The sequence below is a fragment of the Polypterus senegalus genome, chromosome 7, assembly GCF_016835505.1.
Source record: "Polypterus senegalus isolate Bchr_013 chromosome 7, ASM1683550v1, whole genome shotgun sequence".
NCBI lineage: Eukaryota > Metazoa > Chordata > Cladistia > Polypteriformes > Polypteridae > Polypterus > Polypterus senegalus.
The window spans coordinates 4582850-5455349 of NC_053160.1; the positions used below are offsets into that span (position 1 = coordinate 4582850).

The 872500-nt window shown below is 43.2% G+C and overlaps 8 protein-coding genes, 1 non-coding gene and 1 pseudogene across 15 annotated transcripts in view; 8 read left to right on the forward strand and 2 right to left on the reverse strand.

Annotated features, from left to right (window-relative positions):
• Positions 1–7272: 7272 nt before the first annotated feature.
• Positions 7273–133144, forward strand: abca1a (ATP-binding cassette, sub-family A (ABC1), member 1A). The gene is made up of 50 exons (XM_039758160.1): positions 7273–7458; positions 22627–22725; positions 29469–29562; positions 44670–44811; positions 45428–45546; positions 55729–55850; positions 55933–56124; positions 58989–59078; positions 67221–67455; positions 68727–68866; positions 69076–69192; positions 71529–71717; positions 75414–75619; positions 75974–76150; positions 78156–78378; positions 80870–81091; positions 82869–83073; positions 84847–84960; positions 86486–86657; positions 87155–87286; positions 89779–89918; positions 90139–90276; positions 93486–93706; positions 93962–94034; positions 95574–95776; positions 95958–96006; positions 97370–97486; positions 98942–99090; positions 99676–99800; positions 102000–102098; positions 103687–103876; positions 106034–106128; positions 106488–106520; positions 109313–109418; positions 109569–109643; positions 109854–110023; positions 110894–111071; positions 112852–112967; positions 115180–115324; positions 115576–115699; positions 120499–120628; positions 121155–121275; positions 122283–122345; positions 123507–123613; positions 124455–124596; positions 126911–127045; positions 127210–127313; positions 129564–129656; positions 129944–130187; positions 131401–133144. Exons 2-50 carry the CDS (start codon positions 22651–22653, stop codon positions 131539–131541), a joined length of 6792 nt encoding a protein of 2263 aa, XP_039614094.1. The 5' UTR covers positions 7273–7458; positions 22627–22650; the 3' UTR covers positions 131542–133144.
• Positions 133145–148106: 14962 nt separating this feature from the next.
• On the forward strand, positions 148107–199156 carry haus6 (HAUS augmin-like complex, subunit 6). 2 transcript variants are annotated; one of them, XM_039758161.1, is made up of 16 exons: positions 148107–148473; positions 155382–155477; positions 162109–162187; positions 162308–162440; positions 162552–162699; positions 170497–170562; positions 170839–170893; positions 174747–174920; positions 178464–178657; positions 180410–180536; positions 182851–182953; positions 185052–185133; positions 188528–188588; positions 188866–189060; positions 195549–195681; positions 197709–199156. In XM_039758161.1, the coding sequence occupies exons 1-16, from the start codon at positions 148358–148360 to the stop codon at positions 198614–198616; spliced, it is 2670 nt and encodes an 889-aa protein (XP_039614095.1). In that variant the 5' UTR covers positions 148107–148357; the 3' UTR covers positions 198617–199156. The 2 variants fall into 2 exon arrangements, with proteins under 2 accessions (XP_039614095.1, XP_039614096.1); XM_039758162.1 differs by having other exon boundaries at positions 148107–148268.
• Positions 188318–188447, forward strand: LOC120533151. The gene has a single exon (XR_005634447.1).
• Positions 199157–205678: 6522 nt separating the features above from the next.
• Positions 205679–222014, forward strand: LOC120532288. Of its 2 annotated transcripts, none has more exons than XM_039758164.1 (4): positions 205679–206547; positions 218241–218393; positions 219744–219931; positions 221256–222014. In XM_039758164.1, exons 1-4 carry the CDS (start codon positions 206492–206494, stop codon positions 221849–221851), a joined length of 993 nt encoding a protein of 330 aa, XP_039614098.1. In that variant the 5' UTR covers positions 205679–206491; the 3' UTR covers positions 221852–222014. The 2 variants fall into 2 exon arrangements, with proteins under 2 accessions (XP_039614098.1, XP_039614099.1); XM_039758165.1 differs by lacking the exon at positions 205679–206547 and adding an exon at positions 210415–210614.
• LOC120532101 lies at positions 211202–213643 on the forward strand (annotated as a pseudogene).
• An 8133-nt stretch (positions 222015–230147) lies between the features above and the next one.
• Positions 230148–677890, reverse strand: LOC120532289 (ADAMTS-like protein 1). Of its 4 annotated transcripts, XM_039758166.1 has the most exons (30): positions 677412–677890; positions 549257–549376; positions 469815–469942; positions 455669–455714; positions 455328–455564; positions 434538–434664; positions 432812–432886; positions 429121–429278; positions 409806–409917; positions 403318–403456; positions 388848–388898; positions 385509–385713; positions 372762–372909; positions 365922–366006; positions 349845–350173; positions 342070–342199; positions 330890–331100; positions 318083–318262; positions 317579–317732; positions 302183–303251; positions 294684–294811; positions 292411–292542; positions 289628–289810; positions 274999–275133; positions 270476–270688; positions 261317–261497; positions 253720–253927; positions 244714–244823; positions 232455–232675; positions 230148–230824 (listed from the first exon to the last, which is right to left on the reverse strand). In XM_039758166.1, the coding sequence occupies exons 1-30, from the start codon at positions 677475–677477 to the stop codon at positions 230718–230720; spliced, it is 5388 nt and encodes a 1795-aa protein (XP_039614100.1). In that variant the 5' UTR covers positions 677478–677890; the 3' UTR covers positions 230148–230717. The 4 variants fall into 4 exon arrangements, with proteins under 4 accessions (XP_039614100.1, XP_039614101.1, XP_039614102.1 ...); XM_039758167.1 differs by lacking the exon at positions 388848–388898; XM_039758168.1 differs by lacking the exons at positions 549257–549376; positions 677412–677890 and adding an exon at positions 496685–496861.
• Positions 677891–740976: 63086 nt separating this feature from the next.
• LOC120532232 (taste receptor type 2 member 116-like) lies at positions 740977–741900 on the forward strand. The gene has a single exon (XM_039758082.1). The coding sequence runs from the start codon at positions 740977–740979 to the stop codon at positions 741898–741900; it is 924 nt and encodes a 307-aa protein (XP_039614016.1).
• Positions 741901–763634: 21734 nt separating this feature from the next.
• smu1a (SMU1 DNA replication regulator and spliceosomal factor a) lies at positions 763635–804057 on the forward strand. The gene is made up of 12 exons (XM_039758170.1): positions 763635–763750; positions 777048–777258; positions 779378–779530; positions 779629–779739; positions 785984–786112; positions 789158–789277; positions 789752–789868; positions 792094–792221; positions 793928–794054; positions 798024–798191; positions 803378–803530; positions 803753–804057. The coding sequence occupies exons 1-12, from the start codon at positions 763725–763727 to the stop codon at positions 803849–803851; spliced, it is 1542 nt and encodes a 513-aa protein (XP_039614104.1). The 5' UTR covers positions 763635–763724; the 3' UTR covers positions 803852–804057.
• An 11794-nt stretch (positions 804058–815851) lies between these two features.
• Positions 815852–833753, reverse strand: dnaja1 (DnaJ heat shock protein family (Hsp40) member A1). The gene is made up of 9 exons (XM_039758171.1): positions 833646–833753; positions 828790–828934; positions 824839–825025; positions 824383–824487; positions 821674–821901; positions 821323–821437; positions 821127–821242; positions 820940–821040; positions 815852–816643 (listed from the first exon to the last, which is right to left on the reverse strand). Exons 2-9 carry the CDS (start codon positions 828919–828921, stop codon positions 816413–816415), a joined length of 1215 nt encoding a protein of 404 aa, XP_039614105.1. The 5' UTR covers positions 828922–828934; positions 833646–833753; the 3' UTR covers positions 815852–816412.
• Positions 833754–833763: 10 nt separating this feature from the next.
• The window catches only part of aptx (aprataxin), a 43061-nt gene continuing 4324 nt past the window's right edge, over positions 833764–872500 (forward strand). The window contains exons 1-7 of one of the 2 annotated variants that reach the window (XM_039758174.1): positions 833764–833891; positions 844084–844220; positions 852009–852055; positions 858945–859265; positions 863528–863587; positions 867224–867450; positions 870326–870429. In XM_039758174.1, coding sequence (XP_039614108.1) covers positions 844091–844220; positions 852009–852055; positions 858945–859265; positions 863528–863587; positions 867224–867450; positions 870326–870429 — 889 coding nt within the window. In that variant the 5' untranslated portion in view covers positions 833764–833891; positions 844084–844090. Of the gene's footprint in view, positions 833892–839386; positions 839612–844083; positions 844221–852008; positions 852056–858944; positions 859266–863527; positions 863588–867223; positions 867451–870325; positions 870430–872500 lie in introns of those variants that run through there. The other variant, XM_039758173.1, reaches the window with a different exon arrangement.

Consider the following 872500-nt stretch of genomic DNA (forward strand, 5'->3'; position numbering starts at 1 on the left):
TTACTTGGTATGATGAGCTCGTCAAGCCTTGAACTTCATAGACAGGAGTGTCCAGTCATGAGTGGTCAAAGGTGTTTAAGGTGGTCAATCGCAAGTTGTGCTTCCTTCCTTTGACTCTCCTCTGAAGAGTGACAGACAGCATGGGATCCTCAAAGCAACTCTCCAAAGATCTGAAAACAAAGATTGTTGAGTCTCCTGGTTTAGGGGAAGGCTACAAAAAACATCTCAGAGGTTTAAACTGTCAGTGTCAACTGTAAGGAATGTGATCAGGAAATGGAAGGCCACAGGCACAGTTGCTGTTAAACCAACTCAGGTCTGGCAGGCCAAGAAAATACAGGAGCGCATATGAGCAGGATTGTGAGAATGGAGACAGACAACCACAGATCACCTCCAAAGACCTGCAAGAACATCTCGCTGCAGATGGTGTATCTGTACATCGCTCTACAATTCAGAACATCTGTATGGCAGGGTGATGAGAAAGAAGCCCTTTCTGCACTCACACCACAAACAGAGTCGCTTGTTGTATCAAATGCTCATTTAGACAAGTCAGAGTCATTTTGGAACAAAGTGCTTTGGACTGATGAGACACAAATGGAGTTATTTGGTCAAAACAAAAAGCGCTTTGCATGGCAGAAGAAGAACACCGCATTTCAAGGAAAACACCTGCTACCTCCTGTCAAATGTGGTGGAGGTCCCATCATGCTGTGCGGCTGTGTGGCCAGTTCAGGGACTGGGGCCCTTGTTAAAGTCGAGGGTCTGATGAATTCAACTCAATATCAACAAATTCTTCAGGATAATGTTCAAGCATCAGTCACAAAGTTAAAGTTACTTAAGCAGAGGTTGGATATTCAAACAAGACGATGACCCAAAACACAGCTGGAAATCTACAAAGACATTCATGTAGAGGGAGAAGTCCAATGTTCTGGAATGGCCGTCACAGTCCCCTGACTTGAATATCATCGACAATCTATGGGATGATTTGAAGCAGGCTGTCCATCAAATTGAACTGAACTGGAGAGATTTTGTATGAAGAATGGTCAGAAATACCTCCATCAGAGTCCAGACACTCATCACAGGCTACAGGAGGACAGCGTCGAGAGGCTCAAAGGAGCAAAAGGAGGCTCAGCTAAGTATTGATGTCATATCTCTGTTGGGTGCCCACATTTATACACCTGTCTAATTTTGTTATGATGCATGTTGCATATTTTCTGTTAATCCAATAAACTTAATGTCACTGCTGAAATCCTACTGTCTCCATAAGGCATGTCAGATATTAAAAGGAAGTTGATACTTTGAAAGCTCAGCCGATGAGAAACAAAAATCCAAAGAATTAAGAGGGGTTCCCAAACTTTTTTTCATATGACTGTATATCTCTCTATTATAAAAAAAAATCTTGTGACAATACAAGATGTTTTTCCTGCGACAAGACGTGATCTTTGGACGAGAGACATCACGCGAGATGGTCAAGTCACATCATACTTACCACCTTTGGAAGCAAGTCCAGAAATAACGGAACAGTGAAAAAAGATCGCATAGTGCCATGGTTCTCAAACTGTGGGGCGGGCCCCCTAGGTGGGTGTGAAGTAACAAAAAGGGGGGCACAAAGATGTGAAAAAAAGAAAACAAGAATCAAAAATATGAAAAACACATCTATTGAAACCAAAACAAATGAACTTAAACTACATTCTGATACTAGAAAAATAAATATAGAGTTAGATAAATGTCGATAAAAATTAAGTAAGTATAATAAAATATGAATCTATGATATATCATTAATTAAAAAAGAACAAATTGGTATTAGTGGGCTCCTTTCAAAAAAACTTTACGGGGCGCGATTAAAACTGTTATGAAAACTCGGGTCGCAAATACGTAAAGGTTGAGAAACGCTGGCATAGTGTTTGAGGAGGTCTGGGGGACAAGATAGACAAACCAGTGAGACAAAAGGACAGCTGCTGTACAGTCTTTTAAACATTTAAAGCACCGGACGAAATCAGCAAGCCAGCAGCTGATCGAGCAAAGAGGAGGTAAAGAAAACATCTGTTATTTGTTTCCCATTGTATCACCGTTTAAGAGGGGGTTTCAGAGGAGCGACCGCGTCTCCGTGGGGTGCGTTCAGCCTCCTCTTCACAACAGTGCATATCGCTGGATTGGAGGGAGGGGTGATTGCAAGTGAAGCAACGCCCCCTAGCTATACATTAATATTATAATTCAATATATATTGTCAGTTTAAAGGGTTGGCTGATGGTAATTCTCCACTGAGCCAGGAGTTGGCGCTGTACAGTAATGCTCTCTCTTTCCCTCCCTCTGCAGAAAGGAGGACTGACTGCTCTCTACCTCTGATGTCACTTCCGGGTCCACCCACCAGAATTCCTCATAGCTGGAAGAGCCGCCATCTTGGTCAGTCATCCTGAGAGGACGATAGTCAGAGGAAGACTCGTTTTGTGTGTATAGGGGACAGCTGGAGAACTGTAGTGAGTGCAATACAACCGCCGCTCCAGGGGTTGGCACTGTGTCCTAATGCTTTTATCTGTTCCTCTCTATTTAAAATGGTTGATTGACGGCTAGGACATCACTTCTGGTGACCATCCACCCGCCTCTTCCTGTCAGAAGCTCCGCCATCTTAGCACAGTTCTGTGTTGAACTCGCGTCTGTAGACGCAATAATTGCTGGTTTTTATTTTTTTTAATCTCACTGAATCCAATTATATGGGGTGGCCAGGTTGGCACCCCGACTCTTTATTGTCATCCTCTCTTTTTGAATTTACAACTTTGCTGCAAGGTGTCCCAATGCTTTGACCTTTGCTGGTTGTCTTATGTTACAATATTTAATATGCTAATTCGTATGCCATTGTCCTGTTTCTGAACATACACAAAACATGACAACATGTACTGTATATGTATACTATATATATATATATCAGGTGCTTCCCGACACTCCCCTGTGTGGCGGAAATGCCAGTTGCGCACCCGGAAGCCATCCTTGTGTCCCCATTCTTCTTCCCCCCAGCACTTCCTGGTGTGGCGGAGGTGCTGAGGTCCAGGGCTCTCCAGGCACCGGGGCACCCCCTGGCAGTGACCACAGGCACGTACAGGGTTGAGCTTCAAAGCTCTGTACCCGTGGTCCCCATAGCAACCAGGGTGGCTGCCCCCACATGGTCTGAGATGGGCGCATGCCCTCTTCCGGTCCTCCAAGGCGTTCCGGCTGGGTGTCGTCCCAGGCATCTGTCACTATATATATATATATATATATATATATATATATATATATATATATATATATATATATATATATATTGTCGCAGATGCCTGGGGCGACGACCCATCTCAGACTCACATATATATATATATATGTATATATATATATGTATATACTGTAAACTGTACTGTATACTATATCACATATATATATTTATATACTGTAAACTGCTCCAAAAAAATTAAAGGAACACTTTGAAAACAGGGTAGCACGGTGGTGCAGTAAGGAGGCCTGGGTTCGCTTCCCAGGTCCTCGTTGCATGGACTTTGCATGTTCTCCCCGTGTCCTCCCACAGTCCAAAGACCTGCAGGTTAGGTGCATTGGCGATCTTAAATTGTCCCTAGTGTGTGTGCTTGGTCCTGTGGTGTGATGGTGCCCTACCCAGGTGTTGTTCCTGCCTTGCACTCTGTGTTGGCTGGGATTGGCTCCAGTGGACCCCCGTGACCCTGTGTTAGGATATGCAGTAGTGGGTTGGTAAATGACTGAGTGACTGACTTTGAAAACACACCAGATCTCAGTGGGAAAAGAAATCCTGCTGGTTCTCTCTACTGCTATGGACTGATATGGTGATGTGTTAGGAACGAAAGAATGGCAGCCACATTGTTTGATGGAAATGAAAATGATGAACCTACAGAGGGCTGAATTCAAAGATACCCCAAAAATCAAAGGGAAAAAATGAGGCAGTGGCAGGCAGGCAGGCGAGTCCATTTGGCCGAAATTTCATTCCGAACCCTATGCCTGACAACGCGCTAATGAGATGACGGATGGTGTCCTGGTGGATCTCCTCCCAGATCTGGACCATGGCACCACTGAGCTCCTGGACAGGCTGAGGTGTAAGATGGTCCAAAATATAATGTCCCACCCCCAGAGGTGTTCTATTGGATTGAGGTCAGGCAAGTGAGCATGGGGGGTGGGGGGGACAGTCAATGGTATCAATTCCTTCATCCTCTCGCCACATAAGGCTGGGCATTGTCATGCACCAGGGGGAACCAGCATAGGGTCTGACAATGGGTCCAAGGATTTCATCCTGATACCTAATGGCAGTCAAGGTGTCATTGTCTAGCCTGTAGAGGTCTGTGTGTCCCTCCATTGATATGCCTCCCCAGACCATCACTGACCCCCCACCAAACCAGTCATGCTGAACGATGTTATAGGCAGCATAACATTCTCCACGGCTTCAACAGACTCCTTCACGTCTGTCACATGTGCTCAGGGTGAACCTGCTCTCATCTGTGAAAATGCCAATGGTGGACCTGCCAATTCTGGTATTCTATGACAAATGCCAATTAAGCTCCACGGTGCCCACTAGAGGATGTTGGGCCCTCAGGCCACCCTCATGAAGTCTGTTCTGATTGTTTGATCAGAGACATTCACACCAGTGGCGTGCCTGCCTGCCTGCCTGCTGGGGGTCATTTTGTAGGCTCTGCCAGTGCTCATCCTGTTCCTCTTTGCCCAAAAGAGCAGATACCAGTGGGTCCTGCTGATGGGTTAAGGACCATCTACGAGGGGCCCTGTTTACCTCTCCTAGAGGAACTGCCTGTCTTCTGGAATCTCCTTCATGCCCTTGAGACTGTGCTGGGAGACACAGCAAGCCTTCTGGCAATGCCATGTATTGATGTGCCATCCAGGAGAAGTTGGATTACCTGTGCCAGCTCTGTAAGGTCCAGGTATTGCCCACCTCATGCTACCAGTAGTGACACTGAGTGTAGCCAAATGCAAAATGACTGACAAAACACTAGAGCAAGAAGACGAGGACAGGAAGAGATGGAAAAAGATGATCTGCTGTGGCAACCCCTAACAGGAGCAGCCGAAAGGAGAAGGAGGAGAAGAAGAAGAAGAAGAAGAAGAAGAAGAAGAAGAAGAAGAAGAAGAAGAAGAAGAAGAAGAAGAAGAAGAAACTTTATTAATACTTTCTCTTATATGAGCTCCTGCTGACATTACTCCCTTACGCCAAAGGAAATGCCCACACTTCTATAGTATTTTCAAGAAATAACAATAAATTCAATAACAATACAATTCAAATGCTATCAGAATTTACTTAAAAGTGTTTAAATATTAATCACGGGCTAAAGCAGGATTTCCAAATTAAATGAGAGGGGTTGGCGTTGTGATAAAGTCAAAACCAATCACCAATTAACAGCATAAGGTAAGAGAGCACTTTGCTCTAATCAATGCCATACTAACAACTTAGAATAACACAAAGTCCTTAAATCCCACCGCTGCCACCAATGGACAAATTGGATCTTCTTGTAGGTGAATGGAGTCCGCTATTTTCACCTTCCCAGAATCTGGCATCAGTCCTTCTTGGCTCTTGAGTGACCTTGATATGTAGAAATCAGAAAAGGGCTTGTCACCCATGTTTTTGGACTATTTGTCGATTCTTTAAGTGACACAACGGTGAACATACAGCGCTGAGCTATGCCAACCACTTTTCTTCATGTCTACGCCAAAATGAGTCAACAAATGAGTCAATAAACTTTATCAAGACTTCCTCTAACAGGAACTATTGCTTACATAACTCCCTTACCCTAAAGGAAATGCCCTCATTTCTATAACATTTTCAAGAAATCCATCCATCCATCCTTTATCCAACCTGCTGAATCCTAACACAGGGTCATGGGGGTTTGCTGGAGCCAATCCCAGCCAACACAGGGCGCAAGGCAGGAACCAATCCCGGGCAGGGTGCCAACCCACCACAGACATTTCCAAGAAATAAAAATAAATTCAATAACAATGTAATTCAGCTGTTTTCCGAATTCACCTAAGCAGTATTTAAAGGTTAATCACGGGTTAAAGGAGGATTTCCACTATAAAAGTGAGGGGTTGGCGTGGTGATAAAGTCAAACCTTCACCAATTAACAGCATAAGGTAAGAGGGCACTTGGCTCTAATCAATGCAATACTAACAACTTAGAATAACACAAAGTCCTTAAATCCCACCGCTGCCACCAATGGAAAAAACGTGATCTTCTTGTAGGTGAATGGAGTCCGCTATTTTCACCTTCCCAGAATCCGGCATCAGTTCTTCTTGGCTTTTGTAGAAATCACAAAGGGCTGGTCACCCGAGTTTGGGGACTATTTGTTTGTTTAGTGACACAACGGTGAACATACAATGCTGAGCTACGCCAACCACTTCTCTATTCTGCACCTCCCCTCACTAGTTGCTCCTCCATCCTTTTTTTAATAAATCCATCCATCCATTATCCAACCCGCTATATCCTAACTACAGGGTCACAGGGGTCTGCTGGAGCCAATCCCAGCCAACAAAGGGCGCAAGGCAGGAAACAAACCCCGGGCAGGGTGCCAGCCCACCACAGGGCACCATCACACCACAGGACACACACACACACACACACACTAGGGACAATTTAAGATCGCCAATGCACCTAACCTGCATGTCTTTGGACTGTGGGACGAAACCCACGCAGACACGGGGAGAGCATGCAAACTCCACGCACGGAGGACCCAGGAAGCGAACCCAGGTCTCCTAACTTCGAGGCAGCAGCGCTACCCCTTTTTAATAAATCAGTAAACTTTATTGTTATTTTCTCTAACATGAGCTACTGCTTACACTATTAAAAGCATATTTTTTAGATACAAAATGACTGACCGTGGGATGTAAAATTGCCAAAAAAGAATTAAATCGCGTCAGAAGCCAAGGCTGAAGCTTAACATTTTATTAATAAGTTTACTGAAATCGGTGTTTTGTTGTTGTTTTTTTTTTTTATTCCAGCTCCTGTTCGCCTTCTCCAGCAGATGGAGAAACAAAGCGGCCATCGCCGTTTTAAGAAGTGTTTTCACGCCGCACGTGCTTCCTCTGAAAGCAGAGCTGCGCTCACTGCCCCCAGCTCGCTGTGACCGACAGTAACCCTGCCTCTTCAGCAGTCTGTGGCGGAGCGCGTATAAAAAGCAAGCGGCCGGGCAAACGCGGACAGAGACTGGGAGAAGCAAAGCGACAAAAGAAGACGAAGAGAGGGGGGGTACACGCAAAACGCACAACATAACACACATACCCCCAGTCAGCCCGCCCGGTTCGCATTTTTAACCAGTGGAGCCAGTAGAAAGCAAAGCTAAAGGACTCGATGAGCAGCGGGACTACGGTGTGCCACTTGCAGCGGACTGGCATTTGAGAGAGAGAGCGAGCGAGCGAGCGGCACGGCACCACACCGGAGGACGCGTCGCGAGCGAGTGGGACTGACACAAGGTGAGCAAATGACACTTAACGGGTTCGGCGCTTTGACGGCTCGTTGTTTTTAAATTCAGAATGGGTTTGAAATGACGTCTGGGAACTTTCTGCCTGAACTCGGAATGAAGCGGAGAAGCGAAGTCTGATTTATTTGGTTTAATCCGGACGGCTTTGTCATGAGCGTCGCGGGTTGAGCTCCGGTAGTAAACAAACAAAAGAATAATAAAAAAAACAACCGCAATATTGAAATCGGAAGAAGAAGAAGAAGGAGCAAAGTGGGACGCCTTTTTAGAGATTTACTTCGAATCTCGCGACTCGGACGACAACCGGGATAGTGCGTGAGTGTTGTTGCTCTTATTTTGTTCTTCATTTTTTCCCTTTTCGTGAGTGTTATGCTTTAACAGTAAAGACATTTAAAGAAAGAATCGACGATTAAAAACAAAGAAAGAAAAAGGTGACAATAGAGCTGGCAGCTGCGGCTCGGGCGAGTGTCCGTGCAGTGAATAGCGGACTCCAGCTGTCATTCGCTTTATTCCTTTTTGAAACATTTCCACTTCCACGCGTTACCCTGTACATTGTCCGTCGCCTGCCTTTGTGACGCGACTTTAAGAGCCGCTGATACTTTTGTGAGGCTGGTGTCTCGCTTTTCTTTTTTCATGTTTTTCTGTTTTCTTCTTCTCGGACTCCTCAGCTCATTTGACCGATAGTAACCTCTCGGTTTCCGCAGGCTGCAAGTTCCGAATCAGACAATAAAGTTGACACGCCAGCGCCTCGAAATAAATGTGACAGTCGCGTCTACCATTTAATTCTGCACAGGTACGAAGTGTTCTGGGGTCGGGGGCAGGTGGGTGGTGGGCGACCTTTTCAAGTTTTTGATTATAAACCTCCTTCCATCTTCGGAACCCGCTAGTAGTCCCTGGACGGGGCGCCGGCCTCATTCATTGAAGCAGCGGGAATTATTATTGACTTGGGCAACCGTCCCGATTTAAAAATAAATGAATAAAAATAAGCCGGTTGGACTGACACAGGAATGGTCCCGAAGACATGCCAGGATTTCCTCCTGCTTTGTGCTTCTGTCTCCTGGAGAGTCTTCTGTCCCTCTGTGAGCCCGGACGGGATAAGCGGGTTAGAACGTGTGGACCTCGATTGGGTGGACTGCTCGGTGTACCCCGAGTGCATCTGCGCACTGCACCTAAATAAAACCGCGGCAAGGGCTACGTGGTGTAAAACTCGATTCTATCATTTTGAAGAAAGATCACCAAAAGATCACCGAAAACATGTTGGTCCGCGTCCATTCGTGAATAGCGCCCCCCTCAAAATTAGAAGTGTGAGAGGCATCCCACCTGCCGGCTCAGGTATGTGATGTTTTTCTTTCCAATAGAGGGCGCCTGCTGTGATTTGTTTACCCTTCTAGAAAGTGTTGTGCAGGTTTAGCCTGAAAAATTCGGCTTTGTTAAGGGCACTTTATGGGTCTTTACTGGGTTGTGTGGTTCCTCGTGGCTCCATTGCTTGATCAAACCCAATTTCATACTGGGACGGGTTATGTGGATGTGAAGTTGGTTCTTTGTGCTTTGAAAAACGTCCTAATATGTGAAAAAAAACTTTAATGTATAGTAGACTATCAATCAGGACACTAGCAGGATCTATCTATCTATCTATCTATCTATCTATCTATCTATCTATCTATCTATCTATCTATCTATCTATCTATCTATCTATCTATCTATCTATTATTTAGCGCCTTTCACATCTACCTATCTATTATATAGTGTTTTTCATTTCTTATCTATCTATCTATCTATCTATCTATCTATCTATCTATCTATTATATAGTGCCTTTCACTCAATCTGTCTGTCTATCCATGTGTTATATAGTGCCTTTCCAACACACCCAGACCGTCCTGATGATCCCGATGGTCACGCGTGAGTCTCTGCCTATGTGGACGTCATGGTGTGGAATCCTGATGTGGTTCATCACACACTTAATGAAATGAAAAGACCCTTCATGGTGGTGAGCCGTGTCCGTCACCCCGTGTTTGTCACCGCGTGTTTGTCACCAGTTTACGCTGATATACCTTCGCCTGCTGTCTACTGGTAAAAACATTCAAAGCCGCAGCTTTCATTTCTGTAGGGATGATTGGACTTGAGGAAGCCTGCTGATGGCGCAGCCCTGTGCCGTCGGATCGCGAGTTACTTTTGCCGTCGAGGCCTCGGTGGTCCGTCACTTCATACACCCGGATTGTTTCATTTGGTCTGCTGAGGTGAGCCACGTCAATGGCTGCTGTGTTTCATTTGCTCGGCGCAGACCCACTGAGCCAGCCGGTGAGCGCAGGCTCCTGTATTGTTGATAGCGGAGCTTTGAGGCCGGGACCCCCCGAGCCGTGTCTCCTGATCTCCCGCCAGGTGTGACCCGTTTCTGTGGTGCTCACACTCCGATCCGCCAGGTTTATTGTGGCAAACAGTGAGGCTCAGAGGATGAGCAGCTTGAAAGCAGCAGCAGGAGTCAGACTGTCGAGTGCAGACTTAAAGCGAAGAACCAGAAACGTAAGCAAGTTTATCTTGAAATGAAAGCGAAGATGAAAACCAAAGCAAATCCTCTCGACTCTGATGTTAGGGCGCATCGCCCGGCGTGCTCTCTTTATCCAGCTGAGGGGAGACTCCAATTGTATGAAGCGGTGCAGTGGATGTAAGGGGGGTGGAGTTGGGAGAAGGAATGCAAAAGGAATAAGAAGGTCGAGATTCAGATAAAACACTGGCTAGGACTGGGGGGTACAAAAAACATAAATGTGGTGGGGACATGGAAGGAGAGTCAAAGAGCCGGCGTGTTTCATGGAGTCTCAGCCGTTCACTGATTCACTGATCTTGGCTTTGCTGACAATGCTGTGATCTTCATGGAGTTAATGGTGGCTCTGATTGGGGGTCTCGAGAGGCTGAGTGAGGGGTCCCAGTGTCTGGGCTGGCGAGGGTCCTGATAAAAGCCAACGTCACAGGACTTTAATGAACTCTTGGGCACGGCCATCAGCAGTGTGTCTGTCTGCAGAGAGAGTGTCGACTTCCTCGAGAGGTTTACTTACCTCGGCAGTGACATTCATGTGACTCAGGTGACTCTTCCTATGAAGTCAGTAGACGGATTAGGAGACCATGGGGGGTCATGAGGTCATAAAGGGGTTTGTGGCGCTCCCGATATCTCAGTAAAAGGACGAAGGTCCAAGTCTTTAGAGTCCTTTTGTGAGACAGGGACGCTATCCAGTGACCTGGGATGAAGACTGGACTCCTTCACATGTGTCACTTCGGAGAATCCTTGGGTCCCGCTGTTTGGGGTCCCGACTGAGGCACATGACCTGCACTGTGAGGGAGCATCAGTTACGGCTCCGTACTTGTAATATTTTTATTTTTATATTGTATTGAGGATGACTTGTGTTCAGTTCTGTGTACTTTTTTTTTTGACACCCACTGCACACCCAACCTACCTGGAAAGGGGTCTCTCTTTGAACTGCCTTTCCGGAGGTTTCTTCCAGTTTTCTTTCCCTACAAGGGTTTCTTTGGGAGTTTTTCCTTGTCGTCTTAGAGAGTCAAGGCTGGGGGGCTGTCAAGAGGCAGGGCCTGTTTAAGCCCATTGTGGCACTTCTTGTGTGATTTTGGACTACACAAAAATAAATTGTATTGTATTGTGGGTAGCACGGTGGCGCAGTGGGTAGCACTGCTGCCTCGCAATTAGGAGAACCGGGTTGGCTTCCCGGGTCCTCCCTGCATGGAGTTTGCATGTTCTCTTCGTGGGTTTCCTCCCACAGTCCAAAGATGTGTTGGTTAGGTGCATTGGCGATCCTAAATTGTCCTTGGTGTGTGTGCCCTGCGGTGGGCTGGCACCCTGCCCAGGGGTTGTTTCCTGCCTTGCGCCCTGTGTTTGCTGGGATTAGCTCCATGACCCTGCATTTGCAGAGACATCGGGTCAAAGTGACTCAGTTCGGGCTCTTGAGGGTAAAAACGTGTCCACGATTTAAATTTCATGATAGACCAGAATCCTGTCGAGGAGTTTAAAAATTCGAAACATCCATGCCGGGCCCGCGGGCCGCCTTTTAGTTTTACCTTTACAGATAACCATTTAAATATTAAATGAAATTAAATTTAAATATTTAAATATAAAATTGACTACGTGGCACTTACCGAACAATAATAAAGTGGCATGAATCTCCAAGATATTGTAAAAAACGCAGCTAAATTACTAAGTAAACTGTTTAACATAAAATTGATAACATTAACTTGAAATCTTCGGTTAACGATAAACACGACGACGTTACAGTTACGTCACAGCGCAAAGAACAATAGTAACTGTATAATAAGTAACGCTGTGTCCAGGCGTCCAAAAGTCGGACTCCAAATTTCATTCTAAGAATTATTTTGAGGTTAATATAGAGAAGGGAAACTGTTCAGCTTCAACAATTCTCGTCTGTTTTCATCTGTGGGCCTAATGCTGCAGCATCAATAGCACCCACCTTAATCCGGCCCTGGGTGGGTGTGACATGGCACTGTACCAGTGTGTGCCCCTCACCCTGACCTTATGATGTGTGAATTCCTTATTTTCTACATTTTAAACTAGAATGGAGCTTGTTGCTGTTTCTGAAGTGAACGAATCGCTGATTCAAAGATTCAAATCATTCTGGTGAACTGAACAAAGCAAATCAAATCGCTAAAAAGAATCGTTTGGCACGTCACTAATAAAAATAAGTAAATGCAGAAACAAGCAGGAAGGGCTCACCAGTGTTTATGAATTCACGCCAACAGCTCGTGCTGCACCAACGGCACCAAACCAACAGCAGTAAGTCGGTGTGCCAACCTGAGGAGTTCTGTTCGGATTACTGAGGGTCGACGTGTCTACAGAGTCAAGTTTGGTTTTATTTCTCCGTTCCTGATGAGAACATGAAATTAAAAAAATGATTGTTGGGCGGAGTGTTCCTTTAAGTCATTGGTTTACTCAGAAAGTTACATGTAATTTGAATATAAATGTAAAATAAGCAATACATATCGATAATGGCATGCAAAGACATAACAGGGATTGGTCATTCAGTCCAACAAGCAAAGGTCATTTCTACGGCTCATGCGTTTTGGCCCATTTTGTATTTTCTGCCTCAAACATCACATGAAGGTACACTCGCTGGCCACTTTATTAGGTACACTTGGCCTTTTTCGTTCATAACTGCCGTAATTCTTCGTGGCGTATATCCAACAAGGTGATGCAAAGTTCCTTGGGGATTTCTGTCCATATTGACGCACTTGCTGCAGGTTTGTCACCCGCACATCCATGATGCGAATGTCCCGCTCCACCAAGGTGCTCTACTGGATTGAGATCTGGTGACTGTGGAGGCCATTTGTGTCCAGTGAACTCATTGTCATGTTCAAGAGACCAGTCTGAGATGATCTGAGCTTTGTGACATGGGCCTTCAGAAGATGAGTGCACTGTGGTCATAAATGAATGGATGTGGTCAGCAGCAACACTCAGGTAGGCTGTGGCATTTAACTGATGCTCAGCTGGTACTAAGGGTACAAAAGTGTGGCAAAAAAATATCAACCACACCAGTACCACCAGCAGCCTAACCATTGATAAAGTCAGGATGGATCCCTGCTTTCATGTTGCTGACCCCACCATCTGAATTTGAATTGTTGCCATGTGATTGGCTGATTAGATTTTTGAGTGGCTGCTATGTGATTTGCTGATTAAATATTTTAATTGCTGCCATGTGATTGGCCTATTATATATTTCAGTGGCTGCCATGTGATTCACTGGTTAGATATTTGAGTGGCTGCCATGTGATTGGCTGATTAGATTTTTGAGTGGCTGCTATGTGATTGGCTGATGAAATATTTTTAATTGCTGCCATGCTATTGTCCAATTACATATTTGACTGGCTGCCATGTGATTCACTGATTATATATTTGACTGGCTGCCATGTAATTGGCTGATTAGGTTTTTGACTGGCTATTATGTGATTGGCTGATTAGATTTTTGAGTGGCTGCTATGTGATTGGCTGATGAAATATTTGAGAACTGCCATGTGATTGGCCAAATAGATATTTGACTTCCTGCCATGTGATTAGCCGTTTAGATATTTGAGTGGCTGCCATGTGAGTGGCTGATTAGATATTTTAATTGCTGCCATGCGATTGGCCAATTACATATTTGAGTGGCTGCCATGTAATTGGCTGATTAGGTTTTTGACTGGCTGTTATGTGATTGGCTGATTAGATATTTGAGAGGCTACCATGTGATTGGCTGATTTGATATCTGGGTTACCGAGCAGGTGTACCTAATAATGTGGCCGCTGAGTGTAGATTTTGTACTTTTTCTTTCCTGCAGCTGTGAAGCATTTCACACAGTGAAGCTCCTAAAGTGTTTTCTTTTGATTTTGTGTGTTTTGATGAAGGGTCAGGTGAATTAGTTATTTAAAGTTCCAGCTTTAGAAGAGGTGCCCGGTATTTGTATTATTTATTGCAGGTCGTTTGTGCTTAATTAAAACATTCAGACAGAACTGACGTGTCAGGTGCGGATCTAATGAGTGCATTCTGGAGTGTTTGTGTGGCAAGCTGTAATGTGAACACACCACATGAGAAAACAAAAAAGAAAGAAAGTGTTTTCCGTCTTGTATTCAAGATGCCGACCTTCCAGAGAAGTGCATTTCTTTTACTTTTGCTTTTTCTTTTTTTGCCTTTAAAATCAGGTCAGTTCACTTCGGCTAAAAGAAACTTTTGAAAAGTGGCTGCTGCTTTTCACTGGCCGGCTAGCAACCATTATGTGTGGAAGGCAGTGAGGTGTCTGTCACCATAAAATGGTGGCTTTTGTGTGCTAGAAGGGCATTTCAAGAAGTCTGAAAGTTTAATGAAGGGGCTGAGGGGAAGTTTGGCTGTGTGGTCCCGGACTTATTGTTTCAAATCCTTTTGATGTCCGTGTGAGAACCTGATTTGAAAAGAGAAAAGAAAATATGACAAGTAGACAGGACAGTGGAGTCACAGGCCATTACTGGGTTACTGGAGTCAGGGGTCCGTAAAAATGTGCCGACTCTACCTAGGCGTAATTTGAGATATAATGTCTTCAGATTTCTAGTTTTACTTCTATGGATTCAATTACATTAGTTTTTCTTATAGTCTTTTGGAAAGAAATCTAGCCTCTTTTTGTTTAGTTTTGTAAGCATTATTTAATAAGTGATATAAAAAGCCACAGCAGCGTCACTTCTGCCTTCAAACCCAAACTTTAACAGTCGCCTGATGAGTCACACTGGCAGCGATGAAGGGCCGTCCGCCTTGTGTATTGGGCGTTTTCAATCAACACAGCAAATATACGAGAGCAATTACAAAGAGACGAGGCGCCGTCACTGGTGTCATAAATTGACAAGTCGGAGTTGCTGTAGCGATCAGTGGAACCGCAAATCGAGAAGCTGGAGTGGAGTTTAGAGTCGCTGGTACCATAAACTGAGAAGTCGGAGTCGGTGGTACCATAAACTGAGAGGTTGAAGTCGGTGGCGGGGTCAATGGGAGGCGTCAGAGTCAGTTTTAGAATGAGTGGTATGATAAATTGAGGAGATGGTGTCAGCGAGTCGGGGTACCATAATCAGGGAAGTCTGGTCGGAGTTGGTGGTACCATAAATTGAGAAGTTGGAGGTGGTGTCAGAGTCAGGTGTATCATATATGGAGAAGCTGGAATGAGTTTTGGCGTCGGTTATACCATAAATTGAGAAGTTGGAGTTGGCTTGAAGTTCACGGTCCCATAATCAGAGAAGTTGGTGGTATCATAAATTGAGAAGTCGTGTCAGAGTCAGAGGGGGAAGTCGGAGTCAGTTTTGGAGTGAATGGTGTCATAAATTGAGGAGGTGGTGTCAGAGTCAGGGGTACCATAATCAGAGATGTCGGGCTGGAGTTGGTGGTACCATAAATTGAGAGCTTGGAGGTGGTGTCAGAGTCAGGTGTACCATATATGGAGAAGCTGGAATGAGTTTTGGCGTCGGTTATACCATAAATTGAGAAGTTGGAGTTGGCTTGAAGTTCACGGTCCCATAATCAGAGAAGTTGGTGGTATCATAAATTGAGAAGTCGTGTCAGAGTCAGAGGGGGAAGTCGGAGTCAGTTTTGGAGTGAATGGTGTCATAAATTGAGGAGGTGGTGTCAGAGTCAGGGGTACCATAATCAGAGATGTCGGGCTGGAGTTGGTGGTACCATAAATTGAGAGCTTGGAGGTGGTGTCAGAGTCAGGTGTACCATATATGGAGAAGCTGGAATGAGTTTTGGCGTCGGTTATACCATAAATTGAGAAGTTGGAGTTGGCTTGAAGTTCACGGTCCCATAATCAGAGAAGTTGGTGGTATCATAAATTGAGAAGTCGTGTCAGAGTCAGAGGGGGAAGTCGGAGTCAGTTTTGGAGTGAATGGTGTCATAAATTGAGGAGATGGTGTCAAGAGTCAGGGGTACCATAATCAGAGAATTCAGGTCGGAGTTGGTGGTACCATAAATTGAGAAGTCTGAGTGGGTGGTACTGTAAACTGAGCAGTTGAAGTCCATGGCAGGGTCAGTGTTCCCATTAATTGAGAAGTCATATCGGAGTCAGTGGGAGAAGTCGGAGTCAGTTTTAGAATAAGTGGTATCATAAATTGAGGTACAGGTGTCAGAATAAGGGGTACCATAATCAGAGATGTCGGGCTGGAGTTGGTGGTACCATAAATTGAGAAGTTGGAGGTGGTGTCAGAGTCAGGTGTACCATATATGGAGAAGCTGGAATGAGTTTTGGCATCGGTTATACCATAAATTGAGATATTGGAGTTGGCTTGAAGTTCACGGTCCCATAATCAGAGAAGTTGGTGGTATCATAAATTGAGAAGTCGTGTCAGAGTCAGTGGGGGAAGTCGGAGTCAGTTTTGGAGTGAATGGTGTCATAAATTAAGGAGGTGGTGTCAGAGTCAGATGTACCATATATGGAGAAGCTGGAAAGAGTTTTCTGAGTCGGTGATACCATAAATTGAGAAGTTGGAGTTGGTGGTACTGTAAACTGAGAGGTTGAAGTTGGTGGTGGAGTCAGTGGTACCATAAATCGAGGAGTTGGTGTATTGATGTTGCTGGTCCCCATAATCTGAGAAGTCAGATCAGAGCTGGTGGTACCATATATTGAGAAGATGGAATGAGCTTTGGAGGTGGTGGTGCCATAAATTGAGGAGTTGGTGTCAGTAGTGAAGTTGGTGGTCCCGTAATCTGAGAAGTCGGGTAGGAGTTGGTGGTATTGTAAATTGAGAAGTCATGTGGGAGAAATCAGAGTCAGTTTTTGAGTCAGTGGTACTATAAACTGAGAAGTCGGGGTTGGTGTTGAAATTGGTGGTCCCATAATCAGAGAGGTTGGTGGTACCATAAATTGAGAAGCTGGAGTGAGTTTTGGAGTTGGTGGCACAGTTAATTTGAGGAGTTGGTGTCAGGGGTACTATAAATTGAGAAGTCAGACTTGGTTTGAAGTTCGTGGTCCCATAATCTGAGAGTCAGTGGGGGACGTCACAGTCAGTTTTGCAGTTGGTGGTTTCATAAATTGAGGAGTCAGAGTCGGGGGTTGAAGTTGGAGGTCCCATAAATTTGAAGGGTTGCAGTCTGAGTCCAAGTTGAAGGTTTTGTGTGCTAGCTCCAGAGTCCTGTGTATGGATAGACAGAACTTTATTTGTCCTTAGAGGGAAATTTGGCTTTTTACAGAAGCTTTTTAAATAAATAAATGCATAAATATATAGATAAATAAATTTGTAAATGTGTGTGTATGTACACACACATACCAACACTATGGTATGAACACACGCCAGAATGACTACAAGGAAGAAAATTAAAAAGAAAGGAAATGTCCAACATGGCAGTCCCAGTCCCCGTGAGGTGCTGGGCAGGTCTAATACATTTGTTCCAATTGTTGCTGCTGTAGTATTATATTATTAGATGTGTTTATTTATTTACTCATTTATTTTTTCATGTATTTATTTTCTGCGGTGGGCTGGCGCCCTGCCCGGGGTTTGTTTCCTGCCTTGCGCCCTGTGTTAGCTGGGATTGGCTCCAGCAGACCCCTGTGACCCTGTAGTTAGGATATAGCGGGTTGGATAATGGATGGATGTATTTATTTATTTATTTATTTATTTATTTATTTATTTATTTATTTATGTATTGCTCGGGTGGCGCAGTGGGTAGCGCTGCTGCCCCGCAGTAAGCAGACCTGGCTGGTTCGCTTCCCGGGTCCTCCCTGCGTGGAGTTTGCATGTTCTCCCCGTGTCTGTGTGGGTTTCCTCCCACAGTCCGAAGACATGCAGGTTAGGTGGATTGGTCATTCTAAGTTGTCCCTAAGTGTGTGTGTGTGCACACCTTGTGGTGGGCTGGTGCCCTGCCCAGGGTTTGTTTCCTGCCTTGCGCCCTGGGATTGGCCCCTGTGACCCTGTAGTTGGGATATAATGGGTTGGATGTTATTTATTTATTTGTGTATTGCTCTCTAGTTCACATTATTACTATCTGTTCCCTTAACTGTGATTTATTTATCTCTCTCTCTCTTCTTCTTTCCTTGTCTTGTGTTTATTGTGGTGGTCCTGGCTGACGTCACTTCGTGACACCTCTGTATGCTGCAATGCGCTGTATGCACGTTATGTCAATATAGCCACTTGATTTGAGTTGAGTTGACGACAGTAAACGTGTGAAGTATTTTCAAATGATCCTCGCCTTGGAAAGCAGGACTATATAAAATAAGACTCGCTGCTATCGATGTAGCGTTTGAAGTATTTTTTTTTTTTTATTAATTTTGAATGATGTTTGTAGCCTGACACGGTGACGCAGTGGTGGCGCTGCTGCCTCTCAGTGATGTGACCGGGGTTCACGTCTCGGGTCCTCCCTGTGTGGAGTTTGCATGTTCTCTCCCCGAGTCTGCGTGGCTTTACTTCTGGGGGCTCCGGTTTCCTTCCACAGTCCTAAGGCAGGTGGGTAAGCTGATTTGGTGGTCTTGTGATGGGCTGGCGTCCTCTCCAGGGTGTGATCCTGCCTTGCGCCCCACGCTAACTGGGGTCGACTGCAGCTCCCCTGCCATTCCCCAGTTCAGGACCAAGCAGGTCAGAAAATGGCCGACTGCCTGATTCGTAGCCTCGGATGTCACAGCGCAGACAAAACAGGAGAATTTCCCGGGGCTTGTTTTCTCTTCTTTGCCGACCTTGTTTCAGATTGCAGTCGTTTAGCATTGGGTTGTCACTTGATAAGGCTGGCTGATAACACTGCACAACAAAGCTTTTGCTTCTTGAACACTGTTGGGTGTTTCTTACAGATTTTTGGGTGCTGATCACGAATATCACATCAGAATGTACCCATCATGTACCATTTCAGTTTTTTCTTTTATTTGTAAACAAACATTTTCGCTCCCGTAAGTGACTTAACAACAACGGTTTGTGCAGCCTGGGACTGTCCAAGTTGGAAGCTGCTCTGTGGAAGTTGACATCCTGGGTAGGTGTGAACGAGCTTGACGCTGTCTCAGCACGCTATAAAGGTGGCTTGCATACAGCGATCCTGCTCATTTGGTTAATCTAGATAGTCAGTGTGTATGTACAGAATAGTATCAGGATAGTGAAGTATAGTACAGTGGTACCTCTGGCCACGACCGGAATTCATTCCAAAACTCTGGACGCAACCCGATTTGGTCAAGGCCCAAACGTAATTTCCTCATAAGATTGCATGCCAATGTAATTAATCCATTCCAGACCATACGAACTGTATGTAAATATATATTTTGTTAAGTACAAAAATAGTTAATTGTACCATAAAATGCACAGTTTAATAGTAAACTAAATGTAAAAACATTGCATAACAGTGAGAAACCCTTGAACAACAGAAAACACTAACATTGTAAGAGTTCGTGCTAAATGCTTGCACTGTAAAATGTATAACCTCCATTCAACTTAAAATAATTAAGGTAATGATTCACACTTAATAATTTCAATCTGCACCAATATACAGTGGAACCTCAGGTCACAAACGTCTCGGACCACGTACAGATCGGGTTGCGACCAAAAAGTTTGCCAAACTTTTGCATCTGTTCACAACCACACACTCGGGTGACGAACAAACAAACCAGTTTCCCTTCCGGTTCGTACACGCAGATGATTTCCGCACGTGTTCAGTCTCTCCCTGTACAGCGAGCGAGCGAGAGAGAGAGAGCAAGTGAGAGTGAGAGTTAGAGAGAGAGAGAGAGAGAGAGAGCAAGAGAGAGAGAGAGAGAGAGAGTGAGAGAGAGAGAGCGAGCAAGAGAGAGAGAGCGAGAGCGAGAGCGAGCAAGAGAGAGAGAGAGCGAGAGTGAGCAAGAGAGAGAGAGAGAGAGAGCGAGCAAGAGAGCGAGAGAGAGAGCGAACAAGAGAGAGAGAGAGCGAGAGCGAGCAAGAGAGAGAGAGAGAGGGAGAGCAAGAGAGAGAGAGAGAGATCGAGAGAGAGAGAGAGCGCGAGAAGGCAGTTAAAGAAGGCACCAGGCTTGTTTTTGAAGAGACTGCTTCAAGCATTGTTTTAACCTCATTGTATTTAATGGAGACTTTTTTCTATTGGATTTTAACCTCCACTTCACTTCTGTTTTTATGGGATCATTTATTTATTGAAGGATTCTGAAAGCACTGCACTTTATTTACTTTGGACTTTGTTTTTGATTGTTGTTTCGTTGATTTTAATAAAAGCACTTGGCACTTTTTGCACCATCCGATTGCTCCATTGTAGTGCCTCGCTGTCGTGTTCATCGGTAACATTACCGACGGTGACGGGTTTAAAGGCTCCCGGAAGCGAGATGGGAGCATGCAGTGAACCTGCATTGTCACAGACTTTACATCAAAACTGTAATCTCCTCTCCGCCGAGTTCCTCCTCACTTCCTTCACCCCAGAACTCGACTCATGCAAAGTTAGTTTTCTTGGTTGTTTATGGTTAGTTTTTGTTTAAATTAAGGATTTTTCAAATGTTCATTGTTTTCCCTGTACTTAAAACTCGTTAAAAAAAGGTGTTTACAGAGAGCGGATCATAAGGCAATAGCGCGAACTCCTGCAATGTTAGTTTTTCTCTGTTTAAGGCTTTCTCAGTGTTATTCAATGTTTTTACATTTAGTTTACTATTACACTCTTATGTAAATGATTTGGTCAGAGATTTGGTCTGTCAAAAGCAAAAGCCGAGCTGCTGGGTTCGAGACTGCAGGAATGGTGTTTGCTGTCACCAGGTACGAACATTTCTGTGTTTCGAGGCCGACATCGTGATATAACCACATTTTTTGCACAAGTCGACAGTCTCTGTTTCTGTTGTGACATTGAAGGATTGTTCTCGGCCTTGGGTTGTGATCACAATCCGGAAGACTGGCGTCTCTTCATTAATTTGTCAGTGTTAAGCCTGAAAGCTGTTCTGCTACACAATGGCAACGTTTACCCTTCAGTACCTGTTGGCTATGCAGCACACATGAAAGAAACGTATGAGATATGGAACTGCTGCTGAAGCCCGTCCGGTATTGCAGGTACAACTGGAATATCTGTGGAGATCTTCAAGTCGTTGCTCTGTTCATAGGACTGCAGCTCGGTTATACAAAGTACTGTTGTTTCATCTGTGAATGGGACAGCCGTGCTAAAGAGTCGCACTGTTCTCGACAGAGCTGGCCACTCCGTAAAAAGTTAGTTCCAGGTCAGAAAAATGGGGCACATGAATCGCCTGTCGACCCGGCAAAGATATTTTTGCTTCCTCTTCACATAAAACTGGGACTCGTGAAGAATTTTGTGAAAGCATTGAACAAGGAAGGCGAAAGTTTTCGTTATTTAAGAATAACTGGCGCCAAGATCAAAGAGGGCATTTTTGTTGGCCCCCAGATCAGACATGTTATGAGTGACAAGTGGGTTGAAGATATGTTAGTTGGGCCGGAAAAAATTGCCTGGAAAGTCTTCAAAGACGTTGTTGACAATTTTTCTGGGCAATTACAGAGCCCCAAACTCCACTCAGCTGGGAGACAAACTTCTCAAAGCTTACAAGACAATGAAGTGCAACACGTCACTCAAGATTCATTTCCTCCACTCACACTTGGACTTCTTCCCCACAAATTTCGGTGCTGTTAGTGACAAACACAGTGAAAGGTGTTCACCAGGACATTGCTACAATGGAGAGACGCTACCAGGGCAACTGGAATCCATCAATGCTCGCTGACTACTGTTGGACACTGCAATGTGATGCACCGGACATTGAATACAAAAGAAGATCAGGAGCAAAACACCTTTAACTATGTTGAATTGAATAGCTTATGCAAAACATAAACGTGACTAAATACGTTATTGTCGGTAAACATATAAATGTCTATTTCTCAGAGTTACTGCATGATGCAGTAAATCTAAAACTATATTTGTGCATACCCAGTAGGTACCCCGCACAATCAGCAAAAGGAAGACTTTTCAAAAAAATAATTGTGCAGTGTAGTCGACATGTGGCGCCTTGAAGGGGGGGGTTCTTGAAGGTCAAAGGGTGTGGGGTTTTGGGCAGGGGCCTAAAACGTGACTGAAGGAATGTAAAGTGCTGAGGTGAAGAATCTGAATATTTTACTTTATGTGTTCCTCGTGCAGTTCAAGGAATACTCCACGCAAAAGTTTGATTTCTTTGATTTGTTACTAACCCCATGTTGAGGTACCCCACCGGTAGAAGGAGAAGGAGTCACACTTTGTACCATCTTGTCCGTGTCTGATGAGTTCTTGGATGTCCATCCTCTGTGCTGCACGTCATTTAGGCAGGGAGTCAGCGTGTCAAGTCTTTTGGGCAACAACACCGGGGGTCTTCGTGCAGAACTGTGCCTAAGGCTGGTAGTGAAGGTGGTGAGAGTCGGGTAACCCAGACAGAAGAGAAGGGGAGAGGAGGACGATGATTTTTGAGTGTGTGGTCCGATAGCAGGGTTGTTGGCAAAAGATGTACGGGTGAGCCCACCCATTAATATCTGAAGAGTAAAAGAGGACGGTCAACGTCATCTACACCAGTCAGAAAACAAAGGCGGTCGTCCCAGCATTTCAGGAGCGAGAAGGTCATTAGTCACAATGTCACTTTTTGAATACATCGTGCAGATTCTGTTATATAAAAATGAGATAATGAGTAGAATCTTATATGGGGGGGTTATAATAAAGGGGGCACACAGTAACCTTCTTTCTTTCTTTTTGTTTCTGAAACAGAATCCCTCCTGCACAGGTGAAGCTATGGGGAAGATGTTGATCTTCACTCAGCTGGGACTGCTGCTCTGGAAGAACTTCACCTACCGACGGAGGCAGACGGTAAGCAGCGCCACTTGTCCCGGGGGGGTCCTGCTTGAGTTCAAGTCTGACAGCGTCCTGTACGATGACTTTGCTATTTGCACTTTTCATCTCTGTGAACCACAGTGAACCCCAAACACAGCCACAGAGACACAAGTCCTTAGTAAGACCGTAAGGTTTATTATTAACAAAGGCTCCCTTAATGATGTCACACATCAAATGGCAATCTTTCTCTTCTTTCTCCTCCACTCCTCTCCGGATCCCACTCTCTGGATGTGGCAGTGCAGCTACTTTGTACCTGGGAGTATTTCCTGGTCGGTCGTAATTCTCACAAAGTCGGATTTACTAATCCCAATAGTTCCCTCTGGATGCTCCCACGGAACCCAACCAGGCTGCCCCACGGGACTACAATTCTCATTATGCCCTGCAGGTTATCTGTGTGGGAATCCTGGCCTGGGTGTGCTTCCATCTAGCATATCAGGGAAGCCGCTGCTCCTTCTGTTCCTTAAATTACATTGGCCTCCTGGCCAGGTGATGAGCCCTACCCTGTCCTGGTCAGGACGCCTGTGAGATCACTGATTTGAGTCGCTGTGCTCTCTCACTTAACAGGGAAAGTGTAAAGCTGACTGTATGCTGCTGTCTAGTCACTGTCGGGCCCCGTTTCCTCATTGTCTTAGTGTGCGGAATACTGTAACAATGCCGACTGTAACCGCACCTTTCTGGGGGGTTGTGGGAAGCTGATTTAGTGCTGATAATAAGAGGCTGCTTTTAAGTCAAAATTGCTTACGTGATTACAGACTTCCTGATTTCATTTGAAATGTCCGGATTCAGCCGAATGAAACCACATCATATCTGAACTCTCCACACTGATAACCGCAGGCAGAAACAAAAAGGCTTCTGACCAGTCGGAAGGATAAGATTTCCCTCAAGCTGTCAGAGAAACTTCCTAAGGGTAGTAAAAGTACATCAGTAGGCCTGGAGTTAGACTGGGGGTCAGCCATTGGGAAGGATTAGCAGAAAAGTGTGTGCAGAAAAACTGAATTCATCAAAAACAAAAATGTGTGTTAGATAGATAGATAGATAGATAGATAGATAGATAGATAGATAGGAAAGGCACTATATAATAGATAGATAGATAGATAGATAGATAGGAAAGGCACTATATAATAGATAGAATAAGACACTATAGAACACTTGGATGTGAAAGGCACTATATAATAGATAAATAGGAAATGCACCATATAATTAATGGATATGAACGGCTTTTTATAATAGATAGGAAATGCAGTATATAATAAAGGGACATGAAAGGCACTATATAATAGATAGATAATTAGAAAAAGACACTATAGAACACATGGATATGAAAGGCATTTTATAATAGATAGTCAGGAAAGGCACCATTTAGTAAATGGATAGATAGGAAAGGCAGTATATATTAAAAATGGAAGTAAAAGGCACTATATAATAAATAGAATAAGACACTATAGAACACATGGATGTGAAAGTCACCATATAATAGATAAGAAAAGCACTTCATAATAAATGGATGTGAAAGGCACTATATAATAGATAGATAGGAAATGCAATATATATTAAAGGGACATGAACGGCACTATAAGATAGAGAGGTAGATAGGAAAGGCACTATATAATAAATTGATGTGAATGGCACACTATAATAGATAGATTTCATATTTATCATATTTATTTCATATCTATCTATCTATCTATCTATCTATCTATCTATCTATCTATCTATCTATGTAATAAATGAGAGTAAAAGGCTCTATAAAATAAATAGATAGAAAAAGACATTATAGAACACATGGATGTGAAAGGCAGTATATAATAGATAGATAAATAGATAGATAGATAGGAAATGCAATGTATATAAATGGGATGTGAAAGGCACTATAACATAGATAGAAAGGTAGATAGGAAAGGCACTATATAATAAATTGATGTGAATGGCACTATATAATAGATGATAGAAAAAGAAATTGCTAAGGACTTTTCTTTGGTGCAGGTCTTTCATTTAGCAGGAGCAGATAAATTCCAGGACATTAATGGCTGTGGATTTGGACAAACTGTTAATTCCGGAGGCTTTTAGTAACTCCATGCCTCTTATAGTAGCCTTTCCGTTTCTCCCGTCTAGTAATGTGGCTACTTACTGTAACATGACAGCAGCTCTTTTGTGAAAGTGACGCCTTTCCGCACTGACAGATGACAAGGGGCTGCATATCACAGATGGGAGAGGCGCCAGCAGCAGGTCAGCTGGACATCAGAGCCCAAAAAAGGCAAAAAAGGACGAATGTGTCTCTCTTATCTGTCAGCACAGCCTTGAGATGCTAGTGAGAACGTTAATGGAGTTTGCGGCTTTGGTGAAATGTGTTCCTCTTCACTTAATGGCTGCTCCTGTTTGGGCTATCTAGGGTCACACGCGGGTCACTGAGGTCTGAGTGGGCAGGGAGACATTTGTGGCTTTCTAGTTGTCCGCATGTTTAAGGTCATCTCGCTGATAATCTACGGCTTGTGGGTTACCCCCTTATTAACCCATTAAAACAAATTCTTACTTGTGCAACAAGGATCAGTGTAGTGCGAGGTGGAGCCCAATGGACAAGCATCAGGGAGGCACACATCCTATAGGGCAATGTTACTGACAGTGCCCCCATAATGGCTGGGACAAAGAGGCATTTATTTCTTGACTTCCCCATCTGCTCCACACTTTAAAATTAAGTGGTGATTAAAGTGCACATTGCAGGCTTTCATTTAAGGAGACTTGCATACCCTCTTAGGGGACAGACTTGTACATGCATCATTAGGTGGCCCCACCCTCTTAGGGGAAGAACCTCCAGATGCATCATTAGATGGCCCCGCCCTCTTAGGGGATGGACTTCCAGATGCATCATTAGGTGGTCCCGCCCTCTTAGGGGATGGACTTCCAGATGCATCATTAGGTGGCCCCACCCTCTTAGGGGAAGAACCTCCAGATTTATCATTAGGTGGCCCCGCCCTCTTAGGGGACTGATTTGTACATGCATCATTAGGTGGCTTCATCCTCTTAGGGGATGGACTTCCAGATGCATCATTAGGTGGCCCCTCCTTCTTAGGGGACGGACCCAGACACATCATTAGGTGACCCTAAGAACTGTTTGTGCTTGATGCCCCCCTCTGCTCAAGAGTTTAAAATTACAGATCATACAATTCAGATGTTGTGATTAACGTCTTGAAGTTCATCCCCTAAGAGGGTTGGGCCACCTAATGATGTGTCTGGATGTCTGACCCCTAAGAAGGTGGGACCGCCCTCAGCACTTTGCAGACTTTCATTTAAGGTTCTTTGTATTAATTTGTATTCACACCACAGCTTTTCTGTATGGTCCCCCCATTTCAGGACACCATTATGTTTGCCACTATTGATGTCACAGGTGTTTGTGATTCCTCAGGTGTGTTTCATGGTTTCATAAGACCCCTCAGCCTGCTTCTACCCTTTGGGGTCTGTAGTTGCCGTTATTCAACATGAGAAGACAAGAGCTGTGCCAAAGAAAGTCAAAGAAGCCATCACCAGTGGGAGCAGCATGTACCCCCAGTTAGTTACAGACCAGGCCAGTTTAAAGACCCAGTCAGTGAATCTGCCACACTTCCTCCAGCTCCACGAGCCCAAAGCTCTGCCAGCTAAAGCCCACCCAGGCTGGAGGACCTATGCAGATGGAGAAGCAGTGGTAGAGCTGTAACTCCGTTCGTTGTCTTCCTTCCTGTACTGATGCTGCAGAAACGCATTCCACATCCTCAATGTCAGCCTTGAAATTCTCCCGTCTCCTCAGAAGACCCCTCCAAGCAAGTCAACGATTTGCTAAGTTTGACCGCAGGTCTTCCCCCTCATCCCACTTCTGACACCAAGGTGGTGTTGTTGCCGAGTGCCTAATGAATTCATTGCTCCCTATTTTGTTCCCTCGAGTGACTTGCTATCCCCAAAGGGACCACTTGCCGCTGCCACACTCGTTGGAATTCTGTTTGCGACTTTGGTGGGCTTGATGTTTTTTTTTTTTATGGGTTACCCTGCAGCTCGTTGTCCCGAGGAGTGATGATTTGACATATCACTAATGTCACAGTAATTTCACTGTCTGTCACTGGTGTTTCTATCTATAATATAGCGCCTTTACTATCTGTCATCACCACTTAATGGAGGTCACACACATTTTCTCTTTGAAATTTGTGTAAAAAGTGTACAATTGAGCTTAGTCTGCAAAGGAAGTTCTGATAGCCCAGATGATTTATGGCCACGTGCCTCCTGAATGTTTATTTTTGCAAACCATAACCATTGAAAATGTGAAAAAATGCTATACTAAGGGAGAAAACTGAACACCGCGTCCAATTTCTATGTAACCTTTGGTCCACTGACTCACTCAGAGGAGTAAGCAGATTTTTGTGTGCGCAATCCTGATGAAATCCTGAGAAAAACACAAAGGGATTACTGCAGTTGTGCAACATGATCTGCTTTTCCATGTTTTTCTGAGTATATTTGGCAGGAAATAAACCCAAAGCACTGAGTTCTGTGAAGTCCACTCCTCCGAACGTAACATCATGTTCTCAGGAAATTCTGTATCCCATTCAAGGGCTTCTGGTCGTGGGTGCAAGGCAGGACCACCTCTGATGTGGCCCACTCACAGACCCTCACAGTTTGGGAGCAACAGGCTGTCTGCCAAAGAGCGAACCAGCAGTCAAAACACAAAGTGTGTGTGTGTGTGTGTGTGTGTGTGTGTGTGTGTGTGTGTGTGTGTGTGTGTGTGTGTGTGTGTGTGTGTGTGTGTGTGTGTGTGTGGTAATACCAAAACAGCTATTAGTCAACATGCAATGTAAGGTGGCCAATCAGAGAACTCAAAAGTAGGAAATCAAACAAAAGCACTTAGGAAAAGGGTCTTTCAGAAAGGACCCCCAAACCTGTCATTATATGTGGCTAAGTGGAGCTGCAGATGGACGTTCCCGTCTCTTGATGATCCTGGTCTGGATCTCGGCATCAAGACTCTTCATCCTCAGTGACTGTGCTGCATGGTCTGCCTCATCCTCCACCTGTGCAGTTTGGCCATTGTCTGTGCTCACCAGTGGTCAGCACCAGCACACCCAGACTGGAGGACCATTGCAGATAGAGAAGCACTGGAAGAGCTGCAGAGGTAGCAGATCTCCGCTGGCTTCCTTCCTGCACTGATACTACAAAAACACATCCCACATCCTTGACCTTGAACCTCTCTGGCAACTCCTCAGAAGACCCCAGCAACTCCATTTTAGGTCTCTGAGGAACTCGGCAATTTGTTAAGTTTGACCGAAGGTCTTCCTCTCATCCCATTTCTGACACCAGTGTAGAGCTGTGGCCGAGTGGATTGGAAATCCAAATGGATATTTTTACTCTTGCACTGTTTCCTTTGGGTAACTCGCTGGCCCTGAAAGGACTTTCTTGTGTTTGCCGCACTGAATGGAATTCTGTTTGCGACTTGGGCGGGCTTACTCCCCTGCAGCTCAATGTGTTGGCAACTTATTGCCAGGCTGATTTAACTTGTCAGTGGCGTTGCGATACTGTGCCAGTGACGGACAAACTGTTCAATATAAAACTGTAAAAATTATAACTGAGAAGGGAATATGTCGTTCTAATGAGTTTACACTTATACCGTAAATTGTCATAGATGATTCATGTTATATATAGCCACTATACAGTATATGTATATATATAGCGCCTTTACTATCTGTCATCTGTATCTATCTATTTTATAGTGCCTTTCATGTGTGTATTTATTAAATATATAGTACCTTATTAATCATATAGTGCCTTTCATATCTATCTATCTATCTATCTATCTATCTATCTATCTATCTATCTATCATATAGTGCCTTTCATTTCTATCTATCTATCTATCTATCTATCTATCTATCTATCTATCTATCTATCATATAGTGTCTTTCATATCTATCTATCTATCTATCTATCTATCTATCTATCTATCTATCTATCTATCATATAGTGCCTTTCATATCTATCTATCTATCTATCTATCTATCTATCTATCTATCTATCTATCATATAGTGCCTTTCATTTCTATCTATCTATCTATCTATCTATCTATCTATCTATCTATCTATCTATCTATCTATCTATCTATCTATCATATAGTGCCTTTCATATCTATCTATCTATCTATCTATCTATCTATCTATCTATCTATCTATCTATCATATAGTGCCTTTCATATCTCTATCTATCTATCTATCTATCTATCTATCTATCTATCTATCTATCTATCTATCTATCTATCTATCTATCTATCTATCTGTCTATCTATCTATCTATCTATCCATCCCAAATCACATCATAGACACTCAGGCTTTAATCCAATTCAGGGCTGTGGGTGATCACCTCCGACCTCAGCAGTAGTACAGGGTGGGCTGGCTGTCTGTTGCAGGACCCCCACACATCACGTTTTTACACAAGTTAGTTTTGAATCTCATGTGAACCTGACACGTGTATTTTTGGAAATGTGGATTAATAACTTGAGTACCCGAAGTAAAACCCCAGCAGACATGGTGAGAACTTGCAGACTCCACAGATTCAGAGACCCCCTGTCTGTGAGACGCCCTCACTATCCTCAGTGGTGTTTCATCTTCTTCATTTTACCCACAGAAGTGCAGTCATCACCGGAGAGCCGTAGTCAGGCTTCACTGATCTGAACGCAGCTCTTTCTACAAATGGTTTTGTCTTCTTCTTGTTTTTCAGTTTCAGCTTCTGATTGAGATTGCATGGCCGCTCTTCTTGTTCTTCATCCTGATCTCGGTGCGGCTGTCCTACCCTCCTTATGAACAACATGAATGTAAGTATCCTTTACTGAGATTTGAAGTTGCTCCTCACTTGATAAATGCTGCACCTCGAGACTCTGAGATGCACGACTGGATTGGCTCATCATTTGTTGTCAACTTACTGGCCGTAGTTCAACAATGAATTAATGGGCAGACATTGTTGGCTTCTGTTTAATGTTTCAGACTCTTTTGTTTTCCTGTCTTTTTTTTATTAATTTGTGTCTTTATATGTTCTTATTCTGTATTTACTATTTGTAACACGTATAGAGTAATCCCCCAATTATCCATTTGCTATTATGAATAGTAGCAAACCTTATTAGTAAGTCATTTTTCATTGACACGCATGCCTATTATAAAGTTTCATTGATAAATTACGTATAATAAAAAATGCAAAGCAGCGGGTCCAGATGGTGTATCGCCACGACTGCTGAAGGTCTGTGTGTTGGAACTGAGGAGTCCTCTACAGCACATCTTCAACCTGAGCCTGGAACAGAGGAGAGTCCCGAGGCTTTGGAAAACATTTTGTATCACCCCAGTCCCAAAGGTATCACGTCCTAGTGAGCTGAATGACTTCCGGCCTGTTGCTCTGACGTCACATCTGATGAAGACCATGGAGCGGCTGCTGCTTCACCACCTGAGGCCACAGGTCCGTCACGCCCTCGACCCTCTGCAGTTCGCATACCAGGAGAAGGTGGGAGTGGAGGATGCCATCATCTACATGTTACACCGATCCCTCTCCCACTTGGACAGAGGCAGTGGTGCTGTAAGAATTATGTTTATGGACTTCTCTAGCGCCTTTAACACCATCCAACCTCTGCTCCTTAGAGACAAGCTGACTGAGATGGGAGTAGATTCACACCTGGTGCCATGGATTATGGACTATCTTACAGACAGACCTCAATATGTGCGTCTTGGGAACTGCAGGTCTGACATTGTGGTCAGCAGCACAGGAGTGCTGCAGGGGACTGGACTTTCTCCGGTCCTGTTCAGCCAACATACATCAGACTTCCAATACAACTCGGAGTCCTGCCACGTGCAAAATTTCACTGATGACACTGCTATGGTGGGCTGCATCAGGAGTGGGCAGGAGGAGGAGTATAGGAAGCTAATCAAAGACTTTGTTAAATGGTGCGACTCAAACCACCTACACCTGAACACCAGCAAGACCAAGGAGCTGGTGGTGGATTTTAGGAGGACCAGGCCATTCATGGACCCCGTGATCATCAGAGGTGACTGTGTGTAGAGGGTGCAGACCTATAAATACCTGGGAGTGCAGCTGGATGACAAATTGGACTGGACTGCCAACACTGATGGTCTGTGCAAGAAAGGTCAGAGGCGACTATACTTTCTGAGAAGGTTGGCATCCTTCAACATCTGCAGTAAGATGCTGCAGATGTTCTACCAGGCGGTTGTGGTGAGTGCCCTCTTCTACGTGGTGGTGTGCTGGGGTGGCAGCATATAGAAGAAAGACGCCTCACACCGGGACAAACTTGTTAAGAAGGCAGGCTCTATTGTAGGCGTAAAGTTGGACAGTTTAACATCTGTGGCAGAGCGACGGGCGCTGAGCAGACTCCTGTCAATCATGGAGAATCCACTGCATCCACTGAACAGGATCATCTCCAGACAGAGGAGCAGCTTCAGCCACAGACTGCGGTCACCGTCCTGCTCCACTGACAGACTGAGGAGACCCCACACTATGCAACTCTTCAGTTCCACCCGGGGGAGTACACGCTAACATTACTCAAAGTTATTGTCTGCTTTTTTAATTTTATTTTATTTTTTTATTTTTTTATTTATTTATTTATTTATTCATTTTTATTACTATTAATTTAATATTGTTTCTTTGTATCAGTATACTGCTGCTGGATTATGTGAATTTCCCCTTGGGATTAATAAAGTATCTATCTATCTATCTATCTATCTATCTATCTATCTATCTATCTATCTATCTATCTATCTATCTATCTATCTATCTATCTATCTATTATATAGTGCCTTTCACTCTATCTATCTATCTATCTATCTATCTATCTATCTATCTATCTATCTATCTATCTATCTATCTATCTATCTATCATAAGAAATTACCAACATTAAATACCAATTAGTTACTGTGGATGATTACAGGAACACTCGTAACGTTAAAGAAGTGTTGGGGTATCAGCTGGGTGACCCCTTTTAATCCAAATGTAAATAAATTTAAACTAAAAGCACACTCGATGGCGTATACAGAAACAAAGTGAAATTAATCTTCATGATGTTGTTAACAGGAACCAATCGGGTCGTCTTCAGCAGGTCCGCGCTGTTCACAATTTTGGTCCGGTATGAGACTCCATTCATGCCGGGGCGTCTGTTCTTTTATAGTCCTCCGGCCATTAGGGGCACAGTCAGCTGCCCTCGGTGGGTGTCTTATCAATGCTGTGGATGACAAAAGAGACAAGAATTTTACGCTGGGACACTAATAAACCTAGAAGGTGGTCCTCCGACGTGCATGCGTGGTAATACATTGTACATTATTCTGACGTCACACGCAGAGGTACAGCCCCCCTGCGCCATGCATGGAATGATGCATTGTGGATGTGGCATCGAGTATCCAAAGTGGGGAAAACATTTGCTCAGAATAGAGCGTGATTTGAAATGTATGAATCATTCGTTTCTGGAATTTTCCATGGAATATCTTAGAGCCAAATGTAAACCACAGATACAGTAACTGAAATTGTCATTGTCGATTCTGCAGACACAATGGCATCTGCTGTACTTACATTTTACCTGAGAGCTGTCACTGCACTCTGAGCCTGCACTCTGTGAAGAGTGATGGACTGAATTGAATTGAATTAAATCTAGCCGTATCCTTCAGGGTCACTGTGGCAATTTCATACATTTCATTGCTACCTTCCTGTCTCTTTTGGCGAAAACAAAGTGGGCTGCAGTGGTGAAGGCCTCAGAAGGGCGTCTCGTTTAGCTTTTATTTTGATGCGCCCTTTATTTGAGTTGTTTTGAACCCCCGTTTTTTCAATGGGCACTGACATTTTGGAACTTTAGAATTGACCTGTGTTACGTAGGGCGGTAGATAGGTAGCTAGATGGTGTAGTTGGCAGGATTAAATAAATAAGATAGATAGCGTAGTTGGCATGATTAGATAATTAGTGTAGTTTGCAGGATTAGATAGATAGATAGATAGATAGATAGATAGATACTTTATTAATCCCAAGGGGAAATTCACATAATCCAGCAGCAGTATACTGATACAAAGAAACAATATTAAATTAAATAATAATAAAAATGAAAAGAATTAAAATAAAATTAATGTTCGCATTTACTCCCCCAGGTGGAATTGAAGAGTCGCATAGTGTGGGGGAGGAACGATCTCCTCAGTCTGTCAGTGGAACAGGACAGTGACAAAAGTCTGTCACTGAAGCTACTCCTCTGTCTGAAGATGACATAGACATGAAAGGCAGTATATAATAGATAGGTAGTGTAGTTGGCAGGATTAAATAGATAGATAGATAGATAGATAGATAGATAGATAGATAGATAGATATGAAAGGCACTATATAATAGATAGTGTAGTTGGCAGGATTAAATAGATAAAATAGCGTAGTTGGCATGATTATATAGTTTAGTTTGCAGGATTATATAGATAGATATGATAGGCAATATATAATAGATAGATAGATAGATAGATAGATAGATAGATAGATAGATAGATAGATAGATAGATAGATAGTGTAATTGGCAGGAATACATAGTGTAGTTGGCAGGAGTAGATAGCTGGATAGTGTAGTTGGCAGGGACAGATAGATAGTTAGTGTAGCTGGCAGGAATAGATAGTGTAGTTGGCAGGATTAAATAGATAAAATAGGTAGCGTAGTTGGCATGATTAGCTAGTTTAGTTTGCAGGATTATATAGATAGATAGATATGATAGGCAATATATACAGTAATACATGGATAGATAGTGTAATTGGCAGGAATGGATAGTGTAGTTGACAGGAGTAGATGGATTGTGTAGTTGGCAGGGTTAGATAACTAGATAGTGTAATGACAGGGACAGATAGATAGTTAGTGTAGCTGGCAGGAATAGATAGTATAGTTGGTAGGATTAGATAGAGAGATATGAAAGGCACTATATTAGATAGATAGATAGATAGTGTAGTTGGCAGGATTACATAAATAAGACAGATAGCGTAATTGGCATGATTAGATAAGTAGATAGTGTAGTTTGCAGGATTAGATGGATAGTGTAGTTGGCAGGGATAGACAGATAAATACATAGAACTTTATTTGTCCCCAGGGTTGACATCAAGGGTCACAGACAAGGTGACATCATACATCAATGGGTATAAACGTCAGCCTCTTTGACTTCTTTTTTAATGGGCTCTCTGGTTTCGGATTCTTTTTAGACTTGATTGCGATTTTTCTCTTATGTCTTACTTCTGGTTTTCGTGGATTTTTTCGTGTAATTGGCAGGAATGGATAGTGTAGTTGACAGGAGTAGATGGATTGTGTAGTTGGCAGGGTTAGATAACTAGATAGTGTAATGACAGGGACAGATAGATAGTTAGTGTAGCTGGCAGGAATAGATAGTATAGTTGGTAGGATTAGATAGAGAGATATGAAAGGCACTATATTAGATAGATAAATAGATAGTGTAGTTGGCAGGGTTAGATAACTAGATGGTTAGTGTAGTTGGCAGGAATAGATAGATAGTGTAGTTGGCAGGATTAGATAGATAGTGTGGTTGGCAGGGATAGACAGATAAATACATAGAACTTTATTTGTCCCCAGGGTTGACATCAAGGGTCACAGACAAGGTGACATCATACATCAATGGGTATAAACGTCAGCCTCTTTGACTTCTTTTTTAATGGGCTCTCTGGTTTCGGATTCTTTTTAGACTTGATTGCGATTTTTCTCTTATGTCTTACTTCTGGTTTTCGTGGACGTTTGGTTAATGTTTCACATCCTGGACCTTGTTTAACAACTTCTCTGATCTTGGCTTGTTTTTCTGACCTCCTCCTATCTCCTTATTCTAATTTCCTTAGATAAACGCACAACAAATGCACTTTCAGCACAATCTGTGCCTTTTGCAGACTGTGCAGGCTTATGAGATGTAAACAGAAGCCACAGTTCTCTTTGTGGAGCTAGTATGGGTTGATGTGATATTTTATCCATTTTGAAAAAGGGTGGAATGTGGCCAAAAAGGGAATCCACGTGGTCAGTAACAGTGATTAGGTGCAAATTGAGCCCAGTTGGTATTAAGATGCCAATCTGGAGTAGAGAAAATATCCCCCCTGCTGCCACTAAATACCTGTAATGTTAACACAGGGCAGCATGGATCCATTGATGTGACCCCACCATGGATCCTTTGCTCCTTTTACCATCTGGCATGGGATTTGGCTGTGTTGGCATCCGCTCTGCCAGACCATGTAACAGTTCTTATCCACAAGCTGTAAGGCTTCTCAACACCCTGCTGCCCCGTCGGCCATGTTGGCAAGCCTGTCCCCCGTAGAGATCTCTCACACATACACAATAAACGTGATGCCCTTTAACTTCCTTTATTTGTTTGCGTTGTGTTATGTTGGACGGGGGTTCCCAGAGACATGTCGTTTCGTCTCTCTGTGTATGTTGAGGTGACAGGTGAAGCTGACTTGATTCTCTTAATCTCCAGTTGTCCAGTTTATCGGACATGTGCTCCTCCCTCTGTAGCCTTAACTTCTTGTTTTGGAAACCAGCGTGGTCTTCTGCTGCTGTGGGCCATCCACTTCATGGGTCCGACGTGTTGTGTGTTCGGAGATGCCCGCCTTTTATTTGTGGTGAGCCAACGAGTCTATCCACTGTCCTCTGACCTTCCACTTTTACTAAGCTTTAATTTATCACCCCTTTATTCTGCAAGATCTATAGACGGTTGTGTGAAAATCCCCCGGGAGGGCAAGTGGGACCACCATGTCTGGCTCCGACAATCATACTCGGTGGTCCGAGGCGCAGTGGTCAAACGTTTTGGCCTTTCTAATGTTGCCGAGACGAGTAAACCACATGACCACCATTTGAGCCATGTGATTGGCTGATTGAGGGAGCTGGCAGTTTGAGTTAACTAATAAAGTGAAGCCATTCTGTATTCTTTATTATTGTTATATATTCTTTATTCTAATTCATTTATTAGGCTAGACAAATTAGCAACAACGGGACAAAACACTTTCACTATTGACTACATTTGAAAAAAAAGAAATTATATACATTTTAGGGCTCTATACTCATTAGTGAAAGGAGAGGAGGTCCGGATCAGTGTGACCAGGGTGCTATGGGGTGCCCACCGGCCTCTCCCGAGAATTTTCTAGAACGGCTCATGACTGATCACTAGGAATGGCGCCTTCTGATGAAAATGGCAGCGGATTACATCACAGACGAGAATTTCTCTGTCCGTCTAGCACTCTGGAAATGCTGCAGGTGGGTCACGGAGTTCTACAGCCTGACCCCCTCTGTGGCAGCACAGGCTGAACTTTGCAGCTGACCGCCCAGGGCATCTTATCTCGGGAGCACTGTGATGAAATATGCCTGAACGAGCAAGCGGATGAGCAACCTTTACCCGTTCCAGCGAGTCACACGAAACAGACTTCAGGCCCACCACAAGATAAATCTTATCTCCTAGGGGATTGTAACAAGGGGCAGTCCCGTTTAGCTGGGTCAGTTACATAATGGCTCAGTCGGCCCACCGTGGTGTGTCCCCTCACAATTTCCAAAACTCTTCATATTCTTTTTCCCTGAAGCCCGGCTGTGGAATTTAGCAGCGCTGGGTGATTGTGGACAAAAGTCATTCCTCTTTCATTCATAGAACTTTAATATCTTTGGCAACACAGTTGTTTGTTTTTCCATACCCTTCACCTTTTGTGGCCTTTGGGGGGGCATCTTAGGAGCCCAAACCCCCGGCACAACTAAACCAGAGGTGGTCTTGTGTTGAGATAAACTATAAACCAAACCCTCTTTACTGGTTTCTTCTTCAATTCCCTCACAATTCCTTCTTCTCTCCTTGACTCCTGAGCGTTGGCCTTTTCTCCCTGCTAAGGTGGAGTGATGGCTTCTATGATGGGACCACCAGAAGACCAGGGAGTCCTCTCCCCGGCAGCACAGAAAACTCAACAGGGCTTCCTTTCGGGACTACAGATCCCATGATGCCCTGCGTGTGTCCAAACCATAGCCTTGCTAGATAGAGGAGCACTGCCATCTATCGTATGGGGAGTCAGCAGTTCACGGGAGGCCATCATCCTCCGTCCATACATTAAACACTCCTCTAAAATGGGAATGGGAATAGGAAGCACCCCATCTGCACTATCGATCCATGAAATGAGCGTTCATACCAGTCGGGATGCCAGGTCATCCTTTATGACAAGACATCCTTGACGTCAAGGTTATGGGGTCCCGAAGCTGACACAATACAATACAATACAGTTTATTTTTGTGTAGCCCAAAATCACACAGGAAGTGCCGCAATGGGCTTTAACAGGCCGTACCTTTTGACAGCCCCCCAGCCTTGACTCTCTGAGAAGACAAGAAAAAACTCCCAATAAAAACCTTGTAGGGAAAAATGGAAGAAACCTCGGGAAAGGCAGTTCAAAGAGAGACCCCTTACCAGGTAGGTTGGGCGTGCAGTGGGTGTCAAAAGTAGGGGGTCAATACAATACAATACACAGAACAGAACAAATCCTTAATACAGCATAATAATAAAAATTTTAGAAGTACGATTTAACATGATGATGACGATTGGGACAAGGCAGGAAGCAGCACAGATTGGGCCATCCGTCCATTGACGTTCCACTCATACGCACCAGCCGGGGTCAGTCGCACTCATGTTTACATACAAGTAGTGTTTTGAAGTTATGCTTGTTAATTATTTGAGATTTAACACAAAATGAAGAATATGTGCGGCCAGTTATGGGGTTTTTGCTTCGTATTGAAAATGACACATGAAAATAAACCAACTGTGGATACGTCAACGGTCTGCGAAATGGCCCACTTGTATACCCAACATGGCCAGCTTAGAGTCCAACATGCCATGTTCAGGGTGGGCGACCTTTCCAAAAAAAAAAACCATATCCTGATCCTTTTAACACAAAATCACCCTCCACGATCTGAATTGCGATCTGTCTTTTCAATATGGAGTCCACTTAAGAGAATATGTGGACTCAAACTCTTTAAGACCTAAGTTTCACTTTATTTCAAACCAGTAATGGCACACTGCACAATAACGTGCAGTGAATCCACTTGACTTATAGTCTTCATCCTCTTTCTCTGTACGGTTAGCATTCGTTTGCTCGGAGGTTGATGCGCTTGCTGCCCCCTGAGCAGCTCTTCTTGTCTCCACTCTAGTGGCCCGCTGCTTCTCTTCTCTTCTTTCGTCAGCATCTTTTCGTGTTTGGGCTGCAATTACTTAGTACGTTACCTTTCATTTTTCACGTAAGCCACCACTTAAGTGTTCAATCTGTCTCAAGAATTATTTAAGATATGAAGAAGTAGGGCAAGTGTTGGCGACGTTGGTAGGGAATGGGAACGGCACCTGTACGCATGCGCCGCCCTGCTGGCCGCTGCCGAGAGTTGATTCTACAGTAACATAAAATAAAAATTAAAAGAGGAATAACCTTGGAGGTCAATCATCACCCCGAAAGCGGATAGTCGACGGACGTCACGTAGTGTATGTGTACCAGATTTCAGGTCAAACGGTTTGCGAGCTTACAGGTGATTTAAAATCCTGGACAGACAAACGATAAAGACTCGCTGAAATACCCAATGTTGCCAGGGAGGAAAATAAAGCTTTTTTTTTTTTTAATTGTTTTAAAAATAAAAATAAATTAACAAACAATGAAGATTCACCTGGGGTGGGTTGGCACCCTGCCCAGGATTGTTTCCTGCCTTGTGCCCTGTGTTGGCTGGGATTGGCTCCAGCAGACCCCCGTGACCCTGTGTTCGGATTCAGTGGGTTAGACAATGGATGGATGGATGAAGATTCACTAATGTGCTTGTCTTGCGGTGTTGTATGTATGTTGTCATCTAGTTGACGCTCAGAACCGGCCAACTCCATTTAATTTGAAAAGCAACAGGCGGGCGATGGTGGCGGCGCGCAAACATAAAGAATGCTGGCAGTCACCTGCAGTTCGCCCTCTGGTGGTCCTTCCGAGTGTCAACTGAATGATAACCTGAATACAAGACCACAAGATCAACCCCCACCCTACCCAGAAGTGGATGGGTTAGGGTTGATTTCACCTGACAGTATTTTTAGTATATATTATATATATATATATATATATATATATATATATATATATATACACTGGGCGGCATGGTGGCGCAGTAGGTGGCGCAGCCGCCTCGTAGTTAGGAGACCCTGGTTCGCTTCCCGGATCCTCCCTGCGTGGAGTCTGCATGTTCTCCTCTTGTCCTCCCACAGTCCAAAGACATGCAGTTTAGGTGCATTGGCGATCCTAAATTGTCCCTGGTGTGTGCTGGGTGTGTGTGTGCCCTGCGGTGGGCTGGCACCCTGCCTGGGGTTTGTTTCCTGCCTTGCGCCCTGTGTTGGCTGGGATTGGCTCCAGCAGTGACCCCGTGACCCTGTAGTTAGGGTATAGCGGGTTGGATAATGGATGAATAGATATACTAGAGGGCTTTGCCCCCTGCTTGCTTTGCTTGCCAACCCCCAGGTGGGTGCTATGCGCTAGCCTCTTTGTGGCTCTGCCACTTGCATATGGTGAAGCGGATGTACAATTTAAACAGATTGTTCTTTTCATGGGAATTGTTGCATCTGCATAATAATAGAAGTAACTATTTTACATTACAGCGAGTAATTAACCACAGTAAAAAATAGTAAAACGTAATAAATTGAAAGAAAATTATATTTCATGTTGCATTAGAGGTATTCGTTGTGTAATATATTTTCATTCTGTTTGGCTTTGAAATGAACACACAAATACTTTTTAAACTTACACTTTTACTCAAAAAGTTCAGTAAAACAATTTTTTAAATTCATTTTTCGCAAATATCACATTGAATTTTGATTCTGTGTTTGGACTTTCATTGTGTCAACGAAACGTACAGTCATATGAAAAAGTTTGGGACCCCCTCTCAGCCTGTGTAATAATCGACTCTCCTTTCAACAGTAAAGATCACAGTGGTATGTCTGTCATTTCCTAGGAACATCTGAGCACTGCGGTGTTTTCAGAACAAAGATTTTCAGTGACGCAGAATTTAGTTATGAAATGAAATGAAATGTGAAACACTGGCTGTGCACAAATGTGGGTCCCCTTGTCATTGTGCTGATTTGAATGGCTGTCACTGCTCAGTGCTGATTACTTGGTATGATGAGCTCATTAAGCCTTGAACTTCACAGACAGGAGTGTCCTATCATGAGTGGTCAAAGGTATTTAAGGTGGTCAATCGCAAGTTGTGCTTCCTTCCCTTTGACTCTCCTCTGAAGAGTGACAGACAGCATGGGATCCTCAAAGCAACTCTCCAAAGATCTGAAAACAAAGATTGTTGAGTCTCCTGGTTTAGAGGAAGGCTACAAAAAGCCATCTCAGAGGTTTAAACTGTCAGTGTCAACTGTCAGGAATGGAATCAGGAAATGGAAGGCCACAGGCACAGTTACTGTTAAACCAACTCAGCAGGTCTGGCAGGCCAAGAAAAATACAGAAGCGGCATATGAGCAGGATTGTGAGAATGGAGACAGACAACCACAGATCACCTCCAAAGACCTCAAGAACATCTCGCTGCAGATGGTGTATCTGGACATCGTGCTACAATTCAGAATATCTGTATGGCAGGGTGATGAGAGAGAAGCCCTTTCTGCACTCACAACACAAACAGAGTCAGTCGCTTGTTGTATCAAATGCTCATTTATTCAAGTCAGAGTCATTAAGAACAAAGTGCTTTGGACTGATGAGACAAAAATGGAGTTATTTGGTCAGAACAAAAAGCGCTTTGCATGGCAGAAGAAGAACACCGCAGTCCAAGAGAAACACCTGCTACCTCCTGTCAAATTTGTTGGAGGTCCCATCATGCTGTGGGGCTGTGTGGCCAGTTCAGGGACTGGGGCCCTTGTTAAAGTCGAGGGTCGGATGAATTCAACCGAATATCACCAAATTCTTCAGGATAATGTTCAAGCATCAGTCACAAAGTTACTTAAGCAGGGGTTGGATATTCAAACAAGACGATGACCCAAAACACAGTTGGAAATCTACAAAGGCGTTCATGCAGAGGGAGAAGTCCAATGTCCTGGAATGGCCGTCACAGTCTCCTGACTTGAATATCATCGACAATCTATGGGATGATTTGAAGCAGGCTGTCCATCAAATTGAACTGAACTGGAGAGATTTTGTATGAAGAAGGTCAGAAATATGACCTGCCATTATGGTGCCCTGAAATGGGGGGACCATGTAGAAGAAGTGTGGTGGGAATGAAATGTGTGCAAATCCCCTTCAATGTTCACTGAATTGTTTGATTTTTAATTTTAAATTGTGGACCAGAGGAGCAGATCACAGAATAAATGTGTCCTTTGTCCCAAACGTTATGGAGGACACTGCAGGTCCCCCAAGTGCTGCCTAAATAGCTCTGACCAGCTGAGGCGCTGAGCCCACCGGACCCTCTGACTGTGTCCTGTTCTATTGGGCCCCCCCAGACGTCAGCAGCAGAAGCGACCGTGGTGGGACGTTGTCTCTATTGGACCTCATTTATGCCTTCAGAGGTGTCAGTTCTCCCCCCTTTTCTTTAGTTTGAACTCCGACGTCGCCTCTCCCTGTGAATGGGACGCTTGTATTGGTCAGCACAACAATCCCCTACAGTTGACCCCACAGAGTCTGTGCAGTGAAGTGAATGCCCAACCTGACCTCAGACAACCTGAGCCCCCTGCCACCCCAGAATCATTCCCAGGTTGGCAGAGAGTAGCCGTTGGGAAAGGGTTAATGGAAATCGCTAGGAGGCACACTCTATGGGAATCTCGAGTGTTGATAAGCAGGAGAAGCAGAGGCCTAAAGTACAGACGGTGACCCGTCTTGAGAACGTGTCCCTTAGGAATCATCCCGTCACGTTACTCACCCCAGACTGGATGGCCGCCTCCTGAAAATCTTGTATGCGATTATGAAAATTATCTTATCTGCTTGTGCTGACGGATGTGTTGGAACCTGGCCCTTAATTGATGTCATGTCAGGAGTACACTGATATCGGCGGTGTTATCTTGACAAGTCCGTGTCAGCGAACTGCAAAGGTCATCATATGACTGGCACTCTGCCACTGCTGCTGCTGCTTAACAACTCCCGACTCCATTATCATCATCATCATCATCATCATACACCGTGAAGGGTCCTGCTTGTGTCTCCACCATTGGCTCAACGTGAGCAGAGTTGTAGGAGCTGCTTGTCCCCAAGTGGCATTGTTGCTGTCCCCATAAAAATGCTTGACTTTGATTCAATTGAAACTGCATGGTATGGAGGGGATCGGTTTCATGGTACACTGGTTACCGCCACTGCCTTATGGACCACCATCTTGAGGTCAAATCCTTTGCATGTGTGGACTTTGCATGTTCTCCACGCTAGGTACATTGGGCGGATAGTCCACTTGTGTCCCACCCGCAGTTTGTTTCTGCTTTGTACCCAGTGCTGCCAGTAAAGGCTCCAGTACACTGGGAACGCTGTAATGGGCAACACGTATGTGCTGGCAAATAACTGGCCAAGAGGCCATTACAACAGAGAGAGTTGGAGTGGAGAGGGGGGGGTCTCCATTTCAAGGCTGTATGCCCCCCACCGACCCACTAGATAGCAGCATCTCTGGGTTTCGGTAGCATTTTGGAATGCTGGGAATTGTAGTCCAGCAGCACACCCCTGTTTTGGTCCCTGGATGCAGTTAGGGGTTGATGCAGGGACATACCCTCCCTACTTTTTGGGATTTCTATATGGCCTAGACAGGGCTGCCTTAACATATGGGCAGGCTGGGCAGTTGCCCGAGGGCACCACTGGCATAGGGGCTCCTATGCTAATCTACTTACTGTATGTTGCGACTTGCTGAGTGGTTATGTAGGAAGGGGGCTCCAGGAACTCACCCAGCCTTGGCCTGGCATGTACTCTCTCACTCCGAGACACAGTGAATGGCCCAATGAATCGATAAATAAAAACGAAATATAAGAAAAAAAGAATGTGCAATATAACAAAAAACGTGTATGCAACAACCAGCATCCCCCCCATCCCGACGGCATAACGAACCCAACGACAACCCAATAGTCAAACAAAGTGCAAAGCACAGTCCAGTGTAGCACAGCCAGTTGACGAGGTAAGAGTGTCCTACCGGTGTCCTGATGTCCCAATGCGGTGATTGGGGGCTTTCCCTCCGATGGAGGCGTGTCCAATCCGTACAAAGTCACACAAACAGACAGACAGACCACTCAATCCAGACAGGAACAGTGATTCAAGGTAATTAACAGGTAACCCAAATGATGTCTGAACAGCCCAGTGCTGACTCAAATGGCCAGTAGGTCTCCAGGACTCTTAACCAATCAGAATCCTGTTCTGTGATATCATCTCCTCTGTCCTTATAATATATCGTATTGTACAGAGGATCGCGTGTGTTCTGTTCTGTGTATTGTATTGTATTATATTGACCCCCTTTTTTTATTGTCACCACCCAAACACGTCCAACCTACCTGGAAAGGGGTCTCTCTCTTCAAATTGCCTTTCCTGAGATTTCTTCCATTTTATTATTAAGGCCTGGCTGTTAAAGCCCATTAGGTGATTTTGGGGTACACAAAAATGAATTGTGTTGTGTAGTAACAGACAGATGGACGATGGCGATCTCTCACCGTTCTGCCAGTTTCCCTTTTTAAAGGAACTGCCGGCTCGATCTTCTTCCCATCAGCCCCTGCACCCTCAAAACTGTCCAATGGCGTTAAACCGCCTGGGCTGCTGGGATATGTAGCACCCTTTTATTACATAGTGCTGCTGCTACACCATAATTGCTCAGCTTGGCTCTAGGAAGAGTCGTGGTTGATCCAAACTCCTGCAATTTAAAACGTATGGAGGCCGCTGCGCTCTTTTTGAACCTGCGGTATTGCAGGATTTATTGTAGTCCTCGACACCAGCAAGTCTCTTTAAGTTCTGCAGGTAACCTCTTTGACTGCATGGCTTGTTATAATCATAATAATAATCATAATACATTTTACTTATATAGCGCCTTTCCCTGTGCTCAACTTTGGAGGTCTTCAGTAGACGGCTGTCTGCCTTTCATAATCACGCCCAGCCAAGTGAATTGACCACCAGACATCTCGGCGCTGACCGATAGAACACCTGAGGCAGATTTCGGGGGTCATAGCACAAAGGGCCCGAATTCCTGTGGGATATTTCAGTTGTTATTTTTATTTTCAATAAATTTGCAAAGACGTCTAAAGTCCTTTTTCTCGATTTGTATCAAGTCTTGCTTGATGAGGGAAAAATATGAACTTCAAGGATGTTAGTGTAATGTTATAAGAAAACGTGAATAAGTTTGAAGGCATCTAAATATTTCTTGAAGGCACTGCGGTGGCATAGCCTGGCCCAAACTACGCTGGTCACCTTGGTCACTGCCTGTGTGTGCAGTTCTTATGTTCTCACCCTACCCCTAAGCCTAACTCCAGTTTTCTCATATTTGTTCTACTAACTGGCAAGTGAGTTTGTGTGCCCAGTAATCGACTGGCATCTCCTGCCAGTTCTGATTTCTTCCTTATTCCCCATATTGCTGGCAAGGCTTTGACATCTCAAGACCATATCATAGAAAAATAGGCAGGATAATTAAATTATTAATTCATAAACTGCTATAGGAATCTCAACCCACCTTATCACGGCAGGCAAGAACCAGCGGTGAACGGGGCACCTGACCCTGAGCCACAAAGCCACAGGCAGGATCTGAAAGTTAAAAAGGAAGAAATGTCACCAACAGCTCCAGCAGGAGAGTGACACCGAGTGTGTGAGGCACAAATGTGTACATATCCAGTGTTGGCACACACAGGGTGACAAGTAGTGAAGACTAAACTGGCAGCCGTTGGCTACCTAGATGACCACCATAGCCCACTTCATATCATTGGTGTTACTTTTGTTTTGTTTTGTTTTTTTTAACAGGTCATTTTCCAAATAAGGCTTTGCCATCAGCGGGGACACTGCCATGGGTACAAGGAATCATCTGTAATGCCAACAATCCCTGCTTTCGGTACCCAACACCAGGAGAGTCGCCAGGAGCAGTTGGAAACTTCGATAAGTCCATGTAAGTACAGCACTGCAGCTCTCCGAGAATGGCAGGAGCCTTTAGTGGGCTGGTGTTTGGTTTTATGCTATCTATCTATCTATCTATCTATCTATCTATCTATCAAATAGTGCCTTATCTATCTATCTATCTATCTATCTATCTATCTATCTATCTATCTATCTATCTATTATATAGTGTCTTTCACTCTATCTATCTATCTATCTATCTATCTATCTATCTATCTATCTATCTATCTATCTCTATCTATCTATCTAATAGTTCTTTCTATCTATCTATCTATCTATCTATCTATCTATTATATAGTGTCTTTCACTCTATCTATCTATCTATCTATCTATCTATCTATCTATCTATCTATCTATCTATCTATCTATCTATCTATCTATCTATCTATCACATACATTGCATGGCATTTAGATGTGGCAGTTGATTTGACTTGTGCCCTCCCCTCCCCCCTGAACCCGTGTTCGTGTGCCCTGTGGCGTCTTTCACTACTGGTCCAGCATTACGTGTTACACAAGTGACGGCAAACGCCTTTAGTGATTTTTTCTTTTCCAAGCAAATGATGCACTTCTGGATTTTTAACGAGTGGATTTCTTTCCCCCTTTTCCAGAATATCTCGGCTGTTTTCAGATGCCAAGAAGTTCCTGTTGTACAGTCAGAATGACCACAGCCGTGCGGGATTCAAGAATTTAGTGGACGCGCTGAAGAGCATGCGGGACTCGAGTCTCGGTAAGCCGAATCCAAACGAGAGGTGGAGTGAATGTTGTTGGCTGAGTCGCCGTGTCTGTCATTTTTTATTTTTTCACACCAATTGTGTCTAATACATCAACGTCACACGCCAGTCATGTGTAGAGTTGTGTCTGCTGTCATTTGTGATGTTCCAGTTTGTCTTGAATAGCCCAATTTTGATCATTTGGGACAATGAAAATCAAACAGAAGTCTGAATAGCTGAACGAATAGCAGGCACTGCACTGGTTGGCTGGCGCTGCCACTCTGTGGCTCATGTGTCCAGTTGCTGTTTCTGTGGATTTTCTCTTTTATTTTTTTTCCCAGTTTTTCTTTTGGCATGCCAGGTTTTTTTGATGATGAACTGCTTGTTCTGTTTTTGCCTGGCAGTGGCCTGGCACCTTGTCCAGGGTTTTTTCTTTCCTTGTGCCCACTGTGGTGGGCATTGTCTGCAGCCTGTGGTGATTCTGCTTTGTTCTGGCATTGTGTGTCTTTTGTTCTCCCAGTGTTTGTGTTACTTTTCCTCCCATATGCCATAGTCTAGGATCATGAAGAATAATTGAAGAAATACGGGCAGAGGGTCTTCCACTGTGAAAATCAAAAGCATACTTCAACAAGCACAGGGGGGCTCAAATGACAATGGCGTCGAGTTTGCAGTCCTAGGCCAATGCCACCATCCTGGCCCCTTTCATTTCCCCTGCCCCTCGTATCTTACGACTGCCACATAATTAGTGTTACTTAGGAGGGGCACGGGGCAGATAGCAGGCAGACAGAAGGGAGGGCTCGGCGTGTAGCCCCCTACACAGTTCCTGAGAGTTTGGTTTGCTGCTGTCTCAAATAACCAGAGGCCTGGCATCTGCAGCCTGCCCACCCTTAATGTCGGCCCATCCATCCATTATCTGTACCTGTTTAATCCAGTTTAGGGTCGTGGGGGGGTCTTGTGCCCACATCCTAGCAGGACAGGCTGCAAAGTGTGGCCTCCCATAAGCTTAGTTACACACAGGCCTGGCCAGTTCAGGGTGACCTTGTGTGCCCACCCGAGGCGAAGATGTGTGCCCACTCAAACAGTAACTGGACCTCTGATTAATCTGTGAGGTGCCTGTGCCACCCCGCAGTCCTGCAGGTTAAGGCCATGTCACATCATGTGACTTTTCCAGTGACTTTTCAGTTGTGGACTCCATTTACCGGGGGGCAACGTGCTCCCATGACAACACTGCCCCCAGTCACACAGTATGACACAGTAAAGGCTACTGTAAGAGTCCCCCCCCCCCAAATTTGACGTAAGTCATGGGGTGGGCTTTGCGTCTGCTTATTTGTTTTGATGTCTTTATTCTTCAGTGGTTGCCTGATCTGTACAGTCGTGGTGTTGAGAAGGACCCAAAGACAGCCAGTTAATGCCAGATGAGTTTAATTGTACGGGGGGCCGAATAGCAGCTTGCCCATCTGTGCCACGGTGTGAATGAAATTAGCAGGCGTTTGCGCTGCTGCCGACAAGTCCCATCAAGTCCAGCTAACGAATGCGGCCTGCTTGCTTTGTCGGGACGCCAGTGGAACAGAGAGCCCCCCCATCAACCCTTCTTTCACTATTGTGCTGAAATGAGCAACGCCTGGCGCTCCGTCCTCAGTCCCTGCGGGTTTGGATTCCAAATTTAAATTCTTGTTTAACCCCACGGGTCGCGTGATTTGCTCGGAGATGTTTAGACAGAGAGAGATCTTGGCTCACTTCTGCTCAAGATGGAGTCTGTTGTATTGTTAGCTTGGAAGGGGTGACAGCGTGTGACACTTTTTTAATGAAAATATGACAAAATTAGGGTCGGAATAAGCAGAGGGTCTACATTTGTTTAGACTTCATACAGTCCAAATTCTAGTCCAGACTCAAAACTGGTTTAATCCAGTTCAGGGTTGTAAGAGGCCTGACAGGACACAGGAATCTTCAGTGGACAGGATGGCAGTCTATCAGAGGACCCACTCGCACATGAACAGGGGGTCTGGACCATAACAAAAGGGGGGATCGAGGCTTGCAAAAAAAAAGTTCCTACTGAGGCCTGTCCACAATAGCCTGACCCCAAACCCTAACTACTGGCATTGCAGGCTTCAGCCTAAGCAGGGCCCAAAATGAGCAAACTGGGTTTTAAGTTCAAAAATGCCTTAAATGTCCCATACCGTCGTCCTCTAACATTTCATGACATTTTGTCGTGGGGTACGTCTGATTTGCCAATCGCGCTCGGTGATCTCGTGTCAAATTGCACGACTGGAAATGGCAGCCCTGTGTCACATGTACTGACCGAACGCTGATCTTCTGTCTGACAGAAACAAGTAACCTGCTGGCTGATGGTTGCTGTTGCCACATGAAGGGTTAATTGTCACCGCATTCTCAGCCCATTGTTTCTTTTTTTCCATTCTATTAATGGTGTATAAGACACAAGGCCTCAAATGGACGAACTTCTTTATCATTTTAGAGTGGTTGATTTAGCACTTGTTGTAGTGCACTCTGACCTGTAGGGGGCGTAGCAGCACCCCAACCACCCAGACACAGCTAAGCTGTGCAGTCACGGGTTCTAACAAGGAGTATTGTGATTGGATAAAGTAGCTTCCTTGACTCATCATCATCATCATCACCATCCTCACCTCCAGCCTCGTCCTCCAACTCCTTATATGGGATGCAGCAGCTGATTTTTAGCCCAAACCAGCGTGTATGAATGCATTTGTCTGTTATTTGGCATGGGATTTGTAAAAGCAGTGCTAATGTTTGTGATGCACCATCTGTTGGAATGACAAATGCAATGTCTGTGTCTCAAGTTATATGCCATTTGGTAAGTGATATGTAAAAGTGGTGCAAATGTTTGGGATGTGCCATCTGTTGAAACGGAATATGCCATGCCTACTGTTTGTCTCTGTTTTATGCCATCCAGTATGGGATTTGTAAAAGCAGTGTTAATGTTTGTGAAGGGCTGTCTAGTGGAATGACAAATGCAGTGCCTACTGTACGTCTCTGCTTTGTGGCATTTGGTATTGGGTTTTTAAAATCAGTGCTAATGTTTGTGATGCGACATCTGTTGGAATGGAAAGTGCAATGCATTTTATTAATAAAGATTCTTGTGATGCAGCATGTGTTTGAATGACAATTGCAATGTATGTGTCTCTTATATGCCATTTGGTATGGGATACATAAAAGAATTATTAATGTTTGTGATGCGCCATCTGTTGGAATGACTGACACAATGCATGTATCTCTTGTATGCCATTTGTAATGGGATATACAATTGAAGTGTTAATGTTTGTGATGCGCCATCTGTTGGAATGACTGATACAATGCATGTATCTCTTGTATGCCATTTGTTATGGGATACACAATTGAAGTGTTAATGTTTGTGATGCGCCATTTGTTGGAATGACTGATACCATGTCTTTTATTACTATATAAACCCCTTTGGGATGAAGGTTGATGGCAATTCTGGGTCATGAAGACACAATAAAGGCAAAATTTAAAAGCACTGCTTTAGTGCATCACTACCTGCTTGCTGGCTGCAGTGGTGCCAGGGGCTGCCATGCTCCTCGTGGCACAGACTTCTGAATAAACAAGTTACATCAGCAGTTTTTATCTTTTCCTCACCACCAAAGTACTGTTTTTGTGTGTCTTGATGGCAGCACTCGTGTAATTCAAGCTAAAGGATAATAGAATTTATTACATACAACGACCCTAATAGTTGCGATACGTTTCTTGCTTACTGGCACATGTAGTGTTTCAGTTACACAGCTGGTGGACTTTTGTCAGACCTTTGCTCCTCAGCTGGTTTGCTGTACGCCACATTTGATAAAACAGGGCAGCACTGCCAATTATCTGATAAACGTGTCTGAAGCTGCAGCGCCACAGGTTGCTAAGGAAACCTGCACCAAGTGTCACCATTTCGTCATATTAAGCCAAAGTCATGGACACTGGTATTTAAAGTAGCAGTAGGGGCTGCGGTGGGCTAGCTCGGGCGTAAGGTGCCAGCGTCTGAGCAGGTAGCCACTGGCACATCTAAGAATGGCGACTGTTCATGTGGTGTTCACACAGTCCTCGAGACTCGCACACTGGTGGTCTGTTGGTCATCCAGGACACCACAGGCTCAACCACCTGCATATCTCTGTGCAGACCCTTCAACTGGGATGGCTGGATGGTCCAATCAAAGAACGTCATCCTCACAGGCTTTGTCCGTCCTTGTGGAGCAGACATAGTAGATGACCGCCTGTTCAGTTTCAATCTTTGTCCAAGCTATGGCGGGGCCAGGTGGTCTTTCACTGTGTCCACCAGGGGCGAGGAGACTTTGGCCACAGATAATGAATGATGTTGGTGGCGGTCACAGATTTGTATTGTTGGAAGTTTTTATAAGCAGTGGAGGTTCAAAACATCCTTAGGATTTGGCTTGGTGTTCTGCTTGTCCCTCGATTGTCCTGGAGCTCTTCAGCTGGGAGGCCGAAATGTCACATTTTTGAAAGCAAGAAAGTTCCTATCAGAAAATGAAAATTCGGAGCCATTTCTAAAATGGGCTGACAGAGCGAGATTAGCGCTGACGTTACTGCAGGACGCTGATAAAGCGAGAAAGTCCCAGAGAGCTGCTGTTTGGGGTGGGGGGGCAGGCAGGCTGAAGAAGTCCTTCATTAGCAAGTCTTGAAACCCCCAGAACTATCAAGTGAAACGAAAAAGAAAAGAGAGGACGCAGACATGAAGACCACGCGGTTCTGCGCAGTGAAGACTCTTCTGTTCTCATTCTTCAATTCAATGTTTGAATTTCAGTGAAGTGAACTCAATGTGGGACGCTTGTTTAAGGTGACTGTCACCCGTGCCCAGTCCCATTACATTGTCACTGCTTGTCTGCCGCAGATCAGTGGCAGGAGTGCATTGCAGCAACATGCATCGATACGACACAAAGACTCAATATGGCAGCACACATTGAAAAAGGTCACACGAGAGAAGTGTCACGAGTCACCGGCGAAGGAGCAGAGGGGACCGACTGGGACCAAAGGTACCCATCAAAGTCAAGAAAAACCTGGCAGGTATAGGGAGACAAAAAGCCAGCCTTCATTGCAGACGGTTCCTCTTTGTGGTAAAAATTATTTACGATGAAAAAATCGTGAATAATAAAAAAATGAAATTCAGTTATAATAAAAAAATAAACAAACAAACACACAGGTGGGGAATACGAGATGACACACAAAATTAAAAATGCCACCCCAACTGTGTCACCGACAAAATCAGCAAAATGCTCCGAATGCAAGGGCTTGGATAAGAGTCTGGGTATCAATATGTCTGTCCGATTGCTCTGTCTCTGTATTTCTGACAGATGGCGCATCACAAACATTACCGAAGCTTTCACAAATCCCATTGCAAGTGGCATATAACAGAGACAAATGCATCCTATGGTGTACCGCAGATCTTACACTGAGACCAGTGTTGACTACTTAGATTTCAACCCCTCAGAGATGGATGACTCTGCTAGTAAAAGGATTAGTGTCTGTGTGTCTATCCAGTTTCTATGTGTCTGTCATTCCAACCAATGGCACATCTCAAGCATTTGTAATAAAATGATGCGTGGCATTTGTCTTTCCAACCAATGGCGCATCACAAACATTAACAACGCTTTCACAAATCCTACTGCAAGTGGCATACAGCAGAGACAAATGCATCGCATGGTGCAAGATCTAACACTGGGACCTGTGCAGACTACTTAGATTTTAACTCCTCATAGACAGGAGGCTCTCTTAGTAAAAGGATTAGTGTCTGTGTGTCCATTCAGTTGCGCTTTGTCTGTCATTCCAACAGATGGAACATCTCACACATTTGTAATAATGAAAGGCATTGCATTTTAGTTTAGTTCTGTGGCTTTTTGGATTCATTGGATTTTTGACCATTTTGCTCTGCTCCTGTTTTCTCCATTGGATTGTGCATTGGGCAGGAGAGTCAGTGCGTGACAGTGCCAACCTGTGGTTTGAGGTGGCATCACTCAAAGAAGAGCCCTGATGTTGTCTCCCAGTCGTGCGTACAGCAGCATTTTACTTTAAACCGCATAGAAAGTCAGAGGCAATGCCTTCCATTTAAGGGACAGCAAGTGGAATATTTTGTGTTGTCCTGCAATGAAACGGACGTTGGGGTTTGTGGCTGTGTGACTGTAGCATGTGAAGAATTGTCACATTGTGCTTACTGGGGATTTTGTGCCCTCAAATGTCTGCTTTCGCAATATTTGTGTTACATCAGTTAGCTGTGATTAATCCTCTACTGTGTTTGCACTTTTAAAGGAAAAATGTTAAAGTGCCACCTACCTATCTATTGTTAGCCACTAGGGGGAGTACCACCACCCTAACCCCTGACACTGGCTCACAATGGAGTGAGGCGGCTCCACTTATTCAGGTCCCAGGTGGTGGCTCATCAATATTACCTGGAATCACTCCCAGTTGAGCTGGACGTCCTCTACAGGGCTCTGCAGCTCCCGCTGGCGGCCCCCACTGAACCCAACAGGGCTTCACCCAACTCCAGTGGTGTCACAGCCGCCCAGGAGGGTTGCCCTCTAGTGTCCTAGTGGAGGTATTGCCTCATCAATGCCCTCTCCCCTGGTTCTTCCACTCTGCTGACGTTCTATCTATCTATCTATCTATCTATCTATCTATCTATCTATCTATCTATCTATCTATCTATCTATCTATCTATCATATAGTGCCTTTCACATCTATCTATCTATCTATCTATCTATCTATCTATCTATCTATCATATAGTGCCTATCTATCTATCTGTCTATCTATCTATCTATCTATCTATCTATCTATCTATCTATCTATCTATCTATCTATCTATCTATCTATCTATCTATCTATCTATCTATCTATCTATTATATAGTGCCTTTCCTATCTATCTATCTTTAGACTGACATTGGGGACACCTCTACTGGGGACATCTACAGGACTGTCCTAAACTTCAGGGCGTCTCATCACCAGACGTATAAAATCGAATTGCGTTCCTTCGTCGGACTGCTGGTGTTCGGAGTTTGAGTTCCTCATGTCGGCCACGCCAGGCTCTCCCCAGCTGTCCCAGAGTTTTCATTAAGCCCGCCGGCCGACTTCTTCAATGGCGTACATTGTCGTGTTTCTGAACAGGCTTGTTTTGTAATCGTGCCCTCCCTGGTTTCTTGCCAGGGTCTTCAGCATTCCTAAGCAGACCTGTTTCCAGTGAGGGAGTCAGGGGGCTTTTGTCAAGAACAGCAGGCAGTTTGAAACCCAATCTGGCTGAGTCAGGCGAGAGTGCGGTGCCCGGTAGTAACCTCACTGGCCGGCCTGCCCACATGAAGTCATCACAGCTCGATGTTCTGCCAGGAATGTTCAAAGTTTACGCTGGTTTGGGAAAGCAGGCCCTCTGATCCAGCAGTGTTTTCCAGCAGTTCCTTCCAGTTCAGTGGTGATCTTGAATTTTCCCAGATAGAATCTCCTTTAAGTTCATTTTTTGCGAGTGCGTGAATTGCCAGTAATGTTTTAGGAACTGGCAGTCATGTTTAAATTTTAAGGCTTATTTAAGAAAGTGCCTTAGGTGTGCAATTGTATAACATGGCCCAAAAAAATACAAGTGTGCATCTAAACTTCCTCTGTGATTCCCAAGTATGACGGAGCCGTAGGAAGTGGGGGGAGGGCTAGTGCCAACCTTCTAGCCGTGACGCGCCCGCATGGCAGAGGGAAGGACAAATACCCCAGAGCAGCCAAAACCCAAACAGCCTTCTCTCCAGGCGTCACTGTGAAATCAGTTAGGCTGTGATTACTAATCTGTTAATTAACACATCGGCTCACCCATGGGGCACCAGGCTGTACCCAGGGGGGGGCCGCTTGGCAGGGATTACCTGTAGGCTTTTCCAATGCAGACATCAGAGGGTTTGCAGAAATGCCCACATGGTAAAGTGAGAGAGCAAGGGAGCCTGGCACACACTCTGAATTCGGAAACCTGTGTGCCGCTTTGGTCAGCTGTGACTTTTAAAAGGTTCTGCTTTTCAGATATTTTCTTTTATATTCCTGTTGAATTTGTTTAACTCCTTTTAGGTTTAAACGTTATACAATTAGTTCAGTTCAGGGTCTCGTTATGGGGGGGTTTCTGAAGCCTTTCTCAGGAACACAGAATACAAGGTGGGAAATGGCAAAGACACCATGCCAGGCCACTGTAGGGCACCGAGTCACAGAGTCTCCATGGGGCTGAGCTGGGCTGGGCGATGTGGGCTTCAGTTGATAGATGAAGTAGATAGTTGAAGATATGCAGTGTGGTGAATTACTACCCACAATGTCCGTCTCAAAAGTGATCTCCCAGCACCGTGAGCTCCATTAGGCAGCCGCGCACAGACCATCTCTAGGATGATCTCTCATTGCCAACACCATCCTTTTATGTTTAGCAATGCCACTACACTCCACACCTGCCCACAGTGCAGATACCATCCTCGCCGCCAATTCTATTGCCGTGGACTCATTGCCACGGAGTCATGAACCCACAATGTCCGTCTCAAAAGCGATCTCCTTGCACCATGAGCTAATTAGGAGAGCCGCACAAAGATCATCTCTAAACAGAGTAAGTGGGACGCTTCTAGGTGATTTCAAGCTGATCTCTCAATGCCAGCACCCACCTTCTCTGCGTAGCAACACCACTACACTCCACCCCTGCCCACAGTGTACATCCCGTCTGCGCCGCCAATTGTATTGCTATGAACTCGCACCACGTGGCATTGCAGTTCAAAACTCTCATGGCCAGCACCCACCTTTTGTGTGAATCATTGCTGCTACACTCCACCCCTGCCCACAGTTCTCATCCCATCCTCGCCGCCAATGTTATCGATGTGGACTCGCACCACGTAGAATTTGCAACTCTCATGGCCAGCACCCAACTTTCCTGCGCAGCGTTGCCACTACACTCCACCCCTGCCCACAGTGCACATCCCATCCTCTCCACCAATTGTATTGCTATGAACTCGCACCACGTGGCATTGCAGTTCAAAACTCTCATGGCTAGCACCCACCTTTTGTGTGAATCAATGCCACTACACTTCACCCCTGCCCACAGTGCAGATACCATCCTCATCCCCAATTCTGTTGCTGTGGACTCAATGCCACGGAGCATTGCAAATTGAGTGGTCAGTCGTGAACCCACAATGTCCGTCTCAAAAGCAATCTCCCTGCACCGTGAGCTAATTACGAGAGCCGTGCGGAGATCATCTCTAAACAGAGCAAGTGGGACGCTTCTAGGTGATGCCAAGCTGATTTCTCAATGCCAGCACCCACCTTCTCTGCGTAGCAACACCACTATACTCCACCCCTGCCCACAGTGCACATCCCATCCTCTCCACCAATTGTATTGCTGTTGGTTCGCACCATGTAGCATTGCAGTTCAAAACTCTCATGGCCAGCACCCACCTTTTGTGTGAATCAATGCCGCTACACTCCGCCCCTGCCCACAGTTCTCATCCCATCCTCGCCGCCAATTTTATCGATGTGTACTCGCACCACGTAGCATTTGCAACTCTCATGGCCAGCACCCAACTTTCCTGTGCAGCGTTGCCACTACACTCCATTTATGGCTTTATGGTGAGCTGGGAAGGGTGGATTTTCACTTTAGATGTATGGATTGCAGTTTATGACTGCCTGGTAGGAGATTTAGCATCAACAGCATCGGTAGGGTGTGAGGTGCACACAATCATAGTGCAAACCGGTACCGGACGTATTATAGTCACAGTCTGTGTACAATTTACGTGTACGTCGTTGTGTTAAACGCCTAACGGCACGCAGTGTTTATTATAAGAGTTGCGAGCAGAGGAAGCAGTTGAACCTCTGATAGCCGTGGAGCTCCACATAGCACCTTTGAGTACACTACTGGGGTGAGCCGATGACTAACGCTGCTCCAGGACCACAAACCGTGCCTTTGGGAAGAGAACCGGCGTCATTTGTCACAATAGCCGTTCATTATGTCATCGTCTTCTTCTCCGCAGTTTCCTCAAGTGAGTCCATGGTTAGCTTTCCGAAGCACGAGTGACTTTTATTAGCTGTTTGAGGCAGCGTAATTGACTCAGATTTCCTTCTTCAGATACTTGACATGGGTGGTCCTCACCAGGCTTTGCCACACCTCGTCCTTTGTGATGCCTCCCCTCTTCTACTTCATCTTGTAATCGTTTTCTTCTGATATTTTCAGGTTTCAAACTGAAAGACTTCCTCTCAGAAAATGAAACCCTCTCCACGTTTCTTCAGCATAACGCATCCTTTCCAGAAGAGGCGGTGGCAGAGATTCTCAATGCAGATGTCAATCTGGCAAATGTAAGTAACTGGCCTGCAGCACGATGCCAAGCATAACCCTCCCGCCACCCCAGAGCTCCATGACACTTTTTTTTTTTTTTAGGTGTTCACAAGAGGTTTTGGGGTTCACCTGAAGGACCTCTGCAACTCTTCCAAACTTGAAGATTTCGTCACTATTGCCGACCAGCAGGTGGCCCGTCGATCTCAGGATGTCATCTGCTCCTCGTCCAACAGCTGGCTGAGTGCGGCCGAGGAGCTCTTTCTTTCGAATTTGGACTTCGTGAGACCCATTCAGGTGAGCTGAAAAAAAAAAAAAAAAATCATGCAAAGGTGGGCAGGATTGTCACAAATCTAGAAAACGGTTGTTATTGTGAGGGACTTTTCTGGAATTTGCTGATGTCACAAAGCTTTGCAAAAGTCCTATTTGGTCGCATTACAAACTGGAAACAAAACGGATTTTTGGTGGGGTTAGCACCACTCCGTTTACCCCGCAGACCTACCACTATTTGTTATTGTGACCAAAAAACAGAAATCCTGAGTGTGCGTAAGTATTCACCCCCCACCGAGAGTCCGTACTTTGTAGAGCCCTCTTTGGCTGCAAGTCTCCATTAGCTTAGCACGCCTCACCACTGGGATCTCCGCACCATCCGTCAAGGCCAAACTTCCCCAACTCCTTCAAGTTCGGTGGGTGGCGTTGGTGTTCAGCCATCTTCAAGTCACGCCAAGTCCATTGTATTGAGGTTTGTAGTGTTTTCCAGTGTTGCTTTAGTGGGATGTTTCAGGTCATTCATTGTGCTGCTGGAAGGTGAACCTTCATCCCGGTCTCAGATCTCTTACAGGTTTCCCTCAAGCATTGCATTGTATTTAGTGCCATTCATCTGTCCTTCAGTCCCAACCAGTTTTCCTGTCCCTGTCCCCACAGCGTGACGCTGCCACTGGCATGTGGAAATGGTGTTCTCAAGATGATGGGAAGCGTTGGGTTTGTGCCACTCACTGCGTTTCCCATCATGGCCCAAAAAGTTCATTTCTAGTCTCATCTGACCAGAGTACCTACTTCTGTGTGTTTGGGGGGAGTCCGCCACATGCTGTTGGACAAACTCCAGACGTGTTTTCTTATTTTTTTTTTATTTTTTTTTTATCTTGATGGCCACTCTTCTATAAATTCCCGCTCTGTGGAATGAACGGCTCAAAGTGGTCCCATGGACAGACACTCCGGTCTACGCTGTGAATCTCTGCGGCTCCTTCAGTGTTCTCCTCGGTGTCTTTGTTCCATCTCTGATGAATGGTCTCTGTGCGTTTTGGTGGGCGGCCTTCTCTTGTCAGCTTGGCAGTGGTGCCGTATGCCTTCCATTTTGTTATCATGGAGTTAATTCTGCTCCGTGGGATATATTTTTTGATTCCCCTATCCCTAATCTCTACATCACCACACCTTCATGTTGTTTGCTTAGTGGTGGTGCAGAGTCGGGGGGCCCTTTCAGAACAGGACATCAAGTGACACAAATCAGGCAATTGTGGGACTTCTAAAGTGAACTTGTTGGACGAGATCTTATTGAGGGGCTTCATGGCAAAGGGAATGAATACATGTGCACCCCCAACTGTTCATTTTTGACTTGTCTATATATATATATATATATATATATATGTGTGTGTATGTCGTGACAGTAGGGGGCGCTGTCACTCCTCCAAACCCACACCCAGAATGTCCAAGACTCCAAGTAAAAGCACCACGAAATCATTTTTTCATTATTTTCTTCAATAAAGTGCCCCAAAGCACCTCCACCACCATGAACAATAAATCAATCCAATAACAATACAATAACAATGAATCCATCCTCCTCTCCACCCAGCAGCTCCGTCACACTTCCTCCCAACTCCAGCTCAGCTCGCTGGGTTTCCCACAGTCCTTTAAATATTCCGTGAAGTGCTCCTGTCCTTCAGTCCACGTGATTCACTAGCACTTCCAGGTCGGTTGAAGATTCATATTTTTCTTCAGCCCGGAAGTACTTCTGTTCTTCCGTCCCCGTGACTTGGGAGTACTTCCAAACTATAGGGAAAATAGAAATCCCGGTGTCTCCCTGCAGCATCCTCCGATGACACCCAGCTGGGTTGTGAAGTTGCACTCCATCTTCCATGATGCCCTGCGGGAATCTGGGGCACCTCCATGCTGCAGGGAGGACTCCATCTAGCGGCCTGGATATACTGGCCGGGATAAGCTGCCGGCCATCTCTCACAATGTGTGTGTGTGTGTATATATAGTGGCCTACAGGAACCTGACAGAGACAGACACAGGTCACAAGTTCAGCAACATAATTTTTTTGTTTTTTTCTTGTGGGAAACGCTTCCTGTTCGTTTCCCACCTGCACAGCACAGTTAGCAGCACAAAGCAGCACAACAGTAAAGCACCAAGCCCTTCTCTCTCTCCCTCTCTGTATCTCCTTCTCTCTGCTTCCACTTCCACTCCCTCCTCTAGAAAACTTTGTCTTCTCCCTCCCGACTCTGGCTCCCAGAGTAGTGGCAGCGGGCACCTTTTAGCCTGAACCCGGGAGTTCTTCCAGTGGCCCGTTGGCGCAGTTCGGAAGCACTTCTGCGTGAGGCAGAAACCCAACCAAGTTTGGCTCCCCAGTCCCTTTAGAACCCCCCCTGGCAGCACCCACGGAACAGGGCTGTGCTGAACTCCAACTCCCAGCATGCCCTGTGGGAATCCAAGGCACTGTTGCAACCTGGGGTGTGCCGCCATCTAGCATTCAGATGGAGGTAGTGCCCTGTGCATTTTCTCACCCCTAGTGAATCCTTTAAGAAGTGCTGTCCACCACTATATATATATATATATATATATATATATTTATCTGTCTGCGGTGGGTTGGCACCCTGCCCGGGATTGGTTCCTGCCTTGTGCCCTGTGTTGGCTGGGATTGGCACCAGCAGACCCCCGTGACCCTGTGTTTGGATTCACCGGGTTGGATAATGGATGGATATATATCTGTGTGTGTATATACTGTATATAATATATACATACTGTATATATATATGTATAAATATGGCACATTGCTTTGTGTTGCATTCTTAGCCCTCGCTTCTAAAAGCCTTTATATGAAATTACGTATGATTTCTACATTTTTTTAGACATTCTAACTTTTTTTTTTGTTATTTCTCTTACAGGCAAAAGTCTCCCCAGGGTCTCACTTAACCCAGGAAGTATCTGAGGCAACAAACGGCCTCCTAAAAAGTCTGGCATCTCTTGCTATTGAGGTAAGCAAAGGACGGTTGGTTACAAAATGTCAAGGCAGGCTGGAATCGTCGTGTTCCTTACTGATGTGGCACAAACCTTTGCGTTACGCTCACTCATTGAATTTTTTTTCGGCAAGAAAAATTTTCGTTGCATGTGGCACAAACATTTTAAGTACCAAAAACGTTAAGATCAATAAATTAGGAGAGGTCTGTCGAGTGTCCACTGCTGTAATCATGCACATTTAGCGCACATCCTTCGTGTGACATGTTTTGAGAATGTCCCAGCCCGACGTCACAATCGGGAGAGTAAACGACAGCGTGTTTCTTTTTACACTTTTCTTATATTTTTTTGTCTGTTGCCTGCACATGGGAGGCTAGAATGTCACAGCCTGATCCACACAATTGACCCGCCCCTTGTGTTATTGTAGCCCACCACAGTGCAAGGCTTAGTGACTTCCACATTTCACCCAACACGAACAATGTCAACGGTGCTTAGGAGGGCTAATGTCTTCCTTGTCCTTGCAGTCAATCACAATTAATTTGCCTTTTTGTCATCCTGCTAGTGTTGTATCACCGTGGAGCATCACACAGCCACACGTATCTCAGCTGTTCGGTCATGTAGATAGATAGATAGATAGATAGATGTGAAAGGCGCTATATGATAGATAGATAGATGTGAAAGGCACTATATGATAGATAGATAGATAGATAGATGTGAAAGGTGCTATATGATAGATAGATAGATAGATAGATGTGAAAGATAGATAGATAGATAGATGTGAAAGGCACTATATGATAGATAGATAAATAGATAGATAGATAGATAGAGGCTATATGATAGATAGATAGATAGATAGATGTGAAAGGCTATATGATAGATAGATAGATAGATAGATAGATAGATGTGAAAGGCGCTATATGATAGATAGATAGATAGATAGATGTGAAAGGTGCTATATGATAGATAGATAGATAGATAGATAGATGTGAAAGGCGCTATATGATAGATAGATGTGAAAGGCGCTATATGATAGATAGATAGATAGATAGAGCTGTATCGTGCATTGGTTTCACTTTCCAATGCCCATTTCACATCGCCATCTGTAACGCTCAATTTTAGCAACGTTTCGGTTTCCATTTGTTCTAAAACTGTCTTCACGGCTCTTCCATTGCCAGTGTGGTTTTGGCTGGAGGCTCCGCCCCTCTCATAAATATTGATGAGGTACCTCAGAGTGCCAAAATGCATAGAAGTATTCCTGATTTTTTTTTTTTTTTTTGCACTAAATGGTAGCAGAATGCCATCCCGGATACATTATTTGGGCTTAGAAATGTCAAGGAGATCATTACTAGTCACCCTGAGTCTGATTTGTGATTAACTGTAATTGTATAGAATTTCAAGTTCAAATCACGCTTGGGGTTAACACCAAGGAGGGTTAATCTAGTTAAGGTTTGGGGGGCTTTCAGAGTCTGTCCCATCAGCATAAGCCTGGAGTAAAAACTGAACAAAGCAACAGTCTTATCTCATTACAGGTGCCGGCCATAAAATTAGAATATCATGACAAAGTTGATTTATTTCAGTAATTCCATTCAAAAAGTGAAACTTGTATATTAGATTCATTCATTACACACAGACTGATGTATTTCAAATGTTTATTTCTTTTCATTTTGATGATTATAACTGACAACAAATGAAAGTCCCAAATTCAGTATCTCGGAAAATTAGAATATTGTGAAAAGGTTCAATATTGAAGACACCTGGTGCCACACTCTAATCAGCTAATTAACTCAAAACACCTGCAAAGCCTTTAAATGGTCTCTCAGTCTAGTTCTGTAGGCTACACAATCATGGGGAAGACTGCTGACTTGACAGTTGTCCAAAAGACGACCATTGACACCTTGCACAAGGAGGGCAAGACACAAAAGGTCATTGCTAAAGAGGCTGGCTGTTCACAGAGCTCTGTGTCCAAGCACATTAATAGAGAGGCGAAGGGAAGGACAAGATGTGGTAGAAAAAGTGGACAAGCAATAGGGATAACCGCACCCTGGAGAGGATTGTGAAACAAAACTGTGGGGAGATTCACAAAGAGTGGACTGCAGCTGGAGTCAGTGCTTCAAGAACCACCAGCACAGACGTATGCAAGACATGGGTTTCAGCTGTCACATTCCTTGTGTCAAGCCACTCTTGAACAAGAGACAGCGTCAGAAGTGTCTCGACTGGACTGCTGCTGTGTGGTCCAAAGTTATGTTCTCTGATGAAAGTAAATTTTGCATTTCCTTTGGAAATCAAGGTCCCAGAGTCTGGAGGAAGAGAGGAGAGGCACAGAATCCACGTTGCTTGAGGTCCAGTGTAAAGTTTCCACAGTCAGTGATGGTTTGGGGTGCCATGTCATCTGCTGGTGTTGGTCCATTGTGTTTTCTGAGGTCCAAGGTCAACACAGCCGTCTACCAGGAAGTTTTAGAGCACTTCATGCTTCCTGCTGCTGACAACTTTATGGAGATGCAGATTTCATTTTCCAACAGGACCTGGCACCTGCACACAGTGCCAAAGCTACCAGTACCTGGTTTAAGGACCATGGTATCCCTGTTCTTGATTGGCCAGCAAACTCACCTGACCTTAACCCCATAGAAAATCTATTGTGAAGAGGAAGATGAAATACACCAGACCCAACAATTCAGAAGAGCTGAAGGCCACTATCAGAGCAACATGGGCTCTCATAACACCTGAGCAGTGCCACAGACTGATCGACTCCATGCCACGCATTGCTGCAGTAATCCAGGCCAACTAAATATTGAGTGCTGTACATGCTCATACTTTTCATGTTCATACCTTTCAGTTGGCCAACATTTCTAAAAATCCTTTTTTGCATTGGTCTTAATTGATATTCTAATTTTCCGAGATACTGAATTTGGGACTTTCATTAGTTGTCAGTTATAATCATCAAAATTAAAAGAAATAAACATTTGAAATACATCAGTCTGTGTGTAATGAATGAATCTAATATACAATAAATCAACTGAAATAAATCAACTTTGTGATATTCTAATTTTATGACCAGCATATATTATATTATATTATATTATATTATATTATATTATATTATATTATATTATATTATATTATATTATATTATATTATATTATATTATATTATATTATATTATCTGTCCCCTGTGGCTCTGCCCGTGTAGCAGTGAAACAGGACATCCTTTAAAAATCAGTAGGTAGCAGAGGTAGACTGACTCGTGAGCCTGGCACGTGAATGAGGAGGTCCCTACCCAGCTCCCCACTCCTGACGTCACGCTTCCCCCTCTCCTCGGCCCGCAGCCTCTGTCTTGAATTAGCGTGAATATCTCGCTCCTGCAAGTTGCAAAACCAACCGGAATGTTCACGCAAATTATACAAATAAAACAGATTCAAATCTGTTAAGTTGTTCTCTCATTCGCTAACTAAGCAGATGTATGGTACGCTCCGAGGCTGGCACGTGAGTGAGGAGGACCCTGTCCCCCTTCCCTCGCACCTCGGCCCGCTGCGTCTCTCTCAGATTCGCACAAATAAATGGGTACCACAAGCGAACCGTGATTCTTAGCGTGCTGAGAGAAGTCGCAAATGTCCAAGCAAATTCTAGAACAAAAGCCAGATCTAAATCCGTTAAGTCGTTCTCTCGTGAAAAGCAGACAGATGTACCGACAGACAGATGGATGTTGGATTTTATATATATAGAGATTATATTATGTTATCCAGTTGTGAATTCCGCACAAGGGAGTTGTTCTGTTAGGACATACAGTCCATCCTAGGGCGTACATTGCGTTGTGGTAAAGGTCGGTGGTCAGCGATTGAAAAGGCCCTCAAAAGCACCTCCTTAAGAGAGCTGTTATCCTCAGGCAAGCAGGCGATGGCTGTCAGCACTGTGAGCGGAGGGCTTCGAGGTGATGTCATCTGAGCTCTCTCTCTCTTTCTCACTTTCCTGCACAACTCCACCACTACACTCCAGCCGTCCACAACACAAATCCTACCGACTACGACAAATGTTTTGTTGTGGCACAATACAAAGATACTTTGCAGGCAGCACGTTTTGCACTGTGGTAAGTGCTGGTGGTCAGCTGTGAACCTGCGACATCGGGACTGAAAGGGTCCTCAGAAACACTTCCTGTAAAGTGAAGCCATAAAGAGATCTCGTATGCTGGTGGCCTGCAGAAACTGCCTATAAGCAGTGATGTCAGCTGAGTTCTCTTTCTCTCTCTCAGTCAATCAGCCTCCACCTTTAGCACAGCACCACCACTACACTCCACCCATCCACAGCGCAAATCCTGCCGACTACGACAAATGTTTTGTCACGGAATCACACAAAGATTCATTGCAGGCAGCACATTTTGCACTGTGGTAAGTGCTGGTGGTCTGCTGTGAACCTGTGACTTTGGGATTATAAGGGACCTCCGTAACAGTTCCTTTATAATGAGAGCAAGAAGAGACCTCTTATGCTGGGGTGCGTAGGGCTTTCGAGTGACATCAGCTGAGCTCTCTCTCCCTCTTTCTTGCGGGTTCACTCACTGAACCTCCACCTTCTACACAACACCACCACTCGAGCAGGAGCCAAAACTTAATGGCCAGTGTGCAACATTCGGAAACCTGCTTAATCCAATTCAAGGCTCTGGGAAGCCACAACCTGTCCCAGCAGCATTCCAACATGTGGCGCTTGTCCATTTCAGGACCTGCACATCTGTCCTGAGGTGTTTGTCTATTTTTAGGAGCCACATATCCAGCATGAGGTGTTTGTGCATTGTGGGGAAACACACACACACACTCCTACAAGTTAATTTAGAAACACTAATTAACCTAACACACGTACATTTTTGGAAATGTGGGATGAAAACTGAAGCACCATTCCAACGTGGAGAGAAAATGCACACAACCCGGGATGGTGGATCTGTGAGACGCTGCACTAAAGGCGCTATATGATAAAACGATATGCAGATTACCTCCTTTTTACATAACAGCCATTTAGCTATTTGATTTCCGAGTGCTAAGGTGTGACACCATTGCACGATTGCCTGCGGCGCTTAGCTGGGTTTTAAAATTTGAGGATTTTTCCAGATCTGTGTCTGTGTATGTGTGTGTTTTATCTCAAGCCTCAAGGGGACGTGAGTGGCACCCCTGGCACTGAATCGACACTCCGTGTTCGTATCCGTCGGCGCTCACATACCCAGCAGCGCCCCAGTGGTTAGTGAAGAGGAAGCCGAGGGCGCTTAGCAGATAAAACTGCAAGTAGCTTGGCTGCTATTGGTACAAAATAGGTCGGGTTTACGAGGCTTTAAACATTTCTTACTCTTCAAAGAACCACAAACTGGACAGCTAAAGTCATTTTTTTATGCCGTGGTCAAGCCGGCCGGTCAAAGCAGCGCTGCGAGGCGAGACCTCTTGTGTGTGTGTGTGTGTGTGTGTGTGTTCAAAACCCCTTCTTTATTTTCCGCTCTAAACATGAAATCTGGCAGAGGCGGCCGGGCGGTGAACTCTAATAACCTTTTCCCTCAGCGACGATGCCAGGCCACTCGAGGTTAATCCCAGCAAGTTGGAGTTGTTTTGTAGCAGGCAGGAAACAAATGTATTAAAAAAAAAAAAATAACAAAACCGTGTTGCGATTCCGTCGCTAGCTGGGCGTCATTGGCACATGTTAAAATAAAAAAAGCAGGCCTCCAGAAGAAGCCCAGCATGGTGTCGCGTTACAGCGGCTTCACATACGTTGTGTTGCTCTGGCGGCTTTGTCTAGTGGCGGAGGCATAATTGAGGTCATGTGACGACAGAAACTTGCTGATGTGGCTGCTTCAGTTAGCCCCTACCCACGTGAGCAGAATAGCTAGCAGTCTCGGACGCAAGATCTTTCCAAGAAGAATGAACGACGTCCCTTGTTGCTGATAGCTCGCGCTTTGGCAGAGATTGCTTTTGTGCCCACACAGAAAGGCTGGCATAGTCGCTCTGTGGAGTCCCAACCTCTGCTCTGCATTTGCTGGGAGATTTGTGTGGCTTTGCTTTATGAGCCTCCTGGAAACAATAAACTGAGATCCTTTGACAGTGGAAAGGAAATTCTCTTCACGTTCTAACACCCGATTATGCAATTCCGGGTCATCGGAAAGATTTTGACAAGAACAGGCCATTCGGCCCCTGCCAGCCTGCCAGTCCCATCCACTTAAACTCCCCAAACTAATTGTCAGTGAGTGGGTTTTACGGGCACACACGTGACCCCAAGTTCAGGTGAATAAGAGCTGGACTGTCACATATGTGTGCCTCTGGGGCTTAAGTAAGGAAAGCGATACCACCTCAAACCAAAAGGAGGCGCTATTGCTACCTCTCACCAGCTATGGAAGAACCCAGTAGGTCACAGGTTTGGGTAGTCAGTCAGTCATTATCCAACCCGCAATATCCTAACACAGGGTCACAGGAGCCAATCCCAACCAACACAGGGTGCAAGGCAGGAAACAAACCCTGGGCAGGGCGCCAGCTCACCACTGGGCACACACAAGGGACAATTTAGGATTGCCAATGTACCTCACCTGGATGTCTTTGGACTGTGGGAGACATGGGGAGAAAATGAAAACTCCACGCAGGGAAGGACCCGGGAAGCGAACCCAGGCCTCCTTAATGCGAGGCAGCAGCACTACCCACTGTGCCACCGTGCTGCCCATGGTTTGGGCAAATTGAGAAAATGATGTTGCCCCTATAAATAACGATCTCTAGATTTCATTTTTCCTGAGCTTCTCATACACAGTATTGTTTTTTTTTCAACGAATCAACACCACCTACCATTTAAATCATGCGGTTGTCACACCATTTAAATCACGTGATCGTAATCCGATGTTTCCATTGGTTGGCGGTCTTTGCTCTTTGGTCAGTGGAGTTGCTAGGTTTTATGTAAAGTACTTGTGTCCGTACCAACTTCATCCATCGTACTGTGACCGGAATGAAGACGTATTTGGTCATCAGCTCTACGTTATAACATCAGGAAAGACCGAGTAACTCCAAAAACTAAAAAGAACTAATTTTTAAGAAAAAATGGCACTTGCTAGGATTTGCCATTACACGTGAGAACTCTTCTCTCTTGGCCATCAGCAGCACTGAGAACAGCAACTGACACCGCCCACAAAGCCCTGCGATGGCCCCGCCTCCTTCTAGTCTGGGGGGGAGTGCCCAAAAGTGTCACATGTCAGTCTGACCATAGACACGAAGTGGGAGGAGCTCCCAAACTGTGATACAGTTTTATTGTTATTGGAGAAGTGGGAGGAGCTCTCAAACTGTGATACAAGTTATTGGAGAAGGAGGAGCTCCCAAACTGTGATACAGTTTTATTGTTATTGGAGAAGTGGGAGGAGCTCCCAAACTGTGATACAGTTTTATTGTTATTGGAGAAGTGGGAGGAGCTCCCAAACTGTGATACAGTTTTATTGTTATTGGATTAGCCGACTTTTCTTCCATTGGCCAGCAACAATACTTTTGTATCCCTAACATTAAACAGGGTTTCCAGTGTTTCTTGTGGGCTCTGCGACTATTCCTGCCCTATGATAACCGTGTTTACAGTACATGGGCAAGTAACCTTTTTTCTGTCTTGAAACACTCTGGCGTCATTAAACTGTGCAAAAAAAAAGAATTAAATGTTGTCATCGGCCCCCGTGAATCCGAAAATCAACATGACGCCTCTGATGGTCTTCTTGTGCTTTATTAATATGTTTAGTCAAACTGACACTTTCTTTATAGGTTCACACTGCCGCAAAAATGGCTGCCGTCGCATCATCCAGGCAGTTGCTGCACATTACTGGTGGTTGAAGTGGCTCCCCACATAGAATTTAAAGCTCTTTAAGTAGTGGGAAAAAACAATTAAAATATTATTATTATTCTGTTACTGGACTGCATATACCGTATCATATGAGGGCCAAAAGCCATCCAGGCACCCATCAAACCCTGGACAAAGTGAGAGATCATGGCAGGCCAGTTTAGAGTCACACATCACTTTGTGATGCTGCCTGACAACCAGTTCAGACAGGGAGGACCAGGCGGCCTCTGCTGCACGTAGACAATGGTGGGGGGCAGTGTTTAGGATACAAACCAACTTGTCAGCACAGACCCCTTCAGTGACACGTACTGATCACTAATGGCTTCTTATTTGCTTTTGTTTAGCTGACCAGCATGAAGAGCTGGAGTGATATGAGGAAAGAAATCCTCTACCTGAGAGAAAACAGCACAGGCTCACCGAGCAGCATGTACCAGGCCATCTCCAGGATAGCGTGTGGGCACCCCGAGGGGGGGGGCTTGAAAATCAAGTCACTCAACTGGTATGAGGACAACAACTACAAAGCTCTGTTTGGATTCAACAGCACAGAAGAGGACACCGTGTTCTATGACAATTCAACCAGTGAGTGGGCAACCATTTTATACACATCCTCATCAGACGGCCCGCTTCACTTGTAATGGAGGTGATCCTATTTGGGATATGCAGGCCGGAGACAATGGGCTGATCATACTGTACAATTCAAGCAGCATGACGCAGTATTCCCATGAATGGAATTTTCATGTGTTTACTGTTACTGTTATAAGACGAACACAAATGAAAATACTACAAATTAAATTCAGTATGCAAATAAATAAGTTGGGAGAAATGTTATATTAATATTATATAGTGCCTTTCATATCTATCTATCTATCTATCTATCTATCTATCTATCTATCTATCTATCTATCTATCTATCTATCTAAATATTATATAGTGCTTTTCACTTATACCTATCTATCTATAATAGTGCCTTTCATACATATCTGTCTATTTATTTATTATATAGTACCTTTCATAGTATCCATCTGTGTGTCTGTCTATCTATGTATTTATTATATACTGGCTATTATATCTTTCTACCTATTAATTATATAGTTCCTGTCATATCTGCCTATGTATCTATCTATCATATAGTGTCTATCTATCATATAGTGCCTTTCACATCTATCTATCTATCTATCTATCTATCTATCTATCTATCTATCTATCTATCTATCTATCTATCTATCATATAGTGCCTTCTCATCTATCTATCTATCTATCTATCTATCTATCTATCTATCTATCTATCTATCTATCTATCTATCTATCTATCATATAGTGCCTTTCACATCTATCTATCTATCTATCTATCTATCTATCTATTATATAGTGCCTTTCATATCTATCTATCTATCTATCTATCTATCTATCAGGCGTGTTTTTTTATTCTGATATGCTCCATGCTGACTGGCTTCCAAAACAGGCCATCCTCATGAACTTTGAAACAGTGCCGAGAAGTCACAAATTGTATAATCCTTCATCCTAAAGGTGACGAGATCTGCCAGCTGCAGTTCAGTGTCACATGCCCTCTGACTTAAAGCCATGTAGTGTGACGCTGGGTTTTGTTCTTTTTAGTGTTTTTGTTCTTTATTTTTATTCCAGAACAATCCCCCATACCCCCCTTGCCCTGACCCCCATGAGGACTGAGTGTGTTTAGGAGTTTTCTGTTATGTAATTTCTCATTTTAAAGGTGGATCTGAAATTGGCTTCCTTTGCATTCCCTTCTGCTCTTAATCATCGTCAGGAACAGTGAAACTTGATCTTGAAACTCGGACTTCCTCATTTTTTCTGTCCGTCTTTCTGTTTTTTAGCTCCCTACTGTAATGAGATGATGAGAAATTTAGAATCAAATCCCATCTCTCGAATGATCTGGAGGGCCTTGAAGCCGCTGCTCATCGGCAAAATTCTGTACACGCCAGATAACCCAGCGACTCAAAAGATAATTAAGGAGGTAAGTGGCAACTCCTTTTTTTATTTGTGATTATTTTAGACCCAAGCAGCCGTGCAGCATCTTGTGGTGGGCTATAATTGCATAGGCTTGCGCTGCCTTTAATTAAAAAAAACAAATATAAGTAAAGTATGCTCTATTTGGGCAAATTACAGCTTCTAAAAGTTGCACAGCTTTAACAGAATGAATTTTATTTTTATTGTCCCTTTTAGGTTAACAAGACATTTCAAGAGCTGGGTGTATTTCGAGACCTTGGTGGCATGTGGCTGGAGGTCAAACCCAAGATCTGGCGCTTCATGGAGAGCAGCCAAGAGATGGATATTGTCCGGGTAGGCCAAAATATTGGAAAAATCATTCGGTGTCACTTTACATTGCCAAAGGGTCTTATTGTGGGTGGGCACCCCGTCATAAACGAGGCCAAAAGGAAACGCAAAGCTTTTCTAAGTAGCGAGTGTTTGATCCTGCAGCCATTGACACCCAACTTGGCTGGCAGCGAGAAATTTGGGGAAATTCTTAGAGCAATCTGTGACCATTTCAATTTCAGCCTGTCAGGCTCCCCACTCCTGAGGTCCTGCCTCCTCCGCCCAAAGCCTCGGCCCGCTGCCTCTGTCTTGGATTCACACGAATCAATCGGTGCCGCAAGCGAACTCTGATACTTAGCGTAAAGTAGCAAAATCAACTGGAATATTCAAGCAAATTCTAGAAAATAATCCGTGAAGTAGTTCTCTCGTGAAAAGTGGACAGACAGACAGACGTTGGATTTTATATATATATATAACATATATAGAGAGATAGTGTGTGTTTGAGTGTGTGTATATATATATATATATATTATCCAACCTGCTATATACTAACTACAGGGTAACAGGGGTCTGCTGGAGCCAATCGCAGCCAACACAGGGCACAGGAAACAAACCCCGGGCAGGGCGCCAGCCCACCGCAGGGCACACACACACACCCTATGGACAATTTAGGATCGCCAATGCACCCAACCTACATGTCTTTGGACTGTGGGGGGAAACCAACGCAGACACGGGGAGATCATGCAAACTGCACGCAGGCAGGACCCGGGAAGAGAACCCAGGCAGCAGCGCTACCCACTGCGCCACCGTGCCACCCACAAGAAATTGTATATGGCAAAAAAAAATGGTAAATTATTAATTAACAATCAAATTGTGAATGCATATGTCTCAGTTATGTGCCATTTGGTAAGTGATATGTAAAAGCAGTGCAAATGTTTGGGATGTGTCATCTGTTGAAAGAGAATATACAATGCCTACTGTTTGTCTCTGTTTTATGCCATGTTTTATAGCTGTCTCCTGCGGCTCTGCCCGCATAGATAGATAGATAGATAGATAGAAATGAAAGGCACTATATAATAGATAGATAGATAGATAGATAGATAGATACTTTATTTATCCCAAGAGAAAATTCACATACTCCAGTAGCAGCATACTGATTAACATCAATATTAAATTAAAGAGTGATAACAATGCAGGTATAACAGACAATAACTTTGTATAATGTTAACGTTTACCCCCCGGGTGGAACTGAAGAGTCTCATAGTGTGGGGTCTCCTCAGTCTGTCAGTGGAGCAGGATGGTGACAGCAGTCTGTCACTGAAGCTGCTCCTCTGTCTGGAGATGATCCTGTTCAGTGGATGCCGTGGATTCTCCATGATTGTCAGGAATCTGCTCAGTGAAAGTAGTGAAAGAGGAAAAACTTTAAAAATCAATAAAAAAAACGGAATTGCTAGCTAAGCAGAGGAAAGGTACACTCCAAAACGCAGAGGAAGACCGACTTGAATGGAGGCTTTGGCATCAGTGAGGAGGCCCCGCCCAGCTCCCCACTCGTGACATCACTCTTCCCCCTCCCCTCAGCCCACAGCCTCTGTCTCGGATTAGCGTGAATATGTCACTCCTGCAAGCAAACTCTGATCCTTAGCGCAATGAGAGTATTCCCAACATCAACTGGAATGTTCAAGCAAATTCTAGAAAAAAAACCTGACCTAAATCCGTTAAGTAGTTCTCTCGTCTGCTAGCTAGGCAGATGTAAGACACGCCCCTTGGCCCCGCCCCCTCCCCTCGGACCACAGGCTCTCTCTCGGATTGGATGGAGATGAGACGTAACTTTTTCAGAGAGATACTTTCACGTCCCGCCAGACAAGACTTTGTGCCCAGAGATTTAACCGGGCCCAGGGCCGGAAATAAAAGACAAAGAGTAGATGACAAAGTAGAACGTCGTAAAGAATTCAAAAACGCTGGTGCGATACACATGCAGAGCAGGTTAGAGATAATGGAAGTACGAAAATTCAAAAGTCTCCAAAAAAGGATAGCAAAGATCGCATTAGCGCAGACAAACGGAAATTATTACTCGGTGAAATAACGGAACAGCAAAAGAGATTGAATGTATTGTTCGGATTTAAACTTTAAGTCGGAGACTTGTAGATACTCTAATTCGTGTTGCCATCAGGGAATAGTAGTGTTCACAATGAAGAGGCGTATCTGCGAGTATTAAAGGATTTGTTGTTTTGGTGAAAGTGAAATCCACGTAGGCGAGCGACAGAGACGTGAAGTTGAATATTTATGTATTTATATATGTATATATATATGTATATAGGTGTATGTAATGTATATATTCTTTCTCTCTGTTTTGTCAAATGTAGACCCTTTTGCAAAACAATGCAAGTGCCACCTTCTTCAATGAGAAGTTGAATGGGACCGGCTGGACTGTGAAGGACATTGCGGACTTCTTATCAAAGAACCCTGAGGAGGCGGCACCTGGGAGCCTATCATGGCAGAAGGTCTTCAATGAGACAGACCACGCTGTTTTGACCGTATCCCGTTTTATGGAGGTATGCGTTTCTCTCGACAATGCAGCTTTGCTTTTTGAATTCACGTACGCTTCCTAATCTTTTGGTCTTGATCAGTACATTAGGAGGGCATTGAGAACGTCTCCCACATTGCAGCCTTGTGTAAGTCATGTTGTAGTGCCAACTGGTGACGTTAGCCAGAGTGTGGGCAGGACCTGATTTTGCTCTCCAGTAGCTCAGGGCCTTATTTGATACTGCGCCATCATTTGTGGAATGTGTGCCACACCAGACCCTGAAGTGGCCTGCTGCCCTGTCCTACCTTGAGCTCAGTGCTGCCATAGCCTCGCCAGCATGCCAGCCTCAGTCTCCTACCTGTGGGGTTGGTAATCCGTGGGGAGCCTGGATGCTTGGCTCTGTCATGGAAGTAGAGAAACTCGGCTCTAACAGTCCACTCCAATTTTTAGGAGATATTATGTTGGCTAAACAGAGGGATGGAGCTGAGGAAAGATGGGCAGCAGGTTAGGGAGATAAAGGATGAAGATGGAAACAAGCGAGGAGAGTGTGTGGAGCAGATGGAAAGAGGACTGTGAGACGCCGATGAATGAAGAGAACGAGAGAGAGGAGAGGTTGGATGATGTGGAGATAGTAAATCAGGAAGTGCAACGGATTAGCAAGGAGGAAGTAAGGACAGCGAAGAAGAGAATGAAAAATGGAAAGGCCGTTGGTCCAGATGACATACCCATGGAAGCACAGAGGTGTTTGGAGAGACGGCAGTGGAGTTTTTAACCAGATTGTTTAATAGAACCTTGGAAAGTGAGAGGATGGCTGAGGAGTGGAGAAGAAGTGGACTGGTGGGCCGATATTTAAGAGTAAGGGGGACGTGCAGGACTGTAGTAACTACAGGGGGATAAAATTGATGAGCCACAGCATGAAGTTATGGGAAAGAGCAGTGGAAGGTCAGTTAAGAAGTGAGGTGATGATTAGTGAGCAGCAGGATGGTTTCATGCCAAGGAAGAGCACCACAGATGTGATGTGATGTTGATGGAGAAGTAGAGAGAAGGTCAGGAGGAGTTGCATTGCGTCTTTGTGCACCTGGAGAAAGCAAATGACAGGGTGACTGAGAGGAGCTGTGATATTGTATGAGAAAGTCAGGAGTGGCAGAGAAGTACATAGGAGTGACCATGGTGAGGTCTGCGGTACGAGTGATGGAGGTGGGATTACATCAGGGATCGGCTCTGAGCCCTTTCTTGTTTTCAATGGTGATGGACAGGCTGACAGACGAGATTAGACAGGAGTCCTCGTGGACTGTGATGTGTGCTGATGACATTGTGATCTGTAGTGAGAGTAGGGAGCAGGTTGAGGAGACCCTGGAGAGGATGAGATATGAGAGGAGAGGAATGAAGGTCAGTAGGACCACCAACACAGAATACATGTGTGTGAATGAGAGGGAGGTCAGTGGAGTGGTGAGGATGAGGGAGTAGAGTTGGCGAAGGTGGAGGAGTTTAAATACTTGGGAGTAATGGGGATTGTGGAAGAGAAGTGAAGAAGAGAGTGCAGGCAGAGTGGAGTGGGTGGAGAAGAGTGACAGGAGTGATTTGTGACAAGAGTGACAGGGAAGGTCTACAGGACAGTAGTGAGACCAGCTGTGTTATATGGGCTGGAGACGGTGGCACAGGAGACAGAGCTGGATGTGGCAGAGTTAAAGATGCTAAGATTGGCATTGAGTGTGATGAGGATGGACAGGATTAGAAATGAGGACATTAGAGGGTCAGCTCAGGTGAGACAGTTGGGAGACAAAGTCAGAGAGGCGAGATGGCGTTTGTTTGGAGATGTGAGGAGGAGAGATGAGGGGTATATTGGGAGAAGGGTGCTAAGGATAGAGCTGCCAGGTAAGAGGAGGAGAGGAAGGCCTAAGAGAAGGTTTATGGATGTGGTGAGAGAGGACATGCAGGTGATGGGGGTGACAGAGCAAGATGACAAGGACAGGAAGATAAGGAAGAAGATGATCCGCTGTGGCGACCCCTTATGAGAGCAGCCAAAAGAAGAAGATGTCACCCCGCAGAATGTCATTAAGACAAACAGCAAGACGTATAGAAAAAGACAAGCTAAACGCCAGAACGAAGAGCACTGAGCCTTTGCTTCAGTGTGTGCCCCCATACATTTCTTTTTATTATGCAGTATCCACATATTTATTGTTTTCATGTTTTAATTTATTATTCAGGGCATTTAATTGTGTTAGTTTTTACCTTAAATGATGTGTAATTGCTGTTTAAATTTATCTAAATGGATACTGTTTCAGGTTAGGAACGGATCCATTCACTTTTTGTTATCTCTAATGGGGAAAATTTGATTCAGACTTCGAACAGTTAACAGTTCAAACAGCCCCCTGAAACGAATTAAGTTTGAAGTATGAGATCAATCAATCAATCAATCAACATTTATTTCTATAGCACATTTTCATACAAACAGTAGCTCAAAGTGCTTTACATATTAAAGAATAGAAAAATGAAAGACACAATTATAAAACAAAATGAATCAACATTAACATCGAATAAGAGTAAGGTTCAATGGCCAGGGTGGACAGAAAAACAAAAAAACTCCAGACGGCTGGAGAAAAAAATAAAATCTGTAGGGGTTCCAGACCAAGAGACCGCCCAGTCCCCTCTGGACATTCTACCTAACATAAATGAAACAGTCCTCTTTGGATTTAGGGTTCTCATGGAAGGACTTGATGAAGATGGTCACGTAGACTTCTGGCTTTCAGTCCATCATTGTTGGAGTATCATGATGCTTTGAGCAGGTGGTGGTGGTGCAGGCCACCACCACAAAGAAACCGGAAAAAGAAACAGAAGAGAGAGTAGGGGTCAGTACGGATTTTAGAGCCACCATGAATAGTTATTATGATGAATTGAACATACAGAGTATCAGGATTAAGTTAAAGTGAAGTTAGGAGAAGGCCATGTTACAGTAATGTGTTTTCGGCAGTGTTTTAAAGAGCTCTACTGTATCAGCCTGGTGAATTCCTATTGGCAGGCTATTCCAGATTTGAGGTGCATAACAGCAGAAGGCCGCCTGCCCGCCTCACCACTTCTTTTAAGTTTTGTTCTTGGAATTCTAAGGAGACCCTCATTTGAGGATCTGAGGTTACGATTTGGAATATAAGATGTCAGACACTCCGATATATAAGATGGAGCAGATTATTGAAGGCTTTATAAACCATAAGCAGTATTTTAAAGTCAATCCTGAATGACACAGGTAACCAGTGTAGTGACATCAGAACTGGAGAGATGTGTTCGGATTTTCTTTTCCTGGTTAGGATTCTAGCAGCTCCATTCTGCACTCGTTGCTAGTGATTTCTGTCTTTATTGGGTGGTCCTGAGAGGAGTGCGTTACAGTAATCTAGTCGACTGAAAACAAAAGCGTGAATTAATTTCTCAGCATCTTTCAGTGATATAAGAGGTTTAACTTTACTTATGTTTCTTAAGTGAAAAAATGCTGTCCTAGTGGTCTGATGAATATGTGATTTAAAATTCAGGTTACAGTCAACAGTTACCCCTAAGTTTTTTACTTTCATCTTAACTTTTAATCCTAATGCATCCCACCGTACTCCTATTTTTCCAAACAATGGCCGATATTTTACAAGTTCTGCCAGTAAACTTGTGGGCACAACTGTATAAGATGAACTTTTATCTTCGTAACTAAGCTCATTGCACTCTCTTTGCCTCTTTGTCACCCAAGTGCATCAACCTGGACAAGCTGGAGCCCGTCGCCAATGAGGAGAGACTGGTGAACCACTCCATGAAGCTGCTCGATGAAAGGAAATTCTGGGCCGGAATCGTCTTTCCAGAAATGGGATCCAATAGCACGGAGCTGCCCCCCCATGTAAATTACAAGATCCGGATGGACATCGACACCGTGGAAAGGACCAACAAAATCAAGGATGGGTACGGGCACCTCTGGGGTTTTTTTATTGTCTTTCTGTTTTTTTGAACAAATGGTGGGTACACAGCCCGAGCCTTTAAGATGCTTAAAACACAATGGTGGTCCACTAAAGAGCAGCTGTTTTTAAAAAATGCAATGCAAGTTATTACTGCAAATGTTTGTGATGCGCCATCTGTTGGAATGAGAAATGCAATGCAAGTTATTACTGCAAATGTTTGTGATGAGACAATTGTTGCAATGAAAAATTCATGCATTTTATTATTGCAAATGTTTGTGATGCGCCATCTGTTGGAATGAAAATGCAATGCATTTCATTAATGCAATTTTTTTTTTTTTTTTGTTATCTTTCTTTTCAGTTACTGGGACCCTGGTCCTCGGGCAGATCCATTTGAGGACATGCGTTACATCTGGGGAGGATTTGCTTACCTTCAGGACGTCATTGAACATGGCATCATCCGAGCACTGACAGGCAGTGCAAAGAAGATTGGCGTGTATATGCAGCAAATGCCATACCCTTGCTATGTGGACGACATGTAAGTTAATGGATGGGACTGACATGTCACTGTTGGATGCTTTTGTCTTTTGTAAATGTGCTTTTCTGGTCGTGTGCAAAGGGGCGGCAGAGACTGGGGCTTCAGAGTCTGAGTTGACACCATGGCAGTGTCACGGCGAGCAGGTGGCACTTTTCCTCTCTCTCTGTATGTGACATAAGTAACATAATTTTTTCAAAGAGAAAGGTAGAGGGAAGGAATGGCCTGTGTGTAGGAAGTGGTAGTGAAGATTGTAACCACAAGGGGGCAGCAGAGAGCCCCGAACCCAAGACACAAGTCACACAGCAGACGTTATGTGAATAAAGTGCAGGATTTGTTTACTCACACAAGGCACTTTTCAATCAATCACCTCTATAAATGCAATGAATCACACAAAGCGTCCTCTGCTGAGTGTTGCCCACTGCCTGATCGATTTAAGTCAGACCCGGGAATGCTTCCGGTGCCGCACTGTGTCCTTGGGCAAGCACTTATTGAAAAAGTAGGGTGGTCCTCCCCTGACAGCACCCTCTATCGATCCCCAGGGACCCCAACAGGGCTGCACATACAGAGCGCCCTTGCAGATGACCCGATTGGGTGACCGTATTTAGACCACTGCCACCTATTGTAAGACGGATGGAACCAAACCCAATGGTCGCTTCTCCTCAGTCCACTCATAAAAACATACCAGCCGGGTACAAATTTATTTTGATGACCCGCCGGCCAGTCCGTCTGTGTGTCATTGTACTGGCCTCCCAGATGGAGATTCCCTAATGGAAGCTCCTCTGGCTGTGATGCCCGTTTTCCTCCATCGCACCACTTCACTTCTTGTCTGGAATCCACGTGGCACTGCCAAGTGCAAGACCACGAGGAACGGCAGGACGTTACACCACTTTAGATGGACCCTTATTGGTACAGACCTCTGACCTTGCTGCCAGTGGGTGGCTCTACCAGGAGTACACGACTCCCGATGGCATCGCTTAGGAGATCATTGATCCACGCACACACCCTGCCACGTTAAGGCCGCTGACTCAATGGAGGGTCAAACCTGATTAATCCATTGGGGTTAGGGGGGCAATCATAGCCTTACAAGCGGCACTGTAGGCTCATAAACAACATACCCATGTGACGTGCCCTCCGTTTCCACCCAGCCGTCTGTGGTTAAGTCGGGCAATGTTTGGCTAATCTGCACTCGCCTCCTTAATGTTTGGGACAAATGACACACTTTATTCCTCGACGTCCCCCTCTGCTCCACAGTTTCAAATTACAAATCAAACAATTCAGATGCGGTGATTAAATTGCAGACTTTCATTGAATGGGATGTGCAGACAAATTTAGGGCTGGTCTCTCAAGTTGGAGTTTGTCTGACTTCACATTACGCCATCAATCCAAAATGGCGGCGTGCACCGCGACCTTTTGTGAACGCTGCTAGTATTCTCCTGTTCAGTAGCACTTCAGTCAAGTTGGGTCTCATTAAACCGTACTGGCCAACCCATCCATCCATTATCCAACCCACTATATCCTAACTACATAGTCACGGGGGTCTGCTGGAGCCAATCCCAGCCAACAGAGGGCGCAAGGCAGGAACCAAACCCCGGGCAGGGTGCCAGCCCACCTCAGGGCACTCACACACACTCACCCACTAAGGACAATGTAGAATCGCCAATACACCTCACCTGCATGTCTTTGGACTGTGGGAGGAAACCCACGCAGACACGGGGAGAACATGCAAACTCCACGCAGGGAGGACTCGGGAAGCGAACCCGGATCTCCTAACTGCGAGGCAGCAGCGCTGCCCACTGCGCCACCGTGCCGACCTACTTTACAACCCCAAGTAGAAAATCCAACTTCTGGGTGGTGTTCCAGTTGTAAATTCTGACTAGTATGTCGGAAATTCCCAGTTCCCAATTAACATGGGGACGGAGCGCGCGTTTCTTTATGTCTGTAACGGCCTGCAAGCGACGCCTTGTGGTCGCCCCATTAATTGTTATTTCAATCTTCTCCGCTGCAGCTTCCTGCGTGTGATGAGCCGGTCTCTACCCCTCTTCATGACTCTGGCTTGGATTTATTCAGTGGCCATTATTATCAAAGGCATTGTGTATGAGAAGGAAGCCCGCCTGAAGGAGACCATGAGAATTATGGGCCTCGACAACGGCATCCTGTGGCTCAGCTGGTTCATCAGCAGTCTCATCCCGCTCCTCATCAGTGCAGCCCTTTTAGTTCTCATCCTGAAGGTAAGGAATGCTGATTTGTGTTGATCGTGGAAACAGGGCGACCGCAGCTGTCTGCACCTCAACAGTCGGCTGGATGTCAGCAACGTGCCCACGTGGCTTTAGTTAGGATGAAGTCCGGTCTTTGAAGGAGTAATGGAAGACACAAAGCTCAGTTAAATGATATGGTTATTGTAACATCATCTGATATCAGGGGCTTCTGTTCTGAGGGATCTCAGTTTCATGGCCCACCCAGAGATGCAAATTAAATCTAGAGATAGTGTATGACTGACATTAATCAGTCTTGTCAATTAATTACCTTTGGCGGTGCCAGTAATCCACCTTAATTAAAGGACAGGTGTCTGTGCGTCTGTGGATCTGCGTGTCTGTCCGGTTGCTGTGTCTCTGTTATATTATATGCCTTTCACTATGTGATCTGTAAAAGTGGTGCAAATGTTTTGTAATGTGTCATCTGTTGGAATGAAAAATGCAATGCAATTTATTACTACAAACATTTGTGATGAACCATCTGTTGGAATGGAAAACGCAATGCAATTTATTGATGCAAATGTTTGTGATGCCTGCTGTGGGCTGGCACCCTGCCCGGGGATTGTTTCCTGCCTTGTGCCCTGTGTTGGCTGGGATTGGCTCCAGCAGACCCCCGTGACCCTGTAGTTAGGATATAGCTGGTTGGATAATGGATGGATGGATATTTGTGATGCTCCATCTTTCGGAGTGAAAAAATGCAATGCAGTTTCTTAATACAAATATCTGTGTTGCGCCATCTGTTGGAATGAAAAATGCAACGCATTGTATTACTACAAATGTTTGTGATTTGCCATCTTTCAGAATGAAAAGCACAATGCATTTTATTACAATATGAATTACAAAGTGCATTTTAAAAGGATGGTGCCTTGCAAACATTAACACTGACCACGCTGAGGTCTTTGTTGACTAATTAGGTTTCAACCCATCTTAGATGGGTGCCATATCCATTAAATAATTTGGCTAGGCTCCAAGTTTATTTTCCTTACCTTTCAATCCTGGAGGGTTTCCAGCTGTTAGGCTTCTGTCAAGGAAACTTGTGTGGTGTTGCGTCAGGTTCAAGTGAAGGACTGTTCTTGTATTGGATGGCACTCTCGGCATTTACTATGTGGTCCTTTGTCTGTGGTGTGGTGTGATGGCGCCTTCCTCAGACTGCTGTTTGGCTCTTTGCTATGTCCTCTGCCAACGTCTTCGAGAAAAGCGTTACTCTGTCTGCACAAGAGTGGAGGCGCTGAAGTAATGGCTGCTTTTCAGATCTTCTCAGACTGGGCTCAGACACTGGCACAGAGAGAGTGCATCTTTGGGCTCGTTCAGGGTATCCGGCTCTGGGGCTCTAATGGAGAGGAGCTTTCAGACCAAAGGAAGTTTGTGAGCTCTTGGCTCTGCAGACTGTGGGATGGCTTCTCACCCCAAAGTGAGTGTCCCGTCAGCTTGAAAAGAAGGTGTTAATGTTGGCCCACACTGCTGGGATCGATCACTGAGATCAAAAATGTGACCTGAGCTGTGAGGGCAGCAGTGCTAACCACTGCGCCGCAGTGTCTCCCTCACAGTCCACAACACTCGGAGTCCTTTATCTGTGTCTGTGTCCCCTGAGCGCCTGTCACTGTGACTAACTAAGATGCACAGAGCCTGGGATGAATACTTGGGTGGCTGTCCCTGTCACTACCCAATCTGTGCTACATAGTAAGGACCATAATGCGTTTAATCTAACAGTGAGGACACAACATGCAGAACAATAACGTCATTTCACAATATTTTGCTTCTGGTCAGCTAATGTACCACTCCATTGAAAACACTGCACTTCTTTTTGTTTTTTACCACATGAGGGGTGCAAACGCAGATGGAGTGTCAATCGATCGTGTTGGGACATCACGTGTGTGTGTATGCTCTTCAATGTTCATGCCTGCATGAGAGGTGATGTACACTTTCAGTGCACATGCGTGAAGATTCTTCACACAGGTAGTGAAATTCCCATCCAAAATGGCTGCTGCAGCTCTGTGATGTCTCCCTGGTCTCGCAAAGCATCATGGGACGCTGGGAAAAACCAACAAATGGGCTTGTCCTAAAGATGGCCGCATGGCAGATTTTCGGGGAATGATTCAGCAAACAAGGCCACCGCCGCATTCGCTGTGAAAAAACGCTTTCCACCGATCGATCGATGCTCTTCATTATGCGCGTTTGCATGTCATATGTTCATATGTATGATGGGCCCACTTTAGCCTCACTGTTTACATCCTGCATTTGTATTTTTTTGGAATGTCATTTGTTATGAGGCCTTTCATTATCAACGCCATTTTCACAGTTCACACTAATCTTACAGAGGTTGATGTTTTTTTTTTTCATTTGTCTCATAATTCTTTTGTTTAGTGGGTGACATCTAAAGGTGTTTGGCCAGTTCAAAGTGGCACACGTCCCAAAATTATACTAAAGAATCTCGGTTTGTTTTCTCTCTTTTCTCTTTCCTTAACAGAAAGGAAACCTCCTGCCTTATAGCGACCCCAGTGTTGTGTTTGTTTTCCTCGCCTCGTTTGCTGTGGTCACCATCATGCAGTGCTTTTTGATAAGCACGATTTTCTCACGGGCAAACTTGGCAGCGGCTTGCGGAGGCATCATTTACTTCACCCTCTATCTACCGTACATCCTGTGTGTGGCCTGGCAGGATTACGTCGGCTTTTCTCTTAAAGTCATAGCGGTAAGTAAACGGACGTTCACCCTCGCTGTCTGTGTGCTCATCCACAGAATAACATGCACGGGTTCGACTAGCAGATAAATAATGAAACTATAAGGGCAGAGTTGGTGGGCTTAGGACAGTAGGGGGCAAAGAGGGCATAGCATTACATTTATTGATAACAGGAAACGGACTTGTGTGGCATGGGGGTGCGATGATTTAGCCACTCCGACTCCTCAATTTAAGGTACCACCAACCTCGACTTCCACTTCTCAATTGATTTTACCAGCAACTTGTCATTTTATGGTACCTCTGATTCCTCAGTTTAAGGTTCCACCAACTCCGACTCCAGCACCCTCTCCTCTATTTAAGGTACCACCGACTCCGACTTCTTGATTTATGGCACCTCTGACCTCGACTTCTTAATTTATTTTACCTCCCTCTCCGTCACCGTCTTGTCATTTTATGATACCTCTGAATCCTCAATTTATGGTGCCAACAACTCCGAACTCAACTCCTCAATTTAAGGTACCACCAACTCCGATTTCTTCATTTATGGTATCTCTGACCTCGACTTCAACTGCTTAATTTATTTTACCTCCATCTCCATCACCAACTTGTCAGAGGTATCATAAAATGACTCCTCTATTTAAGGTACCACTGACTCCGACTTCTTAAATTAATGACACCCCCGACCTCGACTTCGACTTCTTAATTTATTTTACCTCCATCTCCATCACCGTCTTGTCATTTTATGGTACCTCTGACTACTCAAATTAAGGTTCCTCAAACTCCGAACCCAACTCCTCAATTTAAGGTACCACCAACTCCAACTCCAGCACCCACTCCTCTATTTAAGGTACCACAGACTCCAACTTCTTGATTTATGGTACCACTGACTCCGACCTTGTCTCTAAACCCTCAATTTATGGAACTATCTATTCCGAACCCAACTTCTCAATTTATGGTACCACCAACTCCTACTTCTTGATTTATATAGTACCTCCAAACTTAACTTTAGCTTCTGAATTTATTTTACCACCAACTCCGTCACCGACTTGTCATTTTATGGTACCTCTGACTCCTCTATTTAAGGTACCACCGACTCCGACTTCAGCACCTACTCCTCTATTTAAGGTACCACAGACTCCAACTTCTTGATTTATGGTACCTCTGACTCCGACCTTGTCTCTAAACCCTCAATTTATGGAACTATCTATTCCGAACCCAACTTTTCAATTTATGGTACCACCAACTCCTACTTCTTGATTTATAGTACCTCCAAACTCAACTTTAGCTTCTGAATTTATTTTGCCACCAACTCCGTCACCGACATTTTGTCATTTTATGGTACCTATGACTCCTCAACTTAAGGTATCACCCACTACAATTCCAACACTGAGTCCTTAATTTATGGTACCTCCAACTTCAACTCTAACTCTTCAATTTATGGTACCTCGGACTTGGACTTACCAAATTATGGTACCTCCATATCCTCTATGTATGGTACCACCGACTCTGACTTGTTGATTTATGGTCTCCAGACCCTCAGTTTATGGTACCACCTCCTCACTTCACCCACCTGGGCTCCAATTGGAAACAGAAAACAAGTGAACCTGTGGTATGGTAAACGTTCGCATGTCACCTTAAATGAGGTGCCAGCTTCCTCACGACCGCCAGGATACAAAGTGGGTTTGGAAGGATGGCTGGGTGTTGTCGGAGTTGATGTCCTAACTGCTGTTTCAAACACACATCTGATTTGATTTCTTTTTTTTTTTGTTGTAATTGATGGTTTTTGCAGAGTTTGCTGTCCCCGGTGGCCTTTGGGTTTGGCTGCGAGTATTTTGCGCTGTTTGAAGAGCAGGGTGTGGGGATTCAGTGGAACAATCTCTTCTCAAGCCCGATGGAGCAAGACAGCTACAACCTGACCACCTCCATCTGCATCATGTTTTTCGACGCTTTCCTCTATGGTGTAATGACCTGGTATATTGAGTCTGTCTTCCCCGGTAAGTTTTGCACTTATTGTGTTTGTATTACATTACATACAAAATGTACATTTTTCTTGTTTTTTTTTTTTAATTGCTTATTTTCATGTTCATTGTGGGTGCCCCCACCTTATGCCCGCTATGCCCAGTGTAGGCTACAGCTGCCATTCACATTGTAGATAGATAGATAGTCTGGTCATGCAGGGGTACGGCTCGGCTCCAAAAGACACCAGCCAGGTTGCCCCATTTAAATTGACAAACAATATAAACACACAATGGGATCAAACAATAGAAATGCAGGCTATACAGTTTATAGCCTTCTCTTGGTCTGCAAACGCGGCTCCGGCTTTGAGGGGCTCTGTCTTCCGGTTGTGGCTCGTCCCAAAGTGAGACGCTGGGGATGGCCCAGCCTTATAGGGCTCGGCTAGGAAGGGGCGGGGTCATTTGTCCTCACTGGGCGTTGTCTTGGAAACAGAAGGAGGTGATAATGTTAGCGATAGCGCCCCCTCTGGTCCTAGGGTGGTACGACAATAGAAGGATGTTGATTCGGTGGTCCTCTCTGGAAGTGATGTTGCCGGCCGAGCACACCACAATGTAGAAAATCACACTGGCCATCGCAGAGATGTAGAAGGCGTTGAAGAGTGCAGCCTGGAAGCACTGGGTTCAGACAATGGCCGACTCGATGACGGTTGCAGGTATACAAGTCCAGACTTACAGCCTTAACAATATGTCAGCCGGCCGTGCTCAGTGCCAGTCGAAGCCCATATGGAGCCCTAGGTGAAGGGTGGGGACACGTACCCCCAAAGTGCTCATAGCGTTCATAGGGGCAGAATGGTGGAAAAATCTCAGCGCGTGCGCTGCTCGAGTTACATAAACGGTGCCCCTCGGTGTCCAGAGTCCATTTCCACTATTTTTAGACATTGAGGACTGGGATGGAGGGGAACACCTTGGTGTCTGGAGTGTGCCCCCCTTGAGTTACGTACTGTAACCAGAGCCCCTTCCTGTCTATATAGGTTGGACCAGGGAAAGTGAGGGTTGGGGGTTCTGGAAAGTTCCGGCTCCGTCGTCACATTGAGTTACATAAATGGTCCCCCTCGGTCTCCATAGTGCGTTTTCATGATTTTCAGACTTTGAGGCCCAGGAGGGAGGGGGTCCGCGCCCCTTAAGTTACATCAGCAAACAGCACCTCTCGCTCTCCATAGCACAGTTTGTGGGGGGGTTGAAATGTTCTGGAGAGGTCTGGAGTGCTCACCACCATAAGCGATACCCCTTGGCGTCCATACCTCGGTCTGACTAAGTTTGGAGGGTCCGGAGTGCTAATCATTATGGAGTTACATGAACAGTGCACTCTGCTGTCCACAGTGTGGACCGTTCTGGAAAGGTCTGCAGTGCTCGCCCATTTCCCTAAGCGAGCCACCGTGATCTCATGATTGAACCAGCCAGGGGTCCTAGAACTTTGGGTCTTGGATTGTGGGCTTCTACCGTTAGGGTGCGAGTTGCTGTCGTATTTATTGGTAATGGGACCTGAAGTGGGTCACCGCAGGTTAATTAAGCAATCGACATTCTTCTGGTGATTGACCTCGATTACCCCACCCTGATGATCGTCCATGTTAACAAGGAGACGGTCACCAAAGGACAGAATTGGGTCCTGATAAAAAACAAAAAAAAGAAGTTTAAGAAACGCTGCCTGAAACGAATCGGCCATTTGAGCTAAGCAGGTAACCCAGAATGAAATGTGCACAGGAGTCTACTCCGGATTGAACAGTTACTATCGTTGATTTTGTTTTATTCTAGGACAATATGGAATCCCACGGCCTTGGTATTTTCCATTTACAAAGTCTTACTGGTTTGGTGAATCAGGAGGAAACATTCCAACTACTCCACTGAACAAGACTGGAAATACAGAAGGTAAGGAAACCTGGAGATTGGATTGATTGGCAGAATGCATTTTTAAAACTGTACAGTTTGGGGGAAGTGGGGGGGGGTGGGCGTTAAGGTGCAGGACCCCCGTAATTGCGAATGTCCACAGATATGTTTTGGGCCCATGATTACAACAACAACAACAACATTTATTTATATAGCACATTTTCATACAAACAGTAGCTCAAAGTGCTTTACATATTAAAGAATAGAAAAATGAAAGACATAATTATAAAAAATAAATCAACATTAACATCGAATAAGAGTAAGGTTCAATGGCAGTAAGGTTCAATGGCCATATTACACTAAATTAGAGAGACAGGATAGAAAGATAGACAGAAAGGCACTAAATAATAAATAGACAGAGTGAATGGTGCTATATAATAGACAGATAGATAGGTAGACAGATATACTGTATAAGAAAGGCACTATATAATAGACAGATAGGTAGACGAGATATATAAGAAAGGCGCTATATAATTGATAGACAAAGTGAAAGGCACTATATAATAGATAGATAGATAGATAGAGTGAATGGCGCTATATGATAGATAGATAAATAGATAGATAGATAGATAGATGAAAGATCATTCCATTTAATGTTTGAAAGTCCATAAATAGATATACTTGCCCTCCAAGTACTTAGGCAGAAATAAATTAAATAAATTGACTGGTTAGCCGCTGGTATCGGGTCAGTTTCTCAGGAGCTCCGTCCAACAGGCAGCGCTTGCCAAAAATGACACCTGATTCCAGGAAGCTTGACCCTCTCTCAGCTAACTCAGAGCCATCAATCAGGTCTCAATTCACCCTGGTTAAGTACAGCAGGTGACCATAGGTTGGGACAGACAGACAGCAGTAGTCTGATGCTGATGCTGATTATTATTATTATAATTATTAAAAGTTCAGAGAGCCATTACTGTCACATGTACAGAGACCCGTGAAATTCATGTGCTAATTAACATGCAACACGTCACCACACTCGGACACCATTGTTAGTGATTGATTGATAGATAGATGTAAAAGGGTATTTATTATATAATAGAGAGCTATATTATACTTAATAAGTCTGGTGAAAGTAACATTTTACAGCCGTTCCAGATAGGATGCATATGTAAGGCGCTATATTCGATATGTAGAGAGATGGTAAAGACAGTTGAAAGATGCCATATCACATACTGTATAAGGTTAATATACATATGCAGTATTATTCATTTATATTTGTATTGCTAAAGCACCGGGTGGCTGTTGGACGAGACGTAACTGACCCTCCTGCTGGCATCCTCTGTATGTTTGGTGGGTGCCCTGCCTGCTCCGTTGTAACTTTCGCCAGTTTTGTAAGGTCCGCCCCGGCAGTTGTTGTACTCTTCACTGGATGCCACATTTATATGACAGAAAGTAACACTCGAGGCACATTTGTAACTACCAAGTTGCACTTTCTAACTGTGAGGTGCCTCCGCTCCGCGACGCTGCATTCCCGGCGGTTGTTCACTCCTGTGCTTTGCTTTGCTCACAGTTTGCATGGAAGAGGAGCCGACTCATCTTGAACTGGGCGTCTACATCAAGAATCTGGTGAAGATTTACCGGGATGGGAAGAAGGTTGCAGTGGACGGCCTGACGTTAGGTTTTTACCAGGGACAGATCACGTCATTCCTTGGGCACAACGGAGCAGGGAAGACCACTACAATGTAAGATATCTTTTGTGTCTTTTAACGCGTAAGGCTCAGGGACAGGAAAGTCACCAGTGTCGTCCAGATGACATGTTAGTCGGGGAACATCCAGTTCTGGTGGAATCTGAAGAACAATCGGCACATCTGAGCGTAACCTGAACATCCCTGGGTGGGCACGGACAGACTTTTTCTGAGAATGTCAGTTGGGGGGGCACGATGTCATGTGACTCAGCGCTCCGTGCCAACTCATAGAGCGTCGTGAGAGTCCCTCTGTTCCTGGTGGCAGCTCATCTGTAAATATTTGGCTTTCCACCGTGTAAATTTGATCAGTCAAAAGAGAGAGCCCACTTTCTCCAAAGACCAGTCAGCTTTTTTGTCCATCCATCCATTTTTCTGATCCTCCTCCTCCTAAGGAGTCAGTCAGCATTTTCTTTTTGATAATCTGGTGGTCTGGCAGGTTTTGAAGCCCCCCTTTTGTTTCTTCTTGGCCTTTAATTCTTCTTCTTCCTCTGAAGGTCAATCTTAACTGGACTCTTCCCACCCACGTCTGGCACGGCTTACATTCTTGGAAAGGACATCCGCTCCGATCTCAGCTCCATCCGGAAGAACCTCGGAGTGTGTCCTCAGCACAACGTCCTTTTTGATCAGTAAGTTAACAAACTTTAAAAACTTGATTGCTTTGCAGAGTTTTGAGGTTTTCTGCTTCTCATCGCTTGTTTCATCCTCAAGTCTCGGGCCAGCAGACCAAACCTTCCAAAGCTGAACGTCTTTGTTTAGGAGGCTGCAGCCGCTGTGTGTCCTGAAAATGAGTTCAGAGACTTTCACAGCAAATATAAGGAATATATGGACTGTGATTATACACCATATGGCCGTCACGTCAGAACATTAGGGACATTGTGACGGGCGCAGGCCATTCAGCCCAGCAAGCTCGTCCATCACCATCTCTCCACCGAGATATGGGGGACCCTAAAGTCCTGCTGTCTACCCCACTACTCGGTCATTTACTCTGTGGGTCTTTGCGTGAAGACAAACCCTTGTGGCATTTATCTAAAATGTGCCCTTGACAAGTTTCCATCCACGCCGCAGAATTCCGGTGGGAATAACGGCTGGGGTCTTCTGCACTCATTCCTTCCGTCATTTTAAACACTTCAGTGACACCATTATGTGTTGTAGTGCTATTAATTTTGGGCTTAATACCCTTGGATTGTGGGTTCAGATCCCACTGCTGACACCATTGTGTGTTGTAGTGCTTAAGAGTTTGGACCTCAGACCCTCAGATTGTGGGTTCAAATCCCACTTCTAACACCACAGTGTGTTGTTGTGCTTAAGACTTAAAACCCTAAGACTGTGGGTTCAGATCCCACTGCTAACACCATTATGTGTCGTCATGCTTCAGATTTTGGACTTCAAACTCTAAAGTTGTGGGTTCAGATCCCACTTCTGACACTACAGTGTGGTGTATTGGTTAAGACTTTGTACTTCAAACTCTACAATTATGGATTCTTATCCCACTGCTGGCACCATTATGTGTTGTTGTGCTTCAGATTTTGGACTTCAAACTCTAAAGTTATGGGTTCAAATCCCACTTCTGACACCACAGTGTGGTGTATTGCTTTAGACTTTGGACTTTAACCCCTAAGATTATGGATTCAGATCCCACCGCTAACACCATTATGTGTTGTAGTGCTTAAGATTTTGGACCTCAAACTCTCAGATTGTGGGTTCAGATCCCACTGCTGACACCATTATGTGGTGTTATTGCTAAGACTTTGGACTTCAAACCCTATGATTATGGATTCAGATCCCACCGCTGGCACCAATATGTGTTGTTGTGCTTTTAATTTTGGACTTCAGACCCTGAAGTGAAGTTGTGGGTTCAGATCCCACTGCTGACACCACTGTGTGACCATGAGCAAGTCACCCTAAGGTTGGATTGGTGAAGCGCTAGTAAACATCCAGAGAGGAGCGACTAGGCTGATTCCAAGGCTACAGGGGATGAGTTATGAGGAAAGATTAAAAGAGCTGAGCCTTTACAGGAGATGAAGAGGAGACCTGACTGAAGGGAATCAGTGCAGCGGATCAAGACGGTGACTTTAAAATGAGTTCATCAAGGACACGGGGACACAGCTGGAAACTTGTGAAGGGTGAATTTTGCACAAACATTAGGAGGTTTTTCCTCAAACAGAGAACCACAGACCCCTGGAATGAGTGACCAAGTAGTGTGGTGGACAGGAGGACTTGAGGGACCTTGAAAACCCAACTTGATGTTATTTTGGAAGAGTTAAGTAAACAGGACTGGCGAGCTTTGTTGGCCTGAATGGCCTGATCTCATCCAGATTGTTCTAACTGGGGATTCAGATCCCACTACTGACACCATTGTGTGACCCCGAGCAAGTCTTTTCACCTGCTTGTACCCCAATTGGAACAACAAAGAGAAAGGTGCCTGCCAAATAATTTAAGCTCATCCATCCTGTTCATCGAGACTAACCGACATGACTCAACCACTCAAGGTGAGCTTTGAAGGTCCCTAAAGTTCTGCTGTCCACCACACTGCCTGGCCATTTATTCCATGTGTCTGTGTTAACACCTTCTTCCTCATTAATCTGCATGCAGTCCTGCTAGAAGCTCCTCCAAATTTCAGGGAATACCCAAGGGGGTTGGTGGCAGGATTGGCACTCCAGGGACTATTAGAAGCCTGCCACTCTTGTGTGTGGTGCTGAGGTGTCACTGGTCGGCTGCACTTGGTGGGTGCGGAAAGGCGCTATAATTGGCGTATGCTCCCAACCTCCTCCTCCTCCTCTTTGCGTCTGTCTGGGTTTTCCTCCCACATCCCCAAAGACAAAGGCAAATGTGATGGACTGGTACCCCTGCCTCGTACTCGGTGCTGCCAAGATGGGTCCCCCGGTCCCCCCACCATCTTAAATTAGTTGAAGCAGAATTAAGAATATCACGTCAGGTGTTCTGCGGTGGGTTGGCACCCTGCCCGAGATTTGTTCCTGCCTTGCGCCCTGTGCTGGCTGGGATTGGCTCCAGCGGACCCCCGTGACACTGTGTTAGGATTTAGCCCGTTGGGTAATGACTGAGGTCAGGTGTTATCTGGTCTCGTGGTCATTTTTTCATCTCCCTTGACGTCTGACAGGTTGACCGTTGAGGAGCACATCTGGTTCTACGCGCGGCTGAAGGGCCTGACTGAGCAGGAGGTCAAGGCCGAAATGGAGCAGATTGTGAACGACGTCGGCCTCCCTCACAAGCGCAAAGCCAAATCCAGCCAGCTCTCCGGTAAGTGCCCCCCAAAAGTCTTAACATCCCCGTGAAAAATGTTTGTGTGGTTGACTGGCTTTGTCACAGGAGGACACGTCAAGCCATTGAATCAAAACAAAAAACAAAACACGCCTTTCTAGCCGCCCACTCGCCGCTTCCATGGCGCTTGGAATTTCCGCCGTCGGTCCGAAGCCTGTCCAGGCAGGCGCCTCACATGACTTCATGTTGATTCTTCCAGGTGGTATGCAGCGCAAGTTGTCGGTGGCCTTGGCCTTTGTGGGCGGCTCCAAAGTGGTCATCTTGGACGAGCCGACGGCTGGAGTGGACCCTTATTCACGCCGGGGCATATGGGAGTTACTGCTGAAATACCGCCAGAGTAAGGGCTTAGTTTGGTTATTTTTTTATCTCTTCACGTTATATTGTTTTGTGTTGATGTTCAGTTTCCTTTTTTTTTGCATTCTGTGCAGTGCCTATAAAAAATATCCCCCCGCCAGACCCCCCCCGGAGGTTTTCACATTTTATTGTTATACAACTTAAAATCACAATTTGGCATTTTTGACAAAAAACACAATAATGTTAAAGCAAGCGAGCGCAGATCTCTGCCAAGTGGTCTCAATTCATTACTAAATCCATCCATCCATTATCCAACCCGCTATATCCTAACTGCAGGGTCACGGGGGTCTGCTGGAGCCAATCCCAGCTAACACAGGCCTCAAGGCAGCCCACCACAGGGCACACCCACACACCAAGCACATATGGGACAATTTAGAATTGCCAGTGCACCTCACCTGCATGTCTCTCTGGACTGTGGGAGGAAACCCAAGCAGATCTGGGGAGAACATGCAAACTCCACACAGGGAGGACCCGGGAAGCGAACCTGAGTCTCCTCACTGCGAGGCAGCAGCACTACTCACTGTGCCACCGTGCCGCCCTTCATTACTAAATATAAAACAGAAAAAAATTGATTACATAAGTTTTCACAGCCCCCTTTTAATAACCATCCATCTATTATTCAAGGTGGGTTGAAAACTAAGTAATCAACGTGAACCTTAGTGTTAATGTTTGCTGTTCACCATGCAATGCATATGTCTCTGTTATATGCCACTTGCCGTGGGATTTGTAAAATTATGATGTGCCATCTGTTGGAATGATAGAGTCAAAAGGCTCTCTGGCTAAAGGATCTGTGCCGGTAGCTTGAAGGTTGCCAGTTTAAATCCTAGCAGTGACAGAAGGAATGCTACTCCGTTGGGATTAAACCTGCAGCTGCTCCAAGTGTGCTGTACAAATAGCTGACCCTGCACTCTGACCCCACACTCCGTGTGTCTCTCGAGAGTATCCTAACTATATCCTATGTCTGCTATATCCTAACTACAGGGTCACGGGGGGTCTGCTGTAGCCAATCCCAGCCAGCACAGGGCGCAAGGCAGGGACCAAACCCCAGGCAGGGCGCCAGCCCACCGCAGGGCACACACACACACCAAGCACACACTAAGGACAATTTAGAATCCCCAATGCACCCAACCTGCATGTCTTTGGACTGTGGGAGGAAACCCACGCAGACACGGGGAGAACATGCAAACTCCACGCAGGGAGGATCCGGGAAGCGAACCCAGGTCTCCTTACTGCGAGGCACTCCCCTTTAAGATGACACCCCTAAATCGTCACTGGTGCAGTCATTTGTCCCCCCCATTACTTCAGTGGAGGTCACCTGTCTGGGGTTTCCATTGATTGTAGTCTCATTGCCCCACGGGATTAATGATAATAGTTTTCCTAATCTCATCTAAACGCACCTGACTGTATGGTGGAGGGACCCCGTCGTGGTGGGTCAGTATGGTGGCCGGATCCACACAATGACAACAAATGAGCATGGGAAAGGCGCTATATAAATACAATGTATTATTATTATTAATGTGTGAAAAGCAGACGTCAGGGGATCGAGACGAGGCGCTGAATATCCAGTGTGACCACTAGGGGGTCATTGCAGCCCCCAGACACAACCACAGTTACAAAAGCCCTGAGTTCAAATGTTGTGCACAGGCTTCTTCAAAGGTTGCACAAGTGCAAGCAAAAGTCTTCTTCTCTGTCCCTTCCCTCTCCTCCACTCCTCCTCCTCCTCCTCAGTGAGCTTCCTCCTCATCCTCCCGACTCTCACTCTACCAGTTGAGGAGGTGTAGGAGCTTCCTTTAGGCCGGTGCTTCCACCTTATATCCAGGAAGCACTTCTGGTCCCAGAGCTCACTCTGGTGGATCCCACGAGACCCAGCAGTGCTGCCCATTGGAACTCCAATTCCCATGAAGCCTTGCGTGTGCATATGGGAGATCTGCCAAGTCGGTGTGGGGGAGCTCATGATCCCTGGATGGTGGCCTCCTTCCACTCTTTCATTAGCAAGGCTGGAATGAATGCCAGCCAACCCTGGTCTTCTATGACATCAGCTTCATCAGTCGTAAAGAAATGGAAAGATGCTGCCTTATATTTTTCCTCGTAAGTCAGATGTAGGAGCTGGGAATGGCGTTACACGTTCCGATAAAAACCGATACAGACTCGTCCATATATACTGATAATAGTGCATTCCTTGGTAATTTTGCGCATCCAAACACATGTCCATGGATAGAATTTTGTTAAAAACAGATCACTAGTTAAGGAAAGGGTTAGAATGAAAACCAGCAGTCACTGCGGCCCTCCAGGACCAGAGTTGGGTACCCCTGCGTTATTGAATATACATTGACTAGTGGCTGCTCTTGTTCTGCCACAGCAGACTGTTGATTTTCTATATTTTTCTAAGACCACCGTCCAGATATTTTGGTGATCTGAGTGGTCCAACATGACCGAGACCCTTCAGCTCTCTTTATTTTCTTTAGTGCAGCAAAAACGGCTCACTAATTAAGAAGATGGTTAGAATGAAAACCTGCAGCCAGTGAGGTCCTCCAAGACCAGAGTTGGGGACCCCTGCGTTATTGAATATCCTGACTTGTGGCCACAGCAGGCTGTTGATTTTCTGTTTTTTTTTTAAAAGACCACTGTCATGATGTTTTGGTGACCTGAGTGGTCCAACATGACCGAGACCCTCCACCTCTCTTTATTTTCAGGTGAGCTGCTCACGTTTTGGGTCTCATTATTGTTTGGCTGCTCATTAAGGAAAACGAAACAACTAAGGTGGTCCGAGTCACGTCAATTAAAACTAAGACAGTAAAAACGGCTCACTAATTAAGAAGATGGTTAGAATGAAAACCTGCAGCCACCGCAGACCCCCAGGACCCCTGCCCTAAAAGGTGTCACATTGCCTGACTTCTCGTTGCACTTTGACATTACAGAGCCTTCGTATCAAAAAAGCCAAATTGTGTCCGCCGTGATTCGGTGTTGTAGAACAATTCAATATGAAGACGTCTGATCCTTCTTACAGGCCCTGTGGTTATCGTGTAGCATGCTGGGCTTGTCTGCGCTCACGAAGAATGAATGAAATAAAGTGCAGACGTCAGTGTAATGGAAGTCACATAAGACTCCCCTGAAATGGACTGTGCACTAGTGTCTTGCTGTCCCCCTCTCTCTCTCTCTCTGACTTCACTTTGTGTGTGTGTGTCCCCCCAGAACGCACCATCATCCTCTCGACGCACCATATGGATGAAGCTGACGTTCTCGGAGACAGGATCGCCATCATTTCCCATGGCAAACTGTGCTGCGTGGGTTCCTCCTTATTCCTGAAGAATCAGCTAGGAACGGGTTACTACCTGACCCTGGTCAAGAAAGACCTGGAGGCGTCCATCAGCTCGTGCCGGAACAGCAGCAGCACCGTGTCATTCCTCAAGAAGGTAAGGAAGGAACAAAGGCAGCCTCAAGCCTGCCGGACTCGTTTTACGGTCTTGGGAATGTCGAGCCCCTCGTTGAAGTTTCGTTTCAGAATCCTTTTTGTTTTGTCCTTTATACTGGAAATGTTACAGAATTGTCCAAACATCTGGTTTTTGAAGGGGCAGAGCGTTGCTCTCGACGAGAAACAAAAGGACACTGAAACGTTCTTTCAAGGAAAGGTCATCCTGAATAAATGGCTCTTTCTTTCTTTTCTTTAGGAGGACAGCGTTTCCCAGAGCAGCTCTGACGCTGGACTTGGCAGCGACCATGAAAGCGACACGACGACAATAGGTAAGCCGCCTGGAAAGATGAAAAACGGGAGGCTTGCACTGGCATACAATATGCCCATTCTAGGCAAGGTGGGCACCTGACAGCTGAGGGCTTCACGAATACTCAACAAAGAATGTTTACAAAATACCCTAAATGACACCAACAAGCCATACAATGAATGCAATGCCATTTATTTCTTGTGTAGCCCAATGGGCCTTAACAGCCCCCAAAACCTTGACTCCCTAATAAGACGAGGAAAAAGTCATAAAGGATTTGTAACCCCCGTATATTGGGAGATTAGATTAGATAGACAGTGGCACGGTGGCGCAGTAAGGAGACCTGGGTGTTCACTTCCCGGGCCCTCCCTGCGTGGAGTTTGCATGTTCTCCCCGTGTCTGCCTTGGTTTCCTCCCACAGTCCAAAGACATGCAGGTTAGGTGCACTGGCGATCCTAAATTGTCCTTGGTGTGTGTGTGCCCTGCGGTGGGCTGGCGCCCTGCCCGGGGATTTGTTCCTGCCTTGCCCCCTCTGCTAGCTGGGATTGGCTCCAGCGGACCCCCGTTACCCTGTGTTAGGATAAAGCGGGTTGGATGTGTTAGATAAACATTATGAATCCCATGGGGGGGGGTGGTCGGAACAAAACCAAAACAGCGATTTGCTATTAGGTCTGTCCAGACTGGTTGGAGGTGGAGTAGGAGGTGCTTATATGGGATCCAGTCAGGAAGAGGCGGGTCCAGGAGGGCGCATGACAGGAAGTGACATCAGAGGTGGAACGGGAGTCAATCATCTATCCTGCAGAGGGAGGGAGGAGGAGTAGGATAGGGGGAAGATAAAAACATTAAGCAACAGCGCCACCCTGTGGTCTGGAGGAGAATTACCAGCCAATCAGAGCCCATCAGCTGTCCCCTGAAAACACACGCATGTGACAAAGTGACACCAGAGGTTGAATGGGTGTCACTCTTCCATCCTGCAGAAGGAGGAGGAGGAGAAGAAAAAACACTACACAGTGGCGCCACCCTGTGCTCTTTAGGAGAATTACCAATCAATCACAGCCCGTCTCTTTGTCTGTAAAGGCCATTTTTCCTCAAACTTTTTTGCATTTGCAGGCAATTCTCAAGTATACTGGGGCTTGTCTTCCCCAAACCTCTTTGTTAAGTCAAGGCTTGATTATTTACCACAATTGGCGTAGTCGGCAGGATGGTGGACTCCTTGAAGAACCAGGAGCAGGACCTTGTAGAAGCCTTGACACATCAAAGAGGTTTGGGACAGACAGACCAGACTCTTTCACTGGCCTTCCTTTCTCTCCATTCTGAGCTACCTGAACTTGGATGGGGTAGATAAGTTTATACCCTCTGAGTGCTGATGACCCCCGATGTGACCTGACTAAACCACAGAAGGTCCGGCGGTTTCACAGCATTGCATTTTTAAAGCACACGACGGCATCGAAGCGTTCAGAGTCAGAAGTACGCGCCCCCTGTGCCCCCTGCGCCCCCTGCAGATGCACACCAAGCCTGCATCTCTTTGCCATTTTAATGAAAGTCTTCTGTCCGTCTCTTTCAGACGTTTCTCTCATCTCCAGCCTCATCCTGAAACACGTGCCAAAGGCTCGTTTGGTTGAAGATTTTGGCCACGAGCTGACGTATATTCTGCCCTATGAGTCTGCCAAGGACGGGGCTTTTGTCGAGCTCTTCCATGAAATCGATGACAGGCTGTCGGACTTGGGCATCTCCAGTTACGGCATCGCGGACACCACTTTGGAGGAGGTGAGAATGGCCGGCGTCTTTGTGCGACTGCAGAAAACGTTTCAGGCTGCCTAGAGGTGCTGAAATCAAATTCCGGATGGGCACTTTTAATGAAAACAAAGCTCAATGTCACCCGGTTGGTGGCACGGTGGGCTTTACCAGGCACTTCTGTCTTTCATTGTACTGTTTTACTTCTTTGCAGATTTTCCTCAAAGTTGCTGAGGACAGCGGAGTTGATGCCGAGACTTCAGGTGAGCTTCATAGTGTCCATTGGAGGACCACATTGAGCTGCCAGTCCATCACAGGACAGATGCCAACCACTCACTCGGATGGCACCACTTAAGAGCTGCCGTTATGCCAAACCCACTTGTGTCCATCAAAGATGTGGACGTAAGACCATCCTGGGTTAAAGCCCATCCAGGCTCCACACAAGTAGGCCAGGCCCATAACCCAAGTAATATGGCATTACACAAGTAGTGTACTGGGCTGTACCACCGTGCCAACCACACCAAATTACAGGACGTGGACCTTCTCAGTCCTGCTTAATCCAGTTTGGAGCTGCAGGGTGCTGGTGCCCATCTCAGCATTATCAAGCACATGGGCAGGGTTCCAGCCTTTCACACATACCCCCTAACCTGGCCCACTTACCTTAACTTGCATGTCTTACAGGATGTGAGAGGAAATTAAGAAAATCTGTGGGGGCAAAACCACCCGGATATGAGGAGAACATGCAGGTCAACCCAAATAACTGAACAAGTGACTTGAACCCAAGACGCTGACACTCCATGACACTCCACCCTTTAGATAGATAGATAGATAGATAGATACTTTATTAATCCCAAGGGGAAATTCACTACCTCCGGGTAGTCCTGCCAGGGCCTGCTTATTCACTGTTGCATTGACATGAAATGATCTGGGTGGCACAGTGGCACTGCTGCTGCCTCGCAATAAGGAGACCAGTGCTTTGTGTCCACGGTTCTCCCTTTGTGAATTTTGCATGTTCTCCCCATGTCTGTGTGTGTCCTCATACAGTCCAAAGATGTGCAGGTTGGGTGAATTGGCGTCTCTAGATTGGCCTGAATGTGTGTTTGTGTGTGTTCACTCTCTGATGGACTGGCAGCCTGTCCACTGTTTGTTCCTGCCTTGCGCCCTGTGCTAGCTGGGATAAGCTCTATGCCCCACTTATAACCCCCCTACTTAACACCCTGGTCTGGATTAATCTGGATTAAGCAGGTTAGAAAATGGCATGACATCAGATGGTCCACTATGAGTTTCCACTGCTGTCATTGGCTCTTCTTAAACACCTTGAGCATGGGAAAGGCGCTATATAAGTAAAACGTATTATTATTATTATTGGTTTTCGCTTTCCACTTTTGGGTTTGTGTTCTCTTAACCCTGAACTTTCCCCTGGATTCTTGTTATTTGACGCAAATGGCTTTATCTTTATAACACACAGCAGAACACTATTGCACAAAGCACTAGGCGTGGTCATCAAGTGTCCTGTTGTCCTCGTATTCTAAGAAGATTGACACATTTTTTTTGGAGTAATGTGCCCTCTGCTCCGATTGGCCTGGCACTGCAGTTGACTTTTTTTTCGGTTTTGTTTTTAATTAGATGGCACCATCCCCACCCGGAGGAAGCGGAGACATGCATTTGGGGACAGACAGAGCTGCTTGAGGCCGTTTACAGATGATGACATATTTGATATTAATGACTCCGATATGGACCCAGGTAATCCCATCATATAAATCAGTCAACTGGAATCTCCCCTGTCTGGATTTGACTGTAGGCCACATTCCAGTAGAAATATACTTACTTAAAGGGTCATTATTTATTTGTATAACGTATATATATATATGATAGATAGATAGATAGATAGATAATGTGAAAGGCACTATATGATAGATAGATAGATAGATAGATAGAGTGAAAGGCACTATATGATAGATATGAAAGCCACTATATAATAGATAGATAGATAGATAGAACGAAAGGCACTATATAATTAGCCAGATAGATAGATAGATAGATAAATGTGAAAGGCTCTAGATAGATAGATGGATGGATGGAGAGATAGATAGCTATGAAAGGTGCTATATAATAGATAAATAAATAAGATAGCTGGATGTGAAAGGCACTATATAATAGATATAAAAGGCACATATAATAGATAGATAGACATGAAAGGCACCATATAATAAAATAGATAGATAGATAAGATAGATATAAAAGGTGCTATTTAATAGATAGATACTTTATTAATCCCAAGGGAAAATTCACATAGATAGACAGAAATGAAAAGTGGCATATGATAGCTAGATAGAAATGAAAGGCACTATATAACTGATAGATGTGAAAGGCACTAGATAATAGATAGATAGATTGACATGAAAGGCACTATATAATAAGATAGATAGATCGATCGATGTGAAAGGCACTATATAGATATGAGGGGTCCTCAAGCACAGTCCTGGAGGGCTGCAGCGGCTGCAGGTTTTTGTTCTAGCCTGGTTGCTGGTTAATTAGAAAGCAATTCTTGCCAATAATTTGATTTCATGGCTTGTTAGTGCTTTAACTCTGCCATGTCAGGTAATTCTCATATCCTAGATATTTTCCCCTTTCTAAGGATAACATCCAAATGATTTGGAGGATAAAATGGATGAGATATTCTCAGTCCTTCACTTTTTTCTCTTCACTTTCCTTCCAAGTATTTCATTAAACCCAATATTGCATGATAAATTGACACCGGTGTAAATAGTAACAAGCTAAATGGAGAAATGCTGGTTTCTTTTGTCATTTGCCTGTTATTGCTAATAAGGAGCAATTAAAAACCAAGAATACAGCTGTTTAAGATTAAATTAAGCAATAAGGTTCAAAATTTTAACAAGTGAGACAACTAAAGTGAAGCAGAAGTGTTACTTGAGCAATGAGTGCTTCTTATTAAGCAGTTCGGTTGGAGCAAAAACTGCAGCCACTGTGGCCCTCCAGGGCTGTGATTGAGGACCCCTGAGATAGATAGATAGATAGATATGAAAGGCACTATATGATAGATAGATAGATAGATAGATATGAAAGGCACTATATGATAGATAGATAGATAGATAGAAAGGCACTATATAATAGATAGATAGATAGATCGATTATTGAGCAGTTCTTTAACTGAGGCCTCCTCTTTTGTTTCCACAGAGGCGAGAGAAACTGACATGCTGAGTGGAATGGACGGCAAAGGCACCTACCAAGTGAAAGGCTGGAGCCTCATGAGACAGCAGTTCGTGGCTCTCCTCTGGAAGCGGCTGCTCCATGCCAAGCGCTCCAGAAAGGGGATCTTTGCCCAGGTGAGGCTGCCATGTGCCCCACGCAAATCCTTTTGGCTTTTTATGCTTTACAGAGCTTTGCGTGTTTACAGAGTTTCTGTTTTTTTTGTGACGTAAGCTCTTTTTACTTTAATGATTTGGTGCTGGCTGGACTTTGGCAGTGTTATCCCCCTTTTAGTGGCCAATATTGCCAGACTACAACTCCCAGCATTCCCTGCTGGTCCCCGAATGGGCACCGATATGGAGCCTTAATCACCCATTGACAGTTCTTCCCTGTCCTCTTCTTTTCTCATGATGGCCAGGCACAGTATTAAGCCCAGGTCCGGATGGGACGCCTGTCCATTTATTTGGGGCTTCCCGTGCGGGTAAGGAACTGTCGCTTGTGTTTGGGATGTCCGTCCATCCGTTAGGGCCACCTAGTCCAGGTGTGACCTCCTTTCCTCTCTTAGCTGGGATGCCTTTGTATTCCCTCGGGGCCTCCCGTCAGGGTAAGGGATCTTCTGGCCAGGATGCCTGTCCATCCCATGTGCCTATAAAACAAAAAAATAAAATAAACTCTGCTTAGCCAAAGCACTGACTCTCCTTTTGTTTTTGCTCGCCTTTCAGATTGTCCTGCCAGCCGTCTTTGTGTGCATCGCCCTGGTGTTTAGCCTGATTGTCCCACCATTTGGAAAATATCCCAGTTTGGAATTGGAGCCATGGATGTATGAAGAGCAGTACACGTTTATCAGGTATTCCAACGTGGCACTCTGCATGTACTCAAAGGCGTGGGCAGCGTCCCCTCTGGCTTACTACAGTATGTGTCACTCTGAGCAAGTGACGTAAAACTGCCGGTGTGCCAATTGTCAGAGATAACATCACCACCTGCACGGAGTACTCGGCTTGTATGAAGATGGCAGACCGATACGACATCAAACTTGTTTTTCTAAACACGCAATGTAACACTCCTTAATCACACTTCTTACTTACTTGGTTTTGTATGAAGGCAACTTATGACATCTCGGGGACAGTTGGTCACACGCAGGCAAGTGAAGTGACTTGCTCAGGGTCACATTAGTGGGATTTGAACCCACAGCCTCAGGGTCTCAAATGCAGAACCTTAAGCTAACCTGCCTTAAGCATCAACACCTCTGGTCAGATTGGAATCTGCTTGATCTAATTTAAGATGGTGGGGGTCCGGAGGGGACCCCTCTCAGCAGCAGCACCACCGAGTGCATGGCAGGGGTACCAGTTAATGTACCCTACACGTCTTTGGGGATAATGGAGGAGAACGCAGTGTGGTAACGCGGACACATGCAATCCATGCGCAGGTAGTGTGGTGGACAGCAGGATTTTGGGGACTTTCAAAGGACGACTTGGTGTCATGTCTGTCAACAGCAGTGAGTAGGATGAACAAGCTTAGTTTTACTTACTCGGCTGACATCTTTATCTACGGTGACTTGCAATATTTCTGAGATACCATTGGTTACATTTCTTTTTGTTTTTCCAATTGGGACACAGACAGGTGAAGTGACTTGATGTCGGTCACACAGTGGTGTCAGCAGTGGGATTTCAGCCAGCAGTTAGAACAATCTGGACAAGAGCAGGTCACTCAGCCCAACAAAGCCCACCAGTCCTGTCCACCTAATTCCTCCAAAATCACCTCAGGTTGAGGTTTGAGGGTCCTTAAAGTGCTACTGCCCACCACACCGCTTGGTCACTTATTCTGCGTGTTTGTGTAAAATTTACCCTTCATCAAGAACATGGGGACCCCGTTGGAAACTTGTGAACTCATTTTGAAGTAACAGTCTCGATCCACTGGACTGATTCCCTTCATCATTTTAAACTCTTCACTCAGGTCTCCTCTTCATCTCCTGTAAAGACTCAACTCTTTTAATCTTTCCTTATAACTCATCCCCTGTAGCCCCCCATAATCAGCCGAGTCGCTCTTCTCTGGACTTTCTCTTGTGCCGTTATGTCTTTATGGAGACCCAAACTGCACACAGGACTCCAGATGAGGTCTCACCAGTGTGTTATAAAGCTTGAGCAGAACCTCCTGTGACTTGTACTCCACACGTCAAGGCGCTATATAACATGACATTCTGAACACTGTCAGCAAGTCGATAGCTTAGAGTCCACTGTGACCCCTAACTCCTTCTCATGCGGTGGACTCTCGATTCTCAGACCCCCGTTGTGTATTCAAACCTCGCATTTGCACTTCCTATGTGGAATTCTTTACATTTACTGACATTAAATGTCATCCGCCACAAATCCGCCCAAGCCTGTCTGCTGTTCAAGTGCCCTCCGTGATGATTCAATGGATTCTGCCAACCCACCTATCTTGGTGTCATCTGCAGACTTAACCAACTTGTTACTTCTATTCCTATTTACTGCCCCCTACTGGTCGCCACTCTTAACATCATCAGCATATTCTGATAAGGGACCCAGCGCCATCACCCTCTGCTTCCTGTATCTGAGCCAATTCTGCACCCACATACACACCATTTGCAGGGAAAATCCAGGGGTCGGTGACAGGACTGGCACTCCAGCCACTGTTTAATAAACCTCCCAGTGCTCAGTGTGGTGCTGAAGTGTCACCCGTTGGACGGCTGCACTCGGATCTCAATCTGGGTGGTTTGCAGTGGGGTGGGTGCGGCAGCCTGCTGTGATCAGTGCATACTCCCAGCCTCTACACACCACACCCTGAACTCCCACTTCTTATAGTTTGATGCCCACCCTCGCATGTGGCACCTTGACAAATTGCCAGTCCATCGCAATCCTAACTAACATAACATATATATGTCTTTAGGATGCAGAGAGGAATTCATGTAGATGGAGGGAAAATGTGCAAACCACACCCGGACAGCAAATACACTGACCCCTAGAGGCCACAGTGCCAACTTCTGCACCCGGTGCAGCCTGCCTCTAATCCTGCTAATGTTCTCTTGCAGTAATGATGCGCCTGGAGATGACAACATAGAGAGTCTGCTGAGTGCTCTAACAAGCAGTCCGGGCTTTGGTACGAGGTGCATGGAGGAAAGTCCGTTTCAGTAAGTATCTCAGTTTGAGCAGATGATGCTGTGGATTAGCCACACTAGCCAGCTGGGTGGGCCAAGTGGTCTCCCCTTGTTTGTGATTATGTGAGTCATTTTCTGCAACAGGAGATGAAATTATGCAAGTTGTGGCCATCTATTGTGTAGTGCCTTTCATATCTATCTATCTATCTATCTATCTATCTATCTATCTATCTATCTATCTATCTATCTATCTATCTATCTATCTATCTATCTATCTATCTACAGTATCTATCTATCTATCTATCCACCTTAACAGGATGTGTCTGTGTATGTGTGTCTGTGCAGTTACTATGTCTCTTTCATTCCAACAGATGGCGCATTACAAACACTAACGCTGAGTTTTCAAATATCATACTAAATGGCACAACAACAGAGAAATACACAATGCATTTGTCATTCCGATAGATGGTACATCAGCACAGACACTAACACTGCTTTTACAAATCCCATACCAAACAGCATATCACGGAGACATTTGCAGCACACATGTCATTCCAACAAATTGAACATCACAAACTGGCATTTTATTTATTAGTACTGATGTTTGTGGTGCCCTGTCAATTTGAAATGACAAATGCAATGCATTTTATTACTCCATGTATTGAAAGCTACATTCCAATAGATGGTGCACTGCAAAAGTTAACCCCGATGTCTACATTGATTATTTAGATTTCAACCCATCTTAGGCGGGTTGCACAGCTAGTCCACCTTAATAAAAGGATATATCTCAGTTATATGCCATATGGTATAGGATTTGATTTTTTGAATCCCATACCAAATGGCATATAACAGAGGCATATGCATTGCATTTGTCATTCCAACAGGTGGCATATCACAAACATTTCCACTGCTTTTACAAATCCAATGCCAAATGGCATATAACTAAGACAAATGTAATCCATGGTATACTACCAGCATTATTACTGAGGTCCACGTTAGTTAGTCCTTTGAGAAGTTGTGTTGGAAAAGCAGCAGCATCCATCATTAATAGTATGAGACACTTGTCCACAAAGAGTGCCCATAGTCTTCTTCCTTCACGCTGGTTTTAAATGGAGGGACTCGTCGTTCTGACAGAGTAGATGTACACGACTCAGCCTTTTTTCACTCAGGTGGAATCTGCCTGAGCAAAGCTTTGATGTTGCCATAATAATAATACATTTTATTTATATAGCGCCTTTCCCATGCTCAAGGCACTTCACAGAGTTTAAGAAAGTATGGCAGGGTATACAGTATATAGCATTGTACTAAACCAGATAAATAAATAAAGAAGATTAAGATAGCAAATTCAGAGAAAAGCCTAACGGACAACATAATTGATAGCCCAGCACACACACAGACACACACACAGGTTACATGAACATCTTGACATGGAGGTAAACTGAGAGAAGGGTAGTAAAGTCAGGTGGAGCTAAAAGCCTTCCTGAACAGATGAGTTTTGAGTTGTTTTTTAAAAGAATTCATGGAGTCAGCTGATCCGATTCATTTCGGTAGGTCATTCCAGCGTCTGGTGCTATGCCAGGTCGTGTACGAGTCTTTTTACCTGATTACTTATTTTTTACAGAAACGATTCATGCAGTGCTGGAAATTCCACCTGGAGAACCCCAGACATTCCACAGAATGTTAAGGACCTCTTCCTCTATGGAAACTGGACGATGGAAAATCCCTCCCCTTGCTGCGAATGCAGCAATGAAAACAGAAAGAAAATGCTTCCCGAGTGCCCAATTGGAGCTGGTGGGCTGCCACCTTCACAGGTAACAGGACCGTCTCTCCACAGCCTATGCGATGGTGACACAGATCTCACAGTCAACGTGACGTAGATCTTGTTTCTTCACAATTCAAAAGGCACCTTAGTAAAAGGACAAGTGTCTGTGTGTCTGTCTGGTTGCTATGTCAATGTCATTCCAACAGATGGTGCATCACAAACATTTGCACTGCTTTTTATGAATCCCATACCAAATGACAGATAATAGAGACATATGCATTGCATTTATTGTTCCAACAGATGGCGCATCACAAACTTTAACATTGCTTTTATGAACCCCATACCAAATGGCATATAACACCGACACATGCATTGTACATGTGTTTCCAACAGAAGGCACATCACAAAAATTTGCAGTAATGCATTTTATTAATACAGATGTGTGTGAAGTTTCCTCCCACAGTCCAAAGACATGCAGGTTAGGTGCATTGGCGATCCTAAATTGTCCCTAGTGTGTGCTTGGTGTATGTGTGTGCACGCCCTGCGGTGGGCTGGAATCCTGCCTGGGGTTTGTTTCCTGCCTTGCGCCCTGTGTTGGCTGGGATTGGCTCCAGCAGACCCCCGTGACCCTGTAGTTAGGATATTGTGGGTTGGATAATGGACGGATGGATGGAAATGTTTGGGATGCCCCATCTGTTGGAGTGACAAATGCAATACATCCACCGTAATAAAAGGAGAAGTGGCTGGGTGTCTTTGTGTCCATCCAGTTGCTATGTCTCTGTCACTCCAAAAGATGGCGCATCACACTTTTGTCGGGACACAGTGTATTGCATTTGTCATTCCGACATATGATGCATCACAGACAATAACACCATTTTTACGAATCCCATATCAAATGACATATTAAAGAGATGTTTGTAATGCATTGGTGATTCCAATGGATGGCACATAACCAACATTTGCAATGCTGTATTTTATGAATACAAATGTTTGAGTTGCACCATCTGTTGGAATGATAAATGCAATGCATTGTTGTACTAAAAATGTTTGAGATGCACCATCTTTTGGAGCGATAGAGACATAGCAGCTCAACAGACACACAAACACATCCTTTCATTAAGATGGGTGCATTGCATTTTTCATTCCAACAGATGGCACATCACAAACATTAACACTGATTTTACCAAATGACATCTTACTGAGACATAAACATTGCACATGCATTGCATTTGTTATTCCAACTGATGCTGCATTACAACTACATTACATTAATACAAACATTTGTATTAATGCATTTTATTAGCCAGGCAGTGTGGTGTAGTGTAGTTAAGACTTCGGACCTCAAGCCCTGAGGTTGGAGGTTCAAGTCACTTGACCTGACTGTGCTCCAATTGGAAAACTAAAAGAAATGTAACCAATTGTATCGTAAATGTTGCAAGTCACCTTGGGTAAGGGTGTCAACCAAATAAGTAAATGTACTGATAAAGATGTCTGTGATGCGCCATCTGTTGGAATGACCAATGCTGTTAATCCACTTGGCTGTGTATCTGTGTGCCCGTACACTTCCTTTGTCTCTGTCTCTTTCATACCAAAAGATGGTGCATTACAAACATTTCCAGTAATATAATGTATTGCGTTTGTCATTTCAACAGATGGCGCATCACAAACATTTCCAGTAATATAATGTATTGCGTTTGTCATTTCAACAGATGGCGCATCACAAACATTTCCAGTAATATAATGTATTGCGTTTGTCATTTCAACAGATGGCGCATCACAAACATTAATATGGTTTTAATGAAATTCCATAGCAAACCGAGACATGTGCATTGCATTTGTTGTTCCAACAGATGGTGCGTCACAAACATTTATAGTAATGCATTTTACTACTCTTAATTGTTTGTGATGCACCATCTGTTGGAATGACAAATGTAATGTGTTTTACTATTACATGCATTATGAAATATATTCAGATAGACGACGGATCATTGTAAATGACAAGGTTCAATACTTACATTTTAACCTGTTTTAGATGGGTAGCCCAGGTAGTAAAATGAATAAATGGATGATTAAACAGACCAGCTGGGCTGCCCACCACAGTGCCATTGATGTTTCATCCTTAGTGGACTCAAACTGATGGGGTTGGTGGTTTGAGGTTTAGTGTTGCATATTATCTTACTGACTTATCCTGGATTTTTATTCACAGATTCTTCAGCCCACATCAGATGTCCTTCAGAATTTGACTGGTAGGAACATCTCGGATTATCTTGTGAAGACGTATGCCCAGATTATTGGGAAAAGGTGAGTTTTAGCCTGACAGTCAGTACCAACATGTCTTTCTTAACGACTCGCACGGCCAGAGTCTCCATGGGTCGAGTGTGTGCTGTGAGGTCATGGAGAGGCGAGGCTGCACGTCGGGCGTCTTTGACCACCTCCAGCATGCGTCATTTCCTTGGAGCACTCTGGACTCCTGCAGTAGTCCCTTAAAGCCCTCTGATCCTCATTGAGTGAACAAAAAGGAGGATGGAGGAGTACAGGGACACCCCTGGGACCAAAATGAGTGTGACATAAGTCACACGTGCCTGGATCTGATACCTCTGAGACGATACGTGAAAATGTCAAGACGTCTAATCTCCTGTGTTTCACATTTTGTTTTGCAGTTTGAAGAACAAGATTTGGGTGAATGAATTCAGGTGCGTCTCTTTTATGTTTTTCTATTACTTGTTTTAAAATGTGGACAAATGTGCCGGTGGCCCTCCATGAGAAGAGAAGACCCCGCAACTGTCTCTGAAATGACTTGAAACTGACCAAAGTCACTGCCGCCCATTGTTGTTGATTCCGTATTAAACAAACGTCCGACTTTGCATTAGAGTTTGGATCCAATGGAATATTTCAAATAAGAACACAAATGGACCACAAGGATGGGACACTTCATTTTATATTTGGTTGCGCAACCTTTATAGAGTTTGCAATCTGTGAACACACGAGCGATTCCTGGAGCTCCTCATGAGGCGTCTGCGCCTGCCCACAGGTCGTCTGGCCCACTCGTCCTGAACAAACTGCACCAGCTGGGTCCCCTTTGAAGGGGTCTTCTCCAGACTGCATGTTTCATTTCACTTCTTTCCATTGATGTTCCATAGGATTCCAATCTGGGCTCCTAGACGGCCGCTTCAGGACAGTCCCATGTTGTGTTCTTTGCCGTTGTTGGGCGCTTTTTGCTGTGTGTTTTGGCTCATCATCCTGTTGGAGGGTCCATGACCTGCGACTGAGATGGAGCTTTCTGACACTGGGCAGGATGTTTTGCTCCAGAATATCCAGATAGTCTTGAGATTTTATTGTTCCCAACTCAAGGACCCCCCATGCCAGATGCAGTAAAGCAGCATTGCATTTGTCGTGCCAGCAGATGGTGTCTAATAAAATGTATTACTACAAATGTTTTTGATGTGCCATCTGTTGGAATGAAAAATATAATAATATCCCTGTTATTTGTTATTTGGTATGGGATTTGTAAAAGCAGTGTTTGCTATGCACCATGTGTTGGCATGACAGTGGCATAGCAACTGGACAGATACATAGGCACTTATTTTTTTATTAAGGTGAATGCATTACATTTGTAATTCCAATAAATGGCACACCACCATTTTTGCTAAGAAAATACTTTACTACAATTATTTGTAATGCACCATCTATTGGCAATATACATGCAATACAGATGTCTCTGTTTTATGCCATTTGGTGTGGGATTGTAAAAGCAGTGTTAATGTTTGTGATGCGTCATCTGTTGGAATGACAGAGACATAGCAACTGGATGAACACACAGACACTTATCTTTTTATTAAGGCCGATAGATTGCATTTTGCGTTCCCACAGATGGTTCCTCGTAAACACTTGTGATAATAAAATGTATTACTACAAATGCTTGTGATGCGCCATCTGTTGGTATGAGGAATGTAATGCACATGTCTATGTTACATGCCATTTGGTATGGGATTTGTCCCATGTTTTGCTCTTTGCTGCTCTTGGTGCTTTTCACTGTGTGTTTTGGCTCATCATCCAGTTGGAGGGTCCATGACCTGCGACTGAGATGGAGCCTTCTGACACTGGGCAGGATGTTTTGCTCCAGAATATTCTGTTATTGTTCCCAGCTCAAGGACACACACACCACCACCAAATGCCAGATGCAGTAAAGCAGCATTGCATTTATCATGGCGGCAGATGGTCTCTAATAAAATGTATCACTGCAAAAGTTTGTGATGCGCCATCTGTTGGAATGAAAAATATAATGCATATGTCTCTGTTATATGTCATTTGGTATGGTATTTGTAAAAGTAGTGTTTGCTGTGTTCCATCTCTTGGCATCGTCCATTGTTGGACAGACACTTAGGCACTTATTTTTTTCTTAAGGTGAATGCATTACATTTGTGATTCGAATAAATTGCACATCACAAACATTTTTACTAATAAAATGCTTTATTACAAATGTTTGTGATGTGCCATCTGTTGGAATGAAAAATATAATGCCCATGTCTATGTTACATGCCATTTGGTATGGGATTTGTCCCATGTTTTGCTCTTTGCCGTTCTTGGTGCTTTTCACTGTGTGTTTTGGCTCATCATCCTGTTGGAAGGTCCATGACCTGCGACTGAGATGGAGCTTTCTGACACTGGGCAGGGCGTTTTACTCCAGAAATGTCTTAATAGTCTTGAGATTTTATTGTTCCCAGCTCAAGGACTCCCATGCCAGGTGCAGTAAAGTAGCATTGCATTTGTCATGCCAGCAGATGGTGTCTAATAAAATGTATCACTACAAATGTTTGTGATGCGCCATCTGTTGGAATGAAACATACAATACATATGTCTCTGTTATACGTCATTTGGTATGGGATTTGTCCCATGTTTTGCTCTTTGCCGTTCTTGGTGCTTTTCGCTGTATGTTTTGGCTCATCATCCTGTTGGAAGGTCCATGACCTGCGACTGAGATGGAGCTTTCTGACACTGGGCAGGACGTTTTGCTCCAGAATGTCTGGATAGTCTTGAGATGTCATTGTTCCCTGCACAGACTCAAGGACCCCCATGTCCCAGACGCATTCCCAGTCTTTGGGGATTGAGGAAGAAAACCGGAGAACCTGAAGAAAAATCCACGGAGACGCAGGGACTTGAGTGACGACTGGCTGCTGGGTTTGAACCCAGGATGCTGGGCCCATGAGGTGGCATTGTTAACATGCGGCACTTGTTCAGTGAGCCGTAAGGGGGCTGACACATTTGTCCACGTCTGTCCTCGACTTACTTTTTCTCTCAAGTTGATTTTTCCCAGTCGGCCGTCACCGCCAGTGTGTCTCATTGGCGTAGTTGGCGTAGTTCTCGTGTGTTCTGCTCTCCCTGTTAGACAAAGCGGCATGTACAGAAGTGACACGTTGGCTGTGTGAAAGTGTGACACAAATGGCCCCGCAAAACATTAACGCTGTATGTGTTGTTCCACCCTCAGGTACGGCGGCTTCTCCTTGGGGGCACGAAGCTCACAAATCCTCCCTGCCGGCGAGGACGTTAACATCGCCATTATCCAGCTTCGAAAGGCTCTTGGCACCGTCAAGGTAAAATAATTTTGCCCAAGTGGTGATCTGGATGTATGAGCTTTTAAAGAATTATTTGTGTCATTTAGCCGTCGTCGTCATCATCGCTGGATGCATGGCGTGCACACGTGAGGCTTGGTTTTAATTTCGTTTTTTTCTGCTCTTTTTTAGAACCCGGCAGCCGACAGATTTTTGGAAAGCTTGTCGCGGTTTATGAAAGGCTTGGACACGAAGGATAACGTCAAGGTAGGCAGACGGTGCATTCCTCAGCCTTTCGGATTTGATCTCCGTGCTAATACCAGGGAGGCCCAGTCCAGACACTGCCATGTTGGGAATTGCTAGGCAACCCTACCCTTCTGCCTGCTAATCCGGGGGTCTTTGCCAGGCCGCTCTGGTTGTCTTTTCATTACTGGCTCCTTAGCTTACAAATGCGTTTTTTTGTCCCCTTCTTTCCAGGTCTGGTTTAACAATAAAGGGTGGCATGCAGTCGGAGCTTTTCTGAATGTCATGAACAATGGCATTCTTCGCGCCAACGTGCCTAAAGGAAAAGACCCCAGCACATACGGAGTCACCGCCTTCAATCACCCCCTGAACCTCACCAAGGAGCAGATCTCGCAAGTAGCACTGTAAGCAATGCCTTCTGGGATATTAGTCGAGATTGTAGTATGTGCTGCCCAGTGTCACGTGTGGCACGGTGTGGCGCAGGGTTTACTTCGTACCAATGGTGTCATCTTCCTGCTTCTCACCGTCTCAACAGAAACAACAACCCCATTTATTGAGAACACAAAGTGCTTTACAACATTTCAAAGAAGTAGTCGCATGCAAAGAAAATCACATCAAATTTAGATAAAAACCAGCTGTGCCACCCGTCTAAGATGGGTTCAAATCTAAGTAATGAACGTAGACCTCAGCATTAGCGTATGCAGTGCGCCATCTACTGGAATGCATTAATAATAAAATACAACAGAGACCTGCACATTGCATTTGTCATTCCAACAGATGGTGCACCACAAGCGTTTGTAGTAGTAAAATGTGTTACTGCCAAATAAAATGCATATGTGTCTGCTATATGCCATTTGGTATGGGATTTGTAAAATCGGTGTAAATGTTTGTGATGCACCATCTGTTGAAATGAGAAATGCAATGCACTTTATTACTAAAAATAATTGTGATGTGCCATCTGTTGGAATGACAGAATCGTAGCAGCTGCATGGATACCCACACACACACGCACGCCGAGCACACAGACATTAGGGCCAATTTAGCGTCATCAATTTATTTAACCTGCTCATCTTAGGATGGTGGGAGGAAACCAGACCACCCAGAGGAAACCCACACAGACACAGGAACAACATGCAAACACCATGCAGGGACACAAGACCCGGCCTCCTTACCACTGCGCCACCGTGCCAACTCTTGGGCATTGTGATTTTTTTGAGACGTGAACGGAGTGACAGGAAGATTTTTTTTTTCTCTCTCTGTCTTTCCCCCCACAGAATGACGACATCGGTGGATGTCGTGGTTTCCATTTGCGTCATTTTCGCCATGTCCTTCGTCCCGGCCAGCTTTGTTGTGTTCCTCATTCAAGAAAGGGTCAGCAAGTCCAAGCACATGCAGTTCATCAGCGGAGTCAAGCCGGGCCTCTACTGGCTCGCCAACTTCGTCTGGGATATGGTAAGTCGGGCAATTGCAGCCCACCCTGACAGTAGCAGGCCCATGCCTATCCTCATTATGGCAAAGCAAAATCTAGAATATGGCCTTGGCATCCTATGCAAAGCCAACGAGGGCTATAAGTAAAATGACAGAGTGACAGGAGCGTTTTTTAAATGACATTACTAATCTGCTTAATGCATGTACTGGACGTGCCTGAAAGAACCAGTAGATCATCTGCAAAATCCGATAAGCTTTGAATGAAATAAATAACACTGGGAAGTGCTGCAGTTGTTAACTCTGCCACCTCATGGCCCCGGGTTCAAGCCCAGCAGCCAGTCATTACTCGAGTCCCTGCCTCTCTGTGGACTTTCCTCCTGGTACTCCGGTTTTCTCATCCCTTGAGACTTAAAACTGATGCCTTGAGACTCTAACCCGGACCCTTGAGACTTTAAACTGGCCCCTTCAGACTCTAAACTTGCCCCTTGAGACCTAAACCAGCCCCTTGACACTCTAAACCAGACCCTTAGACTCTAAATCGGACTAAACTGGACCCTTGAGACTCTAAACCGGCCCTTAGATTCTAAACTGGACTTAATTGGTCCCTTGAGGCCCTAAACTGGCCCCTTGAGACCCTAAACTGGCCCCTTCAGACTCTAAACTTGCCCCTTGAGACCTAAACCAGCTCCTTGACACTCTAAACCAGACCCTTAGACTCTAAATCGGACTAAACTGGACCCTTGAGACTCTAAACCGGCCCTTAGATTCTAAACTGGACTTAATTGGTCCCTTGAGGCCCTAAACTGGCCCCTTGAGACCCTAAACTGGTCCCTTGAGACTCTAAACTGGCCCTTTTAGACCCTAAACTGGCCCCTTGACACCCTAAACCAGCCCCTTGAGACTCTAAACCAGACCCCTGAGACTCTAAACTGGACCCTTGAGACTTTAAACTGGCCTCTTGAGAGTCTAAACTGGCCCCTTGACACCCTAAACTGGACCCCTGAGACTCTAAACTAGACCCTTGAGACTTTAAACTGGCCCTTTCAGACTCTAAACTGGCCCCTTGAGACTCTAAACCAGACCCTTAGACTCTAAACTGGACTTAACTGGTCCCTTAAAACCCTAAACTGGACCCCTGAAACTCTAAACTGGCCCCTTGAGAGTCTAAACTGGGCCAGGCAGGTATTTGAATGTCATGGTGTGAAAGCATTCGGGTGGGCAGCTCAGTTTTACTAAATGGTTTGCAGATCAGATGAGGCGACGGTGGTCCCCTCATGCCTTTAATGGTGCAGTTATAGTTTTTTTAAGAAACCTCAAATCATTTTGTCTGAGTGGAGTTCCGGTTTACAGAAATGTCAGACTTGGCAGGCATTTTGCAAATCGCAAGGCCAGAGTTCCCCGTGAACAGGCCTGGGTGGGCCCGATTAGTCATTCACTGTAAGATAAAAGTTCTTTTGGAGCAGCAGGGCTGGGTGTGAATTGAATTTTTAAGTCAGGCTTGGCATTGTATAAACCCTTGTTTCCTAATTTGACCATTTTATGTAATACAGAGTGCATTCCGCATAACAAGAACATCTGCCAAGGTGTTCCAAATAAAGAAATTCCATCATTTTAAACGAGGCCTTCCCATCAGGAGGTCATTACTTGGACTTTTGGAATTCTGCCTGTTTACCTTACAGTTGTAAAGGCTTGGAAACAACACAAGTTTGGGCCTTTTCTACCCTCACCTTAGCTACGCCATCGCCGTCTGGAGGTTATTTGTGTTGAGTCCACCTGATAACCTGACTTCTGGCTTGTCTTTCAGTGCAATTATGTGGTCCCTGCAACCCTCGTCATCATCATTTTCATCTGCTTCCAACAAAAGTCCTACGTCTCCTCAACGAACCTCCCAGTTCTGGCTTTGCTGCTGCTGCTCTACGGGTAAGTGTGCCAGACGTGTGTGTGGTCGTCCTGCAAGGGGTCACAACTTAATTTATAGGAGTCCTTTTTTATTGGATAGGTGGGTGGGTGCCTGTCACTGTGGGTTCTCTATTCTGCTGGTCAATATGGTGGTCTCATCATTTGCTTATGCACTTTCTCTGCACCAAAGAGCCTTTGTGACCAGTCACTATTGAATAAGTGGAGGTCAAGGTGGTCCTACAGAACTACAGAAGAAAGGGTCTTTATTATTAGGAGGCTGAGCTTCTTTAATGTGAAAAGTGACCTCCTTCACATCTTCTACAGATCTGATGGCCGGTGTGGTGGGCTGGGCTGGTCACATCACTTCAAGAGAGGACCACCGAATCATAAAGCTAATTATAAGGGCAGGCTTAGTTATGGGACAAATTCTGGACCCTCTGGAGGTCGTAGCAAAGAAGAGAATTAAAACTAATAATAATAATAATAATAATGCTTAACATGTAAGTAGTGCTTTCCTTGCTACTCAAAGCGCTCTCCACGTAGGGAGGACCCTGGAAATGAACCCACAATCTCCTTAATGCAAAGCAGCAGCACTACCACTGTGCCACCTGCGTAGTGGGCAAACCTGAGTGCCATTATGAAGAACGCTGCACGTCCTGTCACTGGTACACACCAACACTGAGGACTTTCAGACAACGAGTCACACAGCAGAAGGGTGTCAAGAAACACGACTGGGGGTCCTTAATACCAACAGCTATACACCTGTATAGAGCCACACTGAGACTGGCACTGCTATAGGTACAGTAGATGTGAAAGGTGCTATATAATAAATAGATAGACAGAGTGAAAGGCACTTTATAATAGATAGATAGATAGATGGAGTGAAAGACATTATATGATAGATAGATAGAATAGGAAAGACACTACATAATACATAGATAGCTAAATGTGAAAGGCACTATAGATAGATAGATAGATAGATAGAGTGAAAGGCACTATATAATAGATTCATATATAAATGTGAAAGACACTATATAATACAGAGTGGTCCAGATCTAATTATGCAGATCCAGACCGTCTGGATGACTTTAATTTATGTGGGGATGATTCCAGTTTGGTGCAAAGATGATTCTTCATGTCGTCAGTTCGCACACTTCTCGATGGTCTGGGATTTTTCAGGTGATTTTCTATGTAATAAACTTGATAAGTTACAGCATAATGAAAATTGCATAATAAGATCTGGCCCACCCTATAGATTAGTATATAGATGTTAAAGACACTATGATAGATAGATGTGAAAGGCCCTATATAATAGATGTGAAAGGCCCTATATAATAGATGTGAAAGGCTCTATATAATTTGTATATAGATAGATTAATATATAGATGTGAAAAGCACAATATAATAGATAGATGTGAAAGGCACTATATAATAGATTAATGTATAGATTTGAAAGACACTATGATAGATAGATATGAAAGGCACTATATAATAGATGTGAAAGGCTCTATATAATTTGTATATAGATAGATTAATATATAGATGTGAAAGGCACTATATAATTCATAGATAGACATACTACAGTCTGAACACACACCAGAATGACTAAAAAGAAAGAAAATTAAAAGGAAAGAAGAACTTCTGACATCACAGTCACAGTGAGACATTGTGCAGACGTATTCCAGTTTTTATGAAAGCCCCCTCGCGTTTCTTGACACACTTGTGCTGAGTGACCCGTTGTCTGAAAGTCCTCAGTGTTGATGTGTGTCAGTGACAGTACGTGCAGCGTTGTTCATAATGGCACTCAGTCTTGTTTTCATTCTCCTCTGCTGTGACCTCCAGGTGGTCCAGAGGGTGTGCCATAACTGAGCCTGCCTTGTTAGTTAGTTTGTTGATTCGGTGGTCCTCTCTTGAAGTCACCACACCGGCCCTCACAGCAGAAGACATCAAAGATGTCATTTCTCAACTTAACAGAACGCAGTCTCCTAAGGAAAGAGAACTCTTTATTTAGCCGTCATTCTGTTAATATTGAACGTTTTTTCAGCAAGCATTTTGTTTTAGGGGCACACAATCAGAAGTCCAATGCACCAGACTCGTGCGCGATGCTTCACAAATCTCTAGAACTCTTCTTACCAGATAAAGAAATGTACGATAATAAAAACACTTGCCTATATTCCATGTGGTTATTTTGTTTCATAAAAAGACGCCTTGTGTTTTCTTTTTATTTTCGCAGGTGGTCCATTACCCCCCTGATGTACCCTGCATCGTTCCTCTTTAAAATTCCCAGTACGGCTTACGTGGTGCTCACCAGTGTGAACCTTTTCATTGGAATTAACGGCAGTGTGGCAACTTTTGTCCTTGAACTCTTCACCAATAACGTGAGTGACCTTTGGTTTTAGGACGGAATGTTTTAACGGATTGTCGTAAATCGGATTTCTTAGACATCTCGTGTGTGTCTTTGCCAATAATCAATAAGTGGGTAGCCTAGTAAATGACCCGACTTTTAGAAAGTAACCTTCTCTGCGGTGCCGTGACGCTTGACTTGTCACCCTTTTTCCACTTTTGTCCCCATCCATGTGACTGATGCGCTCCCGTCACTCCAATGATGTCCCCTTCTCTTTCCCAACAGAAACTGAATAGCATTAATGAGATCCTCAAGTCGGTGTTTCTCATCTTTCCCCATTTCTGCTTGGGCCGTGGACTCATCGACATGGTGAAAAACCAAGCCATGGCAGATGCCTTGGAAAGATTTGGTAAGTGGCTGCTGATTTGATTATCTAGATAGACAATGGGCCACAAAGGGGCCTTAGGGAGAGTTGGCTGCGCTGTATGGCCGGGTCTGTTTTAGAAATGCCACACCAGGATAATCAGGACTGGCTTCTCCGGTAGGATCCTGGTCTGAAGACGCAGGAAATGCCAACTGGCATCTAACCAAGTGCTGACAAGCCAAGCATGACATGTGCACACTTAATTCAATTACAAAGGCCAGCAGACACACCCTGGGCCTGTTCCTGCCTGCAGATCGACTCCCGTGTCCTTTAGTGTTACCCGTCACCATAATCCAGTCGTTCATTCATTCGTTTCCCGTCCAGGATGGTTAATAACAGAAATCAATGAAGTGTAATGAGAGGGCGAGTGCCAAGAATAAGGAGAAAGGAAAGGAGAGGAGGCAATGAAAAGAATGGAAAAACAACAGGACTGGATGAACTGCCAGCAGAACTGTGGGAAAGTTTAGAGGGGAGGGAGGAGACGTGTGGTGGAATCTCATGCAGAAGATCAAAGAACAGGAGAGGATATCAGAGTGGGATGGGGTGAGAAGAGGGACATTCAGGACTGTGGAAACACCAGAAGGATTTCAGGAGAGGGTTATAGAGAGAAGGGGTAGGGAAGAGACCACCATGGAGGGGAACAGTTTGGTTTTATGCCACCGAGTTGAACAACTGATGCAGTCTTTGCATTGAGACCCCTCTTGGAGAAGCATCGAGAAAAACAGAGAGGTTTACGTATGGTGGTCATCGATATGGAGAACGTCTGGAGGTGCATGACAGAGACAGGAGGGCCAGAGAAGTGTGTGTGTGAGGGATGTGAGGAACTGAGGGGGGTCGGGGGTGACAGACAAGACCCCCAGTAGGGGGTCTTCTTGCAGTCCTGACCTGTTTGATCTGGTCTTGGGTGTGTTGAGTCATGTGATAGAAGACCAAGCTCCTCCCCCACAGTACAGGCCAAGTGATGATGACGTTGTGTGGCACCAGAAATGAGGAAGTTGGAAGAATGGAGAAGCACTTTGTAAGATGGAAGATAAATAAGATGAAGAAGATGGAGTATATGAGTGATTAATATATAGATAGATAGATACTTTATCAATCCCAAGGGGAAATTCACAATCATGAGGATCAGGGATTGAGAAGTTGGCCTGCAGGGAGAGCCATTGAGAAGAGTGGAGATGTTTCAGTATGTCGGATCAGTGGTATACCAAGATGGACAATTAGATGCTGAGGTGATGCACAAGAGTGCAGTGTGGATGGAACATTGGATGAAGGTCTCAGGGGTGTTGTGTGATCCCAGAATGTTGAATGTTTGAGGTTTTGAAGACCACCAGTGATGTATGGAGTTCAGACATGGCCAGTGAAGGGGGCACAGCAGGAGAAGAAGTTGGCCGTGGAAGAAATGAGAACATGGAGATGGATGTGTGCAGTTACAAAAAGAGGGACAAAACAAGAAATGAGACCATCAGAGGTGCAAAAGAAGTGGGAGAGAAGGTCCAGGGATGGAGGTTGAAGTGGTGTGGACATGTGATGAGGAGAGACAAGGAAGATGTGGGCAAAAGACTGATGGGAGTGGAAGTCCAGAAGAAGAGAAAGCAATGGAAGCCAAAGCAGAGGTGGATGGAGAAAAGAAGATCACAAACATTTAGGAAGTTTTACTTCACAGAGAGAACCACAGGCACGTGGAACAAGCGGCCAAGTTGTGTGGTGAACAGGAGGACTTTAGGGGCTTTTAAATGGTATTATGGCAGAATTGAGTGGGCAGGACTGGCAGACTTTGGTGCGTCGAATGGCCTCTTCTCGCCCAGCACATCAGTAACTCCTAATGAAAAGCAATCACTGCTTGGGATACGATGCCAGTGTTTCTCCACCCACCCAGTGTTTCTCATGCATCCCACCCCCCACCCAGTCCTCCCCCATGACAGTCAGAGTGGGCCAAGGGCGGCTCCTTCATTGGTTCAACCGGAAAAATATATCAGTCATGATGACATTCGGTGAGGCGACCCACCGTGGGCAACTGCCATAACCAAAAATGGCAACTTCTAAATCACTGGAGACCCCAGACCCCCACCACTATGACCCAGTGGTTGAGCAACACTGTACGACGCCAGAGCCATTTATAAGTGCAGGCAATGAGGCATCATAAGAAGCCTGAAGTGAAAACGTGTGGCAGTCGTTCCCACCTCCCAAATTGTAAATTAATTTTTTATCCCAGGGGACTCGTGCGGGTGCTGTTTTGATATGAAGGCCACAGGAGGAATTCAACGATGCTGTTCTTGCACAGGAATGGCTGCCGAGTTGAAGGAGATGAGCAGGAGGAGGAAACGCAAGGCAAGCAGAGAAACAAAACCAAAAAAAAAATCAGTCCTGACGTTGCTCAGAGGCAAACCGCTAAGCAGAAGTGAAGAACCTGGGGGTCTAAACAGCAACACTGATGGCGGGCATGCGAGGAGCTGGGCTTAGTAAGACTCAAATGGTGCCTACTCTTAGATAACAGCAAACCACGGATTTTCCGAGGCCGCGTATCGCAGCAAATGGTGACACAACGACGAAATGGTGATGGAAGGGACACGACGTAAATCTCAAATCACTGATAACAGTTTCTGTGAAATAAATTAAACAAATGCAAAAATCAGATTAGGGGCTTCAGACAACCCATACTGGGAAATGACCAACGAGACAATGGCTTAAAGTGACAAAAATATATAAAGAAAACCCGGGGAAATGACATCGCACTGCAATGAGCTGACGGGAACTGCTGGCCCCGTGAGAGGTTAAAGATTAAGTTTGTATGTGTCGCTTCATTTAATAACAGTAATACTACTACTAACATTGATAATAATAACGATAATTGGAATAATAATAACAGTAATAATAATAATTATTATTATAACAATAATTAATGATAATAATGTTAACAATAATTATAATACTATATAATAATAATAAAAATAATGAGAATAATAATTATTATTATTATAATAACAATAATAATTGTAAATAATGATGACATTATTATAATAATAATAAATAATGATAATAATAATGATGATGATAATAGTGGGCGGCACGGTGGTACAGTGGGTAGCTCTGCTGCCTTACAGTAAGGGGACCCGTCTGGGTTCGCTTCCCGGGTCCTCCCTGTACGGAGTTTGCATGTTCTCCCCGTGTCTGTGTGGGTTTCCTCCCACAGTCCAAAGACATGCAGGTCAGGTGCATTGGTGATTCTAAATTGTCCCTAGTGTGTGCTTGGGGTGTGTGTGTGCCCTGCGGTGGGCTGGCGCCCTGCCCGGGGTTTGTTTCCTGCCTTGCGCCCTGTGTTGGCTGGGATTGGCTCCAACAGACCCCCGTGACCCTGTGTTAGGATATAGCTGGTTGGATGGATGATAATAATAACAATACAGTAGTTGTAATAATAAATGATAATAATGATCATAATAATAAATAACAATAATAGTAACATTGTTATAATAATAATTATATTTATAATAATTATAATAATTATTAATAATAATAATGTGTTTACATTTATATTGCACTTTTCTCACTAAGCACCTTGAGCATGGGAAAGGCACTATATAAATGGATTTTTATTCTTATTACTCGATCCACTTTTCATTGTGAGTGGAGTGCCACTTCAATCACCACTAATGGGCAGTGCCCACCTGGATGATGTGACTGCAGCCATTTTAGCACCAGTCTGCTCACCAAACATTAGCCGTTAAGTGGTGAAGGGGTGAGAGGCAGTTAGCCAGTTAGAGACTGGGGGTGATTAGAGAGCCTTTCATGGAGGTCAGTTTAGCTGGGACATCGAGATACACTCTTATGAAGGATGTCCAGGGGTCTTGAATGACCAGAGAGAGTCAGGATCTCATTTATACATGTCATCTGAAGGATGGCACCATTTTAACAGCCTGTCTCTGCACTGAGGGCATTGGGATCCACTCACAGACCCCTTGCTGGCATCGCCAACACCTCTTATGGCAGGGAAGCAAAGCTTTTCCTCAGTGGTCTCTCACCCAAATGCTGGCCGGGTCCAAACACCCTTACCTTCAGGTGCCTTCTGAAGTGTGGGTCTCATGGCTGCTTTATATGAGTGTGTGTGTCGTAGTTTGAGTAAATCTGTTATGTACGGTTTGTCATGATTGTGGTTTTGTGTGTTGTAACAAATAGGGGGCGCCACCAAGCCCCAACCACCCCAATGTAGAAGGATTTTTATGTTGCCAGTACCTCACAAAGGTTTCTTAACGCGACTTGCAAACACAGTTCCACACACACTTCTTCTTTCCTTTCTTTTCTTTCTCCATTCACCTCCCTCCAGCGAGAGTTGTCTTCCTTCCTCCCGACTCTGACACCCACTGAAGGGGGCTGGATGGCTTCCTCTTATGTCAGACCCAGGGATACTAACAGTGCCAGGGCACAGCCCGAAGGAAGCAGCTCTGGGTCAGGTGGAGGTCCTGAAAAGAAGGGATTGTGAATCCCTGCAGTGCCCCATGGTGGCTCCCATGGAATATAGCACTACACTACAACTCCCATCATGCCCTGCAGGGCTCCACATGGCTATCACAGTCCTGGGATGCTTCCATCTAGTGGATGGGAGTTAAAAAATCCTGCCTGGCACTTAAAAGTCTGTGTATTTTTTAATGGTTACTTTTAGCTTCTTTTGTACAGCACTTTAGTTCAATTTCGGCTCTTTGAATGTGCGTTATTAATAACGTTTGACTTGACTTAAAAATTGATTTGTTTATATTTCATCTAAATCCCACATTTTTTTTTTTCTTTTTTAGGGGAGAATCGCTTCGTCTCTCCGCTGTCTTGGGACATGGTGGGCAGAAACCTGTTTGCCATGGCCATAGAGGGGGCTGTCTTCTTCCTTATCACGCTGCTGATCCAGTACAGATTCTTCATCAAGCCAAGGTAGGCAAACTGCTTAACAAGTGCATACATAACCTGGCAAAGGGCACACAGTGGATGAGGAATAAACCCTGAGGGGTTTTCTTGTACCCAAAATGCAGTTTGTTTGACGTGGGCCTCGCGGATTTCCTGGTCCTGACACATTAGAATGTTAAATCTTATTTCTGGTGGCACGGTGGTAGAGATGCTGCCTGGCAGTAAGGAGGCCGGGGTCCGCATCCCATGTGGAGTGGGCATGGTCAACCCGTGTCTGCATGGGGTTTGCTCCTGCCATCCAAACACATGCAGGTTGGGTGAATTGATGCTCCTAAATTGGCCCCTGTGTGTGTGTCTGTCCTGTGATGAACTGGCATCACCCCGTCCTGGGTGTGTTCCTGCTTTGCTCCTTACATTAGGTGGGATCAGATCCAGCACCCCACTTAACAACCCCTGAGACGGAAACTGCAAAATGACAAAATTTCAAAATAGCCGACTTCACACCCGGATGCTGCATAACCCCACGTGTACTTTATTTTTTTGTTTTTGACAGACCTGTGTCCACCAAACTTCCGCCCATCAATGATGAAGACGAAGACGTGGCCAAAGAGCGGCAGAGAATATTAGGCGGTGGAGGCCAGAGTGACATTCTCGAAGTTAGAGAGCTGACAAAGGTGGGTCTTTAGGTTTCTTCACATTTATCATAAATAATGCAGCCATGCCACCTGCACTGCAGAAGAAGACATCCACCTGAAGCGAAGCATGTAATTCCAGGTCTGTGCCAGCAGGGGGCTCACACATTCATTCATTTGCTTATTTTCTATCGCTTAACCAAAGTCAGTGAGGCCTATGCGTCCCTTTCCCCGACTCATACTGTGGGTCTCCGCCAAGCTGGTCTTGCCCATAAAACCTCCACAGGGTGGCATCCAGAAGGCATCCATATCAGATGCCCCAACTGCCTCGATGAGCCCCGTCTCGTTGCAGAGTGTCAGCAGCTCCACTCCACACTTGTCATCCTGTCTCTAAATGAGAGCTCACCCACCCCGTGGAGGAGGCTCATTTTTGTCCACTTGTGCCCCCCAAGCTCATTCTATCAGTGGTCACCCAAAGCTCATGACCACAAGTGAGGGTTGTAGATCAACTGTTAAATCGAGAGCTTCGCCTTTTGACTCTTCTTCCTCACTATGGATCGGTATGAGACCTCGTAACTGCGCTCGCCACCCCAATCTGTCTGCTGAGCTCACCATCCCAGTTCCCCTCACGTGTCAACAAGACGCCAAGGTATTTAAGCTTCTATTTAAACTTCTTGTATCACACAGAAAAAAAAAGAAAAGCACAGGGACCCCTAGAAGCCAGAATTTGGGGTTCTTATTTTGGGGTCTCATTTTATCTGTAGATAGATAGATAGATAGAAAGGCACTATATAATAGTTACGGCACTACACCCCTGTGGCGCGATTACCCGAGGGTGGTCCAGCTCACAGGACCCTCAGATAGAGAGTAATTTCCGGGGGAGTGGGTGGGATTGGACCATGTCACTACCTGGGGGGGTTTGCCAACCGGGATGCCGAGCTGTTTCGTTGTCTGGTGGGTACGTGTGCATGCCTGCCCAAACCTGACCTAGCTTTAGGTAGGAAAACTATTGGAATAATACTTACTGTTACTCTGGATTTCTTTTTTAGGTGTACAGAATGAAGCGCAAGCCCGCAGTGGATAGACTTTGCGTTGGAATTCCACGAGGAGAGGTAAGAAGTCTAAAAGTGAAATGGTAAAGTCATTACAGCCAAGAGTGTGCCAAGGGTTCAAATTCTACCAGACGGCGATGTGTGCTTAATGGTGCCGTCACATCCGAGGGAGGAGAAAATATCTGGAGAGTGTGTTGTGACCGTCCTGGTTGGCTCTACGCTCCCTGGTCACTTCTTGAACCCGGAACCATCGATAATCGTAAAACTGAGATGAGTCGGGCAAATGAGGACAGACAGACAGACACACACACACATATATATACACACATACGGTCAGCAAGGGGTTGGTGCAAATGGGCGTCAAGTGCTTGTATTTAAACCAAACAAAGTGCAGTGCAGAAAGATCCTCCATAAATAATTAATCCAATAAAATGGGTGAACGCTCCGCGAGTTAAAATTCCATAAATAATCTGAGGGTATGGGTTTGGTAAAACCAGAATAAATAACTCAAGTCGTCGGGTCCCTCATTCGCTTTCTCCCCAGCACATCTGATGACTTGCTCAGCTGGTGCAGACACCAGCAGCTGTGGTCCTCCATTGGAGTCGGCTGTTCTCCCGTCTGTCCTTCTTATTTCTCCAGGCGTCCCCTAAAGAGGACTTCACTGCCATCGTACTCACTCCTCCAATCAAGTGGCGGGTGTCGATCTTCGGTTCTTTCTTCCGTGGGACTGCCAACCGCTCTACCCCCTCTCTCCAGAAGACGCCCTGGCACCCGACACTGTGCTGAACTTGGGATCCTCCCGTTTCCTGTCTCTTCTTATTCCCTTTTCAGATCCCTTTGTGGCCTTCGGTTCTTTTTATAACCCTGAGTGAGTGCGGCTGCTGTCCTCCGCCTACTCAGAGGTGTGAATGAGGCACACGACTGACGTAAAATGCGCACTCAGCCAAGCACCCCAATCAACCCCAGAGGGTTATGTGCACCCGCACCCGTTCGGACTCTGCACGCTCTGGGACTCAACTGTTTATTTAAAAATCGCGCTTCACCACAGATACGTCTGTCTTCTCACATACACTATGTGTTTGGGCGTTAAGTACGTTTTCACACACATGCAGTCCGTTCTTCATGGAATGACAGGCCCTAAGGGTTATGAAAATGGCGTCTGAATTTTGGAAATGTCACGTAAGCCCATTGGGATTCTATTTACATTCTTTTCTTTTGCAGTGCTTTGGACTTCTTGGTGTCAACGGTGCTGGGAAGACGACCACTTTCAAAATGCTGACCGGAGACACGGACATCACAGCGGGAGAGGCCTTCTTAAACAGCAAGAGGTGAGGCTCTAATCGTCACACTCGGGGGCACCGAGACCCCCTGCTGGTGTCACATTGATTTTAAGGACTTGGTCACCACAAGCTCCGGTCATTTAAGTTGTGCTACAAAAGCGAATGGAAGGAGAAGAAGAAGAAGAAGAATAGATAGATCTTGCTATGCGTCTTTTTATTGATTTTTTTTATTTTTATTTTCATTTATTATTATTTATTTGTTTTATTTTATTATGTATTTTTTATTTTATTTATTTTATTTATTTATTTTTATCATATTTATTTATTTTATTTTTTTATAATTTAATTCTTTATTTTTTATTTATTTTTTAATTTTTTTATCTTATTTATTTTTATTATTATTTATTATTTTATTTTAGTATTTATTTTTTGATTTTATTATTTTTTTATCTTATTATTTATTTTAAATTTTTCTATTTTTCTATTTATTTCTTCTTTTGATTAGCCAACATACAGTTGAACGGAGCCTGCCGTCAGTGTAAAGATCTCATTCCATAAATTCCCCACTTCTGTCTTTTTTAACCCTGCGGTTGCAGTGTAGTCACAGAGTCTTTGCGGGGCACCATTTCAATAATGGGGATGAGGATGGCATAAAAACGAACGCTCTGCTGTCTTCCTTTAGAGTGGGACAAGCAGCATCCTGTGTGGCAAAAGGCACAAGCGCTTGTGGTTTGATTCTTGTGTTTCATAATCTAAATTGTAACTTGTTAGGGTTTTAATCAAAGGATTGATGAAGGAGTGCAGAGTTGAGTCTGGTCAGTTTAGTTGAAGAAAATAAAACGCTTACTCCATTGTTTTAAAACTGAATGTTTTCTGTTTCCGTGTGCAGTGTCCTCTCACAGATTCATGAAGTCCACCAAAGCATGGGGTACTGTCCGCAGTTTGATGCGATCAACGAGCTTCTTACTGGGAGGGAGCACCTGGAGTTTTATGCCATACTGCGTGGTGTTCCCGAAAAAGAAGTTTGTAAGGTAAGGTGCTGAATAGTGCAAGCCCTCAATCCACCTTAATGAAAGGCCAAGTGTCTGTGTGTCCGTCCAGCTGCATTGTCTCTGTGGCACATCACTAACGTTAGCGGTGCTTTTATGAACCTCATACCAAATGGCATCTAACAGATGTGCCATTTGTTGGAATGGAAAAGATACAGTCCCATACCAAATGGCATATAACATGTGGCATCTGTTGGAATGGAAAATGCAAAGTCAGTCAGTCCCATACCAAATAGCATACAACAGATGCACCATATGTTGGAATGGCAAATATAATGCTCCACAACAAATGGCATCTAGCAGCTGCACCGTCTCTTGGAATGAAAAATTCTGTGCATTTTATTACTATGTCTCTGTTAGAAATTCAACAGGTAGCAAATTACAAATATTGGCGCTGCTTTTATGAATCTCATACGAAATGGCATATAACAGATGTGCCATCTGTTGGAATGGAAAATGTAAACTCCTACACCAAATGACATATAATGGATGTTTCATTTGTTGGACTGGAACATGCAATGTCCCACACCAAATGACATATAACAGATGCTGGTATGAGAAATGTAATGCATTTCATTCTTGCAAGTGCTTGTGATGCGCCATCTGTTGAAATGCGAAAGGCAATGTATTTTATTACTACAAATGATTATGATGCTCCATCTGTTGGAATGAAAAATGCAGTGCACTTTATTACTACTATGTCAGTGTTACCCATCAGATGGAACATTACAAACATTAGAGCTGCTTTTACAAATCCCATACCAAATGACATATAACCGATGTGCCATCTGTTGCAATCAGAAATGTAATGCATTTTATTCTTACATATGTGTGTGATGTGCCATCTGTTGGAATGAGAAAGATACAGTCCCACACCAAATGGCATATAACATGTGGCATCTGTTGGAATGGAAAATACAAAGTCAGTCAGTCCCATACCAAATAGCATACAACAGATGCACCATATGTTGGAATGGCAAATGGCATCTAGCAGCTGCACCATCTCTTGGAATGAAAAATTCTGTGCATTTTATTACTATGTCTCTGTTAGAAATTCAACAGGTAGCAAATTACTAATATTGGCGCTGCTTTTATGAATCTCATACCAAATGGCATATAACAGATGTGCCATCTGTTGGAATGGAACATGCAATGTCCTATACCAAATGGCAAATGAGAGATGCACTATCTGTTTGTATGAGAAATGTAATGCATTTTATTCTTGCAAGTGCTTGTGATGCACCATCTGTTGGAAATGAAAAATGCAGTGCACTTTATTACTACTATGTCTGTGTTACCCATCAGATGGAACATTACAAACATTAGAGCTGCTTTTACAAATCCTATACCAAATGACATATAACCGATGTGCCATTTGTTGCAATCAGAAATGTAATGCATTGTATTCTTACAAATGTGTGTGATGCGCCATCTGTTGGAATGAAAAATGTAAAGCATTTTATTCTAACAAGTGTTTGTGATGTGACATCAGTTGAAGTGACAAATGCCTTGCATTTTATTACTACTGTGTCTCTGTTATCAACCAGATGGTCCATCACAAACATTAGTGCTGCTTTTACAAATCCCATACCAAATGACATATAACTGATGCGACATCAGTTGCAATCAGAAATGTAATGCATTTCCTTCTTACAAATGTGTGTGATGCACCGTCTGTTGGAATGAAAAATGTAAAGCATTTTTTTCTTACGAGTGTTTCCGATGTGCCATCTGTTGGAATGAAAAAGTGTTTGTGATGTGCCATCAGTTGGAGTGACAAATGCAATGCATTTTATTATTCCATAATGATGAGGCACCACAAACGTTAATGCTTGGGTCTATGCTGATTACTTTGATTTCAACTCATTTCCTGTTAAGCAGATGCAGGACCTTTGTGAAGTGTTAGTAGAGCTGGACTGCCCTTGTGATTTTTGTAGTTTTTAGCAGGAACACTTAGCCAAAAGAGACTGAGCTGGGTTGGCAAGTGTCTCACAGTACTTGTGTGACCAGCTTGAAATCAACAGGCCTCTCTCTCATTTTATTACCAAGTCTTCATTTACTTTCATTCGGGCAGATTTAGAAATTGAATACTTAAGGGATTCTGAGCGCTGGCAGCACAGAAATGAACCCAAAACGAGGTCAAGCAATCGAGCCATCAGGGAAGGAAGTGAAACCCTTTCTGAGAAGACGATAAGAGAAAGCAGAAATCTTTGTCCCACATCTCTGAGTTGCTTAAGCGGCGGTTTGTGGCGTGGGGGGCAGTTTTGGGTAATGGAATGTTTTTGTTTCCTGTCAGATTGCTGAGTGGGGAATCCGCAAGCTTGGGCTCATAAAGTACATGGACAAGAACGCTGCCAATTACAGTGGAGGGAACAGGCGCAAGCTGTCTACCGCCATCGCTCTGATTGGAGGACCACCCGTTGTGTTTTTGGTCAGTATCAGAGGAGCCCCCTCCCCTATATACCCTCCACAAAATCAAGTCCCCCCCCCCTTCTGATCCAATTCTTGACTAAAATGTGTCCAGTACGTGTTGCCGGTTCAGTAAAAGCCCCCCGTTGAAATCCAGCAGCTGTTGACTGGCTTTGTCTTTTTCAGGATGAACCAACGACCGGAATGGATCCGAAAGCTCGCAGGGCCTTGTGGAACACCATCCTCAGCATCATCAAAGAAGGCCGCTCCGTGGTGCTCACCTCGCACAGGTAAAGACCCTCCGTGACACCTCCATCCGCAAGATCCACACAGATCGGTGACAGGGAAGGTGTAAGCGTAAGTTTGGTATGGCACTGTGCTCCGTGCCAGTCTGATTTTGTTTCTAACACGTGGTACAGCAGACACAACGCACTGCCAAGCACAGACAGACAGACAGACTGGGACAAATGGATGCCATGCGCGGTCAGACTATCTGTCAAGTCAGCACAGAAATGCGTCCTTGTTTGGGAATTGCATGCTCATCTTAGAGGGTCCTGGACGTAGAGGAACAGTATAAAGCCTTGGCACATTGGCTGGCACACCTTTGAAGCCAACGAACAGATGGAAGACATCGCCACCTGTTCCTGAGAATGCCTTCCACGCCTGCATTGACGACACCAACAGGTTCCACTCCAGGGCCAGATCTTGTCACTGGCGTCATTGTTGTCACCATTGTTCAACATGAGGACAGGAGCTGTGCCAATGAAAGTCATAGAAGCCATTGTGAGGCTGAAACACAAGAATCAAACCATCAGAGACATCAGTAAGACCTGAGGATGACTGAAATCAGCTGTCTGGAATATCAGGAAGAAGAAAGAACACACTGGTGGGCTCAGGAATCACAAAGGGACTGCTGGGCCAAGGAAGACCTCCGCTGCTGGTGGTAGAAGAATCCTCACTGTAGTCAAGAAAAAGCCCCCAGACGCCTGTCTGACAGATCAGAAACAGACTTCGGGAGGGGGGGGGCCGATGTGTGTGTGTCAGAGACGACTATCAGCAGAACAGAAACATAGAGGGGGCCACACGGCAAGATGGAGACCACAGAAACAGGATGGCAGTTTGTGACAAAGGACGTCAAAGAGCCTGCAGAATTCTAGGAAAAGGTCTTGAGGACCAATGAGACAAAGATGAACCTGATTAGAGTGATGTCCGAGATCCAAAGCAGACCACCTCATCTGTTAAACATGGCGCTGCTGGGGGGGTCTTATGGCTTGGGCATCTATAGCTGCCTTACACAGTTCTCTTCGTTGGTGATGGAGCTGCTGATGGCACAATGAATTCTGCCAGGTGTGCAAAGTGGCTAAGAACTTGAAAGAGGGTGCGGGGTCCAATCAGATAGCGAGTCATGTGACTCCTCCTGTTCACCCATTCACACCGTATCAGTGTTGGTGTGAAGGAGCCCCCTGTCGTGTTTCTAGCCCCACTTTTGCCGAACGATTCGTTGGCTGGAAGTCCTCGATGTTGCTGTGTCACTGAGAGGAGGTGCAGCGTTTTGTCTTCCCTTTCTCTAAAGTCTGTGGTTATGGGGGTTTTCAGGACCCTGGGGATGCCAGTCACTATGACATGTGGCTCCCTTGGAATTAACACGCCAGCCTCTGATTGGTGGGCCACGCTTTTGGAATGCGAAAGGCAGTGTATTTTATTATTACAAATGTTTCTGATGCGCCACCTGTTGGAATGAAAAATGTATAGCATTATATTCTTACAAGTGTTTGTGACACGCCATCAGTTGCAATCAGAAATATAATACATTTTATTCTTTCATATATGTGTGATGCGCCATCTGTTGGAATGAAAAATGTAAAGCATTTTATTCTAACAAGTGTTTCTGATGCGACATCAGTTGGAGTGACAAATGCAATGCATTTTATTACTACTGTGTCTCTGTTATCCATCAGATGGCGCATCACAAACATTAGCGCTGCTTTTACAAATCCCATATCAAATAATATATTACTGATGCGCCATTAGTTGCAGTCAGAAAAGTAATGCATTTTATTCTTACAAATGTGTGTGATGTGCCATCTGTTGGAATGAAAAATGGACAGCATTTTATTCTTACAAGTGTTTGTGAGGCGCCATCAGTTGAAGTGACAAATGCAATGCATTTTATTATTACATGCTTTATAAAATCCATTCCAATTGATGGGGCACCACAAACGTTCATGCAGAGTCAGCGTGGCTCTGACATGTGGCTCCCTTGGAATTCACACGCCAGTCTCTGATTGGTGGGCCGCACTGTCAGTCAGCCGTCTTTACCACCACTGAGAATTAACCCTTTCTTTCCCGCCTTCCTGTACTTGTGTGCTGCTTTATACTTCTATCTAACTTGGATGTCCTTCACTGACATCTCGGGCCCTATAATGTAGTAAACCGGGATTGGCGTCCTTTTTGTCGGGTTGTGATCTGATTTTGTATTTTAAGGAGCCATATTTTAATGAACGCCTTCATTTATTTATTTATTTTTTTGTTATTTGCAGTATGGAAGAATGTGAAGCACTCTGCACCCGGATGGCAATCATGGTGAACGGCAGGTTTAGATGCCTGGGCAGCGTGCAGCACCTGAAGAACAGGTACAAACCCCCCAAATTGTCTCGCTGTTTTATCTTTATTTTAACGACAAATGAGGACAGCTAAGTCTGTCTTTATTTTCCATAGAGTGTGTCACTGTATGCCCTAAAAGCCTAGCAGTGCATTAGCAAACAATAAAATAAAAAGTCAATAAGGTACACCGCTGACGGACACCAGGACAGTGCATGAGTGACACTGGGAATCGGGACAACAGTAGACGTGAAGACACAGACAGGCCTGCACTCCCACCGTAATTCATCCTCCTCCTCCTCTTTCTTCTTGTTTCCAGGTTCGGCGATGGATACACCATCATCCTGCGAGTGGCGGGTCCAAACCCTAATCTGACACCAGTGATGGAGTTCATAGAGAGTGAGCTTCCCGGCAGCGTGATGAAGGAGAAACACCGGAACATGCTGCAGTATCAGCTGCCGTCCTCCCTCTCGTCTCTGGCCACCATATTTAGCATCCTGTCCAAAAACAAGGAGCAGCTCAGGATAGAAGACTACTCCGTGTCACAGACCACTCTGGACCAAGTAAGACACTCTGCTTTGTGTCACCGCTTGCCTGCTTTTTTGAAAAAGATAAAAAAAGCTGCCCCCAACACAAGAGTCCAAAAATGATAATCAACAGCTTTAAATAACAAAATCTAAACTGGGGGGCAAACCAACCCCTAATACCAACACATGAGTCCAAAAATTATTCAAACACTACATAAGAAATAAAAGGCTTTAAATAACAAAATCTAAATGGTGTGTGTGGGGAGGGGGGACTTTAGCTCTAGACTTTAGCCCATACTACTAAAACAAACACAGGGGTCCAAAAATTATTAATAAGAACACCTAAATTGTGGGGGCACCACTGAGCTGCACCCCCGTCCCCACCCAACCACTAACACCAACATAGGGATCCAGAAACTAAAAACTATACAAAATATAAAACACTTTAATAACAAAACCTGAACTGTGGGGTTCCCCCTTGAGCTGCCCCCCCCCCAAAAAAAAACACAGGGGTCCAAATTAACTATTAACAGAATAACACAAAATTTAAACTGTAGGGGTTACCTTAAGCTGCCCCCCCCCAGAAAAAAAACCCTTACACCAACATAAAGGTCCAAGAAAGTGCTTTAACAACAAAACCTAAATTGTGGGGGCTTCCTTCAGCTGCCCCCCTAAGCCCCTAACACTAACACAGGGGTCCAAAAATGAAACTATACAAAAAATAAAAACATTTTACGAGGGACATTCAAAAAGTTTCCATCCTTCTATCTTTTCATTGGAGACGGTGAGGGCGGGAGGAGTCGTGATTGGTCGTGTCAGAGGGTGTCATGTGACTGGTTCTGTCTGGCAAGCCGGCTGCCCTTGCAGTTTAGTACCAGAGTTGTTCTGTTGTTGAAATTCTTAAGAAAGAGATGGAAACTTTTTGAACGTCCCTCGTATTAAGAAAATGTAAACAAGTGCTGCAGGGATACCATCTGCAAGGTGTCTGCTGGGGGTCCCTGAGTGGCGATTCAATGCAAATGTGTTTGACACTTGGGCACAGCAGTTAACTCCGCTGCCCAATGGGTCCACTAGTGCCCAACGTGGCGTTTGCACATCTTGTATCTCCAGAGACGTACCTGATTGGTCCACTGGAGGGGGCGAGTGTGGATGTGAGTGGCCTCTGATTGGTCTCCCGAATGCATTACAAAGAATGAAATCTTGCACTGTGATTGGTTGATTTTTTTTTTTTTTTTCTTCTTCTCCGCAGGTATTTGTAAATTTTGCAAAGGACCAAAGTGATGAAGACCACTCAAAAGACATTTCACCGCACAGAAAGGAAGCTGTGTTAGATATTTCACTTCTTAAATCTTTCTTACAAGATGAGAATGTAAAAGAGAGTAACGTGTGAGCTGGTGACTGGAGACACTGGAGTGAACACTGGGAAGCACCAAGGCTTTGGTTCTTTTCTTTTTTTTTCCCACTCCCCCCAATCCCATGTATTTGAGAAGTTGGTGGGGGGGGGGTGGTGGGGATATTGGATATTTTGGGACAGCAATGGACTGAGAAGCAAGGAATCAGTAGAAGAACCTGCTGAAAATACTCAATGCAAGCCAATGCAAGTCAATGCAAATATTCCACTTGTTCTCGTATGGAGGCGGTGCCTCGTTTCTTATTTTGTTTAAATCGTTAGAAAGTCAAAAGCAAAAAAGACATAAAAAACTTGAAGAGGTAGGTCTTGTTGCATATTGTTTCATTTTTTTTTTTTAGTGTTTTTTGGATGAACGGCTCGGCTGTTTTCATGTGTCATGACAGGGACGCCCACGCCACCACTGACCGGAGCGTTTTGAGCCTTTCAGGCTGTACGTGTTCGACGGCGTTGGAACGCATTTATTGCACATGACGAGAGGAGTGTTGGCGGGCGTCTTTACAAATCGTTCGTTCGTTTTTATATTTTTCTTGTTTACTGTTCCGTTTACTCAAAAGCCAATCCAGCATTAGTGACCATTAGCCTCTCCTCGGTAGCCGCCGACTGTAAATGTGTCACACTCCACGCAGTGGGCGCACAAACGCAGACTTTCCGGTGTTGTTGGGTCCGGGTGAGGACTTATTTATTAATCGTCGTCATTCACGGCGTCGACTGTACGTGAATTGTTATTTAAAAGAAAAAAAAATCATTTTCGAGTTTCTTGTCAACCACTCGGAATCCTCAAAGCCGTAGAAATAAAAAAACTCAAATTTGCACGCGGCTGCTGTTATCCTGGCCATTTTTTTTTTTCCACCCAAAGGGATCCCAGAAGGACCATGCCGAGCTTTTTTTTTTTTTCTCTTTTTCCCTTTACATTCTTCAGGTCAGCACGTTGTTCCGATGTCGCAGGTATTAAGCTTTTCCAATTTCTCAATGGCAAAAGATTTGTAAAGGTTGAACCGGATGTTTGCCGCACGAATCTGTTGTCTGTGAGCGGTGCCTTAAGGAGCGACGACTTGTTATGCAGCACCAGTGCCAAGGTCACCTGCCAGCAGCTCGAAAAACAATTAGTTCATAAAGAAATAAAAATACGCAACCCGTCTGCCTGCCACGCCGCATCACGTCTCTCATTTCTCGTGTCTGAAACTCAACGGCGGACTCGGAGCCGCCGCATCTCGGAATGCTTTGTAGTTGAGGTTCTCCTGGGGACAAAGACGGGGACTACGGTTTCCTAAACTTTATACTTCATGTCAGTAAGCTTTGTAGTTTTTATTGGTCCTTCGTTCCAAGCACTTTATACTGTATTTCCTAGTAACAATTTATTTAAATTTCTTTTTATAAACAAAGTATATAAGTATTTGCTAATAAAGAAAATTGTGTCCAAAAAGATTAATTGTTCTTTTTTTTCCCAAACAGTGAACATGATTGTTTTTCAGATTGTTAACTGTTTACACAAAGTATTAAGAGACTGTATGGAATTGTCCAATGTTACCTGTAATACTCCAAACTTATTTACAAAATAAAACTTGTCAGATTTTGAGCTGTTTGCACCGGCGTCATCTTTGTGTTGGATTAAGCAGGTCAACCATCACACAGTGGTGTCAGCAGTGGGATTTAAATGGTCACACAATGGTGTCAGCAGTGGGATTTAAATCCATCAATTGATGAATTTCTCCAAGGTGAATTCCAACATTTGGAATATAATCGGTTCCATTTCTTTTGTTTATCCCATTAGAGCCCAGGCCGGTGAAGGGACTTGCTAATGGTCACACACTGGTGTCAGTAGTGGGATTTAAATCCATCAATTGATGCCTTTACCCAAGGTGACTGAGATATGATCGGTTCCGTTTCTTTTGTTTATCGCATTAAAGCCCAGGCATGTGAAGGGAGTTGCTAATGGTCACGCACTGGTGTCAGTGGTGGGATTTAAATCCACAGATTGATGTTTTTATCCAAGGTGACTAGGAATATTTTAAGATATGATTGGTTAACTTTCTTTTCATTTTCCTATTAAAGCCCAGGCAGGAGCGGGAACTTCCTAATTGTCTCAGAATGGTGTCAGAAGTGGGATTTAAATCCATCGATTGATGCCTTTCTCCAAGGTGAATTACAACATTTGAAATATAATCGGTTTCATTTCTTTTGTTTATCCCATTAAAACCCAGGCATGTGAAGGGACTTGCTAATGGTCACACACTGGTGTCAGTAGTGGGATTTAAATCCATGAATTGATGCCTTTATCCAAGGTGACTGACAATATTTAAGATATGTTTGCTTCTATCTCTTTTGTTTATCCCATTAAAGCCTTTGCAGGTGAAGGGAGTCACTAATGGTCACACACTGGTGTCAGTCAAGCGCCTTGAGCATGGGAAAGGTGCTATATAAATAAAATTTATTTTTATTATTAGTAGTAGTAGTGGGATTTAAATCCACTAAGCCACACTGCCAGCCTTTTCTCCCAGAATACCTGACATCTAAATGGCGCCCAGCAATATAATTTAGAACATTTTTTTTTTCTCAGACCAAAGCAACTGTCTCCATTGGATTTCTTTCTGCTCCCATTGTGTCTACAAGAAACCAAAAAGATGTGAAGAAAATCCTGTTTCTTTCCTATGACTTGTTAATGGTCACACATTAGTGTCAGTAGTGGGATTTAAATCCACAGCATTAGAGCTTTTCTCATTTGCCGCACTTGTCGGCCTTTTCTCCCAGAGAGACTGTGATCTAATTGGATCACCGCGGTATAAAGTAGAACAACTATTTGTATATTTCAGAAGCAAGGCCAGCAGTTTTCGTAATCTTAGTGAAGCACTTTGTCACCACAAACAGCGGTCCCTGCATGTCACCCGTATGTTAGCGCGAGTCCATTGTGTGACTTTGCTGAGGTCTCTGTAGAAACTCCAGACGAGAGCCTTGTGAACCCACCGGGGTAAAGCAACGAGGAGAAAACAAGGCCAAAGAAAATGTCGGCATTTGGCTTCTTTCTGATGTCAAGGAGAAACCAAAAAGATATTTTAAGGAGATCTCGTTTATTTGATTTTTCACTCCTATGATAGATAGATAGATAGATATGAAAGGCACTATATGATAGATAGATAGATAGATAGATAGATAGATAGATACTTTATTAATCCCAAGGGGAAATCCCATACTCCAGCAGCAGCTGAAGCTGCTCCTCTGTCTGGAGATGATCCTGTTCAGTGGATGCAGTGGATTCTCCATGATTGACAGGAGTCTGCTCAGCGCCCGTCGCTCTGCCACGGATGTCAAACTGTCCAGCTCTGTGCCTACAATAGAGCCTGCCTTCCTCACCAGTTTGTCCTGGCGTGAGGCATCCCTCTTCTTTATGCTACCTCCCCAGGACACCACCGCGTAGAAGAGGCCGCTCACCACAACCGTCTGATAGAACATCTGCAGCATCTTATTGCAGATGTTGAAGGACGCCAGCCTTCTAAGGAAGTATAGTCGTCTCTGTCCTCTCTTGCACAGATCATTAGTATTCGCAGTCCAGTCCAGTTTATCATCCAGCTGCACTCCCAGGTATTTATAGGTCTGCACCCTCTGCACAGTCACCTCTGATGATCATGGGGTCCATGAGGGGCCTGGGCCTCCTAAAATCCACCACCAGCTACTTGGTTTTGCTGGTGTTCAGGTGTAAGTGGTTTGAGTCGCACCATTTAACAAAGTCCTTGATTAGGTTCCTGTACTCCTCCTCCTGCCCACTCCTGATGCAGCCCACCATTGCAGTGTCGTCAGCGAACTTTTGCACGTGGCAGGACTCCGAGTTGTATTGGAAGTCTGATGTAAGTTGGCTGAACAGGACCGGAGAAAGTCCAGTCCCCTGCGGTGCTCCTGTGCTGCTGACCACAATGTCAGACCTGCAGTTCCCGAGATGCACATGTTGAGGTCTGTCTGTAAGATAATCCACGATCCACCGATGCCACCAGGTGTGAATCTACTCCCATCTCTGTCAGCTTGTCCCTGAGGAGCAGAGGTTGGATGGTGTTGAAGGCGCTAGAGAAGTCCAGAAACATAATTCTTACAGCACCACTGCCTCTGTCCAAGTGGGAGAGGGATCGGTGTAGCAGACAGATGATGGCATCCTCCGCTCTCACCTTCTCCTGGTATGCAAACTCCAGAGGGTCAAGGGCGTGACGGACCTGTGGCCTCAGGTGGTGAAGCAGCAGCCGCTCCATGGTCTTCATCACATGTGACGTCAGAGTGGCAGGTCATTCAGCTCACTAGGACCTGATACCTTTGGGACTGGGGTGATGCAAGATGTTTTCCAAAGACTCGGGACTCTCCCCTGTTCCAGGCTCAGGTTGAAGATGCACTGTAAAGGATTCCCCAGTTCCAGCGCACAGGCCTTCAACAGTCGTGGTGATACTCCATCTGGACCCACTGCTTTGCTGGCACGAAGTCTCCTCAGCTCTCTGCTCACCTGGGCGCTGTAATTGTGGGTGGGGATGTCTCTCCTATGCTGGCATCCTATGCTGGGAGGATAAAAATCGCAAGATGATTGGTGGAGTGGCTTAATCTTAACGAGACTCACCACATGGAGCCCCATCAAGATGATCAAGTTCAGGAGGATTTTTTGTTAACAGGTGTGTGGAATCAGCCCTGGGATCTCCACGTACAAACTGAAAGAGCTCAGTGACCTTAAACGTGTCACTGTCATTGGACGCCACCTTTGCCACATGTCAGTGGGTGACATTTCTGCTCTGCTCCATCCCCCCCGGTCACCTGTAAAAACTGTGGTTGTGAAGTGCAAGCGTTGAGGAGAAACAACAGACAGCTCTGACAGGGAGGAGGATGAGGAAGAGGAGGAAGATAAAGATAAGGTTGCCATTTTGGACAGTGACAAACTGAAAGAGCCCGGTGCCCTTAAACATGCCGGCGTCATAGGATGTCACTATTGACACAAGTCTGTGTGTGATATTTCTGCTCTACTTGATCTGCCACAGTCAAACGTTAAGTGCTGTGCTTGTGAAGTGAAGGCCTTGAGGAGCAACAACAGCTCAGGGTGGAGGAGGAGAAGAAGATTGCCATTTTGGACACTGACAAACTGAAAGAGCTTTGTGACCTTCAACATGCCACTGCCATAGGATGCCACCTTTGCCACATGTCAGTGTGTGACATTTCTGCTGTTATCTATCTGCCCTGGTCAACTGTAAGTGCTGTGCAACAACAACTCAGGGAGGAGGAGAAGGAAGATAAGGTTGCCGTTTTGGACAGTGACAAACTGAAGAGCTTGGTGGCCTTAAACGTGCCATTGTAATAGGGTGCTACTTTTGCTGAAAGTCTGTATGTGACATTTCTACTCTGTTCTGTCAGCCCCAGTCGATGTTGTGTTTGCGATGTCCAAGCGTTTGAAGACCATCAACACCTCAGCCACTGCCCTGAGTTGGAGGATAAGGTTTGTCATTTTAGAATCTGCAGGCACTGCGCTCACTAGACAAATTATTAGGCACATCTGGACACCCGACTACCCATGCAGTGGTCTAATGAGCCCCTCGTGTGGCAGCAGCACAATGCATCGAATCCTGCAAATGGAGGTCAGCAGCTTCACTTTATGTCCACATCAAACATCACAATGCCATTGATGCCAGGTGGGCTGCTTTGAGTATTTCTGGAACTGCTGAAGTTTTCACCCACAACAGCCTCTCTAGCGTTTACTCAAATTGGTGCAAAAACCCAAAAACGTTCAGAGAGTGGAAGTTCTGTGGACAGAAATATCTTGTTGATGAGCAAGGTCAGAGAAGAATGAGGCCAGACTGGTCAGAGAGCCTATGATCACACAGTGGGCCACTCTGAACACCTGTGGTGGGCACTAAAACCTCCCTGAAGCCAATCATGTCAAACCTTGAGGTGGTCTTTTTGGAATTCTTGTGTGATTCAGGCACCTTAGTGATGTTCGTCACCTCTCTGGCTGTGTAATAGTGACACCTGCTGGTGCTTTAGGGAACCAGAAGCAAGCTGTGCCACATCACCATAAGGCATTTAATACTCACACTGAAGAGTCAGACAATGAAAGGCACATAAAAAAATAAAATATGGAACCCCAAACTGCAGCCCCTTTAGCCTGAGCCGTCTATGAGGGCAGCTTTTTAAACAATGCCTATCTTGTCATCATCATTGTCTTCTTTATTGCTCTCTCCCATTTCAGTCATTTGTGCCCATTAGGGGTTTGCTTCTCTTGATCTCAGTTCAGTGAGCCCTTCCAGAACAGGAGCCTCTTATACCGAGAGCACTGATGTAACCTCACCTCACCTGGCACATGTGTGGGCACTGGGTGGGCATCTGCTTATGTGGTCCCTGGGATAGATGGGCATCCAGTTGTCTCTCTTCTTACAACCACTGCTTACAGGAAAGCCTCCATCACCCCAGGACCCTGATATGAATTAAGTGGGTTTGAGACAGGGGGTCACTCAGACCTGCGTGGGGAATATGTCGCCCCCTACTGGCTAAGGTGTTGTATTGTAAAGTGCAGGACTGCCAGCTCAGTTGCTTGTTTGCTGAATGAATCACTTTAAACCTTAGGGCTCTCATAGTGGAAATGTGGAAACAGTAAAGAGCCAGTAAATCACTATTGACATTCACGATACACTGCAAAAGAAAGGGAGGAATGCTGTTATTGATCATCAATAAGTGAACATGAACAACTGACTTCACCCAGGAGTGGTCATCTTGGATAGATAGATAGATAGATAGATAGATAGATAGATAGATAGATAGATAGATAGATAGATAGATAGATAGATAGATAGATAGATAGAGTGAAAGGCACTATATGATAGATAGATAGATAAGAGTGAAAGGCACTATATGATAGATAGATAGATAGATAGATATGAAAGGCACTAGACAGATGGATGGATAATAGATAGATATGAAATGTGATATATAATAGATAAATAAATTTTAGGTGGCTGGTTGTGAAAGGCACTATATAATAGATAGATAGATAGATAGGAAAGGCACTAGACAGATGGATGGATAATAGATAGATAGATAGATAGATAGATAGATAGATAGATAGATAGATAGATAGATAGATAGATAGATAGATAGATAGATAGATGGGAGGCAGCTAAAGGGCTTGAGTAAGGGCAATTCCGAGACATACCGGGATGTGGCAGAGTGCACTGACTCTTTTTCTCCCTTGCCTGCAGACCATTCACGGGAGATTCCACCTGGTCCTCTTGACATCACTTCCGGGAGTCAATGGAAGGAGACCTTGCCGGCTCCAGCTCCTGTGATGTCACGTCCAGGCTCGCACCAATGACAGAAGACCTACATGTGCCCGACCCCTTTGACTTCATTTCCTGTCTTCTCCTTTAAAAGCCTCCACCTTTTCCCGATTCCCTCAGTTCTGTTCTGGACTCGGTTTTGTGCACATCAGTGCTGTATCTATCAAAAGCTACTTTGCAGCCAGGAAAGCAGATTATACGGGTGGCTGCCCCAAACCTTTATATGACTCTGTCTCGTGTTTGTGACAATAGATAGATAGATAGTCTACCTGAAGGCAGGTGTTCAAACAATGCATGTCCTGGGTGTGATGGGTCCTGAAGAATTTTCTTGATGTTGTTGAGACAACAGGAACTATGTAGCTCTTCTAGTGAGGGGAGAGGACAGCCGACTATCTGCTGGGTGACCTTAATGACCCTGTGGAGCTCTTTCTTCTATGCTACTATGAAGCTGGAGAACCACGCACAGAGACAGTAGACCAGGATGCTCTCCACTGTGCAGCTGTAAAAGGACACCAGCAGTTTCTCAGAGATGTTGTTCTTTCTGAGCACCCTCAGGAAGTAGAGTTACTTTTGGGCCTTCTTCACTACCCCAGCAGTGTGTGTTCCTCAGGTCAAGTCCTCCCTAATGGTGACTCCCAAGAAGCAGAAGTCTGAGACCTTCTCCACACAGTCCCCATTAATGATGAGTGGCTGGATGTTGTCTGTCTCCTTCCTGAAGTCCACGACTAGCTCTTTGGTCTTGGCTGTATTGAGGAGCAAGTTGTTGTTCCAACACCACATTTATAGAAAGATAGATAGATAGGAAAGGCACTATATAATAGATAGATAGATAGATAGATAGATAGATAGATAGATAGATAGATAGATAGATAGATAGATAGATAGATAGATAGATAGATAGGAAAGGCGCTATATAATTAATATACAGATAGATAGATAGATAGATAGATAGATAGATAGATAGATAGATAGATGGAGCAGGTTGATAATATCCAGATGGTTGGATTGTTACCAATAAAGTTGTTTGAGATGATATTCTCTATAGAAAGGCACTATAAATACCTCAATCATTTTATCAAATGTTGTCCATCTTGCATACTCATGGGCCTCCACTAGCTAAGGGATGGATAGATTGGTTACTTATAAAATAGAAATATTAAAGCATTAGTATTATGCTGATAATTTGTCTTTGGGGGGCATTTACTGTTAAAATGTGCTTCATAAAACCAGAAGACGGCTGGTTTAATTATCATCACTGAATTCAATGGTAATGGACTCCATTCTGCTTCACAGGTTGCTGATGTACAGGTGGATGGGTGGATACGTAAAATTAAAGTACTTTGGTATGGCATTCTGTATGGAATGGAGCTATATTACACCAACAGCTTTGATTCCATTTCACGCTGACCTTTTCAGACATGGACACCATTCTGGCATACAGCTTGATAACAGATTTCATGGGCTGATGGATAAAAACTATTAAAGTGCCTTGAGATGATCGTCTCTATGGAAAGGCGCTGCAGTATATAACACCACAGGCCTATTGGTTATTATATAAAAATGGACATCACATTGTCATACAGCTTGATGGCAGGTAGATGGATGCATGGATGGACGCAGATGCCATTCTTTGAGATGTTTTCTTTGGGAAGGCCAACACCGATTAAGTACCTTGAGCTGATGCTCTCTGTGGAAGGGCACTACATAAAATCACAAGGCATCCAGTGACCCTTGGCAAGTAAGCAGCATGACATAGAATGGGACTGGAGGACCCTTGACCAATGCCATCTTAAAAAGAAGAAAATTTCCAGATGTTACACCAAGACATTTTTAAATAAAGTGATAAGGACTACAATTAGGTTCTTACTCAGCCTTCTCTCTGTTTATATCACAGCAGGCTTCATGTGACTTTCGGTCCAGTGTCATTTCAGATGGCCTCCGTACCGGGGGCTCTTGTGACACACTCACCCCAACACAGGGTCAAGGTCCATCTAGCACAGCAGATTTCCACCGCTTGCGCCTCAATCTGTAAGCACATTGCACAATGAAGCTGCCATTGCTTTGTCTGCAGTCTCCTCGGCCAAGCGGCTGAGTGATAAGGAGCTGGCACGTGTGAACACACTGACATCAAAGTCATCTTTATCAGAGCAGTGGGGTTTGTGCACTCCGCCACGTTTTAGTGGGACGATATCTGAAGTGGGTCACATTGGCAAGTGCCCGCCTGCGGGCAAGTCACCAAAGCGCTGATGGAGTATCCTCGGGGTGTGACTTCAGTTTCAGACCAAATCCAGTTTTATTTGTCACAAGCAAATTATGCACCCAGTCCAATGTGAAATGAAAGGCTTAAAGGGCTGCACCTTTAAGGAGAATATAAAGGACAGCAACAACAAGACATGACTTTTTGGGTGGGCAGCCCAGCCAGGATGAGGCCAGATTCCTTACCTAAATTGGAGATCAGCTCATTGGAACCCCAAGAGAAAAGACAAAGTGATCCCTTTCTTTTCCAGGAAGATGGCAGTTTGGAACTGGGCATGTTGGTGACCCGGTATGGTCAGATTAAGCCACAAGACCTGGCCAGAAGGCCTGTGTGATAGAAGAACAAGGGGAGACAACTGGTCAGGGTTACATGCTCCGCCCATCCCTGGGTGGCACTACCTGTATGGATACCCACAAAGCATGCTGGGTACTGTATTCCTATGGAGCAGCCTTGTTGGATTCCAGAGGTGCTACCCGAGGGGCCTGTGAGGGTTTGTGATCCCTACTGAAGGGGTCTTCTGCTCGACCCGGAAGAGTTTCCACTGGACCATCACCTAGCACTGGAAGTACTCCTGGCTGTAAGAAAAAAGTAAACCGCTCGCCCTCATCCAGACGAGTCAGAATTCGGAAAGGAGCTGGACAACATGTGCCTAGCAGGAGTGGAGGAATGAAAGAGAGAGAAAGAGAGAAGAGAAGAGAAGAGAATATTTGTGATGACCTGAAGTATAAGAACCTCATTGTAAAGTACTTTGGTTAATAAACCAACATTGTCGTGCACAAGGAGGAACCCTGGAGCCAGTGCACCAGCATAGGGTCTGACAATGGGACCAAGGATTTCATCCCGATACCTAATGGCAGTCAAGGTGCCCACAGCTGTCTAGCCTGTAGAGGTCTGTGTGTCCCTCCATGGATATGCCCGCCCCACCCAGACAACCAAACTGGTCATGCTGAACGATGTTACAGGCAGCATAACATTCTCCACGGCTTCTCCAGACCCTTTCATGTCTGTCACGTGTGCTCAGGGTGAAGCTTCTCTCATCTGTGAAAATTCTATGACAAATGCCAATCAAGCTCCACGGTACTCACTAGAGGACGTCGGGCCCTCAGGCCACCCTAATGAAGTCTGTTTCTGATTGTTTGGTCAGAGACATTCACACTAGTGGCCTGCCTGCTGGAGATCATTTTGTAGGCTCTAGCAGTGCTCATCCTGTTCCGCTTCGCCCAAAGGAGCAGATACCGGTGGGTCCTGCTGATGGGCTAAGGACCATCTACGAGGGGCCCTGTCCAGCTATCCTAGAGTGACTGCCAGTCTGTCTCCTGGAATCTCCTCCATGCCATTAAGACTGTGCTGGGAGACACAGCAAACCTTCTGGCAATGGAAGGTACGTATTGATGTGCCATCCTGGAGAAGTTGGACTACCTGTGCCTCCTCTGTAGGGTCTGGGTATGGCCTCATGCTACCAGGAGTGACACTGACTGTAGCCAAATGCAAAATGAGTGACAGAACAGATGAGGAGGGAAAAATGTCAGTGGCCTTCCTCCACCAGTTAAACCATTCATTCCTGTTTTGGGGGTCATCTCATTGTTGCCCCTCTGCTACTTAACTGACCAGATCAATAGCCCACAAGTTTCATTGATTTGATGCTCTACTCTCATTAAAAACGGGTCCTTTCATTTTTTTGAGCAGTATATATATATATATGATAGATAAGATAGATAGATAGATAGATAGATAGATAGATAGATAGATAGATAGATAGATAGATAGATACTTTATTAATCCCAAGGGGAAATTCACATAATCCAGCAGCAGTATACTAATACAAAGAAACAATATTAAATTAAATAGTAATAAAAATGAAAAAAATTAAAAAAATTAAAATAAAATTAATGTTCGCATTTACTCCCCAGGGTGGAATTGAAGAGTCGCATAGTGTGGGGTCTCCTCAGTCTGTCAGTGGAGCAGGACAGTGACAAAAGTCTGTCACTGAAGCTACTCCTCTGTCTGGAGATGACACTGTTAAGTGGATGCAGTGGATTCTTCATGATTGACAGGAGTTTGCTTAGTGCCCGTCGCTCTGCCACAGATGTTAAACTGTCCAACTTTAATCCTACAATAGAGCCTGCCTTCTTAACAAGTTTGTCCAGGCGTGAGGCGTCTTTATGCTGCCACCCCAGCACACCACTGCGTAGAAGAGGGCACTCGCCACAACCGTCTGGTAGAACATCTGCAGCATCTTACTGCAGATGTTGAAGGATGCCAACCTTCTCAGAAAGTATAGTCTGCTCTGACCTTTCTTACATAGAGCATCAGTATTGGCAGTCCAGTCCAATTTGTCATCCAGCTGCACTCCCAGATATTTAAAGGTCTGCACCCTCTGCACACAGTCACCTCTGATGATCACAGGGTCCATGAGGGGCCTAGGCCTCCTAAAATCCACCACCAGCTCCTTGGTCTTGCTGGTGTTAAGGTGTAAGTGGTTTGAGTCGCACCATTTAACAAAGTCTTTGATTAGTTCCTGTACTCCTCCTCCTGCCCACTCCTGATGCAGCCCACAATAGCAGTGTCATCAGTGAACTTTTGCACGTGGCAGGACTCCGAGTCATATTGGAAGTCTGATGTATATAGATTGAACAGGACCGGAGAAAGTACAGTCCCTGCGGCGCCCTGTATTGCTGAACACAATGTCAGACCTGCAGTTCCCAAGAGCACATATTGAGGTCTGTCTGTAAGATAGTCCACAATCCATGCCACCAGGTGTGAGTCTACTCCCATCTCAGTCAGCTTGTCCCTAAGGAGCAGAGGTTGGATGGTGTTGAAGGCGCTAGAGAAGTCCAAAACATAATTCTTACAGCACCACTGCCTCTGTCCAGGTGGGAGAGGGATCGTGTAGCATATAGATGATGGCATCCTCCGCTCCCACCTTCTCCTGGTATGCGAACTGCAGAGGGTCGAGGGCGTGACGGACCTGTGGCCTCAGGTGGTGAAGCAGCAGCCGCTCCATGGTCTTCATCAGATGTGACGTCAGAGCAACAGGCCGGAAGTCATTCAGCTCACTAGGACGTGATACCTTTGGGACAGGAGTGATACAAGATGTTTTCCAAAGCCTTGGGACTCTCCCTGTTCCAGGCTCAGGTTGAAGATGTGCTGTAGAGGATTCCCCAGTTCAAACGCACAGGCCTTCAGCAGTCGTGGCGATACACCATCTGGACCCGCTGCTTTGCTGGCACAAAGTCTTTTCAGCTCTCTGCTCACCTGGGCTGCTGTAATTGTGGGTGGGGATGTCTCACCTATGCTGGTATCAGCAGAAGGATGGTTGGAGGATGCAGTACTCCGAGGTGAGAGTGGGTTACTGTGATCAAACCTATTAAAGAAGTTGTTCATTCGGTTTGCTCTCTCCAGGTCTCTCTCAATGGCGGCACCCCACTTCGAGCTGCAGCCAGTGATAATCTTCATCCCATCCCACACTTCCTTCATGCTGTTGTTCTGCAACTTCTGCTCCAGCTTTCTCCTGTACTGCTCTTTCGCCCTGAGCTGGACTCGGAGCTCCTTCTGCACGCACTTGAGCTCATGCTGATCACCACCTTTAAAAGCCCTTTTCTTCTGGTTCAAAAGGCCCTTGATGTCACTTGTAACCCATGGCTTGTTGTTAGCATAGCAGCATACTGTTCTTACTGGAACTACAATGTCCATACAGAAGTTGATGTAATCAGTAGTGCAGTCAACAGCCTCTTCAATGTTCTCACTATGTGACCCAAGCAATACATCCCAGTCTGTAGTTCCAAAGCAGTCTCTCAGATCCTGCTCTGCGCCAAGGATATCGTGCATTAGTCGAGGTACGGCTGCAATTCTTGAGAGACAACCTACCAGAAATTACTGCAGGGAAGCGAGTTCGAATCCCGCTCAAGGCACATTGCCGAATGGAAAAAAAACTTTCTCTTCAACGAACGGTGCTTTGAATCCTGCATTACAGTTGTAGTTTGTTTATTTTTCTTTTTTGATTAAACGAAAACTGTTTAGTGTATGATTTGTCAAGGAACACACAGACAACAAGCAGTTAAAAATCACACTTAAACAAACTGCCTGCCCATTCTATTGAATCATAATTATAACAAATAATAATGCATTTCACTTCCTTATACTGTATAGCGCCTTTACTATCGTCTGAGACGGCTGCACAGATAATCAAGAAGGATAAAATAAAAATTAAAGCACAATAAGATTTAATAAATAATAGTGCACAGCTTTGTGTTTGTATATATTTATAACATTTGGGAAGTAATATATTCTAGTTGATGCTGACAATTAATTTGAAGTAGGTAAAATTAAATATTTGGAAATATTGCAAAGTAAACAGTAAACAGCATACACACCACATATATATAGCATTGTCTGAGTATTAAAGGTGTAGGTATACTTTATAAGCATAATTTATAACATCAATGTTAATATAGAGTATTATTATTATTCTATATTGGCCTTGATATGAACGATTTGTGAAATTAGTGTTAAGTATTAAAAAAAAGCATACCGGTCTCTTGTTTTTACAGGTACATATATACACAGTATATATATAATTTTTACTGCAGTAATTCATTGGTCTTTATATACCAGAAAGACTTTCCAAGAGTCTTTTGTAGGAAATATGTACACATAGTTGATTTATCATTTTCAGATAAAAATGAACTCGCCCAAACAATTCAGTTTAAAGTTTTTAAATTGGCAAAGATAAAGTCAAGAAAAAAAACTTTTCACTTTCTATGATTTGTATTTTTATAATTATAGAGCACTTCATATTATTTTTAAAGCTCACTATGTAAAATTGAACTGATTATACAATTCAATGTTTATTATATTTATAGATTATTATACCTGTCTTTACACTTGTTGCATAAATATTTAATAAATGTAATAAACTTAACCAAGATGTTTAAAAAATCGTTCAAAAATGTGCAGGTAAATGTAATTATATCTGCACAAACTGACATTCTTGAAGTAGGTAAAAATAAATATTTGGAAATATTGAAATATTGCAGAGAGAAATGTTTATATACTTAGTGCAATATAACTATATGTGTTCTAGTAAACAAGCATAATTAACTATATATATATATCTATAATATGTATGCTATTCTACAGCATGATATATAACTATATAACTATACTATACTATATATATATATATACTCAGCAAAAAAAGAAACGTCCTCTGACTTTCAACTGTTTTAACTTTCAGTAAACTTAATGTGTAAATATTTGTATGAACACTAAAAGAGTCAACACCATAAGACATAAACTACAAATGTTTCACAATGTGTCCCTGAATGAAGGGAGGCTCAAAATCAAAAGTACCAGTCAGTATGTGGTGTGGCCACCAGCTGCTTGAAGTACTGCAGTGCATCTCCTCCTCATGGACTGGACCAGATTTGTCAGTTCTTGCTGTGAGATGTTACCCCACTCTTCCACCAAGGCACCTGCAAGTTCCTGGACATTACTGGGGGGAAATGGCCCTAGCCCTCACCCTGCGATCCAACAGGTCCCAGACGTGCTCAATTCCATCGACGATAAACACGAATCCGTCCATCACTCCTGGTGAGACAAAGCCGTGACTCATCAGTGAAGAGCACTTTTTGCCACTCCTGTCTGGTCCAGCGAAGGTGGGTTTGTGTCCATAGGCGGCGTTGTTGCTGGTGATGTCTGGTAAGGACCTGCCTTACAACAGGCCTACAAGCCCTCAGTCCAGCCTCTCTCAGCCTATTGCGGACAGTCTGAGCACTGATGGAGGGATTGTGTGTTTCTGGTGTGACTCGGGCAGTTGTTGTGGCCATCCTGTACCTGTCACGCAGGTGTGATATTCGGATGTACCGATCCTGTGCAGGTGTTGTTACACGTGGTCTTCCACTGAGAGGATGATCAGCTGTCCTTCCTGTCTCCCTGTAGCGCTGTCTTAGGCGTCTCACAGTGCGGACATGGCAATTTATTGCCCTAGCCACATCAGCAGTCCTCATGCCTCCCTGCAGCATGCCTAATGCACGTTCACGCAGATGAGCAGGGACCCTGGGCATCTTTCTTTGGGTGTTTTTCACAGTCGGTAGACAAGTCTCTTTAGTGTCCTGCGTTTTTAGAACTGTGACCTTAAATGCCTACTTTCTGTAAACTGTTAAGGTCTTAACGACCATTCCACAGGTGCATGTTAATTAATTGATTATGGTTAATTGAACATGCATGGAAAACATTGTTTAAACCCTTTACAATGAAGATCTGTAAAGTTATTTGGATTTTTAAAACATTATTGTTGAAATACACAGTCCTGAAAAAGGGACGTTTCTTTTTTTGCTGAGTATAGTAAAAAATGTCCAGGGAGCAATTCCACATAAAAGAAAGTGGTAGAAGTGATCAGTGAAATAGAGAAAAATAGAGATAAAAAGGTAAAAAGATAAAGTCATATACGGAGCTGCTGGAAAGGCTGCCACTCGGATGCGCCGAAATATGGTGATATATATATATATATATATATATATATATATATATATATATATATATATATATATATATATATGTATAATGATGGCTGATGCCTTTGTCCATTTAAAATACATTTGGTAAAATTTCATTTGTTTTACTAATTGGTGCACAGGCAGGTGAAGTGACTTGCTCAGGGTCACACAGTGTCCTTAGCGGGACCTGAGCCCACATGCTCAGGATTTAGAGTCCAAAGTCCATTTAGAGTTACTGTATATATATATTGATGAGGTGCATGCAGGTATGATTTTAAAGTTTCATCCGACATCTTCATGAAAAACTGAACTTTTAAGTTGACAGATGTTCTTGCTGTTAATGCCACATTTCTTCACTAGATGTCGCTGAAAAAAAAACAAGCACATGGAACAAACTTGCCCAAACACGGGGCGTGCCGGATATAAACGTCACAGTTTGGCATACGCCCCTTGACGGCTACTGTTGAGCGCTGGTTGGTTCTAAGACAGAAATGACGTAACGAAGCCTTAACTATTTGGCGGTTTGTCTTAAAAATGGCGTTGGCGCGCGCCCATCGTTTGCAAGTTTTCATGCACGACTTGGACAGCGAAGGATACGAAGAAATGGGATGAATCAGGATGTGCTCTAAACTTGAAGCTATTTATGCCTATCCGGATGTTAATAAGGTGCCCTCCAGTTTACTAAAACGCATTTCGTCGCCTCATTGAGGACGCGAGTGTTTCGGATGTTTAAACAATAACGCCGTATAATCAGAATGGACTCTTCTAAAGACAGTGACTATCTGTGGATGCTTCTCCAGGCTTTGGACTTTCGACCGCAGCAGGCCACCGCAGCCATTGGCAAGCAGGGCGGAAGAGTTGAGCTGGGAATGTAAGTAGCGGCGCAGCGCCGTTTTTACGGCCTGGCCTGGTTTCTTTAGAAGCCTCGTTTTCATCTTAAGTTGTAACCGCAACCAGGGCAGGGAAAGCTAGACGCGGAAGGTTGCGTCGTAGACACGTAAGTAGAGTCGAGTTTGTAACGTGCTTCGTGTTAGGTACGGCTATGTAGGTGCGCGCCTCTTGAAATTCATACCTCGACGTGCCTTTTGAAAAGTTGTCAAAAGTCCGAAGAGGTTTATTTTCGGTTTCTCTTGTTTTAGTGTATGCGGGGGTGTATTAAAGGGGCTGCGGATACATTCAGTAGTTTAGCAGACCGCTCCCGTTCTGGTCGAAGTTTTCGTTCTGCCAGCTGGGCCCAGGGCGTCGGTGTGGTCACGTGACTGCCTTCTACGCCGTGCGCTGCTTTTGGTGCTGATGTTGAGGGAACCATCAAAACAAAATTCCAAGAATTGCTTACTGAGTCTGTCCAGTGTGGCATATATAGATAATACTTGATGTCACTTGTTGCTACTTTTAAAATGAAGCGTGCTATGAATGCATGATGAAGTGCCCCTGCTAGGCTTTAAACGTTAAGGTCTCTGCGCAGTCATGGCAGCACCGTCCCACATTGCAAATCGGAATATACCTCATTCCACATAAACTTCAAAATTGAATGTGATGCACAAACAATATTTTATTCCCCCCCATTTAAGCGGGGGCCAGTTCTGCATATTTACATCGATGCTCTTTTTTTTTGGTTTCTTGTCAGTTTGTATTCGTTACCCGTCGTTACTTTTTAGGGAACTAAGCCACAGAGCAGGAACGTCACAGCTAAGCTTCACTCCGTTTGGCCTGCTGTGGTGGAAGCCATTACGTGATTGACAAGGCTGTACATCCAGTTTTCATGTGATGTGGATGCACATGCATAAAACAGAAGTTGTCCTCCGGGACCCAGCATTAAAAAGGCAGTTTTTAGCAGTGCTCGGTTGATCTAACTTCATCGGAGCAATTTACTGCACTCCTATTACAATATTCAATGTGGCGCTGAGGGGTCACCTGCCACGTTTGGGTCCCAATTATTCACAGAAGCCTGATTTATAAAATACCGCGTGAAACCTTTATTCTGGGTAGAGAAATTGGGTTATTGGGCTCAGAGAAATTTAACAGAGGGGGTACAGTGCTCTCCATATTTGGGACAAAGACACATTTTGTTATTTCCACGTGGTTCGTTGTGTGGTGGGTGTGGCATCGCGTTATCAGCACGTGCTTCCAAAATCACACTCTATTACAATAAAGGCACCTTGTGAGAAGAAAGTTCTCTAGGTGCTAAAGACCACGTTTCCAACATTCCAACAGGTTTTAAGTTCTGGGGAGCCCCCCACCCCAGCCAGGGCTGTGTGAACATTAGAACAATCTAGATGAGAACGGGCCATTCAGCCCAACAGAGCTCGATGTTCCTATCCATTTAATTCTTAGAACATTAAGTCTACTTCCTACTGTCTACCACAGTGCTTCTCAACCTCGGTCCTGGGGACCCACTGTGCTTGTAGCTTTTTGTTCCAACCAGATTCATAATCAGTGACAACACTTGATAGCACTGATCTCATTTAATTAGCTGGTATTTTTTTCTCTGGTTCTACATTCAGAAAATCACAATAGCGTGATTTTTATAAGACATTTTAGAAATATTTCTAATTTTTCTATATATTTAAATGCTGAACTCTCTTTTGTTGTTTTCATTGTATTTCGCCCTTTCTCTGTGCAGTTTTCCCCCCTGCATTTGTATCTTATTAATGACAATTAAAAATGAGCAGAGCAGACACGCTGGCAAACACAGAATAATCAAAGGCTGTATCAGGCCCACTAATTAGTAAGTAATGCATTAATTAAACAATTGGCACACCTTGAAAAGTAGAATGAAAATATTGTTAAAGAAAAAAAAAATTTTCTCATAACTGCTTGGTCTATCTATCTATTCTATAGTACCTTTTATCCATCCATCCATCCATCCTTAAAGACAAAGGTCCAAGGCTTTACAGTCCTGGTGCTTCCTATCTTGCTATATGGTTGCGAGACATGGATGCTATCCGGTGTCCGGTCGCAAACGCAGCACTGCTTCATGTGTGTCTCTCCGGAAAATCCTTGGGTACCGTTGCTTTCACTTTGTGTTGCTCATGGAGTCCCGAATGAGGCCCATGACCTGCATTGTGACGGAGCATCAGTTATGGCCATGTGGCGCGTTCCCCCACCACCCCCGAGGATGAGCCGGCTCATAAGATCCTCCTTGTTGGGGACCCGAGTGGCTGGACCAGGCTAAGGGATTGCCCACGTAACACCTGGCTGTGGCAGATAGAGGGTCATTTCCAAAAAGTGGAACTGGACTACGTGTCTGCCTGGGGGGTTGCCAACCGAGATCCTGGGTTGTTTCGTTGTGTAGTGGATGCGGCAACGCACTGTACCACTTCAGGCTCCCCAACTTGACTTTATTTATATAGTAGGGGGCTTTGCCCCCTGCTCGCTTCACTCGCCAACCCTCGTGTTTGGTTTTTCGGATACACACTTTTAAGATTTTTTTTTCCTTTGGACTGTTGCTATTTCATTAGTTTCACTTTTATTTCAGAACTTCATTAAATACAATATTTGGAATCTTTCGAGTCCCAACATGCTGAATCTTTTAAATGAGGTCCGTGAGACTTGTGTTTAATGACTTTGTACCCTAATTCGGGACAGGTTTCTCTATTTTGAATTTCAGTACAGACAAAACGATCTTCATCATCAGCAGTTAATTTTTTTTTTTTTTTTGCAAAGTAACCAATAAATGCATGCGAGGTAAACTCCGTTTTTAAAATTCTCTAACTTAAACTTCAAAGCCTTACAATATTTACATACTTCTGAAATATCGCCTGTGTCCATATATTCAATCTCTATTTGCCTTTTCATTATTTCTCAGACTAGCAACTTTGTTTGCGCAAATGCGATCTTTACTATTTTTTGGCACTTTCGTGTTTTTTTTTTTCTGCTTTCATATTCAGTATCGTGCTCTGCATGTGTATCGCACCTACATTTTTTTTGTGTCTTTTGAATTCGAGTTTTCATTTTCTCTAACCTGCTCTGCATGTGTTTGGCCCCCTTGGTTTTTTTAACCTCTTATGACGTTTTACTTTGTTTTCTACTTTCTTTTATTTATGACCTCGCTTTATCCTGCTTTTTTTCAATGACGCCTGGTCCATGGTGATTTTCCCTTTTTTCTAGTAATTTCCATTTGTTTGCGCTACTACGATCTTTACTTTTTTTTTTTTAAATATATATATAGTTTTCCTACTTTCATATTCTTTTACTTTCTCCACATGTGTATCGCGGCAACTTTTTTTTTTTTTTGAGCCTTTTGAGTTCCACTGCTTTCATAATTTCTAACCTGCTCTGGATGTGTTTAGCGCCAACGTTTTTGAATGTCTGTATGAAGTTCTACTTTGTCTTTTACTCTTTTGTCTTTTAGTTCTGAGCCCGATTGGACCTGCTTTTGTTTCAGTTCCACTTGTTCCAGGCTGGTTATTACTTTCCTTATTTTCTGAATTTGCACCTAGATTATTTTTCTTTTTTGCATTTCTTTTCTCTCTAACGCTTTTGAGTCTCTCTTCTTCCCGCTGCTCTTCTTTGCTTAGTTGTCGACATTTCATCTATAACGTATTGTCCATATACACTTTATTTGCACTGAGAGCCCTGAATCTGTGTGTGCTCAAAGTCTTTACACCACTGAGTGTTTTGCTGCTCGTGGTCTTATTTGATAATCGGTTGTCAGTAAGGCGTGTCTTGCAAGAATCTCATGTTCTACGTCATCGCGAGATGGGCCTGGTTCAATCTCGTGGTACAAAGTCTCATGTTTAAGTTTCCCGTGAGACGCTTCGTGGTCAATCGTCTCGCGGGTCTTTTACGTGTCTTGATCACGTCTCGTTTCCTAATCTTTCTCTCCCAGGATTTTTTTAATATATACACATACTAGGGGGCTGTTCCTCCTACTCGCTTTGCTTGTCCACCACACAGCACTTCGCATCTCTGCCGCTCGCGTTGTGAGGTGAGGTGAGGTGAGGTAAGGGGTCTGGGGGCGGCTGAGCACGCGCTAAAGACAAATCATCTACTGAGCTGTGTGATCTGCGTGTCGCGCTGCGTGTTGATCATTTAAAAGCCTGTACGGCAGCTGTCCTTTTTGTCTCACTTCCTTGTCTCGTGAGACGTTAGTGTCGTCAAGAAATTGTTTGTAAGTAGGGCGGGGACTTCAAGGTGTCTCTCCGAGATGATGACGTCTTGATCCCAAATTTTTTTTATATATTTTTTTTTTTTTAACCAAACTTAGTTTTCTAATTTCTAGATTGTTCCCAAAACACAGAACTTGGGAAATAAAATAACACATCACTTAATTAGTTCAGGAGTCCAATTTAAAAACAGAAGCTGGTTGGAACAAAAATCTGCAGCCTCAGGGGGTCCCCAGGACCAAAGATGGGAAACACTTGTCTACCACATTACTTAGTCGCTTATTCCATGTGTCTGTAGTTCTGTGTGTGTAAAGAAGACATTCTTAATGTTTATGATGAGAAGTCAAGTAAAGTGATACCTTTTATTGGCTGGCCAAAAAGATTACAATACGCAAGCTTTCGAGGGAACTCGGTTCCCTCCTTCAGACAATTTCTTCTTTATCTTGCCTGAAAAAGGGGCCTGACGTAGTCGAGTGGCTGGTAATCTGTGGTGTCCACTGGCAAGCTATGTTGTTTGATAAAGTCCAGTAGCCAGCTTGCCTCCTACGGGTCTATGTCTGTGTAGTACTCCCAGGGTGAATGTTGCCATCGGCTGGGGACCAATCAGCTGATGCAGGTACTTGCCTTTCATTTTTGATCTCCAGATTACTTGCATTAAAATCAGAGTTTAGTAAGTCAGAGTCTGATTAACAATAATACTCAAGAAATAAATAAAAAATACACACCGAGTGTTTTGCTTTGCTCTCTCACCTGATGTTGAGGCCATTCTAGACGTTTACGCTACTCACACACACACACACACGGCGGGATTCGATGTCAAGTCACTGAGTTTAACTGCCGTCCTAGCAAAGAGGCTCTCCCTGTAATATAACTGGAAGTGTTTGTGTGTGGTTTTTTTAAAAAACACCCTCTGCCCCGGATGTTGACTTTAGTTGATACCCGCTCTCAACCTCTTGTGTTGTCGAAAGTTAACATCTGCCCTAAAAGGGTTAAATGCACTATCTCGATCTGATCATTGTTACCCTTCAGTCATGACTCCTCTTAATCTTTTTTTTTTTTTTTTTTTGCTTAAACTGAAAAGGTTCCACTTTTTTTTTTTTTTTCCTTTCATTAAAATACAATTTATTTTTGTATACTGTAGCCCAAAATCACACAAGTAGTGCTGCAATGAGCCTTAACAGGTCCTGCCTTTGACAACCCCCCCAGTCTTGACTCTCTAAAAAGATGAGAAACTCCCAAAAAAAAAAAAGAAACCTCAGGGAAAGACAGTTCAAAGAGAGACCCCTTTCCAAATAGGTTGGGCTTGCAGTGGGTGTCAATACAACAGAATACATAGAACATAAGTAATCCTCAATACAATACAGTAGTGCAATAGAAATATTACAAGTACAGATGAGAATTAAACAGTAGGTGATAAATTCGTTTCGATTCGTTAAAATCCTCCTGCTTCATACCCTCTTCACTGTGGTGCCTCCCAGAATATCACCAGTTTTGTTGGTGGTACTGAGGTCATTGGACTGATTACTGGGAGAGATGAAGACAGCCTACAGGATGGAGGAGGCCAATCTGGCAATGTGGTGCCAGGGCAACAATCTCTTCTTCAAAGTTGTTAAAACAAAAGAGATGATTTTGGACCCATATAAATGTAGGGCGCAGCTCACTCCACTATACATTGGTCAGGCAGAGGTGGAGAAAGGGGGGGGGGGAATCTTTAATGTTTGTTTTTAAGAGTCTTACCTGGTCCTGCAACACTATTCATTTTGTAAAGAAATCTCAACAGTGTTTGTATTTTGTGAGAGAGAAATTTGGCATATCAGCCAGAGTACTTGGTAACTTGAATAGTATTGAGCATTCTTGTCAATGCCATCATCGTCTGATATGGTAACTGTTCTGCACAGGATTACAAAGCCCTACAGTGGGTGGTCAGAACACCTTATCCATCTCTGGAGAACATTTACCATGCCAGACTTATCAGGAAGGGTCCACCACATTATGAAGGAGAACACCCACCCCCAACACAGCCTATTCAACCTCAGGCAGACACTGTAGGAGTGAAATCAAGGCTTACAAGACAATGGAGAAGTTTTTATCGTTGGGCATTAAGTCATTTTAGTGATTTTTAATCTTCCTTTATTGTTGGGCATTTAGGCTTTTTAGTGATTTTTTTTTTATCTTCCCCTCGCAGTGCATGGTTTTGCTGGCACCTAGGCTCAGCCAGTAATATGTCTGCTCTATTCAACTGTTGAATTATGAAATCTGCATTGCATTTTTTATATATTTATGTAATACAGTATTTGCACTATATATGCTGAAATTGCACTGTTGTATTTATAGTTGAATTATTTTTTTTTATCTATTGTATTTTTACTATTAGAATGTTAATTGTCAGTCATTGTCCAACTCGCTATATCCTAACACAGGATCACAGGGGCGTCTGCTGGAGCCAATCCCAGCCAACACAGGGCGCAAGGCAGGAATAATTCCCAGACGGTGCCAGCACACCTCGGATGTTAATCGTCTTGTGTTTAATTTTTTGTATATTTGTGGCCAGTAGAGCATGCAGACAGAGATTTTCATTGTATAGTCTGACTGACTGACTGTTTCCTGTGTATGTGGCAATAAGCTGTCAACTCAACCTTTTAAATTCTGTGCATTTTTTTTTCTTTTTCAGGCATATGTTTGCTAAGCCTAATAAAGATGCTTTTCACATTGTGGCACATTTTTTATTTGACAAGTTAGACTCTGCTCGCACAAAAGAATTGTTCAGGTATGAAATTTCCATTTTTACAGTTTTTTTTTTTTTTTTTTTTTTGCTTTTTTTGTTTAAACCATTTTTATGATTGAGAGATCTAAGGGTTTTAATAGTGCTTCTTTATTAGTTAGACTATTGTAACATTATGTGTAGAGCCATCTTTTGAGAAGGAGCCCCTACTAGGAACCAATGAAGCATTGTGTGATTGATTTTTTTTTAAACTGTTTAATTATTGGATGTGTTTACATTTCAGTTTACTTTACCGGGATTCCATGTAGTTGGTGTTTTGAATGTTTTCCAGAGAGCTTGAAAACTGCATTAAAATTGATATGTGACTTTTGTTCTTCCTCTGTGCTGTAAGAATATCATGTCTTAGACTTGTGTGCAAGAGTTGGGTCTGCCTTGGCTGACATGCAAGTCTGCGTATTGCAGGGAACATCGGGTATGTGCCAGGCTTATTTAAAGGTATTAAGTGTATGACAGGTTTTGACTGTGATGAAAACTACAAATTTCATGCAAATATGGAGAGGACAAACCAAATTCTGCTTACATTGTGCTAAATTAAGCTCATAAAAATTTTTTAATTGTGAATGGTATTTGCATTCATGAACACACAAAATATTCAGATGTTTCTATTGTCAAATTTAAGTACAAAATTGAAAAGAAATGGAAATAAATTTAACAAATTACAATAACAAAAAATATATTCACACACACAATATTCTAAATCAATTTAACCTAAAAATATTTAGTCAGTGTAATCTTTTTAAATGTATATGTAAAGAAAACATCAGTACATATATGGACATCCATGAATAACTTCTGTAGGTTTTGTCACTTAGTTATTTTTAATGCAGAAGTTTTTGTTTGGTGGCTGTTCATTCATCCACTTTTTCTGGTGCCTCCCTATGAAGCATCTAGCAGTGTTCTGCTGTCTTGCAGACATCTCAAAGTCCCTGGTACCTTCTTTCCATGTTTTCGATATCCTGATGACATCTTTCACCCTGTTCTTCATTCACCACTCGGATATTTTAGGGGAAAAATTCCAAATTTGATTTAAAAAAAAAAAAAAAAGTGGTCTTTGAGACTTGTATTGCGACTCAACTTATTAAACTTATGTAATAAATGTATCCCAGTTTCTTTATAATTTGGAATAGTTACCCAAACCCTTAGAAATAACTTCTTTGACTGTGACCCAAACCAGGTCTTTCACCACAACATCAAATCCACCATCTGAAGGGAGTTTTCTAATAACATCTGGCAAAAATTAGCCTTGGACAAACCCCTAAACATTTGGCATAAACAACTAGAACAGGCTCCGTCTTTTGAGAGGGCTTTGACAAACTGGTTCATTAAACCAAAATTATTAAGCAGGTGGGTACTGCTGGTTTGACTGTGTCGGATGAGTGGTTGCTCACAGAGTCTCGCACGAGGCACATTGCCTGCATTGTGAGGGAGCGTCAGTTATGGCTCTACATCCATGTTGCACGATTGCCTGAGGCTCACAGGACCCTCATTGTTGAGGGCCTGACTGGCTGGACCAGGCAAGGGGACACCCACATAACACCTGGATGCAGCAGATAGATGGTCATTTCAGGAGGCAGAAACTGGCATCTGCCAACCAGGATCCTGAGCTGTTTTGTCATGTGATGGGTGCAGCAACGTGCTGTACCAGTGCATGCTTCCTGACTTACCATTTGTATTTTTGTAGCTGGTCATTCTCTCTGAATCCAATGTAAATTCTTGGCTCTGCTGTCCCTCGCAGAGAACACCTGTGCCTCTAACCATGGTTATTATAGTTTTTGCATTTTTATATTAGTATTTATTGCTGTATTTTTTCTGACCTTGCTTGGGCCTGAGTTGCCTCGAAAGCTTGCATATTGTAATCTTTTTAGTTAGCCAATAAAAGGTGTCATTTTGCTTGGCTTTTCTCTACACTCATAATGGCTAACACGGTACAACAACCTAGTACTACTGACCTTGCTTGAAAATTCAGTTTAGTTTTAGTTTTCCTTCATCGTGTATTTTTAGTTTTAGTTTAGTTTTTATTTCACAAAGATATTTCTATTTTATTTTTATATCTATTCAGTTAATTTCAGTTTTAGCAATTATGTCATGGAGCTCCAATGGAGTTTAGTTTTGTCACAATCGGACAGAACTGTACACTTAACAGATTTGGATACGAGTTTAATGTTAGTGGAAGCTTACTACACTACATGGTTTACTATCTGGTTTTGTTTTTGTCTGATAAAAAGCATAATCAAAACTAGATGCTGATTATGAACAATTTTACACAATTTTATAATTTTTAAAATATTTTCTCATGAAAATCACGGGTGCTTAGGAAGAACAGGGCTCTTAGACTTGAATCGGTGTGCAGACCCCACCTAGCTGTATTGAGGGAAACAAAGAAAAACAAGCATGTAGTGTCAAGGTTAGGGGCAGTGAGACTTGAATAGCCCACCGTAAAGGACAGTAAACCCATAATGAGCGGAGCAAGAGCAGGTAATAGGAGTACAGACAGGCATAAAAACGACAGAGACCGCATCTCTGATTAAGAACAATATATACGTTCTCTAAACCTGTTTATCCAGAGCAGGAGACCTGGAGCCTACCCAAGCAGGTTTGGATGTAAGGCAGGAAAAATCCCTGGTATGCAATATATATGATAAGGCTGATATTAAGAACAAAAATATTATGATATTTCAACTATCTATTTTGAGAGAGAGAGAAAAACATTGAAAAAAGGGAGACGCATATTTAAAATATTAATTCTGCTAATGGATTACTTTCACAATATCGGGTATTTTGAGTTGTGAATATAAAGAGAGAAATTAATAAATATAGAATAAATATAAAAACCCATTAGTATGTTTAGGTTTTCATCACTTGGCAGACTCTTTTCGCCTACCTACCTTTTTGTTTGTATCGTTTCATTGTTAAACGATGTTTTTAAAGCAAAAGTGATTGGTCAGCAACAATATGCTGATCTTGTATGATAACCTAGTCAGTCTCTCGATCAGTACCGTTTTTATTTTCAAAAACCGGGAGTGGCCTCCCCTAGACTTTCTTGTATAGTCCTATATGGGGATGGATATTTGACAATGATTATATTTTATGTACATTAAGGAGCCATCAAATCAAATTAATGATATAGTGAACAATTTATTATAAAAGTAAAGTTGAATAAATCAGACTCAACTGCATGAATAAACAAAAAAAAAAAATCGAGTATGTATTTAGGTAAAGTACCACTTCCGGGTGATGGATTCGGCCCAGAAGTTAATACAAATCTACAATTGTGGTGTAACAACCACATGCCGAATGTCTATAACATCAAGATTAATCAAAATATCGAGGTTGAATGTTTTTCATGATTACAATACTTTCTCTATACCTCGTATATGAGAAAGTAAAAACGATTTCTCCTGTGCGAAGTGGCAGGTGAATTGCTGTCAACAAAAAGCAGTCACCTGAGAAATAAACTGAAACGTTACTCACTCGTGATTTTTCTGTCCATATGATAAACATTTTATTGACCAGCACATTATGATTTCAGCCATTTGAATTTTGTCTTGATGTACAACAAGCGCAAAGAAAGGCGGCACATAAATCACTTTCTATTCCACACGCTTTTCACGTGTGTTCAGCTTGCTCTGTCCCCTCAGATGCTGTGTCAAAAGCCACCCTCCGTCACCAGCCACCATTCACTTGATGAATATGTGCGGGCGGCTCGTGGTGGATGACATTCTGTTTTAGAGTTAAAACTTACAAGGGTTAAAGACTAACGGCAAGAATATTCATTCAAAAATGAAAACTAAAATACTTTAGTAAATTATTTTATTTCACTTAGTCTTTCCAGCTACTTTAATAGTTTTGTTTAGTTTTAGTTTTTCATTTCAGTTTTGTTTTATTTCAGTTTATGAAATTTTTTTTTAATAATAGTTTCAGTTTTGATTTTAGTTTTCGTTAACTATAATCACCTTGCCTCTAACTGCTTGACATGGTCTTACCTGCTGTGGTGACTCCTCACCTTGTTTAATTCCAGCTATATTCTGAACTTATTATCAAATAAAATGTGTTTTACTAAAAACAAATTTTTTATGTTAGACAATATTATATTCAAACATATTACAGGTCGAGCATCCCCTAATCTGAAATGCCTGGAACCAGATGTATTTCTGTTTCCAGGTAATTTTGGATTTTGGAATATTTACATATGCATGATGAGATATTTTGGTAACACACTTGATCAAGCAGGGAAATGCAGCCAAACCAGCTGAATGACGACTTGTGAGAAGAATAATTCATTACCACAGAGCTGTTAAAATTTAGTTCCCTTTAGAGGGCCAATGCTGGATACTTCCATTGAAGAACCAAAATGTGTGCATGCATCTTTCCACAAAACCTGTAGTTTTATAAAGCATGGAATTCTCCTCTTGTGTGTTCCTGTGCGCTTTTTTTTTTAAAATTTTTTATTAAATGCACAGCATTTATCCACTCGCTGGTCCCTATGATAGTTGATTGAATGATGGTGGTTTGTGGCATTCACTGCTTGAGACGTGATCAGAAAGGATAAATCTGTTTGGAATCTGCCCGTATGATGTTCATATCAGCTCAGCAGTATATATTTAAAAAAAAAGAGAGAACATAGGTGGTGTCATGCTAACACTCTATTTGGATTATGGAGCTTTTAGGAATTTTTTTAGGCATTCTTGACCTGTATCATTAAAATATTGATATTTAATTACTGTGTATTAGAACAGTGTATTTACAACTTTATTTGTACCTGAGGGAAATTTTAGCTTTTTACCAAAGCTGTTTAACTAACTAAATAAGTAAGAAAATATATACATCAAAAGAGTATAGTGTATGTATAGTTGTATAGCTCTGTTGCCTACTGTGTAGATTTCACTGGTGGGAGCTGTTTATACCTTTTAAAGGTCCTGTCTTTGTCACAATGTGAGAAAATGTATAAGGAAAGGTTCATTTACAGGTTACAAGGCCTTCTAATTTCAAATCTAAAGCATAAACTTTACTTTGGTTATAACCAACCAATAGCTGATAGAGTAGCACTTGAAATCTACAATCTTTCTTTGAGCGTCATGCTGTAGCCTTGCACTCCCAGGCCGGACAGACTGACGCACTTCCACATGTAGACATTTATATATAAGATGAGAAAGGATTTCCATATTTTTGCAACACACTGAATCTTTAAACATCTTAAGCAGATTCTTTCTTTTCATAACAAAACGGTTAAAATTAGAACATCATATTGCCATGCTTAGAAAAATCACAATTCAAATTGAATCAGCAACCAAGTATCAATGTAATATTGAATTGGGAGGTCTCAGCTGATTCCCAACCCTTGTAGTCCCCCTTTTTCAAAACTGAAATGTGGCTTGGTTTCCGTACTGTGGCAACAGCCACCTGTAGCAGAGGGGTCTACAACACTTCACACTCGAGTTACCGGTAGCTCGCCAAAGTGTTAATGAATCCTACATAAATTTGAAAACTTGATTAGTCAAACTAGGGGTGGGCGATCTTTCCAATAAATCCTATCACGATCCTTTTAACACACAATCGCGATCCAAAATCTGAATTGCAGTCTGTCTTTTCAGTGTGGCAGACACTTAAGAGAATATCCAGACTCATACTCATGACCTTACGTAACACTATTTTAAATATCAAACAAAGTTGAATTCAGTTGTTCTCATTCGCTAGCTAAGCAAAGTTAAGGAACACGCCCCAAAGCTGGTGAGTGAGTGAGGAAGGCCCCTCTCCTCGGCCCACTGCTTGTTTCTCGGATTTGCGCTAATAAATCGGTACCGCAAGCGAACTCTGATACATAGTGAAATGAGAGAAGTCGCAAAATCTACCAGAATGTTCAAGCAAATTATAGAAAAAATATGATCTAAATCTGTTATATAGTTCTCTCTTGAAAAGTGAACAGACATTGGACTTTATATATTAGTAAACCTTCAAAATAATGTGCAGTTAAAGTCTCAACAGCATTTCTGGAACTTAGCAGAGCCCGATAACTCTAAGAATCTTCACCAAGCAGGTCTGAAAATGTCTGCTTTGTTTGGGTCTCCATACCTCCGTGAGTCTGATGTGAATGTCATGAAATCAAAGTTCAGAACACGACTGACAGACGAACATTTTAAATGACTCAATAAGAGTGAACCTCAGTGGCTCCACTCCACCATACATCTCCATTCCAGTCATCTAACTAACTAAAAAATGACAAATGAATAAGTCATATCTGTGGATTTGGAATTGTTTTGTTTCGACAGCATTCATGTTTTAATTCAATAGTGTGAAATACACTAGCAAATACATACAGACAAACAAGATACACTTGCAGGTGAACTCAATATTTTTTGTGGCGTTTTAATGCAAAATGTGAGTTGTGGACACCAACATTTTGTAAATGTTCAGGCAAAACAAGTTTGTTCAGTTTGTTTGGGTTGAAATAAGACATGAGAATAAACGTTCGAAAACATGAGCTCGCAGTCATTTTCATTTTGTAAAAGTAGTTCTCAATGGGAAAGGTTGGAGACCCCTGCTGTAGCACACTACTCCTGTGTAGTATACCCTTGATTTGGTGAAATAATTATTTAAAAAATGTTGCTTACTTTTTAAGGAATTGTTGGCCACCTCTTGATAAAAAAGCTGATGCAGAGTTTCGGAAGACCTGCAACAAATGGCTACAAGATATTTCGGTAAGTGTTGCCTTTTCCACTTGTTTGTCATTCATTCTGCTAATGGTTAGTTATCAAAAATATTGCTTGAAATTCTTGTATTACGGTGCATAAATGTGGTTTGTTTTTGGTTTCTTCTAGACTGAACAGGGCGGGACGTTTCCCAAAGTAGTTGCATCAGTATTCCTTTCTCCAGGAGGTCCCAAATTCATTCATTTTTTTGTTCATTTTGCCAAGTATGTTCTGCTGAAAGATATTAAGAAATTCTCCATTGGTAAGTTTAACAAAGAAAATTTTATTTTTCAAATACTCTCTAAGCAAAGGTTTTTTTTTTTTTCTTCCTTTGCCCCTTTCTAATAGTTTTGTTTTCTCCTTGTTCATGTAGAAGATAAATTGTGGGTCCCAGAAGCTGCAGGCTTAGAAAGTCGGTGCATTGAAACTGCAAAAAGAAGATTTAAACTCGTACAAAGAAGATTTTGTGAAGTTGCTCTGAGGCAAGATGCCCTGATAAGAGAGTATGAAAAGAAAGCGCAGTACGTTTATAATCTTTTTTTCAAACACTTAGCTGTTTCCATGTTCTAGTCTAATTTATTCATTTGTGTGGTAGAGTTTTAACAGTTTACAGTGAATTTAAAAACTTTTTTTTTTTTTTTTTTTACACTATATTTCAGGAATATTTATTGTACAGTATACTCTAGAAATGGTAATGTAGCTGCTGGTGAGTAAGGCAGGATCAAGCACGGGTCAAACGCTTGCTGAAAGAAGTCTCTCAGTCTAAAAGTTTGTTTTGAAAGGTTTAGTGAAAATTCAAAGCAACCATCCACACAAGAATAAAGAAAAAAGGTGGTTACACATGTAGAATAAAGGGCAAAAAAATTTGGAAAAATGTTTCTTCTCTAAACTTAGCTTTTCTTGTCAAACTTCAGTTGTTTCTATACCTAAAGAGGCTTTACTTTGCCTTCAGTGCACTCTAAACGTACGGCATGGCATGTTCAATAGAGCTTGTTGTGTTACATATTATTGAGCACGTTAAGGCACGGTTTAAAACCTTGTGCCCTCTATGCCTTCCTCTTGGCAAGGCAAGTCACAAGCTGAGACTAATCTATAATCGGAGATACAAGAAATAGAATACACCATGTGAGAGCCAAACCGGACACAGACAGGAGACAGGATTACCACCCAACACACAGTTTATTTACAGGATCGATTGCACATATCACCAGCACCACAACAGTCCTTTCTTGCCACCAGTCCTCCTGCTCCACTGCTTCTCGGGCTTTGTCCTCTATCCTCCCGAGGGGACTATCCCCTTTTTATAGGGCAACCGGAAGGAGTCCAGGTGCCCAGCGAGCTTCTTCTGGCCACACTTCCAGGTGTGGTGGAAGTGTGGCCAAATAGGGCCCTGAAATTATCCATGTGCCCCCCAACAGTGTTGAGTTCCCATACTTATGACCTGTGGCCCCACTGGAAACCAAGGGGGCTGCCCTCCGCCGGCCCTGGGGAGAAACTGTCCTGAAAATACTCTCTCTCCCTGGTTCTTCCACACTCTAGACGTCCTGGCTGGGTAATGGTTACGGCCTCCTGCCACAACAAATTCAATTCAGCTTATGGGTGTTATAAGAACCTCCCATAGACTATGCACTAATATATAGGCAGACATTCAGTATAACTTAAATAACTAGCAGATGGCTCTTACAGGTAATACTGACATTGTTCTTTGCAGTTGGTACTAGTAGTATATGAATAAGGAGTTTTACTTTTTATGGCATTTTTTGACGTTTTTAAATTTATTACTGATTATTTTTATAAAACAATACAGACATGGCCAAAGTATCGATAACTATCCACTATTTTAAAAGGAACCACAATTTTCTGTAAAATAAGTTCAAATTGAAAAGAGCAATTTGGCATCCAACTTTCTTGCTTTTGATTTAGCATGCAATTTTATTATTTAAAAAAAAAAAAAATGAAAGTGACCCTTAGTTAAGGCTTGAGTAGTCTACCTGAAAATCACTACAATCCAGTTACTCTGTTTAGTATCTGCAATCTAATAACCAGTCACTCAGCCTATTTGAATGGAGCAACGCACTCTCTCAGCTGTGTTGTCATTGGGTCCATCACACTAAAGATGGACAAACTTAGGAAAAGCAGGGAGTTGTAAGTGGGGAGGAAACAAAGGGAAGAAGGTAATAGCCTAGCTTGGTCAACATAAAGGCTAGCTTTCTGCTCATTCCCGATCACCCATCCACGCTTCAACATACAATAGACTATAGAGGGGGGAAGCTTTAATGCAATGAAGGTTCTATAGAGGATTAAAGTGCTTTGGCGTGCTGGAGACTTCACAGGAACCTCCACCTTAGACAATTCAAAGTCTCCACAGGGGAAAAATGTGCTCCAACTGTCTGCAGAGTTGCTTCGATGCTTCAGGAGGGAACTGCTCCTTGTGTTGTAGTGGAGTGTGGTGCACCAAGAACGCAGGAGTGAGAGGGGATCTTGGGGAGGGAATTATCCGTTACTAATACTAAAAACCCAAATTTTAAAATGGTACAGTACTAGCAGTTTGGCATTTTCAGTACCGGAAGTAAACATATGCTTTCTTTCTGATCCCTGTACCTCCATTGACATTTGCTATTGCAGTACCCACTTCTGTGCGATCGGGACTTCACATGGGGGAATAACATGTTGATAAATATTTGTATATCTTTGTATGTAAGCCAACCAAAGCATAGTTTGTGCTTCAGGCGTCATGTTTTACTTTACTGATGAGTATAGCAGTGCTTTGATGTTTACTTAACCAACGCCAAATGCTTATAAGGGCATGCTCTCTCTGCCATGTTGTATCCTGATGAAAGCAGAACAGATGATGAGCTCACCAGGAAGAATTGAATGCAACTAAGTTATTGTGCCAACTGAGATTACACATATGGCATTATCACGCTGTATAGTCTTAGTTTAAAAGCCACAGTCTATTTACATGTATGGCACCAGTTATAATATTTGTTACTTGTAATACATAGTTAAAAATGTAGCTCTGCCTCTTTTTTTTTCATTCTCTAATTGCCTGGTGTTATAGATAAAGAAGGAAAGGGGGAAAGAAGTGCTGAGCTGAAGTAGTGCTTCTAAACACACAGTTGTAAGTGTGTGGGATTAAAGACTTTATTGTGTAATCCCTTTATTAAACAGGAAATTTACATCACAGTTGTGTGAAACATGGAGGCTAGAGTAAAACTTTGTAATCAGTAATTATTTATAGCTGTTTTGCTACCAGTATATAAAGTCTGAAATCTGGTACCAATACAGAGTCACAATTTTAGTACTGATCCAACACTATATTCTGTACAGTACACATTAAGATTCTTTGTCTTAAGTGGCATGTGCACTGTATGTTTTGTTTTTGTTCAGGTATTTTTTTTATTATTTAAGATATATTGGAATTACTTCAGTTAATTAAAATGTTCCTATTTGAAATAAAATGATCCTTATAAAAAGGAGCCTCGCATTAGAACTACCCACTTTTAATCTATGAAACTGGTCCAGCAGGTGCATCCATGCTCAGATTTTACCGTGATTTATACTGTAACCATATATGTTCTATTGAATGTGGGTTGAAGGATGGTGGTTACTCTTATCAGTTTCAACTTATTTCACAGAACATTCAGATCCCCAAAAAAAATGGAGTGGGTCCTAATAGTCAATGTTTTCAGGCTGTTGGCGGTGGTGAGTCCACACTAAGTGACTCAAGTCTTTCACATAAGTCATGTTTTCAACCTTCAGGTCCCAACCCTAGACAGAGTAATTAAATGGTGTGTAATCTGGCCAAGTCCTATTGGTCTAGCACATATATCTAAGTGCAAAGATGCTGTCTAATGGAAATGCAAGCCCATTCCAGGACATTAGTCTTGTGCACACACAAAATCACATTTTTAATTCCAACAGATGGTGGTGTATAAAAGTGATTCTAGAGCATATAATAAAGGGAATTGGCTAGAAACAAAATAGGAATTAAAAAAAGGTTAAGGAGCAAATGCCAATCCCATTGATGCAAACTGATCCACCAACAGATGGATGTAGGTGATGGTCTTGCTGCAGGGATCTAAAAGTCAAGTCCTGAGTGGTCAGCATGCCCTCTTTGTTGCTGTTATTGGAATTTGTTATTTACTTACACAATTTATTCCTGCTCTCATTTTGCTACGTGAATGATGGCAGATCTCTGGAATGTTTAATGGACTCGAATGAGGTTGGTACTCCCTCTTTCATTCTATTTCCTATATTTTCTGTTTCAGATTTCCTTTATTAAGTTACAGTAGCAGTTTGTTGCATGAGTTACCCAGCATTTGCAATGGAATTCTTGACAGAAGTGATAATTTGTAATGTGCCATCAGTTGGAATAAAAAATGCAATGCATTTTATTCCAATATGCATTACATGTTTTCTAATGGTGCATTGCAAATGTTAATGCTGAGTGTAAATAGTTAATTGTATTAAATGTCAGCTGTCACTTTTCTGAATTCTGTCCAGGATCAGCTAAGATTAACTTATTCAGATCTGGTCAATTTAGTTGTGGAACTGTAGGGGGCAATGGCCTGCACCAGGTAGGTGCAAAACAGAGACCAAAGCTGGACATAATGTCAGTTCCACACCAGGGTACACAGACACAACCATTTTCGAATCTCCTGTTAAACTAACATGCCCAGCTTTGGGAATCTAGGAGGAAAACTTAGAGACTTGGGGAGCTGATGTACAGTAATCCCTCCTTGATCGCGGGGGTTGCGTTCCAGACACCACACACTGTTTATATACAGTAAAACCTAAATATTATTTTAAAGATATTGAGTGTCTCCGATATCACTTATGTTACAGCCATTACGATAGACATGCCACCAGCAATAAATACGTACAATGCAACAAAAATAGTATACAGTAAATGTGTGTGTACAGTGACACTAACGTACGTACATGTACGAAGTACTGTAAGTAGAAAATTAATTATGGTTACTCACCAACAATGACACGATGACTTGTCCGATAACAATGAGTTTAATTTTACTGCACAACAAAGGAGAGCGTTACAGCCCTTAAAGGAGCCACTTAAGGCGATTGTGTAGCACTGCTGCTGTTCTTCTTCTGGCAGTCTTCAATCCAAATCGCTAAAGCAGATTCAATCCAGACTATTGCCTTATTACATCCACTTACAACTCGTTTTGCACCCTGGTTAAAAGGACACTGCGGCCGTAGATCTTATATTCCTTTCCTACTTTTAAATAAAAGAATTGTAGCCTTCAACAAATCCAAAACATTTACCTTTTCGGCAATCGTTAACATCTTCCGTTTGCGCTTGGGCACGGCCCCTGAAGCAGTAACAGATCTTTTTGGAGCCATAATGAAGGGCTTGGCTATGCACAAAGATAAACACAAAAGAGCACAACTCTTTACACCGCGAAACTCGTTGATGCTGAATGAGCGAGACGAGACTTCCTGGTTAACACTGCATTCAGCAGGCAGGAACTTAACTGCGTGCTCTGAATGGTTAGCTTCTCAGTCATCTGCCAATAGCGTCCCTTGTATGAAATCAACTGGGCAAACCAACTGAGGAAGCATGTACAGGAAGTAAAAAGACACATTGTCCGCAGAACCCGCGAAGCAGCGAAAAGTCCGCGTTATATATTTAGTTATGCGTTCATATAAAAACCGCGAAAGTCAAAGCGCGATATAGCGAGGGATTACTGTAATCTTCGGATGCTCAATGAGGCCTGATGAATCTGTGAGACTCCTTGCTTAGTAGCCCCAGTGCTGTACCCACGGTAATGTTACCTAATTCACAAAAAACATTTCTTTGCTTAACCATTTCATTGGATTTTTAGCCGAATGTCCACAATTCTGAGGGACTGCGCCTTGAATTCTTGCTTTTTTGTAGTTTGTAGTGTGTATTCATTTTATTGAGATACCGTCGTATAGGATAAGGTGTTTTCTTCTGTTTATTGGTTTTATGTTGGGCTCAATATCATTTAGCAGAATGCCACTTTTTAAAGATAGTTTAGTTAAATAGAAATGACCTCTTTCTTTGAATAATATTTATGAGGGAACACTAGAACATAATGGTAATTAAAGAAATCTTACTGTGTCTGTCAACTTCTGCTCAATACTGAGAACTGTTTTTTTTTTTTTTTTTCCACATAGTTGGTTCACTCCTCAGTAGTTTTGTTGTATATAAAAGTGAAAAAGTATAAATGTTTACTATGCAAATACCAGAAGACCATACTTGCATACTGCAGATGAATATACAGGGTGGGGCCATTTATATGGATACACCTCAATAAAATGGGAATGGTTGGTGATATTAACTTCCTGTTTGTGGCACATTAGTATATGTGAGGGGGGAAACTTTAAGATGGATGGTGGCCATTTTGAAGTCGGCCATTTTAGATCCAACTTTTGTTTTTTCAATAGGAAGAGGGTCATGTGACACATCAAACTTATTGGGAATTTCACAAGAAAAACAATGGTGTGCTTGATTTTAACGTAACTTTATTTCATGAGTTATTTACAAGTTTCTCTTTGTTTACAGCCATTGACATGTCGCAGAGGTTAACACGTGAGGAGCGGATAGAAATTGTGTTGATGTCTGGTGAACGCAGTAACCGGGTCATTGCAGCAGATTTCAATGCAAGACACCCTACGAGACCACCCATCTCCCATGCTACAGTTAGCAAACTGCTTGCTAAGTTTCGTGAAACTGGTTCAGTGTTGATTTGCCAAAATGTGAACGCATAAACTGTCACTAATGAAGAAACATCAGTGGCTGTCCTAGCTTCATTTAGCAAGAGCCCACAGCGTAGCACTCGCCACATGTCACTGGAGAGTGGCATTAGTCGAACATCCCTTCGGCGGATATTAGCTACTCACAAATGGCACCCTTACAAACTCCAGCTACTGCAGCATCTCAACGAGGATCACCCAGATCGGCACTGAATTTGCAGAATGGGCAAAACAAAAATTGGAACAGGACCCTCAGTTTACGCAGAAGATTTTGTTCAGTGATGAGGCAAACTTTTATGTGAATGGTGAAGTTAACAAACAAAACCACCGCTATTGGTCTGACACTAACCCACATTGGATAGATCCCTCCAAGACTGTTGGAACAAAAAAATTGGTGGTGTGGTATATGGGGTACAAAGATAGTGGGGCCATTCTTCATCAATGGAAACCTCAAGGCCACTGGATATGCGAAATTGCTACATGATGATGTGTTTCCCTCTTTATGCACTGAAGCTGGCACGTTCCCTGAGTTTTTCCAGCAAGATGGTGCACCACCACATTATGGGTGTCAGGTCCGAGCATTCCTAGATGAACAGTTTCCTGGAAAGTGGATTGGTCGTCGTGGGCCAGTTGAATGGCCCCCAAGGTCTCCCGATCTGACCCCCTTAGACTTTTATCTTTGGGGTCATCTGAAGACAATTGTCTATGCTGTGAAGATACGAGATGTGCAGCACCTGAAACTACGGATACTGGAAGCCTGTGCTAGCATTTCTCCCTGGTGTTGCTATCAGTGTGTGAAGAGTGGGAGAAGAGGGTTGCATTGACAATCCAACACAATGGGCAGCACATTGAACACATTTTATAAGTGGTCAGAAACTTGTAAATAACTCATGAAAGAATAAAGTTACGTTAAAACCAAGCACACCATTGTTTTTCTTGTGAAATTCCCAATAAGTTTGATGTGTCACATGACCCTCTTCCTATTGAAAAAACAAAAGTTGGATCCAAAATGGCCGACTTCAAAATGGCCACCATGGTCACCACCCATCTTGAAAAGTTTCCCCCCTCACATATACTAATGTGCCACAAACAGGAAGTTAATATCACCAACCATTCCCTTTTTATTGAGATGTATCCATATAAATGGCCCACACTGTATACTCCTGCTGTCTGCGAGCTCAGATTTGGAAAAGATTTTCATCTTCGCTCAGAAAAGCCTTCATTTATGAGCATATTGTAAGTTCTCATCAAAGACTTTGCTGTTCTATGACAGATGTCTTGTATCTGCACTGACCCAGGCCTTTTTTTGGGTGGCATCTTGCAGTGTGAAGCTTTTGTGAGCTACCTCTTCAACAGAATATTCAGTATACTAGCATTTGCACATAACTCTTCATCGATTATAACCTTTACATATTGAGCAGCCATGGTTTATAGTTCCTGATCATTTTTCATAAAACTGGTTTGGGCCTTTCATTAGAGAAAAGAATTTTAATTAAAGCAAACGTGAATTCTGCTTAGATAGGGTTTTTTATGTGCTTAATTTAATAATTGCTGACCTTTTCTCCCTCCCACAGACTTTTGGTGGAATCATTGAGGTCTCTTTATGCAGAAAGTGCAAAATACGATGCTTCATTATCAAAGTAAGTTTTTAGAAATGTGCAGAATTTGATTGGTATGTGCCTGTATTAAATTACAGGTGTCTGTTCATTTTGATTGGTGCCATGAAGTGCATTTAAGACCCAAGTGAAATGCCCTTTGTGTGTGTGTGTGTGTGTGTGTGTGTGGTAATATTGTTGAAGCTAGTAACTTGATGGACTGAGTCATTGTCTCCATTTGCAAAAATATTTATTTATATTGTGACTAAAACTCTCTTTGTTGAAATCTTAAGTCAGATTTCTTTTCTGTTATCTGAACAGAATGAAAACTGGTGAAATCCAAAACGCTGGCAACAGTGCTGAGAAAATTAAAGTGGTAAGATGCTTTCTTTTAAAATTATAAACTGATACTGTCATGAAAGGCTCTAGCTTACTACAGTCCTATTATTGGTGAAATGTAGTATTTATTCCCATTCTCAATTCTACTAGAGCAGCTCATAGCATGTTAGTTAATCTGCCCTGGTTCAAGATTTTTGTCTTGAGTGCTGATTGGTGGTTTGTGATTTTGGATAATTGTTTGTTTGTCTTTGAGAGATAGATAGATATATAGATATAGATATATATATATATAGAGAGTGAGAGAGAATACACACAGTGGTGTGAAAAACTATTTGCCCCCTTCCTGATTTCTTATTCTTTTGCATGTTTGTCACACAAACTGTTTCTGATCATCAAACACATTTAACCATTAGTCAAATATAATGCAAGTAAACACAAAATGCAGTTTTTAAATGATGGTTTTTATTATTTAGGGAGAAAAAAAATCCAAGCCTACATGGCCCTGTGTGAAAAAGTAATTGCCCCCTGAACCTAATAACTGGTTGGGCCACCCTTAGCAGCAATAACTGCAATCAAGCTTTTGCGATAACTTGCAATGAGTCTTTTACAGCTCTGAAGGAATTTTGGCCCACTCATCTTTGCAGAATTGTTGTAATTCAGCTTTATTTGAGGGTTTTCTAGCATGAACCGCCTTTTTAAGGTCATGCCATAGCATCTCAATTGGATTCAGGTCAGGACTTTGACTAGGCCACTCCAAAGTCTTCATTTTGTTTTTCTTCAGCCATTCAGAGGTGGATTTGCTGGTGTGTTTTGGGTCATTGGCCTGTTGCAGCACCCAAGATCGCTTCAGCTTGAGTTGATGAACAGATGGCCGGACATTCTCCTTCAGGATTTTTTGGTAGACAGTAGAATTCATGGTTCCATCTATCACAGCAAGCCTTCCAGGTCCTGAAGCAGCAAAACAACCCCAGACCATCACACTACCACCACCATATTTTACTGTTGGTATGATGTTCTTTTCTGAAATGCTGTGTTCCTTTTACGCCAGATGTAACGGGACATTTGCCTTCCAAAAAGTTCAACTTTTGTCTCATCGGTCCACAAGGTATTTTCCCAAAACTCTTGGCAATCATTGAGATGTTTCTTAAGCAAAAAGAACATTAGGGCTCGTCTCAATTTTGCTAACAGTGGTTTGCGTCTTGGAAATCTGCCATGCAGGCCGTTTTTGCCCAGTCTCTTTCTTATGGTGGAGTCGTGAACACTGACCTCAATTGAGGCACGTGAGGCCTGCAGTTCTTAAAACGTTGTCCTGGGGTCTTTTTTGACCTCTCGGATGAGTCGTCTCTGCGCTCTTGGGGTAATTTTGGTCGGCCAGCCACTCCTGGAAAGGTTCACCACTGTTCCATGTTTTTGCCATTTGTGGATAATGGCTCTCACTGTGGTTTGCTGGAGTCCCAAAGCTTTAGAAATGGCTTTATAACCTTTACCAGACTGATAGATCTCAATTACTTCTGTTCTCATTTGTTCCTGAATTTCTTTGGATCTTGGCATGATGTCTAGCTTTTGAGGTGCTTTTGGTCTACTTCTCTGTGTCAGGCAGCTCCTATTGAAGTGATTTCTTGATTGAAACAGGTGTGGCAGTAATCAGGAAATTGAACTCAGGTGTGATACACCACAGGTAGGTTATTTTTTAACAAGGGGGCAATTACTTTTTCACACAGGGCCATGTAGGTTTCTCCCTAAATAATAAAAACCATCATTTCAAAACTGCATTTTGTGTTTACTTGTGTTATATTTGACTAATGGTTAAATGTGTTTGATGATCAGAAACATTTTGTGTGACAAACATGCAAAAGAATAAGAAATCAGGAAGGGGGCAAATAGTTTTTCACACCACTGTATACACACACATACTGTATATACACATACAGTATAAATATAATAAAAAAAACAATCTTTTACAAGGTTGTGGTAAAAACCACTAGTGCCCCCTGGCAGATCACAAGACAAAACTGAGGTTATCAAAATCAGCATCTTTGTCATGTGTGTTTTCTGCCTGTAATATTAGTGCTTATTGATTTTAAAAGCGGAGGGTAGTTCTGTTCCTAAGGCCTACAGTGACTGTAGCTTTTGTTCCCGATAAAAGTTTTGTAAATGCAGTCTTTTAATCCACTGTGTCAAATTCCTCTCAGGATCTCTTTCACTTGTTTTAAATCACTCTTGATCATTCAACTAACAACCTCACAATTTATTTAAAGCAACTGCTTAATAATAAGCTCACTTAAAGGTGAAAATGACATTAAAGTACTTCATAAGTAAGAAAATTTAGCAAAAAGGGTAGAAAATGTACAGTGGGACCTGTTGGAGGAGCCATGGAGCCTTAAAACCCTCCAATACCAACACAAGTCACAGTTCAAATCAGGGCTGTGGAGTCGGTAGATAAATCCTTAGACTCCGACTCCTTTGTTTCCGGTACTTCTTACACTGACTCCTCTGTATTTAATATGCTAATGTATTTTTCATGTTGATTAAAGGAAAGCAACATACATATCATTTAACCCCAGAACTACTGGCTAGGAAGCTGACTCTCTACCGTATTGGCCAGTTTAAACGAAAGACAAGAACCCTTTAGCACACACCTACATCATTACACTTGAACATTTTTTGTCAACTCCGACCCAACTCCAGGTACCCAAAATTGTCTCCGACTCCATAGCCCTGGGTCAAATAATGACCTAACAAATATCTTCACAGGTAATGCACATGCACAATTCCTCCTATTCTCCTTTTCCTTGTTTCATCTCCTTCCCCTCCTCCAGGCGAGTGATGTCCAGCTACTCTCCTGCATGAGGTCGAGTGGTTTCCTTTATGCCAGACCTGGGAGCACTTCTGGTGTTGCTACACTACATTTTGGAAGCATTATCGGTTTTAGGCGGAAGTTCCTTAAAGTGGTGGTGATCTGTCCGTACAGCTCCCCCTGGCGGCACCCATGGAACACCACAGGGCTGTCTAAACTGGACTGTAATTCTCAGCCTGCCTTTTGGGTATAATTGCAAGCACCATAGCCCAGAAAGACTGCCACCTATTTATTGTATGTGGTGGTTGGTGCAATTAGTCCATTAAACTGGCCTCACAGCTAGGTAAAGAACCTTGGACACTCCCAAGCCAGAATGCCAGCCCATGCCTGGTGTCCATTACAAAAGATTCCTGCTCATGTAAAATCATGCTAGAAGTAGGGGGCTTCATGACACTAGACCAGGTGTTCTGTTCAGTAAAAGAGGTGATTGACATTAACTTAAGAAACTGGTTAATTTGTAAACGTTTAGCAACATTGACGCTTAAAGACTGTGCCCATTTCCTGCAATTGCTAAATTCATCTTTGTGGATGTTGAATACTGGAGCCAAACCTGACCTCAATAGGTGCAAGTAGGAAAAACACTAAAATGGTTTGCTTGTCCTATTTTCAGGGATCTTTTTTCCGTGCATAAATTCTTACTCACTCTTGGAGGCCAAAATTTAGACTTTCAAATGAATTGAATACCCTGAGAAAAATCTCACACAAACGTTGACTGATGGCGTAAACTCCACACAGTGATTTGAACCAAGCTTGTAGGAGCTCTGAAATGGCAGTATTAACTACTGTACTGCCCTGGAATGAAATTCCTGTGTTCAAGTTTTGAAGACTCAAAAAATATAAACTTAAGGCATTTCTCCTTTGCTAATCTTAATTTTGCCAAGCATTATCTTCTGTACAGACCTAATACAATGTGCCTTATGGTACCCGCATTATAGAACTCCTGGAAAAGAACTAAGAGCGAAATGTAGTCACTGAAAATATTTTACATCTTGTCTTAAGTTTTTATTGGTGTGTTTTTTTCCTGTCCATCTAGGTTCAGTCCTTTTGGGGAGTTATTAAAGAGTTCATGTCTGTCTTGGAGAAGGAAAGGGAGGTAGTAGACTCAATAATCCAAGGGAATGTTGATAAATATGTCCTTGACGGAACAGAGGTGTCTATAAAGGTGCCAAGGTTATTATTGGAGAGAATTGAAAATTCACCGAATACAGTAAGTGAATTGTTAATCAGTTTTGGACTTCTCTTATTTGCCTTACCTTTTTGCTTGATGTTTTATAGGTGGACTGTTACTTTTGTTTAATCTTTCACAGACATGCTGCTTTAATCCTAATACCACTAGACAAAATAATTTTAGGTAATATATTGGTGTGTTCTTTGTTGACTTGTATGTTTGCAGGTAATGCTGAATTGTATAAGCAAGTATTTTTGTAACTCCCCTGAATGTGCAATTTGACTAAATAGAACTGTTTTAATGTTCTAAAAGAATCATATCTTGTATAATACGCTACCGTGGCTGTTCGCTTGTCTGTCCAGGATTTTAAATCACATGTAGATAGCAAACAGTTTGAACTATTGGCCTGAAATTTGGTACACCTGTACTACGTGATGTCTACTATCTGCTTTCAGGGTGATGCCTGACCTCCACGGTTATTCCTCTTTTTATTTTTTTATTGTAGAATCAACTCTTGGCACCGGCCAGCAGGGCGGCAGTGTGGCTCATGCGTACAGGTGCCGTTCTCATCCCTACCACTTTCACCGTGACTTCCCTTACCTCTTCATATCTTAAATCTGTCTTGAGACAGGTTGAAGACTTAAGTGCCAGCTTAAGTGAAAAATTAAGGAAAATGTAAAATTTTAACACCCAAGCAGTCCACTTCTCTTTCGTTGGCATCTTTTCATGTTAAAGCCGATTAAGTCAGTGTTTGTGTTGCAATTACTTAGTACATGTTAGAATTGTTCGATCAATTTTCAATATAACTAATTTTGTCCCATTGCATAGCCCATCACTCAGACATAAATTACACAATAACATCATGATATGTCAACAGTAATTCAGCTGGTGGAAGACCGGCTGGAGTTAACGGTTGTAGATATTCTTTGTGATGTTGTAAGCTGATGTTTTCACCTTCTGTACCATCACTACCAACTGCTTCAGAATAGTCTATTGATATGCATTTAACCAATTTGACGTGTAACAGATCAACAATTTTCGTCAGATTTGATCAGAGGATTGTGTAAGGATTAAGTTTTTTACTCCAGTTAAAGGGTAAGTTCGAAATTTTTAAAATGTTACATCTTCACAAACATGGCTTTATATGCGTTTCCCACATGAATTTATGCTGTAAAGTTAAGTGTCTTCTATAAATTTAGAAAAAAAACAAACTTGCCCGCCCTTTTTATTATGGAATCTATGGGGCATGGAGCACTTGTCCATATCTTTAAGCCAACAAAGTTGTTGAGCATTGATCTGTGTCTTGAAATTACGCACACTTTTGTAAAATAGCTTATACATTTTCAAACACAAACACCAGTATTATGAGATTCAGGCACTTGTTTGAAAAGACTAGCTCTGTGTGGTTCCTTAGCGCTCATAGTCCTCCATCAATAACCTTTCATGAGGTGTCATGGTTCTCTCTCAACAGACCAAATCCTCATAAACTTCCTGCCATGTGCTCGGTGTCATGTTGATTCGCTTCCTTATTTATTTGAGAACTCCTCGCCCAAAGGCCACTGCTGTCAGACACAAGCAAATACACGCATTCTTTCCTCAAGGAAAATAATACCAGGAAAATGTGATAAAATTATTATTTATCCCTTTTGCTGGCCCAAACATGCCTTGGGGAGATGGAAGGCCATTTTTCTTATATCAAAACTTTTGCCACTTCAAACTGGATGTATTTGTTTAGTTTTTAGAGTTTAATTTTCTGGTGGTGCTCCATGCACTGTAGCCTTCATTATAAAACACCAAGGCAGGCGAGATATTTTTTAAAAATTTACAGACCTTAACTCGAGAGCACAATTTCATGTGGCAAATACATATATGCCATGTTCTTGAATAAATAACATTGAGTTAAAAGTACTGAACTGAGTCTTATCTGGTGAAGTATTGGGTGTAGATAAAATGCAAATGTATATCAGTGCCCTCTTGTGCACAGTCTTGTTTCAGTTTATATTTATATTTTGGCCTGTTTACTTATACTTGGACTTGTAATGTTAACTAAATTTCCTGGAAGAAATACGTACAGTCATGGAAAACACCATAAGCATAATCTTCTTCTTCTTTCGGCCGCTCCTGTTAGGGGTTGCCACAGCAGATCATCTTTTTCCATCTCCTTCTGTCCTCGCCATCTTGCTCTGTCACACCCATCACCTGCATGTCCTCTCTCACCACATCCATAGGCCTTCCTCTTCTCCTCTTACCTGACAGCTCTATTCTTAGCATCCTTTTCCTAATATACCCAGCATCTCTCCTCTGCACATGTCCAAACCAACGCAATCTCGCCTCTCTGATTTTTGTCTCCAAACCATCCCACCTGAGCTGACCCTCTAATGTCCTCATTTCTAATCCTGTCCATCCTCGTCGCACCCAATTCAAATCTTAGCATCTTTAACTCTGCCACCTCCATGTCTGTCTCCTGCTTTCTGGTCAGTGCCACCGTCTCCAGCCCATGTAACATAGCTGGTCTCGCTACCGTCCTGTAGACCTTCCTTTTGACTCTTGCTGATACCCGTCTGTCACAAATCACTCCTCGCGCTCTTTCTCCACCTATTCCACCCTGCCTGCACTCTCTTCTTCACTTCTCTTTCACACTCCCTTTTACTCTGTACTGTTGATCCCAAATATCTAAATTCCTCCATCTTTGCCAACTGTACTCCCTGCATCCTCACCATTCCATTGATCTCCCTCTCATTCACACACATGTATTCTGTTGTGGTGGTTCTACTGACTCTCTCGAGCAGATCTCCACCTCCTCTCCAAGGTCTCCTCCACCTGCTCTATACTCCTCGCTACAGATTACGTCATCAGCAAACATCACAGTCCCCGGGGACTCCTGTCTAATCTCATCTGTTAACCTGTCCATCACCATTGCAAATAAGAAAGGGGCTCAGAGCTGATCCCTGATGTAATCTCACCTCTGTAACTCCTACCGCAGACCTCACCACAGTCACACTTCCTTCGCACATATCCTGTACCACTCTCACGTACTTCTCTGCCACACTGCAAGCATATTATATTAGATAAATATTATAATGTAGAAGCTCCTTGAGCCACAAAAAAGTGAATGCCTTTTTTTCTTTGCTATTGAGGAATAAAGGTTGCCATATTGAATGGATGCATATTAACAGCAGAACAATCATTTATACTGTGTATGCCTTACTTTTTACCTTGGAACATAGTAAACTGTAGGGAGTGAAAACTGAAGCACGAAGTACCATTGGGGTGCTGTATAATGCAATAATAGTCCAGTAAAAACTCTGTCATTGCTGAATTACAATGTGCAGGTTTTTTTGTTCAGCGTTATGAATAACTTTCTGTGCTTGTCCCTGTTAGTGCTCATTTTATCTTCAGTTCGAGAAGTTACATGTAACTGAGCAGCATTAAACGCATTTATATTTATCTGCTCTCACTCAAAAACCACAAAAGTAGGAATGCATTAAAGACAAGAGCAGGGCAATTCTTTTCATGATTGCTGTTTTAATTGGCTAACAATGGACATTGATTCATTTTTTGTTGTTGTTTTTTCCCCCCAAGTTGGAGTATGGTAATGTGTATGAAGCTGGGAAAGTTAACTATTTACGGGTTCTGCATTTACTGAATGATGCAATGCATATTCTTCAAGATGAGTCTTTGAAGATGGGATCCAGCAAACTGGAACTGGATGTGCAGCAAATCAGAGGACAGTTACAGCTCCACCTTAAATCACTGCAGGCTTTGAAGGTTATGAGGTGCTTTCCATTTCTGTCATGTATTATTTATAATAAAATTTTACATTTTTAGCCTAATCATTTTAGTTTTACATGGTTTGATTAGCCTGTTTTCTAGACGTTTTGTGATAGTAATAAAACAAAGTACTAGCTGACTTCTTTGACAGGTAGACCATGTGTTCTAGTTAAGATTAGGCCTTGAGTTCAAAAAGATTCATTTTCAAATTGTTTTTATTTTTGAAAAATGTACCTTGCAGTAAGTCAAATTTATACTTTTTGTCCCCAATGGGAAATATTTTACAGAAGCTCCAAAAAAAAAAATTGATAAAAACAAAGACCTGCTACTTTTTATACAGGCTTCGAGGAGGTCAGTCCAGCTTGGGTTGTGCCACAGGTTTACTGTGTCTTCTAAAGGCATTAGTATTTGGATTTTGCAATGTCAACAAAAGGAACAGGCCTAATAAATCTCTTATTTCCTTGTTTGGACGCCCCACCATTAAGAATGATTCATCAAAAAGACACTGGTACAGAGTGAATCATGTTGCTGAGCAGCCAGGGTGATGATGCTTGCTTTACCAGGCAGTATCATGGACGAATTCCATCCATAGTTCAATGCCTGGATCACGCATTTAGTTTTAATTATACTGTGCTCCCTTTTTCATCACTGCACACTGACAAAAATCTCCAGTCCTCCTCCTACTTTTTCCACTCAGTCTGATAAAACCTGTCCAGCATTAAAATAGCTTATTATTTAAGAGGTGTAACCCAGTTCTCTGCAGTACACAAATATCCCAGTACCTTAGCTCACCATCACTCTCATTGAAATATAACAGTTCAAGCAACGTATATGAAGGCAATCAAACATTTTTCATTGTAGAAAGATGGCACTGGTCTGATTCCTTTCCATCTTCCTTTAGTCCTCGCTCCAGATCTTTGCCTTGGCCATCTCCAGATGACCTTGTATCTTTTTTCCTTGATCCGGATGGTCACCGTTTGACCGAAGTTCATTTACGGATGAGCAGCTCTTACAACAGGGCATAACGGTGCTCTTTAGGCAGCAGTGATGTGGACGTAGGCTGCCATCCGATCTTTTACGTTCACTGTGTACCATTTCTCAAGATCGCGGCTTGTCTGAGAGGCAGTCGAGACAGGCCGGTGCATGGGTTTGCACTGACAGCCGCGTCTCTTCAGTTTAGTTTAAACATTTATTTAGTTAGTGGTCATATGAAAGCCCAGTACAGTGCATAGACCTAAAGGAGTTTTCGCCTTTAGATTGTTTGCATATATTCACACATCTGCGTTTAGTCATACAAAGACAATTTGACCTAACATGCTTATATATGGAATGCGTAAGGATCTGGGAAAGCCCATGCATGCTTTGGGATAACGTTCAAACCATTACAAGACAGATTCTGGATGGACAGTTCACTATAGGTGTTTTAACCTTTGAAACAGAGAGACTTACCACCATATCATTACCCTACCTTAATGCACAGTATGTAATGTTTGTCTTTACAATATTAATTATACTGAGGTTTGTCTCTAACAATAGACTATACTTTTTTTGAGTTATGATTAAAAGCTTGTATGCATATTTAACTGTTTTTATGGATACATTAAAAATAGGTTCATTTAAAAATTTACAGCTACTTTGTTACCATCCAATGCAGAAAATGATAGACTGTAGGTTGCTCTGTTTGGTCTTTAACAATGTTTATTTTTTTTTTGACCTGCAGCTTTCTCAACATTTTATTCTTTTTTTCCCTTTTGCAGAAAGAAAATTACTGAATCTCTCCCAGTTGTTAAAGAATCGATTTGTGAAAAAGAAAAACAATGGGATAATAAATGGGAACAATACTTAAAACGGAAACCCTTTAACCTTGTTGCTCCAGCACACCCCGTGAGTGTCTTGTGTGTTTTTTGGACACATTTTTACCATAGCTGTTTTGGCTCACACTATAGGACTGATACATGCAGGTTGAGTATCTCTACTCAGAAATGCCCAAGACCATAGGAATTTCGAATTTCAGTTATTTTTGGATTTTAGAATATTTCCATTTACATAATGAGATTTTGGGGACATCCTTGATCAAGTGGGAAAATATAACTGTTACGGCCAAAACCCAAAGTTCGGCCAGTTCCTGAATTGGCCGGCTGTTTCGCATTTTGGCCGTGAGGTGTGGCTAAAGTCTGAATTACTGGAAATGACCAGTGTATATGCTGCTTTGGCTGGCCATTTCACAAAGTGGCGAGAACTCCCTGGCTAAAATCCGATGTGCTGATGTAAGACTGTCTGCTCAAGGTGAGAAGATGCTTAAAAACTTTCAGATGCAGATTCAGAAGTGATTTTTCCATTCTGCACGAGAAACTATTCACACTGGAATCCATAGGCACAGAAGAAAAAAACACTACGAACTGTCATGTCTTCCCAATCACCGACTGGCAGCCAAAGCTACACACGATGTAATTACACTACTAAGTGCGCAAATAATTGCTGCTCGTGCCTTTTTTCTTCCGACTTTGGTCGATCGCCCCACGCCATTTTGCAAACTGGCTGGCCAAATCCCGAAACTGAGGAAAAGATCGGACATTGGCCATCAATTTACAGCGACATTGGTCACTTCCCGCTTTGTCCGATTTTGGGCTTTGGCCGTAAAATAAGCAAACCAGATAAATGACGACTCCCACTTATAAAAGTTCATATCACTGAGCCATTGTTATAATTTGCATTGACGTGACAAACCTATTAAACCTAAAAGTGATGAATATGAAGTTTTAGACTCTTCTAGTTCTCATTTAAGAGGGTCAATGCTGCATATTTGCACTAAAAATCCTTTTTTGGTTTTTCAGCATTTTGCCAACAGAAAAAGGCAATTTGCAGCAGTGTAATCCGAGCAATTCACTAAACTCTTATTGCAAAAGGGCAACTATCGAGAATGAAGTTTGTTAACTGTAAGCATAGTTTAGGTAGGTTTAATTTTGTGTCATTGAAATGTATAGTACTAAGATCTATGATGGTACCTTTTAATGTTTTTAGATTTATTACCTGTAAGTCTCACCATAAAAAAAAACTCCACTGGTGCTACTTTAATTGACATCTGTAAATTGAACTTTCTTTGCAACCCTTTTATCTGAACAGATAATTTTGAGTAAAGTGCAGTATAAAACACCTCACAATGTGCACATTTGGGCTTCTTGAAGTCAGTTATTTTTCACAAACTTGTAGTGGGAAGTAAAGGATAAGGTTTATAAAATACTTTTCCCATTGGCTTACATTGACAGTGGGATGCCAGGAGTTAAGTGAAGCAAAAACCATAAAACTTACCAAATATATCAGTTTCAAAGTGTTGAAGGTTACAGTCAGAGAAAACATGCCTTCCATAGTATAGCTGAAGTGCTTGCAAATGCATCTGAGCTACTGTATAAGGAAGGGGAAAGGTTTTTGTGCATGTATTTGGGAATAAAGTAATGTGGTAGCTGTAAACCTTTGTAAAGGTCTCGCAAAATATTTGTTGGCAGTTACTTGGATGTATACTTTTCTAATGTGTGCCGTTTCAAGGTATGAATTAATACTCTGAAACACTCTTGGCTTTAAACTCGATACATCAGGATGCTTTTGTTTCCCTCAAGGATTTTCTTTTTTTTGTTTTAACTGTTCCTCATTGACAGCTTACAGTGGCAGCTGAAAGACGCATTTTTGTTTGCAAATATGTATGGGTTTTTAATACATACCATGATTGTGATAAGCTAACTGACTTCAAATAATACTTTTTTAGTATATGTTTTTAAAGGTTGTTGGTTTGGAAGTAATTTTTGTTGCATATTCAAGCCTTTATAATGAGCGCTAATTAATATGGTTTAAGTTACAGCTATATCACATGTGATTTAAGTTTGTATAAAGTGTAACTATTTTCTTTTAAATTCTGTCACATCTGAGAGTAATCCTCAATTTGAGCACACAAATTTTAAGAGTGTGAAATTGAAATGTATCCATTCACCCTCCCAAGCCACTACGTTTTCAGTTGTTTCAGTGGTACTGTGATCTTTAGATAAAAATAACTTCATATTCCACAGCAGTCTCTATTCCAATAATAGCATCAGGTATACTTGACCTTCCTTAAGTGAGAAATTGTGTTTTCTAAATTTGAGAAGATTGAGTGTATATGGTTTTTTTTTCTTCAGAATATCAGAGTTTTAATTCATTATTTTTTAAGGCTTTAGATTTACTTCCAGCTATGGCTGCCTTATCCTTTGAGCCTGCTACCGAAGCTGCCTACAAGACGAGCGTATTTTCACAGTACCCAGCTGCATTTCCAGGTTTGTGGTTTTTAGTACATATTTCTTTTATAGTGTAGTACCTAAAATCTATTTCTGAAATGTGAGAAACACAGCTATGATTAAAATACATTTGGGAACATTTGAGGGGAAAAAACCTCCAATTTTTGTATTTATATAAAATATACATACGTACATACATACATACATACATACATGTGTATGTATATAAAAAAAAATAAATAAAATATACACTCTTCCAGCAGGTTTCCCATTCCTTAATTTTTCTCCAGTCCTTCACTTGAAACATTTTTTTTCCTCTCTCTAGAGCAAACTGAAAGAGCAAGTGTTGCCTATGTCCTTCAGTTATTAGTTATTATTTTTGCTTTCGCTAGGCCAATTTTCAAAGTAAACTTCCTTTTGGTGGTGATTATGATGCAGCAGTAAACGCACTTCACCCCCTCCCATGTTTTACAATTACTCAGCCCCTGAAAAAGCAGGATATGTAAAGCTTTTATTTGTTCGGTAGTGTATTGTGGTGAATATGATGTATATGCATGACTCTGCTATATCATGCATGGGTTTCCCCGTTATCAGTGGAGAGTAGTGCTGTGGAGGAAGTCCATTTAGAGAGAATTCTTTTACAGTGGTCTCACACTAGGCACATTTGTTTCGTACAACCCCCGAATATGGTTGTCTTCCCCATACTCCCCCCGGTGGCCTGCACTCGCATCATGCTTCAATATTCTGGGCCCAGGCAGGCTTTCATCATCACCATGTGTCTTTGTGTAAAGCCAAAACAAGAACCAAATATGGAGTGATGTAGGGCAGAGTTGCTCAATACCCTCTTACTGATCTGAGAGTGCAGCGAAGAGTAGCGTTTTGCTCCTAATTGTGCCGAACGAACAAGATTTTTACTAGAATTATTGATGGAATTGACTTTGTTACGTGCTCTGATACATTTAGCCTTCACACTGTTCCTTATTCCTACCGAAGTGTGCCTGGGTTCACTTCTTCCAAGCGGTCAGGACATAGTATGGTTGGCCCAGTATGGAGCTATCGAGCTAGTTCAGATGAAGTAGACTTTTGGGTGGGGATTACATGTGGACAAATGTGCTCAGGCATGGAACAAATTGCTAGTGTGAGTACACCCTTAGTTTAGATTATTTAGTTGAAAAAAAAATCTATTTTATGAACCTTGAAGCACAAAAATCTAGAGAGTTAAAGGCTTGCCCGAGTCAGGTGAAAATAAAAATGCCGTGTGGATGGTGAGGGTAAGGTATGCCTTGTCCCCTTCACAACTTGTGCTGACTTTACACATGTGCCTTTTAATAGTATGGTACTTAAAATCACAATTTCTAAAATGGTTAAATATATACATCCAGCAATGAACTGGCACCCTCTCTGGGAGTTGTTACTGCATTGTGTCCTATGCTTGCTGGGATAGGCTCCATCCCCTGCGATCTTCCTCAGGATTAATAGGGCTTGTAAAATTGCATGGTGGTATTAAATAAATATTGCACTTTAGTACAACGCTCATGGTGACTTTAGCATTTACAAAAAAGAAAAAAAAAAAGACTCGAGCCCAACCAGGTCCCCCGACCCATTTGTCCACCATGAAATTTGTTTCATGCTTGGTGTCTCACCTTCTTCAAGAGTGTTTACTACTTGCTTGTTTACTGATCTAGTCATTCTGCTGCCCAGTAAGATGTATTGCTTGTTAAGAGCATTTTAGAGTTTTTGCAAATAAACGTAATTTTTTTGTTTTTTTATCAAATGCTGCTTTCAATGTTGACGGTTCAAAAGACCCAACAAGATGTGAAAAAATAATTCTTTAAAATAAAGAACTTAACTTCTACAAAGAAAAATAAGCTAGTCTTAAAATTATTTGCTGCTGGTGGCATTAGTTACTTATCAACTTGACCACTAAAAGTGTATTATGTACCACTTAAATAACCCATGTAGTCTTTTTTGACCATTTATTTCACTTAAGTTCTGATATCCATAAATTGCTACATGATCCACCCTGTACTCCCCAATACCTATTCGTTTCACTATGTACTTAATCTATAGAAACCATAATGCAATATTCTAGCAGTAGTATTCTTACATACCATCAGTTTGCATTTTTTCTGTCTAGAGTCACCAAAGAAGGGAAAATCCGTGACTTCATTCCTGGATAACTTGGAAATAAGGGAGGCAAAAAACACAAGCTTGAAAAGGTATTAGTTTTGTGCTTTCCATGGTTTATTATGTTATCATAGGTGAGCTAAAAGTAAAAGCCTTTAGCACAGCAGTATCTTAGTTACTCACATCATTCATTTTACTATAAAATTTTAGTGAGATATTTGCTTTCATGTACTGTAACAATACAGGTGCATCTAATAAATTAGAATATCATTGAAAAGTTAATTTATTTGAGTAACTCCAATTCAAAAAATGAAACTCTTATATAGATTCATTACACACAGAATGATGTATTTCAGGCTTTTCTTTTATTTTGCTGATAACGGCCTGCAGGTAATGAAAACTCAAAATTCAGTTTCTCCGAAAATTAGAATATTGCATAAGACAAATTAAATTTTTTTTTTTTTTTTAAATACTGAAATGTTGGCCTACTGAAAAGTCTGTCCATGTACGCACTCAGTACCTGGTCGGGACTTCTTTTGCATAAATGACTGCATCAATGTGCCGTGGCAGTAGGCGATCAGCCTGTGGCACTGCTGAGGTGTTATGGAAGCCCAGGATGCTTTGATTGAGGCCTTCAGCTTGTCTGCATTGTTGGCTCTGGTATTTCTCATCTTCCTCTTGATAGATTTTTTTATGGTGTTTAGGTCAGGCGAGTTTGCTGGCCAATCAAGCACATTGATACTGTGGTCATTAAACCAGGTATTGGTACTTTAGGCAGTGTGGGCAGGTGCCAAGTCCTGCTGGAAAATGAAATCAGCATCTCCATAAAGCTTGTCCGCAGAGGGAAGCATGAAGTGTTGTAAAATTTCCTGGTAGACTGCTGTGCTGACTTTGGGCTTGATAACACACATTGGACCAACACCAGCAGATGACATGGCTCCCCGAATCATCACAGACTGTGGAAACTTCACACTGGACCTTCAGCAACTTGGATTCTGTGCCTCTCCACTCTTCCTCCAGATTCTTGATTTCCAAATGAAATGCAAAATTGACTTTCATCTGAAAAGATGACTTTGGACCACTGAGCTGTTAACTGTCCAGTGCATTTTCTCCTTAGCCCAGGTAAGACGCTTTTGACGTTGTCTCTGGTTCAGGAGTGGCTTAACACAAGGATTGCCATGACAGTTGTAGCCCACGTCCCATATACATCTGTGTGTGGTGGCTCTTGAAGCACTGACTCCAGCTGTAGTCCACTCCTTGGGAATCTCTCCCTAATTCTTCACAATCCTTTCAAGGCTGCTGTTATCCGTGTTGCTTGTGCACCTTTTTCTCCTGTCACATTTTTTTCTTTCCGCTCAACTTCCCATTAATATGCTTGGATACAGCACTCTTTGAACAGCCAGCTGCTTTAGCAGTGACTTTTTGTGGCTTACCTCCTTGTGGAGGGTGTCAGTGACTGTCTACTGGACAGCTGTCAAGTCAGCGGTCGCCCCCATGATTGTGTGGCCTACTGAACCAAACTGAGAGACATTTGAAGGCTCAGGACACCTTTGCAGGTGTTTGGGTTAATTAGCTAGTTTGGGACACCAGCAGTCTACAATATTGAACTTTTTCACAATATTTGAAATTTCTGAGATACTGAATTTTCATTAGCTATAAGCAATAATCCGCAAAATGAAAAGTTAATTTCAGTAATTTAATTCAAAAAGTGAAACTCATATTATACAGAGATTCGTTACACACAGAGAGAATATCTGAAGCACTTATTTCTTTTCAATAACATTTTAATTTATTGAGATGCACCTGTATAAAATAATTCAAGTAAAATTTGAAGCAGTCTGTACTGTTTTATGCTACATGACAAGTACAGTGGTGGTAATTTAGTGTGGTTTGTCAATTTTTTTTATTGGTCAATGCAAGTTTAAAATGTAATTTACATTCAGATGTGTGACCAAGAAGCAGGTCATTTTTTTGTGCTTTTTTTAATGTAGATTTTAGTGTGCTGGAATTGGCATTTTGTATGTAACTTTGTGTTTATCAATTCTATACAGTGAATAGTGCTAAGGGAATGTTTAATTAAAGAACAAATGTCTATGTCAAATTATTTATAGAGCACATTTAAAAACTTCAGTAATGCTGTAGCCAAAGTGCTTTATGATACAATATACGATAAACAACATACATAGAATAAAATAAAGTAAAACACAATGTAAAACAGCATTAAATTGAAAACAAAGAACTTTGAGGGAGGAACCATCAGCATCACAATAATAATTCTTTCCATTTATATAGTGCTTTTCTCACCACTCAAAGCACTCAGCAGTTGCAGGTTAAGGGCCTTTTGGCAATTACGGTAGAAATGCATCTTCAGTCTTGTTTTAAATAATTCAGTTGATGGGGGGATTCCTTAATGTAAATCGGTAAAGAATTCCACAGACGAGGTGCAGCAGCTGCAAATGTATCCACCTTAATTTTGCACTTAGTACAAGGGACATCAAGAGACAACTGACCAGTAGATCTTGGCGCTCTAGATGGCTGGTGTATAACACACACACAATTCAGATAAATAAGAGGGAGCATACCCATTAACTGATTTAAAAACAACCTGCAAATTTTTAGATCAATTCTGAAACTAATAGGCAGCCAGGGTGTAAAAGGGCCAAAAATTGGAGATACAGATTCAGACTTTCTTGCCCCCACCAAATAATTGGGCAACAGCCTTCTGGACCAACTGCACCCTGCATATCAAAGATTTGCTGATCCCAGCATACAACAGTATAGTATATATTGTTATAATACAAAGTGTATACTGTGAGTGAATACGTGCTTACAGCATGCTTCAGTAGTATTTAAAATGTACTTTCTTGAGGGGCGCTTATCCTTAATTTTACATTATAATAAAGTGAGCAGCCAAGCACTCCGTCAAAATACTCTGTGAACACAATACAAATTAAAAAAATTTGAGCACTGTATGGTCCAAGGACCATTTGTGCAAAATAAAGTATGAGTACAAATGTACTTAAGGCAGTGCGACTGATTTTTATTTCTTTTTTTTTTTTTTTTGTTTACATGGAAATTGTCAATGGACTAAAAGTTGTTAATTTAAATTTCTGTTTATTTATTACTCTGCTACGCTCATCCGTGAAATATATAAGACGGTGTTACACAACGGTTTAAATTTTCAGCTTAAATTTTTTATTCCAGTAGAGTATTTTCAGGGTACTTTTTAAGTGGTTTGTTTCACTTAAGTATGTTTTCAAAATTGCATTCATTTCTTGGGAAGGTGATACATGAGCAAAATTAAGCACTGTGTTGCTCATCACAAACTTTCCCTATAGCAAAATGCCTTTTGATGACCGGGACGAACTGAGAGAAATCGTAACGGACAGATACGGGGCAGACAAGAATGTGTTTTATGAGGAAACTGCGCACTTTGCCGTATAATTAGCTAATTCTATGCTGTTTAATTTTTTCCCCCCTTTTTAGGGTGTCATTTCCTGAAATCCTTACCCCTCCTAACAGAAGATTATCATCTAATGTTATGCACGTATGTCTATCTTATTGTGCTATTGTTTGTTTTAGTAGTGTCAAAGTATTGTGCAACTAAAGTGTCCTCACAACACATTCAGTTAAATTACCGTTTTTTACCTTTAAGATTTTTTTTAACCACTTAAATGCTTACTTCACTCAAACTATAGTAATAATGAGGACAACTCTTCCCTTTTAGTTTAATGACAATAAAAATGCATTACGAAGAATTAGCAGCTAACTGTTTAGAGGTGTCTGAAATGTGTGTGTAATTTAAAGAGGTATTTTTGTTTAAGACCTCTGTAGATTATGTGGACAGTGGCTGTGCCCAAGGAAAGGAGCAGCCTTTAAAGAAGGAGGCCAAACTGCCAGCGACAGTCTCTACAGGGAGTCAGAATGAAAAGTCATGGAGCCGGAAGAAGAGAGCACAGAGCTTGGGAAATAAAAAATCGGAGGTTCTTCACAAAGAGTATGACAACCTGGCTGATAAGGTATTATTATTTAGTATATAACCAAATTGTTTTAGATTCGTTAGTTTTTAAATGTTTTGTCACCTTTATAATATAGTATTAATACTTTTCATTATACACAGGGAGTCTCTTAAATGGCGATCTTATAAATGTCACGTAATTGGGTTTTAATGTCAAATACTGTATTGAAATAAGTTAGTTTTTTTTTCATGCCACAATAAGTTTTATTTATGTAGCGCCTTTCATACACTCAATGACACTTTACAATTAAATAAACACATTAAGACAGTAGAAATCACCTACAAGAAAATGAATAATACTCATTGAAGAGATGTGTTTTTAACAGGAGTTTGAAATGAATAATCAATTTTTCCTTGCGAAGGCTGGGAGTTTGAGCATTCCAAATTTTAGGGGCCATCACTCTGAAAGCTCTGCCTCCTCATGGTTACTAACCTGTATTTAGATACAGTGAGTAAGTTAGCATCCAATGATCTTAATGCACGGCAGGAGTGTAAGGAAGCAGCTCAGACAGATGATGAAGGGCTTTAAAGGTGAGGAGAATTATTTTATATTTGATTCTTGTAGAAACTGGTAACCAATGCAAATTATAGAGGACAAGAGTGATGTGAGCAGATTTTTTAGTGTGTGTAAGTAAACGAGCAGCAGAATTCTGAACATACTGCGATCCTATTGATATACTTAGTCAGTAGGCTATAAAACAATGCATTGCAATAGTCCAGACGGGTAGTGATGAAAGTGTGAATGAGTGTTTCAGTATCCTTCACACTGAAGAAAGAATGCAGATGAGCAATGTTACGGAGATGAAAAAAGCCGCCTAATATTGAGCTAATGTGTGGTTGAAAAGTAAGAAGCTGATCAAAGATGACACCCAAATTAAGGACTGATGCTGAGGGTTCAACCATGACCCCATCAACGTCGATTTTTAGCCCACAAAGGGTAGAGAGGACAGATTTGGTACCAACTGATAAGATTTCTGTTTTTATATAATATAATTTTTTTTTGTTTTTATATACAAACCGGATTCCAAAAAAGTTGGGACACTAAACAAATAGTGAATAAAAACTGAATGCAATGATGTGGAGATGGCAAATGTCAATATTTTATTTGTAATAGAACGTAGATGACAGATCAAACGTTTAATCCGAGTAAATGTATCATTTTAAAGGAAAAATATGTTGATTCAAAATTTCACGGTGTCAACAAATCCCAAAAAAGTTGGGACAAGTAGCAATAAGAGGCTGGAAAAGTAAATTTGAGCATAACGAAGAGCTGGAAGACCAATAAACACTAATTAGGTCAATTGGCAACATGATTGGGTATAAAAAGAGCTTCTCAGAGTGGCAGTGTCTCTCAGAAGCCAAGATGGGTAGAGGATCACCAATTCCCACAATGTTGCGCAATATCAGAATGGTGTTACCCAGCAAAAAATTGCAAAGACTTTGCATCTATCATCATCAACTGTGCATAACATCATCCGAAGATTCAGAGAATCTGGAACAATCTCTGTGCGTAAGGGTCAAGGCCGTAAAACCATACTGGATGCCCGTGATCTCCGGGTCCTTAAACGACACTGCACCACAAACAGGAATGCTACTGTAAAGGAAATCACAGAATGGGCTCAGGAATACTTCCAGAAACCATTGTCAGTGAACACAATCCACCGTGCCATCCGCCGTTGCCAGCTGAAACTCTACAGTGCAAAGAAGAAGCCATTTCTAAGCAAGATCCACAAGCTCAGGCGTTGTCACTGGGCCAGGGATCATTTAAAATGGAGTGTGGCAAAATGTAAGACTGTTCTGTGGTCAGACGAGTCACGATTCAAGTTCTTTTGGAAATCTGGGACGCCATGTCATCCGGACCAAAGAGGACAAGGACAACCCAAGTTGTTATCAACGCTCAGTTCAGAAGCCTGCATCTCTGATGGTATGGGGTTGCATGAGTGCGTGTGGCATGGGCAGCTTGCATGTCTGGAAAGTCACCATCAATACAGAAAAATATATTCAGGTTCTAGAACAACATATGCTCCCATCCAGACGTCATCTTTTTCAGGGAAGACCCTGCATTTTTCAACAAGATAATGCTAGACCACATTCTGCATCAATTACAACACCATGGCTGCGTAGGAGAAGGATCCGGGTACTGAAATGGCCAGTCTGCAGTCCAGATCTTTCACCTATAGAGAACATTTGGCGCATCATAAAGAGGAAGGTGCGACAAAGAAGGCCCAAGTCGATTGAACAGTTAGAGGCCTGTATTAGACAAGAATGGGAGAGCATTCCTATTTCTAAACTTGAGAAACTGGTCTCCTCGGTCCCCAGACGTCTGTTGAGTGTTGTAAGAAGGGGAGATGCCACACAGTGGGGAAAATGGCCTTGTCCCAACTTTTTTGGGATTTGTTGACACCATTTACACACACACACATATATATATAAAAATTTTTTTTTTTTTATATATAAAAACTGGCACTAGCACTTTATGGATCAGCTACTCATTTAGTGCATCATCATTTCCTTAACTTATCTTTTGAAATGGTTGAAGTATTTATAGTCCTCTTTTTTAAATATGCAAAAATTACTTTTTTGTTCTGCACAGCCTGGGTACGGATGTTGGATTTAACACATAAAACGTATAAATGAAACTTTATTTTTTTAAGCTTAAATGTATTGTCATGTGTTCAGAGTACAATTAAATTTTTACTCGCATGCCTCATATAGGTTATTCACAGTAGTATATTACAAAGGGGCAATGAATAGGAGACCAGATAATGAATTCAACGCTATACATTAAATGCAACATCAAACAAATATATTCAAGATAAACAGAACATGGTGTAAGTGACGACTGAATTTTTTTTTGCCATAAAGAAACAAGCTGTCATTGAATTTAGTGGTGAATGTGCTGATGGTCCTGTACTGAATGAGAAGAGTGACTGTACACTGGAGAGCTGCAGTGGCTGCAGGTTTTCATTCTAACCCTTTTTCTTAATTCGTGGCCAGTTTTTGCGGCTAATTAACTTTTTTTTAATTAACTTCTCAATTAAAATAGACTCTGAGCCCTCAATTTTTTTATTTTTTTATTTTTATTTTTTTCTCTTAATTCGCAGCCAAACAATAATGAGATATAAAACAGGCCAAAATGTGACCAGCAAACTTTGACCATCATACAATATCTGAAAATAAAGAAAGATGAGGGTCTCAGGAATGTTGCTCTGCTCTGGTCCATATAACATTTTACCAGAGCTCTTAGAAAAGAGAAAATCAGCAATTTCAGAAATGTCTGCCATTACACAATAAGAGCAGCACCAAGCCATGGAATTAAAGAACGAGTTTAAACAACGACAAGAATCAGTGCCTAAGTAAGCAATTGGTTGAGTTTGAGGCCCTAACGTAGTTGGTCTTCTATTGGTTTCCTCATTTCACATTTCATTTCTGTTTGGGTGCCAATTAAAGAAAATAAACAAAGCAATTCAGAGGAAAGATGAAGAAATTCAGGGGATTCTTAAGAAACAAGTCAAATAAAATCAAAGGAAAAGGAGTTAATTAGCAGCAAAAACTGTTCACTAATTAGGAAATGAGTTGGAATGAAAACGTGCAGCCACTGGACTGGAGTTTGAGACCACTGCTGTACACAGTGCTTAGAATCTTTTAAAACCTTTTTCTTTAGTAATGCAATGTGTATTACATATGTCATGAGCAGAAGGTAGAGTCATGCAGTTGTGGGTTGAATTGGTACTGTAAAAGGATGCTACACAGTTGGGAAGTACAGACTCCACTGTGGATTTGTAGAGGTTGGTTCAGCATGGAGGAGAGGTTTGGCCTTTCCTCAGATACCTGTGGGGGAGAAAAAAGGTGGTGTTGAGCCGCCTTGACAATAACATGGATGTGTTGTGCTCCTTTTCAAGTCGTCAGTGATAGTGTTTTGGGTTGTTATGATACCAAATGTCTAACTTTGTTACGATACTAAGAAAACTATTCAAATTCATTATCGCTTTAAATACCCAGTATTAATATGTATCAATAAAAATGTATTTTAATTGTATGCATTAAAATCTTTACATTGATGCTAAATAGAAGTTTAAGACATTAAATGCAAATACATCAATTAGTGCGATCTTTTGTAAAAGGTAAGTTCTGTAAACAGTAAAAAGTAAAGAAATTTAAATCGGGAAAAGTCCCCCCAATCATGATAATGAAAACAAATAACTGTTAGAGGTGGTACAGTGAAATGTCATAAATGTTATTAAATATCACTTGATAAGTTAATGAAATTTTTTCTAAACCGTATAAATTTCAAAGCAAACATTAAATAGAAATTCAAGTAAAAAGCAATAATGTGGTCTTTCGTAAACAGTAAATAAACATTACATTAATGAAAACAAGGCAGTGTAATTGTTTAGAAAGGGAACACACAAACTGACAACTAAAACACATATTCTATTCATAAATGAAAATGGTGCACATTGCATTTTCCTCTAAATAGACTACAGCATCTTTTATGTCCCAGATTTTTTGCAAGAAAGATTGTTTTTGTTGAGCTACAAATGAGCCCCAGTGTACTAAATACACGTTCTGAAGCACAGGTGAAGCAGCACAGTAATGTGCTATGGCTGCAGACTTCACAGCAAGGGTTTAGAAAGCCTTAGTGCTAAAAGTATTGCCCCTGAGTGAACTGTGCAGAGTAAATGTCCCATGGGTAAAAAATAATTGCAGACGCCTGTCTTCTAAGTTAAATGTTTAATGACTACATTACATTTTAACCATTTTTTTTTATTATTTTAATTAGATGGATACTTTATTAATCCCAAGGGGAAATTCACGTAATCCAGAGTCGGTATACTGATACAAAAAACAATATTAAATTAAAGAGTAATAAAAATGCATGTAAAAACAGACAATAACTTTGAGTAATGTTACCGTTTACCCCCCCGGGTGGAACTGAAGAGTCGCATAGTGTGGGGGAGAAACAATCTCCTCGGTCTGTCAGTGGAGCAGGACGGTGACAGCAGTCTGTCACTGAAGCTGCTCCTCTGCCTGGAGATGATCCTGTTCAGTGGATGCGGTAGATTCTCCATGATTGACAGGAGCCTGCTCAGTGCCCGTCGCTCTGCCACAGATGTTAATTAAAAGCAAATGTTATTCCTATTTAAAATGCAAGAGTTTGCCAGCAAATACTGATTAATTTTTCTGTAGTTAAGAAAGAAGATTCCTACCTCTCGAAATATTTGAATGGACTTGTGTCGATCCTTCAAGTGTTTTGCTAAATTGGTTATATTATCCCCTTTAGTTAATATTGTGTGATAGCAAATCTGGCATACAGGCTTGCATGTGTCCTGTGGTTTCCTGTCCCCATTTGGCACAAAGTCAAAGAATTTCTAGATGTTACTCCGGCTGACCTCTTTTGTCAATTAAGAGTGCTGGTATAGGGTCCAGTGCTGCTAAAGTTGGCATCTTTGTATTAACACCTGTTAGCGTGTGGAAACGGGGCTGCAACTTCAGCTATGCCCATTGGTAAACTATGAAAGTCAATTTGCAAAAGCCAAACCTAGCTGCAAGTGTGTTTGTAATGTATAATTTTAATTTGCAAAAATGTTATTATCAATAAGAAACAAATGTGAAGCTATTTAATATGGGATTTGAACACAAATCCCTAGCCTCAGAGCCACTGTTTCGCCCGCACAATATTAACATTAAGGGTGTGCTTATTTTACCTGACACCACTGAATCGGAAGACAAGTCTCTTCTCTGTATGCCCTCTCATCATTGGTGATTAGGCCTATGATGATGATATTAGTAAAGCTGGAAAGATCTTTGTTCATTGTCTGCACACTATGTTAAAATGAAAAACCTTCCAGTCCTCTCTTCAAAACTGTCTAGCTTAAGGTAAATTTTAATCAAGTTGTTCTCTTCTCAGTTGGTTACACAAAGTAAATGTTATATCAACTGCAAGATTGAATATTTATAATGAAACTTGTCATTACGTTGCCAAATGATAACTTTCTAAATTTTAAATTATGAACGGAATGTATTGTATTAATGCCAGGCATTACTAATACACTGTAAAAAAGCACAATTAAGGGATTGTTCAGTTTGACATTTGTTCAATAAAGGAAACTATGGGAGTCCTAATTTTAAATCCAGTCCTAAGGTAGACTGCATGGTGGCACAGAGGTTATGTTTTGTTATGTTTGCACCTTATCCTCTGTGTATTTCTTCTGGGTACTCTACTTTTTCTTGTATATCCAATGAAATATATAATCAACTAACTCGGTAAGGCTTGGATTACAGGACCCCAAGGTGCCCAAAATGCACCCAGGACAATAAGATGGGTTAGTAAGCAGGTTTGAGTATATCATTTAAATATTTTGTCTGAAGCAGTTAAGTGTTTCCAAATTTAAATGACACTTTTTTGTGGATATGTCACACTTGTATTTTTGATTATGCCTGTAAAGCTTATTACACAAAAATTAATGCATAACATGATCTTTTCAGTTTGCTGATGCTGTCACTACCAGCCCTTTGAGCTCTGGAGGTAAAGCACTCGAGTTGGAAGACATTTTGTGCACTTTGGCCTCTGATCCATTTGTAACAAAAAAAGAACTTCCTCGTACACCAGAAAGCCTGCGTAAGTAGAAAGTAATAACTTTTTAGTGCAAGTGTTAATTTTGTTTTTTTTTTTTTTTTGGATTAAAGTACTGTGAAGATTAAAACTCTTTAGACAGTTTAGTCATCCCACTGAATGATGTGCAAATATTTGTCCCTTCCTATTGGGCATTAGATATATTAATTCTTTGCAAGCATACATATCAATAGTGAAGGTCTAATACCAGCAGGTCATGTTGCCTCTGAGTAGTTATCGTTAATAAATAAATGGGATGCAAAAGGGCAAGCTTAACAGACAAGCAAGTACATCTTTTTAAAATCAACAGTGGCAGTGCACTATATCTGTATTTGATAGTCTGCTTTTTGGAAGAAACCCTGAGCTGAGGGCAGACGATTCCTGGGTGGAGTGAATGCCACCCAGCCTGAAGACTTTTTGTACTTCTGCCTCCAGAAAGTATACCAGAGTGTTTTAATGCTGCTTTAAAATGAAGGGGACATTTTAAAAAATGATACCCTGCCATGCTGTATTAAGAGTTTTAAGAAATAAATTGTAAATACTAGGGGGCTCAGCCCCCTGCTCACTTTGTTCGCCAACCCCCAGGCAGGTGCAATGCACTAGCCACTTCACGGCTCTACCACTCGCGTATGGGGAAGCGTTTGTACAATCTAAACAGATTGTTCTTTTCATGTGAATTGTTACATATGCATAATGGAACCAACTATTTTACATTACAGCGAGTAATTAACCACAGTAAAAAAATAGTAAAACATAAATTGAAATAAAATTGTTTCAAGTTGAGTTATAGGTTTTTGTTCTGTTTGGCTTTGAAATTCACACACACATACTTTTTAAACTTACTGTAAAACAAGTTTTTGAATAAACTTTTTGTCAATATCGCATTGAATTTTGATTCTGTGTTTAAAGTTACATTGTGACAAAGCAACGTATAACTGCCCGTGAGTGAATATCATTTCTTTCTCTCTCTCTCTAATAAACCGACTTTTTGGAATGTTTGTCCCTGTGATGTCATAGCAAAAGCTATTCTAACTGAAAGCTGTAAACACTTTAATACGAATGGCATATAAAGATCTCCTTTGGTGTCTGTTATCCATGGAAGATTTATTGCATTATTTTGTCGCCTGTTAAAATTTTACATGTTAGAATTGTTCGACCAATTTTGAATACAACTAATCTTGTCCAATTGCATATTCCATCACTCAGACATAAATTCCGCAATTACATTATGATACATCCTCCTTTCAACAGTAATTCGGCCAGTGGAAGACCGGACAGTGTTAATGGTCTTAGATATTCTTCGTGATATTGTAAGTTGATTTCCTCTTCCACACCATCACGACCAACAGTTTCAGCAGAGTCTATTGATACGCATTTAACCAATTTGCCGTATAACAGATTGCCAATTTTCATGTTAATTCGTTTGACTTTGTTTCTCTGTGCTAGAATTGTCCGCTTACTAATTTCTTCTGTTAATAACCCTTCGGGATGAAATTCTTCAATAAGATTTGGACATAATACGTTGTCTTTTATTGAAAGCTTAAGGTGAGGAAAATGGAAACCTTTATAAGAGCCGAGAGTGCAGGAAGTGTGCCTGACAAAAGCATTCACACAAATGATAGGCGAGAGGACCACGGACGTGGGCTGTGAACCGGAAATGGGTGAGAGGGTGGGGCTTGAAAAAATTTCATGGCAATAGTCTTGTCTCAAGATTTTCTTTTATAATAGAGAGACGTATTAAGGTGAGTGTAGTTTTTAGTGATGAATATAAAGTGAATGAATTTTAATATGTCATGCCTTATCCTGTCAACATCTTTAACCAGTAAGCCACAAAAATTGCACATCTAGACATTACCATAGTCATGTGGAATGCATTTCACATTACTGTTTCTAAGCCCCTTAGCTTGTCATTAATCTGTTCAGTAATGCAAGTTTGTTTGACTTGATTGCCTTCTGGCTTATTGCATGTCCTGTTTGTAAGTGAATAGCCATTTCTCCAATTTGACTGACAATGGTTTTTCTGCTTTTTCTAGTTTCAGATATCAGAGGTTCTTGGAGAAAAGCGGTTGAAGAATGTGGGTCTCCGAGTATTGAACTGTCAAAGAAATCCTCCCTTTGTAAATCTAGTCTTCTGGATGCCTCGCCGTTACCTCCGAAATCAAAACAAGAAGATGCCCTTGAAGATCTTATCTGGATGGAGTCTGGATTAAAAGAAACTACTTCACCAGAGAGGATGAACATGCCAACACTGGAACAGTTGACCTCTGAAAGTGTAAACTATGAAAGTTTAGTGAAGCAGGAAATGTCTTTGAAAGAACCAGAAGTGAACGATGAGATCTCTTTCCTCTCTTCAGCTGCCAGTTTTCCTGGTTATCTTGGAAGCAAACTGAATGAGCCTGGCAATTTTTCTTTTTGCCAGGACAATGTGTCCCAGCATTCTACTCTTTCCTGGAATTCAACAAAATTGATTGACATTGACAACAGTGACGACATTGTGCAGTTTGGTATTGCTCATGAAACTCTTCCAGATGTATATGGCAATGACAGTTTCAACAGCTCCAGGACGTCTGATATGGAAGATGGCATCGATGACAAAGCAGTAAATAGTAGCTCAGGAAAAGACCAAAAATCCAGCATGTATGTAAATTTACTACTTAACAGATACAAAAATATCAGAAAACTCTACGGAAATGCTGATCCTGCAAACGATGCTGTGCTTGCAGAAACTGAAGCCAGCATTCCGCATTCTGCAAATATAAACCCAGAAAGGCCAGAGCTGGCTTGTACAGAAAAGGTGTTCTCCCTTGAGCTCGACTTCTTAGACGTGCTAACGCCTACAAAAGACAGGCGACTTACTCTCCCAAAGCTCCAGTCCTTCTCCCCATTAGTTGATGTTCCTGAAACTCTGAAGGAGAGAGAGAATGACGATGACTGGTCTTAACCTGAACAAATAGGAGTTGTACTTCCGAACTGATTTTTACGTCTTAACTTTGGATTGGTCAACCCTTTCTACAGTTTTAACACGCCGTTTTGCATTTTAAGCACTTGTCCTTTTGGTTCTGAAATCTAAGAATGCGTTTTAGTTTTGGAATTCTTCATCCTATTCGGCTTGTTGCTCTGTGAAAACGCATGCATTTTGTTGAAATTTTTCTAGTTTACAGAACATTATGATTTAGAAAACATGACCACTTGAGTTACTTGAATAAAAGGAACTGAGAAGAAATTAGTTTGAATTCAATTACTACTTTTATGTTCAGTTTCATGTCACAAACACTTAACGTCTTGTTAGAATATTTCATAACAGTATGTCAGATTTGTACAGTGTTTGAACTATTTAAAAACATAATCTTATTGTTCATTTCCATTACTTTTAATACTTTAACTTTTGATTTGTTGTAAATATTTTGTGTTAAGTGACTTCTAATTGAACCGTACAGTGCTAATGTTCACAAAATAAAACTGTCTGTTTTTCTTTTTGCAAGATGTCCTCCCGTGAAACCCCTGAAAAAGCAAAACACAAGTGTGCACCTCGCCATGAGGCCTAAGTCAGGTATTCTGTTCTCTTTAAACTTGCTGGCCCCCACTTTCCTGTCATTCATTGCTGTTGGTGTCACAAAGGGGGTGGTTGGTTTCCTCTGTCAAGGTTTGTATTTTTGAGGAAGTCATTTTTATAGGTAACTTGTTTGGTGATGCGTTTTTATATTGTGAAGAGGGGGGCTGAACGCACCCCTAGAAGATGCAGTCGCTCCTCCGAAACCCCCTCGTAAATGGCAATACAATGGGAAATAGTTTTTTACCTCCTCTTTGCTCGATTACCTCTGCTGCCGCTGTGCTGCGTGATCTGCTTCGAACATGGCACTTCGAAAATTTAAAAACCTGTATAGCAGCTGTCCTTTTCTCACTTCTCCCCCAGACATCCTCTGCTTTATTCTTTAAGCTTTTATTATGCTTTTTACGAATAAAGTTTAAGTTTCTTTAAAAAACCCTGTATGAATCTGTGAAACTGTGTAACCCAAGCGTGACAAGATATAATATGGTACCATGGCGGTTTGTTTGTCCAGGATGTTCAGTCAGTTCTTAATGTTTGTAATGAGCAGTCGAGCAAAATGACCCCTTTTTATTGGCTGGCCAAAAAGTTTACAATATGCAAGCTTTCGAGGCAACTCGGGTCCCTTATTCAGACAATTTCTTCATCTTGCCTGAAAAAGAGGGCTGAGTTGTCTCAAAAGCTTGCATATTGTAATCTTTCTAGGCTTTACATATAATACGCTACCATGGCTGTCTGTTTGTCCAGGCTTTTAAATCACCTGTAGCTCGCAAACTGACCTATTGACCTGAAATTTGATACGCGTATACTACGTGACGTCTACTATCCGCTTTTGCGGTGATGATTGACCTCCAAAGTTATTCCTCTTTTTATTTTATTGTAGAGTCACCTTTCGGAAGCGGCCAGAAGGGCGGCCAAGCAGCACATGCATACAGGCGCCGTTCTACCACCTTCGCCATTACTTCCCCTATCTCTGCATATCTTAAATCTTCAATCTGCCTTAAGAATGATTTAAGTGCCAGCTTAAGTGAAAAACTAAAGAAAACGTACTAAGTAATTGCAACACAAACACTGACTTAATTAGTTTTAATGCAAAAAGACTCCAACGGTAGAAGAGGAGAAGCGGGCCGCTAGGGTGGAGAAAAGAACTGCTCAAGAAGCAACAAGCACATCAACCTCTGAGCAAACGAATGATAAACGTACAAAGAAAGGAGGAAAACTGGAATGCTCAAGTCAGGTGTGTTCACTGCACATTATTATGCAGAGCGCCGTTACTGGTAAATATGTAATAAAGGATAAAAACACTGGACCTACGGCCATTTGTAACTTCACTTAGTTAATCAAAAGCACAGGGACACAGTCGGAAACTTAAAGGTAAATTTCACACAAGCATTAGGAAGCTTTTCTTCACAAAGTGAACCACAGACACATGGAGCAAGTGACCAAGTAGTGTGGTAGAAAGTAGGATTTTAGGAACCCTTAAAAGTCAACTTCATGTTATTTTGGACAAATGCAATAGATAGGACTGCCCAGTGGGCGTTAGGTGGTCTCGTGGCCTCAGAACCCCTGTACATTTTTTTTTTTGTTTTGTTTTTTCTGTCCCCCCTGGCCATCGGACCTTAATTTATTCTTTGTTACTTACTATTGCCTAATTTTATTTTTATAGTTTTCTTTTTTTCTTCCTCTTGTAAAGCACTTTGAGCTCCGTCATTTTGTATGAAAATTTGATTTGATGTGAAATGTGAAAAAAGTTTACTTGAGGTTTTTGCAAATTTATTAAAAATAAAAAAAACTGAGAAATCATATGTACATAAGTATTCACAGCCTTTGCCATGAAGCTCCAAACTCAGCTCAGGTGCATCCTGTGTCCCCTGATCATCCTTGAGATGTTTCACTGGAGTCCACCGGTGGTCAATTCAGTTGATTGGACATGATCTGGAAAGGCACACACCTGTCTATAGAAGGTCCCACAGTTGACAGTTCATGTCCGAGCACAAACCAAGCATGAAGTCAAAGGAATTGTCTGTAGACCTCCGAGACAGGATTGTCTCGAGGCACAAATCTGGGGAAGGTTACAGAAAAATTTCTGCTGCTTTGAAGGTCCCGATGAGCACAGTGGCCTCCATCATCCGTAAGTGGAAGAAGTTCGAAACCACCAGGACTCTTCCTAGAGCTGGCCGGCCATCTAAACTGAGTAATCGGTGGAGAAGGGCCTTAGTCAGGGAGGTGACCAAGAACCCGATGGTCACTCTGTCACAGCTCCAGAGGTCCTCTGTGGAGAGAGGAGAACCTTCCAGAAGGACAACCATCTCTGCAGCAATCCACCAATCAGGCCTGTATGGTAGAGTGGCCAGACGGAAGCCACTCCTTAGTAAAAGGCACATGGCAGCCCACCTGGAGTTTGTCAAAAGGCACCTGAAGGACTCTCAGACCATGAGAAACAAAATTCTCTGGTCTGATGAGACAAAGATTGAACTCTTTGGTGTGACTGCCAGGCGTCGCGTTTGGAGGAAACCAGGCATCGCTCATCACCAGGCCAATACCATCTCTACAGTGAAGCATGGTGGTGGCAGAATCAGGAACTGGGAGACTAGTCAGGATAAAGGGAAAGATGACTGCAGCAATGTACAGAGACATCCTGGATGAAAACCTGCTCCAGAGCGCTCTTGACCTCAGACTGGGGCGACGGTTCATCTTTCAGCAGGACAACGACCCTAAGCACACAGCCAAGATATCAAAGGAGTGGCTTCAGGACAACTCTGTGAATGTCCTTGAGTGGCTCAGACTTGAATCTGATTGAACATCTCTGGAGAGATCTTAAAATGGCTGTGCACCGACGCTTCCCATCCAACCTGATGGAGCTTGAGAGGTGCTGCAAAGAGGAATGGGCAAAACTGGCCAAGGATAGGTGTGCCAAGCTTGTGGCATCATATTCAAAAAGACTTGAGGTTGGAATTGCTGCCAAAGGTGCATCGACAAAGTATTGAGCAAAGGCTGTGAATACTTATGTACATGGGATTTCTCAGTTTTTTTATTTTTAATAAATTTGCAATAATCTAAAGTAAACTTTTTTCACGTCATTATGAGGTGTTGTGTGTAGAATTCTGAGGGAAAAAAATGAATTTAATCCATCCAAGAAAATGTGGAGAAAGTGATGCGCTGGGAATACTTTCTGGATGCACTGTACATGGTGGTGCTGTTGGTTGGCCTGTTGTCCTTCAGTTTGTTCTAATGTTCACACATGTAAACAACAAAACAAATATAAAAAATTAAGAAAGTTAAGTGTGAGTGTTTTGAGTACCTAATTTTAGAAAACTAAATGGTAGAATCTTGCTCAGTTTAGGGACAGTACTGACTTTTTAATGTGTGCTTTTTGGTTGTTTGCTGTGCATCTTGTGACTGTTTGGCATGGCTGTGATCAAGGAGACTAAGAATGGTGAGGTGTACCACATGCCTTTTTAAAATAAGCTAATCAATCATTATTGGTTACAGCTGACAATTGCTTGCTTTATTAATTTTTGGATCATTTTGAGTCATGTAAAGAATGTGTTAAGTGGGTGTGATCTCCCTGTATTTGCATTGCACAGCTTCTCGTGAGTGTCTTTTTTATCATAAATTAAGTCCAGGATGCCTTTTTCTGCTTGTCGGGATTTTATTGCACCATGTTTGAAGTTCAGCTGGAATGTATTCTGAATATTTTTTTTATTTTTTAAATATCAAGAGCTTAGCTGCGTAATTCTGTGCCCCAAAACACTTGAGTGAAATCTGCACCGGTTAGGGTTGTCTGGAGCCAGTGAGGCATGTTGGTCCTGCATTATAATATTCTTCTTCTTTCGGCTGCTCCCGTTAGGGGTCGCCACAGTGGATCATCTTCTTCCATATCTTTCTGTCCTCGTCATCTTGTTCTGTCACCCCATCACCTGCATGTCCTCTCTCAGCACCTTCTTTTAGGCCTTCCTCTTGCCTGTCAGCTTATCTTTAACATCCTTCTCCCAATATACCCAGCATGTCTCCTCCTCACATGTCCAAACCAACGCCATCTCACCTCTCTGACTTTGTCTCCCAACCGTCCCACCTGAGCTGACCCTCTAATGTCCTCATTTCTAATCCTGCCCGTCTTCGTCACACCCAATGCAAATCTTAGCATCTTTAACTCTGCCACCTCCAGCTCTGTCTCCTGTGCCACCGTCTCCAGCACATATAACACAGCTGGTCTCACTACCGACCGTCCTGTAGACCTTCCCTGCCACTCTTGCTGATACTCGTCTGTCACAAATCACTCCTGACTCTCTTCTTCACTTCTCTTCCACACTCCCCATTACTCTCTACTGTTGATCCCAAATTTTTAAACTCCTCCACCTTCACCACTCCACTCCCTTCATCCTCGCCACTCCACTGACCTCCCTCTCATTCACACACACACACACACACACATGTTCTGTCCTGGTGGTCCTACTGACCTTCATTCCTCTCCTGCATTATGTGTATCCTTTTATATAGTCCCCACAAACCAGTTTGGTTATGCAGTCGTCAAGGCCCATTACAGGTTAGGGTGTTTATCTGCCTTTTTTGGTGTTACGCCCCACTTTTTCCCCCGTGAGTGTCTTTTGTTACCATTCAAGGGGGAGTGAGGGGGGTCCCCCTTTGTGAATTGAGCACAATTGTCAGAGTGGAGACCTGCTGTGATCCACTCCCATAGTAAGCTGTACCAACCCGTGACCCAAAAGTGTGTGTCTGTGTTTTCTAGGTACTTCCTCATCCCTATGAAGTAGTCTGCTTTGCTCAGATTATAAATTTTTTGTTTTGTTGAACATTTTTCACACCACAGGACTAATGAGTTCCTGCATGATGATAGGCCCTGAGCCCCTGGCAATCCCTAACCCACATAACAGGAACTGTAACCTTTATGTAAAATTTGGCATGCGAAGAAAGGTAATGTGGGGTACGAAGTGTGGTTGGCTTGGGACTTCATGGGAAGCCCACCCCCTTACTGCTTCGAAGCACTTGGGACTCTTATTGCTTTGAGGTGATCACTACTTTACTTTATTTAGGAGATTATTGCTCCAATGTGGCTCAAGGCTAATAATATTGTAGTCTTGTTTTTCATGACCCGCCTTTGCGCTGAGGTTGATCTCCACTTCAGACAGGTGCAGAAGTCTCACTGAGAGCTCCAGGATTCGCTTGTGTGCAGGAATCGCACACTTTAAAGGTTGTGCAACCAAATACACAACATTGAGAAAAGTATTACTATATATATATATATATATATATATATATATATATATATATATATATATATATATATATATATATATATATATATATATATATATATATATATATATATATATATATATATATATATATATATATATATGATATATATATATATATATATATGTGAACTTTAATGCCATCCCATTCTGAGAGCTCCAGGATTTGCAGCTCTGACAGCTTTAGCTCTTCTGTTCAGCAACCAAATACACAACAGGGTGAGTGTGTATGGGAATCTGTGACCAGGAGAGAATATGGGAGGTCAGGCACTGATGTCTGATGAGATGGCCTGGCGCACTCGCTCGCCGTCTCCCAAAGGTGGTCTGTCGGGTTTTGGTCAGGGCCCTTGTGCAGCCCCACCAAACTTGCTCTTCCATTTCTTTACAGACCTTGCTTTGTGCACTGGGGTGTGTGTGTGTGTGTGCCAAGTCATGTTGCCAACCCCAAACTGTACCCACAAAGTTGGGAGCATGAGATTGTCCAAAATGGCTTTGTATGCTGAAGCATTAAGAGTTACTTTCACTGGAACTTTGGGGGCCGAGCCCAACCAACCCCACACCATAATCCCCCCCCCACCCTTCACCAAACTTTCCCCTTGGCACAATGCTGTCGGGCAAGTCCCGTTCTCCTCGCCAGACTCCAGAGAGGACACGTCTGCACTGTCCATTCCAGTGTCCAGTGACGGGCGGTGGGCTTTACACCACTGCATGTGACGCTTTGCATTGCATTTGGTGACGTCAGGCTTGGCTGCAACTGCTCGACCGTAGAGACCCATTCACTCCATGAAGCTCTCTCTCTACGCTGCACTTTTCTTGAGCTTTTGGAGGTCTGTGACTACCGAATCAGCAGAAAGTTGTCAACTTCTGCCCACCTCGGCATGTGCTGTCCCCACTCTGTGATTTGACGTGGCCTACCACTTCATGGCTGACTTGCTGCTGTTCCCAATCTCTTCCACTTTGTTAGAATACCACTGACAGTCGACCGTGGAGTATTTAGTAACGAGGACATGGCACAGGTGGCATCCTATGACTGTACCAGGCTTGAACTCCCTGAGCTTCTGAGAGCGACCCATTCTGTCACAAATGTTTGTAGAAGCTGGTAGTCTGCATGCCGAGGGGCTCGAGTTTATACACCTGTGGCCGTGGAAGTGACTGGAACACCAGAATTCAATGATTTGGGGGTGTGCCCATACTTTGGGCAATAGAGTGTATGAGGTTGAGGGTCCCATCACTTGTTTTCCATGTTGTTTCATTTGTGATTGTTATTTGAAATATTCTGTTGAATCAAAGCTCCACAGCCAAGTCGAAATTGTGTTAAACGTGGATGAGAGGACGTTGGGCTGCCAGCGACTTTGTTCAGTTTCAGGTGACACGCGAGACATTTGTGGGCTGTTCTTTCATGGCAGATTTCTCCACGCCTGTATAACATTAGATGCTCATCTGTCATGGAGATGAGAGTTGGCAGGTGGCCGTGTGACTGAGCAGATTGCACAGCGAGTGGTCCGAGCCTGAGGTTCAGCTGAACTTGAGGCCCAAAGATCACCTCAGGCAAGTGGGCACAAGACTGTGCAGCATTAGGACATGGCATAGGCCAAAGCCTCAACACAAAACAGTGGGCCTGATGACCGGCGCCACCTGAGGCACACTTTGACATGTCACACAGGTGGGCATCAAGGGCACGGTGCCACTTACTGGTATTGGACAGCCACTTTTTTTTTTTTAATTAAAATGCTCTAATTTATATTTTTTTCCTGCTGCTTTCTTCCCTCGCTCCGTCACGAGCTTCATCTTCACTGAAGTGAGTAATGCAGTTATTTTTAGCAACCTACTCCTCCGCGGCTTGCTCCCCTTTCTCTTTTTTTTTTTTTTCTTCTTCCATGGCTTCCTGACATAAATAATGCACTGGAGTGGCAGAGCCTTGAGATCCTCGTGGCAATTGATGTTCGGAGTCGTAGCACAGAAGTAAATCAATCAAAGGAAGCCCGAGAACACGGCAATGGGGCGTCTGGTGACCACTGAGCTCTCGCGCAGCCGAGATTTGGACACCAGGAGGTAAGCGACTCTCCGATAAGCTGTTGGTTTAGGGCTCTGGGCTTTCATCGACGTTGTTGACATTTTTACTTATTCAGAGCGACTTTCCTATTGTGATGGTCTTGGAGATTAAGGGGCTCGAGTGTTCAGACGGATAACAGGGCTCTGTGGGACTCTGGGGTTCATTAAATTCCCTCTTAATTTCCCAGTTTCTGCATTTCCTTTGACAATCAAGGAGGTTCCTGCAGAGTTTATCCTTTCTTAAGTACGTCCTGCAATGTTTGTGTACATGTTGGGTTTCATTATTTTCAGGTGGTGATCCCAGTTCAGTGAAGTAGCTTGAGTGTTTGTTTACATCTGTGTCTGCACTTTCATTTTATAACAAGACTCGGTGCCTCTGCCCTCTGCTCACTCCGCTCGCCAACCCCTGGGCGGGCACTACACATTAGTCACTTCACTGCTCGCCAACCCCTGGGCGGGCACTACACACTACTCACTTCACCGCTCGCCAACTCCTGGGTGGGCACTACACATTAGTCACTTCACGGCTCTGCCCTCTGCTCACTTCGTTCACCAACCCCAGGGCGAGTGCTACTCACTAGCCACTTTGCGGATCTAATGCTCCAACTCGTTTAAAAGCAAAGACAAGTGAATGTGTACCAGCTGGGAGAATGAAGGCCCTGGCACAGGCTCTGCCGAAATCTCCCTGCTAATGTTTGAAATATGGCCGATATCCCTGTGTTCACTCGCTGTCCCCACAGTTCCAGTTTAGCTTTAAGTGCGGCCACTTTCTCCAAGAGCACCTGGCTGCAGCCACTGGAGCTCCACAGTAAGCGGAAACACGTGACCTCCACAGTCGGCGTATACCGCCTTCAAGCATTCACGCATGCGTTAAATAGATTGGGCAGCACCGTAAAGTGTGTGATGACGTAGCCTTTCATACGCACGCGCACGCAGATCGAGCCGGCAACGGGAATCAGGTAGTGACGCACACCTCATGCGCTTAATGAAAAAAACCATTAAAACAAAAATATCTACTTTACGGCACGGCCCGATCGGAACTGTGCATGCAGTACAATTTGACATTACAGTGTATAATTCATTTTAGTTACACATTAGTTGACCATAATGAAAATATTAATCCTGCAAAATAAATAAAGCATCCTTTGTGGCGTAACGTTGATGTCCAATGTTCAACCGCCGTAAGAGGAAGCTTAGGTGTGCACATCTGATGAGCCCCAATTAGGGCGAAACACATGCGGTGTACTCTTTGTATTTGGCAGGTAATGTAATGTAATATATATATATATATATATATATATATATATATATATATATATATATATATATATATATATATATATATATATATATAAGCTCAAAAAATTAAAGGAACACTTTGAAAACACATCAGATCTCAATGGGAAAAAGAAATCCTCCTGGATATCTATACTGATATAGACTGGGTAATGTGTTAGGAACGAAAGGATGCCACATCGTTTGATGGAAATGAAAATGATCAACCTACAGAGCCCTGAATTCAAAGACGCCCCAAAAATCAGAGTGAAAAATGATGTGGCAGGCTAGTCCATTTTGCCAAAATTTAATTGCAGCAACTCAAATTGTACGCAGCACTTTGTATGGCCCCTGTGTTCTTGTATACATGCCTGACAACATCGGTGCATGCATCTAATGAGATGACAGATGGTGTTGTGGGGATCTCCTCCCAGATCTGGACCAGGGCATCACTGAGCTCCTGGACAGTCTGAGGTGCAACCTGGTGGCATTGGATGGACCAAAACATAATGTCCCAGAGGTGTTCTATTGGATTTAGGTCAGGAAAGTGTGGTGGCCAGTCAATGGTATCAATTCCTTCATCCTCCAGGAACTGCCTGCATACTCTCACCACATGAGGCCAGGAATTGTCGTGCACCAGGAGCCACTGTACCAGCATAGGGTCTGACAATGGGTCCAAGGATTTCATCCTGATACCTAATGGCAGCCAAGGTGCCTTTGTCAAGCCTGTAGCGGTCTGTGTGACCCTCCATGGATATGCCTCCCCAGACAATCATTAACCCACCACCAAACTGCTCATGCTGAATGATGTTACAGGCAGCATAATGTTCTCCATGGCTTCTCCAGACCCTTTCACTTCTGTCACGTGCTCAGGGTGAACCTGCTCTCATCTGTAAAAGGCACAGGGCACCAGTGGTGCATCTGCCAATTCTGGTATTCTATGGCGAATGCCAATCGAGCTGCATGCTGCTGGGCAGTGAGCTCAGGGCCCATTAGAGGACATGGGGCCCTTGGGTCACCCTCATGAAGTCTTTCTGGTTGTTTGGTCAGAGACATTCACACCAGTGGCCTGCTGGAGGTCATTTTGTAGGGCTCTGGCAGTGCTCATCCTGTTCCTCCTTGCCCAAAGGAGCAGATACTGGTCCTGCTGATGGGTTATGGACCTTCTATGGCCCTCTCCAGCTCTCCTAGAGTAACTGCTTGTCTCCTAGAATCTCCTCCATGCCCTCGAGACTGTGCAGGGAGACACAGCAAACCTTCTGGCAATGACACGTATTGATGTGCCATCCTGGAGAAGTTGGACTACCTGTGCAACCTCTGTAGGGTCCAGGTATCGCCTCATGCTACCAGTAGTGACACTGACTGTAGCCAAATGCAAAACTAGTGAAGAAACAGTCAGAAAAGATGAGGAGGGAAAAATGTCAGTGGCCTCCACCTGTTAAACCATTCCTGTTTTGGGGGTCATCTCATTGTTGCCCCTCTAGTGCATCTGTTGTTAATTTCATTAACACGACAGCAGCTGAAAGTGATTAACAACCCCCTCTGCTACTTAACTGACCAGATTAACATCCCAGAAGTTTCATTGACTTTATGCTATACTCTGTTCCTTTAATTCTTTTGAGCAGTATATAGATATAGATATAGATATATCTATCTATCGATCTAAGAGAGAGATTATATAAAGTATGTAGTTTTTATTTTCCCACTCACGTAAATCATATAAAGTTTCCTTTCCGTTTTGATCTATTGTTTCAATTTCCCTCTTATGAGCAAATTGTGTTTGTTTAAAAATTATCTTTTAGACATCAGTTATTATTAATAAAACTGCCATTTGTCTTAAGGCATCAGGTTTATAAAACCTAACGTATCCAACCAGTTTTTATAGAAATATATGATCCGTTTTCAAAAGAAAAGAACACTGTGTCGCTGACTGTCCCTGTCCTTAGTGCTGTGACTGTCCACTTGTTAAAATTCTTTAATTCGTTCAGAGTTGTGCAATCAGGTCAGGTGCGGAAGAAATGAAGAGCATAAAGCCACTGGTTCAAATACTCATTTTATTCCAATGGCTATTAATCTTACAAAGAATTTTAACCTTATATCCACAGACTTAAATTAAGAAAATGCGCTATTATCACTTGAACCAATCTATTTGATCTATTTTATTACAGTAAGTTGCTTGCTGCTATAGTTCATATTTGTAATACATTTGTTCTTAGTGATGTTTTTAATGTTATTTCAAGGCATCTTTGTAAAACACCCTGAGAAACCAACTTACCTATTAATATAATAAAACTGAACTGAATTTAACAGCTGTAACATACAATATTCTCCACTAACTAGTTTATGATGAACAGCATGCGGACAGAGGGCGGTGATATTCTTTCTTACAAGTTTAATCAACATAACAGCCCGCTGTTAGTGTGCAGACTCGTCTCCTATCAATGGTTTTATTCACGCATATACTAACGTCACATCTGTATATGAATACAGTAACTCTGTCCCAAAGTTTACGATCCACGTGCGCGGTTTCCGTCACTTTGTGTTTCCGCCCTGCTGTGGAGGTCACGTGTTTCCGCCTACTCTGGAGCTCCACAGTGGCTGCAGCCGGACCGGACCGGACCCCTCTCACTTTATCTACCAATCTGAAGACCGTTTAGTTCAATTGAGCAAGTTGAATATGTTGCACAAATAAGAGTGTTGCGATCCATGCCATGTTACAGAAGTGTGCTGCCAGTGGTGATTGTTTCTCTAAAAGAAATCTGTGGAGCGGCTCTCGTAACTTAAACACTCTGGTAAGCGCTGTGCCTTTAGGAAGCCATTTAACTTTTGTGTCCGTCTCCTCGCAAAGCTGCTAAAACAGATGCACGTTAACGGCATGAGCTTTGATGGGGTTAATGATTTTAATGACTAGGGGAAATCTGCCACCTGCTTGCCAACCCCCGGGCGGGCGCTACGTGTCGGCCACTTTGTGACTCTGCCGCTCGCATATAGTGAAGCAGATGTAAAATTTAAACTGATTGTTATTTTCATGGGAATTGTTACATCTTCATAATAGAACGAACTATTTTACATTACAGCGAGTGATTAACCAGAATAAAAAATAGTAAAGCATCATCAATTGAAAGTAGATTACGTTTCGTGTTGCGATATTCGTTATGTTTTCATTCTCTTTGGCTTTGAAATTCACATGCAAATACTTTTTTAGCTTACACTTTTACAATAAAACTTCAGTAGAAACAATATTTGGAATTTTGAGTTTTGATTCCGTGTTTGAACTGCCAGTGAGTGAATTTCGTTTCCTTCTCTCTAATAAATAAAACCACATTTTTCGAATGTCTGTCCCTGTGATTTGTTAATTGTCTTCGCAAAAGGTACCGTAATGGGCAACTGTAAACGTTTTACTACAAATGGCGTATCGAGATCTCCTGTGGTGTCTCTTGCTAGATGGACTACATGACCTTTCTTGTCGCCTGTTCAAAGTTGACATGTCACAATTGTTGGACCAATTTGGAGTACAACTCCTCTGGTCCGATTGCATAGCCCAGGGGTGGGCAAAGTCGGTCCTGGAGGGCCGCAGTGGCTGCTGGTTTTTGTTCCAACCCAGTTGCCTAAATAGAAAGCAATCCTTGAATGTCATGGCTTGTTGGTGCTTTTAACTCTGCTATGTCGGCTCAGTCTCATATCCTCGATTTCCTTCTCCTCTTTAAGGATATCCTCCAAATGATTTGAAGGCTACAATGGAGGAAGAATTCTCAATCCTTCACTTTTTATTAATTTAATTAAACCCAACAATGCACGATAAATACAGACAGAGGTGTAAATGGAAACAAAGTACATGGAGAAAAGCTGCTCTTTAGTTATTCACATTTTGTTGCTAATCTTCTCCTCCTCCTCCTCCTCGGGGTCGCTACAGCGAATCATCTTGTTCCATATCCTCCTGTCCTCGTCATCTTCTGTCACCCCACCACCTTCTTTAGACCTTCCCTGCCACTCTTGCTGATACCCGTCTGTCACAAATCACTCCTGACACTCTTCTCCACCCTGTCTGCACTCTCTTCTTCACTTCTCTTCCACACTCCCCATTACTCTACTGTTGATCCCATATCTATATCTCTATCTATTATATAGTGCCTTTCACATCTATCTATACACACACACACACACATTATATAGATAGATAGAGATATCGATAGATAGATAGAGATATCGATAGAGATATATATTTAGAGAGAGATAGATATATAGTGTGTGTATGTATGTATATCTATCTATCTATCTCTATCTGTCTCTGTCTCTGTCTATAAAACAAAAATACCTGTGCTCCGCAGCGGCGAAGTTCTGCCTTAAAATTTTTATTAAGAAGAAAATGAAACCTTTTTAAACTGAGTGTAAATCTACCAATAATTATTTGTTAAGGATCTCTTTGTATACCACGTTGTGAGTTCGGCCCTCCGGTTGTAATCTGACCAAGCTGTGCTTGAGCTTACTCTTGAGCATGTAACGTACAGTCGGCCATGTGAACAGTAATCTTGTCTCAAATCTCACAGCTTGGATTGCTGCTGTCATAATCGGTTTGAGTCTCATGGTTTGTTTCAATGACGACAGTATTTGTAGGACTTGTGTTGAAGTGACATTTGGCATCTGTCAAGCGTTGTAAGCACACAACCGGCTTCATCAATAACTTCACATCCAGCTTTTGAGAGTTGAAACATTCATAAACATCAAAGTGTCCACTACTGAAATCGTCACCTGTCAATCTAAGATGTTTAAGAGGCATTGGCGGTTGTCCAAAGGTGTAAAATATTTGGCCATTTCGGTACACTTGAAAGTGACAACTGAACAATTCAGCGGCAGCCATCAACTCACATGCAGATCCATAGGTGAAGGTCTTAAGCATTTCACTCTTCTAGTGCTCCTGTGTAGTCTAATTATCTCCTGTACGTCATCAGTCCACACCTTGAACCTGTCCAGTCATTCAATACATAAGACACAATGGATATCAAGAGTGAGCCTGATATGGCCGTGCAATATGTAACACAGAGAATGGAAAAGGCAGGCGCCATCTCCGGGCATGGAAACCACTCGGTAAGTGACAGTTCTTTGATCGATGGTGATCACCTCGATAGACATGTTAATGGGGGTACGGTTGGAATGATAAAGGAAATGGGGACCTGAACAATGTAAAGTAAGTCTAAAATACCTACACAATAACTATAATCGTAATAAATGAACAATAAAACAGCGGAGAAGCCGTGGATTAAATCAAAAGGCTGTAGTTTGTAGACTTTGATACTATCTATGAGCTGGACGAAGAGGAGGAACACCTCACGAGATACTGTCCAGAGCCACTTGTCATGCGGGAGCCGGGCACATTACCGTATTTGGTTTGAGCAACAAGGTTGACACCGAGTTTCCTTCAGTTCTTACAGGGAAGTTGCCCCAGAAGAATTCAAGACCAGTATTGGTCGAGTCAGTGCATGTTTAAGAAAGAACCTTCCTGTAAATATAAAGTGGCTACTTTGCGGGTGTCTTTGCTGCTGTGGCACACTGGGCTGCAGTCTTTGGCCGGTTATTTGTCTCAACAAAAGAACAAGAAGATCAATAGAAAAGTTATTAGAGTGGGAAAACAACAGACTCTATCATCAGCTTGGACTACACTGGAAATGTGAACGCAGTAATATGATATGTAATTCTTATAGTATTTCTACCCAAATATCTTATATGAAAATATCTCAAGTTTTCATTCGTACCCTTAGTGCCTTGTAGTTAAGTTGGATGAGCAACTTTCTGCACTGCGGTGTTGTAATAAATGTCCTCAATTCCCTTCATAATAGAATCTCAACACTCACTTTCCTTTAGAGCAAATTTTGCACATTCATTTATTTACATGAAGTGATGATCCTTTGTTGCACTTTGTTATGGTTGCTGAACTTTGTCATGATGAACAAGTAGGGTAATCCCAAGAAAACTATAAAATGTGCAGAGGATAAAGTGCCACTTGACCTCAGCTTGCTCTATATAACTGTAAAAAGTGATGTAGAAACTGAAAAGTTGGAGTTGTTGTTGTTTTGTTATGTAGCAAATCAGATGGCTGTTTTACTGTAATAGCGAAAGGGTCCGTGTTAAGAGATCGAAGTTCAAATGAAAACGGGGACTGGCTGGACGACGAGTGGCGATCATATGAGAAAGATGGGTTGTGACAAGTGAGGTAACACCTATGGAGAAGACGCTGTAGAAGAAACCAAATTAGAGCCTGTTACAGCTAAAAATGAAGGAGGGAACCACCCAGCTGAGACGGACATTTTATAGCCGTGAATGAATGGTGACGTGAAATCTGTGCCTTTACGGTATGTTAAATACGACTCGTAACTTAGAATTGAAGTTTTTTTTTATTTTAGGGTTATGTAGATAATGGCTCATACCCTGGAGGCCCCCAAGCCCATATGGGATAGCCAGCAAATCTGTGTGTTTTACATGCTGCCATTCCTCACGCTTAGCCATTCCCTTGGGGGCCGTAACCTTAGAACAGAACAGGGGTGTCCAACTCTGGTCTTGGGGGGCTGCAGTGGCTTCTGGTTTTCATTCTAACCATCTTCTTAATTAGTGAGCCGTTTTTACTGCCTTAGTTTTAAGTGACGTGACTCGGACCCCCTGAGTTTCTTTTTCTTTCCTTAATAAGAAGCCAATTCTTGCTGTTAATTAAACTCATTATTGCAGGGGTCCCCATATCCAGTCTTGGGGGGCTGCAGTGGCTTCTGGTTTTCATTCTAACCATCTTCTTAATTAGTGAGCCGTTTTTACTGCCTTAGTTTTAAGTGACGTGACTCGGACCCCCTGAGTTTCTTTTTCTTTCCTTAATAAGAAGCCAATTCTTGCTGTTAATTAAACTCATTATTGCAGGGGTCCCCATATCCAGTCTTGGGGGGCTGCAGTGGCTTCTGGTTTTCATTCTAACCATCTTCTTAATTAGTGAGCCTCAGATGGCAATGATCTGCACGCTTTGTGCCCAACGTACAGCTAAATGGCCTAAAGGAGCTGCACTGGATGTTGGCTCATACCCTGGAGGCCCCCCAAGCCCATAAGGGATAGCCAGCAAATCTGTGTTTACATGCACACACACACACACACACACACACACACACACACTCGAATTAAAGTGGATAACCTGCCCCATTCCAACAGATGGTGCGTTGCAAGCATTTGTACTGAAAAAGTGCATTACGACAAATGTCTGGACTCCCCCTCCGTCTGTAGATTTCACCTGCAATCACAAGGACGGACCACCTCCACTCGTCTGTTTCAAATGCTATCGTCGGGCTGCTGTTTTCCAAGGGGGGGTGGGATATGCTTGTTGATTTTTTTGAGTTCACCGACTCCAAGGGGCGTAATTTGTCCATTTCAATGATGCACCCCATGCTGGATTTCTCTTTTTGCCCAGTAAGAGCCTCCAATTACCTATGCGGTCAGTCACGTGACTCCCATCACATGCCTGGTTACACTAAGGTTAGACTTGTGGGTGGTCATCACATGACCTCCGTCATACCTACTGCGGGGTCTCCAGTTAAACTCCTCTCCTTTTTGGGCGCTTGCAGCCGAGTTCGCCTAGGAGGGTGCAATGTACCCTTTAAGACAGGGGTGTCCAGCTCCGGCTGCAGGTTTTCATTCTGACCTGTGACGATGCGGGTTCGCTCCACGCTCCCATCTGTCTGTACGAGAGCCCCTTGAACCCGACACCATCAGTAATGTCACCGATGAGCTTGGCAGTGAGGCACAACAAAGCAAGGGGATGGTGCAAAAGTGGAAAGTGCTTTTATTTAAAACAATAATCAAAACCATGTTCAAATTAAATAAAGTGCAGTGTCTCCAAAGTCATTAAATAAATCAATTAAAACAAAAGTGGAGGTTAAAAATAATATATATCCTTCTAAACGATGAGGTTAAAACACTGGCATGAAGCAGTCTCTTTTAAAATATCCAAAGCACGGTGTCCTCTTGCTACCTTTTCTACTTCCTCTGCTTCTCCCGTCGGGCTTTGCAACTGGAGAGTCGCCCACCTGCAGGGACAGCTGCCTTTCACTCCAGTCCAGTAGCCGTCCGATCCCTGGCTACGTTGGGATCCAAACTGGACCGAGACTTGGGTTAGTTACCCAGCGGCCAAGGCACTCACACTGGGGCTAAACCAGCCCAAAGCCTCCTCCACTTCCTTTATCTTTCATGGCCAGTCGTCCTCGTCCTCCTCGTCGGTCACTCCAGCTTCTTAATCGCTCAGCGGGAGTCACCGCTTCCTTCAGCCCCACCGAGTGTCGGCCTAACGTTCTTTCTCAGGGCTCTCCTTCCAGCTGCCTCTGCTACATTGAGCCTGCTCTCTCTCTCTCTCTCTCTCTCTCTCTCTCTCGCTCGCTCTCTCTCCTGATCTCTCTCGCTCTCTCTCTCGCTCGCTCGCCCGCTCTCTCTGTTGCTCTCTCTCGCTCGCTCGCCCGATCGCTCTCCTGCTCTCTCTCTTGACCATTCGCTCGCTCTCCTTCTCCCTCACACCGGCTCTCGCTCTTTCTTTTGCCTCCTTCTACAACCTTCCATTCTTTCCTCTCTTTCTTTTTGGACCGTGTCCTGTTCGGCTGTGAAGGAGAGATGAGGAGTCCAAAACCCCACCTGACATATACAGTCACACACCAACACAGTCATACACTCCCTCCCTCCCTCAGGCTCTCACATACACATACAACCCAAGACTTACAAGGATGTACGCCAGACACCCATTCACACTCCCCACACACACCCTACCTAACTCTGGTCCCGGTGCTGCCGTACCTGAGTTACAGCCATTCCTGGACGTCAGAGTTAGCCCCGTTCTGCAGGGGTAATAATGATCAGGCACCCCCCACTCCAGACCACAGGCAGACGGCCATCTCCCACTCCTAGCCTCCAGCCCCGGGCAGCTAACTGAGAACAGAGGTGTCTCCCTCCGCCTGCCCTAATGTAGTGTTGGTGTGTGTTGATAAGGTGCATTTTGTGGTTGGGGGGGGCGCGGGTAGTGCCGGCACCATGTGGCCTACACCAGCTGATGCCAACACACAGCCCCACTTCCCCCCCCCCAAAACTCTCCGTGACTAGGTGCAGTTTAAAATTCGGCACTCGGAGTGAGGCTGAAATTTCCCCCCACCGGATGCCGTCGAGTGTGCCCACTCCCAAGGCCCTAAGTGTGCATTTGTGTGGAATGTTGTTTGTGGAAGTGTTTAATGTGCAAATAAAATTGGGGTTAGGCTGCCACAGGACTGCAGAAATGGGATCCATACCCGCACCCCCTGACTTACCCACACCCCAAGGCCCTATGTGCATGTTGGTGTGATGATGTGAAGGAGCAGGAGGAGGGAAATGTCTGAGGATGGGGAGGAACGGCTGAGGGGCCTGAGCCCTCCAAGGAGCCAGCTCCCCTACTGGCCCCATTAGGCACCTCTGTTCCCAAAATCCACCCGGGGCACGGAGGCCCCAGCCCATCTAGCCATGGCCCGAAGCAGCAGCATCACAGAGCGTCATGGAGTCTGAGGCCAAGAGCAGAATATTTACTCGCCGACTCGCGCTTCTTATGTATGAAGAGGACGTGGTAGTCTTGGCAATCGGCAGCTCCAGGGAACAATGACGGACGCCGACCACTTCTCACGGAGTACTTGGGTGAGAAACGGCCACATCACCAACTCCTCAGGAAGCTCTTCGGCTACACGCCGCTGTGCCCCCTTGCTAAGCCGCGAGTGCGGTGATTATTTATTAAAACTGGCCTTTTTGGACCCGCTATACCACACGACCCTAACCCTAATCACTGCCAATGAATTCCTTTTCCCTTTATTTTAATGGCCCCGTTTTTAAGGATTCAGTCCTCTGATTTGATTTGTTTCATCATTAAATGGCAGGCAACCACAAATGAGACGTGAAGCGAGCCGACAGATGAGCCGCTAAATCGGGTCTTCAGTCTCCAGGCAGTTTCTTAATGAGAAGCCGTTGTTGAATATCCGGACTCTTGTTCTACCACAGCAGGCTGTTGATTTTCTGTTTCACCGTCAAGATGGTCACGTTGGTCTGCTCAGGTCACCAAAACAACCTTCTTTATTTTCAGGTGAGCTGCTCTCATGGCAGGTTGTTTTGTGTCTCATTCTTGACTTCAAGGAAAAAGAAACAACTAAGAGGGTCTGAGACACGTCAATTAAAACGAAGGCAAAAACACGTTAATTAGCAGCACAGACGGGTCACTGATTAAGAAGATGGTTAGAATGAAAAGCGGCAGCCAGTGTGGCCCTCCAGGACCGGAGCGGGACACGCCTGCTTTAAGTTGACCCTGCCTAGAGCTGCGAGGCAGCAGTAATCCAGTTTGTTCTGTTTGCGGTGGCACGTTGGGTGATTTGATGTGACGTTTCCTTTTCTTTCAGGTGGCCTCCGAAAGCCTGCAGCGGCTCCCATCAGATTCACCTGACGACCGAGTACCGGGAGAAATTCTGCGTGCCTGCCATTTGTACGTCAAAAATCGCAAATGCCCAGGACCGTGTTGGTCCCAGCCAAGTGATGGGGAGAGCAGCTTTGAAGTAAGTTCTGTTTGATTTCTTTAAAGTGTGGATGGTGCCAACAGTTCCATTTATTTTTCATTTGTGTGTTAACGTGGCTCGAATAGGATTTGCTTCACTCCATTTGCCATTTAACATTCCACAACAATCGAGCTTTGAAAACGGCACATTTCGAGGGTGCACGCTGCCCTGAGGGGCTTTCTGAGTGCCAACATACAGTGCAGCTCCTTTAGGCCATTTAGCTGTATGCTGGGCACAAAGCGTGCAGATCATTGCCATCTGAGGCTCTAATTAAGAAGATGGTTAGAATGAAAACCTGCGGCCCCCCCAGGACCAGAGATGGGGACCCCTGCAATAATGAGTTTCATTAACAGCAAGTATTGGCTTCTCATTAAGGAAAGAAAAAGAAACAACTCAGGGGGTCCGAGTCACGTCAATTAAAACTAAGGCAGTAAAAACGGCTCACTAATTAAGAAGATGGTTAGAATGAAAACCAGAAGCCACTGCAGCCCCCATGGACAGGAGTTGGACACCCCTGTTCTGTTCTAAGGTTACGGGAGGGAATGGCAACGTGAAGAAGGTCGGACAGATATGGAGGTTATGAATGGCCTTAAAATGTTAACGGCAGCAGAATTTTAAAATCAATTTGAAACTTTAATGAAGACCGGAGTGACACGGTCAATAGATGGGGTTCGAGTGATGGTGAGGGCAGCAGAAGCTCACGGAGAGATTTATTAGAGCAGTGAATTGCAGTAGTCCAGAGATGAAGCCATGAAACCCACCTGAGGAATCGCAAACATCTGTGACACCAACTGTCCGAACATTATGGGGTGGCCCAGTGTTGAAAAAGTGTCAGGTGACCAAAATGTCCCCTTCGATGAAAGCCTGCAGTGTGCACTTTAATGACGATGTCCACGTTGCATGATTTCCAGTGTGCAGCAGACGAACGCGTCCTTTAGCTCTCCACACAGGTGGTCACCCCGTGTCTGTCGGGTGGTGCTGACATTTTCCAGACAGACCCCCTTTGGTCTCTGGGGGGGCTCCTGTTCGCTCAGGCCTGTGGTGTGTGTGTGTGATTCACATGATGGCGAGGCTGTGATGTCCACTGGGTTTGTTTTGTACCCAAAGGTACTTAAAGGTGTTTGGTGGGCTCCTGATTTCTGGGATCTCATATTTATCCTTTATTTATTTATTTTTTTCTCATGGATCGTTCCTGTTTAATCGCGAAGCTCCTGACCGCTCAGTGGTCCCTCCGTCTTTGCGTCTCACGATGAAGTGGTCTTTTACGGTTCATAGGTAGGGGTGGTGAATGCGATTTGAAGCTTTTTCCGCCATTGACAAAGTGACATGTTTAATGTGTGTTACGCACAGGCCCGGTGACACACGACATGGAGTGGCCCTTACAGCAGCCAAGACGATGCCGAAGTACACCAAACCGCAGACCACCATGGAGCTCGTCACCACCTACTCACAGGAATACAGACGACATCAGGTTGAAGAGGGCAGATCGGCCCACCGGGGACGTGTCACCAGACTGGATGTGATCCCATCATGCACAGGTATGACACGTTCGTCATGGGGGCGGGACCGCCATTTGTGGCTCCCTTGTGGAGGGGGTAGTTGGGTTTACTTTGTGTTTAGACAGAACTTGATTTGTTACCAGTTGGAAATTTTAACAAAAAATGAAATGCGTACCCTAAATCAGAGGACCCTTGTTACCACTCGGGCGCAGGCAGACCCTTGTAATAGGAGTTGGCATTGGACTGTGGTTTCTGTCCGGGATGGAGGGGTCCATCGGACGCCATAGATGGGGATGCTAGAGATTGTACAGCCCCAATACACCAGGTGGCAGCACTTCTGAGCAGTTACATCCATACAAGCTCCCACGGGGCATGCTGGGAATTGTAGTCCCTTTGGAGAATCCTACTTTGGTGCCTTGGATTGCCGGCAGGTGTGAAACTGTATTGGAGAACTGCCCCCACTTTGAGGGGGCTTCCACAGTGCAGTGTTGTAGAACCAAATGTGCTACTGGGTCCTGCATTAAAAAAAAGGGGGGACCACCTTACCTCCAGGGGCTGTCAGGAGAGGTGGACAGCACTTGCTGGGTGTAAAAGATCAACCAACACTGGTTCTGTTTATCTCTGTTGGAGAGAGATTTGTGGAGTTGTGAACATTTAATCAATCTGAACCTGTGGCTCTGTGGTTTATTGCTAACTAGTGGACCTCCCTGGTGTTGCCCACCTTAATAAAAGAATAAATGTCTGTGTTTCCGTCCGATTGCTGCATCGCTGCCCTTCCCACAGATGGTGAATCATAAACATTAACACTGCTTCTACAAATCCCATACCAAATGGCAAATAACAGAGACATATGCATTGCGTTTGCCATTTCAACAGATGGCACATAACAAACATTAACAAATTGCTTTTGTCGTTCCAAGAGGTGGTGCATCCCAAACATTAGCACTGCTTTTATGAATCCCGTACCAAATCCACCTTAATATAAGGAGAAGTGTGTGTGTGTGTGTGTGTCTGTTCAGTGTAATTTATCCAGTTGCTAAGGTGGACTTGGTACGGGATTCATAAAAGCAGTGCTAATGTTTGTTATGCACCACCTGTTGGAATTACAAATACAATTTGGTATGGGATTAGTAAAGGCAGTGCTAATGTTAGGGATGCGCCATCTGTTGGAATTACAAATGTAATGCATATGTCTGTTTTATGCCATTTGGTATGGGATTTGTAGAAGCAGTGCTAATGTTTGCTTTTGTCATTCCAACAGATGGTGCATCACAATTTGCTAATGTTTGTGATGCACCATCTGTTGGAATGACAGACATAGCAACTGTAATTTTTAATTCTTTGTCTCCCATTTTCATTTCAGGGAGGTGTAAACGGGTGTGCAGCTCCTCAAGAACGAGCCCAACCTCTAAGCCCCACCAGAGGCCCCCCAGTCACTTGTGTTTAAACGTCTCCAAAACTGACCACCCACCTTCTGGCCAGTTGTCCCAAAGAAGCAGCACTTCAAAGACCCCACCCAGCCCTGAAGCCAAAGAAGACCGCCGCGTTGTTACCAGTGAGCCTCCTTCCACCACGAGAAGGGACATCCCGTTTGGGGGCCTCACCACTTACACAGCCGACTATAGGTGGGTGAACGTCGAGAGGCGCAGAAGCTCAGAAACTCCTCCGTCCCAGCTGAGGGTCACGCGCCGGACCTCCTCATCCTCCATGTGTGCCCACGCTGTCAGAGCTCCACCAGTGGTTTCCCTCCAGCGGGTAGTCGTGACCCACCGCGTCCATCGGGAGGTCTATTTGACGCTCCACGCTCTGACGTCGGTGTGCGAGCTGAGCCGAGTGGTGTGGGGAAAGGAGGACTGGGACCCCCAGAGCCCCTCCAAGGAATTGACGGAAGTGACTGTGCTGCTTCAACAGGTGACTGTGGTCCAGCGTGACTGTCACAGAGTCTGTCACGGACACTAGACGGTGGGGGTCCAGCTTGTTAAAGACCCCTGATGTTTGGTCACCGTTCACTCTAAGGAGGAATACAAAGCAAAAAGCTGAAGGTTGTTAGTGGAGCACTTTATAGCGCCTTTCATCTGCTGCTGTATTTCTTTTATATGCCAACTTTGAATTTTGTCTGATATTGCGACTTGTTTTGTTTTGTATGGCGCCTTTCATTTCACAAAGCACAACGTTTGTAGACATACTTTATATAGCGTCTTCCTGTGTGTGCTGCCCTGCGATGTCCATGAAGGACTGGCCACTGATTTTACTTTATAAAGCACAGTCGCTCAGTAATCCAAATGTGTTGTATATAGCGCCTTTCACCAAGTGTGTCGTCTAAAATCCACTCGGCCACCACCCGTATGTTCTAACGTTCCACTTTCATACCATTTGCTTTGTGAAGTGTTTAATGATGCTGGCTGGTATAGCGCCTTTCATAGCAGTAGTGCAGAATCCCCTAAGTGCAATCCTTGTGTTTCCACGGTGATATCTGTTGTTGTCATATGCAGGACCTCCTAAGATCAACCGCAGAGCACACACAGTACAGCACTCCGAATGGGCCTAATATAGCGCCTTCAACAGGCCGCACTACTACCCAGGAGACAATGGTGTTACTCAACCTGCCCTCTGCTTGTGACAGAACAATCCGGCACATGTCTGGTAAAGCGCCTTTCAAAGTGACGTGACGGCCGTTGTGACGACTGCATAGCCGCCAGCTGTGAGGACCTTTAGTCTTGAGTGGCAAATTACTACCATTAAGGGGGCGGGTTTAGATGCTTAACTCTCCATTGACCTGGGTGGGGCTGTAAACTTGTGGCAGCCAGTCAGAAGGACACATGGGTTTGAGTGGCAGATTACTGGGCGGGGTTAGAGGCCCAACTGTCCAATTGGGTAGGTAGGACTATAAACTTGAGTGACACAATCTTGGGTGGAGTTTTAGGCTTAAGTCACAGATAGGTGGGTGGGGTTATATGCTTAGTCATTTAAGCCCTCCCACTGGGAGGTGCCACCTGTGTGCCAGATGATGGGGTGGGGGTTAGATGCCTGACTTGCCAATGAGGTGGTTGGGGCTATAAGCATAGGTGGTGTTATAGCTGGGTGGGTCTAAATGCTGGAGGGGCAGGTTTAGATGCCTAACTGTGCAGAAGGATGGGTGGGGCTATTTTTAGGTGCCACCTCCCAGTGGGAGGGCCTAAATGCTTGAGAGGCAGAGTTAGGCATAGACATATATAGGCAGACTCCGCATTGACTGTGTTGCCCAGTCGACACGATACGCCAGCGCATCCGCCATATTGTGTGCCATTTAAACTAATACAGGCAGACATGGAAACTGGGTTTTCTGATGAAAAAAGCAATAATGTTTAAAACAGTATTGTTTACACACAACCGATTTTGGAAAATCGTTTAAATGCAATTATTTGTATCCATTTATACACTAATAATGGCAATTATTAAACAATTATTATTAAATAATTCCTCCTATATAAGTAACATTTCTCAGACTGCCTTCTTCCATCATCCTGTTCTTACACAACACAGTACTGAAGTATCGGTTTAATGCCCGAGTCCCCTCACATATAGGTTACTGTAATGGTATTCTATCTGGCATCCCACAGAAACGTATCCATCGCTTACAACTTCTTCAAAATTCTGCTGCCAGGATAATAACCTGCTGCTCTTAATCCACTGAACATCTCACACCGATTCTCTCTCGACGTCACTGGCTCGCTGTTCACTACTGAATACGATACACAATCCCGCTCTGAACATTTCAAGCTCTCCACAACCTCACTGATCTCCTCCAGACTGGCACTCCTCTCGCTCACTCAGATCCTGTCATTTGAGAGGATTCAGTCTGTCGATGTGGTGCAGCCTTAGTTTGTGGAAGACAAAGACAACTAAAGACATGAATATAAAATGGTGGCTGTCAATTTCAAACTGTGTTTCCTCGATGTCTGAACCAATCTCAGCCTGAACAAACTGACTGATCAAAGATACGCTGACAGCTTGTCCTCATGTCGACTGTCAGATCACACGATCAGCTACTTTGCCCACCTTGACTGGACCCTCAGAAGGAATCCTCAGACCTCCTTTGTTTGTTAATGTGAGCGAGTGGTAGCTTTGATCATATGACGCCGGTACAGCGTCTGTCACCAAACTAGCACGGCACATGTCACAGGACAGCCCGTCTAAGGGCTACCTGACCTCCCACTGCTTCCTGAGGTGGATTTCTTTGGGAAATGTTTGAGAAATGTTACCAGCTAACAACAGTTAGTGACTAAATACGTTTAGCCAAAACATTGTTTGGAGGCTCACTTGAGCACATGAATGCACGGCTTTGCTAGCTTAGCCTGTCGTAGCTAAAGTTAAGATTATTAAACAGGATTTTCTAATGGCCGAATATAACTAAAACAATTGTTCAGCCTTACCTATAAAATGTAATCCCCCGGGATCTGCTTTGGAGCGTCCAGCGGTTTGTACAATGCCAAGCAGCACATCATTCATTACTTCACTCCACAGCAGTGCCACTCGCAATATGGCGGCGACGTTGACGTACGAGGCTGCTGGTCATGCGGCGTCCAGTAATTCTGTCTATGGAGTTGGGTGCCTAACTGTGAAGGGTGGGAGGGGCCATATGCTTGAGTGGCAGATGGCTGGGCAGGGATAAATGCCTGACTGGACTGGACTGGACTGGTTTATTAACTCGGCACGTTCCCAGTCCAGTGAAACTCTTACTTGCTCATAACTCATCTCCGCTCTCTGGCACCACCCTAAATGGAAAATTGGGAGCATCAGAAACATAAAGATGAGACAGCACATTTAATACAATAAAACAAATAAAAATACGACAATGAAGTCCGTCCGGCCGCCCAACACGACTGCACTTTAGACAGGATCGTTGAATAAATAAATGCATTTCAGTATTTTAGTAAGAAAAGCTTACATTTATTATCAGATTATTTACAAAACAAAAGCAAAATCAAGCGACCCACCTGGCGATGGAGAAGGTCCCCTTGCTGGCAGTGCTGACCCTTTTGAAGTAAAGGGCTGATGCCAGCATACTCTTTCTCTTTGGATCGGTGGGCCTTTATATTTCGCCGACACACAAAGCCTTTGGTCAGCTGAGGCGTTTCGAACGTTACCAAATGATGTCCCATTTAAACAAGTCTGGCCTGGGCACGGTTGGCGTATGTGCCAATGAGAGGTGACTCTGCCAGCACAAGCACTGGCCACCAAGACTGCCCAAACTCCAAGGTAGCCATTCGTCCAACCCGTGTTGTAAACGTGCACAAGACCAGGCATGTGCCACCATTACAGAAAGTGACCGACAAGTCGAGACTGGCATCCCACTTTTTTGTTCAGTGAGGGGTTAGGGTTGCCCAGGATTAGGAGTATGAGAGATGGCACAGTTCACCTGCACTTCAGAACTGGTTTGTGCCCGGCCAGTATTTGGGATGGGCGACCAACTGGGAAAAGCTGGGGTGGCTCCTGGGGGAGATGTTGGCAAGGCCAGCAGGGGGCACTGGGCCTGTGTTCCGTGTGTGGATCCCAATGGCCCGTTTACATGTAACATTTTAATCCAAAGTGACTTACAAATACCAGTCTCTTTGGAAACAAGTGGGGTAGGACAAGGTGACAATACAAAGGGAGTTACAATTCTTAGGTTAGAAAACCTGAGGGCTGACACCATTGAGACAGACGTCCACCCCATCAGAGGGTCTCCAGCCCCTTCTTCAACGCACTGGTAGCACAAATGGAGGAGCGTTTTCTTGTTGTAGTATGGATGGCTGGCGTGATGTGAAAACGCTAGTGTAGCCGCATTTGTCGGGTTGTGGTCTCCAAATTGTTCAAAATTCCCGCTAGCAGAAAAGTCTCCGGCCGTAATGCGACTGAAGACCACACGTGAGTCGCACCAAAGCCGAGTGTAATCCAATGATCCACACACACACACACACAGAGAGACCACCCCTGCTGCGCATGCTGGTTACGTGTGGTGGCAGAAACCTCCCCCGATGGGCAGGCTGGTGACCCCGCGGGATTTAGTGCCAGCCTGTAACGACAGGGTCACTTACTTACCCGTACAAAACACAACTTGGGAGGCCTACGGGAAAGCAACGCAAAACGAACCGCGGCGGACAACTTTAAACACGGGGCTCTGGCTGGCTTTGGTGCCGTCGTAACCAGCGGGCTGCGATCAGAGAAGGCAGGCCTACATGATCCACACAAACACCTTGGCGCACAGCTGCCATCTGAAATTTGGGTAAGAATGTCAGGGCAGTGCGGCTAAAAGAAGAAGACATCTTCACGAAAACGGGGCGAGGATCCTTTAAGTATTGGGACGGTGACACGATTGTCATCATTTTGGCTCTGTGTGCCACCATAATGGATGTGAAAAGAAGAAATCAAGATGCAGGCTTACAGCGTCAGTTCAGGGGGTTTAATGTAAATATCGTAGGAGTCGTTCGGAATGACAGCCATTTTTCTGCATAGCAATTCCCAGTATTTGAACATTTGACTGAGCATCTGCTCCGTAGTCCGGCGTGTGCCAGTCCCTCCTTATCTCATTAACTATCAAGCAGTTGATTCCAAGTGTGGAACTTGCATTTGTCGCTGTGATCTCTCAATAGGAGGTCCATACAAATAAAAAGAGGCCATCATTAGGCAGAGAAAATGAACCAAACCCAGCGGAGGGAGGCAGCAGAAACGCCAGGAGTGGGCAACTCAGCCATTTGGTAGATTCATAAAGAGATGAGCTCAGCAACTCCAGAAGGTCTGGAAAAGCACAGGAGACAGAATTTTGTCCTTGGTGAAGAAGAACCAATTATGACATTTAGTCAAACCAAGACCACACACTGGGGTGGGCCTGTCATTGTCAAAGTCTACAATCAAGAGAAGCCTCCATGAACGTAAAGACAGGGGGTTTACCACAAGGTGCAGCCCACAAGCATAGGAAGGACAGATTAGACTTTGACAGAAAACATGGCTTAGACACCTGAAACTGAGATCAATCTACACCAGAATGATGGAAAGAGAGGAGTATGGAGAAGAGCAGAACGGCTCCTGATCTGATGAATACCACATCACCTGTGAGACACGGTAGAGGTCACTCACTGCTGTGCACTGATGATGTGACTGCTGGTGGAAGTCGCAGGATGAATTGTGAAGTGTGCAGGGTGCTATCCTGTCAGCTCAGAGTCGGACAAATGTTGCAAAACCGAGAGGACGACGCTTCGCCGCGCAGACGGTCGATGAGTCAAGACACACTGGGACAGCAAACCGGGGCCTCCTTAACACAAAGAAGTGGAATATTCATCAATGGCCAAGTCAACCAACTGGACATGCGTGTGGCCTGCTGAAGACCAAACTGATGGATGGCAGAAAGTCCAACGAACAAGAAGCAACCTAAAGACCAGCGCAGTGAAGGCCTGGCAGAGCAGCACTTGGAGGCAGCTGAGACAAATACTGACAAAGGTCATTGGAGTAGGATTGGCTGTCCTCCTTTGCTCCGCCTACATATTCGTGAAACGGGACAGACTTTAAAAATCAATAAAAAAGAAATGGAATTCTGGCCAAGCAGAAGGTGGGTACACTCCAGAGTCCAAAGTTGGCACTGTATCTGATCGTGTTCAGCTCTGAGGGAAAGCGGCCTCTGCGGGCGGGGAGAAGAGCACATGGCTGTTATATCTCTGCCAATCATCAGGTACCCTCTAAAACACGCCAACACAGTGGAATTGGAGACCACAGTACCTTTTGAGGTCAGCCATTGTAATGCCCAAATATCACAAAACGCCTTCAATGTCAGTCACGTAACACCCATCACATTAGACTCTGGTGAACATTAGGGGGCGGCATGGTGGTGCAGTGGGTAGCGCTGCCACCTCGCAGTTAGGAGACCTGGGTTCGCTTCCCAGGTCCTCCCTCCATGCAGTTTGCATGTTCTCCTCGTGTCCGCGTGGGTTTCCTCCCACAGTCCAAAGACATGCAGGTGAGGTGCATTGGCGATCCTAAATTGTCCCGTGTGTGTGTGGGCCCTGCCCTGCCTGGGGTTTGTTTCCTGCCTTCTGCCCTGTGTTGGCTGGGATTGGCTCCAGCAGACCCCCGTGACCCTGTAGTTAGGATATAGCAGGTTGGATAATGATTGAACATTAGGGCCCCGTCACACTACGGTCGTGGGAGGATAACCAGACTCAAAGCACGTTTCATTACTGACTTTGTGGGCATTTAAGCTGAGGTTAGACCCTTCACAATCTCTCTCTCTATCAGATGTTACTCCTTAACAATCTCTAGATGACAAAGTCTGTTGAACAAGCAGGTATGGCTAGCTAAGTGGAGGTGAAGTGCACTCCAACACGTGGTGACAGGTAGAGCGACTTGAACGAAGAGTGGCAGGTGAGTGAGTGTGGAGGGCCCCGCCTGGCTCCCTACTCTTGAAGCTCCACCCACCCATCCACTCTTGAGGCCCCGCCCACCTATCTCCTGCCTCCCCCTCCCCTTGGGCTACAGCCTTTCTCTTTTTACACAGGAAGTCGGTGGGACTGACCTGACAGAGGTTAAGTTTAGTTTATTTATATAGCATAAAAATATAAAAACAACCAGTGATTAACCAAAGTGATTTAAAGCCTTAACAATAAATAAAATGAATAAGAGTAAAGAAATAAAATGTAACAACATGCGGGTAATAAAGAAAACAAAAAATAAATATAAACAAACCACTAAACCATCTTAAAAGCCTGAGTACACACAAGTGGGGCTTTAGCTTGGATTTCAAACATTCAATGGTGGTCAGGGGGAGGGGGGGATATTCTGCAATTTGGACCCATCTATGAAGAAATCACAGCCACCTTTATGTCTCAAATGACTGGCTCCCAACTCCTGAGGCCCCACCCACCCCGCCACTCCTAAGGCCCCGCCCATCTTTCCACTCCTAAGGCTCTGTATGGCTCCCTACACCTGAGGCCCTGCCCACCACTTCACTCCTGAGACCCCCCCCTCTCCACTCCTGAGACCTCCCCTCTCTCCACTCCTGAGGCCCCCCCCCCCTCTCCACTCCTGAGGCCCTGCCCATCTTTCCACTCCTGAGGCTCTATATGGCTCCCTACTCCTGAGGCCCCGCCCACCTCTCCCCCTCCCCTCAGCCCAGAGCCTCTCTCTCTCAGATTAGTGTGAATTCTTAGCCCCTGCAAGTGAACTCTGATTCTTAGTGAGTGAAGTCACAAAATCAACTGGAATGTTCATGCAAATTCTAGAAAGAAAAAAAAAAAAAATCTATATCCATTAAGTCGTTCTCTCATGAAAAGCAGACAGACAGATGTTGGATTTTATCTATAGATTAGGTTAGTTTGTCCAAATACTTTTGAGCCCCTGACAAAGGGGGGTGGGGGGGGCTATATATTAAAATGGTCGTCACTCCTAAACGTCTCAGACGTTGTTAAACCCTCTGAGTTAAAGCCGCAAGTCTACACTTCAGTCACGTCCTGATTTCTTCCTTTCAAATCCATTGTGGTGGCACACAGAGCCAAGATGGTGTCACTGGTCCACATACTTATGGGCCTGACTTTATTAGTAGCCGGTCTAAAGGGCTTTGAAAAAGACCACCCCACCCACCTGGCTGAGGGGCTCAGAGGAGGTGACGAGTCCAAGTTACGTCGACTGTGTGATGTTAGTCCGCCTTGATGAAGCTGTGTGTTTTTTTTTTTTTTTTACGTCAAGATGGTGTCACCCGTCAACTTCATGTTAGATACACGACTTCATGCGTTGCTGTGGTCTTCTTTACTCATCCCTGGACATCTGTGACTGCGTTTTGTACAGTTCTGTGGTGCGCGCGCACACACACACACACACGGTGTACTATTGATGGTTCATTAACGATTAGCGGCTATCTTTGAGGAAAGACAAGCTGAAGAAGAACCCCATAGAGACGATGAGGAGCGGGCAGGTGGACACACTCTGCAGAGACCACAGCCAGGCCTGCACTCGATCGCAGTACGCCGTAGCCGTGAGTCCCCCTTATTGGCCAAAGTGACACCCACTGAAAGTTACGAGAAATAAAAACGGGAATTTTAATCATCGGGCAGCATGGTGGGTAGCGTTAGGAGACCCTTAAGGGTTCGCTTCCCGGGTCCTCCCTGCGTGGAGTCTGCATGTTCTCCCCATGTCTGCGTGGGTTTCCTCCCACAGTCCAAAGTCATGCAGGTTAGGTGCATTGGCGATCCTTTGTGTGTGTGTGTGCCCTGCGGTGAGCTGGCGCCCTGCCCAGGGTTTGTTTCCTGCCTTGCGCCCTGTGTTGGCTGGGTTTGGCTCCAGCAGACCCCCGTGACCCTGTAGTTTGGATAATGGATGGATTTTAATCATCTGCTGTAACTGGGATTTGGGAAAAACAAGTGCTATCAGGAAGGTAATGCTGGAGGGGACGAGACCAGGCCCACCATTGACGGCCACCATTTGACTAATACTGCTTTACAAGGCCTACGGGAAGCTGCCTCTCCCGCCATGGGACATCCCTCAGATTTCCACAAGTGCTTCGTGAGTAGGAGAGCAGCTGACGGAGAAGCCCTTGTGACCTCCTCAGGCTGCTGCTCGGCCAGGGCTGTCCATTCTTGCGTTGACGGCACTCTGTCTACATACAAGTCCTCCTCCTCTACTTCTTCTCTTATTTTTTTTATCCATTTCATGTCCCCAGTGATGTTCCCTTCACTAGCAGAAGTCGAGAAGGGTGGTGATGGTGGTGGAGGCTTCTGCTACCCAACAACACACCAACCGCCTACAACGCCCCACCTCTCCTGCAGTCCTTGAATCGATCGTCGGCCTTCTCCCGTCTCTGAAAGATGTCCGGTGTCCTCCTTCAGGTGGCCTTGCAGGACTCGCAGCAGCGGACCCCGAACTGAGGCAGGTGGCAGAGTTTCAGCTGCTGGACCTTCTCACAATAGATGGTGGTGTCGCGGCATTCAGCTGGAAGACAGTGGGGACACAAGTGAGGATGAGGGGGGCCACTAAGTCTCAATGTGAAAACGAAGAAGGGGGCTGAAACTTTAACAAAGTTGTGAAGCGCCTGCCTTTAGTCAACTGCACCCTAAAGAACATGACAGGACAACGACGAATGACTCGACGGCAAACAGGACGACGGTGGGACTGAGCGGGCTGAACGTTAGTGTAGTTTAGGTTATTAAAAAACACCCAGTGACTGACCAACGTGAGTTACAGCCTTCACAATAAATCAAGGAATAAAACTTATAACAGCATACGGGTAATAAAGAAAACCAAAAATAAATAAATACAAATACACCACGAAAACATCACAAGTGGGGCTTTAGCTTGGATTTACAACATTCAGTGGTGGTTTGGGGGACAATCAAACATGGAGGGGAGGAATATTCTGCAGTTAGGGCCGACCGAAGAAGAAATCACAGCCACCTTTAGACCTCAAACGACAGCTTGGGACAGAAAAGAGCAGCCGACCTCAGAGCTCTAAGAGGACAGCAGGGACCTATGAGGTGAGCTGGAGCGAGAGAGAGTGAAAGGCGCTATATGAGAGAGAGAAAGATAGAGGGAGTGAAAGGCACTATATGAGAGAGAGAAAGATAGAGAGAGTGAAAGGCGCTATATGAGAGAGAGAAAGGTGCTATATGAGAGAAAGATTGAGAGAGTGAAAGGCGCTATATGAGAGAGAGAAAGTGAAAGGAGCTATATGAGAGAGAGAAAGTATGAAAGGCACTATATAATAGATAGATAAATAGATAGAGAGAGTGAAAGATGCTATATAATATAGAGAGAGAGTGAAAGGCACTATATAGTAGACAGATAGACAGATAGATAGATCTTTTTTATTTTTTTTTTAGATATTTCAGTTTTTCTTTTTTAAGAAATCTGCAACAATTTCAAAAATTATTTTTTTTGTCTGTCAATATGGGGTGCTGTGTGTACATTAATGAGGAAAAAAATTAATTTAAATGATTTTAGCAAATGGCTGCAATATAACAAAGAGTGAAAAATTGAAGGGGGTCTGAATACTTTCCGTACCCACTGTACATAGAGAGAGTGAAAGATGCTATATAATAGATAAAGTGAAAGGCACTATATAATAGATAGAGCGTGAAAAGTGCTACATAATATAGATAGATAGACACTATATAGTAGATAGATAAATAGATAGAGAGAGTAAAAGGTGCTATATAATAGATAGATAGATAGATAGATAGATAGAATGAAAGGCACTATATAATAGATAGATAGATAGATAGATAGACAGATAGGAGTGAAACCTGCTATATAACAGATAGTGTGAAAGGCACTATATGATAGATTGAAGTGAAAGGCACTATAGCACTATATGATGGAAAGAGTGAAATAGTATCTGTGTAATAGATGAGAGAGAGTGAAAGGTGCTATATAATAGATAGATAGATGGGAAAGGCACTATATGATAGATAGATAGAATGATGTGCAAGACACCATATAAAACATGGTCACTTCTAGGCTCCTCACTGTCCCGTGTCCAGATTCCAGTGACATTTTTACTTGCCCGCGCTACTTAACATGCGTCATGCTGCCACTCTGGGGTGCCATGCTCAGGCCTACTTACCGCTCTCGCAGGGCCTGATGTTGCAGTGCTGCCAGTTTGCGGGTCTCGGCTTCCAGGAGCACAGCTGCTCTCTCCCCGCCTTCCCGCTGCGGAGGTGAATGCACTCGACTCGCCTGGTTTGGAAGCCCGAGGTCCCACAGGTGGCGGTGCACGGCGTCCAGGAGCCCACCCTCCATTGCAGGTTGCAGGCATCGGTGGTGCAGTTCCGGCTGCTGGGAGGCCTGCAGGGGACACATTGAAAAGAGAAGAGACGAGAGTTTGGCGCGCTTTCATGTCTGCAGCACTTCCAATGGAATCCTTTAAAGCTGAACAGATGAAGAATGTTAAATTTAGAACTGCGGTACCTCAATTGACGGATTACAAATAAGAAATGCCTGTCAGCTGCTTTCAATTTGATTTACAGACAGGAGCCCAAGAACTTCAGGGTGGTTCAGTCTGTTGGCAGGTGAACAAGAACCACAGGAGGAATTCATAAAAACATTTATTCAGGGCTGATGGATGAATAACAAAAACGTTCATTTCCCAACATTCATATTCATCAGGATGTGAAGACTTCACAAAGCACCCAAAACGTCCTCCCCATTGCCACCTTATACTTTAAAGAGCCTAGGAGTCCTGCCTTTGAAGACTTGTATTTTCCATTGGAACCAGAAGATGGCAGCACTAATGGACGCACACCTGAACATACTGCAGGCTAACACTGCTACTGATTTTAGAGTAGAGTTGGTCATTTTGTATTAACAGGCGTTTTTCAGTTGCTGATTAGTGGATTCAACTCGACTGGGTAGATTTTCAAAAATGTTATGCTTAGGAAAACGGGACACCATTTAGTCCAAGACCCTCCCGCAGCACTAACACACATCATTCGATGTCATTGTCACGTCACTTGAATTGCAGTCTACTGTGCGTGAAAGTCACTGAGCCACCACGAGCCTCTTGGTGCTCCGTTTTGAAGCGCGGATTTAATGCTGTCGACCAACATTATCGCCGTTACTTTAGATTACAACTCATTGTTACAAAAACATTTAATACACAACAGTGTATTACCTGGCTGTTGGATCAAGTGAATCAAAAGCGTGACATGTCCCAGCTTTCACATCCATTAATTGAGTTGGCGAACGCACCTGAATGTCGCGCCACATATAAATGCCATCTGATCTGCTTGTGTCTCTTAGCTGTCCTGCTGCGGCCAATGCACCCTTAAAATGGTTTGGGGGTTAAAACTCAGGCACATTGGGCAGACGGTCGCAAAGAAGACCTTTGAGGGGGCGTGGTCTGTTGCTGTGGTTTCCAAGGGTTGTCATGGAGAAAGGACGCCAGGATACAATTAAAGGCAGCGAACGGTAAGAAGCAAAGAACACACACTGATAAACGGGACAAAAAAAACGGCAAACGTCGACTATTCACGGCCAAAGAAAGAATCGGCATCGCCTGCTCACGGAGGCGGCCACCTTGAAGAAATTGCAGGATAAATTAAAGTGGATGAGCTACGTGCGATCGTCGCTTATCTGGGGTAGCGCGTTTGGAGAGACTGTTGGGGGGGAAGGACTCAGGATATCATTAGAGTCTGGAAACTGCATGGATTTGGGGGTTTGTTTGGGCCGAAGGGTCTTCTTTCTTTTCAGTTATTTACATGCTGTATTTGTGGGAGTTGGGGGCGGAGGCGCGTTCACGAATTTGTTTATTGCCATTTATGTCCGTATAGTTTTTTATATAACATTTATTTAATACAGTTATTTTCACCTTGTATGTTTGTCACGGTTATTTTGCTGAGATTGTGTAAGTTATATTAGTTATCACATCAGTATCGCACGAAGGGGGTCCGAGGGTGACCTGCTATCCAACTCACATACACCCCCTTTGGAGGTGACGTATAGCGGTATCATCCGGGACAGGTCGAAGCGTTATTGAACCTCCAAGGGGGACACACTCTGCCATTTAACCAACATCTACCAAACTCGAATGGCTTGTTTCCTGGTTTGGAAGCAATGAAAATCTGGTCAGCCCCTCGTGACAGGCTGCCAATCGCCCAAACAGGCAAAAATGTGAAGTGCAAGGAGACCTACAGGTGCCACCTGTCCCGGAGCAGAGCGGATCTCCAATCCCGTCTGCTGGAGGTGTGAGGCGCCGTCGCCCGCCCCCGACTTAAGATGATGACCGACTTCTTTCAATTGCTTTTAGGCGCTTTATTGGAGACATCCTCCGTGAAAGACACTATATGAAAGAAATCATGGCAGCAGCAAAGCAATCTTCCTGATAAGTTCCGGAAAACTCTAGCCGGGATCTCCTGTGTGCTTCTTCTTTTTGGTGCTGCGACTGGTGAAGCACCTGGGCACAGCTGCTGTCTGCCCATCTCTCCTCTTTAGGTCACTGTAGCGTGTCACTCCTTCAGAGTGCCCAGAGGTCTCTTGATGGCCTCCCTCAATCGTCTCCATCCGCTCTAGCAGGTTTCCAGCTCTGCCAGACTCTCCATGATTGATTTGACTGTAAATTTGATGACTTGTCTTTATATTTGGACTCGTGGTCTTCTCCAAAGGTGCAGATTTCTTGCCGACTGCATCAGCTTTGCCACCAGGACTTCTCCATATTTTGTTGCATTTGCTTTTCCCCGCACAATCCGCCCAGAGCCTGCTGCAGAGAAGCATCCCCACGACCTGATGCTACTACCACCACCATGCTGCCCTGCGGGGATGGCGTGTTTGCGCTAAGGTGCAGGGCATCATGGCGTTTAGTCTGATGGCCAAAACAGCTCTGTTCTGCTCTCATCAGACCACAGGACCTTCTGCCAGCTGACTTCAGAGTCTCCGACGTGTCTTCTGCCGGGATGTCCTGTGCGTTTTTTTATCTCATAAAGCTGTGACTGGTGAAGCACCCGGGCACAGTTGTCCATTCTCATCCCCTGTAGCCTGTCACTCCTTCAGAGCAGTGACGTGCGGTGAGGTTCAGATCTGAGGTTCAGAGTCAGATTTACAAAGATATGAACACTAAAGAGTATTCATTATTCAGTTGGCAGCCAGCGTGCACATTGACTACTGGCTATGTTTCACATCTCATTCTTTACACCCACATCGGCAAGGCGCATATTTGGCTAAGAAAGAACGTCACGTTTATAGCGGCGAGAGAGAGCGCATTTGCTCCTCACCCTCCATCCATCACCCCATAGACATATATAGCGGGACGCCGCATTCACTGTGTTGCCCAGTCGACACGATACATCAGCGTGTCCGCCACATTGCGAGTGGCAAAAGTGCCATTTAAACTAATACAGGTAGACGTGGAAACCGGGTTTTCTGATGAAAAGACAATAACGTTTAAAACAGTATCGTTTACATACAACAGATTTTGGTGAATCGTTTAAATGCAATTATTTATATCTATTTATACACTTATAATGTCATTTATTAAATAACTAGCAAAATACCCGCGCTTCGCAGCGGAGAAGTAGTGTGTTAAAGAAGCAATGAAAAGAAAAGGAAACATTTTGAAAATAACGTAACCTGATTGTCAATGTAATTGTTTTGTCACTGTTGTGAGTGGTGAGTGTTGTTGTCATATATATATATATTTACACACACACACATAAACATATATATATATATACATATCTATACATATACACATATATACATACATATATATATCTACATACATACACACACATACATATATAAACATATATATACATATACATACATATCTACATATATACACACACAGCTATTTCGTATCAGTGCAATACGCTGTTTGTTAAAACGGTGACTCCGCTCTTACGTGCAATAACAAATCAAATCATTCAGTTGTCTTTGCTCAGATGTCATTTTAGAGCTGGACGCCTGGCATCTTTTTTGGCCACAAGTTCGTTTCTGTTTGGTGTGAGGTTCTGTGTTGTGGAGATTCTCAGGATGGATTGCAGGTGCTCATCAGTGAGGCGACTCCTGTGTGCTGTTTTGTTAGTCTTTATCACTGAGAAGAGCTTCTCACACAGATATGTGCTACCAAACATGCACAAGGTTCGAGCCGCATGTAGACGGACTTTTTTTGTTCTTCAAAGTCACCAAAGCGCCGTGCAAACTCAGTGCGCAATAACTCTAGCTTCGCAATAACTTGCTGCATCATAAGGTAGACTTGATTAACGTGGTAAGTGTTCGCAAGGCAGCTGAAGCGCTGCATTATGGGATCTGTAGTTTATTGTGTTACCAGCGCTTCATATACCCGGGCTTTAATAACAATAATACAGTATATAAAATGATCTCGCGGGCCGGATATAATTACGCCGGGCGGATGTGGTATGCGCCCTTGAGTTTGACACATATGGACTAAATAGAACTTGAAAAGATATATTTTTCAAATGTGATCGCAATTCAGATAGAGTTGACGCAAGACTACAGCCTGCATGCCTCAATGAGTCATCCTCCCTGCTCTTACTTTTTACCGTTCATCTAATGAATACACTGAGTATGGCTTTACCAAAACAATCATTGATGGCGAATAAAGTATCCATTATTCGAGTATGTAGATCGGGTATATATATATACCCGCGTATCGCAGCGAGAAGTAGTGTGTTAAAAAGGTAGAAAAGAAAAGGGAACATTTTAAAAATAACGTAACATGACTGTCAATATACAGTATTTGTTTTGTGAGTGTTACTGAGTGTTGCTGTCATCAAGGATTTGATTATCATTATTTCTTTCAATCAGGTTCGTATTTGTAGGATGTGTTGTGTTCAAGTTACATTCCGTGTTTGTCAATCGTTGTAAAGATGACAGGTTTCATTCATCGATTCGTTTCTTACTGCATCAATAAACAGCTCGTCTTCTTCTTTATCTGAGACCTGACACACTGCATGCACGGGTTTTTACACTGTCTTCCTTTAGCGGGACATTGACTTTTTCCACCGTGTGCTTTGTTTCCACAGTAGCTGCATTTATGAATATGCTTATCAGGCGCTTCATATTTTTGCTGCCTTTTCAATTGTGTAATTGGTTTTGTTCAGCTCTTTGGAACTGTTGCTTTTTATCTGTGCACTGCGTCAGTTCACGTGAGCCACTCGGTGTACATGCATCGAAGGTTCCCAGCTGTGCTGGTGCCATCTCGTGCTATGTCCATAGCTTTATTTAATGTTACCTTAGTCCTGGCACTTAAAACTTTCTCTCGCAGTTTCGCTGAGTTTGTGTCAAACACCACCCTGACCATCTCATCTTCCTCTCCATAAGCACAGTCCTTCACCCGTGAATATTTACCCGTGGCAGTTTGCTATTGGATTGCGCTGACGGACGGCCTTATATGGGCAGGCACTAAATTACAAGCGCCAGCGCAGCCTGTCTATGAACTTAATTTAAAGTGTAGGTTTACATCGTGCTTTGTTTCCGAAGTAGCAGAACTCATGAATATGGTTGTATATGTCTTTCGCTCGCTTCTTATTGTTTAGCTGCCTTCTCAATTATATAATGCATGTTTTCTTCAGCGCTTTTTGAGGTCTTCCTGGTTTTCTATGTACTGCGTGATTACGTGGGAGGCGTGATGATGTCACACGAAACTCCGCCCCACGGCGTTGAAGCTCATCTCCATTACAGTAAATGGAGAAAACTGCTTCCAGTTATGACCATTACGCGTAGAATTTCGATATAAAACCTGCCCAACTTTTGTAAGGAAGCTGTAAGGAATGAACCTGCCAAATTTCAGCCTTCCACCCACACGGAAGTTGGAGAATTAGTGATGAGTCAGTGAGTGAGTGAGTGAGTGAGTGAGGGCTTTGCCTTTTATTAGTATAGATAATAATAATAATAATCATAATAATAATCATCATAATAATAATCATCATAATAATAATAATCATAATAATCATCATCATAATAATAATCATTCCTCCTATATAAGTAACATTTCTCAGACTGCCTTCTTCCATCATCCTGTTCTTACACAACACAGTACTGAAGTATCGGTTAATGCCCGAGTCACCTCACGTATACAGTAGATTACTGTAACGCTATTCTATCTGGCATCCCACAAAAACGTATCCATCGCTTACAACTTCTTCAAAATTCTACTGCCAGGATAATAACCTGCTGCTCTAAATCCACTGAACATCTCACACCGATTCTTTCACTGGCTCGCTGTAAATACAGGTGGTCCAGATCTAATTATGCAGATCCCGATCGTCTGGATGACTTTGATTTATGCGGGGACGATTCCAGTTCGGCGCGAAGGCGGTTCTTCATGTTGTCAGTTCGCACACTTCTTGATGGTCCGGGATTTTTCAGGTGATTTTCTATGTAATAAACTTAAGTTATAGCATAATGAAAATTGCATAATTCGATCTGGACCACCCTATACAGAATACGACACACAATCCCGCTCTGAACATTTAAACCTCTCCACACCTCACTGATCTCCTCTAGACTGGCACTCAGATCCTCCTCTGCAGCTCGACTTTCTGGACCACACGTCAGACTCAGTGCTATGGCAGCTCGAGCGTCTCTCATTGTGCGCCTCAACTCGGGAATTCTCTTCCCTCTTATATCCGTCAGCTCGATTCAATAACACATTTCAAAACTTATGTTTTCAAACTGGCATACCAATTGTGAATTTTGCACTGTTACTGCCAGTTATCTTGGTTTGTTTGCTAATTATTGCTTTTTGATTTATCATTCTCCTGTTTTAATTTTACTAATGCTGTTTAATAGCAATCGAATGTGAGAAGGTGAATCCGCCTGAGACGAACACGCCATCTTCACCCAGGAGTCGGCGTGTGTGTCAGTTCATGTGCTCAGAACACGTCATGCTTGACAACTACCACTAGGGGGTCTATCATCACATAAGACACAGGGGGTCTGTTATAGTCGGCTTTTTTGTTAAGCAGCTTTTTCGACGATACTTTCCCCATACTTCGTATACGAGAAAGTCAGGAAGGTCTAAAATGTCGAGATTCATCAAAATCTCGACATCAAATTTTTCGACGATTACAATACTTTCCCCATATTTTATATGCGAGAAAGTAAAACTCAAGAGTAGTAGAAAGTGTGACAGATGTGCTGCTGGAGCAGGTCTGAAGGCAGGTGGGCAGCACAGAGTTCAGAGTCCAGACCACCAAGGGGTAGAAGCTGTTGCAGAGCCTGGCACAACTGATTCAGATGCTAACAGAGCTTTCTGCCAGGTGGAAGTGGGATAAAGAGACCCGAGGTAAGGGGTCCTACACAATGCTGTGCTCTTTTAAAGATGCTGTAAGACGACGCTATATAGCGCCTGACCCGACACAGCTTGGACACGGGAGGCACGTGTAAAATAAAAAGATTTTTATTACTCTTCAGCTGGAGGGCACGTCTTCCCCGTACTCCCCTCAGCCACAACACAGTCCCAAACACCAGTACAGCACAAGCACTCATCTCTTCTCTTCTTTTTCTTGGCACCACCACTCCTCCCTCGCAACCTTGTCCTCCTCCACCCGACTCTGGCCGATGAGTGGTGGTTGCTGGCTCCCTTTTATAGGTCACCTGGAAGTATTCCAGGTGTTTGATCACCAAGATCCGGCGGCACTTCCAGGTGTGGCGAATCTGTTGCCCACACAGGCACAGGAGTCCCAAACACAGCACCCCCTAGCGGTACCTGCAGGACCCAACAGGGCTGCCCCAACTCAAATTCCCAGGGAGCCCTGTGGGAAACCGAGGCACTACACCAACCCAGGGGCGTGGCCATCTAGCGTCCAGGGGGAGGTATTGCACTGTCCAGGGCTGCTCACCTTCAATACAGTATGCAGGGGCGTCCCGGCTGGGCATGGACGCCAGCCGCCTGCCACAATGTCTTTAATGGAGGACAGAGAGGTCCGAGTGATCTTTTCTGCTCTATGCTCTACCTGTTTCAGTAGGAGACGTTGCAGTTCCCAAACCAGACAGCGATGCAGTTGGTCAGAATTCTCTCAATGGCGCCCCAGTAGGAGAGATTTGGCGAGCTTTTTGTTCAAGTCTCGAGACACTGCTGCCCCCTTATGGTCCAATGGTCCATGGCGGTAGAGAATTTACCGACTAAAGTGAAATCAGCTGCCAGGTGCACACCAAGGAGTTTACTGCTCTTGACCAGTTGCACCAGTTTGTAACATGGAAATGGAAAAAAAAAAGGCGTGAAGCCGATTAAAGACTTTAGGCGGAGTGTTTCATTACGAGGACAGCTAGCCAACCAAACGTGTGTAACGTCACATGTCCTGGAGCTTCAACATAAACATCAACCCGTCTGAAGGGCTGAGGAGAGGAACGACAGAAAAGATATGACAGATAGGGTGGCGTCAGAGCAACTGAGGTAACGCGTCAGAAAGAAAGAGAGGACCCGTTTCATACTGACGTCGAAAAACGCAAACTTGTGCATTGCGCTGACCCCCAGGACAGCGTCCATCCTTGACATTGCTGATTTTCAGTAAGCTTTTCTAAGATTATGTTAAGACTTCTGCAGTCTGTTTTATTTTCTTATTATACTTTCTTCTACTGGTCTTATTATACAGGGTGGGCCATTTATATGGATACACCTCAATAAAATGGGAATGGTTGGTGATATTAACTTCCTGTTTGTGGCACATTAGTATATGTGAGGGGAAACTTTTCAAGATGGGTGGTGACCATGGTGGCCATTTTGAAGTCGGCCATTTTGGATCCAACTTTTGTTTTTTCAATAGGAAGAGGGTCATGTGACACATCAAACTTATTGGGAATTTCACAAGAAAAACAATGGTGTGCTTGGTTTTAACGTAACTTTATTCTTTCATGAGTTATTTACAAGTTTCTGACCACTTATAAAATGTGTTCAATGTGCTGCCCATTGTGTTGGATTGTCTTCTCCCACTCATCACACACTGATAGCAACACAGAGGAGAAATGCTAGCACAGGCTTCCAGTATCCGTAGTTTCAGGTGCTGCACATCTCGTATCTTCACAGCATAGACAATTGCCTTCAGATGACCCCAAAGATAAAAGTCTAAGGGGGTCAGATCGGGAGACCTTGGGGGCCATTCAACTGGCCCACGACAACCAATCCACTTTCCAGGAAACTGTTCATCTAGGAATGCTCGGACCTGACACCCATAATGTGGTGGTGCACCATCTTGCTGGAAAAACTCAGGGAACGTGCCAGCTTCAGTGCATAAAGAGGGAAACACATCATCATGTAGCAATTTCGCATATCCAGTGGCCTTGAGGTTTCCATTGATGAAGAATGGCCCCACTATCTTTGTACCCCATATACCACACCATACCATCAATTTTTTGTTCCAACAGTCTTGGAGGGATCTATCCAATGTGGGTTAGTGTCAGACCAATAGCGGTGGTTTTGTTTGTTAACTTCACCATTCACATAAAAGTTTGCCTCATCACTGAACAAAATCTTCTGCGTAAACTGAGGGTCCTGTTCCAATTTTTGTTTTGCCCATTCTGCAAATTCAGTGCGCCGATCTGGGTCATCCTCGTTGAGATGCTGCAGTAGCTGGAGTTTGTAAGGGTGCCATTTGTGAGTAGCTAATATCCGCCGAAGGGATGTTCGACTAATGCCACTCTCCAGTGACATGCGGCGAGTGCTACGCTGTGGGCTCTTGCTGAATGAAGCTAGGACAGCCACTGATGTTTCTTCATTAGTGACAGTTTTCATGCGTCCACATTTTGGCAAATCCAACACTGAACCAGTTTCACGAAACTTAGCAAGCAGTTTGCTAACTGTAGCATGGGAGATGGGTGGTCTCGTAGGGTGTCTTGCATTGAAATCTGCTGCAATGACCCGGTTACTGCGTTCACCAGACATCAACACAATTTCTATCCGCTCCTCACGTGTTAACCTCTGCGACATGTCAATGGCTGTAAACAAAGAGAAACTTGTAAATAACTCATGAAAGAATAAAGTTACGTTAAAACCAAGCACACCATTGTTTTTCTTGTGAAATTCCCAATAAGTTTGATGTGTCACATGACCCTCTTCCTATTGAAAAAACAAAAGTTGGATCCAAAATGGCCGACTTCAAAATGGCCACCACCCATCTTGAAAAGTTTCCCCCTCACATATACTAATGTGCCACAAACAGGAAGTTAATATCACCAACCATTCCCATTTTATTAAGGTGTATCCATATAAATGGCCCACCCTGTACTTTTTAGTAAATGCCACATTGCTTTCACATTTCTATACTTTGCCTTTGTATTTTGAGCGACTGAAGTAAATATGAGGGCATCTGGCAGGGGAAGATGGCTGCTTTCTTGCCCACAGGGTCATCATGGCTGAGAGGTAGCAGATCAACAGAAGAACAAGAGTGACAGAAGTAAGACCCCGTTGGATGGTAAGTGACACATAAACAACAGGGTGTTGAGCCTTCATGTGTCTCGGGGACACCCGTATGTCTATTAGTGCTGGTGACAGCGAGTCCCTATATGGAGCACTGAGAAGTGGCAGGCTTGAGGCATCACTCGTCACAATGTTGGATATTACAGAGTGACTGGCAGTAGGGCATCAGTCCATTATTGTGTGACTAAGGTTTGTATGTGGAATCCTGCAGAATGACTGGCAGTAGAGCGGCACTGTGTGCACAATTATTAGGCAAGTGAGTATTTTGAACATATCATTATTTTTAATGCGTATATTCCAACTCCAAGCTGTATTAACTTGAATGCTTATTGGATTTAAGCACGTCAGGTGATGTGTATTTGTGTAATGAGGGAGGGTGTGGCCTAAGGAGATCAACACCCTATATCAAGGTGTGCAGAATTATTAGGCAGCTAGTTTTCCTCAGGCAAAATGGGCCAAAAAAAGAGATTTAACCGACTCTGAAAAGTCAAAAATTGTAAAAAGTCTTTCAGAGGGATGCAGCACTTTTGGAATTGCTAAGATATTGGTGTGTGATCACAGAACCATCAAACATTTTGTTGCAAATAGTCAACAGGGTCGCAAGAAACGTGTTGAGAACAAAAGACGCAAATTAGCTGCCAAAGATTTGAGAAGAATCAAACGTGAAGCTACCAGGAACCCATTATCCTCCAGTACTTTCATATTCCAGAGCTGCAACCTACCTGGAGTGCCCAGAAGTACAAGGTGTTCAGTGCTCAAAGACATGGCCAAGGTAAGGAGGGCTGAAACCCAACCACCACTGAACAAGAAACATAAGTTGAAACGTCAAAACTGGGCCAAGAAATATCTGAAGACAGATTTTTTTCAAAGGTTTTATGGACCGATGAGATGAGAGTGACTCTTGATGGACCAGATGGATGGACCTGTGGATCAGTAATGGGCACAGAGCTCCACTCCAACGTGGAGGTGGGGTACTGGTATGAGCTGGTATTTTTAAAGATGAGCTAGTTGGACCTTTTGCATTGAAGATGAACTCAAAATCAACTCCCAAACCTACTGCCAGTTTTTCGAAGACACTTTCTTCAAACAGTGATACAGGAAGAAGACCATGATTTTTATGCAGGCCAATGCTCCATCACTTGCATCGAAGTTCTCCACTGCATGGCCAGCCAGTAAAGGCCTTAAAGATGAAGGAATAATGACATGGCCCCTTCCTCATCTGACCTAAACCCTATCGAGAACTTGTGGGCACTTCTTAAACGCTAGATTTACGGGGGAGAAAAACAATCCACCTCTCTGAAGAGTGTCTGGGAGGCTGTAGTCACTGCTCCACAAAAAGCTGATCGTCAACAGATCAAGAAACTGACAGACTCCATGAATGGAAAGGCTTATGACTGTTATTGGAAAGAAGGGTGGCTATATTGGTCATTGATTGACTGATTGATTTTTTTTGAAATGTCAGAGATGTTTATTTGTAAATTTTTAGGTGTTTGTTTATTATTCTCACTATAACAGATAAAAAGAAACAAGTGAGATGGGAACATGTTCATTTTTCCTTTAGTTGCATAATAAATCTGCACACTAATAGTTGCCTAATAATTGTGCGCACATATGTATTCCCCTGATGATGTTCACACTCACATTTCCGTTGTGAAACATTCAGGTTTCAGGTTTATTAACATTTTGGATTGACTGATAGCACTGTGTTTGTTCCATATTAAAATTAATCCTCAAAAATACAACTTGCCTAATAATTGTGCACACAGTGTACTTGTGTGACCAGGATCTGTGTGTGTGTTAATCGTAAAAGTGTGGGAGCAGACAAACTAGTTACAGACCTGGTACATCTCACAAATGCCAAAGTGTGGCGTCAGGCCACACTTACACACTGAGCACTTCTTACACCCCAAACCAGAAAAGGGAAGTGTACGAAAATTCTGGATGCCATTACCTGGGCAGGCCACTGCAGTGACTGGCTGGTACCGGGATGCCAGTCTTCATCTGGCAGAAGAGCTGTCGGTGTTGTGTCGACTGTCTCAGCCCAACGCACTCTCCATTGCACTGTGAAGAAAAAAAAAAGAAGGAAAGTTAGTGACAGCAATTGTCACACATGACAGTCTGATCACAGCTGCCATGCCCGTACGCGGGTTGGATAATGGATGGATGGATGAAGATGTGTGCATATAAATGTCAAAGGAAGTGTTAAAATATCGATTACAAAATTATAGAAAAACAAACCCAAGACAAAAAATTGAAAATAATATATGTTAAAAAAAAGACTTTTTAATTAGAAATCACGCTTATATTAAGTTAAAAAGTGTACTAAAAAGTAACAAATTAGTCTCTCATACATCACTTTTCATCAATCAATAAAATATTAGCAAAAGTGGCCACGCTTTTGTTTTACAAGTGATGTGTGAGAGACTTATTTTTTACTTTTTAGTGCACTTTTTAACGTAATATAAGTGTGGTTTTTAAAAACTATTTTTTTTTACATATATATTATTACATGCTTTCTCTCTATTATAAAAAAAAAAAAATCTTGGGGAGGGAGACTAGGGAGATGAGGCGTGATTGTCTCGGAAGACAATTTGAAGTCCTGCGAGAGAAACTTTAACTTGCTCCCAGCTCTTTAAACGACGACAAGCGACAAGCAAAACACGCAGCTCGCCAGCAGCAGGAAGCCAGCAGATGATCCGACGGCTTCTCCTTAGCGTGCGTTCAGCCCCCCATGTAATAACGCGAGCAGCAGAGACACAAAGTGGCAAAAGGACAGCTGCCGTACAGGCTTTAAAATAATTGACGTGCAGCGCGACAAACAGAACACGCAGCAGGAAGCCAGCAGATGATCCGACGGCTTCTCCTTAGCGTGCATTCAGCCTCCCCCCCCTTCACAACAGGCTTTAAAATGATTGATGCGCAGCTCGCCTGCAGCAGATCCGACAGCAAGATCTTAAGTGTGCGTTCAGCCGCCGCCCCCTTCACAACACAAACGGCGTTATACGTCCTGCGAGAAAGAGATGTAACCACGCCCGGGGCCGGAAATAAAGGACAAGTATTGTTTTTAACTAAAGTTTTCAAGTAAAAGTGAAAAACAACGTATATGAAACAATTCCCATGAAAATAACAATCTCTTTAAATTGTATCTCCGGTAAACCAAACACAGGGGTGGGCGAGTGAAGCGAGCAGGGGGCGGAGCCCCCTAGTTTTTCAAGAAACAAATGTCACGTTAAGGAGGTTAATCCATCCTACATGGTGTAGCTCTGAGGTGTCGCGTTCAATTCCTGACCCCGTCACTGTGTAGCGGTGCTACTGGGGATAGAAGCTTCAGCTCCCAGCAGTCCCTGCAGTGGCTCTGATTGGTCATCTGCTGAGGGTGCAGGGGCTGTTGGATACAAGGAGGCCGGCACGGCATTTAAAAGGGGGCCAGTGATACCAGTGATACAGGATCGCCTCTTGTTTTGGGCTCTGGTCTGTCTGGTGTCTTTCTGCACATGAAGACTGTCTGAGGATTTGTTGTCATCTTCAACAACAACAACATTTATTTATATAGCTTGTGAAGAAAGGAGCGCTCCTGATTCCATTCGTCCGTCTTCATCTTATCAGGAAATACCAGTAGGACTGATCTTTACATTCCCATTCGACGTGCTGATCTCTGGACTATCGCCCTCCATCATTGCATTTCATCCGTTGCCATTTTCCATGGACTTTATAGTGTGTGGTTTTTGTTTGTGTTTATTGTACATACGTACGTAAGGGGACTGGGGTGGGATCATTTAGCGTGTAGTTATACTGTGTTTAATACATTCTGTAATTGTTTTATTACCGGTTGCTTTTTTGTCTCTTGTGAGTGTGTGCGGGTCGGGCCAAGGCTGGGAGCGTCCCTGGAATCTCCACCAAAAAAATAAATACATCAACGTCTCTTTGACGGTGTGAATCTTAGCGGCACCGGACCGCTACAAACTGCCTGTCTAGAACTTCCGTGTTTTCCCCGTGTGTGAGTGGAGCTTTCTAACGGGGGTCTGCCGTTTGAACCCGCACTCTCGAGACGTGCGACTGGTGGTCTGTGAGCAGTTTTAGGCTGTGGTGGCCTGGGGTCTCGTATCCGGGGTTATGACAGAGTCCAGCTCCCTGTGGCACTTCAATAAAAGAACGAAACACAGAAAGTGGTTTGATGAATAGTTCAGGGATGGGCATCAGCAGTGACATCACCCAGTGATGGCGATGACCTTCGCTCTTCCTGCACTCTTTTACTCTCCAGCCACCTCAGGATGTGGCGCACAAACATAACTCAATGCTGCCGATTAAAGCACTTTGTGCGTCTTCTGAAAGCTGCACTCTTTCCTCTTCCTTTTTATGGATTTTTTAAACATGTCTCCTATGACACTGCCAAACATTTTGATATTTTTAGAATGGTGGTTGCTATCAGTGAGAATAGAATTCTGACCCGCTGTGTTTTAATATACCACAAAAAAACCCAAAAAACATTCTTTTCTCATCCCTTCTGGATCGAATTTTAATGAACAGAGTGAATACTTGACCAGAACTTCTATTCAGTTCATTTTTCCTATAGTGCAGAGCATCATATATACAGTGCATCTGGAAAATATTCCCACATTTTATGTTACAGCCTTATTCCAAAATGGATTCAATTCATTTTTTTCCTCAGAATTCTACACACAACACCCCATAATGACAATGTGAAAAAAGTTTACTTGAGGTTTTTGCAAATTTATTGAAATAAAAAAAATGAGAAATCACAAGTACATAAGTATTCACAGCCTTACGCCCTGTGTTGGCTGTGATTGGCTCCAGCAGACCCCCATGACCCTGTATTTAGGATGTAGCAGGTTGGATAATGGATGGATGGATAAGTATTCACAGCCTTTGCCATGAAGCTCCAAACTCATCTCAGGTGCATCCTCTTTCCCCTGATCATTCTTGAGATGTTTCATTGGAGTCCACCTGTGGTCAATTCAGTTGATGTGACATGATTTGGAAAGGCACACTCCTGTCTATAGAAGGTCCCACCGTTGACAGTTCATGTCAGAGCACAAACCAAGCATGAAGTCAAAGGAATTGTCTGTAGACCTCCGAGACAGGATTGTCTTGAGCCACAAATCTGGGGAAGGTTACAGAAAAATTTCTGCTGCTTTGAAGGTCCCAATGAGCACAGTGGCCTCCATCATCCGTAAGTGGAAGAAGTTCGAAACCATCAGGACTCTTCCTAGAGCTGGCCGGCCATCTAAACTGAGCGATCGGTGGAGAACAGCCTTAGTCAGGGAGGTGACCAAGAACCCGATGGTCACTCTGTCACAGCTATAGAGGTCCTCTGTGGAGAGGGGAGAACCATCCAGATGGACAACCATCAACCATCTCTGCAGCAATCCACCAATCAGGCCTGTATGGTAGAGGGGCCAGACGGAAGCCACTCCTTAGTAAAAGGCACATGGCAGCCAGCCTGGAGTTTATAAAAGGCACCTGAAGGACCCTCAGACCATGAGAAACAAAATGCTCTGGTCTGATGAGACAAAGATTGAACTCTTTGGTGTGAATGCCAGGCATCACGTTTGGAGGAAACCAGGCACCGATCATCACCAGGCCAATACCATCTCTACAGTGAAGCATGGTGGTGGCAGCATCATGCTGTGGGGATGGAACTGGGAGACTAGTCAGGATAAAGGGAAAGATGACTGCAGCAATGTACAGAGACATCCTGGATGAAAACCTGCTCCAGAGCGCTCTTGACTTCACACTGGGGCGACGGTTCATCTTTCAGCAGGACAACGACCCTAAGCACACAGCCAAGATATCAAAGGAGTGGCTTCAGGACAACTCTGTGAATGTCCTTGAGTGGCCCAGACTTGAATCCAATTGAACATCTCTGGAGAGATCTTAAAATGGCTGTGCACCAACGCTTCCAATCCAACCTGATGGAGCTTGAGAGGTGCTGCAAAGAGGAATGGGCAAAACTGGCCAAGGATAGGTGTGCCAAGCTTGTGGCATCATCTTCAAAAAGACTTGAGGCTGGAATTGCTGCCAAAGGTGCATCGACAGAGTATTGAGCAAAGGCTGTGAATACTTATGTACTTGTGATTTCTCAGTTTTTTTATTTTTAATAAATTTGCAAAAACCTCAAGTAAACTTTTTTCACATTGTCATTATGGGGTGTTGTGTGTAGAATTCTGAGGAAAAAAATTAATTTAATCCATTTTGGAATAAGGCTGGAACATAAGAAAATGTGGAGAAAGTGATGAAGCGCTGGGAATACTTTCCAGATGCACTGTACATTTACAAATATGACACAGTTAAAAGAAAATATAATAATGCTGTAATTTGTACACTTGTGTAATTGGATGACTAGCGCCCTCTCCAGGTGTTATTCCTGATGACCACTAAACACGTGACCCTGCTCTGGAAGAGCAGCTTAAGAAAATGGATGGATAGAGGGATGTGCACAACCGGTCAACAGTGTTAGAACACCTCTGTTTTTCTTCGGATTTAATCAGTTTAAATGCAATCAATGGCTTAAAATGGTGAAAAGGGTAAGCAGTTAACTGCCGGAGGTTTAAATTTGAGGTTTAGGGTTAGCAAAAACTGAAGGGAAAAAAGGACATTTCAGAATATGACAAATGGGCCTTCTTCAGGAAACAACTAACAGGTTACGACCTACAGATGTTCTGCAGCTATTGAAGGAAATGAAGCCTTTCAAGTTGAAGCAAACAATTTGTACAGGTGTCCCAACTTGTGTCGATTACTTAAAAACTCTCTCTGTGTGTCGGAACAGACTGTGTTACTACACCCTCTGAAGTACTACTTAGGCAACAAGTAAGGGAAATCCTACAGATTTATTGGGTTTTCTTGGTGGTGATAGTCAGGTAGTCCTGCCCACAAAGCACATGGGACACGACGCAGGTGGCTTAAAGATATGTGAAAAACCAAAAGACAATGCACATAATCAACAAAGGAGACATTAACATAAACGGCACAAAAACGAACATGAAAGGAGACTTTGAACCCCAGCCAGGACCTGACAATTATTAGGATCAAGGATCTTTTCCTGTCTTCGGCTTTGTTTTTTTGATTAGTGTTAAGGTGATGATGATAGATAGGACAGACTCCTGGTAACAATCTTTTGCTTGTATTTTTTTTTTTTACATTTCCTCTCCAGGGGCCGCATGCATAACGCCGTGTGTAGAATTCACACTAAAACATGGCATATGGACAAAAGCAGAAATGTGCGTATGCACAAAGAAATCCAGAAGCATAAATCTGTGTGTACGGCAACTTCCATGTTCGTTCGCTCCATAAACCCCAGTCAGTGTGAAAAGTAACGCACATGCACGCGCCTGCTGCCACTCCCCAACTCCTCCCAGAATTACGCCTCTTTGAATATGCAAATCAATATAAATCACCCTTAAGCTCAGCCTTCTGTGAAAAGACAATGGCAAAAGTATGGGGGGAAAATAGAAGAATTTCAGCGAATATCAAGTGGAGGCAAAGAAAAATGTACTATTAGTTTAAAGAGTGAGATAAACAACAAAAGGAAGCTGATCGAGTGACATAGTGTGTCAGAGAAACTCGAAAGTTCAAGTTCACAAAGTCGCACAGTGCCCGAAATAAAAAAAGAAGTATTCAGATATCAAAGTCGCCGTGAAAAGGTGAGTCGTAACCCACCGTCTGAGTGTCATATGAAAGCTTATTAGGGTACAGAGGAAAAAAAAAAGGCACATAGTTGGGGAAAAAGCACGAAATGTCAACTTTAATCTCGAAATTTCCACTTTAATCATGTGGTTTATTTTGTCATTAAAGTAGAACATCATACACTTCATCTTTAAATAATTTAATTTACCAGTTTCTCAAATCCCATCGTAACTATAGTAGCACGTTAAATGCTTTGTTTTGTATGTGATCTTCTATGTGCTCTGTGTGTGTGAATCACTGCGTGCTTCCGTTCTTTCTCTTCCTCCGACAGGACACAGAATCCATTACATTCGTGATATCACAGCTCTCTGAATAATTCAAATACTGAGATGTATACGTGATATCATTTTCATGATAATAGGAGTTAAACTACGTTATTAAACATGGGAACACGATGGCACAGTGATTGTTCATGTCTCACACAAGATGCTGCTGCTGCGCCATGAGCGACCTTTGATAAAATAATTTATTGCAGCAGTACTGTCTCTCTCAAACGTACAAACCCTAACCCTAACCTAATTCCTGTCCTTCCTTTTCTTTCTCCAAGTAACCAATCGCCACACAATCATCTCAGTAATAAATGTCAAGCAATCTGTAAGCTTAGAGTGCCGATTCTTCAAAACTTTTAAGAAATATTGAAATATCTTTGTAGTACGTGTTTAATTATTCTATCCACCTATCCATCCAGTGTCGCGCCAGCCCTGCAAGAATACGGCGCAAGGCAGGAACAATCCGTGAACGGAGCGCCAGATCATCGCTATTGCTGTCCACCGTGTCCTCACATGTTTAATTATTAACAATATAGATTATTTAAATGATGTTAACATTTTATCTGTATAATGTAATAAACATTTTGCTGTATTTCACCTTAAATATCGCCATCATATGTAAATACGCGCTTTATAAAGGTGCTCAGGTGGTGCGATATTATAACTGTATCGCAAGTTTACAGTGAGGTGATTGTACTTATAAGTATTAACAGTTCTACAAGGAGCACTTGATGGACTGATTGAGTGCGTTTAGAGTTCTTGGGATGAAACTGTTTGTGAACTGCGAGGTCCGTACAGGAAAGGCTTTGAAGCATTTGCCGTATAGCAGCAGTTCAAATAGACAGCGTGGCTGAGGCAGGGTGTGCTTGATGCTGTATCCCGATTATTCTCTTTCCAATCAGCTGCTCTAGAGCTGTGAATCACATTCAGATATAATGATATAAATACTCCGAGTGGTGCAGTGAGAGGAATATGGAAAAAGATGATCCGCTGTGGCAAACCCTAATGGGAGCAGCTGAAAGAAGAGCTAGAAGAAGGTGCAGTGAGAGTAACAACGCTAAAGCAGCTATGGTATTTAGAATAGTTTGGCCATTCTGTGGACCATTATATTGTTACTGGTTTATTACAATCAGATGCCTTAAACTAATAAACAATATGCGGTTAAGTTCAGTGTATTTATAAAGCCATGTCAGGGATGTGGATCTAAAAAAGAAAGGGAAACCACACAGGATCAGTAGCACTGCTTTGACGCTGGGTGCTGTCAGTCTGCAAAGCCAAGGGCAGAACTTGCATATGCCAAGGACTGAGCTGGCGTGAAAATGTGTGTGGCTTTACGTCAAGTTTAGTTTTTATACATCGCGATGTGAGCGTGGAAACGGGAGTACGCAACATCTTTATGCATACGCACCGTTTTTACATGAGGCCCCTGGTCACATCCATTATTCAAAGTTTGCCTCACTTTTTTCGGCAAACATAAAAACCCCATTTATAAATTTACCAGCACAGCATTTCACACTGTTGGACCAGCAAAACTTCAGAATTTGGGACTCGTCACCGTCCTACTGTATGTACTGTAACCTGGTTTGGGAATTCCTCACCAACTGGCCCTCAGCATCATGTCCTCCAAGGTGGCCCTCAATATGGGACAGCGTGTTGGGCACCCTGCTGTGACTACGTGCAGACACGGTTTCCTGTCCATCAGTAGATCTGCTGGTGACACCGACAATGACGAGATGGCCTACGGAGGAGAAGCAAAGTTGGGCCAAGACAACAACGTGGACATCAGGGTGTATAGAGACTTCAGAACTTGCTCTACACTGTCATCTACACTGGAGGGCTATCGGTTGATAGAGTGGGCAACTTTAAACTTCTCGCAGCGACCATCTCTAATACTCTTTCAGGGCGGATGTTGACTTTTGCCCGAAGGAGGGAGTTGATGGAGGTAAAGGACTGTAAACAGTTGACAAAATCTGCAGTTATGTGTTAGTTGGACTCCTGTTTGCTAGAAGGACAGTCAGTTTCATTGATTTGCCCGAGATTTCCCTGCACTCACGTGAGTAGCGAGAAGCAAACGACGGCAAAAATGGCATCCACATCTGGTGAGAGATCGAAGCGAATGAGCAAAGAAAACGACTCCGTGGACAACGTTTTGCAGATCATCGCTGAACTGGACTCTGATTTTGATACAAGTGATAGAAAACAAATGTGAGGTGCCAGCAGCAGCTGACTGTGCTGCCAAACAGGTTCTGGCTACAGTGTGGCGGTGCTACATGAATGTGTTTTGTGGCGAGTCACGTCTTTTGTAGCGTTGTCCCGTTTATGTAGTCTGTTGTGTGTCTGTTTAAATGTTTGCCCCTTGGAAACAAAGTGGAAAGGAGAACGCTGTAGGACCGCCACTTGCAACGACAAGAGGTACAAACCGGATTGCGATTGCTGCTGCCAACCCCCTGCCACGCCATGCAGCACCAACCGTTTTATGTGGATTTCTGTGCGAAACCATTCCTTTGTGTGTTATTCAGAAAACTGCGTTTATTGGAAAAAAAATATTCCACACTCGAAGAGTTAAGTGGGTACAACATATTCCATTCTTTTGTCAAAAAGGCACCCCCACGTCCTCAGACGCCATTTCTCATGATCTCCCCTAGATGACAGTAGTGGGGTCCATCCCCAATGGCCTGATCACGTCCTGCTGTGGGCACCTGCTTGGCTCACTGCAGAGAGTGGTGAAGGTGGCACAGAATATGATTGGCACCCAGCTGTCTTTTCTTCAGGACAAACATAACACCCTGCTGCCTTAAAGAGACAAGCGAGGTAAGTAAAGACGTCGGCCATCTCGCTCAGCTCCTTTTCTCAGTCCTCTTTCCCACTGACCAGTAGCTTCTGAGACGGTTTTTACACACAGATTGTAAGGTTGCTGAACATCCAACGATCAGAACAGATATTAAAAGATATAAAAACAAATCTTTCGGTCATTGTATGCTTACCTGGCCCCAAGCAGACGTGGTCCATTCTGCACAAGACATCCTGTTACAAGGCTGTAGGTCGGTGGGCCGCTTCCCAAGAGATGTACAGTTTTCAGCAGGAAGGGTCACGGACAACCTGTCTGCTGTCTCTTGGTGGCAAGTGACCCTCCGACTCTGCACCCCACCTCCACAGGTCCGAGAGCATGGTGACCAAGGCGTTAGGAGCCACCTGAAGAAGAAGAAGAAGAAGAAGAACCTAAGAAGCAGTTTGGGGTTTGCCACTCTAAGTCAGGATTTTTCATATACATACGTAGAAAATACGTTGAAAAATGAGCTTTTTCACAATGATGTGAAAAAGTAAGTACACCCCATGAAATGCTTTCTCATTTTTAATATATGTGAGACAAACAAAGATTTGATCTTCATTGAAACATCATCCATAGATAAAGGTGATGTAATATAACAAACATCAGGCCGCATTTACATGTTCTACTCCATTGTCTAATTTAAATAAACATAAATTCAATTTTTACATGTGGCAAAAGTAAGTGCACCCCTTTAGTTACATAATTGGCGCACGGACAGTATCACAGTGATGCTTCGTACTTTGAACGATTCTAACTTCAAACGTTCCAGAGGTCAGACGCTAAATTTGAGAGAAATTCAATCCGGAGTTTGAACGAGGCTTCTACGATCAGACTGCGCACGAAGTGAAAAAATACAGCAAGCGAGTAAATGCTGTCTGTGGTGCACCAGAGTCATCCTCTCACTGTGAAAAGCATCTCTTGTGTTACTCTTGTGTGTTTTCAGTGCTTTATTTTTGGTGTGTTATTTGTACATTAGATAGATAGATACAGTGGTGTGAAAAACTATTTGCCCCCTTCCTGATTTCTTATTCTTTTGCATGTTTGTCACACAAAATGTTTCTGATCATCAAACACATTTAACCATTAGTCAAATATAACACAAGTAAACACAAAATGCAGTTTTTAAATGATGGTTTTTATTATTTAGGGAGAAAAAAAAATCCAAACCTACATGGCCCTGTGTGAAAAAGTAATTGCCCCCTGAACCTAATAACTGGTTGGGCCACCCTTAGCAGCAATAACTGCAATCAAGCGTTTGCGATAACTTGCAATGAGTCTCTTACAGCGCTCTGGAGGAATTTTGGCCCACTCAACTTTGCAGAATAGTTGTAATTCAGCTTTATTTGAGGGTTTTCTAGCATGAACCGCCTTTTTAAGGTCATGCAGGTCATAGCATCTCAATTGGATTCAGGTCAGGACTTTGACTAGGCCACTCCAAAGTCTTCATTTTGTTTTTCTTCAGCCATTCAGAGGTGGATTTGCTGGTGTGTTTTGGGTCATTGTCCTGTTGCAGCACCCAAGATCGCTTCAGCTTGAGTTGACGAACAGATGGCCGGACATTCTCCTTCAGGATTTTTTGGTAGACAGTAGAATTCATGGTTCCATCTATCACAGCAAGCCTTCCAGGTCCTGAAGCAGCAAAACAACCCCAGACCATCACACTACCACCACCATATTTTACTGTTGGTATGATGTTCTTTTTCTGAAATGCTGTGTTCCTTTTACGCCAGATGTAACGGGACATTTGCCTTCCAAAAAGTTCAACTTTTGTCTCATCAGTCCACAAGGTATTTTCCCAAAAGTCTTGGCAATCATTGAGATGTTTCTTAGCAAAACTGAGACGAGCCCTAATGTTCTTTTGCTTAACAGTGGTTTGCGTCTTGGAAATCTGCCATGCAGGCCGTTTTTGCCCAGTCTCTTTCTTATGGTGGAGTCGTGAACACTGACCTTAATTGAGGCAAGTGAGGCCTGCAGTTCTTTAGACGTTGTCCTGGGGTCTTTTGTGACCTCTCGGATGAGTCGTCTCTGCGCTCTTGGGGTAATTTTGGTCAGCCGGCCACTCCTGGGAAGGTTCACCACTGTTCCATGTTTTTGCCATTTGTGGATAATGGCTCTCACTGTGGTTCGCTGGAGTCCCAAAGCTTTAGAAATGGCTTTATAACCTTTACCAGACTGATAGATCTCAATGACTTCTGTTCTCATTTGTTCCTGAATTTCTTTGGATCTTGGCATGATGTCTAGCTTTTGAGGTGCTTTTGGTCTACTTCTCTGTGTCAGGCAGCTCCTATTGAAGTGACTTCTTGATTGAAACAGGTGTGGCAGTAATCAGGAAATTGAGCTCAGGTGTGATACACCACAGTTAGGTGATTTTTGAACAAGGGGGCAATTACTTTTTCACACAGGGCCATATAGGTTTGGATTTTTTTCTCCCTAAATAATAAAAAAACATCATTTAGAAACTGCATTTTGTGTTTGACTAATGGTTAAATGTGTTTGATGATCAGAAACATTTTGTGTGACAAACATGCAAAAGAATAAGAAAGCAGGAAGGGGGCAAATAGTTTTGCACACCACTGTAGATAGATAGATAGATAGATAGATACTGTGAATGGCACTATATAATAGATAGATAGATAGATGTGAAAGGCACTATATAATAGATAGATAGATAGATGTGAAAGGCACTATATAACATATATATGAAAGGGGCTTTATGATAGATAGATAGATATGAAAGGCACTATATAACATATATATGAAAGGGGCTTTATGATAGATAGATAGATAGATACTTTATTAATCCCAAGGGGAAATTCCCATAATCCAGCAGCAGCATACTGATAATAACAATATTAAATTAAAGAGTGATAACAATGCATGTAAAAACAGACAATAACTTTGAATAATGTTAGCATTTAGAACAATCGAGACGAGAACAGGCCATTCAGCCTAACCAAGCTCGCCAGTCCTGTCCACTTATTTCCTCCAAGAAAACATCAAGTCGATAGTCCCTAAAGTCTTACTGTCCACCACACTACCTGGTCGCTTATTCCAAGTGTCTATCGTTCTCTGTGTAAAGAAAAACTTTCTAATATTTGTGTGAAATTTCCCCTTCACAAGTTTCCATCTGTGTCCCCGTAATCTTGATGAACTCATTTTAAAGTCAGCGTCTCGACCCACTGGACTCTTTCCCTTCATCATTTTAAACACTTCAGTCAGGTCTCCTCCTCATCTTCTTTTGCTTAAATATTTCTCTCTATTATAAAAGGAAATCTTGAGACGAGACTTTTTGCCAAGAGATTTTTTCAAGTCCCGCCCTCCTGTCCACCATTTCCGGTTCACGGCCCACGCCCGCAGTCCTCTCACCTCTCGTTGGTGTGAATGCTTTTGTCAGACACAGTTCCTGCCCTCTCAGCTCTTATAAATTTTTATGTTTTCCTCATTTAAAGTCATTTATGAAAAGTCCTCAGTTTCATTCTTTAAAGAAACTTTTGTGGACAGTATTTTTAGACACACAATCTATTTGTTTCCTTCAATGTAGTCCTTTCCTGGACAATAATTTTATACATTCTAGATGAAATGTCAATGACTAAGCAAAAAAGAAAGAGCAGCGCATCGAAAAAAGATCCAAAAGTGTTGGAGAGAAAAGAATTCAAAAAACAACAATAATAATCTAAGCGTAAATTTGGAAAACAAGGAAAGTTATAATCAGCCCAGACCAAGTGGAATTGAAAACCTAACAGGTCCAAGCAGGGGCGGAAATAAAGGACAAAGAGTAGAAGACAAAGTATAACGTCGTTCAGAAACGTTAGCGTGATACACATGCAGAGCAGGTTAGAGATTATACATCCATTATCCAACCCGCTATATCCTAACTACAGGGTCACGGGGGTCTGCTGGAGCCAAAACCAGCCAACACAGGGCGCAAGGCAGGAAACAAACCCCGGGCAGGGCACCAGCCCACCGCAGGGCACACACACACCCTAAGCACACAGTAGGGACAATTTAGAATCGCCAATGCACCTCACCTGCATGTCTTTGGACTGTGGGAGGAAACCCCGCAGACACGGGGAGAACATGCAAACGCCACATAGGGAGGACCCGGGAAGTGAACCCGGGTCCCCTTACTGTGAGGCAGCAGCACTACCACTATGCCACCATGCCATGCATTATATAAATGTAAAGAATTATTATTATAATTACTATCCATCCATCCATCCATTATCCAACCTGCTATATCCTAACTACAGGGTGAAGTCAGTCAGTAATGGCCCAACATCACGATACGCCCTCAACGTCAGTCACGATGAACCCATCGCATTACACTGTGATTGACATTAAGGCCCCGTTGCGCTACGGTTAAGATTAGAGTTGTCGGAGGATTATTGGACTCAAAGGGCGTTTTGTGACTGACGTTGTGGGCATTACGGACACCTCCTGACAGGGACACACATCAAATGCTACAGGTCACATGACCTGGAGAGGCCCGACCTTCTTAAAACAGACAGCCACACAGAGTTTTGTTTTCTGTCCGTCCCATCCGGCTAATGAGACGCGGGGGTCCTGTTAGAGACGGCGCAGATGGATCCCAGGAGTTGTGGAGAGTCCAAAGCGACTGAGCTGGCAATTAGCACCGATCTCAACGAAAAGGCAGTGGACGGTGACTCAGGGACACGCGGGGGGAACCTGTCCTGAAGCCACTCTAGCGTTGTCTTGGCTGTACCCTTCAGGCAGTCCCACCGCCAGAAAATCTTGGGCCCCTGACAATTATGGCTGAGCACCTTGGGCCCCCCTGGCTCCACACTACGATAATTTTGCCTCCCCAAGCTGATCGAGTGACATGCCTGTGCTCAGAGGCGGCCTTAAGGGTGTGCGGGGCCGGTTATGTCAAACGCTGTTGCCGGTGTGAGTGGACTGTATAAACTTGTGTGTGAATTTAATAAAAATTATGTTAACATCCATCCATCCTTTCATTATCCAACCCACTATATCCTAACTACAGGGTCAGGGGGGTCTGCTGGAGCCAATCCCAGCCAACACAGGGCGCAAGGCAGGAAACAAACATTAATATGTGCCCTTAAACCCGGAAGTGTGGCATAGGCAGAGCGACGACAGAAGTGACGTACTTCCGGGGTGAAGAAAAGGATTGTACCTGACGCGGAAGTGATAAAGAATCACATGGACTGGGTATTGGGAACACTTCCGGGTCAGGGAATATAAAAGGACTGTGGGAGCTCCCAGACAGCAAGCTGAACTGGGTGGTAGGAGGGCAACGCGTCTGGGAGTGGAGGATTGTGTTTATTAGTGATTATTGAATTGTGTTATATGAGTATAGTGGAGGAGAGGGTGCTTTGTGCACTGTGGCATTTAAATAAAGTCAACTAATGGACTTTTTCCTGGTGTCTGGAGTCTTGGACAGGGGTTCAAGGAAGCGATAGCGCCCCCTATCTGTCACAAGATATAACCCTTATCTATTAATAATGGCATCCAAGAAGAGTGTGGAGGCAATGAAGCCTGAGAGGAAGGTTGTAATATCGACGATTGAGGTGAAAAACGAACTTACCTGCAAAGCACGTTTATGGAAGGTGACCCCCAACCAAACAGTAAACCAGCCACATGGGACATGCACACTCCTCGCTAAGGTACAGCAAATGCAGTTTTCATTTCCTTATACAGTACTTTATTTTTTCATGTTTTAATTTATTATTTAGGGCATTTAATTGTGTTATTTTCACCTTAAATTATGTGGAAGCATGGAGGTGTTTAGGAGAGACGGCAGTGGAGTTTTTAACCAGATTGTTTAATGGGATCTTGGAAAGTGAGAGGATGGCTGAGGAGTGTAGAAGAAGTGGACTGGTGGGCCGAAATTTAAAAATAAGGGGGGATGTGCAGGACTGCAGTAACTACAGGGGGATAAAATTGATGAGCCACAGCATGAAGTTATGGGAAAGAGCAGTTAAGAAGTGAGGTGATGATCAGTGAGCAGCAGGATGGTTTCATGCCAAGAAAGAGCACCACAGATGTGATGTTTGCTCTGATGATGTTGATGGAGAAGTAGAGAGAAGAACAGAAGGAGTTGCATTGCATCTTTGTGGACCTGAAGAAAGCAAATGATAGGGTGACTGAGAGGAGTTGTGGTATTGTATAAGGAAGTCGGCAGTGGCAGAGAAGTACGTAAGAGTGACCATAGTGAGGTCTGCGGTAGGAGTGATGGAGGTGGGATTACATCAGGGATTGGCTCTGAGTCCTTTCTTATTGTCAATGGTGATGGACAGGCTGACAGACGAGATTAGACAGGAGTCCTCGTGGACTGTGATGTTTGCTGATGACATTGCGATCTTTAGTGAGAGGAGGGAGCAGGTGGAGGAGACCCTGGAGAGGTGGAGATATGAGAGGAGAGGAGAGGAATGAAGGTCAGTAGGACCACCAAGACAGAATACATGTGTGTGAATGAGAGGGAGGTCAGTGGAGTGGTGAGGATGAGGGAGTGGAGTTGGTGAAGGTGGAGGAGTTTAAACACTTGGGATCAACAGTACAGAGTAATGGGGAGTGTGGAAGAGAAGTGAAGAAGAGAGTGCAGGCAGGGTGGAGTGTGTGGAGAAGAGTGTCAGGAGTGATTTGTGACAGACAAGTATCAGCAAGAGTGACAGGGAAGGTCTACAGGACGGCAGTGAGACCAGCTGTGTTATATGGGCTGGAGATGGTGGCACAGGAGAAAGAGCTGGAGGTGACAGAGTTAAAGATGTTAAGATTTGCATTGAGTGTGACGAGGATGGACAGGATTAGAAATGAGGACATTAGAGGGTCAGCTCAGGTGGGACGGTTGGGAGACAAAGTCAGAGAGGCGAGATGGCGTTGGTTTGGACATGTATGGAGGAGAGATGAGGGGTATAATGAGAGAAGGGTGCTAAGGATAGAGCTGACAGGTAAGAGGAGAAGAGGAAGGCCTAAGAGAAGGTTTATGGATGTGGTGAGTGGGGACATGGAGGTGATGGTGTGGCAGAGCAAGATGACGAGGACAGGAGGATATGGATGAAGATGATCCGCTGTGGCAACCCCTAACGGGAGTAGCCGAAAGAAGAAGAGGAAGCTGTTTAAGTTTATCAAAATGGGAACTGTTTCAGATCTGGGAACGGATTAATTCACTTTCCATTATTTCTAATGGGGAAAATTGATTCAGACTTCAAGCAATTCAGAGGTCAAATGGCCTCCTGAAATGAATTAAGTTTGAAATACGAGGCCCCACCGTACTGTACTTCGACGACTTTGTTCCCCCCTCTGTGTCCACAGCATGTGCGCCCTTTTAGTGACATAACTGGCTCGTCTTTGTTCACATAACGGGGACTTTATGGAGCCTGCACCCTTTACCTTTCATATACAGCACAGGTAATGGATTTACCAGCTCACCATTTCAAATTATTTAGTGCGGGTACCTCATGCCACCCTTTTCGGCTGCCCATGTCGCCCATAGCCTACCTAATTCAACAACCATTAAATTTCAATCAACTAAGCATCTGACCGAAGACGCCCAAAAACTGCAGCACGTGAGAATTTTCTCAACCGTTTGCTGCTAACACGCTTAGGTGTGAATTGTGTGATTGAAAACGAGGCCAAGTCACTTTAACAACAGATCAGGAGTGTTCTGGTCTGGCACAAAAATGCTAGAAAAATGCTTAGGCGCGAATAGGCCAGTTTATAAATATGCAATGGTAGAGATCTTCACACTGAAAAAAGACAACTGTTAAGAGTACCTGGGAGGACAGTCCCTCACGTTGCAGGCAAGTGGCTCCACAGATGGTCGGGGCTCATGGCGGCACATCACTCTGTCGACTTCGGTGCCATTAAAGAGGCATCTGAGCCTGGCAGACCGAATGCCTTTATTGCCACAGGTGGCGGAGCATGGCGGGGTGTCATCAACTGACCACTGGTGACCTAAACAAAGGCAGAACATCACAGTGTTTAGAGACATTGGCTTGTTTCTCCAAAGAGACGTCATCTATTCATCTACTAGCAGATGTGAGTCTCGCATTGTCAGGCTTCTCAGTGGAGACTTCGGCATGGCGAGCCTTTTCAGATTCTTGTTTTTGTCAAATAAAATCATAATGGATACGCTAAGCACAGATATAATCAAATTAGGCACTGGGTTAAAAATAATAATTAAAAGAAAATAGCCAGAGACAAGAGGCGCTATATAAATATAATGTGTTATCAATATTATTTTTATTTTTCATGCATGTGTGTCTGGGGACCACCTTACTGGCCCTGGTGAGGTAAGCAGTTCCACATTGGGAAGAGAGGGGGCGCTGATGCTAACTGACCATTGAAGGAATATGCGTAACTCCACCCCACTCACACAGGCAGACTCCGCCCCCTGTGGTGCCAACCCTATAAAAAGCGGGCCACCAGGAAGCCAAGACTGAAGAAGAGGAGCCAAATGAGCCAAAGAAGAAACTGGGCGAATGACAGCCCATTTATGTTTGCCACTGCACAGCTGTATATTTCAGTTGAGATTAAACGGCGTGACCCAGCTGGCACCCCAGCTTAAAATTTGCCTGCCTGCCAGTTTGTTCCCAGCCATATTACAATTCCTCCATAAGTACAAATCTTAAAAACTTTGGTACATTTTAGTTTTATTTTATCCAAATCATACTACAGGTTCGGTGACAACTGGCAGTGGGAGAGTTTAGTGACAGCCAAACTGGTCTGCCTGCTACTAAACGAGATGCCCACATTTAGCACACCCTGACTAGAGCTGCTGATTAACTGTGCAGACTGCATCTCTACTGTTGGTCAGTAGCACTAAAACATAAGTGACATGATCCTTAGAATTTGTCAGTAACCCTCACCTATTCTGTTTCCTTTCTCAGCACTCAAATGTGGCACTTGGTGGCACTGCCCACCTGCCAAGTTCTTTTGCCTGCCTAAATGGTAAATGGCCTGTATTTGATATAGCGCCTACTAGAGTTCAAGAACCCCCCTAGGCGCTTCACAACACAACAGTCATTCACACACACATTCACATGCTGGTTATGATAAGCTACTTTGTAGCCACAGCTGCCCTGGGGCACACTGACAGAGGCGAGGCTGCCGAACACTGGCGCCACCAATCCTTCCGACCACCACCAGCAGGCAAGGTAGGTTAAGTGTCTTGCCCAAGGACACAACAGCTGCATTCTCATGCCGGGAGCCAGGATCGAACCTGCGACCCTCCGATTGCTGGACAAGTAAGGTAAAGTCCTCTCTGATGGAGGATAGCAGAAATCGTGGGGTAGAGGGGTCCTTTCATTGGCTGGCCAAGTACTGACTCAGCTGTGGAATGGCCAATAGGGGGAGGCAGCTTGATGGCCGTGGTCTCCAGGACTCTGAACAAATCCAAATCATATTATGGGATATCATCGACTGTGTAATTCTGCTCCGTACTTGTACATTTTTTATTTTTATACTGTACTGAGGATGACTTGTGATCTGTTCTGTGTATTGTATTGCCGACCCTTCTTTTTGACACGCATTGCACACCCAACCTACCTGGAAAGGGGTCTCTCTTTGAACTGCCTTTCCGGAGGTTTCTTCCATTAATATTCCCTACAGGGGTTTTCTTGTCTTCTTAGAGAGTCAAGACTGGGGGGCTGTCAAAAGGTAGGTAGGTAGCCCACTGCGGCACTCCTTGGGTGATTTTGGGCTACACAAAAATACATTGTATTGTATTGTCTAAACTGCAGGGTGGCACAGTGGTTAAGCGTTGTCTCCTCACAGCTCTCTGCACTTTGGTTCAAATCTTACTGTCTGTGGAGCTTCCAGATCGATTTTCTGGGTTCTTTTGGTATCTTTTGTGTACCAGAGACTCTAAATTGTCCCAGTATGGGTTTGAGAGAACTGACCATGCTGGGCAGTGGTCCCACATTGCTCGGGGGGCAGCCCCTGTAATGCCAGCAGGGTTCTGAGATCTGATCCTGGAAAACCCCAGTGGCTGCAGGTTTTTAGATGTCTGGCAGATTCATCAAAGCTCACGGCGTTGCAAGGTTTGTATTAAATGCCCATTAGCACGTGGGGGGTGACAAATGAAGCTTTAAATGTCACTAAAACACCAGCAGCGGTGCGACTACGTCAAAAGGTTTTTGCGCTGATCCTGTATGCATTGAAGGGAAAAAAAATTTACAGTTTGGCAAATATGGGAGATTTGTTTTCGAGCCAAAATGAAATGCAATCCAACGTGCAAACTACATTGAGGTACGACACATATGCAAATGGGACATCTGAGTCTGGCACGGCTTAATTGTGACATCGTTAAAAACATATCGAGCAAATGATCAACTATTGTTCAGTACGACACACCATCACAACACAATTGTTGTGTCAGCTTAAGATGCAACACAAAAGCGTATTATATATACAGGGGGTCATCGGGTTATGGCTGGTCCGTTCCTACAACGTTGACATAACCCAAATTTTGGTGTAAGTCGAAGCACACCCTAGCCTAAGTCACTTACCTACCCTAACACATTTGCAAAATCATAATCTTGAATATAAATACACAACTAAGCCACAAAAAAGGACATAAATGTATTGTACTGTAGTAACACAAAAAAAATGAGTGTAAAAAAATTCCTTACCTTTATTTCTTTTGATCTCTTGACAATGTCTAATTTCATTTCCATCGTGATGGCTTTCCATTTCTTCGAAGCACTGCCATCTGAAGACTCTGACTTTCGTTTAGGAGCCATGATAAGGGCCAAAAAATACGGCAAACAAAGCAACACAAACGGAGCACTTCCTCTGCGTGCAAACCAAACGAGTTTGCCAACTCCCTCACTCATATGCTGCGTTACTCTGTATTCTTCCGCTGTGCGCAACCGAAGTAGTCCACCAACGTAGTCTGTAAGTACGACGCTAATGACGTAAGCCGAAACACTCACGTCTGAATTTTATTTAAGTTTTAATGGGAGTGAGCGTTGTAAAACTCGAAACATCATATGTCGAGACGTTGTAACCCGAGGACCCCCTGTATGTATGTGTCACGTACTCTGCATTATTTGACAGTAAACTATGTAATATTAATATATATACTGTATATACTGTATGTATGTGTATATATATGTGTGTATATATATACAGTATATGTGTATATGTGTGTATATATGTATATATATATATATATATATATATATATATGTGTGTATATAAATATACTGTATATGTTTATATATATATATATCTATATGTATGCCGTAATCCCTCCTCGATCGCGGGGGTTGCATTCCAGAACCCCCCGCGATAGATGAAAATCCGCGAAGTAGAAACCATATATGGTATGTTTGGTTAGTTTTATATATTTTAAGCTCTTAGAAACTCTCCCACACTGTTTATAAATATTCTCCGCAATATTTATACAGTAAACCCTCGTTTATAGCGGTTGATCTGCTCCAGACGGATAAATGAATTTCCAAGAAGTAGGATTCTTTATTTATAAATCGAATATTTTCGCAGTTAGAGCATAGAAAACCTGTTTACGACCTTCTAAATAAGTTTTTTAACATTATTAGAGCCCTCTAGACATGAAATAACACCCTTTAGTCAAAAGTTTAAACTGTGCTCCATGACAAGACAGAGATGGCAGTCCTTTCTCACAATGAAAAGAATGCAAACATATTTTCTCTTCAAAAGAGCGCCGTCAGGAGCAGAGAATGTCAGATAGAGAGAGAGAGAGAAAAGCAAACAATCAAAAAATCAATACGTGCTGTTGGGCTTTTAAGTATGCGCACCGCGATAAAGCTGCCGCAAAGAAGGGAGCAACGTGAAGGTAGTCTTTCAGCATTTTTTAGAGTAGCGTCCGTATCTTCTAAGCAAACAGCCCCTGTGCAAACAGCCCCTTCGTCAGGCGCAGAGAACGTCAGAGAGAAGGAGAGAGACAGAGAAAAGCAAACAATCAAGCACCGCTCGGGAAGCACATCGTATATCATTGAGGAGTTTTATTTAATACGTAATACATGCTCTGATTGGGTAGCTTCTCAGCCATCCGCCAATAGCGTCCCTTGTATGAAATCAACTGGGCAAACAAACTGACGAATGTACTTTAAATTAAAAGACCCATTGTCCGCAGAAATCCGCGAACCAGCGAAAAATCTGTGATATATATTTAGATATACTTACATTTAAAATCTGCGATGGAGTGAAGCCGCGAAAGTTGAAGCGCGATATAGAGAGGGATCACTGTATATATATATATATAAATATATACTGTAATGAGGGATCACTGTATATATATATATATATATACAGTAATCCCTCGCTATATCGCGCTTCGACTTTCGCAGGCTTCACTCTATCGCAGATAGATCTCCTGAGCCCGTGTGGGCAACCAATTCGTCATACCTGGAAGTGCAGCCGGAAATCAGGGATCAAGCACATGGAGCACTAATGGGTGAACTATAAAGGGAGCCAGCGACCACCACTTAGTGACAAGAGTCGGTGGGAAGGAAGACGAAGCTTGGTGAGGAGTGGTGGAGTGAGAAGAAGAGGAGAAAAAAGTGTTTATTGTGTGCTTGGGACTGTGTTGGGCTAGTGAGACACGGGGAAGACGTGTCTCACAGCTGAAGAAAAATAAAAATGTATTTAATTTTACACGTGCCTCCTGTGTCTAATCTGTGTCAGGTCGGGCGCTATATTGCGTCTTTCTTACACTGGCATAGTCGGCAGGATTCTGGTTTGTCCATTTGGATCGGGACCTGTTTAAAAAATTTTGCGTAAGGACCCGGCACAGCAGCACAAGGCACGGACCAGCACAGCTGCGCAGAAGCGCACTCCTGAGACAGACCATGGAAGATCGCAACACTCCTGAGCATACACTGCACCAGCCATGGGGAAAAAGAAATCCAGGAACGCTCCCAGAGCAGCGGGATTTTACACATGCCTCCTGTGTCTAATCTGTGTCGGGTCGGGCGCTATATAGCATCTTTCTTACAATATATATATATATATATATATATATATATATATATATATATATATATATATATAAGTGGTTAAGGCTTTGGACTTCAAGCCCTGAGGTTGTGGATTCAAATCCTGCTACTAACACTGTGTGACCCTGAGCAAGTCATGTGACCTGCCAGTGCTTCAACTGGAAAAGCAAAAGAAATGGAACCAAAGGTATCATACACGTTGTGAGTCACGTTACATAAATGTCCTGTAAATATATTGTTATACGTGGCACCTGAGGATCCACTTCTAGGCTCAACAACACCATTTATTTCTATAACATGTTTTCATACAAATGATGGAGCTCAAAGTGCTTTACAGGATGAAGAAAGAGAAAAAAAGACAAAGTAAATAAAATAAAATTAGGGAACACTAATGAACATGGGGCGGCACGGTGGCGCTGTTCCCTAGCAGTGAGGAGACCCGAGTTCACTTCCCGCGTCCTCCCTGCGTGGAGTTTGCATGTTCTCCCCGTGTCTGCGTGAGTTTCCTCCCACAGTCCAAAGACATTCAGGTGAGGTACATTGGTGATCCTAAATTGTCCTGTGTGTGTGGAGCCCTGACCAGGATTTGTTCCTACCTTGAGCCCTGGCTGGGATTGTCTCCAGCAGACCTCCCGTGACCCTTTGTTAGGATATAGCGGGTTGGATAATGGATGGATGGATGGATGGCCTAATGAAAATAGAATAAAAGTAAGGTCCGATGGCCAGGGAGGACAGATGGCTGGAGAAAAAAAAAAATCTGCAGGGGTTCTGAGGCCACGAGACCACCCATCCAGTCCCCTCTAGGCATTCTACCTCATATAAATGACCTCAATCAGTCCTCGTTGTATTCAGGGTTCACAGGGAAGAACTCAGACAAGGTATGCAATAACAAGAGGGGATGCCAACACTAACACCACCATCTCTTTTCTCCTCCATAGCTCCGAAAGCCAACCAATGAGGGCACCTCAGCCATGACACCCCCCACTCAACTGAACCGCACCTATTCTCTTTGGGACAACATAAACTCGAGGGCTCCCAGAAGGTGGGGTCTCAGTCTGAAGATCCCACTTTTGTATGACCCTGACCTCCTTGAGAGTTGCTGATCATTTTTGCTTTTTTTTGTTTAGGACACTGGCAGTAAATGCGCTGACCTGGGTGGCAAGCGCTTTGGGTTCATTAGCTGAGTGGGACACCACAAGTCTCCAATTTTGAACTTTTTCACAATATTCTAATTTTCTGAGATACTGAATTTTGAGTTTTCATTACCAGTAGGCCATAATCAGCGAAATGAAGAGAAATAAACACGTGAAATATATCACGCTGTGTGTAATCAATCTATATATGAGTTTCACTTTTGGAATTTAATTACTGAAATAAATTAACTTTTTGATGATATTCTAATTTATTGAGATGCACATGTATGTTTCCCCCTCTCCAATCAACTTTTTAAACAAAGGACCCTGTTCGTCTGAACAATGGCTGGAATGACCCATTTTACTCCGATTTTCAGAGAGAGAAATGCATTCTAACAGTCATGTTCAACATTTGCTGCCTTCCTTCCTTAAATGTGGATTGCAACATCCGGGGAAATAGGACTATTGACCTACTGTATGCAAACGTTAAAGACACACACAGCGCCACCCCGCAGATCATAACCTGGTTCTGCTTCAGCCTCACTACAAACCAAGAGTGAAGACGCTACCTACAACCACACGCTCATTCAGGAAGTGGACCCCTGAGCAGAGCAGGCTCTGAGAGACTGGAACTACAGACTGGGATATCCTGCAGGGATCTTATAGTGAGAACATCTATCTATCTATCTATCTATCTATCTATCTATCTATCTATCTATCTATCTAACTAAATCTTCTTTCTGCTGCTCCCATTAGGGGTTGCCACAGCAGATCACCTTCTTCCATATCTTTCTGTCCTCGTCATCTTGTTCTGTCACACCCATCACCTGCATGTCCTCTCTCACCACCCCCTCTTAGACCATCCTCTTCTCCTCTATCCTTAGCACCCTTCTCTCATTTTACCCCTCATCTCTCCTCTGTTCATGTCCAAACCAACGCAATCTCGCCTCTCTGACTTTGTCTCCCAACCTGAGCAGACCCTCTAATGTCCTCATTTCTAATCTTGTCCATCCTCGTCACACTCAATCAGCATCTTTAACTCTGCCACCTCCAGGTCTGTCTCCTGTGCCACCGTCTCCAGCCCATATAACACAGCTGGTCTCACTACCGTCCTGTAGACCTTCCCTGTGTTCTCCGCGGTTAAAACCCTCAGACCGAAGCCTCTATTGGACAAATAAAATACAGAAGAACACCGGGGGTTGGAAATAGGGAGTGGTCTCCCCTCGACTTTCTCATATACTTAGATATGGAGATGGAAATTTGAGGAGTAAACCGCAAGAGAATGGTTCCTCTTCTTCTTCTCTCAGTGGAGTCACCACAGCAGATCATCTTCTTGCATATCTTCCTGTCCTCGTCATCTTGCTCTGTCACCCCCATCACCTGCATTTCCTCTCTCAGCACATCCATAAATCTTCTCTTAGGCCTTCCTCTTTTCCTCTTGCCTGGCAGCTCTATCCTTTGCACCCTTTTCCCAATATACCCAGCATCTCTCCAAACCAATGCCATGTCACCTCTCTGACTTTGTCTCTCAACCTTAGCTGACCTTCTAATGTCCTCATTTCTAATCCTGTCCTGTTAGCACCTTTAACTCTGCCAACTACCGGTTCTGTCCCCTGTGCCACCGTCTCCAGCCCATATAACACAGCTGGTCTCACTACCGTCCTGTAGACCTACCCTGTGTTCTCCGCGGTTAAAACCCTCAGACCGAAGCCTCTATTGGACAAATAAAATACAGAAGAACACCCGGGGGTGGGAAATAGGGAGTGGTCTCCCCTCGACTTTCTCATATACTTAGATATGGAGATGGAAATTTGAGGAGTAAACCGCAAGACAATGGTTCCTTTTCTTCTTCTCTCAGTGGAGTCGCCACAGCAGATCATCTTCTTCCATATCTTTCTGTCCTCGTCCTCTTGCTCTGTCACCCCCATCACCTGCATGTCCTCTCCCAGCACATCCATAAACCTTCTCTTAGGCCTTCCTCTTGCCTGGCAGCTCTCTCCTTTGCACCCATTTCCCAATATACCCAGCATCTCTCCAAACCAACGCCATGTCGCCTCTCTGACTTTGTCTCCCAACCTCAGCTGACCCTCTAATGTCCTCATTTCTAATCCTGTCCATCCTCATCATACCCAATGCAAATCTTAGCACCTTTAACTCTGCCAACTCCAGCTCTGTCTCCTGTGCCACCGTCTCCAGCCCATATAACACAGCTGGTCTCACTACCGTCCTGTAGACCTTCCCTGTCACTCTTGTCACAAGTCACTCCTGCCACTCTTCTCCACCCACGCCCCCCTGCCTGCACTCTTTTCTTCACCTCTCTTCCACACTCCCTGTTACTCAGTACTGTTGATCCCAAGTATTTATAAGGGCAGTTGCTTGGCACTGAATGAATGACCTCACTAATTGAGCTCCACACTGCCATTATTTTGAACAGCTTAATATCCCCTGTTCTTCACTTTCTGTAATGGACTAACACAGATTTGATCATTTTTTCTTTACGTTTTGATTTGGAGTAGAACGTGCAGTGTGCCTAACGCGTTTGTGTGTATGGAGCTTTATGCACTTTTTTAAACCCACTGCTTTCATTCTGAACACAACTGTACTTGTGAACTGGAAGACCAGGGGAGAGGGCAGTACATCCCTCAGGCTGCTAGATGGCAGTGTGTGCACAAAGAGTCCAAAGCATCTGAAGACCTTCTGAAGGCGCTATAAACGCAGGTGGTGTTACAAACTGAGGATATTTGACCAGAGCGATTAAAAAGGAGTGTTTACTTCTGATGAGGTATACATAAAAAAAAAAAACTGTAAATGGACTTGCCGTGAATTACTAGAAGCACCCTTTGCAGAAGCGTCCCCGCTTCGTTTTCCGCCAGACAGCTGACTTCTCCATTCGTCCGGCTGCTTACATTGGAGAGCTGGAGAACTTGATCTCCTTCCAGAAGTTGATATGTAAGATCTGACAGCAGACTCAGAGATTTACCATTTTGGAGCCAGGAGATACGTGGCGTGGGTTGGCCTTGGATGAAACAACCTACGGCAAAGATAAAAAAAAAAAAGGCAAGAGGAAGAAAAGGAAGAAGGAGAAGAAGATGAGTTACATTTGGGAAAATTTCAGGAACAGTAAATGATTTGTTTCTGTACCCAAAGAATTTTCAAGACAGGCAGAGATCAAGCCAGCCCATGCGGGACAGCTGGAGTGCGTCGGTGACACAAGTAAGTGACTCGCACAGACACAGAAGTGCCAGGATGTCTGGCATCCTTCTATACCCATCACGAAAGTTGTGTACAAATCCATTGTTATAATTCACGTGAAGTTGGAGTAGCAGGCAGAGACATTCAGAGACACACAACAAAGTGCCCACCACATTGTTCAAAGTCCACTGCCTTGGCCACAGGATCTCCTCTTTCTGGAGGTGTCCTTATTTTATCCAATGTGATACTCTGCCAAGAGAGCGAGAAAGTAAGAAAGTAGGAACAGGACTGTAATGGGGGGTTGAAATGGGGTGTAAAACCAAAACTGCATTATGACGCTAAAATGGTCTGCCGCTACATACAGTCAAGGCTACGGTCCGCGTCGGTGATTGAATGGGCACTGCGGCGTGTGGCGTGCTGGGCGATCAACACAAAAAACTTCACATCACTCAAAACTGACTGACTCGGCCTTCACAAAATGTTGCATTTACGTTATTGTTCATGCAGTTTAAAGAATTTGAACTTTATGGAGTTTTAAGAATTTAATTGAGAAATGCTAATGGGAAGCATTTCACTTCCCGGGTCCCCCCTGCGTGGAGTTTGCATGTTCTTCCCGTGTCTGCGTGGGTTTCCTCCCACAGTCCAAAGACATGCAGGTCAGGTGCATTGGTGATCCTAAATTGTCCCTAGTGTGTGTGCTTGGTGTGTGTGTGTGCCCTGCAGTGGGCTGGCGCCCTGCCCAGGGATTTGTTCCTGCCTTGCGCCCTGTGTTGGCTGGGATTGGCTCCAGCAGACCCCCCCGTGACCCTGTGTTAGGATATAGCGGGTTGGATAATAACTAACTAACTAATAGGAAGACCAACATGCCACAAAAATCAAGGCATTACTCCAAAACAGCTTGATGAAAATTTCCATGGAATAAACACACAGGTGGTGGTGTGTCTGTGTGCCCGTCCACTTGCTGTCGTTCCATCAGAAGGAGCATCACAATCAGTTGTACCAGTGAAGTGCAATACATTTTCCATTCCAACAGATTGCACATCACAAATATTAAGTCTGCTTTTACAAATCCATTACCAAATGGCATATAACAGAGACATATTCCCTGCATTTCTCATTCCACAGATGACACATCACAAATGTTAACACTGCTTTAACAAATCCCAAACCTAATGGCATATATCAGAGGCATTTTCCATTCCAACAGGTGGTGCATCACAAACATTAACACTGCTTTTATGAATTCAATAACAAATGACACATAACAGAGACAAAGTCATTGTATTTGTCATTTCAACAGACGGCGCATCACAAACATTAGCGCTGCTTTGATGAATCCCATACCAAATGGCATATAACAGAGACATATGCTTTGAATAGTGCACTGCAAGCATTATTGCGTAGGTCTATGTTGACTAGTTAGATGCCAACCCACTATAGATGGGCAGCACATCTCATCCATCTTAATAAAAAGGGCAAGTTTATTTGTGTCTGTCCTTGTGCTATATTTCTATCATTCCAAAAGATGGCACATCATAAATATTTGTAGTAATAAAATGCATTGCTTTTGTCATTTGAACAGATGGCACATCACAAATATTCACACTGCTTTTATAAATCTCATACAATATGGCATATAACAAAAACATCTGTATTACATTTGTTATTCCAACAGATGGCACATCCCTAACATTAATGCTGCTCTAATGAATCCCATACCAAATGGCATTTAACAGAGACATACACAGTACATTGCATTTGTCATTCCAGCAGATGGAGCATTCCAAACATTAGGACTGCATTTATGAATCCCACACCAAATGGACCTTAGAAAGGTGTGTGTGTTCGTGTCTGTATGTCCGCGTGTCTATCCAGTTGCTGTGCTGCTGTCATTCAAACTGATGGTGCATCACATTGGTACAAACATTTGTTTGTGATGTGCCATCTGTTCTTACATGCATTACAAAATACATTCTAATTGATGGTGCACTGCAAACTTTAACGCTGAAGTCTACATTGATTACTTAGATTTTAACACATCTTAGACGAGTGGGACAGCTAGTCCCCCTTAATAAACGGATAAATGGCTCTATATCTGTCTGTGTGTTCGTCCGCTTGCTATGTCTCAGTCATTCTAAAAAAATGGAGCATCACAAATATTTTTAGTAATAAAAGGCATTGCATCTCTCATTCCAACAGATGGCACTTCACAAACATTTTTAATAATGCACTTTATCACTACAAATGTTTGTGATTTGCCATCTGTTGGAATGACAAATGCACTGCATTTTTTACTACATGCATTACAAAATACATTCCAAACGTTAGAGCTGAGGTCTACATTGATTGCTTAGAGTTATTACTATAAATATTTGTGATGCACCACCCGTTTCAATGATGGGGTATAGGAACTGTGCAGAAACACTGATCCGCAGACACTTACCTGTAGTAATAACATGTATTACTAGAAATGTTTGTGATGCACTTGCTGGTGGGATGATAAATGCAGTCCATATGTCTCTTTATATGCCATTTGGTATGGAATTCGTAAAAGCAATGTAGATGTTTGTGATGTGCCATCTGTTGGAATGACAAATGCAGGGTATTTTTTGCTATGCATGTTTGTGACAAACCGTCTGTTGGAATGAGAGACACGTAGCAACTGGATGGATACACTGACATACAGACACTTATTTGTAGTAATAAAATGCATTACTACAAATGTTTGTGCCATCTGTTGGAATATCAAATGCAATGCCTGTGTCTCTGTTATACGCCATTTGGTATGGGATTCATAAAAGGTGCATTAATGTTTGTGATGCGCCATTTGTTAGAGTGACAAAAACAGCAATTGGATAGACACATGGATATACAGACACACACACACCCTTATCCTTTTATTAAGATGGATTTGGTATGGGATTCACAATAGCAGTGCTAATATTTGTGATGTGCCATCTGTTGGAATGACAGACATAGAAACTGAATGGAAATACAGAAACAGACACATCTTTTTTTTTTTAAGGTGGATTTGGTGAGGGATTCGTAAAAGCAATGCTAATGTTTGTAATGCACGATATGTTGGAATAACCAAGGCAATGCCTTTTATTAATATAAATGTTTGTGATGCACCATCAGTTGGAATGACAGAGACATAGCAACTACGATAGACACACCGGACATATAGACACACCCACACACCCTTATCCTTTTATTAAGGTAGATTTGGTATGGGATTCATAAAAGCAGTGCTAATGTTTGGGATGTGCCATCTGTTGGAATGAGAAATGCAATGCATATGTCTCTGTTATATGCCATTTGGTATGTGAGTAGTAAAAGTAATGTTAATGTTTGTGATGTGCCATCTGTTGGAATGCCAATTTGCAATGCATTTTATTGCTACAAATGTTTGAGATGCACCATCAGTTGGAATGACAAAAAGGAATTGGATAGATATGTGGATATACAGACAGACACACACAGGCCCTTATCCTTTGATTAAGATAGATTTGGTATGGGATTCTGAAAAGCAGTATTAATGTGTGTGATGTGCCATCTGTTGGAATGACAAATGCAATGCATATGTCTCCGTTATATGCCATTTGGTATGGGATTAGTAAAAGCAATGCTGATGTTTGGGATGTACCATCTGTTGGAATACCAATTTGCAATGCATTTTATTCCTACAAATGTGGGAATGGCAGCAATGCAGCGATCGAACAGACACAGAGATATTCATTCGTTTGTTAAGGTGGATAAATGAGCAGCACCAGGGGGTTTCCACTAGTTAGCAATAAACTGCAGAGCCACACCAGTGTGTGATAACCAATGGGGACCAAACACTTGCCAGAGTGTCCTGAAGTTCACGACGTGCACACGACAGCAGACAGGAGGTTAGGAATTAACAAAGCTGACCTGTCAGTTTCTATGTGGTAATTGAATAAAAGGCTGAAAACATAGCAAATCCAGATAACAGACAGACAATAAAACCATGTGAAACAAAAGACGACTTCAAGTGCACTTTGACTGAATGCTTGGTTAAAAACTTTTTTTATGAAGAAGAAGAATAAGAAGGAGTAAAAAGACACACAGAAAAACAACAAGAAAGCCCAGCAATTTGAAGACTAAACTTAAAATGGCTGCACTAACCGATGAGGACGGTGCTCCCCCTGCCAACCATCTCAGTGGTGCCAGTCTCAGTGCTGAGGAGAGTGTGGGTCCCCGGCTCTGCTGAGGAAGTGATGGTCGTCCACCTTGCCGACTCTTTCTGGACGTGAGGGGCAACTGTGGAAAAAGGAGGACAGACGTGAAGTAAGAGGACAGCAGCACAGTGGGGACCTCTCCTAAGCAGGCCACACTTGGGCCGTGTTGGTCTCCGGTCATTAAATACAAATCTTTTGGACGACATCAGCAATTCCAAAGCTGTAACAACACAGACCAGCGTACCTGAAGCCTCCTTCTCTGTAAACTGTTGATCTTTTTTTTGGGGGGTATTTTTTATTTTTGACTGCATGGCACTTAATGGAAAGAAATGGTTACAACTGGGCAAAACAGTCAAAGGTAGACAATAGGGTGGCATCCCGAGAAACAGCACTCCTTGACTAAATCCCACTAAGGCTCCCATAAGAGCTCAAGAAACCTCACCTGCAATCGGCCCACTGCCATCCCACCTGCACTTCAGATCAGGTGACCCACCTGAAGGTAAGTATGTTTGTCCCCGACTGGTACTCTTACTGTATATGGGAGATCAACCAGGAAAGCCTGGGTATGCTGCTAGATGAAGTGGTGGTGAGGGCGGCACTTACCCTGCGGTCTGTGTGTGGATCCCAATGCCCCCTGTGCACTGATGGGGACACCATTAAACTGTCAAAGTCCTTCCAATTAAAAATAAAAAAGATCCTGAGCCCTCTGTGCTCACATAAGATCCCTGGGCACCTTTGGAAAACGTAGGGGGAGTCCCCCCCGTGTATGTCTTAGCTAGGCTGCTCACTATGGCCTTGTCCATTCTGGCCCCTTTAATCATCCCCTGTCCCTAATTTCTAATGTGTTGTCACCTCACCATCTATGTAAAGAAACGAAACACAAACTCCGGAGGGCACAAACCTAACAACCAGGTGAAGCATCCTGTCCATGGGTGATAAGAAAGGATGGCAGTCAAAACACACAAAATGGCGGCAAAAATAGTGTTGCCCAGTATAGCCGTACTGGAAAAGTAATAAACTGACACTTCAGAGGGTTTGGTACGAACATTTGGGGATTTTCCAATCTGGAAGTCAATGTCAGACATTCTCTCCATCCCTCGACACGCACTACTGCAATGTTCATTTCGTTAACTTCACAGAACATGAAAGTTCGAAATCTGAAGCGAAACGAAACTCACAGGAGACTCCGCCTCCTGGCCACACCCACTTATTACTTCAACACAACTGAAATTGAACATGCCCCCCCCCTTTAATATTTCAATGCAATTGGGACTTTATGGGGGATACTGATGCTTGATGGGACTCAAATCAGGGCTCCTAGAAGGCCACTTCACGACAGTCCCTTGTTTTGCTCTTTGCCATTCTTGGTGATTTGGCTCATCATCCTGTTGGAAGATCCATGACCTGCGACACTGGGCAGGACATTTCACTCCAGAATGTCTTGATAGTCTTGAGATTTCATCGTTCCCTGCACAGACTCAAAGCACCCCATGCCAGATGCAGCAAAACAGCCCCAAAACATAGGTGAGCCTCCTCCATGTTTCACATTAGGTGTGATGGTCTTTTCTTTGAAAGCTTCATTTCTTTCATCTATGGACATTGAGCTGGTGCAACTTGACAAAAAGCTCCAGTTGTTTCCCATCGGTCCAAAGGACAATCTGCCAGAAGCATTGCAGCTTCTCAATATGCATTTGTGCAAATCCCACTCTGGCTTTATAATGTGGAGTCCTCCGGGGTCTTCTTCCTTTGAGCCCACTGTCACTCAAAAGGCGACCTTGGAGTTCAGCTTGTAACTCATTGCAAGTTGTCCTTGTCTTTTTGTCTGCCATTCTCACTATCCTTCTGTCCATTCTGGGGTCGATTTTCCTCTTGTGGCCGCATCCACAGAGGTGAGCTACAGTCCCATGGACCTTCAACTTCTTCATCATTTTTGCAACTGTTGTTGCAGGAGCTGCTTGGAGATGGTGGTCTTTTAGCTTTTGTCTCTCATTTGCTGGTCTATCATTTTCTTTCTGATCTCCTCAGACGACTCTCTTCTTTGCTTTCTCTCTCCATGTTCAGTGTGGGACAAACGATGACACCAAACAGCAGAGTGAAGACTTTTCTCCTTTTAAATTCACTGAACGAGTGACTACACTATTGGAGACGTATGTGATGAGAATTCAAGAAATCAACAAGTTTGAAAAATCACTCAAGTCTAATTATTTAGGATCATCTCTAGGGGTCCCAGCAAAGGTGTCCAGGCCATTTTAGAAGATCTTTGTAGAAGAAGAAACACTCGATCTGCTTTATTCGATGACATCTCAAAGACACACAGGGACACAGGGGACAATGGCCTTTCATTCTGTCACTTTTCAGGGGGCATGTGGCACTTTGTCAATAAGCTGGAAGAGGACCAACACATCACTTCTATCTATCTGTCTATCTGTAAATCAACCTATCATATAGTGCCTTTCACTTCTATTTATCGATCTATCATATAGTCCATCTCATGTCCATCATATAGTGCCTTTCATATCTATTTATATACCTATCTATCATATACTGCTTTTCCTATCTGTCTGTCTATCTATCATATAGTGCCTTTCACATCTACAGTCATATGAAGAAGTCTGGGAACCCCTCTTAATTCTTTGGATTTTTATTTCTCATTGGCTGAGCTTTCAAAGTATCAACTTCCTTTTAATATCTGACATGTCTTATGGAGACAGTAGGATTTCAGCAGTGACATGAAGTTTATTGGAGTAACAGAAAATATGCAACATTCATCATAACAAAATTAGACAGGTGCATAAATGTGGGCACCACAACAGAGATATGACATCAATACTTAGCTGAGCCTCCTTTTGCTCCTTTGCTCCTCTCGACGCTGTCCTCCTGTAGCCTGTGATGAGTGTCTGGACTCTGATGTTGGTATTTCTGACCTTCTTCATACAAAATCTCTCCAGTTCAGTTCAATTTGATGGACAGCCTGCTTCAAATCATCCCATAGATTGTCGATGATATTCAAGTCAGGGGACTGTGACGGCCATTCCAGGACATTGTACTTCTCCCTCTGCATGAATGTCTTTGTAGATTTCCAACTGTGTTTTGGCTCATTGTCTTGTTGGAATATCCAACCCCTGCTTAAGTAACTTCAACTTTGTGACTGATACTTGAACATTATCCTGAAGAATCTGTTGATATTGGGATGAATTCATCAGACCCTCGACTTTAACATGGGCCCCAGTCTCTGAACTGGCCACATAGCCCCACAGCATGATGGGACCTCCACCACATTTCACAGGAGGTAGCAGGTGTTTCTCTTGGAATGCGATGTTCTTCTTCTGCCATGCAAAGAGCTTTTTGTTCTGACCAAATAACTCCATTTGTGTCTCGTCAGTTCAAAGCACTTTGTTCTTAATGAATCTGACTTGTCTAAATGAGCATTTGATACAACAAGCGACTGACTCTGTTTGTGTTGTGAGTGCAGAAAGGGCTTCTCTCTCATCACCCTGCCATACAGATGTTCTGAATTGTAGAACGATGTACAGATACACCATCTGCAGCGAGATGTTCTTGCAGGTCTTTGGAGGTGATCTCTGGTTGTCTGTCTCCATTCTCACAATCCTGCTCATATGCCGCTCCTGTATTTTTCTTGGCCTGCCAGACCTGAGTTGGTTTAACAGCAACTGTGCCTGTGGCCTTCCATTTCCTGATCACATTCCTTACAGTTGAAACTGACAGTTTAAACCTCTGAGATGGCTTTTTGTAGCCTTCACCTAAACCAGGAGACTCAACAATCTTTGTTTTCAGATCTTTTGAGAGTTGCTTTGAGGATCCCATGCTGTCTGTCACTCTTCAGAGGAGAGTCAAAGGGAAGGAAGCACAACTTGTAACTGACCACCTTAAATACCTTTGACCACTCATGATTGGACACTCCTGTCTAAGAAGTTCAAGGCTTGACGAGCTCATCATACCAAGTAATCAGCACTGAGCAGTGACAGCCATTCAAATCAGCACAATGACAAGGGGACCCACATTTGTGCACAGCCAGTTTTTCACATTTGATTTAATTTCAGGTGGCACAGTGGCGCAGTGGGTAGAGCTGCTGCCTGGCAGTTAGGAGACCCGGGTCCTCCCTGCGTGGAGTTTACATGTTCTCCCCGTGTCTGCGTGGGTTTCCTCCCAGAGTCCACAGACATGCAGGTTAGGTGCATTGGCGATCCTAAATTGTCCCTAGTGTGTGCTTGGTGTGTGTGTGTGCCTTGCGGTGGGCTGGTGCCCTGCCCGGGGTTTGTTTCCTGCCTTGTGCCCTATGTTGGCTGGAATTGGCTCCAGTAGAACCTGTGACCCTGTAGTTAGGATATACTGGGTTGGATAATGGATGCATGGATGGATTTAATTTCATACAACTAAATACTGCGTCACTAAAAATCTTTGTTCAGAAAACACCGCAGTGCTCAGATGTTCTTAGGAAATAAAAGACATACCACTGTGATCTTTTTTGTTTAAAGTAAATTATTATGCAGGCTAAGAGGGGTTCACAAACTTTTTCATGTGACTGTATCTATCTATCTATCTATCTATATAGTGCCTTTCCTATCTATCTATCTATATGTTATATAGTGCCTTTCATATCTATCTATCTATCTATCTATATAGTGCCTTTCCTATCTATCTATCTACTGTATCTGTTATATAGTGCCTTTACTATCTATCTATCTATTATATAGTGCCTTTACTATCTATCTATCTATATGTTATACAGCGCCTTTCATATCTATCTATCTATATGCTATATAGCGCCTTTCATATCTATCTATCTATCTATCTATCTATCTGTTATATAGTGCCTTTCATATCTATCTATCTATCTGTTATATAGTGCCTTTCCTATCTATCTATCTATCTACAACAGAACATTTGACTCCTGTTCAGATTACAAAGAAACGTCCCATATGGTCAGCACATGAAGCACAAATTTGAATATGAAGCTGCCAAGTCTGCTAATGAGCAGCTCAATGAAAGCCCAGAAGATGAACACGAGCTAACAAAGGTTCCTGAGCAGTTCCTGTACATAAATAGTCCACAAGAGAAACAATCCTTCACTGCGTTTTTTTTTTTTTTAAAGTTTTTTTTTTTTTAAGGTGTTGCAATCCGTAACGTAACGTGACATTCTCAGGGCCGCTGGGTGGCCTCTTCCGCACTCCAAAGACATTTGATTGGATGCGATGAATTCCGACGCTGCTCGTTACCGCGCCATTTGCCAAAAGTCCTCTGGGGCTGAAATGTGAACAGGCTGCGTTTTATTCAAGCTTTGATCGTAGTTTTCTTCTAATGACAAGTGGGATCCGGCCAAGTGTCATTTGGCAAATTACCCTACACAATGAGAATATGATTGTTAAACGGCAATCATATTTTACTCAGCCTTAATTAATTATAACCTTTCAAAATGCAAACAATAAATAAACAGACCCGTTGTGGTGTTTTCTAAGCCTGCTTGTTCTTCTTGTGGTAGATGCTCTGACATTTCTGCTTCACCTTCCAGCTGGGACGCCAGAACAATGAAGAGATTCTGCTCTGGGAGTAAACTGGCAAAGCCCACGACTAATAACTTCCACTTTCTCGGTCTGTGCTTCAGACATGGTGATGGTGGGGTGAGTGGAGCTGACCAAGTCACTGCTACTGGACTGCTCTACTCTCGCACCCTCCACTCAGGTACGTTGGAGTGATTCTTATGCCACCGGTCACTCCTTAGCACTCCACACGGGTGTCACTGGGACACTTGGAGGATGGCACACCTTGGTTAAATAAGGCCACTTACTAACCAACAACAGTGGCGTAGCGTGAGTTTGTGCCGCTCGGGGCGGGGCGGTGCTTCAATTTGCCACCCTCCAACATATCTGAATATGTTAATTTATTTAAATAGAAAATTAAAATGACGTATTGAGAAAAATTAAGACACATTTTGCATAGATTTATTCATATATAGAGTAATAGCAATAATTTTTCCCATATAATTATTTGTAAGCATCAACGAGACAAGAATATCGTATAGACGCACTGATAAGCCCTGTTCTGATTATTAGTTTAGTTTAATATAATTACGCTACAAAAACCTGACCCAGTGTGGTGTGCAAGTGATAGGTGGAGATGTGCAGAGCAAGAATGCCTTCAGATTGATAACAAAACGAAGTTATAAATTGTTAATTACTCGTTTATCTTCCTGGTAATTATTGGTGACATGTTTACTTTTGTTATTGCTGTGTCACAGAAGGTCAGTCTGAAAATTATTTTTGAAGCTTTTGTGGATAAAAATCAGAGAATTTGACTTTTTTCATTCATGAGTGATATTTTTCCAAACCCTGATGCTTACACACGAATTGTACTGAGCCTTTTGGCCAATAATGCCACCCCAGCTACGCCATTGACCAACAATGTGTTGGACTGTGTGGAGAGGGTCTCAGACTTCTGCTTCTTGGGAGTCACCATTAGGGAGGACTTGACCTGAGGAACACACACTGCTGAGGTAGTGAAGAAGGCCCAAAAGTAACTCTACTTCCTGAGGGTGCTCAGAAAGAACAACATCTCTGAGGAACTGCTGGTGTCCTTTTACCGCTGCACAGCGGAGAGCATCCTGGTCTACTGTCTCTGTGCGTGGTTCTCCAGCTTCATAGTAGCACAGAAGAAAGAGCTCCACAGGGTCATTAAGGTCACCCAGCGGATAGTCGGCTGTTCTCTCCGCTCACTAGAAGAGCTACATAGTTCCTGTTGTCTCAACAACGTCAAGAAAATTCTTCAGGACCCATCACACCCAGGACATGCATTGTTTGAACACCTGCCTTCAGGCAGACGTTTCAGATCCATAAAGACGGAGAAACAGTTTCTATCCTCCAACCATCACCATGCTGAATGCTGCTAAGTGGCCAGTCTGACCGAGTGCACCTTCATTCTAAGTTAACATTAGATAAGGGACAAGTGCAATATAATGTATCCACAGCGCATCCGGAAAGTATTCCCAGCGCATCACTTTCTCCACATTTTGTTATGTCACAGCCTTATTCCACAATGGATTAAGTTCATTTTTTTCCTCAGAATTCTACACACAACACCCCATGATGACAACGTGAAAAAAGTTTACTTGAGATATTTGCAAATTTATTAAAAATAAAATAACTGAGAAATCCCATGTCCATAAGTATTCACAGCCTGTGCTCAATACTTTGTCGATGAACCTTTGGCAGCAATTCCAGCCTCAAGTCTTTTTGAAGATGATGCCACAAGCTTGGCACACCTATCCTTGGCCAGTTTCGCCCATTCCTCTTTGCAGCACCTCTCAAACTCCATCAGGTTGGATGGGAAGCGTCGGTGCTCAGCCATTTTAAGATCTCTCCAGAGATGTTCAATCAGATTCAAGTCTGGGCCACTCAAGGACATTCACAGAGTTGTCCTGAAGCCACTCCTTTGATATCTTGGCTGTGTGCTGAGGGTCGTTGTCCTGCTGAAAGATGAACCGTCGCCCCAGTCTGAGGTCAAGAGCGCCTTGGAGCAGGTTTTCATCCAGGATGTCTCTGTACATTGCTGCAGTCATCTTTCCCTTTATCCTGACTAGTCTCCCAGTTCCACCACCATGCTTCACTGTAGGGATGGTATCGGCCTGGTGATGAGCGGTGCCTGGTTTCCTCCAAACATGACGCCTGGCATTCACACCAAAGAGTTCAATCTTTGTCTCATCAGACCAGAGAATTTTGTTTCTCATGGTCTGAGAGTCCTTCAGGTGCCTTTTGTCAAACTCCAGGTGGGCTGCCATGTGCCTTTTACTAAGGAGTGGCTTCCGTCTGGCCACTCTACCATACAGGCCTGATTGGTGGATTGCTGCAGAGATGGTTGTCCTTCTGGAAGGTTCCCCTCTCAACAGAGGACCTCTGGAGCTCTGACAGAGTGACCATCGGGTTCTTGGTCACCTCCCTGACTAAGGCCCTTCTCCCCTGATCGCTCAGTTTAGATGGCCGGCCAGCTCTAGGAAGAGTCCTGATGATTTCAAACTTCATCCACTTACGGATGATGGAGGCCACTGTGCTCATTGGGATCTTCAAAGCAGCAGACATTTTTCTGTAACCTTCCCCAGATTTGTGCCTCGAGACAATCCTGTCTCGGAGGTCTACAGACAATTCCTTTGACTTCATGCTTGGTTTGTGCTCTGACATGAACTGTCGACTGTGAGACCTTCTATAGACAGGTGTGTGCCTTTCCAGATCATGTCGAGTCAACTGAATTGACCACCGGTGGACTCCAATGAAACATCTCAAGGATGATCAGGGCAAAGAGGATGCACCTGAGCTGAGTTTGGAGCTTCATGGCCAAGGCTGTGAATACTTATCCATCCATCATCCAACCTGCTACATCCTAACTACAGGGTCATGGGGGTCTGCTGGAGCCAATCACAGCCAACACAGGGCATAAGGCTGTGAATACTTATGTATGTGTGATTTCTCAGTTTTTTTATTTCAATAAATTTGCAAAAACCTCAAGTAAACTTTTTTTCACATTGTCATTATGGGGTGTTGTGTGTAGAATTCTGAGGAAAAAAATTAATTTAATCCATTTTGGAATAAGGCTGTAACATAACAAAATGTGGAGAAAGTGATGAAGCGCTGGGAATACTTTCTGGATGCGCTGTATGTATATATGAGTGGAAAACATTGTTCTGCTGTTATGGACAATTTTGGATACTGATTTTATTCCCTTATTTTAGTTGTAACTTGAGTAATCGTGTTTCGTTTTATTTTTTTCTGCACTAGAAAATTGCCCCTAAAAAGTTCATTGCTACAATGACAATAGAGATTCTGATTTGATTTGATTGACTCTCACCGTGAGGCCCACCTTCTTACGCAAATGTCTTCCCTCAGCCCTAAACTTTCACCCTGTGAAGAAGATAAAGGAAATCTCCCCGCTTTACGTGCCATGTATTTACTTTAGTCTTTCAGTCACTCAAAATCAGGGGTGTCAAACTCGGCTCCCGGTGGGCCACAATGGCTGCAGGCCTCTTTCTCCTTTAGTATTTAATGACTAGTCCTAATGGCACAAACTGTATTACCCTGATTTAAACTGACTTGCACTTTTATTGTTTTAATTTTTTACCCAACAGCCATAACAACAATGAAACTCAAAGTGAGCTCACTTGGATCTCATTGACGCCCGTGTCTGAATAAAACATCCAAACAAGAACAAAGTGAAGGTTTTAGTAAGATTAACCTTCGATGGCTCACAAAGTATTTACATTGTGTTCTCAGAAAGAAATCAGCTTTGGTAATGACGGGTGTTCCAGAGTGAGAACACTGACAAGTCACAGAAATGGACTAATGGGACTCGTTAACGGTGTCACGCACGTGTGCGTAGGGGGACAGCTGAAGGGCTCTAGTGACTGCAGTTCTACCACCGCTCCAGGGGTTGGCGCTGGGACCAAATGTCTTTCTCTTTCTTCCTCCAACTGCTGACCAGTTGATTGACAGCTAGAACACCTCTGATGTCACTTCTGGTGTCTGTCAGCTTGGCCCCGCCTCTTCCTGCCGGGAGAACTGAAAACCAGAAGCTCTGCCATCTTTGCCAATTCTGTGTTGAACTCCAAGTCCGAACAGACGTCTTCCTGATGACTGCATGTTTTCATTTTCTTCCATTCAATTAAAAGGGGTGACCAGACTGGCACCCTAACTCTTTATCGTTGTTCTTTGATTCTCTTACAACACTTAACTATGAGATTGAGGTAAAAAAGGTTATCTGAATTTAGTAAACTAAAACTGAGGCTTAAAGAGTGTTGCATTAGCATTAGGTAGCAGCTGCTTACTAATTAAGAAACAAAAACCCGACAGCCACTTCGACCCACCAGGATTTGACACCCCTGGATTAGATATAAAGGCTGTGAGGGACCAACAGGCGTCCCTGAAGGGATGAGTCCTGTTCCCTTACCTGGCCAGGAGGCCAAAGGAAAAGAAGGACAACTAGGGAGCGGTGATACTCCCCTGCTGTACCAGGACAGGGGCACAGGAAGATGCTGCAGTAGCAGCTACACCGGGGCTGGCATCCCAGCAGGACACATGGACTGGGCTTGTGGACTGACAGTGGGTGCCTGCCTGCTATGGCCAGAGTGTCCCCCCGTATACCATCTGGAGGGCCCCCAGTATGGACACCATGGGAGTTTGTGGTCCCAGGGGCCTGTCCTGCTAGGTTCTGTGGGGGCTGCCAAGGGGAGTGGTGGACCACTGTAGGCCTACCAGATGCAGAAGTGCGTTCTGAGGGTAACAGGTTGAGTACCAGAAGTTCTCCCAGGCCCGGATTAAAACAGAGCCCTTGTTGCCATTAAAACCATGTGGAAGATGAACCCCGGGACACAGACAGACAGACACCGAATTTCCAAACACGCACACACGTTTATTTTCGTCAGAACCTTCCCAACCAATTCAGTGCACAAATCAGTATCCAGCTCACAATCATTTTCTCTATTTCTTCTGCCACCTTCACTCCTCCTCACGCAACCTCCATCTTACTCCTCCCGACTCTGGCTCTTCTAATGGAGTGAGGCGGCCCCCTTTATAATGCCCCATATGTGCTCCAGGACATTCCTGAGAGTCTTCTGACGGCACTTCCTGGTATTGCAGAAGTGCTGTATGAGCACCCGGAAGCACTCTGGGTGTTCCCGGAATTACTTCCGGCAGCACTTTCGGTTGTGGCCTAAGTGCCGTATTCCAGAGCTCCTTAATCCTCTGGGTGCCCCCCGACGGTGACCACGTGCCCCAACAAAGATGTGCATCCCAGCTCTGTTCCTGTGGCCCCCATGCAGACCAGCGTGGCCGCACCCTCCTGGCACAGGGGAGGTATTGTCCCTCTCGTGGTTCTTCCAGGGGTCCCGGCTGGGTAGGTCCCCAGCTGTCCGCCACAACCATTAATGCCACTGAACTTGGACTGGCGTGAGTGCAATTGTGTCTGGGGTTTGGGGGTGCTGATATAGTTTTTGAAAAGTTATCATTAATTAAGGCTGAGTTAAAAAATTACTTTTTTGCCGTTTAACAATCATTTTCTCATTGTGTAGGGTAATTTGGCCAAATCCCACTTGTCATTAGAAAAAAAACTACGATCAAAGCTTGAATAAAACGCAGCCTGTTCACATTTCAGCCCCAGAGAACTTCTGGCGAATGGCGGGGTAACAAGAAACGTCAGAATTCATTTCATCCAATCGAATGTCTTTGGAGTGCAGAAGAGGCCACCCAGCGGCCCTGAGAACGTCACGTTACGGGGGCCACAAGGCAAAGTATAGACATTGAAATATGAAGAACGTTCAAAAAGTTTATGCACTTTTTTTTTTTAACTCTTATTTATTAAGAATTTCAAAAACCGCATCACTTTTCTACATCGTAACCTTCCTGTGCAGCCCAGTCACATGACACTCTCAGAAAAATATTTTCCAGCAAAAATAGAAAAGTGTGGACACTTTTTAAAATGTCCCTCGTACAACATGGTACCGTCATTTTCTCACCCACTTATCCCAGACCAGGGCAGCAGTAGGGAACTGGAGACGATCCTGGCTGGCAAGAGTTATGTTTCTGGACTTCTCTAGCGCCTTCAACACCATCCAACCTCTGCTCCTTAGGGACAAGCTGACAGAGATGGGACTAGACTCACACCTGGTGGCATCGGTGGATCGTGGACTATCTTACAGACAGACCTCAGTAGGTCCGTCTCGGGAACTGCAGGTCTGACATTGTGGTCAGCATCACAGGAGCGCCGCAGTGGACTGGACTTTCTCTGGTCCTGTTCAGCCAACATACATTAGACTTGCAATACAACTCGGAGTCCTGCCACGTGCAAAAGTTCACTGACGACACTGCTATGGTGGGCTGCATCAGGAGTGGGCAGGAGGAGGAGTATAGGAAGCCAATAAGGGACTTTGTTAAATTGTGCGACTCAAACCACTTACACCTTAACACCAGCAAGACCAAGGAGCTGGTGGTGGATTTTAGGAGGCCCAGGCCCCTCATGGACCCCATGATCATCAGAGGTGACTGTGCTGAGGGTGCAGACCTATAAATACCTGGGAGTGCAGCTGGATGACAAACTGGACTGGACTGCCAATACTGATGCTCTGTGTAAGAGAGGACAGAGCTGACTATACTTCATTAGAAGGCTGGCGTCCTTCAACATCTGCAATAAGATGCTGCAGATGTTCTACCAGACGGTTGTGGTGAGTGCCCTCTACTACGCGGTGGTGTGCTGGGGAGGCAGCATAAAGAAGAGGGACGCCTCACAACTGCACAAACTGGTGAGAAAGGCAGGCTCTATTGTAGGCACAGAGCTGGACAGTTTGACATCCGTGGCAGAGCGACGGGCGCTGAGCAGACTCCTGTCAATCATGGAGAATCCACTGCATCCACTGAACAGGATCATCTCCAGACAGAGGAGTAGCTTCAGTGACAGACTGCTGTCACCGTCCTGCTCCACTGACAGCCTGAGGAGACCCCACACTATGCGACTCTTCAATTCCACACAGGGGGTAAACGTTAACATTATACAAAGTTATTGTCTGTTATACCTGCATTGTTATCACTCTTTAATTTAATATGTTATTATCAGTATACTGCTGCTGGAGTAGGTGAATTTCCCCTTGGGATTAATAAAGTATCTATCTATCTATCTATTATATAGTGCCTTTCACTCTATCTATCTATTATATTGTGCCTTTCATATCTATCTATCTATCTATCATATAGTGCCTTTCACTCTATCTATCTATCTATCTATCAATCTATCAATCATATAGTGCTTTTCACTCTATCTATCTATCTATCATATAGTGCCTTTCTATCTATCTATCTATCTATCTATCTATCTATCTATCTATCTATCTATCTTTCAATCATATAGTGCCTTTCACTCTATCTATCTATCATTATATAGTATCTATCTATCTATGGGCACAAGGCAGGAACAAACTCTGAATAGGATGCCAGTCCATCACAGGGCAAAAAACACACACCACAAACACACACTTTGGCCAAGTGTATACACCTGTGGCCTTGGAATTGATTGGACCACCTGAATTTAATAATTTGGAGGGGGGAGGGGGATTCCCAATACTTTGGGCAATAGAGTATCTAAACTGTCGATGTACCGATGGATGAAGCTGAACTCGCTGCAGCTGATCACATCCACTGGAGAGCACTTGCTGCCCGATGCGCCAAGGAGCATGGGAGGACCTAACTAACTAACTAATTCACTTTTTTTTTTTGCAGCATTATTTTTTCCACTATATAATATCAGAAACCTGTCCCTAAGGTCATTCAGGCTTAATGCTCTACAGTGGATTTTAACAACTAAATCCTGAGAGACATTCGGGGTTAACCGCATTTACATAGAATTACGAGCCCAAGTGAAGGCCAAAGAGGTCAATGAGGACGAAACAAACACCCAAAGAACTGAAAAACCAGCACTAAAGTGCATCCGAATCTCCGGTGATCCGGGAATGTGATCGTGCCAATGACATCACTACTTGTGCATTCCCAGTTGAATGGGAATGGGTTGTTGAGGTGATTGCTCTAAAATGGCAGTGCGCTTAACTAAACAAAATGGCTTTGTGTAATATACAATCAGATTGCTTTAGCTTGAGGGAAACAGATGCCAGAATCAGACTCTTTGGTTCAGACAGTCAGTCAGTTTACCCCCCCACTATATCCTAACACAGGGTCACGGGGGTCTGCTGGAGGCAATCCCTGCCAACACAGGGCGCAAGGCAGGAACAAACCCCGGGCAGGGCACACACACTAGGGATAATTTTAGGATCGCCAATGCACCTCACCTTCATGTCTTTGGACTGTGGGAGGAAACCAACACAGACACTGGGAGAACATGCAAACTCCACGCAGGGAGGACCCGGGAAGCGAACCCTTAAGGGTCTCCGAACTGCGAGGCAGCAGCAGTACCCACTCCGCCACCGTGCCGCCCCCTCTTTGGTTCAACAAACCCCAATTTCTCTGTATAGGAGTCCCCAAACCTTCCCAGAAAAGGCACACACACACAAAAAGAAAACACTGATCATAACAGCGAATGGCCATTACTGCTTGAAATAATTGATTTTAAAATGTACTATTCATGCTAGCTACACTTTGCAGCTTCTTGTTTACTCGCCATTGTGTTCTGGTTGAAGGCTCCACCCCACTCATGAATATTGATGAGCTACCACAGTGGCAGAATGCATAGAGAAGTTTATAATGTTTTTGCAGCATGATGCTACTTCATCCACAAGGTGGCGGCAGAGTGCTGTCCCAAGGGTTATTCAGGCTGCATATCTCATTACAACTGATTATGAACAGGTTACCACTCGGGGTTAACCATTTTTACATAGATTTCTGAGCCGGAGTATTGCTCAGGGTTAAAGACAGGAAGGTTAATGAGCCAGGAGGCATATAATTTAAAAATCATGCATAAAAAATAAAAAATGCTTCTGGAAAAAAGCAAAATATTCACAGATTTTACACTCCTTGCTGCCAGTTTCCCTGAGCCGTACATGGTTGATTTTTATCTCAACAGAAAACAAGCTGACGTACCCAGCAGAAGCAGATGTGTCATCGCCGTGACTTGTCCATGCAGATTTGCTGCCCTGCACACGTAGTGGCCCTCGTCACGCAGCGAGGCATTGCCCACGAGTACAGAGTCGTTCTTTACTGGATGATGAATTGCCTCGGATTTGCCATGGAGAAAACTCCAGGAGATTTTTGGTTTAGGGATCCCTGTAAAAAAAAAAAAAAAATCATTTTTGAAAAATAGCAGCTCAAAAAACAAAAGCAATGAATATTCCACATATTGTTTTTTGCCGAGAACACCACCCCAAAGCACAACGCACATATCAGAAAAGTGCTTCTATGTATTGTGCAAGTCATAGAGTTCTTGTCTTTATTTTATTGTTTATCTTTTCCTTTGTAAATTCACTTTGAAAAATGTTTTTGTCTTTCTACTTTCTGTAATTTTTTACTCTTTAGAAAGTACATTGTGTATTTGTGTGCTTTTAAAAATGTTTTTCTACTCAATTGAGGTTTCTTTTCTGTCTGATGTTGCTTGTCTTTTATATGTTGAGCCTAAAGGGGTGGGACCCCCTGACACAGAAACTGTAGGCCCTTCCCTCCTGCTATGCCTCTGTATGGATTTATGTGTATTTTATGTTATTCCAGCCGACGTACCCACCATTGCCTGGGTATATTTGTAGGGTTAAGGAAAGAAAGCAAAAAGTTTGTGTGTTTTTTAAATGGTGACCCTGTTGTCACTGCTGGCAGTTCCATCCGTCATCTACATCATTGAGAATTTGTTCTTCTCGAGTCCAATTGGATTCAGAATTACAGAAACTCCTTGCTGGGTTGTGACCATGACTGCTGCCACGTCTGACTCGTCCTCTTAATTCAAGGTGGACAGTACGTCTGCTTAAATGTGATTTAAAAAAAGCCGACAAAGCAGGAGATCAACAACAACCCTTTGATTCTCCTTTGTGTTGTGTAGCACTTTCACTCTCAGTTGAGCCCACCGAACACCCCCTTGCTAAAGCACATGGCGCTCCTCTGTATGTTACAGTTGGTAGTAGCAGCACACACAGTGTTGTATGGGTAAGTCATATTAAGCTCTGTCTGCTAGTGTGGCATCAGTCTGTTCGATTGCTTCACTTCCTATAAGAAAGGCAGGTGGCACACTAGAAAAAAGAAACAAAAAACCGGGACCCCCGGGTTAAAATTTTGGGCCTAAAAGTAGTCTGCCTTGTCTATGTGGTGCTAGAGAGGAACTATGCAAAATTTGGTCCAGTTTGGTCAAAGGGTGTAGGATTGTAGTACTTGCTATGAGTCAGTAGGTGGCACTGGTCTGGGAACTATAGCACACAGGATAAAGAAACCTACTGGGAACCCCAGGAAGAATATGTTGGGCTCCAAAGTAGTCTGTCTTGTATATATGGCCTCAGAGAGCAACTATGCAAAATTTGATCCAGTTCGGTCAAAGGGTATAGGATTGCAATTCTTGCACTGAGCCAGCAGGTGGCACTGGTGTGCAAAATGTATCGAAAAGGTAAAAAAAAAAAACCAAACCAAACAAACATCTACTAGGAACCACTCAAAAGGTAAAAAAAATTTGGGTTCCAAATTAGTCTGCCTTGTCTGTATGGCCCCAGAGAGCAACTATGCAAAATTTGGTCCAGTTTGGTCAAAGGGTGTAGGATTGTAGTACTTGCCATGAGTCCGTAGGTGGCACTGGTGTGGGAACTATAGCACACAGGAAAAAAAACCCACTGGGAACAAAATATTGGGCTCCAATGAGGTCAGTGCTGTCCATATGGCCCTAAAAGTAACTATGCAAAATTTGATCCAGTTCGGTCAAAGGGTATAGGATTGCAATTCTTGCACTGAGCCAGCAGGTGGCATTGGTGTGCAAAATGTATCGAAAAGGTAAAATAAATAAATAAATAAATAAAATCCATTAGGACCCACTCAAAAGGTAAAAATTTTGGGTTCCAAATTAGTCTGCCTTGTCTGTATGGTGCTAGAGAGGAACTATGCAAAATGTGGTCCAGTTTGGTCAAAGGGTATATATAGGATTGTAATACTTGCTACGAGTCAGTAGGCACTGGTGTAGGAACTATAGCACACAGGAAAAAGAAACCCACTGGGAACCCCAGGAAGAAAATATTGGGTTCCAAAGTAGTCGGTCTTGTCCATACGGCCCTAAAAGCAACTATGCAAAATTTGGTCCCGATCAGGCAAATACATGTTATGTGCCAGCAGGTGGCACTGGTGTCCAAATAGTAGCACACTGGGAAAAAATAGAAAACACTAGGACATCCAGGGTCAACATTTTGGTTTTCCAAAGTTGTCTATCTTGTCCATATGATCCTAGAGAGCAACTAAATCAAAAACCTATATGGTAACATTTGGCCCAGATCGTTCAAAGGATGTAGAATTGTATAGGAACGTACAGACAGACGTTCTATTTTATATATAGATAGCTATTTCTCTTAATGTTAAGTTATTTTTCATTTTTGTAATCTTATTTCTGCCTCAGTTGTAATTGTGTAATTGTCTTCTGTCTCTTTAAATGTTCTTATGTTTCTTGGTCTTTGTGGGTCGAGCCCCAGGATGCTGAAAAACAATTTCATCTGCTATGCCTGTTGATCTGGGAATAGTGCCCACTATTAGTCGGGCACAGTGCCCACTATATTCCCAATTAGAACATTCAGTATCAACCTTAAAAAAATTACATTTCATTTGTTAAATGAATACAATATTTCCACAAGCAAAATGATAACTTAGTGCCCCTGCTGGATCCAGAGGACAAAAGGGTAGACGAAGAAACTCACCTTCTGCTTGGCACCTGAGGGTGACATTTGCACCAAGGAGAACTTTTACTGTGCTGCCCACATCTGCCATTACAGAACTTGTGTTCAGGAACACCCGCTCAGTGGAAATGGAAGCGCGGATCACTGGCTTTCCTGTTAAACATTTTAGAAGAAACACTGGTGTTATCATCTTCAGTGCATACCCACATACAGTGGTGTGAAAAACTATTTGCCCCCTTCCTGATTTCTTATTCTTTTGCATGTTTGTCACACAAAATGTTTCTGATCATCAAACACATTTAACCATTAGTCAAATATAACACAAGTAAACACAAAATGCAGTTTTTAAATGATGGTTTTTATTATTTAGGGAGAAACCTACATGGCCCTGTGTGAAAAAGTAATTGCCCCCTTGTTCAAAAATCACCTAACTGTGGTGTATCACACCTGAGTTCAATTTCCTGATTACTGCCACACCTGTTTCAATCAAGAAATCACTTCAATAGGAGCTGCCTGACACAGAGAAGTAGACCAAAAGCACCTCAAAAGCTAGACATCATGCCAAGATCCAAAGAAATTCAGGAACAAATGAGAACAGAAGTCATTGAGATCTATCAGTCTGGTAAAGGTTATAAAGCCATTTCTAAAGCTTTGGGACTCCAGCGAACCACAGTGAGAGCCATTATCCACAAATGGCAAAAACATGGAACAGTGGTGAACCTTCCCAGGAGTAGCCGGCCGACCAAAATTACCCCAAGAGCGCAGAGGCGACTCATCCGAGAGGTCACAAAGACCCCAGGACAATGTCTAAAGAACTGCAGGCCTCACTTGCCTCAATTAAGGTCAGTGTTCACGACTCCACCATAAGAAAGAGACTGGGCAAAAACGGCCTGCATGGCAGATTTCCAAGACGCAAACCACTGTTAAGCAAAAGAACATTAGGGCTCGTCTCAATTTTGCTAAGAAACATCTCAATGATTGCCAAGACTTTTGGGAAAATACCTTGTGGACTGATGAGACAAAAGTTGAACTTTTTGGAAGGCAAATGTCCCGTTACATCTGGCGTAAAAGGAACACAGCATTTCAGAAAAAGAACATCATACCAACAGTAAAATATGGTGGTGGTAGTGTGATGGTCTGGGGTTGTTTTGCTGCTTCAGGACCTGGAAGGCTTGCTGTGATAGATGGAACCATGAATTCTACTGTCTACCAAAAATCCTGAAGGAGAATGTCCGGCCATCTGTTGTCAACTCAAGCTGAAGCGATCTTGGGTGCTGCAACAGGACAATGACCCAAAACACACCAGCAAATCCACCTCTGAATGGCTGAAGAAAAACAAAATGAAGACTTTGGAGTGGCCTAGTCAAAGTCCTGACCTGAATCCAATTGAGATGCTATGGCATGACCTTAAAAAGGCGCTTCATGCTAGAAAACCCTCAAATAAAGCTGAATTACAACAATTCTGCAAAGATGAGTGGGCCAAAATTCCTCCAGAGCTGTAAAAGACTCATTGCAAGTTATCGCAAACGCTTGATTGCAGTTATTGCTGCTAAGGGTGGCCCAACCAGTTATTAGGTTCAGGGGGCAATTACTTTTTCACACAGGGCCATGTAGGTTTGGATTTTTTTCTCCCTAAATAATAAAAACCATCATTTAAAAACTGCATTTTGTGTTTACTTGTGTTATATTTGACTAATGGTTAAATGTGTTTGATGATGAGAAACATTTTGTGTGACAAACATGCAAAAGAATAAGAAATCAGGAAGGGGGCAAATAGTTTTTCACACCACTTTAAATACCTGCATATAGGAAGGGGTCTTAGGACCCCTTCAGTTTTATCACATTTTGTTAAATAGAAAAAACTGAAATACCACATTGGCACAAGAATTCAGACCCTTTGTGATGGCACTTGAAAGGTGGCTCAGGTGCACCCCATTCCATTACTCAGCACTGAGATGTTTCTGCACCTTGTTTGGAGTCAGCTGTGGTCAATTCGGTTAAGTGGACTGATGACCAAAGACGCCCACACGTCTGTCTACAGGAGGTCCCACAGTTCATTAAGAACCAAGCCATGAGGTCAAAGGAGTTGCCCGCAGAGGACATGTGTCGAGCCGCAGATCTGGGGGAGTCTATAAAAATGTCTGCCGCACTGAAGGTTCTCAAGAGTTTAGTGCTACATGCTACATAAGAGATGAGGCTGATGTTTGGCCGTGGAGGTGTCGATGCCTGTTATACCAGTTTGAAGCTGTTGGTGGGAGACTTAAAAAAAAGAGGGGCAAACCCTCATGGCATACCTCCTTGAGTGATGTGAGAAGAAAGGGAAACGAAACCCAGGCTGTTGCTTGCGGTGCATCGATAAATCCCCGCGTCAGCCGCACCCGGCGCGAGGATTTGAAGGGAGCCGTCTGGCAGCATTCCCACTCTGAAAGGAAGGAAGAAGAAAAACATGAAATGTATATATAGAGTCTGTGGATGAGAGGGGGCACCACTCAGCCCCAAATCTTGGACACAACTGACACAAACACAGTCACGGGTTCAAATACAATGCTTTTTATTTCTTCCAGATATCTTTGCAACACAGCATAGTACAGACAGGGACACCAAATCGTTCCTCCTTCTCCACGCTTTGTCCTCTGCCTCCATCTCCCCGAGGTGATGCACAGGGCTTCCTTTTTAAGCCGGACCCTAAAAGTACTTCCAGTGTTTGAACAAGGTCAGGCTGAAGTTTCATAAAGAAAGGATGGTCCATCACTGCTGCACTCGAGATTGTCCCCATAGGACTACAACTCCCAGCATGCTCTGCAGGCAGGTCAATGGGAGAAATGACATAGGAGCGCTGCCCTCTATAGTGTGTTGGGGAAAGATATTCTCCAAATAGACTAACTTGGCCCAGGGTTCTTCCTGGCAAGGGAATATCTGCCAACCTGGTTAGAATGCCAGTCTAATCTTGTCCTTACACTCCACAAACAAATCTGGCAAGGGATCCTCCTGGATAATCCCGCGTGGCACTTACAGCTCAAAACCAACTATTGATTAACAAGCAACAGCACACCTTTCGTAAATAACGATTGAGCCATTTTAATGGTCAGTAAAGCAAAAATCCAACTCTTTCTGGTCGATGGTGAGGTCAGTATGATTTTTTTTTAATGAAAAGGATCAAGAGATGAGGCCGAAGTGAATAAATCGATCTAAGATTGTTACCAAAATGTCAAACCGAATCTTTCACCAAGTTCACAACGCTAATCCGAAATCAAGATCTTAACAGCAAAAAAGGAAATTCTTTTAGCGTTACGTTTATCCCCAGTAAAATGAGCCAAAAATGATTAATGTTTTAATAAGAAAAAATGTCGTTACGGGCAAAAGAAACACATAAATACAAAAATGTCAACATAAATACAGTAGGAGAGGTGTGTCGAGAGTCCACAGCCATACTGGTGCAGATTTAGTTCATGTCCTTTGTGTGACAGTCACCCACCTGGCACACAGCCTGATGTCACAATGGGGACTGTTAACGCGTGTTTCTTTACGGCCTTTTCTTGTGCACGAGAGAGTAGAACACAATGCCATTTGTTTTTGTGTAGCCCAAAATCACCCAAGTAGTGCCACAATGGGCTTTAACTGGCCCTGCATCTTGACAGCCGCCAGCCTTGACTCTTTAAGAAGACAAGAAATAAACCCTTGTAGCGAATAAAAATGGAAGAAACCTCGGGAAAGGGGGTTCAAAGAGAGACCCCTTACCAGGTAGGTTGGGCGTGCAGTGGGTGTCAAAAAGAAGGGGGGACAATGCAATAAAACACAATACACAGAACAGAACAAATCCTCAATACAGTATAAAAATAAAAATTTTAGAAGTACGGAGCAGAATGTAACAGTAGATGATATCCCATAATATGATTTGGATTTGTTTAGAGTCCTCGAGACCCCGGCCATCAAGCTGCCTCCCCCTATTGGCCATTCCACAGCTTAAATAATGCTAATCCGATGAAAGGACCCCTCTACCTCACGATTCCTGCGATCCTCCATCAGGGGTGACTTTACCTTAGGCAGGCAAAACAACTTGGCAGGTGGGCACCAAGTGCCACATTTGAGTACCGAGAAGAGAAACAGAATAGGTGAGGGTTAGTGACAAATTAGAACTGTCATATTACTTCTGTTTTAGTGCTCATGCAGTCTGCACAGTTAATCAGCAGCTCTAGTCAGGGTGTGCTAAACTGAAGTTGTGAGTCTTCAGCCGGGATTTGAAAGCTGAGACCGAAGGGGCATCTCTTATAGTAGCACGCAGACCACTCCACAGTTTAGGGGGGTCCTGTGACTAAAAGCTTGACCTCCCACTGTTATTTTATTAATCCTTGGAATCAAGAATGTCAGTGCCTGATCCGCACGTTCGACATGGCCCTTTTATTATTGTAGCCCACCAAAAAGTGCAAGGCTTACTTACCGACTACTTCATCATTTCTGAAAAACGAACATCGACAGTCGCTGCGTTGTGCACACTGCTTGGGGGCGAATGTCTTTCTTGCCATTCCACTTGTTTGCTATGCGGCTACTTGCACCGCGGTGAACCTTCATGTGAACGGACTCACCAGGCCCCATCACGGCGGTTCGGTCGCACAGTGACGCAAGCATCGGTTTGACTACCCGTGTCAATATCTGGTGCCCAAGTTACATTGTGGTCAGTATCGCTTCAAACCTGGCTGCAGGTTTTCATTCTCACCCTTTTCCTAAACTGCCAATTCACTTTCTTTTCCATTCATTTTAATAGCCCTGTTTTTAAAGGTTCAGTCTTCTGAATCGATTCTTTTCTTCATAAACTGGCAGCCAAACAGAAATGAGACGTGAAATGAGCCGACAGATGAGCAGCTAAATCGGGGCGTCAAATCAGTTTCACTCCAACCAGTTTCTACGTGAGAAGCCGATTCTTGCTGTTAATTAAACTCGTTATTTCATTCCATGGCTTGTTGCTGCTCTCCTTCTGCCACAGCAGCCACTTCTCGAAACTGTTGATTTTCTGTTTTTTCTAAGACGTTTTGGTGAGCTGAGAGATCAGCCTTACTGAGACCTTCACCGTTCTTCATTTTCAGATATTGTGTAATGGCCACAGGTGAGCTGCTCGTGAAGCGGCATGTTTGGAGTACCCACCCTTTTTTGAAACAGCTCGGGATTGCGGTTTGTAACCCCCCAGGCAGACACGTGGTCCAGTCCTACCCTCCGTAAATGACCCTCCATCTGCCGCAGCCAGGTGTTATGTGGGCGACCCCTTGGCCTGGTCCAGCCACTCGGGTCCCCAACAATGAGGATCTTATGAGCGGGATCACCCTCAGGGAAACGAGCTGTAGTGCCATAACTGACGCTCCCTCACAATGCAGGTCATGTGCCTCATTCAGGACTCCATGAGCAACACAAAGTCAAACCAGCGGAACCCAAGGACCCTCTGAAGAGACACACATGAAAGAGTCCAGTCTTCATCTCAGGTCACTGGATAGCGTCCGTGTCTCACAAGCAGGAAGCACCAGGACTCTAAAGATTTGGACATTCACCCTTTTGGTGTTCCACAAGGCTCTATCCTGGGTCCGCTGCTCTTTTCAATCTACATGCTTCCGTTAGGTCAGATTATCTCGAGGCACAATGTGAGCTACCACAGCTATGCTGATGACACGCAGCTGTACTTATCAATAGCGAATGATGACCCCGACTCTGTTGTTTCACTAACAAAATGTCTCACTTGTGTTTCTATTTGGATGAATAGTAACTTTCTCAAGCTAAATATAGAGAAAACAGAAATCTTAGTGATTGGCAATAATCGAGACAATGAGGTTATTAGAAATAAACTTGGTGCGTGAGGAATAAAAGTCAAGACGGAGGTAAAGAACTTAGGGGTAACTGTTGACTGTGACCTGAATTTTAAATCGCATATTAATCAGATCACTAGGACAGTATTTTTTCACTGAAGAAACATAGCAAAAGTTAGACCTCTTATAACATTGAAAGATGCTGAGAAATGAGTTCATGCTTTTGTTTTCAGTCGACTAGATTACTGTAATGCACTCCTCTCAGGACCACCCAAAAAATGACAGAAATCACTTGCAATGAGTGCAGAATGGAGCTGCTAGAATCTTAACTTGGAAAAGAAAATCCGAGTACATTTCTCCAGTTTTGATGTCACTACACTGGTTACCTGTGTCATTCAGGATTGACTTTAAAATTCTACTTATGGTTTACAAAGCCTTCAATAATCTGCTCCATCTTATATATCGGAATGTCTGACACCTTATATTCCAAATCGTAACCTGAGATCCTCAAATGAGTGTCTCCTTAGAATTCCGAGAGCAAAACTTAAAAGAAGTGGTGAGGCGGGCGACCTTCTGCTGTTAGGCACCTAAAATCTGGAATAGCCTGTCAATAGGAATTCGCCAGGCTGAAATGGTGGAGAACTTTAAAAAACTGCTGAAAACACATTACTTGAAAATGGCCTTCTCATAACTTCACCTTCATTTAATCGTGATACTCTGTATATTCAATTCATTATCATAACTATTTATGGTGCCTCTAAAATCCGTACTAACCTTTACTCTCTCTTCTGTCTCTTTTCCAGGTTTTCTGTGGTGGTGACCTGCACCATCACCACCTAATCAAAGCACCGTGATGTTCCTATATTGATAGATTAAATGCCAGAAGTCTACATGACCATCGTCTTCAAGTCCTTCCATCAGAACTCTAAATACAAAGAGGACTGTTTCATTTATGTGAGGTAGAATTCTCAGAGGGGACTGGGTGGTCCCGTGGCCTGGAACCCCTACAGATTTTATTTTTTCTATCCAGCCGTCTGGAGTTTTTTTTTTCTGTCCTCCCTGGCCACTGGACCTTACTCTTATTCTATATTAATTAGTGTTGTCTTATTCTAATTCTTTGTCATTTATTTCTGTTTTCATCATCATGTAAAGCACTTTGAGCTTGTACATTATTTGTATGAAAATGTGCTATAGAAATACAGCGGTGTGAAAAACTATTTGCCCCCTTCCTGATTTCTTATTCTTTTGCATGTTTGTCACACAAAATGTTTCTGATCATCAAACACATTTAACCATTAGTCAAATATAACACAAGTAAACACAAAATGCAGTTTTTAAATGATGGTTTTTATTATTTAGGGAGAAAAAATCCAAACCTACATGGCCCTGTGTGAAAAAGTAATTGCCCCCTGAACCTAATAACTGGTTGGGCCACCCTTAGCAGCAATAACTGCAATCAAGCGTTTCCGATAACTTGCAATGAGTCTTTTACAGCGCTCTGGAGGAATTTTGGCCCACTCATCTTTGCAGAATTGTTGTAATTCAGCTTTATTTGAGGGTTTTCTAGCATGAACCGCCTTTTTAAGGTCATGCAGGTCATAGCATCTCAATTGGATTCAGGTCAGGACTTTGACTAGGCCACTCCAAAGTCTTCATTTTGGTTTTCTTCAGCCATTCAGAGGTGGATTTGCTGGTGTGTTTTGGGTCATTGTCCTGTTGCAGCACCCAAGATCGCTTCAGCTTGAGTTGACGAACAGATGGCTGGACATTCTCCTTCAGGATTTTTTGGTAGACAGTAGAATTCATGGTTCCATCTATCACAGCAAGCCTTCCAGGTCCTGAAGCAGCAAAACAACCCCAGACCAGCACACTACCACCACCATATTTTACTGTTGGTATGATGTTCTTTTCTGAAATACTGTGTTCCTTTTACGCCAGATGTAACGGGACATTTGCCTTCCAAAAAGTTCAACTTTTGTCTCATCAGTCCACAAGGTATTTTCCCAAAAGTCTTGGCAATCATTGAGATGTTTCTTAGCAAAATTGAGACGAGCCCTAATGTTCTTTTGCTTAACAGTGGTTTGCGTCTTGGAAATCTGCCATGCAGGCCGTTTTGCCCAGTCTCTTTCTTATGGTGGAGTCGTGAACACTGACCTTAATTGAGGCAAGTGAGGCCTGCAGTTCTTTAGACGTTGTCCTGGGGTCTTTTGTGACCTCTCGGATGAGTCGTCTCTGCGCTCTTGGGGTAATTTTGGTCAGCCGGCCACTCCTGGGAAGGTTCACCACTGTTCCATGTTTTTGCCATTTGTGGATAATGGCTCTCACTGTGGTTCGCTGGAGTCCCAAAGCTTTAGAAATGGCTTTATAACCTTTACCAGACTGATAGATCTCAATTACTTCTGTTCTCATTTGTTCCTGAATTTCTTTGGATCTTGGCATGATGTCTAGCTTTTGAGGTGCTTTTGGTCTACTTCTCTGTGTCAGGCAGCTCCTATTGAAGTGATTTCTTGATTGAAACAGGTGTGGCAGTAATCAGGCCTGGGGTGGCTACGGAAATTGAACTCAGGTGTGATACACCACAGTTAGGTTATTTTTTAACAAGGGGCAATTACTTTTTCACACAGGACCATGTAGGTTTGGATTTTTTCTCCTAAATAATAAAACCATCATTTAAAAACTGCATTTTGTGTTTACTTGTGTTATATTTGACTAATAGTTAAATGTGTTTGATGATCAGAAACATGTTGTGTGACAAACATGCAAAAGAATAAGAAATCAGGAAGGGGGCAAATAGTTTTTCACACCACTGTAAATGTTGTTGTTGTTTTGCATAGATATCGGGCGCACCACACACCTCTTTACAGTGACCTCATGACCCCCCATGCTCTCCCAATCCGTCTACTGACTAAGGGCTTGAATTAGAGTAATTCTGAGCCAGACCAGGCAGGTAGCGGAGTGCATTGACTCTTTCTGTCGTTTTTCTATAGACCATTCACGGGAAATTCTACCTGGCCCTGATGATGTCATTCCTGGCTCCAGCCCCTTTGACGTTACTTCCGGGTGCTAGCCTATGGATGAAGACCCTTCCGGTTTGATGTCACTTCCTATACTGACCTTTAAAACCGCCACCTTTCCTCCATCCCTCAGTTCTGCTCTGGACTCTAATCCGTACACATCTGTACAAACCTTTAAATTTCTGTGGCTTCTTTGATTTTGTGACAATATGAATTCCCCAAACTCAAAGCCCCCTAAATGGCTGACACAAAACCAATGAAAATGTGATTAAAAAGGTCAAAATATACTAAATACAAAACATTATCAACAACAACAACAAGCAGGCCTCGCCCCAGGCAGCCTGGCCCCTGAAAGTTAGTTTTGTGTTTTTCTGGTATTACAACTTTTGTCTACTTCGCTCTGACTTTTTTGTTTCAGCTTGACGAAGGATGGGTCTGATTTTCTGGTTTTAATCCTGCCTATGTTTACTGACTTATGTTTGATCTTCTAGTCCTCATTTCTCTTTCGGGATCAGGCCCTGGCTAAAATAAAACTCGTGGAGATGAAAAACAAAAGTACATAAAATGGTGGCAGCCATAGAAAAAAACAATAATGACATAATGAGAAGACAGAAAGGGCGGCATGGTGGTGCAGTGGGTAGCGCTGCTGCCTCGCAGTTAGGAGACCCAGGTTTGCTTCCCGGTTCCTCCCTGTGTGGAGTTTGCATGTTCTCCCCATGTCTGCGTGGATTTCCTCCCACAGTCCAAAGACATGCAGGTTAGGTGTATTGGCGATTCTAAATTGTCCCTACACAATTCCAAAAATGGTAATTTTCAGACTCAGGGAGATCTAAAGCGTTGAGAGTCATCAAAATCTCTAGGTGGAATTTTTGGACAATTACAATACTCTCCCTGCACTTTGAATACGTGAAAGTAAAAACTTTAAGAGGAAACCAAATCACGACAGCCATAATGCAGTTTCAGCAGCAAGGTGCATTCAAAATAATGTACCTGTTTCCAAAACGCAGATGTTCTCCGTTCTTAGACCATCTTATGGATGGTTTTGGATTTCCTGTGGCTTCACACTTCAAGACCAGCCTGTTCACCCTGCCGTGCAGCAGCACATCTTGTCCCACATGACCTACAAACTCTGAGGAGGACGTCTCGTGTGGTCTCTTCTGATGATGTGGTGTCGTACCAAACACTGGCGGTCGAAAGCTTTTGTCGGAATCTCCGAACTCTGGAGACTCTGGATTTGCCAAAGTTGCTTCAGAAGGATGAGATTTATGATCTGTGGATTTCCAGGAGTTTGATGCATTGAATCCACCATCTGGATACTTCAGTACGTTATCAGCGTGGATCTCAGACAGTAGCTGAGTGACGAGTTTATCTGCATGAGAGCTCTGGAGTTCCTCAGGCTGAGAGAGTATATTCTTGATGAGCTCATCCAGCCGTTTCTGGTCAATAGTGAGGGTCATTGATGCTGCGACCTCAAGGCCAAAGTCGTCCTCTAAAAGTGAAGAATTCCTCTCGGAGGAGTCCAGCGCATCCAGAGATCCCAAATGCTCTTCATCTAAGCCCATCTTCTCAATGAGACGCAGGACAATGTCATCATATTGACTGAAATGACCAGGGGTTAACCAAAGTTTGGCATTGTGTACAGAAACCGGAAGGTTCCTGGGTGATATCCATGGCTTATCCTTCAAGTTTGGGCCAGGTGGGTGAAGAACAGGCTTTTGCTTGAATCCAGTGAGCTTAATTATGAAGTTTTCCTGAGCTTGGCCAGCTATACATGTATAGATACCAGCATCTGATAGCCTGAGATGATGAATGCTTAGGTAACCATATGGGCTGACTGTAAGGTGTGATGATCCTGCCAATAGTTTTCCATCCTTCTCCCACCTAATCAGAGTTTTCCGAAGCCTTCGAATGGGACATCTAATAACAACTGAGGTGGCTGGAATTAGGAAAGCATAACCTCCTACAACAAACTGTAGTCTTCTCTCCTTTCTCAGCTGGATGTAGACCTTCCTCAGGGAGAACATGTTGGCCGTCAGTTTTGGGACAGGCTTCGAAGGCTCTGAAATACAGTTGAAGAAACAGTGTCATGGTCAAGAAAGGTTAAATTGGGACTTGGGAGACTCAAATACCGAAAAGTGTCATCACACCGAGACATGGAGTTGAAGCAGAAACCTGGACAACCTTAAGGTTGATATGGGTGTAGCAGTGCTATCGTGGAAAGAACTCTATTTCCCAGTAGCCCAAGGGGGATTACCCACATAGTATGACTGAAATGGAAGCAGGGGCTGCTGAGGACAAAAGAGGCCAGCATTAAAGTTGAAAAGGGGTGCCATGGCGGAGCAACTGCAGATTGGTGTTTTTGTGTATCCTATCCAACGTGTCATCTGAAAAGTCAATTGCGCCCCTGGATTGTTTCGCATTAGGATGAATGGACTGTCTCGTGCCTGCCTGTCGTGTGTAGGATGGTGGATTAATTATTGTGCATCTTCAAAAAAGGGGGGGTCCTGTAAATCTTACCTCAGGCCGCCCAGGACTGCTCGGGATTGTCATCTTCACACCAAACCATTTCATCCACTTTTGCTGTATTGGACTGTGTGTTTATTGTTGGGGTTCATTGTTATGTTACAACTGTATCGTCGTAGAGAAAAGAGGAGGTTTGTCTGATTGTTGTTGTTGTGTATTGGGTTTTCATTTAACACTAGAATTAACAGAGCCTACGAAAAAACTCATAGATCCGTCCCACCTTAAAACGCTTCGCACCTCTCCATCAGCGTCTTTTGTCCTTTAAATGTGTTGATAAGCAGCAAACAGCAAGCAGCCTGCTATCACATCCCCTCACCGGTGCACAGATTTCTCGGCTCAAGTCTGTTTACCTGTCATTTGCTTAGAGTTGTATAGACTGAGAAGTCAAGCAAAATGACACCTTTTATAAATACTATATCATTATTTGGAACACATGCATTTCATGTGTGTCCTGTGTCTACAACGACCTATGCACAGTAAACACATCGTTAAAACAGAAACGTTTTTCATGTTTTAGTAATAATTGACAAAATGTAGACATAAAGTGTACAATATTTGAAGCCTGAATTCCGAATATCAAATTAACACTTTCACAAAAGGTACAAATATAACAGAACAAATACGCTTTTATTCAAAAAGATAACTGCAGTAAAAGAACCCACGTTAGGGTGCGACATTGACACGCATTTACTACGACCGCTTCGGTGGCGCAACGATGTCAACTGTTGACTGGTAATCAAAACTTCACGGGTTCGATCCCCGACGAGTTCGTTTTGAGAAGTGAGCTGCTCTTCCTCTTACTATTTTAGAGTAAAAACATACATTTGATTCCAGTCTGTAACAGCCGGTGTAATTTATACTTGTAAAGGTTAGCTTTGTTTTTTTTTTTTATTCAGTTTTATTCTCTCAACCGCGTTCACGATCCCAACTCCCACCCCCCTCCCCCCACGTGACACTGCTGTTTTCACATAAAGACGCGCTATAACAGAAAGCAAGAATGCACTTTTGCCATTGCTGTACTTTGTATATATACACATGGGAAGCTCTGTACTCTGCTTGTGACTGTAGGAAGTAAGTAAATAAATAAATAAAGGTAAATGGGTAAATAACATTCGATCTGACTCTTACATACAAAGGACGGTGCATGTGCTCAAAACATTAACATTTATGTTACTTACATAAAAGCCAGATCGAATGTTATTTACCTATTTACCTTTATTTATTTACTTACTTCCTACAGTCACAAGCAGAGTACAGAGCTTCCCGGTTGGGGGGGGGTTAAAGGGGCTGAGAGAATAAAATTGAATAAAAAAAAAAACAAAGCCTACCTTTACGAGTATCATAAATCACACTGGCTGTTAAAGACTGAAATCAAATGTATGTTTTTATTCTAAAATAGTAAGAATACGAGCAGCTCACTTCTGAAAACGGACTTGTCCGGGATCGAACCCGTGATGTTTTGATTACCAGTCAACAGTTGATACTGTTGCTCCACCGAAGCAGTTGTAGTAAATGCGTGTCAATGTCGCACCCTAACGCGTGTTGCTTTTCTGCAGTTATATTTTTGAATAGAAGTGCACTTGTTCTGTTATATTTGTACCTTTTGTGAAAGTGTTTCTTTGATATTTGGAATTTGGGCTTCACACATTATACACTTCATGTCTACATTTTGTCAATTATTACTAAAACATGAAAAACATTTCTGTTTTAACGATGTGTTTACATAGATCGTTGTAGACACAGAACACACATGAAACGCAAGTATTCCAAATAACGATATAGTATTTATAAAAGGTGTCATTTTGCTTGACTTCTCACTCTATACAACTCTAAGCAACTGACAGGTAAACAGACTTGAGCTGAGAAAACTTTGCGCCGGTGGGGGATGTGATAGCAGGCTACTTGCTGTTTACTGCTTATCAACACATTTAAAGGACAAAAGACGCTGATGGAGAGGTGCGAAGCGTTTTAAGGTGCCACGGTTCTACACATTTTTTCGTAGGCTCTGGTAATTCTAGTGTTAATAGATTATTTATTCATTCTTTGGTTTTGTGTCTCTGCTTGTGAGTGTGTACGGGTCGGGCCAAGGCTGAATGCGTCCCTGGAATCTCCACCAAAAAAATAAATAAATTACCGTCTCATCGACAGCGAGAATCTTAGCAGCACCGGACTACTACCAGGGGACAGCTTAGGTATTAGCTAAACAGATGGGCTTGATGGACAAAATGGCCTCCTCACATTTGTCAAATTATTAACGAGGACTTCACTCTGGTGCGTATCTCTATGTGTTGCATACCCCTAATCCTACCTACCATAGCAAGGTGTCAGGCTATCTGAGAAGAGGAAATGACCAGGGGTCTCAGGTATAAACGGTGCGTAAGCACAGAAATGTTGCATAAGAACGTTTCCACGTTCAAATCGCGATGTATAAAACCTAAACTTGGCATAAAGCCACAGTACTGCTGCAATAAATTATTTCATCGAAGGTCACGCACAATCACTGCACCGTGAGTATTTTAGTTATTTAGAGGGCTGTAATATCATGAATGTAATGGATTCTGTGTCCTGTCGGAGGAAGAGAGCCGGTTTAAGAAACACGTAGTGATTCACACACATAGAAGATCACATAAAAAACAAAGCATTTAACGTGCTACTTTAATTACGATGTGAATTGAGAAACTGGTTAATTAAACGATTTTAAGATGAAGTTTATGACGTTCTACTTTACTGACAAAATAAACTACGTGATTAAAGTGGAAATTTCGAGATTGAAGTTGACATTTCGTACCTATTTTTTTTTTCTCTGTACCCTAATAAGCTTTCATATGACACTCAGATGGTGGGCTACGACTCGGCTTTTGACGACGACTTTGATATGTGACTTCTTTTTATTTCCGGCACTGTGCGATTTTGTGAATGTGAGCTTTCAAGTTTCTCCAACACGCTATGTCACTCGATCAACTTCCTTTTGTTGATTATACCGCGGTTTACTTGAACAAATTGTATGTTTTTCCTTTGCCTCCACTTGGTATTTGCTGAAATTCTTATATTTTCCCCTGTGCTTTTCCCATTGTCTTTTCACAGAAGGCTGCACTTAAGGACTATTTATATTGATTTGCATATTCAAAGAGGCGTAATTCTGGGAGGAGTTGGGGCGTTACATAATGCGCGTGCACGAGCGTTAATTTTTTACGCCGATCGGGATTTATTTAGCGGAAGAACGCGGAAGTTGGTGAACGCCCAGATTCCTGCATCTGGATTTTTCTGTACATAAGCACATTTCGGATTTTGCACTTACATCATGTTATAGTGTGAGTTCTACGCATGGCGTTATATATGAGGACCCAGGACAGGAAACATTAAGCAAGGCCGAAACCAGAAATCTGTCCTACTGTTTGTGACAAGTGAATCGCTAATTACTCAACAAAAACTCAGGAGCTGGGAAACCTAATGAAAAATCAGTCAGGTTATCTACACACTCGGATAAGGAAAGGTCTTCACTAGCGTCCTTTTAACTCTTCACTTTAAGGACATCGGTTAAGGACCCAACAACCAAGACTACGTCCTACCAATGGGACTCCCGGGACACCGATGATTGTGTAGAACTTGCAAAAAATAAAGAGGATGGTTTATGTAAGCCATGATTGTATGTTGCAAACTGTAGTTCAAGATGTTTTAAATTGCCTACATCTCCCAGCAGCCCTTGAGGAATTACGTTATTGGGCAGATTCAAGGTTGGTGTAGGGTGTTTCCGATGGGAGTGTTAGCGCCTTGGGAATATGTTCTTTTATATCGCGGCGTTTTATTAAACCTATATTTAAATAATTATAAATAACAACGGCGATATCCCTCTTTTCAGCGATAGGCGTCGACAAAGTCACAGAAAAGGCAGAATATACTTCGCTTGTTTAATGCGGCTTACGTTGCTGTACAGACAGGAGAAACAGGCCAGTTTCATTTCACCGAGGATTTCTCATGGGAAGTCGATCGTGTAGAAACTGCACTTTTTTGTCACAATGGAGGTGGATTTTGGACCAATGTCTTTCGTCCACACAGTTTCTCAAAGTTGGCACGGCTCCAGCTTCTTTTATATTGTTTTCTACATGCCCCAGGCTCCCATTACAATTCCAAACAAGGCAGACAATTTTGTGCTGAACATCAAACAGTCGGTTCAAACAACACTCCGTCCTTTTTAGGGTTTACAACACAGCCTTCCAGCTGTCCCTGTCTGTCTTTATGCTTTGCTTGGCCCAGCAATTCTGAATGCTGACCCTCTTTGCTAAATCTGGCTCAGCTCTTCATGGCATGTTACACGGAAAAAGAATGAAAAATACATTTAAAAAGATCTAAAACAGATACAGTGACACAATTCTTAATATTATAACAAACTTATTATAACATAGGGGTTGCCTGGAAGAAAGTTAATTAAGTGAGCTCTTTTAAAAAGGAACCAAAAAGACGCTGAGGAGATTGCGATCAACAATCTTTAATTGCGTCTATGCATCACACACACTACTGGATTATCACTTCAACGGTTTCTTCTGGTTGGACATGCTGTTCTGTGCCTGCTTGTCGATTGGATGCGTCTTTATTGGCTTCATCTTTGTCTTCTGGGGAATTGAACCCAATCATATCAAATCTTAAAGCTGCAATGGGAACCTGGTAGGACAAAACTTTACATCTCCTTCAGAGGGCTGTTGACGGGGTTTTTCTTTCAACTCTCCATTGTCATCTGCTTCTGCTGTACTGGATGGTGTTGGACTTTATTGTTAGTGTTAAGGGTTTGTGACCCAGGTCCTCCCTGTGTGGAGTTTGCGTGTTCTCCCTGTGCCTGCGTGGGTTTCCTCCCACAGTCCAAAGACATGCAGGCTAAGTGAATTGCTGTTTTTAAATTGGTTCTAATGTAGGCTTGGTGTATGTGTGTGTACCATGCGATGGACTGGCGCCCTTGTCCAGGGTTTGTCCCCCGCGTTGCACCCTTTTCAAGCTGGGATAGGATCGGGCAGACCCTCACGACCCTGAAACGACTGATAAACTGTGTGGTGTACGTAAATAACTATCACCGTTGGGAAACTGGGGAGGGCTGTTTGCATATTTGCGTGTGTATTTTTGTGTAAAATTATGTTTTTCTCTTCAACATTTCATTAATATTTTATTGACTTATTGAGCTGCTCATCAGTGTTTCTGCATGTGAGCGTGTGCATGCCAGGTCGTGTTTCTGTGTGAAAAAGTAATTGCCCCTGAACCTAATAACTGGTTGGGCCACCCTTAGCAGCAATAACTGCAATCAGCGTTTGCGATAACTTGCAATGAGTCTTTTACAGCTCTGGAGGAATTTTGGCCCACTCATCTTTGCAGAATTGTTGTAATTCAGCTTTATTTGAGGGTTTTCTAGCATGAACCGCCTTTTTAAGGTCATGCAGGTCATACATCTCAATTGGATTCAGGTCAGGACTTTGACTAGGCCACTCCAAAGTCTTCATTTTGTTTTTCTTCAGCCATTCAGAGGTGGATTTGCTGGTGTGTTTTGGGTCATTGTCCTGTTGCAGCACCCAAGATCGCTTCAGCTTGAGTTGACGAACAGATGGCGGACATTCTCCTTCAGGATTTTTGGTAGACAGTAGAATTCATGGTTCCATCTATCACAGCAAGCCTTCCAGGTCCTGAAGCAGCAAAACAACCCCAGACCATCACACTACCACCACCATATTTTACTGTTGGGATGATGTTCTTTTCTGAAATGCTGTGTTCCTTTTACGCCAGATGTAACGGGACATTTGCCTTCCAAAAAGTTCAACTTTTGTCTCATCAGTCCACAAGGTATTTTCCCAAAAGTCTTGGCAATCATTGAGATGTTTCTTAGCAAAACTGAGACGAGCCCTAATGTTCTTTTGCTTAACAGTGGTTTGCGTCTTGGAAATCTGCCATGCAGGCCATTTTGCCCAGTCTCTTTCTTATGGTGGAGTCGTGAACACTGACCTTAATTGAGGCAAGTGAGGCCTGCAGTTCTTTAGACGTTGTCCTGGGGTCTTTGTGACCTCTCGGATGAGTCGTCTCTGCGCTCTTGGGGTAATTTTGGTCGGGCGGCCACTCCTGGGAAGGTTCACCACTGTTCCATGTTGTTGCCATTTGTGGATAATGGCTCTCACTGTGGTTCGCTGGAGTCCCAAAGCTTTTGAGGTGCTTTTGGTCTACTTCTCTGTGTCAGGCAGCTCCTATTGAAGTGATTTCTTGATTGAAACAGGTGTGGCAGTAATCAGGCCTGGGGGTGGCTACGGAAATTGAACTCAGGTGTGATACACCACAGTTAGGTGATTTTTGAACAAGGGGCAATTACTTTTTCACACAGGGCCATGTAGGTTTGGATTTTTTTCTCCTAAATAATAAAACCATCATTTAAAAACTGCATTTTGTGTTTACTTGTGTTATATTTGACTAATGGTTACATGTGTTTGATGATCAGAAACATTTTGTGTGACAAACATGCAAAAGAATAAGAAATCAGGAAGGGGGCAAATAGTTTTTCACACCACTGTGTATATGTATATGTATATGTATATATATATATATATATATATATATATATATATATATATATATATATATATAGAGACACATGTGAGGTCCTACACACCTTCTCGCACTCTCTGGTCTGCTCATGAATGGTGTCTCTGCATTGTATCACATCTCTATTCAGACTCTTACGTTTTCTTGTGTAGCTTCTGGCTGGTGGAACGAGACGCCAACCTCCATTTAAAATTCTGAATCCCCATATCTGTTCAAGAAGCATTTGAAGATTTTCGGTTTGGTGAACTTCTGTATAATTCATATTATCGGTTAGGTTCCTGTACCTACTCACTTATAACTTCTTCACAGCTCTTCACTTCTGATGATTAATTTTGCCACCTTGTCCTGTCACATTTGTCCCCAAACAGACCCCCCAGACTGACGTTTACGATTTTGTTGACCTTTTTTCTATGTCACTTTGGATAAAAGCACCTGCTAAGCAAATAAATGTAATTAGTATGTCTTTTTTAAATGATAATGATGAATAGTCAAGCAGAACTGTTGCTAAAATTCAAAAACAATTAAAAAAAAATCAAAGAACCTAAAGCCAGACCAAAATTATAAATCTGGAAGACAATTAGCAGAAGGAATCGCAATCTAACACTGAGGTTTATCCGCAGTCTCGGATGATCTGAATATGCATGTGCTAACCCTATCTACGATCACTCTAGTGACATCACACGTGTCACACATCCCGAGTCGTGCTAAAGACTCTTCACACGAACGTGCGGAAGTGGCGGCGCTCATAATAAAACAAAGATGTGGCGTATTCATATTTCATTTATTTTAGTATATCAGGCGCAACCTAACTGGGCTTTTGAGTTAAAAGATGTAATTCATGGTGTCATTTGTGGTTTTCTTCAATGTCACTACATTTTGTGAGTTCTAGGACTCATTTTGCTTTTTTGTGTTTTTTATTTGGGCCGGTGTCCCAGCCATGGTTTTGGTTTCCAATTTATGCTCCTGTTGTTAGAGAGATCCCTGAGTTGTTAGGGAGATGTCCTCAGAGGTCAAATCTTGTTCAATGATGTAACAGGTTTTTAAAGGTCACTGAAAATCTGAGTAGGTGGATTCCAAAACCCTTTTTGTTCCAATCAAATCGCTTTGTTGAAATCTTTCTCTAGTCTCAATTAGAGCTGCTGTCACAGACTTTGTTTTTGTCTGCAGCCAACAAAGGAGGATCGACCGCTATGCTAAAGAACATCATGGAAGGGATTTAAAAAGTACAGGGGAAGAAGAAGAAGAAGATTAGGACTTTTGAACAATCTCGATGAGAACAGGCCATTCAGCCCAACAAAGCTCACCAGTCCTGCCCACTTAATTCTTCCATAATAACATCAAGTTGAGTTTTGAAAGCCCCTAAAGTCCTACTGTCCACCACACTGCTTGGTCACTTATTCCAAGTGTCTGTGGCTCTCTGTGTGGAAAAAAAAGTTTTTAACTTTTGTGTGAAATTTACCCTTAGCAAGTTCCCAACGGTGTCCCTGCGTTTGTGATAGACTCAGTTTAAAGTCACAGTCTCGATCCACTGGACTTATTCCCTTCATAATTTAAAACACTTCAGTCAGGTCTCCTGTTCATCTTCTTTTGTTAAACTATAAAGACTCAACTCTTTGAATCTTTCCTCCTAACTCATCCCCTGTAGCCCTGAATCTGCCTGGTCGCTCTTCTCTGGAACTTCTCTTTTGCTGTTAATTCTTTATGGAGACCCAAACTGCACACAGGACTCCAGATGAGTTCTCACCAGTGTGTTATAAAGCCTGAGCAGAACCTCCTGTGACTTGTACTCCACACATCAAGGCGCTATATAACCTGACATTCTGTTAGCCTTCTTAATGGGTTCTGAACACTGACTGCCAGTTGAAAGTGACGAGTCCACTACGACACCTCAGTCCCTCCCATAAGGCGGGCTTTTGATTTCATCTCATTTTATAGTCACCATCTCGATCCACTACACTAATTTAATTCTTTTTCGTTCAATCTATATATATCAGACTTCCAATACGACTCGGAGTCCTGCCACGTGCAAAAGTTCACTGATGACACTGCTATTGTGGGCTGCATCAGGAGTGGGCAGGAGGAGGAGTACAGGAAGCTAATCAAAGACTTTGTTAAATGGTGCGACTCAAACCACCTACAACTGAACACCAGCAAAACCAAGGAGCTGCTGGTGGATTTTAGGAGGACCAGGCCCCTCATGGACCCCGTGATCATCAGAGGTGACTGTGCTGAGGGTGCAGACCTATAAATACCTGGGAGTGCAGCTGGAAGACAAATTGGACTGGACTGCCAATACTGATGCTCTGTGTAAGAGAGGACAGAGCCGACTATACTTCATTATAAGGCTGGCGTCCTTCAACATTTGAAATAAGATGCTGCATATGTTCCACCAGACGGTTGTGGCGAGTGCCCTCTTCTACGCGGTGGTGTGCTGGGGAGGCAGCATAAAGATGAAAGACGCCTCACGCCTGGACAAACTTGTTAAGAAGGCAGGCTTTATTGTAGGAGTAAAGTTGGACACTTTAATATCTGTGGCAGAGCGACGGGCGCTGAGCAAACTCCTGTCAATCATGGAGAACCCACTGCATCCACTGAACAGTGTCATCTCCAAGCAGAAGAGTAGCTTCAGTGACAGACTTTTGTCACCGTCCTGCTCCACTGACAGACTGAGAAAATTGTTCCTCCCCCACACTATGCGACTCTTCAATTCCACCCGGGGGAGTAAACGCTAACATTATTTAAAGTTATTGTGTGCTTTTTTTTTTTTATTTTTTTTTTTTCATTTTTATTACTATTTAATTTAATATTGTTTCTTTGTATCAGTATACTGCTGCTGGATTATGTGAATTTCCCCTTGGGATTAATAAAGTATCTATCTATCTATCTATAGTTCCTTTAATTTCTATATATTTATCTATCTGTTATATAGTGCCTTTCATATTTATCTATCTATCTATCTATCCATTTCTCTTCATAATTTGAAACACTAATTTGAAACACTTCACTCAGGTCTCCTCTTCATCTCCTTTAAAGGCTCAGCTCTTTGAATCTTTCCTCCTAACTCATCCCCTGTTGCCCAGAATCAGCCAAGTTGCTCTTCCTTGGACCTTCTCTAGTGCTGTTATGTCCTTTTTGTGGCCTGGAGACCAAAACAGCACCCAGGACTCCAGATGAGGCCTCACCAGTGTGTTATAAAGCTTGAGCAGAACCTCCTTCGACTTGTACTCCACACATCAAGGCGCTATATAACCTGACATTCTGTTAGCCTTCTTAATGGCTGCTGAACACTGTCGGGAAGTCGATATCTTAAGAGTCCTCTACGACTCCCAAATTCTTCTCATGAGGTGTACTGTCAATTTCTTCTCATTTTAAAGTCACTGTTTCAATCCGCTGCACTGATTCCCTTCATCATTTTAAACTCTTCACTCAGGTCTCGTCTTCATCTCCTGTAAAGGCTCAGCTCTTTTAATGTTTCCTCATAACTCATCCCGTCACCCTCTAATCAGCCAAGTTGCTCTTCTCTGGACCTTCTCTAGTGTTGTTATGTCTTTATGGAGACCCAAACTACACCCAGTACTCCAGATGAGGCCTCACCAGTGTGTTATAAAGCCTGAGCAGAACCTACTGTGACTTGTACTCCACACATCAAGGCGCTATATAACCTGACATTCTGTTAACCTTCTTAATGGCTGCTGAACACTGTCAGGAACTTGATAGCTTTGAGTCCACTATGACTCCTCAGTCCTTCCCGTAAGGCGGACTTTTGATTTCATCTCATTTTAAAGTCACCGTCTTGATCCACTACACTAATTGTCTGCATAATTTGAAACACTTCAGTCAGGTCTCCTCTTCATCTCTACAGATTTTATTATTTTTTCTCTAGCCGTCTGGAGTTTTTTTGTTTTTTCTTTCCACCCTGGCCATTGAACCTTACTCTTATTCGATGTTAATTAATGTTGATTTATTTTGTTTTATTATTGTGTCTTTCATTTTTCTATTCTTTAATATGTAAAGCACTTTGAGCTACTGTTTGTATGAAAATGTGCTATAGAAATAAATGTTGTTGTTGTTGTTGTTGTTGTTGTTGTATCTCTGTAAATGTTCAGCTCTTTTAATCTTTAGTCGCTCTTCTCTGGGCTTTCTCTAGTGCTGTTATGTCCTTTTTGTAGCTGCACCCAATACTCCAGATGAGGCCTCACCAGTGTGTTATAAAGCCTGAGCAGAACCTCCTGTGACTTGTACTGCACACATCAAGGCGCTATATAACCTGACATTCTGTTAGCCTTCTCAATGGCTTCTGAACACTGACTGTCAGTTGATCGTGCTGAGTCCTCTACGACTCCTCAATCCTTCTTATAAGGTGTATGTTTGATTTTCCGACCGCCCATTGTGTATTTAAACCTCACATTTTTACTTCCTATCTGTAATTCTTTACATTTATTGACATTAACTCTTTCAGGGCTGATGTTAACTTCTGTCAAAAGGAGGAGTTGACGATGGTAATCAACTGTAAACTGTGCCAAAACAAACCGTTATGTTTTAGTTGGACTCTTGTTGCTAGAAGGAAAGTTAGCTTCATTAGTTTGACCGAGATTTTCTGGGCTCACGTGAGTAGTAAAGTGCAAACAAGAGCAAAAATGGCACTGACATAACGGCGAGAGATCAAAGCAAATGTGTAAAGCAAAATACTCCGTGGACAACATTTTGCCTATTATCTCTGAACTGGACTATGACTTGCCGGACTCCAATTTTGATACAAGTGATCGAAAACAAATGTGAGGTTCCAGCTTGAGCTGACTGGTCCCCAGCTAATCATGTAACTGACACGCCTATGGAAATGTTGGCCAGGGAGGACTGCCACTTAACAATGGTAAGAGGTAGAAACCAGATTGCAATGCACTGTGATTGTGACCGCTGCTGTGGCTGCTGCGCTGCCGCCCCAGCCACATGAAAACAGCCTGGCAGCAAGTCTGCCGCACATTCGTGGCAAACTGGCACCCTTGGCAGGCAGCAACAGACGTTTTATGTTGATTTCTGTGTGAAACCATTGTTTTTCAGAAACTATGTTTTTTAGAAAAAATATTCAGCCCTCAAAGAGTTAAATGTCATCTGCCATAAATCTGCCCAAGCCTGTCTGCTATCCAAGTCTTCTGTGATGATTCAATTGATCTACATGATCTGCCAATCCACCCAATCTTGATAAAAGAGAGGAGAGAAGAAGACTGGAATACTTTGTTCATTCCCACTTCATAAATGCTTAGCCTTTTAGATCAGTGTTTCCCAATTGCTGCTCCCCGGACCGCAGAAATTTCTAGCCGGTCTGCGAGAATCAGGTAAGGCAACTGCCAGTCTGTGGCTTTCTCTACTGCCAGTAAATCCAGAAGCTCCCATCCCTAAACCTGTCTCTGATCCATTTCTGATTCAATGTTAATAAAGGTAGCCGTTTAAAACACCAGGGAGACCATCACACCCACTCTGCGATTTAATGTTGTTATGGTGTATAAAATCTGTACATTTTGGTTTCCATTATATTTTGTTCAAGACAAGACAACAGATGAAATTAAATTAAAGCAGGTTTTCTTCCCTTACACCTTACTTTTATAACACTTGTTCATAGCTTCATGCTAATTTGGTTTTATAGCCTGGGAAAGGATGCTGAGCTGATACCTCAGGCTATTGATGGATGGACATCTGGAACAACAATTTGCTTTATAGCCTAGGACAGGAAGAACTACTGATGCCTCCGAGTACATCAAAGGTTTTGTTGAATTAATTCATCAATCATTTGGACAGCCAGCCAATCAGGTGCATGTGTTGTGAAACCAAGGCTTGACATTTCATAATAAATATGCCTTGGTTTGGAAAGAAGAGAAGCAAAGGGAGAAGAAAGAGAAGCAAAGGGAGAAGAAGAAAGAAGAAGAGGAACGGACGAAGACGGCCCTGGTCGTCAGAAAGGCATCATGAACATCGATTGCTAAATCAAACGCCTCCCTGGGACATTCATCCTTGTCATCTGTAACTTTTTCGTAAGCTTTTTCTAAAGACTATATATATTCAGACTTTCCTATCACTACCTATTTTCTAGTATTCTTTGTTCTTGTGGTATTATTATTATTCTTGTAATAAATACCATGCTGCTTTTAACTTTCAGTACTTTGTCTTAATGTCTAGAGTGATTGAAGTAATAAGTTAGATTTCTTTGAGCACCTGGTGACAGCCGGGTTTTTGCCATTATTTCTGTGCTGCGAGGTTTATAAGGCTGAGAGTGAGAGCGCTATACTCAACAGAAGGAACAAATATGAGAAAGAAAGTATTCTTGGCTGATGAATGGCCTATAGTCAAGAGTGCTGAGTCTTTGTATGTTTAAATGTATTCTTGTAGACCAAAAGTAATATTTAGGTCTGAGATATCATTAAAACATCGTATGTTGTTCGTGCCGAAAATAAGTAAGTCTCTTGAAGTGCTGAATGACAGGCTGTTATTCCTATAGCACTGGTGTGGTTTAAAGTGCTAGGGGTTAATAAGTGTGTGTGTGTCATTCATGGGGCACTGTTGTGGTTAGGGTCTGTGTGTGTGTTCATCTTAAAGTGCAACAGTAGACCAACCCGATAACGAACTTGACGAGAACACTTACCCTTGAGGAAACAGGTAAAAGGGCAAGTGGAGGGAAATCCTACGATAATACAAATGTTTAATGTTTTTTGGCGTTAGTTTGTTTAACTTCATTGTTTCTCGCTGCTAGGATTGCCCGTGTACTCATTTTTTCTGTTGAAATTTTTCAATAAGATTTGAACTGTGTCTGACAAAAGCATTCACACCAATGAGAGGTGAGAGGACCGCAGGCGTGGACCGTGAACCGGAAACGGTGGAGAGGGGGGTGAGATTTGAAAAAATCTCATGGCCAACGTCTCTTCCAGGATTTTTTTATATAATAGAGAGTGTACATTAAAGAACCATCAAAAACAAATCAAATCAAATTAATTACTATCAAAGGAAAAGTTGAACAAATCGGACTCTGCAGCTGCATGTTCCGGTTAGCAGTAATAGTTCAAAAGTTGAGAGAAATCTACATTTTGTACCCAATACTTGTAAGCAAAATTTGGTTGACTTAAGTGAAAGCGTACTCAGGTTATCATGTTTACACACACAGACAGAATTCTAAAAATGGTATTTTCAGACTTGGTGAGGTCTAAAATGTCGAAATTCATCAAAATCTTAAAATCTAATTTTTGGACTTCGTATATGAGAAAGTAAAAAGGATGAAAACCACAGTTTTAGATCAGAAATATTTCTTACTTGTGCAAGGTGCTAATGAGCAGGGTTTGACCAAGCGTGGCTGAGGAAAGCTGGAACAGCGACCAGGATTGAGGGTCACAGACTTTCCATTCCTGTCCATTTTCCTGCAGAACACCGAGATACTCTGGGAGCCTTCTCCACAGGTCACTGAGCACTGGTACCATAATACAGAAAAAGGAAACAATCAGATAGATAGATAGATAGACTGACTATCTGTCTATCTATAATATAATGCCTTATCTATCATATAGTGCCTATCAATTATATAGTGCCGATCTATCTATCTATTATATAGTGCCTTTCTATCTATCTATCTATCTAATTATATAGTGCCTTTCTATCTATCTAACTATCATATAGTGCCTTTCTATCTATCACTCTATTTATCTATTATATAGTGCCTTTCTATCTTTCTAACTATCATATAGTGCCTTTCTATCTAGCTATCTAAACAGTGAAAATCAAATTCTAATTGCATCAGGACTTTCTCCATTTGGTACGTACTTGTGAGCGCTCCAGTACGGCCCACTCCACAGGACACTCTGTTTTTCCACAGGTCTGCTGGGTGCTTGGACTTTGAGATGAGCAGAAGGTCTCGGGCAACTCAAGAAAACTGCCATCAGCCATCCGTTGCTTACACAGCACTTGGCGGAACTGAAGGCCCAGGCCACAGCTCTTGGAACACTGTGGTGAAACAAAACAGAAAAGGAGAGCAGCAACTCAGTTTCTGTCACGGTCACCAGTTCCTGTAAGAACATCTAAAAGTTCACGACCGTGATAGACCCTGAAGAGGCAGACAAGAATCAAAGTGCAAGTCATTCAATAAACTGTGCCTGTTAAGCGGTGTCTCCAAGAGTGCTCCATAAATAAATCACTCTAAAACCTCAGATAAAGCCAAGTCCATTATGTTTTTCCTTTCATTTGTAGGTACCCAGAGATCCCTTGGCAGAGCGAGATTGCCAGCGTTGCCCTCGCCATACTGCTGCTACAACACTCCAGATATGTCCACACTCGTTTCCCCTTCCTGCACGACTCTCCACCCTTCTCCTGTGCTCTTGATCAGTAAATCAGCAATTTAACGGCCCCACGGGACTCCTCAACAGACATCGGTCCTGCTCCTTCATGAAGCTCAGCATGCCATCCATCCTGCCGTTCTCAGAGCAGATTACACCCCAAAATGTTCTTTGATTGACCCAATGATCTTTATCTAGATTTTGTTTGTTTCACTGTTTTCTCATCAGCCACAAAGAATATGCTACATAAGCAAATTTAAAGAGGCAGAACAAGGAGAAAAAAAAATCTATAAAAATAGAACACAGTAGAAAACATTTGGGTCCCTGAAGACAGCACACGAGGTCACTCCGCCAAGGGCACCGCACCTTTTTATGCCTTAATGGTGTGTATGATTGTTGAAGTATACGACTTGCATATGCAATGAAAACGATTAGCCAGCCTGCGCAATGAGCTTCATTATCAGCAGATGTCACCGAGTACCCATATATGGTCGAGGCAGCCCACACTTCTAATTTCATGTCAGAAGTTCTCAAGTAGGACCAATACTAAAGTTCAACAATAGCAAAAATAACAATAAAACACATGAACATATGTTAGAGGAGCGAGAGAGAGAGAGAGAGAGAGAGTTAGGAGCCTGCGCTGATACAGCGTATTGCTGCACCCACCACATGACAAACCAACTCAGGATCCCAGATTAGGACCTGAGTGTAGCCATGCAGTGGGTGACACCTCAGTACCACACTAGTTCAGACGCAATGAAACAGGGTGATGCCAATTCTGTCACCAATCCCCAGGTTTTTCCCTGCAGGTTGGAGGGGCTTCATGCAGGGCTGGATGCAGATTAACGTCATACTCAGGACAGAGCAACCACAGGTTAAGGGCCTTGCTGAAGGGCCCAACGAAGTGGAGTCCCTTTTGGGATTTACGCGATTACCAGTGCAGATCCCTAACCTCAGAGCCACCACTCCATCCAAACATATGTTAAAACATCAGAAGTTCTCAAATGACTACACTAATGGTGTTTATTGATAAGGTGGATGAGGCAGAGGAGAGGAGTCAGGGGAAGAACTTTGAGAACTGTCTGCTTCTTAACATCAGCAAAAATAAGGAAACACACCAATGAGCATCTGCATCCGGTCCCTATTCAAGGAGTGGATGTAGTGGTGGTCCACTACTGCAGATACTTGGGGGTCCACATCAATGATAGGTTGAACTGATCCCATAACACAGAGGATCTATAGAAGAAAGGGCAGAGAAGGCTCTTCTTCCTCAGGAGACTGCATTCCTTTAATGTGGGAAGTGATACTCTTCACATCTTCTACAACTCTAATGGCCAGTGTGGTGTGCTGGGCTGGTGATATCACTTCACGACAGGGCTACCGAAATAACAGGGCACGTTCAGTTATGGGATACACTCTGGGCACACCGGAGGTTGTGGAGTGAAGGAGTGAATGAAGACCAAACTGAGTGCCATTATGAACAACGCTGCACATCCTCTCTGTGACACACCGACACTGAGGACCTTCAGCCCATGAAGTGTGTCAAGAGATGCTAACAACAATACCTACAGGGATGAAACTGGGGGCATCTGCCCACACAAACACGAGGTGAACATGTACACTTCATACAGGGAGGACCCGGGATGTGACTCCTGGTATCTCCTTACTGCGAGGCATCATCAAAAAGTTCACTTCCTAATTTAAAACACAACCCTTTTGTACCTCATAATTCAAAAAACTCTGAATGAATTCTTCTCTGATTCTTGACTTGCGCTTGTACTGTTGTCTTGCGATTTGGCTCTGGTGGCAGAGCAGATTTCGTATTCTGATTTCCGACTACGTCTTTTCTCCCGGTTGCTTCTGGGCGGATCGCCATAGCAACCAATAATGCTAACCTCTCAAAATGGCGGCATCTGCAAACTAAACAGAATGACTTTGCGACACAAGAGTCACATGTTTCAACGGCGTACTAAGGGGCTCTATTCAATAAGGGTGCGCACAAAAAGGCGACCTCAATTGGGCGCGGCGAATAAAGGCGTTCGTAGATAATTTAGTTCAAATGGCTCTGGAATATGTGAAGAGCAACAAAGGTGCAGATATACGCGTAGTCGAAGGCTACACATTCAGAAAGGAGACAACTATCAACGGGAAACACATCTGGTAATGCACTGAATAAAGGATTGGAAAATGTTCGTCTCGCTGTCATGCCAAAAATGGATTACAGTAATCCCTCCTCGATCACAGGGGGTGCGTTCCAGACGCCCCCGCGATAGGTGAAAATCCGTGAAGTAGAAACCATATGTTTGTATGGTTATTTTTATATATTTTAAGCCCTTATAAACTCTCCCACACCGATTATAAATATTCCCCGCAGAGTTATACAGCATAATCCCTTTGTATTCTCTTAGATATTAGGTAAGATTCATTGAAATTATGTATATAAACACACTGTTTATATACAGTAAAACCTAAATATTATTTTAAAGATATCGATCGTCTCCGATATCACATGTTACAGACATTACGATAGACAGGCCACCAGCAATAAATACGTACAATGCAAGAAAAATAGTATACAGTAAAATGTGTGTACAGTGACACTAAACGTACGTACATGTACTAAGTACTGTAAGTAGAAAATTAATTATGATTACTCACCAACAATGACACGATGACTTGTCCGATAACAATGAGTTTTATTTTACTGCACAACAAAGGAGAGCGTTACAGCCCTTAATGGAGCCACTTCAGGCGATTGTGTAGCACTGCCGTTGTTCTTCAATCCAAATCCCTAAAGCAGATTCCATCCAGACGACTGCCTTATTACATCCACTTACAACTCGTTTTGCACCCTGGTTAAAAGGACACTGCGGTCGTAGATCGTATATTCCTTTCCTACTTTTTAAATAAAAAGAATCGTAGCCTTCAACAAATCCAAAATGTTTACCTTTTCGGCAATCGTTAACATCTTCCGTTTGCGCTTGGGCACGGCCCCTGAAGCAGCAGCAGGTCATTTTGGAGCCATGATGAAGGGCTTGACTAGGCACAAAGATAAACACAAAAGAGCACAACTCTTTACACAGAGAAACACGTTGATGCTGAATGAGCGAGACGAGACTTCCTGGTTAACACTTCATTCAGCAGGCAGGAACTTAACTGCGTGCTCTGATTGGTTAGCTTCTCACTCAGGAGAACTTAACTGCGTGCTCTGATTGGTTAGCTTCTCAGTCATCCGCCAATAGCGTCCCTTGTATGAAATCAACTGGGCAAACCAACTGAGGAAGCATGTATAGGAAGTAAAAAGACACATTGTCTGCAGAACCCGCGAAGCAGCGAAAAACCTGCGTCATATATTTAGTTATGCTTTCCATATAAAATCCCGCGATAGACAAAGTCAAAGCGCGATATAGCGAGGGATTACTGTATTCGTCAAGAGACCATCTACGCACAACCATGTTCCAGATGTGGCGAAGATCGAAATTGGAGGTTTTAATATTCTTGCTTTCGCCTTTTTTTATACGTTCAATCATTGCCTTCATCTAATACATTTTCTGTAATAATTTTGTTGCGTTTGCCTTTATCCGCTGCGCCCAATTGAGGTCGCCCTTTTGAAGGATACCGTACTAAGGTGGGTGCGGCCCACACCGGGTACCAGCTCTGAGGGGGTGAGAGAAAATTGCCGGCTTTGTATTAATGCGCCTTTTTGTTACATAAAATAACATGTCAGATCATTTACATGGGCTTTAACAATCCCTAATTGCAGCCAATTGCGGGTGAACGATGTGATGCTGTAATGATTTAGTATTATTGTGTGGCGCGTGGTTGGGGGGTGTTCTGTCTCGTTTCTTTTGAACTGCGCTGGCGCTCAAGTAAACTAACAAGCGGTCCTGTGACTCATTGTCTCATCCCTGCCACAAATATATCATCGGCCCAAGTCGTTCTGTGCAACGAGATGATATTTTTAACCCGAACATCATAATAATATAGTCGGCGCAACAGTGGGGTGGGTAGGTATTGTCCGCTCTAGAACCGACCATTTACTTTAGGAGAATATCTCCCTCCCCATCCCACTATCTATATATACGAGCCGGGACACACGACGAAATCATGTGTCACAATTCTGGTTAACTGGCGATTTGGCGTAAGTTTTGGTGACAAATCAGAGGCCAAGAAGGGACAGTATTGGGAAATTATCATTGCCGTTCACTTGATTTGGCTCGTTATTGCCTTTATTTTATGTCGCCAAGTCGGTATTTTTAAACGTATTTTTTTCGACACTTTTTCCTTGAAATTCATGTCGGAAATCTATGGTAACTTAAACGTGTGCATAATTTATTGATGCAATTTCAAAATTTGCAGAACAAAAAGTTAGAAAGAAGAGATTCTAAGTATCGTGTTAACGTGCAGTTTGTTGGATTAGTGCCTAGAGAACGAAACTTGTAAACAATTGAGTGTTCATTAAATTGTATTATAATAATAATAATAAAGTTATGCACTAGGTACTATCACTATGAAAAAAGATTTCTTACATTGTACATTAAACTGGCTTATTAATAAAAAGGCATTTTACTTTTTTTTATTCATAAAAAAATGTTTACAAAATAAATAACATTATGCCCTCTTTACTTAACCCATTGAATAAAAAAATTGCTTTCTCAATAAATTTCATTTTATATTTTGGTGGACATCTGGGTGACAAGTTTAAACTCCGCACCGGGTGCCACCAGAACTTGCTACGCCACTGCTTCTTTGCCAGGCCCGCCGCCGGTGGGGGACAAACGGGACTCTGGTCCGGGGCGATAACAGAAGGGGGCCCCTTCACGCTTCATTTTTTTTTTTGTATATACGTATTTGAAGGTTTTGGCATCGCGGGACCCGGGGGGAGGCAGAGGGGCCCACACGTACACGTTGTCTGGGGCCCAAATATTTCTGGCGGCGGGCCTGTCACGGTGTCCCCCATAATGTTTGGGACAAAGACTCATTTCTCTTTCAACTCTACAGTTTAAAATTACAAAGCAAACGATTCTGATGTCACGGGTAAAGTGCACATCGCAGACTTTCACGTAAGGGGATGTGCCGACATTTCCAGTCACAAAACACCTTTTTCTACACACCCCCCTTTTCCAGGGCACCATAAAGTTTAGTGTCACAGGTATTCATAAGACCCCTCAGCCTGCTTCTACCCTTTGGAGTGTCTGTAGTCGCCATTGTTCAACATGAGGATAAGAGCTGTGCCAGTGAAAGACAAAGAAGCCATCATGAGGCTGAAAACCGCGAATAAAACCATCACAGCCATCAGTAAAACCTGTGGATGAAACACAGAGGGGGACACACTGCAAGATGGACACCACAAAAAACAGGATGGCAGTTTGTGACAAAGGACGGCAAAGAGCCTGCAGAATTCTGGGAAAAGGTCTTGTGGACCGACGAGACAAAGATGAACCTCATCATGGTGAGTGATGACGAGAAGGAACTGTCTGAGATCCAAAGCAGACCACCTCATCTGTTAAACATGGCGGTGCAGGGGGTGTTATGGCTGGCACAGATTCTGGCACACTTCTCTTCATTGATGACGGAACTTCTGATGGCACAATGAATTCTGAGGTGTGGAGAAACATCTGATCTGCTCAAGTTCAGTACAGCACTTCATCCTACAATAAGATGATGAGCCAAACACACTGCTGAGGCAACATGGGGGTTTATCAAAGGTAAAAAAAAAAAATGGAGAATTCTGGAATGGCCAAGCCAGTCACCTGATTTCAATCCAACTGAGCAGGCCTTCCATATGCTGAAGAGAAAACCTAAGGGGACAAGCCCCCCGAAACAAGCAGGAGCTGAAGGATGGCTGCACGTGTGGCTTGGCAGAGCATCACCAGAGAAGACCCTCCACACCTGCTGATGTCTGTGAATGGCAAACGTCAAGCAGTCATTGCATGCTGGGATATGCGATAAAGTCCTAAATGTGACAACGGCTATGTTACCCGACCTGCCATTATGGTGCCCTGAAGTGGGGGGAGGCATGTGGGTAAGTGAGGTGTGACCGAAATGTCTGCAAATCCCTTTAAATGAAAGTCTGCAACATGCACTTTAATCACAACATCTGAGTTGTCTGATTTGGAATTTTAAACTGTGGAGCAAGGGGGGGAAATCGAAGATTTGTCCCAAACGTTGTGGAGGGCACTGATGGGTAAAAACTGATTCTGCAAACCTCAAAATAGCTGCCCACTTTGCTCAAATCATTTCAGCAAATCTCTTAAACATTTCTTGAACACCCATCCATCCATTATCCCACCCGCTATATTCTAATTATAGGGTCACGGGGGTCTGCTGGAGCCAATCCCAGCCAACACAGGGCGCAAGGCAGGAAACAAACTCCGGGCAGTGCACACACACTAGGGACAATGTAGAATCACCAATGATTTAACCTGCATGTCTTTGGACTGTGAGCGGAAACCCACGCAGACACGGGGAGAACATGCAAACTCCACGCAGGGAGGACCCGGGAAGTGAACACCCAGGACTCCTTACTGCGAGGCATCAGCACTTTCCACTGCGCCACCGTGCCGCCCCATTTCATGAACACCACCAATCATATTTATATATGTCTGGCACCACGGGGGGTTCTCGGTCAGACGTCATGCTAGAGGCTGTCAGCCAAAGGGGCGAGTTTGCGATATTTTTAGAAGCGTGAAACTGTGCTGGAAAGCGGTGATGGGAGTTCCTTTCATCCCCTGCAATTTTTTTGCAGCCACATCGTCAGTAAGTGTAGTCGGCAAGTTTGGCATCCCAAATTCACCAATTAAAAATTAGTCGGAACGAAAACCTGAAGCCACAGTGGGCTCATCAGACTGAACTTTAGAAACAATCGGTGTAGGGGACCGCCGACTCGGTCTCAAACGGCCCTCCATGGACGTCACACTCGCCGACTTTGTACTGATGTTTAGGTTTACTCACAAATTCCCCCTCTCTCACTAGGCACCCCCTGGGGCTTGGACCGGAGTACATGTAGTTATTTTCAAAGCCCACCTTGCCCCACTCCTTTGTGGCTGCCCCTCAGATATGCCGGACCAGCTCGCCCCTTGTCCCTGCATGGCTGTTTTGAGGTATTCCGCTGGCCCGTATTGTATTACGCTATTTGCTTTTCCGATGGCGATGTTTCCTCCAAGCTCCCGCTGCTCATTACAGAATGCGTTTCAAATAACATTTCTGCTTGTAACAATCAGTTGGTGGTCTTTGCATGAGTTTGTTGCTCCCAAACCGCACATTAAGCTGCACAAAGAACTTGCCTGTTTGCCATTAGAGCAGGGTGCACACACGCTAGATGGTCGCTGCCAGCTGTCCAATTGCGCTATTGTTTCCTTGAAATCCGCAGCCTCTGCTTGACGTTTCATGTGCTTTACATCTCAATGCTGCAGGGTCACTAATCCTGGAAGTTGTTGTTGCATTTTAATGGATCTTACAGAATGTTGCCGTATCAGTGCCAGCTCGCGCCATCTGCAGAATGGGCAAGTGGAGTTTTAAACCCGAGGTGCGCAAAGCTCAGTACAGGTCCCACCTATGAGAGACGCTTTTGGAAGACAAATGGCATTTCTTAGAGAATTCCAAGTTCGTCAAATCACCTCCTCACCCCACCTTTACACCTGGCAGCAGCAAGGGGCAGGTGTCTGAATTGTGCCCACGTGTCATTCAGAGTACATTGACACCTGGCGTTAAGATGCAGCACCGTGTGGGTTTAACGTAAGTTGTGTGCGCATGTGTGTCAATTCTGGGGCTCTGACCAGGGAGGAATCCATTTGTGGCCTCACGTTCACCTTGCGATTTAAAAAGCTCGTCTTCATTAAACAACTCGTCTCCCGGAGGACGACTTCATTGAAATTTCGCACACTACCTCTTCGAGGAAATCTGTCAGTTTTCATTGAGATATCGCAAATTAAACTTTTCAGATTTCAAAGCCTCCGTTACTAAATTGTTAAGAGGACTACGGAGGATTTATTTCTTCTTTTCTTTTACTTTATTAGAATTGTTGTATGGCTTAACTGTTAGTGGACTCCTATTTAACTTGAAAGCAGCTTCTCTAAACCTAGAAAGAGGAACTGCGAATAAAGACAGGAGGGGCTTGGGGGGGTTAGGGTTACCAAGTAACTTAAAAATTCTATCCATCTATCTATTAAATAATGCCTTTCACGTCTTTTATATGGTGCCTTTCATGTCAATATATTATATAGTGCCTTTCACATCTAGCCATTTATTACGGTATATAGTGCCTTTCATATGTATTTATCAATCTCTTACACAGTGCCTTTCAGATCCAGCATATAGTGTCTTTCATATTTATCTATCCTTCTATCTATTATATAGTGTCTTTTCATATCTACCTACTATATAGTGCCTTTGAGATTTGTCTCTCCATCTATTATATAGTGCTTTTCATATCTATCTATTGACTTTAAAATTCTGCTTATCTATATATATAATTCACTAAGGCAAGACACCCATGGAAAGCACGCAGGAAGGGGCGTGGATTCACTAAGCCGCCGACAAGTGAGACACCTATGGCGCACGCAGGAAGGAGCCACGCCACCAACTCCAAGACCATTGGATACGACGACAACTCGCAGGGCCACGCCCACCAACTTGGACGTGACGACACAGAAAAAATGCTGTCATTTATATTCGTCTGTCGTAGAGGTCACATGCAGTGCAGGTCAGGTTAATGTCACGTACCTCCGAGCTACGTTGACTGTTCATAGTGGCGTGTTTCTCGCGGAGGTGAATCGCCATATGCAGCGTGTGAAACGGTTTTGAGGGTATCCCATGGGATCCTTAAAACAATCCTTTACAACTGAGGTTAAAGCACAATGAAGTAACCAGTCTTTAAAAAAATTGAGTTTTCGGTTACGACGCACGACCGCATGCACCATATCAAACTGTTTTACACGCTACATACAGCTATTCGCATCCGCGACAAACATGCGTCTTCTTAGATACTCCTGCAGGAACACGGAAGACGTTTTCCTGCCCACCAACACTCCTTTTTCACCGGCCGGCGTCTACCCTTGCTCTCTAGGCATTCACACTGCCTACCCATGTGCCCGGACGCAAAAACTCAACAACCACCCAGTTAGTCCCTTTCGTCTGTGGTAAGAGTCCGCATGCACGTCTGAGCCACGCGGTGTTTGTTATGCCGCGGGTTCACTATTGAGTTGTATTCTGCTCTCTCCAGAGTTCCATCTTTTCATTCACTTTCTGTTGTATTCTCACACCAACCCGTTTTAGACAACCGTGTCTTTCCAGAATCAATAATTATGCATGAGATTGAGCGTGTGTCTACCCGGCGCAGAGAGGCGTGGGTAAGCCGTTGAGCCCCATTCGGGCTGCAAACCGTGGAATTCCCACTCAGTGCGACTCATACGCTCTCACTGATTACGTTCCTACCCTTTGTGCACACCCACCTCCCACCTCGCTACTACCGTGGTCGGCTGTCTTGGTGAGTTATATATAGAAAAGCAGCCAAAACCGCACAGAGCAATGAAAAGTCTACGTGAGTCACAGGTGCATCTGGACTGTGTAAAGACGACAACGACTCGAGTGACGAGTTAGAGGTGGGCACTTGAGCGGGCAGTGCATACTGACGTCCTTTTCCTCTCTCCCGTTCCACACTACATGCCGTGCACCCCCATCCCTCCGTCTGGCAGGAGAAGGCGCGATGGCGGTCCGCCAGTTTTCAGTCACGGACGATTGTGTGTCGGTTCGTTCCGTGCATTGTTACAGTGTTGCTTTTCTTGCTGATTTATTACATTACCGATTTTTCAAATGTTCATTTTCTCCCTGTGCTTAAAAATCATTAAAAAACCGGCCTGATTATGTGGCGTATGGTATGCCGCAGGTTGGCTAGTATGTTTATAAAGCCTTAAATAATCTGCTCCATCTTATATATCGGAATGTCTGACACCTTATATTCCAAATCGTAACCTCAGATCTTCAAATGAGTGTCTCCTTAGAATTCCAAAAGCTAAACTTAAAAGAAGTGGTGAGGCGGGTGGCCTTCTGCTGTTATGCACCTAAAATCTGGAATAGCCTGCCAATAGGAATTCACCAGGCTAATACGGTGGAGCTCTTTAAAACACTGCTGAAAACACATTACTGTAACATGGCCTTTTTATAACTTCACTTTAACTTAATCCTGATACTCTGTATGTTCAATTCATCACAATAACTATTCACAGTGGCTCCAAAATCCGTACTGACCCCAACTCTCTCTTCTGTTTCTTTTTCCGGTTTCTTTGTGGTAGCGGCCTGCGCCACCACCACCTACTCAAAGCTTCATGATACTCCAACATTGATGGACTGAAAGCCAGAAGTCTACATGACCATCATCATCAAGTCCTTCCATGAGAACCCTGAATACAAAGAGGACTGTTTGATTTATGTGAGGTAAAATGCCAAGAGGGGACTGGGTGGTCTCGTGGCCCCTGCAGATTTTATTTTTTTCTTCAGCCGTCTGGAGTTTTTTTTTGTTTTTTCTGTCCTCCCTGGCCATCGGACCTTACTCTTATTCTATGTTAATTAACATTGACTTATTTTATTGTCTTAATGTGTTTTTTATTTTTCTATTCTTCATTATGTAAAGCACTTTGAGCTCCATTTTTTTGTAAGAAAATGTGCTATATAAATAAATGTTGTTGTTGTTGTTATCTATCTACCTATCATATAGAGTGCCTTTTATGTCTATCTATCTATTATATAATGCCCTTCACATCTATCTATTACTGTATATAGTGCCTTTCATATCTATTTATCTATAATACAGTGTCTTTCAGATCCAGCATATAATGTCTTTCATATTTATCTATCATTCTATCTGTTATATAGCGTCTTTTCATATCTACCTATGAATTTGTGCCTTTGAGATTTGTCTATCCATCTAATATAGTGCCTTTCAGATCTATCTATTATACAGTGCCCTTCAGATCTATTTATTACTGTATATAGTGCCTTTCATTTATATCTATTATATAGTGCCTTTCAAATCTATCTATCATATAGTGCCTTTCATATTTATCTATCTATCTATCATATAGTGCCTTTCATATCTATTTTATACAGTGCCCTTCAGATCTGTCTATTATATAGTGCCATTCATATCTATCTCTGTCTCTGTCTATCTAAATGCTGAGATGATTCCTTCTCCTGGCTGAAATAATTTGTCTCAATATTTCAGAAATCACCAGACTTACATTGTTGAGCTGAACAATCAGTGCTAAACTCTGCAACACAATCTGTAGAGCAGCAGGGTAATATGTTAAAAGTAACACACGTTATGTAATCTAATTACATTTTAAAAGCAACAAATAACCTAACACATTCATTATTTAATGAAGTAAAACACATTCGTTATTCTTCTTCCAGCAGCACTGTGTGCAAGGCAAGACACACGCGGATTGGCATGTAGTTCATGGCAGGGCTCAATCCAGTAACAGAGATGTAAAGATAAATTGTCAGTTTGACTGAACATCTATTTCCTTAATTAAATTATTGATTGATTGATTGGCTGTATTATTTGGTAAGTAAGCCATATTTTTTGGATTGCTATTACGTTTAGTACATTACAAACAACTCGCATAATCTTTCTTTCAGGTAACAAAGGGCACACAACAAGAGAGAGGAGATGTAATAAAAGGCTCTCCCGCACACAGTCGGTGATGTAGAGAGCAGCACGATAAGGAAACTTAGCAAAGATGTCCAAAATTGCATCAATCTTGAGCTCAAGGGCTCAGAAACCATAGGCAATACCATCCAGAGCAGAGAGGGGGTGCTGTCAATAACTCCATCTCCTTTTCCCTCTGGAATTCCGAGGATTATGACGTGGACGATGAGTGTCCTTGTCTCCTCTTCCACCCATAACGCCCTGCCCCTTCAGCACTACAAAGATCAATGAAGCCACCAGAGTGTTTTTTGAGCACCAACATCTGAGGAAGACATGAGCTCCTCAGGGCCTTCTTTCTTTTCGTGGCTGCATGCTGATTCCTTTTTTTGCACCCTGATGTGCATTTTCTTTTAACCGTTTCAAGTTCACCTTATTAAATGAGGTTACCGATTGGCACCCCAGCCCTTTATTGACTAATGGGTCTTTGTTAAATCTTACAGTGGTGTAGTCGGCAGGATTCTTGGAACTCAAAATATGGCACAAGCGCCAGAGTTTTCAGAGTGGGTTGTGTAACACCCAGGACAAGGAGCAGCCCTGTTGATTTCTAAAACCCCCACATAAAACAAACATGACAAGACCATAAGGAGGTACCTGCTGCCAGTCCTGCGGATACCATGAGGGTGGGCAGTCGAAGCGATTGCAGGCCTGCACCATGGCAGGCTTAGAGTGTCTGCACTTGTCTTCACTCACGACCACCGTCTCATTGTTCTCCCTGGACAAGAGGTGCGTACAGACCACGTCGCGGGTCTGCAGGCCTACTCCACAGGTGGCGGAACAGGAACTCCACTTCCCAGCTTCCCACCTATCAGAGAGACAGAAAATATGGAGAGGTGGATTTAGAATGTCGAGCTGTCTGTGGAACAAGAGGAGAAAGGAGAAACATGTCATGAGTGGACTGAAGTGCTCAGACTGCCACCCACTGTAACTCGTCTGGCGGGGCCAGACGCCATTCTCAAACATGAATACTGTTCACTGTGACCTGAATTTGAAATCATATATTAATCAGATCACTAGGACAGCATTTTTTCACTTAAGAAATATAACAAAAGTTAGACCTCTTATAACACTGAAAGATGCTGAGAAATTAATTCACGCTTTTGTTTTCAGTCGACTAGATTACTGTAACGTACTCCTCTCAGGACCACCCAATAAAGACATCAATCAGTGACAAAGAGTGCAGAATGCAGCTGCTAGAATCCTAACTAGGAAAAGAAAATCCAAACACATCACCCCAGTCCTAGCGTCACTACACTGGTTACCTGTGTCATTTAGAATTGACTTTAAAATACTGCTTATGGTTTACAAAGCCTTCAATAATCTGCTGCATCTTATATATCAGAGTGTCTGACATCTTATATTCTAAATCGTAACCTTAGATCTTCAAATGAGGGTCTGCTTAAAATTCCAAGAGCAAAACTTCAAAGAAGTGGTGAGGCGGGCAGGCGGCCTTCTGCTGTCATGCACCTCAAATCTGGAATAGCCTGCCAATAGGAATTCACCAGGCTGATACGGCGGAGCTCTTTAAAAAACAGCTAAAAACTCATTACTGTAACATGGCCTTCTCATAGCTTTATTTTAATTTAATCCTGATGCTCTGTATGTTCAATTCATTATCATTACTATTCATGGTGGCTCCAAAATCCGTACTGACCCCTACTCTCTCTTCTGTTCTTTTTCTGGTTTTCTGCAGCACCACACCTGATCAAAGCACCGTGATGTCCCTCCAGTGATGGATTAAAAGCCAGAAGTCCACATGACCGTCATCATCAAGTCCTTCCATGTGAACCTTGGATAGAATGAGGACTGATCCTTTATGTGAGGTAGAATGCCCAGAGGGGGCTGGGTGGTCTCATGGCCTGGAACTCCTGCAGATTTTATTTTTTCTCCGGCTGTCTGGAGTTTTTCTTGTTTTTTTCTGTCCTCCCTGGCCATCGGACCTTACTTTTATTCTGTTAATCAGTGTTCTCTGATTTTAAATCTTACTTTGCCTTTTTTCTCTTTCTTCATCAAGTAAAGCACTTTGAGCTCCACTATTTGTTTGAAAACGTGATATAGAAATAAAGGTTGTTGTGGATGAATACACATCTGGGGGCAACCCGTTAAAGTTTGCAGCGAAAAACGGCAAAATCCTGCACTGCCAAGGCTCTGTACTTCTTCATCAAACAGCTGGACCCCAATTCATCCACACTGTGAAGGGGCTTCGGGGAGAGGGCAAAAGAAACTCAACAAAAGACTCCACGACCGCAGGGTTTGAAGTCCAAAGTCAAACCCTAACTCTAACCCAGGTCAATAAATACACACAAAAATATACAAATTACGTAAAACAAACATCAATGCAAATACAAACCGGATTCCAAAAAAGTTGGGACACTATACAAATCGTTAATAAAAACTGAATGCAATGATGTGGAGGTGCCAACTTCTAATATTTTATTCAGAATAGAACATAAATCACGGAACAAAAGTTTAAACTGAGAAAATGTATCATTTTAAGGGAAAAATATGTTGATTCAGAATTTCATGGTGTCAACAAATCCCAAAAAAGTTGGGACAAGGCCATTTTCACCACTGTGTGGCATCTCCCCTTCTTCTTACAACACTCAACAGACGTCTGGGGACCGAGGAGACCAGTTTCTCAAGTTTAGAAATAGGAATGCTCTCCCATTCTTGTCTAATACAGGCCTCTAACTGTTCAATCGTCTTGGGCCTTCTTTGTCGCACCTTCCTCTTTATGATGCGCCAAATGTTCTCTATAGGTGAAAGATCTGGACTGCAGACTGGCCATTTCAGTACCCGGATCCTTCTCCTACGCAGCCATGATGTTGTGATTGATGCAGAATGTGGTCTGGCATTATCTTGTTGAAAAATGCAGGGTCTTCCCTGAAAGAGATGACGTCTGGATGGGAGCATATGTTGTTCTAGAACCTGAATATATTTTTCTGCATTGATGGTGCCTTTCCAGACATGCAAGCTGCCCATGCCACACGCACTCATGCAACCCCATACCATCAGAGATGCAGGCTTCTGAACTGAGCGTTGATAACAACTTGGGTTGTCCTTGTCCTCTTTGGTCCGGATGACATGGCGTCCCAGATTTCCAAAAGAACTTGAATCGTGACTCGCCTGACCACAGAACAGTCTTCCATTTTGCCACACTCCATTTTAAATGATCCCTGGCCCAGTGACAACGCCTGAGCTTGTGGATCTTGCTTAGAAATGGCTTCTTCTTTGCACTGTAGAGTTTCAGCTGGCAACGGCGGATGGCACGGTGGATTGTGTTCACTGACAATGGTTTCTGGAAGTATTCCTGAGCCCATTCTGTGATTTCCTTTACAGTAGCATTCCTGTTTGTGGTGCAGTGTCGTTTAAGGGCCCGGAGATCACGGGCATCCAGTATGGTTTTACGGCCTTGACCCTTACGCACAGAGATTGTTCCAGATTCTCTGAATCTTCGGATGATGTTATGCACAGTTGATGATGATAGATGCAAAGTCTTTGCAATTTTTCGCTGGGTAACACCTTTCTGATATTGCTCCACTATCTTTCTGCGCAACATTGTGGGAATTGGTGATCCTCTACCCATCTTGGCTTCTGAGAGACACTGCCACTCTGAGAAGCTCTTTTTATACCCAATCATGTTGCCAGTTGACCTAATTAGTGTTTAATGGTCTTCCAGCTCTTCGTTATGCTCAAATTTACCTTTTCCAGCCTCTTATTGCTACTTGTCCCAACTTTTTTGGGATTTGTTGACACCGTGAAATTTTGAATCAACATATTTTTCCTTTAAAATGATACATTTACTCGGATTAAACGTTTGATCTGTCATCTACGTTCTATTACAAATAAAATATTGACATTTGCCATCTCCACATCATTGCATTCAGTTTTTATTCACAATTTGTTTAGTGTCCCAACTTTTTTGGAATCCGGTTTGTAAATATATACTGCTCAAAAAAATAAAGGACCCCTTTATAATGAGAGTAGAGCATCAAATCACTGACACTTGTGGGCTATTGATCTGGTCAGTGAAGTAGCAGAGGGGCTTGTTCATCAATTTCAGTTACTTTGGTGCACTAGAGGGGAAACAATGAGAGAGACGACCCCCAAAACAGGAGTGAATGGTTTAACTGGTGGAGAGAGGCCACTGACATTTTCCCTCCTCATCTGTTCTGTCACTCGTTTTACATTTCTCTACAGTCAGTGTCACTACTGGTAGCATGAGGTGAACAATACCTGGACCCTACAGAGGTGGCACAGGTAGTCCAGCTTCTCCAGGATGGCACAGCAATACGTGGCATTGCCAGAAAGTTTGCTGTGTCTCCCAGCACAGTCTCAAGGGCATGGAGGAGATTTTAGGAGACAGCCAGGAAGTTCCTCTAGGAGAGCTGGACAGGGCCCCTCGTAGAAGGTCCTTAACCCATCAGCAGGACCCACCGGTATCTGCTCCTTTGGGGAAGGAGGAACAGGATGAGCACTGGCAGAGACTACAAAATGACCTCCAGCAGTCAGGCAGGCAGGCCACTGGTGTGAAGGTCTCTCACCAAACAATCAGAAACAGACTTCATGAGGGTGGCCTGAGGGCCCAGCGTTCTCTAGTGGGCACCGTAGAGCTCAATTGGCACTTGCCATAGAATACCAGAATTGGAAGGTCCACCGCTGATGCTCTGTGCTTTTCACAGATGAGAGCACATGTGACAGACGTGAAAGGGTCTGGAGAAGCCGTGGAGAACGTTTATGCTGCCTGTAACATCATTCAGCATGAGCAGTTTGGTGGTGGGTCAGTGATGGTCTGGGGAGGCATATCAATGGAGGGATGCACAGACCTCTACAGGCTAGACAATGACACCTTGACTGCCATTAGGTATCAGAGTGAACTCCTCTGACCCATTGTTAGACCCTATGCTGGTTCCTCCTGGTGCACGACAATGCCCAGCCTCATGTGGCGAGAGGATGAAGGAATTGATACCATTGACTGGCCCCCACCTCGCTCAATCGCCTGACCTCAATCCAATAGACCACCTCTGGGTGGGACATTATGTTTGGGTCCATCCGACACCTCAGACTGTCCATGAACTCAGTGATGCTTTGGTCCAGATCTGGGAGGAGATCCCTCAGGACACCATCCGTCATCTCATTAGGACGTTGTCAGCCTTGGAGGGGAGTTCATACAAACTACTGAATACAATTTGGAGCTGCTGAAAAGAAATTTCGGCCAAATGGACTCACCTGCCTGCCACATCATTTTTTCCCTTTGATTTTCAGGGTGTCTTTGAATTCAGCCCACTGTAGGTTGATCCATCATTTCGTTCCTCACACATCACCATATCAGTCAATAGCAGTAGAGAGAGCCAGCAGGATTTTTTTCCCCACTGAGATATGATGTGTTTTCAAAGTGTTCCTTTAATTTTTTTGAGCAGTTATATATAAACATATATATATATATATATTATATATATATATATATATATATATATATATAGATAGATAGATAGATAGATAGATAGACACACACACACACAGGGTGGTCCAGATCTAATTATGCAATTATGAAAACTGTTTGACTGACAACCATCTCTCCGCCATTTTGGAATGCAGCGCAGGTGCTGCCATCTATCGGCAACAAAAGGAATTTTTTGTGAATTCTCTATATAATAAGATCTGGACCAGCCAGTATGTATGTGTATATATATATATATATATATATATATATATATATATATATATATATATATATATATATATATATATATATATATATATACTGTGTGTATATATATATATATATATATATATATATATATATATATATATATATATATAGTATCTCACACAAAACTGAGTACACCCTCATATTTCTAAATATTTTAGGATATCTTTTCATGTCAATGTCAAGTGGTCCGTGTACAGTTTGTATAACAGTGTAAGTTTGCTGCCCCCTCAAAATAATTCAACACACAGCCATTAATGTCTAAACTGCTGGCAACAAAAGTGAGTGAGTGTTGTCCCATGAAAAGATATAATAAAATATTTACAGAAATGTGAGGGGTGTACTTTTGTGAGATACTGTATATATATATATATATATATATATATATATATATATATATATATATATATGTATATGTATATATAGTTCAGTTGTGGCACCGATTTATTTGTGCAAATCCGAGAGAGAGGCTGCAGGTCGGGTGAAGCCAGGTGGGCCCTCCTCGTTCACACGCCAGCCTCAGTTTGAGTCACTTTACCTCTCGCCATGTGTTGGAGTGTAACTTGCCTCCACTGAGCTAGCGATGCCCGTTTGTTCAGCATACTTTATCATCTACTGATTGTTAAGGAGTAACGTTTGATGTTTTTGAGAGAGAGAGATCGAGAAGGGTCTAAACTCAGCCTGCAATGCCTACGATAGGGCAGGGAATGCCCACAACACCAGTCACGAAACGCCCTTTGAATCCAATAATCCTCCCACAAGAGTAATCTTAACGTCATGTAACCCTAATGTTTAACAGTTTAATGCGGTGGGTGTTACGTGACTGACGTTGAGGGCGTTTCGTGATGTTGGCGCATTACAATGGCTGACCTCATAGGTATTGTGGTCTGCTATTACACTGTTGGAGAGGTCAGAGCTACGTGTGTTTTAGAGGGTACCTGATGGTTGGCAGAGATATCACAGCCAAGTGCTCTTCTCTCCGCGCGGGGGCAGCTCTCCCGTCAGAGCTGAACACAATCAGGTACAGTGCCAATATTGGACGTCGGCGCGTACCTGCCTTCCGCTTGGCCAGAATTCCATTTGTTTTATTGATTTTTAAAGTCTGTCCTGTTTCACTACTACGTGGGCTGAGCCGCAGTGGACAGCTAGCTAGTCAATGATATAAAATCAGACACAACAGACCAGAAATATGAGTTTGAACTCCAGCCAGGGGGGGTGGAATGAAATGCCGGCTGAAATGTGTCACCAATATTGTGGTCAAACGTTTACAGCAAAAAGTCCAAGCCAGGAAATGTTAGGATGGGGAAAACTTTCAGAAAAAGCGATCTGAGAATGAAGAATAAGGAAAGAACTTCCTAGATGACCTTTTATCCTGCCATGTCATTACTTGAAAATTGCAAAAGCTACGAGGACACGAGACACGAGGAATATGTGAAGATATGTGAAGTAAGCAATTTGAGCTAAATTTTTTTCTATGAAAATGTGCTATATAAATAAATGTTGTTGTTATTGTAACGAAGGGAACCCAACGTGGCAACGACCGTGAAACATACAAAAATCGCAAATCATCTGGTCCAAAATGTTGGATAACTTTTTAAAACGATTGAAATAACAACAAATGTTCAGACCCCGTGGGATTGAACTTTTTTTCATAAAGAATTAAAACGGAAACCAAAACCCTAACACTTCCACTCCAAGTACACACCTGTAAGGGATCCACAAACAAAACACAATGGGACATAATAAGACAAGCATGGACACGCAGAAACTAAATAATACATAAAACTAATAAAATATACATAATACAAATGTCATGTGGTTTTTAAATCGCTTAACCCACACCGGGGTAGCGTGGTGGTCCTGATGGAGCCATCCCTGTTAGCATAGGGTGCAAGGCAGGAACAAACCCTGGACTGGACACCAGTGCACCGCGGGGCAGACAGACTCTCTCTCTCACACACACACACACACACACACACACACACACACACACACACACTCGGGCCGATGTAGCATCACCAGGTCACCTAACCTTCATGTCTTTGGACTGTGGGAGGAAACCCAGGCAGACATGGAGAGAACACGCAAACTCCACACAGGAAGGACTCCTTATTCGAATCCCGTAAATGCCAATAGGGACTCTGCTCGGCTGGGCTCTTAATCTGCAATTGCTGAGTGCTTTGAGTAGTGAGAAAAGCAAAACGCAAAAAATTATTATCATTATTATTGAGGCAGCAGCACTACGACTGCGCCACCGTGCTGCCCCACATAATACAAACAGTACACATAAATCACAATATTAAACATGAACAAAAGACATCATAAAGGAGTGTGAATACCAGACAGGGAAGCAATGCGGGCTGAAACATCACAGAGAAGTTGGGCCAGCTTAGCTATTAGCTAAACCAATGAGCCTGAGCAACTGAGTTGTGTCCTTTTGTTTGTCAAAATTTCTGTTGTTCTGATAGCACGGCAAAGAAAAATAAATCATTAATGCATTTGTCGTACAGCTAAATACCTTTTCATCACCAAAGTCGTCCACAGCTCATAGGCAGACCCAAATAATAATGTGGTAAATACAAATTCACAAAGATCTAAAGCAAGAAAAGATATAAAGCCCACCAAAATGATGGTAAGCATAAACAAAAGAAGCTTAAGAACTGGGAAGAACTGGACTGGATGACATGTATTCTTCTATGGCTGCGCCTCTATAAAATGAGACACTAAAATGAATCTCACAACAAGTTGGCGCCTCTGGTTCCCAGGATGGACTTGGTGGCTTTTTTTCTGCACTGCCGTCTCCAGAGAAAGTTCAGATCTTTTTTAGAAATATTCCGTGCCACGCATGCGTGTCTGGGGACCAACTTTACTGGCTCTGGTAAGGTAAGCAGTTCCACCCCGGGACAAGAGGTGGCACAGACGCTAACATTTTCTTCAACTGTCTCCACTGCAGGCAAGAAAAGATGTCTTCTTGGAAGGACACTTGACCCCGCCCCACCACCACCCAGAGAAAGCTCCACCCTGCCCCGCCACTCAAAGAAAACCCCGCCTATCACCCAGAGAAAGTCCTGGGTGCCACCCAGGATTGTCCTATCCTGCCACCCAGAATAAGCCCCGCCCCTTCCTGTTTCAGCCCTACAAAGCTGTCCTGTGCCTGGAAGGTGACATCGGAGACCTGACGGACACATTTCAGAGCTCCTGACCTCACGCCCTTGTGATTTGATTAACGTTTTTCTTTTTTTGACTTGTTTTTCATCTTTCTTTTCGGTTGGTGTTAAGAGGGCTTACCACGGTGGTATCCCAACCTTTCCTTGTCATTTCGTGTTGCCTGCTTTCCTGGGCACCATTACATCAGTCATTGCCTCGTAATCCCATCGGTGTGCACCCCCCCTTCTTCTTCTGCTCTCCAAACCTTCAGAGCACCATGAAGTACAAAGAGAATCTGCCTGATTCTCCTTTGCTCATTGGAGTATTTTTTAGGCCCCTTATCATGACAATCTGTTCTAAAGACTCTACAGAATTTCTCATCAGTTACTCAAAAGAGGTCTTAAACCATCCTCGACTTAAAGCACATATTGTGTTAGTTCAGATTTTTCCCAGGCATCCCTCTTATAATTAAGGAAAGCTGGATTCCCTGGAAAAGGTCCCCAATCTCCACTGCTGGAGACCAGAGGCAGCACTACCAAGAACACAGTCCTTTCATTTTGTGCTTTCCCAGGGTTCACTGAGGGCCATCTGGCCCGAGTGCAACTCCACATTACAGACCTCCCACTGGAGCAGAGGAAGCCCACCAGTTCACTGGCTAATTGGGACATGTTTGAATGTGAGCTACATCTGGGCAATGACACATCTCTTACTTCACCAGATTGTTCCTAAAAATTGTATTCATTTTATTGCTCTTGTGCTCTACTTAAGCTTGAATTAAGGGAGCTTATCAAAGATTCAAACCCACATTGTTCAGATTGTGTTTGGTTCTTAATTTCTGAGAGATTCCTACAAATAAAATTATGGTTTGTGAGTTCCAACTGGAATGGAAGCTGCTCCCTTCCCAGGGTAGGAGGCCATAATGGAAGGACAAAGCTGGACTGGTGTCTCAACTATGATGTGTGCTGCTTCTTCTCCAGGATGGGATGCCTTCTTAGAAGGACAGCGGGTGGCTGCGTTCCCTGGGCACACAATGGCGGCGTACCACTGGTGGAACTCCCACAACAATACTTGCGTGGCAGACTGAGACTAGCAGTACCATAGGGCAGCCCAGTCAGGGGTTCTTGGGTATCACCAGGATTGGGGGGGTGGAAGATTCAGAGGAAGATTAAACCTTCTTTGAAGGGCTTCCAGCATGCAGGGCTGTGGGAACAGAAGTATCCCTGGGCCTGGCGTAAAGGAAGCCCACTTCCTTGCCAAAGCAGTCAGAGTTGGGGGGAGGCAGAGGTGACTACTTGGAAGGTATGGAAGGAGAAGAAAACATGCTGTTGTACTGTGCTGTCTGGAGTGGAGCTGGAAGCTGTGAAGATAGTGACTTAAATAAACGCATCTTGTATTTGTAGATAACGTAGATAGATAAGGTGAAAGGCACTATATGATAGATAGATAGATAGATAGATAGATAGATAGATAGATAGATAGATAGATAGATAGATAGATAGTGTGAAAGGCACTATATAATAGATAGATAGATAGATAGATAGATAGATAGATAGATAGATAGATAGATAGATAGATAGATAGATAGATAGATAATGTGAAAGGCACTATATGATAGATAGATAGATAGATAGATAGATAGATAGATAGATAGATAGATAGATAGATAGATAGATAGATAGATAGATAGATAGATAGATAGATAGATAGATAGATAGATAGATAGATATGAAGAGCATTGGCCTACTCAGACCCCATAATCAGAGACTTTGAGACAACTGGGCTCATGTTGCAGTGTGCATTTTAAAGTAACAGCTGGGACCCACTGTGCACGAATTCCTTTCATAATTTTAAAACCTTCAATCACATTCCCATCTCAATCTCCATTAGAATTAGAAGGTCCCACAGCTGAGTGAAAACCAAGCTTTGAGGTTGCTGGAGTTGCCTACACAGCTAGGAGACAGGATTGTGTCTTAAATTGAAGAAGTTTAGAACCACCAGGAGCCAAACTGAGCAATCAGGGAAGAAGGTGTTGGTAAGGAAGATGACCAAGAACTTCATGGCCAGTCTAACTAAACTCTACAGAATGTGTGTGGAGATGGGAAAAACTCCCAGAATGACAACCATCACTGCATCACTCCACTAATCTGGGCTTATGGCAGAGCAGCCCACTTGGACTTTACAAAACAGGCCCCTAAAGGACTCTCAGACTTTGAGAAAAAAAAAAAGATCCTGTGGTCTGGTGAAATCAAGATTGGCCTCAGTTCTAAGTATCCCCTCTGAAGGAAACCGGGCACTGCTGATCACCTGTGGAATTCCATTTCAATGGTGAAGCATGGAGACGGCAGCATCAGGGACTGGGAGACTAGTGAGGGTTCAGGGAAAGGGTTGAATGAAATCCTGCTCTAGAGTGCTATGGACCTCACACTGGGCTGAAGGTTCACAACACAGGAGAGGCTGAGGGACAACTCTGTGAATGTTCCTGAGAGGTCCAGCCAGAGCTTGGACTTGAACCTAAGTGTACACGTCAGGAGAGACCTGAGAGTAGCTGTGCATCGATGGTTTCCATCTAACCTCACAGAGACTGAGAAGAGCTGCATAGGAGAATGGCAGAAAATCCCCAAATCCAAGTGCGTGAAGCTCGTCACGTAAGAATACCAGGAAGACTCCAGGTCTAGAAAAGCTAAAAAAGGGGGCTTCACCAAATTACTGAGTAAAGAGTCAATGTGAGATTTCATTCCTAATAAATTTGCAAAAATGTCTGTCATTCTGGAGTACCGAGTGTTGTTTAAAGATGGAAAACATGAACTGAGATGACTAACAGCACATGAATCCACTGTAAAATTTCACCAAGCTCTTTGCAGAGCAACTTCAGAACATTCATTTGAAAAAGAGTCGATAACACGAGAGAGTGCAGTACCTGGGCGGGCAGGGCTCTGGGTGGCACGTCTTCAGCAGAGACGGGGGCCGGCGATGGCTCGTGCACAGACCTTCCTCCACAATCTGCCTCGTCTGTTGGTTCAGGCAAACCACAACCGCCTCTTGCAGGCCTGTTCAGGAAACATTCAATTAGACCCCCTTCTGTTACGAATCAGCAAGCCATTCAAACTTTTATTAACAAGAAAAAGAACATTTCCACTTTTATGAATACATTCTGAGGATTAGGTGGTTTCATCACAAACATTTACTTTCCACTTAGACCTGCAAAAAAATGGGACACTCGCCTCTGCTACAAAGTCAAAATGTCATCATTAGCATTTCGTGACGTTCAGAATTTAATCAGAATGCTTTCCTAAATTCAATTCTGTTACCCTAAACCAGCATGTTACTCTCTACCTTGTTTGCTGAGGGCACCAAAAAACTTACGGACAGCTGCTGATGTTCCTTACATTCATCCCAGGGGAAAATCCTGGCGTATTTATGGAATCAGAATCTTAAACTTTCTATTTCACCTTGGTTAAGATCCACAAGCCAAGCCAAGCCCAGGCCTTCCCACCCTGCCAGAAATTGGAATCACCCCCCCGACGGTCTGATTTCTCAACTCCACATCAGGCTTCGGCCTACTCGGGCTCTAAAATTAGAGACATTCTGGCAACTCCATTTTTAAAATTTTTATCTTTTCTTGTCAATTCATTTTTTTTTTCATTTCTGCAGATTTCTTCAAGCCAGAGTTTTATGGTTCTCCCTCAAGAGATTAAAGGGTTTTGATATTCTTGATATACACTACTCAAAAAAAAAAAAAACATGAAGGGAACACTTAAATCACACATTGGATCTCGATGAACGAAATATTCAAGTGGAAAATCTTTATTGAGTAACTAGGGGGGCTCCGCCCCCTGCTCGCTTTGCTCGCCCACCCCTCTGTTTGGTTTACCAGATATACAATTTAAAGAGATTGTTATTTTCATGGGAATTGTTACATAGGCATTATTTTCACTTTTACTTTAAAAACCATTTGTAAAAACAATACCTGTCCTTTACATCTCTTTCTCGCAGGACGTATAATGCTGCTCGCTTTGTGAAGGGGGGCGGCTGAACGCACGATAAGGAGATACCATTGGACTCTGCTGCTGGCTCACTGCCTGTTCTGCATGTCGCGTGTCGTTGTTTTAAGAGCTGGGAGCACATGATGTGTGTCTGCCAAAAGCAATCCAACAACTGCAAGGTTAGATGTCTGTGGACTTGTTTTAAATGATGGCTCACTGCCTTGTCTCGCGTGACGTTGTAAAAACAACACTCGGCACTGGGCATGGTTACATCTCTTTCTCGCAGGACGTATAGTGCTGTTCGCTTTGTGAAGGGGGGCGGCTGAACGCACGATAAGGAGATACCATTGGACTCTGCTGCTGGCGAGCTGCCTGTTCTGCATGTCGTTGTTTTAATCAAGCGGGGTCATTTTTGCTAAGTCGCTTGTAATTCGACCTCTCCAAATTAGAATCATTGCTGTTATTGAACTATCTGGAGTATAAACACATGTTTGGTCTCTTTGTAAAGGTAACATTCTCTAGTTTCACCCTTAGTAGTCAGAATCACTGTAGGTGTGACTGATCAAAAGTTATGCACATTAGAACTCACAGAAAAATGAATTTTTTTGTTCTCGCCTAAGTTTTTTTTATGAAAATAAAGGAAAATAAAGCTGCAGTAGGTAGGTGGGGACAGAAACACACTATGTACCAACAGAATAACTACTAATGACTACTCACATTTCAAATTTGAAAAGAATACCTGTAAAAATGACATTTTTACACCAGTTTTTATGTGGGCATGCCCAGGGCTTTTAGAGGGACCATTATCCACATTTTGGAACGTATGGAAAAGTGTAATAACTTTTGAATGCTTCAACCCACAGATATCAATGAGGGCTCTACTGAAAGCTTACACCTAAAGGAATCTATATCTACACACAGTGTCACTCTATTAGTTATAAAATAATAAAACAATAAAAAATACACATTTCTATGTAAAAATAGTCAATACAAGTCTTATGGGCCAAAAATATATTTATATATTTTTTTTTTACTTTTTTTGATAAAATGCACACAAACTATATACATTTCTTTTACAAACTGTTACAACACAGCTCAGCGTTTTTCCATGTGCCACTTGATGGCAGCAATCACTAGCAAGCAGAAAGCACAAGGCGTGGCACACGTCGCTCTCTGCCATTAGACGTCCCTGGGCGTTGAATACTTTCACGCGTACATGCATCTATTATTTAATCGAGCGTTATTTACGTTTATCTACTTTATTCATATTTAAAATGCGAAAAACTTGGCGAAATCACAATAAACAACCACGCACCAACTCTGCAGACTGGCACAAATGCCACCTTCGCGCAGCTCGATCGTTTGTTTACAAGTTAGTATGGCAAGTTACATATCAAAATGCTCGGCTGCTCATTGGCTGTAAGTTTTGAGTGTCAGTCACAGTGTCCAATCAAACTGGTAGATTCTACCAGGGTTTGGAGTTGTACGTCATCCTTCAGCTGTCTGTGACACTCGTTGGCTATACGAGGTGCCAGTCAACCCCAGACCCGTCGTAATTGGCCAACTTAGGTGTCGATCAGAAGCTAACACTTCCGTGTTTCATGCGGTAGCATGGTTATCGCCGACAGAAACAAATTACGTCTGATATGATCAATATAAATGAAAAAAAATTATGTAGGTGGTCTCAAGTTATGAAACGTTTTCTGGAGTTTTTGTCCCTTTGAGGATATATCGTGTGTTTTGGACCTAATCATTTTACTGGATTATATTCGCTGGAGCCTTATGGACAGAATGGGATCAATACTGCTCGGAAATATTGATGTTTGACTTGCAGGGGGTCTTCAAAGGTAGGGACAGTCAACTCTTAAAAGTATGTACTTCTCTATAAAAAAGGCTTTAGTGTCAGTGCTGTGGTTGTTGTGTGTCAAAATGGTTTATATCATCGGAAAGACGAGACTTTGAAGTTTCATTTGATGTGTAATATGTCGAGATGCATGGCAGATGGGCATGCACACATTACTGTAACGTTTTTAAAACGCTGTTATGTCCCGGGACCGGTACGTGTGCGCGTTAAGGGGATGAGCTGGGAGCACATGATGCGTGTCTGCCAAAAGCAATCCAACAACTGCAAGGTTAGATGTCTGTGGACTTGTTTTAAATGATGGCTCACTGCCTTGTCTCGCGTGACGTTGTAAAAACAACACTCGGCACTGGGCATGGTTACATCTCTTTCTCGCAGGACATATAGTGCTGCTCACGTTCTGGGGCTAAACACATGCTAAGGAGATGCCGTCAGATCATCTGCTGGCTTGTTGTTGCTGCTGCTGCTGGCGAGCTGCGTGTTCTGCTTGTCGCTTGTCGTTGTTTTAAGAGCTGGGAGCACAGGATGCGTGTCTGCCAAAAGCAATCCAACAACTGCAAGGTTAGATGTCTGTGGACTTGTTTTAAATGATGGCTCACTGCCTTGTCTCGCGTGACGTTGTAAAAACAACACTCGGCACTGGGCATGGTTTACATCTCTTTCTCGCAGGGCGTATAGTGCTGCTCGCGTTGTGAAGGGGGTGGCAGCTGTTGTCGCGCTGCCCGTCGATCATTTTAAAGCCTGTACAGCCGCTGTCCTTTTTGCCACTTCGTGTCTCTGCTGCGCGCGTTGTGAAGAGGGTGGGTTAGGGTGGCTGAATGCGTGCAAGGAGAAGCTGTCGGATCATCTGCTGTGAGCTGCGTGTTTTGCTTGTCGCTTGTCGTAAGCGCTGGGAGCAAGTTAAAGTGTCTCTCGCGGGACTTCAAATTGTCTTCTGAGAAGATCACGTCTCGTCTCCCTAGTCTGCCTCCCTAAGATTTTATTTTTTTACAATAGAGAGATATGTCTGTGAAGATTCTCAGTCATCCAGGTGAAATTATCTGGTAGTTGAGTCATGGCAACTGCACTTCTTTCTTGTTGGGTTGATACGCTTCACTGCTCATCCAAGCGTCTTCTTCAGTCTGAGGAATGTTGTTAGAGACCACAGTTTTTTCCTCCAGGTTAGTTTCACTTCACACCTGCCCTGATGAGGCTCGTCGAGTAAAACAAACGAAGGGGAAGGTGTGAGCAGATGTAACAGCCACACCTTTAACAGCCCCTCCTTACCCCCATAGAGTGGGTCATTAAGAGTGGCCCACCTGGTGGAGGTGTAAATTGCTCCTGATTTTTCTGGGGATGGATGATAAATTTAAGTCAGGTTATGCCTAAGGCCTCCACCTCTGATGAGTGAGGGGTTGCTGATTTGCACATGCAAACGACTTGTCTTCTCTATCCAATAGCTGGACGTTATTCCATACATGGCTGGTGTGTCCGAGAAGCTAAAAAGGATTTTTTGAAAAATGCCACATACCTGTTTACTTCAAACCCACTGACACACGGAGACAGAGACCCGTCCAGCCCAAAGACTGGATACTAAAACAGAAGAAGAGCAACGTAGTACAGTATATGCCGTTGAATGCAGCGAAGAGTGCCCTGAGCTGTACACTGGAGAGACCAAACAGCCGCAACACAGAAGGAGTAACACCTCAGGGCCAGAATCAGCTGTGTACCTCCATTTGCAGGACAAAGGACACTCATTTGAAGACATTAACGTCCAGATATTGGATAGAGAAGACAAGTGGTTTGAGAGAGGGGTCAGGGAAGCTTTGTATGTGCACGTTTTGGAAACGTTTGATGAGTTCAGTTGTTTTGTGACAAATCAAACACTGCACGCTTATGTGTATCAGCCATAGCAATGTCTCCTTCTTTTTCTTCTTTCGACTACTCCCATTAGGGGTTGCAACAGCGGATCATCTTGTTCCATATCTTCCTGTCTTTGTCATCTTGCTCTGTCACCCCATCACCTGCATGTCTTATCTCACCACCTTCTCTTAGACCTTCCTCTTCTCCTCTATCCTTAGCACCCTTTCTCATTATACCCAGCATCTCTCCTCCGCACATGTCCAAACCAACACAATCTCGCCTCTCTGACTTTGTCTTCCAACATTCCCACCTGAGCTGACACTCTAATGTCCTCATTTCTAATCCTGTCCATCCTCATTCCACCCAATGTAAACCTTAGCATCTTTAACTCTGCCACCTCCAGCTCTGTGTCCCGCTTTCTGGTCAATGCCACCGTCTCCAGCCCATATAAAATAGCTGGTCTCACTACCATCCTGTAGACCTTCCCTGTCACTCTTGCTGATACCAGTCTGTCACAAATCACTCCTGACACTCTTCTCCACCCTGCCTGCACTCTCCTCTTCACTTCTCTTCCACAATCCCCATTACTCTCTACTGTTGATCCCAAGTATTTAAACTCATCCACCTTCACCAACTCCACTGACCTCCCTCTCATTCACAAGACATTCTGTCTTGTTCCTACTGACCTTCATTCCTCTCCTCTCTAGAGCAGATCTCCACCTCTCCAGAGTCTTTTCCACCTGCTCCCTACAGATCACAATGTCATCAGCAAACATCACAGTCCACGAGGACTCCTGTCTAATCTCATCTGTCAGCCTGTCCATCAGCCATTGACAATACAAAAGGCCTCAGAGCCGATCCCTGATGTACCCCCACCTTCCGTCACTCCCACCGCAGACCTCACCACGGTCACACTTCCCTCGTACATATCCTGTACAACTCTTACGTACTTCTCTGCCACTCCCGACTTCCTCATACATTACCACAGCTCCTCTCAGTCACCCTGTCATACGCTTTCTTCAGGTCCACAAAGATGCAATGCAACTCCTTCAGGCCTTCTCTCTAAACTTCTCCATCAACATCCTCAGAGCAAACATCACATCTGTGGTGTTCTTTCTTGGCATGAAACCATCCTGCTGCTCACTAATCATCACCTCACTTCTTCCACTGCTCTTTCCCTTAACTTCATGCTGTGGCTCATCAATTTTATCCCCCTGTAGTTACTACAGTCCTGCACATCGCCCTTATTCTTAAATATCGGCCCACCAGTCCACTTCTTCTCCACTCCTCAGGCATCCTCTCATTTTCCAAGATTCCAAACAATCTGGTTAAAAACTCCACTGCCATCTCTCCTAAACACTTCTGTGCTTCCACAGGTATGTCATATCAGCCATAGCAATGTATAGTAGATTAATTATAACAAAAGAGAAAAGCTGTGAAACGCTATTAAAACTGAAGGTACATAACTTACACTGTGGTTTCGAAATGCGGCCTGACACGTGGTGCTGGGGAAGAACACTATGTGATTGCACAAGGGAGAGATTTCCAATGTGCAGAGCTCTCAGCGTAACGCATGGCAGTAGTAGGACAGTAATAGGTGGGTGCTGGTGTGTGCTTTTTTTTTTTGGCCCTCAGGGTTATTTGAGTGACGGATAATCGAGGCTTTACTGTATTTATTTCTTCAAATCTGCCACTTGAACTGAGCTGTGGACCCGCTCTACCACAGTTGGTCACAACAAGCTCTGTCAGGTTGGATGGAAACCGTCCATTTCCTCTGAGATGTTCAATTGAGTTGAAGTCCACGATCTGTTGTCCTTAAGCCACTCCCATGTCGTCTTTGAGGTCCAGAGTGCTCTGAGCAGGTTTTCATCAAGCATATCTCTTTGCTTTACTCTGTTCAGCTGTCCAGTCACCCAGCCCCTGATCCCACCACGCTTCATACACCTTTAGAATGACATGAGCGCTGCCTAATTACATCCGCACCTAACCCTGAGAGCTGAAGCCATACGGTCAGACCAGAGAGTCTCGTTTCTAACGGGATGGGAATCCTTTAAGGAGCTTTTTGCAAACTCCAAGCAAATTTTCACGTGTCATCTGGTCACTCCACCTTAAATCCCAAAATTTCTGGAGATGTGTTCATCTTCCTGGAACTTTCTTCCATCTCAGCGCAAGTTCTCAGAGTGATAGTTGGGTTCTTGGTGACCTCTCCTCTCTTCTGTGATTGCTCAGTTTGGCCGTGTGGTTGGCGCTATGACAAGTTCTGGTTGTTCCAAAGTTTCTTCCATTTAAGAATTAAGGAGGTCACTTTGCTTTTGGGATAATGAAGGTTTTACTGTATTATTATTTTATCATCATCATCATCATCTCGAGGTCTTAAGAATGAGGGGAGAAGATGAATGGGAGGTTGACAGGCGGAGGAGAGTGACGTCTGCAGTTTTTTTGGATTTTGTGGGGAAGAGCAAGTGGAGTGGAAAGGCAAAGCTCTCAGTTTACCAGTCGTTCTGCCCACACCTATGGCCGTGAGCTGTGGGTAGCGAGACCGAAAGAACTAAATCACGTACACAAGTGGCAGAAATGAGCTTCCTTCACAGGGTGCATGGGCTCAGCCGTAGGGGTAGGGTGTGAAGCACAACCATTCGGGAGGACCTTGGAGTTGTGCTGCTGCTCCTTCACAACAAAAAGGAGCCAGTTGAGGTGGTCTGGGCATCAGATTTGGATGCCTTACCCACATAGACTGAATAAACTCATCCAGGAAAATCCACAAAAACCTAACCAAGGTATAGATCATGATGCCAGTGAATCAAAAGTGCAACTCTCTGAGATGTGGAAAGAAATCTGAAAAACATTGGAAGAAAATGTCCTCAAACACGAGGAGGACGTACAAACTCCACACAGACATTTACCAGGCTGGGATTCAAACTTGGATCTCTGGAACTGTGAGGCTACCCAACGTATGCAGCTAAAATTTACAGAAATACCATCAAGACAATGAATGGCGAACAGTACCTCCTCCGCAGGACTCCGAGCATTCAGTAAAGCCCTCGTACTCCCAGTCATGGAGCTCCTCATCAGTGTGATGCGAGACTGCCACCTCCTCATCTTCCTCCTCCTCTTCTTCTTCTTCATCCTTCTCAGCATGAGGCTCATGCAATTCCTCTCCACATGGACCGCTGTAACACGACTGGAGAACCTGTGGTTTTGGCCCTTCACATTCATCCTCCGGCAAGTCTGCAACTGTTTGAGAGAAGGAGAGCAAGACTTGACACTTGACGGTCCGCTGCTGGGTCCCAACACCACATGTGCGGCTGCACGGAGACCAGACATCAGGGACAAACCTGGAAAACATAAGATCACAAGTTGAAGGAGGGACCACCAAGAGACATTAGTTCTCCCATACCAACTTCCTGGAAACCTTGAAATGAAAAAGTCAAGCTGGGGATGGATGGATAGATAGATAGATAGATAGATAGATAGATAGATAGATAGATAGATAGATAGATAGATAGATAGATAGATAGATAGATAGATAGATAGATGGATAGATAGATAGATAGATATGAAAGGCACTATATAACACACACACATATATATGTTTATACAATATTATATAGTATATATTTAATATTTTTAATAGTATATATTTAACAAAACTTAAAAGAAGTGGTGAGGCGGCCTTCTGCTGCTATGCACCTCAAATCTGGAATAGCCTGCCAATAGGAATTCGCCAGGCTAATACAGTAGAGCACTTTAAAACACTGCTGAAAACACATTACTGTAACATGGCCTTTTTATAACTTCATTTTAATCTTAATTTACTTAATCCTGATACTCTATATGTTCAATTTCCTCATAATAACTATTCATGGTGGCTCTAAAATCGGTACTGACCCCTACTCTCTTTTCTGTTTCTTTTTCCGGTTTTTTGTGGTGGTGGCCCACCACCACCTACTCAAAGCTTCATGATGCTCCAACAATGATGGACGGATTAAAAGGCAGAAGTCTACGTGACCATCATCATCATCATCAAGCCCTTCCGTGAGAACCCTACATCCAAAGAGGACTGTTTCATTTATGTTAGGTAGAATGCCCAGAGGGGACTGGTCAGGGGTATCATGGTCTGGAATCCCTACAGATTTTATTTTTTCTCCAGCCGTATGGAGTTTTTTTGTTTTTTCTGTCCCCCCTGGCCATTGAACCTTACTCTTATTCGATGTTAATGTTGATTTATTTTGTTTTATAATTGTGTCTTTCATTTTTCTATTCTTTAATATGTAAAGCACTTTGAGCTACTGTTTGTATGAAAATGTGCTATAGAAATAAATGTTGTTGTTGTTGTTATATATATATGAAAGGGGCTTTATGATAGATAGATAGATAGAAAGAAAGGCACTATATGATAGATAGATAGATAGATAGATAGATAGATAGATAGATAGATAGATAGATAGATAGATAGATAGATAGATAGATAGATAGATAGATAGATAGATAGATAGATAGATAGATAGATAGATAGATAGATAGATAGATAGATAGATAGAATGAAAGGCACTATATGATATAGATAGATAGATAGATAGATAGATAGGATAGATAGATAGATAGATAGATAGATAGATAGATAGATAGATAGATAGATAGATAGGATATGATAGATAGGATAGATAGATAGATAGATAGATAGATAGATAGATAGATAGATAGATAGATAGATAGATAGATAGATAGATAGATTGGAAAGGCACTATATAATGATAGATAGATAGATAGATAGATAGATAGATAGATAGATAGATAGATAGATAGATAGATTGGAAAGGCACTATATAATGATAGATAGATAGATAGATAGATAGATAGATAGATTGAAAGGCACTATATGATAGATAGATAGATAGATAGATAGATAGATAGATAGATAGATAGATAGATTGGAAAGGCACTATATAATGATAGATAGATAGATAGATAGATAGATAGATAGATAGATAGATAGATAGATAGATAGATAGATAGATAGATAGATTGGAAAGGCACTATATAATGATAGATAGATAGATAGATAGATAGATAGGAAAGGCACTATATAATAGATATATAGGAAAGGCACTATATAATAGATAGATAGATAGATAGATAGATAGATAGATAGATAGATAGATAGATAGATAGATAGATAGATAGATACTTTATTAATCCCAAGGGGAATTTCACACACTCCAGCAGCAGCATACTGATATAAATAAACAATATTAAATTAAAGAGTGATAACAATGCAGGTATAACAGACAATAACTTTGTATAATGTTAATATTTATGTTACATTAATGGTAGATGTGGCAGTCTGGCGTGTTCTAACCTCATAGCCTGGAGGTCTACAGCCTCAGTTGCAAAAAAGTTGGGACAGTATGGAAAATGCTAACAAAAAAAAATGAAAAGAAATGATTAGAAAATTCAGTTTACTTTGTAAAAGACTACAACAACACATGACTGGATGAGTTACCTTGTGAAATGAATTGCTTTTATTTTAAAGATACCAACTTATGTCCAATCTGATGACTGCAACACGGTCCAAAATAGACGGGACAGCCAAATGTCTTCCACTGTGTCACATCGCCATTTCTACTAAGCGTCTGAACACTGAAAACACTGGGATGGATGCGTTTCCCTGTTAGTCTATATGGGCATTGAATTATCAAGTTTCTCTGGATTCTGCGGTTACACACTAACCTGGACTATTCTCTTCTGTCTGTTCTGGTTCTTCTATGGTGGCGATCTGTGCCACCCCCACCACCTGATCAAGGTACCATGCTGCCCCCTGTGTTTATGGATTGAGTGGTGGGTGTCACAGATATACACGTCATCATCAAACTGTTTCATGTGAAGCCTGAAAACCATGAGGAGTGACTTAGATCACCTGTGTTAGGTAGACTGCCCAGTGGGGGCTGGATGGTCTTTCGGCCTTGGAACCCCTGCAGATTTTGTTTTTTTTTTTTGTTTCTTTTCTCTGTCCTCCTGGCCAAACCGACCTTACCTTTTTCTTTGTTACATACTGTATAATACAGGGAGATTCACTTGAAAGAGGCCCTGAATATTCTGTAATAACTCTCGCTAGGATGAAGCAATCTGAACGAAAGAACAACGTGCAATGTGCTCCTCAGTATATGGAGCTTCGAACAAGCTGGGATGCCCCCGCGTCGGAGCGATGAGGTAGGCGCCGGACAGCCGTCTCGACGTTTAACCATACCTTCTGGGCGCATTCCGCTCGTACCCCTTCACTCAGTCACTCAACTTCTCATCAGGATAGTGGTGTACAGTGTTGAGCAGCACATCTTCATAGTGTGAACCTATTGAGTCACCAATTCGTTTAAGCGATATCAGAATCAACCGGGTGATCGTGAGTTAACAGAAGGTCACATCCAGCCAGATGGAGCCACATGTCACACATCGGCAAGGAGCATGGCAGAAATAGAGTCCTTCTTCGGCAACAGGGTCATTTCAAAGGGGCTTTGGCCACCACGGTCGCTGGGTCTGACACCACCAGACTTCTTCCGTTGGGGTCTGCTCAGCGGAAATGTCTATCAACAACAACATTTATTTCTATAGCACATGTTCATTCAAATGATGTGGCTCAAAGTGCTTTACAGGATGAAGAAGGAGAAAAAAGACAAAATAAATTAAAAATAAAACTAGGCAATATTAATGAACATAGAATAAAAGTAAGTTCCGGTGGCCAGGGAGGACAGAAACAAAAAAAAACTCCAGACGGCTGGAGAAAAAAAAATCAGCCAGTGCTCCGAGGCCACGAGACCACCCAGCCCCCTCTGGGTATTCAACCTAACAGAAATGATCTCAATCAGTCCTCATGGTTTTCAGGCTTCACATGGAAGAACTTGATGATGATGATGGTCATGTGGACCTCTGGCCTTCCGTCCATTAATGTAAGGAGAGCACGGCACCCTGATCAGGTGGTGGTGGCGCAGATCGACAGCACAGAGAACCGCAAAAAGAACAGCAGAGAAAATAGGGGTTAGTACGGTGTGACCGATTAAGTGCTTTCTCGCACCCTTGTACCCTCAGACTATACGTCAGACACCAGGTAAAAGTCCAATAATGATATTTATTATAATAATAAAGTGCACAAAGTACGCTCCTCTCCACAATTCTCAATAAACAATACAATAATTAATAAACCAATCCTCCACTCCCAGACGCTTAGCCACCCTGCCTCCCAACTCAGCTCGTCCGTCTGGGATTTCCCAAAGTCCTTTATACTCCTTGACCCAGAAGTGTTTGTCCCTCCGTCCACGTGACTTTCTATCACTTCCCGGTCAGTTAAAACTTCTCTTTTCTTCAACCTGGAAGTACGTCATTCCTCCCATTCACGTGACCAGGACGCACTTCCAGGTTATAGGGCATATAGCGAGGCTCGTAGACTCCTATAGCGACTCCTTGTGGTCCCCAAGGTATCCAGCAGGGCTGTGTGTAAAAACTACAAAGTCCATGAGGCCCTGCTGGAACTCGGGGCACGTCCATGCTGTCAGGAGAGCTCCTCCTGGCGGCCTGGGGTTGAGGGCCGGCAACTCTTGCCGGACATCCATCACAATGGATTTGGGAGCCACCATGAATGATAAAGATAATTAAATGCATATCAGGAAATGAAGCTCTGAGAAAGCCATGTTACAATAATGTGTAAAAAAAAAATTCAGCCTGTCGAATTTCTGTCAGTAAACTCGTATGCCAGATTTGAGGTGCATAACAGCAGAAGGCCGCCCGCCCGCCTGCCTCACCACTTCTTCGAAGTTTAGCTCTTGGAATTCTAAGCAGACCCTCATTTGAAGATCTAAAGTTACGATTTGGGGTGTAAGGTGACAGGCCTTCAGAGATATAGGATGGAGCAGATTAAGGAAGGCTTTGTAAACCATAAGCAGAATTTTAAAGTCAATTCTAAATGGCACCGGTAACCAGTGTAGTGACGCTAGGCCTGGCGTGATGAGCTCGGATTTTCTTTTCCCAGTTAGGACTCTGGCAGCTCCATTCTGCACCAGTGATTGATGTCTTTTTTGGGTGGTCCTGAGAGGAGTGCGTTACAGTAATCTAACCGACTGAAAACAAAAGCCTGAACTCATTTCACAGCATCTTGCAATGTTACAAGAGGTCAGAACAAGCCTCACGTTGTGGAAGATCTGAAGAAAAACATCCAACGTGAAATTGCTGCTATCGCCCCAACCCCGAGACGCTTTCCGATACGTTCAGGAACATGGAGCGTCGTGTTGAAATGTGTCTGGAAAGTGAAAACCACTTCCAGCATTGCATGTGATGCAATCGACTACATAAAATGTCAAGGTATAGAGAGGGATTTGTTTGGTTCAGATTGCTTCATCCTAACGGGAGTTACAACACAATATTCATTATTATTATTGCCTAATCTTATTTATTTATGTTTTATATTAACTCTTTCAGGGCTGATGTCGACTTTTGTCAAAATTCAGGGGTAGAGGACGGTAATCAGCTGTTAACTGCGACAAAACTCACCCTTACATTTTAGTTTGACTCTCTTTGCTAGAAGGAAAGTTACATAGCTTTGTCGATTGAGCCTCGATTCCCTACGCGTGCCTGAGTAGCGAAGAGCAAATAACCTCTAAAATGGCATCGACATCTGGCGAGAGACCAAAGCGAACGTACAAAGCAAAATACTCCATGGATGTTTTATGTAATTTCGTTGAATAGGACTCCTACTTGTTGGATGTTGACAACGAAAGTGAGGTACCAGCATCATCTGATTGGTCGCCAGCTGATCGCGGTGCTGATGCGTCTATAGCAGCGTTCGCCTGGGAGGACCACCACTTATGATGACAGGAGGTACAAACCGTATTGCGTCACACTGTGACCGTCGCCCACCTACTGTGTGAAGACAAGCAGGCAGCCGGCTCACCTTGCATTCCTAATGATTATCGAGACGCCCCCGCGCAGCCACTGCTGCCAGAGATGCCGAACATACGACAACAGCAGCCACAGCACGTAGCAACAGACGTTTTGTGTTGATTTATGTGTGAAACCAGTGCGAAAAACTGATTTTTTTTGGAAAAAACATTCAGCCCTCAAAGAGTTAACTTCCTTTTATTTTGTTTCTATGAAAATATTCTGTAAGAAATCAATATAGTTGTTGTTGTTTTGGCCGGGTGGGGATCGGATCATCACCGTGCTGAATCCTGGTGGTCTCTGCAGCCTGTTATGGAACGCTCTTCCATCGACCTTGAGATTCAGCAGATCTTGTTGAACGGTTTGGGTGTCGACTTGGGACTCGTTTGTTTGGACTGGCATCTTTTTTTTTTTTGGTATTGTCCTTTGCTCTTATTTTGTTTTTTTTTTTAACATTTTCATTTTATTCTGTGTTTTATTGTTCAGCACGTTGTCCTGCGATGGGTGCCATTTTTACTTACTTTTCTCAAAAAGAACGGATTTGCCTCAGTTGAAAATACTTTCCCATCTTTTCGTGACAGCGTGTCTCTTTGCCGTGGAGACCACCGTTTTCTTTCAGGTTAGGCAACTCAAGGACGTTCATACGGTAAAGTGGACCCTGAGCCGCTCCTGCGTCGTCTTTGCGTTGTGCTTCCGGTGATTTTCCTGTTGGAAGGTGAACCTTTGGCCCAGTCCGAGTGCTCGGAGCAGGTTTTCATTAAGGGGATCTCTCAGCTTTGCTCCATTTAGCTTTCTCCCCACCCCGACTCTCCCAAACTCTCTTCCCACCAACACTGTGCTTCATCGTTGAATTGGTGTTGCACAGGTGATGAGTGACCCCTGGTTTCCTCCGGTCATGATGGTAATCTTGGTTTCAGCAGGACCAGAGAACGTTGTTCCGGTTCTTTTAGGTGCCTATATATTTTTTAGGTGCTCTCCAAGAGAGCTTTCATGTGTCACAGAAGACGTCATCGCCTTAGCTCTCCACTCTGTGCTGAGCCATCTAGAGCAGCAGCAGAGCTACGTCCGGATGCTCTTTGTCATACCGTCATTCCTGACATTCTCGTCACCAGACTGGTCACCCCCCTCTCACATGTGTCTGGATTAAAGACTTTCTTGCCACCCGGCCGGCTCCAGACTGTGAGACTCGGCCCCCACCACTCCTCCATTCACACCCTGAACACCGGCACCCCGCAAGGCTGTGTGCTGAGCCCCCTTCTCTGCTGTCTCTACTGTCCGGCCCACAACAACCACCTCATCGCCAAGTTTGCTGACGACACCGCAGTGGTCGGGACTCATCTCAAAGGGAGACGAGGCAGCTTACAGAGAGGAGGTCCTGAAGTTGGCAGCCTGGTGTTCAAAGAACAATCTGGGCTCTGAACACCAGGAAAACCAAGGAGATCATTGTCGACTTCAGGAGGCACAGCACCGACTTAGCCCCCGCTTTACATCAGCGGCAAATGTGTGTGCAGAGGGCCCATACCTTCCGGTTCCTCGGCGTCCTTATCTTCGCTGACATCTCCTGGACAGACGACATCACAGCAGTCATCAAAAAGGCTCAGCAGCGGTTACGCTTCCCGACGGTCCTCAGAAAGCACAACCTGGACTCCAACCTGCTACTGACCTTCTACCGCTCGTCCATCGAGAGCCCGCTGACGTGGTGTGTCACAGTATGGCGCGGCAGCTGCACCATGGCAGACAGGGAGAGGCTTCAGAGAGTAGTAAAGGCAGCACAGAAGATCATCGGCTGCCCTCTCCTCTCCACAGGCCCACCACTAGAAATATTTGGCCCCCTCTGCCTTCCCCCGGGGTCCCCACATGCCAAAACCTTCAAATACGTATACAAAATGATCGAAATGTAGTTTATCCGACAGCGACAATGCTGCATTTATGAATACCATACTTGATGAGTTAAGCCTTCTTCTCGCACATCAAAGTTTGACGGTGCTAACGGAAGCTCGTAGCGGAACTGAAACAATACATTAATGAGCTAGGCCTATTTATTATCTAACGTGTAACGGTACAATTACACCAACGCAATGAATACGAGTAACATCTGAACATTTTAATAAATACTAACGGTTAGGGTTATCTCCGTGGTGTACAATCAGTATGGTAACTTGCTGTATCAAACTTCAAAGTTTTCAAAAAATCCGGGTGATCCAAAATTTTTAGTGATACGCACAAAACTAACGCACACTCGTCACAGCTTTAAAAGCAACAATAAGCACCCAAGTGAATGAATTATCAAACTACGGAGACGGACTTCTGCTATACCATACACGTGTGGCTGAGTTAGTTTGTTTTATTGTGAACATTCTCAAAACTTTTTTTTATATAATACTGAACTTCTTTTGTTTTATATATATTGTAAATTTTATTTATTTTTGAATGTAATCATTTTATCTGTTGTATATAGTTCCTATTTGTCTGTTGTAGCAGGGGGGGATCACTTTAATTGATGCAACACCCACGGGACGCGCATGTAGCGTACAGCAGACTCCTGGCAAAAGCTGGATGACGCTTTTGCAGGTAAGGCGCTTCTCAACGCTCTCCGTCTCTTGTATAAGTTGACAAGTTTTAAATAAGTGTTTTCTGAATGGAACCATCACGCCATGTGGTTGTCGATGTGCTTTAAGGTTCTGTTGTACCTTTTGGTCGGCAGAAATGGGTTTTAAAAGTGTTTGGTTTAGCGGAGATTCAACCTCATTGGTATATTGTTTGGCTTGCTACCGGAGACCGAGAGCGCCTGACGTTACATGTGCTGACTGTGCCCTTTACTGCTTGTCTTGTAGGTATGTTGCAACGTTAATTATTGTCCTTCATTATTGTTGTTTATATTCAATTGTTAAATTTTGTATTTATTGTATTTGTGTATACATGTTTAATTAAAAGAAAAGAAAAAAGCTGGATGACGCTTTTGCAGGAGACCGAGAGCGCCTGACGTTACATGTGCTGACTGTGCCCTTTACTGCTTGTCTTAAAAAAGCTGGATGACGCTTTTGTAGAATAAACGGCAGAATTCGGGTATTGCTGTGTCTGTCTTCTTGCAAATCACCAGCAGCCATTCTAAAGCCGCTACACACGTCAACATCCACGATAGTGCACAACAATATGGCTGTTGTCTGAGACAGAACAGCGCCTGTGGGTGTGAAACGGAAGTATTTCAATTACAGCGGTGAAGTCAATCCATTATCCTCGTACCCGGTACAACAAACATACGACTCAACGTCAAGCTCAAGGACGTCGGCTCTCCTTTGTCTTTGAGAAGCGTGCCGCTGCCGGCCACCATTGACAAGTGTGCTTCACACGACACGAGCACGATATCCACTTGCGTGGAGCGTGCGGCTATTAAAACACTCACTTGTATTGTTGTAAGCTAAATGATTGAACTTTTCTATTACATGTAACTCTGCGGTGGGTTGGCACCCTGCCCAGGATTGGTTCCTGCCTTGTGCCCCGTGTTGGCTGGGATTGGCTCCAGCAGACCCCCGTGACCCTGTATTCGGGTTCAGCAGGTTAGAAAATGGATGGATGGATTACATGTAACTTGAATAATTGTCCGAATATATATATCTACGCGCACAACATCAGCATAAAAAAAATCAAGTGTGAAGGGGCCCACTTCCCGTTAGGGCCCCAGACCAGAGTCCCTTTTGCCCCCCACTGGCGGTGGGCCTGCCTGCCCTCCCTGATGAACATTTACAGCTAAAAACACCATCACCCTGGCCCTGATCTGTTCGACCTGTTGCCCTTGTAACGGGCGACCCCTTACCCGGCTGGCAGCTACACCTCCAAGACCTGTGGCCTGGATTAATTACTGAGGTTACATCTAATCAAGCCGTACCTTTAACAAATTCAACTTTTCCCCACAATCGACGGCGTAAATAAGCACAAAAGAAAAGCAGATATGTAAGCTTAAACTGATAAATTGTATTAAATGAAACAGAATAGCTAAACAAATTCTAAATATCCCTCCACCAAAGCAACAAGCTATATGAATACAGCAAACCCTCCCTCGCCCTTGTAACATGTAACAAACAACACAAATACCAAAAAAATGAATGAGACACGGAGATGAACGGTCGTGAACTTGAGTCCGAGTACCAACTGTCCTGAATGCAGATGACTGGTTAACCGATATATGGAGTGTTTGTGATTCCCGGAACAAAATGGAACAGCCTCACCGTGTATCCTCGGTGTGTGGTGGAAAATCATCCGACCCCGGGGTCTCTCGTGATGAGGGTGTTGGAGTGAGTCCGGCGGAATGAAAAACAAACTGGATGGAAATGCGCGATGTGGAATACAGCAGGTACAGGTGGTTTGAATGAAAGTCTCCTTGTCTGTCTGTCTGTCTGTCTGTCTGTCTCTCTCTCCTCCTTCGTTCCCTCGATTGTTTTTATAGTCCTGTGACGAATGTAATTGATTGATTGAAAACCGGTGTTTTCCAGGTTTGGGGCTGCGGTCTCCTTCCATCATCGGGGACGGCATTTACTGACACACACACAAACAGTAAACGGGACGGTGGAAACAAGACGCATGTGGCACGAACACAGACAACACTATTACTACTATGTAGCCCCGCTACACCCTCAGGGAGGCACTACAGGTGCATCACAACAAGGACAAACAGGCTCAAGAACAGTTTTTTCCCAAAAGCCATAACCATTCTAAACTCACACATCTATCTATCAACTGTGCAATATCCAGTATCTAAATGGTACTGATAATAACATCTGTATACTGTACAATATCATTACTCTCAGGGTCCAACATCCACTACTCACTGCACATGATCATCATTATTGTGCAATCCTTTTTAATAAAACCTGTGTGCGCGTCCAAGAGACCGTGTGTCTTCTGGTGAAGTGCGCATGCGCGGGCTGCGCCACACATTGTACCGTGCCCCGCCCATGCGCTCGGCATGTGGACGCACACACACTGGAAGCTGGGCGCGCAGTGAATGACGTATCCGCCGTCGCCGCCGCGCACGATGAGCAAATAAAGCACGCACACTGGAAGCTGGGCATCGTAGTGATGGGAAGTTCGGATCATTTTACCGACTCGGACCTTTGAGTCACGTTCAGCAAAATGAACGAGTCATTTTTCGAGTCATTTCGTTCAATTCTGTTTCCGGCTCAGACTGCATACTAGGTTAAGCTTATGGGGCTGTCACGTGATGAACGAACGACTCGCAAAACCCGAAGACTCGAGACAAGTGAATCAATTTCAATACAGAAACTATAGGAAGTTGCGCAAATGCACGAATCATTCCCATGAGACGACTCGGTCTTCCCGAGTCACATTAAAGATTCGTTCAAAAGGAACGAATCGTTCAAGAACGACCCATCACTACATGGCAGTGAACGGCCGCGCATGATAAGATATAAAGGACACCATTGCTGGGGAGAGTGCTGATTGAGTAGTCGCGGCAGCGCACATAAAATCCGTTGTTGGGGAGACGCCACACAAAATAATCAGTTGCACGCCCCCACAGATTAAAATACTTGCTGGGGAACTGCACAGTACTTGCTGGGGAGACGCCACAGGCACGATTATAAGCAGCACGCCACACATTACATCAGTTGCTGGGGACACTTTGCTGATTGCCCGCTGTTGTGACAGAAAATTAAAGTCATATTACGGACATCAAAGCCAGTATTACTGTCAGAGAAAATTACAGGCATTTTATGGAAATATAAACCAGTATTATTGCGAGAGAAAATTAAAGACATATTAAAGGATGCATATTACAGCCACATACAAGCCAGTATTACTGTCGGAGAAAATATTACGGATGTATCTATTAACAACATGCCACCAAAAAAAGGACACGTCAAGTAGGACAAAAGACACAGACGATCAAATCCTATATAAGCAACATCTCCTGGACGAACGGTCAGCTCAGCAAGTAAACATCAACAAAAGAAACGCTGAAAGACAAAGAAAAATACGAGAAAATAGATCGATTGAAGAAAAAGAAAATGACCGTCAGAAAAACGCTAAAAGAGAGAGACTCAGAAGAGCAAACCTTAGAAATTGTTGCCATTTACTTGCCAGAACCAGTTCTCAGCCACAGTCAGTTATATGTTGCATTATCAAGAGTTAGAAGTTTTCCAGATGTTGTTGTCAAGGTTGTAGATGGTCCTGAACAAGGCAAACTGTTACCAAACTCAGACAGAATATTTACAAGAAATGTTGTCTATAATGAAATTCTACAGAAAAAATTTCATGAGGTAAAAAAAATAGAAAATTTTACCTAAATATCTTCTTCAGATATTGTGTCTTACAGATTGTTACAAAGTTTTACACTAAGGCAATATTAATTATACTTGCTGTATTGTCATGTACGTTTCTATTTTATTTTTATTATTATTTTACTTTAGGCTTCTTGAAAAAATATTTTTGACAAAAAAAAAATTAAGACAAGAAACAGAATGAGGTCAACGTCCCTTGCCATTTAATATCGACTGTTCCTACTAATGTTTATGCACTACTGTTCTAGCGCCCGTTATTGTAACCGGCTTAATGTCTAGTATTTAAATAATGTGCAAAACCCCAATAGGGCAATAGCTATTCTTTCCATATGTATTTGTGAATTTCCCCTTGGGATTAATAAAGTATCTATCTATCTATGAATTATATAGTATCTATCTATCTATCTATTATATAGTGCCTTCTATCTATCTATCTATCTATCTATCATATAGTGTCTTCTATCTATCTATCTATTATATAGTGCCTTTCATATCTATCTATCTATCTATCTATTATATAGTGCCTTTCACTCTATCTATCTATCTATCTATCTATCATATTGTTGCAGAACTTTTTTGCAACTTCTTTGCAGCTTTTTGCACCATTTGTTTATTTACTTGTTGTGCTCTACATATATGTCTGAATTGAAGGAGCTGCTTTTAATCTCATTTCTACACGTGCATAGTGACAATAAAAGGCATTCTATTCTATTCTATAAAATTATGCTCTGTTAAGGTCAGGCATTTGTTTCACAATCTCTCATACAGCCACCCTTAGGGTGGAGTGGAGTCTCGGAGGCTAGGGATGTATGGTGGCAATCGGAGGTTTGCCAGTTCAAATCCCATAAATGCCAGAAGTTATTCCACGCTGTTGGGCCCTTCAGCAAGGCCCTTAACCTGCAGTTGCTCCGCGTGGGGTATGTTGTTAATCTGATCCAGCCCTGTAAGCAGGTCCTCCAACTGGCAGGACTGGCACTCCACCCACTGTTAAAAAAACCTCACACTCTTCAGTGTAGTGCTGAGGTGTCACCCGTTAGACGTCTGTGCTCGAGTCCTAATTTAGGATCCTGAGGTGTTTTTTTTTTTTTTCTCTCCACTCAGTTTTCTTTGGAGCTTATCCAGAGTGACCATTGGGTTCCAGGTCACCTCTCTTATCATGACCCTTCTTGTCTGATTGCTCAGCTTGGCCAGCTCTATGAAGAGTCCCGGTTGGGCGATGCACAATTTTAAATAAACACGGAGCCCTTTGGCTTTGGAGAGGTGTAGTAGGTGTGTTAGGAAGCGTGGCGAAGCAACTCTGGAGGTTGACGGGGTGATCGGCTAAACTGCACATTGGTGTGCAGACTCGTGCGGTGCAGCTCATTGCCTCATTAGCTGGACCAGGCCAAGGGGATGCCCACGTAACACCTGGCTGTGGCAGTTAGATGCTCAGAAGGTGGGACTGGGGGGTTGCCAACCACAATCAGTGTCACTAACCCCCCCAGCCAGTGATCACATGGGTTACACAGCAGGACAAAGAGCCGAAGCGCAAGAGGAAGTCCACCTCAAAATAAAATGAAGAAGGTATTGTGGCCTAGTCAGATTCCTGACTTGAACCCCACTGAGATGTTGTGAGGGGACCTTTAAGTGGGCAGTTCATAATCGAACCCCCTCCAGTGTGTCTGAATTAAAGCTTTTGTAGAGAAGAGTGGGCCAAATTTTCTCCCCAGCAATGCCAGAGTCTGATCTCCTGTTACCACGTGTGCAGTTGTTACTGCTAAACATAATAATAATAATAATAATAATAATTCTTTGCATTTTTATAGCGCTTTTCTCACTACTCAAAGCGCTCAGCAATTGCAAGTTAAGGGCCTCGCTTAAGGGCCCAACAGACCAGAGTCCCTATTGGCATTTACGGGATTCGAACCGACAACCTTCCGATTGCCAGTGCAGTTCCTTAGCCACAGAGGAACAACCATGTAATAAATTTGGGGGTTTGGTTCTTTTTCACAGGGGTGATATAGGTGTTCAGTGAATCAAACGATTGTTTAAACAATGGGTATTGTGTTTGCTCAGGCTGTCTTTTGTATTCTGCTCAATTTGTCATGTCACGTTCCCACCTGCTTAATCCTGGGCCTAACCCAGCAAGCATACAGAGAGCAAGGCAGGAACACACGCTGGACTGGTCGCCCATTCATCACACACTACGCACATCAGGGGCCAATTAAGTGATGCCAATCCAGCTAACCTGCCAGTCTTTAGAAATGTGGGAGTAAACCTACACAGATATGGCGAGGACAAATTGGACTGGACTGCCAATACTGATGCTCTGTGTAAGAAAGGTCAGAGCCGACTATACTTCATTAGAAGGCTGGCATCCTTCAACATCTGCAATAAGATGCTGCAGATGTTCTACCAGACGGTTGTGGCGAGCGCCCTCTTCTACGTGGTGGTGTGCTGGGGAGGCAGCATAAAGATGAACGACGCCTCACGCCTGAATAAACTGGTGAGGAAGGCAGGCTCTATTGTAGGCACGGAGCTGGACAGTTTGACATCCGTGGCAGAGCGACGGGCGCTAAGCAAACTCCTGTCAATCATGGAGAATCCACTGCATCCACTGAACAGGATCATCTCCAGACAGAGGAGTAGCTTCAGAGACAGACTGAGGAGACCCCACACTATGCGACTCTTCAATTCCACCCGGGGGAGTAAATGCGAACATTAATTCTATTTTATTTTATTTTTTTTCATTTTTATTACTATTTAATTTAATATTGTTTCTTTGTATCAGTATACTGCTGCTGGATTATGTGAATTTCCCCTTGGGATTAATAAAGTATCTATCTATCTATTGTGGTCCGCGGCCGGGCTCCCAGGAGGACCAGAGGAGGGCTTGTGTCTCCTCCAGACAGCAAGGGGGCGATCGCCCTGGTTGTATTGGGGGCCACGGGTAGAGGGCTTGGAAGCCCAACCCTGTAGGGGCCCGTGGCCACCCCCAGGCGATGCCCAGGTGCCTGAGGGACCCTGGAGCCCAGCACTTCCGCCACACTGGGGTGTGGCTAGGACTGATTGCCGGGAAGCAGCTGGGTTCCCATTTAAGGGGCCGCCTCCCTCCAGTCAGAAGCAAAAGTCGGGTGGAAGAGGACGGAGCTGGAGAGAGGACGGGAGGTGGCCAGGAGAAAGGCATTGGACTTGTGAGGCCTGGACAGTTGGGGGAACGGTGCGAGAGGCACTGGGGGTGCACGTGAGCACTATTTGTAGAATAATTATAAATAAACAAGTGTGTGGTGGAACCAACGATGTCTGTCTGCCTGTGTCCGGGTTCAAGTTCACACTATCTATCTATCTATCTATCTATCTATCTATCTATCTATCATATAGTGCCTTTCATATCTATCTATCTATCTATCTATCTATCTATCTATCTATCTATCTATCTATCTATCTATCTATCTATCTATCTATCTATCTACTTAGGGAGGACCCAAGACGTGAATCCTGGCCGCCTTACTGCAAGGTAGTGGTGTTCCAACACTGGGCCACCAAATGAAATTTGTCTGGAGAGCAAAAACAATGAAGTGTAATGAATAAGCGAAAATTGAAGAAATCAGGAAGGGGGCAAATACTTCTTCACAAAACTGTGCTTGTTTACCTGCTTTAATCTCCAAATGGGTCTCGTAGTTTTCAGTATACGTTGCTCCTAAATGTACTAATAGTGGCACTCCACCACACTGCCAGTTCAGGGTCCAAAACTAACCTAACCCACACATCTTGCACAGACGTACGTATGACGGGCGAAGTTGACAAATCTGTTGGCCTGGCTACCCCCTTGTTTGACGTGGACCTCATGGGATGGCCTGTGTCTTAGGGTAAGAAGTCTACTCACGAAGGCTCTTCGGTGACGGCCGTTTCTTCGTCCAGTTCCTGGGCTTGCTTGTACCAAGGCAGCTTCGCTTCCACCGGGAGTTTCTCTACGAGACAGCAATCGACACGTTATTATTAATCTTGGCTTGACGGCCCCCTCTCGTTGCTAGCGCTAAATCAAACCCCGAAGCCGTAAAAGTACACGCTTACAGAACGGGTTAAGCAAATAAAGATTCAGAGACAATGTCAAAAACACATGTTTCATGAAAAACCTTCATAACATTATGTATTAATATACTGGCTTTCAGATCACTGAGCCCACTAAAGTAAGCCCCCGCCCCAAACCCACTCGTCCGGCTCGCGGCATCTGCAGAAACACTAAAGGCTGACAGACACGAAGTGAGGGAAAATGTTCTTCCATTAATGTGGCTATTTTGTCAGGGTTACTTGCCGCGATTTCAAAGAAGGAGAATGTGCGCATGGGAATTTTGCTCACTTCTCACTATTATGGGTTCTTGTAGGGGTCCATGCGCCAGGGGATTCATCTTCCTGTCTTTTGTTGCAGCAAGCGATACCACTCTGGAATGAGAGGGGGCGCTGCTGCTAACTGTATCTTCTGCTTAGGCCGCCGTTCCAACAAGACGTCCATCTATAGCAGGTTAGAAGGAGTATGAGCCTCACTGGGCCACATGTTATGAAGGTACACCAAATTAACATCATTCTGGATGTTTAAATGTCTATCAGACAGCCTTGGCGCCACAATCACTCCTAACCCATTAATAGTTTGGTGGGCTCAAAGTGTAGAAGGACAAACAAACTGTAATGGCCTTTACTGCACTATTGGCACATAGACTTGTCTCGCCCCAACTGGACGAATCCTAACTCTCCTATTCTAAGTCAGAGGGTAACTGATGTTATATACAATTTGGAATTGGAAAAAAATCTCATTCTCACGTAGAGGATCTGTGCAGAACGTTTTTAAAACCGGACAGGACCTAATCAATAACATTTTAGAATAAGCATTTATATTGGAGGGGGAAAAGACTCCTTTCTGTCTTTACTACTCTTCACAGTTTTGCTCTGGATGTTGGCCTTCCACTCTTTCCCATGGGTGGGGGTTGATTTGATTTTAGTTTAAAGCTTGACTTGATTGTAAATAAAAATAAATTAAATTAAAAAAAAAAAAAAGGAGGATGAAAAGAATCGGAAGGTTAAGGGAAAATGAAAACAGAAAAGAAGGCAGAATCATGGAGGAGCTAACGCTGCTGTGGTGAAGGCAGACGTCACTCTTGGCAGTGAGGAGTGACCTACCACTTCGGACATTTCCCAATTGTAGTGCCAAGTCGCAGTGGGGGGGGGATACGGGCGCCCTGCTAAATGCTTGGGATGGTACTGGATATTACCGGGAACCTGGGATTCACGGACATTTCTCATTCCCACATTCCCCCGGGAATGAAACTGCTGGAATTCCTGGCTGAACGGGAACGGCCAAGCTTGCATATATAGCGTGTAAAAGTGTTAAAATCGATCAAGAAATAACAGAGCTATAGTTATACGGATTTTGGCCCGCGGTGTAGTGTGTTGCTCATTAATTCAGTCAACAACAGACCAGCAGCAGTCAGTCTCCCGGTTCCCATTAAGACTGAGCGCAGTGGACTGGGAGGATTCTGCACTCTGCAGCTCACGAATGCCAGGACAGGGCAGAGTTCGTGGACATTTGTGGCACGTGCTGTTGACAGTACAGGCTGGTGTCTTCATCAGACAACAGCTTTGAACAGCAACTTGAAATTGCAATGCGCCAGTCTGTTGCATCCGCATTATCTGTGCCAAGAAACTTGATGCATCGGTGAAAGCTGAAATGGCGGTGTTTCAGAGCAAAGCGCGGGCGTTGTTTAGAACAAGTGTATCAGTCTCTGATGACTGTGCCGACTACATCAGTGGAGACAGAGCGTGCTTTCTCAGCGGCTGGCGTACTCTACACGAAGGTGCGCTCTCGCCTGGATGACCGCACGCTGGACACGTTGTGCTTTCTACGCTCTTATTACCGCAACTAACTACTGTAGATACATGTACTCATATGACAGCATGAACTGCTTGTAGATAAGGTGAGTCTTATATTGGTGTCAACATATCGTAGTAGTTTTATTAAAAATAAGTGTCGGTCCTTCTAAAACCGTTCACATGCCCGTGCACTGTGTCATTCACGGGAACCCGGGATTCCCTAGTACTGGAGACCCTAACTCACTTTAAGATCGACACCCCCCTGGCTGTGGTGACCATTTTGGGGTAAGCAGAGGAGACGTCATTTTTTATGAGTGTCATGATTTTCTTTATGAATGGAGCCTGCCAGTGGATTTTAACTTACCGTATTTACTTGCATATAAGTCAGGTCTTGAAACCCGAAAAATCGACCATAAACTCAGACCTCAACTTCAACGGCCGTTCAAAAACGCGACACTTACATTTTTTTTTTTTTTTACGTCTTCTTGCCTCCTCCAATGCCGCACCAGTTTCTCAGATGCATCGAATTTTGTTGCAGCAGCGCAGTTGCCAGTTTCTTTTGCCACTCCAACAACTTTTAATTTCAAACCAGCTTCATATTTTCTACTGATCGAACGCTCCATCGTAGATAAGGAATGCTCTTACGATAAAGGTGTATGAGGTGTGAGATACAAAAAACACAAAACAGTGCGAACGTCGCTCCAGAATAGTTTGGGTATTACCGCGTGGTCAGGTAGGCACAATACATAGGAAAAGAAAAGGCCGTGTGCTCCGAGGCTGCTCTCTCAGGTGGGCGGGCGTTAGCATCGTGTAATCTCCTGGTCCAATAGCGTGAGTTTTCCGGATTCGACTTATACGACCAACTTTACAAACTACCAGAAATTGTACGGTAAAATCAAGTCCTCGACTTATCCGCGGGAGAACTTAAACGTGAGCATATACAATATACATTGAAATATCAAGCATGATGTATTTATCCATAGACTATTTATATAATTTAAATGGAAATTTGAATAACATAAACTGCCGGAACTTAATATACATTCGTTCAGCCGTCATTGAAGACAGGAGGAACCTTTCTTCTCAAGGATAACCTGCATGTAGAGTCGCTGCTAGTCCGGCTCAGTAAGGAAGAATTAGGGTGGTGTGGTTCAAGCCCAGACTTATAGGCGAGAGAACTTAAACACGAGTATATTTGGCAGTTTTTATAGATTTATTTAGTTATGGGGTTGAAGGAGGGCGGCACGGTGGCACAGTGAGTAGCACTGCTGCCTCGCAGTTAGGAGACCCGTCTGGGTTCGCTTCCCGGGTCCTCCCTGTGTGGAGTTTGCATGTTCTCCCCGTGTCTGTGTGGGTTTCCTCCCACAGTCCAAAGACATGCAGGTTAAGTGCATTGGTGGTCCTAAACTGACCCTAGTGTGTGGGTGTGTGTGTCCTGTGGTGGGCTGGCACCCTGCCCGGGGTTTGTTTCCTGCCTTGCGCCCTGTGTTGGCTGGGATTGGCTCTAGCAGACCCCCGTGACCCTGTGTTAGGATATAGTGGGGTGGAAACTGACTGACTGACTGACTGACTGAACCAAGGAGTCTGATTCTGGCATGTGTTTCCCTCAAGCTAAAGCCATTTTGTTTAGTTAAGCGCACTGCCATTTTAGAGCAATCACATCAACAACCCATTCCCATTCAACTGGGAATGCACGAGTAGTGATGTCATCGGCACGATCACATTCCCGGATCACCGGAGATTCGGATGCACTTAAGTGAGTAAGTAAGTTTTTCAGTTCTTTGGGTGTTTGTTTTGACCCTGTAGTTAGGATATAGTGGGTTGGATGATGGATGGATGGATGGAGTTGAAGGAGGTGATAACAGTAATCCCTCGCTATATTGCGCTTCGACTTTCGCGGCTTCACTCTATCGCGGATTTTATATGAAAGCATAACTAAATATATAACGCAGATTTTTCGCTGCTTCGCGGGTTCTGCGGACAATGTGTCTTTTTACTTTCTGTACATGCTTCTTCAGTTGGTTTGCCCAGTTGATTTCATACAAGGGACGCTATTGGCGGATGACTGAGAAGCTAACCAATCAGAGCACGCCTGTGTGCTGAATGCAGTGTTAACCAGGAAGTCTGGTCTCGCTCATTCAGCATCAACGTGTTTCGCTGTGTAAAGAGTTGTGCTCTTTTGTGTTTATCTTTGTGTATAGTCAAGCCCTTCATTATGGCTCCAAAACGATCTGCTCCTGCTTCAGGGGCCGTGCCCAAGCAAAGCGGAAGATGTTAACAATTGCGAAAAGGTAAACATTTTGGATTTGTTGAAGGCTACGATTCTTTTTATTTAAAAAGTAGGAAAGGAATATAAGATCTACGGCCGCAGTGTCCTTTTAACCAGGGTGTAAAACGAGTTGTAAGTGGATGTAATAAGGCAGTCGTCTGGATGGAATCTGCTTTAGGGATTTGGATTGAAGAAGAACAACGGCAGTGCTACACAATCGCCTGAAGTGGCTCCTTTAGTACAGCTGTAACGCTCTCCTTTGTTGTGCAGTAAAATAAAACTCATTGTTATCGGACAAGTCATCGTGTCATTGTTGGTGAGTAACCATAATTAATTTTCTACGTACAGTACTTAGTACATGTACGTACGTTTAGTGTCACTGTACACACACATTTACTGTATACTATTTTTGTTGCATTGTACGTATTTATTGCTGGTGGCCTGTCTATCGTAATGTCTGTAACATAAGTGATATCGGAGACGATCGATATCTTTAAAATAATATTTAGGTTTTACTGTATATAAACAGTGTGTTTACATACAGAATTTCAATGAATCTTACCTAATATCTAAGAGAATACAAAGGGATTATGCTGTATAACTCTGTGGGGAATATTTATAAACAGTGTGGGAGAGTTTATAAGGGCTTAAAATATATAAAAATAACCATAGAAACATATGGTTTCTACTTCGCGGATTTTCACCTATCGCGGGGGGGTCTGGAACACAACCCCCGCGATTGAGGAGGGATTACTGTATTGCTTGATTGGGCTGATCGGCAGACCACAAACACTGGCAACATCCTACAAATCTGTAAGCAGTTTGGACTTTGGAGTTACTGGTGTAAGATATACTATTCCATAGAAGGTTGGCGTCCTTCAACATCTGCAATAAGATGCTGCAGATGTTCTACCAGACGGTTGTGGCGAGCGCCCTCTTCTACGAGGTGGTGTGCTGGGGAGGCAGCACAAAGAAGAGGGACACCTCACGCCTGGACAAACTGGTGAGGAAGGCAGGCTCTATTGTAGGCACAGAGCTGGACAGTTTGACATCCATGGCAGAGCGACGGGCACCGAGCAGACTCCTGTCAATCATGGAGAATCCACGGTATCCACTGTGCATCCAAAAGTTATTGTCTGTTATACCTTCCTCGCACTCTCCACCTAGCATTTTGTAACTTGCACTGTATTGTTATCACTCTTTAATTTAGTATTGTTCTTATCAGTATGCTGCTGCTGGAGTATGTGAATTTCCCCTTGGGGATTAATAAAGTATCTATCTATCTGTCTATCTATCTAAGATGGAGCACAGCATAGTGCAGCACACCAGGGAGACTGTATGAGGAGTGATGCGGTATGAAGCTGCATTATGCGATGCTCCATCTTCACCAATAACTTACAGATTGGTTAAGATGTTGCCAGTGCTTGAGGTCAACCAATCAGCACAATTCATCATCTCAGCCCCACCCACGATAGCTCCTGGTTGAACAAAAGTACAAACCCTGGAGGAGGAGCTAAAACTTAAACACCAGGAACTACAAACGGCAGTGGGAATGCTACAAAAGTTCCCGAGTTTCTAAAAAGTCCCCGCTTCCTGAAAATGGGGAAACAGCAATCACAATCCTAAAGATGCATCGGAGACAGAAGCGAAACTCAGCAGCCTTCATATGCTCACCTCATCTACAGAAATCAAGAAACAGTATAGGGGTGTTGCTAGTCAACACGGGGGGCCGGCCGGTGGCTTTAATGTGTATTGTATTATACAACATGCACCATGATGCATTTTGGTTCGTCTTGGTGTGGCAATTTAAGGAACATGATGCATTTTCTAAAAACAAATATTAAAATAAAAAACTCCATTATCTGCTCTACAAAGCTGCAGAAGAATAAAAACCCCCTGAGATAAACATGGGAGAGTGAACAAGGCTTAAGGGAGAAACATTCTTTGCTTTTCCACCCCAGAAAAAAAAAAAAAACATTAAACCCCACTTCTACCGAGTGTCGCATTTTGTAATCGTGAAAATGCCCGCATCGCCCATTGTAGTTAAAACTGTTCCGAGAGTTTCGAGAAGTATCCAGCTGCAGTCAGGACAGTTTTAGGCCTCCAACAGAACCGATCACTTCAGACACTACGAGGCCCGGAGTCTCTTTGCATTCATGGGAGAAACACGATGACGTCAATTTTTACCTCTTCTGCAACTGCACAATTAAATAATTTACTAACTGGATTCAGTAGACATTTTTAATGCGATGTGTTGCTTTATCTTGAAAATTGATTCATTTAAGTTTTTTACACAAAAACGTTACATTGACTTATGAAAAAAATAACTGTAGCTAAACTTAAAGGAACTGAAATCGATATGACGGGCATGCAATATAGGCACGAGGGGAGTGGCTCTTGGAAAGTGGGCGGAGTCAAACAGATGCCGCTGATAGGGGCGTCATCTTATGGGCCTCAGCTTGTCTAAGGGCGCTGAATCGGTCAGAGGCTTCAGACTGTCTTGCCTGCAGTTGCACTCTCTTGAGAGTTTCACTCATCACTCTGCACTACCATCAACGGGTTTCCCTCTTATCAGACCACACCACTCCTTACCTTTGGGTTTGTAACAAGGGATGGGCGCCACACAGTCCTCCTTGATGTGTGGCTTGGCTTTTGGGTTGCAGCCACCAGCGTGGATCCCCCTGTGGTCAATGCAGAGCACAACTCGGTAGCGAAGCCCCTGTCCACAGGTCACCGTGCACTGCGGGAAGCACACAGAAGGTCAGAGTCTTTGCAATCACAGAGTATCAGGCTTTTCTGTCCTGAACCATCCCATCCGATCGTCGAAGCAGGCCAGAAGACCTGGGTGCCCTTTCTATAGGACCACCGTAAGGACAGGCGGTTAAGTGTTTGATTTTTTAAGATGGCCAAAGGTCAGCAGGAGATGATCAGATTCCAGCCGAGTTTCTTCAAGTTCTAGTTATTCTAAAGGCTGATTTACACTCACTGGCCACTTTATTAGGTACACCTGCTCAACTGCCTGTTAACCCAAATATCCAATCAGCCAATCACATGGCTGAGTGCATTTCAACCTGTAGACATTGTCAGGATGACCTGCTGAAGTTCAAACCGGGCATCAGAATGCAGCAGAAAAGGGACTGAAGTGACTTTGAACGTGACATGGCTGTTGGTGCCAGGCGGGCTGCTCTGAGAATTTCACACACTGCTGATCTACTGGGACTTTCACACACAACCATCCGTAGGGTTTACAGAGAGTGGTCTGAAAAAGGGAAAATATCAGTGAGCGACAGGACAAGAATGACTTGTTGATGCCAGAGGTCAGAGGAGAATGGCCAGAGTGGTCTGAACTGAAAGAAAGGCAACAGGAACTCAAATAAGCACTCGTTATCACCAAAGTATGCAGAAGAGCAATTCTGAACACACAACACGTCGACCCTTGAAGCAGGTGGGCTACAGCAGCAGGAGACCACAATGGGCGACATTCTGTCAGCTAAGAAAAGGCACCTGAGGCTACAATGCACATGGGCTCATCAAAACTGGACAACAGAAGTTTGGAAAAATATCGCCTGGTCTGATGAGTCTCAATTTCTGCTGCGACATTCAGATGGTAGGGGTAACAATTTGGCATCAACAACATGAAAGCATGGATCCATCCTGTTCAGACTGGTACTGGTGGTGTGATGGTGTGGAGGATATTTTATTGGCACACTTTGGTCTCCGTAGTACCAACTGAGCATTGTTTAAAGGCCACAGCCTACTCGAGTATTGTTGCTGACCATGTCCATCCCTTTATGACCGCAGTGTCAGGATCTCACAAAGCTCAGATCACCTCAAACCGATTTTCTTGAACATGTCAATGAGTTCACTGGACCTCCACAGTTACCAGATCTCAACCAAATCGATCACCTTTGGGATGGGGTGGAATGGATGTGCAGGTGACAAATCTGCAACAACTGTGTGATGCTATCACGTCAATATGGACCAGAATCCCTGAGGAATGTTTGCAGCACCTCATTGAATCTACGCCATGAAGAATTATGGCAGGTCTGAAGGCAACAGGGGGTCCAACCCGGGACTAGCAAGGTGTACCTAATAAAGTGGCCAGTGAGTGTGTACCTCTGTGTTGAGCCTACACTGCAACTATGTGTGTAGACCACTTCACTGAAAGCTGCATTGTGCCACAAAAAATGAGGACTGTACTACCACAACATGCCTGGTGGCTCAACAAAATGGCTTACTTGTACCAGGAAATGACAGAAATGATGAAATTGAGATCTTTATTTAAACACTTTGTTATAGGAGACACATGCAGAATGGATGCGTTGTCACACATACGCATCAGAGGAACTCGATCCAGGTATGTCATAAGCCACCGGGGTGAGAGGGGGCGCTCTCCCTAACATTCTCGTCTCCTTCTCTCCCCGCATCTCAGAGAAGCTGCCCTTAGCCCCGCCCCTTGTGCTGCTCACGCTGTCCGCACAGATGGAGGCGTCACTCACTCAGGAGAGCGAACCACCGAAACGACCCGAGAGCTACTGATCGCTCTTATATTGCCCAAGAGGCTGCTTTCTCTTCTCCACCTCCAGGTTGGCAGTTTCTTTTGATTTCACTTGGTGGTTGGTGTCCCAAAATTTCAGGGTTGCCTTGCTTGTTATTCTGCACCCGGCCACAGCATGCAAACGCTGCCCCCTTTCATCTCGCTGGAAGTAAGATGCAATTTGTTTCCCCACATTTTTTTTTTTTTTCTTGTTTTGTCGCAAATTGCTTTGCTCATCCCTACCCAAGACTAGATTTAACACCTTGACTGCTGGATCATTTATTACCAGGACGCTGCAGTAGAGGTCTAGGCATATGTGATAAAAGATCAGAACTCGAAAAAAAACATAATAGAAAGCAACAGTTATCATCAAAACAATAAAAAATTGTATAGAAAATGTTAATTGCATTATTTTCACCAGCAACACGAGTAAAAAGTTCACATTGGAATGAGAGTCCTGGAAGCATGGTGCCACCCGGAGTGCAGAATAAAAAGCACATGCGGCGCTTCTTTGAGATGTCCACATACACATGTTGGCAGTTGATGGCGCTCAGTGGGCTACAGAATGTGCTGTCTAGTCCATCGTGATCACTTTGGGATCACTTTTTGATTTCATTTTAATCGTAATTTAACTTAATCCTGATACTCTGTATGTTCAATTTCCTCATAATAACTATTCATGGTGGCTCTAAAATCGGTACTGTCCCCTACTCTCTTTTCTGTTTCTTTTTCCGGTTTCTTTGTCACCTACTCAAAGCTTCATGATGCTCCAACAATGATGGATTGATTAAAAGGCAGAAGTCTACGTGACCATCATCATCATCAAGTCCTTCCGTGAGAACCCTAAATCCAAAGAGGACTGTTTCATTTATGTTAGGTAGAATGCCCAGAGGGGACTGGGCGGTATCATGGTCTGGAATCCTACAGATTTTATTTTTCTCCAGCCGTCTGGAGTTTTTGTTTTTTCTGTCCCCCCCGGCCATTGAACCTTACTCTTATTCGATGTTAATGTTGATTTATTTTGTTTTATAATTGTGTCTTTCATTTTTCTATTCTTTAATATGTAAAGCACTTTGAGCTACTGTTTGTATGAAAATGTGCTATAGAAATAAATGTTGTTGTTGTTGTGTTGTTTGTGATGAAGAAACGACTTTGGGACAGTGGTCCACATCAGTGCCAGAGACGACATGCTCCACTTCACCCAGTGGATTGTCACCGTCATTATCATCAAAATATTCCGTCGTGCAACATGTCGAGGTGTCTCAAAACATCAGAAGCTTTATACCCTTTTTGTGATGACATAACTACAGACAACTGTCTAATTATAAAGCTATGTTCTGCAAGCTGTTGCCTCTTAAAAAATGTTTACAGCTGTCCACTAGGTGGCAGCAATGTAGTACGTGATGAAGTATTTAACACTAGAATCCCTGAAGCCTATGAAAAAACTCGGAATCCCGGCCCTCCTTAAATTCCTCTCCATCAGCGTCTTTTGTTTTGTAAATGTGTCAGTCAGCTCAAGCAGCAAGTAGCCCCCCCACCCACCGACACAGCTCAACAACAACATTTATTTATATAGCACATTTTCATACAAAACAATGTAGCTCAAAGTGCTCAGGTCGCAGGAAGATTCTCAGAGCTCAAGTCTTGTTTATCATGGTGTTAGGTGCCTGGAATTGTAGAGGATAAATAATACATCGTCATTTGGAATACATACAGCGCATCCGGAAAGTATTCACAGCGCATCACTTTTTCCACATTTTATGTTACAGCCTTATTCCAAAATGGATTAAATTCCTTTTTTTCCTCAGAATTCTACACACAACACCCCATAATGACAACATGAAAAAAGTTTACTTGAGGTTTTTACAAATTTATTAAAAATAAAAAAACTGAGAAAGCACATGTCCATAAGTATTCACAGCCTTTGCCATGAAGCTCCAAACTGAGCTCAGGTGCATCCTGTTTCCCCTGATCATCCTTGAGATGTTTAATTGGAATCCACCTGTGGTCAATTCAGTTGATGTGACCTGATCTGGAAAGGCACACACCGGTCTATAGAAGGTCCCACAGTTGACCGTTCATGTTAGAGCACAAACCAAGCATGAAGTCAAAGGAATTGTCTGTAGACCTCCGAGACAGGATTGTCTTGAGCCACAAATCTGGGGAAGGTTACAGAAACATGGCTGCTGCTTTGAAGGTCCCAATGAGCACAGTGGCCTCCATCATCCGTAGGTGGAAGAAGTTCGAAACCACCAGGACTCTTCCTAGAGCTGGCCGGCCATCTAAACTGAGCGATCGGGGAGAAGGGCCTTAGTCAGGGAGGTGACCAAGAACCCGATGGTCACTCTGTCAGAGCTCCAGAGGTCCTCTGTGGAGAGAGGGGAACCTTCCAGAAGGACAACCATCAGGCCTGTATGGTAGAGTGGCCAGACGGAAGCCACTCCTTAGTCAAAGGCACATGGCAGCCCGCCTGGAGTTTGTCAAAAGGCACCTGAAGGACTCTCAGACCATGAGAAACAAAATTCTCTGCTCTGATGAGACAAAGATTGAACTCTTTGGTGTGAATGGCAGGCGTCACGTTTGGAGGAAACCAGGCACCGCTCATCACCAGGCCAATACCATCCCTACAGTGAAGCATGGTGGTGGAACTGGGAGACTAGTCAGGATAAAGGGAAAGATGACTGCAGCAATGTACAGAGACATCCTGGATGAAAACCTGCTCCAAGGCGCTCTTGACCTCAGACTGGGGCGACGGTTCATCTTTCAGCAGGACAACGACCCTAAGCACACAGCCAAGATGTCAAAGGAGTGGCTTCAGGACAACTCTGTGAATGTCCTTGAGTGGCCCAGACTTGAATCTGATTGAACATCTCTGGAGAGATCTTAAAATGGCTGTGCACCGACACTTCTCATCCAACCTGATGGAGCTTGAGAGGTGCTGCAAAGAGGAATGGGCGAAACTGGCCAAGGATAGGTGTGCCAAGCTTGTGGCATCATCTTCAAAAAGACTTGAGGCTGGAATTACTGCCAAAGGGTCATCAACAAAGTATTGAGCAAAGGCTGTGAATACTTATGGACATGGGATTTGTCAGTTTATTTATTTTTAATAAATTTGCAATAATCTCAAGTAAACTTTTTTCACGTTGTCATTATGGGGTGTTGTGTGTAGAATTCTGAGGAAAAAAATGAATTTAATCCATTTTGGAATAAGGCTGGAACATAAGAAAATGTGGAAAAAGTGATGCGCTGGGAATACTTTCCGGATGCACTGTACATTTCATGCGTGTCCCGTGTCTACAACGATCTGTGCAAATGCAGGATGAAATGTGAGGCAGGAATTGTCCAACACATAACTAAAAAAGAAACGTTTTTCATATTTTACTAATAATTGACAACATGTAGACATGAAGTGTGTAATGTGTGAAGAATGAAGTCCAAATATCAAATAAACACTTTCACAAAAGGTACAAGTATAACAAAACAAGTGCACTTTTATTCAAGAATATAACCCAGGGGTTCTTAACCGGGGGTATCAATGCTGGTGGTATGGGACACGATCTCTGGGTACTGGTATTTATTTTATTTAATGTATTAATTTACACTTGGGTAGTACGAGAATGGAACGTGATAGAATCTTCGAGAACATTCGACATTTCCTGCAAATGCTTGTATTTAATTTTACACGTGTGTATTTACTACAACTTTCATTTTAAATTTACATTTAATACGCTTGAATTTTAATATTTAAATTTAATAAATGTATATTTACTGAACAAGCGTGTATTTACTCGTTTATTGGCAATGTACGTATCTCAAAGACTCTAAAAGCGCGTTTTGCATTGACTGCGCGCCACCATTCATTCTGGCAACTAATATAAGGAATGGTGATGATTATTTCGACAGTCAAGTAAAGGGGGTATGGGACCATATTGGACAATCCATTGGGGGTCATGAAAAGGTTAAGAACCCCTGATATAACCGTACAAAATGAAAATCGGGTTAGGGTACGACGCTGACACGACTGCTCGGGTGGTGCAGCAGTAAGAACTGCTGACTCATAATCAAGGGGTCGACAGTTTGAATCCAGATGCGTCCATTTTGAGTAGTGAGCTGATCTTATTGTTATTATTGTAGGATAAAAAACATATATTTGATTTGAGTCTGAAACAGCCGGTTTTTACCGGGGCACCACCCAAGCGGTCGTGTCAGCGTTTCTATCCTAACCCGCTTAGGAGGCAGTCGCCAAGCCCTGAGGTGCGTGACATATCGCAAGACAAGGGGTTGATTTGCGGTACCAACGCCTCTCTCTCTCTTTAATTAAGAAAAATAATGTACCTTCCATACTTCCGGGATCCCAAGATGGCCACCAAAAGTCTCTTCCACATCCAGCTCCCTCTGATGACGTCACTTCCGTCTCCCAGTCATGACGTCATCTCAGGCCATATTATTTCCGCCCGCCATTTTGTTACGGTATATAAACGCCATCTTTATCATTTACAGTTACCAACTGCTGTAAAAAGGCTCTTGATAACCTATCTGTGCCTTTTTTGCATTCTTTGTCCATTGGATATTATACGGGGACAGTCCCCAACTCTTTTCCTTTGTGGAAGCTGTCTTATTTCGTTACAATATATTGTATTCATATAGTGCCTTCCCGAAGTTCAAGTTGGCATTACACCACAATTCGGTCCGGTGCCTCAATCCTGCCTGCTGAATTATAAAGAAGTCCTGGATTTGGTGGAGCCTTCTGTTTTTCTCTTCCTCTTGGGCTGAATACTGAGGTATGAGTTATCTCGTATGGCGCGGCTCGACAGGCTCAGTGACATACGTATGAGTTAACTTGTACCCCACCTCGTCTTCTGTCATTTAAATAAAGATCTCAAGTGGTGAAGATCACTTGACTTGTTTCCTGTAATGTTGATATTTTTTCAAGCCACCAGGCGCGTTTTGGTTGAGTGGCATGCAAAAGTATTCAATCCCCTTGAAAGTCATCCTAATTCTCTACATGACAAAAAGATCTGTCCACATATTTACCACTTTGGTACTATAATGTGAACTCTTATGCTCTAACAGTAAATTTCTAAAAGTGACAATAAACCATTTTCTGTCAACAATGAACTGAACAAGTGAGCGTCTGCCTAAGTGTTTAAACATCTGTGCTTTGGTTGACACAAATGACAGCTAAATCACAAATGGCATTAAGGTGACAGTCATAATTAAACATAATTCGGTCCTACTTGTGAGTCGTTTCTATTTCTCTGGATATGAAAAGCCCCCCAATTTGTAAGGGCCATAGACTTTTAGGACAATCAATGCTAGGAAGAAAACAAAAGTAGCTCTCTGCTGATGTGACAAACAAAGTCACTGCAATGCACAAAGCGGGAAATGGCAAAAGAAAAAAATATCAAAGAGTCCAAATGTCCAGTTCAGCACTGCTGGACCCATCGTCAGTAACTGGGAGGTTCATCACAGCACCCCGACTCTTATAAGAGCAAGGAAGTGACTAAAAACCTAAGCGTCACTCTCATGACATCTGCAATGCTCTTTGGCCGAGACTGGAGTGAAGGCGCCGTGGGGGGTCCACAATTTAAGGAGCTCTCCATTAAAACAGGCCTCTCTATGGGAGGGGAGCCAGAAAGAAGCCATTACTTAACACTTTCAGGGTGGATGTTGACTTTTGTAGAAAGAAGGAGTTGACGATGGTAATCAACTGTAAACGGTGACAATACCCACTGTTATGTTTTACTTGGACTCTCTTTGCTAGAAGGAAAGTTATGTTCATTGGTTTGACTGAGATTCCCTACGAGGAGCAAACACCGGCGAAGATGGTATCGACATCTGGAGAGAGATCGAAGGGAACACGCACAGTAAAATACTCGGTGGATGACATTTTGCATATTATCGCTGAATTGTTGGACTCCAGTTTTGTGATCGAAAACAAATGTGAGATACCAGCATCAGCTGACCGGTCCCCAGCTGATCGTGTTGCTGAACAGATTCGTGTAGCCCAGCGTTTCTCAACCTGTAAGTATTTGGGACCCAAGTTTTCATAACAGTTTTAATCGCGCGCCCCCCTAACGTTTTTCTGAAACCCTAATAAAATGTACTCCTATATTTTTTGCTGCCGATACACTGCTACAAGTTTTATTATACCTACTTAACTTTCATCGATATTTATCTAACGCTATATTTATTTTTCTAGTATCAGAATGTAGTTTAAGTTCATTTGTTTTGGTTTCAATCGATGGATTTTTCATATTTTTGATACTTGCTTTCTTTTTTTCACATCTTTGCGCCCCCTTCTTTGTTACGCCCCACAGGTTGAGAACCGACGGTGTAGCCAACATACCTACGGTAACAATGACAAGAGGTACAAACCAGTGTGGAGGACTGCCGGCTTTCCATGCCGGACCGCACCCCCAGGCCGCCAGGAGGAGCTCTCCCGACAGCAGGATCATGCCCCGAGGTCCAGCAGGGCATTATGGACCTTGTAGTATTTTTACACAACCCTGCTGGATACCTTGCGGGCCACCAGGAGTCGCTGTGGGGGGGCTTATGGGCTCTTTTATGCCCTATGACCCGGGAGTACGTCATGGTCACGTGACAGGAACGAACAACGTGCTCCCGGGTTAAAGAAAAGGACTGATTGCCCTGACCCGGAAGGAGTAAGGAATTATGGACTGTCGGGACAGGAATACCTCCGGGTCAGGGGCTATAAAAGGACGGTGCCTTAGTCCAGACACCGAGCTGAGCTGGGAGGAAGGGTGGCTAAGTGTCCGGGCGAGGAGGAGACTTTATTGTGTTGGTTTATTGTATGAGTAGTGTGGAGGGTGCTTAGTGCACGGAAGAACAAAATAAAAGGTTCTGGACTTTTACCTGGTGTCTGGAGTTGTACCTGAGGGTTCAAGGGTGCACTACTGCCCCCTACTGTCACACCAGATTGCGATGCACTGCAACCGCGACCGCCTCTGCCATGCGAAGACAGCCTGGCAGCCAGCCAGCCGCACAGTCCTGAGGAACTGCTGGCCACAGCATGCGACAATAGACATTCTATGTTGATTTCTGTGTGAAACCATAGCTTAGTGTGTTTTTCAGAAAACTGTGGTTTTTGAAACAAAATATTCAGCCCTCAAAGAGTTAATTACTGGCATTTGCTACAAAGCATCAGAAAGACCCACTTAAGGTTCCAAACTAGAACTTTGTGGCCAGACTTCAAAGGGGTACGTACAAGTCCAGCTATTCCACTATGAACAGAACTACGGAAAGGTACAAACTGCCAACGACGGCCCACCCATGTGCACACGACAACTGTTACACCCCTCTGTAAGGCCACAGTCTTTGCTGGACAATCACTGCATAAATGAAGACTAAATAGCCCACTGCTGATGTGACAAAGTCATTGGAAGGCACAAGGCAGGAACATGGCTACAAAAAAAATAAAATCAAAGAGTCCAAATGTCCCGTTAAGCAATGCTGGACCCATCGTCAGAAACTGGAACCCGACTCTTACTAGAACATCACAGCGAGACCTCAAGAGGTGGGAGAGGCCACTAAAAACCCAAGCATCACTCTCAGAAGTCTGCAGGGCTCCATGGCTGAGACTGGAGGGAAGGTACACAAATTCAAGAGCTCTCCATTAAAACAGGCCTCTCTATGGGTGGGGAGCCAGAAAGAAGCCATTCCTTATGAAGGTCCTCATTGAAGAGTGTATATCATTTGCTACAAAGCTTGAGAAAGACCCAGTTGAGGTGTGGGAGAAGGTTTGATGGTCAGATGAGACCAAAATAGGACTTGGTGGCCTTGTGTGTACGTACAAGTCCAGCTATTCCACCATGAACAGAACTAGGGAAAGGTACAAACTGGCAATGATGGCCCCACCACATGCACACGACAACTGTTACAGCCCTCTGTAAGGCCACAGTCTTTGTTGGACAATCACTGCACAGATGAAGGCCAAGTAGCCCTCAAGGCACAAAGTTGGGAACATGGCTACAAAAAAATAAAATCAAAGAGTCCAAATGTCCCGTTAAGCAATGCTGGACCCATCGTCAGAAACTGCACCCTGACTCTTACTAGAACATCACAGCGAGACGTCAAGAGGTGGGAGAGGCCACTAAAAACCCAAGCATCACTCTCAGAAGTCTGCAGGGCTCCATGGCTGAGACTGGAGGGAAGGTACACAAATTTTAAGAGCTCTCCATTAAAACAAGCCTCTCTATGGGTGAGGAGCCAGAAAGAAGCCATTCCTTAAGAAGGTCCTCATTGAAGAGTGTATATCATTTGCTACAAAGCTTGAGAAAGACCCAGTTGAGGTGTGGGAGAAGGTTTGATGGTCAGATGAGACCACAACAGAACAAAGAGGTATGTGTGGCATAAAATTAACACTGTGAATGCCTCAAAAACACCAAACCTATGGTGACATATGGTGGTGGCATCATAATCATCATGCTATGAGGATGCTTTTAATGTGCTGGGGCTGTGAATCTTATGAAGAATTGAAGGGACAATGGATGGACACAAATACCTCACAATACCACAGGAGAACTTGTTCCAGTCTGCCCTAGCGGTGCTACATGATTAACGTCACCATAAATGTATTTTTTGCCTCAAGAAACACCAAACCTATGGTGACATATGGTGGTGGCATCATCATCATCATGCTATGAGGATGCTTTTAATGTGCTGGGGCTGTGAATCTTGTCAAGAGTTGAAGGGACGACGGATGGACACAAATACCTCACAATACCACAGGAGAACTTGTTCCAGTCTGCCCTGGCGGTGCTACATGATTAACGACACCATAAATGTATTTTATGCCGAGTCCCGTCTTTCGTAGCGTCGTCCTGTTTATACGGTCTGTGTGTCTATGTCAGGGGTGGGTCATGTCGGTCCTGGAGAGCCTACAAGTTTTCATTCCAACCCGGTCTCACACCTTATTTAATTTTATAGCTTGTTAGTCTGCAATATAAGGTTCTTATATCGTTGATTTTTTACTTTCCAAGGATATCATCCAAATGATTTGAAGCCTAAAACAAATCATTTTCAGTCTGGCACATTGTTCTATAACATGTGCATGATGAACACGCACAGATGTCAATGAAAACAAACTGGATGGAGAACTGCTGGCTGCTTTCTCATTTCCATTTTAAACACTGAATGCAGCTGTTTAAGATTGAAATAAGCAATCGAGGGTGGGGAACCTTAACAAGCGAGACCACCAAAATGAAGCATCAAAATGTTGCTTAAACAACAAGTGATTCAGCAGCAATAAATGACTTCTCATTAAGAAACTGGGTTGGAACAAAAACCTGCAGCCACTGCGGCTCTCTGGGATCGACACTGCCCACCTCTGGTCATTGTAAATATGGTCCCCTGGAAACAAAGGGGGAAGGATAACACTGTGGAAAACGTGGCTCCCCATGATAATTTATCCCGTCAATCCCATCACCTGCATCTGGGTCATTTGCTATTTAAACAGGAGGACAAAAAGAAAAAAAAAAGGAGGAAGAAATCCTGTTGGACTACGCCGACTTTAGAAGAAATCGGTGAGGTGCCTTCTGCTGTTATGCACCTAAAATCTGGAAAAGCTGACCGATAGAAAGTCACCAGGCTAATACGGTGGAGCACTTTAAAAAAACTGCTAAAACCCATCCATCCATTCATTATCCAACCCAGGGTCACGGGGGTCTACTAAAACCTCATTATTTTAACATGGCTTTCTCATAGCTTCTTTTCAGTGTAACCCTGATATTCTGTATATGCATTTAATTATCATTATCATTCTTGGGGGGGCTCCCAAATCCATACTAACCCCTACTTTCTCTGCTGTCCTTTTTCTGGTTTTCTGTGGTGGCGCCACCACCACCTGATCAAAGCACCGTGATGTCCCTACATTGATGGATTGAAGGCCAGAGGTCCACATGACCATCATCATCAAGTTCTCCCACGTGAACCCTGAATACAATGAGGACTGATTGAGGTCATTGATGTTAGGGGGGCTGGGTGGTCTCGTGGCCTCAGAACCCCTGCAGATTTTGTTTTTTGTATTTTTCTGTCCTCCCTGGCCATCGGACCTTACTTTATTCTCTGTTAGTTATTATTGCCTAATTGAATTTCTGTATTTTGTCTTTTTTTCATCCTGTAAAACACTTTGAGCTACACCTTTTAGAAATAATGAATGTTGTTGTACCACTGCTGTGAACCCACGGCTTGGGGGCAGACTCTGGCGGTGTCCCTCCAAGTGACACTCGAATGGCTCAAACACACAAAGGTGAAATGTTTTCCAATGGCCGAGTTAAAGGCCTGGTCTTATTTGAAATCTGCTGTCCAGAGGTGCCATCTCACCAACCTAGAGGGTCTCGAGAAATACTGAGTGGGGAACGATCACAACGTGCCAGTTTGGGCCGTCCTTACATACCCAACAGAACGAAGGCTGTTATTACAGTCAATGGGGTCCTTGACAAAGTGTGAATGTGTAGGCCTTGAATGCTTAGGCAAACACGAACTTTGGAGTTTCTCTTCTTCAGTTCACCACAGTTCTACAGAAAATGGTTTATTGTGACTTTGGAAATGCTTGGTGACAGCGTAAGAGTACTGAATGGATAAACATGGGGACAAACCTTTTGTCATGCAGTCCCCAGGGGATTGAATACTTTTGCACGCCACAGTAGTACGATCCTCATTTCACACACAAGTGTAAACTGCCTCATTTTTAGCCTCAGAGAGGTTTAAACTGCTAATGTGTTCAGCTCAGAACAGAAACAAAATGAATAATAAAAGATTAACATTCAAAAAGGACTCACCGAGGACCACTCCTGAGCCAACCATTTGGGACAGTCAAAAACGTTGCAGGGTTGCACCTGAGCCATCTTGGGGGCGTACGTGCACTTCCACTCCTCGACCGACACAACGTTGCCCTGCATGTCTTCCTCGACGCAGGACGCCGTGCGGCTCTGGATGCCCCCACCGCAGGAGGTGGAACAAGCAGTCCAAGGCGTGTGGTCCCACCTAGAAAAGCAAAGCGAAAGCTTCAGGGTGAGGAAAGTCGGGCTGCTGACCTGACCTGCCCAACACTCATCGCACTTCTCTGATAAAAAAAAAAAAAACAGAAGGGTCCGAGATGAGCAAGGGAAGGAGACCACCGAAAATACAAACATCAGAGAGACAGCAGCCTTCAGTCCATCCATTTACTCAGGTGGCTTAACTCAATTTTAACGTTTAAAGCAGCCATACCCATAAAATGGCATTTGCCGCGATCAAAAGCTTTTCAATATTAAGTGTGACTGATCATTTTTTTGAAATGCTTTGAAGTAAAGTGGGCAGCAGACTAAGAATGAATTCAGACCCCTTCACTTTCTGCACACTTTATTGTGTTGTAGGGTGAGGAGCAGCCGGGAACTTTACTAAAATACTGACCAGTCTCACTGAGAGGCACTCCTATAACATAATGCTGCCACTACCACACTTCACCATAAGGACAGAATTAGTCAGCTGATGAGCAGTGCCTGGTGTGCCCCGGACATCATGCTTGAACATTAGAACAATCTGGACGAGAACAGGCCATTGAGCCCAACAAAGCTCGCTAGTCCTATCCATCGAATTCTTCAAGAAGACACATCAAGTCGTGTTTGGAAAGTCCCTAAAGTCTTATTGTCTGCCACGCTACTTGGTCGCTTGTTCTCTGTGTAAAGAAAAACTAACACTAGTACAAAATTTACCCTCCACCAGTTTCCAACTGTCTCCCCGTGTCCTTCATGAACTCATTTTAAAGTCACCGTCTTGATCCACTGCACTAATCCCCTTCATCATTTTAAACACTTCACTCATGTCACCTCTTAATCCTCTTTTGGCTCAGCTCTTTCTTCATAATTCGTTCCCTGTAGCCCGAGAATGAGCCTAGTCGCTCTGCTCTGGACTTTCTCTAGTGCTGCTATGTCCTTTTTGTAGCCTGGAGACCAAATCTGCCCCTAGTACTCCTGCTGAGGGCTCACCAGTGTGTTATAAAGTTTCAGCAGAACCTCCTGTCACAAACGTGCACATGGCAGGCAGCTAAAAGGCTCAAATGAAGATAATTCCACGCCAGACCAGGGGATGGCAGGGTGCACCGATCCTAACTCTTATTCATCGGCAGACCGACCACAGGAAATTTCGCCAGGATTCAATGATGTCACTTCCGGTTCCTGCCCCGATGACATCACTTCCCGTGTCTGACTGTAAAGCTGCCATGTTTGTTCCTGTTTTGGACTGAAGTCTGTACGATATTGAACCACAACCTTCATTTCAAGTAAATAGGGCGGCTGCCCCCTAACCTTTTCCTGTGTCCTTTTTGAGTTCTTTCACACCTCCCGTGACTTGTACTCCACACATCAAGGCGCTATAAAACGTGACATTCTCTTAGCCTTCTTAATGGCTTCTGAACACTGGTGGGAGGTTGACAGCATAGAGTCCACTGTGACCCCTAACTCCTTCTCATAAGGTGGACTCTCGATTTTCCGACCGCCCATTGTGTATTCAAACCTCACATTTTTACTTCCTACGTGTAACTCTTTACGTTTACTGACATTAAATGTCATCTGCCACAAATCTGCCTTGCTGTCCCTCTGCGATAATTCAATGGATTTTCAATTATCTGCTAATCCACCAATCTTGGTGTCATCTGCAGACTTAACCAGCTTGTTACTTATCTTGCTCTCTAAATCATTTATGTATTGTCGCCTGCGGCTGGGGGTGGAGCCCAGCCAGGACGCCCAGGAGGACGGCTTGTGCCTCCGCCAGACCACGAGGGGGCGACCACCCTGGTTGTGTTGGGGGCCATGGGTAGAGGGCATGGAAGCCCGACCCTGTAGGGGCCCGTGGCCACCGGCAGGCGGCTCCCCGGTGCCTGAAGAACCCTGGTGTGGCGGAAGAAGACTGGGGACACACGGAGGGCTTCTGGGTGCGCAGCCGGCACTTCCACCACACGGGGGTGTGTCCGCGGGGGATTGCCGGGAAGCAGCTGAAGCCCATCCGGGTTGGGATAAAAGGGGCCGCCTCCCTCGGTTCATTAGGACGAGTCAGGTGGAAATGGACGGAGCTCGAGAAGAGGAGTGGAGGCGGCCAGAAAGGCAATTAGTGACTGTGAGGCCTGGACTTTGGGGGATCGGTGCTGGAGGCACTGAACTGTCATGTAAATATTGTAAATAAATGAGTGTGATGGGTGAACAAACGATGTCCGTCTGTCTGTGTCCGGTAGTGATGGGTCGTTCTTGAACGATTTGTTCGTTTTGAACAAATCTTTAATGTGACTCGGGAAGAACGAGTCGTCTCGTGGGAGTATTTCGTTCAGTTGCGCATGCGCATTTGCGCAACTTCCTATAGTTTCTGTATTGGAATTGATTCACTTGTCTCGAGTCTTCGGGTTTTGCGAGTCGTTCGTTCATCACGTGACAGCCCCATAAGCTTAACCTAGTATGCAGTCTGAGCCGGAAACAGAATTGAACGAAATGACTCGAAAAATGACTCGTTCATTTTGCTGAACGTGACTCAAAGGTCCGAGTCGGTAAAATGAATCGAACTTCCCATCACTAGTGTCCGGGTCCAGTCCCACAATATATTAAAAATAGCAGCGGCCCCAGCACTGCCCCCTGCTGGTCACCACTCTTAACATCGGCCAGTTCTGATCGGGTTCCTCGCACCATCACCCTCTGCTTCCTGTGTCTGAGCCAATTCTGCACCCATCGACACTCCACACCCTGAACTGCCACTTCTTTTAATTTGATGCCCAGCCTCTCAAGTGGCACCTCATCAAATGCTTTCTGAAATTCCAGATAAATAATCTCATCTGCTCCACTCTGCCTGCTAGTAAAACACGACCTTACTACACATGGCCTTATTCGTTTTGATTTCTTTGTATGTGCGGATTACTTGTGTTGTCACCGACATCAGGTGTACATTTCACGTCAATAGCCCCATTAGAAGTTATATTTACTGAGAAAACCATTGAAGCGTTCAATGCTCATGTTCTCCGCTGTATAGCACCTTTCTCATGCTCAAGGTGCTCCGTTAAGTCGATATGACAGGAGATCATCACGCCACCACTACTGCAAGGTGCAGGCAGCATTTCGAGAATCAACACGTGTCATCAAGAAAAGAAAAATACCCACCGTGGCAGGGGATGATAAAGGTCATACGGCATGATCTGCTTGAAGCCATCACTGTGGAAACAACAACGACAATCATCTGAGTGTGACATTACAAGGAACAATTGAACTCAATCTAATGCATTACTAAATAGCGCTCCAGCAGACCCCCCGTGACCCTGTAGTTAGGATATAGCGGGTTGGATAATGGATGGATGGATGGATGGATGGATAAATAGCATCCTTAATCTAGAGATAGCTCAGAGCAAATGAAGAGGAACAGACATGGTGAACAGCTGCACAAGATCAACTTATCTTGTTAAAAATTCACAATAATCGTTTTTACCGGACACGCCGTATTTGGTGTGCACTGTGACAGCACAAACTCTTCAGAACCTTCACTTTCAATACATTTTGTTGTGTTGCAGCCTTGTGTTAAACCACTTCAATTCATTTGACATCTCTTCACGCAACACTCAATACCCTCCAAATGACACCGCAAAGCCCAGATTTGGATAAATGTTTGCAAATTTATGAACTGAAATATCCCACTGACACACAAATTCAGACCCTTGTGCAGCAAATCCAGCCTGAAATGTTCTTGGGGTTTCATGGGACAAGCTTTGCACACCTGGATTTGGGGATTTTTCTGCCACTCTTCTCAGCAGATCCCCTCAAGCTCTGTCACGTTGGATGGAGACCGTCGGTGGACGGCTATTCTGAGGTCTCTCTAGAGACGTTGGATTGGATTCCAGGCTCGAGGACATTCCCAGAGTTGACACTAAGCCAATCCTGTGTGCTCCTTGTTTTGTCCTATTGGAAGGTGAACCTTGTGCCCTAGTTGGCAGTCCAGTGTGCTCTGCAGGAGATCTTCTCCGGTGGTCCGGGTCAGCTCCATGATCCCTGGTTACTTTCCGGGAGCCTCTTAAACCCGGAAACACTGATAACGTACCTGAGGATGAGCCTTGCAAATGAGGACATACACACTCAGCAAAGGGTTGGGTGCTTTTAGTACAAAACAAACAGCCAAACAAAGTGTTCAAAAGTGCAGTGCGATACATTCAATAAATAAATGACCCCTAAAAACAAGGTGTCAAGTGGAGGGTAAAAATGGCCAATAATTTTATATTCCATAAAAACAAGGTTAAAATCACAGGGAGCTAATATCCTTTATAAAATCCATGAACCCCAGTGCCTCCTTCCTAAAAACTGACGTCTCCTCCGCTTACCCCCGGCAGGATCTCGGCAGCCAGAGGAGACGTCCACCAACGGGCGCAGCTCCCGGGAGGACGACACACCGAGCCTCTGTGCTGCCACTCATGAGTGACCCCATGGCCCTCAAACACCAGCCGTGTGCTTCTGTAGGGGCCACCTTCCCAACCTTCTACTGCTATTCCATCACACGGGCTCCTCCTCTATCTGGCATCTTTCTCTTTCTACTTCCATCACCTCCATTCTTCCTTTGTTTCTTCTCTCATTCTTATCTCTTTTTGTTCCTTTTCTGTTCTCTTTCCTTCGCTGCCATGCAGGTTCCCTTTATAACGCCAATTGGGTGCAGGTGGTGTCCTCCTCCTGCTCCAAAGTCTGAATGAAGCTCTTGACTGACCCGCTTGCATTTGCACGTGAATACGTGATCAGTTGAGCACCCTAAACCACCTTGCAGTGGTCCGTGCACCTGCACCCAGTCGGAGCCTGCACACACCGGGACTCGCAATTATTTATTTAAACTTCCACTTCACCGCAGATCTGCTATCACATTTTCAATAAGAGTACCTGTGTAGAACATTAGAATAATCTGGACGAGGACAGGCCATTCAGCCTAACAAAGCTCACCAGTCCTATCCACTTGTTTCCTCCAAGAAAACATCAAGTCGAGTTTCGAAAGTCCCTAACGTCTTACTGTCTACCACACTACTTGGTCGCTTATTCCAAGTGTCTGTCGTTCTTTGTGTAAAGAAAAACTTCCTAATGTTTGTGCGAAATTTACCCTTAACAAGTTTCCAACTGTGTCCCCGTGTTCTTGATGAAGTCATTTTAAAATACAAGTCTCGATCCACTGCACTAATTCCCTTCATCATTTTAAACACTTCAGTCAGGTCTTCTCTTAACCTTCTTTTGCTTAAACTGTAAAGGATGTAGATAGATAGATAGATAGATAGATAGATAGATAGATAGATAGATAGATAGATAGATAGATAGGAAAGGCACTATATGATAGATAGAGAGATACAGTGGGATGCAAAAGTTTGGTCAACCTTGTTAATAGTCATTATTTTCCTGTATAAATCGTTGGTTGTTACGATAAAAAATGTCAGTTAAATATATCATATAGGAGACACGCACCGTGATATTTGAGAAGTGAAATGAAGTTTATTGGATTTACAGAAAGTGTGTAATAATTGTTCAAACAAAATCAGGCAGGTGCATAAATTTGGGCACCACAAAAAAGAAATGAACTCAATATTTAGTAGATCCGCCTTTTGCAGAAATTACAGCCTCTAAACGCTTCCTGTAGGTTCCAATGAGAGTCTGGATTGTGGTTGAAGGTATTTTGGACCATTCCTCTTTACAAAACATCTCGAGTTCATTCAGGTTTGATGGCTTCCGAGCATGGACAGCTCTCTTTAACTCACACCACAGATTTTCAATTCTATTCAGGTCTGGGGACTGAGATGGCCATTCCAGAACGTTGTACTTGTTCCTCTGCATGAATGCCTTAGTGGATTTTGAGCAGTGTTTCGGGTCGTTGTCCTGTTGAAAGATCCAGCCCCGGTGGGCGCAGCTTCAGCTTTGTCACTGATTCCTGGACATTGGTCTCCAGAATCTGCTGATACTGAGTGGAATCCATGCGTCCCTCAACTTTGACAAGATTCCCAGTCCCTGCACTGGCCACACAGCCCACAGCATGATGGAACCACCACCATATTTGACTGGAGGTAGCAGGTGTTTTTCTTGGAATGCTGTGTTCTTTTTCCTCCATGCATAACGCCCCTTGTTATGCCCAAATAACTCCATTTTAGTTTCATCAGTCCACAGCACCTTATTCCAAAATGAAGCTGGCTTGTCCAAATGTGCTTGAGCAGACCTCAAGCGGCTCTGTTTGTGCTTCCTCTTCATCACTCTCGCATACAGCATCTCCTTGTGTAAAGTCGCGAATGGTTGAACGATGCCCAGTGACTCCATCTGCTGCAAGATGATGTTGTAGGTCTTTGGTGCTGGTCTGTGGGTTGACTCTGACTGTTCTCACCATTTCGCTTCTGTCCATCCGAAATCTTTCTTGGTCTGCCACTTCGAGCCTTAACTTGAACTGAGCCTGTGGTCTTCCATTTCCTCAATATTTTCCTCACTGTGGAAATCTCTGGGACAGCTTTCTGTATCCTTCCCTTAAACCATGATGGTGAACAATCTTTGTCTTCAGGTCATTTGAGAGTTGTTTTGTGACCCCCATGTTGCTACTCTTCAGAGAAACTTACAATTGACCCCCTTAAATACTCGGATTCACCTGTGTATGTAGGTCAGGGGTCACTGAGCTTACCAAGCCAATTGGAGTTCCAATAATTAGTTCTAAAAGTTTGGGAATCAATAAAATGACAACGGTGCCCAAATTTATGCACCTGCCTGATTTTGTTTGAACAATTATTGCACACTTTCTGTAAATCCAATAAACTTCATTTCACTTCTCAAATATCACTGTGCGTGTCTCCTATATGATAGATTTAACTGACATTTTTTATCGTAACAACCAACGATTTATACAGGAAAATAATGACAATTAACAAGGTTGACCAAACCTTTGCATCCCACTGTACGTACGTTGAGTGTCACTGTACACACATTTTACTGTATGCAATTTTTCTTGCATTGTATTTATTGCTGGTGGCCTGTCTATCGTAATGGCTGTAACTTATGTGATATCGGAGATGCTCGATATCTTTAAAATAACACTTACTGCATACAAACAGTGTGTTTATGTACATAATTTCAATGAATCTTACCTAATATCTAAGAGAATATAAAGGGTTTATGCTGTATAACTGTGCGGGAGAGTTTATAAGGGGTTTTTACTTTGCTGATTTTCACCTTTCATTGGGGGGTACTGGAACGCAACCCCCACGATCGAGGAGGGATCACTGTACTCTAACTTAGAGCTCCTAAACATCAGGCATGTAGTATTGCACATTTTGACTGTTTCCACAAATTATATATGGCCAGTAACGGCGCACAGCACAATAACGTGCAGTGAATACACTTGAGCGTTCTAGCTATTCTCACGCGATCAGCGTCTCTTTGTCGTCACTGGATGGCGTTTTGTTCCGTCTCATTTGCCTTTGCACAAGGCTCTATCGTGGGTCCGCTGCTCTTCTCCATCTACATGCCTCCGTTAGGTCAGATTATCTCAGGGCACAACGTGAGCTACCACAGCTATGCTGATGACACACAGCTGTACTTATCAATAGCACCTGATGACCCCGACTCTCTCGATTCACTAACACAATATCTGACTTGTATCTCAAAATGGATGAATAGTAATTTTCTCAAGCTAAATAAAAAGAAAACTGAAATCTTAGTGATTGGCAATAATGGATACAATGAGGCTATTAGAAATAAACTGGATACATTAGGACTAAAAGTCAAGACGGAGGTAAAAAGCTTAGGGGTAACTGTTGTCTGTAATCTGAATTTTAAATCACATATTCATCAGATCATTAGGACAGCATTTTTTCACTTAAGAAACATAAGTAAAGTTAGACCTCTTATATCATTGAAAGATGCTGAGAAATGAGTTCACGCGTTTGTTTTCAGTCGACTAGATTACTGTAACGCACTCCTCTCAGGACCACCCAAAAAAGACAGAAATCATTTGCAACGAGTGCAGAATGGAGCTGCTAGAATCCTAACTAGGAAAAGAAAATCCGAACACATCACACCAGTCTTAGCGTCACTACACTGGTTACCTGTGTCATTCAGGATTGACTTTAAAATTCTGCTTATGGTTTATAAAGCCTTAAATAATCTCGCCCCATCTTATATATCAGAATGCCTGACGCGTTATATTCCAAATCGTAACCTCAGATCTTCAAATGAGTGTCTCCTTAGAATTCCAAGAACAAAACTTAACAGAAGTGGTGAGGCGGGCAGGCGGCCTTCTGCTGTTATGCACCTAAAATCTGGAATAGCCTGCCAATAGGAATTCACCAGGCTGATACAGTAGAGCAGTTAAAAACACTGCTGAAAACACATTACTGTAACATGGCCTTCTATAACTTCACTTTAACTTAATACTGATACTCTGTATGTTCAATTCATCATAATAACTATTCATGGTGGCTCTAAAATCTGTACTGACCCCAACTCTCTCTTCTGTTTCCTTTTCCGGTGTCCTTTCTACTCAAAGCACCGTGATGTTCCAACAATGATGGATGGATTAAAAGCCAGAAGTCTGTATGACCATCAACACCAAGTGACTCAGTGAGACTCCTAACTACAACGAGGACTGTTTCATTTATGTGAGGTAGAATGCCCAGAGGGGACTGGGTGGTCTCGTGGCCTCGGACCCCCTGCAGATTTTTTTTTTTTTCTGTTTTTTCTGTCCAACCTGGCCATTGGACCACCTTACTCCTTTTCTATGTTAACTAATGTTGTCTTATTTTAATTTCTTATTTTGTCTTTTATTTTTCTTTTCTTCATTACGTGAAGCACTTTGAGCTAATTTTTGTATGAAATGTGCTGTATAAATAAATGTTGTTTGCAATTCTGGCATGTTTGGCCACTGATTGCCGACGTCGATTAGCCTTTCCTATTTGCCCTTGCGATTCTCATTCGCTCAGTCTCGGCCTGTCTTCGTTGTATGGCCTATTCTTTGCTCTCAGTAGCTCGAGCAATTCTCTTTCACTCGGCGTCAGCCTGTCGTAAAATCCCAGTACGCTCTTCCTAGTTTTCCTCCTCTTTCTCCGTACGTTTACCATTCGTTTGCTCAGAGGTTGATGCACTTTCTGCTTCCTGAGCAGCTCTTCTTTTCTCCACCCTAGCGGCCCGCTTCTTCTCTTCTTTCGCAAACAATTACACTCCAAATGTAACTTTCCAGAAACACATTTCTTTCACTACCTACAAAATTTGAAACTTTGTTAAACAGAACCTACCCAATTTTCCTCACTTCCCATCTCTGTACCAGGAAAAATATTGCTCAGTCCCAAGGACTCAGACAGCACTTCTGTAATGTATCAAACTATTTTACAGTCCCTCCCTTACAAAGATCCAAGATGACAGAAGGGAAGAAGGATCTCTCACTCAATATCAAAACATCCCAATATACATTAATAAATCATTCTTTAGGCAATTAGATTCAACAATAACCTCATTTATTTGGAATTCAAAACATTCATGCATCAAAAGAGTGACCCTACAAAGACAAAAGACAGAAGGCGACATGGCTCTACCTAACTTTCAGTTTTATTACTGGGCGGCAAATATACAGGCGATAAGAACCTGGACACAAATAGAAGAACATACACAGGCTTGGACCGCAATAGAAGTCAAATCCTGCAGTACTGCTTTGTATTCCCTGCTCTGCGCTCCAGTAAACACACGTTATCGGCAATACACTAATAACCCAATTGTGCTCCACTCACTCAGAATATGAACCAATGTAGAAAGCATTTTAAGATGGAGAAGCTTCTTTCTGTGGCACCCCTGCAAGAGAACCACCTCTTTCAACCTTCACAAACATAATCAGTTTTTAATATCTGGAAAAAATTTGGAATTAACTTGCTTAGAGATCTTTATATAGACAACGTCTTTGCATCCTATGAACAATTACATTCTAAATTGAACATTCCAGCTACACATTTCTTTCACTATCTTCAAATCAGGAACTTTGTTAAGCAGAACCTTCCAGATTTTCCTCATCTTGCTCCCTCATCCATGCTGGAAAAATTATTGATCAATCTCAAGACTCCATCTCGACAATATATAGAATCATTTTACAATCCCTTCCCTTCAAAGATCCAAGAGGACACTGGGAAAAAGATCTCTCAATTAATATATCAGAAAAGGAGTGGAAAGTAGCAATGCAGAGAATTCACTCGAGCTCCATATGCGCAAAGCATACAATTATACAACTCAAAATGATATATCGAGCACATCTGTCTCATTTAGAACTGTCCAAAATGTTTCCTGTGCAAGAGCCAACCTGCAAACGCTGCAATCGAGCGCCAGCCTCACTGGGCCACGTGTTTTGGGCCCGCACCAAATTAACATTATTCTGGGCCAAAATCTATAAATGCCTTTCAGGCAGCCAGGGGGTCCCAATCCGTCCTAATCCACTAACAGCTGTGTTTGGTGTTCTCACAGAGGGGCTTAAAGTGGAGAACCGTAATGGCCTTTACAACACTATTAACACTGTCAGGGATGCCAGGGGCCATGACCCGGCCGGGACGACAGGAAGGACCGGATGTGGGTCTGCACCCACCCTTGATCACGTGGGGGTTGCCTTCCGGGTTGTTTTGGGGGCCACGGGTACAGGGCATGGAAGCCCTACCCTGTAGGGGCCCGTGGTCACCGCCAGGAGGCGCCCCAGTGCCTTGGGGACCTGTTACCCCAGCACTTCCGCCACACCAGGAAGTGCTGGGGGGAAGATTTATGACGGCGCCGGGAGGACAGCCGGCACTTCCGCCACGCTGGGGCGTGGCCAGAAGAAGATTGCCGGGAACACCTGGGGCTCATCCGGGTCCTCTATAAAAGGGGCCGTCTCCATTCATTCGAGGCTAGAGTCGGGTGGAAGGAGGACGAAGCAGAAGAGAGTGGAGGCGGCCCGAAGAAAGGCATTGTGGCCAGGACTTTGTGTTGGGGTTCGTTTGTGCACTGAACTGGGTCTGAGTGACCTTTGAACTGGGGTCTTAGTGACCAAATTATTGTAAATAATTCTGTAAATAAACGTGTGGTGGTTCTTAAACAAGATGTCCGCCTGTCTGTGTCCGGGCAAGGTTCACAACACGTAGACTTATTTTGCTCAACTGGACGAATTCTAACTCGCCTATTCTAAGTCAGTGGGTAACTGATGTTATATACGACTTGAAACTGGGAAAAACATCAAATTCGCACTTAGAGTATCTGGCAGGATCTAATCAATTACATTTTAGAATAAGCATTTATATTGAGGGGCGGCACGGTGGCGCAGTGGGTAGCGCTGCTGCCACGCAGTTAGGAGACTCAGGTTCGCTTCCCGGGTCCTCCCTGCGTGGAGTTGGCATGTTCTTCCCACATCTGCGTGGGTTTCCTCCCACAGTCCAAAGACATGCAGGTTAGGTGGATTGGCGATCCTAAATTGTCCCTAGTGTGTGGTGGGTGTGTGCCCTGCGGTGGGCTGGCGCCCTACCCGGGGTTTGTTTCCTACCTTGCGTCCTGCGTTGGCTGGGATTGGCTCCAGCAGACCCCCGTGACCCTGTAGTTAGGATATAGCGGGCTGGATAATGGATGGATGGATTTACATTGAGGAAGCAGGTTCTCTCCCCTCTTTTACTCCTTTCATTTTTATTCATTTAATATTTTATCTATTCATTTGTCTTTACTTGCTTAAAGTTTTACTCTGCTGGCCTAGCTCTCTTTCTCAGGGGTGGGGGTTGATTTGTTTCAAACTTTTTTCTTTTCTTTATGTAAAACTCAAGTTATGCTGTGTTATTTGATTTTTAAAAATCCAATAGAATTAAAATATATAAAAAAAAACTGATTAAGTTTATTGTCATGTGCACAGTAAGGAAGCACGTTTCTCTGTACAATGAAATTCTTTCTTTGCTGTCCACACCAAATAACAAAACCAACATATAAAGATAAACATAAATAATAAGTAGCAGATAGATAATAAGTAACAGAGGCAGCATCTATCTATATATAATTTACTAAGGCAAGACGCCCATGGAAAGCATGCCAGAAGGGGCGTGGATTCACTAAGCCGCCGTCAAGTAAGACACCTATGGCGCACGCAGGGAGGAGCCACGCCCACCAACTCCACGACCATTGGATACAACGAACTCGCAGAGCCACACCCACCAACTCGGACGCGACGACACATTTATATTCGTCTGTCATAGAGGCCTAATGCTCCTCCGAGCCATGTTGACTGTTCATAGAGGCAAGTTTCTCGCGGAGGCGAGTCGCCATATGCAGCGTGTAAAACGGTTTATCCCATGGGATCCTTAAAACAATCCTTTCCAACTGAGGTTAAAACACAATGACGTAAGCAGTCTTTAAAAAATGAGTTTTCGGTTACGACGCACGACCGCGTGTACCATAGCAAACTGTTTTACACGCTACATACAGCAATTCGCATCCACGACAAACATGCGTCTTCTTCACTTACGGACAATTATATGTTGCTCTCTCCAGAGTTCCATCTTTTCATTCACTTTCTGTTGTATCCTCAAACCCTCCCTTTTTAGACAACTGTGTCTTTCCAGAAGTGTTCAACCATCAATAAATAATTATGCGGCATTTGTTATGCCGCGGGTTCACTATTGAGTTGTATTTTGCTCTCTCCAGAGTTCCATCTTTTCATTCACTTTCTGTTGTATTCTCACACCAACCCGTATTAGACAACTGTGTCTTTCCAGAAGTGTTTAGCATTCAATAAATAATTATACATGAGACTGACCGTGTGTCTACCCGGTGTGGTTAAGCCATTGAACCCCATTCGGGCTGCAAACCGTGGAATTCCCACTCAGTGCGACTCATACGCTCCCACTGATTACGTTCCTACCCTTTGTGCACACCCACTTCCCACCTCGCGACTACCGTGGTCGGGTGTCTTAAAGGATTATATATAGAAAAGCAGCCAAAACCGCACAGAGCAATGAAACGTCTACGTGAGTCACAGGTGCATCTGGACTGTGTAAAGACGACAACGACTCGAGTGACGAGTTAGAGGTGGGCACATGATCGGGCAGTGCATACTGAACGAGAAATCAGCAGACTAGCATGACGAAGGGAGCTGAGTGGACGTCCTTCTCCTCTCCTCCCGTTCCACACTCCGCGCCGTGCACCCCATCCCTCTGTCTCACAAGAGAAGGTCCGCCAGTTTTCAGTCACGGACGATTGAGTGTTGGTTCGTTCCGTGCATTGTTACAATGTTGCTTTTCTTGCTGATTTATTACATTACCGATTTTTCAAATGTTAATTTTCTCCCTGTGCTTAAAAATCATTACAAAGCCGGCCTGATTATGCGGCGTATGGTACGCCGCGGGTTGGCTAGTAAAGTATAAAAACAGAATAGCAGTACAGTATAAAGTGTAATGTGCAGGTAGGTGTGTGATGGACAAGTCCAATACAGTTGTGTGAGGTCGTCAGAATGAGGTGATCCAAGGTTATAAACTCAAGTCAGTTTATTGAGGAGTCTAATGGCCTTGGGAAAGAAAGAGTTCTTTAGCCTAGAAGTCCTGCATTTCATACGTCTGTACCTCCTGCCTGAGGGTTGAAGTGTGAACGGTTCGTTTTGGGGGTGAGTGGGGTCCCTGAGGATCGAGGCAGTTCTCCTGCCAACTCCGCAGTTGTAGATGCTCTGCAGAGAGGGCACTGGGGTCTTGGTGATCTTCTCAGCAGTCCTTACCACTCTCTGCCTGCGTACCACACGGTGATGCAGCTGGTCAAGATGCTCTCAACAGTACAGCTGTAAAAGTTGCCGAGGATCTTAGTCGACATACCAAACTTCCTCAGATTCCTCAGAAATTACAGACACTGTTGAGCCCTCTTGACCAGCTGTTAATCAATTAATTTTTCACTTACGCTTGCACTTAAGTCTTCAATCTGCCTCAAGAATGATTTATGATATGAAGAGGTAGGGGAAGTGACGGTGAAAGTGGTAGGGATGAGAACGGTACCCGTACGCACGCGCTACCCTGCTGACTGCTGCCGAGAGCTGATTCTACAATAAAATAGAATAAAAATATAAAGAGGAATAACCTTGGAGGTCAATCATCACCCCAAAAGCGGATAGTAGACGTCACGTAGTAGTATATGTGGACCAAATTTCAGGTCAATGGGTCAAACAGTTTGCGAGCGACAGGATATTTAAAATCCCGGACAGACAAACAAACAGCCACGCTAGCGTATTATATAAGAAGACTACCTGTAACCCGTGGCTGCAACCACATAATAATGAAACAGGAGAAACTTTAAGAATCAACAGATGTTGGCACTGTATCTGATCGTGTTCAGCTCTGACGGGAGAGCGTCCCCCGCGTGGGGAGAAAAGCAAATGGCTGTGATATCTCTGGCAATCAGCAGCCACCCTCTAAAAATCATGTAGCTCTGATCTCTCTCTCAAAAATGACAAACGGTACTCCTTAACAATCTGTAGATGATAATGTCTGCTGAACAAACAGGTATCGCTAGCTAAGCGGAGGCGAGGTGCACTCCAACACGTGGCGAGATGTAGACCAACTGGCGAGTGAATGAAGAAGGCCCCGACTCTCGGCCCACAGCTACTCTGTTGGATTTGCATAAATACATCGGTACCGCAAGCGAACTCTGGTACTTAGCGCAATTACAGAAGTCAGCCGGCAAGTTCGAGTAAGTTATAGAAAACAACCCGATCTAAATCCGTTAAGTAATTCTCTCATGAAAAGCGGATAGACATACAGACAGGACGTGCATGACATTTTTGAAAACCGTTTCTTGGCGAGTACCTATGGGCCAAGGGTAACCTACATTCAAAATTTCAAGTCCCAAGTCCTCATGGTTTGGGAGATTCCGTGATTAATGAGTCAGTGGTATTTGGCTTTTATATATCTATACTAGCAAAATACCCGCGCTTCGCAGCGGAGAAGTAGTGTGTTAAAGTAGTAATGAAAAAGAAAAGGAAACATTTTGAAAATAACGTAACATGATTGTCAAAGTAATTGTTTTGTCACTGTTAGGGTTAGTTCTTTCATTCAGGTTTGTATTTGGAGGATGTGTTGTGTTCAACTTATATTCCGTGTTTGTCAACCGTTGTAAAGATAACAGGTTCCATTCATCGAAGTGTTAACTACCTAAAGCGAAACTCGTGAATCTAAGATGTTTAACAGGCATTCCTGGTATCAAGTTGTGGATTTGCCTGCGAAAATTTAGCGGTACCGTTTCTATGAACGTAATCTAACCTTTCCCAGTCCTGCAAAGTCAGTTCACGTGAGCCGCTCAGAGTACATGCATCGAAGGTTTTCAGCTGTGCTTGTGCTCTCTCGTGTGATCTTGCGATGTCCACGGCTTTATTTAATGTTAGCTCAGACCCGGCACTTTAAAGTTTCTCTCGCACTTTTGCTGAGTTTGTGCCAAACACTAGTCTATCCCTGACCATCTCATCTTCGTTTGCATAAGCACAGTCCTTCACCAGCAATTTTAACTCTGCTACAAAGTGATCAAAAGTATCATTTATACCCTGCGTCTTCTCATTAAACTTGTATCTCGCGAGTATCGTATTCATCGTAGGCATGACAAACGCCAGCGGCAATGTGTCTATGAACTTAATTTAAATGTTCGGTTTACACTGTGCTTTGTTTCCGCAGTAGCTGCACTTATGAATATGCTCGTATGCGTCACTCGCTTCATATTCTTTTGCTGCCTTCTCAATTGTGTAATGCGTTTTTTGAACAGGTTTCACTTACCGAAGTGTTCACTACCCAAATCGGTACTCGTGAATCTAAAATGTTTAACTGGCATTCCTGGTATTAAGTTGTGGATTTGCCTGCGAATATTTGGCGGTATCGTGTCTATGAACGTAATCTAACCTTTCCCAGTCCTGCAAAGTCAGTTCAACTGAGCCGCTCGGAGTACATGCATCGAAGGTTCTCAGCTATCTCGTGCGATCTTGCGATGTCCATGGCTTTATTTAATGTTAGCTCAGACCCGGCACTTTAAAGTTTCTCTCGCACTTTCACTGAGTTTGTGCCAAACACTATTCTATCCCTGACCGTCTCATCTTCGTTTGCATAAGCACAGTCCTTCACCAGCAATTTGAACTCCGCTACAAAGTGATCAAAAGTCTCGTTTATACCCTGCGTCTTCTCATTAAACTTGTATCTCGCGAATATCGTATTCGTCTTAGGCATGACAAACGCCAGCGGCAGCCTGTCTATGAACTTAATTTAAACTTAAGGTTTACACCGTGCTTTCTTTCCGCAGTAGCTGCACTAATGAATATGCTTGTATGCGTCACTCGCTTCATATTCTTTTGTTGTCTTCTCAATTGTGTAATGCGTTTTTTGTTCAGTGCTCTTTGGAGCTCTTCCTTGTTCTCTGTGTACTGCGTTCACAGTCCGTTCACGTGAGCCGCTCAGAGTACATGCATCGAAGGTTTTCAGCTGTGCTTGTGCTATCTTGTGCGATCTTGCGATGTCCATGGCTTTATTTAATGTTAGCTCAGACCCGCCACTTAAAAGTTTCTCTCGCACTTTCGCTGAGTTTGTGCCAAACACTAGTCTATCCCTGACCGTCTCATCTTCGTTTGCATAAGCACAGTCCTTCACCCGCGAATATTTAGCGGCAGCGTGTCTATTGGATTGCTGCCGACGGACGGCCTTATATGGGCAGGAACTCAATTACGTGGGAGGCAAGATGATGCGGGATGCAACTCCGCCTCACACGGTGACCGAGCTGCAGGCTATGGCCGTATATATGTACGTAAGTAGGTTCCAGTTATTACCGTTACGTGTAGAATTTCGAAATGAAACCTGCCTAACTTTTGTAAGTAAGCTGTAAGGAATGAGTCTGCGAAATGTCAGCCTTCTACCTACACGGGAAGTTGGAGAATTAGTGACGAGTCAGTGAGGGCTTTGTCTTTTATTAGTATAGATAGATTTATTCAATTCAGTGTCTATAAGAATATTTGTATTAATCATAGCTGAGTGCAGCATATAATTCCTTCTTCATTGTCTTCTTCCTTAGCATTTCCCATTTTTATATTGGGGTCAGCCTTCTGATTACCAGTGCAGATCCTTAGCCACACAGCCACTACTCTGTTGAGTGCAGCATATAACTAATGTATTAAAAAGTGCAGTCTAATAAATGAGACGTGGAAAACGCAGATGTAAAATGTATACTATAAAATACAAAATGTTATGATTTTTTGTTCAATTTGTTTCTAATATATGACACCAAAACAGCTGCTTCGGATGTAGAACTGAGAGACCTCGATAGTTTAGAAGTTTAATAAATGCCAAATACACTTCGGAGTGCAGGAACTAAAGGGAATTGAAATCGTCGTGAGGTGTGTCAGTTCACCAGCACTCGGATCTGTCCGAGGCCTAAAACTGTCCTGACTGCAGCTGGACACTTCTCGATATCTCTGAGCTAATGGTTTACCTCCAAATCTTACAAAATCGCCATCCGTCCATCTTCAAACCCGCTTATCTTGAGCAGGGTGGCAGAGCAGCTGTAGCCTAATCCCAGCAAGCAGTGGGCACAAGGCAAGAAACAACCCTTAAACAATGTACCCTCTGCCTTAAAATTCATTGCATTGTTCACCCACCTGGCTGGACAGGGGTCCATGTTGCATTCTTGCAGCTTTGGTTTGGGTTTGACGTTTTCCGGATAATAATGGCAGTACTGGTCGGGCACCACGCGGCTGCTGCGCAGGTCGAAGCACTCAGCAGATGTCAGCTGATAGCCTGAAACACATGATGGTTAAGTTTGAGTACCAAATAACATCAGTGCACAAAATAAGAGCATTTTTTCCCCAGTAAACTTCAGGAGGTCCTGGAATTGTGTCTACATTTTACTTTCTAAAAATATTGCAATACTTTTTTTGTGACATACTGTGCCGATTACATGTATTATTTACTGTATCACTCCTAGCTGGGCTGGATTAAGATTCATTACCTGGGCAGGAGGCCAGCCCACCAAATAGGTAGGGAGGTCCCGGCTACAGCCAGAAGATGGACGAGAATGGATGTGCTGGCATCCCAGAAGGACTTGATGAAGGATTCTTAATTTGCCGGGACGCCAGTACAATGCAAGAACAGGGGAAGACAACTTACTCAGATTATTTACTCCCCTGAAACACTAGATGGCGGCGTCCCTGGGTTATGGTACCTCTACATATACCACCAGGGCATGCTGGGCACTGTAGTCCCATGGGAGCAGCTCTGCTGGGTTCCGTGGATGCTGCTAGAGGGCACTGGAGGGATTATTGGTCCCTACTTCATGGGACTTTCGCCTAACCCGGAAGTGCTTTCAAGGGACTGTGTTGTGGCACCAGAAGTAGGAAGCAGCTTCAGTATCAGGGAGTCGGAGTCAGGAGAGGAGCTGGATGATACTCTCCTGGAGGAAGAACGGAAGAGTGAAGAGGAAGAACTGTGCCTCTGCTGGGGTTTATGAATGACCTGTGAAGGTAATGGCACAATAACTCACTTGTTTGAACCCGGGATTTGTGTTTGGGGTTTAGGGTGCTGAAACGTCCCCTCCTCTGGTGATAAAAATTTTAAACAAATACACTACAGAGCTGGAGGTAGCAGAATTAAAGATGCTAAGATTTGCATTGGGCATGACGAGGATGGACAGGATTGGAAATGAGGACATTAGAGGGTCAGCTCAGGTGGGACGGTTGGGAGACAAAGTCAGAGAGGCGAGATGGTTGGACATGTGCAGAGGAGAGATGAGGGGTATAATGGCAGAAGGGTGCTAAGGATAGAGCTGATATGTAAGAGGAGAAGAGGAAGGTCTAAACGAAGGTGGTGAGAGAGGACATGCAGGTGATGGGGTGACAGAGCAAGATACAGAAGACAGAAAGATATGGAAGAGGATGATCCGCTATGGCAACCCCTAACTGGAGCAGCCGAAAGAAGAAGAAGACACTACACCCCTGTCCTCACCTATGCACATAAGCTTTGGGTAATGGCCGAAAGAATGAGATCTTGAGTACGAGCTCCAGAAATGAGGTTTCTCTGCAGGATGGCCGCAAAGAACCTTGGAGTAGAGTTGCTGCACCTCCAGATCCAGCAGAACCAGTTGAAGTGTTTTGGGTATGTTATAAGAATGTCCCCGAAAACCTGTGAAAGACCCAGCAGACACTGGAGGGATTAAACCACTTTACTGGCTTGGGAATTCCTCAGGAAGAGCTGGAATCGGTAGCTGGGGACAGAGAAGTCTGGGTCAAAGTGCTGCCACAACTGTCACCAGGAACGCAGTTGGGAGAATGAGATGAGATGAGAGACACTACGCAACAATACACTCAACATCAATGACAAAAGACGACTGTGCCATGAAAGAAGGCAGCAAAATGAGCAGCATGGGGGGTCTTGAACTTAACACATGCCCCATGGTGCCTTTCATGGCAGCTTTGTTCTTAGACAATTGTGTTACCAAGGCATTAATGTACCAGTGAACTTTTACATCTGTTGAAGTTATGGTGGTCACAATTACCGAGGAGGCGGTTGGGTTTTGGGGCTGATTTACACTTCTATGTCAAGGCAACGCCATTGAAAGCAGGTTATTCTTCTGCATTGTGCTGTGCCATGCCCAGTGCGGGCATATGCCCAGACACTAGTTGGCAGTGTTTGTAGTATGCAAGAAAATTAAGACAATCCATTTCCTGTTTGCATTCCAAAGGCAAGAAATCATCTGATGGTCTTTGTGGTGTCGAGATGGGGTATCATACAAATGAGTATACTTCTCAAACTCTCCCAACGAGAAAGAAAAAAACATCAGCTTTCTAAAACGAGGCGTACACACCTTTCTATGCAATTTGCTTTTAATACATCACAACCACCTTACAAATGTGTGTTCGAGTTCTTAAGGAGGCGAGTGAGTGCAGATATACACCCTTGACACATATTTTTTAGGAAGTCACTACACACTGGAGAGATTCCAAAGGACTAGAAAAAGGCAAATATCATCCCATTATATAAAAAGGGTGACAGGGCAGATCCAAGGAACTACAGGCCAGTAAGCTTAACAAGCATCACAGGACAATTAATGGAAGGAATTATTAAGGATAAGATTGAGCAACACATGGCAAGGACAGGAGTTATTAGGAACAGTCAGCGTGGGGTCAGAAGAGGGAGGTCGTGTTTTACTAACAGGCTGGAATTCTATGAGGAGGAAACAAAAGGATACGACCAGAGAAGATGAGATTATTGATGTGGACTTTCAGAAAGTGTTTGATGAGGTGCCACTTGAGAGGCTGGGCATCAAATTAAAAGAAGTGGCAGTTCAGGGTGTGGAGTGTCGATGGGTGCAGAATTGGCTCAGACACAGGAAGCAGAGGGTGATGGTGTGAGGAACCTCATCAGAATTGGGTGATGTTAAGAGTGGTGACCAGCAGGGGGCAGTGTGGGGCCGCTGCTATTTTTAATATAAATAAATGATTTAGATAGGAATATAAGGAACAAGCTGGTGAAGTTTGCAGATGATACCAAGATAGGTGGATCAGCAGATAATTTGGAATCTGTTATACAGTATCATCACAGAAGGACTTGGATAGCATACAGGCTTGGGCAGGTTTGTCGATGAAATTTAATGTCAGTAAATGTAAAGAATTACAGATAGGAAGTCAAAATGTGAGGTTTGAATACACAATGGGGGGTCTGAAAATCGAGAGTCCGCCTCACGAGAAGGATTTAGGAGTCATAGTGGACTCTAAGATATCGACTTCCCGACAGTGTTCAGAAGCCACTAAGAAGGCTAACAGAATGTAATGCAGTCTGTGTCCTGTCGGAGGAAGAGAGCCGGTTTAAGAAGCAAGTAGTGATTCACACACACAGAGCACATAGAAGATCAAATACAAAACAAAGCATTTAATGTGCTACTTTAGTTACAATGGGATTTGAGATACTAATAAATTAAACAATTTTAAGATGAAGTTTATGATATTTTACTTTAATGACAAAATAAACTTTGTGATTAAAGTGGAAGTTTCGAGATTAAAGTTGACATTTCGTGCTTTATCCCACTGTGTGCCTTTTTTCTCTGTACCCTAATAAGCTTTCATTTGACACTCAGACGGTGGGCTACGACTCGCCTTTTCACTGCGACTTTTTTTATTTCGGGCACTGTGCGACTTTGTGAATGTGAGCTTTCAAGTTTCTCTGACACACTATGTCACTCGATCAGCTTCCTTTTCTTGTTTACTCCACTCTTTAAACTAACTAATAGTACGTTTTTCTTTGCCTCCACTTGGTATTTGCTGAAATTCTTCTATTTGCCCTTGTGCTTTTGCCATTGTCTTTTCACAGAACGCTGATTTAAGGGCTATTTATATTGATTTGCATATTCAAAATGGAGTAATTCTGGGAGGAGTCAGGGTGGGAAACGTGCGTTACTTTTCACGCTGACCGGGATTTATGTAGTGGAAGAACATGGAGGTTGGCGAACGCACAGATTTATGCATCTGGACTTTTTTGTGCGTAAGCACATTTCCGCTTTTGTCCTTACGTCATGTTAGAGTGTGAATTCTACGCACGGCGTTATACATGAGGCCCTCGGTGTTCAGCCAGCTGTGGTGGCCATGTGTGTCATTCCTCTTTTCAGAGCACTACCTTGGCTACCTCACCTTATGAGAAGAATTGAGGAGTCGTAGTGGACTCTAAGCTGTCGACTTCCAGACAGTGTTCAGAGGCCGTTAAGACGGCTAACAGACTGTCAGGTTATATAGCGCCTTGACGTGTGCAGTACAAGTCACAGGAGGTTCTGCTCAAGCTTTATAACACACTGGTGAGGCCTCATCTGGATTCTTGGGTGCAGTTTTGGTCTCCATAAAGACATAACAGCACAAGAGAAGGTCCAAAGAAGAGCAACTGGGCTGATTGAGGGCTACAGGGGATGAGTTACGAGGAAAGATTAGAAGAGCTGAGCCTTTACAGTTTAAACAAAAGAAGATGAAGAGGAGATCTGACTGAAGTGTTTAAAATGATGAAGGGAATTAGGCCAGTGGATCACGACTGTTATTTTAAAATGAGACACAGTTGGAAACTTGTTAAGGGGAAATTTTGGACAAACATTAGGAAGTTTTTCTTTACACAAAGAACGATAGACACTTGGAATGAGTGACCAAGTCGTGTGGTGGACAGTAAGACGTTAGGGACTTTCAAAACTCGACTTGATTTTTTTGGAAGAAATGAGTGGAGAGGACTGGCGAGCTTTGTGGGGCTGAATGGCCTGCTCTCGTCCAGAGTGTTCTAGATGTTCTAATGTTTGTGAAGGCATCTCAAACCCCACCTGGTTCCATACACCATCAAAAATAATGGGTTTAATTAACAGCAAGAATTGGCTTCTAATTAAGGAACTGGTTAGAGTGGAAATGGTTGGAGTTCGAGGCCCTGACTTAGCCGGTCATCTGTTGGCTCACCTCACATCTCATTTCTGTTTGGGTGCCATTTAAGGAAAGGAAGAAAAAAATGGAGGGCCAATGCTTGAAAAACAAGCCAAATAAAATGATGGGAAAAGAAATGAATCAGTCACAAAAAATGGTCACTAATTAGAACGAAAACCTGCAGCCACCGTGACGCTCCCAGCCTTAGAGACTTTCAAGCGGTTTGGCTCTGCCTTGTTCCAGTTTTCTTTTCGGTTTTGATCCTCCATCTTTTTTCTGGGGTTTCTTCTCTTATTCTCTCTTGTGGACGCTAGGGGTCGCTGTTGCCCCGTGACACCCCACAGAGAGACGTCCAAGACACCAAGTAAAAGCACTTAGAAATATTTTCATTTCTTCTTTTTCATATTGTGCCACAGTAGACACCACTAACACCACCATAAACAATACAATAACAATAAGTCAATCCTCGTCTCCTCCCAGCAGCTCCGTCACTCTACCACCCAACTCCGGCTCCGCTTGCTGGGTCTGCACCAGTCCTTTAAATAGTCCTTGACCCGGAAGCTCTCCTGTCCTTCTGTCCATGTAATTCCATAGCACTTCCGGGTCAGAGACAGACTTAGATTTTTCTTCAGCTCGGAAGTACTTCTGTTTCTCCGTCTTCGTGACTTGGGAGTACTTCCGGGCTACCGGGAAAATAAAAATCCCCGTGTCTCCCTGCAGCGTCCCACGATGGCACCCAGCATGGCTGTGATGCCGAACTCCATCTCCCATGGTGCCCTGCGGGAATCCAGGACACATCCATGCTGCAGGAAAGACGCCATCTAGCGTCTTGAATGTGTCGGCCGGGATAAGTCTTTATCATCACAGTCTTTATTATTTTGAAGGGAAGTGGGAGGGAAAACTGGAACACTTGGGGGTAAACCACCAAACACCATACTCAAGGAGAACATGCAGAATCCACCAGGACAACCTCAAGGTAGGAGATTCAGACCCAGCACCCGGGATCCATGAGGCAGCCGTGCCAAGCACTGTGCCAACTTGCCACTCACGCACAACAAGTTTCATTTTAACGTGTTTATTAACTCTTTCAGGGCTGATGTCGACTTGGAGTTGACGATGGTAGTCAACTGTAAACTGTGACAAAACCAACGGTTATGTTTTAGTTGGACTCTCGTTGCTGGAAGGAAAGTTCACTTCATTGGTTTAAACTGAGATTTCCTGCGCTCGTGTGAGCAGTAAGGAGCAAACAAGAGCAAAAATGGCACTGACGTAATGGCAAGAGATCAAAGCAAATGCGTAAAGCCAAATACTCCGTGGACAAAGTTTTGCCTATCATCTCTGAACTGGACTATGACTTGTCGGACTCCGATTTTGATACAAGAAATTGAAAATGAATGTGAGGTTCCAGCTTCAGCTGACTGGTCCCCAGCTAATCATAGTGCTGAACGGGTTCATGTAGCTGACACGCCACGTCAACGTTCGTCACGAGGACTGCCACTTAACAATGATAAGAGGTAGAAACCAAACTGCAAGGCACTGCGACTGTGACCACCGCTGCTGCTGCCACCCCAGCCACCTGGCAGCAAGCCTGCCACACATTCTTGGCAAACTGACAGCCACATAATGCAGCAGCAGATGTTTTATGTTGATTTCTGTGTGAATCCATTGCTTTTCAGAAGCTATGGGAGATCATCCTGGTCAACTCTTACCTCCTCCACAAGTGGCTGAACATGGAAAGAAATCCGTCTCCCTCCAGCGGTGGATGATGGGCTGGTAGAAGATGAACTGCACGGTGCTGTCTAAAGGGCTGACATAATGGATCTGGAAAATGAAGCACAAATAGCACAGAATGTCAAACACTTTAATTCTCTCAAATAGTATTTGAAAGTTGCAAATTCTTTAGCTTACGGAGAAAATTTGAAAACAACATCGCAGGTTTTTACAGAAAAGCTACAGTGGTGTGAAAAACTATTTGCCCCCTTCCTGATTTCTTATTCTTTTGCATGTTTGTCACACAAAATGTTTCTGATCATCAAACACATTTAACCATTAGTCAAATATTACACAAGTAAACACAAAATGCAGTTTTTAAATGATGGTTTTTATTATTTAGGGAGAAAAAAAAATCCAAACCTACATGGCCCTGTCTGAAAAAGTAATTGCCCCCTGAACCTAATAACTGGTTGGGCCACCCTTAGCAGCAATAACTGCAATCAAGCGTTTGCGATAACTTGCAATGAGTCTTTTACAGCGCTCTGGAGGAATTTTGGCCCACTCATCTTTGCAGAATAGTTGTAATTCAGCTTTATTTGAGGATTTTCTAGCATGAACCGCCTTTTTAAGGTCATGCCATAGCATCTCAATTGGATTCAGGTCAGGACTTTGACTAGGCCACTCCAAAGTCTTCATTTTGTTTTTCTTCAGCCATTCAGAGGTGGATTTGCTGGTGTGTTTTGGGTCATTGTCCTGTTGCAGCACCCAAGATCGCTTCAGCTTGAGTTGACGAACAGATGGCCGGACATTCTCCTTCAGGATTTTTGGTAGACAGTAGAATTCATGGTTCCATCTATCACAGCAAGCCTTCCAGGTCCTGAAGCAGCAAAACAACCCCAGACCATCACACTTACCACCACCATATTTTACTGTTGGTATGATGTTCTTTTTCTGAAATGCTGTGTTCCTTTTACGCCAGATGTAACGGACATTTGCCTTCCAAAAGTTCAACTTTTGTCTCATCAGTCCACAAGGTATTTTCCCAAAAGTCTTGGCAATCATTGAGATGTTTCTTAGCAAAATTGAGACGAGCCCTAATGTTCTTTTTGCTTAACAGTGGTTTGCGTCTTGGAAATCTGCCATGCAGGCCGTTTTGCCCAGTCTCTTTCTTATGGTGGAGTCGTGAACACTGACCTTAATTGAGGCAAGTGAGGCCTACAGTTCTTTAGACGTTGTCCTGGGGTCTTTTGTGACCTCTCAGATGAGTCGTCTCTGCGCTCTTGGGGTCATTTTGGTCGGCCGGCCACTCCTGGGAAGGTTCACCACTGTTCCATGTTTTTGCCATTTGTGGATAATGGCTGTCACTGTGGTTCGCTGGAGTCCCAAAGCTTTAGAAATGGCTTTATAACCTTTACCAGACTGATAGATCTCAATGACTTCTGTTCTCATTTGTTCCTGAATTTCTTTGGATCTTGGCATGATGTCTAGCTTTTGAGGTGCTTTTGGTCTACTTCTCTGTGTCAGGCAGCTCCTATTGAAGTGATTTCTTGATTGAAACAGGTGTGGCAGTAATCAGGAAATTGAACTCAGGTGTGATACACCACAGTTAGGTGATTTTTGAACAAGGGGGCAATTACTTTTTCACACAGGGCCATGTAGGTTTGGATTTTTTTTCTCCCTAAATAATAAAACCATCATTTAAAAACTGCATTTTGTGTTTACTTGTGTTATATTTGACTAATGGTTAAATGTGTTTGATGATCAGAAACATTTTGTGTGACAAACATGCAAACGAATAAGAAATCAGGAAGGGGGCAAATAGTTTTTCACACCACTGTAAATCTTTGCTCAGCGTGACAAGGGGTCTGCTCAGAGACACATCGGTGGGTGAGCCTGTGATGTCCTGGATGACGGACCACCGGTCAGGCAGATTTAAAGATTGTGTGAGCAATACAGGAGCCCCCACTGTGATATCAAACGAAATTTGATATCATGCTTTTGAAATTTCAAAAAAGAGAGTCTACATACTAATATATGTATTATGGAAGGCTGGTTTAACATTCAATCCATTTTCCTTTTTATTAAATTTGATATCCTGCTTTTAAAATTTGACAGAGCTTTTGAAATTTGATGTCAAGTTTTTAATGAGAAGTCAAGCAAAATGACGCCTACATTCATAATGGCTGACATGGTACAACACCCTAGTACTACAGATATCAAGTTTTTAAAATCTGATTTTGAAATTTTTAAAATTTGACATCAAGCTTTTGAAATTTCATATGACAGCTTAAATGCTAATACAGTATATATTTAATATCAGGCTTATAAAATTTGATCTCATGCTTTTAAAATCCGATTTTGTGCTGTTTGAAATTTGAAATCGAGTTTTTTAAATCTCATATTGTGCTTTTGGAATTTGATATCCGATGGCTCCTGCAGACCCCGTGACCCTGTGCTTAGGATATAGCGGGTTGGATAATGGATGGATGGATGGAATTTAAATGCATATACAGTATATATACACATTTTAAACTCTCACATCATATTTTTTTCATCTTGATATCACATTTATGAAATTTGATATCACGCTTTTACAAATTGATATCGAGCTTTTGAAACTTAATTTCAAAAAAGAGAGCCTCCATGCAACTATACATATTATGGAAAGTTGTTTGAACGTTTAATCCATTTTCCTATTATTAAGTTTGATATCACGCTTTTGAAATTTGTTAAATTGTGTTTTAAAAATCTGATATCGAGTTTGAGGATGATGATATCAACTTTCAAAAGCGTGATATTAAATTTTATAAAACCCGATATCAAATTTAATAAAAGGGAAAATGGATTAAATGTTAAAACAGCCTTCCATAATACGTATATTAGTATGTAGGTTCTTTTTTTTAATAAAATTTCAAAAGCATGATATCAAATATCAAAAACTCCATTATCAAATTTTTAAAACTGGACATCAGATTTCAAAAGCTTAATATCCAGTTTAAAACCGACGATATCTGCGTTGTAACTTCGGATATTAAAGAAAATGGATTAAATGTTCGAACGGCCCACCATACGGGGCCGCTAAGACGGTGATTTGCTTATTTCATTGCGGAGACCCCCGGCGCACACCGAGCCTGAACCAGACGCGCACACACACGCACGCACAGGGACACTGATTGGCTGCTTAATGCATCAATCAGTAATAAAGTTAATAATAGTTGTATTGTGAGGGAACGCCTCCCAATATGGTCACTTAAAAGCACTTTGCTCCGTCCTTGTAATAAAAGAAAACAGCGGCACTCGTTTACTCACCGATTTGTTCCCCGAGTGGACACGTGGGGCGGGCTTCCATCTGAAGTGTAACCGTGGGGTTTGGAAGATGCGGTGCTGCTGTGTAACAATCAGGTGTATGACGGACTCCTGCGAAGTAAGCGCGCGTGCGGCACAATCGACAGAGAGGTCGTGTAGGCTAAGCCACGTGACGCGCGAGAGTGATGGGGCTGTCAGGCTCGGCTCAGGTGAAAGTCGACGCGGGGCAAAAAGGCGATCATTTCGCCCACCAAAGTTAGTTCAGTTCAGTTCACGAGATGGTCAGCACGTGAGGAATTAGGGCTGCTGCAGGGTCATTTGCAGACATGGGGAGTAGACCGGCATCCATCCGAGGTTTTGGATAGGAGAGAGAGAGCCGGCTAAACATTTTCTTATTGAGGGTCTGATTCTTCAGAGCTCGTTATAAAGGGGGACTGATGGAGTGTTCCTTGGGGCTAAACCCGATTAAGACACCCGCAGGGCAAATTTAGTCCGGTAACGCAAACCCTGTCAGGGTCTTTGGGGGCTTCCAGAGAGCACTGCCAAGGGATGACTGTCCTGGTTACTGCACCACCTAGAATTACTTCGGACGACTTGGATAGAAGACTGGAAGCACTTCCCAGGTTGACTTTAAAAAAAAGCCCACCACCTCAGAGTCGGGAGGCAGTGGGCTACGCTGTTGTAGAAGGAAGGAGGATTGTGCTGGGTGCTTTATTTTGTTATTATTCTTGTGAAGAAGGCGTTGGAGCTCAATAAAGCCCTTTATTTAAGTTGGAAGTGTACCTGGGCATTACTGTATCTGAGGATTGGTGCTCAGTGGCACCCCCTTGTGGTTGGCACTATATATTTATATATAGTGCCTTTCATCTATCTATCTATTTATGTATTATATAGTGCCTTTCATATCTATCAATCTTTCTATGTACAGTGTAGGGTGGTCCAGATCTAATTATGCAATTTTCATTACGCTATAACTTATTTATTTTTATTTATGACATAGAAAATCACCCAAAAAATCCCGGACCATCGAGAAGTGTGCAAACTGACGACGTGAAGAATCGTCTTCGCACCGAACTGGAATCGTTCCCGAATAAATCAAAGTCATCCAGACGATCTGGATCTGCATAATTAGATCTGGACCACCCTGTATAGTATTATATATTGCCTCATCAATCTATCTTTTTATTATATAGTGCCTTATCTATCCATCTATCTAGCAATGTATTATATAGTGCCTTTCACTTCTATCTATGTATTTATGTATTATATAGTGCATTTCACATCTATCATCCATCCATCCATCCATTATCCAACCCGCTATATCCTAACTACGGGGTCACTAGGATCTGCTGGAGCCAGTCCCAGTCAACACAGGGCACAACACAGGAAACAAACCCCAGGCAGGGTGCCAGCCCACCGCAGGGCACACACACACCAAGCACACACCAGGGACAATTTAGAATCGCCAGCGCACCTAACCTGCATGTCTTTGGACTGTGGGAGGAAAACCACGCAGACACAGCAAGAACATGCAAACTCCACGCAGGGAGTCCTATCTATCTATCTATCTATCTAAGGGGAGATCACCGTAAGTATTATTGTGTACGCTGGTACAAGCTGACCAGCACAGACCTTAAGACTCCTGGATTTCCGTCCAGCCTGGCCGCCTTCCTGGGGTTCACTTTTCTGAATGCTCTCCTAACGTTGCTCTCTGACTGAGTGAGTGTTGTTTCTTCACTGAGGTGTTCTCCCACCACCGATGTGTCGGACCGCTGGCTGACTTGACCTGCACGTCGTATTTATTTGTATCCTCGACTGATGTGTAACTCATCATTGTAAGGTAATTAATAATGTTAATTAAAAAAAAATGGAATTTCAGAAGCATCCCCCAAACTCTACCACTGCTGACAGACGTCTCGGAGGGGCCGCAGAGACAGAGACCGCTGTGCATTGTGTGGCCTTCATGAGAACCACATGTGGCTTAGTTCGTTGTTTTATGAATGACATCATGTTTACCCAGAATCTTTTTGGTGGAGGAGCCGGCAAGCGCACTGCAATTTGTTTTGAGCTTTTCTAAATTTTCTGAAAGGATGGCTTTGATTAGAAAAGAATGTGAAAACGCTGAAGCGCAGCTGGACGTGTGCACAGAGTGGTCTGCTGGCGCTGAGCAAAAGTGCGGTGGACTTGTAGTAGGGATGTCAGGAATTGGAGAGCTGATTGATCACCCTGACATAACACTAGGGGGACTGCGGTGGTCTCTGGACTCGGACCTTCAAGTTTGAGTGTTCAGGGGGTTTGCCTTTTGCTAGACTGCAGACAAGTAAAGCTGTTTGGTGTTCTTCACTACGTTTGCCACCTTGTTGTCAGGATCTATCTATCTATCTATCTATCTATCTATCTATCATATAGTGCCTTTCTATGTATTATACAGTGCCTATCTATCTATTATATAGTGCCTATCTATCTATCTATCTATCTATCTATCTATCTATCTATCTATCTATCTATCTATCTATTATATAGTGCCTTTCATATTATCTATCTATCTATCTATCTATTATATAGTGCCTTTCTATGTATTATATAGTGCCTATCTATCTATTATATAGTGCCTATCTATCTATCTATCTATCTATCTATCTATCTATCTATCTATTTATCTATCTATCTATTAGGTACACCTTGCTAGTCCTGAATTGGACCCCCTTTTGCCTTCAGACCTGCTGTAATTCTTCATAGTGTAGATTCAATGAGGTGCTTCCAACATTCTTCAGTGATTTCTGTCCATTTTGACCTGATAGCATCACGCAGTTGCTGCAGGTCTGTCACCTGCACATCCATGATGTGAATCTCCTGCTCCACCAGATCCCAAAGGTGGTCTATTGGATTGAGATCTGGTGACTGTGGAGGCCATTGGAGTCCACTGAACTCATTGACACATTCAAGAAACCAGTCTGAGATGATCTGAGTTTTGTGTCATGGCGCCTTATCCTCCTGGAAGGAGCCATCAGAAGATGGGGACATTAAAGGGATGGACATGGTCAGCAACAACACTCAGGTAGGCTGTGGCATTGAAACGATGCTCAGCTGGTAATAAGGAGTCCAAAGTGTGCCAAGAAAATATCAACCACACCATCACACCATCACCACCTGCCAGAAATGTTAATACAAGGCAGGATGGATCTCTGCTTTAATGTTGCTGACCCCACCATATGAATGTCGCAGCAGACCAGGCGACGTTTTTCTAACATTCTGCTGTCCGATTTTGGTGAGCCCATGTGAACTGTAGCCTCAGTGGCCTGTTCTTAGCTGACAAGAGTGTCACCTGGTGTGGTCTCCTGCTGCTGTAGCCCCCCATCTGCTTCAAGTTTCGCTGTGTTGTGTGTTCAGAGCTGCTCTTCTGCACTCCTCAGTTGTAACGAGTGCTTATTTGAGTTCCTATTGCCTTTCTATCAGCTCAGACCAGTCTGGACCTTCTCCTCTGACCTTGGCCTTCAACAAGGCATTCTCGTCCTGTCACTCACTGGTGCCCCCCGTCCCCACCCTCGGCCCGCTGCCCGTCTTTCAGATTCACAAGTGAACTCTGATACTTAGCACAGTGAGAGAAGTCACAAAATCAACTGGAAGGTTCAAGCAAATTCTAGAAAAAAGAACCCGATCTAAACCTGTTAAGTAATTCTCCCGTGAAAAGCAGACAGACAGACAGACGTTAGATTTTATATAGAGAGAGATTTGTGTAAAATGAATGGGCCTGGGGTTGCAGTATAAGACAGACGTTTGGCCATAAGGTGCCCAGGTAGAAGCTGCACAGCATTTAATTCTGATGCTCTCACTAGAAGCCCACCGTCAACGGGGTCTGCTATGCCTCTTACTTAGAGGTGAGCTGTCCTTATTCACTCCTCTTTTGGACCTGAAAACTTTCTATTGGAGTTTTGAAGGTTAAGGACCATTCCCTGTAAACTCTGGAGATGGCTGTGCGTGGAAATCCCAGCAGATCGATCAGCAGTTTGTGAAATACTCAGACACCAACAGCCAGGCCACGTTCAGAGTCACTTCAGTCCCCTTTCTACTATGAACTCTAGCAGGTGGTCTTGACGAGGTCTACAGGCCGAAATGCATTGAGGTGCTGCCATGTGATTGGCTGATTAGAGATTAGTTGAAGAGGTGTACCTAATAAAGTGGCCGGCGCGTGTACAGGTGAGTTGAAAAGCCATTATCAGTTAGACAGAACTTCACAGAAAAAGAGAGTCTTCCTCCATGTCTTAAACACATTGAAGGGGTTAGCTGTTTGGATGGAGGTGGGCATCTTGGACCAGCACGTGATAAAGAGTCGGGATTAAGATTTGAAACCATACAGCTGTGGCATCACACGGCGCACACCTGATTGGTGAAGAAGGAGCAGAGGACCTCACCCAGTGTCTCCATATGTTCAGGTGCTGAGCTGCTGACCACCCTGCAGGTGAGCATCAAGGCTTTGAACTTAACAGTCTGCTGCACATTAGAACAATCTGGACGAGAACAGGCCCTTCAGCCCAACGAAGCTCGCCAGTCCTGTCCACTTATTTCTAGTTTAGAAAAGCCCTAAAGTCTTACTGTCCACCACACTACTTGGCCTATCATTCTTTGTGTAAAGAGAAACTTCCTAATGTTTGTGCGAAATTTACCCTTCACAAGTTTCCAACTGTGTCCCCGTGTTCTCGATGAACTCATTTTACAATAACCGTCTCGATCCGCTGCACTGATTCCCTTCATCATTTTAAACACTTCACTCAGGTCTCCTCTTCATCTCCTGTAAAGGCTCAGCTCTTTGAATCTTTCCTCCTAACTCATCCCCTGTTGCCCAGAATCAGCCCAGTTGCTCTTCCTTGGACCTTCTCTAGTGCTGTTATGTCCTTTTTGTGGCCTGGAGTCCAAAACAGCACCCAGGACTCCAGATGAGGCCTCACCAGTGTGTTATAAAGCTTGAGCAGAACCTCCTGTGACTTGTACTCCACACATCAAGGCGCTATATAACATGACATTCTGTTAGCCTTCTTAATGGCTGCTGAACACTGCCAGGAAGTCGATATCTTAAGAGTCCTCTACGACTCCCAAATTCTTCTCATGAGGCGTACTTTCAATTTCTTCTCATTTTAAAGTCACCATTTCAATCCGCTGCACTGATTCTCTTCATCATTTTAAACTCTTCACTCAGGTCTCGTCTTCATCTCCTGTAAAGGCTCAGCTCTTTTAATGTTTCCTCATAACTCACACCCTGTCACCCTCTAATCAGCCAAGTTGTTCTTCTCTGGACCTTCTCTTGTGCTGCTATGTCTTTATGGAGACCAAAACTGCACCCAAGAATCCAGATGAGGCCTCACCAGTGTGTTATAAAGCTTGAGCAGAACCTCCTGTGACTTGTACTGCACACGTCAAGGCGCTATATAACATGACATTCTGTTAGCCTTCTTAACGGCCTCTGAACACTGTCTGGAAGTCGATATCTTAGAGTCCACTATGACTCCTCAATTCTTCTCATAAGGTGAGGTAGCCAAGGTAGTGCTCTGAAAAGAGGAATGACACACATGGCCACCACAGCTGGCTGAACACCGGGGGCCTCATGTATAACGCCGTGCGTAGAATTCACACTCTAACATGACATAAGGACAAAAGAGGAAATGTGCTTACGCACGAAAAAGTCCAGATGCATAAATCTGTGCGTTCGCCAACCTCCATGTTCTTCCACTACATAAATCCCGGTCAGCGTGAAAAGTAACGCACGTTTCCCACCCTGACTCCTCCCAGAATTACTCCATTTTGAATATGCAAATCAATATAAATAGCCCTTAAATGAGCGTTCTGTGAAAAGACAATGGCAAAAGCACAAGGGCAAATAGAAGAATTTCAGCAAATACCAAGTGGAGGCAAAGAAAAACGTACTATTAGTTAGTTTAAAGAGTGGAGTAAACAAGAAAAGGAAGCTGATCGAGTGACATACCGTGCTCAAGTTCACAAAGTCGCACCGTGCCCGAAATAAAAAAAGTCGCAGTGAAAAGGCGAGTCGTAGCCCACCGTCTGAGTGTCAAATGAAAGCTTATTAGGGTACAGAGAAAAAAGGCACACAGTGGGATAAAGCACGAAATGTCAACTTTAATCTCGAAACTTCCACTTTAATCACAAAGTTTATTTTGTCATTAAAGTAAAATATCATAAATTTCATCTTAAAATTGTTTAATTTATTAGTATCTCAAATCTCATCGTAATTAAAGTGGCACGTTAAATGCTTTGTTTTGTATTTGATCTTCTATGTGCTCTGTGTGTGTGAATCACTACTTGCTTCTTAAACCGGCTCTCTTCCTCCAACTGGACACAGAATCCATTACATTCATGATATTACAGCTCTCTGAATAATTTAAATACTGAGATGTATACGTGATATCATTTTCATGATGATAGGAGTTAAAGCACGTTATTAAACATGGGAACACGGTGGCGCAGTGATTGTTCATGTCTTACACAAGATGCTTGCTTTGCCAGGCGCGACCTTTGATGAAATACTTTACTGCAGCAGTCCTGTCTCTTTCAAACGTACTAACCCCCAATTCCTGTCCTTCCTTTTCTTTCCCCAAGTAACCAATCACCACACAATCAGCTCTGTAACGGAGGTTAAGCCACCTATAAGCTTAGAGCGCCGATTCTTCAAAACCTTTAAAGAACATTGAAATATCTTCGTAGTACGTGTTTAGTTATTCTATCCATCTATCCTTCCAGTGTTGCGTCAGCACCAGCAAGAATACAGCGCGATGCAGGAACAATCTGTGAACGGAGCGCCAGCGGCTCGCTAGCACTGCGGCACCGTGTCCTCACATGTTTAATTATTAACAATATAGATTATTTAAATGAACTTAAAGTTTTATCTGTATAATATAATAAACATATTTTGCTGCATTTCACCTTAAAAATTAATCGTCATCATATGTAAATACGCGCTTTATAAAGTGGCTCAGGTTGTGCGATATTATAACTGTAGTGCAAGTTTACAGTGAGGTGATTGTACTTATAAGTCCTAACAGTTCTACAAGGAGCAGTTGATTGAGTGCATTTAGAGTTCTTGGGATGAGACTGTTTGTGAACCGTGAGGTCCGTACAGGAAAGACTCTGAAGTGTTTGTCGTATGGAAGCTGTTCAAATAGACTGTGTGAATGGCTGAGGCAGCGTGTGCTTGATGCTGTATCCTGATAATTCTCTTTCCGATCAGCTGCTGTAGATCTTTGATTCACACTCAGATACAGTGATATAAATACTCCGAGTGGTGCAGTAGTATGGAAAAAGACGATCCACTGTGGCAACCCCTAACGGGAGCAGCTGAAAGAAGAAGAAGAAGAAGAAGGTGCAGTGAGAGTAACAACGCTAAAGCAGCTATGGTATTTAGTTTGGCCATTCTGTGGACCATTATATTGTTACAAGTTAATTACAATTAGATGCCTTAAACCAGGGGTCTCCAATCTTTTTTCCCCTGAGAGCTCCTTTTACAAAATGAAGATGGCCAAGAGCTCCTCATGTTTTCTAACGTTTAGTCTCGTTTGCTTATTTCAACCCAAATAAACTGAATAAGCTTGTTTTGTCTGAACATTTACAAAATGCTGGTGTCCACAACTCACATTTTGCATTAAAACATCACAAAAAATAGAGTTCACCTGCATGTGCTTTTTGTATGTCTGTATGCTTTATCTCACACTATTGAATTAAAACACGACTGCTGTGAAAACAAAACAATGCAATTCCAAATCCACAGATCTGACTTATTCATTTGTCATTTTGTCACATGTCACTGTGTCACTTGATTCACAGGTCCAGTCGCATGTGTGATGTGTTTTTGAGTTCGTCAGATGACTGGCACTGAGGTGTTTGGTGGAGCGTAGCCACTGAGGTTCACTCTTATGGAGTCTTTTAAATGTTCGTCTGTCAGTCGTGTTCTGATCTTTGATTTCATGACAGTCACGTCAGACTCACTGAGGTATGGAGACCCAAACAAAGCAGACATTTTCAGAGCTGCTTGGGGAAGATTCTTCTAGTTATCAGGCTCTACTAAGCTCTAAAAATGCTGAGAATGCTGTTGAGACTTTAACAGCACATCATTTTGGTTTACTAATATATAAAATATCAAATCCAATGTCTGTCTTTCTGTATGTCTGCTTTTCATGAGAGGACTACGTAACAGATCGGGTTTTTTCTATAATTTGCTTGAACATTCCAACTGATTTTGCGACCGGGGGCCTCATGTATAACGCTGTGCGTAGAATTCACACTCTAACATGACGTAAGGACAAAAGCGGAAAATGTGCGTACGCACAAAAAAGTCCAGATGCATAAATCTGTGAGATGTGTAAGGCACTATATAATAGGCAGGTTTATACTGTGAACTGTATATGTGCAGTGGGGTGCAAAAGTATTCGACCCTCTGACTGCATGACAAAAGATTTGTCCCCGTGTTTATACATTCAGTATTTTTAATGTGACCTCTTATGCTGTCACAATGCATTTCCAAAGTCACAATAAAACATTTTCTGTAGATAGTGAACTGAAGAAGAAAAACTCCAAAGTCCGTGTCTGCCTCAGTGTTCAAAGCCCTACACATTCACACTTTGTCGAGGACCCTTCTGCTGCTGTAACGGCCTTCATTCTTTTGGGGTATCTAAGCGTGTCCCAGTTTGGCACATGGTGATCGTTCCCCATTCTTCCTGGCAGAATTGATCAAGACCCTCTAGGTTGGTGGGATGGTGCACCTCTGGACAGCAGTTTTAAGATAAGATCAGGGCTTTCACTTGGCCATTCCAAAACATTCCCCTTTCTGCTTTTGATCCATTCCAGTGTCACTTGGGGGTCATTGTCATGTTGAATGATGACTCTTCTCCCGGAGCCGTAAGTTCATAGCAGACTGGAACAAACAAGTTCCTGTGGTATTGTGAGGTACAGTATTTGTGTCCATCCATCGTCCCTTCAACTCTGACAAGCTTCACAGCCCCAGCACATTAAAAGCATCCCCATAGCATGATGATGATGATGATGCCACCACCATATGTCACCGGAGGTCTGGTGTTTCTCAAGGCATTCGCAGTGTTAGTTTTATACCACACATACCTCTTTGTTCTGTTGTGGTCTCATCTGAACATCAAACCTTCTCACACACCTCAACTGGGTCTTTCTCAAGCTTTGTAGCAAATGCCATACGCTCCTCTTTCTGGCTCCCCACCCATAGAGAGGCTTGTTTTAATGGAGAGCTCTTAAAATTTGTGTACCTTCCCTCCAGTCTCAGCCATGGAGCCCTGCAGACTTCTGAGAGTGATGCTTGGGTTTTTAGTGGCCTCTCCATCCAGTTGACGTCTCGCTGTGATGTTCTAGTAAGAGTCAGGGTGCAGTTTCTGACGATGGGTCCAGCATTGCTTAACGGGACATTTGGACTCTTTGATTTTATTTTTTTGTAGCCATGTTCCCAACATTGTGCCTTGAGGGCTACTTGGTCTTCATCTGTGCAGTGATTGTCCAACAAAGACTGTGGCCTTACAGAGGGGTGTAACAGTTGTCGTGTGCATGTGGTGGGGCCATCATTGCCAGTTTGTACCTTTCCCTAGTTCTATTCATAGTGGAATAGCTGGATTTGTACGTACACACAAGGCCACCAAGTCCTATTTTGGTCTCATCTGACCATCAAACCTTCTCCCACACCTTAAGTGGGTCTTTCTCAAGCTTTGTAGCAAATGCCATACGTTCCTCACTGTGGACCTTCTTAAGGAATGGCTTCTTTCTGGCTCCCCTCCCATAGAGAGGCCTGTTTTAATGGAGAGCTCCTTAAATTGTGGACCCCCCACTGCACCTTCACTCCAGTCTCGGCCAAAGAGCATTGCAGATGTCATGAGAGTGACGCTTGGATTTTTAGTCTCTTCCTTGCTCTGATGTTTTGCTCTAATTAGAGTCGGGGTGCTGTGATGAACCTCCCAGTTACTGATGATCGGTCCAGCATTGCTCAATGGGACATTCAGATTCTTTGATATTTTATTTGGTAGCCATGTTTCTGCCTTGTCCCTTTCAATGACTTTGTCACATCAGCAGAAGGCTACTTGGTCTTCATTTATGCAGTGATTGTCCAACAAAGACTGTGGCCTTACAGAGGGGTGTAACAGTTGTCGTGTGCATGTGGGGTGGGCCGTCATTGGCAGTTTGTATGTGTCCCTAGTTCTGTTCATAGTGGAATGGCTGGATTTGTAATGCCAGGCAGCAGTTTGTGTTTAAGAGACTCACCTGACTCCTAGGGCCAAATAAACTGTAAAGCAGCGGAGATGACCATTCAGAAAAAATGAGGAGAAGAAGGGAAGAGAGCACCGGATTGGAAGGACAAGTCAGAATTAAAAGAGCCCCCCTTTGTATTGAGGATTTGTTCTGTTCTGTGTATTGTGTTGTGTTGTATTGACCCCCTTCTATTTGACGCCCACTGCACGCCCAACCTACCTGGAAAGGGGTCTCTCTTTGAATTTTTGCCTTTTCCGAGGTTTCTTCCATTTTTTTTTTCCCCTACAAGGATTTTTTTCTGGGAATGTCGTCTTAGACACTCAAGGCTGGGGGGGCTGTCAAAGCCCATTGTGGCACTCCTTGTGTGATTTAGGGCTATTTGTATTGTATTGTATTGTATATCCAGAGAGACAAAGGGGACTCACAAGCAGGCCCTCATTATGTTTAATTAGGAATGCCAAATGACTGTCACCTTTGTGTCATTTGTCATTTGTGTCAACCTCGAGCTTCCAAAGCGCAGACGTTTAAATACTTACACAGTTCAATATCCATCCATCCATTATCCAACCTGCTATATCCTAACTACAGGATCACGGGGGTCTGCTGGAGCCAATCCCAGCCAAAACAGGGCGTAAGGCAGGAAACAAACCCCGGGCAGGGTGCCAGCCCACTGCAGGGCACACACACACACACACACACACTAGGGACAATTTAGGATCACCAATCCACCGAACCTGCATGTCTGTGGACTGTGGGAGGAATCCCACGCAGACACGGGGAGAACATGTAAACTCCATGCAGGGAGGAGCTGGGAAGCGAACCCGGGTGTCTTAACTGCGAGGCTGCAGTGCTATCCACTGCGCCACCATGCCGCCCACAGTTCAATATATCAACACAAAATTGTTTAGTTTGACTTTAGCAGTGTATTGTTACCACCTAAGAGTTCACATTAAAACACAGAAGTGATAAACGTGGGGACAAATCTTCTGTCATGCAGAAAATGACAATGACTTTCAAGGGGGGTGAATACTTTTGCACACCACCGTTGTTTTTTCCTGGTCCTCCCACATTCTGCCTCCTCTCCCTTTGTGGCTGATTGACGTGACCCACGTTTGGTGGTATTGGGGTGGAGGGGGTTGATCTTACGTTCCTCAGCATCGACTCCTTGTCTTGTCACCCTGGCCACTGTGAGGATGTTTAAATCAGGCAGCGTGGCACATTTTAAATCTAGAACGTGTCTAATTGCAGCAGGTCCTGATTTACGACTGAGGCTTTGATCAAAGTGTGGATTTCCGCAGCCGCTTGGCCCGCCTCCATGGCTATTCGTGCCGTTCTTGAACCTGATTAGGTGTGAAGCCTACTGGACCCTGCGGGCCGTGATCCATAGATAGAGAGAGCGGCCTCGAGGCAATTTGGCTTTTAACGCTTCCGTCGCTTTGTGACATTTCTGGTAAGGAGAACATCTGGAGCTACTTGAGCTTCGAGTGAATGGTGTCCAAAAAAACTTCCAACCGTGGGGGGGTCTGCCTCAAGAGGGGCTCTGGAGCGTGTTTGATGTTAATTTTAACATCTACTAATTTGAGTATCTGATTTGGAGCATATGGAAGTTTTCAAAATTTGAAAGAGATGCACGGTTTATTTATGTATTTTAAGTTCCTTTCTTTTTTTTATTTTTTTATTTTAGATATCAACTTGTGGGAAGCCCATGTGCTTGTTAACATTCCTGGTGGGGGTCAATGTGGGGACCTCACTTGTAGTCCCATCAGGCCACAACAAAAGACAACAAGCGGGCAAAGACCTCCAATAAACCCCAACAAAGATCAGGCCTGCCCACCCTCTTTACAGGTCTACTGGGTAGGCCTCACCACCTTAGGCAGCCTGACCCCCAAACTCTGGATTTGGAATAAACTGGCTGCCCCTCCCCCACCTCCCCAGCCCTCCTCGGCACCACCCATGTTAGTGAAACTTAAAAAATCAATAAAAAAAAATGTTCAAATATGTAACTCTGGCCAAGCAGAAGGTAGGTACCCTCCAATGTCAAACGTTGGCACCGTATCTGATCGTGTTCAGCTCTGACAGGAGAGCGTCCCCCACGTGGGGAGAAGAGCACGTGGCCGTGACATCTCTGCCAATGAGCAGCCACCTTCTAAAATACTGTGATCTCTCTCTCAACGACGACAAACGTTACTCCTGTAAAAGGCGCTATATAGCGCCCGACCCGGAACAGACTATGCAGAGGCACGTGTAAAAATCACACAGGCTTTTATTTTTCTTCACCCGTGGGCACACGTCTTCCCCGTGTCCCACAGGCCCTTACCCGCACTTAACAGTCAAAACACCAAGAACTCTCCACTTTGCACCACCACTCCTCCCAGGCAACCTCGTCCTCTTCCTCCTGATTGTGGCTCCTGAGTGGTGGAGGCTGGCCTGCTTTATAGCCCACCCAGAAGTGTTCCAGGTGTTTGACCACCTGGTCCCAATTGCACCTCCGGGTGGGGCTGATGACTTGTCCAGCCGGGTTCTTGAGACTCGTCAGCACCCCCTAGCGGCCATCCCAGCTCCCAACCAGGCTGTGGAAGACTCCATCTCCCATGGAGCCAGGTGGGAGGCTGGGGAATCATCGTCGGCTGCCACCAAGCGTCCTGGGGGAGGTAATGAGCTGTCCAAAGTTGCTCCCCCGGAACATAAATAGCAAGGGCTTCCCAGCCGTCCATCACACTCCTTAACAATCTCTAGTCCAGGGGTCTCCAACCTTTTTTCCCCTGAGAGCTACTTTTACAAAATGAAAATGGCCGAGAGCTCCTCATGTTTTCTAACGTTTCTTCTCATCGCTTATTTCAACCCAAACAAACTGAATAAGCTCCTTTTGCCTGAACTTTTATAAAATGTTGGTGTCCACAACTCACATTTTGCATTGAAACATCACAAAACATATTTAGCTCACCCGCAAGTGCATTTGTACGTCTGTATGCATTGCTTTCTAGCGTATCTCAGACTATTGAATTAAACCAAGAATGCTGTCAACACCTTCGGTGGGTGGGCTGGCGCTCTGCCCAGGGTTTGTCTCCTGCTTTGCGCCCTGTGTTGGCTGGGATTGGCTCCAGCAGACCCCCGTGACCCTGTAGTTAGGATATAGTGGGCTGGATAATGGATGGATGGATGTATTTATTTATTTATTCATGTATTGATTGGGTGGCCCGGTGGCGCAGTGGGTAGCGCTGCTGCCTCGCAGTTAGGAGACTTGGGTTCGCTTCCCGGGTCCTCCCTGCGTAGAGTCTGCATGTTCTCCCCGTGTCTGCGTGGCTTTCCTCCCACAGTCCAAAGACATGCAGGTGAGGTGTGTGTGTGCCCTGCAGTGGGCTGGTGCCCTGCCCGGGGTTTGTTTCCTGCCTTGCGCCCTGTGTTGGCTGGGATTGGCTCCAGCAGGCCCCCGTGACCCTGTAGTTAGGATATAGCAGGTTGGATGATGGATGGAATGCTGTCAACACAAAACAATGCAATTCCAAATACACAGCATGAAAGGCGCTATATAGGTGCCCGACCTGACACAGACTGACAATGGAGGCACAGGTAAAAATAACACAAAACGATTTATTTTCTTTCTGCTGGGGGGTCACGTCTTCCCTGTGTCCCTCAGCTACAGCACAGTCCCACAAAGCACCACACAAAAACAAATCAAAAATAGTCTTCTTCCTCCATTTCTCCCAGGAAGCATCATCCTCCTCCTCCTCCTCCTCCCGACTCTGGCGCCTCGAGTGGTGGCTGCAGGCTCTTCTTATAGCCCACCCAGAAGTGCTTCAGGTGATAATGAACCTAATTCAGGCTGCTGCACTTCCGGGTGTGGCTGCGTTCCAGCAAACACGGGTTCGTTAAGCCCGGTGGCGGGCGTGGAGCCCAACAGAGCTGAGCCCTGAAGTCCCATGCCCGTGGCCCCCATGTAACCCAGGAAGGCGTAGTGTGTATCCCATGGCTGCTCCCCCGGATCCAGTGCCAAAGGGGAGTGGGTCCTGGCCGTTCACCACAACAGATGTTCCTTATTCATTTGTCATTTTGTCACATGTCACTGTGTCACTTGATTCACAGGTCCAGTCGCATGTGTGATGTGTTTTTGAGTTCGTCAGATGACTGGCACTGAGGTGTCTGGTGGAGTGGAGCCACTGAGGTTCACTCTTATGGAGTCTTTTAAATGTTCGTCTGTCAGTCGTGTTCTGAACTTTGATTTCATGACAGTCACGTCAGACTCACTGAGGTATGGAGACCCAAACAAAGCAGACATTTTCAGAGCTGCTTGGTGAAGATCCTTATAGTTATCAGGCTCTACTAAGCTACTAAGCTCCAGACTTTAACTGCACATTATTTTGAAGGTTTGCTAATATATAATATATCAAATGTCTCTCTGTCTGTATGTCTGTGCGCTTTTCATGAGAGAACTATAGCACTTAACGGATTTAGACTGATTTTTTTTTCTGTAATTTGCTTGAACATTCCGGTTGATTTTGCGACTTCTCTCATTTCGCTATGTATCAGAGTTCGCTTGTGGTGCCGATTTATTAGCGTGAATCCGAGAAACGCGCAGCGGGCCGAGGGGATAGGGGTCTTCCGCACTCACTTGCCAGCTTCGGGGTGTGCACCTTAACTCGAACAAGAGAACAATTGAATTCAACTTTGTTTGATATTTAAAATCAAGTGTTACTTAGGTCTTGTTGGTTTTATAAGTGCCTCCGTGTTCATCTGTGTCAGGTCAGGAGCCTATATAGCGGCTTTCTTACGATGTGAATTGAAGTGCGATATGCTTTTATATTGCATTTTAAAACTGACATGAACATTTCAAATCACAGTGAAAAGCAAACGATCAATTTTTTAACATTACACATTAAAACCGCGAAAAAATGAATTCCACCACTTGCCTATGCGTTACATTGCAATGTTGTTAACACGTTGGATTGCATCTCATTTTGCTACAAATAATCTTCCCTATTTAATCTGCTAATCTGGCTTCAGGCAGTTCTTGTGTTTCATTGCTCTGCCCACAGGTGGCACTGTCCTTAAAACTCACTGTAGTAAAGACAAACCCAAACGCGATCCAAGGCCCAAAATTTTGGGTTACAAAGTAGTTTGGGGTCCTTATCTTACAAAGCAGGGTATACTTGCAAACGCTTGTTGAGATTGGACCAAGGGTGTGAAGTTCTATAAAGGACAAACACAAAAATCACCTGTGCTACCCGGGTTCAACGTGGACCTCAGCTTAAGCGTCTGCAGTGTGCCACACAATGTGTATTTCTCTGTTATATGCCATTTGCTATGGGATTTGTAAAAGCAGTGTTAATGTTTGTGATGTGCCATCTGTTAGAATGGCAACCAAAATGCATTTTATTACTACAAACGTTTACGATGAACCATCTGTTGGAATATCAAATGCAAAGAATATGTCTTTGTTATATGAAATTTGGTATGGGATTTGAAAAACCCTCATGGAGACACCCACCCATTCTTCTTGATCTGACGGCACAAGTTCTGCTGGAAGCAAAACCATTTGTGTCTCACGGGTGAAACGGCGAGTTCTCGTTTTTGAATTCAGTTTCACGTGAATTGTTTTGCTCTTCGCTGCCAGAGAGTGACGCATTTCTTCCTAAGCACAGTATATTTTTGTGAATTTCATGCCCACAACACTTCCCCGCAGCTCAGCTGACCATTCAAGTGAGGGGTAAAATTAAAAAATGAAGAAATCCAATGACCTACCTTGACGGTGAAGTCGGCCCCCAGGGGTCCGCTCATTCTCAGAATCTCTTTGTCTGCAAATTTCTGGAAGTCCACCGTGGTGTTCTCGATGGGGTACGAGCCCGATGTGCTGAGGCTGTTTTCTCCTTTGCGGCCTTGTAGGGTTTTACTTTCAAGGTCTGGTGAGAATCCAAAAAAAAAAAATGGATGATGAGCGCAGCGTTTAAGAGTCTTGTGTGGCCAAAGAAGAAGTGAGCAAGCAGAGTGACGGCATTCTAGCAGGAAATGGAAATGAGACATCATCACAAAACAACTACAAAAATCTGTTCACTCATTCGCTGAGCAAACATCCAAAAACCGTAAATCAAAATGCATTTTCAAAAATGACAGAGAGTACAGAAAACAAATTTGTACATTGTTCTTTTAGAGGTGACAGGTGAGTGCAGAAGAGAACAAGCGGACCCTCTTTAATGGCAGCAGTTTGATCGATCTGCTTAGTAACGTGACAGTTACCGGGATGAAATGGCGGTGCCCATGAAAACAACACTGCTTTGTGGCAAGGAAATTTCAACATCGTGAATATGTTTTTTATTGCAAAGATGAAGTGGAATTTTTAAAATCCTCACATTCAACAACCCCAATTGATTAGAATTAGAAGAAAGCTGGCAAAAAGATTAAAAAGAAAAACGCATTATGGAATCATTGTTCTTTCTTTCCCTTATAAGGATGCCATCCCTTAGAGGCAGCCAAAACAGGAGGGAGGCTGGCTTTTCATGGGTTAATGTGCCCCCAGAATGGGCTCAGATAAAAATCCAAAAAAATGAAATGCTTCAATGAAAGGGAGAAGACCGAGGCTGTCTTCGCGAACTGTCTCATCTCCGTGTCCTCAGAGTGTGGCATGGAAAGCCACCACTGACACTTCAACCGACATAAAACAAGTAAGGACCTAAAAGAAAGACACGCCCATGACCACTTTAAAGACACGCCCATGACCAAAAATGTACAAGACACCCCCATTCACAAAAAGGTAAAAGACACATGTGTAAGCAGCAAAACCAGACCCATAAGAAACGACCACTTTAAAGACACACCCATGACCAAAAATGTAAAAGCCACGCCCACTAAGAGCCAAGCCACACCCATTGAAAATCTAAAACAAAGTCCTATTAGCAACAACTGTAAAAACACCACCACTAATAGATAGGCCATGAAAACCATAAAGAAACACCCAGTAACAAAATGATAAAGATAAGCACAATGACAGCCAAGACACACCCATGACAAGAAAGATTTAATAATAAAAGCATCTGTAAAGACACGCCCATGACCAAAAATGTACAAGACACGCCCATTATGAGCCAAAAAGGAAACACAAAACAAACACCCAGTAACCAAAATGTACAAAATGTAAGAAGTAAAACCAGACCAATAGAAATATCTAATGACATCTGTAAAGACACGGCCATGACCAAAAATATACAAGAGACGCCCATTAAGAGCCAAACCACAACCATACAAAATCAAAAAGAAAGTCCGACTAACAACAAGTGTGAAAACACAGCCATTAACAAAAATGGATAAAAACCACCCATTAATAGATAAACCATGAAAACTATAAAGAAACACGTAATAACACAATAATATAGGCAAGCATAATGACAGCCAAGCCACACCCATGACAAGAAAGATTTAATAATAAAAGCATCTGTAAAGACACGCCCATGACCAAAAATGTACAAGACACGCCCATTCACAAAAAGGTAAAAGACACACATGTAAGCAGCAAAACCAGACCCATAAGAAACGACCACTTTTAAGACACACCCATGACCAAAAATGTAAAAGCCACGCCCACTAAGAGCCAAGCCGCACCCATTGAAAATCTAAAACAAAGTCCTATTAGCAACAACTGTAAAAACACCACCACTAATAGAAAGGCTATTGTGATATATGGTCGGCTGTTCATCCCGGCCAATACCCCCACGCCGCCAGGTGGAGCCCTCCCTGCAGCATGGAGGTGCCCCGAATGCCAGCAGGGCATCATGGACATTGGAGTGTTTATTCACAACCCTGCTGGATACCATTGGGGCCGCTAGAGGACGCTGTAGGGAGGAACAAAGAGTATTTTCCTTGCACCTCGGAAGTACTTCCAACTCACATGGACAAGAGGAATGACGTGCTTCCGGGTTGAAGAAGAAGGATTTTTATCTGACCCGGAAGTGTTCCTAGTCATGTGTACAGAGAAAGCGAAACACTTCCGTGTCAAGGACTATTAAGGACTATGGGAAATCCCCAGATGGAGAGCTGAGCTGGGTGGAAGGGTGGCAATGTGTCTGGGAGAGTGGAGGATTGATTAGTGATTGTATTGTGGATTTATTTATGAGTATTGTAGAGAGGAGGGTGCTTTGTGCACTGGTGTTTATTAATAAAGTCAACTTTTGGACTTTTTATCTGGTGTCTGACGTATTGTCTAAGGGTTCAAGGGAGCGATAGCACCTCTTATTTGTCACACCATGAAAACCATAAAAAAAACACCCAGTAACAAAATGATAAAGACAAGCACAATGACAGCCAAGACACACCCATGAAAAGAAAGATTCAATGATAAAAGTAACTGTAAAGACACGCAAATGACCAAAAATATACAAGACATGCCCATTAAGAGCCAAAAAGAAAACACAAAAGAAACACCCAGTAACCAAAATGTACAAAATGTAAGCAGCAAAACCAGACCAATAGAAATACTTAATGACATCTGTAAAGACACGCCCATGACCAAAAATGTACAAGACACACCCATTAAGAGCCAAACCACAACCATACAAAATCCAAAAGAAAGTCCGACTAACAACAAGTGTGAAAACACAGCCATTAACAAAAATGGATAAAAACCACCCATTAATAGATAAGCCATGAAAACCATAAAGAAACATCTTATAACAAAATGATAAAGACAAGCATAATGACAGCCAAGCCACACCCATGACAAGAAAGAATTTAAAAATAAAAGCAACTGTAAAGACATGCCTATGACCAAAAATGTACAAGACGCCCATTAAAACACAAAAGAAACACCCAGTAACCAAAATGTACAAAATGTAAGCAGCAAAACCAGACCAATAGAAATATCTAATGACATCAGTAAAGACACGCCCATGACCAAAAATATACAAGATACGCCCACTAAGAGCCAAGCCACATCCATAAAATCTCAAAGAAACACTTAATAGCATAAAGACAGTAAAGACACGCCCACTAACAAAACCTTATAAGACAACTTCATGTACAAAATGTATAAGACACGCCCATTAACAGCAAAGCCACACCCATAAAGAGTGTAAGAGAAGCACACTATGAGTGACTGCAGAGACACGGCCATTAGCAGAACTTGAACCCCGCAGAACTTCTCTCCTGATCAATGACAGCTCCCCCTACTGACCAGTGCTGTGCCTGCTGTCTAATTTTCATACTACGTGTTTGTTTTCTGTTCTTTGCATACCCTCAGTATACCCTGCACAGGTGATCAGAAACAGCTGAATGACGTGCCTGAGCTGCTAAGTCACCGTGGGTTACCTACCAGGCTGACAAACATTTCATAAAAGACGTGTTCTTGTTTTAATTAATTCTTTCTTTGTAAAAGGAAAACTAAAATAACCATCGGAGGCAGATCTGTGCCCCCAACTGAGGACCCCCCCGCCGAGGAATTACTTACACAAATGATCGGGTCCTTTCAATACCAGCCTGACGTGACGACTGCCAAAAGGAATGGCGATGACCGTGTCCTCCCCTACAAAGACAATAAGCAGAGGAAAGCCACTCAGTGGGACGCTGTGCGTTTTCTTCACATTCTGCCTTTGGTTCAGTTTGCAGTCAGAATGTATTAAAGGGGAGCGCATTACAAACTGGCTTCACTGGGCTCTTGTGATGAGGATTCCCAAATCGGCTGCCCTGTGTTGCCTGTCTGTTGTACTGAGCCCATCTGACTTCATGGAAGCAACTTTTGCCTTTTCTAGGTTTGGTTGTTGGTGTCAGCAGTGGGCCAGCGCTCTGCTGAAGCCCCACCCTAGGCTGGCCTTTAGTCTCTGGCCCCTCCCACTTGTGGCTGTTGTTTAGCAATCTTTGTTAAAGTCTTCCAGTGACGGACAGGCAGGAGACAGAAAGAGAGTGGTGCTGCTCAGACATCTATCTGTAGACGTGACTCTTGATTATATAGCACCTTTCATAGCCACTTATCGACCTCTAATGTATTACTATCATATAGTGCCTTTCTTATCTATCTACTGCAATCTGTAGACACATCTGTCTATTCCTATCATATGGTGGCTTATCTATGTAGCTCTTATCTATAGTGCATTAAATCTATCATAATATTTTAATGAAATGGTTATTATATAGTGCCTTTCAAATAATATCTTTGGAATCTTTTAATTATATAACATCTTTCAAAACCATGTTTATCAAAATATATTGCTTACGTAGTGCATTTTACAGTTACATCTGTCATAATCTTTTTAGTTAGATAGTTCCTTTCACAGTCATGTCTAGCTATCATAATCTTTCAATTATGTAATGTCACTCATACCCATTGTCACGTGAGTTGTCATGAGTGACACTTAGTATCTGCTACTATAATGGAGCGCCTCCACTTTATAGCTGTAGTGCCTTTGATTTGTCATAATGTTTGAATTACGTACTGCTTTTCATGGTTATATCTATCTCATATTTCTATAATTGAATAATGACTTTCATAACCATGCCTATCTATACCTATCATAGAGTGCCTCTCCTCAGTATCAGTTATACACAGTGTCTTTAATTACTCATTACCTTAAAAAATATAGTGCCTTTCACAATCTATCTATCTATCTATCTATCTATCTATCTATCTATCTATCTATCTATCTACTGTATCTATATAGTGCCTTTATTATCTACTTATGATAATAATAATAATAATACTGTACATTTTATGTATATAGCACCTAGACATAGAGAAATGAAAGGCACTATATAAAAATGACTGTGGTAGATACAGTATACATAGAGCTATATAAATTTAGTTGTTATGAAAAAGTCCCAATATACTGTATAAGCTGGATGGATGGATAGGCAGAAATGAAAGGCACTATAAACAGATAAATAAAGAAAATGGGTATGGCACTAACTAATCTTGTCTTGTCTTATAGACATAATCAGGTAGATTTATATCTTACACATCCCAGCATGGATGCCAGTCAATCCATGTCCTCCATTATCCTCCCATATTTAAACTGCACGCTCCTGTTACACACTCCTAATTCCATATTTTCTAGAAAACAGCATTTCCTTCAGATCTACTTGGAGGTAAACAATATTAAATTATTTAAAACATTTTTTATAAAAAAAAAAAAATAAAAGTTTCAATGCATGTTAGATGATAAAAGATGAACCCCGCTTACTTTTGATTGCTGAATGCTGTGATTTGAAGTGGCCTCGCACCAAACGGCATGTTGAGCCGTCTCCATTGCACACCCCACAGTTGTCCTCTTTTGCGGTGCTTCCCAGTTCATGGTCACAACCAACTATCTACCAAGAAAGACCAAAACACAAAGATAAACAGACAGAGATGTATGAAAGACACTATATGAGCAAAAGACAAACAAATAGAAAATGCACAGATAGATTTGAGAGGAACTATATAATAAAGATAGATAGATAGATAGATAGATAGATAGATAGATAGATAGATAGATAGATAGATAGATAGATAGATAGATAGATAGATAGATAGATAGATAGATAGTGCCTTTCATTTGTTTCTGTTTATCATGTTTGTACAGCTTTATAGCATGCCATATCCATTTATTACATCGATCTATTATACAGTGCCTTTCATTTCTATTTATGGTGCATTTCAAATTAATCATACAGTGCCTTTCATTTCTATCTTTCTACCTGAGTCCTATCATTTCCTTCATATCTAGTTTATTTATAAACTGCCATACGTGTCTCTCTGCCCTGTTTATACAGTTTTATAGATCGTCATGCACATCTATTATATTTATCTACTGTATTATATAGTGCTTTTCATTTCAACTATCTGTTTATAGAGCCTTTCATTTCTACCTATCCATCCATCCAGCTTATATATTGGGACTTTATTTTATATTGATTAAATTTATATAGTGTCATACATACTGTAGCTATTACAGAGTGCCTTTCATTTTTACTATCTGTGTATAGTGCCTTTCATGTCTGTTTAATTTAGAAACTGTCATACACACCTTTCACCTTCTTCTACTACATGCCATTTTTATTTCTACTAACTTTCAAATTTGTTATATAGCACCTTTAATTTCTCTCTGTCTACACAATTTATACAGCCTTATAGAGTGCCATACCCATTTACTATATTTATCTGTTTATAGTGCCTTTCATTTCTGCCTTTCCATCCATCCAGCTTATATATTGGGACTTTTTCATATCAACTAAATTTATATAGTGCCATGCATCCTGTATCTACCACACTCATTTTTATAGAGTGCCTTTCATTTCTCTATGTCTAGGTGCTATATACATAAAATGAATTATTATTATTATTATTATTATTATTATTATTATTATTATTAGTAGTAGTAGTAGTAGTAGATGATCTCATTTTGTAAAGCACTTTGAGCTACATTTTTTTGTATGAATATGTGCTATATAAATAAATGTTGATTGATTAGATAGATAGATAGATAGATAGATAGATAGATAGATAGATATGAAAGGCACTATATAATAGATAGATAATACTTGTACTAAGCAATGGATAAACAAATCTGAAAGGCGCTATTTGGGAGAAAGATTGAGAAGGCATAACAAACTGAAAGATAAGTGTACCGATAAGAAAGGCACTATATGAGCTAAAGATAAACAAATACTAAATGAGAGATAGACAGATTTTAAAGGCACAATATAATAGGCCAACAGATAGATAGAAAGGAAAAATCACATATAATAAATAGTAGCTGTCACCCGCGTGGAGAGCAGAGCGCGTGGCCGTGACATCTGTGTCACTCAGCAGCCACCCTCTAAAACACACGTGGCTCTCGACTCTCTCTCTCTCTCTCTCTCAAAAACGTCAAACGTTAGGCCCCGCCCCCGTCCCCTCAGCCCGCAGCTAATAAATCGGACTCGCGCTAATAAATCGGTACCGCAAGCGAGCTCTGATACTTAGCGCGATGAGAGAAGTCTAAAAATCAACCAGAATGTTCAAGCAAATTATAGAAAAAAAACCCGATCTAAATCCGTTAAGTGGTTCTCTCGTGAAAAGCGAACAGATATACAGTCAAACAGACGTTGGATTTTATATAGAGATATATGAATAAATAGGAAAGGCGCTATATGATAGATAACACTTACACTATATAAACGATAGATAAACAAATCTGAAAGGCGCTAAGCGGGACAAAGATTGAGAAGGCATAACTTAACAAACAGAAAGCACACATTAGAAGACTCGAGACGAGGACAAGCCATTCAGCCCAACAAAGCTCGCCAGTCCTGTCCATTTATTTCTTCCAATAAAACATCAAGTCGAGTTTTCAAAGTTCCTAACGTCTTACTCTCTACCACACTACTTGGTAGCTTAAAGGCAGGTAAAGGCAGACATATTAATCAGAAAGGCACTATATGGCCAGTAGATAAGGCTACTGGTTCAGGGTTATTCAAGTCAAATCATTTTATCGGTCATTCACACAAGTGACTTTGTGTTTGCGGGCGACCCGCACTAGCCAGGCTGAGAGTTGGGTACACCATTACATCGTCACGAGTTTTCTCCAATTTCCGCCCACTGACTTACGAGAAGACCTGCTGAGGTTTACTGCCGTTGGCTTTCAGGGGGCTCCCTCTCACAGCCCCGTACGACCAGAGCAGTTGAGTATCGGGGCTCTCAATAAAGCCACAGAAATTCGTCTGCAAATCTCGTCTCCCTTCAGGCACAAAGAGCCCTTTGATCTTTTCGCAGATCGTTGGCGTTTCTTTGAAGTTGATGTGTCAGAACGACGAGAAAAATGAAAGCTGGGGCAGCGAAGAGACTGTGCCGGGCCAGCCCTGAAATCGGCCACGTTAGAGCAGGAGATAAGCCAGATGAGGGCACGCATGAGGAAATGCGGCACAAAGCCAAGCAAATCATAAAATTGGCAGAAGGGCTGCATTTTGTATGAACCACCGTAACTCTGTGTCCTCGTTTTAATTTGGTTTAAAAAAATGGTGTTACATGATATATGACATGAATAGTGACAGCTGGCCATCGGCCAAGGGAGTCGGAGCAGAGGGTCGCAGATTTGGGCTATGATACCTCATGTGGAAAAGTTAACATCATCTGTCTCACGGAAAATGGCATTACGAGGAACACGATACCATCGGGAGAAAAAGCTGAAACCGTAGACGCGAGGGGGCCGGCTGTCACCCTGGGTGGGTGTGCGTTTTTCTTTCTTTTTTTTTCTTCTTTTTTGCTGTTCTTAATGGTTTTTCTCCAACAAGCTGCTGTCGGCTCTCCTGGGTAAACAAAAGTCTGCGAAGATGATGAGGAGGAGGCGAGCAAAGAGGAGAAGAAGACGTGGCAGAAATCAGCGAGCTTATCTGAGTTTGTCCATTGTGATTAGCCTGTGGTCGTCAGAGAGCCCACCGATCTATTGGTTTGTACTTTCCTGTCTATTTAATCTATAGAGTGCCATTCACATCCATTGTATAGCGCCTTTCAAATATCATACACTGCCTTACATTTCTGTCTTTCTATCCACTTCAAAAAGTCCCTTTCATATCTCTGTAATTTACAGAGCGCCCATCAAAGTCCATCATAAAGTGCCTTTCATTTCCATCTGTATAGTCACCTACCTTATTTATATGCTGTCTGCTGCTTCTTTCATATTTAATTAATTTATATAGTGCCATCCACAGCTATCTATTTATTAGAACCACTGAAATGTGTTATATAGTGCCTTTCATGTCTGTCTGCCTGCTCAGCTCATACAACATCTTCCATATCTATTGAATTTATATAGTGCCATAAATATCTATATAATGCCTATATAGCGTCTTTCATGTCTATCTTTCTACCTGGTGCATATAATTTCTTTTGTGCCACACACATTTATCACCTTCTTCTGTTACACGATATTTTTAATTTCTACTATTTACCTTTCAAATTCGTTATATAATGCTTTTCATTTCTCTGTCTACCCTGTTTAAACAGCTTTATAGAGTATCATGCACCCCATCATATTATTCTATTATATAGTGCCTTTCATTTCTACTTTCCATTTATATTGCCTTTCATTTCTAACAATCCATCCATCTAGTTTATTTATTGGGACTCATTTTATATCAATTATATAGCGCCATACATACTGTATCTGTCACACTCATTTATTATAAAGTGCCTTTCATTTCTACAATCTATTTATGGTGCCTTTCAAATTTGTTATATAGTGCCTTTCCTTTGTCTCTGTTTATCATGTTTGTACAGCTTTATAGCATGCCATATTCATTTATTACATCGACCGATTATACAGTGCCTTTCATTTCTATTTATGGTGCTTTTCAAATTAATCATATAGTGCCTTTCATTTCTATCTTTCTACCTGAGTCCTATCATTTCTTTCATATCTAGTTTATTTATAAACTGCCATACGCGTCTCTCTGCCCTGTTCATACAGTTTTATAGATCGTCATGCACATCTATTATATTTATCTACTGTATTATATAGTGCCTTTCATTTCAACTATCTGTTTATAGTGCCTTTCATTTCTACCTATCCATCCATCCAGCTTATATATTGGGACTTTATTTTATATTGATTAAATTTATATAGTGTCATACATACTGTAGCTATTACAGAGTGCCTTTCATTTTTACTATCTGTTTATAGTGCCTTTCATGTCTGTTTAATTTAGAAACTGTCATACACACCTATCACCTTCTTCTACTACATGCCATTTTCATTTCTACCATTTCTACTACCTTTTAAATTTGTTATATAGCACCTTTTATTTCTCTCTGTCTACCCCATTTATACAGCCTTATAGAGTGCCATACCCATTTACTATATTTATCTGTTTATAGTGCCTTTCATTTCTGCTTATCCATCCATCCAGCTTATATATTGGGACTTTTTTCATATCACCTAAATTTATATAGCACCATGCATACTGTATTTACCACACTCATTTATTATAGAGTGACTTTCATTTCTACTATCATATAGTGCCTTTCATTTCTCTATGTCTAGGTGCTATATATATAAAATGTACAGTATTATTATCATTAGTAGTAGTATTACGTTTATACAGCTTTATAGAGTGCCATATCCATTCATTATTCTGCTATCTATTATATAGTGCCTTTCATTTCCACCTATCCATTGATCCAATGTATATTTTTGGACTTTTTTATATTAATTAAATTTATATCGTGCCATGCATACTGTATCTGCCACACTCATTTATTATTGAGTGATTTTCATTTCTACTCTCTATTAAATAACACCTTTCATTTATATGTCTATGTGCCATATAAATAAAATGTATTATTATCATTATTACCACCCCGTTTATACAGCTTTATAGAGTGCCATATCCATTCATTATATTGATCTGTTATACAGTGCCTTTCGTTTCTACTATCAATTATATAGCGCCTTTCATTTCTATCTATCTATCTATCCAATGTATATGGGACTTTTTTGTATACTAATTAAATGTACATAGTGCCGTGCATACTGTATCTATCACCCTCGTTTATTACAGAGTGCCATTCATTTCTGCTATCTCTTGAAGTGCTTTTTGAATCTGTTTTATAGTGCCTTTCATTTCTGTCTGCTTGCCCTGCACCTAAAGACCCAATACCACTCGAGATGGAGCCCTCAGTAACGGTGCCTCGACGCGGTTTATCTTTTGTTATTCTTGCTGCTGCTCAGCCAAGTAGATGACTCTCTGTTATTAAAAGGGGCTGTCTGGTCTGAGACCCCCAAACACTTGCACTCGTGAGTTCTTCGTAGCCCTTACGACGCTTCACTTAACACGCAAGTTTATTCCTTTCCCCACAACTGCACGCAGTGGCTGCTTTCACGCGAACTGGCACATCTATAGGGATCGGTGCTCTAGGAGTGGATGAGCAAACGTACAGGTGAGCGATGATCGACACACAGGCGGCCATGGATGAAGACTCCAGTAACCGTGCAGCCTGTTATGGTGATGATGGGCGGGGCTGGAGAGGTGATTGACAGGGAGATGTCAGACCGGTACGCTGAGCTCCGCATTCCACGACCCGTCTGGGACATTCGCTTCACACTTTACAAGCCTAGGAAGGTTCAAGAAGGGAGAAGGAGACTCCGTGGGGTGGGCTTTGAATAAATTAGAGGCTCACAGAAGATAAGGGTGGATCATGGAGGGTAAGGTGACCATCCGTCCCCGTTTTCGAACAACTGTCCCCACTCAGAAACATGTTCCCGTTTTGTCCCCGGTTTAAGATTTCGTCCCCGGTTTCAGCTGGTTCACTTTTTTGAATGTATCTCATCACCAGGATAATATGAACTCGGCGCGCATGCGCGGTGTTTTGACGGAGGTTATGCTTTACCGCATCCTGCAACTTTGGCGAGAAATGACGTGATAAGCTTTCGCTTTGCATGTAGTCTACGCTCCTCTTAACCATGTCCACGGATTGGACCAAAAAATTCTGGTCACCTTAATGGAGGGGGACACGGCAGGCGACTCGAACGGGAACCGAGTGAACGCTACTTCTGGAGCAACGCCGTGGCCGCATTGAGTTACCCGTGGCCGTGAGAGCTGAACGTATGACTGTGTCATTAAATAAACGCGCACATTATCGGCTTTAACTCTCATTTAATGTGTGCGTCTCGGGTTTTTTCTTTACCTCAGCGTTCGTTCCAGTATTTTTCATGATGTTGTAAAGTGGCAACGATTACGTGCAGCTAAGCGCAATAGATCGTGGTCATGCTTATAAGCACCTGCCGTTGATGGGTGATACAAGGAACAAGGAACATTATAAATGCGCATGGCACAGTATTACTTGGCCACTAACCTGGGCATGACCCTGCCTGACTGCTGTGTCTGTATATGGGAGTGTGAGGCAGACCCCGCTACAATAAATAACTGCGCTGTTCCTGTTTCAAGCTGAATAAAGATGGTGTCGCCAAAGTATTGAGACTCGGCTTCGTGTTCTGGGGTGCAAGACGGGGACTCACACGTCACGGCACACAGACGTGGTCACCATGCTGTAGTAAACAGTATACGCTCGTACGGATGTTGACTATATGAGTGAGACATGCCGACTGGCGATTACCCACAATCCCACAGCGAGAGAGAAAGAGAGAGAGAGAAAGAGAGAGAGAGAGAGGAACCTTAGTTGTGATCACGTGACGCTCGGCACACACAATGTATACGGACTACTCGTATTGTAAGACCTCGCTCGTTTATTAAAATTTTAACTCGTCTTGCAATACACTCGCTGACCAAGTTACTGGCAATCCAAGGTTCCACTTGTACATGAAAAATGAGAGCCAACCATCACTTCACTGAGTGAAGAACAAGCACCTTTTAACCAAACATTGACAGACTCAGACAGTCAAGGTGAAGTGAGACTTGTCGGACGTGCACAGGTTGCCTTGTTCTCATGTTATTTTCTATCAGCTGTGCTATTTGGAGGGCGCGTGAATATGCCCAGGGCCGGATTAAGACCCTTAGATGCCCTAAGCACTAAGTAATTTTGGTGCCCCCTTACACTAGTAATTCAAAATATTAAAACAACTAGCAGAATACCCGCGCTTCGCAGCGGAGAAGTAGAGTGTTAAAGAAGTAATGAAAAAGAAAAGGAAACATTTTAAAAATAACGTAAGATGATTGTCATTGTAATTGTTTTGTCACTGATATGAGTGTCGCTGGTATATAAATATATATATATATATATATATATATACACATACATACATACATACATACATATCTACATATATACACACACACACATATATGTATATATACAATATATGTTAATTTTCTCTTTTTTAAGAGCGCTGTCAAAATGTTTTTGGGGCCTGAGCAGATCAGCTTTACTCAGGCCTTCACCTTTCTTTATTTTCGGATATTGTATGATCAACAGTGTTGGTCATGTTTTGCTGGTCACATTTTGGCTCATTTTATATCTCATTATTGTTTGGCTGCTAATTAAGGAAAAAGAAACAATTAAGGAAAAGAAGTTAATTAGGAGCAAAAACAGGTTGGTAATTAAGAAAATGGACAGAATGAAAACCTGCAGCCACAGGGGCCCTTCAGGACCGGAGCTGGGGACCCCTGCTTTAAACCTTATATTAAGAATGTGTGTAAAAGACTTGCTAAATAATGAACATAAAAGCCATAAATAAATACAAAATTAAATTAAAAAAATAAAATAATAAAAATGGTAAAAATTCATGACAGTTAAAGTTGTACGGCAATGTAATGCTTAGAGCGGTTATAGGCATTAAAAACTGCCGCCTCCATGTCGTAAACCGAACAACTTTAATTGTTATAGTATACCTAGGGGTCGTGAAAATTGTATCAAAATGAGACTGGGACCACACTTTTCGTGAAAATCTCTAGCTTTTGATGAAGCAAACCAAATTCCAAAATATCAATTAGCGCAGATTTTGTTTCAGCATTTTTTAAATTTTTTACATGTCATATTTAAGGATGTTTTAGGTCTCAAAGTGGCTTAAATGGCTACAAATATTAATTTTATCTGCCATCATTCTAAGGACTACAAATTATTTAATCTCCTGCCAAAACCTGTAGAAATTGACTTAAACCCCAAAATTGATTTAAAAATGTATTTTGTGCAGCACTGCTTTTCGAAAAAGATCTGATCGCATTTTTATTATTACTTGAAGAGAAAATGGTATCCGAAATTTTACAAATTTTAACGTTTGGGGTCGATTTTAAAGGTTTTTTTGAAATGTACGGTTTTCATTTTGACATGAAAACCATAGATTTTACATTTTGATTATTTAATTTATTTATGGCTTTTGTGTCAATTTAGCAAAGACTTGAAGGATATTGTGTGAACATTTTGTTAATAAATCTTTATTAGTAGTGTGAAAGCCGGCCCGGGCACAGACAGACGGACAGCATATTTCACCCAACACACGTTTATTTACACTGTATACAAAGTCTTTTTCGTGCACTCACAAAACCCCAGTGCCTCCAGCACCGATTCCCCCAAGTCCAGGCCACACAGTTCCTTTGCCTTTCTCCTGGCCGCCTCCAGTCCTTCCGCTAGCTCCGTCCTCTTCCGCCCGACTTCCGCCAATGACTGGAGGGAGGCGGCCCCTTAAATGGGATCCCGGATGGGCTCCAGCTGCTTCCCAGCAATCAGTCCTGGCCACGCCCCAGTGTGGCGGAAGTGCCGGCTGCGCACCTGGAAGCCGTCCGGGTGTCCCCTGTCGTCTTCCCCCCAGCACTTCCTGGTGTGGCGGAAGTGCTGGGCTCCAGGGTTCCTCAGGCACTTGGGCGCCGCCTGGCGGTGGCCACGGGCCCCTACAGTGTTGGGATTCCAAGCATAACCCCCAACATAACCAGGACGGACGCCCCCTCGCGGTCTGGAGGAGGCACAAGCCCTCCTCTGGTCCTCCTGGGCATCCCGGCCGGGCTCCTGCCCCGGCCAGGGACCACACGGGATATTCTGGCATCGGGGTGCCGCCTGGCGGTGGCCACGGGTCCCTACAGGGCTGGGCTTCCAAGCCCTGTACCCGTGGCCCCCAACATAACCAGGACGGACGCCCCCTTGCGGTCTGGAGGAGGCACAGTAGAAAAGTTATAAACAATTTTATCCAATAGTAATCAGCTGTACGATTTTCACTTTTACATAATGTAAATGGATTTAAAAATATCCAAGAATAGAATTAAATAGACTGACCAGAATATTTTTTCCTCAAACTGGGATGATTTTTTGTTTTTGCTTACAACAGAAAATAACGCTTTCTACACAAGTTAAATAATAGATAATTCACGAAACACAACAATTACATGATAATTTTTATTTAAAAATCTAAAAACATATTGTTTTGAATCAAGTTGTTTTCACAATATTTTGACATAACATGGCGTTTAAGGGAATCACCATGAAACGGGAATTCCCCATCGTAGATGGCACCAGTATGCAGAACGCACCGCGTTAGGTGCCATCTACGAACAGTGACGGCATAGGGAGGCATCATTCATTTTTCATTACATTTTGAAAATGGCTATAAATTTAATGAATTTAATAATTTATGTGATGAATTCGGCCATGACAGATTTTTGTGGTGCCCCCTTTACCCCTGATGCCCTAAGCATGTGCTTACTTTGCTTATATGGTTAATCCAGCACTGAATCAGCAGTATGATACTGTCAGCGTGCAGGAGATCGCGTCACTCTAAGTAGCTGTCACTGTTCAGACACACACGTCACCTACTGGAGGTATCGGCTTCAAAAGCTTTGTTGTGAAAAACTGAGATTTGGAACTTTGTGCTATTTGTGTATCTTTATTTTGTAAAGATGTGATTATTTTTACTCATTTTTTTATTTTATTATTTGGAAATAGCAGAATTTGCACATCATTTTATATTTTTGTTATTATTATTACAACATTTCTTTTTTTTTTTATTTTTATTAATTTTATTAAAATCCATACAAATCAATCAGGTTTTTACAAAAAGAAAAATTGAGTTAAGAACAAATCGATCCCCACCCCTGAGAGAGAGGGCAAGCCAAACGGCGTGAAATTTAAGACCTGTAAACATACCTAAAACATTTCTAAAAAATAAATCATTTATTACGTTCAAACAGTTACTCAGTACTTGAGTAGTCTTTTCACCAAGTACTTTTTTACTTCTACTTGAGTCATATTATTCTGAAGTAACGCTACTCTTACTTGAGTACAATTTTTGGCTTCTCTACCCACCTCTGAACTTCACTTGAGGTCCCTAGGGGGGTCCATGGATAAGTTTCAGGGGGTCCGTGAGAGTCAGATAAAAATTAACATTTATATTCACTATACATCCCGGTAACTGTTGCTTTAGAGTAGATGTAGTAGTAGATCAGTTTTGATTTGCACAAGAGGATTATTTTTCATAATTCGAATGAGTGGCCATTACTTTTTGTATGTAATGTTTTGTTTTTGGGCGGCACGGTGGCACAGTGGGTAGCGCTGCTGCCTCGCAGTTAGGAAACCCGGATTCACTTCCCGGGTCCTCCCTGCGTGGTTTGCATGTTCTCGCCGTGTCTGTGTCCAAAGACATGCAGGTTAGGTGCATTGGTGGTCCTAAATTGTGTGTGTGTGTGTGCCCTGCGGTGGGCTGGCACCCTGCCCCGGGGTTTGTTTCCTGCCTTGCGCCCTGTGTTGGCTGGGATTGGCTCCAGCAGACCCCCGTGACCCTGTAGTTAGGGTGTAGCAGGTTGGATAATGGATGGATGTTTTGTTTTTTTTAGATTGTTTAAAGTTTAACAATAATTTGTGTATGTCATATATGTATGAGACAATCAACTCTCGATAAATAAACTACATTATATTCATTGCATGCAAAGTTGTGTTTATGTGAATGTTTCTGGGGAAAGGGGTCCATCGCTTTCATCAGATTCTTAAAGGTGTCAGTGACTCAAAAAAGGTTCAGGATCACTGAGCTAAACGCTGACTTGAAGCGGGTGAATTCCTACGCAGTCCGTTTATTTTGTTGTTTGTATATTTGTAACTAATTGGGACCACTTCACCGAGCTGGGCTGTCATTTGACATCACACCCTTCAGCAGTTGGCTCTAACAGCTCTGTGGGGCTCCTATGTAGACGTTTTCCTCCGATAGGCTCCGCCCTGCTAGTCGAACTCTTCTGATTGGGCGTGTTTGCCTTCCCTGCCATATAAGCCCCTCCTACTCTGTGGAGAGCCAGGATTCACTTTGACTTTTTCTGCTGACCAACTCAATCCAGTGTGACTTAACGTCACTTCATTTTCTAAGCCATGTAATCCAGACGGGGGTCATGGAGGGTGGAGGTATTGGAGCCTACGCCAGCTAGCATCGGGCACAAGGCAGGAACAAACTCTTCATTTGGCCAACACAGTGCATAACAATAAAAAACTTCCAACTTTTTACAGGCACCACATACTGCATTGTTGAGTAAGGGGGTCCTACCATGACCTGCTGACCTGTCCACAGTTTGTTCCACTTTGCACCCGGTGCTTTTCTGGACAGGCAAACCCCAGCGTGACCTTGAATTGGATTAAGTGGGCTTGGGAAGGCCCAACTCTTAAATGTTCTCTCGGAGACCTTCACGCACCTCCACCTTTTATGGTAAGTGCAGCCGTTTCTTTCAGGTCTCAGTTCGTTCATTTTCTTCCATGTCAGTCATTAAACCTTTACTTAAAAAGTCAGACCTACAGTCATATGAAAAAATCTGGGAACCCCTCTTAATTCTTTGGATTTTTGTTTCTCATTGGCTGAGCTTTCAAAGTAGCAACTTCCTTTTAATATCTGACATGCCTTATGGACACAGTAGGATTTCAGCAGTGACATTAAGTTTATTGGATTAACAGAAAATATGCAATCTGCATCATAACAAAATTAAACAGGTGGGCACCCAACAGAGATATGACATCAATACTTAGCTGAGCCTCCTTTTGCTCCTTTGACCCTCCAGACGCTGTCCTCCTGTAGCCTGTGATGAGTGTCTGGACTCTGATGTTGGTATTTCTGACCTTCTTCATTACAGAATCTCTCCAGTTCAGTTCAATTTGATGGACAGCCTGCTTCAAATCATCCCATAGATTGTCGATGATATTCAAGTCAGGGGACTGTGACGGCCATTCCCTCTGCATGAACACCATCGACTATGACTCTATGGCTCAGGTGCCGCAGCGAGTGGCAGCCATTCCAGCAGCTCCATGTAGGACTTCATCTTTCTACCTTTGTTTTCTCTATTTTTCTTTATTTCACTGATCACTCCTACCACTTTCTTTTATGTTCCCTGGACACTTTTTACTACTTGACATGGATTTTTACACGCCGACACTCGTCTATTCAAGTAGTCAACTTCAAGCGCTGAGAACAAATGCCCGTGCCAGTGTGGCTCCCTATTTACCTGACGAGGTAAGAAGGCGGTATCGGGGCAGCAGAACTGGCGCTAAGTTAAAAGCCAAGCGTTTACCGAGAAAGTGGCGCTACAAACCGTCGTTGCCTTCTGTGATCCTGGGATATGTGAACTCACTACCAAATAAAATCGCCAAACTGGCCGCACTGGTGAAAAATGTCAGGACCTACAGAGAATGCAGTTTGCTGTGTTTTAGTGAAACGTGGCTAACAACAACCATCCCAGATGCTAACGTGGAGCTACCGGGTTTAGCACAGTCAGAGCAGACAGAGACACAAGTACCTGCGGGAAGAAGAAAGGAGGAGGACTCGCTCTCTATGTCAATACAAGTGGTGCAACTCTGGACACGTAAACGTTAAAATCTCCACTTGCTGCAGGGACATCGAACTGTTGGCCGTAAGTCTGCGCCCCTATTACTTGCCCAGAGAGTTTGGACACGTGATTGTTGTTATTGTTTACATCCCTCCTGGAGCAGACGCAGAGCTAGCGGGTGACATCATTCACTCCGCTGTTGCTAAGTTACAAACACAGCACCCCGAAGCGCTTGTGCTAATCGCTGGAGACTTTAACCAAGTGACGCTGGACAAAACATTACCTGCCTTCTCCCAGTATGTGGATTGTAACACCCGGGAAACAGGACTATCGACCTACTGTATGCAAACGTTAAAGACGCATACAGCGCCACCCCGCTGATCATAACCTGGTTCTGCTTCAGCCTCACTACAAACCAAGAGTGAGCGCTACCTACAACCACGCTCATTCAGGAAGTGGTCCCTGAGGCAGAGCAGGCTCTGAGAGACTGGAACTACAGACTGGGATATCCTGCTGGGTCAAATAGTGAGAACATTGAAGAGGCTGTTGAATGCACAACTGATTACATCAACTTCTGTATGGACATTGTAGTTCCAGTAAGAACAGTGCGCTGCTATGCTAACAACAAGCCATGGATTACAAGTGACATCAAGGGCCTTTTGAACCAGAAGAAAAGGGCTTTTAAAGGTGGTGATCAGCATGAGCTCAAGTGCGTGCAGAAGGAACTCGAGTCCAGCTCAGGGCGGCGAAAGAGCAGTACAGGAGAAAGCTGGAGCAGAAGTTGCAGAACAACAGCATGAAGGAAGTGTGGGATGGGATGAAGATTATCACTGGCTGCAGCTCGAAGGGGGGTGCCGCCATCGAGACAGACGTGAAGAGAGCAAACCAAATGAACAACTTCTTTAATAGGTTTGATCACAGTAACCCACTCTCACCTCGAGTACTGCATCCTCCAACCATCCTTCTGCTGATACCAGCATAGGTGAGACATCCCCACCCACAATTACAGCAGCCCAGGTGAGCAGAGAGCTGAAAAGACTTTGTGCCAGCAAAGCAGTGGGTCCAGATGGTGTATCGCCACACTGCTGAAGGCCTGTGCGTTGGAACTGGGGAGTCCTCTACAGCGCATCTTCAACCAGAGCCTGGAACAGGGAGAGTCCCAAGGCTTTGGAAAACATCTTGTATCACTCCTGTCCCAAAGGTATCACGTCCTAGTGAGCTGAATGACTTCCGGCCTGTTGCTCTGATGTCACATCTGATGAAGACCATGGAGCGGCTGCTGCTTCACCACCTGAGGCCACAGGTCCATCACGCCCTCGACCCTCTGCAGTTCGCATACCAGGAGAAGGTGGGAGCGGAGGATGCCATCATCTATATGCTACACGATCCCTCTCCCACCTGGACAGAGGCAGTGGTGCTGTAAGAATTATGTTTTTGGACTTCTCTAGCGCCTTCAACACCATCCAACCTCTGCTCCTTAGGGACAAGCTGACTGAGATGGGAGTAGACTCACACCTGGTGGCATGGATGTGGACTATCTTACAGACAGACCTCAGTATGTGCGTCTTGGGAACTGCAGGTCTGACATTGTGTCAGCAGCACAGGAGCGCCGCGGGGACTGTACTTTCTCGGTCCTGTTCAGTCTATATACATCAGACTTCCAATATGACTCGGAGTCCTGCCACGTGCAAAGGTTCACTGACGACACTGCTATGGTGGGCTGCATCAGGAGTGGGCAGGAGGAGGAGTACAGGAACTAATCAAGACTTTGTTAAATGGTGCGACTCAAACCACTTACACCTTAACACCAGCAAAACCAAGGAGCTGGTGGTGGATTTTAGGAGGCCCAGGCCCCTCATGGACCCCGTGATCATCAGAGGTGACTGTGCAGAGGGTGCAGACCTATAAATATCTGGGAGTGCAGCTGGATGACAAATTGGACTGGACTGCCAATACTGATGCTCTGTAAGAAAGGTCAGAGCAGACTATACTTCCTTAGAAGGTTGGCGTCCTTCAACATCTGCAATAAGATGCTGCAGATGTTCTACCAGACGGTTGTGATGAGCGCCCTCTTCTATGCGGTGGTGTGCTGGGGAAGCAGCATAAAGAAGATGGACACCTCACGCCAGGACAAACTGGTGAGGAAGGCAGGCTCTATTGTAGGAGTTAAGCTGGACAGTTTGACATCCATGGCAGAGCGACGGGCGCTGAACAGACTCCTGTCAATCATGGAGAATCCACTGCATCCACTGAACAGGATCATCTCCAGACAGAGGAGCAGCTTCAGCGACAGACTGCTGTCACCATCCTGCTCCACTGACAGACTGAGGAGACCCCACACTATCCGACTCGGGCGGTAAACGTTAACATTATACAAAGTTATTGTCTGTTATACTTTGATTGTTATCACTCTGATATTTAATATTGTTCTTTATCAGTATGCTGCTGTTGGAGTATGAGAATTTACCCTTGGGATTAATAAAGTATCTCTCTGTCTTTGTGGATTTTGGGTCATCGTCTTGTTTGAATATCCAACCCCTGCTTAAGTAACTTCAACTTTGTGACTGATGCTTGAACATTATCCTGAAGAATTTGTTGATATTGAGTTGAATTCATCCGACCCTCGACTTTAACAAGGGCCCCAGTCCCTGAACTGGCCACACAGCCCCACAGCATGATGGGACCTCCACCAGATTTGACAGGAGGTAGCAAGTGTTTCTCTTGGAATGCAGTGTTATTCTTCCGCCATGCAAAGCGCTTTTTGTTCTGACCAAATAACTCCATTTGTGTCTCATCGGTCCAAAGCACTTTGTTCTTAATGACTCTGACTTGTCTAAATGAGCATTTGATACAACAAGCGACTCTGTTTGTGACACGAGTGCAGAAAGGGCTTCTCTCTCATCACCCTGCCATACTGATGTTCTGAATTGTAGAACGATGTACAGATACACCATCTGCAGCGAGATGTTCTTGAGGTCTTTGGAGGTGATCTGTGGTTGTCTGTCTCCATTCTCACAATCCTGCTCATATGCCGCTCCTGTATTTTTCTTGGCCTGCCAGACCTGCTGGGTTGGTTTAACAGCAACTGTGCCTGTGGCCTTCCATTTCCTGATTCCATACCTTACAGTTGAAACTGACAGTTTAAACCTCTGAGATGGCTTTTTGTAGCCTTCCTCTAAACCAGGAGACTCAACAATCTTTGTTTTCAGATCTTTGAAGAGTCGCTTTGAGGATCCCATGCTGTCTGTCACTCTTCAGAGGAGAGTCAAAGGGAAGGAAGCACAACTTACGATTGACCACCTTAAATACCTTTGACCACTCATGATTGGACACTCCTGTCTATGAAGTTCAAGGCTTGACGAGCTCATCATACCAAGTAATCAGCACTGAGCAGTGACAGGCATTCAAATCAGCACAATGACAAGGGGACACACATTTGTGCACACCCAGTGTTTCATATTTGATTTAATTTCATAAAACTAAATACTGCGTCACTAAAAATCTTTGTTCAGAAAACACCGCAGTGCTCAGATGTTCCTAGGAAATGAAAGACATACCACTGTGATCTTTACTGTTGAAAGGAGAGTCAATTACTAGGCAGACTGAGAGGGGGTCCCAGACTTTTTCATATGACTGTAGACCCACACATACTAAATAACTATAGGCCTATTTCTAAGTTACCGTTTCTCTCTAAATACTAGAAAAAGTAGTCGCCAATCAGCTTCAGTCACATCTTACGCATTACAATTTATTTGAGAAATTCCAGTCTGGTTTCTGCACTGGTCATATTACAGAAGCGGCACTAATGTGACATTCTGATATCCTCTGATGAAGGAAACTCCACTGTAATGATGTTGTTAGACTTAGAGGCAGCGTTTGACACCATTGACCGTTCTATTTCACTGCACAGGCTAGAAAACGATGTGGGGCTCACAGGCACTGCGCACGCTTGGTTTAGTTCTTATTTATCAAATCGATTCCAATATGTACAGAAGTGTGCTGACAGGACTCCATCATTATACACACAACTGAGATATGGTGTCCCGCAGGGCTCAGTACTGGAACTGTCACTGTTGTCACTTTAAAGGCTTCCTCTGAGATCTCTCATTTGGAAACATAATGTTAATTGTCACTCGTATGCAGATGACACCCACTTATACTTTTCTTTTCGATCAAATGAAGTTTCTCCGATGTTGTCTTTAATTAGTTGTGTTAGTGAATTAAAGGAGTTGATGGATGAGAACGACTTGTCTTTATACAGAGATGTGAATTATTGGAGAGAATGACGGCGATCACAACAATATTCTGTCATCACTGAACTCAGTTGGAGTCCCCATTTATTTTACTGAATCGGCCTGCAATCTCAGTGTTATCTTTGACTCCAGCAGGTCATTTAAAGCACATATTACTAAGTTGTCCAAATCAGGTTTCTTCCGTCTTAAAAATGTTGGGAAATTAAGGAGCTTTCTAAATAAACAGGATTCTGAGAAATTAATTGGATTGACTACAGCAATGCGGTGTTCGCTGGGTATTCAAACTGTTCTTTATTCAGCCTCCAGTTAATCCAATATGCGGCTGCAAGAATTATTACAAGAACTAGAAAGTACGAACACATCACTCCAGTTCTTAAATCCTTACACTGGCTCCCGGTTAAGTTTAGAGCAGATTTCAAAATCCTCCTTTAAACATATAAAGCCTTAAATGGCCGAGGTCCGGCTTACTTGTCTGAACTTATCATGACTTACAAACCTTAGCGCACATTAAGATCTCAAGATGTCGGTCTGCTTAGGATTCCAAGGATTAATAAAATAACAGTGGGAGGGGAGTCTGAATGTTCTCCCCGTGTCTGCGTGGGTTTCCTCCCACAGTCCAAAGACATGCAGGTTAGGTGCATTGGCGATTCTAAATTGTCCTTGGTGTGTGGGTGTCTGCGTGTGCCCTTGCGGTGGGTTGTCACCCTGCCCAGGGTTTGTTTCCTGCCTTGCGCCCTGTGTTGGCTGGGATTGGCTCCAGCAGACCCCCATGACCCTGTAGTTAGGATATAGCGGGTTGGATAATGGATGGATGGACAGTGGGAGGTCGAGCTTTTAGTTACAGGGGGCCCCTAAACTGTGGACTGGTCTGCCTGCCACTATAAGAGATGCCCCTTTAGTCTCAGCTTTTAAGACTCGCGACTTCAGTTTAGCACACCCTGACTAGAGCTGCTGTTTAACTGTGCAGACTTCATCTCTGTTGTCAGTCATTAGCACTAAAACATAAGTAACACGACAGTTAGAATTTGTTACTAACCCTCACCTATTCTGTTTCTCTTCTCTGTACTCAAATGTGCCACTTGGTGCCACGGCCCACCTGCCAGGTTGTTTTGCCTCTCTAAGGTAAAGTCATCTCTGATGGAGGACCGCAGGAATCGTGGGAAATCTTTTCATCGGATTGGCTGGCCCAACACTGACTCAGCTGTGAAATGGCCAACAGGGGGAGGCAGCTTGTTGGCTGAGGTCTCCGGGTGTCTAAACAAATCCAAATCATATTATGGGATATCATCTACTGTTAAATTCTACACCGTACTTGTTTTATTTTTATACTGTGCTGAGGATTTGTTCTGTTCTGTGTATTGTATTGTATTGTGTTGTATTGACCCCTCTTTTCTTTTTGACGCCCACTGCACACCCAACCTACCTGGTAAGGGGTCTCTCTTTGAACTGCCATTTTTTCCCTTCAAGGTTTTCTTTGGGAGTTTTTTTTTGTCTTCTTAGAGAGTCGAGGCTGGGGGGCTGTCAAGATGCATGGCCTGTTAAAGCCCATTGTGGCACTTCTTGTGTGATTTTGGGCTACACAAAAAAATAAATGGTGTTGTATTGTATTGTATTTTTCAGCCTGATCTCACGTTCCACTCGGACTCCATGCTGGTGATACCCAGCAATGCGTGATGAACACTCCCGAGCGGACAAGTCACCCGTCTGCCTCTGTGACTTCAGTGCAGAATCATCTGCTCCCTTCCGGGCGGTTAAACTCTCACAGTTTCTCGCAGGGTTACCAGCTTAGCTTCTGTTACACTCCGAGCTCAAGAAAGTCCAACAGGGTTGGGCAACAAGGACAAAGCGTCCCAACTGTCATCTCAGGAGGAGGTTAGGAGCCTGTGCTGGCAAAACCGTGTTGTCACACCCACCACATGACAGACCACCTCAGCACCTCACGAGTTCAGATAGAATGGAGCAGGGTGAGGCATTTTTATGGTGGCTGGAGTGCCAATCCTGTCACCAACCCCCCAAATCCTCCCTGTAAGTTGGAGGACCAGCCAGCTGGCAGGTCTGGACTCAGGTTAACATCATACTCAGGATGGAGTAATGGCAGGTTAAGGGCATCAATCAAGGGCCCAACAGAGTGGCGTTTATGGGATCTGACCCTTGGGGAACCACCGACAAAACACATGGCACATAACAAAAGAAACTGGTGAGTACTCAAGAGCACAACCGAACAATGACTCAAATTGCTCACTAGAGGGCGAAATACCATCAAAAACCCCTGAACTCCTGTAGAATCTTTATACATAAAATTTGCTCTGTAACAAAATAAGCACAGGATGTTACCTGAAAGAGCAAAGACAATCGAAGAAAAATGAAAAACTTGAAAAATAAAAACAGAATACAGGGGTCAAAAGTCACAAAAAAAGCTCAAGAGTAAATAAATAAATAATTAATTAAACAGAAAGAAAGAATAAACTCAAGTGAACTCCCCACACCACAAGTGTATTCAGTATGAACTGCATAGGACTGTGGGTAGACCCCACCTTTATAGGGCTGAGGGCACGCCCCTTAACGGTGAAAGGTAGGTAGCCCCGCCTCTTGGGGAACCACCCACAAAATCCATGGTATAAAAAAAAAAAAAGAAGCTTAGCGTCGGCAGGAAAACAGATAACCAATCGGTGATCGAGCAAAAATAAAATAAATGAAGCAACTGAAACCCAAACAAGAGTCAAAAATCTCAGGCAAGAAGTCGAAAACACAAAACTGAATGGCAAAGAGAATCCATTTGAGGTTTAGAAGGATTGGTGTGCAGACCGGGTAAAGCTCAGTGCAACTGTTGATGAACTCAAGGTCATGACCCTGGAGACCACGCCCCTAGAAACACGAGTTGTGACCCTAACAACGGTACACAAAATGGCCTCCACTATAGGAAACAACAACAACAACAACATTTATTTATATAGCACATTTTCATACAAAAAGTAGCTCAAAGTGCTTTACATGAAGAAAAAAAAATCCAAAATAAGAAATTAAAATAAGACAACATTTGTTAACATAGAAAAGGAGTAAGGAAAGGACGATAAGACCCCCTAATTCAGCCCCAATCATAACACTTAGACATAAAGAAAAAAAAATCAACAATGTGAGCAGAAACAATGAAGGAAAGAAACTCAAAAGAATCCTTCGGACCTCATCCAAGGAGGAAAGCCTGGCTACAATAAAACAATTCTTGTGAATTTCCCCTTGGGATTAATAAAGTATCTATCTATCTATCTAACATTTATAGGCCTGGTGGTGGTCCCACAGCTGCAGCATTTGGGGAGGGGCCAAGATTCCATCCATTATCCAACCCGCTATATCCTAACTACAGGGTCACAGGGGTCTGCTGGATCCAATCCCAGCCAACACAGGGCGCAAGGAAGGAAACAAACCCCGCGCAGGGCGCAAGCCCACCACAGGGGTGCAAGATTGGGTTAAAATAAAGATCTCCACTGTAGTTAACAGAATACCCCGGATAGCTCAATCACAGCTTACCTGACAGCTGCCACTGATGCACATGTCGAGGGACTCCGTGTAGCATCGGGTGCCATCCAACACTTTAGGTGCCAGCTCTACCACCAGGGAGGTTCCTTGGGCCTTGCACTTGAGGGCGCAGGGGTTCTCTGGGTCGTTGTAAAGAGGGAGCCACTCGTGGTACTGCCCCTGGTACCGGACGTCAACGTGAGCGGAGCACTGCTGGGCACGGAAATCACCGGACTCCGGAGGACAGTCCTGACAGGGGACATGGACATACAGTGGAAATTCTAAGTCGCGCCTGCAGGGGGCACTGTGGCAGCGCTAATGAGTTTTAAATGTGTTGGTTTATATTTACTCACCACATTGCTGCAGGTCCGGTATCTGATATTCCGTCCTTCACAGGTTCTGCACAGACAAACATAGATAAAGAGATGAATACATAAGAAAGAAAGAAAGAAAGAAAGAAAGAAAGAAAGAAAGAAAGAAAGAAAGAAAGAAAGAAAGAAAAAGGAGAGGAGGAGGAGTTCAAGTTCACATGTTCTGCACAAATGAAAAAGGAAAGAAAGAAAGAAAAAGGAGAGGAGGAGGAGTTCAAGTTCACATGTTCTGCACAAATGAAAAAGGAAAGAAAAAGAAAGAAAGAAAGAAAGAAAGAAAAAGGAGAGGAGGAGGAGTTCACGGTCATATGTTCTGCACAAATGAAAAAGGAAAAAGAAAGAAAGAAAGAAAGAAAGAAGAGGAGGAGGAGTTCAAGTTCACATGTTCTGCACAAATGAAAAAGGAAAGAAAGAAAGAAAGAAAGAAAGAAAGAAAGAAAAAGGAGAGGGGGAGGAGTTCACGGTCACATGTTCTGCACAAATGAAAAAGGAAAGAAAGAAAGAAAGAAAGAAAGAAAGAAAGAAAGAAAGAAAGAAAGAAAGAAAAAGGAGAGGAGGAGTTCACGTTCACAGGTTCTGCACAAATGAAAAAGGAAAGAAAGAAAGAAAGAAAGAAAGAAAAAAAGAAAGAAAGAAAGAAAATGGAGAGGAGGAGGAGTTCATCATGTGAAAAATGCGGAAGATTGTTGTCCCACGTTTGGAGCAAAACATAAAGCTCAGCAGCTCCTCTAATGGTGCCGTTGCCCGTCGACAGCCCCCCGACCCTGCTGGTTTTCTCCTTGTCCTCTCATGAAGTTTGGAGGGACATCCTGCTCTTGCTGGCGTCACTGTTGTGTGTGACTTTCTCCACTTGTTGATGCCATCCTCACTGTGCTTCATGGCATACGTGGCATGGAAAACATTTGGGGCCCCTTGCTTAAAATGTCTGTCATTGTGAATCGTTCAGTGAGCAGAAGATGAGCTGTTCAAGATGACACATTCCTTTAAGAGTTTAATTAAGATTACATTTTCACTTCCACCATTCACAGGTACAAAATACCAAAACAATGAAAAGGGCCTGATGCAAAAGTTTGGGCCCCCAGCCTGGTCAGTACTTTGTAATACCCCCTTTGGTGAGTATCACAACTTGTAAATGCTTTTTGTAGCCAGCTAACAGTCTTTCAGTTCTTACCTGGGGTCTTTTTGTCCATTCATCCTTGCAGAATTCTTGAGCCATCTTGCCGGCACCATTCTCTCTTAGGTTGGGGGGCTGAGAGGGCAAAACTGTCAGCTTGTGCCTCTTGAGGTATCCCATTGTAGATATTGACATGTGTTTCAGCTCCTTATCTTGTCCTCTTTTTAACTTCAACTTTCTAACACATGGCGTAATGTTTGCCTAGAAAATTTGCTGCTATTTCTTTGAATCCACTCTTCCCTCCACCAATGGCGTGTTCCCTGTGCCACTTTCTGCCACACAAGCCCAAAGCCTCATCGATCCACCGCCATGCTTATTTCTCAGAGACGTGTTCTTTTCCTGGAATTCGGCTCCCTCTTTGTCTTCAAACACACCTTTGCACATTGTGGCCAGAAAGTTCTGTTTTGTCTTCCTTGATCCACAGGACTTGTTCCCAGAATGCATCACGGCTTGTTTAGATGTTGATTTGCAGACTGAGTTTCGTGGCTCGGACACAGGAAAGGTTTTATTCTGCTGACTCTACCATGAAGTTCATATTTGTAGAACAGCGGACCACCTCTCCGGAGTCGGCAGAATCTTCCTGAAGGTCTTTTATGGTCAAATGTAGGCTTCTATTTGCTGTTCTAGCACTCCAACAAGCGGTTCTTTCAGAATGTTTTCCTGGTCTTCCAGACCTCCACTTGACCTCCACCGTTCCTGTTAGCTGCAATTTCTTACTCACGTCACAAACTGAGGAAACAGCGACCTGAAAATGCTTTGCTGACTTCTTGTTGCCTTCCCCTGCCTTGTGAGCTTCACTTCTGTGACTTTTCAGAGTGCCAGGCGGCTGCTTAGAGGAGCCCCTGGCTGCTGATTGCTGGTACAAAATCTGAAGAGTCCGAGAATTTATACAGCTTTGCAACTGGCATCACCTGGGGTCTCCTAACGATGACTGTGAACAAGCCTTAGTCCTCCTAAAGAGTAAATGCCACCTTGTGAGAAGTTACCTGAGACCTCATATTATCTTGGGGGGCTCAAACTTTTGCACAATGCTCTTTTCCTTTTTTTCTAGAAAACAGAAACAACACACAAATCTTAAAAATGCCGAAGAGAAATGCTTCGTCTTGAAGGTGATGCCTTGTGGCGATCCGCTCATCTCCTGCTCGCTGAACTTTTCACAGAAGCAGACATTTTAAGCAAGGGGGTGCAAACCTTTGTATGCTGCAAGATCAAAAGTATTGGATGCTCTTTGGTTTGCCTTTCCTGATCGATTCCTTTCCGTGATGAGACCCCCGTTTGTGTTCTGAACGCTCATTGCAGACCACGGCTTTTGGAGCGGGAGATCGGAGTAGCGACACGCAGTCCGTCGTGGTGAACCCAAATGACAAGGAGCTCGATTAACCGGTTGATGTCCGCCCCTGCCCACAGTCCACACCGGTGGTCTTGTTTCAGCCAGCACTTCTCCCCTGGCTGGGGTTCAAAATTGTGTGGCTTGTCTAATTTTGTTAACATTGATTTGCATTAATGTTTCTTTTGTTTATTCTGTATATTATTATTGCATCCCATGTGTTTTGTGGGTGGGGCCTAAAGTTTTGTGGGTGGGACCTGAAGGAACCGCCCTCCATCCTATTCATTGGAGGGCCTTCCATAAACACTTGACAAGGCAGTGGAGTGTCTCTGGTCTCTAACTGGGCTGTTTTGCTTTTACTCTGGGATTTCCTGGATTTTTTTGGGGGGAGAAGAGATAGAAAAAGACAAAGAAAGAAGAAAGAACGGAGGTGGTGTCAGGACAGCATCCTGACCAACCCAGCCTGTGCGTGAAAGGCAGCGTGAAGGAAGGTCCCTGACTATCTATTCCTTAGAAGGCTGGCGTCCTTCAACATCTGCAATAAGATGCTGCAGATGTTCTACCAGATGGTTGTGGTGAGCGCCCTCTTCTACGCGGTGGTGTGCTGGGGAGGCAGCATAAAGAAGAGGGACGCCTCACACCTGGACAAACTGGTGAGGAAGGCAGGCTCTATTGTGGGCATGGAGCTGGACAGTTTGACATCCATGGCAGAGTGACGGGCGCTGAGCAGACTCCTGTCAGTCATGGAGAGTCCACTGCATCCACTGAACAGGATCATCTCCAGACAGAGGAGCAGCTTCAGAGACAGACTGAGGAGACCCCACACTATGTTACTCTTCAATTCCACCCGGGGGTAAACGTTAACATTATACAAAGTTACTGTCTGTTATACCTGCATTGTTATCACTCTGATATTTAATATTGTTCTTATCAGTATGCTGCTACTGGAGTATGTGAATTTCCCCTTGGGATTAATAAAGTATCTATCTATCTATCTATCTATTTTATAGTGCCTTTCACTCTATCTATCTATCTATCTATCTATCTATCTATCTATCTATCTATCTAATAGTGCCTTTCACTTCTATCTATCTATCTATCTATCTATCTATCTATCTATCTATCTATCTATCATATAGTGCCTTTCACTCTATCTATCTATCTATCTATCTATCTATCTATCTATCTATCTATCATATAGTGCCTTTCACTCTATCTATCTATCTATCTATCTATCTATTATATTGTGCCTTTCACTCTATCTATCTATCTATCTATCTATCTATCTATCTATCTATCTATCTATCTATCTATCTATCTATCTATCTATTTTATAGTGCCTTTCACTTCTATCTATCTATCTATCTATCTATCTATCTATCTATCTATCTATCTATCTATCTATCTAATAGTGCCTTTCACTTCTATCTATCTATCTATCTATCTATCATATAGCGCCTTTCACTTCTATCTATCTATCTATCTATCTATCTATCTATCTATCTATCTATCTATCTATCTATCTATCATATAGTTCCTTTCACTTCTATCTATCTATCTATCTATCTATTTATCTATCTATCTATCTATCTATCTAATAGTGCCTTTCACTTCTATCTATCTATCTATCTATCTATCTATCTATCTATCTATCTATCTATCTATCTATCATATAGCCTTTCACTTCTATCTATCTATCTATCTATCTATCTATCTATCTATCTATCTATCTATCATATAGTGCCTTTCACTTCTATCTATCTATCTATCTATCCGCTTTTCATGAGAGAACTACTTAACAGATTTAGATCGGGTTTTTTTTACTATATTTTGCTATATTTTCATTTTGCTGATTATGGCCTACAGGCAATGAAAACTCTAAATTCAGTATCTTAGAAAATTAGCCAAACTCTCTATTATAAAAAAAAATCTTGGAAGGAGACGAGACGTGACTTTGTCAGAGAGACGCTTCACGTCCTGCGAGACCAGACTTTGTGCCAAGAGATGTAACCAGGCCTGGGGGCCAGAAATAAAAGTCAAAGAGTGGATGACATAGTAGAACATTGTAAAGAAGTCAAAAACACACGCACGCAGAGCAGGTTAGAGATAATGGAAAATACGAAAATTCGAAAGTCTTAAAAAAAATGATAATAAAGATTGCATTAGCGCAAACAAACGGAAATTTTTTGTTTTTTGTTTTTTTATTCATTTTATTGTAATCATTCCATACAAATCAATCAATTTTCACAAAAAGTAGGATTGAGAACAAGTCGACTCCCACCCCTAAAAAAACGGAAATTATTATTCGGTGAAATAACAGAACAGCGAATATATTGTTTGGCTTTAAACCTTAAGTCGGAGACTTGTAGATCATCTAATTCGTGTTGCCATCAGGGAAAAGTAGTGTTTCTTGCCAATGAAGAGTGCGGCGGGCGACCAGGTCCCATGCCCGGCCGGGACGCCCCTTCTACTTATGTTCCGGGGGAGCAGCCATGGGCATCTCAGTATCTTCCCCGGGACACTTGGTGGCAGCCTCCCTGGCTGACGATGGTGCCTCAGTTTCCCGCAGGGTTCCATGGGAGATGGAGTTCTCAACAACCCTGTCACCAGGGGGTGCTGCATTGAGCCAGCCTGGACAACTGTACAGCCCCACCAGGAAGTGCAATCAGGAACAGGTGATCAAGCACCTGGAGCACTTCGGGGTGGGCTATAAAAAGGGCCGGCAACCACCACTCAGGAACCAGAATCGGGAGGAAGAGGACGAGGTTGCCAGGGAGGAGTGGTGGTTCGAAACAGGACTGTTATTGTGCTTTGGGACTGTGTTGTGGCTGCTGAAGAAAAATAAAAGTCTTTGTGTTTTTACACGTGCCTCCAAGTGAGACTGTGCCGGGTCCAATTCATAAGAGGCGTATCCACGAGAATGAAAAGATTTGTTGTTTGGCAAAAGTGAAATCCCGCGAGACGAGACTTTATGTAAAGAGATTTGGGAAAAGTCCCGCCCACATCTCAAACATTTACAACCACGCCCACGGTCCAATCATCGTGTGAATGCTATTGTCAGACACAGTTCGTGTAGGGAGAAAGAAACGAGATTCACTCACGGGCAGTTATACGTTACGTTGCCACGACGTAAGTCCAAACACGGAATCAAAATTCAATGCGATAGACGAAAAGGTAAAAGCGAAAAGAGATCGAATATATGGACAGAGGTGATATGACAGAAGGATGTAGATATTGTTCAGCTCTAAACTTTAAATCGGAGATTTGTAGATCGACTAATTCATGTTGCCAGCGAGAATGAAAAGATTCCAAAAACGTTGAAATTCCCTGAGACGGAGACTTTTAACGTGCGATTCTGTTAAGCCACACCCACTATTTTCAAACAAGGCCGCGGTCCTCTAAACCTCTCAGTTGCGTGAATGCTTTTGTCAGACACACTTCCTGCGCTCTTAGCTCTTATACATTTTATCAGGACAATAGTTTTATACGTTTGAGATGACACGTCAATGACAATGCGAAGAAGGAAGAGCAGGGAGAAACGTTCGAGAAAGTCGTTTTATTTATTAGAGAGAAAGAAACGAGATTGACTCACAGGCAGTTTATATGTTGCGTTGCCACGATGACAATCCAAACACGGAATAAATTCAATGCGATCTTGTAGAAAAGTTAATTCCAAATATTGTTTTTAACTAAAGTTTTAAAGTAAAAGTGAAAATAATGCATGTGTAACAATTCCCATGAAAATAACAATCTCTTTAAATTGTAAATCCGGGTTAACCAAACCCGAGGGTGGGCGAGCAAAGCGAGCAGGGGGCAGAGACCCCTAGTAAAAAAAAAAAAACTCCAGTCTTCGTCTCAGGCCACTGCGTAGCGTCCATGTCTCGCAACCATAGAGCAAGACAGGAAGCACCAGGACTCTAAAGACTATGAAAGACGATGAAACAGCTCGAGATTCTGGTTGGCAACCTCACCAGGGCAGACACCCGGTCCAGTCCCACCCTCTGGAAATGACCCTCAGGTGTTACATGGACTTCCCCTTGGCCTGTTCCAGCCACTCAGGTCCTCAACAACGAGGGTCCTGTGAGCCGGATCACCCTCGGGTAATCACGCCACATGGCCGTAGTGCCATAACTGACGCTCCCTCACAGTGCAGGTCATGTGCCTCATTTGGGACACCAGCGGGACCCAAGGACCCTCTGAAGAGACACACATGAAGGAGTCCAGTCTTCATCTCAGGTCACTGGATAGTCCATGTCTCACAAACAGGAAGCACCAGGACTCTAAAGACTTGGACCTTCGTCCTTTGGCATTGACATCAGGAGTGCCACACACCCCTTTATGACCTCAGGAAGAGTCACCAGAGTCACATGAATGTCACTGCCAAGGTAAAAAAAATTCAAAAAGTGAAACTCGTATATTCTATCGATTCATTACACACAGAGTGATCTGTTTCAAGCGTTACTTTCTTTTCATTTTGCTGATTATGGCTTACAGGTAATGAAAACTCAAAATTCATTATCTCAGAAAATTAGAATATTACATAAGACCAATAAAAAAAAAAAAATTAATACAGAACTGAAAAGTCTTTCCATGTAGGCACTCAATACTGAGTCGGGGCTCCTTTGGCATGAATGACGGCATCAATGTGGTGTGGCATGGAGGCGATCAGCCAAAATAAAAACTTTACAAGTACGGAGCAGAATTTAAGAGTAGATGATGTCACATCAGTGGTGGCGCTGCTGCCTCGCAGTTAGGAGACTCGGGTTCGCTTCCCGGGTCCTCCCTGCGTGGAGTTTGCATGTTCTCCCCGTGTCTGCGTGGGTTTCCTCCCACAGTCCAAAGACATGCAGGTCAGGTGGATTGGCGATTCTAAATTGGCCCTAGTGTGTGCCTGGTGTGTGTGTGTGTCCTGCGGTGAGTTGGCACCCTGCCCACGATTGGTTCCTGCCTTGTGCCCTGTGTTGGCTGGGAATGGCTCCAGCAGACCCCCGTGACCCTGTGTTCGGATTCAGCGGGTTGGAAAATGGATGGATGGATGGATGATGTCACATAGTATGATTTGGATTTAACAGCTATTACCATACACTGATAATTTCTATTATTTATTACATATCTATTGGGGTGGCACGGTGGTGCAGTGGGTAGCGCTGCTGCCTCGCAGTAAGGAGACCCATCTGGGTTCGCTTCCTGGGTCCTCCCTACATGGAGTTGGCATGTTCTCCCCGTGTCTGCGTGGGTTTCCTCCCACAGTCCAAAGACATGCAGGTGAGGTGCATTGGTGATCCTAAACTGCCCCTAGTGTGTGGTGGGTGTGTGTGTGTGCCCTGCGGTGGGCTGGCACCCCGCCCAGGGTTTGTTCCTGCCTTGTGCCCTGTGCTGGTGGGATTGGCTCCAGCAGACCCCGTGACCCTGTAGTTACGATATAGTGGGTTGGATAATGACTGACTGACTCAATGACTGCAAGAAGGGGACAAAACCCAGAAATAGGTTTAGGTTTGGGGTGGCCGCCCTGTATACCCGAACAATAAGGCGAAGAAACCAACACCCCGAGTAGACTTAACAGACTGAGACCACAACTCATCTGAATTGCATCGGGCCGGACGTAAACCTCACGGTGGTGGTCCACTCTGTGGTGTTGCCAGTTGCACGGCTGAACATTTCGTCCTAATTTGGGGTCCTGAGGTGGCTCTTCATGTTGGGGGGCAACACACTGTCATCAGTGCAGACTCCCCACCTCCTTCTCTAGGGTGTCAGTTTTATGGAGGAACGGCAGGAAGAGGCGTCATTTTAGGGTAGGAGATGGAAGTGGGGTCGGGACTGGAGGCTGCAGTGAAGGTTCTGGGGGTCTTGCAAAGGAAGAAGAACGGGCATTAGTGCTCATCGTCAACCCCCGTTACGGCTTATCGTTCTCTTTAGTCAAGCCCACCGACTGCCCTCCCCATGCGCTCGTGTGTGACCGCGGGTATTGTTGGTGTCCATTGCTCTTCAATCGGTTCTATTCCATTAATTGTGTCTGCATTTAGTTTCATCGATGCTTGTATTTTAACTGAGAGTTGTTCACGGGGCTCTGCGGCTCACACAAACAATAAGTCACGTTACACAATACAACATTATCCAACCAACTACAGGGTCACGGGGGTCTGCTGGAGCCAAGCCCAGCCAACACAGGGCACAAGGCAGGAAACAAACCCCGGGCAGGGTGCCAGCCTACCCCAGCGCACACACACACACACACACCCCAACACCAAGCACACACTAGGGACAATTTAGGACCACCAATGCACCTCACCTGCATGTCTTTGGACTGTAGGAGGACACGGGAAGAACATGCAAACTCCATGCAGGGAGGACCTCGGGAAGTGAACCCAGGTCTCTGAACTGCGAGGCAGCAGCGCTACCCACTGCGCCACCGTGCCACCCTACAACAATAACCTACAATTACACCGTGATAATAAAGATGCTGTTAATGATTTGGTGACCCCACAATCACTCCACTGCTGCAATGCTTGGCAGGACGCAGAAGCTCAGCTACCCGCGTTAGTCCACCGGGACAGTGCAGTGAACTCAACTCGAAGAACATCTGAGTGCTGGCAGCCAAACTGCCTGTCAAGGCCAAAAATAAAAAAAGACCCTCATAAAAGCGCAGCCCTCGCCCCTCGACGACTACTTACTACAATTCAAGAAGCTCCAGACTCTCCACAAAAAACACCGACGGGCCGAAGGCAATGAGCTTCATTCCGGGGTGGACTTTGTCACAACTCTAGGGGGCCTGCCAGCCACCGAACCCGACACAGACAGACAAAACAAAAGACGCTTTTATTTTTCTTCACCAAGTGGGAAACGCCGAACGCACAACTCGGTCCCACAAACACAAAAGCACACGATACAATAAAACTTTCTCTTTTCTTTACTCCTCCACTCTTCCTCAGCAAACTTCATCCACCTTCCACCCAACTCTGTCCACTGACCCCCAGAAGTGCGCCAGGTGCTCGTTGCCTCACTACCGGCAGCGCCACCCTCGGGGGCTCGGGAACAGCAGTAGCGCCCCCTGGTGGTGCCCCCGGATCCCAATAGGACTGTATCGGACTTCATCTCCCATGAAGCCCTGCGGGAATCCTGGCTGCCCAGGGGGGCTGCCATCAAGTGTTTCGGGGAAGACAGTGTTCTGTCCACAATGGCTCCCTCGGTCCTTCCACAGCAGAGGTGTCCTGGCCAACACAAATGTCTCCAAATTCAAAGGAAAAAACAAAAGAGAAAATACAGACGTGGGCACCGAAAACAGAAGAACCCCACAATGGTGTCTCAAATAACTTGAAACTGACCAAAGCCGTTGACGCCCATCATTGTCGATTCCATGTTTAACAAAAATCCGACTTTGCTTTAAAGTTCTGATTCGACAGAATATTTCAAATAAGAACACCAATGGGCACAAAATGACGGGACCCCCAGCCCCCTCATATTTGGTTTCATGGTCTTTAGAGTTTGCAGCCCCTGAAGACGAGCGATTCCCAGGTGTCTCCATGAGACGTCTGTGCCCATCCGGCTCCCTCATCCAGAGTAAACAGCTCCAGCTGAGGGGTTTGGGGGGTCTTCTCCAGTGTCACACGCGTGTGCTTGGGGATCAACCTAAGGGCTTAGGTAAGTATGATGTACCACCGAGACATGGTATTGGAGGGCATTGGTTAAAAATGCTCTCTCTTCTTGATCTCCCTCTGCAGAAAGGTAGATCAACCATCTCGGACCACCTGGCACAAACCCCTTACTCTCAGAATTCCTATTAGAGGGGAAAGACGCCATCGTGCCGGCTGAACATGTTCAGAAAGAAAGTACACACTCAACCTTCGTTCTTTATTATGCAGGGTTAGCCATTGGGTGCCCCGGACCCTTCACCTGCGCCTTGTGTCTTCAGTTCTTTCCAGAGATGTTTGATAGAATTTAACTCAGGGCTCACAGAAGGCCACGTCAGAATAGTCAGATTTTGTGGTGTTTTGGAACATGACGCTGTTGGAGGGTTCGTGACCTGTGACTGAGACGGACCTTTCTGACAACAATCAAGTCGAGATTTGGGGGTCCCTAAAGTCCTACTGCCCACCACATGGCTTGGTCACTTATTGCAAGTGTTTGTGGTTCAAAGTGAGAAGAAAAACTTCCTAATGTTTGAGTGAAATTTCCCCTTCACAAGTTTCCAACTGTGTCCCCGTGTTGTCGATGAACTCATTTTAAAGTCACCATCTTGATCCACTGCACTAATGCCCTTCATGATTTTAAACGCTTCAGTCAAATCTCCTCTTCATCCCCTGTCAAGGCTCAGCTCTTCTAATCTTTCCTCCTAACTCATCCCCTGTCGCCCTGAATCAGCCGAGTCGCTCTTCTCTGGACCTTCTCTAGTGCTGTTATGTCTTTAAGGAGACCCAAACTGCACACACGACTCCAAGTGAGGCCTCACCAGTGGGTTATAAAGCCTGAGCAGAACCTCCTGTGACTCGTACTCCACACATCAAGGCATCAAGTCCCCTTACACGGCTGCATGTAGACGAGACGTGCAGAATAACTCGACCTGACTTTGATCTGACAAAACATCACCCACCAAAACGCTGACTGTCACTTGGCGGTCACTGACTCAGCTCAGAGGGAGTTGCCCCTGAGAGATACGAGCTCACTGTTAGGCGATCCGTGGCTCCGGGGAATGAGAGTCAAGCATTTGTGTGCTCACCGTGTAATGTAAGACGCCGCCATTTCACCTCTTTTGTTTTATGCCACGAAAAGGCTATCCAGTTACCCTTAAACACCCGGCAATGAAAATGATACGAGCGAGTCTCAGTGTGCCAGATGTCACATCAAGCCCTACAGGAAATATAACTTCCCAAATCCCTAATCCTGCGCTGCTTCTGACATCTTTCGTCTTTGAAATGTTAACGGGGGGGGGAGGGTGGCTTGGGCAGATGGGGTCTAATAAGTGACTTCACATCATGCGGGGGCCGACTTACCTACACCTACAGACCTGCACTGATTTGAAATCTCTGGCATTTGAGTTCGTTTGAGTCAAGTGGGAGGACATCAGGTGTCATAGCAAGTGAAAGGCACTATATAATAGATAGATAGACAGAATGATAAAAGGCACTATATAATGAATAGATAGATAGATAGATAGATAGATAGATAGATAGATAGATAGATAGATAGATAGATAGATAGATAGATATGGATAGATAGATAGATAGATAGATAGATAGATAGATAGATATGAAAGACACTATATAATAGATAGATAGATATAAAGGCACTATATAATAGATAGATAGATAGATAGATAGATAGATAGATAGATAGATAGATAGATAGATAGATAAAGGCACTATATAATAGATAGACAGATAGATAAAAGGCACTATATAATGAATAGATAGATAGATAGATAGATAGATAGATAGATAGATAGATAGATATGAAAGGCACTATATAATAGATAGATAAAAGGCACTATATAATAGATAGATAGATAGATAAAAGGCACTATATAATGAATAGATAGATAGATAGATAGATAGATAGATAGATAGATAGATAGATATGAAAGACACTATATAATAGATAGACAGATAGATAGATAGTGTGGACTATGGCCGGCCATTCATCCTGGCCAATACCCCCAGGCCACCAGGTGGAGCCCTCCCTGCAGCATGGAGTTGCGCCGAATGCCAGTAGGGAATTATGGACAATGGTTTTCCCTACTACCCGGCAGTGCGTCCTAGTCACATGGACAGAGGAAATGACATGCTTCTGGGTTGAAGAAGAGGAGTTTTTATCTGACCCGGACGTGTTTTCTCTGTCTGTCCATGTGACTGGTAACACTTCTGGGTCAGATAAAAACTCCTTTTCACGGACTATATAAAGGACTGTGGGAGATCCCAGAGTTGAGCTGAGCTGGGTGGCAGGGTGGCAACGTGTCTGGGAGAGTGGAGAAATTTGTATTATTGAGTATTGATTATTTATATGAGTATTGTGGAGTGGAGGGTGCTTGGTGCACTTATTGGTCCTAATAAAAATAATTATTGGACTTTTATCTGGTGTCTGGCGTCTAGGCTGAAGGTTCAATGGGATGACAGCGCCCCCAATCTGTCACAATACATAGATAGATAAAAGGCACTATATAATGAATAGATAGATAGATAGATAGATAGATAGATAGATAGATAGATAGATAGATAGATAGATAGATAGATAGATTAAAAAGACCCCTTAATTTGTCCCTAAAATGAAGGTAAGAATATACAGAAGCCCCCTAGTGTCACTCCTGTGTCATTGCTGTGTGTTTGTGCTCTGCTCTCATGCGCCCTCTACTGTCCACAGATTCCAATGACACAAATATTGTCCCCTCCATTGGCGCACTGTGTGGTCAAGCGCAGGTCACCAGCCTGTGTTACAACTTAGAGCTGGATGGAAGGTATAATGAGATTTGCAAAGGACTTCAGATGAAAGGAAAGGCGCTCTATAAAACACAGGTGCTTTGCTTATACTGAGGTGCCTTTCTCGGAGTGCTTTGCGTGTCACTCTAGTGTGACCCTATGACAGAGCCCAGGAGTGAGCGCACTGCTCCTCAGAGGTTTAGCTCCATGACCGGCCTGACCAGTGAATGTTCATGTTGTCCCTTCATTCTCTCCTAACGTTCTGAATGTTAATTCGTTGGACTCCTTTCTTCAGGGTGACTTACAAACACAGCATTCATTACCGGAGCACTATATGAGCTGCTCAGGTCCCACATGAGAACTGAGTGGGCAGCCCACTGTAACTACACATTTGGTTAAACGTTAGGGATCCCCTTGACGGACATCTTCACACAGCAGCAGGACACGTGGTGGAGCCCACGAGACACATGAAGAAGGTCCTCAGTCGCAGGCCCATAGAACAGAGGGACGGCCAAAGACGAGGGGAGCTGCTTGTGTGAGAATGCAATCTTGTTCTTTGGTGGCCCTTCTGAGGTCATTCAACGTGACCCCTAATGTGTCTTGAGCATTTCTAGCGGATCCCGAGGGGGAGGTCACACTGTCAGCACGTCGGAGGAAATCTTGAAGGTCATAAAGCCGATTGCACGCAGGCTCAGGTCCTTAATAAGAACCAGTTGGGGCTTTGGTGTGGGAACTCAGTGACTTTGAGCAATGGCGAGCGCTAAGTGATGCTGTTTTCGTGAGACCCTGAGTGCGGCACAATGTGACACGACTCCCAAAACAAGACTAGATTTGCTCATAATTTCTTTAGGAAGCTGGGATGACTGCATCTAACATGAATCTCACTACAGTGTGAGAGCAACAAACTGGAAACATCGGTGGGGGTCATCGAAATCTGTAAGAAAAAGATTTGAACCTGCCGTCCTCAGGCTGAAAACTTGAGTAGGGAAGGTTGTGTGCCAGTTTGACATACAGACTGGCATGAACTGAGGACAACAACCTGGCGATGGTGAAGGCAGCACCACTGGCCGAAGAAAGTTTATAATGGAGCTGCTCACCCTCGGGTCTTCAACTGGCCACTCCAGTTCAGTGTCCTCCAGTGAATCTGAGCGTAGCAACCCTCTAAAGGAGAAAGGGCACCAACAGAGACCAAGTCCTGCAACCCTGGCACCTGCCACTCACCTGCTGCTCAGGCATCGGCGCAGTGAGTACGAGGCTCCACCCCCACACGTACGTGAACAGTCACTCCACGGCCCCCAGGCGTCCCACAGACTGTCCCGGTCCTCTTCAGAGCGCGCCATCCGTGAACTCTACAAGAAAGCAGAGCACCACATATGAGTACTGGTGGCAGTCGCGGGCACAGACAACCATGTGCAGGGCTCTAGAGCATTTAAGACAAAAACATTACAGGGCACTCCATTCATTCATAATGAAATGCAAAACCCGAGTCACAGTGGCAGTATACCCACCAACAGGGCACAGAGCCCCCCACCTCCCTCTATTCAGAGCGACCAAGAGGACAAACTACAGCACAAACTACAAAATAATAATAATACTAAAATTTTATTTATATAGTGCCTTCCCATGCACAAGGCACTCCAATTCTGCCAACAGAGAGTCCATCTAGAAAACTGGTAATGGAATAAGTGAGTCTGGGAAAAGGAAGGAATGAATAAATAGATGAATGGGAATGTTAGAAAGAATTGAAGGAAAACAAGGCAGCAAATAAGATACAAAGCAAAGGGACTCTCTCTCTAAGTATACAGTATATAAATATATATATATATATATTGTGGTCCCCGGCCGGGACGCCCAGGAGGACCAGAGGAGGGCTTGTGCCTCCTCCAGACCGCGAGGCGTCCGTCCTGGTTATGTTGGGGGCCTCGGGTAAAGGGCTTGGAAGCCCAGCCCTGTAGGGACCCGTGGCCACCACTAGGCGGCGCCCCGGTGCCTGAGGAACCCTGGAGCCCAGCACTTCCGCCACACCAGGAAGTGCTGGGGGGAAGACGACAGGGGACGCAGCCGGGGTGTGGCCAGGACTGATTGCCGGGAAGCAGCTGGAGCCCATCCGGGTTCCCATTTAAGGGGCCGCCTCTCTCCAGTCAGCAGTGGATGTCGGGTGGAAGTGGACAGAGCTGGAGAGAGGACGGGAGGTGGTCAAGAGAGAAAGGCACAAAGGACTGTGACCTGGACAATTGGGGGATCGGTGCAAGAGGCACTGGGGTTTGTGCACGTGACTTTAATTTGTGGAAATATTGTAAATAAACAGTGTGTGGTGAATTTAAGATGTCCATCTGTGTGTGTCCGGGTCCAAGTTCACAATATATACACACAGTATTGTCACACACATACGAGACGGGGGCAACTTTAATGTGATGCTGTTAGATTTTCAGATTCTTATTCCATTTTTTAGATTATAAACTAAAAAATACCAAGAACTCACGTCCCACAAGACGAGACTTTGTGCCAACAGGTTTAACCACGCCTGGGGCCGGAAATAAAAGACAAAGAGTAGAAAAGCTGCTGTACAGGCTTTTAAATGTTCAATGCGCTGCACGAGATGCAGATCATGTGGCACCGCAGCAGCAAAGCCAGAAGCTGCTTCAGCAAAGAGGAGGTAAAAAAAATTTATTTGTTCCCCATTGTATCACCATTTAGGAGGGGTTTTCAGAGGAGCAACGACGTCTCCTTGGGGTGCGTTCAGACCCCCTCTTCACAACGTGAGTGGCAGAGACGCAAAGTGGCTGGTGCATAGTGCAGGCCGGGGGGGTTGGCGAGCGAACTCCATATAAATAATTATTTTTCTTTTGTACATTTATTTTTTGTACCGCTAGTACATATACATATATATACAGTGGTGTGAAAAACTATTTGCCCCCTTCCTGATTTCTTATTCTTTTGCATGTTTGTCACACAAAATGTTTCTGATCATCAAACACATTTAAACATTAGTCAAATATAACACAAGTAAACACAAAATGCAGTTTTTAAATGATGGTTTTTATTATTTAGGGAGAAAAAATCCAAACCTACATGGCCCTGTGTGAAAAGTAATTGCCCCCTTGTTCAAAAATCACCTAACTGTGGTGTATCACACCTGAGTTCAATTTCCTGATTACTGCCACACGTGTTTCAATCAAGAAATCACTTAAATAGGAGCTGCCTGACACAGAGAAGTAGACCAAAAGCACCTCAAAAGCTAGACATCATGCCAAGATCCAAAGAAATTCAGGAACAAATGAGAACAGAAGTAATTGAGATCTCTCAGTCTGGTAAAGGTTATAAAGCCATTTCTAAAGCTTTGGGACTCCAGCGAACCACAGTGAGAGCCATTATCCACAAATGGCAAAAACATGGAACAGTGGTGAACCTTCCCAGGAGTGGCCGGCTGACCAAAATGACCCCAAGAGCAGAGGCGACTCATCCGAGAGGTCACAAAAGACCCCAGGACAACGTCTAAAGAACTGCAGGCCTCATGTGCCTCAATTAAGGTCAGTGTTCACGACTCCACCATAAGAAAGAGACTGGGCAAAAGCGGCCTGCATGGCAGATTTCCAAGACGCAAACCACTGTTAAGCAAAAAGAACATTAGGGCTCGTCTCAATTTTGCTAAGAAACATCTCAATGATTGCCAAGACTTTTGGGAAAATACCTTGTGGACTGATGAGACAAAAGTTGAACTTTTGGAAGGCAAATGTCCGTTACATCTGGCGTAAAAGGAACACAGCATTTCAGAAAAGAACATCATACCAACAGTAAAATATGGTGGTGGTAGTGTGATGGTCTGGGGTTGTTTTGCTGCTTCAGGACCTGGAAGGCTTGCTGTGATAGATGGAACCATGAATTCTACTGTCTACCAAAAAATCCTGAAGGAGAATGTCCAGCCATCTGTTCGTCAACTCAAGCTGAAGCGATCTTGGGTGCTGCAACAGGACAATGACCCAAAACACACCAGCAAATCCACCTCTGAATGGCTGAAGAAAAACAAAATGAAGACTTTGGAGTGGCCTAGTCAAAGTCCTGACCTGAATCCAATTGAGATGCTATGGCATGACCTTAAAAAGGCGGTTCATGCTAGAAAACCCTCAAATAAAGCTGAATTACAACAATTCTGCAAAGATGAGTGGGCCAAAATTCCTCCAGAGCGCTGTTAAAGACTTATTGCAAGTTATCACAAACGCTTGATTGCAGTTATTGCTGCTAAGGGTGGCCCAACCAGTTATCAGGTTCAGGGGCAATTACTTTTTCACACAGGGCCATGTAGGTTTGGATTTTTTCTCCTAAATAATAAAACCATCATTTAAAAACTGCATTTTGTGTTTACTTGTGTTATATTTGACTAATGGTTAAATGTGTTTGATGATCAGAAACATTTTGTGTGACAAACATGCAAAAGAATAAGAAATCAGGAAGGGGGCAAATAGTTTTTCACACCACTGTATACTAATAAAAGGCAAAGCCCTCACTCACCGACTGACTGACTCACTCACTGACTCGTCACTAATTCTCCAACTTCCCGTGTAGGTAGAAGGCTGACCCCATCTTCACGAAATTTGGTAGGCGGCTTCCCTGCGATAACTGAAACCGATGTATATACTTATTTCGGTGGTATGACGCCACTGTCGGCCGCCATATTGAACTTTCCAACATCACAAATTCTCCAACTTCCAGTGTAGGTAGAAGGCTGACATTTCGCAGGCTCATTCCTTACAGCTTACTTACAAAAGTTAGGCAGGTTTCATTTCGAACTTCTACGCGTAACGGTCATAACGGTTGACAACGTCCGCCATGTTGAACTTTCTTATTTATGGCCCCATCTTCACGAAATTTGGTAGGTGGCTTCCCTGCGCTAACCGAAACCGATGTACGTACTTATTTCAGTGGTATGATGCCACTGTCGGCCGCCATATTGAAGTTTCCAATGTCACTAATTCTCCAACTTCCCGTGTAGGTAGAAGGCTGAAAGTTGGTACTTATTTCGGTGGTATGATGCCACTGTCGGCCGCCATATTGAACTTTTCATCGGTCTTTGTTACTTATGGGCCCATCTTCAAGAAATTTGGTACGCGGGTTCCCAGCGCTAACTGAATCCTACTTGCGTACATATATACGTCCATAGCCTGCAGCTCGGTCGCCGTGTGAGGCGGCGTTGGGTCCCCCATCTTAACGTCTCCCACGTTGTTGGCTGCCTGCCTATATAAGGCCGTCTGTCACTCCGGTCTCTACATTCCCTTCCTTGCTTCACCACAGGATTCCCGTCTCCCTGCTGATAACTGCAGCCTTTTTATTTAATCCACGGTTTCTGCACTGTTTTATTGTTCATTTATTACGATTATAGTTATTGTGTAGGTATTTTAGACTTACTTTACATTGTTCAGGTACCCATTTCCTTTATCATTCCAACCGTACCCCCATTAACATGTCTATCGAGGTGATCACCATCGATCAAAGAACTGTCACTTACTGAGTGGTTTCCATGCCCGGAGATGGCGCCTGCCTTTTCCATTCTCTGTGTTACATATTGCACGGCCATATCAGGCTCACTCTTGATATCCATTGTGTCTTATGTATTGAATGACTGGACAGGTTCAAGGTGTGGACTGATGACGGTACAGGAGATAATTAGACTACACAGGAGCACTAGAAGAGTCAAATGCTTAAGCCCTTCACCTATGGATCTGCATGTGAGTTGATGGCTGCCGCTGAATTGTTCAGTTGTCACTTTCAAGTGTACCGAAATGGCCAAATATTTTACACCTTTGGACAACCGCCAATGCCTCTTAAACATCTTAGATTGACAGGTGACGATTTCAGTAGTGGACACTTCGATGTTTATGAATGTTTAAACTCTCAAAAGCTGGATGTGATTTTATCGATGAAACCAGTTGTGTGCTTACAACACTTGACAGATGCCGAATGTCACTTCAGCACAAGTCCTACAAATACTGTCGTCATTGAAACAAACCATGAAACTCAAACCGATTATGACAGCAGCAATCCAAGCTGTGAGATTTGAGACAAGATTACTGTTCACATGGCCGACTGTACGTTACATGCTCAGAGTAATCTCAGCACACAGCTTGGTCAGATTACAACCGGAGGGCCGAACTCACAACGTGGTATACAAAGAGATCCTTAACAAATAATTATTGGGATATTTTCCCTCAGTTTAAAAAGGTTTCATTTTCTTCTTAATAAAAATTTTAAGGCAGTACTTCACCGCTGCGGAGCACAGGTATTTTGCTAGTATTTATATATACAGATGCTGGTCATAAAATTAGAATATCATGACAAAGTTGATTTATTGTATATTAGATTCATTCATTACACACAGACTGATGTATTTCAAATGTTTATTTCTTTGAATTTTGATGATTATAACTGACAACTAATGAAAGTCCCAAATTCAGTATCTCGGAAAATTAGAATATCAATTAAGATCAATGCAACAAAAAGGATTTTTAGAAATGTTGGCCAACTGAAAGGTGAGAACATGAAAAGTGTGAGCAGGTACAGCACTCAATATTTAGTTGGCCTGGATTACTGCAGCAATGCCACGTGGCATGGAGTCGCTCAGTCTGTGGCACTGCTCAGGTGTTATGAGAGCCCATGTTGCTCTGATAGTGGCCTTCAGCTCTTCTGAATTGTTGGCTCTGGCGTATTGCATCTTCCTCTTCACAATAGATTTTCTATGGGGTTAAGGTCAGGCGAGTTTGCTGGCCAATCAAGAACAGGGATACCATGGTCCTTAAACAGGTACTGGTAGCTTTGGCACTGTGTGCAGGTGCCAGGTCCTGTTGGAAAATGAAATCTGCATCTCCATAAAGTTCGTCAGCAGCAGGAAGCATGAAGTGCTCTAAACTTCCTGGTAGACGGCTGCGTCGACCTTGGACCTCAGAAAACACAATGGACCAACACCAGCAGATGACATGGCACCCCAAACCATCACTGACTGTGGAAACTTTACACTGGACCTCAAGCAACGTGGATTCTGTGCCTCTCCTCTCTTCCTCCAGACTCTGGGACCTTGATTTACAAAAGAAATGCAAAATTTACTTCCATCAGAGAACATAACTTTGGACCACACAGCAGCAGTCCAGTCGAGACACTTCTGACGCTGTCTCTTGTTCAAGAGTGGCTTGACACGAGGAATGTGACAGCTGAAGTCCATGTCTTGCATACGTCTGTGCCTGGTGGTTCTTGAAGCATTGACTCCAGCTGCAGGCCACTCTTTGTGAATCTCCCCCACAGATTGGTTTCACAATCCTCTCCAGGGTACAAGCGGTTATCCCTATTGCTTGTCCACTTTTTTCTACCACATCTTGTCCTTCCCTTCGCCTCTCTCTCTATTAATGTACTTGGACACAGAGCTCTGTGAACAGCCAGCCTCTTTAGCGATGACCTTTTGTGTCTTGCCCTCCTTGTGCCAGGTGTCAATGGTCGTCTTCTGGACAACTGTCAAGTCAGCAGTCTTCTTCATGATTGTGTAGCCTACAGAACTCGACTGAGAGACCATTGAAAGGCTTCTGTGGGTGTTTGGAGTTCATTAGATGATTAGAGTAAGTGTGGCACCAGGTGTCTTCAATATTGAACCTTCTCACAATATTCGAATTTTCTGAGATACTGAATTTGGGACTTTCATTAGTTGTCAGTTATAATCATCAAAATTCAAAGAAATAAACATTTGAAATACATCAGTCTGTGTGTAATGAATGAATCTAATATACAAGTTTCACTTTTTGAATGGAATTACTGAAATAAATCAACTTTGTCGTGATATTCTAATTTTATGGCCGGCACCTGTATAATATAATATATATATATAATATATGTGTGTGTGTGCGTTTAGGGGACAGCTTAACGGCTCTGGTGAAGGTAATACAAGGGTTAACACTACCTGATGATGTCTTCTCTTTTTTGTCCTCTTCAGACTGGAAGATTGATGGCTTTTCCACCACTGATGTCACTTCCTGTGTTAGTCCACCTGGACCCGCCTCTTCCTGACAGAAACCCAGGTTCACGTCAGTTTAATATCAGACATTGAGACATAATGCTGTTGAATTGTATTTAGTTTATTTTTAAATTCATTTTCTGTGATTTGCTTGAACATTCCGGTTGAGTTTGCAACTTTTCTCATCACACTAAGTATCGTAGTTCGCTTGTGGCACTGATTTTTTTTGCACGAATACAAGAGACACCCAGCGGGCCAAGGTGAGGGGGAGGCGGGATCTCAGGAGCAGGGGCGGGGCCCCTCCTCACTCACACGCCAGCCTCTGTTCGAGTCGCTCTACCTCTTGCCACGTGTTGGAGAGCACCTCGGCTCCACTTAGCTAGTCATACCTGTTTGTTCAGCAGACATTATCATCTAGAGATTGTCTAGATGATTGTCTCTCCCGTCCCGCCAACTTTTTACATTCACATGGGATCACAGCTACTACATTCTTGCTCCTGACAGCAAAACCATAAATATTAAATATCAAGAGGCACTTGGATACAAAAGCTATCAATTTAAATTCTACTCAATATAAATGATTACATTTTTTAAATTTTTTTTATTGATTTTTAAAGTTCTGTCCTGTTTCACTACTATGTGGGTGGAGCTGCAGGGGACAGCTAGTATATATACAGTATATACAGTCCCACAGTTGACAGTTCATGTCAGAGCACAAACCAAGCATGAAGTCAAAGGAATTGTCTGTAGACCTCCGACACAGGATTGTCTCGAGGCACAAATCTGGGGAAGGTTACAGAAAAATTTCTGCTGCTTTGAAGACCCCAATGAGCACCGTGGCCTCCATCATCCGTAAGTGGAAGAAGTTTGAAACCACCAGGACTCTTCCTAGAGCTGGCCGGCCATCTAAACTGAGCGATCGGGGGAGAAGGGCCTTAGTCAGGGAGGTGACCAAGAACCCGATGGTCACTCTGTCACAGCTCTAGAGGTCCTCTGTGGAGAGAGGGGAACCTTCCAGAAGGACAACCATCTCTACAGCAATCCACCAATCAGGCTGTATGGTAGAGTGGCCAGACGGTAGCCAATCCTTAGTAAAAGGCACATGGCAGCCTGCCTGGAGTTTGTCAAAAGGCACCTGAAGGACTCTCAGACCATGAGAAACAAAATGCTCTGGTCTGATGAGACAAAGATTGAACTCTGGTGTGAATGGCAGGCGTCAATTTGGAGGAAACCAGGCACCGCTCATCACCAGGCCAATACCATCCGTACAGTGAAGCATGGTGGTGGCAGCATCGGGAACTGGGAGACTAGTCAGGATAATGGGAAAGATGACTGCAGCAATGTACAGAGACATCCTGGATGAAAACCTGCTCCAGAGCGCTCTTGACCTCAGACTGGGGCGACGGTTCATCTTTCAGCAGGACAACGACCCTCAGCACACAGCCAAGATATCAAAGGAGTGGCTTCAGGACAACTCTGTGAATGTCCTTGAGTGGCCCAGACTTGAATCTGATTGAACATCTCTGGAGAGATCTTAAAATGGCTGTGCACCGACGCTTCTCATCCAACCTGATGGAGCTTGAGAGGTGCTGCAAAGAGGAATGGGCGAAACTGGCCAAGGATAGGTGTGCCAAGCTTGTGGCATCATCTTCAAAAAGACTTGAGGCTGGAATTGCTGCCAAAGGTTCATCGACAAAGTATTGAGCACAGGCTGTGAATACTTATGGACATTGGATTTCTCAGTTTTTTTATTTTTAATAAATTTGCAAAAATCCCAAGTAAACTTTTTCACATTGTCATTATGGGGTGTTGTGTGTAGAATTCTGAGGAAAAAAATGAATTTAATCCATTTTGTAATAAGGCTGTAACATAACAAAATGTGGAAAAAGTGATGCGCTGGGAATACTTTCTGGATGCACTGTAGATATACAAATATATAGACATATACATATACAGTATACACATATATACATACATACCTATATATACATATATATAAACATATATACACACATACATATACAGTATATACATATACTGTATATATATATATATGAAAGGCAAGAGAAAAATAGATAGATATGAATGACATTATTTAATATTGAGACTCATAGGAAAAGTGCTATATAATTTAGAGATGCAGTATGAATTGACAGAAAGGAAAGGCAGCATATAAGCGTGAAAATGATCCATAAAATGTATAAAAAAAGGCACTTAATAATAAATAAACAGGTTTATAGACACATTATTGTCAAGTGTATGAGTACAGTAAAGTTGTGCTATAGGAAAGGCACTATATAATATTGATAGCTCCATCGATAGAAAGTAAAGGAAGTGCAGAATTAATGAACAGATACATTTTAAAGGCACTGTATAATACAGAGCTAGATGGAGAAATGAAAGGTGCTCTGTAAATGACACAAAGATAAACAGAATAGACAAGATATAGGAAGGAGACAGAAATGAAAGGCGCTATATAATAAGCAAACAGATACATACAAAGGCAGTTTATTGAACCAAAGTAGAAATTGCAGCATTAGATAGACGAATGTGAGAGGCACTATAGACAGTGACAGGCAACCCTGAACTAGATCGATAGCTTAGCAAAAGGACGGACCCTCAGGTCAATGCAGTGGCAAGCAAAAGTCAGTGACCTCTTTGAAATGCCTTCCTTTTCTGCACATACAATGTGACAGGGTCGTCAGCTAAGTGACAATCACAGACAAACACCCGCTAATGACACACAAACGGTTCTAATCTTTCGTGTCTTTACCGAACACAAAAGCCAAATGTTCAAAGTGGACCTTCCTTCAGTTCAATGGTTTATATAAGTCAGGTCACAGCTAATGTGGGAAAACAGAGTGGTGTGAAAAAGTATGTGCACCCTTCTTCAGTTCAGTGGCTTACATATCAGGTCAGGGTGATGTGAAAAGGTAAATGCACCCTACACCAGTTTAGTGGTTTACATATTAGGGCATAAGACAAGTGAAATGTACATTAATGTGAAAAAGTAAGAGCACCCCCTTCAATATAATCATTTACATATCAGGGTATGACTAACTAATATCTTATTTTTACTTAAAACTTGACAAACATTACACATTACAAACTTTGCATTATTAATATAAATGAGCTGAAGCAGGTGAACAAGAACACTCACGTTTACTTTCTCCCATCGTATGAAAGCCAAGCAGATACTGAGCACCATCACATGTCACACTTTAACACTACAAAGCTTTATTTATGTCCACCAAGTTAAGAAAGGCGGCCTTCACATGTGCTCATTTCTCTGGGGTCCGCGCTCACAGGTCACAGAGGATAAACCCTCGAGTAATGTGAGGGACTCGCTTTATTGTGTCCAAGAGCTTAGAAAGTATAAAGTACTCAAGTATGGCCGGGGTGGGGGGTCTCTGAGACCAGCGTCACTGCTGGTGGGGATGAGAGCTTCAGAAAGAGGCACAGTAGTAGAAGGAGCCCAAAAAGATCGGAGAAAGAGAGACGGGTGGTGGGGGCTCCAGATTAAATCTGACTGATCTCCACGGGCGACTGTGTAGTTCAAGAAAAAAGGCCCCGTCGAACTGGGGCTTTCATTTAGTGAGAAAGAGGCACAGGGGGCAGACCGAAGACCCCTGCCATCCCTCTGAAAGGAAAAGCGGCACAGCCACCGGCGGCGAGCTGACTCGGTGTGTTGCCAGGAAAATCTTTGTGACAGGACAAAGCCTTTTCTCATAAAGATGGGATTTGCTCGTTTTTAGAAAATGTTAACAACTATTTACTTAAACACGCCACCCAAATGGACTAGAAATCCAAAACAGAAACATCTGGTCGTGCTGGACGTTGATGTGTCGGCGGGTGGAATGAGAGAAGACCCCCTTAACAGGGGAAGGAGACACGGGCACCACGGACGTGACATAACGTAACACTGTCAAAGGGGTCCGCAGCCTATACTGGTGGCAATGCTCAGAGTTGGGGGTGACGTGGAAAAGAAAGCAACGAGCTGCTATAATGAAGGGCAGGACCCCGCGACGACGTCGTGAAAGGCGCTACAATCCCATTACAGCAATGGGCTGCGTTTGAATTTCTTTAATTGCGCAACACAAATAAGAAGTTGAAGGAATGTGTTTTTTTATCTGGCATTTCATCTCACTTAATATTCATAAAGGCTACACAACTGGCAACCCCCCGATGATTTCCACGCAGGTGTAGAGCGCATTGAATCTCACGAAGCGGCCAGATCTGTGCAGGAGGGGCACCTTCATTACTTTCGAGATTCTTTTTTATGTTGGGATCGTATGCTGTTGACTTTCTCTTTATTATCAAGTACGGAATTGAGACCCCTGCACGTCCCGCACCCTTTCAGTCAAGTCAAGTGGCTTTATTGCCATGTCGCTCATTCCTCGTATTGCAGCCAACAGGACCACCGCGGTATGGCATATACAGAAACACAGGGCAAGTGCGAGACCAGTGAAGACCTAAACTATAAATAAATAAATAAAAATAACCAATAACTGTAACTAATAGTTAAAACAACAGCAGTAATACATGTAGCAAGTGTGCTGCATATAAAAACACTTCTAGGAGCAGACCTGAGGGCAGCACAGAATTCAAAGACGGGACCACCAAGAGGTCAAACCTGACAGAACTGGTCTGAATGTTCCAGAACTGTCTGCCCGATGGAAGTGGGCCAAAGAGGCCATGGCAGGGGTGGCAGTGGGCCTCCTCCTTCATAATTCTGTACAATTTATGAGGGTGTCTTTACTGGAGGGCAGAGATTTTTTCCAATGGTCTTTTGTGCCGTGTGCATCTTCCATTGTAGGACCCTACACTCAGAGACGCTGCAGTTCCCAAACCAGACGGCGGTGCGGCCGGTCAGAATGCTCTCCATGGTGCCCCCTGTAGGATGAGGTGGGAAGGTAGGGGGAGAGGTAGTCTTGCCTTTGCTCAGCCACCATAGGAAGTGGAGACAGTACTGCACCTTCTTGGCTAGGGGATGGCGTTCTTTGACAAAGGTGCACACCAAGGAATCTGGTGCTCCCGACCAGCTCGGCTACAGAGCCCTCTGTGCTTGTTATTTAGCAAAGTGAATTGAGTTTCCTAATTTAAAAAGTTAGATTATATTCACTTTAGTAAAGGAAAAGTGCGTGTCTGTGTTACCTGTGTGTCCATACATGTCTGTTATATGCTATTTGGTGTGGGATTTGTAAAAGAAGTGGCAATGTTTGTGATGTGCCATCTGTGGGAATGAAAAATGCAATGCATTTAATTAATAATAATAATAATAATAATAATAATAATAATAATAGTGGATTTTATTTAATAGGCACCTTTCTTCATACTCAAGGTCACCGTACAATGAAATTAAACAACGGTAATAAAATTATAAAAACAAAGGGGACAATAAAATCAAATAGCAATAAGGTACAGAGGTAGTAGCAAACATCAAAGATAACAAAGATTACAAATTTATTACTAGAAATGTTTTTGATGTGCCATCTGTTGGAATGAAAATTGTAATCCGCTTTATTAGTACAAATATTTGTGTCATGCCTTCTGTTGGAAGGAAAACTGTAATCCATTTTATTATTATAAATGTTTGTAATGATCCATCTGTTGGAATTAAAATGAAGTCCATTGTATTACTACAAATGTTTGTGATGCGCCATCTGTTGGAGTGAAAACTGCAATGCACCCCTGTTACCACATTCATTACAAAATGTAATCCAATAGATGGTGCACTGCGTACATTAATATCAAATACCCTGAAGTCTACCATTTGGCATTAGATTTATAAAAGCAGCGCTGATGTTTGCAATGTGATATCTTTTGGAAAAAAAAAATGCAAGTGCATATGTCTCTGTTATATGATATTTAATATGGTATTTGTACAAGCAGGCTTAAAATTTGTGATGCACCATCTGTTGGAAAGAAAAATGCAATGAATTTTGTTACTACAAATGCTTGTGATGCATCAATTGTTAGAATGAAAAATGCAATACATATGTCCCTGTTATATGCCACTTGGTATGGGATTTGTAAAAGCTATGTTAATATTTGCGGTGCACCATCTGTTGGAAAGAAAAATGCAATGCATATTACTGCTACAAATGCTTGTGAGGCACCATTTGTTGGAAAGAAAAATGCAATGCAAATTATTAATACAAATGCTTTTGAGGCACCATCTGTTGGAATGGAAAATGCAATGCATATGTCCCTGTTATGTTCCAATTGGTATTGGAGTTATAAAAGCCATGTTAATATTTTTGATGCACCATCTGCTGGAATGACAAATGCAATGAATTTTATTATTACAAATGTTTGGGATGTGCCATCTGTTGGAATGAAAAATGCAATGCCTATGTCACTATTATATGCTATTTGGCAAGGACTTCGTAAAACCAGTGCTAATGTTTGTAATGCGCTATCTGTGGAGAAGAAAATATACAATGCATTTTATTGCTACACATGTATGTGATGTACCATCTGCTGGAATAAAAATTGCAATGCATATGCTCCTGTTATGTGTCATTTGGTATGGGATTCGTAAAAGCCATGCTAATGTTTTTGATGCACCATCTGTTGGAATGAAAAACTCAAAGCATTTCATTACTGCATTCATTAGAAAATACATTCCAACAGATGCTGCACTGCAAATATTAACTCCGAAAACGCTACATTGACTTCTTAGATTTCAAGTAGCACAGCAATTATTTGTTTGTTTTTTGTTTTTTTTTCCAGTAAAGGGAACTCATGCCCTGCATGCTTTGTTAAAACGATTTCAGCACCTGCACACAAACTCTCTCCACTTGCCTGAACTTATATATATATACAGTATACCTGTCGTTTATAGATTCTACATAACTAATATAATTGAATTTTTTAAAAAAATGTATTTGAGGATGGGTTTGAGTCAAAGAAAACTAGCATGTGGGCGCCATTCAGTTGATGACCCCCAGGCTTGGTGGCATCACCATACGGCGTTCATTTTTCCCAATTCAATGCCCAAATTTACACAGCCACAGCCACACGGCCATGGAGGATCATTTCCACATAAGAAACCCAAATGACTTGATTAAAGGAGCTACAGTCCAAAAACACACAAAAAAATGCAATGCTTTTTGTTTTGTAAGAAAACAGAGAGATGGCACAGCTCCGAAAGAAAAAAAAAAGCCTTAGGCCAGTGCAGAAAACATTCTGGACATGACTGAGCGATGAGGAAAAAGCGGCCAAAAAATGTGAATTTGAGAGCAAGCCAATCAAAGAAAAGACCAGGAAAATTAGCATCGCCTTCAGCTCCGTCAAAGTACCTTCCCAGAAACAAATTTGCTTCCTTTCCGTCTCGTAAAATGGCGAGTTTGTGTTGGACATATTTGATGTTTTCCTTTGCAGACGTTCAGACGTCTGATTTGGAAAAACATTCTGCGCCATTTGTGTTGCTCCGCTGCATGTGATGGATCGGGACGTGGGGCTGAAACAATAAGAGAAATGTGGAAAAAAATACGGAGTGGAGTGTGAAGACATCAGGTGAGGCTCATTGAAATGACTGGCGCCCCCTAGTGGCAACTCACTTCTGTCTTGTCTTGCCTACTGAAGGATAAATTCAGCAGTTTTCAAGTCAAATGTATTTCTTCACAGTCAGGGTATATAAGCTTTCGCCACACCAAACTGTGTTCTAAAGTTAAGCGTTTTGTATAACTTTTTAAAAAAATATCTCGCCCGCACTGGTGCTTTACAATGGAGGCCAACCGGACAACGCAACCGGAAAAATAAGCATAAAACCTTAACCAAATATCTCCATTTTTCCGTCAGAGACAGTTATTGAGCGTTGATCCATGTCTTGTGATTACACACTGTGACCACCAGGGGGCTTTGCAGTACCCCAAACCCCCAGACACGACCTCAGAGACACAAGTCTCAGTATAATAAGAAGTTTATTCTTACAACACACCTTGAACAAAGGCTTTAAACAAGGCATTAATGTGCCATCTGTTGGAATGAAAAATTGAATGCATTTTATTACTGCATTCATTAGAAAATACAACCACCAACCAACCACAGCACAATTTCTATTTCTTTTTTCTCTCCTCCACACATCCCAGGTGAGTTTTGTCCTCCTTCCACTCGACTCCATCTCACCTGGATGAGGTTGAGTGGCTCCTTTTATCTTGGTCCTGGGCGTACTTCTGGAACCAAGGCATAACAAAATGGAAGTACTTCCAGGTCAATCAGAAGTCCCCAAAACAGTAAGGATTAGGATGATTCCCTTCAGCTCCCCCTGGTGGCCACCATGAAACCCAAGGGACAACACATCCCAGCATGCTCGGGTGGTCTCACGCCTTTACATGCCTTTCATATCACTGAAAATCAGTCAAACAAAGGGATGCCTGTGCCTGGTCTGCCTTGATTGGCATCAAATCATTGGAATACCCTCTGACATTATCATCATCTGACAAAATATAGCCAGGGAGACTTAAACTGCAAGTGAGAGATGCGATTCACACATATAAGAGACAGGTAAAAGGCATGATGCCTGCAATATAAAGCAAAAAGCAGGCCAGACCCAAACAAACTTGACCAGGTAAGGCACAGTGCCAGGCAGCCTGAGTGCCCACTCTGATGGCTGCAATTAGCCTCCACTAGGCCAAATGGGCCCATGGCTGTTAAAGAGCTCAAATAGTGGCAAAGTCCCAAGACAAACCTCAAAATCACACTTAAGGGAATGGATTACCGTTGACCCCTGGCATATGTACGAAAGGGTTAATTTTAAGAAACTTTTTGAACAAAAGGAATTTATTGATAAAAAATGAAAAATAGCAAAGTGTGATGGCTTCAGAAAGCCTTCAGACCCCTTCATCTTTTCTCACATATTGTTACATTACAGCCATGTGCTAAAATTGTTTAATTGTTTTTTTTTCCTTTTTAACCAACATCAATACCACAGAATTGTGAAACAAAAAATGGGATTTTTTGGTATTTCTGCAAATGAATTAACAATACAAAGTGGAAATATAACACTGTCACAGATACAAAAGATACAAAAAAATGCCAAGGAGCCTTTTAATAATTCAAACCAAGACATGCAGTAGGAGGCCTCCAAAACAGAGCCAAAATGCAGGCCAGTCCCCCCATACCCAAATAGCGTGCCCAGGTAAGGCTCAGTGCCAGGCAGCCTGAGTGCCCACTCTGATCGCTGCTGTAAGCCTCCACCAGGCCAAGTGGGCCTATGGCTGTGAAAGAGCTCAAATAATGGCGAAGTCCCAAGAAAAAAAAATTCAAAATGAGACTTAAGGGAAGGGATTACCATCAACCCCTGGTGTGTGGAAGACAAGGTTAACAAAAAGAATCTTTATGAAAAAAAAGGAATTTATTGACCAAAATTGAAAATTAATAAATAATAGTGGCTTCAGAAAGCCTTCAGACCCCTTCACCTCTGCTCATATGTTGTTATGTTACAGTTTTGTGCTAAAAGTGTTTAAGTTTTTTTTCCTTATTAACCAACATCAATACCACAGAACGACGAAACAAAAATGGGACTTTTGGTATTTCTGCAAATGTATCAACAATATGAAATGGAAATATAACAAAAAAAGAATACAGAGAAGCCTTTTAATAATTAAAGCCAGGCATGCAGTATGAGGCCACCAAAACAGAGCCAAAAATCAGGGCAGCCCCCCCCCCATACCCAAATAGTGTGCCCAGGTAAGGTTCAGCGCCAGGCAGCCTGAGTGCCTACTCTGATGGTGACCGTAAGCCTCCACCAGGCCAAGTAGGATTATGGCAGTAAAAGAGCTCAAATAATGGCAAAGTCCAAAGAAAAAAATTCAAAATGAGACTTAAGGGGAGGGATTACCATCAACCCCTGGCGTGTGGAAGACAAGGTTAACAAAAAGAATCTTTATAAAAAAAAAAATGGAATTTATTGACCAAAATTGAAAAAAACAATAAACTACCATGACTTCAGAAAGACTTCGGACCCCTTCACCTTTTCTCACATGTTGTTATGTTACAGCCGTGTGCTAAAATTGTTTCATTTTATTTCTCATTAACAAACATCAATACCACAGAATGGCGCAACAAAAACAGGATTTTTGACATTTCTGCAAATTTATCAACAATGGAAATATAGGGTGGTCCAGATCTAATTATGCAATTTTCATTATGCTATAACTTATAAATCCTGGACCATCAAGAAGTGTGCGAACTGAAGAAACGTCTTCGCGCTGAACTGGAATCGTCCCCGCATAAATCAAAGCCATCCAGGCGATCTGGATCTGCATAATTAGATCTGGACCATCCTGTATATTCAGAGCCTTTGATGTCCATCTCTGGTCCGACCCATTCTACTGGGTCTACTATGGAGATGTTTCTACAACTGTTCAGAGTTAATTTGTGGTCAATTCAGTTCATTTGATGTGATTAGGAAAGACACGCACCTGTTTAGAGAAGGTCCACCTGTAGAACTTAAGGACGGGACTCTGGGGAACTCTGTAGCACTGATCACCTCTTTAATTCTTAAATGGAAGAAACCATTCTTGGCTTAGGGACAACCACATGGCCAAACTGAGCAATCGCGGGAAAGGAGAGGTCACCGAGAACCCAACTGTCACTCTGAGAACTTGTACCGAGAAGGAGGAAGATTTTTTGTTCTTTATTTCACCTTATATACTTTCTTGTATTAGGAATTTGTTAGTTTTCGCATACCTCTTGGGGTCAGAGCGCAGGGTCAGCCATTGTAAAGTACCCCTGGAGCAATTGAAGGTTAAGGGCCTTGCTCAAGGGCCCAGCAGAGTAGGATCTCTTTTGGCAGTGATAGGGATTTGAACCGGCAACCTTCAGGATACCAGCGCAGATCCTTAGCCTCAGAGCCACCACTCCTCCCTACAGATAATCTCCAGAAATGTTGGGAGTTAAGGTTGGAGTAACCATATGACGCATTAAAAAAAAAAAATTTGTTTGGAGTTTGCAAATGAAGCTCCCTAAAGGATTCCCAAAACGAAACTCTCTGGTCTGACGAAAGCAAGATTGGACCGTTTGGCCTTAGCTGTCAGTGTCAGGTCCGGATGTAAGCCGGCAGCGCTCATCACCTGCACCATGCCATTCCAGGGGTGCATGAAGCCTGGTGGTGGTGGGACCAGGGGCTGAGTGGCTGGGAAAGCCAAACAGAGCAAAGTGCCGAGATATGCGTAATGAAAACCTGCTCAGGGAACTCTGGACCTCAAAGACGACATGGGAGTGGCTTAGGGACAAGTCTGGGACAACTCAGCGGAGCTGAACCCAATCGAACATCTCAGGGGAGACTGACGGTTTCCATCCAACCTGACAGAGCTTGTCGTGACCATCTATGGTACAGCGGGTCTACGGCTCAGCGAAAGTGGCCGGTTTTAAGAAACTTGATTATCCATCATTCGATTAACCGTAACGGCCAAAGAAAAAAAAATCTTGCGCACGTCAGCGCCTGCCGATTACTGTCCTACTACTGCCGTGCGTTACGCTGTGAGCTTTAAAGACACTGAAACAGGTGTCCATTGTGCCAGCGCATGTTCATCTTCAGCACCACGGTTACCTTCAGCTTTAATAGCATTTCATAGCTTTTCTCTTTTATTACAATTAATCTACTATACATTGTTAATATCGATAAACATATGCGTGTGGTGCATGTGAAATAATTAAACGTTTACGAAATGGCAAAAGTGTTTCAAGTTTCGCTTCAATTAGCGGAGTACGAAGAACAACAGTGAATGACATAAAGTGTGATGACGTCAAAATTGAAAAACGTGTTGAAAATGGAAACCACCGACGGGAATGTGATTCTGTAGTAATGTTGTCCTGTACTGTTATTTTCTTTTTAAATTCTGTTCTATTTTGTTAATATATTGCGAGGTGCACGGGCAGCTTGTGATGCGCTGTGTGGGAGCAGAAAGTGATGGGACTCGGGAAGGGGCTTCTGTTCTGTGAGGGGCGAAAACACGAGTGACAGGAGAAGTTAGAGGAAAAAAAAACGGAAGGTGCTGCGGAAGGAAGGTTTGAGTAGGGACTCGGGAGAATAAGCAGGGATATCTGCAGTATAGAAAAAGACAGAAGGCGAGTGGCAGGAGATAAACTGACTGGTAGGGAAAGCTTTCTTTGGTTGTTTAGGAGGTGGGCTTTGTAACCCAGATAACCGGGGGGATGTGCGGTCAGAGGACGCAGGTGAGGCAGGTGAGGCAGAGCCTCACTAATAATGATAACATAAAATAAATGTGTCCACTGGTCTGTGCTTTAAGTTTGTTTTCTGTATGATTCTAATAATTTTGATCATTTTTTATAGTGAAAATCACTGAATTTGCGCATTTACTGTTCAAATGTAGGGGAGAAATGTGAGGCGCAGCAGCGACGAGCCTCACCTCTCCTCACACACTGATGGGGTTGATGCCTGCGATTGGCGCGTTAGTTGCATTGATCGCCAATGCAACTAACCTGCAGGTCTTTGGACCCACGCAGACACGGGGAGAACATGTGAACTCCACGCAGGGAGGACCCGGGAAGCGAACCCCAGGTCACCTTACTGCGAGGCAGCAGCCCTACCACTGCGCCACCGTGCCGCCCCTATACGAAATGGTTTATTTATTAAGGAAGCGCGTATGTTAGTGGAATGACTTTTGTTTTTAAATGTACCTGTTGTTCTTTATTTCCTGATAAGTTTGTTAATGAATGTGTCTTGTTTTTACTTTAATATTTTTAAAGTGCGTCTCTCGCGCTCTGACAGTTAAACGGGAGCGCAATGATGAGAGGTGCGTACGTCTGGAGCTTTTGTGATTAAAGTTAAATATGAAGATTGTTCAAAAGTTTACAATATACTTTGAATTCTATTTAGATGTTTTATGTGCTTTGGTATTTGTTACTGTGTTTTGATTTTGTTTTACTTTTGTTTCAAATTTTAAGGCTGTGTAGCGTATGGCCACATTTTTAACGTTTTTTTTTTTTTATTACTGACTGAATAGGCTACACAAAATATTTTTATTTTTTTATTGATGAAACACATATGTGAGTGGAATGATTTGTGTTTTAAAATGTACCTGATGTTCTTTATTTCATGATTAGCAGAATACCCGCACTTCACAGCGGAGAAGTAGTGTGTTACAGAAGTAATGAAAAAGAAATGGAAAATTTTGAAAATAACATAACATGATTGTCAATGTGATTGTTTTGTCACTGTTACGAGTGTTGCTGTCATATATATATATATATACTGTGACGCCCAGGAGGACCGGAGGAGGGCTTGTACCTCCTCCAGACCGCGAGGGGGCGTCCGCCCTGGTTATGTTGGGGGCCTCGGGTAAAGGGCTTGGAAGCCCAGCCCTGTAGGGACCGGTGGCCACCGCCAGGCGGCGCCCCGGTGCCTGAATATCCCTGGAGCCCAGCACTTCTGCCACACCAGGAAGTGCTGGGGGAAGACGACTGGGGACATCCGGACGGCTTTCGGGTGTGCAGCCGGCACTTCCGCCACACTGAGGTGTGGCTACGGAGGAGTGCCGGGAAGCAGCTGGAGCCCATCTGGGTTCTTATTTAAGGGGCCGCATCCCTTCAGTCGATGGTGGAAGTCGGGTGGAAGAGGGACGGAGCTGGAGAGAGAAATGGAGGTGGCCAGAAAGGCAGTTGGACTGTGTGCCCTGGACTTTGGGGGAACGGTGCTGGAGGCATTGGGAAGTGCACTGACATTATTTGTGTAAATATTGTATAATAAGCGTGTGTTGGGTGAACATAAGATGTCCGTCTGTGTGTGTCCGGGTTCAAGTCTGATTTTTTCCAAGTTGCCTTTCAATATGACGTCTGTCTATGCTGTGGCACACCTGCCAGTTATCCATTGTGTTGTTCCCACCTTGCGCCCAATGGCTTCATCTTCCCCGTGACCCTACTCAGGATAAGCAGGTTTGGAAAATGGATGGGTGGATGGATGAGTCGTTTATTATGCGCATGTCATATGTTTATGGGGTTGTCATTGTCACATGTACAGAGTCCAGTGAAATTCTGTCTAGCGTGTGCCAATCAACACACACTCCCTGTTCCTCTGACAGTCTAACCACACTCAGACAGCCAAGCATATAGTCCCTCCCAATTGACTGTCACTCAAGTAGAGAGCCCCGCCCATCTTACTGGCACTCTATTAAGCGGAGTGGTGGCTCTGTGGCTCTGAGGCTAGGGATCTGCATTGGCAATCGGAAGGTTGCTGGTTCATATTCCGTAAATGCCAACAGGGATTCTGCTCTGTTGGGCCCTTGAGCAAAGCCCTTAACCTGCAATTGCTGAGCGCTTTGAGTAGTGAGAAAAGCGCTATATAAATGCAAAGAATTATTATTTTATTATTATTATTATTATCAAAACTGGAAAAGGATCTGAAAGGCACTATACAAGAGAGAGGTTTATGATTCCATCATTATGGTTTTGGCTAATATTTTACAGCTGGGTGTCCTAACCCGGCTCAGGACTGGCACCAAGTTGGGCTGTTTAATTCACCTGCTGGCCTCATCGTACACCCAACAATAAGGACCTTGTCAACCTAACTGTCCTTATGGTGTACATACTAGAGTGACATTCTTACTTACATGTGCTAATCAACATGTAACATAAATTACAAGGCGCTTATGAGGAGGAAGAGGAAGCAGGCTGCTGGTAATGCGGCTTTACAAGTCTGAGTGGCAGCAAGGTGGGCGGGGCTATCTACTTGAGTGGCAGATGGTTGGGTGGGATTATATGTTTGAGTTACAGCTGGCTGTGTGTGGCTAGACAGGTTAATAGGGTCATTACTGGCAGAGGTGTAGAGAATAGCGAATTCTTACTTTGAAGTGTTTATCAACATTTAACACATCACCAAGAAAGATTGTCAAGGCGCTATATAATAAAAAGTTAACACACTCTACCTCAGAGGGAAAATGTATACAAAATAAATTATAGGTAAATTATAAGAAGGTGGAAGAGGTGGAGGAAGGCTACTAGTAATGCAACTTTACGTGTCCACATGTCAGAAAGATGGGCGGGGCTATCTACTTGAATGGCAGATGACTAATTGGGGTCATATACTTGAGTGGCAGATGGATGCATGGGTCTAAACGATTGAGTGGCAGACAGCCGGGCGGGGCTATATGCTAATGTGGATGATGATTAGGTGGAGCTATATGCTTGAGTGGCAGACACCTAGGTGGGACTATATGCTTGAGTGGCAGATGACTGATTGGGGCTTTATACTTGAGGGGCAGATGGATGGGTGGGTGTAAACACTTGAGTGGCAGTAAGCTGGGCGGGGCTATATGCTCATGAGGCTGATGATTAGGTGGAGCTATATGCTTGAGTGGCAGACAGCTAGGTGGGACTATATGCTTGAGTGGCAGATGACTGATTGGGGCTTTATACTTGAGTGGCGGATGGATGGGTGGGTGTAAATGCATGAGTGGCAGACAGCTGGGAGGGGCTATATGCTTATGTGGCTGAAGATTACTCTTCAATTCCACCCAGGGGGATAAATGATAACATTATACAAAGTTATTGTCTGTTATACCTGCATTTTTTTCACTCTTTAATTTAATATTGTTTTTTATCAGTATACTGCTGCTGGAGTATGTGAATTTCCCCTTGGGATTAATAAAGTATCTATCTATCTATCTATTAGGTGGGGCTATATGCTTGAGTGGCAGCTAGCTGGGCGGGGCTATATGCTTGAGTGGCAGATGACTGATTGGGGCCATATACTTGAGTGGCAGATAGATAGGTGGGTCTAAATGATTGAGTGGCAGGCAGATGGTCAAAGCTGTAAGTTTGAGTGGAAGCTTGGAGGGGTTAGACAGGTTAATGGGGTCATTAATGTCAGAATTACAAGGATGTTCTTACTTGCATGTGCTAATCATCATGTGTATGTGCAAGACACTTTATAATAGGACAAGCACTATACAACAGAGCGATGTGAAAGGCACTATATAATAGATGGTTTGATAGAATTCTGATTGTCAGGTGTACAGAGCACACTGAAATTCTTTCTTGCTAATCAACATGCAGCATGTTGCCAAGATAGATTTGAAAGGCACTATATAATGGTGAAGTTTACTGGGTCTTTACCATCAGGTGTTCAGAGAAAAGAGAAAATCTGACAGATAGATGTGCAAGGCGCTATAAAATGGAGTCCTTATTATCCCGTATACAGAGGACAGTGAAATTCTTTCCTGCATATTCTGATTAACATGTAACACCTCAGCAAGATTACCAACTAGAACTACCTGACCTCCAAACTTCTGTCTTCCTAACCTGAAATAAGATTTTTGGGAGCCTTCTAAAATCCTATATGAACAGAAGGTACATCCTGTAAAATGTGCCCAGGGTGACATCTTGAACGCGGGTCCAGGATGTAGAGGGGTCACAACTTAAACCAGTGTGCCACTCTCTCTCTTTTTACATACACATTTAGAGTCACCACCGCAATTCACATGGTGGGGGCGCTAAACCCGAGTAGAAGCCACCCCCTCACCTCCATAGCTTAATAAGCACTATGCCAGGCTGGCTGGGTGGCCTACTTTTGAACTTCAGTGTTTTTTGGTGGGCACAGTCTGCCATTGATCACTTTGTAATTTGCCAGTCTTAAGCCAATGACCCACTTTAATCCTTTAGACAGACACCTTCAGTGACTCAGTTCATACAGATGATGTGAGATGATTTGTGCCAGTCTTGCCTACAGAAATCTCCATAAAGTGATTTTGGAAGTGTGTGGCATAAAATGAAGTGGCGCCCTATCTGAAAGCACAACTGGCATTAAAGATGCCCACCGCAAGCTCACGTCTTCATTGTTCTGCAGTCTGTGTGTCCTGACCTGTCATTTTTAAACTTGGGGCATCAAAAGTGGCAAAGGTGTGATTATGCCAGGAAAACATAAGAGGTGATGTAAAACACACTTGACTGGCATTTTTGTACCAAACTGTGCAGTGATTCAATTTGCTGTGAAAGGCACTATATAAGAAAGATCTGAACTAATAACATGCTTAAGCCAATTCAATTAAATGTCCTTTCCCTGATGGTAAGGGTTATGCAAATTCTTAAAAAATGATGGCAGGTTTGTGCCAACTGATGCCATGGCCTAATAAAAAAACACGACCAGATCAAGGGTCCTCCTCATTTTTTGAACAATGACTTAAATTAATCACCATTGCCTCTTTACTGATTTGGAGTCCAGAGCCATTGCTAGTGTTCCCCATAAAGCTCTGAAGAATGCCAGCTGTGCCAGTTGTTACCATTCTCTAACACATAAGCAGCTAAATAATTATTCTCCTCATTGTTTGCCCATATGCCTTATATTCAGCTCCTAAGCATCTATAAAGATTCAGAAGATTCATAGTCTACAGCCATCACTAGCATACCCTTAAAGGGTTCAAAGAATGCCAAGTGATGCCAGTCCCAAGAAAACAGGCAACTAAATCAAATATTCTCATTTCCGGCCCATATACTCTAAACGGATCCCCAAATGCCCCTTTACACATTTAGAGAACACAGCTAGCAGTAGCATTCAACTAAAAGATCTGAAGCATGCCAGCCTCTATGCTCTATGTCAGCCTGATGCCATCCTCTAAAATAAAAAGAGCGACTAGATCGTGCATCCTCTTTTTTGCCCATGTAACCTAAACGGATCCCAAAAGCAACTTTACTGATTCAGAGTCCACAACCGTTGCTTGTGTCCCCCACAAAGGTTTAAGAATGCCAGCTGTACCCGGTGATGCCAACCTCATATTCAAAGGCAACTAGATCAATCATTCTCTATATTTTTGCCCTTGTGACTTAAATGAATCTTCAAAGCTTCTATACAGATTCAGTGTGCACAGCCATCATTAGCATTCCCCTAAAAGGTCTGAACAATGCCAACTGTGCCAGCTGATGCCATCCCCTAATACAAAGACAACTAGATCAAGTTTCATCCTTATTTCCTGTCTGTATTACCTAAACCAATTTCCCAAAGCCCCTTTCCAAATCTACTGTAAGTCCACAGCCAGCACTAGCATTCCCTTAAAAGGTCTGAAGTATGCCAGTTGATGCCACCCCCCAATAAAGAGCGTAAACTAGGTCAGATATTCGTATTTTTTGCCAATGAAACCTAAATGGATCCCAAAATCCTTCTTACCGATTTGGAGTCAGCACTTTTACTCCCGTCTAATACTAAGGCACCTGGATCAACCTCCCTGTTCTTTTTTTTGCCCATATGATTTACATGAATCCCCAAAGCCTCTTTACAGATTCAGAGTCAACAGCTAGCACTGGCATTCCCCATAAAAGTTTGAAGAATGTCAGGTGTGCCAGCTAATGCCTTCCTAAACTATAACTAAATCACATGTACTCATTTCTTGCCCTTATAATCTAAATTAACTCCCAAAGCTTCTTTACTGATTCACAGAGCAAGGCAGATTGTACCCCATAAAGGTCTGAAGAATGCCAGCTGATGCCATCTCCTAATACAAAGACAGCTACAGTAGATCAAATATTCTCCTGATGTCTTGCTCATGTAGCCTAAATGGATTCCCCAAATCCTCATTAAAGATTCAAAGTCCACAGAGAGCATTAGCATCCCTTTAAATGGCCTGAACAATGCCAACTGTGCCAGCTTAAGCCTTTCTCTAATAAAAAGTACAACTAGATCACATATTCTCATTTCTTCTTCATGTAACCTAAATGGATCCCTAAAGTTTCTTTATTGATTCAGAGTTTAGAGCAAGCGCTAGCATTCCACATACAGGTTTGAAGAATGCCAACTGATGCCATCCCCTAAGAAAAGAATGGCAGTTAGATCAACCATCCTGCTCATTTTTGCTCATATGACTTACTTGAATTGGCAAAGCCTCTTTATAAAGTCAAAGTCTACAGTCAGCCCTGGAATTCTTCTAAAAGGTCTGAAGTATGCCAGCTAATGCCATCGCCTAACACAAAGACAACTAGATCAATAATTCTGCTCATCCTTTACCCATGTAACCTAAATGGATCCCAAACACCCCCACAGGCAGCACTAGTACTCCCATAAAAGTTTGAAGTATGCCAGCTGATGCCATACCCCAATACGAGGGCAATTAGACCAACCGTCCTCCTTCTTTTTTTGCCAGCATTACCTACATGGATCGTTGAAGTCTCTTTACAGAGCCGTCACTGGTATCTGGTTTCCCCCTAAAGTTCTAAGGTATGCCACCTGTGCCACCTGAGTCCATTCTCTAATACTAAGACAACTGGATTAGGTATCATCCTGATATCCTCATATCCTCCATCACCCTTTTTATTGTTTTTCCCATATGACTTAAGTAAATCCCCAATTCCTCTTTACAGAGTGCACAGCTATCACTAGCATTCCCTAAAGGTCTGAGGTGTGCCACCTTTGCCAGCTGAATCCATTCTCCAATACAAAGACAACAAGATTTAGTATCCTTGTCATATGCTGGCTGTATAACATAAATGGAACCCCAAAACCTCTTTACAGATTCAGAGTCCATGGCTAGCACTAGCATTCCCAATAAAAGATTGAAGAATGCCAGGAGTACCAGCTGATGCCATCCTCTAATTAAATGTGCAACTAGATCACATATTCTCAGTCTTTGCCCATATAACCTAAACAGATCCCCAAAGCCTCTTTACAGGTTCAGAGTCCAAAGTCAGCACTAGTATTTCTATAAAAGTTTGAAGAATGCCAGCTGATGCCATCCTCTAACACAAAGGCAACTACATGTACCACTTTACTCGTTCTGTTTTTTTTTTACCGGTATGACTAACATGAATCATTAAAGCCTCTTCAGAGTCAACAGCCATCATTGGCATTTCCCTAAAAGTCTGAGGTATGCCACCTGTGCCAGTTGAGGCTATTTTTCTAATACCAAGACAAAAAGACCCTTACATATTGCCCGTATAACCTAGATGGATCCACAAGGTCCCCAAGTCCACAGCCGATGCTAGTGCCCCCCTAAAAGTTTGAAGAATGCCGGCTGATGCCATCCTCCAATACAAAGGCAACATGGTCAATCGTATTGTTTTGCCCATATGACTTACATGAATCCCTAAAGCCTCTTTACAGAGTCCACAGCCGCCCCTAAAAGATCTGAGCAGTTTTCAAGTACATTACCAGTGATAGAAATGCCAGGAGCAGTAAGAGCGTGCCAGGTGCAGGCGGGCGACAGCAGTCCATGCCGGGGGACTCTTCTCGGTGCTGGAAGTTTCGCAGTAAGTCCCGTGAGCGGCGACGTGAGCTTCCCCGGGTTCTGCCGTTCCTCTCTCCTCCTCGCTGTCACTCGCAGCTCTGCGCTCACATTTTCGGCGCCGATCACTTTCATTGCGTCCGACTCGAGTTTCCTGAGGGTGGGGGCGTGAAATGGAATCTGAGGGCTCCCGCCGGCGGGCCAATCGCGCTGCAGCGGAGAGGAAAGACAAAGGGGCTGGCTGGCTGGCTGGCCGTGCTTCACAGCTGCCACGGCGCTGGCCTCGGACCCACAGCTCGGCGTCCGGCAGGGAAAAACAAACTCAGACCCTGCTCTTGGGGGGTTGGGGGGGTCGGGGGTCTACATAGAAGCCGCTTTGCAGCCTTTTCTTTTTTTCTCAATAATATTTACTCTTAACGGAGCGGCAGTTAATTGTTGCGAAAAGACACCCACGCTGTGAAAGCTTTCAGCGGCTCGTCTGGCCACACGTAGGGAAGTGACTTTCCAGTTGGAACCGAGACGAGCCTCGTAAAACACTCTGTTCACATAACGACCCTCACACACTCGGCTGTGCGCGGACCCGACGGGCTGCCGAAGGGGGCTCTGATGTCCTCAATTACAGCGTGAAGACACGTGGACCTCGAAGGCTGGGAGCTGCGGACCAGACGTCAAAAAACGGGCTCGGGGACTAGTGGCCAGAAGCGGATTTGAGAAAAATGCGACTATACTGGGCAAAATGTAAAAAAATGCCATCATAAAAACTTTTTAGTGAACAATAGTGGAAAAAAATATCTATAAAAATTCACGATAAATTAAAAAAAAAATCCATACACACAAATCCTTATGTCGGACGATTCCTTTTTAGATACTACAACATAGAAAAACGTCATCCAAGTTCACAGGATTCTTCACCCATCCCTAAATGTGGACAAAGCTAATGCCAGGAACCAATTGTTTCATCAATACTGGAGCACCACAAGGAAAAGACCTGTCACCTTCTCACTTCGCTGTGAAATATAACAGCAGGTCAAGTCACTAGGAGGAACCCTCAGATGATTCTGCACTTATGGGGGGTGAGAAAAGGGAGAGGAGTCAGACGGAGAACTTAGAGAATTGTCTGCAACTGAACATCAGCAAAACCAAAGAACTGCTTATTGACTTTCACTACACCAAAGAGCCTCTACATCTGGTCACTATTCAAGAAGTGGATGTAGACAGGGGTCCACTACTACAAGTACTTGGGGGGGTCTATATCACTGACAGGTTGGACTGGTCTCATAACACAGAGGGACTATAGAAGAAAGGGCAGAGCAGGGTCTTTCTTTAGGAGACTGCACTGCTTTAATGTGGGAAGTGACCTCCTTTACATCTTCTACAACTCTGTGATGGTGTGCTGGTGACATTACTTCAAAGGAGGAACACTGAATCAACAAGTTAATGATAAGGGCAGGCCCAGTTATGGAAAACACTCTGGACCCCCTGGAGTTGGCAGAAGAGGAGAGGAAGAAAACAAAACTGAGTCCGATTATGAACAACGCTGCGCATCTTCTCACTGACATACCGCCACTGAGGACTTTCAGCCAGAGGATCATTCAACAAAAGTGGGTCAAGAGACACAACTGGGGGGCCCTTTATACCAACAGCAATATGCCTGTATAGTGCCTGGCTGGGACTGGCACTGACAAGTCAGAAGTTTGATTCATTTTCAATGTTTTTCCTTTTTAGTCATTCTGGTGTGTGTTCAGACCACAGTGTTTGTGTCTATTTAGTTATGAATTATATAGTGCCTTTCCTATCTATCTATCTATCTATCTATCTATCTATCTATCTATCTATCTATCATATAGTGCCTTTCCTATCTATCTATCTATCTATCATATAGTGCCTTTCCTATCTATCTATCTATCTATCTATCTATCTATGTATGTATTATATAGTGCCTTTCCTATCTATCTATCATATAGTGCCTGGCTGGGACTGGGACTGACAAGTCAGAAGTTTGATTCATTTTCAATGTTTTTCCTTTTTAGTCATTCTGGTGTGTGTTCAGACCACAGTGTTTGTGTCTATTTAGTTATGAATTATATAGTGCCTTTCCTATCTATCTATCTATCTATCTATCTATCTATCTATCTATCTATCTATCTATCTATCTATCTATCTATCTATCTATCTATCTATCATATAGTGCCTTTCCTATCTATCTATTATATAGTGCCTTTCCTATCTATCTATCTATCTATCTATCTATCTATCTATCTATCTATCTATCTATCTATCTATCTATCATATAGTGCCTTATCTATCTATCTATCTATCTATTATATAGTGCCTTTCATATCTATCTATCTATCTATCATTTAGTGCCTTTCATATCTATCTATCTATCTATCTATCACATAGTGCCTTTTAGACACACCTCTTTACTGCATGCTGCAGCAAGCCCCTCCTTCAAGTAGCCCTCTGGAATGGAGTGTGGCTGAAGGGGCGGGGCTACTGGAATAAAAACTGGCCAATTAAAGCTGCTCTTGAGTGCTGCTACTGACCTGATATTTTTTGAGCGACTCATTTAACTGAATTCTTTTGATTCATTTGTCAGATTAGATGCTGCCCCCCCCACCCCCCATTGACTGAGTGACAAATACACACTGACCAGTCACATCATTAGTAACACCTGCCTGACATCGTGTAGTTCGCCCTTGGAGTTTGACCCATCAAGGTATATGGACTCCATAAGACCTCTGAAGGTGCCCTTTGTGGTTTTAATCAGCAGCAGATCCTTGGAAGTCCTGTAAGCTGTGAGGTGGTACCTCCATGGATCGGACTTGTGTTTCCAGCACAGCCCACAGACGCTCGATCGGATTGAGATCTGTGGAATTTGGAGGCCAAGCCAATACCTTGAACTTTTTTGTTATGTTCCTCAAACTATTCCCGAACAATTTTTGCTGTGTGGCAGGGCACATTATCTTGCTGGAAGAGGCCACAGCCATCAGGGAATACCGCTGCCTTGAAGGGGTACATGTGGTCTCCAACAATCTGTAGGTAGGTAGTACGTGTCAAAGGGGCTTCCCTTCTTCGTATATTGCATCCTGATGCCATCTCTTGCCCAAGTTAACGACACACACACCCAGATGATGCACACAATTCAGCACACCAGGGCACCTTCTCCCATTGCTCCATGCTTTAGTTCCGATGCTCATGTGCCCATTGTAGGTGTATTTGGTAGTGGGCACTGGGCACTCTAACTGGTCTGCAGCTCTGTTTCCCCCTGCATACTACACTGCAATGCACTGTGTGCTCTGTCACCTTGTCTCTTATAGCAATGTGTGCTCCAGTAGCTCTTCAGAGGGATCAGACCAGATGGGCTTGCCTTAGCTCCCCCATGTAACCATGACCCTATCGCCATGTCACATGTTGTTCATTTCTTGGACCACTTTTAATAGATATTGACCACCACACAAGATCTGCCATTTTGGAGATGTTCTGAGGCAGTCGTTCAGCCATCTCAATTTGGCCCTCCTCAGAGTCTCTCAGACCCTTACGCTTGCCCACATCACTTTCAATAACTGACTGTTCACTTGCTGCTTGGCATACGTCACCAATGGGCAGGTGTCATTGTCACAAGATAATCCGAGTTATTCACTTTACCTGGCAGCCCCACTATAACACATTTACATTTATGACTGCCCATTTGTTTGGTTCATCATTACTTTCCTAGTCAGTAGGTGGCAGTGTTGGTTCAATGTTGCAAACCAAACATTTTCACCTGATTACCTGTTCAAACAATATCACACCGTTATTAGTAGTATTATTGCACCCATAAATCCACATTAAAACCCATTTATTTCAATTCAGGGTCACATTGTTATTTAATGAAAATGACACTAACTCTAAATCATATTATTATTATTATTATTATTATTATTATTGTTGTTGTTCTTGTTGTTCTTGTTGTTGAAACAGTGCTGACTCCTGCATTGGCCTTGGGGCGAGTCACCACCACTATGAGCTGGCATTCATTCCATTATTCAAATGAGGAGCTTCAGTACCAGCTGCAGGGGACCCTAGAAAAAGGGTAAGTCTGCCATGGGTACACAGTCACTTATTAGTGTGGCTAAAGCGAGAAGTGAGAATTCATTTGGTTGGCACTAGCAAGTATCATGTAGCTGTACGTTATTATTATTATTATTATTATTATTATTATTATTATTGCAACAGTGCTGACTTTTGCATCTATCTGGGATGATGGCAGTGATTAGTCACCAAAAGAATAAGGCAGCACTCTGTATTCATTTGAGCAGAATCAGTGCCAGCTGCAGGGGAGCCTATAAAAACAACAAGCCTAACAAAGTCACATTGTCATTGAAGCAAGCTGGCCTCCTAAGGACTATAAGTGCCTAAGAGAGTGATGAGAACTGAGAACATTAGAACATTAGAACACCCTAGACGAGAACAGGCCATTCAGCCCAACAAAGCTCGCCAGTCCTATCCACTTATTTCCTCCAAGAAAACATCAAGTCGAGTTTTGAAAGTCCCTAATGTCTTACTGTCTACCACACTACTTGGTCGCTTATTCCAAGTGTCTATCGTTCGTTGTGTAAAGAAAAACTTCCTAACAATTTGTGCGAAATTTACCCTTCAAAAGTTTCCAACTGTGTCCCCGTGTACTTGATCAACTCATTTTAAAATAACAGTCTCGATCCACTGTACTAATTCCCTTCATAATTTTAAACACTTCAATGATGTCACCTCTTAATCTTCTTTTGATTAAACTGATAATTCAACCCCTGTAGCCCTGGAATCAGCCTAGTCGCTCGTCTTTGGACCTTTTCTAGTGCTGCTATGTCCTTTTTGTATGCTTTTTATGCTTAGCCTTTGACCGTGGGCCAGAGTGACTTGTTTGCTCGACAAAAAAATGATAAAGAGAATCCATTGGTGCTGTACTGGGCACTGCTATACTGGTGGCAGAAGTGGGATAAGTCACAGCCCAGCAGTCTGACTTGGTGTGCCAGAGAAAGGCAAAATTGATCTGCTGGGAAATTCTGAGGGGTATTTGAAGAGTCACATCTATATACATCTATATATTTATCTTTCTGTTATGTATAAAATTCCAATAACATCTACCCATCTTATATACTGCCTTCCACATCTCTCTGTTGATCTACCTGACAATTGTATACTGCTTTTCACATCTATCTCTTTAATTATATAATGTCTTCAATTTCTATATATGTGTTGTAGTGCCTTTCACACCTACATATCTTTCTCTTTTAATTACATTGTGACTTATCTATCTAACTATCTATCATATAGTGATTTTCACTCTATCTATCTATTATATAGTGCCTTTCACTCAATCTATCTATCTATCTATCATATAGTGCCATTCTATCTATCTATCTATCTATCTATCATATAGTGCCTTTCACTCTATCTATCTATTATATAGTGCCTTTCACTCTATCTATCTATCTATCTATCTATCATATAGTGCCTTTCACTCTAAATATCTATCTATTATATAGTGCCATTCTATCTATCTATCTATCTAAAACAAAGTCTGCCTGCTTCAGTGTACCGCCTTCTGATAAACAGGCCCGTCCACAGACAGAGAGGCTGATATTTTGATATCATCGCCCAGCTGATTGGACGCCAATCTAAATTCCTGGCATTCCTTGTTGCAGCCAAGACGGAGTTCACTTGTAAATTCCTTCACATCTGTCATCCACTGCACTGTTTACTTGAATTCCACACCTTCCTGTTTCCTGTTTGCACCAGACTTTGACATCGGGTCGGCCCAAACGGCTCCTGCCATACTGGTGTGCACCCTTGTTCTGTTTTTTTTTTTTTTAACACTTTTAAGGCCTTCATCTAAACAAAAAAAGAAAGAAATGACCTCAATAAAACAAACTGGAAATTGAACAAAATGTCCACCTGTCAAAGCTGAAAGCATTACTTCTTTACTAAATAGCACCCTCTTCAGGACAAAGGAGCAACTGTCACCTGCATTGGCCTAAGGCACTGAAGCCGCATGAATCAGCAGAGCCCAATATTACAGACTGTGGGCAAACGTGGGCACCGCAGTAGACCTCAATACAGGAAAGGTAGAGACTGGTATGGATTGGCACCCCCAACTCCATTTTATGTAGTGCTTATTACTTTTCCTCTGCTCCCTTGTCATGTTTATGATTACATTTTTAATTTTTTTTTTTGTAATTTTGCCCTGGTCCCTTTACCCCTCATTTACGCATTTATAGTGTCATTACTTGTACAGACTACCATTAAATTTTTACTTCCTGGTGATAATCATCAAGCTACATGTTAACATCATTAGTAAGTAGAACTACCTGACCTGAAATTTTTGCCTGCCTTAGCTGAGCCCATCCTAATAAATCCACTCAACATAAATTGCAAATACATTATGAAAAGGAGAAGAAGAGCTGCTAGTCAAGCATAGTGGCAGATGGCTGGCCAAGGCCATATAGTACTGTATAGTGGCAGTCAACTGGGTGGAGTTAGGAGCCTGACTGTATAATAGGATGGGAGGGGCTGTGTGTTTGAGTGTCATACAAATGGGCGGATCAAGATGCCTGACTGTCCAAGAGGTGGGGCAGACCATCGGGTTGAGTAGCTGATGGTTTACATGTCTAACTGTTCAATAGGCTGGGTGGAACTGTGTGTTTCAAAGGCAGGCAGCTGGGCGGGGTTAGATACCTGACTGTACAATAAACTGGGCGGAGCTATGTGCTTCAGATGCAGGCAGCTGGGCGAGGTTAAATACCTGGCTGTACAATAGACTGGGCGGAGCTATGTGCTTCAGATGCAGGCAGCTGGGCGGGGTTAAATACCTGGCTGTACAATAGACTGGGCAGAGCTATGTGCTTCAGATGCAGGCAGCTGGGCGGGGCTAAATACCTGGCTGTACAATAGACTGGGCGGAGCTATATTTTTCCGAAGCAGGTGACTGGGTAGGGTTAAATGTACAATAGACCGGATGAAGCTATGTGCTTCAAAGGCAGGCAGCTTGGCGGGGTTAGATGCCTGGCTGTACAATAGACTGGGTGGAGCTATTTATTTAAATGGAAGATGGCTGGACATGTTAGATGCTTGATTATCAAATAGGCTGGGTGGAGCTATGTGCTTGAGTGGCAAGATGACTAAATGGGGTGAGATGCCTGACTGTACAATAGACTGGGCGGAGCTATGTGCTTCAGATGCAGGCAGCTGGGCGGGGTTAGATACCTGGTTGTACAATAGACTGGGCGGAGCTATGTGCTTCAGAAGCAGGTGACTGAGCGGGATTAAATGTCTGACTGTACAATAGACTGGGCGGAGCTATATGTTTTAAAGGCAGGCAGCTGGGTTTAAGAACATTCATGTCAGTCAGAATGCCCAGAGGGGGTGGGTGGTCTTCTGGCCTTGGAACCCCTGCAGATTTGTTTTAGTTTTTTCTGTCCTCCCAGCTATCTGACCTTATCTTTTTTTGTTATTTATTCTTTAATATTATTTCCTAATCTTTTTTTCATGTAACTTTCTCTTTAACATCATGTAGAGCACTTTGAGCTACATTGTTTGTATGGATATGTGCTATAGAAATAAATGTTGTCTGTACAACAAGCTGGGTGGAGCTATATATTTAAATGGCAGCTGGCTGGGCGGTGTGAGCAGCTTGATTATCAAATAGGCTGGGTGGAGCTATGTGTCTGAGTGGCAAGACAGCTAAATGGGGTGAGATGCCTGACTATACAAGAGGCTGGACGAAGCTGATGTTTGAGTGGCATGTGGATGGGCAGAGTCAAATGTCTGACTGTCCAATTGGCTGGGCAGGGCTATACGTGTGAAAGTCAGAAAGCCGGGGTTAGTTGCCTGATTCCCGACAAGCCCCTGCAGGGAAACGAGGACAGTCAAGTTCATAGGCTAATCAACATGCAACACATCATCATCAAGATAGATGTGCAAGGCACTATATAACAGATAGGAAAACCACTATACAATAGAGATATGAAAGGCACTATACAGTAGATCATCTTAAAGGGCCCTTATTGTCAGGTGTGAAGTCTGCAGGGAAATTCTTAATTGCATGGCCTAATGAGGGTGCAACATTTCAGCAAGACAGATATGCAAGGCACTATATAATAGATACACAAAGCAGTATACAACAGAGAAATCTGAAAGGCACTATATAGTAGACAGCATTATAGAGACCTTATTTTAACCTGTAACCCATTGCTACTTTCCGTCGTCATGATTAGTGAATAGATTATCACACCTTGAGAGTGAAAACTTGTCTTTTGCTTTTTGTTTCTTTGGCTAATTTTATTTTACCACTAGAACTATGAATCACTGCCTGTGTGTGTGCAAGCTGAATACAAAGGTCCAAGGTCCACTCCAAGTTAAACCTTGTATTTACTGCCACTGGTGGGGGTGGGGGGTGCTGGCATAATATTTAGGGCTGTAACCCCCCGTTTTTCCACTTTTATTTGATCCCCCAGTTTTTTGGGTCCCCTGAATGGACGTACAGCAAGTAAGCCCTTGCTATGTAATGTCGCCCTCTACAGGCTCTTTTGCTTTCTGCAGCTGTTTTTGTCAGGTATCCGAGACAAAGCGAGCAGAGAAAACGGAATGAAGTTGAACTTCTGTGAATCAGACCACCGTACTCGGATGCCCTCGAGTTCTCAGCTGCATGTTGTTCAATACTGAACGGTTTCTTTTGTTCTGTAGTGGAATTCCCAGCAGTAACACGCAGGCGAGGCTGACCTATCTGGCGCTAGGACCCCAAGCGACTCAGCCGTCCCGCTTTGACCTGCCAGCCATTCTTACGCTCCCTCTCCGCTGAGCCGTTGCCTTGACACGGGGACAGCCTTAACCGGCGTAGTCCAAAGCAGAGTCGCTGACCTCTTTGGCAACAATTAAAGTTAATGAGTCGCACAAGTGTGTTTGTGTCCCCCGGCTCGGCCTCTCAGCCCCTCAGTCCTGCGCTTTGATCACATTTTCAAACCTCAGCCATTTTCTCTAATTGAATTTTATTCCCAGGGCCGCTTTAACACATTTCTCACAGATGAGAAGAAAAAAGGAGGAGGAGGAGGAGAAGGAGAGCCGAGGTCAGTCAGTGCCTTCGGGCGGGCGGCCGGCCAGCGGGAAAAGTCAAACCCGAGAAGAGCCGAAAGGAATGACGGGGCGAGGCTGCCGACTGGCCATCTGCCCGCTCACCTGCGCCCTCTACTGGCTCGAGACGTGGCAGGAACGCTACGCATGTGTGTCACAGGCTTCAATACTCCTGGAGCTTAAAAGGTGCCGGCTGTGGACAAGACGAGACCAGAGAGGATTTGTTAAAAAGTCACTTTCTGACCGGAAGCACCGAACTGGACCACAAGGTGGGAGGAAAGCAAAATAAGGGGAAAAACTCCTGTAGACCAAAGTCAGCTGGTCACCCTGCTCTTCTCTGTCCAGTCTGAGCAGACAGCGAGCAGGTGACCAGGCATGATGGTACAACCCTGGGCATGGCGATCCATTGTAGGGTCACACAGAGGCACGGCGGTTTCAATGACGTGACATTGTTTCTTCGGGTCCGTGTCGCTCAGGGCGTCTTGTGGCTGACGGGGAAAAATGGGGGCTCAGTGGGCGACGCCTGAGCAGCAGAATAAACAAGAGTGGCTTGAGCTCTCACCTGGATATAGCGCCTTTCATTTGTGCCTGTCTAGATTGAATAGCTCCTTTTTTATCTATTGATTTGGTGTCTTTCAAAATTATAGATTACTATTATAGAGTGAATTTGATTCTTATTATTTAGGAACATATATATCTGTGCCTTTTATATCTGTCTAGAATATACTGTCATTTATAGTTATCTGTTTTACTGTATACTGTATACTTGTCAGTCTAGTATATACATAGGCCCTTTCATATCTATTTATTGTCTGTAATACCTACCCATAAATCTACTGTATAGTGCCTTTCATATATTTATTCCCATTCTATAGTGTCTTTTATGTCACTCTATTCCTAATATATGATTATGGTTACATCAGTTTATTCGTATTATATAGCGTCTTTCACATCTATCAATCAATCAACTATCTAGTGCCTGTCATATCTAACTATATCTAGCATATATTGCCTTTAATAGTTATCTATCTATTATATAGTGCCTTTCACTATCTATCTATCTATCTATCTATAGTATCCTGCCTACTATAATAAAATTCAAATCTATCTACTGTATCTATCTGTCAGATTTTGCACAGGAGCCCCTGCAGGACACAAGTTTTTGTAAGCTGACAAATATAGTGCCTTTCATATCTATCATTCTCTCTATTTATTATATAGTGCCTTTCATATCTATCTATCTATCTATCTATCTATCTATCTATGGTATCCTGCCTACTATACCAAAATTCAAATCTACAGTCATATGAAAAAGTCTGGGACCCCCTCTCAGCCTGTGTAATAATCGACTCTCCTTTCAACAGTAAAGATCACAGTGGTATGTCTGTCATTTCCTAGAAACATCTGAGTACTGCGGTGTTTTCAAAGATTTTTAGTGACGCGGTATTTAGTTTATGAAATTAAATCAAATGTGAAAAACTGGCTGTGCACAAATGTGGGTCCCCTTGTCATTGTGCTGATTTGAATGGCTGTCACTTCTCAGTGCTGATTACTTGGTATGATGAGCTCGTCAAGCCTTGAACTTCATAGACAGGAGTGTCCAGTCATGAGTGGTCAAAGGTATTTAAGGTGGTCAGCTGCAAGTTGTGCTTCCTTCCCTTTGACTCTCCTCTGAAGAGTGACAGACAGCATGGGATCCTCAAAGCAACTCTCCAAAGATCTGAAAACAAAGATTGTTGAGTCTCCTGGTTTAGGTGAAGGCTACAAAAAGCCATCTCAGAGGTTTAAACTGTCAGTTTCAAGTGTAAGGAATGGAATCAGGAAATGGAAGGCCACAGGCACAGTTGCTGTTAAACCAACTCAGCAGGTCTGGCAGGCCAAGAAAAATACAAGAGCGGCATATGAAGAGGCAGGATTGTGAGAATGGAGACAGACAGCCACAGATCACCTCCAAAGACCTGCAAGAACATCTCGCTGCAGATGGTGTATCTGTACATCGTGCTACAATTCAGCACATCTGTATGGCAGGGTGATGAGAGAGAAGCCCTTTCTGCACTCGTGTCACAAACAGAGTCGCTTGTTGTATCAAATGCTCATTTAGACAAGTCAGAGTCATTAAGAACAAAGTGCTTTGGACTGATGAGACACAAATGGAGTTATTTGGTCAGAACAAAAAGCTTTGCATGGCAGAAGAAGAACACCGCATCCCAAGATAAACACCTGCTACCTCCTGTCAAATTTGGTGGAGGTCCCATCATGCTGTGGGGCTGTGTGGCCAGTTCAGGGACTGGGGCCCTTGTTAAAGTCGAGGGTCAGATGAATTCAACCCGATATCAACAGATTCTTCAGGATAATGTTCAAGCATCAGTCACAAAGCTGAAGGTACTTAAGCAGGAGTTGGATATTCAAACAAGACAATGACTCAAAACACAGCTGGAAATCTACAAAGACATTCATGCAGAGGGAGAAGTACAATGTCCTGGAATGGCCGTCACAGTCCCCTGACTTGAATATCATCGACAATCTATGGGATGATTTGAAGCAGGCTGTCCATCAAATTGAACTGAACTGGAGAGATTTTGTATGAAGAAGGTCAGAAATACCAACATCAGAGTCCAGACACTCATCACAGGCTACAGGAGGACAGCGTCGAGAGGCTCAAAGGAGCAAAAGGAGGCTCAACTGAGTATTGATGTCATATCTCTGTTGGGTGCCCACATTTATGCACCTGTCTAATTTTGTTATGATGCATGTTGCATATTTTCTGTTAATCCAATAAACTTAATGTCACTGCAGAAATCCTACTGTGTCCATAAGGCATGTCAGATATTAAAAGGAAGTTTCTACTTTGAAAGCTCAGCCAATGAGAAACAAAAATCCAAAGAATTAAGACGGGTACCCAAACTTTTTCATATGGCTGAAATTATATAGTGCCTTCAACATCACCATCTTTATTTGATATAGCACCTTTCACAGTGAGTGCCACCAGAAAGTTTGAAATTAGAGATGAGTTTAGCTTTCTTTATCTTATATAGTGCCCTGTATTTTGAGCACAGCAGATCGCAGCCAGCCTCAAAAGTCTTTGACCTCAGCCCGACATGACCCGTATCAACTGGTCCAACTGATCAGATGTGTTCGGCTCAACTTTATTTGGAATCATCACCATGTGGGCTTCTGCTGGTTTCTCTGTGCCTAAAGATTGTTGGCTTTCTTCCAGTATACTCCATGTCTTTATGCACACAACGCATTAAATGAACGCATATAAACCCCACATCACACGGCCTATTCTTCTGTGAAGCTGTCATGTTGATGAATTACGACTTGTACAGAAACTCCTGGCACGCAGCTCCTGTCTTAGACCAATGTGCTGCACAGGGATCCTCATGGGCAAGTGCAGTGTCAGCGGCTTTAGAGCTGGAGTGGCTGGATCAGGCCCACCCACCATGGGCCTCGCTCTGAGCAGTCAGGTCTGGACATTTAATGCCTGAGCCTGTTGAGTGGGCAGTCGGAGGAGTGTGTCTCACCTTATCTCATCACCCCATCCACACACTATGATAGAAAGGTAGGCAGATATGAAAGGCATTATATGATAGATAGATAGATTTGAATTTTGGTATAGTAGGCAGGATACGCTGCAGTGGGATGGCGCCTTGCCTGGGGTTTGTTTCCTGCTTTACGCCCTGTGTTGGCTGGGATTGGCTCCAGCAGACCTCCGTGACCCTGTGGTCAGGATATAGTGGGTTGGATAATGGATGGATGGATGGATAGGCAGGATACGATAGATAGATAGACAGATAGATATGATAGCCATTATATGACAGATAGATAATTTGAATTTTGGTATAGTAGGCAGGATACAATAGATAGATAGATAGATAGATAGATAGATAGATAGATAGATAGATAGATAGGTAGGTAGGTAGGTAGGTAGGTAGGTAGTGTCAGGGATGCCAGGGGCAACGACCCGGCCGGGACGCCGTGAGGGACCGGAAGAGGGTCAAAGCCCACCCTGGATCACGTGGGGGCCGCCTTCCTGGTTGCTCTGGGGGCCACAGGTACAGGGCATGGAAGCTCCACCATGTACGGGCCCGTGGTCACCGCCAGGAGGCGCCCCAATGACCTGTTATACCAGCACTTCTGCCACACCAGAAAGTGCTGGGGGGAAGATTTAGGACGGCACCCGGAGAGCTGCCGGGAGGACAGCCGGCACTTCCGCCACGCTGGGGCGTTGCCAAGGGAGGAATGCCGGGAACACCTGGGGCTCATCCGGGGACTGCATAAAAGGGGCCGTCTTCATTCATTCAGCGCTGGAGTCGGGAGGAGGCAGGAAGAAGCACAGAGGAGGTGTGGAGGCGGCCCGAAGAGAGGCATTTGTGGCCAGGACTGAGTAATTTGGGGATTGTGCACTGAAGTAGGTCTTAGTGACCATTATTTGGGTCTGTGTGACCATTTAATAATTATAAATAATTGTAAATAAACGTGTGGTGGTTGAGAAACAACATGTCCGCCTGTCTGTGTCCGGGTTGGCTCTACAATAGATAGGAAAGGCACTATATGATAGATAGATTTGAATTGTGGTATAGTAGGCAGGATACGATAGATAGATAGATAGATAGATAGATAGATAGATAGATAGATAGATAGATAGATAGATAGATAGATAGATAGATAGATAGATAGATAGATAGATAGATAGATAGATAGATAGCAGTCCCTGGCAGTGATTCGCAGGGGGTCTTGTCTTTTGAAGAACCACCAACAAGACCCAAGGTATATAAGACAGGTATAGAAAACAAGGCGGATAATAAATGAGAGAGAGAGAGGTTGGCAGCCTGTGATGATAAGGCGCATTGCCACATCCACCACACGACAAACCGCCGGGATTGGGATCCAAGTGCAGTTGTGCAATGGGTGATACCTCAGCACAATATTAAACATGGGGTTACATGAGGTGGGACCCCTACTAGTGACACAGAGCACAAAGTGGAGGGAGTGCCAGTCTATCAAAGGGCATATCTCCACATTTAAGAAGATTTAGTAAATTACCGGCCAACATTAGGGCCATAGGGGTGGAACGCAGCTCAGCAGCATGAGGCATGAGGCAGGCACCAAGCACAGTAGAGATGCCAGTTTTACTTGTTAGCATTTAAGCATTTCAGGGGATTAAATTTTTTTTTGGAGGAGTTGTGATCTGTGTGTGTGTGTGTGTGACTCATGGCTTGTTGTAGACTTGCACAGCATGTTCTAATGATGATCGCTGCAAAAGGCTGAGCATCAAGCCAATAGAGTGGTGGAATAGTTGATTGATTGATTGATTGATTGATTGTTTAGGTTGTGAATGGTTGATTGACTGACTGATTGATGTCTGGTGGTTTTGGACGCAGAGCCAATAAGCTGAGAGAATTCAGACGTACCGTTCTTCAGGTGAAGCGGAGGTCCAGTGATCCCGTGGTGGGCGCTTTGCTCCCCATGTCTGGCTGCTTTAGTCTCTTTGTATTCTTTGGATATCTGTGGCAGCCTATCTAGCTCTGGCCGGTTTATTCTCCTTATTTTGTTTTTTCCTCTCCCTGTTGACCTTCTGAACTACTCATCAAGCCCCCCTCCACCCACCCCCGGCCCCCCAGTCACATTCTGTTTCTGTTTTTGGGCAAGCAGCCTTGCCTCCTTTGCCAAGTTACTTTTATCACTATCAGTCGCTCAGCGTGGTGTTTATTAGTTTAAGGGCTGCTTCAGTCCGCTGACGTTCCGACTGGCAAACAAATTCATCACTGGTGTTACAGGAGGTTAATTTGAAGTTAATAAAACAAACGGCTCCTTGCAGCCATCTGTGTCTGCGCAGCTAGAGGGTACCATCATGTGGGATGCCCGTGACGCTATCGTCACACTTTGAAAGGCGCTCGATAAAAGGAAGAACCTCTTTTGCTTCAATAATAATTGGCATAGCTACTTCTGATGCCCAGCCCGGGGGATCACACTGATATTCATATAGAACATTTATTTGTTTTTGGGTGGGTGTGTTACTGGCAGAAAGCACTTTCCATCAGGTCAGACCCCCAATAAAATGCTGCGTGCCCCCTGCCATCCCCAGGGCTGTATTGTAGCCAAACTGGCATCAGCTCAGTGCGCTGAGGTGTTCAAAAACTGTTATGACAGATCTGAATTGTCACTTGAGATCAGGACCTGTCCTGGAATGCCACACATGCAGTCTGAGGATGGCAAACAGACAGACTGGCAGCCTCGTGCCATCGTTAAGGGATGAAACTAAAGGAAATCCATGAAAGGTTGCATGCCATGCATGGTGATGATGGACCTGACCTTCTTAGTATAAGTTGAAGTTTTGGGCCAGGAGTCGACTGAAGATGACCCCCTTATTTGGGCGGCATCCTGTTGAGGCCTCTTCACAGGAAATGTGTTTTGAAAAGGGGTGGCCATGATGGTGGATGATCATCATGAGATGGCACATTTCAGCTGGCACAGCATCCACAGTCACCCATACCTCGTTTGAAGAGGTCAATGGATCCATGGATGCTGACGCCGGATCAGAAAGCCGGTCACCCAGGAATTTACCTTCTGTGAGAATATCCCATTGAGTTTTCCCTCACAGATTGTTATTGACAGTGAAACATGGCTTCACCACCGCGACCCTGAAACCAAACAAGAGTCCATGCAGTGAAGGGGGCGAGGTTTTTACCTGAACCCCCTCACACTAATTTTGTGTGCAGCAGTTGGCCAGAAAAGTCATGGTGACAATTATCTGGGACACAAAGAGTCAACCATCGCTGGAGAAACCTGCGCTTCCACAGCGGGGTCTTGACACGAGACCACCAGACAGAAACATCGTGGGATAAAATGTTAGTAGGCATCTCGCCACTTTACAACAATGCACCATCCTACAAAGACCCAAAAATCGAAGGCCACCATCAGGGGATGTGGCGTCACAGAGCTTAATCGGCCACCATGCCGTCCAGACCTGGAGCCCACCGATTATTTTGTCTGTGACTGTGACTTCCCGGTGATAACGATGGCAGTGACAGGTTGGCTGGAGGACCAGGATAATAATAATAATAATAATGCATTTCATTTGTATAGCGCCTTTCCCTGAATCCTTCTATTCTGAAGGGACCAAGTTTGTTGAAGTCACGGGGATGATATTGAAAAGTAAGGAGGTGAGTTTGACCATCAGATTTTTTTTTCAAAATCACCCCCACACACTCACCTTCTTGATCAGACCCGTCACTATGGGCAGCCCGTGAAGCCCCTCTGGCGTTGTGTGCCCCGAGGTCTATGGCACTAGAGTCTTCACCACTATTCGCTTCTCAGTGTTAACCTTGGGCATACATAGAGTGTTAATAAAATGGAGTCTTATTTGATATTTTCTGCTTATTGTTACTCTGATGAGTGGCATGGTGGCACAGTGATTAGTGCTGATGCGGCACAAACTCCAGCATCCTTATTAGGAACATGGACTTTTGAGGAGCTTCATTTTGGAGGTTTCATTGGATGCTAGGGGTTGCCACAGCATTGCTAGGATGAAATGACAGGAAGTGCATTGCATGTGATGTGACCCAAGCTACTGGGTTAGGCTCTGCCTCCAAAAATATGTACTGGGTTAAGCTCCACCTCCATAACATGCTGGGTTAGGCTCCGCCCCATAACATGCACTGGGTTAGGCTCCACCTCCATAACATGCTGGGTTAGGCTCCGCCTCCATAACATGCACTGGGTTAGGCTTCACCTCCATAACATGCTGGGTTAGGCTCCACCCCCTGTGGCCCTAAAATGGACTGTGGTTTAAAAGATCTTGCTGAAGGTGACGGTGTGTCATGTGATAAACTGGCACTCGCCCAGGGGTTGCTTTCTGTCTTAGTTAGGCTCAGTCTCCTGTCAAATTTGACGATGACATCATCCTCTCCCTCCATAATATGCTGGGTTAGGTTTCACCACCATAACATAATAAATAATAATAATAGATTTTATTTATATCGCGCTGTATATTTAACAATCTCAAAGTGCTACAAAATAAGAATAAAATTAACAAACAAAAAATCTATAGAAATAATTTAACAAAAAGCCTTTCTAAAAAGATAAGTTTTTAGGCTTCGTTTGAAGGCATCAATCGACTGTGGGGCTCTCAAGTAGTCGGGGAGGGAATTCCACAGCCTCGGCGCCACCGAAGAAAAGACCCTATCACCCATACTGCTAAGCTTAGTTCTGGGAACTTGAAGAGTGTTGGTATGCACAGAGCGGAGGGTGCATGAGGACGTATGAGGGATAAGGAGTTCCTGTAAATACAGGGGAGCAGATCCATAAATGCACTGATGGGTAAGGAAGGAAACCTTGTACTCAATTCTAAGTGGTACAGGGAGCCAGTGAAGGGTTTTCAAGATAGGAGTGATGGGCTATGCTTTCGCACCCTCATCAGGATCCTGGCAGCGCTGTTCTGAATGTACTGGAGTCTCTGGATACTCTTGCCAGGAATCCCAATGAGGAGCGCATTACAGTAATCCAGCCTGGACGAGACAAAGGCATGGACAAGCCTCTCTGCATCTGCCAGGGTAATTGTTGGACGGAGTTTAGCAATGTTCCTGAGATGGTGAAAAGATGACTTACAGAGATGTTTAATGTGGGTGTCAAAAGTTAGTTGAGAATCCATTTTAACACCCAAGTTTGTAACAAATGTAGAAAGAGGTATCTTTTTCCAGAAAAGGTGATACTGGTGATGGTAGTGGAACGAAGCTGGTGTGGTGTGCCAACTAAAATGGCTTCTGTTTTAGATCTGTTTAGCTGAAGGAAGTTGAGCCTCATCCATGCCTCTATTTCCTCCAAACAAATAGTCAGTGTAGATGTTGGCAGAGGAGGTGGGAGTAGTCCTAAGATAAAGCTGAGTGTCATCGGCATAACAATGAAAAGAAAAACCATGTCTGCTAATGACACTTCCAAGGGGGAGCATATAAATGTTGAAAAGGATGGGGCCCAACACAGAGCCCTGTGGAACACCACAGGTAACATTATGGGTGTGAGATTTTGCTGCCAAGTGCGACATACTCAGTTCTACCGGTCAAATAAGATGTAAACCAATTTTGAACAGTTCCTGAAAGTCCAAGGGTGTATTGCAGACGGTGAAGAAGAATATCATGATCAATTGTATCAAAAGCAGCTGTCAGGTCAAGGAGAATGAGTAAAGAAGGAGAACCAGTATCTGCTGACATCAGAAGGTCATTTGTGACCCTGACCAGGGCTGTTTCGGTGCTATGGCCAGGGCGAAAACCAGACTGAAACTTTTCAAACAGATTATTCAGTTTGAGATGATCACGAAGTTGTACTGCAACTATTTTTTCCAGAACTTTAGAAAGAAATGGAAGATTAGAGATGGGTCTATAGTTAGACAGAACTTCAGGATCCAGGGTGGGTTTTTAGTAGAGGTCTGATGACAGCAGTTTTAGTGCTGAAGGAATATGGCCAACCAAAAGGGATTGGTTTATAATCCTGGTGATAAGTGTAGAAATAGCAGAAATGTTGGCCTTCAGCAAGGCTGAGGGAAAAGGGTCCAGGTAACTGGTAGACGGTTTCATTTTCCTGATGACGTCCTCCACCTCTTCCCGTGTGGCAACAGAGAAGGAGCAAAGGGGCTGGACAGTCTCAGGCAGGGGTCGACAGTTGAGGATAACAGAAAATCCATGGTAGAGAGGTTTAAGCGAATGTTATAAACCTTTTGTCTGAAAAAATTGATATGCAGATTACACCTCAGTGGCCTCGGAATGAGCACATGAAGGAGGTTTAAGAAGATGATTTATAGTAGAAAAAAGTTTTTTTGGATCCCTGGAGCTATTTGTAATGATGGTAGAATAGAATCTGGACCGTGCAACCTTCAAAGCTTCCGCATACGCCCTCCTATGTTCCCTATAGGCCTGTTTGTGAACAGTCAACCCAGAAGCCTTGAGCGTCGCTCAAGAACACGCCAGCCTTCATTTTCGCAGCTCGCAGGTGTACCATGGTGCTGAGCACGAAAATGAGACGGACCTAGACGTTAAAGGGGCGTGAAAGTCAAGGAGACTGCTCAGAGACTGGTTGTAGAGATCAACGAGGTCAGCAACAGAGCTGGAACTGGTAAGATCAGTGGAAAGAAGTTTAAGGTCCAGGGCCAAGGCATCCACATTGATGTTCTTCAAATTTCTAAAATGAATCTGCCGTTTTGGTTTGGTACGAGGGGAGAAAAAGGGTAGCTCCATTGACACTACTTTGTGGTCTGAAATACCAAGATCATAAACCTGTAACTTACTAATTAAAGCAAAGTTTGAAATAACCAAGTCAAGTGTATGACCCCTAGAGTGTGTGGGGACATCAACATATTGTTGTAAGTTGAGGGAATCTAACAACTCAAGAAAATCAACAGTGAGATAACCTTTAGGATTATCAATATGAATATTTATATCTCCCAGGATTATGATGTTGGCAGAGGTGGCACACAATGTTGTGAGAAGATCAGTCATTTCCGGAATAAAAGCAGAGTTAGGTTTTGGAGGTCGATAGATAAGAAGAACAGTCATGGGAAAAGGGGGCTTGCATTTAAATGCAAGACACTCGCAGGAAGATGTTACAGGTAATGAAATAGGGGACACCCCCATTACCTGACGATAGATGATGGCTAAACCACCACCACGCCCAGTGCTGCGAGCTGCTTCCAAATAACTGTAGCCAGATGGACATGCTTCATTTAAGGCAGAGTAAGCCTCTGACTGGTGCCAGGTTTCTGTTAGACACATGAAGTCAAGTCCCTTCTCCCTGATGTGTTCTTCAATCAGTGTGGATTTATTGCTGATGGATTGAGTATTAAACAATTCAAATTTGACCAGCGATTTTGGAGTAAATCTCAGTACAGGTCTCAAAACATTAAAATCCACTCCACGCAGCTTGGAATCCGCTCCACAAAATAAATCCAGCCGGGGATGTAAGGATCTCGCGGTATTTCTCACAGTGGCTCGGTTGTTTCCACGCTAGAGTGCAGAGATCTCGCGATACTTCTAATGTTTATAGTATTTGAAACAACGGCGCTCTGATGACGCATCACACGTGCGACAGGTGACCAAAAAGATGCTGTTTATTGAAAATGAGCTTCCGACCAGAGCCTCTATGAATGTAACGAGGACGGCGAAGAAGTCCAAGTTCTTTAATGATGTGGATGTTAATTCCAGGAGTGGTTACAGGATTTAGTCGGGAAGTTGTAAACTGGAATAGCTGAGCACCATTCCAACTGAAGAGGGAGAAGAAGATACCATCCAGATAATGCCGCAAAATCCACAACAAACGGTAAAGCAGAATATCCCGACGGCAGGTGAGTAGACACAAAATCTTGATAAAAATCCGTAGAATCCACGGCAAACAATAAAAACAGTATGTCCAGACAACAGGTGAATAGACAACAAAAATTTGATAAAAATGCGTAAAATCCACGACAAACAATACTACAAACTCAGACTCAGAGGGAGAAGCGGCGAACATTCAACACCAGCGTCCTCTCCCTTCCCTAGAGAAGAGCATGCTGGGTTAGGCTCCGCCTCTATAACATGCTGGGTTAGGCTCCGCCTCTATAACATGTGCTGGGTTAGGCTCTGCCTCCATATCATGCTAGGATAGGCTCCACCCCCTGTGGCCCTAAAGTGGACTGTGGTTTACAAGATCTTGCTGAAGGTATCGATGTGTAATGTGATGAACTGGCACCCCCCTTCTGCCTTAGTTAGGCTCTGGCTCCTGTCACCTTTGACACTGATGTCATCCTCTCCCAAGTTCACCCACACATACACACACACCTTCTGTGACAACATTAGACTTGCAGGAAGCTCCTAGGGGATGATGGACTTGCCTGAGAGGCTTCAATGAAAAGCCAGCATTTGAGAACGATAACCGCCACAGAACACCTCAGCTGGACCTCAAGTGCCAGGACATTCAGGGGCTGAACAGGTCAGCTGGAATAAGGAATAAGCTGCCCAAAGTGCACAGATGCAAGTGGGACACAAAAGTGTCGTCATCTCTACACGGTGGGACTGAAATGTCTGCAAATCCCCCTCAGTGAAAGTCTGCAATGCACACTTTAATCACGAGTCTGAACTGTCGGAGTTGTGATTTTAAACTGTGTCTCTGATCTAAACAATATGGAGGGCTACTGTAATTAGTAAAGGCGCTGTATGATAAACTGATACAGACAGAAAAGGCGCTAGAAATGAGAAAAACCAGAAAAGGCATTATACTGACAAACAGATGGAACAGAAATGATAATAAATTCATAGCAAGATAGAAAAGGCGTAATGTACAATACATGGACACGGAAGGCACTATATTGAGAGATGATAGGGAGGGCACTCTAATGACAAACAGTTTTACATTAAATCTATATTCAATCATTTATAATACAACTTTACCTTTACATTAACTATACATATTTCTTCTAAAACATTCATTTCATACAATTTATTTCATAATTCAGTTGCATATTTTAACACAAATTGCTGTTATTACCAATTAACCTTTGAGATCTGAGAGGTTAAAAAAGAGTCATATGGGTCTGGGGGGCATGTGTATTGAATTTGGAACTTATTATTATTATTATCCATCCATTATCCAACCCGCTATATTTTAACTACAGGGTCATGGGGGTCTGCTGGAGCCAATCCAAGCCAACACACGGCACAAGGCAGGAAACAAACCCCAGGCAGGGTGCCAGCCCACCGCAGGGCACACACACACCCCCCACACTGAGGACAATTTAGGATCGCCAGTGCACCTAACCTGCACGTCTTTGGACTGTGGGAGGAAACCCACGCAGGCACAGGGAGAACATGCAAACACCCAGGTCTCCTAACTGCGAGGCAGCAGCGCTACCCACTGTGCCACCATGCCGCCCATTATTATTGTTATTGTTGTTGTTGTTGTTATTACTAGCACTGTGAAACACCCAATTATTAAAACAGGCTTAATGGTACCACAGTACGTCTGCCTGTTTCAATCACAATGAACCTCTGTCTACCCTGATATACCGTACCTCCCTCTGCCTTTGGGCTTCTTTTTGGTTTTCTCCGTCAGCTGTGTTGTGGACAGCGTGACACTTGGACGTATGCCACACAGTTTACTGTCTTGCGCCAGCACCTGGTCCTTATTCATCAAACATTCCTGCCCTCTTGTGGACGCCAGACAACATTACATCTGGGCATGGACACAGACACTGGACAGACAGATTACTTCTAGCCTTGTGTATATATATATATATATATAGAGAGAGAGAGAGAGAGAGAAAGAAAGAGAGAGACTATGATGATGATGATGATGATGAGGGGTGTCCTCTGCCAAATGCTGCCCCATTTAAGGTTCATTCCCTCCTTATGCTGATTGCTGAAAACACTTTTTTTTTTGGAGCAATATTTATTACTTAGCCCTGTATTTCAAAATTCCATGCCAAATAAATTTGGATTGATTGATTGGGCTCAGATCTATTGAGCTGCAGATTTCAAGGCTCCACCTTAATCATAATTAGTCCCAAAAATGGAGGGCGCATGGCACACAGCTGGTGAAGGCGGCCCTCCGATGACAGATGACGACTCTCAGCCCCGGTGCACGCAGACTTGTGGCTTTCGCACATCTGCTCACGATTATCTGGAGGAAGTGCCACTGTTTGCCAGAGACTGAGGGGTTCGCCCGCTTCAAGAAACGAACAGCAGCAGTCAGGCGATGGGAAAATTAATGACGGCCTACAGTAGCCCCTCGCTCTCTCTCACTCGCTCTCTCGCTTTCCTGCGTGTTACTGGAAGCGGGAAGAAACATCAAATTAAATCACCAGGATGGAGCATCAGACTTCACCCTATGGCCACTTGCTGCTTGAGGCTCTGGCTGCAGACAAAAATGGTAAGGGGGCATCTGAAACACTAAAGGGATGGGGGCATTGTTTTGATGAAGTCCCAAAAATCCCAAAACTAGCAGTATAGCTGACAGCACAGGTGTGTGCTGGGGGGGCTCAGTCCAACTAAATAACCCCCCTGGAGACAGGTGTGAGCTTGTCAATGCACTGGCCGCCCACTGGCCACCTGCAGTTGAATTGGCCCACAGGCCTCTGGGGGGGGATGGGAGATTTTCTCACACATGTCACACTCTGTCACTTAGCCTCTCACATTATGACCTCACACTCCCTTTCTTCGGGTCTCCTTCTCTCATTCATTCTCCATCACTGGGCTCTCTGGGTATGAGCACATTCGCTTCTCTCTTCCAGACATTACATTAACTACAGATATTTCTTCTAAAACATGCATTAAATACAATTCATTTCATAATTCAATTACATATTTTGACACAAATTGCTGTTATTACCAATTAAGCTTTAAGATCTCAGTGGTTAATAAAGAGTCATATGGGCCTTGCATGTGTATTGAATTTGGAATTATCCTTATTATTATTGTTGTTGTTATTGCTGTTATTATTATTATTTTTATTAACTGTTATTTGTTATTATTATTATTTTTATTAACTGTTATAGCAATAACAACAACAATAATAATAATAATAACAATTAATAAAAATAATAATAACAGCAATAACAACAACAATAATAATAACTATTATTAACAACAACAATAATAATATTATTGTTATTATTACTTTTCTTGTTGTTATTATTATTATTATTGTTGTTGTTAATAATAGTTATTATTATTATTATTGTTACTTTTCTTGTTATTATTGCTGTTGTTAATAATAATAATGTTGTTATATTATTATTACCTTTCTTGTTATTATTATTGTTGTTGTTAATAACGATGATATTGTTGTTATTATTATTATTCCTTTTCTTGGTGTTGTTATTATTATTGTTGTCATTGTTAGTTATTATTATTATTATTATTATTACTTCTCTTTTTATTATTGTTGTTGTTGTTGTTAATAATAACACCAACAACAATATCCATCCTGCCATTATCCAACTACAAGGTCACAGGGGTCTGCTGGAGCCAATCCCAGCCAACACAGGGCGCAGGGCAGGAAACAAAAACCCAGGCAGGGCGCCAGCCCACCACAGGGCAAACACACACGCACACACCAAGCACACACTAAGGACAATTTAGGATCGGCAATGCACCTCACCTGCATGTCTTTGGGAGGAAACCCACACAGACACGGGGAGAACATGCAAACTCCACACAGGGAAGACCCAGAAAGCGAACCCAGGTCTCCTAACTGCAAGGCAGCAGCGCTACCCACTGTGCCACCATGCCACAACAACAATATTACTATCATTATTACTATTAAACAATAACAACAGTATTATTAGTATTATTATTAACAACAACAACTAATAATATTAATAATATAGTATTGTACAACATTAATAATATTACTGTTGTTATTGTTATAATTATTGTTATTACTAGCTCTACTCTTTCCGTACATCCACACCAAAGATGAATTCTGGAACTAGAAGCTTTAGATCAACTGGAGATCAAGTTGGTTAACTGGCAGGAGATAAAGAGTACAGAGAAGAGGAGAATATTAATATGGGTAGTAATAATAATAATAATAATAATAATAATAAAACATTTTACGAGGTCTGTCTGGAAAGTATCAGGCCATGTGATATGAAAAAACAGATACATTTATTAAAGAAGATACAAGAAACATTGTAAATCAGACAATGACGGCTCAGTCCCCTTGAAAGTGGGCACCTTGAGACCCCACCACCCCACCCAGTTCTCCCAGCATCTCCTCCAGCATTCAAAATGTTCTGTAAAATCCTTTGTTGGATTCGCCATCAGCTGCCTTGTCGTATTTTCCCAAATCTCATTGATGGTCTGAAATCTCTTCCCTTTCAAAGGTGATTTCAGTTTTGAGAAAAGCCAGAAGTCGCTGGGCACCAAACCTGGGCTGTAGCAGGACTGAGTCACCTGGGTGATTTGATGCCCCAGATGTGATGTTGTCACGACAAAGCTGCCAATCACCAGCTGCCCATACCTGTGGCCATTTTCGTCATATTGCATCTCTCAACTGACGAGGTTGTAGCCTGGAGGAGTGTACTCGTGATGGACAACACCTACCCAATCAAAAAACAGTTAATACAGTTTTGACTTTGCCACGCCTTCTTCGGGCATGGAGAACCAGGGCGACTTCCATTGGGATGACTTTGTTTCTGGACCATAACTGCAGACCCACGATTCCTCTCCAGTTGTGACCTTCCTGAGGAAATCTGGTTCATGGTAACGGGCAACTGCAGCACGATGTTCCTTCTGCGCTGGTACCAGAAGCCGTGGAACGAATTTTGCCACGGAACATTTCATGCCAAGATCCTGGGTCAAAATCTCGGACACAGCAGTTTTCTGGAATCCCCAGATCAGCTTGTAGTTCTCGCACTGTCAGTCGCCGTCCTTTGTTGATTGCGGCTCGTACACGTTCAGCATTCTCAGGGGTTCTCCTTGTTGCAGGCCTTCCAGAACATGGATCACTTTCAACATATTCTCTGCCATCTTTGAGGCGTTTGCCACACACTTTAATCTGCACCACACCCCAAAAGCCTTCTGAATCATCTGAATAATTTCCGCAAACTAATGTTTGAGCTAAACGTAAAATCCATTGTTCTGCTCACTTGGTCATTTTGAATGCGACGGCCACACAGTACACATGCCCACTCGATGGCATCTGGAGCCCCCCATTGACTAGTCCAGTGAAGTTCTCATTGTTAACAAATGGCACATTTCTGTCCACTCTTCTTGCCAGCCGGTTACATTGATGCAGCATAAACCGTTCTCGTTATATTAACAAAGGCTGGACTTTCTCCAGACAGACCTCATATTAATATAGCGCCTTTCCCATGCGCAAGGCGCAAAAAGTGTTGTTAACAATGGACCCTCATTACTGTTTCTGATTTATATTAATGACATTAATTCCAGGGATGGCAGACACTGAGGAGGCAATACAATGACGCGGGCGAGCTTCAGAACTGGGCAAACACCTGGCAAATGGAGTTTAACATGGAAAAGTGCAAAGTGCCACAGGTGGGCAAAAAGGAACGTCAATTCTAAATACAAGATGGGAGACAATGACGCACAGGAAGCCACCTCTCAGATTGTTTAATGGAGTCTTGGAAAGTGAGAGGATGCCTGAGGAGTGGAGAAGAAGTGGACTGGTGGGCCGATATTTAAGAATAAGGGGGACGTACAGGACTGCAGTAACTACAGGGGGATAAAATTGATGAGCCACAGCATGAAGTTATGGGAAAGAGTAGTGGAAGAAGTGAGGTGATGATCAGTGAGCAGCAGGATGGTTTCATGCCAAGAAAGAGCACCACAGATGTGATGTTTGCTCTGAGGATGTTGATGGAAAAGTTTAGAGAGAAGGCCAGAAGGAGTTGCATTGCATCTTTGTGGACCTGAAGAAAGCAAATGACAGGGTGACTAAGAGGAGCTGTGGTATTGTATGAGGAATTCGGGAGTGCAGAGAAGTACGTAAGAGTGGTACAGGATATGAACAAGGGAAGTGTGACCGTGGTGAGGTCTGCGGTAGGAGTGACGGAGGTGGGATTACATCAGGGATCGGCTCTGAACCCTTTCTTATTTGCAATGGTGGCGGACAGGTTGACAGATGAGATTAGACAGGAGTCCCTGTGGACTGTGATGTTTGCTGATGACATTGTGATCTGTAGTGAGAGGAGGGAGCAGGTTGAGGAGACCCTGGAGAGGTGGAGATATGAGAGGAGAGGAGAGGAATGAAGGTCAGTAGGAACAAAACAGAATACATGTGTGTGAATGAGAGGGAGGTCAGTGGAGTTGGTGAAGGATGAGGGAGTAGAGTTGTCCAAATTGCATGGACAGAGAGTGTATATAAATATAAAAAAGCCCTCTTTAAAGCTCGCTCAGAATACTATTCTACATTAATAGATAGCAATAATAAAAATCCTCGGGTACTTTTTAGAGCAGTGGCTAAATTAACAAATGGAAATTCAGATCAACAGTGCAAAATACCATCAGATATTAGCAGTACAGACTTTATGAACTTCTTCAATGAGAAAATTAAAAATATAAGATCCCAGATCTCAGCATCACAGTACAAACTACATACTAGCTTAGCAGACCCTGCCGCACATTGCATTCAGCACTTTAATAATTTTAATCCTGTAACTCACCAGGAAGTCTTAACTTTAATTACTAAAATGAAGCCCACTACTTGTTCCCCTGATCCAGTGCCAACAAAACTAATAAAAAGTGCAATGGATGTTCTTGCAGCCTATTCTAACCGTTATCAATAGTTCATTACTGCATGGCACGTACCTGATGCACTAAAAGTGTCAGTCATTAAACCTTTACTTAAAAAGTCAGACCTAGACCCACACATACTAAATAATTATAGGCCTATTTCAAATTTACCATTTCTCTCTAAAATACTAGAGAAAGTAGTCGCCAGTCAGCTTCAGTCACACCTTACGCATTACAATTTATTTGAGAAATTCCAGTCTGGCTTTCGCACTGGTCATAGTACAGAAACGGCACGAACACGGATTGTAAATGACATTCTGATATCCTCTGATGAAGGAAATTCCACTGTAATTATGTTGTTGGACTTAAGTGCAGCATTTGACACCATTGACCATTCTATTTTACTGCACAGGCTAGAAAGCGATGTTGGGCTTACAGGCCCGTGCTCGCTTGGTTCAGTTCTTATTTATCAAATCGATTCCAGTATGTACAGAAATGTGCAGACAGTACTCCATCATTATACACAGAAGTTCAATATGGTGTCCGCAGGGCTCAGTACTGGGACCTTTACTGTTTTCACTTTACATGCTTCCACTGGGATCTCTCATTAGGAAACATAATGTTAATTTTCACTCGTATGCAGATGACACCCAGTTATACCTTTCATTTAAATCAAATGAAGTTTCTCCGATGTTGTCTTTAATTAGTTGTGTTAGTGAATTAAAGGAATGGATGAATGAGAACTACTTGTCTTTAAATACAGATAAAACAGAGATGTTAATTGTTGGAGGGAATGACGCTGATCACAGCAATATTTTGTCGTCATTTAACTCAGTTGGAATCCCAATTAATTTTACTGAATCAGCCCGCAATCTAGGAGTTATCTTTGACTCTAGCATGTCATTTAAAGCGCATATTACAAAGTCGTCCAAAACATGTTTTTCCATCTTAAAAATGTTAGGAAATTAAGGCGCTTTCTAAATAAACAGGATTGTGAGAAATTAATTCATGCATTTATCTCTAGTAGGATTGACTACTGCAATGCGGTGTTCACTGGCTGTTCAAACTGTTCTCTATACAGCCTCCAGTTAATCCAAAATGCGCTGCAAGAATTATTACAAGAACAAGAAAATATGAACACATAACCCAGTTCTTAAATCTTTACACTGGCTCCCAGTTAAGTTTAGGGCAGATTTCAAAATCCTCCTTTTAACATATAAAGCATTAAATGGCCAAGGTCCGCTTACTTGTCTGAACTTATCATGACTTACAAACCTGAGCACATTAAGATCTCAAGATGCCGGTCTGCTTAGGATTCCAAGGATTAATAAAATAACAGTGGGAGGTCGAGCTTTTAGTTACAGGGCCCCTAAACTGTGGAATGGTCTTCCTGCTTCCATAAGAGATGCCCCTTCAGTCTCAGCCTTTAAATCCCGGCTGAAGACTCACTACTTCAGTTTAGCATATCCTGACTAGAGCTGCTGATTAACTGTACATACTGCATCTCTGTTGTTAGTCATTAGCACTAAAACATAAGTAACATGATAATTATATTTGAATACTAACCCTCACCTATTCTGTTTCTTTCTCGGTACCCAAATGTGGCATTGGTGCCACGCCCACCTGCCAAGTTGTTTGCCTGCCTATGGTAAAGTCATCCCTGATGGAGGATCACAGGAATCATGGGAAAGAGGGGTCCTTTCATCGGAGCAACGTTTCAGCCGTGGCATGGCCAAATGGGGAGGCAGCTAGATGGATGAGGTCTCCAGGACTCTAAAAATATCCAAACCTAATTATGTCATACCATCTACTGTTAAACCGTACTTCTAAAATTTTTATTATTATGCTGTCTTAAGGAATTGTTCTGTTCTGTATATTGTATTGTATTGACCCCCTACTTTTGACACCCACTGCACGCCCAACCTACCTGGAAAGGGGTCTCTCTTTGAACTGCCTTTCCCGAGGTTTCTCCCATTTTTCCCTACAAGGTTTTTTGGGAGTTTTCCTTGTCTTCTCAGAGAGTCAAGGCTGGGGGGCTGTCAAGAGGAAGGGCCTGTTAAAGCCCATTGCGGCACTTCCTGTGTGATTTTGGGCTATACAAAAATAAACTGTATTGTATTGTATTGTATTGGTGAAGGTGGAGGAGTTTAAATACTTGGGATCAACAGTACAGAGTAATGGGGATTGTGGAAGAGAAGTGAAGAAGAGAGTGCAGGCAGGGTGGAGTGGGTGGAGAAGAGTGTCAGGAGTGATTTGTGACAGACGGGTATCAGCAAGAGTGACAGGGAAGGTCTACAGGACAGTAGTGAGACCAGCTGTGTTATATGGGCTGGAGACGGTGGCACAGGAGACAGAGCTGGAGGTGGCAGAGTTAAAGATGCTAAGATTTGCATTGGGTGTGATGAGGATGGACAGGATTAGAAATGAGGACATTAGAGGGTCAGCTGAGGTGGGACAGTTGGGAGACAAAGTCAGAGAGGCGAGATTGTGTTAGTGTGGACATGTGAGGAGGAGAGATGAGGGGTATAATGAGATACAGGTGCTAAGGATGGAGCTGACAGGTAAGAGGAGAAGAGGAAGGCCTAAGAGAAGGTGGTGAGACGGGACATGCAGGTGATGAGGTGACAGAGCAAGATGACGAGGACAGAAAGAGATGGAAGAAGATGATCTGCTGTGGCAACCCCTTATGGGAGTAGCTAAAAAAAAGAAGAAGAAGAAGGTGATGCAACATTGTCATCGACTAAGAATTACACAGAAGAAATTAAAACAGCAAATAAAATGTTAGATTATATCATAAAAACTGTTGAGTTGAAGTCAAGCGACATTACGCTCAGACCGTATGACGTGTCAGTGAAACCACATCTGGAGTTCGGTGTGCAGTTCTGGTCACCGAAATACAAGAAAGACATAACAGCACTTGAAGCTGTGCAGAGGAGAACAACCAGGTGCATCATGGGACATTGGCATAAGTCAGACCTAAACCCATGTGTGCTAAATAACTAGAGACCCATTTCAAACCTACCCTTTCTTTCTAAAATAAAAAAAGTAGTTGCCAGTCAGCTTCAGTCACACCTTACGCATTACAATTTACTTCAGAAATTCCAGTCTGGTTTCCACACTGGTCATAGTACAGAAACGCCACTAACACGTCCGCTGTGGTGATCCCTACCTGGAACAGCCGAAAGAAGAAGAAGGCAATAAAGCAACGGTTTGCCATTCGCCGTTTTGCTGGCTCAGAGACATTCGGCGCGGCGCCCAGCAGACTCCTGTTATTATGTTATGGCGAGCGCCACAACGGATGGACTCTCCGCTCTTGACGTGGCTCTTTGAGGTGGCACACTAGCTTTAGAGGGACTGCTTGCCTTTTGCTGGGAGTTGTCGTTTTTATTGGCACTTCTGTTACTGATGATGTAGCGGAGTGGTGCCTCTCAGGCTAAGGATCTGTGCCAGTATCTGGAAGGTTACCGGTTCGAATCCCCATTACTGCCAGAAGGGATCCCACTCTGCTGGGTCCTTAAACTGTAATTACTCCGGGGGTGCTGTACCTTGGCTGACCCTGACCTCAAGGGGTATGTGGGAATTAACAAATTTCTAATACAAGAAATACAGCGAAATAATGTAATGCCAGCTCGTTCTTTTGTGACTCACACTCGATCATGCGGGGATTGTGCAAACTCCAGCCACACACTGACCAGGCTGCAAACTGGGGGTCTAAGGTGGTCTGTGAGGCAGCAGCCTATGCCAACTGTGCCACCTCAACACGAATATCCAAATGTTTTAAAATTCCGAAGCTATGATATAAAATGAAAGCAACTTGGCTGCAGACCTCGCCTTCTACGGGGTATATTCAGAGGCACTGCCCACTTTAGCGTTTTGCGTGGCTACCGTACATTTCCAGACTCTGGGAAGAAACAAAATGTCTTTTTAAGTTCGCTGTTGTTGTGTTTCAGGTTTTCCAACTTAATCACGCTGGAGTTGAAATCGAATACCAGTGCATGCAAGCAGGCAATTTCATCTGATGGCAAGAGTTGGTCCTCTTCCAGAAAGAATCACAACTGGCTTGGAAGGCGCTGGCATTTTTTTGTGGCAAAGGGCAAAATTCTGAAACACAAATTATAAAACAAGAATGAGATGGTGAGGTCCAGTTTCGTCCAACAGGGCTTGCCGCATATCATGTATCTGGAAAAGCCATTTGAGGGATGGGCACGGGTTCAATCTGGGCCTGTGCAGAATTCAGCAGCTCCTGCAGTGGCTTGGCAAATGGAACGGCTCGCTGCCAGAACATCTGGAGCACTTGGCACCAGCCTCTGCCGTCGGGTGCCAACCCAGTGGGTGTCAGCCCTCATGTCACCGCACGTAAAAATTAAAAAACGCAAAATTGCTTTGACTCTAATGGTTAAAGGAACGAGCGGCGCTGAGGGTTTAATCGGGTTTGGTCACCGGGGGGCCGCCGTGCTTGCAGATCTTCAGTCACATCGACATTTTTGTTTTTTAACGAGGTTCCTCCAGTCATTAAGTGTTGCCACTTTCCGCCATCTTTGTGCCATTTCAGCAGTCACAACGTGGTGCCTGAACCATTAGGTGAGGTGAGTAGTTAGAGGGGCACTTAGAGGGACCCCTACGAGTTCTGAACGCTGAGTGGACTCGTTTGAAAAAGCAGGATGAACGCGTTTGGAATTACTTAGGTCGGGACATCACCACCATAATGACGCAAAGTCCTGAAGTTTCAAAACTCCAATGACAAAGGAGAAATGAAGAGAAAGGCAATGAAATGAAGAGGCACAGCAGAACCTGTTGATGGTGGGCTTCTAGTAAAAGCATCTTAATGTTAAAATTCTGTGCAACTTCCACCAGGGCACCTTATACTGCAACCCTTTTTTGGAGGGGCTGCCCAGTAACTGTGTCATCTTCCTTTACCTTCACATTGCTGTGAAACCACCTAGTTAGGGCAACTGACTCCGCCCCTTCTGTAAAAGCCCAGCCCCCCCCGGTAAGGAGGAGTCACCCATTGGCTAAAGAGCAGAAGAAGCAAAGCTCCTTCAAGCCATAAACATTATACAAAGAGGAAAAGGAAGAGAAAAAATTCACATAAGAAAGATATAAAATGGAGAGAATAGCACTAGACAAATAGAAAGGGAACGTGAAAGGCACTATATAATAGATAGATAGATAGATAGATAGATAGATAGATAGATAGATAGATAGATAGAGAGATAGATATGAAAGGCACTATATGATAGATAGATAGATAGATAGATAGATAGATAGATAGATAGATAGATAGATAGATATGAAAGGCGCTATATGATAGATAGATAGATAGATAGATAGATAGATAGATAGATAGATAGATAGGCACTATATAATAGATAGATAGATAGATAGATAGATAGATAGAGATATGAAAGGCACTTTATGATAGATAGATAGATAGATAGAGATAGATAGATAGATAGATAGATAGATAGATAGATAGATAGATAGATAGATAGATAGAAGGCACTATATCTATACTAATAAAAGGCAAAGCCCTCACTCACTCACTCACTCACTCACTCACTCGTCACTAATTCTCCAACTTTCCGTGTAGGTAGAAGGCTGACATTTCGCAGGCTCATTCCTTACAGCTTACTTACAAAAGTTGGGCAGGTTTCATTTCGAAATTCTACACGTAACGGTCATAACAGTTGACAACATTCGCCATGTTGAACTTTCTTATTGATGGCCCCATCTTCACAAAATTTGGTAGGTGGCTTCCCTGCGCTAACCGAAACCGATGTTTGTACTTATTTAAGTGGTATGATGCCACTGTCGGCCGCCATATTGAAGTTTCCAATGTCAGGAGCACTAGAAGAGTGAAATGCTTAAGACCTTCACCTATGGATCTGCATGTGAGTTGATGGCTGCTGCTGAATTGTTCAGTTGTCGCTTTCAAGTGTACCGAAATGGCCAAACATTTTACACAAACCGCCAATGCCTCTTAAACATCTTAGACTCACAGGTGACGATTTCAGTAGTGGACACTTTGATGTTTATGAATGTTTAAACTCTCAAAAGCTGGATGTGATTTTATCGATGAAACCAGTTGTGTACTTACAACACTTGACAGATGCCGAATGTCACTTCAGCACAAGTCCTGCAAATACTGTCGTAATTGAAACAAACCATGAAACTCAAACCGATTATGACAGCAGCAATCCAAGCTGTGAGATTTGAGACAAGATTACTGTTCACATGGCCGACTGTACGTTACATGCTCAGAGTAAGCTCAACGCACAGCTTGGTCAGATTACAACCGGAGGGCCGAACTCACAATGTGGTACACAAAGAGATCCTTAACAAATAATTATTGAGATATTTTCCCTCAGTGTAAAAAGCTTTAATTTTCTTCTTAATAAAAATTTTAAGGCAGTACTTCGGCACTGCGAAGCGCGGGTATTTTGTTAGTAATGAATAAGTAGATAGATAGACAGAAGGCACTATATAATGAATAGATAGATAGATAAGGACTGGAAGGGGGCGGAGTCAGTTGCCCTCACTGGCACTGTGGAGGAAAAGGAAGACAACACAGTTAGTGGCAGCACCGCCTTCTCCTGGCCCACGGTGGGATTACACCCCTGAGTGGAACCAAGAGAGTGATGCTCTAATGTGCATACATTAGATCAGAAACAATAAAGAATTTCATTGTGCTTCTACCTGCTGGCCATTTTGTTTTTATTTACTTACTACCTGCCTGTGGTCTTCGGGACAAAAAGAACAACCCAGAGACTCCCTAGCAGTTTTATTATATTGGTGAACTTGCACAGGTGTCAGCTAAGGGAGCCACGATAGGTCATATCTCATCTGAGATGGACGTGTAGTCAAGTGCAGCTGTGGCACAAACTGAGTGGGACTGGCTGGAACCGTTCTCAGGCGAAAGTATGGCAGCTCGTTGTGTGAACGTACAACACGCATGTGACCCAAAGCTCAGTAGAATGACAAGTGAGGTCCAGGCAAGAGATGAAAAAATGTGAAAGCGGATGCATCTGCCATCTAGTGGCTGTGGTTGACTATGACCAGACCGGACAGCTCCACACATACACAGGTCTTTCATAGTGAGAACTGAGGTGCACACAAACGCAGAAATAATTCAAAAGTGCATGCCTGCGCCATCTAGTGGCTGTGGTTGAGCATGACCACAGCAGACTGCTCCACACACACACACACACACAGGTTTTTTGTTTTTATATTACACTAGCTGTGTGTGGTGTTAAGGGCAAATAAAACAACCCAAAGACCCCCTATCAGTATTACTATATAGCACGACGTCATGGTTGCATGGCACCGTTTGCTGCACGCAAGTCTTTGGTAGTTAGAAGTGAGGTGCATGCATGCACCACCTAGTGGCTTTGGTTGAGCGTGCACAGGGCAGACTGTTCCACACACACACACACAAGTATTTGGTTTCTATCTTACATATTCCTTCAAGCAGGGTTCACCACTTCTTCGGGGGGTTTGTTTGGTGGGTATTTTTGGTGTTTCCTTTTTTTCTCACACTTTTGTAACTAGGATACATTTTAAAACATAATTTCATTTTCTGATATGATTCATTTAAATATCCATCCACCCATCCAGTATCCAACCCACTATATCCGAACTACGGGGTCACAGGGGTCTGCTGGAGCCAATCCCAGCCAACACAGGGCGAAAGGCAGGAAACAAACCCCAGTCAGGGTGCCAGCAGACTGCAGGTCATTTAAATATGTTTAATAAAAATTTAATTTTAGAATAAAAAAAGAAACAATATACAGTGTCACACATGTATAACTGGAGGATCTCCTCCTAGGTTCTGTCAGGTTATTGAGCATGGGAAGGGCGCTATATAAATAAAACATATTATTGTTTTTATGATGTAATCACCCGCCGGCAGAGACGAGAGGGGGTGCTATCGCTAACTCTCTTTTCTCCTTTTCTCCCAGCAGCACGTGAGAGCACCTGACTCCGCCCCTTCTGGTTCGCCGGGTATAAGGATCCTGGACTCCCGGAAGGAGGCGTCATTTGGCTAACGGACTACCCGTGGTACGGAGCTCCCGAAAGCATTGACTACGTTATTTGAGAATTTTTCCGTTTTCATTTTGGCCCACAAGCCTGGGCTATTACAACAATACGGATGCTATTTTCAATTACTTTTCCAGTCTGTTAAAAGGGACGACCCAAATATTGATCAAGCCATCTGTCATTCTTGCAGTTCGGACAGAATGGAAATAAAAATGAACCTAAAACTGCAAATGCTAATAGGCACACGTCTGATGCACGAGCAGAGTGAGATTTCCTGATAACAAAATGGAAGTTGAACTATGAATCCTAAATGGGAGAGGCAGCCGCACTAATCACCGTGCCACCAGACTATATAAAGCTGCTCTGTGTGTTACGCCGAGTGCAGCGCGTGCCTCTTATGCTTTTGAAGTATTTTGTTTCTTTTTAAGGCTCAAACTTTTAATTTTTTTGCTCCATCACGAAGTCCTACTTAACCTTTCCTGCATTAGGCAGCCATCGTGTGAAAACTTCAAAAAAATAAAAATCCATTTAGCAAACATACGCAACGTAATTAAGTCCCCATTGCTCCTTTCTGCTTCATGTCAGGCGTTTTATCTAAACACTTAAAATTCTGACTTTAAATGCCGCCATCATATATGTGGACGACCTCGGCGCACATTTGCCAGTAATGGCTAACACATGTGTAATTATTAACATCGTGCCGGCTCGGTGTTGGGAGAATCATTTCTGTGTCAAACTGTCACTGGATGAAATATCGGCAGATTCAGGAGGTTCAAAGCAGAGAGGTCCGCACGGGTTTCTTCCATTCCGCCCTCCAGAAAATTCTGTTCCCCTCTGAAAGCGCACTCCAATTGAACCTGCAGCCTTAAACCCAATCCACCCGGACGTTGCGATCTTCCTTAAATGAGCGACCGAAGCGTTTCAGCTGTGTATTATAGTATATATAATTGGCTTCGATATGACGTCACATTCCCGTTTCTGTGCCGCTAGTAAACATAGACATATATAGTTGGACGCCTCATGCATTGTGTTGCCCAGTCGACACGATACGTCAGCGTGTCCGCCCTGTTGCGAGTGGCAAAAGTGCCATTTAAACTAATAAAAAAAAACAATAACGATTAAAACAGTATCGTTTACATAACAGATTTTGGCGAATCGTTTAAATGCAATTATTTATATCAATTCATAAACTAATAATGGCAATTATTAAATCATAATAATAATAATAATTATTAAATAATTCCTCTCATGTAAGTAACATTTCTTGGACTGCCTTCTTCCATCTCTGAAACATTTCTAGACTTCGTCCTGTTCTTACACTTACTGAAGTATCGGTTAATGCCCGAGTCACCTCACGTATACAGTAGATTACTGTAACGCTATTCTATCTGTCATCCCACAAAAACGTATCCATCGCTTACAACTTCTTCAAAATTCTGCTGCCAGGATAATAACCTGCTGCTCTAAATCCACTAAACATCTCACACCGATTCTCTCTCGACTTCACTGGCTCGCTGTTCACTACTGAATACGATACACAATCCCGCTCTGAACATTTCAAGCTCTCCACAACCTCACTGTGAATGAGGTGTCTACCTATATGTGTCTACGAGCAGCACTACCGCCACGCCACCGTGTGACTTTATTCTCGACATACACTTTTTTTTCCTTCACTGTGTTCGTATTTATTTTTTTTTTCTTCTCGGTGGCCATAATACGCTTCCGTTGCTTTTAAAATGTGGGGTTCGAGGTTCAACCTATGAATCAGTTGGCTTTATTAGACCTTAACGTTGACCTCCTTGTGTTAAAAACCCACAGGATACGGCGACATAGGCAGAGAAAACATCGCCGGCCGCCGCAGCTACTGGGCTCACCCTCTGACAGCGCGCCGTGTGTGTAATCTACGAAGAAAGGCGACAATTGTCGCGTTAAGTTCCTGTCGGATGTCAGTTTGGAGTTTTGATTGGCTGCTACAGCTGCTATAACACCGTTTTATTTGCGATTTCGGTGTTAGCCCTGAAGAGCGGCTACTTGTCACCTTGAAGGAAGCAAAGATGCCAACAGCACCCACGTATGCATTCGGCATTAATAATCCATAAAGTTACGTCATTAGCGCAAACCCACAAACTGTTTCGAATTCTCCATTATTATTTTGTTGATAATATTTGTATATATATATATATATATATAGTTAAGGGAAGGACCAAAAAATAATGGAAGAATAAATAAAAAAATTATCTCTGAAGGAAAAACAAACATGGACTGAAAGGAGAGCGTCCCTTATTGTCCCTTAAGTGCTGGGTAGGACCCTCAGGCAAGCCTGGCTGGTGGAGAGTGCATTCACCATGCCAAGTGCAGGTGGGAAGACAGTCAGGCATTTGCCTCAAAATCTACAGAGCTAAACAAACCAAACCCACCAGTCTGTAGAAGGTCCCACAACTGAGCAAACACCAAGCCATGACGTCAAACAGGATGGTGTCGAGGAACAGATTTGCGGAAGACTACAGCACTGAAGATTCCCAAGAGCCCAGTGGCCTCCATAATAAGTCTGGAACAACCCTGACTCTTCGTAGAGCTGCGACCTGTGGTCACTTCAATTGACTAGAATGTACTGTAATAGATGTGACTAACCCTAAGCCTAAGCCTAACCCACCTGCCCATAGAAGGTCCCACAACTGAGCAATGAGATGAAAGGAACTGCCAGCAGAGCTCAGAAACAGGATGGTGTTGAGGAACGGATTTGAGGAAGACTGCAGCATTGAAGGTTCCCCAGACACTAGTGGCCTCCATAATTCTTAAATATGGAAGAACTCTGAAACAACCACAACTCTTCTTAGAGCTGACCACCTGGCCCAACTGCAGAAAGCCAAAGGTCAGGGGAATGACCAACAGCTTGATACCCATTGTGGCCGAGCTCCAAGAGAACCCGTGTGGAGATGTGAGAAACTTCATAAAGGACAACCTGCACTACAACATGACACTAATTTGGGCTTTAATGACAAGAGTGGCCAGACACAGTGACTTTGCTTTAGGGGTCTTCCAGGCTAAAGCGTCACTAGCATCAGCACTTATTAAAGGTTAGCCCCCTCCTAGAAGCATGGGGGGCATCCCTGGAGTTTTCATGTGGTCAGCTGGTTTTGTCAGAATGCTGAAAAGGGAGGAACAAGGGGCTTCGAGCCAAAGTGTATTGGACAGGTGAGGGCGTTTTTGCTTGTTTGTTACTCCCACACTCGAAATCAGCTGGCTGAACTGGGAAGGGGGTCATGCATGAACTGTTTCCCTGGTGAATGTCCCCAGGAAGGGACAAGCAGACTTTATTTAGGGGTCATTGGAATTAAATTGGCAAGAAAATGGGATTGGATGAACCCTGTCGGTCCAGGGGTATGCCAAAACAATGTCGGGCCAGTATTAGACATGGCTGTCCCACCCCTCAGTCTCTCTTTCCTTTGCCAATTTTCCATGTTGAAGACCAACTCTACCTGAGACTGGCAAGCTGCCTGGGCCTGTGCAGATGATCCATTGACCTACAACAACGTTTATTTCTAGAGCACATTTTCATACAAATCGCGTAGCTCTAAATGCTTCACAAGATGAAGAAAGAAAAGTTTATATGAAATTAGGCAATACTAAGTAACAAAGAATAAAGTAAGGCCAGTTGGCCGGGAGGATGAGAAAAAACAGAAAAACAAAACAAAAAAAAAAATCCTAGATTGGCTGGCGGGAGAAAAAAAAAACAAACTCTGCTGGGGTTCTGAGGACATGAGACCACCTGGCCAGCCCCCACTGGGCATTGTATCTCACATAGATGGTCTAAAGCCGTGCTCATGGTTTTCAGGCTGCACGCCAAAGACTTAAATTATGATAATGTGCACATCTGGGGTGGTTCCTTGATCAGGTGGTGGTGGTGCAGATCCAGAAGAATTGAAAGCAACTGTAAGTCCTTGGGCCACCTGAAACTACACATCTAGTGTCATCGGGTCGTATGGTTTTGGTTTGCAAAGCCACCTTCTGTTTGCTTGTATGTATAATATAATGGATTACGTACAACAGATGATGAATTCAATGTGTAGCTCCTTCCCCTGCCTGCTCTTTTACTCTCTCTGACTGCCAGAGGTTACAGGGGTAAAGAAGGGAAGAGGGGAGGAAGAGCTAAAGTGCAGGAGCTGACCACAGAGAGGCAAGTGAATGAGATTTGAGGCTTTTAGTGAAGTCTCTCTCTCTCCTAGACTCCACCCCTTCTCTCTCTTTCTCCCCTAGACTCCACCCCTTCTCTCTCTCTCTGAGACCCCACCCCTTCTCTCTCTCTCTTTCTCTCTCATAGACACCACCCCTTTTCTCTCTCTCTCTGACTCCGCCCCTTTTCTTTCACTCTCTCCTAGACTCCACCCTTTCTCTCTCTCTCTTTTACTCTCTCTCCTAGACTCCACCCTTTCTTTTTCTCGCTCACTCTCTCTGACTCCACTCCAGCCCTTTCTCTCTCTTTTTCTCTGTCTCCTAGATTCCACCACTTCTCTCTCTCTCTCTTTCTCTCTCCTAGACTCCACCCCTTCTCTCTCTAACTCCACCCCTTCTCTCTCTTTTTTTCTGTCTCGCCTAGGTTTCTCTCGCTTTTTTCTCTCGCTCTCGCCTTTCTCTCGCTTTCTCTCCTAGACCCCACCCCTTCTCTCTCACTCTCTCTTAGACTCCACCCTTTCTCTCTCTCTCTTTCTCTGTATCCTAAATTCCACCACTTCTCTCTCTGACTCCACCCCTTCTCTCTGTCTCTCTCCTAGACCACACCCCTTCCCTCTCTCTTTCTCTCTCTCTCTCTGACTCCACCCCTTCCCTCTTTCTTTCTCTCTGCCAAATGTATGTGTGACGCCCCCCAGAATTTTCATTCCAGAAATGGCTCTGATCCTAACCGTGTAGAGGTCAACTTTCTCCCTGCATCCTGCAATTTTTTGTTTCTCTGGCATTTCATTCTTCATCCCACATCCCAAAGTCACGTGTTAAACTTAATTCAGGGCACAAGATGGGCACAGTGTGTGTTTGTGTGTATGTGTGTGTGTGAGCCCAGTGCTGTCTGTTGTGGATGAAGCAGCCCCGATGATGGGTTATTCACACATTCATTTTCCTTGCAGTGGCTTTTGAATGCATGTGCCGTATCACCACTGATCCATGACACGTGTTTTAAAGCTGGCCAGAAGAGCTACTATTTAAAAACCAATCATCAGCTTGAGTGTTGCGGACCACTAATCCAAACCATCAAAGAGTCGCCCATTCCGCAGAGTGCCGGTAGGCATGGGCGAGTGCCCATACGTGTGCCTGCTGCAGTCAGCATGTCCTTCATGTGGGCGGCACCACATGGCATTCCCAGCACCACATTACATTCCTGCTCTTCCTTTGTGTCTTCCTTCCTCAAAGTGCATGTCAGTGGAAAAAAAATATTAATAAGCAGGAACAAACCTCATGGAGAACATTCCAGCAATTTCTGGTTTATAAAAAATATTAATGTGAAATCAGCAGAGTCGCCCAACTTAGCAAGTATAATAATAATAATAATAATGTCTGCCAGCATACGTGGCCGGCAAAGTCATTATGGACGTGGGTTTTGGTGTCCCAGGCTAAGAAAGCTGAAAGTGGAATTCCATGCATGTAGAAGTGAGAGTTTGTCCAACGTTTCTCTGAGGGTCCTCAACAGGCCTAGAGGAGCAGCGGCCAAAAAGGTGGAAACGCTCAAGGAAATGAACTCCATGATGCAGAGAGCAAAAGTGACAGCCTAGCTTTGGGAATGGAAGATGGATAACGAAGAACGTCAAAGGAATAACAAGACGAGGACCAGGAGAAAGGCGCTGACTGCTGTGTCCTTCGTGACAGAAAGGCTTCTCCTAAAAAGGACAATTTGGTGTCACATTTCCAGCCACAATGAAGCACAAACAAATGGAATTCAGGCCTCAAAAAAGGCAGCCGAGCCACAACCCAAGTGACAGGCTTCTGACCTGCACAGACCCGGAAATAAAGCAAGAGTCTCAAAACGTCCAGAATGGAAGAGATGGGAAACTGCTTAAAAAAGTCTGGTCCAAAGATCAAACCAAAAGGAAAGGTAGTTTACAGTTAAAGAGGGTCCAAAACGACACCGAAAAAAGGGGCAACAATTGGGTTTACCTAAAAGAAAAAAATGGATTCATTCTGACAACGTGAATGCACAAGAGAATTCAAAACGAGTATGTTCTGTTACTGTACATATCCAAATATGGAATGAATGAATTAACGAATGAACGAACAAACGAACGAACGAACGAACGACGAACGAACGAACGAACGAACGAACAAATGAACTGTGCTACTCTTTATGTCACAATATTCTGCCTTAATCAACCCCACTAATACACTGTATAGGTCAGAGGGTATAAAGTGAATGAATGAATCTTACTACAGTATATGTCAGTTGAATTTGAATGAATGAACGAACAAACGAATGAACGAACGAACAAATGAATGAATGAACTGTGCTACTCTGTATGTCACAGTATTTTAAATTAAGAAAAAATAATGCGGTGTAGGTCAGAGAGTCCAAAGTGAATGAATGAATCTTACTACAGTACATATCAGTGACATTTGACAGAATGAATTAACGAATGAACGAATGAACGAACGAACGAACGAACGAAGGAACGAACGGTGCTACTCTTTATGTCACAATATTCTGCCTTAATCAACCCCACTAATACACTGTATAGGTCAGAGGGTATAAAGTGAATGAATGAATCTTACTACAGTATATGTCAGTTGAATTTGAATGAATGAACGAACAAACGAATGAACGAACGAACAAATGAATGAATGAACTGTGCTACTCTGTATGTCACAGTATTTTAAATTAAGAAAAAATAATGCGGTGTAGGTCAGAGAGTCCAAAGTGAATGAATGAATCTTACTACAGTACATATCAGTGACATTTGACAGAATGAATTAACGAATGAACGAATGAACGAACGAACGAACGAACGAAGGAACGAACGGTGCTACTCTTTATGTCACAATATTCTGCCTTAATCAACCCCACTAATACACTGTATAGGTCAGAGGGTATAAAGTGAATGAATGAATCTTACTACAGTATATGTCAGTTGAATTTGAATGAATGAACGAACGAATGAACAAACGAATGAACGAACGAACAAATGAATGAATGAACTATGCTACTCTGTATGTCACAGTATTTTAAATTAAGAAAAAATAACGCTAATACACTGTATAGATCAGAGAGTCCCAAGTGAATGAATGAATCTTACTACAGTATATGTCAGTTGCATGTGAATGAATTAACGAACAAATGAACGAACAAATGAATGAATGAACTGTGCTTCTCTGTATGTCACAATATTTTGAATTAAAAAAAAATAACGCTAATACACTGTATAGGTCAGAGGGTCCAAAGTGAATGAATGAATCTTACTACAGTACATATCGGTGACATTAGACAGAACGAATTAATGAACAAACGAACGAATAAGTGAACTATACTACCCTGTATGTCACAGTATTCTGAATTAATGAATCCCACCAATACACTGTATAGGTCAGAGGATCCAAAATGAATGAATGAATCTTGCTACAGTACATATCAGTGACATTTGACTGACTGACTGACTGACTGACTGACTGACTGACTGAATGAATGAATGAATCTTGCTACAGTACATATCAGTGACATTTGACTGACTGACTGACTGAATGAATGAATGAATGAATGAATGAATGAATCCTGCCGCTCTATATGTCTGTGAACTCTGAATGATTGACTGCATGAATTCCAACGGTGTCCATATCAGAGAATTGTAATAAATAAATGACTTAACCAATCAAATAATTACTCATTTTGCTATATACTAGTGACTACAAATGAATGAATGAATGAATGATTGAACGAATGATACCAATGTACATATTACAGAATTCTGTATGTAAAAAATGAATGGATCCTGATGCTGTATATATTCAAATTCTGAATGAATGAAGGAATCCGGCCGCTCAATTTGCCAATAAATTCTAAATGAATGAATGAATCCTTTTAATACACAGTAAAGGTCTGAGAAGTTTAAGTCAATGGGTGAGCTAACCTTACTGTAGTGTTAGTCAGAAACATTTTCATAGAGGAGTAGAGCCAATTAATCCTGTTACACTATACAGCAAATCCGAGAATTGTAAATGAATGAATGAATGCATTAGTCCATATCAAGGAATTCTAAATGAGTGAGTAACTTAATGAATAAATTACTTAATTCTGGTGCTGTATATATCACAGGATCCAAAATGAACGAATGAATGAATACTACCAATGTATGTGTTAGAGAATTATGCATGAATGATACCTACTACTGTACTGTACACAGTATATCCAAATTTTAAATGAATGAACGATCAAATGATTCCTGCTATTACATATGTCAAAATTTTAAATGAATGAGTGAATGAATAGTGTTACTCTATAAGTCACAGAATTCTTAATGCATGAAGGAGTCCTGCTATTCAGTGTGTCAACAAATTCTAAATAAACGAATGAATGAATACTACTAATACAGGTCTGAGAGTTTAAAATGAATGAATGAATCTTACTACAGTGTTAGTCCCTGACATTTAAATGAAGGAGTAAATGATTGAATCTTGCTACTCCATACAGAGAATTCTAAATGAATGAATGGATGAATGCATGTATGCCCTCAATGTCCATATCTGGTAATTCTAAGTGAATGAGTAAAGACCGCCCTGCAGTGGGCTGGCGCCCTGCCTGGGGTTTGTTTCCTGCCTTGTGCCCTGTGTTGGCTGGGATTGGCTCCAGCTGACCCCCCGTGACCCTGTAGTTAGGATATAGCGGGTTGAATAATGGATAGATGGATGGATGGATGAATGAGTTAATCCTGATATTGCATGCATCAGAGGATTCGAAATGAATGAATGAATGAACACTACAAATGCACACATTACATAATTAAGAATGAATAAATGAATGAATCCTGCTAGTTTATATAGCAAAAGTTTGAATGAATTAATAAATAATTCCTGCTACTGCATGCATCCGCATTTTGAATGAATGAATGACTTTGTATATCACAAAGGTATGAATGAATGAAGGAACCCTGCTGCTCAATATATCATTAAATTCTAATGAAACAAATGAATGAATGAATCCCACCAACACACCATAGGTTGGAGAATTTTAAATGAATACATGAATCTTATTACAGTGTTAGTCCTTGGCATTTAAATGAAGGAATACATAAATGAATCCTGGTACTCCAAAAATTATATATCTGAAAATGAATAAGTGAGTAAACGCATGAAAGTAACCAATGCCCATAACAGGGAATTCTAATTGAATTAATACACGAATCAGTCCTGATACTGTATAAATCAGATGATCAAAAACAAGCGAACGAATGAATGAATGATTGAATGAATAAATGAATGAATTAATGAATGAATTAATCATTGCTACCAATGTACATATTAGAGACTTAAGAATGGTTCCTGATACTGTATATATAACCAGATGTTCAATGAATGTATGAATGAATGAATGTTGCCTGCTACTGGATACATCCACATCTTGGATGGATGGATGGATGGATGGATGGTTGGTGCTACTCCGCACATCTCCGAATGCTGACTGAACGAGGCCGCCCTGCCCCTCCATCTGCCACTGAACTCTAAATGAGCGAATGCTGCTACTGCATACGCATGCCAGGGGGCACAAGTGAATGAGTTCCTCACAGAAAGGTCTTCTATGACAGAAGGGGATTTGACCGGGTGAGCAGTTCACAGTTGGAAGAAGGTGATGCTGCAGTCCACCGTGGCCCCCCACGTGTTAGGTAAGAAGTGGGCACACACAATACCAACAATGAATTTGGATGCCACCCAGCAGGCACTTGTCCCTGTTCAGAAGCTTTAACCACTACAACCCCCTGCCTGGCACTAAGAGCCACTAAGACAGCACAGTCATAGGCGTTTTTATTTTTGGGGGGGTGTAGTTTGGGCTTTGACCCCCCTGCCAAGTATATTTTATGATACTTCACTATTCCCACTAATCATGATTTATGTACTTTCTCACTCCCCATTAATTCCTCTGCCAGGCAGACATGGCGGCACAGTGGTGAGCATGATGGCCCGATAGAGGGCCAGCACCTTGGGTTTGAAGCTGATGGGATTTTCATGTTCTCTCCATGCCAGTGTGGCCGCCTTCCAGCCACATCTCCATTATTCTAAATTGGCACAGTATGAATCTCGGTGTGTGCCCCATGGTGGACTGCCACCCCATCCAGGGTTGACTCCAGCCTTGAGCCCAGTGCTGCCAGGGTTGGCTCCAGCTCCCTGTAAACCTGAACTGGGTTTGAGAATTTGAATGCTATATTAGAAAGCAGCTTAGGCTGGCGTTCATGAGAGAAAGGCACTATAAAAAAGAGAGCATCTGCGGCATCTCCTAAGATTTACAGCTTTGTGTGGATGGCTGCTGCTCTTACATACTGACAAGAGGCATGAGTGGGCAAAATGTCTTTCAGGGCATTGTGGGGGAGGCCAGTATAGCACTCTTTACACGAGGTGCACGGCCAAAATGGAGTCCGCCAGGTCAGGGTTTCACTGCTCTGCCCCAGTCACCAAAGCACAACAGCTGCGTCTTTTGCAAAAATCAAAGACAAAAAAAAAGGAGTCAAGAAATGAAAACATGGAGCGCTGCCCAGATTTCTGTAAAATAAAATGGTATTGCTCTTGGCATCCAGACAATGTGAATGTTGAAACAAAGCCCCAAAAGGAGACAAGTGTTCTTTTAATTAATCGTCGGCCTGAAAACGCAGAACACAGAGGCTGGAGAGGCACAAGGCGGAGGAGAAGGAGAAGGAGGGCAAGGGTGGCGGGTGCCATCGAGAAAGGAGAGGCAGCAGCCTGAAAGTGGCGACTGTGAGGGTCCGTGGTGAGTGGATATGGGTGCAGGGAGTATTGTAGGAATACAAAATTCAATAAATAAAAAAAAAAATCTGAATAGCGCAAGCCACTCCCATTCAGGGTGTTTATAAGAAACGTGATGACTTGCTTCATGGTGTTCTTGAGGAATCTGCCATTTGTCACTAGGAAAGGATCAAAAATCGAAAATAACCTCATATTCGTAATTGTTGACCTTGGAATAGCCGGAAACAATACCCAACATGCTTATGTTTGAAATTTGTCATTTTTAACCATCTGGGGGTGGCGCTTAGTGGGCTAGGACCACTGGTGAAGAATCAAATATCAAAACTATGATCATATTCATGATCAGCAACCCTGAAATAGCATACAATGGCTTCATTTCATTTGTTTCTGCCTGACACCTCCTGGCTGACTGGTATGCAAAAATGCCCAACTATGATATACCATTCAACTCCAAGCTTTGTGGGGTTTCCCTCTTTTTTGGTCTTCTAGACCCCAAAATCTAGACATTTTTTGTAGGCCATATTTTGTGCAGGAAGAAACACTGTTAAGATAAAGAGAAAACCAAAAAGCGTCTTCAACAAAAAGGATCGTTTTTCTTCACACATGAAACAACATATCAAACATTAACACAGCTTTTATGAATGCCATACCAAATGGCATATAACAGAGATACTGTATGTGTATTACATTTTACATTTCAACAGCTGGCGCATCACAAACATTGGCACTGCATTTACAAACCCAATATCAAATGGCATATAAGAGAAATACGCAAAGCATCTGTCATTCCAACAGATGGGGTATCACAAACATTGGCACTGCATTTAAAAAACCCAATACCAAATGGCATATAGGAGACATAAATATTGCATTTGTAATTCCTACAGATGGTGTGTCACAAACAGCACTGCATTTACAAATCCCATACCAAATGGCATATAAGAGAAATATGCATTGCATGTGTAATTCCTACAGATGGCACATCACAAACCTGAACACTGCTTTTACAAATCCCACATCAAATGGCATATAAGAGATATATACATTGCATTTGTCATTGCAACAGATAGTGCATCACAGACAATAGTATTGTGTTTAAAAATCCCATACCAAATGGCCTATCATAGACATATGCATTGCATGTTACACTGTAAATGTTAATTCTGAAGTCTACGTTGATTATTTAGATTTCAACCCATCACAGATGAGTAGCACAGCTAGTTCAACTTAATAAATGGAATAGTGTCTTTGTGTCTGTCTGCATGTTCATCTGGTTTCTTTGTCTGTGCTTTTCAACAGATGGCGCATCACAAACATTTACACTGCTTTTACTCTTCCTGTACTAAATGTCATGTAAGTGAGACATAGCACCAGGGCAGACATACTGCACTGCAAACGTCGACAACTTAGATATCAAGCCATCTTACACAGGTAGCACAGCTAACGGTAAAAATAATGAAAGAAGAAAAAGAAAAGAAAATATAATAAGATAGGAATTTGGTCTAAGCAAAAATATACTGAAAAAGATACTCTCATGAGCACCGAGATGGAAATGCAGAGACACACACATATACAGTGCATCCAGAAAGTATTCCCAGCGCTTCATCACTTTGTCCACATTTTGTTATGTTACAGCCTTATTCCAAAATGGATTAAATTCAATTTTTTCCTCAGAATTCTACACACAACACCCCATAATGACAACGTGAAAAAAGTTTACTTGAGGTTTTTGCAAATTTATTAAAAATCAAAAAACTGAGAAATCACATGTACATAAGTATTCACAGCCTTACGCCCTGTGTTGGCTGTGATTGGCTCCAGCAGACCCCCATGACCCTGTAGTTAGGATGTAGCAGGTTGGATAATGGATGGATGGATGGATAAGTATTCACAGCCTTTGCCATGAAGCTCCAAACTCAGCTCAGGTGCATCCTGTGTCCCCTGATCATCCTTGAGATGTTTCATTGGAGTCCACCGGTGGTCAATTCAGTTGATGTGACCTGATTTGGAAAGGCACACACCTGTCTATAGAAGGTCACACAGTTGACAGTTCATGTCAGAGCACAAACCAAGCATGAAGTCAAAGGAATTGTCTGTAGACCTCCGAGACAGGATTGTCTCGAGGCACAAATCTGGGGAAGGTTACAGAAAAATTTGTGCTGCTTTGAAGGTCCCATCATCTGTAAATGGAAGAAGTTCAAAACCACCAGGACTCTTCCTAGAGCTGGCAGGCCATCTAAACTGAGCGATCGGGGGAGAAGGGCCTTAGTCAGGGAGGTGACCAAGAACCTGATGGTCACTCTGTCAGAGCTCCAGAGGTCCTCTGTGGAGAGAGGAGAACCTTCCAGAAGGACAACCATCTCTGCAGCAATCCACCAATCAGGCCTGTATGGTAGAGTGGCCAGACTGAAGCCACTCCTTAGTAAAAGGCACATGGCAGCCCACCTGGAGTTTGCCAAAAGGCACCTGAAGGACTCTCAGACCATGAGAAACAAAATTCTCTGGTCTGATGAGACAAAGATTGAACTCTTTGGTGTGAATGCCAGGCGCCACGCTTGGAGGAAACCAGGCACCGCTCATCACTAGGCCAATACCATCTCTACAGTGAAGCATGGTGGTGGCAGCATCATGGAACTGGGAGACTAGTCAGGATAAAGGGAAAGATGACTGCAGCAATGTACAGAGACATCCTGGATGAAAACCTGCTCCAGAGCTCTTGACCTCAGACTGGGCGACGGTTCATCTTTCAGCAGGACAACGACCCTAAGCACACAGCCAAGATATCAAAGGAGTGGCCTCAGGACAACTCTGTGAATGTCCTTGAGTGGCCCAGGCTTGAATCCGATTGAACATCTCGGGAGAGATCTTAAAATGGCTGAGCACCGACGCTTCCCATCTAACCTGATGGAACTTGAGAGGTGCTGCAAAGAGGAATGGGCGAAACTGGCCAAGGATAGGTGTGCCAAGCTTGTGGCATCATCTTCAAAAAGACTTGAGGCTGGAATTGCTGCCAAAGGTGCATCGACAAAGTATTGAGCACAGGCTGTGAATACTTATGGACATGGAATTTCTCAGTTTTTATAAATTTTAATAAACTTTTTCATGTTGTCATTATGGGGTGTTGTGTGTAGAATTCTGAGAAAAAACATGAAATTAATCCATTTTGGAATAAGGCTGTGACATAACAAAATGTGGAGAAAGTGATGCGCTGTGAATATTTTCCGGATGCGCTGTACATGCTAATCGAGAGGCAGGTATGATCACATGGATATTTATTTAACAAACAGACAAAGCTGAAAATATTTAAGTCTCTATTTAGTTCACCTGCCTAGGAAGAAGCTTCCAGTGATGGTAACAACATAATCTTAAATAAAGTTTAGCAGGACAGCCCCTAAAAACCATACAAATTAAATTTTGGAACTTGAAATGAAAGTAGTAGACTAATATAGTCGCAAAATTTAAGCAAAGCATAATGGTTATCTTTAAACATTTACCCCTGATTCATAAATGCAAATAAGGCAGTATGGCCATCCAATCAGACTTTATTTAAATCGGCCTTTAGCAATGCAGGCAAAGCCTGTAGTCCTGTTGCTGCGTTTATTGTTTGATTTTACTTTGCTGTGTCTTTGTCTTCTGTGCTATGTCAGCTTAAATTATTACTATGATGATGATGATTATGATCATTATTATTGTCATGTATGTTGTAGCCTATAATTTTGCCTCCCAGTCAGTACCCTGGGTCTTACAGTGCCAAACATTAGGATTAACACCCTGGCTCAGTCTGTTTGGAGTTGGCACCTTCACTTAGGTCTATGTGAGTTTTCTCCAAGTACGTCATTCCAACGTCTGGTATTATGAGGGTAAATCCGCCAGGCGTCCTCTCCACAGTCAACTCCTGCCTCGCACCTGGTGCTGTCAAGACAGGCTCTGTCGTTCCTAAGCTATGTGAGGTCATATAAGGGATCAATAGATGGATATTATTGAAGTAATTCTTAACACTTCTCACCGTATTTCACAAAATCTGGTTGCAATTTCCATTCACACCACTGGGTGGAGTTTCTGAGCGCTGCAAATCAGAAAATTATCTTGGTGAGTTAATCAACGAAATAACCGTCTGAATGGAAGCAGAGGGCATTTTCTGCCCTTAAAGCTCCAAGTCAAGGAGTCACAAGAAGTTAACAGCACACCCAAACCTTTAGGACTTGAACCTTAAACTACCCAAGAGGTGGCCGATTCAAACTGCGACACACCAAATCTGTAAACTGGCGGCCATTTCAGCTCGGCACATTCTTCAGCTGATCTGACTGCAGGTGCAAAGGGGGTCCATACAACAGGAGAAGGGCAGCAAAGCTCAAGCAAATCAGTGAGGAAGACACAGCACATCACAAGGGGGACTTGGGCCGTCGGCTCCACAGACACAGCCATCAGTTTAGGGCTCTCTATTCCCAGAAATTGTTTATTTGTTTGTTTGGATTTTTAAATTACCTGAGAACACCAACGGCACAGGCAGCAGAGATGAGACAGCTTAGGTAGAGCGGGCTGACCTGACATGTGGCGCCTTTCACATCTACACGCTAATTGTATAGTGCCTTTAACTTCTGCAAAAAAGAGCTTCTCATGTCCATCAATCTATCTATCTTTTATATAGTGCCTTTCATATCTATCTATCTATCTATCTATCTTTTATATAGTGCCTTTCATATCTATCTATCTATCTATCTGTCTATCTATCTTTTATAAAGTGCCTTTCATATCTATTTATATATCTATCTTTTATATAGTGCCTTTCATATCTATCTATCTATCTATCTATTTATTATATAGTGCCTTTCATATCTATCTATCTATCTATCTATCTATTTATTACATAGAGTCTATCTTTTATATAGTGCCTTTCAAATCTATTTATCTATCTATTTATTATATAGTGCCTTTCACTCTATCTATCGATCTATCTATTACATAGAGTCTATCTTTTATATAGTGCCTTCATATCTATCTATCTATCTATTATATAGTGCCTTTCACTCTATCTATCGATCTATTAATCTATCTATTACATAGTGTCTATCTATCTTTTATATAGTGCCTTTCATATCTATCTATCTATCATACAGTGCCTTTCGTCCTATCAATCTATCTATCTATTACATAGTGTCTATCTATCTTTTATATAGTGCCTTTCATCTATCTATCTATCTATCTATCTATCTATCATATAGCACCTTTCACATCTCTTTGTCTGTGTCAATCACATTATGAACTTCACACGTCTGTCCATCTTTTATGTAGTTCCTATCAAATCTGTCTACATATCTCTTAATGGGGATCACTGTCAACCCCTGGCTTGTACTGAGGAGAAGGATCAAAGGAGCATATTTTTGAGAAATCGGAAAAATACAACAGAATAGTTTAGAAGAGCAGCAAAATAAGGATAAAGGATTTGTCTAACAGAGGATTCACAGTAAGAGGGTCTCAATACAAACTCCACATAACAGAAACCACAAAACTAGTCAAGAAGCAGAGTTCAAAACCAAAGAAAATATAAAGCTCACAAATCCCACCGAAGTGCACCACATTGTATTGAATATGACCTGCCCTGAACTTCAACTCCCAGCCTGCCTTTCTAGGGTAGGGGGCGGGCCCTTAAAAGTGATGGATGTTTGGCCCCGCCTCTTGATGAGCCAACCCACAAAAAACAAGAAACGGGAGAAAACTGCAAGATAAAAACAAATATCTCACTATACCTTGCAGAATAAAAATAACAGACGATACATTAGACAAATAATAAATGAATAGGACAATATTATTTAAAAAAAAGAAAATAATTAATGACAATAAAAAAAGAACTAAGAAGATAAAAGTCACAATTTAAACTTAAATAGCAAAAGAACCCGGGCTTGACCATAACAGTGCCTGCTGAGAACAACTCAGTGCCCTCCGACCACCATCTCAGTCCCACCTCCATCAACTAACATCACAACACAGGTAGGCTGCCCATTAGACCAGTGACTGCTCACAAAAACATCAATCCATCTGCCCATCCATTTTATGATCCAGGACAGAGCGGAGGGGATGATGGAGCCTCTCCGAGCAAGTATACGGTGCAGGGCAGGACCAGCATAAGAAAAAAATAAAATACAAAAAATAAAACAGCCAAAGCCTAGCTTAAGTAATAAAATCAGCACCTACGGGATCATCGAACTTAGGATTTGCCAAGGTTTCAAAAATGGATTCTTCTGGGTGGTCTTCCATTCGGACAAGCGGGTACTCCCGTAGAAAGACGGCTCCTTCATCTCCATGTGCGCAAACCTGCGTGAGAAGAAGAAGAATTAGAACAGCGCAGTTGAAATACTGAAGAGGGCGCCATAACGCTGATGGGCTGTTTTAGCATAATTTGACTTTTTAAATGCAGGATCAGATAGACTGTGAAAATGAAGGGGGGGCACTCAAACAAAGACCCGGCTAGTCACAATTAGATAGATAGATAGATAGATAGATAGATAGATAGATAGATATGAAAGGCACTATATAGATAGATAGATAGATAGATAGATAGATAGATAGATAGATAGATAGATAGATAGATAGATAGATAAAGGCGGCTCTCCACAATACCCAAAATGCCACAATACCTGAAGTCACCATCATTTGCCATGAGATGTTTTAGTTCTTTTAAATTATAAATTCCTGTTCATATTACACTTTTATTATAAATATTCCTGCTGTTGTGACTATAATAACATCCCATACTGATCATGTGACTATTCTAATATTGCTTCCTCTCAAAAGTCACTACCTATTAAAATGATCTCCTTTCTTATTGTAACATGTGATGTTCTTCTCACCCTCATCATCATTTCATTAATGCTTTTTACTTGTGAAATTTTCACAAGCACGATTTGCAAGTATATATACTGCTCACAAAAATTAAAGGAACACTTTAAAGAAACACATTAGATACATCAGATCTCAATATGAAGTTGGATATCTATACAAATAACGACAGGGCAATGTCTTAGGAACAAAAGGATGCCAAGTCTTTTAATGGAAATAAAAGTTTTCTGCCTACAGAGGGCTCAATTGTGTAGACACCCTAAAATCAGAGTGAAATGAAGATGTGGCAGGCTAGTCCATTTTTCAAAAACTTAATTTCTGCTACTCAAAATGCTTTTCAGTATCTTGTGTGGCCCCACGAGCTTGTATGCATGCTTGACAACGTCGGGCATGCTCCTAATGAGACGACGGATGGTGTCTTGTGGCATTTCCTCCCAGATCTGTATGAGGGCATCCCTGAGCTGTTGTACAGTCTGAGGAGCAACCTGGCGCCTAATGGACCGAAACATAATGTCCCACAGATGTTCTATTGGGTTTAAGTCAGGGGATCGTGAAGGCCATTCAATTGTTTCAATTCCTTCATCCTCCAGGTACTGCCTGCATACTCTTGCCACATGAGGCCGGGCATTGTCGCATTAGGAGGAAACCAGGACCTACTGCACCAGCGTAGGGTCTGACAATGGGTTCAAGGATTTCATCTCGATACCTTATGGCAGTCAGAGCACCATTTCCTACGCAGTAGATGTCTGTGCGTCCCTCCATGGATATGCCTCCCCAGACCATCACTGACCCACCACCAAACCTGTCATGTTGAACGACGTTGCAGGCAGCATATCGTTCTCCTTGTCTTCTCCAGACTCTTTCACGACTATCACAGCTGCTCAGGGTGAACCTGCTCTCGTCTGTAAAAGTACAGGGCCAGTGGTGGACTTGCCAATTCTGGTGTTCTTGAGCAAATGCCAGTCGAGCTCCACGGTGCTGGGCAGTGAGCACAGGGCCCACTACAGGACGTCGGGCCCTCAGGCCATCTTCATGACGTCTGTTCCTGATTGTTTGGGTAGAGACATTCACACCAGTGGCCCTCTGGAGGTCATTCTGTAGGGCACGAGCAGTGCTCAGCCTGTTCCGCCTTGCACAAAGGAGCAGGTATCGGTCCTGCTGATGGGTTGAGGACCTTCTACGGCCCTGTCCAGCTCTCCGAGAATAACAGCCAGTCTCCTGAAATCTCCTCCATGTTCTGGAGATTGTGCTGGGAGACACATTAAACCTTCTTGCTGCAGCACGTGTGGATGTGCCATCCTGGAGAAGTTGGACAACCTGTGCAACTTCTGTAGGGTTAAGGAATCGCTTCATACTGCCAGTAGAGATGATTACTCAAGCCAAAACTAGCACGAGTGGAAAACCAGCCAAAAAAGATCAAGAGGGAGAAACTTGAAATGACCTCCACATGTAAAACCAGTCCTGTTTTGAGGGTTTTCTAATTGTTGCCACTTTAGTGCACCTGTCGTTAAGTCCATGAACACCAATACAGCTGAAAGTGATTAACAATGACCTCAGCTGCTTAACCAACCAGAAAATTATCAGACAGGTTTAATTGATTTCATGCCAGGCCCAATAAAAAAAGTGTTCCTTTAATTTTTGTGAGCAGTGTGTATAAAATCCAATGTTGATCTGTATGTCTGTCTGCTTTTCACAAGAGAACTACTTAACGGATTTAAATCGTTTTTTTTTTCTAGAATTTGCTCGAACATTGAACAGCATGGTGGCACAGTGGGGTAGCGCTGCTGCCTCGCAGTTAGGAGACCCAGGTTCACTTCCCAGGTCCTCCCTGCGTGGAGTCTGCATGTTCTCCCCGTGTCTGCATGGGTTTCCTCCCACAGTCCAAAGACATGCAGGTTTAGATCCTAAATTGTCCCCAGTGTGTGCTTGGTGTGTGGGTGTGTGTGTGTACCTTGTGGTGGGCTGGCGCCCTGCCTGGGATTTGTTCCGGCCTTCTGCCCTGTGCTGGCTGGAATTGGCTCCAGCAGAGCACAGTTGGTCTGCAAGTTGGCAAACATCCGCCACGGTGCCGACTTGCAGACCAACCACAAGCGTTACCTGGTAGGTAACCACCCATACAATCAGATTGTGATTCAGACTATGAATGCCATTAATGTAATTACCCCGATCTACATGCTGTCAAATAAATGAACCACTCGCCGTTGCAGAACATTAACGAGGCTTCACCTCTGACGCTAACGTCCGAGGTTCGATTCCCGAGAGGAGGTGCAGTGAGTTTGTACGCCTGATGAGCCCAGAATTAGGGCGAAACACGTGTCGCGTACTCTTTGCATTATTTGACAGTAAAAACCATATATATACTAGGGGGCTTCGTGCGCCGTGTTTGTTTTTCGGATACACACTTTAAGATTTTTTTTTTCTTTGAATTGTTTCTATTTCATTCGTTTCACTTTTATTTCAGAGCTCCTGTAAAAACAATATTTGGAATCTTTTACATGAGGTTCGTGTGACTTGTGCTTAATGACTTTGTACCCTAATTCAGGACCGGTTTCTCTGTTTGGAATCTCAGCTCAGACAAAACGATCTTCATCATCAGCAGTTAATCTTTTTTTTTTTTGCAAAGTAACCAATAAATGCATGCGAGGTAAACTCCGTTTTTGAAATTCTCTGATTTAAACTTCAAAGCCTTACAATATTTTTACATATCACCTCTGTCCATTGTCGCAGTAGGGGGCAGTAGTGCTCCCTTGAACCCTCAGGTACCACGCCAAACACCTGGTAAAAGTGCTACAATTATTCTTTTTATTATAATAATGTGCACCAAGCACCCTCCACTCCACACTATTCATAAACCACAATAACAATAATAAATCAATAATCAATAATCACAATCCTCCACTCCCAGACGCGTTGCCCTCCTACCACCCAGCTCAGCTCAGTCTCTGGGAGTTCCCTCAGTCCTTTTATATTCCCTGACCCGGAAGTATTCCCAGTCCCCAGTCCATGTGATCTTGTATCACTTCCGGGTCAGGTAAAAAGTACTTTTCTTCATCCCAGAAGTCCATCGCTCTTCCTATGACGAACTTCCGGGTCATAGTGTACAAATAAGTCTTTGGTCCTCCCTGCAGCTCCCTCTTGTGGCCCCTGTGGTATCCAGCAGGGCTGAGGATAAAAACTACATAGTCCATGACTCCCTGCTGGTCTTCGGGGCACCTCCATACTGCAGGGAGGGCTCCATCTGGCGGCTTGGGGGACTTGGCCGGGATAAACTGCCAGGCACAGTCCACACCATATATTCGATCTCTATTCGCCGAGTAATAATTTCTGTTTTTTTGCATTAATGCGATCTTTACTTTCTTTATTCTGGCACTGTCGTTTTTTTTCTGCTTTCATATTCGGTATCGTGCTCTGCATGTGTTTCGCGCCTACATTTTTTTTTTTACGTCTTTTGAATTCCAGCTTTCATTTTCTCTAACCTGCTCTTCATGTGTTTGGCCCCCTTGTTTTTTAACCTCTTTATGACATTTTGCTTTGTTTTCTACTCTTTGTCTTTTATTTCTGACCTCGCTTTGTCCTGGTTTTTTCAATGACACCTGGTTTATTGGTGATGATTTTTCCCTTTTTTGGGTAATAATTTCCGTTTGTTTGCGCACCTGCGATCTTTACTTTCTTTCTAATTTTCCTACTTTCATATTCTTTAACTTTCTCCACATGCGTATCGCAGCAACTTTTTTTTTTTTTTTTGAGCTTTTTGAATTCCACTGCTCTCATAATCTCTAACCTGCTCTGCATGTGTTTAGCGCCAACGTTTGTGAAACGTCTTTATGAAGTTCTACGTTGTCTTTTAAATTCTGAGCCCCATTTTTCTGGGCTGATTATTACTTTCCTTATTTTTTCAATTTGCACCTCGATTATTCTTTTTTGGCGACACGGTGGCGCAGTGGTAGCGCTGCTGCCTCGCAGTTAGGAGACCCGGGTTCGCTTCCCAGGTCCTCCCTGCGTGGAGTTTGCATGTCCTCCCGTGTCTGCGTGGGTTTCCTCCGGGCGCTCCGGTTTCCTCCCACAATCCAAAGACATGCAGGTTAGGTGGATTGGTGATTCTGAATTGGCCCTAGTGTGTGCTTGGTGCGTGGGTGTGTGTTTGTGTGTGTCCTGCGGTAGGTTGGCACCCTGCCCAGGATTGGTTCCTGCCTTGTGCCCTGTGTTGGCTGGGATTGGCTCCAGCAGACCCCCGTGACCCTATTCGGATTCAGCGGGTTAGACAATGGATGGATGGATTATTCTTTTTTGCTCTTTCTTCTCTCCAACACTTTTGAGTCTCTTTTCTCTGCGCTGCTTTCTTCTTCACTTAGTCGTCTACGTTTCATTTATAACGTATTGTCTTTATACGCTTTATATGCGCTGAGAGCCCTGGATCTGTGTGTGCACAAAGCCTCCTTTACACGATTGAGGGTTTTGCTGCTCGTGGTCTTATTTGATACCAGCAGGAGTACCCGGCGTTGCCCGGGAATGTATAACCGGTGAATTTCCCAAATGAAAGAAACAGAACATAGAAATAGAGCAAACAGTTTTCTGATTGACATTTTATTGTAACTTCCTCCACTGTGGATTCTGTCTGCTGTGGCGTTTCAGACGCCCTTGAAATGGACTTGCTTGTGGCATCTGACACGCAGGAGCCGTCTCAGGACAGGGCAGTCCTAACTTTTATCGGAGCTGCTTACTCTGCTGCCGGTGCGCACAGTTGCGGCAGTCTGCTTCAAGAAGACAGATCCTCGAGGAGTCAGCCGGCCGTCTCCTGCCCCACGTCCGGGCGCCAAAAACTGTGGACTCTTTTTCTGTGTTGTTTCTTGGGACTGAAGACAGAGAGATGTGATTAAGTTTGTAAAAATCTTTTCTTAATACACACCAGGCAAAGGTAAGATGACAGAGAAGCACAGTCCTAGGACACCTGCCCTTCGTCTTCCCCGAGGGGTCGGTATCCCAAATCTTTTATAGGGCCTTTGTCTTATGACTTTGGTTGCACAAGAACTTCAAACCGTTACATCTTACAACATTTTGCTTGGATCAGCATTTACCACATCCTTTAAGTTCATCAGTTGGTCACTTGTGGTTTTTTGTTCGTTAGGAGAAACAAGAAGTTGCACTTGCACTATAAAGACAGGTTCTGCGTGGCTCTATCATGTATACCAGATTGATCAAACTAATCAAACTATTTATTATTTTTTCACAGTGGCATAGGAATAAAAGCAGGACAATTATAATGTGTTGCATGGTATTACATACGGAATAAGCACCACAGTGAGATGAATTTACCTCATTTAAAATATGTTGGAAGGCATTTGTAAGGAGCGTTTGTGTTGAACCGTGATGCCATCTAACAGACGTTGGCGACAGCAAGTACAGAGAGAATTGACATTCAAACGGTGCTGCGTGTGGGGAAAATGGCCGGGGAAGGATGCTGTCTTTTTAAGGCGAGTCTCTGTTCAGACGTTGGTGAATGACATACAGCACTATCAGTGTGTGTGGGAGTGTGACCCTCGAAAACACAGGTGTGTCAGCCGCTCACGCGCACTGAGTCGTTCACGTTTTACATTCATACGGCACTTCACCTTCACCCGATCAAAGGAGTTGGCCAAACAAACAAACATACATACATCGATTGGCTCTGCTTTATAAATTAGACTAGCAGAATACCCGCACTTGGCAGCGGAGAAGTAGTGTGTTAAAGAAGTTATGAAAAAGAAAAGGAAACATTTTAATAATAATGTAACATGATTGACAATGTAATTGTTTTCTCATTGGTATGAGTGTTGTTGTCATATCTATATATATATACACACACACAAACTCACCTAAAGGATTATTAGGACCACCATACTAATACGGTGTTTGACCCCCTTTCGCCTTCAGAACTGCCTTAATTCTACGTGGCATTGATTCAAAGAGGTGCTGAAAGCATTCTTTAGAAATGTTGGCCCATATTGATAGGATAGCATCTTGCAGTTGATGGAGATTTGTGGGATGCACATCCAGGGCACAAGCTCCTGCTCCACCACATCCCAAAGATGCTCTATTGGGTTGAGATCTGGTGACTGTGGGGGCCATTTTAGTACAGTGAACTCATTGTCATGTTCGAGAAACCAATTTGAAATGATTCGAGCTTTGTGACATGGTGCATTATCCTGCTGGAAGTAGCCATCAGAGGATGGGTACATGGTGGTCATGAAGGGATGGACATGGTCAGAAACAATGCTCAGGTAGCCGATGCCCAATTGGCACTAAGGGGCCTAAAGTGTGCCAAGAAAACATCCCCCACACCATTACACCACCACCACCAGCCTGCACAGTGGTAACAAGGCATGATGGATCCATGTTCTCATTCTGTTTACTCCACCATTTGAATGTCTCAACAGAAATCGAGACTCATCAGACCAGGCAACATTTTTCCAGTCTTCAACTGTCCAATTTTGGTGAGCTCGTGCAAATTGTAGCCTCTTTTTCCTATTTGTAGTGGAGATGAGTGGCACCCGGTGGGGTCTTCTGCTGTTGTAGCCCATCCGCCTCAAGGTTGTGCGTGTTGTGGCTTCACAAATGCTTTGCTGCATACCTCGGTTGTAACGAGTGGTTATTTCAGTCAAAGTTGCTCTTCTATCAGCTTGAATCAGTCGGCCCATTCATTCTCCTCTGACCTCTAGCATCAACAAGGCATTTTCGCCCACAGGACTGCCGCATACTGGATGTTTTTCCCTTTTAACACCATTCTTTGTAAACCCTAGAAATGGTTGTGCGTGAAAATCCCAGTAACTGAGCAGATTGTGAAATACTCAGACCGGCCCGCCTGGCACCAACAACCATGCCACACTCCAAATTGCTTCAATCACCTTTCTTTGCCATTCTGACATTCAGTTTGGAGTTCAGGAGATTGTCTTGACCAGGACCACACCCCTAAATGCATTGAAGCAACTGCCATGTGATTGGTTGATTAGATAATTGCATTAATGAGAAATTGAACAGGTGTTCCTAATAATCCTTTAGGTGAGTGTATATATATATATACCGCGCTTCGCAGAGGAGAAGTAAAAAGAAAAGCAAACATAATTAATAATAATGTCACATGATTGACAATGTAATTGTTTTGTCATTGTCATGAGTGTTGCTGGCATATATATATATATATATATATATATATATATATATATATATATATACATATACAGTATATATATATATATATATACATGTGTACATATATACACACACACATATACTATGGGGTGCCAAACAGGCAAATACATTGATATTCTGAATATATAAAGTCGGCGTCAGAATTTATAAACTCATTCCTGATTATATAAAGTCAAAGTCAAAATCTATTGATTGAAACGAATCTGAACTGAAGTAAGTTAACAAAAACGTATTCAGAAAAATAAATTAAAAAAACACTGTTCGGATAATGTTTTGAAAATAATGCATGTGCCCTGCCCAGGATTGGTTCCTGCCTTGCGTCCAGTGTTGGCTGGGATTGGCTCCAGCAGACCCCCGTGACCCTGTGGTCGGATTCAACGGGTTGGGAAATGGATGGATATTCCAGCGCTGACATTGTATATTGAAGTTTTGACTTTATATATTCGGGAATGACTTTATATATACAAGGTTTGACTTTATTTAGTCATCATTGCATAACTTTTTCTTTACAATAGAAATTTTAAGACTAAATTCAACTTCCATTCCTACCAAAGATATTTCTGGCGACTAAATAAAACCTACTTATGTCCAAATTTGAGCTATTGAGCTGTCGCCTGCCTGCCTAAATAAGTCACCCTCGCTTTGCTCTTACTTTATTTACCGTTCATTTAATCACGGCTAGTGGTGGAAAAATTCTAAAATGGAAGGAGGATGGCTTTACCAAAACAATTATTGATGGCGAATCGATTATTCATAAAGCTTGAATTGGTGATCTGTTTTTCTGTGTTAACCTCATATTTTTCATACTTCTTCTCAAACTAAGGTGGTGCGAAGGTAAAATGAATCGGGATGCGCTGATCAATGTAATCGATGTACCAGGAAATCATGCATTGAAAAAAGCTCCTCTCTGCTTGTAATGCAAAGTGTGATTAAATGCATTATTTTTTAACGCGTTATGGAGCACATACATCGAAGCTTCTCGGCTGTGCTTGTGCTAAGAAAAGGAAAGATTTTAAAAATAACGTAACACGATTGTCAATGTAACCTTTTGTAAGTAGTGCCTGGAGGATTCAGTGTGGTGAAACTCTAGAGACAGCGTGTGTATTAACTTGTGGATTTTTCTGTGAGTATTTGGTGGCAGTGTGACAAAGTTGCTTCGGAAGACGGCAAGTAGCGGAGCTCAGCTCAGAGCGAAATGAGATGAATGGGAGGGGAGATGATGACGTGACTCCCCCACCCGCCTTAACTGTCAATCCCCACAAACACAGTCTCGAATTTGCATAAGCACACCCCTTCACCTACAATTTTAACTTAGTTACAAAGTGATCAAAACTCTCGCTTATATCCCGCGCCCCTCTCATTAAACTTGTATCCCGCATTACCTGTGGGCATGTGAAACGCCAGCGGTAGCCTGTCTATGAACTTAATTTAAACTTTAGGTTTACATCGTGCTTTCTTTCCGAGGCAGCAGAACTCATGAATATGGTAGTATATGTCACTCGCTCGCTTCTTATTGTTTCGCTGCCTTCTCAATTATATAATGCATGTTTTTTTCAGCGCTTTTTGGAGGTCTTCCTGGTTTTCTACGCACTGCGTTGACAGTCAGTTCACGTGATTACGTGGGAGGCGTGATGATGTCACACGAAACTCCGCCCCCCACGTCTTTCCAGCTCAACTCTATTACATTATATGTAGAAAAATACCTTCCAGTTATGACCATTAGGCGTAGAATTTCGAAATGAAACCTGCCCAACTTTTGTAAGTAAGCTGTAAGGAATGAGCCTGCCAAATGTCAGCCTTCTACCTACACGGGAAGTTGGAGAATTAGTGATGAGTGAGTGAGTCAGTGAGTGAGTGAGTGAGTGAGGGCTTTGCCTTTTATTAGTATATATATATATATATATATATATATATATATATATATATATATATATATATATATATATATATATATATATGACTTGGACAGGAATGTGCAGTTCTTCTTGAAAGTTTGTGAACCCTTTAGAATTTTCTGTATTTCCGCATAAATACGACCTAAGACATCATCAGATTTTCACTCAAGTCCTAAAAGTAGATAAAGAGAAACCAGTTAAACAAATGAGACAAAAATATTATACTTGGTCATTTATTTATTAAGGAAAATGATTGAATATTACATATTTGTGAGTGGCAAAAGTATGTGAACCTTTGCTTTCAGTATCTGGTGTGACCCCCCAATAACTGCAACTAAACGTTTCCGTAACTTTTGATCATTCCTGCACACCGCTTGGAGGAATTTTAGCCCATTCCTCCGTACAGAACAGCTTCAACTCTGGGATGTTGGTGGGTTTCCTCACATGAACTGCTCTCTTCAGGTCCTTCCACAACATTTCGATTGGATTAAGGTCAGGACTTTGACTTGGCCATTCCAGAACATTCACTTTATTCTTCTTTAACCATTCTTTGGTAGAACGACTTGTGTGCTTAGGGTCGTTGTCTTGCTGCATGACCCACCTTCTCTTGAGATTCAGTTCATGGACAGATGTCCTGACATTTTCCTTTAGAATTCTCTGATATAATTCAGAATTCATTGTTCCATCAATGAAGGCAAGCCGTCCTGGCCCAGATGCAGCAAACAGGCCCAAACCATGATACTACCACCACCATGTTTCACAGATGGTTTAAGGTTCTTATGCTGGAATGCAGTGTTTTCCTTTCTCCAAACATAACGCTTTTCATTTAAACCATAAAGTTCTATTTTGGTCTCATCCGTCCACAAAACATTCTTCCAATAGCCTTCTGGTTTGTCCACGTGATCTTTAGCAAACTGCAGACGAGCAGCAATGTTTTTTGGAGAGCAGTGGCTTTCTCCTTGCAACCCTGCCATGCACACCATTGTTGTTCAGTGTTCTCCTGATGGTGGACTCATGAACATGAACATTAGCCAATGTGAGAGAGGCCTTCAGTTGGGGTCCTTTGTGACCTCGCCGACTATTACACGTGTGCCTTGCTCTTGGAGTGATCTTTGTTGGTCGACCACTCCTGGGGAGGGTAACAATGGTCTTGAATTTCCTCCATTTGTACACAATCTGTCTGACTGTGGATTGGTGGAGTCCAAACTCTTTAGAGATGGTTTTGTAACCTTTTCCAGCCTGATGAGCATCAACAACTCTTTTTGTGAGGTCCTCAGAAATCTCCTTTGTTTGTGCCATGATACACTTCCACAAACATGTGTTGTGAAGAGCAGACTTTGATAGATCCTGTTCTTTAAATCACACAGGGTGCCCACTCACACCTGATTGGCATCCCATTGACTCGAATTTCACCTTCAAACTGACTGATCATCCGTGAGGTTCACATACTTTTGCCACTCACAAATATGTAATATTCAATCATTTTCCTCAATAAATAAATGACCAAGTATAATATTTTTGTCTCATTTGTTTAACTGGTTTCTCTTTATCTACTTTTAGGACTTGAGTGAAAATCTGATGATGTTTGAGGTCATATTTTTATGTAGAAATCTAGAAAATTCTAATGGGTTCACAAACTTTCAAGCACAACTGTAAGTAAGTGAGGCTAGGGATCTGCACTGGCAATGGGAAGGTTGCCAGTTCAAACCCCATAAATCCCAATCGGGACTCTGCTCTGTTGGGCCCTTGAGCCATTCCCTTAATCTGCAACTGCTGAGCGCTATATAAATGCAAAGAATTATTATTTATTATTAACAAGCTGGTTAAGCCTGCAGATGATACCAGTGCTAATCCAAGTAATCCACCAAGTGAGGCGGATTGGCAGACAATCGAGTCATCATGGAGGGATTTGGGCAACTATGGCTGGGCAGAATTTAATGGGCCTGTAAGAACTATCTATCATTTTTGGGTGGAGTACTCGTGCTACAATAGAAGCACTCGGCTGTTTGTTCCTGAAGCCATCCTAAAGGACAGGGCTGTGACGTCATCGTGGTCCGTGTCGCACGGGCACACCTGAGGCTGACCCCATAAAGACGCCTGCAGAAGGAAGTTCAGTCTTTGATGTGAGCGCCGGCCAAATCACTCATTAAATGAATTATTTAGGCTCCATTTCTTGCCCTCGTGTCAATACCCGTTTTACGAGATTTTTTTTTTTTGCTCAGGACCCCAAGAAGTGGGTATTTGGTTGGGTGAGGGGGGTGGATAGGGGGCTCCCTTTCTCTTCAGGTGCCTACAGGGTTCTCTTTGAGTTGAACTGATGGCTAAATAAAAGAAGAAGAAGAAGAAGAAGGAGAGGGAGGTCTACAGCCACACGGGATCCTTCATTAACAGAATTTGGAAAATCCAAGTGGGATCTGAGCTGCTAAGCAACTCCTTGTAAAAAAAAATAAATAAATAAATGAAAAACGTCGAGGGACTGTGGGAAACGCACGGTGGGCCAGCGTTAGAAATGACAACTCAAATCTGTGCAAACCTGCGAAAAATTTCCAAGTATCAACTTTGGCCAATTAGTGTCGGCGAGGTGGCTGTGCGCGGGGCAGCCGCCTAGGAGTCTGAGAATGCCGAGGGGTGGGCGAGACCGCTGCCTTATTGTTATTATTCCATCTATTTAGGACCTCCACAAGGCTTTCACATCATTTACAATCTGTTTTTGGTTTACTTCATTTTTTTTATGTTTGTTAGTTTTTAAATCGCATTGTGCTCTGATACTCGATATGAATTCAACATCAGCAAAGCCCGGCCAAGTGCCTGAAGGGAGTGAATGAGGGGCCTCCGCGCTGCATTCTCAGCTGTCATGTTTGGCCCACCCTAGATGACCTTACTGTCAATAGAAAATTAAGAAAAACAAGAAGGCGTACTGATCTGACGTCGACTGAAAACCCAAAGATGACATCTGTGCGCCAGGGTGGATCAGAAACTACTGAGACCCCTCTTGTAGATTTCATTTTTAAGGGATACATTTGCCAGTTTTGCCCTTCAGTCTACACTCTACACTCTACCGTCTACAATGTGAGGTTTTCTAAATGTATTAAAAATTAAAAAAAAAACAAATAAAACTGAAATCTCTCCTTCCTTTGTGTTGCTGTGGTCATCCTCGTTGTTCTCAGGTGCCTCCTGTTTGCTTTACTTTTTCTTGAGATGTTTCTAGAACTCGATTGGGGTCCACCTGTGGCAAACTGAATGGACTGGACAAGGGCCCACGTGGACTGAGGGTCCCACAAGTCACATTGCATGTCAGGGCAAGGGACTCTCTGAAGAACTCATACATCAAATTGCAGTCAGACATTGCTCCGGAGTGTAAAATCATTCTGTGTTGAAACTAACTACTCTACCCATCTAAGACGGGTTGAAATCGCAGTAATCACTGTAGGACTCATAGGACATTGTTATATGCCATTTGGTATGGGATTTGTAAAAGTTGTGTTAATGATGGTGATGTACCATCTGTTGGAGTGACAAATGCAATGCAAATGGCTGGACACACGGACACTTTTCTGTAAATTAAGGCTGATGCATTACATTTGTCATTCCAACAGATGGCGCGTCACAAACATTAACACTGCTTCTATGAATCCCACACCAAATAGCATATAACAGAAACTTATGCATTGCATTTATCATGCTAACAGATGGTGCATCTAAAACATTGGTAGTAATGCATTTTATTACAACCAACGATTGTGATGCACCATCTGTTGGAATGAAAAATGCAACGTATGCACCTTAATAAAAGGATAAATGCCTGTGTGTCCACGTGGTTGCTATGTCTTTTTTTCCAACTGATGGCGCAACACAAACATTTGTACCAATAAAATGCATTGTATGTGTCATTCCAACAAATGGCGCGTCACAAACATTAACACTGCTTCTATGAATCCAATACCAAATGGCATATAACAGAGACATATGCATTGCAATTATCATGCTAACAGATTGTGTATCTAAAACATTGGTAGTAATGCATTTTATTACAACCAACGATTGTGATGCACCATCTGTTGGAATGAAAAATGCAACGCAGACACCTTAATAAAAGGAAAATGCCTGTGTGTCCACGTGGTTGCTGTGTCTTTTTTTTCCAACTAATGGCGCAACACAAACATTTGTACCAATAAAATGCATTGTATGTGTCATTCCAACAGATGGCACAACACAAACATTAACACTGCTTCTCTGAATCACACACCAAATGGCATAAAACAGAAACATGTGCATTGCAATTATCATGCTAACAGATAGTGTATCTAAAACATTGGTATCTAAAACATTGAGTAATGCATTTTATTACTACCAATGTTTGTGATGCACCATCTGTTGGAATGAAAAATGCAATGCAGACACCTTAATCAAAGGATAAGTGTCTGTGTGTCCATGTGGCTGCTATGTGTTTTTTCCAACTGATGGCGCAACACAAACAGTTGTACTAATAAAATGCATTGTATTTATCATTCCAACAGATGGCATAACACAAACATTAACACTGCTTCTCTGAAGCCCATACCAAATGGTATAAAACAGGGACATGTGCATTGCATTTATCATGCTAACAGATGGTGCATCTAAACATTTGCAGTAATGCATTTTATTACTACCAATGTTTGTGATGCGCCATCTGTTGGAATGACACATTAGATGCATTTTATTACTACATGCATTACAAAATACATCCCAATAGATGGTGCACTACAATATTATCACAGAGGTTTACGTTAATTACTGAGATTTCAACGCGTCTCAGACGGGTAGCACGGCCAGTGTTATATAATTTGAAAACTGGTGTATTAAATCTGAAGCACTTTGCTATTTTGCTGACTATAACAGTGGAACTTAATAACCCCAAAATGAGCAAACATGAAGTGTCTTAAAGTTTTTAACAGACCTGGTTTTCTAAATCTCTGGTGAAACGCACTCAGAATATGCCGTAAAAATAATATCCCTATGAGCCTTTTGTTCAGATTTATGATGCATCATGATCGCTTCAGAAAAGCCACCACGGTGACACACACATAATAAATGCTAATAATGTAACTTCAGCCACCCGTAAGGCTCCATTTCCTCCCACATGCATAATGGCTGAATACAAATCCAATCCCCTGTTCATCTTAATGTCATTTAATCTCTTCCTAGAGAGCCTCCTGCTTCTGTATGATTTCATTAGCTCTGTCCGGCTTGGCTCCATTTTGGCCACACGGAGCCAAGGCAGCTTCCTGGATTGGCTCCGACTCCGGTTTGGCCCAGAATCCCGTTGGCTCCACCACCTATAATTTGAAGGTCTGTCAGAGGTTAAGTACATTGGCTTTCAGACGGCAAGCGAGTTGAACGCAGAACTTCAAACGTGTCCAGCTTTGCTTGTTTTTTGGTACCGCAATCCAGGTTTTTTTTTTTCCTTAATCCCCTGATTTATTTGGTTTCTCAGCACTTTTGAAAAGTGTTGAATTGATTACTCCCTGTGTGGAGCTGCAAAAACGGAATGCAGCGTATCCCATTGCCGGACCTTCTGGAGGCTGGATTCGCTTTGGTCGAAAGGGTCCGCTCAGAAAATATCATGGGGTGGTGGTTACAGGCAGTTAGCAGCGATTGAGGTGTCACAGGGGTCTTTTTCATGGAAGGGGGGGGGTAGTGAATCAGCAGGAACCCCAAAGATTTCACCCAACTACCAATACAGACCCTGGTGGGGAGGGGGTGGTCTCTGTTTATTTAACCCATTCACCACAAATAATAGCTGAGGCTAGAGGCGAGGAAGCGTTCAGGAGCAGGGAAAAGTATTGGGGTACCATCCTGGTAGCCCCAAAAAGAAGTGAGTGCTGCAATGCACCATTTAAGTGACGCTGGTGTAAGCTCGGTCACTCTGTTTTAATTTTTGTGCCCTGTTCTCTCTTAAGAGCATCTCTAGCTCTTAGCAGACGCTGGTTCTGGTTGGCATAACGACACCATCTTTCTGTACCAATTGCTTTATATATATATATATATGCGGATTGGCCAGAAGGGGCGGGGCTTGCTCCTGATGTCACGGCCAGGTAGGAGTGTCCTGAGCTGTGGAGAAAGGACAGGCTTGCTGTAAGCCACAGCGCCCCCTCTCACCCCGGAGTGGTATCGCTTACTTCGGGCAAGCTTCTCTGAGGACCCCCAGCAGTGCATGCTTGACATGGCATATAGAAAAAAATATACACTGGACCTGCCCTGTGTGCTTCAGGGTGATGCAACTGTGTCATACACTCACCGGCCACTTTATTAGGTACACCTGTTCAATTGCTTGTTAATGCAAATATCTAACCAGCCAATCACATGGCAGCAACTCATCGTCATCGAGACCACATGCTGAAGTTCAAACCGAGCATCACAATGGGGTGGGAAGGTGACAGAAGTGACTTTGAGCAAGGCATGGCGGTTGGTGTCTGACTATCTGACAAACTGCTGATCTGCTGGGATTTTCACGCACAGCCATCTCCAGGGTTTACAGGGAATGGTCCAAAAATGAGAAAATATCCAGTGAGTGTCAGGACAAGAATGCCTTGTTGATGCCAGAGATCATAGGGGAAGATCCAAAGAGCCGTCCATGCAACTAAAGAGAGGCCATTATTAGGCAGAGAAAATAAAACAAACCCATCAGAGGGAGGCCACAGAAACACCAGGAGAGGGCAACTCAACTTTGGTAGATTCATAAAGAGATGAGCTCAGCAACTCCAGAAGGTCTGGAAAAGCACAGGAGACAGCTGTGCTGAATGATCACAGAATTCTGTCCTTGGTGAAGAAGAACCAATTATGACATTTAGTCAAACCAAGACCACACACTGGGGTGGGCCTGTCATTGTCAAAGTCTACAATCAAGAGAAGTCTCCATGAACGTAAAGACGATACGATATTTGTGTTCAACCCTTTGAATTAAAGCTGAAAGTCTACACTTCAGTCACATCTTGATTGTTGTGTGTCAAATCCATTGTAGTGGCACACAGAGCCAAAATGATGACAGTTGTGTCACTGTCCAGATACTTATGGGCCTGACTGTATGGATGTTATTACTAGCCAGGGTTTGCCAGTGATGTCCCCCTCTAGTGGCCATTACTGAGAGTGTTTGGGACTCCTAGTCATGGCAGCTGCCCTTGAAGTAAACAGGTGGAATCTATTGAGCCATGTGTTTAGTGGGTGGTCTCCGGAAGAGGTGGGTTCACCTGCCAATCACTGCCAGAATTCCAACCCTCCTGTTGCATGCTTTTACTTTTTTGTTTGGTTTTTTAAAAACTCTATTTGAATTCTGTACTGGGACTTTGTTCAACTTGGATTGTCTTTGTGTTCATTTTGCTTCATTGCGATTGGAATCCTACTTGTGAAGAATAAATCTTTCACTTTATAACGATTCGATGTTGGCCCTTATTACCAGCCAGGGTTTGCCAGTGATGTCCCCCTCTAGTGGCCATTATTGCACGTGTTTGGGATGACATGCTTCGAAAGTCTTTAGAACTTAAGAATCCTAGACATGGCAGCTGCCTATGGTTTAAACAGATGAACCCGCCCATAAAGCCATGTATTTTGTGGGTGGTGCTCTGAAGAGGCGGGGCCACCTGTCAGTCACCACCAGAATTTTGACCCTCTTGCTGTATGGTTTTTTTTTTTTTGACACTCTATTTGGATTCTGTACTTGGAGTTTGTTCAACTTGGATTGTCTTCATGTTCATTTTGCTTCATTATGATTGGAATCCTTTTGGTGAAGAATAAATCTTTTACTTTATAAAGATTCGGTGTTTGCCCATATTACCAGCCAGGGTTTGCCAGTGATGTCCCCCTCTAGTGGGCATTACTTGGAGGTGTTTGGGATGAAATGCTTTGGAATTCTTTAGAGTTTGGAACTCCTAGTCATAGCAGCTGCCCTTGATGTAAATAAATGAACCCCCCCCCATAAAGCCATGTGCTTCATGGGTGGTCCCATCGAGAGGTGGTGCCACCTGCCAATCACCGCACTCTATTTGGATTCTGTACTTGGAGTTTGTTCAACTTGGATTGTCTTCATGTTCATTTTGCTTCATTATGATTGGAATCCTTTTGGTGAAGAATAAATCTTTCACTTTATAACGATTCGGTTTTTGTCCTTATTACCAGCCAGGGTTTGCCAGTGATGTCCCCCTCTAGTGGGACAACATGCTTTGGAATTCTTTAGAGTTTGGAACACCTAGTCATAGCAGCTGCCCTTGATGTAAATAGGTGTCGTCCCCCCCCCCCCACAATAATAAAGCCATGTGTGGGCGGGGCCACCTGCCAATCACCACACTCTATTTGGATTCTGCACTGGGACTTTGTTCAGCTTGGATTGTCTTTGTGTTCATTTTGCTTCCCCTTTGTGGGTGGTGCTGTCAAGAGGTGGGGCCACCTGCCAATCACCGTACTTTGTTCTGTTTCTAGGCAGGGGTTCAAATTCCAGTTTTACGCCCGTTTTGATCATTTTGGATTCTTTTGCTTACATTAATGTCACTGCTGTCGATCGTTTGCATTATTCTTACATACGCCAGCTGCCTGTTGTTTTGTTCCATGTGTATTGTGGGTGGTCCCCCAAGAGGTGGCGCCACCTGGCACTCATCGTCGGGAAGCGCCGCCCACCCTAAAAGTCTCCCACAGTTGATGGTGAATGCGCTCTGGGAGTGACCAGGATTAAGAGAGATCTCAATCAAATATTGAACATAAAAAAGCAGCCATACGTTTAGATGTTTTTCCAAAGTGCTAAATCATGTAGATGAGTAATAAAATGATTCATAAGAGTGAGGCTGACAATCCCAAAGCAACAAGATGTACATCTCAAAAATGCGTCTGTCAACCCCCCAAAAAGAAATCAATCAGTGGGTCGCTTAAAAAAGCTCAGCCATCAAGGTGAGTCTACACCTGTGCACACCTGAGCAAAGGTAATGAGAGAACACTGCAGGGTCTGATGGACCGAATAAGCAGCCTGACGGCAGAGACATAGAAAAGTTTATATAATAAAACTGGTTTGAGCAAATCTTAGGATTTGGACAAAATAAATGGAGGCAACCAGCAATGCATTAAATCATTGAGGTGCACTTACTACTCATTTTAACTATGCACAACAGCACCACTTGCTGGAAAGTGGGGACGGTGCCTCGCTTGCACCAAATGCAGGGGCGTCACAGTCCCGTTCACAGTAAACCCCAAGCTGAAGCACCTGACACATTGCCTCCTTGTGATCGCCTCTCACCGAGCGTCCTACCGCGATGGACCTTTAAAGCTCCTTTCACAGCGGATTTTTAGCCAACATATGACACGAGTCCAGCCCAGCCTTGTAAGAAGTCGCACTGCCACACCGAGAGTCACACACTAAGTGATGATGACAAATGAATGTGCAGCCTCATGATTTGATATAGCACCTTCCACACTGAAGTCCACTGGCCAGTTAGCAACCGCCAGCAGATCATGTGACTTGTTCTGTCACACAGTGAGTCATTCTTGGGGACTGACTGGGTAACCTTCTTATAGGCTCAGCCTAAAACCTTCACCACTAGGGGGCGCCAATGCAGTGCTTGTTATAATCAGCTCTCCAGTTAGCTGGCAGGTATCCCACTTGAGCAGGCAGGGGGTGACATGCAAATATTTTACTGGAATGAAAGGCAAAGCCGGGGGACAAAATAAACAAGTTGTAGTTTGCGGCGGCAGCATTTTCAGCTGACAACTATGTGTTCAAGTCGAGGGTCCGTACCCCACCCAGTTTAATTGCTGTCATTTGGGATCAGCCTGTCTGAAGTAATCGGTGATGAACCGTGTCAAATAGGCCTAATTGATTATTACACCATCGCTCACGTCGCTCACACTCTCTGGGTGGATTCAGGCTTAGCTCAAAATATCAGATAGCCGTCCAAAATGTTAGGCAAGCCGGTGGGCGTCTCAGAAAAAGGATTTGTAGCGTTAAAGAATTTCTACAGCTGACAAATCGAAGCAAAGCGTGAATCCATTCAGAGTGCACTTGATGGCCAAACAGACAGACAGACGCTGAAATGTAAGAGTCAGAATCACATCTATGGACCGAGTCTGCTCACATACAAGGAATTGGATGCCAGTCATTTAATAACTCTCCAAAAACAGTCACATGACAGACATACAGACACGTGATCAGAACACACCTGAGAGAAACACGAGACAAAGAAAATAAACACACATATACAACGATGAAAGGCACTATACAAGAGATAGATAGATATGAAAGGCACTATATAATAGATACAGTGGTGTGAAAAACTATTTGCCCCCTTCCTGATTTCTTATTCTTTTGCATGTTTGTCACACAAAATGTTTCTGATCATCAAACACATTTAACCATTTAGTCAAATATAACACAAGTAAACACAAAATGCAGTTTTTAAATGATGGTTTTTATTATTTAGGGAGAAACCTACATGGCCCTGTGTGAAAAAGTAATTGCCCCCTTGTTCAAAAATCACCTAACTGTGGTGTATCACACCTGAGTTCAATTTTTAGCCACCCCCAGGCCTGATTACTGCCACACCAGTTTCAATCAAGAAATCACTTCAATAGGAGCTGCCTGGCACAGAGAAGTAGACCAAAAGCACCTCAAAAGCTAGACATCATGCCAAGATCCAAAGAAATTCAGGAACAAATGAGAACAGAAGTAATTGAGATCTATCAGTCTGGTAAAGGTTATAAAGCCATTTCTAAAGCTTTGGGACTCCAGTGAACCACAGTGAGAGCCATTATCCACAAATGGCAAAAACATGGAACAGTGGTGAACTTTCCCAGGAGTGGCGGCCGCCAAAATTACCCAAGAGTGCAGAGGCGACTCATCCGAGAGGTCACAAAGACCCCAGGACAACGTCTAAAGAACTGCAGGCCTCACTTGCCTCAATTAAGGTCAGTGTTCACGACTCCACCATAAGAAAGAGACTGGGCAAAAACGGCCTGCATGGCAGATTTCCAAGACGCAAACCACTGTTAAGCAAAAGAACATTAGGGCTCGTCTCAATTTTGCTAAGAAACATCTCAATGATTGCCAAGACTTTTGGGAAAATACCTTGTGGACTGATGAGACAAAAGTTGAACTTTTTGGAAGGCAAATGTCCCGTTACATCTGGCGTAAAAGGAACACAGCATTTCAGAAAAAGAACATCATACCAACAGTAAAATATGGTGGTGGTAGTGTGATGGTCTGGGGTTGTTTTGCTGCTTCAGGACCTGGAAGGCTTGCTGTGATAGATGGAACCATGAATTTTACTGTCTACCAAAAAATCCTGAAATTCCATCTGTTTGTCAACTCAAGCTGAAGCGATCTTGGGTGCTGCAACAGGACAATGACCCAAAACACACCAGCAAATCCACCTCTGAATGGCTGAAGAAAAACAAAATGAAGACTTTGGAGTGGCCTAGTCAAAGTCCTGACCTGAATCCAATTGAGATGCTATGGCATGACCTTAAAAAGGCGGTTAATGCTAGAAAACCCTCAAATAAAGCTGAATTACAACAATTCTGCAAAGATGAGTGGGCCAAAATTCCTCCAGAGCTGTAAAAGACTCATTGCAAGTTATATAAGCGCTTGATTGCAGTTATTGCTGCTAAGGGTGGCCCAACCAGTTATTAGGTTCAGGGGCAATTACTTTTCACACAGGGCCATGTAGGTTTGGATTTTTTTCTCCCTAAATAATAAAAACCATCATTTAAAAACTGCATTTTGTGTTTACTTGTGTTATATTTGACTAATGGTTAAATGTGTTTGATGATCAGAAACATTTTGTGTGACAAACATGCAAAAGAATAAGAAATCAGGAAGGGGGCAAATAGTTTTTCACACCACTGTAGATAGATAGAAAGGCACTATATAATAGATAGATAGATAGATAGATATGAAAGGCACTATATAATAGATAGATAGATAGATATGAAAGGCACTATATAATAGATAGATAGATAGACAGATAGATAGAAAGGCACTATATAATAGATAGATAGATAGATAGATAGATAGATAGATAGATAGATGAAAGGCACTATATAATAAATAGATAGCTAGATATGAAAGGCAGTATATAATAGATAGATAGATAGATAGATAGATAGATAGATAGATAGATAGATAGATTTGACTTTTTACAGAAGTTCATACAAAAACAGATAAATAAATCTATATACACACACACACACACACACACACATTGCTCTGAACACACACCAGACAGACTAAAAAGGAAGAAATTTGTCAGTCCCAGTCCCAGCTAGGTGCTGTACAGGTGTATTGCTGTTGGTATAATGGACCCCCCAGTTGTGTTTCTTGACCCACTTCTGCTGAATGATTTGTTGGCTGAAAGTCCTCCATGTTGTTCTGTCACAGAGAGGATGTGCAGCGTTGTTCATAATGACACTCAGTTTTGTTTTCATTCTCTCCTCCTCTATTATCTCTTCATGGGGTCCAGAGTGTGTCCTACAACTGAGTCTGCCCTTGTAATTAGCTTGTTGATTTGGTGGTCTTCTCTTGAAGTGATGTGACCAGCCCAGCCCACCACACTGGCCGTCACAGAGTTGTAGAAGATGTGAAGGAGGTCGCTTACAACATTGAAGCAGTGCAGTCTCCTAAGAATGAAATGTCTACTCTGCCCTTTCTTCTTTAGTCCCTCTGTGTTCTGAGACCCATCCAACCAATCACTGATGGGGACCCTCAAGTACTTGTAGGAGGGGACCCCCCACCTCTAAATCCACTCCCTGAATAGCAACCGGACATGGAGTGAAAGTCAATAAGCAGTTCTTTGGTTTTGCTGTTGCTCAGTTGCAGACAGTTCTCTAAGTTCTCCCCCGACTCCTCTCCCTCGTCTCATCCCCCATAAGTGCAGAATCATCTGAGAATTGCTCCAAGTGACCTGACCTGCTCTTATATTTATAGCTGGAGGTGTATAGAATGAAGAGTGAAGGTGACCGGCCTGTTTCTTTTGGTGCTCCGGTGTCCCCAGACAGTCCTTTAGACTTACAGGCTGTTGGACCACTAGATAGATAGTCCATCGTTCAAGACACCTCAGGCTCATCAACCTGCATATCTCTGAGTTTACCCCTTAACAGGGCTGGCAGGTACTGAAGAGACTTCACAGTGCAGCCAGCTTTGTCCAGGTGAGTGAGTTTGGAGTGGAGGAGTTCAGGGACGATTGTGTTAAACGTCAGGCTGACATCCAAAACAGAATCCTTGCATTGGTCCCAGGACTGTCACAATGTTGCAGGACCCATACTGACTGCATCATCCATGGATCTGTTTGCTTCATAGGCCAACTGAAGTGGGTTTGGCTTTCCAACTGGGGAATTATGATGTCCTTCAAGTGAGCCAACACCAGTCTCTCAAAGGTGTTCATGACCACAGGTGTCAAAGCTACAGGCCTGAAGATCATTCAGTGCAGTTATTAGAACACTCTGGACGAGAACAGGCCATTCAGCCCAACAAAGCTCCCCAGTCCAATCCACTTCATTCTTCCAAAATAACATCAAATTGAGTTTTGAAGGTCCCTAAAGTCCTCCTATCCACTACACTACTTGGTCACTTATTCCAAGTTTCTGTGATTCTCTGTGGGAAGAAAAACTTCCATATGTTTGTGTGATAATTTCCCCTTCAGAAGTTTCCAGCTGTGCCCCCGTATTCTCATTTTAAAGTCACTGTCTCGATCCACTGGCCTCATTCCGTTAATCATTTTAAACACCTTGGTCAGGTCTCCTCTTCATCTCCTTTTAAGGCTCAGCTCTTTTAATCTTCATAACTCATCCCCTGTAGCCCCTGATATCAGCCCATTTGCTCATCTCTGGACATTTCTCTTGTGCTGCTATGTCCTTTTTTGCAGCATGGAGACCAAAACTGCACACTGTAGGTGAGTATTTTTCAGGACTGGCGTGATCTTGGCTTGTTGGGAGCACTTCGTGCAGCACTAAGGATTTCCTGAAAATCCATGTAAAGGCCGGGGTTGTCCCAGTTGGTGGGCACAGATGCAAGATGACATGACACCATGAGGACCTGCTGCTTTCTTGGTGTTTTGACTCTTGAAGAGCCGGCACTCATCCTCTTCGCAGACATTTAATGGAGGAACTGAAGGTGTGTGTGTGCTTTGTGGAGAAGGTCCTGGGGGAGCTGAAGTCAGAGTGGGCTGTGAACTTGAGATCCTCAGACGCATTCAAGTCGCCAGCCAGTTGATTGTTCTTAGCGATGGTGTCCTGTAATTGGTGACATCTTGCAGACGTTTCCAACAACTGAGGCTGAATGCGTTTTTCAGCTTTTCAGAGTTGCTCTTCTTCATCAGAAGCCGGTGTTTGCGTCTGATTAATTTATTTCTTTTATTTTACATCTGTCTGTTCCTTGCCTGCCCAAATCGTCTTCTGGCCCCCACTTCTACAGATGGCTCCCTTGGCCTGATGAAGTTGCTCACGTTTTGCTGTGAACCGTTGCTTAAAGTTAACGTTTCGATCAGGTCTTGGTGGAGCCTGGGGTTCATCAGCGGTGTGTTCTGCTCCTACTCTGTTCAATGCTTGTATGGACAGGGTGTTGGGCAGGGTCATGGGGTCCAGCAGCTGTGGGGCATCTGTTGGTGAAGAGAGATTCACTGATTTTGACTTTGCTGACGATGCTGTGATCTTCGTGGAGTTAATGGAGGCTCTGATCAGGGCTCTCGAGTGTCTGGGCTTGCGAGTGTCCTGGATAAAAACCAACAGCCAGGCCTTTAATGACCTCTTGGGCACGGCCATCAGCAGTGTGTCTGTCTGTGGCGAGAGTGTCGACCTCGTCATTGAGAGGTTTACTTACCTCGGCAGTGACATTCATGTGACTCTTCCTATGAAGTCAGTAGATGGATTGGGAGAGCATGTGGGGTCATGAGGTCATAAAGGGGTGTGTGGCACTCCCGATATCTGCAAAAGGACGAAGGTCCAAGTCTGTAGAGTCCTGGTGCTCCCTGTTTGTGAGACATGGACGCTATCCAGTGACCTGAGATGAAGACTGGACTCCTTTATGTGTGTCTCTCCGGAAAGTCCTTGGGTGCCACTGGTGTGACTTTATGTTGCTCATGGAGTCCCGGTTGAGGCACATGACCCGAGTGGTGAGGGAGCGTCAGTTACAGCACTACGGCCATGTAGAGTGATTACCTGAGGGTGGTCCGGCTCACAGGATCCTTGTTATTGAGACCAGGCCACGGGGTTGCCCACATAACACCTGGCTGTGACAGATAGAGGGTCATTTCCGGAGGGTGGGACTGGACCGCGTGTCTGCCCCGGGGGTCTGCAAAGCGGGATCCCGAGCTGTTTTGTCGTGTAGTGGGTGCGGCAACACGCTATACCAGTGCATGCTCCCCAACTTGACTTGACGGAGACACACACACACACACGTCCTCACAGACACTGATATGGGATGTGACAGTGTGTGTGTGTGTCTGCCCGCTGACTTGAGGAGGCTTAGCACTGAACGACGTGATGGGATTACGCAGATTACCTAAGCACAGCCTGACATTACATAGAGACTCTGCCAGCAAGCAGCCCTCCAGGCATACAATGGCAGAGTAATCAAATATCCTTTAAAATTAAATTAATTACCCAAACAGTTTACAAATTGCATGAGGGAAACAAAACGTAGGCGGCACGGTGGCGCAGTGGTAGCGCTGCTGCCTTGCAGTAAGGAGACCCGTCTGGGTTCGCTTCCCAGGTCCTCCCTGCATGGAGTTTACGTGTTCTCCTCCCACAGTCCAAAGACATGCAGGTAAGGTACATTGGGAATCCGAAATTGTCCATAGTGTGTGTGTGTGTGTGCGCCCTGCGGTGGGCTGGCGCCCTGCCCGTGGTTTGTTTCCTGCCTTGCACCCTATGTTGGCTGGGATTGGCTCCAGCAGACCCCCCGTGACCTTGTAGTTAGGATATAGCGGGTTGGATAATGGATGGATGAAACAATATGTTAAGTGTGTTATCGTACGGTTACCCTCAGACTACCCTCACCAGCTTTCTTGTAGGCCTAGAAGTGCTTTCCAGGGAGAGGTGAGCTCACCAGGTCAGTTACCCGACTGGTCTTCCCTCACACTTTACGATTAACACACAAACACATAGATACACATAGACCTTCACCACTTAAGTGCCACCACACTCTAACCCTTTGAGAGACCACCTTAGCGTTGGCACAGACAACATACAATGTCTTTGATATGTCTCAGGCCTAAATGTTACTTTGGTCTCGAAGAATATACAAACCGGATTCCAAAAAAGTTGGGACACTAAACAAATTGTGAATAAAAACTGAATGCAATGATGTGGAGATGGCAAATGTCAATATTTTATTTGTAATAGAACGTAGATGACAGATCAAACGTTTAATCCGAGTAAATGTATCATTTTAAAGGAAAAATATGTTGATTCAAAATTCCACGGTGTCAACAAATCCCAAAAAAGTTGGGACAAGTAGCAATAAGAGGCTGGAAAAAGTAAATTTGAGCATAACGAAGAGCTGGAAGACCAATAAACACTAATTAGGTCAACTGGCAACATGATTGGGTATAAAAAGAGCTTCTCAGAGTGGCAGTGTCTCTCAGAAGCCAAGATGGGTAGAGGATCACCAATTCCCACAATGTTGCGCAGAAAGATAGTGGAGCAATATCAGAATGGTGTTACCCAGCAAAAAATTGCAAAGACTTTGCATCTATCATCATCAACTGTGCATAACATCATCCGAAGATTCAGAGAATCTGGAACAATCTCTGTGCGTAAGGGTCAAGGCCGTAAAACCATACTGGATGCCCGTGATCTCCGGGTCCTTAAACGACGCTGCACCACAAACAGGAATGCTACTGTAAAGGAAATCACAGAATGGGCTCAGGAATACTTCCAGAAACCATTGTCAGTGAACACAATCCACCGTGCCATCCGCCGTTGCCAGCTGAAACTCTACAGTGCAAAGAAGAAGCCATTTCTAAGCAAGATCCACAAGCTCAGGCGTTGTCACTGGGCCAGGGATCATTTAAAATGGAGTGTGGCAAAATGGAAGACTGTTCTGTGGTCAGACGAGTCACGATTCAAGTTCTTTTGGAAATCTGGGACGCCATGTCATCCGGACCAAAGAGGACAAGGACAACCCAAGTTGTTATCAACGCTCAGTTCAGAAGCCTGCATCTCTGATGGTATGGGGTTGCATGAGTGCGTGTGGCATGGGCAGCTTGCATGTCTGGAAAGGCACCATCAATGCAGAAAAATATATTCAGGTTCTAGAACAACATATGCTCCCATCCAGACGTCATCTCTGCATTTTTCAACAAGATAATGCCAGACCACATTCTGCATCAATCACAACACCATGGCTGCGTGGGAGAAGGATCCGGTACTGAAATGGCCAGTCTGCAGTCCAGATCTTTCACCTATAGAGAACATTTGGTGCATCATAAAGAGGAAGGTGCGACAAAGAAGGCCCAAGACGATTGAACAGTTAGAGGCCTGTATTAGACAAGAATGGGAGAGCATTCCTATTTCTAAACTTGAGAAACTGGTCTCCTCGGTCCCCAGACGTCTGTTGAGTGTTGTAAGAAGAAGGGGAGATGCCACACAGTGGTGAAAATGGCCTTGTCCCAACTTTTTGGGATTTGTTGACACCATGAAATTCTGAATCAACATATTTTTCCCTTAAAATGATACATTTTCTCAGTTTAAACTTTTGTTCCGTGATTTATGTTCTATTCTGAATAAAATATTAGAAGTTGGCACCTCCACATCATTGCATTCAGTTTTTATTCACGATTTGTATAGTGTCCCAACTTTTTTGGAATTCGGTTTGTATTTAAACATATAAAGGCTCAACGTCCTTGGCCATTCAGATCAACCATTATGAAGACAATCGTTCATGTTAGCCTCGTGTTTTTTATATTACTACACCCTGCTCGCTTCACTCGACAACTCCCGGGTGGGCACTGCACGCTAGCCAATTTGCAGTTCTGCCGCTCGCGTATGGGGAAGTGGATGTACAATTTAAACAGATTGTTATTTTCATGGGAATTGTTACATCTGCATAATAGAATGAGGAAGAAATAGTCTTTCCAAATAATAAAAGTAGGATGCTAATAGAACTATAAGAAGCGTGACACTTATGTATTAAATAAGAATGTGCTAAAGCTAACTGAACAAATGTAATCTAAGGCAGATACTAAAGCTATAAGAATATAATTTCTTTATAACTAATGTACTGAACTAACCTTTATGTAACCCTTGAAATTTTATGAGCAATGTGCGTAAAAAAAAAGTATAAGGAAGTCATTAGATACGGGGGTCTTACCAGACTGCTGTAGTTAAACCCCTGCTCAAGAAAAATAATCTTGACCCCTCTGCTTTTGAAAATTTTAGACCCATCTCTAACCTGCCCTTCTTAAGTAAAATTCTAGAGAAGGCAGCCATAATGCAGTTAAATGACCACCTCAATAAACCTGCTATTCTTGATAAGTTTCAGTCGGGTTTTAGAACAAATCACAGCACAGAAACTGCACTCGTTAAAGTAGTAAATGATTTGCGGGTAAATGCAGACAGAGGCCGTGTATCTGTTCTCATCCTCTTAGATCCGAGTGCCGCATTCGATACCACTGATCACAATGTTCTTAGAAATCACCTTAGTCAATGGGTGGGCCTCTCTGGCAGAGTCTTAAATTGGTTTGAATCCTACCTGGCAGGTAGAAATTTCATTGTTAGTTGTGGTAATTATACTTCAAAGACCCCTGATGTTCTATATGGTGTGCCACAAGTCTCTATCCTGGGTCTGCTGCTCTTTTCAATTTACATGCTTCCGTTAGGTCAGATTATCTCGAGTTACAACGTGAGCCACCACAGCTATGCCGATGACACACAGCTGTATTTATCAATAGCACCTGATGACCCCGACTCTGTTGTTTCACTAACACAATGTCTTACTTGTGTTTCTGAGTGGATGAGTAGTCATTTTCTCAAGGTAAATAAAGAAAAACCTGAAATTTTAGTGATTGGCAATAATGGATATAATGAGTTTATTAAAAATAAACTTGATGCATTAGGATCAAAAGCCAAGACGGAGGTAAAGAATTTAGGGGTAACTGTTGACTCTGACCTGAATATTAAATCGCATATTCATCAGATCACTAGGACAGCATTTTTTCACTTAAGAAATACAGCAAAAAGTTAGACCTCTTATATCATTGAAAGATGCTGAGAAATGAGTTCACGCTTTTGTTTTCAGTCGACTAGATTACTGTAACGCACTCCTCTCAGGACCACCCAAAAAAGACAGAAATCAGTTACAACGAGTGCAGAATGGAGCTGCTAGAATCCTAACTAGGAAAAGAAAATCCAAGCACATCACGCCAGTCCTAGCGTCACTACACTGGTTACCGGTGTCATTCAGAATTGACTTTAAAATACTGCTTATGGTTTACAAAGCCTTCAATAATCTGCTCCATCTTATATATCTGAGTGTCTGACATCTTATATTCCAAATCGTAACCTTAGATCTTCAAATGAGGGTCTGCTTAGAATTCCAAGAGCTAAACTTACAAGAAGTGGTGAGGCGGGCAGGCGGCCTTCTGCTGTCATGCACCTCAAATCTGGAATAGCCTGCCAATAGGAATTCACCAGGCTGATACGGTGGAGCAGTTTAAAACACTGCTGAAAACACATTACTTTAACATGGCCTTCTCATAACTTCATTTTAATTTAATCCTGATGCTCTGTATATTCAATCAATTATCATTACTATTCATGGTGGCTCCAAAATCCGTACTGACCCCTACTCTCTCTTCTGATCTTTTTCTGGTTTTCTGTGGTGACGACCTGCGCCACCACCACCTGATCAAAGCACCGTGATGTCCCTACATGGACTAAATGCCAGAAGTCCACGTGAGCGTCATCATCAAGTCCTTCCATGAGAGCCCTGAATACAAAGAGGACTGTTTCATTTATGTGAGGTAGAATGCCCAGAGGGGACTGGGTGGTCTCGTGGCCCCTGCAGATTTTATTTTTCACTCCAGCCGTCTGGAGTTTTTTTTTCGTTTTTTCTGTCCTCCCTGGCCATCGGACCTTACTCTTATTCTATGTTAATTAGCGTTCTCTGATTTTAATTCTTACTTTGTCTCTTTCTTCATCATGTAAAGCACTTTGAGCTACACAATTTGTATAAAAATGTGCTATAGACATAAATGTCGTTGTTGTTAGGACAAAACTTGCTATAACTGGTCTTATGTACGTGTAAGATAGCACAAGTGTATTTCTTAAAATTGTGGAAATACTGACCACTTTTTTATCTGTAAAAAACACTCTGTTTTCTCTGCATGTACAAATTCAGGATGTGGACGGGGCTACAGTAAGCCATGTAATAACCTCAAGATGAACTGCTAAGTCAATGAACTTGAGTATTTAAAGGAAGTCTCCTTTCCTGCTGGCAGGCGGAAGCACACTGGAACGTGGCAGGGTCTGCGGCCTCCTCTCACCAAGAATAAAAGAAATTGCTTTTTACTTTTTATTGGTGTCCGCCTTCTGTTGTTCTCAACTTCAGCGACCACAAGAACTAGCTATTTTACATTACAGCGAGTAATTAACCATATTAGAAAATAGTCAAACGTAATAAATTGAAAGTAAATTATGTTTCATGTTCCGTTGTGTTTTACGTTTTCGTTCTGTTTGGCATCGAAATTAACACACAAATAATTTTTTTTAACTTTTCATCAATATCGCCAGGGCTGGATTAAGGTGGTGCTATTGACGCTGCAGCATTAGGCCCACAGATGAAAACAGATGAGAATTTTCCAGAAGCTGAACAGTTTTCCTTCTCTATATTAACCTCAAAATAATTCTTAGAATGAAATTTGGAGTCCGACTTTGAGGCGCCTGGACACAGCGTTACTTATTATACAGTTACTATTGTTCTTTGCGCTGTGACGTAACTGTAACGTCGTCATGTTTATCGTTAACCAAAGATTTCAAGTTAATGTTATCAATTTCACGTTGAACAGTTTACTTAGGTGGCACGGTGGCGCAGTGGTAGCGCTGCTGCCTCGCAGTTAGGAGACCCGGGTTCACTTCCCGGGTTCTCCCTGCGTGGTTTGCATGTTCTCCCCGTGTCTGTGTGGGTTTCCTCTGGGCGCTCCGGTTTCCTTCCAAAAGACATGCAGGTTAGGTGGATTGGCGATTCTGAATTGGCCCTAGTGTGTGCTTGGTGTGTGGGTGTGTTTGTGTGTGTCCTGCGGTGGGTTGGCACCCTGCCCGGGATTGGTTCCTGCCTTGTGCCCTGTGTTGGCTGGGATTGGCTCCCGTGACCCTATTTGGATTCAGCGGGTTAGGAAATGGATGGATGGACAGTTTACTTAGTAATTTAGCTGCGTTTTTTTACAATATCTTGGGGATTCTTGCCACTTTATTATCGTTCGGTAAGTGCCACGTAGTCAGTTTTTCACCTTGAAAGTTAGTTGTACAGTAAAAATCGATGGCTATTTAAATGGTTATCTGTAAAGGTAAAACTAAAAGGCGGCCCGCGGGCCCGGCATGGATGTTTAGAATTTTTAAACTCCTCGGCAGGATTCTGGTCTATCATGAAATTTAAATCGTGGACAAATTTTTACCCTCAAGAGCCTGAACTGAGTCACTTTGACCCGATGTCTCAGCAAATTCATTGTTTCTTACTCCGTTTCGTAAGAGAATTGCGACATTTTGTGTATTTCATTGTTAGGTTTTCCACATTAAGTGCACTTTTCAGACAATTGCTACTGAATGTTACATAGTTTGATGTTCATCTCGAGTTGTTACGATACGACGTCGTTATTATTATTCATGTTCAATAAAGGCTGGCTGGTTGTGTCGCAAGCAATTAAGGCTCTTTGGTCGGTCTGAGTGCGCGTGTACGGTGAATAGCGAATGCACCAATGGCGAGATAAAATCGGCCTTTTTAGAGCTGCAGCATCAGGCCCATTTTTGTCTTAATCCGGCCCTGAATATCGCATTGAATTTTGATTCCATGTTTGGACTTTCATCGTGACAACGCAACGTATAACTGCACGTGAGTGAATTTTGTTTCTTTCTCCCTAATAAATAATCCAACTTTTTCAAATGTTTGCCAATGTGATTTGTTATTTGTCAAAGCAAAAGCTATTCTAAAAGAAAACTGTACACGTTTTAATATGAATGGCATATCGAGATCTCCTTTGGTGTCTAATGTTTCCCCTGATGATGGACTACATGACCTTTCTTGTCGCCTGTTAAAATTTCACGTCAGAATTGTTTGCCCAATTTTGAATACAACTAATCTTGTCCTATTGTATAGCCCATCACTGAGACATAAATTACACAGTAACATTACGATACGTCCTTCTTACTACAGTAATTTGTGTGGTAGAAGATCGGACGGTGTTAACGGTTGTAGATATTCTTCGTGATATTGTAAGTCGATGTTTTCATCTTCCGCACAATCACCACCAACTGTTTCAGCAAAGTCTATTGATACGCAACTTGCCGTGTAACCGATCGAAATTTTTCACGTTAATTTGTTTGACTTCATCGTTTCTCGCTGCTAGGATTACCCGTGTACTCATTTTTTCTGTTCATAACCCTTTGTGATGAACTTCTTCTCTAAGATTTGGATATAATACGTCTTCTTTTATTGAGAACTTAAAGTGAGGAAAACATAAAAATTTATAAGAGCTGAGAGTGCAGGAAGTGTGTGTGTCTGACAAAAGCATTCACACCAATGAGAAGCGAGAGGACCGCGGGCGTGGGCCGTGCACCGGAAATCGTGGAGAGGAGGGCGGGACTTGAAAAAAATCTCATGGCGATTGTCTCGTCTCAATTATAAAAACAAAATCTTGGAAGGAGACGACATGTGACATTTTCAGAGAGATACTTTCACGTCCCGCGAGACGAGTCTTTGTGCCAAGAGATTTGACCAGGCAGCGGGGTTGGAAATAAGAGTAGATGACAAAGTAGAATGTCGTAAAGAATTCAAAAACGTTGGCACGATACACGTGCAGAGCAGGTTAGAGATAAGAAAAGTACTAAAAGTCAAAAGTCTCAAATAACTGATAGTAAAGATCGCATTAGTGGAAAACGGAGGAAATTATTACTGGGTGAAATAACCAGAGGTGGGTAGAGTAGCCGAAAAATTGTACTCAAGTAAGAGTAGCGTTACTTCATAATAATATTACTCAAATAAAAAGTAGTCCACCAAACACTTACTCAAGTAAGAGTAAAAAAGTAGTTGGTGAAAGGACTACTCAAGAAATGAGTAACTGTTTGAACATAATAAGTGATTTATATTTTAGAAATGTTGTAATAAGACAACAAGATGTGCAAATTCTGCTATTTCCAAACAGTAAAATGAGTAAAAATAAAGATACACAAATAACGCAAAGTTCCAAATCTCAGTTTTTCACAACAAAGCTTTTGAAGCCGATACCTCCAGTAGGTGACGTGTGTGTCTGAACAGTGACAGCTACTTAGAGTGACGCGATCTCCTGTACGCTGACAGTATCATACTGCATATGCACTTTGTGGTGTAATAAAAGGCCAGTTTCAAATCCATAAAGCCGTGTCACTCTCTCCGTGGACACAACTGCACGACCGCGGGGAGTTAATGAGGCAGTTGGAGCGAGTCGCACCTACACATGCGGGTCTGATCGTTCTCAAGTGATTTATTAGCTTCCTGCAGCGTGTGATTGAGGCCCACGGAGACGGGAGTGTATATACACGGGTGGGCACAAAAAAGAGAAGGGGGAATCAAAGAAAAGGCATGATGGACGATCGGGCTCTTGCAGTGAAGCTGTGACCGTTTTTCAGTGAACAGGAGCCCCGCACGACTAAAAAGTCTCTCACAGGCCGCAAGACGTCGCAGGAAGTTTGTGTGTGGTCATGTGACTGCATGGCTACGTCTGATTGGTGAAACAGTCATGCAGAAGATCCACTGGCAACAAAAATATAGTTTAATGTATAAATGGAGAAAAAGTAACGAGCCGAGTGTTGCCCCATTAATGTAGCGGAGTAAGAGTAGCGTTTCTTTGTCACAAATGTACTCAAGTAAAAAGTATGGTGCAGTAAAACTACTCTTAGAAGGACAATTTTTTTAAAAAGTTACTCAAGTAAATGTAACTCGCTACTACCCGCCTCTGGAAATAACGGAGCAGTGAAAAGAGATTAAATATATTGTTTGGATTTAACCTTTAAGTCGGAGACTTGTACATCGTCTAATTCGTGCTGGCAGCGAGAATTCAAAGATTCCAAAAACGTTGGCGCGGTATGAAGTCCCGAGAGATTCTTTCAAGTCACGCCCTACTTACAACTATTTTCAAACAAGGCCGCGGACCTCTCAGTCGTGTGAATGGTTTTGTCAGACACACTTCCTGCGCTCTCGGCTCTTATATATTTTAACAGGACAATAATTCTATACGTTCCAGGTGGCACGTCAACGACTAAGCGAAGAAGAAAGAGCAGGGAGAAACATTCGAGAAAGTCGGTTTATTTATTAGAGAGAAAGAAACGAGATTCACTCACGGGCAGTTTATACGTTGCGTTGTCACGATGTAAGTCCAAACACGGAATCAAAATTCAATGCGATATTGAAGAAAAGTGATTTCCAAGTACTGTTTTTAGTAACGTTTTAAAGTAAAAGTGAAAATAATGAATAGGTAACAATTCCAATGAAAATAACAAACACTTTAAATTGAATAACCGGTAAACTAAACCTGGGGGTGGGCGAGCGAAGCAAGCAGGGGCCGGAGCCCCCTAGTCTTTAATAACAGAGAGATGTATATATATTTTTAAAAGCATACCACAGAATTTTCAAAATTTAAAAAGAGCCTCACAGGCCATTAAAATCAGTCTTTAAGTCCTTAAAATAATAAAAAGTGTTAATCTGACTTTTGGTTGGTAGAATTGAAGAATTAATTGATTGATACACCAACAGTGCATACCTACTGTTTATATATCTAATACGACTTTTTAAATCTAATTTAACTTACTTTTATGGTTTTTTTTTTTTTCCCTATAAAAAAAGAAATTGAGTCCAGGGGCCTAAAGCACAGCAGGCTTGCTGTGTTCTGATTGGCTGAGTTGTCTGTATCAGCTGTTCACGGTTGGCCTACAATTGGTTAGGATTTGGTTTGTTATTACCAATAGTGACTTGCTCAGGGTCACACAGTGTCAGTAATAATAATAATAATAATAATAATAATAATAATAATAATAATGTTGCATTTATAGAGCACCTTTCACAAACCCAAAGTCGATTTACATTTTTCACTTCACAATCTTCCACTGAGATCTCTCATTTGTTAATTTTCTCTCGTATGCAGATGACACCCACTTATACTTTTCTTTTAGATCAAATGAAGTTTCTCCGATGTTGTCTTTAATTAGTTGTGTTAGTGAATTAAAGAAGTGGATGGATGAGAACGACTTGTCTTTAAGCAGAGATGTGAATTATTGGAGAGAATGACGCCGATCACAATAATATTCTGTCATCATTGAACTCAGTTGGAGTCCCCATTAATTTTACTGAATCAGCCCGCAATCTCAGCGTTCTCTTTGACTCTCGCATGCCATTTGAAGCACACATTACAAAGTTGTCCAAATCAGGTTTCTTCCGTCTTAAAAATGTTGAAAAAATTAAGGCGCTTTCTAAATAAACAGGATTCTGAGAAATTCATTCCTGCATTTATCTCTAGTAGGATTGACTACTGCAATGCGGTGCTCATTGGATGCCCAAACTGTTCTCTATTCAGCCTCCAGTTAATCTAAAATGCTGCTGCAAGAATTATTACAAGAACTAGAAAATACGAACACATCACTCCAGTTCTTAAATCCTTACACTGGCGCCCGGTTAAGTTTAGGGCAGATTTCAAAATCCTCCTCTTAACATATTAGTGATGGGTCGTTCTTGAACGATTCGTTCATTTTGAACGAATCTTTAATGTGACTCGTTGAGAACGAGTCGTCTCGTGGGAGTGATTCGTTCAGTCGCGCATGCGCATTTGCGCAACTTCCTATAGTTTCTGTATTGGAATTTATTCACCTGTTTCGAGTCTTTGGGTTTTTCGAGTCGTTCGTTCATCACGTGACAGCCCCATAAGCTTAACCTTTGCAGTCTGAGCCGGAAAGAGAATTGAACGAAATGACTCGAAAAATGATTCGTTCATTTTGCTGAACGAGACTCAAAGGTCTGAGTCAGTAAAATGATCCGAACTTCCCATCACTATAACATATAAAGCATTAAATGGCCGAGGTCCAGCTTACTTGTAAAACTTATCATGACTTACAAACCAGAGCGCACATTAAGATCCCAAGATGCCAGTCTGCTTAGGATTCCAAGGATTAATAAAATAATAGTTTGAGGTCGAGCTTTTCATTACAGGGGGCCCTAAACTGTGGAGTGGTCTGTCTGCTACTATAAGAGATGCCCCTTTAGTCTCAGCTTTTAAGACTCACGACTTCAGTTTAGCACACCCTGACTAGAGCTGCTGATTAACTATGCAGACTTCATCTCTGTTGTCAGTCATTAGCACTAAAACATAAATAACGTGATAATTAGAATGTGTTACTAAACCTCACCTATTCTGTTTCTCTTCTCAGTACTCGAAGGTGGCACTTGGTGCCACGGCCCACCTGCCAAGTTGTTTTGCCTGCCTAAGGTAAAGTCATCTCTGACGGAGGATCGCAGGAATCATGGCAAAGAGGGGTCCTGTCATCGGATTGGCTGGTCCTGTCATCGGATTGTAGCTTGATGGCTCAGGACTCTAAACAAATCCAAATCAGATTATGTGATATCAACCATCCATCCATCCATTTTCTAACCCGCTGAATCCGAATACAGGGTCACGGGGGTCTGCCGGAGCCAATCCCAGCCAACACAGGGCACAAGGCAGGAACCAATCCTGGGCAGGGTGCCAACCCACCGCAGGACACACACAAACACACTAGGGCCAATTTAGAATCACCAATCCACCTAACCTGCATGTCTTTGGATTGTGGGAGGAAACCGGAGCGCCCGGAGGAAACCCACGCAGACACGGGGAGAACATGCAAACTCCACGCAGGGAGGACCCGGGAAGCGAACCCAGGTCTCCTAACTGCGAGGCAGCAGCACTACCACTGCGCCACCATGCTGCCCTATGTGATATCATCTACTGTTAAATTCTGCTCCATACTTGTAATATTTTCAATTTTATACTGTATTGACGATGATTTGTGTTCTGTTCTGTGTATTCTATTGTATTCTATTGACCCCCTTTTCTTTTTGACACCCACTGCACGCCCAACCTACCTGGAAAGGGGTCTCTTTTTGAACTGCCTTTCCGGAGGTTTCTTCCATTTTTTTCTCTACAAGGTTTTTTTTTTGGGAGTTTTTCCTTGTCTTCTTAGAGAGTCAAGGCCGGGGGGCTGTCAAGAGGCAAGGCCTGTTAAAGCCCATTGTGGCACTCCTTGTCTGATTTTGGGCTACACAAAAATAAATTGTATTGTACACAGATGGGGAAAAGAAAAGAAAAAATCACAGAGAAGACAAAAGTTTGTCGAAGAGGAAAGTCTTGAGTTGAGATTTAAACCTACAACCTCGGGGTTTGAAGTTCAATGCCTTAACCACTACACAATGATCTGCCATTTGTGCCAATCAGTCTACACTTAATAACGAATATGGAGCAACCACAAGGCTTTGACGATATCAGTACTACCACCTCTGAGCATGAGGGGGCACTGTTGGCAACACCTTCTCTATTACTTCTAGGACAGATCAGCCCCCAGACTTTAAATAATAATAAATTAAAGAAGAACAAGAAGAATACATTTTATTTATATAGCGCCTTTCAATCTCACTTCCTTTGCTGTTGAACCAGAAGTCCCGCCCCTTCTGCCTCAGACGGAATATAAAGACAGAAGTCGACATTCAGTTGTGGAACTTCTGCTCCTTGTTAGCGACGATTCAAAACCACCGCTGAAGTCAATCAGCCTGGGAGTTCCTCCCCTGGCTGGGGTTCAAACTCATGTCTGACATCGCTCTTGTTCATTTTTAAATTCTTTTGATGTTGATTATGTGAATCTTTCTTTATTTTTGGTTTTGTCCATGTATACAAGCTTGCCTGTATTATGTTCTATGTGTTTTATGGGTGGTCCCCCCAAGGGGCATGGTCACCTGCCAATCACCGCCTGGTATGCCCTTTGCTTTATAAATCCAGAGGGTCTCCTTCACTTCAAGGCAGTTAATTTTGAATTTGCTAAGAAGTGAATGACTTTTTCTGTTTTTTTTTTTCTTTTTTGCTCTGCTAGACTTTTGAACCCATGCTGTTTTTTGGAAATTGGGATCTTGTTGGATTGCCTTGCTGGCACCTCCTTTATGCCTTCTGTGCTCTTCAGAGTTTTATAGCAAGATAGAGCATTTTTTTTTGTGAAAAATAATCATTTAACTTTATAAAGATTCAGTGCCTGTGGTGGGCTGGCACCCTGCTTGGGGTGTGTTTCCTGCCTTGTGCCCTGTGTTGGCTGGGAGTGGCTCCAGCAGACCCCCGTGACCCTGTAGTTAGGATATAGTGGGTTGGATAATGGATGGATGGAAGATTCAGTGATTGCCCTCATTACTAGCCGGGGTTTGATGATGATATCCCCCTCTAGTGGTTACACAGTGTGGAATTTGAATCCATAATCTTGAGGTTTGAAGTCCAAAGCCTTAACAGCTACACAATGATTTGCCATTTGTGCCCATCAGTCTACACTTAATAATGAATAGGGAGCAACCACGAGGCTTTGAGCATGAGGGGGTGCTGTTGGCAACACCTTCTCCTCTATTGCTTCTAGGACAGCAGTTTTGGAAATGCTTTTGAAACTTATTGGGACTTTTGTGCTTTGGGACCCAAAGTTCATGACAGAGACAGGAGAAGGTGAGACCTGCTGATGGAGCTGAGAGAGTCGCCTGATCAGTCAGCACATGACACAAAGGCCCAGGTTGTAAAATGGAAGCCATTAGTAGGCCGAGTCTCCAAGAAGCAGTTTGGCAGTGAGAAGTGGTCTTGACTGAGCAATGGTTTCCGCGTTGTGGTCTACTGCCATAAGAAAGGAGAGCAAAGAGCTGACCATCTTCAAAACAGCCAATATAGGGGTCCATGAAGGAGCTGGACAACCTGGGAGGTAGTGGATGTCACATCTCAGTCAGAGTTCCTCCCCTGGCCGGGGTTCAGATTCATGTCTGATGCCTTTCTTGTTCATTTTTGATTCTTTTGATGTGGATTATGTGAATGTTTCCTTATTTTTTGGTCTTTTCTGCGTATACAAGCAGCCTTTGTTATGTCCCATGTGTTTTGTGGATGAAGTTGCTGGATATCATGGCCGGCCTGTACACTGGTATGGTGAGTGCTGTGCAGAGTGGAGGCAGGACCTCTGCGTTTTTCCCAGTTGATTCTGGGGTTCGTCAGGGGTGTGTTCTGCTCCTACTCTGTTCAGTGCTGGCACGGGCTGGGTGTTGGGCAGGGCCGTGGGGTCCAGCGGCTGTGGGGCATCTATTGGTGAAGAGAGATTCACAGATCTTGACTTTATCAACGATGCTGTGATCTTCGCAGAGTCAATTGAAGCTGTGATGGGGGCTCTCGAGAGACTGAGTGAGGGGTCTGGGCTTGCGAGGGTCCTGATAAAAACCAAGAGTCAGGCCTTTAATGAGCTCTTGGGCACGGCCATCAGCAGTGTGTCTGTCTGCAGAGAGAGTGTCAACCTCATCGAGAGGTTTACTTACCTCGGCAGTGACATTCATGTGACTCTGGTGACTCTTCCAATGAAGTCAGTAAACGGATTGGGAGAGCACTGGGGGGGTCATGAGGTCATAAAGGGGTGTAAACCGATATCTCAGCAAAAGGACGAACGTCCTGGGCTCCTTTATGTGTGTCTCTTCAGAGGGTCCTTGGGTCCCACTGGTTTGACTTTGTGTTGCTCACAGGGTCCTGAATGAGGCACATGACCTGAGTGGTGAGGGAGCGTCAGTTACGGCACTACGGCCATGTGGTGTGACATGGGGGGTCATGAGGTCACTAGAGAATGGTGTTTGGCGCTCCTGATATCTGCAGAAGGACGAAGGTCCAAGTCTTTAGAGTCCTGGTGCTCCCTGTTTGTGAGACATGGACGCTATCCAGTGACCTGAGATGAAGACTGCACTTCTTCATGTGTGTCTCTTCAGAGGGTCCTTGGGTCCCACTGGTCTGACTTTGTGTTGCTCACAGGGTCCTGAATGAGGCACATGACCTGAGTGGTGAGGGAGCGTCAGTTACGGCACTACGGCCATGTAGAGTGATTACCTGAGGGTGGTCCGGCTCACAGGATCCTTGTTATTGAGACCAGGCAAAAGGGACGCCCACATAACACCTCGCTGTGGCAGATAGAGGGTTATTTTCAGAGGGTGGCACTGGACCTTGTGTCTGTCCTGGGGAGGGGGTTGCCGACCGGGACCCCCAGCTGTTTTGCCATGTGGTGGGTGCGGCAACCCACTTGCCCCCCCACCTGACCTGACCTGGCCCACCTGCCAGTCACCACCAGGAACTGCCCTCCACCCTAAAAATTCTGAGGGTCTTCCACAGTTCCTGGTGGTTCATTGGGACTGCGCTCCGGAGTCACTCAGTTGGTTGTGTTGTATCTTCTGGAATTTGCTGTTTTTTGACCACTCTGTTTGGATTCTGCACTGGGACTTTCTTCGACTTGGTTTACCTCTGTGAAAGGCAACTCCATTTTTGCCTTTGTGCCACACGGAGCTTCACTGTGATTGGGATTCCTTTTTTTTTTGTGAAGAATAAATCTTTAATTTCAAAAAGTTTCAGTTCTTGCCCTTATAAATAGCCAGGGTTTGACAGTGAATTTCCCCTTAGATAGATAGATAGATAGATAGATAGATAGATAGATATGAAGGCACTATATAATAAATAGATAGATAGATAGATAGATAGATAGATAGATAGATAGATAGATAGATGATAGGCACTAGATATGATAGGCACTATATAATAGATAGATAGATAGATAGATAGATAGATAGATAGATAGATAGATAGATAGATAGATAGATAGATAGATAGATAGATAGATAGATAGATAGATTACTTTATTAATCCCGTCTATCTATCTAGCTGTCCTCTAATGGACATTATTGAAAGTGTTTCAATCCAATGTGCTTTGGAACTCTTTAGTACTTGGGACCCTTAGTGGGATGACAGGTGAAGGACACCACAAGCTACATTTGGTGTCTTTATGACATTAACATCCTGCACTCTCCATAGACCTGGCAACCTGTGTGTTTGGCGCAGTTCGGCTGAAGAAAGCCCACCCTGCAGCGCCCCAAATGCCACACTACAGCACATATTCTTCAGACGTTAGATGGTGGCATGAGCGGAGTAGCTGAGAACTGGGAGGCTTCCAGACAGGCAGCAAATGGAGCCCATCCAGCATATCAACAACAGCGGATTCCTATTATTGGATGGGGAGGTAGAGGACAGACCTCCCCTCGGAGACCACCGATCCTATCAACTTGTGACAAATGGAACATGAGAGTGAACCTTTAAAGGAAGCTTCCGTTCCTCATCACTTTCCTCCAGCCAGACGTCTTGTGGTGGTCCACAGCACCAAAGTCTGTTATTCTGGTTGAGCTGATGGTGCCAAGGGGTATGGAGGAAGACCACGAGAGGACGAGAGAGAAATATGCAGATCTGAAGGCAAGATGGAGGGCTCTCATCAACCCGGTCAGGGTTGGCTGCCGAGGCTAAATGGGGACAACTACCCAGCATTTCTTGAGGGGCATGGATATGTCTGGGTAAAGCTAAGAAAGGCACAGAAGGAACTGGCATAAGAGGTGGAGAAAAGGAGGAAAGACACCAGATGGTGGAAAGGGTCCTTGGGCCTGTTACAGGAGGCTAGCAGGGAGACCTCCCTGCTACTGTCCCCCCACCTGGAGATTTTCCTCGAATCGTGGGGTGAAGCGTCTAGGAGGGGTGACTCCCATCTGACGATCCTGTAGCTGATGGGTCTGATGGCACTCTCAGTGGGGTGTCATGCAGCAGAGCTCTGATGTATGGCCTGCCATTTGTTGACTAATTCTAGGGGGCACACCCTGGTGATCCCCCAACCCCCCTTTCTGTGTCCTTCTCTTTTTCTAAGAATATTTTCATACATTCCTATTTTCCACTTGGTTTTCAGATGATTCCTTTCCTGTTTTGTGTGCTGTTCCTTCATATTATCTCACTCTTTAAATCATTTTCATTTTTTTTTCTGTTTATTTGTTCTTATTTCAGCTCTCTATCATGAGGGGTTGTCGAGGGTGGGTCCCACTTGCCCCCATATGAGGGTGGTGGGCATAGACATAGAATTACTAGACGCTGCATGACCAGCAGCCTCGTACGTCAACGTCGCCGCCATATTGCGAGTGGCACTGCTGTGGAGTGAAGTAATGAATGATGTGCTGCTTGGCATTGTACAAACCGCTGGATGCTCCAAAGCAGATCCCGGGGGATTACATTTTATAGGTAAGACGGAACAATTGTTTTAGTTATATTCGGCCATTAGAAAATCCTGTTTAATAATCTTAACTTTAGCTACGACAGGCTAAGCTAGCAAAGCCGTGCATTCATGTGCTCAAGTGAGCCTCCAAACAATGTTTTGGCTAAACGTATTTAGTCACTAACTGTTGTTAGCTGGTAACATTTCTCAAACATTTCCCAAAGAAATCCACCTCAGGAAGCAGTGGGAGGTCAGGTAGCCCTTAGACGGGCTGTCCTGTGACGTGTGCCGTGCTAGTTTGGTAACAGACGCTGTACCGGCGTCATATGATCAAAGCTACCACTCGCTCACATTAACAAACAAAGGAGGTCTGAGGATTCCTTCTGAGGGTCCAGTCAAGGTGGGCAAAGTAGCTGATCGTGTGATCTGACAGTCGACATGAGGACAAGCTGTCAGCGTATCTTTGATCAGTCAGTTTGTTCAGGCTGAGATTGGTTCAGACATCGAGGAAACACAGTTTGAAATTGACAGCCACCATTTTATATTCATGTCTTTAGTTGTATCTGACTTCCACAAACTAAGGCGGCACCACATCGACAGACTGAATCCTCTCAAATGACAGGATCTGAGTGAGCGAGAGGAGTGCCAGTCTGGAGGAGATCAGTGAGGTGTGGAGAGCTTGAAATGTTCAGAGCGGGATTGTGTATCGTATTCAGTAGTGAACAGCGAGCCAGTGACGTCGAGAGAGAATCGGTGTGAGATGTTCAGTGGATTAAGAGCAGCAGGGGCCTCATGTATAAACGGTGCGTATACACGAATGTTTCCACGTTCAAATCACGATGTAAACCACCTAAACTTGACGTGAAGCCGCGTACATTTTCACGCCAGCTCAATCCTTGGCATATGCAAGTTCTGCGCTTGGCTTTGCAGACCGACGGCACCCACCGTCAAAGCAGTGCTACTGTTCCTGTGTGGTTACCCTTTTCTTTCTTATTAGAAGTTTTTTATTAGAACAATCTAGACGAGAACAGGCCATTCAGCCCAACAAAGCTCACCAGTCCTATCCACTTGTTTCCTCCAAGAAAACATCAAGTCGAGTTTTGAAAGTCCCTAACGTCTTACTGTCTACCACACTACTTGGTAGCTTATTCCAAGTGTCTATCGTTCTTTGTGTAAAGAAAAACTTCCTAATGTTTGTGCGAAATTTACCCTTAACAAGTTTCCAACTGTGTCCCCGTGTTCTTGATGAGCTCATTTTAAAATACAAGTCTCGATCCACTGTACTAATTCCCTTCATAATTTTAAACACTTCAATCATGTCACCTCTTAATCTTCTTTTGCTTAAACTGTAAAGGCTCAGCTCTTTTAATCTTTCCTCATAATTCAACCCCTGTAGACCTGGAATCAGCCTAGTCGCTCTTCTCTGGACCTTTTCTAGTGCTGCTATGTCCTTTTGTAGCCTGGAGACCAAAACTGCACAAAGTACTCAAGATGAGGCCTCACCAGTGCATTATAAAGGTTGAGCATAACCTCCTTGGACTTGTACTCCACACATCGGCTATATAACCTAACATTCTGTTAGCCTTCTTAATGGCTTCTGAACACTGTTTGAAGTTGATAGCTTGGAGTCCACTATGACTCCTAAATCCTTCTCATAAGGTGTACTCTCGATTTTCCGACCGCCCATTGTGTATTCAAACCTAATATTTTTACTTCCTATGTGTAATACTTTACATTTACTGACATTAAATTTCATCTGCCACAAATCTGCCCAAGCCTGTATGCTATCCAAGTCCTTCTGTAATGATATAACGGATTCCAAATTATCTGCTAATCCACCTATCTTGGTATCATCTGCAAACTTAACCAGCTTGTTACTTATATTCCTATCTAAATCATTTATATATATTAAAAATAGCAGCGCCCTAGCACTGACCCCTGTGGAACACCACTCTTAACATCGCCAGTTCTGATGAGGTTCCTCGCACCATCACCCTCTGCTTCCTGTGTTTCAGCCAATTCTGCACCCATCTAAAAACATCACCCTGAACTCCCACTTCTTTTAACTTGATGCCCAACCTCTCATGTGGCACCTTATCAAATGCTTTCTGAAAGTCCAGATAAATAATATCATAAGCTCCACTTTGATCGTATCCTTTTGTTGCCTCCTCATAGAATTCCAACATGTTAGTAAAACACGACCTCCCCCTTCTGAACCCATGCTGACTGTTCAGAATAACTCCTGTCCTTGTCATGTGTTGCTCAATCTTATCCTTAATAATTCCTTCCATTAATTTTCCTGTGATGCTTGTTAAGCTTACTGGCCTATAGTTGCTTGGATCTGCCCTGTCACCCTTTTTATATAATGGGATGATATTTGCCATTTTCCAGTCCTTTGGAATCTCTCCAGTGCACAGTGACTTCCTAAAAATATGTGTCAAGGGTTTATATATGTACTCACTAGCCTCCTTAAGAACACGAGGATAAATATTATCTGGGCCTGGTGATTTGTTTGATTTCATCTTATTTAATCTGAGCAGCACTTCTCCCTCTACAATTTCCAAATCCCTCAGTACCTCCTTAGTAGTTGCGTTTACCTCTGGCAGGTTATCCACTTGCTCACTTGTAAACACCTCAGAAAAATGTAAGTTTAGGGCATCTGCTATTTCATTGTCTGTATCTTTTAATTCCCCTTAACTATTCCTGATGAACTTGACCTCCTCTTTAACTGTTCTTTTACTACTAAAATACTGAAAGAATCTCTTGGGGTCTTCTTTCGCCTTATCTGCTCTATTCCTCTCCAACTGTCTTTTAGCCTCTCTGATATCCTTCTTAATAGCCTTCTTAGATCCACATTCCTGACGCGGCTTTATAAATACACCGAAACTAACCGCATATTGTTTATTAGTGTAACGCATCTGATTGTAATTAACTTGTAACAATATAATAGTCCAGGGAATAACTGTAGTATTCCAGATACCATTACTGCTTCAGCGTTGTTACTCTCACTGCACCTTCTTCTTTTTCTTCTTTCTGCTGCTCCTGTTAAGGTTTGCCACAGCAGATCATCTTTTTCCACAATACTCTCACTGCACCACTCGGGGTATTTAACCCTAACCCTATATTATTTCACTGTATCTGAGTGTGAATCATAGCTCTACAGCAGCTAATCGGAAAGAGAATTATTGGTATACAGCATCAAGCACACGCTGCCTCAGCCATGCACACAGTCTATTTGAACTGCTCTCATACGACAAACATTTCAAAGCCTTTCCTGTACGGACCTCGTGGTTCACAAACAGTTTCATCCCAAGAACTCTAAACGCAATCAATCAGTCCATCAAGTGCTCCTTGTACAGTAGAACTGTCTGTACTTAAAGGTACAATCACCCCACTGTAAACTTGCACTACAGTTATAATATCGCACAACCTGAGCCACTTTTTTAAAGCCCGCATTTATATATGATGACGATATATTTTAGATGAAATGCAACTAAATATGTTGATTATATTATACAGATAAAACTTTAACTTCATTTAAATAATCTGCATTGTTAATAATTAAACAATGTGAGGACACGGTGCCGCTGGCGCTCCGTTCACGGATTGTTCCTGCCTCGCGCTGTATTCTTGCTGGTGCTGACGCAACACTGGAAGGATAGATGGATAGAATAATTAAACACGTACTACGAAGATATTCGATGTTCCTTTAAAGTTTTGAAGAATCGGCGTTCCAAGCTTACAGATGGCCTAACGTCTATTACAGAGCTGATTGTGTGGCGATTGGGTATTTGGAGAAAGAAAAGGAAGGACAGGAATTGGGGGTCAGTACGTTTGAAAGAGACAGGACTGCTGCAATAAATGATTTCATCGAAGGTCGCACACGGCGCAGCAAGCATCTTGTGTAAGACATGAACAATCACTGCGTCACCGTGTCCCCATGTTTAATAACGTGCTTTAACTCCTATCATCATGAAAAAGACATCACGTATTCATCTCAGTATTTTAGTTATACAGAGAGCTGTAATATCATGAATGTCATTGATTCTGTGTCCTGTCGGAGGAAGAGAAAGTCCGTCTAAGGAGCACATAGTGATTCACACACACAGAGCACATACAAAACAAAGCATTTAGCGTGCTACTTTAGTTACGGTGGGATTTGAGAAACTGGTTAATTAAACGATTTTAAGATGAAGTTTATGATGTTCTACTTTAATGACAATATAAACTAAGTGATTAAAGTGGAAATGTCGAGATTGAAGTTGACATTTCATGCTTTTTCCCCACTGTGTCCCTATTTTTTTTTTCTCTGTACCCTAATAAACTTTCATGTGACACTCAGACGGTGGGCTACGACTCCCCTTTTCACGGTGACTTTGATATCTGACAACTTCTTTTTTATTTCCGGCACTGTGCGACTTTGTGAACGTGAGCTTTCGAGTTTTTCCGACACTCTATGTCACTCGATCAGCTTCCTTTTGTTGATTATACCACAGTTTAATTAGACAAATAGTACGTTTTTCCTTTGCCTCCACTTGGTATTCGCTGAAATTCTTATATTTTCCCCGTGCTTTCCCTATTGTCTTTTCACAGAAGGCTGAGCTTAAGGGCGATTTATATTGATTTGCATATTCAAAGAGGCGTAATTCTGGGAGGAGTTAGGGGCGTTAGATGAAGCGCGTGCACGAGCATTAGTTTTCACGCTGATCGGGATTTATGTAGCAGAAGAACGTGGAAGTTGGCAAACGCACAGATTTATGCATCTGGATTTTTGTATGCGGAAGCACATTTCGGCTTTTGTGCTTACGCCATGTTATAATGCGAGTTCTACGCACGGCGTTATACATGAGGCTTCAGGTTATTATCCTGGCAGTAGAATATTGAAGAAGTTGTAAGCGATGGATACGTTTTTGTGGGATGCCAGACAGAATAGCATTACAGTCATCTATACGTGAGGTGACTCGGGCATTAACCAATACTTCAGTGCTGTGTTGCGTAAGAACGGGACGAAGTCTAGAAACGTTTCAGAGATAGAAGAAGGCAGTCCGAGTCATGTTACTTATACGGGAGGAATTATTTAATAATGATAATAATATTAAATAATTATTATTATTATTATTATTATTTAATAATTGCCATTATTAGAGTATAAATGGATTTAAATAATTGCATTTAAAAGATTCGCCAAAATCTGTTGTATGTAATCGATACTGTTTTAAACGTTATTGTTTTTTCATCAGAAAACCCGGTTTCCACGTCTACTTGTATCAGTTTAAATGGCACTTTTGCCACTCGCAATAGTGCGGACGCGCTGACGTATCGTGTCGACTGGGCAACACAGTGAATGCGGCGTCTACCTATATATGTTTACGGTGGTGGGCACCTCATGCCATCACAGCTCTTATTGTGCCTGCAAATCTCGAGAACTCAGCCATTGTAGAAGCATCGCCCCCTGTGGCGGCACTGAGGTACAACACCGTCTAGCGTGAAATGATGGAGGCAGCGCTGCACCGGTGAAGCTGCAGTTGTCCTACTGGGGTACGACTTGCGTTTCTTTTCCTTTAATTCGTCCATCCATACAATCCATTTACATCTAAATATACACATAGGCTTCTTTCTTTCTTTTCATTTTTTAAACCAAAGCAGTGCCCTCAAAATTGTGATGTTCTATTCCAGGAAAATATGAATTCATGCAAGACACCATGATTTAGTTGATTCAGAAAAAAAGCATCGCTTTTCCATAACTTAATCAGACCTCTCTTCTCAAATTCTGTACAATCAAGCGAACGTCTCAAATGGCCTCACCGTCATTCCTTTACCACCCGCGCATACCGAGTCAACTACCGGCAGGCAGCCATCGCTCAAATAACTCAAAAAACATTCCGAAAAGAACATCAGCGTGACAAAATGATTCGATTACCAGGAGAAAACCATATTCAAAACCGAAAGCAAATCGGAAAACTGCCGGAATGGAACAAACGACCGGAATTACAAACCGGGGCAGCGCGGCGCGGCACACATTGAACTGCGGGCTCGCACGGCCCGTTAGCTCCGACATCTTGGAACTGCCAGGCATGCTGAGTGTTATGTAACGCCTGCCATGTGAAAGGAAATGACAGTCAAATATTTAGATTCAGGTTATATAGCGCCTTTCACAGCATATGCCACCACAAGCGCGCTTAAAAGGCAATAAGACAGTATTTGGGATTTTCTGACATAGCGCCTTTCACTGTCTGTGCACATCATCAGGAAACGATCAATAAAAAAAATGAATATTTATATTATATAGCGAGTTTTAAAACACCAAAGCTCGTACAAAGTAATACAAATGGAATATATAGGCTTATTTTATATAGTGCCTTTCACTGCATATGCCACCAAAAGCGGTTTTAAAGATAGATTGATAGATAGATATGAAAGACACTATATAATAGATAGATAGATAGATAGATAGATAGATAGATAGATAGATAAGACACTATATAATAGATAGATAGATAGATAGATAGATAGATAGATAGATAGATAGATAGATAGATAGATAGATTCTTTATTAATCCCCAAAGGGAAATTCACAAAGGCAATAAAAGGCAATAAGGCAAAATTTCCATTAACTTTATATAGTGCCTTTCACGGCATATGGTACCACAAGTGGTGTTCAAAGGCAATAAGACAATATTTAGGTTTACTTAATATAGCGCCTCTCACTGTCTGTGCCATCATTAGGAACCAAACAATATAAATTAAGATTTACATTCTATAGTAAGTTTTAAAATAAATGACATCAAAGAGAAAGACAAGACAAAGTAATAAAAATGAAATATACAGCTTTATTTAATATAGCGCCTTTCACTGTCTGTGCCATCATCAGGAACTAAACAATACAAATTAAGATTTATGTTAAATAGTAAGTTTTAAAACGAATGACACCAAAGTTTTTACAAAGTAATAAAAATTAAACCTATAGGTTTATTTTTTATAGTGCCTTTCACCGCGTATGACACCACAAATGGCATTAAAAGGCAATAAGACCATATTTAGGTTTATTTTATATAGTGCCTTTCACTACATATCTTTCCACAAAAAGTACTGAAAGCTAGTAAGGCAAAACTTACATATACTTAATATAGTGCCTTTCACCGCATATGCCACCACAAGTGGTGTTAAAAGGTAATAGGACAATATTTAGATTGATTTAATATAGCGCCTTTCACTGTATATGTCATTATCAGGAACTAAACAATAAAATATTAAGATTAATGTTATATAGTAAATTTTGAAACAAATGGCACCAACGTTTTTACAAAGTAATAAAAACTAAATCTATAGGTTTATTTTTTATAGTGCCTTTCACTACATATCCTTCCACAGGTAGTACTGAAAGATGTCCATCCATCCATTATCCAACCCACTGTATCCTAACCACAGGGTCACGGGGGTCTGCTGGAGCCAATCCCAGGCAACACAGGGCGCAAGACAGGAAACAAACGCCGGGCAGGTCGCCAGCCCACCGCAGGGCACACACACACACACACACCAAGCACACACCAAGCACACACTAGGGACCATTTAGGATCGCCAGTGCACCTAACCTGCATGTCTTTGGACTGTGGGAGTACTGAAAGACAATAAGGCAAAATTTGCACTGATTTTATATAGTGCCTTTCACCGCATATGCCACCACTAGTGATGTTAAAAGGCAATAAGACAATATGTAGGGATTTCTGATATAGCGCCTTTCACTGTATGTGCCATCATAAGGTAATAAACATTTAAAAAAATGAAGATTTAGGTTGTACTGTAAGTTTGAATGTATACCTAAGGTTTTACAAAGGAATAAGAACTAAATATTCAGGTTTATTGTGTATAGTGCCTTTCACTATTTTCACCATCACACGCACTACTAAAAGGCACTAAGGCGGAGTTTCCATGGACTTTATATAGCGCCTTTCACTGCATACGTCATATTCAAAGCCACTAACACAGCCCCACTCTCTGTTTTTTTTGCAGAGCTTCTAAAGAGGCAGCTGCCACGCCATTCACTGTGCCACTGTGCTGCCCAGGACATTCTCTAACCTGCTTAATCCAAATAAGAGTTGCAGCAGCACTGGGTGGAAGGGCATGAGTGGAACGGGCACCCAACATGGCATAGCCAGTCCCCCTAAGTGGCACCAGTCAGTCGGTGGATCATTGAAGAACACTGGAGTACGTAACACAGAGAGACCATGCAGAGTGCACAGAGAGAGCAGAAACAGGGACGCTGATGACGAGAAGCCATACCATGCCACCCGTACCATTCTCAGACCCCCTGGTCAGGAGGTGTGGAGTGTGGGCTCAGAGGCATACCAACGCACACTTCCAGTTTGTAGTAATTGCTCACTCCGAGCAGCTCTTGTCTGGGGGATGAGGAACACAGAGAGAACATGCAGCCTACACATGGAGGCAGAGGGTTTCAGAGCTGTGAAACACACGTTACCCTGTGTTGCCCATAACATTCCCAGACATGCTTAATCCAGTTTAGGCTCTTGTAGAGGGGAGTGGGGGGTTATGGGGGGGGAGAGAGTGTGCATCCTGCCAGCGCAAATCCTGTACAAGGTCTCTGTCTGCATTCTGCACGTTTTCCAAATGTCAGAGTACCCCCGATATTTCACATATCCAGATGTTTGCTGGTTAGGTTGGTTGGCCCCTCCAAGATGGGTGTGTGGGAGAGTTTGTTTTTGTGCCAAGTGCGACTCCCATCCTGCTCCCCCCAGAAGAATGCTATGGACAGCAAGGTGGACCCACTAATAGACATGCCCGGTTTAGAAGACTACATATGTTTGGGCTGTAGGAGGAGCAGAAGAGTACTGCAAACAGACAGAAGCTGAGGAGAACCTGGAGTCTGCACCAGAGATAATATTTGAACACTGGATCTGTAAGGTACTTGCTGTGCCACCATGCTGCCCTTCCCAGCCTTGCTTAATCTAATTCAGCGGGTCACAGTGACTATTCTGGTCTACTGCACATGACCAGTCTGGAATAGTCAGTCAAGCTAAGCAGCACAGTTTGGGGTGTTTAGAAGGAACAGCAAAGTACCCGGGCACAGCAAGAACATGCAGAGTGCACACAGAGACCAGGCGCAGGACTACAACCCAGGGCATTGAATATCTGAGGCACTTGCTATGCCACCATAATGCAGATAACATTCTCAGACCTGCTTAATCTAATTTAGGATACATAGGGAACAGTGCCCATCCTAGCAGCTCTGGGCACAAGGGCATACGCATGCACGCACACGCACACACACACACACACAGAGGTTGGTGTATCCAATCAACCAAGCCAGCATAGACTTAGGGACGTAGGACACAGAAGTGCTGTGACATGGCGAGAACATGCAGGGTGCACACAGATTTGATCCAGGGAATGCTGGAACTGAGAAACAGCTGAGTTAATCACTGTGCCGCCAGGCTGCACTTAACTTTCTAAGACCTGCTTGTCTCAGTGGGTGGCAGTGCCGGCCACAATGGCCTACTCAGGCGCACACCCACCTTAGAGGGGGCCAACCAACCTAAACATCACACATCTAGAGATGTGAAACACAGGAGTACTCACTCTGACACGGGGAGAACATGCAGAGTGCACACAGACCAGGTGCAGGACACTGGAGCTGAGAAACAGCAGGGCTGCCCACCGATGAGCTAAACCAATTAAGGGTCTAACCTAGGAGTGCCAGACACAATGCCATACTTATGTAAACAATCACAGTAGAGGTGCCATTCAACCCAAGCAGCACATGCCTGGGTATACCGTATTGAATACTGTGACACGGGGAGAACATGCAGAGTGCAGGATGTGAACCTAGGATACTGGAGCTGAGTACCCACTGTGCCACTCATAGCACTCTCAAGACCTGCTTATCTCAGGAGGTGAGGGTATCAGGGCCTATCCTTGCAGTACTTGGCACAAAAGTACTCATGCACACACCGATCTTAGAGGGGCCAACCAGCCGAAACAGCACATGTGTGAAGATGTGGAACATGGGAGTACCCGGGCTTGGCAAGAACATGCAGAGTGAGCACTGAGACCAGGTGCAGGGTTTGAACCAGAGACGCTGGAAGTGAGGAGTGGCAGCGTTGCCCACTGTGCCACTGATCAATCATGTGTGCATTTCAAAGTGTGTTTTTATAGTTACTGCCTTAACCAATTAAGGGTCTAAGTGGTGGTGCTTAACTTGGCAGTGCTGGGCACAATGCCATACTTACACAAACAACCACTTTAGAGGTGCCAATCAACCCAAGCAGCACATGTCAGGGTATATTGAACATGGCAATACTCTGACACAGGTAGAACATGAATAAAGAATACTGGAGTTGATGCCCACTGTGCCACCTTGCTGCCCATAGCATTCTCAAGACCTGTTTGTCTCAGGTGGAGGTGCCATTCCTGACAGTGTTTAGCACAAGAGCAGCATACTCATGCAAACACCCACCTTCGAGGGGTCAATCAACCTAAGCAGCACAGATCTGGGAACACATGGGTACCCGGGGCATGGCGAGGACATGCCCACAGAGATCAGGTGCAGGAGTTGAACCAAAGGACACTGGAGCAGAGAGGCGTCAGCGCAAATCACCGGGCCAAGGGGCACCCATTAAATTGTCACCCGGCTCCAAACAGTTTGTAAAGCCACATGCCCGGTGGGGGGCCGCATGCAGGTGCATTGGGACATGTGGCAGCCAAACAGGAGGCAGATGGGACGCCGTTTATTTATATCTGCGAATTCTAATCTGCTCTTCACTAAAGGCAGGAAATTAATTTTTAATTAAAATGTGATGTGGCAAGAGAGATGAAGGATGAGTCGAGCGAGCCGCAGAGCTCGGGAGGTTTACCACCAGTCCCAGTTCCTAAAATATTCATTATGAAAGTATGCTGCTGGGTACTCTGGGGGTTGTTAGTGGCAAAGAGGAGCAGCACGTGTGGAGCCTCCAGGAAAGTTCTGGAAAAACGGAGAGGTGCAACGTTCAACGTTGGCTCCCAGATGTTATTTTTATTATAAGGTCAAAGGTGAGCTATAAAGTGTGGCAGAGTATGGACCACACAGCCCAAGGATGCCAGTTCAATACCCATGCCAGCTCCACAGGGTGATTCTGATTGGCTTAGCCCCACTGGTGGACCAGCTAAACAATTGATAAGCCATTATACTCGATCTGTGCCTTGACAAGGTGCTACATAACAGAAATGTGATTATCGGATGAGGCCCATCCATAATGCCAAGTTACCTCAGCTCAGGTGTTTTACTGTGCGCTTGAACTAACGGTGTCTTTGCATTTTGTCACCTGTCATTGGTAAAGTTTAGAATTGCATTTTACCGGGGAATGTGTCACTGCACCCTGGATTAGTAGTCAGGACTCTGATTAGGACAATCTGGACAAGAACAGGCGATTCAGCCCAACAAAGCTCACCTGTCCTGTCCACTTAGAATATACATTTGGAATTTATCAGGTTATTTCGTCATACACATGATATATATGAGCATTTGCCATGTGAAATGGTCTTCTAAAGTTAAGCATTTATCTGTAAAGTTGTAAAAATGTCTATTTGCGGATCATGCATTGAGCATGGGGCCCGTGTTCAGAAGACTGATGGTAGGGCTTTTTGGGGGAATTACAGACCTCTATGATTCAGGAGATCCGCTGGACAGCCACCTGTTGGAAAGACAAATGCAGTGCATATCTGTAATATGCCACTTGGAATGTGACTCATTAAAAGCAGAGTTAATGTTTGTGATGTGCCATCTGTTGGAATGTTAAATGCAATGCATATGTCTCTGTTATGTGCGATTTGGCATGGGATTCATAACAACAGAGTTAATGTTTGTGATGTGCCATCTGCTAGAATGACAAATGCAATGCATTTTATTACTTTAAATGTTTGTGATGTGCTGACATAGCAATCGGAAGGACGCAAAGATACACAGACACCTATACTTGAATTAAGGTGGACTATGCGTGCTACCTGTCCAAGACGGGTTGAAATCAAAGTAATCAACATAGACCTCTGCATTAATGTTTGCACTGTACTGTCTATTGGAATGTATTTTATAATGTTTGTAATAATAAAATGCATTGCATTTGTCATTCCAACAGATGGTGCATCAGAAACATTTGCAGTAATAAAATGCATATCTCTCTGTTACATGCCATTTGGTATGGGATTCGCAAAAGCAGGGTTAATGTTTGTGATGCGCCACCTACTGAAATGACAAATGTAACACATTTTAACACTGCAAATGTTTGTGATGCGCCATCTGTTGGAATGACAAATGCAGTGCATATCTCTCTGTTATTTAATAATCGGTACAGGATTCATTAAAGCAGGGTTAATGTTTGTGAGTTGCCATCTGCTGTATTGACAAATGCAATGCATTTTATTACTGTGATGAAATGACAGAGACACAGCAGTCAGACAGACTCAAAGATACAGAGACGTCTTATTGTTTCATTAAGGTGAACTATCTGTGCTACCTGTTCACAATGTGCTGAAATCAACATCGACCTCTGCATTAATGTTTGCAGGGTACCATCTATTGGAATTTATATTGCAATGTATGTAGTAATAAAATGCATTGTATTTGTCATTCCAACAGATGGTGCATCAAAGCCATTTGTAGTAATAAAATGTCACCCAGTCACACACTTTCAAAATCACAAATAGCTGAATGAAAACTAAACTTGACCATCGACCACATCCTGGCACTGAGGGTTCTCAACGAGGGCAAATGCAAACATCGGCAGAGTTTCTTTGCAGCCTTTGTCGATTTTCGTAAAGCGTTCAACTAAGTTGATCAAGCTGCCCTGTGGGACCTCCTGAGACTTCATGGAATCCCCTCAAGGTTGCTGGATATCATGGCTGGCCTGTACACTGGTAGTGCTGTGCAGAGTGGAGGAGGCAGGACCTCTGCATGTTGATTCTGGGGTCTGCCAGCGGTGTGTTCTGCTCCTACTCTCTTCAGTACTGGCATGGACTGGGTGTTGGGCAGGGTCATGGGGTCCAGCAGCTGGGGGGCATCTGTTGGGTGAAAGAAGATTTACAGATCTTGACTTTGCTGACGATGCTGTGATCTTCGCAGAGTCAATGGAGGCGCTGATCGGGGGTCTCAAGAGACTGAGTGAGGAGTCTGAGTGTCTGGGCTTGCGAGTGTCCTGATAAAAACCAACAGGCCTTTAATGACCTCTTGGGCACGGCCATCAGCAGTGTGTCTGTCTGCGGAGAGAGTGTCAACCTCATCGAGAGGTTTACTTATCTTGGCAGTGACATTCATGTGACTCTGGTGACTCTTCCTATGAAGTCAGTAAACGGACTGGGAGAGCATGGGGGGTCATGAGGTCATGGATAGATAGATAGATAGATAGATAGATAGATAGATAGATAGATAGATAGATAGATAGATAGATAGATACTATATAATGCATAGATAGATAGATAGATAGATAGATAGATAGATAGATAGATAGATAGATAGATAGATAGATAGATAGATAGATAGATAGATAGATAGATAGATAGATAGATAGATAGATAGATAGATAGATAGATAGATAGATAGATAGATAAATAGATAGATAGATAGATAGATAGATAGATAGATAGATAGATAGATAGATAGATAGATAGATAGATAGATAGATAGATAGATAGATAGATACTTTATTAATCCCAAGGGGAAATTCACATAAAAAAAGTTCACATTTCCAAGGATCACAGAAGGCACCGATGGTTTAAAACGCCATTTTCTCGCAGTCTGCTTGTCTTTTATCTTATCTTTTATCTTTGTGCCGGCTCGGCTGCCCCGATATCGTCTTCTTACCTTGTCAGGTAAATAGAGAACCACACTGGCATGGGCATTTCTTCTCAGTGCTTTAAATTGACTACTTGAATAGGCGAGTCTCGGAGTGCAAAAAATCCATGTCAAGTAGTTAAAATAGTAAAAAGTGTCCAGGGAGCGATTCCACATAAAAGAAAGTGGTAGAAGTGATCAGTGAAATAGAGAAAAAAAGGTAAAAAGATAAAGTCATACACGGAGCTGCTGGAATGGCTGCCACTCGCACGGCATAAAGGGGTGTGTCCCGATATCTCAGCAAAAGGACGAAGGTCCAAGTCTTTAGAGTCCTGGTGCTTCCTGTTTAAGAGACATGGACGCTATCAGTGACCAGAGATGAAGACTGGACTCCTTCATGTGTGTCTCTGCAGAGAATCCTTGGGTGTCACTGGTTTGATTTTGTGTTGCTCATGGGGTCCCGAATGAGGCACATGACCTGCATTGTGAGGCAGCGTCAGTTACGGCACTACGGCCATGTGGTGCGATTACCCGAGGATGATCCGGCTCACAGGACTCTCATTGTTGAGGACCAGAGTAGATAGAGGGTCATTTCCAGAGGGTGACTGCCTTGAAGGGGTTGCCACCCGGGATCCTTAGCTGTTTTGTTGTGGTGTGGGTGTGGCAACAAGCTGTACCAGTGGATGCCCCCCCCAACCTGACCTGACATGTTACTGGATTAAACACAGCAAATGCTTTTCTGATTGGCTGTGTGACTGAGCCCTGCAACGGATTGACATACGAGTGTGTGGGTTTTTTGGCCCAGAACTGCTGGGAAAATAGTAATAATAATAATAATTACACAGTTGTTTTTAATTCAATATCATATGCATTAGGTAACTTGTTACTTTAAAAAGTAACTGAACTGCGTAGCATAAGTTACTTTTAATGCTATTCAGCTCAAAAACCCAAACTTACCAATTTCTGAAATATTGAGACTGATTATTTCAACCAGGAGAAGGAGTAATGCAATCAGCCTTCCCTCAGGAATTTTCTCTTTGTAGACGCTTCAACCCACAAACTCCAAAATCTTTAATTGTAACCCAGTTAAGGATTTACATGGCCAAATAACCGAGTAACTCGTGGAGAAATCTACATGTGTTAACCCGGTTTCTCCAAGACCGGTACCCTGGTTTCTTTAACTCGAATAAGGGTTTTTGGTAGAAATCCAGGTTTCTGTGAATAACTGGCGTCACACATGTTTGCACTGGGGACAGCTTAAAGGCTCTGGTGGTGGCGATTCCTCACCAATGCACAGGGTGGCGCTATTTACTAACGTCTCTTCTGTTCCTCCCTCTGCAGACTGGATGACATCACTTCTAGTATCCGCCCACCTGGACCCGCCTCTTCCTGTCTGGAGTCTATGGAGACGTCTCTTTTGCTAAAAAGTACTTTATTAGTTTGAATTTGTGATATATGGGGTTTGCAGTGCTGCCCCAAACATTAACCTGTCTCTGTAATCTTTTACAAAGGGTGTCACACGTGCACACAGGAGTCGGTTTAAAGGCTCTGGTGGTGGTGATTCCTCACCAATGCATTGGGTGATGCTATTTACTAACGTCTCTACTGATCCTCCCTCTGCAGAACAGATGATTGACAACCTGAGCACCTCTGACATCACTTCTAGTACCCGCCCACCTGGACCCGCCCCTTCCTGTCTGGAGTCTATGGAGACGTCTCTTTTGCTAAAAAGCACTTTATTAGTTTGAATTTGCAATATATGGGGTTTGCAGAGTCGACCTAAACCTTAACCTGTCATTGTCATCATTTACAACCGATGTCATACACATGCATATGGTAGACAGTTTAAAGGCTCTGGTGGTGGCAATTCCTCGCCGATGCACTGGGTGGCGCTATTTACTAATGACTCTACTGATCCTCCCTCTGCAGAACAGATGATTGACAACCTGAGCACATCTGACATCACTTCTAGTACCCGCCCACCTGGACCCGCCTCTTCTCGTATGAAAGTGTTGCCATTTGGACAGTCTACTATTTGGACTTGCATCGATAGAGACGTGTCTTTTGCTGAAAATCACTTTATTATTTCTAATTTACAATAACACTGGGTCGTGGTGTCACCACAAATGTTTATCTGTCTTTGTCATCTTTTACAAAGGGTGTCAGACACATGCGTATACGAGACAGTTTAAAGGCTCTGGCGGTGGCAATTCCTCGCCGATGCACCGGGTGGCGCTATTTACTAACGTCACTACTGATCCTTCCTCTGCAGAACAGATGATTGACAACCTGAGCACATCTGACATCACTTCTAGTACCCGCCCACCTGGACCCGCCTCTTCCTGTCTGGAGTCTATGGAGACGTCTCTTTTGCTAAAAAGCACTTTATTAGTTTGAATTTGCAATATATGGGGTTTGCAGTGCTGCCCCAAACCTTAACCAGTCTTGGTCATCTTTTATAAAGGGTGTCACACACGTGCACACAGGAGTCGGTTTAAAGCCTCTGAAAGTGTCGATTCCTCTGCTGATGCACAGGGTGGCGCTATTTACTAACGTCTCATCTCGTCCTCCCTCTGCAGACTGGATAATCGATAGCCTGTCCACTTCTGACATCAAACCTTAATCTGTCTTTGTCACGTTTTACAAAGGGTGTCACACGTGTAAATAGGGTTACCATTTTTAATACAAAAAAATAAGGGACGCATACTGCAGCGGGGGCCACATCCCTTGGGGGCCAAGCGCAATTTCATTCTCAAATACGGGACGATTCCGTATTTTAAAGGACGGGTGTGTAAGCATAGGGGGACAGTTTAAGGGCTCTGCCAGTCGGCTGATGGTTATTCTCCACTGCTCCAGGGGTTGGCGCTCTGTAAAAATGCCTCCCTCTGCAGCCCATAAGGTTGATGGTCACTTCCAATGTCTGTCCGTCCGGACCTGCTTATTCCTACCATACAAAATAATCCTAACTGGAAGTTTAAATTGGTTTAAATGGGTTAAATGGAACCGCTAACTTCAACTGGCTCTATTTAAGTGAATACGTGTCCTATGCCGGGCTGCACCCCACCCCGCCTGGCAGTGGCCCACCCTGATATGAATTTCTTAACGGATATAAAGCAATTCTTAATTTAATTTGGCAGTGTCTCAGAGATTAGCGGCAGGGCTTTAAGGAGTCGATGATACGGGCTGGGCAGATTAACTGGGATTAGGCAGAAAGTGGCCAAGGCGCAGAAAGATGGCGTCTTCCTCCAAAAATCCACCCCACGGCTCGCTGGTAAAGGAGACATTGTTCGGCTTTGAAACAGATCCGTCGCCCCGATAGGACGGCTTAATTGAGATGGGACCGAGGCCGTCGAAGCGGACACAGGTGGCATTGTTCAGAGCGCCCGCCTGTAGCAGTGCCAGGACTCCAAAAGCCCACTGGCCTTTTAAGCTTCTTTTGTTTAGGCGTGAAAGCAGAATGCGCTTCATTTGAGTGAAATCATTCCCGTGGAAGAAAAGAAAATATAAAAATAAACGGGAGCATCTGGAGCTGCACGATCAGGGGACTTTTGGTCGGGCGGTGACCCGCCATTTTGAAGCAGTTTGGCATATAGCGGGGGGTTTTGTGCCACCTACAGTATATGGTATGCCATGTGGATCTCGGTCCTGCTGCTCAGCATCACTTTACACTGGGATTAAGTGAGCGGAGAAAATGAATGTCACTGACCTGCATGGCCCCGCGTTCACTCGCTCTGTCACTATGTCACCACCATTAACAAACACAGACTTTCACTGACACTAAGCAGATGAAACATGTCTAGACTAATTCTCTTGTGGTGTCCTTAAGTGTTCCTAAAAGAGTGAAGATGATAAAAAAAAAAAAAAAATGAATTCATCATCGGGCAGAAAGTCACGGACCCCCGTCCCTGGAGTGGGTTATGGAAAGTATTCAGACGTTCTGCGCGCTTTCTTGTGTCGGAGATCTCATTTTTAAATCTTAAACCCAAGGGGTCGAGGACAGGTCTGTGATGGGGCGCCAAACGATTTGTGGAATCCCGAGAGTGAATGGTGCGTCAGGACAGGTGACATGCGCTGTTTAGCGTATTGACTGCGCTAATAGGCGGAACAACGGCCATGCGCTTCGCCAATAGTGATGGGCGCTCGTTTAGAAGGGCGGCTTTCCACTGCTTTCATGGAAACAATAGCACCGTAGGAGCAGAGCACTTTAGGGTAGCACTCAATAGGTAAAGGCGCTATATTCTGCGAGTGTTACTAATTCACTGTGCGACTTTGAACGTATCAGTTAACGTGTGACTGACCACAGGGAAACAACTGTACTGCAGGGTGAAAACACTTTAGGGTAAAGGCGCTATATACCTGTACTGCGGCTGTTCAGCCCTCATTGTTAAATAATTGAATGACTTTGAGTTTATCACTAAACCTGTGACTGACCCTGCGGTGGGCTGGCGCGCTGCCTGGGGTTTGTTCCCTGTCTTGCGCCCTGTGTTGGGTGGGATTGGCTCCGGCAGACCCCTGTGACCTTGTGTTAGGATATAGCGGGTTGGAGAATAGAGAATGACTGTGACTGATCACAAGCAAGAAAAACACTTTATGTTAGTGCTCATTAGGTAAAGGCGCTATATATACTGCTGGTGTTCAGCCCCCATTACTAATCAGACTCTGTGACTTTGAATAGGAAACAACTGTACTGCAGGTGAAATACACCGCCAATAACTCAATTATTCTTTTTGCAAAAACTTGATTGATTTGTATGGATTGCAATAAAATTAATAAAACTAAAAAAAAAGAAAAGAAATACACCGCCAGGTATCACTCATAAGGTTAAGGCGCTATATACTGGTGGTGTTTAGCCCTCATTACTGAATTACTGTGTGACTTTAAATCTGTCAGTTGATCTGTAACTGATTACAGGGAAGCCACTGTACTGCAAGTGATAAGCACCTTCAGGTAAGCTCATTAAGTAAAGGCGCTATATACGGTAGGTGTTCAGCCCTCATTGTTAAGGAACTGAATGACTTTGAATTTGTCAGTTAACCCTGCGACTGACCACAAGCAAAAACTGTTCTGTAGGTGCAAAACATTTTATGTTACTGCTCATTACGTAAAGGCGCTATATACGGTTGGTGTCCAGGCCTCATTGTTAACTCATTGTGTAAATTTCAGTTTGCCTGTTTACCTAATGAGCATCACCCTAGAGTGTTTTTCACCTGCAGTACAGTTGTTTCCTTGTGGTCAGTCACAGGTAAAGGCGCTATATACCATCAGTGTTCAGCTCTCACTACTAATTCACGGTGTGACTTTGAATTTATCAGTTAACCTGCGACTGATCACAAGTAAAAAAACTGCACTGTGGGTGCAAAACACTTTATGTTAGTGCTCATTAGGTAAAGGCGCTATACTGTATACAGTAGGTGCTGAGCCCTCATTATTAACTCACTGTGTCACTTTGAATATTTCAGTTAATGTGTGACTGACCACACGAAAAACAACTGTACTGCATGTGAAAAACAGCCCCGGGTATCACTCGTAAGGTAAAGGTTCAGTTGTTTCCTTGTGGTCAGTCACAGGTTAAGGCACTATATACTGGTGGTGTTCAGCCAGCGTTATTAATCACACTATGTGACTTTGAATAAATCAGTTAAGCTGTGACTGATCACAAGGAAACAACTGCACTGTTGGTGAAAAACACCTCTGGGGAGCTCTCATTATGTAAAGGCGCTATATACTGTAGGTGTTCAGCCCTCATTGTTAAATAACTGAATGACTTTGAATTTGTCAGTTAACCCTGCGACTGACCACAAGTAGAACACTGTTCTGTAGGTGCAAAACACTTTACGTTAGTGCTCATTATGTAAAGGCGCTATATACTGTTGGTGTTCAGTCCTCATTACTAATCAGACTCTGTGACATTGAATATATCTGTTCACGTGCGACTGATCACAAGGAAACAACTGTACTGCAGGCGAAGTAGACCGCCTGGTATCACTCATAAGGTTAAGGCGCTATATACTGGTGGTGTTCGGCCCTCATTACTAGATCACTGTGGGACTCTGAATTTGCCTATTTATCTAATGAGCAGCACCCTAAAGTGTTTTTTACCTGCAGTACAGTTGTTTCCCTGTGGTCAGTCACAGGTAAAGGCGCTATATACTGCAGGTGTTCAGCTCTCACTACTGATTTACTGTCTGACTTTAAATTTGTCAGTTAAGGTGTGACTGATCACATGGAAACAACTGTACTGCAGGTGAAAAACAGCGCCGGGTAGCACTCGTAAGGTAAAGGCGCTATATACAGTAGGTGTTCAGTTGTTTTGCTGTGATCAGTCCCAGGTTGAGGTGCTATATACTGTATGTGTTCAGCTCTCATTACTAAATCACTGAGTGACTTTAAATTTGTCAGTTAAGGTGTGACTTGTCACATGAAAACAACTTTTTGTAGGTGAAAAACACTTTGTTAATGCTCATTAGGTAAAGATGCTGAGCCCTCACTACAACTGTACTGCAGGTGAAAAACACTACCGGGTAGCACTCATAAGCTAAAGGCGCTATATACAGTATGTGTCCAGTTGTTTCCCGGTGGTCAGTCACAGTTTAAGGCGCTATATACGGTAGGAAAATCCGAACACATTTCTCGAGTTTTAATGTCACTACACTGGCTACCTGTGTCATTCAGGATTGACTTTAAAATTCTGCTTATGGTTTATAAAGCCTTAAATAATCTGCTCCATCTTATATATCGGAATGTCTGACACGTTATATTCCAAATCATAATCTTAGATCTTCAAATGAGGGTCTCCTTAGAATTCCAAAAGCTAAACTTAAAAGAAGTGGTGAGGCGGGCGGCCTTCTACTGTTATGCACCTAAAATCTGGAATAGCCTGCCAATAGGAATTCGCCAGGCTGATACAGTAGAGCACTTTAAAACACTGCCGAAAACACATTACTTTAACATGGCCTTCTATAACTTCACTTTAACTTAATCCTGATACTCTATATGTTCAATCTCCTCAAAATAACTATTCATAGTGGCTCTAAAATCCGTACTGACCCCTACTCTCTCTTCTGTTTCTTTTTCCGGTTTCTTTGTGGTGGCGGCCTGCGCCACCACCACCTACTCAAAGCTTCATGATGCTCCAACAATGATGGATGGATTAAAAGGCAGAAGTCTACGTGACCATCATCATCATCAAGTCCTTCCATGAGAATCCTACATCCAAAGAGGACTGTTTCATTTATGTAAGGTAGAATGCCCAGAGGGGACTGGGCGGTCTCATGGTCTGGAATCCCTACAGATTTTATTTTTTCTCCAGCCGTCTGAAGTTTTTTTGTTTTTTCTGTCCCCCCTGGCCATTGAACCTTACTCTTATTTGATGTTAATTAATGTTGATTTATTTTGTTTTCTTATTGTGTCTTTTTTTTTCTATTCTTCATTATGTAAAGCACTTTGAGCTACTGTTTGTATGAGGATGTGCTATAGAAATAAATGTTGTTGTTGTTGTTGTAGGTGTCCAGTTGTTTCCCTGTGGTCAGTAACTGGTTAAGGCGCTATATACGATAGGTGTCCAGTTGTTTCCTTGTGGTCAGTCACAGGTTAAGGTGCTATATACTGGTAGGTGTCCAGTTGCTTCCTTGTGGTCAGTCACAGGTTAAGGCGCTATATACTGGTAGGTGTCCAGTTGCTTCCTTGTGGTCAGTCACAGGTTAAGGTGCTATATACAGTAGGTGTCCAGTTGTTTCCCTGTGGTCAGTCACAGGTTAAGGCGCTATATACTGGTAGGTGTCCAGTTGTTTCCTTGTGGTCAGTCACAGGTTAAGGCGCTATATACAGTAATTGTCCAGTTGTTTCCCTGTGGTCAGTCACAGGTTAAGGCGCTATATACAGTAGGTGTCCAGCCCTCATTGTTAACTCATGGTGTGACTCTGAATTTGTCGGTTACCCTGGAGACTGATCACATGGTGCCCACCCATGCTATGGTTTTAATGAGTTTCACACGGTCTGTCGGCAGCCATTTGAGTGTTTAATTCTCACAGGTGGGTTGGACCACACAGCACCCGAGGTGTCTCGATGTTAAGATTGGGTTGGTGCAGAGGGTCCGCATGCTGTGTAATGGTTTTGACCCCACCATTGCCAGTGCACTTCAGTGGTCCTCGCTTATTTTAAACCTAACCAGCCGTGCACCCGTTTCTAATTCCAGGAGGTCCCAGTCTGCGCCTCCCTGGAGTATGTAAAGGCTTCCCGGTGGGAGCGTCTAGCCAGGATATCCTCGGCCACCTACGCTGCCCCGCTAATTGGTGAGGTACATTTTTATTCTTATTTTTTGCCACCTTAGTCCAATGAAAAAGTCCTCACGAGACGGAATGGAAACAAAGTCGCATTTCTTTATTGTTGCCGCCCTCTTCACAATTCTCGTAAGGCGGTCTGTGGCCCGCTGACAGCCCTCAAAGTCGGGATCTCATTAAAGCAGCTGTGAACGTTTCTGTTTATCCTGTCAGAGGCGGCCTTGTAAAGCGTGAGAATATGCCATATTCCGAGGGTGGGACGCTTCAGTCATACTGGGTGACTCTGAAAATCGTTTTTCCGATTTTAAAACTGCCGACACACAAAGGACTGGGGAGGAAGATTAACCCCTGAAACTCCAAGATGGGCTCCACAGGTTTACATGAAGCAAAGATTTAATGAGGACTCTCACCATTTGCATTTCTATGCCTTGTCTTTGTCAAACGTGCTTCATTAAATTCATGGTGGCAGAGACCCGGTGTTATGGCCTGGAGATCAAATGCCATTTTTTGACATCTTTTTTGTTCATTTTTGATTCTTCTGATTTTGTTATTATTGCTGGTCATTAAAGGATCTTCTGCTGTGCTCCACGAGTCTTGTGGATGGTCACCTAAAAGGAGAAGCCACCTGCTCCTCACCACAAGGCTCGACAGGAGGGCATAAAGGAGCTACCCACAATGCAATGCAAGGGCAAGAAAGTCTAATTACGATACCCAAAGAGAGGGGTCAAAAACAAAAAAAAAGAGCAGGAACGTGAAGATCCAGAAAATCCAACGTACAGACCCCTTAAAAATATTCTTGAAAAAGTGCAGGGTGCCAATCTGAAAAGTGACAAAATGAAAAGCTATCGTCCCCTGTGTCTCTGCATTGCTTTGAGATGTCATCGAGTAAAGCAAAGCAATTGTGACAAGAAATCAGGTGTTGTGTACAAAGATCTTCTAAAATGGCCTGGACACATTTGTTGGGACCCCCTAGAGAAGACCCTAAATCACTGGACTTGAGTGATGTCTCAGACTCGCTCTTTTCTTGAATTTGCACCACAAACATCTCCAATCGTGTAGTCACTTATCCAAATGGGGAAAAGGCGTCACTCTGCTGTGTGGTGTCATCGTATGTCCCACACTGGACATGGAGAGTCGTCTGAGGAGACCAGAAAGAAAATGAGAGACCAGCATGTGAAAGGCACAGGCTAGAAGACCACTATCTCCAAGCAGCTTGATGTTCCTATCAGGTCAGGTTAGGTTGGGGGGCATGCACTGGTACAGCACTTTGCCATACCCGCCACACGACAAAACAGCTCAGGATCCTGGTTGGCAAGGGCCACGTGGGTCAGTACCACTCATCAATCTGCCATAGTAAGGTGTTACGTGGGGTCCAACTACTCGGTCCTCAACAAAGAGGGTCCTGTGAGGTAATCGCGCCACATGGCCGTAGTGCCATAACTGACGCTCCCTCACAATGCAGGTCATGTGCCTCATTCGGGACCCCATGAGCAACACAAAGTCAAACCAACGGCACCCAAGGACCCTCTGAAGAGACACACATGAAGGAGTCCAGTCTTCATCTCAGGTTTAAGGATGGCGTCCATGTCTCTCAAACAGGGAGCACCAGGACTCTAAAGACTTGGACTTTTGTCCTATTGCTGAGATATCAGGAGCACCACACACCCCTTTATGACCTCATGACCCCCCATGCTCTCCCAATCCGTCTACTGACTTCATAGGAAGAGTCACCAGAGTCACATGAATGTCACTGCCGAGGTAAGTAAACCTCTCTCTCCGCAGACAGACACACTGCTGATGGCCGTGCCCAAGAGGTCATTAAAGGCCTGGATGTTGGTTTTTATCAGGACCCTCACAAGCCCAGACACTCATACCCCTCACTCAGTCTCTCGAGACCCCCAATCAGAGCCTCCATTGACTCCATGAAGATCACAGCATCGTCAGTAAAGTCAAGATCAGTGAATCTCTCTTCACCAACAGATGTCCCGCAGCCACTGGACCCCACCACCCTGCCCGACACCCAGACCATGCAAGCATTGACCAAAATAGGAGCAGAACACACCCCTGACGGACACCAGTTGATATTCCCAGTTTCAGTCACAACATGCGTAAATGTGATAAAGAAGTTTATGGTCCATGAGATTGTAGCCCACCTCCTTGGGCGCGGTTGCAAGAGGAAAATTGACCCCAGAATGGGCAGAAGGGCAGTGACAATGGCAGACAAAAAAACAAGGACGACTTCCAAAGAGATAGGAGTGGAACTTCGAGGTCGAGGTCCATCACACCTTTCATTGCTTTTTGTGTGATGGTGGCCTCAATGGAAGACGACCCAGGAGGACTCCACATTAAAAAGCCAGACTGGAATTTGCTAAGATTCCAATTGAGAAGTCACAATGTTTCTGGCAGATTGTCCTTTGGACAGATGACACAAACATGGAGCTATTTGGCAAGTCACATCAGCTTGATGTCCACAGATGAAGAAAATGAAGCTTTCACAGAAAAGACCACCAAGACCGACTGTGAAAAATGGAGGAGGCTCGCTGATATTTTAGGGCTGCTTTGCTGTGTCTGGCATGGGGGTCCTTGAGTCTGTACAGGGAACAATGAAATCTCAAGGCTAACAGGACATGCTGGAGTGAAATGTCCTGCCCAGTGTCAAAAAGGTCCATCTCAGTCACAGGTCATGGACCCTCCAACAAGAAGATGAGCCAAAACACACAATGAAAAGCACCAAGAATGGAGAAGAACAAAACATGGGACTATTGTGGAGTGGCCTTCTAGGAGCCCTGATATGAACCCTATCAGACATCACAGGAGAGAACTGAAACACGCAGCCTGGAGAAGACCCCCTTCAAAGGGGACCCAGCAGGAGCAGTTTGCTCAGGATGAATGGGCCGGATGACCTGTGGACAGATGCCGACGTCGCAATGGAGAGCTCCAGGAATCGCTCATGTGCAGGGATTTCCAACTCTGAAGGTTGTGCAACCAAATATGAGGTGAAGGGTCCCGTCATTTGTGCCCATTTGTGCTCTTATTTGAAATATTCTGTTGAACTCAAACTCTAAAGAAATGTTGGATTTTTCTTAAATACGGAATAAACAATGATGGGTGACCATGACAGGTTTAAGTTCTTTCAGAGACAATTGTGGCTTCTTCTTTTTTTGTGGATGGAAACCCACAAACTTGTGCACGTCTTTAAGACTGGAGGGACTTCCATGGAAAAAATTGGGTCACGATACGAGAAAGCTTGAGAAACACCGAGCTAGACGTGTCAGATCATAACTACTCTGGAGTCAAGGAAACGGGGAGAAAGAAACAAGGACATGGACTACTTCACATCAGGATGAAAGTGCGTGCGGCTGTTGTGTCTTGTTAGCATTTTACAAGTCAGAAACCACAATCGCTTCAAGATGCCATTGTGAGGTGTTTTAGTCATTATTGTATTTTATAGGAAGAAAATCAAAATTAGAGCAGAGAGCTTTTATTTTTATATAGTTGGTCCCAGCCCTTTGTGACTGCGGTGTACATGTCGGTCAATAAATGTCAATTTGTAGAGCCAACTTCAGGGGGATCACAGTCCTCAGCCTCCATGGGATCGCCTGTGCTAGGGTTCAGGAAAAGAGGGTCCGGCTGAAAGAACAATCCGGATTTCATCCCAGTCATGGAACACTGGAGCAGCTGTTAACCCTCACAAGGATTCTGAAAGGTTGATGGAAATGTGAAGTGAAGTGAAGTGAAGTGAAGTGAAGCGTGACCAACCAGTCTACATGTGTCTTGTGGACTTGGGAAAAACACCCGACTGCATTGGTCAATAGACAGACAGATGGATAGGAAAGGCACTATATACAATACATAAAGATTAGATAGATAGATAGATAGATAGATAGATAGATAGATAGATAGATAGATATGAAAGGCACTATATAATAGATAGATAGATAGATAGATAGATATGACAGGCACTATATAATAGATAGATAGATAGATAGATAGATAGATAGATAGAGGTATCCCATGGTCTTACAGTTGTTGACAGGCACTATATAATAGATAGATAGATAGATAGATAGATAGAGGTCTCTGTTAGTTGCTCTTGCTCTTGCGAGCGGGCACATGACCAGGCAGTGTGTGTGCTTCGAGAGCGTGGGTGGACGCGACAGCACCATCTAAGAAGATTCATATTTGTCGCGGATGTGAATCGCTGTATGCAGCATGTAAAACGCTGTATTGTATGTTGCCCTCTGTAGAGTTACATCTTTTCTTTCACCTACAGTCGTATACACAATGAAGTAAGCAGTATTTAAAAACCGAGTTTTCAGTAACGACGCACGACCGCGTGCACCATAGAAAACTGTTTTACGCGCTACATACAGCAATTCACATCCGCGACAAACATGCGTCTTCTTAGATGCTCCTGCACTTTGTACACACCGCCCTCCCACCTCGCTACTACCGTGGTCAGGTGTCTTGGTGGATTATATATAGAAAAGCAGCCAAAACCGCACAGAGCAATGAAAAGTGCATCTGGACTGTGTAAAGTCGACTACGACTCAAGTGACGAGATGGAGGTTGGCACATGAGCGGGCAGTGCATACTGAATGAGAGATCAGCAGACTAGCATGACGGAGGGAGCGAGTGGACGTCCTTCTCCTCTCCTCCCGTTCCACCCTCTGCGCCTGAGCGCCGCACGGACGATTGTGTGTTGGTTCGTTCCGTGCATTGTTACAGTGTTGCTTTTCTTGCTGATTTATTACATTACCGATTTTTCAAATGTTCATTTTCTCCCTGTGCTTAAAAATCATTAAAAAACCGGCCTGATTATGCGACGTATGGTACGCAGCAGGTTGGCTAGTATATTATATTATGCTATTTATTACAAATCCCCTTAAATAATATAAAAATATTATTATTATCATAGTATATTCTTACTTATTATACTATTGCTATATTATTCAAATTTGAAAAATATGTTAATCCCCTTAAATAAATGAAAGTATTATTATAGTATATTATTATATATTATGTTATTCCATTACTATATTATTATTAAAATATGACATTTATGCAAATCACCTTAAATACTATGAGAATATTATTATTATAGTATATTATTATATGGGCGGCACGGTGGCGCAGTGGGTAGCGCTGCTGCCTCGCGGTTAGGAGACCCGTCTGGGTTTGCTTCCCGGGTCCTCCCTGCTTTTAGTTTGCATGCTCTTCCCGTGTCTGCGTGGGTTTCCTCCCACAGTCCAAAGACATGCAGGTTTGGTGCATTGGCAGTCCTGAATTGTCCCTGGTGTGTGCTTGGTGGGTGTGTGTGTGCGCCCTGTGGTGGGCTGGCGCCCTGCCCAGGGTTTGTTTCCTACCTTATGCCCTGTGTTGGCTGGGATTGGCTCCAGCAGACCCCCATTATCCTGTAATTGGGATATAGCGGGTTGGATAATGGATGGATGGATATTATTATATATTACGTTATTCCATTCCTCTATTATTATTATTATTATTATTAAAATTTGAAATTTATGCCAATCTCCTTAATACGAACATATTATTATTATAGTATATTATAAATATTATATTACTAGCCGTCGCCCCGCGGCTCCACCCACGTAGTAGTGAAACACGAGAGTGAGGAGGGCCCTGCCGGCTCCCCACTCCTGACGTCACGCTTCCTCCTCTCCTCTGTCTCAGATTAGCGTGAAGATATAACGTTGCTGGAAGGGAACTCTGATTCTTAGCGCGATGAGAGAAGTCGCGAAATCAACCAGAATGTTCAAGCAAATTCTAATAAAAAACTCTATCTAAAGCCGTTAAGTTGTTCCCTCATGAAAAGTGGAAAGACAGACAGACATTGATTTTATATATAGAGAGAGATTATATATTATATTATGTGATTACTGTACTATTATTATTTTTATTATTATGACTATTATTAAAATATTAAATACCTGTCAATCCCCTTAAATGAAAGTCTGCAATGTGCACCTCAATCACGACATCTGAATTGTTTGATTTGAAATTTTTAACTGTGGAGCGGAGGAGCAAATGAAGCAGAAATGGGTCTTTTGTGCCAAACATTATGGAGGGCTGCACTGTGGTGGTCCTGTTTCATGCCAGTGTGTGCTGCAGAATGGCATATGGGTGTTACGACAATAAAGCCGTTTGCCTAAATGAGAAATCCTGTCCCGTTTTCTTAGCGCAGCTCTTATAACCCCCAAGTTCTCCACATTCTGCAAGGACAATGGCGATAAATAGAGAGTGCAGCGAGGATAATCCACCTTGGAATGCACATCCAAATTTTGGCATCCAAGTCTGTGAAAGATTAATGAAGCGCATTCATATTTTTTCAAGTATAAACTTGGTGAAACTCCTTTTTCTTGTTTTTCATTTTGCGTGGGCCACTCAAGCACGTCGTCTCCTCTGCTGTTTTTCTTGCTTTGAGACGAGAGCCGAATCTAATGAAGTTAATTCTTACTGCCTGGGTTCTTTTTTTTTTTTTGTTATATAAAAATGTTAATAGCCCGCTAAACAAATACCAATGCTAATATTTTATCATACTTGGGGCAATCTGCCAGAGCACATCACAAACATTCCTGTATTTTCCTTGATTGTATAAAAGCCAACATCATTCAGCTCCCCACATATCGGTATTGTTGTCCCGTTTGTCTCGGACTGTTGGCAGGATGAGCTCAGAAGAAACAAACCTGGCATTGTGCATATGATGGGTGACAACAGTGCCAACGTGCTGCCCGAGCTCTGTGGGGGTCTGCCCAAGGTTCAAGCCCAAGAAGGGAAAAATTCAGCAAAATGATGGCTGGAAAAGATCCTCATTATAAGTCAGGGGTGACAGGCGTGGATTCTAGAGGGCTGAGGTGGCTCGGGGTTGTCATTCCTGTCTCGTTACATAAAGAAATCTGACAAACGACAGGAGGCCATTCAGTCCACTTTGTGTAGCTGATAGCTAAGCCGTCCTAATGTCTCCCCCAGACTCTTCTTAAAGGTTTCTGCTTCATCTCCAAGTCTCCCGAGTCCCACAGCCCTTTGAGTTAAGAAGAAGAAGCTTCCTGACTTCAGCTTTCAATGCTTGTTCCCTTCATTCCCACTGATGCCCTCGAGTACGTGATCCACCCTTAGGACCTCCTTTATCGATGCCTTTGTGGATTTTGAAGACCTCGGTGAGGTCCCCACGCCCAATAGGACACGTCCCAAAGTCCCATGATGCACCTGGTTGCTCTCCTCTGCACAGCTTCAAGTGCTGTTAAGTCTTTCTTGTACTGCACACCGACTCCAGATGTGGTCTCGCGTCCGAGCGTAACGTCCCTTGACTTCCACTCAACAGTTTATATGATATAACCTAACGTGTTATTTGCCTGGATAATGTCTTCTGTGCGTTGCTTAGTCAAAGAAAATGTGTCACCATAAACCCCTAAATTCTTCTCATTGGTTGCTTACTGAGCGTCGGTGTCTCCCATCTTATATTTATAATTGACGTTCCTATTGCCCACTGTCATTGTGTGATATTTTGTATATATGTTGCTAAACATTTTGTATGTTGTCACACACGTGTGAGTAGGAGGCAGCTAAAGGGCCTGAGTAACGGTAATACCACAGCAGACCAGGGGGTGGCGAGGTGTGCCAACTGTCTTTTTCAGTTCCTTACCGACCATTCCCGGGTAAATCCCACCAGGTATGTGATAGTGGAAAGGGAAGCCCTGGCGATTAAACGGGAGATTACGCACTTGGGGGTACTGCGTTTTGTGACTCCCTTACAGAGGATGGCCCTTCACAAAGCGTCGAATCCACGGGTCACCTGGTGGTTTTCTTCACCTCCAACCTTACAAGTTTTTGCTGGTCCATCGTAAGGGCTCTCTCCGTGCCAACGCCAATGCTCTCTCTCGGGCCCATGACCTCTCGGTGCAGGACGAAGTAGGGGGCCTGGTCACACACATGCGAGTAGGAGGCCGCTAAAGGGGCTGAGTAACGGTAATACCACAACAGACCAGGGGGTGGCGAGGTGCGCCAACTGTCTTTTTCAGTGCCTTGCAGACCATTCCCAGGAAATCCCGCCAGGTTTCCGGAGCCCTTGATGATGTCACTTCTGGTCCCGATGACGTCACTTCTGTTTCCCAAGAGGCCATCACTTCCGGTTCCGGCCACCTTGATGATGTCACTTCCTCTATGGGCCATCTTGCTTCCAGTTAATTGGATCTGTTTTGGACTCAGCCTTGTGAGCAACTCTGTTCTAAATCTCAACCTTTTGCAGCCTGGGCATATTATACTGGGCATAATAATGTCTGGCTTTCATTCTTATCACAATATCTTTATTTGTAAGTCAGAAAGAGCAAATGTAATATTCTTGTTTTATTTCCTGTATTTAATTGATATGCTTTCAGGTCTAATCTAAGGGGGGCGGCGGATTAGTGCCTCAAAAACCGGGTGGCGAGTGATCATCTGCAGGACACTCTCAGTCAACCCCTACAGGAAAGCCAGACCTCCCAGCTGGCAAACATCAGCTCGTGGGTTTAAGCAGGTAGAAGAGGTGCTCTGTGTCCCCATTGGTCTGTTTGGGATTGGTTTTGAATCAGAGGCCATCCAATACCACGACGGGTTTTGGCCAGAGAGTCTATAAGTCAGTCAGTCAGTCAGTCAGTCAGTCATTGTCCAACCCGCTATATCCTAACTACAGGGTCACGGGGGTCTGCTGGAGCCAATCCGAGCCAGCACAGGGCGCAAGGCAGGAAACAAACCCTGGGCAGGGTGCCAGCCCCCCGCAGGGCACACACACACACACCAATCACACACTTGGGACAATTTTTAGGATCACCAATGCACCTAAATGTCTTTAGACTGTGGGAGGAAACCCACGCAGACACGGGGAGAACATGCAAACTCCACGCAGGGAGGACCCGGGAAGTGAACCCAGACGGGTCTCCTAACTGCGAGGCAGCAGCGCTACCCACTGCGCCACACCTCTTTTCAATGAGTATTATTTGTTTTCTTGTATGCAACGTCTATTGTCTTGTTAATGTGTTTCGTTGAATTGTAAAGTGAAAGGCGCTACATAAATAAAACTTTTTATCTCTCTGTTATAAAAAAAAAAATCTCAGGAGGGAGACTAGGAAGACGAGACAACAATTTGATGATCCATCCATTATCCAACCTGCTATATCCTAACTACAGGGTCACGGGGGTCTGCTGGAGCCAATCTCAGCCAACAAAGTGCACAAGGCAGGAAACAAACCCTGGGCAGGGTGCCAGCCCACCACAGGTCACACACTAGGGACAATTTAGGACCCCCAATGCACCTAACCTGCAGGTCTTTGGACTTTGGGAGGAAACCCACTCAGACACGGGGAGAACATGCAAACTCCATGCAGGGAGAACCCGGGAAGCGAACGCGAGTCTCCTAACTGCGAGGCAACAGCGCTACCCACTGTGCCACCGTGCTGCCCTCACCTTTCTATTTAACTGAATTTCTCTATTAAATTAAGGCTATTGTGTATTGCTCCCCCTAGTGGATATATGAAGCTCATACTAGAGATTTGCACTTCTCACTTCTGCCCTTCACTGAATGTCGCCACCTAGTGCTGCTCTGACCTCTAGAGGTGATCTGCAGATCTGCACCCACCAGGTTGGCGCTTCTTCCATCCTGACTTCCTCCAGAATTATTCAGACCTCTGCCTTACCAACACCCCTTCCTGTTTCACTAAATTTCTATATTAAACTAAGGCTATGGTGCATTAACCAGTGGTTACATGATGCTCATATTAGAGCAGGTCAGCACTTATCAGTTCTGCTCTTCACTCCTTATTAATGAATGTCGCCAACTAGTGCTACTCTGACCCCTACAGGGGATCTGCAGATCTGCACCCACCAGGTCAGCGCTTCTTCCATCCTCACTTCCTCCAAAATCTTTCAGTCCTCAGTCTTGCCAACATCCCTCCCCACCTCACTTAATTCATATATCAAACTAAGGTTTTTGAATATCGCCCTCTGTTGGTTGTATGATTCCTGTACTTGAGGAGATACACACTTATCAGGCGGATGGTTTTCTGCCCGTAACTCCATGCAAAGAGTATCACCCCCTAGTGGTACACTGACCTCTAGAGGGGGTCTGTAGATCTGCACTTATTACTTTGGTGGTCTTTCTGTCCTCACTTTCTTTAAAATGATTCATTCTTCACTCTTGCCACCACTCATCCCCACTGCACTTAATTTACACGTCAAACCAAGGCTATTGTAGTGTATATCGCCCCCTAGTGGTTATGGAATTCTCGTACTAGAGCAGATCCACACTAATTTGGCAGATGGTCTTCTACCCTTAATTTCCTAGAATATATCAATGAACATCACCAACTAGTGGCGCTTACACTTACACTGACCTCTAGTGGGCACCTGCAGATCTGCACCTATCAGTTCGGGGCTGTCTCTCTGTTTTTCTCTGGGTGAGAATCTCTGCAGCCTGGGGCCTTATCTTCTGTAACTCCAAGTACCGGCATCTGACTTAACTCTTTCCGGGCTAAGTATTTATTTTTTCCTTGTACCCCATGTTTCCTTATGTGTTCTTTTGACATTGCGGCACGTTAAGTAACCGAAAAATATAGAAATATGACAGAAAAGGCGATTTCCCTCCCATTGTGATTACAGCGGTACAAACATCACATGAGAGACAAAGACATACTTTCGCTTACTTTACTGACGGTTTTTATGTGGTTACAGACGGGAAGCTTATGACAGACTTTATCAAGATCTACACAGTCTGCCATCTTTCGTCACCACGCTGAAAGGGTTTTCCGGATGCCCTGCATATGTAACAATTCCCATGAAAAATAACAATCTCTTTAAATTGTATATCTGGTAAACCAAACCCAGGGGTGGGCGAGCAAAGCAAGCAGGGGGTGGAGCCCCCTACATATTATGAAGATTCCAGCAGGTGGCAGTGCCAGATATCACCCCGTTGAGAAGAGGTTCGGGTTCGCTGAGTTGTGAATTGATTGAAAAATCCATTCAATTCCGAGGACACCTTGCCACAATATCTCTGAAAAGGGTGTTTAATGATGACATCCATCAATCCAGGGATGCGCCCATTCCAGCAAGCATCGGGTGCGAGAAAGAAACAAAATCCCTGGATGGGGCATCAGCTCATCGCAAGGTGAACACAAGCACTCAATCACATACACACTGGCATCATTTTAGCGTCACCAAATCCCCAAACCTTCATGTGTTTGGAAGGAAAATGCAGCCCACTGTGGAAAAGGAAATCATGCAAACTTCAGGCAGGGAACACCAGAGACGTGACTCCCTAATTCGAGGCAGACCGTGTCGCCCTCACATGTGTCATTATTATCATTATTCATTATTTAAATGAAATTAACGACTTATCTGTAAAATGAAACATCCAAACTTTAATGCATTTCATCATGAAAGTGACATCAGGTATAAATCTAAGGATTCTAACTGTGCACAGAGCTGGAATAGCAGAAATGGAATGTACTCCGTGTGGCAATCGCTGCTGTCAGCTCAGGAGGAAGACCTTGAAGCGCGTAGCACGTGGCAAACAACTTGTGTTCCCTGTCCTACTCCACCTGCAGAACAGACAGGCCCAGCCCTGATGTTACTCAGTTATGTTTACTTCATTTGTAAGTCACTTTGGATAAATGCGTCTGCCAAGCAAATGCACGTCAATGCAAAAATCACTCAAGTGCTGAAGCTCACAGTCAGAGAAGGCAAAGAGGACAACACCATCTGAATAAAGCAGTGATGCCATGTCTAGCCTATCCAACAGGGCACCGGTCTTGATGTCCTGTCTATGAAAACCACAAACAGAAGACCCAATGCCCACTGTGAATGGATTTGGCTTAATGCCAGGTACTCGGGCACAGACCTCACAGCATTCATACAGAAAACAGAAATATCATGCAAGATATTCCTGTAGCGCCTCCTTTTCTATCTATCTATTTATAGAGTGCCTATCCTATCTTACTATCCATTTATCTATCTGTTGTGACGGACAGCCGGGTCCCATGCCCGGCCGGGACGCCTCTGCTGCATACGTCCCGGGGGAGCCACCACGGATAGTGCAATGCCTCCCCCGGCCTGGGGCAGCCTCCCTGGCCGTGGGTCCTTCCTCAGTCTCGCCCGTGGCTCCATGGGACATGGAGTCCACCACAGCCCGGTTGGGAGATGGAGTGGCTGCTAGGGGGTGCTGCGGAGAGCCAGCCCCCACATTGGACGACTGACCAGCCCCATCCGGAGGTGCAATTAAAACCAGCTGGTCAGGCACCTGGAGCACTTCTGGGTGGGCTATAAAGCGGGCCAACCTCCATTCATTTTTGGCCAGAATCGGGAGGTAGAGGACAAGGTTGCCTGGGAGGAGTGGTGGTGCCAGAAAGGGTTGATCATAGTTTGTGTGTTGTGCTTTGGGACTGTGTATTGCCTGTGGGTCATGGGGAAGACGTGCGCCCACGGGTGAAGAAAAACAATAAAGCGTGTGTGTTTTGTACATGGTCTGTGCCGGGTCGGGCGCTATATAGCGCCTTTTACAATGTCATATAGTGCCTTTCACATCTATCTATCAATTATATAGTGATTTACCTATCTATCTATCATTCTATCTATTATTATTATTTTATATAAATTATTATTTATATTAGGTAGAATGCCCAGAGGGGACTGGGTGGTCTCATAGTCTCGAATCCCTACAGATTTTATTTTTTTCTCCAGCCGTCTGGAGTTTTTTTTGTTTTTTCTGTCACCCCTAGCCATTGAACCTTACTCTTATTCGATGTTAAATGTTGATTTATTTTGTTTTATAATTGTGTCTTTCATTTTTCTATTCTTTAATATGTAAAGCACTTTGAGCTACTGTTTGTATGAAAATGTGCTATAGAAATAAATGTTGTTGTTGTTGTTATCTATCTATCTGTTATACAGTGCCTTTCACTCTATCTATCCATCTATCTATCCATCTAGCATTCTATCTATCATATAGCGCCTTTCACATCTATCATTCTATCTATTTAGTGCCTTTCCTATCTATCTATCTATCTATTATATAGTGCCTATCACTCAATCTGTCTATCCATCTATCATATAGATTTACCTATCTATCTATTATATAGCGCCTTTCACTCTATCTTCTATTATATAATGCCTTTCACACTCTATCTATCTATCTATCTGTCTATTATATAGTGCCTTTCACTCAATCTATCTATCTATCATATAGTGCCTTTTTCTCATACAGACTTAGCTGCCCTACTCCCACGCACCCTCCAGCATTTGTGCCAGCTTGGCATCCATACTCCTCTGCCATAATGCAAAGGCCTATGCCAAGGTTCTGAAGGGATGACATGGTCTTCAAAGGCACAAGAGGATCAAGGCAGATTCCATCTTGGCTCTCCCCTAAACCCATCCCTGCTCACTCCTGGTCAATACACAGTGGCCAGTCCACCTAACGTACACATTTTGTGGATGTCGGAGAAACACAAATCCCATGCAGATACTTAGAATGCTGAAGATCAGATTGGCGGGGTCAATGAAGTTGTGAGGCAAGCCAGTAGGGTCACTGTGCCACTCTCAGTTCCACTCTAGTGACTTAAAACCGTAGCTCCTTGCCACTCGTCTTTGATCTCATGTCCATGACTAAACCTAAAGCCCCCATTTCATGTTACAAGTCTTCGTCTCTGCCTTCCTCACACTGTTTGGTGACATCACGTCTGCTCCCCGTTACTTCACCTTTCATCCTCCCATTTCATATTTCATTCACATGAACTCATAGTTAATTCCTCCTGTCACCTCCCAGCCATTCACTGCCTAATGACCGAGACTTAACATGTCATCGTCACTCTTTAGGATCTTTTTTTCCACGCATATAAAAATCCCACTCTGTAATGTAATGTTATTTCCATACACGTAGTCTGAACGGTTCGACAGCACATTCCCATGACTACTGACAGGATTTAAGATCTACTGACATTAACTTCATGTTTCCTCCTCTCTCTTCAATATCTCATTTCTATGACTAAACATATAATTGCCCCTCTCCAACATCTCCTGTCCATGACTTAATACTTAATTCCTACTTTTTAATATCCCACTTTTAAATATCTCCTTTCTGTGCACATAATTGGTGCCATTTAATATCTCCTATCCATGACTTAATACTTACTGGAATTACCAAAAATTAAAAGTTCATCCGCGTGCTTCAATATCGCCAATCCATGACTAAATGTCTTTGCTGCTCTTCCATATCTTAGGCCCAAAGCCTAAGGCTGCATTTACACCCTTTAATATCTCGTGTCCATTTGATGAATACTACAGTCCCCCATTTAATACAAAGTATTTAAAACCTCAATTTCATTTGTGTCCATGCAGATGACTCCCACTATTGAATATGTAATAATCAAGACTTTAAATACCATCCTTACTATTTAATCACATGCCCTTAGCATAATACATAACTGCACAAATGAAAATCAAATGTCCATAAATTCACATCTCATTATATACCATCCATTATCCAACCCTTTATATTCTAACTACAGGGTCACGGGGGTCTGCTGGAGCCAATCCCAGCCAACACCGGGCACAAGGCAGGAAACAAACCCCGGGCAGGGTGCCAGCCCACCACAGGGCACACACTAGGGACAATTTAGGACCCCCAATGCACCTAACCTGCAGGTCTTTGGATGGAAACCCACTCAGACACGGGGAGAACATGCAAACTCCACCACAGTCATTTCTATACATGTATAGCTAATTTGACAACAAATTATCACATTTAGTACTTTAGTACATTTTGATACTATTTAATATCACAGTGCCACTGTTTAATAAATTATATGTGTGACTAAATGCTTTATTTCTATTTTAAAAGCTACAGTTACAAAGATAAATATATATGAAAGGCACTATATAATAGATAGATAGATTAGTAAGGCACTATATACTATACAATAGATAGATAGATAGATAGATAGATAGATAGATAGATAGATAGATTAATAAGGCACTATATACTATGGATAGATAGATAAATTAATAAGGCACTATATACGATAGATAGATAGATAGATATGAAAGGAACTATATAATAGATAGATAGATAGATAGATAGATAGATAGATAGATAGATAGATAGATAGATAGATAGATAGATAGATAGATAGATTAATAAGGCACTATATACAATAGATAGATAAATAAATAAGGCACTATATACTATAGATAGATAGATAGATAGATATGAAAGGAACTATATAATAGATAGATAGATAGATAGATAGATAGATAGATAGATAGATAGATAGATAGATAGATAGATAGATAGATAGATAGATAGATAGATAGATAGATTAATAAGGCACTATATGCAATAGATAGATAAATAAATAAGGCACTATATACTATAGATAGATAGATAGATAGATAGATAGATAGATAGATAGATGGACTGACGGATTATATCATCGACCATTGCTGTGAACCATTGGCCTTTGCAGCTTCTGCACAACACAATTCCTTCCAAAGTGAAGGTCAGCATCTTGCCGAGTCGATGCCCATGATGAGCACCTGCTGCTCTGAAGGCCAAAGGTGGCACAGCACTCGGCTGGACTGGTGTACCTAATAAACTGGCCACTCTGTGTATTTGATTTTCAGCTCAGTCTATAGAGGATGTTTAGTGAACGACGACATGATTTAAATTTCAGGCTCCTGGATCCTCTGATCAGCCTGACAAGCTGAAACGCAGAGCTCAGCATTCAGCCGAACCCGTTTTGAGGAAGTCAAACGTGAAAGCACAGAACATGGGAGTGAAATGAATCAGAGCTGAGCAGACATGGCCGTGATGGCAGTGAGCAGAGTGCTGAGCAGAAGGTCCTTGAGGTTAATGTCTTTTCTTTGCGGCTTGCTATTGTGACCTGTAGGTGGTGCTGCATGGGTGGTACGTTTTGCGCCATTCCTATTTTTAGCTTCTCATTTTCCATATGTGGCTGGTTATAATTTCTTTTATTTGAGGTTTGCACTTTTAGACTGAACAGCACCCTGCCTCGATTAACGTTTAAGACTGTTTAAAACATAAGGCGTCTCATGACTGAACGGAGTGCTCATGATCTCATGAGGTGTTTCCCACCACAGAACTTTGTTTCCAGGAGCCAATGTGTTCCTGTACAATGAAGGCCCGGGGCCATATGTGGTCTCAGGCCACTTTTGTGTGTTGCAATCCCAACGCATGGCAAAACATCTTAAACTTTATGCAAAATAGTGCGGTGTGTTCAGGAGGTCACAGATGACAACGCCACACCACCACCACCTTCACCTTATTATTTCAATGCGGTCTACAGCGCAGTGCACCCCATAAGGAGTATGGCATTGTGAAGTGCGACCCATTCAGGAGATCACGGCGGACCACCCGGACACTGACACGCACTCACACTTCCATCCATTGATTGTTTTTTTCCTGAGGCTGCGTCTTCAGGATTTCTTGGGGGGTCTGGGTGGTATTTCCATATTTCAAGTGCTTATCTAAACAGAGACCCCCAGCCTAAGGAGGGGTCTGCCGACAACACATACTGGATTACCGATCACAATTTCATGACTGTCTATGTACAGAAATGTGCTGACAGGACTCCATCATTACACACAGAAGTTCAATATGGTGTCCCGCAGGACTCAGTACTGGAACTGTCACTGTTGTCACTTTAAAGCCTTCCACTGGGATCTCTCATTAGGAAACATAATGTTCATTTTCACTCGCATGCAGAAGACACCCACTTATACTTTTCTTTTAGATCAAATGAAGTTTCTCCGATGTTGTCTTTAATTAGTTGTGTTAGTGAATTAAAGGAGTGGATGAATGAGAACGACTTGTCTTTAAACAGAGATGTGAATTATTGGAGAGAATGACGCCGATCACAACAATATTCTGTCATCACTGAACTCAGTTGGAGTCCCCATTAATTTTACTGAATCGGCCTGCAATCTCAGTGTTATCTTTGACTCCAGCAGGTCATTTAAAGCACAAATTACAGTTGTCCAAATCAGGTTTCTTCCGTCTTAAAAATGTTGGGAAATTAAGGCGCTTTCTAAATAAACAGGATTCTGAGACATTAATTCATGTATTTATCTCTAGTAGGATTGACTACTGCAATGCGGTGTTCGCTGGATGTTCAAACTGTTCTTTATTCAGCCTCCAGTTAATCCAAAATGCGGCTGCAAGAATTATTACAAGAACAAGAAAATATGAACACATAACTCCAGTTCTTAAATCTTTACACTGGCTCCCGGTTAAGTTTAGGGCAGATTTCAAAATCCTCCTTTTAACATATAAAGCATTAAATGGCCGAGGTCCGGCTTACTTGTCTGAACTTATCATGACTTACAAACCTGAGAGCACATTAAGATCTGAACATGCCGGTCAGCTTGTGATTTCATGAATTCATTAAATAACAGTGGGAGGTCGAGCTTTTAGTCACAAGACCCCCCTAAATTGTGGAGTGGTCTGCCTGCTACTACAAGAGATGCCCCTTCGGTCTCAGCTTTTAAATCCCAGCTGAAGACTCACGACTTCAGTTTAGCACACCCTGACTAGAGCTGCTGATTAACTGTGCAGACTGCATCTCTGTTCTTAGTCATTAGCACTAAAACATAAGGAACATGAGAATTAGAATTTGTTACTCACCCTCACCTATTCTGCTTCTCTTCTCGGTACTCGAAGGTGGCACTCGGTGCCACGGCCCACCTGCCAAGTTGTTTTGCCTGCCTAAGGTAAAGTCATCTCTGATGGAGGATCGCAGGAATCATGAGAAAGAGGGGTCCTTTCATCGGATTGGCTGGCCCAGCGTTGTCTCAGCTGTGGAATGGCCAATAGGAGGAGGCAGCTTGATGGCTGAAGTCTCAAGGACTCTAAACAAATCCAATTCAAATTATGGGATATCATCTACTGTTAAATTCTGCTCCATACTTCGAAAATTTCTGTTTTTATACTGTGCTGAGGATTTGTTCTGTTCTGTGTATTGTATTGTATTGTATTGACCCCCTTTTGTTGACACCCACTGCACGCCTAACCTACCTGGAAAGGGGTCTCTCTTTGAACTACCTTTCCCGAGGTTTCTTCCATTTTTTCCCTACAAAGATTTTTTTTGGGAGTATTTTCTTGTCTCCTTAGAGAGTCAAGGCTGGGGGCCATCAAGAGGCAGGGCCTGTCAAAGCCCATTGCGGCTCTTGGTATTGTATTGTATTGTATGACTGTAGCTTCAGAGATAAATGAGAGAACGTGTTACCTTGAGGCAGGCCAAGAAAAGAAGCCCGCTGTCTGGCGGCTGTGAGGCAGGACCCTTTAAACTGTGCACCACCGTGTCATTCTGCCTCTGTACACAAGCTTGTCCTCCATCTGTCTGTTATCTGCTTTGTCTGTCTGTGGACGTCACCTTCGCTCCTCCTCATGGTCCTCTCGTTTTTTTTCTCCAGTGTTCCCGACGATTTGCTTCTGTTTCCTCATTGATGGGTTTTGTCTCTTGGCTTTTGACCTTCATTTTCATTTTCACACTCACGTAATCGAATGCAGAATCATCGTGTGACGCTACTTCGTCCTGCGTCATCTACTTTGGGGTAGAAACAGTGGTGGATGGTCCACTGCGGGCAGCACATTTTTGGGGGTGGCATTATTGGCCAAAAGGCTCAGTACAATTTGTGTGTAATTGGAAAAATATCACTCATGTATGAAAAATGTAAAATTCTCCGATTTTTATCCACAAATGCTTCAAAAATTATTTTCCGACTGTCCTTCTGTGACGGCATCAGACACAGCAGTTGAAATTTATGAGGCAATAACACAAATAAACATAAAAATTACACTGAGAATAATTTCTAGGTGCGGCACGGTGGCTCAGTGGGTAGCGCTGCTGCCTCGCAGTTAGGAGACCCGGGTTCATTTTCTGGGTCCTCCCTGCGTGGAGTTTGCATGTTCTCCCCGTGTCTGCGTGGGTTTCCTCCCACAGTCCAAAGACATGCAGGTTAGGTGGATTGGTGATCCTAAATTGGCCCGTGTGTGTGTGCCCTGCAGTGGGTTGGCACCCTGCCCAGGATTGGTTCCTGCCTTGTTCCCTGTGTTGGCTGGGATTGGCTCCAGCAGACCCCCGTGACCCTGTGTTCGGATTCAGCGGGTTAGAAAATGGATGGATGGATGGATGGATGATGTCACATAATATGATTTGGATTAAACAACTATTACCATACACTGATAATTTCTATTATTTATTACATATTTATTGGGGTGGCACGGTGGCACAGTGGGTAGTGCTGCTGCCTCACAGTTAGGAGACCTGTCTGGGTTTACTTTTCAGGTCTTCCCTGCGTGGAGTTGGCATGTTCTCACCATGATTGGTGATTCTAAATTGGCCCGTGTGTGTGTGCCCTGCAGTGGGTTGGCGCCCTGCCCAGGATTGGTTCCTGCCTTGTGCCCTGTGTTGGCTGGGATTGGCTCCAGCAGACCCCCGTGACCCTGTGTTTGGATTCAGCGGGTTAGAAAATGGATGGATGGATGTTGTCACATAATATGATTTGGATTAAACAACTATTACCATACACTGATAATTTCTATTATTTATTACATATTTATTGGGGTGGCACGGTGGCACAGTGGGTAGTGCTGCTGCCTCACAGTTAGGAGACCTGTCTGGGTTTACTTCCCAAGTCTTCCCTGCATGGAGTTGGCATGTTCTCCCCGTGTCTGCGTGGGTTTCCTCCCACAGTCCAAAGACATGCAGGTTAGGTGGATTGGCGATTCTAAATTGGCCCGTGTGTGTGTGCTTGGTGTGTGTGTGCCCTGCGGTGGGTTGGCACCCTGCCTGGGATTAGTTCCTGCCTTGTGCCCTGTGTTGGCTGGGATTGGCTCCAGCAGACTCCCGTGACCCAGTGTTTGGATTCAGCGGGTTGGAAAATGGATGGATGGATAGTTTCTAGGAAGATAAACAACTGATTTACAATTTATAATTTTGTTTCGTTGTCAATCCGAATGCTGTCTTGCTCTGCGCAGAAAACATCCCCACCTATCACTTGCACACTACACTGGTTCTGGTTTTCGCTGCGTAATTATATTAAACTAATAATTAGAACAGGGCTTATCAGTGCATCTATACTACCGTATATTCTTGTCTAGTTGATACTTAGAAATAATTATATGTGAAAAATGATTACTGTTTCTCTATTTATTAATAAATCTATGCAAAATGTATCTTAATTTTTCTCTATACGTCATTTTAATTTTTACTTAAATAGGTTAACATATTCAGATATGTTGAAGGGCGGCAAACTGAAGTACCGCCCTGCCCAAAACCAGCATGAACTTGAGCTACGCCACTGGGTAGAAACCACCATCAGTTTATTGTATGACAGACAAGATGGACTGCAAATCACGTCTCTTAAAAGCAGTGACGTGAGGTGAGGTTCATGGCTGGTGACTCCTTCAGAGTCCGATTTACAAATATGTGAAGAACCAAAGAGTCGCTTATTGACTGTTCAGCTGACAGCCTGCACATTGACTACTGGTTATGTTTCATATCTCATCGGCATTCTGTACACACACATCGATCAGTAAGGCGCGTATTTGGCTAAGAAAGAACGTTACATTTAGAGCGGTGAGAGAGAGCCAGCGGAGAGTGCGCATTTGCTCCTCACCCTCCATGTGTTCTAAATTTGCTGTTGCAATTCCATAATTCCGACTCATTCAATACAAATGAATGTATAGAGTGGTGGACAAAACACACAGATTTCAGTTTTGACCTTAATTGAAATATTTAGTTGTTTTTAAAAGCTTTCAATTCAACAACAACAACAACATTTACAAACCGGATTCCAAAAAAGTTGGGACACTAAACAAATTGTGAATAAAAACTGAATGCAATGATGTGGAGATGGCAAATGTCAATATTTTATTTGTAATAAAACGTAGATGACAGATCAAACGTTTAATCCGAGTAAATGTATCATTTTAAAGGAAAAATATGTTGATTCAAAATTTCACTGTGTCAACAAATCCCAAAAAAGTTGGGACAAGTAGCAATAAGAGGCTGGAGAAAGAAAATTTGAGCATAACGAAGAGCTGGAAGACCAATAAACACTAATTAGGTCCATTGGCAACATGATTGGGTATAAAAGAGCTTCTCAGAGTGGCAGTGTCTCTCAGAAGCCAAGATGGGTAGAGGATCACCAATTCCCACAATGTTGCGCAGAAAGATAGTGGAGCAATATCAGAAAGGTGTTACCCAGCGAAAAATTGCAAAGACTTTGCATCTATCATCATCAACTGTGCATAACATCATCCGAAGATTCAGAGAATCTGGAACAATCTCTGTGCGTAAGGGTCAAGGCCGTAAAACCATACTGGATGCCCGTGATCTCCGGGCCCTTAAACGACACTGCACCACAAACAGGAATGCTACTGTAAAGGAAATCACAGAATGGGCTCAGGAATACTTCCAGAAACCATTGTCAGTGAACACAATCCACCGTGCCATCCGCCGTTGCCAGCTGAAACTCTACAGTGCAAAGAAGAAGCCATTTCTAAGCAAGATCCACAAGCTCAGGCGTTGTCACTGGGCCAGGGATCATTTAAAATGGAGTGTGGCAAAATGGAAGACTGTTCTGTGGTCAGACGAGTCACGATTCAAGTTCTTTTGGAAATCTGGGACGCCACGTCATCCGGACCAAAGAGGACAAGGACAACCCAAGTTGTTATCAACGCTCAGTTCAGAAGCCTGCATCTCTGATGGTATGGGGTTGCATAAGTGCGTGTGGCATGGGCAGCTTGCATGTCTGGAAAGGCACCATCAATGCAGAAAAATATATTCAGGTTCTAGAACAACATATGCTCCCATCCAGACGTCATCTCTTTCAGGGAAGACCCTGCATTTTTCAACAAGATAATGCCAGACCACATTCTGCATCAATCACAACATCATGGCTGCGTAGGAGAAGGATCCGGGTACTGAAATGGCCAGTCTGCAGTCCAGATCTTTCACCTATAGAGAACATTTGGCGCATCATAAAGAGGAAGGTGCGACAAAGAAGGCCCAAGACGATTGAACAGTTAGAGGCCTGTATTAGACAAGAATGGGAGAGCATTCCTATTTCTAAACTTGAGAAACTGGTCTCCTCGGTCGCCAGACGGCTGTTGAGTGTTGTAAGAAGAAGGGGAGATGCCACACAGTGGGGAAAATGGCCTTGTCCCAACTTTCTTGGGATTTGTTGACACCATGAAATTCTGAATCAACATATTTTTCCCTTAAAATGATACATTTTCTCAGTTTAAACTTTTGTTCCGTGATTTATGTTCTATTCTGAATAAAATATTAGAAGTTGGCACCTCCACGTCATTGCATTCAGTTTTTATTCACGATTTGTATAGTGTCCCAACTTTTTTTGGAATGTATTTATATAGTACATTTTCATACAAACAGTAGCTCAAAGTGCTTTACATGATGAAGAATAGAAAAAAATAAAAGACACAGTAAGAAAATAAAATAAGTCAACATTAATTAACATAGAATAAGAGTAAGAATAAGAGATGGCCAGGGTGGACAGAAATTCGGATGCTTTATCAATTTTAATACAGACTGCTTAATAAAAGGATAACAAGAAAAACAAAACAATACTTTATTTAAGGTCAAAATTTAGTTTTTAAATATTAGATTGTGGGCGGCATGGTGGCGCAGTGGTAGTAAGGAGACCCGTCTGGGTTCGCTTCCCGGGTCCTCCCTGCGTGGAGTTTACATGTTCTCCCCGTGTCTGCGTGGGTTTCCTCCCACAGTCCAAAGACATGCAGGTCAGGTGGATTGGCGATCCTAAATTGTTCCTAGTGTGTGCTTGGTGTGTGTGTGTGCGCCCTGCCCGGGGTTTGTTTCCTGCCTTGCGCCCTGTGTTGGCTGGGATTGGCTCCAGCGGACCCCCATGACCCTGTAGTTAGGATGTAGTGGGTTGGATAATGGATGGATGGATAGGTATTAGATTGTTCTTTTTTCTTAGTCTGGTCCCATCTCTCTATTATAAAAAAAAAAAATCTTTGGGAGGGGGACTAGGGAGACGAGACGTGATCTTCTCAGAAGACAATCTGAAGTGCCGCGAGAGATACTTTAACTTGCTCCCAGATCTTAAAACAATGCCAAGCGACAAGCAAAACACGCAGCTCGCCAGCAGCAGAAAGCCAGCAGATGATCAGACTGCTTCTCCTTAACGTGCGTTCAGCCAACCTAACCCTCACCACAACGCGAGCGGCAGAGATGAAAACTGGCAAAAGGACGGCTGCTGAAAAAGGCTTTGCAATAATCGGGCAGCGAGCCAAGCAGCAGCTCGCCAGCAGATGATCCGACAGCATCTCCTTAGCGTGCGTTCAGCCGCCCCCCCTTCACAATGTGAGCAGCGTTATACGTCCTGCAAAAAAGAGATGTAACCACACCTGGGGCCGGAAATGAAGGCCAAGTATTGTTTTTACAAAAGTTTTTAAAGTAAAAGTGAAAATAATGCATATGTAACAATTCCCATGAAAATAACAATCTCTTTAAATTGTATATCTGGTAAACCAAACACAGGGGTGGGCGAGTGAAGCGAGCAGTAGGCAGAGCCCCCTAGTTGTTTAATAACATTGAAGACCGTTTATGGTCTTACCTTTATTTGTAAATGACGTCCATGCGCCTATCATTCTCCACGAAAATCTCCTTCACTTTCTGGTAAAAGTCCTCCTTATTTTCCTTTAGTTTTAAAAATCTTAATCTTCCATTTTGGCAGTCAGTCGGAACAAAAAAATAAAAATAAATGGACAGCCGCAGTGCACTTGACTTTCTGATGTCGCTAACTTATTGGCACGTAGAAGAACAGCAGTAACGTGCACCTGTTGAACTCACATGCGCCCCCTTCAGGGCGGCTCGGTACTGCCTGCCTCACCTTGTGCCTTTTCACTGAGGTTTTGTGTCCGATCAGCAAGACTAAATATGTCACACTCATTCATTTAAGATATTAGTCAGACTGTGGAAAGTCAGGGTGTGTAATAAACGTGTCTGCAAACCTTATATTGGTGACACACAGAGAGACAGCAACGGGCACGCGCCAATCGCAGGCATCAACCCCGTCAGTGTGTGAGGTGAGGGAGAGCGCCCATCCGAGGTGAGGTGAGGCTCGACACTGCCGCCCCTCGCGATTTTCACTATAAAATTGATCAAAATTATGAGAATCATACAGAAAACAAATTTATAGCACAGACCAGTGGACACATTTATTTTATGTTATCATTATTCGTTTTTTTTTCATTTACTTTTCATGATGAGAGCCTCACCTGCCTCCCCTGAGCGCACGTCCCTGCTTAAAAGAGACAGAGGCTTCAATGAGTAAAGTGAATGCTCACTCGCAGATGGTGGGATTTGTGTGCTTGGCCAGCAGCCTGTCCCACCCGCTGCCGCAGCAACTGTTGCTAACAACTGTCCCAAATGGCCACCGCTGCTAATTGTGGGCTTGTCAAGTGCCACTTCACCACAAGCTGAAAGCAACGTGATAAAGGAAGCTGCCCCCACTAATGTCACGGCCGCTTATCGGCGCTCACTTCCTGAGGAAGAAGCCAAACTGCGTTATCTGCTGTTGTAGCCAGTGGGACGTTTCAAATTATCATCTGCTTTTCTGGACTTGGCCAGCGTGTGGCAGCGTGTGACAGCCTGGGCGACGTAACACAAGCTGATCTCCGGATCCCACATAAGAGGTGGTGAGCACTGATGTCCTTGGCAGAAACTGCAGTTATGTTTCTAATGCCTAAATTGGCAGCGAGTATGACATAGTGGACCATCAAGCACATAGATGGCAGTTCTGTCCCCGACTTCGGACTCCTTGTGACCCTCAGTGTGGTCACTTAACCTGCCAGACCTCCAATTGCTAACACTCAATATAAGCAATGCTTCTGTACATGTAAAGCATCTTGGGATGCTGTTTGCCACACAAAGGCGCTATATAAGACAGTTATACTCACTAATCACGATGCTGGAGAGTGGAGACGCTTTGCAAGTTGATTTGTGAATGTAAGGAAGAACGGTGGCACAAAAGAAACAGGAACTCGACTCTACAGGACAGGGCAGCAAGGGGGAAAGCAATTGAAGGTGGGCAACCGAAAGCAAAGAACTTTAGAGGAATTGAGATAGGGCTTCAGTTTAGATTGACAGGGAAAGTGGTTAAGGCACTGGACACACACACACACACCAGAATGACTTAAATAGAAGAAAACTAAAAAGAAAGAAGAACTTCTGACTTGGCAGTTGCAGTCTTAGCAAGGCGCTATACAGGCATATTGCCTTAGGTATAAAGGACCCCCTATCATGTTTCTTGACACACTTTTGCTTAATGATTTATTGGCCGAAAGTCCTCAGTGTTGGTGTGTCAGAGAGAGGATGTGCAGCATTGTTCATAATGACACTCAGTTTGTTTCCATTCTGTTCTAATCTATGATCCTCCAGGGGGTCCAGAGTGAGTCCCATATCTGACTCTTCCCTTTTTAATTAGATTGTTGATTCGGTGGTCCTCACTTGAAGTGATGTGCCCAGCCCACCACACTGGCCATCACAGAGTTGGAGAAGATGTGAAGGAGGTCACTGCCCACAATAAAGGAACGCAGTCTCCTAAGGACAAAGAGTCTGCGCTACCCTTCTTCTATAATCCCTCAATGTTCTAAGGACCAGTCAAGCCTGTCATTGATGTGGATCCCCCAAGTTCTTGTAGCAGTGCCCCAACTCCACATCCACTCCTTGAACACTGACCAGACATGGAAGCTCTTTGGTGTGATGAAAGTCAATAAGCAGTTTTTGGGTTTTGCTGATGTTAAGTTACAGACAATTCTCAAGGTTGACTCCTATCCCTTGTCTCATCTCCCTCATCCATATGCCCCATTAGTGCAGAACCACCTGAAACTTTCTGCAAGTGACCTAACCTGATGTTATATTTCTAGTCTTAGGTGTAGACAGTGAGGCGAGAAGGTGACAGGTCTGGTCCTTGTGGTGCTCCAGTGTCACTAACACAGTCCTTCAGTCTCATAAACTGTGGTCTACCTGACAGGTAGTCCATCATCCAGGACACAACAGGCTCACCCACCTGCATAATCTTGAGCGGACCCCTTAACAGGGATGGCTGGGTGTTACTGAAGGCACTGGAGAAATCAAACCTCATCCTCACAGTGTGGCCAGCTTTGTCCCATCTTGTGGAGCAGACAGATAACTGCATAGATAGATAGATAGATAGATAGATAGATAGATAGATAGATAGATAGATAGATAGATAGATAGATTCTCAAAGATCTCCCTCTGACTCCCCTCCTTTGTCTCATCACCCTCACCCAAACTGGTTGCTCCAGTGTCAATCATAGAGTCTTTTAGACTTACAGACTGGTGGTCCACGAGACAGATAGACCATCATCAGGACACCACAGGCTCATCCAACTGCATAGCCCTGAGCGGACCCCTTACCATGGATGGCTGGATGGTATTGAAGGCACTGGAGAAGTCAAGAGACCTCATCCTCACAGTGCGGCCAGCTTTGTCCCACCTTGTGGAGCAGACAGATAACTGCATCCTCCGTTCCAGTCTTTCTCTGATATGCAGACTGTAGTGGATTCAGGTGGTCTACCACAAGACCAGCCTCTCAAAGGTCTTCATGATGTAAGACCTCAGTGCCACTGGTGTGTAGTCTTGAGGTGCCCACCTGGCAATGCAGAATGGTTTCCACAGCAGTGGCACTTTCTGGAGCCATAGGGACAGACTGCCCAGGTGACAGAGTACACCACAAAGCTGGTCAGCACGATGACAGACTCCATCTGGTCCTGTGTGTGGCTTCCTAAGTCATCTCCATATCTGGTCTTGTGTTACAGAGAGCCCACACTGGTGGTTAGAGGTGGACTCATCACTGGCTGCTCCACGGTGACACGGTGCTGAGCGTTTGCTGATGTAGCAGAGACGGCATGGAGGAGACTGGCCGTTGGATGAAGGTGGAGGTCGGTGGAAGGGAAAAAAATCGATGAAAAGCCTGAATAACGGATGACTTCACCAACTTGTGTCTTCTGTGCTCAATGGGTGGCCGAGTAAAATTGAAAGAATCGACGATGTGACACAACAGCAGTTACTCCACTGGTCCAACTTCATTAGAGCTTTTTGCTGTCATCGGACTTGGCATGTGTGGAGATTTTCAAAATAATAAAAATCGATTACATTCACAAGATAAAAACATGTGTTGAGTGTCATCTTGTTGCCGCCTTTTCAGTGTAGCACAAAGGGGAGAGGATTTCCAAATCACTCTTTCTATTAACATTTTCCATGCGGTCCCAAACGTTTATGAATTTGGGGTTGGGTACTGAATAAATAAAAAAGTGATGTCTGCCTTTGGGGGTGTAACAAAAATTTGAAATTCTCCAATTTTCAGGACTCTTAATACCCAAAACATATGCCGTGCCTATTTTGTCCATTGTGACGTTGCAGCAAACCTCAGACACCACCACACCCACAGAAGCCCCGGGTTCAGATAACGGATTTATTAACACAATTCCTCTCTTATTTCCTCCACACCTCCAGCCACACTTTGTCCTCCTTGCACCCGACTCTGACTCGCCTGTTAATACTTTGAGTACTCGGAGTCAGTTGGAAGCCCCAAAAACCAAGAGCTCCTAGTAGCACCCCCTGGTGGCACCCAGGGACCCCCAACAGGGCAGCTTTACGGCACTACAGCTCCCTGCATGCCCTGGGGGAGTTCCCCTGGCTCCAGGATTGCTGTCACCTGGCAGATAGTGTGGTGTAGTGGAGAAGACTTTGGACTTCAAACCCCAAGGTTGTGGGTTCAAATCCCACTACTGACACCAGTGTGTGACCCTGACAAATTTACATGACCTGCCTGGGCTCCAATTGGAAAACCAAAAGGCCACAGCTGCCACTTTCTTAATCGGTAACCATCCTCTGCTGTTAAGTGACTTCTTTTCTCTTCATTTTAATCACCTTTGTTATGTAACAATCCTCTCAATTGCTCCTTTTCTTTAGATGACAGCTGTGATGGAACTCAGGGGCATCAGCGTACCCCCAAACCCCAACACGAACACACTAAGAGTTCCAGGTTCGTATAACAGAAGGTTTATTAAATTCACCTCCACAAAGTAACACAAGCACACAATAAACAGGTTTTTCTCACCTCAATACCTCTCTTCTTTTTCTTCTGCCCTCCTCCAGTTGAGAGTTGCCCTACGTCCTCCCAGCTCCGACTCGCCTGGATAAAAGAGTGCGTTCCCTTTTATTACGGACCCGGGAGTACGTCCGGTGCCAGGGTAACTGCCCGATGGAAGTGTTCCCCGGGGCACACGGAAGTCCCATAAATTGGGTAACGCATCTCCCTACGGCAGCCCCTTGCGGTACCCATGGACCCCAGCAGGGTTGTATTGCCGGACTACATCTCCCAGCATTCCCTGCTGGTTCCTGAATGGAGGGCTGCTGCCATCTATTGTCTGGCTTATAACAAGTTCCCCCCATGACCTCTTCTATTTTCGATGGGCTGTCCGTCCATTTATCCCATCCAGGTCTGGTTCCTCTCTCTACCCTACCCATCCGGGTAAGGAACCATCCCCTCTTCTGCCTGCAATGCCGGTCCACCCCACGTGGCATCTACACAGCCAAATAAAAATGAGATGTGAAATGAGCCAATGGCTGACCAACTAAGTTGGGGGCTTCAAACTCCAGCTAATTCCACTCCAGGCAGTTGCTTAATCAGAAGCCAATTCTTGCTGGTAATTGAATTCCTTATCTAATTCCATGGCTTGTTGGTGCCCTCATTCGACCACAGGAGACAGGACCATTAAACCTGAGCAGATCAGCATCACTGAGACCTTCACCTTTCTTTCTTTTCAAAAATTTCACATCAAGACTAATTTTGCCCTCCACATCAACCCTGAGTTTCTATCTCATTATCCAGCCATCCATTTTCTAACCCGCTGAATTCAAAGACAGGGTCACGGGGGCCTGCTGGAGCCAATCCCAGCCAACACAGGGCACAAGGCAGGAATCAATCCTGGGCAGGGTGCCAACCTACCGCAGGACACACACAAACACACCCACACACCAAGCACACACTAGGGCCAATTTAGAATCGCCAATCCACCTAAACTGCATGTCTGTGGATTGTGGGAGGAAACCGGAGCGCCCGGAGGAAACCCACGCAGACACGGGGAGAACATGCAAACTCCACGCAGGGAAGCGAACCCGGGTCTCCTAACTGCGAGGCAGCAGCGCTACCACTGCGCCACCGTGCCGCCCCTATCTCATTATTGTTTGGATTTTAATTAAAGAATAAAAGAAGCAACTGAGGGGGTCTAAATCTTAAATAGCAACTATGATAAAATGAAGGGAAAAGTCAATCATTAGCAGCAAAACCAGATCACTAATTAAGAAAAGGGTTAGAATGAAAACCTGCAGCCACAGCAGCACCCTATGGTCGGAGCTGGGGACCCCTGCCGTAAGGAGCTTTGGATAAATGCGTCAGCCAGATAAATAAATGGAAATGCCATCTATCAGCTCGGGCGAGCATGTAGCTTGAACAATTCAGCTCCCCCTGTCCTTCCTTCAAGCTGGTTTCCCGTCCGGGTAATGTTTCTCCAGCTAAGCCTGTCGGGATGCCAGCGTACCCACTCTTCACATGGCATCCTATGCCCAGATCCTTGAGTAGGCAGGGAACCTCCTGCCCTTTTTTCATGCCACCTGGCCCCCCCTGGTCAGGGACAGGAAGAGGAGTCCATTCATGCAGGGGCATCAGTCTCTGCCTGCCCTCCATTACATCTTATTCAATGCTAGACATAGATGTGGCGTTGATCTGCACCACACGTTAGAGAAGACATTAAAGGCAGCAACAGAGGAAAAAAAAAAGAAACTGCAGACGTCCAGCAACGGGTCAAGGGGTACGTAGCAGCAAGTGGACCAAGTGAGACGTGACAGCACTTTGCAGATTGTTATTTGGGATATTGACTCCTTTATAAAAGGGCGAGAGAAACTCACACTCTGCACGTCAGTCCTTGAGGTGCCAAACATTGCAACGGTTAAGTGGCTTTGGGAGAGCCTGTCATCGATAATCTGCCATTGCCAACGCACACCCTGCATTACCCTCTTGTTGTCCCTATGATGACAGCAGGTTATTTTGTGTCACCATTACATCATTCAGTTCAGTTTATGGCAATGGGAACGTTGGTGGTTAATAATTAAGAGCTGCTGCAAGAGGAATTTAGCTGTTGAGAGAACTTAAGCAGTGAGATTTATCTAAACATCTCATGTCACTTCATGTCATGTCCGAGTCAAGAAGTTCAGATTAATTAGAGCAACAACAGCAAATCATTTCATTTCGAGGCAAAATCTACATAAACATATATATATATATATATATATATATATATATATATATATATATATATATATATTAGTAAAAAGGCACTATATATGCGCCTGACCCGACGCAGATTCACACTGGAGGCACACGTATGAAATAAACTTTTTATTTTCTTCACCTGTGAGGCACGTCTTCCCCGTAATCCCCCCAGGCACAACACAGTCCCAAAACAACACAAGCACTAAACACTTCTTCTCCTGCACCACCACTCCTCCCAGGCAACCTCATCTTCGTCCACGCGACTCTGGCCGCTGAGTGCTGGTTGCTGGATCCTTTTATGGCCCACCTGGAAGTTCTCCAGGTGCTTGATCACCTGTTTCCAGTTGCACTCACGGGTGGGCCTGAAGATTTGTCCAGCTGGGCTCAGGGACCCATGTAGCACCCCCTGGTGACCACCCCAGATCTCAACAGGGCTGGGAAGAACTCCATCTCCCATGGAGCCCTGCAGGAGGCTGAGGCACTATCGTCAGCTAGGGAGGCTGCCACCAAGCGTCCCGGGAGGGGATTGATGTTGAGCAGCCCATGGTTGCTCCCCCAGAACATTTGTCAAAGGTGCGTCCCGGCATACATACACATACACATATCCTGCTGGCTGTCTCTACTGATATGGACTGATATGAAGTGTGAGGAACAAAAGGATGGAAATGAAAATGATGAACCTACAGAGCGCTGAATTCAGAGACAACCCAAAAACCAAATGATGCGACAGGCAGGCAAGTCCATTTTGACGAAATTTCATTGCAGCAACTCCAAAACATACTCAGTAGTTTGTATGCCCCCCACACCCCATGCCTGACAACGTCCTAATGAGACAACGGATGGTGTCCTGGAGGATCTCCTCCCAGATCTGGACCAGGGCATCACTGAGCTCCTGGACAGTCTGAGGTGTCAGATGGTCCCAAACATAATGTCCCACCCATAGGTGTTCTATTGAATTGAGGTCAGGCCAGTGAGTGTAGGGGAGTGTGGTGGGGCCAGTCAATGGTATCAATTCCTTCATACTCTCGCCACATGAGGCCGGGCATTGTCGTGCACCAGGAGGAACTAGCATAGGGTCTGACAAGGGGTCCAAGGATTTCACCCCGATATCTAATAGCAGTCAAGGTGTCGCTGTCGAGTCTGTAGAGGTCTATGTGTCCCTCCATGGATATGCTGCCCCACCACCAAACCGGTCATGATGAACGATGCTGCAGGCAGCATAACAATCTCCACAGCTTCTCCAGACCATTTCACATCTGTCACGTGTGCTCTCATCTGTAAAAACGCCAGTGGCGGATCTGCCAATTCTGGTATTCTATGGCAAATGCCAATCATGCTCCATGGTGCCCACTAAAGGACGCCGGGCCCTCAGGCCACCCTCATGAAGTCTGTTTCTGATTGTTTGGTCAGAGACATTTACACTAGTGGTCTGCCTGCCTGCTGGAGGTAATTTTGTAGGCTCTGCCAGTGCCCATCATGTTCCTCCTTGCCCAGAGGAGCAGATACTGATGGGTTAAGGACCTTCAAAAGCCCTGTCCAGCTCTCCTAGAGGAACAGCCTGCCTGTCTCCTGGAATCTCCTCCATGCCCTTGAGACTGTGCTGGGAGACACAGCAAACTTTCTGGCAATGCCACATATTGCTGTGCCTGCCATCCTAGAAAAGTCGAACTACCTGTGCCACCCCTGGAGGGTCCAGGTATTGCCCACCTCATGGATACCAGTAGTGACACTGACCACAGCCAAATGCAAAACGAGTGACAAAACAGATGAGGAGGGAAAAATGTCAGTGGCCTCCCTCCACCTGTTAAACCATTCATTCCTGTTTTGGGGGTTATCTCATTGTTGCCCCTCTAGTGCACCAAAGTAACTGAAACTGATGAACGAGCCCCTCTGCTACCTCACTGACCAGATCGATAGCCCACAAGTCTCACTCACTTGATGCTCTACTCTCATTAAAAAGGGTTCCTTTAATTTTTTGAGCAGTATACACGTTTATTTCCACACGCGTCTCTCTTGCTCCCCTCAACAGCACAGTACACCAAGCACCAAATCTACAGTCCCGTCTTCTTCATTTCTTCTTCCTCTTCGTCGTTCCATCTCCACTCCTCCTCTGGCAAACTCCATCCTCTTCTTCCACCCGATTATGGCTCCCTGAATGAAGCGAGGTGGCTCCTTTCAAGCAGACTCTTCAAGGGGGCTCATTAATCAGACCTGGAATCACTACCTGATGAGGTGAAAGCCCAAAGTAGGGTTCTGCAGCACCCCCAGATAACCCAACAGGGCTGTGCCAAACTCCAACTCCCAGCATGCCCTGCCACACCCACCCAGGAGGGATGCCCTCTAGCGTCCCGGGGGGGAGTAGTGCCTTGTAACAGGTGCTCTCTCCCTCTCTCTCCCCCCTGGTATTTCCATCCAGCTGGCGTCCCGGCATGTCCATGGCAGCCCATCACAATCTATCTATATATATATAATTCACTAAGGCAAGACAACCATGGAAAGCCGGGCGTGGATTCACTGAGCCACCAACAAGTGAGACACCTATGGCGCATGCAGGAAGAAGCCACGCCCACCAACTCCAAGACCATTGGATATGACGACAACTCACAAAGCCACGCCCACCAACTCGGAGGCGACGACACAGAAAAACCGGCGTCATTTATATTCGTCTGTCGTAGAGGCCACATGCAGCTCCCACCCACGTTGACTGTTCATAGAGGCGTGTTGCTCATGGAGGCGAGTCGCCATATGCGGCGTGTAAAACGGTTTGCGAGGGGTATCCCATGGGATCATTAAAACAATCCTTTACAACACAATGAAGTGAGCAGTCTTTAAAAAACGAGTTTTCGATTACGACGCACGACCGCGTGCACCATGGCAAACTGTTTTACGCGCTACATACAGCAATTCGCATCGTCTTCTTAGATGCTCCTGCACTTTGTACAGACCGCTGCTACCGTGGTCAGGTGTCTTGGTGGATTATATATAGAAAGGCAGCCAAAAGCGCACAGAGCAATGAGAAGTCTACGTGAGTCACAGGTGCATCTGGACTGTACAAAGACGACAACGACTCGAGTGACAAGTTGGAGGTTGGCACATGAGCGGGCAGTGCATACTGAACGAGAAATCAGCAGACTAGCATGACGGAGGGAGCGGAGTGGACGTCCTTTTCCTCTCCTCCCGTTCCACACTACGTGCCGTGCACCCCATCCCTCCGTCTGGCAGGAGAAGGCGCGAGGGCGGTCCGCCAGTTGCCAGTGCATTGTTACAATGTTGCTTTTCTTGCTGATTTATTACATTACCGATTTTTCAAATGTTCATTTTCTCCCTGTGCTTAAAAATCATTCAAAAACCGGCCTGATTATGCGGCGTACGGTACGCCACGGGTTGGCTAGTATAAATTAAAAGATCTGGGGTCTCATTTTTTCAATCCACATAAAGTTTTGAAATGTCAAAATATGCAGATGCCAAAAAAAATTTGTAAACTCTGGAGCACACGACTTGCCCTTATAAATCATAATCCTCCTGTAAATGTGCATATAAATGATGTGAAATGAGCCAATGGCTGACCAACTAAGTTGGGGGCTTCAAACTCCAGCCAAGTCCACTCCAGCCAGTTACTAAATCAGAAGCCGATTCTTGCTGGTAATTGAATTCCTTATCTAATTCCATGGCTTGTTGGTGCCCTCATTCGACCACAGGAGACAGGACCATTAAACCTGAGCAGATCAGCATCACTGAGACCTTCACCTTTCTTTCTTTTCACAAATGTCGCAATTTACTAATTTTACCCTCCAGAATTAACCCTTCTCATCAACCCTGATTTTCTATCTCATTATTGTTTGGTTTTTAATTAAAGAATAAAAGAAGCAACTGAGGGGGTCTAAATCTTAAATAGCAACTCAATTAAAATGAAGGGAAAAGTCAATCATTAGCAGCAAAACTAGGTCACTAATTAAGAAAAGGGTTAGAATGAAAAGCTGCAGCCACAGTGGCACCCCATGGTCGGAGTTGGGGACCCCTGCCATAAGTAGCCTTGGATAAATGCGTCAGCCAGATAAATAAATGGAAATGCCATCTATCAGCTCGGGCGAGCATGTAGCTTGAACAATTCAGCTCCCCCTGTCCTTCCTTTAAGATGGTTTCCCGGCCGGGTAATGTTCCTCCAGCTAAGCCTGTCGGGATGCCAGCGTACCCACTCTTCACATGGCATCCTATGCCCAGATCCTTGAGTAGGCAGGGAACCTCCTGCCCTTTTTTCATGCCACCTGGCCCCCCTGGTCAGGGACAGGAAGAGGAGTCCATTCATGCAGGGGCATCAGTCTCTGCCTGCCCTCCATTACATCTTATTCAATGCTAGACATAGATGTGGCGTTGATCTGCACCACTGTGCATATAAATGGTGTGTCACGCATGTGTGTTGGAGGACTCCCTCAGGGGCTCTGTCAAGGTATGTAATAGCCCTCTGAGCCGAGAGGGGGCGCTGCCACTAACACCATCTTCTCTTTTCTTCTTTACAGTACCGAGTACCTGCCCAATGAGGGCCAATAGCTCCACCCCTTCCAGTCTCGCCATCATAGACCCCAAAAAGGAGGCGTCACTTCTGGTCAGAGCAAGCTGCAGGACGGAGCTCTGTCAAAGTCCAACCGCCTTAAAATCTTTTTACAAAACCCCCGTAGAGTGCAAACCACGAAGACGCGCTACTTACGTTGCTTTGCCTCTTATTTTTATCCTCATCTTTGGACGAATAAAGAGGACAACCCGACTGGGGTCCCAAAACGTCCCTGTTTTTGAGCCTCTCATTACCGCACATGACCACAATGTGAACACGCCTCTAACCCCGCCCACCTGCCATGCTGAAACAACCAATATTAGGACTATGCTAATAAACCTCATACATATGCAATCACGATGCTGTGGAGCGTCATTGGCTGAGCTAGCCGCCTCCCCACATGACGCATCAAGACACCGACGCCCCCTGCATCTACAGCATTGTAGCACAGGGTCTTGGAAAGGCACACGGTGCCAACGTCTGTGTGTCTGTCACTATGTAATGACATGATAGCTGTTAGAATGAATAGTTCAGGCCTTTTGAAACCTCAGAGGGTTCTGACGGTGACCTTACCAAAAAAATCAACCATCATGTACAGCACCGTCACGTCTGACAAAGCTACTACTGCCACAAAATAAATGACTCTCCTGGTGTCACAAGTCTGTTAATGGAGTGTCACTACTCACGCTTAACAAAAGCAGCTTCAGGTCCCCCTATTGCAATATGAGTGCAGTAAAATTACTCTGCTTACTTTAGGAGAAGAGGACACGGCAGAAAATTAACTTTCCATGTTAACACACGTTCTGTTTCACGTTTGGACACCCACGCCATACAAAAACCGGATGTAGACATGAGGGAGTGAACCTTAGCTGACCTGTCGGCCAGTGCCCTGAGAAGTGACAACAGGTAGCCGATATAAAGTGAAGTTCTTCAGTGCAAATACGCAGCACTGGGCCTCTTAAAAGGGAGCTAAAATGGGTCACATTCATCCCTTTTGCTGTGTCATCGGTTCGTCACGTCAACGCACATTCGAGTAACGACTCGGTGATGTGAATACATGTGAGTTGGCTGGTGTGGTCCCCCAAATTCCCACCACATAAAGCTCGGACACAAGTGCTAAGGAAGCAACAGGGGGTTTATTGTCCATCCATCCATCCATCCATTATCCAACCCGCTATATTATATATATATATACATATTTATTTTAGGCGGAGTGGTGGCTCTGAGGCTAGGGATCTGCACTGGCAATCGGAAGGTTGCCGGTTCGAATCCTGTAAATGCCAATAGGGACTCTGCTCTGTTGGGCCCTTCAGCAAGGCCCTTAACCTGCAATTGCTGAGCGCTTTGAGTAGTGAGAAAAGTGCTAAATAAATGCAAAGAATTATTATTATTATATCCTAACTACAGGGTCACGGGGGTCTGCTGGAGCCAATCCCAGCTAACACAGGGCACAAGGCAGGAAATAAACCCCGGGCAGGGTGCCAGCCCACCGCAGGGGGTTTACTGTGTGAAATTCTTTTCCAAAGTAAGTGTTTCCCACACCTTTATATTACGTAACACGGTCAGTGTCTCTTTGCCGTCTCTCGTCTTTTCTCCTCCGCTCCTCTGCATGTCGACTCTAGCTCCCCGAGTTGAGGCAGGCTGCTCCTTTTATCCAAAACCCGGAAGAACTTCCAGAGTCAAGAGACAGCGGTGAGGCTGAAGCCCAACAAAATAGTCCCCCTCAACGCCCCCTGGCTGCACCCACAGAACCCAACAGGGCTGAGCCAACGAACTTCACTTCCCAACATGCCCTGTGGGAATCTGTGGTGGTACCGTAACGCAGAAGGACTGCCACCTAGTGTTCTGGGGGAGACAATGTCCTACGTAAATTGCCTTCCCTTGCCCTTCCATGGGATGCCGGTCCTTGCATGACGTCCCACACCCTTTGCTACATTTCCCTACTTGATCAAAGGTGTCGTCACATCCCAGTTTCTCCAAAGTGTGAGACTTGAACAGAAGATGTCACTATCTGCAGATGACATGGCACTATATATACACCAAATGAAAAGAGCAGATTTCAAAAATGTATTTCAAACAAACTGTATAAGACAGAAGCACATCACTAGATAGAGGAAAGTTCAAAAGTTAAAAATTCAACTTCAAGAACATTCGAATGACTTCATTTTCCTGCGAGATGGTGCCCCGCCTCATTTCCACTCGTAGGTCCGGCGTTACCTGAACGACGCCATTCCAGGACGATGGATCGAAAGAGGTGGACAACAAGATCTTGCACAACGTCTATGGCCTCCCAGGTCTCCAGACCTCCCCCCGCCCTGTGATTTTTATCTATGGGGGTACATTAAAGAAAGAGTGTTTGTTCCACCTGAGCCCCCTAATCTAATTCTAATCTGAAAATTGAGTAACTGGGGAACAGTTGACTCGTGTGTGGCAAGAAATGGTCTGCCATTTTGATGTTGAGTGCATGCAACCTCAAGGACCACAGGACCAAACTGTGAACTTTCCTCTATCCAGCGATGCGTGGAATGGGTTTCTGCCTTATACAGTTTGCTTGAAATCCATCCAGCCATCCATAATCCAACCCGCTATATCCTAACTACAGGGTCACGGGGGTCTGCTGGAGCCAATCCCAGCCAACATAGGGTGTGAGGCAGGAAACAAACCCCAGGCAGGGCGCCAGCCCACCGCAGGGCACACACACACACACATACACCAGGCACACACTAGGGACAATTTAGAATCACCAATGCCAAGTTGTGCCCGCCTAAGGTAAAGTCGTCCCTGGTGGAGGATCACAGGAATTGTCAGGTCCTTTCATCGGATTAGCGCTATTTAAGATGTGGAATGGCCAAATGGGGGAGGCAGCTTGATGGATGAGGTCTCCAGGACTCAAAACAAATCCAAATCCTATTATGGGATATCATCTACTGTTAAATTCTGCTCCGTACTTCTAAAATTTTTATTGTTATACTGTATTGAGGATTTGTTCTGTTCTGTGTATTGTATTGTATTGATGCCCATCTTTTTGACACCCACTGCACACCCAACCTACCTGGAAAGGGGTCTCTCTTTGAACTGCCTTTCCCGAGGTTTCTTCCATTTTTTCCCTAAAAGGGTTTTTTCTCGTCTTCTTAGAGAGTCAAGGCTGGGGGACCGTCAAGAGGCAGGGCCTGTCAAAGCCCACTGCAGCACTTCTTGTGTGATTTTGGGCTACACAAAAATAAATTGTATTGCATTGTATTGTATGCACACAGACCCCAAACCTACGACTAAAGACAAAATCATTAGGTTGCCAGTCATGGACTATAGATGAACGTGAGTCACTGGGTGACATTGTTAGACAACATGGCAGCTCCTCCGACTTTCAAATATTATGTAAATGAAGGCTCTGACTGAAAACCGTCGGAAAGGTCGTCTAATGTGACATGTCTAACAGTATTTCATCATTAAAAATGACATGGACCGGCGACAAGATCCGCAACCTGACATACCCAAGTGCACTAGCAGTCCTGTAAACAGACATCGGCTTACGAGGCCGTGCTGACGTTGGGGGGGGGTGCACTGCTGGATTAACCATATAAGCAAAGTAAGCACATGCTTTTTCATGGACTAATTTCTCTCATAAATTACTAAATTAATTAAATGTATAGTAATTTTCAGCATTGAATGAAATATGAATAATGCCACCCTGTACCTCCCTATGCCATCACTGTTCGTAGATGGCGCATTACACAGTGCGTTCTGCATACTGGTGATTCCCTTAAACGCCATCCATCCATTTTCTAACCCGCTGAATCCGAATACAGGGTCATGGGGGTCTGCTGGAGCCAATCCCAGCCAACACAGGGCACAAGGCAGGAACCAATCCTGGGCAGGGTGCCAACCCTGTGCCAACACACAAACACACCCACACACCAAGCACACACTAGGGCCAATTTAGAATCGCCAGTCCACCTAACCTGCATGTCTTTGGATTGTGGGAGGAAACCGGAGCGCCCGGAGGAGACACGGGGAGAACATGCAAACTCCACGCAGGAAGGACCCGGGAAGCGAACCCGGGCCTCCTCACTGCGAGGCAGCAGTGCTACCCACTGTGCCACCGTGCCGCCCCGTAAATGTTATGTCAAAATAATTCGAGTCAAAACAATATGTTTTTATATTTTTAAATAATAGTTAATAGTTGATTAAAAATTATTATCACGTAATTGTTGTGTTTCGTAAATTATCTGTTATTTTACTTAAAATAAGTTTCTAGTGCATAAAACGTTATTTTCTGGTTTAAGCAAAAACAAAAAATCGTCCCAGTTTGAGGACAAGAATATTCTGGTAAGTCTATTTAATTCTATTTTTGGATATTTTAAAATTCATTTACATTACGTAAAAGTGAAAATCGTAATACTAATTAGTATTGGATAAAATTGTTTATAACGTTTTTACTAATAAAGATTTATTAACAAAATTTTCACAAAATATTCTTCAAATCTTGTACTAAGATATGTGTAAATAGATTTGCTAAATTGACACAAAAGCCATAAATAAATGAAATAATCAACATTGTAAATCTACGGTTTTCATGTCAAAATGTTTTCTTTAATTTCGAATTTTCGATAATAAAATAAAATATTATTTTCTAGTTTGTTATTGTTTTAATATTTTGAATTACTAGTGTAAGGGGGCACCAAAATTATGCTTAGGGCATCTAAGGGTCTTAATCCGACCCTATGGTTTGGTGGGCTGTGGGTGGGGTGGGGTGCCAGACAGGGCTGATCCTTATCTGCTTTTCCTTCAGATGTCTTAACTTCATTCTCGCGGGTGCCGCAGCTGATGCGTTGCAGATGCGCAGGTCTTCAGAACATTCACGCGTCCTGACGATGAGGTTTCATTTCTTGGATGGCGTTCCTGTGTAAATTAGAAATGACGGCGATGATTTGTGCCCAAGTCAATTTCGCTGAAGGAGCGGCGACAGTTCTGCAGCACCCAGCGTTTGAATTTCACTCCAAAACCGCAAGCTCGCGCGGTGACGCAGGGATTCGAAGACCTCCGCCCAGCTGCCGTATTGTGTCGGGCTCAGCCGCGCACAAGCCCCCGCTAATACATCGCAGACGGCAGTCCCGCATGGTGGTGACAGAGCTCTGCCGGCGATTTATTTGCTTTTTCACTAAGAAACCCGAGACGCCGTTACTGTCAGCACAGTAACTTGGAGATGCAGGTTGAGCTCATGCCGGCCGTGCCGTCCGTGTCTGCGCTGATTTATAAACGCACACCATGTGTCTTGAATTTATTAAGCCCACAAAGTAATGTGCTGCGCATACTGTATTTGGAAATGATACTGTAGATTATTTTAAAGGAATACATTTGTTTATTTTATTAATTAAGAGTTTTCCATTCGGTTTTGGTTTGGTTTACTGACAGAATAATAATAATAATAATAAAACCGCCCTGCTTTTGGAGCGCTTTTAATAGCGAACATCAGAACTATTAAGGAATTAGATCACGTAGACTTAGAGGTATTTTAATATTAAAACAGATAAATGGCCTGCTTGGGAAACCACAGTATTATTAAAAAAAAAAAAACGCTCCCCATAAGACAGGAGGGCTCTTCTGCACCGGTGAGCCAGGAAACCCCGCAGGAGCGTCGAAGCCAACAGAGCGCATGCGCAACGTGAGGTTGGCACGAGAATCCACAAAGGCAACAGGAAACATAGCGTCCCGCATTGGGGCGCTGGAGGATGAGGCGAAAGTAGAACACTATCATATAAAGTACTTGTTCATGTTTTATATAGCGCCCTTCATATAGGTATTAGAAAATAAGTCAAAACAGAATTCCAAATAAAGCGGTTTATATGTTATATAGCGCCCTTGAGGCATTAGAAAACAAGGCAAAAGTAGAACGTTAGCATATAAAGCCGTTTTTATTTTATATAGCGTTTTTCACAGAGATGCGAGAAGACAGGCAAAGGTCGAATGTTAAAAGCATTTCTTTGTATTTTAAATAGTGCACTTCAAATAGGTATTAGAAAAGTAATAGAAAACATCCGTCCATCCATTATCCAACCCGCTATATCCTAACTACAGGGTCAAGCGGGTCTGCTGGAGCCAACACAGGGCGCAAGGTAGGAAACAAACCCCGGGCAGGGCGCCAGTCCACCGCAGGGCACAAACTAGGCGTGATTTAGGATCAGCAATGCACCCAACCGGCATGTCTTTGGACTGTAGGAGGAAACCCACGCAGTCAAGGGGAGAACGTGCAAAGTCCACGCAGGGAGGACCCGGGAAGCGATCCCAGATGGGTCTCCTAACTGCGAGGCAGCAGCGCTACCCACTGCGCCACCGTGTCACCCCCTAATAGAAAACAGAATTTTACAAATAAACCAGTGATTATATTGCGCCAGTCATGGATGCAGTAGAAGATAAGGTGAAAGTAGAATGTCAGCGTATAAAGTGTTTTTCATATTTAATATAGCGCCCTTGGTATAGGTAATAAAAGAAAGGGTAAAAGAAAAAAAAAATAGCGAATAAAAAATTCATATTTTATGCATTGCCTTTCCAGAGGCTTTATAAGATAAGGCAAAGGTAGGACGTTAGCATATAAGCAGTTTTATATAGTGCCATTCATACAATACAATACAGTTTATTTTTGTATAGCCCAAAATCACACAGGAAGTGCCGCAATGGGCTTTAACAGGCCCTGCCTTTTGACAGCCCCCCAGCCTTGACTCTCTGAGAAGACAAAGAAAAACTCCCAATAAAAACCTTGTAGGGAAAAATGGGAGAAACCTCGGGAAAGGCAGTTCAAAGAGAGACCCCTTTCCAGGTAGGTTGGGCGTGCAGTGGGTGTCAAAAGTAGGGGGTCAATACAATACAATATACAGAACAGAACAATTCCTTAAGACAGCATAATAATAAAAATTTTAGAAGTACGGTTTAACAGTAGATGATATGACATAATTAGGTTTGGATATTTTTAGAGTCCTGGAGACCTCATCCATCAAGCTGCCTCCCCATTTGGCCATGCCACGGCTGAAACGTTGCTCCGATGAAAGGACCCTCTTTCCCATGATTCCTGTGATCCTCCATCAGGGATGACTTTACCATAGGCAGGCAAACAACTTGGCAGGTGGGCCGTGGCACCAATGGCCACATTTGGGTACCGAGAAAAGAAACAGAATAGGTGAGGGTAACGCACTAGCGGTTAAGAAAGTAGAGATTTGCATATAAATCATTTTTCGTATTTTATATAACTCGCTTCATGTCACCAGATGATAATATGAAAACAGAAAATGAGCATATAAAGCATTTTTTATCTTATATATCTCTCTTCTTTTTCTGCAGTACAAGAGAGGACGAGAGTACAGGAAGTGAGCATATAAAGCAGTTGTCTATGTTTTATACAGCAGCACTCATATAGAAAAGGAGAATGTGAGCAAATAATGCCTTTATTGTATTATACAGTATATACTGCATGTAGCACCCTTCATTTAATCAAGATAATGATAAAATACAAAGTAACGATATAAAGCAGTTTTCATATAATTTATTAAGTGGCCTTCACATTGATATTAGAAGATACGGCGAATGTAAGCATATAAAGCAGATTAGCGTTCTTCATATAGGCGGCAGTATATAAATCAGAAGCAGAAATGTGAGCATATACTGTAAAGCACTGTGCTCTGGCTCTGTGTTGTACAGAGGCTTTCATATAAGCATTGGAAGATAAGAGACTGTGCAAGTCAGCAAACGACTTTATTTTATATAGCGCCCTTCAAATAGGCATTATGAGGCTAAAGAAGAACGTGAGGAAGGTTTTATATAGCGCCCTTCAAATAATCTTAAGAATATAAGGATACATTAGGAAGTAACAATAAAAAGCAGTTTCCATAACTTATATAGCGCCCCTCATATTGGCATTTGAAGATCTGGCGAAAGTAGAAAGTAAGCATATACAGTAAAGAATTGTTCATATTTTATATAATGCCCTTATGTGCATTAGTATATAAGGCAAAAGGGAATGTAAGCAAATGACGTGTTTATCAAATTGTATATGTCATATTTCATATAGGGTGGCACGGTGGCGCAGTGGGTAGCGCTGCTGCCTCACAGTTAGGAGTTCCCTTCCATGTGGAGTTTGCATGTTCTCCCCGTGTCTGCCTGGGTTTCCTCCGGGCACTCCGGTTTCATCCCACGGTCCAAAAGGACTTGTCGACCTCATCCAGGCAAGTCAGAGTCGGGTGGAAGTGGACAAAGCTCACCTGGGGGGTGTCGAGGAGTAGAACAGAGCGAAGCTGAGGAGAATTGAAGTGATTGTGCTTTACAACCTTTGTGGACGGTAACTGTAAATAAATCAGTTTTATTTGAGCGCCACTTGCGTCTGTGCAGTTGTGTCGGGGTTTAGGGCTCTCTGGTGCCCACTACTGGTTGACATGCAGGTTAGGTGCATTGGCAATTCTAAATTGTCCCTAGTGTGTGCTTGGTGTGTGTGTGTGTGTGTGCCCTACAGTAGGTTGGCGCCCTGTCCGGGGTTTGTTTCCTGCCTTGCACCCTGTGTTGGCTGGGTTTGGCTCCAGCAGAGTTAGGATATAGCGGGTTGAATAATGGATGGATGGACATTTCATATAATCATTAGAAGATGGAAAATGTAGAAAGTGAGCATTTAAAGTAGTTTTCATATTTCATATAGCGCCCTTCATACAGGCATTAGAAATTCTGGTGAAAGAGAAAGTGAACATATAAAGAAATGTATATATTTTATGTAGCGCCCTTCATATTAATGTATAAGGCAAAAGATAATGTTTGCAGATAATGACTTTATCGTATTTGTATAGCACATTTCATTTCATCGTTAGAAGATAAGCCAAATGTAGAAACTGAGCATTTGAAGCAATTTTCATATTTTACACAGTGCCTTTCAAGGCACAAGGGGAATGTAAGCAAAAAATTATGTTTTATATACAGGTAGTGTACTTTAATCATTAAGGACAAGGAGGAAATAACCACATAAAGCAGTTTTCATTATTCATATAGCGCCTTTCGTGCAGGCATTAGAAGGTATGGAGACAGTGAGCATATAAGGAAATGCTCGTACTTTATATAGTGCCCTTCATATGCAGCAGGCATTAGTATAAATGGCAAATGAGATACATGAGCAGGTGCTGCCTTTATTACATTTTATAGAACGTACTTCATATAATCATTAGACAAGAAGAAGAAAGTACAACGTAACCACATAAAGCAGTTTTCAGATTTATAAAGCAATCTTCATTATTAGAAGATATGGCGAAAGTATTAATTGAGCGTTTAAAGACATTTTGATATTTTATATAGCGCCTTTCATAAAGGCATTATAGTATTTAAAGCAAACGGAGAACATGAGCAAATAATGACTTTGTTACATTGCATTTCACGTACTTTATATGGTCATTAGGAGATAAGGAGGAACTAGAAAGTGACAATAGAAAGATAAGAAACGAAAATACGGGTGGCAATTAAACATAATAAGGTGTTTAGCAGATGGCAGGTAAAAAAAAAAGGGAAAGTGAGAGTCGAAAACTCCGTTCAGTTACCGTTTTGTTCATTTAAACGTTGAGGCAGATGAAAGAGTGCAGTTAAAGTGCATGCAGCAACACAACATGAGCGGCCCATTATTGTATGTGAGGGACGGTGACAACCGAACATAGAAATACGACCGGGGTCCATGTCCAAGGGTCAGCGGTGGTGGCGGCATCGCACTCAAGCGCTACAGTATATAAGTTAACATTCGTCATGGTGGCAGGTAAGTGAATAAATGATTATATTTGTATATCGTCTAGGGGAGGAATCAACCAAAGGATTCAAATGAGTTGATTCGGTTAAACGGTAAATTCAGAAATGCGCGCATCATGCATTCACAAACCACTGGCATCAGCCATTTCTCCGCACATCCTTCTATATAAAAGAGGTCGGGATTGTCCCGTGAGTGCTACGCAGGCGCGGAGTTTCACACACGCCCCGTCCATTTTGCAATGCACGATGGGAATTGTAGTTTCGTTTTTCCAGGTAAAAGATGATTTTCTACTCCAGACTGTGCGATATCTTCTTCTTCTTATCTTACTATATAAAAGCGGACAGGATTGTCCTTCTGTCCCGTGAGTGGAAAGCGTAGCAGTATTCCGCCTATCACAGACTTACTACTTGCAGCTTGAGGTACGAAGCGACGCGATGTGAGCAGAGTTCTGGTGATCCCATCGTTCCCTTGCTTTTGTGTGCGATGCGCTGGAAAAATAGACAAAATGATGTCTCTGGAAATAATTCATGTTGATGGAGTTCAAATGCCTCACCGTGTAGTAAATATCAAGGTGGGGTTCAAAAGGGTGACCTCAATATAGAAAAAAAGTTTAAATTTCATCACAAAAATAACAGAAACTACGAGTATTAAAGTAATACCGCTCAAATGCAATATAACCAAATTAATGGAGTTTGAATAAAATATCAAATTGATCTACATATTGAATTGCCTTAAGAAGTGGTCAACTTAAAAGTCGGTCGCCTTAAAAGGCGGGTCAGTCTAGTTTGTGTTAAACGGTGTAACATGAGAAGGATAGTAATTACCCGAAATCCGGGTCCCGGTTAAATCCGTTTACTAGAACATTCGAGTGCCTTCGTTGAGTGTTTTTTTTTCTGTACTCACCACCAGCAGAAAAATACAAAATTGAGAAAAGGGGCTGCGAGGGATGGCTGAGAGTTGTGTACCGGTACCGATCTGTGCCACCTTCACCCACCTCTGGAGGTCTTTACGCTCTTGAACCGAGCAGGTGCTGCTCCAGGACTTTGGATTGATTGGGTTTGGCACGGGCTGAATGGAATGCAAATAACAAGAAACACTGAATGGAATCGAGTATCCAACATGGCGCAAGGTCATTAGAGGATCGACTGCTGTCCAGGGTGCTGAAAATGATCTCCACATGAACAAACAACGTACTGTGCCATCTTGTGAACTGCAGACACAGGGGACCTCAGTGGACTATGGGTCTGTACCACGGATCTTCTTGAAGTCCTTACCTCTTTGATTTGGTCATGGATGTGCCGAGTCGGGAGATAAAAGACCAATGCCCCCGACCAGTGCAGGCTTTGTGCTGTGTGGCACCAGAAAAGTGGAAGTAGACAGGAAGATGGAAAAATGGAGAAGGGCTTGGGAAACTAGAGGACTGAAGACAAATAGGAAGAAGACAGATGATATGAGGTTTAATGGTGACCAGGGGGTGGCACTGCTGCCTCACAATAAGGATGCCAGGGTCATTCCTGCATGGAGTTTGTGTGTTCGCCCCATGTCTGCACGGTTTCCTTCCACAGTCCAAAGACATGAAGGATAGGTGGTGTGATGGATGACATGCATGGGTGGGTGTACCGGCTGGGAAGGAGGGCAGTTCCTTAACCAGGCAGGAGGCATGCCCTATGCCACTCCGGGAAAGGGAGCGAAGAAAGCCCTTTCTTGCCCAAAATATAACCAGAGGATGCCAACGCCAGGGTGAATACACAGGCATCCCGGCTGGGTTAGATCCAGGAGCAATACCTCAGGCGGGAGGCCCGTATAATGGAAGGACTGGGGAGAACATTGGATCCAGTACATTACTTCCCCCAGAATGCTAGATGGCAGCTCTCCTGAATTGCAGCAGTGCCCCAGATTCTCACAGGGCACCATGGGACTTGTAGTTCTTTATCTTAGATCTGTTGGGAACCGTGTGTGCCGCCAGGGGGTACTGGGAAAATGGAGGACAACAACAACAACATTTATTTATATAGCACATTTTCATACAAATAATGGAGCTCAAAGTGCTGAGGAGCCATATGGCATTAGGTTTCCAAAGTGTTGGCAGACCACGTGGGCAGAAGAGCAGAAGCACTTCCGGGTTGGTCAATATAGAAGGACTTGCTGACCTCATCGAGGCAAGTCAGAGTCGGGTGGAAGTGGACAACACTCACCTTGGGGGTGTCAAAGAGTAGAACAGAGCAACACTGAGAAGAATTGAAGTGATTGTGCTTTTAAGGCTTTGTGGAAGGTACCTGCACAAATAAATCAGTTTTATTTGAATGCCACTTGCGTCTGTGAAGTAGTGTCGGGGTTTTGGGGCTCTCTGGTGCCCCCTACTGGTTGACAGTAGATGGGTGACTCTATTTTGGCCCAGGTCTGTAAGGGCATTCAACCTGCAATAGACTGGCACCGTGTCCAGCCTTGTGACCTTATGCCTGCTGGGATAGACCCTTCTCAGGATTAAGTGGGCTTAGAAAATGGTATGGTGTGGTATGGTGATCAAGAAACAGAGATTAGTCTGCAGGGAGAGCTGATGGAAAGAGTGGAGAAGTTTAAATATCGAGGAGCAGTGGTAGACAAGAAGGAGAGAAGACTCACAGAGTGCAGTGTGAATGGAACAAATGGAAGAAGGTATCAGGAGTGCTGAGTGATTGAAGAACTAAGGAGAGAGTTAAAGGGCAGGTTTTTAAAGATGGTGGCAAGACTAGCAATGAAGAGGAGACATGGGCAGTAAAGGGAGAACAGCAGAGGAAGAAGTTGTGGCAGAAATGAGAATATGGAGATGGATATGTGGAGTTACAAAGAAGAACAGAAAAAGAAAAAAGAGACAATCTGAGGTACCACAAAAGTGGAATGAACATTTGATGAGGAGAGACCATGAAGATGCCATCAAAAGAATGATGGGAATGGGAGTCCAGCAGAAGAGAAAGCGAAGGAGGACAAAGCAGCGGTGGTAGGAGAAAGTCAAAGAAGATCTGAGAGAAAAGAGCCAACTGGGGAGGAGGTGCAGGACTGAGCTGAATGGAGAAGATCTCACATACAAGTGGGAAGAGAAGAAGAAGCTGAAATTTTAATTGGAATTGCATTATGGTGTAAAATACTCTCCCAGGATAAAGCTCACTATGAAAGGCACTATATACAGTGCACTCCATAATGTTTGGGAGAAGGACACATTTTCATGCGATTTCCCCCTCTACTCCACGGTTTAAAATTGCAAATCAAGCGATTCAGATGCTGTAATGATGGCAGACCTTCATGTAAGGGGATTTGCAGACACACACAAACACACACATATACACATATATATATATATATATATATATATATATATATATATATATATATATATATATATATAAGGAGGTGCTTGATCACCTGTTTCTGATTACACTTCCAGACGGGGCAGCACAGTCGTCCAGGCCGGCTCAGGGACCCCTGCAACACCCCAGATCCCAACAGGGCTGTGGAGAACTACATCTCCCATGGAGCCCTGGGGGAAACTGAGGCACCATTGTCAGCCAGGGAGGCTGGCACCAAGTGTCCCAGGGGAGGTACTGAGAAGTCCATGGTTGCTGCCCCTGAACATATGTAGAAGGGGCGTCCCGCCGGGCATGGGACCCGCCACAATATATATACAGTATACATATATACATACAGTGCATCCATTATATACATTATAAATATATATATATAAATATATATATATATAAATATATATATATATATATATATATATATATATATATATATATATATATATATATATATATATATATATATATATATATATATATATATATATATATATATATATATATATATATATATATATATATATATATATAGTATATACTGTATATATATATATATATATATATATATATATATATATATATATATTTTTTTTTTTTTTTTATATATATTTATTTTTATATATATGCGGAAGTGCCGGTTGCATCCCCGGAAGCACTCTGGGTGTCCCTGCTCCTCTTCCCCCCAGCACTGTGTGCCGGAAGTGCTGAGGTCCAGGACTCCAAAGGCATAGGGACACCCCCTGGCGGTGGCCCCCAAAGGTACCAGGGCTGTCGCCCCCACATGGTCTGGGGAAGGCATAAGTGCCATCTAATATAATTATATATATATATAAATATATAACCCTAACCCTATATATATATATTATACATAAATATATCCTCCTGCAACATGGAGGTGCCCCGAATCCCAGCAGGGCCTCATGGACTGGAGTTTTACTACACAGCCCTGCTGGATACCATGGGGACCGCAAGGGGACGCTGCAGGGAGGCCCAGGGATTGCTATGTGCACTATAACCCAGAAGTACGTCCTAATCACAGGGACAGAAGAAATGACGTACTTCCGGGATGAAGAAAAGGAGTTTTCTCCTGACCCGGAAGTGTTAATAATCACATGGACTGAGGGACAGAAACACTTCCGGGTCAACAGGTATAAAATGCTGTGGGAAATCCCAGGAGCTGAGCTGGGTGGAAGGGTGGCTTGTATGGATTAATTACTGTGTATTGTTTAATGAGTATTGTGGAGAGGAGGGTGCTTTTTGCACTGTTGTTTATTAATAAAGTCAACTTTTGGACTTTTATCTGGTGTCTGACGTATTGTCCGAGAGTTCAACCTGTTGGTCACAATATATATATATATATATATATGGAAGAGAAGGTCTGTGATACGGTTTGCATATTTGCAGCTGGAGATCCACAAAGGGAGAAAATGAATCGCATATCAAAAATAGTTTTTTATTCATGAGCTTTCAACCCCTGCCAGGAGTCTTCATCAGAGGATAATGCTTAGACTTACAAGAATCAAAGGCAATATATAGCAAAAAATTACGTGTATTGGGGAGGTGGCTAAGTCAGTGTGATCAGGAAGGGGGGTATTGGGTGTAAAGTCTTAATAATTATGAAAATGTTCTTCTTAAAAAACTCTATTCAGAATTGTCCACACCCATTGTAATACAAAGGAAACAAAAATGAATGAAAGACGCTATCTTTTCCATCTTTTCACTTCAAACGGCTACTCAAACATTCATTAATCGAAGCCTATACAGAAGACGCCAAAAAACCCAGCAAACAATTGACTTGAATCAGAACCCTCACCCCAGCTGGCACTCACTCCCTTATCACCACAAGGTGTCTGAGGGTGCAGCGCACATCCTGGCCAGGTCAGGCTTCAGAATATTACACAAAGCCACGAGCAATCTATATATATAATAATATATGTATATTCCAATGTCTGTCACTTTTCATGAGATAACTACTTAATGGATTTAGATCGATTTTTTTTCTACAATTTGCTTGAACATTCCAGTTGATTTTGAACCTTCCTTCGAGGTTTGATCCCTTCTTCCCCCCTGGCCGGGATGCTTATCTGCCTATTAGGAGTCTCCTGTCCAGATAAGGAACCATCCCCTCTCCAGGCCGGGATGCCCATCCAGCCAATGTGGCATCTACAGTGGAAGCATCAAGAACTGGGAGACCAGTCAGAGTGGAAGGAAAGCTGAAAGGGGCAAAGTCCTAAGATGTCCTTAATGAAGACCCTGCTGTCGGGGTTTCACTGCTCCAATAAAGGTGACGCAGGAGTGGCTTGGGCACAATGCTAGGAAGGTCTTTGAGTGGCCCAACCAGAGCCCAGATATCCAGAACACCTCTGGAGAGACCTGAAAATTGCCGCCCACCAATGGTCTCCATCCAACCCGACAGAGCTGGAGAGGACCTGCAGAGAGGAATGGCAGGAAATCCCCCAAATCCAGGTGTGTCAAGCTTGTTGAGTCAGACTAAGAAGAATCAGCTAAGTAATGAATAAAAGGGACTGAATACTTGTGTCTGTGGTATATTTCAATATTTCATTTCTAATAAATTAGCAAAAACTGCTCTAAAATTCTGTTTTCGCTTTGTCATTCGGAGGTTTTAGGTGTTGCTAGGGGAGGGAAAAAATACATTTTAATGATGTTAACCCTTTCTGTTTTTATGGGAAAAATTATTTTGTGAGATATTCTACCTTTGGGGTGTCTAGAAAGCTCAAAAATCCATTCAATAACCAACCCGCTATATCCTAATTACAGGGTCACGGGGGTCTGCTGGAGCCAATCCCAGCCAACACAGGGCGCAAGGCAGGAAACAAACCCAAGGCAGGGCGCCAGCCCACCACAGGGCACACACACACACACACACTAGGGTCAGTTTAGGACCACCAATGCACTTAACCTGCATGTCTTTGGACTGTGGGAGGAAACCCATACCGACACGGGGAGAACATGCAAACTCCACACAGGGAGGACCTGGGAAGCGAACCTGGGTCTCCTAACTGCGAGGCAGCAGTGCTAACCACTGCGCCACTGTGCCGCCCAGCTCAAAAATTAAAAAAAAAAAAAAAAGATCACTATTATTATACAATAGCTGCCAAATACTTCAATCTTTATGAGTGGTGCGCACAGTCCAGAAGCCCCCATCCCATTTTTACTTGTGTGTTTCACGGACTTTATGCCAGTCTCTCCAGTCTGCACTAATACCAGCACGCCCAGTTCCAACGGCTGCAAATGTACCTGTGCTTTACAAAGACAGCTGCATATATATGTACTAGTAATAGGATGTCAGGGCTGAAAGGGTTAATAATAATAATAAATTTTATTTTTATAGCGCCTTTCCCATCCTCAAGGCGCTTATTAGAAGAAGGCCATGACATAACAAACTGTGACAAAAGTGAAAGAGTTCCAAACACTTTCTGAAGGCACCGTTACCTTCCTCTCGAGTTCCCGTCTGTGACCATTCCGATTGGCCCCCTTTGCATGAATGCTGTAACCACAAGTGGGCACCACTGAGCCCCAAACCCTCATTCATTTCTGATTCGTTCCTTTTGGCCGCCGCCTTTATCCAAAGTGACTTACAACATTTGAGATACAATTGGTTCCATTTCTTTAGTTTATCCAATTGGAGCACAGGTGGGTGAAGTGACTTGCTCGGGGGCACACCCTGTCAGTGGCAGGATTTGAACCCACAACCTCATGGTATGAAGTCCAAAGCCTTAGCCACTGCACTACAGACACAGTAATGCCCACACCCACTTCCATCTCAAATATTCAAATACTCAAATCCCCCTTCGTTCTGCAAGAGCGTAGCCCACTGCCCCCCAACACTGACTCAGTTAAAGTAAGACGGTGGGCTTTCTTTTAAAATCAACCCAGGAATTGCCTCCAGTCTCCTCTCCAAGTCGTCCAAAGTAATTTGGGCTTGTGTAGTAACCAGGACAGTCTTCCCCTGGCAGTGCCCTCTGGTGGTCCCCAAAGACCCTGATAGGTTCGCATTTTCCCATGTAGGTGTCCAAATCTGATTTAGCCCCGAGGAACACTGCCACCTGGTGTGTGGGGGAATGACCTGCTCCTGGCAAGTCCATTCTCCCAGACCTTCCATTATGGCCTCCTGGCTGGATATGAAACCTTCCGTTATTGCCATCAGCATGCCTGTCCTTCCTCCTGGGCACCCACAATGCCATCAGGTGCCAACACTACCAGTGCAGGTATCTTCCTTTCTTCTGCTGTTCCATCCCATGTGGTTTATTTTCTGTCTCCAACCCCCTCGCACCCGGAGCCACCCCATCACAAGATACGGAGAGCTGGCGTCATACCCAGTGTGGCATCGGCCTTCTAGTGAAATCTGTGACTCCTTTTCTCCTTTCTTCCCTCAGAATTTTGTTTTCTTCTTTAGGAATTCCAGATAGCACAGGCAAGGCTATTCAGCAGCAAACGGCATGACTGCTTTCAAAGTGCCTGTCAGCAAAGCCCCTCGTTAGCTGTCAACGGCCGCTTTAAGCGGGTCCGGTGGCGAAGCAAAGCAGACGGAGAATCAGTCCTGACATGTATGACGTGCGTCGGGGCTCACTTGTTAGCACTCTACGATTTCAGCTATGCTAGACATTCAAACACTTGGCACCGGTAGCTGCAGTCTTGAGGAACGAGCCGTTCAGTGCTGCACGGGAAGGAGCCACACGGGTCGCCCTCTGAACACTGCGGATGTTTCCTACAAATAACCCAACGGCAGCGGCTCGAGGACACAACGCCAGGAGGGACGGTGCCCTCCATTGCTTTTGTTCTTCTTGAGGAATGAAAATTATTCCGGGGTCAACTCTTGGTCATTTCTCCTCTTTGATGACAGCCCTCCTTCATCCTTTGATTTTTTTTTTATTTTGTTTTCCACATTTGGTCTGGTCGGTGATATCTGAAGTTTTGTGAAAAAATATTTGCCCCCCCCCCTTACCCCCCAAAACGCCTTCCTCTATTTTTGCTTCTTCATAAGACTTCATGGTTTCTGATCGCCAAACTAATTTCAGTAGAATACAAAAGCCAACCTGGGGAAAACACAAAACATACACCCCGCACCGGCCACTTTATTAGGTACACCTGGCGACTCCCGGGTCGGACACCCCACTCGCCTTCAGAACTGAAAGGAATTCTTCATGGCGTAGATTCAACAAGGTGCTGCCAACATTCCTCAGAGATCTGGGTCCATACTGACATGACGGCATCACCGCAGTTGCTGCAGCTTTGACCCTGCGCTACGAGAGCACCGTCGCTCCATCACTTTCCACCCTAGAGCTCCTTCCACTCTTTTTACTGGGACCACCTCCTCCTCCTCCTCCTCCTCCTGACCAGTGGCGTAATTCGAGTTCGTGCTCATCGGGGCGGGGCGGAGCTTCAATTTGCCGCCCTCCAACATATCTGAATATGTTAACCTACTTAAATAAAAATTAAAATGACGTATACATAAAAATCAAGATACATTTTGCATAGATTTATTCATATATCGAGAAATAGCAATAATTTTTCTCATATAATTATTTATAAGCATCAACTAGACAAGAATATAGCATAGACCGATAAGCCATGTTCTGATTATTAGTTTAATATAATTACGCTGTGAAAACCAAAACCAGTGTGGTGTACAAATGATAGGTGGAGATGTGCAGAGCAAGAACGCATTCGGATTGATAACGAAACAAAATTATAAATTGTAAATTAGTTGTTTATCTTCCTAGAAATAATTATCAGTGTAATGTTTATTGTTTATTTTGGTTATCAATATATAAAAGGCCAAATACCACGGACTCACTCATCATGGAACCTCCCGAACTATGAGGACTTGGGACTTGAAATTTGGAATGTCAGTTCCCCTTGGCCCATAGGTGCTCGCTAAGAAACGGTTTTAAAAATCTCGTGGTCCAAGCGCATTCTGTCTGTATGTCTGTCCGCTTTTCACGAGAGAATTACTTAACGGATTTAGATCGGGTGGTTTTCTATAATTTGCTCGAACGTTCCGGTTGATTTTGCGACTGCTCTCATCGCGTTAAGTACCAGAGCTCGCTTGAGGTACCGATGTATTTACGGCTGTGGGCCGAGAGCAGGGGGGCGGGGCCTTCCTCATCCGCTCGCCAGCCTCTGTTCGAGTGTACGTCTCGCCACGTGTTGGAGCGCACCTTGGGGTCCGTGTACTTTTTGGTACTTGAAATTTAGTTTCAGAAAATATCATTTTAAAAAAAAGAAAAAGAGAAACGTATTTGATTTTCTACTTAAAAGGGTAAAATGAAAAGCGCAAAACAATTACTTTTTTCCTTTTGTTCTTTCGCACATCAGAAATGAAAAATGCAAGAAACTATTGCAAGAAATTATTGCGTGAAACTCTTTTTCAAAGTAAGTGTTTCTCACACCACAACCAAACCTTTATATTACGTAACACAGTCGTCTCAGGGCACACACACACACACACACACACAAAGGACAATTTAGAATCGCCAATGCACCCAACCTGCATGTCTTTGGACTGAGGGAGGAAACCCACACAGACACGAGGAGAACATGCAGACTCCACGCAGGGAGGACCCAGGAAGCGAACCCAGGTCTCCTTACTGCGAGGCAGCAGCGCTACCCACTGCGCCACCGTGCCACCCTCCTTGATTGTTTCTTTTTCCTTAATTAGCAACCAAACAATAATGAAATCCAAAATGAGCCAAACCCGGACCAGCAAACTGTGACCATCATACAATATCTGAACATAAAGAAAAATGACGGTCTCAGGAATGTTGATCTTCTCAGGTCCACGTAACATTTGACTAGAGCTCTTAGAAAAGAGAAAATCAACAACTTCAGAAATGTCTGCTGTTGCACAACGAGAGCAGCAACAAGCCATGAAATTAAAGAACAAGTTTAATTAACAACAAGACTTGGCTCCTGATTAAGCAGTTGGTTGGAGTGAAATTGGTTGGAATTTGAGGCCCTGACTTAGCTGGTCTTCTGTCGACTCCCTCACCTCACATTTCATTTCTGTTTGGGTGCCAAATAGTCAATTAAAAATAATTCCGAAGAAGTTAATTAGCAGGTCACTCATTATTAAGAAAAAAGATAGAATGAAAACCTGCAGCCACGGAGGCCCTCCAGGACCGGAGTTGGGGATCCCTGTTTTATACCAAATGAAGTTTCCCCGATGTTGTCTTTAATTAGTTGTGTTAGTGAATTAAAAGAGTGGATGGATGAGAACGACTTGTCTTTAAACAGAGATGTGAATTATTGGAGGGAATGACGGCGATCACAATAATATTCTGTCATCATTTAACTCAGTTGGAATCCCCATTAATTTTACTGAATCAGCCCACAATCTCCGAGTTATCTTTGACTCTCGCATGCCATTTAAAGAGAACATTACAAAGTTGTCCAAATCAGGTTTCTTCCATCTTAAAAATCATGGGAAATGAAGAAGGTGTTTTCTAAATAGGTGGGATACTGAGACATTAATTCCTGCATTTATCTTTAGTAGGATTGACTACTGCAATGTGGTGTTCACTGGATGTTCAAACTGTTCTTTATTCAGCCTCCAGTTAATCCAAAATGCTGCTGCAAGAATTATTAAAAGAACTAGAAAATACAAACACATCACTCCAGTTCTTAAATCCTTACACTGGCTCCCGGTTAAGTTTAGGGCAGATTTCAAAATCCTCCTCTTAACATATAAAGCATTAAATGGCTGAGGTCCGGCTTACTTATCTGAACTTATCCTGACTTACAAACCTGAGCGCACATTAAGATCTCAAGATGCCGGTCTGCTTAGGATTCCAAGGATTAATAAAATAACAGTGGGAGGTCGAGCTTTTAGTTACAGGACCCCCTAAAGTGTGAAGTGCTCTGCCAGCTACTATAAGAGATGCCCCTTCAGTCTCAGTTTTCAAATGCCAGCTGAAGACTCTCCACTTCAGTTTAGCACACCCTGACTAGAGCTGCTGATTAGATCCAATTCAATAGATCCAATAGATGGTGCATCACAAACATCTGTAATAATAAAATGTGTTGCATTTGTCATTCCAACAGATGGCACATCACACATATTATCACTGCTTTTACGAATCCCATTCCAAATCCACCTTAATAAAAAGAATGTGTATCTCTATATCTGTGTGTCCATCTGGTTGCTATGTGTCTGTCATTACAAAAGAGGATGCATCACAAACATTTTGTATTAATAAAAAGCAGCCCATAATAAAAAGCATTCCAACAGATGGTGCGTCACAAACATTTTGTATTAATAAAAAGCAGCCCATAATAAAAAGCATTGCAACAGATGGTGCTTCACAAACATTTTGTATTAATAAAAAGCAGCCCATAATAAAAAGCATTGCAACAGATGGTGCTTCACAAGCATTTACACTTCTTTTATGAATTCCAAACCAATTGACATATAACAGAGACATATGCACTGCATTTGTCATTCCAACAGATGGTGCATCCCACATCTTAGTGCTGCTTTTATGAATCTCATACCAAACCCACCTTGTTAAAAGTGTCTCTGTGACTGTATAGCTGTGTGCCTAACCGGTTGCCGTGTCTCTGTCATTCCAACATATGGCGCATCACAAGCATTAGCATAATCTTTATGAATCCCTCACCAAATCCACCTAGATAAAAGGATATGTATCTTTATACTTATGTATCCATCTGCTTTGCTTGTCTCTGTCATTCCAATAGATGGTGCATCACAAACATCTGTAGTTATAAAACGCATTGCATTTGTAATTTCAACAGATGGCACATCAAAAACATTATCGCTGCTGTCATGAATCCCATACCCTTAATAAAAGGATAAGCGTCTGTGCATCTGTGCCCCTGCCCGGCTGCTGTATCTGTCATTACAACAAAGAGTGAATGACAAACATTTGTAGTAATTAAATGCGGTGCATTTGCCATTCCAACAGATGATGCATCACAAGCATTAAAACTGTTTTTATGAATTCCATACCAAATTACATATAACATACATATTTATTTCATTTGTCATTCCAACAGATGGTGCATCCCACAACTTAGCATTGCTTTTATGAATCTCACACCAAAAACACCTCTCTGTGTCTGTATATCTGTGCGCCTATTCAGTTCCTATGCCTTTGTCATTCCCACAGATAGTGCATCACAAAACTTTGTAGCCATGAAATGCATTGCATTCGTCATTCCAACAGATGGTGTTTCACAAACATTAACACTGCCTTTATGAATTCTATGTCAAATGGCAGATGACAGAGACATATGCATTGCATGTGCCATGACAACAAATGGTGCATCACAAACATCTGTAGTTATAAAATGCATTGCATTTGTAATTTCAACAGATGGCACATCAAAAACATTATCGCTGCTGTCATGAATCCCATACCCTTAATAAAAGGATAAGCGTCTGTGTATCTGTGCCCCTGCCCAGCTGCTGTATCTGTCATTACAACAAAGAGTGAATGACAAACATTTGTAGTAAGAAAATGCACTGCATTTGCCATTCCAACAGATGATGCTTCACAAGCATTAAAACAGCTTTTATGAATTTCATACCAAATGACATACAACATACATATGAATTCCATTTGTCATTCCAACAGATGGTACATCCCACATGTTTGCATTGCTTTTATGAATCTCACACTAAACCCACCTTAATAAAAGTGTCTGTGTCTGTATATCTGTGCGCCTATTCAGTTTCTATGTCTTTGTCATTCCAACAGATGGTGCTTCACAAACATCTGTAGCAATAAAATGCATTGCATTCGTCATTCCAACAGATGGTGCATCCCACAACTTAGCATTACTTTTATGAATCTCACACCAAATCCACCTAATAAAAGTGTCTCTGCATATTTGTGTGCCTATTCAGTTGCTATGTCTTTGTCATTCCAACAGATGGTGCATCAAAAAAAAAATTGTAGCAATAAAATGCATTGCATTCGTCATTCCAACAGATGGTGTTTCACAAACATTAACACTGCCTTTATGAATTCTATGTCAAATGGCAGATGACAGAGACATATGCATTGCATGTGCCATGACAACAAATGGTGCATCACAAACATTTGTAGTAATAAAATGCATTGTGTTTGCCATTTCAACAAATGGCACATCAAAACATCATCACTGCTGTCATGAATCCCATACCTTTAATAAAAGAATTTGTGTCTGTGTATCTGTGCCCCTGCCCGGCTGCTGTATCTGTCATTACAACAAAGGGTGAATGACAAACATTTGTAGTAAGAAAATGCGCTGCACTTGCCATTCCAACAGATGATGCTTCACAAGCATTAAAACTGCTTTTATGAATTTCATACCAAATGACATACAACATACATATGAATTCCATTTGTCATTCCAACAGATGGTACATCCCACATGTTTGCATTGTTTTTATGAATCTCACACTAAACCCACCTTAATAAAAGTGTCTGTGTCTGTATATCTGTGCGCCTATTCAGTTTCTATGTCTTTGTCATTCCAACAGATGGTGCTTCACAAACTACTTTTATGAATTTCATACCAAATGACATACAACATGCATATGAATTGCCTTTGTCATCCCAACAGATGGTGCACTGCACAACTTAGCATTGATTTTATGAATCTCACACCAAACCCACCTAATAAAAGTGCCTCTGCATATTTGTGTGCCTATTCAGTTTCTATGTCTTTGTCATTCCAACAGATGGTGCTTCACAAACATTAACGCTGCCCTTATGAATTCAATATCAAATGGCAGATGACAGAGACATATGCATCGCATGTGTCATACCAACAGATGGTAAATCACAAACATTTGTAGTAATACATTTCATTACTTCAAATGTTTGTTATGTGCCATCTGTTGGCATTACACATGCAATGCATTTTATTGCTACATGAATTACAAAATACATTTCAATAGATGGTACACTGCAGACCTTAACTCTGAACATGCTGAGGTCTGTGCTGAATTATTTAGATTAAACACCATTTTAGAAGAAATACGCAATTATGCATAGCAACCAGACAGACAGACACGCACACACACTTGGTCTTTTATTAAAGTGGGTGGCACCTTTCAAAATAGGTTTGTTCGCCAACGAATGCAGAACAGAGGTGACCAGTTAAAACAGAAAATAAAAAGCAGCATCTAATAAAAATGATTTGATGACACGCATCATAATTAAAAGAGATGACGCTGCTCAGTTTATTTAGTGTCGGGTGGCTGAGTGGTTAGCTCAGGGTCTTTTGCTCTCATCCTAGTCCTGACTGTGGTCCACGTGGAGTTCCCATGTTCTCTCTGTGTGTCGGGGCTGTTCTTCGGGTGCTCCAGTTTTCCTCCCACACATTTGTGCCTTGACTCGAGTGGCTCTGTGTGTGCGTGTGTGTGTGTGTGAGAGGGTCCTGTGGCGCCCCCTCTAGGGTTTGATCCTGCCTTTCACCCGACGGGCTCTCACGAATTCAGAAGGTCCTTTTGTTTCTAGTGACTGAAGCCTTTGTCCTCACAGTTTGGCTCCTTCTCAGTATCAGTAATGTTTTGTAAAATTCACATATGCATCTGTCGTTTAATTAAATCAAGAACATTTTTATTTGACTTCATGCTTGCCAAAACATATTTGCCACTGACTGTCCGTCCTCATTCTGTCTGAGGAGGTGTCACTGTCCATGGCCCTTTTACAATGGCAGAGGGGCAAAAGCTGTTCATGCATCAATCATTTAGTCCAGTTAGCTTGATGAAATCTTTCTGCATTTTCTGATCACACCAGCCTGCTGCCCCTTTCAATGGTTATTTATTAAACAAGTGGTGATGGAGAAATACGCCTCAACATGGAGGCTTCTGTTGTCTGGCACTGGCAGCTGCTTAAAGGAAGTGCAGGGCAAAAAAAAAAAAAAAAATGAAAGACACGCAAGATCATCAAATGTGCTGAACCCAGTGTAAGGTCAAGAGAGTGGAGCCTAACCTGGCAGCACTGGGCTGAAAGCAGGAAAACAACTCTGAACCAGGTGAGAGACCACCCGGGACCCACAAACAATCACCAGTCAGCCTGATGCACAGGTCTTTGGGATGTGAGAGGAAAATGAAAGCCACATTAGCAGTAAGGAGAACATGAAGAAGCCACAGAGAAGAAGAATCGGCCAGCGATGGGGAATCCGTAAAGGGCAGCAGTCCTAATGACTGCACCACACTCTGTTATATTCTTATACACATATACAGTCATATGAAAAAGTCTGGGACCCCCTCTTAGCCTGCGTAATAATTGACTCTCCTTTCAACCAGAAAGATCACAGTGGTATGTCTTTCATTTCCTAGGAATATCGGAGCACTGGGGTGTTTTCTGAACAAAGATTTTCAGTGACGCAGTATTTAGTTGTATGAAATTAAATCAAATATGAAAAAGTGGCGGTGCACAAATGTGAGTCCCCTTGTCATTGTGCTGATTTGAACGCCTGTCACTGCTCAGTGCTGATTACTTGGTATGATGAGCTCGTCAAGCCTTGAACTTCATAGACAGGAGTGTCCAGTCATGAGAAGTTATGCAGGGGTTGGATAGTCCAACAAGACGATGACCCAAAACACAGTTGGAAATCTATAAAGACATTCATGCAGAGGGAGAAGTCCAATGATCTGGAATGGCCGTCACAGTCCCCTGACTTGAATATCATGGACAATCTATGGGATGATTTGAAGCAGGCTGTCCATCAAATTGAACTGAACTGGAGAGATTTTGTATGAAGAAGGTCAGAAATACCAACATCAGAGTCCAGACACTCATCACAGGCTACAGGAGGACAGCGTCGAGAGGCTCAAAGGAGCAAAAGGAGGCTCAGCTAAGTATTGATGTCATATCTCTGTTGGGTGCCCACATTTATACACCTGTCTAATTTTGTTATGAAGCATGTTGCATATTTTCTGTTAATCCAATAAACTTCATGTCTCTGCTGAAATCCTACTGTGTCCATAAGGCATGTCGGATATTAAAAGGAAGTTGCTACTTTGAAAGCTCAGCCGATGAGAAACAAAAATCCAAAGAATTAAGAGGGGATCCCAAACTTTTTCATATGACTGTGTATACAGACACACACACACAAATTTATATACATATTTATTTATTTACAAAGTATTTATTTATTTAGAACACTCTGGACGAGTACATATATATATATATATATATACATACATATATACACACACACACAGATATAGATAGATAGATAGATAGATAGATAGATAGATAGATAGATAGATAGATAGATAGATAGATAGATAGATAGATAGATAGATAGATAGATAGATAGATAGATAGAAAGGTACTATATAATAGATCAGGGGTCCTCAGTCACAGTCCTGGAGGGCCACAGTGGCTGCAGGTTTTTGTTCTAACCCGGTTGCTTAATTAAAAAACAATTTTTGCCAATAATTTAATTTCGTGCTTTAACTCTGCCATGTCAGGTCATTCTCATATCCTAGTTTTTCTTCCCCTTTCTAAGGATATCATCCTAATGATTTGAAGGCTAAAATGGAGGAGTAATTCTCAGCCCTTCACTTTTTTCTCTTCACTTTCCTTCCAAGTATTAAATTAAACCCAAATAGTGCATGATAAATACACACAGATGTGTAAATGGTAACAAGCTAAATGGAGAAATGCTGGTCTATTTTATCATTTGCATGTCATTGTTAATTAGTAGACGTTAAAAACAAAGAATAAGCAATAAGGGTTCAAAGTCTTAATGAGCGAGACAACTAAAGTGAACCAGAAGTGTCACTGGAGCAGTAAGCGCTTCTTATTTAGCAACTGGGTGGGAGCAAAAAGCTGCAGCCACTGCGGCCCTCCAGGACCGTGATTGAGGACCCCTGTAATAGATCAATATACAGACAGAATTGAAAGGCACTATATGATAGATAAATAGATATGAAAGGCACTATATTATAGATAGATAGATATAAATGAAAGGCACTATATGATAGATAAATGGAAACGAAACGCACTATATTATAGATAGATAGATATAAATGAAAGGCACTATATAAGATAGATAGATAGATAGATAGATAGATAGATAGATAGATAGATAGATAGATAGAAAGGCACTATATGATAGATAGATAGATAGATAGATAGACATGAAAGGCACTATATAATAGATAGATAGATAGATAGATAGATAGATAGATAGATAGATAGATAGATAGATAGATAGATAGATAGATAGATAGATAGTTTCACACTCCAACACATATACATCAGGGGTCAATGTATGACCTCCTACCCACCTGCAGGTCTTTCTAAACAAACACCTGAATTCAGGGCCGGATTTAGACTTGATAAGGTCCTAAGCTATTTGAGACATGGGGCCCTTTGCTCACTCGGACAATTTGTTTTGGGGGCCCCCAAGAAGGCGGGGGCCCTAAGCTATAGTTTGTGTAGCTTACGCCATGCATAATAAGAAAGCGTTTATTTTACAATAGGTTTAAAAAGCGGATGATCAAAAACTCGTTAACGGAACTTGTACACTTTTTCATAATTTCAAGAGTTTTAAACGTGTCATTGTGCGATTTTGGTTATATTGTAACTTTGTATTAGGAATAATTTCTGATGGGTGATTTGGGATATGACATAAATATATATATATAGCTGTACAGTTGTGATTTTAAAAAGCACAATTCTGGTTTAAGGTTCGTAGTCCTCCCCACGATCACCCCTAAAGCCACCCACCCCAAGTCAGACTCCGCTGATGCTTGTAGATGTGGGAGGAAAAAGTACAAGAGACGAATTAGTTGCACATTCTGCAGAGGCTGTGCCACGCGGGACTCGTACCCAGTATTCCTCGCCCGTGACTGCAATCCCCCATACGCATGTGCGCGCGCGTGGATCACTTTGTGAAACTCCAATCACCTGTCAAATTCACTTGCATTTTCGCATCCCGTTTTGTTATGTCGCCCTACACGTCACCACGCCACAAAACCTTCGTCTATCCGTTCGTTTCCTGCTGGGTCGAGTGCTGGCTCCGAAGCGGATCCTTACAGCATCTGTCTTTGTGCAAGAGAACCCCGAACGCCATGTGTGAGAAATAGAAATCACCAACAGGAACGCACTGAACTCCAACTTAAAAAGCCATTATTAATCAGGTCCGTATTAAAATAAAAAGCCCACATGGGATCCAAAATGTTATTCCGCTTTTTTTTTTTTGCAAAGGCTGTCCTGGATTTGATCCTGCCTTGTACCTAAAAATGTCGGGATTGGCTCCGGTCCGGCGGGAACCTGTGTTGCATAAGCCGGGTGTCAGATTATTATATTGTGTGATACACGAATATACTTGAAATAGTGCCATGTATGATCACTCTACGCCTCTTCCAGCGTCTACTTAACTCAATTCAATTTCTTTGTTTTTCGTCCCAAGAGGGAAATTCTGCTTTCCAGCAGCTTTTACCAAAGAAAACACACCATAACATTAAAAACACATCAACAAAACCCAGCCATAAAATCTAATAAAGCTATGAGCATGATTCTGATGGTGAACCCTTAGATCAAACATATCACACATAAAATTTAAACCAACACTGACAACTTGACAGATGATTGTTGCAAAGTCAGGTCCCATTAGGCACACCCGCACCTCCACTTACAAGACAAATCTGGAAAGTCCTCTTGCGCACAACAGCTCTCGTGAAGAATCGAGTGGAAGTGACCAGGCAGGAACCGGCGTCCCGATTCGTACGATTGTCACCAGACTGTGACAAGACAGCGGACCATCGCGGGCGGTATCGCCTGCTTACCTGACACAGAGCGCACGTTACGGTCATCACTACGCCAATGGTCCTTCTGCAAATCAGCGCTGCCATCTCGTTCGCACTTCTAGGATTATTCAAGTGTAATTTATCCAGGTTGTCCTCTTGTTATGGTGTTCCAGGTTTAGTTTTTCCCTCTCAGTGACACTTCAAATCACTCGCCGCTCCGTAGCCTATTTCGTAATTATTAAACCCACACGGCTTTAACTTGGCGGCTCTTGGCGACTTCTAAGTAATTCTTCTCAATCTTAAGGCAACTCTTCCTGCTGAGCTCGTTGCCTCGGGTTGGTCACTAAAAGGGTGGATGGTGCTGTGACATTTTAAAGCTTACTTTCCACTTTTTTCGCGCCGAGGACACCATGTTGCTGCATTTATAAGTTTGCATACCAGCAGTGCGTCAGAGTAGCGGCTCACCCACCTTACATTTCTTAAAGGGACAGACTGCCTCGTTCTCGAAAACGCACGAAAAATCCCGAGCTGCGCCTGCTGAGTGAGATCGGGGTCGAGTCACCGGGCAGGCGTGAAGTGTCTGTGACATCGCGAGACTTTCTGATCGCTACAATCGGGATCGGCGCACCTGTTTGTCTGTCTTGGTTTTCTTCGTCGAGCCCAAGAGTCGTGCGGCCGGCCAATCCAAAGCGTGCGCGTGCGCGTGCGTGGGTGAGCATGTGAAGTACTGGCGTCCAGTCCCACGTACACTCTTTAAAAATAAAGGTGCTAGAGTGGTGCCATAATGGAACCGTTTATGGATCCCAAAAGAACCATCCATTTGAAGTCCCAAAAAGATTCTCTTTTTTTAGAACTTCTTCTTCTTCTTCTTCTTCATCTTCTTTCCTCATTTCTTTGTGGGGTAGATGTGTTGGATCACCTTCTCCAAACAGTTTGCTCCTGCATTTTGAAATCTTCTCTCCTTTGGCCTCCCTCGCTTTCTCTTCCCTTATATGAAAAGATGGTATCAGAGGACTTTTGCTGCATACAATAACAAGAGGTTAAGTTCCAGTTTTCTTTATCTGTAAGTATCCTGCTGGATAGTCTTTTATACATTAAAGATTTCTGTTTTGCTAACATATTTAGAGTCTTCTCAAAGCCCAAAGACACAATTCCATATGCAGAGGACCCTTCTCAGAAATAGATGGTTCTGGGTCAAGCAATGGTTCTAACTGGAACCACACAACCCAGTAGAGTGCACTTTAGCAACTATTATTTTGAAGAGTGTATGAATCTCAGCAACCCGGAGTGTCCACCCTGGAGCTGCAAGTAGGTGGAGTTGACTCCAAAAGGTGCCAAAAGAGTCTACCTGCAGACCTCCAGAGCTCTGCACGGCTTGCGGGAGACAAATTATGACGCTTGCCAATTAAGCCAACCCCAAGTACTTGAGAAGAGAGGGAGAGGGAGAGAGACAGAAAAAGAGAGGGAGAGAAAGAGAAAGAGAGAGAGGCAGACTTCTGATCTTCTTTCTCCTTAGTTCACTCTGTGTTCGGACCATAGAGTGTGTGTGTGGGTGTGTATATGTATATATATATATATATATACACAGTCCCGTTGATGACATCACTTCCGGGTACCCTCTGATGACATCACTTCCGGTCTCCTCTTGCCATTTTCTATAAACACCACCCTTTAATCTGTCGGTATGATTAACTGTTATGATTTTGATCACCCTTTTTCAAAACTTTTCTTTTCAAAGACGATCGCTGGACATTATATGGGGACATTTCCCCAACTCTTATTTTTGTCTCTGAGGTTGTTAATTCCTACAATATATATATATATATATATATATATATATATATATATATATATATTATAAAAGATAAAGCAACAGACAACATAAATGTTTGGGGTTTTCCGGCCCCGTATATTGCAGATTATCCACAATAAATTCAAAGAAAAGGTGGTCAAATTATAAACAAAACAGTTCATATGCGCGACGCGGCGGCCATTTTATAGAGGAGGAGCCGGAAGTGGAGGAATGCTGGGAAGGAACCGTGAGGGAGGATGGGACTGCTGACGTCAGGAAAGATGGCGGAGGAAGGGCGGAAGTGGACGACCTGCGGGAAGGTTATGATGGCGGAGCGTCTCTTTTCCTGGAAGACAAAGGAGAAAGGTTAGTACCCCGCTACTCCCTGCCGGCGAACGTCTTTCGAAGCGGTTTAAGATCCGTCCGCGGTCTCCTACTCGCGCATGCATGACAATATATGTATATATATATATATATACTGTACATATACAGGGGGTCCTTGGGTTACGACACAGTTCCGTTCCTACAACCGTGATGTAACCCGAATTTTGGAGTAAGTCGAAGCACACCCGAGGCTAAGTCACTTACCTATCCTAACACCTTTGCAGAATCATAATCTAGAACCACAACTAAGCTACAGAAAAATGAAAAGGACATAAATATATTGCACTGTACACTGTACCGTAGTAACACAAAAAATTACAAAAAATGAGCGTAAAAAAATTCCTTACCTTTATTCCTTCTGAACTCTTTAAAATGTCTAATTTCACTTCCATCGTGATGGCTTTCCTCTTCTACAAAGCACTACCATCTGAAGACTCTGACTTTCGTTTAGGAGTCATGATAAGGGCCACAAAGTCGCCAAACAAAGCCACACAAACGGAAAACTTCCTCCATGCACAACAAAACTAGTTCGCCCACGTAGTCTGTAAGTATGACGCTAATGGCGTAAGCCAGCGTTTCTCAACCTTTAAGTATTTGCGACCCGAGTTTTCATAACAGTTTTAATCCACCCCCCAACATTTTTTTGAAATGTAGACGCATATTTTATTTTACCTACTTAACTTTTATCACCATTTATCTAACTCTGTATTTATTGTTTTAGTATCAGAATGTAGTTTAAGTTCATTTGTTTTGGTTTCAACAGATGTTTTTTTCATATTTTTGATTCTTGTTTTCTTTTTTTCACATCTTTGCACCCCCCCTTTTTGTTACTTCACGCCCCCCCTAGGGGGGTCCACCCCACAGTTTGAGAACCACTGCAATAGATGGTGCATCATGCACATTAGCACTGCTTTTACAAATCCCATACCAAATGGGATATAACAGAGGCATATGCATTACATTTGTCCTTCCAACAGATGGCACATGACAAACATTTGCAGTAATAAAATGCATTGCATTTTCCATTCCAAATAATGGTGCGTAACTCAATGCATTGAAGTTTTCATTCCAACAGATGGTGTATTAGAAACATTAACACTGCTTTTACCAGTGGCATAAGCCAAAACACTCATGTCTCAATTTTTTAAGTTTTTATGGGAGTGAGCATTGTAAACTCAAAACATTGTATGTCGAAATGTTGTAACCTGACGACTCCCTGTATATATACTGTATACATATATATATATGTATATATGTATGTGTATATATATATATATATTTATATATATATATATATATATATATATATATATATATATATATGGGTGGCACAGTGGGTAGCACTGCTGCTTTGCAGTTAGGAGACCCAGGTTCACTTCCCAGGTCCTCCCTACATGGAGTTTGCATGTTCTCCCCGTGTCTGCATGGGTTTCCTCCCAGAATCCAAAGACATGCAGGTTAAGTGCACTGGCGATTCTAAAAATTGTCCCTTGTGTGTGTGTGTGTGTGTGCGCCCTGCGGTGGGCTGGCGCCCTGCCCGGGGTTTGTTTCCTGCCTTGTGCCCTGTGTTGGCTGGGATTGGCTCCAGCAGACCCCCGTGACCCTGTTTTAGGATATAGCAGGTTGGATAATGGATGGATAAATATATATATGGTCAAATGAAAAGTGTGGGTACTCCTCTTAATTCTTTGGATTTTTGTTTCTCATTGGCTGAGCTTTCAAAGTAGCAACTTCCTTTTAATATCTGACATGCCTTATGGACACAGTAGGATTTCAGCAGTGACATGAAGTTTATTGGAGTAACAGAAAATATGCAATACGCATCATCACAAAATTAGACAGGTGTATAAATGTGGGCACCACAACAGAGATATGACATCAATACTCAGTTGAGCCTCCTTTTGCTCCTTTGAGCCTCTCGACGCTGTCCTCCTGTAGCCTCTGATGAGTGTCTGGATTCTGATGTTGGTATTTCTGACCTTCTTCATACAAAATCTCTCCAGTTCAGTTCAATTGATGGACAGCCTGCTTCAAATCATCCCATAGATTGTCAATGATATTCAAGTCAGGGGACTGTGACGGCCATTCCAGGACATTGGACTTCTCCCTCTGCATGAATGTCTTTGTAGATTTCTAACTGTGTTTTGGGTCATTGTCTTGTTTGAATATCCAACCCCTGCTTAAGTAACTTCAACTCTGTGACTGATGCTTGAACATTATCCTGAAGAATTTGTTGATATTGAGTTGAATTCATCTGACCCTCGACTTTAACAAGGGCCCCAGTCCCTGAACTGGCCACACAGCCGCACAGCATGATGGGACCTCCACCACATTTGACAGGAGGTAGCAGGTGTTTCTCTTGGACTGCGGTGTTCTTCTTCCGCCATGCAGAGAGCTTTTTGTTCTGACCAAATAACTCCATTTGTGTCTCATCAGTCCAAAGCACTTTGTTCCCAAATGACTCTGGCTTGTCTAAATGAGCATTTGATACAACAAGCGACTCTGTTTGTGGCGTGAGTGCAGAAAGGGCTTCTCTCTCATCTCCCTGCCATAATGATGTTCTGAACTGTAGCACGATGTACAGATACACCATCTGCAGCGAGATGTTCTTGCAGGTCTTTGGAGGTGATCTGTGGTTGTCTGTCTCCATTCTCACAATCCTGCTCATATGCTGCTCCTGTATTTTTCTTGGCCTGCCAGACTTGCTGGGTTTAACAGCAACTGTGCCTGTGGCCTTCCATTTCCTGATCACATTCCTTACAGTTGACACTTGTAGTTTAAACCTCTGAGATGGCTTTTTGTAGCCTTCCCCTAAACCAGGAGACTCAACAATCTTTGTTTTCAGATCTTTGGAGAGTTGCTGTGAGGATCCCATGCTGTCTGTCGCTCTTCAGAGGAGAGTCAAAGGGAAGGAAGCACAACTTACAATTGACCACCTTAAATACCTTTGACCACTCATGACTGGACACTCCTGTCTATGAAGTTGAAGGCTTGACGAGCTCATTATACCAAGTAATCAGCATTGAGCAGTGACTGGCATTCAAATCAGCACAATGACAAGGGGACCCACATTTGTGCACATCAAGTTTTTCACATTTGATTTCATTTCATAAAACTAAATACTGCGTCACTGAAAGTCTTTGTTCAGAAAACACCGCAGTACTCAGATGTTCCTAGAAAATGAGAGACATACCACTGTTAGCTTTATTGTTGAAAGGAGAGTCAATTATTAGGCAGACCGAGAGGGGGTCCCAAACTTTTTCATATGACTGTATATATATATACTGTGAGAAAGGCGCTATATTGTACTCGACCCTGCACAGACTGACACAGAGTCATGTGTAAAATCGAAACAAGTCTTTTATTTTCTTCAGCTGGAAGGCACGTCTTCCCTGTGAACCCCCTAGCCACAACATAGTCCCAAAGCACTTAACCCACAACACACAATCCTCCACCTTGGCGGCTCCACCATTCCTCCCAGGCAACCTCGTCCTCTTCCTCTTAATTCTGGCTCCTGAGTGGTGGTTGCCAGCCCCTTTTATAGCCCACCCGGGAAGTGCTTCAGGTGCTTGATCAGCTGTTGCTAATTGCACTTCCAGGCAGGGCTGTAGAGGTGTCCAGGTTGGCTCTGGGATCCATGCAGCACCCCCTGGCAGCCACCCCAGATCCCCACAGGGTTGTGGAGAACTCCATCTCCCATGGAACCCTGCGGGAAACTAAGGCACCATTGTCAGCCAGGGAGGCTGCCACCAAGCGTCCCAGGGGAGGTACTGAGGAGCCCGTGGCTGCTCACCCAGAATATAAGTAGAAGGGACGTCTCTGCTGGGCATGGGACCCGGCCGCCTGCCACAATACATATATATATATATATATATATATATATACACACACACTCTATGGTCCAAACACAGAGTGACTAAGGAGAAAGAAAATTTCAAAGGGATAGTATATATATTTGTAGCTAGAGATCCACAAAAAAGGCGAGAAAATGAGTCAAGTATCTTAAAATAGTATTTTTTATTCCTAAGCTTTTGACAATGTAACAAGTGTGATCATCAGAGGATAAGGATTAGACACACAGGAATTAAAGGCGATAGATAGATAGATAGATAGATAGATAGATAGATAGATAGATAGATAGATAGATAGATAGATAGATAGATAGATAGATAGATAGATAGATATGAAAGGCACTATATGACATAGATAGATAGATAGATAGATAGATAGATAGATAGATAGATAGATAGATAGATAGATAGATAGATAGATAGATATGAAAGGCACTATATAATAGATAGATAGATAGATAGATAGATAGATAGATAGATAGATAGATAGATAGATAGATAGATATGAAAGGCACTATATGACAGATAGATAGATAGATAGATAGATAGATAGATAGATAGATAGATAGATAGATAGATAGATAGATATGAAAGGCACTATATGACAGATAGATAGATAGATAGATAGATAGATAGATAGATAGATAGATAGATAGATAGATAGATAGATAGATAGATAGAAAGGCACTATATAATAGATAGATAGATAGATAGATAGATAGATAGATAGATAGATAGATAGATAGATAGATAGATAGATAGATACTTTATTAATCCCAAGGGGAAATTCACATAATCCAGCAGCAGTATACTGATACAAAAAACAATATTAAATTAAATAGTAATAATAATGCATGTAAAAACAGACAGTAACTTTGTATAATGTTAACGTTTACCCCCCCCCGGGTGGAATTGAAGAGTCGCATAGTGTGGGGTCTCCTCAGTCTGTCAGTGAAGCTACTCCTCTGCCTGGAGATGATCCTGTTCAGTGGATGCAGTGGATTCTTCATGACTGACAGGAGTTTGCTTAATGCCCGTTGCTCTGCCACAGATGTTAAACTGTCCAACAATATATAGCAAGTGAAGGGTAGGGGGATTAATAAGCTGGGGTACGGAAAGTATTGATCATTTATTTATTTATTTGTAGAGTAAAAAGCCAAATTTCCCCCTGGGTACAAGAAAAGTTCTATCCATCTGTCTAACCGTTAGAGGGTGATATACAATATTCGTGGTTATAAATTAAGTTCAGTGGGCTGGAGTGTTTGCAGGAATGAGGACTGAATGATTTTGACAGAAGTAAGGGCGGAAAAACCACCAAAATGATAAATGTAGATCTGCAGATCCCCTATAGAGGGCACTGAACCACTGGATGGCAGTATTGATTATTACACATGCCTGCCAGAGGGTCACCTTAACGGCTTAGATCAGGTAGGCAATACCACTCTGGGCCGAGAGGGGGTGCTGTTGCTCACAGTCTTGTTTCTTCCCTCTGCACCCCCTTTCCAGTTCCCAACCACATAAAGGCAGCCGAGGCCAGAAGGAGGTGTTTCATTCTTGATCTGAGCCTGCACAGGATGGACCTACTACTGACAGACCCCTGCATAATCCTGAGTCTGACTAAAGCTTTATTTGAAGTTTATTTTGTGTTTTTTTTTTTTTGCTTTAGTGTGCCATTAAAAGGGGTGGCTGGGTTCTGCACCCCATCTATTCTTGGACTCTTGCCAGTCTCTCATGTTCCACCAGAGTTAAGGGCAGAAAATAATCAGCCTGATAAGTGTGGATCTGCTCTAGTATGTGCATTATATAACCACTAGGGGGTGCTGTACAGCAATCTTGGTGTGTGATGAGGAGGGGTGTAAGTAAGAGGTTGGACTGAATGATTTTGGAGAAACTAAGAGATAAAAAAACTAAACAAAGTATGTATTTCTGCATCCCAGAGTCTCCAGCCACAAATAGGTGGGTGCCAATAGAGTCCACCTGCAGAGCTCCAAAGCTGCACCCATTTAGGGTCGTGGGAGGCGTATCTGACTCAAATTATGACAACTGTCCATTAACACTTTGAGGGCGGATGTCGATTTTTGTTGACACAAGGGGTTGATGGTGATACAAGCCGTAAAGGTCGATAAAACTCACTGTTATGTGGTAGATAGACCCTCTTTGCTAGGAGGACTGTTAGACTCGACTTGACGTTGAATCCCTGCGTGTGCGAGAGTATCGTAGAGTAAACGATGTCAAGAATGGCTTCAACATCGGGCGAGAGAGCGATGCTAATGCACGAAGCAAAATACTCCACGTGCATCGTTTTTTTAAATGTATATATTTTTTTTGCATATTATTGCTGAACTGGACTCTGACGTATCGAACTCCGATTTTGATACAAACGATCAAAAACAAAAGACAGGCACCTGCATTAGCTGACTGGCCCCCATCTGATTGTAGTGCTGAACACGCGCATGAAGCTGACACGCCGATGGCAATGTTTGCCCTTGGAGGACTACGCAGACAGAGATCCATGGCCATGGGAGGCAAGACGGCTACTGGACTTCATCAGACGACACAGTGTGCTAGTGGACACTACGGATTACCAGCCACTGGTCTACTTGTTTTTCTAGAAAATCCCTTTCCGCTTATGAGTGATGAGACGAACAGGTACTGTATATGCCAGCCTTTACGTATTTGCGACCCGAGTTTTCATAACAGTTTTAATTGTGCCCCCCTAACGTTTTTTTGAAAGGAGCCCACTAATACCAATTTGTTCTTTTTTAATTAGTGATATATCATAGATGCATATTTTATTATCTGCGGTGGGTTGGCACCCTGCCCAGGATTGGTTCCTGCCTTGTGCCCTGTGTTGGCTGGGATTGGCTCCAGCAGACCCCCGTGACCCTGTATTCGGATTCAGCGGGTTAGAAGATGGATGGATGGATGGATATTTTATTATACCTACTTAACTTTTTATCAACATTTTTCTAACTCTATATTTATTTTTCTAGTATCAGAATGTAGTTTAAGTGAATTTGTTTTGATTTAAATAGATGCATTTTTCATATTTTCGATTCTTGTTTTCTTTTTTTCACATCTTCGCGCCCCCCTTTATTGTTAGTTCGTGCCCCTCTAGGGGGGCCCGCCCCCACAGTTTGAGAACCACTGGTATATAAAGTTATATGGAAAAGTTTGGGACCCCCTCTCAGCCTGCATAATAATCGACTCTCCTTTCAACAGTAAAGATCACAGTGGTATGTCTTTCATTTCCTAGGAACATCTGAGCACTGCGGTGTTTTCAAAGATGTTTAGTGACGCAGTATTTAGTCGTATGAAATGAAATCAAATGTGAAAAACTGGCCGTGCACAAATGTGGGTCTCCTTGTCATTGTGCTGATTTGAATGTCTGTCACTGCTCAGTGCTGATTACTTGGTATGATGAGCTCGTCAAGCCTTGAACTTCATAGACTGGAGTGTCCAATCATGAGTGGTCAAAAGTATTTAAGGTGGTCAGTTACAAGTTGTGCTTCCTTCCTTTTGACTCTCCTCTGACGAGTGACAGAGAGCATGGGATCCTCAAAGCGACTCTCAAAGATCTGAAAACAAAGATCGTTGAGTCTCCTGGTTTTGGGGAAGGCTACAAAAAGCCATCTCAGAGGTTTAAACTGTCAGTTTCAACTGTAAGGAATGTGATCAGGAAATGGAAGGCCACAGGCACAGTTGATGTTAAATCAACTCAGCAGGTCTGGCAGGCCAAGAGAAATACAGGAGCGGCATATGAAGAGGCAGGATTGTGAGAATGGATACAGACGACCACAGATCACCTCCAAAGACCTGCAAGAACATCTCGCTGCAGATGGTGTATCTGTACATCGTTCTACAATTCAGAACATCTGTATGGCAGGGTGATGAGAGAGAAGCCCTTTCTGCACTCACGCCACAAACAGAGTCGCTTGTTGTATCAAATGCTCATTTAGACAAGTCAGAGTCATTAAGAACAAAGTGCTTTGGACTGATGAGACACAAATGGAGTTATTTGGCCATAACAAAAAGTGCTTTGCATGGCGGAAGAAGAACATCGCATCCCAAGATAAACACCTGCTACCTCCTGTCAAATGTGGTGGAGGTCCCATCATGCTGTGGGGCTGTGTGGCCAGTTCAGGGACTGGGGCCCTTGTTAAAATCGAGGGTCGGATGAATTCAACCCAATATCAACAGATTCTTCAGGATAATGCTCAAGCATCAGTCACAAAGTTGAAGTTACTTAAGAAGGTGTTGGATATTCAAACAAGACAATGACCCAAAACACAGCTGGAAATCTACAAAGACATTCATGCAGAGGGAGAAGTACAATGTCCTGGAATGGCCGTCACAGTCCCCTGACTTGAATATCATCGACAATCTATGGGATGATTTGAAGCAGGCTGTCCATCAATTGAACTGAACTGGAGAGATTTTGTATGAAGAAGGTCAGAAATACCAACATCAGAGTCCAGACACTCATCACAGGCTGCAGGAGGACAGCATCGAGAGGCTCAAAGGAGCAAAAGGAGGCTCAGCTAAGTATTGATGTCACATCTCTGTTGTGGTGCCCACATTTATACACCTCTCTAATTTTGTTATGATGCATATTGCATATTTTCTGTTAATCCAATAAACTTAATGTCGCTGCTGAAATCCTACTGTGTCCATAAGGCATGTCAGATATTAAAAGGAAGTTGCTACTTTGAAAGCTCAGCCGATGAGAAGCAAAAATCCAAAGAATTAAGAGGGGTTCCCAAACTTTTTCATATGACTGTATTTAGTATGTAATAAGCATGTGAATTTACATACTGTAGAGGCTGATTGAACATAATACAGAGTAACATTTGTCATAAATATTTTATGTTGATTCATGTTTCAAACCATTACTTTGTGTGCTTTAGCGTAGATTGAGTTTTTTGGAAAAATATTCAGCCCTGGGGTACAAGGAAAAAATAAATACTTAGCCCGGAAAGAGTTAAGTCAGATGCCGGTACTTGGAGTTACAGAAGATAAGGCCCCAGGCTGCAGAGATTCTCACCCAGAGAAAAACAGAGAGACAGCCCCGAACTGATAGGTGCAGATCTGCAGGTGCCCACTAGAGGTCAGTGTAAGTGTAAGCGCCACTAGTTGGTGATGTTCATTGATATATTCTAGGAAATTAAGGGTAGAAGACCATCTGCCAAATTAGTGAGGATCTGCTCTAGTACGAGAATTCCATAACCACTAGGGGGCGATATACACTACAATAGCCTTGGTTTGACTTGTAAATTAAGTGCAGTGGGGATGAGTGGTGGCAAGAGTGAAGAATGAATAATTCTAAAGAAAGTGAGGACAGAAAGACCACCAAAGTAATAAGTGCAGATCTACAGACCCCCTCTAGAGGTCAGTGTACCACTAGGGGGTGATACTCTTTGCATGGAGTTACGGGCAGAAAACCATCCGCCTGATAAGTGTGTATCTCCTCAAGTACAGGAATCATACAACCAACAGAGGGCGATATTCAAAAACCTTAGTTTGATATATGAATTAAGTGAGGTGGGGAGGGATGTTGGCAAGACTGAGGACTGAAAGATTTTGGAGGAAGTGAGGATGGAAGAAGCGCTGACCTGGTGAGTGCAGATCTGCAGATCACCTCTTTGGGATTAATAGAGTATTATCTATCTATCTATCTATCTATCTATCTATCTATCTATCTATCTATCTATCTATCTATCTATCTATCTAATATATAGTGCCTATCTATCTATCTAGAGGTCAGAGCAGCACTAGGTGGCAACATTCAGTGAAGGGCAGAAGTGAGAAGTGCAGATCTGCTCTAGTATGAGCTTCATATATCCACTAGGGGGAGCAATACACAATAGCCTTAATTTAATATAGAAATTCAGTGAAATAGAAAGGGGAGGGCAGCACGGTGGCGCAGTGGGTAGCGCTGCTGCCTCGCAGTTAGGAGACCCGGGTTCGCTACCCTGGTTCTCCCCGTGTCTGTGTGGGTTTCCTCCCACAATCCAAAGACATGCAGGTTAGGTGTATTGGTGCCCTGCCCGGGGTTTGTTTCCTGTGTTGGGTGGGATTGGCTCCAGCAACCCCCCATGACCTTGTACTTAGGATATAGTGGGTTGGATAATGGATGGATGGATAATAAAGAATCCCCCCTTCGAAACATTCCCTTTTTTTTTGCATTACGGTCTGAAATGAAAACACAAAAAATATTTCTTCCAAGCTTTACTTACTCAATGCAACCTGTAACAACCTTTGAAAGATACCACAGCTACAGTTCAGAAGAATTATAAACAATCAAAAACAGAACATACTGAGATTAATAAAGGACCCCCCTCCCATGTCAATGCCATTTTGTTGACCCCCCTTTTGCTTTAATGCCAGCCTTGAGTCTGTTGATTCTTCTCTCTCAGCTTTGCACACCCAGACTGTGTAATACTTGCCCCCCACTCTTCTTTACAATTTAACAGTTCAAGTTCGGTCACATTGGCTGGTGAGCGTTGCTGGTCTGCTATCTTCAGATCTCTCCACAGATTTTCAGTGTGTTTTAGCTCTGAGCTCTGACTGGCGACACGAGGACATTCACTTTTTTCTTGCTGTGTGCTTCGGGATGTTGTCGTGTTGAAAGGTGAACATTCTGCCCATCTTCAACGTTCTAGCAGGTTTTCCTCCAGAATTTGATGATGTTCTGCCCCATCCATTTTTCCTTCTACCCTAACGAGAGCCCCAGGCCCCCCACAACAGGATGCTGCCCCCTCCATGCTTTACTGTAGGTATGGCGTGTTGTGGATGGTGAGCTGCATTGGTGTACCGTTTGGTGTTGAGGCCAAATAGTTTGATTTTGGTCTCGTCTGACCATAAGACGTTTTTCCACTTGGCATCAAAATCTTCAAGGTGCATTCTGGGAAAGCTCAAACGTGGCCTTTCTTGAGAAGTGCGACCCTCCCGAACAAGCCACAATGGTGGAGCGCTTGTCAAATTGTTGTCATATGCACACCATTAATGACCACTCAGTGCCATCAAATCCTGTAACTCCTTCAAAGTGGCCATTGGCCTCTCGGTAGCCTCTCTTCCCAGTTTCCTCCTTGCTCTTCCATCCAGTTTGGAGGATCCAGGGAGGGTCCTAGTCGTACCAAACACTTCTTTATGATGGACTCTACTGAGCTCCTTGGGATTGATAAAGCCTTTGAGATGTTTTTGTCTCCATCTCCTGCCTTATGTCCGTCCACAACTCTGTCCCTGAGATCTTCTGAAAGTGTCCTGCCACCCACAGTCAGTTGCTCTACCAAGCGAGGGAATGAATGGACCAGGAACAGCTTCACTGATCACACTCATTACAACTGAGCGCAGGTGGGAGGAAGCCAGTAACCATAATGGGAATGGTGGGCACTGCCACCTGAGTGAGTTTAGGAGTTGGGGGGGTCCTTTATTAATCTCACGATTTCTTGTTTTTGATTTTATAAAATTCTTCAAACTGTAGCTGTCATATCTTTCACTTGGATGTTAGAGATTGCATCGAGTAAGTAAAGCTGGGAAGAAATATTAGTTTGTGTGTTTACATTTGAGGCTGTAAAGCCAAAAAAATGGGAATATTTCGAAGGGGGGGATTCTTCTGTATACCCACTGTATATTTGTGGAGCCCAAAGTGTCCACCTTGGAGCAGCAAGTCTGTGAAGTTGAGTCCAATGGTCGCTCATGGAGCCTAACTGCAGATATCCAGAGCGCCACACGGTTATGATCAGGGTTGTGGGGGGCTCATCTGACTCAAATAAGGACGACTGTTGAGTAAATCAGCGCCATTAGATCGGCTGCCCCGCATCGCCACTCCGCCGAGGGTAATTAGGACGCTGCATCCTTTCCGCACTGACATTCTATCATCTCATGCACGAGAAATAGAAAAAAATATTATAAGAAAAGTATGCAAAGAAACAAGCTTCGACTGTCCTGATGCCAGGCTGTGTGTTGGTGACTGTCACATAAAGGACGGGTACTAAATCTGCAGCGGGCCTTCGACGGTCCTCTCCTACTTTGTGATTTTGCTGACATTTTGGTATTTGTGTGTTGCTGTGACACGTCAAAACATTTTTTCTTGTTGAAAAACATTCGACATTTTTGTCTCACTTTTCTGGGGGTAAACAAAACAGTAAGTTGGCCACACACACACACACACACACACACATGGGTAAAACAAAGTAGTTTAAAACTGATTGACATTCATGGAAACTAACAATTCATGGTCCAGTAATGAAGTGTTGAATCACACAGTCATTTAACAATGGAGGAGAGGAAAACAAAAGTTCAGTTGGCAACCTCAGTGGAGAAAAGAGGCGTCTGGGGTGTCTGCGGTCAACTGAAAGTCAAAGACAAAGACACACAGTGTCACCGTCCTGGAGACCTCGACCAACTGGCCGCCCACCCCTTTCTGGGCATTTGACATTATACACCAGGGGTGCCCACATTTTTTCGGCTTGCGAGCTACTTTTAAAATGACCAGGTCGAAACAATCAACCCACATTAAAAATTCTATTTATATATATATATATATTGTCCATATATATTGTGAACGCTGGCCCAGACACAGAAAGACGGACATCTTATGTTCACCCAGCACACCCTTTATTTACAGGAATATTTACAAAGTTCACGTGCACCCCCAGTGCCTCCAGCACCGATCCCCCAAAGTCCAGGCCACACAGTCCTTCATGCCTCTCTTTCTGGCCGCCTCCAGTCCTCTCTCCATCTCCGTTTCTCTTCCACCCGACTTACGCTCCTGAATGAAGGGAGGCGGCCCCTTAAATAGCAACCCGGATGGGCTCCAGCTGCTTCCCGGCATTCCTCCGCAGACACGCCCCAGTGTGGCGGAAGTGCCGGCTGCGCACCCGGAAGCCCTCCGGGTGTCCCCTGTCTTCTTCCCCCCAGCACTTCCTGGTGCTGGGCTCCAGGTTTCTACAGGCACCGGGGCGCTGCCTGGTGGTGGTCATGGGTCCCTACAGGGCTGGGCTTCCAAGCCCTTTACCCGTGGCCCTAAACATAACCAGGGCGGTCGCCCCCTCGCGGTCTGGAGGAGGTTCCAACAGGGCTGTGGAAAACTCCATCACCCATGGAGCCCTGCAGGAGGCTGAGGCACCATCGTCAGCCAGGGAGGCTGTCACCAAGTGTCCCAGGGGAGGTACTGAGAAGTCCATGGTTGCTGCCCCTAAACATATGTAGAAGGGGCGTCCCGGCCAGGCATGGGACCCACCACAATATATATACAGTATACATATATACATACAGTGCATCCGGAAAGTATTCACAGCGCATCACTTTCTCCACATTTTGTTATGTTACAGCCTTATTCCAAAATGGATTAAATTCATTTTTTTTTCTCAGAATTCTACACACAACACCCCATAATGACAACGTGAAAAAAGTTTACTTGAGGTTTATGCAAATTTATTGAAAATAAAAAAATTGAGAAATCACATGTCCATAAGTATTCACATCCTTCGCCATGAAGCTCCAAATTGAGCTCAGGTGCTTCCTGTTCCCCTGAACACATATACATATACATACACACACATACACACACACACATATATATATATATACACATATATACATATGCGGAAGTGCCGGCTGCATCCCCGGAAGCCCTCTGGGTGTCCCCTGTCTTCTTCCCCCCAGCACTTCCTGGTGTGGCGGAAGTGCTGGGCTCCAGGTTTCAACCGGCACCGGGGCACTGCCTGGTGGTTGCCACGGGTCCCTACAGGGCTGGGCTTCCAAGCCCTTTACCCGTGGCCCTAAACATAACCAGGGCGGTCACCCCCTAGCGGTCTGGAGGAGGTACAAGCCCTGCTCCGGTCCTCCTGGGTGTCCCGGCCGGGCTCCAGCCACAATATATACACAGTTAGGTCCATAAACATTTGGACGTTACCACAATGAATTTTAAATGAAATAACTCTGATGCAGTTGAAGTGCAGACTTTCAGCTTTAATTCAGTGGGTTGAACAAAACGATTGCATAAAAATGTGAGACAACTAAAGTATTTTTTGAACACAATCCCTTCATTTTAGAGGCTGAAAAGTAATTAGACAAATTAAATAACTGGAAATAAAATGCTCATTTCTAATACTTGGTTGAAAAGCCTTTGCTGGCAATGCCAGCCTGAAGTCTTGAACTCACGGGCATCACCAGATGCTGGGTTTCCTCCTTTTTAATGCTCTGCCAGGCCTTTACTTTCAGTTGCTGTTTGTTTGTGGGCCTTTCTGTCCGAAGTTTAGTCTTCAACAAGTGAAATGCCTGCTCAGTTGGGTTAAGATCAGGGGCCTCATGTATAACGCCGTGCGTAGAACTCGCACTATAACATGGCGTAAGCACAAAAGCTGAAATGTGCTTACGCACAGAAAAATCCAGATGCAGGAGTCTGTGCGTACTCCAACTTCCACGTTCTTCCGCTACATAAATCCCGATCAGCGTGAAAACTAACGCTCGTGCACGCGAATTATGTAACGCCCCAAATCCTCCCAGAATTACGCCTCTTTGAATATGCAAATCAATATAAATCGCCCTTAAGCTCAGCCTTCTGTGAAAAGACAATGGGAAAAGCACGGGGGAAAATATAAGAATTTCAGCGAATACCACGTGGAGGCAAAGGAAAAACATACAATTTGTTCAAATAAACCGCGGTATAATCAACAAAAGGAAGTTGATCGAGTGACATAGCGTGTTGGAGAAACTTGAAAGCTCACGTTCACAAAATCGCACAGTGCCGGAAATAAAAAAGAAGTCACATATCAAAATCGCCGTGAAAAGGCGAGTTGTAGCCCACTGTCTGAGTGTCATATGAAAGCTTATTAGGGTACAGAGAAAAAAAAGGCACACAGTAGGAAAAAAGCACGAAATGTCAACTTCAATCTTGAAATTTCCACTTTAATCTCGTAGTTTATTTTACCGTTAAAGTAGAACATCATTAACTTCATCTTAAAATCGTTTAATTAACCAGTTTCTGAAATCCCATCGTAACTAAAGTATAGCTCGTTAAATGCTTTGTTTTGTATTTGACCTTCTATGTGCTCTGTGTGTGTGAATCACAACGTGCTTCCGCTTTCTCTTTCAGAATCCATTACATTCGTGATATCACACTCTCTGAATAATTAAAATACTGAGATGTACACGTGATATCTTTTTCATGATGATAGGAGTTAAATCACGTTATTAAACAGGGGAATACGGTGAGTGATTGTGTGCGACCTTCGATGAAATTATTGCAGCAGTCCTGTCTCTTTCAAACGTGCTGACCTCCAATTCCTGTGCTTACTTTTCGTTCTCCAAATACCCAATCGCCACACAATCAGCTCTGTAATAGACGTTAAGCCTTCTGTAAGGTTACAACGACGATTCTTGAAAACTTTTAAGGAACATTGAAATATCTTCGTAGTACGTGTTTGATTATTCTATCCATCTGTCCTTCCAGTGTCGCGTCAGCCCCATAAAGAATACAGCATAAGGTAGGATCAATCCGTGAACTAGCTAGTGCTGAAGAACCGTATCCTCACATGTTTAATTAGTAACAATATAGATTATTTAAATGAAGTTAAAAGTTTTATCTGTATAATATAATCAACATATTTTGCTGAGTTTCATCTTAAAAATGATATCGTCATCATATGTAAATACGCGCTTTATAAAGTGGCTCAGGTTGTGCGATATTATAACTGCAGTGCATGTTTACAGTGAGGTGATTGTACTTAGAAGTCCTAACAGTTCTACAAGGAGCACTTGATGGACTGATTGACTGTTTATAGTTCTTGGGATGAAACTGTTTGTGAACCGCGAGGTCCGTACAGGAAAGACTTTGAAACGTTTTGCCGTGGCTGAGGTAGCGTGCGCCTGAAGCTGTATACCGATAATTCTCTTTCCGATCAGCTGCTGCTGTGATTCACACTCAGATACAGTGATATAAATACTCTGAGTGGTGCAGTGAGAGGAATATGAAAAAAGATGATCCGCTGTGGCAACTCCTAACGGGAGGAGCTGAAAGAAGAAGAAGAAGAAGGTGCAGTGAGAGTAACAACGCTAAAGCAGTTATGGTATTTGTAATACTACGGCTGTTCCCTCTACCATTATATTGTTACAAGTTAATTACAATCAGATGCGTTACACTAATAAACAATATGCGGTTAGTTTCTGTGTATTTATAAAGCCGCGTCAGGAAAATAAGGAGTAACCACACAGGAACAGTAGCACTGCTTTGACGCTGGGTACCGCCAGTCTGCAACACCAAGTGGAGAACTTGCGTCCGACAAGGTATGAGGTACCGTGGAAAAGTGCGTGGCTTTTACGCCAAGTTTAGGTTTTATACATCGCGATTTGAACGTGGAAAAGTTCTTACGCAACATTTCTGTGCGCACTCACCGTTTATACATGAGGCCCCAGGGGTCTCATTTATCAAGCGTGCGTATACCAACAGCCGTAAGCACAAGAAAGTTGGGAGTTATCAAACGTGAGTACGCACAGCTGTACGAAATGACTGATGGTGAATCGCACTCCTTCTAAATTGTGTGCGTGTACACAGTAATTTAAATTTGCATACAGAAACGCCCTCAAATTACCTTATTTGGCAAACAACCTTCCTTATAAAAAACCCAATGCCGCCAGAACCGTTATCATGAATCCAGTGAAGAGAGGAAAGAAAAAAAAAACTTAACAGACAACGAAGTTGAAGTGCTTTTAAATGAGGTACAACGTAATAAGACAGTTTTGTTTGCTGCTTTTTTAGGCGGAATGTCAAAGAAAAAAAAAAGACTTGGCGTGGGGACAGGTTACTAATGCGGTAAATGCCGTCTCACCTGTATGTAGAACTACTGCAGAAATCAAGAAAAAGTGGTTTGATTTGCAAGTGTCCTCTAAAAAAAGAATTGCAGCCCACAAAAGAGACCTCGGTGCCACGGGAGGAGGCCAGAGTCTTATTTCAGTGTCACTATTGGATGACAAGATAGCGGCAATTATTGGTGAAAAGTCAATGAGCGGAGTAATCCCCGATGGTGACACTGAAAGTGCAATCCCATCAACTGCAGGAGAGGCCGAGCCATCCGAAAATGGTTAGAAGGTTTTCAAATGTTTGTGTTGCAATATATTATTCATAGATAAATAACACTCACATTGCAAATGGTTTGGATTGTTCATTTAACATTTATTTTATAGATCTGCCAGTTTTGCCAGGTCCTGCTCCGCCTGCCACTTCAGCACGTCCGATGCGTTTCGAGGCACGAGTCCTGACTGATGCGGTTCTGAAAACACAGGAGGAATTAGTGAGAGGCATTGCAAGCATAAAAGAGGAACTGCACCAAATCAATGTGAACTTGAGGAACATTAGTGATTCGCTAAATGCATCATGCAAGTTCAATAAAAGCTCCAATTGATCTCACCATTTTCTCACAATTACTCCTTATTGTGAAACAGATTTAGAACTATGAAGTATAAGGGCACGGGGTTTATATGTGATTACAGTTCTCTACCACTAGGGGATTCTGCTTACGCACAGTCAGGAGTTCTTCTGAATGTGCGCACATTTTCACGCACACGTACAAATTAATGAATCGCATTCTATTAGTGGAATTGTGCGTACGCATGATTTACACATAAAACCGTGCGTACGCACGCTTGATAAATGAGACCCCAGAGGCCTCATGTATAAACGGTGTGTACGCACAGAAATGTTGCGTAAGAACTTTTCCACGTTCAAATCGCGATGTATAAAACCTACACTTGGCGAAAGCCACGCACTTTTCCACGGTACCTCATGCCTTGTCGACGCAAGTTCTCCGCCGGTTTTGCAGACTGGCGGCACCCAGCGCCAAAGCAGTGCTACTGTTCTTGTGTGGTTACTCATTATTTTCATGACGCGGCTTTATAAATACACCGAAACTAACCGCATATTGTTTATTAGTGTAATGCATCTGATTGTAATTAACTTGTAACAATATAATGGTCAGGGAACAGCCATAGTATTCCAAATGCCATAACTGCTTTAGTGTTGTTACTCTCACTGCACCTTCCTCTTCTTATTTTCCTTCTTCTTCTTTCAGCTCCTCCCGTTAGGAGTTGCCACAGCGGATCATCTTTTTCCATATTCCTCTCACTGCACCACTCGGAGTATTTATATCACTGTATCTGAGTGTGAATCACAGCAGCAGCTGATCGGAAAGAGAATTATCGGTATACAGCTTCAAGCACACGCTGTCTCAGCCACTGCAAAACGTTTTAAAGCCTTTCCTGTACGGACCTCGCGGTTCAGAAACAGTTTCATCCCAAGAACTTTAAATGCACTCAATCAATTGCACCTTGTAGAACTGTTTGTACTTATAAGTACAATCACCCCACTGTAAACTTGCACTACAGTTATAATATCGCACAACCTGAGCCACTTTATAAAGCGCGTATTTACATATGATGACGATATCATTTTTAAGGTGAAATGCAGCAAAATATGTTTATTAAATTATACAGATAAAACTTTAACTTCATTTAAATAATCTATATTCTTCACTGGGAGTGTCGTGAAGGATAGAATAATTAAACATGTACTACAAAGATATTTCAATGTTCTTTAAACGTTTTGAAGAATCGGCGCTAAGCTTACAGATGGCTTAACTTCTATTACAGAGCTGATTGTGTGGCGATCGGTTACTTGGGGAAAGAAAAGCACTGACTGCAGGACGGCTACGCCAATATATATTGAATATAAAACAGAAAGAGAAAATAACAACACAGCTAAAAACGCAGCGACAAATTTCGTCAAAAGTTAAATGCTTGTGTCATGAGCACGAGGCGGCTATGCAGTGTCCACAACGGACCTGGCCATCCACTGTGCATAAGATACCTTACTGACGGGCGGGCGAAGGAGCCACCGATTCTTCCTCTGCCCAGTGCCACCACAAGCCTAGAGCCGCCCCTGAGTACTGCTGCAATAAATTATTTCATTGAAGTGAAACATGTTTAATAACGTGCTTTAACTCCTATCATCATGAAAATGATATCACGTGATACATCTCAGTATTTTAGTTATTCAGAGAGCTGTAATATCACGAATGTAATGGATTCTGTGTCCAGTTGGAGGAAGAGAGCCGGTTTAAGAAGCAAGTAGTGATTCACACACACAGAGCACATAGAAGATCAAATACAAAACAAAGCATTTAACGTGCTACTTTAATTACGATGTGATTTGAGAAACTGGTTAATTAAACGATTTTAAGATGAAGTTTATGATGTTCTACTTTAATGACAAAATAAACTACGTGATTAAAGTGGAAATGTCGAGATTGAAGTTGACATTTCGTGCTTTTTCCCCACTGTGTGCCTTTTTTCTCTGTACCCTAATAAACTTTCATATGACACTCAGACGGTGGGCTACAACTCGGCTTTTCATGGTGACTTTGATATGTGACTTCTTTTTTATTTCCGGCACTGTGCGATTTTGTGAATGTGAGCTTTCAAGTTTCTCCAACACGCTATGTCACTCGATCAACTTCCTTTTGTTGATTATACCACGGTTTATTTGAACAAATAGTATGTTTTTCCTTTGCCTCCACTTGGTATTCGCTGAAATTTTATATTTTCCCCGTGCTTTTCCCATTGTCTTTTCACAGAAGGCTGAGCTTAAGGGCGATTTATATTGATTTGCATATTCAAATAGGCGTAATTCTGGGAGGATTTGGGGCGTTACATAATGCGCTGCACGAAGCGTAGTTTTCACGCTGATCGGGATTTATGTAGCAGAAGAACGTGGAAGTTGGAGTACGCACAGATTCCTGCATCTGATTTTTCTGTGCGTAGCACATTTCAGCTTTTGTGCTTACGCCATGTTATAGTGCGAGTTCTACGCACGGCGTTATACATGAGGCCCCAGGTCTTTTTGCGTTGCTGGGTTCACCAGTGCTTGCTTTCTTTCTCACGATGTACCAAACTGTAGATTTTGCCACTCGTAATATTGCAGCGATTTCTCAGATGGGTTTTTTCTGTTTTCGCAGCTTAAGGATGGCTTCTGTCACCTGCATGGAAAGTTCCTTTGACCGCATGTTGTCTGTTCACAGCAAAATCTTCCACATGCAAGCACCACACCTCAGATCAACTGCAGGCCTTTTATCTGTTAACTGATAAGACAGAACGACGGACTTGAACACACCTGCCCATGAAATAGCCTTTGAGTCAATCGTCCAATTACTTTTGAGCCCCTGAAATGAAGGGATTGTGTTCAAAAAATACTTTAGTTGCCTCACATTTTTATGCAATCGTTTTGTTCAACCCACTGTTTTAAAGCTGAAAGTCTGCACTTCAACTGCATCGGAGTTGTTTCATTTAAAATTCATTGTGGTGATGTACAGAACCAAAATTGGAAAAAAGTGGTCTCTGTCCAAATATTTATGGCCCTAACTGTATATAGCAGGCATGTGCAACCTACGGCCCGTGGGCTGAATTCGGCCCGCGTACTGATTTTATACGGCCCGCGACGACTTTTCCAAATATCATTGAATCTGGCCCGTTAACCCTCCTGGTGATGCCTGTTTGTTCTTGTGGTATTGTTGGATTATTTTTGATAGTATGAGGCGGCCAGTGCTTTCTGAAGTACTTTATATTGTGCTCCCCCACTTTTACGGCGCGTCCGGAACTGCCGCATGTTTAAAGTGTGCAAGAGCTCGTAGTCACGTAGTCGTCGACTCTGCTGCATCTCTCTGCTCTGCTGTCGTGCGTAGCATAGCGCAGTCTTTTCATGGTTTTTGCTAGTGCTGTACCTCTCTGCATGTTGGTTCGAGTTCCACGCGATATCGGCCTACATTTCAATACTTTCAAATACTGTACTTGTGAATTTTTGATCAAACCCAAATTAAGATGGCTTCAACAAAGAAGAGAAAAGTGGACGCGGAGAGTCGTACATTTCAAGAGAAATGGACTGATGATTATTTTTTTATAATGCAGAAAGAAAAACCTCTTTGTTTGATATGCTTGGAAACTATTTCAGTTTTAAAGGAATTCAATTTAAAAAGACACTACGATACAAAACACGCTAATTACAACAGTTACAAAGATAAACTAAGAACAAATTTGAAAAAATGTGTATCGGCACAGCAAATGTTATTACGCAAAAATACTGATGTAGCTGACAATATTGTTCGTGCAAGTTTTCTTGTTAGCTTAAAAATTAATGACGACTCAAAACCATATTCTGAAGGCGAGTTTTGTCAAGGAATGCCTTACTGCAGTCACGAAAGTTCTGTGTCCAGAGAAAACCCATGAAATGGAAAAGATAAGTCTTTCTCGTTGGACAATAACCCGACGAATCAATTGAAATGGCCAGTGACATAAAATTAAGCATTAAAAATATTGCATCAAAATTTGAAGCATTTTCCATTGCTCTTGATGAGAGTACAGACTCCAATGATACCGCTCAATTGGCTATACAGTAATCCCTCGCTATATCGCGCTTTGACTTTCGCGGTTTCACTCTATCGCGGATTTTAAATGTAAGCATATCTAAATATATATCATGAATTTTTCGCTGGTTCGCCGCTTTCTGCGGACAATGTGTCTTTTAATTTAGGTTACATGCTTCCTCAGTTTGATTGCCCAGTTGATGTCATACAAGGGATGCTATTGGCGGTTGGCTTAAAAGCTACCCAATCAGAGCATGTATTACATATTAACTAAAACTCCTCAATGATATAAGATATGCTTCCCACGCCGTGCTTGTTTTGTTTGCTTCTCTCTATCTTTCTCACTCTCTCTGCCTGACGGAGGGGATGTGAGCAGAGGGGCTGTTTGCACAGAGGACACGGACGCTCCTCTACAAAATGCCGCTTTATCGCGGTGCTTCTGTATACTTAAAAGCATGTATTGATTTTTTGATTGTTTGCTTTTCTTAGCGAGCGCTCTCTCTGACATTTTCTGCTCCTGACGGCGCTCCTTTGAAGATAAGATATGTTTGCATTCTTTTAATTGTGAGAAAGAACTGTCATCTCTGTCTTGTCATGGAGGACAGTTTAAACTTTTGACTAAAGGGTGTTATTTCATGTCTAGAGGGCTCTAATAATGTTAACAGGGTGGGAGAGTTTATAAGGGCTTAAAATATATAAAAATAACCATACAAACATATGGTTTCTACTTCGCGGATTTTCACCTATCGCGGGGTCTGGAACGCAACCCCCGCGATCGAGGAGGGATTACTGTATTTATTCACGGAGTTGACGCTAGCTTCAATTGTACGGAAGAATTGCTTGCTCTCCAACCAATGAAGAATACAACAAGGGGTGACGACATTTTCCAGAACTGTTTTTACTGTATTTGATTTAAAGTGGGAAAAGTTATGCAGAATATCCACCGATGGAGCTCCATCGATGATTGGACCAAACATCGGAGCTGCTGCCCAAATAAAAACCGAAATTGTCAAGTAACAAAATCAATACCGAAGATTTGTCGGTATTGCACTGCATTATACACCAGCAAAACGTATGTGCAAAATCAGTTAAATTTGCACGTGTGATGGGCACAATAACTGCATGTATAAACTTCATTAAATCCAGGGCGCTAAATCACCGCCAATTTCAAGAATTTCTGGCTGACGTTCTTTCTGACCATGAAGATCTTTCATTTTATCGTGAAGTGCGTTGGCTTAGCAAGGGAAAAATGTTGAAACGTTTTTATGATTTGAGAAGTGAGGTACAGTAATCCCTCGCTATATCGCGCTTCGACTCTGGCTTCACTCTATCTCTTATTTTAAATGTAAGGACATCTCAATATATATCAAGGATTTTTCGCTGGTTCGCCGCTTTCTGCGGACAATGGGTCTTTTAATTTAGGTTACATGCTTCCTCAGTTTGATTGCCCAGTTGATTTCATACAAGGGACGCTATTGGCGGATGGCTTAGAAGCTACCCAATCAGAGCATGTATTACATATTAACTAAAACTCCTCAATGCTATAAGATAGGCTTCTCGCGCGTGCTTGTTTTGTTTGCTTCTCTCTGTCTTTCTCGCTCTCTCTGCCTGACGGAGGGGGTGTGAGCAGAGGGGGCTGTTTGCACAGAGGACACCGACGCTCCTCTACAAAATGCCGCTTTATCGCGGTGCTTCTGTATACTTAAAAGCACGTACTGTATTGATTTTTTGATTGTTTGCTTTTCTTAGCGAGCGCTCTCTCCGACATTATCAGCTCTTCACGGTGCTCCTTTGAAGATAAGATATGTTTGCTTCTTTTAATTGTGAGAAAGAACTGCCATCTCTGTCTTGTAATGGAGCACAGTTTAAACGTTTGACTAAAGGGTGTTATTTCAAGTCTAGAGGGCTCTAAAAATGTTAACAGTGTGGGAGAGTTTATAAGGGCTTAAAATATATAAAAATAACTACACAAACATATGGTTTCTACTTCGCGGATTTTCACCTATCGCGGGGGGGTCTGGAACGCAACCCCCGCGATCGAGGAGGGATTACTGTACTGTATCTCTTTTCATGGACTGAAAGGAAAACCTATTCCTGAGCTAGAAAACAAACCCTGGCTGTGTGATCTTGCATTTCTTGTCGACCTAACAACACATCTAAATGAACTTCATGCTAAATTACAAACTCAGGGACAAATGATTCATGAGCTTTATGGACACATAAAATCATATCAAAATAAGCTTCGACTCTGGGAAAGCCAATTAAAGGAAGGCAATACTTATCATTTTCCCACACTTGCGAACCACAAAGATTTTGATTGTGAATCGTTTGCGAATGGATTAAATTCATTGAGTGGTGAATTCAACACTAGGTTCCGTGATTTTAAAAATCAAGAAGCAAACTTGCAAATTTTCTCTTGTCCGCTTGATGTTGATGTCGAACTAGCTCCACTTTCATTGCAAATGGAATTAATTGAACTACAAGAGAACCTTATCCTGAAATCAAAATTCAATGATATTGAATTACTTGACTTTTATAAAAACTATTTCCCACTGTGAACCTTGCCCGGACACAGACAGGCGGACATGTTGTTCTCAAACCACCACACGTTTATTTACAATATTTACAATTAATATAATGGTCACAAAGACCAGAGCCAATGGTCACTCAGACCTCAGTCACGTGCACAAACAAACCCCAAACAGTCACAATCCTGGCCACAATGCCTTGTCTTCGGGCCGCCTCCACAGCTCCTCTTGCCTCGTCCTTCTTCCACCCGACTCTAGCCTCGAATGAATGGAGACGGCCCCTTTTATAGAGGACCCGGATGAGCCCCAGGTGTTCCCAGCAATCTTCTTCTGGCCACGCCCCAGTGTGGCGGAAGTGCCGGCTGTCCTCCCGGCTGCTCTCCGGCGCCGTCATAAATCCCCCAGCACTTCCTGGTGTGGCGGAAGTGCTGGGGTAACAGGTCCCCAAGGCACTGGGGTGCCTCCTGGCGGTGACCACGGGCCCCTACAGGGAAAGGCTTCCATGCCCTTGACCCGTGGCCCCCAAAGCAACCCGGAAGGCAAACCCCACGTGATCCAGGCAGGGCTCTGACCCTCTTCCGGTCCCTCCTGGCGTCCCGGCCGGGTCATGGCCCCTGGCATCCCTGACACCACGTGACAAGTTTCCAAAGCTGACAGCTTTTGCTTAGAAAAGAATGACTCTATTTGGCAGCACCTATAAATGCGAGCAACTTTTTTCAAGGGTGAACTTCGTAAAATCCAAAACCAGGACGCGAATTACTGATGAACACCTAGAAAACACGTTGCGAGTTTCCACGTCCACAATATCTCCTAATATTGATAAGCTTGTGTCCACCATGCAATCTCAATCGTCGCATTAATAAACAGTTATATTAATAAATATTTGTTGGTTTTTCTTTTGGCCTTCTTGCATTTTCGATTTTCAGAAATACATACATATCCTGAAGTACCTCCGGCCCGCGTAATCTTTCTACTTTCTAATCCGGCCCATAGTCCTGTCAAGGTTGCACATGCCTGGTATATAGCATTCGAAGCCTGAATCACAGTCTGATTGTATGGGTGGTTACCTACCAGGTTACGTGTGTGGTTGGTCTGCAAGTTGGCAGACATCCGCCACGGGTGCCCTCTCAGTTGCAAGAAGCAGATCATAGAATGTCACATAGTTAACTGTTAATAATGCAAAGAGTACGCAACACGTGTTTCACCCTATTTTGGGCTCATCAGGTGTACACACTCACTACATCCCTCATCAGGGATCGAACCTCGGACGTCAGACAAACGCACTTCGATTGTGACATTGTGGGAAAAAAAATCCTCTTCCAATTCCACATCCAGCCCATACCCTCCCCAAGCAATTTTTTTTTTAAATCCTTTCTTTAGTCGATATAAATTGGAAGGCCGGAGTTTTGCAGTAGCTCACGCGTTTGATCGTGCGTGCGGGATGACCAGTGTGTTAGGAGAAAAGAGATCTCAGATTGGCTGCCCTGTATGTCAATCAAGTGGCAAATGCCATAGGGAGGATATATGATGGACTAACGTTTAAAAAATAATTTTTTGGAATGCAATGCGATCTGCCGGTCGATCACGATCGACGCATTGGGCACCCCTGTTTTACACTACATATTCTTTGTTAGTTTGTGGTAGTTATACTTCAGAGACCCCTGATATTCTATATGGTGGTCCACAAGGGTCTCTCCTGACTCCACTGCTCTTTTTAAACTCCAGGCTCCTCCATGAGGTCAGATTATCTCAAGTCATAACGTGAGCCACCACAGCTATGCTGATGACACACAACTGTATTCATCAATAGCGCCTGATGACCCCGACTCTCTTGATTCACTGACCCCGAATGTCTTACTTGTGTTTCTTAATGGATGGAGTAGTCATTTTCTCAAACTAAATAAGGAGAAAACAGAAATTTTAGGGATTGGCCAAAATGGATATAATGAGGTTATTAGAAATAAACTGGACCCATTAGGCTTAAAAGTCAAAACGGAGGTAAAGAATTTAGGGGTAACTGTTGACTCTGACCTGAATTTTAAATCAGATATTAATCAGATTACTAGGACAGAATTTTTTTCACTTAAAAAATATAGCAAAAGTTAGATCTCTTATAACATTGCAAGATGCTGAGAAATGAGTTCACGCTTTTGTTTTCAGTCGACTAGATTACTGTAATGCACTCCCCTCAGGACCACCCAAAAAAGACATCAATCGATTGCAAAGAGTGCAGAATGGAGCTGCTAGAATCTTAACTTGGAAAAGAAAATCCAAGCACATCACACCAGTCCTAGCGTCACTACACTGGTTACCTGTGTTATTTAGAATTGAGTTTAAAATTCTGCTTATGGTTTAAAAAGCCTTCAATAATCTGCTCCATCCTATAACTCAGAATGTCTCTCACCTTACACTCCAAATCGTAACCTTAGATCTTCAAATGAGGGTCTGCTTAGAATTCCAAGAGCGAAACTTAAAAGAAGTGGTGAGGCGGGCGGCCTGCTGCTGTTAGGCACCTAAAATCTGGACTAGCTGACTGATAGAAATTCACCAGGCTAATACGGTAGAGCAGTTTAAAAAACTGCTTAAACCCCATTATTTTAACATAGTGTGGCGGAAAGCTAGGTCCCATGCCCGGCCGGGACGTCCCTTCTACACATGTTCCGGGGGAGCAGCTATGGGCTCCTCAGTATCTCCCCCGGGACACTTGTGGCAGCCTCCCTGGTTGACGATGGTGCCTCAGTTTCCCGCAGGGTTTCATGGGAGGTGGAGTTCTCCCCAACCCTGTGGGGATCTGGTGTGGCCGCCAGGGGGTGCTGCATGGATCCCAGAGCCAACCTGGACACCTCTACAGCCCTGCCCGGAAATGCAATTAGCAACAGCTGATAAAGCACATGGAGCACCTCTGGGTGGGCTATAAAAAGGGCCAACATCTGCCACTTAGGAGCCAGAATTGAGAGGAAGAGGATGAGGTTAGATAGATAGATAGATAGATAGATAGATAGAGTTAAAGGCACTATAGATAGATAGATAGATAGATAGATAGATAGATAGATAGATAGATAGATAGATAGATAGATAGATAGATAGATAGATAGATAGATAGATAGAGAGATACTTTATTAATCCCAAGGGGAAATTCCCATACTCCAGCAGCAGCATTCTGATAAAGAACAATATTAAATTAAAGAGTAATAACAATGAAGGTATAACAGACAATAACTTTGTATAATGTTAACGTTTACCCCTCCAGACGAGGTTCACTGACGACACTGGTATCGTGGGCTGCATCAGGAGTGGGCAGGAGGAGGAGTACAGGAACCTAATCAAGGACTTAGTTAAATGGTGCAACTCAAACCACCTACACGTGAACATCAGCAAAACCAAGGAGCTGGTGGTGAATTTTAGGAGACCCAGGCCCCTCATGGACCCCATGATCATCAGAGGTGACTGCATGCTGAGGGTACAGACCTATAAATACCTGAGAGTGCAGCTGGATGATAAACTGGACTGGACTGCCAACACTGATGCTCTGTGTAAGAGAGGACAGAGCCGACTATACTTCCTTAGATGGCTGGCGTCCTTCAACATCTGCAATAAGATGCTGCAGATGTTCTACCAGACGGTTGTGGCGAGCGCCCTCTTCTACACGGTGGTGTGCTGGGGAGGCAGCATAAAGAAGAGGGACGCCTCACGCCGGGACAAACTGGTGAGGAAGACAGGCTCTATTGTAGACACAGAGCTGGACAGTTTGACATCTGTGGCAGAGCGACGGGCGCTGAGCAGACTCCTGTCAATCATGGAGAATCCACTGCATCCACTGAACAGGATCATCTCCAGACAGAGGAGCAGCTTCAGAGTCCACTGACAGACTGAGGAGACCCCACACTATGCGACTCTTCAATTCCACCTGGGGGGGGGTAAACGTTAACATTATTCAAAGTTATTGTCTGTTATACCTGCATTGTTATCACTCTGATATTTAATATTGTTCTTTATCAGTATGCTGCCGCTGGAGTATGGGAATTTTTCCTTGGGATTAATAAATCTATCTATCTATCTATCTATCTATCTATCTATCATATATCTATCTATCTATCTATCTATCTATCTATCTATCTATCTATCTATCTATCTATCTATTCCATGGTCAGCTGTAAGTGGCATTATTGGGAAGTGGAAGCGTTTAGATATGTTTGCAAGACATGGACCCTATCCAGTGACCTGAGATGAAGACTGGTCTCCTTCATGTGTGTCTCTTCAGAGAATCCTTGGGCACTGCTAGTTTGACTTTGTGTTGCTCATGGAGTCCCAAATGAGGCACATGACCTGCATTGAGAGGGAGCATCGGTTACGGCACTACAGTCATGTGACGTCATTAACCGAGGGTGATCCAGCTCAGAGGACCCTCATTGTTGGGAACCCGAGTGGTTGGACCATCGAACACCTTTGGGATGAATTGGAATGGAGATGGCAAGCCAGACCTTCTCATCCAACATCTCTGCCTGACCTCATAAATGTTCTACAGAATGAATTGGCACAAATTCCCACAGAAACGCTTCAAATTCTTGTGGAAAGTCTTCCAAGTAAAGTGGAAGCTGTTATAGCTGCAAAAGGAGGACCAACTCCATATTACAGTCTACTTATTTAACTCTTTCAGGGCTGATGTTGACTTTTGTCAAAAGGAGGAGTTGACGATAATCGGTAATCAGCTGTAAACTGTGACAAAACCAACCGTTACATTTTAGTTAAACTCTCTTTGGTAGAAGGAAAGTTAGCTTCATTGGTTTTGAACGAGATTTCCTGCACTCCCGTGGGTAGCAAGGGGCAGACAATGGCAAAAATGGCACTGACATCTGGCGAGAGATCAAAGTGAACGCGTAAAGCAAAATACTCTGTGGATGATGTTTTGCCTGTTCTCTCTGAATTGGACTAAGACTTGTCGGACTCTAATTTTGATACAAGTGATCAAAAACGAATATGAAGTTTTGCAGATTGGTCCTTAGCTAATCGTGGTGCTGAACAAGTTCATGTAGCTCTCACAGCCTATGGCACTTTTCACCTGGGAGGAATGCCACTTAACAATGATAAGAGGTAGAAACCAGATTGCAATCCACTATGACCGTGACCACTGCTGCTGCCCCGTGCAGCCATGTGAACACAGCCTGGCAGGCTTGCCTGCCACACATTCTTGGCCAACTGGCAGCCACAGCATGCATGCAGCAACAGACATTTTATTTTGATTTCTATGTGAAGCCATAGAATGATTTTTGGAAAAAATATTCAGCCCTCAAAGAGTTAAAATGCAATGTCGAGTTTAAGGCCCTGTTGGTATAGTGGTCTGGCATCGCAATACTTTTGCCATTAGTGCTGGGCTATCAAAAGAAGCTTTTCATCCATTGATTACAAGGCTCTTAGTATCTAAGGTGTCTTTACATGGGCAGGAAAATAGATTGGCAAATGTGCAGTGGCACCAAGGGTCCATCAAAGTTACCCAAAAGAGAAATAGAGCAGAGGAGGATTAGCAACAGTTCATAATTATTGAATTGCTTATGCAGTATCCTTATACAAATGACTAACAAACAGAAATGCAGAATACACGGCTAATCAGCAGCTCTAGTCAGGGTATGCTGGACCAAAGCTGTGAGTCTTCAGCCTGAGACTCATGCAGGCAGATCAGTCCACAGCTATTCGACCCTGTAACGAAAAGCTTCAACTCCCCCAGTTATTTTATTCATCTTTGGAATCTTTATTAGGCCTTGTCACAAAAATCATCATGAGACATCAAGAAGGTTTGGGGCAGCCACCCGTATATTATGGACTGGCTGCAGATTGTTAGGATTTAGCACACAGATCTTTACAGATTGGAGTCCACAACTCAGCTGCCGGTATAGAGAAAGATGGCCACTTTAAAGGCCAGTGTAGGAAATGACGTCATCAGAGGTGGGGCCGAACGTGATGTCATCAGAGCCAGGGTCGGAAAGTGGCATCATCAGAGGCGGGGACCAGAAGTGACATCATCAGGGCCAGGGCCGGGCAGCTGGTCATCAATCACCGTCTCAAGTTTACGTACAGACTTGGTAAGTGTTAGTGGTAATGAGCTGAGATGATCAGTGATGGGTTGGTGAATAAGGTGAAAGAAGCTGGCATAACAAGAAGGTCTGTCTCTGCCAGAGTGAACTGGAGATGGAGTTCCTTCATCCAGGTGGCAATATCAGTGAGAGATGCAGAGATTCTAGCTGATACCATGTGGTCCTCTGGAGGGAATGATGGGTACAGCTGCTTATCATAAGCACTGCACTGATAGGAGAAACCATGGGACTGGATGATAGGGCCAACTGAGGGGGTGTATAGAGGGAACACTAGAGGACCCAGCACCAGTCCTGGGGGAGACACCATGCTTATCTGGTGCACCCTGACATCTCCCCACGTCAGGATACACACAGTAGGATCTGTCCAACAGGTAGAACTCAGACCATCTGAGGGCAGACCCAGTGATGCCATGGCCAAAGAGGGTGGCAAGGAGGGTGTGGTGGTTGACCATTTTGAAGGCAGACGACTTACTGCAGACTAGCCCTACCTAATCTGCTTGCTGCTGAAGCATCTAACCCTGCCACACAAACCTGTAACACCGCCCATGCTGCTGTTATTCAAACTTCTAGACACACCCAATCTACTGTCACCTGAACATCTAGTGCCACCGGGCTGCTGTCACTCAAACATCTAACCCCATCCAGTTCATTTTCACTCAGACATCTAAGCAGAACCACACTGCTGCCATTCAAACTTCTAGGTTCACTTTTGTTACTTAAACATCTAGTCCCACCCAATCTGCTGGCACTCAAACATCTAGCTCCACCTTGTCTTCATTCACTCAGATATCTCGCCCTTCCCCGTCTGCTGTCACTCAAATATTTAGCCTCAACCAGGCTGCAGACATTCAAATAACTAAAGACATGAGATCCAAAAATCCAACGACCCTAATAACAGAAACAGGGCTGTTTATAACACAAGAGTTTAATAAGAAAAAGGAATGAAAAGGCAGACCAGTGGAGACCACACAGACTCTGTCCATATGTTTAGACACTCATTAATGTGACCATACTGAAGGGGGCGCCAGAATGCCAGGTGTCCAGCCTTAGAAGAAGCAGTGTGTCAGGGTCACACCGTTGGTAAAAAGCATGAAAGGCGCTTTATACAGTATGAAGGGCTCAGGTTCACTCTCCATCACTGACTCACTGCCAACACTTCTGGGATGGTATGCTGCCAAAAAGGATTAGGTGACCAAACATCTGATAAACACACACAAAGTGAGACACAGGAGACCTCCAGGAATAATTGAAAAAACTACCTGAAAAGTCATCCTCATTCTCTGCATGTGTGTGAGTTAGCAGAGCTGTCTAAATCAGAGTTTGGGGGCAGCAGACAGAATGAGCCAGGTATGTGTGGAATGAGGCGCTTGTATTACAGCCTGACATGCGGAGCACACGCAGATTATGTGCAGCAGCACGCAGGTGACTGGAATGTCAGCTTCTTACTTTGAAAAGCTGTTCGCGTGCGGAGTGTCTGCTGCACCGGCAAAATAATGTTGGGAGAGACTGGGATATGCGGGTTTGAAAGGCGCTACATGACAGATGGGGAGATGGGAAAGGTGCGATGTTCAACATGTCCAGATAGAGATGGATATGAAAAACACTATAAGATGATAGATGTGAAAGGCACTATATAATAATAGACAGATAGATAGATAGATAGATGTGAAAGGCAATACATAATTAATAGATAGATAGATAGATAGATAGAATGGTAGATAGACAGATAGATAGATATGAAAGGCACTATATAATAGATAGATAGATAGATATGAAAGGCACTATATAATAGATAGATAGATAGACAGATAGACAGATGGATAGATAGGAAAGGCACTATATCATAGATAGACAGATAGACAGGAAAGGCACTATATATAATAATAGATAGATAAATAGAGTGAAAGTCACTATATAATAGATAGATAGATAGATAGATATGAAAGGTACTATATAATAGGTAGATAAACTGAATAATTAATTGTATTGACTTTGAATAATTAAAATCAGATGTGTCTTAATAAGCAAATAGATGTATTTATAATCATTCAAAGTGTGTATACTTTTTTTTATGACACCCTGTACCTAAACATACTTTATGCGGACGCCCCTTCAAATTCTTAAGTTCAGGTGTTTCATTCACCAGATCTGCACACAGCCCCGTTCCCTCCTTTGTCAAACATTGGACTGTACTGAAGAGCTCAGTGACATTAAACATGCCACTGTCACAGGATGCCACCTTTGCCACAAGTCAGTACGTGACCTTTCCTCTCTGCTAGATCTGTCAGCTGTTAATGCTGTTATTGTCAAGTGAGAAGTGCTGAGGAGTAACAGCAGCTCGTCCATAAAGTGAGGGACCACACACACTCCGAGAGCAGGACCGCCAAAGTGAATAAAAACGGCTTATTGTCTGTGGCGCTATATCATGGATTAATAGGTTAGAAAGGTAAAGTCCATTTGACCTTCATTAGCATGCAGGTGACTCTTTTAGCTTTATGTGCCTTTTTTCTTTCTGTGTCACCTGACGTTCCTCCGCTGCACTTTAAGACTTACATTAGGAGGGAGTCAGAATAAAAAGGTTTGTAAGTCGCTATATTAAACATATTTAGAGAGAAGAAAAAGGTGCTATATTAAACGTGTCCAGGTAGAGACAGCTATGAAAGACACTATATAACAGGCAGATAGATGGAAAGGGCACTATATAACAGGCAGATGTTTCAGACCACATCATTAAGAGCAGGAGGGTGCCATTTGTAACATTTTGATCATCAGACTGTTCAAAAGCTGACAAATCCAACGCCCGTAATTAAAGTTGGGGTTTTCTAAGAGGTGAGGTGGCCTTCATTTTTCGGACCCTCTTAGAAGGCTCATGGCGGCACATTAAGCTCCTCCTTCTTCCTGGACACACACTCTGATGTGACTAAACAGGAGTTGGCCCTCCACACGTTCTTTTCCACCCACTTTCACTAGCAATGCCCGCTAAGCCCCCCAAGTCGTCTCTCATAAGGACCACAGCGTGAGCCTCGTGTGTTGACAGCTTAGTGAAGCAGAGTGCCATTTTTCTTTTTTTTTTTTGACAAGTGTGTCTGTAAAATGCGCTTTTGGCAGAAGACACGTTTTGGATCACCTGCCCCTGCCTTTCTCCGACGTGCCGGTTTCTCGGGTTGCACAGGGGGACTATTCAGTATATTCAAATGAGTGAAACCCCAGCCTACACTGAGAGGTTATTTTTCTTATTTATTTTTTGTTATCTTTACCATCGCTCGCCTTATGACAGTTGAATAGCTTCATTCACTTTCTTGTTCGGTTGCTATAGTTTCTTTAATTATTAAGAAATAAAAGTCGCTCTTATAAATATTCAACAGTGTCCCCTGTGGTTGGCATGAGACAAATTAAGCCATTCCTGCCAACAGACTGGTAGATGCTGTGAAGGAGGACTTGGCATAGTCAGCAGGAACAGAAACTACAAAAACAAAAAACCACAGTGTGGGTCAAGGAGTCGGGTCAGCCAGGGTTGCCAGGTCCCTAAAAAATGTATAGCCCAAGGACAGCGTAAAAATAAGGCACATTTACCCGAAAAATAGCCCAATATTGAAGTCTCCTGTCTCGGCAGAAAAACAGATAACTCGTTTCTTGAGTTTGAACTGGGAGCTACGTGCAAAAGGCAAAAGAAATGAGAATAAAACTTAAACAAAGCGATCAAAACTCGGATGAAGAGGCAAAAATCACAGTCAATAATCGGGCAAGAAAAGAGAATTCAGAAAAGGGTTGAGAAGGTTTTATCTGCTGATTGGATAAGGCTCAGAGCAAAAGACTGACTTTTTAATCCCGTCTGCTGAGTATTTTGAGGTCACGACCCACTTGACCACGCCCCCAGAAATACAGGCTGCAACCCTGACAATGGAACAGCAAAATGGCTACCGTAACAGGAAATGACTGTAAGACCTCAAGTTTCAACCCTAATCATGACATGAAGTAGACAACAGTGACACACCAGACAGTAGAGAGGCAGAGCGAGAGGGTTAAGGGGGTCCCCTGTTGGACTCCTGGTCCCCCCACAGAGATACTTCACAGTGATAGACTGGGTTTATACCATCCGCCTCGGAGAATTCAGAATGGTAAAGAACATAAACAAGTGTGAATAGCACAGGAAGAGGTCCTCGGTGGATGAAAAACGTGCAGTTTGAAAAACAGCCCAAAATACCAGGATGTTTTTAAAAAAATGCAACCCGTGAAAAGAAAATCGACAGCGATTAGAAATAACCCAACTGGGTGAAAAAACCACAAACCGGGAAACAAGAAGTGCCACCCCTGCCAGTAACTTCAGACTACCACCTCCACCGCTATACCCCAGATTTCTACAAAAACAATTTAAATATTGAAATTGAATATTGTGAATCGGGCACAAACACAAATCAGACCCCGGCTCCCTGTACTGTATGAACAAGGTTAACTGGAGGGGGTGCTGCTGTCTATCTATCTATCTATCTATCTATCTATCTATCTATCTATCTATCTATCTATCTATCTATCTATCTATTGTGACAGATAGGGGGCGCTATTGCTCCCTTGAACCCCTGTCCAAGACTCCAGACACCAGATAAAAGTCCAAAAGTTGACTTTATTTATTATCCACAGTGCACAAAGCACCCTATCCACCACTATACTCATTAAACAAACCACAATAACTACAATAATCAATCCTCCACTCCCAGATGCGTTGCCCTCCTACCACCCAGCTCAGCTCGCCATCTGGGAGCTGTCACAGTCTTTTAATAGTCCCTGACCCGGAAGTGTTCCAACCCCCAGTTCATGTGATCCTTATCACTTCTGGGTCAGATAAAAAGTCCTTCTCTTCATCCCGAAAGTACGTCACTTCTGCTGTCGCTCTGCCTATGACGCACTTCCGGGTTATAGGGCACATATGACTCTCTATTCCTCCCTGCAGCATCCTCTGTTTGCCCCTGGGTATTCAGCAGGTTTGTAAGGGAAAACTCCATGGTCCATGATTCCCTGCTGGCATCCAGGGCACCTCCATGCTGCAGGGAGAGCTCCATCTGGCGGCCTGGGGGTATTGGCCGTGGTGACAAGCCGGCCATAGACCACACTATCTATCAATCTATTATATAGTGCCTTTCCTATCTATCTATCTATCTATCTATCTATCTATCTATCTATCTATCTATCTATCTATCTATCTATCTATCTATATATCTATCTATCTATCTATCTATCTATCTATCTATCATATAGCGCCTTTATCTATCTATCTATCTATCTATTCGTTAGCTCATTAGGAAGCACCATGTGTTGAGAATAGAGAGTATGTTGATCCAGGACGGCTTCAGGTAAGTCCTCAACCTGCTCAAAGACTAGTCTGAGGGTCAGGGGGGCTGGTGGTGGTCATCAGACAGATTTGCCATTCTTCTCACAAGTACTCTTTGAGCAAGGCGGAGTGTGTTTCACAGTCTTCCTTTAACTCCTGTGTCTTACTTCCGGATCTCACAGTCAACTGGCATGATACAAAATGTGTGCTAAACCAAATGCCCCCCCCTTCACTCCGAAAAGGTCCGTCTTAACAGCATTATAGGCCCCTGGGCAAAGCAGTGCACTGGGACCCCCTACCTACACAACCACTCAGCAGGTCACAACATACATAGATTAGCATTTGGGCCCCTATGCCCATGAGGCCCCCGGGTAGCTGTACAGCGTACCCATGCATTAAGACGACCCTGCCCCATCCCCAACCTTGGAAAGAAAAGTGTTAATTTCAGACCTGACAGCCTCTCCTGCAAACATCACAAAGTTTTCAGGTGCACTCCAACCCCTGGTTTGGTGTCCATGGTTTCAGTTATCTGCAATTTGCGAAAATTTTAAATGGACAATTCCAGAAACAAGACAGTTAGAACAAGGTTTCCTGCAAACACTACATTTCCCAGAAGCCTCTGTGGTAACCTGAACCACTGCAGCTGAGTTACACTGCTGCCCTTTATCTGTCAGGGGAAGTACTGCTCTTTGACATGGCTGTGTCCGGTCTGAGGTGTGTCCCTGACATGCAGCTGGCTGTGACCTCCTGCTCTCCTTTATACCACAGATCTCCTGGCATCCTAACCATCCAATTGGGATTAATAAAGTATCTATCTATCTATCTATCTATCTATCTATCTATCTATCTATCTATCTATCTATCTATCAGTGATGCCAATGCCACTTTAATGCTGTCGTTCTTGTTCTACCTGAGTAGTGCCCATGGGCAGCCCCAGATAAAGCAGAATGAGGGAGCCGCTGATTCTGTTCATAGTGTGCACTTTAACTTGGCACCAAGGAGACTTTCGCTGGGAGTTAGGGGTCAGGATAACTGCTCATTTTTAGTTTCCTGGGGGTTCCATTATTTAGTATTCCTCTTATTTATTTATTTTTTATCCTTTGTTTACCACAAGTGGAGATTTGTCTTCACTGCAACATAAACAAGGAACACTAATGGTGGTGCAATGGCCACCTCTAAGATGAAGCTGCCTCACACATTCTTGGGTAAGTCCCCCTCTCGAGCGTTGCCTGAACTTGAGCTCTTAACATTTTTCCTCAAATGCCACTTGTTCAACCAACCACCACTAATCATTCCTGAGAGCTGCCATTGACAACCATGATGGCTAAACAAAAAAAAAGAAAAAAAAAGAAAGGAAGAAAAAAAGGAAAAATTACAGCTTGTGAAATGAACTCAGACTTCTGTGATCCCACACAGCACCAGCGCACGTTTAACCCTCTTCATGCCACCACACACTGGGGTTGGCATCTTATATTGGGGGGGTAGGCTCAACCAGCTGCTTTGTACAACACCGGACCCAAGAGGGTCAGTCTATCTATCTATCTATCTATCTATCTATCTATCTATCTATCTATCTATCTATCTATCATATAGTGCCTTTCATTTCTATCTATCTACCTATCATATAGCTCCTTTCATATGTATCTATGTATCTGTAATATAGTGTGTCACACACGTGCACTTAGGAGACATTCAACAAGCCCTGAAGAGAGTGAATTATCATCGGACAGGGGGTTGTTTTGTGGTAATAATGCCTCTCTCTCTGATCTTGTAGAACAAAAGAAGATAAATAAACCATTAACATCAACAACAAACCACTTCCTGCAAAACAACATTACTACAAACCACACTTCCGGTCCCACAATGATGACGTCACTTCCGTCCAATACGAATGATGTCACTTCCAGTCCAACGATGATGACGTCACTTCCGTCCAACCAGATTGATGTCACTTCCTGCCACATCACCTCCGGAGGTCATTTTACCTACTGTATAAAATCCCAGCCATACTGTACCTGTCTGTCGAATGTTTGATTTCTTTTCAACTAAATTTGGACCAACAAATCACTGTACGACAATATAAGGGGCTAATCCCCAAATCTTTATGTTCATTTGTGAGTTTAATTCATCTATTTATCTATATATTTATCTATCTATCATATAGTGCCTTTCCTATCTAACTATCTATCTATCTATCTATCTATCATATAGTGCCTTACATATCTATCTATTTATCATATAGTGCCTTTCCTATCTATCTATCTATCTATCATATAGTGCCTTTCATATCTATCTATCTATCTATCTATCTATCTATCTATCATATAGCGCCTTTCATTTCTATCTATCTATCTATCTATCATATGGCACCTTTCATTTCTATCTATCTATCTATTGTAATAACTGGAGACCAGAGGCGTGGAAAGGTTTGGGGCAGCCACCCGTTTAATGCGGTTTCCCGGCTGCAATAGAAATTGAGGCATTTTCAAAACAGTTGTTTACACAACAGAGTCCAAGACAGAACTGCCTGCCTAAGCAAAGGCAGTGAGCTTTATAGCTCAGAGGGCGGAAATGATGTCGCCCTCTGGGCGGAACTGGAAGTGACATCACCCTTGGGGCCGGAACCGAAGTGACCTCATTCTTGGGGCCGGAACCGAGGTGGTGTGTCCTTCCTGGAAATGGCGGCTCCTGGTGGGATTTCCGGTAAGACCTGCAGAGAACTCAGAAAGAGCGTCAGCGTCACCCGCCCCCCCCGGGCAGATGTATAAACAGTATTGTCTAAGCCCTTCAGCTGCTTCCCATGCACACGTGTGTGACAAGACTCCCCCCTCAGCCCAGACCCGTCGGGTCGGGCGACCTGCACCGAGAGGTCGTGGGCCCGGGAGAGGGCATCGGCGTTGGCATGAAGGGACCCCTGTCGATGAACGAGCGTATATTTGTACTGCTGCAGGTCAAGAAACCACCTCGTGACCCGCGGATTCGACTCCCTGTGAAGGGCCATCCACTTTAAAGGCGCATGATCCGTCACCAGAGTGAACACGCGACCCAAGAGGTAGTACCGCAGCTGCGTCACCGCCCATTTGATCGCCAGAGCCTCCTTCTCCACCGCCGCGTACCTGGTCTCCCGGTCCAACAGTTTCCGCTCAGGTACATAACGGGTGTTCAACACCGCCGACGCTTTGGCTCAACACGGCTCCCAAGCCTGTGTCCGGCGTCCGCCTGGAGGACAAAAGGAGAGAGAAGTTAGGGGAGATTAAGATAGGTGCTGAAGTCAGAGCCCTTTTAAGTCACTGAATGCAGCCCCGCTTTATCAGACCATACCACCGTATTAGGAGCTCTTTTCTTTGTCAAGTCGGTCAAGGCGCGCTCTCGGAGAACGAGGCACAAACCGGCGGTAGTACCCGCCAAACCGAGAAAGGATTGGACTTGCCGCTTGGTTTTTGGACGGGCCAGGCCATTATGGCTTGCAACTTGGAACACTGTGGCCTCACAGTACCCGCCCACTAGGTAGCCCAAATATTTGGCTTCTCTCAACCCAAGTAACATTTCTTGGGGTTGATGCGAGCCCGCCTCCCAATGTCCGTAATACTGCTGTGACCTGCTGTATGTGCTCCTTCCAGGTGCTGGAATAGATGACAACGTCATCCAGATAGGCAGCACAGAACGAGTTATGGGGCCGGAGCACTTTGTCCACCAGACGCTGAAAAGTCGCAGGCGCGTAACCGAATGGAAGGACACGATACTGCCAGTGTCCGCTAGGAGTGCTAAACGCGTTTTTCCTTCGGACTCCGTTAAAGGAACCTGCCAGTACCCCTTTGTCATGTCAAGTGTAGTCAAGAATTTGGCTGGTCCCAGTCTCGAGGAGGTCGCCCACGCGAGGCATGGGATAAGCATCAAATCGGGAAACTTGGTTGAGCCGACGGAAGTCATTGCAAAACCTCCAACTGCCGTCAGGCTTAGCAATCAAGACGATGGGGCTGGACCAGGGACTACTACTTTCCTCGATCACTCCTAGTGCCAGCATTCGCTTGATTTCCAGTTCCACTTCTACTTTCTTTGCCTCCGGGAGTCTGTAGGGTCGCCACGGCGATCACCCCGGTCAGTCAATATGTGCGCGCAATCAGAGAGGTCCGACCTGGCTGTTCACTTACCACCTCTGGGACCGAGCGGATAGCTGCTTCGAGCTCCTGTCTCTGTCTGGGAGATAGCTGTTCGCGAAATTAAGGGCACTTACTTCCAAGAGAGAGCAGGGCTGTCCGGAGGAGGGATCGGGATCCCTCTCCTTCCACGGTTTCAGCAGGTTTACATGATATATTCGCTCAGCTGGTCGGCATTGGGCTGTTTCACCAAATAGTCGACCAATCCCTTCCTCTCCTTAATTTAGTAGGGGCCTAGCCAATGCGAGCAGTTTAGAGTGTGAAGTAGGAACCAATACCATGACGCGATCCCGGTTGGAACTCCGGAGAGTCGTACACGGTCATACAGGCGGGCCTGTGCTGATTGTGCCTCCTCGATATGACTTTTAGTATAGGTCTTATTACATCAAATCTATCGCGAATTGGGCGATATACTCCAAAATGTTAGTGGAGGGCTGTGCCTCCCCTTCCCAGCCCTCTTTTAAAATATCTAATAAGCCCCGGGGCTGTCTTCCGTATAGTAATTCAAAGGGAGAGAACCCGTAGAGGCTTGAGGACTTCCCGTAGGCAAAGAGGACAAGGGGGAGGAGTTGGTCCCAATTCCTCCCATCCTTGCTGACTACCTTACGTAGCATTTGCTTGAGAGTTTGATTGAATCTCTCCACTAGCCCATCGGTTTGAGGATGATACACGAGGTTTTTAAATGCTTTATTTTCAGTAACTTGGCAGTCTCCTTGAACGTTTCCGAGGTGAAAGGCGTTCCTTGGTCCGTCAGGACTTCTCTAGGAATGCCCACCGTGAAAAGACTCCTACTAGTTCCGTGCAATATTTTTAGTGGTAGCCGGCGCAATGGAACGGCTTCAGGGAATCGGGTTGCATAATCCACGAGGACGAGTATATATTTATATCCTCGGCTGAGGGCTCCAGGGTCCTACTATATCCACCCCAATCCTGTCAAAGGGAACGTCAATAAGGGGAAGGGGAATCAGAGGAGCACGGTCCTTCCTAGGAATTTGCCGCAGTTGACACTCCGGGCAGGAAATGCAAAAGCGGCGAACCTCCTCATTAATCCCCGGCCAAAAAAAACGGAGCTTAATGCGCTCTAATGTTTTATCGGAGCCGAGATGGCCTCCAAGAAGGTGAGAGTGGGCTAACTCGCAAACCTGCCGCCGGTAGGTCCGCGGGACTAGCAACAACTTCCGGACCTTCCCCTCATGTTCAGCAACCCGATACAATAATTCATTATCCATGACAAAGTGAGGTCCCTGTGGCATGGGCAAATGCGCGCGTTGGCTGTTAACGAGAACCACTGCATTCTTTATGTGCTTCAGAGAGTCGTCATTCCACTGTTCTCTCTTGAAAGAAGCCGAGTCGCTCTAAACTGAAAGTGCAACTCAGAGAGCGGGTCGGTCTGACCTCAAGGGGCGGAGAATCCTCCTCGCTGCCGGGCGCTAGTGGATGGCGTAGTAGCCCGCGACGGTCCGGGAGTATCTTCGTCACTCTCTTGGCCTACCGCCCCACTCCCTGTCGGCTGATTACACGGTGTGGAAGCAGCTTGAGATGAGTCTTTATCATCTATAACGAGGCCAAAAGCTTTTCGGGAATGCTTTCTAAACTACGCGTTACTGTCAGACCAGTCCGCCCGAGGATTACGGGAAACGGAGGATCCGGGTGTACCGCCACGGTAAGCCGAAGGGTTCCTCCGAGACATACGTAACACCGGGCGGTATTGTACGAGCGGATATCTCCGTGTATACATTTTAGACTGGTCTTTTTCTTAATCCATTGTTGCGGTAGAACAAAACGGCGAGCAACGACAGACACGTTACTGCCGGAATCAAACAGCGCTGTTACCATATGTCCATTAATAATAAGCTCTCCCGTATGTTTATCCGCCAGGGGATTGCTAAGGGCACACAAACAACCCCGCCATTGTCCCCTACGGTCCGCCTTGTTCCCCGACAGGTCGCAAGCCAGACGGCCCGGCGACTTCGGAACAGGCTCTGGATTGCGCGGAAGGGACTGCTTTGTAGGACATAACTCCCGGTAGTCCACAGAGCGGCTGTCTGCCCTCCCGGTTTCACAGCCGGCCTCTGGGTTGCAAGAGCTGTAGCAGCTCGTCCAGAATGGAATTCTCCCCAGGCCGGCTGGGCAAATTCCTGGGGTATTGCTGTAGCAGCAAAAACAGGCCACTTGCTGCACTATTTGCAAGGGGGTCAAATCAAATGGCCGTAGCCACTCACCCACCTGTTGCCAGAGAGCCATAGCCTGCTCTGACAGCCCTTTCGTTGGGTTAAACTCCCAGTCTATTATATTCTTTACCTGCCGGCCTGGGGACAGCCCATCGTTAACAGGGACCTTGGTCCCGATGGGCGGCTCGGCTTTCCTACCCAGAAGAGCATACTGAGCCACTCGTGTGTTTTCCCCAGAAGCCAGCCCACGCCTGTGGGTCCCCTCTACCTTCTCCACGAGATGGGTTGGTAGCCCCGGGTTATGCTCGTGGAGCAGAGCCTGCACGCGCCCTTCCTGACCCTCCGGCACTCTCCCTGCCCCGAAACTCGACCCCGGTACTCACCCACCTGGTTCCTTGAAGGTCCGTGTCCCGGGTTCTTCGGGGACACCATCCTGCCGACTACGCCACTGTAATAACTGGAGACCAGAGGCGTGGAAAGGTTTGGGGCAGCCACCCGTTTAATGCGGTTTCCCGGCTGCAATAGAAATTGAGGCATTTTCAAAACAGTTGTTTACACAACAGAGTCCAAGACAGAACTGCCTGCCTAAGCAAAGGCAGTGAGCTTTATAGCTCAGAGGGCGGAAATGATGTCGTCCTCTGGGCCGGAACTGGAAGTGACATCACCCTTGGGGCCGGAACCGAAGTGACCTCATTCTTGGGGCCGGAACCGAGGTGGTGTGTCCTTCCTGGAAATGGCGGCTCCTGGTGGGATTTCCGGGTAAGACCTGCAGAGAACTCAGAAAGAGCGTCAGCGTACCCCGCCCCCCCCTGGGCAGATGTATAAACAGTATTGTCTAAGCCCTTCAGCTGCTTCCCATGCACACGTGTGACACTATCTATCTATCATATAGCGCCTTTCATTTCTATCTATCTATCTATCTATCTATCTATCTATCTATCTATCTATCTATCTATCTATCTATCTATCATATGGCACCTTTCATTTCTATCTATCTATCTATCTATCTATCTATCTATCTATCTATCTATCTATCTATCTCTATCATATAGCCTTTCATTTCTATCTATCTATCTATCTATCTATCTATCTATCTATCTATCTATCTATCTTTATGCAAATTTTGTTTGTCTGGTGTCTCTAAAGATGTCCTTGTGTTTGGTGATATGACATTGAGCCAATGGCATCCCACCCTGGGTTTGTTCCTACCTTCTCCGCTTTGCTCCCCCTTTAGGTGGGTAAATGAAATGCATGGCTGGACAGGTAAATGAATGCCCACCACTGTCATGGGCCAGGATTCCTGGAGCACTGATGAGTTTCTAAAAGCTCCAAATGGACCACCCCAAAGGCCCACTTGAAGGGGAGGAGTGGTGGCTCTGAGGCTAGGGATCTGCACTGGCAATTGGAAGGTTGCCGGTTCAAATCCTGTAAAATGCCAAAAGGGACTCTGCTCTGTCGGGCCCTTGAGCAAGACCCTTAACCTGCAATTGCTAAACGCTTTGAATAGTGAGAAAAGCACTATATTAATGTAAAGAATTATGAATTATTATTACTTTGCCATCAAACAGAAAATAACAGATTCATTCTTAACACAACGCCCAGGAACAAAAAGTAAGCTGTAGAGCAGGAAGGACAAAGGAGTTGCCTGAAAGGAAGTCAGTCAAGTCACATAAAGTCCCAAGACGAGGTCCTAAACAGAGGAAAAGGATGAAAACGAGTAAACTCAACACTCATTAGTGCATTTGAAATGAACTTTCAGACACAGTAAGAGACCCCCCAGTTTTACGACATGGTGGGCAGTTCCTTGTGGTGATTGGCAGGTGGCCCAATTCTTGGAGGACCCAACAAAACCCATGGACCACAACAAAGGCAGTTTAAATATAAGGGCAAAATAAAGAACAATTCACTAAACTGCATAACTCAAAGTTATCAAAAATAAAGAAAAGAGACCAAATTTGGGGATCCTGGCTGAGACAAGAAACCCACAAAAGAGGGAGATTCACCAATTTAAGGCAATTTCTAGCATCCCCACGGCAATTGATTTGAATTTTTATTATATAAGAGGACTTCTTCTGACACACGTTTTGGTTTTGCTTTTATTAAATTGAATAAAATACATTCTTTTCGGTTCGGTGCCGGTTGGCGCCGCCTCTGAGGTGTTCCGGTGCGCCAAATCATGGTCACGTCCCAGAAAAGGAGATTTGGACCTGCCGCTTGGTTTTATGGATCGCGCCAGCCACAGGCCTAACTTGAAAACACTGTGGTCTCTCGAAATTTCGCCCACCTTTCCAGGGAAGAGTCAAGATTTATTTCTTCAAACCGGGGCGCAACACATTTTCAGCGATATCTCTCCAACTGTAATACAGCGACCCGCCGGTATGTGCTCCTTCCAGGTGGTTGGAATAGATGACAACGTCATCCGATAGGCAGCATTGTGAACGAAGTGCCGCGGCCTATACCGTCCACCGGCATTGCGCCCAGCTCGCAGAAAACTCCCCTGAATTGAAGCGACACAATGCCGCGTCCGCCAGCGCCAAACGTTTTTTCCTTCGCGACTTGCCAGCGGAATCCCGCCAGTTCCCTTTGTCATGCTCGGGTGTAGTCAAGAATTTAGCCATCCCAGCCCCGTGGAGAGGTCGCCCACGCGAGGGCATGGATAAGCATCAACCTGGAACTCGGAAGTTGACGACGGTTAAAACCTCCACCGCGTCAGCCTATGGCAAACACCACGTAAATGGTCTGTGGACTACTTACTTCTTCCTCATCACCCCAGCGCCGTTATCTTGATTTCCCAGTTCCACTTACTTCTGCCTGCAGGTCGCTCACGATCTATCACCCCTGGTTGTCAACATGTCGCAAACCGTAGAAAATCCCAATTCAGTCACCACCTTACCACCCTAAATTGTTTATTGCAGTCATTTCAAAGTTCCTGTCTCTGTCTGGGATAGTTGCCCTACTTGAAAGAAGGCACCCACCGAAGAGGGAGCAGGTTGAAACCGGAGGAGGGGATCGGGGACCTCCTTCCACGGTTTGCAGGTTTCGGCACATATTCTACCACAGCTTGCCGTATGACAATAGCCTTTCACCGTAAATAGTCGACCAATCCTTCCTTCCTTTAATGAGTGCCTAGCCAATGTGCGAGCAGTTTAGAGTGTGAAGTAGGAACCAATACCATGCCGATCCCCGGTTGGAACTCCGGAGAGTCGTGCCACGGTCATACAGGCGGGCCTGTGCTGATTGTGCCTCCTCGATATGACTTTTAGTATAGGTCTTATTACATCAAATCTATGCGCAATTGGGATATACTCCAAAATGTTAGTGGAGGGCTGTGCCTCCCCTTCCCAGCCCTCTTTTAAAATATCTAATGCCCCGGGGCTGTCTTCCGTATAGTAATTCAAAGGGAGAGAACCCGTAGAGGCTTGAGGACTTCCGGTAGGCAAAGAGGACAAGGGGAGGAGTTGGTCCCAATTCCTCCCATCCTTGCTGACTACCTTACGTAGCATTTGCTTGAGAGTTTGATTGAATCTCTCCACTAGCCCATCGGTTTGAGGATGATACACGAGGTTTTAAATGCTTTATTTTCAGTAACTTGGCAGTCTCCTTGAGCGTTTCCGAGGTGAAAGGCGTTCCTTGGTCCGTCAGGACTTCTCTAGGAATGCCCACCGTGAAAAGACTCCTACTAGTTCCGTGCAATATTTTTAGTGGTAGCCGCGCAATGGAGCGGCTTCAGGGAATCGGGTTGCATAATCCACGAGGACGAGTATATATTTATATCCTCGGGCTGAGGGCTCCAGGGTCCTACTATATCCACCCCAATCCTGTCAAAGGAACGTCAATAAGGGAAGGGGAATCAGAGGAGCACGGTCCTTCCTAGGAATTTGCCGCAGTTGACACTCCGGCAGGAAATGCAAAAGCGAACCTCCTCATTAATCCCGGCCAAAAAGCGGAGCTTAATGCGCTCTAATGTTTTATCGGGCCGAGATGGCCTCCAAGAAGGTGAGAGTGGGCTAACTTCGCAAACCTGCCGCCGGTAGGTCAGCGGGACTAGCAACAACTTCGGACCTTCCCCTCATGTTCAGCAACCCGATACAATAATTCATTATCCATGACAAAGTGAGGTCCCTGTGGCATGGGCAAATCGCGCGTTGGCGTTAACGAGAACCACTGCATTCTTTATGTGCTTCAGAGAGTCGTCATTCCACTGTTCTCTCTTGAAAGAAGCGGTCGCTCTAAACTGAAAGTGCAACTCAGAGAGCGGGTCGGTCTGACCTCAAGGCGGAGAATCCTCCTCGCTGCGGGCTAGTGGATGGCGTAGTAGCCCGCGACGGTCCGGGAGTATCTTCGTCACTCTCTTGGCCTACCGCCCCTCCCTGTCGGCTGATTACGGTGTGGAAGCAGCTTGAGATGAGTCTTTATCATCTATAACGAGGCCAAAAGCTTTTGGGAATGCTTTCTAAACTACGCGTTACTGTCAGACCAGTCCGCCCGAGGATTACGGAAGCGGAGGATCCGGGTGTACCGCTTCGGTAAGCCAAGGGTTCCTCCGAGACATACGTAACACCGGGCGGTATTATACGAGCGGATATCTCCGTGTATACATTTTAGACTGGTCTTTTCTTAATCCATTGTTGCGGTAGAACAAAGCGGCGAGCAACGACAGACACGTTACTGCGGAATCAAACAGCGCTGTTACCATATGTCCATTAATAATAAGCTCTCCCGTATGTTTATCCGCCAGGGATTGCTAAGGGCACACAAACAACCCGCCATTGTCCCCTACGGTCCGCCTTGTTCCCGACAGGTCGCAAGCCAGGCGGCCCGGCGACTTCGAACAGGCTCTGGATTGCGTGGAAGGGACTGCTTTGTAGGACATAACTCCCGGGTAGTCCACAGAGCGGCTGTCTGCCCTCCCGGGTTTCACAGCCGGCCTCTGGGTTGCAAGAGCTGTAGCAGCTCGTCCAGGAATGGAATTCTCCCCAGGCGGCTGGGCAAATTCCTGGGGTATTCGCTGTAGCAGCAAAAACAGGCCACTTGCTGCACTATTTGCAAGGGGGTCAAATCAAATGGCCGTAGCAACTCACCCACCTGTTGCCAGAGAGCCATAGACTGCTCTGACAGCCCTTTGTTGGGTTAAACTCCCAGTCTATTATATTCTTTACCTGCCGGCCTGGGGACAGCCCATCGTTAACAGGGACCTTGGTCCCGATGGGCTCGGCTTTCCTACCCAGAAGAGCATACTGAGCCACTCGTGTGTTTTCCCCAGAAGCCAGCCCACGCCTGTGGGTCCCCTCTACCTTCTCCACGAGATGGGTTGGTAGGCCCGGGCTATGCTCGTGGAGCAGAGCCTGCACGCGTCCTTCCTGACCCTCCGCGCACTCCCTGCCCGAAACTCGGCCCGGTACTCACCCACCTGGTTCCTTGAAGGTCCGTGTCCCGGGTTCTTGGGGACACCATCCTGCCGACTACGCCACTGTAATAACTGGAGACCAGAGGCGGAAAGGTTTGGGGCAGCCACCCGTTTAATGCGGTTTCCCGGCTGCAAAAGGAATTGAGGCATTTTCAAACAGTTGTTTACACAACAGAGTCCAAGACAGAACTGCCTGCCTAAGCAAAGGCAGTGAGCTTTATAGCTCAGAGGGCGGAAATGATGTCGTCCTCTGGGCGGAACTGAAGTGACATCACCCTTGGGGCGGAACCGAAGTGACCTCATTCTTGGGGCGGAACCGGAGGTGGTGTGTCCTTCCTGGAAATGGCGGCTCCTGGTGGGATTTCCGGGTAAGACCTGCAGAGAACTCAGAAAGAGCGTCAGCGTACCCGCCCTGGGCAGATGTATAAACAGTATTGTCTAAGCCCTTCAGCTGCTTCCCATGCACACGTGTGTGACACTATCTATCTATCATATAGCGCCTTTCATTTCTATCTTTTATCTATCTATCTATCTATCTATCTATCTATCTATCTATCTATCTATCTATCTATCTATCTATCTATCTATCTATATGGCATCTATCTTTTCTATCTATCTATCTATCTATCTATCATATGGCACCTTTCATTTCATCTATCTATCTATCTATCTATCTATCTATCTATCTATCTATCTATCTATCTATCTATCATATAGTGCCTTTCATTTCTATCTATCTATCTATCTATCTATCTATCTATCTATCTATCTATCTATCTATCTATCTTTATGCAAATTTTGTTTGTCTGGTGTCTCTAAAGATGTCCTTGTGTTTGGTGATATGACATTGAGCCAATGGCATCCCACCCTGGGTTTGTTCCTACCTTCTCCGCTTTGCTCCCCCTTTAGGTGGGTAAATGAAATGCATGGCTGGACAGGTAAATGAATGCCCACCACTGTCATGGGCCAGGATTCCTGGAGCACTGATGAGTTTCTAAAAGCTCCAAATGGACCACCCCAAAGGCCCACTTGAAGGGGAGGAGTGGTGGCTCTGAGGCTAGGGATCTGCACTGGCAATTGGAAGGTTGCCGGTTCAAATCCTGTAAAATGCCAAAAGGGACTCTGCTCTGTCGGGCCCTTGAGCAAGACCCTTAACCTGCAATTGCTAAACGCTTTGAATAGTGAGAAAAGCACTATATTAATGTAAAGAATTATGAATTATTATTACTTTGCCATCAAACAGAAAATAACAGATTCATTCTTAACACAACGCCCAGGAACAAAAGTAAGCTCCGTAGAGCAGGAAGGACAAAAGGAGTTGCCTGAAAGGAAGTCAGTCAAGTCACATAAAGTCCCAAGACGAGGTCCTAAACAGAGGAAAAGGATGAAAACGAGTAAACTCAACACTCATTAGTGCATTTGAAATGAACTTTCAGACACAGTAAGAGACCCCCCAGTTTTACGACATGGTGGGCAGTTCCTTGTGGTGATTGGCAGGTGGCCCAATTCTTGGAGGACCGCCCAACAAAACCCATGGACCACAACAAAGGCAGTTTAAATATAAGGGCAAAAATAAAGAACAATTCACTAAACTGCATAACTCAAAGTTATCAAAAATAAAGAAAAGAGACCAAATTTGGGGATCCTGGCTGAGACAAGAAACCCACAAAAGAGGGAGATTCACCAATTTAAGGCAATTTCTAGCATCCCCACGGCAATTGATTTGAATTTTTATTATATAAGAGGACTTCTTCTGACACACGTTTTGGTTTTGCTTTTATTAAATTGAATAAAATACATTCTTTCAACTTTGGAAATATTATCTCCTGCATCATGTCTAATTTAAAAAAAAAATACACCCCTGTAGCACATTCCTCGGTTTCTGTGACAGTCTGGCAGATTCCTGGAGACGTTTAAAGCCGATGAGTCACAGGCCTGAGACCCTCGGTGGAGCCAAACGGGTGGGCAGCGAGGATTTTCGGCCAACTAAACATCAGCAGGTGCCACGCGTCTGCCAGCGTCCAGTCCATCCGTCTGGAATCTTAGTGGGCTGGCAAGGACCGCCTTAATTGGGGCTTATTCATTATTTGATCTTGTTTTCTTATTGTCTTCCTGCTGTGGTCTGTCTGTCATCTTAGGTTTGTCCACATGAGACGCACAAGTTTGGAGAGAGGATGGCCATTTAAACTATTTGGTGGTAACCCCAAGCATGACTTCTGCTCGGAATTCTGTGTAATTCTATGTAATTCTGCACAAAATACAATTATTTATATATTTGTATTGATGGATTGATTGTATTATTTGTCCTGTGAGTCTATCCTTGTTTTGTTTATGTCTCTGCTTCTGTATTCATCTGAATGTCCCCTTGGTAATAATAAAGTTTATCTAATCTAAATACCTGTGATGGGCTGGCACCCTGCCTGGGGTTTGTTTCCTGTCTTGCGCCCTGTGTTGGCTGGGATTGGCTCCAGTTGACCCCCGTGACCCTGTAGTTAGGATATAACAGGTTGGATAATGGATGGATAATCTAAATACAGTGGAACCCTGTCATGATTTAAGCTGAAATCCAATGTTCTGTAACCTCGTACTTTAAGAGAAGCCATGCTGTGTACCGTTGTCAGGGGCACATGCCACGTTTCTAGGAGTGTGGTCTCCGGGGTCAGGGCCTTGACTCCTTCAATAACTGGCATAAAAGCTCCGACTTTGTTAGGAGTTTCAGCTGATCTGCAGATGAAATACCTATTTTCATTTTTGACATATTGTGTGTTACAGGCAGCATGGTGGCACAGTGGGTAGCGCTGCTGCCTCACAGTAAGGAGACCTGGGTTTGCTTTTCAGGTCCTCCCTGCGTGGAGTTGGCATGTTCTCCCCGTGTCTGTGTGGTTTTCCTCCCACAGTCCAAAGACATGCAGGGTAGGTGGATTGGCGATCCTAAATTGTCCCTGGTGAGTGTGTGTGTGCCCTGTGGTGGGCTGGCACCCTGCCTGGGGTTTGTTTCCTGCCTTGCACCCTGTGTTGGCTGGGATTGGCTCCAGCAGACCCCCGTGACTCTATAGTTAGGATATAGCAGGTTGGATAATGGATGGATGGATAGTAATGAAAGCATTAACTCTTTCAGGGCTGATGTTGACTTTTGTCAAAATTCAGGGGTAGAGAACAGTAACTGGCTGTAAACTGCGACAAAACTCGACTGTTCGATAGATGAATAAGTAGATGGATATGAAAGGCACTGTATAATAGATAGATAGATAGATAGATAGATAGATAGATAGATAGATAGATGAAAGGCACTATATAATAGATAGATAGATAGATAGATAGATAGATAGATAGATAGATAGATAGATAGATAGATAGATAGATAGATAGATAGATAGATAGATAGAGTGAAAGGCACTATATCAATAATAGATAGCTGTAAAGGCACTATATACTAGATTAATAGATAGATAGATGAGAAAGGCACTAAATAATAAATAGAGTGAAAGGCACTATATCAATAATAGATAGCTGTGAAAGGCACTATATACTAGATTAATAGATAGATAGATGAGAAAGGCACTAAATAATAAATAGATAGATGAAAGGCAATATATGATAGATAGATAGATAGATAGATAGATAGATAGATAGATAGATAGATAGATAGATAGATAGATAGATAGATAGATAGATAGATAGATAGATAGAGTGAAAGGCACTATATCAATAATAGATAGCTGTGAAAGGCACTATATACTAGATTAAAAGATAGATAGATGAGAAAGGCACTAAATAATAAATAGATGTGAAAGGCACTATATAATAGATAGATAGATAGATAGATAGATAGATAGATAGATAGATAGATAGATAGATAGATAGATAGATAGATAGATAGATTTCAAGTTTAATGCAAGTGATCTAGAGATGGAGATCAAAAAACAAAAGTGAGGTACCAGCATCATCTGATCGGTCCCCAGCTTATCTTGGTGATGAACACGTTCGTGTAGCTGATGTGCCTACAGCAGCATTCACCTGGGAGGACCACCATGTCACCATGATGACAAGAGGTACAAACCATATTGTGCCACACTGCCACTGCCACTGCCGCCCACCTGCTTTGCGAAGACAGCCAGGCAGCCGGCTCACTGTGCATTCCTGCTGGCCATCGAGGCGCCCCCGCGCAGGCACTGCTGCCAGAGATGCCGAACATGCGCCAACAGCTGCCACAGCACATAACAATAGACGTTTTATGTTGATTTTTCTATGAAACCATTGCTTTGTGTGTTTTTCAGAAAATTGAGTTTTTTGAAAAAATATTCAGCCCTCAAAGAGTTAAGAAAGAACTGAAAAATGGAATTTAAACATAAGTCATGTGGTAAACCCTGGTTTAAATATAACACCCACAATGGCACTGTGACCCTCCGTCCCAGTACTGAAACATGAGGAGTTGTTCATTCCTGACGACATTCAAGTTCAAGTTCAAGTTTTATTGTCATGTGCACAGTAAGGAAACACGGCAGCTCATCCCGGCCGACACATCCAAGACACCAGATGGCGTCTTCCCTGCAGCATGGAGGTGTCCCGGATTCCCACAGGGCACCATGGGAGATGAAGTTCGGCTTCACGGCCCTGCTGTGTGCCATGGGTGCCATCATGGGACGCTGCAGAGAGACACAGGGATTTTTATTTTCCTGCTAGCTCGGAAATACTCCCAATTCACGAGGATGGAGAAAAATAAGTACTTCTTGGCTGAAGAAAAATATAAGTCTTTATCTGACCCGGAGGTGCTATGGAATCACATGGGCAGAATGACAGGAGCACTTCCGGTGCAAGGACTATGTAAAGGACTGGTGCAGACCCAGCAAGGGGAGCTGGAGTTGGGAGGGTGTTTGACGGAGCTGCTGGGAGTGGAGGATTGGATTGTTGTATTCGTATTATTGATTTGTTTATTGTTTATGGTGGTGGAGGTGCTTTGGACCACTTTGGAGAAGAAAATGAAAATACTTCTTGGTGCTTTTAAACCAGTGTCTGCATCTGTCCGTTGGGTTTCATGGAGCAACAGCGACTCCTAGCGTCCACTCATTGACACCCTGTACAATGAGATTCTTTCTTTGCTGTCCACACCAAATCAACGGATAAAGATAAACATAAATAATAAATAGCAGATAGATAATAAGTAACAGAGGCAGCATAAAGTATAAAAACAGAATAGAAATATAAAGTGTAATGTGCAGGTAGGTGTGTGATGGACAAGTCAAATACAGTTGTGTGAGGTCGATAGAATGAGGTGGACCACCGTTATAAACTCCAGTCAGTTATTCAGGAGTCTAATGGCCTGAAAGTCCTCCAACCCAGCCACAGGGGATGCACCAACCAGTGTGTTTCTTCATGCCGGTCCCAAGCCCGGATAAATGGGGAGGGTTACGTCAGGAAGGGCATCTGGTGTAAAATTTTGCCAAATCAATATGCGGACAACAATACAAATTTCCATACCAGATCGCGGTCGAGCCCCGGAATAACAAGAACCGCCACCAGTACTGTTAGCCAACGGTGTGCTGGCGGAAATTGTGCTACTGTTGACCGAAGAAGAAGAAGAAGAAGAAGAAGAGGGGGAGACGTGTCCGGAGGCAGGAGGAGAGGAGGAAAGTAAAAAGAGTAGAACTGAGGGTAGGAACTCTGAATGTTGGCAGTATGACTGGTAAGGGGAGAGAGTTAGCAGATATGATGGAGAGAAGGAAGGTTGATATATTGTGTGTGAAGAGACTAAATGGAAGGGGAGTACGGCCAGGTGGATCACAGGTGGGTTCAAATTGTTCTATCATGGTGTGGATGGGAGGAGAAATGGAGTTGGGGTTATTCTGAAGGATCAGCACATCAAGAGTGTTCTGGAGGTGAAAAGAGTGTCAGACAGAGTGATGATTATGAAGCTGGAAATTGGAGGTGTGATGATGAATGTTGGTAGTGCATATGCACCACAAGTTGGGAGTGCAATGAGTGAGAAAGAAGATTTTTGGAGTGAGTTGGATGAAGTGATGAACAGTGTACCCAAGGGACAGAAAGAGGTGACTGGAGCGGATTTCAGTTGGCATGTTGGTGAAGGGAACAGAGGAGACGAGGATGTGATGGGTAGGTATGGTGTCAAGGAGAGGAATGAAGAAGGTCAGATGATAGTGGATTTTGCCAAAAGGATGGACATGGCTGGGGTGAATATGCATTTTAAGAAGAGGGAGGAACATAGGGTGACGAACAAGAGTGGAGGAAGATGCACACAAGTAGATGCCATCCTATGCAGAAGATTTGATCTGAAGGAGACTGCAGACTGCAAAGTGGTGTCAGGGGAAAGTGTAGTCAAGCAGCATAGGATGGTGGTCTGTAGGATGACGTTGGAGATCAAGAAGAGGAAGAGAGTGAGGGCAGAGCCAAGGATCAAAAGGTGGAAGTTGAAAAAGGAAGACTGCAAGGCTGAGTTTAGGGAGGAGGTGAGACTGGCACTGCATTTCATACTTCTGTACCTCCTGCCTGAGGGTAGAGGTGTGAACAGTTCGTGTTGAGGGTCCCTGAGAATTGAGGCAGTTCTCCTGCGGACTCGGCAGTTGTAGATGCTCTGCAGAGAGGGCACTGGGGTCCTGGTGATCTTCTCTGCAGGCGTTTGCGGTCCATAGTAGTAGTGTTGCCGTACCACACGGTGATGCAGCTGGTCAAGATGCTCACAACAATGCAGCTGTAGAGGTTGCCGAGGATCTTAGTCGACATACCAAACTTCCTCAGCCTTCTCTGAAAGTACAGCCGCTGTGTGGTGTTAAGTGTCCATGTAGGGTCCTCACTGATGTAGACATCCAGGTATTTAATGCTGCTCACCCTCTCCACTTCAAACCCTCGGATGAACAGTGGCCGGTGAGGTCTCCTCTCCTTCCTCATGTCCACTATCATCTCCTTCATCTTGTCTGTGTTGAAGGTGAGGTTGTTGTCATCACACTATGACACCAGACTGGCCACCTCCCTCCTGTTGTCCCCACCAGTGATGTGTCCAATCACTGCGGTGTCATCTGTGAACTTTAGGATGATGTGATCTTTGTGGGAGGCGACACAGTCCTGGGTGAACAGGGTGTAGAGGATGGGGCTGAGGACCCATCCCTGTGGGGTGCCTGTGTTTGTGATAATGGTGGCTGAAATCCTATTACCAATCCTGGCAGACTGGGGCCTGCCAGTCAGAAAGTCTAGGAGCCAGTCACAGAGGGTGGGGTGCAGACAGTTTAGGGGGGATAACCGTGTTAAAGGCAGAGCTGTAGTCAACAAAGAGCATCCTGATGTAGGAGTCTTTGTTCTCCAGGTGGGAGAGGGAATAATGTAATGCGGCCACGATGGCATCAGAGATGGACCTGTTGGCCCGGTAGGCATATTGCAGGGGGTCCAGGGTGTGCGATATGCTGCTCTGAATGTGGGCAAGCACCGCTGTCTCAAAACACGAGACATTCATCTCCAGGGTGTCAGATATCACGTTGCATGTAGAACAGAGATGATTACCTACAAGGACAATGGATCATAGGGTTACGTTCCTGCAGGGCTGCCTTAACGTACGGGCACAATGGGCACTGGCCCCAGAAGCATAGTTGTCCACAATGCCTACGTGTTGTTTCTGTTTTGGGGGCGCTACTTTTGCCCATGGCCTAGGATGCTGTTAAGACAGCCCTGCGTTCCTGTCATCGCACAGCGGCGGGTGGCGCTTCCATCCGTGGGTTTCGTCAAAGATGTTCCCATCCCTCTCACCTCACTTCACCTCCCCGTTTCTCGAATTCCACAACGAGAAGTTGAAATAAGAACGCGTCTGCTTCCTGAGTTTCAGCTTGCACCCTTTGAAGCGTTGATTCCATAGAAGCTCATTTTCAAAGGGTCCGCCCGATGAACCCACCCTTGGATCGCTCAGAGGTAACCATTGTTCTCAGTTGTAGCGCTCCGTCACCACGGCTTCTCCTGTGGTGTTTCATTTTATTTTTTATTCCAGTCTCATCCCTCAAGCTATTTTAAAAGTAATTAAGAAATGTAAGTAGTAGGCCAGGTGGCGGCCGGGTGGGCTGAGGAGACGTCACGGATAGAGAGGCGTTTTAACATGTTCGAGTGGCCATGTTTTTGGATGACTTATAATAATCTAAAATTTCCTGACTGCTTTCCCATATCTTGGATTGGCAGCTCTCCTTTGGCTTTGATTAAATAACCCAATTTATAAATGCATTCCCAGAGTCCTTCACTACGTGATTTAGTGAATTCAGAACGTCTTCTGACCCCTTGAGTTTCTCCATACTTTGTGTCGCTGGTTTAATTTGAAATGGAGACACGTGCCATCTGTGACCATCTGTCTGCACTCAGTAACCATCCATCCATTATCCAACCCGCTATTATCCCAACTACGGGGTCACGGGGGTCTGCTGGAGCCAATCCCAGCCAACACAGGGCACAAGGCAGGAAACAAACCACGGGCAGGGCACCAGCCCACCGCAGTGCACTCAATAACCCCCAATGACAAAGTGACAGCGCTCGGTTGGCAAATATATTTAAAAAAAAAAATCTAAAACTTCCTAGAAGTATTTCGACCCTTTAGCTCTGGCACTCCACATTGTGCTCAGGTGCCTCCAGTTTCCTTGAGACGTTTCCAGAACTTGACTGGAGTCCACCTGTGGCACACATGCAACAGCGCTATGGATTAATGGACTCCATTTCCCAGCCTGCCCTGTGGGTAATGTACCCAGGGGCTGCTGGGTACAAGAAGGTGCGAAGCAGCAAAGGCACCCCGTTGTGTTGTGTTCATATTCACCCATCTGTCTATCCATCCATTTTCTAACCCGCTGAATCCAAATACAGGGTCACGGGGGTCTGCTGGAGCCAATCCCAGCCAACACAGTGCACAAGGCAGGAACCAATCCTGGGCAGGGTGCCAACCCACCACAGGACACACACAAACACACCCACACACCAAGCACACATTAGGGCCAATTCAGAATCACCAATCCACCTAACCTGCATGTCTTTGGATTGTGGGAGGAAACCGAGCGCCGGAGGAAACCCACGCAGACACGGGAGAACATGCAAACTCCACGCAGGGAGGACCCGGAAGCTTAACCCGGTCTCCTAACTGCGAGGCAGCAGCGCTACCACTGCGCCACCGTGCCGCCCGTTCACGCATCTGTCTCGTCTCCAATACCTCCTGTGGACGATCCTGGATCGTTGAACCTGTAAGGACCTGTCCCGTGCTGGCCTGTCATGTGATTAGTGCTGGACTGGTCATCGTGCTTCATCCGAGGGAGTGTCCCCAAATCTCATCACCCTTCGCCACATCAGGACTACCCGTAGGACGGTCTGTCACATTACTTACAGAAAGCTGTCCTTGGATCGTCATCGTTTCCACCATTGCAATTCCTCCGCTACCGTTGCGTTTGGACTGTCGGTGGACTGGGTTGTTAGTGTTTATTGTTACATGAGTTAGTGTTGTGTCAGTAATTAATATCGTCGTTGGAGAACAGGAGGGTTAGCTGTTTATTTGGTGCTTGTGTTTCATTCAGTATATCACATAGTTATTTATTTGCTTTGCTGTTAAGTCGTGTGTCTCTGTGTGTGAGTGGTGCGAGTCGGGCCGAGGTTGGGGCCGTTCCTGGGACCTCTAAAAAAAAAATTGACAGCACGGTGGCGCAGTGGGTAGCGTTGCTGCCTCGCAGTTAGGAGACCCATCTGGGTTCGCTTCCCGGGTCCTCCCTGTGTGGAGTTTGCATGTTCTCCCCGTGTCTGCGTGGGTTTCGTCCCACAGTCCAAAGACATGCAGGTTAAGTGCATTGGTAATCCTAAATTGTCCCTGGTGTGTGCTTGGTGTGTGTGTGTGTGCCCTGCGGTGGGCTGGCACCCTGCCCGGGGTTTGTTTCCTGCCTTGTGCCCTGTGTTGGCTGGGATTGGCTCCAGCAGACCCCCGTGACCCTGTAGTTAGGATATAGCAGGTTGGGTGATGGATGGATGGACGGATGGATGAATCTCAGTGGTGCCAGATGGTTACACACTGAATTGATTGGACATCATTTAGAGAGGCCCACATGAAGCTGTGTACAGAGGGTGCTGCAGTTCACACCGCATGTCAGAACAAACGTGAAACTCTCTGTAGACCTTTATGTTCAAAATGTGATGAGTCAAAGATCAGGACAAAGGAGAATGGAGATCAAACCATTTCTAAAGCCTGGGCTGCTCCTAGGGGCCTGGTGGCTTCAAGAATTGTGAAGTGGAATGAAGTTTTTAAACCACCTGGCAGAGCCGTAGCGTGGGTGCTGTGAACTGTGCACCCGCACCAAGCGCCTATTGACGACGTGATAGTTTCAGGTAAAAAAAGAAGAAATAAAAATTAATAAAAACATTAGTATCACTGACAATGAGTACCACTTTTATAGATATTTCACTTTACTTTTTATGATGTTGTAAACACCTTGCACATTGAAATGAGGAGCCCCTTGTGTGACTGGTGCTGAGCTGGACCTGCTCTTGCCATAACCAACAAACTCTTGCCTATCAGTCAGATAGGACTTGAACCACTGGAGGGCAGTGCCAGAGATACCCAGCATGTTCTCCGTTCTGGACAGTAGAGTGTCATGTCTGACCCGAGAGTCAAATGCTGCACTGAGGTCTAAAAGAACTAATATGCTGGCGTGTCCAGAGTCTGCTGCCATAAGCAAAAAATTCGCTGTCTTTAAGGAAAAAATTAAGCAAGACCTGCATAGATGGTCAATGTGATATCATTGATTAAAATGTGTTAATCCACGTGACGAGGATGGATAGGGGAACGAATACATTAGAGGGTCAGCTCAGGTGGGACGGTTTGGAGACAAAGTCAGAGAGGTGAGAATGCGTTAGTTTGGACATGTGCAGAAGAGAGATGAGGGGTATATTGGGAGAAGGGTGCTAAGGATTGAGCCGCCAGGGAAGAGGAGAAGAGGAAGGCCTAAGAGAAGGTGCTGAGAGAGGACATGAAGTTGGTGGTTGTGACAGAGAAAGATGACGAGGACAGGAAGAGATGGAAAAAGACGAGCCAGAAGAAGAAGAAGAAGAATCCACTTAATAAAAGTAAAAGTGTCTGTGTATCTGTCCATCTGGTTGCAATGTCTCTGTTATATAGCACTTGGTATGAGATTAGTAAATTTAGTGCTAATGTTTGTAATACACCATCTTTTGGAATGAATAATGCAATGCATTTTATTGCTACAAATGTATGTGATGCACCACCACCGCCTAATCAAAGCACCATGATGTCCCTACATTGATGGATTAAAGGCCAGAAGTCCACTTGACCGTCATCATCAAGTCCTTCCATGAGAACCCCAAACACAATGAAGACTGATCATTTATGTGAGGGGGCTGGGTGGTCTCATGGTCTGGACCCCCTGCAGATTTTATTTTTTCTTCAGCCATCTGGAGTTTTTTGTTTTTTTGTTTTTTCTGTCCTCCCTGGCCATCGGACCTTACTTTTATTCTATGTTAATGAGTTTTGTCTTATTTTTCTTATTTATTTTTGTATTTCTTTTCTTTCTTCATCATGTAAAGCACTTTGAGCTACATTATTTGTATAAAAATGTGCTATATAAATAAATATGGTTGTTGTTGTTGTATCTGTTGGAATGAAAAATACGATACATTTTATTGCTGCAAATGTTTGTGAGGCACCACCTGCAATGCATATGTCTCTGTTATATGCCATTTGGTATGGGATTTGTAAAAGCAGTGCTAATGTTTCTAATACACCATTTGTTGGAATGAAAACTGCAATGCATTGAGTTATGCACCATTTTTTGGAATGGAAAATGCAATGCATTTTATTACTGCAAATGTTTGTCATGTGCCATCTGTTGGAATGACAAATGTAATGCATATGCCTCTGTTATATCCCATTTGGTATGGGATTTGTAAAAGCAGTGCTAATGTGCATGATGCACCATCTGTTGCAGTGGTTCTCAAACTGTGGCAGGCCCCCCTAGGGGGGCGCGAAGTAACCAAAAGGGGGGCACAAAGATGTGGAAAAAAAGAAAATATGAAAAATACATCTATTGAAACCAAAACAAATTAACTTAAACTCCATTCTGATACTAGAAAAATAAATATAGAGTTAGATAAATGTCGATAAAAGTTAAGTAGGTCTCTGTTGTATCGCGTTTGTTATGGGATTTGTAAAAGCAGTACTAATGTGTGAGATGCGCCATCTGTTGAAATAAAAAAATGCTATGTATTTTATTGCTGCAAATGTTTGTGAGCTGCCAACCACAATGCATTTTTCTCTGTCATATGCCATTAAGGATTGGATTTGTAAAAGTACATGTTGTTTGTGATTCACCTTCTGTTGGAATGAAAAATGCAATGCATATGTCTCTGTTATATCCCATTTGTTATGGGATTTGTAAAAGCAGTGCTAATGTGCATGATGCACTATCTATTGCAGTGGTTCTCAAACTGTGTGGCAGGCCCCCCTAGGGGGGCGCGAAGTAACCAAAAGGGGGGCGCAAAGATGTGGAAAAAAAGAAAATATGAAAAATACATCTATTGAAACCAAAACAAATTAACTTAAACTCCATTCTGATACTAGAAAAATAAATATAGAGTTAGATAAATGTCGATAAAAGTTAAGGAGGTCTCTATTATATCCCATTTGTTATGGGATTTGTAAAAGCAGTACTAATGTGTGAGATGCGCCATCTGTTGAAATGAAAAATGCAATGCATTTTATTGCTGCAAATGTTTGTCATGTGCCATCTGTTGGAATGAAAAATGTAATGCATATGCCTCTGTTATGTGCCATTTGGTATGGGATTTGTAAAAGCAGTGCTAATGTGCATGATGCACCATCTATTGCAGTGGTTCTCAAACTGTGGAGCGGGCCCCCCTAAGGGGGTGCGAAGTAACAAAAAGGGGGGCGCGAAGATGTGAGAAAAAAAAATGAAAAATACATCTATTGAAACCAAAACAATTTAACTTAAACTACATTCTGATACTAGAAAAATAAATATAGAGTTAGATAAATGTCGATAAAAGTTAAGGAGGTCTCTGTTATATCCCATTTGTTATGGGATTTGTAAAAGCAGTACTAATGTGTGAGATGCGCCATCTGTTGAAATGAAAAATGCAATGCATTTTATTGCTGCAAATGTTTGTCATGTGCCATCTGCTGGAATGACAAATGTAATGCATATGCCTCTGTTATGTGCCATTTGATATGGGATTCGTAAAAGCAGGGCTAATGTTTGTGATTTAATAAAATGTGATGTCACTGATTAAAATGTGTCCATTCAATTATGAATCCATCCATTCATCAATTTTTTAAACCAGCTAACACAAAACAAAGTGAGGAGGCCAAACACTTAACATCTCCCAGGTTGGTGCAATCAGTTTTCATTACATGTCAAATTAATATTTGGTTTGCAAAGTGGTTTGAGTTGATGCTCACTCTAAAAGACCCTATATAAATTAAAGGTGAATCGCTTGCTTGCTTGCCTGCCTTTAACAGTAAAGTACTGTACATGAATGAAGTGTGATGTCACTGAGTACAAGGTGCCCTTCCATCCATTTTGCACACACGCCTATCCAAGTTTAGGGTCACTTCAGGCCCCAGGAAATGCCCCCCTGGATGTTACAGTGGGGGTACATTGTGTCCGTTTATAAACACCTCCATCCAGCCAATGCAGTTTATGTTCCTGGGGTGTCTGTGCCTATCGCAACAGCCCAAGGTTCAAGGTGGAGAGGCTGCCACCCCATCAGAAGGGGCAATCAGGCGCCCACACCCCTAATTATATGCTTTCTAAAGTGTTTCAGGATGCTGCTCACTCTGAAAGGCACTACGTAAATTAAGGATTCAGGCAGCGTGGTGTAGAGGTGAAGGATGCAAACCCAGAGGTTGTAGGTTCAAATCCCACTTCTGACACTATATGTTACCACAAGAAAGTCTCTTCATCTGAATGTGCACCAATTTTGGAAAAATACAAGAAATGGAACCAATTGGACCTCAAATGTTGTAAGTCACTACGGTGGGCTGGTGCCCTGCCCGGGGTTTGTTTCCTGCCTCGTGCCCTGTGTTGGCTGGGATTGGCTCCAGCAGACCCCCGTGACCCTGTAGTTCGGATATAGCGGGTTGGATAATGGATGGATGGATGTTGTAAGTCAAATAAGTACAATTCGGTAAATATCGCTCGCTTTTTTCCAGTGCAGATCACTTGAGGAAGGTCCTGTGTGTCCATCTGCCTGTGATCTCAACTGTCACCTTGTTGTTAAGCTACACTGCAGGTTTTCCGCTATATTGATGCCACCCAGAAGTTGATTAAACTGAAGTCGCATGTCACTGTGAACTTCTGCAGGTGACAGTAAGACTACACCGGTTGCCAATGGTAGCAGCAGCCAGACCACCTCCTCAATTCCTTTTCTACACCTCACTTTGGATGTTCATCTGTAAGCACTCTCGGCAGCGATCGTCTTCTGACTTTGACAAAAAGAAATGTTCGCCGTAACCCTGAGCTGCTCTGTCGTCTTCTTTGTGGTCGGCATAACAGGGAATGGTCTGGCTATGTTCCTGCTCCAGGTCCAGCGGTCCGCAGCACAAATCAGCCTCACTGAGCACCTCCTGTTCTGGCTGAGTGTCATCCGCTTGTTCTACCTGCTCCTCAGCTGTATTCCCACTTTCATCTACGAAATCCTGGGAAAGGCGTTCCTGTCGGACCCGGGCTGTAAGGGGCTGGTCTATTTTTACTCCATATTCCGAGTATCCGAAGTCGTGATCACACTGCTGGTCAACGCCTATCACTGCGCAAAGCTGCAAAATTCCATCCGGCTGCAGGCGGCGTTAAAGTTTCTGGAGAAGAAGTGGAACTGCCTGCAGGTGGTGGCGTCAATGATTCTGCTCGTGGGCTTCATTCTGCTGCCGCTCACCGTGAACTCAACGGCGACACCGTATAACAGCTCCTCCCTTGATATCCGAGACGTCAACGGCTGCTACTTGGCTTATGCCAACAAGAGACCTCCAGCCGGGTTAGCCACTATTTTTATCATCCTCTTTGAGACGGTCCCCTTTGCCCTCTTGCTGGCCTCCAACGTCTACTTTCTGATTCTTTTAGTTAAGCACCGGAGAAAACTGAACCCGGCAGGACCGGCGCAAGCCTTCCCAGAAGGTGGAGCTCAATGTTCCAGAGGGCACCGCCTGGCCAGATGCAAGATGATTCTGGCTGCTTCATCCACGTTGATCTTCTCCTGGTTCATCAACTTCATCATCAGTTTTATATGCCTGTGGGGTAAAAGCCACTGCAGTGCCAGCCTCCTCTCTGTGGCCCGTGTTTTGTACACCCTATGCCCTGCTTTCAGCCCTTATTTCATATTCCTTGGGAGCAGAAACCTAAGGGGTTATTGCAAGAGACTGTTTTGCTAGAAAGACGAGCCAAAAAAACAAAATCAATGCTGTTAGGGTCCTCCTTCTACTCGGTATACCCCACTATATGGTGAGAATTGTGCTCCCCCTTGATGGCTAAACATGAGATGCCCGCCTCGTTGTGTTCAAATGTGGTGAGTGTTTTTGGTCCACTTGATAACTTTCTCCTCATCTTCTTCTTCTTCTTCTTGATCTTGCCATTTTGGTGACACGCATCTGATTAGACAGTGCACGGCTGCCACCTAGTGTACTGGAGTGGGAAGCACAAATGACTGATCTTGCCAAGTCTTCAGCACGAATCAACCTGGTAGCAATAGCAGAGAAGCAGGGACCCTGTTGGCACTGCTTGGCACCTGCCAACCAGAACAAAAACTGATACTTCTTAAATGATTATTTCAGTGTTTCTCAGACTCATTCTCGTGGGGGGTCAAAGACAGCAACAACAATAAAAACATTTATTTATATAGCACATTTTCATTCAAATAATGTAGTAGATCAAAGTGCTTTACGTGAAAAAGTAAGAATTAAAATAAGAGAACACTAATTAACATAGAATAAAAGTAAGATCCGATGGCCAGGGAGGACAGAAAAAAAAAACTCCAGACGGCTGGAGAAAAAAAAATCTGCAGGGGATCTGAGGCCATGAGACCACCCAGCCGCCTCTAGGCATTCTACCTCACATTCTTCCATCGGCATCTTTTCGCATTAAAACTGAGTCAGTGTTTGTGCTGCAAGTACTTAGTACGTTTTCATTCATTTTTCACTTAAGATGCCATTTAAGTCTTCAATCTGCCTCAAGAATGATTTAAGATATGAAGAGGTAGAGGAAGCGACGGCAAAGGTGGTAGGGACAAGAACGGCGCCCGTACGCATGCGCCGCATGGCCGCCCTGTTGGCCGCTGCCGAGACTTGATTCTACAATAAAATAAAATTAAATTTAAAAGAGTAATATCCTTGGAGGTCAATCATCACCCAAAAGCGAATAGTAGATGTCACATAGTATGCGTGTACCAAATTTCAAGCCAATAGTTCACAACGGTTTGCGAGCTACAGGTGATTTAAAATCTTGGTCAGACAAACGAACAGCCACGGTAGCGTATTATATAAGAAGAAAAAAGAAGATTCTGTAGAATTACCGTATGCACTCACGTTTAAGATCTCCCGCACATAAGACGGTGCTTGATTTGATCGTATAATTAAATACAGGGCCGTTCCTAGCAGTTTGGAGGCCCCACGCTGTTCAGAAATGTATAGGTAGCGGGTCTGGAAGGGCAGAGCCCCCCCACCCCCAGAGCTCAGGAAGGTATTCTAATAAAACGTCCCGAAAGGGCCTTAGATGACCAGTAGGCCTACATGTACGCTTGTGTGTATGCAGAGTGGTAAAATATTGATTTTGTTCCTGATCTGGTAAAGGCCGGTAATATAGGGATATTTCATGATTTTATGGGGATCTCTCTGAATGAACCCGAAATGAATCTCTAAAATTCACGTTTGCTATAGTGCATTTGGCAAAATTACGACGGCGTGACGATGTTATTAGGGGTTTAGGTGAAGATTGCAATTTGGATAATAAATTACCATTGTTGATAAGACTATAAAGATGCACATTCCAGACTGAGCGATCGCTATTTATACATTCCCAGTATATACATTCGACTCAGAACGATAACATTTAGGATGAGGAGGGTATCGTGACACATGACGTGAGGGACTGGCAAAGATTGCTGCAGTGCCAGGGGCCCCAGGCCCACAGCCCGACAAAAAAAAAATTGTAAGTGGGGCCCGAGCCGGGGGCTCCACTCACGGTCACGGGTGTCGTGTATGCCTCAGAACATCCCTATTCCCAGTATAAAATAGGGCCCACGATTTACGGGCGCGCGGAATTTAGGGTTTTGCAGCGGTAAAACGCCACGCCGCGGAATTAACCTAACTGCCGCGGAAAATACCAAATCTGAATGAAATCTCACAATTTGAGTCATATTGATATTAGTATGATTAGTTTTGATTACTTCTTTAAGTTCTTTCTTTAGCCTATTGCATCATCTCATTAATATCTCGTTAGTGGCTACTGAAATCGAACGCAGTGGAGCTACAGTCCAGTTAAAGAAGCTGTCGGCGTTGCTACAATACTGATAAACTTAACGAGCTGAGAGCTGAACCTGAATTTGTATCTGTGCACTGCCAGCCAATTATGAACACTCTGACTGACTTCTTTTGAGGCTGTCGATGTAAGTGTCTGACTTACTGTCTTGCCTGAAACCGTCCGGATTTCCAATTGCAACCAGCAGCTGTGAAGATGCAAAACACAATGCTGCTGCTAAACTTGAAGAATATTTTGTGCGAACCAAACAGCCGGCAATAGACCTATTCAGATCTGTGAGAATATTTGATCCGCGACAGCTACCACTCTTATCGAAGAATTTTGCTGATCACGCACAATCAGCGCCAACAATGATGGCTGCAGCAGATGAATGGCAAGCTTATCTGGACATAGCATCTCGTGAAGTAATTCCAGCTGATATCACTGCTTTTCGGCGTGCCTTAGAGGACAGACTGCCTCGCTTTGCAGCTCTTGTTAAAGTTTGCATTGCGTTGCCGATCTCTTCTGTTGATGTGGAACGTTCGTTCTCAAAAATATGGATCGGTGTTGTCACCACTGCGATATTCTCTGTCACAAGAAAACCCACGAGCTTACAGTGCCGTTTTCTTCAACAATAAATAAACAATAACTTTAGAAACATTATTCGATCGTTTGTTGAGAATAATATTATGCCTACATATGTTTCAGCATCGTTTGCCTAAAGCAAATCTGTGGATTAAAATGTGCGGATGTGAACGCTTTGATATACCTATTTGATTAGTATTACGAATTATGATTGATTATTATTAAGGATTAAGAATAAGAAAAGTTTTATTTATTTTGCTTGTGTTATGAATTAGTCTTATGGAGTTCTAGTACTGCATTTGGTACACCGCGGAATTTACGATTTCTTGCCGCGGTAAATCGTGGGCCCTATTTAAAATGTTGGTCGTATAAGTAGAATGTGGAAAACTCACACTATTGGTACAAGAGATTATGAAATGCTAACGTCCGCCCACCTGAGAGAGTAACCACGGGGTACACTGCCTTTTTTTTCTATGTTTTGTGCCTACATGACCACATGGTAATCACCCGAACTATTTCAAAGTGACGTATGCACCATTTTATGTTTTTTGTATCTCACACCTCATACACCTTTATCGTAAGAGCATCCCTTATCTACGATAGAGCATTCAATCAGAGGAAAATATGAAGCTGGTTTTAAATAAAAATTGTTGGAAAGAAATTGGTAAGTGCTCTGCTGCAACAAAATTCTATGCGTCTGAGAAACTGGTGCGAGATTGGAGGAATCAAGAAGATATAATAAAAAAAAAATGAAGTGTCATATTTTTGAACGGCCGTATAAGTCAGGGTTTGATTTTATGATCGACTTTTCGTGTTTCAAGACCCGACTTACAGTATATGTGAGTATATAACTACCTGTATATAGGAGCCTTCAAGGGGGCAAAACCTTCTGGTGAGCACGGGATAGTTGGGGTATTTGCTCATGCGCACGAGAAATCAGATTTTTTTTTTTTTCTCATGTGACGTCAACGGCTCGGCACTGTCAGATTCAAATAAAGTCAAAAACAGCAATATTTTAACTTGAATAAATGTATTTATGCCAAAATGTGTATTAAAGATGTATTGTTTGTTGTGTGAACATCAGTACTGTAATGACATTTTTGTGGGCACCTGAGTGCTTCCGTACCGTGGGCGATGCCTCAGAACCACACCAGTTGAGAAGGGTATAGCAGCAGCTTGCAATACCTGTGACAGGTAATACTGACAACATCAGTCACAAAATGCCCCCTTGACTCACATAATCCTCCTACAACCCTAATCTTAACCACAGTGTGACAGGGCCCTAATGTTCAAGTCAAGTCAAGTTGGGGAGCATGCACTGGTACAACCGGTTGCCGGACCCCCTACACGGTGAAACAACTCGGGATCCCGGTTTACAACCCCACCAGGCAGACACGCGGTCCAGTCCTACCTTCCGGAAATGACCCTCCATCTGCCGCAGTCAGGTGTTACATGGGTGACCCCTTGGCCTGGTCCAGCCACTTGAGTCCCCAACAATGAGGATCTTACGAGCCAGATCACCCTCTGGGAAACGCGCCACACGGCCGTAGTGTCGAAACTGACGCTCCCCCACAATGCAGGTCATGTGCCTCATTCAGGACTCCATGAGCAACACAAAGTCAAACCAACAGTACCCAAGGATTTTCCGGAGAGACACAGTACCAAAGGAGTCCGGTCTACGTTTCAGGTCACTGGATAGTGTCCATATCTCACAACCATATAGCAAGACAGGAAGCACCAGGACTCTAAAGACCTGGACCTTCGTCCTTTTGCTGATATCAGGAGCTCCGCACACCCCTTTATCACTTCATGACCCATCACCTACCCGCTCTCCCAATCCGTCTACTGACTTCATAGGAAGAGTCACCACAGACATGAATGTCACTGCCGAGGTAAGTAAACCTCTCAATGACGAGGTCAACACTCTCTCCGCAGACAGACACACTGCTGATGGCCGTGCCTGAGAGATCATTAAAGGTCTGGATGTTGGTGTTTATCAGGACCCTCACAAACCCAGACACTCAGACCCCTCACTTAGTCTCTCGAGAGCCCCGATCAGAGCCACCATTGACTCCATAAAGATCACAGTATCGTCAGCAAAGTCAAGATCTGTGAATCTTTCTTCACCAACAGATGCCCCACAGCCGCTGGACCCCACGACCCTGCCCAACGCCCGGTCCATACAAGCATTGAACAGAGTAGGAGCAGAACACACCGCTGACAGGCCCCAGAATCAACTGGAGGTCCTACCTCCACTCTGCACAGCCCTCACAGTACCAGTGTACAGGCCGGCCATGATATCAGCAACCTCGAGGGGATCTCAAGAACCCTCAGGATGTCCCACAAGGCAGCTTGATCAACTGAGTCGAACGCTTTATGAAAATCAACAAAGGCTGCAAAGAAACTCTGCTGATATTCACGTTTGCGCTCCATGAGGACCCTCAGTGCAAGGATGTGGTCGATGGTAGACTTCTTAGGCGTAAAACCAGACTGTTCTGGTCACTGGTAGGATCCTCAATAGGATCCGTAATCACTTGCTCACCTACCTAATGTTCACCACAATCTAATACAATGGGCGTTACGTGACTGACGTTGAGGGCATTTCGTGATGTTGGGGCATTACAATGGCTGACCTCAAAGGTACTGCGGTCTGCAATTACACTCTGTTGGACTGGTTCCGATCCCCAACAGGCCTGACCCCGTGGTATATTGTGAATTAAGGTTTTAAATAAAGTTGTTATGAACCAGATAACCAAGGTAAATATATGAATAAATAAGGGCTGTGGTTAGTAACAGATAGTAATGGAGAAGGGCGTCTTTTGTAAAGTTCAGTTCCATGGGCTCTAATAAATTAAACGCTTTTCTGAGTTAACCATCTGCCTTGCACTTAATCATTTACGGAAGCTCCCAGAGTGAATAAAGAATATCACAGACCCCATTGGATTTCCGGTGTTTTCGACTCCTCCGGGGATGAAGCTCCTGAGGGCTTTCCCTCCATATCCTTCATAATGTGAGCAGCCTTCCTATGGGCAGCTGCTGGAGGACCACATGCCATTTAACGTCATACCCAGGACTCTATCCAGTAACCTAAACTAAAACTCAAACTAAAAAAAGTGGCAGTTCAGGGAGATGTTTTTAGATGGGTGCAGAATTGGCTCAGACGCAGGAAGCAGAGGATGATGGTGCGAGGAACCTCATCAGAATTGGGTGATGTTAAGAGTGGTGGCCAGCAGGGGGCAGTGTTGGGGCCACTGCTATTATCCATCCATTTTTCAACCCGCTGAATCCGAACACAGGGTCACGGGGGTCTGCTGGAGCCAATCCCAGCCCACACAGGGCACAAGGCAGGAACCGATCCCGGGCAGGGTGCCAACCCACCGCAGGACACACACAAACACACCCACACACCAAGCACACACTAGGGCCAATTCAGAATCGCCATTCCACCTAAACTGCATGTCTTTGGACCATTGGAGGAAACCGGAGCGCCCGGAGGAAACCCACGCGGACACGGGGAGAACATGCAAACTCCACGCAGGGAGGACCCGGGAAGCAGCGCTACCACTGCGCCACCGTGCAGCCCCCACTGCTATTATCTATATACTAATAAAAGGCAAAGCCCTCACTCACTCACTCACTCACTCACTCATTGACTCACTAACTGTCTGACTGACTCATCACTAATTCTCCAACTTCCTGTGTGGGTGGAAGGCTGAAATTTGGCAGGTTCATTCCTTACAGCTTCCTTACAAAAGTTGGGCAGGTTTTATATCGAAATTCTACGCGTAATGGTCATAACTGGAAGCAGTTTTTCTCCATTTACTGTAATGGAGATGAGCTTCAACGCCGTGGGGGCGGAGTTTCGTGTGACATCATCACGCCTCCCACGTAATCACGCAGTACATAGAAAACCAGGAAGACCTCAAAAAAGCGCTTAAGAAAACATGCATTATATAATTGAGAAGGCAGCTAAACAATAAGAAGCGAAAGTGACATATACAACCATATTCATGAGTTCTGCTACTGAAACAAAGCACGATGTAAACCTACACTTTAAATTAAGTTCATAGACAGGCTGCCGCTGGCGTTTGTAATTTAGTGCCTGCCCATATAAGGCCGTCCGTCAGCGGCAATCCAATAGCAAACTGCCACGGGTAAATATTCACGGGTGAAGGACTGTGCTTATGGAGAGGAAGATGAGATGGTCAGGGTGGTGTTTGACACAAACTCAGCGAAACTGCGAGAGAAAGTTTTAAGTGCCAGGACTAAGGTAACATTAAATACAGCCATGGACATAGCACGAGATGGCACCAGCACAGCTGGGAACCTTCGATGCATGTACACCGAGTGGCTCACGGAACTGACGAGTGCACAGATAAAAGCAACAGTTCCAAAGAGCTGAACAAAACCGAATTACACAATTGAAAAGGCAGCAAAAATATGAAGCGCCTGATAAGCATATTCATAAATCCAGCTACTCGGAAACAAAGCACACGGTGGAAAAAGTCAATGTCCCGCTAAAGGAAGACAGTGTAAAAACCCGTGCATGCAGTGTGTCAGGTCTCAGATAAAGAAGAAGACGAGCTGTTTATTGATGCAGTAAGAAACGAATCGATGAATGAAACCTGTCATCTTTACAACGATTGACAAACACGGAATGTAACTTGAACACAACACATCCTACAAATACGAACCTGATTGAAAGAAATAATGATAATCAAATCCTTGATGACAGCAACACTCAGTAACACTCACAAAACAAATACTGTATATTGACAGTCATGTTACGTTATTTTTAAAATGTTCCCTTTTCTTTTCTAGCTTTTTAACACACTACTTCTCGATACGCGGGTATATATATATATATATATATATATATATATATATCCCGATCTACATACTCGAATAATGGATACTTTATTCGCCATCAATGATTGTTTTGGTAAAGCCATACTCAGTGTATTCATTAGATGAACGGTAAAAAAGTAAGAGCGAGCGGAGGATGACTTATTGAGGCATGCAGGCTGTAGTGCGCGTCAACTCTATCTGAATTGCGATCACATTTGAAAAAATATATCTTTTCAAGTTCTATTTAGTCCATATGTGTCAAACTCAAGGGCCGCGTGTAATTATATCCGGCCCGCGAGATCATTTTATATACTGTATTATTGTTATTAAAGCCCGGGTATATGAAGCGCTGGTAACACAATAAACTACAGATCCCATAATGCAGCGCTTCAGCTGCCTTGCCGAACACTTACCGCGTTAATCAAGTCTAGCTTATGATGCTGCAAGTTATTGCGAAGCTAGCTCACACGATGCTGAAGAGAAAAGTTGATTCTGAAAATAGAGCCTTTAAAAACCGATGGGAGGCTGAGTATATGTTTACTGAACCCGTGTGTCTCATTTGTGGAGCTAATGTGGCTGTAATTACAGAATTTAATCTAAGACGGCACTATGAGACAAAACATCAGGGTAACCTGAATGCAATGCAGAAGATACAGAAAGCAGAATAATTAAATAAGAATCTGACACTTCAGCGGACGTTTTACCGTGCACAATCACAAAGTGATTTCAAGTGAAGCTGCTTTTATGGGAGACACAAATGCACCAGTGCACCTTGCCCCACTTTCCCTGTTGCCAAGTAATGTTAAACCAAGTCGTCACTACGGTGTTCCCAAATACGCACTTTGCTGATAAACTGAGCGCACTGAGTTTGCACGGCGCTTTGGTGACTTTGAAGAACAAAAAGTCCGTCTACATGCGGCTCGAACCTTGTGCATGTTTGGTAGCACATATCTGTGTGAGAAGCTCTTCTCAGTGATAAAGACTAACAAAACAGCACACAGGAGTCGCCTCACTGATGAGCACCTGCAATCCATCCTGAGAATCTCCACAACACAGAACCTCACAGCAAACAGAAACGAACCTGTGGCCAAAAAGATGCCAGGCGTCCAGCTCTAAAATGACATATGAGCAAAGACAACTGAATGATTTGATTTGTTATTGCTGAAAGGAACACATTTTATTTATATTTCCAGGTTTTGTTATGCAGCATGTTCATATTTGAATTTGTATAATTTTGACAGGATATATTTTTATGGAGAGCAAAATCTTTTGGGATATTTAAAATCTAAGTTTATTTTTATATATAAAATTACATAAGAGTAAAGAAATTTGAATGTTTGTTCTTTTAATGTTTACTTTATTTCTAACTTGTATAATTTAGACAGGATATATTTTTATGGAGAGCAAAATATTATAAGTTGTTTAAGGTTTGAGTTGATTTATTCAGGAATAATATTCCTGTCTGTTTTACCATTCCTACCAAAGATATTTCTGTCGACTAAATAAAAATTCCTTCTATTTAAAATTTAAATAGAACTTGAACAAATACGATAGTTCATAATATCCACGCAGACTTGCACGTAAGAGCGGAGTTATCCGTTTTAACAAGCAGCGTATTGCACTGATACGAAATAGCTGTGTGTGTATATATATGTAGATATGTATGTATATGTATATATATGTTTATATATGTGTGTGTGTATGTATGTATATATATATATGTATTTGTGTGTGTATGTATGTGTGTGTGTATATGTATGTGTATATATGTAGATATATATATGTATGTATATATGTGTATATGTATAGATATGTATATATATATATGTTTATGACAACAACACTCATCACTCACAACAGTGACAAAACAATTACATTGTCAATCATGTTACGTTATTTTCAAAATGTTTCCTTTTCTTTTTCATTGCTTCTTTAACACACTACTTCTCCGCTGCGAAGCGCGTGTATTTTGCTAGTCTTCTATAATACGCTACCGTGGCTGTTCGTTTGTCTGTCCAGGATTTTAAATCACTTGTAGCTCGCAAACCGTTTCGCCTATTGACTTGAAATTTAGTACATCTATACTACGTGACGTCTACTATCCGCTTTCATGGTGATGAATTTTTATTACTCTTTCTATTTTAATTTTATTTTATTGTAGAATCAACTCTCGGCAGCGCGCAGCAGGGTGGCCTTGCGGCGCATGCGTGCGGGAGCCGTTCTCATTCCCTACCTCCTTCGCCATCACTTCCCCTACCTCTTCATATCTCTAATCATTCTTGAGGCAGATTGAAGACTTAAGTGCAAGATTAAGTGAAAAATTAAAGAAAACGTACTAAGTAATTGCAACACAAAAGCTAACTTAATCAGTTTTAACGCGAAAAGATGCCGACGAAGGAAGACAAGATGCGGGCCGCTACTGTGGAGAAAAGAAGAGCTGCTCAAGAAGCATTAAGCGCATCAACCTCTGAGCAAATGCATGCTAGACGTACAGAGAAAGAGTATGAATGCTCAAGTCAAGTATATTCACTGCACGTTATCGTGATTTGACTTTGCGTTGCTCATGGAGTCCCGAATGAGGCACATGACCTGCATTGTGAGAGAACGTCAGTTACAGCACTACGGCCATGTGGCACGATTCCCCGAGGGCGATCCGGCTCGCAGGACCCTCATTGTTGAGGACCCGAGTAGCTGAACTAGGCTAAGGGGACGCCCACCTAAAACCTGGCTGCGGCAGAGATAGGTGGGACTGGACTGCGTGTCTGCCTGAGGGGTTTGCCAACCGCGGGATATCGAGCTGTTTCGTGGTGTGGTGAGTGCTCCCCAACTTGATGTGACCTGTGGGCACTGCCTATCATGCACACTACTAGTGAAAAGTTTTAGAACACCTCAATTTTTTCAGATTTTACGGAAATGCGCGCAGTCTAATGTCTAAATCAGGGGTAGTCAATTATGATTTAAGAAGGTCCGGATAGAGAAAATTTCCTCATGTACAGATCCGCAGCATCATCATGTTTAAGCTGCATTATAATTTTTACATTATAGTTAATTTATATATTTAGTAGCATTGCCATCGTATCAACATCTGCACTGTATGAAGTCAACGACTCAAATCAAAAGAAGAAAGTTCAATGCCATTTCAGCAATATTTATTTTCAGTGCAACTTTGGACACTGGCGGGCTACATACAATAAAATTAGGAAAAATAAATAACAGTAAAAGTAAGTAAAAGCAAGGTAACTTTGACATTCAACTGAGAATTATAAATAATAAGTACTTTCAAAATAATAATAATAATAATAATAATACTTTTTAACGTTTCAACAAAAAAAGACTTGGCCTCATATAAAATTAAAATATATAAGAGTTTTTAATATGTGCACAGCTGAACAGGCATAACCAGTTTCGCAGTAAATCTGATCATCTTTGAATAACTAAACCAATCTTCCCATCCTTCTTTCCCTCGTATCCCAATGCCTACTTTTTCTTGTTCAGTGAGAGAAATTAGCTCTTGCTCGGTGTGCCAGGATTTTAAATCTGGGCTGGAATGGTATCACTGCCATCCTCATGCATGTGTGAAGATTGTCTTCACTGAATGTTTTTTGTGACGTCCCAAAATCCACGCATCTCTGAAGCAGGACTCGTTAGCGAGTTGTTGGCCAGTAAATGAATGTGTTAAATTCCTCGTTGACTGATCGTTAGTTGGCTTTAAGATCGCTTATTTTCTGTAGCCTAACTGGCGAATTTAGTGGGTAACTTTTCTCAAATGTAATTTTGTGCTTGGATTCATTGTGGTGTTTCACATTCCCGCTTTTAACCACTGCCACCATCTCAGAGCAGATGAGACACAGCGGTTCCAATCTTCCTACGGGAAGTATGAACATAAATGCCTCGGTCCATTCCGGATTAAAAGCCCGGTTTTCAGTGTCAAACTTCCGTCGTTTAGCAAAAGCCATGACACACTGACTATTTCGTCGCTTTTCTCTCTCTTGTCTTCTCACTCCTGTATATTTTTCTATCACAAGAGTGTCAGCTGGTTTTACTCAGAATGAAGGTTTTTCCGCTCCGCTATTCAGTGAAGGCCCGCCCTACTCTGCCTGTGATTGGCTGAAATTCTTGTCTTCACTTTGACTAATATCAGTCTTCATGCTTAAACCCAACCAACAACTCGAACCCACGAAGGCAACAAGTACTGGCCAATCAGAGACACGCAGGAGGTCCCTTTCAATGAGTAGCGATGTAGAAACACTGGCAGAAAAGAGTCGCCGGTAAAAATGTAATCTCCGCCAAAACTAAATAAAACTCGAATGATATGTCTGTTCCGGGTCTGGGTCCGGACAGAACAGAGTCTGGGTCCAGACCCGGACCGCGGTCCGCCTATTAGTAACCTATGTTCTAAATGCTTCATGAATTCGAGGCAAACAACAAAATAACAATGGCAAATAAAAAAATAAGTCAAGGATTCTTTAAGTGTGCAAAATGTTATTGAAATATTTGATTCATCAAAGCAAAACACCTTTTGCTGATATAACGGCCAAACACACACGTGGCATTCTTTCTACTGGATGGTGCAGGGAAACTGAAAGTTTTCAATTCACGTGCAATGCACGAATAAACGCATTACAAAATACATGTGATGATGAAATGTGTTGTACGGGATATGCAATTAATGATGGTAAGCAATATTCATTCAATATTCATTTTATGTTTTGTTGAAAACATCATGAAGGTGTTGTTCATTTCTCCGTACACATTCTGACAGCCTGTTGTGTAAATTCTTCATTGCTCGACGTAAAATGTCAAGAGGAATACCAGTGATTTCCACTTCAATCCCGCTTTTTAGTTCAGCAATGGCTGCAGGATGTGTGCGGTACACTTGGCTTATATAAGACGACCCCGCAGAAAAAAATAAATCACAAAACAGTGAGATCTGAGAATCTCGGAAGCCATGGAATGTCACCGTTGCATGACATGATGCGCCTTCCAAACAATCGTCAAATAGCTGCCACCGACTGTCGGGCAGTGTCAGAAATGGCTCCACCTGGGCAGTGGCGTGGCTAGGGGCGGGCGGAGGGGGCGGTCCGCCCCGGGCGGAACATTTTGGGGGCGCCATTATTGAATGGCCAACAGGCTCTGTACAATTCGTGTGTAAGCAGCAGGGTTCGGAAAAATATCACTCATAAATGAAAAAAAGTAAAATTCTGTGATTTTTTTTACCCACAAATGCTTCAAAAATAATTTTCAGACTGTCCTGTGACGGCATCAGATAGAGCAGTTGAAATGTATGATCAATAACAAAAATAAACATTACACCGATAATAATTTCTAGGAAGATAAACAGCTAATTTACAATTTATAATTTCATTTCGTTATCAATCCGAATGTGTTCTTGCCCTGCTCCGAAAACATCCCCACCTATCACTTGTACACTACAGTGGTTCTGGTTTTCGCCGCGTAATTATATTAAACTAATAATTAGCACACGGCTTATTAGTGGGTCTATACTACTATATTATTGTCTAGTTGATGTTTATAAATAATTATATGTGAAAATGTATGGCTGTTTATCTATATATATTAATAAATCTATGCAAAATGTATCTTACTTTTTCTCTATACGTCATATTCATTTTCTAATCAAATAGGTTAACCTACAGTATTCAGATATGTTGGAGGGAGACAAATTGAAGCCCCGCCCCTCCCCGAGTGGCACGAACTCGAGCTACCCCACTGCACCTGGGGACCTCTTTTTTAAAACTGAACCCGTTTCTTCGAAATTATGCACCCGCGTTGTAATCGCATGATCAGACAAGACACAATCGTCACGTCCCAACTGGTAATGACGGCGAAATTCCCCTTGCGCAGCAGTCACACTATTACCGTTCTTATAAAAGGTTTTCACAGCGAGCGCTCGTTGCTCACCACTCCACTTCTCAGGGACTCGCAGTCAGGGGAGGTCATCATGAAAAGTAAAATAACTAATAATAATTCTTTGCATTTATATAGCGCTTTACTCACTACTCAATGCGCTCAGCAATTGCAGGTTAAGGGCTTTGCTCAAGGGCCAAACAGAGCAGCAACTTTCCGATTGCCAGTGTAGATCCCTAGCCTCAGAGCCACCACTCCGATAATGATAATAATAATGATAACATAAGACAAGTGTGTTCCCTGGTCCGTGCTTTAAATTTGTTTTCTGTTTGATTCCAATAATTTTGATCATTTGTATAGGCAAAATCGCTGAATTTGCGCATTTCATGTTCAAATGTAGGGGAGAAACGGGAGGTGCGACAGCGACGACCCTCACCTCTCCTCAGACTGCGCTCTCCCTCTCCTCACACACGGGGTTGATGCCTGCGATTGGCGCGTGCCTGCTGCTGTCTCTCTGTATGTCGCCAATATACACCCTGACTTTCTACAGTCTGACTAACATCTTTAATGAATGAATGTGTGACATATTTAGCCTTGCTGATCGGACATAAAACCTCAGTAAAAAGGCACAAGGTGAGTGAGCCAAAGAGAGAGTACCGTGCTGCCCTGAAGGGGACGCATGTGAGCCCAACTGGTGCTCATTGCTGCTGTTCTTCTAGAGGCGCCAATAAGTTGAGAAGTTAGCAATTTCAGAAAGTCAAATGTACTGCAGCGTTCCGTTTATTTTTACTTTTTTGTTCAAAATGAAAGATTAAAGATTTTTAAAACTAAAGGAACATAAGGAGGACTTCACGGAAGCGTATTTGGGCCACGGTGAAAAAAAATACGGACACAATGAAGAAAAAAAAAACTAAATGTCGAGAATAAAGTCGACATGTTGACTTTATTCTCGTAGTTTATTTTGTCAGTAGAATTTCGCAAACTAACCTTCATCTTAAAACGAATGTTTAATTTACTAGATTTTCTCAAACCCCGTCATAAGTTATGTAGCACATTACATGTTTTGTGTTAAGTGCTCCCCGACCCAGTTGTTAATCGGTACGCGCATCTTAAACTGACTTCCTCTTAAGGAGGCGCAGGCAGCGATCGCCGCACAGAATCCATTCACTTCATGGTATTCCTGCTCTCTGAACATTTAGAATGCTAAGATAAATCCTTGATATCATTTTCATGATGAAATGTATTAAAGCATGTGGGGGCACGGTGGCGTGGTGGTTGCACTGCTTCCTGGCAGCAAGGGGGTCCCGGGTGTTCCCAGCCTTGAATTTGAATGTTTCTTCTGGTGGGTTTACTCGGTGTGCTTCAGTTTCCTTTCAAAGACATGTAGGATGTGGGGTTTTGTTACGTATTATTGACCCCGCTACTGTATGTTTTGCTCGTATTCACCCTGTGCTGGCGCCCCATTCAGGATTTGCTACTGCCTCGCACACAGTGCTTGCTGGGATGGGCGCAACCCTGAATGGACGGCATAATTAAACATGTATAACGAAGATTTTTTTGTAAACTTCTGAACACTCCGTGGTCTAAGTTTATAACTAGTTTTAATTTCACAAAGACGTTTATCGTGTGGTGATTGGTTAGATGGAGAAAGAAAAAGGAAGGATAGGAGCTGAGGGTTTAGTACAGGGGTGTCGAACTCCGGTCCTGGAGGGCCGATATGGTTGCAGGTTTTCATTCTAACCACCTTCTTAATTAGTAACCTATTTTGCTGCTAATTAACTTTTGCCTTAGTTTTAATTAACTCCACTCAGACCCTTTAGTTCTTTCTTTTTCCTTAATTAGCAGCCAAACAATAATGTGACACAAAACAAACAAACAGGTGACCAGCTAACCACATTATCTGAACATAAAGAAAGGTGATGGTCTTGGTAAGGTTGATCTCTCAGGTCAATAATCAGAAACAGAAAATCAACAGTTTGGGAAATGTCTGCTGTGGCAGAATGAAAGCAGCAGCAAGCCGTGGAATTAAACAACAGGTTTAATTAACAGCCAGAATTGGCTTCTCATTAAGGAACTGGTTGGAGTTTGAAGCCCCAATTTAGCTGCTCATCTGTTTGCTCATTTCACATCTCATTTCTGTTTGGCTGCCATTTAATGAAGAAAAGAATCAATTGAGAGAACTGAATCCTTAAAAACAGGGCTATTAAAATAAAGGGACAAAGAGTTAATTAGCAGTGAAAACTAGTGAACTGTTAGAATGAAAACCTGCAGCCACTGCGGCCCTCCAGGCCCGGAGTTCGACACCTGTGGTTTAGTAGGTCAGACAGACAGCACACATGCAATAAAGAGAGCCCGCTCAGAAGAACATCCATTGAATTCTGTGTTCGTGTCTCCGACTACCACATCACGAACCCAACATTTACACAATACAGGTGCCGGCCATAAAATTAGAATATCACGACAAAGTTGATTTAGTTCAGTAATTCCATTCAAAAAGTGAAACTTGTATATTAGATTCATTCATTACACACAGACTGATGTATTTCAAATGTTTATTTCTTTGAATTTTGATGATTATAACTGACAACTAATGAAAGTCCCAAATTCAGTATCTCGGAAAATTTGAATATTGTGAAAAGGTTCAATATTGAAGACACCTGGTGCCACACTCACTCTAATCATCTAATGAACTCCAAACACCCGCAGAAGCCTTTAAATGTTCTCTCAGTTGAGTTCTGTAGGGTACACAATCACGAGGAAGACTGCTGACTTGACAGTTGTCCAAAAGACGACCATTGACACCTGGCACAAGGAGGGCAAGACACCAAAAGGTCATCGCTAAAGAGGCTGGCTGTTCACAGAGCTCTGTGTCCAAGCACATTAATAGAGAGGCGAAGGGAAGGACAAGATGTGGTAGAAAAAAGTGGACAAGCAATGGGGATAACCGCTTGTACCCTGGAGAGGATTGTGAAACAAAACTGTGGTGGAGATTCACAAAGAGTGGACTGCAGCTGGAGTCAATGCTTCAGGAACCACCAGGCACAGACGTATTCAAGACATGGACTTCAGCTGTCATATTCCTCGTGTCAAGCCACTCTTGAACAAGAGACAGCGTCAGAAGTGTCTCGACTGGACTGCTGCTGAGTGGTCTAAAGTTATGTTCTGTGATGAAAGTAAATTTTGCATTTCCTTTGGAAATCAAGGTCCCAGAGTCTGGAGGAAGAGAGGAGAGGCACAGAATCCACGTTGCTTGAGGTCCAGTGTAAAGTTTCCACAGTCAGTGATGGTTTGGGGTGCCATGTCAACTGCTGGTGTTGGTCCATTGTGCTTTCTGAGGTCCAAGGTCAACACAGCCATCTACCAGGAAGTTTTAGAGCACTTCATGCTTCCTGCTGCTGACGAACTTTATGGAGATGCAGATTTCATTTTCCAACAGGACCTGGCACCTGCACACAGTGCCAAAGCTACCAGTACCTGTTTAACTCTTTCAGGGCTGATGTCGACTTTTGTCAAAATTCAGGGGTAGAGAACAGTAACTGGCTGTAAACTGCGACAAAACTCGACTGTTCGATAGATGAATAAGTAGATGGCTATGAAAGGCACTATATAATAGATAGATAGATAGATAGATAGGTTGAAAGGCACTATATCAATAATAGATAGATAGATAGATAGATAGATAGATAGATAGATAGATAGGTTGAAAGGCACTATATCAATAATAGATAGCTGTGAAAGGCACTATATACTAGATTAATAGATAGATAGGAAAGTTACATAGCTTTGCATATTTAACCTCGATTCCCTACACGTGTGTGAGCAGCAAAGAGCAAACAACCTGTAAAATGGCATCGACATCTGACGAGAGACCAAAGCGAATGTGCAAAGCAAAATACTCCATGGATGTTTTACATAATTTTGTTGAATAGGACTCTGACTTGTCGGATTTCAGGTTTAATGCAAGTGATCTAGAGATGGAGATCAAAAAACAAAAGTGAGGTACCAGCATCATCTGATCGGTCCCCAGCTTATCTTGGTGATGAACACGTTCGTGTAGCTGATGCGCCTACAGCAGCATTCACCTGGGAGGACCACCATGTCACCATGATGACAAGAGGTACAAACCAAATTGTGCCACACTGCCACTGCCACTGCCGCCCACCTGCTTTGCGAAGACAGCCAGGCAGCCGGCTCACTGTGCATTCCTGCTGACCATCGAGGCGCCCCCGCGCAGGCACTGCTGCCAGAGATGCCGAAGATGCGCCAACAGCTGTCACAGCACATAACAATAGACGTTTTATGTTGATTTTTGTATGAAACCATTGCTTTGTGTGCTTTTCAGAAAAATGAGTTTTTTGAAAAAATATTCAGCCCTCAAAGAGTTAAGGACCATGGTATCCCTGTTCTTGATTGGCCAGCAAACTCACCTGACCTTAACCCCATAGAATATCTATTGTGAAGAGGAAGATGAAATACACCAGAGCCAACAATTCAGGAGAGCTGAAGGCCACTATCAGAGCAACATGGGCTCTCATAACACCTGAGCAGTGCCACAGACTGAGCGACTCCATGCCACGCCGCATTGCTGCAGTAATCCAGGCCAACTAAATATTGAGTGCTGTACATGCTCACACTTTTCATGTTCATACCTTTCAGTTGGCCAACATTTCTAAAAATCCTTTTTGTTGCATTGGTCTTAATTGATATTCTAATTTTCCGAGATACTGAATTTGGGACTTTCATTAGTTGTCAGTTATAATCATCAAAATTCAAAGAAATAAACATTTGAAATACATCAGTCTGTGTGTAATGAATGAATCTAATATACAAGTTTCACTTTTTGAATGGAATTACTGAAATAAATCAACTTTGTCACGATATTCTAATTTTATGACTGGCACCTGTAGTTCATTTAAACCTGTGCGATACCCATTCATATATCCATTTTTTTGGAGCCTCGTCACACCTGCCAAAAAGATCTCTACACTTAACATACACCTGGGGACCCCTTAACTCAAGGGAGCAGCACTACCGCCACGCCACCATATCCCCTGCCACCCATGTTGAATACCTGCTTTAATGCATTTCATCATGAAAAAGATATCAAGTATTTATCTTAGTATTCTGAATATTCATAGAGCAGAAATATCACAATGTGACTCTGAAGGAGTCAGTGTCTCACCAGCATGAACCTCACCGCACGTCACTGTCACTTCTCTTACGGCAATGAATTATAAATGAGGTTGCATTGGTCCCAGACAACTACCCCGATGCCCCAGGGTCGCCATGCAGCGCCTAGTTCCAACATTTCCTGTTTCCCTGCGCCACCCTGGTAAAATCAAATGTTGGTCAGAGCGATCTTCCCAATGCTGTTACCTAAGTTCCCATAAATGTGTTGCATTTGTAGGTTGCTTTCCTTTCACTCTTCTGTCCATTTCATCCCAAACTACCTCAATGGGGTTTAAGTCTGGAGACTGTGTTGGCCAGTCCATGTTCTGAAGTGGACCTTTTTGTTCTTTTCTTTGCAGGTAGTTCAGACATCGCCTGGAGGTATTTGTTGGGTGATTGTCTTGCTGGGGGGTGCCTCAAAATGCTGTGGTAACCATTTTGATTCAGAATGCTAGTCACTCTGTGCAAGTCACCAACTCTCAAGAGAATCCCAGACCATCACACTTCCTCCTCCAGGTTTGACAGTTGAGCCATCCTTTCACCACCTCGATGGCATACAAACACCCTGGAAGATGAACCAAAGATTTCAAATTTTGATTCATTCGTTCATAAGACTTTCTTCCAGTCTGCAGTAGTCCACAGTTGGCTTTTCAATGCCCTGTTTTGTCCTTTAAGTAATGGCTTTCTTCCTGCCACTCATCCTGTCAAACCTGCAGCACAAAGTCTCCTCTTCACAGTAGGAACTGAGACTTGCTTTTGTCGACCTGAACTTGAAGTTGTTGTGCTGGGAAGTTCCTGTGATCACGCAAGCTGGAGACCCCCAAAAACCTGTCTCCTGATTGGCTTGTGACTTTGGCCCTGCCAGATCTCTTTCAACCAGAGTTTTCAGTTGCCTTTGGATTGTGTAGGACACCACTGGACTCAACAACATTTTGATTTTTTTCTTGCAATTCCTCTAAATGAAAGGCCTACGCTTCTAAGGGCAATAATGGTCGGTCTCATTTTATTTGTTAATTGTCATTTTCTTGTCATTATCACTGGAATTTACAACTTACTACAATCTAACATTGTCCAAGTACAGTATTTCAGAGGGTGTAGTAACACAGTCTGTTCTAACTCTGCTTTAAGACAGACAGGGGAGTTTTAAGTAATCAGACCAAGTTGGGACACCTGTACAAATTGTTTGCTTCAACTTGCAAAGCCTCACCTACTTCAGCTGCTGTAAAACATCTGTAAGTTGTAACCTATTAGTTGTTCCCTGAAGAAGACCCATGTGTAATATTGTGATATTAACTTATTTTGTTTAGCTTTAAACATTAAATTTAAACCTCTGGCAGTTTTCTGCTTCCCCTTTCACCATTTTAGATCATTCATTGTATTTCAACTAATTAAATCTATCTTTCTATTATATAGTGCCTTTTCTATCTATCTATCTATCTATCTATCTATCTATTATATAGTGCATTTCCTATCTATCTATTATATAGTGCCTTTCCTATCTATCTATCTATCTATTATATAGTGCCTTTCCTATCTATCTATCTATCTATCTATCTATCTATCTATCTATCTATCTATCTATCTATCTATCTATCTATCTCATATAGTGCCTTTCATATCTATCTATCTATCTATCTATCATGCCTTTCATATCTATCTATCTATCTATCTATCTATCTATCTATCTATCTAGTTTTTGAAAAAAGTCAAATTTCCCACCTTGTGGACAAATAAAGTTCTATCGATCCGCCTCCAGATTTTTAAATGCTTCTTTTGAAATTAATCCAGCAAAACTGAATCTCTACTCCCAGCCTTACAAATTTATTCAGAATAGTATGTACTTCCATTGGTAAATCCTGCCTACAAAATCAAAATAATTTCAAACATTTTAATACTGATACAGAATCTGAATATATAATTGCCCTTTAATCATTTACTTCTCTAGCCCACTGTAGCTGAATGGTTATTAATACACATTTAGCCAAATAACTAAACAATGTCTTGCATTACTTAAAGGAATAAAGACAACTGAACTCACAGGATTAGTTAAGGGGTCCTTAGATCCATCTGTATTGATTTGTAAAAACAAGTGATAATTTTGCCACAAATATTCCAACACTTCCTTTCCTACTCGTATGCATACTCTTTCTTCATATGTTTTTTCCCTATGCTTCAGAAGTTCATGCTTAACAGCTGGATCATAAAAATTCCATGGTGGAATCCCGGACCGGACCACTCCTGGGCTAATCTTAATGTTATTAACCATCTGTGCTACCTGCCTAAGATGGGTTATAACTGAAATATCAACGTAGACCTCTGCATTATGGTTTGTAGTGTACCATCCAATACCTACATCTCTGTTACATGCCATTTGGTATGGGATTTATAAAAGCATTGCTAATGTTTGTGATGCGTCATCTGTTAGAATGACAAATGCAATGCATTTTACTACTAAAAAATCTTTGTGATGCTCAATCTTTTGGAGTGACAGAGACAAAGCAACCACATAGACACACAGGCACCTATCCGTTTATTAAGGTGGATGCATTTGTCATTCCAACAGATGGTGCATCACAAACACTAATAGTAATACAATGCATTACCTACAAATGTTTGTGATGTGCCATCTGTTGGAATAACACATGCGATGCATATGTCCCAGTTACATACCATTTGGTGTGGGATTCATAAATGCAATGTTAATAGTTTTCATGTGCAATCAATTGGAATAACAAATGCAATGCATTTTATTACTCAAAATGCTTGTGATGCGTCACCTGTTGGAAAGACAGAGCCATAACAACCGGATGGACACACAGGTAGACAGACAATAGTCCTTTTATCAAGGTGAATTTTTCTTCTTCTGAGGTTTTCTGGGGCACACCAACATAAAGGAGCATTACAAGCCGCGATTTTTAAAATACATGTTTTCTTTGTATCTCATATGCAGTAGATTCCCGCAATAAATGTGTTACCATCTCAGGTTAAACGTATTTTCTGCATATCACGGTATCATGCGTATTAATTGGAAACAGGGAATAACCGCACGGTTTAACTTGGTAATGGAGAACTCAAAGGATCACGTGACAGGGCTCGCGCAGGACGGGTCTTTTGGTCACATGACAGGGACTACGTGGAAGCCTGTGGTTCACATAGTGTTTTCATCCCATGACGACATCCGTATGCGCGGCATAGTCGCGTCACGTGACGAGGGCGACGCTCGCACGAGTGGGTATATTTTTCGTTTGGCTGATTAAAGGGTTATTTTCAGAAGATGTCTTTGGAAATTGAGTCGGCAGAGTAAGTACTAGCTTTATTTGACTTTTGTGTCGGGCATTCTGTGTTGCGTGAAGTCAGCTAATAATGCACAAGATTGAAAAGTGTTGTTTTCCTACTTGAGGCCTAGTCTAAGCGTTTAGCCTGGGGGTTGCCGTATGTTGTTTCCCCTACGGCTGCTTCGTGTAGACATCGCTAGCTTTGCACGTTTTGGAAGGGTTTTCCTCTCGTTTAAAACGTGCCGATGCTGCCTGCGTGCTGTTATTAACCATTCCATTTATAATCGCTAAAGCAGGTCTCCTTACAGCAGGCTTTCAAAAGCAAATTCAGTTTATCAGTAGGCATCCCGTTTTGTTTCTCGAAAGACAAATTGCGCCCCAAAGGTTCAAAAAAGGGTTCAACACTCAGGTTCAGAGCAAGTGAGTTTTACTCATAAAGCACATATTGAAACGGTTGACCAAAGTGCTTTACTGGAGTATATAAATATAATTGAAGTCGGTAACACTTCAGTTTAGGTACTGCAAGAATGCATTAATTACTCGTTTACTATTCTGTAACAAGACGTAAACAAACAGTTCTTTGGGTCGTCAAAACACTTACAAAGCATCAGTAAAGTGTTTGTTCATGTCTGCAATGCGACGTTGTAGTGGTCCGAGGTGGCTTACCTGAGACGCATTTCTCTTGATATTACAGGTTTAGTGTAAGACTCGTGAATCCTTCATATGAAGTCATTTTACCACCGTAATGTCAATATACCCCACTGCAATGAGGTGAACATCCTGTCTACTGACATCTTCAAAGTGTTAATGAAGACCAAAAGAAGCCCTTTTTAAAGTCCTGTTACGTAATAGTCAGTGACTGATAGATCCATTTTTGTCCTACTTAAACTAAAGTGAGAAGTCATTTCCTCCTGCAGTCATTCTTTCAAAGTAACTTTGCCTTTACTTTTATTCCTAAAGTCGGATAAAAATTTAAAAGAATCTGAAACAAGTGTCACTTTGTGCAGCTAGCCATTGATAGGGACACCCAGTTTCTTGAAGGAGTGCACCACTTCTGTGTCCAGCTCCTCAGTGGCGACCAAGCATAGATAAATTAGGATATCATTGATAAGTTAATTTATTTCAGTAATTCAAAAAGTGAAATTCCTATGTTTTTATATAGATTCATTACACACAAAGTAACATATTTCTTTTTTTTGTTTATTTCTTTTCATTTTGCTGATTATGGCTTACAGGTAATGAGAACTTTAAATTCAGAAAATTAGAATATTACATAAGATCAATAAAAAAAAATGATTTTTAATGCAGAAATGTTGGTTTACTGAAAAATATGTCCATGTAAGCACTCAATACTTGGTCGGGGCTCCTTTTGCATGAATTATGGTATCAATGCGGCGTGGCATGGAGGCGATCAGCCTGTGGCATTGCTGAGGTGTTATGGAAGCCCAGGATGCTTTGATCGCGGCCTTCAGCTCGTCTGCATTGTTGCCTCTGGTATGTCTCATCTTCCTCTTGATAGATTCTCTATGGGGTTTTGGTCAGGTGAGTTTGCTGGCCAATCAAGCACAGTGATACTGTGGCCATTAAACTAGTATTGGTACTGTATTGGCAGTGTGGGCAGTTGCCAAGTCCTACAGGAAAATGAAATCGGCGTCTCCATAAAGCTTGTCAGCAGAGGGAAGCACAAAGTGCTCTAAAATTTCCTGGGGGACGGCTGTGCTGACTTTGGAGTTGATAAAACACAGTGGACCAACACTTGCAGATGCCATGACTCCCCAAATTATCGCTGACTGTGGAAACTTCACACTGGACCTCAAGCAACTCTGGATTCTGTGCTTTTCCACTCTTATTCCAGACTCTTGATTTCCAAAAGAATATAAAATTGACTTTCATCCGAATGGAGGACTTTGGACCACTGAGCTGTTAACAGTCCAGTCCGTTTTCTCCTTAGCCCAGGTAAGACGCTTCTGGCGTTGTCTCAGGTTCAGGAGTGGCTTGACACAAGGAATGCTGTGACAGTACATCTGTGTGCGGTGGCTCTTGAAGCACTGACTTCAGCCTTAGTCCAACTCCTTGGGAATCTCTCCCAAATTCTTCACAATCCTCTCAAGGCTCCGCTTATCCCTATTGCTTGTGCACCTTTTTCTGCTGTCACATTTCTTCCTTCCACTCAACTTTCCATTAATCTGCTTGAATTCAGCAGACTGTGAACAGCCAGCTTCTTTATCAATGACCTTTTGTGGCTTCCCCTCCTGTCAATGGCTGTCTAATGGGCAACAGTCAAGTTAGCAGTCTTCCCAATGATTGTGTGGCCTACTGAACCAGACTGAGAGACCATTTAAAGGCTCAGTACACCATTGCAAATGATTTGGGTTAATTAGCTGAGTGGAGTGGGACACCAGGGGCCTCATGTATAAACGGTGTGTATGCACAGAAATGTTGCGTAAGAACTTTTCCACGTTCAAATCGCGATGTATAAAACCTACACTTGGCGTAAGGCCACGCACTTTTCCACGGTACCTCATGCCTTGTCGTACGCAAGTTCTCCGCTCAGTTTTGCAGACTGGCGGCACCCAGCGTCAAAGCAGTGCTACTGTTCCTTGTGATTACTCCTTATTTTCATGACGTGGCTTTATAAATACACCGAAACTAACCGCATATTGTTTATTAGTGTAACGCATCAGATTGTAATTAACTTGTAACAATATAATGGTCCAGGGAACAGCCAAAGTATTCCAAATACCAGTTTAGTTTACTTTAGTGTTGTTACTTTCACTTCTTCTTCTTCTTTCAGCTCCTCCCGTTAGGAGTTGCCACAGCGGATCATCTTTTTCCATATTACTCTCACTGCACGACTCGGAGTATTTCTATCACTGTATCTGAGTGTGAATCACAGCAGCAGCTGATTGGAAAGAGAATTATCGGGATACAGCATCAGGCGCACGCTACCTCAGCCACGGCAAAACGTTTTAAAGCCTTTCCTGTACAGACCTCGCGGTTCAAAACAGTTTCATCCCAAGAACTTTAAATGCATTCAATCAATTGCTCCTTGTAGAACTGTTTGTACTTATAAGTACAATCACCCCACTGTAAACTTGCACTACAGTTATAATATCTCACAACCTGAGCCACTTTATAAAGCGCATATTTACATATGATGACGATATCATTTTTAAGATGAAATGCAGCAAAATATGTTTATTAAATTATACAGATAAAACTTTAACTTCATTTAAATAATCTATATTCTTCACTGGGAGTGTCATCAAGGATAGAATAATTAAACATGTACTACGAAGATATTTCAATGTTCCTTAAACGTTTTGGAGAATCGGCGCTAAGCTTACAGATGGCTTAACTTCTATTACAGAGCTGATTGTGTGGCGATCGGTTACTTGGGGAAAGAAAAGCAAGGACTGCAGTGACGGCTACGCCAATATATATTGAATATAAAACAGAAAGAGAAAATAACAACACAGCTAAAAACGCAGCAAAAAAATTTCGGTAAAAGTTAAATGCTTGTCATGAGCACGAGGCGTCTATGCAGTGTCCACAACGGATGTGGCCATCCACCGGGCATAAGATACCTTACTGACATTGGCGGGCGAAGGAGCCACCGATTCTTCCTCTGCCCAGTGCCACCACAAGCCTAGAGCCGCCCCTGAGTACTGCTGCAATAAATTATTTCATCGAAGTGAAACACATGTTTAATAACGTGCTTTAACTCCTATCATCATGAAAATGATATCACGTATACATCTCAGTATTTGAGTTATTCAGAGAGCTGTAATATCACGAATGTCATGGACTCTGTGTCCTGTCGGAGGAAGAGAGCCGGTTTAAGAAGCAAGTAGTGATTCACATACATAGGCACATAGAAGATCAAATACATTTAACGTGTTACTTTAATTACGATGTGATTTGAGAAACTGGTTAATTAAACGATTTTAACATGAAGTTTATGAGGTTCTACTTTAATGACAAAATAAATGACGTGATTAAAGTGGAAATGTCGAGATGTCGTGCTTTTTCCCCACTGTGTGCCTATTTTTTTTTTCTCTGTACCCTAATAATCTTTCATATGATACTCAGACGGTGGGCTACAACTCGGCTTTTCACGGCGACTTTAATATGTGACTTCTTTTTTATTTCCGGCACTGTGCGATTTTGTGAACGTGAGCTTTCAAGTTTCTCCAACACGCTATGTCACTCGATCAACTTCCTTTTGTTGATTATACCGCGGTTTATTTGAACAAATAGTATGTTTTTCCTTTGCCTCCGCTTGGTATTCGCTGAAATTCTTATTTTCCCCCTGTGATTTTCCCATTGTCTTTTCACAGAAGGTCGAGCTTAAGGGTGATTTATATTGATTTGCATATTCAAAGAGGCGTAATTCTGGGAGGAGTTGGGGCGTTACATAAAGCGCGCGCACGAGCGTTACTTTTCACGCTAATCGGGATTTATGGAGCGGAAGAACGTGGAAGTTGGAGTACGCACAGATTCCTGCATCTGGATTTTTCTGTGCGTAAGCACATTTTGGCTTTTCTGCTTACGCCATGCACAGCATTATACATGAGGCCCCAGGAGTCTACAATATTGAACTTTTTCGCCATATTCTAATTTTCTGAGATAAATAAATGAATTTTGGGTTTTCATTAGATATAAGGTATAATCAGCAAAATGAAAAGAAATAAACACTTGAAGTATATCACTCTCTGTAGAGAAAAGTCAAGTAAAATGACCCCTTTTATTGGCTAACTAACAAGATTACAATATGCAAGCTTTCGAGGCAACTCAGGCCCCTTCTTCAGGCAAAGATGTACTCAGTGTGTAATGAATCTATATATGAGTTTCAGTTTTTGAATTGAATTACTGAAGTAAATTAACTTTTCGATGGTATTCTAATTTATTGAGATGCACCTTTTTTGGTTAAAGTCTATAAGCAGTTCCTTGGTTTTGCTGATGTTTAGCTGCAGACAGTCCTTTCTGCAATAAGAAAGTTCTCCACTTGACTTGTCTCCTCTGTCTCATTCCCCTTATCAATACACCCAATAAGCGCAGAATCGTTGGATTCTGCAGGTGACTTGACTTGGTGGTCTGTTTCTGGTCGGAGGTAAGAAAGGAAAAGAAGACGGCGCTGCTCCATGACGTGCTCCACACAGTTCTTGAGCTTCACAAACTGCAGTGTGTCTGACAGTACATTCTCCAGGACTCCAGAAGCTTATCTACCCGCATATATCTGAGTTTATCCATTAATATGGATGGCTGGGTGGTAATGAAGGCACTGGAGAAAATCCAAATGTTCACAGCACTTCCAGCATTGCCCAATATTACGAAGCTGATGGATAATTGCATCTTTCACTCCAGTCTTTGTCCTATAGGCAAACTGCAGTGGGTCGAGGTGGTCTATGACATGACGACTCGTATAGTCCCGGACCAGCCACTGGATTGTAGTTAGGTGAAGAGTTGCCCACCTTTGCAGTGTGGGAGTTTTCCCACAGCAGCAGATCTTTCTGGGGCCTAAGTTACAGACTGAACAGGTGGCAGAAGACCCCACAAAGCTGGTTAGCACAGGCCTTAAGAACTCCAGGACTGACTCCATCTTGGTCCCGAGGTTTTTCATGTTTGTAACGTACAGTCCATGGTAGTGAGAGCGCTCAGTGATGAATTGAGGTTCTGTTCAGGATTGATTATGAAGTAAGAAATTGGGTTCCAACATAGGAGGAGATCGCTTTGCTGTTTGTAACGCTTGACTTGAATATGATATGCAATTTAAATTTATAATATTTGGTTTGACAAGGAAGCTCTATTGAAATTGTGTTTCTCTGTATAGCACATTGTGATGGAATGGGGTTGTGGTGCTAAGAGACCTAGGTGTTGTGTTTTGTAAAAAAAAAAAAAATGGTTTCATTTTCAAATTGGTTAAATGATGTTTTTTACACACCCCTTTAGTGTACAAAGGTTAGGTGGACTTTTTTTATCATCTGAGAGAATCATTTGTTTTGGCAGCAGGAAAGTTTAAAGCGTCAGGTGCAAAAAAATAAGCAAAGACACGGCAAGTGACGACAAGTGTTATTGTAAGCACAGACACTTCAGGGTGTTACAAAGAAGAATTACCTTTAACAGTACATTAAGTCATTGAGAATTCAACAGCATCCTTGCAAGTAACACAATTTAAAATGCTCAGAGCTCCAGGAATGAAAGTGTTCTTACATCTGTTGCCTCTTTACCCCTGGAAACTTAAATCTGCTGCCTGATGACTATACTTTCTGAGAAGGTTGGCATCCTTCAACATCTGCAGTAAGATGCTGCAGATGTTCTACCAGACGGTTGTGGCGAGTGCCCTCTTCTACGTGGTGGTGTGCTGGGGAGGCAGCATAAAGAAGAGGGACACCTCACGCCTGGACAAACTTGTTAAGAAGGCAGGCTCTATTGTAGGAGTAAAGTTGGACAGTTTGACATCCGTGGCAGAGTGACGGGCACTAAGCAAACTCCTGTCAATCATGAAGAATCCACTGCATCCACTGAACGGTGTCATCTCCAGGCAGAGGAGTAGCTTCAGTGACAGACTTTTGTCACTGTCCTGCTCCACTGACAGACTGAGGAGACCCCACACTATGCGACTCTTCAATTCCACCTGGGGGAGTAAATGCGAACATTAATTTTATTTTAATTTTTTTTCATTTTTATTACTATTTAATTTAATATTGTTTCTATACACTGCTGCTGGATTATGTGAATTTCCCCTTGGGATTAATAAAGTATCTCTATCTATCTATCATATAGTGCCTTTCACATTATCTATCTATCTATCTATCTATCTATCTATCTATCTATCTATCATATAGTGCCTTTCACATTATCTATCTATCTATCTGATGGCAATGACTGAAATTAAGGAAAAAGGATGGATACTGTCTGACAGAATAGAGCTGGCTGTGAAATGGCTCGGTGACAGAGGGCTGCTAAAAACCAGTTATTTTATTGCTAATTTTTATTGTGTTGATAAGAATTTATATTCTTAATGCCGAGGTTTCCTAACCAAAATATAAAACCAAATGTAACAACAGAATCCTTATAAAAAGAAAGTGTCATTGTGGGTTTACTCCATTTTAAAACAGTTGATTTTCTTCTGAAAGAATAGCTTTGTCTGCCTCTTACAGATTCGTTCTGTGTTGAGATCAAAGTTTAGTCTGTTATCAATGATTGTCCCTAGATCAGGGGTGGCGAACTCCAGGCCTGGAGTGCCGCAGTGGCTACAGGTTTTCACTCTAACCCTTTTCCTAATCGGTGACCAGTTTTCACTGCTAATTAACTTTTTCCCCGTCACTTTAATAGCCCTGTTAGAAGAGTTCAGCCCTCTGAATTGATTCCTTTCTTCATTAAATGACAGCCAAGCAGAAATGAGATGTGAAAAGAGCCAACAGATGAGCAGCTAAACTAGGGCTTCAAACTCCAACCGATTTCACTTCAATCTTTCTTAACCCATTTATGCCTAAGGTTGAAATTTTTGAGTTTGTGCATGAAATTGTTGCGTAGAAAAATATAAGGAACAAGAATTTGAAGAGAAAAAAAAATGTACAGTAATCCCTCGCTATATCGCGCTTTGACTTTCGCGGTTTCGCTCTATCACGGATTTTATATGAAAGCATAACTAAATATATAATGCAGATTTTTCGCGGGTTCTGCGGACAATGTGTCTTTTTACTTCCTGTACATGCTTCCTCAGTTGATTTCATACAAGGGACGCTATTGGCGGATGACTGAGAAGCTAACCAAGCAGAGCACGCAGTTAAGTTCCTGCTTGCTGAATGCAGTGTTAACCAGGAAGTCTCGTCTCAATCATTCAGCATCAACGTGTTTCGCTGTGTAAAAAGTTGTGATCTTTTGTGTTTATCTTTGTGCGTAGCCAAGCCCTTCATTATGGCTCCAAAACGATCTGCTCCTGCTTCGGGGCCGTGCCCAAGCGCAAACGGAAGATGTTACCGATTGCCGAAAAGGTAAACGTTTTGGATTTGTTGAAGGCTACGATTCTTTTTATTTAAAAAGTAAGAAAGGAATATAAGATCTATTTAACCAGGGTGCAAAACAAGTTGTAAGTGGATGTAATAAGGCAGTCGTCTGGATGGAATCTGCTTTAGGGATTTGGATTGAAGAAGAACAACGGCGGTGCTACACAATCGCCTGAAGTGGCTCCTTTAGTACAGCTGTAACGCTCTCCTTTGTTGTGCAGTAAAATAAAACTCATTGTTATCGGACAAGTCATCGTGTCATTGTTGGTGAGTAACCATAATTCATTTTCTACTTACAGTACTTAGTACACGTACGTACGTTTAGTGTCACTGTACACACATTTACTGTATACTATTTTTCTTGCATTGTACGTATTTATTGCTAGTGGCCTGTCTATAGTAATGGCTGTAACATGTGATATCGGAGACGATCGATATCTTTAAAATAATATTTAGGTTTTACTGTATATAAACAGTGTGTTTATATACATAATTTCAATGAATCTTACCTAATATCTAAGGGAATACAAAGGGATTATGCTGTATAACTCCGCCGGGAATATTTATAAACAGTGTGGGAGAGTTTATAAGGGCTTAAAATATATAAAAATAACCATACAAACATATGGTTTCTACTTCACGGATTTTCACCTATCGCGGGGGGGGGTCTGGAACACAACCCCCGCGATCGAGAAGGGATTACTGTATTCCATTCCAAAGTTGTATCTACCTGTCTTCAGCTTGGTTCTTCAAAAATGTGAGAAAATTCACATCACTTCTTGAGGAGATCCCAGCACACCAATATCTGCAGCACACTGACTAACTCTGTGCACGACGTGATAAGGTGTACCCCCAGGAAGCAGACGTGCGTGAAAAGTCGGAGCCCGGCGATGGCCTTGAGCAGTTGGATATAAATAACTCCAACGTGACTGTCATTCCAATAATGGAACACGAGGCATAAATGGGTTAATGAGAATCCAATTCTTGCTGTTAATTAAAGCCGTTATTTATTTCCATGGCTTGTTGCTGCTTTCTAAGATCACCGTCAAAATGTTTTGGTGACCGGAGAGATCAGCCTTACCAAGACCATCGCCTCTCTTTAATTTTAGATATTGTGTAATGGGCACAGGGGAGCTGGTCATGCGGTGGCTTGTTTTGTCTCTCATTATTGTTTGGCTGCTAATTAAAGAAAAAAAAACAACTATGGGGCCTGAGTCAAGTTAATTAAAAGAAGTAATCAGCAGCAAAAACTGGTCACTAATTAAGAAGATGATAAGAATGAAAACCTGCAGCCACTGCGGCACTCGAGGCCTGGAGTTTGCCTCCCCTGCCCTAGATATTTGTATTGCCCCACCATGTGTACACTCTCCACATTTATGATTGTTGAGAGAGTGGAAAGAGAGGAACACCTAAAATCTGCAGCCATGTCCTTTTGTCATAGAGATGCTTAGCTGTTAAAAGGGACAATCGCACCATTGACAAAATTAATCAACAATATGTTCATGGCTATCTTATCTTGTAGAAGACTCACAACGACATCTGCATATTTCAGGTTATGTCTGTCATTGTGTGAGCTCCTCCAGCCATTTTGTGTGTACCAGAGAAGAGGGGACATGCAGCAGCCTTGAGTTGATCTTATGGATGAGTTCAGAGTATCAGAAAAATGTCCATTAACACTCAACTCTTTGTAATTTGATAGTTAAAAAGACGCAAATCCGCCTCACCAACGAATCAGTTAATCTTACTAGAGTGTCAGGTACATGTTAATGAAGGAGTAAATGAATGAATCCTGCTACTCCATACAGTATATCTGAGAGTTCCAAATGAATGCATGAATATAACCATTGTCTCTACAGTATTTGGCAATTCTAAATGAGTGAGTAAGTTAATAAGTAAATTAACCCTTTTACTGTATGTATCTGAGATTCTGAAATAGTTGAATGAATAAATACTTCAGTTTGTCAGCTGAAATGTGGAGCTAGATTATATTAAAAGCTAAAGAGAAATCTATAAATGACAGTCTTGCATGTTTTTTGGCCCTTCCAAGTGCTCATACATTAAATTCATCTTTGCTCTGTTCACATATTGTTAAAGATCACCTAGGTTTTGTCAAGTTGTTGTCTCTTAAGTAACTTCTCAAAGGATTTCATAATATGGGAAGTTAAGGCCCACCGGCCTTAAAGTGAAATTGTGACTTGCATGTGCTAATCAACATGTAACACGTCACTACTATATGGCCTTATGATTAGTGAGTATAACTAACTTGCCACAAAACTTAATCTCAGACTTCAGTTTAGAATGCAACTACTTCTTCTTTCGGCTGCTCCCATTAGGAGTTGCCACAGTGGATCATCTTGTTCCATATCTTCCTGTCCTCTATATCTTATTCTGTCACGCCCATCACCTGCATGTCGTCTCCCACCACATCCATAAACCTCCCCTTATGCCTTCCTCTTCTCCTGTTTGCATGGCAGCTCTATCTTTAACATCCTTCTCCCAATATACCCAGCATCTCTCCTCTGCACATGTCCAAACCAACGCAATCTCGTCTCTTTGACTTTGTCTCCCAACCGTCCAACTTGAGCTGACCCTCTGATGTCCTCATTTCTAATCCTGTCCATGCTCGTCACACCCAATGCAAATCTTAACATCTTTAACTCTGCCACATCCAGCTCTGTCTCCTGTGTCACCGTCACCAACCCATATAACATAGCTGGTCTCACTACCGTCCTGTAGACCTTCCCTTTCACTCTTGCTGATATCTGTCAGTCACAAATCACTCCTGACACTCTTCTCCACCCTGCCTGTACTCTCTTCTTCACTTCTCTTCCTCAATCCCCATTACTCTGTAATGTTGATCCCAAGTATTTAAACCCATCCACCTTCGCCATCTCTGCTCCCCTCATCCTCACCATTCCACTGACTTCCCTCTCATTCACACACATGTATTCTGTCTTGGTGTTCCTACTGACCTTCACTCCTCTCCAGAGCAGATCTCCACCTTTTCAGGGTCCTTTCTCTCCCTACAAATCACAGTGTCATCACCAAACATCATACATAGTCCACAGGGACTCCTGTCTAATCTCATCCTGTCTAATATCTGGCTGGGGTTCAATTTAGAATACAACAATCTAATATATATATATATATATATATATATATATATATATATATATATATATATATATATATATATATATATATATATATATATATATATATATTCACTAAGACAAGACAACCATGGAAAGCACGCCGGAAGGGGCGTGGATTCACTAAGCCGCCGACAAGTAAGACACCTATGGCACAGGCAGGAAGGAGCCACGCCCACCAACTCCTGGCACCTCCGAGCCACGTTGACTGTTCATAGAGGCAAGTTTCTCGTGGAGGTGAATCGCCATATGCAGCGTGTAAAACGGTTTGCAAAGGTTATCCCATGGGATCCTTAAAAAAAAAAAAAAAAATCCTTTCCAACTGAGGTTAAAACACAATGAAGTAAGCAGTCTTTAAAAAACGAGTTTTCGGTTACGCGACCACGCGCACCATAGCAAACTGTTTTACACGCTACATACAGCAATTCGCATCCGCGACAAACATGCGTCTTCTTCACTCACGGACAATTATATGTTGCTCTCTCCAGAGTTCCATCTTTTCATTCACTTTCTGTTGTATTCTCACACCAACCCGTTTTAGACAACCGTGTCTTTCCAGAAGTGTTTAGCATTCAATACATAATCATGCATGAGATTGAGCATGTGTCTACCCGGCGCAGAGAGGCATGGGTAAGCCGTTGAACTCCATTTGGGCTGCAAACCATGGAATTCCCACTCAGTGCGACTCATACGCTCTCACTGATTATGTTCCTACCCTTTGTGCACACCCACCTCCTACCTCGCGACTACCGTGGTCGGGTGTCTTGATGGATTATATATAGAAAAGCAGCCAAAACCGCACAGAGCAATGAAACGTTTACGTGAGTCACAGGTGCATTTGGACTGTGTAAAGACGACAACGACTCAAGTGACGAGTTGGAGGTGGGCACATGAGTGGGCAGTGCATACTGAACGAGAGATCAGCAGACTAGCATGACGGAGGGAGCTGATTGGACGTCGTCCTCTCCTGCCGTTCCACACTCCGAGCCTGAGCGCAGTGCACTCGCATCCCTCCGTCTGGCAGACAAGGCGCGATGAGGGTCCGCCAGTTTTCAGTCACGAACGATTGTGTGTTGGTTCATTTCGTGCATTGTTACAATGTTGCTTTTCTTGCTGATTTATTACATTACCGATTTTTCAAATGTTAATTTTCTCCCTGTGCTTAAAAATCATGAAAAAATCGGCCTGATTATGCGGCGTATGGTACGCCGCGGGTTGGCTAGTGGTAAATAATGCAATAAGTAACATTTTACTTGTGTTTTTCATTTAGATTTTAATCAAATTATATAAAAGCTTTGAAATACAGTGGTACCTTGAGATACAAGTGCCCCAACATACAAGTTTTTTGAGATATGAGCCGTCACTAGGTTGATATTTTTTTTTTTGCCTTGAGTTACGAGTCAAAATTCGAAATACGATCCATCAAAGAGCTTGTTGCCGCACATTCCGAGGAACTGACAATGGAGGAGTTGACGTAACTACAGACGCGGCAACATACGGAGGTTCTGCAGGAGATCGGTATCGCGGAGGAGGTTATCTCCTACAGTGAGATAAAAGAAGTGTTTGCAATGTGGGAAAAAGTTTCAAACTTTAAAGAAAAGAAACGCCCTGCAGCGGCGCTATTTAATGACACTTGCCTAACTCATTTCAGAAACATTCTAAAGGGGAGGACTAAACCAAGCTCCTTGGACAGGTTTCTATTGAAACGCCGTGCGAATGAAAGTGACGAAAGTGTGGCAGAAAAGAAAAAAACTAGTGAAGAAGAAAGTTAAGCTAAGCAAAAGTGAAGTGAAAGAAAATAACATTACAGTACGCTAATCGGCTTCGCCAACATCTGTTTATTTCTTCAGATTCTCCTTTATGTATTAGGTTTTATTTTGTTTGTATACAATATTTGTTCATTGTAAATACATTTTTCTCGTTTTGAAAACATTTAACAATAAATTGGGGTGGAATTTTTGGGGGCTGGCACAAATTAATCTCATTTCAATCAATTTCAGTGGGGAAAATTTGATTTGAGATACGAGCATTTTGACTTACAAGCTCAGTCATGGAACGAATTAGATAGAATTAAACTCGTGTATCTCAAGGTACCACTATTACCTTGCAACCAATGTTGTGTTTTTTTTATTTATTTATTTATTTTTTTTTTTTACAGCGTTATACGTCTGATTATGCAGTACCTGAAAGAAAACAATTTGCATCGCACATTGGTCACACTGCAAGAAGAGACCACTGTTTCCTTGAACACAGTGGACAGTATAGAAAGTTTTGTTGCTGATATTAACAGCGGTCACTGGGACACCGTCTTGCAAGCTATACAGTCTCTCAAGCTACCCGACAAAACCCTCATTGATCTCTATGAACAGGTAAGGCTTTTTGGGTTGTGGGGGGTGTGTTTAGAACTTCCTGCTCTACGGTATTCTGGCTTTGGCACTGTTTTGCCATACCACAATTTTCTCCATTCTAACGTGCAATGTTAGAATGATGTGTAGAATGGTTTCTTAATGGTTTGACATCTTCGACAGTTTTGCTAGTTGAAACCATGATATTTAAATCCTTGCATAATTTCACAATATAACATTTGGTTCAATGTCAAGTCTCAACTTTGATATTATTTTGGTAAGTTCGAGGAATAAGGTTGGCGAGTTTGTTTGAATGAATGGTCAATTCTCATAATTGTTCTAGTTTACATTTTTTACAATATCTATCATTGGTCATGTGATAAACTACTGTGATTAGCCTTTAGTATGTTCCTTGAAAATTGCTATTTTATTTATCTTTGCTAAAACAATTAGCTACGGGCAATGAATGGTGCAACCACATTGCATTTTTCGGTTTGCTTATCTTGATAGTGCATGCTGCCCCCTCTATTCTTCCACTTTTTTCCATTTTTCCTATTCTCATGCAAACATACAAAGGGTAGGGAATCAAAAATGATTTGCGCTACACTCCTTTCTAGCATCTCCCTAATCGGTACATTTTCCATTTTCCACGGATTCAGGAGCACTCCTTTCTTTGCAGGATGGCCGTGAATCCACTTACTGTCCTCATGTACACAGGCAGTTGGCAGACAATCCAGACGAACGAAACAATCCTGGACAAAATGAATAAGTATAACCCAACAGAAGACAGACAGACAGGAACTTAAAACACAAATTAAAAAAACTTTTTTTTTTTTTGCTTTTGGTCACCGGCCCCCTTTTTAAAAGCCCCGCTTACATCCTTTGACCTGAACAGCCTCCGCACCCTCAGCCGAAGACCAATCAGTGCCACTACAGGGACTGCTGGGAGTTGCAGTTTCAAATTCTATTGGCTACTTTCACCATCCCAAGTCGCGGTTCTCTCTACAGTACAGTATTGCCACAAAAAAAGCCATAAAAATTGCAGAGGATATTTGCGGTTTCCACTAACAATTATTAGTTCGGTTCTAAGGAAAAATCTGTGAATGACTGAGGACGCGAACTCTGAACCGTGACTTCGCGGGGGTGTGCTGTAATTATGAATGAAAATCTGTTTGTTCCTAGCAATTATTTCCAGCATTATATATAATATAGGCTTCCTTTGCTGGGACAGAATACCTTTGGAAAATCATTGCTTATCTAGACTTATGCAGCTGTGTAATTCTTTCTCTTTAAGACTTTAAAGTAATTGTACAAAATCTTTTACACAAATTCCATTTATCATTTTTTTATTTGGCTGTAAAACCTTCATTGTTTTATAGAACACAATAGCAAGGTGATTTGTAACACACACAAAAATGCAGTATTTCATTCAGTGACATTTAATCTTAAACATCTAGCATCAACGATAATTTGAAGGGTATTGTATAATGTTCTGTTTTTTCTTTTTCATATACGAAGTATAGGCAAAGTATTGTAATCGTCCAAAGATTCGATGTATTTTAATGAATGTCAACATTTTAGACCTCCCTGACTTTCTCATATATGAAGTATAGGGAAAGTATTGGAATCCTCCAAAAATTCCATTTAGAGATTTTGATGAATCTCGATGTTTAACCCCACCCGAGTCAGAAAATATGATTTTTTGGAATATTGTGTGTGTAAACACGATAACTTGAGTATGCTTTCACTTAAGTCACACAAGTATTAGGTACAAAACGTTGATTTCTATCAACTTTTGGGCTATTTCTATTAACTGGAAGTGTTACTTTTACCTTTTATTCATGCAAAGTCTAATTTATTCAACTTTACTTTTATAATAATTGTTCAATATATTATTTATGTGATTTGTTGTTAACGGTTCTTTAATGTACATAATATAAAAATATAATCCTTGTCTTGCGGCTTAGTCCTCAAATATCTATCCCTCATATCTGAGTACACGAGACAAGTCGAGGGGAGACCACTCCTGATTTTTATTATTTGTTGCACACCAGAGGCCATCATTTTATTTTCTGTTAGTCTGTTTTTTTTTCCATTTACTAATTGAAGGGAGTAAGCAACTTGTGCTTTTATTTCTTACCAGGTCGTGTTGGAGCTAATTGAACTCCGTGAACTTGGAGCTGCAAGGTCGCTGCTAAGGCAAACCGATCCTATGATTATGTTGAAACAGACTCAGCCAGAACGGTATATTCATTTGGAAAATCTCCTGGCGAGATCTTATTTTGATCCTCGTGAGGTAAGCATGAACAACACAATGGTGATGTAAGCCTAACTTAGAAAATATGCTCTTGTAATTGTCAGCTTAATTTTTCCCTTCCCCACTCTGTCTCATAGGCTTATCCAGATGGGAGCAGCAAAGAAAAGAGAAGAGTGGCCATTGCCCAGGCGTTAGCTGGAGAAGTCAGTGTAGTACCTCCGTCTCGTCTCATGGCTCTGCTTGCCCAGGTAAAAAGACAAAAGTATTTTGCGTGAAGTGTATATATGGGGCTTACATTTTATAGTGAAATTGGGGGGCAAGCCCTACATCTTGCCTGAAGAAGGGGCCTGAGTTGCCTCAAAAGCTGGCATATTGTAATCTTTTTAGTTAGCCAATAAAAGGTGTCATTTTGCATGACTTCACTACATTTACTGGAGTCAAAATCATGAAATTCTATAAATATGTAAAAGAAAAATTATTATTTAACGGAGTAAAAATCATGAAATGAGAATAAAATATTTACTCTCCCAATTGGAGTATTTCTGTTAAACTGAGGTCCATAATGTTCGATGAGTATTTACAAGAGACTAAATAAAGAACAAAAAACCTCGACTTTCTTGATATTGTAGTTTATAATTTAAAAACGGAATAAGAATATGAAAATCTAACATCATATTAAAGTTCGATAAACTCTGAAAAGAATGTCACCAAACGTATATATGTAGGTTTTAAAATAAGCCCGATTTAAAGCTTGACATAAAAGTCACTCAAAATCGTTGAACTTTCAGGATTGTGCCATCATCTGATACAAACACAGTTGATACCTCAGTGTTTGTTTTTTTTTTTATATATAAATGGGAGCATTGCTGTTATCATAAATGAACATTCTGACACAGAATACAAGAAGTATTGGCATTAAGTCTGATGTTAGGATTTGTTGCATTATCCTTATAAGTATTATGACTATTCATGATAAGCCACAGAAGGTAGACTGCACGGTAGACGATTAGAGACTCAAAAATAACTGGACTGGGCTTGGGGCTTTCCTGGAAAACCTTCTGAAAGTGGGCTGGACGTGAATCATAGAACTATATCTCCTCCTACACGCTCTCTCAAACCATCTACCGGCTAGGTATATCCTGCAAAGAACCCAGTCAGTATTTGCACAACAATCACTACACGAGTTTCCGCGAAAATGTCGGGTGGAAAAAATCGAACAGCAAGACAAGACGATGCTGCCGCGTGTAATGCTTTTTCTGTAAAGCAGTTTTTGACTGACAAAAACATTCCTGTCTTCGATCATTTTCCATATTCGCCCGATGTAGCTCCCTGTGATTTTTACTTGTTCCCAAAAATAAAAAATGACCTGAAGGGAGCACATTTTACTTAAGTGGATAAAGTGAAGACAGAAACGGCAAGCCTGTTGAAGAGCCCCAAGCAAGAAAGCATCCAGCACTGTTTCAGTCAATTGAAGATGCACGTGGAGCGGTGTAGAGATCGTGAGGGGGAATATATAGAAGGTGACAATGTTTAGAATGCTGAAATTCATCAATAAATAATATATATAATTATTGTAACACAAATTCAGTTATTTTTGTGTCTCACCTCATACATCTTGCAGTGCTGTGGAAATTATGCCATGTGTGAGGTCTTTGTTTTTTTAGCATCAGCGCAAGTAATGTGGTAAAGTTCTTATGTAAAACTTTCATATGGAAGGTGCAAAATAGAAAAGTTATGATAAGGAAAAATTTAATTATCCATCTAAAAGAACACCAGCCTGACAAATATGCTGGTTACCCCCAGAGGTAATGGCGTCCAGATGAGTTGCCCCCCACATTTCACCCTCAACACATTTTTCCCCTGGTAAATTACAAAGATATTAATTTAGTACGTTAATTGTATTTCACGTATGTTTTTTTTTTTTTTTGCAACAGCATGTGATGTTAATTTTTGTAAAATCATTTGGATTCATTTAATCATTTAATCGAAATAGAAATTTATATCTGTTTACAGAGCATTTCATTTAAGTGATGCACTATTGCTAACGTTTTTATCATTTTGCTACAAAAATGTTTAAATTGGGAAAGTCAGTTTTGAACGCTTATTCACTTTATTTTTTCTGGAAACTTCCATCACTCAAAACGTCTGTGTGTGGGTATTAGAATTTACTGGGGTGGGGGAGAAATTTCATGGAGGCGAAACATGCTGGAGAAGAAATGTGAGAGGCGATATCTCCATAAACCAGAGGTAAAGGGGTTAAACAAACATTGACACACCACTGCCTGCTGCTGCTGCTTTGTCAGTTGAGTTGTTATTTGGAAATACATCTTAGAAGAAAATAAAAGTATTATAACACAATTCAGTCACAGATGATGCAGTAATTCAGACATTGTGTTTATAATTTTTTTTTTTTAAATTCCATTTTTTTTTTCCTAAACAACAACAATCATAATTTACACAAATAGAACCAAACTTTTATTGGCAAATTTATTTAAAACTCTAAAACTAGCTTTGCCTCTTTGAAATGCTTCTTTCTTTTTTACTTAAAGCTCATGTGATTTATTTGCTGTGTAATTTTATATTCTGCCCCTTTTTGTAATTTACTGCCTCTTAGACTTCAAGGCAGAAGGCTGGTATGCTATTCTGGGAAAGCCATATGAAGAAATTGATGGCAAGTGCAAATGACAAGTATCCGTGCATGTACTGTATACTTTAAATGAAATCGGTCTCCATTTTATATAAAAGGTGAATAGTTTTTTTGTTTTGTGACTTTGCATTTTATGTGGGACCACAGACTTGTAGCGGTCCGGTGCCGCTAATATTCACACCATCGAAGAGATGGTGATTTATTTATTTTTTTAGTGGAGATTCCAGGGACGCACCCAGCCTTGGCCCGACCCCCACGCACTCGCAAGCAGAGACAAAAAAGCCACCAGTAATAAAACAACAAATTAAGAATGTATTAAATAATAATAAATGAAAACAACGATCCCACCCCAGTTCCCCTTGCAGCGATGTACAGTACAATAAACATGAAAATAAACTACAACAATAAACACTCACTATAAAGTCAAATGTAAAACGGCAACAGATGAAATGCAATGATGGAGGTAGATAGTCCAGAAATCAGCACGTTGAATGGGAATGTAAAGATAGTCCTACTGGTATTTCCTGACGAAAAGAAGACAAATTAATTGGATGAGGAGCGCTCCTTTCTTCACAGGATGGCCACAAATCCTCAGATAGTCCTCATGTGTAGGAAGACACCAGACAGACTGTAGCCCAAAACGGGAGACGATCCAGGACAAAACAACAATGCACAGGTATCAGGAAGGTAGACAGACAAACTTCCGACAAGAAACACAAAATGCTTTTTTCTTTTTTTGGTTAACTCTAGCCCCCTTTTATATGTCGTGCCCGGCCTCTTTGTACTCAACAGCCCCAGCCCCCTCAGGAGATGATCAATCAGAGCCACTGCTGGGACTTAAAGTTTCAAGCACCACTGCAGGCTTAAAGATGGGATGTGTTTTGATGTTATCTGTTCAATCTGCACTGCTAGACGAGTTTCCTACATCCCAGTTTATATCACTTTCATTCTGGGTAGATTCTTTTACAGTATACCCATAAAATCGGAGTCATAGAAATTGTCTATGGGTTGAGGAACCGTGTTTCCCCAAAAATAATACTGGGTCTTATATAAATTTTTGCTCCAAAAGATGCACTAGGGCTTATTTTCAGGGGATTTCTTATATTTATTCATGTACACCAATATACATATATTCAAATACTGTCATGTCATCTTCTTCTGGAATATCGTCGTAACTCTCCACATTCAAACCCTGAATTTCAGCCAGAATTTCTTGCTACTCCAGCCATTTTTAGGATCCTTTGGAATTGATGTGCTTGCTTTGATGTTTGAAGAATGCTTCGATGTGGTGAAGCAAAATGGCGACATACAAATGTATTCATGTTGCTTTGAAATTCAGTTGTTACATATTCCCGATCATAATGACACAGTATGGTGTCTCTTTTGGGCTGTGGGTTTTTTTTTTTTTTTGCACCTTCACAGTACCATCAGAATGTACGGCGTTGTATTTGAGCCACAGAGGGGAAAAAAGGGACATAATGAAAATGTCTATTTTGTGATTTAAAGTGGAAATTTCAGCTTTAAACTTGAAATGTCCTCTTTAATCCCGTAGTTTACTTTGTCATTAAAGTAGACTGTCGTAAATGTCATCTTAAAACCGACACACTTGTTAAATCGCTACATGCGTCTGGGGCTTCCTCCTGACCTGACAACAGCGACAAGCAGCATCGCCTCACAGAACACATTAAATTTATAATATTGCAGCTCACTGCACATTTAGAATCCTTAGATTTATACTTAATATCACTTTCATGAGGAAATGCATTAAAAATATGTATGTTACATTTACAGATAAATCGTTAACTTAATTGAACTGAACTGGAGAGATTTTGTATGGAAAAACGGTCATAAATACCTCCATCCAGAATCTCGTCAAAGGCTATAGGAGGCGTCTAGTGGCTGTTAGATTTACAAAAAGAGGCCCAACTAAGTATTGATGTTGTATCTCTGTTGGGGTGCCCATATTTATGCACCTGTCTCATTTTGTTATGATGCATATTTTCTGTTAATCCAGCAAGCTTAATGTCACTTCTTAATTACTGTTTCCATAAGGCATGCAGTATATTAAAAGGAAGTTGCTACTTTGAAAGCTCAGCCAATGAGAAAAAATTCCAAAGAATTAAGAGGGGTTCCCAAACTCCTCCTTTTGTGGTGGCACAAATGTCTACATTATATTTTATGTCTTTCGTCAACTTGAGTTTGCGGCCTTTTTTGGCTTTTTACATTTACAATTATTAATTTGGCAGACGCCTATATCCAAAGCGACTTTCAACGTTTGAGATACAATTGGTCACATTTCTTTTTCCAGTTGGCACACAGGCGAGTGAAGTGACTTGCTGAGAGTCACACATTGGTGTCAATAGCAGCATTTGAACCCACAACCTCAGTGTTTGAAATCCAAAGCCTTCACCACTACACCACACTACCTGCCTTTTCTTAAGCTAAACTGTCAGTTCCTGTCAGAATTTAAAAACTCCTGACTCAGACATGTAGACTATACTCCCAAACTCCTACTATAATGTGTAATACTACCGTATTTACTGTACCACGCACCTTTGTGTAAGACGCGCACCCTAATTTTTACAAAGAAAATCGGGGAAAAAATCTTTTGCCCTGTGTACGACATGCATTGTGATTGTATAGGAAGCGAGTGAGGTTGGAGTAAGACACCGACGTGAATAACTGTAATGGAGAATAATTATGTCTTGTTTAATTCTTTCTGCACATGATACAGTATATTGTACTAACTGTAAGCAGTTCCCCTACTGCAGAACGTTCAGTGTTTGTCACAACATGTTGCGAAAGGTGGGAATGACAGCCCTGTGAAATGAGAAAAGAAAGAACCATATAAAGACAATCGGTAAAGGACTGTAACGGCAAGTGGAAAATTATTGTGCTCACAAGAATATTCCAGTTTAATCATCATCTTCTGATTCGCCACCACTACTGACGTTCCCATACGGTACACGATACATCGCTGCTTCTCTGCCTCCCGTGCGTACCGGGACACTCTTGTCTCCGACTGCATTAACAGTAGTGTTTGAGGAGTTCTCAAAATAAACTGGTGTTTGATCAGCATTACCGATTTGCCCCATTAAATACATTTTCTGCTGCCTCAACTGAATAACGTATTTTTGGAAAGCTAGTAGCTTTTCTTCATATGCGTCTGATAGACACTGCGAAATGGTCGTGCGGCGTCTTATTGATAAGCCATTCCTTCTCCTGAAGCAAGTAACCCATCCGCGGCTTGCTTTGAACTGAGTGATGGGTATTCCACGTTCTTTCGCTATATCACGAGCTTTCACCTGAATCATTTCCGTGGACACTGCATATCCAAGCTGACGCCTACCTTGAATGTAATCAGCGAGTGCAACTTCAACTTGTGGGAACTGGGTACGTTTTCCGCGAAATGCTCGTCCGTTTATGTTGTGTGACGAAAGATTTTCTTTCTTCTGTCGCCAATCTCGAACACATGACTCTGGAACACCGTAATCGCGACCTGCTACCCGATGTCCTATCTTCTCTGCTTCCAAAATCACTTTTAGTTTCTCTCCTGCAGTGAAGGAGCGTAAACGCTTACTATCCATGCTGAATGACGACGCCAAACTGATTCAAAAACAAACCTACCCCCCTACCGTATTCCTTGTGTATGACGCGCACCATTTACTTGTGTATGACGTGCACCTGATTTTCTAATGCTCATTTTCGGGGAAAAATGTGCGCATGGTACACGAGTAAATACGGTATTCCTTTTGTTTTAGGCAATGAGGTTACACTGGGTAGTTAAATATTGTAAACATGAGTGTAATGGAGTTACTCAACCTTGTTCTCGTCTTTCTCTATAGGCTTTGAAGTGGCAGCAGCATCAGGGGCTCCTTCCACCAGGTATGACCATTGATTTATTTAGAGGTAAAGCAGCTGTCAAGGATGTCGAAGAGGAGAAATTCCCTACCCAGCTTAGCCGGCACATTAAGGTACATATGTCTATTAAATTGTTTTCCTCTTAGATCACCAGATCGTTTGTTTGATTTCCTTTAAGGAAGTTTATAGTTTTTTTTAATTTCTTTCATGAAGGTTGACTCTCACAACAGGTTATCTACATGACTTGAGAGTGTTGATCCTTCATATAGACCGATCTGTGTATCTGTGATCAGTCATGCCTATTTCTTTGCACAATGTGTTGTGTTCACGAAACACCTGAAGCTATGTTGCTCTTTCTAAGTTATTTTAAAAGGGACATTTATAGTCATACAAGAGATAGTGGAATATTTTCAGCATGACCTATTAAAATAAACACCAGTAAAAGTATGTAAGTTATATTTTTCAAGGTAATCTTTGTAAACACAAATACATTTGTAATTTTTGCAAAGATTTTTTGGTTACTGTGGGTTATAATGGTGTATCTAGGTTTCACAAAATGCTTTCTAAATATCTCCCAGTCTAAATTTACTATCCCTCAAGATTCTTTTTGGAGCAGTGAAAGCAGTGATTGTCCTTTTAAGCAATAGAACTTCTGTGGACCCAGTGTAGCACACTTGACTCACAAAGACACCTAACTAATCTCTATAGCAGGGGTCTCCAACGTTTTTTTCCCCTGAGAGCTACTTTTACGAAATGAAAATAGCCGAGAGCTCCTCATGTTTTCTAACATTTACTCTCGTAGCTTATTTCAACCCAAATAAAATGAATAAGCTTGTTTTGCCTGAACATTTACAAAATGTTGGTGTCCACAACTCACATTTTGCATTAAAACATCACAAAAAATATTTAGCTCACCTGCAAGTGCATTTTGTACGTCTGTATGCATTTTCTAGTGTATCTCACACTATTGAATTAAAACATGAATGCTGTCAAAACAAAACAATGCCATTCCAAATACACAGATATGACTTATTTGTCCTTTTGTTCCATGTCACTGTTTCACTTTATTCACATGTCCAGTTGCATGTGTGATGTGTTTTTGAGTTAGTCAGATGACTCAACAGGAGAGGCAGGTGTCTGGTGGAGTTAAGCCACTGCGGTTCACTCTTATGGAGTCATTTAAATGTTTGTCTGTCAGTCTTGTTCTGAACTTTGATTTCATGACATTCATGTCAGACTCAGAGAGGTATGGAGACCCAAACAAAGCAGACATTTTCAGAGCTGCTTGGTAAAGATTCTTATAGTTATCAGGCTCTATTAAGCTCTAGAAATGCTGAGAATGCTCTTGAGACTTTAACTGCACATTATTTTGATTGTTTACTAATATATAAAATCTAACGTCTGTCTGTCCGTTTTTCACGAGAGAACTACTTAACAGATTTAGATCGGGTTTTTTTCTATAATTTGCTTGAACATTCTGATTGATTTTGCGACTTCTTATTTTGTTATTTATCGGAGTTCGCTTGTGGTACTGATTTATTTGTGCAAATTCAAGAAACACGCAGTGGGCCGAGGACAGGGGCCTTCCTCACTCGCTCACCAGCTTCGAGGCATGTTCCCTAACTCCACTTAGCGAATGAGAGAACAATTGAATTCAACTTTGTTTAATATTTAAAAGTGTTACTTAGGTCTTGATGAGTTTGAGTCCGGATATTCTCTTAAGTGTATGGCACATTGAAAAGATAGATTGCAATTCAGATTGCGGATCGTGATTTTTGTGTTAAAAGGACTGTGATATCATTTTTTGGAAAGATCGCTCACCCCTAGTTTTGACTAATCAAGTTTTCAAATTTATGTAGGATTCATTAACTCTTTGGCGAGGTACTTGGAAAGGGACGGAGCGACGTGTTGGAGACCCCCTGGTCTATAGTGTTAGCTGTCTTGCCCACTATCGCTGTTCAATTCTCCATTATGATTTTCTCCATGGTGGCAACATGTCAATGGCCAACACTGATCATTTACAAGATCTGCCCTTACGGCATGTACGTCTGCAGTCTTGTCTCTTGATTGTGACATATGAGGGGGGCGTTGCCCTGATACACGTTGACTAGGAATGAATGAGTCTCCAAAAATGTATTATTCTCTACTGTTAGAAATTCAGTGATGACACAACACTCGGATGCCTAAAACTACAAAAATCATATTTTCTGAAACAAAAACATTCTTTGTAAACTACAAAAGGTATAAGCTTGTGTTGCGTCCTGATAAATTTAGAATTTTTCAGATTCTTTCCTATCTAATCCACTCCACTGAATTTCCCCAAAAATAACGAGTCGAGTTTTAGATGCCCTACTCAGCTGCACTACTAGGTGATTTGTTCCATGTCTCTGTTGCTGTCTGTGTGAAGAAAAACTTTCTGCTTTTGTGTAAAATATACCCGATTCCTAACAGTGTCTTCATGTTGTTCTTACTCACTTTAAAATAAAAAAGAGCCTGGTCCCACTGTATGTATTCAAAAATTTAAAAAATTTGATTGTGTTACTCCATTTTCTTAAGAAACAGATTAAAACACCCATTTAGATCAGAATTTTTTATTTTTATCAGAATGTCATAGGGTTTGGCAGTACGGTGTTTTAGTGCAGTTTTCATCGAAACTCAATTTTTCAAATGCTTTTTTAAAAGCATGGGGAGACTTTTTTTTTAATAAGTAACCAAGTTGTTAAACATGGACACATCTTAACATCTGTTATTTATGACCCATCAAAGGGTTTTGGAAGCAATTTGATTTCCTGACTTGTCTAAAGCCGATGTCATGTTAACACAACTTCTAGTTGTGGTGTTTGGTGACTGCAGTTCTGATCTTGTCGCTGGACTATGTCAGTTAACACAATCTAAAATCACTGGGCATGTCACATTTACCAACTGCGTGCTGACCTTCCACCACATAATTTTATATTTCTCTGCACTTCCAATTCTCTCCTTTTTATGATGTCAGACGCTAACTTTAAAGTTTTTTGGTTGAAGGTGAATGACAGTCTCATTGGTTGACTTAAATATTTTATGTCTTGAAAAATAAATGTGAAATTGTAATTGCACTTGCAGAAATATTTGTCGTGTGTGTCTGTATATATAATTTTTTTTTTTTTTTATTGTTGTAGTTTGGTCAAAAATCCCATGTTGAATGTGCCAGATTCTCTCCTGATGGTCAGTATTTGGTCACGGGGTCAGTGGATGGATTTATAGAGGTGTGGAACTTTACTACAGGCAAAATAAGAAAGGTATGTATGAATATGATGCGAATAAAATAATTTCAAGTAATGAATAGTAAATTGTTTGAATATTCATACTATGAATTATGACGCTCATGCAGTATATTTAGCTAACAGTGGATTGCCAGGCACCTGGACAACTTCATTTAAAGAAACAAAACAAAAAAAACTGTTGTTCTTAAACTTCACTGCGGTCAACTTGGCAAAGCATAAAACTAGCAAATGCATCTGCAAGAAAAGAATGTTTCACTCCATTTTTTTGTTTGTATTTTTTTCACTTGCGCACTTAAAACACATCTATAAGCAAAAAGCAGTCGTGATTTTCATGGTTTTGTAATTATAGCCACTAGATGGTGCTAATATCTCGCCAATAGATTTCAAGATAGCTCTACTAAGCTGTACCTTTTTAATTGCTCTCGCAGTTTTATCTGATTATCAATTTACTGAAAACTGTATTTAAGGTAACATTCTTCTCTATTGCAGGATTTGAAATACCAAGCTCAGGATAACTTCATGATGATGGATGATGCTGTACTCTGCATATGCTTCAGTCGTGACACTGAAATGTTAGCTACTGGAGCTCAGGATGGTAAAATAAAGGTAATAATTCTGAGCCCAAAGTAACTTTCTTTTTCCAGTTACCCTATAACCAGTTTCTATAATAGTCGCTCGATTATACCATACCTTGTGCATTGTTGTGGTTTGAAATGTCAAGGTTGAGTATTGCCTGATACCATTTGAGCATTGAAGGTAAGATGCATTTATGGTATATACATACACATGCAGTACTGTGCAAAAGTCTTAGGCAGTTTTGATTGTTCACAAAAGAAAACTATCTTCTGGATTAGTGTGTTAATAGATGAGTGTATGTTAGATTTTCATACATTCTAAAAAGTGAAACAATTAAATACTTGAATGTCCTTAAAGAAAGGAGCTAACATAGTAACAGAACACTTTAACTCCTGTTCAAAATTAGGTGATCTTTTTAGGCATATAATAGGCCAGTGTTTAGTTAAGTAAATGCCACTAATAGATGTTAATGATCAATGTGTTGGTTGAACCATAGCTGGTACTGAAACAAACCGCTGTGTAGAGGGAATGAAAACAGGCAGGAGACAAACAGACTAAAAAGGTAAGGTTGTAGTACATTTGCTGGTCTAAGCTGCAAATTATACACAATGACAAAAGTAAATAACAAGACACAAAGTGGTGATCCTGAATCATTATGGTCTCTCTCAACTTGAAACTGGCATTCAGGTGTTTCCAGATGTGCTGTTAAGTTCCTCTACAGAAGCAAAAATGATCAGGCAAGGCTGGACTAGAAGTGCAGTGTTTGGCCATGGAAACCGTGTGTAGCAATTGAAAAATGCATCCAGCTTACTTTTCTTCAAAATCAGAAGATGTCTGCCACCGTACTCGGCATAGAACTGGCAGAAACCACCTACAGTCCCTGTGCAGTCTTATCAGAAGTGGTCTTTGTGGAAGAATTACGAGCAAAAGGCCCTTCATTATGGAAATAGTCAAATCATTTACCTAACACAAAAAAAATAAGGACTGGTGTGCAGAATAATGGTAGCTGGCCCTCTGAACTAGTGAATCTAAATTGGAACATTTTTGTCTGTAGAATGCAGTTTGAGGGAGAGTGGTACATGGATGACCGACTGTTTGCCATGAGGACTCGGTGAAACGCTGCGGAGGTTCACTGCAGGCTGCTTTCCTACAAATGGAGTTGATGATTTGATCAGAATTTATTTCCTCCTAATTGCTGAAAAGTGCAGACTCATCATGCAGTACCATCAGTTAGGCATCTGATCAATCACAACTTCATTCTGCTGCATGGCAGTGACCTCAGACACATGTTCATAATCATAAATCTGCAGTGAAGAGAAGAACAGGAAATCCTACAACAGGTGGTATAGCCCCACAGAGACCTGATCTCAATATAACCGAGCCAGTCAGGGATTACTTGCAGAAAAGGAGGCAAGTAAGACTGCCAAAGTCTGCCAGCTCTCCAAGAGAACTGGAACAACCAGCCATGCAAGGACCTTCAGAAACTGCATGACGGTGGGACTATGAGGAAGCAACGGGTGCTCACATTTTTTTCCCCTACTGCGCTTTACTGAACTTTCTAAAGAGTTAATTGGTTAAAAAAAAAAAAATATTCATTGCATTATTTTTTTTAATGCATTCCCAGTTCACATTTTTCCCCACAAAAGCCTAAGACTTTGGCACAGTATTTAGTATGGTTTATCTTTTGAAGCTCAAGCCTTCAAGTTACTACCTGCATTGAAGATTGTAAGTAAAACTGTGAAATGTAATCCTAGCAACTGCAGCGTCCCTGTTTTGTGACAACATTACCAAGCAGAAAGAATATTTTCTTTGTGGAATGTCACCCATTTAGGGCCAGAAAACACATGAAAGGAAATGAATGCACGTTCTCAGTGTGAAGAAGTTAGTGTTGTAATTACTGTTGGTCCATTTTCATGCAGCCTGGAAAGAACTAGTCGTTGATATCGTCACGCTCATCCACAAAAACGTCTCGATGCTTTCTGTAGAATTCCATTTTAGAGAGGAAACGTTTTCCTCTTCTGGCTTATGCAGTATTGACTTATTTGCTTTGCAGAGTCAAAACTGTTTGGGCCAAAGAGGCAAAATTTGTGCGTGAATGTTGCAAAATGTGAATGTTGCAAAATGTGATATATTAAGTATTCCCAAGGGAAATTCACATGAATTGAATTCACAAAAATGCAGGGTCCTTCATACTAAATGGCAATATGGCACGTCCTGTTACATCCAATAATTTTTTTTTTTTAATGTATGTGCAGGTGTGGAAGATTCAGAGTGGACAGTGCTTAAGGCGCTTTGAGCGAGCCCACAGCAAAGGTGTCACCTGTGTAAGTTTCTGCAAGGACAGCAGTCAGCTCCTTAGTGCCGCATTTGACCAGACAATCAGGTTTGTACCACAGCTGAGAAAAAGAAGTGATTCTTATCAGGTGAAGGATGTTCTTTAATACATCCCAGCACTCTTGGTTAGGCACAGAGTTTCCTGAGACTCCATGATAGAATACTGCCAAGATGCTTGGGTTGGATCATGTTGCAGCAATATTGTGATTTGTATTTATTTATTTCTTTTCTTAACATGGTAAGTAGTATGATTCAGTTCAGCAAAATGTTCCTGTTCATTTTCTTTTTTGTGATTTTTGAAGTCAAAAATTGAAGTCGCATCCCTTTAACCAAAAAAGTGTAATTTTTATACACCTAATAATAATACATTTTATTTATTTGTCGGCACCTTTCTAAACACTCAAGGACACTGAACAATAGATAAAACACAGATTATAAACAAAGCTAAAATACAAAAATTAAAATCAGACAGAGCAATTGTAATCGAAGAGAAAAAGCAGTCTTAAACAAATGAGTTTAAGTTTTAGATTTGAAAAGTGAAAATGATTCAATATTTCTAAGGTAGTGGTGTTGGTGGTGAGTTCCAGAGCTGGTGGTACAACGGACAAAGGGCACAGTCCAGTGGATGGAGGAAGAGGATCTAAGGGTACGGGAGGGAATGTCAATATGGAGGAGGTCAGACAGATATGGACGGGCGAGGTTGTTGAGAGCCTTAAAAGTTAACAGAAGAATTTTGAATTGAATGCGGAACTTAACTGGAAGCCAATGAAGTTGCTGCAAAACGGGAGTGATATGGTGAATAGAGAGGGGTTCTAGCAATGATGCGGGTGGGCAGCTGAATTCTGGACCAGATGAAGCTTATAAAGAGATTTGCAAGAAAAACCAAAGAAAAGGGAATTGTAATAATCCAGACGAGAAGTGACAAGGCTATGAACGAGGATAGCAGTGGTGTGGAGAGTGAGGGAGGAGCGAATACGATTAACGTTACGCAAGTGGAAATAAGCAGACCGGGAGATGTTATTGACGTGGGACTGAAAGGATAAAGTACTGTCAAGGATGACACCTGTGGGGAAGGGGAGGCAGAGGAATTATCAATAAAAAATGAAGAATGATCAGTTTTGGATAATGTGGATTTTGTGCCAATGAGGAGAAACTCAGTTTTGTCGCTTGTTATTTAATGTAAGAAAGTCTGAAGAAAACCAGGATTTGATCAATAAGTGAGGAGGGTGGAAAGGAAGCAGTAGGTTTGCTAGTGAGATAGAGCTGGGTATCATCGGCATAACAGTGGAAGCTAATGTTATATTTACGAAAGATATTATCAAGGGGAAGGAGGTAAATAATGAAAAGGAGGGGCCCCAGGACAGAGCCTAATCAGAAAATAAGTAGCTCAGTCCATCCTAATTTCTGCGGCTTCATTTTTTTTTTTAACTTTAACAGAAAGGGTTTCAAGCATTTACTTTCCACAGTTAATAGTGGTAGTGCTTAATTTTTATCTGAGAATGTTCGCATATTACATTTTTTTTTTATATATTTAGCTCTTCCCCACCCACATATAGTCTACTATTAACATTTCCATCTCTCTCTTGTACCGTGTCAGCAGTGATGAAAATCTTAATGAATGGCAGGTACTGAATGCATTCTTGTTCATAGTGGCCTTATTGGCTTAGATTGTATTGTTGAACACAATGTGCCTTTTTCTGACCTAAATATGTATTGAACTATGAGCTAATACTTTTTTTTTTTTTTTGTGAATAGGGTTCATGGCTTAAAATCTGGAAAAACACTGAAGGAATTCCGTGGTCATTCTTCCTTTGTAAATGAGGCAACCTTCACACAAGATGGACATTATGTCATAAGTGCCTCCTCTGATGGCACAGTCAAGGTAAATGAGAGTACATTATGGGCAAATAGGGAATACAGAGTATATTACATTGAATTCAAAACAAAATTCCAAACAGTTGGTTCATTTACTTCACATTGCTGGAAGAAAAGCTGGAAAACCAAGAGCAGAGTTTTGGGTTAGAATGGCATGTTTGCCGTTCCTCACACATTTTCTAGATCTTTTTCTAGCTGAAACAGTTTGGTTCCTTCTGATGACAAAAATGTGATTTAACTCTTTTAGGGCTAATATTTTTTTTTCCTTTTCTCCCAGGGCTGATTTTTTTTTTCTTCTCTCAAAAAGCAATGGTTTCATAATCAACCTCAAATACTTATTTATGAGAAATGTTTTATGTTCCATGAGCTCTCACAGTATGTACTGTAAATTCACAAACTTATTGCATACTTATTACATGCCTGTTTGACTCCTCACTCATAAGCTGAAAGGCATTTTCTGGGGGGGGGGGACCAACTACCTGTCATTTGTTTTCGATTTCCTGATTTCCTTCAATCAAAATCTTCTGATTCAGCAATAATATGCAAAAAAAATATTGCATACAGAGTATTTTGCTTTGTGCCCTTTACTCTACTCATGCACATGCAGGGATTTGAGATCAAGTCAAAGTGTCGTAACGGCCCTCCTAGCAAAGAGGGTCTGGTCTGCCTACAACGTAACTGTGAGTTTTGTCGATGTTTACAGACGATTATTGCCCTCTGCTCTTGGATGTCGGCCAAAGTTGACATCCGCCTTAAGAGAGTTAAAGCCCATTCACTGATTCTAAAATTGCCTTTCCTACCTCATTCCTCTTGTCCCTTAAGCCATTTTTCTGGACCACCTTTCATCTTTTTCTCTTTTTTTCTTACTCGGCGGAAGCTTCAGATGACTAATTTCATTGCTGAGGGATTGTTTGTAGCCTCCCTCTGGAAGTTTCCGTGTCTTTCTGCTTTTCTTGTCTGAAAGTATTTTTCTACAGTTTTGTCCCGGAGCTGTCCGTGTACCATTTTAACAAATCTTCCAGCTCCAGTAGAATGGCCATGATGCAGTTTCTCCATTTTCACTTTTTTTTTTTTCTTCATGGGCTCCCCACTGGGTGGTGCATCAGTCTTTTTTTTCTGTTGGGAGAAGAGGTTTTATTGTTTGTTTGTTTGTTTTTTTTAATTCTATGCTATATATTATCTTTCTATATAATACGCTACCGTTGCTGTTCATTTGTCTGTCCAGGATTTTAAATCACCTGTAGCTCGCAAACCGTTTGAACTATCCATCCATCCATTATCCAACCTGCTATATCCTAACTACAGGGTCACAGGGGGTCTGCTGGAGCCAATCCCAGCCAACACGGGGCACAAGGCAGGAAACAAACCCCAGGCAGGGTGCCAGCCCACCGCAGGGGCCTAGCCACCCACACACCAAGCAACTATTGACCTGAAATTTGGTACACATATACTACGTGACGTCTACTATCTGCTTTCTGGGTGATGATTGACCTCCAAGGTTATTCCTCTTTTTTTATTTTATTTTATTTTATTGTAGAATCAACTCTCGGCAGCAGCTAGCAGGGCGGCTGTGCAGGACATGCATACGGGCGCCGTTCTCATTCCTACCACCTTCACCATCACTTCCCCTACCTCTTTATATCTTAAATCCTTCTTAAGGCAGATTGAACACTTAAGTGGCAGCTTAAGTGAAAAATTAAAGAAACATACTAAGTAATTGCAAAACAAACACTGACTTAATCAGTTTTAACGTGAAATGATGCTGACGGGAGAAGTGGGCCGGCTTGTGTGGAGAAAAGTGCTGCTCAGGAGGCAGCATGTGCATCAACCTCTGAGCAAATGAATGATAAACGTACAAAGACAGAGGGTGAAAACTACAAGTCAAGTCATTGCACATTGTTGTGCAGTTTGCCGTTACCGGTACTGTATAATTTGAGATTTATTTTTAAACCCATTTTGATGCATTTCTTTTTCTTCATAAATTCTTTACTAAATTTGACATTTTAGTACACCTTGCAGTACCTTCTTGTAACTCCGCTTTTCCAGTGTTTTACTCCACCCTGGTTCAGTGGTGTTGGACTATTGTACTTTTCTATTTTTTTTTTTTTAAGGTTGCAATTCAGGCTTCATCTTAGACACACTTAACCGAGTGTATAACTTAACCAGTCCATACTTGGAGTATCTGTACGCGGATGCTGCTTTATTAGGCTTGTGTTCTTTGTAACACTTTAATGAATGCTGACTGTTTAGAAGCAGGATGGCTGCAATTGACATAGATTTGTACTTTCCATAAGGTACTGAGTAGCATGCCTATATAATCCATAAATCATTTGTGTTTTGTAAATAATGAAAATCAGAAACAGGACTTGTATATGATTGCATAAATCCAAAGGAAAAAACTTAGACTGGGATATCAAGTCTAATCATTTAACCTAAACTTTCAGACAACAAGTATTACACCATGGATGGTATAAAATCAGACATTTTTATTTTCAGTTTTGCATTAGTGTTGGATCGTAACTAAGGGTATTGATACTAGATTTAAGATCTCGGTACTGGTAGCAAAACTGTTTTGTGGCAAATCACAGATAACTCCAAAACACCACCGTCTTACTCCCGCCTCTGTGATGTGCTGCAGAATCGTTTGCCAGTCCATCGTGCCGCTCTATGCACCGCTTCCCTCATGAACCCATGAAGTCCCGATTGCATCGTAGCAATGGGAAGGGTGTGTTGGGATAGAGTCTCCTGTCAAGTCCAGGTAACGTCAAAAGAATTGAGGAGTGGGAGAGTTTCCCTGTGATGACCCTATTATGGTGAAGAAATTTTGGGGAATAATAGAGTCCCCTGTGAAGTCCCATTCACGTCGAAAGAATGGGAGGGAGTTCCCCTGTGAATTCTTGTTTATGCTGAAGTGGTAGCGTGGTGGGGTGCCCCTGTGAGGTCGTGATTGTGTTGAAGCAATTTCCTTAGTGAAGTTGCCATCTCGTTGAAGCTTGTACTTCCTTTTTCGTGATGTCTATAAAGCAGATGTTCTTCCACTGCTTCAGTATCAATTGTCAAAGGAAGCAGAGGTGTGGGAGGATCGAGACGCACCTGTCTACTTCTAGTACCGAAAATCCAGAAATGCTGGTACCGTACCATTTAAAAATTGGTGTTTTTTAGCTGTCTTTCTGGTACTGGTGTACTGCGAGGCCGTACTTTGCACAAATATAAAATGTACAGTAACTCAAAGTGGACTATCTGAGCGACCATCACAGTGGTCTGAGAAGAAGAAAATAATTGGCTAGGAATGACCAAGTGAGTCCTGCTTCACTGGAAGGCAGTGTCAAAACTTCAAAATTTGACTTGACTTAACTAATTTTCTTCAAGAAGGAAGGATTGATCCAATATTGCTGTAAGATGATGTGCAAGTATAATACAGACTTGTTAGAAATGTTTAATGCCTTAGAATCATGGATATTGGTTTTGGTAAACATCACAAAGAAATGAGAACTAAATACGTTTTAAAGGCCATCCTACTTTGACAACAGCCACCACTATCCATCCATCCATCCATCCATCCATTGTCCAACCCGCTGAATCTGAACACAGAGTCACGGGGGGTCTGCTGGAGCCAATCCCAGCCAACACAGGGCGCTAGGCAGAAACCAATCCCAGGCAGGGAACCGAGCCACCGCAGAACAGCCACCACTAGTTGAATGAAATAACCATGCATAGGTTTACCCAACTTGGCCACTTTCCTCCTCATTTCTTCCTCCCAACATTTTCATTCTCATATTATGTTTGTACTCCCTGTTGGCTTTTACTCTTCGGTCACTCCTAAACCAACCTCCATTACAGTGTATGCTTTAGTTCAGTCTTTCCCCACATTTTGCATAATATGCCATTTTTTTTCCTCTTATTCAACATTACAGATGATGAAATGATAAATATAGTGTTCTTCTAATTATACTGACATACCATGTTTTATTCCCAGGTCTGGAATATGAAGACCACAGAGTGCACCAACACCTTCAAGTCTCTGGGTGCGACAGCTGGTAGTGACATCACTGTGAATAATGTTATCTTGCTACCCAAGAATCCTGAACATTTTGTAGTGTGTAACAGATCCAACACTGTCGTCATTATGAACATGCAAGGGCAGGTAAGTGTGACCAAAAAAAACACACACACCATTTCCCAAACCCGCATTGGATTTGATATTTCACATTAATTGCACGTAAATGTGGAGACAACTACACCCTTGGTGTCCTCTTTATTAGGCCCACCTATACATTTCCAGGTAGGATGTTTTATGCTTCCATGAGAGCCTGGACAGGTTATTAGGTACACCTGTCTAGTCTCGTGTAGGATGATTTTTATCTTCAGAACAGCCTGCACTCTTTATTGGGGTCCACCTGTCTAGTACCAAGTGGGATGCTTTTTCCTTTAAGAATAGTTTGAATTCTCCCAGGGATAAATTCAGCAAACTGCTGGAAGTATTCCTTAACCCTTAAACTGCCACATACTTGGGGGTTAATGCACCCCTGGATGCCAAATACTTTTTTTGTTGCACTTTTAAAGTAAACATCACAATTCACAAAGAAAAAGTGAAATTTTAATGGAACACGTTTTTTTTTTTTTCTTCATGCAAAGAGCATCACAATTACTGTAACACTGATCATTTTACACACTGCCAATGAACTGTCGTCGTCGTCTTCTTTCAGCTTCTCCCATTAGGGGTTGCCACAGCAAATCATCTTCTTCCATCTTTCTGTCCTCGTCATCTTGCTCTGTCACACTCATCACCTGCATGTCCTCTCTCACCACATCCATAGGCCTTCCTCTTCTCCCCTCACTTGTCAGCTCTATCCTTAGCACCCTTCTCCCAATATACCCAGCGTCTCTTCTCTGCACATGTCCAAACCAACACAATCTCGTCTCTCTGATTTTTGTCTCCCAACCGTCCCACCTGAGCTGACCCTCTAATGTCCTCATTTCTAATCTTGTCCATCCTCGTTTCACCCAATGCAAATCTTAACATCTTTAACTCCAGCTCTGTCTCCTGTGCCACCATCTCCAGCCCATATAACATAGCTGGTCTCCCTACCATCCCATAGACCTTCCCTGCCACTCTTGCTGGTACCCGTCTGTCACAAATCACTCCTGACACTCTTCTCCACCCACTCCACCCTGCCTCTTCTTCACTTCTCTTCCACAGTCCCCATTACTCTGTACTGTTGATCCCAAGTATTTAAACTCATCCACCTTTGCTAACTCTACTCCCTGCATCCTCACCATTCCACTGAACTGTAAAAACTATTCAAATAAAAACCTACTGGAGCAATATGTACAAGATGCAACTGACACCATTGATGAAATTCAGTAAATCACCGAGCCAACTACACTTGAACTGGCTGCACACAGAGGCCAAAGCTGATACTTGCAGGCTAGTCTAGTGCAGCGGCTGAATCCCAGAGACAGTGAGGCTGCAGGGGGCGCCAGTGGTCATGAGCGGGCTGCTTAACAAGTATACGCCACTGACTGATCAGCTCCGGCGTGCTGGCGAATTGCACTGGGAAGAGACTATAGCTGGTTGCGGTGTTCAATGAATGTACATCGCCAAATATACTCGGCTCCGGCGTGCTGGCAGATTGCATTGGGAGTGGACTATAGCCGGTACTGGTAGTTTAAGGGTTAAGTTTTTTTTTTTTTGTTTCTTTTTTCAAAGTCCTTTTAATACTTTTAATTAATAGTTTAAACTCCCATCAAAACAGATTGGAGCAAAATGTATAAACATCATAGCTGGTGTGTTCAGGAACATTTAACCATGTTTAAAGGGTACTGTACGATTGTACAAGGGATGTTCAAAAAGTTTCCGCACTTTTATATTTTCATTTGAAATGGTGAAGACAGGAGGAGGAGGAGTAATTGGGCATTCAAATTTTAGTACGACGTCGGGGAAAATGACATCACAAACAAAGGTGACTATGTAGAAAAGTGATGTCATTTGTTTTTGAAATCCTTAATAAATAGAGTTTTAAAAAAGTCAGGAAATATTTTGAATGTCCCTCGTATAAGGGTCCTGTCCATGCAGTGAGGCCCCTGACATGGTGTTTGACACTGTATTGATCTGTAGAAAGTAAGCCTGGTTGTGTGATATGTAAAAAGGTGTTTATAATTAGGCCACTAGTAGCAGGGATGTGACTTTGTACCAGCTTGGTTGAAAACTGGTTTTCGGGGGGAGAGTGAAAGATCTATAGAAGCGTCCCACTCCCTCGCAGTGCCATTTACAAAGAAAACAAAGTTTCATTGTAGCTTCCTTGTCAAATCAATCGCAGGTCAATTCTACACATCAGATTTGCACAACTGTACAAAATCACATGGAAGAACAGAAGTGACCTCTGACACATGCTGGTAAAACAGGTTTTTGAATGCCCTTCCTCGTTGGTCTCCCCTCATTTTGCACACCCTAATTACACACATGATCAGAACTTATTAAACCAGTTTAAGAGGCCGCTCACTAGCAATTGCACCGTTTTATAACACAGGCAAGAAAGTAGCCATGCGGTTAGAATTAAATAGCAAGCAGAGAAAATGGAGAGAAAGCAAACGTTAGTGAATCTGAGATCCTGATTGGTGTAAGTGCGGGTGTACAGACTAAGAAAAAAAAAGTGTTGAAACGTTCTCCCTTTCAGGACACAATAGGCCGAGTACAATAAGCAAGGTTCATCGTTTATAACAGTTGTCGTTATCGGTAAGCACGTGCTGCTTTTAACCATTTTAAGCGTTGATGCTGTTAGCAGCTGGATGTGTCAGTAGGCTGGCGTGTAGTATTTTATTCAACATTTTAGTTTTCGGAAAAGATGATGATGTGAGGTTTTTAAAACCCACTGATTTGTGCTATTTTATTTTTTTTTTCCTCTTGGTTCCTACTGGGGTGGTGACAGTTTTTTTTTTTCTGTTTCAGTACCTCCATTTCACAGTGGTACCTCCGGTCACGACCATAATTCATTACAAAACTCTGGGCACGACCCGATTTGGTCGCGACCCAAAAGTAATTCCCTCATAAGATTGTATGCAAATAAGATGAATCCTATCCAGACCGTACAAACTGTATGTACATTTTTTTTTTCATTTTTAAACACAAAAATGGTTAATTATACCATAGAATGCACAGTGTACTCGGCAGCAACATCGCTAACACGAACGTCCCACTCGTACTTTTCAGTGATTTCTTTCTTTGATTGGATTTCAGTTTTCTTTGAACCTTTCTTCTCACCAACACTACCACTCTTCACTTGCTTACAGGCCATGGTTACTTGCAAAATTGTGCTCTGTTTCGTGTGCTTTTGCATTAAAGAGTTCACAGCGAATGAACACAGGCCTGACTTAGAACGAAGTACAGGGAGAGACTGAACACGTGCGTCGTCTTTGTTAGGCCCCGTATACACAAACAAAAGAATATGGGAAATCATTGGCACGTACGAACCGGAGGGGAAACTGGCCGCCAGTGTTTTTGTTTGCCACCAGAGCGTGTGGTTGTGAACAGATGCAAACTTTTTGATCATAACCTGATTTGTACGTGTTTGGAAACTTTCATGACCAGAGGTTCTACTGTACAGTTGTGCTTGAAAGTTTATGAACCCTTTAGAATTTTCTGTATTCCTGCATAAATATGACCTCAAACATCATCAGATTGTCACTCAAGTCCTAAAAGTAGATAAAGAGAAACCAGTTAAACAAATGAGACAAAAATATTATACTTGGTCATTTATTTATTGTGGAAAATGATCGAATATTACAAATTTGTGAGTGGCAAAAGTATGTGAACCTTTGCTTTCAGTATCTGCTGTGACCCCCCAATAACTGCAACTAAACGTTTCCGGTAACTTTTGATCATTCCTGCACACCAGCTTGGAGGAACTTGAGCCCACTCCTCTGTACAGAACAGCTTCAACTCTGGGATGTTGGTGGGTTTCCTCACATGAACTGCTCACTTCAGGTCCTTCCACAACATTTCGATTGGATTAAGGTCAGGACTTTGACTTGGCCATTCCAGAACATTCACTTTATTCTTCTTTAACCGTTCTTTGGTAGAGCGACTTGTGTGCTTAGGGTTGTAGTCTTGCTGCATGACCCACCTTCTCTTGAGATTCAGTTCATGGACAGATGTCCTGACATTTTCCTTTAGAATTCTCTGATATAATTCAGATTTCGTTGTTCTATTAATGAAGGCAAGCCGTCCGGGCCCAGATGCAGCACGACAGGCCCACACCATGATACTACCACCATAATGTTTCACAGATGGGATAAGGTTCTTATGCTGGAATGCAGTGTTTTCCTTTCTCCAAACATAACGCTTTTCATTTAAACCAAAAAGTTCTATTTTGGTCTCATCCGTCCACAGAACATTCTTCCAATAGCCTTCTGGTTTGTCCACGTGATCTTTAGCAAACTGCAGACGAGCAGCAATGTTTTTTTTGGAAGAGCAGTGGCTTTCTCCTTGTCACCCTGCCATGCACACCATTGTTGTTCAGTGTTCTCCTGATGGTGGACTCATGAACATGAACATCAGCCAATGTGAGAGAGGCCTTCAGTTGGGGTCCTTTGTGACCTCGCCGACTATTACACGTGTGCCTTGCTCTTGGAGTGACCTTTGTTGGTCGACCACTCCTGGCGAGGGTAACAGTGGTCCTGAATTTCCTCCATTTGTACACAATCTGTCTGACTGTGGATTGGTGGAGTCCAAACTCTTCAGAGATGGTTTTGTCACCTTTTCCAGCCTGATGAGCATCAACAACTGTTTTTGTGATGTCCTCAGAAATCTCCTTTGTTCGTGCCATGATACACTTCCACAAACTTGTGTTGTGAAGAGCAGACTTTGATAGATCCTGTTCTTGAAATAACACAGGGTGCCCACTCACACCTGATTGGCATCCCATTGACTCGAATTTCACCTTCAAACTAACTGATCATCCATGAGGTTCACAACTTGTAAGGAGTTCAGGCTGTTATTCGAGCAAAAAGCCTCAGGTGATCCAAGGAATAGGCTTGGTAGTGTAGTTTGACAGACATGTTGTCACACACCTGCTCTGTGCTCACATGTCAAGTATCTCTTCACTGTGTAGCGTTTGTGTTTTAGTGAAGTGTGGTGGCACACAGGTAAGGGCTGACAACAGCACTCTTTCTTATACATCATTTCGAAGATAATTGCTTGCCAGGGGCCGTTTCCGGTCTTGTGCCTCGGTGCTTTTGGGACCCAATGTAACTGTGCATTAAATGAAGTATGTTCAAGAGTGTTATGTGGGTTCAATGCGTTTTCAACAATGCCCTGCACTTGTATTTCAGATTGTAAGAAGCTTCAGCTCTGGTAAGAGAGAAGGTGGTGACTTTGTGTGCTGCACTCTGTCTCCTCGAGGAGAATGGATCTACTGCGTTGGAGAAGACTTTGTGTTGTACTGCTTTAGCACCGTAACAGGCAAACTGGAGAGAACTTTGACGGTACGTATAGAAGTTGGTGTTCTAGACAGTTCTTAACCCTCGGCTCACTTTAGGCACAAATTAGGAGGAAGCTGCCCAAGTAGGAGAGCACCTCGCCTCCAATGACCATGTCAAGGAGCCGAGTTAATGTTGAAGGTCCACTTCTTTTGCTTTTTTTGTAGTACATTCTGATCTTGACCTTTTGTTAAGACTAACCCTTGGCAACTCTCTTGTTTTGTTCAGGTGCACGAAAAAGACGTCATTGGCATTGCCCACCACCCACACCAGAACATGATTGCCACTTACAGTGAAGATGGCCTGCTAAAACTTTGGAAACCCTAAACCTTTGATTTAAAGGACTGAACTTTTTAATTTTTATGTCCGGATGGGACATTAGTGAAATCTCTTTTCATATCATTTATTTTATAGTAGTTTTGTTTTTGTGTATTGTGATTTTTTTTTTTTTTTTTTCCACTAACTTTTGTGCTCTTTATTTTCCAGATTTTTGTGTCTGGTAATAAATGGAGTCTATCCAAGTGTGTTCAGGATGCCAATTAACCAAACATTGAACTCTCAAAATGAAAAAAGTCATTTGCTTTTGGATGTACGCAGTATCTGTCTGGCACAGATTATGCATAGTAAGACCATCTGTTTCAATCACGTCTTGCATTTAGGAACTTCACTTGTGCTGCTGGTTGCCCTTCTTTGTCGGGCATTGTAAGCCGCCTTGTTGATGCCAGGCAATGTTACGCCCAGGGCATGGACACTGGACAGTTTGGCATTTTTTATTTATTTTTCTGTATATAGAATTTATAGTCTGGGACCCGACCTGATTGTATGGGTGGTTACCTACCAGGTAACGCATGTGGTTGATCAGCAAGTCGGCAAACGTCCGCCACGGGGCCCTTTTTCAGTTGCGAGATGCAGATCACAGAATGTTGCATAGTTTACTGTCAAATAATGCAAAGAGTACGCGACACGTGTTTCGCCCTTATCTGGGCTCATCAGGCGTACACACTCCACTGCTCCCCTTGTGGGCATCAGACATCGACGTCAGAGACGAAGTCCCGTTACGCTGTGCCACGGCGTGTGGTTCGTTTGTTTGACAGCCTGTAGATCGGAGTAATTATATTCGTAGCCTGAGTCCCGACCTGATTGTCCGAGGTTCAATCCCGCTAGGTGGAGCAGTGGAGTGTGTACGCCTGATTACTGATACTAAATAAGGGCGAAACACGTGTAGCGTACTCTTTGCATTATTTAACAGTAAACTATGCTATCTATATATATATAATAATACATCTTTTATTTATACAAGGCCTTTTATCAAGGACACCGAACAAACAAATATAAATATATAAATACTATACACAATTATACTTAAAACATATATCTATATATCTATACTATATCTATATATCGAGGTAATGATATCTTGGGAGCAGAACGGCTATATATCAGATGGGTGGAGGAAGAGGATCTATCTATCTATCAGACAGATATATCTATATCTATATCTAGCAGAATCTAAAATATCTCTTGATCGGGAGCCTATGAAGCTACCAGTTATTTCATTGGTTTGTCCAAATGTTGTGCAGCAAACATTCAATGAGCTTCAATGTGCCTTTTCTTCAGCGCGGTGAGCATCCATAGAGGCCATGGTGGTGGAGTGCATTACTTACTTCTTGTTTTCTTTGAAACAACTGGACCTGCTAATTCCGGGGTCTTTCTGAAACTCTCAGCGAGTGGTCTTTAGCTCTTCTAATTCTTCTTTTGTCAGAAATCCTGCGAGGAGCACCTGTTGCTGGCCGGTTTATCGTGGTGTGATGTTCTTTCCACTTGTGGATTACGGCCCCAACGGTGCTCACTGGAACATTTAGAAGTTTAGAAGTCCCAACAGGATGTTTGTGATGGTCTTGTGAGAGCTCTTTGCTTTTACCCATCATGAGATGCTTCTTGTGTGACCCCTTGGTAATGACAGGCCATCAATTAGGACTAAAGCAGCGGATATTCAATGTGCACTGATGGGGGGCTATCAGGATTGACAGGCGTCAGCTGCGTTCTTGGCATTCCAGGTCTTCTTCCTCCTCCTTTTCTTCACGTGTTCAATACTTACTCCCTGTGTCATTTCACTTTATTGCACGTAATTTATGGACTTACTTGTTTTGATTTCTTTGTACTGTATGTGTAGATTACTCGGGTTGTTACCGACATTTGGTGAAAATTTCACTTCAATAGCCCCAGTAGTAATATATTGACTGAGGAAAACGTTGACGTGTTGAGTACTGATTTTCCGCGCTGTGTGCAGATAGAGAGAGAGTTAGTACGTAACATAATTGAAGATGTCTCTCTCACTGTCCCCCCATGCCCCCCGTTCACTGGTGAACGTACCCACCTTTCAGGTAATGCACAGAATTGTGCGAATGACAATTCCTTGTCAACATTTAAAGTGCAAGCTCTCGGCTTGTTACCATTCTTGCTATTTTAGCAAAAACAAAAAGCAGACATTTTGGAAGTTCTGACCATTTGAATGGACAGCAGACCTGTGGATTGTGCAACACGAGTTGTGTGAGCTTAAATGAAGTTAAAGGTATTAGAAAAATTAAAGGACTTGATCCTGACGGTGGTGCCAGCAGCTTTGTCCAGGTGGGAGTAGACTGTATGTTGAGATCAGAGCCCCCTATGTGTCTGATAGACAAACCACAGGGGGTCCTGACGTTCTGAAACCAGGGGCCGTAGCTGTTTTAGGACCATCCTCCCTCAATGGTCTGCATGATGTATGTGAGTGACTGGTCTCAGGTCCTTGGTGCTGGGACCACACAGAATGTTTTCCACAGGAACTGAAGGACCCCACAGAGCTGGTTGACATGTTTTCAGTACCCTGGGGCTGATTTTCTCCAACCGCCTCGTTTGTGCAGAGTTTTCTGAAATTTTGATAATAATAAGATTAGAACATCAATAACAGCAACTGACGTCTGAACGTTTAACAAGTTTCATGTGTAGACGTGTGGCGAGGATTCCAGTGTTGGCATTTCATGCCTGCCTGGCGCCTCTGCAGTTGTCGCGTGTGAATTGGCGGTTTTCAGACGATGCCATGCGTCACCATGGATACTTCACACCAACTCTGAGGGGCTTCTTGTTTAAAGTTTTTCTTTCTTTTTCCATTTGCCTTATAATTAATGTTAAGATTTCAAATAATGTTTGTTTTGGTGAGCTGCCATGAGTTTCTAACTGTCTCAAAGATCTCTGTGCGTGCGCACACCGTTTACTCAAATGATTAGGTACAGATCAAGCCTGCTGTCTTTCTCTCCCTCCCTTTCTGCCTTCCCCAAGTGAGGCTAAAACCCACTTCACACAGTGCCAGTTCTCTGACATACCCAGAGACAGAGCACGTCCAAAGCAAAACAAGCCCCAATGCAGCGCGTTTTAGGATTAAAAGATAGAGATATCTATTACCAATATAGTCTAAAAAATAAAACATTTTGCACTTAATATCTCTCTATATAATCTTCATTTGGATCTTGATCTTTGTTTGTCCGCGAGTGACTTAGAAGAACAAGCACTAGATGGCAGTAGAGAGACAGCTAACACATAGGCGTAGCATTAAGAATCTCCTCCAGGCTTATACTACTGAAGACTGCAGTACGCCAGTCACACCTCAAAACACAGACATTCAAACTAAACAAATTGTTGTGCTTTAAATTAACTAAAGAGATCTTCATTTAGATCTTGATCTTTGTTTGTCTGCGAATTCCACGCATGCGTAGCCCACCTTCCAGTTTAGTACGTTGTTGCTATTCACGGATGTCAACAATGTAAGGGGTGGTGGACAGTGTTACGCTGGTTAGCTCCTGAGGCCTGGTCAGAGAATGAGATTGCCGAAGATAAAAGGTACGTGCCTACGTAACATATGAATGAAAGAAAGACAGTGGATAAAATGAATGACAACGTAACAGCACGTTCTGGAAATTATGATTGTTACGTTGTAGCCGGCGAGTGCTGCGCGTCTCACAGTTGTACCGTGGCTTGCTCACATGTCAGTGAAGTGATCCCCATTTATACTTTAAAGAGCCTGGATACCTATGTGCCCCCCTTTTATAACCATTGCTCCGTGTATATTGCCTTACTCTTTGGATTGCCACAAAGCATCCTGTGAGATTAGAGAAAGGTTGAGAAGACATCGGGAGAGGAAAGAAAAGTGTCGTGAAAACGAGATGGACTGTGAACAGACAGAAGCAGAAATGCTGCTACACCACCAAATAATTACGATTCGGACAGTGATTCCGAGTGGGCCGTTCCTATCAAATCAATATCCAAGGGTTTTCTTGTAATTTTGTTTCCCTTATAAAAAATGATAATGCTGTGCGACGAAGGGCTCAGTTCACGACTGGCAGCCGCGTTTAAACAGGGAGCCCTTCACGGAAAACTTTAACACGCGCAACGTAGTTGGGCGCACATGGCTAATATATATATATATAAAATATAGTCTTCAGCAATCTTAGTGTTAAAAATGTGTCTAGAATAAGCATAACAAGTCGTCATGCAATAACAATGAACCAAGGGTTTGATGTTGAACAGTGTCGTTTAGGGTAGAGATGAAATAATTAGCTAATAAAGAAAAGAAAAAGTAATTAAACACAATTAAACATAAACAGCGCACACCGTCTACTCAAATGTGGGGTTTATTTTTGAATGAAACGAATGTCAAACTTAAGAAAAACTTGTGAGTGTTGATAACGTTCAAAACGGAAGATACGGCCTGCAGCGACAGTCACTTTGGTCAAAGACCCCCACATATAAAGAGCATGTCATATATACAGTGGGGATAGAAAAGAATCCCCCCCCTCCTTTTTAAATATCCGCATTAGTTTTGTTTTACAGCCTTAAATGAAAAAACACAAACCAATATTTTTGATTTTTTTTTAATTCTTCTGAACTGTAGCTGTGATATCTTTCACTTGATGATAGAGGTGGCATTGAGTGAGTAAAGTCCGTCAGTGGCCAACCTGCTGTTTCCTAACTACAGGGTTACGGGGGTCTGCTGGAGCCAATCCCTAATCTGTACACGTAAAATTGGCATTGAGTACCGCGTGTACTTTACATAAATCTGGAGGAAGGAATCCACCAGGTGGCAGTGTGAGATATTATCACGGTGAGAACAGGTTTGTTTTTGCCTGGAACACTCATTAAATTGTGATGACACCTTACCGCAAGATCTCTGAAAAGGATGTTTAATGATGGAATCCATCAATCCAGGGATGTGTCCATTCCAGCAAGCATTAGGCACGACTGAGAAACAGTCCCTCCGCCTCCGCTCATCGCAAGGTGAATACAAGCACTCGCACACACCAGCGTCATTTTAGCGGCACCAAATCCCCAAATCTGCATATCTTTGGAAGGAATCCGGAGCACAGTGTGGAATACGAGCAGGAAATACCAGCAACAGAACTCCCTGCGAGACAGCAGTGCTACCTACCGCTCCACCACGCGACACCCCCATGTGTGTAATTATTAACAGTATATTTTATGTAAAATGTAACATACACACTTTAATGCACTTCATCATATCAAGTATAAATCTAAAGATTCTAAATGTGCAGAGAGTTGGAATATCAGACATGTCGTGTTCTGTGTGGCTGATCTATTGCTGCTTGCTGCTGCTGTCCAGTCCAAGAAGCTCCTAGCGATTAAAAACTGGGATGACGTTTACGATGGTCTGCATTCATGATAAACTACGAGGTTAAAGTGGACATTTAGAGATCAAAGCTGAAATTTCCACTTCAATCACAAAATACACAATTTCACCGTGTCCTTTATTTTTTTTTCTCAGTGGCTCAAATACAGCGCTATACATTATGTTGCTGTTGTTAAGTTGCAAAAATGACGGCACAAAAGATGGTATGAGACTTTTAAAATGTATCGTGTCATTACGATCGGGAATATGCGACGCTTGAATATAAAAGCACCACGAATGCATCTGTATGTCGGCATTTTGCTTCACCACATCAAAGCATTCATCCCGTAGGATCTCCATAGCGGCTTTCTGTCACATGTAGATAGACACTGACGTTCCGACTTTTAGCACACTGCGCCAAACCCGACTTTTTGCTGGTACTGCACCTCGCGCATGCGTCACGCTAATTTCTGAGGACCTCCTGCTCAGAGAACGCGTGGCAGCCATGATGCGGGCGCGTACGCGTTCTGAGCGTGAAGTACAAATCGGCCCTTAGCCTTCTTTTATGTTGTAAATCTTTGCGCCGGCCAATGTCTCCGTAAGGGAATAAAAGTGGGTAAACCATAGGATCGCAATTCATATTGAGCGTGGAAATCTGTTTACAAGAGTTGCCTATGGGACAGATGCAAATGACCCTTTCGGCAGGCGGTTCGCCATCTTCTCCGACAAAAATCGGTGTGACATGTCGGGGCATTGTATCGTCGTAAATCCTGCCTAGGGGTTTCCTTGAAAAGCATTCGTACAACTGCAGTTGGATTGGACTGAGCGACTTCATGCATGTGTTTGTATGATTTAGCGAAGGGTTTGATGGTTCTGAGCCCGCTCAGAAGAACATCCATTGAATGCTGGGTTTGTGTCTCCGATCACCACATCGCGAACCCCAACATTTACACAATATTCCAGTTAAACCTGTGCGATACCCATTCCTATGTCCAGTTTTTTGAAGCCTCGTCACACCTGCCATAAAGTTCTCTACACTGAACATACACCTGGGGTCCCCTTAACTCAAGGGAGCAGCACTACAGCCACGCCCCCCCGCCACCCATGTTTAATACCTGCTTTAATGCATTTCATCGTGAAAAAGATACCAAGTATTTATCTTAGTATTGTGAATATTCATAGAGCAGGAATATCATGAAGTCAACATGCGGCGATCACCTCCTCAGTGCGAGAGGAAGTCAGTTTAAGAAGCGCGTAGAGATTAACAACGGGGTCGGGGAACACTTTAATATAAAGCATTTAATGTGCTACATTAACTTATGGCGGGCTTTGAGAAAATCTAGGAAATTAAAAAATTCATTTTAAGACGAAGATTAGTTTGGGACATTCTACTGACAAAATAAACTGCGAGAATAAAATGGAAATGTTGACTTTAATCTCGATATTTACATTGTTTTTTTCACCGTGGCCCTAATACGCTTCCGTACAAAGGCGTATATGCAAAGAAGAAAAATAAATTATATTCTACATCACAATAAATGAAATTGTATAATAATTGTTCACTAAATGTTATTTATAAGCTTGTATGTTTTAATTTGTGCTAATTGGAGTAGTAGGCTGTTTGGTCCATAAAATAAAATAGTCGTTAATCCTTTCATTTGGAGGCGTGACCACGGGGGGGCTGGGGTTGGCACTGCCCCCACCCCGAGACAAGCGTACCCACCCTGCAAAATGCTCTGTTCAGTGAAAACTCTGAAGAAGAATAACATTTGATTTTCAAAACGGAGTTGCTTTCCGATTAGACAGGCACCGTGATGCTCACAGTTCACTTTGCCGCACATTTTGCAGCACGTTTTGAAACTGTTGACTGCATTCTTTAATTAAAACAGCGTATACGTTCCATTCTTTTATTTTCTGGTTGGTAACACCAAATGCTATGCATAGGTGGCTTATTAAAAAGCAGACACGCAGCACAGCGTACCCACGTCGGTAACCGAAACTCCAAAAGATGTAGATAAGCCCACACAATCCTCCAGCTCTGTGCCCGTGTCGGGTACTCCAAACCTCTGCCTTCAACAAAATATACAGTTCGGTCTGCCTGACTTCAATATGGACAGCCCATTTTAATTAATTATCCCAAGCGCACTCAGAAAGACACTCAGATGTTTTAGTGCAAGCCGGTATCAGTCTCGACCATAGCTTGAATATTCTGTTGTCCGTGATGCCAGCTTTTGCTTTGCCTGCCACAAATTTAGTGTTTCCAGTTCGGACCGCGAGGACATATTCATTAAACACGGCTACACTAATTGGAAAAAAGCTCTAGAAAAAGGCGGTGGCGGCTTCCACAAACACGCGTCTAGTATCCTGCACGTCAGAGCCATGTCTGCATGGCAAGGGTATCGGCGCCGGGCAGAGACGGGCGAAAGCATAGTTCAACTACTGGGTCCAACCCCGATACAAAAGAATAGATATCATGTGAAAAGCATTGAGGAGGCCATTCAGTTCCTTTCGGTCAATGAACTGGCTCTGCGTTGTCACAATCATGTAGGTGGGGAGGAGGGACTTTTCCTTAAGTTCTTTGATTACACAATCAAAACAGATGCCAAACTTGCAGAAATTGTAAAATACATCCCAGACAACGCAAAATAAGCATCCAATGTAATTCAAAATGAAATAATTGAGACTCTTGCCAAAACGGTGGTAAAAGATATCAGGACCAAATCTGAAAAAGCTGACTCTCCTGGACTTTGCATTAAAAGTGATGGTACCAGGGATCGCTGTAACATTGAGAATTTGTCTGTAGTGATTAGATTTGTCCTGATCTCCATCCCTGAAGAACACCTGATTGGCTTGAGACTGACTATATTTGTAACCAAATTCTGTCTGCACATCTCTCTGAGTTAGGTTACAGCCAAGACAATTTAGGGTGTCAGTGTTTTGATGGTGCTTGTGTCATGTCTGGGGCAAGGTGTGGTGTCCAGGCTTTGTCACAAGTACGTTCCATATGTACATTGCTACAACCAGCAGCTCCATTTAGCAGTGATACATGCAATGGAATCAGAACATCTGGCTAAGAAGTTCTTTGACTGGTCAAATTCACTGAACACACTTTGTCAACAGACATTTTGTTTCACACACATACAATACACCCACACTGAAAAGACTTCTACAAATATGATGGACTAGTCATTATGATGTCACAAACTCAACAATGAAGCTATAAGGGGGCGTCTCTCAAAGGTAGCAGAGGCTGGCACTGCCCCTTTTGACATTTGCATAGAGGCATGTGGTCTTCTGAAAAAAAAAAAAAAAAGAATTTCTTTAATACGGGAAAATTTCTCCTTCATGTGCTTGGTGTGCTGAAACCAGCCAATGCAATTCTACAGGCACATGCAGTGGATTTGTGCACGGCTGTGGAGGGGAGATGATGACAGCTTCACTTGCCACACTGACAGAGATGAGAGGCGACTCATTCTGGGAGGATCATTTCTCTCAGTGTGAAAGTAGGCCTACCAATTCAATCAAAAGGAAACGAAAAGTTAATTCACAGCTTGATGAAAGTATTGTTGTGTCTACGCTTAGGAATGGTGACTCCGATGAACAAATTGCTCCTAATCAGACTTTTAAAAGGGCTATGTTCATTTCCACAATAGCTCTATCAAGAATGCTGGAGATAAGATTCTCTCAGATAAATGTTGAATTATTGACTTATCACTTCTCCTGCCAAAATCAGAATTATTTCTTGATCATTCTCTACTGAAACCACTTCAGGCACTTGCAGGCACAGAGCAAAGCAGCATGAGCTTGCAAAATGAAATTGCTGTGGCAAAAGCAATGTTGATCAATAAACTGCCAGCTGATGCTAATCTTCCTGAAGTGTGTAAAAGCATTCAGCAGTACAAAGAGGCCTTCCCCTATGTTGCATTCGCTATGTGTCACAGCACTCATCATTGGTGTGTCTTCAGCCGCATGCAAAAGCTCTTTCTCTTCTTTGAACCGCATTCTCACTTCACTCCGAACAACAATGCTGCATTCATGGAAGAGAAATTTAGTCATTCTGGCACATGAGAAAAACCATCACAGAAAATTGACATGAATGAATTTATTTCAGAATTTGCCAAGAGTAACTTAACTGCAGGCTGGTCCTGTAGATAATATCCAGTTTAAACACTGGAAACTGATATCCTATAGCCTCCCTAATGACTACAAATGAGCCACTTTTCTGTTCTTGCTCTCATTTGTATACATTTGACTATTGATATTTACCTTGCAGATGTAGTTCTGTATTTGTTCACAAAGAATACAAGTTCTACTGCCTCTGTTAATTTAATAGGTTATAATGTATGCTGCAATTTTTGCTTTTATGTTGTTATATAAAACTGTTATTTGACCCCCCCTACAAAAAAATGGGGGGATGGATAGATTTTTGCCCCCGACAATCCAAATGCCCACCCACACATGATCTGGTCACACCTCTGCTTTTATTACGGTCATTGTGCCTAAATTACCATTTCTAGGAAATTCTTTACAATAGTTTTCAGAATTTATATTATACCTTCTTATTCCACAGGTAGGCAAATTAGGGTTTTATTGATTTGATTACTGCAAGTAATGGTTGTCCTATAAATAGGGCACAAAGTTAAGAGTATTCTTTAATCTTTCCCTAACTTTCGAGCAAGGCGAGTATGAGTTTTTGTTTTTTTAAAAAAAAAAAGCGATATGGAGTTTGAGCAGTCAAAGGCCAGCAAATTCTCGGTTACAAGGAGAATATTTAAATATCCGCGTTTCGCACAACAAATGGAGTAGATACTCGGAGGTGCCGTGAGAACAAACAGAGCCATTCCCTAATGAAAATGAAGACATTGTACAAGAGCAAACCAGTCATGGTTTTATTTATAAAAAAAAAACCACCACTGTCTAGCAGTATAGGTGGAGTATATGTGGCCGCCGTGTGCACCCCATGTGTGCACTTTACCGTATGCAGGTTTTTTCCGTGCGCCACGGTGAGAACAGATTCGACGTCACTGTGTTGTGAACTGCCATTGAACATCCAATAAATTCTGAGGACACCTTCCCGCAGTCTCTCTGAAAAGGATGTTTAATGATATCCATCAGGGAGGTGTCCATTCCAGCAAGCATTGGGCTGGATGCAGAAACAATCCCTGGACAGGGCATGTGAACAGAAGCACACGCAGGCATCATTGTAGTGTCACCAAATCTGCATATCTTTGGAAGGAAACCGGAGCACACTGACTTTAAGCAAATAGGGACTGTGCAAGTCATGTGCAGCCAAGTGGAATGTTAACATCTCTTTCTATAGCACATTTTCTTACAAATAAAAAAAAAAATAAAAAAAAATATCAAGACAGCACTAATTAACAGAAGAGTAAGGCCCAAGGAGGACAAGGAAGGGGGAAGAGGGAGAAAAAAAAAAAAACACACCCACACACAAAACAAATCTCCTGAGGTTCCAAACCATGAGACCACCCAGCCCCCTCTAGGCATTCTACCCAACATAAATGAAACGGTCCTCTTTGTATTCAGGGTTCTCAAGGAAGGACTTGTTCATGTAGACTTCTGGCTTTTAATCCATCAATGCAAGAACATCAGTGCTTTGATTAGGAGGTGGTGGTGACCACAGAAAACCGGGAAAAGAAACAGGAGAGAGAGTAGGTCCACGCAAGTGGAGTTGACTCCGATTGGTAAGACACTGTACTGACACACCATATAAAGTCGACAGTGCCAGGCATATGCGTGGGCAGGGTCTGATCCCAGTTCCAGGTGCCTCAGCAGCAATGTGGGTCTGATGGAGTGTCAACTCACGACTTTAGATTGTTTCGTTGAAAAAACAGTAATGCTCCAGCAAGTGCAGATAAAACAGACACAGATATGCTAAAGCTTGAAGGAGTCTACTGCAGCGGCTAATCAACTAGAAGATGAGGAGAGACTGGACACTGGTGACAGATGTTCAGACTGCACCTGCAATGGCACGGACGTTCACTAATGCAGCGAAGAGCTTAGATTTTGTATGAGCCTACCTGGAGTCAACTGGCTGTGATTTGTAAAAAAACTGTTTACATGCTGCAAATTGTCTGTGCCTGGTTTGGACGACGGTCACAAATTTGGCTGGGCAGTGCATAAACCAAGTAAACGGCGACATTGAAAATTAACAGCTGTAGCCAGGCAAGGCTGTATGTGTATTACATGTACTACAATACAATTTGAATACACATATAGACAAACTATAGTGGAGTCTGGTTAGTAACAATATATTGCGTTTATTGCTTAGCTCTAGGCACTACAGTTAGGTGTATCCTTTATAAAAAGGTGACCACAGTGACAATACATGCATACTTAGCATGAAGCACATGGCTCACAGTCTATTATAAGCTAACTCCGCTTACTTGCGACTGAGCCTTCAGCCCCCAAACATTGCAGCTAAAACAGAGTGCACTGTACTGCAACTTGCGCGTGTGTCACATTGGAGGACCTGCTCACAGATGTCTCAAATGAATGTTGGGAACACATGGCAACCATGAAGCGTGTCATGTACTGAACGTGAAGTATAAAACGAGCCCTTGAACACTTGATTATGAAAATTTGCTACAGCAGCAACAACTTCTAAAAAAAAAAAAATAGAATACATAAATAACCAAAAGTAAGTCACCAGCTGATGAGAATGATCAGGATTTTCATTTAATGGCAAACAGGCCAAGTCCAACTTGTTAAAGGAAGAGAAGCATTTGCCAAAACATCAATGGCAGTTAATGTCCCTCAGATTATGAAAGTGTTCAAGTCTGTGCAGTGTGAACATAGTTTAACAGGTTTATCCACAGGAGAATCACAGTACGCTATTGATCTAGCAAATTTAATTATAAATATGTACAAATACATAGTTGGGACTTCACTGATAAGTGTTAAATTATACCCTTATGTACAAAAATGCAAATGCTTTACCCTTCGACTCATTCACAGCACCCCCTTAGTTTGTAGATAAAAGCAGAAATGCAAAACAGACAAAACTGAATTTAACTTTGCACGTTATGAAATGTCCCGAGACCCGTTAAGGTGCTGCTTTCCAGCTCTAATCATTACTAACCTGTACCTTCATCAGCTGCATTAAAAATTGCAAAGTACACAACGGTAAACACTTGCATTTCCAAAGTCTTGTGTGTAAAGCAGTACAAAAAGGAAAGATCAACTCAAGGCTTCAATTTCACTCCACTTGTAAATCAAGAGGTCTGGCACTGTACACCTCCCCTGTGGTGGTGACCACTGTCATCGTCATCCTCATCATAGGCCTCACTGTTATAATGGCGTCTTCTGTCCTGTGTCACGTCAAACTCATCCAATTCAACCTCTTCCATCTCTTCAGTTACTTCAATCTTCTCTCGTGTAGGGAAAAACCTTTCCAGTTCAGGCAGTCTATCAACTGGCAAGAAATTGTCTTCTGGGAAAATAACCTGGAAAAATTGATAAAATATTCATCAGCATTTGTTTTTAGGATGGTATACAAGTAGATATCTAATTTCTTTAATCTTCAAATTGTTCTTTAGTCCAATCTGGTTTTTCTGCTGCACACACCTTCAACAATCTGAAGGAAAATAGCAACTTTGGGGCCATGTCCAACTTAAGGAAAAGCTAATTAAAAACAAAGACTCCCCACCACACAAATTCAACTAAAGGAAAAAATTTTAATGCCACCGACTGCCAATTATGACCACAATGAATTACCTTTGGAGCCCTTGATCTTCTATAGTGACCAAATCACAGCACCAAGGGCACTTATCTCTGCCGCAATCCAAATCCACATATCCAAAGGGGAGCAAAATAAAACCAAATGCAGAAGAGCTTTCATAGTAAGCTACTTGGTGTGACAATATTCAACAGCAATGTCTATCACACACATTGCTCAATGTGCATCGTTATGCTTGAAAGTTGATTCAAGCCTTGCTCAGATATTTAGAAGCAGTGATGCAAAATTTCCCCAATTTTCTTCAGTTTGGAGCATTTCTAGGGTGACCTGAAAATGTGACAGACTTCTAATGGGAGTTGCATCCATCCAGTCTTAAAACAAAGTTCTTATTTGCATGCAAGAACATGCAACTCCTCACTATTATCAGCTGACTACAACTAATAAGCCTTCTGTCAAAACAAACTTCTCTCCAAAACTTTAAGAAAGATCTATTGGAGTACTAGGTAAGGTTAAACCCTTACTGGGAGGCATGCAGTCATATTAAAGATGCAAATGCATTTGTTTTTTTGTTTTTTTTAAACAGATTACATTTTACATAATGAACAAATGGCTCTATTTTCAAAAGGCTGCAGACCATTTCACTCCTTACATTTGGGATGTCTTTATATCTATCCATTTCCACAAGAAATGCAAGAGAAATTACTACCGTTATTAGGCACCATGTTGAGAAGCAACTTAGGGAGTGTACAAATCTACAGGTCACAATATCAAGTATCAAGTTTCCATAGAAAAACCACTAGCAATAGGATGGGAAATCCTTATTACAAACGCTTTGAAAAGTTCAGATTTTTAGTACCCACACCACATGAATGGATACCCTCCTCAGTAGTGTTTACTACAAGAGGGGGGAAAAAGCCAAAAAAGTTGCATGTGATTTAAGGAAAAATGTAAATACCAAATTACTTTTCTACTGTATGTTATGTAGACTGGCCGCTGCTTCAGATTTAGTACACATGCTTTAGAGACTAAAAACGCCCAAATGCACAGCCCGATGTTGCAACTGGAACAGAAGTGTGGCTCTTTGCACAACAGTATAACATGTCAGTGTTTGACCTGTACTATCGATGCACTTTATTACAGACAAACAGCAGAAGACTTGGGAATATCCACATTTCACTTGAAGATCATTCATAGTTGCTGCTTAACAGTGCTGGAAGGCTGCAGGCTTGTGTTCCAAACCAGTTTAATTATTGCCGAAGTGAAGGTCTCTCGTTAAGGCTCCCCCCCACCCTTAATTGCTTATTTCAGTCTTGAATGGTTACATTTGTGGTTTTAATGGCTCTTTAATTTAAAAAAGATGCTAATGGCAAAGAAGCCAGCAGTTCCCCCATTAACACCTGTGTGGACTCATCCTGCACTTTTTGATTTATCACATTATAGAAAAGTGCCACAAAGAAAATTATCCATTTTAGTCTTCAATAATTCAGATGATTGAAATAAATCTACACTATTAAGAACTTAACATGGCAAACAAGCCATAAAAAGGATTGAATTTCTAATTAACTCTTTTAGGGCGGATGTCTACTTTTGACAGGAGGGGTTGAGGGCGCATGTCGACTAAAGTCGACATCCAGGGATAGAGGGTGATAATCAGCTGTTAATGGCGACAAATCTCACTGTCACGTCATATGCATTCCCTCTGTGCTTGGAGGAATGCTAGACTCGTTGACTCGGCAACTAATCCTAGAGTGCGCGAGTTGCGAAATGTAAACAATGGCAAGATGGCATGGACATGTGACAAGGGAGCGAAGCGAGTGCAGAAAAACCAAACACTCGTGTTTTGCGCATTATCATGGAGTGACTGATTTTATTGACAGTGATAAGCAGATCTAGCAAGAGAGTGAGAAGCCGGTATCAGCTGATCAAACACCAGCCAATGTTGTGCCAGCGGATTTGCTGCCAGTTCAGCGCCTTCGCGCAGCCGATGCATCTACGGCAAGGTTCGCATGGAATAAATACAGACATTGATCCATTGAGCAGCTGGACTTCACAAGACGGCACGGCTTGCTGTTGGACACAACAGATCACCAGCTGCTGTACTTCAGGCTGCTCTCTCCTGATGCTTTTCAGCTACCGTCAGACAAGAAACAGGTAGGCAGAGAAGTTTGAATCGTGGGCTGCATTTCCATCGCATTCTCGTTTTTCAAAGTGTAAACCCACAACACGAGACAAGATGAAGTGTGCTGTGGTATTACAAATAGAGATGGGACAGAACTGGGGATATAACTTCAGGGAGCATTGGTCCAAACGTGCTTTGTCCCCTGGTGGCTTTGGACCGGTTATGCAGCATGGTAAAAGGTACGTGTGCTGCTGCAAAGTTTTATTCACTTCTGTAATAAACAGAAGCAAATCCCATGGGGTGAGCCAGGCTATAAGGCCATGCATAAAGTTCATAAAGTTTCAGAAGATGAAGAGGTAATACGGTTTTCATGCGGGCAGAAAACTTGGTGGCAGTGGAATGGCACAATGGCAAACGGGTGACTGGTCTCTCTACAGCACACACTATGTGAGAAAGTGCAGCAACAGACAGACAATTGAAAAATAGGCACCAAAGCAACACATATTGTAAGCAGTGCAATGTGGCAATGACTGAAATTGGCTGCTTTGAGCGAGATCAGACTTTGATATCACATTTTACACAGCAAAGTCATGCAGAGTATGCAGGCTCATACAACATGCAAGACAGGAACATTTGTCAAAAGTAAATTTTGTTGATTTGATATGTTAAACAATTGCTTTGTGTTCTTTTTAAAAAAAATATGTTACTTTTTGGAAAAATATTCAGCCCTGGGAGATATTTAAAAAAAAAATTGGCCCTAAAAGAGTTAAGCAGCTGGGTTGAAATGAAAACCTACAGCCACTGCACCCTTCCAGGACCAATGTCTTGTTTGTCCATGCACTGGATAGCATGCCATCAACAAATTCACACTACAATGAAGCATCACAGAATCAGTTGTAGAGTGCCATGCCATGCATCAGTTTCACTTTGCTTGAACTGAACGACAGTGATGTAATGGATTGGTTTTAGTTCTGAAACTTCCTTTATGACTATTTGCCATTGTATTTATTGTGGAGGCTCCACTCATTATGGTTAACTCTAAAAAGGTAATAAGTGGCAAAGAATGAAAATACTCTTTTGGCAGCATGTTATTTCATCCACTAAATGGCACCAGAATACCATCCCAAGAGTTTTGGGACTAAAGCACATAATTAAACCAGAGTTAAGCTCAAGGTGACAACTGTACTTGCATAGAATTCCAGGTTCAAGCCATGCTATGGGTTAACACCAAGGAAATTAAGGCTGCAATGTCATAGAATGCCACTTTCCAGCACATGTCACACTCCTGCACTACCTACTACAGCTGCCCCAGTAAACTGAAAACCTGAAGGTGTAACAGCTGAGCTACAAAAGGACAGCACACAATGTACAGAATGGACTGCAGAGCACAAGTGAAAGGCATGGTGCATAGCTTAAATGTGCCCCAGAAAATCACATCAGCATTAGAACTGCCATTTTAGAGCCAACCAGAGGCTACCACAGCCTAGCAACTACACCCAAGAATATGATCATAAGCAAAGACATTTGTAATCAATGAAGTTGGTATAATGTTCAGTACCACTTGAAAAGTAAAATTTTCCAAAAGTGATGAATCATGCGCAACAGCCTGACAATCAGAAAGGCAAGACTGGAGTTGACACATGTCTTGAAGAGTACCCGTTTGGAATGTGTAAGATGAGCAGTCACTTTCACCAAAACCAGCTAACAAGTTTAACTGATGCCCACGATGTTTAAATATCAGTATCTGCCCCCCTTGGACAAAACTCCTACCTCATCATCAGGTTTCATTTTGATTTTGCAGTTGTCATTTTCAAACAGATGTGTCATTTCTAGATAACTTCCAATACCAAAATGTGACATGGCATTTTGCAACACTGATAGCACTACCTACATCATACCCATGGGAAAATCCTCTGGTTTAGTATGTACAAAGACACCACCTACCTGAAACTTAATGATAAGACGGCCCTTCTCATACGGCCTGCGATATACAGGCATTCCCTCATCCATAATGCATTTAAATTCACCAGGTCTGATTAGCTGGCCTACAACAGAAGCAACAGTGCAGATCATAATCAGTTTAAAAGATTATATATACAAAGCAACACAAGTTTAAGTGCAAGAAACTCACCAGGATGAGATGTGATGACGATAGTTCTGCTGTCAAGTGTAGTAATTGGCTTCTGGAATCCACAAAGTGCCTCTACCAGCCGAATATCCATGTGCATAATGAGGTCTTCCCCTTGTCTGCCAAAAAAAAGTGAATGAACGGACAAGGGAAGATTTTATAGTCCTCAACACATCAAAAAGAAAATTACCAGTCCTACCTTGTATAAACAGAGTGCTCTTTCTGATCAAGGACAATAATTATATCTCCAGGCTCCAACCCTGGCTCTTGATCACCTTCACCATGGAATGTTATTTTCTGCCCATCTTTCATTCCTTAAAAAAAAAAAAAAAAAATTATTGAATTCTCCAAATTAAATCTTAAAAGCTTGGATGGTTAAGTTTTAAGCTCTGTGTAGAAGATACACACAGCCAGTGCACTTCATTTTCTAAACCACATTCCTCTTCAAGCTAGAATCAGATGCAGGTTAAATGATTAAAATCTGCATCAAAAGAGTCTCTTAAGAAAATGCATAAAGCAGCAGTATTAAAAAAAAAACCCTCAGATTTACCTTTGTCAATGTGAACTTCAAGGATTTTCTTTTCCCGCACAATCTTCCGAGCATTGCAGGCCTTGCATTTGTCTTTGGGATTAATTCGTTGGCCTTGACCATGGCACTCCATGCAGATAGACTGAATCTGCTGAACCATCCCAGGTCCAATCTGATGGATTCTCACCTGCATACCAGAGCCACGACAAATTGGACAGCACTCCAAGGCACCTTTTCTGCCACCACGACCTAGAGAAAAATTCAAAAGCTTTGATAGAAAGTACAGTACATTTTTTAAAAAGTCGCATGAATTTAGAAGCGCAATATTAAAAAGCTTACAGCTACAGTCTGTCAAGTGCTTGGTATTATGAACTGTTTTCTGGTCAATAAAAAAAAGTCTTCCTTGAATTTAGAAAGGGGTGTTGCCATTTAGAGTAAAACACAGCTTTTCTGCAGTTAGTAATTTTCAGTTTGGCCACAGGGGGCCCTCGTTACTAGCCATGCACTGTAATGCAGAATTTAACAATTTAAATTTAATATAGAAACAGATGGATGAAGGAGTAGAGTGGTTAAGGAAACAAAAATAAAAGCCTTGCTCATTCAGAAACTCTGGCTTTGCTCAACATGCTCAATTGCTTTTAAGCCAAAATTTTTTGGCCAAGCAGAATGCTGTTGAAACAAAGATTCAAAACACCAACCTCCCAGTCATTTGCACATACCACACCCAGCAGGGTATACAAGTTAACCAATGCTGCAAACATAAGAACTATGGACTTCACAAGTTAATTGCCATGTCTGGATTAAGAAAAAAAAAAAAAGGGACAAAAAAACCAAGGAAGCTGGAGATGCACTTTGGCACCACAGCGGTTTCAACATGTGAAAAAAAATGTGGTTTGTTTTTATGCACTCTCTCCATTGCATGGTTTTATAGCCCAAGTATTTTTCCTTTAAGTCAATTGTGTCAGATGGCCTTTAACAAAACAGCTAAACTGTGCAGAAAATTGTCATTTACAGTGTGGATATAAAGTTGTGCCCTTCTTGGTTGTAATGTGTTGGTTTGGAGAAGTGACAGATAACCTCTGCAGGAGACATTCGCCCATCTTCTACAAGGGAAGTGATTCAGTGCAGTTAAATGGCAGTTATCAGAGAGCACATCACCCCCCCAAAATGCACAGAGGGATTATAACAATAAGACTGGGTAAGGCATTTCATTTTTAAAAAAGCCAGCTGTGACACTTAAAACACTCTACTTAACAGATTTGACAGTCTTTCTTCTCAGCCTTCCACAAACATTGAAATCACTGAATGATCCGAGCAGGACTTTCTCAGTCGATTTACACCAAGTTATAGCTTTGGCAAGAGCAGTCATGATCAGAGAATTAAAAATATATCCTGTGCCAAACTGCTTCTTCCATCAGCCTTCATATCAGCAAAACTAAAGCGCATCAAACAGTGCATCCATCTTGTTGAAACCGATTAAGGTGGTTGTAAGTTTGCCAATTGCATTTTTTGAAAGCAGTAGAGTGTTAGCCATAGACTGATACAGGAGAAAGTAGGGTGAAATGACACCTTTTATTGGCTAGCTAAATAGATTACAAATGCAAGCTTTCGAGGCAGCCAAGGCCCCTTCATCAGGCAAGGTGTAACAAAAACTGAAATATTCTCGCTTATATTGGGACAGCAAAGTGATTTTTCTCATCTTAACCTTTTTGTTCAAATGTTAGCAAAATGAATACACCCGAGATGAATTAACTCTGAAAGAAGAACCACTAATAAAAATGTAGAGATACGAATCACTAGAGAAAGTCCTGTAAAGTTTTTTTTTAAGGGAAGGGTATGGTCTGTAAGATAGGCCTCTGATGTAGTCAGCTGGTCTGTCAGTCCACATATCTGCTCATAAAACTGTCTATAGTAAGACTATTTTGTAGAGTGTTGAATTTAAGCGTAAGTTTGTATTCCCATTCTCTGCTCCTGTTGGGTCTTGAAATTACTCATAAGCACAGTGACCCTCAGATCCTTTATGCTGTGGCCATTACCGTTGAAAGGAAACTATAAATGGATTTGTAGGTTTCTGATGATTTATAAATGCAAAGCACTTACAGCCTATCCTTATATAATCAAAAATTAGCACGAAAACTAACTTCTCATGAAATACTTGAATATATGCACTACAGCAGCTCCAAAATACAAGTAGCAGCAAACTGAAGCTAGTGCAGTATCAAAAACAAAGGGATGTGGCATTAGTCCCACACCTTCTGTGAACAGTACTTGTACATCAATCCAGACAATGGTACTCAACCGGTCCGTGAAACCTTCAGGTTTGTCATTTGACTATTCAATATCAGAACACCAATTACCATAGGTTTAACAGTCCAAATATTTAACATTTGAAATTTAAGGTGTAACAAATTCATATTCCATGAATACACCAATGGGAAACTGTCAAAGGTATTTTACAGTTTACCAAAAAATCCTTAAGTCACTCATCCTTGAATCCTCCATCAAAACATTCATTCATCAGTGACTCGCACCTCTAAATTCACTGGGGTGCATATGTTGGAGTTGCCAGACCATTCTCTGCAGTATGCTTTGTATCACTGTTCAGGTACAACCGTTTCTCAAACTTGGCAAGTTGCAGAAAAGGGAGCCCATGGTGTACTACAATGCTACTAGAACATACTAACAAAATAAGTAGGACTGAATTTTACAAAACTGGGCAGATTAAGTTACCTTCACATTTATCACAGATTACATTCTTCTGCAGTGCCAGTTTTCTTGTTGCTCCATTATAAAGATCTTCCAACGTAACGGCTAGCTGATGAACAACATTTTTGCCTGAAAATTAAAGTTTAAAAAAAAAAAAAAAAAAATGAAATATTAAAATGAAATTTGCATCAGGTAAGTCATTTATGAACTTTACAATTTGACAAATGGACTAAATCTCAACCATTACTTTTAAAAACCAGGTAATGTTTAAAGATTCTTTAACTTGACTACTGCTACCCATTTCACACTAAAAACACAGAATTTAAGTACTTAAAACTTGTCTCAAAATAGTTAAATAAAAAAAGAGGCAGAAATTTTTCCATCTCCCACCTTCCTCGTATCAAGAAATTCGAGCAAGCCTGAAGTTTTCCCAACAGAAAATATCTACATGCTCCCTGGCATAGTTTCAATTTTACTCACCCCTTCTCTCCCGGTGCATTCTGCCACCACCTCCAAAGAACATGTCGAAGATATCCATTGGGGATGAAAAGCCTCCACCTCCCATGCCACCACCACCTTCTTTAATAGCCTGTTCACCACCTCGGTCATAAAGTTCACGCTTTTTGGAATCCGACAAAACTTCATAGGCCTGTGAAATCTGTTTGAACTATACAGAAAATAAGCACCATCAGACATCTTTCTGGAATTCTGGAACAAGTTACTAAAACAGTCCTGGTGAAACTGGATACACAAGCACAGCAAGTGGGACTTTTCCTCTCAAGTTTCTAATGGGGTACACAGAGCTTTCATACTTTAATATACCTATAAAATATAACCCACAAAGTGTGCATGTTTTGCCCATATGAATAAGAGCAGAATGTTTCATTTTTGCTAAGTAGTTACTACTTAAATATATAAAAAAAAAAAAAAAACTATTTTAAACAGGAAAGAACTCCCAGAACACTGGATGTTTGAAATGAAGACAAGATTCTTCACAAATGAATGAGTATAGAGGTCCTTCAATTCAAACACTCTGTACTGAAGGAATGAAGTTCCTGCTGTTGACAATCAAGGAAGAGAGAGTCTTCATTACCCATTTATGTGCTCAAAACATGCAAAGGTGTCCCATTTTTGGCTATATTGTGAAGTTTTTGAACATGTCGATTATGCAACATGAACAACAGAACTCAATGTTCAAAATGGTTATATGTATTAAATTTGCATGGCTTTAATATGCTAGTGAGTAACTTCAGCTAAATGCGGTCCTGCTGCTGCACAAGCAAGAAACCTTCATTGTAAAGACAATGAATGACATTCACAAATTTTTGCATTACTGTGTAGGATGGTTATTACACAGGTCAGGGGAGGGAAAGGACAGGAATTGCTCATGCAACCAAATAAAGGAACTCAAAGAGTGAGCATCTACAGTAACTGAATACCTTGAATTGTCCACACACACACACACACACACACACACAGAGGGCTATTCCAAGAGGGCTAGTATACAAGACAGAACTCCTTATGGAATCAAAGAATGGCATGTTGGTCTTAACAGAAAACCACAACTGTTTACAAAAGCTAGATAAAAATGGAACAAAGCAATGAGAAAAAACATTCCTCAGAAAAATGAACCTCTCCCCAAAAAATGAGCCTCATGTGAAATATAAAATAAACCTTTTCATGCTGGTATCTCAACCATGGTAATTCACTTATCTGCAAGTATAATGTGAAGGCATCTAGACAATTGAACAGTGGGTTTGGCTTTTACTAGAGACTGACATTCCACCCACTGTGTGGATACAAAGGGCTATGAATGAAATATACACACATACATATACACACACACAGCTAACATTTTGCAGGTGGAATCCTCAGCCCGAGAATGCAACCAATACAGATGCTCTGATATTACAGGAAGCTGACCTTCCCAACTCCAACAAACCATTGTGAATGCAAAATAAACATTCAAGTTTAACTACTGAAAGGGGTGTTTACACATTAGGGAGAATCCCTTCACATGAAGCAAAACTGCTCATATAAAAATGCCATATTTGTTAACTACTCATCTATTCCAGCATAAAGTTCTTTATTAGGAACATTAAGCATACTGATTTTAAACACACTGGAATGTTTACCAACATAAGGTTATATACAGGTCTTTGCTTGTACAATCAGAAAGAAGCTGCTCAAAAACTAATTTTTTTTAAAACCATCTTCTACTGAAAGAACTCCACTGACAATCTCAAGCTTATCGGTCATGCAGACAAGGACTACACACGGATTTATTTCCAAGTTAAAATAGCTGCATACCACTCAAAGCATACTGGGGGAAAAAAAAACAAACAAAAAAAAAAAAACCACACAACACAGCAGTAAATACGCAACCAGTTTTAATGTTACACCTACATCTGTCAAGAACACCCTGTACGATCATCCTGCCTTATATCTGGAATATGTACAATGTAGTATTGATTAGAAGCCAATGGCATACCTTTGTAAATACCTGCCTTGACTTTCTAAACAAAAATTTGCCCTAAGTTGCTGAACATTTTCCAAGTTCACATGACTGCACATTTATCAGAATTGTGCACATGGCAAGAGACTACTTGAGTGTCTGAATTTGAGGGACCCCCGACCCATTCAGCACCAAGTACAAAATATGGGCAATACTACAAGGTCCATTAAGCGCAGATGGCCTGACAACCTGTGGACCCTGCATTTTATACTGGGCAGGTTACTAAACAAGAAGTTCATAAACAAAAAAAAAAAAAAAATCAGAAGACAGACTAAAAATCAAAGTTAACTTTTAGGGTTAATTTTTTCGTCTTTTCTCCCAGGGCTGAATATTTTCAAAAAACACAAATGGTTTAACATTAAATCAACAAAAAAAAAAAAAAAATTTACCCTTGACAAATGTTACTGTCTTGTATGTGTAATCATAGTATGCAGGCTTATACAGCATTCATGTTACACAGCAAAGTCCTGCTAAGTATATCGCTCAAAGCAGCCAATTGTAAGCAGTGCATGCAATGTGCTGCACTGGTGCTTCCTTTTCAATTGTCTGTTGCTGCACTCTCTCAAATATATTGTTAGTGTGTACTGTAGAGAGACAAGTCACCCACTTGACATAATGCCATGCCACCAAGTTTTCCGCCAGCATGAAAACCAGATTGTCACCTCTTTTCATCTTCAGCCCATCTGACTTCAACTGTGAAGGCCTATGTCCCCTGCTCACCCTCACCGTGCCACAAGCTCCAAGTCCCCTGTTCTGTAGCTCCATGAACAATTCTGGTGATGTATAAAAATTTTCCATGTACACATGACGCAACTGTTCATAGCCCTGAAGCAGCTCAAGCACAACCTGACTTGTCAAGGAACTGTAGTTACTTTCAGGCAGAAAGCATTGTTTGCTTCTACCAGTACAAAATCCTTTATGCCATACTTTGTGGGCTTGTCTGGCATATATTGACCGGGATTTGGAGTTGGTTTGGAAGCATCCCTTGTATTTTATCAGAATGATCCACAGACAAATAATGGCCAGGCTGATGAGGTTTATATGTTGGTTCCACAATGTCAAGCGGGGGACTGAACTTTATACATGGGGTTAAAGCCTGGCTCACCGCTTGGGATCTGCTTCTGGTTATCACAGGAGTGAATAAAACTTTGCAGCAGCATGTACCTATCATCAAGCAGCATAACCTGTCCAAACCACGTTTGGACCAATGCTCCCTTAAGTTATAGCACCAGTCTACTCCAATGTCTATTTGTAATGCCACAAAGCCCTTTCTCGTCTTTTGTTGTGGGATACCACTTCGAAAAACGAGAATGTGGTGCAAGCGCAACCCCGCCATTCAAAAAATTTGCTCTGCATACCGGTTTGTCTCGTCTGACAGTAGCTGAAAAGCAGCAGATGCCGATGCCAGATCCTTACTCTCTTGTTCGATCTCTTGATCACTTAAGAAAATCAGATTCCAACTCCGCGATAACGTGCAAAATCTCCCTAGTGAGATGTCGATGCCATCTTGCCTTTGTTTACATTTTGTAACTCGCGCATATGCAAAGATTAGATGCCGAGTCAAGGAGTCCAACATTCCTCCAAGCAGAGACGTAACAGTGAGTTGTGTCGCCATTAACAATGGATTGTGGACCTCTACCCCGGATGTCAACAAAAGTCAACATCCGTCCTAAGAGTTAAGGTAATGAAATATACCAAGTCAATTAACCCTTTAAATACTGTTTACACAAAATTAACCACTCACAGTTCAAATATTACATTCTCTAGAAGCTTTTAAGAAACAAAATTGATTTAAAAAAAAAAAAAAAAAGCAGCTCATTTCGGCACTACCAATGTCAGGACATGACTGTATAAAAGAAAAGTCATTAGGTAGCCAAATTAGCCTCTCAGTATAGATAAGAGCAATTAAGGCTCACCTTATCACCTTCATTAGGGTTTTTGTCTGGATGATACTTTAAAGCCAATTTTCTATACGCTTTCTTCAACTCATCTTCACTTGCACTTGGTTTCACACCAAGAAGGTCATAGTATGCAGTTTCTTTCACCATTTTCCAAGGTTACCTGTGTAAACAAAACAAACATGCATTCATACTTGAACAGTTTTACAAGTTACTGTTAACAGAATTGGAATTATTGAAATTGTGCATTCTAGGAATAGTGTTCTGGTGGCAAACAAAGTTTCGGGCACTTGCAATGAGACGGAAGTCATTTGTTCATTGCTTTGACAATTTGGTATCATTAAAGTGTAAAACTTTATGCTGCAAAAGCCTTTAGCAATGGAAGTCACAATATTCACACTGGCAATCAGAAAAGGCCTAGAATTATTCACTTTACTTCATGGACCAGCTCAAAACTACTGTACATGCTTTCCAGTATTTAAACTAATGTGGCCCAGCTGTTTGTATCGCAACAAGACATACTATGTAAATGTACAGTGTACTTTTCTCATCACTTTGCCTCGTCATTTTTTCCAATTTAAAAAATAAAATGTAGTTCTGCCCAGCAAAAAACAATTACATTCAAGGTGACAAACAGCAAAAACATGCAGTATCTACAGCTGACAAATTCAGCATGTGGCCCTGTACTTTAAGTGCCGAACACTTCCAAGTAATTGTTTCAGCCTCCTAAAATGTAAAGCACGGTGTGTGCTGAAAAATGATCTGCTGCACTTTAGCAAAAACGCAAGTCCTAAATGGGTCCACTTTAAATACAAGTCACTACAAAAAAGTAGCCCTTTTAAATCTAAACATTCTGTTGCCTGAAGCATTTTGAAGTTCGTGCTATGCAGAATGTTAGACTCAATACACCCCCACCAAATCACTTTTCTAGAAGCATAATCAAGGATTAATAAATATTAGAAAATAATGGAGTCCAGATAAATCCAAAAAAAGCCCCATGAAATTTCACATACATCTCTGCTCAAACACTACATTGTACAGAGTATACATAAAATGTAATTGAAGTCTCATATGAGCACCCATTCTTTTGCATGTACTAACAGTACTTGGATGTACTCACACCAATTACAATTACTGGTAATGATTTTACTTTGTCAAAGCTATCAAAGGGTTCACTAGGAACAGTGTACCATTTAACTGTAAATTTGGACTGATCCAATTTTGCATCACATCAGCCAGTGTATGGTGTTACTTGTGCATTCAGCATTGTAAGTAAACACCATTTAGACCTAAGCCCACACAAGCTGGATTTTCCCTACCATCCATACTAAACAGCATTTGACAAGCAAAATAGTATAACTTTGTAAAAACAAAATTCTGTAAAGGCTATATTTGAAAGTGCTGGGCTGGCATAGCTGTATGGAAGGGCAAAGAACAGTCTTTTCAAAATGCAGAGGTATCACATATCAAGCAGCAGCTTCTATTTATTCTTATTTCCCCTCCAATATCTTTACTGTATGGGAACAGTCCATCAGCATGCACTGATTAAGCACACTGCCACACCCACCACATGACTTTCAGGATCCTGGTTGGCAAATACCCAGGCAGACATGAAGTCCAGTCCCACCCTCTGGAAATGACCATCTACCCCAGCCAGGTATCATGCGAGTGCCCCTTGGCCTAGTCCAGTTGCACGGATCCTCAACAATGAGGATTCCAGTGAGCCAGACCACCCTCTGGGAATCGTGCCACATGGCTGTAGTGCTGTTAACTGACATTCCCTCACAATGCAGGTAATTTGCATCATTTGGGACTCCATGAGAAACCACTCATTCAGGTACCCAAGGATTGTCTGAAGATGCATTACATTTATAGATTCACTGTATGTATTTTGGCAGGGATCAAAGTCCATATTCTAGGGCTTTGAAAACATACTTGCTTGTACCATTTAAGAAATTGTCCTTTATTACCTGTTCAGACAAATGCAGTCAGTTTTGTTCGCTTGTTCCTTCTGCATTTCAATTTACTATGACCTATCCCGCCCCCCCAACACTTTTGGCATGTCAGAGTGGATAACTATGGACAGAAAACATTTCATATTTATCAGTGCTAATTTGGCCTAACCCTTCAGGATATAAAAATTATCACTGCCTTTAAAAGCACCAACCAAAATGTTAAGATGTTTGTACAAAAGATGTGGTCCATTTGCAACAGTTTAGAGCAGTCAGTTAAATCACAATGTGCTGTAGGACACACTGGAACCCAGTGCATGTCTTACACAGTGCTGCCAGGATAGGCTCACACATCATATTCCAAATTTGATAACAGGTTTATCTCGAGTTGCATGTATACCTGCATAAATGGCTGGGAAAATATCTGATCAGCTATTAAACTGATGGCATCCACACAAATATGGCAGGTATTTGCTCATCAATATTTTAAAAAAGCGTTTTACAAGCCTTTTATATTTGGTCCATTCTCTTCAAAGAACAAAGTCAGTCCTTATTTCTACAGTATGTACTTTGTACGAACAATCTGCTTCAAAACAGAATTTCAGAAAGACTGACATACCATTCCAAAATGTGTAATTACTTTACAATAAACTACTATTTTTGAGATCAGTCATGCAACATAACTTCGAGCTTCAAACAAGACATTTTCATATAGAATTTCTCCACTCAGTGGTGACAACATGTATCAAGGAGTACCTTAGTCCACAAGACTGCACAGCAGACCCACATTAGAACACTCCCTCCTTTATGCTTCAACAAAATGCTACATTAGTCTTATTGTGTTTCCCTAATATGAACAAAAAAGAGTCATATCTGCATTTACACAATGAACATCCAAAAGGGGATCTTCAAATTTGATAAATAATTTTTCTGGAAATCAGTAGCTTCCTTATTTCATGTTCATAGTAACATACATTGAGAAAACATTCCTTCAGAACCTCAGCCATCATTCAATATTCTTTACCAGTGAACAGCATCATAAAGATCTTTGCAGAATGCACATGTCAAGGGAGTGTAGCAGCAGCAAACTGTATTGCAGTGGTTGGCCTTTGGACTTCAAACTCCAAAACTCAAATTAATAAGGAGCAAGTCGCATCACCTGCCTGTGCTCCAACTGGAAAACAACAGTTTAACCAATTGTGTCTCAAATATTTAAAGTTGCCTTACGAAGTGTCTGCCAGATAAGCAAATGTAAACAATTTCTCATTTGCATTCCGACTTGACTGAAGTTCGCATTTTCTGAAATTCTGTAGGTAGCCTTTACCTGACACAAGGTGCCAAGAAATGTGTAGGTAGGACAGGGTACCTCGAACCCACACCTGAATGCCACCACTGGAACAACATTTCAAAAAACTTTCCCTAGAGGTATACATTAAATCAATCTTGTATACACAAAATATTTCGTGACATTCTAATCCTACTTTTTTTACGGTTTGGTATAAATATTCCTATTTCCCATAGCTCACCATTAATTGATTTCACAAATGCAGCAATTACTTCATTTGTTAACAGCCACCAACACCTTGACCTGTCAGTTTACATTACCATGGTGACAGAAGCTATCGTCTCCACTGGCCCAATGAAACTGAAAAAATCCAAACACTCAACTGTTAGTGTTTATAAACTAACATATTGCGAAGTCGAATATCTAATAGCTAATACAAGAAATGACCAACACATTCAAGTAGGAAGTGGTTTTTACAACTGCACTAGTATTAAAACCTGTGGGTTGGCACTGCTGGACTTTAAAACAAATACTGCGAATGAGCTTTATAAAAGACTTCGTTAACCTCTTGTAAGTGTGCTGGATTACCTCCTAGGACCCCCTGTATGCTTGGGGGAAGAAAAAGGACTGGATAAATTAGCAGAATACCTGAACTGAATTAAGAAACTATACGGATGGGTTGAGACCTGTGCCCAAAATAAAAACATTGACCTACCCAGGCCCGTTAAAGGCCACTAATCCTATCCACATATACAGACTTCAGCGCAAAACAGAACACTCGAAGAACTTTAAGGATGCTTTATGTCGGGATTGGGGATGATTACAATAAAGTAAAATGCGATTTTCGTAAATAAAAAAAACTTAATACACGATATGCTCCATAAAGATGCAACCATCCATTTTCTAAAACCGTTCAACCATTTTAAGGCTCCGAAAAAGCCATGCAGACGTTACTAAATCAATACCTGGAATACATTTTTTAAAAATCCATGGTCGACTAGGACATCGAAAAACAACCACTGTCTCGTTTATTAAAGGTTTTCAAACTACGTGCGAAAGTGGCAAGTGAAAATTCAGAAATGGCCGTTTTCAAATGCGCTAAAGCTGGGGAATAAAATTATGCGACACGAGAAGGAAAGAATTTCCTTTGAGCAAAACGATTGCCACATGTGGCCCGCTGAACAGTGACGTCATCCGTGATGGGCGGGGCCAGAAGGAAAGCTTACAGAACCAAGATCTGGAACATTCAGTGAAATGCGTTACAAAGCCGGCGAGAAGAGAAAAATACTCGCTGCTACGTCGAGATGACATTTCTCTTACTTACAACTCAAATATTCCTTTTATTCGAATCTAGTCGAATATTTGCAAGATTAAAAAAAAATGCGCGCAACTTAAATATCACCATCAACAGAATATATAATTCACAACCATATTAAAATTGCTGAAAATGAACGATTATCTTTCTTCGTTACAACATTTCAAGATAGTGAAACGATGCCTTTCTACCCCTTACCAATTTCCGTGTCTGTTAAACCCCGTCAAAGACGCACGATTATTAAAATATACATATATCCGAGTCGCATTATTATCACCGACTCAAGAAAAGGAAATCAAACACAGCAAACATCCAAACTTACCGGTATATTAATTTTAAAAACAGACTGACGACGACAACAACAACAACAACACCTCTCACACCTAACAACCAGAGACTTCCAGAATCTTCCAGACGACGTCGACAGCCGGTTTTTCTATACTCGCAGAGTGACGTCTGTTTGCCAAATCTCACGAGAACAAAGAGACCGCCTTTAAAAGGTAAAAGGTCGAACTTCTTTAATCATTGAAACACTTGGATGCAAGTTACAGTTTTAATGTAACCGAGGGTAAGAATGAAATTACTGAAAAGAACATTAAAATAAAATGGCATAATTACGATTAGTAACTACTATATTTAAAAGACGTAGGCATTATCTATTTAGTTAATAGCACGGGGGCGTACTGGTTGATGTTGCCGACTGTCGGCTCCATAGAGCTGCATTCAATTTCCGACCTGGACACAGATTTGTCAAGTTTCATTGTTCTCCTCTTGGCTGCTTACTATAGAGTAGGAGTTCTAAAACTTTTTATTCTCGGGGCCCAAATTAGAAAATGAGTGCTATAGTGGGAACCAAGAAGAGGACAGCAAAGTCATGAGACAACCATGGACATACTGTGTAATAAAAAGTAGATGTTTTTGTTTCCTTTCAAGCATATTACTTACTTGAATATTACTAAAAGAGAAACGCGGGGATAAAATGTATTCTTTAAACAATACTCCGTTCATCTATTTTCCAAACCCGTTTATTCAGAATAGGGTTGTGGTGGAGTTGGAACCTAACCCAGTAAGAGTTTAGAGCAAATTGGGAACAACTCCTGGACAAGGGCGCCGGTTCATCACAGGACAAGTAACACACACACACATCAGAGCCACTTTAGCAATGCCAGTACACTTGACCTGCAAGTCTTCGGACTGTGGTTGGAAACCATAGCACCCGTACACGAGAAGAACGTGCAAAATTCTCATGGGGAATATCCTGAGCTTGAACCTAACGCAGTTATCAGGAGCAGATTCCTGAGGCATATCACTGCCAGTGGAAATCCTTAGTGTGAGCGTTAGTAAAGCTGAGAGAAGCCAATTCTTGGGGAGCAGCATGAGGAAATGAGGATTTTTGAAAGGATAGTATGAATGGTCAATTAACTTAATCACTTGGCTCATGGAGTCAGTTAAAGAATGGAAAGTAGTTCAAAACTTTATAAGTCGACGCATCTTATTTACCTTGCCTTAAAATGACATTTTTTTAAATGAGCTCCACCCATGTGTTCCACAAGGGTCAGTGCTAGGGCCGCTGCTATTTTTAATATATATAAATGATTTAGAACATTAGAACAACCTAGACGAGAACAGGCCATTCAGCCCAACAAAGCTCGCCAGTCCTATCCACTTGTTTCCTCCAAGAAAACATCAAGTCGAGTTTTGAAAATCCCTAACGTCTTACTGTCTACCACACTACTTGGTAGCTTATTCCAAGTGTCTATCGTTCTTTGTGTAAAGAAAAACTTCCTAATGTTTGTGCGAAATTTACCCTTAGCAAGTTTCCAACTGTGTCCCCGTGTTCTTGATGAGCTCATTTTAAAATACAAGTCTCGATCCACTGTACTAATTCCCTTCAGAATTTTAAACACTTCAATCATGTCACCTCTTAATCTTCTTTTGCTTAAACTGTAAAGGCTCAGCTCTTTTAATCTTTCCTCATAATTCAACCCCTGTAGACCTGGAATCAGCCTAGTCGCTCTTCTCTGGACCTTTTCTAGTGCTGCTATGTCCTTTTTGTAGCCTGGAGACCAAAACTGCACATAGTACTCAAGATGAGGCCTCACCAGTGCATTATAAAGGTTGAGCATAACCTCCTTGGACTTGTAATTTAACTTAATCCTGATACTCTGTATGTTCAATTCCTCATAATAACTATTCATGGTGGCTCTAAAATCCGTACTGACCCCTACTCTCTTTTCTGTTTCTTTTTCCGGTTTCTTTGTGGTGGTGGCCTGCGCCACCTCCACTTACTCAAAGCTTCATGATGCTCCAACAATGATGGACGGATTAAAAGGAAGAAGTCTACGTGACCATCATCATCATCAAGCCCTTCCGTGAGAATCCTAAATCCAAAGAGGACTGTTTCATTTATGTTAGGTAGAATGCCCAGAGGGACTGGGGTATCATGGTCTGGAATCCCTACAGATTTTATTTTTCTCCAACCGTCTGGAGTTTTTTGTTTTTCTGTCCCCTGGCCATTGAACCTTACTCTTATTCGATGTTAATGTTGATTTATTTTTTATAATTATGTCTTTCATTTTTCTATTCTTTAATATGTAAAGCACTTTGAGCTACTGTTTGTATGAAAATGTGCTATATAAATAAATGTTGTTGTAAATGTTGTTGTACTCCACAGATCGTACTATTTAACCTAACATTCTGTTAGCCTTCTTAATGGCTTCTGAACACTGTTGGTGTTTAGGTAGCAATATAAGTAACGAGCTGGTTAAGTCTGCAGATGATATCAAGATAGGTGGATTAGCAGATAATTTGGAATCCATTATATCATCACAGAAGGACTTGGATAGCAGACAGGCTTGGGCAGATTTGTGGCAGATGAAATTTAATGTCAGTTAATGTAAAGTATTAAACATAGGAAGTGAAAATGTTAGGTTTGAATACACAATGGGCAGTCAGAAAATCAAGAGTCCACCTCATGATGAGGATTTAGGAGTCGTAGTGGACTCTAAGCTATCGACTTCCTGACAGTGTTGAGAAGCCATTAAGAAGGCTAACAGAATGTCAGGTTATATAGCGCCTTGATGTGTGGAGTACGAGTCACAGGAGGTTCTGCTCAACCTTTATAATGCACTGGTGAGGCTCATCTTGAGTACTATGTGCAGTTTTGGCCTCCATGCTACAAAAAGGACATAGCAGCACTAGAAAAGGTCCAAAGAAGAGTGACTTAGGCTGATTCCAGGGCTATAGGGGATAAGTTATGAGAAAAGATTAGAAGAGTCTTTACAGTTTAAGCAAAAAAAGACTAAGATTAACTCCCTGTGTGGAGTTTGCATGTTCTCCCCATGTCTGCCTGGGTTTCCTCTGGGTACTCCGGTTTCCTCCCACAGTCCAAAGACATGTAGATTAGGTGCATTGGCAATTCTAAATTGTCCCTAGTGTGTGCTTGGTGTGTGGGCTGGCACCCTGCCCGGGGTTTATTTCCTGCCTTGTGCCCTGTGTTGGCTGGGATTGGCTCCAGCAGACACTCGTGACCCTATAGTTAGAATATAGTGGGTTGGATAATGGATGGATTTGTTTAGAGTCCTGAGCCATCAAGCTATCATCTCCATTTGGCCATTCCACAGCTGAAACAGTGCTGGGCCAGCCAATCTGATGAAAGGACCCCTCTACCCCACAATTCCTGTGATCCTCCAACAGGGATGACTTTACCTTAGGCAGGCAAAACAACTTGGCAGGTGGGTAGAGGCACCAAGTGCCACCTTTGAGTGCCAAGAAGAGAAACAGAATAGGTGAGAGCAACAAATTATGACTAAAATGTTACTTCTGTTTTAGTGCTAATGACTGACAACAGAGATGCAGTCAGTACAGTTAATCAGCAGCTCTAGGCAGGGTGCACTAAACTGAAGTTGTGAGTCTTCAGGAATTTTCAAAGCTGAGACCAAAGGGGCATCTCTCATAGTAGCTGTCCACAGTTTAGGGGTCCTGTAACTAAAAGCTCGACCTCCCACTGTTATTTTATTAATTCTTGGTATCCTAAGCAGACCGGCATCTTGAGATCTTAATGTGCACTCTGGTTTGTAAGTCATGATAAGTTCAGACCAGTAAGTCAGACCTCTGCCATTTAAGGCTTTATATGTTAAAAGGAGGATTTTGACATCTGCCCTGAACTTAACTGGGAGCCAGTGTAAGGATTTAAGAGTATGGAATGGAAATTATTTTCTATTTTCTATTGTAATTCTAACCAAAGCACATGGCATTTTAGAATGTCAATAGTGTTTAAATATGGAGAAATATTTTGGACAAAATTAAACAAATAAATATGCAAATAAATCAGTGTATTGTAAATTGTGACAATAAATAAAAACACAATGATATGTGAGCATTAAACAATTAAATCATGAAATGCATTTCTTTGTTGCCTATTTCTTTATTTCAGTTGGACTACAAGCAAAATAAAATACACAATAAAATCGAAACTGTCATTTTCACCCATCAAAGTTGAGAGGGAGGGCTCTAGTGAATATTCTGTTTTGATTGGTGAATATTTGGTAGCGTGAACATAAGTTTCTTTGGTCAGCGGGGGCCACGTTTACAGCAGATTCCTGGTGATGAATTTAGAGCTTCTTCAATTAAAATAGTCAACAGTTAAAATAGCAACAGTTCTGTGCAACTTTTTCTTACATTCACATCTACTCACGGACTTTCACAGGCACAGATTTGAGCATCGACAGTTTACCAATCAAAACACCGTAGTTGCTGGATCCCACCCTCTGAGGTTTGATGGGTGAAAATGACAGTCTTCATTTGATTGCATATTTAATTTTGCATGAGGGTATCACTTAAAAAAATAACTGAAGATAATAATACAATTAACCTATAAATAACTTAACAACTTTTTTTTATTTCTGTTAGAATATTAGAAAAAATTAGACGAGAAGAGGCTATTATGCCCAACAAAGCTTGCCAGGCCTATTGACTTAAATCCTCCAAAATAGTAAGTAAGAAAAGTTTATTTATAAAGCACATTTCACAGACAAGAAGTCACAAAGCGCTTTACTTCTTCTTCTACCTCTTTAAGCTGTTCCTGATAGGGGTTACCATAGAGGATCATCTTTTTCCATATCACAAAGCACTTTACAATACAATACAATTTAGGCAGGACATACAGTAAACCCAGCCACAGGGGATGCACAAGCCAGTGTGTTTCTCCGTTCCGGTTCCAAGCCCGGATAAATGGGGAGGGTTACGTCAGGAAGGGCATCCGGTGTAAAATTTTGCCAAATCAATATGCGGACAAGATGATCCGCTGTGGTGACCCAAAACGGGAGCAGCCGAAAGAAGAAGAAGTTAGGGAAGACATAGTAGACACATTAGGATACACAACAGGGTACAATCTATCAAATACATGAAGTAAATTAAAGTAGAATAAATAAAAATAACATCAGGTTAAGTTTCGAAGGCTGCTAAATTCCTGGTGACTACCATGCTTTTTGGTAACTAATTTCATGTCTTTACTAGGCAAAGAAAAGTTCTGAATGTTTGTGTGAAATTTCCCCTTAACTTGTTACCAATGGGTCCCGGTGTTCTTGCAGGGCTCATTTATTGCCACATTTCACAATACATGTATTTACTTGCGTATTCATTTACTTGTTTTGTTTTGTCCAAAATATTCCTTCACATCACTGAAAACGAAGAAATGAAGAAGTAAATAAACACAAAAACAACTAAGAAACAACATATTTTGTGGCACATCACATGTAATTATTTATGTGCACATATCATTGTGATTTTTTTATTGTTACATTTCAAAATATATTTATTTATCTGCGTATTTATTCGCTTATTTAATTTTGTTCTAAATATTCCTCCGTACGTAAAAACGTGAGCCTCGCAATGTTCTCAATTTCTGAACGGAGCCTTCACAAGCTCGTATAATTTGCGATTTCCGAGTAGTGCTTTTTGATCTCCTGCGCTTTCCGTACGTCAGGTCCTTACGTCAGGTGACGCTCTTTGTTGTGGAACAGTAAAATACCGCACGGTGATAGAAAATAAGCACAATTTTATTCATTTCTGCTAAATGTTATATGTTTTTGGATGCTCGGTTTAAACTACTGTGAATTAATTATTCTTGCATATTTCACTGCAATTTGAGACTTTTAGCTCCTCCCCCTTACTGTCCACATGAGGCCAACCCCCTAAAGCGAAAGCGCTTTACATGGTTGCAGTGGCAATTTGGAGTTGCAAACGTGTGATTGAGAAGGTGCATCTGGCAATCGGGAACGGGAACAGGTATGACGAGAGCAACTGTACGTGTTTTGTACGAAGCTCGAGTGAGGAACTTGAAGTCGAGGTCTCGAGAAGACATTCGGTAGCATTTTTGATCTGTTGAGGCACTTACTTACACATGTGTTGCATTTTTACAAGTTCTTTCTTACGTATGGACACGATGGCTAAAAGTATTCAGCTATGATTTTATGATTTGAAGTATTTTTCTGTCTGTGTGAACATGGGGGTCCTGCAGCGTCGTACTGTGGATTCAGAAGGTATCCAGACCCCATCACTTTGTGCACACTTGATTGTGTTGTGGGTTTAATTTTAAATTGATAAGTGTGCCATTTTGACCATCAATCTACACTAAATAACCCATATTGACAAATACAAAAACGGTAATCTCTCATTATAAAAGTAAGAAGTGCCTCTGGAGGTCTTTTCTGCCCACATGCCATTTGGCAGTTCACCGCTTCCTCCCGATGTCCCGTTCTTCGATCCAGCCACAAGCCATTTGGAAGATAGTAGCCTCCATGTACTGCAGTGATTTTAGCATAATATTTATTGTATTAAAAACGCCGACAGGGAAGTGAATGCCATTGTAATGAGATAATCATTGTTACCTGTCAGAGGCTGGGATATCATTAAGCAGCAAGTGATCAGTCAGTTCTTGAAGGTGATATGTTGGAAGCAGGAAGAATGGGCAAACATAAGGATCTCAGTGACTCTGACAAGGGTCAGATTGTGATGGCTATACAATTGGGTCAGACCATCTCCAAAACAGCAGGTCTTGTGGGGAGTTCCTGCTAGGCATTGGCTGGTACAAACTAAACGTAGGACAACCGGTGAACCAGCAACAGGCTCTTAGGTGCCCAAGGCTCATTGATGCACATAGGGAACAAAGACTAGCCCAGGAGTCCCCAACTCCTGTCCTGGAGGGCCCCAGTGGCTGCAGGTTTTCATTCTAATTCTGCTGCTAATTAGTTTCTTTTGAATTAATTATAGTTAACCTGCTCTTGAAGACTCAGACCCCTTAATTGTTTATTTTTCCTTAATTAGCAGACAAAAAATAATGCAATTCAAAATGAGCCAAACCATGAACAGCTAAACTATGACCATCATACAATATCTGAAAACCAGTAACGGCGCACTGCATGATAACATGCAGTAAATACACTTTACTTGAGTATTCATAGTTTTCATACTCTTTCTCTGCTCCACAATAAGACAGCCTGATTTTTCACTAGTTAGCCTCTCGAACTGCAACATGGCTGGATGGTTTATATATACAACCAGTAATGGTATCGTGCAGTGAATACACTTGATTTATAGTTTTCCTACTCTTTCTCTGTATTTTTACCATTTGTTTGCTCAGAGGTTGATGCACTTGCTGCTTTGTGAGCTGCTCTTGTTTTCTCCCCCAAGTGGTCCCCCTTCTTCGCTTCTTTTGTGGGCATGTTTTTGCGTTAAAACTGATTGAGCCAGTGTTTGTGTTGCAATTACTTAGAACGTTTTCTTTAATTTTTCACTTAAGCTGGCACTTAAGTCTTCAATCTGCCAAAAGAATGATTTAAGATATGAAAATAAGGGGAAGTGATGGCGAAGGTGGTAGAGATGAGAACAGTGCCCATATGCATGTGCCACACAGCTGCCCGCTGTATTGATTCTGCAATAAAGTAAAATAAAATAAGACGAATAACCTTGGAGGTTAATCATCACCCTGAAAGTATGTAGCAGACATCACGTAGTGTATGTGTACCAAATATCAGGTCAAAAGTTCAAATAGTTTGCAAGCTGCAGGTGAATTAAAATCCTGGACAGACAAACACAAAGCCACGGCAGCGTATTATATAAGAAGATAAAGAAAGGTGAAGGTCCCCAAAACATTTTAGCGGTGCTCTTAGAAAAGAAGAAATTAATAATTTCAGAAATGTCTGCGATTGCATAATAAGGGCAGCAATAAGCCATGGAATTAAAGAACGGGTTTAATTAACAACAAGACAGCACCGATTAAGCAACTGGTTGGAGTGAAATTGGTTGGAGTTTGAAGCCCTGACTTAGTTCCTCTTCTGTTGGCTCACTCACTTCACATTTCATTTCTGTTTGGGTGACATTTAAGGAAAGAAATGAATAAATTCAGGGGAACAAATCTTAAAATAACAAGTCAATTAAAATGAATTCAAAAGAAGTTAATTGGCAGCAAAAACAGGTCACTAATTAAGAAAAGGGTTAGAATGAAAACATGCAGCCACCGGGGCCCTCCAGGACCGGATTTGTGAACGACCTGGGTTAGCTTATCTGGCCTGATCCCACAGAAGAGCTACTGTAGCACAAATTTCTGAAAAACTGTGTCAGAAAACACAGTACATTATAACTTGCTATGTAGCCGTAGATGGGTCAGAGGACCCATGCTGATCCCTGCCCACTGCCTACAATGGGCTATTGAGCATCAGAACTGGACCTCGGAGGAATGGAAGGAGGTAGCCTGGTCTGATGAATTACACTTTCTTTTAGATCATGGGGAATTTCCAGACGTGTGTGTTGTTTACCTGGGAAAGAGATGGCACTAAAATGCACTTTGGGAAAAAGGCAAGCCGGTGGAGACCGTGTGATGCTGTGGACAATGCTCTGCTTTGAAACTTTGGGTCCTGGCATTCATTTGGTTGTTACTTTGACATTTACCACTTTGGTAGCCGGCCCAGGCACAGACAGGTGGATGCATCAATATCACCCAACACACGTTTAATAACCATTATTTATTATGTACAACACGTGACACACAACCCCAAAGTCCAGGCCACCAAACAAATGCCTCACTTCTTTTCAGGCCGGCTCCTTGCCTCCTCCCAGACGTCGTCCTTCTTCCACCCGATTCAAGTCATCGTATGAAGGGAGGCGGCCCCTTTTATACACACCCGGATGTGTTCCAGGTACTTCCTGGCAATCTTCCACCGGCACTCCCCAGTGTGGTGGAAGTGCCGGCTGCATCCCTGGAAGCACTCCAGGTGTCCCTGCTCCTCTTCTAAACCCCCGCACTTCCGGGTATGGTGGAAGTGCTGAGGTCCAGGGCTCCCAAGGCATTGGGGCACCCCCTGGTGGTGAACACAGGCCCCTACAGGATTGAGCATCAAAGCTCTGTACCCGTGTTCCCCATTGGCACCAGGGCAGTCGCCCCCACGTGGTCTGAGGAGGCGTAAGCCCTCCTCCGGTCCTTCTGAGCGTCCCAGCCGGGTCGCCCCCACCCCCCCCAGCCATCTGTGACACCACCTACCTAAAGATTGTTGCAGACCACATAAAACCCTTCTTGACAATGGTATTCCCTGACGGCAGTGATCTGTTTCAGCAGGGAAACACACCCTGCCACACTGAAAAAAAAATATTCAGGAATGGTTTGAGGAAGGTGAAAAAGAGTTCAAGGTGCTGACTTGATTTCCAAATTCTCCAGATCTCAATCTAATTGAGCATCTGTGGGATGTGCTGGAAAAACAAGTCTGATCCATGGAGGCCCCACCTTCCAGCTTACAGGATTTAAAGGATCTGCTGGGAATGTCTTGGTGCCAAATAGCACAAGACACATTCGGATGTCTTGTGGAGTCCACACATTGACAGGTCAGCATGAGGTGGACCCACACATTACTAGGCAGGTGGTTTTAATGATGTGGCCTAATGGTGTATGTTATAATTCTACTCTATTATATTGTACTTTGTTGAGTCTGTTACTTTGTAATATATATTTTTGCTGGTGTATGCATTTGAAATTCCCCTTCGGTTTTAAAGAAGTATACTTGTTATGGCCAAAACTTGAAATCGGCAGGAAGCGGGAAGTGTCTGGCCAAATTGGGAAATGGCCAGCCAATGTCCGATCTTTTCCTTGATTTCGGGATTTGGCCGGCCAGTTTGTGAAATGGCATGGGGTGATCGGCCAAAGTCAGAAGAAAAAAGGCATGAGCAGCGATTTGTTGCGCACTTAGTAGTGCAGTTGCATCGAGTGTAGCCTTGGCGGCTCTTGTTCAGAAAGCAGACGCCACTTGGTTCTTTCACATCTGCTTTCTGAACAAGATCCACCTTGAGCAGTTTCTCATGCAGAATGGAAAAGTCACTTCTGAATCTGCTTCTGAAATTTTTAAGTATCTTCGCACCTTGAGCCGACACTCTTACAACAGTGCATGGAATTTTGGCCAGGGAGTTCTCACCACTTCGTGAAATGGCCGGCCAAAGTAGCATATACACTGGTTGTTTCTAGTAATTCAGACTTTGGCCATACCTCACGGCCAAAATGCAAAACGGCCGGCCAATTCGGGAACAGGCTAAACATCAGGTTTCGGTTGTAACACTTGTTACACTTAGATTAGATAAAGTTACAGAATTGGTCACACAGCAGAAAACTTTTGTTGCAAGACACTGTACTTTGGCCGTATTGGGCTCAATGTGATAATATATTAAAGTGATAATACATTTGATATTGACGTTTTCATGTTTTGTCTCTTCACCAGGAGGATAATGCGTGTTTGCTGGCTTATAAGGACAGATGGAAGCCATGAACCTATACAACTCCCTCATCTTGAAACTGTGGTTTTAGGCCGGGGACCCAAGACAAGAATTACTGATAAAAAGTGTTCCAGAGAACAAGGTGTGTTATTCAGAATCACTTCTTTGTCAGTATAATTTACAGTTACAGTTGTTTGCTTAGCTGACACTTTTATCCAATGGGACTTACAAAAGAGGGGTAACACCGCTACTACAAAAGAGGTCCATATAATCGAGTAAACGTTAGCCTAGAGCAGTGCTACTCAACTTCTTGTACTTCAGGGGCCAAAAACTGGGAATTAGCCTGACTGAAGGGCTGCAATGCAAAACAAATTAACATGTTTTAAAACTAGCAAATCTATTTAACAATTTTTCTTTGCATTTGGGGTTATGTTTAATAAACAATCCTTCAAAAGAATCATAAATGTAGAAATGAGCACTTTATTTAAAGTTGAGCTAACAGGACTTCTCTTGTTGTAATCATATCACCAGATAAGAACAATTTTAATAAATAACATTTATCTGAAAATGGGAGTAAAGTAAAAAATGCATCTTAAAATAATTATGAAAGCTATTTGAAACTTTAATGTAATTTAGAACAGTTAACATTTTATTGCCCCATCTACTTTTGCTCTTTAAATGCCTTTATATAAGGATAATATGTAAGTAACATATGAATACTGCCATACTCCACCATAAATACAAAAGGTAATACAATTAGGATGCTTATTAACGTTCCCTCTTGTCAACAAATATCCTCTCCTCCTGTTTGGCCTTTAATTGAAAGAAGTGTGAGCATTTCCTCAGCAAGATCCGCACCATTAAAAAAGTGCACCCACACCGTGACCTGGGCTGCCATGTCTGATATTAACAACTTCTTTAACAGGTTTGACCACCCTAACCCACTCTCACCTCAGAGTACTGCACCCTCCACCCATCCTTTTGCTGATACCAGCATAGGAGAGAGTTTCCCCCCACCCACAATTACAGCAGCCCAGGTGAGCAGAGAGCTGAGGAGACTTTGTTCCAGCAAAGCAGCGGGTTCAGATGGAGTATCGCCACAACTGCTGAAGGCCTGTGCATTGGAGCTGGGGAATCCTTTACAGCGCATCTTCAACCTGAGCTTGGAACAGGGGAGAGTCTCGAGGCTTTGGAAAACATCTTGCATCACCCCAGGCCCAAAGGTATCACGTCCTAGTGAGCTGAACAACTTCCGGCCTGTCGCTCTGACGTCACATGTGATGAAGACTATGGAGCGGCTGCTGCTTCACCACCTGAGGCCACAGGTCCGCCACGCCCTCGACCCTCTGCAGTTCGCATACCTGAAGAAGGTGGGAGTGGAGGATGCCACTTGGACAGAGGCAGTTGTGCTGTAAGAATTGTTTCTGGACTTCTCTAGCACCTTCAACACCATCCAACCTCTGCTCCTTAGGGACAAGCTGACTGAGATGGGAGTAGATTCACACCTGGTGGCATCGGTAGATCGTGGACTATCTTACAGACAGACCTCAGTATGTGCGTCTCGGGAACTGCAGGTCTGACATTGTGGTCAGCAGCACAGGAGCGCCGCAGTAGACTGCACTTTCTCCGGTCCTGTTCAGCCAACATACATCAGACTTCCAGTACAACTCGGAGTCCTGCCACGTGCAAAAGTTCACTGATGACACTGCTATTGTGGGATGCATCAGGAGTGGGCAGGAGGAGGAGGATAGGAACCTAATCAAGGACTTGAATAAATGATTGAAATGGTGCAACTCAAACCACCTACACCTGAACATCAGCAAAACCAAGGAGCTGGTGGTGGATTTTAGGAGGCCCAGGCCCCTCATGGACCCCATGATCATCAGAGGTGACTGTGCAGAGGGTGCAGTCCTATGAATACCTGGGAGTGCAGCTGGATGATAAATTGGACTGGACTGCCAATACTGATGCTCTGCGCAAGAGAGGTCAGAGCCGACTATACTTCCTTAGAAGGCTGACGTCCTTCAACATCTGTAATAAGATGCTGCAGATGTTCTACCAGACGGTTGTGGCGAGCGCCCTCTTCTAAGCGGTGGTGTGCTGGGGAGGCAGCATAAAGAAGTGGGACGCCTCACGCCTGGACAAACTGCTGAGGATGGCAGGCTCTATTGTAGGCACGGAGCTGGACAGTTTGACATCTGTGGCAGAGCGACGGGCACTGAGCAGGCACCTGTCAATCATGGAGAATCCACTGAACAGGATCATCTCCAGACAGAGGAGCAGCTTCAGCGAAAGACTGCTGTCTCCGTCCAGCTCCACTGACAGACTGAGGAGATCGTTCCTCCTCCAAACTATGCAACTCTTCAGTTCCACCCGGAGGAGTAAACATTAACACTACACAAGATTATAGACTGTTATACCTGCCTCACACTCTATCCTTGCATTTTTTTTAACTTGCACTGCACTTTTATTAGTCATTAATTTAATATTGTTTTTTATCAGTATGCTGCTGCTGGAGTATGTGAATTTCCCCTTGGGATTAACAAAGTGCCTACCTACCTACCTACCTACCTGCCTAGTTAGTTAGTTAGTAGCATTGCCTTTGAATTGATAAGCTTGAGCCAAATGTTTTAGGTCGCCTTCCACAAGCTTCTTAGAATAAGTTGCCTGAATTTTTCCCCGTTCCTCCAGACTGAACTGCTGTAACTGGGACAGGTTAGTAGGTCTACTTGCTCACATACACTTTTTTCAGTTCTGCCCACAAATTTTCAATCAGATTGAGGTCAGGGCTTTCTGATGGCCACTCCAATACTTTGACATTTTTGTTATTTTGCCACAACTTTGGAGGTCTGCTTGGGCTCCTTGTCCATTTGGAACACTCATTTGTGAATGAGCTTTAACTTTCTTGTTGAGCTCTTGAGATGTTACTTCAGTATATCTACTTAATTTTCATTCCTCGTGATGCCATCTATTTTGTGAAGTTCACCTGTCTGTCCAGCAGCTAAGCACCCCCACAACATGATGCTCCCACCCTCATGCTTGACAGTCGAGATGGTGTTCATTGGCTTGTAAGACTCGCCATTTTTGCTCCAAATATTGTGATGATCATTATGGCCAAACAGTCTAATCTTCGATTCATAAGACCAGAGGACATTTTTCCATAATGTTAGATCTTTGTCCCCATGTGCCATGGCAAACTGCAGTCTGGCTTTTTAATGGTGGCTTTGTAGCAGTGGTTTCTTCCTTGCTGGGCAGCCATTCAGGTTATGTCAATATAAGACTTGTTTTACTGTGGATATTGATACTTGTCTACCTGTTTCCTCCAGCATTTTCACAAGGCCTTTTACTGCTGTTCCAGGATTGATTTACACTTTTCGTGCCAAAGTCCGTTCTGTGAGAGACCGCATGTGTCTCCTTCCTGAGCGATATGATGGCTGTGTAGTCCTATGGTGTTTATACTTGTGTTTCATTGTTTGTACAGAAGATCGTGGAACCTTCATGCATTTGGAAATTGTTCCTGAGGATGAACCAAATTTTTGGATGTCCACATTTTTTTTTATTTTGTCTTAATTGATTTCTTTTGATTTTCCCATTATGTCAATCAAAGATGCAGTGGGTTTGATGGTCGGCCTTAACGTACATCCACATGTTGACTCCATTGAGGCTAATTGGTTATTAGAAGCTCATTGTCTCATCTTCTGGAATTTTCCATGCTGCTTAAAGACACAGTTAGCAAAGTGTATGTAAACTTGTGATATAGTCAATAAAAGTGAAGCAATCTGTCTGTAAACATCCATCTATTATTCAACCCGCTAAATCCTAACTACAGGGTCACGGGGGTCTGTTGGAGCCAATCCCAGCCCACCACAGGTCTGTGAACATTGTTTCAAAAAATGACTTTAGCCCTGCACAAAGTAAATGTCTTACACAATGGACACATACAGTGGTGTGAAAAACTATTTGCCCCCTTCCTGATTTCTTATTCTTTTGCATGTTTGTCACACAAAATGTTTCTGATCATCAAACACATTTAACCATTAGTCAGATATAACACAAGTAAACACAAAATGCAGTTTTTAAATGATGGTTTTTATTATTTAGGGAGAAAAAAATCCAAACCTACATGGCCCTGTGTGAAAAAGTAATTGCCCCCTGAACCTAATAACTGGTTGGGCCACCCTTAGCAGCAATAACTGCAATCAAGCGTTTGCGATAACTTGCAATGAGTCTTTTACAGCGCTCTGGAGGAATTTTGGCCCACTCATCTTTGCAGAATTGTTGTAATTCAGCTTTATTTGAGGGTTTTCTAGCATGAACCGCCTTTTGAAGGTCATGCCATAGCATCTCAATTGGATTCAGGTCAGGACTTTGACTAGGCCACTCCAAAGTCTTCATTTTGTTTTTCTTCAGCCATTCAGAGGTGGATTTGCTGGTGTGTTTTGGGTCATTGTCCTGTTGCAGCACCCAAGATCGCTTCAGCTTGAGTTGACGAACAGATGGCTGGACATTCTCCTTCAGGATTTTTTGGTAGACAGTAGAATTCATGGTTCCATCTATCACAGCAAGCCTTCCAGGTCCTGAAGTAGCAAAACAACCCCAGACCATCACACTACCACCACCATATTTTACTGTTGGTATGATGTTCTTTTTCTGAAATGCTGTGTTCCTTTTACGCCAGATGTAACGGGACATTTGCCTTCCAAAAGTTCAACTTTTGTCTCATCAGTCCACAAGGTATTTTCCCAAAAGTCTTGGCAATCATTGAGATGTTTCTTAGCAAAATTGAGACGAGCCCTAATGTTGTTTTTGCTTAACAGTGGTTTGCGTCTTGGAAATCTGCCATGCAGGCCGTTTTTGCCCAGTCTCTTTCTTATGGTGGAGTCGTGAACACTGACCTTAATTGAGGCAAGTGAGGCCTGCAGTTCTTTAGACGTTGTCCTGGGGTCTTTTGTGACCTCTCGGATGAGTCGTCTCTGCGCTCTTGGGGTAATTTTGGTCGGCCGGACACTCCTGGGAAGGTTCACCACTGTTCCATGTTTTTGCCATTTGTGGATAATGGCTCTCACTGTGGTTTGCTGGAGTCCCAAAGCTTTAGAAATGGCTTTATAACCTTTGCCAGACTGATAGATCTCAATTACTTCTGTTCTCATTTGTTCCTGAATTTCTTTGGATCTTGGCATGATGTCTAGCTTTTGAGGTGCTTTTGGTCTACTTCTCTGTGTCAGGCAGCTCCTATTTAAGTGATTTCTTGATTGATTTTTTAACAAGGGGGCAATTACTTTTTCACACAGGGCCATGTAGGTTTGGTTTTTTTTTCTCCCTAAATAATAAAACCATCATTTAAAAACTGCATTTTGTGTTTACTTGTGCTATATTTCACTAATGGTTAAATGTGTTTGATGATCAGAAACATTTTGTGTGACAAACATGCAAAAGAGTAAGAAATCAGGAAGGGGGCAAATAGTTTTTCACACCACTGTAAATATACACAAAATTTATAGTTTGTTAGTATAAAATCTGAGGGGTTATAAATTGAGTTTTAAAGATTTCACCCTTAGTGTACAGAAACTTTTGACTTCAAGTGTGGGCTGTTTAGAGTCGGCAGTCAGTGCAGCATACAGATCAAAGTTTAAAATATTCTCTGTTTGTAGTAGGGCAGCATGGTGGCACAGTGTTTAGCACCGCAGCTTCATGGATCTGTTTTTTAAATCCTACACACAGTCGTTGTCTGTGTGGAGCTTGCACATTCTCCCCATGCATGTTAGGCTAATTGGCAACTCTAAAGTGGACCAACTGTAAGTAAGTGAATGACTGAGTGAGTTAGTTAGGGGTGATGTGTGTGACTGGGTACTGTGACGCTGTTCATGTATTTTATCATGAAAGTGTCTACAAAAACCACTTTAGCCTCCACAAGTTCTTTGTTTATTTGTGTATAAGATAATCCAGGAAATGCCTACATCATTAGCCTTGTTTTACATCTGCTGCCCGCGATATTTACCTCTGGAATCCTTAATAAGGACTGGCAACCTTTGTTAAGGATTCTAAACAAAACATCTAAAATACCACAGCCATGGCTGAGGTGCTTAGAACCTAGAATAGAAATGACTTCACGCAGAGTGTAAAAACTGAAATTGCACACTGGTCCCTAGATGTACAGTTGTGCTTGAAAGTTTGCGAACCCTTTAGAATTTTCTGTATTTCTGCATAAATATGACCTTAAACATCATCAGATTTCACTCAAGTCCTGAAAGCAGATAAAGAGAAACCAAATGAGACAAAATTTCATACTTGGTCATTTATTTATTAAGGAAAATGATTGAATATTACATATTTGTGAGTGGCAAAAGTACTGTATGTGAACCTTTGCTTTCATTATCTAGTGTGACCCCCCAATAACTGCAACTAAACGTTTCCGGTAACTTTTGCTCATTCCTGCACTCCGGCTTGGAGGAATTTTCGCCCATTCCTCTGTACAGAACAGCTTCAACTCTGGGATGTTGGTAGGTTTCCTCACATGAACTGCTCGCTTCAGGTCCTTCCATAACATTTCGATTGGATTAAGGTCAGGACTTTGACTTGGCCATTCCTAAACATTCACTTTATTCTTCATTAACCATTCTTTCGTAGAATGACTTGTGTGCTTAGGGTCGTTGCTGCATGACCCACCTTCTCTTGAGATTCACTTCATGGACAGATGTCCTGACATTTTCCTTTAGAATTCTCTGATATCATTCAGAATTCATTGTTCCATCAATGAAGGGAAGCCGTCCTGGCCCAGATGCAGCACAACAGGCCCAAACCATGATACTACCACCACCATGTTTCACAGATGGGATTAGGTTCTTATGCTGGAATGCAGTGTTTTCCTTTTTCCAAACATAAAGCTTTTCATTTAAACCAAAAAGTTCTATTTTGGTCTCTTCCGTCCACAAAACATTCTTCCAATAGCCTTCTGGTTTGTCCACGTGATCTTTAGCAAACTGCAGATGAGCAGCAATGTTTTTTTTGGAGAGCAGTGGCTTTCTCCTTGCAACCCTGCCATGCACACCATTGTTGTTCAGTGTTCTCCTGATGGTGGACTCATGAACATGAACATTAGCCAATGTGAGAGAGGCCTTCAGTTGCTTAGAAGTTACCCAGGGGTCCTTTGTCACCTCGCCGACTATTACAAGCCTTGCTCTTGAAGTGATCTTTGTTGGTCGACCACTCCTGGGGAGGGTAACAATGGTCTTGAATTTCCTCCATTTGTACACAACCTGTCTGACTGTGGATTGGTGGAGTCCAAACTCTTTACAGATGGTTTTGTAACCTTTTCCAGCCTGATGAGCATCAACAACTCTTTTTGTGAGGTCCTCAGAAATCTCCTTTGTTCGTGCCATGATACACTTCCACAAACATGTGTTGTGAAGAGCAGACTTTGATAGATCCTGTTCTTTAAATAACACAGGGTGCCCACTCACACCTGATTGGCATCCCATTGACTCGAATTTCACCTTCAAACTAACTGATCATCCTAGAGGTTCACATACTTTTGCCACTCACAAATATGTAATATTCGATCATTTTCCTCAATAAATAAATGACAAAGTATAATATTTTTGTCTCATTTGTTTAACTGGTTTCTCTTTATCTACTTTTAGGACTTGAGTGAAAATCTGATGATGTTTTAGGTCATATTTATGCAGAAATATAGAAAATTCTAAAGGGTTCACAAACTTTCAAGCACAACTGTATTAGGCAGAAGTGCTAACTAATATGTCACTGTGCTGAAGTACTGATTGTGAGATGTGGGGCAGTGGGCATGAAGGGTGGACCCAATGTTAATGACATGACAGTCTATTAAGTTTACAAATATGGGAGAGCTGTTCACAAGGTGCTGCCCCAGTGAATGCATTAAACATGTTATTAATGTCCATCTTTTTTATTTTAGTGCAACTGAAGGCAGACTACAGTAAAGGATATGTCACACTGAAGCAGGTGAGTATGAGTGTATTGTAAGACAGAAAAAAATATTACAGGCTGATTTTTCATTTTTCTGCTGAGACTGAACTGTCTCACATTGTGGGTTCAAATGCCCCGTCCAGCTGCTTTCTGTGCAGCTTGTATGTTCTCCCTGTGTTTGAATTGGTTTTCCTCAATGTAGTGCAGTTTTTTTCCAACCTCCCAAAGACATGACTGATGGGTTAAGTGGTAAATCTAATAAATTGGGCCCCACTTTGTTATTAGCACTATTACAATATACGGGGGGATGTACGCAAAAATACCCGGAATCTGTACCTGGTGCACAATCTCGACTTAGCTGCGAATTTCTCCTCTAGGTGTAGCATCTTTACAGTATTCTGTGGCAGTCAGCCGAGTGGCGTTGCTCTGTATTTGTACTCCATTCTGTGTCGAGTTTTTCTTGGTGCTTATTAAACGTGTTCTGCGATTTTTGTGATGGGTGATCATAAAGAACAGCGAGTCTACGTTTGATTTGGTTTTCTCTGCAGTGATGCTTGAAACTGTTTTTAAAGACGACGTTTTAAGTAACATCATCATTTTAATAACACAAGTCTGCGAATGGTTTCTAATGAGGAGAAATGTCACTTGATCTTTGCTCCGTCTGACTTTTTCTTGTCCCCGCTGTAACAAAAAGGCGCTATATCAATGCCTGACCTGACACAGACAGACATGGGAGGCACACTTTTATAAAACAAATAAATGTTTTTTATTTATTCTTCACCACGTGGGAAACGCCTTCCCTGTTTCCCACAGGCACAACACAGTCCCAGTAAGCACTGAAACACACTTTTCTTCTTTTCCTTTCTCCTCTACTCCTCTCTGGCAAGCTTAGTCCCTCTCCTCCCGACTCTGGCTGTGGGAGTGGTGTCTGCTAGTCCCTCATATAGTTCACCCGGAAGTGCTCCAGGTGTTTGATTACACATTTCCGGAAGCACTTCCGGGTGTGGTGGAGGAACTGCCCATAAGGGCTCAGCAGCTGTTGTTGCTGCAGCACCACCTGGCGGCGCCCGCGGATCCTAACAGGGCTGTATGGAACTCCCATGAAGCCCTGCGGGAGTCCAAGGCACCACTACAACCCAGGGGGCTTGCCATCTAGCATCCCGAGGGAGGTAACGCTCTGTCCACGCTTGCTGCCCCGGTCCTCCCAGTGCGGAGGCGTCCCGTCTGGGGCTCTTGCAGGCTACACCGCATTTGAAAAAAGAACTCAAAGGAAAGCGTTTTTGTACCGTGGAGGAATTCAAAGAAAAATCGCTGCAGGCCTTGGACAGCGTTCCTCTTTAGCAGTTCCAAAAATGTTTCCACCAGTGGGAAAACCATTGGGACAAGTGCATTCATTCACATGGAGAGAACTTTGAATGAGACTAAATAAATAGTATACAAATGATAACTATATAATGCACATTTACAAAAGAAAGATACATAAATATTAATGAATAGAGTCCGTAAAATACAGAATTGTTGCTTTTTTAAGTCTCTAAATGACGTCCCGTTGATAAGGTCAGATGGCCAAGGTGGACAGAAAAATATATAAAAAAAAAAACTCCAGAATTCTATATCTTCCAGAATTATGAAGGCAACTGTGCTCTTGGGAACCTTCAATACTGCTGGAATTTTTTGTGTAGCCTTTTCCTGAGCTTACCTCAGTACTGTCCGATCACTAAGCTCTGCTGGGAAGTTTCAGCAACTAAAAATTATTAAAACAATTTTTTTCTTTCAATTCCGGTTATTTTTGGGTACCCCGTCATAATTCAGATGTACTGCTGATTTAGAAAGTATTCAGACCCCTTCATTTTTTTATCACATTTTGTTATGTTGCAGTCTTGTGTTAAAAGCATTTAAATTATTTTTTTCCCGCATCAAGCAACATTCAATAACCCACTATGACAAAGTGAAAATGGGATGTTAGATTGTTATGCAAATTTATTATAAGGTAATAAATTAATAAAGTACTTTGTTGGAGCCCCTTTGACAGCCATTCTGGAGTCTTCTTGGGTCTGACACAACAAACTTTGCACACCTGGGCTTGGGGAATTTCCTCCCATTCTTCTCTGCAGATCCTCCTAAGCTGGTTCAGGTTTGATGGAGACCGCTGATGGACAGATATTTTCTGGTCTCTCCAGAGATGTTCGATTGGACTGAAATTCAGGCTCTGGCTAGCAGTGCTTTGGAGTCGGAGACAATTTTGGGTACGTGGAGTCTGAGTCAGCAAAAATGTACTGACTCCGACTCCTAATAAATTTAAATTGTAATGGAAAAAAAATACAGCAAATTCAAATGTCCCATTTCACAAACAATAGTCCTAATGAAGTACTTCTCTGATGTAAGAATAAAGCCCAGTGCCTAGTTGTGTTACTACTAGTGTGAATTCAGCTGAGCTATCATACAGCCTGATATTCACATATTGTAATCTAGATTATAGTACATTACAAAATGTGTTTTCATTTTATTTCAGATCTAATGTGTTTAACAAGTTCATGTGAGAGTAAACAAGTGTAATGGTGTAAGTGTGTGCTAAGGCCTGAGGTGTGTTCAGGGGTTCTTGTCTTTTGTTTAAACATTTTCAGAGTTGTCCCTTAGCCACTCTTTAAGTTGTCTTTGCTTTTTGCTTCAGTCCAATCTAAGGCCCAGAGTGCTTCAGAGCAGGTTTACATTAACGAAATCTCTGTGCTTTGCTCTGTTCCCCTTTTCTTTAACCCTTTCTAGTCTCTCCATTCCTGAAGAACCACCCAGCAGCATGTTGGGATGGTATTGAGCAGGTGATGAGCGGTGCCTGGTTCCATACATACTTAATCTTGGTTTCATCTGGACATATAATTTTGTTTTTCCCATACTGACAGTGTTTCAGGTGCTTTTTTGCAAACTGCAAGATGGCTTCTATGTGTCTTTCACTGACGAGAAGCTTTTGTCAAGCCACTCTACCATAACGCTCGAATCAGTGGAGTGTTGTGGTGACAGTTGTCCTTCTGTATGTTTCTCACATTCTTAATCACCTTTCTTACTAAGGCCACTCTCCTCCGACTGCTCAGTTTGGTCAGAGAGCAGCTCTATGAACACTCATAGATGTTCCAAGTTTTTTTCATTTAAGAATAATGGGGGCCTCTGTGGACTTGGGAGCCTTCACTGCTGCAGAATTGTTGGCACTGTATCTGATCATCGTGTTCAGGTCTGATGGGAGAGCATCTCTAGCAATCAGCAGCTACCCTCTAAAACACTGATCTCTCTCTCTCAAAAACATCAAACCTTACTCTTTAACAATCTGTAGATGATAATGTCTGTTGAACAAACAGTTATCACTAGCTAAATGGAGGAAAGGTACACTCCAACATGTGGAGAGAGGTAGAGAGACTTAAATGGAGGCTGGTGCATGAGCGAGGCCCGCAGCCTCAGTCTCAGATTCGCACAAATAAATCGGTACTGGAAGAGATCTTTGATACATAGCGCTGTGAGAGAAGTTGCAAAGTCAACCGGAATATTCAAGCTAATTCTAGAAAAAAAACCTGATCTAAATCTGTTAAGTAGTTCTCTCGTGAAAAGCGGACAGACATGCAGACAGACAGACATTGGATTTTATATATAGACTAGCTGTACCCCGTGGCTGCACCCACATAGTAATGAAACAGGACAAACTTTAAAAATCGGTAGACGTTGGCACTGTATCTGATCCTGTTCAGCTCTGACGGGACAGCGTTCCCTGTGTGGGGAGAAAAGCACATGGCTGTGATATCTCTGGCAATCAGCAGCTACCCTCTAAAACACACAGAGCTCTGAGCTCTGATCTCTCTCTCTCTCTCTCTCTCTCTCTCAAAAACGTCTAACGATAACACCTTAACAATCTGTAGATGTTTGTTCAACTGACATTATCAGGTATCGCTAGCTAAGGTGCGTTCCAACACGTGGCGAGACGTAGACCAACTCAAACAGAGGCTGGTGAGTGAATGAGGAAGGCTCGCCCCCCTGTTCTCAGCCCACAGCCACTATCTTGGAATTGCATAAATACATTGGTACTGTAAGCGAGCTGTGGTAATTAGCGTGATGAGAGAAGTCGCAAAATCAACTGTAAAGTTCTAGGAAATTATAGAAAACAACCAGATCTAAATCTGTTAAGTAATTCTTATGTGAAAAGCGGACAGACATACATACAGAACGCGATTGGAGCACGAAATGTTTAAAAACATTTCTTAGCAAGCACCTATGGGCCAAGGGTAACCTACATTCCAAATTTTAAGTCCCAAGTCCTCATGGTTCAGGAGATTTCGTGATGAGTGAGTCAGTGGTTTTTGGCTTTTATATATAGATATATATAGATAGAGATGTAGATTTGTAAAAATTCCTAAAACCCTGTTTTCAATTTATCATTCTGGTGTATGGAGTATTGCTTGATGAGGAAAAAATTAATTTAAATGACTTTAGACCAAGGCCACAAAAAACCAAAACAAAATGTGATTTAAAAATGAGGGGGTCTGAATACTTTCTGAAGGCACTGTGATTGTAGGGGGCTGAATGAGATATATAATGAATTGTATAAATGAAAGATTCCACCCATAAATCAAGATGACAATTATTTTATTTTTTTTCCAGCCGTCTGGAGTTTTTTTGTTTTTTCTCTTTCCCCCTTGGCCATTGAACCTTACTCTTATTCGATGTTAATGTTGATTTATTTTGTTTTATAATTGTGTCTTTCGTTTTTCTATTCTTTAATATGTAAAGCACTTTGAGCTACTGTTTGTATGAAAATGTGCCATATAAATAAATGTTGTTGTTGTTGATGAAGGTTGAAGTTCATTCCAGCAAGATCAGGTGCAGGGCAAAAACCAAATCTGAGCAGATGAAGAGTGGACCACAGGACACACTCACTGATGCAGGGCCAATTTAAAGTCACAAGTTAACACCGCACATCTCTTTCTAAGGGAAATCCATCCAGCTGTTTTCGAATCTTATGTCCTTCAAAGTGGCAGGAAGTAGGTGCTTCTCTTGGTAGCACTGGGCCCAAGGACAGAGTCGTCACTTCAGCAGTCCGCTGCAAGGCACACGCATGCACTCATCTACATTCATGGTCACAGGGTCAGTATATATTGTCCAGCTAATCATTTTTTGAAGAGTATTTGGAGAAAATTCCACGAAGACAAAGTGAGAAAATTCATACTTGGTAAATGTATTGCCAGGACTGAGATTGTAATCCAGGGTTAGGCAACACCATTATATGCTGTACCTCGCCACCCCATGTGGAAAAATGACCAATTTTTAATTTGAGTTTTTTCAATTGAAACCAAGCATTATTCAAGATTAGACTTAATATGGAAAGCCCCAAGGTTGATCCTAATGATAAAGATTATACAGCAGGGAAAATAAGTACTGAACACGTCAACGTTTTTCTCAGTAAATGTATTTCTAATGGGGCTTTTGACGTGAAATTTACACCAGATGTCCGTAACAACCCAAGTAATCCACACATATAAAGAAATCAAAACAAATAAGTCCATAAATGAAGTGATGTGTATAAAGTGTAATGACCCAGGGAGTAAATATTGAACATGTGAAGAAAAGGAGGTGCAAAAAGGCCTGGAAAGCCAAGAAAGCAGCTGAAATCTGTCAATTCTGATAGCCCCCCATCAGTGCAAATGAATATCAGCTGCTTTAGTCCTAATTGATGCCCTGTCATTACCAAGGGGTCACACAAGAAGCATCTCATGATGGGTAAAAGCAAAGAGCTCTCTCAAGAACTTCACAAACATCCTGATGGCATTGATGACAGACGGACTTCTGAATGTTCCAGTGAGCAACGTTGGGGCCGTAATCCGCAAATGGAAAGAACATCACTTCATCATAAACCGGCCACGACCAGGTGCTCCTCGCAAGATTTCTGACAAAGGAAGAATCAGACGAGTTGTCCAAGAGCCAAGGACCACTCGCCGAGAGCTTCAGAAAGACCCTGGAATTAGCAGGTCTAATTGTTTCAAAAGAAATAATAAGTAATGCTCTCCAGCGCTATGGCCTCTATAGACGCTCACCACGCTGATGAAAAGGCACATTGAAACTCGTTTAAAGTTTGCTGCACAACATTTGGACAAACCAATGAAATACTGGGAGAACAGAGTCTGGTCAGAGGAGACCAAAATTGAACTCTTTGGATACACACCACAAGTTTGGAGGAGAAATGTCTCTACACATCACCCCAAAAACACCCCAAAATACCAGCAGACTTCTTAGAATTGAAGGAAGGATGAATGGAGAAATGTAGCGGGACATTCTTGATAAGAATCTTCTGCCATCTACCAGGATGCTGAAGATGAAACAAGGGGGAACATTTCAGTAAGACGAGGATCCCAATCACCCAGCCAAGGAAACGCTCAGTTGGTGTCAGAGAATAAAGAAGCTGCTAGAACGGCCCAGTCAGTCAGCCGACTTGAATCCAATTGAAAATTGATGGAAAGAACTGAAGATCAGAGTTCATAGAAGGAGCCCCCAGAACCTTCAAGACTTGACGACAGTTAGGGCCGAAATCCCACCTGAGCAACGCATGCAACTCGTTTCTCCATACAGGAGACGTCTTGAAGCTGTCATCACCAACAAAGGCTTTTCTACTAAGTATGAAATACATTTCAGTAAGCGTGTTCAATACTTACTCCCTGTGTCTTTCCACTTTATTACACATCAGTTCATTTATGGATTTATTTGTTTTGATTTCTTTGTATTTGTGGATTACTTGGGTTGTTACGGATGTCTGGTGAAAATGTCATGTCAGTAGCCCCATTAGAAAGATATTTACTGAGAAAAACGTTGATGTGTTCAATACTTATTTTCCCCGGTGTAAGTAACCATCTGGTGCCTTTTTTGAATTACTTACACATTATTTTATCCCTTCTAGCTTGGTGTAAATCCAACATGTGTGGATTCTGTGGACGTTGGTAAAGATAGCGAAGTAAAGGTAACGCCAGGCCAGATCCTTCACCTTGTCAACAAGCTCTATTCCTACAAAATCCAGTTTGAAGAGAGTGACAAGAAAGCTTCCTTGTCCGAGCTGAAGTTAAAGAGACCAAAGGAACCACACCGTGAAGGCCATAATGTTAACACCAAAGTTCCACGACTGAACACTGAAGACTGTTGCACCAAAAGTAAACAAACCTTGGAAAGTCAGGAAAGCAGCGTAATGGCTTCCAGAAACACGGATAAAGGACAGGAGAAAAAGGTAAGATGTTGGAATGTTGGAGGACGAGTAAAATTAACATGACATGATCCAAGCTACTTAAAATCCAATTTCCGAGTTACAGGAGGCCAGAGTCTATAATGTCAGCACTGTGTGCCAGGCAGGAACCAATGAGATAGATGCCTGTCCATTGCAGTCTCAAAACTTTCACACACTGTAATACATTTATAGTCCTCAATCAACCTAACATGTAAATTAAATTTTAAAGTAGACAGTGTGAACATTCCGGCGGGTAAGGTTTTTTTTTTATTTTTTCGCCTTGTGGGTGGCATGGTGGCACAGTGATAGCACTGCTGCCTCGCAGTAAGGAGACCTGGATTCGCTTCCCGGTCCTCCCTGCGTTTCAGTTTGCATGTTCTCCCCGTGTCTGCACGGGTTTCCTCCCACAGTCCAAAGACATGCAGGTTAGGTGCATTGACGATCCTAAATTGTCCCTAGTGTGTGCTTGATGTGTGTGTGTGTGTGTGTGCGTGCCTTGCCCGGGGTTTGTTCCTGCCTTGCGCCCTGTGCTGGCAGGGATTGGCTCCAGCAGACCCCCCCGTGACCCTGTGTTAGGATATAGCGGGTTGGAAAATGACTGACTCGATGACAAATTTCTTGCGTTATCCACATATCCTTTGGGGTCAGAGTGCAGGGTTAGCCATTGTACAGGACCACCCCGAGAGCAATTGCAGGTTAAGAGCCTAGCTTAAGGGCTCAGCAGAGTGGCATTAAGGGGATTTAAACCAGCAACCTTCCGGATACCAACGCAGATCCTTAACCTCAAAGCCACCACTGCACCCCACACTTGGATTGTAAATCACTAGCAACTGCTTGTTTGGTCCTAAGTCTTTTAACCTGCATGCCCTTTTTTCGTAGGACATTATATACACACGCGCACACACACACACACACACACACAGTGGATTCACAAAATATTCAGACTCCTTTACTGTTTATACAATTTGTTATGTTGCAACCTTGAGCTAATATCATTTAAAGTATTTTTTTGTCATTAAGTAATACCCAGTAGCCCAGAATTACAGAGAAAACTGGATTTTAGGAAATTTTGCAAAGCTGTCTATTATAAAAAAAAAATCCCGTGGGAGCGAATGACTAGGAGACGATACGTGATCTTCATGTGAAGATCACAGAAGACATTTAAAAGACCCACGAGACGAAAGAGAATGGCCACGGAGCGTCTCACGGGGACATAGAACATGAGATTCTTGCAAGACACACCCTACTTACAAGTATCAACAAATAAGAGCACGGCCAGAAAAAAAATCAGTAGTGTAAAGGCAGTCACGCAGCACGCACAAATCCAGGGCACTCAGTGCATATAAAGCGTATAAGGACAATACGGTAGAAATGAAACGTCGACGACTAAACGAAGAAGAAAGAGCAGCGCGGAGAAAAGAGACACAAAAGCGTTGGAGAGAAAAAATGCTACAAAGAAAAAGAATAATCTAGGTGCAAATGCAGACAATAAGGAAAGTAATAATCAGCCCGGAGCAAGTGGAATTGAAAAAAAAAAACGCATCCAATCGGGCTCAGAAATAAAAGACAAATAGTAAATGACAATGTAGAACTTCATAAAGATGTTCAAAAAACGTTGGCTAGAAACACATGCAGAGCATGTTAGAGATTATGAAAGCAGTGGAATTCAAAAGGGCCAAAAAAAAAATGGCGCGATAAAAATGTAGAAAAACGTAAGGAATATGAAAGCAGAAAAATTAGAAAGTATAAAAAAAAAAAGAAAGTAAACATCGCAGTGGCGCAAACAAACATAAATTATTACTCAAAAAAAGGGAAAATAATCAGCAAGGACCAGAAAAAAATCATTGAAAAAATAAGCAGCACAAAGCGAGGTCAGAAATAAAAAACAAAGAGTACAAAAAAAAAGTAAAACGTCATAAACAGGTCGAAGAACAAAGGGGCCAAACACATGCAGAGCAGGCGAGAGATAATGAAAGCAGTGGAATTCAAAAGACGCAAAAAAATCATAGGCGTGAAACACATGCAGAGCATGATACAGAATATGAAAACAGAAAAAAACGAGTGCCGAATCAAAGAAAGTAAAGATCGCATTAGCGCAAACAAAGAGAAATTATTACTCGGAGAAAGGCGAATAGAGATCGAATATATGGACACAGGTGATATGTCAGAAATTCTGTAAATATTGTAAGGCTTTGCGGTTCAAGTCAGAGACCTGTAGATCGTCTAATTCGTGTTGACATCAGGGAAAAGTTGTGTTTATACACAATGAGGAGACATATCCAAGAGAATTAAAAGATTTGATGTTTGGGGAAAGTGAAATCGACAAACACTACAGGCAAAATATTCAAGTCTACTGTACAATAATCTTTTCGCATTTGCATCATTCAATGCACAAAATGTAGATTTACACAACAATGGACCATACACTATGAGAATCTGTGGTTCAGCAACAATTAAAGCAACAACTAGTTTAATTTTGAAGTCACCACAATTCAGTCAGGTGTATATTTATGATCACGGAGAAGCGATGCAACATAGAATCGAAAGAGTGAAATGATCGGAATGCAAATATGCTATTGACACAAGTACGTAGAACTTTTACTCAGTACTTCATTGAAGCCCTTTTATCGGTGATTCCAGCTTGCAGTCACCTGAGGTCTTATGTGACGAGCTTTGCACACCTGGATTTGGGGTTTTCTGCCATTTTTTTTTTTTATCTGCAGATCCTCTCAATATCTGTCAGATTTGCTGGAGATCATCAGTGGACAGCTGTTTTCAGGGCTCCCCGGAGATGTTCAGTTGGGTTTTAGTCTAGACTCTGTCTGGGCAACTCAAGAAAATTCCCAGAGTTGTCTTTGTCTGTGCATACGGTCATTGTCCTATTGTAAGGAGAACCTTCAGCCCATTCTGAGTGCTAGTGTACTCTGCACCACGTTTTCATTAGGGATAATTCTGTACTTTGCTTGGTTCAGCTTTTCCGCCACCTTGTCTCATCTCCAAATCCCTGCCACTTAAAGAAAAAGCCCACAATGTGATGCTACCACCACCATGCTTCATTATTGGCCTGGTATTGCACAGGTGATCGGTGATGCCTGGTTTCCTCCACACATAACAGTAATCTTAGTTTCATTAGACCAGAGAATCTTGTTTCTCAAAATGTTAAAGTCCTTTACACTGAAAAAAATGAATTCTAAGCCAAGTGAAAAATATGTAAATCATGAAATTAAGTCTTCATTTCCTTACTGTAAGAATTGTATTGAATTATCCAAAATCTGTATTTATGATTATTTAGCTGACTTTAAGAAATCTTTTCAAGTAAATTTTGCTTACCCTTTTGGCAGATTGTTTTGCTAAATACAAGCAAAACAACTCCCATTTGATTTTTTTTTTATTTTTGTCTAGTTTTTGCATACTGCAGTGGGCTGGTGCCCTGCCCAGGGATTTGTTCCTGACCCTGTAGTTAGGATATAGCGGGTTGGATAATGGATGGGTGGATGGATGGATAGTTTTTGCATATGCATTTTTTGCAGCGTAGGTTTCTTTTTTGGAAACTTCAAGTGGGCCTCCATTTTGTCTTTTACTGAAGCGAGGCTTCTTTCTAAAGCCCAGAATAGTGAAGTGATGCAGTTTCTCCCATCTTCACATAGGTTCTCTGACACTGAGCCAGAGTGACCATTGGGTTCTTGGTCACCTCTGTTACCATGGCCCTGCGAGATGGACTTGGGAAAATCTCTTGGCACCAGGTCTCATGTTTACGGTCCCTGCGAGACGCTCCGTGGCCAGTCTTTTTTGTCTCGTGGGTTTTTTTAAATGTCTTCCGAGAAGATCACGTATATTTTATAATAGAGAAACAAGTTCACAAATTCACCAATGCGTTTCAATTTTGAAATTTAACTCTATTAACTCTATTTATGGAAGAAGATGATCCACTGTGGCAACCCCTAACGGGAGCAGCCGAAAAAAGAGAAAGAAGAACTCTATTAACTCTATTCAAGGTGTCTGAATGAAAACTGATCTTGAAGAATAAGTGCCAAATTAAAAAATAAAGCACTCTACTTGATACTGAGTTGTTTTAAGCAATTAGACAGATGTAGCAATAACAGTAGTTGTTTTCTGTGTTCTTTGCAAACTTGCCTGAAAATGAATGAAAAGAAACTGAAAACAGCTTTTATACACCATCCTCATAAGATAAATTGATTGCGAAAAGTAAATGTTGTCATCTGTAGCTAATGCTTTCTTATTTTTTTTTTTTTAAATAAAATAAGGAATTCCAGGGACACTGGAGTCAGGGACTAAAAGCCTCTATGCAGGATAAGAATATGCAGGTAAGTTAAAATTCAAATTTTATATTTCCTTTCAACTATTAATCTGACTTTGTTTTCTTTAGTCCGTTGTAAATTATTATTTCTTTCTTCAATTTACCAGTAAAACCCATCACTACATCTGGCAAGATGTCCTTTTTTTATATTACATTCATTTCTTGGACGTCAGATTCTCACAATGCTGCTTTTGATGCCCCAATACAGAAATCTGAAGCCTTTTAAGGGCCGGGCCTCCTAGGCAGCATAGCATTGCTGTGTTTTGAGGGACATTATGGTCCGCTGTGTTCTATGCCTTCTGGGATGGTTGTTGTTGTGACCTCCGCTTCACCCTCACTGACCTCATTCTGTCTTTTAAACAGACTGTCGGGGTGATGGTGCCAGGATGTATACCTGGCACTCAGCTGTTCATTTGACTCCCTAGTAGTCCATGTCAAGGAGGACAGAGAAGTGAGTGACTTGGTAACAAGGGCTTGAGGTGTCCAAAAGTGCAAATTTATTATAACAAAATAGTGTCCAGGGTACATTATCCATCCATTATCCAACTCTCTATATCCTAACTACAGGGTCACAATCCCAGCCAACACAGGGTGCAAGGCAGGAAACAAACCCTGGGCACGGTGCCAGCCCACCGCAGGGCGCACACACTGGGACAATTTAGAAACACCAAAGCACCTAACCTTTGGACTATGGGAGGAAACCCACACAGACACAGGGAGAACATGCAAACTCCACGAAGGGAGGACCCCGGAAGCAAACCCAGGTCTCCTTACTGTGAGGCAGCAACGCTAGCCACCGTGCCACCCCCAGGTTACATTAAATAATCAATAAACAGACTTTCAAAATCCATGCATAAAAAGGAAATACCACAAATGATTAAAACCGGTAAAAATCCGATTAGCAGCATCGCTCTTAGTGTCGATTTGCTGCTCCAGACCCCAAGTGAAGCATTCTCATAGTCAGCCAGTAAGGGCAGCCATACCGCTTATAGTGATGAATTATTCACTCCGCTTCCTCCATCCGTGTACCAAATCTCCATTGGCACTTCTGAATGCAGTCCCTCACCCAGGCAAACCTAACTTGTCTCCACTGCTCTTTCTGAACTTGGCCGTGCTTCTGGCTTCGTCACTGACACTTAAAGGTGGTACCCGCAGAAAGCTCTCTGTTCCAGACCCACAGAGTTTAAACTGGATACTCTGTCTTCTTGCCTCCATGATCCTGTCACAGATTAGATACTTCTCGTGAAAAAAAAAAAATATATATATATATAAAAAAATACTTTTTAAAAAACATGCTTATATTAAGTTAAAAAGTGTACTAAAAACTGAGGTCGGTTGGCACCCTGCCCAGGATTGGTTCCTGCCTTGTGCCCTGTGTTGGCTGGGATTGGCTCCAGCAGACCCCCGTGACCCTGTGTTCGGATTCAGCGGGTTGGAAACTGGGTGGATGTACTAAAAAGCAAAAAATAAGTCTCTCATACATCCCTCGTAAAATAAAAGCTCTTTTTTGAATGTTGATTGATGAAGAGTGCCCACGCTTTTATTTTACGAGTAAGAGAGCCATAACACTGAAGGAGCGGCCGACCCAGGGTGGAGAGTCCTGCATAGAGTACAGTAAGGACCGGAGAGAATGACGAGGAGTGTGTGGACCTGGGAGCCAAATGAGGTAGACGGGGGCAAAGGTTATGTAGGGCTTTGAATGTGGAGATGCAGAATCTTGAATTTAATCCTTGATGGAACCGGTAAGCAGTGAAGTTGGAAGAGAACAGGGGAGATGTGTGCAGAACGCTTTGTGTGGGTGAGGACTCTGGCTGAATATTCAGAATATGCTTTGTTTTTAGTGCAGCAAAGCCAGACATTTATTGGACGAATGCTTCAAAACGTCATTTCCAGGGATGCTCAGCATCTCTGCGAGTAAATTGTGTGGTGGGCGGCAGGCAGGAGACCTGGCTGCTTGATGCTGATTGGAGGAACTGTCAAAAGGGCTGGGCCTCTTTTTGATTGACAGAGTTTTGGCATTAGAGTATTTCAAGTTCAGTCCCTTACCAATTTTTTTTTTTTTTTTTGGCAAGTGAAACTGCTGCTTGTAGTCTGTTATTCACTACCAGTATATTCTACTATTTTCATTTGATACATATCCTACTGCAAATAAAACATAAATATAGTGTTCTTGAGTTTGCTCTTTGTTTCAGTTTAGTGAAGTCCATTCATTTATTTCAAACTAAGTTACGCTTGGGGAGTAGCCAGCCAGGGGTAAACTGTGTGATTTCTTGGTGGTTTTTAAAAACATAGAGTTGGATTGTGCAATGTCTCACCTATACAAGCTATTGTCTTTAGTGGCCTCAATTGGAGTGACATCAGCAAGTGCAGAGAAGAGCTTCTCCTGCTTGAAACAAGTCAAGTCCTACAGCCACTTTACAATGGCTAAAACCATTTTAACAGCCTTGCTGTGCTAGCCATTACGAGAAAACTGGTCAAGTGTCTGGATAAAGACTCCCAGTTGGTGTGACAGGCTCACCGAGCGTTTTCTACAAAACAAAAGAAAGGCAGAATTTACATATAAATAACATGATGCAGTAACTGAGTAATGTTCTGATGTAGGCCTAAAACATGCTTCCCCTGTTTGAAAGACATCTATCTATAAGTCATATGCTGCCTTTTAATCTGTCTGTCTGTCTATCTATCATATAGTGAGTTTCAGTCTATTTATTAGACAGACCAACTGAAAGGCACTATATAATAGTTAGATATATAATACCTTTCAGTGTATCTTATAGTGCCTTTTAGTGTATCTATCTATCTATGATATAATGACTTTTCTTTCTTTTCCTTTCTTTCTCTTTCTTTCTCACTCTCTCTTTCTCTCTCTTTCTTTCTTTCTCAGTGGTCTGGAGGTCTGCTACCCACGGTCTATCTATTGTATAGTGCCTTTTTTATCTATCTGTCTATTATATAGTGCCTTTTCTTTCTTTCTGTCTCTTTCTTTCTTTCTTTCTTTCTGTCTTTCACAGCGGCCTGGATGACTATGGATACAGTCTCAGGATTCTTTTGAACTCTGTTTAATCTTTCTTGTTACCCTGGGATCATTTTATGAAACATCCACATCAAGTTGGAGATGCCACCGTCTTTATTTATTTATTTTTTTGTAAAACTGATGATCATGTAGTAGGCTTATAAATCGTTAAACAATTTCCCGTGGTTTTCAAGTCCTCCCAAGACCAAACAGTTTTCCTGAGATCCCCTGAAATCTGGGTAGATAGTGGCATGGTGGATTTTTCAAAGCTCCGTGGGTAGCAGAACGTGTCTGAAAATATTTCATACTATTAAATAGTAAAGGAGTTGTGTTGTGTTTGTGTTTGACTCTTTTATTGGTACATATGGTACCCAGCTGTTTTAGCACTTTGTGGATCTTGCCTTGCTGAAGCTCCTGAAACTTGTGGTTCACTTTGTTTTGTTTTATTTTCTGTTAAATGAATAAATGCTTCTGAATAAACCAAAATGCCTGTGGATTTTAGCCTTTCAGAAGATTTAGATTAAAGAAAAACTTTGCACTGACAACATTTAAAGATCCACAGTAGAGGTTCACAAATTCCAAGCCACTTTGTCCATTTTATCTTTTCATTTCGTATTCTTACTGTTTCAGATTTACAAAGATGACACCGTAGTTGCTATTAACGATAAATATCCAAAAGCAAAGTATCACTGGCTTGTATTGCCCTGGGAATCCATTGCCAGCTTGAAGGCCGTCAGACCGGAGCACTTGCCACTGCTGAAGCACATGCATGGTGTTGGGGAGAAGCTGGCCCGAGGATGTTCAGACTACGGCAAACTTCAGTTTCGACTGGGCTATCATGCAATTCCCAGTATGAGGTATGTTCATGCATGCATGCAGTAACACGTTGCTTTGAAATTTTTCAGGTCAGGAAGAGGGGAAGTATTGACATAAGGTAGTAATACTTCTTGATCTCGGTGCCAGAGAATGCACAAATACTAACCTTAAAGTTAGTAGGTGTGGAGCGTAGATACCTTTAGGTCCCTAAGTATACGAGCTGTCTATGCCGTCCGTTTAGCACACAAGTACCGGTTTTTCAGTATTCATTCAAGTTTACATTGTAAGAGGACAACATCATCTCCACACACCAGAGACGCACTCCTTATTCTCCTTGCTTTGCTCTCCAAACCTTAGCTGTGTCCTGTCCATGAATGTCATGAATTGCAGAGTGAACAGCCTTTCCAGAGTCCAACATCCACGTTAAGTGCACTCAACACCAAATACGCTCCACAAGTACGTGTGCTGAATGGCATGTGGAAGCCCATACTCTTAAAGCAGTGGTCTCAAACTCCAGTCCTGGAGGGCCCCGGTGGCTGCAGGTTTTCATTCTAACCCTTTTCTTAATTAGTGACCTGTTTTTGCTGCTAATCAGCTTGTTTTGAATTAGTTTTAATTGACTTGTGACAAAGGTGGCATCCTATGACGCTGCCAAGTTTAAGGTCACTGCGTTTTTCGAGATGACCTAGTATCAATGGAGAGTGCAAGGCTGTTGTACCTGTTAATGGCTGAGGCTGAAACACCTAAAACCACACACTTGCCTAAACTTTCTTTCTGTGCTGTAGCATTAACAGTACCCTTCCCTAGAACCAAAAGGCCTAGACGAAACCCTGCTATTATTCTTCCTCCACCAAACTTCACAGCAGATACTATTTTTTTTATTTATTTATTTAGAAAGCACTTTAAAAACAACATCAAGGCTGACCAAAATGCTGTACAATACATATCAGACACACAATAACCAAAGAGCCAAAGAAAGAGAAACACAAAACGCATAAGAGCTGAAGAGATTCATAATAAAAAGTACACAGATAGTCAACATCTCACACAGGGTCAAAGGCCAGGGAGTCAAAGTGTGATTTTAAATAAGATTTAAATACCGCGAGTGAAGGAGCCTGCTTAATGTACGGCGAATTGTTGCAGTTTTGGAGCTGCAATTGAAAAAGCCCGATCACCTCGGAGTTTGCATTGAGTCTTAGGAACACGTAAAAGCATCTGGTCTACTGACCTGAGAGAGCGAAACGACACATAAGGAGGCAGCAGTTCCAACAGATAAAATGGGGCACAACCATTAAAGGATTTAAAAACAAATACAAGGATTTTAAAATAGATTCGAAAATGAACTGGTACCCATTGAAGGGCAGCCAAAATCGGGGTAACATGCTCATGCTTGCTTGTACCAGTTAAAAATCGAGCACCGGCATTTTGCACCAGCTGGGGTTCCAAGGCCATGAGACCACCCTGCCCCCCTAACATCAGTGCTCAGTCCTCAGGGTTTTCAGGCTTCACATGGGAAGAACTTGGTGATGATGGTCATGTGGACTTCTGGCCTTGAATCCATCAATGTAGGGACATTTAGCGTGCAGTTATATTTTGTTTATTAGTGTTTAATACATTCTTTAATTGTTTTATTACCTACTGTGTTTTGTCTCTGCATGTGAGTGTGTGTGGGTCCGGGTAAGGCTGGTGCATCCCTGGAATCTCCAAGAGGAAAAAATAAACCCCTTGAGGATTAATAATGTCTCTCTCTCTCCCCCTCCCCAACGATGTGAATCATAGTGGTACCGAACCGCTACAAATTGGTGACCAGTTTTCACTAATAATTACCGTATTTAGGCATGTACCACGCACACATTTTTTCCCCAAAAATTAGCATTAGAAAATCAGGTGCGCGTCATACACGAGGGAATGTAATTCTGTAATGTTTACTTCTGCTTTGGCTCGCTCACTTTGGCTCGCGCTCTCTCTCTCTCTCTCTCTCTCTCTCTCTCTCTCTCTCTTGCGCTCTCTCTCTCTCTAAACGCTTGCTATACAATCACAATGCGCGTCATACACGGGGGGAAAAACGGTTTTCGTGATTTTCTTCGTAAAAATTAGGGTGCGCGTCGTACACAAGTAAATACGGTAACTTCTTTTCAATTCATTTTAATTGACTTGGTCCTGAAGACTCAGACCCCTCAATTGTTGCTTTTTCCTTAATTAGCAGCCAAACAATAATGAGATACAAAATGAGCCAAAACATGACCAACATATCTGAAAATAAAGAAAGGTGGAGGTCTCAGGAATGTTGATCACCAAAACATCTGATCAGATCTTAGAAAAGAGAAAATCCACAATTTTGGAAATGTCTGCTATTGCATAATGAGAGCAGCAACAAGCCATGGAATTAAAGAACGAGTTTAATTAACGACAAGATTGAGCAATTGGTTGGAGTGTGAGGCTCTGACTTAGTTGGTCTTCTGTTGGCTCACTGACTTCACATTTCGTTTCTGTTTAAGGAAAGACATGAAGCAATTCAGAGGAACAATGAAGAAATTTCAGGGAACATATCTTTAAACAGGTCAATTAAAATTAATTCAAAAGATGTTCATTAGCAGCAAAAACAGGTCACTAATTAAGAAAAGGGTTAGAATGAAAAGCTGCAGCTTCTGAGCCCCTCCAGGAGTGGAGTTTGAGATCCCTGTCTTAAAGGGTCCACAAACAGTAACTTTTTTCCAAGCCCACAAAGCACATGCAGACACCCATTTTTTTCCCATTTCAACCATCAGCAGCTTTAGTTATTTGTTCCTGCATGCACAGTGTAGGTGGCAAGGACTGAACTGGAAACTCTTTGTTTTTTACATTAAATTGTATTAACTCCTAGACTTAACTGCATTAAATTTTATGTGTATTTGTTTTTTTTTTTTCTGTTTTCAGCCATATCCATCTACATGTTATCAGCCAAGACTTTGATTCACCCTCACTAAAAAACAAAAAACACTGGAACTCGTTTACCACGGACTATTTTCTGGACTCTGAAGGTAAGATGTCTGAAATATACAGCTACATTTTTTAGATACATTCCTATATAATTCGAGAAGCACCTACTGCAATAGCCACTTGTTTTATTCATTCTTTACCCAGTATTGTCGTGTCTTGGAAAAGACAGGTGACATGGAATGAGAATAATAGACACGTGAAATAAATTACCGTGTGGACTGGTAGACAGAAGGACTTTATGGACCTCCAAAACTTGACTTGATGTTATTTTAGAAGAATTAGGTGGATAGGACTGGTGAGCTTTGTTGTACTGAATGGCCTGTTCTCATCTAAATTTTTTTCAATGCTTCTAATGCTCTACTTGCCCAATTCCGGTACTGGAGGGCCACGGTGGCTGCAGGTTTTCATTCTAACCCTTTTCTTAATGAGTGACTTATTTTTGATCCTAATTAACTTTTTTTTAATTCATTTCAATGGACTTGCTCTTGAAGACTCAGACCCTCTTAGTTGTTTCTTTTTCCTTAATTTGCAGCCAAACAATTTATAAATTACAAACTAAATTTGGGAGATTTTTATTAAAATGTAATAAGCAGGTATATGGGGAATATGTTGTGGTTTTTTTTAAGTCGTTAACAGTATTTTCAACCTAATTTTCATTCTGCTTTTCGAAGTGTTCTGGTTATTTAATTGATTCTTTACTAATTAGCCGGTCTGACACTTGAAGTCATTAAAGCTTTCATCATCCCGGGTGTCTGCTGTTCTGGTTGTTAATTTGTCACTATTAGGGTTAAATGAAGGGAGCAAACTACACAGGAAAAGGGGAAAATAAAAACAAAAGAGAGTTAAGCATTTATAGCTTTTGAAAAAAATAGAAATATTTCAAAATCTTCTCCCTGCCTCTGTCTTTCTCTCTCTATATATATATATATATATATATATATATATATATATATATATATATATATATATAATATCTATATATCTATATATATAATATCTATCTACAGTGGGTACGGAAAGTATTCAGACTCCCTTCAATTTTTCACTCTTTGTTATATTGCAGCCATTTGCTAAAATCATGTAAATTAATTTTTTCTCTCATTAATGTACACACAACACCCCATATTGACAGACAAAAAAAAAAATTTGAAATTGTTGCAGATTTATTAAAAAAGAAAAACTGAAATATCACATGGTCCTAAGTATTCAGACCCTTTGCTCAGTATTTAGTAGAAGCACCCTTTTGAGCTAATACAGCCATGAGTCTTCTTGGGAAAGATGTAACAAGTTTTTCACACCTGGATTTGGGGATCCTCTGCCATTCCTCCTTGCAGATCCTCTCCAGTTCTGGAAGGTTGGATGGTAAACGTTGGTTGACAGCCATTTTTAGGTCTCTCCAGAGATGCTCAATTGGGTTTAAGTCAGGGCTCTGGCTGGGCCATTCAAGAACAGTCACAGAGTTGTTGTGAAGCCACTCCTTCGTTATTTTAGCTGTGTGCTTAGGGTCATCGTCTTGTTGGAAGGTAAACCTTCGGCCCAGTCTGAGGTCCTTATCACTCTGGAGAAGGTTTTTGTCCAGGATATCCTGTACTTGGCTGCATTCATCTTTACCTCGATTGCAACCAGTTGTCCTGTCCCTGCAGCTGAAAAACACCCCCACAGCATGATGCTGCCACCGCCATGCTTCACTGTGGGGACTGTATTGGACAAGTGATGAGCAGTGCCTGGTTGTCTCCACACATACCGCTTAGAATTAAGGTCAAAAAGTTCTATCTTGGTCTCATCAGACCAGAGAATCTTATTTCTCACCATCTCAGAGTCCTTCAGGTGTCTTTTAGCAAACTTCATATCTCTGTCTCTATCTCTCTCTCTCTCTCTCTCTCTATATATATATATATATATATATATATATATATATATATATATAGATATATATATATATATAGATATATATATATATATATATATATATATATATATAGATATATATATATATATATATATATATATATATATATATATAGATAGATATATAGATATAGATATATAGATATATAGATATATATATATAGATATACACTGTGTGCACAATTATTAGGCAAGTTGTATTTT

Coding starts and splice junctions, on each gene's coding strand:
- abca1a (XM_039758160.1), top strand. CDS start 22,651: ATGGGGAAGATGTTGATCTTCACTCAGCTGGGACTGCTGCTCTGGAAG. Junction 45,547..55,728: donor CATGCGGGACTCGAGTCTCG/GTAAGCCGAATC, acceptor TGATATTTTCAG/GTTTCAAACTGAAAGACTTC. Junction 115,325..115,575: donor TTGAACTCTTCACCAATAAC/GTGAGTGACCTT, acceptor CTTTCCCAACAG/AAACTGAATAGCATTAATGA.
- haus6 (XM_039758161.1), top strand. CDS start 148,358: ATGGACTCTTCTAAAGACAGTGACTATCTGTGGATGCTTCTCCAGGCT. Junction 155,478..162,108: donor CGCACAAAAGAATTGTTCAG/GTATGAAATTTC, acceptor TTACTTTTTAAG/GAATTGTTGGCCACCTCTTG. Junction 185,134..188,527: donor AAAAACACAAGCTTGAAAAG/GTATTAGTTTTG, acceptor CCCCCTTTTTAG/GGTGTCATTTCCTGAAATCC.
- LOC120532288 (XM_039758164.1), top strand. CDS start 206,492: ATGGGGCGTCTGGTGACCACTGAGCTCTCGCGCAGCCGAGATTTGGAC. Junction 206,548..218,240: donor CGAGATTTGGACACCAGGAG/GTAAGCGACTCT, acceptor CTTTTCTTTCAG/GTGGCCTCCGAAAGCCTGCA. Junction 218,394..219,743: donor ATGGGGAGAGCAGCTTTGAA/GTAAGTTCTGTT, acceptor TGTTACGCACAG/GCCCGGTGACACACGACATG.
- LOC120532289 (XM_039758166.1), bottom strand. CDS start 677,477: ATGGCAGCGCTGATTTGCAGAAGGACCATTGGCGTAGTGATGACCGTA. Junction 289,811..292,410: donor CCTCAGGTGCCAAGCAGAAG/GTGAGTTTCTTC, acceptor TTTTTTTTACAG/GGATCCCTAAACCAAAAATC. Junction 253,928..261,316: donor GTGAGGGACTGTCCTCCCAG/GTACTCTTAACA, acceptor CTTCTTCTTCAG/GTGGCTCCTAACGCCTTGGT.
- LOC120532232 (XM_039758082.1), top strand. CDS start 740,977: ATGTTCGCCGTAACCCTGAGCTGCTCTGTCGTCTTCTTTGTGGTCGGC.
- smu1a (XM_039758170.1), top strand. CDS start 763,725: ATGTCTTTGGAAATTGAGTCGGCAGA. Junction 779,740..785,983: donor TCATGGCTCTGCTTGCCCAG/GTAAAAAGACAA, acceptor CTTTCTCTATAG/GCTTTGAAGTGGCAGCAGCA. Junction 789,278..789,751: donor CTACAGGCAAAATAAGAAAG/GTATGTATGAAT, acceptor TCTCTATTGCAG/GATTTGAAATACCAAGCTCA.
- dnaja1 (XM_039758171.1), bottom strand. CDS start 828,921: ATGGTGAAAGAAACTGCATACTATGACCTTCTTGGTGTGAAACCAAGT. Junction 821,438..821,673: donor TGAAGTTCACATTGACAAAG/GTAAATCTGAGG, acceptor TTTTTTTTTAAG/GAATGAAAGATGGGCAGAAA. Junction 816,644..820,939: donor GTCTTATCATTAAGTTTCAG/GTAGGTGGTGTC, acceptor CAATTTTTCCAG/GTTATTTTCCCAGAAGACAA.